The sequence below is a fragment of the Phymastichus coffea genome, unplaced genomic scaffold (genome assembly GCF_024137745.1).
Source record: "Phymastichus coffea isolate CEN01 unplaced genomic scaffold, Cenicafe_Pcof_1.1 PCOF00027, whole genome shotgun sequence".
In the NCBI taxonomy this organism is placed as follows: Eukaryota; Metazoa; Arthropoda; class Insecta; order Hymenoptera; family Eulophidae; genus Phymastichus; species Phymastichus coffea.
In genome coordinates this window covers 797,529-1,840,000 of record NW_026706838.1, presented here as the reverse complement: position 1 = coordinate 1,840,000, position 1,042,472 = coordinate 797,529, and the positions used below count along the sequence as shown (strand labels likewise).

Sequence of the window (1,042,472 nt, the reverse complement as noted above, 5' to 3'; positions counted from 1 at the left end):
GTGCAGAGGACGCGCGTCAGAGCATATCAGCATAGTATGGGGGGGGGGGATGTGTAGAACGCACGCATAGCACAGCAGGGCAGGGGGAGAACGCAGGCCACATCAGGTCAACTTAGTAGGGGAGGGAGGAGTGCGTAGAACGCACCGGTACAACTTAGTAGGAGGAGGGGGGGAGGTGAGTCGACAACGCACGGGTTGATCAGTACCGGGGGGGGGGGGGGGGTGAACGTGCACACACCTCAACTCACACGCTTCAACTCAGTAAGCTGATACCCCTCTGAGTTGAGACCCCTCTGATTTACCTACTGTCAAGTGAGGGTATTAACACTTGTAAAAAAAGTTATCAAAGTCAAGTAAGGGTATTAACACTTGTAATTTTTCAATCAATGCATAGCAAACGAAAAAATTTTAATTTTCAAACATTGTCAAAATCAAGTGAGAATAATGATACTTGCAATATATCGTAAGTCTCGAATATGCTTGCATATAACAAAGTCCTAATATGTTAGCGCGCGACTAAGTTTCTACATATCAATCAATGCATAGCAAAAGAAAAAATTTTCATTTTCAAAAATTGTCATAGTCAAGTGAGAGTATTAACACTTGTAATTTATCGTGTGTCTTGGATGTGAGCGCTAGTTTTGGCGAGAAAGTCAAAGAGGAAAAGTGTTTGAGGAGAGAAATAGAGGTGAAAAGAGCGTGGAAGTGGAGGAGAAGTGGAGAGGAGAGAGAGAGGCCAGGAGAGGAGCAGGAAAAAGCAGAGAGAGAGGAATAAAGAAAAAAAATAAAGATGAGGTTAAGAGAGAAAACTAGAAAGCGGGAAAGACAAGCAGAGAGGAGGGGCGGTAAGAAGTAAAGGCAGAGACAGAAAAGGTAAGACAGGGAATAAAGGTGGGATCACGGGTAGTTATAGAGAATCGAATTAAGGCGTACGAGATAGGATGGAAAGATTTGTGACAACAGAAAAATTAAGAGATAAAGGTGGAAGGTTGGATAAAAAAGGCCCAGAGGAGGAAAAGAAGAAAAGAGTAAAGGTGGCGAGAGGGAGAGAGAGTGGGGAGGGGCTGAGGGAAAATATTAGAGGAGAAATGAGGGAGGCAAAGAGATGCAAGAGTGAGAGCGAGGGAAGCGAGATGGACGGGGAGGGGGGAGAAGAACTGGACAACACGATAAGAGAAGGGGGAAAAAGTAGTGGTGCAGAAGAAATAATGGAAAGGATACGGACAGACATAAGAGAATTAAGAGAGGTATGGGAGGAGGAAAGGAAAGAATGGACAGAAATGTTTAAAGAAATAATGAGAAAAATGGAAAGAATGGAGGCAGAGGGGAAAAGAAGAGAAGAAAATTGGGAGAAGGAAATAGGAAAAGTTAGGAAAGAACAAGAGAGAGAGAGAGAAAGAAAGAAAGAAAGAGATGAAAGAAGAAAGAGGAAAAGCAGAACGTAGAGAAAAGAAACTGCAGGAAAAATGGGGAGAGAAGATGGACCAGTTGGAAGAGGAATGCGTGAAACTAAAAGAAAGCATAGAAGGAGGAAACAAGAAGCAAAGAGGTACAGAAGTAGGCAATAAGGAAGAATTAGAGCATATGAGAGAAAAAATGGATAGAGAAAGTAGGATAAACAATATAATAGTGACAGACCTAGAGGGGGAGTTAAGATGGGAAAAGAAGGGGGAGGCAGGGTCTGGTTAAGGGAGAAAGAAGAAAAAACATGTGGCAAATTAGATGCGCATCATGGGAACAAAAAGAAGGAATTATGAAGAAGAAAAAGAATTTGGCACAGAAAAAGATATACATAGATCAGGACTGGACGTGGAAGCAGAGAAGGATAAGAGAGGAAGTAAGAAGGAAAGCGAAAGAAATAAGAAGTAAAGGTAAAGAGGTAAAGATGTGGCATAACGGGGTGAAATCAGAGGAAGAAGAATGGTGGTGGAGCGAGAGAGAGGGAAAAATGGTAGGAAAAGGGGTGGAAGGGTTTCGAAAGCAATAGGGATAAAGGAGAGAGAGAGAAGAGAAGGGAGATAGGGGGGAGGAAGGCAGTAAAAATACTATTCTGGAACGTGGCGGGGGTGAGGAGCATGGAGGAAGATGACTGGGAATATGTTAGGGAATTCGACATAATACGGAAACCTGGGTGAAGAGGCAAGGGGCAAGAACTGGTGTGGAGAAACAACTGAAAGGGTACAGTATAGAGTGGAGAGATTCAAGAAGAGAAGGAATAAGAGGGAGAGAAATAGGGGGAGGAATAATGGCGGTAAGAGAGAGGAAAGGGATGAATAAGGTTGAATGGAAGAAAGAAAGGACAAGTGAGGTGATAGTAGGAGAAATAAAGATCGGAAGGAAGGAATACATGATAGCATCGGTGTATATGCAACATGAGAAGAAGGAAAACTATGAGTACCTAAGTGAAGAGATAGAAGAGAACAGAGGAAAAACAATAATTATAGGAGGAGACTTCAACGCAAGAACAGGAACCGAAGGAAGGGAATGGGAGACAGAAGAAAAACTAGAAGAAATTAAGGCCAAGGATAAAGTGTTAAACGTAGAGGGAGAAGAAATGATAAAATGGCTAGGAGAAATGGGCTTAGTGATAACGAATGGGAGAAAAGAAGGAGATGAAGAGGGAGAAATAACATATATAGGAGCGAGAGGAATGTCAACGATAGACTATGTAGTAGGTAACGAGGAAGGTGATGAGGCGATAAAAAAGGTTCAAATAAAGGAGAGGGTAAAGTCGGACCACTTACCAATAGAGGTGGAATTGGGAGACAAAATAGCGGAAGAAAGAAAAGAAGAGGAAGAAAGAATGATAGACGACTGGAGGGAAGAAGATATAAGGGAGTATCAGAGATGGATAGATGCAATAGAGGGAACAGATAAATGGAAAGATATAAAAAATAGAGTGAAGAACGCAGTTGTAAAAAAGAAGATAAGGAAAAAAAAGGATCAAAAAAAAGCTGGTGGAGAAAAGAATGTAAGGCAAAAAGGGATAGGGTAATGGCAGAGTTAAATAAGGTAAGAAAGGGGGAAGGAGACAGAAGCAAATATTTAGAAGCAAAGAGAGAAGAAGTACAGAGAGGAAATAAGAAAAGTAAAAGAAGAGGAAGGGAAAAGATTGGCAGAAGAAATAAGAACAGATAAGACGAGAAGAAAATTCTGGGATAAAGTGAATAGCAATAGGAAGAAAAGAATTGGATTAGATAAAAATATAGGAAAAGAAGAATGGATAAAGCACTTCAAGGAACAACTGGGAGAGAAATAACAGGAAGAAAGTAAAGGGGAAGAAACCGAAGACAGCGAAGGAGAGGAAGGTGAAGAAATCAAAGAAAGAGAAGTAAAAGAGGTAATAAGAAAAATGAAAAAGAAAAAGGCGACAGGAGAATATGGTATAGCAAATGAAGCTTGGGTGGAAGGCACGGAAGGCTTGATAAAAGATATGACAAAATGCTTAAATGGAATATGGAACGGAGAAGGATATCCGGAAGAATGGTGAAAGGGAATAATAGTACCAATATATGAGAAAGGGAGGAAAGAAGAAGTAGGAAACTAAGTGATACGTAGATGGGATTTAGGAAGAAAAGAGGAACAATGGACGCGATATTTATATTAAAAACAATAATAGGGAAGGAAATAAGGGAAAAAGGAGGAAAACTGTTCGTATTCTTTGCAGACATGAAGGTCGCTTTTGATAAAATAAAGAGGAAGAAAATATGGGAAAGAATGAAAGAGAAAGGGATAAATAGAAAAATTAGGAAAAGAATAGAAGAAATATACAAGAAAACAGGGAGTAAAGTAAAAGTTGGAGGAGAAATAATTGGGGAGTTTGAGACTTTCAAAGGCGTAAGGCAGGGGTACCCTTTGAGCACCACGCTATTTAATATTGCCTTCGCCGACCTGGAAGGGAAGATCAAGCAGGTGCAGGAAGGAGGGGTAGTGATAGGAAGATAGAAAATATGGACATTAGGATACGCAGATGATATAGTGATGATGGCAAAGAGTGAAAGTGGAATGAAAGTAATGCTGAAAAAATTAAAAAGATACCTGGAAGAAAGGGGATTAGAGTTAAATGGAGGAAAATCAAAGATGATGAAATGCAGGAGAGGAGGAGGAAGGGGGAAGGAAGAAGAATTCGAATGGGAAGATAAGAAGATAGAGATGGTGAAAGAGTACAACTACTTAGGATATGTGATAAGCAGAAATAACGGAAACAAAAAGCAGATAAAGAAGGTAGAAGGGAAAATAAATATGGTACTCGGAAAGTTATGGGGGCTAGGAGAAAAGCTATTTAGAGAAAACTGGGAGCTAAGGATGAACCTGTTCGATGCTCTGGCGAAAAGCGTGATTATGTATAGAGCAGAAATCTGGGGATGGAAGAGATATGATGAAATAGAAAGACTACAACTAAAATACATAAAGTGGGTTTTAGGATTAGATAGAAACACGCCAAGTTACCTAATACGATGGGAAACAGGAAGACAAGAAATGAAAGAAACAGCATTAGAAAGAGCAATGAAGTATGAAAACAAAATAAGAGAAGGAATAGATGGCTCAATAAGAAAAGAAGCATGGATAGAACTAAAGGAAAGGGAAAGAAATGAAAAAGATAAAAAGGGTAAGAAGAAGGAGAGAGAGGAAATGCTGGAAAAAAGTAAAATTTACAGAGAGAGAGAAGAGAGAGATGAAATGAGGGAAGAGTTTTGGGAAGAAATAAGAGATGAGCTGAAGAAAAAAGATGAAAAAGAACTAGAAAAAAAGCTAGAAAAATCAAGATATATAAACGAGTGGAAAGAGCTGAAAGAAGAAATGAAAAGGTATAGTTTAAAGGAAATTCAAGGATAGGGAAGAATAAAAGTCCTGCAAATAAGGGAAAGGTTTAGGCTAGGTAATGAAACGAGAGGAAGCAAGTATTGGGAAAAAGAAGAAAATAAGAGATGCAGAATGTATATGAATGAGGAAGAAAATTGGAAGCACATAGTAGAAAAATGTGAAAAAAGCAGATTGGAAGGGAAAGAATGGGAAAAAATAATAATAGGAAGCAAAGCAAAGATAGCGTGGATGATGGAGTTGAAATGGAAAAGAAGAAGAATTGAAGAGAAGAAAGAAAAAGAAAAGCAAGAAGACGAAGCTACAAGACCCTAAGGAGAGACGGAAACAGAAGACAGAGAAGCAAGACTCGCAGACACATCGACACACACACACACATACACACACACACAAAACACAAACATACGCGCAATCATAAACATACTCATGCACACACACACACACAAGACACAAGTAACAGCAACTACATAAGCGAGAGAAAGCAGTATTGGAGGACGGAGCAAAATGGGAAAGAAGAAGATTCGAAGAAGAGAAAGAAAAAGGCAAATTATAAGATACTAAGGAAAAATAAGTGAGGTTGAGGAAAGGAAAGGCAGAGGGAGCAATAGGAAACAAGAAAAAGGTGTCAATGCCTTAATAACGAGAAAGATAGAGGAAATGATTAGCAAGAATGAGAGCAAAAGCAAAGGAAAGGCAAAGGTGAAAAGGCAAAAGAAAATATGCAAGAAAGAGAAAAACAGAAGAGAGGAAAAGGCAGATCTTGGAGAGAGAAAGAGGAAGAGAAGAGTAATCAGAAGAAAAGAGGAACAGCAGGCGTAGAAGACGAGGCCACAAGAGTTGCAGACACACCTACAAAGGCACATATTTACACAACATATACACACACACACGCACACACACACACACACACACACACATATATAATCAACTACACAAACTGGATACGAGACAAAAATAGTAATATAAGAGATGTAAAGTAATGTAACATATAAGTTGTAAATAAATAAACTAACTATTTTAATTTTCAAAAAGTTGTCAAAGTCAAGTGAGGGTATTAACACTTGTAATTTGTCAATCAATGCATAGTAAAGAAAAAATTTTAATTTTCAAAAATTGTCATAGTCAAGTGAGAGTATTAACACTTGTAATTTATCGTAAGTCTCGAATATGCTTGCATATAACTAAGTCCTAATATGTTAGCGCGCGACTAAGTTTCTACATATCAATCAATGCATAGCAAAAGAAAAAAAAATGATTGAAAATATTTTAATTTTCAAAAAATTGTCCAAGTCAAGTGAGGGTATTAACACTTGTAATTTATCAATCAATGCATAGCATAAGAAAAAATTTTAATTTTCAAAAATTGACATAGTAAAGAGTAGGTAAACTAGAGGGGCATCAACTCAGAGGAGTACTAGCTCACTGAGTTGAAGCGTGTGAGTTGAGGTGTGTGCATGTTCACCTCACCCCCCCCCCGATCGGCCCGTGCGCTGTCGACTCACCCCCCCCCCCTCCTGCTGAGTTATACCGATGCGTTCTACGCACTCCCCCCTCCCCTACTAAGTTGATCTGATGTGGCGTGCGTTCTTCCCCCTCTCCTACTGATTTGATTGCTATGCGCGCATCACCCCCTCCCCCTCCTCCTACTGAGTTATACCGGTGCGTTCTACGCACTCCCCCTCCCCTACTGAGTTGATCTGATGTGGCTTGATCTGATGTGGCGTGCGCGTTCTCTGCAGCACTTCCCCCTCTCCCACTGATTTGATTTCCTATGCACTGCGCGCGCGCGCGTTCTGTGTTTCGCGTTTTGATTTTCTTATTGTGTGTGTGTGTGTGTGTGTGTGTGTGTGTGTGTGTGTGTGTGTGCGCGCGCGTGTGCGCGCGTGTGTTAAAAATTTTTAGATTTATCTGAAAAAAAACGGACGGATCGGGGGATCGAACGCGCGTCCTCCGGATCCGCAGGCCGATGCTCTACCGCTAGAGCTACATCCACTGTTACTACGGGCAATACCGTATGGTGTATACTAGCTACACGATTGATATGTGGGGAGGGCGTGGCGGCGGCGGCGCCGCCGGCGGCTGCTGCTGGGGAGGGCGCAAGCGCTAATACATACAAATGATAATAAAGTTTAATAAATATACTAATTATAATAAATATTATACATAAATATTTATTATAATTGGTATATAACGAATAATAATTTTTTTATGTTCGTTGTGTGCGCGCGGGCGCGCGTGTGTGTGTGTGCGTGCATACGTGTCTTTCTACCGAAGATGGTTTAATAGAAAAAACGTGCAAGTACCTGCTTACTTTCTTTTATTTGTAGACTTCGTGGTTGTAAGCTACTATAAATAGCACAGCGTAAGAATTATCGAATCTTTCATCAACCAGCATTCACATAAAATGGATCGCTACTCTAAAGTAAAGTACTCTCGTCTTCCACAGGAAGACCCGGACGAAAAGAAGAACAAAGAATCATCGACATGGAAACAAAGTATTTCGAAATTTTCGAGCAATACTAAAAATTTTCCTGAACAAAAAGGCTATCAGCAGTTCAATAACGAAAAGAAGAAATAATCATATTTATACATGTCATCATTGTACACCACCTCAACTAATAAATAAACATTTTTTTGTCTAAATTCTATGTTGTATAAATTTTTTTTGTTGATAAAAAATACAAAATTTATTATAAAAAGATGAACTGCTGCTACTGCTGCTGTCATCGTCAGAGTCAGCGAAGAATTTCGCTTTTTTTTTTTTTTTGGATGGTTTAATAAAAAATAAAAGAATATTTTTTTTGTATCTATTGAAACAAAAATTTTTTTATTGATAAAAAATATATCTTATTCTACATGTTCTTAAAAAAATACATATTATTCTACAAAGTATTTACTTAAAAAACAAAATCACTATAGAAATCCTTCAACGACTTCATCGCTCTCTTCCCAATCCATACAACAGCCATCGATATAAAACTTTTTCATTATTTTAACGTTTTGATGTGCACATGTCGTTACGTATTTGCCGTTATGATTAGGGCACACGGTAACTAATTTTAATTTTTCGAAAGGCGAATAGCCCCAATCATTCAAATCGAAAACTTTGAGGCCATATCGTTCTAACCACTCTTTTTTCAAATCTCCGGAAACAAAAATTTTTGTGGCATCTTTGAGTGTATCTGTGATGATGAATTTATGCTCTTCGTATTTATAATCGCCAGAGTTCCATGTTAATCCATGATAGTAAAGTTCTAACCAGAGATTTTCTCGCTTATATTTCTCCGTTAGCCTTCGCCATGGAAAGGGAGGTTTGAACAAGCGTACGAGCGGTTCTTCGTTGTAGTTGAGTGGGAGTATCGCTAACTCTTTCACGGCATAAGTTTTGCTAGGCATCATAAAGCCTTGCATATCCACTACGTACTCCATTGCGATAGAAAGCTACTACTGAGCTGCTTAAGGAAAGAGTCAATTCTTTAATACCCCCCCCTCTCCTAAATAAGTTTCTTCACATCTCCATTTATCGGATTATACTGAACGATGCGATCGTGTAGAATAAGACAATACGCTGTAGTTCCTTCGGGAATATTTTCTCTGGTTTCGAACTCCAAGCGCACATCTACTGGAGCAGTCTTTAATGATTCGTTTTGTTTCGAACAATCAATCACTACGAGTGGCATGTAATTTTTATATTCGAGTTTTTTGAGCATCGGTTCGGCATCCTTACCGTAGTATATGTTTTGAAAATTGGCATACATATCGTACAACATTGCGTACTGGTTTTTACTGAAATCAATGTTGAGATTACCGTATGGATAGCACTGAGAGTTGAGGTACAGTTTTACATTTCTGATGTTACAATGATCAAATATACTAGCGTTAGAGTTTGGTTCATTTTTTCGATTGATTTGGAAGGCTAAGATGACGTAGCGTGGTTTCTCCAACTGATTTGTCGTTTTAACTGTCCAGACGTGATTTGTGTTTGCAGGCAGCGCTGGATATTCGTACAGTTCCCAACTACGAAAACTCATTGAAATACTTCGTTCGCTTTTTAGAAAGTCGAGTAGACGTATTTTCTTTGCATTCGATGCAGTCACATAGGGCATAAGCCATTCGAGACATGTTACATTAATCTTGAATTCTTCGTAAGCTTCAACGTTAGGCACGGTCTTCTTCGTTTGATAAACTGCATTTAAATCAGTACTCGATCTTACGAGAATTAATTCATGTTTCATATTCACTAGCACTTTACGATAGTCCTCAGCGAATCCGAGTATGAAGCTCAGAGGAATCAAAATGTCAAAGTCGCCATTCGCATTAGTTATTTTACGGTCCTCTTGTTCTAAGGTATTTATCCATCCGGCATTTTCGGCAATCAAGGTTTGACTTGGAGTGAGAGATAACCAATTCTTCATAACGGTTGTGAGACCAATGTTCTTACATTTATCTATTTCTATAGCATTCAGCTCATACTTAATTTCTTCAAACATGTGACAAATGGCATTATTAACAAAATCAGTATTCGTTAACAAAGTGTTATTGTTGCTGCGTAATCGTCCACAAATGTGTAACGAGCTGCGAGATGGTAAAAGGCACAAGTCTTGATGTTGAATTGATATACGAATCTCGTCACTATTTTTGAACGATGAATTGGTGTAAGGTTGATGAGCGTGGATCTCGTAATGAGCCAAAGATTCATCGAAGACGACAGGTTACTGTATTTCGAGAATGTTCTCCATTGTTTCGTTGAAAGCAGCAGCAGCAAAAAGAAAAAATTAGGCAATTTATTTTCCACCTGGAACTACTCTTAACCCAAGACTTTTTAGGAACTTTATGCTTTGACGTGTTAAAGCTTTCGCTTTCCGATGACGATTGATGACTGGAGTTCGTTGTGTTGACGTTTTCAATTTCAGTCGACGACTGATGATGGGTTTGAATTTTTCAATGCTTATATAGTCCCTACCACTCTTTGAATCGTAAACAATTCCTATTATACGCTTTTGAGGTGTAATCTGATGGTTATGACTTCACCGCGAAAATTAATTAAATTTCCGTCTTGATCGACGATGCGTAATTGTAAATAATCTATAGACTTTTTCGTAACTGGAAGATAAATCACGCGAGAGGGAATTTCAATAATTTTATATCCAGGCGGTACTGCTGGAAAAAATTCGTGAATATCGTGAACGGTGTTTCCGTTCAAGTAAACTCCAGCGGTTATATTACACTCGACTCTCACAGCGTTTACTCTGAGAATACTGACGGGAAGATCAGAGTTGTGAGAAACGTTTGCCTCTAATGTACGTTGTGAAAAACCCAACAATCGTCCGATAGAATTCTGCGGACGAAAATCGATAGGTTCGGAACACTTGATTGTACAATGCAAGGTGTTGTTGTTTGGTTTCAAACTAAATATTATATTATTATTATTATCAGTACGGAAAGGCTGCACAGCTTTGCGAAGAAATTTATCAATGTCGTCGATCTCGTAGGTCCCGACAGGTATGTCGATAATTTGATTTGCGACGTAAAATTTATTATTATGTACGTCGATATTAGGTATCGAGTTGAACGTTAGAAACTCGACTAAGCCCAACTTGTAATGTTTATGCTGTGATAGTTCGATTGGTGGGAAATAGTGCGCTTCCAACAGTGAAGAATTACCCGAGAGCGTCAGAGTTAACGAATCCTCCATGACTGTGTGAACATGACTAGCGATATTTTCACGTTGCCTTTACTTTTATACCCTCGCACAAAAACTGTAAGCAAAGATGACCGCATACGTGAGAATTGAAATCTTGATATCTTTTCGTATTATATTTGATCTCGATATCGCCAAGATACATCATTAAATCAATAGGTGGTCTAAGATCTCCAAAGCTATCGAAATATGTGACGTTTTTTCCGATTTTGCGATAAGCCACCCAGTGCGTTCCTGTTCCTTCGACGCCGTCAAGATTGACTATAGCTGATTCGTGATAATATGGTCCAGAACTCGGTAAGTCATTTCTCATGAAGACTCCGCGAAAATTTGGTATACTCAAAACTTTTGCATACTTCATCAAGTCGGCATTTGTGAGTGCTCTATCCGGTAAATTTATTTCGAACTTTTTTTTTTTTCAAACCTGATCCCAGATAAGGTTTGAGATAAAGTCCATAGCCTTTTTTATAAGGTTTAAGATACAGGCCTTTTCCCAGAGTAATGGTCTCCATCGTTTTGTTGTGTCTCTTGTTCTCTTCCAATTGCTGTTTTGCAGACTTTGCATCGTTCACGGCTTTTGCGATTCCCGCGGCGCCACCAGCTAGAGCGCCAGTTGCACTCAAGCCTGCAAAAAGTGGTATGAGGAAGGGCAAAGCTCCACCCATCTTAGTTGATATTGGCAGAATTCGTGGAACATTGATGTTTGCTTTTCCACCAGCTTTTTTAACGGTTGTACGAGCTTTTTTCAAAGCAGAACCGATGACTTTGCGCGCACATTTACCCTTGGACCATTTGAATGTGGCCGCTTTGATCACGCTTTTCAAATTAACTAACTTTTTCGTTTTCTTGCGTCTTTTCGTCTTGGTTTTCTTTCTTCTCTTCGCGAGACCCATACCAAACTTTGATTTTAATTTCATGGCGTTAGATATAGCGTAAGCAGCTGCTTTCTCATCAAAACTAGAATCCTTAGCGAAGACTCTTTTGATTGCTTTTTCAGCTAAAATGTTGTCTGCGATATTTCTAGCCTGGATATTTTCTCGATTTTTCGAGTACGCTATATCGTGTTGCTTGCAAGCTGCGTCGAGAGGATTGATTCCTGGATCACCGCGAGCTAAACGTGTCTGTAACTTAGTTCCTGGTCCGCAATATTGATAGCCTGGAATATGGAGTTCAAACGGAAGTTTATTAATGATATTATTGACGAATCCTCGTCCTTTCTTTGCTCTTTGACGTTTGCATATGATCATCCCTCGACCAAGTCCAACACACGACTAACGTTTTAAACTATAAAAACAGGTATATATATAGCCATGTGGTCAGTTATCGTTCGAACTCTGTCTCGTGAGTATGAATTTCAAGAAACAAACTGTGAAACTTCCCGTAGAAAATTTTGACGTCATCGTGCGGGAGGATAAACAACCAAAGCGTCACGGAGATTTACTGCCGAATAGCATCAGAGCTATTTTTTGTGGTCCGTCCAACTGTGGCAAGACCAACAGTCTTTTGGCGCTTATCACTCACCCCAATGGCGTTAGATTCGAAAATATTTACGTGTACTCGAAATCGCTCGATCAGCCAAAGTATAAATTATTGGAAGAGATGTTAAAGCCGATAGACGGAGTGAAGTATTTTCCGTTCAAGGAGCACGAATCCGTGATCGATCCCGAGCATGCATTGCCTAATTCAATTATGATATTCGACGACATCGCCTGTGAGAAACAGGACAATGTACGCGCTTTCTTTTGTATGGGCAGACATAGGAGCGTCGACTGTTTCTATCTCTCGCAAACGTACGCGCGTATTCCTAAGCATCTCGTGAGAGATAACGTCAATTTATTGGCAATTTTTCGACAAGACGAAGCAAATATGAAACATATATACGACGATCATGTGAATTCAGATATGACTTACAATCAATTTAAGGAACTTTGTGCAAAATGCTGGTTGGATGATAAATATGGGTTTTTAGTGATCGACAAAGACAGAGCTATAAACTGTGGAAGATATCGAAAGGGCCTTGATTGTTTTGTTATAAATATATCACGATAGTAATGCGGTACACAGTCTCTCGATGATCGTCGAAGCGTTAACATGGCTGATCATCAAAGGGAAAAACATGTGCTTTCTCAACTCGTAAAAGCGCAAGACGCGATAAGACGAAAATATAGTTTATTGAAGCATAACCGAGAGTATACCGACGAAGTCTTGAATAAAACATTCAAACCAATAGTCGATTCTCTTAAAGTCATAATAAGTGAGAAGGAACAAAAAAAAAATTTTCCCCCCGAAACTCCCGTTACAGTTATTAAAAAGCCGAAATTTCTAAACAAAAAAAAACTAAAATACGAAATCAATTCGGCTGATAATGTCGACAAGTACGAAACCGCTCAGTCTAGTGGCGGAGATAGCGATGCTACTGTCACGCACAATACTACACAATTTTATAACAGTTTATCCGACGAACCGAGCGAGGATGAGCATTTAGCTGGCGACAAGTACACGAATGCATTGGATAAAAGTGATTCGAATTTTGTGGACTTGATTTATGGAGTACGTAAAGAACGAAATGGATCATACACGCTTGGTAAATCTACGGTGATTTTTGACAAAGATAACGTAGACGTCGATGATTTCAAGTACCCAAAAACACAGGGTTTGATGGAGTTACTGGTTGCAAAGCAACCTGATCAAAGTTTAATCACTTCCAATGATCTCAAGAGCTACAAAGAAATCTTGGAGATTTCTAATATTCATAGGAAGAAAAATAATCCAAACGAGGCTATATGAGCGTACAATAGTAATAAATTCAATAACATAATTGGTCCGTTATTTGGTTTGACTAAAAAAAATACAAAAGGAGGCGAGGGGCTGCTACAGACGACTGATACGTCTTTGCCTACCTACAAGATTGCTCGAAACAATACTTCTATGGATTACATATACTAGGATGATCCGAATGAGCTCGTTGATCGTCTTCGATTGTTATTGGCTGAGCAATCAGCTGGTAACAATAATCACATCAACGAAATTCATTCGATAATCGAAGAATTACGCGAGGGTGGATATATATATATATATATATATATATATACACTAAGAGCACACCTATCGTTCGAGCATTATCAAAATGAACGTCGACGTATTCGGACGTAAATATAAAGAGCAAGGAGTTCCCGGTCTTCGCGGTCCGCCTGGTATTGGGTTCAAGCTCATGAGCGAGTATCATTACGATCTAGAGAATAAAAGATTGGAAAATCTTGCTCCTCCGCGGAAGGCTAAAGATGCTATAAATTGGGAAACTGCGGAAAACATCGTTCAGATGGCAATCAAATCTACGAGAGACGTGATCGCACGATTAAGGAGTGATCTTGAGGATTTGGATGCAATTATCAAAGAGGAATTACCACGAATAAAGTCAAGTGTTGAAAATTTAGAAAACAGTCGATTAGATGGAAGCGGTGGTGGAGGAGTTGCACAAACCAACGAGACGTAATTATCCAAGAAGAAAGTACGACGTTCGAGGTATCGATGAGACGTGGCAAGCCGATCTCGTCGATATGCAGGCCTATTCTAGACAAAATCGCGGCTATAATTGGCTTCTCACGATAATTGATAATTTTTCCAAGCACGCGTGGACTGTGCCAGTGAAAAGGAAAACCGGTCGCGATGTGACAGCGGCCATGAAATCTATTTTAGCGAAAGGTAAACGGCCAAAGAATCTTCATACGGATAGAGGCAAGGAATTCTACAATACAGATTTTCAAGCTCTCGTGAAAAAATATAATATCAATCTGTATTCTACCAATAGTTCGCTCAAAGCTTCGATATGCGAACGATTTAATCGCACGTTGAAGAACGCTATGTGGAAAAAGTTTAGTCTCCGTGGGAACTACAAATGGTTCGACGTACTACCGGAGCTCACAGCTGCTTACAATAATCGCAAACACAAAACTATTGGTATAAAACCTATCCAAGTTACAGCGGCGAATCAAGCTCAAGTATTAAAAAAATTTATACAATACGTGGGAAGAAGAAAGCCAAAGTTCAAAGTTGGCGACAAAGTCAGAGTGAGCAAAGCGAAGCAAGTATTTGAAAAGGGATATACACCAAATTGGTCAACGGAAATATTTACAATTGTGCGCGTGGCACCAACAAATCCAACTACTTATCATTTGAAAGATTATCAAAATAAGCCTATCCTAGGTGGCTTCTACGAACAGGAACTTCAGAAAACCAAATATCCCGACATCTATCTAGTGGAAAAGGTTATTAAGAGGCGTGGTAATCGAGTTTTCGTAAAGTGGTTAGGATTTGATGATTCGCACAATAGTTGGATAAATAGAACCGTATTGTAGAGAAAAAAAAGAAAAACTATGTAGATTGAAGAATTAATAAATAAACACACACACACATATTTTGATTTGAAAAAAAATATAAAGGAAGTTTATTCTCTTCTTTTTTTTTTCTTGTTATGCGTACATTGATATACATATATTTATGCAGTTGTAAATTCTATACAACCATTACACTTATGGCTGAGAAATAATTTAAGTTTATTAGCGTAATCCGACATATCGTTGTACAGCTTTTCATTCACGATCAGCGCACTCGATACCTTGTTTGGTAGAAACAGCTGAAACTCCTCGTTCACTTCGGCTACGATTTTTGCACCGTATCGTGTTTCAACTTGTTTGAGTCTGGTGATCATATACTTGGATTCTGTGTCTAATTCACGAATCTTCATAGTGGGTTTGAATTGATTACAAGCTAAATTATTCAGCTGCGCGAGATCCATCTGTAGAAAAAAAACAATGATATTTAAACTCAGTCGACTTGAAACAAAACACACACACACACACACACACACAAAATCACAATTACCTCGTGTAATTTTTTTATTTTTTTCTAATTTTATCGACGAACCGAGCTTCCAGTAACTTTCTTTTCCTCGGTGCAAGTTGACTAAGAATGAAATTCGAAGACTGCTGCTCGCTACTCGTCGTCAACGTTGCTGGTAACTTTGTCTCGATGAGAATGAGCTGCGAAGCCTCGGGCGTCGATTGATATAACCCGTCCCCCACTCCGCTCTTTTTCGGTGACGGCGGCTCGACAGCGGCGGCGGCGGCCGGCGGCTCGATGGCGGCGGTCGGCGGCTCGACGGCGTCGGCCGGCGGCTCGACGGTGGCGGCGGCGGCGGCGGCAGCAGCGACCGTTGGCTCGACTGCGATCATTCCCAACGCCTCTATCCGCCCCTCCCTCTCCACCAACGGAATGCCGTAATGGCCCCAAGGAAGCGTATCGGTGGTTCCGGGCAGCAAGAAGCGTTTATCGTCGTGCGCGCTGAGCGCGATCTTTGTTTGTCTCTCGCTGTACAATTGATGATGACGCGATCTGATGAACTTTTGCTGTCGGCTCAAAATCACATTTTCTCGGAGACATTTGACGTAGTCGGCGAACGTAATCGTGGTATTCAGCACCGAATTCTTGATCCCCTTTGCCTTCTTTATCGCATCTCTATTCCGAACTCTCACGCTGTACATTTTGCTTCTGAGTCCCACGAACTCGAGCATGAGCATTCCGGCGTTCTCGTCCTTCATCTTGCCGATCACCTTCTTATTGGCTCTGGGAATCGCGAAGCGATTCGGCTCTGGAAAATCCGACGTATCGAATTCGTGAATATCACGACGCATGACCTCGTACATGTCTACATTGGTGATCTCGTACACGAGACTGTCCGTGTCGGTGTACAGAAGCTTGCAACGCTCCTCGCCAATGGCGGCACCGAGCATATAGTCGTAGTGGAATCGATACACGAGCGTCTTGGACAAGTCGAGAACAGCGAGACCTATGTAAATGGGTTTTCTCACGGTGATTTCCGTACGCAACAGTTGAATCGCCACCAGTTCGTCGTCGAAAATGTCGCTACTGTGGAAATTTGGTCGAGCTATCAGAGCCTCGGCACCGTATCGCCCCTCCCACTTGTTCACCAACTTCACGTCGATGTGTTTCTTCTCGTTTTCCATGGTCTTGCCGTACACCGCATTGTTGAACAGTTTGTACAGCATTTTTTCGAATTCGTTTGCCGCTCGCTTACGCAACTCGCTATTCAAATCGATGTACGTCTTGAGCCATGGGCTCTGCTTAAACTTTAAAACCCGATGTATCTTCGCGAGGTGCAAGCCATGCCCTATTGCTTGTTTCAGAGCTCTGTAGTGGATTACGTAACGCTCCTTATCATGGAGAGTCGTCATGAGCTTTTTCTGCTTGGATCCCGGAGCGGCTTTGTGCTCCGGACAAAATGGCATATCTCTGTGCGCATCGTGAATTTCTTCTGGATACTCCAAATCCACCTCGAGTATGTAACCGAAGGCTGAGTCATCGGGAATATCGAAGGAAAAGTTGGCGGTGGCGTCAATGTCGCACCATTCGAAATCACCGAGTGGAAGTGGCTCGGTCATACTCCAACCGTAAAGGTTATTGACGTCAAAATACATCAAATATTTGTCATCTTTCTGTGGATCGTAGTTGTCGTCGTCGTAGTCGTCCATGTATGGATTGTTCGCGGCAGCGTACCTATTACAACACTGGCTAACTCCACCGCGAATGCCGCGCTCGACAAACATGAGCATGTCGATATCCGTCAAGAGCTCCAACCTTACACCCGTATACTTCAACATAGTGTCCCAACTCAGTCCGGGCGTCGTATAGTAGTGGGCCGGATCCAAACGATACGCCGTTCGACACTTGGCTCTGAAATTTTCAAAAACTTCGGCCAACAAGAGAACGTCCGTCTTGAGATACAAATCCGAATAGTGGCCGAGATCGGCGATGTCGAACGTTCTCCAAACGTTCTCCGCGTGACTGTACTCCTCGTCGCTGATATCCGAATCGTACAGACTGCTGTAAAAATCTTGCTTTCGTGGAAGCGTCGTCGTCTCCTCGAGTTTTGTAAACGACGACACATAGTCATACGGAAATACACCTTTTCTCTTAAGTAGGGCAATCTGCGGCAGTGTGTATCCGTCATCTTGCTGAAAATGTCGCTCTAGAATATCGTGTTTTTCCAAGTACGACGACAGTTTGTCGAGCGAAGACGCCATAAATCGAAACGAATCGACGAAACGCAGCTTTATATCGGTACCTTCCACGTACTTCGTAAAAGTTATGTATTTTTCCTTGGTTTGAGGAATGAGGCTCACTCGACCGGGAAATTCGTTCGCGATTTCCCGGATAAATAGATGCGCATTGTATCCGCTGAGATTGTGAAAAAAAACGGGTATAGTTTGCGATTCTTGATAAGCAATGTTACACGTGCTGTGAGCAGCTCCACGATACTTTCCCGTAAAGTGACAATGATCGCGAACTTTTCTGTCTTTTTTTTTTTCATTCTCGACAAAAGGCCTATTACATATATGACATAGCGTAGCACGAAGAAAGCTAATTGCCTCTTGGAACGTTAATTTTTCCATAGGCTGCGGGCTTCTATACAACTCTTGCAGATACTTGGCCAAATCGTGAAGATTGCGAACGAACCACTTGACCGGACCAACGTCATCGACGGTTTTCTGTCTGTAGCTTCGATAACGCGAAAGAGAGTCATCGTAGCTACACTTGACGAAAAAGCCAGCGCTGTACGGTTTGTGACGTTGATAGATCCGCTCGTCATTGGACACCGCTTCCAAGAGACTCTCAAAATCGGCGTACACGACGAACGGTACCGCGCACTCATTTTTAAAGTTTTCAAATTGTAAATATTTATCCTTGACACTGGGAAGCACAATTTTACACATATTCACATTTTTACAGTCGATCTCGTGCGTTTTCAATCTCTCTTCAGTTAGACAATAGTGCAAGCAACGATCGCATATGTACGACTTACATTTGCGAAATGACAACTGTCGATACATCAATCGAGATAAGTCTTTTATCCAAACGTAGTGCACTTTGTATGGTATACCGGGACGTTCCATTTGCTGCTGCTGCTTTTCGTTTACATCGATATAATAATTTTCCACTAGAAGAAGATTCACATGCCTGTCTTTTTTCTCATCGGTCAAATGTTGCGGCAACACATCGTAGGATCCATTATTCAAATTTAAAAAGTACACGTTCACTGAAACGTTGTTTTGCTTTTCAAATTTCACGATTTCTTTCGGGTGTACCGGAAATGATAGATTTTTGAAATTATATTTATCTTGATGAGCAGTATAGGCAGTGACACGGCATGCATTCCTTGCGACTGGATGTAACGCCGAAAGGATGGCCCATTTGAAGCATTCGTTATCGTTGTTCCGCACGTTCACACAGGCTTTCTTATTTTTAACAGGCTTGGGCAATTCAACGTAAGAACCAACTCTCATAGGATTGTACTTGCTGATATTTACGGTTAAGTTTAATATAACGCGAAGAGACCAGCCTGCGTCTTGCTCTTGAAATTCTTCCGTGCTCTTACTAATTGGTTGTAAAACGTTTTCGACGAACCACTCGTCTATGTCTGTGGTTAGGTATATCGGCGCCATCTTCGTATTGAAATGCTTCACATCGAGCTTTTCATCGCAATTATTCTTTTCGACTGCATACTCGGCATTCAGTACGGCATTAACTTTTAAAGAACTATGTTTCTTCAAGGTCTCCTTAATTTGAGCATGGAATAATGGTTTGGCATGCCTCAAAAACGCATTCAAATCCAGATGTTTCAGATTGGTTATCACACCAGTGTTTATTCTGCCTTTGAACGCACTATTGATGTCGTTCCAGTGAACTGTTGAGTCGTGAGCTGGATTAACAACAGCCGGTGTAGTGGTGGTGGTGGTAGTAGAAGTAGTAGTAGTAGTAGTAGTAGTAGTAGTAGTAGTAGTAGTAGTAGTAGTAGTAGTAGTAGTAGTAGTAGTAGTAGTAGTAGTAGTAGTGGTAGTAGTAGTAGTAGTAGTAGTAGTAGTAGTCGTAGTAGTAGTAGTAGTAGTAGTAGTAGTAGTAGTAGTAGTAGTAGTAGTAGTAGTAGTAGTAGTAGTAGTAGTAGTAGTAGTAGTAGTAGTAGTAGTAGTAGTAGTAGTAGTAGTAGTAGTAGTAGTTTTTCTTTTAATAGGCTTGGGAAATGCAACGTAAGAACCAGCTCTCATAGGATTGTACTTGCTGATATTTACGGTTAAGTTTAATATAACGCGAAGAGACCAGCCTGAGTCTTGCTCTTGAAATTCTTCCATGCTCTTACTAATCAGTTGTAAAACGTTTTCGACGAACCACTCGTCTATGTCTCTGGTTAGGTATATCTGCGCCATCTTCGTATTGAAATGCTTCACATCGAGTTTTTCATCGCAATTATTCTTTTCGGTTGCATACTCGGCATCCAGTACGGCACTCACTTTTAAAGAACTATGTATCTTCAAGGTCTCCTTAGTTTGAGCATGGAATAATGGTTTGGCATACCTCAAAAATGCATTCAAATCCAGATGTTTTAGATTGGTTATCACACCAGTCTTTATTCTGCCTTTGAACGCACTATTGATGTCGTTCCAGTGAACTGTTGAGTCTTGAGCTGGATTAACAACAGCCGGTGTAGTGGTAGTAGTAGTAGAAGTAGTAGTAGTAGTAGTAGTACTAGCCGGTTCGAGACCTTCACCAACTACATCCAAAATAACGAGAGGTTCGTATATGGATTGTTCGCTATGCTTGCTCACCACAGGTTCGGCAATCGATGACGTGGCAATGGAGGGCTGTGCCAACAGCCTACTCTTGTATTCGTTTAGCAGATGTAAAACGCTTCTAATCATGCACATAGCTGCCTGCAGCTTCTGTTTGCCAGACACGATCAAGCTAGGCGAACGAGAAAGCTCATCGGCTTTGCGCAAAGCCAATGAACCCAGTGTCAACCATCTTTCGATGTCTTCGACACTAGCATAACCTGCATTCGCCAGACGATGTGCGCGCAAGAGCAACAAAGCTGTGTTCTTGAAATACTCAGCCATGATGCTAGTTACTCAACTGAGCAGATTTGACAAATCCATCGCGTTATATTCATTACTCGTCAATGCTGATTGGTTGGAAAAAGTATAGAGGGGGGGGGGGTGAACGATTGTGATTGATCGAAAAATTATAGTGGGGCATCAACAAGTGCAAGCTCAGTATAAAAAGACATTCATTCGTCTGTATTGACGCAGTCGTCGACGTCGATTCCTCAGTTACTACGATGGATTTTGTTGTAGACGTACAGGGCTTCAAAACTAGCTTAAACGAATTCGTATTCAAGGAGATTGCTGTTTGTCCTCTGGAAGAAGATCCAACTCCATCGGTGCTTCTGTTTAAACCACCTTACCCATGGGAGTGGTTATTAAAGAAAAATCAGTGTGAAAACCGGTGGTTAACGAGAAATTTTCATGGTATTCCGTGGGAATCTGGCGATTTACCGTACGACGATCTTGGAAAAATAATCAAAAAAACACTTTTTGGAGCAACTATTTTTGTCAAAGGTCTTGAAAAAACAAAATGGCTGAGAAATTTGTTGACCAATGCACAGTAAGTGTCTTTTCGTCGCGTATCATCTTAAAGAGAAAAAAATGATATCTAATGATTTTTTTACAGAACGACTGTGGTTAACGTTGAAGATTTGGGTTGTCCATCACTCAAGAATATTTCAAACGATAGCATTTCCGTATGCAGTAACCACAACGCGTATCTATCAAATCCACCGTGTGCCTTTAAAAACGCGCTGGCTATCAGTAGATGGATGCTCGCTCGCAAAAGTCGTGATATGTAATTTGATTTTTTATATCTAAGTTTGAAAATAAATTTTAAAAATTAACGTATCGATCAATCCTTGTTTTCACTCACTTATAATATATATATATATATATATATATATATATATATATATATATATATATATATATATATATATATATTTTTTAGAAACAAAAAAAATATAACATTAAAATACAAAAAAATATTAGATTAAAAGAGAAAAAAAGTACACAAACATTTTTTAAAAATAATAGGAACTTTATTAAAACCAAACAAGAACAAATTTACGCAAAATAAGCACGAACGCGTTTGCTAATAGTTTGACGACATATTGGACAATCGTCAATTCTTGATGCACATTCCATGCATACAGTGATATGTCCACAAGGTAAAAAAAGTACAGCGACCCTAGCATCCAAACATATCTTACATCTGGTAATTTCAAGTTGACGCAAAATATTGCCTATATCTCGCTGAGACTTTTCAACCCTTTCGCGAATTTTATTCATTTTTTCATTTTGTTTATAGATACTCTTCTTATAACCGCGTACAAATTCTTCGCAAACAGATACCATACCAACAGTTGCATTTGCTATGGTTTTCGAAGCACATTTCTCCGTCAAATGTAAATCGGAAAAAAGCTTTGTAACAAGACTCTCAATCGATAACGATAACGCAGGCTCGTCTGTACTCGAAAGTGGGCTAGTTGTTGCGCACGCTGTTGCTGCCCGATACTCGAGCTTATACGGTCCACAAACATCTTTACTTTTTCTTCGAGGAGGAGGTACCGGTACGGGGCTCAATCCGATCGGCACATTGCCGCAACTTCTGTTACGAATGAAAAGGCAGCCGCCATCCCAGCGCTTATGTTCCGTCATAGGGTCGTCACCTTCTTCCCAACGACAGACTTCCATACCACATTCAAAACAGCGTACTTGATCGATCTGCCCCGTATAATAAAAGCCGGCCGCAGCAAGATCTGCTGGTCGTACGTGTGCGCATATCCATTAAGACGTGAAGCTATCCAGCCTCGCTTGCTCAAATCTGCACAAATAAAAAAATATTTAAAAAAATATATAAAGTATGTTCTATAAACAATAAAACAAATAATTACCTATAGTCAATCTCGTTGGAGCTCATTGTAGAATGCTCGTATAACCTTTTCCCTTTCACACTTTACACTAGTTCACTTTGGATGCGAATGCGACTGCTGATAAGATGCAGCTCATTTTTATAACGGACGATTAAGATTTCCCCCCTCCATCCTCCATTAAAAAAAATTCCATACATGCCATACATTCCATTCATTCCATACATACCATACATTCCATAAAAAAAAAAAATTCATTTAATTTTTATGAGTTATACATACACGTGCGCGCGCGCGTGCGTGTATGTGTATGTAAAGCATACAACTTGTGGGGACTTGACTCAACGGCCTATGCGAGTGACGTCATTTAAAACTGTCGCATATACGCACTGATTTTTTAGAGACATTTGTTGTTGTTGTTTTTAATAATTAATTGTCTACATCTAATACTCTATAAGAAAAAATTAGTAACATTATTTATCGAATTTTTTTCTCGTAATAATCTTTCGGTAATAGACATACAGGAGAATCGAACCTAGCCTCCTTTGCATCTATACGACAGTGGTCTACCGTCTGAGTCATTGTCGCTCTTTCTAAAGATAGTGCATACTAACTGTATATTACTTTATGATTTAGGAAACAAATTATCATTTTTTTAATATTATTTTGTACACTGAATTAAACGAACTATTTTTTAATTTTGTATATTTTAAATATTATATTGATTAACTAATTAAAAAAATACTTTTAACTAATTAAAAAAATAATTAAAAACTAATTTTTAACTAATTAAAAAAATACTTACCTTATACTTACCTGCTCGTTTCGCTGAAAATGGAGGGGGTAAGAATAAAGAAAAACACAAGGTTAAATTTATTCGTAATTTCAAATTGTTATTGTTTTTAGTACTTACCTTTGCGGCTACGATATATTTGCACATACGTTTGAATAGCACTTAAAAGTGCTGATTTATTAAAAAATTATATAAGTTTTTTATTAAACAAATAGTTAGTCTATGTTATATTTAACCATACGTTTGAATAGCACTTAAAAGTGCTGATTTATAGAAAAATAATATAAGTTTTTTATTGAAAATTTAGCACTGATATATTTGCACATACGTTTGAATAGCACTTAAAAGTGCTGTTTTAAATTTATCTGATCTGATCATGATATCGATTAACTGTCGGGATTGTACAGCTTCGTCAACTTGAAAAAAAAAGTGGCCCAGAAAAGGGCCGATCGTTCGTTCGCTGCAACTTGTCACTACCAACGGCTTGCCACCACCTACTCTTCGTCCGTTGCGTGAGAAAAAAAGAACGTATGCGCTATCGCGATCCTACATTAATACACATTGGCGTCTTTTCTCCGCACTAATCACATTTTCTTTAGCTACTCCCACCACTAATTATGATCGTCTTATACGCGCGACAAAATCAGTGCTATCGCGTAGTCTCGCGTCCCTACTCCCAAATCTTCGACCAATGACCAAAACGCGGCAAGTGTTTCAAAAATGAATAAAATTCGAACGCCTTGCAACGATACGTCATTGTGATTTTTTTTGTCGTGAAGTTAAGTTCAGTGAAGAAAAATGCAGCGTGAAAACGATAGTGCAGTGAGTGATGAATTGTTGGAACAATTGTTTTCGCCGGACAATGTGTCGTGGCAAGACGCATTAAATCAAGCCATAGAAGCACTTGGCGAGAACGTTGATCATTACGAAGATGATGAAGTCTTCGGAGTGATGAATTTACCAGCACATGAAGCAGCGGTGGACGAAGTCGTCGAAGAGCCGCGAACACCTTCGCCGAGGAGGAACGGCGACGACATCCACGAAGCGGCAACAATACGGATGCCGCTGACACCTCCACCTACGATATTATTGTAAGTATCATTTTTTTTCATTCTCTTTTACTCTCTCTCATTCTGTTTTTTATAATATAAAGAACAAAATCATTAAAATGTAAATAGATATGTTCTTATTATTATAAAATTTTATATATAATTAATACCATTATACTAATAACACAATTATATTTAAATTTTATTAATTTATCAATATAATGGTATTAATTATACATAAATTTTTTATAATAATAAGAGCATATATGTTCTTTACATTAAAAAAAGAGGTTCTGTTCTTTTTTTCATTGAATAATATTGTATTATTCGTTATATAATATGTATGTACGTGTGTATATGAGAGAGAGTATTTCCAATTTTAAATTTAATGTCCCTTTCTCTCACGTAGTTAGAATTTCTTGTTTTGTTTTTGGATCGCGTTTTTTTTTTTACGATGTCTGGTTTTCGTCGTCGTAGTCGTTATTGCTGTTACTCTCATAGTTTTATTATACATGTGTTTCCTATTACAGCAGGCATCGGTCGCCACTTGAATCACTGCCACCGTCTCCAAGCTTGCGATTGCTACCAACGGTGAATGTGTAAGTTGAATATTGTTATATATAAATAGATATATGAATTAATTTTTTTCAATTAAAGAATCTTTTTTTTTGCAGGTCTGATGACGATGACGACGACGACGTGGAGATGGTCTGCGAGGTGATTGTCGCGCGTCGACCACCACCACCACCATCATCACGACACGTGACACACGTCGACCTGGTGACGCCTCAAGCAGCACCTGTGATCATCGACATCACAACGCCACAGCAGCCGCTCTTGGTGAACTTAGTTTCACCAGAGATACAAGAGACGCCCTGCTGCCAACGAGAACAGGTATGATTTTTTTCTCTTTTCTTTTTTTCTAATTGGCGGTAATATGTTCAAAGTTTTTTTCATTTTTTAGTTGCAAGTCGACGACAACAACAACAACATGCCAGTATGCGAGGGCTGGGAGTGCGTATACTGCGCCGCTGTTCGCTGCAGTCGGCAGCCGCAGTGGGTGGAATCACCACCGCAGCGCGGCAGCAGGCAGCACGTAGATCGAAATGGGCCGGTCAGACACATGGTGCGCAGATTATTTACATCGAGGTCGTGCAGTCCCGAAGGTTCCCCCGCTGTGCGCCAGCCTTCTAGATCGCCGTCGCCAGGTCCCTTGAGTAGACCTGCGAGATCGCCTGTAACGGCGCTCATGCAGGATCTCCACATTACGGGGAAAAAGCGCCTGTGCGTCATGGACGAAACGGTCGACGGCGCCCCGCGCTATAAAGTTGCCAAGTTATTTCCCGCTGATCACGACGACGACGAAGACGACGAATACGACGACGACGACGATGATGATGGTGACGATAACTAAGCGTCGGTTTTTTTTATAAATTTTTGTACATTTTTTATATTTTTTTTGTATTTTTTTGTACATTTTTTAATATTTTCTTGTATTTTTTTTATATAATAAATAATTATTAATAATATGTCTTTTTTATTTCACCGATCAGACACACACACACACGCGCGCCCGCGCGCACACATCGAACATAAAAAAATTATTATTCGTTATATACCAATTATAATAAATATTTATGTATAATATTTATTATAATTAGTATATTTATTAAACTTTATTATCATTTGTATGTATTAGCGCTTGGGCCCTCCCCAGCAGCAGCAGCAGCCGCCGGCGCCGCCGCCGCCCCCCCCCCCACATATCAATCGCGTGTGTAGCCAGTATACACAATACGGTATTGCCCGTGGTAACAGTGGCTGTAGCTCTAGCGGTAGAGCATCGGCCTGCGGATCCGGAGGACGCGCGTTCGATCCCCCGATCCGTCCGTTTTTTTTCAGATAAATCTAAAAATTTTTAACACACGCGCGCACACGCGCGCGCGCACACACACACACACACACACACGCACACACACAATAAGAAAATCAAAACGCGAAACACAGAACGCGCGCGCGCGTAGTGCATAGGAAATCAAATCAGTGGGAGAGGGGGAAGTGCTGCAGAGAACGCGCACGTCACATCAGATCAAGCCACATCAGATCAACTCAGTAGGGGAGGGGGGAGTGCGTAGAACGCACTGGTATAACTTAGTAGGAGGAGGGGGAGGAGGTGATGCGCGCATAGGAATCAAATCAGTGGGAGAGGGGGAAATGCTGCAGAGAACGCGCACACCACATCAGATCAAGCCACATCAGATCAACTCAGTAGGGGAGGGGGAGTGCGTAGAACGCACCGGTATAACTCAGTAGGAGGAGGGGGAGGAGGTGATGCGCGCATAGGAATCAAATCAGTAGGAGAGGGGGAAGAACGCACGCCACATCAGATCAACTCAGTAGGGGAGGGGGGATTGCGTAGAACGCATCGGTATAACTCAGTAGGAGGGGGGGGAGGTGAGTCGACAGCGCACGGGCCGATCGGGGGGGGGGGTGAGGTGAACATGCACACACCTCAACTCACACGCTTCAACTCAGTGAGCTAGTACCCCTCTGAGTTGATGCCCCTCTAGTTTACCTACTGTCAAGTGAGAGTATTAACACTTGTAATTTATCGTAAGTCTCGAATATGCTTGCATATAACTAAGTCCTAATATGTTCGCCCGCGACTAAGTTCCTCCATATCAATCAATGCATAGCTAAGGAAAAAAAATGATTGAAAATATTTTAATTTTCAAAAATTGTCAAAGTCAAGTGAGGATATTGACACTTGTAATATATCGTAAGTCTCGAATATGCTTGCATATAACTAAGTCCTAATATGTTCGCCCGCGACTAATTCCCTACATATGAATCAATGCATAGGAAATCAAAGGCTACTTCAGGATTGGGAGCTCCACGCAGAGTTATTTAAATCTAAACTCTCGCAGCGAGAGGATAAAGTCATACGGTTGACTTAGAAAATTTTCGTGTAGCGGGTTGTGGACTTAGAAAATTTTTGTGCAGTTTATGCTCGCGCAATTAAGACCACTTATACTCACACGCGTGGTTATGTCCTTTCATGCGTGCACGCTTCTAACTATCACGCTAACTACTTTTTTCATTAACTTCAAAAAACTTTTCAAGACCAAATACATTACATTTAGTGCCATGAATTCTTGAAAATTTTTTCAAAGTTAAAATGAGCGCGTTGATTTAGTAATTCATAGACTACAGTCGCTATGCTGTTCAATCATCAATTAACGCGTGTGCACTATGATCGATCTTTATATCAATTCATGAATGAGAGAGAGAGCGCACGCACAGCTCGTAGCCATGCGCTACATGGCTAACTTTTGGGAGAGGGAAGAGTATGACGCATCGCACTGCTCCACGGCTAAGACCATATTACGTTCACACGTGTAAGTTCTCATATGACCGAAAACTTATCTTTTTCAGCGTGCGACATAGCTAATAGAGCTATGTCACTGTTTTGTATGCTGTAGAGACTAAGTATCGATAGCAGAGAGAGTGAGAGAGAAATGAAACTTAGCCGCGTGCGCCTTAGAAAGAAAGGCTATAGTATAAGTCATCTGGCGTTAGCTCGTTTAAAGGGACTTAACTTTATTCGCTCGGAGCTAGAGTTCTTGCAGCATATAAAAAGAACTCAATCGCATTCATTTTAGAAGGACTGAACTATATTCGCTCGGAGCTAGAGTTCTTGTAGTATATAAAAAGAACTTAGCCGCATTCATTTTAAAGGGACTTAACTATATTCGCTCGGAGCTAGAGTTCTTGTAGCATATAAAACAACTTAGCCGTATTCATAAAGACTCTTGATTGGACATAGACGTATGAGCGAATTTTGATTATCGCGCTGTTATTAACATATGGAAAAGTGGGAAGGGTTAAATGTATAAAATGCGTGTCAAAATCGATGCTACATCATATTCAGTCGAGCACTCATCGGTTCGAGAGATCATGGCACGTTGAAATCCTTTAACAAGGTATTGGAAAATCAATGAACTAACATATGATTTAAACTATATTTCTGTGTAATATTTTCTTTTTCATTGTAGATTTGGCATGGAAATCATCGTTGATATACAAGCTTTTAAGAACGATGATCAACCAGTTTTTATAGAACTTGCAATGATAAATCTCAATGACGATATAGAATCCGCTCATTGGATTTTCAAGCCACCATGTCCTTGGGAAGAACTTCCCAGTCATTCAAAACGTGAAAATTCATGGCTTACAAATAACTGTCATGGGCTTTATTGGAATACAGGAAACTTACCATACGATTGCCATCCGCTTATTATACAAGACGTATGACGCTTTGCAGCTGACACTGACAAAGTTCTTATTTATGTAAAGGAACGTCATAAAGTGGAGTGGCTCACTAGATTTATTGATCATGTCTTCAATCTCGAAGATCTGGGTTGCCCTTCCTTACATCAGCCAGGATTTTGCGAACCTATAGTTTGCGATTATCATCCTCCAGGCTGGACAGAAAACTGCGCGCTTCAAAATGTAGTGGCTCTTAAAAGTTGGTTGAAAAATCGTTATAGTCGACAATTAAGTCAGACTTGCGACCTCCCTGACAGCGATTCTTCAACGTCAGAGTCGAATAATGATAATGATGATGATGATGATTATGATTACGATGTGATTAGCAAACTAAAAATGTTAGATTTTGAGGATGAGGAAGATGAAGTAGAGGTGGGGGATTGGTACAAAGCCTTTAATTAAAATGATCGGTTTAACCCTATATATACAATAGCATCAAGGTACAGATTCATTCGATCGTCTGCGCTCACAGTAGATACTTCATATAGCTTGAATACTCTTTTTAATCAAAAATTGTATGTCAACTGTTACTCATAGAATTTTTTCATTTTTTATATTTGAAATTTTACATGTCGTAGGTATCAATCTTCATTATGGAAGCTATTAACGCTGTAGCTCGTACCCCATCGTACTTGCCAACGAAAAAATTAAAAGAATTGAATCCTTCAATCCTTCACATAGTCACTGGCATGAAAAAAGTTCAAACAAAATTCGGAGCAAGAGTCGTCGTCGAACTGGATGCTGAGTTTGACATTTTCCTTCCCAGCAAACTAAACGAACATTTTATTGTGAACTCGGAATCGTACAATACTCTGCTCGGTCAACTTGAAAGAAGAATTGTTAAGATTAAGTATCTCGGCGGCAGCTTATTAGAATTTATATAAGTTATAATAATTCAATAAATATAAGAAAACTTAAAGAAATTAAGCATTTTCAATTTACTATTTATCATCCATTCATTACCTTTTTTTATTCATTTTAACAATGAGCATTGATGTGTTTGGACGCAAGCTCAGAGGAGCTGACGAACTAAATTTGAAAACTTCACATGAGATTCTTTTAATAGAGATTGAAAATATTAAAGATTCTATTTTAAAATTGCAAGCTGAATTACAAGAAACTTATACATTGATTCATCTTCATCGAGAAGAACTTGATATGAAAATCATAGAAGTTTTATCTGACATTCATAAGTTGAATGAGTCATTTACCCTCTCCGTGACGCAGTTGCCATTACAAAAGGAGCGCGATTCATTCGCCGCAGCTCATTTGCCGTTTGCAGCAGCATCAGACACATTATGAATTCATTAAGTACCAACATTCGAAGTCGGGTTATAGCCTGCTTGCATGAATATCTTAGTAAACCGTACAATATAGATGATTCTATGATTCAAACAAAGATGAATTATGTACAGTCACTCATTGACAAAGGTGCGGACCTGATACATTTTTCTAACATTTTCAACCTATCAACGCATGATCTCATAATAATTGAATATTCTATAGCCTTATTGAAAGGTATCTGGTACATGACAAAGGATAAGAAAACGAACAATTTATCTGAATATTCAATGGGTCTTTGTCATAAATTTACTCAGGAAGATATTCCTAGTTCTAGAACTGATAGGTTAGCTACAAAAGTAGTGATCAATGTTAGTCATTCCATACTAAACGTTTTTATACAATATGTTGCTGAATATGTTCGCATCACCATTGACAATTATCTCCGAAATGAATTGGTTCTGGATGTACTCGTACATTTTATATTCACAGTTTTATATCTACATCGCGAATATACCGATTCCAATCCCAAATTCAAAGTTAAACTTTTCAAAGTGAAATATATTCCTGTTTACTCGGCTTACACATATCGAAGATGGTTCTGCATAAAAGTGCTACAACCTATAACGGGGTTTTGACCCAGCGCGGGTCGCTCGTTATATAATTTACGAGGGAGTTAGGAACAGCTCGGAGTGGGTCTCGTAATAGGCTGTGCGAAGCCTAACCCAGCAGCAGCAGAAACGACGTGGTACAGCGTCTGTTACCTTAGACCGCAGAAAGCGTCGTGTAGTCCTATGGGCGCTTTTGAGAGATCACGAAATTCAGGTGCGAGGGCAGGACGGAACGGGATTGACTACGATAGGTAAAATGCTCAGAGAAAGAAAACAGATATACAAGCAGCATTGAGTTTACTACTGAGGAAAGTGCAGAGTTAGGACGCAGCGTAAGCGAGAGAGAGAGAGAGCGGCGAAAGGTTAGTAAGAGAGACACGTATTCGAAGTGGTACTTACCATGGCGTTCCAGCGTCAGCCCTAGAAACGGTGCCCTCAGCCTCGCACGTGGCTCGCGAGGACGCGCAGTGTACAGCTCAGGTGCAGTCGGGAGGTGGCCGGCCTTAAAGGCTCGCGCGCGTAATCGCAGGAACTAGCCCACCAAGGGCGCTAGGGGTAATCTCGGACCCGAAGTCTTGCACCGAGTGGACGCTCGCGTACTCGCTGGAAACGCTGAAAAATCGGTCACGGAGAGCAAAGGTCGCGAGCACGTGTGTAGCACCTCGTGATACGTCCGCGTGCTTCGAAGTCGCCGATACAATGATGAATCCCCCTACTCCCGTTCTTGCGCGCGTCGCGTCGGCTTCCCGAATTCTCTCTCTCTAACTCGCCCTCTATTAGCGCTCTCTCTGACTTACCTTTGGCTGCCATACATGTAAAATAAATATATGACAAATAAATATATATATATATGAGGATAATTATAATTATGTATGGAGGGAGAGAGACATAACGAGGATCTGGCCACTGGTTATAAACCTCTGAAAACCAAGATTGAAAATTATCAAACACAGAATCGAATTTACACTCTTGGCTGTGTAACTAACGTAATTGTCAGCTATTATAAATAAGACAACGCAAGGATCAGATTATTCATCAGCCAGCATTCGAATAAAATGGATCGTTATCCGTCAGTCAAGTATTCGCGTCTTCCCCAAGAAGACCCAGATGAAAAGATAAAACAATCTACATGGAAACAAGTCACTTCTAAATTTTCAACCAACACTAGTCAATTTTCAAAACAAAAAGGCTACGAACAGTTCGACAATGAAAAGAAGAAATACAAATAATCAGATTACAAAACTTGTATAAGTATTATAATATAATAAACATGTATACTTTTTTATCAAATAAATGTTTTTTTAATTTTAAACGTATTCAAAATTTCGATGATTTTTTGTTGATTTTCCAATGATAATAAACCTTATCCTCCACCTCATTCCATGAGATATACCAACTGGTCGCGTCATGCCTGTACGCCACCATCGATACTATTCGCCCCCCCCCCCCAGTTAATCATATATCTTTTTCACATATCATCGATCGATCATCGGGAGGGGGCATGGGGCAGGGGGCATGGGGCCTGCGGGGGGCATCACCCACGTCGATAACTACTGACCGAACATACACACATATGCACATGCACGTGCACGTGCACATGCTCAGTCGGCTACAATGCAAACCGTCGATACAAAATCGGCCGATAAAACATTTCAGTGGCCGGTAATGCAGGATTAATCATGTTACCGACTGCTGGTAAGGAAGGAATGAATGGTAAAAGTGGCTTAGAACCCTTATAGCCTATACTACTCAAGAATGTTTAGAATATTTAGATAATAACAGTTTACGAATATGGCCAGCAAAAGTCGAAGAATCTGTTCACAGGAAATTTCTAACATTTTGAAAAAAGTATGAAATTGAAATATTTGATGATTCAAGCTACATTAATGGACTAAAAAAAGAAGTTGTTGAATTTTTTTCACGTAAATTTAATTACTATCTACCTGTACTATTACTATTTGGTAGTGTTAAATATATCGTTAATATGTATTTAAGTAATATTATGAAATTTCTTTTTGCCTATGTAAAAAGATGACATGAACTTGTATGATGTAATTTATTGTAACCATTCATTGTTTTCCTTTTTTTCATTATCTTTGTTGTTATTGCGCTGATGTTTACCATGTATATAATTATTATTGATTGTATTTTCTTGTACTACACACTGTTATACAAACGAGAAGAATATATTTATTAGTACATCATCGATAAAACTTTTTATAACCTCTGTATACGTTACTTTTTTTCCATAAATAGATTTTATCTTGAAAATTCTAGCAGATCATAGGGCTGAACTGATGGACATCAACTACTTAAATTCTAATAAACAAATCACCGTAAATTGCTTTTTGCATATTGTTTGTAAATCTTCTGGGCCACTGAGGAAGAGGGTTCTGGTTCCACCATTCGGGGCGCTCACCGCTGCTCAAACGGATAAAGTCAGTTTAATAGTTAGGAATAATTTAATAATAAATAAGTTAGGCTGCAAAGCTTTGACAACTGACCATGCTCATATGTGCAGCCTAAGGATTTAGCAGCTGCCGGATTTTACTTTGTGAATGAAATTGACGAAGTCCGATGCTTCGAGTGTAAGATAGAGATTTTTCGTTGGGAAGAGGGTGGCGATCCTAAGATAGAACACTAGCGATGCGGTGGCCGCTGTCGATTCATTCACAACGTGCCTTGTGGTAATATTCCGATCGGAGTTGATCCGAGTACCGTGCCACTATCAAATCCACCAAGTTTTGATGTATGTGGTATATACGAGCTTGAGTACCGACCGATTGCAATAAATACAGATTCAAATACAACATTATCACCAGAAGAAAATATCGATAAAGTTAGCGATGAACGAATTTGCAAAATATGCTTCGCTAAGGAACTTAGAAAAATTTTTTTACCTTGTGGACATATCGCAACATGCTCCATATGTTCAATCAGATTAAGTTCTTGTCCTATTTGCCGCAAGAAAATAAAGCAAATTTATGATGCATATTTTGTTTAATTTAAAGATGAATTAATACTTTTTAATAAAAAATTATTAACACAAGATTTTAATATATACTTTTTATTATAAAAGTATAAAAGTATAAAAGTATAAATGTATAAGAGTATAAAAGTATAAAAGTATAAAAGTATAAAAGATTTACAATCGTACATAAAAGATATTTACATTTTAAAATTTAAAAACTCATTCAGTCGCTTATGTATCGAGGAACACGAACTCGATCGTTTTCGAGAATATTAAAATGGTTTTGGTCGAGAGGTGTTAGTGTCTGGAGGAGTACGTTTGTCATTGGAGTCTTGTCTTTGTGGGGAATTTTCAGAAGAGGAGCTTCTGGAAGAAGTAGAGGAACTTGAACTTGAACTTGAACTAAAGGAACTTGAACTTGAACTCGAGGAACTTGAGAAACTTGAAGAGCTTATTACAATTTTTTTTGTTGGAAAAGTTATTGGCGGGATTTTTTTTTCTTTGGAGGAGGTGAATTATCAGAACTCGTGGTACTGATAATTGACTTTGAACGAGGAGTGGGTTTTCGTTGTATAATTTTTGGTCGCGATTTACGAGTATTCGTCGCGTCCGTATTTCTGTATGTCTGTTTTATATTTTTTTTTAATGATTGTGTTGCGGAATAGTGAAGAAGTTTCTGTTCTTTGTCTGTTTTTGTCGCTTCAGTCTTATTTATATGTTTGTTTGATATAACGCGCGTCTTCACGTCACTTATTATTTTTGGTAATGTTTTTTTTGTAAATTTTTTGTCATTAGTCTTCTGTTTTTGTCCGTCCGTTTTCGGTATCGTCACGTGTTTTTTTATAGACTATTTAGACGCTACATACTTATATGAGTTATTATCCTTTAATTTGTCATCCTTCTTTTTAGGTACGCGTGGCAAGGACTCAATTTTATTATTTGGACGGTAAATGTCCAAATGGTCTACCACGTTCGGCTACTGTTTCTAAAAAATAGAATTTTTTCATTATATATTCATTTAAATTATGTTAATAAAAGAGAATAAACGGGGATAAAAAATAAGTACCTCTGTACTTTGATCTGCAACTTTATTAGATTTTTTCCATTTTGCCGTTTCCATTCCAAGTACTGTTTCTTCTGATTATACTATAAAAAATAAATAAGTAAAAATGATTAACTTTAGAAATTAAAAAAAAATTAACGTTAGAAATTAAAAAAATATTTTACCTCTGAAGAGGGAACATATTCCTCGTATTCCTGCGTATTATCTTGATTTTTCGTTGAACTGTGGCTGTTTGATGGATTCTGAAAAATTTATGATAATAAATGGGTGTGCAAAAAATTTTTTTATAAAATATGATTTTGAAAATAAAAACTTACGATTGGTACTGGATAATACTCAGTTACAGCCACATTACTTTTTTCTTCGTTGTACTGTTACGTCTCGTGCATCAACTACGAATAGCTAATGAATGAGACGTTCCAATATGTTGACTAGTGGCTGATTGAGGCTCACAAGTAATGAATAATATACGATGTATGAATAAGAATGAATGTATTTATTTATTATGTTGTACTTACAGTTTCTAGAGTACTTTCAGTATCGTAGATCTCGGTATTTGGATAGGTTCAATAATGAATTTACACGTTCTCACTTTTAATGGATCGCGTATTTATTGAGATCAAATAATGTAGTTTGACAGGTAATAGTTGAATAATTAGCCAAATTGTCGAACAGGCTTGCACGCGACTGTAGCGTCGATATGTAGAGTTTATTCGTCAATTGTCGAACTGACGTGTACGGAGTAAAGATAATTGCTGATCACCTTTCGGGTGGTTCATCTTATATACATAAATTTGTGCTCAATAAATCGCTGATGTTTCTTGTGTAGTTGAGTAATTTTCTTTTTGAGTTCATTGTGTGTTGTGTAATGCTGAGTATGGTCTTTGTGTTTTGCTGCCGTATCGTTTTCTGGTGGACGTGTATATAGTTTTGATTTTACGAAATTCGGGATTGCACTTTTAAAGAATGTAAATGAGTAAAGATACGTCTTGAGACGTAACACCTCGGGGCATAAGATATTGCAATTAATATGTATTGATTGCAATGGTTGGTTGTCGGTGGAAAAGATTATTTCGTTATGTGCATTTCCGAGTTTCGGAAGTGTTGGAATTTGATTGCGTCGGTGGGATCATTTTTCTGCAAGGTGTACAAATTATTTGGTATATAAAGGCTGCGTCGTTTCAATAGTTTACAAAGTGTTCTCTGCGCTTGTGAGGAAAATACAGAATTCAACATGTATGGTTTCTCGAGAAAACGCCCTTTGATGGTTTGCGTAAGTATTTTACAATTTGATTTCTTATTCATTGTTATTATTATCATTATGTTTCTTTATTCTAGTTTGCGGATTGGCAGTATTCCCGTGCGTTAAAGAAGGCCAGACGGGAGGATTTGCCTTTACCGGTCGCACCTAAGCCCGGGACCCGAAAATATGTGAGAATAGATGTAAGTGTTTTATAATGTATGTTTGTATATTGGTATATTGATATGTCTAATTTGTTTCCTATTTGTTTGTTAGTTTCAGAAATGGCAGTTAGTGCGTACTCTGAGGCATTGTGATTGAGTGACGCAGACAGCTTTCTTCTTGGGGGAGTATGGTCCAGATGAAGATACTTGGAATCTGCGCGAACTATTTTTTTATGACTTATTAGTGTATTGTAATGGTTTTCGTCGAGAATGCGTGGAGGTTTTTAGTCAGTTTTACAATGTAATCATAGGTCCAAGTGTAGATCATCGATACAATTGTAATTGAATATAAGTGTAATTGTATTTGTAAACATAATTGTAATTTGGTAAAAATATATTTTTCTTTTGTTTTTAGATAAGGAATTTGTTTTTAATTTAGATTCCTAAAGCGAACATCTCGCTTCCCTCCCCGCTTAAAATGTAGCAACATTTGAGGAGTGTCATGTTTGTATTAGTTTAATTCTAGTGAAAACAAATGTTTATGTGTAGTTAAAAGAGCGGTTTGATTGTTGAAGGTAAAAGGTGGTCTGTTTGGTAGAGGAGGTGGTGTTATGCATCTAGGTGTTGAGATAGGTATTGTGGGGATAATCTTGATTTCTTGCAGTTCTATGTGTTTTTCTTTGTCGTTGTCTGTTCTGTTTTTGCTGGGTTTCTCGAGTTTGATGAGGAGGTGTGTAATAGAGCTGAAGATGGCTCCGAGTAGGTGGAGTGACCAGCCGTAGATTGCGTGTAGTGCATATCCTCTAATTATTGTATCTATTATTAATTTCATTGTGTTTATTAAGATCAATGTCATAATTATAACTGAAGAGATTGATCCGCAAGTGATCATTTTGTTTATGATCATATTCCAGGTGCTGACTGCAATGTTTTTTATGGTATTTTCTGAGAAGATGCTCCCACTCGTTGTCACGTCTCCCGTTATTTCTCTTGCTATGTCAATGAGTATTGATGTTCTCTCCATAGGGAACATTATTTGTTGTTGTAGTTCGTCTAGTTCGTCTTGAGAGTATACTCCGCTTGTTGCTAATGAATTTATTGATTTGAAATTCCATCCTATTTTTGTGTTAGGTCTGAGTGTGTTTGGTGCTACGCATGGTTGAGGTTTGGGTGTAAGTCTTACCCATTCTTCTTCGAGTTTGTAGTATGTTGGGACGAGTGCGTTACAGTTTATCTGTTCCCCTTTCTTTTTGAGGATGTGTGTTTTTGGTGTCAGGAACCATGTTTCATTTCCAGAGGTTACTGGGAGTTCGTTGTAGCATTCTTCTAATTTAATTATTTTTACTGTCTTTGGTACACATTTTATTAAGTGTACTGCTTCTCCTGCAACTCTTGCGGTGTATCCTTGTTTTTTCATGATGTCGTATGCGAATTCGTCAGGGGAGAGGGTGTCAATGGATAGGGCATTTTGTATTACCTTTCTTTCAACTTCGCATCTTTCTGTTATTAAATTCAAGTATAGTTTGTTCAATTGACTCCTTAAATGTTTTTCTACGTATACAAATTTTGAATTGACATATGTAAATAGATCTAGGTTTATGGTGCTTCTTGTGCTTACTAAATCATTTTCTAGTTGGTATGTGTTTATGTAATTGTCTTTTTCTACGATGAATAGTTTCGGGTGTTCCGTTCTTACAAGTTCTCTGTTGCAGCGTTGTATTTTGTTTCTGGCACTTAGAGCAAATGTTATTTCACTATGATTTAATGCGTAGATTATTTCATGGTCATAGTCACTAGAATATTTCGTTGCTATGCCTTTAAATAGTACAACGAATTCGTTTTTGAAGCATTCTTCTCCTGGTAAAATATCCCAGAAGGTATAGCCTGCTTCCATGTCTATACATGTTTTGTCAGAGAACTTGCAAACGGTCCCTGTGTTTAATCTTAATTTATCGTTATCTAAGTTTACTTTAGCTCTACTTTGTATTAATGTTATTTTGATAAAGCCATGAACAAATACCTTATTCCATGATCCGAAGCTATCAGCGTAGGCTGCTCCATAGAAGGAGTTTCCTTCTGCGCTACCCGCGAAACCGATACTTTTTGAAGTAGTTGCGTTTATTTTTAGATTAACAATTTTATGAATATTGTCATATACGAAAGTTCTCGTTTCATGGATAAATTTACATTGTTCATGACTTATTTCGTAAATGTACTCCTGTTCTCCAGTTGGTGTGGGTATTAAGTGCCCGAATATTCCACATGTGGAGACAGTTCTATGTATCTCTATTTTACATTGTAGTACGGAAATTTCGCGGAATTCCGCGGTTTGTATTAATTCTATATATACATTTGATTTATTTACGGGAGTGTTGTGGAAGTCGCATTCTCCCGTGTCTACTAAGGAGTACGTCGTGATGTTTGGCGTTGTTGTCCCGCAGTCGTATCCGATGATGGCTGATGTTGTTTTGATAATTGTAATTATTATTAAGAATTGTTGATACATATTGGAGTGGTCCTAGAACATAAATTATTGTTAGATTTTTTTCTTGTGCATAATTAATTTATTTGCATGGACTGTATTTGCTTTTCCACCTTTATTTATGATAACATTATTTTTGTCTGTAACCTTTAAGATTTCAAATGGTCCCAGGTTTTGATTCTTTTCAAGTTTGCCTGGTTTAGGTTCTTTTATGAGCCAGACCTGGTCTCCAATTTTGAAATCTGTTGGGTTTATGAAGCGATCGTAATATTTTTTTGATCTTTCTTTAGCTATTATGAGGTTTTCCCGCGCTAAGCATGCAATATCCTGCATGTTTTGTATAAGTGTGGATAGATAATTATTAAATGTTGGCAATTGTTCTGAAGTTTTTAACGGTTCACTAGATGGTAATCGTGGTGGATAAGCGAAGACCAGTTCATGCGGAGTAAATCTATGTGCGTTGTGAATGCTTGTATTGTAATGAAATTGGGCTAATTCTAATAAATTGTCCCATTCAATTTTTTTACTAGAAAAATTTTTTAAATATTCACAAAGGGGGTGATGTGCTCTTTCTAGGGAGCCGTTTGATTGTGGTGAAAATGCGGTGGTTTCTATTTTTGCATATTTAAATCTACGAGCAATGGCTTTTAAAATTTTACTTGTAAAGTTTGCTCCTCTGTCGGTGAGGACTACTTTTGGTGAACTGAAAATACATATAAATCTTTTAATTAGGGCATCTGCAATTGTTTCTGCCGTTTGATCACTGAGTGGAACAACTATTATGAATTTTGAGAGGAGGTCTTGGATAGAAAGAATGTATTTGTTTTGATTATTAGTAACGTTTAGAGGTCCTACTATGTCCATTGCGATTTTGTCGAATGTTTTCATGGGAGTATCCGTTATTATCATTGGTTGTCTAGTTTTTATTCTTTTTAGTTTGTTTCTTTGACAAATTTCACAATTTTTAATACGGTTCTCTATATCAGTTTTCAGATTTTCCCAATAGTATTTGTTCTTTATTCTGTTCCATGTTCTGTTGATTCCCGAATGTCCTCCTAGTGCGCTTGAGTGATATTGGTCGAATATGTTGTCTCGGTCTGTGAGTTTTACGTAGTCGATGTAATTTAGGCAAATGATAATTTTAGTTTTAGAGTTTTCGAATGTTGTCGCTAGAATGTTTTCTATTTCGGTCCAGTGTATGTTTTTTAATTGTAGGTCTTTTGAGATGCTGAATGTTTTTATTCTCTTGCGAATTATTAATGTTCTTAATAATTTGAAGAGACTTTTGAGATTTTCCTTTATTCTCATAGCCGACTGTCTTGTGTCAAGACAGGCTATGAAGATGTTTTTTGTTCTTGACTGTATTATTTCAATTTCTTGGGGCTGTAGATTTTTGTCTGGTTGTATATGTTTGATTTTCATTAGACTTTCTGTTGCGTTATCTAATGATTGATGTTTGTAATCGATAAAATGTATAATGTTGTCTTTTCTTGATTCGATGGGTTTTTTCGTAAATCGAATGTTATGTTGTTTCTGTGTTGTATTTTCGTCATTTTCCATATGTACTTGTGTTTATGTAATATTTTTATTTCTATTTCTTTTTTCTTTGTCTTGTTTTCTTATTATTTTGATTTGTTCCTCTTGTTTTTCTTGTTCATTTGTTACTATCTCTTTTGATTCTTGTTTTGCTTTTTGTGCTCTGGTAACTGCGTTTATTTTTATATCTTCTATCGGATTTCGTGATAGTGCATCGGCATTTGTATTTATTTTGCCAGGTTTGTAGATAATGTCATAATCATAATCTGCCAGTTTTAGTCTCCATTTTTGTACTCTTGAATTGTTGTCTGCTGATTTAAAGGATAACAATGGTTTGTGATCACTAACGACGGTAAATTTGTTTCCATATATGTAATTCTTAAATGTTTTTATGGCGAATACTATGCCAAGTGCTTCTTTTTCGTATGTATGGTATTTTTTCTCTGCTGATTTTAAGATTCTTGATGCGAATGCTATTGGTTTGTCGTCACCGATCTCTCCTTGAGAGAGTACCCAACCCAGCGCGTAGTTTGAAGCGTCTGTTGTAATGATGAATGGTTTTTCCATATCTGGGTATTGAAGAACTGGAGTTGTGCATAGGGCGTTTTTTAATTTTTCAAAAGCTTTTTGTCTTTCTTCAGTCCAAATAAATGGTTGTTCATTTTGCAGTAAATCTATGATAGGTTTTGCTATTTGTGAAAAGTGTCCAATAAAGCGTCTGTAATAGCTTGTTAGGCCTAAAAATTCTCTGATATTTTTGATAGTTTTTGGGATAGGAAATTTTTTTATTGCTTCTATTTTCTTTGGGCCTGTTTTGATACCTTCTTCACTTATAATAAGGCCTAAGAATTCTACTTCCTTTTGGAAAAATTTGCATTTACTCGTTTCAATTTTTAATCCTGGGCCAATTCCATCTCAGATCATGCAGAGCTCCCCATACACCTGTCACCAAGCTACTCCAAAGTATTTTTTTATTGTTCTAGGTCAAAAATAAGAGGACCCGTATTTTTCTTTTTTCTCTCAGATGCATAGTTCCGTCAATAATGCAATCGGAAAATGCACTGCTGAAAAGGGAAAATTGAGAAAATTTTTCCAATTAAATTTGGTTTCCTCAATATTTTTTTTATTTTTCGATACAATTAAATAATTTTTATGTCATCTATAGTAGAAACGAAGTTCTTCAAGTCTAATTTATCAAAAATATGAATGTATGCATTTTTCGGGAGAAAATGCATGTTTTCGAAAAAGTGCATCTTGGAGAAAAAATTGTGTATCTCAAAAAGGCCATAATTTTTTGCGCTCAAATTTTTTTTATATATTCTTAGTACCAATACCTTCAAATCCATTCGATCAAAATTTGCTGTTTTTTCGTTATATCGCTTAAAAAAATTAAAAAAAAAAGTTTTACATTTTCAAGTCAAACGCGATAAATACATTCAGGAATTCATGTTAGCGACTATTTAAGTGAATTGAGAAGCAAATATTTCTGTATAAGTATGTACTTTATCAATAAAACATTGTTTCATTCGGTCATCTGTGTTTACGTACGTAGTTCATAAACACAGACGATCGAATATATAACCGAATAGAGACCGTGAAATATGTAAAATTTCACCGCTTTTATTTAGAATTCAGCGTTAGTGTATGCTTGACTGTCTCATTGTCAGCATGTCAGCTATTTATTCTGTAAAGAGAGTGAAGTGCCCAGATTATTTCAATGTTCACAAAAAGAGTGTATATCAGTGTCGAAATGTGATTTTTTTAAAAATTAGTGATTATGCTGACTATTTGCAAATAAAGTTCAAAAATACTAATATTGATGCAACTGATCGTGTGTGTAGCAATTGTTATAAACTTATAGTCAATGACTACAAAATAACAGAATTGGATAACTACAATAAACAAGAAATAGATGAACCCGAAGGAATGCAAGTTGAAAGCCCAGATAATGATTTTGTACCAGATACCTCAGTCTGTGTTGACGAATTCAACAATGAAATAATCTGTCAGTTAGAATATCCAGTATCACCTTTACGTAGCAAACGTAATCTCAAAAATACAAATGTTGCAAGATATGTTTTAAAAAAAAAGAGGGAACTTGTCTCATCTTTTTCTGAAGCCACATGTCATGGATTGAAGTGAAAAAAGATGAAAAAAAAAAGAATAGTACTCATAAGAAGAAAAACGAAAATGTAAATAAGGGCAAGAAAGTGAAAGTTGTATCTAAAAAAGTGAAGAGAGTTGTAAAAGTAATCAACTCAAACAGAAAAAAATGATCGTGTAATTTTACATTTCTTGCAGACATGATTGAATAAAAGTGAGCTTTTTCTTTGAGTTACATGTTATTGTAGTTCAGTTATTAACCTACATAGTCGCTAACATGAATTCCTGAATGTATTTATCGCGTTTGACTTGAAAATGTAAAACTTTTTTTTAAATTTTTTTAAGCGATATAACGAAAAAACAGCAAATTTTGATCGAATGGATTTGAAGGTATTGGTACTAAGAATATATAAAAAAAATTTGAGCGCAAAAAATTATGGCCTTTTTGAGGCCATACTTATATAGGATACCACACAATTTTTTCTCCAAGATGCACTTTTTCGAAAACATGCATTTTCTCCCGAAAAATGCATACATTCATATTTTTGATAAATTAGACTTGAAGAACTTCGTTTCTACTATAGATGACATAAAAATTATTTAATTGTATCGAAAAATAAAAAAAATATTGAGGAAACCAAATTTAATTGGAAAAATTTTCTCAATTTTCCCTTTTCAGCAGTGCATTTTCCGATTGCATTATTGACGGAACTATGCATCTGAGAGAAAAAAGAAAAATACGGGTCCTCTTATTTTTGACCTAGAACAATAAAAAAATACTTTGGAGTAGCTTGGTGACAGGTGTGTGGGGAGCTCTGCATGATCTGAGATGGAATTGGCCCCTGCTATTCTTAATTTTTCTGCTATGAGTTTGAATCTTTCATTATGTTCTTCAACCGTATTTGCAACGATAATTATATCATCGATGTATAGGTAGCAGAACCCTTTTTCCAATAGGTCTCCGAGTACTTTTGTTAGTGCTCTTTGGAAGACTCTAGGTGAGTTTATTAGTCCGAAAGGTAATACTTTGAATTCAAAACGTCCCATGCCAGGGATACTAAATGCCGTTTTATGTATATCTGACTCTTTCATTTTTAGTTGATGAAATCCGGAAACCATATCGATAGTGGTAAAAACTTTGTTTTTTCCTATGCAGTCGAAAATTTCCAATATATTGGGTATAAGATATGGATCTGGAATAGTTTTTGCATTCAATTTTCGATAATCTATCACCATTCTCCATTTTTTCTTTCCGTCTTTTGTTAATCCCTTTTTTGGCACAATCCATACTGGCGCGTTAAACGCACTTGTTGAAGGTCTAATTAAGTTATTTGTAATTAGCTTTTTTGTCTCATCACATGCGATTTGCTTGAGTGTATATGGCAGAGGAAATTGTTTAACATATACTGGTTTATCATCAGTTAAATTATTTTCGTGTTCTTCTATGTTGCATTGGCCAACTTTATCTCCTTCTAACCAGCATATGTCTTCAAATGACAGTATTAAATTTTTTATGTTTTCTTTTTTTCGTTGAGTCAGGTGTTCTAAATTTATTGTATCTATCAGTTGCTTTCGTCGTATTGTTATTTCATGTTCTTGTGTCTCTTTTTGTGTAATTTCGTTGTGCGTAGTTGTAAATATATGTGTCGGTTTTAAATTAGTTTCTTTAGGTGTGAATTTTTCATTGATGTTTTTGAATTTATTTTCTATATCATTTATAATGTGAAGGTTCGTCATTTTGTCATATTTTCTATCGATCTCTTCTGCAACGTTATCTCTCAATGTGTCGCAAAAATTTGAATAATCATTAATAGTATAGTTCTCCTTGGTTTCATTGGATTCGTCTTCCAGGGCTTTATTAATGTTTCCAATAAATTGTGTTAAGCTTGAGTTATAGTTAGGTTGAGATATTTTTGTTTCTGGATTCCCATATATTTGATCATTCGTACTATTTTTCGTTTCTTTTTGTATGTCGCTTATTATATTTAAGATTTGAATTACATCTTTATGTATTGATACTTCTTTGCTGTGTGTAATCGTATTTGTTTCGATATCATTTTTGCTTACTATGTATCTTTTATCAAATGCTATGGGTTTCCATGTGTCATGATGTTCATTAATTTCTTTTGAGGTTTGTTCTGTAAATGTGTTTGTTTGATTTCTGCTAGTGATTTCTTTTAATGGCACTTTTTGATTATTTATTTCCAAGTATCCTCTGTCTAATCTTAATTTGTGTTTGGATAAGGCATTTATTCCTATTATTCCATCGTAAGGAATAGAGACGTTATCCGGTGCTACATGGAAATCAAATGGTTCATCTGCAATATACATTTGTGTTGAACCTATTGTTCTTATTGCGTCTTCTGTGATTCCTGATATAGATATTTGTTCATTTCTGTTTAGCTGCTTTTGTGGAATGCTGCTATTTTTGATAATATTTAGTTGTGCTCCACTGTCTACTAGTAGTTGCAGTTTATTATTCGAATTTGGTTCGGCTATTTCTATGTACTTGAGCAGGTTTTTTAGTTTGATAATGTATATTTTGGTACAGTCATTTGTAATTTGTTGGTTAATATCAGTACTATTTTTAGCTATATCTGTCTGTAGCATGGTACTCTCTATTTCCTTTATATTTTCTTTGAATTTGCTGTATGTATCTATGTGATGTTTTGTTTGTGTTGGGAGAGTGAGTGTTTTGTCGTGGAACGTTTTTATTGTCTGCTCATTCTTTAGGCGTTCCTTCCCAAAGGAGCTCCAGAGTTTTCCGAGTTTGTCCCATGTTTGCGACATTGTTCTGTTGTATGACCGACACCTTTACAGATTCTGCAAAATATTCTTTCTTCTTGTAATCTTTTAATTTTTTCACAGTTATCTATGTTATGTCCAGTTTCGTTGCAACCTTCGCATGTGATTGAAATATTTTGAGTTGGATAATTTTTTAGTGCTTGTAATTTCCTACATTCACTTGCTATGTGACCTATATTTTTGCAATAAGCGCAGAATTTTTTCCTTTGATCATTGTTAAAATTGTTTCTGTATCCGTTGTTGTGGTTTCTATTGTAAGTGTTATAGTTTTGCTGATTTTGCTGAGGGTTTGCAGATTGTTGTGTATTCGCGATTTTTCTGCAGTACTTTGCTGTGTGACCTAATTGATCACATAATTGGCATTTGTAACTTGATTTATTTCTTTGTTCTGTGAAATATATTCGCGCTTCTTCACAATCTTGTTCTTCGTGTCCCTGTTCTTGGCATAGGGTGCATATTCTATAAGGTGATCTATTTTTACCTGTTGTGCAAAATTTGATAGAGTGACCTTTTTTATTGCATTTTTTACAAAAGACCTCAGGGCATTCTTGCGTTGAATGACTTCCTTCGTCACAAATATCGCATTTATTTACCTTTTGTGTGATCTTATTTTTACACTTAATAGCTTCATGTCCTGTTTCTCCACATTTCCAGCATTTTATGTAGTCGGCAATGTAGGGGCATTGACCTACCTCATGTCCTAATTCTTGACAGTATTGGCAATGGATATTTCTTCGTTTATTCAGTGGGCAAGCGCTTATTGAGTGTCCTTTTTGGCTGCAGTATTTGCATATCAAATTGATTTTGTCTAATGAATTTTTACAATTATTAGAAAAGTGATCTGATCCTTTACAATAGACGCATGCTGCAGAATGGCAAAATAGTGCTTCGTGTTGGGGGTCATGGCAAATTTGACATATCATGATTTTTTTTGGTAATTCAGGTCTATAATAATCATTGTATTCGGCATATGTGTTATTAATTGTTACATTGTCTGTTGTTTTTCTAATATTTATGTCATTTTCAATTTCTATGGCTTTTTTGGACATTTCTTGTAATGTTGTCTCATTGCCCAGTTCGTATTTTATTTCCGTTCGCATTCCTTTTTTAAAACATTTTGCTGCGTCCGCATTTAATTCTTCGTAGAAATTCTTCCTGGTTATTTCATTTGTTTCTTGTATTCTATATATTTCTTTTATTTCTAAGACTAATTGACATAATCTATTTGTGTATTGGATAACTGATTCTGTAGTTCCTTGTGTTATTTTGCGTATCCTAGCACGGAGTTCGTGTATGTCTTCTTGAATTGGGTATAGACTTCGTATTGCTGTAATTAATTCGTCTATTGTTTCTACACAGCTGTTTCCTAAAGCTTCTTCTGCCTCTCCCTTCATTCTCACTTTCAATAATTCTACTACATTATGTTCATCTTGGTCTTCTACTAAATTTTTTACTCGTCGTAATCTTCTGATGTACTTTGCGGGTGGCATATTTTTGCCATCGAAGTCCGGAACATAATTTACCAATTCTTTGAGTGATAATTTGATTGGGTGTGAATTTGCCATGTTTATTGGGTTTGTTGCTGGACTTGTGATACGTTGGTTTTCTTGAATTTGTCTTTGAATTTGCTGAGTGTTTCTTTCACTCTCCTTTTCGTTTATGTATTGTGTTTTGTTTATTTTTCTAATGTCTTTTTTTGAATCTTCGATGTTCTGTTGTTAGTTAATAGGTTCGTCAGAGTTTTTTGGTAATGCGTATTTTGTGTAGACAGATTCTTCGTTTGTGTTTATGCTGAATAATATATCTTTTGGTGTCCCTAATATTAGGCTTTGTTCACCTAAAAATCCTCCAATGTCTGAATATCTATCGTGTTTTTCTGAGTCAAATGTGTCAAACGTCTGGTTTAATAGTGAATATTTGTCTGAATCAGTGTAGTCGGTTTTATTTGTTTGTTTTTCTGTTAAATCAACTAATTGGTCAACTGTTGGTATGATTTTCTTTATTGCTCCTGTGTTTTTCTCTTTTCTTACGATTTCTTCTTGGGTCTTGGTCTTAATAGGCGATCTTTGTAGCTTGTTACTCTTTTTGAAAGCTATCTCATCCAGTCCTTTTTCTAAAAGGTCTTCTAATTTTGGATTCTTGTCGATTTGTGATCGCGTAAGTTTCCTAATTATGGATGATGTGTCCTTCGTTGTGCTGGACTTCTTGCTCATTTATTGCACTTTCGTAATAAACGGAATAAATAAAGGGAATTCGACAAAATCAAAATAGATGAAGTAGGAAAAAAAATAAGATAAATTATTGTTAGCAAAAAATTATGGTAGAAGTATATGGAAACACAATTGCTTATTGAGATGACAAAAATAAAAGGGGAAAAAGAAAAGAAAAAAGGAAATTCTATCTACGTATGGTATTTGACGTACTGGCTGAAAATTATTTCTCGGTCATTTATTTCTGCTGTTGTCTTAGTTTCATAATTTTGCAAGATTGCAATTTTGAAATTCGGTCACTATGAAAGAAAGTGACGTGTGCTGTTTACTTCTGTAATACAACGCCTACTCGTATATCCGCGGTTTTCGAACTCTTTCTTTTATGTTTGATGCGTTAATTCATTAATAAGAACTAAGTTTTAATATGTATAAAAATAATTTCCTTTATCTCAATCGAATGTATTTTTCGTACCGGAACCAATTGTTACGTCTCGTGCATCAACTACGAATAGCTAATGAATGAGACGTTCCAATATGTTGACTAGTGGCTGATTGAGGCTCACAAGTAATGAATAATATACGATGTATGAATAAGAATGAATGTATTTATTTATTATGTTGTACTTACAGTTTCTAGAGTACTTTCAGTATCGTAGATCTCGGTATTTGGATAGGTTCAATAATGAATTTGCACGTTCTCACTTTTAATGGATCGCGTATTTATTGAGATCAAATAATGTAGTTTGACAGGTAATAGTTGAATAATTAGCCAAATTGTCGAACAGGCTTGCACGCGACTGTAGTGTCGATATGTAGAGTTTATTCGTCAATTGTCGAACTGACGTGTACGGAGTAACGATAATTGCTGATCACCTTTCGGGTGGTTCATCTTATATACATAAATTTGTGCTCAATAAATCGCTGATGTTTCTTGTGTAGTTGAGTAATTTTCTTTTTGAGTTCATTGTGTGTTGTGTAATGCTGAGTATGGTCTTTGTGTTTTGCTGCCGTATCGTTTTCTGGTGGACGTGTATATAGTTTTGATTTTACGAAATTCGGGATTGCACTTTTAAAGAATGTAAATGAGTAAAGATACGTCTTGAGACGTAACAGTACATTTTCTCAAAATCCTCATGCAATCAGAATAATAAGTCGTTTTGCAAATAATTTTTTTATAAAAATAAAATAGTGTTTCAACATACGTTTTCATAATCGGTGATGGAATTACCAATATCCAAAAGTGTCTAAAATTAGAAAAAAATTAATTTAACTTAAAAAAATTCAATTTCTATTCTGACGTTAAAATTTTTTTTTTAATTTACCATTGAAACAGGCAAATATTGAGTTGCAGACTCTTCATTTTTTTCGTTAACTCGTGATTTCTGTAAATTCTGCAATCAAAATAATAAATCATTAGAAAAAAATTAATTTGAAAATTTCCATTTCCATTGCGATGTTAAAATTTTTTTGTACTTACAACATCAGGAACGATGACTTCTACAGTGACGTTGTCTTTCGAAGTCACAGATTTTGGATCTTCTATTTCCGTTTGCGTTCCAATTTCTCTAGTTTCGCGTTTATAAAAATTAAGTGGCTAAAATAATAAAACAATTACTACACTGTTAAAACTACTTTTGAAAAACATATATATCAATCTATGAAAATTAACATACTTACAACATGCATATGTAACGGTGATATCTCTAAGTGCTGAAGTCGTGGACCCATTAAATGTTCACGTGCACGATCACAATTTTCACTTTTACATATTTCATGGATGAAATAACGCCTCGAATAATGCGACATTTTTCACTTTCAAATTCAGACGTTTAAACAGCACCATAGCTTTACACTGACTGAGATTTTTTCTTTCTTTCTTTCAAATCGAACTATGCACTAAAAATGAGATAAAGTCGATGTATTTTTGTTTTGAGAATTTGTATTATAACATAACCTACGGCGTGACGTTTCAAATTTTTACGAATATGGATCAGCTAACGTAACCGACAGCACTCGTTACTATACACATGTATAGCAATAAACTAACTGTATTAGACGTATGAATTCTAAGAAAAATGATTAAAAAATTTTAATTTTCAAAAATTGTCAAAGTCAAGTGAGGATATTGACACTTGTAATATATCGTAAGTTTCGAATATGCTTGTATATATCAAAGTCCTAATATGTTTGCGCGCGACTAAGTTTCTACATACGAGGTGTGTTCAAAAAGTAACGAGAATTTTTAAATTTCGCGAGTTTGGAGAGTCCGCTTGTATAAAATTTTTTTTTATTATGTTGGTACACATGCCCCTGAAGTACGATAAAATTTTCAGCAATATTCATTGCTTACTTTTTAAGTGGCAGCCGCTAACGTTGGACGTGTTTTTCGAGCTCGGCGATTTTCGTTTGTGAAAAAAAATGGATCAAAGAATTTGTATTAAATTTTGCGTAAAAAATGGAATAAAGTGTAGTAAAGTTTGTCAAATGTTAACAAAGGCATATAGTGAGTCTGCTATGAGTAAACAAGGATTTATGAGTGGTATAAGCGTTTCCAAGATGGCCACGAAAACGTTGAAGATGACGAACGACCCGGACGCCCAAGCACATCAACAACCGATGAAAACGTGAAAAAAGTGAAAGAAATGGTTATGAACGATCGCCGAATCACAATCAGAGAAGTCGCTGATGATGTTGGCATATCAGTTGGGTCATGCCATCAAATTTTTTCGAATGTTTTGGGTATGAAACGTGTGGCAGCAAAATTCGTTCCAAAATTGTTGAATTTCGAACAAAAACAGCGGCGAATGGAAGTTGCTCAGGAGTCGCTAAATGAAGTCAATAACGATGCAGAACTACTAAAACGTGTTATAACAGGTGACGAAACATGGGTTTACGGATATGATGTCGAAACTAAGGCTCAATCGTCCCAGTGGAGGCATTCTGGATCGCCAAGACCGAAAAAGGCTCGACAAGTGCGGTCGAATGTGAAGGTTATGCTCACTGTGTTCTTCGATTTTAATGGCATAGTGCATTATGAATTCTTGCCACAAGGTCAAAAAATCAATAAGCAGTACTACCTACAAGTTCAACGTCGTTTGCGTGAAGCAATCCGAAAAAAACGCCCGGATTTGTGGCAAAACAATTCATGGCTTTTGCACCACGATAATGCGCCTGCTCACACTTCATTGCTTGTTCGTGAATTTTTGGCCAAAATCGAAACTGTTACGATGCCTCAGCCTCCATATTCCCCAGATATGGCTCCATGTGACTTTTTTCTATTTCCAAAAATAAAGAGAACATTAAAAGGCCGTCGTTTTACAAGCATAGATCACATTAAAAGCGAATCGCTGAAAGAGCTAAAAGCTATTACAAAGATCGAGTTTCAAAAGTGTTTCGAGGATTGGAAAAAGCGTTGGCATAAGTGTATTGTATCCGAAGGGGACTACTTTGAAGGCGACAACATTAATGTAGATGAATAAATAAATATTTTTTTCATAAAACGAAAATTCTCGTTATTTTTTGAACACACCTCGTATCAATCAATGCATAGCAAAAGAAAACAAAATGATTGAAAAAATTTTAATTTTCAAAAAGTTGTCAAAGTTAAGAGTAGGCAAATCAAAGGGGCCTCAACTCAGAGGGGTATCAGCTCACTGAGTTGAAGCGTGTGAGTTGAGGTGTGTGCATGTTCACCTCACCCCCCCCCCCCCCCCCCCTACTAACCGGCCCGTGCGTTGTCGACTCACCTCCCTCCTCCTCCTACTGAGATATACCGGTGCGTTCTACGCACTCCCCCCCTCCCCTACTAAGTTGATCTGATGTGGCGTGCGTTCTCCCCTCTGCTCTGCTGTGCTATGCGTTCGTTTTACGCACTCCCCCCCCCCATACTATGCTAATGTGCTCTGAGGCGCGTTCTCTGCACTTCCCACTCTCCCAGCCTCCTTCTCTCTCTCCTCGTGATCTGATGTATTCTCGATACGCGCGCGCGCATTCTGTGTTACGCGTTTTGATTTTTTTATTGTGTGTGTGTGTGTGTGTGTGTTAAATTTTTGAATTTATCGGAAAAAATCGGACGGATCGGGGAATCGAACGCGCGTCCTCCGGATCCGCAGGCCGATGCTCTACCGCTAGAGCTACATCCACTGTTACTACGGGCAATACCGTATGGTGTATACTAGCTACACGATTGATATGTGGGGAGGGCGTGGCGGCGGCGGCGCCGCCGGCGGCTGCTGCTGGGGAGGGCGCAAGCGCTAATACATACAAATGATAATAAATTTTAATAAATATACTAATTATAATAAATATTATACACAAATATTTATTATATTGGAATATAACGAATAATAATAATTTTTTTGATGTTCAATGGGCGCGCGTATGTGTATGTGCGTGCATGCGTGTCTCATCTACCGAAGATGGTTTAATAGAAAAAACGTGCAAGTACCTGCTTATTTTCTTTTATTTGTAGACTTCGGGGTTGTAAGCTACTATAAATAGCACAGTGTAAGAATTATCGAATCATTCATCAACCAGCATTCCAATAAAATGGATCGCTACTCTAAAGTAACGTACTCTTGTCTTCCACAGGAAGACCCGGACGAAAAGAAGAACAAAGAATCATCGACATGGAAACAAAGTATTTCCAAATTTTCGAGCAATACTAAAAATTTTCCTGAACAGAAAGGCTATCAGCAGTTGAATAACGAAAAGAAGAAATAATAATAATATGTATACATGTCATCATTGTACACCACCTCAACTAATAAATAAACATTTTTTTCATCTAAATTCTATGTTGTATAAATTTTTTTGTAGATAAAAAAATACAAAATTTATTATAAAAAAAGTTGAACTGCTGCTGCTGGTGCTGTCATCGCCAGAGTCAGCGAAGAATTACGCTTTTTTTGGATGGTTTAATAAAAAAATAAAAGAATATTTTTTTGTATCAATTGAAACAAAAATTTTTTATTGATAAAAAATATATCTTATTCTACATGTTCTTAAAAAATAGATATTATTCTACAAAGTATTTACTTAAAAAACAAAATCACTATAGAAATCCTTCAAGGACTTCATCGCTCTCTTTCCAATCCATATAACAGCTATCAACATAAAACTTTTTCATTAATTTAACGTTTTGATGTGCACATGTCGTTACGTATTTGCCGTTATGATTAGGGCATACGGTAACTAATTTTAATTTTTCGAAAGGCGAATAGCCCCAATGATTCAAATCGAAAACTTTGAGGCCATATCGTTCTAACCACTCTTTTTTCAAATCTCCGGAAACGAAAATTTTTGTGGCATCTTTGAGTGTATCTGTGATGATGAATTTATGCTCTTCGTATTTATAATCGCTAGAGTTCCATGTTAATCCATGATAGTAGAGTTCTAACCAAAGATTTTCTCGCTTATATTTCTCCGTTAGTCTTCGCCATGGAAAGGGAGGTTTGAACAAGCGTACGAGCGGTTCTTCGTTGTAGTTAAGTGGAAGTATCGCTAACTCTTTCACAGCATAAGTTTTGCCAGGCATCATGAAGCCTTGCATATCCACTACGTACTCTATTGCGATAGAAAGCTACTAATGAGCTGCTTAAGGAAAGAGTCAATTCTTTAATACCCTCCCCCCCCCCCCTCTTCGAAATAAGTTTCTTCACATCTCCATTTATCGGATTATACTGAACGATGCGGTCGTGTAGAATAAGACAATACGCTGTAATTCCTTCGGGAATATTTTCTCTGGTTTCGAACTCCAAGCGCACATCTACTGGAGCAGTCTTTAATGATTCGTTTTGTTTCGAACAGTCAATCACTACGAGTGGCATGTAATTTTTATATTCGAGTTTTTTGAGCATCGGTTCGGCATCCTTACCGTAGTATACGTTTTGAAAATTGGCATATATATCGTACAACAATGCGTACTGGTTTTTACTGAAATCAATGTTGAGATGACCGTATGGATAGCACTGAGAGTTGAGGTACAGTTTTACATTTCTGATGTCACAATGATCAAATATACTAGCGTTAGAGTTTGGTTCATTTTTTCGATTGGTTTGGAAGGCTAAGATGACGTAGCGTGGTTTCTCCAACTGATTTGTCGTTTTAACTGTCCAGACGTGATTTGTGTTTGTAGGCAGCGCTGGATATATGTACAGTTCCCAACTACGAAAACTCATTAAAATACTTCGTTCGCTTTTTAGAAAGTCGAGTAGACGTATTTTCTTTGCATTCGATGCAGTCACATAGGGCATAAGCTATTCGAGACGTGTTACATTAATCTTGAATTCTTCGTAAGCTTCAACGTCGGCCACGGTCTTCTTCGCTTGATAAACTGCATTTTAATCAGTACTCGATCTTACGAGAATTAATTCATGTTTCATATTTACTAGCACTTTGCGATAGTCCTCAGCGAATCCAAGTATGAAGCTCAGAGGAATCAAAATGTTAAAGTCGCCATTCGCATTAGTTATTTTACGGTTCTCTTGTTCTAAGGTATTTATCCATCCGGCATTTTCGGCAATCAAGGTTTGACTTGGAGTGAGAGATAACCAGTTCTTCATAACGGTTGTGAGACCAACGTTCTTACATTTATCTATTTCTATAGCATTCAGCTCATACCTAATTTCTTCAAACATGTGACAAATGGCATTATTAACAAAATCAGTATTCGTTAACAAAGTGTTATTGTTGCTGCGTAATCGTCCACAAATGTGTAACGATCTGCGAGATGGTGAAAGGCACTAGTCTTGATGTTGAATTGATATACGAATCTCGTCACTATTTTTGAACAATGAATTGGTTGATGCGTGGATCTCGTAATGAGCCAAAGATTCATCGAAGACGACAGGTGACTGTATTTCTAGAATGTTTTCCATTGTTTCGTTGAAAGCAGCAGCAAAAAAAAAATTAGGCAATTTATTTTCCACCTGGAACCACTCTTAACCCAAGACTTTTTAGGAATTTTATGCTTTGACGCGTTAAAGCTTTCGTTTTCCGATGACGATTGATGACTGGAGTTCGTCGTCTTGACGTTTTCAATTTCAGTTGACGACTGATGATGGGTTTGCATTTTTCAATGCTTATATAGCCCCACCACTCTTTGAATCGTAAACAATTCCCATTATACGCTTTTGAGGTGTAATCTGATGGTTATGACTTCACCGCGAAAATTATTTTAATTTCCGTCTTGATCGACAATGCGTAATTGTAAATTATCTATAGACTTTTTCGTAACTGGAAGATAAATCACGTGAGAGGAAATTTCAATAATTTTATATCCAGGCGGTACTACTGGAAAAAATTCGTGAATATCGTGAACGGTGTTTCCGTTCAAGTAAGCTCCAGCGGTTATATTATACTCGACTCTCACAGCGTTCACTCTGAGAATACTGACGGGCAGATCAGAGTTGTGAGAAACGTTTGCCTCTAATGTACGTTGTGAAAAACCTAATAATCGTCAGATAGAATACTGCGGACGAAAATCGATAGGTTCGGAACACTTGATTGTACAATGCAAGGTGTTGTTGTTTGGTTTCAAACTTAATATTATATTATTATTATTATCAGTACGGAGAGGCTGCACAGCTTTGCGAAGAAATTTATCAATGTTGTCGATCTCGTAGGTCCCAACAGGTATGTCGATAATTTGATTTGCGACGTAAAATTTATTATTAGGTACGTCGATATTAGGTATCGAGTTGAACGTTAGAAACTCGACTAAGCCTGTTCGGGTTGAGGATGAGTGAGAATATTTTAATTTCAGAACAAACAATTTTAATTATATAACCATATAATATTAGAGATCAGAGAATCTTATGATAAATTACTTAAATACAATAAACTATGGAATAAACACAAATAAACTAACTTGAATTAATCACAATAAACAATCTCAAAGAGCCATTAATTGTAATAAACAATCAAAATGCCTTTCTAAGTGATACAAAATTCTAGCGCTAGAAAGGAAAAGGACTTGCCTAATCAAGCGTTCGAAGCGTTCTGAACAATGCGTCACTAGCTGCAAACCGAAAAATATTGGAAATTCCTCCCCACTTTCGTAGCTCAAGATAAGACCAAATGGGCGTTGCTTTTTTTATTGCACCGCAGCCAATGGTGATAATATGCCTGCTGTCCCCCCAATCATACAACAACAATTTTTTGGTTTTCGGGAGAGTTTCACGTTCTCTGCCCTCCACCGTTCAACTTTGAGCTCGACTTACGAAACCCAGATGAGGTCATGAACCATCTTGTTCTGACCTGCTGGTATGAGAAACAATGTTTTTTATACACGTCTCATTTTTTACAGTTTCTGTTGCTTGTTTATTCTATTTTTCTCACACTCTGTGTCCACAAATACGGAAAAAGTTTTTTAAACTTTCAGCGATCTTTACGATTCTGTTCCAACCGCATCTCCCGATTTGAGCTAACTCTTCCCAAGATCTTGGTTTGTTAATAAAAGTCGGGCCTACAAATTCCTTCTTCGATTCGAGCTTGTCAATCTCCCGTACCTCTAATTCGGTTAATTGTTTCGATTTCGGCCATGACGCACATTCATCACGCAGAAACGCAGGGCCCTTGAACCAGCGATCGTCCGAACGCGTGGTTTATTCGATTGTCGCGTGCCATCATCTGCAGGATTCATCAGTCGGCACCCAATGCCACTCTGATGCGCGCGTAGTCGCATTTATTTCACTTAAGCGGTTAGCGACAAAAATTTGTTTTGATCGCGACCCTGTCTTTATCCAATGGAGCCTAGTTGTCGAGTCAGACCAGAATATTCGCTCATATACTTTAACATCGAGTTCTTCGCTAATAGCAGCAGTTAAACGCGCGCCTAACAGTGTTGCTTGCAGTGTTGCAATCTTGGAATTGTTGTTGCTTTTACCGGCGCAACCCGTGATTTTGCTATTACAAGTGCAACATGTATTGAACCGTCGCGGGTTGTCGTGCGTAAGTATATTACGGCTGCATAGGCAACTTTACTCGCGTCACAAAAAATATGCAACTGAGTGTTCGAATAATCAGCGCCTTCAGGAATAAATGAGCGCGGTACTGTGCAGTCTACCATCTTTTTTAAATTTTTTAGTCAAATTAACCAATTTGATAATTCTTCACTACGGATTTTCGAATCCCAGCCGATCCCGCTTATCCAAATATCCTGAATAATCAATTTAGCATTAAGTATGAATGGTGATAAGATTCCTAACGGATCGTAAACGGATATTACTCGTACGGACGGTGCTTAGCATTTCTCGTTTAGTTGGTGTCGATTTGCCGCTAACTATTTTTTCATCTATTTTCTTTAAACCGACGTTAAAACGCAAGCTGTTCGTTTCCATATCCCAGTACAAACCCAGCACGCGCTCCTCTTCGTTACACAAATTTGCCTTTTTTCCATCAAGTGATTTATTTATTTCCTGCACATTTTTAACAATATCCGCGTTATTAGAGGCCCAATCGTGCATCTCAAAATTAGCTTGACTATTTATTAAACTCACGTCGTGAACTAAATGACGCATTTTTACTACATCGTCTCCGCTGGCAAGAAAATCGTCCATGTAACTATTCTTCTTAATGCTCTTGGCGGCTTCAGGTTTCGTACGTTCGAAGCACTGTGCGTTTTTATTTTTAACAAAGATCGCGCTAGTTGGAGACGATTTCGATCCGAAAATCAAACACCGCATTTCATACTCATCAGGCGTTCGAGATTGTTCTGTTCCTTGGTATAAAAAAGTCTGTGCAGCTCTATCTTTCTAAATCATTTGTATACGCAGATACATACTACTGTGGGCAAAAAGTAAGGTGAATTTTCAATTTAAACTTCGCGGGCTTAACATTTCGGGCTAGTTCTTTTTTTCTTGAGTTGGTAGAACTGCGAATGACATCTGGGACAAATTTCATGTCAATGTCATCATCAGTAATATATTTACGCTTGTGTTTACCAAACGACCAAGAGTGCATGTTTCGATTTTTACAATGTCTGATTTAATTGAGCAAAGAAGTGCCATCAAATTTTGTTTGCGGAATGAAATTTCGGCTGCGGAAACGTTGAGGATATTGTGGAAGGCCTTTGGTGATTCTACCATGTCGCAGAAAAATGTTTATAAGTGGTACAAAGACTTCAAAGAGGGTCGAGAACGTGTTGATGACTTGGAGCGCTCCGGACGACCATCGACGTCAACAGATGACCAACACGTCAATAAAGTGAAGGAATTAGTGCTCGAAAATCGTCGGTTGACTGTTAGAGACCTTACTGATATGATCGGAATATCAGAAGGATCTGTGAAAACAATTTTGAAAGACCATTTGGGCCTACGAAAAGTCAAATCTCGTTTGGTACCGAAAACGCTCAATTCGTTCACTCGTTCTTCGTGACCATTTCGCCAAAAATTCGACGCATATCGTTCCGCAACCACCGTATTCGCCTGATTTGGCTCCGTGTGACTTCTGGCTATTCCCAAAACTCAAGAGACCACTCCGGGGAACGCGTTTCGAGTCGATTGAGGAGATAAGAGCTGAATCGAAGAAGGCGCTGATGGCTATACCGGAAAGGGACTATTTGGCATGTTTCGAGGATTGGAAAAAACGTTGGCATAAGTGTATTTTATCGGGAGGGGATTACTTCGAAGGGGATGACATTGATGTAGAAGAATAAATAAAGATTTTTCATTTTACAAACAAATTCACCTTACTTTTTGCCCACAGTAGTATCTCTAATGTCGGCTTTAACGGCATAAGGGTATTGCCTAAAACGCGTTAAAACTCCTAGAAGCGATTCGAGAAGATCTGGTCCGGTATCAAGCAAATCATTGAAACTTACGCCGTTCGTTTTTTCAGCGGCGTCGTGCACCGGCCTAACTTTATCGGGCTTATTCGGATTACTCACACTGAATATCGACGGGTAACGTCTAAGAGGGGGTGGCGGAGTGTGTTCGTTAACCTTCACCGCGTACCCATTATCTATCCATCTCCTTATTTCTTTGTGGAATTTTTCGGCAAAACTTTTATCGCGATCGCACTTCCTTTTCATGGAGTGCATACGTCTAAGCGCGGTCGCGTACGTATCTCGCATGTCAGGCATTGTATCGCTCTTCCACAATAACCCGGTTTTCCAGTGTTTTCCTACTTTACGTGTCGTTTCATTCAAAATTTTTTCCGCTCTATCTATTTCATTTCCGCGCAAAATCGTATCTGTTACCCCGAGATTTTCTAAGATGAAATAATGTCTGAACATTTCGTTCAACTCATTCAAACTATCGTTTTCATCAGCATGTATACAATCTATTGTGCAAACCGTCGCGTGTACGTTCAAGGAACGACTTCCCTCTCGTCTATGCTCGCAATAGCCATGCACTACCCACCCAAGCAACGTGCGCGAAGCTACTATTCCTGAATCCTTAAGAGGCAACGATTCGATTGAGTTGATTAAGCGCCAATTATCCTGTCCAATTAAAATTAAAGGCTTAGCATTTTTATACGATTCTACGGTTAAAAATTGTTGTTGTTCGAATTTATTAGTTATTTCTCGGAATAAGCTTTGTGCTGGCAAGTCCATATGGGAAACAGCCAGCGCGTGTTCAATTTGGTGCTCGCCAATCTCGCCTATCACTTTGAAATTCAATCTTTCGCACTGTGTGTGCTTCTCACTGCCCCATAAGCCTCGAATCTGCATGTCAATTTCTTTTCCGTATAGACCTACCGTCCGCGCTAATTTTTTATTGATAACCGTAACAATCGAACCCCCATCTAACATCGAGTACGTCTTAGCTACGCCGTTAGGCCCTTTAATTCTAATGGGTAGTATTTTTAGAAGGCCTGTTCTCGGCGCTAGTTATGCTGACTTACGCGGCTCGCGATTATCTTGCCGCTGACTATTATCCGAACGCGACTCTGAATCGCGCCCCTTCTTTTGATGATCGTCTTTTCGTTCTTTATCCTTTCGAAAATAATGCAATAGCGAATGGTGATGCGTGTCACATTCGTTACAAGCCCTCTTTGACCTGCAGTTCGTACGAGAATGCCCTGTTCCGAGGCAATTGAAACAAACCCTTGCTGTTTTTACAATTTCCCACCTATCACTGATTAACTTCTCTTTAAAACAAGAACATTCGCGCAATTTATGCCCGTCTTTTTTACACAAAACACAGTCACGATTTTCGGGCGGCCGTTGTCTTTCGCGATCCGACTTCGCCGAGCCAGTATCAGTCATGCATACTACTGCCTCTCTCGGCGATTTCGCATACCTCCTCGAATTATCATTCTCTTTCGCTTTGTTTTTTGCAGACGATGTTGCAGCCAGATTCACGATCCCCGCTTGGCGACATTTCTCGCCTTCTTTAATAGAAAATCAGACAATTTTTCTAGTCTCGATTCAGTCCCGGTTTCAATAGCAAGGTTATCAGAAAATGACATTTGCAAGTTTACCGGAAGATTTCCAATTGCGGCTCTGTACAAAGAGGATTCGCTTAAATATTCATCTAATGCCATTGACTTAAGGGCAGTCAGCGCGTTGTTCAAACCCGTCGCGAACTCAACTATATTTGCCTCCCCCCGTCTGATCGAGGGTAAATTATCAATGTCGTCGGCAATTCGGTCAGCAATTACGGATGGATTTCCGAATTGTAGCTTCAGCGAAGTCAGCACAGACTTCGCCGTCGATGCAGTAGCTAGCAAAGTTTTATTTTTATGCTTGGCTTCACCGCGTATAGCCTTTTGCAATCTGACCATATTATCGCTATCGCTGTAGCCGAAATCCCTAGTCGAATCTTGAAAACGTTTTTCGAATAAAATCCATTCTAGCGGGTCGCCGCTAAACTCTGGTAACTCTTTTAAAAACGATAGACGGCCCCCCAAGCGCGAGCCTCCCTCACTAGCTGCAACATCTCTGACCACACACAGAGTTTCCATGATTGCTTGCCCGATAGAATTAACCGGGTCCAAGCCTGCATTCGTGTTTGATCCAACACTCGCGCTCGCATTCACTCTTGCACTCGCACGTGCACTCGCCGGCACATCATTTCCCATCACAACATTTTGATTGTCGACCCGCTGGTCAGACACTCTCATACCTTGAACTTCATCGTGAAAATCACCGTAGAGCCCTTCCTCTCTCTCAAAGTCAACGTTGCGATGACCTGGCACTTCGGTCGCTCGGCGCCTTCTTTGTGGAGGCTGTTCGACGACGACAACATTCGCGTCGACAGATTGATGTTGCTCGATGATGGCGTCCGCCTCTAACGGCTGGTGCTAGATCGAGGCCGGCTGGTTGTCAGTCCGCGTGTGCGTTGTCCGGCGATTCGTAGTCTTAGTTGTAGTCCCTTTGTTTGCTCTTCGTCGCTTTCCGCCGGCAGCCACTGCCGTTGCTGGAGCTTGACGTTTTTTCGGTAGCATTGCGTCGATGACGAACAGATACAAGTAATTAAAATTAGATCACTCACACAATTATTCTCACTTTTCGCTCGCGGTTCCTCACCCGGGGCACCACTTGTTCGGGTTGAGGATGAGTGAGAATATTTTAATGAATTTCAGAACAAACAATTTTAATTATATAACCATATAATATTAGAGAACAGAGAATCTTATGATAAATTACTTAAATACAATAAACTATGGAATAAACACAAATAAACTAACTTAAATTAATCGCAATAAACAATCTCAAAGAGCCATTAATCGTAATAAACAATCAAAAAGCCTTTCTAAGTGATACAAAATTCTAGCGCTAGAAAGGAAAAGGACTTGCCTAATCAAACGTTCGAAGCGTTCTGAACAATGCGTCACTAGCTGCAAACCGAAAAATATTGGAAATTCCTCCCCACTTTCGTAGCTCAAAATAAGACCAAATGGGCGTTGCTTTTTTTATTGCACCGCAGCCAATGGTGATAATATGCCTGCTGTCCCCCCAATCATACAACAACAATTTTTTGGTTTTCGGGAGAGAGTCACGTTCTCTGCCCTCCACCGTTCAACCTTGAGCTCGACTTACGAGACCCAGATGAGGTCATGAACCATCTTGTTCTGACCTGCTAATTTGAGAAACAAATGCAGCATCTGTTTTTGTGATGTGCTTGTTTGCAGGGCGTGGACAGCGGCTTCACGCACAATAAGTCTCATTGACGACAGATTAATCGTTAGATCTTATGCATTAGAGAAAGGAATACACGTTCATAAACGGGATCATAAAGGAACGAAATTGAAGGAAACTCAACGGTTCGCCTCAACTAATTACGCTACAAAAACTAAACAAAACTTGGCTTGCATCAGGGCGCACCGCTCAAATCGCTCACGCTCACGCTTCTTACATTATTTACAGTTCTTATAAATATCTTAAACTAGATCGCCGCTTAAAAAACAAAAAATACGCTCAGTCGAGTAAAACAACATGTTTGTTTTCTTTCGTGGAGGCATATCGCGATCGTAGAGATTATCCGGTGTTATCCAACCGAAAACGCATTCATTGCGATTAACACTTGATTGCTCAGTCAAGCTTTCTTAGTTCTCTCGCCGAGCTAGAACAGATGTCAACGCGCCAGTCAAGCATCGGATTCTATGAATGAGAATTGGGTGAAAGAATGCAAGCAAGACTGCGTTTGCAGGCAATCGTTTTGTCGTTGCGCATATTGATTTCAAACCGTATTCTCGCGATACTTCATCTCATACCATCCCGAACAAAGCCCAACTTGTAATGTTTATGCTGTGATAGTTCAATTGGTGGGAAATAGTGCGCTTCCAACAGTGAAGAATTACCCGAGAGCGTCAGAGTTAACGAATCCTTCATGACCGTGTGAACATGACTACCGATATTTTCACGTTGCCTTTACTTCTATACCCTCGCACAAAATCTGTAAGCAAAGATGACCGCATACGTGAGAATTGAACTCTTGATATCTTTTCGTATTATATTTGATCTCGATATCGCCAAGATACATCATTAAATCAATAGGTGGTCTAAGATCTCCAAAGCTATCGAAATATGTGACGTGTTTTCCGATTTTGCAATAAGCCACCCAGTGCGTTCCTGTTCCTTCGACGCCATCAAGATTGACTATAGCTGATTCGTGATAATATGGTCCAGAACTCGGTAAGTCATTTCTCATGAAGACTCCGCGAAAATTTGGTATACTCAAAACCTTTGCATACTTCATCAAGTCGGCATTTGTGAGGGCTCTATCCGGTAAATTTATTTCGAACTTTTTTTTATTTCAATCCTGATTCCAGATAAGGTTTGAGATAAAGTCCATAGCCTTTTTTATAAGGTTTGAGATACAAGCCTTTCCCCAGAGTAATGGTCTCCATCGTTTTGTTGTGTCACTTGTTCTCTTCCAATTGCTGTTTTGCAGACTTTGCATCGTTCACGGCTTTTGCGATTCCCGCGGCGCCACCAGCTAGAGCGCCAGTTGCACTCAATTTATGCCTTCCATATTATGATTATTATAGCCGTATCTCTTAGCGTCCCTATCTATTTATATTTTGCAATAGCGCACTCGGACCGACGAATATTCATTCAGTTGCAATAGTGATACTTCGATCCGCGTAGAAATGACGATTGGTGGTGGCAATTCGCAGTCTGCAATATCTACCAAAGAAAAAGATGTAATATTTGCGAACTTTTGCGCACAATCATAAGCAATGAAGGCCGTCGCTTTGGTGACAAATTTCAAGAGCAGTAGCCAAATTAGAAGATTCATCATCTACAAACAATAAATTTAAGTTATTCCTTAATAGATCTTAATCAGAACATACAATCTGCGCGATTGTCTATGAAATTTTGTGAAACGATTATTCGGTTGGCCTTATATGCGATATGCGTAAGCGGTTTCTATGTACAATTTTGCTGCGGTTTTTGCCGATCTCAATTCGTACATTTCCGTTGGGCCATACTTCCGATACCAGATATGGACTAGAGTATTGGTTATCGAATTTTTTTGGTTCGGGGTCACTTAGAAGCCAAATATAATCGTTTACCTTAATTTCTCTCGGATTGCTTTTTTTGTCGTAATAATGTTTGGACTTAATTTTTGCAAGTGTAATTTTTTTACGAGCAATTTGGTGCAAAGCTTTCAAACGGTTAATTAGTCGCGACATATAATCGGCATAAGTAGGCACAAGATCTTCCGGTTCTGGTGGAGTCGCTGATGGTACTCTTGCAACTCTTACAAACATGAGTTCATATGGAGTATAATGAGTAGCCTCATGTCTGCTAGTGTTATAATTGAACATTGCCATTTCTACAAATTCATCCCAATCTTCAAACTTATTTGTAAAAAATTTAAATATTCGTTTAATGAGGAGTGTTGTCTGTCTTTTACTCCATTGGATTCAGGATGAAAAGTGCTTGTGCAAAATTGTTTAATACGCAATCTTTTTGCAACTCTTTTCATTCATTTTGCCAAAAAATTTTGCCCGTAATCGGTCAGCAAGCCGTTTGGTGCTCCGAATACACAGACTACACGTTTAATAAAAGCATCTGCTATAGTAATAGCCGTTTGATCAGGTATTGGAATACCTATAGCGAAACGTGTAAACATGCACTGAAATGTTAAACAATAACGATTATTTAGTTTGATCGTTGGCATCGGTTCCACAATGTCTATTGCAGTTTTGAAAAATGGTACTGGCTGAGAATCTGTGACAACCATCTTTTATTTAGTTTTTTCACGTACTAATTTTTTTGTTTGACAATCGACACATTGTATGAAACTAAGTACGTCTTCTTTAAGATGTTCCCAGTTTGATTTGTGTCGAATATGGTTGAATGTATTATTAACTCCCGCATGTCTCCCTACTGCTGAACAATGTAACCTCTTGTATAATATCCGCTCTCTCGTTAGGTGGGGGATGTTTTACCTGTCCGGTACATACGAGGTGTGATCAAAAAGTAAGGTGAATTTTTATTTTTCTCAAAAAATATTTATTTATTCATCAATTTTTATTTTATTTCCTTCAAAGTAATCCCCCTCGGATATAATGCACTTGTGCCAACGCTTTTTCCAATCCTCAAAGCATTTCAAAAAATCATTTTTTGTGATCTTGTTTAGTTCATCCTTCGATGCCGTCTTTATCTCCTCAATCGTGGCAAAACGCCGTCCTTTCATGGGCCTCTTCAGTTTTGGGAACAAGAAGAAGTCATAGGGGGCCAGATCTGGGGAATACGGTGCCTGTGGCATCATTACTGTGTTGGTTTTAGCCAAAAATTCGCGCACAAGCAACGATGTGTGAGCAGGGGCGTTATCATGGTGCAAAAGCCAATTTTTATTTTTCCACAAATTCGGACGTTTCTGGCGGATTGCTTTGCGCAAATTACGCATAACTTGCAGGTAATATTCCTTATTTACTATTCTACCCTGTGGCAAGAACTCATGATGCACCACGCCCCTGCAGTCAAAGAAAACTGTAAGCAAAGCCTTTACATTTGATCGAACTTGGCGTGCTTTTTTTGGTCTTGGTGATCAAGAATGCCTCCACTGGGACGATTGAGTCTTAGTCTCGACGTCATAACCGTATACCCATGTTTCGTCACCTGTTATAACCCTGTTGAGTAAATCTGGATCATCGTTGACGTCATTTAGTAACTCTTGGACGATGCTCATGCGACGTTTCTTTTGGTTGAAATTGAGCAATTTCGGAACAAACTTCGCTGACACACGTCTCATGTCTAAAACACTCGTCAAAATTGATTGGCACGAACCAAATGAGATGCCAATATCATCAGCAATTTCTCTAATGGTAATTCGACGATTTCCCAACACTATTTTCTTCACTTCTTCAACATTCTCATCAGTTGTTGATGTGCTGGGGCGTCCAGAACGAGGTTCGTCGTCGGTGTCTTCTCGGCCTTCTTGGAAGAGTTTATACCACTTGTAAACATTTTTTTGGCTTAAAGTAGACTCACCGTATGCCACTTTCAGTATTTCAAGTGTTTTGGAACATTTGATTTCATTTTTCACACAAAATTTAATGCAAACTCTTTGATCCATGTTTTTAGACAGCAGCAAATCGTGGAGCACGCAAAACACTTCTAACCTTGATGCCTCTCACAAACAAACCAAACATACTACAAAGCTGAAATTTGGAACGTATGTTTTAGACGAGTGTACCGACATAACCAAATAAAAAAGTCGAAGATCGAACGGACGTAGCCCGCTAAATTTCAAAATTCACCTTACTTTTTGATCACACCTCGTACTATGACCTTGACATCTAGTTTTCCAAGCTTATCTCGTATACAGTTAATAATTTTACTGAATAACACGTTCTCTATGCTTTCACTTTTGGCTAAGCTAAAAGTGACTATTTTGTTTTCATCAATGATGTGTCTTAAATTCATGAGTAATGCTTTTAGCATAATAATTATATCCTCGGTGCTTTCTCATTGTTCGCACCTTAGCGGCATCACTAAATGATATCTTTTTCTAACTTTAATTAGTTTAGGGTATCCTACTTTTAAATGTCCTAATCTTGGTAATTTATTTACTTCTTTTAATAGACGAGCTCCTTCATCGAGAGGTTCTCCTTTATCATTGACAAAATACAAATAATTATCTTTTCTCATAAACAATTTTTCGCGACAATAAATGATGTTGCTTTGAGGTAATTTATTTTCTATTTCGTTCTTATTATTTACGATCTCTTTTCTTGTGTCTATCTTAATTTCGTTTGATTCGTATTCATCCTCTTCTATTATAGTTTCTAAACTGGTTTTTAATGGCACACCTGTCCCGCGTTGTAGGTCTGTTGTTGGTTCTCGACTTGTTGTGTTCACGATGTGTTGCTATTGATGTTTTCAGGGGTTTCTGACCTCTTGTTTTCCCCTTTTTGTTGTGTTGTTACCCCAGTGGCACTTTGGTCTCGTCTCTTTTTCTGTTTAGTAGGTTTCAGTGCGCTTATAGCTTCTTCGTATTTAGCGCTAGGTTTTCGTCCAGTGCGCAATCGTGTGATAATCCCTTCCGGTTCCGGTACTTTATCATTATTTGCTTTTAATCCTTTTACTATATTGATTGGTTCTTGAATTAATTATGGATCTAATGTATATAATTCTATTGGGTTACGTGATAAAACATCTGCGTTTATATTTGTAGTTCCGGCTTTATATTTAATTTCATATTGGAAGTCTGCTACCTTCAGTCTCATTCTAGTTACTCGTGAGTTGGGATCTTTGTGCGATCTTAATCTAACTAGAGTTTTATGATCAGTAATGACAGTAAATTTTTTTGCATATAAGTACGGTCGAAATTTAAGAATTCTGAAAACAATTGCTAACATTTCTTTCTCGAAAGTGCTGTAACGTCTTTCTGCGTCATTTAACGCTCGTGATGCATAAGCTACTGGTTTATCAAAGTTGTTCTCATCTTGTTTTTGAGATAAAGCGCATCCTACACAGTACCCACTAGTATCTGTTGTTAAAATAAATGGTTTTACGAAGTTCGGGTGAACCAATATAGGTGGCTCACACAATTTGCGTTTTAACAGTTCGAAGGCTTTCTGCTGCTCTTCTTCCGATATAAATCGCTGATCTTTTCTTAATAGTTTGTTTGAGGGTTGCGCGATGTCAGAAAATTTATCAATGAATCGTCTGTAGTAACTATACAGGCCGATAAATTGTTTAATATTCCTTGGGTTTCGTGGCGTAGGAAATTGTTGGACGGCTAAAATTTTATCGTTGTGAGGTAGTAAACCGTCTTTCGAGATTACATAACCTAGGTATACTACCTCTGATTTAAAATACTCACATTTTTCCGGATTTAATACTAAATTTGCTTTTTCTTAGACGTCCATTAATTCAATAATACTTTCACAATGTTCCTCAATAGTTTTACTGTGTACGCAAATATCATCGAAGAAGGTTACTACTCCTTTCATTCCTCTCGTTAAAAGGTGAATTAATGATAGAAAGACTGGCACGCTTGTTTTCAATCCCAAAGGCGACCTTGTAAACTGGAAAAGGCCTTGGTCGCATTGAAATACTGTCACCTGCCTGTCCTCCGTTTTAACTAGGCATTGATGATATCCTGAATAAAGGTCAAAGACCGAGTATATAGTGGATCCTCCTAACGCATCTAACTGATCGTCTACATTCGGCACTGGAAAATTGTAATCCGGAATCAGTGTATTTACTGCGCGAAAGTCTATCATCTCTGAGCATTTTTCTAATTTGTGGTCCATCGAAAACACCTTCTTTCAGTTTTGCATCAGATATTTTTGGGAATTGTTGTTTTAAGTACTTGTAACAATTTCCTTCCTCTTCCTTATTCAGAGCTTTAACAAACTGCTTCATCAGACCTAATTTAATATGTAGGGGTGGAAGGAGTACTTTTGTAGAGTCCACCAGAGCTTTACGGATTACATTCTTCGAATTAACCTGAAGCGAAGTCCTTTGAGTCCATACTTTCTTGGAATAATGATTCTTACGATCACGACTATCCCACTCACATAAGAAACAAGGATACTTAGGAAATTCAGATTGTTGCCCTAAAATGACTGTCAAAATTTTGAGATCTCCGCAAACTAACCACTTATGTTCTGCATATTTTATTTTATTTAAAACTAACTGTATTTCTTCATAGCTCTCTTTCAGTTCTGTCGAATGTGCTACAGGTATTGGTGCGTAGACGTTCGTATTATGAAGTAGCACTGCCTTCAGACTTCGCGTTGAAGAATCCAAAAAAAGTCTCCACTCATCATCTTTGTAAACACCAGGTGCTATCTCATCCATAAGCCCATTTACATCGTTACAATATACTAATGAGGAATCTTCTGACATAGTAAAGAATGGCCTGAAAGCCTCTTCTCTATTACGAAAACTGTCTATTTTCACGTTTTTCTCCAACCAATTTTTTTCTTTCATATATGATGTTAAATATTCTGCTTTATCTTTTGGCAGACCTAGATTTCTCACGAGATCATTCAATTGCCCCTTTGTAATTTGTTTTGGAACTTTTAACGAGCATCAGCGCAGAAGCAGTCTTGTTGATCTGCAAGATTCACTCTTGCAGTGATTTTTTTAGCAATCCTGCTATCTCATAATATGCTGTAGATGGTGACACTGCCCGATAAGGGATGTGTGGCATGATCCATCGTACGATATTCTGAGGTATCGAAGTCAGCCGAAGCGGGCTGCTCTGCAGGGAGGCGTTAGGGAATCGAGAATGAAGCCGTAGTGTGTCCGACGACGAGATGATCAATTCCTCGTCCAATTCGGAAAGCCTTCATACTCAGACCTAGGGAGGTTTGAAGGTTATCACCCCTAGGACGGTGGACTCACCAGCGATCGGACCTGGATCTCTAACGCGCGGGTACAAAAAAATATTATGGAACTTGAACATAAAATAAAAAAGAAATCCTCCGCATCCGAGAACACCTTAGGTTCATCTCATGTTGACGCTAGACCTTCAACATCAAAACACCACTGTCCCAGGAATCCTGATACATTTTGTTATGTTTGTAGCAAATATATTGCAGCAACAACTAACCGTAGAAAGATGTCTGACAAAATAATCTTAATATATAACAAGTGCTTTAAAATGCAAGTTATTGATCAAAGTAATCGATGGGTACCTCATTGCATGTGCAGTGCGTGTTACCAAATGCTTAATCGCTGGAATGATCGTCAACTGAGGAAAGAAGTGAAATTCATAACACCAACAGTATGGAATGAACCAATAGATGAGGAAAATTGTTATTTTTGTCAGAATACTTGTAAAGGGGTTAATAGGAAAAAAAAAGGATAGTTTAACCTACGTTGAAGTATTGTCAGTTACAAGACCAGTAGTTCGATCAGTAGGAGAAGAAGAAGAAGAAGAAGGAGAAGAAAAAGAAGAAGAAGAAGAAGAAGTAGGAAAAGGCAAAGAAAATAATGATGATATCATGAGTACAATATTATCTATAGAGAGTTTGGAAATTTCTAGCTCCGATGACAATGAAGAAGTAGAAGAAAGTGACATTGTATACACCGAGGAAGAAGAATTTGAAGATAGCGATAATGCATTAACATCTGATGATGACAAAGATTACACTCCTTATAGTGTGAAAGATAAAGTTCCAAAACAAATTACAAAGGGGCAATTGAATGATCTCGTGAGAAATCTAGGTCTGCCAAAAGATAAAGCAGAATATTTAACATCATATATGAAAGAAAAAAATTGGTTGGAGAAAAACGTGAAAATAGACAGTTTTCGTAATAGAGACGAGGCTTTCAGGCCATTCTTTACTATGTCAGAAGATCCCTCATTAGTATATTGTAACGATGTAAATGGGCTTATGGATGAGTTAGCACCTGGTGTTTACAAAGATGATGAGTGGAGACTTTTTTTGGATTCTTCAACGCGAAGTCTGAAGGCAGTGCTACTTCATAATACGAACGTCTACGCACCAATACCTGTAGCACATTCGACAGAACTGAAAGAAAGCTATGAAGAAATACAGTTAGTTTTAAATAAAATAAAATATGCAGAACATAAGTGGTTAGTTTGCGGAGATCTCAAAATTTTGACAGTCATTTTAGGGCAACAATCTGGATTTACTAAGTATCCTTGTTTCTTATGTGAGTGGGATAGTCGTGATCGTAAGAATCATTATTCCAAGAAAGTATGGACTCAAAGGACTTCGCTTCAGGTTAATTCGAAGAATGTAATCCGTAAAGCTCTGGTGGACTCTACAAAAGTACTCCTTCCACCCCTACATATTAAATTAGGTCTGATGAAGCAGTTTGTTAAAGCTCTGAATAAGGAAGAGGAAGGAAATTGTTACAAGTACTTAAAACAACAATTCCCAAAAATATCTGATGCAAAACTGAAAGAAGGTGTTTTCGATGGACCACAAATTAGAAAAATGCTCAGAGATGATAGCTTTATTAACACATGAATGATAAAGAAAAAGCTGCATGGAATAGTTTCAAAGAAACTGTAACAAATTTCCTGGGTAATAAAAAAAGTGAAAACTATAAAGAAATAGTAGCCGAAATGGTTACAAATTTTGGGGCATTAGGTTGCAATATGAATTTGAAATTACATTTTCTTGACTCTCACATTGACTACTTCCCGATCAACTTAGGTGCTTACAGTGAAGAACAAGGAGAGAGATTCCATCAAGACATCAAAGAGATGGAAAGACGGTATCAAGGACGATGGAATGTCAATATGATGGCAGATTTCTGTTGGAACTTAAAAAGAGAAACAGAGAAAAGGGGCGCCAAACGCAAAAGAAAACCACTCTTGAGATCGTTTCTTAATAAACGAGTGCGATATAGCCAAGGAAAATAAATTAGAAAGATGTTTTATGAGAGTATGGATCGAGAAACATGTAAATATATCTTTTACTTTGTTTGGAATGCATTCTCTAATTTTCACATTGATTCGACTTTCAACAAGGGCCAATGGGATCAAACGGACCCCGGAATCAGATTCAGGGACCTCGAAAACATGTAAAGATACCTTGTTCACTTTGAATGTGATGCATTTTATCATTTTGACCTTGACCTGACCTTGACCCTGACCTGACCGGGTTAAACTGACCTCGGATTCGAATTCAGCGACCTCAAAAACATGAAAATATACTGGTATATTTTATTTGCAATGCATTCTCTGAATTTGACCTTCATTTGACCTTGAACGAGAGCCAACCTGGTCAAGCGGAACCCGGAATCAGATTCAGCGACCTCAAAAACGTAAAGGTATCATGGTCTTGTCTTTCGCACAGGCCACTTTTTTTTCCCGTGGGGCTGTGTTATTAATGCTACTATTTTTGATACATTTTTTATCTATATTGTTGGATTTGTATGTATGTTTCCGTTTGCTCTTTTCCTGACTGCATGCGTTATTTGTAATTTGTTCCTTTTTGTCAATATTTAATGATTTTGTCTGTACTACCTCTTCTAAGGTTCTTTTTCTTTGTGCTCGTGTCATAACACAAATTTTTGGTTCTACCGCAATCCGCGATAAACAGTCAGCTGGACCGTTTTCTTTGCCTGGGCGATAAATTCTGTCAAAATCGTAATCAACTAGTTTTAGTCGCCATTTTTGTACTCTACTATTATTATCAGCCGATTTTAATGAAAGTAGAGGTTTGTGGTCCGTTACTACCGTAAATTTATTTCCGAATAAGTATGTTCTAAATGTTTTAATAGCGAAAATTATTGCAAGAGCCTCTCTTTCATAAGTCATATAATTCTGTTCTGTTTTGTTCAAAACCCTTGAAGCGTATGCGATGGGTCTATCGTACCCTAATTCTCCCTGGGAAAGGACCGCGCCCAAACTATGACTCGATGCGTCTGTTCTAACGATGTAAGGTTTGTTAAATTATGGATATTGTAGGATAGGTGCTTTGCATAGTAGTTTTTTTAATTTATTTAAAGCTTCCTGTTGTTCATTGTTCCAGAAAAATTTTGTGTTTTTATGTAAGAGTATAGTTAATGGTTTTGTTACTTCTGCAAAATTTGGAATAAAACGTTTATAATAGTTGCATAGCCCTAAGAACTCTCTAACGTTTTTCGTAATTGTCGGTGTTGGAAAAGCTTCAACAGCTTGTACTTTTTTTTTATCTGGTTTAATCCCATATTCACTGATAATATGTCCCAAAAAGGATTCTTCTGTTTTGAGCCAATCGCATTTTTGAGGTTCAAGTTTTAGGTTAGCTTCTCTTAGTTTTTGAGCTATTTCAGAAAAACGTTTATTGACCTCATCCACGGTTTCTCCAAAGATGATTATATCGTCAATAAAAACAAAGCATGTATTGGCGATTAAGTCCCCCAAAATTGTATTAAGAATTCTTTGAAATGTTCTAGGTGAGTTTACTAATCCGAATGGTAAAACGAGAAATTCAAATCTTCCTAATGGATGTATGCTAAACGCTGTTTTGAAAATATCTTTTGGGTGCATTGCTACCTGATGGAAGCCGGATTTTAGATCGACAACATGATAAAATTTTGCTTTCCCGAGTTGATTAAATATTTCTGTTATGTTTGGAAATAGATATGGGTCAGCAACGGTTTTTTCATTCAATTTCCTGTAGTCAATTACTAATCGCCATCTAGCTTTCCCGTCTGCTAAGCTCTTTTTCTTCACTACCCACGTTGGTGCATTAAAAGCACTTTTCGATTTCCTTATTAAATTATTAGATACTAATGATTTTACTTCTTCAATAGCAATATCTCGTAATTTGTGTGGCAAGGGAAATTGTTTGACGTAAACCGGTTTGTTATCTGTTAAATTAATTTCATGTTGTTCTATATTACATGTGCCTAATCTGGCGCCATCGGCCCAAAATACATCTTCGTTTTCCTCAATAAGTTCTTTCATTATCTTATAGTTGTTTCCGATTAAATCTCTCAAATTTATTTTTTCTAATACTCTTTCCTTGTGGCTTAATTGATTTCCTTCAATTTTATTTTGTTCTTCTCCTAAAAAGTTTATGCTACCCGCGTATACAATTTCATTTTCATTGACATTGAAATCTATATTTTCCGTTAGTTCAATACTGCTTGGAAAGTTTTTTAAGTCGAAAGATAAATATTGATATGTTTGGATTTCTTCTGAAACAGTATTTTCCGAAGGGCATTCTATAGGGAATCGATAGGGAATTCTATTCTTATAATTACTTTTATAACCGATATCAATTGTTTATAATCATAATTGTCTACATAATCATCCTTTGTGTTAGTCATTTCATCAGTACTCATTGCTACATTTATATCGGTAATCATGTGTTCTATTTTGGAAGGGTCTTTCTCTAATTCAGCTTCCAAGTTCGTTATTCCCTTGGAAGAAAAAGGTATTAGTAATGAGTTTTTACAACTTTCGATCTCGCGTTCTACTTTTAAATCCTTTATAGTCATTGTTTCGTTATTTATTTTATCCGTTGTTGTTGTGCAAGGAAATGTAACAGATTCGGGTCCTCTAGTATATTTTCTCTTTCTAGTGGATGAAAATTGTTATTTTCCTCAAAGATTTTCGATTCTTCGTAGTGTTTTTCTTTTTCGTTTTTTGTTTTATTTTCCTTATTAATGCCATGTAAAATTTTACTTAAAAATCCCTTTTGTTCTTCTTTTATCCTTGATTTCTCTTTCTTTTTGTTTTCGGTAAAAACGATTGAGTTCATTTGAGTTAACGGTATTGATACAAGTTTTATTTTCTTACTATTTATTTCCAAATAACCTTCATCTAATCTTAACTTATTTTCTTTCAGAACAGGTATGCCAAGAATGCCGTCATAAGGGATTGAAAATTCTCTTGGTACAATATGAAAATCAATTAACAACCCATTAATTGTTATTTTTATCAAACCTAATGTTTGAATTGTTTTATCAGTACTACCGGATAATGAAATTTTTTCTGAGTCCAAAATAGCGTTTGATGGTATACAATTGCTTTTTATGATATTGATTTGAGCTCCGCTATCTATAAGTAAATTAAAATTAACACCCGAAAACGGATTCGGTACCTGTATGTATTGTAACAAATTTTTTAATTTTAGGAAATACATTGGCATTTTAGTTTCAATAATATTTGTAAGTTCTATATTGTCATTATATTCATTATAAAGTTTCTTTTGTTTATCATTTTGGAGGCATACTTTATTATTTTTTTTTCGTTTTGGTTTGCGACTCATATTGTCCTATTAAATTTAATGCGTGAGTTTCATTTTGGTCATTAATGTCCATGTTTCGTGTTGTCGTTTTTACGTCTCCTAATTCTGCAGCGAGTGACTTTTTATTTATTTCCTCCGTGCATTCATGTTCGGAAGAATCTATTCGTTTCCCTGATTATTATGTCTAAAACAAGTCGACTCTGTATGATCGGTACGTTTACAAATTGTACAAAATTTTTCTTGGTTATTTTCTAGTGATTTTATAATTGGACATAATTCGACTTTATGTCCTGATTCCTTGCAATAAGTACAAATACTAGTAGTTTTTGCGTTTCTTTCTAAAGCTCTCAATATCAAACAATTGTCAATTACATGATTATTCATGTGGCAATAATCACACTTAGTGTTATTATTTCTTTTCCTAAAATTATTGAATCGTGGAGGTCCGTTATCGTGATTAAAATTTCCATTTCTGCGTTTATCGTCGCTAGAATTTGTATTTGAACTGATTTTATTATCGTTACTTCTATTGTTCTTACTATAGCAAACCAGGATTCTTGCCCTTCCACAATTATTGGCTTCATGACCTTTTTCTTTACAGATTGTACACATTGCAAATCTACATTCTTTCGTTTCGTCCGCGTTTGGGCAATATTTTACTGAGTGACCGATTTCATTGTAACGCCTGCATGTCACATTCGGGCAATTGCGTATCGTATGGTCGCTGCTGTCGCAAGCAGCGCAAAAGTTCGCTGATTTGAAAGATTTTGAACAGTTGTGCGGGGCGTGTCCGCTTTCCTTACATTTCCAACATACTTCAAATTCTATAATAAATGGGCATTGTGTAACCGTATGACCCATCACCTGACAATATTGACAATGATTTCCTTTGACTCTGTTAAATTTATAACCGTCTATAGAATGCCCTTAAGCATTACAGAATTTACATATCAATTCGATTTTTTTATTTACAATTTTACAATTGTTTGACAGGTGATCTTTGTTTTTACAATATACACAAGCTCCTTTGTAACAAAATAAGGCTTCATGGTTATAGTCCTGACAAATTTGACAATTATATATGTGACTAACATTTGCTGAAGCAGTAACCGAGTCTACATTACTATGAAAAGGACTAGCGATATCACCCCTCAATAATCTTTGTTTTTTTAAGTTTGTTTCAATTTCAATAGCGTCTTGTAAAGCAGTACCCAAATTAATGTTATTTCCTAATTCTAAACGAATGTCTTATTGTAAACCTTGTTTAAAAATTTTTAACGCGTCAGCATTTAATACTGTTTCGTACGTTTTGAAATCTTCGTCAGTTACGTCTGCTTCTAACTTTTTCATTTCTTTAATTTGCAAAACTATTTCCTGTAAATGGTTTGCATATGCTAAGACGGGTTCATTTGGTTTTTGGATGATTTCCGTAAATTTCCCATATAAACTATGAATGTTGTCAAAGGAGGGAAATAGCTGCCTTATCACTTTGATATAATCATTTATCTTATCTATTTTGATGTTTACTAATGCTTTGTAAACTTCTCCGCCCAATTTAATTTTCAGAATTAATATTAAACTTGGTTCATCTAACTCAGAAACAATTGTTTTTACGTGTTTCAATTTTTCAATATATTCATTAGTTGTCATATTTTTTCTATCGAACTTTGGAACTAAATCTGCAACGTATTTAAGCGGTAAACGTAACGGTTGCGTCATTTTGTTGCTTGTTTCTACACCGTCGTTATCGACTTGTTCAAATTTATTTGTTTGAATGATTGGATTATAGAGTACTACTTGTCTGTCCGTTCCGTTCGTATTTATTGTACGTTTCGCGTCTTTGCAAATACTCTCTTCGTTACAAATACCACCAATATCTGTGTATTCGTTATTATTAAATGAAAATTCGTAATTCTGATCAAGAGTAAAGTCCAAATCTAATAATGAATTTTAGTGTTCAAAATTTTGTGTTAATCGTTTAAGTGGATTTTCTACAGAGTTGTTTACGTCCAACGTATTAAATACTTGAACTTCTTGTACCGTGCTTTCGTTAGGTGTTACTATATTATTTAATATTTTTTCCGTATTTTCCCTACTAATTCCTTTAGGAGGAGAGTGTACCAATTTCCTTGATCGTTTGAAAGGATCTATAACGGATGTGCTCAGTTGCACTATATCACTTTCCAACTCTGGTTTATTTTTTACCTGAAGCCGCGTGAGTCGTTTTGCTTCAATAGGGCTAGAGAGGTTTTTGTTGCTCATTAAAATATGATTTCATCTAGAATGTTATTTTATATAAAACAAACACCCATTTAGTACCGGAACCAATTGTTATGTCGCGACTACGTAGCCGTGACGTGTAGTTTTAGAATATGTATGATCATTCATTTATTAGAAATTATTATAGTGACAGGAACTTACCTGGGTTATTATTTCGAGTTAAATTGGCTGCTTAGCTCTATCTCGATGAAGTATATGTGAGGTCGGTCGGTAATGATGCACCAACACTCGATTCAAGTAATTATTTATTTATTCAAAGACAGAAATGATTTCTCAAAAAATAACAATAGGTAAATTGTACGTTATTCGGCCATCGCGCGTCGCGAATCAGCTCGTAAGAATTTTAACAAATTTTAATGCTATTGAGTAGTCGCGCGTCGCGAATCCGCTGCCGAAAAGTCGAGTCTCTGTTTTTATATTGACTCTTCGGCCCGTATTAATATGTTGAGTAATCAGAAAATCAAAATGTCGGGCGCCCCAAATTTTCGGACTACTTATCTTTTAATTTCGCTGAGTTTGTATTTCGTAAAAATGCCGTTCGTCGTTTATACATTATTTCGTTTTCAATCGATTGCTGATGAAATCAAAATGAAGAAATATTTACGTCTCAGGACGTAACAATACCATAAATATGATAGATAGATATTGTGTTGAAAATTTATCTTTATTGCGCAACATACTTTTAGTATTACTTTTCCTTCAGGTAATATCATATTCCAGATTTAATTACATATTAAGAAACTTTTATTTTTTTGCGATTGATCGAAAAACATATATTTTGTAACTACTTTTCAACATATATTCTAAAAATCTAAAATGGAATTTTGTATTTATTTTCAGAAAAATTAATTAATTTAACAACATTTCTCTAAGCATTTCTATATCTTTCCGGATAAATAAAGCTAAAACCGCTGCTCCGAGTCCGGTTGCATGATTAACACAACCAAAATCAGTGAAATTTCCAGATCGGCGTTTACGCATCTTAAAACTTTGTTGAAAGTGTGGACTGTATCTGAAATGAAACAAGAATATTTAGATGGGTGACGTAACCTTGAAAAGATGTAAATGTTTATAATAGCTTTAGCTACTATAATATATTTTTCTTTCTGTTAAACAAGATGAAATACTTTTATTACTTGTTGAAGCTATAATAAGAAATATTGATACCTATGGTCTCACAGAGTCTTGTTATGGCGAGGTTGATGGTAATCAATATAATATCAATAGTATTATTTCATAAGATGAGATACATTTATCGGATAAGACAATCAATAAAATAAATGATCAAAATCTTTATAAAACTAGTGCATGCGTTTTTGTTTGAAATTCACTTTCGAATGCAATAGTTTTTGGGTCTTACCATTACAGTTTATACAGTTGTTTTGAATGTTTGACCTAAGAGATTGGATTCGATCAAAGAATGAGTTCCATATATTTGAAGAATAAATTCTATGTGGTATAACATACGTGTTATGAGATATCGTACGCTATTGGAATTGATTATAGGGGTAAACAAGTCGCAGGTGATTGCTCACCGTGGGTGATTGCTCACCGTGGGTGATTACTCACCGTTTGGGTGGCCTGATACTAGATTTTCCGAGAAAAATAGCTCTCTAGCTGACGCCCAACGTCTTAACAAAATCATCTTTCTACGTTTTGATGCTTCATTCTAGCGAGGATAGTGACACCAAGAAAATTCTGGTATCAAGGCCCTACCTAAATTCAATACCGACATTAGAGATTGCCATTTTCATAACAAGAGAACTTAAGTCAATGGGCCAGGTGCGCAATTCCTGTATTATTAATTTTTCTACTAAATATAAGCAATTGTTTTGTAAGTCGTTTTGTTATGATAGCTGCAGATGCATTCGACAAATAACGGACTGAAATGTGGTAATATAGTCGGCGATAGATTGTTCATCGCCTTAGTACCTCGGTGCAGTTCATCGTATAAGTCTTTACGGATCAATCGATAGTAGAATTATTGCCGAAAATCATCCTCGAAGTTCGCGAAATCGTCTTATTCACTATGATTTTTAATAAAACATTGAGTCCATTCAGTCGATTTCAGAGACCGCCATTCGAATGCTCTCTAGATCTCCAACTGTGTTTGGCCACATATCGTTCGGACCGAGGTGTACCATGACTCAGTTGGGAAGTGTTCAACTCCCAAGACTCGGACTCGCTTTCTCGCTCCTGCGATCACTAATGTAGTCCTTCCGGAGGGTGATCGGCGTATGTTCGTCGTACACGCGGCATTTCTCTTTTTTTCGCTTGGTGGCTCCCAAATCCTTGGCTTTATATCCATCGATTCAGGAAATGGCCGTATTCCAACGTCTCATTTTGTGTCCATTAACGCTCGCTCTCATTCGCAGACTAAACGGTCGTTATGCTCGCGAGCCCATAAGTGCCTCTGTTATGTTAATAATGGTACGCGAAAGGGAGGAAGAGGATCGTGCTCGACCAGGCTCTTGGTTCCCGGACTTCGTGTCTAGATCACATGACGATGCTATTCTAGGATCCACTCTCACGTACATGATCGTGCCGTGGCATAAATATCGGGTACGCAACATTGCGAGCGATCCAGTGGTATCTAATTGTTGATTGGATTTCTTCTGGCAACGGAGTTTTTCAGTTGACTTTTCACGGTAGCTGAGGAGAGGTGCGCCAGGTAAAGTTTCATCGCTTCACTTTTCGTTATCTGTCATGTTGGAGAACTGACTGCTTTCTGCCACTCTTTCTCGAAACCTCGCATTAAGCTTTGTTTGCTCCATGAGCGCAAGCTGTCATCTGTAGTAAATTGATCATCGGCACGTGTAGATGGGATCGGTCACTCTCCCAATGCATAATTAAATGGATATACAAGGTAATCGCATTCGGGTTGCTCACATGAATGTTATCCGCAGAAAATACTGTCTTAAAACACTCTCAGGTGACCCTCAGCGCTTAAGTCTCGTACCCTCGTGTAGATACGAAGATCGTCGGTCTTCATGGTTACAATCCGCACTCGCAGTGCCGTCATCTGACTTATCCGTCGTATCAACAACTTATCTTTGTAGGTCAGCCTAGAGTCTAGCCACCAAACCGAGATCAAACCTACCCGAGAAACCGCTGAGCACATCTCGATATACCTGATCTCGACACGTAAACAATACGCTCGTACCTAAACAATACGAAATGGTTAGCCTAACAATATACGTTAATCCAAAGGTTAGGCTTACACATACAAATACTCGAATTACACAAGCTGTGCGTCTATTAGTACCTGACACACGCACGCAGAACTTCAAAACGATGCGTAACATCTATCCATGAAATTTCTCCCTTCTATTAGGTCTCAAATAGACTCATCAGAAGTGTGATCGTGTTCACCTTAAAATGAGCTGGTATTTATGTGTGGAATTGCTCCACATCGGCACACGCGCACTCGCTGTACGTGCACACTTATCCAACCACTCATCAAGAAACTCAACACTTCATGCTACTTCTTCACAGCTTTGTAAGAGACGCGATGTGTAGCTTCTCCCATAAGGAATGCCATAAAAAGATAAAATCGTTTTTCAAAATTCAATTTTAGGTTGTGACTTTATTTATAAAAGTATTTTGCGCGGGGAATGGTAGGTATGAGTGCTCCAACTACTGAGCAACTTACCGAGTCTATAGGTTGCAAAGTTAGCGCACACAAGAGCTTGAAATCAGAAAGAAAGGACGCAACACAAAAATCATGCTAACAATTCAATAATAAACGAAATTTATTATTTATTATTCACTCATTTAAAATACACTCCCCATTACATGCTTTTGCTAATCTTAGGAAAAAATCTGGAAAGCACAAAAGTTTTATACTGGTGAAAAATGATCGCAGTTTTAAAATTCTAGTATGATCATTTTGTGTAAGTCTGAAGGTTTGAAAAAAAACTATAGCAGACTAAAAAAATATATGTTTTTTTGTAAAATTTGTTTGTATCCTTTTTTTAAAATTTCATTGATTTTTATGTGATTACCAACTTGTGACTCTGCTAAGTAGCCCTATACCTTGGAACTAAACATGTACTTAAGAACATTTTATCCACTCTTCTTCTTATATAAACTTTTCTTTTACTTCCAAGAATTTCAAATTTGGACTTATCATTCCAATGAATTTTTTCCTACTGATAAATTACCCAATTTTTACGTTATTTTGCCCATTTAAATATTTTTTTAACGTTTGCAGGTCTTAGAAGTGAGTTTTCAATAGTCACTCGACCAAAAAGTTTTTTTTCACAGTCTTCGGCGCAAAGTATACTCGCTGACTATATTTGCTGTCCATTAGCGAAAACAGTTATTTTAAACACTGTTAAACGTCTACCCCGTAAAGATAATATAATTATATTCGTTGGCACTTGTTTTTTTTCGAATACTTTCTATTACGTCTGTTTTCCCATTCCTATAAATTTTTTAACATGTAATCTACTGTATGCTTTCTAATTTTCAATGTCTTGGCAATAGCATTATTTTATAATTTAAGTTTATTAAGAGCAATTATTTCGGTACGCTTATTACATGACCAATTCTTTGATTTAGCTATGCTTACTGTACAAGACAAAATTTAAGAATACACTAAATAGCATAAAATTCACTGTAACTGATTAATTTTTCAAATACATGTAAAAAATTTTAAAAATTACGGAAAGATTAATCATGATATTTGTTTGTATAGAGACAGATACACATTACGTAATGAATATGTAACAGTATGTTAGCAACAATTATTAACCCATTAACGACCAAAGAGGTCAGTTTTTGGACATATTTTTGATCGAAAAATTCATTTATAAAACGAAACAATAAATTGATCCAGGGTACCAAACCTTATGTTTTTGTGCATGCTGAATCTAAATCCGGGCTCAAAATTCAAAAATTTTGCTTACAGAATTAAATATGGCCCATTTTTTCTAAAAAAATAGGAAAATTTTGAAAAAAAAAATTTTTTGGAATTTTTTTTCTACCATAACACATGTCAATATCGAATTCTTTCTTCAACCATGAGTGCACAAAATTGTTGAACTTTAACAGAAAATTTTTATATTCAAAGTTTTTTTTCCAAAATGGCGGAAAAAATGCCAAAATCTGGAAAAAAATGCGTTTTAGTTTACTATTTTTTTCTCAAAAACTATGAGGTTAAGGAAAAGGTTTTATGTAACAAAAATTTCTTATATTTTGTCAAGGAACACTCTGAAATTTTTTAAAATTTTTTGAACATTTTTTTTAATTTTTCAAAAAATTACAGAATTGAAAATTTCACAAAAATTTCGAAAAATTCTCTGTAAAAATTAAAGAGTATTCATTGATCAATTCTAAGACATATTTGATCTTATAAATTTTTCCCGAAAGCCTATTGTTTTCGAGAAAAAAATTCTCAAACAATTGTGGAAATTCTATTCAACCGTTTAAACTTTTGGAATTTCATAAGATAAGTTGGGGTATAAACGTACCGAAGTTTAATTTATCAAGAGGTTCTAAATAAAGTATTGCGTAAGTACCTCTAACGTGTGACTACTTTCAGTTTATATTTATATTTTATTCTTGGCGTAACCCAGAGACAACAGCGTGGACGTAGTAAAATCATGTCTCCATCGAGGTGCTTGTTTATAGTGAGTCCCCTTGCCTCTCACTCCTCGGGGTGCTTTTTTATAGTGAATCCCCTCTCCTCTCATTCTACGAGGTGCTTTTTTATCGTAAGTTCCCTGGACTCTCACTGTAATCAGACATGCTTTGCTTTCATGCATGCACTGCAAAAAAACAAATTGCACTTCTCACAGTACACATATGTTCTTATTGGACAAATGGAACACTTGTTCTATTTCTTTTTTCGAATTGTTGTATGCTTTTCCTTATTTTTTTCAGCATCATGAATGTAACTTTTCGCTATTGACATTGTAAATTCTTTAGTTCCTACTTTTTTTTTACTATCATCAACAGCATTGAATATTACAACTGCATTTGTAATTGCTGCTTGGATAAGTCTAACGAAAACCACCCACGTCCACTTCTTTAAACGAATACTTGGCAACAAATTGTTACAGTGACCGTCGTGTACATCAACTCCACCCATGGATTGATTATAAAGGTGAAAAGCTTGCGGAACTGGTATATCGACTTTTTCTTTTTCGATCGAACTGTATCTCTTTGCTGATGATAATGGAGTGACCCCTGCAGCTGTAGATAGTATTAATACTGGCTTTGAATCCATAACCGTGATGTAATTTATTCCAGAGTTTTTTTCATGCTTTACTACATATGTTCCACGTGGAGCCTTTTTATGAATGACATTTTTTACTGGGACACGATTGTCTCTAACAGTTCCAGTACATTTCAATTTCAATCGGTTTAAATGCACAACAAGATCTAAATTTGTAAAGTAATTGTCAAAATAAAGATGATAAAGAGGAATTGTTGCATCAGAAGTCAATTAAAAAAAAGGCTTCAATAAATGTAAAACCACGCGAGATCCTAAAGCGCATTTAAATAATTTATCTCCTATTACAGAGTTCTTTCCACAGTATAAATCTATATTGAATAAGTATTCATTAGCAGCGCACAAACCCTAAAATTTAAGACCGAATAGTGTAGGATTTCCTCGTATAAACTGTTTCAAACACGTTCTAGCATACGATTTAGCCATCATTTCATCCACTGATAAAGCTGAATCCAAAAGCCAAACTTCAGAATATTCTTTTGAAACAGTTTCAACAAAGCACGAACTCACCAAGCCTTATCTTGTGGATCTTTATCTTTGGCCTTTGAGTATTTCAATTTAGACTTTATCATTTCAAAATGAGATCGTGACATTGCTGAAGAAATTTTTTCACAAGATAAAAAAGGGTCAGTTGACCAATAATCTCTTTGAGATTTTCGTTTATTGAATGAACTTGTTATAATGATTCCAATGAATGTATTTAGATCGACTAATGATAAGTCAAAATGATTTTCCTTACATGCGTCGATAATATAATTTTTCATTTCAATAGAAAAAAAATGTTCAAACAGTTCTCTTGGATCACATTTTCTAATTTTTTCTTTTGTAGATCTAGGAAATAATATTTTATCTTCAATTATATCAGAATATATCTTTTCACCATCTACCCAATCAAATTTATAATCTTTTTCAAGCTTAGCTTGATCAGCTTGATAACTTTTTGAAACTCTCTTGTAAGTAGCTTTCGTTATTTTTTTATCACGATAATTATCTGAATCACTATCTGAATCATTTTTAAAATCTGACGAACCACAATATTCTGCATTTGGTATCATGCAATTTTCATGATCGTCTGTGGTGCATGATTGAGATTCACTTCCAGATTCAGAAGAAACAGCACTTCTCGATCTTTTTCGAGGCATTGCTAGTATAAACACGAAAATGTTAAGAAAATCTCCTAATTTCAAAGGATAAATTTGAATAACTTTTGAGTTGAAAAACCACGTTATGTTTATCGACTTCAATCGATCTGCCCAAATAGGTTTTGGTAAAACTTTTCTAAGAGAAGAGATGGGCTACGCTGAGAGTAAAATCTAAATATAAATGTTATGAGCACTCAGGTAATACTCAGGTAATACGATTTTTTCCTCCAACCCCATGGAGAATGGAAATCCCGTACATTTGCACCCCAACTTATCTTATGAAATTCCAAAAGTTGAAACGGTTGAATAGAATTTCCACAATTGGTTGAGAATTTTTTTCTCGAAAACAATAGGCTTTCGGGAAAAATTAATAAAATCAAATATGTCTTAGAATTGGTCAATGAATACTCTTTAATTATTACAGAGAAGTTTTCGAAATTTTTGTGAAATTTTCAATTCTGTAATTTTTTTGAAAAATTAAGAAAAATTTTCAAAAAATTTCAGAGTGTTCCTTGACAAATTATAAGACATTTTTGTTACATAAAACTTTTTCCTTAACCTCATAGTTTTTGAGAAAAAAATAGTAAACTAAAACGCATTTTTTTTCCAGATTTTGGCATTTTTTCCGCCATTTGGGAAAAAAAACTTTGAATATAAAAATGTTCTGTTAAAGTTCAACAATTTTGTGCACTCATGGTTAAAGAAAGATTTCGAGATTGACATGTGTTATGGTAGAAAAAAAATTCCAAAAAATTTTTTTTTTCAAAATTTCCCTTTTTTTTATAAAAAATCGACCATATTTAATTCTGTAAGAAAAATTTTTGAATTTTGAGCCCGGATTTAGATTCAGCACGCCCAAAAACATAAGGTATGGTACCCTGGATCAATTTACTGTTTCGTTTTACAAATGAATTTTACGATCAAAAATATGTCCAAAAAGTGACCTCTTTGGTCGTTAATGGGTTAATGTACACACATACACATTAATTAATATAAACGTGAATATTTTTATTTTTAAGAAAAAAAAGAAAATTTATTTCCGAATTCTTTTTTATTTAAAATTTATTTTTTCCGTGTAAAATGATAACTTTTTTCAATTTACGACTTTTTTGTATCTTTATTAATTTTTCAGATATTTGAATTGAAAAAAACAATTAATTTCACCGGTACACGAAATAAAAAAAGTAGTCGATTCCAAAAACCAGATATATAAAATTTTCTATATATTTTGACGTGCTAAAATCAAATTCGAGGTCTAAATTAAGTTTCACAACATATTTTTTAATTAGCAATAAGCCGTAAAAAATCGGTGGCAATCGTGAAAATTCACCATAAAAAAATAGGTTAAGAAAAATACATGTGTAACTGCTGTTATCACTTCACCTGTGTCTGTAGCCAGAGCATATCCACGTGGTAACGGTGGGCAACAGATCTGCACTGGCAAAGTCCCTGGGTAAACGACGAACATACCGTTATGGCAGGAACAAGTAGCACGAATATTACGATACAAGGATTCGGAACCTCAATATCGGCGACTGTTCAGGGTGAGAAAGCGGGCTTGCACTCGTCGTTATCAAGCGACTATAGCTCGACATTTGTGAAAAACTTGACATCTGGAGAGTATAATGCTTTAAAAATCAACACTTCTACTCATGAGTGTAACAAAAATCCTGATGAGTTTGCTATATTTATGGGGAGTTCAAAGCTTGTAGAAATCAAAGATGTATATCAGATACTTTATGATCTCTTTAGCTAAGCTGTTTCAGTACTGAGGTTACAAATCGAGGCAAACGATGGATACCTTATACAATTTGTGCTAATTAAAGGAAAATGCTATCACGTTAGGAATAAAATTGTGATAAATATAGGCTCAAATTTACGAAGCCTATGATATGGTATGAACTGAACTCGTAAGAGACGTGCTTTTTCTATATGACGAAAAAAGGAGACCAAAACTTAGTAGTTAAAGGCAAAATAGTATATACTAACGTTCCTTCAGTAGAATATCTAACCAAAGCTTTTACAGTTACTTTTGATGACGAGTCAGAACCTATGGACGTTGATGACTCTTGCACAGAAGAGAAACATGATAAAATATCAGCTGAGGAAAGTTCCGAAGATGAAGTCGAAAATGAGAGTGAAGAAGAGTATGTTCCAGAGGGTGAAAGGAAAGAACTTCAAACTTTTAATCAAAACGAGTTAAATGATCTTATCAGAAATTTAGGATTGCCTAAAGACGAAACTAAGTACCTAGCAGTAGTACTAAAAAATAAAAACTTACTATCAGCCAGTACAAACACTTAACTTATCGTGATAAAAAAAAAGAATATCGACAATTTTTTACTAAAGATAAAGAAATAGGTTCATTTTTTATATGATTCGTTCTTACAGATGTTACCTATGTAAATGGATTAGAATGAAAAAAAAATATGTGTGTGTACGAGGGTCGTTTAAAAAGTCCGTGCAAAAATAAAAACTACTTGATTTTTTTTAATAAATCTTTTTTATTTTTCAACATAGTCTCTTTTTAGGCTCATACACTTCATCCAACGCTGTTCTAGTTTGTTAATCCCTTCCAAATAGTAGGATTTGTCTAAGTCTGTAAAATAGGCATTTGTTTCTGCAATCACCTCTTCGTTTGAATAAAATCTTTTCCCCGCCAGCCATTTTTTCATATTAGGGAACAAATAGTAGTCCGACGGAGCCAAGTCTGGAGAATAGGGGGAATGTGAAACGAGTTGGAACCCTATCTCCATCAGTTTTGCGGCCACAACTGCTGAGGCGTGAGCTGGCGCATTGTCGTGGTGGAAGAGGACTTTTTTGTGGGCCAATCGTGGACGTTTCTCTAGCAGCTCGGTTTTCAAACGATCCAATAACGATGAATAATATTCGCCTGTAATGGTTTTACCCTTTTCGAGATAGTCGATGAAGATTATTCTTAGCGAATCCCAAAAGACAGTCGCCATAACCTTCCCAGCCGAAGGAATTGTCTTCGCCTTTTTCGGAGCAGCTTTCCCCTTGGTAACCCATTGTTTAGACAGTTCTTTGGTCTCAGGAGTGTAGTGATGTATCCATGTTTCATCTACCGTGATGAAATGACGCTTAAAGTCTTGCCGAATTTGCTAGAACAGCTGCAAACCATTCTTGTAATACTTCACACGATCTCGTTTTTGGTCAATCGTGAGCAATCGCGGCACCCATCTAGCGGATAGCTTATTCTTAGCGAATCCCAAAAGACAGTCGCCATAACCTTCCCAGCCGAAGGAATTGTCTTCGCCTTTTTCGGAGCAGCTTTCCCCTTGGTAACCCATTGTTTAGACAGTTCTTTGGTCTCAGGAGTGTAGTGATGTATCCATGTTTCATCTACCGTGATGAAATGACGCTTAAAGTCTTGCCGAATTTGCTAGAACAGCTGCAAACCATTCTTGTAATACTTCACACGATCTCGTTTTTGGTCAATCGTGAGCAATCGCGGCACCCATCTAGCGGATAGCTTTTTCATGTCCAAATGTTGGTACAAAATATTATGTACCTGTTCGCTCGAGATACCTACAGTACTAGTTATTTCATGCACCTTCACTCTTCTGTCAGCCATCACCATATCATAGATTTTATCAATGATTTCTGAAGTGGTAACCTCAACAGGGCATCCAGAACGTTCAGCGACTTTTGTGCTCATATAGCCACTCCGAAAATTTTGAAACCACTTATAAACCATTCTAATCGAAGGTGCACAAACACCATAATGTTTATCAAGCTTCTGTTTAATCTCCTGAGGCGTTTTGCCTTTGAACAAGTAATGTTTAATCAATACACGAAATTCTTTTTCGTCCATTTTTTTACAACCACTCGATTTCTTTGATTGAAACGAATGTAAAACGCAAACTAATTTGCCGATCTGGCTGAAACTTGGTGTGTGCTCTTCCAAGATATGCCACTAACTGAAAATAACCTTGATACACACTAGTAGCGCCATCTCTCTGACTTTGCACGGACTTTTCAAACGAACCTTGTATGTGTGTGTGTGTGTGTGTGAGTGTGTAACTGTCCTATCTATGAGCTCTTATTTCACTGAATTACTGCAACCCGTTAAACTCATCAATCTGTTTACATCAATTAGTATGGTAAACGGCCCACCTAACCTATTATTTGATTGTCTTAGTACAAGAGTCTAATTTCATGACCATATAAGAAGTGTGACGTCACAGACTTATAGATATATATACGAGTATAATAGTTTTTGTTATTTGAATAAAATATTTTAATTAAAAGTAATTTTGATGAAACAAAGCATTTTTTATATAGATTTTAGTATATATATTTAGATTATAATAATTTTAATAGGTTTTAATTATTAAATAATATTGAATTTTAATATGCAAAGTTAATGTGTTTATTACATTGTAAATATTAATTATTAGAAAAATGCGAATACTCCAAATTCATAATGAATATCTTAAAAACATGAGTAAGAATTGGTTTCATTAATAACAGTTTAATTTTAACTGTTATTAACAAGTAAATAATTAATAATTTATTTAAACATTCAGTTATATACAGGGTGACCCATTTTAAAGTAACCACCCCGAAATTTTCTACAGTTGGCATTCTACAAAAAAAAAATTGTTCAGACAAAAGTTGTTTAGGACAATGAGGGAAACCTTTCCCAGAAATCGGAAAGCACCTTGAGCTTTATATTCATGGTCATTTGAAGGTCAAAGACATTTTTTGAATAGGAACCTATAATTTTGATCCTGGATTTGGAAAGAGCGAGAAGTTCTACATTAAGATAAGGTATTATGTGTGGGGTGTGGTTAACCCCTCTCCGTGTGAGGTTATGTAGAGATCAAATTTATTATTTTTTTCATCTATGCACAGGGATAATCGGACAAGGGTAAGATTAATTTTAATAACCAAAAAACTCAAATAACCCAAGAAACAAACTCCAATAACCCCAATAACCAAATAACCAAGTGATTTTTTTAAAAAGAACCTCCATTTTTTATCATGGTTTCGGAAAGAGCGGGAAATTCTACGTTTAGATAAGGTATTATGTGTGGGGTGTGGTCAACCCCCCCTCCTATCCCATCGGGTAAGGGTGAGGATTATAATAATAATAATAATAATAATGCCGGGCTGGTCCAGTGAATGGTAACACCTCACTGGGCAAATGCTAGCTTCCAACGTCCACGACGTGCCCGGTGGAAACGTTGTCCGTCGCGTCAATGCTCTGAGCAGCAACGCCATAACGGACACGGCCAAGAGGAAGATATGGCTCACAAATAACGCAAAAGATAATTGTATTCTGCCGATCTGTCCAACCATTAATCACTTATACACATACACACACACACACTACGCAAACACTCACACACACACGCCTTCTGGCAAAACGGGGAAGTGAATGCTCGGCGACCCTATAAACGGGTCTTACCGAGAAGGGAATGGTAGGGGACTCCTATAAACGGAGCCGCCCGAAAGCGAGTGAAGGGGATCTCTCTAAATGGGCTCTCCCCGTGAACGAAGCCCGGTTTTGCCTATGGGCACTTACATACACGCACACACCACAGGGGGGAACAGTGAACACACAGGGTAAACATACAGGGGGGGGGACCTCAAGGGCCGTGCGTTGTCCCAGCGCGGTTCGTGGAGTCGCGACCACGAGGGACCTTCAGCACAACGGGACAAAACAATAAATATGAATAATGCACAATGAAAACACTAATATACCTCAAGTGGTAACTCCTTCTCAGGAGGAATCCATCCCAGGTTCCGATCGGGTGAAAGCCCCGGTGGCCACGGGCAGCGGCACGGATTTTGAGGGCCGTACTTTATGCACGGGAATGGGGAGAAAGACACGAAAAAACGACACGAACCTACTGAACTTACCGAGACGACAGAGGACGGACAGTGTGTCAAGCGGTGGCAGCGGGATGAGTTACGCCTCTGCCGCTGACAGCCAAGAACCAACGACAGGACGAACACCGACAATAACAAACGATAGACGAGACGTGACGGAACTGCTGCGGCTCATACAAGAGACGGCGACGAAAATGGCCAAGGCAGCAAACATACAAAAGAACATGAACATGACCGTGAAGACGGGAATTAAGACAATTCTTGAGACTGTGGACATCGCGCTGCACAAGCGATCGAACACAGTTTCGGAAAGACGTTTCCAAGACAACAACAATACAGACAGGACAGCGGTGAATAACGAAGAAACACCACGGACGAAACGAAAACGTTCGCCGGTTGGAACCACGCCGGAGCCCTCACAAAAGAGGCCACCGACGATCGAACCGACCAAGGACTGGTAGACGGTAACACGAAAACGATCAGACAAGACAAAAAAGAAAACGGACGTAAAGAATCGGCCTGACAGAGGGGGACAGGCCCACCGGAAAAGGGGTCTGGCTGTCCTGATCAGGCCGGGCACGGACGCGACGTACTCTGACATAGTACGGAAAATACGGACGACGATCGACCCGAAGGAGAGCCACGTGCAGGTGACAACCCTGAGGAAGACGAAGAACGGCTTATGTCTTCTGAAGCTACAGGTAGACGCAGACAAGCCGGACGGACGTGAGATGTTTGGACGACAGATCCAAGACACGATCGGGGAAGCGGGCAGTGTCAGGGCCGTGACCTCCAAGGTCCAATTGGAGATCATGGATCTGGACTGCGTTGCGACTCCGAAAGACGTGACGGACGCGCTCAGACGAGAGACGGGACGAGACACGGACATTCGAGTCCACATTTTCGGTCCAAACCGCGCTGAGCAGTATATGGCGGTCTGCGAATTAGAATCGCGGGAAGCCGACGCATTGCTTCGGCGTGGTCGGATCGGAATTGACTGGGTGCATTGCCGCGTTCGGAAACGACTGACGGTGACAATTCAGATGCCTGGGCTTCGGCCATGTAAAAGTTGAATGCACAGGCAAGGACAGGACGAAATGCTGCCGCAAATGCGGCGCATCCGGACATTACGCGACGGAATGCAAAGGAGAACCGGTCTGCCCACTGTGCTCCGAGGCCGGGCATGGAAGCGTCGCCCACCTCGCCGGAAACGGCAGGTGTGCCGTGTTCCCGGCCGCGCTGGAGGAGTGCAGGAGGCGTGCCGGAAGACGGACAGAGTAGTACAAGGAAACCGGAACAGAAGTAGGACTGCAGATATGCTCCTACCGTAGATAGCCGACGAACATGACGCGGATATTTTGATCCTGTGTGAGCCATACAGGAAAAGGATGTCCCAGACATACATTACAAACAAGACAGAGACCACTGCTATCTGGGTAAGGGGCGCCGCTCAATTTAGAGTCTCCAACCGCGGAGTCGGGGACGACTACGTCTGGGCTACAGTCGGCGCTGTCACTTATGTCAGCGTCTACCTGACACCCAACTGCACCGCGGCGAAGTTTGAAAGGAAGGCGACGCTGTTAGAAGACGGGATCAGGGTCCTGCCCGGAGATGTCATCGTTGCGGGGGATCTCAATGCGAAGGCGATCAAATGGGGAATGAACGAAACGAACCGACGTGGACGACTGCTGCTGGAAATGGCCGCAAGGTTGGACCTAGCAGTAGTAAATACGGGACACACGCCGACGTACAGACGACCAGGGATTGGAGACTCCATCCCTGACGTGACGATGACGTCGGACAGAATCCTGCCACGGCTGAGGGGGTGACGGGTGGTCGAGGACTATATAGCCAGCGACCATCAATACATCGTCTTCGAAGTGACTGGACGGACAGAAACGAGACAAACGAGAATCCACCAACCCCCGCGGTGGAACTTTAACAAACTTGACCGACAAAAATTTTCGGAGGAGTTGATGGCGGCATCAGCCCCGGGGTCGAAGATTCCTCCTGAGCTAACTGGCCGGCAAAGAACGGAAAGACTGACAGACGAGACGGCGAAATTAATAAACAACTTGTGCACCAGCACAATGACGAAACGACGACAGATACAAAAAAGACGGCCACAATACTGGTGGACGGACGAAATAGCCGAGCTACGTAAGATATGCCTAGCAAATCGGCGACGAATGACAAGGGCAGGAGGCGGAACGAAAGGGAAAACCTCCAAGCCATATACAAAACAGCACGGAAGACGCTGACGAAAGCAATATGGGACAGCAAGACGCGAAGAGGTGAACGAGGATCCCTGGGGAACCGGCTACAAGATTGTGACCGGGAAACTAGGGGCCCGAGTCTCACCGGAACTTCAAGATGCCGAAACAGCAGGACGTATTGTTGACGGATTGTTTCCGACGCACCCGATTAAGACAAACGTGATGGATGACGTGGACGCACAAATGCCCCCCGCTTTTGCCGCTGAGGAGCTCATCAGAGCAACGAATGCGATGAACACGAGTAAGGCATCGGGACCGGACGGAGTACCATCCAAGATCCTCCGGATTGTGGCTCGTCTACGGCCGGAGATAATCCTTGACCTGTACAATACGTGCTTGACGACAGGAACGTTCAGCGATTGGTGGAAGGAGGCGAGGCTCGTTCTTATTATAAAAGGTAAGGACGACCCTGGCACTCCTTCGGCCTACCGACCGTTGAGTTTACTTGACACTACTGGTAAACTCTTTGAACAATTACTCAGACCGAGACTGACGGACGCGATACAGGCCGGAAGGGGTCTCTCAGATTTGCAATTCGGCTTCAGGAGGGGTCGGTCGACGATTGGAGCGATCCAAAAGGTGATTGATTCTTTCCTGGAACTAGACAGACACTGCCATGCGGCGCGACCCATTGTGCTGCTAGCGACGCTCGACATCAGAAATGCTTTCAACTCGGCCAGGTGAGTGGATATCTTGGAGGCGCTGAAAAGCAACTTTCGGATCCCACCGTGCCTGGTTCGGGTTGTGGAGGATTATCTGAGAAACAGACGAATAACGTACGAGACAATCGAAGGACAGGTAACGAGATAGGTCACCGCTACTGAGATAGTCGATACTGGGACCCGACTTTTGGAATGGTCTATACGATAGTCTGCTTCGGCTTGGGATGCCACTCGGAGTGACCCTCGTCGCCTACGCTGATGACGTGGCGGCGGTGATCACGGAGAGATCTCCCGAGCTGGCGCAGCTGACGTTGAACCAGACCATGAGACGAGTTGGACGATGGATGACAGAACACGGACTGCAACTCGCAACAGAAAAGACGGAACTTATGCTTCTCACGAGAAGACGCATACAGACGATACTACCCATGAGAGTGGGTACATACGAAACGTAGACCAAGGGGGAAGTCAAGTACCTTGGGGTAACCCTCGATACGAAGATGACCTTCTGGCCTCACATACAGAAGACAGCCCGAAAAGCGGCAGAGAGGATAGCATCCTTGAGCCGCCTGATGGCAAACACGACGGGACCGAGACCAGGAAAGCGGCGACTGCTAATGGCGACAGCTCACTCGATCCTCTTATACGGCGCGGAAATATGGGCAGATTCCTTGAAGACAAAGAAGTACTGTAAGACAATGACGATGGTACAGAGACAGGGCGCTCTGCGAATCGCTTGCTCCTACCGAACAGTCTCTGCGCAGGCTGTCCTGGTGGTGGCGAGCGTAATACCCGTGGATCTTCTTGCCTCTGAACGCAAAAGGATCTATGCAAGCAGCGCAGACATAGGACGAAAGAACGCGGCAATCGTTGAACGCGAAAGGACGATCGACATGTGGCAAGACCGATGGACAGAAGAACGAGGTAGCAAATGGACGAGACGACTGATACGGGACGTGAGACCGTGGCTTGGAAGGAATTTTGGTGATGTGAATTTTCACGTCACCCAGCTCTTGATGAGCCACGGGTACTTTCGACGGTACCTCCACAATATGAACAGAGTACGAACACTCGACTGCAAGTATTGTGAACACGAACGAGACGACGCGGAACACACGTTTTTCGGGTGCGACCGCTGGACGAGACTCAGACGAGAACTAGAGACAACAGTTGGCAACATCACTCCCGATAACATTGTAGAGGTGATGCTGCATAAACTCGAATGGTGGCGTTTAGTCGCTACCTAGACGGAAACCATACTAAGACGTAAGAACGCGGACGACTGTCTGAAGGACGACTGAGCAGACGGATTGACGCGACGTAACGACGCACGGTGAAACGATACGAACGAACGAACACAGACAGAACCCCCAGTCAGAAGTAATATCAACATAGTCCCTGGCTGGGGGAAGGACAACAAGAAGATGGCGGTTTAGTGGGTAGGCCTGTCTTTTTTTGGGAAGTCCCACATACCTCCTTAGATATCAAGACTAAGGGGAATCCGCAAAAAGGATTCCGCAACTCCTTGTAAAAAAAAAAAAAAAAAAAATAATAATAATAATAATAATAATAATAATAATAATAATGATAATAATAATCCAATACCCAAGATAAATAAAAGTTCGATTATCAAGGTCGTTTTTGATTTAATCATTACGTGTGTTCGTGCCACATTTAGTAACGAGAACCAATCTAACCAATCTACGCAATGAGGGAGTGTCTAGTCTATCCAGGCAAGGTGAGAATGCTGAGCCAATCAAGACAAGGCGTTAGCTACCCAGCCAATGAAAGCAAGGTGGAATGCCCAGTCAATAAAAGCGAGGTATTGATTACCCAGCCAATTAAGGCAAGGTGGGAATGCCCAGCCAATGAAGACAAGACGATGTCTACCGATAGAGTTATGGTCAAGGTTGTAACACAAACATTTATCTCATAAAATGTTCAAAAATACCGCTGTTCAAATTTATGCAGTGTTGAATTCTACGTTCAAAGTTTTTAACTGTTGACAAAAAAACGTAACGCGGAATAGCTCTACAAGCTTGTATGATACGTTGCATCATATCTTGCCGTGTTGTTGGTTGCTGTGCATAAACAACACTTTTCAAATAGCCCCATTAAAAGAAATCTGGACTTGTCAGATCTGGTGATCTTGGACACCATTCAGTAATGTCACTACCAATGGCTATCCATCGTCTTCGGTATCGTTGGTTCAAGAAGTGACGAACCATTAGTGAGCGATGACACGGTGCATCATCCTGTTGAAGCCATAATCGTCTTCTGGTTTCCAACTCCACATCTTCCAATAATTCTGGTAATTCATTCTGCAGGAAATCAAGATATGCTGCGCCGTTGACTTTCCCATCGAAAAAATAAGGTCCTATCAGATAACCATTTATTCTACCGCACCAAACTACGAGGCTCCATCTATGCTGATTATCAACATGACGTACCCAATGAGGGTTCTGGATAGACCATTAATGACTATTATGGCGATTGAGTTGCCCATTACTTTAAAATGTAGCTTCGTCCGAAAAGATTACGTATCTAAAAAATTCAGGATCTTCACGAATCCTTGCTTGTGCTCAATTACAGAATTCGAGTCTGCGGCGGAGATCATCTGGCATCAAAGCTTAAGTCATAGTTATATGATACGGATGAAATTTATGAATCCGCACAATTCTACCGGCTGTTGTTCTTGGAATTCCAGTACGTGTCTGAATTTCTCGCAGAGATATGGTGATCCAAATCAACCATTGCCAAAACAACGAGAATTTGTGGATCATCGTTGTTCTGTCTCATAATGCGACGACGATTTCTGCGTATTCGTGGTCGACGTCTCTCCCTTCGTTCAGTGATTTGGATTCTCACGTTGTTTGGGTACCGAAGCCTCCCTGGGTAAATTTGACGGTCAAGGCAATATCGTGCTGCAGTAAGATATCACCATCCAGTTACTAGGTTGGGAGGGGAGGGGGGGCAAGATATTACCAGCAAATTATTGGGTTATTACAATTAATCTTACCCTTGCCCGATCATCCCTGTGCATAGATGAAGAAAATAATAAATTTTACCCCTACATGACCTTACACGGGAGGGGGGGGGGGGGGGGGTTAACCGCACCCTACACATAATACCTTATTTGAACGTAGAATTTCTTGATCTTTCCGAATCCGGGATCAAAATTATAGGTTCCTATTCAAAAAATGACTTTGAGCGTCAACTGACCTTGAAAATAAATCCTAATGTCAAATCCGATTTCTAGGAAAGGTGTCCGTCATTGATCGAAACAACTTTTGTCTGAACAATTATTTTGTAGAACGCCAACCGTAGAAAATTTCGGGGTGGTTCCTTTAAAATAGGACACCCTTTATAGAGAGAAAGCGTTAATTTTGTACATAATAATGACAGCTTTATAATTTATAAATCTTAATTAATTAATCTAGTAATTAGATTATAAGATTATAGAAAAAACCGTTACAAATATGAAAATTTATTTTAATTCAAATGTTAATAACTAATTTGAGTATTTCTTTTTAGAAATTACTTCTAAAATTGATAAACTATAAAGTTATGTAAAATTTTAGTATTGTTTTACTGTAAATATTGTAATATTACATTAATTAACTTTATTAGTTAATAACTTTTGACGATACTATTAGTGATAATTATAATTCATACTAAAACGGTCAATAACTTATTTTGTAAAGTTTACATGTTTTAAAACTTTTGTATTAATGTTTATTTACTTGTAAATTTAGAAAATTCATTTCGCAAAAATTGCGATGAATTCACGAAGATTCGAAGAGAACTCTCCTGCGAAAATAGGCAGGAAAATCTATGTATAAATACGCTGATTTTTGCACAGGCTGGCATTCACTCCAAGCCTTGCAAAGTAAGCACACGAGATTGAATAAACTTGGCTAACACCGATTTTCTTTCTCTCATTGTGATTAACTGAGCAAATCCTCTCCTTTCCTATTATAATTCATGCTCGACTTATAGAACACTTCGCGCTATAAGAAATTTGGACTGAACTATATTCTTTATAAGAAAGATTTTAGCTCTGCTTATGGGACAATTCGCACCATAAGAAATTAGGGCAAAATCTGTCTTTTCCTTAAAATTTCACTTACATACTGTAACGGGTTAAAACCGTTTAATAATTACGTCGCGTGATTATGCTAAGGGGACACGCGTGAATCGTTAATGCTCACTACTAATACGGGAGAGCACGAGAAAGCATACGCCAGTCAACCGATTGTCGTTTATAACCTAGCTAAATTGAGTGGAAGCTATGTGAGGAGAGAATCAACGAAAACACTTGTTAGTATTATAGATCGGATGCTTTATTATTTTTCTAACTCACAAAGGTCGGCCCGCGAGTTTGTTTACACGCACGCTCGCTCATCGGCAACACGCTTTGCCGGTACGCTCGCTGCTCTCTGATATTAGAGCCTCACACGCACGCATCGAATACCGAAAGTTATTTATCCGACATGTAATTCCGATCGCGTAATTAAGCTGGCCAGCTTACCTTATAATCGTGAGTGATCGGAGACAGTCACAGCAACTCGCACAGCACGGAACAGTCGCTTATTGTTTTTGATATTCGCGAGCCGCGAACGCGCGCACGTACTGGTTTCGCCCTCGATGGCGAAACCTCACACACTCTCCCTGGATCTCTCGATCGGGCCTCTGACTCGCAGCTTGGCAGCTCCTCGGCGGCTACAATCCTGGATCACTGGCTGCTAGTTCACGAAGCGTACAGACGGCTAGGGCACGTAAATCGGCGGTGGTAACAACAGAAGCGGGCGGGCTCAACTACAGTCGATGCTTCACTGGTTCAAATTCGTTCGCGCGCGTTCCGTCTGCTCGCGTGCCGAATTCCTTTATTACATATTTTTGTCCCCCCGGAAGGTGCTGCCCTCACGGACAACGATAAGGTCACGTAGTTAGCGCTAACTTGACGTTTACCGTCACAGCCCCCTTCCAGTCTGGGCCTATAGGGTCCTCGACGATGATTCAGTTAGCGCTATACTTTCCGAGGAGGAGATGAGGAAGGATAATAAAGGATTATAGTCCGAGTATTGTTAAATTTACGTTTTATTGGACGACAGGGTATTGTATCGGTGGTCCTGCCCACGGGGGCAGGACATCATCACCTGGTTGGCCTTGGTGGTAACTCCTGGCCCTGGTCGTCCAATGGAGGTCGGCCGCGCGCCTCCCACCCCAGTCTCTCCTGGACCAGGTCGGCGTGTTGTCGCACGCGTGGGCAGCGGTCCGTACGGGTCACCCCGGGGTAGTGGCACACGTTGCACCCCTCCCACTGAGCGCGGGAGAGGGTGCCCCGTGGGAGCCCTCGCTCACGGGGGGTCAGAGGCAACCCGTTCCTACGGTTCGGGGCGGACCACAATGGTCTTTCGACCGTGGAATCCGCACCCGAGGGGCCCAGGACCACATTAATGTGGATGGGCTCCGTTGCCTGACCGCTTTGGCTCCCGTCCACATTGACCACCAGGGTTACCCCGCCTTCTTGCGAGCCCTGGTGCGGCGTGATCCCCGACCTGGTTTCCGGGGCCGTTGTTCTGGCCCCGGCGGTTGGAGACTGGGGGAGGTTTGAAGGATCGCCGCTCGCCGGGCCCTCGATGGCCTGGCGGAGGCGTTGTTGCACCTCCCTTAGGGCCGACGCGAACTGGCGACGGCGGGACACCACTCTCTCCCAGTGGTCAAGATCTGCTGGGTGGTGTCCCGCGGCCATGTACGCATCATATTCCGCGTACACAGCCCGCTGGAGGGCGTTGAGGGTCGTCCATCCTCGCTCGACCTCCCTCAACCCCTCGACAATGTCCTCCCAGGTCCTTTTGCCAGAGGGTGGTGCCTGGCTCGGGAACCTGGGGGGCCAGCTCGCGTCGGGGGCACCCTCTTCCGTTTGGGTGCCCACTGATACCGTGGGGACCCTCATAGGGATGGGCCCCTTTGGTGGTCCGGATGGTGGTGTGGCGTCGCTGCGCGTGATGCCGGGTGTCGTTGCCGGCGTTGTGGGGGTTTCCTCGTCCGGGAGCTCTTCTATGAGCACGGATGACGAGCTCTCGTGAGCTCGCACCCGTGCTCGCTCCTCTTCCTCCTTTTTCTGGGCGAGTAGGTGGAGCGCGGCATGGACCACCCCCTCGACGGCGGGACCTAAGTCCAGGCCGATGAGGGCGGCTGCCGCCTGCTCGAATTGATCGAGGGTGATCTGCATCCTGTAAATGTCCGGCGAATTAGTATCCTAAAAACAACTTTGAATATCGAAGGTGGGCGCCTGTTCGGCTGCCCAGGGCCTTCGTCGCCGGAATCGAAGGTGGGGTCCTTGGCGTCGGTCTCCCAGGTCCTTCGTTCGCCGTGCATCATGCATCTACGGTTGTCGCTTTCGGTGGTCTGCCCCTCTTCCTCTTCACGATGATGGGAGGAGGGGCTCGTGTCGTTTGTCGATGTTGTGTGGTGTGTGTTGTTAGCGCGGACTTCCGAGGTCTTCCTCGTGGGCGCTTCGTCGGGTTAGTAGGAGGGATATGTAGCGGGACTCGGCTGGGGGGATTACGGCGAGTACGGCGAGGTGAGTTCGGGATTGTCGCGTCGTCATTTCGAAGTGTATTATCTGAAGTGTTGGCGCTCCCGTTTCCGTGTATCGATGTATCGCTCGCATTAGGCGGGACGTTCATCGCCTCGGCTCCCTCGGTGGTAGAGGTCCCGTCGTCATCTCGCGTTCGAGGCCCATTTGCCGGTATGTCGTCGTCTCGTCCATAATAGGGTTTGAGGTCCTTAGCATGTACTAGCTCTGTGACCTCTTCCTGTTGATTGGCGAGGTGATATGAGTTGGCGCCGAGTACCTTTGTGACGATAAAGGGGCCGATGAACTTGGGTGCTAACTTCGCGGAGATGCCCTGTGCCGCGCAGGACAATATGCGGTTCTTTTTCCACACCCAATCACCTTCTTTGAACCTGTGGTCCCTGTGTTTGGCATTGTAGTACTTAGACTGCCTCCGGGACTCATCCGAGGCGCTCTCGTGAGCTTGTTGAATGGCGGAACGGCTCTTCTGCATGTACTCGTTCCATTGTCCGATTCGAAGCAAACTCTCTTCCTGTTCGGCGAGCTCGTCCATCCGTTTCCGGAGAGTGTTCGGGGCTCCCGGTTGTCTGCCGTAATTGAGCATGGCCGGACTAACCCCGGTAGAACTATGGACGGCCGTATTCAACGCGAACATGAGTTCAGGTAGCGCTCGGTCCCATTCCCTATGATTCCCCTGCAGATACGACGTAATCATCGTCTTCAGGGTGCGGTTAACCCTTTCCGTAGGGTTAGCCTGCGGGGTATAGGTTGGGGTGAAGGTCCGTTTTATCCCCTGGTCTCTCAGGTATCCGTCCACCAATTGATTGCGGAACTCGGTGCCGTTGTCAGACAAGAAGATCTTGGGTGTGCCGAAACGTAGGATTATTCGTTCCCGAAGTTCCTTCACGATCGTCTTGCCGTTAGCACTACGTATGGGTATGCATTCGACCCATCGTGTGAATACGTCGATGAATACCAAGACGTATTCGTGCTCTCGTGGGCTCTTTGGGAAGGGTCCGGCGATGTCGCCCGCAACCACTTGCCAAGGCATAGACCATGTTCGGTCCTGCATGAGCCCGCGCGGTGGCCGTTGCTCGACCTTGCACTGTTGGCAGACCTGGCACTTCTGGACGTATCCCTTCACGTCCGAGTACATTCCCGGCCAGTAATAGGACTGGGCGACACGGGTGAAGGTCTTCTCGCGTCCTAAGTGTCCTGCTGTCTCTAGGTCGTGATTTTCGAACAGCACCGCTTTGCGTTCTTCTGGGGGCACGACGAGTTTCCATTCATCGCCATACTGATCTCCTCCTGGATGGTCATAATTCGGCTTTCGGTGATACATCACCCGGCCGACCACCTTCCAATCCGGGTATTGCTCTGGTTGACCCTCGACGCATCGGAATTGATCCGTGTACCAGGCGCTGTCCCTTGGCTTCGGCTGGTTCATTGCGCCAACCTCTGCCTTCGTGGGCTCGAAAGCGCGTGATAAGGCGTCGGGCAATACGTTGTCTGCCCCCTTTCGGTATTCAATCTCGAAAGTATGGCCTTGAAGTTGTAAGGCCCATCGGGCAAGACGTCCAATTGGATTCTTCAGGTTGTATAGCCATTTCAGGCTATTGTGGTCAGTTACCACCCTGAACGGGTACGCTTCTATGTATGGGCGAAACTTTTGGATGGCCCACACGACCGCCAAGCATTCGCGCTCCGTAGCTGAGTAGTTTTGCTCAGCCGGATTAAGGACTCTGCTAGCGTACTCTATGATTCGGTCGCCGTCTCCTGCCTTTTGTAACAGGACGGCCCCGATTCCGGTAGCGCTAGCATCTGTCTCCAGCACGTACTGCCCATCTGGTTCTGGTAATCCCAGGCATGGTGCGGACATCATGAGTGCCTTAATTTTGGCGAAGGCTTGTTCCTGTTCCTCTCCCCACACATATTCGCTCTTTTTTCCTGTTAACCTCGTTAACGGTTGAGCGTGTGTGGCGAAGTCGGTCAAGAATCTGCGGTACCACGAAGCTACCCCCAGGAAGGTGCGCAGCTGTCGCACGTTCCCTGGTCTTGGGTACTCCATGATAGAGCGCACTTTTTCAGGGTCCGGTCTGATCCCTTCGCGGTCGATCAGCAGGCCGAGGTATTTGGCTTCAGACTTGCAGAAGACGCTTTTCTCTCGATTGATCGAGAGGCCGGCTTCGCACACCCTGTCCAACACGGTTTTTAAGTGTCGTAGGTGATCCTCGAAACTGGACGATACCACTATGATATCGTCCAAATAGGCGAAGGCGAATTCGCCTAGTTCGGGACCGATCACACTATCGATCAACCGCTGGAAGGTGGCACCGGCATACGAGAGGCCGAACGGCATTCGTACGAACTGGAAATGTCCCAGTCCAGGTACGGTAAAGGCCGTAATCGGCCGAGATTCGATCTTGAGTGGGATCTGGTGATACGCGCTACTGAGGTCGAGCGTAGATATATAGCGCGCATTTCGCAAACGCCTTAGTATATCTTGCATAAACGGCAAGGGATACGCATTCGGCTCTGTGACTTTATTGACCTTTCGGAAGTCAATACAAAATCGGTATGAGCCGTCCTTCTTGCGTATCATGACCACTGGGCTCGACCAGCCACTGTCGGCTGGTTCGATTACCCCTTGGGTCAACATTTCCCTTACCAGTCTATGCATTTCTTGCTCGACCTTGTGCGATACTGGATAGTAACGCTGTTTAATCGGCTTCGTATCACCGACCCGAATCTCGTGCTCGATGCCTGCCGCACATCCCAAGCCCGTCGGGGCTCGGGATAGGGCCTCGTTGATGGTCTTCTGCAGCATGGTCTGTTGCGTAGCCGTAACCTCGGCCAGTCCGATTGTGGCTAATCTCGGACCAGCCTCCAAACTAGCTACTTCCAGCTCCATTTTGGCCTGCGATCCCTTGAACAGCAACGTGTTGTCGTCTGGATCAAGTACCGCTCTGAACAACCTGACGAAGTTCACTCCTAAAATACATTCTTCGACGAGGGTAGGGAGGATGGCTACTCTCGTCGGCATCGTCAATCCCCCCACGGTAAAAGGTAGCATGGCGTGACCGACGATCGTTAACTTACGACCGTCTGGTAATCCTGCCGTTCCCGCGTGGGTGGTATCTAATCTGACGCCTAGCACAGTCGCTATTTGTAGAGCATTACTACCCATGGCTGTGGTGGAAGCTCCCGGATCGTAGAGGGCCCGTATTTGGAAGTCCCCTATCTTCACCGGTAGCCACCAACGCGTCTCCTGTTCCGGGGAATATCGGGAAACAGTTTCGACGGCTCCACAGCTTTCCCCTTTATTTGTTATAGCGCTAACCATTGTGCTCTTGCGTGGTCGAGTGACGTTACTTGTCGTCCGAGCCCCTTTGGTTCGGACGATCGGAGTTTCCATGAGGTTCTTCTTCGACGGTTTATTTGCCTTAGCCCGTGCCCCCGAGGGCGTGTGCGATCCGTACGTCACCGCCTCGGCTGGTCTAGGGTCTTTGGCTTTACCAGCGTCGAAACCTTTCTTCTCCGAGCGCACTCTATCGCCACGCTTATCCTTGGCGTCAGCAATGGAGTTCTCGTCCTCGACGCCCAACACGCTCGCCCTTAACGACGTAGGCTGTGTTGGCGGGGGCCGCGAGATCTCTTTGACGGGGTTTGGGTTATTGGATGAAGGAGTGGGATCAACCCCACCTAACCACTCCTTTGGTCGTTTCCCTTATTACACTGGGGACAGAACTTCCTATAATAACCCAGTAGGCCGCACTCGGCACATTTGATCGGCCCAGAGAACTCTCTTCCTCGTTTACGGGGAGTCTCCGGCCTTTTACTTCGGTCATCGGAAGTCGAGCTTTTATCGATGCGGTTACTCTTCATTTCCGCCGATATTTCTTTAAGGGACAACAGGATTTGGTTGAATGCGTCGATGGGTGGGACTTTCTTTTCACCCTCGACGGCTTCCAGGCTCGGATTAGGTGCTGCCCCCGGGGGCGTCGGTGTGTAGACGACCTGGTGCGTCACCTTCTCGAGTACCTTTTCCATGCGTTCCAATCGATCGCTGACTTCCGGTTTATCACCGGACATGGAAGCCACTTTCCCTTTACGAGCCTTGCTCGCGTCGGTGCGGGGATGATATGCCATCTCAGGATACAAAGTCGACTGAGGGTCTGGCATCGTCCGCTCCATCCTCCGCTGATGCAAGTTGTGCTGGGCCGTCATGGCCAGGACGTTTAGGGTTCGTACGGAGTCCACTTCTGATCTCCGTATTTGGCTTTGGATTTCCGGTAGGAGGTTGGTATGAAGCAGGTCTAGCTGACTCTCGTGCGTCATCCTGGGGTTTAGCCGACTCATTAGGCCCATCAGGTTCGCGATATACACGTTCGCGGGTTCGTCTGGGCCCTGATATCGGCCTTGTACCTCTTTGATTAGACGCTGCTGCTGTTGCCTGCTGGTTCCAAACCATACTCTGGCGTCTGCCTCGAAATCCGCGAAGGAGAACCATTCATTCCTCATCGCCTCGAACCATACAAGGGCAGGACCGGTGAGCAACTCGGAGACAGCCGTGAGCATCTCGTCTTCCGTGAGTCCAGCGCTGCTCCTCGAGTTTTCTAATCTCGTTAAGAAGGTGTCGATGCTCGCGTTGCCCTCTCCGGAGAACCTGAGCTTCCATCCCCTGACGATGCGGCCGACGTCCCTTGTTGTGGATAACGGGCTCGACGTCTGTTGGGATGACCACATGCTCGGCGGGTGGTTGCTCACTTCAGCATTAACTCCACCGAGTTGATGCTGTCCACCCTCTCCAAAAGGGGGCGTTCGGCGGGGGGTCCTGTCGGGGGCCCCCGTGGGCCTTAGGCCTGGTCCGGCTGGAGTGCTCTGGGGTAGCCTTGCGTCGTAATGGCATGTGAAAGTGTCCTGGAATGCGACACTCCTACGCGTGTTTTCGGGTTGCGGTTCCTCCTTGGAAATGTTTGATTCGTCTTGCCGCGTACTTTTGTTCGCGGCATTCTCCAGTTCCGTAATCCTGGTCGCGAGGTTGTCCATGTGTTCCTGCGCCCTGACGTTGGTCTGGACGATTTCTTGCATAACTTGGGTAAGGTCAGACGCATTTCTATTTCGCGATTCTTGGACCTCCCATTTCCTCTCATGTTCCCTGCATCGGAAAATGAGGTCTTGAATCATAATTGCGAATGCCGGCGGGAGTTTAAACTGGAATCCTTCGTCAGTTGTTATAGTAATTTCTTTATTGCTATTTGATTTTTCTCCGCTGTTCAGGGCATTCGCGATGTTTATCGCGGTTTTCTGAACCCGCGATATTACGTCCGCACTCTGTAGTAATTGGGCTAGCGGGTGTTCTCCTTCCTGCTCGGATGCTGTGTGTTCCTGGCATAGGGACACGATTAACTCTGAGCGTAGGGCGGCTCTTTTGGCTGGACTGCTGTTTTGGTGTTCGACTTCCGCAAAATCTGCTGCGGAATATTCGCCGAGTAGCCAGTTATGCAGTCGGGCAGCTCTCGAGAGCTTGCTCCCGCTAGTCTTGAGCTCCAGCTGGTCGAGGTATTCTTCTATCTCCTCTTCCTGGAGCGTCCATACCCAATTCTCTACTTCAGTATGAGTGCGGTCCATGATTTGCTGTTAGGTTACTTGCGGTTGAATTTGTTTGTAAAAATGCAGGTATTATACGCGCGTGCGAGTGTTATATTAAAATTCGTGCGCCGAATTGAAGAATAAAAAAAAATTTTTATTTGCCAACACTGGGCTTGATCAAGGGCGCTTAATGAATTAATTGCCGAAAGATTCTTTGCTCGTAAATACGCAATATAATGATCCTACCTATCAGACGTACTAACTGTTTGTTAGCACGGCTGTGTGAGTTAGTATCTAAAATATTGTAATGAGCGTTGTGCGTAAACACCAATAATCGCAGACAATGATATTAAAAAAACTATGCTAACACAATACAATGTCGAACAAAATTATTCAATTGAATTAATCCCGTTTGAAAATTGCCGGTGTTAGTTTTTCCCCGGGCCAACGGGTATAATATTATTTGCGGCAATTTTCAAGATTCGTTGGTGTTTACGTTCTAGAATCTTTCGGTCGCACTCGCACGCGTTCACAGGTTTTGTTTACAAATTTTCGCCGCGGCGGGCCTTCGCAAGCTAGCTAACAGGTATTGTTTACACTGGTGGCTTTCGGTGTCGAGTGCGCACAACAACACTTGACTGCCACCTGAGCTATTGGTTGACCGAGCGCAAGGTTAATATAAAGAACCGGTGTTTTGCACAATCAAAAACACCGTAGGTTCTTTGACGTTGGGCGCCATGTAACGGGTTAAAACCGTTTAATAATTACGTCGCGTGATTATGCTAAGGGGACACGCGTGAATCGTTAATGCTCACTACTAATACGGGAGAGCACGAGAAAGCATACGCCGGTCAACCGATTGTCGTTTATAACCTAGCTAAATTGAGTGGAAGCTATGTGAGGAATGAATCAACGAAAACACTTATTAGTATTATAGATCGGATGCTTTATTATTTTTCTAACTCACAAAGGTCGGCCCGCGAGTTTGTTTACACGCACGCTCGCTCATCGGCAACACGCTTTGCCGGTACGCTCGCTGCTCTCTGATATTAGAGCCTCACACGCACGCATCGAATACCGAAAGTTATTTATCCGACATGTAATTCCGATCGCGTAATTAAGCTGGCCAGCTTACCTTATAATCGTGAGTGATCGGAGACAGTCACAGCAACTCGCACAGCACGGAACAGTCGCTTATTGTTTTTGATATTCGCGAGCCGCGAACGCGCGCACGTACTGGTTTCGCCCTCGATGGCGAAACCTCACACACTCTCCCTGGATCTCTCGATCGGGCCTCTGACTCGCAGCTTGGCAGCTCCTCGGCGGCTACAATCCTGGATCACTGGCTGCTAGTTCACGAAGCGTACAGACGGCTAGGGCACGTAAATCGGCGGTGGTAACAACAGAAGCGGGCGGGCTCAACTACAGTCGATGCTTCACTGGTTCAAATTCGTTCGCGCGCGTTCCGTCTGCTCGCGTGCCGAATTCCTTTATTACATATTTTTGTCCCCCCGGAAGGTGCTGCCCTCACGGACAACGATAAGGTCACGTAGTTAGCGCTCACTTGACGTTTACCGTCACAATACATTATTTGTTGATTGATTTCATATTAGAGTAAATTTGAAAGAAACGAATTTTTACTCATTAACGCGACAAGACCACGAGACTACGAACTATAAAATAAATTATAATTGATTCGAACATAACATATTTAATATTATACATTATTATTATTATTATATACTCACCATTTATTTAATATATCACTACTATATGTAGACCAAGTACTATAGTCTCCAAGGTAATGTGGATAGTAGATACTCCGTCTTATTCTAGCACGATAAGGTAAAGAGCACGATAGTGGTAAAGAGAGATTAGATCAGATTAGTTCGTTTATTGCGCGGTCACGCACGGAAGTATCCCTGCGTCCTCGCATCTCTCTCTCACCTCACTTACCTTATATCCGAACAGAAGGGTAATTACATATGTAGATATAAATAATAAATGAATATAAACATAATAAATTCATAAATACATAGGATAAGTTCGGAGGAATATGTTATATTTACATATTGTTACTAGGGAGAGAGAGATATAACGAGATTGCAATTTCACTCTTTATAGTACAAATCAAACAATAACAAAATTTTAAAATGACAAAAGAAGAGATGCAAGAATAAATATTAACGCATTTAACTATTTAAAGAAGATGAATTTAGATGTATGTACGGTGAGCAGCGAGTTTACAATGGCAACAACAGTAAGATAACTCAGAATATGTATATAAAAATGAAATATAGAATAAAATATGTAAAATATAGTGAAATAAAAATATACAAAGAACAATATAATTAAAATATCATATAAAACAGCAGAAATAACAATAATAAAATATGAAAAATGAGAAAAATAATAAAAGTAATAAAAATAATAAAGCCTATAAAAGTAATAAAATTAATAAAAATAATAAAAGTAATGAAAGCGCGATGGCACTTATTTTACAGAAAACGGACAGAAAGGAGGAAGGTGTAAAAGTGGAGCGACGTGCATTTAGCTAAAAAACAACCAAGTTTAATTAACTATTTCATGAACCAAAGGTTTCTGGGACGATGGATAATTTTGGGAGAACGCGACTGATTTGATTCTTGAGATTGATCTTGTTTGGTATGCGAGTGTAATTGGACAGTGCCGGCACTGGCATTAGTTTTTCGCGAGTCGCCCGCTCAATCCATGTTCTAGCCTCATAATTTAAAAACAGATTACTTGTCCAATCCTTAAAGTCAGAGATCCGATCGGTGGAGAACAGGGTCACGCTCAATGAGTTGCGTATCCTCTGCGCAAGGATCACAAAAGAATGGTTCCAGGCCTTAGTTCGAGGTGCCTTATATTTAAACGCTGGCGGTGAATGGCGACCCCAGCGCTGGATAATGACACTATCAAGCAGGACAGACAGGTTTTTAGCTAGATAATGTCGCGATTTTCTGGACACAACAGAGTAGGCCAGAACGGCGGGGGCTCTATACCTATTCGAGGTAAGGGATAGCCAGTCAAGGGCTAATCTATGGTAGATGATGTGGCTGTTTAGGGATAGAGTAGGTATATATGGGATTCATCCTATTACAAAGCGTACGCTGGCATTTTGGGAAACTTGAAGCTTAGATGAGCGCTCTCCATCAAGCTAAATAGAGATCACTGAGAGGTAGTCGAAATGTGGGAAAATGAGCTGCTCTACAAGAACTTTTATAAGATTTCCTGTGGAAGCGGAGTGAAGCCAGAAAGCCGTATTCTCTCCTCGTCACGCTTCTGACATGTTCAGACTAATTTAGCGAGGGAGTGTCAGTATCACGCCCAGGTTACGAGCACTGGTAACATAGTCGAGTGGAACCTCGTTAATGGTGATCTTCGTGATGTCTTTCAAGTTAATAGCCCTAACGTACTGTTCGCTGCCTAGTATCATGACCTTAGTCTTGGTGAGGTTGAGAGAGATACCGTTTCTTAGGGCTCAGGCCGCTATAATCTGCGCATTAAGCAGCACCCTCTCTAAAGCCTCCGCAAGGCTGCCGGGATGACAGTGAAGGTAGACGTGCGTTACCTCGGCATAAAGCATATAATTCATGAATTGAGAACAGAGGGCAGGTCTGAGATATAAATTGCAAATAGCAATGGTCCCAGAATACCACCCTGCGGCACTCCAGTAGCAGCCCAGAGCCAATCCGGTACCCTGCCGTCCTCCCCCACAACAGCCTGAAACCTGTTAGTCAGATAGCTAAAGAACCATCTCAAAACAGTATCAGACAGGCATAGGTTCCTGAGCTTGACCATCAGACGACCATGGGGGATAACGTCAAAAGCCTTGGAAAAATCCAGCGGGACGAGGATTGTGATTTTACGCTCCTCAATAGCCCTGCGTATGTTATCAAGGACACCCAGGAATGCAGTTTGAGTGCTGTGAAACCTCACGAAACCGGCCTGCCGTGGATCGAGCAACTTCCAGCGGTCCAGATAGGACGAAAGTTGTGCATGAACGAGCCTCTCAAGCACCTTTGATACCTCGGATAACCTTGATATCGGTCTGATGTCCGATAAAAGAGCGGGCGAAGGTACTTTGGCAAGAGAGGTAATGAGAGACCGTTTCCAGGAGGTCGGAAAAACGCCGCACAATAATGATTTGTTAACAAGATGCATGAGAGACGAGAGACAAGTAGAAGAGACGAGTTTAAGCATCTTGATAGACAAACCATCGGGACCGAATGTTTTGAATGAGATCGAGTTTAGTGCATCTATAACCTCCTGGCTAGTAACCTGACGTAATTCGAATGGAGAGTGGGCGTGAAGAACATTTGGGAGACTCGCTAAAAGGGCGTTAAAAAAGTCACATGTCATGGGAGGAGACGAGTTAACTATGTTGGCAAAGTGAGTATTTAGTGCGCTGGGGGAAAAAATCGAAACGGGGATGGAAGAACGCGCTTAGTGACTCCCAAGTTTCGTAACTAGCTCCATCTGGCCTTACTAGTAGTGGCGGAGGACAGCCTGCTTGAGATGCAGGAATTTTTTGCTGAATCGAGGGCATTTGAGACGTCATTTCGAAGTCTTCGATACCCAGTGACGTCACTGACCAAGCGGGAGGAGGATGCCAGTTTATTGACAGCGTCACGCCTTTTTATAAGAGCGAGAATGATCGGTGTCATCCAGAATTTACGCCTAGAAGACAACTTGATGCACCTGAGAGGGGCTACCGCGTCGTAAGACTTTATAAGGAATTCAGTAAGAGAGTGCACCGAGTTATCAAGGGAATGCAGGTCAGCATCCATCGGCGGGTTCGAAGAGCAATTCAATCGTACTGGAGATTTGTCCAGATTCGACCAGATACGAGAAAAAACTGCTGAGGGTCTGATTTAAGGCCGTTTCGTCTACCCGATTTAAACCAACGGACCTAATAACTCTGGTGACATGCTTGTTCGTGGTGAAACGATACGTGAGCGAGATAAAATCATAGCCAGCAATAAAGGGAGTATCGGATTTTCCAAAGTTCTGGATGGTATTAGGGTCTTTCACTATGAAGTGGTCAAGTGTAGTGTGGAAAGAGGGATTTATATCGAGACAGTGATGTGTGGAGATTGTGTAAGTCGACGAGAGATCTCAAAGCTCGAGCATTAGGCAGAGAGCTAGAACTGAGGTCTGCGTTAAAATCACCGGTAATGATGATATTTCCGTACAGGGGGAGGTAAATGGCCAGGTAGTTGAAAAAATGTGTGGGAGAGCATGCTGAAGGACGTCTGTATACCACCACCATCAAAAGCTTGGTTTTGTTGGATTTTATTTCGCCAAGGATGAATTCAGGTGTGTTATCAAAAACTGGATCTGAAGTAGCTAGAAAACTAAATTTAAGATGAGATCTGACGTATAGGCCACCCCTGCCACCTCGCTCTCCAATTCGGTCAAGCCTGAAAAAATTGAAATCGGGGAAGAAGAGGTGTGAGTCAGAGATATTAGATGAGAGGAAGGTTTCAGTAATGGCTATGACGTCAAAATATGTAGAAAGCGCTTGTGCTTCGAAAAGAGTAAAGTGACAGGAGGAATTTAGTCTATTTATATTGAAGTGGCCGACAATGAAGGAAGCAAAGAGCAGGGTATGGTCCTGGATTAGCTGGCATCATGGAGCAGAAACTGTAGGAGATGGATTTGGGACAGCTTCAGATAGCTGAGCTGGAAAAACAGACACTGTCGGGCTAAAATAACCGCCGATTGTGTTAAATTGCGGAGCAGAGTTTTTTGGGATAACGGCAGTGGGTCGTTGTTTGAAAACCTAGGGCGCGAAGTTGAGGTTGAGCGGCGCGTGTCTTCGAGTGCCGATCGGGGTGGCAGCCACTGACATGGTACTAAAGCACGGATCAGACGGGACAGGAGGCTGTCCGGGAGGCAAAGGCGTACAGCAGTCATGGTCGCTCTTTGATATTGTGGGGATAGGGGTGGAACGCGTGTTTTCTCGCATGTGACTGACCATACCCGAGACGAAAGAGCACGCGAAAACTCACGATTACGCGCAAGCGCCTTTACAAAAGGATTGTGGATCGGCTGGGGCAACAGCTGGCGGATGGAGACGGGATTTTCAAGACCGCACTTAAAGACGTCCTTCGCCGTCTTTCCAGCAAGCTTTCCAGAACACTCCAAAATAATATCATGCACCACCGTTGAGTCGATACGCACATCGAATGCGGACGTAGTAGCATGCATCTGACCACGCAGGGCAGTCTCGGTCGGATTAGGACATGAGTGAGTGGCAGTCCATTTTCTGGTGGCCGCTATGCAACCCCTAGCAATTGGGTAGCCAATCGCTTCGAAGAGCATACCGGCAGCATTCTCCAGCGAACCCTGGAATTCCGGCGGAAGGCCCAGAATAAGGAGCTCGGAGCGATTCTTAAGACCCATTACAGACTTAAGGCTCTTCACCTCGTCGGCGACACGATTGACTTTGGTCAGGATAGAAGTTTGGGTGGCTCTAATCTCGTTTCGAAACTCGGTAAATTCGTTATTTATGAAACCGTAAAACCATGCTGGCGGTTTGTCGCCCGTGGTAGGAGCCATGCTATTAAGCAAGAGGATTTAGTCCGCACTGGGGGAACAAACAGTGGGAAGGACAACCGATCGGGAAGTATTCAAAAAATCTCCCCGAGATTCCACCGTCAACGCCTTCGACAAGAAAAGCTCGTAAGGTGATGCTTGTCTCTTTCGGCCTGAGTTTTCGACGAGAGACAAAGTGCCAGCTGAAACAGAGTCGATTTGAGTCGAAGAAGGGGATGGTAAAAACACGCTACCAGTGTTTTTTAGTTTTTTTGTGATTTACTACGTCCCTAGACATTTTAAAACTAAGCGTAAAAAAAAAGTTAAATTCCTTTATTTTTTTAATGCGCTAAAAAACCGAAAAAAATTTTTTTCTCTATTTCTTTATTTTAACTTTATTTTGGTATTCTAGGGCACAAAATGAAACTTTTTTCTCTTTGGCATTTTTTTCCAAAACGTACGCAAGTCGAAGTAATTGAGGATTGGAAAAAGAAGGTTGCTTTTTACAAAAAAGGCCGTAACTCGGTTAAAAAACATCGGATAGAACCCCGCAGGAGCTCATTTTAAAGGGAAAGACATTACCCTCCGAACCTCTCAGGTCGATTGGCCCTCCACCGCCTGGTTCTAAATTGGCATTGATTTAAGTCGAGGTTAAAAAAATTGAAATTTTTCTAATCAGTTTTTTTACTGTAAAAAACACATATTTTCCTTTTTAAGTCTCTGCACGTCTTAAATAGAAGCTTTTGCAATTACTTTTAAAATGCCCTGCGGTTTTTTGTGATACGATGATTTCCGACCGAGATACAAAACTTTCAAGTTTGCCTAATTTTGAGGTAAGCATGGCAAAAGTGATTGACGGGCACTGTACGCAAAATAAAATGGGAAAAATGATTGATGAAGCGAACGCAGAAAATTACATTAAAAATTAAATGAATTTTAAAAAAGGAACGCCATTTGACACAGTTGATCGAATAAATATAAAATTAAAATTAAAATTGTCTAGCATGTAGATAGCGCTAAATGAAAATATAACAAAATTAAAATTAAATAAAACAAAACAAGATATTGTAAAATAAAAATAAAATTGAAATAGCCATGGCAATGACTAAACGCAAGAACAATTTAAGTTATGAGATGTAATGCAGTGAAGAAATAACACCGGCAGTGAGGAGTCTCTCCGAGTAGATTGAAATATGTGGATTAACGGTAAAATTGTTGATACAGGTAATTAACAGCAAAAATTTTTAGAAGTGTTGCAATCAGTAAGGTGTGTAGTATGTAGTGTGTAGAGTGTAGTGGTCCTGGTGTGGAGGCTTTGCTGTTGTTAGCATTGTTAGCAGAGATGTGTAACTCGTTAAAGTTACAGATTTGAAGAAGGTTATGTTGTAATCAGGCAAGTGAATAATTCATCCACTGGCCAAAAAATTGACTAAAAGCCAAGAATTTTTAGCAAGAAGCGCAGTGGCCAGCTGAACGAGCTCGCCCGCAAAAACATGCCGCTCGAGGAAGTGACAAAAGTAGGAAAATGTTAACAAAAGAAGAGCGCCTCAAAAACCAGTGTGCCGCTACTCACCGAGAGAGAAAGAGAGAGAGAAAGATTGAGCTTTATTAAAGCTGGAGGTATAACTACGTAGGTTTGCAAGATATGCATAACGATACGCATCATAAAATACGTACATTCTTAATATTACAAGCAATGAAGTTTGTAATAAAATATACAGGGTGAGAAAAAAGTATGGAGACCCCGGAAAATTCGGAAAATCGCATGAGGTTAGTCATGAATCAAAGGTCATACCCCATGTAACTTTCAACGAGGAACCCAACGGTGACATCTGATTTAACCTTGAACCTCATTTTCAAGGTTATTTCAAGGTCAACCTTATTTTTTTATACGGGAACTACTATTTTTTATACTGGAATCAAAAAGAGCGATAAATTTTACGGGTGGGAACGACTGAAAGATAGCGTGACCCATAATCCTCCTAGAAACCATGTATTTTCAAAATTATCACATCTTAACGCCTGGATAGTTGAAACAATCTGTTTTCACAAAAGTTACAGCGATCGAATTTCCTGTGATAAAAATGGGACTTTTTATTGTATCGCCTACCATTTATGCCCACACGTTTAATTTTTGAGGATATTGAGTGTGACTTTATCTCATCCAATGAGGATTTTGTCGTACCAATATCTAAGGTTGATTCGCCATTTAACTGACGTATAGCTTCGTCTGAGAAAACGATATATTTTAAAAATACAAGAACAAGGTTGATTTTTGCTAGAAAACGAGTAAAAAGCAATTTGAAGATCTATCTGTCGTATTTTTTTAGAATTTTGAAAAAAGAAGACAACTCTTTTTTCACACTGCACAGTTCATCTGGATCTCATTTTTTTCGTAGTCTTCATCTTTCATTTTAGAAAATAGAAAGTCACTACTTTGAGTATAAAATATCATTAAAATTGTCAAAAACTAGAAAGTCACGTTTTTCTTCGTCAAAAGTTACGTTTTCTCCTCTTTCATGGGCTGTAAAGCTAATTATTTATTAGAAATACAAAATTATTTTGAAGTTATTTGAAAGAAGTGAAAATTTAAAAATAAAATACAAGTGCTTTTATAAATAATAATTCAAAAATTGTTATCACTTAGATTTTAGAATCTTATTTGTTCTTGACTTCTACTAATTGGAAGTTGAAACCATATTTTGTGTTGTGATAATAAATAGGCTCTAGAAAAAAAATACTTGACCAATAAAAAAAAAAAAAATTCGACAAATTCGTCAAATATTTAATAGTTGTTTTTTATTTACAATAATAATATTAAATTTTTATTTTTTTCAAACTTTTAAAATGTTTCGTTTGTCCGAAAGAGAACGAATATCTCGTCTAATGATGAGGGGTTGAGGTGATCAGTAAAGGTCGTATACTAATGTTGTTAATCTTTTTAAAAGAACGTTTCAAAACAGCGATGGCGAAATTCCTTTGTCTAAATCCACAGTTTTAAAAACCATAAGACGTTTTCAAGAAACAGGGTCTATTAAAAATCTTTCTGTTACTGGAAAACCACGAACAGCAACAAATGAAGAAAAATCTTTAGATCTTTTTTGTGGAAAATCCACATGAATTATCTCGATCAGTAGCTTTACAACAGGAGATCGATCAAACATCTGTTGTTAAAATTTTAAAGGTAAACAAGTTTCATCCTTATAAAATCAAACTTGTGGAGGAATTGAATGAGGATGATCCTGATCGTCGAGTAGAATTTTTTGAGACAATGATGCAAATGATTACTGAAAAACCAATATTTTTACAAAATATTACTTTTTTAGATGAAGCAACATTTCAATTAAATGGCGAAGTCAATCGTCGTAACTTTAAATATTGGTCCACAAATCCTCATTGGATGAGAGAAAGTCACACTCAATATCCTAAAATTTAAACGTGTAGACAGGAATAATAGACGATACAATAATAGGTCCCTTTTTCATTAAAGGAAATTTGAACGCTGTAAGTTATGAACAACTTTTGCGAAATCAAATTGTTCCAGCTATCCAGGCCTTAAGAGGTAATGATTTTGAGAATACATGGTTTTTGAGCAAGATGGTACTTCAGCTCATTACGGTGTAAATGTCAGACAATACCTCAATGAAACATTTTTTAATAGATGGATAGGTTAAAGAGGTACAGTAGAAAGGGCTCCAAGATCTCCATATTTAAGCCCTTGGGACTATTTTTTGTCGGGGTATTTAAAAGATCGGGTATACAGAAGTAATCCACAAAATCTTGAAGAATTAAGACGTAGAATAGTTCAGAAAATTAATGCTATTCCACGGCAGATGATCCAAAATGCAACTCAATCATTCTACAACAGAATTGGTCACTGTCAAGAAGCGAATGGAGAACAATTTGAACATCTGTTGTAAATTGATTTACGTAAAAGGCAAGGGGAACTCACTATTAAAAAGCATCCTAATGTAAGAGGCAAGGGGAACTCACTAATAAAAAGCACCCCGAAGGGAACAGATTCCTTCTACGTCTACGTCGTTATTCCTGGATAGCGCTAAAAGGAGAATTAGGAGTTATGATATCTTTGGACTTGAATCATTCCCACCCGTAAAATTTATCGCTCTTTTTGATTCCAGTATGAAAAATAGGGGTTCCCGTATGAAAAAATGAGGTTGACCTTGAAATAACCTTAAAAATGAGGTTCAAGGTCAAATTAGAGGTCACCGTTGGGTTCCTCGTTGAAAGTTACATAGGGTATGACGTTTGTTTCATGACCTACCTCGTGCGGTTTTCCGAATTTTCCGGGATTATCATGCTTTTTCCTCATCTTGTATACAGACTTAAAACTAGTTGGTAATAAAGTATAGTATAAAGTTACATTATGGTATCGAATATTTATATTAGCAATAAGAGCAGAAAATATAGTATCCATTAGGTATGTGAAAGTAAGGTATTGCAACGGTAGTCGATTCAATTAATCGCACCGTTCGCGATTCTGAATTTCGCGCGTTAGTTCTAAGTATTGAGAGAGAGAGGGGGCGCGCGATCTTTCAAATTAGCAGTTATGTCTCAGCTGTTGTGACAAGTAGATATCGCCGAAGTTATTTGCACTGTTTTTTCTCGCCGACTAATAATTACTGGTCCATAATAATTACGCGCGTGAGTGCAACAACGAGACCTACAGATTGCAGCGTTTTGGTAGCAGCAGATTTGCAGCTGATAGGTGGTACGAGGCAGCACAGCTGATAACCTGGGACCGGAGGCAGTTGATATTTTGCTGACATCAACAATTACGGCTGATCACCGTAATTGCACCGCAGGGTAGGTGCACCTCCCTTTATTATCGCGTGTCAAAATATATTTATTATTTTGCTCAGCCGCGTTAGCGTTGATAATTTTGTATTCGCGCCGAGCGTTAGATCGCGCCAATATTCGAATCTTCTCTCTCTCTCTTTCTCACCGGAAAATTATTTAATTGTAAATCCTATTCGCGTGCGTCAGTCTTTCGGCCCGACAAAGACTGTATAGATTTTTTATGAATAAACTTTGTTAACTTATTCGCCGATTTCGTCATATGATTTTCCTAATAGTTTAAGAAATTGAAATAGGCTTAGGTGTTAATCCTATTACGCCTAGGGGATTAAGCGGAGAAGGAGTAAAGTCGCTCACACTTCAAACTCATCGAGTGTCACGATACATGTGACTTAAGGTGAGTTCAACTCCGTTTGATAGAAGACAACAAAGAGAAATCATCTGACGTTAAAGCGAATACACGTACTTACATACGTGATTAACGGAGCGGCGGTTTGCTCTGCATCGTGGGAGTTTGCTTATAAATAAATTTCCCATTTTTGCAAGATATCCCCCCCCGTTACATGGCGCCCAACTGGTATTAAGACCCGTGTCGTGCGAATAGGATTGTGCGTCGAAGGTAATCGACGCACGAGAGAGAGAGACGATTGCGCGAGCGCTTAGGGAGGTTTGAGCGGGTGGTAGAGCGAGATCGTGAGCGGTACGCCCTCTGCTGGGGAAAAAACGAAACCACTTCGAACCTTTAGCTAAAAATTGTTAAGAATATTGTAATAAGGGCCGAAAGCGATAATTATTGATAGGTCGAAGTGATTTCAGGTCGTACGGGATAATCAGGTGTTAACCCATTTCAGCCACAGTTTGGTGGATAAAGGGGGGTTGGTAGCACCTGATCGACGATAAAGGCAGAGAGCGTGACCCAAGCGTGCAGTTCAATTATTAGCCAGGCGGAGCAAGCAAACAGCAGGCTTCGACCTTAGGTAGGATATTTTTATAATATTTATAGAAAGTTTGCGGAACTGCTCATAAATTTTATAAGGCTCATAATCTCGCGAATTTGAGCCTTATAAAAGGAGGCAATAAGGGTAGTTACACTAAATAGTGTATACCCCGCTCATACCTTGGGTGATAGGAAGCGGTAGTGGTCGATTAGGCCGAAAATTTTAAACCTCAACCGCATCCTACACCCGTGCGGAGGCAAGATGGCTCTGTTGTCAGCTCAAATTGACAATTGGGCATTCGAGCTGACCTCCGCACAGCGCGAACGCTATTTAGCGGAATTAGAACTGCGCAAGGATGGAAGTGTCATCCAACAGGCGGCTAGGCTTGGGAGATGGTTGCTGGGTGAGTACACCGCCACAGATTTTCAAGAGACCACGCACAGCAAAGAGGTGGCGGGACGCAGGAGGCGATCCCGACAAGCGTGGCTCGACACAGTCTGTGACGAGTTGGAAAACTCCAACGCGGATGATAACAGCGACCATCCCCTCAGAATCATCAATAGGGAGGGAATATCATTGACTGATATGTCAAGAACATTCACCTGCCCGGATGAGGACTCTGAAGGTGAAGCCAGCCGCCATGAAGAGGATGAACTCGTCCAAAAGGCCCTCCACACGCAAGAACAGAAGGAGGGGGAAAGGAGGCGGAGCAATCCGGATCTTAGGTCGCAGGAAACCTGCACCCGGAAGGAGCCTCAGGAAGAATTGTCCTTGAGAGAAGCCTTCCGAGAAATAGAGTACCTGAAGGAAGGAGTCGACCGTAACCACAAACTGGTAGGTCGAATCCTGGAAACCCTACAGACTCTGCAGGGAATACAGGTGTGTGCGGAGCGCGAGGCGCAGGATATGCGTCTGCGAATACGAGAGCTGGAAGAGACAATGCATGATATGGCCAATGCAAGTCGTTCTTCTCTGCGCGACTCGGTTCAACCACGTTCCGCACGTAATGTGGACTTTCAGGACACATACACCTGTCACTACGACTCTGGGATCCCGGGAAGCACACCGGCTCCTCCAAGACCACAACCCAGAAGGAGGGAAGTCACCCCACCGGAAGTCCTCCAAAGAAGAGGACAGGAAGAGGATCCGGAAGATTATGGGAGATCCGAACCTGTTCGACAGAGGAGTCGAAGCGGATCAGCTGGCACCGGACATCAAATATCCTCAGGGCTCTCCACAACCCGAGATGTTGGGAAAATTGTCCGCGGATGGAAATTGAGGTTTGCGGGCAGTAGGGCACAGAGCGTTGATACGTTTCTGTCAAGGTTGGAAGATCTGCGCGTAGGTGCAGGGCTAACTGATGACGAAGTACTTTGTTCCGTATCAGAGATCCTCGAAGGTAACGCGAGGACCTGGTACGATAATAACAAGTACCAGTGGCTCAGTTATACAGAGTTCGTCGCGGACGCCCGGGACTGGTTCGGCACAAGTACGCAACAGCAACAAAGGCTATTGCAGGAAGCTCAGAACCGGTTCCAGGGCGAGGACGAACTAGTGCGAGACTACGTGTCCAACCTGGTGGCTCTTGTCAATAGACTAGAACCACCCATGCCCTTGGAGAGGTTATTAGACTTACTCCATGCAAACCTCCTTCCAAACATCCAAATTCAGCTGCGTCGGAGCGAGATGAAGTCGATACGCGAATTCAACAGGAGGGCGACCGAAGTACAGAACACCTTATCTTACGGTCGTCGTCCACGTGTATTCGCTGACCCCAATTCGACGATCTTCCCTCAGCACGCCTACCAGCCGAGCAAACGAACGGCTGGTAGTAAATCCCAAACCGCTGCAATGGCCAGCGAAGGGAAAGAGCGTGCGAAGAAGGAGGGAGATCCGCAGTGCGGACAGGGAGTGGAGAACCCTGCCAGGAGGCCTACCGAACAAGCGTCGGTATCGGCTACGCAAGCTCGCACTTCTGATAAGAAGATGGAAGAACGTCTGGAGGGCATCGAGCGGATGTTACGCAAGCTGGCCACTGACAAGCAAGGCAGCCCTCCAGAACAGCGTAAGAGCCGATGGCGTGGGGGAAGGAAAAATTCCCCTTCTCCCAGGTCTCCTGGCGAGCGGCGAGATGGGCAGAGGCGGAAGATCGACTTCACCAAGCCTCTCCAGTGTTCCGCTTGTGGCAAGCTGGGATTCAGTCGCAAGTTCTGCCCAGATTGCAACAAGGGAAACGGCAAGGAGAGCGAAGAGAAGAGGTCATCTTCGCGCCTCCACTAGATTCGACCTCTCGCCGCGGGTCGCCGATGGGAAACAGCAAATTGTCGGCGGCCCAGGGATCCAAACAGGTCCTGGAAGGGCATCAAGAGAGTCCAGGACCTAGCAGTACGTTAGAGCAGAAGGCGATCGAACCCGATGCCAGCCCTCGGCAGAATAGAGCAGTGGTCATTCTGGAAGGACCAGATGGCCATATACAGGTTGTGGAGGAGGGGGAAGATTCCAGGGAAGGCCTCTCCACACAAAAAGCTCCTCTGCCGAAGAAATCCACGAGTAAAAGCAAGTCTATCGTCGTCGCAGCAGCGGAAGGGAAAAAACTGCTGAAAAACACGACGAAGGGAGGCAAAGATGCAACTCGTGGATATGACCCAGAGGATGAGACCAGGTGGTGGTTGCGGGTAGACATAGGTGACTTTAAAATTAGAGCACTCTATGATACCGGCGCCTCATCCACGGTCATGGGTCAATTAGGGCTGAGATTGGCATCGGAGATGGGACTCGGGTTGAATGTGACCAGGGCGGGCGATGCAAGGCTTGCTGATGGACGCCCGTGCCCTATAATTGGTCACGTGATGTTCCCTTTTAAAGTAGGGGGAATCACGAAGGCAATCAGAGTCGCCATTACGCCGCTACTCACAGATGACTGCTATGTAGGCGCGAACTTTATAAGAGAGTTCCGCGCAGTTTTGGATCCCGATGAGGATGAATTATGGCTTAAGGACGCCCAAGTGAAAGTACCAATGGAAGTGGCTGGAATTGATGGTACGGCATTTCTCGGACCGGTAGGACTATGGGAAGCCACGGAGTCACAGCTTGAAGAAATTGAAGACCTCGTCGGAAGATTGATTCCTGACGGAGGTCAGACTTTAGGTTGTGCCGTGGGGGTTGAGCATGAAATAGATGTTGGAAATGCTCGACCCATCAAACAGAAGTACTACCCAGTCTCAGATAGAGTGCGAGAGGAAATGCACACGCTGGTCAAAGATATGCTGGAAAAAGATGTTATCGAACCAGCGACCAGCGGATGGTCAAGCCCGATAGTAATGGTAAGGAAGGCTGATGGAAAATATAGGTTTTGCGTGAATTATCAAAAGGTAAATGCAATTACCAAACCTGATGCCTATCCTTTACCATATATGAACGACATCCTAAGACGGATAAGGGATGCAAAGTTCATATCTACTTTGGACTTGAGCAGTGCGTACCATCAAATTCCCTTAAAGGAAGAATCGCGTCCAATATCAGCGTTTACAGTTCCTGGATTAGGGCACTTTCAATTTAAGAGAATGCCCTTCGGACTGTCATACGCAGGAGCGACCTTCCAAAGGTTGATGGACAAGGTGATAGGCCCGGATATGGATCCATTCGCTTTTGCTTACCTTGACGACGTAATTGTGGTTTCGTCGTCCTTTGAGGAGCATAAGCGGCACCTAGAAAGGGTATTAAAAAGAATTCTAGGTGCGGGCCTAACCATCAACAAAGATAAAAGTCACTTCTGTAAGACGGAAGTCAGGTACTTGGGAGTTCTTGTGAACCAGGACGGAGTAAGACTAGATCCCGAGAAAATACGCCCGATATTAGAGTATCCAACACCCCGGACTGTCAAACAGGTGAAGCGATTCATGGGAATGACCTCGTGGTATAGACGTTTTATACCCGACTTTGCCATGATCGCTGAACCTATAAACCGCCTGACAAAGAAGAATGTACGCTTCTCTTGGGAGGAGGAGCAAGAGCGAGCTTTCACGAGATTGCAGGAGGCGATGACTTCCGCCCCAATACTGCAATCACCCGATCCGAACGGTCAGTTTGTACTGCAAACTGATGCTAGTGACAGTGGGATCGGGGCAGTTCTCGCACAGGATGTCGATGGAGTGGAGCGCGTAATAGAATACGCCAGCCGATCACTCAACAGTGCTGGGAGAAATTATACGGTCTCCGAGAAAGAGTGCTTGGCAGTAGTATGGGCCATTGGAAAGTTCCGACCGTATATTGAAGGGCATCACTTCAGGGTCGTCACCGATCATAGTTGCCTGAAATGAGAAATTCCACTGGAAGATTAGCGCGATGGGCGCTAGCATTGCAAGGTAATGTCTTCGATATCGAATATCGAAGGGGGGATCTCAATGTGGTGCCAGACGCTTTATCTAGGGCCTATGAGGAGGAGGGGATTGAAGTGAGTGCTATAAATAGTCGGCCGGAGACCACTGACGCCTGGTATTTGCAACAATACCAGGAAGTATGCCAGGATCCACACTCTTACCCCACTTGGAAGGTGGTGAGAGGGAGACTGTATCATTATCAGCCTGATGAGGATGGTGAAGGGTCCATCGACAACGATGAAGCGTGGAAGCTTGCGGTACCTAGGGAGAAAAGGTACCAGGTGCTCCAGGAAGTCCATGATGCTCCTACAGCAGGACATCAAGGACGAGAGCGTACGTTCTCCAGGGCTAGGCGCTTGTACTACTGGCCTAAAATGTATGATCAGGTCAGGGAGTACGTAAAGAGTTGCCCGGTATGTCAGCAGTGCAAGGTGGAACAAAGAGCACCTTGCGGGCTGATGGGTCGTAGACAAGTGTCACGACCCTGGCAGGTGGTGGCCGGTGATATCACTGGTCCATTTCCCAAAAGGTCTCGAGGTTTTGAGTATATCCTAGTCTTTGTAGACTTGTTTACTCGCTGGGTAGAGTGCATTGCAATACGCAAAGCCAATGGGAAGACAATCGCAAGGGAATTACACGAGAGGATTGTCACTAGGGTTGGCGCGCCAGAGGTATTCTTGTCGGATAATGGAACAGAATTTAAGAATCAGGAGGTCGATTCATACCTGCAGATGAACGGCATCCAGCGCGCTTTGACTCCCGTGTATCATCCCCAAGCGAATCCCACAGAGCGAGTAAACAGGACACTCAAGACCATGATCACGTCTTACGTAAGCCGTGATCATAAGAGCTGGGATGAACACCTGTCAGAGTTCAACTTCGCGTTGAACTCGGCAACTCATAGCGCCACCGGATATAGTCCTGCGATGCTCATGTTTGGGCGTCAGCCGGTACCTCCTTTGACGTTCAGAAGAACCCAAGATCAGCAGGCCCTTGAATGTTCGGAGGGTCAGGCTGTGGAAGATTGGGCTGAACATATGGAGAAGCTTCCTAATTTGTGGGAGAGAGCTAACTCCAAGTCAAAGGAGGAAGCTGCACGTCAGGCGGCTTATTATGACCGGAAGAGACGGCAACCCGAGTTTAAGGTCGGAGATTGGGTTTGGAAGAGGAACAGGATTCTATCTTCAGCTGCTCAAGGTATTTCAGCTAAATTAGCGCCGAAATATGCCGGTCCGTACGTGATTGAAGAGGTTTGTGGTTCCAACACGTACAGGCAAGGCAATCAGCTGGAGATCCTGTCTGAGCTCTTCCATGCCAAAGACCTTAAACCATATTACGGTCCGGGTGAGGATGAGGAAAGCGAGGAGGTCATCGAACCTCGCGAGCCGCCAGAAGAACTGCCGTCGGAGGATGCGAACGATTCCGCGAATACGCGCGAAAATCCGGGAGGGGATTTATCAGATAGCGAGCGGGTCCAGTTAGCAGCCCCCACGGTCGTAGATAAAGTTCCCACCTAGACGTCGGAGTTACCGGTATCTGCCCCAACTAAGAGAGGTCGAGGTCGACCTCGAAAGGTTCCAGAGACGGTCACCGGTCCAGCGAGGGGCAACAACTCTCCCGTGAAGGTGAATAGAGGGAGAGGTAGGCCTCGAAGGACCGTGCCCGTCGTACAAAGGACGGTTGGGCCGATAAAACCGAGCGGTAACCGACGAGGGCCAGGACGTTCCCACAAAGAATCGCGAGGGAGCGTATAACTCGGTGGGATGCGGCTATTATTAGGATTGTTTCTTCGCGCAGGGAGATTCATCCGAAATTTGTTGTTTTTTGGATGTTTCAGATGGACCGGAGAATCGTCGTCGAAGAGGAGACCTTCGAGGTGGTCACGCAGATGCTGTTAGATCTGCAACTGGGCTCTGATGCGACGCGGCTAATTGAAGATCTGCGGAGCTTCGCCAGGGTCCAGTTGGAAGGGACCACCCGAAGGGATCGGCGTAATGCCTCGGTGGCAGAGGTTCTCCGGGATTCGTCGTGGGTCGCCCCGAAGAAGGGTTCTCGGGACGCTTCGACACAGACCGAGGACCAGGACAGTGTCGAACGTCCCAAGTCTACAATGGACCAGGGGGTGCAGACCCTCAAGTCCGGCGTAACCCTTACGTCGGACAGTGCGAGCCAATGCCCAGGACCCAGGGAAACCTGTGGGGCCTCGCACTGGGTCTGTAATCATCCCCGGATCCCTGAGCAGCCTACTCTCCTCCTCGACTTCAGACACGTGCGTCTGGGGATCAACGAGGTGGGGAGTGCCTGGCGGTTCGCTCAAGAACTCCAGTCTCAGGTGCAGGAGCACCTGAGACGCTTTTTGAGCCGCCAGGGCGCAGAAGAGTTGCTCGGGGAGTGGGCAGGGATGGCTCAGCGTCAGAGGACCTATGGAGAGGCCCTGCTGCGGGTGGATAACGGACAAGAGTCCTCCGCAGCGCTCCTGGCGCCGGCTCAAGAGAAGAGAGCCCCGGGAGCTACTGACGCTGGACCGACGCTCACGGTCCATGTGGACGGGCGCATGGCTCCTGATACCACCATCGTGGTCAGGTCGAAGGATGGACGTGCGACCGCCACGGTGGGAGGCGTGACCATCACCGCCTCACAGGGAGTCAGTGCCCAGCAGTCCCCTCTGGCTGCTGAGCAGCCATCACAAGGTCGGGAGGCTGCTCAATCTCGGTCGCAGCTGAGGGGCTGCTACATCTGTGGAGAGCCTGGTGTGACCAACTCCCAGCGGTGCCCGAAGAAGGCTACACACTGGCGCTACCCGAAACATCGCGCGCCAGGTGTAGCCAAACAATGATGTAGGCCCTGGAGGGCAAATAAATTAGCCGAAATAAAGAAGGGAGTGTTTATTTTGTTTCCTTTCCTTCTTTATTATTTTCAGGTTCCTGATGGCGGCGAATCGCGGGTATTCGTCCTGCCCGGGTAGTCAGGACTTGGACGGGGCTGCAACGGTAGTCGATTCAATTAATCGCACCGTTCGCGATTCTGAATTTCGCGCGTTAGTTCTAAGTATTGAGAGAGAGAAGGGGCGCGCGATCTTTCAAATTAGCAGTTACGTCTCAGCTGTTGTGACAAGTAGATATCGCCGAAGTTATTTGCACTGTTTTTTCTCGCCGACTAATAATTACTGGTCCATAATAATTACGCGCGTGAGTGCAACAACGAGACCTACAGATTGCAGCGTTTCGGTAGCAGCAGATTTGCAGCTGATAGGTGGTACGAGGCAGCACAGCTGATAACCTGGGACCGGAGGCAGTTGATATTTTGCTGACATCAACAATTACAGCTGATCACCGTAATTGCACCGCAGGGTAGGTGCACCTCCCTTTATTATCGCGTGTCAAAATATATTTATTATTTTGCTCAGCCGCGTTAGCGTTGATAATTTTGTATTCGCGCCGAGCGTTAGATCGCGCCAATATTCGAATCTTCTCTCTCTCTCTTTCTCACCGGAAAATTATTTAATTGTAAATCCTATTCGCGTGCGTCAGTCTTTCGGCCCGACAAAGACTGTATAGATTTTTTATGAATAAACTTTGTTAACTTATTCGCCGATTTCGTCATATGATTTTCCTAATAGTTTAAGAAATTGAAATAGGCTTAGGTGTTAATCCTATTACGCCTAGGGGATTAAGCGGAGAAGGAGTAAAGTCGCTCACACTTCAAACTCATCGAGTGTCACGATACATGTGACTTAAGGTGAGTTCAACTCCGTTTGATAGAAGACAACAAAGAGAAATCATCTGACGTTAAAGCGAATACACGTACTTACATACGTGATTAACGGAGCGGCGGTTTGCTCTGCATCGTGGGAGTTTGCTTATAAATAAATTTCCCATTTTTGCAAGATATCCCCCCCGTTACAGTATATGTAAAGTTTAGATAGAGGGAGCGTATATCACTACATTTTAATATGGGGATATTGAAATTTAAGTATGTACCAGGTACATTAACATATATTGTATCCGTGAAGGTAGAGAAATTGAATAAGTAATGAACAAATGGAGGCAAAGAGAGAAAGAGAGAGAGAGAGAGGGAAAGAGAGAGAAAGAGAGAGAGAGAGAGAGGGAGAGAGAGAAAAAGAGAGAGACAGAGAGAGAAATAGAGAGAAAGAAAGAGAGCCTAAGTGCTCGTGGGCTCCTCGCATACAATTCTGTTTTCTAGAAGGTCCTGTTCAAGAAGCATAAAAAGAAACGTAATTGAGCTTCTGGACTCATATTTAAATGTTTTCTACTCTTAAAAGTGAATGTCAGCCTAAAAAGGAAAAATACGTATTTTTTATTTTTTTGAGTACTGCAACATATCAAAAAATTATTAAAATCGGTGAAGTCAGATTAGGGAGTTTCCGTGTCAGATAAATATGCACATTCAACAAATATGACTAACAGTTCTTCAAAAGAAGCATATTGTACAAAGTAAACTAGTTTTTTCAGGCTGCGGTCTATGGGCTTAAATATCGAAATGCCTTAGGTGGATTCCAATGAGTCTGCCGATTTTGTAGTTTAGTACTTTGATGTAGGTAGTCAGATACGTATTTGAATGTACGGGTACTAATTTCCTTAAAAGTACGAACAAGTAGAACTATGATTCTTTGAGATTGCAGCATAACCAAGTTTAAGCAGAGTATGTGGAAGGAGAGGTAAGATACGACATCTTTTGGAGAAATAAAGAAGATATAAATAACTATGGAGTGAACTTAGATATTATGAGTCACTTACAAGGCAACCACCCCAACCCGACCTCAACGGTTTGAATGATTTTGGGATATGTTGTAGTACTTGAAAAAAAATGAGATACGTGTTTTTTTTTATCGGCACATAAGGGCTCTGGAGGGGTGAAATCCACCATGAAAATCAACCCCTAAAATCAGTTTTTTTTAATATTTTTCAGCATCAAATGAATATTTTTTAGTAAACTCAACGTTAAAAAATTTCTTATAAAAAGGCACTTTTAAGGACATAACATTTATACCGACGGGTTGCAACCCCCTTTTTAACAGGGGTAAATACACTATTTTTTGTACTGTTTTACGACATGTAATATAATAAATCAGCTCGAGTGATTTAAAATTCGCACTGATAATGAGAAAATACCAAAATTAAATTGACGTGTTTCCGGATTTGAAAAAAAATATATTTAAGGGGTGTTTCACGCCCTAGAAACCACCCCCGTCAAACTATTAGCAGGTTAATCCACCTAACCCTAGGATAAACAAGTTTAGTCGTTTGTTATTTCTTGAAATAATTTAATCCTATGCATGAGCGAGCTACCTCAACTAACCAACCTGCCTCTAACCCACCAAACCCCTATAAACCACCCTTATCGAACCACATGCAGGCTAACCCACCTAATCCTGTGAAAAGCAACTTTAGTCGTTTGTTATTTTTTGAAATAATTGAATTTTACACCATAAGCGAGTTATCCCAGCTGTATAACATACCTCTTATCCACCTACCCCTAACCTATCTAACCCCCCATCCTTATAAACCCCCTTTACTGAAAGACAAGCAGGCTAAGCCTTCTAACCCTGGAAAACATGAGTTAAGTCGTTTGTTATTTCCTAAGATAATTTAATCCTACGCCTGAGCGAGATACCTCAACTAACCAACCCACCAAACACCCATAAACCACCCTTACCCAACCAAATGTAGGCTAATAGACCTAACTTTGGGAGAATTGAGTTTATCAGTTGCTTTTTCTTAAAATAATTAATTTCTACACCGTACGTGGGGTATCCCATTTTTTTTTATAAAATATATCTGCAGCTCAAACATAATTTATGACACATAAAAATATGTTTAATACATTTTATTTTAATAATACCAAACTGGCGAGAAATATCTCTTAAAAATAAACACGAGAATAACACGAGGTCTAATTATCATTTATAGATCTGTGACGTCGGGGTCACTCTCAGGTACGCTTGGAGTAAGCGTAAACTTAGGGTTGCTCTGATTTGGGTATCGTGTAACACATAAGCCGGGACGAGCAATATTGTTGCGTGGAGAAAACTGTATGCTAGCGCGGTATGTAATAACCAAATGTTATTACGAACACACCGGACTCACGCTTAAGGTGTTCTTAGGGGACTTTAATGAAAATTCACCAGACTCACGCTTAATGAATTTCCAAAAAAAAAACGGATTGCTTAAAGAAAGAAAAAGATAGCCAAATATAAGGTTTTACTTACTTTTATTTTATTTAATTACTTGTTATTAAGGCTGCACTCTATCTCTGCTCTTAAACCTCTTTCTCTCTCTCTTTCTCTCTATTCTGGATGTAGTTGGGTGACTTCTTGATTGAATTTTGGCTGACTTCTTCAAAATTTTCTTCTTTAATGCTTCCTCCAGCACTCACTCACTGGAAGTCATTCTTGTTAGGCACTTCCTGGTACTCACTCCACTCTTCCAGTCTTGTACAGAGCTTTTTATAAGCAGTGGGTGGTTGGGTGGAAATCCCTTTCCTCAGGCCCATGAAGCGATTCAAGCGGCCAAATTTTGTATTGGTGGGAAATTTTCTAATCGTATCTAGGATTTCTTTATTGGTCTGTGGGCGTCAATTTTCAGAGAGAGAAAGGGCGGTCCCTTTTTAACTTGGGACCTTTTCTCCAGAGATGGCTCTCGGAGTGCCACTATTAAGAGCAAGCGTAACGCTATAGTTTATAATTACTTATACAAAATCGCACTAAACTTAGTTAATTTTAACGATGCATAGTGATTATTACAATAATTCAATTATTATAAATATTTAGAAAAATCCAAAACTTCTACGATTTATTATAAAATGCATTATTGTTCTACTATAAAATTATTTATTGGTTATTTGATGATTAAAAGATGCGTATTATAATAACTTACAAAATTGATTAAAATCTATTTAATATTACGGATATTTTCTTAAAATTCGGTGGGAAAAAAAAGATAAATTGCATTTTTATGGCCCCCTTCCATTATCAGCGCGATAACGCTTCATGATGTATATGCGATGATCGTAGGCTCCTGTCAACACATCCGCGTGGGACAAAGCAGGATAGAGCGTCGCAGGCTCGGGCCACTATCAAGTTTTATATAAACTCTTTATCTCGAATGCGTTTTCATCGTGGGACATCACGAAGATTCCCGCTCCGTTCTTCATATTTATTCCTATTAATTAATATTGAAATAGAACTAAGTTAGGGCTGGCCGTCACACCCCCACACTTAAACGATTGCTAGACGAGTGCAACGAGGAAGAGCAATCGAAATATTTATTCTAATTATAAGGATCTTGTCGTAAGGTTTTAACATTATATTTTATATTTTATTAATCTCGAAGATCTTGCCCTAATATAAGAGAAACCCAAACGAAGATTTAACAACTTGAGATTGTGATGCTGGAATCGAATTTCTCTGGTTGTGTTGTGTTATTTTATTTTCTGTTAATTAATTTTTTAATAGTTTGGATAATTAGTATAATTGCTAGTATACCGGCACTGAAAGTACCAAAGGTCATAAATTTCATCCACATTTTGTTCCAGGTATTGACTACTAACTGCTCCATTACATTCTCTTTCATTAACTTTCCAATTATTCCGTTACAGTCTTTTATGGTGTGTCCACGAATTTCTCGGGTTACATCATTTATTACTGCAGGTTGTTCCAAGGAGAACAGGATTCTGTTCATTAAATCTTGTAGATCCTTCTCTGTATATATTCCGCTGGTGGCTAGTGAGGGAATATTCTGGTATTTCAGGTTAATCCAGAAAAAGGCTTAAGAGTGGTGGGAGTTTTTGCTTCTACTGCTCTTGGTAAAAACTTATACCAGTCATCATTGAAATAAAAGAATGTGGATAGTAGAGCATTACAATCAACTACTGTCCCATAAGCTTTCAAAATATGTGTTTTAAGAGATAAGAATTTGGTATGGTTGTTATGGATTACTTTTAGTTCAGCATAACTTCGTCTCCTTGCGATACTTTCACATCAACGGGTATACACTTAACGATGTGCACTACCTCTCCTGCTGTTATAGATATATCCGGGTCCTTTCATGAGATTATAGGCAAACTGATCGGGAGATTGACTAGCAATTGCAAGTGCATTTTTCAAAATTTCTCTTTCTTGCTTACAGCGATGTACGACAACATCCTTGTACATACGACTTAATTGTACTTTTATGTGATGTTCTACATATACCAACTTAGAATTTACATACGCAAATATATCTAGGTTATTGATTGATATTTTCTTACTTGGAAAAATGCATTATTTTCGACAACATAAACAAATAATTTTGGGTGTTCGGTAACTATAATTTCGTAACCATATAGATTACGTTTAGATTTGGATGTTAACGCGAAAGCAATGTCTTGTGTTACTAACGAGTATAAAGTTTGTTCTATTTCACCTTTAATTTGATTAGCTGCTCCTTCATACAATATTTGATACCGATTAAATTTGCATACATCTTTAGGTATACTTTCCCAAAAAGTGTATCCTCCTTCAGAATCTATACAATGTTTACTACCTAAAATACATCTAACGCCACTACGTAATATTATTTAGTTATTATCTAAGTCGACAGAAGCGGTATATTCTTGTAAAGTTACTTTTATTTTAGCTTGGACAACTACGGAACTCCAACTTCTATAAGCATCGGAATAACTACCATAGGTACATTCTTCATTATGATCTACGCTTCCTGCAAGTATAGCGGGTCTAACTGTGGTTTGATTAACTTTAATATCTCGAAATACATGTGAATTGTCAAAGTAAAATGTACCGCTTTTGTGCAAATCATAACACGTTTGTTGGCTTACATCCATTAAATATTCTATTGCGCTATTCTCTATTATGGAATTGTGTGAATGCATTCCACAATAATAAACAGTTCGGTCTACTTGGAATTTATATTGAATCACTTGTGCAGTTTCATAGTTATTTAACTGTAATCATTGAATGTATTTTCTTGTTACGTTTATATTTGTTGAAGGCATTTCACATTCTTCCACATTTAATAAAGATATAGTGGTTATATTAAGAGATCTTGCTCCGCAGTTGTATCCTATGATGGCTGTAACTGGATTAGTTATTGTTAAGAATATCAGTGATAACAGAGAAGAATGCATCATGTTTTCGGTTCTGTAATCAGAAAATATTTCATTATATGTTTCTTTTGTTCAATTATCTATTGTTTGTTTCATAATATATATAATTTATTTTATGATTTATCTCATTTTATTTTATGTTATATTATATTTTTCCTCTCTCCCTTTTTTTCTATTTTGGCTTGTTTTCCTTGGTTGATTTGTTTATATGTGAAATTCGGAGTCTATTTGAATGAACTATTTTTGTGCTTTTTTTAGTCTCTATTTTTACATTATGTTTTTGAAGAATACCAACTATTTTATAAGGCCCTGAGTAATGATTCCCGAATTTCCCCGGCTTAGGTCCTGATTTTAAAAAAACGTAATCACTTAAACTGAAGTCTTTTGGATTTATATGTCTATCATAATATTTTTTTGATTTTTCTTTAGAGCTAACTAAATTTTCGTAAGCTAACTTTCGTATACTACATAAACGCGCAACTAAATCTATTATATATCACTTATATGTAGGTAACGTATCGCTTTCATGAAGGGGATTATTTGAGGGCATTCAAGCTAAGCGGTTAAATACAACTTTTTTTTTTTTTTTTTTTTTTATTTAACGTCGCTCTATTTATGCTCCATCAGTGCTAATCAGCGACGGAGGCTTGCAATGTGTTTGGGAACAAAGCACATGAAAACTTTTTTCAGTGGTGCTGGTATCAATCAGCAGGAACTGGGAATCGAACCCGGGCCTACCGGGTGCGAGTCCGTCGCCCTACCGACCGAGCCATTGCAAGCCTCTCCAAATACAACTTCATACGGCGTACGTTTTGTATTTTCTTGTACACAGGTATTATAGTTTAGGATAGCTAGGTCGAGTCAATCATCGCAATCGTTGTCAAGATCAGTGTATTGCTTTAAGTACTCAATTAATATGTGATGAGATCTCTCCAGGGAACCGTTCGACTGAGGCATGAATGCTGTGGTTTTTAATTTCTTTATTTTGAATCGCTTGGAAATACGCGTCATTAGTGAACTCAAAAAGTTTCTGCCTTGATCAGTAAGCACAGCTTTCGGACATCCAAAAACACAAATGAATTTCTTAAGAAATGCGTCCGCTATTGTTAATGATAAGGTGTCTGCTAATGGGACAGCTAGACAAAATTTACTTAATTGATCCTGTAAGGTTAAAAGGTATTCATTTCCTTTTATCGTTCTTTTTAGAGGGCCTACAATATCCATAGCAATTTTATCAAACACTGTAGCACATGTATCAGTTATTATCATGGGTTGTCAGGTATGTAAACGAGTTAATTTCTTCAATTGACATTCTAGACACTGTTGAATTTGCTTTTGTATATCGTCTTTTAGATTTTCCCAATAATATTCTTGTCTGATCCGGTGAAAGGTTTTTGGAACGCCACGATGTCCTCCAATTGGGGATTTATGGAATTCATAAAATATTCCGTCGCGTTGTTCTAAGGGTACATACTCTAACTTATCCGTACAAATTATTATTTTTATTCCACTATTTCTAAATACACTATCTAATAAATACTCTATTTCTGACCAACTTAAATTCTCTATATGTTTACTCTGAGCAATACAGACTTCAGTTTGATTAGTATTAATTAGCAAATCTTTTAATATTTTTAAAGTAATATGTATATAGTCCTTAATATGAGTTAACGATTCTGGGCGGTCTCCTCGTATGCAGAGTCTAAATTGATGATAGTTCTTCTTCTTCTTTTCTTTTGAGATTTCACCCACTTGTAAGATTAGTTTAGTATTAATTTTCTTATTTTCTATCAATTTTCGAGCGCCTTCGTCACAAGGTTATCCGTTGCTGCTTATAAAATAAGCAACATTGTCGTTGCGCACATGTATGGCTTTTTTAACCTTAACTATATTAGCGGTGTCGTTGTCGTTATTTACGGACTCATCCGCACTATTATTCATTGAGTCCTCTTCGGAATTAGTATCTTGTATATTGTGAGGTAGATTCTGATTGGGTTGCATAGGTATTTCGGGTATAAATCGTGCCTCACCTTCAAGTTCACTGTCATCTAGATCACTTTCTACGTAATCAGATATCTTATTTCAAGTTCTTTCGGGGTAACGTTTTGAAACAACTTCGACAGATTCAGGTATGGGAAACTTCTCGACAGGAGGTGTTCTTGGATGTGGAATAATATTTTAATTATCATTATTAACAGCAATTTTCCGGGGTCGTCCACGTGGACGTTTTATTGGTTTGATTTCTTCAGTTTCTTTTTGAACTACCACAGGGTCAGATAACTGTTCCATTTGTTGTCTTTACCTTCTAGTAACTACATTTATTTCAGGAATTTGATGAGTTTTGTCTGCTTCGGTGATTACTGATATGTAACTATCATTTTCTTATGTTGGTATTTTCCGTCTTCTAAAAGGAATGTAAGTGTCTCCTATTTTTATTATGTTAGCTTCTGAGCCTGTATCAATCATAATTTAAAATTTGATATCACCTAAGAAGTTTGCATTAATTATTGGGACTTTAGATGAAATTTTTGGTTCATTTGTTACGGTATAAGACTGAGCGATACCTCCGTCTCTTGTAATTGATGCGCTTGATTCGAATTGGTCCTCTGCATCGCGCTCTGATGAGAGGATTGCTGCCCGTTTCCCTGAAACTGATGGCGATATGGTTGTCTTTTTTGACAATTAGCGATATAATGGCCTGGTTGCTTGCAATAAAAACAATTAGTGTTTGGAGTAACACTATTACTATTATAACATTCTTTTGCTGAATGGCCTGACTTACGACAAACTTGGCAAATAACTTCTATATCATAGTTGTTGCTTAAATTCTTGCGATACTCTTTCGCTGAGTGGCCAGGTTTATCACAAATTTGACAAATAACTTGATTTATCATTCTTATTTGTATTCGAGTTCGGCAGTCTGCAGCTATATAACCGTTTACATATTTGATATTTGAGACGTGTTCGACAATCACTAGCAACGTGACCTTTCCTATTGCAAATTTGACATGTTGTAGTATTATTCCTTAACTTGGAGAAGCATGAATTTTCTTCGTGACCGACCCTTTTGCAAAAATTATATCGTTTATTATTACTTTCTCTAGATATACTGTTGCAATTTAGGGCATTGTGGTCTTCTTTATTGCAATTTTGACAAAGGGTTATCGATCTTAAAGAACGAGAATTATTAGAGGGACTTGCTCGCAACGTTGATTGTAATTCTAGGTCTTTTTCGACTTTTATGGCATTCTTTAGCGCATTTAGGATGGTGGTGTCACTAGGTAAATTTAGCCGGATTTCAGGCTTTAGTCCCCTTCTAAAGCATTCAAATATGTTTTGTTCAATTATCTGTTTTTGTGTAGGCGTTAAAGACTCTAGATTCTCTTCTTTCTTTTTGGCTTCAATAATTTTACTACTTAACAGTCGTAACCTATTTCCAAAAGTTAATACCTTTTCCTGATTCCTTTGGAACTCATTGCCTAATTCACCTAATAATTGATTTAGTGTTTGAATAGGACCGAATATGTCAGCTAAATGTTTTAATAATTCATCTACACTAGAAAATGTTAGTCCTACTACTGTAGCATGTGCTTCTCCTTCTAATTTCGATCTTAAGTGTTTGGTTAAATTTTCCTCTATATTTGGTGGTACTATACTTAGTGCTTCTTTGCATCCTTCTACAAATTGCGTCCATTGGCTTGGTCTTCCATCAAATGTTGGCACTACACTTAATGCATCATTTAATGATACTACATGTCCTGGAACTACTTTCATTTCGGCATATGTAACTCCCTCGGCATTATTGCTATTATCCAATTTTGGCGGCATTTTACTATTATTCGACGAGACTAAAATATAAGAAGGATTCGGTGGACTGATACTTCTATTAATATTAACTTAGGACTGTGTAGTGGACGCAGCTTCGGTCCTTCTCTTTTCTATTCTAGTTAGTGAATTGTTTCGATACAGATTTCTATTTGTATTCCGATCTGAAGTAAAAGCGTCTTCACTTTTTTCTATATTAGGAAGTGACTCGGTTGATCGTCTTAAATTTTCACCAGTTTTACCTATAGTCCAACTAAAACTTTTATGTTTCAATTGACTACGCGTATAACGTTTATTATCTTCGTTATCACTCATAAATATTACTATATGTGAAAAAGAAAGGATAGAGGAAAGGAAAAAAAATTAAAAGATAAAGTTCTTTTCTATTTTCTTAATATTGAATTTTTTTTAGGCTTTAGGTCCCAAAATAAAAAATTTATACAAGGAAATCAATTTTACTAGTTTTATTATAAATTTATATTACACAACTTACAGCGATTTTTTGAATTTGTCACACGTACGTTAATAATATTGAATTCCGCATGGGAAATAAGCCCGAACAACGTCGTGTTACAAATTATTTTAAAAGGGAAGGCTCGGAAGGCACATTCACTTCGTCGCGGAAAATTAACGAGGGCTTATGTCGGCCGGTAGTGTCGATGATCGCGAATTACCTAGTTACGAGAGAGACAGGTTACACAAAAAAACTCTTCATTTCGGATATTTATTTACACTTTATTGAAACAGCAATTTACATTCGGTGTTTGACGTGTGCGTCGGCCAAGTCCGAGCTAGTCCGTTCCGTGCGAATTAACGCACAGGAAACAGAACATCGCCTTACAACTGTTCCGCGAATCCCTGCAAGTGCGGTGCGAATTCACGCACGCAACCACTCGTCCGCGTCCGGCCGATACGATGCTTAGAGAGAGAGAAATGTAGGCGAGCACCGAGAAATGAAAAAGGGTACCTGACCTTAGGAGGGAGCGCTGCTGTGGAAGTCCACGTCCGCTGGGCCAACAACGTAGTCCTCAAAGAGTGGATCTCTATGTGGATGCAACTGGTCCTCCTCTTCGATACTATTCACTCGGTGGCAATTACCTAGTCACGCACTTCTTAGTCGCGAGGCTTAACTAGCTCAAAATTAGTTGCTGGTCAAAGCCATACTAACTGCGATCTCGCGCTTTCCGAGACGTCTTACGCGCCTCTCCCTATAGGTACCCAATCGGTCGAGCGCCGCTGGCTACGCATACATGTGCGACTCATGCCGGCGACACTATTTCTCTCTCTCCTCCCCTGCTCCCCGCTCTCGTTCCATCCCTCCAACGCCAGGCATCTCCGCCGATCAGGAATCAAACCTGCAACAAAGCCACAGCGTCAATACTCGGTTGTCATCAACCGAGACCAATGTGGCAGCGGCTCAGGGGAAGGCACGCGGAAGAGAGAGAGAGAGGCGAACAGGGCGAGCGAACTCAACGGTCGACTCGCCCGTCACAAATTGCAAAATATTATTTAAATTAGATGTAGGAGGGTTCGCTAAGGCTTCTGGGAATGGAGGAGCTTCAAGCTTATAATTTTTTTTATTTTCAGATTTACTATTGCGCGTAAAGATTTTTGTATAATTTTGTACCAACCTTTAGTATTTTAAGTTTCTCGTCACTTTTTACAATTTTAATAACAGCATCTTTAATATTATGCTTTTTTTTAAAACGGTATTTTGTATAAACATAAACATCTTCGAAATTGGGTGACCTTTTCTTCTAATGTTGTAGGCAAGTTACTTGATGAAGGTGCAGGTTGTTTGGGTGGATCCTGTACCTTGTCTTTTGGTGTTGACCAAATCTCTATCGGACGAGCTAATTCTATTTTATTCTGCCTAAATATCACTCTTAATCCATTTTCATACTCGTCCTTTGGCAATCCTAACTCGTGCTTTCGAATCTTTCTCCCGAGAGCTCTTCGTTGTGTTTTAGTTAGCCGTTTTCTAGTTGTTCTATATCCTAATTTCACTAGAACAACATCGAAAATACCAAACACTTAAATTTAATAGGAAAAAATTTAACTATTACGTACTAAATTCTTAATCTCGACTTTATTTTTGGACTAACCCCCACACTTACTATTTTTCTTAAATAAAGATTTATTAATGTAATGGGTTTTAATAGCTAAATATTTTATTTCTCTTTATAATTATACTTTTCGTAATTTATTTATTTTTATTTGACATTTAAGAGTGTTAACCTGTCTTTTTAATGATTTATTTGATTTAATTAAGTCATCACAAATATTAGCTAAGCTAGCTATTTGATCGATCCTATTCTTATTTTCAGATTCTAATTCAACAACGCGTTTGAAAAGATTATGACCGTTAGAATTTATCTTTGCAATTTCGGAATCGTGTTTATTTACTACGTCAATAGTTGTTTCTAAGCCTTCGTTTATAGACACGATATCTTCAACTGCTTGTTCAACCGTATCAATTATACCGTTTGTAGAATTATGAAAACCGACAAATGGTGGCATAGCTAAACGAAAAGAGAGAGGAAAAAACTGTATGTGAACGTTTTATCAAAATCTTATTTTTACAGATATATTACAGCAATTCATTCCTTAAATATAAATTTTGATTCTTAAAAAAAAAAGATATTTATCTTTATTTTTACTTAAACTTTCTTAATTAAACCCATCATTCTTTGATACAATTTATTTTAAAATTATTTATTTTACTTATAACAAGCAAAAAAAATTTTCTTATTTAAATTTTTCTAATTTGCAAAATTATTTATTTCAAAATTTCTACTATTATAATATTTTTCTCAGCAAGATTTCTAAAATTTCTTTTAAACACATTATTCTAAAACTCTTATTTTTACTCCGAGTTTTATTTATTTATTTACTTTTAAATTTTCTTCCGCAAGATTTCTCTAATTAATTTTTATTGCTAATATATTTCTTTCCGACTCAGACAAGATTTGTAATATTATCTCAAAATTTTTTCTGTATGTTATTTTCTATCTTTCTAATTTAACCTTTTTATTTCTAAATACAATTTTTATAACAAAACATAAATTCAAACCCCCCCCCCTTTTTTTAAAAAATATTTTCCTGTAATAAGCATTTATTCTTCTTTCTCTCTTCAAGGCACAAAAGAAGACTTTTCTTTTGTCAAATTTTCTATTCTGATTTATAATTTTTATTTTCAACAAAAGTTCACTGGAAATCGATTTTATTTTGCTTATAATTTTTTTCTGATACAAAAATAATTCATCTCAAATACTCTATTTTTAGAACAGAAAACTTTCTTCAAATTTGAACAATTCATAAAATATTTCAAACACTTACATTACTTTTCCTTAGGCAACTTAATTTTCTTTAGTTATGTTATTATTAGAACTCTCCATTTTGTTCAGCAAAAAATTTTTTTAATCCAATTTTAGACTCAACCCGTTGTAAAAAAATTTAAACAATCATCTCAGGTGGTTACACACGTGTGTTTCGTTGGTAAATATCCAACCTCATCAGATCTTTATTAAAAAACAAAATGAGAAAATAGTTACAGATATAAACACAAACAAATAAAAATTACGCTAACAAAACATTTACCTCAATTCGCAAGTCACAATCAAATCAAATATCACAATAAAGTCAAAAATACATTGTTAAACTCATCTTATAACTTAACATTCGTTCAAATACTCAAAATTCAAATCAGACAACGACTATGAAATAATGCAAATCAAACAGTGTCTGCTACCTTTTATACCAAAATAAATCACAGGTAAACACACAATCAAATGTATCCCCTCTCCTATGCCAAAAAAACCGGTACATTCAGCATCATTATACATCAAAACAAAATTTTAAAAAATATTATAAATAAATGTGAGATCAGTCAGCTAAAACATCAAATAAACCTTTATATTGTTTACTCAATAAACCAGTGTCCTCTTGTCTATTTATAATGTTATAAGACAAATTAATATATATCATTTCCGAAATTAATCTCTTACAATAATTAGAGTCTCTATCTAAAATCATTGTGTTGTCCTAGTCAAACGAATGTGTAGAATAATTTTTCAAATGCATAGGAACAGGAAGAGACTTGTCTAAAGGTGTCCTACTATGCTCATCTATGCGTTTTTTTAAACTTCTCTTAGTTTGACCAATATATATAGACGGGCAACTATCACAACAAAATTTGTATACTATATTTGTCTCATTCCACTTATCTGTAACATCTTTACCCAGTTTGATAATATTGTCCAGCTTATGATTAATTAATGGTATACAATGAATATTAAATTTTCTTAAACTATGGTTACATAAGTTAAAAAATCTTTTATGAAAAGGCAACGTTAAAACCATCGATTTAATATTCGTATTTTTTCTATCATCCTGAGCAGCAATACTATTACAAAATCTATGTTTACGAATGCGATCCAATATACATGTATTAACAAATTTTTCCGGGTAATCATTATTTTTTAAAATACTCTTAACAATTTCTATATTATCTTCATGAAAGGTTGCATCAGATAGTAATAACGATCTATCAATCAGATTATATACAATGTTTCTCTTTTGCTGAGTTGTATGGTTGGAATAAAAATTCAAAATTCTGCCTGAACAAGTCGGTTTTTGGTACCAATTAGTAAAAATTTTACTGTTCTTAATTATTAACGAAATATCTAAAAAAGTTATACTATTATTAAATTGGATTTCATGTGTGAAATTTAAATGACTATTATAATTATTAAAAATATCCAAAACCAATTGTAAATTATCCCTTTTTATACATAAAATAGTGTCATCTACATATCTAACATAAAAAAGTGGTGAACAATTATATTTTTCTCGCAAAACATTTAAACAATCTGTCTCCAAATCATCCATAACTAAATCAGCAAACAACGGCGATATTGGAGAACCCATAGGTGTACCAAAAATCTGTTTGTAAACTATTCCATCAAACTGGAAAAAAGTATTATCAAACAAAAACTTTACCGTATCAACTATTTCAGTAAAAGGTATCACGGAAACAGAGTGAATCTTATTAAATCGCCTATCGAGACTCTCAATGACTAAATCACACGGAACGTTTGTAAACAAAGAGCTTACATCTAATGAAATTAGAATATAATCTGACGGAACTGTTATGTTCTGAAGTTTTTTTATAAGTTGAAAACTATTATTAATATGTGAAAGTGGACGTAAGTTACATTTTTTATTTCTTTGTCTAAAACCGTAGATAAAAAATGAACCGGGCTATTATTAGTTGAAATAATAGGTCTAAGTGGATATCCATCTTTGTGAATTTTAGGAAGGCCATAAGCTTTGGAAAGTACCGTGTTAGTTTGCGTGAGAGCATATTTATTATACTTAAAATGTAAATAGCCCTTTTCATTAAAATCGTGAAGAATTTTATAAACCCTCAACTGCAACGATCTCAAAACATTTTTAGTAGTTACAATTTTATATGTATTCACATCATTCAATAATTCAATCATTTTTGATTTATAATCACAAACTTCCAAACAAACCGTTAAATTACCCTTATCAGCTCTTGTAAAAAATATATTGTCATTATCTCTAAGAAATTGCTTAGTGTGATCTATTTTTTGTTTCAATTCCCTCTCAAACTTTGATACATGCAAAGTATTGCTAGTAACTCTCTTCAAATTCTTTATTGTAGTATCTCTAACTGTATAGCTAGTTGTTATTCCTTTTTTCCGCGAAGCAGTATCATCCACAATATTAACACCATCAACCTCATTAACATGTGATTTATTTCGTAAAAAATGCTCGACATTTTTTATTGTCAAAATAATATCTTTTTTTGTAAACTCAGATGTATTAAAATTAGGGCCCATCGATACAACATCTATTACTTCAGTAGGTAGCACAATATTAGTAAGATTTTTAACTCATTTTTCACGATGTTCAACATTACGAATAAAATATTTCTTTCTGTATATCATTTTAAACTTATCACTCAATGTCTTGTTCAATCTTTGAAAAATACTACTACTTTTTATTTCAGTAAAGTTTCTAAATGAATTCAAAATATCACGATCAATCCGCAAACCATCCAACACATAAGCCAAAGAATTAAGTCGTTGCTTAATATGATTCATCTGAACACATAAATCCTTAATCTCCAATTTTAAAATTCTTTTAGACTGTGAATTACAAAATGCTGTAAATTCCGCCTCGCATGACTTACTATAAATTATTGTACTAATTATTACTAACTAATTATTGTAAGAGATTAATTTCGGAAATGATATATATTAATTTGTCTTATAACACTATAAATAGACAAGAGGATACTGGTTTATTGAGTAAACAATATAAAGGTTTATTTGATGTTTTAGCTGACTGATCTCACATTTATTTATAATATTTTTTAAAATTTTGTTTTGATGTATAATGATGCTGAATGTACCGGTTTTCTTGGTATAGGAGAGGGGATACATTTGATTGTGTGTCTACCTGTGATTTGTTTTGGTATAAAAGGTAGCAGACACTGTTTGATTTGCATTATTTCATAGTCGTTGTCTGATTTGAATTTTGAGTATTTGAACGATTGTTAAGTTATAAGATGAGTTTAACAATGTATTTTTGACTTTATTGTGATATTTGATTTGATTGTGACTTGCGAATTGAGGTAAATGTTTTGTTAGCGTGATTTTTATTTGTTTGTGTTTGTAACTATTTTCTCATTTTGTTTTTTAATAAAGATCTGATGAGGTTGGATATTTACCAACGAAACACACGTGTGTAACCACCTGAGATGATTGTTTAAATTTTTTTATAACGGCTTGGCTCTAAAATTGGATTAAAAAAATTTTTTGCTTAATTTTCTTTATTTTTTTCTCAAACTTGTCTATTAATTTACTCGTTCAAATTTCAATAATTTTCTAAATTATTTCACTATTCTTTATTGCAAAATAAATTCCCATTAATTTTCCAAAAATTAAAAAAAATTTCAATCCAAATAAACTCCAATTAATTTTTACTTTCAATTTAAGCTATCTTCTTGTTTAACAAAAAACTTATTTTCTATTTTCTCAATTAAATCAGTGATTTTCTGACTAATAAATTTGTATTCTTATTAAAAAAAAATTTTATTTCTTTACTTTATTTTATTCTTCACAGATTTCAAATTCAACAAACTACTTTAAGTTGTATCTATTTTTAATTTTCTTTTTCTCTAACTGATCACTGATAGAATTCAAGAAAGGAAAGTCCTAACAGTTTTCTTGCAACAATTTCATCCCTCCAGGGCCTCCAAAATTTATATGTGACGTCGGGGTCACTCTCAGGTACGCTTGGAGTAAGCGTAAACTCAGGGTTGCTCTGATTTGGCTATCGTGTAACACATAAGCCGGGATGAGCAATATTGTTGCGTGGAGAAAACTGTATGCTAGCACGGTATGTAATAACCAAATGTTATTACGAACACACCAGACTCACGCTTAATGTGTTCTTAAGGGCCTTTAATGAAAATTCACCAGACTCGTGCTTAATGAATATCCAAAAAAAAACGGATTGCTTAAAGAAAGAAAAAGATAGCCAGATATAAGGTTTTACTTACTTTTATTTTATTTAATTACTTGTCATTAAGGCTGCACTCTATCTCTGCTCTTTAACCTCTTTCTCTCTATTCTGGATGTAGTTGGGTGACTTCTTTATTGAATTTTGGCTGACTTCTTCAAAATTTACTTCTCTAATGCTTCCTCCAGCACTCACTCACTGGTAGTCACTTCTTGTTAGGCACTTCCTGGTACTCACTCCACTCTTCCAGTCTTATACAGAGCTTTTTATAAGCAGCGGGTGGTTGGGTGGAAATCCCTTTCCTCAGGCCCATGAAGCGATAACGGCCAAATTTTGTATTGGTGGGAAATTTTCTAATCGTATCTAGGATTTCTTTATTGGTCTGTGGGCGTCAATTTTCAGAGAGAGAAAGGGCGGTCCCTTTTTAACTTGGGACCTTTTCTCCAGAGATGGCTCTCGGAGTGCCACTTTTAAGAGCAAGCGTAACGCTATAGTTTATAATTATTGGGTGTACAAGTAAGTTTCCAGCGTTTGTCAAAAGAAGGCGACACCAGTGGATCTCGGGCAGAAATGTCAGACACCATGTGTTATGTTTGTAGGTTGTGCATCTGTAAACAACTATGCAGCATGACATTTGAGCATTTCTATCAGTATCGTATATTCTATCGAGCAAAACAATGGCAAGTTTCCAGCCAAATAAACGTCATTTGCGGGAAGCGCTGCTTCTATTCTTTAATATGGGGAAAAGTGCTGCTGAGGCCTTTCGTTTGCTTTCGGAAACTTATGGTACGGAATGTATTGGTGAATCAACGTGCCGCGAGTGGTTCAAACGGTTCAAAACTGGTGATTTTGAAGTTGAAGACAAGGATCGCTCCGGAAAGCCGAAAACTTTCGAAGACGAGGAATTGGACATTTTGCTGAGTGAGGATTCGTCTCAGACTCAAAAAGAACTTTCTGCAGCATTGGGCGTCACACAACAAGCCATTTCCCTGCGCCTAAAAACATTGGGATTCATCCAAAAGGTTGGAAACTGGGTGCCCTACGAATTGAAGCCAAGGGACGTCAAACGGCGATTTTGCATGTCCGAAATGTTGCTGCAGAGGTACAAAAATAAATCATTTTTGCATCGTATTGTCACTGGCGATGAAAAATGGATTTATTACGACAATCCTAAACGGAGACATTCGTATACAAAGCCCGGCGAGCCCGCCCAACCGACGCCGAAACGAAATATTCACGTGAATAAGGTCATGCTCTGCATATGGTGGGATCAAAAGGGTGTCATATACTACGAACTGCTTCCGAGTGGTCAAACCATCAAAGGACCATTGTATCGAACCCAATTAATTCGTCTGAAGCGGGCGTTACAGGAGAAACGGCCAGAATATGAGACTAGGCATGAGTCCGTCATTTTGCAGCACGACAACGCTAGGCCACATGTTGCGACTTCGGTGAAGAACTATTTGGAGAATAGTGGATGGGAAATTCTGCCTCACCCGCCTTACAGCCCAGACCTGACACCATCGGACTTTCACTTGTTTCGGTCGATGCAGAACGCTCTTACGGGAATACGCTTCACTTCAGCAGAGGAAATCAAAAATTGGCTTGATACATTCTTGGGCTCGAAAGATGAAAAATTTTTTTGGTCCGGAATTCACAAATTGCCTGAAAGATGGGAAAAAGTTGTAACTTCTAATGGACAATATTTTGAATGAAGGATATGTAACCATATTTTCATAATAAAGCCTCAAACTTAGAAAAAAAACGCTGGAAACTTACTTGTACACCCAATACTTATACAAAATCGCACTAATCTTAGTTAATTTTAACGATACATAGTGATTATTACAATAATTCAATTATTATAAATATTTAGAAAAATCCAAAACTTCTACGATTTATTATAAAATGCATTATTGTTCTACTATAAAATTATTTATTGGTTATTTGATGATTAAAAGATGCGCATTATAATATCTTACAAAATTGATTAAAATCTATTTAATATTACGGATATTTTCTTAAAATTCGGTGGGAAAAAAAAGATAAATTGCATTTTTATGGCCCCCTTCCATTATCAGCGCGATAACGCTTCATGATGTATATGCGATGATCGTAGGCTCCTGTCAACACATCCGCGTGGGACAAAGCAGGATAGAGCGTCGCAGGCTCGGGCCACTATCAAGTTTTATATAAACTCTTTATCTCGAATGCGTTTTCATCGTGGGACATCACGAAGATTCCCGCTCCGTTCTTCATATTTATTCCTATTAATTAATATTGAAATAGAACTAAGTTAGGGCTGGCCGTCACAGATCTATACATATATATTTATATTCGTATGTAGATGCTATAACGAACGGCATGTAAGTTCGTTATGTCTCTCTCTCCCCAGGAAGCCATCAAATAATAATTATCTATAATAATTAATTATCATGTAAACATGTTTAAATAATTGCAGCGTGGACGTCAGCGAACCGGTAAGTGACGCGATTATAGTTCGATTATCGATATCGACTCGCGGCGCAAACCTCGCGGAGAGGCGAGCCCTTCGAGGAGAGAGAGAGAGTAGGGACAAAAAAAGTAAGTCTGCTTCCGACCGGCAACGAGCAAGTAACCGGCAACGCGAGCTCGCTAATTACTCGAGAGAGCAATCAGGTTTGATAGCCACACACGTGACAACCATCGACGCTGTTCCCGAAAAGCCCAGCGAACACTCGGTGATAGAAGCAGAGAGAAAAAGCGTAAACGCAAGAAGCGATAACGCGATTAACAAATCCTTTGTAAGCGAGCGCGCCGAGAACTACTTGCGAATCTACTGTAGAGCGACTCGTCAGTTCCAGCATTGTAAGTACCAGTCTGTTAACTTGGCTTCTCTCTCTATGGCTCTCTCCTCCTGCGTTGCTTAAATTGCGTATCCTTGCCGATACCTTACCGCATAGTTGCTTATTTCTTTTCTGTTTTCGTTCGGCCTACGAACCGGCTTCCGTTATACGCGTATTGTCGCTTCGTCCGATTTACAACGAGCAAGTGCGGTTGCCGTTTTCGTCTAAGTCGAGCGACCGAGACATTTCGACCGGCTAAAGAGCCGACACGAGTAAGCGATGTAGGTTTCTCGTTCAAACGGTGCGCGCCGGCTAGCCGTCGCCATTGTGCCTAACCGCTCTTACAGGGCGTGCGCGGGCAAGTTCCTCGCTGCGTAGCGTGTGCGCGGCTCGTCGGCTGCACTGAAATCTGACGCGAGGCTATCCACGCTGCTATTTGTACTGCGCGCGAACTACGCTATTCTATGCTTGTGTTGTGAATAAATGAATTCAATTCACTCCTTTGCTATGTGTCATTTTCCCTCGATTCCTAGTCGTATATGCGATTATGCGCTTTAGCTTCTCCTTGGCTGTCGCGCCTTGTCATACGAAAGCTTACGACACTCTCCGCGGGCCAAGTTTTCGACTCGAGAAGGAGGCAACTGAGCTGCTGGACCCAGGACGTTCGGTGCAGGAGTGCCGATCAGCTCTGGAGAGCCATTCATCTACTTTTCCGCGGTTACTTTTATATAGCGTGTCCCGCTCGAGCGAAGCTGAGCAGGAACCCCGTTATAATGCATAAATATATTTACGTAAGAGACATCATACGCGATACTACATATATTTTGATTTTTCATAATAATTTTCATCTTTTTCTTTTTTTTATTTATTGGTAAATTAAAATGTATCATTCAACGAATTCCTTACAGAAATGATAATCATCGAAAAAGTGTTTAAAACATAATGATCTTTTACACCAACCACACCGTATTATAGCAACATTTTTACATGCTTCTACTTCGCAATGTATATTGCAAGAATCTCCAAAACTAAAATCAACAGGGTTATCAGTTTTAGCTGGATTTTTCAGCAATGTAGCCGCTTTTATACCAAACGTATTTAAAAATATTTGTATAACTTGGTGAAGAAAGCTGGTTATGGACAAGAGACTGCATTTTTATGATGTTATTTCTTAAATGTAGATTCATTTCATAGTCCATCAAAATTACTTGATCTGATAAACGTCGAACGAAGTTTTTCCAGATACGAAATCCATAAACATCGACTGGTTGGATGTTCTCTGTCGTTCCTGTAGGAATTTTTTTTATATTAACAATTTTATTTGTCGGCATCGTTTCCTTTACAGCTTTATCGCAATGTCCACTCCAAGAGTCGAATAAAAGTACAGATTGAGGTCCAACATTTGGGTAAAAAACTTCTTTCAACCAAATTTTAAAATGATCTAAAATAAAAAAATGTCAACATTTTTTTATGTCATTGCATTATAATAAACAAAAATATACTAACTTGTCGTTAATTTTCCAGATTTAGATGCTTCCACATGCATATTTTCTGGTCTAAATAATGAAGATTCCACTATGGGACCGAATTGACCACTTTTTTCTTTTAATACTATAAAAAGTGGTGATAAAAGTTTCCCGGTTGCTGATATAGTTGGCTGAATTGTATAACTGCGTTGTCGATGAAACCGACTGTACCTGACATTGCACCTCCCTCCTAAAAATAGGGTATCAGAACTTGTATCAGAACTTGTACAAGAAATTATATGAGCTCTCGTATAAGTTCTAACTTAAGTTCTTGTGGTCGGATTTCGATTCATGCCATTACCATCCAAGATGAGATCTTGTATCAGAACTTATATCAGAACTTGTATCAGAACTTACCATCTATGAAATTTCAATAATAACTTTTTGCAATCGTTTTTTAATAGCAACAGCTCTATTTTCATCAAAATTCTAACGATTATTGCACAAAGAATTTTATTTAATAGAATAAAAATTAAAAAATTATGATTTGATTATTTTGATTCTAATTCTACTATAAATAATTTAATATGAACTCGTTATGGCAATATTTAAATATTAATAACTCATACAGTATTATATGAATAGCTCGTACACAAATTTTTTATTTACAATTATGTATATACAATTTTATTTACAATTATTTTTACAATTATTTTTATAATTATATTTACAATTATATTTACAATTATTGAAATACAATTTAATATACAATTTTATATACAATAATTCGAACCTTTCAGCGCTCTTAATCTCTTGAATTTAATTATTAATAATAGACCAAATTTGGAATTGGGCAGATGTAACTGTTATTAATTACTTCCATAAAAATACAAATGGTTTTTATTTCTTCAGTTTTGAAACAGTAGATAGATTTTTGAATGTTGACGACTTTACGAAGAGCTTCATAATTATTGCTCAACTTATGTGGACTCGTGTTGACAATGTGACAAAGGGTGTACTCATTATTATTGTTGAAATCAACCACAAACTTTTCAAGTTTAACAAACCGTCCGTCTTTCAGTTGAACAAAGGAGTTATCTGAACGTTGATTCACTTTCAAACAAGACGCATACAAACAGCTATCTTTTACCATTCGTTTGAAGAATGTACTCGAGGACGATAGCTGGAAGGCTTCGGCTTCTTCTTCTTCAACTGGGAAGGCTTTCCCGAAATAAGTTATAGAGCCAATTTTCGTGCTCTTCTTTGCTCGTGACTTAAGTGTGTTATTGAGATAAACTCTTACTGGTTCAGACACATTAGGAAAAACATATTTTTCCAAAATTGATATAGAACGATTTAGATTAATGTACCTTATAATTTGCGAATTAACCCCTCGTGCACAATGGATAGCCTGCAACATGTGATGATTTCCAGCTTCAAAAGCAAATGCAGAATGAGCCCATAGCTGTCCCCAATGGAGAACGCTTCTTGCAAGATGCAAAAGTGCGTGGATATTCGAAGTCATTGCATTTATTCCAAAATATTCTTGCGTTCTAAAAACAAACTCAAATAGCATTTCATCTGCTTTATCAATATCTGCAAGGCTGACTTTGGCTTGCAATAGTATATACAAACTTGCAACTAATAATGTCCAATAGTTGATGTAAGTAGGTGGCAATACTAACGAAAGTAAGGGCGTACTGCAAAACAACATCCAATTTTCCCATTCACGACATTTCCAATATTTTGAGTCGCCCAAAGATCTCGTCAAACGCGAAATTTGATGAGGACATTTTATTTTTTGTAAGAGAGGCTAAATGAAATCCGCATCGTCCTTATTCGCTAATAGAAGATTTGTTATTTGTTTACATGCTCCTAAAGCGCCGTGCATATAATCTGATACAAATCCATCAATTATATCGTATTTCAACATACGAATAAGAGCAGATGGATTTTTTATGCCAAAGTTTGGTTTGTAACCATTTTCAATAGATTTTTCCATCCAATAAACTGTACTGGCATGATCTCTTTCGGGAATATCATCTGGCACACCTTCGCCGTATACAGGATACCTCATGCTTCCTGACCATATACCAGGATGTAGACACCAGTTACAACTGAACTTTCCGTTAAACTGGATTATGCCTTGCATTGGCGCTCTTGCCACTGTATCTACGCAGCTGAGTAAGGTATATCCTTTGATTTTTCGCTCTTCACCTTTGATTGTACACTTGATTCCCTTGCTTACTTTATTGTTCATCATATCTACAAAGGCGTCTAAAAAGATCATCATATTTGATTTTTTTCTATTGAACCACAAGCCACAAGGAATAAGATTATCCATCCTATCTTGTGGTGGTATTTCATTCACCATTACGTAAATCGGATATAGTGAAGAAGGGGCAGATTTGAAGGGAGACGCTCCATCGGTATTTAAAATTGTTGTTACATATGTATATCTATCTTCGCTTGGCAATGAATTGACAAATTCACGATATTTGATACCGTCGTATATGTCAGTCATGTGATCACCCCCATATGGTCTTTCCCTAACAACATAATCGTAATAATCTTCATGAGCTTCCAATAATTCAGCTATTGGCGTCGATGGATCAAGTATAACAAATAAATTTTCACATGATGCACTACTCAAAGAAACCGATTTTTTACATATTTTACATATTTCTTCATCACCAAGATCTTGTGACTTTCCTAAATTTCCAGTACACGTCGGGCAAATTGCATGATATTCTACATCATTGGCTTCATTAAAAATTTGATCCAATTTGTATTTTGATTGAGGTAGTATAGGTTTTTCAAATATATTATTTATCAGAGTCAGTAATTTTACGGTACCATCACACGGTAAATGAAGACTTTTAGAAAGTCTTAATGCCATTAATAGTAATTCACTCGGACTAACTGCTACTGGAGTGTTAATCAACTTAGAAAAACCCTTTACTTTGAATAAATCCTTTAACGATGTAACTTTACTAAAATCACACTCGTCTTCTTCATTATCAGAATCGAAAAATTCATATGGAAAATCAGAATTGTCAGCCAAATATTCTGGATTTGTTTCATCAACCTGTAAATTGAGTCGGTTATAAGAAAAGAAAACACTAGTATTTCATTGAAATGTATTCTTGAAACAGTATTATTGAGAAACTGGCGATGTTAATAAAATAATTTGTTTAAGCAAATTCAAAATTATATCGAAAGATTATTTGCAACAAAGCACTTAACATTATTAATGTGTTCATACTAAAATTGTATTAACCCTTAAAGGCCCAAAGTGGCATAAATTGTACACCGGTATTTGAGGCTTTGTAAATAACGCTATTAGTGACTAAAAAAATTGGGAGAGACATATTTCGAAAGCTTGAGAGTTGCTCTTTCCGATGGTGAATGAATAATTATAAACAAATTAAGTTTATTTACAAAAAAGCATGGTGTTTTCGCTCTCTTTTTTGAAATCGAGTTTTGAAAGGTTTTCCGATATGCCATCGACCTGGAACCTTTTTAACAGGTGGAGTCAATATCTAAACTTTGAGAATTCATCGTTCAAAGATCGATTTTTCACTTATGTTTTTCCAAAATGGCGCCCAAACTGCAAACTTTTTACGAATACATTCACGAACGTTTTACTTGAAAACTATTTAGTTATTTAGAAAATCATCAAGAATAAAAAGTTCTTAAAATTGCTCATAGAGTACACTTGAATTTTTTCAAAATGTTTCAAGCATTTATTTTCACTTTGCAACTGGCAAAATTATTGTGAAATTGAAAAATCATTGCAAATACCCTGAAAACAGGTACATATATTCTTTGACTGATTCTAAGGACTTGTTATTCTTAGTCATTTACTTCGTAGGCCTATAGTTTTCGATAAAAAAATTTTTCAAAATCAATATAAATATAGATACAGATATTGATTTAAAAAAATTTTTTTATCGGAAACTATAGGCTTACGAAGAAAATTACCAAGAATAACAAGTCATTAGAATCAGTCAAAGAATATATGTACCTGTTTTCAGTGTATTTGCAATGATTTTTCAATTTTGCAATAATTTTGCCAGTTGCAAAATGAAAATAAATGCTTGAAATTTTTTAAAAAAATTCAAGTGTACTCTATGAGCAATTTCAAGAACTTTTTAATCTTGATGATTTTCTAAATAACTAAATAGTTTTCAAGTAAAACGTTCATGAATTTATTTTTTCTCAAAAAGTTTGCAGTTCGGGCGCCATTTTGGAAAAATGGAAGTGAGAAACGATCTTTGAACGAAAGATTTTTAAAGTTATACCTTTCAAAACTCGATTTAAAAAAAAAAGCGAAAAAACCATGCTTTTTTTGTAAACAAAGTGAATTTGTTTATAATTAATTATTTTTCAGAGCAATTTTTTATTCACCATCGGAAAGAGCAACTCTCAAACTTTCGAAATGTCTCTCTCAATTTTTTTAGTTACTGATAGTGTTATTTTCGAAGCCTCAAATACCGGTGTACAATTTATGCCACTTTGGGTCTTTAAGGGTTAATACGTCATCAGAAATTACGACGAAAATATGGCATACATACAATAGGAGCAAATCACTTTATATCGCGTTAAAAAAAATTGTTTATGATTTTTAAAATTCATAATTAATTCAGTTATTTTTCACTGTTTACGTTTGTTAATCAATGTGCAACAGTGTGCTAAGATGTGCAGTCATGAGACTTTTTTTCGCATATCTTTGCAGACTGTTTATAGCAAACTTTTCACCAGGACAATATACAATAGCCCCGGTTGGAAATTCCCACATGGAATCCCATATAGTTTCCCATATGGGATCCCACATGGGATTTTTATAGAATTTTCCATATGGGATTTTAAAAATCCAATATATTCAATAGTAATTATTATTTACAACGTGCAGTTGCAATATTTCTGTTTTTAGAATTATATGGATGCGTTGCTGGATGTTGATCCTTGGTAGATGCAAGTTTGAATTTTTTTTCATCAAAAAAATTATGATTTCAATTAGCTGAAAAACATGAAAATTTTACCATATCCAAGGAGATTGTTTTTATTTGAAAAAAAGTATCTCATACGGTCATAGCTGAAAAAAAAACATAGAAAATCAGGGATGAATTGAAATGGTTATTTTATATTTCATTTTCATTGGACATTTCTCAAGACAATTACTCAGCTCTTATGAATACATCTTCTTTATCATTATGTCGTAAAAACATCAAACATTCTAATTCAACTTTTTTTCAATTCAAAATGATCCACAAAATCGTAGTCTTGCATTGGTTAATGTATGGAAATGCTGAATATTAAATTAATCTCAACTAATGTGAATTTAACTGAAATGATTATAAAAGGTGATAAAATGATATAATATTAGCTCTCTTAAGTGAATTGGCAAATGATTGGTACGTCAATAAACTCAAATATACTGTCAGTACGTCAGATTTCTAATTGAAGTTGAATGATCTTTCAGTATCTTCAAAAAGTTGTACTTCAAATTCTATGTTTAATGTTACTAAAAATGATCTTTTCAGGGCTTTAAAATGGCCTAATGTCTCTTCGTAAAAGGCAGTAAAATTAAACAAAGATGAGAGAAGACTCATCATGGTGTTCCAAAATTGTCGTAGAAGTGTCAACTTCTTGGTGTGTGACTCGAAGAGCTAATCTCACCATCCTCTGCCTCGAACACCATTTCATTAAGTATCTTGACATTAATGAAAGTGTAAATTCTCATTCTCATCTTTGTTTAATTTTGATTTGAAAAAAAGTAAAATTAATATGTTTGATATTTTTACGACATAATATATAGAAGATGTATTCATAAGAGCTGAATTGTCTTGAGAAATATCCAATGAAAATGAAATATAAAATAACCATTTCAATTCATCCCTGATTTTCTATGTTTTTTTTTCTTCGGCTATGACCGTATGAGATACTTTTCTTTTCAAATAAAAACAATCTTCTTAGATACGATCGAATTTTTATATTTTTCAGCTAATTGAAATCAGAATTTCTTTTTGATGAAAAAAAATTTTAACTCGCATCTGCCAAGGATCAACATCCCGCAATACATCCATATATATATTCAAAAAACAGAAATATTGAAACTGTACGTTGTAATTATAATTACTATAGAAAATATTGGATTTTTGAAATCCCATACGGGATCCCATATGGGAAATTCTATAAAAATGCCATGTGAGAATTTCTAATCAGGGCATGTTCCAATTAACTCGCTACTCTTCAATTGACCTACAATTGAAGAGTACACAATAAATAAATGCTATTTAGATTTTTGATATTGATGTGATTTATAATTTTGAAAACTGTTATGCAGACTTGTATTTGAAGATGATATTTACAAGATAGATTGATATGTGGATGAATAAAATGCATTCGTTAATGTAAATTGTTCCATAAATAAGTAACAGACTTGTTATCATTATGACTTGAAAACATAAAATAAAAAAATGACCATCAACAAGGTACCGTAGTCTATGATTTTCTTTAAGATAGATTCATAAGTACAAGAGCATTTACAGTTTTCATTCATAAATATGAATATGTTAAGAATATAAAAATTACAGACTGTTTATCAAACAAAAAAAATGCATGTTTCACATCATACTTTTTACAGCCAAACAAATATTATATTTATAGAACGACAATGAAAATTTGCTTATCTTGAAAAATCTAACATACGTTTTCATGAAAATGCAATCTACATGTACTTTAAAAAGCATATGGAGCTAGTAAAACTTCTTACGAAATTGAATTTTGGCTGCTCAATTATCTCGTCAACTTTAGTAGTGTCATGCGTAGGTGAAAAACAATTGTCATTAGTATCGACATCAATTATGTTTTCTGTAGGAATGCCTTCACTTATTGGTTGTGCATAGTCGCAGTCCATTAAAGATTCAAAAAATGTTTGTGGATTTGTCTCCTGCAATACAAATAAATGAATTGTTTATGATAGTCAAGAAACAGTTCAGATACTATGAAGAAAAATCATGATTTAAGGTATGTATATTATTTCATAAACAAAACTAAGCTAGGTTATGAAAGACATTTTGTGCCAAATATATCAATAGAAGACAATAGTTTTATCCAAAACAATTTACGCCGCACATGTCAGTAGAGTAATTTAGAACAAACATTTTCACTAACCTTCGTTTCACGCACTGCCGTACTTACTGTACCATCACACGTTTTTATTTTTTTCAACTCACTCCTCGCATATTTTGATAAATCATTTGCACTTCTCGTGGCGAGGTACTTTGGTACTTGTATTTAAATATTTCCTCCATTGCTATACTTAGAAAATATTAACTATTTATATCTGAGAAATCAACAAATACAGTAAACAACGTGGACATCATCACAGCCGGCATTCTTACTAAGACTATATAAGCAAAATGGCCGTCAACACATGGCATCATAACACACATACGCACACACAACACGCATCCACATGCGCGCTACTGATAAGCATAATTTTCAAATAGAGAAATTTATATCTATTATATTTTGGGAAATTCTCTTAATATTACAAAAATTATTTATATTCTCTTGTAATCTCATATTAAATTTGCCATCGGGAAAGTTCTTTTTTACACCGGAAGCCGCTTCCATGAAGGTGTGTGTGTGATGTTCACGCATATGTGACATGTGACGACCGGTAGAAGTTACTAGAGGCCCTCCTTCTTGACCTTCTTTGTTCTCAAAAGCTGCTCAAAAGTCAAAGTTTTTTATCATTAAAAAGACAGAGAAAGTAACTATAAATACAATAACTTTCAAATACTAGATAGAATTGAATAGTTCATACAACGTTAATACGACTGAGGAATTTTAGCACATTGTGAGAGCTTTTGATTTTACAGTGATTTTTTTTGGAAATTTTATTCAATTGTTAACAGATTTTGAAAACGACTGATTTTTAACCTTAAAATGAGCGAAAGTGAGGCTTCAGATTTGAATGACAGTGAAACAGACTTTGAAAAAGTCAATGAAATATTGAAGAAGAAGCCTGGTTGTGCTACTGTTAGATTTAATAACTATGAAAAAGATAAATTATATCAAATAAATATAATTGATATCAAGTTAAAAATTAGAAATACTTATGGGAAAGCAGTTAGAATTCCCTTTGATCCTCAGCATGACCGTGATTTTGATTCACAAAAGTTGTATCATATAAAGTGGCATTGTCGGTCAGGTTGTGAAGAAGATCACGATAAACATTATTCGTATTATACAGCTTCCATAATAAATCTAGGCAGTAAGTATTTCACAAGTAATAAACAATCGTCTGATAAAACCTTTCATTCAAGCACTTATTTTTGCAGTTGACGCACAAGATTGCCTGATCAAGATATCACAGAAACGATGTCAATTCAGAAAGCCATTATCTGAAATAACTGGAACGACAGAAAGTAGTACATCGAATATTACTCAACTAAATTTGGACAGTCTTGTTGAAAACAATGTGTTTAACAAATCTTGACATGACTGAACAGTCCTTATATGTTATTTGTTACAAAGCTGTGTTGTTGTAAAATTCAAGTACAAGTTACTCAAGGTATTATGTAGCCTCTTGTAACTAGTTGATAAAAATGTACAAGCAAGTCTCAAAATAATCCTCTGATTAATCAATGTAACCGTAAACATAGTTAAATACTTATGAAATTCTATTTAACGAATGTCATTGATTACTCGGTTATAAACTTTTCTGTCTCACGGGTATTGTACAACTGTACGTTATCTATGTTTCCTCTTATAGATGTTAAAAATCTCACTACAATGGGAAATTTTCACATTTACTGTTTCCTAGAAGTTTTCATAATATCTCATCAATGTAACTCGTGCCATAAAGAAACTACATATATCCTCTATACTCAGATTACTATAATTAATCTCATCTCCTTATATGCGTCCTGCCTTATGTTTTTTCAAAACTAATCAACGCTTCTATTTATATATATTTTGTAGATTGACTCAGAAGGTTTATTGTTGACTTGTTGTACCACATTAGACTTGCTTTAACATATATAACTGTGTACCTGTAATTATGACATTCTCACAAAGAAACATTCTTAAAAAATTGTATAAAAAGTTATGATAAAATACTCATCTAAATATTTTGGTCATCACTGTTTTTATGTGGATATTTTCGTTAGTACACATCTGTACTATACTTATATAGCAATCAACGCAAATTGTTGGGTACCATTGGGTAGCACGTTTATTTTGTTTTTTTTTTAAGGTTGGAATATGTAGTCTATTATTAGGCGTGATGCTTTTGCTTGCTCCATATAATGGCGTAATTCAGGGTCTTTCCTCGTCGCATTCTTATAGTTCAATAGTTAAATATTTTTATACGTTAAAACTCATCAGCTGCTGTACATATTTATATGTATATCTTGTAAATTTTTATCCAAATAACGCGAAAACTAAAATCGAGTCTCTCTTCCTCCCTGATCTTACTGCTGTGCTACTGCTGATGCTGAATATAGCTACGGAACGCAGAAACTGCGACAAATGGCTAAGGCTTCGTTTTCATGGCGACAATTTTGTCGTACGACAGCCGCGACACGACAAAATCCGGTGGTGGGGGAATGTCGTTGTAGTTCAAAAAATCCAACTACACCGACAACACGACACGACAATATGCGGTCGTCAGCGACAATGGCAACACAATCGAATATTTGCATTTAATTATTTTATTTTATGCTGCATTGGCCTCAACTGACATTGGGATATGATGCTCTGATGTAATGATGCTCGCGATATATCCATTACATTCTTTATTTTTTTATATATTTATAGGCAATGTTGAAAAGTATAATCGAAATTGTAGAAATTTACGTAGATTCAGCTACAATTCGAAAATTTAAAATGGAAAAGCACAATGAAAAATCAATTTATTTTGATGTCAAGGAACCTTGTACGACCTAAACTCGTAAAGTCCCATATGCTTTATTGATGAAACAAAAAAATTTTAAAACGAATAATCACTTGTAATAAATTATTGATTTCTCATAATTCCCTTATTTCACAGGATCCCAAAGCACTGGTTTTGCAAGCTCAAAAAGAAGCAGCAAACAACATCTTGCGAAAGAAGAATGAAAATGAAAGTTTGAATGCATTCATGGGAAAAAGAAAACGACTAAGCAATGCAGTCGATAAAATAAAAAAGTTGAAATCTGGAGAAAGTGGCCAAACAAAACCACGCTGTATTATAAAACATGTGGAAGAACTTGAAGGTTCCGATCAAGAACCAGCCTTGCTGGCAGAAAAGTCCACACATATGGAAAAGGAAAATCAACAAAATAATGGTAGATAAATATAATCAAAGCATCATACTTTGTATTTCATATATCTTTTTAGAAAGAAGTTTTATATTAAAATTGGTAAAAATATTTATTTTGCAGCTTCTAACACACTATCTCCTCAGTCAAAACGTGCCAATGATAAAGGTAATTTTCGAATTTTTTTAATTTAAAAATTTTCTATACCATTAATTTGATTTTCATAATTATAGCTGATTTCATGGCAGCGTTTACTCTTATGAAATCATGTCAAGGCCAATTCAGTCTTGAACCTGAAGATGGTAAGCTTGCTGTTGTTGTGATATGATTTATGTGTAAATTTCTAAACTAATGCTGCATGTATATGTAATTTTAGATGACGTATCGTCAGCGTCATCATCCTCGTCAAGAAGTGCAAGGGATCATCATTTGATAGGAAACAAAGGAGGCAATCATCACAGAACCAAAAAATCTTTATCCGAGGCTATTCATATGAGTGAAAGCAGACGTTCGGCAAATGATCAATATGATTTTCCTCAAAGTACGTGGATTTTATTTCCCGATTGCATATATTCTTAAGCTCATATAATAAATAAAAATAGATATGATTTATGTATAAATTCGTAAACTAATGCCGCATGTATATATATGTAATTGTAGATGATCAGATGGATAACGCATCGTCAACATCATCGTCCTTGTCAAGAAATCCAATGGATCCTCATTTGATAGAAAATCGAGAAGACCATCATCAAAGAGTCAACAGACCTTTACCAGAAGCCATTCTTATGAGCCACAGCAGACGTCCATCAAATTATCAGTATCAGCTTCCTCCAAGTACGTGGATTTTATTTCCCGATTGCATATATTCTTAAGCTCATATAGTAAATAAAAATAGATATGATTTATGTATAAATTCGTAAACTAATGCCGCATGTATATATATGTAATTGTAGATGATCAGATGGATAACGCATCGTCAACATCATCGTCCTTGTCAAGAAATCCAATGAATCCTCATTTGATAGAAAATCGAGAAGACCATCATCAAAGAGTCAACAGACCTTTACCAGAAGCCATTCTTATGAGCCACAGCAGACGTCCATCAAATTATCAGTATCAGCTTCCTCCAAGTATGTGGATTTTATTTTACGATTACATATATTCTTAAGCTTTTTATAGTAAAAACATAACGTGCCACATTGCTTTCAGAAAAAGTTGAATTGGAAACAGAGCAAAAAATTTATGATAAAGTGAACGATGGAAATCAAGTATGTATAACAAGAATTCTAAAATACTAAAACTAAAATCATCTCTTACGCTAATTTGTTTATTTGTTAAGATATACTTAGGATTAGATGTATATGTGGATGAAGATGTATGGCTAGAGTCAATCGTAAAAAAAAGAGGCCAACCATGTGGCTCAGAGATGTAGCCGAAATGATTTGGAAGCCAGAGAATTTGGTAATGAGAGCATTCGATGTCAAATTATGCACAGCAGAAACTCCTGGCAAAGAAAATGAAAATCGATTACCCTTTGAAGAAGACAAATGGCAACTTATGATACGTAAGTAATGTTTTTACATTGTATACTAAATATAGGAAAAAATATTTTTCGGGATATTTAATTTTAACCGACATTAATATTTCCAGAATTATATACGAAGTATTTGAATGATTTGCACAATGAGAATCCAAGAGTCAATGTCAAAGCTTACTTGAGTACTGCCAGCGAAACGATAAGTTCGAAGATACAAGATTTAAGAGCTTTATTACGTAGGAAAGCAGAAAATAAACTGCTGGCAGAAAAGGGAATTATACGTGCTAAAAAGAAAGCTCGAAGAGCTTACTGTTATATAGATCATCACGAAGAATCTTAGGTACTCTTCTGTTATCTGATAGGCGACATACATTCGCTCATCTTTGAATCTTAATATTATAACGTAGTAAAATAAGATTTTATTATATAAAATTTTTGTTGTTGAGATTTTCGACTTTTTTCTAATTAAAAGTTTATAGTTTTCATGCGTCTGTAAGGCTAAATATACTAATTATTACTAAAATACGATAAAGAGTAATTTGATACATTTCACTGTAGTTCACATTTGATGTACAGCCGAATTTATTTTATACATTGAGAAAATAATTTAATGCAGAATTTATATGTAGTCGTGCCTGTACACATAGTTTTAGTTTTTTATGACGATTCCAATAAAAAATACTATTCCAATGAACTACTATAATTCAATTCAAACTGAACATGACATTCACATATCCTTATATATTTCATGATAGTCTTCTGAACGTGTTAAACTACTTCTATTTCAATGAGAATAAACAGGGAAAAAATCATTTTAAAATTTCATAGATGGTAAGTTCTGATACAAGTTCTGATACAAGTTCTGATATAAGTTCTGATACAAGATCTCATCTTGGATGGTAATGGCATGAATCGAAATCCGACCACAAGAACTTAGGTTAGAACTTATACGAGAGCTCATATAATTTCTTGTACAAGTTCTGATACAAGTTCTGATACAAGTTCTGATACCCTATTTTTAGGAGGGCTACTTTTCTCCTTCAACTACTAATGTTCTTCCCGAGTGCATTTCTAATTGGAAACCACTCTGATCTGAATTATAAAAGTTTGCAATGCCGATTTTTGGTATACATGATTTAACATCAGCTACAAAAGCATCAGCATTAGTTTGTAGTTTTTCTTTACTTTCTAATATTTTGTTGGTGATAAATGTATTTATTTTTCTAGATACTATTCTATGAGCTTTTTTAAATTTTAGTAACCAATTTTGAGAAGCCTTAAATCTTATATCTTCATGGCCAACAATTTTTTGAGCTTGCAATGCCCATTTCCGTGTATCTCGATCATGCACTATCGTACGAGCTGCAATAGCGGTTTTTAAATTATCAAACGTGTATTGGCAAATTTGCGCAATTTTTTGTCGGTAAGTTCCAGTTTTATTAATTGTTTTCGCCCAACGTTTAAGTTGACTTATAGATGAAACTTTTTTGAATCTATGTTGTACAGTATCCAGTTTTAAGTTTTTGTTTTTTCCGCTCTTCCAAAATTCTACGGCTCTTTGTTTATAATCAAATGCGATTTCTTCATCATCATTTGTGCACTGATTTGTTGGTGCAAAATCAGGATAAGGAAAGTGATGTTGAACTTAATTTTCGATTATTTTAGCATCGGTATCTTTATAATCTTCATGAAAATCTAACGTCTCTTCAACAATCATATCAATATCATTAAACTCATACACGGCATCTATTAATATTTCTTTCAACTTTTCTGACAATTCTTTGAAATTAATCTCGCTATCTGGTATTTGAGAACTTTGAAAATATGCTAATAATAAATTGACTACGTTCAAAGGATTGATCTTCATGTTTTAATCTAAAACAAAATCAAGATATAAATACTCTTTTTTGCTGTTGAATAATATTACAAAATACAAAAGAAAACCTAGTCTATAGATAGAATTCGATCATATGTTTTTAACAGTTATATTTCACATGTTTACAAATCAAAATATTTGAATAAAATTATATATGTTAAGTGACATAAATACTTACGTAGTAGACAAAACTTTTTTTCTTGTTATGTACTATATTTTCGTGTTCGGGAAATTTGTATGTAAATATAGAAATAAATTTATTTATAAATCCAACACTATAAAAAAACTTTAACTTTTTATATACTTGACTTTTCTTCAACTACTATGAATAATGAAATATGTATCGGATGTCTTATTATCGTAAGGGGCGTAGATTTGATATAACTTATCTTCTTCGAGTCATTGATAAGAGAAAATTGTAAATAAGATAAAGTGTACAGCAAAGTAAAGTACCAACAAAAAGGAAACTAAACCACAAGTGAAAATTGAAAAAAGTAAAGTTTATAAGTATAGGAATTGAGACTATAATAACTATCTATAACTATTAATATAATCAATTATTTGTTATAATTTCTTTTCTCATTGACAAATTGTAAATGATTCAAAAAGAAATAATAACTATATTAAACTTCCACCTTTGAAATTAATAATTTTTAACTCTTATTACTTGTTATTTTTCTTTATTACGAATTAACTTTACGTTTAAAAAATAATAACTATTATTATTACTCTTTTATACACAGCTATATGTAATACAATGCAAATAATATTAAAAAAAACTGATACTATAACTGTTATTATTAATTTCGAAAAAACAAAATAGTTAATAATTATTTATAATTTATTTTAGTCTCAAATCTTATATTTATAAGTCGTTATTGATTATTTTTATCTTTTTTGTATTTATAATGAAAAGAAAATAATAATTATTACATAAAATTTGTAATACTTGGGACATATTGTTATGCAACATGAATGTTATTCAAGAAATACATTTATTTTTCGCTATTTATATAAGGTTAGCCCGCATGTGGTTCGGTAAGGATGGTTTATAAGGGTGGGTGTTAGATAGGTTAGGGGTAGGTTGATAAGAGGTATGTTCTACAGCTGGGATAACTCGCTTATGGTGTAAAATTCAATTATTTCAAGAAATTAGAAACGACTAAAGTAGCTTTTCCCAGGATTAGGTTAGCCTTAGGATTGGGTTAGCCATCATGTGGTTGGGTAAGGGTGGTTTATGGGGGTTTGGTGGGTTAGAGGCAGGTTGGTTAGTTGAGGTAGCTCGCTCATGCATAGGATTAAATTATTTCAAGAAATAACAAACTTCTAAACTTGTTTATCTCAGGGTTAGGTGGATTAACCTGCTGATAGTTTGACGGGGGTGGTTTCTAGGGGGTAAAACACCCCTTAAACATTTTTTTTTTTTAATCCGAAAACACGTCAATTTAATTTTGGTATTTTCTCATTATCAGTGCGATTTTTAAATCACTCGAGCTGATTTACTATATTACATGTCGAAAACAGTACAAAAAATAGTATATTTACCCCTATTAAAAAGGGGATTGCAACCCTTCGGTATAAATGTTATGTCCTTAAAAGCGCCTTTTTATAAGAAATTTTTTAACGTTGAGTTTACTGAAAAATATTCATTTGATGCTGAAAAATATTAAAAAAAACTGATTTTAGGGGTTGATTTTCATGGTGGATTTCACCCCTCCAAAGCCCTTATGTGCCGATAAAAAAAACACGTATCTCATTTTTTTTCAAGAACTACAACATATCCGAAAATCATTTAAATCGGTGAGGTCGGGTTGGGGTGGTTCCCTTGTTAGAGCAATTTTATACTCGATTAATCCAGGTGCCTGTACGAGGTGTGTTCAAAAAGTAAGGTGACGTTGTATTTTTAAGAAAAAATATTTATTTATTTATCAATATTTATGTTGTCCCCTTCAAAGAAATCCCCCTCGTATACAATACGAGGTGTGATCAAAAAGTAAGGTGAATTTTGAAATTTAGCGGGCTACGTCCGTTCGATCTTCGACTTTTTTATTTGGTTATGTCGGTACACTCGTCTAGAACATACGTTCCAAATTTCAGCTTTGTAGTATGTTTGGTTTGTTTGTGAGAGGCATCAAGGTTAGAAGTGTTTTGCGTGCTCCACGATTTGCTGCTGTCTAAAAACATGGATCAAAGAGTTTGCATTAAATTTTGTGTGAAAAATGGAATCAAATGTTCCAAAACACTTGAAATGCTGAAAGTGGCATACGGTGAGTCTACTTTAAGCCAAAAAAATGTTTACAAGTGGTATAAACTCTTCCAAGAAGGCCGAGAAGACACCGACGACGAACCTCGTTCTGGACGCCCCAGCACATCAACAACTGATGAGAATGTTGAAGAAGTGAAGAAAATAGTGTTGGGAAATCGTCGAATTACCATTAGAGAAATTGCTGATGATATTGGCATCTCATTTGGTTCGTGCCAATCAATTTTGACGAGTGTTTTAGACATGAGACGTGTGTCAGCGAAGTTTGTTCCGAAATTGCTCAATTTCGACCAAAAGAAACATCGCATGAGCATCGCCCAAGAGCTACTGAATGACGTCAACGATGATCCAGATTTACTCAACAGGGTTATAACAAGTGACGAAACATGGGTATACGGTTATGACGTCGAGACTAAGACTCAATCGTCCCAGTGGAGGCATTCTGGATCACCAAGACCAAAAAAAGCACGCCAAGTTCGATCAAATGTAAAGGTTTTGCTTACAGTTTTCTTTGACTGCAGGGGCGTGGTGCATCATGAATTCTTGCCACAGGGTAGAACAGTAAATAAGGAATATTACCTGCAAGTTATGCGCAATTTGCGCGAAGCAATCCGCCAGAAACGTCCGAATTTGTGGAAAAATAAAAATTGGCTTTTGCACCATGATAACGCCCCTGCTCACACATCGTTGCTTGTGCGCGAATTTTTGGCTAAAACCAACACAGTAACAACACAGTAACGATGCCACAGGCACCGTATTCCCCAGATCTGGCCCCCTGTGACTTCTTCTTGTTCCTAAAACTGAAGAGGCCCATGAAAGGACGGCGTTTTGCCACGATTGAGGAGATAAAGACGGCATCGAAGGATGAATTAAACAAGATCACAAAAAATGATTTTTTGAAATGCTTTGAGGATTGGAAAAAGCGTTGGCACAAGTGCATTATATCCGAGGGGGATTACTTTGAAGGAGATAAAATAAAAATTGATGAATAAATAAATATTTTTTGAGAAAAATAAAAATTCACCTTACTTTTTGATCACACCTCGTACACTTATGTCAACGGTTTTTCCAATCCTCAAAGCACTTCTCATAAGCACTTTTATACTCATAAGCACTCGGTATAGCCTTGACCTCTTCCAGCGATGCAGTCTTTATCTCTTCAATCGTTGCAAATCTCCGTCCTTTCATAGGTCTCTTTAGTTTTGGGAACAAGAAAAAGTCACATGGGGCCAAATCCGGTGAATATGGTGGCTGAGGCATTGTGACGAGAGCAGGCCGTTTGCCCGTCTCTCGTCCGCGTTTCTCCCTCCCCCACTCGGCTAAGCGTGGTGGCCAACGTTGGGCACATTTAAGTATGCGCCTAACACTTGGTCTTTTGTTTCAGCGCCAAGGACGAGCCAGCGCAGTTGAGCGCAAGAAAAGTTGAAGAGCGCGGAGAGAGAGTGAGAGGAAGAGAGAGAGAGAAAAGAAAGTATTAGGCCTATGCAGGGATTGGCAGGCGCGCAACGCGTGACCGATAAGCGACGCGTCGCGTGCCGCCTAACTAATAGGTCAAGGTAGGGAGAGGAGCGAGCGCCGCAGAGCGACTGCAAGAAGCGCGCAAGAATTAGTGCGTGAGAGAGTCGCAGCCGAGCCTTACGAGAGTGAGGGAGTAGAAGCCTAGTCCTACTACAGTGCGGAAGTCCGAGCCCAGCAGAGAGAGAGCAGTTTGGGATAGCCGGAAGGAAGCACGATCAACCCTACCGGCAAAGGCCTTGCCAGCAACAGCAGCCAGCCCACCTGCCAAGAGAGTCAACGTCGCCGACGGAGACCTGGTCAGCGACAGCGGGTAGCGACGATCTGACCAGCGACGACGCCCGGTACGTCCTGCGGCAGCACATCGCCCAGGATTCTCGACGTTGCGAGGAACAGGAGAACAAAGGTCAAGCCTTCCTTTTCTTCTTTCTCTCTACACTCTCTCTCTCTGTTGTTGCGACGGCCGGTGCGCGTGAAAGAGACAGCCTGGCACTCACGTGCCGGCTATCTGAAGGTTCGCGCTAAGATTAATTTGTAGTGACGTAAGTTGCGACCGGTGAATTGTCCAGGCGCCCACGTGCCGGGCAATTTACCCGGTATTAGTTCGTGTAGTTTTTAAGTGAGTTTGTAATAGGTTAAGTACGCGATTAAGTATTAGTAAAATGCGAAATGTTCATTTGTGATTATCTTAAGTAGTTTATTGTTCGATTTGTAGTTTGTTAGTCGGTAATTTAGATTATGTTATGCGCGCGTTTGTTCAGTGTGATAATTAATAATAATAAGAGGTTGTAAATGAGATTTGATTCTTGTCTGTGCATAATTTATTTATCAACCTCCCCTCATTCTTCCCTCTCAATTGTCATGAGCGAAAGCGCCTCACTTACCCCGCAAAAGAATTGGTAACAAAGGAATAAGTTTTGTTACAGCATGATTGTGGTGTTGTTTTTGGCCAAAAAATCTCTCACAAGCAAAGATGAGTGAGCAGGGGCATTATCGTGATGCAAAAGCCATTAATTATTTTTCTACAATTCTGGGCGTTTTCTTCGTATTGCTTCTCGCAAACGGCGCATAACTTCAAAATAATACTGTTTATTGACCGTACGTCCATATGGCAAGAACTCCTGATGCACCACGCCATGGTAATCGAAGAAAACAGTGAGCAAAACTTTGACATTTGATCAAACTTGGCGTGCTTTTTTCGGTCTTGGCTCATCTGGGCTCTTCCATTGGGACGATTGGACTTTGGTGTCGATATCATAACCATATACCCATGATTCGTCACCAGTTGAGTAAACCTTTTGAGTAAATCTAGGTCGTCGTTGACGTTATTCAACAGTTCTTGAGCGATGCTCATGCGACGGTTCTTTTGGTCAAAATTTAGCAATTTCGGAACAAACTTCGCTGACACACGTCTCATGCCCAAAATGTTAGAAAAAATTTCATGGCACGAGCCAAGCGATATACCAACATCCTCAGCAACTTCTCTGATAGTGATTCGACGATTTTCCAGAACAATTTTCTTCACTGCTTGAACGTTTTCATCAGTTGTTGACGTGCTTGGGCGTGCAGAGTGAGGCTCGTCATTGGCATCTTCCCGGCCATCTTGGAAGAGTTTGTACCACTTGTAACATTTTTTTTACTCAGATCAGTTTCACCGTATGCCACATTCAAGATTTCAAGTGTTTCGGAGCACTTTATTTTATTTTTTACACAAAATTTGATGCAAATCCTTTGATCCATATTTTTCGATAGCAAGAAATCGCCGAGCACTCAAAACACTTATAATCTTTACGCCTCTCACAACCAAACAAAAAATGCTATATACTTGAAACTTGGTACAGATGTTCGGGAAGAGTGTACCAACATAACAAAACAAAATCGATAATCGAAAGTACGTTGCCCGTGAAATTTGAAAAGTCACCTTACTTTTTGAACACACCTCGTATGCTAGAGAGGCATATACCAAATGCGGTAAGATCAATTATTCCACGAGAAGTTTTCTTCTAATTACTAGATTTGTTATGGAACCAAAAAGAATTTAGAGAAATGTGAACTTTTTAATAATCTAGTTGATATGTTTCTTCTATTAAATAGATTATAACCTTAGGGTTTTGATAGCAGAGGAGAGAAGAATCTTGTGATTGTTGATTATAATTTTCAGTAGAAGATAAATGTCAATTTATTTATTTTTATAACAGTTTCAATCTCAAACTACTAATAACTATGATTCACTGCATGATAACTCTCTTAATTTTATGATTCCTGATGTAAACACAAATAATTCAAAACTTTTTTTTCTCTTATTTACCGACGTCCTGAAGATCTTATTCCTACCTTATTTTTCAATAACCTGACTTCATTTCTATCTCTGTACAATTAAGTTATCACAGGTGATTTACGACGCTGAATTCGGTATATTTTGTAGTAGCGCCGAGGTGCGGCCGAGCGAGCGTCGTAGGGCCTGTGAGCGTCCACTATTATCGCTCAGTGTGTCGCATCTAATGATCGCTCGATAAATTTTAAAACAGATTCTTAAAGATAAAATGTCAAGAAATTCAATAAAAAAAGAATTTTTAAAGTAAAAATAACACCATATAGTCAATTATTTAAAAAAAATGTTAATAACTTTTGGAAAAATTGATATTAAAGTATTGTTCGCTTAATATCTTTAAAGTACACTCTTTTACTCATAATATAAAAAAAAATTCGTTTTGATAACTTCAATGGTTACAGAGGTTTAAATTTTTCGTCAAAAATTTTCAATTGTTTATAGCTTTTATATAATTATTACAATCTAATAGTCCATACTTAAATACGCTACCATATAGGCAATATGTAGACCGAGTTTCAAGAAAATCCGAATCCTATCCCTGAAAAGCTGATCGTGATAGTCTGGAATTTGCCAATATTCCGACTTCAGATTGGTAATCACGGCCCTAAAAATCCCCGAGTATAATTTTCAAGTTAATTTATCAAACAAAAAATTGTATGTATCAAAAGAGTAGTAAAATACATAATAGTTTTAGCCCAATAATATAGAACTACGCCGATATAAGAAAATAGGCGCAGAATTTTTTTTGTTTTATCATACTGCAAAGTTTTGTACGATTTGACCAAGAACATGTAGGACCATAGGTTTACTTGTTATTTTCGATGATGGCTATGAAGTCGTATGAGCGGTATAGATTTAAGCTCCTGGTAAGGCAAAATGTCAGCTATTGTTAAAATCATTTATGTTTATGTACGCAATTGTGAAAGAGTCTTTCGGGTAGTCTGATTGACCAATGACGGGTTTTATGTCTAACAGAATTGACTACAGACAACTCAATCACTGGAATGGAAAAAAAGGTTTCCATGGATGCAATATAACTGGTATCATTGGTCATAGGAGGGCAACTCAGAGTTATTTGTTGATGTGGCGATGGTTGATACTGGAGTGATCCTGGTGGCCGAACAAACGATAACGAGTATGAAATAAGTATTTAGATGGAGTAGTAGACTGATGGATTGATGGTAGTTTATCCACGTCAGTCTCTGTGACTATCGAGATGAATTCTAACCGGATCATATAAAAAGTAAATAATCCTGTCTCTGATGGTAGGAGAATTCACTATAAAAGTAAAGGAGTGAAGCAGTTGATCGAGGATTAGTGAGAAATCGAAAATCTGTTACATGCTCCATCAGTTTATGGTAATCGACGCGATCGATTTGTGAGTTCCACTCTCTCGTATCGATCAGCAAACGATATATCATAGGCATGACTAAAATATAGAGATTTTAATACCAGCACTGCAGCCTTATAGAAAGCATATTTGAATTCAAACAGAAAACCGTGGATCAGCAATTCAAGCTCATTACCAATCGAGTTTTGATCACGCATGCGTAATTCATGTATCAGTTGATTAAATTTAGAAACAATAATTTCGTATCGCTAGGCACTTGTCCCTGCCTCCACACATAAATAAGCAGATATCTCGTCTAACATAATCCCATTCGCCGAGTTTAAAGAACTAGGATTTAATTGAGCTAAATAAGCTTTTTTAAGCTTGGAAATAACTTGGAAATTGCTTGAAATGGAAAATTTACACTCTTGTAGCAAACTACATATACGTAATTTCGTATCTAATTATGTTCATTCGTTAGGTTTTTATGCCCTCTAAATCAAAATTCAATATCCAATTAGTTTTGTTTGATTTAGTTCAAGGTCATTCCAAAATTACTCCAAGGTTAACACCAGAATAGAAAGCCTATGCGGTTCAAAACAAAATACATAAATGTTTTTAGGTCAGCTGAATCTGAATCTAATATTCGTTTTATTCTATTAGATCATTTTTAAGGTCATATACGATCAAACCTGAGAAAAACTGTCCAACCGATCTCAAATTTTGCATGATCTCACCGAGTCAACCAAAAATAAAATTCAAATTCAGTACTCTAAATTATTTATACATGATGACTTAATACTGAAAATTTTACGGTCTTCTGAATAAATAAAATAATTAAAAATTGATAACTTTTCAATGTAAATGTTAATATTACATTCTTGATTAAAAAATTAGCTAGACTAGCTGTTCCTATCAACTACAGTCTAACATATACATATCCAGTATCAGTCATATTATTATGTTGTGTGAATGGAGAATTGAAGAATTATATTTAAAACAAAATAAATATTTCTCACAAGCGTATTTTTATTGTGACGTCCCAAGCAAGCAAGATATCGGACGTTGAAATGTCGCACAACAACAGTTTGTGTGCGATTTTCAGACTTTTTGACGCAAACGGCTAACTGCGCCGTTTTTCACTCTCGACAGTTTTGATACCGATCGACCTCCAGACGAAATTTGCATGAAAATCAATACCGATTCCCGCGGAGTGTGAGAGACAGAGACAGTGTCTTCCGCCTGATATGCACTTTTGACAAAAGCACATCACAAGAGTGGAAGAGAGACAACTCGCCTCTCTCACGTTCTTGCGAGAGTTTATGAATAGGATAAGGAACGACTCGCGAAGCTGAATGAGCAATTAGCCCATTGGCCGGTGACATTAGTTATCACGCCAGCGGGTGGGTCATTGCTAGCCTTTTTTTCAATAGCGGAGAGGACTGGACACACACTCTGCGATCGCAAGCAAAACCGTAATGAGTTACGTGAAACGTTTAACTCTTTTGTAATATTGAAAGTATAGTAGTAATAAAGAAATCGATACCATCAAATTCAATGAAGTTACAACTCGAACCGAAACATTACACCAATCCCTCACTTTTACTATTCTCGTGGACGTCGGACTGCAGTTGCACAAATTGCAGGAAAATCTAGAAGTCAAAGGCGGCAAAAGGTAATCCATCATGACAGGTTTTTCCTTTCATCTGCTTAGCTCCGCTTGCTTTAGATCGGTTTTCCTATTAAATTTTGGTAACACTCGAGACTAGAAAGGTAAAGTAAAGATTTTGGAAATTCCGGACGTAACATTTAGTGATACATGCAGTGGTTTCTTACAAAGATATTCGATGCTTACACACATACATACACACAGAATTACAGTCATAGGAATTAATTGATTAATTAATTAATTAATAATTAATTAATAATTAATTAATTATCTTACGAAACTAATCGGAACTAATCGTTATTAGAGTGTGACATTTTACACACCTGATGAAATTTTACCTCATGATAAGAAGAAATTGAAAATCTGTCTTTCGTATCATTGGCTTTATTTCTCTTCCATTTTACTTTAACGCTTTGTCTTTATCTTTCAGCTCTCGTTTTTACGAAATTTTTTTTAACTGATTACAAGCAAACAAAAACATAATTTTGCAACAGAGTGATTTTTATCCCTAAAGAAATAGTTTTAGGAAAATAGCAATGTTAGAAAACGGTAATGGAAGATCTTCACCCTCAGTACAAGACAGCGAATAAATAAACAGAACCTTACTTGAAAGGACTAGAGGTAGCAATATCAATAAACAACATCTGGAGGAACAGTAATTTCGACTGTTTAAAAAATAACGTAAACTTGAAGAACGAGAAGCGGCTCTTCTAGTCGAAAAACAACAGATTAAGACAGAAGCTAAGAAAATTACAGAACTAGTTTCCACTGTTCTCGCAGACGAAAATAAAAAAACTATTGCTTTAGTTATAGAAATTATACGATTAAAATCTACTTTTTAACAAATGCAAATTCAAAACCGAGAGAATTTTCGCTGCCGACTAGAAACCCGGAAAGGGAACACGCTGCAAGAAGTCTTCAACGACCCAATAAAAGTAGAGAAACACATTCAGCGGGACAGACAAAAAGATGGCGCAAAAGAATCATGAAAACCGTTACCAACAAGCGGTAGGTGTTAGCATTAAATTTCTCAGTCTGAAAGGATTGTTCGTGAATGTATGTGTAGTTTATGAAAGGATATGAAATAATGAATGCGTAGTTTAGGCTAATATGATCGATATATTATAGGCCTAAAAAACTGAGAAAAAACTTCACAAGGTTCGATTAGGTTTGCTCTTGCGTGCAAACTATGTTTGCACATAAGCGCAAACGGAATCCACCTAAATGGAGAAAAACCCTTGGTTGATTTACATTGATAAAATACAAACTGATATTGTGATAACGTGCGATCATGCGTTCAATCGTTGTGTAAAGAAATAAAAAACGTGTTACGATTAATTGATTATAATTGATACTTAAAGGTATGCATATATATGTCGGATGTAAAAGAAATTGAAATTGGTTAATTTACGGCTAACCGACCAAATGATATGTGAAATGAAACATGTGGCATTGTGATGTCGATTGACTACTTTGTGGCTAGTCGACCAATATAATGTACGTAATGAATTGATAGTTTTTTAGTCACTGTGGACTTGATTAACTATTTTGTGGCTAGTCAACCAATGATACGTATATGTGTTTGTGTTGCCTGAGTTCGAGGAGGGTTTGTCTCGCGGCGATTGCTAAAATAGCACGCCTCAAACAAAGAGAACTGATTGGAAGAGTTCTTTAGAAACTAGAATAAATACGAGTCTATTAAATACTATTTTAATTTGATCTAATTAAGCTTAACTATACTACATTGACAAATTAAATAAGTTAAAAAAATTCTGTTTAACGAATGAGGAATTCAAGACGTGCAATCAGTTCGAACGAATGATTTATACTGTCTGACCTCCACAACTAACCGATAACGTCCTGTCACCCAAAACGCATACTCTCCCCTACTCTCCTTAAGTAAGAAATAAAGAAAAGTCATATAGTTAGATCGTAGTTAGGCATGCTGAGTAAGCATATCGAGAAAGGAAAAGAGAAAAAAGAGAGAAAGAAATAGTACGTGGCCACTAGGAGAGAGGAGAAAGCGCGACTATATTACAACCTTATACTTTCCCTTTACTATATTGGAAATACTTTCGTCTTTCGATAAAACAGTAGGCAACCTCAAGCAGGACAACAAACTGCAGTCCATCTACCAACGGAATAGCTAGCCCAACGAATACAAATCCAATCAACGTCTACACCGGAGTATCCCAGTCCATAAAGGAGACCTAGAAATCCAAACTTGCCACCACCACCTAAATTCGATAAAAAAACCATATGATGCAGAAACCAAGTGGAAAAGAACTGGACACCATGTAAAAGACTATCTAAGTTTTAAATACAAAACATGATACGAAGAACATGTAATAGCATCGGCCGTTCGTGGCCGGCAGTTCCTTCCAGCTATCACGTAATTGTTTAAGGAGGTGGTAAGGGAGGCGGTATATCACTCCCGACAAGGCAGAAGAGGAAAGGTGATCACAATGACTATTCTCCTTGTCAGTAACGAATTAAATTTATTACAAAACACTACCTCGAGCGTTGACGGTTAAAACACTTTATCATATACCTTAACCTATTATACACTAAATTCTTATTAACTAAATAAGATAGCCGGCACGTGAGCACCTTGCCATCTCATTACTGACTCGAAATACAATGAACAGAAAGAAAATTTAACGACTAACGTAGCTATGCCAGCCCGTGAGAGCCTGGTACAGCGCACAAGTTGTGAGTAGCCGAAAAGGTAGAACTGATAAGAGAAAAAGACAAGAGGAGAGAGGATGACCTAATGGATTGGCGAAGTCTGCAGGGCTGGCACATGAATCTTTTCTTTTTGCCGGATGGTGATTTCGTCGTTTATAACGCGGCCGGTGGACAAAGGCTGCCTCGAAATACTGTCCCGCTGCGCTGGACTGCTGTACTGTCGCTGGCGAGGTCACTCTCTTAATGCTCGCGAGAAACGACTGAATAGTGCGTGAGAGACTGCTTCTCACACCTCCCCCACCACTCACTTACCTAATCGTCTACCTACGAGGCACCGCCAAGCGTGGCCAGTGCCGCGCGCCTAGCCGCACCATAGCTGTATTCTTTCTCTCACTCTCTCTTTTTCTCTCTCTCTTTCTCGGTGACTGACGGAAGCGCATGTTGTTGCGCGCTCCTGCTCACTGGTAGTGCTGCTGCTCTCTCTTTCTTCCTCGTGGAAGAGACCGATGCTGAAACAAAAGCTGGCATCAGGCACGGAAATACATGCCCGCCATGAGCCCTTGCCAAGGTCGGAGAGAGAGAAGGAACATACGGTGTAGGCCATGACCAGCCTACACCGTTACAAACAAAAATAAAATTGCGGAAAACGTATAGGCTTCCCTGCAAACCCAGGTCGCACCGAGGTCTGCATGGACCAGTTTCCGGTAAAAGTAATTCTTACGGTAATAGAAAAAAACCTATCTACCGTCTAAATCTAGGATGCTCAGAAGTAATATTAATTGTTGAACTTATATCGGATAATTTTTATATAAAATAAGTCGACGCTATGTTGGACTCAGGAGCAGAACCAAATATAATATAAATCTATAATTTATCTTAAATTAGAACTCGGTAACATAAATATAAAAGCAGGAAATATACTAGTCGATAACTTAAATGATTTAGTGGATCTGCCAATCACCAATAATAATTTGTTTCCAGTGAAATTACGGTTTCCAAAACTCAATCTTTATCCAGAAGCAATGGATTACCAAATGAACGTAATACCAAGCTTCGTGAAAAATTCAGAAGGTCGCGATAAATCGGGTTGTGATCACGAACACGAATCGGTTTCCTCTTTTCCGACACACATGTTCAATGACGATATAAATGACCAGGAAGACTTAAGCGAAAACAAGAACAACTCGATAAAAACCTCTCATGAAATTAACGATTTTACTAGAATTTTAAATGAACTTATTTATCTTGAACTAGAATTTAGCAAAAATTATAATGTAGACAGAAACACATTACCTATAAAGGAGATACCACAGGCCGAAAAAGCACAGAATAGATCTCATTTATAAGTTCAGAGTTACGTCAAAGAAAACGCCTCTATCATAGTAGATAATGTGATACAGAATTTAGACAGTTCAGTTCAAGAATATGTTGAAACTATGAAAGAAATATTAAATAGAAACAACGAAGCAGAAATTAATCAGATCCATGTGCTTGCTACATTTAAGTTTGACCTACAATTAGAAGGTAACGCATACAATATGTTTGACGAAACCTCAGGCTACCTAGTTACAGAATGATTTTCATCAGCTCTCAGATTTTTAAAGCCCTAAAATAATTTGGGTTGGATTCGGATCGCAGTCGAGTCAATCAGATTATGGAATTTATTAACTTCGGTGAGATACCTGATGATAAAATACAAAGATTTCAGAACTTAGTCGAAAAAATGGACAAAGCTTCTCATTTATCTACTGAAAATTTAACGACAATCAGAGCGGAAATATATAGAATAATGGCGATAGATGATGTCCCTGTACATATACGCCGATATCCGATTTCTCAATAGATGCAAGAAATAGTTGAAAATGAAATTTATAAACCCTTAGCGGCAAAAAATTATAGAATCATCATATAGTGATTATAACGCCCTTCTAATTGTTGTACCCAAACATGAAAACGAATGGAGAATTGTAATCGACTCCCGAGAGTTAAACAGAAAAACGAAATTTGATTCTTACTCGATCTCGAACTTAATCAATAACCTAACATAGTTGAATGGTTCGAACATATTCTCGATTATTGACATTTAATTTAATTTCATCAAATCGAATTAAATCCCCGAAGTGGTATATGAATTTGGCCATAGTGAAATAAACAGACCAAAGCCAGCGTCTAACATTATAGAAATCAGAAATAATTTCTTACTCAAGAAAGATAATCTTACGAGTGCTTACTTTGAAACATTTAAATTTGAACCTATAGATTCTGGAGCCATTGCCGTTCAAAATGAAGATAGATTTAGAGGCTTGCAAAGGTTCGGTCGGTAGGGTGACAGACTCGTACCCGGTAGGCCCGGGTTTGATTTCTAGTCTCTGCTGATTAATACAAGCATCACTGAAAAAAGTTTCATATGCTTTGTTCTCAAACACATTGCAAGCCTCCGTCGCTGATTAGCACTGATAAAGCATAAATAGAGCGCCGTTAAACAAAATTAAAAAAAATGAAGATGGACTTCCGTTTCACGAAGAATTAACACTTGGTAAGGCAAAAGTCCATCAAAATAAAAACAAATATCTAACAGTACTGCCGATGAAAAAAATATTGGAATCACAATAGATCTAGAAATTATGAAAAGTATGATAGAATCCCTTCTAGACGTATGTCTTTCACTTAGTTTCACTTCCGTTAGAATATTGAAAATAAGCAGGATTGACGATTAGAGTGGAACAAGATCGTCGATCTTCTCAAAATTTATTTCAAAGAAAGCCAAACTAAAATCTTGATCTATAAAAATTTGATACAGCTACCAGATAGTGCCATTAGAGAAAAAATAATCATTGACATTCATGAGAAGTAGGTAAACTAGAGGGCCACAGATCAGGGGCGCATCAGATCACAGGGAGGGGCCTCAGATCAGTGATCTAAAGTGCATGATCTATGAGATCAGCACTCTTAGATAAAGCGCGAGAGCCCCCGCCACCGCCCCTCTTTCCTTCTCAGATCTATTAGATCAGCACTCTTAGATCAGGCGCGAGAGCCTCCGCCGCTGCCCACTCCTCCTTCTAAAATCAGTGATCTAAAGCGTATGAGCTATCAGATCAGCACTGTTAAATCATGCGCAAGAGTTCGGGCCCCTCCCCCCCGCCCGCCCAATGTGGAGTACATTTTAAATATTAAAATTAATTTATGTTTAATTGAATTTAATTAATTTGACGCAATTGATTTACGTGTATACAGTGTAATGCACAGATTTAGCTCAGTGAAAAAAATAAGCAGACACCACAGAGAATCTTTCTCGTATCCTATGGATCGATAGACCGTAGCCATTAGCAAGTGAGCCACGGCAGCTTTTAGCTCTTGGTAGCTCTTATTGCGTATATTAGGTACACAACCAAAAAGCGACTAGACAACGGCGACCCCCCCCCTCCCCCCGCCACGAGTTCATCGGTATATGTGCACGTGTTTTAAGATTACGCGTTATCGTATGTGTGTGTGTGGGTGTGTGTGTGTGTGTTTGAATGAATATATTCATATATATTGTTTTCATATATGCATATATGTACTGATTATTAATTCATGAAATAGTGGAATAGAGAGGGGGGGTAATAGTAAATATAACATTGATTTTTCTTAAATAAAATTTTTTTTTATTGATAAAAAATAAATCTTATCTACAAGTCATTTACATTAAAAGAATACTTATAGAAATCCTTCAATTATTTAATCGCTCTCTTCCCAATCCATGCAGCAACCATTTAAGTAAAACTTTTTCATAAATTTGACATTTTGATGTGCGCACGTCCTTACGTTTATTCCGTATATTAGGTATGCGTTAATATTTACCAAGCGCGCACGTCAATAACATGCAGCGTCAGAGCGATCGCAGCTTTTTGTTCGCAAAGTTAGCTTACATGCACGCTACCGATTCTTACAAAGTACGAGGGATTAGCAATTAGTTCCGCGCAGTCGTGAGAAAAATAAGACAAAGTTGCGATATAAAGCTAGTCAGCTTACCTTTGTATCGGTCGCACTACTAGCAAGGGGGAAAGGAGACAAGTTCGTTATCAGTCCTTCACAGGAAACTGTCCGCTCCCGGTTTCGCCCTCGATGTCGAAACTCTGCACCCACGCTCACTCACACACACTCGCTAATACAGCGACGAAAACAAATTTCTCGAGCTCAGAGGTGTCATTTCCACGCAACGTCCTGGAAATTCTGGCTGGCTCACTTCGTATTCCTCGTAAAAACTTTGGGGAAAACTCTGGCTTTCCTTAACTGCGGCTGGATGCTCAGATAACTTATCCTCGACTGGTTCATTTATATTCGCGCGCGTTTCGTCCCGTCTCGTACCGATTTCCCTTATTCCATTTTCCCTAACCAGTAGGTGCTGCCCTCGCAGGCAGCCGCATGGTTGAGGCGATAGCGCTAATAAGACGTTTACCGTCACAATAATTAAATATCCAAATATTTCTTTTCTGTTAGAGATTTAATTGATCTTTCTTCAAATGGAAGTGTATAATAAGGATAAGTCTGTCATGAAAGAATAAGTTGATATATTATAAAAAAATTTCAATTTATCTGTTTATAAAAAGAGTGCAACATCTATGCAGATGGTTTAAAGTTTTTTATATCCTCACTTTGGTATAAATTTGATGTTGGTTGAATAATTTTCAGTGTATGATTTTCATTGCAAAGACGGTTTTGTTTTCTTATCATTTGCATTGGAACTTTTACTAATGTCGGGAAGACGCGTATGAGGTACACTATTTTTCTACCCCAAAATGATTACAAGCAAAGCACGTTATATTGACAATTTAATCTTTAAAGATCAACCACTGATCATTTTTTGATTACTTGTGGTGTCATCAAATTCTACTAATTGACTAAAGCGTTTACTTAAAATGTGTTGCCTTATATAGTCGATTATTTTGAATAAATAGAAAATTAAGGAAGTGGGAAGAGGGGATAGGGCGAATTGGGGTAATTTTCATCTAGTTCATCTGCTTCTTATGGTATAAAAATGGACTGAAACTCAGTGACAGTCGAATTTGACCGAAAAAAGCACGCCAAGTTCGATTAAATGTTAAAGTTTTGCTCACTGTTTTCTTCGATTACCATGGCGTGGTGCATCAGTAGTTCTTACCATATGGACGTACAGTTAATAAACAGTATTATCTTGAAGTTATGCGCCGTTTGCGAGAAGCAATACGAAGAAAACGCCCAGAATTGTGGAAAAACAATTCATGGCTTTTGCATCACGATAATGCCCCTGCTTACTCATCTTTGCTTGTGAGAGATTTTTTGGCCAAAAACAACACCATAATCATGCCTCAGCCACCATATTCACCGGATTTGGCCCCATGTGACTTTTTCTTGTTCCCAAAACTAAAGAGATCTATGAAAGGACGGAGATTTGCAACGATTGAAGAGATAAAGACTGCATCGCTGGAAGAGCTCAAGGCTATACCGAAAAGTGCTTATGAGAAGTGCTTTGAGGATTGAAAAAACCGTTGGCATAAGTGTATTGTATCTGAGGGGGATTACTTTGAAGGGGGCAACATAAATATTGATAAATAAATAAATATTTTTTCTTAAAAATACAAAGTCACCTTACTTTTTGAACACACCTCGTATGTTCGGAAAAGAGTTTCTTGTCTCATGTAGCGTTTATGCCCGAGCGAAGCGAGTTTAGGAATCTACTTTTCCGCTCTTGTAACGTAATGAACTATTCTTTTCTTCACATGCATTTTTTTAGATTTGAGCAAACAAGGCTGGATAGCTTCACCGGTAGATGGTCTTGCGAGTATGTACAACCAGCAGATTTAGCCACAGCTGGCTTTTATTATTCAGAACAGATTAATCGGGTAAACTGCTTTGAATGTGGCATAGAAATATGTAATTGAGAAAAAGATGACGATCCTCTGACAGAACAAAGACGATAGGGTGTTTTATGTCGTTTTATTCGTAATAAGACTTGCAGTAATGTACCAATCGGATCGAGCAATGTATCCATACTGTCACAAAGAGATAGAGATGATTGTGATATGTATGAGCTCGAGTATCGGTTTGGGCGCAACGAGCAGCATAGCTATAGAGAACTTGAATGAAAACAGCCCAGCTGCAGCTAGCGCAAGTGAAACAACAGCCAAGCCAACCATAGCATCAATAAATGAAATCACGAAGGTGCTTGATGATTTAAATTTATTAGAAAAAATGACGAATGCATCAGTTAGCATAGGAACTGATTGTCAACAACTTATATGTAATTTCGAAAAGATTATTACTAAACACAATAAAAATACGGAAGAAATCATTAAAAAATCAGAACAAGATACAGCTGATATCTTACAACAGCTTGATTTTAATGTATGCAAAATATGTTTGGATGCGACAATTGGTGTAGTTTTTTTACCATGCGCGCATGTTGTTTCATGCGGTGCATGTGCAGTAAAACTCAATTACTGTCCGATATGTCGCCAAGTAATTACGAGACGTATTCATGCTCATTTTGTATAAATTTTTCTTAATAAAACATTTTTTATTTTAATTGTGCATATGTGTTTTTTTTTACTATCAATCACTCAATTAATTTTCTCAAAAGAATTAAATATTTCAAATTGTTTATACTAACATAATCATCTCGTGGTTAAAATCATGTCGAAAAGACTTTTTTAATAAATCAATATTCATTTTGATATTATTTTAAGTTATATAAACTCTAATAGGTAAAAAAATAGTGTAATTATAATTGATAACTAATTGTATATTTGATGGGCAATCATCCATTTGGTGATAGCAAGTGCATTTTTGTAGGCACACGATGAATTTGAGCGACAGTTGCTATGGTTACTGCACGAAGAAAAAGTTTGATTTGATAGATTCTTGAGTGAAGGACAACCCAAATCTTCAACATTGATCACAGTTGTTCTTTAAAAAATAAAATAACATCATATATACCTATATTATCCTTTATATGTATGAGAAAGAATAAACTCACTTTGCATTGGTCAGCAAAGACCTTAACCAATTTACTTTTTCGTAGTCTTTAACAAAAATAGTAGCTCCAAAGAGAGTTTTTCTTATTATTTTCGAAAGCTCGTTGTAAGGTAAGTCTCCACATTTCCAGGGAATGCTATAAAAATTCTTCATCAGCCAACGATTTTCGTATTGATTTTTTTTCAATAACCAGCTCTACGGATAAGGTGGTTTGAATAGGAATATTGAAGGAGTTGCATCTTCTTCTATAGAAACGATGGCCACCTCCTTGAACAGAAATTCATTCAGGGAAGTTTTGATGCCTTGTATGTCTACAACAAACTCCATCTTGACTGATTAAACATTAAACACTTGAATCAGCGCCTTTTATATACGGCATGCAATCACTCATTCCTCCACTATTTTTTTTTTGACGAATAAAATTTTTTTTCCGTTAAAATAATATTTCTTGAACCCCCGCCCCCCCCCCACCCATAATTTTTAACCAATCTAATTCACTGACTGATTGGTTACAAAAACACTATGGTGTTTTTGTAACCAATCAGATTCCACTAGTCTTGAATAAAATGTCATTCAATTTGCTAGATTTGATCAGTAGTTGTTCGCTTGTATCAGCGTGAACTGTAGTGAAATATTATTCACACGTCGGTACAATTCCACATCATGTCTCAGTATTTTAAGGACACTGCTTCAATACTTTTGCGCCTATATCGCTTTAAGAAAGCTGGTGATGCTACCGCTGAAGATATCGAAAGGTGGTTGACATTGAGTTCGTTGGTTTTGCAGAAAGCTGAGAAACTTGCTCAAACGTTAAACTAAACAGTAGCTAACAGATAGAAATTGCAGGCAGCTATATGTACTATTAGACGTGTTTTGCATCTACTCAATGTTTATAAAATTAAACTTGTAGCGCAGCCCATTACTACGCAACTTAATGCTGTAATATCGTGTGAAGAAGCTGGGGCCTCGCAATCATCATCATCATCATCATCATCATCATCATCATCGGTACACGAACCTTCGAGTGCGGTTGGTACTAGTGTGGAAGCATCCAATGCTCCACGTACAACGATGAATGTAACCGAAGATACAACAGTTCGTTGGAGTGACATTAATAGTGCTTTCAAAGATAGAATCACGACTGGTATAATTATAAATCTGAAGCATTTAGATTTGTCTACGTTTTTGAGACATGCCAAACGACTGCTTCAAGTTCTAATCGATGAAGCTTTGAAGTAACATAATTCTATAAAAGTGAATGTTGTATTAGATTCTGAGTATGCAGTTACGAAGAATGACGAGGAAACACTCGATGCAAAGCATTTCAATACTAAAGTGATGCCGATATACATAACTACGAATATAAGCGAATGATATATTGAGAATGTACTCGAGCCTATCAGCACTAGTATGTAAGAATTCCAAGAGCAAGATTCAGGGTGGTCTCTTCGCGTTATACTAACTTTAACTGTCAATATCAGTAAATACAATCCTATGAGGGCTGGTTCTTACAATAAATTGCTAGAACCTATCAGAAAACGGAGGGTCTGTCTAAATGTGCAAAACTATGATGATGATGAGTGTTTCAAATGGGCTATCCTCTCAGCATTATATCCGGTTGCAATGAATCCAAATCGTGTCAGCGCATATACTATGCATCCGCATAAGTATAATTTTAGGAATCTTACATTTCCCGTGGACCCGAGGCAAGTCGTTAAATTTGAAAAAGAAAATGATGTTTCAGTAAATGTGTATTTTGTAAATTTGAAAAATGGCATCTACAAATTTTTACCTCGCCTTTTGACCGCTGAGAAGAAGGGAAACCACGTGAACCTTCCTCTAGTGGAGAACTATTACGTTGATGTAATAGTTGAAGAGAATGAAAATCAAATACAACGTCCTTATATGCCTTATAAAGTACACTATGTATAGATAAAGGACTTGTCTCGACTGATGTATCGACAATTATCATCTAGGAGATGTAAGTCATATATTTGTGATCGTTGTCTGCACTATTTCTGAACTGAAGAAAAATTGAAAATATACGATATTGATTATAAAAATGTGAATACTCGTATATGTAAAATTGTGCTTCTTGATGAAAAAGACAAATTTTTACAATTTAGCAATTCGAAAAATGTGTGTCCTGTGCCGTACGTTGTATATACTAATTTCGAGAGTCTCTTGAAGCTGGTGTCTAATGATGAACGCGTCTATCAGCAAACCGTATACTGTTGATTTTTTCGTGATGTGTAGCTATGATAACTCTAATTCACATTACCGAAGCTACAGACAGAAAACTATCGATGACATTAGTCCAGCCAAATACTTCGTACATAATCTCTATGACTTAGCTATGAATTACACAATTTATACAAAAATCCACAGCCTATAAGAAATTTAACTTTTCATGAAACATTCAACTTTCTTCATGCTACAAAATGCCACATATGTAACAAGCCCCCCGACAAGAAGAATACAAAAGTTCACGATCATTATCACTTTACGGGAAAGTATCGAGGACCTGTTCATAGCACATGTAATATTGCTTACCAAGAATCAAGAACGATACCCATATTTTTTCATATTCTGAGCGGATGCGATGCACACCTATTCATTAAAGAAATTGCGAATGAGTTCCCAGGTCGAGTGAGTCATCCTCCTCAAACGAAGGAAAAATATATTTTAACAAATATGTGGAAGGTAGTGACATTAATCTTTGATATGTTGATTCATTCCGATTTATGGCTTCGTCTCTCGACAAACTGTTATCGTACTTGAAAAAACATGATATTCTAGAGCGCCACTTCCAACAAGAAGATAGATATACCATGCAGCAGATCGCTTTATTTAAAAGAAAAGGTGTTTTTCCCTATGACTATGTATCATCATTAATGAAATTCGAGGAGATCTCTTCTACAAAAACAAGACTTTTACAGCAATCTTTATGATTCGCATATCAGCGGAAGAGGTTTAGAGAACGTTCAATATCACTGATCTCGGCTGCTATTTGGATCTATATCTCAAGACTGATGTTCTCTTATTAGCTGAGGTATTTGAAAACTTTAGGAACAAATGTCAAATTACGTATCGTTTGGATCCTGCACACTATTATACAACACTCGGATTAAGTTGGGATGCTATGTTAAAATATACATGCGTAAAATTGGAGCTTTTGACTGATATTGATATGCTCATGTTTATCGAACGCGGTATTCGTGGGGGATCAGCCAGTGCTGCAATAAGTATGCCGTAACCAACAATCCGTGCATGGAGACTGATTATAATTCACAAAAAGATGACAAATACCTTATGTATTACGATATAAATACTCTACGGATGGAGTATGACTGAACCTCTTCCACAAGGCGGTTTTGAATGGTGTGACATTGACGCAAACTTTTCATTCGATGTTCCCGATGATTCATCCTTTGGATACATACTCGAAGTTAACTTACTATTAGAGTATCCGGTGGAAATTCACGACGCACATAAAGATCTTCCATTTTGTCCGGAGCACAAGTCTGCTCCAAAATCCAAACAGAAAAAACTCATAACGACTCTGGATGATAAAGAACGTTACGTAATTCGCTATTGAGCATTGAAGCAAGTAATAAAGCACGGTTTACGTCTCAAGAAAATCCATCGGGCTTCGAAATTTGATCAGAGTGTGTGGTTGAAGAAATATATTCATTTGAACAGCGATATGCGTAAACAGGCGGAAAATGAGTTTGAAAAAATGCAATTTAAACTGTTCAACAATGCCGTGTACGGGAAGACAATGGCAAATGAAAAGAAACACATCGATGTAAAATTGGTGAGCAAGTGGAAGGGGCGATATGGTGCTGAAGCTCTTATAGCTCGGCTAAATTTCTATAGTAGAGATATTTTTGACGATGAGCTAGCGGCGATTCAACTCTTGCAAACGGAAATAACAGTGAAAAAACCCATATACATCGGTCTTGCTGTCCTTGATTTGTCTAAAACTCTCGTGTATCGCTTCCACTATGACTATATGGCTAGTGCTGTGGGTGGGCATTGCAATTGTTATACATTGACACGGATAGTCTGGTGTATGAGATCACTAATACCGACATATATGACGTCATGCGTCGAGATATTCATGAATTTGATACCTTAGACTTTGACGAAAAAAATCAGTTCAATATTCCAAGAGCCAATAAGAAAGTAGTTGGACAAATGAAGATGAGAACAACGGTGATATCATGTTGGAGTTTGTCGGACTCAAGAGTAAAATGTATAGCGTTAGGGTTCAGAATAGAAATCCAATAAAAAAGAGGAAAGGATTAAAGAGTTCCGTGTTGAAATCTACGATCGTATTTGAGGACTATTTCAAGTGTCTTCGTAAGAATGCCATTTTAAGCCGAGAGCAAAAGATCATCAGATCTCGCCATCATGAGAGGCAGACAAAGGTTGCACTCAATGTGCATGATGATAGCCGGTTCTTGCTTTCTGGTATCACCGATACGCTTCCTTGGGGTCACTACGATATTCCATTGGTGGAAAGAGAGGGTATAGAAGCATTGGGAATGGTCTCGATCAAGCCCTCAGCTGCCGTTCCAGTCACCGCCGCCGCCGTGACTCCAGCATTGGTCACCGGTAACGAGCCGCCGACGAATTTGGAGAAGGGAGCAGAGAATGGGATGGGAAAAACGTTACATCAATCGCAACCACGGACTTCGAAGCTCATTCTCGTCGAGAAAAAGTCGTCGACAATAGCAGCAACAGCAGCAGCAGCAACCAGTAAACAGCAACAGTCTTCTTCTGATTATATTCTAAGTTAAATTACATCAAGGAAAAGAAAGTTATTAGAAGTTAGATTTGTCGCTAAAATTTCAAAGTTTAGTGATTGAAAAAAAAAAATTATTTTACCTTTGAGGTAAATACAAAATATTCTACAAGTCATTTTTTTCTTTCTATAAGTTAAGTCGTTATTACTAATTTGTTTCTTTTACAGATGGATATTACTCAACTAAATATTATTCCAAGTGGTGAAGTTAAGCCCATTAAAAAAGTTAGTGAATTGATGAAAGGATGCAAATATATGATCACCAAAGTAAAGCCAGTTGCAACACGATTTGGTGACAAAGTAATTGTTGAGATTGACGAGGAATTTCAACTGTTTCTGTCATCCAAGCTGTCGAATACAATTATACAAAATCAAAAATTGATGGACAATTTGATGACCAACGCAATAAACTTATTTTATTTATAAATTAGCAAGGAGGCAACTGTATAGAATTTAGTAGCACGTAGATACATTATTACTATTAATAAATAAATACTCTAATCATATTTTTACATCAATCCTAACCATTTCACAAACATTCGATTATCATGCCTTTTAACAATTTTTTCAACCAGATATATATCGGGATGTTCCGTTTTTTGTAGTTCTTGCTGGTAAAAACCACAAACAATGAGCTGATCTTGATAATCTTTCAAGTGATAAATAGTTGTATTTGATGAAATTACACGTACAATAGCAAATATTTCCGTAGACCAATTAGGTGTATATCCTTTTTCAAACATTTGCTTCGCATTACTCATTCTTATTTTATCGCAAACTTTGAACTTTGGCCTCATTCTTATACATTCTTGAGCAAAATTGCGTAATACTTGAGCTTGATTTACCGTTGTCACTTGAATAGGTTTCATACCAATCGTTCTATGTTTACGATAGTTGTAAGCAGCAGTGAGCTTCGGTAGTATATCCACCCATTTGTGATTGACGCATAGACTAAATTTTATCCACATAGCATTTTTCAACGTACGAGTGAATCGTTCATATATTGAAGCTTTGAGTGAACTATAAATCGAATAGAGATTAATGTTATATTTTTTCACGAAAATTTCAAAATTTGCATTGTAAAATTCTTTGCCTCTGTCCATGTGAAGGTTATTTGGTACTCAACCTTTCACCAAAACAGATTTCAGTGCTACTGCCACATCACTACCGGTTTTCCTTTTCACTGGCACGGTCCACGCATGCTTCGAAAAATTATCGATTATCGTAAGAAGCCAATTGTAGCCGCGATTTTCTCTAGAATAAGCCTGCATATCGACGAGATCGGCCTGCCAGGTCTCATCTATTCCTCGAATATCGTACTTGCGTCGTGGATAATTACGTCTGGCTGGTTTGTGGAGCTCTTTCACCACTTTTTGATGCTCCATAGGGACGACACGTCTAGTTCTGTATTTTAAGTATCTATTTTTATCGCTGATTTATTTATTTCAACTAAGACACTAAGATTACTTTTCAAGTATGCTATAATGGTGTCTGTAACAGTTTTGACTTCCAACTGAACAATGCGTTGAACAGTTTGCGAATTAACGACATCGTCAGAATTTAGTGGTAGAGCAGCATTCTCTAATCTTTTATTTTTCAGATCGAAATGACCTTCTGACATGAGCTTGAATCCAAGGCTTTGTGGACCACAACGGTCATTACCTCGATTTCTAAGTATACGTCCGAATACGTCAATGCTCATTTTGATAATGAATGGATGGTAGTAATGCTCTCAATATATATATTCACCCTCGCGTAGTTCCTGAATTATCGAATGAATTTCGTTCATATGACTATTATTACCTACTGATTGTTCAGCTACAAGTAATTGAAGACGATCAACGAGCTCATTTGGATCATCCCAATAGACATAATCTATATTAATGTTGTTGTTGTTTCGTGCAAACTTATAACTAGGTAAAGATGCATTAATTCCTTCTCTTCTATCTTAGGTTTTTTAGTCTTATTAAATAATGGGCCAATGATGTTATTAAATTTGTGACTATTATCTGCTCGTTTCTATGAACGCTAGACTTTTTCAAAATTTCTCGATATCTCTTGCGATCATCTTGCGTTATTATACTTCTATCAGATTGCTTTGTCACAAGTAACTCCATCAAACCATTTGTTTTCGGATACTTGAAATCATCAACGCTTATGGTATTCTCATGAAAAGTCACTGTGGAGTTATTAAGCATATGAGGTCCACTTTTTTCTTTGCGCATACCATAAATCAAATCCAAAAAACTAGAGTCACTTTTATCCAAAGCATTTATGTACTTATCGACAGGTAAGCTCTCATCCTCGCTTAGTTCAGATAAACTGTGTTAAATTTGTGTATTGTTGTGCGTATCATCAACTGTATCATCAGTATCTTCACTGCTAGATTGTACGTTTTCATACGCAAAATTCTTGATTGGTTCTACTAAATTTTTAATTGGTTCCACTTCGCTCACTATAGTATTTAGCGGATCAATAATTGGCTTGAACGTCTTATTCAACACTTTGTCAGCACAATCTCGAGCATGCTTCAGTAGATTATACTTCTTTCTGATTTCATTTTGTGCTTTCACAAGTTGAGAAAGCACATGTTTTTCTTTTTGATGATCCTCCATGTTGACCCTTCAACGCGTACTATTAGACTGTGTATTATATTACTGGTGTGATATATTTATAGCAAAGCAGTAAAAATTCTTTCGATATCGTCCATTATACAGTCCGACAAGATTTTTGCACAAGCAAACCATACATGGTTCCACGAAGAATTTTTGACGCTGAAACCGAATCCGGCCTCAGAATTTCTCCAACACGTCAGGATTTTGAGATATCCTAACCTAAAAGTGCGAAAATAGCGATTTTTGCCTATATTTGAGGTTATGTAGCACTACGACATTCTCTATACACAAAAAACTATAAACGACATCTTAAAGTAGCAGTCTAGTACTTTCAAATGCCGTTGAATTTGCTCAAATAGCTTATTTTTTCTTTGAGATATTGTATTTTAAAGTTTTTCGATTTCATAAATATTGTACCTCTCAGAACATACTCGTACAGCTTTGAAAGTTTCGACGTCGAATTTTATGTCAAACGACTTCAATCAACTACTGTTCTGCAAGAAAATTAAGATATATACCATAGACAGGCTAACCTACCTTTAACCTAAATCATATCATTCCCACAAATCCTTACAACCCTTAAAAACCACCCCTGCCAATCCTCAAACACGCTAACTTATCTACGATAAATCTGGGTAGAGCGAGTTTAATCAATTGCTTTTCTATGAGGAACGTAAAATCTCAACCAGATAGGCTTACCTGTTGTCTCCTTGATGTACTCTATCCTCAGAAAACCCTACAACCCTCAGAAACCCCCTCTACCAACCCCCAAGCAAACTAACCCACCTAACCCTTGGTAGAGCGAGTTTAATCAACCGCTTTTCTGTAAAAAAATGAATATCTCATTGACATTGTCTCTGATATACCCCTGCTCAGGTAGGGGTGGTTTATAAGGGCAGTAAGGGTTCGTGGGGATGACGTAATTTAGGTTGAAGTTTGGTTAGCCTGTCCATGGTATATATCTTAATTTTGTTGTAAACAGTAATTAATTGAAGACGCTTGACACAAAATTCGACGTCGAAACGTTCGAAGCTATATGTTTTGAAAGGTACAATATTCATGAAATGAAAAACTGAAATTTAATATCTCAAAGAAAAAATAAGCAAACTGAGCAAATTCAACGGCATTTAAAAGGACTAGACTGCTTCTTTAATATGTCGTTTGTAGTTTTTTACATGTAGATAATGTCGTGGTGCTACATAACCTCAAATATAGGTAATAATCGCTATTTTCACACTTTTAGATTAAGATATCTCAAAATCCTGACGTGCTGGAGCAATTCTGCGGCCGGATTTGATTTCAGCGCCAAAAATTCTTTGGGAAAACATATATGGTTTGCTTGTGCAAAAAATTGAGGTATTTTCGTAGGACTGTGTTATTTATTGCTCTATCCTTGTCAATTACTAAAAATCCATATTTATCATCTAGCCATCATTTCGCGCATAGTTCTTTAAATTGATTGTAAGTCATGTCCGAATTGATGTGATCGTCAAATATATGTTTCATATTTACTTCGTCTTGTCGAAAAATCGCCAACAAATTAACGTTATCTCTTACGAGATGTTTAAGAATACGAGCATACGTTTGTGAGAGATAGAAGCAGTCGACACTTCTATGTCTATCCATACAAAAGAAAGCACGCACGTTGCCTTGCTTCTCGCGCGTGATGTCATCGAATATCATTATCAACTCATGCTCTTTGAAGGGAAAATACTTCGCTCCATCTATAGGCTTCAGTATTTCTTCCAGTAATTTATATTTTGGTTGATTGAGAGATTTCGAGTAAACGTAAACGTTTTCGAATCTAACGCCATTGGGATGAGTAATTAACGTCAAAAGTTTATAAGTTTTACCACAATTAGATGGACCACAAAAATTGCATTATAAAAAATTGCTCTAATATTATGTGGAAGTAAGTCCTCATGACGCTTTGGTAGTTTACCTTCCCATACGATGACGTCGAAATTTTCGACAGGAAGTTTTACAGTTTGCTCTTTAAAATCCATGCTCACGAGACAATTTTCAAACAGTACCTGACCCAATTGCTATATATATTCACTTTTATAGTTTTTAAAATTAGTCGTGTATTGGACTTCATAGAGTGATGATCATATACAAATATCAGAGCGTGAAGAAAGGACATGGATTAGTTAACGAAGTCATCAATAAGCTTCCCTTTAAACTTCATATTCCAGGTTACCAGTATTATGATCCGGGAAATAAATTGCAGTAACGAATTGCTCGTGGTGATCCAGGCATCAATCCTCTTGACGCAGCTTGTACAGAACATAATATAGGTTATTCAAAAAATCGAGAAAGTGTAGAGTATAGAAATATGGCAGACAGAATTTTAGCTGAGAAAGCTTGGAAGTGAGTGTTCGATAAAAATTCTAGCATTAGTAACAAAGCAGCTGCTTACGCTGTAGCTAACGCCATGAAATTAAAATTAAAATTCGGTATGGAATTCAAAAATAAAAAGAGACAACAAAAACTCAAGTCAAAAGGTCGCAAAAAGTAATATCAAAAGTTAATAGACTTGAAAAACATAATCAAAGCTGCCAAATTTAAATGGCCAAAAAATAAATGTGCTCGAACGATCATCGGCACTGCTCTAAAAAGAGCTTATGCAGCCGTTAAAAAGGTTGGTGGAAAAATTAACATAAAAACTTCATCAATTCTGCCGATTTCCAAAAAGATGCGTGGAGCTTTACCCTTTCTCATTCCTCTTTTTGCTGGTCTAAGAGCAACTGGTGCTCTAGCTAGTGGAGCTGCGGGAATCGCAAAAGCTGTAAATGATGCAAAGTCTGTAAAACGACAATTAGAAGAAAGCAAAAGACACAACAAAATGATGACGGCCATTGCGCTAGGTAAAGGGATGTATATTAAACCATATAAAACAGGCTATGGACTATATCTCAAACCTTACTTGGGATCAGCTTTAAAAAAAAAAATTGAAGTAAATTTACCCGATAGAGCTCTCACAAACATCGACTTAATGAAGTATACCAACATTTTCAGTATACCAAATTTCCGAGGAGTGTTTATGAGAAATGAATTACCAAAGTCTGGACCATATTATCGAGAATCAGCTGTAGTTAATGTCGATGACGTTAACGGAATAAGCACACACTGGGTTGCTTATGGGAAAATTGGAAATAACATCACATATTTTGGTAGTTTTGAAGATCTTAGACCTCCATTTGATTTAATGACATATCTGGGAATAGATGAGGTCAAATAAAATCCAAAAAGATATCAAAATTTCGATACTGCAACGGTAGTCGATTTAATTAATCGAACTGTTCGCGATTCTGCTTCTCGCGCGTTGGTTCTAACAATTAAGAGAGAGAGGGGGCGCACGATCTTTTGAATAAGCAGTTACGCCTCAGCTATGAACGCGAATTTACCGCCGATTTGCGTCGCACTTTGTTTTCGCCGAATAATTAGTTTTCTGGGACAATTTCGTGCGTGAGTGCAACGGTATTCCCGAGGTAAAAAGCAGAAGCAGTGCAGAAGAAGTATCGTAGCTAATTGGAGGTAGTACAAGGTAGCGCAGCTGATTAATCGAGGGGCAGCGGCAGTTGATAATTTTGCATCAACAATTACGGCTGATCACCGTCATTGCACCGCATGGTAGGTGCACCTTCCGTCATTATATGCGATACAAAATACATTCGGTATTTTGTCTAATCGTGTTAGCCTTATTTTTTGTATTTGCGTCGAGCGTTAGTTCGCGGTAGAATTTGAATCTTCTCTCTCTCTCTTTCTCACCGAATATAACTAATTGTAAAATCCTATTCGCGTGCGTTAGTCTTTCGGCCCTACAAAGACTGTAGTGATTTTTATTAATTAAAGTCTGTCAAATTTATTCGCTGTTTTCGTCATTTAATTTTCCTAGTAGCTTAAGTAATTGAAAAAGGCTTAGGTTTTAATCCGATTACATCTAGGGGATTAAGAAGATTAGAAGTAAAGTCGCTCACACTTAAAACTCATCGAGTGTCACAAGACACGTGACTTAAGGTGCGTTCAACTCCGTTTGATAGAAGACAACTAGGATAAATCATCTGACGTTAAGGTGAATACACGTACTTACATACGTGATTAACGGAGCGGCGGTTTGCTCTGCATCGTGGGAGTTTGCTTATAAATAAATTTCCCATTTTTCAGATAACCTCCCCCGTTACAATACCTATAATTGCGGTCATCTTTGTTTGTAGTTTTTGTGTGGAACTATATAAATAAAGACACCGTAAAAAGTTATTAGTCGTATTTAAACAGTCATGAAGGAATTATTCACTTTTACTCTCGAGTAATTCTTCTCTACTGGAAGCGCAATATTTTCCACTCATTGAACTATCAGCAAATAAAAGATACGTTTTGCGTTTAGTAGAATTTTTGACATTCAATTCTATACCCAATATAGATCTAAATAACAATAAATTTTACGTTAGCAATAAACCACCTGTAATCTTACCTGTGGGTAGTTATGAAATTGAAGATATTGATAAATTTCTTCGTAAAATCTTAGAGCCGGAAATAATAGTGAGTCTGAAACCAAACAATAATACTTTACGTTGTGTAATTGAAAGTTCAGAAGATATCAATTTCCGTCCACAAGATTCCATTGGTCGTGTATTGGGATTTGCACGGCGTAAACTAGAAAAAAATAACTCACCATTCGGATCTTCCAGTAAAAATTCTCTGAGTAAATGCTGTGAGAGTCGAGTGTAACATTACCTCAGGTGCATATATGAATGGGAGTAAGGTTCACGATATTCATGAATTTTTTCCTGCAGTATCACCTGGATATAAAATTATCGAAGTTCCTTCAAATGTGATTTATCTCCCAGTTACCGTAAAGTGTATAGATAATTTACAATTATGCATCATTGACCAAGACGGAAATTTAATAAACTTTCGAGGTGAAGTGATAACAATTAGATTACACCTGAAAAGTACCTGATGGGAATCGCTTACAATTTAACCAGTAGTGGTGGCTATATAAACAGTAAAATATACAAACCAACCATCAGTCGTCGATTGAAAGTAAAAGTGACAACACGGCGAATTCCGAGTGTCAATCGTCATCGGAAAGCGAAAGGATTGACACATCAAAACATAAAGTTCCTAAAAAGTCCCGGCTTAAAAGTAATTTCTGGTGGAAAGTAAATTGCATTATTTTTTGCTGCTTTCAACGAAATAATAGAGAACGCTCTAGAAATACAGTCACCTGTCACCTTTGATGAATTCTTGGCTCATTACAAGATCTGACCGTATCTGATCGTACTCATCAACCGTACACCAATACATCTTTCAAAATTAGCGATGAAATTCGCATATTAATTCAACATCAAGACCTGTGTCTTTTACCATTTCGTATCTCATTGCATATTTGTGGTAGATTGTACGATGATAAGAATGCAGTCTTAACGAATACTCTATTTGTGAACAACGCCATCTATCACTTGTTTGAGGAAATTAGGTATGAGATAAATGCGATAGAAATCGATAAATACAAAAACATTGGTCTAACAACTATTATGAAAAATTGGACATCACTTAATCCAAGTCAAAATTGGATTGCTAAAAATGCCGGATGGATAACAGAAAATGATCAGAAAATAATCAACGACGAAGGATATTTCGATGTCACTATTCCTTTAAACTTCATTCTCGGATTTGCTGAAGATTATCGCAAAGTATTGGTAAACATGAAATAAACTAATTCTCACACGATCGAGCAGTGATTTAAATGCCGTTATCCAAACAACAAAATTAGTGAAACTAGAAGCAATCATCGAAAAGTTCAAAATCGATATAACACGCATCGAATGGCTTATGCCATACGTTACTGCATCGAATACTCAAAAAAATTGTCTACTTGATCTTCTGAAAAGTTAAAGAAGCATTTTAATGAGTTTTCGTAGTTGGGAATTATATGAGTATCCAATGCTACCTATGAACACAAGTCATATATGGACAGTCAAAACTGCAAATCAACTGGTAAAACCACATTATGTCATCTTAGCTTTTCAAACTAAACGAAAAAATATTTCAACAGTTAATGCAAGCGTACTCAATCATTGCAACATTAGTAACGTGAAACTTCCTCAACTCTCAGTGTTATCCGTATGGTAATCTTAATATTGACATAAATAAGCATCAGTTTGCAATGTTATACGACATGTATGCCAATTTCCAGAAGGCATATTACGGTAAGAACTGTGAACCGATGCTAAAAAATCTACCTTCATAAAACAAGTACCACTCATTGTCATTGATTACTCTAAACAAAATGAGACATTGAAGAACTTTGCAGTAGATGTACGCTTGGAGTTTGAAACAAGGAAAAATATTCCAGAAGGATCTTCAGCATATTGTCTCATTTTACATGATCGCATCGTTCAATACAATTCAATAAGTGGGGATGTGAAGAAACTTATTTAGGGAGTGGAGATCGATGTATTAAAGAGATGACTCTTCCCTCAAACAGCTCAGTAGCAGCCAGAATGGAGTACGTAGTGGATATGCAAGGTTTCATGATGCCTGGCAATACGTATGTCTTAAAGGAGCAAGCGATACTTCCGCTTAACTGCGACGAAGAACCACTCGTACTATTATTTAAATCTCCGTTTCTATGGTGAAGACTAACTGAAAAATGTAAGCGTCATAATCTTTGGATGGAATTCTACTACCATGGATTAGAATGGGACTCTGGTGATTTCAAGTACGAAGAGCATAAATTCATTATCACAGACACGTTAAAAGATGCTACGAAAATTTTTGTTTCCGGAGATCTGAAAAAAGAGTGGTTAGAAGGATATGGCCTCAAAGTTTTCGACTTGAATGATTGAGGATATTCCCCTTTTGAAAATATGAAATCAGTTACTGTATGTTCTAATCATAACGCTAAATACGTAACGACGTGCGCACATCAAAATGCCAAATTTATGAAAAAGTTTTACTTAAATGATTTCTGCATCGATTGGGAAGAGAGCGATTAAATAATTGAAGGATTTCTATAAGTATTATTTTAATGTAAATGACTTGTAGAATAAGATTTATTTTTTATGAATAAAAAAAAAATTTATTTAAGAAAAAACAATGTGTATACGAGTATTTACTATTACCCCCCTCTCTACTCCACTATTTCATGATTTAATAATCAGTACATATATGCATATATGAAAACAATATATATGAATATATTCATTCAAACACATACACACACACACACACACGATAACACGTGATCTTAAAACACGTGCACACATACTGATGAACTCGCGGCGGGCCGGAGGAGGACGCCGTAGTCTAGTCGTTTTTTGGTTGTGTACCTAATATACGCAATAAGAGCTACCTACGAGGGTCGTTTTAAACTTGTGCGTATCAGGGTTATTTTCTGTTAGTGGCATATCTTGAAAGAGCACACACCAAGTTTCAGTCAGATCGGCCAATTACTTTGCGTTTTACATTCGTTTCAATTAAAGAAATCGAATGGTTGTAAAAAAATGGACGAAAAAGAATTTCTTGTATTGATTAAACATTACTCTTTCAAAGGCAAAAAGCCTCAGGAGATTAAACAGAAGCTTGATAAACATTATGGTGATTCTGCACCTTCGATTAGAATGGTTTATAAGTGGTTTCAAAATTTTCGGAGTGGCCATATGAGCACAAAAGACGCTAAATGTTCTGGACGCCCTGTTGAGGTTACCACTTCAGAAATCATTGATAAAATCCATGATATGCTGATGGCTGACAGAAGAGTGAAGTTGCGTGAGATTGCTAGTACTGTAGGCATCTCGAGCGAACGGGTACATAATATTTTGCACCATCATTTGGACATAAAAAAGCTATCTGCTAGATGGGTGCCACGATTGCTCACGATTGACCAAAAACGAGATCGTGTGAAGTGTTGCAAGAATGGTTTGCAGCTTTTCCAGCAAAATCCGCAAGACTTTAAGCGTCATTTCATCACTGTAGATGAAACATGGATACATCACTACGCTCCTGAGACCAAAGAATAGTCTAAACAATGGGTTACCAAGGGGGAATCTGCTCCGCAAAAGGCGAAGACAATTCCTTCGGCCGGGAAGGTTATGGCGACTGTCTTTTGGGATTCGCAAGGAATAATCTTCGTCGACTATCTGGAAAAGGGTAAAACCATTATAGACAAATATTATTCATCGTTATTGGATCGTTTGAATACCGAGTTGCTAGAGAAACGTCCACGATTGGTCCACAAAAAAGTCCTCTTCCACCACGACAATGCGCCAGCTCACGCCTCAGCAGTTATGGCCGCAAAACTGATGGAGATAGGGTTCCAACTCGTTTCACATCCCCCCTATTCTCCAGACTTGGCTCCGTCGGACTACTATTTGTTTCCTAATATGAAAAAATGGCTGGCGGGGAAAATATTTTATTCAAACGAGGAGGTGATTGCAGAAACGAATGCCTATTTTACAGACTTGGACAAATCCTATTATTTGGAAGGGATTAACAAACTAGAGCAGCGTTGGATGAAGTGTATAAGCCTAAAAGGAAACTATGTTGAAAAGTAAAAAAGATTTATTAAAAAAAATTAAGTAGTTTTTATTTTTGTACGAACTTTTCAAACGACCCTCGTAGAGCTAAAACTAGCCGTGGCTCACTTGCTAGAGGCTACAGTCTCTTGATCCATAGGACGCGAGATCGATTTCCCGTGGTGTCTGCCTATTTCTTTCACTGAGCTAAATCTGTGCATTACACTGTAGATATGTAAAAAAATTGCGTCAAATTAATTAAATTCAAATAAACATAAATTAATTTTAATATTTAAAACGCATTTAACATTGGGTGGGCGGGGAGAGGGCCATAAAAACGTGTAATAGAACAGGATACCAACCACAATTCAATGGCCGTATTGAATGTATGCACCATTTAATTACCGAATGGTTAATGAACTATACTAACAATATAAGAGAATAGGATACATGGTGCGAATGCGCTGCTTTCTCTTATAACATAAGCGTTCATAAATGCACAAAACTAATACCATATGAATTTATTGTAACGTTTGATTCGATGTTATATTATTAAAATATAGTTCGGACTCTAAGATTTATTAATAATCGCGTTGCCAATAGTAAGCAAGAAGTTGACATGTGAAACCTCTATAAGTTATAGTGATATAAGTGATATTTCTACAATCAACGAATAGCGAACGCATTATTCATCGCTTTGATAAGCCGTTTGAAATACAATTGAGTATTGTTATATCTATCGAGGGGAAGCCCGACAGCGCCACAACGAATTTTCAATTTAATTTCTAGGCAATATTGATTTCAAAGAGGAGATAATCTAAGACTACTTTTTTCTCATAAGAGAGATAGTCTTATGAGTTAAGCACTTAGATTATCGTGAGGAAAAGGAATAGCAGACTAACCACTGAATAAAGAAATTAGTCTCTGAAAATAGCTGAGTCTTTATTTCGTTCAATACTCGCGCTGCTAGGCAAGGTAGGATTGTGAATCCTCTTACCGCAACGACGAGCGAATTTATACTTGCGAAAACGGCTCCTTTCTACGCTTGGTATCCCTTACAATGCTATTTTTGATATTAGCATAAACTTTGTATAGGTTTTGTCGCAAAATGGCTCTATCGAAATTGAAAATTAGTGATTTAAAAAATCAAGTACAGGATAACGAATTTTTTAATACAAATCGTTTTTCAAGGAAAAATCGCCTTTAAAAATTATAAGTGATATAAGTTAGATATGTAATTAACGTGGAATTTACAATAAATTTATGGAAAATTTTGACATAAAAAAATTACTCATAATAAGTGGAACATTATTCAAAATAAAAATCACTAATTTAACAATTCATTTTTGAATAATAATGAAATAACGAATTCGTAAATTCCTTTTTTAGCCATTATAAAATCAATAAACGGGTAACAATCGTTATCATTAATTTTATAGATACGAGGGTGGTCCGATAAGTACTTAGCCTCACCGCCCGATGGCGCCACTCTCGCAAAAGAAATATTTTATCACGTAGTACAACCTTTTCGATGGTTACTGTCAAGATTTCAGCCGGATTGGAGTTGTAGTTTATTTTTGAGAACGTGTGAAAGCATGTGTGTCGAATTATTGGGCCGATTCAACGTCGAATTGCAGAAAAAACGGCCCCATTTGGCGAAGAAAAAAGTGCTCTTCCACCATGACAACGCACCGGCTCACATCTCCACTGTCGCCATGGCCAAATTGGTCGAATTAGGCTACGAACTGCTGCCCCATCCACCGTATTCTCCAGATTTAGCCCCGTCCGACTTCTTTTTGTTTCCAAACTTGAAAAAGTCACTCGCCGGGCAGAAATTTGAGTCGAATGAGGAGGTAATCGCTGCCACGGAAGCCTACTTTTCAGACCTCGAAGAAACGTATTTTTTAGACGGGTTAAATAAGTTGGAGCATCGCTGGGCCATGTGTATCGAACTAAAAGGAGACTATGTTGAAAAATAAAACGCCACTTTTCCAAAATTTTTGTTTTTCTTTTGTAGGCTAAATACTTATCGGACCACCCTCGTATATACAGTCGAATCGCTATCTCGCAACGCAATTTTAATTGTTTAAATAAATTATAAATTTTTTATTTATTGATAACTCAGTGAAAAATTTTGAAAGGAGAGGAGTGCATCTATATTTTTTCCTTCTCTTCTCAACCAATTTCTGAAAACGTTCACCCAAGGATCATTCGCAGATAACTTGCAGCCATATATTTTTTCTAATGCCCACACTGTCTTGTGCAAACCAATATTTCTTGGATCTTGGTTTATGTTATGTTGACTATACAAACTGAAAAAAAAATGTAATATTCACATTACGAATAGGGAAGCTGAGAATAAAGCTTCAGTATTTTCGAAAATTAGAGAAAGAAAACTGTCTGACTTTTTTTATATATTAAACTTGAAAGTATTCCACGTCAGCATGAATTTTTTCAGTGTTTTTTTCCGTTGAAATATTAATGGAAAAAAATGACAAAGTAAGTTGCTTATATACGGGCTCTTACGAAGAGCAAAATAAACCAAACGAATTGATAGAGTGTAAAATCTTTAATAATTGAGAGATCGTTTTCGAAAACGATGCCAAAAAAGACTAAATATTATGAAAACCGGCTACGAAGTTAGAATCGCGATTTCCGTTGAAAATCATTATTAAATAATTAAAACGCGAGTGGAAATTATTGGTTGTCCGGAAAGGTGCGCGGGGAGCATAGCGACGCGCGCGGCCAGAGCGGACCCCCGGTCCTGCCCCTCCCGCTGAACACCATCGAATATACATTAATTTAATATTTAAATTGATGTTCTTTCAGTTGTTTGTTAAAATTTCGTCTCGAAAAATCATAGATTAAGGTAACAATTGTACCTATACATTCATGTTTTGCGTTACATCACAGCCATGTAATTTAAAAAGTTTATATTTTTTAATAAAGATTCCGATGGGACCTTAAACCAGAAACGAAACGTTAATGAAGAATTTAGAGTTTTTATTTTAACATCAGGGTTAGCTCTCACGACTAAAAGAATATCAATTTAAACACACAACGACGGAGAGTGGAACAAAATCAAGTTTAATTTAATATTATTTTGAGGGTGCGAGTGTATGTCTGCGCGAGTGCAAGGGCGTATGCGTGTATTCGGACACGGGAGATTGTGCATTCGCTCACGCACTGCACTTTTGTGTGCGCGCGTGCGTGTGTGTGCCTACGTATGCGTGCGTGTGTGCGTGCGCGCGTGTGATAAGATTTTACTTACTTTTGCGTGATCATGCGTGCTGCAATGCTTATATCCAACAGCCACATTGGTTTTTCAATGAATCCTCTTACACCACCATGTGACACGAGGAATGATCCCAGACAAAGTGTATCTTGTATAGACACGCGAGAACTTGTGACAGCCTTTCTCAATAGCACTAACTGGCTTGCATTCATCAAGTCCAAATTTACATACTTGTCAAGATTGTTTGTCAGAGCAATTTTAAGTTTTAAAAGTTGGTCGAGATGTCTGTGAAAATATAAACCACTAAACCTTCCTTCGTTCTTTGACATGACGTTGATGAAAGTTGACTATACCACTTTTATCGCACATGCATCACAGCTGATCTCACGATAAGCCGGCTACCTGTGCCGCGTCTGGGACAGGATCAGCTGTGATGCATGTGCGATGCATCAGCACGTCATTATCAACATGTGTTCGACAACCGACCACGGTGCGGTATGTGCGGGGTCCGACCGTGCGACGCGCTCGCATTTCAAGTAGCGCTCTTTGTCTTTCTATCGCACCACGGGCCCTTAATGCGGAGGGAAGTGGGAATCCTTCGCGCTTATAAGACGAGCATCGCTTTCCCGAGCTTCAGTTTCAGTTTCAAGTTCGTACGTCTTCCTTGAGGGACCCGAACTTTATCATTGTTCTGTGCGCTGCGGTGACAGTTTTTGTGAACCAGAAAAGTGTTCGTCGTGGTACCGGCGAGAATACCGACCGTCACCGCGACCAGCGACTCGTGGCTACTGGGCCACGGACAGGGAGACCTGCTGCCGTAGGTGAGGGTGCGACCAGCCCTCAGAAGTGCCCCCAACTACGCGGCTCTGTGCCCACCAATTTACTTAGGCGACGCTGTAGCGAGGGCTGTCCTCGTTCCCCAGACGTCGGGGCTACACCGTGCCTTATATCTCGGGGGCACTTTCTCTATCTCTCTCCCTCTGTCACGAGTCCTGAGGCAAGCGGTAAGTGGACCGGATGATCCACCGGATTACGCGCGCACATACGCGGAAAGTTGTAAGGGCGAGAGCCCAAAGGCGAGCGACGCCTCTGCGCCGGACTTATTTCGATGTTTGCGTTCTATTTGGTTGTAATTTTTATCAATAAAGTTGCCGCATTTAAAAGGCTTTTCCCCACTTGTGACTGGGGTTTTTATGCTGACTAGGTGCGGTCTCTTCCTTAATCCGGGGGATAAAAAACTGCGACTCTTCTCTGTATATAGAACCTCTAAACAACATACACTTCCTTGATCCTACAACATACACTTCCTTGATCCTGGAAATAGTGTTACAAATTTTTATTTTAAACGATATACAACTCGATATACAAAGAACAAAGGAAGCTTGAGAATAAAGAAGACCCTTATAAAACGATTTTTTTCTGAAAAAAGCCTAGAAAAGTTATTCATATTTTAATAACTAATACATATATTATGTGCCTAGTTGTTTTGCGAGTTGTAGCTACAAAACTGCAGAACGTGTGGCACAGAGAAAGAAAAGCGTCAATATAACATTTTGGTACATAGTTAGGACTTTCCATACATGTCTATAGATGCATAAATCAATGGGTAATTTTTTATTCATGTTTTATTTTCATGAGACTATAACTTTAACAAGTTATGTCATATTATTTTTTCGTTAATTAATTGGAAACGTGTTTAAAACCTTGACCCGTGAGTCAAATAATTTATAATTAATTTTCTTGCAAGAAATAAATTAATCATTACGGTCCTGTGAGTTATTCGCTGTTATGTTGATTTTTCCATCAAAATATTTTCATAAGCCAGTGAAATATCTTGATGTACGTCAGGATATATACCTATTATATTCACTGTACAATTGATATGAAGTAATTCAACTCTACATTTTTGGCCACACCCACTTTAGCCAACTTATTGTATTATAGTGTCCGTTGCGGCCAGGCTTCATAGACATTTCATTCCTACTCACCTGCGTGTCGCTAACGCGACACTTGATATGTATAATGTTGACACGGTAAGGAACTTACAAACCAAAAAATTTCAAAATTAAAGAAAGAATTCGAAAATGACCACGGAGAGACGCATTTGTTTTTGTCTTCATTTTTTTCTAACGAAAATCAAGTTGTATGTCGACGATTACGGCGCGAGCGCGACTTCCATCGTGGGCAACAGAATGGCTGGTTAATTCACGATTGACGAGTACGTCGACATGGTGATTTATTTTGGTGAGGCTGGGCCTGGGCTTGGAAGATCTCGACGAGCTGCTGAACTATGGTCGGCACAACACGGAAGGCTAGTTAACCCCCGAACCATCGATACCACAGTTCGGAGGTTAAGAAATACTGGTTGTGTGGCGGTGACGAATGCAGATGGAGGTCGTCCACGCGAGCTGCGAAATCAACTGCATGAGCCAATCGTTGAAGTTTTCGAAGAGGACCCGACGAAGAGTTTGCGTGTAGCTGCCCGTGAAGTCTCTGAAAATCTAGGAGTCATATGTACGTACAGTATGGCACAAAGAGTCATGTGGGATGATGGACAACACGCATATCACGACAGAGCCGTTCAGGAACTTCGTAAGTTATACATGAAAATATAGATTTCTTTTATTATTTTATGGCTGTTACTGCAGTTTTGCTTCCTTGAAGACGAAGCATTGTAAAGGGTTTTATCGAAAATTTTTTTTTTTCGATCTAACTTTTTTATTTCTGCAGTTTTCGGGTCGATTTTTTTTGTATTCGATAGATGTAATTGTTTTTCACCGAAGTAGAACGATCATTTAAGATTGTAGTTGAACTGGAATTCGTGAGAAGCTTTCAAAATCGTTTTTTCAGGTTGTCCATTTTTATTTTTTTCTAAGTTCACTGCCTAAAAAAATTTTTATTTCCACAATTTGACGTCTAATTTTGTTATTTCCTGTTGGGACTTTTTGTGTTGTAGTAAATTAAAACTTTTTTTTCGGTTTGCTGACTATCTGATAGTTATTATAAGCTTACAAAACATTTGAAATGAGGTATATTTTTCGCTATTATTGTTGTATGTCTGTTAACCATTGGCATTTTTCGAATTTACAAGATATCTTGATGAAACTCGGTATACATGTTCATTTTGCAACTACAGTTTTTGTAATATCCTCTAACGATGCAAGATCGAATCGTGAAATTAAGGGGAAACGCAAACTCGGCCTCGTGATTTTCCTGAAGAAGGGCGTGTCACTCGAAATCGCTAGTTGCTAGCTTTGGTCATAGCGATCTCAATCAAATTTTTAAATATTCAAAATATGAAATCGCAAAGACTGTATATTTGAAAAATTCATGCAGTTTTACTATTTTTGATACGCCCATTAAATTTTGATACGAAATAGCGGCTATATCCTAAATAAAAAAAAAATCGTTACTGTGCAGCGATACAAACTTCAACATCATTTTAAGAACTAATTTTTTTAGAATGTGTAATTTAGAAATAAACGAATCGAAATTTCTTGGAAAATTTTCCTGCAATTTCTCGAATCAAACCTTAAACTATGAGATGAGTTTTTTGCAGTAGTTTAAGCATTTTTGACCAAATGGCAAATAGGCAAAGTAGCTATAGTCTCGAAATCAGCTCAGAAATCCGTATTTTTTTCTTTCCCTTTGCTGTCACAAATTTGTCAATTATCCCAATAGATTGTTGGCAAATTAATTGACACGAAAGATCTCAAGCTTCATTGCATTTTATTACCATTCATTTTTCACGGAGATCACCTGACCATCATTTTCAAACCGATAGGAGTAATTTCGTCGTTTTGTTATTCTAGTAATCTTTGATGACCATGAGTTAGAATGATTTTTATAAGAAATAAATTACAAAAAAAAGTAGGGTTACCTATTTCGATTAAGTTATAAATAGAATAGTTTGTTTGATAACTTATTTAGTTTTGGTCTGTATCTTAATAAATTTAAAACAATTCGGCCGAAAAAAATTTGAAAAAAATCCATTTTTAATTGTTTGATAGAAAGTTTATTCAAGTTTTGAAGTAGTAGTTAGTTTAAAATAACCTACTATAGTCTAAAAACAGTTTTTCTCAAGTTTTAATTTACAAAAAAATTAATTGATGAATGCATTGGATTTTATAGGAATCTGTTTGTTAAACTTGGATTGCCTATTTGATTTTTCTTTCTTCAAAATGATCCATGTCTATTAGAAGTTTATGAATTTTTTTAGTAATTTGGGGTATCAAAAGATGTATATTCAAATAAAATACCTCGGCTACTTTACTTTAAAAAGTACACATTTTTTAGCTTTCAAGCTAAACTCTTATGTAAAATTCTAATCAAGAAATTTTGTTAATTCGCATTCATAGAATCTCTCAATTTTTCTAAGTAGCATAGATAATTATACACGATAGTTATTTTGAATATTACTTATACATTCTCAAAACAGATGAAAGAGATGCCCAGAACCGTATTGCGTTCTGTCAATTCTTGCTGAATGAAATAGATGCTGATCCAGGCTTTATGGATCGAATTCTCTGGACTGACGAATCAACATACGTACGGAAGGGAATGTTTAATCAGCACAATGAGCATCAGTGGGCTCATGAAAATCCGCATGTGGCTCGGGAAGGTAAGTGTTTTGAATAGTTAAAACCCCATATTTAAAAAAAAATCAATCCCATGAAAATTTTCCTATGCGTGTGCGTCTTCTATTGAAAGAAAATTTATTTTTAGAGTACGCTTAATAATAAACATTTTTTAAGCATTTTTCAAACACTTTTTCTATACCCCCTGCACGAAGACGCGACTCTGTACACACTTCAAAAAGCAATGATACTCCAAGTCGCATCTTTGCGTTCGGAAAACCGAAAATGTTAAAAAGATATATCTAAAAATGTATATTATTACGAGTATAATAAAAATAAACTTTCTTCCAATAATGCACGCCCACACATAGGGAAATTTTAATCGGATCAGCAGTTTATTTTGGAATACGGGGTCTCCGTACCGGAATCCGGCCGTGAATTTGTCATTGGGTGCGTTAGTTATGATTTATAAAAAAAAACAGTTGTGACGAGAACAAGCAGTACGCTTGCTCCTCGTCTGCCCTCCTTCTCTCTCTCTCCCTCTTATCGCTCGGCATGGTGACGTGGTCAGCGTTGGGCGCATATATGTATTGCGCCTAACCACTGGCCTTTATGTTTTTCCAGCCGCCGAAGATTGCCGAGCAAGATTGAGAGCGCCCGAAGAAGCAAGAGCGCAGCGACTATGAGGCAGAGAGAGACAGAGAGAGAGAGAGAGAGGGAGAGTCAGCGAGCATGCTAGAGTGCGCGCCTATGCACGCACTATGCCGGTTTGGGCCGGCGTGTGACGCGCGACCAATTAACGCTTTTGTCGCACGCCGTCTAATGAGTGGGCTTGGTGGGAGAGCCCGGCGACAGTGCGAACGCTGACCATGCGTCAAGTCGCGTGATCCAGTCCCCGGAAGAAAGTTAAGGAGAGAAGTTGGAAGTAGCGAAGAAAAGAAGCAGCGCAAAGAGAGAAAAAGAAGTACACGTGCAGCAGTGACCAGACCAGGGCGAGACGAGGCAACGTGTGGCGACAACACCTGCAGCAGGTTTACCACGGGCTACGCCGAGGAAGACGTCCAGCCAGCGGCCAGGTCAACTCCCCGTTGCCGGCTCATCGCCAAGGACAAAGGTCAGGTTATCTCTCTCTCCCGGTATTTCTCTCTCTCATGGTGATGCGCGGCCGCGTAGGAACGATAGGTAGCCAGGCGATCACTTGCCGGCTACGCTCATCGTAATGCGATAGAGAGGTTTCGACGTATTCTTTCCTTTGTAAGGAGGCAAATGGTCAAGGCGATTTAGTCGCCGGGCCATTCATCCTCCCGCGTTAGTTTAAGTTGTTCTGTACATGTGCGCGTGATGTAAACTTTATTATAACCGATTTTGTATTTGTTTGAATAGATTTAAGTTGTATGTTCTAATTAAGGAAAATTATTTATTCGTTCGACCTATCCTCTCGTTCCCCGATTGTTAAAGAGCGAAAGTGCCTCTCTTACTCTCCCCTTAATAAATTGGTGACGTCAGTGCCGAATAAGGCGCTGCCCTCGTTACACAGTCTACGATCTCTAGCGATTGACAAAAAAATTTTTCTCTATCGAAATAATATTTGTATTTATAGGTCTATAAACAATTATTAATGAAAACGTTATTTAGTTCGTTCGAATTGCTTTTTCAGTTTATCCACATGGAGGTCCGTTTGGTGGGGGAATATATTAAATAAATATAGCGATGATTTAAGTGTAAAGGAAAACTTGATGTTTTATTAAAAGTAGACTAACTACTACAAATACTTAATAGTAGAGGCTTAGTCTACGCAAAGACCGCGCATCTCGCAGAGAGTAGAGATGTAAGCGTGTCGGCAGTTCTAGCATGAGTGATGATTCACTCGTCATACCTCAGCGAAGACGCTTCCCTTGGGCATCGGGGGAAGGTAAGTCCCACCCACGAAGTCCGTGAAAAGGGTAGCTGAGGACCAACGGGAAAGCAGGGTGATGAGACGTGTTTTGTTGCTAACAACAAGGAATTAGCGAGAGCGCAAAGCAATTTTCATTTATTGCGGGCGCGCCATAAAAATCGAAATTCGGCGCGGCAGTTAAGCGGCAGCCGCGCGACAGCTGAAATAAATTATTTTATTGATGCTGGGGAAAAACTGAAAGTTTTAACCAAGTAGATCAACAGATAAAGCACGTCCGCCACACACCCCCTTACCAGTGATAACGCTACATATTCAAATAGAGAATAAAAAATAATATACGGGAAAGATACATAAAGATACATCAGCGCATATCCCCTTTTAAAAAAATGATGTGTCAGCAAACTATTCGTGATCTGATTGGCTGAGCGAAAGTCACGTGGTATATTGATACAGTGTAGCGTATAGTGTCGTAGCAGATATTTATATTAAAAAAAACTACTATTGAGTAAGGTAATAATAAATTCTATTATATATATATATATATATTCTACTATAAATGTTGTCTAATAATTAAATATATAATTTCGTAAGTATATAATTTCGTAGACTATAAAAGTGATTTATTATTATTAAGGCGTTATTATGATTTTAAATTATTGTAAAATATCACTGGCAGATGTCGCCATATTCTTAGTAGTCTGGCATGAGTGGGCAGAGGGCAGAGGGGATCGAACTGTCAGGAAGTCATTTCGCGCCATCACTCACTTCCAACTTCTGACTCCAGACAGCGAACAGTCGACCAAAAAAACGTGTCAAGTGTAATCACTATCAATCGTTGGATTACGTGAATAGTAAAAGATATTTCAACAACAAATAGAAAGGTATTGTAGTCTAATTACATATAGATCATATATTTCTATTAATGCATGTCTATAATAAATAGTTATTGGGAATTGTGAAAATATAAGGTTAGGTTAGGTTATCACACCTTGATCATAGAATTTTATTAAACAATTTGTCATTTTATTTATTTGCCAATGATTTCTAGATGGAAGACTCACAAAACACTCAAGCAGCAGCAAAGAATGCAGCAAATGGAGCTCTCCAAGATAATCAAGCCAACAACAACATGGAACAAGAAATCAATTATCGATTATCAAAGGATATTGTCTTTGACAATTTAGTTGATAAAGATAAAACCACGTAAGTTTTGCCTCGCACCTATTTCTATTATTTCTATTATTATTTCTATTGTATAATTTTAATTTGATTTTGTTACAGTGAAATTACTGCCTATGTTGAACAATTGAATGCTCCTAGGGAAGTTGGCAAAATGAAAAAGTTGAAACTGTTGAAGTTCGTGTTAAGCAACGGTGTAAAAAAAATTTCTACCTGTATCTGGAATGAACCATTGATTTCTCAATACGAACATGAAATTAAAGCTAACAGGGTATGTAAAATTATTGCACTACTTTTTTTATTTGAAAATTTAAAAAATTTCTGGTTATAGTATTTTAATTCTATCCGTTGAAATTGAAAACTTTGTTATTATTTTAACATAAAGTTTTGAATAACGCATAAAAATATAGAAATATATATATTTTTTGTACTTTAACAGGTACTGTACATAACTGGGTATGTATCAAAGGCTGTAACAGCAAATTATTATAAATCAAATAAAGGATTTGTTCCATATGAACTTACTATTATCGACAGTTCCACTGTCGAGTACTTGGGTATGCATAACCTTACTGTTGGTGCTGGTCCAAACAACCCAATCAATATTACATTTGATACGATCAAGGATTACAAGACTGGTATTGTTGGTAAGCATTAATTTTTCGCTATTATAACTTATATATAACATGTTATTATAAAAACATTAAATTTAAAAAAAATTTTCAGTCATTACTGGATACATCAAGCAAACATTTAGAGTGATCAAAAATCGCTGGAATAATATGAGTTATGGCAGTGGTGCAATTTGTGATGCTAAAACCAAAGTTAATGTAAATATTATTAACTTCACAGAAGCTCCAATGTTTACTATTGGAGCTAACGTTACAGTTACTGGAGAGTTAAGTGTAGATGGTATTGTAATTTTTTTTTATGTACTACAAAAGATTAAGTATCTTTTTCATTTCATTATACATGTATGTTTCTTATTGTTCCAGGTGCTCTGACCATCATTACCTGCAACAACATTGACAGCATCATTTTAAATAAAGAGGTAAAGTAAATGACTTTGGAGGAATTAGATGTATTGCAGTTTCCAAAACGTCAACTTCCATAATCTAACTATAAGGATTTTTAGCCTATTATCTATTTAACTTCATTATTTGTTTCGTTACTGTTCTTTTTGATAAAATATAAGTACTATAATAAGATATAGGGTAGAATAGGATGAGATTAAAATGACAAATTAAAAATGAAAATTTAATAATAATTTTATAAGATAACTCTGTAAAACTATATTGAAAATTTAATTTTAATATCAAATCAAAATTAGTAGACTTGAAACATGCTCCACTTACGCATTATTTTTAATGCCAATTTTGTGATATCAATTATTACAAGGTATTTTCATAGCAGTTTCTTATAGATATAAGAAGTAGAGCTTTGATATTGAATAATTAAAAGAAAACATGCTGAGATTACAAAATACAAGCTATACCTTAGTAAGTTGATATACTATTAGTAGTTGTAAAAACAAGTATAAAGATTTGATATTACTTGCGAAAATATGTGTTAACGGCAATAGACGTTTTTGTATAAAAAATACAATAGAATCTACCATGATTTCGTACAGAAACTTTTTCTCCTTCGTAGTTTTGAAAATTATAAAAGTTAACAAAAATGCCAACAAATACTTAAATAACTGTACTTAATAAATCTATAACAATTTGATAATTATTGTACTTCTACTGTGATCATAGTTATTGTAATGTTCCTTGGTAGCAGGTTCTTATAGATATTATTCTAACGAGACCTTTATAAAATAGTATAATTTGTAAACGAGTATTAACTATGACTGCATAATAAATAAGCACAAGCTACCTTAGTCTGATTTTATATAGTTGTAGGAACAAAAAAGTATTAATGTTTTATGGTAATATAACATGTTTTTGATGATTACAATAAGAGACTAATCTAAATATTATCAAATATTAATTTACAGATATTTAATGTATTGTTTGTTAAAGAAAAAGTATTATACAGATTCGTAGAATCTAAAAGTTTATTACTAAACCTGCTTTATAGCTGAGTACGAATCTTTAAATTGTTTTATACATTAATATACAGTGATTATATAGTTGACAAAAATTAAGCAAGTTTGAACATACTTCTTACCATGTACGAATGTTTAATGATTAATATTTGATTGCTAATAATTATTAATTCAAGTGTGACAGTTAATTTTACAACAAATATAATACTAAAAATGTTTGTAAATCTAAATTTAAACACATTTTTATACGACTGTATTAAAACAGAAAACGATATAGTTTTTAAAAAATTCTCTAATAACAAGTCAGAATGTTCCATATAATATATTCCTGGTACTGTTATAATATACTATACCAAATACCAATACTATACCAAATACCAATACTATACCAAATACCAATACTATACCAAATACAACAATAAAATAACAACAAAGTAACAATAATAAAAAAACCTACTAAACTACAACTGCAATAAATTATAATTTTTTGAAACACTTTTATGAATTTTAACTAACAATAGTATTTACAATTTTGACTTACAATGGATAGAAAAAAAATTGTTCGAACCCCAGGGAAGAACAATAATATCAAATTCAAAGACGCTTAAAAAATGCACAATACCAGAGAAATAAACGTCAAATTGCACGTGAATCTGTATATCATATCCGTCGAAATACTCCATTACAGCAAGATTATTTAGGGAAAATGGATGTTCTATGTTCACATTGCAATGCGAAACACTTTGACGGTGAAAAAGTTAGTAACAAAGGTGTATCTTTTAATGATTGCTGTTCCCATGGGGCAGTAGCTTTGAACGAAACACGAGATTTTCCTCAAGAACTAACATCTTTATTTGATGCAACTCATCCGAAATCTAACAATTTTTTTGAAAACATTCGTAATTACAATAAATCACTATCATTCGCCTCTTTCAATGCTAATTTAGTTAATTTCCAATCTCGCCGTCGAGGACCATATTGTTTCAAAATTCATGGACAAATTTATTATCAAATTAACACAGCTTTGTATCCTTGTGAAAATGAAAACCCGGCATATGGACAACTGTTTTTTGTTGATCAAAATGAAGCTCTTGATGTCAGAATGTCTCGAAATCCTCATTTTGATTATGAAACAATTTCAATCTTGGACAAGATAATACGAGAGAATAATGTTTTTGCAGAGTCTTATGCAATGATGAAACAAGAAATAAACGATCAGCGATTGCTAATGAATGATGAGAATGAACTTGAATTACAGTTATTATTTTCTTTAAAACCAGGAACTGACAGGCGCAGATTTAATTTTTAACGAACAAATGAGGTAGCTGCTATTTTTTCAACCACTGCCGATGGTGAAATTCCAGAATCTTATGTTACTATTAGGAACAAAAGCACAAAAATTTTACAATGTGTAAGTACTATGGATCCAAACGTGGAACCATGGATATATCCACTGTTTTATCCTTACGGATCACCAGGTTGGCACAGAAATTTAGAACGTATCAAGATGAATGATAATGACCCAACTCGACGAATAACGCGATTAGCATATACAAAATATAAAATTGCTGTAAGGCTTAACGAATTTAATGCTATTTTAATGGGTCGTCGATTATTTCAGCAGTGGGTAGTAGACTCTTATGTTAAAATCGAAAAAGATAGGATTCAATGGTGCAAAGATCATCAAAAAGAAATAAAAGCAGACACGTACCAAGGATTACATGATTATTACAAAATTCTGCTAATGATATTGATGGGCAAGTAGGAAAAACTATTATATTACCATCAACTTTTTCAGGTTCACCCCGACATATGCAACAAAGTTATCAAGATGCAATGGCTTTAGTTGCTACAACTGGTAAACCAGATATTTTTCTCACCATGACTTGTAATCCTCAATGGAGAGAGATACAAGAAAATCTTTTACCAGGCCAACAGGCTTGTGATCGATCCGATATTGTAGCTCGCGTATTTCATTTAAAAAAAAATCGTCTACTTGACTTAGTTCTAAAAAAAAAATTTTTTGGAGAGGTAGCATCTTACGTGTATGTTATAGAATTTCAAAAACGTGGTTTACCGCACATGCATTTACTAATAACATTAAAAAGCGGTTATAAAATAACCACACCTGAAATGGTTAATAAATTTATATCAGCTGAACTTCCAAATAAAGATATTGACCCTATATTATATGACATAGTTGTGAGAAATATGACACACGGACCTTGCGGTGATTGGTGTATGGTAAATAATAAATGTTCAAAAAAATTTCCCAAACAATTCCAAAGTGAAACTATTATATGGATGAAATTGGCTATCCTCATTATCAAAGATCAAATAATGGTGTTACTCATGAATTACATAATGGTCATGTAGTAGATAATCGATGGGTAGTACCATACTGTCGTGAATTATTAGAAATATTAGATTGTCACATAAATGTAGAAATTGTATCAAGTGTCCGAGCGGTGACATATTTATATAAATATATTTATAAAGGCCACGATGCAGCAACTGTAACTATTGGAAATGAAAATGTATCTACAAATTATATTAATCATGATGAAGTTAATAATTTTATAGAAACTCGATGTGTGGGACCTGTTGAAGCATGTTATCGAATTTTTAGTAAGCCACTACAAGATAAAAGTCATACTATTGACCGGTTACCAGTTCATCTACCACATCATCAATATGTAGTAATTTCAAATAACGCAGACAACATTGCAGAAAATCTTCATCAAGCGAGTAGTAAGTTACTTGATTATTTCAAATTAAATATTGAAAATAACACTGCACGTCAGTATTTATATCATGACATTCCATCCTTTTTTACTTATAAGAAAGAAAAGATGAATGGTATTATGGTGACGAAATGGGCAACACGTAAAAAGTCTTTTAATTGCATCGGACGAATGTTTTCTGTAAGTCCTACACAGCTTGAACTATTTCACTTAAGATTGTTATTATTGCATGTAAGGGGAGCTACGAGCTTTGATTCATTAAAAACAGTTAATGGTATACTTCAACTTTCGTTTACAGCAGCTTGCCTAGAATTAGGATTAATAGAAGATGACCAAGAATGGACTAAAGCAATGCAGGAAGCAACAATATGGATGATGCCACGTAGACTTCGACAATTGTTTGTTCATATTTTAATACACTGCCAACCAATACATCCTGAAGAATTATGGGATAAATTCAAAGATCCATTATCAGAAGATTTTTCGCGAACGCATGATCCTATTATAAGTTATCAATTAGCATACACTGAAATTAATAATTTGTTGAATTATGAAGGTAAGAGTTTAGCTGATTATCCTACTATGGATCAAACAGTAGTTAGTCATCTATTATTGGAAAACAATAATGAATCATTACAAACAAACTTTGCAGAAATTGGAGAACGACAATATCAGTTATTGAATGAACAACAAAAAGAAATTGTCGACGTTGTTTTGAACTTAGCAAATGATACAAATAATCATGACAACAATTGTGTGTACGTCGATGGTCCAGGAGGATCAGGAAAAACTTTCATTTACACAACTATTTACAATTTACTATGATCCAAAAATATCAAAGTATCTTCAATGGCATTCACTGGAATTGCCGCAGTATTACTTCCACAAGGAAAAACAGTACATAAAACATTCGGGCTTCCTGTTCCTATGTACAGTGACTCATCGTCAAGTATAACAGCGCAATCTAAGGATGGTATCCTATTAAAAGAAACAAAAGTTTTTATTTGGGACGAAGCGCCTATGGCTCCCAGATACGCATTAGAAATAGTGAATAGAACATTACAAAAATTTATGAACAATGATTTACCATTCGGTGGTAAAGTTATCGTGTTAGGTGGTGATTTTAGGCAACTTTTACCGATTAAAATCCATGGAACGCGAACTGAAACCTTAAACCTTTCTATAAAATACAGTGCATTATGGAGGCATTTCATTAAATATAATCTTACTACTAATATGAGAGTATTACCTAATGAAGTTGATTTCGCAAAATTTTTATTATTAGTTGGCAATGGAACTCTGAATGACCAACAGGATAATTTAGCTTTACCCGAGCATTGTATCTTGAATCAGAATGATGACGTTGTCCGGAGTGTATTTGAAAAGCTAATCGTAGAAAAGAAATTTGATATAATGAGTAAATCTGCTATATTATCTGCTCGAAATGTGGATGTTGACGAATTAAATAAATTAGTCACTGATTTACTAGATATATCGACAGAACATAAATATACTGCAATTGACAGTACGGATAATTGTGATAATAGTGGATTCCAAGAAATAGTCTTACCAGAATATTTAAATACGTTACATCCTTCCAGTTTACCTCCATATGAATTACGATTAAGAAAAAATTACATTGTCATGCTCATTAGAAATATAAGTATACACGAAGGTTTATGCAATGGTACACGTTTACGAGTATTAGATTTTTCGAATCATTTATTAAAATGTGAAGTTTTAACGGGGGACAAATCAAATAGTATAGTATTTTTAAATCGTATTTCATTCACTTGCGAAAATGAATACCCATTTACATTCAGGAGACGTCAATTTCCAGTCAAATTAGCATTTGCTATGACAATCAATAAAGCTCAAGGTCAAACATTTGATAATATTGCTATTGATCTTCGAAGAGATGTTTTCAATCATGGACAATTATATGTTGCAATGTCCAGAGTACGGTCATGGGAAACACTTAAAATCTACCTAGGGAATCAGCAACGAAATAGTTTTACAGTTAAAAATTATGTTTACAAAGAATTTTATACCTAGAAGACTTTATCTTACGTACGTGCAATAATTAATCGCGTATTTAAATAATTATAGTTTGTTTATTTTTTAAGGAAAAGTCATATTTAACTTACGGCGCGCGTAGCGCGCTAATAACTTCTAGTATAAGAAAAGAAGAGAAGGAAGAAGAAAAAAAAATGTATAAACGTATAATAAGCTTAGCCTACTTAAATCCAGCTTGAAAGCGGTCTGGTAATCGAAATTTACGGCCAGAGCGTCTAGGTTCAACATTGTTATCGCCGTTTGCATTCGAAGGTCCTGGCTGCGGCTGATTAGCAAGTGCAGAAGGAGCCTTAATTGGTGGCGTGATAATATCGCGGTTACATTCGATTATAATGTCATAATTGTCGTCGACTTCGGTGCGCCGTTGTTCGTTTTCAACAAATTTTTCTACGTCGCTACTTACAGTGAAAAGGGGCCTGAGTCTATCGATAGATAGACCTATTTACCGTTAATATCAATTTAGAAGGATTTATCATTGCGCTCTATGACTTTATACGATCCGTCGTAGGTAGTTTCCGACGGGGCGCGGACGGCGTCGTTACGTAGAAAAACATACGGCGAAATTGACAATTCTTTAAAAATACTTTCTCGCCGTGTCGACGTACGGGTGAAGGTTTAACATCATTGACGCGTTTTTTCAGGTTATCGACGAAACTAGATGTTGGATTTTGATCAATGTTCGTTGTGAAAAATTCCGCTGGAAAGCATAAACCGGTGTCGTAAACGAGCTCGGCTGCCGTAGCTCCGAGGTCTTCCTTAATGGTACAACGGATGCCAAGTAAAACAATCGGTAAAACAGATACCCAGTCGTCGCCGTTGTGGCATTTGATAGCGGCTTTAAGTTGTCTATGGAGCCTTTCTACCAGACCGTTGCTTTGCGGTTGATAACTTGTCGTACAAATGCGCTTCGTACCTAATAATTTACATAATTCAGCAAATATTGCGGATTCGAATTGGCGTCCTTGATCGGTTGTAATACGCGCGGGAACGCCAAAGCGAGCGATCCAGGTGGACAGCAAAGCTTTCGCGACAGTAGAGGCTTCCATATCGGCCATAGGAACAACTTTGGGCCAGCGAGTAAAGCGATCGATGCACGTGAAACAGTATCGAAAACCTTGACTGTAACTCATTGTAATAATGTCGATGTGAATGTACTCAAATCGATTAGCTAATTACTGAAATTGTTGAACGGGTGCGGAAACGTGTCGAGTAACTTTGCATCGCTGGTATGAAACGCAGGCATGCGTCCATGCTTTACAATCTTTGGTCATTGACGGCCAAACAAAACCTGAAGTGACGAGCTTCTGAGTAGCGCGCATACCTGGATGAGATAGACTGTGTAGAGAATTAAACACGGCACGGCGCAGAGACGCAGGTACGAAGGGTCGTACGGCATCGGTCGCAACACTGCAGTATAAATGCACGTTTTGTTCCGGAAAATACACTTTTTTGAGTTTGAGTACGTATTTTTCTGAATTGAGGAACTCGTATAGTTCTGGATCGGCTTTTTGAGCGGAAGCAAGTGAGTCGTGATCTACTGATGATGCAATTGTTTCAACGCGTGATAATGCATCGGCTACCACCTCGCCTTTAATGTGCTTAATATCAGTAGTAAATTGTGAAATGTAGTCGAGATGTCTAAATTGACGCGGAGAACATTTATCTAAATTCTGACGGAAAGCAAAAGTTATCGGTTTATGATCAGTAAAAATCGTGAACGGTCTACCTTCAACCATGTGTCGAAAACGTTTAACGGAGCGATAGATAGCATATAACTCGCGATCATACGTGCTGTACTTACGTTCGATTGACGTTAATGATTTAGTGTAGAAAGCGAGTGGTTGCCAAGCATTATTCACGAGTTGCTGCAGTGCACCGCCGATAGCAAAGTCCGAAGCGTCGACGACAATACTAATGGGCGCTCTAGATGCGGGGTGCGCGAGCAGAGCGGCGTTCGCGAGAGCGCTTTTCGAATTCGTAAAAGCGGCGCGTGCTTCTTCGGTCCACTTGACGGGCTCATTGCCTTTTTTTGATCCTTTGCCTTTTTTCGATCCTTTCAAGAGGTCGTTCGAAAGTTGCAAGATTTCTGCAGCGCGAGGAACAAATCTTCGATAAAAATTGAACATTTCGAGATAACGACGTAAACATCTAATAGAATTTGGCAAAGTAAATTTCAAAATATCATTAACGCGTTCTTTCATTGGCTTAATGCCTTCAGCGTTAACCGAATAACGGAGAAAAGTGATTTCGCTTATCCGAAAACACACTTTCCAACGTTAATTACGACGTTGTATTTCAAAAAGCGATCGAATAAAACCTTAAGATGCTCAAAGTGTAGTTCCTCATCTCCAGACGCGATCAAAATATCGTCGATGTACGGGTATACAGAGTCTAATCCGCGAACGATTTCGTCGACGAAACGCTGACATGTTTGTGCTGCATTACTTAACCCGAACATCATCACCGTAGGCTCGAATAGACCAAAAGGCGTTACAAGCGCAGCTTTTTCGATATCCTCGGGCGCTATAGGTATTTGATTAAAAGCACGGATTAAATCAACTTTCGAAAATACCTTCTTCCCATGGAGATTTTGCGCGAAATCTTCGATGTGCGGTGGGGTATACCTGTCGGGGATGATGCGCGCGTTGAGAGCGCGGTAGTCGCCACACGGTCGTAGGCCTCCATCCTTCTTGGCTACGACGTGGATAGGCATTGACCAAGGGCTCTTGGAAGTCCGTATTACTTCCTGCTGCAGCCACACGTCGAATTCAGCCTTAACTGCCTTCAGACGGTCGGTGTCGAGACGACGAGGCTTGGCGTATACAGGTGGGCCGGGCGTGGTCTTTATGTGATGCTGCACTTAACGCTTAATTAATCCTTTACGAAAGATCGGCGGTCGCGTCAAGTCCGGATATTTTGCAACGAACTTATAGTACTCCGGTTCACTGGTCACAGTTTTTACGGAGGCGTCTCGTTACCATTGCTGGCGCATCCACGCGTTGATAAGCCGGTTGTTTTATCGATCAAAGTCTTATTTTTCGGATCTATCAATAAACCGAAGTGCGACAAAAAGTCTAGGCCGATTATAGCGGCACTTACATCGGCAATAATGAAGGGCCACTTGAACTCGCGACGTAGAAACAAGTTCAAATTGAAAGGCACACACCCGTAAGTATTGATTTTTGATCCGTTCGCCGCGAAAAGTTGGTACTCACTTAATTTCACCTTCTTAGACAACCATTTTCACGGGTACACGCACACATCAGCACCGGTGTCGATGAGAAAAAATCTGTTTGTGTTAAAGTCTTTGACGTAAACACGGCGTTGCGTGCAGTCATCGGTGCTCGCCATGTTCACTGACGGCGCGCATCGTTTCCCGTCCACGTGCAACCTCTGCGGCATTTAGTTGCATTCTCTTTAAATTTTCGGTGGTAGTAGCAGAGTCGATCGTTTGCACCGGGTGCTGGCGTATTGTCACGTTTGCTTCCGATTTGCTGCTCGTCGCGTGTACGTGAGCGACTACGACCATGTCCTTGTGCTATCGCGTTTACTTGCATAGCCAACTGCTTAATCTGCTCAGACAGTGCAGAATAATCATCGACAGCGTTGACCTGTTTGCTCGTCGTGTGTTTCACTTCATGCACAGCGTCGGCGAGCTTCAAAATCTTCGCCACGTCCGTCTTGCTAGAAGCTGCTAAGACTGTGTGCAACTGCGACGGCAAGCGCGTGTTCCATACCTGTATGATGAAGTCTTCGGTAGTGTTTGAGGTGGCAAGCGACTTGAAACTGCGAAAAAACTCGGAAGGCTTTCTATCACCCATCTGCTCGCTTTCCATAAGCTTGCGGACTCGCGAACTGTCAGACTCGGTGAGACGATCGATCATTTTCGTTTTGAGGTTTGTATACCTGTTTTCATCCGGCGGAGACTCCAGGATATCTTCGACTTGATCAATGGCTTTTTCAGTCAAACTCGAGAGGGTATGACAATACTTGAGGTTGTCATCTGTGATAGAGCAGGAGACAAACTATGCCTCGAGTAGCAAAAAAAAATAAGAGAAATATTAAATAACCAAAATACAATCAAAAAATTTGACTCAAGTTTCTCTCTTCAGCAATTCATTTTCCGATTGCATAATTGACGCAAACATGCATCTGAGAGAAAAATTAAAAAATACGGGTATTCTTATTTTTGATTTAGAACTATAAAATAATACTTTGGAGTAGCTTCGTGACAGGTCTGTATGGAGTTCAGCATGATCTGAAATGGAATCGGTCCTATAATGTTACGTCTCGTGCATAGACTACGAACAGTAAATGAACAGAACGTTCTAATATGTTTGTGAGTGGCTAATTAAAGCTCACAAACAAGTATACACTACCGTCCATAAAGATTTGCCGTCCCCTTGCTGAAATCATCAAAACTTTAGAGTTTTATGGCTCAGTTTCTATAAGAGCTAGAAAATCCTGCGGGGTCTCATTTGAAAGGTCTTGTCAAAACCTTTCAAATGTTGTAAAACACAATTGATTTTATTTGTTTTTTGTACAACTTGTGACGTCATCAACAAATTGTTTTTTTTTAATTTTTTCACATCAACTTCGACCCCGATTTATTTATATAACGGATTATACAATGGAAAAACTGTATAAGCCATTCGATAGAGCTTTCAAAAAGCTACAAAATCCATATCCGGAAAATTTTTTTACCTTTATTTTTTATGAGCTATATGGTGTTTTATACAAAAACAAAGATTTTCAAAAAATGGGCTGTATTTTTTTTATTTTCAACTCTAAAGAAAAAACTCTCAGAAGAAAAAATGTAGTATTTTGCAAGAGCTATCAAATGCGCCACTCAGAATTTAAAAAAAAAATTTTTGTTTTCACGTTTTTTAGAATTGAAATTTTTCTAGAAAAAAAACTGAAATTACATATATTTAATAAAATTAGTAAGTAACTAGTATTTATAACTGAATGGGCTTACAAACAATGATAACAAGATACATTTATTGTATTCGACGTTTGTAACAGAGGAATTGGCATTGTTTTCATTTTTAATGACTTTCTACAGTATTGTGCTCACCAATAATCACTGTGATAATTACTGAGTGTTTACGTGGTTTGATTTACTTGACTTTCATGAATGTATACATATAGCAGAGAATACGTATGGAAATTCAGTTTCTTATCAGCTTTAATGAGTGAAATATCAATGTGTCCAATCTAGTCAGTAAATTATGCATTTTTTGTTCATTAAAAATGACGAAAAAAAGAAACTCAAGCACTGAAGAGTGATCTGAGATAGTAGCCTTGCATAAAATGAATAAAAGTAATAATGAAATTTCCAAAATTTTGAATATTCTAAGAACAGTTGATTATAACATTAAAAAATTCATAACTCAAGGAAATATCAAAAACAAAAAAATTTCAGGAAGGCCTAGGAAAACTACGAGCGCTACTGACACATTTGTAGTACAAGTACACATAATCCAAGACTCACGGCACCCGAACTTGCTGTTGAAACTCAAAAAGCGTATGATGTTAAACTTAGTGTTACTACGATAAGGAGACGACTTCATGAAGATGGATTATACGGTCGAATAGCAATTAAAAAGCCTTTACTAAAACCGATTAATAAAAAGAAACGATTGGCTTGGGCCAGAAAACATAAAATTTGGACCATTGATGATTGGAAAAAAGTTGTGTGGTCTGATGAGAGCAAATTCGAGGTTTTTGGTAGTAAACGCAGATGTTTTGTGTGGAGAAAAAATAAGCAAAAACATTTAGAGAAAAATATGTGTGCTTCGGTTAAACATGGTGGTGGCTCAGTAATGGTATGGGGTTGTTTTGGTGGTTCTAAGGTTGGTGACCTTCTTAAAATTGATGGCAAGTTAAAAAAAGAAGGTTACAAAAAAATTCTTGAAAAAAATGTTGTATCTTCCGGAACAAGAATAATTGGTCGCAAATTTACGTTCCAACAAGATAACGACCCAAAGCATACTTCAAAGTTATGTAAAAGTTATCTTGCTCAATTGGAGAAGAAAAAAAAATTAGTTGTGATGGAATGGCCACCGTACTCTCCTGACCTTAACCCTATCGAACTGTTGTGGGATGATCTAGATAGAGCTGTGAGGAAGGTAGGACCTACTTCCCAGAAGGATCTTTGGAATATCTTAGAAAATGAGTGGAAAAAAATAAGTGCAGAAACTTTAGAGAAACTTGTAGCACGAATGCGTCGAATTTGTAAAGTAGTTATAGCAAAGAAACGTGGACATTTCGATGAAAAAAACGTTTAAATAATTAGTATTGTTTCGTTTTTGTTTACAACTGAAATTTATATTCAGATTGTGATAATATATTAATTACAAGCGTTATTAGTATTATAAAAAATGAAATTATTATTGTTATGTTATTATTGAAACGTTGTAATAAATAAATTTTGTAGAAAAATTGTAACCAAATTATGTTAATCTATTCTGAGTAAGTAATAAATTATGGTTCATTAAATGTTGTAACAGGCTGCCGTTTAACCTCTAATCCCGATCGAATATGATTATCCGTATGGTCTAACGACGCCGTGTTATCTATGTGCTGTAAGCACACTAACTCACCTGGTCCCGGTGTGCGCCTGCGCCGAGTTCTCTTACCGTGCTAGGTTGGGTTCTCGGTCTCTCCGCTAAGGGCGCTGGCGCGCTCGCTTAGCAGCGCTCCGTCGGCCACTGCTGACAACTCGGTTGGCGAGCAGCTTCGTATGTTGCCTACGTGATTCGTGCTAAACTATCGGCGCGTTAGAATCGAACGTAAACAATAACACAGCTCTCGGACAAAGGAAAGACAAAACAATGAGATCGTTGCGTGTTAATCTCGGATCACTTTATTTACTCAAAACTTGTATAAGGGAGGGATTTGCCGAGAGACTTCCGCACGCAATTTCGAATGACAATACAAACGGGGATAGAGAGAGTGAATCTCGCGATCGTCGCGGACTATTCGCTCGCACGCTATTAATAATATCACCGCGCACGCTGCGCGGGATCGCATGCTAATTACAATAAATAGGGGTGGGCACCTACCGCGGAATTGATGGGGATACGGTGGCCAACCGTACCCGTCTAAACTGGTTGTCGATGAGCTGCCTCTGCGTCTGTGGCTCCGCTGTTGCTGTTGCGTGGCTGCAGGAGTTGCAGAGGTTGAGTACGCCGGGGCCGAGGTCGCACGCATTCAACAATGTGCGCACTCGGCACTCCGCTCTCAGTTATAGTTATCGGCGACGGTGTCACACACGTTGGACAGTGCGGACATCCGTCTCACCACACTAATTGTTGTCGTCAGTTGTTTATGCACGCGACGTGCGATGTGCACTTCCACTTCAACACTCTCGCACAAAGTACCAAAACTCCCTGGATCTCACTCGAAACTATCAAGCACGTTGGTAGCTCAAACTCAATATCTATAATGCAGCCGGACTGAAGGTCACAGTCATACTGGCTAACTAACTCTCCCCTCCCGGTCATTTCCCCCAACCCGCCCTCTCTCTCTCTCTCAACCGATCGCGGCTGTTACGCTCAGCCGTTGAGTAACCCACGCGAGTCTAACGATTTTCGGCAATCGTTGCAATGTATCTTGTTATCATTGTTTGTAAGCCCATTCAGTTATAAATACTAGTTACTTACTAATTTTATTAAATATATGTAATTTCAGTTTTTTTTTCTAGAAAAATTTCAATTTTAAAAAACGTGAAAAAAAAAATTTTTTTTTTATAAATTCTGAGTGGCGCATTTGATAGCTCTTGCAAAATACTACATTTTTTCGTCTGAGAGTTTTTTCTTTAGAGTTGAAAATAAAAAAAAATACAGCCCATTTTTTGAAAATCTTTGTTTTTGTATAAAACACCATATAGCTCATAAAAAATAAAGGTAAAAAAATTTTCCGGATATGGATTTTGTAGCTTTTTGAAAGCTCTATCGAATGGCTTATACAGTTTTTCCATTGTAGAATCCGTTATATAAATAAATCGGGGTCGAAGTTGATGTGAAAAAATTAAAAAAAAAACAATTTGTTGATGACGTCACAAGTTGTACAAAAAACAAATAAAATCAATTGTGTTTTACAACATTTGAAAGGTCTTGCCAAGACCTTTCAAATGAGACCCCGCAGGATTTTCTAGCTCTTATAGAAACTGAGCCATAAAACTCTAAAGTTTTGATGATTTCAGCAAGGGGATGGCAAATCTTTATGGACGGTAGTGTATGTATATATTGTTATGTATTCTCCTCTGATTTCGAACGAAATATGTTGCTAAGCGATTTAGTAGTGTTGTTTGTTTCTCAATGTATTTTTGTCTGGAATGGTACATGCGTTGGTGTGCGCGGCATTTTTCCTGACATCTCGAAATCCCGGCTAAACCCCCAAAATGTTACACTCACACGTACACTCACACAAAATAACAATAACTTTGTTATAAAAAGAACCAGAACGTATTTATTTAAAATAACCACAAATATATGTTTTTCATCTCAACACAAAAACACACTGAGAAACAAACAACACTACTAAATCGCTTAGCAACATATTTCGTTCGAAATCAGAGGAGAATACATAACAATATATATGTGTTAGGAAAGTATGTATTTAGATAATGTAATTACAATATCCTTAGTTTCATAGCAGGCTCTAATTGCTCGTTGAGAATTGCGATTGTGATTTCAATAGAAGTCGTATTTTGTAGAGATGAGACAGGCTCTAACTAATTGTTGAGAAACGTATTGTGATGTTCGTATCACTTATAAATAAAATAATTCGAACTCTCGTAATCTAGCTAATGAGTAAGAATTTGTTTCCAATGATTTTACTCTAATTGTCAAGAAAATAGATAAATGAATCAAATATAATAAATAAGTAAATCAAATATACATAAGTAAGTGCAATATATCGAGGAAAGTCAGACAATGCCCTAGTTTCTTATGGTGCGAATTGTCCCATAAGCAGAGTTGAAGTCTTTCTTTGATAGGATATAATTCGGCCCAAGTTTCTTATAGCGCGAGATGTTCTATAAGTCGAGCTCAAATTATAAGGAAAGGATAGTCTTGCTTAGTTAATCACAATGAGAGAAAGAACTTAGGTATTAATCCAAGTTTATTCAGACTCATGCGCTCACCTTGCAAGGCTAGAAGTGAATGCTAGCCTGTGCAAAGGTAGGCCTATTTATACACAGATTTTCTCGCTTATTATTGCAGGAGAGATTTTATCGAAAATTCGAGAGACATTCGCGAATTTTGAGAAATAAGTTTTCTTAATTTATAAGTAAATAACCATTAATATTAAGTTTTTAACACATGTAAATTTTACAGAATTTGTTATTTATTGATTTTATACAATATACAATTATCGCCAATAGTGTCGTCAAAAGTTATTAACTAATAAAGTTAATTAACGTGATATTACATTATTTACAATAGAAAATTATTAAAATTTCATACAACTTTATAGTTGATTAATTTTGGAAGTATTTTCCAAAATTAATTATTTAAATTAATTAATAACATTTGAATTATGACTAATTTTTCATATTTGTAACGGTTTTTTCTAATCTTAATATGCAATTATTAGATTAATTATCTAAGATTTCTAAATCATAAAGTTATCATTATCAAGTATTAACTTAATATTTTCGTTCTATATATGGCTTATTGTTTAAATAAATTATTAATTGTTTATTTATTAATAACAGTTATTATACAGCTGTTATTAATGAAACCAATTCTTACTCATGTTCTATGTTTATTCACTTTGCGTATAACTTATTTACATTTTTCTAATATTTCATATGTTAATAAATAAATCAACTTTGCATATTGATATTCATTATTATTTCATAGTTGAATGAGATTTTTGTTATAATATTATTAATCTACATGCTAAAATCTATATAATCGATACTTTGTTATATTAAAATTATCTATAATTAACATATTTTTCTTAATATCATGAATCATTATATCTATGTCTATTATTTTGTGACGTCACGCTGTTTATTTTGATTCGACTTTTATTTGTATACAGTCGCGTAAACAGTGAGATAGCGCCGCTTAATGTATTGTTTTGACTAAACAGATATATACGTTAGACTAGTTGCAGTCATTCAGTGATTTAATAAATAGCTCATATATAGGACCGTTACAGTATATGGATAGATCGTTAAATAAATTGTCGTTACACAATATCACTTGTGATAATCGCGAGTTTATTGTAAATAACGTAAAATTAATTCATAAAATTATGAAATGAAACGATTGACAATGAATTGAATGAGAGTTGAAATATAAGTAAGTCGCCAAATTGTCGAACAGGCGTATACGAACAAAAGAAGTCGGCAAATTGTCTGACCGGCGTTTACGGAGTTATAATAAAGGGCTGCCGCGTACCTTACAAAAAAGCTCTTATATAGGATTTATTCTTATTATTTCGCAATTTCTTTTGAGGTCGCTATCGCAATTTAGTTGGCGTTCGATGACTTCTTCTGAAGTGTCACACTCGCTAGTTTCTTGCTGACAGATAGATAAATTTATTATTTTAAAATTCGAAAATGAATGCTTAGTGTTAAAAAAATATAAATTTGTAAAGATACGCCGTGAGACTTAACAATACTTTTTGGGAAATAAACCTGGAACCTCAGTGTCACTATAATTTATATAGTGCGCTGTATCAAGGATATGGCACTAAAGTATCCGATAACGTCACACATGCTCCAGATGTGTATTTCATCAAAAAAACTGGAAATACTATATATAATTCGGATTAGCCATTAAAAGTTCATTTGATCTATGCGGTTTCCGTCTCAATTCCACCGACTTTTCACAGTAGAAATACAACCAGTGTTAAGAATAGAAATGCATAATTTTATTATTAACTATTTATGTATTCCGTATCTATTGTAAAGTTATTTGTTTGTAATAAATTATTTAAAAACTAGTTTAATCGACAGCAATGTTGTGTAACATTATAAAGATTTCAATTATAATTTTAATTCGATTGAACAAATTAACGTTGAAAGCACAAATACAGCGTCAAAAATGAATCCACCTTTATGACTAGAATCATCAAGAGTTTTATTAAAAATTGTTTCTTTAAGGGTAATCGGTTTCAAGAAAGAAGCAAGAACATTTGCTTTACTCGATGAAGGCTCTACGATTACGTTAATTGATAAAAGGTTCGCTAAAAGTATTGGGTTGAAAGGGAAAAGTACGAGTTTAACATTAACGGGAATAAATTCAAAAACAGTAATACCGAATTGTGAAAAAGTGAATTTTGAAGTATATGGAATTTTTGGAAAATATGAAGTCAAACATGCTTTAATAGTGGAAAACTGTAAATTTCCCTCTCAAACTTTAAGTAAAAATTTAATGTTACGTTTCAACAAATTAATAAATCATATTGCTTTACAACCTTATTATGATGCACAAGTTGACATTTTAACTGGACAAGACAATTTAAAATTAATAGCAACTAGAGAATTTATAGAATTAAATAAAGATTTAGCAGTTTATCGTTTTCGGTTGGGATGGATTTTACACGGGACCACTTATCGCGATTGCGAAAAAAACTTGTATAACGTCAATTGCAAATAAAATATCAGTTTGTAACTCTGAAAATGAATTCATGAAAGAAAATGAACAAATAGATGAAAGACTGAATGAATTAATTAAACAATTTTTCGATTCTGAAATAATAGGTGTGAAAGAGAAGTCTAAATCAAAGAATAATAACGAACGAGCTATAGAAATTTTAGAAAAATCAAGTTATTTTAAGGGAGATTCGTGGGAAACCGGACTTTTATGGCGAAATGATATAGCACCTGACATTGATAGTAAAGTTACTGCCTTAAAAAGATTATTTACTTTAGAGAAAAAAGTAGATAAAGATTCTAAATATGCAGAAATGTTTTATAAAGAAATGGATCGAATGTTAGAGAAAGGTTATGCAAAACAAATTGATAAGAATACAGAAAGATCTAGAATATGGTATGTGCCAATTTTCGGAGTTTATAATATTAATAAGCCAAATAAAGTCCGTGTGGTTTTTGATTGTGCTGCGAAAACAAATAGAATAAGCTTAAATGATCAACTTGATGCAGGTCCAGATTTGCTTAGACCATTGCCAGGAATTTTAATTAGATTTAGGCAATACGCAGTAGCAATAAAAAGTGATATTTCAGATATGTTTTTAAGAGTTAAAATTATTGAACATGACAAAGCGATAAGATATTTATATCGAGGGAGAGATAGAAATAGAGAACCCGATGAATTTGAATGTACTTGCCTGATTTTTGGTGCTGCATCGTCACCAACATCTGCCATTTTTATTAAAAATAAAAACGCACAGAGATATGCGAAATGTAAACCTCTTGCAGTTCAAGGTATAATCGATGACAGTTATATGGATGATTTAATTTCAAGTCGAAAATCAGATAGCACAGCGGTCGAATTTATTAAAGATGTAATAAAAATTAATTCTGAAGCAGGTTTCTAAATGCACGGTTGGGCTAGCAACAAATCCGAAGTAATAAATAAAGCTCTAAATATTGAAAATTCGACGAAAAGTGGTTAAACATCTCTCGGAAAAACTGAAAATGAAAGGGTTCTTGGAATGTATTGGGATACGGAGACGGATGAATTAAAATTTAACGTAAAACTTGCAAAAATTCCTATACATTTTACGCGGACAAAGAATACCAACGAAACGCGAAGTATTAAGTGTAATTATCTCTATTTATGATCCTCTCGGCTTGATAGCACCTTTCACGTTAAAATCTAAAATATTAATGCAGGCTAATCATCGAAGCGGAATTCACTGGGACGATAAATTGAGAGAAGAAGAGTATGCTTCTTGGTTAATTTGGCTATCAGAAACCGAAAAAATAAAACATTGTAAAATTAATCGACGTTACACTCCCTCAGGTACCAATGAAGAAGCGCAACTTCATATTTTTTGCGACGCAAGTATGATAGCTTTCGCAGCAGCGGCATATTTGCGCTTTGAAAAACATGACGGAAAGGCGCATGTTGCTTTAGTTATGACAAAAAATAGAACGGCATCTTTGAAACCAGAAACTATTCCGCAATTAGAACTTCAAGCAGCATTATTAGGAGCTAGACTAGCAAATTTTTAAAAAAATGAACTTAGAATTAAAATTACTCGTCGCGTTTTTTGGTCAGATTCGTCTACTGTAATTCAGTGGATTAGATCAGAGCCCCGTGAACATAATATATTTGTTGCTAATCGTTTAGGGGAAATTGCTGAACTTACACAAAGCTCTGAATGGGAATGGGTACCGACTGCAGACAATCCAACGGACGATGCTACGCGATTAGGAAATGATGCATTGAAATTAAATAGTCGATGGTTTAATGAACCAAGTTTTTTATTTCAAAATGAAAAAACATGGCCGGTAGAAAAATTTTTAACTAAAAATTAAAAGAATTTTATTAGAAAATTGGAACAAAGAAAAAATTTTAATTTCACGATAACTACAAAATTCTCTGAACTTCCAATTACAATACAATTATTAGGTTGGCAACGATTGCTAGTACATGCAAATCGAATACGTAGAATATTTCATATTTGGAGAGAAAAGGCTCATGTCAACTCGAGTAACAATTACTTTCGGAATTCTTACGAAAATTGAAATACATTTGTTCAATCTAAATCACTTAAAGAGCGAAAACGAAGAATATTTATATCGAATAATTCAGGCAGAAGGTTTTCCAGAAGAATTACAAAAATTAAAATACGGAGAGTCAATAAATAAACAGAGTAAAATAGCCATATTAAATCCATATGTAGATAAAAATCAAATTTTACGAGTTAAAGGTCGAGTGACTTTATTACCCGGAGATTTTAATAACGAACCTATTATTTTAAATGGAAAACATTCAGCGATGAAGAATTTGATTAAGCATTTTCATAGAAAATATTATCATGGCAGCTCCAATACTGTAATAAATGAATTACGTCAACTATATTATATTATTGGCCTACGAGGCATCTTAAGATCAATAATTAGTAAATGCATAATATGTCGACTTCATCGTGGAAAAGCGTGTGCTCTGTTGATGGCAGCTTTACCGCAAGCTCGAATAGCTCTGAATTCAAAGCCGTTTAGTCATTGCAGAGTAGCTTACTGTGGTCTGCTGCTTGTTAAAAAGGACACAGGCGAGAAAAACGATGGGGAGTACTTTTTACTTGTCTTACTATTCGCGCGATTCAACTTGAAATAGCATATACTCTCAACACCGGTTCTGCGATTATGGCTTTGCAAAGACTTGCAGCTCGAAGAGGTACTCATTGCGTTATATACTCTGATAATGGAACTAATTTTAAAGGAGCAAGTAAAGAGCTTACCGACACAATCAAACTTTTTGATAAAGAACGACTCGTGAATTCAGCAAAAACTCAAAATATTGAATGGCGATTCAATCCTCCAGATGCCTCACATATGGGAGGAGCATGGGAGCGATTGATTCGATCAGTCAAAGTAGCTTTACATGCTATTTTAAAAGAACAAGCCCCAAGTGAAGAGGTTTTATATACTGTATTTACAGAAATCAAACATTTCGTTAATTCGAGACCGCTGACTCATGTTTCGTTAGATCCTAGAGATAACGAAGCATTAACGCCAAACCACTTTTTGATCGGATCTTCATCAGGAAATTTAAAATTAAACAAATATGATTTTCAAAATTTAAATTTAAGAAAAGAATAGAGGATAGCTCCAAGCTTTGCCGATGCATTTTAGAAGCGATGGCTAAGAGAATATGTACCAACTTTACTTCCACGACAAAAATGGAAACAAAACGAGGAACCACTAAAAAAGGGTGATATTATTTTAATTATAGACTTAAATACGGAAAGAAATCTTTGGCGAAAAGGGATAGTAATACAAGTATTCCCGGCTAAAGATCAGCAAGTAAGAATAGTAGAAATACGCACACCAACAGGAAATCTTATACGATCAGTTTATAAGCTAATAAAATTATTAAGTGAGAAAGAAATTCAAAATAAATGACAGAGAATTAATAAAATTACGGGGGAGAATGTTAAGAATAGAAATGCGTAATTTTATTATTAATTATTTATGTATTCCGTATCTATTGTAAAGTTATTTGTTTGTAATAAATTATTTAAAAACTAGTTTAATCGACAGCAATGTTGTGTAACATTATAAAGATTTGCCTCGTTGAATTCACGAGCTCAAGCTAATCTTGAGGCTGCGTGTTATTCCGTGCTGTGACGGGAAAATATCGATTTTTCTGAGGAAATCTTTGAAAAATCAAATTGAAAGTCACACTTTCCGTGCCGTGTCAGAAGAACATAAGTTCTCAAAAGCTGCAGTGAGACTGTCGATTTAATTTGAAATTTTGGCCGAAAAAATCGAGAATTTTTAAAAGCTGAAACAATATCATTAAATTTCAGTAACTTTCATAATAATAGTTTGAAAGTTGTAGGTCAACAAGTTAAATAAGATATGTAGGAATAGAGTAATAAACAAATGAATTATTGATTTACAAACAAATTAAACTTTGAATATATATATATATATATATATATATATATATATATATATATTATACACATATATTGTAACGGGGTGGATACTGTTTAATTATTTTTATTCGCGCGGATTCATTAGAGGGCGAATGTAATCATCTATGCTCAATATGCAATCCGGAGAGCATGGGGAAACGGGTGTCAGTCAACCGATAGATCTTTTAATCTACGACAAAGTAAGTGGAAACAATATGAAATAAGAGAGTCGAGAGCACTTGTTAATGACTCGAACAGAACCTTTTATTATCTATTATATGCTACATCACGTCGGCCCGCGTGTTTGTTTACTTCGACGCTCGCACGACGACAACATGCAGTGTCGGAACGCTCGCTGCTCTTTGTTGGAAGAGCTATTACATGCACGCTTGAGATGTCGGAAAATTAATCGTTATATATGCAATTATATCGCGACCGCGAAATTAAGCTGGCCAGCTTACCTTTATATTGCAGACGTACGAGGTGGACAATGGCGAGTCGCACAGCGAGAAGATTGTTCGTGTTTATGTCGCAGATCGCGAATTCGCGTACACGCGGTTTCGCCCTCGATGGCGAAACCTCACACACACTCTTTCGATCTCGTTGAGGATGACGTTTCTCCGTCGGCTCGGTTCTCTCCCTTCTGCAGATGTATGGCACCTCGGCAACAGCAATCACTATTAGCTGGCACTGATCTGGGCGTTCCTCTCTCGTTCTTTTTGGCGTTAACGGCACTCGGATCAGTAATAGCAAACAGGAAAAGCGGGCGAGCGTGATGGTGGTCAATGCTTCATTGGTTCAATTTTAAGCGCGCGCGTTCCGTCTGCTCGCGTGCCGCATTCCTTCGTCACGTTCCTAATCTCCCCAGTAGGTGCTGCCCTCGCGAACGGCAATTAGGTCACGTTATTAGCGCTAATTCGACGTTTACCGTCACAATATATATATATCCAAAGTTTATATACAAATATATATATATATATATAATTGTAAAGAGTCACGAATTGCTATGGAAATAATAAAACAATCTATAAATAACTAAAAACAAAAACTTTATAAACAAGTAAAACAAAAATAAATCATTGTTATCTCCATAGCAACAAAAGCATATATAAAAGAGAAAAAAGCTGGCGGGAGCTAGTTTTTGCTTTGTACATCTCAGAGACAGGTTGGTTATATTATTTAAACTAATAAATTGTGAAGTAAATTTATATCATGATAATGAATTTCATTTACTTAGATTTAAAATAATTCTTCGGTTATTTATTTAATTATTTTCAACCAGGTTTCCTGCAAAATAGAGGATCGATGTCGAAGATATACTTCTGTCGGCGTATTTTAACACAAAAATGACTTTGCACGGCACCTTAATCTTCAATTTTTACAAGTATACAAGGATATAATGAAACACAGATGTAAACTTGAACGACAAATAATTCAAAATTCTCTTTCACTGACATACACTGAATCTGATGAATTTACCATGATCATTATGCGGCAATCAGGATACACAGCAGTCGCAGTTAGCGAAATTGCACACATTTAACAGTGCCAACCCACGGAATGCCGTCTCAGGGATACTAAAAACTATTACCACGAATTATCAGTCATTTTTAATAAAGAAAAATTCTTCGTAAAACCAAAAACATACATATAACAATCACATTGAACCGCGAAAAATTGCAATTTAATATTACCTGCAGCATTCACATTTAACAACGTATGATATTCTCCGTTAAGAACTCAGTCACTGCTTACCAACTCAATTACAATTCAACCAATCAAAAAACTGACTTGACATTACAGAGATATAAACTGTTTTATTAATGATGGAATCTTCCCGGAAAATCTTGATCGCTTACATCAACATACGAATTTTTCTATCGAACGACCAGCATTGTTAGAAAATGTTGCAAGAAGACTCAATGGCATGACAACACCTGCATTTGGAACAGGTCTAGGAATTCTACTAAACAAAAACGTAATAGAAGACTTTAGCGAGTCTATAATACAGAAAACTTGGGAAAATTTTATGAAATTCGGCACAATTTCAGCAGGATCTCTTATTATAATATTAGTTGTACAATTTCTCAAAAGCATTTTAGATGCCTATGAGGAGAATGATCGAGTACGCGAAACTTGGATAAATAAATATTTATTTTTTCGTTGCTATTCAGTTAGCTGTCAGAATTGCGAATGCAGAAAAAAATGTAGAGAAAACAAAATGATGTACAAATAACAAAAATGTGCTGCAACGACAACTTCACACGAGAACGCGGAATTCGGCTGTTCGTCGCGTTCGCCACACTACCCCCTTGCGAAGTGATGATGATCAGGTTTGTAAACGGACGGGAAGTCGAACTCGTCTTCCAGAATGGGTTGTGACTTCATGCTTTGATGATGGTGGTACGGGCGGTGGCGTTAATGGAGGCGGATGAGTTGGAGGTGGCATCGCAACAGGTGTAGGCGTAGATGCAGGTGGTGGAGGTGGTTCATCGTCGTTCAAAATAAAAGCTGGGACAACTCTGTCAATAGTAACTGTGTTGGGTATATTGTTAATTTTGAGAGTCATGTTTTTGTCGTCTCTGTCGATTATTTCGTATGGTCCTCGATATGGTTGCTGAAGAGATCGTCGTTCAGGCCCTTCTCGCAAAAATACATGCGTACAGCGCTCGAGTTCCTTGAAGACGAAAGTTCCTGGTTTAGAATGCCTTGATGCTGACGTCGGTCTGAGGCGAGCCATGTGCTCTCGAAGAGCGGCAAGGAAAACTGGCATATCTTCAGCACTTGGAGCTTGGGCTGTCAACATCTCTCCTGGGAGACGCAGAGGTTCGCCGTAGACAAGTTCAGCAGAAGAAGACCCTATATCGACCTTGAATGCGGAACGAATACCAAGGAGGACAAGCGGAAGAGCTTCAACCCAGTCGACGTCAGCATGAGCCATAATTGCAGCCTTGAGAGGTCGATGAAGACACTCGACCTGCCCGTTGGCTGAAGGATGCCAACTGGTGGTGTGCTTGTGCTTGATTCCGAAATAATCCTTGAAAACACGAAACAAAAATGATGTGAACTGTGAGCCCCTGTCGGATGTTACGATTTGAGGACAGCCAAAACGAGAAATCCAACAATTGAGGAAAGCCTCAGCGACGGATTCAGCAGTGATGCTCTGGAGAAGGTACACTTCGGGCCATCGAGTGAAACGATCGACGATTGTTAAGCAATACCTACAAGAGCGAACGAGAGGTAAAGGACCAATGAGATCGACGTGTACGTGCGAAAAGCGATGAGATGGAAGATCGAAAGTGCCAATAGGCGATTTCACGTGGCGTGAAATCTTAGAGCGCTGACAATCCAAACAGGCTCGAGCCCAGTTGCGACAATCCTTTCGCAAGGAAGGCCAAACAAAGCGATCGCTAATCAGTTTAACGGTCGTATTGGCACCAGGATGGCTTAAGTTGTGGAGCTGCTCGAAAACCTGACGACAAAATGGAGCCGATATAAAAGGTCTTGACCTACCGGTAGACACGTCACAGTATACAGATGTACGGGATCCAAGAATTTCAATCTTCTTGAGTTGAAGAGAAGTAGGTTGATTGAGAAAAGTCTTGAGCTCTTCATCGTTTTCTTGAACTTTCGCCAGTGCTTCGTAATTCAATGGTTTAGAGATTGCCTCAACGCGAGAGAGAGTGTCTGCTACAATGTTCTTCATCCCACTGATATGCTGGATATCCGTAGTGAATTCAGAAATAAAAGCGATCTGATTTCTCTGAACAGGAGGTAACTTATCGCGTTTTTGCTGGAAAACGTAGATCAATGGTTTGTGGTCGGTAAAAATAGTAAAATGATGACCTTCAAGAAAATGTCGAAAATGTTGTGTAGACTCATAAATAGCAAGAAGTTCCCGGTAGTACGCCGGTAATTCTGCCTGCTTAGCGGTCAATTTCTTGGAGAAAAATGCGAGAGGCTGCCAAGAATCATCAACAAATTGCTGAAGACATCCACCAAGAGCAAAGTTTGAAACATAGGTAAAGAGGCCTAAAGGTACACCAAGTCGAGGATGGACCAAAAGAGTTGCCGAGGAGAGGCAGTCTTTGCAAGCTTGAAACGCATTTTCGAGCTCGGTAGTCCATGAAACTTTTTGCGAACCTTTGAGTAACGGTTTGCTGATGGCGTCATGAAGGGGAGCTTCAAATTGAGATGCGTGAGGAATGAATCTACGATAAAAATCCATCATACCAAGGAAACGACGTAAGCCTTCTGCTGTCTGCGGTAGAATAAACTCTTGGATGGCAGCGATGCGTTCTTGAGGAGCTTTGATACCGGCACCAGTTACGGAATAACCAAGAAAATCGAGTTCCGGCACACCAAATGTACATTTGGAAATGTTCATGACGAGCCCGTAACGAGAAAGACGCTCGAAGAGAATACGTAGATGACGTTTGTGTTCTTCGAGAGAACGAGAGAAAACCAAGATATCGTCGATGTAGTCGTAGCAAAAGTCTAAACCACGGAGAACTTCATCCATAAAGCGCTGAAAGGTTTGACCAGCATTTCGAAGACCGAACATCATGTAAAGAAATTCGAAAAGACCGAACAGTGTAATAATGGCTGTCTTGCAGACGTCGTCTTTAAAAATAGGGATTTGATTATAAGCCTTAACAAGATCGATTTTTGAGAAGATAATACAACCGTCTAAATTGCAGGTAAAGTCGTGGATGTGACGAACAGGATAACGATCCGGAATCGTTCGACTATTGAGTTGTCGATAATCGCCACAAGGTCTCCAGTCAGACTTGCCTTTTGGAGCTAAATGTAAGGCTGATGACCAAGAGCTTTCGGAAGGACGAGCAATGCCAGAATCGATCATGTCGTCGAATTGTTTTTTTGCAATCTTGAGTTTGTCCGGAGCCAGACGTCGAGGGGCGTTAGCGACAGGCGGGCCCGGAGTAGTCCGAATGTAATGGACAGTGTTGTGCTTAATTTCGCGATGCCTACCACAAGGACGAGTTAGTTCGGGAAATTCAGCAAGGATAGCTGAAAATTCGGGTGAAACAAATATGTCGACAGTTTTCACACTAAGCTGAGAAATCTACTGAATGTGTGGGTCCGCTCGTAAGCCGGTGGTACCATCGATAAGCAGCTTTGCTCGACAATCAGGAAGCAAATGGAAGTGCGACAGGAAATCAGACCCGATGATTGGGACATCCACGTCAGCGATAACAAACTTCCATTTGAATTCCCTGCGTAAACAAAAATCGAGGTTAACTGGATAAAAACCGTAAGTCTTAATCTTACTGCCATTCGCTGCGCTCAAATCGAAATTGTTGACGGAAAGACGTGCGGGGACAAGACGACGAGGATAGCAGCAAATGTCGGAACCGGTGTCGACCAAGAAGTTGCGTTTGGAAGTCCAATCTGTGACGAAGAGACGGCTCCCAGGAGACAAACAGTTCGACGTCGTCCTTACGAACTGCCGTTGGCGTTTCCCGGCTTCCAACTGCATGGAGTAATGCATTTCTTCGCCCTTTCCTGGAACTTGTGATGATACCAGCAGAGGCGTGAAGAATCCGAGCCCGAGTCTTGCCTAGACTGGCTGCGTTGACGTCGTCCACGACTGTTGCTGCGATTCTTATTTCTGCGAGAATCACGCGTCGAAAGCTCTGTGACTTGTTTGGTCAGAGACTCGATGGCGCAAATCAGCGCGCTATGCGACGACTCTTGCTCGACGGAAGTTGACGACGATGCAGCTCTGATGGATAGAGGAGTTGCCGGTGATACCTCGATAATTTTGTCAGCGATATCAGATTGATTATCGAGGGTCAAAGCAGGTTGGGCAGTTATTTGCGCAGTGATGATCGCTTGGACGTAAGACGGAAGGCGCTGGAGCCAAAATTGACGCAAAAGGTTGTCTGGAATGATCGTCGTGCCAATGAGCGTGCGAAGATAGCGAAGGAACTGCGAAGGTTTACGGTCGCCAAGTTCCTCCTCACTGATCAGACGCTTCACACGCTGCTCTTCTGAAGCAGACAGACGCTCAATTAGTTTACTGCGTAAATATGTATATGGAGTCTCGTTAGGAGGATTGCTTATGATATCTTCGACTTCCACAGCAACGCGCGTTTCCAATTGCGAAACAACATAATGAAATTTTGTTACTTCGTTGTGGATGTTTGAGATGAAGAATTGGGAATCCGCTTGCGCAAACCACATGCTTGGTCGATCGGACCAAAATGGTGGTAGCTTGACAGCAACCCGATGAACTGCTGGCGCGGGGATGTTGTTAGCCTGGGCGAGCGCACCGCCTGCTGCGAGGCCTGCTGCAAGCGCTCCATTCTGCTGCTGCTGCTGCTGTTGTTGCTGCTGCTGTTGGGCGAGTTGCTGAACGAGTCGCTCGTTGTCGGCACGAAGTTGATCGAGTTGCGCACGAATGTTGGCTGCTTCAACCTCGTCATCACGTGGCAATACCATTTTTCTTCTTTTTAGTATTTATTTTTTGTAGTCGGGGTCACCAATGAGGAGAATGATCGAGTACGCGAAACTTGGATAAATAAATATTTATTTTTTCGTTGCTATTCAGTTAGCTGTCAGAATTGCGAATGCAGAAAAAAATGTAGAGAAAACAAAATGATGTACAAATAACAAAAATGTGCTGCAACGACAACTTCACACGAGAACGCGGAATTCGGCTGTTCGTCGCGTTCGCCACACCTACATCAACGGCTACGCATTATACAGGATTTATAGATGGACACCTATTGACCGCTGTGTAGTCATCATTGGTTCACTTGTTCATCTGTCTGGCGAAACTTACGACTGATACGGAGGCACTACCAACCCCGTTACAAAAAGAGAAACGACGTTTGATAGGCAATTCGTCCATTATAAAAGACCAAGATCACCTTCAAGAACGAAGATATACAGAAAAATACTAATAATACTAATCAATAGAATAATTGAAATTTTAAATAAAAATATTTACAAAGCAATCAATAGAGCGACCTCTAAATACTCATCCCATTCAGCACACAACGTACGGATTTATCTCGAAAATGATTTTCAAATAATTATAATAAAATAGACAATTAAAAAATATATGACAATAAAGTAGACTGAAAGCTGATAAAACAAAATATAATCGATCAAATAAAGAAATACGGGAATAAAATTTTATTTAGAGAATTTAACCACCACGAAAGCTGCAGAATCTTTACTTTCGAAAGCAACAAAAACAATAAATCGCCTCCAACGGTTTTTTTCTCATGTCGTAAAAAGTTACATGATATGGCCAAGAACAGGTATAATAAGAGCTACTTCCTTTGCTAAGCACTTAGAAATCGTTTGTAAACCCTCACCACATAGTATAATAGAAAAAGAACATTAACTGACCGTAACGATAGATAAGCAACTAACAGTAATTATACGATTAATTTTGTAAAAATAAAAGAAATGCACCATTGTAATAGCAAATATTAAAAACAAGAAGAATCCAAGACACGTTAATATAAATGGAAATTTTCTTAAGGAACTCCCTTTTAAAGTCTGTAACTGGGTGGATACCGTTTAATTACTTTTATTCGCACAACTTTATCGAAAGGCGAATGTAATCATCTATTCTCAATATATAATCCGGAGAGCATGGGGAAACATGCGTCAGTCAACCAGTAAATCTATTAACCTATGATAAAGTGAATGAAAGCAATATGGAATGAGCGAGTCGAAAGCACTTGTTAATGTCACGAATAGAATCTTTTATTATCTATCAAATGCTACATAAGATCGTGTGTTTGTTTACATCGACGCTTGCACGACGACAACATGCAGTGTCGGAACGCTCGCTGCTCTTTGTTGGAAGAGCTATTACATGCACGCTTGAGATGTCGGAAAAATTAATAGTTACTCATGCAAGTGTATCGCGACCGCGAGATTAAGCTGGCCAGCTTACCTTAACATCGTAGGCGTACGAAGATGACGATAAACAAGTCACACTGCGAGGGAACTGTTTTATGTTGATGTCGCGGATCACGAACTCGCGTACACGCGGTTTCGCCCTCGATGGCGAAACCTCACACACACTCAGCCGGTCTCGTGAAAGGCGACGCTTCTCCGTCGGCTCAGGTCTCTCTTCTTGGCAGTTGTTCAGCACCTTGGCAGCAGCAATCACTATTGGCGTTGTTCTGGGCGTTCCTCTCTGATCGTCAAGACGTTAGCGGCACAATAATCGGTATTAGCGAGAAAAAGCGGGCGATCGTGATGGCGGTCAATGCTTCACTGTATGACTCGATCTCTAGCTCACGTATCAGTAATCGGCGTCGTAGTTGCGGGTGAGCGTGACGATGACCAGTGCTTCACTGCCTCAAAGTCAATCGCGCGCGTTCCGTCTGCTCGCGCGCCGAATTCCTTCGTTACGTTTTTCGTCTCCCCGGTAGGTGCTGCCCCCGCAGGCAGCAATTAGGTCATATTATTAGCGCTAATTTGACGTTTACCGTCACAAGTCATAAGATTCATTACCATTATAATGAGTACATTAATCCAATTATCATACTTTTTCACTTAATGGAAAAAACAACAACTATACCAATTGCAAAACCAGGAAAGCCATCCAAATTTATTTCATCCTAGAAACCTATTAGTCTACTCCCCACTATATTAAAAGTATATAAAAAAATAACAAAATAATATCTTATCATCAATTTGTATTTCGTAATTGTTAGAATAGCTTGCATATGCATGTAGTATATAATGTGCGTATGTGCTGGCGTGAGTGAAGCGTTTTTCCTCGTGAAAACTTGAGTGAGTTTCGAGTATGGTGCGAAAAATGAAATTAGAAAACGAATACGTAGGTGTTAAATCATTGTACCTATTTATTAGAATAGATAATTAGTGCTTGAAAAATAAATAGAAATAGTGTGAACTTTCCAGTAAGTAATTCGAATTGAAATACATAAAGAAAATTAAAGTCAGTAATACTAGAGGAGTGTTAATATAAGGGAAGACGTGAACGTGAATGTTTTAAAGTATGTAATGATACAAATAAACTGATAGCATTGTAACAAAACTCCCTCCTTTGTTACCAATTCTTTGCGGGGTAAGTGAGGCAGTTTCGCTCATGACAATTGAGGGAGAAGAACGAGAAGAGGTTGATAAATAAATTACATAAAGACAGAAATCAAATCTCACTTACAACCTATTATTATTAATCATTGTTCAAACTAAACATACGCGCGCATAACAAAGTCTAATTACTAACTAACCAACTACATAGAATAGTAAATTACTCATAGTATTCACAAATGAATATTTCGCATTTCATCTTAATACCTAATCGCGCACTTAACCTATTACAAACTTACTTAAACTACGCGAACCTATACCGGATAAACTGCCCGGCACGTGGGCGCCTGGACAATTCGCCGGTCGCAACTTACACTACTACAAATTAAACTTAAATGCGAACCTTTAGATAGCCGGCACGTGGATGCCTGGCTATCCTATTCAACGCGCACCGGTCGTCGCATCACCAGAGAGAGAGAGTGTAGAGAGAAAGAAGAAAAGAAGGCTTGACCTTTATTCACCGCTCCTAGCAACGTCGTGGATCCTGAGCGATGTGCTGCCGCAGGAAGTACCGGTCGTCGTCGCTGGTCAGATCGTTGCTAGCTGCTGGCTGCTATCGCTGACCAGGTATCCGCAGGCGACGTTGACTCTCCTTGCAGGTGGGGCTGGCTGCGGTCGCAGACAAAGCTGTTGCCGGTAGGGTTGACCTTCCTTCCAGCTATCCCAAACTGCACTCTCTACACTCTAGCAGGACTGGGCTTGGACTCCTGCACGCACTTATTCTTGCGCTCGTCTTGCCGCCGCTCAGCGACGCTCGCTCCTTTCCCTACCTTGACCTATTAGTTAGGCGGCACGCGACGTGCCGCTTCTCGGTCACGCGTTGCGCGCCTGCCTATCTCTGCATGGGCCTAATACTCTCTCTCTCTCTCTTTTTCTCACTCTCTCTCCGCGCTCCTTAACTTTTTCTTGCGCTCAACTGCGCTGGCCCGTCCTTGGCGCTGAAACAGAAAGACCAAGTGTTAGGCGCATACTTTAATGCGCCTAATGTTGGCCAACACGCCTTGCCGAGTGGAGGAGGGAGAACGCAGACGAGAGACCCGCACACGGCCTGCTCTCGTCACAGCATATAAAATAGCATCGTGTCACGGATGACACTTTAACAAAGGAGCACCATTACACCTGGCAAAAACACGTAAGTATACGATCAAAAAGAAGCCCCGACGTATAGTTAGAGTACGGAAAAAAACATATTAAAGAGAAATAGCATGCACGAACAGAGTGCGTGTGGCTAACCTCACAGGTAGAGACAGATAGAGTGCACGAGTAAAGTACGCGTGGTAAACGTGGTAGAAAGAGACAAGTAGAATACGTGAATGGAGTTCGCGAGACGAATGTATTAGAAAGAGATAGCGACAGAGTACGCAAGTCAAACGTGACAGAAAGAGAGTGCGAATAAAGCGCGGATCAAACCTAGAGGAGAGATCGCCCACTCTGTTAAAAGTGTGCATGTAGATACATTTTTATGTATGCATATAAGATAAAATGTATAGAATAAATTTAAATTAAACGAATATACGTAGATAGCTATACATATAAATTTATTAACATAAATACATGTAATTTAATAACTCAAATATTCTATAAATAGAGAAAAAGAATATTTCATATTATAGAGAAATATTTTAAAAAATTAGAGAAATATTATACTTTGAGATAAATAAATAAGTAATCAAATGATTGAACAAATTAATTAAATTAAATTAAATTAAAATGGAAATAATGAACCCCCAAAGTTGAGGTAGTTGCGCTAAGTATGGTCTACACCTCAAAAACGTTAATATTTACTTTGATTGTTAATCTGTTATTGCAAACATGAGCGATCGCTTCTTCTTATTAAGTTGGGCTTAGTATGGTTATCTGAAAGGAAGAGTACACGTGTCACATCGATAAAAAGAAAACGTACGTGACGAACTATGATAAGTAAATGTCGTACATAACGGGTTATGGTAACTAACCGAGTATCGGTAATTTAATTTCCTATCGTATCAACCCTCCTGGGAACATTTGTAAATCTATCTAGCGGGATAGATTAGTCTAAGCACGTTCTCCATAATATTTCCACGAATATTACTTACCGCATATCAATTCGGCGGAAACACAGGAACATCAACTTATGGTATAAAAAGGCTGGATCGGGATCCGCACCACTTAGTACACAGTACACAGTTCAGGCAGTTCATATTACAGTTTACATTAGCACTCATATTGGCAACTCAGATTAACACTCATACTCTAGTACTCGTACTTATACTGATTTAGTTATTTCTAAGTTTCGCTATCCAGCTACTCAGAACCGGAATTATACTCCGCTAAGCATTATAAACTTGTCTTTAGACAATAAATCTTAAATGAAGCACAAACACCTGAGACTGTTTATAAAAACCTCTTCTGAAACTCAGTCCTAACAAGGTAAGAAACTAAGTTATCTACCTAAACACGCTACATGTAATAAAGGCGCTATCCCTCTAACCAACCTCTGTTTAACTCCTGACTAAGATCCAACTTTTACCAATGCGACAGTATTTTAAATATTATTACGTCTAGCCGTAACATCTCCTCGCATAGACATAACAATTAGAGGCCCCTCATTCTTAGTAATTAGGATCTTATCGCAAAAAAATTACAATGGTTGAAACACCTTATGAACGAAAACTAATTACACTCAAAATACTAATTAAAAAAATTAGCGAAATAGAACCAAACTTTGCGATACACAGGGAACTTACGCTTACAGAATGTCTCGCATATCTGCATCAAAGACATCCACCCGTCGAAACAAAGCAAATTACCCGAGTCGAGGAATTGCAAAGATTAAAATATAATTTACAAGACTACATTGATACAAACCCATTAGACTTTCTATGCAAAGATGACCTAATATTCGACATCCTCATTGAAATGACTAGTAAAAATTTAAATCCAGCATTCCTCCTTAACGCTATTACGGATATAAACTTCGAAAAATTAAAATTAGATAAAACTGAAATTCCATTACTTGAGCTCATTGAAAATCAAACAGGTCACGAAACAGCGATTGAAAATTCAGATACGTATATCGCGCCCACTACAAACGTGTCTATGACTATTACACCATCCGCTTCCAAATCACCAGAAATGACTCATAATAAATCGGAAAAAGTTGATTTCATTCCAACTCGACATTTTGCCACTACAAACAAAACTAATTTTGCAAGCAGCCCATTTACTACGTATTATACGCCGGGGACTTTCAGAACAGGAGTAATGAATTCCACACAAAACATAGTATCACCAATAAAAAATTTTAGCTTGAAAGACGTCGTTAACTTCGTACCTAAATTCGATGGATTCAACATACCTTTACACCAATTTATCGACGGTTGTCGAGAGGCATGTAGCATAGTCCCGATAATCAATGAAAATGATATCACCAAGTTAATTAAAATCAAAATAAGCGGTGAGACACTTTGAAGCGTGCAAGGAAAAACGTTTGATAATGTAGAACAAATGATTAAATTTTTAGACCTACTGTTCGGATCAGTAAAAACTTGTAATCAATTAACAGGCGAATTAGCAACCTTAAAACAAAAACGTGGTGAGAATGTAGTCACATTTTCTAATAGAGTGAAAACAGCAGCTGACGAACTTTTTGAAGCAGTAGTAAGGGAAAATCAAATCTATGCTGGATTTCAAAGCCAACTTGAAAAAGATAAAGTAAAATTCTTCATCCGCGGTTTATATTGGGTCATCAAAGCGCGTATGGGGGAAGCCGAAAATTTAGAATTAGCCGCAACTAAAGCAATAGAAATTGAACGAAAATTCAACGTACAGGAACCTGAGGAAATAACCGAAACAGTAAAAGCGTTAATCCAACCTAAAATATAGCCGGTTGGATTAATGAAAGTGGAGGATACTAACACCTGTCAAATTTACAATAGGCCAAAACATACAGCTAAAGACTGTTGATATCGGATACCGCAGAATCAAAATCAGACTCGGCTAACTACGCAATAGCAACGGTAGCAGCCTAAACAGCAGCTGCGGGCGGAGCCTCGCGCGGCAGCTAACAATAGCACTAGTCCCGGCTCCAACCATTAGCCACATTAGGCCGCCCAAAATCATGTAAAAACAAGCGCCCCAGTCAATTTAAATTCACAAGAAAAATTGCAACAAACTAATTACTCGGTTTGCAATTACAATAAAGAAACGAGATACTGGAAGAGTGATTGCGAAAAACGAAAACTCAGAAATCAAAAATTGCAACAAGCAGAAAAAGACAAGGGTTCCCAGACACTCGGCGCGGCCCGGGAGCCCCTGTAAATACAGCGCCTCAAACGTCGTACGCACAAAAAATCATCCTTTTACATCTTAACAGTCAGTCATCCACAATACAGCTTGAAATAAATACAACTAAACAAAAATTTAGCTCCATCGTAGACATCGGAGCAGCAGTCTGATTACTTAAAATTTCAAGCAAACTAGACGGTGTCCACATAAATATTTTAGACAGATACGAACTACGAGGGATCTCGCAAGAAAGTATCTCGACATTAGGAAAAATTTCATTAACCTTTTATAACTTTGTACTAGATTTTCACCTAGTACCGGAAAATTTTCCTATATTAGAAGACGATGTAATAGGAAGCGAGTCATTAAAAAAGTACAGAACGCATTTTGATTACGCCAGGAATCTCTTAAAAATTAACGACTTGTTTTTCTCAATTCTCACCGAAAGTAAATCCTGTTACATTGGAGCTATTCCCGTAGCAAACAAAATTAACCAGGCACCCAACAAGATACCTCTCGCAAACCAAGGGCAGGCACAACCTGGCGATAACTCGTCATATTCGGTCAACGGCCCTAGCGGGAAACTGCCGGACCTAGCGGTCGAAACTCAGAGAACGAACGCACCTGTATAGAATCCATGTAAAAAAAGATAGTCACGATGCCATAAAACAGAATGACACACTGACTCCTAAAGAGTATATACCTCAGCTGTCTGAAAACGAAATCTGAGAAACACAAAAAAATCAGAATCCGACAATCTGTACAACCTGTCTGTTAACGACTTTTCCGAGAACTCAAAAAAAATTAACTCTGTATCTGTAACTTCTGGCATGCGCATGCAAACTCTGGAAAACGAATCCGATTTACTTTACGTTTCAAACAAAGCATCAGAAATGATTAAAAAATAAAAAAAAAACAGAATCAGATTATCTGCTAATACAGGAATTAACTAACAGTATTATTAGTTGTTTAAATAATAAAGAATCTGAAATTAATAGCGATCGCGTATACTTGCTCGAAATATTAAATAGATACCTCAATCCAATTATTAAATCACAAAGTAACTTGCAAAAACCAAATATAGTTAGTAATGCATTAAATGCATTATTAACAGCCCGCTCGATTATTAGGGGAAAAGTACCTAGAGCGCATTGCACAGCACGGTTTGTTAACCCAGAAACGAATAATCGTCACGAAAGAGTCAAACAGTTACTTCAATTGATTAAATTGGACCATATCAAACAAGATCAATGAACAAAAATTGAAGAAATCGTCGAAAATTACAGCGACAGATTTTTTGTTAAGGGTGACAAGCTCAGAGCCATGAGTATTATCGAGCACGAGATCTATACTACCTCCGAAGTATCAATCAGACTCCGACAGTTTAGGCACCCCCCCACAGATCAGTAAATTTATAAATGAACAAATTTAGGAATTATTAGAAAGAGGGATTATCGAAAAATCAACTAGCGCATATTGCACACCAATCTTTTGCGTGCTCAAAAAGAATACGGAAGGTGGCGAACCGCAACCGCCGTGCATCGTATTTGACTATCGTGCACTAAATAAAATTATTCCGGATTATAATTTTCCAGTCCCTCTAACTGTTGACTTATTTGAACGAATGGCCGGTGCGCAACTATTCTCATCATTCGATCTGTATTCATCATATCATCAGATAAGCATTAAAAAGGAACACAGGCATAAAACGGCATTCCAATGCGAGTCAGGCCTATATCAGTTTTGTCGCTCGCTCTTTGGACTGAAAACTAGTGCACTAGTTTTTCTGTCACTAATAAATATACTAGTATCTGATTTAAAAAATGTAGTAGCATTTTTCGATGATATTTGCGTATATTCTAAAACATTCGACGAACACTGCAAGAGCATCATCGAGTTAATGAAACGCCTTCGTGAAACTAATCTGGTCCTTCATCCGAAGAAATGTTTTCTATTCTATGCCCGGAAATTGAATATCTCGGATATATAATCTTGAAAGACGAAGTACGCCCGTGCAAAGACAAACTACGCGCAGTAAAAAAATTCCCGGTCCCACGCACGCCAAAGAATGTTAAACAATTGCTCGGCCTGGCAGGATACTATAGACGATTCATAGAAAATTTGTCTAAAATCGTTAAACCACTTACTATTCTATTAAAGAAACGCCAGCCGTTCGTTTGGGCGGAAGAGCAGCAAGGAGCTTTCGAGACACTACACGATAAATTATGTGAACCTCCGGTGGTCAGACATCCGGATTTCGACAGGTCATTTTTTCTTATCACTGACGCATCCAAAATCGGAATCGCAGGGTCGCTTTCTCAATTTGATGACGAAGAGCGAGAACACGCTGTAGCATACATCTCACGTACCCTCACACCTGCTGAAAGTAATTACCCTGCTATTCGACTCGAACTATTATCAATAGTATGGAGTATTTCACAATTTAGACCATATCTGCACGGTCGAAAATTCATCATCATTACTGACCATAGACCCTTGGTACATTTATACTCGATAAGCGACCCAAATTCACAAGCAACTCATCAGCGACTATTGTTACAAAATTTTAATTTCGAAGTCAGATATAAAAAAGGTGCGTCGAATGTCAATGTAGACGCACTCTCTCGAAATCCTATACAGGAAGTCGAACAGCTCAATAAGCATTTGCAAGCAAGTAGGCAAGATCCGTTTCAAACGCTGATCTTGACAGCTCAACTAGATGATGACACGAAACGGCCAGGAAATACGTACGCCATGACCACGCGACGCGCGAGGGGCCGACAGCCAAGTACAAAATACCTGAAAGCCATCAAGTCCCTTCCTGCCGTGTCAAAAAAAAATCCGCCTCCTCAGGAAGTAGACATGCCAGTAACGGAACCAGACGCGAATACTAATTATCTTACAGTTACCGAAAACAATAAAATTGACACACAATATAATACGCATAATGAAGACTCTAAAAATAAACAGGTTACACAACCAAAACAGGATATGGCCTTTTTAAAAAACGTGATGCTTGAAAACTCAGTCAACTCCCCTACCGAACTCGTGACTTTACCCAATGAAAACATTATCTATTGTCGGAACGCACTATTTATGAGACGAGACAATTACTTATACTTCACTGACACCTTTGGTATCCCCCTGGATGAAGGTGCACTCAGCTTATTTAAACATGATAAACTACCACAATTGAACAAATTACAATTAACCGTTACCACTGTAATCAAAATAGGGAACAAGATGCATTTTATTATCCCAATCCATCGTGAAAATAGAGAGACTACTGAAAACATTAGAAATTATATATACCTGGCACTGAAGCAATTGGTAGTAAGTTTAACTGAAAATAAAATTAAAACCGTCAGTATAGCCCAAAGTAAAAAAAATTGAACTCGTCGAATTTTTTGAAATTTTACGAATGATAAAAAATACACTGGGTCCTTCTGAAGTCAAGATTATAGTATGTCAGGGACTTATAGTCTTCGCCCCTATCGAGCATCGTCAATAAATAATCGAAGAGGCCCACTTTTCAGCGATAGGCGGTCATAACGGTTGAAATAGAACTTACAAACGTATCAAGAATAAATACTACTAGGTATATTTGAAGGAGGATGTGCAAGACTCCATTCAAAAATGCTTACCATGCCAATTGAGAAAATTAAATAGACATAATGTCAAACAAAAAATGATCACAACCGATACTCCGCCGGTTCCCTTTTTTGAAGTCAGCATAGACGTAGTAGGCCCACTCGAACCTACTGAAATGGCAAACGCTTACTTTACTTACCTGCATGTGCACGTTTGCCAAATACGCCATGTGGCACCCATGCCAGACCAAACAGCTACTACTGTATTGTACCTGTATTACCAACGTAGTACCAAACAGCTACTACGGTACTGTACCTTATTAAAAAACTAATATGTACCTTTGGAGCACCTAACGTCATAATAGGTGACAGAGGCACTAACTTCACTTCAAAACTAATGAAACGTGTTGCAGCTTGCTTCAAAATTAAGCATATTACTACAACGGCTTATCACCCGCAGGCTACCAATGTTGAACGAATTCATTTATCATTAAGGGTGTTGTCTAGTCGGGCACTTTGAAAAAATCGATTTTTTTACATTTTTCGAATGTATATGTATGTAAGAATATTGTGTTAAATTTTTATAAAGATCGGAGCAGTATAAGTGTATTTTTTTGAAGCTCTGTGAATTACATCGCTGATCACGATTCCACGCGTGTTCAAGAAGCAAATCGCCACAGCTTGAATACTTCCAAAGAGTCTAGAACAGCGAGAAAAAAGGCTAGATTGGAAGAAAATCAAGGTTTCGATCAATCAGAAGGTACTTCATACGGTGCAGGCATTGCAGATTAAATTTTGGTAAGATATTTTTTATATTTTTTGTTTAAAAAAACTTTAAAAACGCGTTTTTCTCAAAACATCATTTTTTCGGACCTGCAACACGATTTCTCCGGAACCAGTGGACCGATCCTTTTGAAATTTAGACTACATATTCTATACATAATTATCCACAAAGTGGACCACTTACAAGTTATAATTTTGATTTTTACTATTTTTTTTTTTCCAAAAAATGCCAAAAAAAGCCGTTTTTTTCAACTTTTCACATTTTATTAAGTAAAATCCACAAAATTAGCCCAAACTTAGTAATTATGGTCCATTCTGTAACTATTATCATACCAAATCTAAAACACTTTGATTTTTTTGTTTCAGATAAGCCGTTGCTGAGAAATCATGTTGCGACTAAGCTGTCTTGAAATTACCGCTCAATATTCAACTACGTATTTCGTACAATAAACTTGAAAAAAATGAATAAAAAAAAATTTTTTTTTGGAATTTAAGATCTAATTTATTATACCTATGTATTTTTATATCCATATCTTTCATAATCTACTCAAAAAAAAATTCCAAAAAATAGCAATTTTTTTACCCCGCCGACTAGGCAACACCCTTAATTGAATATCTAAAAATTTTCACTTCCAAGACCAAAACTTGGGACGAGTATGTCGAACTTGCTATATTTAATTATAATACAAGCTGGCACAGTAGCCACCAGTTCTCGCCATGGGAACTGCTGTTCGCTCGTAAGCCACGCCTACCAAGCGCAGAGCCCATACTAGAGCAAGATTTACTACCTACCTACGAAGGCTATGTGGAAAACTTGGTCAAATAATTACATAATATACATGAAATAGCTAGAGAAAAGTTAATAATATCTAAAAAAAAACCAAAATGCAATATGATAAAAAAACAAATCCTACCAAATTCAAAGTCGGTCAATAGGTTTTTCTAAAAAGTGGCCCAAAGCCACATAAACCCACAGGCAAACACTTTGCCGGTCCCTACTTGGTCCTGGAAGTGGGAGAAAAAGAAAATATTAAAATAAAAATAAACGAAAAAGAAACTCCAACAGTCCACGCCAATCGTTTAAAAAAATCATACATCGAAACAAGTAGTAATTGAAAAATTATGTTTCAGATAAAAGCAGTAATTCTCAGCATCTTTTTTCCAACAATACTTTAGAATAGTCACTCCTTTCATAGCCTACGATTGTTTTCAACGTTTTACTAACTTCACTATCTTCTCTCTTGTAGACATTGCTGAATGCGACATTCCTAATCCGATAATCAATTCTACTGTAATTGAAATATCCCTCCTCCAACTTAATGATTTTGCAACTGTAAAAGTTCTTTATTGCAAAATAGAGGTCAAACGATCAGCCAAGACATGCGGCGCACTCTCTCATGAATGGTCCCTCCCTTTTTCCGAAACAGAATATATTAAGGAAGTAACATAAGAAGAATGCATTAAAATGCACTCTTATCGAATAATGACGATCGGAGATAATCTAGTACAAAACTTCATGATAAATCAAACAACCGTACACCCGATAGAGTTAGCAGGATACATTGCCCCAGACGGCACTTGCACTAACGCGGGAAATTTCTCCGACCCTTACGGCGCATTCAGCAATGTACACGTTACTGGCTATGTTAAAGTATCACTCGAAGAAAGATTTAATTCCGTAACGCTGGAAACAAATAAAATTAAACTCGAGTCCGGAACTTCTTGTCAATTTACCGAAGAACGTTGCATTGATAGCATATTCGGATACGCATTCTGTGACAGAACTGAGTCTCAAGCATGCCAAGCCAGCAAGTATACTAATCTATATTCAGGACCCACCACTAAAGTAACATATGTCGGTAATGAACGAAGACTACTTTATGTATTGGATTCTGAGGATATATCTTTTGCTTTCAAAGACCTCGGTAGAATGATACAGTGAGCTTTTGAAATTATTAAAACAGAACACCCGAGATTATTCATATTAGAAAATAGGCTCGGTGTACATTTCATTTCTAACAAAGTTAAAAATATGCACGATCTAGATCTTTTCACTTATGTAAATTCGAAAATATTATTCGTTAAAAAACATATTAAAAATCACCTGCAAAAATTATACCATGATGTACTATTACAGCAATGCGAATTAGAAAGAAAAGTTATTACGAATGCATTAAATATTGCCACTTTATCACCAGACCTTGTAGCATATTATTTAATGAGAGAACCTAGATATATGGCCATGATGGCGGGTGAAGTAGTACACATTATCAAATGCGTACCAGCAGAAGTCAAAGCTAGAAAGATCGAAACATGCTACCAAGAACTACCGATCACGCGTGGCGAGACTCCGATGTTTATCATACCTCGTACGCATATAATAAAACAATACGGAACCAAAACTGCTTGCGATACTAAAATGTCGGTAATGTATAAGTTCGGTGACACATGGGTAAAAGTTATTCCGTATGTCACTAGCCAAGAAGCCCCGCACGTAATCAAACCTCAGGTCAAGCAAAGTTGGGAATATAATAGCCCCATAAATACGGCAACAAGCGGAATTTACACTATAACGACATCGACCACCTTCGTACGTTTACGAGGGTGGTCCGATAAGTACTTAACCGCACCGCTCGACGGCACAACTCTCGCAAAAGAAATATTCTATCACGTAGTACAACCTTCTCGATGGTTACTGTCAAGATTTCAGCCGGATCGAAGTTGTAGTTTATTTTTGAGAGCGTGTGAAAGCAAGTCTGTTGAAAAATGGAAAAAGAGCAGTATCGGTCGGTGATTCGATTCTTGTTTTTGGAAGGGAAATCGCGCAGCGAAATCAAAAACCGCTTGGATGCTATGTACGGTGACTCTTCTCCTTCGATGGCGACCGTCAAAAATTGGTTTAACGAGTTTCAACGTGGTCGCACATCGATTTTTGAAGAGCAACGTCCAGGTGCTCCGAAAACGACTACCACGGAGGATAACGTGACAAAAATTCACGATCTCGTATTGGCAGATCGACGATTGAAGGTGCGCGAGATAGCTAAGATCGTAGGCATCTCAAAAGATCGCGTGGGTCATGTCCTGCATGAAATTTTGGGCATGAGAAAGCTGTCGGCGCGATGGGTGCCGCGTTTGCTCACTCCGAACAACAAGCGCCACCGTGAGACAACTTCAGAACAATGTCTGACGTTGTTTAAGCGCAATCCGAAGGAGTTTCTGCGTCATTTTTTGACAGTCGACGAAACATGGATCCACTGGTATACACCAAAGACCAAGGAACAGTCGAAACAGTGGACTTTATCCGACGAAAGTGCTCCGAAGAAGGCGAAGACTGCCCCATCGGCCGGAAAGGTGATGGCCACAGTTTTCTAGGATTCACAAGGTGTGATCTACATCGACTACCTGGAGAGGGGCAAAACGGTCACAGGGCTGTACAATGCCGAATTATTGCGCCAATTCGACGTCGAATTGCAGAAAAAACGGCCCCATTCGGCAAAGAAAAAAGTGCTCTTCCACCATGACAACGCACCGGCTCACACCTCCGCCGTCGCCATGGCCAAATTGGTCGAATTAGGCTACGAACTGCTGCCCCATCCACCGTATTCTCCAAATATAGCTCCGTGCGACTTCTTTTTGTTTCCAAACTTGAAAAAGTCACTCGCCGGGCAGAAATTTGAGTCGAATGAGGAGGTAATCGCTGCCACGGAAGCCTACTTTTCAGACCTCGAGGAAACGTATTTTTCAGACGGGTTAAAGAAGTTGAAGCATCGTTGGGCCAAGTGTATCGAATTAAAAGGAGACTATGTTGAAAAATAAAACGCAACTTTTCCAAAATTTTCGTTTTTCTTTTGTAGGCTAACTACTTATCGGACCACCCTCGTATTATGTTCCCTACAGAACAGAACGCAGTTCTTAATCAAATCGCGCTTGGTTTCGCTGGAAAATCCAATCTAGCCCTGGGAATATCCGTATCTAAACTACTTAACGAAGATACTCTAAATCGTATTGCACATTCCACGTAGGAATCGCTATGGAGTCGATTAATTACGTTCGGATCAGCGAGCGCTGCTGTTTTGGCCATCCTTATGATCTTTAGAGCAATTAAATTTATCCTTGATACCATTATACATGATTATGCCCTTCATTCCCTCTATGGCTTTAGCATACACCTGCTTGACGTATTCTGGAATTCTTTAACTATCTTGCTACTTTAGCTGGTTAGGAAACCTGAAAGAGAAACAAACTCAGACAAGCTAAACAAGGAAGCCCCGCCGGCAATACAGCCCGAAAAGCGGACTGCTATCTTTAAAATCGAATGTGACGATCAACTGACCCAGAACCAAGCTACACACAGAGACAGATCTATCTAGTATTATCAGAACCAGAAATTCCACTATTAATCAACAAAACATAAAAGTCAACAATAGCTATATGTCTGAAAACATGGATCACAGAGCCAAAAGAAAATTACTTGAAGACTTAATAATAGAAAAAAAGAGACTAAGTATATCAACACAAATGCAGGACGAAACCGCAATGGAATTCGGACACAGAATAAATGCATATTTACAAAAATATATTGTCGTGGGAAAGGCCGCGCAAATATATCTATTTGAAGTTACAGAAGACGAAACTCAGAGAGAAAAATTAGCTTTGCATTATGTTTGCCCTTTTAGTTTGTAACGGGGGCAGCGCCTTATTCGGCACTGACGTCACCAATTTATTAAGGGGAGAGTAAAAGAGGCACTTTCGCTCATTAACAATCGGGGAACGAGAGGATAGGTTGAACGAATAAATAATTTTCCTTACTTGGAACATACAACTTAAATCTATTCAGACAAACAAATACAAAATCGGTTATAATAAAGTTTGCATGACGCGCACATGTACAGAACAACTTAAACCAACGCGGGAGGATGAATGGCCCGGCGACAAAATCGCCTTGACCATTTGCCTCCTTACAAAGGAAAGAATACGTCGAAACCTCTCTACCGCATTACGATGAGCGTAGCCGGCAAGTGATCGCTTGGCTACCTATCGTTCCTACGCGGCCGCGCATCACCATGAGAGAGAGAAATACCGGGAGAGAGAGATAACCTGACCTCTGTCCTTGGCGATGAGCCGGCAACGGGGAGTTGACCTGGCCGCTGGCTGGACGTCTTCCTCGGCGTAGCCCATGGTGAACCCACTGGAAGTCATGCCGTGCACGGTGGCGAGGGCGACACTGAATGCCCTGCTGCAGATGTTGTCGCCACACGTAGCCTCGTCTCACCCTGGTCTCGTCACTGCTGCAGGTGTACTTCTTTTTCTCTCTTTGCGCTGCTACTTCCAACTTCTCTCCTTAACTTTCTTCCGGGAACTCTCTCACGCGACTTGACGCATGGTCAGCGTTCGCGCTCTCGCCGGGCTCTTCCACCAAGCCCACTCATTAGGCGGCGTGCGATAAAAGCGCTAATTGGTCGCGCGTCACACGCCGGCCCAAACCTGCCTAGTGCGTGCATAGACGCGCACTCTAGCATGCTCGCTAACTTCTCTCTCTCTCTCTCTCTCTCTCTCTCTCTCTCTCTCTCTCTCTCTGTCTCTCTCTGTCTCATAATCGCTGCGCTCTTGCTTCTTTGGACGCTCTCAACCTTGCTCGGCAATCTTCGGCGACTGGAAAAACATAAAGGCCAGTGGTTAGGCGCAATAAATATATGCGCCGAACGCTGACCACGTCGCCATGCCGAGCGATAAGAGGGAGAGAGAGAAGGAGGGCAGACGAGGAGCAAGCGTACTGCTTGCTCTCGTCACAAGTTTTTACAACAAATTACAAGACGCACGCTTACATGCCGTACAAATAGAAAAAAATCTAATAGACATCAATAGCATCAAAAGAAATTCAATCCGTCCCATATCAGAGTCTTTTAGAACATAACAACACTGAACATTCCACAAAAAACAACTGTTTTGCATTATTTTCTTTTTTTTTTAGGACATACTGACAAGTAACTACAAAACATTGCATTAGCCACCAGCTGCTAAACACCGAAAGAACTTACCTGTTATCAATGAACAATCACCCCCCCAGCAAAGTACCTCATACTGAAAACAATTTGTATAACAAACCAAATTTAATGAAAGCAGAAGTTACTTATTATGTAAACAGTAATTTTTCACCAACTTGTACAAACTGTCATTACGCCCTACCCATACAACAACAATTATCATATAACCTTGTCTACGTCAAAATCATCTACCCTCATATACCATACGATGCATTAAATGCACAGACTGCATACATCATGTCATTCCACACTATCCCAATCTCGAATTGCCTATAGACTCATTTCCTAAACCACCCGGCATTAATAGCCTTTTACCTTTCCGAACAAAACATATCCGCTCTTTAAAGCAATTTCATGAACACTACTCTAACTGCTTACACATAGCCATGAAATATATAGCAGAGATAAGAGATATCTTTGAGGAATGCACTAACAAAAACGCCCCTACACAGACACATTACACCACGAGTCATCATCGCGACGTCCAAGATAAAAATACAATGTTCAGTGAGCTACTCAAACCCAGTACTAATTACCCTTCTGACACGCCCCTACGAGTGGCACCACTCCTGCTCCGTAGAAATTATAACACCTCCCCAGTCACACTAATAAACATTTTTAACCAAATAGACAATTGGGAATGGATTGAACTTTTTAACAAAATCACTGTCAACGCTAGACAAAAATTTTTAAAAATAAAAAAAAACAACTCTTCCAGCTAACACCAGCAAAATACTCTTACCCAGAGTACTTTTCACCAGTCTACTAATTACCGTTATATGCCAAAACCAGCCAACTACAAAGCAATATAATAGTCAATCTCGAATCGCTTTCGAAAAAGGACCAACTATACGATGTATTCAAGAAAAATGAAATATTATCACCGCTCTTGACATCAATTCAGTACTTAACTCACATTACAATTTCACCCAAACACTGGAAAAAATATCTGCAGCCTGCAAGACAATCGAGATAAACGATTTCATCAAAAGTTCTATATACATAGCCTATGAAGAAACAAAAAAACTCCAACACGTCAACGAAGCAGTCAGCGCCTCTCTCAACACGTACTCGTACGCTTTTGACACACCCAACGGGGGGCGGGATGCTCTAGCATCGCCATACAGCCTCTTACTCGAATACGCCGATAAGACCCTTGAAGACGTTTTGTATATGCGTGAGAGTAATTTGACCGAACACATGGGCGAGTATGACTCATCTTATATTACCGAAATTAATTTACAATCAGAAACAAATCATTCGCTTTTTAGAAAAGCTCGCGTAGATTTCATTACTAGCGCAATGATCCCAGTATATAATTCTACACATATTAGCCTTATTTTAGTCGAAATTAACGACATGTTACATAAATTTATTTACATATCAACTGAAGTACGTCAACTCTTGCAAAACAAACAATTTTCTTTCAATCTGCAATTTTTGCTAAACACGATAAAAACTATCAAGGTAATTACTAATTCAAAATTGCCAATACATATGTTAAAAATCAATATCATAACACTACAACAAATTGCAGAAGTTAACGTAGTTTACTTTCGTAAGAACATCAGTGTCGAAGTAATTTTTCCTTTTGTCGCAAGTAGCAATACGCAGAGTTTCAAATTATATTTACTACCAGTATTTCAGTATCTTAACAAAACTAACCAAGTCGCTAAATTAGACCACAAAGTGATTACCTGACTGTGACAGAGGGAGAAACTACCCATGCCTTTGTAAGCAAACATTTAATTGATAACGAGTGTAAACGTATTCTTTCCTTCTATCTGTACCCGCGCCCAACTATACGCAAGTCAAACAATAACTCCCGCGAGTTTAGTCTGTTAACATCACCGAAAGAGTCAAATCTTGTATTTTACCAACTTGAAACTAGCTCCGAAACTGACTACTATTTTATACCGACGTTACAAAATAATGTTTTGCTATACTCAGTGACTCTCAATACTTCTTTTGATGTAAATTGTAACGACGTAGTACAGACCTTTTTTTTAATAGCACTGGATTAATACAGATTCCCCGACTGTGCGAACTTAGAACGGACCACCATATTTATTTGGGGGTTAAGAAAAAACTAAAGGCACAAAATTTTGTGATTCCGAAAATCTCTCTGATACCTACAAACGAAATAGTAATAAAAAGCCCAAAAATAAATAATAATCAGAACAGATACGAACACTCGGACCGAGTGAAATTATTACACGCGTATTTAGCGCTAGGAGTAACCATTGTAATCGTTATCGCATCCGTAATCGCAGTAAGTTGCATACTCTGCGCATATAGAGTGTGCAGTGACAAAGGCCATACGAGTAGGTTCGAAAATATACCAATGCAAGAATTGAATCAGCCCTTAAACCCTCAAAAAAGATTGATCTGCAAATCTGCACAGATATTACTTGACGGAAAGTATTTTAGGCTACCATTCAACTACGACACTCCTCACTCCCCACCCATAGCCGTGCAACTAATCCCACTCCAAGAATCCGAAACCAACACAAAAAATATATATAAAAAAACACAACACAAAAAAAAACATGTATATAAAATAATACGATACAATACAAATATGTATGTAGAATAATAAGACACAAAAAAAAGATAACAAAAAAACAAAAAATATATATATATAACAAAAAATATAAGTAGTATAGACTATAAGGGTTCTAAGCCACTACCATGTGAGTATTCATTTCTTCCTTATCAGCAGTCGGTAACATGATTAATCCTGCATTACCGGCCACTGAAATGTTTTATCGGACGATTTTGTATCGACTGTTTGCATTGTAGCCGACCGTGCATGTGCTCCTGCATGTGCACGTGCATGTACATGTGCATGTGCATGTGTATGTGTGTGTATGCTCGGCCGGTCGGTAGTTATCGACGTGGATGATGCCCCCCCGCAAGCCCCATGCCCCCTGCCCCATGGCCCCCTCCCAATGATCGATCGATAATGTGTCAGATTGATGGAAAAAAAGATATATGATTAAGGGGGAATATTATTGACGGTGGCGTACAGGCATGACGCGCCCAGTCGGTATATCTCATGGAAAGAGGTGGGGGGATAAGGTTTATTATTATAAAAAATATTGAATACGTTTAAAATTTTTAAAACACATTTATTTGATAAAAAAAGTATACATGTTTATTATATTATAATACTTATACAAGTTTTGTAATGTTACTACTTATTGGATTATACTTAACTATACGATCGTGTAAAATTAAACAATATGCAGCTGTTTCCGCAGGTATATCATTTGTTGTTTCAAACTCTAGACGTACATCTACAGCAGCTTGTTTCAATGATTCATTTTGCTTAGAACAATCTATTACTATTAGAGGTGCATGCGTAATAAATTGTTTTCTATTCAAAAGTGGATTGTACATGCAGTCTCTGTTGTAATAGTTCACTTGAAAATTAGCATACATGTCATATAACATAGAATATTGATTATTACTTTTATCAAGATTTTAATTTCCATACGGATATTGCTGAGAATTGAGTAAAAGTTTAACATTGGTTACACTGCAATGATCAAATCTGCTAGGATTTTTAGTTTGATCAGACTTGCGTTTTGTTTGAAAACCTAATATAATATCTCTTGGTTTTTCTAATTAATTGGATGTTTTTACTGTCCAAAGATGTTTTGACGTTTGTGGTAATGCTGGATACTCATAAAGTTCCCACGATCGAAAACTCATAGAAATAGGAATATCTTTTTGAATGAAATTGAATAACTGTATTTTACACTTATCTGACGTAATTACATTGTGACGAGAGCACGCCGTGTGCCGGTTTCTCATCTGCGTTTCTCCCTCCTCTACTCGGCAAGGCGTGGTGGCCAACGTTGGGCGCATTAAAGTATGCGCCTAAAACTTGGCCTTTTTGTTTCAGCGCCAAGGACGGGCTAAAGCAGTGGAGCGCAGAAAAATTGAAAAGCGCGGAAAGAGTGAGAGAAAGAGAGAGAGAGAGCGAGTATTAGGCCTATGCCGGGATAGGCAGGCGTGCGACGCGTGACCGATAAGCGGAGCGTCGCGTGCCGCCTAACTAATAGATCTGGAAGGGATAAGAGCGAGCGCCGCTGAGTGGCCGCGAGACGAGCGCGAGAAAAAGTGCGTGCGCAAGTCCAAGTCTAGTCTAGTTAGAGTGTAGAGAGTGCAGGTTTTGGGATAGTTGAAAGGAAGGCCAGCTCTACCAGCAACAGCTTTATCCTCGATTACGGCCAATCCTGCTTGCAAGGAGAACCGACGTCGCCTGCAGATTTTGGCCAGCAATTACAGCCAACATCGTTCGGCAGCAGTCTGACCAGCAGCGACGACCGACACTCCCTGCAGCAGTGCTTCGTTAGAGGTTCTCTACGTTACGAGGAACACTAACAGGAAAGGCCAAACCTTCTTTTCTTCTTTCTCTCTACACTCTTTCTCTGGTGATGACCGGTATGCGTTGAATAAGATAGCCAGGCATTCACGTGCCGGCTATCTAAAGGTTCGCGCTTAAGTTTAATTCGTAGTAGAGTAAATCGCGACCGACGAATTGTCCAGGCGCCCACGTGCCGGACAATTCATCCGGTATAGGTTTGCGTAATTTTTAAGTAAATTTGTAATAGGTTAAGTGCGCGATTAGGTATTAGTTAGGATGAAATGCAAAATATTCATTTGTGATTATCTTAAGTAGTTTACGGTTCTATTTTGTAGTTAGTTGGTCAATAAATTAGATTATGTTATGCGCGCATATGTTTAATGTAAATAATTATTAATAATAATAGGTTGTAAGTTTAATTTGATTTTTTGTCTTTGCATAATTTATTTATTGACCTCCCCTCTCTTTTCTCCCTCAATTGCCTTGAGCAAAAGTGCCTCACTTACCCCGCAAAAGAATTGGTGACAAGGAGAGAGTATTGTCACAACATAAGGCATCAACGATTCGTATGAGTTCTATTTTAAAAGGTTCATACTGCTCAGTATCATCAATTCTCACCAAGTTTTGTATGACTGCGTTTAAATTATCTCTTGATCGGGTAAGAATAAGTTCATACTTTACATTCACAACAATTTTGTGATAGTTTTCAGTGAATCCTAAAATCATGGAAAGTGGTATCGACACATCAAAGTAACCATTGTTGTCAATTATTGTCTTAGTTTCTTCAATATCAAGCCATCCAGCATTTTCGAGGAATGTACTTTGATTTTGATTCAATGAAATTAAACCTTTCATAGTACTCGTCAATCCAACATTTTTACATCTGTTTATCTCAATGGCATTAATTTCATAGCGGATATCTTCGAATAGATGGCATATAGCATTATTTACGAACTTTGTCCCAGGAACAGCATTACCATCACGTCTTCTTATAATATCTTATTATATCTTGATAAACTGTCATCGTAACTATGTTTCAAGTAATAGCCCATGCTAAACATTTCGTGGTGTTGAATAGTAATCGTATTGTTATGAACATTTTGCTCATCAACTTTTGGTTTTTTCAATAAGCATTCACAGTCTCCATAGATAATGAATGGTGATTTTAATTTGAATCCATAGTTCTTGAATTCAATCACATCTTGACCTTTTCTTGGCATCTGTACACTACAATTATTTATTTGTTTACAGTTCCTTTCATGTGCAACGAGTTTCTCTGAGGTGTTAAAATAATGCAAACATTGATCACAAATAAATTTTTTAGTTTTGTAGCGCGATAAACTGCTTCCTACTAACCTTGCAAGGTCTTTTATATAAATATAATGATAATTATTTGATATTTCATCATTTATCAATAAAAGATTGACATGATTTAATTTTTTATCATCTGTATGATAAAGAGGAATTATTTTTTTACCCTCTAAACCAAACACATTAATTGATATGCTGCTTTGTTTTTTAAATTTTGAAATTTGATTTAAAGAGACTGGATATGATATACCATTCAAATGGAGTTTATTCTCGTATGATATGTAATGACTTACTCTTTGAGGATGATTTGTCTATTTAATTTTATATAAAGCTGCTAAGATTGCCCATATAAAGCATTTCTTATCATTATATTCTACATTGATACAAGCATGCTTCTTTTTTAAAAATATTGGTAGAGATATATAAGAACTTCCACTTCGCATTGGATTTAATTTATTAATATTAATTTGAAGATTAATAATAGAATCCAAAGACCAACTTGACTCGTTACTTTCAATGGACTTTTAATGGACTTTTAATATTATCATCAAACCATTTCTTGAGAGGGCTTGAAGGATATACTTCAATATTTCGAGTAGTAAAATGCTTTGTGTCAAAAGATTTTTTCAATTTATCTTGATTACTTGAATATTTCCAAAATTTGCATGATAGTACAGCATTAATTTTACAAGTATTATTCACTCTTAAAATACTTTTGACATGTCTTGCAAATAAATCGCAAGCATCTTTTAAGAATGATTCAATATCAATGTGTTGAATATTGGCTATAATACTAGTTTTCTAACGGTTTTCGAATGCGCTTTCCAAGTCCACCTATTGTACACAATTTTTTATACTATCATCAAAAACCTCTTCCATAAACTCTACAATTTTCTTGTCTTAATAAATACATTCAAGTTTACCAATGGTACTGAGCAATGATTGTTTTTGTGGCACACTAAGCGATGATGACTGTCTCAAAACTTTTTTCAAAGTTCGCAAAGATAAGTCACATTGTTTTTTCCATCGTTCTATAATTATTTCATCACATAGGTTTTTAGAAATAATAAGATTTACAGTTCCTTCAATCAGATGGAAGTGTTCCAAACAGTTTTGTAAAATTTCCATTTTTGTTTTTTAGCATAGACATTGACTGTTGCAGGTATCGATCACGAATGAATTGAGATCGACTTCTACTATTTTATATATATGTTATTAATCTTCTTCACCACATGTACTATAGGTATCGGAAGTTCCTATCTCAGACTCTTCATTTTGAATATAATCATCATCATCATTATCATCGCTAAGTATTTCTATGTCGGATTGAGCTTCTTCTTCTTCCAGCTCCATAAGCAACTCTACTAACGTTCTTACAGTTGGAAAACAGAATTTATTGATGTCTTGAGCGTGTTTTGGATAACACATTTTGAGCTTCTATATTTCTTGATAGATGATAAGAGAATGATCACATTCGCAAAGGAAATCTCATTTATATGTATATTAAAAAAAGGGAGGGGGTACAGCTTTAAATTTGTGTGCAAGTGCTTTTTTAATTTAGATGCAGTAATACTCGCATTGAAGTGCCATGTCAGACTATAGATAATTACTTTAAAGTATTCTTAGTAATTTTTTTCTTACAAATTCATTTTTTCCAGATCTGAACAAGTTAGGCTGCAAAACTTTGACAACTGGCCATGCTCATATGTGCAGCCTAAGGATTTAGCAGCTGCCGGATTTTACTTTGTGAATGAAATAGACAAAGTCCGATGCTTCGAGTGTAAGATAGAGATATGTCGTTGGGAAGAGGGTGACGATCGTAAGATAGAACACTAGCGATGGGGTGGCCGCTGTCGATACATTCGCAACGTGCCTTGTGGTGATATTCCGATCGAAGTTGATCCGAGTACCGTACCTCTACCAAATCCACCAAGTTTTGATGTATGTGGTATATACGAGCTTGAGTATCGACCGATTGCAATAAATACAGATTCAAACACAACATCATCACCAGAAGAAAATGTCGATAAAGTTAGCGATGAACGAATTTGCAAAATATGCTTCGCTAAGGAACTTAGAAACATTTTTTTACCTTGTGGACATATCGCAACATGCTCCACATGTTCAATCAGATTAAGTTCTTGTCCTATTTGCCACAAGAAAATAAAGCAAATTTATAATGCATATTTTGTTTAATTTAAAGATGAATTAATTAATACTGTTTAGTAAAAAATTATTAACACAAATTTTCATATATTCTTTTTATTAGAAAAGTATAAAAGTATATAAGTATAAAATTTACAATCGTACATAAAAAATATTTACATTTTAAAATTTAAAAACTCATTCAGTCGCTTATGTATCGAGGAACACGAACTCGATCGTTTTCGAGAATATTGAAATGATTTTGGTCGAGAGGTGTTAGTATCTGGAAGAGTACGTTTGGCAATAGAGTTTTGTCTTTGTAGGGAATTTTCAGAAGAGGAGCTGCTGGAAGAACTAGAGGAACTTGAACTTGAACTAGAGGAACTTGAACTTGAACTTGAGGAACTCGAGGAACTTGAAGAGCTTATTACAATTTTTTTTGTTGAAGAAGTTTTTAGGGGGGATTTTTTTTTCTTCGGAGAAGGTGAATTATCAGAACTCGTGGTACTGATAATTGACTTTGAACGAGGAGTGGGTTTTCGTTGTCTAATTTTTGGTTGTGATTTACGAGTATTCGTCGCGTCCGTATTTTTGTCTGTCTGTTTTATATTTTTTTTAATGATTGTGTTGTGGAATGGTGAAGAAGTTTCTGTTCTTTGTCTTTTTTTGTCGTTTCAGTCTTATTTATATGTTTGTTTGATATAACGCGCGTCTTCACGTCACTTATTATTTTTGGTAATGTTTTTTTTGTAATTTTTTTGTCATTAGTCTTCTGTTTTTATCCGTTCGTTTTCGGTATCGTCACGTAATTTTTTACACAGTTTTTAGACGCTACATATTTATATGAGTTATTATCCATTAATTTATCATCCTTCTTTTTAGGTACGCGTGGCAAGGACTCAATTTTATTATTTGGACGATAAATGTCCAAATGGTCTACCACGTCCGGCTGCTGTTTCTGAAAAATAGTATTTTTTCATTATATATTCATTTAAATTACATTAATAAAAGAGAATGTACGAGGATAAAAAATAAGTACCTCTGCACTTTGATCTACAACAATACTAGATTGTTTTCCAGATTTTTTTCCATTTTTCCGTTTCCATTCAACGTACTGTTTCTTCTGATTATACTATAAAAATTAAATAAGTAAAAATGATTAACTTTAGAAATTAAAAAAAAAATTAACGTTAGAAATTAAAAAAATATTTTACCTCTGAAGAGAGAACATATTCCTCGTATGCCTGCGTATTATCTTGATTTTTCGTTGAACTGATGGATTCTGAAAAATTTATGTATATTTATAATATATGGGTGTGCAAAAAATTTTTTTATAAAATATGATTTTGAAAATAAACACTTACGATTGGTACTGAATAATATTCAGTTACAACAACATTACTTTTTTCTTCGTTGTACATTTTCTCCAAATCCTCCTGCAATCAGAATAATAAGTCGTTATGCAAATAATTTTTTTATAAAAATAAAATAGTGTTTCAACATACCTTTTCATAATCAGTGATGAAATTACCAATATCCAAAAGTGTCTAAAATTAGAAAAAAATTAATTTAACTTAAAAAAATTCAATTTCTATTCCGACGTTAAAATTTTTTTTTTAATTTACCATTGAAACGGGCAAATATTGAGTTACCGACTCTTCATTTTTTTCATCAACACGTGATTTCTGTAAATTCTGCAATCAGTAAAATAAATCATTAGAAAAAAATTAATTTGAAAATTTCTATTTCCATTGCGATGTTAAAATTTTTTTACCACAATACTTACAGCATCAGGAACGATGACTTCTATAGTGACGTTTTCTTTCGAAGTCACAGATTTTGGATCTTCTATATCGGTTTGCGTTCCAATTTCTCTAGTTTCACGTTTATAAAAATTAAGTGGCTAAAATAATAAAACAATCACTACACTGTTAAAACTAGTTCTGAAAAACACATATAACAATGTATGAAAATTAACAAACTTACAACATGCATATGTAACGGTGATATATCTAACAAGGAAACCACCCCCACCCGACCTCACCGATTTAAATGATTTTGGGATATGTTGTAGTACTTGGAGAAAAATTAGACACGTGTTTTTTTTTATCGGCCCATAAGGGCTTTAAAGGGGTGAAATCCACCCTGAAAATCAACCCCAAAAATCAGTATTTTTAAATATTTCTCAGCATCAAATGAATATTTTTCAGTAAACTCAATGTTAAAGAATTTCTTATAAAAAGGCGCTTTTAAGGACATAACATTTATACCGAAGGGTTGCAACCTCCTTTTTAATAGGGGTAAATACACTATTTTTTGTACTGCTTTACGATATGTAATATAGTAAATCAGCTCGAGTGATTTAAAAATCGTACTGAAATTGGAAAAATACCAAAATTAAATTGACGTGTTTCTGGATTTAAAAAAAAAATATGTTTAAGAGGTGTTTGACCCCTAGAAACCACCACCGTCAAACTATCAGCAGGTTAATCCACCTAACCCGGGGATAAACAAGTTTAGTCGTTTGTTATTTCTTGAAATAATTTAATCTTATGCATGAGCGAGCTACCTCAACTAACCAACCTGCCTCTAACCCACCAAACCCTCATAAACCACCCTTACCGAACCACATGCAGGCTAACCCACCTAATCCCGGGAAAAGCAACTTTAGTCGTTTGTTATTTCTTGAAATAATTGAATTTTACACCATAAGCGAGTTATCCCAGCTGAATCACATACCTTTTATCCACCTACCTCTAACCTATCTAACCCCCACCCTTATAAACCATCCTTACCGAAAGACATGTGAGCTAACCTTAATAAATAGCAAAAAATAAATGTATTTCTTGAATAACATTCATGTTGCATAACAATATGTCCCAAGTATTACAAATTTTATGTAATAATTATTATTTTCTTTTCATTATAAATACAAAAAAGATAAAAATAATTAATAACGGCTTATAAATATAAGATTTGAGACTAAAATAAATTATAGATAATTATTAACTATTTTGTTTTTTCGAAATTAATAATAACAGTTATAGTATCAGTTTTTTTAAAAATATTATTTGCATTGTATATTACATATAGCTGTGTATAAAAGAGTAATAATAATAGTTATTATTTTTTAAACGTATAGTTAATTCTTAATAAAGAAAAATAACAAGTAATAACAGTTAGAAATTATTAATTTCAAAAGTGGAAGTTTAATATAGTTATTATTTCTTTTTTAATCATTTACAATTTGTCAATGAGAAAAGAAATTATAACAAATAATTGATTATATTAATAGTTATAAATAGTTATTATAGTCGGAGATTAGATTTCACTAGAGGGGAGTGTGGACGTGTCTTGGATGTGAGCGCGAGTTTTGGTGAGAAAGTTAAAGAGGAAAAGTGAAGAGAGAAATAGAGGTGAAAAGAGCGTGGAGGCGGAGGAGGAGTGGAGAAGAGAGAAAGAGAGGCCTGGACAAGAGCAGGAAAAAGCAGAGAGAGAGGAATAAAGAAAAAACATAAAAGTTGAGGTTAAGAGAGAAAATCAGAAAGCGGGAAAGGCAGGCAGAGAGGAGCGGCGGTAAGAAGTAAAGGCAGAGACAGAAAAGGTAAGACAGGGTAAAGATGGGATCACGGGTAAATATAGAGAGTCGAATTAAGGCGTACGGGATAGGATGGAAAGATTTGTGACAACAGAAAAATGAAGAGATAAAGGTGGAAGGTTGGATAAGAAAGGCCCAGAGGAGGAAAAGAAGAAAAGAGTAAAGGTGGTGAGGGGGAGAGAGAGCGGGGAGGGGCTGAGGGAGAATATTAGAGGAGAAATGAGAGAGGCAAAGAGATGCAAGAGTGAGAGCGAGGGAAGCGAGATGGATGGAGAGGGGGGAGAAGGATTGGACAACACGATAAGAGAAATGGGAAAAAGTAGTGGTGCAGAAAATATAATGAAAAAAATACGGACAGATATAAGGGAATTCAGAGAGGTATGGGAGGAGGAAAGGAAAGAATGGACAGAAATATTTAAAGAAATAATGGGAAAAATGGAAAGAATGGAGGCAGAGGGGAAAAGAAGAGAAGAGAGGTGGGAGAAGGAAATAGGAAAAGTTAGGAAAGAACAAGAGAGAGAGAGAGAGAGAGAAGAAAGAAGAAAGGGAAAAAGCAGAACGTAGAGAAAAGAAACTGCAGGAAAAATGAGGAGAGAGGATGGACCAGTTGGAAGAGGAGTGAGTGAAACTAAAAGAAAGCAATGAAGGAGGAAACAAGAAGCAAAGAGGAACAAAAGTAGGCAATAAGGAAGAATTAGAGCATATGAGAGAAAAAATGGATAGAGAAAGTAGAATAAACAATATAATAGTAACAGACTTAGAGGGTGAGTTAAGATGGGAAAAGAAGGGAGAGGCAGAGGTCTGGTTAAGGGAGGTACTAGAAATGAAAGGAGAGATAGTGAATCTGAGAAGAATAGGAGGAACAGCGGAGAGAGATGATCGGAGAGAAAGAAGAAAAAACATGTGGCAAATTAGATACGCTTCATGGGAACAAAAAGAAGGAATTATGAAGAAGTAAAAGAATCTGGCACAGAAAAAGATATACATAGATCAGGGCTGGACGTGGAAGCAGAGAAGGATAAGAGAGGAAGTAAGAAGGAAAGCGAAAGAAATAAAAAGTAAAGGTAAAGAGGTAAAGATGTGCCATAACGGGGTGAAGTCAGAGGAAGAAGAATGGTGGTGGAGCGAGAGAAAGGGAAAAATGGTAGGAAAGGGGGCGGAAGGGTTTCGAAAACAGGGATAAAAGAGAGAGAGAGAGAGAAGAGAAGGGAGAGAGAGGGGAGAAAGGCAGTAAAAATACTATTCTGGAACGTGGCGGAGGTGAGGAGCATGGAGGAAGACGACTGGGAATATGTTAGGGAATTAGCCATAATAGGGCTAACGGAATTCTTCCTAAATCCCATCTGTATATCACTTATCTTTTCTTTAGCTTCTAGTTCTCTTTCCAGCTTTTTTCTGAGTATTTCCACATATATTTTATATCGCGTATCCATCAGCGCTATTCCTTTATAGTTTCCTACTTCTTCTTTCCTCCCTTTATTATATATTGGTACTATTATTCCCTTCCTCCAATCTTCCGGATATCCTTCTCCGTTCCATATTCCATTTAAGCATTTTGTCATATCTTTTATCAAGCCTTCCGTGTCTTCCACCCACACTTCATTTACTATACCATCTTCTCCTGTCGCCTTTTTCTTTTTCATTTTTCTTATTACCTCTTTTACTTCTCTTTCTTTAATTTCTTTACCTTCCTCTCCTTCGCTGTCTTCGGTTTCTTCCCCTCTAATTTCTTTCTGTTCTTTCTCTCCCAATTGTTCCTTGAAATGCTTTATCCATTCTTCTTTTCCTATATTTTCGTCTAATCCAATTCTTTTCTTCCTATTGCCATTCACTTTATCCTAGAATTTTCTTATCGTCTTATCTGTTCTTATTTCTTCTGCCACACTTTTCCCTTCATCTTCTTTTACTTTTCTTATTTCCTCTCTGTATTCTCCCTTTGCTTCTAAGTATTTGCCTCTGTCTCCTTCCCCTTTTCTTACCTTATTTAACTCTGCCATCACCCTATCCCTTTTTGCCTTACATTCTTTTCTCCACCAGCTTTTTTTGGATCCTTTTTTTTTCCTTATCTTCTTTTTTACAACTGCGTTCTTCACTCTATTTTTTATATCTTTCCATTTATCTGTTCCCTCTATTGCGTCTATCCATCTCTGATACTACCTTATACCTTCTTCACTCCAGTCGTCTATCATTCTTTCTTCCTCTTCTTTCCTTTCTTCCGCTATTTTGTCTCCCAGTTCCACCTCTATTGGTAAGTGGTCCGACTTTACCCTCTCCTTTATTTGAACCTTTTTTATCGCCTCATCACCTTCCTTGTTAGCTACTACATAGTCTATCGTTGACATTCCTCTCGCTCCTATATATGTTATTTCTCTCTCTTCATCTCCTTCTTTTCTCCCATTCGTTATCACTAAGCCCATTTCTCCTAGCCATTTTATCATTTCTTCTACCTCTGCGTTTAACACTTTATCCTTGGCCTTAATTTCTTCTAGGTTTTCTTCTGTCTCCCATTCCCTTCCTTCTTTTCCTGTTCTTGCGTTGAAGTCTCCTCCTATAATTATTGTTTTTCCTCTGTTCTCCTCTATCTCTTCGCTTAGGTATTCATAGTTTTCCTTCTTCTCATGTTGGATATACACCGATGATATCATGTATTCCCTCCCTCCGATCTTTATTTCTCCTCCTATTACCTCAGTTGTCCTTTCTTTCTTCCATTCTACCTTATTCATCCCTTTCCTCTCTCTTACCGCCATTATTCCTCCCCCTATTTCTCTCCCCCTTCTTCCTTCCCTTCTTGAGCCCGACCACTCTATGCTGTACCCTTTCAGTTGTTTCTCCACACCAGTTCCTGCCCCTTGTCTTTTCACCCAGGTTTCCGTTAGCACTATTATAGCGAATTCCCTAACATATTCCCAGTCGTCTTCCTCCATGCTCCTCACCTCCGCCACGTTCCAGAATAGTATTTTTACTGCCTTTCTCCCCTGTCTCTCCTTTCTCTCCTCTCTCTCTTTTATCCCTATTGTTTTCGAAACCCTTCCACCCCCTTTCCTACCATTTTTCCCTTTCTCTCGCTCCACCACCATTCTTCTTCCTTTGACTTCACCCCGTTATGCCACATCTTTACCTCTTTACCTTTACTTTTTATTTCTTTCGCTTTCCTTCTTACTTCCTCTCTTATCCTTCTCTGCTTCCATGTCCAGTCCTGATCTATGTATATCTTTTTCTGTGCCAGATTCTTTTTCTTCATAATTCCTTCTTTTTGTTCCCATGAAGCGCATCTAATTTGCCACCTGTTTTTTCTTCTTTCTCTCCGATCATCTCTCTCCGCTGTTCCTCCTATTCTTCTCAGATTCACTATCTCTCCTTTCATTTCTAGTACCTCCCTTAACCAGACCTCTGCCTCTCCCTTCTGTTCCCTTCTTAACTCACCCTCTAAGTCTGTTACTATTATATTGTTTATCCTACTTTCTTTATCCATTTTTTCTCTCATATGCTCTAATTCTTCCTTATTGCCTACTTTTTTTCCTCTTTGCTTCTTGTTTCCTCCTTCATTGCTTTCTTTTAGTTTCATGCACTCCTCTTCCAACTGGTCCATCCTCTCTCCCCATTTTTCCTGCAGTTTCTTTTCTCTACGTTCTGCTTTTTCCCTTTCTTCTTTCGTCTCTTTCTTTCTTTCTTCTCTCTCTCTCTCTTGTTCTTTCTTAACTTTTCCTATTTCCTTCTCCCACCTCTCTTCTCTTCTTTTCCCCTCTGCCTCCATTCTTTCCATTTTTCCCATTATTTCTTTAAACATTTCTGTCCATTCTTTCCTTTCCTCCTCCCATACCTCTCTTAATTTCCTTATGTCTGTTCGTATCTTTTCCATTATTTCTTCTGCACCACTACTTTTTCCCACTTCTTTTAACGTGTTGTCCAATCCTTCTCCCCCCTCCCCATTCATCTCGCTTCCCTCGCTCTCACTCTTGTATCTCTTTGCCTCTCTCATTTCTCCTCTATTATTCTCCCTCAGCCCCTCCCCGCTTTCTCTCCCCCTCACCACCTTTACTCTTTTCTTCTTTTCCTCCTCTGGGCCTTTCTTATCCAACCTTCCACCTTTATCTCTTCATTTTTCTGTTGTCACAAATCTTTCCATCCTATCCCGTACGCCTTAATTCGACTCTCTATATCTACCCGTGATCCCACCTTTACCCTGTCTTACCTTTTCTGTCTCTGCCTTTACTTCTTACCGCCTCTCCTCTCTGCCTGCCTTTCCCGCTTTCTGATTTTCTCTCTTAACCTCAACTTTTATTTTTTTCTTTATTCCTTTCTCTCTGCTTTTTCCTGCTCTTCTCCGGGCCTCTCTGTCTCTCTTCTCCACTCCTCCTCCACCTCCACGCTCTTTTCACCGCTATTTGTCTCCTCACTTTTCCTCTTTAAGTTTCTCACCAAAACTCGCGCTCACATCCAAGACACGTCCACAATCCCCTCGAGTGAAATCTAACCTCTCTAGAAGAAATATATAAGAAAACAGGGAGTAAGGTTGGAGGAGAAATAATTGGGGAGTTTGAGACTTACAAAGGCGTAAGGCAAGGGTGCCCTGTGAGCACCACGCTATTTAATCTTGCCTTCGCCCACCTGGAAATGAAGATCAAGCAGGTGCAGGAAGGATGGGTAGTGATAGGAAGGAAGAAAATATGAACCTTACGATACGCAGATGATATAGTGATGATGGCAAAGAGAGAAAGTGGAATGAAAGCAATGCTGAAAAATTTAAAAAGATACCTGGAAGAAAGGGGATTAGAGTTAAATGTAGGAAAATCAAAGATGATGAAATGCAGGAAAGGAGGAGGAAGGGGGAAGGAAGAAGAATTCGAATGGGAAGGTGAGAAGAAGGAGATGGTGAAAGAGTACAACTACTTGGGATATGTGATAAGCAGAAATAACGGAAATAAAAAGCAGATAAAGAAGGTAGAAGGAAAAATAAATATGCAACTCGGAAAGCTATGGGGGCTAGGAGAAAAGCTCTTTAGAGAAAACTGGGAGCTAAGGATGAACCTGTTCGATGCTCTGGCGAAAAGCGTGATTATGTATGGAGCAGAAATCTGGGGATGGAAGCGATATGAGGAAATAGAGAGACTACAACTAAAATACATAATGTGGGTATTAGGATTAGATAGAAACACGCCAAGTTACCTAATACGATGGGAAACAGGAAGACAAGAAATGAAAGAAACAGCATTAGAAAGAGCAATGAAGTATGAAAACAAAATAAGAGAAGATAGAGATGGCTCAATAAAAAAAGAAGCATGGAGAGAACTAATGAAAAGGGGAAGAAATGAACAAGATAAAAAGGGTAAGAAGGAGGAGAGAGAGGAAAGGCTGGAAAAAAGTAAAATATACAGAAAGAAGAAGATGAAATGAGGGAAGAGATTTGGGAAGAAATAAGAGTTGAGCTAAAGAAAAGAGATGAAAAAGAACTAGAAAAAAAAACTAGAAAAATCAAGATACATAAATGTGAAGCACATGGTAGAAAAATGTGAAAAAAGCAGAAAGGAAGGGGAAGAATTGGAAAAAATAATAATAGGATGCAAAGGAAAGATAGCGTGGATGATGAAGATAAAATGGAAAAGAAGAAGAAACGAAGAGAAGAAAGAAAAAGAAAAGCAAGAAGACGAAGCTGCAAGACCCTAAAGAGAGACGGAAACAGAAGAGAGAGAAGCAAGACTCGCAGACACATCTACACACACACACAAACACACACATACACATAAAACACGAACATACGCTCAAACATAAACATACACATGCACACACACACACAAGACACAAGTAACAGCAACTACACAAGCGAGAGGAAGCAGGTATTGGAGGATGGAGCAAAATGGAAAAGAAGAAGAATCGAAGAAGAGAAAGAAAAAAGTAAACTAGAAGGCAAATCATAAGATACTAAGGAAAAATAAATGAGGTTGAGGAAAGGAAAGGCAGAGGGAGCACTAGGAAACAAGAAAAAGGTGTCAAAGCCTTAACAAGAAGAAAGATAGATGAAATGATTAGCAAGAAGGAGAGCAAAAGCAAAGGAAAGGCAAAGGTGAAAAGGCAAAAGAAAGTAATAAAGAAAAAGCTGAAAAGAAAACAGAAGAGCGGAAAAGGCAGATTTTGGACAGAGAAAGAGGAAGAGAAGATTAATCAGAAGAAAAATGAAAAGAAAAGAGGAACAGGCAGGCGTAGAAGACAGGGACACAAGAGTTGCAGACACACTCACAAATGCACATATTTACACAACACACACACACACACGCACGCGCGCACTCACACACACACACACACACACACAAAACCCATACATAATCAACTGCACAAACTGGATACGAGACACAAATAGTAATATAAGAAATGTAAACAAATGTAACATATAAGTTGTAAATAAATAAACTAAATTAAACTACACTAGTTATTATAGTCTCAATTCCTATACTTATAAACTGTTTACTTTTTTCAAGTTTCACTTATGGTTTAGTTTACTTTTTGTTGTTACTTTACTTTGCTGTACACTTTATCTTATTTACAATTTTGTCTTATCAATGGCTCGAAGAAGATAAGTTATATCAAATCTACGCCCCTTACGAAAATAAGACATCTGATACATATTTCATTATTCATAGTAGTTGAAGAAAAGTCAAGTATTTAAAAAGTTAAAGTTTTTTTAAAGTGCTGGATTTATAAATAAATTTATTTCTATATTTACATTGTAACAGGCTGCCGCCTAGCCCCAAATATCCGGTAATTGTAGCCCTCAATGCGGCCAGACGGTGCACTGTTAACCGTATGCTTCTAGCACACGTACTCACCTCGATCCGGCATCCGCATGCGCCGTGTCCACTCAGCGATCTAACTTGTGTGCGCGATCTCTCCGCAAAGTGGCGCTGGTACGCTAGCTTACTAGCGCTCCGTCGGACACTGAAGGCACCTCGGTCGACGAACAGCTCCTACTCTGCTTTCGCGCGATCCGTGCTAGACTATCGGCGGAATCGAATCGAATGTCAACAATAACACGGACACCGGACAAAGGAAAGACTAAATAATAAGATCGTTTCTCGTTGGTCTCTAACCACTTTATTTAGTCAACACTAAACCAATATAAGGGAGGGATTTGCCGAGAGACTTACGCACGCTGTTTCGACACAATGATTCGAACGGGGAGAGAGAGAGAGTAAATCTCTCGGACGTCGCGGACTATTCGCACGCACGCTACCAATAAATTCGCCGCGCACGCTGCGCGGGATCGCACGCAAAACGCTATTAGAAAGTGCTGTGCACCTACCGCTAAATCGACGGGGATACGGTGGCCAACCGTATCCGATTATACTAAGCAAAGGGGAACTGCCTCTGCGACTGCTTCTCCGCTGCTGTTGTTGCGATGCTGTGGGTGCTGTCGTTAAGCTCGCTGCTGCTGAAGCTGCGGAGGTAGAGCTCGCTGCTGCCGAGGCCGCACACGTTGAGCAGTGTGCGCACTCGACACTCCACTCCGAACTCCGTCACCACTGTTGGTGCACACGTTCCGCAGTGTGCACTCTCGCCTCGCCACTCACTAATTATCTATGCCAACTCCCTGGATCTCACTCAGAAGGAAAAGTCACGACGTTACTCTCAACACAATTATCTGCGATGCAGGCGTACCGAAGGACACGGTCATACTGGCTCGCTAGCTCTCCCCTTCCGGTCATTGCCCCTAACGCGCCCTCTCTCTCCCCCTAACCCAAACCAATGACGGCTGTTACGCTCAGCCACGCTTAGTAGTTCACGCGAGTCCAAACGATTGTCGGCAATCGTTGCAACATACAAATTTTTCGAACACGAAAATATAGTACATAACAAGAAGACAAGTTTTTGTCTACTACGTAAGTATTTATGTCACTTATCATATATAATTTTATTCAAATATTTTGATTTGTAAACATGTGAAATATAACTGTTAAAGACGTATGATCGAATTCTATCTATAGACTAGGTTTTGTTTTGTCTTTTGTAAAATTATTCAACTGCAAAAAAGAGTATTTATTTCTTGTTTTCGACTAAAACATGAAGATCAATCCTTTGAACGTAGTCAATTTATTATTAGCATATTTTCAAAGTTTACAAATACCAGATAGCGAGATTAATTTCAAAGAAATCAAATTGTCAGAAAAGTTGAAAGAAATATTAATAGATGCCGTGTATGAGTTTAATGATATTGATATAATTGTTGAATAGACGTTAGATTTTCATTAAGATTATAAAGATACTGATGCTAAAATGATCGAAGATGAAGTTCAACATCACTTTCCTGATCCTGATTTTGTACCAAGAAATCAGTGTACAAATAATGATGAAGATATCACATTTGATTATAAACAAAGAGCCGTAGACTTTTGGAGGAGCGGAAAAAACAAAAACTTAAAACTGGATATTGTACAACATAGATTCAAAAAAGTTTCATCTATAAGTCAACTTAAACGTTGGGCGAAAACAATGAATAAAAATGGAACTTACCGAGAAAAAATTGCGCAAATTTGCCAATACACGTTTGATAATTTAAAAGCCGCTATTGCAGCTGGTACGATAGTGCATGATCGAGATATACGGAAATGGGCATTGCTAGCTTAAAATATTGTTGACCATGAAGATATAAGAATTAAGGCTTCTCAAAATTGGTTATTGAAATTTAAAAAAGCTCATAGAATAGTATCTAGAAAAATAAATAAATTTATCACCAAAAAAACATTAGAAAGTAAAGAAGAACTACAAACTAATGCTGATGCTTTTGTAGCTGATGTTAAATCATGTATACCAGAAATCGGCATTGCAAACTTTTATACTTCAGATCAGAGTTTTTTCCAATAAGAAATGCACTCGGGAAGAACATTAGCAGTTGAAGGAAAAAAGCAGGTATAATGTCTGGTACAGTCGGTTTCATCGACAACGAATACTTATACAATTGAGCCAACTATATCAGCAACCGGAAAACTTTTATCACCACTTTTTATAGTATTAAAAGAAAAAAGTGGTCAATTCGGTCCCATAGTGGAATCTTCATTATTTAGACCAGAAAATGTGCATGCGGAAGCATCTGAATCTGGAAAATTAACGACAAGTTAGTATATTTTTGTTTATTATAATGCAATGACAAAAAAAAATTTTGATATTTTTTTATTTTAGATCATTTTAAAATTTGGTTGAAAGAAATTTTTTACCCAAATGTTCGACCACAATCTGTACTTTTACTCGACTCTGGGAGTGGACATTGCGATAAAGCTGTAAGGGAAATGATGCCGACAAATAAAATTGTTAATATAAAAAAAATTCCTACAGGAACGACAGAGAACATCCAACTAGTCGATGTTTATGGATTTCGTATCTGGAAAAACTTTGTTCCACGTTTATCAGATCAAGTAATTTTGATGGACTATGAAATGAATCTACATTTAAGAAACAACATCATAAAAATGCAGTCTCTTGTCCATAACCAGCTTTATTCACCAAGATATACAAATATTTTCAAATACGCTTGGTATAAAAGCGGCTAAATTGCTGAAAAACCAGCTAAAACAGATAACCCTATTGATTTTAGTTTTGGAGATTCTTGCAATATACATTGCGAAGTAGAAGCATGTAAAAATGTTGCTATAATACGGTGTGGTTGGTGTAAAAGATCATTATGTTTCAAACACTTTTTCGATGATTATCATTTCTGTAAGGAATTCGTTGAATGATACATTTTATTTTCCAATAAATAAAAAAAAGAAAAAGATGAAAATTATTATGAAAAATCAAAATATATGTAGTATCGCGAACTATAGCTCTTACGTAAATATATTTATGTATCTACATACAAATATAAATGTATATGTATAGATCTATAAATGATAATTAGACCTCGTGTTATTCTCGTGTTTATTTTTAAGGGATATTTCTCGCCATTTTGGTACTATTAAAATAAAATGTATTAAACATATTTTTATTTATCATAAATTATGTTTGAGCTACAGATATATTTTATCAAAAAAAAGGGATACCCCACGTACGGTGTAGAAATCCATTATTTTAAGAAAAAGCAACTGATAAACTCAATTCTCCCAAATTTACGCCTATTAGCCTACATTTGGTTGGGTAAGGATGGTTTATGGGGGTTTGGTGGGTTAGAGGCAGGTTGGTTAGTTGAGGTAGCTCGCTCTGGCGTAGGATTAAATTATTTCAGGAAATAACAAACGACTTAACTCGTGTTTCTCAGGGTTAGGAGGTTTAGCCTGCTTGTGTTTCAGTAAGGGTGGTTTATAAGGGTGTGGGTTAGATAGGTTAGAAGTAGGTGGATAAGAGGTATGTTATACAGCTGGGATAACTCTCTTATGATGTAAAATTCAATTATTTCAAGAAATAACAAACGACTAAAGTTGCTTTTCACAGGATTAGATGTGTTAGCCTGCATGTGGTTCGGTAAGGGTGGTTTATGGGAGTTTGGTGGGTTAGAGGCAGGTTGGGTAGTTGAGGTAGCTCGCTCATGCATAAGATTAAATTATTTCAAGAAATAATAAACGACTAAACTTGTTTTTCCCATGGTTAGGTGGATTAACCTGCTGATAGTTTGACGGGGGTGGTTTCTAGGGGGTGAAACACCCCTTAAATATATTTCTTTTTTAATCCGGAAACACGTCAATTTAATTTTGGTATTTTCTCATTATCAGTGCGATTTTCAAATCACTCGAGCTGATTTACTATATTACATGTCGTAAAACAGTACAAGAAATAGTGTATTTACCCCCTATTAAATAGAGGTTGCAATCCTTCGGTATAAATGTTATTTCTTTAAAAGCGCCTTTTTATAAGAAATTTTTTAACGTTGAGTTTACTGAAAAATATTCATTATGCTGAGAAATATTAAAAAAACTGATTTTAGGGGTTGATTTTCAGGGTGGATTTCACCCCTTTAAAGCCCTTATGGGCCGATAAAAAAAAACACGTATCTAATTTTTTTTCAAGAACTACAACATATCCCAAAATCATTCAAATCGGTGAGGTCGGGTTGGGGTGGTTCCCTTGTTAGTACACAGTATACGAGGTGTGATCAAAAAGTAAGGTGAATTTTTATTTTTCTCAAAAAATATTTATTTATTCATCAATTTTTATTTTATCTCCTTCAAAGTAATCCCCTTGGATATAATGCACTTGTGCCAACGCTTTTTCCAATCCTCAAAGCATTTCAAAAAATCATTTTTTGTGATCTTGTTTAGTTCATCCTTCGATGCCGTCTTTATCTCCTCAATCGTGGCAAAACGCCGTCCTTTCATGGGCCTCTTCAGTTTTAGGAACAAGAAGAAGTCACAGGGGGCCAGATCTGGGGAATACGGTGCCTGTGGCATCGTTACTGTGTTGGTTTTAGCCAAAAATTCGCGCACAAGCAACGATGTGTGAGCAGGGGCGTTATCATGGTGCAAAAGCCAATTTTTATTTTTCCACAAATTCGGACGTTTCTGGCAGATTGCTTAGCGCAAATTGCGCATAACTTGCAGGTAATATTCCTTATTTACTGTTCTACCCTGTGGCAAGAACTCATGATGCACCACGCCCCTGCAGTCAAAGAAAACTGTAAGCAAAACCTTTACATTTGATCGAACTTGGCGTGCTTTTTTTGGTCTTGGTGATCCAGAATGCCTCCACTGGGACGATTGAGTCTTAGTCTCGACGTCATAACCGTATACCCATGTTTCGTCACCTGTTATAACCCTGTTGAGTAAATCTGGATCATCGTTGACGTTATTCAGTAGCTCTTGGGCGATGCTCATGCGACGTTTCTTTTGGTCGAAATTGAGCAATTTCGGAACAAACTTCGCTGACACACGTCTCATGTCTAAAACACTCGTCAAAATTGATTGGCACGAACCAAATGAGATGCCAATATCATCAGCAATTTCTCTAATGGTAATTCGATGATTTCCCAACACTATTTTCTTCACTTCTTCAACATTCTCATCAGTTGTTGATGTGCTGGGGCGTCCAGAACGAGGTTCGTCGTCGGTGTCTTCTCGGCCTTCTTGGAAGAGTTTATACCACTTGTAAACATTTTCTTGGCTTAAAGTAGACTCACCGTATGCCACTTTCAGCATTTCAAGTGTTTTGGAACATTTGATTCCATTTTTCACACAAAATTTAATGCAAACTCTTTGATCCATGTTTTTAGACAGCAACAAATCGTGGAGCACGCAAAACACTTCTAACCTTGATGCCTTTCACAAACAAACCAAACATACTACAAAGCTGAAATTTGGAACGTATGTTCTAGACGAGTGTACCGACATAACCAAATAAAAAAGTCGAAGATCGAACGGACGTAGCCCGCTAAATTTCAAAATTCACCTTACTTTTTGATCACACCTCGTACAGTTCAGGCAGTTCATATTGCAGTTTACATTAGCACTCATACTGGCAACTCAGATTAACACTCATACTCTAGTACTCGTACTTATACTGATTTAGTTATTTCTAAGTTTCCCTATCCGGCTACTCAGAACCGGTATTATACTCTGCTAATCATTATAAACTTATCTTTAAACAATAAATCTTAAATCAAGCGCAAACACCTGAGACTGTTTATAATAACCTCTTCTGAAACGCAGTCCTAACAAGGTAAGAAACTAAGTTATCTACCTAAATACGCTACATATAATAAAGGCGCTATCCCTCTAACCAACCCTGCTTAACTGCATACTAAGATCCAACTTTTACCAACGCGACAGTATTTTAAACATTATTACGTCTAGCAGTAACATCTCCTCGCCTAGACATAACATACGGGAACAGTGTTGATTTACTTAAAAAGTATCTGTCGGTTCTCAGACTGGTTTCATCAGACGTATCTGATGAATCTCGGAAAGAAACCATACGGTAATCGCAAAATTAGATGAAAACATTCAGTAATATTTTGTTTAGATGTGAAATTCCAAGATTGTCAAGGAAGCGCAACTACAGACCTCAGCCGTTGAACCATCAGCTGCTGCACGTGGTAATACTCAGGCAGATATATGTTTATAAATTAACATAAGTTACATATGAACTAAGCAGTAGTCAGAGTTTATAAAAGTTATTAAACAGTTTTATATCAGAGAAATAAAGCATGGATCCTTGATTAATAGATCTTTAAGGGAAAATTTGAATGCTGGTCGCATTTTCTAGCCGGAGCGGGGCTAGCACAGGTAGCGTATTTTTTCTTGTGATGACGCATCATCACAAGATAAACCTAGAAAGTATTTAAGTATCTAAATCACTAGAAATAGAGAAGGCAAAATAATTGAACTTTAACAGAGCAGAGATATTGAGGGAATATTAGAGAGATTTAACATGTATGAATGAAAACACACCTATGATAACTAGACAAGTCAAATCTAGAAACGTTAAAAATTTAGAAAATTCAGGAAGCCAAAAGAAACTGGAATAAGCATGTTGAAAAGCAGTCTTATGTACTTAGCCAATGTAACTCGATCAGACATTTCATTTGCAGTGAATTATTTAGCCAGAAAACAATCAAATCCCACTTTAGAAGACTAGGTGGATGTTAAACGAATCTTTAGATATCTTAGAGAACTAGGTTTGGTTTATAGTGGAAAATTAGATAACTCAGAAATACCATATATTCTGATGCCAATTTCAGAGGTCATTCAGACTTATGTTCAACGAACGGAATGATAACTAGATTGTTTGGTGACACCGTAGTGTGAAGAAGTTACAAAAAAATCGTAGTCAATTTATCAACATGACATGCAGAATATTATGCTATAAGCCAGATTTATGAAAATATGATTTCACTTGATAAGACCTTTAGAGATATGTACAAAACACTATATACTATAATGCTTAGATGTTACGAAAAATCGTTAATAAATTGTACACAGAAAGGAAAATATAAACTAAAAAGTTTGATAATAACTTGGAGAGTATCAGAACTGAATTAGGAAATAGAGAAAAGATGGAAAACAAAACCAAACTATCGAAAGTATATGGCGATTATGTAAAACAATGCGTTACTGAGAAAGGGATAAACATTAAATAGATTATAACTAAAGACAATTTGGCTGATATTTTTACCGAACCACTTCCTTTCGATACTTTCAAACTATTAGAGATAAAATTTTTCATATAAAACATTGAGTTAATATTATGTTTAAATTTGTATGTTTACAGAGAAAAATAGGATTTCAGAAGCACTGAAGAAACTGCCATTTGTTCGTTTAATCTACATGTTTCTTTATCTTAAAATGTCTTTTTTATTTACTTTATAATACGTCTAATTTAATTTATTATTCAAGTTTTATTTATCAGCAACATATGTGTAAAAGTACATGCAAGGCAGGGAGTGTTAGAGCAGCTTGCATATAAATGTTGTAAATAATGTGCGTGTAACAAATTTGCCGCGTTACCTACGCTCTTTGCCACCAATTCTTTAAAGAGAGATAAGAGAGGCGCTTTCGTTCTCAATGATTAAAAGAGGGATGAGAAAGGAGAATAGGTCAAAAAATGTTTTCACGCATAAACTTTCGAAATTGAATATAAACGTATTATTAGCAACAACCACACAAACAAATTAACTCACAAGACTTACTACTAATACAAAAAATTAATACACATTAATTGGCATGGCTATGTCACTAACCAACAATACCGAGAACGCGCGGATTTTATTGTTACTACCGATGACAAATAATCGCGGATTGCTCGGCAATAGAATCGCCTTGACAATCCGCGTTTAGAAAAGCCGCTGTTCGTACAAAGAATCTCGGTAGCCAGCACGTGAATGCCTGTCTACCGAGTATTGCCGTACTTAGTCTAACTGGTAAACCCTTGGCTTGCCGGGTGATGCAGATCTTGTTGTAGGGTTGAGGCACAGAGGGATGTTGTCGTCCTCGTGATGACTAGATGTCTTTGCGGGGTCAACGGAGACGCCGTCCGCGTCTTCTTCGAGGTGTTCTCTCGACGAAGAGCCTCTCTTTCAATAGGCTGGTAGACCTTACTGCGCCGAACTACTGAACGCTGCTACTTGCTCTACTTTCTTACGTCAAGGAGCCCATGAGAGAACTTAATGACTGCCCATGAGAGAACTCCTTAATGACTGCGCTGCGGCCTACTCGCGGTTATCGATATACTCTCGAAAAAACGCTAATTGGTCGTGCGTGGCACGCCTGCCTAAGCCTGCATAGTTCATGCATGCGCTTTTTCTTTCTCAGTTTCTCTTTCTTTCACTTTATTCTTCGCTGCTTCTTCCAGATGCTCATCTTCGGGCTTGTTCGGCCTCTTCCAACGACCATCGGTGGCTGAAACAAAGGCCAGTAGTTAGGCGCATTTTCACATGCGCATGCGCTGGCGTGAGTAAGCGTGTACATTCGAGCCTTGCGCGGAAGTTCTAGTCTGTGCGCTCAACAGAGAGCAACTAGTGCAAAATAAATTCTTTTTGTGAAAAGCCTAACTTTTTCGATTTTCTTTTCATCACCATGTCGCTGCATTCAACAATAATAAACATGCCACAATTTTAAAAATTTTAATAGAATAATCACTAAAATTAGTGAAACTTTTGAAAGAAATGAATATTGAAAAGCAGTATTTCTTGATATAGCTCAAGCTTTTGATAAAGTTTGGTATACATATAGACTATTAACAAAAATGTTGGCACAAGTGTATTATAACCTATGGGGATTTCTTTGGAGAGGACAATATAAATATTAAAAATAAATAAATATTTTTTTGTACAATTAAAAAGTCACCCTACTTTTTGATTACGCCTCGTAAATTTATCTATAGTTTTTTAAGGCTGCACTTGTTAGATTTATTTATGTGTGACGGTCCTATCTATGAGCTCCTAGACTATTTTCTCATGTTCACTGTATTACGGCAACCCGCTAAACTCGCAAATCTACACCTATCAATTAGTATATTAAACGGCGGCACTACACATATTATATGATGTAACGGCGGCTTAAAAAAAGGACAAGAAAAAAAAAGACAAAAAAATACCGGCTACACACTTAGCTCGTAAATTAAGATGAAAAACTGCGTACAGCTGAATAAAGAAAATTTTTTCTGTGAACGGCAGTTTTCGGCTCGCGCATCTGACAATTTTCGGATGTTGAAAAGAATCAGAGCGATTTTACGATCGCGCCATCCGGAGTAGCCAGATTGCGAGCATCTTTAGAAAGTAGAGATCTGCAGCACACATGTGAATCCTACGGATAGTACTGTTATTTTATTTTAAATAATTTATTCTCAATATTACTAATTTCTTTTAAATTAAGGGAAGCGCATTTGCTTGCAGATCTCTTTAAAAAATGCGAAATTTATCTATTGTAAGTAACATTCAAGTAACCAACAAGGACTATTTTAATTAACAGTTTTTGTTTATTGCTCGGATAGTTTTAATTTTATACCTAAATATATATTGTGACGGAGAATTTCGGCTCGCCGACTTCTCCTTTGTCTCTCTCTCGTCCGTTCGCTGCACCCGGGCTGAGAGTGTGTTGATATACACTCTCATACCTGGTTTTTCTTTGTTTGAGGTGCGGCGAACGGGCATTGGCGGAGCTGGAGGCGGCCGACGAGATGGCGATCCGTAGCCAGGATCGTCATGCGGGAGAGCGAGCGAGATGGGGAGAGCGCGAGCTGCGCACGGATCCGATGCGTGCGCAGCCGGGGGGAAGAATCGGCAGTTTTCGTTGTGGGCTGGCCGATCGCGTGCGCGTGTTTGTTTGCGTTCGTCGCCGATTTGGATTTTTCGTTGGGTTTGGAAGCGGTGCGGTGCTTCGCCACGTCGTGTTTTTTCTTTGTGGATGCGCACCCGGTGTGTGGGCGTGCATCGGTGGGTTTGTTTGGTGTGAGTGGGAGTAAGTGGCTGGGTCGTGCCCAGCCAAGCCTTGCCGCCCAGCACCGGTGTGCGCGGGTGAGAGCGAAGCCCGTACCGCCGGCGCGCGCGCGTTCGGCGAGCGAGTCCGGCGAGCAGCTGAGCAGCCACAACAGCAACAACAGCAACAGTTGCAGCAGCAACAGTAACAGCAACAATATCAGCAGCAGCAGCAAGCCGCAGCCGTTGGACGAGAGCGGCCATCTTCGCTTGAGGTGAACGTTGGCGAGGTCGGTGCCGGTTTTCTCTCTCTCTCTCTCTCTCTTTCTCTCGCTCTCTTGCATGTTCAGTGGTGCTCGCGGGTGCAACGGTGCAGGTCGGGCAGCGATGCCGGCCCCCGTTGCCGGGTGTTGAGGTCGCGAGTGCGTTCGCGGGCGCTTAGGCTTGAGCGGATTATCGGGCAGTGATTGCCGATAATCCGATTAAGCGGATTAGCGATTTTGTATTAGGCCGATTTGCGAGACGGAGTATGCGTGCTCCGTCTAGTTATTAATTTGTGTGTCTTTCTTTTATTTTCTTTTATTGTGTTTGTAATAATAAATTTGATATATATATATTTGTGTCATATGTCACTGCGTCAACCCGTTCGTTTTCCGACTTTCCTTTGATTCGTGCGCGATTGGCACACACGCTCGGTGTGCCATTCAGTCATGGGAGCATTCGTGCCTCCCGAGCCCTCCTTTTGATAAATATTGTGCGGACGGCCGCGAGCAAGTATTCTAACGAATAGTCGGCTTAAATAATTCCGTTACAATATATATATTGAGTTTATTCAACTTAATGTTACAATGTTTATTTATACATTTACAATATACATTTCAATTTGATGAGTGACGTGTCTTGTTTCTTGTTAGTGTTTTGTGTTGTATTTGTGTGTGATCGTGCTTTGATGATTTAGTGTTTTTTCTTTTTCTTTGCACTTCCTTTTCCTCTTCTTTCATCTGTCCGTATTAGGGCTTTTACACCTTTATTGCGGTATCCTCCGCTCCCTCTGTTTTCACTCATGCTTACTACGGTTCTCTCTTACCGTTTTCTTTCTTCTCTCTTTTCACTTTTCTTTTTCTTTCTCTTTTTCTTCTTCTTTTCTTCTTCTTTTCCACTTTAGATCCCTCATCCATGCTATTTTTTCTTTGCTCCCAACCATTTTTTCTTCCCACTTTTCTCCTTCTTTTCTTGTCATTTCGCATTTTTCTACTATGTCTTTCCAGTCTTCCTCTTCTTTTTGGCATAATCTACATTTCCTATTTTCCTCTTTTTCCCAGTATCTACACCCTCTTGTCTCGTTCCCTAACCTAAACCTCTCTCTTATCTGTAGCCCTCTTATTTTCCCTTCATTTTGTATTTCTATTAGTCTACTCTTCTTCATTTCCTCCCTTATCCCCTTCCACTCTCTTATATATCTTGATTCTTCCATCTTGTCTTCCATTTCTTTTTCTTCTTTTTTCTTCAATTCTTCTCTTACTTCTTCCCAGAACTCTTCTCTTTCATCGTCTCCTTCTTCTCTCTCTCTGTATTTTTTACTTTCCCCTAGTCTTTCTTCTCTCTCTCCTTTTTTTTCATTTCTTTCTTCTCTTTTCTTTTCGTTTCTCTTCATTTCTCTCCATGCTTCTTTCTTTATTGTTCCATCCCTGACTTCTTTTATTTTATTTTCATATCTCATCGCTCTCTCTATTGCTTTTTCTTTTATTTCTTTTCTTCCTGTTTCCCATTTTATCAGATAACTCGGTGTGTTTCTGTCCAAACCCAGTACCCATTTTATATATTTCATTTGTAGTCTTTCTATTTCCTCGTATCTTTTCCATCCCCATATTTCTGCTCCATACATTATCACGCTTTTCATTAACGCATCAAATAACATCATCCTTAGCTTCCAATTTTCTTTAAATAATCTTTCTCCCAACCCCCATACTTTTCCTAGTCCCATATTTATTTTACCTTCTGTTTTCTTTATATGTCTCTTATTCCCATTATTTTTGTTTATTATGTATCCCAGATAGTTATATTCTTTTACCATTTCAATTTTCTTTCCTATCCACTCAAAACTTTCTTCCTTTCCTCTTCCTCCTCCTTTCTTACATTTCATCATTTTTTACTTTTCTACGTTTAATTCCAACCCTCTTTCCTCTAAGAATCTCCTTAGTTTTTTCAGCATCTCTTTCATCCCATTTTCATTATTTGCCATCATTACTATATCATCCGCGTATCCTATCGTCCAAATTTTCTTTCTTCCTATTACCACTCCTCCTTCCTGAATTTTACTCATTTTATCTTCTAACTCCGCAAAGGCAAGATTAAATAGCGTGGTGCTCAGCGGGCACCCTTGCCTTACTCCCTTTTCTGTGTCGAATTCACCTATTATCTCTCCTCTAATTTTTATTCTGCATCCTGTTTCCTTGTATATTTCTTCTATGCTTCTTCTGATTCTTTTATCTAATTCTTTTTCCATCATTATTTCCCATATCTTCTTTCTTCTTATCTTGTCAAACGCTGCTTTCATGTCAGCGAAGAAGACAAACAATTTCTCACCTTTTTCTCTGATTTCTTTTCCTATTGCCGTTTTTAGCACGTATATTGCGTCTGTTGTTCCTCTTTTTAGTCTGAAACCCATTTGCGTATCGCTTAGTATTCCTTTTTCTTCTATCTCTTTATCTAATCTTTTCCTTACTATTTCTGCATATATCTTATATCCTTTATACCTAAATATAAATATGGAAATAATTCATTATATTTCCGTATTTATTAAGATTTTTTTTTTATTGCGAATTTTGTATGTTTAATCGTTGAATGCGCTCAACTTTGCGTTAGAAAATTTAAGAATGGCTTGAACGAAAGTTAATGACTATATTTATTATAATTAACTCTGATTTTTCAGTATTTCTTAAGGCTTTTTGATAATTAATTAATAGTTAAGACTATTAATATTGTTATAACCACTACTAATTAATGAAATAAAATACAACGATATGTAAAAGAAACTAAAACTTGTATTAGAATCGTTGAAAATAGCGTGTGTATATAATATCACCTCATGAACACAACTAACTAACTAATAATAATACAGATTACTTAGCAACCAAACAATCACTTAGTAACCAACAAATTAGAACGTATCGAATATACTACATTGCTCCTCCTTCATTCAAATTGTCGCCCCGACAATCTAAATAAAACAAAATACTCAGAAATCTTGACTCTTGAACCTTGAACCTTGAATCGTAAACCTTGAACCAAGATGTCAACTTTGTCAAGCGAGTTTATTCTTCCGTTAAAGAACAGAAGCCCGTGTCTTGAAAAGCTTCAATCTTAAACCTTGAATCTTCAATCTTAAACCTTGAATCTTCAATCTTAAATCTTGAGTCTGTTGTGTAATGTTGTAGTGTATAACGTGTTGGATTTTTACAAGGGTGGGGGATTATCATGCTGTGGACCTTACCTTGTATATTACCTTGACATTCGTCTTATATCTCACGGGAAAAACCACAGCTCAAAATAACCGTGAGAAAGGTAAGTGTGTTACCTATCGTGGTATGTAGCTAACCTATCAATATGTACAATCTTCTTTTTGTGTTTTGGTGATTTCTGGATGCAGAAAACCACGTCGTTAATCTTTTTGACGATTCTGTAAGGTCCTACCCAAGTACTCTGAAGTTTTGGTGTTTTTCCTTTGACTTTGCGAGGGTTAAAGAACCATACTTTTTGGTTTACTGGAAAATGAACATGTCTAGCTGTCTTATCATAAGTTTTCTTTGTTCTTTGAGAAGCAATAGCGATGTTTTGTCGTGCCGAATTGTGTATAGTGTTAAGTGTTGATTTTAACTGTTGTACGTAATCAGTAGTTAACAATTCTTCTCGGTTGGGAGGTGATCCTCGTAATAAATCCAACGGAAGTCGTAGATCGGCACCAGTGTACATTTCAGCTGGTGTAACGCCGGTGGTAGCATGAGTCGAGGATCTATAAGCCAAAAGATATAAGGCAACCCACCGATCCCAATCTTTTTGATTGTCTGCGATGTATTTAGATAAATAGTCTAAAATTGTTTTGTTCTGTCTTTCTACTTGTCCATTTGATTGCGGGTGTAGGGGTGTTGTTCGTGTTTTCTTAATACCTAACAGATCAGATAACTCTTTTATTAAAATAGCATCAAAATTAGTGCCTTGATCAGTATGGATTTCTAAAGGAACTCCATATCGACATACAATTTCTCGAACAAGCACTTCAGCAATAGTTTTTGTTCGCATATTAGGAAGAGGAAAAGCTTCTACCCATTTCGTAAAACAATCAGTTATAACTAACAGATACTTATTTCCTAAAGAAGAAATTGGAAAACGGCCTAAAATATCCATTTGAAGTCTTTCAAATGGTAATCCTACATTATAAATCTTCATCTGATTATGACCTTTATCAGATGGACCTTTTCTAGCAACACAAGTGAAACAAGACTTACACCAATTTTCAATATCTCTTTTATAAGAAACCCAATAAAATCTTTTACGAATCTTATCTAAGGTTTTATTTACACCAAAATGACCTCCTGACGGAGAATCGTGAGCTTCTTTCAAAACGATATTGGTAAAGTCTTTCGGTACAATCAATTGAAGAATTTTGAACTTCAAATTTGGGCTAATCCATTCTTTATATAAGATATCATCTACAACTAACAACGAATCCCATTGAGACAAGTATAATTTTATAGATTCATCCTCCGAAGAAACATCTTGCCATAAAAGTTTGATGTTATTCTCTTTACAATTTAAAATGGTCTTAATGACATTTTCCTGATGTTGACGTTTTCGCCAATCAATTAATGAAGACTCTTCAAAACAAATACGACCTACAGTACAACTGTTATTTAAGAATTTAAATTCTAATTTCGAACAATAAGTACAAGATGAACTGTTACAGGGTCTTCTCGAGAGTCCATCTGCATTACCATGCGAAATACCTTTACGATGTAAAACTTGAAAGTCATATTGATCAAGTTTTCCTATCCATCTTGCTAATTGACCATCTAAGTCCTTAAACGAAAGTAGCCATGTTAAAGCAGAATGATCAGTTCTGATGAAGAAAGGTCGACCGCATAAATAATGATGAAAGTTTTTTACAGAATCTATAACTGCTAGTAATTCGCGACGAGTTACACAATAATTTCTTTCTGCCTTAGACAAGACGCGACTATAATAACCTATAACGACTTCTCTATTATCCTGATTTTGAAAAAGGACAGAACCTAAACCATGATTAGAAGCATCAGTATCCAACAGAAAAGGTGAATTTAACCGAGGAAAAGCTAAGATAGGTGGCAAAGACAGAGCCTTTTTCAGATTTAAAAATGCAGTTTGACATTCATCCGTCCAAACAAAAATATCTTTTCGATCTGCCAAATTGTACAAAGGTTTAGCTATAGAAGAGAAACCTTTAATGAAACGCCTATAATAAGAACACAATCCAGTAAAACTTTTAATTTGATCTTTATTTACTGGAATCGGCCATTGAGTTATCGTTTCAATTTTCTTAGGATCTGTTTTCTTGCCGAATTCGGACACTATATGACCAAGATATTCTACTTCACGTTGGAAAAAATTACATTTCTTTTTATTTAATCTCAAATTTGCTTGCCGAATCCTTGAAAAAACAGTCCTAAGGTTGTCTATCATGTCCTCAAATGATTTAGCCATAACCATGACATCATCTAGATAGATTAAGCAAATATCATCAAGAATATCTCGAAGAATTTTCTCCATTAGTCGTTCGAAAGTAGCGGGAGCATTGCACAACCCGAAAGCCATAACAATAAATTGCCATAAACCGTTACCAATTGAAAAAGCAGTTTTTTCTCTATCTTCTTCACGGATTTTTACCTGCCAATAACCGCTTTTTAAGTCTAAAGTGGAAAACCAAGAATTTCCAGCCAGTTTGTCTAGAGTGTGATCTATTCTAGGTAAAGGATAAGAATCTTTAACTGTTTTTGAATTTAATTTACGAAAATCAACGCAAAATCTCCACGCACCATCTTTTTTCTTTTTTAACACTATCGGAGAACACCAAGAATTGGAAGATTCTTCAATAACACCTTGGTCTCGCATGTCTGAAATCATTTTATTGACTTCAGCTTTCAGATGAAATGATATAGGACGAACCGATTGTTTAATAGGAACTGAATCTGTTAATTGAATTGTATGCTCAATAAGGTTACATTTACCTGTTACATCGTTATCTTCAAAATATCTTGAAAATCAGTAAGAAGTTGTGAAAATTTATTCTTTTGAGAAAAATTCAACTCTTTTGAATTTTTCTCAAGTAAATCTTGTAGTTGAGCAGGAAATTCAGTACTTAATTGTATAATTCTAGAACAAATTTTTTGGTTAACGTTAGTTCTAACAGAGTTTGGAACATCAGAAAAAATGTCATTAATAGAATCTGCAATTCCGGAGTTATTCAAAAAATCGCAGCCAAGTATACAATCATCGATTATATCGGCAATAAAAACTATCATACGAACAGAATATTTACCTAAACAAATCTGAACAATAGTCTTAAATTTAATAGGAACACTTTCACCTGTAGGGTATTTCAAAGAATCCTGAATGAGAGGAATGCAAAGGCAATTTTTGTCAACAAATTTTGAATTCAAAATAGAAACATCTGAACCTGAATCAATTTTGAGTATGCAAGTCTTATTATCTACCGTGCCTTCGAATTCAAAAGTTTTAAAATTTCTAAGAACTCTACATACCCGAGGAAAAGGAGTAAATTAAGGAGCTCTTACATCAGTAGTTAAACTCGCTCCCGAAAGTCTAACAATATTCAGTTTTCCTGTTGAGAGTTCGGGCAGTGTGTACGAACGTGGCCTTTTTGTTTACAAGCAAAACATTCAACGTTTTTAAGCCAATCCTTAACGTTGAAATCCTTAGCTTTTCCATTCGGAGCTTTGAAGTCAGTTTGTTTGTCTGATATATTTTGCGGTGAAGTTTGAGATGTTTTAATCTCATTCTTTTGTGAAAATGAAGTCCTATTCTGTTCCCTGATAGTTTTAATTTCTTGTGCTCGAGATAAGGCAATCTTTAATGACGTAATTTTTTCTAACTGAAGTATTTCTTTAATCCCTTTATTAAAAATACCAGTGATGAATTGAGAACAAGCTATTTTATCCTGAACTTCACTAGAACATTCCGAATAAGCTAAAGTAGCTAATCTTTCAATATCAGCAGCCAAAGTCGGAAAATCTTCTCCTAGTTTTTGACATCTGGTGTGAAAGAGTGAATAACTAATAGATTCTAAATGTTTGTCCCCGAATCTTTCTTCTAATTTCTGTATCAGTGAATGAAAAGTTATTGTTTCAGATGTCGGATAACTTCTAAGAATAGGTCGAGCATCACCACGTAAGCACGAACCTAAAACTACCATCTTTTTATCATCTGTCCAACGATTAGCTTTTGAAATAAGCTCAAACTGACACAAAAATTCGCAAAGTGGTGCTGAACCATCGTATGTATCGACTTTTAGAGTGTAACCTATCCCTAGATCTGTGAGTGGAATCGGTGTATTCGTTGCTGGATATGCTTGCGCGAGGTTGGGTTGAGCATGTGACAAAATACGTGTGTTTGTGAGGTTAGAAGGATAGCGACTTAGCTGGTTGACTTCCTGACGAAGTCGGTTGAACTCTCGACGAAGCTCAGAGAAGTCTGTATTACGCGCGCGCAGCTTGTTACGAGACTCTGCTCTTGGCTGGCCTGTAGCTGTAGCGCCTTTTCAAGTTCACAGCGTTGAGCTTTTTCAGCATCCAGCTGAGCGCGCAATGTTGTCACTTCTTGAAGAAGATCATCGGACATTGCTCGCGACTCGCTCAACGACAGCAATGCCTCTTGCAGAGCCGAATTAGCGGTCGATGCAACAGCAGGAAGTACAGGGTGCAGTGCAGGAGTATCTGAAGGGCCACTTAAATTCGGAAAAAATAAATTAGTACCTGTATGTTGGGTTATGTCTGTGACATCCGATTGTTGTTCGAAATGTCCTTGTGTATTAGTGGCGATATCAGAGGCAGCAGCTATTGCAGCAGCAACCGAAGCGGCATCAGCAATATTCGTCGTAATTGTATTAGCGCTTGCCGTTGCCTGCGCTCTTGTCCTCGGTGGTGTCCGGTGTGTAGACATAGTTGAGATTCAAACTTAATAGAAGAAACAAATGTCGGATCCCGGCTGAACCCCCAAAATGTTATAAGCACTACTAATTAATGAAATAAAATACAACGATATGTAAAAGAAACTAAAACTTGTATTAGAATCGTTGAAAATAGCGTGTGTATATAATATCAGCTCATGAACACAACTAACTAACTAATAATAATACAGATTACTTAGCAACCAAACAATCACTTAGTAACCAACAAATTGGAACGTATCGAATATACTACAATATCTTGTTTGTTTTCAGATAAACATAATCCTTAACTTTTGTTCTGTACTTTAGTTTTATTATAGATTAAATAATATTTTTGTAAAATTAGAGTACCACACACACAATTGAATTTAAATAGAATTAGTTTAAATAATTCAAGGTCAAAATAGTACATAGAGGGCCATCTATGTGAAGAAGGCCCAAAGCACTTAAATGAGGCCACTCCCGCACACTCTGCCCCCGGCCAATTAGGGTTCGAATTTCGCTTACGCTTGAGACACTCTCCAAATTTTCCAACCAAGTAAGTTAAGAAAATTTGAGTTCTTCCTGCCCAAAATGACAAAGATTTTCGAGTGGGAGTCTCTTGCGAAAAGCATAAAAGGGAGCTTTTCAAGAAAATTAGGCAGTTATTTTCTAAATTCAGTTCGTGTAACCATTCCAAATCAGTTTGCTGTTTCTCAAAGTTCGTCCAGTTCGAAAGTTCTAGTTATTCTTTCCAGTGTGTGTGTGTGGGAAATTAAGGCAAAAGTAAAGAAAATCAAAATAAATTTTTTTACTCTAACTTCTTTTTACATCCTTTTCTCTCCTTGTTCTTTCCTATTTTAGTTTCGCGGACGGTCTGTCTTTTAGATAGTTACACTCGATTGCCAAGCGTGTGGTCGAGTGCATATTAGATAGGCCCCGCTTTACGTTATTTTATTGCCAAGAGTGTGGTAAAATAACGCGAAGCATTGCTATATTGCCAAGCGTGTGGTATAGTAAAGCTTCGATCCTATGTCGCCGCAAAAAGAATTTCCCACGATAGTGGCCACGCACGTCCCGGTTATTTTCCGTAAGGATAGACCAAAAAAAGTGCGCCTGAGAATTGTTTCGTCAACCGATGTTACAATGATTGTATTAGAGCAAGAGTCAAATTTCATGATAACTTAAAGAGCGTGATGTCACTCTACTTATAAATATGCCAATTTTCATTGTTCAATTAAAATGCGTTATTAAGACTAATTTCAATGAACCAAAGTATTTTTTATATAGATTTTAAGGCATAGATTAAGATTATCATATTTTCAAGAACTTTTAACTATTGAATATTATTGAATTTTAATGTACAAACTTAATTTATTTATTAATTATTTATTATTAATTTTTGTAGTAAAGCGAATATCCTGAGCTCGAGATGACAATCAAAGGAATATGAGTAATTATTCGTTTTATTGATAGCAACTTAGTTACTATTGTTATCAATAAATAAAATGTCAATAATTTATTTAAACAAATAAAAGTATATTAATTGAAAGCGTTAATTTTGTACTTTGTAACGGGATGTATATTTAATGTGCGTGCTATGTCGGGCACGATTTGCGGGCTCGCGTGTGTAGGATTTACTCCCCCGCGGCTTTAGGTTTGCGACACCGCCACCGTGGGCGTTGATTCTTGTGTCGTCGCTCCCAGGGGTTCCTCTTGAGTTGGGCCCTCGAGAGCCTTACGCTGTTGCTGCTGCAGGCTTTTCAGCGTTGCAGCATATCGTCGCCTGCGTGTGACCAATCCGAACCAATAGTCGAAGTCGTCCGGGTGGTGTCCTTAAGCCTCAAACGCGTATAATGCCTGGTGCACGGCGCATTGGAAACAACTGATGGTGGTTCAGTTGATACTTCCTGTAGGCTTTGGGTAATTTCCGGCCACGATCCATGACCGTCTTGAATAGATCGATCGTGGAGAAACTCCGGACGCTAGGTCGCGTTGAAGGCTTCGTCGTCCGTTTGAGTGGACTTCGTGTGGGTTGGTGCACGAGCTGAAATCATCCCCGCGGGCGGCCGTGGTAATGCCGTATCTTCCTCAAGGGATATTTCCACAGATAAAGACGGAGCCTGTGTCTACTCGTCTCCAACCTCGTCGATCTGTACCGTTGACGAGTCCCCGTGGGCTCGTGCCCGTTCCTGCTCCTCCTTCTTTTGAGCTTCACTCACAAGTCGCTTGCTCGAATTACTCGATTGTAATCTTCATCCTGCTATAGTTTTAGATATCAATAAACGTACTTTGTTGATAAATATCGAAGGTAGGCGCCTTCTCGGCTATCCAGGGCCTCCGATCGCAGGGCATCATGCAGTGGTTATTGGTATTTTCGGAGATCACCCCCTCCTTTTTCTCAGAACAGATGGTGGCGAACATGGCGGAGGTTGTTGGTATACTCCTCCTCAGACAGTTTGCACATTCTTGCAGGGTCACCCGCATGTGTCTTTGGGGTTTCGTCGGATGGAACTTAATCAGGCGGATTGGTGTGTGCATGTATAATATTCAGCCTTATACCAAACGCTGAAACCATTTGTAGGGAGTTACTTCCCATTGCTGTGGTTGAGGCCCCCGGATTATACAGAGCTCTAATTTTAAAGTCTCCTATTTAAACTGGTAGCCACTAACGCATCTCTTTCTCTGAGGAGTACTTTGGAACCAACTTTGGAGGAGTTTCGTCGGTTTGTTAATGGCGCAACGTAGCCTTGGCTATCCTGGTTTCATAGGGTAGTGTCGGCGCCATCGGGCTGAACCAACTTGCTCCTCACCGTCAGAAATCCTTCAGGAATCCTGGTCGACGGGTTATTTGTCGTTACCAATGACTCCGAAGGCGTGGGCATGTTTCCTTCCACCACCTCGGCCGGATCATAATCCTGGGTTTTACTATAGTTGACTCTTCTTCTCTACGTGGTCACATTATTATGTAGCTCGTCACAGGCGCTACCACGGCGATCCTTACTCCCGTCACTCAACGCATTTATCAGCGCTTTTTGTGGCAGTAAGGGAGCGTGAGTAACGCAGTGGGTAATCGCCGAACCATTATTCGTCGCGTTTTCAGCACACATACGCGACGACGTCACATCCATAGAGTTTACCGAAGGAGACGGAAGAGTGGGATTCACCCACTCCTTTTTTCGTTTCTCTTATTACATCGAGGACAGTACCTTTTACTGTGCCTCAGCAATCCATACTTAATACATTACTTAATTTAAAAAACATTTTTTTATTTAACTTTATTAGCAGATAAAATACTTAGCACACATTACAAACATTATTAAGCCGATCGAGAAATTCTTTAGCTCGTTATTACGCAATACATTTATCCTACCTATCAGGTGCACTAGCTGTTTGTAAGTGCATCTATTTTTAGTATTTACAAAATTTTAATTTTACTAAACGAGCTTAATTGGGCGCGATCACCAATTTCGCAGATAGAAATTCAAATATAGCTTATTTCTATTATTTAATCAAAATGAAAACAAAGAAATTTGTGTCTTTGCAGTATTTACATTTTAAGTCGTCCAATGTAACCGATAGCACTGCGAGGTGACAACGTATTATTTGAGTGTGAATGTTTAGCTGCTCCCATGAGCACAGGTTAGCGCACGTAGCCGACTCGTGTCGCCGATATTGAAAAATTGTACACAAATAATTTTATCGGCGTTCGCGGTTTGATTTGGCTGGCGCTGTGCTTGTTTTTATTTTGAATGTTGTCGGTGTTAGTATTTTCCCGAGGTCAACGGGTACAATATTAGTTAGTATCCGACAACATTCAAACCGTATTGGTAATTGCGCGTTTGATTTTCAAAAATTTCTTATTCGTACTCGCATACGCCTATTGTAGTAGTATGCCCTTTTCTTCTCTCAGCTTTTGTCCCTCACAAAACGGTTGCACACTTTTAAAACGTGGGAAAACATTTGCGCTCCGTAAAGGCCACCACAGTCCGCCGCGAGTAGCTATCATAGACTCTGCTCTTTTCACTATGTCTATCTCAATCTTCCCGCGCAGAGCGCGTCCTCAACTCATGTCCGGCAGGTGCTGCCCCTCGCGGGCAGTCGTCCTGACAAGATGAGAGCGCGGATATAACGTTCATCGTTACAACTTACTGACAAAATTGTTAGAATTGATAATTTTTAATTAGCCGATTTTATATTTACATTATAAGATATAGAAAACATAAATTAATTATTATTCAAATATTATTAAACAATTTAAGTATTTCTTATTGGTAATGATATCTATAAGTGATGTAATTTTTCTATTTAAAAAATTTGAATTATTTTATTGTAAAATTTGCGCTATTGAATTAACTAACTTTATGAGTTAATAACTTTTACCTACTATTTTTGCGATAAGTGAAAATTATGCTTAAATTAATTATCTATTTTACATTCTGTATTTTTTAGACTATTTAAATTTTTTTAGCGCTGTCAATTTTATTGTAAATAAGAGAACATGATTTTGCACATTTGCAGAAAAAGCGTGAAAAAGGCTATCTTGCGTAAAAGGGCCTCTAAAATAGAAGACTCCATTTTGTACAGGTGAGAAGTATTCTCTCTTAACCTTGCAAAGTGAGCACTTAAAATTGAATAAACTTGGCTGCTTTTGCCTAAGTTATTTCTCTCTTGTGATTAGCTAAGCAAGCTTTACCTCTCCTATTGTGATTTATGCTCGACTCATAGAACACTTCGCGCTATGAGGAACTTGGGCTGAATCACATCCTTTTTCAGAGAAAGACTTAGGCTCTGCTTATGGAACACTTCCTACCATAAGAAACTAGGGTAAAATTTATCTTTAATTTCATTCCGTACAATCATATATATTTCATTGCATAAGTTTAATTTAAAAATTTAATGTTAATATAATTACTTCAATTTCAAACGAATTCTTACTCAATTACGTGACAAACCACGAGTGTACGAACTAAATACAAATAATAGGTAATAAGTAACATCACTTATGATTTTAAACTTAAACTTAATATTACATACAGGAAAAGAAATAAATTTATAGATAGCAGTAATATTGTGAATAAACAAAATTTAATTCAAGAATCTGAAAATTTTGCGTCAAAAGTTGAATCTGATATATCTGCAATAGAAGTCGCCAATATTTAGAATTCAGACTAATCCGGGTTCAATATTAAAGTATTTGCTAGCCGTACTTTAATATTGGGAGAAATTGCTAAAGTTGTATGTACAGCATAATTTTTTAACTCATTGACGCATATTTACACAATATAACCGATCGTTTAAGCAGGTGTATTAAAAATCCCATTATTGATTACCACAAAAAAATGGTCTGTACGTTTAAGAAAATTTACATATGTCTATGAATTTTAATTTACTGTATGTGAATCTTCCGTCAGAATTAATCGATCTCTTCAAATTTTTCGGCAAAATCGAAAAATAGCTCAAAATAGTGAAAAATGCGGAAAAATATATTTATCGAGTAACAACATGCCGTATAGATTTTTTTTACCTAGAGCAAACATTCTTCTGACGTATTTTGAGTTTCTGAATATATATCTTAACTCCATTTTGCTGAAGAAAAAGTATTAAATATTCAAAAAAATAAAATCTGGAAAAAGATAGAGTTTACAGCTACATTTTCTCTTATAACGTACTTTTTTCTCATCGATTGATTTAGGAAGTAAATTTCTCTTTTTTTTTCTACTGCGAGGGTAAACGTCGAATTAGCGCTAATAGCCTAACCTAGTGGCTGCCTGCGGGGGCAGCACTTACCGGTAGACGAAAAATGTAATGAGGGAATTCGGCACACGACGACGCGGAACGCGCGCGATTGAAAACGAATTAGTACAGGGCTAATTACCGATACGAGGAGCGACGAATATAGGTTCAGCCGCCGTTTCACGAGACACGATAAATTAGAAGCGAGATCGAAGTCCTCCGATTGCAGGTGATTTTGTTGTTGCCGAGACGCCCAGAGAGAGCTGACCTGAGCCTGCAGACGCGGTGTTTTCGCCTGTTACCACAAGTGTGTGTGTGTGGGGTTTTTCGCCATCGAAGGCGAAACCGTGCGCGCGTGAGTTCACGACCTACAAAAAAAAGGGGAACAATAGACTTTGCCCGAACGCGCTGTGTGTGCTGAATTTCGTTCGCTGCCGAACACTCGTCATTAAGGTAAGCGGCCAGCTTGATCCCGCGACCGCGATTGCATGTCTGTTAATCAATTTTCCGTACTCGAAGTAAAGCGTGCATGTAACATCTCGGCAAACAAAGAGCGGCGAGCGATCCGACACTGCATGTTGTTGTCGTGCGCGCTAATGTAAACAAACGCGCGGGCCGAATCTAATGTAATATTGAGAGATAATAAAAGTTCTCGTCTGTGACATTTACAGTATTTTTGAAGTGTTCTTTTCGTATTTGTAGTTAGTTTGGTTGACTGACTCCTGTTCCCTCTTGCTCTCCGACTTGCGTATTTAACATAGGTAATTACGTGTGCTTTTTGATACGATTACGCGGATAAAATTAATTAAACGGTATTAACCCCGTTACACTACTTTCTCAAGTTTTTTCTCTTTTCAAGATCCAACATAAATCTGCCATCATGTTGACGTCCTATCTACCTTCATATCGTTTTTCCATTCCACTAATATCTGGTAGAATTGCTTTCTTTACTCTTAAATAAAATCTCATAGATTTTTAGGGAAGTAGTGTAGGTGTGAATGTAAAAAGTGTACTTTGCGTTCCATCATACAACTTAACTCTTTAAAATTTTTCAATAACCGTCCACTAAATCCTGGTAATTTTCAAGCTATCCATTTTCTAAAAATTTCTAAAAGACGTTCTTAAAATTTAACCATGCTGTTCTTTCTTCGGCATCCATTTTTGCAACTAACTTTCCACTGTGAAAGAGAGTTCGAATTTGCGAACCATAAAAAATACCTTCTTTCAACTTTGCCTTACTTATCGCTGGAAATTTTTTATCTAAATATTAAATACAATCACTTTCTTTGTCTACAGCTTCGACGAATTGTTTAATGGGGCTAAGTTTAATATATAGTGGCGGAAGTAGTTATTTCGAGGGATCGATTAATAGTGTGCATCATAAGTTCTTCGATTCTAGATTGAACTCGCTTCTTTTTGGCCAATTTTTCTTAATGTTACGAATAATCATGTTCTGCTACCCTATAAACATTAGAAGCAGTGAGTTTTTATGAAACCGGTTTGTTGGGCTAGAATTGATGTTGTAATTTCCAGATTATGGTATCATTTCCATTGAACTATTGGAATCATCTTGAAATTATTTCTATTATGGAGCAATACAGATTTGAAACTTCTTTTCTATAAGTCAATAAATAGTCTTAATTCTTCGTCTTTATAAGTATTTGGCTATAATTCATTAATCAATCCTTTTACATCTGAACATTATACTAAATAATTTTTTTTGGTATACATTTTTTCGTAATTTTCTACTTTTTTATGTAGATTTTCGACTTTTCCGGATTTTAAGCAGTGATATGCAAATAGATAGAGCAAAATGGAAATCATATTCAGATTCATCGACTCAAAATACATTAGAAACATACTTGTTTTAGGCAAAAAAAAATTTGTACGGCATATTGTCACTCTATAAAAAGTTATTTTTTCGCATTTTTTCATTATTTTGAGCTATTTTTCGATTTTGCCAAAAAATTTAGGGATGTACAATCAATGCAGACATAGATTCAAATCCAGTGAGTCAAAATACATAGAGATATATGAGTCTTCTTAAAAATATAGACTAGTATTTTTTGTTTGCCGGTGTTGTTTTAAAAGAATATGAAAGAAAATTCGAACCTACAGTTCTAACGAGAACAAGCGTTGTTCGCGGCGAATCCGCTCCCTTATTTTTACAATCACGCGTTCTCTCGCTTCACCTTTTACTTTTATTTCTCGCAGCAAATCACTTTTTTCAAAATACGTGCTTATTCTCGAATTGCGCTGGGGATTCCCCAAAAACTTTCACTAAATGTGCTCATTGTTTTCATCGTACTCTACTTGCAACCGTAGATATTCCGTTTGCTACCTTAGTTTAGGACGAGTTATAAATTGTCTCGGTTCAGAGGAAAAAACTCTCGTAAACCTTCCAAAACACCGTTATGCTCATCCCATCATAAACGAGTTCAGCAAGTCCGGGTTTTCCCTATTTGCCCGGGCCGCTCCGCCCGCAGCGTTGGGCAATAAAAAAGGGGACTCTCTCTCTCTCGCTCGCCGCTGGCCCTCGAGTTGCCGAATTCCGCGCGGACTCTCTTCGCTACGCTTCCGCTAATCTCTGATTGGATCCTGCGAAAGGGACCCAAAAAGAGAGGGTAGTTTTCCCGCCTTTCCGCGCTTTTCGCCATAGTGGCATTCCCAAGAAGACGCCACGTCAGAACTTAGTCTGGAAAAAGAGTTCGACCGGAACGGTAGCCAACTATTACGCTCCTTCTCGTGCGCAGCCCTTTTTCCGCAGTCATACCGACGCGCGATCGCTAACACATTTGTGTCGCGCCGTCTTCGACCGTTTATATTCTTGTGTGTGCTCGCGTGCTTCGAGCAAAACTCGTGTGTTGTACCGCAGTGTGTGTACCCTTTTGACGACCACCGCAAAGAGACTAGCGACGAATCAACTCGCTGCGCTAGTAGAGGCGACTTCAGTTTCCTCTGGGGTGCTGTCAAACCCCGCGCCCTCAGATCGGCAACTCGGTGACATAGCAGTAAGGGCTGTACCCGTGTCCAAGGCATTGGAGCTGCATGCACCTTTCCTACCTGGCAGCACCTTCTCCCTTCGCTCGCTCAATCATTGTGTGTGTGTGCGTCGTCCAAAGGTAAAAGAGCTCTCGAATTCTAATAAGTGAATGGCCATTCCACCGCAACGTTTGTAAAGGCTCTGCGAGCCTTATCACTTCGCATCAGCGTAATACATTTGCTTACTCACTCACCCTAGTAATAATAATAGTGCATTATTTTGTAATTCTAATCCCTTATCAATAACTGTATTTATAATTTGCTTCGTCTTTGCGGCTTTTTTCCTTCTCACTTTGAGGAGGTTTTTTTATGCCATTAAACGAAATCAATTAACTCAAATCTTATCCTATCATTTAGCACAACCCATACACGCTGCCTTACCTCACCTAATCTCATCATCATTAAATTAATTTTATTTATTACGTCCTTCGCAAACAAGCGTTGTGCTTGTTTTCGTCAGTATTTTTTCCCATTTTCCCCTCTCTCGGCAAGGCACGGTGGCCAGCTTTGGGTACATTTAAGAATGCGCGTAATGCATAGCCTTTGTTTTCCAGCCAACGAAGATCACCGAGCGAGGCCGAGCCGGCCCGAAGCCGTTTAAGTGGACGACGCTAAGTGTGAGAAAGAGAGAGAGGAGCGTCTGTGCCCAACGCAGGTTAGGCTGGCGCGCGACGCGGAACCAATTAGCGCTTTAGTCGCACGCCACTTAATAAGTAGGTCGAGTGGGAAGAATAAAAAAAGTTAGGAAGCTGTTAATTGCGGAAACGAGTGGGTAAACGGTGAGAAGTCGGTCAGCAGTGTTAAGAGGCAGAAGTCAGTCAGCCGAAAACGTACATGCCACCCCAAGGAGCTGAGACGAAAAGCTAAGGAGACAAAGGACTAGTGGCCTTTACTAGCATCTCTGCGAGGGACGATATCTGGAAGGTCGGCTAGGAGTCACCCAGCGGCGGCCAGCAATACCATCCGCAGGGCGCAACCAGTCCTTCCCAAAGTTCCACACAGCAAAGGTCAAGGCCCTCTTTTATTCTTTCTTTTTCTCTTTCTCTTTGGTGGCACAGTGAGTGTGTGTAAAAGTCAAGTAGGTGGCAAGGCGTTAGCGCGCTGTCTACCTGCTTGTAATTACTCGGCGGAGCGTACCTTCAAGGCGATCTTTCGACGGGTGGTTTCACTTAGCATAAGTAGAATAAGTCGGTTTATCGCCAAGGCGGTCACCTGGTGGGCGACACGTTCCGTGTTTGTTAATAATTTGTAAACGCGGGTAATTTTAGTTTATTTGTTCTTCCGTTTCTTTTATGTGTAGTATGTGTTAATAACTTCGTTGTGTTCGTTAGTTTAAGGATTTGTAAAGTTTGTGATAATAATAATTCGGTAAACTTATTTAATGGTTTATGAACCGTGATTTCAAAGAATGTTTTTTGACCTTTTCTTTCCCCTCCTTGATTGCTATGAGCGAATGCGCTTCACTTGCCCACGCATGTGTGCGGTCTTGCTGTCTTTCGCGTCTTGACAAGTCCGGATAGGTGGGAAAAACCCAAACCACGGATGAATGCGACGGTCTGTGGCTCACGTATTGAGCGCGGTCACACTCGAGCGTCCGATTGCACACAGACGGTCGAGGGCCACACTGATGCATACTGGAATAACTCCGATTGCTATTCGATCCACTCTTAAAGCCCAAGATAAGGAGGGGCATTTTCTCTCTCTTTGTTTAAGTTTCCCTGATTGGCTGGCTCTGATGAGACCATATCGTGCCAGTTTTCGGCTCTAGGGGTTGACAGCCTAATTCAGCAGAGTTCTTCCTCACTCTGCATCGAGTGCAGATCGTTGCGTTCAGTTAGTTCCTATCGTTGTGTGCACTTCATTGTTCTATTCAGGTGTTGTATACCGAGCGCCTTAGTGTATAAGTGCTATTATTGCGTTGCATTGAGCAACTGGTATGCGGGTATCTGTATGTGTCTTTCTCTCCCTTCCGCCGGTGACCGCTTCAAAATGGCTACGGCAACCATCGGTCTAGCTGAGAGTACGTGCGGTACTTTCTGAGACGTCTCCGAACCCTGAGCAGCCCGATCAACGGCACTCGGCCCACCTCGAATACTAGGATTCGCATAGTGCGGGCCGTGCCCGTGACTAAGACGGTTGGCACTACGCTTTTCCAGGAGACGTCTTCCTTCTCGCACGAGTCATGCATGCGGCATCGCTCGGTCAGCGTTTCGTTTAGTGAATAACCATTCATGTAAGTTTATCGTTTAGCTGTTTAAAGTTTATGCAAGCCATCTGTAAGTAGCGCAACAAATAGTAGCTTCTCTTGTATTTATAAATCCATTATACGAGTGGCCGTTTAAATGGCTTTTCTCCCACTCACGACTGCGGTTTTTTACGCCGGCTAAGCGTCATTTCTCTGTATCTTTCTTTTATTAAAATAATCTTTATTTACAACCTCACACGCCCACTTACTTCAATAACTTACCCTTGCCTCCCCCTTTATTTCAACTAATTAGAGAGAGAGAGAGAGAGAGAGAGAGAGAGAGAGATGGAGAGAGAGAGAGAGAGAGAGAGATGGAGAGAGAGATAGAGAGAGAGAGAGAGAGATATATTGATATTGATATTAACTTTATTAAACCGTCGGGTATGACCCTGTATGGTTGTATGATATACATGCGATTCAAGTATTACAGTGGCTATATGATAATAGCAGTATATTAACGATGACATAAGAAAATTCTTGTTTATGTAATATAATAGAAACAGGAAGAAATGAAAACGCATGAATTATAAGAATATTTAAGAGCCGCTCGTGTGTGTACAAAATAAGTCGCATTATTATTAAGTAGTCTTATGAGCTAATGGATTAAACTAGAATGACAAACGCGTACTATTATGATCGCTGTACAATACACGCAAGTGCACAAAGTAAGGTGATTAAAACCAAAAGCTAAATATTATTGGCGAAATCATATCGAAGATAACGACCCGGTACCAATAGGTCGGCCGATGTATTCGTGAACGCGGCAACATGAAAGGGATAATGAGCCTCGGGTAGCAATGAAAAGGCAGGGATATTTACCATGTGCTCGTTTATAAGCTTTTGATTGTATCTCTCATACTCCCTGGCTTTGAACTTTTGGAGCTCAAGAAGTTGCATAAGCTTGAAGAGCCAGTGCCTCAGTTCTTGCTGCCTGTCAGCAGATATGGACGTGACCGATAGCTGATTAAGGAAGTTCATTCCACGGATAGCGAATGAGCGTTTCCAGGTTTCTGTACGTGGAGCGCGGAAGTGCTGGCCGGTTTCTTGTAGATCTACTATTGATGATTTGCTCATCAAGAAGAGACAAGTTAGTTACGAGATAAGCGGGCGCACTGTCACAAGCGACCTTGTACAGGAGTCTGGCGAGAGCGATGTTACGCATGGAGGCAAGTGAGAGCCAGTTGAATTTCAACCGGTGGAATGAAACATGTGTTGAGAGGTCATTTGTTGGGATATATGGAATGTACCCAGCAACAAACCGGACGCAGGCGTTTTGTGCGACCTGAAGATCAGATGAGCGCTCTTTATCAAGGTCCATAAAAACAACCGAGGCGTAGTTGAAGATTGGAAATACAAGAGTTCCGACCAAGTGTTTCTTCATGTTCAAAGACATAGATTTCCGGTGGAATTTTAGAGAAGACAGAGATGAACCTTTCGAATGATATCGGAAGTGTGATACTTCTATTTGGAGAGTGGAGGACAAAGTAACCCCAAGACTTTTGGCTGTGTTTGAGAATGGAATCGGTATGCCGTTTATCACAAATTGTGGCAGAATAGCAAAGTTAATCTCTGCAATATATGCCTCACTGCCAATAATCATAGCTTTAGTTTTGGTTAGGTTGATGTCGAAGCAGTGTGCTGCTGCTCAGTCGGCGACCGCCTGTGCATCAATCTGGGCTTGATGTAGGCCCATCTTGAGGTCATGGGGTGAGCAATGGACATAAATTTGCGTGTCATCAGCATAGATGATATGCTTAGCAAACTGAAGTACTTTCGGTAGGTCGTTTATATAGATTGCGAAGAGCAGAGGTCCTAAGACGCTACCCTGGGGAACGCCAGAGGTAGCGCGAAGCCATTGAGTGAATGAGCCATTTTCCTCTATTACTGAATGAGTCCGATCGGCTAAATAGTTGAAGAACCAGGTAAGAGAGCTATCAGAGACATTGATAGCGCGGAGTTTCTTCAGGAGAAGAGTATGGGAGATGCAATCAAAAGCTTTCGAGAAGTCAAATAGGACCAAGATGGTAACTTTACGCTTCTCGATCGCAAGTCTCACGTCGTCAAGCAGTCCAAGTAGCGCCGTCTCCGTGGAATGACCTTTGCGAAAACCGGTTTGGCGCGAATCGAGTAGCTTGTTCACCTCAAGGAAAGATGAGACCTGGCGATGTACGAGCGGCTCGAACACTTTGGAGGGCTCACAAAGCTTGGCAATCGGCCTGACATCGGAAAGCATTAAAGGCGTTTTAGTCTTGGATAGCGGAGTAATCAGGGTCCTTTTCCAGAATGGCGGGTAAAATAAGCTTTCAATGGACTGATTATATAATGCTGTGAGGTGTAGGATAACGGAGTCCTATACAAGCGACAGCATATGCAGTGAGAGACCATCCTCTCCTTTCGATTTAGAGTTAGCATCATCAAGCGCTGCCCTGACTTGTTTCACTGTTACAGGTTGAAGTTTGAATGATGGGTACGAAAACCAGCGCACGGGCGCCGTGCCGATGATGTTGGTGAGATCATCTTGAGTTATTGGAGGGCAGCGATTTACGATGTTGGCACAATGAACATTGAGAGCTTGCGGTGAGAAAAAAAGGAATGGCGATGGGAAGTCTCTGTGAGAGATGCCGATATTGCGTAATTCTCGCCATTTATTTTTCGGATCGGGAGCGCTTCGGAGCTTTCGAGCGATGTAAGCATTCTTAGCAGTGTCGAGCTCATTCGATACCATGTTTCTCAACTCTTTGTATTTGGCAGCATCGCCTGGGAATGATTTATAACGGGTGCGCTTGAAAGCAGAGTCACGTGCTCGCACGTGCGCTCTGATTTGAGGTGAAACCCAGGGCTTTCTTTTGCATGAAAGCTTGACCTCACGAATAGGAGCAAGATAGTCAAAGGCATTTATGATTGCATTCGATAGCATGCGCTCGTGCCAATCAACGTCAGCAAGTGTAATACAGGAGGTGCCACCCGATGAAGTCGGGAGCGGAGCTTGCGGACTCAACGACATGATTAGCTGTGAAGCGAGGGAGTTTAGGGCACATTTATGTCAACTGTATGAAGGCGTCTTGAGTAGATAGTCTTCGAGGAGTTTTGCGGGACAAAGCAGTTAATAGTTAATTCTATTAGATCGTGCCATTCGATGAAAGGAGACTCGGTCTTAGAAAAGGAATGTATGTCCATACTGTGTTTAACGATAAAGAGGTCAAGTGCTGTGTGTGTGATAGTGTCAATGCTGCGTTTGTGACACGTGGGCTCCGTTGATACAGCTACCAGTCCGTGAGACTCGATGAGGTCCTTAAGTGTCCGTGAGTGAGGTAGAGTGTTTGACAGCAAATCGGCATTGTAGTCGCCGATCGCGATGACGTCAGTGTAGTGTGGTAAATAAGAGGATAAGCATTCAAAAAACACCACGGGAGCGAGAGCAGCTGGTCGTCGATAAACAATAGCGAGTAAGAGTGATATGTAATCATTTTTTATTTCAGCGATTATGTACTCCGGAGAGTTACACATGGGATCCGGCGCAGATTTACTAAGAATTTTGACAGAATACATGTCTCTTGCATAAAAGCCAACTCCGCCGCCATCAAGAGTTGCTCGGTCATGCCGATGAAGATTGTAACCGTCAAGCTTTAAATGAGAATCGGGAATGTGATCTTTCAGAAACGTTTCAGTGACGGCGACTACATCGTAATAAAAATCATGCACTCGTGTTTCTAGAAGCGCAAAGTTCGCTGGGCAGTTAAGGCGGTTGATGTTGGAGTGCGCTATGGAAAACGGAAAGAGAGAGGCGGAGTTGTCGATGCGATTGTTGGCCAAGCGTCATGATATGACGTTAGCGGCGGAAACTGAGGCAGTGAAGTTCGCCTGAGAGGAATTGCGGTCGGTCATGGTATTTATTGGTTGCGAGTCTGACGAGATCGCTGGTAGACAATTCGACGATTCAGTTGACTGGGCCCCAATGTTTATGGCGGCACTGGGGCTAGTGTTAGCTATCATATTCTGCAATGAAGTCGATTGAGAAGGAATATTCTGGTCGTATTGCTGGACTAGCTGTTGTTGTTGAAGGAGGTGTTGCTGCTGCTGTGCGAGGAAATGCTGTTGCTGTTGCTGTTGCTGTTGCAGTTGCAGTTGCTGTTGGTTGAGTTGCTGAGGCTGATATTGGAAATGCGAGGTGCGCCGGTAGTTTGGGTTTGGCTGGTACGACGTATTGGGAAGAGGTGGAGCATAGGGGGGCTGGGAGAGTTGCTGACTGAAATTCGGAAGAGCTTTTGGGCCTGTTTGGCGGTTTAGTGTTTTGCGGGGGTTTCTGGGCATCATTACATTCGGTCTATCCTGCTGCTGCGAGTGCGGGGGATGGACATGAAGAGTAGGATTAGTTGACTTGGTGCCGGGTGGATTACTATTTGGAATGGCGTGCCGAGCCTGATCGTATTGGAGCCGGGGAAGATTTGACAGGTCCTCTTCTGCAAGTACGGGAATAAGGTCCAACTGGACAGTCTGGCGTGCGAAAACTCGAAGGTTTCGGACTACAGGACGGGTGTAGCCAAGAGAGTCGGATGCAGCACGTGTTTTGGACAGAAGTTCAAAGACAGGCTTTGAAAATCGGTGACATCGAATATGCGGCGAGGCATGTAGGCAATTATAGTTGTTGACTTATCGACTGCCGCGACAACTTGAGTAGTTCAAGAAAAAGCGTATGTCGCGTCAGCCGACAAGAAAAATTTTTGAGCGATTTGAAAGGCGCGCGCGCACTGGTGCCAACGTGCTAAGCGAAGTTTGCCAACTTGAGTCTATTGCGCAAAAATATTGGCGGTCCTAGCCTTAAATTAATGACACAGCAAAATATGAACATTTCTGACAGAGCAACAATTAAGCATCACAAAACTGTGCTGTTGCACACGACGCATTGCAAGCTCGGGTACTCGCCAATAACAATCAATCACTCACTCTCTCATAGAATTCGCAGTTTTGAAGCGACGATTACGTGCCGGCGGAGACTCAGTGTGTGCAATCCAATGTTGGGAGAGATGTGCATGGAGTTTGTGGTCGGTGCAAGCAAGCGACGTGACAGCGTGGGCGGGATGCAAACGAGGCTCGATGATCGTCAAGATTTGCATGAGATTGCGTGTGAGTGTATGTGTGTGTGTGTGTGTGTGTGTGAGGTCGCTCCGCCGCCGAACGCGAGCCGGAGAGTGATATAGCGTGTAAGAAAGCCTGTAAAATGCAGAGCGAAAAAAAAAGTACGTGTGACGGCACAGAGAGAGAGAGAGAGAGAGAGAGAGAGAGAGAGAGAGAGAGAGAGAGAGAACAAACGCTCGGCGCGAATACAAAATATCATTCGCCATAGACAAAATACTCTCGCTAGTATTTTGTCGCGCATAAAAATGGAGGTGCACCTACCCTGCGGTGCAATTACGGTGATACTGCTGTTGTAATGCTGTTCCTGTGATGCTTCCTCGCTAACACTGGCACGTATCGAAAATCACAGGAAAACTATTTTATGGAAAACGGCGAAACACTGTGTAAACCTAATTTGGTGGTACTCTCACTAGTAACAGCTGAGGCTTAACTGAAACTTTTAAACTCTCGCGCGCTCTCTCTCTCTCTTAGTCGTTCGCTCTAGCGTCGCGAGTATTACCGAATCGCAAACGGATCGATTAATCGAATCGACTACCGTTGCATTACATACAGTCTATTCATATATCAGATTTATATTTTTTGAAGGATCTGTCGAGGAAGGAATTGAATATATTTAAAAACTTTTAAAACAACTAAACTAATACGTAGTACTTCTAGCGGTTACATTACTGATTATCATATTGGTATAGGTGATCTCTATTGATGATAGGAGTAAGCTTTTAGGATTAATAAGAGATTTCCAGGTTTAGTATGAATTCAGTATTATAGCGGGTGATGGATCCAATAAGTTTTTTAAAATACGTTATTGATATTCATTTGATATGTACCTTAATCCACTGTAACAACCACTAGGATGTTGCCAATTCATGATCAGGTTTTCATAATGGTTGCTCAGGAAATCTGCATAACCCTCCATACCACATAATAAAACTGAAAATGAAAATCGATATACTTTAATAATTGATTATACGGTGAATATTGGTGAATATTCTATTTGCCAATATTGTTTACGTAACTTTGCTCTGAAGCCAAATCTTTACTAATATATGGGAAATCCATTGCTTCAAAATTAACTAAATTTTGCAACATTAATGAGCAAAATTTTAATGTAAAATATGTAAAATTTTGCATCAGACCATTTTCACATCTGAGCTGAAAAAATATATTAATGAGAATTGTTTCACATATTTTTAAAAATTGACCACTTTATAATTTATAAAGGACATGTTATACGGGTGAGACTGTCGAATAAATATGACCCCACATTAGTGGCAACGTTTCTGTTCACCGCGCTTTAACATAATACACGCAAAAATTTCTCAGCGATCTTAAGCTAGCATTACAAATGTATCCACATATGTATATATCTAACCTATAAATAAAAAAATTAGGTATCATTTACGTCTATGTTACGTAAATAGCTTTATAAGCTCGTCAAAAGAATTTTAGCCGTAAAGCCGAAGTACGTACGCGAAATATACGAAACCTCTCTCTCATAATTACTAAGTTAAGTAATCAGCAGTCTAAAAATTAATAGGTCATAGAACAAATCAAACCGCAAAAAATCGTATTTTTGTAGATTTTTTGTTAGTATATCATCTTAAGATTAGTATATTAAATTTTTATAACAATCGTATCAATATTTTTGAAATTATACTCTTATGAATGACCTTTTCTTTGAACGCGAGCGACGAGCGCACAGCGGGTGCCCGGCGTAATACTGTCTTCCTGAATGCGTTTACCTGCTTAGGTATCTTTGTCTAGATATGTTGTAGCATTTTCTGTGGGACATTTTTGCCGAAAATTTGCAGAACTATAAGTATCTATGAAATAGAAGATAACTTATAAAACACCAAAAAAATAATTATTGTACGATAAACTACTATCAAAACTTTACACGCAATTTACTTGAAACTACATTTTTAAAGTCAATAAACATTGTAGCTAAAAAAGTAACGAATCGATCTTACGAAAACTGGCATGGATAATTTAGAGATATATCAGAAATATTTGACGTTCCCCTTTTTTCATTTTTAATCAGATATTATTTTTATGATCAATTTATTGCGTTTTTTTCTATTGAAAAATGCCTTTCTTTCAAGTATCCGCATTTTGTGATAATTTCATAAAAAACAAATTTGGATTTGGTTAAGTTATCAAATATACTTTTTTCTTAACATAAAATATCTTCATTTATGATTTCAGATGATCTATTTACGACGTAGAATGTTCACTGCACGTAAACTTTTTTCCAAGAAACTCCGGCAAATCGGTAATAAAATATTTATTTGAAAAAATAATGAAAATTATACTGAATGGTAGTATATGATATACATAAGCGTTTATTTCAATTTATTGAATTACTTTCCCACATAAAATTTACAAAAAGTAATCTTTTTTTGTATAGATTTATCCTACAACCCCTTAATAGTCTTTAGTTTTTTATGCATACAGCCTCATCATGCCGATCAAAGCAACGTTAACAGAGAATCTATTAATAAAAAAAGTAGTTGTATGAAGAGTAAAATACATGAAAAAAGTTTCATTAAATGAACTTTATTAAACACAGAGCAAGCTTGTTCAGGTTAAGGTAGAGTGAAATAAATATCAATCAATTAAATGAAATTCTTAACTTTACTACAAGATTTTCCAAAAACGATAATATAGTAAAATGAAAATAAAACTCGCATAAGCCTCAAATCACAAAGATTACTTAAACTAAATAAAAAATAATGACGAAATACAAAGTTTAAACTACAACTCATTTACGCCGCAAGAAATCTAAAAAGTAGCACTTACAAGTGAACCGGAAAAAAAAAATTGCGCTTTGTGAAAGCAAAGTCACCAGATCGTTCGAGCGTCTGATCAGTTATAAGGATTTTTCACTACCCGTTCGGCCGCTGAGAAAATTTTGAAGCCCCTTTTCCCTCTTTTCACTCCGGCTAGTTGATCGGGGTGTGTCTTTTTTCCGCTGTCCGGTAGACTTTTCTGCTGTAAGCCGTGCTCTTCTTTGCCTCTTCCATTCGTTCCAAATAGGAGAGGGCGCAATTTTCTTCAGCCGTTTGGCCAATTGTGTGCGCGGCCTACTACCCCGCTCCTCGTACAACGCTGCCGATCGGCCTCGGTGAGACCCGATATGGCCTCCTGTTCCGCAAATTTGAAAGGTGGAAGCAAGTAACTCCACATTTTCGCGGGTATCAGATGTGAAAACCGATGCGTTTTTGGCCCGATACCCAAGCACGGCCATGAGCTTGCTTATTGATAAGCGCTCATGGCACGTGTTGACATATGTCGAGGGCGATGATAGTGGCATTGCGTCTTTAACAACGATACAGGGTGTTTCTCACTGCGTGACATGTGCACGCGAAGATTTTGATGTACAGCGTGAGATGCGTGGGCAAATTCTTTGTGATCGACGATCATTGCTGTTGAGCTGTAACAATGCCATATTTATATTCAGAGTTGCAACAGCATATTTATATACAGAGTTTCCCGTCTATTTTCGCAGGATAGCCCTCTTCGAGTTGTTTACGCAATTCTGCGAAATCATTTTTTCTAATTTACAAGAGAATAAATAGTAATAACGAAATTCTAAAACATGTAAATTTTACAGAAGTAGATATAGATCATATGAGTATAATTTACAATTATTGTAAAAAGTATAGTTAAAAGTTATTAGCTGTAACGGGATGATTATCTATATAAAATGAGAAATTTATTTAAGCACAAATTCCCACGATGCATAGCTAACCGCCGCTCCGTTAAACACGTATAGTTATACGTGTATTCGCCTTTACGTCTGATGATTTCGTTTCAGTGTCTTCTTTCCAACCGAGTTGAACTCACCTTAAGTCACTTGACTTGTAACACTCTATCTATCTTAGGTGTGACTGACTTAATACCTAATCCGCCTGATGCCCTAGATGAAATCGGAATAAGAATTAAGCCTTTACAGATCGAATAAGCTAATAGGAAACAAAATGACGTAAACGATGAATAAAATTAACAAAGTTTAATCAATAAAAACTACAGTCTTTTATGGGCCGAAAGACTAATGCACGCGATAGGATTCACAATTATAAATTATAATTCGGTAAGAGAGAGTGAGAGATAGAGAGAGAGAGAGAGAGAGAGAGAGAGATAGATAGATAGATAGATAAGAATTTTATTCACCGTGATGGCAAAACATGAAATACAATAATATATAACATATATACAGTAATTGTCACAGCTTTCAGTCAATTTACATTATACCGTACAGGCATCACATTTCATCACAGTTCGATTACAATTGTAGTTCCTCAGTCAATAAATAAGATTATGATTGTAGTTATTACGTTAAAATAAATAGACTAGGACTTGACTAGTTCACAGTTCGATATTCCAGAGGAAACAATAATTCTTATAACTACAGTCTAGCTTGCTTATCTTAAAACTAGTAATGCAGTCAAAAGTTTAGACTAGTTTTCGTCATACAGACACAAAACAGCACAATAAATAAATAAATAAATATGATACACTACAAACACGTAAATAAATAACTGTTTAAACAACAGTAAACAATAGAAATAAATATACTCCAGTGGTACCACCCTACGCATTCAATGACGCAAAGTATCCGCGCGCCCCCCTCTTAAAGCTGCTAAGCGACGGCGCATGCCGCAGGTCAGATGGAAGAGTGTTCCAGAGATGGGCACCCATCACCTGGAAAGACCTGCGAGCCGTCTCCCTTCTAACCTTAGCAACTCTAAGCTCAGCCTGCCCCGCCCTACCCGGATACCTTGAATTGTGCCCTATGAAGAGCTCAGCCAGGTAGCCAGGCTCACGCATGGTCAAGCACCTGTACATTAGCAGGGACATAAAATATTCCCTGCGCACGTCCACGCGAAGCCAACCCAACCGCGACCTTTAAGGAGAGACCGAGACATCGCGCGGGATACCATAGATGTATCTTACGCACGCGTTGCTCAGTCTCTGTAGCCGCTCCCTCTGCTCCGCCGAGGCTCCCAAACACACCACGGTGCAGTAGTCCAGGTGAGGCTGGACCATCGACTCCACCAGTCTGCGCCGGAGCAGCTCCGTAGTACACGGCCTAACAAAACGCAGACCGTACAGAGCTCTCCAAACTTTCGCCGCGACCCGGTCAATGTGCGATCTCTACGACAGCTTGCTATCGAGAACGACCCCGAGACTGGTTACTTCATCACTAAAGGGAACAAATACTCCCTCTTGCACCTCAACACCAGGCAAGACCTCCGCGTATATGTCATTGACATGTTTGTTAGTTCCAAATATGATAGCTTTGGTCTTGCCCGCGTTCAGGCGCAGATCCGAATCCCGGGCCCAGTTCGCCACCAATCTCGCAGCCTCCGTCAGCATTCGGATGCCCTTCGTCAATTCATTTTTATGTATATGCAGATAAATCTGCAAGTCATCCGCATAGAAGAGGTATGAAACCTCATGTCCACGGAGCACATCTTTCAGATCGCTGACATACAGACAAAACAAGAGCGGTCCCAGCACCGAGCCTTGTGGAACCCCCAGATTCGTCTTCCGCCACTCCGAGCCCCCACCCCCAGCAGTAACCCTTTGCGAGCGACCACCGAGGTAGGACCTCAGCCATTGGAGAGCAGAACCAGAAAAACCAAGAGCATGGAGCTTGCGCAAAAGTCTCGAAGGTGATATAGTATCGAACGCCTTGCTGAAATCGAATAACAGCAAGAGCGTCACCATCTTTTTGTCAACGCCCATTCGGATGTCATCCGTCAACTTTAATAACGCTGTCTGAGTACTGTGGCCCCGCCTAAAGCCGGCCTGGAGGGGATCAAAAAGATTTTCTCTATTCAGATACTCCGTGATCTGGTCATGGGCAAGCTTCTCGAGAACCTTTGAAAGAAAGCAAAGCAAAGCTATCGGACGAAAGTCCGAGGCCGAGGAAGGGGTGTTGTTCTTCCTCAAGGCAATCAGCTGTGCCCGCTTCCAGGCTCCCGGGAACTCCCCCTTAGCAAATGAGGAATTAAATATTGACCCCAGGTGCTCACCTATGACTGGAAGAGTCTTCACCACCACCCCACGGGGAATCCCGTCCACGCCGCTCGCTTGTGATGTAAAATGGGAGACAGCTAGGATGACGTCATTAATGCCAACAGGTTTGAAGGTAAAACCTCGCTCATCCGCGACATCAACTCCAATCATCCCACTATCTATATCCTCAAGCAGCGAGGCCGAAACCCCAGCGAAGTGGTCATTCAGCTCGTCCAAGGTAAACCCATGAAGGCCATCCCCACCCGCCCCTGGCAAGAGGCCGAGGTTCCACATTTCCTTCCAAATATTTTTACCTTCATCAGGTAAAAACCAGTTCCAAACGAACCTCAACCTCCCTACTAAGCCTAAGAGACTCCTCTAAGACATCCGCCCGCCCAGTTCGCTTATAGCGTCTTCGCGAGGCATCACGTCTGTCAACAAGCCTCCTCAGCTCTGGACTAAACCAAGGAGCATACTTTTTCCTAAGGCATATTGTCTTCTCAGGTGCAAATTTATTTATGGCCTCAGTTAAATTGTAGTTGAGGCATTCCAGCGCTCCCTCCAAATCCGACTCAGCAGCGCCAACAAATGCCCAGTCGCAGCGTGTCAAGAAGTCTAAAAGCATATCCGGGCGAATGCCACGAAAGCTGCGATAGGTAAAGCTACCCGTCGAAGGAGAAGGCACACGGATGTCAATCATGACCTCTATAACCGCGTGCTTACCGAATTCGGGGAGCAATTCGTTCTTCTGGTCCGTGATCGTGTCACATGCGTCGGTCAGCATGACATCAATCCATGTATGGGAATCACCCACATGGTGAGTCGGGCCATGCCGAACCAAATTCAGCGACAACTCCCCACCCAAACGCACGATGGAGAGAGCATCATCCGAGCCCGAACTCATATCGGCATTGAGATCACCCATGATGATCTTATGACTGAAATCACCACAGAGATCCCTCATCACCTCAAAAAGATCCGAGCCCTGCTGCAGGGGCACCTTAGGCGGACGATAGATGACGCCGATAAGCACCGGAGGAGAATTGCCCGTCTCAATACTGCAAAACAGGTACTCTGGTATTCCCGGTTTCCCAGGCCCTTGAGTGGCAGATGAAGCCAGCCTTGTAATTTTAAATTCCTCGCGTATGAAGAGGGCAACACCGCCCCCATTAATGTTACAATCGCTTCTTATCACTGAGTACCCCGAAACCCGTATGATGTGATCATCAACCACAGGTCCCAGCCAGGTCTCAGCAACCTCAAAAACATGACAGATGACATCCCCAGCCAGGAACAGACGAAGCTTCTCAACACGCACCCTAAGCGAGTTAATGTTGAGAAACCCAGCCCTGAGGAAACCACCGCGACATGCAACATCTTTGGTGCTCACCGTCCCGAGTTATGCCATTTGCGAGTTGACATCAGTGCCCTCGCCGATCCGCTGCATGCTCTCTCCTCCCGATGGAGTAGCGCCCCTCGAACCGGTGCTCAACTCCGCTGACGATCGCGACCCGCCAGTCGACTCCCACACCGACCTAATCGCCTGCAGATCCGCTGCCGTCTCGAACGCGTACGCCCTCTCTCCTGTCCTTCGTCGGACCAGAAATCTCCCACCACTGTGCCACACATACCTGAAGCCAAGCCCCTTTGCTACCGGCTTCAGGGTTAGGAATGTTTTGAATTGAGCTTGGGGCAGGAGTTCATTAATAAATAATTTCCTCCGTGGCACCTTGGCAGACAACTCCGGCCCGAGAAGGTCCTTGTCTAGGTCCGCAGTCGTAATGCAAGCACCGGGCATGCCGCGCTTCGCCCTCATTATGTCGCGCAAAAGTCCTTCGTCTCTGACCCTTACAATGCAGGAGGGCCGGGATGACTCTGCTCTCCGTTGTCCCTCCTGACTCACCGCCCCCGCACCTACAGCGCCTTCAGCAGGCCGGCGACGAGGTCACGAGACCCTAACCCCTGTCACGCCCTCTGGCGTTACCGAAGGCAGAACGACCTTCAGGGCCGCAAGAGCCAGCCCACGCATGCCATCAGGGGAAACGTTGGACGCTTCGTCCAGAAGGCCATGTATTATGACCTCATGGCCTTCAGCGTCTCCACTCTGTGGTAACGAGACCCCCTCCAGCACACCAGACCGCACTGCGTCCCCTTCCAGGTTCAAAGCGGCACCACTGGAGCTTGAAGCGGGTGTTACATTGATAACCCCTTTGTCAATGCTGGCTTTGGCCTTGTCATGATTCACGTTCTTTGGGCTGCATTTTTTGTTGGTGACCCGGCAAGCACACCGGACATCACCAGACCTGGTACATGCTTGTTTTAATCTTTCTTCTAGAGAGCGGTTGCTCTCCAGAAGAGTACCGCATACTTTTTGCAGGTCTTTGACCATCGAGGACTGATCTCGGATCATGCCCTCTAGTGTTGCAATGCGCCCTTCACTAGTAATTTCTCCTTCAGTCACAGGTAATGTGGTGACCATAGAAGTATTTTCCAGTTCCGGATGCCGCTTCACAAGGGCCTTTACTTCATCGACTTGTCGGTCGATGGCATCGAAACGCTGGAATAATAATTCCAGGGTGCTTACCGGAATCAGTATATTATTAATACTCGGCAGCTCCGGCGTCCCTAGGAAGTGCTCATCTACACTTTTGTGCGCATCGTTCTTATTTGTCACTTCCGCGTTAACGGTATGGTCAAATCCAGGCGCCTGTATAGCGGCAACCGGTTCTGACGCACCTTGAATTTCGGTAGGCGCCATCTCACCTGCAACCAGCTGAACCGTCGTCTGCTTATCGCCAGCCGGCAGACTCGGCGGGCGAGGTGTTCATTTCGGCGATAGGCCACGCCCCATCGTAGGTGAGGGCGTAGATAGAGCGCTCGAGCGACGATGGACTGGTACGCTCATGATGGTGTTTGCGCGCAGCTTGCTCACCTGATTTTTCGCTGACAATGGGATTGGCGCGGCACTCACGTTTCCATCCGCTGATTTTCTAGTAGCCGATTTGCGCACTGTGATGCTCGCCGTTGCTGTTGTTGTTGCTGGCTTCGACGGGTCAGTTCGGCAGTTGTCACAGGGGCCATCCTTTCTGTTGCCAGAACACTTGCTGTGCCGTGGCTTCTGGCACACCGTGCAATTTTTCAGCCTCCGGTTCGACGTTTCCCCGCAGACAACACACTTGAGTTCACTCATATTGCTCGAGCGATTCAAATTTTGGCGGGTATCTGCGAGGTGGAGCTGTTGTGGTCGATCGGCGCAGGCGCGAAGATGCGAAATTTTTGCGCCAAAAATTCGCAAAGAATCGCACGGCCTTCCCTAACCTCTCTCCGGTAGCACTTTAAATATCGGACTCCCTGGCTCCTTTAATGGAGCCCAGCAGATCACGCTCCCGGCACGTGGAGCCTGCGGGAGACCGGAATGTCCGCAAAACACACACACTCACACGAGCGAGGCGAGTAACCGATTCCAGCTGCCAGTTGACGGAGCAAAGTCGCACACCTCCAACAGATCACGATCCCACAGATAGAGAGAGCTTTTTTTTTTTCTTTGGGTCGAAACCTTACGGTTAAGATCCTGTCTCGAGAAAATTAACGTATGAACAAACTATTCGTTCTGCCTGATCCCCCGAAGGGGATATTAAGAGAGATATATAAGAGAGAGAGAGAGAGTGAGAGAATTAAAAAATTGCCGCGAAAACTAACGCTCGGCGCGAATACAAAAAATTTAAGCTCGCGATTGACAAAATACTTTCGAAAGTATTTTGTCGCGCAACAATAAAAGGAGGTGCACCTACACTGTGGTGCAATTACGGTGATCAGCCGTAATTGTTGAAGCGAAGTAATCAGCTATGCGCCTCGCTCTCGAATCTGCTGCTACCTACTGCTGTTGCAATGCTGCTGCCGCTGCTAAAATGCTCCTGCTTCCTCGTAACTCACGCACGAAAATAGTCCCAGGAAACTTTCAATTCAACGGTGAATCACAGTGCAAAAAAACTTCGGCGGTACTTTCGCGAAAGCAGCTGAGGCTTAACTACCTATTTTTAAACTCTCGCGCGCCCTCTCTCTCTCTCTCTTAATCGTTCGAACTAACACGCGAGTAAAAGAATCGCGAACGGATTGATTAATTGAATTGACTACTGTTACATAACTACTAAAGTTAGTTAATGTAATAGCGCAGTATTTAGAATAAAATAATGATAACATCTTACGTAGATCAATAGTTTATCACGAGTAAAAGTAATTTCTAAAAAGAATTACTTAAATTAGTTAGTAACATTTGAATTATAATCAATTTTCTTATTTGTAACTTTTTTTTGTAACATCTTATAATGGAAATACTAAATTAATTAATTAAGATTAATAAATTATAAAATTGTCATTGTTATGTACAAAATTGACGCTTTCGATCTATATACAATTATATGTTTAAATAAATTATTAATTGTCTATTTATTGATAATAGTAATAAATAAGCTGTTACACTCGTAAATGAAACGAATTCTTACTTATTTCTTACAAGGGAATCACCCCAACCCGACCTCACCGATTTAAACGATTTTGGGATATGTTGTTGTACATGAAAAAAAATTAGAAACGTGTTTCTTTTATCGGCCCATAAGGGCTTTAAAGGAGTGAAATCCACCCTGAAAATCAACCCCAAAAATCAGTTTTTTTAATATTTCTCAGCATCAAATGAATATTTTTCAGTAAACTCAACGTTAAAAAATTTCTTATAAAAAGGCGCTTTTAAAGAAATAACATTTATACCGAAGGGTTACAACCTCCTTTTTAATAGGGGTAAATACACTATTTTTTGTACTGTTTTACGACATGTAATATAGTAAATCAGCTCGGGTGATTTGAAAATCGCACTGATAATGAGAAAATACCAAAATTAAATTAACGTGTTTCCGGATTTAAAAAAAAAATGTTTAAGGGGTGTTTCACCTCCTAGAAACCACCCCCGTCAAACTATCAGCAGGTTAATCCATCTAACCCTGGGATAAACAAGTTTAGTCGTTTGTTATTTCTTGAAATAATTTAATCTTATGCATGAGCGAGCTACCTCAACTAACCAACCTGCCTCTAACCCACCAAACCCCCATAAACCACCCTTACCCAATCAAGTGTAGGCTAATAGGCCTAACTTTGGGAGAATTGAATTTATCAGCTGCTTTTTCATAAAATAATTGATTTCTACACCGTACGTGGGGTATCACATTTTTTTTTGATAAAATATATCTGTAGCTCAAACATAATTTATGACAAATAAAAATATGTTTAATGCATTTTATTTTAATAGTACCAAAATGGCGAGAAATATCTCTTAAAAATAAACACGAGAATAACACGAGGTCTAATTATCATTTATAGATCTATACATATACATTTATATTCGTATGTAGATACATAAATATATTTACGTAAGAGCCATAGTACGCGATACTACACATATTTTGATTTTTCATAATAATTTTCATCTTTTACTTTTTTTTATTTATTGGAAAATAAAATGTACCATTCAACGAGTTCCTTACAGAAATGATAATCATCGAAAACGTGTTTGAAACATAATGATCTTTTACACCAACCACACCGTATTATAGCAACATTTTTACATGCTTCTACTTCGCAATGTATATTGCAAGAATCTCCAAAACAAAAATCAATAGGGTTATCTGTTTTAGCTGGTTCTTCAGCAATTTATCCGCTTTTATACCAAGCGTATTTAAAAATATTTTTATATCTTGGTGAAGAAAGCTGGTTATGGACAAGAGACTGCATTTTTATGATGTTATTTCTTAAATGTAGATTCATTTCATAGTCCATCAAAATTACTTGATCTAATAAACGTCGAACAAAGTTTTTCCAGATACGAAATCCATAAACATCGACTGGTTGGATGTTCCTTGTCGTTCCTGTAGGGATTTTTTTTATATTAACAATTTTGTTTGTCGGCATCATTTCCCTTACAGCTTTATCGCAATGTCCACTCCAAGAGTCGAGTAAAAGTACAGATTATAGTCCAACATTTGGGTAAAAAATTTCTTTCAACCAAATTTTAAAATGATCTAAAATAAAAAAATATCATAATTTTTTTACGTTCAAAGGATCTTCATGTTTTAATCTAAAACAAAATCAAGATATAAATACTCTTTTTTGCAGTTGAACAATTTTACAAAAGACAAAAGAAAACCTAGTCTATAGATAGAATTCGATCATACGTTTTGAACAGTTATATTTCTCATGTTTACAAATCAAAATATTTGAATAAAATTATATATGATAAGTGACATAAATACTTACGTAGTAGACCAAAACTTGTCTTCTTGTTATGTACTATATTTTCGTGTTCGGGAAATTTGTATGTAAATATAGAAATAAGTTTATTTATGAATCCAGCACTATAAAAAAACTTTAACTTTCAAAATACTTGACTTTTCTTCAACTACTATAAATAATGAAATATGTATCGGATGTCTTATTATCGTAAGGGGCGTAGATTTGATATAACTTATCTTCTTCGAGCCGTTGATAAGACAAATTTGTAAATAAGATAAAGCTGTAGAGCAAAGTAAAGTCAAAAAGTAAACTAAACCACAAGTGAAAATTGAAAAAAATAAACAGTTTATAAGTATAAAGTTACATAAGTAACTATGTAACGGGGGAGATAAATCTGAAAATGGGAAATTTATTTAAGAACAAACTCCCACGTTGCAGAGCAAACCGCCACTCAGTTAAAACGTATAATAATACGTGTATTCACCTTAATGTCAGATGATTTATCCTAGTTGTCTTCTATCAAATGAAGTTGAACTACGTTAAGTCACGTGTCTTGTTACACTTGATGAGTTTTAAATGTGAGCGACTTTACTCCTAATCTTCTTAACCCCCTAGATGTAATTGGATTAAAACCTAAGCCTTTTTCAATTACTTAAGCTACTAGGAAAATTAAATGACAAAAAGGGCGAATAAATTTAATAGACTTTAATTAATAAAAATCACTACAGTCTTTGTAGGGCCGAAAGACTAACGCTCGCGAATAGGATTTTACAATTAACTATTTTCAGTGAGAAAGAGAGAGAGAGAGTAGATTCGAATTCTACCGCGAACTAACGCTCGACGCGAATACAAAAAATTAACGCTAACACGATTAAACAATATACCGAATGTATTTTGAATCGCTTAATATGACGGAAGCTGCACCTACCATGCGGTGCAATTACGGTGATCAGCCGTAATTGTTGTTGCAAAATTCTCAACTGCCGCTGCCCTTTGATTATCAGATGCGCTGCCTCAATTCGCCTTTATCTACTGCAATCTGCTGCTTCTGCACCGCTGCTTGTTGCTGCAATACTATTTTTGTACACACGCAGGTAATTGTTCCAAGGAAACTTGATTCGGTGAAAACAAAGTGCGAAAAACATCGGCGGTAACTCGCGTTCACAGATAAGGCGTATCTGCTTATTCAAAAGATCGCGCGCCCCCTCTCTCTCTTAACTATTAGAACTAACTAACGTGAAGCAGAATCGCAAACGGTTCGATTAATTAAATCGACTACCGTTGCAGCCCCCTCGAAGTCCTGACTACCCGGGCAGGACGAATACCCGCGAATTCGCCGCCATCAGGAACCTGAAAAGTAAAGAAGGAAAGGAACTAATTAATCAACTCCCTTCTTTATTTCGGCTAATTTTATTGCCCTCCAGGACCTACATCATCGTTTGACTACACCTGGCGCTCGATGTTTCGGGTAGCGCCACTGTGTAGCCTTCTTCGGGCACCGCTGGGAGTTGGTCACCCCAAGCTCCCCACAGATGTAACAGTCCCTCAGCTGCAATCGAGATTGAGCAGCCTCCCGGTCTTGTGTAGGCTGCTCAGCAGTCAGAGGGGACTGCTGAGCCCTGAATTCCTGGGAGGCGGTAATAGTGACGCCTCCCACCGTGGCGGTCGCACGACCATTTTGTGTCCTGACCACGATTGTGATATCTGGAGCCATACGCCCGTCCACATGGACCATGAGCATTGGTCCAGCGTCAGTAGCTCCCGGGGCTCTCTTCTCCTGAGCCGGCGCCGGGAGCGCTGCGGGGAACTCCTGTCCTTTGTCTACCCGCAGCAGGGCCTCTCCGTAAGCCCTCTGACGCTGAGCCATCTATGCCCACTCCCCGAGCAGTTCTTCTGCACTCTAGCGGCTCATGAAACGTCTCAGGTGCTCCTGCACCTGAGACTGGAGTTCTTGAACGAACCGCCAGGCACTCTCCACCTCGTTGATCCCCAGACGTACGTGTCTGAAGTCGAGGAGGAGAATAGGCTGCTCCGGGATACGGGAGTGGTTGCAGACCCAGTGCGATGCCCCACAGGTTTCCCTGGGTCCTGGGCACTGGCTCGCACTGTCCGACGTCTGGGGTACGCCGGACTTGAGTGTCTGCACCCCCTGGTCCACTGTGGACTTGGGACGCTCGACACTGTCCTTGTCCTCCGTCTGTGTGGAAGCGTCCCGAGAAGCCTTCTTTGGGGCGACCCACAATGAGTCCCGGAGAACGTCTGCCACCGAAGCATTATGTCGCTCCCTCCGGGTGGTCCCCTCCAACTGGACCCTGGCGAAACTCCGCAGATCTTCCATTCACTGTGTCGCATCAGGGCCCAGTTGCAGATCCAATAGCATCTGCGTGACCACCTCGAAGGTCTCCTCTTCGACGACGATTCTCCGGTCCATCTGAAATATCCAAAACAAAAAAATCTCGGATAAATCTCCCTGCGCGAAGAAAAACCCTAATATACGCCGCATCCCACCGAGTTATACGTTTCCTCGCGATTCTTTGCGGGAACTTCCTAGCCCTCGTCGGTGACCGCTCGGGTTTATCGGCCCAACCGTCCTTTGCACGACGGGCACGGTCTTTCGAGGCCTACCTCTCCCTCTTGTTTCCTTCATGGGTGAGTTGATGCCTCTTACTGGACCGATGACCGTCTCTGGAACCTTTCGAGGTCGACCTCGACCTCTCTTGGTTGGGGTAGATACCGGTAAATCCGACGTCTCGGTGGGATCCTTATCTACGAGCGTGGGGGCTGCTAATTCGATCCGCTCGCTTGGTAAATCCCTTCCCGGATCTTCGCACGCATTCGCGGAATCGTTCGCCTCCTCCGACTATTCAACTTGCGGCTCACGAGGATCGATGACCTCCTCGCTTTCCTCATCCTCACCCGGATCATAGTACGGTTTCAGATCTTTGGCATGGAAGAGTTCGGACAGGATCTCCAGCTGATTGCCTAGTCTGTACGTGTTGGATCCACAAACCTCTTCAATCACGTACGGACCGGCATATTTCGGCGCCAATTTGGCTGAAATGCCTTGGGCAGCCGAAGAGAGAATCCTGTTCCTCTTCCAAACCCAATCTCCGATCTTAAACTCGGGTTGCCGTCTCTTCCGGTCATAATAAGCCGCCTGACGCGCAGCTTCCTCCTTTGACTTGGAGTTGGCCCTCTCCCATAAATTAGGGAGCTTCTCCATATATTCAGCCCAATCCATTACAGCTTGGCGCTCCGAACACTCAAGGGCCTGCTGATCCTGTGATCTTCGGAACGTCAAAGGAGGTATCGGCTGACGCCCAAAGATGAGCATCGCAGGACTATATCCGGTGGCGCTATGCGTTGCCGAGTTCAACGCGAAGTTGAACTCTGATAGGTATTCATCCCAGCTCTTATGACGATCACGGCTCACGTACGACGTAATCATGGTTTTTAGCGTCCTATTTGCTCGCTGTGTGGGGTTCACTTGAGGATGGTACACGGGAGTCAAGGCGCGCTGGATGACGTTCATCTGGAGGTATGAATCGACTTCCTGATTCTTAAACACGGTCCCGTTATTCGATAAAAATACCTCTGGCGCTTAAAACCTAGTGACAATTCGCTCGTGTAATTCCTTTGCGATCGTTCTACCATTTGCTTTGCATATCGCAACGCACTCCATCCAGCGAGTAAAATGGTCTATAAAGACCAGGACATACTCAAATCCTCTAGAGCTTTTAGGGAATGGTGTAGTGATATTACCAGCCACCACCTACCAGGGTCGTGACACTTGTCTACGACCCATCAGCCCGCAAGGTGCTCTTTGTTCCACCTTGCATTGCTGATATACCAAGTAACTCTTTACGTACTCCCTGACCTGATCATACATCTTAGGCCAGTAGTACTAGCACCTAGCCCTGGAGAACGTACGCTCTCGTCTTTGATGTCCTGCCGTAGGAGCATCATGGACCTCCTGGAGCACCTGGTGCCTTTTCTCCCTAGGCACCGCAAGCTTCCACGCTTCGTCGTTGTCGATGGACCCTTCACCGTCCTCATCTGGCTAATAGTGATACAGCCTCCCTCTCACTACCTTCCAAGTAGGGTAGGAGTATGGGTCTTGGCATACTTCCTGGTATTGTTGCAAATACCAGGCGTCAGTGGTCTCCGACCGACTATTTATGGCACTCACTTCAATTCCCTCCTCATCATAGGCCCTAGACAATGCGCCTGGCACCACATTGAGATCCCCCCCTCGATATTCAATAACAAAGACATTGCCTTGCAATGCTAGCGCCCATCGCGCTAGTCTTCCCGTGGGATTTCTCATATTGTGGAGCCATTTCAGGCAACTATCATCAGTGATGACCCTGAGGTGATGCCCTTCAATGTACGGCCGGAACTTTCCAATAGTCCATACCACTGCCAAGCACTCTTTCTCGGAGACCGTATAATTTCTCTCAGCACTGTTGAGTGATCAGCTGGCGTATTCTATTACACGCTCTTCTCCATCGACATCTTGCGCGAGGACTACCCCGATCCCACTGTCACTGGCATCAGTTTGTAGTATAAATTGACCGTTAGAATCGGGAGATTGCAGTATTGGGGCGGAAGTCATCGCCTCCTGCAACCTCGTGAAAGCTCGCTTTTGCTTCTCCTCCCAAGAGAAACGTACATTTTTCTTTATCAGACGGTTTATAGGTTCAGCGATCACGGCAAAGTCGGGTATAAAACGTTTATACCATGAGGTCATTCCCATGAATCGCTTCACCTGCTTGACAGTCCGGGGTGTTGGATATTCCAATATCGGTCGTATCTTCTCTGGATATGGTCTTACTTCGTCCTGGTTTACAAGAACTCCCAAGTATCTGACTTCCGTCTTGCAGAAGTGACTTTTGGCTTTGTTGATGGTTAGGCCCGCACATAAAATTCTTTTTAATACCATTTCAAGGTGCTGCTTATGCTCTTCAAAGGATGACGAAACCACAATTACGTTGTCAAGGTAAGCAAAAGCGAATAGATCCAAATCCGAACTTATCACCTTGTCCATCAACCCCTGGAATGTTGCTCCTGCGTATGACAGTCCGAAGGGCATTCTCTTGAATTGAAAATGCCCTAATCCAGGTACTGTAAACGCTGATATCGGACGCGATTCTTCCTTTAGGGGAATCTAATGGTACGCACTGCTCAAGTCCAGAGTAGATATGAACTTTGCCTCCCTTATCCGCCTTAGGATGTCGTTCATATATGGCAAAGGGTAGGCATCAGGTTTGGTAATCGCATTTACCTTTTGGTAATTCACGCAAAACCTATATTTTTCATCAGCCTTCTTTACCATTACTATTGGACTTGACCATCCGCTGGTCGCTGGTTGGATTACATCTTTTTCCAGCATATCTTTGACCAGCGCGTGCATTTCCTCTCACACTCTATCAGAAACTGGGTAGTATTTCTGTTTGATGGGTATAGCATTTCCAACATCTATTTCGAGCTCAACCCCCACGGCACAGCCTAAAGCCTGACCTCCGTCAGGAATCAATCCATTAACGAGGTCTTCTATTTCCTCCAGCTATGTCTCTGTGGCCTCCCACAGTCCTACCGGTGCGAGAAATGCCGTACCATCAATTCCAGACACTTCCATTGGTACTTTCACCTGGGCGTCCTTAAGCCATAATTCATCTTCGTCGGGATCCAAAACTGCGCGGAACTCTCTTATAAAGTTCGCGCCTACATAGCAGTCGTCTGTGAGCAGTGGCGTAATGGCGACTCTGATTTCTTTCGTGATTCCTCCTTCTTTAAAGGGGAGCATCACGTGACCAATTATAGGGCATGGGCGCCCATCAGCGAGCCTTGCATCGCCCGCTCTGGTCACATTTAATCCGAGTCCCATCTCCGATGCCAATCTCAGCCCTAATTAACCCATGACCGCGGATAAGGCACCGGTATCATAGAGTGCTCTAATCTTAAAGTCACCTATGTCTACCCGCAACCACCACCTGGTCTCATCCTCAGGGTCATATCCACGAGTCGCATCTTTGCCTCCCTTCGTCGTGCTTTTCAGCAGCTTTTTCCCTTCCGGTGCTGCGACGACGGTGGACTTGCTTCTACTCGTGGATCCCATCGGCAGAGGAGCTTTTTGTGTGGAGAGGCTCTCCTTGGAGTCTTCCCCCTCCTCCACAATTTGTCTGTGGCCATCTGATCCCTCCAGAATGACCACTCCTCTATTCTGCCGAGGGCTGGCATCAGGTTCGATCGCCTTCTGCTCCAACATCCCGCTAGGCCCCGGGATCTCTTGATGCCCTTCCAGGACCTATTTGGATCCCTGGGTCGCCGACAACTTGCTGTTTCTCATCGGCGACCCGCAGCGAGAGGTCGAATCTACTGGAGACGCGAAGATGACCTCTTCTCCTCGCTCTCCTTGCCGTTTCCCTTGTTGCAATCTGGGCAGAATTTACGACTAAATCCCAGTTTGCCACAAGCGGAACACTGGAGAGGCTTGGTGAAGTCGATCTTCCGCTTCTGTCCTTCTCGCCGCTCGCTAGGAGACCTGGGAGAAGGACAATTTTTTCTTCCCCCACACCATCGGCTCTTACGCTGTTCTGGAGGGCTGCCTTGCTTCTCATTGGCCAACTTGCGCAACATCCGCTCGATGCCCTCCAGACGCTCTTCCATCTTCTTATCAGAAGTGAAAGCTTGCGTAGCCAATACCGATACTTGTTCGGTAGGCCTCCTGGCAGGGTTCTCCACGCCCTGTCCGCGCTGCGGATTTCCATCCTTCTTCACACGCGCCTTCCCTTCGCTAGCCATTGCAGCGGTTTGGGATTTATTACCAGCCGTTCTTTTACTCGGCTGGTAGGCGTGCTGAGGGAAGATCTTCGAGTTGGGGTCGGCGAACACACGTGGACGACGACCGTAAGATAAGGTGTTCTGTACCTCGGTCGCCCTCCTGTTGAATTCGCGTAACGACTTCATCTCGCTCCGACGTAGCTGAATTTGGATGTTTCGGAGGAGGTTTGCATGGAGTAGATCTAATAACCTCTCTAAGAGCATTGGTGGTTCTAGTCTATTGACAAGAGCCACCCAGGTTGGACACATAGTCTCGCACTAGTTCGTCCTCTTCCTGGAACCGGTTCTGGGCTTCCTGCAACAGTCTTTGTTGCTGTTGTGTACTAGTGCCGAACCAATCCCGGGCGTCAGCGACGAACTCTGCATAACTAAGCCACTGGTACTTGTTGTTATCGTATCAGGTTCTCGAGTTACCTTCGAGGATCTCTGATACGGAACAAAGCACTTCGTCATCAGTTAGCCCTGCGCCCACGCGCAGATCTTCCAACCTTGACAAAAACGTATCTACGCTCTGTGCCCTACTGCCCCCAAACCTCAATATCCATCCGCGGACAATTTTCCCAACATCTCGGGTTGTGGAGAGCCCTGAGGATAGTTGAGGACCGGTGCCAGATGATCCGCTTCGACTCCTCAGTCGAACAGGTGCGGATCTCCCATATTCTTCCGGATCCTCTTAACCTCCTCTTCTTCGGAGGGCTTCCGGTGGGGTGACGTCCCTTCTTCTGGGTAGTGGTCTTGGAGGAGCCGGTGTGCTTTCCGGAATCCCAGAATCGTAGTGACAGGTGAATGTGTCCTGAATGTCCACATTACGTCCGGAGCGCGGTTGAACCGAGTCGCGCTGAGAAGAACGGCTAGCATTGGCCATCTCATGCATTGCGTCTTCCAGCTCTCGTATTCGTAGGCGCATGTCCTGTGCCTCTCGCTCCGCACACACCTGTATTCCCTGCAGTGTCTGAAGGGTTTCTAGGATTCGACCAACCAACTTGCGGTTGCGGTCGACTCCCTCCTTCAGGTACTCTATTTCCCGGAAAGCTTCACTCAAGGATAATTCTTCCTGAGGTTCCTTCCGGGTGCAGGATTCCTGCGACCTGATATCCGGATTGCTCCGTTTCCTCTCCCCGTCCTCCTGCTCCTGGGTGCGTAGGGCCTTCTGGATGAGCTCATCCTCTTCTTGGCGGCTGGCTTCACCCTCATCCGGGCAGGCGAATGTCCTTGACATATCTGTCAAGGATATTCCCCCCTATTGATGATCCTTAGGGGATGGTCGCTGTTCTCGTCTGCGCTGTGGGTTTCCAACTCGTCACAGACTGTGTCGAGCCACGCTTGTCGGGTGCGCCTCCTGCGCCCCGCCACCTCTTTACTGTGCGTGGTCTCTTCAAAATCTGTGACGGGTTCTCCTAGCAACCATCTCCCAAGCCTAGCCGCCTGCTGGATGACACTTCCATCCTTGCGCAGCTCTAAATCCACCAAGTAGCGTTCGCGCTGTGCGGAGGTCAGCTCTAATGCCCAATTGTCGATCTGAGCTGACAACAGAGCCATTTTGCCTCCGCACGGGTGTAGGATGCGGTCGAGGTTTGAAATTATCGGCCTAATCGACCACTACCGCCTCCTATCACCCAAGGTATGAGCGGGATGTACACTATTTAGTGTAACTACCTTTGATGCCTCCTTTTTATACGTCACAAACTCGCGAGATTATGAGTGCGCGCAGTCTCCGCAAACTATCTATAAGTATTATAAAAATATTCTACCTAAGGTCGGAGCCTGCTGTTTGCTTGCTCCGCCTGGCTAATATTTTCTGACTGCACGTTTGGGTCGCGCTCTCTACTTTTATCGTCGTTCAGGTGCTTCCAACTCCCCTTTATCCACCAAACTATGTCTAAAATATGTTAACACCTGATTACTCCAAACGACCTGAAATCACTTCGACCCACTTATAATTATCGCTTTCGGCCCTTTTTACAATCAACTTAACAATTTTTTAAGTAAAAACCGCTCACGATCACGCGCTACCACCGCTCAAACCTTCCTAAGTGCTCGCGCAATCGTCTTTCTGTCTCGTGCGTCGATTACCTTCAACGCACAATTCTATTCGCACTAAACGGGTCTTAATACCAGTTGGGCGCCATGTAACGGGGGAGATAAATCTGAAAATGGGAAATTTATTTAAGAACAAACTCCCACGTTGCAGAGCAAACCGCCGCTCCGTTAAAACGTATAATAATACGTGTATTCACCTTAATGTCAGATGATTTATCCTGGTTGTTTTCTATCAAATGGAATTGAACTACGTTAAGCCACGTGTCTTGTTACACTTGATGAGTTTTAAGTGTGAGCGACTTTACTCCTAATCTTCTTAATCCCCTAGATGTAATTGGATTAAAACCTAAGCCTTTTTCAATTACTTAAGCTACTAGGAAAATTAAATGACAAAAAGGGCGAATAAATTTAATAGACTTTAATTAATAAAAATCACTACAGTCTTTGTAGGGCCGAAAGACTAACGCTCGCGAATAGGATTTTACAATTAACTATTTTCAGTGAGAAAGAGAGAGAGAGAGAGAGTAGATTCGAATTCTACCACGAACTAACGCTCGACGCGAATACAAAAAATCAACGCTAACACGATTAAACAAAATACCGAATGTATTTCGCCTTTATCTACTGCAATCTGCTGCTTCTGCACCGCTGCTTGTTGCTGCAATACTATTTTTGCACACACGCACGTAATTGTTCCAAGGAAACTTGATTCGGCGAAAACAAAGTGCGTAAAACATCGGCGGTAACTCGCGTTCACAGCTGAGGCGTAACTGCTTATTTAAAAGATCGCGCGCCCCCTCTCTCTCTTAACTGTTAGAACTAACGCGCGAGAAGCGGGTTCGATTAATTAAATCGACTACCGTTGCAACTATTAATATAATCAATTTTTTGTTATAATTTCTTTTCTCATTGACAAATTGTAAATAATTTAAAAAGAAATAATAACTATATTAAACTTCCACTTTTGAAATTAATAATTTTTAACTGTTATTACTTGTTATCTTTCTTTATTACGAATTAACTTTACATTTAAAAAATAATAACTATTATTATTACTCTTTTATACATAGCTATATGTAATACAATGCAAATAATAGTTTTAAAAAAACTGATACTATGACTGTTATTAATAATTTCGAACAAACAAAATAATTAATAATTATTTATAATTTATTTTAGTCTCAAATCTTATATTTATAAGCCGTTATTAATTATTTTTATCTTTTTTGTATTTATAATGAAAAGAAAATAATAATTATTACATAAAATTTGTAATACTTGGGACATATTGTTATGCAACATGAATGTTATTCAAGAAATACATTTATTTTTCGCTATTTATATAAGGTTAGCCTGCATGTAAGGGTGGTTTATAAGGGTGGGGGTTAGATAGGTTAGGGTTAGGTGGATAAGAGGTATGTGTTTCAGCTGGGATAACTCGCTTATGGTGTAAAATTCAATTATTTCAAGAAATAACAAACGACTAAAGTTGCTTTTCCCAGGATTAGGTGGGTTAGTCTGCATCTGGTTCGGTAAGGGTGGTTTATGTGGGTTTGGTGGGTCAGAGGCAGGTTGGTTACTTGAGGTAGCTCGCTAATGCATAGGATTAAATTATTTCAAGAAATAACAAACGACTAAACTTGTTTATCTCAGGGTTAGATGGATTAACCTGCTGATAGTTTGACGGGGGTGGTTTCTAGGAGGTGAAACACCCCTTAAACATTTTTTTTTAAATCCGGAAACACGTCAATTTAATTTTGGTATTTTCTCATTATCAGTGCGATTTTTAAATCACTCGAGCTGATTTACTATATTACATGTCGTAAAACAGTACAGAAAATAGTGTATTTACCTCTATTAAAAAGGGGGTTGCAACCCTTCGGTATAAATGTTATGTTCTTAAAAGCGCTTTTTTCCCCTTATAAAAAAGTGATGGAAGCCATATTGAAGCATTTTATTCGTAACCTGATTGGCCCAAATGAAAAAAACCGCGAGAATTCAAATTGATTTTAGTTGATTTTTTATTTCAGATTTTATTTAATTTGTTTTTAGCAAAAAAATAAAATATAAAAAATATAATCTTTTATTCATCATTTATGATTATAATGTAGTTCATTGTTTATCAGTTTTATCCCTTACAAAAAGTGATGGACGCCACGTTGAAGCATATAGTGATCTGATGGCTGAGATATAATTGCGTGATATATTTATGTGGCGGAAAATAAACATATAGGTGTGGTTTTTAGTTGAGATTTTACTAATAAAAATTCAAATCATCATAATTTATCATACGGATAATTTTGAAGATAAGGAAGTAAAAAAGTAGACTGTAATATTGTTTATACACTCATAATATGAAACTAACAACGAAGAAATCGTTTCATACAAATAATATAGGTTGAAATTGCTCTAAATATTTTCTATTAATAATCGAAAATTTGGTTTTTGAATGTGTAAAATAAAAGTTGTAATGTTGCAATTTTTATTTAAATAGTAGAATAAAAGTTTAATAATAAATTAACCCGTTGAGGAAAAAATAGTATAAGATTATATTTATTGCAGTTTTTGATATAATAAATCATAAATTTGAAAACGTGTTTCATCAATAATACACATTTTCCGCTGTGATATGGGTTTTTAAAAAAAATTGAAAAATCTACCCTTGAGAAAAGTAATTTGTTAAATATGTTAATATTGTTATAACAATAAGAAATAAAAATGAAGGTAAAAACGCGTAAAGTTTATCTAAACCTATATATTTTTATTTTCCTATATGAAAAGGTGATGCTGAGTGAAGTAATTTTATTTATGACCTGATTGACTGAATTTCGTCACGTATGTCACAATTATGAGTAAATCAGTCATAATAATAAATCGAAGTACTTTACATCTATCAATACAAATAAGTATAATAATTTGTAGGCATTAAACTGTAAATGACTTCCACATTCTCTCAATGGCCTAACCTTAAAAAAATACGATAAAGTAACCTTAATGCACTTCAATTGCATTTATTTATTGGACATATAAATTAATTGAATATATCTTTACTGTAAAGTTTAGCTTCGGATAAATATGATTAATATTGAGAAGAATGGTAAATTGATATTTTATATGAAATTCTGCGAATTTATTTCGGTGCAGTCGGCACCGTTAATTTATTTTAAATAAATTTTGAAATTTAATTTATAAATGTAAACAAACTCTCCAAATGATTTCAGATGAACAATGGAAAAACAGTTAAATTAAAATAATATATCTGTTGATATGGAGAAATCCTATGGAAAGCTTGATACCATGAACCAATACGTTAAAAAAGAAACAAAATTAAATTGTTAGGCGCAGCTGATGGTTCTATCCTATCCTTATCCTTGCCTTATATTTATTTTTATTTTTTATTTTTTACATATTTTACATATACTTTTTACATATTTTATTCCTATATTATCTTTAAAAAAAGATGAGTCGCTGACATCCAGCGTTGTGATTTGTTGATGCAAAAATAGAATTTTGAATTTTCCTATACTTTGAAATATTATTATTATTATATATCAAAGAGTGTAAGATTTCTATTTTAGCGATAAATTCAATTTATGAATAATTAACATGGATAATAAACTGCAAGAATGGAAATATGTTAGTAAATTGGTTTAAGAACATAATACGTTATGTTTTGAAATTCTTTGTACAAATTGTTAATTTTATAACCATCTGCAATACTACAATAAATATCGTTATGTTAAAATTTGGTAAAAAGAAAAAGAGAATGAATAAAAATAAAGACTACATATTTATCTTTTGTATATTTTAAATTAAAACGTATGCGAACAAAGGAAATTAATTATTAAAATATTAAACCTGTTAAATTAGAAGAATATTCACGGGTGTTTTCATAGTGGTAGCAAAAAGTACACGATGTTAAATGTATTACTCATACTAATATAAGATTGGAACCATAATCGCTACTATTGAATATGTAAGTTTAGTGTTGTATAATAGTATAATAGAATAATAAAATAATAGCATTATTGATCTTAGGCCGAATTAATTTTTTGAATAATTTTTCCGATATATCTTGAAATGAGTAGATGTTCATCGATTTTTGAGAAAAAATGGGTGCATGTTCTACTTTTATTCATCAATAAATATTGACGTATGTAGTCTATTTTAAACAGCATGACTTATTCGTGTCCATGAACACGTGAAATCTTAAAGTTGACATGTAAAAGGTTCAAATAATGTAATAAATAATAGTAAAACATTAAAAAAAAAAGCGCGCGAAGCGCGCTAAATAACTCTAGTGTAAGAAATTTTTTAACGTTGAGTTTACTGAAAAATATTCATTTTATGCTGAGAAATATTAAAAAACTGATTTTAGGGGTTGATTTTCAGGGTGGATTTCACCCCTTAAAAGCTCTTATGGGCCAATAAAAAAAACGCGTATCTAATTTTTTTTCAAGTACTACAACATATCCCAAAATCATTCAAATCAGTGATGTCGGGTTGGGGTGGTTCCTTTGTTAGATAATCATCTCGGATTTAGAGTATTCGTTATATTACAATAATTAATATTTACAATGTAATAAACAAATTAACTTTGCATATTAAAATTTCATATAATTTAGTAGTTAAAAGTAATTAAAATTATTATAATTTAAATCTATGCCCTAAAAATATATAAAAAATGCTTTGTTTCATTGAAATTACTCTTAATTAACATATTTTAATGAAACAACAATAACTATTATATGTCTATAAGTAGGTGACATCATTCTCCTTATATGGTTATGAAATTTGACTCTGGTACTACGACAATAATATAATATATGAGGTGATGCCGTTTAATATGCTAATTGTGTAAACAGATTGATGAGTTTAGCGGATTGCAGTAATCCAGTGAAAATAAGAAAATAGCTCATAGATAGGACCTTTTTTTTATTTATATTTTGTGGCACTAGCAGTTGTGCACCGCGCGCGTGCTTCGATGAATCAAACAATAGTAGATCGCATTGTAACAGCGCCCGTCCCTTGCGTTCGCCTATCGCTTTATTATTTTACGGCGGCGTATGAAAGTCATGCTCGCCATTACGAATACTCGCTCGGGTTTTTCCGAGCGGGCTGTTATAAATCTATTTTGAACAGTAGCTGCTCTATCTCATTGTAAGATCGCCATCAATTTGACACATGCGGCACACAGAGCTCTCTGCTGAATCTTTGCTGTCTCTTTCAAATTTCTCTTTTATTTTTCATAACCCGTATGCGCTTCATCGATCACACCAAGTGTTAGGATGAGAAGGACTGAGAGTGGAAGTTTTAAAACATTTGATACGAGAATGCCGGATTTATTTAACTCACAATAAATTAGCTTAAATATAACAAATAAACCAGAACGCTCTAAACCAAAGTACGATTGCAATTAAAAACTAACGGTACAAATTGCATTTATAAAGGTTTGAAATCTCAATCGCAAACTGAGTTAGTTAAAATTAAGAAATGATTAAATTTATGTCGGCCCGGAAATCGTATCTCTAAATTTTACAAAGGTATAGTTGACGGAAGTGCAATTAATAGAGTATGATTAACGCACGCATGCTCAACGATAAGCGGCTTGCCTTTTATCAGAGCCTGATCTAGAAAGAATGAAACGCATCGCCGCGCCAGCTGAGTCCGAGGCAAAAAAAATTTTTTTCTTATCTCAATTCCCTTTCCTCGCACGAAGGTCGAAGGCGTAAACTTCTTGACCTCCAGCCAATGGTTTTCATTATTCACGTATCAACTGCTGCTTTCTCTGTTTGATTGGCTCGAGTCGAAGTCTGTGATGATTCCGACCATGCGCTAAAGATTGTGCCGTGTTTTGGTGGCTCGTGTTGCGTTGTTTGATATCGCCGGCTTTCAGCTCAAACAACGGGGTGACGGACGCTCAATGTCCGTCATCGGCAATCAGCTTTGAAAGGTAACCTTTCAACCAATCTGATTGCCACAATGCATTTGCCATCTTTTTTAGCGATGTATGCATTTTGGCGAGTTTGGAGGTAGTGATCGTAGCAATGTTGAATAGTAAAATCTGATTCCAAATCGCAACTCAGCTTGATGCGGCGCACGCCTCTCTCACACACTTATTTCAAATAAACAATAGTCGTAGTGTTGCTTAAGTTTCGAGTTTCGAAGAGGCCGTAATTGAATTTAACAACAAAGGAACCAACCGACAAATATCGACAGATAAGAGATTCTTTTAGAAATGAGAGTGTCGATATCACTACGCATGGTCACTCGATCTTGATTTTGAGTTCGATATCGCACGCGCGCATCGATTAGCAAAACAGTCCACGGCGTAATAAAATGATCTAAGCGCAATGTCTTTGTCCGAATATTCTATGAGAGCATATTTCAAAATACATCCGTAACATCAAGGATTATTTTCAATAGCCTTGCACACATTTTTGGCATATGTTGAGAAAAACCCAAACCTTTCGAATAGAAGGCTATTCTAATATGCAGTTACTTGTCCGGAACAAAGCTATTGCTTGGTTAGCGGCTCTTATCGAAGTGAATAATTGCGACAGGTAGGCTATATGAGAGCTCGTATCGCCCTAACCTGGACGTTAATTATTTTTTTTGTTACTTAACATTCGAGCCGAGTAAAAATGGCTTCTATATGTTCTAAAAATAAAGTACATAGGTTTTAGGTCAAAAAAATTTTATCTTCACGTGCCGCAAAGCACATGAAGTTTGTTATGGATTTTACATGTAAAAAACAGACTCAATTATTCACCCCTCATAAAATCCATCACAAAAGGTGAATTTTTTTTTAAATATATATTTTTAACGTATTTTAGGTCACTGAATCCGATGGTGTTATTGTTTTTATTAATATTTGAAAGCAAAAATCTAAGGCCTAAAGTTGGCAGAAAAAGTGGTAAATTGCGTAAAAAAATGAGTTTGCGACTTACAAGATTAATGTAAAGTATGACAATTTGTTATCATAATATGATTTACATGTATTTTGATCAGTTAAATCAAATGATCCTATTAATATTAGTATAACACAAAAAAAATCTTTCAGGCCAAAATTTATGGAAAAACTCGAAAAATCTCGTAAAAAGTGTGATTTTACCGTTTCCGATTACTAAAAAATAGGAAATTATATTTTCAAAAACATGTATTTTCAACAGCTGAATATAGTGGTGCTATTAGCTTTGATTAAAAAACAGTGAAAGATAGCAACATCTATTTTATTTAGTCTATGAATCATATTTGAGAAAATGAGCAGTTATTGCCGATAAATTCTTCATGCTCATACAGTCAATGCATAAATTATATGTTAATGTGTATCCATTATTGTTTCTTTGTTGTTATAGGCAAATAAGCTTCGATAATCTTATATAACAGGCAGTAGATACTATGATGCTTCTCATTCTTAGTCAAAATGTTCTTAAATTCACTCACTAATTTTATTGCTCTTTTAGTTGTGTCATTTACAACTTTGAGATTGTGAACTAATTGTGATCTGTTCACGTATCCAACACATTTGTCCATTTCGACTGACGATCATCGAAATCATTCGAAAAATTCGTAACCGTCTTTGCAAATAAAATCATTATGATCTGAATTGATTATATCAGACATTTTTTTCGTTTATAAGAATTTGTTTCTTATAAACGAAAGCACTGGAATCTAACTGTAGAACTTGACACTTTGTAACTTTTTGTTATTTGAACTGGTACGGTCAAAAAATGCCAGTACCGCTAGTTGTGGTGTTGATACCAAAGATTTTTTGATAGCCTTGTTGAATATACGAGGTGTTTTCAAAAAGTAAGGTGACTATGTATTTTTAAGAAAAAATATTTATTTATTTATCAATATTTATGTTGTCCCCTTCAAAGTAATCCCCCTCAGATACAACACACTTATGCCAACGGTTTTTCCAATCCTCAAAGCACTTCTCATAAGCACTTTTCGGTATAGCCTTGAGCTCTTCCAGCGATGCAGTCTTTATCTCTTCAATCGTTGCAAATCTCCGTCCTTTCATAGGTCTCTTTAGTTTTGGGAACAAGAAAAAGTCACATGGGGTCAAATCCGGGGAATATGGTGGCTGAGGCATGATTGTGGTGTTGTTTTTGGCCAAAAAATCTCTTACAAGCAAAAATGAGTGAGCAGGGGCATTATCGTGATGCAAAAGCCATGCATTGTTTTTCCATAATTCTGGGCGTTTTCTTCGTATTGCTTCTCACAAACGGCGCATAACTTCAAGATAATACTGTTTATTGACCGTACGTCCATATGGTAAGAACTCTTGATGTACCACGCCATGGTAATCGAAGAAAACAGTGAGCAAAACTTTGACATTTGATCGAACTCGGCGTGCTTTTTTCGGTCTTGGCTCATCTGGGCTCTTCCATTGGGACGATTGGACTTTGGTTTCGATATCATAACCATATACCCATGATTCATCACCAGTTATGACCCTTTTGAGTAAATCTGGGTCGTCGTTGACGTCATTCAACAGTTCTTGAGCGATGCTCATGCGACGATTCTTTTGGTCAAAATTTAGCAATTTCGGAACAAACTTCGCTGACACACGTCTCATGCTCAAAACGTTAGAAAAAATTTCATGGCACGAGCCAAGCGATATACCAACATCCTCAGCAACTTCTCTGATAGTGATTCGACGATTTTCCAGAACAATTTTCTTCACTGCTTGAACGTTTTCATCAGTTGTTGACGTACTTGGGCGTCCAGAGCGAGGCTCGTCATTGGCATCTTCTCGGCCATCTTGGAAGAGTTTGTACCACTTGTAAACATTTTTTTTAGTCAGAACAGTTTCACGGTATGCCACCGTCAACATTTCAAGTGTTTCGGAGCACTTTATTTTATTTTTTACACAAAATTTGATGCAAATCCTTTGATACATATTTTTCGATGGCAAGAAATCGCCGAGCACGCAAAACACTTATAAACTCTACGCCTCTCACAACCAAACAAAAAGTGCTATACACTTAAAACTTGGTACAGATGTTCGGGAAGAGTGTAGGAACATAACCAAACAAAAAAATCGACAATCGAAAATACGTTGCCCGTGAAATTTGAAAAGTCACCTTACTTTTTGAACACACCGTACTTTTATCAATGCTTCTGTATTCATATAAACTCTTCAGAAATTTCAAATCTTAACTTGGTGATCTAACAGCAGAGGATACATCAAACTAGGCTTGAACGTAGAGTTTTATTATAAAGATGCAAACATCTCTACATTATACTTCAAGATCTTTCTTATTCAGTAAATATTGTTTCCGAAAAATGAATATCTTTAAACAGTAAATTACTTTGGTCACCTATCGGGCGTCATGAATAGCTCTAGATGGTTGAACAGTTATCTGGTTAGATGATTTTTCACCCAGAAAAATGACAACTAGTTCCAAGAATTTTTCATAGTCTCTCCTGACTAAATCCAGTTTTAAGTATTCTGAACAAATGTTCAAGATTTGTTCTTCTACGTTTTGCAGAGATTTATTCACGAAACTATCATTAATGCCGGGTTCGTAGCTGTTTTTATTAAGAGTATTCTAAGAATCCCAATGCAGCAGCCATCAACAAGTGCATTGCATCTCTTTTACTAATTTCATATTTATCCAAAACTATTGCTAGTTTTGGAGTTATTACCGGTTCACTAGCTCGTCTTTTTTGAGGAGGAGTACTTTTAGAAAGTGGAGATTCAGACTTTGGCCTAATCAGCTTGCTTAATAATTCTAGGAATAGTATTAAAAAGTATAGAAATTACAGTAGCTCAAATCGATAAATTAAAAAAATACTAATAACATTCGTTTACAGAAAAATACAAATCTTTCGTCACTCTTTTAGGAGGATTGTTTTTTTTTTGCAATTGCAACACATCGATTGCTTCGCTCTTATCAGGCACAGTCGAACCAACCAAAGTATTTTTATCTTCAGAATTCAAATATTCACAGTCTATTTCCCCCTGATGATATCTCCTTGGATCTGTTATTTTAGCAGTCTGACTTTTTTATGGTTCTGAAAAATGATATATTTCTTAAAATAAGTATTACTTGAGCTTAGTTAATTCAACTTAAAATTCCACTTTTTATCTCATACACTGATCGCTCAAGTTAAGATGGTGCCTCGTATGATATTTTTAGCATTTTAATATATTTATTTAACAAATAATGATTGACAATAAATTCAGACACGCAAAGATAACATTTGAAAAGTCACCTTACTTTTTGAACACACCGTACTTTTATCAATGCTTCTGTATTCATATAAACTCTGTATTCAATCTAAAACTTATGCACACATTGTTTTTGAAATATATTGTTACGTCTCGTGCATCAACTACGAATAGCTAATGAATGAGACGTTCCAATATGGTGACTAGTGGTTGGATATGTCTCACTTATAATAAATGTATGTGGAAATGTATGTCTGATAATTGTACTACCTTGATAATCGTAGCTTTTAATTGTTGATAAAATGTAGCAGGCTCTAACTGCTTGTTGAATTGTATGAGTGTAGCAGGCTCTAACTGCTTGTTGAATTGAATAAATGTAGCAGGCTCTAACTGCTTGTTGAATTGTTTAAATGTAGCAGGCTCTAACTGCTTGTTAAATTGAATAGGATAGGTTGTTGAATAATACTTGCACGATATTACTTTGTAACAGTCGCGAGTTTATTAAGTAAAATGATCACCAATTGTCGGACCGGTGTGTACGGAGTTGAGTCTTACAGGTACTTATTGACTGACTGACGGACTACTGATCAACTGCCGAGAGTAATTTGTTCATTGCTTTTTATATCTTTTATAGCTCTTTTTAGGTCAGTATTGCGATATTGTGTGACATTTTTGTTTTCGCTGATTATAAATTCTTGCGTTTTGGTGACTTGGTTTCGGAGTGTGTTTCGACAGCTTTTTGCTGTCGTATGAATAGTTTAGCAGTTTTGAATGTGCATATGTTACAAAAAGGATGCGTCGTAAGGCTTAATTTCGGAGAGTCATTTACCTCGTGTTTAATTAGCTTTTGCTGACGTGCGAATAGTTTAGTAGCTTTGAATTTCGTGAACGTGCATTTTATAAAAAGGATGCGTCGTAAGACGTAACACCCCAGGGCCTAAGATATTGCAATGTTTGCATAAAAATACTTCTGAAATTCAAAGCTACTAGCGGTTTATACAGAAATTTTTGCGGTGTGTGCATTTATTTAGTATATGAGGAGCGCGGTTGCTCGACTTTGTACAGTTCAATTTTTACAATGTTTGGATTTCCAAGGAAGCGTCATTCGATGGTCTGCGTAAGTATTTTACAAATTGATTTCTTATTCGTTTTTATTATTATCATTATATTTCTTTATTCTAGTTTGCGGATTGGCAGTATTCCCGTGCGGTAAAGAAAGCCAGATGGGATGGTTTGCCTTTACCAGTCGCGCCTAAGCCCGGGACCCGAAAATATGTGAGAATAGATGTAAGTATTTTACAATGTATGTTTGTATATTGGTATATTGATATGTCTGATTAATTTGTTTCCTATTTGCTTGTTAGTTTCAGAGATGGAAATTAGTGCGTACTCTGAGGCATTGCGATCAAGTGACGCAGACGGCCTTCTTCTTGGGGGAGTACGGTCCAGATGAAGATACTTGGAATCTTCGAGAATTATTTTTTTATGATTTGTTAGTGTATTGTAACGGTTTTCGTCGAGTATGTGTGGAGGTTTTTAGTGAGTTTTATAATGTAATTATAGGTCCAAGTGTAGACCATCGATATAAATGTAATTGTATATAAGTGTAATTATATTTGTAAACATAATTGTAATTTTGTAAAAATATATTTTTCTTTTGTTTTTTAGATAAGGAATTTGTTTTTAATTTAGATTCTTAAAGCGAATATCTCGCTTCCCTCCCCGCTTAAAATGTGGCCATGACGTAAAGCATTTGGGGTACTGAACGACATGACAATTAGACTTTTGTTGAAAATAGGTCATGTTTGTATTTGATTATTGTTGATTCGAGAGGTAAGTTTTGTTGAGGAATAGGACAGTGGGTATCAGGGTAAATTTGTATCTTGACGTCTGTGTCGTTCAGGTTTGTGTGTATTGTGTCTAGTTGAATTTCTACGTTTTGTTTGTTATTTGTTGTCATACTTTCATGGTTTTGTCGTCCTAGTATCATTAGCAGGTGGGTTATTGAGCTGAAGAAGGCCATAGTAGGTTCATAGACCAGCCATAAACCATGTGCAGCGTATATCCTCTGATGATGGTGTCAATCGTCAATTTTATTATTTGCAGTAATATCATTATGATTACTGACGAGATTGATCCGCACGTGATTAGTTTGTTGAATATGTGATTCCACGTGCTTTCAGCCAATTTTGTAAGTGTATTCTCTGTAAAAATGTCCTTTGTTGTTCCTTCTCCTTATATTTCTTTAGCTATAATATTTAACAGAGATGCTTTTTCCATGGGGAACATTATTTGTTGTTGTAGTTGGTCCAATTCTTGTTGTGAGTATATGCCGCTAGTTGCTAATGAATCTATGGATTCAAATTTCCATTTTATGTTTGTATTAGGTTTGAGTGCTTGTGGTGGTATGGTTTCCATTGGTTTGGGTGTTAGTTTTATCCATTTGCTGTTTACTTTGTAGTATGCAGGTATTATGGAGTTGCAGTTCATTGGAGTACCTCTTCTTTTGAGGATATGTGTTTTTGGAGTAAGAAACCAGATTTCATTGCCTGAAATTACTGGTAATTCATTGTAGCATTCGTTAAGGTGCTGTGCCTTCACTACAGTAGGGGTGCATTTTATGACATGAACTGCTTCTCCTGCGATCCTGGCAATGTATCCAGGTTTCTTCATGATGTTGTATGCGAATTCGTCAGGGGAGAGGGTTGCAAGGGATAGGGAGTTTTGTGTAGTTTTCCTCTCTACTTCACACCTATCTGTAATGATTTTTCTGTAAAGGTCGTTCAGCTGTCTGCCCAAATGCTTTTCGACATATACAAATTTAGAATTTACGTATGTGAATAAATCTATGTTGACCTTGCTTTTGCTAGTAACAGTATCTTTATCGAATTTGTATTTGTTGAAGTTATTGTTTTCTTCCGCGATAAAGGGTGTTCTGTTCTTATGAACTCTGTGTAGCATTTGAATATTTTATCTTTGGCTGTTAAAGCAAAGGTCGTGTCGCTAGTGTTTACCATGTATATTATGTCGTCATTGTGTGTGTTAAAGTATTTTGTTACTGGACCTTTATATAAAATATCGTAAGTGTTAGTAAAACATTCTTCCTGAGGTAAAATGTCCCAAAATGTATAACCCCCGTCAGAGTCTACGCAAGTTGTGTCTGAAAATTTACATATCGTTCCTGAGCTTAAATGTGGTTTGTCATTACTCAGACAAATTTTCGCATAGGCTTGTATTAATGTGATTTTAATTGTGCCTTGAAGTACCTTACTCCATGATCCGAACCTGTCTGCGTAGGCTACGCCGCTGCAGCTTCCTGCATCGCCAGCGAAGTCTATGTCCTTGGTTGTTGTGGCGTTTATTTTTAAATCGGCAATCGTATGAAAATTGTCATACTTAAAAATTCTCGTTTCGTGGATAGTTTGGCATTGTTCATGGCTCAATTCATACAAGTATTCCTGTTCTCCGTTTTGTTCAGGTTCGAGGCGTCCGAATAATCCGCATTGGTATACTGTCCGATGGATTTCAATTTTGCATTGATGTACTGGAACATTTCTAAATTCGGCTGCTTGGATAAGTTCTATATTTGCTATTGTTGAGTTCATGGTTTCGGTGTTAAAGTCGCATTCGTCAGCGTCCAGTAGAGAGAATGTTGTGATGTTTGTGTTTGTGGTGCCGCAGTGATATCCAATGTACTCGTATGCATAAGTAATTTGAAAAAATGTAATGAATAACGTTATTTTTGAATAAATGATTTGTTTGTCTTAAAACAGAGAAAGATTTATCAGTTTATATACTCTTGTGTAATATTAATTTATTTGCATGAACTGTATTCGGTTTTCCACCCTTATTTATTGTTACATTATATTTGTCTGTGATGTTTAATATTTCAAAAGGACCCAGATTGTGATTCTTTTCTAATTTTCCTGGTTTAGGTTCTTTAATGAGCCACACTTGATCTCCTATTTTGAAATTGCAAGGGTTTATGTGGCGATCATAATATTTTTTTGATTTTTCTTTTGCTGTTATGAGGTTTTCTCGTGCTAAGCATGCAATATCCTGCATGTTTTGTATAAGTGTTGATAGATAATTATTGAATGTTGGCAATTGTTCTGAAGTTTTTAACGGTTCACTAGATGGTAATCGTGGTGGATAAGCGAAGACCAGTTCATGCGAAGTAAATTTATGTGCGCTGTGAACGCTTGTATTGTAATGAAATTGGGCTAATTCTAATAAATTGTCCCATTCACTTTTTTTACTAGAAAAATTTTTTTAATATTCACAAAGGGGGTGATGTGCTCTTTAGAAGGAGCCGTTTGATTGTGGTGAAAATGCGGTTGTTTCTATTTTTGCACAAATTTAAATCTACGAGCAATGGCTTTTAAAATTTTACTTGTAAAGTTTGCTCCTCTGTCAGTGAGGACTAATTTTGGTGAACTGAAAATACATATAAATCTTTTGATTAGGGCATCTGCAATTGTTTCTGCCGTTTGATCACTGAGTGGAACAACTATTATGAATTTTGAGAGGAGGTCTTGTATAGAAAGAATGTATTTGTTCTGATTATTAGTAATGTTTAGAGGTCCTACTACGTCCATTGCGATTTTGTCGAATGTTTTCATGGGAGTGTCCGTTATTATCATTTTTTGTCTAGTTTTTATTCGTTTTAGTTTGTTTCTTTGACAAATTTCACAATTTTTAATACGGTTCTCTATATCAGTTTTTAGATTTTCCCAATAGTATTTGTTTTTTATTCTGTTTCATGTTCTGTTGATTCCCGAATGTCCTCCTAGTGCGCTTGAGTGATATTGGTCGAATATATTGTCTCGGTCTGTGAGTTTTACGTAGTCGATGTAATTTAGGCAAATGATAATTTTAGTCTTAGAAGTTTCGAATGTTGTTGCTAGAATGTTTTCTATTTCGGTCCAGTATATGTTTTTTAATTGTAGGTCTCTTGAGATGCTGAATGTTTTTATTTTCTTGCGAATTATTAATGTTCTTAATAATTTGAAGAGACCTTTGAGATTCTCCTTTATCCTCATAGCGGACTGTCTTGTGTCACGACAGGCTATGAAGATATTTTTTGTTCTTGACTGTATTATTTCAATTTCCTGGGGTTGTAGATTTTTGTCTGGTTGTATCTGTTTGATTTTTATTAGTCTTTCTGTTGCGTTATCTAATGATTGATGTTTGTTGTCGATAAAATGTATAATGTTGTCTTTTCTTGATTCGATGGGTTTTTTCGTAAATCGAATGTTATGTTGTTTTTGTGTTGTATTTTCGTCATTTTCCATATGTACTTGTGCTTGTGTAATATTTTCATTTCTATTTTCTTTTTCTTTGTCTTGTTTTCTTATTATTTTGATTTGTTCCTCTTGTTTTTCTTGTTCATTCGTTACTATTTCTTTTGATTCTTGTTTTGCTTTTTGTGCTCTGGTGACTGCATTTATTTTTATATCTTCTATCGGATTTCGTGATAGTGCATCGGCATTTGTATTTATTTTGCCAGGTTTGTAGATAATATCATAATCATAATCTGCCAGTTTTAGTCTCCATTTTTGTACTCTTGAATTGTTGTCTGCTGATTTGAAGGATAACAATGGTTTGTGATTACTAACGACGGTAAATTTGTTTCCATATATGTAATTTTCAAATGTTTTTATTGCGAATACTATGCCAAGTGCTCATTTTTCGTATGTATGGTATTTTTTTTCTGCTGATTTTAAGATTCTTGATGCGAATGCTATTGGTCTGTCATCACCGATCTCTCCTTGAGAGAGTACACAACCCAGCGCGTAGTTTGAAGCATCTGTTGTAATGATGAATGGTTTTTCCATATCTGGGTATTGAAGAACTGGAGTTGTGCATAGGGCGTTTTTTAATTTTTCAAAAGCTTCTTGTCTTTCTTCAGTACAAATAAATGGTTGTTCTTTTTGCAGTAAATCTATGATAGGTTTTGCTATTTGTGAGAAGTGTCCAATAAAGCGTCTGTAATAGCTTGTTAGGCCTAACAATTCTCTGATATTTTTGATAGTTTTCGGGATAGGAAATTTCTTTATTGCTTCTATTTTCTTTGGGTCTGTTTTGATACCTTCTTCACTTATAATGTGGCCTAAGAATTCTACTTCCTTTTGAAAAAATTTGCATTTACTAGTTTCAATTTTTAATCCTGCTATTCTTAATTTTTCTGCTATGAGTTTGAATCTTTCATTATGTTCTTCAACCGTATTTGCAATGATAATTATATCATCGATGTACAGGTAGCAAAACCCTTTTTCCAATAGGTCTCCGAGTACTTTTGTTAGTGCTCTTTGGAAGACTCCAGGTGAGTTTATTAGTCCGAAAGGTAATACTTTGAATTCAAAACGTCTCAAGCCAGGGATACTAAATGCCGTTTTATGTATATCTGACTCTTTCATTTTTAGTTGATAAAATCCGGAAACCATATCGATGGTGGTAAAAACTTTGTTTTTTCCTATGCAGTCGAAAATTTCCAATATATAGGGTATAAGATATGGGTCTGGAATAGTTTTTGCATTCAATTTTCGATAATCTATCACCATTCTCCATTTTTTCTTTCCGTCTTTTGTTAATCCCTTTTTTGGCACAATCCATACTGGCGCGTTAAATGCACTTGTTGAGGGTCTAATTAAGTTATTTGTAATTAGCTTCTTTGTTTCATCACATGCGATTTGCTTGAGTGTATATGGCAGAGGAAATTGTTTAACATATACTGGTTTATCATCAGTTAAATTAATTTCGCGTTCTTCTATGTTGCATTGGCCAAGTTTATCTCCTTCTAACCAGCATATGTCTTCAAATGACAGTATTAAATTTTTTATGTTTTCTTTTTTTCGTTGAGTCAGGTGTTCTAAATTTATTGTATCTATCAATTGCTTTCGTCGTATTGTTATTTCATGTTCTTGTGTCTCTTTTTGTGTAATTTCGTTGTGCGTAGTTGTAAATATATGTGTTGATTTTAAATTAGTTTCTTTAGGTGTGAATTTTTCATTGATATTTTTGAAGTTATTTTCTATGTCATTCATAATGTGAAGTTTCGTCATTTTGTCATATTTTCTGTCGATCTCTCCTGCAACGTTATCTCTCAACGTGTCGCAAAAATTTGAATAATCATTAATAGTATAGTTCTCCTTGGTTTCATTGTATTCGTCTCCAGGGCTTTATTAATATTTCCAATAAATTGTGTCAAGCTTGAGTTATAGTTAGGTTGAGATATTTTTGTTTCTGGATTCCCATATACTCGTATTTGATCATTCGTACTATTTTTCGTTTCTTTTTGTATGTCACTTATTATATTTAAGATTTGAATTACATCTTTATGTATTGATACTTCTTTGTTGTGTGTAATCGTATTTGTTTCGATATCATTTTTGCTTACTATGTATCTTTTATCAAATGCTATGGTCATCAAATGCCATGTGTCATGATGTTCATTAATTTCTTTTGATGTTTGTACTGTAAATGTGTTTGTTTGATTTCTGCTAGTGATTTCTTTTAATGGCACTTTTTGATTATTTATTTCCAAGTAACCTCTATCTAATCTTAATTTGTGTTTGCATAAGGCATTTATTCCTATTATTCCATTGTAAGGAATAGAAAAGATATCTGGTGCTACATGGAAATCAAATGGTTCATCTGCAATATACATTTGTGTTGAACCTATTGTTCTTATGGCGTCTTCTGTGATTCCTGATATAGATATTTGTTCATTTTTATTTAAATGCTTTTGTGGAATGCTGCTGTTCTTGATAATATTTAGTTGTGCTCCACTGTCTACTAGTAGTTGCAGTTTGTTATTCGAATTTGGTTCAACTATTTCTATGTACTTGAGCAGGTTTTTTAGTTTGATAATGTATATTTTGGTACAGTTATTTGTAATTTGTTGGTTAATATCAGTACTATTTTTAAATATATCTGTCTGTAGCATGGTACTCTCTATTTCCTTTATATTTTCTTTGAATTTGCTGTATATATCTATGTGATGTTTTGTTTGTGTTGGGAGAGTGAGTGTATTGTCGTGGAACGTTTTTATTGTCTGCTCATTCTTTAGGCGTTCCTTCCCAAAGGAGGTCCAGAGTTTTCCGAGTTTGTCCCATGTTTGCGACATTGTTCTGTTGTATGACCGACACCTTTACAGATTCTGCAAAATATTCTTTCTTCTTGTAATCTTTTAATTTTTTCACAGTTATCTATGTTATGTCCTGTTTCATTGCAAACTTCGCATGTGATTGAAATATTTTGAGGTGGATAATTTTTTAGTGCTTGTAGTTTCCTACATTCACTTGCTGTGTGACCTATATTTTTGCAATAAGCGCAGAATTTTTTTCTTTGATCATTGTTAAAATTGTTTCTGTAGCCGTTGTTGTGGTTTCTATTGTAGGTGTTATAGTTTTGCTGATTTTGCTGAGGGCTTGCAGATTGTTGTGTATTCGCGATTTTTCTACAGAACTTTGCTGTGTGACCTAATTGATCACATAATTGGCACTTGTAACTTGATTTGTTTCTTTGTTCTGTGAAATATATTCGCGCTTCTTCACAATCTTGTTCTTCATGTCCCTGTTCTTGGCATAGGGTGCATATTCTATAAGGTGATCTATTTTTACCTGTTGTGCAAAATTTGATAGAGTGACCTTTTTTATTGCATTTTTTACAAAAGACCTCAGGGCATTCTTGCATTGAATGACTTCCTTCTTCACAAATATCGCATTTGTTTACCTTTTGTGTGATCTTATTTTTATACTTAATGGCTTCAAGTCCTGTTTCTCCACATTTCCAGCATTTTATGTAGTCGGCAATGTAGGGGCATTGACCTACCTCATGTCCTAATTCTTGACAGTATTGGCAATGGATATTTCTTCGTTTGTTCAGTGGGCAAGCGCTTATTGAGTGTCCTTTTTGGCTACAGTATTTGCATATCAAATTGATTTTGTCTACTGAATTTTTACAGTTATTGGAAAAGTGATCTGATCCTTTACAATAGACGCATGCTGCAGAATGGCAAAATAGCGCTTCGTATTGGGGGTCATGGCAAATTTGACATATCATGATTCTTTTTGGTAGTTCAGGTCTATTATAATAATCATTGTATTCGGCATATGTGTTATTAATTGTCACATTGTCTGTTGTTTTTCTAATATTTATGTCATTTTCAATTTCTATAGCTTTTTTGGACATTTCTTGTAATATTGTCTCGTTGCCCAGTTCGTATTTTATCTCCGTTCGCATTCCTTTTTTAAAACATTTTGCTGCATCCGCATCTAATTCTTCGTAGAAATTCTTCCTGGCTATTTCATTTGTTTCTTGTATTCTGTATATTTCTTTTATTTCTAATACTAATTGACATAATCTATTTGTGTATTGAATAACTGATTCTGTAGTTCCTTGTGTTATTTTGCGTATCCTAGCACGCAGTTCGTGTATGTCTTCTTGAATTGGGTATAGACTTCGTATTGCTGTAATTAATTCGCCTATTGTTTCTACACAGCTGTTTCCTAAAGCTTCTTCTGCTTCTCCCTTCATTCTCACTTTCAATAGTTCTACTACATTGTGTTTATCTTGGTCATCTACTAAATTTTTTACTCGTCGTAGTCTCCTGATGTACTTTGCGGGTGGCATATTTTTGCCATCGAAGTCCGGAACATGATTTACCAATTCCTTGAGTGATAATTTGATTGGGTGTGAATTTGCCATGTTTATTGGGTTTGTTGCTGGACTTGTGATACGTTGGTTTCCTTGAATTTGTCTTTGAATTTGCTGAGTGTTTCTTTCACTCTCCTTTTCGTTTATGTATTGTGTTTTGTTTATTTTTCTAATGTCTTTTTTTGAGTCTTCGATGTTCTGCTGTTGGTTAATAGGTTCGTCAGAGTTTTTTAATAATGCGTAAGTTGTGTAGACAGATTCTTCGTTTGCGTTTATGCTGAATAATATATCTTTTGGTGTCCCTAATATTAGACTTTGTTCACCTAAAAATCCTCCAATGTCTGAATATCTATCGTGTTTTTCTGAGTCAAATGTGTCAAACGTCTGGTCTAATAGTGAATATTTGTCTGAATCAGTGTAGTCGGTTTTATTTGTTTGTTTTTCTGTTAAATCAACTAATTGGTCAGCTGTTGGTATGATTTTCTTTATTGCTCCTGTGTTTTTCTCTTTTCTTACGATTTCTTCTTGGGTCTTGGTCTTAATCGGCGATCTTTGTAGCTTGTTACTCTTTTTGAAAGCTATCTCATCCAGTCCTTTTTCTAAAAGGTCTTCTAATTTTGGATTCTTGTCGATTTGTGATCGCGTAAGTTTCCTAATTATGGATGATGTGTCCTTCGTTGTGCTGGACTTCTTGCTCATTTATTGCACTTTCGTAATAAACGGAATAAACAAAGGGAATTCGACAAAATCAAAATAGAGTGAAGCAGGGAAAATATATAAAATAAGAAAAATTATTGTTAGCAAAAAAAATTATGGTGGAAGTATATGGAAACACAATTACTTATTGAGATGGCAAAAATAATATAAAAAAGGGGAAAAAGAAAAGAAAAAAGGAAATTCTATCTACGTATGGTATTTGACCTGCTAGCTGAAAATTATTTCTCGGTCACTTATTTCTGCTGTTGTCTTAATTTCACAATTTTGCAAAATTGCAATTTGACATTCGGTCACTATGAAAGAAAGTGAAGTGTGCTGTTTACTTCTGTAATACAACACCTACTCGTATATCCGTGGTTTTCGAATTCTCTCTTTTCCGTTTGACGTGTTAATTCATTAATAAGAACTAAGTTTTAATAGGTATCAAAATAATTTTCTTTATCTCAATCGAGTGTATTTTTTGTACCGGAACCAATTGTTACGTCTCGTGCATCAACTACGAATAGCTAATTAATGAGGCGTTCTAATATGTTGACTAGTGGTTGGATATGTCTCACTTATAATAAATGTATGTGGAAATGTATGTCTGATAATTGTACTACCTTGATAATCGTAGCTTTTAATTGTTGATAAAATGTAGCAGGCTCTAACTGCTTGTTGAATTGTATGAGTGTAGCAGGCTCTAACTGCTTGTTGAATTGAATAAATGTAGCAGGCTCTAACTGCTTGTTGAATTGTTTAAATGTAGCAGGCTCTAACTGCTTGTTAAAATGAATAGGATAGGTTGTTGAATAATACTTGCACGATATTACTTTGTAACAGTCGCGAGTTTATTAAGTAAAATGATCACCAATTGTCGGACCGGTGTTTACGGAGTTGAGTCTTACAGGTACTTATTGACTGACTGACGGACTACTGATCAACTGCCGAGAGTAATTTGTTCATTGCTTTTTATATCTTTTATAGCTCTTTTTAGGTCAGTATTGCGATATTGTGTGACATTTTTGTTTTCGCTGATTATAAATTCTTGCGTTTTGGTGACTTGGTTTCGGAGTGTGTTTCGACAGCTTTTTGCTGTCGTATGAATAGTTTAGCAGTTTTGAATGTGCATATGTTACAAAAAGGATGCGTCGTAAGGCTTAATTTCGGAGAGTCATTTACCTCGTGTTTAATTAGCTTTTGCTGACGTGCGAATAGTTTAGTAGCTTTGAATTTCGCGAACGTGCATTTTATAAAAAGGATGCGTCGTAAGACGTAACAATATAGAAGACATTTCTACCTGGCCGAAACTTTTAGTAACAGAAAAAATAATTAACGTCCAAGCTAATGCTATATAATTATATTGTGAACTATTAGTAGACAAGAAATTACTTTGACACTCCAATATAAAAGATTATATAATGTTTGCAAAAAATAATCTGATAAAAATAATGGAAAAATAAATGTTAAATCTTTGTGTAGCATTTTTTTATTAACAGTATACAAAATTTCAATAAAAAAGGATTATAAATTCATATAACTTCATGAATGTTTGCCATTACGAATAAAAGAAGAAGGCTAGAGGAACATATTAATACTCAGATACGTAAAAATGTAATAAAGTGTTATTCGAACACTCCTGTCATACAAACCTTACATCTTGAAACAAAAAGAATAAAATGACCTCTTTGATCAAATAAAAACTGTTTATCAGTCCCGTTCTTCATATTCATGAGAGAATCAGCACTGATAATATCGAACAATTTATTTATACTTTCTACGTATACTTTTTCATTTTTTTGAGTTTCTGATCTGCGTGATGCACTTTTCTGTAGTTTTATCCATCTTTCATATTCATTTTCTAACTCAATAATACATTTTTTTTCTTCTTATGTACTAATTCGAACCTTTCTCGAAATGATAAGATACTCTTAATTCATTCACTTTGTGCATTCATATAGCGAATTAGAAACTCTTCGTAGATTGTAGAACAAAACTGCTAGCTTGTAAAACAAAATTGCTTTATAGTTGGTAGACTATTGGCTGCGAATATTTGATTAGTGCAATATCCAATATGAGTAACTTTTTCTCGTAAATTATATGATATTAAGATTCTAAACAATATTGTCAATAAGCATGTGACAGGGCGAACAGCGATAATCACTGACCCTGTGTATAACACTCTCCTCGCGCGAACGCAGCGACCAGGCGTGGCAACATAGTGTTCACACTTAGTTTGTTGCAGGGTCTGGAAGATGTGAGCGTGGCTGGAAGAGGGGGCTTGAGATGAGGGCGAGAGCGAGAAGAGCAGAGAGAAAGAGAGCGACTAATTAGCGGAGAGAGAGTAGATCGGGGGATTCTTAAGCGACAGAATTCGTGGGAATCGAGAGAGAAATCAGAGAGAGAGAGAGAGAGAGAGAGAGAGCCGAGAGATAGCCAGAGGAAAGATTCGGTTAAAAAGCCAGGAAGAGAGTCCGTAAAGTGGTAGAGAGAAAGAGACCGAAGAACGTTTGTTTGTCTGAACTACCCGGGATACTCTCTGAAGGGGCAGTGCCGTGAAGCTCCAGGACTCGAGTTTGGCCCACGTCTATCACTGCTAAGACAAAGGCCACCAGGAGGTCTTGGCAAGGTGCCTCTCATTTCAATTTTCGAGGCTGAACAGTAACGCAAGTGTCGTCGTCCCTCGAGCGCCTCTGTTAGTTAGGCTGCACTTTTTTCGCCTCCGGACTGTCACCTGCGAGCGGAGTACGACGGAATCTAATGGGTCACTCTCCAGAGCATCTGACTTTCTTTTTTCTCTGCTCCAGCTCTCGCTTGGAAGTTCGTGGCCGTAATTTTATCCATTTGCGTCGAGGACACTGAGCGAATTCGCTCGTGTTCTTTTCGCCGAAATTGCGCTCGATTGTCGCGTTTCCGTGAGGGCGAGAATACGTTAACTCTTTGTAACTTCGGTATTAATTCGGATTTGGTTCACTTGTTTATCAGGTTTTGGTGTGTGAACGAGTCCGCTCGAACCAGAAAAGGTCTGTTCAACATCTAGAGTTAAGCCAATTAGGTTTTCAATAATGGATTGACCTTTTCTAAATCCAGTTTGAAATTCCAGGAGAATATTATGATTTTCTACCTAGAATTATAATTTATTTTTCAACATCGTTTTAGAGACCTTGTAGAGACAAGTAGTAAGAGCAATTGATCTAACGTCTCAACCACGAAAGGTAAAATTTTGATCCATTTGTTTCTTAATAACATACTTTTATCCTAAACATATTTCGAGTTTGTGTTAAGATTCAATAATTTATCGAATTTTTAAAAGTTGGCTATTTTTTTACGCTTGAGGGTTAGGCGAGCTACTGTAGCTGCTTTTTTATATTGAATACAATCAGATGAATTTTTAGAAAAGCTCCATTGTTTAAAAGCTGCCCGTCTGAGTTATTTTACTTTATCACATTTCGAATTCCACCAAAAAATCGGGTTTCTATGAACTTTATCATTAACATCTTTTTTAACTGGAGGATTGGACCAAATAACTTATTCAGTAATATCGGTAAGAATAATGTATTTTTCGTAAGGACAAACAGATTCGAAATCAACAGATAATAAATTGACGTAATTTTTATCTAGTTTTAAAGCTACTTTCTTCGAGTTGTTACGAGTAGATTTACTTCGGTAACGAGATCCATTGGTGTTGTTGAAACTTAGAATTATCTTGGCTTTGAGGTGTAGAGGTTGCTACTATAGTTTGCGTGAGAGACAAAGAAGAATTCTTCGGGCATTGCTAAGCTAGTGCTCGCTTTGATGACAAACAAAATAGTTAGTAGAGTCAGTGCTTAAAAATATCTAGTATTTAGTGCTGTTGAAATGTATTTGTATTGACTCTAGAAGCAGAGACAGACAGACTCTCTTTAATATATACTTGATGACGGAACGAAAAGAATGTGACTAACGATCAGATTTGCTTGTGCTTACTCGAATGAAGTAAATTTGCGAGATCAATTGAATTTGTTACTGAGTACTTAAATTAAGATCTGATTCGGAATCATGTATTGACATTAGAAATAACTACATGTTTGATTTTTATAATTAAAGGTTGAATATTTAACGGGTGATCTTTGACTATGACTTTGGAATGGACTAAACTTTCTACTAAAGTTTTTTATACTAAAAAAATACACAGACGGCCACCAGAGATTTTGATATGAATTTGATTTGATTGACATGGATAAACTTTTCAAGGCCGTCAATATAGTTGTCTATTGACAGACCATCGATTACTTCGATAACAATAGCTTTCTCACTATTCGGTTGATAGGTTGTCTGAGCATAGGACGTAACTTTAGCTTCAAATGAACTTGACTTAAGAGGAACTAAGGCAGAAGGAGATTTGTGAGTTAGACTTTTATTGTTGGAAGCTATTGCTAGAGCTCAGTAGTTATGAAAACTGCTAATAGTTAGCAGAAGGTGAATAAGCACCGACTGTATACGAGGAGATACTCTTTCAATGAGCACATAAATAGTAGGCGATGTAATCAAACCATATTAACATAGACGTCGGCATACGTCGCTATGATGGCTCGATATGCACTGAGAGTTTAAACTAAACAAAATTTTTCTTTTCCTTTGATCACAAATAAACGCGATATCACATGAACTATCGCAATTTGTTTTACTAATTAAGGGATAGTTTTATTTTTCTTCATTTGTTAAAATATAAATCACTAGAAATTTAGTTAAATTTCAAATGAACTTTCAACTTATAGTACATATTAAGGCTTTAAAGAAAAATATATCTAACAGACGATTCTTCTATTTTCTTTTAATTATTGTTATATGCAGGCCACTACTTTATTTTAGCATCTGAAATAAATTAAAAAAATAGAGGTTATATCTAATTATGTATATTTAGTAAACTATCTCTATATTTTCTAAAAGAATTGACAGAGAGTGGCTTGGTAAAAATGTCAGCTAAATTTTCTGTTGTCGATATCCAATGATCATTCATTCTACCTTCCAGAATACATTGCTTTACATAGTCACCATGAACGTTTGTTTTTCTTATCAGTTGTTTCCCTTACTTCTAATTGATTTTCAATTATATCTAACCTATGATAAAAATTTTTAAGTATGTAATTACCCTTTTTTTGTATACAGTCTCTAGCAAACTTGTTATAACATTTAAATGTTACAGGATACATAATTTTCTCTAAAATATCCTTAATAACTTTATTTAAATTAATTATTTCTTTGCATATTCCGTTTCTAACTGAATATTCCAAGTTACAATTTGAAGAGATTACTAAATTTTGTTTGTGACTTCTCCTCGTGATTGAATTTTTATACATTCTAAATGTCATACCACTAGTGGAGGTAGAATCCGGACAATCTTTAAAGCTCAAATCAGTGTATATTACTAAAGTTTCGCTAGTTCCTTCAACAACAAATTGTAAATATTTCGTTCTTTTAAAATACTCAAGAATTTGTTTTGCATCCAATCAATCTTCTTCAAAGGGATATATCTGCTCTCAGGACAAATAGGTAACTGAATAAGATGTATCAGGTCTGGTAACATTTGCCAAATACAACAAACTTCAAATAATCTCTTTGTATGAACATGAGGCTGTTTTATAACTACTGTTTTCTGTATTTAGTTGCTTTTCTACTCTGTGCAGTTATCATAGGCGTACCTTAATATTTGCACTTACCCATGCCAAACCTCTCTAAAAATTCTTATATGTACTATTTGATCATAACACCTCTATTTATTCTACCTTTATTGATCTACTCGTATATACCTATTGTTTGTGTTTACCTAGAATTTTTATCTCAAACACTCAACTCATTTTCTTTCGGTTTCTTAATTGTAATAATAATATCGTTTACTTACAAAACTAGGAAAGCAGTATTATGTCTATATGCTATAATGTTGTACATTACAAAACTTTGGCTGAAAATGTTACATCTTTTACAACGCCTCAAAAAAACTATTCTCGCCATTTGCCGTCCCGTGACCAACCAAATAATTATGCTCTACTTGCATCCTAATCAGAACACTTTATCTTCTGTTTTCATCCATCCACGCCTGAAAAAATAACACAATAAAGGGCAGAACGTTATTCGACAGTAATCAAATGAGAGAGATAACTAGATGACCAAGAAAAAAGAAAAAGGAAAGGCATGCCTAAATAAAAAGGAGCGTATGCACCCAAGCAGATATTGCCGACTTGCGGGAAATATAACAAAAAGTGCAAGGAAAAATGTAACGGAAAGGCACATGAACGAAAAAAGAAATTTGTTACATTCTTGCACCCATCGAGGTATGTTACTAGAACACTGACAAACCAGGTGCAACCAGATTGATTGGATTAAAGCAACAACTGACAGTCAGTTGTGTCATGCTGCTATGAATCACTGTAGGCATCCTAAGTGTCACATACATCGCACTACCTACTAGGCACGGGGCATAACACCCGAACACACACACTCATATATACAAGATCGACAACGAAGAGTGGTTTGAGAAGCGCTGTTAACACTGATACCGAGACGCGACGTATACACGTGAGCGCAATGGCGATCATTTTGAGTCATCCATATAGACTAAGCGTAAATGAGCGAGATAGATTAAGCATGAGTGAGTAAGATAGACTACACATGAGACGAACAAAGATAGATAAGTAGAAATAGCGAATTAAATCAAAATTAAAATTGGAACTGCAAATTGACCACGCATTACAAAATACATATCAACAACTCTCATGATTTATATATTGTATTGCGGCAATTGAAGATACATAAAACGACTAAAATGAAATGAAATGAAATGAAATGAAATGAACAAGCTTGTCGTATTTGAGATTGTCAAAGTTCCTTTACAATATGTGATAGTAGAGCTCCAACCACAAGTTACCTCGCTTGTATTTTTTGTTACTCGCCGTCAAGGAAAGGGTGGTTTGAACAGCCGTACAAGTGGTTCTTCTTTGTAGTTGACTGAAAGTATGGATAGCTCTTTTACCGTATATGATTTTCCGGGCAATATGAAGTACTACATGTAGTCTACATACTCCATCGTGAAGTGATTTAAAAAGAAGGAGGCTAGATATTTTTAAAGACAATCTCTCACTCCTTTAAATAAATTTACTCGCATCACCGCTAATTGGATTGTATTGAAAGATACGATCGTATGAAATGAGAGGATATGCCGCGATTTCTGCGGTGTTTGATCGGCTGGATAGTCACCGAGACAATGCCCCTTTCTCTCTTGCCCTTGGCTCCCCTAAGCATTCATTTATGCGTGGAATGGGGGAGGAGTTGAGGTGTACGCGATAGGGGCTGGGGTGAAAGACCCCGAGGACGCTCTCTCGCTGTACGACGCCACCAGTTATACAGCAATCTTCAACAGACCTCTTACTGTTTTACTTTCTCTCTCCTTGTACATTGCCTAACAAAACATATATCATAACATGCGGGAATGTTTTTTTTTGTTTTAAACTCTCAACGTACATCAACTGAAATACTTCGTATTCGTTTACTTTGAACAATCAATCACGATGAGCGGCATATTATTGATCAAATATGCTTTTTTCAACAGCAGTTCAGAGTTTCACTTTAGTACGAATTCTAAAAGTTTTGATACATATTATATAAAGTTATATATTGATTTTTATTAATGTCAATGTTCAGACTTCGATACAGATAGGACTCTGAATTAAAGTAGAGTTTAACGTTGAAGATATCGCAATGATTAAACTGGCATTTGCTTCTTTCACATTTTTTTGTTGCGTTTGAAAGCCCAAGATGACAAAGAGTGCCTTCTATAACTAATTTACCGTTTTGACTATCCGTACATAGCTGGTATTTATAAGTAACGTTGGATACTCGTACCATTTCTAGCTCCGGACGTTCATGGAAATACTTCTATCTCTCTTTAAAAATCAAGCAAGTGAATTTTACATGCATTGAAGGTACTCGTGTATGGCATAAACTATTCCATTCGTGTTAGATTAATTTTAAAGTCTTCGTATGCATCTACCACCGATTTTTTGATCGTTTGTCGTACAGCATTTATATCATTGCTTGATTCACAAGAATGAGTTCATGTTTTACATTTACTAATACTTTGCAATAGTCCTCGAAAAATCTAAGGATGAAACTCAGAAGAATGCCAACATTTTTGGCAATTACACTTTGACTTAAAGGGAGAGATAACCAATTTTTGTTTAACCAACACTTGTTAGTTCGACATTTTTACATATGGGTTGGGTTATTATTGGCTATTTCGATTGACTTATAACCTTTAGGTTACGGATTTTTTTTTAATTTGGCATAATTGTTGTACACATGAAAGTGAGAATTTTCTCAAATTTTGATGACGATACATTAATTATATCAAAAGTTATTAACAATTAAAGAAAATTGATAAAAAATTTTTAAACGGCTATATTTAAAAAACTAATAAAGACATCGAAATGGGATTTTTTCAAAATACTTATAATGTCTTAAAATTTCGAAATAATTACAACAATAAACAATAAAAATTTTAACTTTTTGTTCAAACAATTGCTAATATCTCAAAGAGTATATTTTTTTTGGAAAATTCTTGCTCCTGCGTGTTCCTGAGGATTTTTGCTATCGAAATCAATCATAAAATTCAAGGGCCCAACATATCAGAAGGCGTAGCCCTAATCAAAAGAAGATGCCTCGGTGTATGTCGCAACGGCAGCGGGACGTCTTCGTGATCTTACGTTAAGGCGTTTTCTTCTAATTAAGGCTATGCCTTCCGATATGTCGGGCCCTTAAATTTTATGACTGATTTCGATAGTAAAAATCCTCAGGAATACGCAGGAGCAAGAATTTTTCACAAAAAAATCCTTTTTGAGATATTAGCAATCGTTTAAACAAAAAGTTAATAACTCTCGAAAAAAATTTTTATTGTTTATTGTTGTAATTATTTCGAAATTTTAAGATATTATAAGTATTTTGAAAAAAATCCGACTTCGATATCTTTATTAGTTTTTAAAATATAACCGTTTGAAAATTTTTTATCATTTTTCTTTAATTGTTAATAATTTTTGATATAATTAATGTATCGTCATCAAAATTTGGAAAAAATTTCGCTTTCATGTGTACAACAATTGTGCCAAATTAAAAGAAAATCCGTAACCTAAGGATTACAAGTCAATCGAAATAGCCAAGAATAACCCATATATATCAATTTCAGTGGCATTTAATTCGTATCTGATTTCCGTAAATATGAGACAGATGACATTATTAACAAAGTGTATATTTGTCAAGCTTTTGTTTCTCGTAGTACATGATCGGCTCTAAATGCGCAGCGAGCTGTGAGATAGTAAGAGGGATAGATTTGATTGGAATCGAAATACGAATTTCATGGTTATTCTTGAAAGATGTATTGGCGTAGAGCTAATGAGCGTAAATCTCATAATATGTCATAGATTCATCAAAGACGACAGGTGATTTAATTTCTAGAACCTCTTCTACGATTTCATTGAAAGCAGCAAATGAAAATAAAGTTACTTTCCACCATGAACAACTTTTATTTTTAGACTTCTTAGAAACTCAATATTCCGATGTGTTAACATTTATACTTTCGATGATTGGAATGTATGTATTGCTACTTAAATAGCTTCTAAGAGAATTAAATCGTAAATGATACCCATTACGTACTTCTAAGATTTAGTCTGACAGTTATAGTGTCACCTCGGAAGTTGACTACTTTTCTGTCTTGGTCAATGATGCGTAGTTTCAAATGATCAATACGCTTCGTTGTGATTGATAGATAAATCATCTGTAAAATAATTTCAATGATTTTATATCAGTTTATGCGGTGTAAAGCTCAACAATCGACCACTGGAATAGTGCGGACGAAAATCAATGAGATGAGGACTTTTAATTGTACTGCGCAACGTGTTGCTGTTTGGCTTCAAATGCACAGTTATTTTACTACGTTCCAAAGCCTTGCGAATAAATTTGGCAATGTTCTCTATTTCGTAACTACCTATAAATAAGTTGATAGTTTGTTCACCTACTTTAAATTTATTGTTGTTTCGTCGATGTCGGAAATTGAATTGAATATGAGAAGTTCGACTAACCAAAACATAATTTTTCTCTAATGACAGTTCGATTGATGGATAATATTATGTTTCTAGCATGGAAGAAGTACCCGATATATTAAAATTTAATGATTCCTCCATGACTGTTTACATAGAACTGATGATGTTTTTATACTGCCTTTACTTAAACAGCTCTACGTAGAAACTTTAAACAGAGATGGCCACAGATGTAAAAATCGAAATCTTGAACTTGTTAAATTGTATTTAACCTTAGTTATGCCGGAATATGTCGTGAAATCTCATGAATGTTCGAGATCGTCGAAACTATCAAAATACATAACGTCACCTCTAACTCTTTTTATATATTATCCTATACATACCGCGCTCCCTCGTATCATTAAGATTAATTATAACGATAATATTTTGGTAAATCATTTCTCATTAATACTCCGTGAAAATTTTCAACATTCGTGCATATTTTATCAGGTCGATATTAGTAAGGGTTCTATTGAATAAGGTTAGTAATGTATTTTTTTCAAACTTCACCCATGTAAGATTAGAGATCACCTGCTAATCCTTTTTTATGTGGTTTTATGTACAAGCTTTTACTTAAAGCAATCACTTTCATCGTTTTATTATGTCTCTTACTCTCTTTCAATTCTTGGTTTGCTGCCGTTGAGTTATTTATAGCTTCAGAGATATCTGCAGCTTCGCCAGCCAGAGCACCGATAGTACTTAAATTAATGAAAAATTGTATGATAACTGGTAAAACTCCATTACTACTGGTATAATTTAAGGGGCTATTACCTCAGTTTTGTTACTAACTCGTTTGACATCTGCGCGAGGTTTTCTTTAAAGTCTTACCAATGAGTGCTTGTGCAGATTTACTTTTTGGCCATTTGAAAGTTACTGCTCTGATGACTTCTCTTAAGTCTATTGACGTTGTAAATTGGCTGTTGTAGTGTTCCTTCCCTTCTCTAACCTTTTTGAGTCCTATACCCAACTGTGATTTCAATTTCATCGTATTAGTCAAAATGTAAGCGACTGCTTTTTCTCCAAAACTAGAAACCTTGTCAAAAACTAGTTTCTGAGCTTTCTCAACTAAAATTCTATTTGCGATATTACTAGCCTCCGTACTTTCTCTTTTTTTCGAGTAGGTAATATCGTGCCCATTACAAGCTATGTCTGTATCACCGTAAGACAATTGCTTTTGCAAATTTGTCTCAGGGCCACAGTACCGATAGCTAAGAATATGGAGTTTAAATGGAAGGTTGTGGATGGCTTTGTTGACTAATTCTCTTCTCCATTTTTTCGTTCGCTTATAAGTGATCATTATTCATCGACAATCATTATACAACTGATATTTAGAGATATAAAAGGTAGCATACATAAGTATGGGTTAGTTATAGTTTGAACATTGTTTTGCAAATATGGATATTGGGGACGGAAGCAAGTAATCGTGGAGGCAAAGACAGACTTTTTATTAATTTTATTTTATTTATTTTTACACACGCGCGTCGCACTATACCCACTTCGCACTGTTCTCGCACGCAGACCGAACATATAAAGACAAGAAACAAATTCGGCACACAGGCCAAAGGCAAGAAAAGCCAAATTCAGCACGCAGTCTAAAACACATGAAAAACGAGAAACAAACTCAACACGCAGGCTAAAACACATGAAAAACGAGAAACAAACTCGGCACGCAGGCCAAAGACAAAAAACCAAAATTCAGCACGCAGTTCAAAAACAAGAAAATAAACTTGGCACGCAGGCTAAAGTACATCACCACTCACTGACTGCTCGTTTCTTCACAGCAAGCGCCTCTTACCTGGGCCTCTCACCCTCTTCGTGTGAGGGCGGGGTCTTCTTAATTTTTATATTTATCCTAGCCTCTGTCTCACTCGTGGGTCGCTGAGCGATCTTGAGATAACCCTCGGCTATCCCCGAATCGCAGCCGAAACTGGTAGAGGCTGAGACAGCCTTGCGTAAAACGCGGCACTCGTTTCACCCAAGCTGTAGCGTGCGGCCCTGGCTAATAGCCATACCGCCAGACGAGCGAAACATTGAGGAGGCATGCCGAATCTAATATGCTGTCATAAAATAACAGGTAGACGCTAGTCACGTCGAAACAACCAGCCTACACTTAATGTTTCTCGAGGAGATACGGTTATGCGGTGCTAATTACCCCGAGACCTATCGGCACCTGCTGTGGAAAACATTGGGATTGCCCAGAAGTTTTCCCGGCGCGTCCGACATCTATCGGTCAGATGTATTCTAATCATTCGCGGTTAGCTCTACCTAACCGTCTGCTACAATGGATTTTAAAGAGCTACGAGGGTGGTCCGATAAGTACTTAGCCTACAAAAGAAAAACGAAAATTATGGAAAAGTGGCGTTTTATTTTTCAACATAGTCTCCTTTTAGTTTGATACACTTGGCCCAGCGATGCTCCAACTTCTTTAACCCGTCTGAAAAATATGTTTCCTCGAGGTCTGAAAAGTAGGCTTCCGTGGCAGCGATTACTTCCTCATTCGACTCAAATTTCTGCCCGGTGAGTGACTTTTTCAAGTTTGGAAACAAAAAGAAGTCGCACGGGGCTAAATCTAGAGAATACGGTGGATGGGGCAGCAGTTCGTAGCCTAATTCGACCAATTTGGCCATGGCCACGGCGGAGGTGTGAGCCGGTGCGTTGTCATGGTGGAAGAGCACTTTTTTCTTCGCCAAATGGAGCCGTTTTTTCTGCAATTCGACATCGAATCGGCCCAATAATTCGGCATTGTACAGCCCTGTGACCGTTTTGCCCCTATCCAGGTAGTCGATGTAGATCACACCTTGTGAATCCCAGAAAACGGTGGCCATCACCTTTCCGGCCGATGGGGCAGTCTTCGCCTTCTTTGGAGCACTTTCGCCGGGTAAAGTCCACTGTTTCGACTGTTCCTTGGTCTCTGGTGTATACTAGTGGATCCATGTTTCGTCAACTGTCACGAAACGACGCAGAAACTCCTTCGGATTGCGCTTAAACAGCGTCAGACATTGCTCTGAAGTTGTCTCACGGTTGCGCTTGTTGTCCGGAGTGAGCAAACGCGGCACCCATCGCGCCGACAGCTTTCTCATGCCCAAAATTTCATGCAGGAGATGACCCACGCGGTCTTTTGAGATGCCTACGATCTTAGCTATCTCGCGCACCTTCGATCTGCCAATACGAGATCGTGAATTTTTGTCACGTTATCCTCCGTGGTAGTCATTTTCGGAGCACCTGGACGTGGCTCTTTAAAAATCGACGTACGACCACGTTGAAACTCGTTAAACCAATTTTTGACGGTTGCCATCGAAGGAGAAGAGTCAGCGTACACAGCATCCAAGCGTTTTTTGATTTCGCTGCGCGATTTCCCTTCCAAAAACAAGAATCGAATCACCGACCGATACTGCTCTTTTTCCATTTTTCAAAAATTAACGGACACAACACTTGCTTTCACACGCTCTCAAAAATAAACTACAACTCCGATCCGGCTGAAATCTTGACAATAACCATCGAGAAGGTTGTACTACGTGATAGAAATTTTCTTTTGCGAGAGTGGCGCCATCGGGCGGTGAGGCTAAGTACTTATCGGGCTACCCTCGTATCTGTGAAACTACCTGTAGATAATTTTAACATAATTATGCGGAAAGATGAGCTACAAGAACGCTACAGAGATTTATTACCGAACAGCATTAGAGATACTTTTTGCAACTCGTCCAATTTCAATAAAATCAACAATCTTTTGGCGCTAATCATCCGAATGACATCAGATTCAAAAAGTTTACATTTACTCTGTGACGGGGTCCTAGCTAGAATAGCCGGCCCTGTCTGGCTCGCTCTTTCCCTCTCTCTCTCAGCCTCGCTCCGTCGCTATTGCCCTGACGAGCGTTTGAAAATTATGAACCGATACTGATGCTCGCACCGATTAATTTCAGGGCCAATACCTGAGCAGGGCATCGTCATTAGGACCCAATTATGAGCGAAAGCGGCTGCGGCAAGAAGAAGTGAGAGAGATTGTCGCGTCGCGAGTAGAGAGTAAGCGAGCGCGAGCGACCTGCGGCGATCCGCTCGCGAGAGCGAAGCCGCCGGCGTTGCTTAAACCCACGCGCGAACGGTTGGGGAGAGAGTTCAAGCCGAGATCTTGAGATAGACGGATCAATTTGACGGCCAAGCGTGCGCACGCGAGAGAAAACCGAATAGTCAAGTTGAGACAAAGAAGCTAGACGACGCCGAGCAGAGTACAGCCCGGGAAGGATTTCCAACGACATCTGAGGCATCGTGGAATCCATTCGAGCCTGCCACAAGCCTGTCAGCATTTCCTGCCAACAGCAGCATTAGCAGCATTTCCTGCCAGTAGCTCCAGCAGCATTTCCTGCCAGCAGCACTAGCAGCGATTCCTGCCAGCAGCATTCACCAAGTTAGGTCGTCTCATACTCTTTCTCTCTCAATTCGCGAGTGTGCGACGCGTCGGTGAACTGCTCGCGATCTTCCGCGAGCACGGCGAAATCGGCGAACAAAACGAGTCCCTCCTTTGTAACCCTCTCAAATTATTGTAACGTGCCCCCGTGCGATTGTCCGCACGAGCGCAGGCACGCAGGCATCGAGAACGACACGTGAACTCGCGTCGTCGCTCTTTGATTGTTAAACGTAGAGGAATAAATATTGTTAACGGTTATCGGGAGTGATCGTTGTGTGCGCCTGTCATTCCTTTCCTCTCAATCCAAAGCCCAAAACGCTAATTTAGTGACGAGGCCCATCGTCATCGTTCAGAGGAGCGAAAGAGCCTCCCTTACCTTCCCCTTTTTAAATAATTTGTGATACGGCGCTTGGGCACGGGCCCTTGCATGGCTCGTGGGAATTACATTTCTCCAAAACGCGTTAAATTTTAAAGAATAGTGTCACAACTCCAAATCTCTCAATCAACAAAAATATTGATTATGATGATACGTGACGGACCATTTCATTTTTTTTTGTTATAATACATCTACTTAAGACTTCGCTTGCGAGAGTTCCATTTGTGTCGTGCTAAGGTCAAGAACATAGCTATAAGACACTATGATCAGCAGTACCCGTGTGCGCGCTACGGCGGGAATGAGTGGGAGAAACCGAGCATACTGCTGCAGCATGCTACGACAGTATGCTGCACTCAGCGTGTTAGGCTAGGAAAGATGAAGCGATTAGAAACGCGTAAATCAGAGAGAGACCGAGTGTAAGGAATGAGAGAGGGAAACGAAAAGGCACAGACGAATAGTAAGAGTGTGACCCATCAGTTTGGAGTGAGCGCCCAACTAAGAAGACTGCATATTTTTCCTACTGAAGTTATATCTATAATTGAGAATATCAGAGTTTGAGAATGTAAGAGTTTGAGTTTTAATAGAATATTAAAAGTGTCGAGTACAATCATTTTAACAATTTCCTTTTATATAAACGAAAATCATAAGAATCATCACTTGTGCGTTATTACATTATTGGATAAAAAGGATATATTGGACTAGTAAATTTAACTCGATTAGAAGGAAAACTTTATCCACAAAACGAACCAAATAATATTTCAGCTCAATTTATATTTACCTTATTAATACGAAGTGAGTATCATTTTTTATGTAATAAAAAAAAAAAATAGACAACACGGAAATTATGCGTCGGAAAACACACACACACATATTTCGCTTAATTTATTTCATGTTGTGAAACTGACTAGAATACATATTATAAATATTTTTTTTTATTTTAACGTCGCTCGATTTATGCTCCATCAGTGCTAATTAGCGACGGAGGCTTGCAATGTTTTTGTGAAAAAAGCACATGAAACTTTTTTCAGTGGTGCTTGTATCAATAAACAAGGACTGGGAATCTAACCAGGGCCTACCGGGTGCGAGTCCGTCGCCCTACCGACCGAGCAATTGCAGGCCTCATATTATATAAATATAAACGTGTTTAAGTTTATCCATATGTTTCTCCGTCATATTAAAGAAAACTATTTACATTTTTCTTTCTTTTTAATAAAACGAGTGAAAATTTTTATAAACATCAAATTAATTATTTTACATTACATATTTTTCAATTAATAGGAATTTCATTATTGACGTGCGAACGGGCCGGGGTGCCCGAAAGCCTGAGTGCCGCCCGAGTCTAAGTTCGCTCGGCTGTTAGAAAGGCCTACATAAGGGGCAAATTTGCCTCGCGTGAATTGCCACCTATCATATAAGAAAAGATGTTAAAGCCGATAAAGAGAGTGAAATATTTTCCATTTAAAGTGTACAATGCAATAAATAATCTTAAAAATGCTTTACCCAATTCCCTTAATTCTTTGATGATATCGTTTGTGAGAAGCAAAAAAATGTATGCGCCTTTTTTGCATGGGTAAATATCGCAATGTCGATGGTTTCTATTTCTTGTAAGAGATAAAGTTCATTTGTAGCTATTTTTCGAAAAGATAAAATAGATATGAAACATATCTACGACAATCTCATAAACTCAGATATCATTTACAATCAGTTTAAGGAGCTACGTGGAAAGTTTTGGAATGATGATAAACACGGTTTTTTAGTAATTGAAAAGGATAAACCTATCAACAGTAGAAGATATCGAAAAAGTTATATTTATTATTTATTTATTTATTTATTACCAGACTATACAGGGTGTCCCATTTTAAAGGAACCACCCCGAAATTTTCGACAGTTGGCGTTGTACAAAAAAATTGTTCAGATAACAGTTGTTTGGGACAATGGGGGCAACCTTTCTGTGAAATCCGATTTGACCTTGAGATTTATTTTCAAGGTCATTTGAAGGTCAAAGTCATTTTTTGAATAGGAACCAATTTTTTTGATCCCGGATTCGGAAAGAGCGGAAAATTCTACGTTTAGATAACGTATTATGTGTGGGTGCTGTTAACCCCCCCCCCCCTCGCCTAAGGTCATGTAGGGGTCAAATTTATGATTTTCTTCATCTATGCACAGGGATGATCGGGCAAGGGTAAGGTTAATTGTAATAACCCAATAACTCCAATACCCAATAACTAGATAACCCCAATAACCCCAATAACCAAGAGATATTTTGAATAAGGACCCCCATTTTTTATCCCGGATTCGAAAAGAGCGGGAAATTCTACGTTTAGATAAAGTATTATGTTGGGGGAGTGGATGTTGAAAAAGAATCTCAAGGTCAAATCGTATTTCACAGAAAGGTTGCCCCCATTGTCCCAAACAACTGTTGTCTAAACAATTTTTTTGTACAACGCCAACCGTCGAAAATTTCGGGGTGGTTCCTTTAAAATAGGACACCCTGTATATACATTAATTACATAGTCACCATAAACATACATACATTACATTAATAAATTGTGTAATACAGCATTCCGCATTACATTAATAAATTGTGTAATACAGGATATAGTATTCCAGTTTGTCGGTCTGGACATACTTAGACTTAAAACTAATAAAATAAAAGTAAAAGTAATGAAACAAAAATTATATTTGTATAGTCCGCTTGAAATTTGATAATCAAAAACTATCAAGTCAAGCCAACTATTATAATTCAGTTAATGTACTTCACAATATTACACACTTATCACCAAAATCGAATGAGCATTGTTCTGGCTCTAGTTCTATTGCTGTAAGTTGCTTTTCTGTCACTTGCGTAGCAGATTTTCTCTATGTGATTAAGTCTGACCGGGCATGGAAGTCTTACTGTACATGTGACCCTATAATGGGGAATCATGCTTTGATGTTGTTGAGAAGAGTAGCACTTACAGTTTGATGTGAAGACTATGTCATCAACAACTATTGTATCTTTGTGCTTAGGTTGGAATGTTAGTCCGTAAGCGGAATTGGTATAAATTTGGGTATCTTGTACCCCTTTGCAGAAGTGAAGAATAGCTTTATTATTGCCTAGATAGTTGATGTTACCGTAAGTCATTCTAATGCAATTTGTTTGTTCTATCGCTGCCTGGAGCTGACTCAACTCTGTTTGTTATTGCTTCAATGTTGTTACCTACAGCCATTTGATCTATTATATCAAAAACCGTTTCTATAGGATTATATTTTGTAATGTTTTCATCAGGTGATGATTCCGGTTCTGAGTGTAAAAAAGTTTTTAAAAAGTTATTGGTTTAAAACCCTTAATGTAGGGTTTATAGGAGTCGTCATTGTTTATATCTAGTATAGTTTTATTGATATTGATGTTGTTGGTTAGCTTAATTATGTTTTTCATTTCGTTAGTTGGTCTGTTTAGCATTTTTTTATAATTGTAAATGGTCATTCTAGAGTGTGATCTATTATTATGTACGAGTAGGTTACAATTACCTTGAGCACATATGTATTTTCTAACATCTATGTTGTTTGGAAAAATTGTATCCTCGTCGACTTCCGATGTCAGATAATCAATTCCATTTTGCCTTTTTTCAAATGATATGTGTAAATTCTTGCTGTTGTATTTATCTTTCTTAGTTTTCTTACTCGGTGTAATAAGTTTTATAGGTTCTGTTGTATCCATAATTTGAATTTTGTTTTCCTAGTATGTAAATTTTCTATCGATTTAAGTTCTTTAGGTAATTTATTAAATAATGTAATAGCCCTAATAGAACTGTTTTTGATATTGATTTGTCTCAATTTTCTTGGTACTTGTAGGCTGTTGTTTCTTGTTTTCTTGTTTTTATTATTGTATGTTATAGAAAGTTCATCGTAACGGTATAGTAGTGATTCTAATGAGAATGTTTTTCCTAATGAGAATTTATTTTTATTAACTATTTTAAGTAATCTATTTAGTAGGTTTTGTTGTTCTTTAATTCTGTCAGAATAAGCTCCTCCCCATGCAATAATTCCGTAAAATGCGATGCTGTGGAATAGGGCGCAATAGATCATCCTGAGCACTTCCGTGCTCATGATTCTCGATAATTTGTAAAAAATAAAGGTTAAATACTTGGTTCTTTTATATAAATTATGTAAGTGAAGGTCCCGTCTCATAATGCTATCAAAAGTTACATATAGGTACTTTATGTAGTCTTGTCTGTGAATTGTTTTACCTTGTATAGAAATATTCAAGTTTTTGTGTGTGTTATTACAGTTATTTCCAAATTGAAGTTAGACTGTTTTATCAATGTTTGATGATAGTCTATTTAAGGCTAACCAGTCACCTACTTTTTGTAATTGATTATTCATCTTTCTTTCAACTTCTATCCAACTACTACCAGATGCGATGACTGCTGTATCATCTGCAAAAGATAGGATTGAATTTTCTGACATATTATAAGAATATCATTTATGTAGAATAGGAAAAGAAGGAGCCCTAAGATCGTTCCTTGTGGTACTCCCATGTACGAGGTGTGATCAAAAAGTAAGGTGAATTTTGAAATTTAGCGGGTTATGTCCGTTCGATCTTCGACTTTTTTATTTGGTTATGTCGGTACACTCGTCTAGAACATACGTTCCAAATTTCAGCTTTGTAGTATATTTGGTTTGTTTGTGAGAGGCATCAAGGTTAGAAGTGTTTTGCGTGCTCCACGATTTGCTGCTGTCAAAAACATGGATCAAAGAGTTTGCATTAAATTTTGTGTGAAAAATGGAATCAAATGTTCCAAAACACTTGAAATGCTGAAAGTGGCATACGGTGAGTCTACTTTAAGCCAAAAAAATGTTTACAAGTGGTATAAACTTTTCAAAGAAGGCCGAGAAGACACCGTCGACGAACCTCGTTCTGGACGCCCCAGCACATCAACAACTGATGAGAATGTTGAAGAAGTGAATAAAATAGTGTTGGGAAATCGTCGAATTACCATTAGAGAAATTGCTGATGATATTGGCATCTCATTTGGTTTGTGCCAATCAATTTTGATGAGTGTTTTAGACATGAGACGTGTGTCAGCGAAGTTTGTTCCGAAATTGCTCAATTTCGACCAAAAGAAACGTCGCATGAGCATCGCCCAAGAGCTACTGAATGACGTCAACGATGATCCAGATTTACTCAACAGGGTTATAACAGGTGACGAAACATGGGTATACGGTTATGACGTCGAGACTAAGACTCAATCGTCCCAGTGGAGGCATTCTGGATCACCAAGACCAAAAAAAGCACGCCAAGTTCGATCAAATGTAAAGGTTTTGCTTATAGTTTTCTTTGACTGCAGGGGCGTGGTGCATCATGAGTTTTTGCCACAGGATAGAACAGTAAATAAGGAATATTACCTGCAAATTATGCGCAATTTGCGCGAAGCAATCCGCCAGAAACGTCCGAATTTATGGAAAAATAAAAATTGGCTTTTGCACCATGATAACGCCCCTGCTCACACATCGTTGCTTGTGCGCGAATTTTTGGCTAAAACCAACACAGTAACGATGCCACAGGCACCGTATTCCCCAGATCTGGCCCCCTGTGACTTCTTCTTGTTCGCAAAACTGAAGAGGCCCATGAAAGGACGGCGTTTTGCCACGATTGAGGAGATAAAGACGGCATCGAAGGATGAACTAAACAAGATCATAAAAAATGATTTTTTGAAATGCTTTGAGGATTGGAAAAAACGTTGGCACAAGTGCATTATATCCGAGGGGGATTACTTTGAAGGAGATAAAATAAAAATTGATGAATAAATAAATATTTTTTGAGAAAAATAAAAATTCACCTTACTTTTTGATCACACCTCGTACATTGTTTCAGGTTTACTGATGCGGTTATTTACTTTCACAATTTGTTTTCTGTCGGTTAGGTAACATTTGATAAGATTATAAGCTTTTCCTCGTATTCCGTAGCGGTAAAATTTATTTAGCAGTATGATGTGATTTACTGTATCAAAAGCTTTTAATGAAAAGAATAATTTTCGATTTTTTCTAGAAGAAAGCGAGATTAAGAGGTCTCTTTATTGCTCTCTCTTCCTAGTTATGCTATATCTTATTTCTATGGAGTGTTCTAGGCGCATGCAGTTCTTGGAAGTCAAAATGCGTTTTGTAAGGTGCTGTTAGTAGACAGGTTTAAAAAGAGAAAAGGCTTGGAGAAAAAATATATATATTAAGATTATCGACAATTATTGCCGGCCATAACACCCCTACCCTTAAACGGTTACTTAAGAAGTATAAGGAGAAAAAGTTATCGTTAAAATATAATCTTAAATTACGTAATGGAAAATCACTTATTACACAGGCACACAAAAAAAAAAAGTTATCTGAGTTTGAGACAAGACCCATATACTTACAGGTTTTTGGGTACGCTGAATCCAAATCCAAGGTCAGATTTTGTCCATCACCCTCCGGTTTTCCCCTAGCTAGGGATACCAACCCCCAAGCAGGCTAACCTACATAACCCTGGGCAGAGCGACTTCTATCAACTAGGTATCTTAACAAAAATGCATTCCTCCTTAACAGACAGGCTAACCCACATTAACCCTGCATTTCTCATCCCCACAGACTCTTACAACCCTTAAAAACCACCCCTACCAACCCCCAAGCAAGCTAACCTACCTAAGCCTGGGCAGAGCGACTTCTATCAACTAGGTATCTTAACAAAAATGCATTCCTCAACAACAGACAGGATAACCTACATTAACCCTGCATTTCTCATTTCCAGAGTCCCTTACAACCCTTAGAAACCACCCCTACCAACCCCCAAGCAGGCTAACCTACCTATCCCAGGGCAGAGCGACTTCTATCAACTAGGTATCTTAACAAAAATGCATTCCTCAACAACAGACAGGATAACCTACATTAACCCTGCATTTCTCATTTCCAGAGTCCCTTACAACCCTTAGAAACCACCCCTACCAACCCCCAAACAGGCTAACCTACCTATCCCTGGGCAGAACTTTTCTTTTTTTATACAAAAAAAAAGTTATCTGAGTTTGTGACAACACCCACATACTTATAGGTTTTTGATTTATTAGTTCTTCAATTTCGGACGCAAATCTAGTCTTCAAGTTTTTGAGTGCGCTGAATCGGAATCTAAGGTTAGATTCAGTCCATCGCCCTCAGGTGTACCACTAGATAAAGAGAACCTCGCCAATAGCATGAATAAGTTACTCCCGTGGCTCTGAGGTTGCCTCATCTCTAAACCAGATCCCAGACAATAAGAAGATTCTATTGCAGTGGTCTCATATTATATGACGCTGTGGAGTACCTCCATTCGAAGCTTTTATAGTTTGGAATAGGTATACTTCTCATCAAAGAAGATGAAAATCTGAAAATTCCTGCTACCATGGTATTTTATGGGGACGATGACAACTGCTCCAATGGAGATGTGTAGAATGATTCGCTCCCCAGAATGTTATGGTAACGAAGCTAGCGAAGGCACGCTGCCCTGTAGGGGGACGTTCGGGTGCGAGGATGATGCCGTAGTGTGTCCGACGACGAGTTGACATTGTCCTCGTCAAAGTCGGAAAGCCCTCATACTTAGCCCTGGAGAGGTATGAGGGTTATCACCTCCAGGACGGCGGAGTCACCTGTGATCGGGCTAGGATCCCAAACATGCGGGGCTCTTTACGAATTTATGGCTACTTCAACTCATAAAAACCAACCTCCAAAAACTACAAATCAACCACTCCACAATTGCCCTAGTGACTCTAATGTCTTCTGCTATGTCTGTGGAAAATTCGATGTCCATAAAAATCGGTTTCCCGTCTCTGAAGAGATAAGAAAAATCTATAAAGATTGTTTTGGAAGTAATGTTAGAGCCTTGAATCATAGTTAGGTTCCATCGTCGATATGTAAGGCTTGTAATAACATGTTCACGCGCTGGAAGGCTGCAAAAGAAGAGTTTCAACTCAAAATCAAACAACCGACTCGTTGGAGAAAGCCCCAAAATGAAAGGCAATGTTATTTTTGTAATACAAAAGTATCTGGGTTCAACGTAAAAAATAAAAGTAAAATACTGTACGCGGATGTTTCATCAGTTACAAGAGCGATTGAATCCGATCCAATTAATAAGAAACAGAATGAAAATTTACCCTCCCCAGTGAGTCAATCAAAAACTGATGACAGGGGTGATGATTTGAGTGAACAAGATGATAGATGCAACGAATCAGATAGATCTGAGGACGAAGATGAACCCGAGGACGAAGAGGAATCTGAGGACGAAGATGAACCCGAGGACAAAGAGGAATCTGAGGACGAAGATGGAGACTTTAAACCATACAATACTAAAAAGAAGCCTATTATATTGTATACACAAAAAGCATTGAATGACTTGATAAGAAATATAGGACTCCCTAAAGACGCGGCAGAATATTTAGCTTCAGATCTGAAGAGGAGAGGTATGCTAGAACATGGTGTTACATCAACTATCTACAGAGATAGAGAAAAGGATTTCCGTAAATACTTCGATGAAGAACAGACTGAAAAAGGTAAGCTAGTCTACTGTAACAACGTTAAAGGACTCATTAATACACTGAAGTCTGATATATACAAGTCTGAGGATTGGAGGCTCTTTATCGACTCATCAACCAGGAGCTTAAAAGCAGTGCTGCTCAATAATAAGAATGTATTCGCACCGGTGCCGATCGCTCACTCAATCTAGTTAAAAGAGGAATACACGAATTTGAAATTACTTTTGGAAAAAATCCATTATTCAGAGCACAACTGGCTTGTATGTGGTGATATCAAAATCTTATCCATGATTTTGGGACAACAATCGGGATTCACCAAAATACCCTGCTATCTCTGTTTATGGGATAGTAGGGACCGTGAAAACCACTTTAAAAAATCAAACTGGGATCCAAGGCTGACATTTCAAACAGGAGTACACAACATCATCGCTAAGCCACTCGTGGAACCTTCAAAAATTTTGATTCCCCCACTTCATATCAAGCTTGGACTAATGAAACAATTCGTCAAGGCAATTGATAAAAATGGAGATTGCTTCCAATATTTGTGTCAAAAGTTCCCTCAAATTTCAGATGCTAAGTTGAAAGAAGGAATTTTTGATGGACCTTAGATACGGAAAATGTTGAGGGATCCTCAATTCGTTAAAACAATGACAGGTCATGAAAAACCTGCTTGGCAAAGTTTCCAACAAGTTGTCGAAAATTTTCTAGGTAATAATAAGAGTCATGATTACAAAAAGATAGTTACAAAACTTGTTACAAACTACGGTAAGTTGAGGTGTAATATGAATTACAAACTTCATTTTCTCGATTCTCATTTAGATAAATTTCCAGAGAATTGTGGAGATTTCAGCGAGGAGCAAGGAGAGAGGTTCCATCAGGATATAAAAGAGATGGAGAGGAGATATCAAGGCCGTTGGGATATCAATATGTTAGCTGACTACTGCTGGACCTTGCTGAGAGAGGATCAAGGGAGAAAAAGAAAGAGACGGAACCCCCTCCACAGGTCGTTTGAAGACAAGAGAACAAGGTATCATCGAAAAACCATACCGTAATCTGTTTTCCGAGAACAGATAGTTCCAAGTTTTATTAATACAAATTTCTGATTTCAGGTCCATATTGATAAGAAAGTCATCATTTTGGATATTGAAAAGTGGTGGAGACGAAGAGAAAAAGATGCAAAATAGTTGGAATGATATTGACAGGATCCATTGTCATGAAAGATTTTCCTCGTTTTGAGGTTATGTTTCTAGTGTTATTTATGATGAGTATATCTCATTTTACGTGAACTCAGCATAAGCCCTTGAGTTAGGCAACATCATGGGTCTTGTCTCAAACTCAGATAACTTTTTTTTTATGTAAAAAAAGAAAAGTTCTGCCGAGGGATAGGTAGGTTAGCCTGCTTGGGGGTTGGTAGGGGTGGTTTCTAAGGGTTTTAAGGGTCTGTGGGGATGAGAAATGCAGGGTTACCGTGGGTTAGCCTGTCTGTTAAAAGGGAATGCACTTTTGTTAAGATACCTAGTTGATAGAAGTCGCTCTGCCCAGGGTTAGGTAGGTTAGCCTGCTTGCGGGTTGGTATCCCTAGCTAGGGGAGAACCGGAGGGTGATGGACAAAATCAGACCTTGGATTTGGATTCAGCGCACCCAAAAACCTGTAAGTATATGGGTCTTGTCTCAAACTCAGATTTTTTTTTTGTGTGCCTGTGTTATCTATTAAATGAAATTCCCTAAAAATTTATTTATTATTATTATTATTATTAACCAGAGTATAGTACAAAATATTACAACAAGTAGTAATAATTATACAATTTTACACTACAAATTTGTAACCCGACAGAGGATAAACCTGTTCGCTGGTCTGGTAATTTAAAACTACTAAACACTTAAAGCTTACTTCACCAATATCTTCGATTTTGTTCTTCTATCTCCATGTTCTTCTACAAAACATTTGTCTGGCCGTTACGATTGTCGTCATTGATGCTTTCATTTTTCTAGCGTATGATATTCTATCGTATGTATTTAGTCTAACAGGATAAGTAAGTCCTGTAGCACACGTGACTCTATAGTGAGGGAACATTTCAGTATGCTGTCTATGTGAATCATATTTACATGTTGCTGTGAATACTATGTCATCTAAGACTATCAAATCTTTATATTTAGGTTGTTGTTCAAGTGAGTACAATGAATTAGTGAAAGTTTGATATCCTCTGATACCTCTATAAAAGTATAATAATACTTTATTGTTTCCAAGATAATTGAGTCTCCATAGGTCATTCGAATATTATTTGTTTGTAGAATCGGTTTTCCTGGTGTATTTTTTGGTTTACTTGTTTCTATTTGCATACTATTATTGTCTGCAATGTCATCTATTTGTTTAAATACTGTTTCTATGGGTTTATATCTTACTTTATCTGTATTTGGTTCTTTGTGATCTTTGTTTTCTTCTTTTATGAAATGTATATGTTTTTTACCAATTAATTGTTTGTATGTGCAATATACACATTTATTAATGAAATTTATGTTGGTTGTATCTGTTTTTGTTAGAATGTAAGTTTCGTTTCTTTTTCCCTCTTTGAGTCCGCTTTTTTGTTTTGGTATTAATAGTTATCCGTTGTGAGTTCCATGCTATGTTAATCACATTTGCGATTGTTTCTATTATTTTTCTGTAGTTATCTGATACATTAATTTTTTTCATGTTATATTCAGACATTCGACGATGAGAACGATTGTGATGAAGTGTACAAGTGCCTTGTGAACACAAATATGTCCTTACATCCAAGAGAAACTTATCCTTATCCACATCCACATGGACTTCCAATGCTGAATTTAGACTATTATCAAAGTTCCCTTGTTGCTTTAGTTTGTAATATATTTGTTGTAGATTGTTGCAATGTATTTTGTGGTTCATTGTATTTCTGTATCTAGAATGGATGGCCTTTTATCCATTTTTTTATTTTGTCCTTTATTGTTTTTGTATTGCTATTTAAAGTTTTGAGGTGAGAAGGTAGTTGATTGAAGGTGGCTAAAGCTCTTGTATAGCTATCTTTAATGCTGATTGTTAATTTTCTTTTAAGGGGCTGTATAGTTTTTTTCCTTGTTACGGAATTTTTCTTCAGGAACATCTTGCAGGTTGACATAGTGATACACTAGAGATTCCATGGTGAATGTTTGATCTATGTTTAGTGGATTTTTTTCATTTATAAACTTGTTTTTATTTATTATTTGTAATAGTCGTGTTTGTAGAGTTTGTATATATTTGAGTCTTCCAATGTATGCTCCACCCCATGCTATAATACCGTATGTTGTTATGCTATGGAAAAGTGCATAGTAAATCATACGTAGATTATCTGTGCTCATTATCCTAGATAATTTGTAGAAAATATAAGTTAGATATTTTAGTCTATTGTATAGCATGTTTGTATGCATGTCCCATCTCATATGGCTATCGAAATGCACTCCAAGGTACTTAGTGTTATCAACTTTTCGAATAGGTGCACCCTTTATATTTATATGTAGATATGTTGAGTTGCTATTGCAGTTATTTCCAAATGCCATGTATACTGTTTTGTCAATGTTTAGTGACAGTTTATTCAATGCTAGCCAAATGGATATTTTGTTTAAGTAGAAGTTCATATTTCTTTCGACTTCATGCCATGTTTCGTCTTTCACGATAATTACCGTGTCATCAGCAAAAGCCAACACATTATCATTTGGTAGCAATTGCAACATATCATTAATATAGATTATGAAAAATAAAGGTCCCAATATTGTACCTTGTGGTACGCCAATGATGACGTGTTGATATTGACTATATTCACCATTAATTTTAACTCTTTGTTTCCTATTACTTAGATAGCTTTTGATAAGTTCATACGCACTATCTCTAATTCCATATCTATAGAGTTTTTTGAGTAGAATTTTGTGGTCCACAGTGTCAAAAGCTTTCGCTAGATCCAAGAAAGTTGCTGCTATTGATTTACTTTTGTCTAGTTGATTATATATTGAGTTAGTTAGGTAGTATAGGGCATTTTTGGTGCTAAGACCTTTTCTAAAACCAAATTGTTTATTAGAAAATAAATTATGTTTGTTGAAAAAACTTGTAATCCTGATTTGTATTAATTTTTCAAAAATTTTGGCGATATTTGATATTAAAGATATAGGTCTATAGTTTGTTGGTAGATACTTCTCTTTAGTTTTGTGGATAGGAATAATTTCAGCACTTTTTAATTCGTCAGGCCATATTTCTTTTTGTAAGCATAAATTAAAGATATAGGTCAACGGATCACTTATATGGTTTATTATCATCTTTAGTACCTGAGTGTTGATGCCGTCAGATCCTCCATTTTTGTTGCCCATTTTCCTTATTGTTTGTTGAACTTCTATTCTATTTGTTAAATGTAGAAAAATACTGTTGTTGTTCATAGATGGTAGAGTAATGTTACTATTTATTGGTTGTCTAATATTATCACATATCTGTTTGCCTACTGTACTGAAAAATGTATTCATTTGTTCTACAATGTCGTTTGAGTTTGTAATTTTATTATTACCTTTTAATAGATGATTTATGGTATGATTTATGTTTTTTTTGGTTTTCTTCCCAATTTTGTTGTTGATTATTTTCCATAGTTTTCGTGGATTGTGTTGATTTGTTTTGATTTGACTTTTTTCATATTTTTCTTTAGCTAGATCTATGGTCTTTTTTAAAGTTTTTACATAGTTTTTATATTTTTCTCTTTTTGATGCATTATTGGGATCTTTTTTCCAATTATTATAAAGTTTTTCTTTGTGTGCACATGATATCATTATTGCTTTAGTTATCCAATTACTCCTTGGTTTCATTTTATTCTTATTGTGTTTATTGTTATTAGATGATGCCGTAATACATGTTTGAATTTTTTCTATTAATTTGTTCGTAGCTAGATTAGGGTCTTTTATAATTTGTATGTCAGTCCAAACAGTTCTTTTGGCTTTATTTTTTAGTTTAAAATAGTTTATTATTTTGAAATTAGTTTTTTGTGTACATTTATAATTATTCCTTAAACTCATCATTATTGGATAGTGATCATTGAAGGGTACGTTGAGGACGTAAGTTTTATATTTGACTTTTCCTAGCCTAACATAGAAATTTTCTATACATGTACCTTTGTTAATATCAATATTGGATGGTCTTGTTATGGTATGTAGTCCAGGGCAATATCCATTTTCTAGCAGTACTTGTAAAAAATCTTGATCTAGTATTTCTTCACTCAATACATCAAAATTAAAGTCTCCCATTAAAATATTGTTTTTATATTTTTTGTTTATTTTCAATAATTCTTTGAGATTCAATAGGAATTCAGATTTAGATAAATCATGAGATCTGTAAATTGCAGACAGCACCAAATTTTTGTTGTTTTCTAGTGTAATATTAGAGTTAATTATTTTTAATTTATCTATTTCAAGAAATTCTGTAATTTCGGTGATTTCTTCTTTCATATACAAAACAACTCCATCTGATTTGTTTATTTTACTTTCATTGTAATATACAGGGTGGCCCATTTTAAGTGATCCACTCAGATATCTAGATTGGAGTGAGTTTTATCGAAAAAAGTTTCAGACAAAATTTACTCAACTTTGAGGGGGCCATGTTTCTATGACCTTGGATTTGACCTTGGAGGTCATGTTCAAGGTCATTTCAAGGTCAACTTTGTTTTTTTAAATAGTAACCCCCATTTTTGACCCCGGATTCGGAAAGAGCGGGAAATTTTACGTCCAAAACGGTATTTTTAAATTTTTTTTCATGGCCTAGAGAAGGTCGATTTAAGGTCAAATGCTTGAAAAACTGCATAAAAGCGTTTTTTTAATTTTTAAGATATCGAAAAATGACCTCTACAAAATTTGTTCAGAACAGAGTGGGCCACCCAATGCACCAAAAACCTTTGACCTTTAACCTCATTTTGAAGGTCATTTCAAGGTCGAAGTGTTTTTTGTAATGGAAATCCCTCTTTTTAACCCCGGATACGCACATAGCGCGAAATCCGACGTTTGGATAAGGTATTGTGTTGAGTTTCGCGCTATGTGCGAATCCGGGGTCAAAAAGAGGGGTTTCCATTACAAAAAACACTTCGACCTTGAAATGACCTTCAAAATGAGGTTAAAGGTCAAAGGTTTTTGGTGCATTGGGTGGCCCACTCTATTCTGAACAAATTTTGTAGAGGTCATTTTTCGATATCTTAAAAATTAAAAAAACGCTTTTAGGCAGTTTTTCAAGCATTTGACCTTAAATCAACCTTCTCTAGGCCATGAAAAAAAATTTAAAAATACCGTTTTGGACGTAAAATTTCCCGCTCTTTCCGAATCCGGGGTCAAAAATGGGGGTTCCTATTTAAAAAAACAAAGTTGACCTTGAAATGACCTTGAACATGACCTCCAAGGTCAAATCCAAGGTCACAGAAACATGGCCCCCTCAAAGTTGAGTAACTTTCATCTGAAACTTTTTTCGATAAAACTCACTCCAATCTAGATATCTGAGTGGATCACTTAAAATGGGCCACCCTGTATTTTATAGTCTGGAATATTGAACATTTCATGATTGTCTAAATTCCATGTTTCTGTGCATACTATTATACATGGTTTTTTTTCGAGTTTCTTCAGAAATACTAGTAATTTATTGTAATTTTTTTTTAGGCTTCTGATGTTTATACAAAGAATGATATTGTTTTCTTTACATATATATTTGTTTAGATCATCAATATTATCTGTTTTATGTTCATTTTCAAATATAATATCATATAAGCTGTTATCCATATTGTAATATTGCAGAAAAACTATTTAGTATTCCTGGTTTTATTACCTATTGGACTTGGAGTAGATAATGATGATAAAGATAAACTGTTATTTATTCTCGAACGGTTATATATCTTGCGGGTGTTTGTTTCTAAGTTTATCCTACCAAAATATCTTTAATGGGTTGGTTGAATTGGATAATCTGTCATTTCAATATACCTTTTTATTTTCATTTTTAAAACTTCACACATTTCGCTGTCGATTGCACTATGGTTTACGTTGTAGTTTTTACTATATGTTTCATTGTGGAAAATGCAGTTTGGACATTGGAGTATGCTGCTACTATACATTTTTGCTTGGTGCTTGCCAGCACATTTATAACACGTTGGCTCTTTTTTTGCTTTTTCACACTTTCCGCCGCCGTGGCCAAAACCTGAGCAGTTGTAACACGGATATGTGTTGATGACGTCAAAGACTCTACAGTTTTGACATCCAATAAATAATTTGTTACTATTGTTTTTTATATGTTTATATAGAATAGATGGAACTTCTATTATTGCAGTTACTGTTTTATTTTTTTCATTTGTAAATACATGATTTACTTTGCATTTTTCTTCGTATTGACTAAAATTTCTTGCATTAATATCAGTTTCTATATCTTTTACATTTGTTGTGAAAGCTTTAGAAATTTCTATTACTTTAACTATCGGTTTACGTATTTCTTCTTTTAGAACAGTAAGTGCCGGTAGTTTTTTTTGTAAAGTTTTTTCTAACACTGTGACATTTTCTTCGGTCATGTAGTTGATAATTATTGTGTCAGTATTTTTAGCTTGTACACTTTTTGTTTGTATGTTTTTGTCTTTAATTAAGTAATGTGCTACTTGATTTTCTAAGTTTATGTTATCATTACTCTTTTTCTTTATTATTAATCTTGGTTTTCTTTTGGGTAATCTTTTGGGCTTAGGTTTTGGTAGTGCAATTGTTTCAGCATATGTTTTTCTCATAATGTTAGTATTTGCATTATTATTTTGTTTTTCTTTAATTAGTAGTTCATTGAGCAATTCATTTTTTTCTTTTGTTTCTTTATACAGTTCTTTCAATAGGTTATTTTCGGCTTTTAATTGTTGTAATTCATCCAAATCATTGATCTGTGTTACATCCATATGATCATCTTTTTCATTTAAAATTTGCTTTTCATTCACAAGCTCATTTAATATTTCCTGTTTTATTTGTTCTCTACTTACAAGTTTGAATTGTGTTATGAAAGCACTAGCTTGTTCACTTAAGTCCCCATATGGCAAGTTTGATGTTAGTGCAAAATTTGGATGCTCCTGGCATATTATGAATGAGCTGTTTATTAGTTTGATTGCATTTCCTGTATTGATTTTTGCTACTATTTCACTCGTATGATAGAAATTTCCACATACTAAACACACAACTGCTCCTACTTTTGTATTTGGATGACACTTGAAATGCTTATGTAGGGATGATGCGTCAGGCGGTTGCACTTCCGCACCGCTCGACGGCGACATCGCGACTGAAATTTAATGAGATAATAATCGTAAGGTAGGTCTCGTTCATTGTGAAAGCGATATACGTAATAATGGTTTCACTATTATTTTTGGTGTAATCCAACAGTGTATTGGGTGAATTTAATGGTGTTTGTTTGATGGCTGGTGTAGGTATCTTGATACCTGATCTAAAAGTCTGATTTGGCTATTTCCTAGATCAACAGCGACATAATAATTTTGTATTGTAATTTTGATATAGCCATGAACAACCACGTTGCTGCAGATTCCATAAGCGTTAGAGTACAAGGCGCCTGAACATTTTCCTTCAGTAGTGAGCGAATCTGCCAAAATTAGAGGTCGAGTAGTTGTTTGATTTATCTTAGTATTTCTAAATATATTTACATCGTCTAAATGCAATGTACCGGAAGCATATAATTCTCAACATTGTTTTCGGCTTAGGTCTAACATATATTCTAATACGCCAAACTTTACATCAAAGTTATGCGAATGTATACCACAATACTTAATAATACAATATAGTATTAGCTTACATTGTACTACTTGGGTACATTTTCATTGATTTAATTGCAATAATTGAACGCGAACTTTAGTACTATATATAGCAGTGGTTGGCATATCGCATGGCGCGACATCTAACAGGGATACAGTAGCAATATTTAAGGAATGAGCTCCGCAATCATAAGCCTAATAATAAGCCTGACTCCCAAGGACTGCAGAAAGGAAAATAAGTGTAATTTGTAGGGCCATAGTGACTGGTTGCAAACCAAAAAATATATATAAATTGTAACGGAGAAATCCAGTCGTCCTTCAATGGATGGCTCGTGACTGTCCGTACAAATTATTTTTCGGGGATTCGGGAAGCGAAAATCGTTCCCGCGGCTAAATAACGCGTCGAGCACACGCGTCAACCGTAGGCGGACTGATACTTGGGATCAGCTGACTGAGGGGATAATAGTCGAAACTGAGTCTGAATCAACAATAATCTTTAATGCTAAAAGGAAAACAAAGATAAAGGGAAAATTAACAGTTGAGCAAAACCGCGAGTAATTAATCGGAACGGCGTAAAATACACGTTAATATTAAATTACTAAATGATAACTGAAAACGGAAAAGATATAAAATAACACGGGATTATAAAATACTTAAAGAGGAAAGAGAAAAATACAATATTATGAAAGAGGAGAAATACAAGGTTATCGAAAAGAGAGGATACAAAATAATAGTGAAAAGAAATACAAAATAATAAAAGAGGAAAATACCAAATAATCGTAGCTCACAAACTAAAAGCAAATACGATACTCTCACGTCGTGGTAATCACGTATCGGCTCACGGTAATAATGAGTCGGCGGCAGGTCTGCGCGCCGAACCGTTAATTATCCAAACAATAGCGAAAGAATCAGAGTAGAGACGCTTGTGTACAAATTAATATTCGCCCGAACACAATAGTGAACGACCTCGCAATCGGCAGAGCTGCCGAACTGCGAGGTGTTTACTCGACGCCTCGGACAGAGAGAGAGAGAGAAAGAGAAAACACCGCACCGACCTTGCCTCGCGTCAATTCCGCTGTCCGCTCCGATGTTCCTGTGTTCGTCAACCTCCAAAATACTCTGTAAAATAAAGGCGGGATGTCTAGGTGACCGCTCTCTCTTGTAGCCTTGCTTCTCTCTTGTTCCTTGCTGTGGTGTTGTTGTTGTGGTTGTTATGTTGGTGTTATTGTTGTGACTGTTGCGATGATTATTGTTGTTGTTGTTGTTGTTACTGCCGCTGTTATTTCTGTTGTCGTGGTTATTGTTGTGAATACGTTTCGAGTGTATACGTCTGCTGTTGTTAGAGGAGTGTGTGCGTGTGTGTGTTTGCGTATATATATATGTGTCGTGCCGTGCCTCGTTCCGCCCAAGGAAGCAGATCGGCACGAAATTCGCACTCACCAGGCTCACTAAGATGGCCGCGCGCGCACACACGCCCGCGTCACCTCGCCGGTCGCCCACGCGTACCGGTGCCGGTTCCGCAATTTACACCAAATTCCAAGCAAGCACTCCGCGCACCGGGCACGTATCACACACAACTTAAGTCTTCGGCGAGGGCGCGGGAACTCACAAACGCAACAAAGGCAATCGAAGAAAAATGTGTGCGCGCGACGGACCGTGCGACTCCTCAGCAGATACTACCGATCCTCTCTTTTCAAGCCGGCGAGATGCGCGCGCAGGTCTGCCAACGACTCGCCGGCTTTCCCCTATCTTCTGTCTCTCTCTCTCTCTCTCTCGCTGCGCTCTCCACGTTGGCTCCCTCCAATCACCGCCGTTGCCGTCGCACCTCGAAAGAAAGAGCAAGACGGAGCAATTAGAATGTGCTCAACTAACGCACTCTCCCAGCTCGGCGAGGCACACGGGGAATCAGTGAGAGCCCGGCGGAGAACAACGGTCGAGCCGTGATTCTCCGTCACAAAATATATATATTTCCTTATGTTCTGTAATCATTAATATTGTTATATGGTCCTTATAGTAATATCTGTATTGTATTAATTTTTCCCTCTCTCTCTCTCTCTCTCACTCTTTCTAACTTTTGGAAACCTTGGTGCCGAACTATATGTGAAATTTGTAATCTACTATCTGCATGAATAAGCTATCTTATCTTTATATTATTTTTTGGAAGAATCCTTAAAATTTTGAACGGGCCGAACCAGTAATTTTCAAATTTCCCAGGTTTCGGTCCTGAACGGAGGAATACATAATGGACAATTTTGAAGTTTTTCGGATTCATGCGTTTATCATAATTGCATTTAGTTTTAATTTGGAATCAATTAAATTGTCATATGCAAGCTTTTAGATTAATACTAATCAATTAACGAGATGTATAATGAGATGTATAATGAGATGTATAACTTTAATAGTAGGTAACATATCACCTTCGCGTAGAGGATCACTTGAGGGTAGTCGAACTAATTTGCCAAATACCATTTCATATGGAGTAGATTTAGTACTTTCTTGAATGCATGTAGTTCAGTATGACTAAGTCTAACCATTCGTCCTATTTGTTATCGTTATCGGTATATTGTTTAAGATATTCTGCTAAAACATGGTATGAGCGTTCTAATGAATCGTTAGATTGAAACCTAAAAGCTGTTGTTTTTAGTTTTTTAATTTTAAATCGTTTCGATCTTCGATTCATTGAAGAACTTAGAAAATTCTTTTCTTGATCGGTCAACACATATTTAGCGCAGCCAAATATACAAATAAAGCGTTTTACGGATGCGTCAGCGATCGTTGATGACAGAGTATTAGTCAATGGAACAGCTAAACAAAATTTACTCAGCTGATTCTGCATAGTTAGGATGTACTCATTATTGTTTGAAGTTTTTTTAAGGACCCTACGATATCTAAAGCTATAAAAAACGGAACCACACGTATTGGTTATTATCATGGGCTGTTTATTTTGCAGTCTAGTTAATTTTTTTAATTAACATTTGAGACTTAATAAAGAGAATTTAATAATTGATGTAAGCGTCGTTGAATGTCATCTTTCAAATTTTTCCTGTAATAGTTATGTTTGAGTCTATAACAACTTTTAGATATCCCGTAACGACTTCTAATAGGAGATTTATATAGCTCATAGAAAATGGTATCTTGATGTTCCGGCAGAACGTATTTGAGAGTGTTGATGTAAATTAATATTTTAATATTAGTTTTTTGAAAAATCATAGGTGACAACTCGCGCGAGTCGAGTCTGTCCCGTACGAAGGCTCTTTTAACAGCCGAGCAGCCTTAGACTTGGGCGGCAGTCAGGCTTTCGGGCACCTCGGCCCGTTCGCGCGTCAATAATGAAATCCCTGTTAATTATAATTCGACACTCGATATCGTTTTTGTAAAATAAATAATTGAACGTTTATAACGTTCTTCGCTTATTTATTAAAAGGAAAAATGTAATAGCGATTTTCTTTAATATAGTGGGGAAGCATATGGGTACACTAATAGGCGTTTATAATTATAATATTTATTCTAATCTCTTTCACAACATAAATAAGTTAAGCAGAATAGAGAGATATATATATATAAATTCTCAGATGCCTAATTTTCGCCTCGCGATGTCTATTATTTTTTCTTGGTTACATAAAAAAAAGTATTACTCACTTTGTATTAATATTGCAACTATAAATTGGTTCAAAATATTATTCGCTTCGTGATGTGGCCAATCACATTTTCTTTGAATCTGATCAGATCAACTGGTCCAATATATTTTTTTTATACAATACTTTAGCAACACGCAAGAAAATGATAATTCCTATGATTTTCGTTGTCCAATATATTTTTTATCCAATAGTGTAGCAACACGCAAGAAAATGATAATTCTTATGATTTTCGTTTACACAAAATTATTAAAACAATTGTACTCGACACTTCTAATATTTAATCGCAACTCAAACAATTATATTCTCAAACTCTTATTATGGTTTTAACTTCAGTAGGAAAATATGCGGCCTTCTTAATTGAGCGCTCGCTCCTAACTGACTAATTTCTCTGTCTTGTTTTTGCCGGTTTATTATATAGCCTTTGTCCCTTGCATACCGTCTCTCTCTCGCGCATATGCTTTGGACGTTTACGCTTCTCGTAGCGGCTCGTCTTACCTAGCTAAGCACGCTGACTGCAGCATGCTGTCCCAGCATGCTGATGCAGCGTGAATCAGCCTCTGCCGCTCATTCCCACCGAGTCGCGCACACGAATACTGCTAGCTATACTATGTCCGAACGGAAATCCCGAGAGCAAAATATTATTCGATAGTATATAATTGTAACATAATAAGATATCACGTAACAAAAAACAATATCTAAAATGTTCAGAACTTCGGACCAATCTAAATTTTCAATCGTTTTACTTTCAGCGATACAAATTTCAATTTTCCCTAAATTAATCGATAGATTTTTTAAGAATTTCCAGTTTTTCATGAATTATGTAACTCAACGATTGAAATTTTTTACCGCATATGTACGGTGCAATTTTAAAAAATAATAATTTTTTCTTTTATTTTTCTTAAAAACTTCGCCTACTTCTATTATTCGTTTATTAGATATTTTATTGTTTTCTAATAACTGAAGGGCTCCTTTATCACATAGTTCTCCATGACTACTATTATGAAATAAACAATATTGTCAGGGCTTATATGAATGGATTTTTTAATTCTTATTAGATAATTTGAACGGTTCTTAAAAGATATTATAGATTCATCCTCAGATTCTTCAGACTCATTGTCAGATAATTTATTATCGGAAACTACATCATCGTTATGAAGGATTGTAGCCGTGGTTCTTCTGATAATTGAACATCATTGGATTGATCTTTATTATAAGGCGGAGCAGGCTGATTTCTTTTTGGATATCTGGAGGAGCTATCAATCGTTTCTGTTGAGAGCGACTTAGAATTTTTTCTGACTATCCTTTTTGGACATTCCCGCAAACATTTAGTCTGAGTTTCGACTTGTACAAAGGTTTTTATTACTGGATGATCATTATCGGCGACTTCTTTTTACAAGATTTATTTCAGGGACAGGATGACTAGTCATTTGACTTTCTAACTATTTCCGTCTTCTTGTTGTAGCATTTTCTTTTTAAAAAAAAACTTGTTTGTAGCTTATTTAAATTAAACTTATTTGGGGATTTTTTTATGAATCTTTTATCTACAAAATCACCTGTTTAGTTTCAATGCTAATAAATGAGATGTTAATTGAAAGTCTCATAATTAACAAACAAAAGGGAATTCAGATCAGGATGGGAAGGCGTGTGCAATTTATAATAGATACGCTGAGATTTAGTTTAACTAATGATTGTAATTTATTTAACGAAAAAGAGAAAATGCATGAATGCGTTATATTTAGCCGGCATAAAAAACCCCAGTCATGAGTGGGGGAAAAGCCATTTAAATACGAGTCACAAATACAATTAATGATATACAATTACATAAATGCAAACCGGACAAAATAGTAGTTACGCTGGTAAACTATTAACACCTACCAGTGAATTTCGCGGACGAAATTATATTAACAAATGCAGGTAGAGAGAGAGAGCCCTCAACTGACAAATATAGGTACCTACGCTGGTCAAATGAGGCTCGCAAGGTCTATGTCGCATCGCACGCTTGAATGGCCATTCAGGTAGTTCTTGCACTCACTCGTCCTCGCAGGTGATTAAGAAGGAAGGTGTTGCCCCACACACACACGGGCGCACCGCAGTCCCGACGTCTCGGGCACACACACGAACTGCGGTAACACCTAGGTTGCCGAGCTGATGGGCGGAGTTGAACACCGGGCAACACCTCAGGGACGCGAAGACGTCACCAGCCAACGCAATTGGCCCTTACTCACAATGACGAATACACTCTACGCCTTTGATGACAAAACACACTCGATCACTCTCAGATCACACAGTTTTCGTCGTCAGTTGATGCAGGCGCGGCGCGGAATTGATCGATCTATGAACCGTCCAGGACAAGCGGAGTTAGCCGTGCTTCACTGTTGAGTGTTCAAATCGAACTTATTTACACTACTCAATTTGGCATCGAGGGAACTGAGGGAAGCACGGAAAACTCCTCCCTACTCTCTGGGCCCATTCCCTGTGAGCGAATCCGAAATCAGCGATTTTATGGCGCGCGTCGGTCATTAAGTAATTTGAGTTTCCCCAGACGTGATGAGACCGAGGATTGCTCAGATGACGCCCACGTGTTTCGCTGTTATATTTGTTGGAAAACATCGTAAATCGCGGACAGCAATTCGAGCTGTTTAACTAGACGAAGGACATCTGCAACGCGGGTTGTTAAGGCGAACGGACAAAAAATGCTCGAAACACTCTAATCGCACTCATTTCTAACGGACGTCATGCAGGCCGGCGCGGCATTCGTGTTGATTTACGGACCATCGTTGATTGTTTTTTTTTTATTACAGTTTCTGCTCTCGGAGCATCGTTTTTTTACACAGGCACACTCTCTCTTAGCCTTGAAGCGCAAACGGCGCAAACATACCGCCCGCCTTCGTCCTACAGACGAATAACAATTACGCAGCTATTCCAACTCGCTTGGCCAAATCTTGTACTTCTTGATGTCGATCCAGATTCAAAGGGGCGAGGCAGGCAATGTGTCTCTTCAATGTGTTGGTCGCTGTTTTCACGGAGACCACGCGGACCAGGTCGTCCTTGCCCGGGTGAAGCTTGATCACTCGGCCTAGTGGCCATTTTGCGGCTGGGTATCTGTCGTCCTTAAGTAGTACGAGTTGTCCGATAGTGAAGTTCACTGCCGGCGATCGCCACTTTTCTCTCTCCTGAAGTTGCAACAGATACTCGTTCGACCAACGTTTCCAGAATTGATCGCGCATACGTTGCATTAACTGAAAGCGATCGAGGCGGTTTTCGGGAACTGATGGAGTCGGCTGGTCTGGGATGATTCCTGAAGCTACGCCGAGGAGAAAGTGCGACGGAGTGAAAGCTTGCAAGTCTTCTGGGTCCACCTTCAGTGGGCAAAGCGGGCGTGAGTTGAGGCAAGCCTCGATTTCGGCTAATACTGTGGTCAATTCTTCGAATGTGAGGGTATGCTCTCCAATGGTTTTCTTGAGCAGTCCCTTCGTTGACTTAACGCCCGCTTCCCAGAGGCCACCGTAATGTGGTATGATGGGTGGTATGAATGTCCATGAAGTTCCATCATCCGCCAGTATCTTGGCAATATCTTCGTAAAACTTAGAGGCGTCCTTGAACATAGCGCGAAGCTCAGCGTCAGCGCCCTTGAAGGTGGTGGCGTTGTCGCTGAACAGGAGCTTGCAGAGACCTCGTCGACTAACGAAACGTCGGAAAGCGGCGATGAACGATTGGGTCGTCAGATCGCTGACAACTTCAAGATGAATAGCTTTCGTGACAAAACAGATGAAGACGGCAATGTACCCTTTGTAAGACTTCTGGCCGCGGCCCTTGGAGGTGCGAACTTGTATTGGTCCTGCGTAGTCCAAGCCTGTTGTAGCGAATGGTCGATCAGGCGTCACCCGTTCTGCCGGGAGATCGCCCATGAGTTGTTGGGCCAAGCGAGGTTTGTGTCGTTGGCAAAGAACACACTTACGGATCACACTCTTAACCAACGGGCGCATACCCACAATCCATGCAGATCGCAACAGGATACTCACTGTCAGTGTAGGTCCACCGTGTAAAGCTCGCTCGTGAGCGTCGCGTACAAATAGCTTACTCAAAAAAGAATCGCGAGGCAAAATTGGCGGGTGTTGGATATCACGTGGTAGATTGGAGTTATTCAAACGGCCTCCAACTCGCAGAATGCCATCGTTATCGAAAAACGGTCTTAGCTTGCACAAGGGGTTGCGCATCGGCAGAGGCTTGCGAGCACACAAGAGCGCCATTTCTTGCGAATAAACGGGAGCTTGCGCGAGCTTGATAAGCGTTGCTCGTGCATTATCAAGTTCTTCGACGGAGAGTCGCGACTTACTATAGGAGCCTTGGCCGGCCTTAGCTCTTCTCCACTGGAGAGCCGGGCGCAACAGCCAAGCCGTTATGTGCGTAAGATGTGTCAGTGAGGAGTAGCGCGACAGAAGCTCTGGCTCAAGCTTATTCAACCCTTGTCGGGTGTGCAGTACTTGCACTGCTCTTGGCTGTTGGGGCCAATTTTGCGGTTCAGCAGCGAGCCAGGCTGGGCCATGCCACCATAAGTCGAGGTTTTTTAATTCGGTCGGCGAGGCGCCTCGCGTGGCTAAATCTGCCGGGTTTTGTTTCGTGGGAACATGAGCCCATGTGGCGTCTGGTAATTTAGTTTGAATGAGTGAAACTCGATTCGCGACGAATACTTTCTTCCAAAAGCACGGATGCTTTTTAAGCCACGCGAGCACGATTTGGCTGTCGGACCACAAACGCACCGGTGCGTCCTTTAAAAAATCCAACTTTCGCAAGTGGAGCACATATTTAGTGAGCAAGGTCGCGCCGCAAAGCTCGAGATTCGGTATGCTAAGGGTTTTCACTGAGGCTACCTTAGTTTTAGCACCGATCAACATACAGCGTGATTGCCCGCTGCGATTGGTTATACGAATATACACCACGGCAGCATAGACGCGAGAGGACGCGTCAGAGAAGCCGTGTATTTCGACTGACAAGTTTTGCGACAGCCCGAACCAACGATCGATTGATAGCGTAGGAAGAGCTGAGAGCGACTCGCGGTAATTTTGCCACCTATTGTAAATTTCGTCGGAGACCGTCTCGTCCCAATCACGTTTCTCGATCCATAGATCTTGCATAATGATCTTTGCTACGACCGTAACCGGCGCGAGCCAACCTAAAGGGTCGAATAATCGCGCGATCTCGGAGTAGAGCGTTCTCTTTGTTAGTTTCAACTGATTGTGCTTGCAAGTTGGCGCACTGAAACGAAACTCGTCAGAGGATGGCTTCCAGTGCACGCCGAGCGTCTTGACGTCACTGTCGCAGTCGATTTCTTTGATCGTGCTCGTGTCGCGGGGGTGGTCGTGAGATGGCAGCAACTCGACGTGGTTTGCGGCCCACTTGTCCAATTCGACGCCTGCCGACTCGAGAATTTTCACCAATTCGATTCGTTTACGTAGAGCGGTTGGCAAATCATCAGCTCCCGAGAATGTGTCGTCGACGTACGTATTTGCCAACAAACACTCGGCACCGAGAGGGAATCGCAACCTTTCCTCATTCGCTAGCTGTAGAAGCGTTCGTATCGCTAAATAGGGTGTGCAGGCCGTACCATATGTAACAGTGGTCAAGCGGTAATCGACCGGCGCTTGCCCGGGCGACGGAGACCATACGATCCGTTGGAAATCTTGATCTTCCCGCGCGACGCGTATTTGCCGGAACATCTTCACAATGTCGGCTGTAAAGGCGTAACGGTATCGACGCCAGTTCAATAGGATAAGTGAGAGGTCGCTCTGAAGGGAGGGTCCAGCCATGAGGAAGTCGTTTAGGTACTGCTTGTCACGAGTTTTCCTCGAGGCGTCAAAGACAACGCGAATTTTTGTCAGCACTGGAGTGTGCGTGACAACCGCATGATGAGGCAGGTACCACGCTCGGGGGGCGTTTATTTCGGCGCTAGGCACGCGCTCCATGTGACCGAGCTTGAGGTAGGCGCTCATGAAGTCATTGTAGGCGTTCGCTAATCCCGGATCGGTGTCAAATCGTCGATGTTGGTGTTTGAGTGAACTCAACGCCATCCTACGCGTTTCCGCGGCTACGGTAGGTAAGCTACCTATGGAAGGGAGGCGGACCTTGAAGTGTCCGTCGGGGTCTCGTGTGTGTGTCTCGGAAAAGAGCTTCTCGCATTCCTCATCAATTGGTTTTAGTTGATTGCTTGCGATTGGCACCTCTTCCACTGTCCAAAAACGCTGGATTAACTCGCTTAAATCTTCGTTAATTTCACATCATAACATCTTGACCGAGGCGTGATTAACCGGCACCGCCCGCCGTGACACACTGGCATGTGTAGGCCCCGAAACCACCCAGCCGAGGACCGTGTTTTGCGCTACTACCAAAGTCTGTAGGAACCGTTGTACGCCCGAGAGTAAGAGCTGACCGTAAAGATCGGCACCGATCATCAGATCGACTCGATTAGGACGGTGGAAATCTGGATCCGCGAGTGGCAATTGTTCGAAATGACGAAGGTCGAAGTTACAAAGGCTTCGCGAGGGTAGTGCAGACGTAAGTTGCGGCAACACAAACGCGTTGACCTTTAGTTTGAAGTTAGCATCGACGCGCGATTGAAGAGTGAAGCTCGTTACAGACTTGATGCGTCCGGCATCACAGCCACCTATACCTATAACATTTGTGTTCGCTCGCGACTTCGGCAATTGAAGTAGTTGAACTAGCGCTTCGGATATAAAAGTGACTTCCGAGCCTTGATCGAGCAGCGCGCGAGCTCGTGTTTGCTGACCATCAGGACCAATAATTGTAACTTGCGCGGTCGCAAGCAGGATGCTGCATTCGGTCCTCCTACAAGCGTTAACTAAAATCTTCGGGTCGAAATTCATTTGCGCTACGTTAGCCGAAACGGTCGCGTCGTTATTGGGCTCCGTCTTCGCTCTGTTATAATGAAGCATAGAGTGATGTCTCTCGCGGCAAACTTTACATGAGTGCTTGGACTTGCAGTCTTTGATGATATGTGTACCCATACAATTGAAGCAGAGCTTAAGGCGGTGTACTTCCTTTGAGCGCTCGTGCGCGTTTTTTGCTACGAAGGCAGGGCAGCGTGCGATAAAGTGGTCCTCGTTACAGAGAGCGCACTTCTTTGACTTGCCGTTCTGCGAAGTTTGGGGATTCCACGGATTGCTAGAGCCTGAACTTGAGTGAGAGGGCTGCGCGTGATGAACGCTATACGCTGTTGTGTTTGAGCACGAAGGTGTCGCGTTGGGGGCATTACACGCATTAGAACTTGAGGGCTGCACATTGGGACCACTGCATGCATTCGCGCTGGAGCTCGAGGCCTGCGCGTGGTGGACGTTGCATGTCTTTGACTTGGCGTGGTTGGATTTCCGCCAGCCTGGCTTTGGGCCTGAAGTTTGTTGGCTTTTCTTGTCATCTTTATCCGAGTAAATGACTAGCAGGGACTGCGCGCGCCTTTCCAAGAACGCGGCAAGGTCGGTGAATTTGGGGAAACGTGAGGGTACGTCATCCGCAGCGTCGGACAACAGAAGGGCTACCTGGTGGTCTTGTTGGACCTGCTCCGATTCCCATATTTTTCGCGACTCTGGGTCTAGTCGTATTTCCAACATGTGGACGAGCCACATATTCCAGTGCGCAACGGGGGCGTGAAGGTTCGTAAGCGCTCGAACGATCCGTTGCGTCTCGTCAATAAATCGACGCAATTCTGCCGCAGATTCGGTTTTCAAGTGCGGAAGGTTCATGAGCGAGTCGAGTAATTTGTTGACAGTCAAGCGCGGATTATGAAATCGATCTTTGAGCGCCTTCCAAGTTGACTCGTAATTAGCACCCACGATAGGCACCTCTTTGACCAAGTCCGCGGCTGCTCCCGTTAAGCACGTTTTTAAGTACTGCAGTTTGGTTGTTTTGGCGAGACGCGGCGCGTCGTGTACTAACGTAGTGAATACATCCGCGAAGCTCTCCCAATCTTCGTAATTACCCGAGAATGTAGGCAACTCTAGTTGCGGCAATTTAGCTGGTCGCTCGTCTGGATCGTCATCATCCCGCCGGCGACGTCGCCCATTCCCCGCGCCCTTATCATTTTTGTTTGGAAACTCCGAGAGTTTCATGAGTAACCAATCGAGAGTTTCTTCGTACGTTCTTGTCATCGCGTCGTAGCGGTTCTCGATGACGTACGCGTCTCTTGATGCGTCGGCACGCATCATTATTTCGTTGTGCTGTCGACGAATTTCCGCCCACCGTTCCTCCACTGTACGAATACGCGTTTGCACAATTGTTAAATTAAGAGTGTCTGCTGCTCGCTCTCGCATGCGTATGCCGATGGCAGCGATATCGTCAATTTTGGATTGTTGAAAGGCAACGAGCCTCTCTAGTGGCGGAGCACGCACCATTATGAGAATGGGCGATTATCCTTAATCGATAGCAAATAACAAGTAACACAGGTGGACCTTACGCGCACTGACTTTTACACTTTCACTGTATTGAGCAACGCACACGCTACGCTTCATGCGTGCAAACACCTGACGTATAGTCTCTCTCTACCTGGCTCTTCAATACTGTAATCTCACCAGCTTTGGAAACTATCGCTTATAAATGCACAGTCCTCACCCCCGGGGCACCATGTTTAGTTTCAATGCTAATAAATGAGATGTTAATTGAAAGTCTCATAAATAACAAACAAAAGGGAATTCAGATCAGGATGGGAAGGCGTGTGCAATTTATAATAGATACGCTGAGATTTAGTTTAACTAATGATTGTAATTTATTTAACGAAAAAGAGAAAATGCATGAATGCGTTATATTTAGCCGGCATAAAAAACCCCAGTCATGAGTGGGGGAAAAGCCATTTAAATACGAGTCACAAATACAATTAATGATATACAATTACATAAATGCAAACCGGACAAAATAGTAGTTACGCTGGTAAACTATTAACACCTACCAGTGAATTTCGCGGACGAAATTATATTAACAAATGCAGGTAGAGAGAGAGAGCCCTCAACTGACAAATATAGGTACCTACGCTGGTCAAATGAGGCTCGCAAGGTCTATGTCGCATCGCACGCTTGAATGGCCATTCAGGTAGTTCTTGCACTCACTCGTCCTCGCAGGTGATTAAGAAGGAAGGTGTTGCCCCACACACACACGGGCGCACCGCAGTCCCGACGTCTCGGGCACACGCACGAACTGCGGTAACACCTAGGTTGCCGAGCTGATGGGCGGAGTTGAACACCGGACAACACCTCAGGGACGCGAAGACGTCACCAGCCAACGCAATTGGCCCTTACTCACAATGACGAATACACTCTACGCCTTTGATGACAAAACACACTCGATCACTCTCAGATCACACAGTTTTCGTCGTCAGTTGATGCAGGCGCGGCGCGGAATTGATCGATCTATGAACCGTCCAGGACAAGCGGAGTTAGCCGTGCTTCACTGTTGAGTGTTCAAATCGAACTTATTTACACTACTCAATTTGGCATCGAGGGAACTGAGGGAAGCACGGAAAACTCCTCCCTACTCTCTGGGCCCATTCCCTGTGAGCGAATCCGAAATCAGCGATTTTATGGCGCGCGTCGGTCATTAAGTAATTTGAGTTTCCCCAGACGTGATGAGACCGAGGATTGCTCAGATGACGCCCACGTGTTTCGCTGTTATATTTGTTGGAAAACATCGTAAATCGCGGACAGCAATTCGAGCTGTTTAACTAGACGAAGGACATCTGCAACGCGGGTTGTTAAGGCGAACGGACAAAAAATGCTCGAAACACTCTAATCGCACTCATTTCTAACGGACGTCATGCAGGCCGGCGCGGCATTCGTGTTGATTTACGGACAATCGTTGATTGTTTTTTTTTTATTACAGTTTCTGCTCTCGGAGCATCGTTTTTTTACACAGGCACACTCTCTCTTAGCCTTGAAGCGCAAACGGCGCAAACATCACCTATGTTTATTTCATTCCGTGAGAAAGGAACAATTATCTTATCTACTCTAATTGTTCTTAGTGAAAAGTCAAGTATAACCTTATCAGATTTTAGGAAATCATTTCCTAGTAGACCATCTTTTTACAGGAAAATAATTTGGCATCGCTTGGAACACTACTGATAAATTAAATACCTTTATCTAAGGGTGTTATGATATCTGCTTGAGTTAGGTTTAAGTTTGCATAGTCAATGTTACTCTTGGTTTTCATAAAGATAGAAAGCCCAATAATTTAATCAAAGAGTAAGTCATATTCATCACTAATTAAATAAAATTCGGTTAAATATCGTAATAATAATAACTCTATATCAGAAGTGACTTTAATCCTCTGTAAATATTTCACATGAAGTCGTTTCTTTCTCCAACTGAAATATTAATTCTACAGGAACTGAACTTTGTTTTATTACATTTCTAGTAAAAGAACTGTCTATTAAAAACTTAAATTCTTTTCCAGAATCATTAACTTTAGAGCGAAAAACTAAATGTGTGATTGAATGAGATTCTAGACTAATTTACATACTGATTTTTGGGTGGTGTATAGATTCTTCTTCAAGTATGGCATTGATTATATCTGTTCTAATCTTTTCAGCTATTTGAGTACAGAATTTGGTTCCAAATTTTTTTACACGAATAGTTTTAGTTTCCAGATCCAGATGAGCATTACTTTTAAAAAGAAATTAGAACCTAATAAACCCTCAATATTAATAGGAAAATCATTCAAGATCACATAAAATGTTATGTATACACCTAATACACCTATTTCACTGGATCCTAATGTTTAATATAATCTTTTACTAGAATTTGTGACGGGAGCAAGTAAGGTGCTCCACCTCTCGGGGATCGTCAAGAAAGGTCAGGTTATCTCTCTCTCTCCCGTTTGTTCTCTCCCTTTTGTGGTAATGTGTAGCCGTGCGAATATATATATATATATATATAGCATGGCGATTACTCGTCGGTTCCCTTTGTTTAACTCTTCGACGTTATTTTGTATAGAGTAATTTATTATAGAGGTATAATAGCCAGGCTATTTCGCGAGGGTTTTTATGTTAAAATAAGTCGCGTTTGTTTTTCGATTAGCGTGAGTATTTTTGTATTCATGTCAATTAAATAATAAGGTGTATTAATTTGAATAAACGAGCGGTGGTTTATTTCCTTGCCTTCTCTCTCAATTACATTTAGAATGTCTTTCTTGTCCTTACCCTTTTAAAATAGGTAACAGCGCGTAAATTTTTTTACCATTTTTCAAAGAGACTCTGTCTCATTTATCGAACGTCTTTGGTACATGTCGTTCTTTAATAATGCTTTGTTTGTAAAGGATATCTATTTAATATTGTATCTATCCATAATTTTGATTATAAATGTTTATTATTGGAACTTTTTTTTCTTTTTCTAGAATATCTAATTTGATTATTTATCTCAAATTTGTTATGCTGTTATCACTTTCCATCATTTTGAATGGAAGGTGAGGACTACATATAAAATGTATTCAGGGAAAGGTTTGTTGGAAAAACAAAAAGCCAATTATTCCATCGTACTGTAGATCAAGATCATATTTCATAATTATGAACTTTATTTGTTCTTCGTTTAATTTGAGTTCTGTGCTACCCAAATATTGAATTTAATCAGAAAACATACTTTGTAACATGTAATTTTTGGAAATATTAATTTTAGCTTCGGAAGGTATTTGGTTTAACTTGAGTATATTGATAATTGTTCGTACCATCTGCGTTTCTCTCATAGAGATAAGAATATTTGTCTGGGTTTTTCTTTAACAGATGTGCACCTCATGCCGAAGGTGTGCAGTTCGGGGAAACCCCAGATCGTTAGCACTGTCAGTGTAGTTTGCGGAAAACCAGATGGTTGTCACTGGCAGTGCTGTCTGGGAAAACCTAAGTTTCTCTAAGAAAAGAGGGAAGTAGAGAGGGTGCGATGAGTGAATCCGAACGGGGGCTGGTCTTGGACCGCCCTCCGTAAATTATGATTGGTTAATATCCAGGGACTCAAGGGTAGGAAAAGAGGAATGGCTGCATTTTCCTAAGTCCAAATACTCGAAGAATAGTTAGTTCGCCGTAGAACATCGTCGTGTTCAGCTCGCCAGGAAACCGAGATACTGTATTCGTGCGTGCGACTGCGTTCGCGATCTGAAGTTGCTTTGTGTGTACAATCTGTGTGGGTGCGAGAGTGCAGACGTGCACTTATTACCAGCGACATCTACACCAGGGCTAAGGACAGGATTGCCTGCTGCCTTAGCAGAGGAAGATCCTATCTTCCTCTAGAGTGTCTCCGCACTTGCGGCATTGCGCCCAGCTGGGATCCACCTTCGCGGAACGAGTCGTTGTAGCTGCGTTCTCTACACGAGCTGGAGGCACTTCCCTCAATCAAAGACAAACTAATTCGAGTGTATGTCAGGCTGGTAAGTGCGTATTTATTTGATTTGAGTGGCCATTCAATCGTCGTATTGAGCGTATGCGTATTTAGCGTCAATCGGTACCTTCATGTTTTTACACTGTTCCGTCGAACATTTAGTTGTGTCAAATTATTAATAATCCTGTATCTGCGTTTAGTTTGATCTTCGTTTTATTCGTGTTAATTTACTTGTATTTTATTTGTAATTCTCAATATTCAAATGGCTTTTCCCCTACTTGTGAGTAGGGCTTTTTATGCCGGCTGAATTTTCTTTCATTTGATTCATTTTTCAATAAAAGTAAGTCTTAGCATTAATTTCAGTTCTGTTTTTTATTCGCATAATACACGCAATCATCAGAGATCCTCAATCTTTAGCTTTTTAACTCTTTTACCAATATTTCTTTCTTTCTTTCTTAATTTACTAGCTAAATTATTCAATAACTAAAGAAGAAAATATTAATGTTTTTTTAGTGAGACAATCTACCATGCAATAAATTAGATTTTTAACTTTTTGAGGTTTGTCAGGTGTTAAAACATTTAAGTTGACCTTTTCTATTGGATTGCGGTCTATAGCATCAGCTGAGGCGTTTGAAGCTACAAGCTGATATATAATGGAACAGTTATATTGTGATAAGAAGTATGATAATTAAATGATAGAATCGCCATTTAGAGACCCTAGTATTTAAGTATTTAAAGGGCTGATCATCTGTAATTATAGTTATCGGTCAGTCATAGGTATAAAACTTGAAAGCTTTAACACTATGTATTACGGCTAGAGCTTCATTTTTATAAACCTCATAGTTTAATTTGGGACCTCGTAAGACTCTTGACCTCTAAGCAATTGATTTATCAGATGATTGATCCCTGAGAAAGGATTTCTACCACTGCTATTCCTAATACATCTGTACGGATATTATATTCTTTTGTCAAGTTAGGAAATTGTAATAGAGGAGTATCGCACAATAACTCTTTCAATGAACAAAAAGAGCTTTCTGCAAAATCCCAGAAATTGTCGGATATTCTTGATATTCTTTGTTTTTAGGAACTCTTTCACGGCTTCTACCTTTTTCGGGTTGGGTTCTAAGCCATTTTCACTGATTATATGGTCTAAATAGTTGACACGACGCGTTAAGAATTTACATTTGCGTATTTGTAACTTTAAAAGATTCGCTTTTCTTAACCATTCGACTAACAGCCCAAGCTTTCTGTCATGTTCTTTCAAAGTATCAGCATTGATTACAAAGTCGTCTAAATAGTCAAATAATTCGCTTCCTTATAAACCCCTTAATAATAAGTCCATTAATTGTTGGAAAGTTGTAGGTACGAACTTTAATCCAAATGGCTTTCGAACAAATTCATAATGTTCAAATTCATAAGGCGGCTAAAAGCCGTCTTATGTGCATGTTTAGAATGTATCTTAACTTGATAAAATCCCATACTTAAGTCTAAAACGGTATAGAGCTTAGCACTACCTATTTGATTAAATATTTGCGTGATATTTAAAATGGGATATGAGTCAGCGATTGTTTCTTATTCTATTTTCTCATATCTAGGACCATTCTGTCATTTTTATCAGTAACTTTCAGAACTATCTAAACAGGTATATTATATAGGAAATTTAATTCACGAATTATTTCAGCTTTTGGTAATTTTTCCACATGATAATTCAGTTTATCTTTCATTGCATGAGGAAATTTATATCGTCTGCCATATACTGGTACGTCATCTACGGTATGGATCTTGTGCATAACTATATCCGTGCCCGACAAATAATCTGCAGGTAAATAAAATACATCTCTGATTTAATTACAAAGTTTGATGGTATATTTGGATTATTGTTTAGTCATGTGTTCCAAATTCAAATAGTCCTTTAATTTTCTATCTTCTTTCTGATCATTGCCGATCTCTAATTACAAATCAGTTATACGTAAGTCATTTTTTAATTCAATATTTTGCAAAGGTAGTCAATTCGATCAATCGATACGTTCGCGAATCGGTAGCACTCGCGATGCTAGAGCGAACGTCTAAGAGAGAGAGGGCGCGTGAGAGTTCAGTTTTTCAGTTAAGCTTCAACTATTCGTTAGATTACTGCCAACGTTTTTCCACTGTGTCTTGCCGTTTTCCATCAAAAGTTTTCCTGGTTTTTTTTTGATATGTGCACGAATGTTAGTATCGGAAGCAGTAATCACAGCAGCAGCAAGCAGCAGCATTGTGCAACTACAACCTATTTGGTAGCGAGGAGAACCGACGCAGCCTTTCCAGAGAGGAATTCGTTGGCCAACAAGAATTTTGTTAAACAATTACGGTTGATCACCGTAATTGTACCGCAGGGTAGGTGCACCTCCCTTTTTCTGTGTGATCGCGATCGTTTTTTTTGTATTCGCGCCGATCGTTAGTTTTCGCGATAAAATTTTGAATTCTCTTTCTCCCTCCCTCTCTCTCTCTCTCTCTCTCTCTCTCTCTCCGTATTATTGTAACAAATTGTAAATCCTATTCGCGTGTACAAGTCTTTCGGCCCATCGAAGACTGTAGTTCTTAGTTATAAACGATCTTAATTTTATTCGCCGCATTACGTTATTTCGTTCCCTTTTAGTTTAACGGATCCATCAACAGTTAATTTTAAACCGATTTCATCTAGGGGATAGTTGGAGTAAACATTAGGTCACTAACACCTAAGATAGATCGAATGTCACAAGTCAGGTGACTTAAGGTGAGTTCAACTCGTTTAAAAAAAAGACACTGAAACGAAAGTATCAAACGTAAAGGCGAATACACGTATAACCATACGTGTTTAACGGAATGACGTTTAGCTCTGCAACGTGGGAGTTTCTTCTTTAATAAACCTTATTTGTACCAGCTAATCCACCCCGTTACAATTTTCAATATTAAAATCATTAAATGTATCGTCTTAGAAAACAGAATAGATATGTCTATTAGCTAGGATATCAATTTCACTTGACCCAATTTTACTCTTAATAAATTCAGAAGTAGTAGTGGTATAAACTTTGAAAGGTATATCTTCTCTGAATTCTAAGGGCACCACAATATTTTTGGTTATAAAGGAATGATATTTAAAACTTATTTTTGCTTTTGCTACTTCTAAATATACAGTGTGTCCCATTTCAAAGGAACCACCCCGATATTTTCTACGGTTGGCGTTCTACAAAAAAATTATTCAGACAAAAGTTGTTTGGGACAATGAGGGACACATTTCCTAGAAATCGGATTTGACCTTAGGATTTATTTTCAAGGTTATTTGAAGGTCAAAGTCATTTTTGAATAGGAACCTATGATTTTGATCTCGGATTCGGAAAGCACGAGAAATTCTACGTTTAGATAAGGTATTATGTGTGGGGTGCGGTTAACCCCCCCCTCGCGTACCAATAACTTGTTAGTAATATCTTGCCCCCTAAGCCAATAACTGGATGGTAATATCTTGCTGCAGCACGATATCGGCCTTGACCGTCAAAATTACCCAGGGAGGCTTTGGTACCCAAACCACGTGAGAATCCGAATCATTGAACGAAGAGAGAGCCGTCGACCACGAATACGCCCCGAGAGATAACAAAATGTCAACAATTAGGAAGTTTACACGGTGTCTAAGCTAAAAAATGGAAAATAATCTCTCGTTAATTAAAAGAAATAAAATTGTACGTAATCTTCAATAAATCTTGAATGAATCCTTGAATAAAGCCTTGAAAAATGGATAAAAAATGGAAAATAAGCTTCCGTAATTATTAACAAGTTTGCCTAATTTGGCTGGCTACCAAGTCGGCTACTTAAAACACCTCATTTTTTTATTTCGGATTTGGAAAGAAAGTTAAACAGGGTTATTTGAGTTTTTGGGTTATTAAAACTAATCTTACCCTTGCCCGATCATCCCTGTGCATAGATGAAGAAAATAATAAATTTGACCCCTACACGACATTACGCCGGAGGGAGGGGTAACCGCACCACACACATAATACCTTATCTAAACGTAGAATTTCTCGCTCTTTCCGAATCCGGGATAAAAATTATAGGTTCCTATTCAAAAAATGACTGACCTTCAAATGACCTTGAAAATAAATCCTAAGGTCAAATCCGATTTCTGGAAAAGGTATCCCTCGTTGACCCAAACAACTTTTGTCTGAATAATTTTTTTGTAGAACGCCAACCGTAGAAAATTTCGGGGTGGTTCCTTTAAAATGGGTCACACTGTAGAGCTCCAAATGGACCGTTATTGAGCATTTGAAAGTCGGCTCTTAGGCTAATTACTTGTGTTTTATTTATTTCACTGAATGAAAGTTAAAGTTCATCTTTAATTGAGTTGCATGCTGAACCAGTATCGAATAGGAAATAAACTTTCTTTTCTGTAAATCTATTTTTAACAAAAACAGTAGGTAAGATTTTGCTAAATTGTTTTTCTTATAGACTGTTTATAGCGTCTCGTTTCTCGAGTTCTGTTCATTTCTCTTCTGATTGCATTCAGCAACTATATAACCACATTTTTTGTAATAGAAGCATTCTACAGGGTGGATAATTTTAATGTATCGGTCTAAATATTTTCCTGCTTTTGCATGATTACAAAAAATGGCCCGAATAAATGTTGTAAGGTTTACGGGGAGTTAACCATTGATGACCTCAGATTTAACCTCAAGTTTCAAGATCTTTTGAACGTCAACTTTGTTTGTTTAAATAGGAACCCCTATTTTGAACCCGGATTAGGGTAGAGCGGTAGATTCTACATTCAGGTGTCCTATCATAGAGAGGATCCGGGCGACCCCCAAGATCACCACCAACGTCACATGAAGTGAATGTTCCACGTGAAGGAACATGGTCAAATAACAGAGAAATTATGAAATACTACGTAGGTATCAGGTATCGGGTTTAATTAACCAATATGGGCAAACTCAAAAAACTCAATGCCATTTTCTTTTATTTTACTGTTTATTATTATTATTATTATTATTATTATTATTATTATTATTATTATTATTATTAACCAGAGTATAGTACAAAATATTACAACAAGTAGTAATAATTATACAATTATACATTACAAATTTGTAACCCGGCAGAGGATAAACCTGTTCGCTGGTCTGGTATTATAAAACTACTAACACTTAAAGAAATTAAAAGGAAAAAAAAAATTTAAAACTAAGAGTCATTTTGTATAATAGTTTATAATATTTCACAAATGAAGTATGGCTTAATATTGGTAGCAAGAATGCTTCCTATAAAAGCTTACTTCACTAATATCTTCAATTGTGTTCTTCTATCTCCAATATCTGATTAACATTTGTCTGGCCGTTACAATTGTCGTCATTGATGCTTTATCAATCACATTTGCAATTGTTTCAATTATTTTTCTGTAGTTATCTGATACTTTCATTTTTTTCATGTTATATTTAGACATTCGACGATGAGAACGATTTTGATGAAGTGTACAAGTGCCTTGTGAACACAAATATGTCCTTACATCCAAGAGAAACTTATCCTTATCCTCATCCACATGGACTTCCAATGCTGAATTTAGACTATCAAAGTTCCCTTGTTGCTTTAGTTTGTAATAAATTTGTTGTAAATTGTTGCAGTGTATTTTGTGGTTCATTGTATTCCTGTATCTAGTATCTAGTACGGATGGCCTTTGATCCATTTTTTTATTTTGTCCTTTATTGTTTTTATATTGCTATTTAAAGTTTTGAGGTGAGAAGGTAGTTGATTGAAGGTGGCTAAAGCTCTTGTATAGCTATTTTTAATGCTGATTGTTAATTTTCTTTTAAGGGGCTGTATAGTTTTTTTCCTTGTTACGGAATTTTTCTTTAGGAACATATCTTGCAGGTTGACATAGTGATACACTAGAGATTCCATGGTGAATGTTTGATCTATGTTTAGTGGATTTTTTTCATTTATAAACTTGTTTTTATTTATTATTTGTAATAGTCGCATTTGTAGTGTTTGTATATATTTGAGTCTTTCAATGTATGCTCCACCCCATGCTATAATACCATAGGTTGTTATGCTATGGAAAAGTGCATAGTAAATCATACGTAGATTATCTGTGCTCATTATCCTAGATAATTTGTGGAAAATATAAGTTAGATATTTTAGTCTATTGTATAGCATGTTTGTATGCATGTCCCATCTCATATGGCTATCGAAATGCACTCCAAGGTACTTAGTGTTATCAACTTTTCGAATAGGTGCACCCTTTATATTTATATGTAGATATGTTGAGTTGCTATTGCAGTTATTTCCAAAAGCCATATAAACTATTTTGTCAATGTTTAGTGACAGTTTATTCAATGCTAGCCAAATGGGTATTTTGTTTAAGTAGAAATTCATATTTCTTTCGACTTCATGCCATGTTTCGCCTTTCACGATAATTACCGTGTCATCAGCAAAAGCCGACACACTATCATTTGGTAGCAATTGTAACATATCATTTATATAGATTATGAAAAATAAAGGTCCCAATATTGTACCTTGTGGTACGCCAATGTTGACTTGATGATATTGACTATATTCACCATTGATTTTAACTCTTTGTTTCCTATTACTTAGATAGCTTTTGATAAGTTCATACGCACTTCCTCTAATTCCATATCTGTAAAGTTTTTTGAGTAGAATTTTGTGGTCCACAGTGTCAAAAGTTTTCGCTAGATCCAAGAAAGTTGCTGCTATTGATTTACTTTTGTCTAGTTGATTGTATATTGAGTTAGTTAGGTAGTATAGGGCATTTTTGGTGCTAAGACCTTTTCTAAAACCAAATTGTTTATTAGAAAATAAATTATGTTTGTTGAAAAAACTTGTAATCCTGATTTGTATTAATTTTTCAAAAATTTTGGCAATATTTGATATTAAAGATATAGGTCTATAGTTTGTTGGTAGATACTTCTCTTTAGTTTTATGGATAGAAATAATTTCAGCACTTTTTAATTCATCAGGCCATATTTCTTTTTGTAAGCATAAATTAAAGATATAGGTCAACGGATCACTTATGTGATTTATTATCATCTTTAGTACGTGAGTGTTGATGCCGTCAGATCCTCCATTTTTGTTGCCCATTTTTCTTATTGTTTGTTGAACTTCTATTCTATTTGTTAAATGTAGAAAAATACTGTTGTTGTTCATAGATGGTAGAGTAATGTTACTATTTATTGGTTGTCTAATATTATCACATATCTGTTTGCCTACTGTACTGAAAAATGTATTCATTTGTTCTGCAATGTCGTTTGAGTTTGTAATTTTATTATTACCTATTAATAGATGATTTATGTTATTGTTTTTTATGGTTTTCTTCCCAATTTTGTTGTTGATTATTTTCCATAATTTTTGTGGATTGTGTTGATTTGTTTGGCAGTTAACCATTGATGACCTCAGATTTAACCTCAAGTTTCAAGATCTTTTGGACGTCAACTTTGTTTGTTTAAATAGGAACCCCTATTTTGAACCCGGATTAGGGTAGAGCGGTAGATTCTACATTCAGGTGACCTATCATAGAGAGGATCCGGGCGACCCACAAGATCACCACCAACGTCACATGAAGTGAATGTTCCACGTGAAGGAACATGGTCAAATAACAGAGAAATTATGAAATACTACGTAGGTATCAGGTATCGGGTTTAGTTGACCAATATGGGCAAACTCAAAAAACTCAAATAACTCAATGCCATTTTCTTTTATTTTACTGTTTATTGAATTGCATTTATTAACAAAATAATAATTACATGTAATCATACTTTCGATAACCTTAATTTAACAATATTTTAATTAATTAACGTCAGTTAATCATGAAGTACAGCTGCTCGGGAAGAAATACCCTGGAACCCTCACAAAATCATGATCATGTTTATAATTTCATTTGGAGGGTAATCCGCCATTTTGCATATTTCAGTAAATCATATAAAAAAAATTTATGTTCTATTTTTTAGCATTTATGTAAACACAGCCTTCTTTTGGAAACATTTTTGAAAGTAAATTTAGATTTTTATTAGATGTCTTTTTCATTCTGTAACTTTTGCAATCATCAGTTTTTTAAATATGCGATGGAAATAGATGTTTAAGTTATATGATATTCAAAAAATAAGATTTACATACTGTACTGAGTTACAAGTGAAAGTTTAATTTTCAAAGAAAAATTTTCGAAAAAAGGCTGGGTTTACGTCAATGCTAAAAAATTGAACATAAATTTTCTTTTTATGATTTACTGAAATATATAAAATAGCGGGTTACCTTCCAAATGAAATCATAGACATGATCATAATTTTAAAAGAGTGCCAGGATACTTATTCCCGAGCAGCCGCCTTTTATGCTAGGCGTATCCCATTCAATAGGCCTTTACCCATATAATAGGCGACACCCAACAAGGATCATTATTTGAAAGCTATTCGTAGAGCTTGAAATGGACTATTACATCGTGAACGTCAATGTCATGAATATGAGGAAAATGACAATCGCGTCCTAGCTATTCTCGCAATGATCCATTTAAATTCTCATATTAGTTCTCGTGAAATTCAAAGGGAATCAGAAATACCTAAGTCAACGATTCTTAGGATTCTGAAGACGCTGAAGTATCATGCCTACCATATCACATTAAACTAAGAACTACCGCCTCATCATATGCAAGAACGCCTTCAATTTTGTCGTTGGACTGCGCAACACCGAGAGATGTTCATTTTCGTTATGTTTTCAGATGAAGCTATATTCAAAAATACTAGAAAACTAAACAGGCATAACTGCGAATACTGGTCAGATGTTTATCCACACTAGTACAGAACTGTTGATTATCAACATTGATAGATTCTCAATGTTTGGTGCGGGATAGTGTATGGCTATCTGATTGACCCTTATTTTTTTGATAGAAAAGAAAATCAACATAATTTCTAATAATTTTTGAGAGATAAGTTACCTGGCTTACTTCAAGATGTTGACATAGAGATCAGACTAAGAATGTGGGTGCAACTGGATGGTACGCCAACACATTACTCACAAATCGTAAGGGAATTCCTGAATGAACGATACCAAAACTAATGGATTGGACGTGGTGGGCAGATTCGGTGGCCAGCATGCTCACCCGACTTAATTACTCCCGATTTTTATCTTAGGGAATATTTGAAGAACGTTTGCTATCGACAGCAACCGACAATAAGAGAGGACATAATGAAACGCATACGGAGAGCTTGTGCAGCAATTCCCCGAAACGTCTTATTTTCCACTGTAGGACACTTCTTAAGAAGGATTGATTTGTGTATTGAAGCGAATGGTGATCATTTTGAACAAGTACTTAATGGTTAGTATGATTACCTGTAATTATTATTTTGTCAATAGATGCAATTCAATAAACAGTAAAATAAAAGAAAATGTTGTTGAATTATTTGAGTATTTTGCCCACATGGGTCAACTGGACCCTATACCTGATACCTACGTAGTATTTGAACATTTCTCTGTTATTTAATCATTTCCCTTTACGTGGGACCATTCACTTCACGTGGCCTTGGGGATGACTTTGGGGGTCTCCCGGATCCACTGTATGATAGGTCACCTGAACGTAGAATTTACCGCTCTACCCGAATCCAGGGTCAATATAGGGGTTGGATTCCTATTTCAAAAAACAAAGTTGACTTTGAAATGACCTTGAAACTTGAGGTTAAGTCTGAGGTCATCAATGGTTAACCCCCTCTAATCCTTACAACTTTTATTCGGACCATTTTTCGCTATCATGCATAATCAGCAAAATATTCAACCTATACATTGTGACGGTAAACGTCAAGTTAGCGCTAATTACTTAACCTTATTGTTGTCCGTGAGGGCAGCACCTCCCGGGGGGACAAAAATATGTAACGAAGGAATTCGGCACGCGAGCAGACGGAACGCGCGCGACAAGATTTGAACCAGTGAAGCATCGACTGTAGTTGAGTCCGCCCGCTTCTGTTATTGCCGCCGCCGATTTACGTGCCCTAGCCATCTGTACGCTTCGTGAAATAGCCGCCAGTGATCCAGGACCATAACCACCGAGGCGTTGTCCAGCTTCGAGCCAGCGGCCAGACCCAGGGAGAGTGTGTGAGGTTTCGCCATCGAGGGCGAAACCAGTGCGTGCGCGCGTTCGCGACTCGCGACTATCAAAAACAATAAGCGACTGTTCCGTGTTGTGCGAGTTGCTGTGATTGTCTCCGATCGCTCACGATTATAAGGTAAGCTGGCCAGCTTAATTACGCGATCGGAATTGCATGTCGGATAAATAACTTTCGGTATTCGATGCGTGCATGTAAGGCTCTAATATCAGAGAGCAGCGAGCGTACCGGCAAAGCGTGTTGTCGATGGGCGAGCGTGCATGTAAACAAACGCGCGGGCCGACCTTTTGTGAGTTTAGAAAGGTAATAAAAGATTCAATTGTCCCCACTAACAAGTGTTTTCATTAATTCTCTCTTCTCACATAGCTTTCACTCAATTTAGTTTAGGTTATAGACGATAATCGGTCGACCGGCGTACGTTTTCTCGTGCTCTCCCGAACAAGCAGTGAGCATTAACGATTCACGCGTGTCCCCTTAGTATAATCACGCGATATATTTATTAAACGGTCACACCCCGTTACAACATTAAAATGGTCCACCCTGTATATTATGCTTGTATGGTTTTGAAATTTCGGGTTTATATTTGCAAACTTTTACAGAGTGTCCTACATGATTACAGATTTGGCAGGTTTATACTGCTATTCTCCGACCTATTCCATCAATCTTTCGTAATACGTCCCGATTTTTCGCATAACTGACACTAAATTAGATTTACAGTCACTAAATTAGAATTACAGATATATTGCTTCAACTTATATTTTTCTAAAGCAAATTTTCTAATTATGGCCTGACTTTTGGCAGTATGAACAGGCTTCACTACTCCCGTCCATTGTATTGCAGTTTAGCGCCTCATGGTCTATTTTATTGCAAATTTAGTAAATATTAGCTAATTCTTTTAATGAAAAAGAGGTTTACCACGCAAAGCTAATTCTGATTCCAGATCTTTCTCGTTGTTATTACATTCTTGATAGCTGTATCAGCGTTCCTATCAGCAGGAAAGTAGTAAAGTAGTAGAGTTTCAATTTAGCCTAATATTTGGCTTGAAACCTCTTTTGAAACAATCAAACACATTTCGTTCAATTGTTTCTTTATATGCGTTTGTTAAAGTGTCACTACCTTCTTTTTTCTTTGTGTCGAAAATTTGTAAAGTTAGATTTCTTAAAAGATTTGAGAACGTGATAACTCGTTCATTATCGCACTGAAATTCACTACCCAATTCGACAAATAGCTGATTTAATATTTGTGGGAACCCATATATGTCCCTAAAGTGATCTATTAATTTGTCAATAGTATCAAATGAGATATCCTCTACGCTCTCGAGTGCTTCTCCTAATCGAGACCTAGCCAGAATAGCTAGTTGAGGTTCGGCGGTTTCATTTAACGTACGCTTGGCATTATTAATAAAGGGCTGTAATAATTTTGGTGTCTCGTCAAACATCGGGATTATCAGGAGTCCATCTTTATATACAACTCTAGTAATATGCTGTGCATTGGAAGGCGATTATCCTTCAATTCCAGACATATTAAATTTTTTTTTGTTTGAGCTTTGGCTTGAAAAGGAAGAGGAAGTAGAACAGGTGTTAAAGCTATCCGCTTTACTAATTTTCTTAAATTGTTATATCAAGTTGTTCAACCCATGAAAAACCAAGCAATACCTGGCAGAGATATCGAGAAACGAACTGCGCCATCCTTTGCATAAAAAAAGTAGCCGTGTTTTTTCTTTTGTCGATTACAATTGTTTATAAAAATTTATTCAAACAAATTACCAAAAATTTCGGAATTTTGCAAAACTGAATGCGGATATCGATTCTAAGGGCAAAAAACGACAAAAACCTACACTCGGCAACAAAATTATCGCAACAAAGATTTTTCATCGAAAAATTGCCATTTTTCAAATGCTTGTAACTCGGTCAATTTTTATCGTATTGAGATCATTTTTTTTTTGTTTTGTAGAAAATTATGTGTACTTTGAGAAACAAATGATATCCACCGTCTGCAAGATAATGTCACATTGCTATGTCTTAATCAGGCATACCAACTTTTTTTTCTTAAAAAATTCAATAGTTTGCACGTATGCCTGGATTACCAAAATTTTTTTTTCGAAAAACTACAGATTTCCTTTCAAAGTGCACTTTTCAACGAGTATTTTAAATCAAAATTCGACACTCCACGATTTTTTTCGACCGAGTTATGCCATTTTAAAGATATTCCAATGTTTTAGCCAAATACCGCCAACATCAGCATTACCCGATGCGTACCGCGAGGAGGTTGTTGGTTGGACTTACGCATCATTGTGGCCCTGAAAAGGGCCGATTGTGTAAACCGTTTTTAACATTAAGGATCCCGCGGCTCGTCACTTCCGCAGTATTTTTTGACTCGAAACCCTATGCACTTAAAGCCTTTAGTATCGTGTATTGCCACCTCGCTGACGAATTACCTCTCTTAAACGTTCTTGCATATTAATGCATGCTCTAATTGAATCCTGAGGTATTTCGTGCCAAATTTCATTCAGAATTCTCCCAAGCTCTTGGAGGTTAGCAGGAGGTCTCTGTAAGTTACGTAATCGCCTACCCATCGTATCCCACACATGTTCTATAGGATTGAGATCTGGGCTACAAGCAGGATGAGGCAATACCTCTACGTTGTTTTCTGCTAAGTACGAGTTATCCTTGCAGTATGAGGGCGTGCATTATCCTGCATCAAGATAAAATTACGACCCATTTGCCGACGCATTGGAATTACGTGAGGACGTAAAACTTCGTTTATGTAAAGTCCCGCTGTTAGTCCAGGGGTTGGGATAATCACTAAATCTGATCGATGGTTCATTGATATTTCACCCCAAATCATAATGGATCCTCCACCAAACGCACGAGTTGGATCAACGTGATTTGGTGCAAAACGTTGTCGTCGACGACGCCAAATTCGAATCCTAGCATCATTTCCGTACAGACAAAACCGAGATTCATCTGTAAAAAATACATGTCTCCACTCTCTTGGTGTCCAATATCGATAATTTCGGGCGTAATTCCGACGAGCTCGTCGGTAGACTGCTGCTAAATTAGGCACTCTAGCACGAATTCGTTATCTCAAACCTCTGTCATGAAGGCGTCTCCTTATCGTCTGAGCGCTAATTCGTCTGCCTGGTAAAGCATTATTTCCAATTTGTCGCGCAACCTGCCTTGGATTGCGCAGAGCTTCATTAACAATGTTGCGATCCTCTCGATTTGTAGTAATCCTATGTCGACCTTGACCAGGTCTCCGGCGATAAGAACCTGTTTCTTCATACCGACTAAGAACGCGTGACACCGTAGAACGATGAATCCCTATTCTTCTGGATATTTCGCTTTGATTCAATCCCGCTTCTAGCAGGGCAACAATTTGAGCAGATTCGATTTCAGTAAGCCGAGGCATTTCGATTGCGACGGTAATGATTAATTGTTGTGGACGCTGTATAGTAAAATTAATGTTGAATGATTTTTTACCTTAACTCTTGGCCAGTATGCCACCTTAAACTGTTATTTTATTTTTTTTAATTGATTTGTCGGTAAGGTTGACTAAAACATTGGAATATCTTTAAAATGGCATAACTCGGTCGAAAAAAATCGTGGAGTGTCGAATTTTGATTTAAAATACTCGTTGAAAAGTGCACTTTGAAAGGAAACCTATAGTTTTTCGAAAAAAAAATTTTGGTAATCCAGGCATACGTGCAAACTATTGAATTTTTTAAGAAAAAAAAGTTGGTATGCCTGATTAAGACATAGCAATGTGACATTATCTTGCAGACGGCGGATATCATTTGTTTCTCAAAGTACACATAATTTTCTACAAAACAAAAAAAATGATCTCAATACGATAAAAATTGACCGAGTTACAAGCATTTGAAAAATGGCAATTTTTCGATGAAAAATCTTTGTTGCGATAATTTTGTTGCCGAGTGTATTTAACGTTTTTTTGTCAGAGTTCAATTTGTTAGTGTAAAATAAGGATGAACAATCGTGCATAAAGTAGTAAAAGTTTCAATAAATTTCTGAGTTATCAAACCAATTATGGCTCATTACCGTGATATTCTTGCAGTTTGTAGCATTTCGTACAGAACCATTCAGTTCTTATCGAACACGTACTTATTCCGCATTTTTTCATACTTCCTTGTTTCATGATGTGTTCTGAAGAATTTTCATACTTCCTCTTTGACCTGGGGGTACGTATTGATAATAGCTTCGCAATGTAATATTCACAAACTTCTTGAACAATATCTTTGGAACCTTTCTTTTCATCTGGATGAAGTTTATTATAAATCACCGTAGCGTTTGCTAAAGATGTTTGGATAAGTCATATGAAAAGACATCATGTCCATTTTTACCTCGAATCGAAGGCATCAGAACATTACAGTGTTGATAGTGGAGATTGATACCACCTATATGTTGATTGTTCATGTAAAAAGAATGGGGAAAAGAATGGAATTTTTCGACAATTTCTGTCATCTTTGCATTGCTACTTTTGTTTTATGCCCATGCGTAGTTGAGAAAATCGATACGGATTTGGAATCCATTACTATAATTAAATTTAACCCTCAATTTGCTTCATGCTTAGAAATAGTGGTTCCTCTTGTAGCTTTTTTTAGCATTTCGACCTTCTCTTTCACACGATTCTGCCGGACAATGCCTGTTGATAAACCATTTTTTTTTCAAAGGTATCATTAGGTCTGGATTAGAGAAAAAGTTGTCAAAGTACATGTGGTACTTACTCAATTTTTCTGTTTTGGTTTCTTCTAACAAAGTAGAAAGTAACTGTAGTAATACTCTTGAACCCAATTCAATAGAAGCTGAAACATTTTGCATGTTATTCCCTGATTTACCTGGGTAAATATCGAGATCATAAATGTAACCATCAGAACAACAAAGTGCCCACATCTTTATTCCAAACCTGATAGGCTTATTTCTGATACGTTGCTTGATACCAAATTTACCGAAATATTTGACCATTATCTCATCTACCGACACGTTGTAGTTGCAAAAAACCGAATTGCATGCAATTCTCACGGAACATTTCATACAGCGTTCTTACTTTCCAAACTTTGTCATATGGATTTTAATCTTAATGTTTGTAAAATCGAATGTTCTTCTTGATAGTAACGAATTTATTTCTCGTCATAAGCTTGGAAATGACCGGACACTCTAGGATTCGTTTTGTTGACCATTAATCATAAACACGTTTTCTAGAATTGAAAATAGCAATCATTATGATTATAATAAATTTTTCTAGATCATTTTTAGAAAAATCGAAATGATTCTCAGCAGTAGCATCCACATTATAATTCTTCATCGATTCTAAGAAAAATAACTCGAATAATTCGAAGGAATTTTTCAAAAACAATAGAAAAATAGCTAACAGATTGGAGTTTTCTTCGATATCAGAATATCAGTTTTCTTCGATATTATCAAGAGTATCATCTTTCCAATGGTAAAAATAATTCGGCTTCAACAATTTTTGAGTACTTGTATAAGTACTTTGTCCTTGTATAAGTCCGTACTTGTATAAGTACTTGTATAAGTACGTTGTCTTACCAATAAAAAAAAATTCTTTTTTTTATATACTTTAAATTTTTTCAAAAAAAATATAATTCCAGTGACGTCGTGGCAACAACACATCTCAGGTGTACCTAAGATTTGGCGCAGTCTCAGGGTTCCGTTGTCACTAGAAGTGCGATTTCTCACCTAGACTAGCGGGATCGCTAATCGAAAATTATTTTAACCAAGGGGACTAGTGCAACTGAACCTATACTTCTGCCCTTGGATTCCAATTAAATGTTGTAATCTGGGAGCGAGAAGTACCCTGGGTCCTATCAATAGCAGTAACCGGTTTTTCTATCAAAATCGTACCTAAAGTCTATCAATAGTAATCTTCAAATACGGAAAAAGGGACGAATTTTGAGTCACAAGTTGTTTCTAAGATAGAGAAGAGATAGATGAATTAGACAATTTTTCGTTTGTTTGCTTACTTTTTACTGGCTATTTGGCTGCTTAACTTGATTCACTTGGCTGCTTGGCTGCTTGACTTGATTCGTTTTCTTGGCTTGATTCGTTTTTCTCGGTCTGCTCCTTGCTGATAGCACGTGAAAATCTGATCATTGGGTCTTATACAGCTCTTTTTATACTCGGTGGGTGAGTCCCTCTCTCAGCCTTTCGATTTCGGGAGGAGTGGAGCAGGCAATGGTGCACTAATTGGCTTGCTTGTCTCTTCCGATTTTCACTCGCTGGGTTTTCGGACTCTGATTGGAGCGGGGGCGTGGAGAAAATCGGGGACGCAGACGCTGGAGTACAGGCCTTGGCTCACGATGTGTCTCCTCGAGTACCGTTCGCAGCCAAAATTCGTTCAGAAAGTTTATAATCATTTAATAATTAATTTCGGAGTAAATATAATCGACCGTACATAATTTATATACTACGTAATACTAAGAACAATACTACCATTAAATCCGTAGCAAGGTACAGTTAATTATTAATTGCGCTGTAATAAAAATAGTAAGAATTAGGCAACGCTTGTTATTTTGCACGGTACATGTTACAAATTTATGAACTGTCTATTATTATTTCAAAAGTTTAGATAATTTGCTAATCATACAGTTTGATCGATTCGAAACTTTATTGGGGAACGAAATTCTCTTATAACTTAATTGACTGCTTTCTAGCTAATTTTTCCTAATTTCTTAAAATTAAGATTTGCCAATTAACAAAGGACTTAATAAAATGAACATAATTTTTTCATCATTTTCCTTAATTTCTGATTAAACTAAGCTCTAGATCACATGTTCGGAGGCTACGTGCACTTTGTATGCAAGAGCGAGGGTGCGATGGGCGGAAGAACGCACTTAAAAAAAGGAACGCACGCTTACATCAATGTATAGTACAGATTTTATTGCCGTTTGGAGACTGTCAAGGATAATTTTCCTGCGATGCTCGACTCGGTTCCCACCGCTCATGAGCAACGGTTCTCACTTCGTCTTTGGTTTTATTAATAAGAAAAAAAATTATTCCTTTTTGGAATTATACGGCCCACCGTCACATCTCCACAATAAAACGGTTACTTAAGAAGTATAACAAGGAAAAGTAATTGTACAAAAAAAAATGATGAATCTTGTATATCAGTAAAAACTTAAATCTACAGATCAATATGAATATTAAATCAATCCTTAGACAAGAAATTCGATTCCAGGCCTTATTAACTAGACGCTCCACAGCATTTTTGTTCAACAACTTTCCAATAGTTCCTTCAGTATCTTTAGTAGGATGACCACGAATTTTTCTGGTGAAATCTATTATCACTGCTGATTGTTCCAACGGATACATGATCCCGTTTAACAAATCTTCTAAATCTGCTTCAGTATAAATACCGCTAGTGGCCAATGTGGGGACTTCTTGATATTTCAGGTATTTTTGCATCCACTGGGTGAGGCAAGAATTTAAACCAATTCTCATTAAAATAAAAGAAGGTTGGCAGTAAAACATTACAATCAACCTGAGTTCCATGATTCATTAAAATGTGTGTCTTCGGAATTATGAATTTTGTTTCATTATTGTGGCTGATTTTTAACTCAGCATAACATTCTTCACTCTAGATTACTTTAAGATCAGTAGCGATACATTTTATAACGTGTACCACTTCCCCAGCACCACGGCCATATATCCAGGACCTTTCATTAAATTGTATGCAAATTGATCTGGAGATTGTGCTGCTATTGCTTATGCATTTATAAGAATTTCGCTTTCTTGGCGGCATCGTTGCATAACTACATCTATATATAAGTTTTGCATTTGAGTTTTAATATAACGTTCAACAAATAAAAATTTAGAGTTTATATACGTAAATATATCTAAGTTATTTAAACTATGCGCTTATTTCTGGCGAAACCACTTCCCCCATGAGTTTCGAAAACAAATAATTTTGGGTGTTCTGTGGAAGCGATCATATAGCCACAAACCAGTCTTTTACTCTTTACCATCAAGTCGAAGTGATATCTTAAGTAGTCAAAGAGTAAATTACATTATTATTTTCATCTGTAATTTTGTTCGCTTTACCATGATATAATATTCCGTATTGATGGAATCTACAAATATCTCTAGGTATATTATCCGAAAAAGTATTTCCACCTTCGGTATCAAGGCAGTTTTCCTCTGACAGTACACACTATACTCCTGATCGTAACTTAATTTGATTATTATTAAGATCGGCCGAAGCAATATATTCCTGTAAGGTAATTTTTAATAACCCTTGTATTACTCCAATCCAACTACCATACGCATCAGAATATGTTGCTCCGTTGCATATTCCTTTGCTGTTTAAACTTCCAGCGATAGTGACAGGGCGCGTAGTCGTTTGATTAATTCTTATATCTCTAAATATATGAACTCCATCGAAATAGTAAGTTTCCGAATAAAACATATCTTTACATGATTTTTCACTTAATCCTAGTAAATATTCCTGTAATCCCTTTTCTACTATAGAGTTGTGAGAATGCATACCGCAATAATGAACGGTACACTATAATTGAATTTTACACTGTATAACATGGAATTCTTCATAATCATTAATTGTACTCCTATGGTCGTACAGTTTACTTTATTGGTAGGCATTTCACAATTTTCAACATCCAACAATGAAACAGTAATGATGTTGAGTGATCTAGATCCGCAGTCATAACCCACAATAACCGCTGTAGGGCCTAGTGTAGCAGAAAGTAGTAGGATTAAATGTATCATATTATTTTCCTAGAATCAGAAAAAGTATTAATAATAGGTTTCTTCATAGCTCCTCCCTTTTTTTTATTTTTCGAGTTGGTTCTAGGCTGTTTATGTGCGATGTCCTTAGTCTGTTGGCATGAACTACCTTTGATCCCGTACGGGTCTCTATTTTTATATTGTGTTTTGGTAAAATTCCAACGATTTTAAAAGGATCAGAAAAGTGATCTCCTAGTTTTCCGGGTTTTGGACCAGATCTCAAGAATACAAAATCACCGAGTTTGAAATTGTTAGGATTTATGTGTCGACCATAATATTTTTATAATATCTCTTTTGAAGCAACAAGATTTTCATAAACCAATTTTTGTATGCCATTTAATCGTATTTGCAAGTCGGTGATATAATCTCTGTAATTAGGGAGCATATCTCCTTCCTTTAACGGATTACTAGAAGGCATTCGAACTAAGCGCCCGAAAACGACTTCGTAGGGAGTGTGCTTTGTACTTTCTTGTATGCATGTATTGTAGTTCAGCATGGCCAAATCGAGCCAATCATCCCAATTGTTGTCATAATCGGTATACTGTTTCAGATATTTAACTTATGATAGATGTGATATTTCAAGAGATCCATTTGATTGAGGTCTAAAGACAGTTGTTCTTATTTTTTTTAATTTTAAATCTTTTGGCTACATGTGACATTAATTGACTTAAGAAATCCTTTCCCTGATCTGTAAGGACAGTTTTTGGACAACTGTGACGAGAGGAAGCGATGCGCTTGTTCTCGTCGGTATTTTCCCCATTTCCCTCTCTCTCGGCAAGGCACGGTGACCAGCGTTAGGCGCATTTAAGAATGCGCCTAATGCATGGTCTTTGTTTCAGCCGACGGAGCTTGCCGAACGAGGCTGAGCCGGCCCGAAGTTGTCAAGTGGACGACACAGTATAGAGGTGTTAGAAAGAGAGGAAGAGTTAGGGGCATGCGTGCCCCACGCAGGATTAGGCAGGTGTGCGTCGCGAACCAATTAGCGCATTGGTCGCGCGCCACCTAATAAGTAGGTCATGTGGGAAGAAAAAGAGCGAGCGAAGAAGCTGTTGATTGCGGAAGCGAACGAGCGACAGAAGATTTCCAGTCGATCAGAAGTACAGACGGTAGTTAGTCGATGAGCAGTCAAGACGGTTTAGTCGGTCAGCGGTGCAGAGTGCAGTTGAGAACAAAAAGGTCAGCCTAATACACACGCCTCCAAGGAGCCGAGAAGAACCGAGGGGAAATGAGGACGAGTGCCTTGTTCCAGTATCTGCTCGATATCTGCGCGATAAGTTAGTTAATTTGTTCATTGTATTGGTATTGTATTAGGTGTTAAAAACACCGTTGTGTTCGTTAGTGTTAAGACGTGTTTGCAACACCGTCGTGTTCATTAGGTTAAGGGTTCATATTATTATACGGTTTATTATTGTACAGTGTTTTCGAAGTTTAAGTGTAATTTCGATTTGATTTTGATTAGAATTAGATTTGATTTGAATGCGAATTTTGTTGTGTATATAATTTCTTAATTATTTTCATTTCTTTACCTTTTCCCCCCTTCCTGCCTCGATTGCTATGAGCGAGTGCGCCTCACTTGCCCACCTTAAAAATTGATAACGAATGAGCTTTCGTTACACAACTTTAGCTCCTGGGTGATGCTGCTGCGACGCTGTCTTGGCTACCGTATCGGTAGCTGCTCGTCCACTCCTCTCTGCTCTTGGCTCAGTTCTTTTCCTTGCTCCTCAATCTTACACCCACTTACGTACCAAAACCAAACCAAAATGTTAACTCGGCGAACAGCAAATAAATACACGGGAAAAATTGGCGGTTATCTGGTAAACAGCTGAGGCTATACTAAAACTTAAACTCGTGCGTGCCCCCTCTCTCTAGCATTTCGAGTATGCCGAATCGCGAACGTATCGATTGTTCGAATCGACTACCGTTGCATGATTTAATCAGTCATGGTTATCCCATAGGCATAAGAAGCTGAGTTACTTAGTAATTCTGAATGCTGTCCCAAAATAATTGAAATAATTTTTAAATCACGACAAACTTGCTGCTTATACTCAACATATTTAATTTTTTGAAGAACGTACTTTATATTTTCGTAATTTTCTTTTAATAAAGTTGAATGAGCGATGAAAACACTCAAAAATTATTTCCGTTATGCAATAAAACTGTCTATAGACTATTTTAAAAATAGTCTCCATTCTTCAGAGTTATTAGCATTGGGTTTTAGTTCATTCATCAAACCAGAGACATCTAAGCAGTATACTAAAACATTTTCATTGTTTTTTCAAAAAACTCTATGAAACAGTCTTTTCTCCAACCAAAAAAAAAAGAAAGTTCATTTTGTTGTCAAATTCATGATATTTACTATGAAATAATATTGAATAAGTAAAAAAAAAATGTTATGTAGTTTTTCATCTTTTTGGCGTACCACCTGAGAATAAAAAATTTTTTTAAATCGATAAAAAATTTTTTTTGAAAAAATTAAAAAAAAAATAGTATAGTATTTGACTTGCAAAAATTAACATTTTTTTAATTTTTCGAATTTACGAAGATAAAAAATGTTTAAAAAAACTGTCACTTCCTGGAAAAAATGCCCGTCCGCGCGTCGGTTTTGACGAAAATAATTTTTTGACCAATAATTCAGATAGAGCTTGATAAAAGCTAAGAAATGCTTTAACTCAAATTTTTGTAAGATTATTTTTCCAGATTTGGCAAATTTTCAAAGTTAGCAAAAAATTTTCCGAATTTTCAATGTTGAATTATTGCTTGTAAAAAATTAAATACAATCGATGGTATCTATGAGTCATTTCATTTGAAAGTTCTTGGAAAGACCGTTCAAATGCATCCACGGGCATCTGTATGTTAATTTTTACCAGACACATTAAACTTAAAAATTTTGACTAATTTTGCGGCGGGGGGCCTAAAGTAGGTGACCGGCAGTGTATATTTCTAATAAGATCATTCAATCCACCCTGATTAAAAAGATAGAACTGAAATTAGAACTTGCTTTTGCTCTAATGGAGCATATTGCTCCTAACTTCTTGCTATACCCTGACTACTTTCAATTACAACTTTGCTTTCAATGTTAGCTTTATTCGTCTTATCACCGTTACCTGGAGAAGAACTATTATCCATTTGTTCATCGTCAATAAATTCCGTGTAGGATACTCTTATAACTGACGAAATGGTTGTATATTTTATATTTGATTTTTTTTCCTATTAAATCCTGCTACTACTAGTTTACAGTAATAACAATTATCACACCATTTTATAATTAATTTTATAATATTAATGATATAGGTATTTCAATCCTGCGTTGTTTTTTTGTTTTGTCCCAACGATCCAGTATTGAATGATAAAAATTATAGATGCTATAATGAGCATATGATTTTAATTGATTGAAACCTTTTATTTTAAAACACTTACTATACAAGGAGTCCCATTTTAATTGATCCACCGGTAAATCTCGGAAAGTTGGCGTCATACAAAAAAATTTTTCGGGTAAATGTTGTTCAGAACAATGAAAGCCATCTGACTGTCGAAATAGTTTTGACCTTGAGATTGGTTTTCAAGGTCACTAGAAAGTCAAAATGATTGTTTTAAATGGAAACCCCTAGTATTGACACCGGATTTGGAAAAAGTAGGAAATTTTACATCCAAAACTGTATTTCAAATATTTTTCATGACCTTTAGAAGGCCATTGTAAGGTCAGGTAGCCTCAGTGCTGAGGATTAGTGAGTAGTTTTCCTCTCTTGTCTCTTTCTCTTGCATCCAGACGTGCAACCTATCGTTAAACCTGCATTAGCGTGGCGAGCCGTGCAATTTGCCGGATTTCGGGTGAAGAGGTGTGCGTTTGGCTTGGTGCAGCAGCTTTGCTTTTTTAAGCAAGTGGCTTACGTTATTAACCACATCAGACGATATTTTTTTTGTTAAAACTGTTAATAGGTTTCTCTTGTTGTTATTTTACAGAATAGTGTTGATTATTTTAGAGCACGTGTGAATTATTTAATCCGCCTTCGCTTCCACTCAATCTAGCCATAATTTTTACGTAATCCGGATCTTGTCCATCTGAATTTTGAACGAAGTGTGTTTGCACTCTACGAACCCTCCTTTAATTTAAATATTTTAATTTAAATATTTTTGTTCCACTATGTGATTATTTTCAAGAATTTGTAAATTTTCGTGATATTTTCACCTTTTGTTCGTTGTATTATTATGTCTGTTAATTTCTTGTGAAATGTTACCTAAGAACTCTTTCTGTTCTTTCGTAATTCGTGATTCTATCTTCTTATTTTATTCGTTGGATGAATTTGCTCTATTTTGACTAAGCAGTATTGACATAAGTTGTATTATTTTATTGTTTATAGCTAAATAACACTCTTCTAAGCTTAATATACGAGGTGTGATCAAAAAGTAAGGTGAATTTTTATTTTTCTCAAAAAATATTTATTTATTCATCAATTTTTATTTTTTAATTTTTTAAATTAGTATGACGGCGGGCCATATATGATTAAAATTTTTAAATTTCACAAGAATAATTTTTCTCAGAACAATGGCAGAGTTGAAACCGTTTCCCATGAGCTGTGGGAACCGAGCCGAGTGTCGCAGGGAAATTCTTCTTAATAGTCTCCAAGCAATAGAATCTATAGTCTAAATTTCTATAAGCATATAATTTTTTTAATACACTATTCTGCCCTTCGTACCTTCGCACTTACATATGAAGTGCATGCAGCCTCCGAACACGTGAGCGCTGAGATGCCGATGAGAGAAGAGGGCCATAAAACTGCGATCTGTTTCCCGTTATAATTTTTCCCACCGAATACTTCTCTTTTAAGAAGACAAACAATTTTTACCATTCAAAGAGAATGAAATAGAAATATTGAAATTATAAAAATTAACCTTTCACCTTCTATTATAAATAATTATGGCTCTCCTCATTCTTTTATCGACTCACCATTTTCAAACATCAAAATATACAATTTAAGTTAAATAATAGGATCATAAGCAACAATAGTCTATAGTAACTAATAACGTAACACTAAGTTCAGACAAATTCACAAATGTTATAAATTCGTTTATAATAATTAATCATAGAATTTTTACATTTTTAATATTATTTCAACTTGTAATTGATTCCCTAGTATTAAGTGATAATGTAAAATTACAATTATGTACTCTGATTAACATTCGTTTGCGTTAATTAATTAAAAACAATAGCGTCACTCTTGCTCTCAAAAATGAAACTCTAAGAGCCATCTCTGGAGAAAAGGGCCCAAGTTTAGAAAAGAACCGCCCTCTCTCTCTGAAAACTCACGCCCTCTGACCAATTATGTATTCCGGTTCGGCCAAGAAAATTCTTCGGCCAACGCGGAAAACTTTGAATTTGTCACTCCATGGGTCTGAAGAAGGGGATTTCCACCCAACCACCCCCAGGTTATAAAAAGTCCTGCACAAGGCCGCGATAAGCAGTCTAATGAAAATGAATAAAGTTAGGTTATTTTAAGAAGTTCAGTGGAAATTAATAAACTCAGATTCAAGTTCAAGTTATTAGAGAAGGTCAAGTTATTTAAGAAGTCCAGTGAAATTTAGTAAAGTCGAATTCAAGTTCAAGGAGCCAAAACTACTTTAAGAAACATCGTCAGCCCGAAGGAAACTAGCCGGATTTAGAGAGAGCGAGAGCAAGATAGAGAGAGCAAGAGTGACTTTAAAGAAAGAAATCTTGCTTACTTCGAAATAAATAAAAAAGAGTAAGTTACAAAATTTATTTGGCTATCTTTTCCTTCCGTAATAGTTATTCCTTTTCGGAGATCCATTAAGCCTGAGTCTGGTGGATTTCCATTCAAGCCCCCTTAAGAGTACATTAAGCTAGAAGCTGGTGGGCTCATAACAACATTTGGTTATTATTATCCCTATAATTAGGAATTTCTGGAGCAACAATATTGCTCGCCCCGGCTAAAGTGTTACACACAAGCCAAATCAGAGCAACCCTGAGTCTACGCTTACTTCAAGCGTACCTGAGAGTGACTTCGACGTCATATTAGGATTTTTATTTTTGCCTCATTTATGTCAGAAACTATTGTTTTAGCATGATTTTATTTTTCGATATAGTATTTGTTCATGCCTTTTTTCATCAACATCTGGGACTAAATTCGCGATATACTTTATAGGCAAGTACGCGGTATACTTTAAAGGCAAGCGCAACGGTTACGTCATTTTGCTGACACTTGTTATAATCTTCAACATTTGATATACGTAATTGAATATCGCTACTTTCAATTTTTTAAATATTGCTCGTCTGAATTACCAAATCAGAAAGAACTACTTGCTTTTTTTCATCACTACAAATTCTTTGCTCAAAATTCCATCATATCCGTGTACTCGTTATCGTTAAATAAAAAATTGCAAATCGCGTTAAATGTAAAATTTGACTTTAATAATGAATTTGAATACTTGAATTGTAGTGATAAATATTGGATCGAATTAACTGCAGAAAATCCACCTTCCGACGTATCAATTAATTAAGCTTCTTGTACTGAATGATCATTTACTCAGTTTTACTAGAAAAATGCACGATTTTGCTCCATTTTTTAAAAGGATTTAAATAAGATATACTGGTAAGAGCATTTTAGTAGATTGTTTTGGGAGAATGAGTGACCAAGGACCGTCAACTATTGTATATCGGGCTCCCGCTGCGAGAGGTAGAAGGAAATAGCGAGTGTATCCCGGTTGAAAGAAGCAAATAAGGACAGTGGCCGCTAGCAATAAGAGACTTCGCCCATTTACCCACGCAATACAAGGGAGGGTGCCCTTTTGTGAAGTACGGCAGATTGAAGAAGAGGTGCCACACAACGTAGTATTTCTCGGCCGCCTATTTCACTACGCCAACCAACCTGAGAAAGACAAAGTCAGATTTCCATTTCCTCTCTCTGATATCTCTCTCGCCATTGTAGACTTGTAATCGTAGTAGATCACACGGATATATTCGGTACACGAAATATTCGGTAGTCAGATATCCATTCGTCGGCTACCTGAGATTTTCTTGTGTGCCGAGCAGGGGCTCCATAGTCTAAGCTTAAGTTGAGTTTGTTCATTCGTTATTTGTTAATGGTTCGAAATAAGATTTTGCATTTGATAAACGGTGTGTATAATTATTTGTGGACCTATTTCCTCTCTTGCCTCTTCGATTGGTAAACGCGAAAACGCCTTTTTTTATCCCCTTTAATGAATTGGTAGCAAAAGCGTCATGACGCGTCTATTTGTTGCAACCTGAAGTCGTGGAAGTCTTTTTGTGTTATCAGAATTAAGCGAATATTTAGTATTCATTAAACAAAAATCAATCTTCGTTACGAAACGTTGGTATTAAAGGATAAAAACGAATACCCTGTTCGGACCAGAACTACTGTAATCTCTTGACGCCATAATCGAGAAGTTATAATTTATATAAAACTATGATTATTTACTTCTTTATTTATTTATTATACGTATATATAAAATGATAAGACTTACCTAGATTTATTAATAATCAACGTGGTTAACTGCTTTGCTTAGTCGACTTCTTTATGAGGCTCTGCGCTTCACTTGGTTTATTCTCCTTTTCTTGGGCGAGAAGTTGAAAAACGAATTTGGTACACGTAAAAATTAGATAGTAATCATTAGTGTTTATTAAGTTAAGAAATTCAATTTACAAATTGTCTAATATAATTTAGAGACGAGAAAGTAGTTGTCTAAATATTGCGCATCGCGAATTTACTAACGAAAAATCGAGTCTTTCGTAAGTTCCTTGATTTTTTGGCATATATACAAATTTATATTATATATATTATATACAAATTTATGGGTAATTTTAACAAGTTTGGATTATTGCATTGGGTTATTGATGACTGAAGTTTTTCTTGATTCACTAACGTAATACCGAGCATAATACAATCTACTAATTAAATTATAAGCGATTGCTAAGTTTGATCAATTACAAAATTGAAATGAACCCAATATTATATTCTCCAGATGTAAAATTAGAATAATTTGTAGGAGTTTGACTTATTTAATCTAGTTTTGGTTATATAGATTGTCAAAAAAATACCGGTTCGGAACTGTCTTAAGCTGTGATATTTTAGCTTAGACAGCTAAGATATTTTAGAGAAAGGTCAAGGTTAATATAGTAATTTAGTAAAAGTACTTTCTTTAGTAATTTTTAACGAGGCATCTGATGCTGACCTTTATTTGAACCTTGAGAAAGACCTTCAAGATTATTTTAATCTCACCTTTCTTTCTTCGAATGTGAATCCCCTGTTTTGATACCAACAATTGAGAGAACGGAAAATTTTACGTTCATTCTATTTCTAAGATCTAGTTATAAGAAACTTCCGACGTAAATATGTAGAATAAATTATTCGAATTTATTCGCTAAGACTTACCATGACAACGAGTTTTTGCTTTCATTACTTATATTACAAGAGGTTTCTGTTAGTTTCTTGTCAATAACTTGGTATAATACACGTTAAATAATAACACCAGCCGACAATTTTCAGACCCAGAGACCAGACATACTCTACCCGAAGGAATTTGATACGCTGAATCCAAATCTGGCCTCAAAATTGCTCCATCACCCTAGGTTCCCCAGATATCCTAACTTAAAAGTGCAAAAAATATTGTCATTTGCGGTTTTTGAGGTTACATAGCATCTTGAATAATTTTTTTTCCAAAAATAAGCGACAGCATCACAAAAGACCACTCTTGCCCTCTAAAATCCATTTTTCAAATTTAAGATAGCTTTTTTTCTCATCGAGATATCATTGATTGAAGTTAAGTATTTTCGTAGTTTCGTAACAACGTTAAAACAGCCTTTATTGCATACTACTGTGGGCAAAAAGTAAGGTGAATTTTCAATTTGAACTTCGCGGGCTTAACATTTCGGGCTAGTTCTTTTTGTCTTGAGTTGGTAGGACTGCGAATGACATCTGGGACAAATTTCATGTCAATGTCATCATCAGTAATATATTTACGCTTGTGTTTACCAAACGACCAAGAGTGCATGTTTCGATTTTTACAATGTCTGATTTAATTGAGCAAAGAAGTGCCATCAAATTTTGTTTGCGGAATGAAATTTCGGCTGCGGAAACGTTGAGGATGTTGCGGAAGGCCTTTGGTGATTCTACCATGTCGCAGAAAAATGTTTATAAGTGGTACAAAGACTTCAAAGAGGGTCGAGAACGTGTTGATGACTTGGAGCGCTCCGGACGACCATCGACGTCAACAGATGACCAACACGTCAATAAAGTGAAGGAATTAGTGCTCGAAAATCGTCGGTTGACTGTTAGAGACCTTACTGATATGATCGGAATATCAGAAGGATCTGTGAAAACAATTTTGAAAGACCATTTGGGCCTACGAAAAGTCAAATCTCGTTTGGTACCGAAAACGCTCAATTTCTTGCACTCGTTCTTCGTGACCATTTCGCCAAAAATTCGACGCATATCGTTCCGCAACCACCGTATTTGCCTGATTTGGCTCCGTGTGACTTCTGGCTATTCCCAAAACTCAAGAGACCACTCCGGGGAACGCGTTTCGAGTCGATTGAGGAGATAAGAGCTGAATCGAAGAAGGCGCTGATGGCTATACCGGAAAGGGACTATTTGGCATGTTTCGAGGATTGGAAAAAACATTGGCATAAGTGTATTTTATCGGGAGGGGATTACTTCGAAGGGGATGACATTGATGTAGAAGAATAAATAAAGATTTTTCATTTTACAAACAAATTCACCTTACTTAGTAATCGTTTTCGATTGAAAAGATCTATATATGGGTAATTCTTGGCTATTTCGATTGACTTATAACCCTTAGGTTGAGGATTTTTTTTTAATTTGGCGCAATTGTTATCCACATAAAAGTGAGATTTTTCCGAAATTTTGAAGACGATACATTAATTATATCAAAAGTTATTAAGAATTAAAGAAAAATGATAAATAATTTTCAAACGGCTATATTTTAAAAACTAATAAAGATATCGAAGTCGGATTTTTTTGATATACTTATAATGCCTTAAAATTTCGAAATAATTACAATGAACAATAAAAAATTTTTTTCGAGAGTCATTAACTTTTTGTTTAAACGATTGCTAATATCTCAAAAAGTATTTTAGTTTTTGAAAAATTCTTACTCATGCGTATTCCAGAGGATTTTTGCTATCGAAATAAATCACAAAATTCAAGGGCCCGACATATCGGAAAGCGTAGCCTTAATCAAAAGACGCCTCGGCGTAAGGCTGCGGTAGCGCTCCAGTGGACTCACGGCGGAAAGGCACTTTAGCTTTAATCTAAAAAACTAATAAAGATGCCAAAGTCGGATTTTTTTCAAATACTTATAATGCCTTAAAATTTCGAAATAATTACAACAATGAACAATAAAAAATTTTTTTCGAAAGTTATTAACTTTTTGTTTAAACAATTGCTAATATCTCAAAAAGTATATTTTTTTTTTGAAAAATTCTTGCTTCTGCGTGTTCCTGAGGATTTTTGCTCTCAAAATCAATCATAAAATTCAAGGGCCCGACATATCGGAAGGTGTAGCCCTAATTAGAAGAAAATGCCTCAGCGTAAGACCACGAAAACATCCCGTTGCCGTTGCGACGTACTATACACCGAGAAATCTTCTTTTGATTAGGGCTATGCCTTCTGATTTGTCGGGTTCTTGAATTTTATGATTGATTTCGATAGCAAAAATCCTCAGGAACACGCAGGAGCAAGATTTAAAAAAAAATATACTTTTTGAGATATTAGCAACCGTTTAAAGAAAAAGTTAATAACTGAGTCCACTGGAGCGCTACCGCAGCCTTACGCCGAGGCGTCTTTTGATTAAGGCTACGCTTTCCGATATGTCGGGCCCTTGAATTTTGTGATTTATTTCGATAGCAAAAATCCTCTGGAATACGCATGAGTAAGAATTTTTCAAAAACTAAAATACTTTTTGAGATATTAGCAATCGTTTAAACAAAAAGTTAATGACTCTCGAAAAAAATTTTTTATTGTTCATTGTTGTAATTATTTCGAAATTTTAAGGCATTATAAGTATATCAAAAAAATCCGACTTCGATATCTTTATTAGTTTTTAAAATATAGCCGTTTGAAAATTATTTATCATTTTTCTTTAATTCTTAATAACTTTTGATATAATTAATGTATCGTCTTCAAAATTTCGGAAAAATCTCACTTTTATGTGTATAACAATTGCGCCAAATTAAAAACAAATCCGCAACCTAAGGTTACAAGTCAATCGAAATAGCCAAGAATTACCCATATGGGTTTTTGAAGTTGCTGATTAAGAATATGAAGTCAGATTTTGAAAATTTAAAATGGCGGATCCAATATGGCGAATCTAAAAATTTATAAGTAATCGCATTCGATCGAAAAAAATGTGAACATGGATTTTCAGGGTTGCTGATTACGAATATAAGATCAGATTGTAAAACTTTAAAATGATGAATCCAATAAAGTGGACCTAAAATATAGTGTCACATGTACTATATAGGCTGTTTTAACGTTGTTACGAAACTGCGAAAATACTTAACTTCAATCAATGATATCTCGATGAGAAAAAAAGCTATCTCAAATTTGAAAAATGGATTTTAGAGGGCAAGAGTGCTCCTTTGTGATGCTGTCGCTCGTTTTTGGAAAAAAAATTATTCAAGATGCTATGTAACCTTAAAAACCGCAAGAAACAGTGTTTTTTGCACTTTGAGGTTAGGATATCTCGGGAACCTAGGGTAATTGAGCAATTCTGAGGCCAGATTCGGATTCAGTGCATCAAATTCCTTTGGGTACAGCATGTTTGGTGTCTGGGTCTGGCCTTTCATCAAATTTTATTGGCCTGTGTAATCAATCGTTATACGTGACCTAAAGAAATTAGGGAAAATAGAAACGGGAGTTACTTATGAATCATCCTAATAGATCATGTGACCTTAAAGAGCTTGAAGGTCATTTAAACGTAATGATGTTTCACCTTGCTTGATTTATTTTCATAAAGGACAATGTCATTCGTTTATTAATTTTTAATGAGAAACTCAATGACAACCTTGATATTTTTAGATAAAATATAATATAGAGAACTGTAACGGGGGAGATAAATCTGAAAATGGGAAATTTATTTAAGAACAAACTCCCACGATGCAGAGCAAACCGCCGCTCCGTTAAACACGTATGATAATACGTGTATTCGCCTTAACGTCAGATGATTTATCCTAGTTGTCTTCTATCGATCGAAGTTGAACTCACCTTAAGTCACGTGTCTTGTTACACTTGATGAGTTTTAAGTGTGAGCGACTTTACTCCTAATCTTCTTAATCCCCTAGATGTAATTAGATTAAAACCTAAGCCTGTTTCAAATACTTAAGCTACCAGGAAAATCAAATGACGAAAACGGTGAATTAATTTAACAGACTTTAATTAATAAAAAATCACTACAGTCTTTGTTGGGCCGAAAGACTGACGCACGTGAATAGGATTCTACAATTTAATTATGTTCGGTGAGAAAGAGAGAGAAAGAGAGAGAGAGTAGATTTGAATTCTACCGCGAACTAACGCACGACGCGAATACAAAAAAAATAACGCTATCACGAATAGAATAGAGAAAATACCGAATGTATTTTGTTTCGCTTAATATGACGGAAGGTGTACCTACCATGCGGTGCAATTACGGTGATCAGCCGTAATTGTTGTTGCAAAATTATCAACTGCGGCTGCACCTCGATTAATCAGCTGCACTGCCTCAATTCGCCTTTATATGCTGCAAATCTATTGCTTCTGCACCGCTTCTTGCTGCTGCAATATCGTCGTTGCACACCCGCACGTATTTGTCCAGAAAACTAATTATTTTTCCGAATCAAAGTGCAAAACACAAATCGGCGGTAAACTCGCGTAAACAGCTGAGGCGTAACTCTCTATTCAAAAGATCGCGCGCCCCCTCTCTCTCTTAGCTGTTCGAATTAACGCGCGAGAAGCAGAATCGCGAACGGTTCGATTAATTAAATCGACTACCGTTGCAGAACATAAATGGAAAATTTGTGGTGATCTTAAAATTATATCAATAATATTATCCAGCCATCAAATTATAAAAAGTATTCTTGTTTTACGTGCTTATGGGATAGCAAAGACAGAGATAACTGCTATAAAACTAGGAAATAAGAGAACAAAAGATTAGAACCTGGTTCTGAAAATATTTTGCACGAGTTATTAGTAGAACCTATAAATGTTCTCCTTCTGCTTCTTTATATTAAACTGGGCTTAACGAAATAATCTATGAAAGCATTGGACAAAGACGTAATATGTATGAAATATAATCTGAATCCAGCTTTAACCTTGTTTAACCTCAATCACATTTGATTTGCAAATAATTTGTGATACTTTTATAAACATATAACCCTTTTTATAAACAATAACCTAATAACTCAATTCATAAACAACTTTCATCCATTTAATACTTTCAAATAAATTTTGGTACTCCAAAATTATGTTTATAACATCGTTTCGGAATAATAGTAATCTTAAGAATTTACACTTTTTTTACTTTTATAATGAACCCTTCTGTCTTTAGAAGTTCTAAACAAAGGTTTCCTCTTTCTCTTTTGCGATTTTGACTCGCTTTCCTTCTTAAGCATCCAACTAAGTAGGTAAACTAGAGAGGCCTCGGATTAAGGGGACCATAGATCAGGGGGGGCCTCAAATTAAGGAACAGATCAGTGATCTGAAGTGCATGATCTAGCAGATCGGCACTCTTAGATCACGCGCGAGAGTCCCTGGTGCCCCCCTCTTTCCTTCTCAGATCAGTGATCTAAAGCGTATGAGCTATCAGATCAGCACTTTTAGATCATGCGCAAGAGTCCCCACCTCTTCCCCTACCCGCCCAATGAGAAATACGTTTTGAATATTAAAATTTATTTATGTGTATTTGAATTTAATTTATTTATATATAATTTATTAATGTGTACATGCAATGCAGATGTAGCTCATCAGCGAAAAAATGAGTAGACACTACAGGGAATCGAATTCGCGTCCTATAGATCGATAGATCGTATCCTCTAATGACTGAGCGACCGTTGCTTTTATTTCTTGATAGTTCTTATTGTGTATATTATCTACCCAGCCAAAAAGCGTCTAGAACAGCGTCCCCGCGCCTCGCCCCTTTTCCATGAGTTACTCCGTGTGTGTGAGCGTTATCATACTCGTATACCTTATATGCTTGAATGCATATATATTCGTATATATTGTTTTCACACACACACACACACACACACACACACACACACACACACACACACACACACACACACACACACACACACACACGCGCGCGCGCGCGCATATATATATATATATATATACAGGGTGGCCCATTTTAAGTGATCCACTCAGATATCTAGATTGGAGTGAGTTTTATCGAAAAAAGTTTCAGATGAAAGTTACTCAACTTTGAGGGGGCCATGTTTCTATGACCTTGGATTTGACCTTGGAGGTCATGTTCAAGGTCATTTCAAGGTCAACTTTGTTTTTTTAAATAGGAACCCCCATTTTTGACCCCGGATTCGGAAAGAGCGGGAAATTTTACGTCCAAAACGGTATTTTTAAATTTTTTTTCATGGCCTTGAGAAGGTCGATTTAAGGTCAAATGCTTGAAAAACTGCATAAAAGCGTTTTTTTAATTTTTAAGATATCGAAAAATGACCTCTACAAAATTTGTTCAGAACAGAGTGGGCCACCCAATGCACCAAAAACCTTTGACCTTTAACCTCATTTTGAAGGTCATTTCAAGGTCGAAGTGTTTTTTGTAATGGAAACCCCTCTTTTTGACCCCGGATTCGCACATAGCGCGAAACTCAACACAATACCTTATCCAAACGTCGGATTTCGCGCTATGTGCGTATCCGGGGTTAAAAAGAGGGATTTCCATTACAAAAAACACTTCGACCTTGAAATGACCTTCAAAATGAGGTTAAAGGTCAAAGGTTTTTGGTGCATTGGGTGGCCCACTCTGTTCTGAACAAATTTTGTAGAGGTCATTTTTCGATATCTTAAAAATTAAAAAAACGCTTTTATGCAGTTTTTCAAGCATTTGACCTTAAATCGACCTTCTCAAGGCCATGAAAAAAAATTTTAAAATACCGTTTTGGACGTAAAATTTCCCGCTCTTTCCGAATCCGGGGTCAAAAATGGGGGTTCCTATTTAAAAAAACAAAGTTGACCTTGAAATGACCTTGAACATGACCTCCAAGGTCAAATCCAAGGTCATAGAAACATGGCCCCCTCAAAGTTGAGTAACTTTTGTCTGAAACTTTTTTCGATAAAACTCACTCCAATCTAGATATCTGAGTGGATCACTTAAAATGGGCCACCCTGTATACAGGGTGAGTCATTTTAATTTCCCCAGTCTAATAACTTTTGAAACAAGCAAATTACGCAAAAATGTTTCAGACCATAGTTGTAGGGGTTCAAGGGGGACATCTAGGGGTGACTTTGAAATTGACCTTGAGCTTGACCTTGACGGTTTTCTCAAGGTCATTTCTATTTTTTTAATGGAAACCCCTATTTCTGATCTCAGGATCAGAAAGAGCGGGAAATTTTACGTTCAAGTATCTATTCAGTTTTTTTTCATAAGAACATAAACAATATTTCAGTTTTTACTTAAGAAATTGAAGCCGCTTTCAAACATCAAAAGGTTTAACGAGCATCGAAGACCTTTGTCGTACTTCTATTCTCAATGTGAAGCAAAGGTCAAATTCTTGAAAATTCTTTTATTTTTGTTACATTTCGAGGCGAAGCTTTTATCGCATATGACCGTTGTTAAATAAACTTCCAAAGAATAAGGGACTGGCCATGTACTAACGATGCTGATGTTTAAGATCATAAACTTCCTATCTTAAGCACTACCCAGGAACAACGACGTGGACGTAATAGGATTATGTTCCCTCTGGGGTGCTTTATTAACGTGAGTCCCCTTGCCTCTCACGATTCGGGATGCTTTATTAACGTGAATCCCCTTGCCTCTCACGATTTGGGGTGCTTTATTAATGTGAGTCCCCTTGCCTCTTACAATTCGTGATGAAACTAGAATAAACTTATTTCCTATCGGTTTTGCTCGAAATTATTACCATTTACGTCGATGCATTGCCTGAGCCTCTGTTCGAAGCTCTCAATAGTGCGCAGTAAGATATCTCTAGTGATTTGTCTACATGCAACTCTAATCCTTTCTATCATATTCTCCCTTGTTGTAGGCGCTTCGGCGAATACAGTATTTTTTAAGTATCCCCAAAGGAAGAAATCTGGGGAAGTTAAGTCCGGTGATCGTGCAGGCCAAGCAACTGGACCACCTCTTCCAATTCACCTTTGTTGGAAATTTCTATTTAAAAACTCTCGTAAAATTAAAGCGAAATGCGGTACTGCACCATCCAGTTGTATCCACATTCGACGTCTAGTCTCAAGATCTACGTCTTCAAGTAAAAGTGGGAGATGATCCCTTAAAAGTTCTAAAATAGCATTGCCGTTGACGTTTTCTTCAAAAAAGAATGGCCCGATGAGATGACCATTAACTATTCCACACCATACATTTACACTCCAACGATGTTGATTATCGACTGGTCTGTACCAGTGAGGATTCTGATCAGACCAATAATGACTGTTGTGACGATTCAATTGGCCAGTACTATGAAACGTAGCTTCATCAGAAAAAAGGACATAATTAAAAAAATTCGGATCCTGCAAAATCATCTGTAGAGCCCACCGACAGAAATTTACTCTGTTTCTCATATTATTAGCGTTTAATGCTTGCGTTAAGGTAATATGATACGGATGATATCTATTACTTCTTAAAATTCTAATAACGGTTCTCTGAGGTATTCCTCTTTCTCTCTCTATTTGTCGGCTGCTGATATGAGGATTTAGGTGAACCAATCCTAAGACAACCAAAACCCTAGCATCTCTATCATCATACTCATGTCTTGGTCGACTTCTTCGTAGATGCCCTTGTCGAGCTCTTTCTTCAAGACGATGAATGGTACGGTGATCAGGATGGCGCCTTTGTGGGTATCGAATTCGATACAACCTTGACGCTTCACCGTAATTACCTCTACATTCTCCTAAAATCCAAATCATATCAACTATCTCTGTTGGGGTAAAATCAGCCATATTTAAAAGATTTTTTCAAAAAACCTCAATACAAATCAACAAAGGCAAAGATCATAGAAAGATGATACAAATTAAATATTACTGAAAACAGAGGCAATATTGTCCAAATTAGATTTCATATGATCGATGGCAATAAGAAAGGTCTCTTATTCAAATATGAAGAAATAATGATAGTGATACAATGAACACAAGCATGGTTAAAACAAAAGTAATATTTAAAGCTTTTTCAAAATTGAAATCACGACTGAACGTATTGCGATTACTTTCTAAACGACTTCCAAATGTAATAGATTCTTCATTGAACATGAAATTTATCCTTATGTATTTAACTTTTACTCTTATTTCTTTGCAGAACATCAGATTGATACTGAAATAGTTTCATTAATTTAATAGACTTGTAATAGCAAATTATTAGCAACAACTTCCAATATTTGAAATTTATTAATAATAATCATACAGTCCGGTGAAAAATAAAAAAGGATAGGGAACGGAAACAAGAATAGTCCCGTAAAATTAAAAAAAATTAAATTTAAAAAATTTTAAAATTTAAAAAATTTAAATCCTGTAAAATTTCCTGCTCTTTCCGATTCCGAGGTCAGAAATAAGGGTTCCCAATAAAAAAATAGACTTGACCTTGAGAAAGCCGTCAAGGTCAAGCTCAAGGTCAATTTCAAAGTCACCCCTAGACGTCCCCCTTGAACTCCTACAACTTTTTTCTAAGTCATTTTTTCGTATTTTGCTTACATTGTTCGATTCTTGTTCCAGGATAGTTTTGACCTTAGCATGACCTTAAGGGTTTATTTTGACCCATGTTAAAAGATGTTATCTGGATGTAAAATTTCCCGCTCTTTCCGATTCCGAGGTCAGAAATAGGGGTTTCCATTAAAAAAATAGAAATGACCTTGAGAAAACCGTCAAGGTCAAGCTCAAGGTCAATTTCAAAGTCACCCCTAGATGTCCCCCTTGAACCCCTACAACTTTGGTCTGAAACATTTTTGCGTAATTTGCTTGTTTCAAAAGTTATTAGACTGGGGAAATTAAAATGACTCACCCTGTATATATATATATATATAATTATATAATATATATATATATAATATTTTAAGTCGCGATGTCGCCGTCAAGCGGTGCGGAGGTGCAACCGCCTGACGCATCATCGCTACATAAGCATTTCAAGTGTCATCCAAATACAAAAGTTGGAGCAGTTGTGTGTTTAGTATGTGGTAATTTCTATCATACAAGTGAAATAGTAGCAAAAATCAATGCAGGAAATGCAATCAAACTAATAAACAGCTCATTCATAATATGCCAGGAGCATCCAAATTTTGCACTAACATCAAACTTGCCATATGGGGACTTAAGTGAACAAGCTAGTGCTTTTATAACACAATTCAAACTTGTAAGTAGAGAACAATTAAAACAGGAAATATTAAATGAGCTTGTGCATGAAAAGCAAATTTTAAATGAAAACGATGTTAATATGGATGTAACACAGATCAGTGATTTGGATGAATTACAACAATTAAAAGCCGAAAATAACCTATTGAAAGAACTGTACAAAGAAACAAAAGAAAAAAATGAATTGCTCAATGAACTACTAATTAAAGAAAAACAAAATAAAAATGCAAATACTAACATTATGAGAAAAACATATGCTGAAACAATTGCACTACCAAAACCTAAACCCAAAAGAATACCAAGACTAATAATAAAGAAAAAGAGTAATGATAACATAAACTTAGAAAATCAAGTAGCACATTACTTAATTAAAGACAAAAACATACAAACAAAAAGTGTACAAGTTAAAAATACTGACACAATAATTGTCAACTGCATGACCGAAGAAAATGTCACAGTATTAGAAAAAACTTTACAAAAAAAACTACCGGCACTTACTGTTCAAAAAGAAGAAATACGTAAACCGATAATTAAAGTAGTAGGAATTTCTAAAGCTTTCACAACAAATGTAAAAGATATAGAAACTGATATTAATGCAAGAAATTTTAGTCAATACGAAGAAAAATGCAAAGTAAACCATGTATTTACAAATGAAAAAAATAAAACAGTAACTGCAATAGTAGAAGTTCCATCTATTTTATATAAACATATAAAAAACAATAGTAACAAATTATTTATTGGTTGTCAAAACTGCAGAATCTTCGACGTCATCAATACATATCCGTGTTATAACTGCTCAGGTTTTGGCCACGGCGGCGGAAAGTGTGAAAAAGCAAAAAAAGAGCCAACGTGTTATAAATGTGCAGGCAAGCACCAAGCAAAAATGTGTAGTAGCAGCATACTCCAATGTCCAAACTGCATTTTCCACAATGAAACATATAGTAAAAACTACAACGTAAACCATAGTGCAATCGACAGCGAAATGTGTGAAGTTTTAAAAATGAAAATAAAAAGGTATATTGAAATGACAGACTATCCAATTCAACCAACTTATCAAAGATATTTTGGTAGAATAAACTTTGAAACAAACACCCGCAAGATATATAACCGTCCGAGAATAAATAACAGTTTATCGTTATCATCGTTATCTACACCAAGTCCAACAGGTAATAAAACCAGAAATACTAAATAGTTTTCTGCAATATTACAATATGGATAACAATTTATATGATATTATATTTGAAAATGAACATAAAACAGATAATATTGATGATCTAAATAAATATATATGTAAGGAAAATAATATCATTCTATGTATAAACATCAGAAGCCTAAAAAAAAATTACAATAAATTGCTAGTATTTCTGAAGAACCTCGATAAAAAACCATGTATAATAGTATGCACAGAAACATGGTATTTAGAAAATCATGAAATGTTCAATATTCCAGACTATAAAATATATTATAATGAAAGTAAAATAAACAAATCAGATGGTGTTGTTTTGTACATGAAAGAAGAAATCATCGAAATTACAGAAATTCTTGAAATAGATAAATTAAAAATAATTAACTCTAATATTACACTAGAAAACAACAAAAATTTGGTGCTGTCTGCAATTTACAGATCCCATGATTTATCTAAATCTGAATTCCTTTTGAATCTCAAAGAATTATTGAAAATAAATAAAAAATATAAAAACAATATTTTAATGGGAGACTTTAATTTTGATATATTGAGTGAAGAAATACTAGATCAAGATTTTCTACAAGTACTGCTAGAAAATGGATATTGCCCAGGTCTACATACCATAACAAGACCATCCAATATTGATATTAACAAAGGTACATGTATAGATAATTTTTTTGTTAGGCTAGAAAAAGTCAAATATAAAACTTACGTCCTCAACATACCCTTCAATGATCACTACCCAATAATGATGAGTCTAAGGAATAATTATAAATGTACACAAAAAACCCATTTCAAAATAATAAACTATTTTAAACTAAAAAATAAAGCCAAAAGAACTGTTTGGGCTGACATACAAATAATAAAAGACCCTAACCTAGCAACGAACAAATTAATAGAAAAAATACAAACATGTATCAAGGCATCATCTAAAAACAATAAACACAATAAGAATAAAATGAATCCAAGGAGTAATTGGATAACTAAAGCAATAATGATATCATGTGCACACAAAGAAAAACTTTATAATAATTGGAAAAAAGATCCCAATAATACAATAAAAAGAGAAAAATATAAAAACTATGTAGAAACTTTAAAAAAGACCATAGATCTAGCTAAAGAAAAATATGAAAAAAATCAAATCAAAACAAATCAACACAATCCACGAAAATTATGGAAAATAATCAACAACAAAATTGGGACGAAAACCAATAAAAACAATAACATAAATCATCTACTAATAGGTAATAATAAAATTACAAACTCAAACGACATTGCAGAACAAATGAATACATTTTTCAGTACAGTAGGCAAACAGATATGTGATAATATTAGACAACCAATAAATAGTAACATTACTCTACCATCTATGAACAACAACAGTATTTTTCTACATTTAACAAATAGAATAGAAGTTCAACAAACAATAAGAAAAATGGGCAACAAAAATGGAGGATCTAACGGCATCAACACTCAGGTACTAAAGATAATAATAAATCACATAAGTGATCCGTTGACCTATATCTTTAATTTATGCTTACAAAAAGAAATATGGCCTGATGAATTAAAAAGTGCTGAAATTATTCCTATCTATAAAACTAAAGAGAAGTATCTACCAACAAATTATAGACCTATATCTTTAATATCAAATATTGCCAAAATTTTTGAAAAATTAATACAAATCAGGATTACAAGTTTTTTCAACAAACATAATTTATTTTCTAATAAACAATTTGGTTTTAGAAAAGGTCTTAGCACCAAAAATGCCCTATACTACCTAACCAACTCAATATACAATCAACTAGACAAAAGTAAATCAATAGCAGCAACTTTCTTGGATCTAGCGAAAGCTTTTGACACTGTGGACCACAAAATTCTACTCAAAAAACTTTATAGATGTGGAATTAGAGGAAGTGCGTATGAACTTATCAAAAGCTATCTAAGTAATAGGAAACAAAGAGTTAAAATCAATGGTGAATGTAGTCAATATCAACAAGTCAACATTGGCGTACCACAAGGTACAATATTGGGACCTTTATTTTTCATAATCTATATAAATGATATGTTACAATTGCTACCAAATGATAGTGTGTCGGCCTTTGCTGATGACACGGTAATTATCGTGAAAGGCGAAACATGGCATGAAGTCGAAAGAAATATGAATTTCTACTTAAACAAAATATCCATTTGGCTAGCATTGAATAAACTGTCACTAAACATTGACAAAACAGTTTATATGGCTTTTGGAAATAACTGCAATAGCAACTCAACATATCTACATATAAATATAAAGGGTGCACCCATTCGAAAAGTTGATAATACTAAGTACCTTGGAGTGCATTTCGATAGCCATATGAAATGGGACCTGCATACAAACATGCTATACAATAGACTAAAATATCTAACTTATATTTTCCACAAATTATCTAGGATAATGAGCACAGATAATCTACGTATGATTTACTATGCACTTTTCCATAGCATAACAACCTATGGTATTATAGCATGGGGTGGAGCATACATTGGAAGACTCAAATATATACAAACTCTACAAACGCGACTATTACAAATAATAAATAAAAACAAGTTTATAAATGAAAAAAATCCACTAAACATAGATCAAACATTCACCATGGAATCTCTAGTGTATCACTATGTCAACCTGCAAGATATGTTCCTAAAGAAAAATTCCGTAACAAGGAAAAAAACTATACAGCCCCTTAAAAGAAAATTAACAATCAGCATTAAAGATAGCTATACAAGAGATTTAGCCACCTTCAATCAACTACCTTCTCACCTCAAAACTTTAAACAGCAATATAAAAACAATAAAGGACAAAATAAAAAAATGGATCAAAGGCCATCCATACTAGATTCTAGATACAGGAATACAATGAACCACAAAATACACTGCAACAATTTACAACAAATCTATTACAAACTAAAGCAGCAAGGGAACTTTGATAGTCTAAATTCAGCATTGGAAGTCCATGTGGATGAGGATAAGGATAAGTTTCTCTTGGATGTAAGGACATATTTGTGTTCACAAGGCACTTGTACACTTCATCAAAATAGTTCTCATCGTCGAATGTCTGAATATAACATGAAAAAAATGAAAGCATCAGATAACTACAGAAAAATAATTGAAACAATTGCAAATGTGATTGACATAGCATGGAACTCACAACGGATAACTATTAATACCAAAACAAAAAACGGATTCAAAGAGGGAAAAAGAAACGAAACTTACATTCTAACAAAAACAGATACAACCAACATACATTTCATTAATAAATGTGAATACTGCACATACAAACAATTAATTGGTAAAAAACATATACATTTCATAAAAGAAGAAAACAAAGAAGTTCTCAAAGAACCAAATATAGATAAAGTAAGATATAAACCCATAGAAACAGTATTTAAACAAATAGATGACATTGCAGACAACAATAGTATGCAAATAGAAACAAGTAAACCAAAAAATACATCAGGAAAACCGATTCAACAAACAAATAATATTCGAATGACCTATGGAGACATCAATTATCTTGGAAACAATAAAGCATTATTATACTTTTATAGAGGTATCAGAGGATATCAAACTTTCACTAATTCATTGCACTCACTGGAACAACAACCTAAATATAAAGATTTGATAGTCTTAGATGACATAGTATTCACAGCAACATGTAAATGCGATTCACATAAACAACATACTGAATTATTCCCTCATTATAGAGTCACGTGTGCTACAGGACTTACTTGTCCAGCTAGACTAAATACATATGAAAGAATATCATATGCAAGAAAAATGAAAGCATCAATGACGACAATCGTAACGGCCAGACAAATGTTAATCAGATATTGGAGATAGAAGAACAAAATTTAAGATATTAGTGAAGTAAGCTTTTATTGGAAGCATTCTTGCTACCAATATTAAGCCATACTTCATTTGTGAAATAGTATAATCTATTATACAAACCAACTCTTAGTTTTAAGTTTTTTGTTTTTTTCTTAATTTTCTTTAAGTGTTTAGTAGTTTTAAAATACCAGACCAGCGAACAGGTTTATCCTCTGCCGGGTTACAAATTTGTAATGTATAATTGTATAATTATTACTACTTGTTGTAATATTTTGTACTATACTCTGGTTAATAATAATAATAATAATAATATATATATATTGTATACACAATCAATCACAGCGTATGTATGCATGTATGAATCTATATATGTACTGATTATTAATTAATGAAATAATGGAGTAGGGTGGAAGGGGATAATAGTAATAATATACATAATATATACATTGTTAATATATATTAATTGGTAATATATACATTGTTTTTTTCTTAAATGAAATTTTTTTTTATTGATAAAAAATAAATTTTGTTCTACAAATCATTTATTAAAAGAATTCTTATAGAAATCCTTCAATAATTTCATCGCTCTTTTCCCAATCCATGCAGTAACCATTTAAGTAAAACTTTTTCATAAATTTGACATTTTGATGTGCGCACGTCGTTACATATTTACTGTTATGATTAAGATACACAGTAACTGTGTAACGAAACTCGATTCGTTACCAATTTTGAAAGATGGGCAAGTGAGGCGCACTCGCTCATAGCAATCGAGGAGGGGGAGAACGGTGTTCTTAACACATACTACGCAATAAAAGAACGAAAAACAAATTAACTAAACTACCGCGCTTACAAAAATTTAACCGACACACAGAACGTGTCGGCCGACAAATGACCGCCTTGACGACAAACTGACTTAGCCTACTTATTATACTAAGAGAAAACCCTCCGGCGAGGGATCGCCTTGACGGTACGCTACCTTAACAAATAATGCCGACCGTAATTAAAGCAGGTAGCCGGCGAGTTAATACCTTGCCACCTACTTGGCGCTCACACCTACTCTCAGTGTCATACTGCTAAAGGGAGAGAGAGAGAAAGAAAGAATAAAGAGAACGAGCCATGATCTTATCTATGCGGGAACGGGGAGGCCTGACTGCGCCCTGCAGATGGTGTTGATGGCCGTCGCTGGGTAACTCCTCGCCAGCTCCTTCCGGGTAACGTCCCTGGCAAGATGCTGGTATCAAGGCACTTGTCCTTTTTTTCTTGCCTGGTTTCTCGTCTCAACTCCTTGGATGATTTGTGCGTTCGGCTGACCTCTAACTCTGCACACTGCGCTGACCGAATAAAAACGGTCTAACCGCTCGTTCCCCTATTGAAAATGATGTGTACTCGTATTTTCGACTTAATTAAATTACGTAAAAAATGATGTAATTTGGTGACGTATTTTGATGTTTTCATTCCGAACAATCGGAAACACCATTTAGCTTCGAAATGACGTGATATTTGTAAAAACTAACGTCATTTTGTAAAAACCTAACATCGCTGCTCGGGAAAAGACGTCATTGGAATTCATCGTGACGTTAAAAAATAACGTTATTTTTTTAAGACGTTATTTGATCAAAGCCATTGGAATTCAAACTGACATCCATAAATAACGTTATTTTTTTAAAGACGTTATTTCACAAAAACGAGATTCAAATTCAAAATGACGTCCATAAACAACATTATATTTAAAGACGTGATTTTGTAAAAACCTAACATCACTGCTCGACAAATTACGTCATTTAAATTCTAACTGACGTTTTTTCTTTAAAAAATAACTGAAATATAGTTTTTAAAACACATGGAGTACAGTTTTCTTTTATTGCAATGTTATCTTTACTATGATAAATTTTTGAATTTTGAGAACATCTCTTCAATAAGAGTGCCTATTTGGCACTACACATAAATATGATTCGTTTCCACAATTCACATTAACACAGATTCGATTGATTGTCTCCGTTTCAATAATTTGCAAATTTCGATCAATGAAGTTTATGCGTTTTATTTGGAAATCAGGAATGATGTTTTCAAAAATATTTACAACATTTGCGATCTTTCATATAGTATATTCTCGTCTACTTAATCTATCAACAATAAAACAGTCAATATGTATAAATTCGTTATTAATTGTTTTTGCGAAGGAATTGTTTAATTGCAATCTTACTTTGTTATAAGACAGGTAATTACATTCCATTTTTACTAATTTACGATATACCACGGCAGAATCGGACAAATTTAATTCCAATATCCATCGGCTTTTAGGACGAGTAGGTACACCAAAATATCTTCCAACATCAGTTTGTAAAACTTTTGCGCATTCCTGTGTTTCTAAATATCGAACGTATTGAAGAATATTTGACTTTGGTGCATTTTGCAGGAGGAATTTCTTTAAAAGCAATTCACTCCTACGCATTCCAATGGCTTTAAAAAGTTGGTGCAAAACGCCTTTTGCAGCTTGTATTTGTTTAACAACCTGTCCATTACCATTTTCAAATCCGTATCCAGAATGATAAAACAAAGAACCCCAGTTAATAACACTTTGCACTAAATGTATTAACTGGTGGATGTTAAATGTCATCGCGCTCCTAGAGTAATATACTTCTGTTATCGCAATAAACCTCATCAATAAACGATGTGCTTCACGCAGTTGATCTCTAGTGATTTCATTTTGTAAAAGAATGTAATAGGCTCGAATTAAATGAGCCCAATAAATGACGTAGTATAACATTCGAGGAACTATTAAAAGAACAGGAATGTTATAATAAAGAATCCAATTCTGGTATTCTCTGGCTTTCCAATATTTTTTGTCTTTTATAGCCCAAGAATTTCTGAGCAGCTTGTTAGGAACTTTTAATGATTTTAAAGTATTATTAATCAGATCAGTTTCTTCATTAGTCAAAGAATAGGGCATATTACTGGAGTCCAACCAATATTTCAAAAATTGTTTGCCAATGCCCAAATCGACTGAATACATGGCATCCGGAACGAATCCTGTAATTATATTGAAATATCTCAAACGTAATAAAACCGATTCATTATTACCACCGTAAATTGTTTTTCCCGAACGGACAGCCTCCCGCGCGGGTTCTATGAATTGTGCTCCATTTCTATCAGCTACTGAATCATTGAGTGCAACATATTTGAAACATCTGCTTCTTCCTACAGCAATATAATATCCCGGATGTATGCACCAATTGCAACCATAGTAGCCGTTAAATTGAGTTAGTCTCTGAATAGGAGGTCGTGCCACAGAATCAACACAAGAACAGATTGCATATATGTATATAATATGAACTGTATTATTTACATTGCACATTACTCCTTCCTCAGCCAAAGAATTCATTCGCGAAACGAATGGTTCGAAAAAAACGTTCATATCAATTTTACTTTTTTCAAACCAAAATCCGCATACAATGGGAAGTCCTTAATGCGAATGGCAGCTCATTAACTATTATTTGGATAGGCGTGATGGAAAAAGCAGAGCTTTTAAATACAGGTAAAGCATCACTATTGAAAGTTACAATTGCAAATCTATCTTTTTTATAATCGGGTAACGAATTTCTTAATTGCTTATACAATAATCCACTGTAAAATTCATGAATATTTTATCTATTGCGTGCTCGGGCTACCACCGAAGACATATAATAAAACCAATTTTCTTCAATGTAATGAATTATTTGCCATTCTGGATTAATAAAACAGACAAAATTTGTGTACGTGGGATCTTTTAACAGAAACCGAATATCACAGAGAGCACAATATGCATTGCGGTCTTTTTCGCGATCGAACCTTCCAACATAATTTTTACAATTAGGACACAGAGCAAAATAATCGATATTTTCTTTAAAGTTGAACATTTTATCAAGTAGATAGCGCGTTTAAGGCAAAACCGGTGTAGTAAAAAATATATTTAACATTTTGAATCAATCCGCAATAACAGATTGAGGCAAATAATATTTTAGAGAAAATAATAAAACTGTCAAAAGAATTTTGGGTTTACTTGAATTGACCTCCACATCAATGCTGTTATTTTCTTCATCATCATTTAATATTTCCTGTAATCGATTTCGATCGATGAATACTGGATTGTAAACGATATTTTGGTACTCCATCAAATCATCTTCACTTGCGTAGTCATCGTCTAATTCATCAAGCAATAAATTACGTACATCCTCAACTCCATGTGCATCCTTGACAATATAACAATGAAAAAGATCAAATAGTAGTTTGGGCATGTTACAAAGAAAGACTAAAACAAATTTTGACAATTAATGTACACAAAGATGCAGTCATTCTTATTGAAAGTTATGTATCAAATAATTGAGTTATTTTGATAAAGGCATTTGGAAATTGATGACGTCTATGTTAGTCTATGTGCTATTTTGCTAATGTTTTAACCATTTTTTTAACATAACATTTTTAGGTGAATGTATATTACTATAAAAAAAATTTGATACATAAACAATCCTTATTATTAAACCCAAGCGTAAAGAAAACTATTATAGATTTTTTATTATATTGGCACAGAAAAACCAATGAAAAAAAGTTATATTTGACTTTAATTGAGAAATGTTACCATAATTTATATTTTTAATAAACTTACTTGGTATTCATTATCTGCTTTTTTTGATGACTCATTTGTAAACACCTCATAATCATTCACAGGGATATTACCATCAACTGATAAATTCGAAGTCTAGAAAATAGAGGATCATAACGGAAAATTAAAAAAAAGTAGTAATTAATTTCCAAGAGCAACAATAGTTTTCAAATATTTACTTGATTGGAACTTGTTGAATGTTCTTCACTATCAATTTGCTCAGCAAGAACAAACAGTCGAAAGTCAAAGCATTTCTCGACGGTAGCAGCTAAATTGGCGCGCGATTTTTGGGGGAAAAAGGTTACTCCTCCAGGGGTCTTACTTGCATACTGCACAGTTACAGCTAGTGTATGCGTTGTTTCACACTTTTCCGATTTGAGGATGGTATAGCGTAATCAAGACATTGCCACCCCTCTCTCTGGGCGCCAATAGGTTGGCACAGCCCACTGTCTTTCACCCCTTCGCTTTCAAGTATTGGGGATCCGGAAGTCAAGTTTGCTACGACACCCTTGGCGCACTCAGTGAGTCGGAACCTTTTTGATCTAAGGCGGCGACCTCCTCGAGAGGAGTACCGATCTTTTCACGGTTCGACGCTCAAGGAGAGCGGAACTAAAGGCTTGACCCTCGGTTTGGGCGCGACGGGACTCTAGTTGCCCCAACGTCTACTGCGTCGGAAGCACGCAGCATACAAATCTTACGAGATTTGCTTGACCTGGTACCACTACCCCGCAGAGACCAACCCAAATTGGGATGTCAGAAGGGAGACTCAGCCAGGACAGCCAGAGGAAGATTCCTAAGACGATCAACCAACTAAGTCCCCCTTCCTGGGCTCGCGTTCGAAAAACATCCCACCCTGCGTACCTGTATTAAGGGATTTCTCCCACGACTCACAGGTCCATCGCTTCAACATACCGGGGTACGTCTCCCCATTGCGTTTCGGTCATCCCCGCTCACGCTGGTGGGTATCCGTCATTCGAAAGATTGTTATTACCCCGTTTTGTCCCAAAGTCAGATTTCGCTTTCTAAAAAGTGGTTTTATGGCTTGGCTGATACTGATGTTTGCTCTTTCGATTTGGTTTTTGACTGTTATGTCAGGGCGGGGTCTCGTCTAGCCGACAAGGCGACTCCCCAGGCAGTTTTCAGTATTCTTGCCTGTTATGCCATGCATTTGGTTCAAAATTCTGTCGTTGGGTCAAAACGGGGTTCGTCGCGTTCAAGTACTCAAACTTCAAAATTTGGTTCTGAAGTTGATATTCAAAAATTATCGTTCAAAATTTCAAGCTTTATGAGCTTGTCTGAGTTCAAAAATTAGGTTATTGTGCGAGTTTTTGTCCTTTGGTTAGGGACCTTGTAAGAGGCGGTGTCTTTCTGCCGTAGTTTATAACTACATTTCTTCGCTTCCTCCTCTTCATGGGTGCTCCTTCCCTGGGCTCTATGACTTTTCTAGCAAAGTCTCCAAAGGCTTTGTAGATTTTCCTGCTGGATACTAGGGCTGATTCTGGGCAAGGCCATATGTGACCTTCTTCTTCAACAGCCTCTATTAATGGCTTTCTTAGTTCCCTTAATTCTTCGCAGTTAAAGAGAATATGGCTTTCGCTTTCTATTTCTCCACAGCTACACAGTTGGTCGTCGCATAGTCCTCTTTTATGGAGGTATGACTTAAAAGCACCATGTCCAGTCATGAACTGTACTGTGTAGTGGTTGGGGTTTAGCCACCTCTTCTTTAATCTATCTTTGATTACTGGGAAATAGCAGTACGTTCTCCTGCCATTTGTGGCTGACTGCCATCTCTCTTGCCATACCCTTTCAATTTCATCGTTGATGAGTTGTATGGCTTTCGAGATTTTTAGTCTGCCCGATCGAAGTTCTTCCGATGTAATTCGGATGCCGTGCATTTTAATCAATCTCCCTTTCCTGACGCAGTACTTTGCAACTCTCGCGTCAAGCTCTAGAGCTATCGGTCGGGAGGCTGCAAGCACGTGTGCTGCTTCATGAGAGATCGATCTGTAGGCTTTGAGTGTTTTGCAGAGGACCGATCGTTGCAATCCTTCTAAAGCAGATTGCTGTTTGGTGTTGGTCCTTTGCCACCAGCCCACAGCGGCATATGTAACTTTCGATACTAAGAAGCCATTATATATCTCTTTCAAAGAATTGAATTTTAGGCCCCAATTTACTCTTGCTATTTTGCTTAGCTCGAAGTAGGTACTGTTGCAGTTTTGAATCACGTTTCGAATATGTTCTTCCAATCGGAAGCCTTTCGAGATTGTGATTCCTAGGTACTTGACTGTTTTGTGCGTTCTAATGTTGTCTTTCTCAATTTTGACTGTAGGGTTCCTATTCTCGCTTAATTGGCCTTTTAGCCATATTAGTGCTGACTTTTGTACTGCAAAGTTCATTTTGTCAGACTTGCACCAGTTCGTCATTATATTAATGATTTCTTGGGCTTGTCTTTCAAAGTCAATGCGTGTTTTTGCCTTAATGATAGGAAGCACATCGTCTGCGTAGGCTAGTACTTCGTATCCTGCGTCCCTGATTGACTGGAGTGGTTTGTCAAAGATGACGTTCCAGCCTACCGGTCCGAAAACTGAGCCCTGGGGGCACCCCTTCGTCACTGTTTTCAGTGTTTCTTCGAAGTGGGCATATATGCCCACCTCTCGATCACTGAAGTAACTCTGGAGGAGCTTATAGATGTTTCTCGGGCAGTTTCTTTCTTTCAATTGGGAAAGCAGGCTTGGCCACCATAAGGCATCGAATGCTCCTGAGACGTCCAGTGGAATAGCGGCTACGTACTTGATCGACGGATCAGATTCTGCCTCTTCTACTATTTCATATAGTCTTCTATGGCGTCCTCTGTGGATCTATTTGCCTTAAAGCCAAATTGATCCTCCGAAGACCAGTCCGAGCTGTTTAGAATGTTGGAAATTCTTTGAATCACAAGCCTCTCGAGTGTCTTCCCGGCTATGGGGAGTAGACATACGGGTCTATATGATTTAATCTCGTTCTCGGGTTTTTCAACCCCTTTGAGCAACGTGATTAGCATTCCACTTTTCCATCTTCTGGAGAACACTCCGCATTTTAGGCAGGTATTAAAAAGTCGTGTCAGTTCCTGGTGTAATGATTTTGCGTTAACAAGCATTTCCGACTCTATTCTATCTTTGCCTGGTGATTTCCCTGCCTTGTTCGCTTTAAGGGCTATTTCAACTTCCCTTATTAGGAAAGGCTCTGCGTTGCCGGTTACTGGAACCTCCCGCATATCTCTGCGGATCTTTGCATGTATGTCATTTTCGCAGCTTGGGTCGTCATCAGGCATTAATTCTTCTAGTATAGTCATGCTTGTTTCTTTCCAATCTTTTGTGGCAGAACCATTACAGTTAACGTGCACATTGCTTTTGAGATTCTGACTTTGTTGGATGCTCGTTTGTATGGATACGCCCAAGCATTCTTTTCGCTTTCGATTGTGCAGAAGTCTCTCCAGCTGTTACGTTTGGCTTTTTTAATAGCCACTGCATATTCAGATTTCATTTGACTCAATTTCTCAAGTGATCTCTGGAGGGCTTTCCTTTGTTTCCTATTCGATCCTTCCTTGTCTTTCAGAGCGACGATTTTGCGTTCTTTTTGTATCGCTCGCCTCTTACTTCGCAAGTCAGGGTTCCACCAGGGTAGAGAGCGCGTTCTTCTCTGTTTGGGTGGAATAGAGTTCCTTGCTGCCCTTACTAAGACCTCTTCAAGTTTTGAAACATATGTTTCAATGTCTTCAGAGGTTCTTAAAGGGAGTTTAGCTAGGTTCTCTTTTTCGAATTTACAAAGTTTGCCGAATTTCTCCCAATCAGCTTTTCTCATGTTAAACCGTGGTTCTAGTGTTTCTTCGGTTCGTATGAGTCTGGTTGGTTGTGAGGCAAAATCCAGTTCGATCACTAGGGGCCTGTGGTCACTGGTGGTCCATTCTTTCACCGCCCAGCTAGCCAAGAAGTTTGTCAGATTTGACGTATGTAAAGTTACGTCGATATCCGCCTCGCCCCTTGTACTACGGCACGTTGGAAGTTGGTCCCTTCTATTGACCACTATTAGCCCGAATTGGTCTATGAATTCTTCAATGACTATTCCATTCTTGTCCTGTGTGTTAGACCAGATCTTTGACTTGGCATTTGCATCCATTCCAACTAAGACTCTTTTACCTTTCAATTGCTTTAGAGTCTCAGCTAGTTTGTCAAGATAGGTCTTCCTGCTGTGGCTGAACTGGCAGTAGATGCTTACGAGGTAAATTTCGCCAAAGGCTCCGACCATTTGTGCGTAAACACAATGAGAGTCGCACAGATTAGAAATCTTGGTAGCGGTGACTTTGTGCGGATTGTAAAGTATCGCAGCTTGGATCTTTTCTCCCTTTTTGGATCCATGGATAGCTGCGATGCTGACCATACCTGAAATCGCGTTATTCCAGTGATATGGTTCTCGCACCAGTGCCACCTGTATGTCAAGATTTCTGTCTGTCATGATTTCTCCCAGCTCATCGTTGGCTACTTGCCTTTTGTTGAGGTTCAATTGTATGATCCTCAACTTCTGGCCCAGTTCGGGGTTTTGTTGTGCGTTCAAACTAATCCTCTTAACTGGTGGGCAATCGTCTTTGCTTTCGTCTGGTTTGATTGGTTGCGAAGGAAACTGAGTTGATACCAGAGTGTTAGAGCAGTGCTCTGGTTTCTCAACGGTCATCTCCTGCTTACGTTTCCTCGCCTTTTTATACCTAGAATGGTTGACCATTTCGCTTTCGAGGTACAACACAATGTCTAGTTATATCTCCTCCTTGGAATCGCTAGTGGCGTTTCCGGAGTATGGCTTTCGATCGTTCGTTTTAGCGTTAACGTGCGCGTTCAAGATTAAGCGAGTGGCGTTCGAGCGGCGTTCAAGTGCGAGCAGTGAGTGTGTTTTGTGTGTGTTGACTTCGAGCTTTGATTGTTACCTTGTCGGGTTTCTCCATGCTTAAGATTACTGCTTAATTTATAGTTAACGGCTTAGAACTAATTTAATTATGATATAACTTAGAACTACTTACGAATGTACAGGCGTGTTTAATTCCACGCTAGGTTTGATATTGCTCAAACCTTGTCTTGGTCAGGGTTAGGTATTTGACGAGTTGCAACCAAAGTAGCATTTGAGTGAGCATGTCGGGTTTCCGCCTTTACTGTCATCTTAGCCTGTGTTCGCCATTAGCAGCACTGGATCTGATGGACTTCCAGTGCATGGTTTTCGCTTTCAAAAGGAGCTGACAGCCACTAATTTCGCTTTCAATTGCAAAATTGCTTTAGTTATTAGGGCTCTAAACAATTCCTTAGCAGGAAGGATGCTGCCCTTCTGTGGAAACATTTTTCCTAAGGGTTTTGGCATCCGTAGTGCGTTCTAGTCATCGAGAGTTACTCGGCCCAATGGACTGTTCTCTCGCACAATTGGTGTCGGGCCTTACTCCGGGAGCTCGAGGCAAAGAACTTTGGGTGGCTGCTATGACCACGGCCGTGACTCTTTACCCACAGTAGTGGCACCTACCGATTGCCAGTCGATAGGGGGAAATTTGTTATCTACCCGAATTAAATTCGGATTGCCGGGACCATTGGCCCTCTGCAACTAGCTCCCGGAGCGGTCTCCCGTCCTCTAAGAGGGCGCGCGGTACCACAATCCCAAGAGATTTCCCCTCAAGTGACTCCCGGATTTTGGCTTTTCTGGGCTCGAGTTGAGCTCTTGAGGTGTGGTAGACTCCGCGTTGAATGTTTGGGCGTTTACAGGCCGCATCTCACCACGTATTCTCATGGTCCGTGTTGTTTGTTTTGTTCGGCCAGTTGGCCTATTGCCCTGGGGGCAAGCGTTGTGTGTTTTGCCTACTGTTTCTTTACAGAAACAGCGTTTTCAGCCCCACCACGTGAAGGTACACACATCCGCACTTGTGATTGCAAGTCCTCGTTCAAATATACTTTGCATTCACTTCGGGTCGAATAGCATTAGTTGCTTGTCGAGGGCAATCGGTGACGCATTTTGTCCTTCAGCATTTGTATATGCCCGTACACAAAAGAGAGAAGATTCGACGTCCTCGCCTAAAACAACGAGTTGTTTGTTTGAGGAGTCTCCGTTCTCTGCTAAGGAAGACAACTACCGTCCGCCGCTTTGATAAAAGATGTTTGCACAGAGTGACCTGGCCAGCCTCGCGGCTGGCCATATGGTGCACTATATGCATCATCCATGTTTTTACTAAGCGGATTATAGTCGAGCTTCCTGAGAGCGTCGTGATTACAACCGCCACTGCACAGTTACAGTATGGAGTTTCTGCGCAATCCAATACACTATATCTATAGGATCTTCTTGTTCTTGTTTTGCGGCTCAAATCATCATTCGTATCGGCTGTTGTCAACTATATACGACATTACGACGAACGTCGCCGACCGGCTAGGAGCAGCTCGAGTTTTAAAACAATTATCACCACAGTTGCCATTTTAGTTCCTTTGTTCTCATCGCTAAATAAGTTTGTCATGAAAGTTGTATTTTTTCATAAGTTATTTTGATTTTCGATGAATGGTAAATGAAAGATTTGGCAGGTTTTTCGTGGAATATATTCGCGGTAGTATATTCGTATTGGTCATTTGAAAATTGTCTTATTGAAAATTGTATTACTGAAAAATAAAAAATTGTTTTGTACTCAAATGATTCACACTATTACTATTGTAGTGTGCAAACACTTTTGTTATTACAGTTATGATGGAAAGAACTTTTCATGAATTACACCATACAACTATAGTAGTATTTTGTACGGGTAGTTTATAATGGATTATGACTAACATTAAAAATATGTTTACATATTTCATTGTGAGTAAATATGACAACATTTTTCATTGGTACAACCAGTATAATCTCAGTAATTTTATACATTAGACCTTTTTTATGGTGTAATTCATGAAAAGTTTTTGGCTAGAATACATTTGTTTTCATAACCACAATAACAATAGTATTCGCAAGTAATAGTGTGAATCATTTGAATACAAGAAAATTTTCTATTTTTCAAAGTTATTTAGAGCACTTTTGAATGATCAATACGAATATGCAATCATATATTCCTCCACAAAAACACTGTCAAAATTCTCATTCGTCAGTCATCAAAATAACTTTCAAAAACTTTTCATGAATAACACCTGTAACGGGGTGTAAATTCCGTTTTAATTTCTTTGTCTCGCCCGATGCGCAGTCGTACCGGAATGCGCGCGACGAGATAGAAATAATCAAGTTTTGCTAGCTAACCGAGGAGCAGGAGAGGACAGGTATCAGTCAACTAACTTACTAATAGCAAAGACAACAGTAAATTAACGTTTCAATCATGCCTAGACTAGTTTATTTATCAAGTAATTTACAACGCCTTTGGCCCGCGTACTCACGCTTATACGGTGTACGCGACAATCTTACGTACCGTCATTTCATTTACAATCGTTCGATCAAGTTATTCGCTTGCATGCTCGCTACCGATATTCTTGTATTCGCAGGTGTGAGGGGAGAGTAAAAATGTTATGAGCGGTCGCTTATCGAAAACAATAACGCGAAGCTGACCAGCTTACCTCATGCGATTAGTCGCGCTGTCAAGGGGAGCAGTTCATAGCAATGTCATAGTTCAACGCGTGGCTCAGGTTGCTACTATTTCGCTTAAATACGAGGCTCTCTCTGTCGTCGTGCTGCTTCCGTCGGACGGATTCAGCAAACTCGTGGCTGGCCTCCGATGGCGTCTCAGCTAGCCACTCGAACTCGCAGCAACAAAAACTACCGACAGTCTAATAGTCGCACTCCTCGCGACGTGCACACTCACGCACGCTATAGCCGGTGCTAGAGACATTCCTGGATTCGGACACGTTATTCGCGATTTTCAGTAGCTGCAAAACTCTAGCGTTAATGCTCCTGGACTCCTGCACGCTGTTGCCGGTGTCAAAGGCGCTCTCCCACTGGTCCTTTTCTCTTCACGCGTGTTCCTTCCTATTTCGGACCGAGTTCCCGTTTTTGTATTACCCGGGCCGGTAGGTGTTGCCCTCGCAGGCAGCCGCGCGATCGAGACGGTAGCGCAAACCGGACGTTTACCATCACTCACCATAAAAAAGATTTATATAATTATTGATATTGTATTGGTAGTATATTTTCAATTATTTGTACAGATGGCAACAATAATTTCCAACGACGACAGTGGTGTTTCAGATGTTACAGCATCTGAAACTGATACCACTGATTCATCTAAACATCAGAATCAATTTTATGCTGCTTTACGAGTTTATATTAGGAATCGCAATGTGCAGTTTCTGTCAGATGACAAAATCATGAATTTCGATGCAAACAGAAAGTGTCCCTACAATACTCTTGTGGCAAAGAGTTACAATAATATTGAACAAGAGAAGTATGCACCGGCGTGTATTCTGGCCGTCTATAGTAAGTATTAAAAAAATCATTTACTTTTGGTCTTGATTGATTTCGAATAATAATAATAATAATATTCTGTATTTCCAGGAGAGGAAAAGGAACTGAAATTGAGAAAGAGACGCTGGCACAAACCAAGTAAGCTACGGTTCTACGGGAGTTAGCTGAATAAGACATCACTGTTCCTGAAGTCTTGGACAATAAAAGCGCTGTACGCAGATGTACTAAAACCAAGGAAATCCCAAAGGTACGAGGAAAACTTTTTTTATTGTTTAATAACATTTTATATTATTCATTTATATATTACGTCCGTAGATTTCTATTGCATCTTTTGAAGAAGTCACAGAAAAGGTGAAAACTAGAGTGGATCAAATGACACGTTTGAATTTTGAACCAATTCTTAAGGAAAAAATCAAGACGATGAATTGAGAGCTAAGGATGAAATCATCCAGCAACTACAAAAAGCGTTAGAAGAGGCTCGACAGAGTGCAAAATAAGCTCTATTAGTTGACACTGCAAAGGTTAATTGCCATACTTCATTGGATACACCACTATCAACAGGACGTAAAATGATGCCCTTCTCCTTGTCAAAGGGAGGTAAGTGACAATTATATGCAATTAAATTCGGAACTACGTATAATTTAACAATTTTGATTTTAGAAAATTCGGAAGTCGTCTGTGCAGAGGAATCTCGTTTTGCATCAAATGACAAAATACAAGCAAGCACAAATCATCTAATTTTGAAACTGTAATGTCAGCCAAAAAAAGATCATTCACGAAGAAAAGTATGTTTCAAAGTAGATCGGTGCAAAACGTGGGAAATGTATCGAGTGACGAAGATGAAGAGACCAACCAACAATCTGGTGATACTAAAAAGTCAGCCAAAAATGGATGTATTCGCCAGCCACCTACAAAGAAAAGTATGTTTTATAAATGAAATAATATTTTATTAGTTTCTAAATTTTTCAATTTGTGAATTTTTATTTTAGGGTCTGCTTAGTCAGCATCTGTTTTCAAAAGTAGGTCAGAGCAAAATTTAGGAAATACATCGAGTGACGAAGATAAGAGACAGATCTACCATGGTGCTACTAAAAGGCGAGCCGAAGCCACATACAATAAAGTTCTCAAAACCAAGGAGATATATTATGACAGTGACGAATACGAAGCTTCAGACCGTGAAAAGAAAGAGAAATTTACGGAGTGGACAATGGAGGTAATAGATAATAAAACAAAAAAAATGAAAAAGTAAAACAATTAACACGTTTATTTCTTACTAGTTTGTGAAAATATATGTATTATATAATATGTTCTATTGGCATTCCAGAAAGAAATATTCCATCTGCACTTCGCGGTTTCAGTACCATACAAAAAATGGGAAGATGCCATGGAGGCTACTTCATCCTCGGGATTTTTACGAGAACTCTGTTTGCACTTTTGGGAACACGAAGAATTTATTAAACTTGCGATACAAATTGAGTGGACAAAAACTGCGGTTGGTAGAATATCTATATCAACTACTCCTGAAAAATACGAGGCGTTGAAAAGTAAAAGCATTTATTTAGCAAGTTTAAATTTTTTTTAATGCGATTTGTTTTTTAATGAATTTTTTTGTTTACAGGAGCCTACGTAGTTTTCCTGATACATCGAAATTATATTGATGAGAAAATCTAGAGTGAAAAAGAAATGAAGGTAAGGAATGCTAGAATTAATAAGTTTGAGCGAGAACTTGGTATAATAATTAGTCAGAAACGAAAGAAGTTAATATCAAATGAAAGACTAAATAGGGTCCACGAAAATTACGGTCCTCAAGTCGACGATACGGAACAACTTGACGAAAAATCAAAAAGAACGTTGAAGAGAACATTAGCAGGTAAACAAGGTTACTGCGAAAGAATATTCCGCAAAAAAGGTAATATAGAGTTAAGAACCAATGAAAAATTGGTTGACAATACTTCCGAAAATGAATCTGACACTGACTTTTAATTTATTGTTTATATATTTTTTATGTTCATGAGAGTCTTTTGTGATACTCGCCACTTTATATGCTTTTCCTGTAATTAAAAGATAATTACAAAAAAATACTAAGTTTATTAAGTTTAAATAATATTTATTTAATTAAAACTAAGAATAATAATAAATATTGTTGTATAACGATTCGAAGTATATAGTCAAAAAAGACATATTTTAATTTACTTTGTAATTCATAAAGTTTGTTATCGTTTTCTTAAATGTAAATAAAGATAACTGAAATCACAATAAACAAATGGCTGTAAAATTTCCTTAATGTAATTTCAAAGCAAAATGACGTTTTTATCGAATAACGTATTTGAAAAGTGAGAACGTTCGAATTTCAATGACACCATTTTTAAAGAAAATCACGCCATTGCGAAATTTTTCGTCAAATAACGTCTTCAAAAAATAACGTTATTTATGGACGTTAGTTTCAATTCCAATGACTTTGATCAAATAACGTCTTTAAAAAAATAACGTTATTTTTTACCGTCACGATGAATTCCAATGACGTCATTTCCTGAGCAGCGATGTTTTTACAAAAATCACATCATTTTGAAGCTAAATGACGTTTCCGATTGTTCGAAATGAAGACATCAAAATACGTCACCAAATTATGTCATTTTTTACTTAATTTAATTACGTCGAAAATACATGTCATCATTTTCAATAGAGTAGCTTCCACAATCGACAGCTTCTTTGCTCGCTCTTTCTCTCTCCACTTGACCTATTTATTAATGCGCTAACTCGTTACGCGTCGCGTGCCTACCTAATCCTGCGTGGGGCACGCACGCTCCTCTCTTTCTCTCTTTTTCTAACACCTTTCTTTGTCATCCATTTAATGACTTCGAGCCGGCTCGGCCTCAATCGGCAATCTCCGTCAGCTGAAACAAAGACCATGCATGAGGCGCATTCTTAAATGCGCCCAACGCTGGCCACCTTCCCACCTTCGCTTCCCAATTCATACAACAGCCGTCGATGTAAAACTTTTTCATTAATATAAAGTTTTGTTGTGCACACGTCGTTACGTATCTGCCGTTATGATTAGGGCATACGGTAAGTGATTTTAATTTTTCGAATGGTGAATAGCCCCAATCATCCAAATCGAAAACTTTGAGGCTATATCGTTCTAACCACTCTTTTTTCAGACCTCCGGAAACGAAAATTTTTGTGGCATCTTTGAGTGTGTCTGTGATGATGAATTTATGTTCTTCGTACTTAAAATCACCAGAGTCCCATTCTAATCCATGATAGTAGAATTCCATCCAAAGGTTATGACGCTTTCATTTTTCAGTTAGTCTTCGCCATGGAAAGGGAGGTTTGAATAATTGTACGAGTGGATTATCGTTGCAGTTAAGCGGAAGTAGCGCTAGCTCCTTTACGGCATATGTTTTGCCTGAGATCATGAAACCTTGGCTATAACTATACGAGCATATAGTAGACACAAATTTAATAACATCATTGGCCCGTTATTCAATAAGACTAAAAAACCTTTACATAGAAGAGAAGGAGTTTAAACTTGGTGTATTTTTACCTAGATATAAGTTTGCACGAAACAATAACAACATTAATATGGATTATGTGTATTGGGATGATCCAAATGAACTTGTCAATCGTCTTCAATTACTTGTAGCTAAATAATCAGTAGGTAATAATATTCATATGAACGAAATTCATTCGATAATTTAGGAACTACGCGAGGGTGGATATATATAGTGAGAGCTTTATTGTTATCCATTCATTCTCAAAATGAGTGTTGTCGTATTCGGACCTAAACTTATACATCGAGCTAACAACCGTATGGTCAGAAGGTCATTTCGATATATAAAATAAAAGATTAGAAAATTTTACTCCACCACTAAATTCTGACGATGCTGTTAATTTGCAAGCTGTTCAACCCGTCGTTCAGTCGGAAATCAAAGCTGTTACAGATACCATCATAGCATACTTGAAAAATAATCTCAGTAACTTAGTTTATAACGAGTGAAATTGCTGACTCGTTATGTCTCTCTCTCTAGTAGCGATAAGTAAATGTAACATATTTCTCCGAACCTATCCTATGTATTTATGAATTTATTATAATTATATTTATTTATTGTATATATTGACATATGTAGTTACACTTCTGTTCTGATATAAGGTAAGTGAGGTGAGAGAGAGATGCGAATACGCAGGGATACTTCCGTGCGCGACGGCAAGGCGCGGAGAGAGAGAAACATAGTCGCGCCTTAGCGAGTGACCGTGCGCACTGATTGGCTCTTTAAGAGGGAATTGAGTAGTGGAGCCCGCGGCGCGAGCAGTAGCTATCTAGACACGCGAGTAAGCAGATAGAGTCCTTTGTTCCAACTGCCTTCTTTCGTTGGACCTTGACTATGGCCTACCGCCCTTTTTCTTCGCCCTTGGAGTGTGTGTCCATGTTCAAGGAGAAATTGCGACGTCGCCTGGCTCTGCGGACGTTTTGAACACGTGGGCTGCAGCCGGTAGTGCGGAGCATCGTTGTGCTAGGCACCATTACAAAAGGAGTCAGAGCTGCATAATGCACGCGGTTTCCTATTGTTCGCGCGTACGCGTTAACACAAACTATAGAAGTCGTCGACGTAGCTAGAGTTCAGGCACCTATATTATAAGTACCGGCTTGATAGTTTGTTCTCTCTCTCTCTCTCTTTCTCTATCCGTTCACTCAGCGTGCTCTCACCCTCCTTCCGACCGCCAGTGTTAACTTTTATTGATTAAAGATACTTTTCTTTGTAAAAGTTTTAACTTAATCGTATCCCGCTGTCTTATTCAAACATCCTACCTTCTCGCGCCGACAACCGCTTTTTAATTTCCGTCTTTCGCGTTCCTTAGCCAACATTACGAATCTGCGCTGGTCCGGCCGTCCTGTCACCGGCGTGACGAGCACCGGACCTGGGAGGACGTCTAAGTCCAGGAAGCTTCAGACTTCGTTTGTTCGATCATTTCCATTTATTGTTTTTCTTATATTCACGGGGTAAACCAGGCTTGATTCCTGTTATAAGTTGAAATAAATAAATCAGCGATAAAAATAAATACTTAAACTACAGAAGTAGATGTGTCGTCCTATGGAGCATGACAAAATGGTAAAAGTGCTTCACAAACCAGCCAGACGTAATTATCCTCGACGCAAGTACGATATTCGAGGAATAGATGAGACCTGGCAGGCCGATCTCGTCGATATGCAGGCTTAGTCTAGAGAAAATCGCGGCTACAATTGGCTTCTTACGATAATCGATAATTTTTCGAAGCATGCGTGTACCGTGCTAGTGAAAAAGAAAACCGGTAGTGATGTGGCAGTAGTACTGAAATATGTTTTGGTGAAAACTCGAGTACCAAACAATCTTCACACGGACAGAGGCAAGGAATTTTATAATACAACTTTCGAAATTCTCAAAATACAACATTAATTTCTACTCAACTTATAGTTCACTCAAAGCTTCAATATATGAACGATTCAATCGTACGTTGAAAAATGCTATGTGGATAAAATTTAGTCTACACGGCAATCACAAATGAATGGATATACTAGCAAAGCTTACTGCTGCTTACAAAAATCGTAAACACAGAACGATTGGTATGAAACCTATTCAAGTTACAACCGTGAATCAAGCTCAAGTATTACGCAATTTTGCTCAAAAATGCGTAAGAAGGAAGCTAAAGTTTAAAATTGGTAATAAAGTGAGAGTGAGTAATGCGAAACAAATATTTGAAAAAAGATATACATCGAATTGGTCTACGGAAATATTCACTATTGTACGTATAGCTTCATCAAATCCAACTATTTATCACTTGAAAGATTATCAAGATCAGCCCATTCATGGTGGTTTCTACGAGCAGGAACTACAAAAAACGAAACACTCCGACATATACCTGGTTGAAAAAATTATTAAAAGGCGTGATACTCGAGTATTTGTGAAATGGCTAGGATTCAATAATTCGCATAATAGTTAGATAAAAGTGAACTGTAGATAAAAAAGAGAGAGACTTTAAAATTATGTCTGTAGATTTAAGGATAAATAAATAAACATTTTATGTAAAATATAATTGGTGTATTTATTTATTAATAATAATAATAATAATACGTCTACACGCTATTAAATTCTATACAGTTTCCTCCTTGATAATTTATAAATAAATTAAGTTTATTGGCGTTTTCTGACAAATCGTTTATCAGTTTTTGATTTTTTATAATTGCATTCGTCAGCTTGGATGACAGAAACAGTTAAAATTCGTCGTCAATATCAACAATGATTTTGTCACCAAATCGTGTTGCTACTGGCTTTACTTTGGTGATCATATATCTTTCCGTCAATTCACTAACTTTTTAAGTGGGCTTAAATACACCACGTGCAATAATATTTAGTTGAGTAAGATCGGTCTGTAAAAGAAAAAAAAAAATTAAATTAACAATAACAACTCGACTTGTAGAAAAGTAAAAATGACTTGTAGAATATTTTGTATTTACCTGGAAGGTAAAATAATTTTTTTCTTTTGATCACTAAACTTTGAAATTTTAGCGACAAATCTAGCTTCTAGTAATTTTCTTTTCCGTTGTGCAATTTGACTTAGAATATAATCAGAAAACTGTTGCTGCTCACTGGTTGTTGTTGCTGCTGCTGTTGATATTGTTGACGACTTTTTCTGGGCGAGAATGAGCTCCACAGTCCGTGGTTGCGACTGATGTAACGTTTTTCCCACCCCATTTTCTGCTCCCTTCTCCAAGTTCGTCGGCGGCTCGTTAACGGTGACCAATACTGGAGCTACGGTGGCGGCGGCAGTGGCGGCTGAGGCGGCAGCTGGGAGCTGGATCGAGACCATTCCCAATGCTTCTATGCTCTTCCTTTCCACTAATTGAGTACCGTAGTGACCTCAAGGAAACGTAACGGTGGTACCAGGAAGTAAGAACCGTTTGACATCATGTGCACTGAGCGCAACCTTTGTCTGCTTCTCGCTGTATAACTGATGATGGCGAGATCTGATGATCTTTTGCTCTCGGCTTAAAGTTGCATTCTCTCGAAAACACTTGACATAGTCGTTAAATACGGTTGTAGCTTCCAATACGGAACTTTTTAGACCTTTCGCCTTTTTTATCGGATTTCTATTCTGAACTCTAACGCTATACATTTTACTCCTGAGTCCGACAAACTCCAACATAATTTCACCATTGTTCTCCTCTTTCATCAGTCCAACCACTTTCTTATTGTCTCTTGGAATATTGAACTGATTTTGTTCGTCAAAGTCTGAGGTATCGAATTTATGAATATCTCAACGCATGACGTCAAATATGTTGATATTAGTGATCTAATATTTCAGACTATCCGTGTCAGTGTATAACAATTTGCAATGCTCACTCACAGCACTAGCCATATAGTTATAGTGGAATCGATACACGAGAGTTTTCGATAAGTCTAAGGCAGAAAGACCGATGTATATGGGTTTTCTCACTGTTATTTCCATTCGCAAGAGTTCAATCGCCAATAGCTCATTGTCAAAAATATCTCTACTGTGGAAATTTGGCCAAGCTATGAGAGCTTAAATACCATATCGCCCCTCCCACTTTCTCACCAATTTCACATCGATGCGTTTCTTTTCATTTTCCATAGTCTTCCTGTATATGGCATTGTTGAATATTTTAAATAGCATTTTTTTAAACTCATTTTTCGCCTGTTTACGCTAATCGCTGTTAAAATCAATATATTTCTTCAACCATGCATTATGATCAAATTTCAAAGCCCGACGGATTTTCTTGACGTAAACCGTGCTTTATTACTTGCTTCAATGCTCTATAGTGGATCACGTAACGCTCTTTATCATCCAGAGTCCTCATAAGTTTTTTCTGTTTGGATCCAGAAACAGACTTGTGTTCTGGACAGAATGGTAGATCTTTATGTGCGCCGTGAATTTCCATAAGATACTCTAAATCAACTTCGAATATGTATTCACAAGGTGAATCACCGCGAACATCGAAAGAGAAACTTGAGTCAATGTCACACCATTCAAAACCGCCTTTTTATGAATTATAATCAGTCCCCATGTACGGATTGTTGGCGATGGTATACCTGTTACAGCACTGGGTGATCCCTCCATGAATATTGCATTTGATAAATATGAGCATATCGATATCCGTCAAGAGCTCCAATTTTACGCCTGTATATTTTAACATAGCATCCCAACTTAATCCGGGTGTTGTATAATAGTAAGTAAGATCCAAACGATACGTAATTCAACATTTGTTCCTATAGTTTTCAAATACTTCAGCCAATAAAAGAACATTAGTCTTGAAATATAGATCCGAATAGCAGTCGAAATCGGTGATATTGAACGTTCTCCAAACCTGTTCCGCTTGAGCGTACTCCTCATCGCTGATATGCGAATCATAAAGACTGCTGTAAAAGTCTTGTTTTTGTAGTAGAGATATCTCCTCAAGTTTCATTAATGATCGTACATAATCATAGGGAAAAACTCCGTTTCTCTTCAATAAAGCGATCCGCTGCATTGTGTATTTATCTTCTTGTTGGAAGTGGCGCTCTAGAATATCATATTTTTCCAAGTACGATGACAGTTTATCAAGAGACGAAGCCATACATCGGAATAAATCAACGAATCGTAGTATTAAAAATTAAAATCAATGGTGTAAGGAATATCCCAAAAATAAATCACAACTACAAAACTTCCAAACTAATTCAACGCTCCGCCATTTTGTTCATGGCCTCTCCAGGAATACTTTATTAAAAAATTATATAAAATTAATTAATACTGTAACGGAGTAGCTATCCGTTTATTTAATTATGCGCGCGATCACATCAAAGAGCGCGCGGGATTATCTACACGTTCAAATTCGAAAATCGGAGAGCAAGAGGGAACGGGTGTCAGTCAACCAACTTTCTACTAACACAAAATAATAATATCAGAATTACGGTTAATATCACATGCGAGATCGTTTATTTTCTCTAAAGTCTACAATGTATTCGGCCCGCGTGTTTATGTTTACAAGACGCGCGCGCGACAATAACATGCAGTGTCGGATCGCTCGCCGCTCTTTGTTCGCCGAGTTATTACATGCACGATTCTTATTGAGTACGAGAGATTAGTTATTATCAATTCTATTACAATCGCGAAATTAAGCTAGCCAGCTTACCTTATTAGCAGTTGTACGGTAGCACGAGAGTAAGAGTTCGCACTCTAGTTGCGAAAAAGTCTGTCTTTTTACGTCTAGGTAGCTCACGTATTCGGTTTTGCCGTCGATGGCGAAACCCCTCACTCACACACGCTCACACGCACTCAGCTCCGTCAGGCGAAGGCACAGCTTCTCTCTCTTCTATTTATCTCGTCTCGACACTCAGGAAAACTCGGGAAAAACTCCCTTTTTCACTAGCTGTAGCGGCGTGCTCAGGTTCTGAGTTTCAACTCTGGCTGAAGATATCGATAGCTAATCTTCGACTCTGTCAGCCGATATCGATAGCTAATTCTCGACTAGTTCATTTTCAAACGCGCGCGTTCCGTCTCCTCGCGTGCCGAATTCCCTCGTCACATCTTTCCCTATATAGGTGCTGCCCCTGCAGGCAGCCGCATGGTTGGGCTGTCAGCGCTAATAAGACGTTTACCGTCACAATACATTCAAATTATTAAATATGAAACAATAAATTACGAATAGTTGCACTCACAATTTCAAAATGTTTTTTAAATATGTCAAAATGAATTTTCTTTCAGTGAAACTGAAATTGTTAACTATGAAAATTATAGTCAATTACGTGTATCACGATGCATGATTTAGAAAGGACTGAAATATAAGTAGTAATGCCGTCAAAATTTCAAGTTAATCCGATTATAAACAAGGCTACTATTTACCAGATGTGCCCAATGAAATTATATAAATGACCAAATTTTTCTTAATGAATTTTATCGGTTTAGACTATTTAAAATTGTATTAATTCTCGAATACTGCTTACTGAGAAAATATGTATCTTCTTTCCTGTTGATTGTGGCACTGTGACTATTAATGAATAACATTTCAGATATTAATCTTTTTTTATAATTACTTTCTCTCTCTAGGATTATATTATTCTAATCAAAACTGTGATCCGGATTTTTAGAAATATGTAATGGAACTGGTAAAATGTTAGTTCCTATTGATTTTTTATGTTCATTTATTCTAATTTTTAAGCTACGTTTTGTTTCACCTATGTATATAGCAAGACATGAATTACAGTTACTTATTACTACTTATATTTCAGTCCTTTCTAAATCATGCATCGTGATACACGTAATTGACTATAATTTTCACAGTTGACAATTTCAGTTTCACTGAAAGAAAATTCATTTTGACAATGTTTAAAAAACATTTTGAAATTGTGAGTGCAACTATTCGTAATTTATTATTTGATATTTAATAATTTGAATGTATTAATTAATTTCGTATAATTTTTCAATAAAGTATTCCTGAGGAGGCCATGAACAAAATGGCCAAACGTTGAATTAGTTTGGAAGTTTTGTAGTTATGATTTATTTTTGGGATATTCTTCACACCATTGATTTTAATTTTTAATATTCCGCAACAGAGGAAAATTAAGCAATACAACGAATTGTAGATTAATGTTACTACCTTCCACTTATTTGGTAAAAGATACATACGTATTTTTCCTTCGTTGAAGGAAGAAGGCTCACTCGACCAGGGAACTCATTCGCAATTTCTTTAATGAATAGGTATGTATCGTATCCGCTGATAATATGAAAAAATACGGGTACAGTTCTTGATTGTTGATAAACAATGTTACACGTGCTATGAGCAGGTCCTCGATACTTTCCCGTAAACTAACAATGATGGCGAACTTTTGTATCCTTTTCAGTGTCGAAGGGCTTTTTACATATGTGGCATTCTGTAGCATGAACAAATCTGAATGTCTCATGAAAAGTTAAGTTTCTCATAGGCTGTGGATTTTTATATAACATGTGCAGGTTCATAGCTCAGTAATAGAGATTATGTACGAACCACTTGGCTGAACTAATATTCTCGATAGTCTTTTGTCTGTAGCTTCGGTAATGTGAATTAGAATCATCATAGCTATACATCACGAAAAAACCAACACTATACGGTTCGAGATGTTGATAGACCCGGTCATCATTAGACACCGCTTTCAAGAGACTTTTGAAATCGGCATACACAAGGTACGGTACAGGACACTCATTTTTCAAATTGTTAAATTATATAAATTTGTCTTTCTCATCAGGAAGCACAATTTCACACATATTCACATTTTTAAAATCAATATCGTGTGTTTTTAATCTTTCTTCAGTTCAGAAATAGTGCAGAAAACGATCACAAAAATATGACTTACATCTCCTAAATAACAATTGTCGATACATTAGTCGAGACAAGTCTTTTATCCATACATAGTGTATTTTATAAGACATATAAGGACCTTGTATTTGATTTTAATTCTCTTTAAATCAACGTAATAGTTCTCCACTAGAAGAAGGTTCGCGTGCTTTTCCTTCTTTTCAGCGGTCATATGCCGAGATAAAACGTCGTAGATACCATTTTTCAAATTTAGAAAATACACATTTATTGAAACATCATTTTCAAATTTTTTTAAATTTAACGATTTGCCTCGGATCAACAGGAAATGTAAGATTCCTAAAATTATACTTATGCTGATGCATAGTATATGCGCTGACACGATTTGGATTCATTGCAACCGGATGTAATGTTGAGAGGATAGCCCATTTGAAACACATATCATTATCATAGTTCTGCACATTTAGACAGGATCTCCGTTTTTTGATAGGTTCTCGTAACTTAATGTAAGAACCATCCCTCATAGGATTACATTTACTGATATTGACAGTTAAATTAAGTATAATGCGAAGAGACCACCCTGAATCTTGCTCTTGGAATTCTTCCATACTGGTGCTGATAGGCTCGAGTACATTCTCAATATACCATTCGCTTATATTTGTAGTTATGTATATCGGCATCATCTTAGTATTGAAATGCTTTACATCGAGTGTTTCCTCGTCATTCTTTGTAACTGCATACTCAGCATCTAATACAACATTCACATTTATAGAATTATGTCGCTTCAACGCTTCATCGATTTGAGCATGAAACAGTCGTTTCGCATGTCTCAAAAACATAGTCAAATCTAAATACTTCAAATTGGTACTTATACCAGTCTTGATTCGATCTTTGAAAGCACTGTTAATATCACTCCAATAAACTGTTGCATCTTCGGCTAAAATTATCTTTGTAAGTAAAGCATTGAATGGTTCCACACTAGTACCAATTACACTCACAGGTTAGTGTACCATTGATGATGATGATAATTATGATGATTACGAGGGCCCAGCTTCTTCGTGCGATATTACAGTATTAATTTACGTACTAATGTCTGCGCTACAAGTTTAGTTTTATAAACCTTGAGTAAATAGAAAACATTTCTAATTGTACACATAGTTGCCTGCAATTTTTGTCTGCTAGGTACTGATAAATTTGACGTTTGAGCAAGTTTCTCAATTTTTTGCAAAATCAACGAACCCAATTTCTACCACCTTTCGATATCTTCAACGATAATATCACCAGCCTTCGTAAAACGATATGCACGCAAAAGTATTAAAGCAGTGTCCTTAAGAATACTGAGCCATGATCTGGAATTGTAACGACGCATAAATAATATTTCACTACAGTTCACGCTGATACAAGCGAGCAACTAATAAAATTTAGCAAATTGATCACATTTTATTTAACAGTAGTTAAATCTGATTGGTTAAAATAATATGGTGGAAGTCAGCAAATTAGATTGGTTAAAAAATTATAGGGGGGTGGTAAGGAGGGGAACTAAGAAATATTGTTTTATCAGGAAAAATAAATTTTATTCGTTGAAAATAATGGTGAGGAATGTGTGATTGCAAGCTTTATATAAAAGGCGCTGATCTAAGTCTTTAATGTTTAATCAGTCAAGATGGAGTTAGTCGTAGACGTACAAGGCTCCAAGACTTCCATGAACGAATTTATGTTCAAGAAGTTTGTTATCGTTTTTATATTAAGAATATACAACTCCTTCAGTATTCCTATTCAAACCACCTTATCCGTGAAGCTGGTTATTGAAAAAAAATCAATCCGAAAATCGTTGGCTGCTGAAGAACTTTCATGGCATTCCATGGGAATGTGGTGATTTACCTTACGACGAGTTTTGGAAAATAATAAGAAAAACTCTCTTTGGAGCTACTACAAATTGGTTAAGGTCTTTGCTGTTCAACGTAAAGTAAGTTTATTCTTTCTTACACATATACAAAGTCTGTCCGGAAAGTATCGGGCCTACCTTTATATTTTCGTGCTAGCGTTATTCTTTATCATCTGGTGGGTGGCATCCTTCAAAGTAATCCCCACTTGATTGAATAATACGGTTCCATCGATGTTCCCACTTTTCAAAACAGTCCTGGAATTCACTTTTGGGGATAGCCTTAAGTACACTCGTCGCACTGTTTTCAACCGTTGTTTTGTCATCGAATCGGTGTCCTTTGAGTGGTTTTTTTAGTTTCGGAAACAGCCAAAAGTCACAAGGGGCTATGTCGAGACTATATGGAGGTTGTCGAAGCAATACGATATTGTGTTTGCTCAAAAACTGCTGCACAAGATTGGATGAATGCGCTGGCGCATTATCGTGATGGAGAAGCTAGTCACCACTTTCCCAAAAGTGCGGCCGTTTTCTTCTTACTGCATCACGCAAACGTTTAAAAATTTGAACGTAGTATTCGTTATTAATTTACTGACCTGTTGGTGCATATTCGTGATGTACAATACCTTCACAATCGAAAAAAACAATAAACATTGACTTAACATTGCTCCGACTTTGACGTGCTTTTATTGGTCTTGGCGATTCAGAATGCTTCCACTGTGAAGATTATTGTTTTGTTTCAGGATCATAACCATAAACCCATGATTCATCACCTGTAAGAACTTTTCTAAGCACATTATCATCATTATTGACCATTTCCAGATTGTCCAGAGCGATTTCTAAGCGAATGTTCTTCTGCTCCACTGTGAGTAATTTTGGGATGAATTTCGCACACACGCGTTTCATTCCTAAATTTTCGGTTAAAATTTCTGAAATGATAGTTTTTGGTATCCCAAAGTCTTCTTCTAGTTCTCGCACAGTCATACGATGATCTTGTTCGATTTCAAGTCGCACCCGCTCAATATTATCTGCAGTTTTTGTCGTCAAAGGTCGGCCGGAACGAGAATCACTATCTACAGAAGTGCGACCATCCTTGAACCGTTTATACCACTCATTTATTCGTGTTTTGCTCATACACTCGCTTCCGAAGGCCTTTTGCATCATTTCAATAGTTTCCGAACTCGTTTTTCCGAGTTGAAAGCAAAATTTGATGCAAATTCGTTGATCTTGTTTTTCAGTCATTTTTGACAATATCAAAATCTGACGAACGTGAAAAAGGCACTGTAAACAAAGACTCGCTGCGCATGAACTATACGTCCGGCAGGTGTCAGTAAGTAATCAATAGATTCGTGAGGCTTTACTGTTGACGTTTCTGTCCGGTAGAGGTCGCTGGAACACTATGGCGCGAAGATATAAACGTAGGCCCGATACTTTCCGGGCAGACCTCGTAATTATAAAGAGTCTATATATGATATTATTATTTTATTTTGTTATAGAACAACTATGATCTACGTTGAAGATTTAGATTGTCCTCCACTCAAGAAACTATCAAACCAAATTTTTTCTTTATGCAGTAACCACACCGAGTGTCGCTCAAATCCATCGTCTGCCTACAAAAACGCACTTGCTATCACTAAATGGTTGCTTGCTCGTCGAAAATACAATTAGTTATCATTTATAATTACACTATTATTTTATCAGGGTTTATATAACTTAAAATAATAACAAAATGAATACTGATTTATTAAAAAAAAGTCTTTTCGACATGATTTTAATCACGAATGATGAATTTTAATCATGAATGATTAAAATCATGTTTAATTCGAAATGTTTGATCCTTTTTGAAGAAATTCATTGAGTGATTGATAGTAAAAAACACATACGAACAGTTCAAATAGAAAATGTTTTATTAACGAAAATTTATACAAAATGAGCATGAACACGTCTCGTAATTACTTGGCGACACATCGGACAGTCATTGAGTTTTACTGCACATGCACCGCATGAAACAACATGTGCACATGGTGAAAAGATTACACCAATTCTCGCATCCAAACATATTTTGCATACATTAAATTCAAGCTGTCGTAAGATATCAGCTGCATCTCATTCTGATTTTTCAATGGCTTCTTCCATATCTTTATTGTTTTTAGTAATAATCTTTTCGTAATGATATATAAGTTTTTGATAAACAGTCACTATGTTAACTATTGCATTCGCCAATTTTTCTATTAAACTTAAATCAGCAAGTACCTTCGTGATGTCACTTACTGATGCTAAGGTTGGCTTGCTTTACTTGTGCTAGCTGCAGCTGGACTGATTTCATTTAAGTTCTCTATAACTATGCCGCTTGTTGCGCGCGTTGGTTGTCCTAACATCAGAAACCGATACTCAAGCTCATACATTCCACAAACATCCCTACCTCTTTATGGCGACATGGGTACATTGCTCGTTTCAATTAGCACATTACCGCAGGCCTTATTGCGAATAAAACTACATCGACCAGCCTATCGTTGATGTTCTGTTATAGGATTATCATCTTCTCCCCAGACATATATTTCTATGCGACATTCAAAGCAGCGTACCGGATCAATCTGTGCCGTATAATAAAAGCCAGGCTATATCTGATGGTTGCATATACTCGCAAGACGATCTATCGGTGAAGCTATCCAACCTCGTTTGCTCAAATCTAGAAAAAAATGCATGTGATGAAAAGAAATTATATAAATTAATGTCGGATAAAAATAGTTATCTGTAGTCTATCACCTTCTCGTTCATCATTGGTGCAGAATATCACTTTTTTACACGAGAACGTTGCTTCTTTTTTAATACTAACACGCTTGATGCGAATAGTCAAATGCAACGTTCACTGAGTTTCAGTCCATTTTTATACCATGAGTAGTAGATGGACTAGATGAAAATTACCCTACCAGTTCCTCTCCTCCTCTCGCTTCCCCTAATTTTCTATCCATTTAAAATAATCGACTGTATAAGTCAAAAAATGTTTAGTAAACGCTTTAGTCAATTATTAGAGTTTGATGAAATCACAGGTATTTAAAACATTATCAGTGATTGATCTTTAAAGATTAAACTATCAATATAACGTGCTTAGCTTGTTGTAATTATTCTTCATCAAAATGGCGCAGAAAAATAGTGTACCTTACACGCGTCTTCCCGACAGTAGTAAAAGTTCCAATGCAAATGATAATAAAATCAAACCGTTTTTTCAATGAAAATCATACACTGAAAATTATACAGCCAACAGCAAATCTATACCTAAGTCAGAAGGATATAAAAAACTATAAACCATCTACATACAAAATCTTGTACTCTTTATATAAACAAATAAATATTCTTATAATATACTGGGTGTTCCAGACCATCCGTACAGCCATTTTAAAATCGAAAATTCGTGTTTTTGTGAAAAATGTTTCGGATAAAAGTTGTTTACGACAAAGGGTCCCATCTATCTGTATAATTAGTTTTGACCTTGAACATCGGTTTCAAGGTCATTTGAATGTCGAATTGTTTTTTTTAAATGGGAACCCCTATTTTTGACACCGGATTCAGAAAGAGCGTGAAATTTTACGTCCAAAACGGTATTTTTAAATTTTTTTTCATGGCCATGAGAAGGTCGATTTAAGGTCAAATGCTTGAAAAACTGCCTAAAAGCGTTTTTTTTAATTTTTAAGATATCGAAAAATGACCTCTACAAAATTTGTTCAGAACAGAGTGGGCCACCCAATGCACCAAAAACCTTTGACCTTTAATCTCATTTTGAAGGTCATTTCAAGGTCGAAGTGTTTTTTGTAATGGAAACCCCTCGTTTTGACCCCGCTATGTGCGAATGCCACTGTCGGTTGGGCGCCAATATAACGGGGTGTATATTTGCCCGCGTTATTTCGCGAGAGATCAATAACACAGGCCCACAAAAAAAATGAACTTGGATGTCCATCGACAAAACCCATGTACTCCTACGTATTTTTGCGCGCTGAGTCCGAATCTGGCATTCGTTTAACCTCAGCACGTCGGGTTCAAGGGCATTTGAAGGTCACATTGCAGAAATCAGCAATAACTAATACAAGACATCTGTCTGTTAAGTTTTTGGGGTCGCTGAGTTTAAATCCGGTATTTGTTTTTCTCCATGAGGTAAGTTTGAAGGTTAGTTCAAGGTCAAAGCTGTTTACTCGAGGAAAAATGAATTTTTGACTGCAGATTCTGAAAGAGCGGGAAATTTTACGTCCAGATACATATTCAATTTTTTTTAATATAACCCTCAAGGTCATGTGAAGGTCACTTAATCTTGTTGGATGGAGGATTCGTATGACAATAAGATAATGGAATTTCATGGGGCAAACTACCATGTCGTTATGTTTTCAGGGTCGCCGAATCCAAATCCGCGGTGTTCGTTTGTCTCCATCAGGCCGCATTGAAGGTCGTTTAAAGGTCAAATCCTCGACAATTAGTGAAATCGAGTCAAGTTATCATTCTAACATATTTTTTGAGCATCTGAACCCAAATATAAAGACCGCTTAATACCTCAGGGTCAAAATCAAGGTCATCCCAAGGTCAAATATACATTTTTTTTATTAAAAAAAGGAAATTTTGACCACAGTTGCATGAAAAATAGAAAATTTCACATATTAGTGAATTATGTGCCATAAATTAGTATTTGAGAAAAATACTGAAGCTGACTAATCGTCGCATGACAAACAGCCACATATGGAGACATGGGTATCATGTATTACAAAACTCATGATTTTCTTTTTTTTCTTGTTCTTTTATCTTCGAATGATCTATGTAGGGGATTCCGCTTTCGTTTCTTTCCGTCGATAATATGTTCTCTTTTCAATATCCAACAAAAGTCCGCTATCATATTTATGTCCCACCGGCCCTGGTATCGCTGTTCCATTACTTTAATATCTTGGTGAAACCGTTCCCCTTGTTCTTCGCTATAATCTCCAAGATTTTGTGGAAAGTAGTCTAAGTGTGAATGAAGAAAATGTAGCTTGTAATTCATCAAGCAACCCAAACTATTGTAATTTTTAAGTAAGTCTTCAACTAGTTTTTTGTAGTTCTCGCTCTTGTGATTCCCTAAGAAATTTTCCACTACATCCTTGAAGCTAATCCATGCTGCTTTCTCTTTATCGTCCATCTTGTCTATGAATGCTTCATCCTTTAACAATGTGTGGATTTGGGGACCGTCAAATATACCTTCTTTCAATTTAGCGTCAGATACTCTTGGAAATTTTGTTCCCAGGTACGAGAAACATAGCCCTTCTTTATTCAACGCTTTAACGAATTGTTTTATTAAACCAAGTTTAATATGGAGAGGAGGAAGAAGGACCTTGGATGGCTCTACTAATGGCTTGTTAATGATGTTATCCTTACGGGGTTCGAACGTTGATCTACCAGGCCATTCTGCTTTTACATAATGATTCTTACGATCCCTGCTATCCCACATACATAAGAAACATGGAAACTTTGTGAAGCCTGATTGCTGACCTAGCATGATGGTAAGAATCTTGAGATCACCACAGATTAGCCAGTTGTGTTTCTTGTACTGTATTTTATTTAATACCAACTCAACATTTTTGTAATCTTCTTTCAGGGTAACCGAATGGGCCAGAGGTATTGCAGAATATTTATTAGTGTTATGTAATAATACAGCCTTCAGGCTTCGCTTAGAAGAATCCAGAAATAATCTCCATTCCTCAGATTTATAAACATCCTTCTTAAATTCGTTCATCAGATCCTTAACATTGTTGCAAAATACGAGATCATTCTCCGTAGAGAAATATTTTCTGAAGTCTTTTTCTCTATTCCGATAGTAAGAACATTTAGTACCTTTCGCCAGTAAATTTTTTTCCTTCAACCTCGAAGCAAGTAACTCTGCTCCCTCCTTTGATAAGCCTAACTCTCTAACTAGGTCATTAAGTTCTTTCTGATCAAATTCTCCTTTTATCTTTGTTTGTGATCCAGATGGCACATACTCGTCATTACTCTCGTCCGTTTCTTCTCTTTCACTCTCGGCCTCATCAGAACTAGAAATCTCTAATTCAGTAAGTGCAGAAGAAAGGTCACTTTCTACATCTGTATCTCTTTCTTCTGTTGGAGCTATAAACGGCTTGATTACACTAGACACACTCGCGTATACAATTTTGTGGACATTAGATGAGTTAAAACCTATAGTTTTTGTCATACAAAAATAACAATTCTCTACATTTTCTGGCTCACTCCAAACCATAGGTTTGACAAATTTTAATGGAGTTTTGTCCTTTTTGTACCGGCTAAACATCAGCCTACAGCTATTGCATATCAATTGTGGCAGCCAATCTTGCTCACCATCAGTGACTTTACAACCGAAACACTCATCGTATACTAGTTTCAAATCATCTGTGAATTTGCGAAGATCCGACTTTTTCAAAAAGTATTTGCCACACACATAGCAAAAGGAATTCACTTTTTGCTTACAACTATGAGAATTAAAGCGTATTCTTGTATTGTTGTACTCTACAGAGACCAAGTTTCCAACCACTGTAGAGCTGCAGTCGCATGATGACGACGATTGCGGACCTGCTTGCTCATCCTGACCAATCGCCGATACTGGGCATCCGAAACCCTGCATCGTACCTCTTCGTGTGCCAACCATGACGGCATCATGCCTTCACCCCAGGGTTTTGCCGGAAAACAAAAAGCCAAAAAAAAAAGCCGTTTTCCGCCGTCACCACGTGGAGGTACCCTGGGTTGCGGCACACGATTATTTCGGGAGTGTGATCAAAAAAATAAGTAACGATCACAGCTAGATGTAAGATTTTCCATTTTCTCTGAATCTGTGGTCAAAATTTTCTTTTATTAATGAAAAAATGTATATTTGACCTTGGGACGACCTTGATTTTGACCCTGAGGTATTAAGCGGTCTTTATATTTGGGTTCAGATGCTCAAAAAATATGTTAGAATGATAACTTGACTTGATTTCACTAATTGTCGAGGATTTGACCTTCAAACGACCTTCAATGCGGCCTGATGGAGACAAACGACCACCGCGGATTTGGATTCGGCGACCCTGAAAACATAACGACATGGTAGTTTGCCCCATGAAATTCCATTATCTTATTGTCATACGAATCCTCCATCCAACAAGATTAAGTGACCTTCACATGACCTTGAGGGTTATATTAAAAAAAATTGAATATGTATCTGGACGTAAAATTTCCCGCTCTTTCAGAATCTGCAGTCAAAAATTCATTTTTCCTCGAGTAAACAGCTTTGACCTTGAACTAACCTTCAAACTTACCTCATGGAGAAAAACAAATACCGGATTTAAACTCAGCGACCCCAAAAACTTAACAGACAGATGTCTTGTATTAGTTATTGCTGATTTCTGCAATGTGACCTTCAAATGCCCTTGAACCCGACGTGCTGAGGTTAAACGAATGCCAGATTCGGACTCAGCGCGCAAAAATACGTAGGAGTACATGGGTTTTGTCGATGGACATCCAAGTTCATTTTTTTTTGTGGGCCTGTGTAATTATTTTATATGGCTCGATGCGGGCGTACGACAACCGTACGAGACTATGCCCGGATATTCAGTTACGCCTTAAGGCCCGCGGGAGCGACGTGGGATCAGTAGCTAGTCTTCTAGATAATTCACCGACGGAAAAGCGTGGAAAGTTGTAGAGTCAGGTGTAAATAAGAAAATAGGTTACGTAAAATAAATAATATTTATACAGGTTATAAGTTTACAAAGAAAGCAGTGCGGCGATAAAGAGAGAGAGAATGGCTAGTTAACGAGAGAGAGACAAGGTACGCAAGTAGGTACTTACAAGTGCGCGCGGGGCCACCGATGAGCCTTGTCAAATACTTGAATGCCGGGGAAACGATCAACTAGTTCGCACTAGAATAGTCTCACACACTATCTTGCAGCACTGCGCAATATCTACGGTAGGAAGCCTCTCTTCTCTACAGCCGCTGGGCCAAACCAAAACGTCTATGTGAAGAAGGGCAATATCTCAATTTCTTTGTGAAAGCCGTCCGACAGGAGCACGTGTGTTTTCGGCCGCGATTCTCAAGCTAATGTCGCGGGAGCGTTCCCCCACTCTCTCTCCTCTACTCTGTCGAACCTAAGTCGGTTCCTGTCGCGCGGCCGTCTCTCTCTTACCTCGTACGCTGTTGTCTGCTGCGACTGCCACTTCTAGGCTTCGTACATATAGTTACATGAGTTGATTTAAACATAAATATATAAGTATATATATATATATATATATACATATATATATAAGAGTGGTTGTTAGAGAGAGAGACATAACGAGTGATTTACCACACGTTATATCCCCCTCCCCGAGACGTTGGTAACGCCGGCGGTACCCACTCGATACCTTGATCTCTCTCGTCCTGGGAAGAAAACTACCAGGGGTATATGAAAGACAAAGACCGCTAATCATCGAGCAGGTCGGTAACTGTAATGGTTTAGGACAAAATGAGTATAATAACTAGACTGGATAAGAATCATAATGTTTTATTACGAGTAGCCCCCTTATTCTCCCTCGCTTTATTTACAAGACTTAGAGGTTAGGATTGAGGCAATGCCCAAAAAAAAAAGAATTAAAGAAAGTAACTGATTCACGCGGATTACAATGTGTTGTTAGATAGACGCAATAAGTGAAACGCGTAACAGGAGGCAACGGCCAAAAAAAAATGGTGATCTCTCGATGAGGGGTCGTCCTCTTCAGTCTTCGGCGTAGCCAAAGAGGCGTGGGGACGGCTACTGGATGGTTCTCTAATGGAAGGCCCTGGGGCCGTAATCCTCGAGGTAATTGTACCTGCCAGTCCCAGCTCGAACTTCCAGTGCTGGAAGAAGTTCGGGCAGTTTTCGGTCCTGCTTACGCCGGTGAGGTTGCACACGAAGCAGTACCGTACACCTCTTTTTGGCACATTAGGCCCATCTCACTTGCCACAGGGCTTGGTAGCAAGCATGTGCTTCAGCGCGTGGTGCTGAGGGACCAGGTTCTGGTTGCCCTCGCAATAGTGAGCGGCTTGGGCCCTATGAGCCAGCTCTCGGCGCTGATCGAGAGAGAATTGGATCTCTCTCGACGCTAGGTCTTCGGCTTCGGCGGCGGGATTGGAAGGGACCTGTGACACCCCAGCAGGCACGGAAAGCGGTTTGACTTCCGCTTCCAGTGGGTTTAGCTGGGCTAATTGGCGCTGAATTTCTTCTTCTTCCCGGCGCTTTTGTTCCTGGAGCTCCAGCAGACGAACTCGCTCCTTCTGGATATTTTTCGCCGTATCCCAGCGAGACGCTGCATCGGCTAGGAAAACGCGGCGCTCCACCTCGTCTTGGACCTTGGAGATCAGATCTTCGGGGGCGAGGGCCCGGATCCGTTGGTCAGGATGGTTGGCCAGGGCTAGGGCCTCAGAGTAGTCCTGGCCTTCGGCTTGCTCGGCCTTACGGCGAGCCGCACGAAGATCTTTTATCCTCTGCCTAACGGCCGACCATTGTTCTTGGGGGGAGACGGCATTGGCCATATCTCCTCCTTGACGGGTCGAGGCCGTAGGGGCCGGAAGAGCCGGTACCCAAGGCTTGGCTAGGGCCTAACGGATGGGTTGGCGACCACCGGCTGTATCGGCCCAGGTGAGGAGCAGCTCTTCGATTGAGGGGAGCTGAGGAATCAGCTCGGAAGGGAGTGTGGCCGTTCGCATGGCCATTTCGTTGACCAGTTCCAAAAGCCGGGTGGCAACGAAGCGCGAAACCTCGACCTTAACGGTCTCCTGCTTACCGGACATTTGCCTTACCGGTAACATGATCTGTAAGGGAGATCGTCGTTTATAGTACATATATGAGTAATAACGTAATATGTTCAAGAAAAAAGCAAAAACATAGCTTATTATATAAGAAGCGTTAGAGCGGTAGGAAAGGTTAGTGACAAGGCAGCGTATATTCACTAATAACTACGATGGGGGATTGTGTCTCGAACGTAGTCGGCGAGGTGAACGTATAACTGGTGGCCACGCAGGCGGTAGATTTTGGGACTTACGGGGCCTGCCTCTTTTACGTGGGGCTACCGCCTCCCGAGCGGGTAGAGCTTGACTTGAGTCTGGTTGAGAAGTCAGGTCAGCTGTAGGGGAAGGCGTAGCCACTGTAGTAGAGTCCTGAGTCGCCGAATGACCTGCTGCCTCCGGGTTCTTCTCCCGAATAGTTAAATTATGTTGCCTTTCTGTGTTGTATACCGATTCTGAGGGGGCGTCGTGGGGAAATTGTTCCTTGTCGTTGCATATTTTCAGCTGATTTACGGCTACTTTTCCAATATCTACTCCACTTTCTGATTGGAGCAGGTAGGAATTCATTCCCAGACGTTTAGCTACGATGAACGGACCACAGAATTTTGGGCAAAGTTTGGCGGCAATGGCTTTAGCCGCCGAAGAGAGGACGTGATTTTTCGCCCAGACTTTGTCACCGACATTATAGACGACGTCGCGATGGCAGTCGTTAAAGTACTTTTCTTGGCGCGTTTGCGCGGCCTTGCTATTTTTCAGAGCTCCGGCTCGTACTTCGACGAGTTTTTCCATACGGTCGCGCCATTCGTCACGGGCTGTAGCCTCCAATTGTAGAACCGCCGCACGCTCCTCCTCGCGTCGAACTATGTAAGGGGGCGCCGGATGTCGCCCGTAGTTGAGGAAAGCAGGGCTTGAGCGAGTAGCTTCATGGATGGCTGAGTTATAGGCGAATGCGAATTCCGCAATGTGTTCATCCCATTTCACATGCTTATCTTCGATGAAAGCGGCAATCATAGTTTTAATAGTCCGATTAACTCGCTCAGTGGGGTTCGACTGAGGATTATACGGGGCGCATGTTCCATGGATCACCCTGTGTGACTTCAAGAACTCATCGACTAACTTGTTTTTGAAGGGCGTACCATTATCCGAAAGAAAACGGTTAGGGGTTCCGAAGCGAAGGAAGACCCGTTGATTGAGTTCTTTCTTAATGGTTTTACCGTTAACCTTACAGATCGGAATACATTCGATCCAACGAGTGAACACATCCATAAAGATGAGCAGGTGCTCATGGCCTTGGGGCGAGCGAGGCAAAGGCCCCATAGTGTCGCCGCAGACCACTTCCCAGGGTCGGGTAATTACGTGTTTACCCATGAGTCCTGCAGGGGATTTTTGTTCCACTTTTACTTGTTGGCAAATCATACAGTTACGCACAAAATGCGCAACATCTTTGTATATGCCAGGCCAATGATAGCGTAATACGGCTCGTTGATGGGTCTTATATCGCCCTTGATGGCCCGCTGTCGGTTCGTCATGACATTCCGCCAGGACTTTCTCTCGTTGTTCTCGAGGAACTATTAGCTTCCAGGCGTCGTCATCATTGCCCAACAAATCATCGACTATCGGGTCAGGCCGATAAACATATAAGCGGCCACCCACTATCTTCCAGTAGGGATGCGCTTTTGGATCCTGAGCGACTTGCAAGATCTTGCGTCTATACCAGGGGTCTTTGGTATTGTCATCGAGGGAGAAAGAAGCTAGAGCGTCGGCGACATCCTCGTCTGTCTCGAACATACGCGAAAGTGCATCGAGCACGACGTTGTCCTTACCTTTACGGTGCACTATATCAAAGTCGTAGCCTTGAAGGCGTAACGACCAGCGGCCCAGTTTCCCATTGGGGTTCTTCAGATTCCTGAGCCAAGTCAAGCTATGGTGGTCTGTAACCACTGTAAAGTGATAGCCTTCGATGTACGGGCGACATTTCTCAATCGACCAGATCACCGCAAGGCATTCTCGCTCGGTGACTGACAGGCGACGCTCGGCAGCAGTAAGGATTCTGCTGCCATAGCAAATGACATAGTCGATTTCCTTTACCTTTTGGGCCAACACGAAACCAATGCCCGTGTCGCTGGCGTCACATTCGATAGAGAATGGAGCACTAGGGTCTGGTCTAGCCAGAACTGGAGCGGAGGCAAGGAGAGCTTTAACTTGCTCGAAGGAGGCCCAATGTTCTTCGGTCCATACATATTTGGAATCTTTCCGAGTAAGGGAAGTGAGTGGTTCCGCAATAGCTGCAAAGTCACCCAGAAACTTCCTGTACCATGAGGCCATGCCCAGGAAGCGACGTAGTTGACGCAAGTTTTTAGGTCTTGGGTATTGTAAGATGGGTTTCACTCTCTCTGGATCCGGGCGGCAGCCGTCTCGATTCACCAGTACGCCGAGGTAGCGCACCTCGGACATACAAATCTTGGACTTTTTCCTATTTATAGTGAGCCCAGCCTCGTTAACTCGCTTCAAAATCAGCGTGAGCCACCTTACGTGATCGGCAAAAGTATCCGTTGCAATGATCAGATCGTCTAAATAGGCAAAGGCAAAAGGCTCCATTTCGGGCGTGATAAGCTTATCCGCCAGCATTTGAAACGTAGCAGGACCGCCAGCCAAACCATAAGGCATCCGAGTAAATTCAAATAAACCCATACCAGGCACAGTGAAGGCCGTAATCGGAATAGACTCTTCCTTAAGCGGAATCTGCCAAAAGGCTCCCGAAAAATCTAGGGCGCTTATATATTTGGCGTGTTGTATCTTGCGTAAAATAACATCCATATAAGGTAATGGATACGCCGATATCTTTGAAACCGCATTAACTTTGCGATAGTCTACACAAAACCTATACGTTCCATCTGGTTTCAGGATCATTACCACTGGGCTAGACCATTCGCTCTTGGATCTTCGGATCACTCCCATCTGCAACATTTTACGTACTTGCTCATGCATTTCGTTCTCAATTTACTTAGACACTGGATAGTATCTTTGTTTAATCGGACGCAGGCTCGTGAGGTTAATTTCATGAGCGATCCACCTGATGCAACCTAACTGTTCACCAGAGGTTTCGGGGATCAAGCTATGCATGACCCTATCGATTTCGGCTCTCTGCTCACCTGTGAGATCTTCGATCCCCAGAGAGAACAAGGCCATTGCCTCTTCAGACTTCTCGGACGAGAGAGTTGCAGGCACGCCTTCGGGGCAACCTTTGAAAGTCAGCCTGTTAGTCGTGGGATCTAACATGGCCGAAAAGGCGCGTTTGAAGTCAGCACCTAAAGTGCACTCGGTGTCGACTTCTGATAAAATGAGAGCGTTAATCGCATGAGTTACCCCCCCTGAAGTAAAGAGTAACTTTACGATACCTATAATAGGTACGTAGTGACCATCGACTGCCTTGGCTCCTGGGCCCACGTAGGGGTGTACGCGCCTATTCAAGGCGGTGGCAATCGAAATTGCGTGTGGACCAAGGACAGTACGGGAAGATCCGGTATTCCAGAGGCCTCTGAATTTATAGTCGCCGACACTCACGGTCAGCCACCAGCCAGGTGACTTCTCAACCTGGGCGCTAGCCACAGTACCGCCATCGCAGGGCTGTCGCACGTCGGAAGAACTAACCTGAGCTAGCATCGGGTCGTTCACCGTGTTGTGTACAGCCTGCGGAGCTCCTGTGTCGCCGCTAGTTTCGAAGGTCCCGTGGTTTAGGGGAGCCGTAGGGACCTCATCTACGTGCTCCCTTCGTCGTTTTTTGCTTCGAGTCTAGCATTTTCCAGTGGACCGCACTCAGGGCAGGACTTTTTCGTATAGCCGGGCCAACTGCAGTTCCAACAAAGAAGTTTATCTCCATCAGGGCCGGCTGCCCGGTCCTTATTCTTATCCGACCTGGGCGTAGCCATGAAGGAGGGATTTTTGTCACGGGGTCTAAGACCTCCCCGACCGCGGCCTCTGCCTCTAGGCGAGTCCCAACAAAGGTTTTTAGGCTCCTCACGGCGGTTGAGCTCGGAGTTGGTACCAGGGCTCCCTTCCTTGGCCTGAATAGTATGTAACTTGGAGTTTTCCATTTCTCTGAGCTTCTTCTCTAGGATTCTCGTCATCAACTTTTCCAACTCGTCCGCCGAGGCGCTAAGGGAGCTCTCGTTCATGGAAGATAGGCCGGACGGCTTATTCCTGGTGCCTCTCGGAGGCCTATATGCGGTCTCCGGTAGGATGCTGTACTCAGCCGGAGGTGGGAGCTTCCACTGTCCAGCTTCATCATCTTCGGCCTCTTGGGCTTTGGTCAAAAGTACCCGCACGTTCTCCAAGTTATTCCTATAGTGCTTCAGTTTCTTGTGAAGCTTGGGTAGCATATTATCTATGACGAGAGTTATCTGGTCTTTCATCTCCCACGGCAGATCCATTCTTTTCAAAATGGTAAGCAGAGCTACGGTATATTCTGTCACTGGTTCTTCGGCACCCTGGGTCTGGCAATGAGCTTCTACCACTAGGTTTCTCCGATTTTTCTTAGATTTGCTGTAGGTTGTGAGAGCAGTTTCTTTGAATTCGTCGAAAGTGTCGCAGGTTTTTCTTAGGGCCCTATACCAAAAGAGAGCTGATCCAATGAATAAGGGAGTCATGGAGTCCAACAGCTCTGTATCCGCCACTCGGTCTAGGCGCCGGTTCTCCTCTACTCTTTCCAGGAACTCTTCAATGCTTAGCCCTTCAGCACCAGAAAATTTGATTTTCCACTCTCTGACTGTTTTCCCCAGGTTCCTGCTCGAGGGGTAGTAAGCTGGACCTGTTTGATGTAAACTAGTCGTCTGGCTGGCTACCGGTGGGTAGAAATATACACCCTGTTGTGATGAGTTCACTGTCGCGCTAGGTATGGCCCCCCTCCCCCAGCTCGAGCTTGCCGGGGCAGTCGAGGTAACGAGGGAAGCCGTCGGGTCGAGCGAAGAAAGGACAGTGCATGGGGCATGCCGCTTGTCGTGTGAGTGGGCTTGTGGTGGCGTAAAATGCCTTTGGGCCGTCGAGGTGATTGTGGAGAGGAACGTATTCGGCACCGCCGTCGCAGAGGGATTTGTGGTGGAATGGAACATCGGAGTCCGTGGGTCCAGTGACAAAGTGGTTGGGGGATGAACTGTGTCGTCAAATTTTTGTTTTTCATCGTAGTAGTTATAATTTAAGGTGTCTTGGAACTGTACTGTTTTTGAACTTTGCGTTTCTAGACAAGTTAGTTCTGCTGCTTGTTGTTGGTTGATGGACCAGCTTGTTTTTAGTTGCTCGTGCAGTTGTATGTTCGCTGTGTGTAGCGTGTCCTTTTCTGTTTTAAGCTTTTGTAAGTCCGTTCCAAGGCGACTGAAATGGCTTTCGTATTGTTTCAGCAGGTTTTTAGTTTCTTCTACCTCTTTTTGCCAGGCTGCGAATTGCGTCTGGAATTGTGTTCGTTCTGCGTGTCTTGCCGTTTCTAGTCTCCATCCTCTGCGCAATTCGTCTGCTATCGGCTTCGTCGTAATCTCTGTCTGGCCATTGGGCAGTACGATTTTTATTAGTTCTTGACTAGTGCTGTCGTACTTTGGCGTTGGCGCGGTAGTAGTGACGTTGTTTACGGGAGTTACATTTGTCGTCATAAATGTTCTTATTTGTTGTGATGGTGATATTTGATGGCTTTGCCCTGTGAGTTCGGGAGACTGTGAGTCTGCTCCGAGGGTTAGCGACATTTCGCTGTTATTGTTGTGAGGTGAGCTGGTTGCCAGATGCTCTTCATTTTCTTCATTTATGGTGATTTGAAGGCTTAAATATCTTTCCATTTCCAAAGCTGTATGTAGGTCTTTACTAATGTCGGACGGTAGTGTACCTGATTCGAAGAATGTTTTGGCTAAGTCATCTCGTCTTGTACGGGTCGACGTGTCATCTTCGTCTTTGGGCGCCACGAAGTCCTGTGCTATTTAGTCTCCTTGTAGTCTGCGGTATAATCTGTCCGCTCGCTCAAGGGTTACGTCTCAAGACGCATCTTTATTCATTTACATTCTTTAAAAGTGCAATCCCGAATTTCGTAAAATCAAAACTATATACACGTCCGCCAGAAAACGATACGGCAACAAAACACAAAGACTGTACTCAGCATTACACAACACACAATGAACTCAAAAGGAAAATTACTCAACTACACAGAAACATCAGCGATTAATTGAGCACAAATTTATGTATATAAGATGAACCACCCGAAAGGTGATCAGCAATTATCGTTACTCCGTACACGTCAGTTCGACAATTGACGAATAAACACTACGTATCGATACTACAGTCGCGTACAAGCCTGTTCGACAATTTGGCTAACTATTCAATTATTATCTGTCAAACTATATTATTTGATTTCAATAAATACGCGATCCATTAAAAGTGAGAACGTGCGACTTCATTATTGAACCTATCCAAATACCGAGATCTACGATACTGAAAGTACTCTAGAAACTGTAAGTACAACAAAATAATAAAACACATTCATTCTTATTCATACATCGTATATTATTCATTACTTGTGAGCCTCAATCAGCCACTAGTACTATATTGGTACGTTTCGCACATTCGCTATTCGTAGTTTATGCACGAGACGTAACAATTGGTTCCGGTACAAAATTGGAAAAATCATTCTATTCTATCAATTCAAAGTGCAAAATCAGAATCAATTACTTTATCTTATCAATTCAAACTTTTCAATATAATCTTCAAGGCATTAATTAACAACAAACTAATAATTTCTAATTTTGAAAGAATTTTTCTTACAAACAAATTACATTGCAATCGTCTTCTCCTGAACTGAAAACACATAATATCAAATTGTGTCATTTCATAAGCGAAAACAGTGTAGTAACTTGATCATCGCGAACAAATGACCTGATAGAATCTACAACTCAGCAAAAAATTTTTTTTTTTTTTTTTGGAACTCGAATTGAAGTAAGGAAAGAGTAGAGAAAAAGTAGGTCAAAACAACAATTCTTTACTTACTCATATACGAATTTGTTACTTATATATATATATATATATATGCATGCTTATATAATTATACGAATGCCATAATATTATAAATCAAACAATATACGAATCATTTTTCGTGACTCCCTCCTAATAACAGAACAAATTTTAACTATCGATTTTTAGTTTTTTTTTTTTTAAGTCCACATTATTTTCTTTCGAACTTTCTTATAATGTTCAATACAATCTAAATTCAATACATTTACTTTTCCTTTTCTTTTCTCAAATAAAATGCCCAAATGAGTAAAAAAATTACCCCAACTAGCAGAATAACTTCAAATGACTCGAAGCTTACGCGATCCCAAACGTGCAGCAATCCCCAACTGAAAAGCCTCCTACATAAAGAGTTAGAAAAAAACGCATTCAGAAGAAGCAGCAAGATACAATACTCACCTACAAAGAAAACCAAGGAAACACAAGCAGAAATTTCAAGAACCGAAGATTCATCAGCAACTCAAACAGAAGAACAAGATTCAGTTTTACAAGAAAACAACTTTTCAACAATAAATACCACAATAGACCTTGATAGAAATCAACGATACTCAGACTTTGGAGGAATTTACAACGAATAAAGCCTGATTAGGAATTTCAAAAGATATATTTTTAAATCTTGAACTACAAAGTCAAGAGGAAGAAAAAACATTTCCCGAAAAAGATAAACAAGAAATCATAATTCAAAAAAATTTTGAAAATAATCTACAGAAGGAAAATCCACGGAAAAGCGATTTTCTAGCATTAGTAAACATCGACGCACTCATCGAAGACCCGTCTACCATAAAGCAAAAAACAAAAATCATTAGAGAAAATTCTACGCCATCAATTAATAAAATACCTACAAATATGGATAACCAAGAAAAACCAATGAAATTACAATTGAAAGACGTAGCAGCCTTCGTCGCAGAGTTCGATTGCAAAAACATATCACCTATGGAATACATCTCCATGTTAAAAGAAGTAAAGGATATTATAGACGACATCGATGAGAGAAATCTTACAAAACTATTAAAAATAAAAATTAAAGGTGAAGTAAAAGAAGCCATAAGAGGAAGCAAAGTGGAAAATATAACAGACCTAATCAATGCAATCAGAACTCTATACCCCATCAAAGAAGACATACACGCATTATATGCAAAAGTTCGTCAGATATCACAAGAAGAAGATGAATCAGTCGTACACTATACTAACAGATTACGACAATTAGTATTGAGAATAAAAGAACTAAATAAATGGGAAGACACTAGAGCAATAGAACGAACACAATTCGAAGCTACACTAGATAAAGAAGCAGCTAAAAGCTATAGAAAAGGATTAAAAGCAGAAATTAGATATGAAATAGGCCCAGGAACCACAGTACAAGAAATGTCGACAAGGGCAATAGACATCGAAAGCGACATAGAAAAAAGGAAATACACAACAAAACCAAATAGAAACTATACATATTCGAACAATAAAGAAGAATTTCAGGAAACAAAAATTCTCACATGTCAAATATGCAGAGAATTTTCACATGAAGCTCTATTTTGTCGCACGGCAGCCTGCGTGTATTGTAAAGGAACAGATCATTTCTCGAATAGTTGCAAGAGAGTGCCAAAGAATATTAATCTAATATGCAAATTCTGTAGCCAACCAAGCCATTCAATAAGTGCCTGTCGTTTAAACAAAAGGCAAAATATACACTGCCAATATTGTCAAGAAATGGGACATGAAGTAGATCAATGCCCACACATCAGTAACTACGAAGCATGCTGGAAATGCAACGAAACAGGACACAACCCAATAAATTGTAAGAATGACCAAACTTCAAAACAAAACAAATGTGAAAATTGTGAGAAGATTGGACATACAATGCAACAATGTCCGGAAGTAATATGCAGAAAGTGCAATAATATGGGCCACCTCGTAAAAGATTGTAAAGCAGGAGAAATAAAAAAGTCCCTATACAAAATATGTGCTATCTGTGAAGAAGTAGGCCACGAACAAGACACCTGTGACCAAGTAAAAATCATATTCACAGAATTCAAAGCTAAACTGAAATTTAAGTGCCAGTATTGTGAAGAGACAGGCCACACAGCTAAGTATTGCCCACTCCTAAAAACGCAATCGCAGCAAGTTCAACAAACCCAAAACCTATCATATAATTCAAATCATAATGGATTCCAAAGGAAAGGCTGTGCCTACTGCAAAAGTCTAGGACATAATATAAACGAGTGTAGAAAACTAAGCGCATTAATGAACAACACACCAACAAATCAACAAAAAATATGCGAATTTTGCAAGAAACACGGCCACATAATTGATGAATGCAGAATAATCCTATCACGACAAAAACAAGCCGGCGAATTCTGCGAAAAATGTAAAATAGCCGGTCACACAACACAAAATTGCTTTAGAAATAAAGGAAGAGCGGGAAACTTCGAAGCTTTTTCTGGAGGGAACGCCTAGAAAGGGAACACAACGAAAAAGCGCTCCCACAACAAAAAAATACAACAACACAACAAATCAAAAACACAGTCAACATAGAAGCAAAAACATACGTATTGAAAATGGAAAATTTACTGCAATATATTGAAGTCGATGATCCATATTCACACAAGAAACTCAAATTGTTGATCGATAGCGGAGCTCAACTAAACATCATACAAAATAATAGTATTTCAAAACGAGACATAAATAGCAATGAACAGATATTGATCTCCGGAATTACCGACAAGTCCATCAAAACCCTAGGATCTACGAAGATACCAATACAAAACACATACTTTGATTTCTATGTAGCCCCGGACACTTTCTCTATTCCATACGATGGAATTCTAGGAATAAACATTTTCTTAGACTACAAGGTGAGACTAGATGAAGGATACCTAGAAATCAATGGAGAAAAAATACTTGTAAAATCTACAAAAGACAAACACACAACTACCACAATTACTACACTACAAGAAAAATCGATTGATACTTCAAACCAAGAAGCCAACAATACAGAAGAAATTACAGAAAAATATGACACTATATCAAAAGATGAAGACATATCATTATATCAAGATCTAGAAAAAATATTAACGACAGTAAACGAAATAAACACGCAAGAAAAAGAAAAAACAGAGCAAGCACAAGAGGAAGGCGACAAACAAACGTATCAAGAAAACTTAGCAAAATTCATGGAAAATATAAACGAAGCTCTCGAAAATAAAAAAGAGCAAACAGAAGAAGAATACATCATGGACAACTATTATACCTTTTGTTCGATATTAGAACAAAAAATAAAAATAGAGAACAATACAAAACAAAATATACATATACAAGAAGCAGAATTATCAGGTAATGAAACTATTGATACACAAAAAGAAATACAAAGGGATAATCACACAAGAAAAAGCCCCAGAAACTCAAGACACGAAAGAAAGACGAAACCGACTGATTGAGACAGTAAAGCTAGATCACTTAACCCACAATAAAAAACGAGCAATAGAGAACTTGATCATATCATTCGAAGACATATGCTGGTTAGAAGGAGATGAACTCGGCATGTGCAATATCGAAGAACACGAGATCAACTTAACAGACGAAAAGCCAGTATATATCAAACAATTTCCTTTGCCCTACACACTGAAACAAGTGGCATTAGACGAAACAAAAAAACTAATCGCAAACAAATTAGTTAGACCTTCAACAAGCGCCTTTAATGCACCAGTATGGGTCGTTCCAAAAAAAGGACTCACCAAAGAGGGAAAAAAAAAATGGAGATTAGTCATAGATTACAGAAAATTGAACGCTAAAACAATACCAGACCCTTACCTGATACCTAACATATTGGAAATCTTTGATTGTATAGGAAAAAACAAATTTTTTACAACTATTGACATGGTTTCTGGATTCCATCAAATAAAAATGAAAGAATCAGACATTCACAAAACCGCCTTCAGCATACCTGGTTTGGGACGCTTCGAATTTAAAGTGCTACCTTTTAGACTAATCAATTCGCCAAGAATTTTTCAAAGAGCACTAACAACAGTACTCGGAGACTTAAGAGAAAAAGGCTTCTGCTATGTATACATTGACGACGTAATCATTGTGGCAAATACAGTAGAAGAACACAACACAAGATTCAAGCTCATAGCACAAAAGCTAAGAGAAGCAGGACTCAAATTAGAAACCAGCAAATGCAAATTCTTTCAAAAAGAAGTAGAATTTCTAGGACATATCATAAATGAAGAAGGCATAAAAACTGACCCAAAGAAAATCGAAGCAATACAGAAATTTCCTATCCCTAAAACAGTTAAAAATATTAGAGAATTCTTGGGACTTACTAGCTATTACAGACGCTTTATAGACAACTTTTCAGATATAGCCAAACCATTAATACAGCTATTACAAAAAGACATAGAATTTGTCTGGAATACAGAGAGACAAAAATCATTCAAAAACTTAAAGAAAGCTCTATGCTCTGCACCAATACTGTAATATCCAGACATGACAAAACCCTTCATAATAACAACAGACGCATCAAATTTCGCATTAGGGTGTGTACTCTCACAAGGCAAAATAGGCGAGGACAAACCAATTGCATTTGCATCACGAGTGCTAAAATCAGTAGAAAAGAAGTACCACACATATGAACGCGAAGCATTAGGAATTGTATTCGCCGTGAAAACATTCAGAAATTACATATATGGAAATAAATTCACAATAGTAAGTGACCACAAACCACTGCTATCTTTCAAATCTGCCGACAATAACTCCAGAGTACAAAAATGGAGACTCAACTTACTGGATTACGATTATGATATCATCTACAAACCTGGGAAGATAAACACAAACGCAGACGCACTATCAAGAAATCCCGTAAAAAATACCATGGTAACAGTCGTAACCAGAGCACAAAAAGCTAAAGAAACAGGAAAAACACAAACAACAGACATACAAAATAATAATACAACAATAAAAAGAACAATTAAGAAAAAAAGAAAACAAAAAACAAGCCCAAAGGAAAAAACAATAGTAAACATTCAAGATTACCCACCAGAAATCACGACAAGCAAGGCAGACCTAGAAAAACAGAAACATGTAGTCTTCACAAAAAAATCCATAGAATCACGGAACGACAACGTTGCAATATTTGTAAACCAATCACGACAAATATTAGACAAAAAAATGGAACAATTTATAAAGTCAAAGAAAATCAATATCAATAAAGACCTTCGCACAAATGAAATCGAAATTATAAAAATAAATTCAAAAAAATTATTCATTCTATGCATAGACTCAGGCCAATCAGCAATAACAATAAAACAAAATATCACCCACATCCTAGGAACCCTGAAAGAAAATATGACACAACAAAAAGATTCAGCATTTCAAAAGACCTACAGATAAACAATATTCATTGGCAAGAAATAGAAGAAATAATCACAAAAACCTTTCAGAACTCAGGAATTAACATAGTTATTTGTTTAAACTATATAGAATATATCAAAATCGAAGACCGAGATAGAATATTCAATCTGAACCACTCATCCGCCTTAGAAGGACACGCAGGAGTAAATAGAACATTAAATCGTATCAAACTCACGTATTATTGGGAAAATTTAAAAACAGACATAGAACAAAGAATAAAAACTTGTGAAGACTGCCAAAGAAATAAATTAAAAAGAGTAAAGACAAGACAATCAATGGTTATAACGGAAACACCGTTTAAAACTTTCGACAAAATTGCTATGGATATAGTAGGCCCATTAAATATTACCAAAAATCAAAATAAATACATCCTCTCCATTCAAGATTTATTATCAAAATTTCTAATAGTGATACCTCTACCCGATCAAACTGCCGAATCAATCGCAGACGCGTTCATAAAAAAATTTATATGCGTTTTCAGTTCACCAAAAATCGTGCTCACAGACAGAGGGGCAAACTTTACAAGCAAACTCTTGAAATGCATAGCGCGCAGATTTAAATTCACGAAAATAGAAACAACAGCCTTTTCGCCACAATCAAACGGTTCATTAGAAAGAGCCCATCACCCATTGTGCGAATATTTAAAAAATTTTTCAACCAAAAAAATTGAATGGGACGAATTACTAGAACTAGCACAATTTCATTATAACACAAGCGTACACAGCGCCCACAGATTCACACCACATGAACTAGTTTTTGCTTATCCACCACGATTACCTTCAAGCGAAGCTTTAAAAGCTTCAGAACAATTACCCACTTTCAATAATTACCTGTCACAGTTAATCACAAATATGAAAGATATTGCAAATTTTGCAAGAAAAAACCTAATAACTACTAAAGAAAGATCAAAAAAATATTACGATCGCTTCATAAACCCAACAGATTTCAAAGTTGGAGACCAGGTCTGGCTCATAAAAGAACCTAAACCAGGCAAACTTGAAAAGAACCAAAACCTGGGACCATTTGAAATCTTAAAGGTTACAGACAAAAATAATGTTATCATAAATAAAGGTGGAAAAGCAAATACAGTCCATGCAAATAAATTAATTATGCACAAGAAAAAAATCTAACAACAATTTATGTTCTAGGACCATTTCAATATGTATCAACAATTCTTAATAATAATTACAATTATCAAAACAACATCAGTCATTATTGGATACGACTGCGGGACAACAACGCCAAACATCACGACGTACTCCTTAGTAGACACGGGAGAATGCGACTTTCACAACACTCCCGTAAATAAATAATGTATATATAGAATTAATACAAACCGCGGAATTCCGCGAAATTTCCGTACTACAATGTAAAATAGAAATACATAGAACTGTCTCCACATGTGGAATATTCGGGCACTTAATACCCACACCAACTGGAGAACAAAAATACATTTACGAAATGAACAATGTAAATTTATCCATGAAACGGGAACTTTCGTATATGACAATATTCATAAAATTGTTAATCTAAAAATAAACGCAACTACTTCAAAAAGTATCGATTTCGCGGGTAGCGCAGAAGGAAACTCCTGCTATGGAGCAGCCTACGCTGATAGCTTCGGATCATGGAATAAGGTATTTGTTCATGGCTTTATCAAAATAACATTAATACAAAGTAGAGCTAAAGTAAACTTAGATAACGATAAATTAAGACTAAACACAGGGACCGTATGCAAGTTCTCTGACAAAACATGTATAGACATGGAAGTAGGCTATACCTTCTGGGATATTTTACCAGGAGAAGAATGCTTCAAAAATGAATTCGATATACTATTTAAAGGCATAGCAACGAAATATTCTAGTGACTACGATCACGAAATAATTTACGCATTAAATCATAGTGAAATAACATTTGCTCTAAGCGCCAGAAACAAAATACAACGCTGCAACAGAGAACTTGTAAGAACGGAACACCCGAAACTATTCATCGTAGAAAAAGACAATTACATAAACGCATACCAACTAGAAAATGACTTAGTAAGCACAAGCCTTAGGGCCCGGATAACAGTCCAATCCTGAAACTCTATCCTACGATAGTTCCTCGTTCCAGGCTTCGGCGCGGCGGGCATGGGCAGGCCCTCCCTCCTGGCACGCCTGACGGCTCGAGTATGCTTCCAGTCTTCAAACTAAAGGAAAGAAAAACCAAAATTATATATACACTATAGACACCTACACACAGCACTTACATATACACATACATACTATAAATAAGCAAAATACTTACGCAAACCATCGAACGGCGTTTTCTCGAGAAACCATACATGTTGAATTCTGTATTCTCGTCACAAGCGCAGAGAACACTTTGTAAACTATTGAAGCGACGCAGCCTTTATATACCAAATAATTTGTACACCTTGCAGAAAAATGATCCCACCGACGCAATCAAATTCCAACACTTCCGAAACTCGGAAATGCACATAATGAAATAATCTTTTCCACCGAAAACCAACCATTGCAATCAATACATATTAATTGCAATATCTTATGCCCCGAGGTGTTACGTCTCAAGACGCATCTTTACTCATTTACATTCTTTAAAAGTGCAATCCCGAATTTCGTAAAATCAAAACTATATACACGTCCGCCAGAAAACGATACGGCAGCAAAACACAAAGACCGTACTCAGCATTACACAACACACAATGAACTCAAAAGGAAAATTACTCAACTACACAGAAACATCAGCGATTAATTGAGCACAAATTTATGTATATAAGATGAACCACCCGAAAGGTGATCAGCAATTATCGTTACTCCGTACACGTCAGTTCGACAATTGACGAATAAACTCTACGTATCGACACTACAGTCGCGTAAATAATAATAATAATAATAATAATAATAATAAATAATAATAAATAATAATAATAATAATAATAGTAAATAATAATAATAGTACGTACAGTACAGCCTGTTCGACAATTTGGCTAACTATTCAATTATTATCTGTCAAACTATATTATTTGATCTCAATAAATACGCGATCCATTAAAAGTGAGAACGTGCGACTTCATTATTGAACCTATCCAAATACCAAGATCTACGATACTGAAAGTACTCTAGAAACTGTAAGTACAACAAAAAAATAAAACACATTCATTCTTATTCATACATCGTATATTATTCATTACTTGTGAGCCTCAATCAGCCACTAGTACTATATTGGTACGTTTCGCACATTCGATATTCGTAGTTTATGCACGAGAAAGCACATAACACAAGAAAGCGTCCCTCGTTGTGCAATTCCAATTGTGACAGTGCGTTGTCTAAGTCGATACTTGATAAGTTTCGGACCCAGGCCAGCAGTTGCTCGTTCAATCTTTCTTTAAAGATTGTTAAGTCGTCGAGCGTCCAATTAGTTGCCATTGTTGTCGTTTCTTGAGTTTATTTTTATTATTTTTATTATGTAATTGTTAGCGGACTGAGCTAGTTCGTAGGCGCTGCCGAGGAAGACGAACAAAAGTTGTTGGCCGGAATCGTTAAAGGCTAGGTTAAACGATTGTTAATTAATTCGATATCTAGCGCAATGTATACTGCGTTCGCTTTAAAAGCGGAGTTGGAATTCTTCCTGGCGTCCTTGTAGTTGGATTCGTTCTAAGAATAATCGCGAGGCAATTATGTAAAAGGAAGAAAACATGTGTATGCGCTGTTGAGAAAGGTTGTTATATATTTTTATATATGTGTACTTTTATCTGTATATTATTGTTTTGATTTGATTAGCTTGTTTAATTACGGGCGAGCGAAAGTCTTCGTTTGTCGAATTCACGTACTGCTACACGCTTCTTGCCGAGTCTTATGTTTACATACGCATTTTCTTACTTACAATTGTGTGATATTTCTCAAACGGCGTAGCCTTGAAAAATATATTATATTTCGATATTGAAAAAGTTTGAAATTGCTCGACTAGCGAGGTTTATAGCAATTTCAAGGTTGCCGTGTAAATAACATACTGTGTTTACATTCGCTGCGCAACCTGAGTCGCTGTTATACACGCACTGATACTCTATCGCTTTCGTAAACACGCGGTGTCGTGTCTCTCGCACGAGAAGAAAAGCTACTTCGAATGCCACTGTCGGTTGGGCGCCAATATAACGGGGTGTATATTTGCCCGCGTTATTTCGCGAGAGATCAATAATTATTTTATATGGCTCGATGCGGGCGTACGACAACCGTACGAGACTATGCCCGGATATTCAGTTACGCCTTAAGGCCCGCGGGAGCGTCGTGGGATCAGTAGCTAGTCTTCTAGATAATTCACCGACGGAAAAGCGTGGAAAGTTGTAGAGTCAGGTGTAAATAAGAAAATAGGTTACGTAAAATAAATAATATTTATACAGCTTATAAGTTTACAAAGAAAGCAGTGCGGCGATAAAGAGAGAGAGAATGGCTAGTTAACGAGAGAGAGACAAGGTACGCAAGTAGGTACTTACAAGTGCGCGCGGGGCCACCGATGAGCCTTGTCAAATACTTGAATGCCGGGGAAACGATCAACTAGTTCGCACTAGAATAGTCCCACACACTATCTTGCAGCACTGCGCAATATCTACGGTAGGAAGCATCTCTTCTCTACAGCCGCTGGGCCAAACCAAAACGTCTATGTGAAGAAGGGCAATATCTCAATTTCTTTGTGAAAGCCGTCCAACAGGAGCACGTGTGTTTTCGGCCGCGATTCTCAAGCTAATGTCGCGGGAGCGTTCCCCCACTCTCTCTCCTCTACTCTGTCGAACCTAAGTCGGTTCCTGTCGCGCGGCCGTCTCTCTCTTACCTCGCACGCTGTTGTCTGCTGCGACTGCCACTTCTAGACTTCGTACATATAGTTACATGAGTTGATTTAAACATAAATATATAAGTATATATATATATATATATATATATATATATATAAGAGTGGTTGTTAGAGAGAGAGAGACATAACGAGTGATTTACCACACGTTATAGCACAAACTCCCACGATTCAGAGCTAACCGCCGCTCCGTTAAACACGTATAGTTATACGTGTATCCGCCTTTACATCAGATGATTTCGTTTCGTTGTCATCTTTCCAACTGAGTTGAACTCACCTTAAGTCACGTGCCTTGTGACACTCGATGTATCTTAGGTGTGAGTGACTTTATGCCTAATCCGCTTAATCCCCTAGATAAAATCGGATTAAAACCTAAGCCTTTATAAATCGCTTATGCTAATAGGAAATGAAATGACGCAATCGACATATAAAATTAACTAACTTTAATCAATAAAAACTACAGTCTTTTATGGGCCAAAAGACTAACGCACGCGAATAGGATTTACAATGAATTATTAATATTCGGTGATAGAGAGAGAGAGAGAGAGAAAATTCCAAAATTACCGTGAAACTAACGCTCGGCGCGAATACAAAAAGATTCAATATCGCGGTCGACAAAATACTTCCGAACGTATTTTTTCACGCAATAATAAAGGGAGATGCACCTACCCTGCGGTGCAATTACGGTGATCAGCCGTAATTGTTGATGATAAAATCCACTGCCGATGTTCCTCCAATTGATCAGCTGCGCTGCCTTGCACTCCAATCCGTCGCAATTTTCTGCTGCTATATTGCTGCTACTTGCCGTCGTGATAATGTTGTTGCACTCACGCACGTAAAAAAAATCATCCCAGAAAACTTTGTAAAACGGCAAAACACAGTGCAAAAACAATTTGGCGGTATTATCGCGAAACCATGTGAGGCGTAACTGTCTATTTCAAACGCTCGCGCTCCCTTTCTTTCTCTTAATCGTTCGAACTAATACGAGAGTAATAGAATCGCGAACAGATCGATCAATTGAATCGACTACCGTTGCAGCCCCCTCCAAGTCCTGACTATCCGGGCAGGATGAATACCCGCGATTCGCTGTCATTAGGAACCTGAAAAGAAAAGAAGGAAAGGAACCAAATAAATCCAAACTTCTCTTCTTTATCATGGCTACTTTATTAGTCCTCCAGGGCCTACATCATCTTTTGGCTACACCTGGCTACGCTGGATGTTTCGGGTAGCGCCAGTGTGTAGCCTTCTTCGGTCACCGCTGGGAGTTGGTCACCCCGGGCTCCTCGCATATATAGCAGCCCCTCAGCTGCGTTCGGGATTGAGCAGCCTTCCGATCTTGCCTGGCTTGCTCAGCATACCGAGGGGACTTCTGGGCGCTGACTCCCTGGGATGCGGTGATTGCAACGCCTCCCACCCTGGCGGTCGCACGTCCATCCTTCTACCTGACCACGATTGTGGTGTCGGGAGCCACACGCCCATCCACATGGACCGTAAGTATCGGCCCAGCGCCAGCAGCTCCCGGTCTCTCTTCTCTTGAGCCGGCGCCGGAAGCGCTGCGGGAGTCTCCTGTCTATTGTCTACCCGCAGCAGGGCCTCTCCATAGGCCCTCTGACGCTGAACCACCTCTGCCCACTCCCCGAGCAGATCTTCTGCACCCTGGCGGTTCATGAATCATCTCAGGAGCTCCTGCACCTGAGACTAGAGATCTTGGGCGAACCGCCAGGCATACGTGTCTGAAGTCGAGGAGAAGAGTGGACTGCTCCGGGATACGGGGATGGTTGCAGACCCACTGCGTTGCCCCACAGGTTTCCCTGGGTCCTGAGCATTGGCTCGCACTGTCCGACGTCTGAATACGCCGGACTTGAGGGTCTGCACCCCCTGGTCCTCGGTGAACTTGGGACGCTTGACCTCTACCTGGTCCTCTGTCTGGGTGCAAGCGTCCCTAGAAACCTTCTTCGGGGCGATCCACGATCCGTCCCGGAGAACGTCCGCATCCGATGTGTTGTGGCGCTCCCTTCGGATGGTCCCCTCCAACTGAACCCTGGCGAAGCTCCGCAGATCTTCTATTAACTACGTCGCATCAGGACCCAGCTGCAGATCTAACAACATCTGCGTGACCACCTCGAAGGTCTCTTTCTCTACGACGATTCTCCGGTCCATCTGTAACATCCAAAACAAAAAAAAATGAAACTCCCTCCGCAAAGAAAAACCCTGTCAAATGCCGCATCTCATTGAGTTATGCGTTCCCTCGCTATTCCTTGCGGGAACACCGTGGCCCTCGTCGGTTACCATTCGCGTTTATCGGGCTAACCGTCCTTTGCACGACGGGCACGGTCTTTCGAGGCCTACCTCTCCCTCTAGATTCCTTTAAGGGAGGGTTGTTGCCTCTTGTTTGACCGGTGACCGTCTCTGGGACCTTTCGAGGTCGACTTCGACCTCTTAATTAGGGCAGATACCGGCAAATCTGACGTGGGGGCTGCTAATTCGATCCGCTCGCTCGATAAATCCCTCCTCGGATCGTCACACGCGTTCGCGGATTCGTCGGCCTCCAACGGTTGTTCCCTTTGCGGCTGGTGAGGATCGATGACTTTCTCGCTTTCCTCTTCTTCACCTAGACCATAGTACGGCTTATGGTCTTTGGCATGGAAGAGCTCGGGCAGGATCTCCGGCTGATTGCCAGGTCTGTACGTGTTGGAACCACAAACTTCTTCAATCACGTACGAACCGGCATATTTCGGCGCCAATTTGACTGAAATGCCTTGGACAGCCGAAGAGAGAATCCTGTTCCTCTTTCAAACCCAATCTCCGGCCTGAAACTCGGATTGCCGTCTCCTCCGGTCATAATAAGCCGCCTGACGTGCAGCTTCCACCTTTGACTTGGAGTTGGGCCTCTCCCATAAATTAGGGAGCTTCTACATATGTTCAGCCCAATCTACCACAGCTTGACCCTCCGAACACTCAAGGGACTGCTAATCTTGGGTTCTTCTGAACGTCAAAGGTGGTACCGGCTGACGCCTAAACATGAGCATCGCACTCTATCAGAAACTGGTTAGTACTTCTGTTTGATGGGTCGAGGACCTCCAACATCTATTTCGTGCTCAATCCCCACGGCACAGCCTAAAGCCTGACCTCCGTCAGGAATCAATCTTCTAACGAGGTCTTCTATTTCCTTCAGCTATGTCTCCGTGGCCTCCCACAGTCCTACCGTTGCGAGAAATGCCATACTATCAATTCCAGTCACTTCCATTGTTACTTTCACCGGGGCGTCCTTGAGCCATAATTCATCCTCATCGGGATCTAAAACTGCGCGGAACTCTCTTATAAAGTTCGCGCCTACGTAGCAATCATCCGTGAACAGTGGCGTAATGGCGACTCTAATTTCCTTTGTGATTTCCCCTACCTTAAAGGGGAACATCACGTGACCAATTATGGGGCATGGACGCCCATCGGCGAGCCTTGCATCGCCCGCCCTGGTCACATTCAATCCGAGTCCCATCTTCGATGCCAATCTCAGCCCTAATTGACCCATGACTGTGGATGAAACGCCGATATCATAGAGTGCTCTAATTTTAAAGTCACCTATGTCTACCCGCAACCACCACCTAGTCTTATCCTCTGGGTCATATCCACGAGTTGCATCTATTGCTCTCTTCATCGTGCTTTTTAGCGGCTTTTTTCCTTCCTCTGCTGCGACGACGATAGGCTTGTTTCCAATCGTGGATTCCTTCGGCAGGGAAGCTTTTTGTGTGGAGGGGTCCGAACCTTTTAGGTCTTCGGATTGCTCGATCCTTACATCCGTTGAACCTTTCCCCTCTTCCACAACTTGCATATGGCCACCTAGTCCATCCAGGATGACCACTCTCCTATTCTACCGAGGGCTGGCATCGGGCTCGACCGCCTTCTCCTTCAACGTACCACTAGGTCCTGGGCTCCCTTGATGCCCTACCAGGACCTGTTTGGATCCCTGGGTCGCCGACAACTTGCTATTTCCCATCGACGATCCGTAGCGAGAGGTCGAATCTACTGGAGGCGCGAAGATGACCTCTTTTCTTCGCTCTCCATGCCGTTTCCCTTGTTGTAGTCTGGGCAGAATTTACGACTAAATCCCAGTTTGTCACAAGCGGAATACTGGAGAGGCTTGGTGAAGTCGATTTTCAGCCTCTGTCCTTCTTACCGCTCGCCAGGAGACCTGGGAGAGGAAGAATTTTTCCTTCCCCCACGACATCGGCTTTTACGCTGTTCTGGAGGGCTGTCTCGCCTTTCTTTGGCCAATTTACGTAAAATCCGCTCAATGCTCTCCAGACGCTCCTCCATCTTCCTATCAGAAGTGGAACTTTGCGTAGCCGATACCGTCGCTTGTTCGGTAGGCCTCCTGGCAGGGTTCTCCACGCCCTGTGCGCACTGCGGATCTCCCTCCTTCTTCGCGCGCGCCTTCGCTTCGCTAGCTATTGCAGCGGTTTGGGATTTACTACAAGCCGTTCTTTTGCTCGGTTGGTATGCATGCTGAGGAAAGATCGTCGAATAGGAGTCTGCGAATACACGTGAACGACGACCGTAAGACAAGGTGTTCTGTACTTCGGTCGCTCTCCTGTTAAATTCGCGTATCGACGTCAACTCGCTCCGACGCAGCTAAATTTGGATGTTTGGAAGGAGATTTGCATGGAGTAGGTCTAATAATCTCTCCAAGGACATTTATGGTTCCAGTCTATTGACAGGAACCACCAGGTTGGACACGTATTCTCGCACTACCTCGTCCTCATCTTGGAATCGGTTCTGTGCTTCCTGCAACAGTCTTTGTTGCTGTTGCGTACTTGTGCCGAATCATTCTCGAGCGTCAGCGACGAATTCGGTATAGCTGAGCCACTGGTACTTATTGTTATCGTACCAGGTCCTCGCGTTACCTTCGAGGATCTCTGATACGGAACAAAGTACTTCGTCATCAGTCAGTCCTGCGCCCACGCGCAGATCTTCCAACCTCGATAGAAACGTATCCATGCTCTGTGCCCTACTGCCCGCAAACCTCAATTTCCATCCACGGACGATTTTGCCAACATCTCTGGTTGTGGAGAGCCCAGAGGATAATTGAAGACCTGTGCCAGATGATCCACTTCGATTCCTCTGTCGAACAGGTGTGGATCTCCCGTACTCCTCCGGATTCTCTTCACTTCCTCTTCTTTAGAGGGCTTCCGGTGGGGTAACGTCCCTTCTCCTGGTACTGGTCTTGGAGGAGCCGGTGTGCTTCCCGGAATCCCAAAATTGTAGTGACAGGTGAATGTGTCCTAAAAGTCCACATTACGTCTGGAGCGCGGTTGAACCGAGTCGCGCTGAGAAGAACGGTTTGCATTGGCCATTTCATGCATTCCGTCTTCCAGCTCTCGTATTCTTTAGCGCATATCCTGTGCCTCGCGCTCCGCACACACCTGTATTCTCTGCAGAGTCTGAAGGGTTTCTAGGACTCGACCTACTAGCTTGCAGTTGCAGTCGACTCCCTCCTTCAGGTATTCTATTTCCCGCAAGGCTTCACTCCAGGATATTTATTAATGAGGTTTCTTCCGGGTGCAGGATTTCTGCAACCTGAGATCCAGATTGCTCCATCTCTTCTCTCCCTCCTCCTGCTCCTGGGTGCGGAGGGCCTTCTGGATGAGCTTATCCTCTTCTTGGCGGCTGGCTTCACCCTCCGAGTCCTCATCTAGGCTGATATCTGTCAAGGATATTCCCTCCGTATTGATGAGCCTCAGGGGATGGTCGCTGTTCTCATCTGCGCTGAGGTTTTATAACTCGTCACAGACTGTATCGAGCCATGCTTGTCGGGTGCGCCTCCTGCGTCTCACCACCTCTTCACTAGACGTGTTCTCTTCGAAATCTTTGACGGTGTACTCTCCTAGCAACCATCTCCCAAGCCTAGCCGCTTGTTAGATGACACTTCCATCTTTGCGCAGCTCTAGATCCACCAAGTAGCGTTCGCGCTGTGCGGAGTTCAGCTCTAATGCCCAATTGTCGACTTGGGCTGACAACAGAGCCATCTTGCCTCCGCACGGGTATAGGATGGGGTCGAGGTTTAAAATTATCAACCTAATCGACCACTACCGCTTCCTATCACCCAAGGTATGAGCGGGGTAAACACTATTTAGTGCAACTACCCTTAATGCCTCCTTTTTATAAGGCACAAATTCGCGAGATTATGAGCGCGTGCAGTCTCCGCAAACTATCTAATAATATTATGAAATATTTTACCTAAGCTTGGAGCCTGCTGTTTGCTTGTTCCACCTGGCTAATATTTCCTGAACTGCACGATTGGGTCGCGCTCTCTGCTTTTATCGTTGTTCAGGGGCTTCAAACCCCTCTTTATCCATCAAACTGTGGCTCAAATGGGTTAACACCTGATTACTCCGAACGATCTGAAATTACTTCGACTTACTAATACTAAAAACTTACTAATACGAAATTTGTGATAAATAGTGTTAGTTTATTTATTTACAACTTATATGTTACATTTGGTTTATATTTCTTATATTACTATTTGTGTCTCGTATCCAGTTTGTGTAGTTTATTATGTATGTGTTTTGTGTGTGTGTGTGTGTGGGTGCGCGCGTGCGTGTGTGTGTGTGGGTGCGCGCGTGCGTGCGTGTGCGTGTGTGTGTTGTATAAATATGTGCCTTTGTAGGTGTGTCTGCAACTCTTGTGTCACTGTCTTTTGCGCCTGCCTGTTCCTCTTTTCTTCTCATTTTTCTTCTAATTAATCTTCTCTTCCTCTTTCTCTCTCCAAGATCTGCCTTTTCCGCTTTTCTGTTTTTTTTTTTTCTCTTTCTTGCAATTTTCTTTTCAGCTTTTCCTTTATTACTTTCTTTGCTCTCCTTCTTGCTAATCATTTCATCTATCTTTCTCCTTATTAAGGCTTTGACACCATTTTCTTGTTTCCTATTGCTCCCTCTGCCTTTCCTTTCCTCAACCTCACTTATTTTTCCTTAGTATCTTATGATTTGCCTTATAGTTTACCTTTTTCTTTCTCTTCTTCGATTCTTCTTCTTTTCCATTTTGCTCCATCCTCCAATACCTGCTTCCTCTCGCTTGTGTAGTTGCTGTTACTTGTGTCTTGTGTGTGTGTGTGCATGTGTATGTTTATGTTTGGGCGTATGTTTGTGTTTTGTGTGTATGTGTGTGTATGTATGTGTGTGTAGATGTGTCTGCGAGTCTTGCTTCTCTGTCTTCTGTTTCCGTCTCTCCTTAGGGTCTTGTAGCTTCGTCTTCTTGCTTTTCTTTTTCTTTCTTCTCTTCATTTCTTTTCTTTGCTTCCTATTATTATTTTTTTCCATTCTTCCCCTTTCTTTCTGCTTTTTTCATATTTTTCTACCATGTGCTTCTAATTTTCTTCCTCTTTCATACACATTCTGCATCTTTATTTTCTTCTTTTTCCCAATACCTGCTTCCTCTCGTTTCATTACCTAACCTAAACCTATCCCCTATTTGCAGGCCTTTTATTCTGCCCTCTCCTTGAATTTCCTTTAACCTATACCTTTTCATTTCTTCTTTCAGCTCTTTCCTCTCGTTTATGTATCTTGATTTTTCTAGCTTCTCTTCTAGTTCTTTTTCATCTTTTTTCTTCAGCTCATCTCTTATTTCTTCCCAAAACTCTTCCCTCATTTCATCTCCCTCTTCCCTCATTTCATCTCTCTCTCTCTGTATATTTTACTTTTCCCAGCCTTTCCTCTCTCTCCTCCTTCTTACCCTTTCTTTCCCTTTTCTTTAATTCTCTCCATGCTTCTTTTTTTATTGAGCCATCTCTTTCTTCTCTTATTTTGTTTTCATACTTCATTGTTCTTTCTAATGCTGTTTCTTTCATTTCTTGTCTTCCTGTTTCCCATCGTATTAGGTAACTTGGCGTGTTTCTATCTAATCCTAATACCCACTTTATGTATTTTAGTTGTAGTCTCTCTATTTCCTCATATCTCTTCCATCCCCAGATTTCTTCTCCATACATAATCACGCTTTTCGCCAGAGCATCGAACAGGTTCATCCTTAGGTACCAGTTTTCTCTAGCTTTTCTCCTAGCCCCCATAACTTTCCGAGTACCATATTTATTTTCCCTTCTACCTTCTTTATCTGCTTTTTATTTCCGTTATTTCTGCTTATCACATATCCTAAGTAGTTGTACTCTTTCACCATCTCTATCCTCTCATCTTCCCATTCGAATTCTTCTTCCTTCCCCCTTCCTCCTCCTCTCCTGCATTTCATCATCTTTGATTTTCCTACATTTAACTCTAACCCCCTTTCTTCCAGGTATCTTTTTAATTTTTTCAGCATTGCTTTCATTCCACTTTCACTCTTTGCCATCATCACTATATCATCTACGTATCCTAATGTCCATATTTTCATCCTTCCTATCGCTACCCCTCCTTCCTACACCTGCTTGATCTTCACTTCCAGGTCGGCGAAGGCAAGATTAAATAGCGTGGTGCTCAAAGGGCACCCTTGCCTTACGCCTTTGTAAGTCTCAAACTCCCCAATTATTTCGCCTCCAACTTTTACCTTACTCCCTGTTTTCTTGTATATTTCTTCTATTCTTTTCCTAATTTTTCTATTTATCCCTTTCTCTTTCATTGTTTCCCATATTTTCTTCCTCTTTATTTTATCAAAAGCGGCCTTCATGTCTACAAAGAATACGAACAGTTTTCCCCCTTTTTCCCTTATTTCCTTCCCTATTATTGTTTTCAATATAAATATCGCGTCCATTGTTCCTCTTTTCTTCCTAAATCCCATCTGCGTATCACTTAGCGTTTCTTTAGCTTCTAGTTCTCTTTCCAGCTTTTTTCTCAGTATTTCCGCATATATTTTATATCCCGTATCTATCAGCGTTATTCCTCTATAGTTTCCTACTTCTTCTTTCCTCCCTTTCTTATATATTGGTACTATTATTCCCTTCCTCCATTCTTCCGGATATCCTTCTCCGTTCCATATTCCATTTAAGCACTTGGTCAAATCTTTTATCAAGCCTTCCGTGCCTTCCACTCACGCTCCATTTGCTATACCATCTTCTCCTGTCGCCTTTTTCTTTTTAATTTTTCTTATTACCTCTTTTACTTCTCTTTCTTTAATTTCTTCACCATCCTCTCCTTCGTTGTCTTCGGTTTCTTCCCCTTTACTTTCTTCCTGTTCTTTCTCTCCCAATTGTTCCTTGAAGTGCTTTATCCATTCTTCTTTTCCTATATTTTCATCTAATCCAATTCTTTTCTTCCTATTGTCATTCACTTTATCCCAGAATTTTCTTCTCGTCTTATCTGTTCTTATTTCTTCTGCCACTCTATTCCCTTCATCTTCTTTTGCTTTTCTTATTTCCTCTCTGTATTCTCTCTTTGCTTCTAAGTATTTGCCTCTGTCTCCTTCCCCTTTTCTTACCTTATTTAACTCTGCCATCACCCTATCCCTTTTTGCCTTACATTCTTTTCTCCACCAGCTTTTTTTTGATCCTTTTTTTTTCTTATCTTCTTTTTTACAACTACGTTCTTCACTCTATTTTTTATATCTTTCCATTTATCTGTTCCCTCTATTGCGTCTATCCATCTCTGATACTCCCTTATACCTTCTTCACTCCAGTCGTCTATCATTCTTTCTTCCTCTTCTTTTCTTTCTTCCGCTATTTTGTCTCCCAATTTCACCTCTATTGGTAAGTGGTCCAACTTTACCCTCTCCTTTATTTGAACCTTTTTTATCGCCTCATCACCTTCCTCGTTACCTACTTCATAGTCTATCGTTGACATTCCTCTCGCTCCTATATATGTTATTTCTCCCTCTTCATCTCCTTCTTTTCTCCCATTCGTTATCACTAAGCCCATTTCTCGTAGCCATTTTATCATTTCTTCTCCCTCTGCGTTTAACACTTTATCTTTGGCTTTAATTTCTTCTAGGTTTTCTTCTGTCTCCCATTCCCTTCCTTCGTTTCCTGTTCTTGCGTTGAAGTCTCCTCCTATAATTATTATTTTTCCTCTGTTCTCCTCTATGTCTTAACTTAGGTATTCATAGTTTTCCTTCTTCTCATGTTGCATATACACCGATGGTATCATGTATTCCCTTCCTCCGATCTTTATTTCTCCTACTATTACCTCACTTGTCCTTTCTTTCTTCCATTTAACCTTATTCATCCCTTTCCACTCTCTTACCGCTATTATTCCTCACCCTATTTCAATCCCCCTTTTTCCTTCCGTTCTTGAGTCCCTCCACTCTATGCTGTACCCTTTCAGTTGTTTCTCCACACCAGTCCTTGCCCCTTGCCTCTTCACCCAGGTTTCCGTTAGCCCTATTATGTCGAATTCCCTAACATATTCCCAGTCGTCTTCCTCCATGCTCCTCACCCCCGTCACGTTCCAGAATAGTATTTTTACTGCCTTTCTCCCCTCTTTCTCCCTTCTCTTCTCTCTCTCTCTTTTATCCCTATTGTTTTCGAAACCCTTCCACCCCCTTTCCTACCATTTTTCCCTTTCTCTCGCTCCACCACCATTCTTCTTCCTCTGTTTTCACCCCGTTATGCCACATCTTTACCTCTTTACCTTTACTTCTTATTTCTTTCGCTTTCCTTCTTACTTCCTCTCTTATCCTTCTCTGCTTCCACGTTCAGTCCTGATTTATGTATATCTTTTTCTGTGCCAGATTCTTTTTCTTCTTCATAATTCTTTCTTTTTGTTCCCATGACGCACAACTAATTTGCCACATGTTTTTTCTTCTTTCTCTCCGATCATCTCTCTCCGCTGTTCCTCCTATTCTTCTCAGATTCATTATCTCTCCTTTCATTTCTAGTACCTCCCTTAACCAGACATGTGCCTCTCCCTTCTTTTCCCATCTTAACTCACCCTCTAAATCTGTCACTATTATATTGTTTATCCTACTTTCTCTATCCATTTTTTCTCTCATATGCTATAATTCTTCCTTATTGCCTTCTTCTGTTCCTCTTTGCTTCTTGTTTCCTCCTTCTATGCTTTCTTTTAGTTTCACGCACTCCTCTTCCAACTGGTCCATCCTCTCTCCCCATTTTTCCTGCAGTTTTTTTTCACTACGTTCTGCTTTTTCCCTTTCTTCTTTCGTCTCTTTCTTTCTTTCTTCTCTCTCTCTCTCTCTTGTTCTCTCCTAACTTTTCCTATTTCTTTCTCCTATCTTTCATCTCTTCTTTTCCCCTCTGCCTCCATTCTTTCCATTTTTCCCATTATTTCTTTAAACATTTCTGTCCATTCTTTCCTTTCATCCTCCCCTGCCTCTCTTAAATCCCTTCTATCTGCCCGTATCTTTTCCATTATATCTTCTGCACCACTACTTTTTCCCACTTCTCTTATCGTATTGTTCAATCCTTCTTCCCCCTCCCCATCCATCTCGCTTCTCTCGCTCTCACTCTTGCATCTCTTTGCCTCTCTCATTTCTCCTCTATTATTCTCCCTCAGCCCCTCCTCGCTCTCTCTCCCCCTCACCACCTTTACTCTTTTCTTCTTTTCCTCCTCTGAGCCTTTCTTATCCAACCTTCCACCTTTATCTCTTAATTTTTCTGTTGTCACAAATCTTTCCATCCTATCCCGTACGCCTTAATTCGACTCTCTATAACTACCTGTGATCCCACCTTTATTCCCTGTCTTACCTTTTCTGTCTCTGCCTTTACTTCTTACCGCTCCTCCTCTCTGCCTGCCTTTCCCGCTTTCTAATTTTCTCTCTTAACCTCAACTTTTATTTTTTTTCTTTATTCCTTTCTCTCTGCTTTTTCCTGCTCTTCTCCAGGCCTCTCTCTCTCTTCTCCACTCCTCCTCCACCTCCACGCTCTTTTCACTTCTATTTCTCTCCTCAAACACTTTTCCTCTTTGACTTTCTCACCAAAACTCGCGCTCACATCCAAGACACGTCCACACTCCCCTCGAGTGAAATCTAATCTCGTGATAACTAGTGATTGTGGCTGTTCCCACTCCGCGTGTGGCTTCTCTCTCAGTTTCTGCCTCACGAGAGATACTCTTTCCATTCCTGTCTTATGAAGTGGTCCCCATCTTCACAAAATTTTTGGCGCACGGACTGAATCGGCTGCATGGTGTACTGGACAATACGAGGCCTTTCCAACATAGGTACTACGTGCTGCGTTGCGGGAACGGTATCATCAGGAGGATCGCGCCCATCATGATTATGTCTATCTTTGCGGTGAGTCTACGTTTTTTCTATCTTTCCTCCACGACACGAACCGGGTACAGCATATGGGGTGAAACGTTTAAGGCAGTCTGTCGAGCAGGTAATCACAGGTTATTTGGAGTCCGACAAACTAGTAATATCTGAGCCTTATGATTGTGTCACATTAATTTTAATTAAGAGACTACAATTTTGGAATGACTGGCATCATGCGAGCCTTTTTCTATACTACGTTCCGGAATCTGTAAATATAATCCTAGTTTCGAGTTTGATAGTGATATTTGACTTCTCAATCTTTAAAATGAAGCAATAAACATAACTAGAATTCAAATTTTAATGTGCTATTCCTGACCTTTTCGCGTCTAGCATTCTTGCTCTACACGTATCGGATATTCTCTGTCTTTATTCCATTTTTGTTTTCTTTTTCTAACGGTGAAGAGAACAAAACTTAAGATACATTTACAATGTAGAAGATTTATTTTTTTGATAACCAATTATCAAACTCAGCCAATGAGTTTTCAGTCAAGCTTAGAAGAACCTGATCCTCAGAGTTTAGTACGCGTCTTTGAGGTAATGTTGAAACCACTTGTTGAAAAAGAACCTTCGTAGAGCTGTCTCTCAGAAGAACTTTTTGCTCTCATTATTTGTGGTCAACTTAACTTGAATGCCTTTGAATATGAGGCTGCAATGTTTCAATGAATTAAAAAATATTATTTCAAGTGATGGTAAAGTTTATTTAGAGCATTTAATAAATGAACGTTTTTTTTAAGATAACTTAAAACTAATACATGTTTACAGTAATAAAAGTTTTTTCAATACTCCGTGCGCAAAGTGCGTCTTTCTCGCACGCTCGGCAGAAAACGTGCGTTGAAAATCGCACTTTCTACATGTCCTATCAAAAAATACGGTACGGCACATGTCCGGGAAAGAGTTTCTTGTCTCGTGTACCTTTCCACCCTCGCTTCGCTCGGGGATAAACGCCACACGAGACAGGAACCTACTTTCCTGTACTTGTATCGTAATGTACTATTTAAATGCTGTAAGGGACGGCGTTCGCAGATGGCCGAGGGACGCGTTGTAACACCGACATGGACCGCGAGGAGTCATCGCTGTGGCGACTACGTGGGAGAGTAAACGACATAGGGAGAAATAAAGAGCCGAAGATACCGGCATACAAAAACGCGAGTTAAATTCGCGTGAAAAGCGGCAGTTGAATTTCCTTGACACTTGCATAAACATCTACTACTCCTTACTCTACGGATTAGTTAGGTCTTTATGCAGCGGTGCCGGCAAGAGAATTCGACATTGGCTACACAGCAAGTTTCTATAGCGTTCAGGCGATTTACAGTGAAGAAAACGAGTCAAGCGCAAAAAGGAAGATTTTCGTAGGATAACCCTCTTCATGCTGTTTACGCAAGTGTGCAATATCATTTTCCTTGGTTAACAATAGAATAGACAACGCTAATGAAAATCTAAATCATGTATAAAATACAGAAGTTAATATAGATAATTAAAGTATAATTCACACTTATCACAAAAAGTGGAGTTTAAAGTTATTAACTAATGAACTTAGTTAATACAATAATATTTACAATAAAATAATAAGAAAATTTTACATATAAAAATAGTTTAGCGCTTGTAGAAGTAATTCAAAAATAGTACTTAAATTAATTAATAACACTGAAATAATAATTAATTTTTGTATTTTGCAAAATCTTATAATGTAAATATTAAATCGGTTAATTCAGATTAATAAATTATAACAACGTTGACATTACGTACAGAACTAATACTTTCGATTCATATAATATGATATATTTAAATAAATTAATTGTTTATTTATTGATAACAGTAATAACTAAGTTGTTATCGATGAAACGAAATCTTACTCATGTTTCTCAGAGTCATCTGGAGTTCAGAGTATCCGCTTTATTATAATAATTAACATTTACAAAGTTATAAACAAATTAAGTTTGCACATTAAAATTTAATACGATTTAGTAGTTAAAAGTAATTAAAAATATGATAATCTTAATCTATGCCCTAAAATCAATATAAAAAATACATTGTTTCATTGAAATTACTCTTAATAATGCATTTTAATTGAACAATAAAAATTATCATATCTATATCTATAAGTGAGTGACGTCACGCTCCTTGTATGGTCATGAAATTTGACTTTAGCACTAATACAATCATATAATATGTGAGGTGGCGCCGTTTAATATACTAATTGATAAATGTAGATTCATGAGTTTAGCGGGTTGCAGTAATCCAGTTAAAATAGAAGAGCTCATAGATAGGACCGTTACGTGCTTTGCGTTTCCTGTGAATATTTTTCTTTTTATTTTCTTTTATTTCTACCCAAAGATGAACAGCAGTACGAACTACGAAAGATGTAGATTTACTATTTTGAATGGCTTCAAGTTCAGAATTACGTCAATTATGCACTGTGGTATATTGCTTCACCAAACCTCCTACACCATCAATAGCAACTTTCTTTACCATGTCTAGTCGCAGAAAATATCCATTTCTTATAAATTTTTGCGCCTAATGCATGGCCTTTGTTTGCAGCCGACGGAGATCGCCGAGAAAGACCGAGCCGGCCTGATATCGCAAGAGAGGACATCATAGAAGGTGTTAAAAAGAGAGTGAGAGAGAGAGGGGGGCATGCGTGCCCCACACAGGTTTAGGGTGGTGCGTGACGCTTAACTAATTAGCGCTTTAATCACGCGCCGCCAAATGTAGGCCAAGCAGGAAAAAAAAGGAAAGTAGAAGGCCGCTGCCGATTACGGTCAAGCGTGCGTACAGTAGGAGTTCGACAGCCTAGCCTAAAAGAGTGCACCAGCCTATTTTCACGAGTACGCTAGCCCACTTTAGTGAGTGCACCAGCTAAAGAGATGAGAGGCAAGACAAAGGAAGAGAGTATTCACCGGAATTCGTCGCCATCACCTCGGCAAGGAGGAAGCTGATTTTACATCTACCCGAGTGGTAACCATCTGCACGGCACAGCCAGGTTTCCTCGACGTTTGCGACCTACAGTAATTAAGGTCAAGGATCCCTTTGTATTTTCCCATGTAAGCGTTGATATTATTGTGAGCGCGGATAACTTTAGCGTATGTTTGTTAGATTTAAGGTTTTGTGTACACGTGGTTATAATTAAAGTATTTAGTTTGGTTTCTTGAACACGACTTTATCTCATTTCATGACCCTTCCTTTCCCCTCCCCGATTGCTATGAGTGAGTGCGCCGCACTTACCCACCTTTAAAGAATTGGTAACGTGGATGATCGTTACAAATTCGTGCAATTGAAAACGGGTTTTCAAATGACTGACAGTCCCGTCAGATACAATACTAATAGAATTGATTGAAACACCATCCATTTCCTTCATTTCGCTAATAATTTCAAGAAAATTTTTTTCATCGCTAGTGAAGCGTTAGAATAATCGTGCTTTGAGTTAGCGCTTACTACCGCAAAACTTTTTGTGACATTACCTACATAGCAGACAGCAGTGAAAATGGAGATTTGTTTATTTACGTAGTGATTGCCTTAAAATCGATTTTATTAAATTACTGACTTATTCTCAGCAAAATCTATATGCATTAGCAAATGTTGAGAATGTGAAGTCACAGTGATTATATTTTTAGTAAGTTCTTCCTTGAACGTAGCAATGGATAATGTTCTAGTTTCCAAATTTCCTTTATTCCACAGATCAAACGTTACACTATTATCCCTCTCTGTTTCATCAATATGCAAAACGTCAAATGTGATACTCTCAGCACCTGGACATAACTTGCATTTTTTATAGTAACACATTTCTTGCGGTACTGAACATACTACAAAAGAGAATACTATGGAACGTAAACTAGAAAGATCAACACTATTTTTACCATTAAAGTTTTTCAAAGCAATTAAGTACAGTTCAAAGTTGGCACAATAAATACACAAGCTCCAACGATTACCGAAAATCGTCAGACTCGCGCGAGGTAAACGAGCGGCTAAACGAGAGGAGCCGCGTTAGGTTCGCGAGAGAGAGAGAGCGCGTAGGGGCAATGACCGGGAGGGGAGGCTCCGACCGGGAGTATGACTGTGTCACTCAGTCAGTGCGTTGACCTAACCTCCGTTTTCCCTAGCCGTTCAAGTTTTCGTGTGGTGGTGCGAACTTAGAGGTGACTTTGCGAACTTGCGTGCGGTGTGCTAACAGCGGCAGCAGCAGTAGCAGTAGCAGCAACTGCAGTGGCAGCAACAGCAGCAGCAGCAATAGCAGCAACAGCAGTAGCAACAACAACAACAGCAGCAACAGTAATCGCGGCGGTGCAGCGAGCAGCGAAGCGGCGTTTCAGCGATTTGTTGTTCGGATACGGTTGGCCACCGTATCCTCATCGTTCTCGCGGTAGGTGCACCTTCCCTTGTTTTATTGTTGTTAATTTGCGAGCGATCCCGCGCAGCGTGCGCGAGGAAAATTAGTTGTTGCGTGCGAGCGGTTAGTTCGAGGTAGTCGCGGTTTTCTCTCTCTCTCTCATACGTCGTGCATTGTCATTCGCGCAAGCGTGCGCAAGACTCTCGACAAAACACCCGTGTAATTAACTTGCATGAATAAAGTGAACGTTAGCCTTTATTTGATCTCGTAATCATTATTGTGTCTTTCCTTTGTCCGGAGGTCGCGTCAGTGTTTATTTACAGTAGATTCGAATTCGCCGGTTGCGTAGCACGAATCGTGTGAATACCGATAGACGCGAATCGACAACTTAGGTTCCAGCGGCGGCCGCACGAGCGCTACTAGCAAGGGGCGACAGCGCCGCCAAGCGGTGAGGTGGGGGAACCCAACTCGGAATAGTGAAGAGACTCTGCGCAGGCGCACTCCGAGGCAAGGTAGGTTGCTGTGCTTTGAGCACAGAGATAACAAGGCGTCGTCTAGTCGTAAATAAAGGTACGTTTACAGGATTACCGACTAAACGGCAGCCTGTTACAAAGCATACGTCATTCATTGGTTCATTCAGAACGTGCTTTGGAGACATGGAATAGAACTTAGATTTGCTAATTTTTATACCGTTATTATTATTTTAAAGTTCGATACACTTTCTTTAAACTGCGAGTTGAAAAACGCTTGACTTTCTTGACTTTGTGCCATCTTCTCTTACTATTATCACATCTGATTTATCAGGGCTTTGTCTGGAACAACTCAAGTCATCATTCAAGTAATATTGCGTGACAATATCGCTTGTTCTTTTATCCAGTGGATGATTATTGTACTGATCTGGTTTACTATAAATACCTGGAATTGGAGACAATATAATAATAGTTATAAAATTAACACGCAAAAAAATTGTACATTAATTGTGATTACATAAAAATTTTTTTTTTACCTTCATTTGAGACAATTTTTCTTGCCTTATCAATCGTGTAAAGATTTGTGAAGCTGACGCCCAAAAAATTTTTTTAAACATATTTTTGAGTTTTCATAAGCTAAAACGTTTTCTCCCTTTTTCCGGATTAAGCCTCCGTTTGAAATTTTATTTTCGGATTTTCCATTTTTAAGAAAATTCCGAAAAAAAATCGGGCGTTCGGACAGCGCGAAATATGCATTGAACATTTTTCTCCTATTTACAAAAAATTATATCGATAGCGGATGATCCTTATTCCCGGATTACGAAAAAATTTTCCTTTTATCCATTTTCTATCCAGAATTGAGGAAAATGTAAAGATTAGTAATATGCGGCAGTTACTCGATAAAACAGGTCAAACATTTGCTAATCACCAGATATCCCTATGCGAGTTCTACAGTGCGTACAGTCACTGTATTATACAAAAAAAGAAAACAGATGAATGAACATTTACTATTATTTACAATAAAATTGTGGTAGATATATTTTTACACCATTTTTCTAAATTAACCATTTATGATGTAACCATAAATCATTTGTAACGAGTGTCGCTCGTTAAAGGTGCAGCCTAAGCGCCCCTACCATGTGGAGCTACGTAAAGGCCGGTCCGCGGAAACAAACCCGAGGAGGAGAAGCGCCCGCGAGACGAACAAGCGAAGGAGCGAGAGAGAGGAGAGAGATTAGGGCGCCGAGCAGCGCGAGTTAGGCGCGGGTATCGCGAGACGTTAGAAATAATAGGGAGGGGAAAGAGAGCGATCGGGCCGCCGGCCGGCGAGCGCGCGTCAACGAAAAAGAAGGTATGAGAAATTAGTCAAGTCCGGACCTGCGGACAACGCGAACGGAAGCGCGAAGTAATTGGACCAGCGTGGTTCGAGAGACGGCCTAGCCGACAGCGTACGAGGATCCAATAGCATAAAGATCTCTTAGGGAGCATCTCTCAAACAAAGGCTGTTCGCTGCCCACTATCAGTTGCCCAGAGCGATCTGAGGCAACAACCGAGGGTCGCGGGCAACTGCAGATCCGGGCGGCGAAAGTTCCGATTGAGAGATCCCCCGTCAAGAAGCTGCAGGAGACAACGCGATTCGAACACGCCGCCAGTGTTGATCGATTTTCAGCGACAGTTTCCTGTAACGTAAGTCCCCGACTTCAATTGTAAATGCGTGCGGGCGGGAAGTGCGAATAGATAGTGCGTCTTCTTTCTCTCTCTCGCCGCGTGCATGTAACACTCGGCAAAACCTCTCGGCCGCGATATTGTGATTGTATACTCGAAGTGACGAACGAAAATAAAGATACTGATTTCTTTTTGATAATCGACGGGTAGTTATTTCTCTCAAATCTCCCGTTACAGTGGCGCCCAACTAGTGGTAAGGGTAAGGAGCGAAACCTCCATTAAAACACTCACGTTCCTTTTACGACCCGAGAGAGAAAGATAAAGATAGGTCGAACAAAAATTGTAAGAGCGCACGTGTACAGCTAGAAAACGCGCGACTCGAAAATACAAGTTCGCCAAAGAAATTCCAGCCTGATCGGAAACAAAGATTGCGCAACTCTTGTAAGGCCGAGAGTACATAATAATAACACCGAGCAGGCAGGACAAAGTGCGGTCACGAGTGAAACAAAAGCATTGAATTTCAAGAATTTGATAGAGCTAGGCTTAGGCCGATGTAAACATCGGCCAAGGTCAAACTCTCAAAACATAACGTACGGAGACACAATCCTACGAATTTCACTTAAATATTACCTCCTTCTATTGCTGTTTTCCTTTTTCTCACTCAACCGCCCAGCGACGAGCTTGTATAAAACAGCGCGCCCAAGAAACTAACAATAATTTCGCCAGCAAATAGCTGACGAAATTAATAGGTAGGACAATTGTTAACAAAAAGCGTAGTAAGGCGCGCCTACGAGTCGCGCGCAAATAAATCAGCCAGTCAACAAAATAGCTAGTATTGTCGAAGTCATTCCGACAAGTAGAAAACAACCAGCCATATATTACCAAAAAAAAAAGCAAATACACGTGCGCACAATAAACGAAACCCGAAAACAGAGAAACAAACACGCGCCCTTGTCTCCCTGTTGAAAAAGAATTTCGTAATTAAAATGTCCAACCTCGACGACACAGCATCGGAAATCGAAACCTTCATCGAAGGTATGTCCCAACCAGAGCTTGAGCGAACGCTCAATCACCTAGAGCTCAAACAGACGGGAGAGCGTACCGACCAGGAAGAAAGGTTAAAAAACTGGTTGATGGGGGACTACACAGCCACCGATTTCGATATAACGAAAACAGCAAAGAAGACATCGGACACGATAAGAAGAATAGCTCTCCGAACCAAATACATAGAGCAAGAGTGCACAGCACTAGAAAGAACGCAAGCAGCAGAAGCAAGCAGCCACCCTCTGTACAGGCTTATGACCGACGACGAAGTCAACATAAAATTAAGCCTCACAACAGGAGCAGCAATGCAAAACGCAGCAGCAAAGGATGCGCGGGGCGAGGAAGGCGAAAAGCCCACTCGCCCAAACGCGCAAACATCACAGCTCACTGACTTCGACCAAAACCTACAGCAAACGCTACCCGAGTTGCTAAGCCTATTCGCCAAATATAAAGAACGCACAGACTATTTGGAAAAAGCGCTAACGCGAGCGATGGAAAATACATCGTCAGTAGCAGCAATGTGCCAATCAATATGCGCTACACAAGCTATAGAAGCAGATAAATTGAATAGAGCCGTACATCGAATAGGCGTGCTGGAAAATGACCTCGATGATATGATAGAAACAGGCAAGGAAAGTAGTCACAACCCACAAGCACCGGCGAAATCGGTAAACTTCGCGGACACCTTCACGCTCCACTACGATTCCGCCCTGCCGGGTAGCACTCCCCTCCGGGCGAACCCAACGCCGGGCGCTCGATGGCCCAACGAGCGCCCCCCAGTTCCGCCCTCAGGAGGAAGTGGACAGCAGAGGACTAACGACTCCTCAGCTGATCGCGCCGTTGGACAAACAAACTATTTTCCACACAACGCGACGGCCAGTTTCGCTTTCCCAAAAGACGTCGGCAGAATAGTCCGAGGCTGGCGAAATAAATTCTCGGGGGAGGATCAGCAGAGCATCGACGTATTTCTCGAAAAACTCGAGGCACAAAGGATATCTGCGGGGCTGACTGAGGACGAAACGTTAAACGGGCTAGCAGATTTATTCACGGGAGCAGCGCAAACGTGGTACCTAAATAATAACAGAGATTGGACTTCATACGGAGACTTCATCCGCGATGCTCAAGAATGGTTCGGCACGAGTATACAGCAGCAACAACGCTTGAAAAGGGAAGCACAAGCGAGGTACCAAGGACCCGACGAGCCCGCACGAATCTACCTGACCAAAATACAAGCGATGATGAATAAAGTCCAACCCCCAATGCCTCCGGAGGAAGTAATGGAGTTGGCCTATTCGAACCTGCTGCCAGAAATCCAACAACACATTCGGAGGAAGGAATGCTCGAACATACGAGAATTATGCAAGCGAGCAACTGAAGTCCAGAACGATCTCCATTACGCTCATCAGAAGCGACAGATGATCGATCCAAAAACAGCACTCTTTCCCGAATGGATGTATCAGTCCCCCTCGACTGCCACCTCCACCCAATCCCAGCCAAAAAGGACCAAGGTTTCTGCCCTGGCGGCGGAAAAGGACGAGGCAAAGGTCGAGGCGAACCAGGCTCGCCTATCAGCAACGCCCAGCAACAGCGAAACCGCGGCCCCGATGAGCCAAGTGGAGGAGCTGCTCACGCGTCTGTTGAGGGAAGAGTTGGCGAAGGCCCTCCCGCCCAATGAGGGTAGCCAGGGCCGCACCAGCCATACGGCCCAGGGAGCGAAGTTTAACCCCAAACCTAAGAGGACGGTGGACTACACGAAGCCGCTCCAGTGCGGCAAGTGTGGCAAGCTAGGGTATAGCGCGAGATATTGTCCCGACTGCAATAAGCCCGCCGGGACGAGAAACGAGAGGGGCAGCGGCTAGGAGGAGCCCGGGCCGCTCCCAACGTTAAAGGGCTCCCCCAGGCAAGGCAGTCGCGCGAGGAGCTCTGCCGCGCGCTGCCCGTGGTCTCGCCCGGCGGTAGCGAAGCAGCGCCGAGGGATAGAGTGACGGATCAACTCTATGGCCTCGCGACAAAGGCTGACCGCGCGGACGGAGCGTCACCGGAGGGAACCCACCCGGAAAGCGAGGCAGTCCCTCGCTTACAAGAAGAGGAGAGTATGACGGAACCGTTCATCTCAAAGGTCGGAAAGGTCCCAGAGAAGGAAGCGCAAACCAGAGACGGGCAGGACCATACGGCTTCGACACAAGGCCGAAGTGACTCGGGACGTCGTTTTGAGTCGAAGAGCGACGCGGAGAAATTCACGAGCACGGATATCGTGAATAAACGCACGCCAAAGGACACAAACGGCAAGTCACCGGCAGTAGGAGCTACAAGAGGGAACCGCTCAAGCAGTGGGGAACGCGACGACTACGAACCTGAAGACGAGACGAGGTGGTGGTTACCCGTCCAAATTGGTAGTTTTCGAGTTCGGGCATTGTACGACTCGGGAGCTTCATGTACGACGATGGGTTCGTTAGGCCAACAGATAGCGGCCGAAATGAAAATCGCTCTCGACCTAAGGAAGGCGGGCTCGTGCCGGCTCCCGGACGGCAGTTCTATCACGATCATGGGGCACGTTATGCTGCCCTTTACGGTGGGCGGCGTAACGCGAATAGTGAGAGTAGCGATCATCCCCCATCTAGAAAGTGAGTGCTACGCCGGGATGAATTTCGTGAAAGCATTCAAAGCAATCCCCGATCCAACGGACAACACGCTACTCCTGAAAGACGAGCGAGTGAGCGTGCCGATGGAGCTCGCGAGTTTGCACGGCGTGCCAGAGATGGCTTCAATCGGGATAGCAGATGTGTCCGAATCGCAACGCAAGGAGATAACGGAACTTGCAGGGCGGTTGTTGCCCGAGCCCGACAAAACTCTGGGTCGCGCGATCGGCGTAGAGCACGAAATCAGTGTGGGCGACGCCCGCCCGGTCAAGAAGAGATACTACCCGGTTTCACCGCGAGTTGAACAAGAAATGCATCGCCAAGTGAGGCAGATGTTGGCCGCGGGAGTGATAGAACCGTCGAACAGCGGGTGGTCGAGCCCGATCGTGATGGTGCGCAAGGCTGACGGATCATATCGCTTTTGCATAGATTTCCGGGAAGTGAACAGAGTAACTGAACCTGACGCTTACCCGATCCCGTACATGCAGGATATTCTGCGACGCCTACGAAATGCAAAATATATATCGACGCTCGACCTCAGCTCTGCTTACCATCAGATCAGCTTGAAGAAAGAGTCTCGCCCGATCACCGCATTTACGGTACCGGGCATGGGTCACTTTCAATTCCGGCGCATGCCCTTCGGACTGTCATACGCGGGGGCGACCTTTCAGAGGGCGATCGACTCGGTGATCGGGCCCGAAATGGATCCGTTTGCTTTCGCTTATCTGGACGACATAATAATAGTATCACCTACGTTCAAAGACCACAAAGAACACCTCAGGCGAGTGCTATTGAAGTTGAAGGGCGCCGGCCTCACAGTAAACCAAGATAAAAGCGTTTTCTGCAGGCCAGAAGTAAGGTATTTGGGAGTGTTGGTCAACCGAGAAGGAATCAGGCCAGATCCAGAAAAGGTCAGACCCATCGTCGAGTATCCGGCGCCCCGGTCGGTCCGTAAATTGCGTAGTTTTATGGGAATGGCATCCTGGTACAGGAGGTTTATCAACGATTTTGCGACTATCGTCGAGCCATTGATAAAGCTCACGAGAAAAAAGGAGCCCTATGTATGGGGCAACGAACAACAAGCAGCTTTCATGAAAGTTAAAAGCTGCATGATTTCGGCCCCTATTCTCCAGCCTCCCGATCCCGATGGCGACTTTGTCTTGCAAACAGACGCGAGCGACTCCGGATTGGGGGCGGTCCTGACGCAGACCGTGAAAGGGGAGGAGAGAGTAATTGAATTCGCCAGCCGAGCACTCTCCAAAGCGGAAAGGAATTTCTCAGTGTCGGAACGAGAATGCCTTGCGGTAGTTTGGGCCACCGAGAAATTCAGGGCATATTTGGAAGGTTACCATTTCAGAGTGATCACCGACCATAGTTGCTTGCGGTGGTTACAAAGCATGAAAAATCCGACAAATCGGTTAGCCAGATGGGCGCTAAAGCTGCAAGGGTATTCCTTCGAAGTAGAACATCGTAAGGGGGCGCTCCACGCGGTGCCCGACGCCTTATCTAGGATGTTTGAAGAAGAAAAGCCCGAAGCGGCAGTGAGCGCCCTCGTCTGGGCCAATCAAACCACGGACAAATGGTTTGTGGATCGCAAGAAGCAAATTATTGAGAGCCCAGAGTCGTGGCCTACGTGGAAGATTTCCGGGGGGAACTTGTACTTTTACTCCCCCGAGCGGGACTCGTATGACGATTTAAGCGAGGACGAAAGTTGGAAGCTAGTCGTGCCCAATGAATATCGAGAAAAAGTGCTGAACGAGTGCCACGACGCCCCGACAGCCGGCCACTTAGGTAGAGAGAAAACGCTCGCCCGCGTCCGGCGCTTCTATTTTTGGCCCTCACTACTCAAGGACGTCCGGAATTATGTACGAGATTGTCAGATTTGCCAGCAATGCAAGGTAGAGCAGCGTCCCTCATACGGGTATATGGGGCGACGCTCGATAAGCCGCCCGTGGCAAGTTGTGGCGGGCGATATATCCGGACCGCTACCCAGGACAGCACGCGGATATTCGTATCTGCTCGTCTTCGTGGATCTCTTTACGCGTTGGGTAGAGTGTGTGCCGATCCGGAAAGCCAACGCTAAGACGATAGCGAAGGAGTTCCACGAGAAGATATTGACGCGTTTCGGCACGCCGGAGACGTTCCTGTCGGATAATGGGACAGAATTTAAAAATCGACACTTCGACGAGTACCTCTCAGAGCGCGGTATCCTCCATGAGCTGACGCCCGTTTACTGTCCCAGGGCGAATCCCACCGAGCGATATAATCGTACCCTCAAGACAATGATCAAGTCGTATCTTGAAGAGCGACACAACGAGTGGGACATGAAACTCTATGATTTGGTATTCGCATTAAATACAGCGAGGCACAGCACTACGAAAGTGAGTCCAGCGATGTTGAACTACGGGCGGCAGCCAATCCCACCCAGTACGTGGCGTCGCGCTCAAGATGCCCTCGTCAGTGGAAAGGACGACGAGAGAGAGCGGCAGGACTGGGCAGATCGCATGGGCGGTCTGACCCAGCTACATCAGGAAGCGGCAAACAGATCGGAAGTAGAGCAAGGGCGGCAGGCGAGCTTTTTCGATCGGAAGCGCCGCCCCGCCCCCTTTAAAGTTGGAGATTGGGTTTGGCGAGTAAACCGCGTCCTCTCTTCGACCGACAGTGGAGTCACGGCGAAATTGGCGCCGACATTCGCGGGGCCGTATACCGTGAGGGAGAAACTCGGCCCCAACACGTATCACCTGGCGAATCATCTGGAGGACCTCGTCGGAGTGGTCCACGCCGAAGACTTGAAACCCTTCCACCCAGGGGGGGGGGAGATGAAGAGGACCGACATACCCAACCGCCGAAGGGAGGTGAGGCGATGCGCGACACGCGCCAGGTAGACAACCGGTCACCGATAGACGTAAGCGCGAGTCCAGGTGAGGAACCACCGCCCGAGAGCGAGGATGAAAACGCGTCGGGCGAAGACCTGGGAGATCAAAACCCCGTCGGACCGGTTAAGAGGGGGCGAGGCCGTCCGCGGAAAATCCCCGCCCCAACTCTCGAATTACCGTTAGAAAGGCGCCCCCGAGGCCGACCTCGGAAAAGCGTAAAGGTGGTCCGTCGGACCAGCGTGCGAATTGGAGCGAGGCGAGCGGGCGAATCGACTCATTAAATCATCTGAATCTCATCTTTTTCCTACAGCCCGATGGGCTCCCTATCCTACCTCTTCATCAGAACCACATAACTCCTTTACAGGATGGAGAGCGCCCTTCACGAGGCCGTGGAATGGCTCGTCGAACACGTGGAACGTCTACAGCTCGAGCCCGAGAAGAGGGCCGTTTTTATCGCGGCCCGTAGGCGTTTTCGCGATGCCCTGCGGCGCGCCTCGTCCATCGAAGATGACAAGAAACGAGCTGCAGAGCTGTTGGAAGCCGCGAACCTGTTGGCCGACGCCCTGTGGGCATCCAAATTAGGACGGGCGCTCCAGCACTTGTTGGACGGGGCGAAGGCCTGCTTCGCCCTCGGGTTGCAGCGTGCGCGGAAGGAACCTGATCTTCCGGCGTACCTGCGGAAAATAGGGCCGGAGGCAACGATCCACGAGGCCCGTGGGGACACTGAGGGATTACCCATAAATACCGCGGGGCGGCCCGGGTTATGCCCGCCGCCCAAGAACGATCTCCGTAAGGAATTGTTCTCGCGGTATATCCCGATGGGGACCTCTAAATCAAGGCCCAGACCCCGCGTCGTGGAGTTGATAGACCTCGTGGACGACGAGGAAGAAGCAGCCACCTCCTCTCCCAGGCCACCCGGGAAAAAGGAGACACCGCTGGAAACCACCTCTTCCGAACGAGCCCGATCTGTCCCAGAAGGAGAGGCCCCGCAGTTGGAAGCGCCGCGGCACGCCGAGCCACCCAAGGACAACGGGAGGAGCGAGCGCGCGGCACCAAATGATCCGGATCGCACACCCGCTTCCGCCCAGAAGGAGGGCGAAACCCCCAGCGTCGTCGGGGACACAGCGCCGTCATCTGAGATCGGGGAAACCGCCCACGCAGCCCAGCGGAGCCACGGAATGCCGACGCCCGATCGCCCCTTCGACGAAGAGGATTGGCCCACCTCGCCCCTGTCTTGGAGCGAGGCGACGTCGCCGGAGGAACGGTGGCAGGTGATGGAGAGGGGCCTCCGCGAACTAGAGAACGCCTGGAAGTTTATCAGCCACTTACACTCTCGAGTGATGGCGAAACTCCAGGCGTACAACAGCCTACCGGGGACCCTACCCTCCATCGAGACCTGGATGGACCGAGTGTCGAGGTGGCAGGCATACCGAGACGCCATCGTAAACATCCGGCGAACCCAGAAACTCGCAGGGCAGCCGCCTTGGAGGACGCCCGGGCATCCGACCCCCGCCCCCAAGGCACCAGGGCGAAGTCGGAACCCTTCGCCCTATAGAATAAGTGTAGATGCGTCCCCGTCGGGCCTTGGGTCCGTCAACATCACCATCAACCTGGAAGGCGGACGATCTGGGGAGCGGGCGAGGGAAGAATCGCATCCTCGCCCTAACCAAACTCCCCAGGCGCAAGGTCGGACACATCTAAGGCAACCCAACCCCAACATCGTAGACCCCTTGGGGGTGCGCGACGGGAAGTCTCGGAAGGAAGATCAGGGCTGTTACGTCTGCGGGCATCCTGGAGTAGCCAAGTCCAGCCGATGCCCACGAATAGAAGAGCACGGAGCCGCCCGGCGAGACAGGAGAAAGAGAAGGAGAACCGGACCCGAAGAGCAAGAGAATAGAACATACGACGGCGGATAAAACAAAAAAAAAAAAAAAAAAAAGAGAGTAATAAATAAGTTGAAACAAGAAAGGGTTAAGTTTAAAGTCTGTTTCCCCCGATTACTACAATCTTACCTGAAATCCCTATCCGTTCACCCATCACTCATCACATCATCAGGGCGCTTGAATACGGATCGTCGCCGCTGCCAACCCCGCATCGGACGACTAGGGGGAGGCTGTAACGAGTGTCGCTCGTTAAAGGTGAGCGATCGGGCCGCCGGCCGGCGAGCGCGCGTCAACGAAAAAGAAGGTATGAGAAATTAGTCAAGTCCGGACCTGCGGACAACGCGAACGGAAGCGCGAAGTAATTGGACCAGCGTGGTTCGAGAGACGGCCTAGCCGACAGCGTACGACGATCCAATAGCATAAAGATCTCCTAGGGAGCATCTCTCAAACAAAGGCTGTTCGCTGCCCACTATCAGTTGCCCAGAGCGATCTGAGGCAACAACCGAGGGTCGCGGGCAACTGCAGATCCGGGCGGCGAAAGTTCCGATTGAGAGATCCCCCGTCAAGAAGCTGCAGGAGACAACGCGATTCGAACACGCCGCCAGTGTTGATCGATTTTCAACGACAGTTTCCTGTAACGTAAGTCCCCGACTTCAATTGTAAATGCGTGCGGGCGGGAAGTGCGAATAGATAGTGCGTCTTCTTTCTCTCTCTCGCCGCGTGCATGTAACACTCGGCAAAACCTCTCGGCCGCGATATTGTGATTGTATACTCGAAGTGACGAACGAAAATAAAGATACTGATTTCTTTTTGATAATCGACGGGTAGTTATTTCTCTCAAATCTCCCGTTACACATTGTAGTTTATTTATACAGTCGTGTTTAATGACTAATATTTCAAGTCATTGATTAACCACTGGCATATATATAGCTAAAACGAAAATACTTGCAACGAGCTCAAATACTTAATTTCTTATTATTTGCCATTCTATTACGTCATTATTTATTACTTAAAATAATTTAAACGCACGAATAGTTTTAATATGCCATCTAACAAACTTGAACTGAACTTAAAAATTGAATTCGAATGAAGTAAAAATTATGTTGTCTTTTTAAAATTAGATATTTTTACGTAATCGACATATTGAATGATAGTTCGTTTTTATAAAATCAAATTGTATAGATTCATGGTTGTTTTAAAAATAACGTTATGGCTGTTATTAGAAGTATTACTTGACACAAATGTTATAATTGCTTTAATATTAGAAAAATGTTTGTGTCATTTGAAATGAACAAAACTTTTAACAAAATCATGTACTATTTATGTAAATAGACTTTTTCAACGTGTTAAAACAGAGAAAGTAAACATTTAATAAAGTTGTATCGAAAAATAATTTTAAATCATTTACTATTATTGCCAAGATTTTAACTGTTGATCATAGTTTTAGTTCAAAAAGTAATTGTGATTTAATTTGTAACGGTGTAGGTCGATCATGGCCTACACCGTGCGCCCCTTCTCTATCTCCGACATCGGCAAGGGCTCATGGCGGGCATCTGGCGCACATATGTTTCGTGCCTGATGCCAGTCTTTTGTTTCAGCATCGGTGTGTCTCTTCATGAAGAAAGAAAGAGAGAGCAGCAGCAGTATTAGTGGGCAGGAGCGCGCAACAACATGCGCTCTCGTCAGTCACCGAGAGAGAGAGAGAGAGAGAAAAAGTGCAGCTATAGTGCGGCTAGGCGCGCAACACTGGCCACGCTTGGCGGTGTCCTGTGCCACCGTTTAAGTAAGTGAGTGGGGAGGGCATGAGAAGCAGTCTCTCACGCACTATTGCGTCGTTTCTCGCGAGCATTAAGGAAGTGACCCTGCGAGCGAGAGCATACCAGTTAACGCACCAGCAGAGTATTCTCGAGAGCGGCCCTTTGTCCAACAGTCACGCCATATCCAAGGAGGTCACCAGCCGGCAGAAAGACGATCAACGTGCCAGCTCAGAGAACTTCGCCAATTAACAGGTCATACTCTCTCCTCTCGTTTCTCTTCCTTAATCGGTTTTAACCCTTTTGGCTATTCACGACTTATGCGCTGTGCCAGGATCTCGCGGACCGGCATAGCTGAATTAATGGTTAAGTTTTCTTTCTTTATTGTGTATCGAGTCGGTTGTGAGATGGCAAGGCGCTCACGTGCCGGTCATCTCATTTAGTTGATAAAATTTTAATGATAAAGTTATTGTGTATTAGGTTAAGGTTTGATAGATTGTTCTGTTCGTCATCGCTCAAGGTATTGATTTTATAATAAATATATTTGGTTGGTAAAGGTTTAGAGTCTTTATTGCGATCGCCTTTCCTCTTCTGCCTTGATGGGAGCGATACACCGCCTCCCTTACCTCCCCCTTGAAGAATTAGGTGATAGCGGGAAAGGATTGCCGGCCAAGGACGGCCGACGCTATTACAAATCATAAAAATAGTCTATTAAAAGTATAAACAATTTGTAAATAAATATTTTGACAAAATAAATATTTACTTAATCGTTTATATGTTACAATTAACCACTATTTATACGCAGAGACACACTAATAAATCAATCATTAGCATTTTGAGAGTGTACTATTCAACTTAACATCTTTATTTTGACAGATCAGATATGTTAATATCGTAAAAATACAAAATAAATTAACTGTAGCTGAGGCAATTTTCCGCAACTCTTACAGCCCGAATTCAATTCCAAGTTTAAATAGGATTAAATCTAGAAAGAATCGAATACTTATTCAGGAATCGAGTATAATCGCTGATCCTTATTTCAGTTTATGCACATGTAGACGAAATTAATTGAGATTATTTACTTGCAGCAATCATTATAGTATATTTGTTAACACAGACTCGTTTCTGCAGATAGAACCTGAATATACTTGATCAATTAATTAAAGTACTTATTATTTTTCACATGGCCATGTGCAATATTTATTTTTATTTTATGAATTAATGCCAAATAATTAATTAATTTTTACACTTTCGTGCACCTCGGACGTCCGAAATCCCTAAATATTTTCATAAAATAAATTTTAGTATATAAGAATTATTAGGAAATAATCATTTTCGAAAAATCAAATAGATTTTCACAATTTAAAGCAACATTATTTACTTGATGATCGATGAAAGTCCCGATAAATATATAATATATATTATTTCGTCATCTTCAAAAATTCATTAATGACTTTTTAGTAATATTTTCATGAAAAAAATGAATATCATATATTAAATATTTCTGACTATCAGTTGAAGTATAGAATGTCATACATAAACATTTTTTATTTTTTATTAATCTGTCCTTACTTATTGTGTCATTTAATACATAACAATTTAATTTGTATAAGAGGTCTGAAAATAATTTTTAGCGTCTATGCCATTTTTAAATAGACTTTATTACTTTTAAAACAAATAATTTTGAGCAAATAATGAGATTGATAGAGAGTAAATTTCAAAACGGAAAATTTATTAAATTTTGCATTAGATTTATCTAGCATAATATAAAACAGTTAAAAAGAATTGAAACTGTTAGCGAAGCCTTCATGCAATTTTTTTCTTTGTCAAAATTATTTTTCATGGAGACTGGTGATGCAGGCTCATTAAAAAAAATACGTATTTGCAATTTACATGCATGTATACGTCGATTATTGGTTCATTATATATCTGACACATGAGAGTAACATATAACTGTACGCACTGTAGAACTCGCATTGGGATATCTGGTGATTAGCAAATGCTTGACCTGTTTTTACGACTAAATGCCGCATATTACTAATCTTTACATTTTCTTCAATTTTGGATAGAAAATAGACAAAAGGTTTCGTAATCCGGTAATAAAGAGCTATCATCCGCTATCGATATTATTCTTTTTAAACAGGAGAAAATGTTCAATGCATATTGCGCGCTGTCCGAACGCCCGATTTTTTTTTCGCAATTTTCTTAAAAACGGAAAATCCGGAAATAAAATTTCAAGCGGAGACTTATTCCGGAAAAAGGGAGAAATAATTTTAGCTCATGAAAACTCAAAAATATGTTTAAAAAAATTTTTTGGGCGTCAGCTTCACAAGTCTATCATGAAATTAGTAACTTAAGGAAATAGCGTCAAAGTTTGAAACTTTGATAACAAAGGTGCGATAATTGTCTCTTTATTCCTGAAGAAAATAATTTTTTAATTTTTCAATAGGCTTCTCAGTAGGTATATCATAAATCTTTCGTAATTTACAAGCTGCAGCTTCATAGAATAATGTTACAAGCTCACTCTTTTTTTCATAACTAGTAGATTTTCTTACAAGGGAGGAAAATGGAACGTCCGCACGCACGTAGTATGACAGCCGAGGCGAAGCCGAGAACGAAAACACATGAACAAGCAGACTTTGCATTGATCAAGAAAAAGAGAACTAAATGAAGCATAATTATTTTATTGCATAATAATTCAGAATTATAAATTAATAAATAATTAAAATAATTATTTTGTAATTATTTTTTACAGTTTTCACAGGAATAATAATTATTAACAATATTGCCATGAAAAGTACCATTTTCATAATATACATTTGAGTTTTTCAGCCAATTTGTTGTATTCGGATTGTTATTCTCTGCATTTTCAATACGAACTTCTTGTCTATGATTATTTACATTAAAAAAATTGGTAGTGTTACGTCGAGGATAAGTCAGACTATTTTATGGCGGTAAAATTTGAATTTTTTATTAAAAGGGAGTTCTCGTAATTAAAAGCAATAGTCATTTAATAGCTGAATTTAATCTCAGTGACGCACTTACCCCTTCTGGGATTAACCCTTTATCGATTAGTTTTTATGTATTTTGTGCAATAAAAGAGAACGCAAAACAATTGTAACAGACACTCTGTATTCTACTCTGTGACACTGCGCACCTTCTGTAATTCGATCAATAAATATTATAAATCTATTTCTATAATAACATATTTGAGAGTTATACCTAATCCACGTTCATCCCTGGGTTCTGAGGTACGAGTTTCTCGACTAGTTTATAACGGGGTTGTTACTTGCCCCCGTTATTTCGCGAGAGAACGAAGGATATAATATGAAACTCGTTGTGGGCGTGCAGTAGCCGCACGAGACTATGCCCGGATGTCCAGTTATGCCTTAAGGCCCGCAGGAGTGTCGTGGATCAAGCAGCTAATCTTCGTATTAATACATCGACAGGGGAACGTGAGAGACAGCAGAGTCAGGTGTAAATAAGAGGAAGGCACATATAAGATAAAATGGTGTTTATATAACGCAAGAGTTTACAAGGAGTGTAGCGCAGCGATAAAGAGAGAGAGAGTAACAAGCTAGCGAGAGAGAGAGAGAGACCGTAGGTACCGAGAAGGTACTTACAAAGAATGACGGAGCCTCGGATGAACCCCGCCTGGCTCTCGAACGTAGTGAACCTGGCGACGGCTTTACACACTCACTCAACTCAACACACTCTCTCACACAACACTCTCGATGCACAATTTGTAGTCGATTGTCTCTTCTTCAAGTTGCCTCAAGGCCAAGTTGAGATTGGAAAAGGGTTGTCAAACTGCAATGCGAAAGCCGGCCGGCGAGAACACGTGCGCGTTCGGACACGATCAACAAGCTAGTGCCGCGGAAGAGCTCCCCACTCTCTCTCCTTCTCTACCGAACATATATCAGTTCGTATAGCGCGACAGTCTCTCCTCTCGCACATGAGCATATCTCAGTTTTAGCCTACGCGAGTCTATTCTCTCTCTTGCTGCTTCGCGTTGTATTGTTTGTATTCTCTCTCTTGCTGCTAAGTATTGTATATAAGTTAGTATTATCCAAATAATGAATATAGATACATATGTATATATGTACATAAGTAAATATGGTCGTCTGAGAAAGAGAGACATAACGAGTAATTTATCACATGTTATAAGTTAAACTGCAGGTAAATTATTTAATTATTACTTATTCACTCGATACTTTAGATACGTTGCCGCCCTGCTTTCGTTTGAGTCTCGCACCCGTGGTAAAGCGCTTACGCGTTGACCGAAAAAAGACAGTCGCGCTCTAGTAATTCTTGTCAATTCGCGGCCATTACGTGAGACGTAACAATTGGGGACCCCTCCGGGTCAATTTTTTATTGAAAAGCAGGATTAGGCAAAAGTAAATTTTTTTTTACAAACATGGCTACGTGTGTCGATTTGAGAGACAAACGAAATGAGGAAGCACTATTAATATTAAGAAACTGCATAGGAAAAATAGATCCGAATTTTATAACTAGGAGAGAACGTACATTACTAGAATGTATAAAATTTCCGCACGCTCGTCAAGATGTAGGTTTCGAATTAGAAGGCAAAAAACAACAACAACTAGAAAAATTAATAAAAATTTTAGAACATTATATAAATGAACAATTAATAAGAAATTCATGTCAAGATCCACTTTTACTACTCATTGTAGAAGAATTAACAAAACGTAATATAAGTCCAAAAGACATTTTAGTAGCAGTAAATCGTACTGATAAACTAGTACAATATGAAAATAAATTTGAGCCAATAATTGAAACAAACGCGGAAATAACGGAAGACGAGTCAAGGGAATATTTCCAAGCTTTGACAAACTTGACAATTGACAATGATAACGAAGACGAAATAGATAAAATAAAAAACGAAATTCCTATTATAAATCATAAAAACGTTAAATTTTTAATACCAAAAATCACTGAAAAAAGTCAAAACGAAAAAAGTAGCAATCGAGAATACTTTACGCCAAAGTCATCAAGCAGATCATTTGCCAGCACAAGACCGATTTATCATTCAACTCCACAAGAAGTAACCCGTACAGTACAAAATGCCATAATTAGCCCTTTGAGAAATGTAGGTTTGAAAGATATCGTAGATTTCATTCCTAAATACGATGAATACTGCATTCCACTAGATGACTTTCTAGACAGTTTTTGGGAAGCTTATAATATTATTCCACCCGGAAATGAAGCGGATCTAGCAAGATTAGTTAAAATGAGATTATACGGGGATGCATTAAAAAGTATGCGTGGAAAACATTTTGAGACAATTCGCGAGATTGAAATGTATTTTGATCATCTTTTCGGATCAGACAAAACTTTCAACCAATTATCAGGTGAGCTAGCCATGCTCAAGCAAAATGCTTCAGAAAATGTAGTAAAATTCTCAAACAAAGTTAAAACGGTAGCGCGAGAATTAGTAAGCGCAGCAGTGCGCGAAAAAAGATATAACGTTGGATTCTTAAATCAATTAGAAAAGGATAAAGTCAAGTTTTTCATCCGCGGCTTACACTGGGTGATTAAAGCGCGAATGGGACAGTCAAAAAATCTCGAAGAAGCAACAGCAAAAGCGGTAGAGATTGAACGCGATTTCGCAACACAGGAACCCAATGATCTCAACCAGACAGTAAAAGTACTTGCAGAAGCAAAAAGGAATTAGCAAACATTAAAAGTGTAAAAGTAGTAAAAACCGATAACTTGAAAGTATGTCAAATTTGTAAGTTGTCAAATCATTTAGCAGATACGTGTCTTTACCGTAACAATGGCAGTACAAAATTATTATTATTATTATTATTATTATTAACCAGAGTATAGTACAAAATATTACAACAAGTAGTAATAATTATACAATTATACATTACAAATTTGTAACCCGGCAGAGGATAAACCTGTTCGCTGGTCTGGTATTTTAAAACTACTAAACACTTAAAGAAAATTAAGAAAAAAACAAAAAACTTAAAACTAAGAGTTGGTTTGTATAATAGATTATACTATTTCACAAATGAAGTATGGCTTAATATTGGTAGCAAGAATGCTTCCAATAAAAGCTTACTTCACTAATATCTTAAATTTTGTTCTTCTATCTCCAATATCTGATTAACATTTGTCTGGCCGTTACGATTGTCGTCATTGATGCTTTCATTTTTCTTGCATATGATATTCTTTCATATGTATTTAGTCTAGCTGGACAAGTAAGTCCTGTAGCACACGTGACTCTATAATGAGGGAATAATTCAGTATGTTGTTTATGTGAATCGCATTTACATGTTGCTGTGAATACTATGTCATCTAAGACTATCAAATCTTTATATTTAGGTTGTTGTTCCAGTGAGTGCAATGAATTAGTGAAAGTTTGATATCCTCTGATACCTCTATAAAAGTATAATAATGCTTTATTGTTTCCAAGATAATTGATGTCTCCATAGGTCATTCGAATATTATTTGTTTGTTGAATCGGTTTTCCTGATGTATTTTTTGGTTTACTTGTTTCTATTTGCATACTATTGTTGTCTGCAATGTCATCTATTTGTTTAAATACTGTTTCTATGGGTTTATATCTTACTTTATCTATATTTGGTTCTTTGAGAACTTCTTTGTTTTCTTCTTTTATGAAATGTATATGTTTTTTACCAATTAATTGTTTGTATGTGCAGTATTCACATTTATTAATGAAATGTATGTTGGTTGTATCTGTTTTTGTTAGAATGTAAGTTTCGTTTCTTTTTCCCTCTTTGAATCCGTTTTTTGTTTTGGTATTAATAGTTATCCGTTGTGAGTTCCATGCTATGTCAATCACATTTGCAATTGTTTCAATTATTTTTCTGTAGTTATCTGATGCTTTCATTTTTTTCATGTTATATTCAGACATTCGAAATTTAGAAATAAAAGATTCAATAGTAACGAAGGCCAAAAGCAAATGAATAGTCAAAATTCAGCCAATAGAGAAAGAATGAACCAGCAAGTAGCTCCGCCCCAAGCAAATCAGAACTCTGCATCAAAAAATCAATACCAGGGAAATTTTAATTCTAATAATCGCGGACCAGGAAATCCAAACAGAGATCCGACTATTTGTAATTATTGCGGTATCAAAGGTCACTGAAAAATAAGATGTAACAAAAAAATTTTTAACGAACAAAAGAGACAACAACAGGGAAACGCCGGTGGTCTCCAGGTGAAAGGCGCGACCGGCGAAACGACCAGCCAAACGGAGCGCCGAGCTTAAGTAAGAATCCAAAGAAATTAGAAGTAACGAAAAGACTGGTATTGTTAAACTTGAATAGTAAGTCACCAACTTTCATTTTAGAAGATAAAAATCAAAATATAAGTCTTTCTATCATGCTAGATACTGGTGCTGGACCATCTCTACTGAAATAGTCTAAGAAACCAAACGAAGCATATCTGAATAAATTGAATATTTTAGAGTTACGTTGCTAATTATTCTCTTTCTTCCATAGTGTCTGTTACTTCATTTAACTGTAATTGAGCTAAATGGCCTGCAATCTTGTATGATTTTAATAAGATTATGGCTCTTTTTTCCAAATTTATGAGTTGATTCGTTATTTCTTTGGGCCATATATATCAATTTTGTCTTTAGACAAATTAGATTTTCTAAAACTTCGATTTTTTCTAAATCATTCACGATGACAAATCTAATTTTAATACCAATTTTTTGGTATTAAAATTAGATTTGTCATCGTGAACGAGCCCGTTTTTTTCTTGGAGGAATTGATCGAATGGAAGGCTCTTGTAATACGGGATACAGTCTAGTATCTATTAATCTGTTCTATACCTGTTGTGTGTTGGGTTTAACGGTACACTCGATTACTTTCGCTTTCAATGCTGGTGCGTCCGAGGAACTTGGAGCAGATGGGGAATTTGGAGGAGCGTTTATATAATTGATGTTGACCACTGTTCCTCGCTCGATTTTATTTTGATTCTTATCTTGTTCCCGTTCTTCAGTAGATATTGATCTGTGTACGTGCATTCTTTCGCATTCGTCTCTTGATGTTTCGCGTAGGTATTTTATTCTTCCTAATCCAACTTCCAGATTATGATTATTATAGCCGCATCTCTTAGCGTCCCTATCTATTTCTATTTTGTAATAGCGCACTCGGACCGACGAATATTCATTGAGTTGCAATAGTGATACTTCGATCCGCGTAGAATTGACGATTGGTGGTGGCAATTCGCAGTCTGCAATATCTACTAAAGAAAAAGATGTAATATTTGCGAACTTTTGCGCACAATTATAAGCAATGAAGGCCGTCGCTTTGGTGACAAGTTCCAAGAGCAGTAGGCAAATTAGAAGATTCATCATCTGCAAACAATAAATTTAAGTTATTCCTTAATAGATCTTAATCAGAACATGCAATCTGTACGATTGTTTATTAAATTTTGCAAACGATTATTCGGCTGGCCTTATATGCGATATGCGTAAACGGTTCGTATGTACAATTTTGCTGCGGTTTTTGCCGATCTCAATTCGTACATTTCCATTGGGCCATACTTCCGATACCTGATATGGACCAGAAAATTGGTCATCGAATGTTTTTGGTTCGGGGCCACTTAAAAGCAAAACATAATCGTGTACCTTAAATTCTCTGAGATTGATTTTTTTGTCGTAATAATGTTTTGACTTAATTTTTGCAAGTGTAATTTTTTCCCGAGCAATTTGGTGCAAAGCATTCAAACGGTTAATTAGTTGTGACATATAATCGGCATAAGTAGGCACAAGATATTCCGGTTCTGGCGGAGTTGCTGATGGTATTCGTACAACTCCTCAAACATGAGTTCATATGAAGTATAATGCCTCATGTCTGCTAGTGTTATAATTGAACATTGCCATTTCTACAAATTCATCCCAATCTTCAAACTTATTTGTAAAAACTTTTTAAATATTCGTTTAATGAGGAGGGTTGTCTTTCTTTTAATTCGTTTGATTCAGGATGAAAAGCGCTTGTGCGAAATTGTTTAATACGAACTCTTTTTGCAACTTTTTTCATTAATTTTGGCAAAAAATTTTTCCCGCAATCAGTAAGCAGGCTATTTGGTGCTCCGGAAAACCGGACTACGCGTTTAATAAAAGCATCTGCTATAGTAATAGCCGTATGATCAGGTACTGAAATACCTATAGCGAAACGTATAAACATGCACTGAAATGTTAAACAATAACGATTATTTAGTTTGGTTGTTGGCATTGGTCCCACAATATCCATTGCGGTTTTGAAAAATGGTACTGGCGGAGAATCGGTGACGACCATCTTCTGTTTAGTTTTTTCAGAGAATAATACCTAATTATTTTAGAGAATAATACCTAAACAAAGGCATAAAAATATATATATGTGTCAATACAAATTTTATAGTTCATTACAGCAGGCAGTTGCACACGCTGAACAAATTAGCAACAATCTAAATGAATTAGAAAATATTGCAAACGCAACAGATTTAGCAGATAATCAATATAAAAACATTCAAAGATCTTCTTTTTAATCACATAATGTATTTGATTCATTAGATAAAATTTGTAAAAGAGTATTATTTAATAAAAATTGTAATAACGATAATACACGACCTAACCCAAGCATGGAATAACGATAGTGTATTTTACGTTAATGATCCTATAAGCTTGTATAAAAAAAATATATATAATTTATCGAATAATAATTGTAACCTATATCGAATTGCAGTTTGCAGAACACATAAAAAAAAACAAACAAGATGAAAAAAGCAGCAATCTGCCTGTATTTTCTTCTCGGATTTATGGCAGGGGACGAGAAGAAAACCCCGTCGTACATCTGATTGAAGACAATCCAGGGATTGCGTTTCATAAAATTGAACGTATAGCCTTTACGCGTGAAAATTGGAGTTTACTAACAACCATTAACATGCAACACATTTTCATTTGGAACGGGGTACTTACTAATCAAGTAACTACTTTAAATAACATCTTCATAGAAGATAATGTATCCAACATAGAAGCAAGTTCGATTATACAGCATGTTATGGATGATTTGAGGGATATTAATCATGTTGACGATTCCCTGAATCGTCTTGTCAACACTTTGCATGTTCACAAAATTAAGGGGGGAGGAAAAGCTTTATCTTGTCAAAACAGTTACGCACAAAACACAAAAAAAGTTATAGAAAGAACAACTAACATGCGTATAAACGATCTATCTTATATTGTGGGCGATGAACCGAACACTTATTACTTTGACAATGGCCTGGATGAACAAATTAAATCAGTAAACTCGAAAACTATTTATACTAAAAGATGCGTGCAACTGTTAAAACAGAACCCAAACATAACAGACAAAATTCAGGCCGCTAATTTCCACAAAACAATTTCACTCATTAAAAAACTACAACATGTAAGTAAAGAAATTATGAAATGGTTGAAATGTTTAAATATAACAAATATTTATTAGCTATGCACACCTTACAAACAGTAATACATGAAATAGAAAAGACATTACTTTTAAAATCCATTGTTAAACCTAATAGTATTAATACAGCAAATATTGCTGATATAGCACAGTTACATTTTATGATGTATAAAAAAATACTAATTGTAGAAATAGTACTACCATTCATAGATGCCGAATGGTTTGTCGTGTACAAAATGATGTCTTTTCCAGTTTTTCAACAATTTGAGACAAACGAGTCAATCGATGCATACGAGTACATTGAACCGCGGAATGATTACATTGTTGTATCAAAAACTAATAATTTATATTTCTTTATGAGTGAAACGGCCTTTGAATTATGTAATATCGTAAAATATTATAGAATATGTAGTGTCGAATTAATAGAAAATACCAAAGCATCTTGTGAGTTCAACATGCTAATAAGGCCAAAAATCAAAATTTTATATGAATGTAATGTTAAATTAAGTCAAGATGAAGATTATTTCCTAATCAAAACTGCTAGCAGTCATCTCTGATTATTCTCAACGAGAGAATATGATTCATTAAAAATCAAATGCACTAACAAATTTATATCTATTCCGAAGCTTTCTTCTGGCATAATTGAACTCCCAAGGTCTTGTGTCATATGGGCCGACGGAAAAATATATAGAGGTGCGACCAGCAATAAAGTAATAAAAAATCTAATTATTCCGTCTTTTCGACTAATACTTTTAAATATAGACCAGCGGTTAGATAGTACAACTAAAATTGAGATAAAACCGATCAATACCCTAAGGAAAAAAGTAGAATCAAAAACAACTAACTTGTCAACTTGGAACGTTATTTGTATCAGAATTGCAATTTTATTGTAACGGCGGCTCAAAAATAAAAAAAAAGACAAAAAAAAAACCGGCCACACACCTAGTTCGTAAATTCGGATGAAAAAGTGCGTACAGCTGAGTAAAGAACATTTTTTCTGTGAACGGCAGTTTTCGGCTCGCGCATCTGGCAATTTTCGGATGTTGGAAACAATCAGAGCGATTTTACGACCGCGCCATCCGGAGTAGCCAGATTGCGAACATCTTTGGAAAGTAGAGATCTGCAGCGCACATGTGCATCCTACCGATAATACCGTTATTTTATTTTAAATAATTTATTCACAATATTATTAATTTCTTTTAAATGAAGGGAAGCGCATTTTCTTGCAGATCTCTTAAAAAAAATGCGAAATTTATCTATTGTAAGTAACATTCAAGTAATCAACAAGGACTATTTTAATTAATAGTTTTTGTTTATTGCTTGGATAGTCTTAATTTTATACCTAAATATAAATATGGAAATAATTCACTATATTTCCGTATTTATTAAGATTTTTTTTACTGCGAATTTTATATGTTTAATCGTTGAATGCGCTTAATTACGCGTTAGAAAATTTAAGAACAGCTTAACGAAAGTTAATGACTTGCAACGGTAGTCGATTCAATTAATCGATGCGTTCGCGATTCTGCTTCTCGCGCGTTAGTGCGAAGAATTAAGAGAGAGGGGGCGCGCGATCATTTGAATAAACAGTTACGCCTCAGCTGTTTACGCGAGTTTACCGACGATATTGTTTTGCACCGTGTTTCGCCATTATTAAAGATTTTCTGGGACAATTACGTGCGTGAGTGCAACGACGGTATTGCAGCAGCAAGTAGTAGCAGTGCTGTAGTGCAAGTAGTAGTACGGCTGATCACCGTAATTGCACCGCAGGGTCCACCACCCGTCATTATTGCGTGACAAAATTCATTCGGTATTTTGTCAATCGTGATAGCGATTTTTTTGTATTCGCGCCGAACGTTAGTTCGCGCTAAAATTCGAATCTTCTCTCTCTCTCTCTCTCTCTCTCTCTCTCTCTCTCTCTTCGAATAATATAATTCATTGTAAAATCCTATTCGCGTGCGTTAGTCTTTCGGCCCAACAAAAACTGTAGTTATTTTTATTAATTAAAATTAGTCAAATCTATTCGGCGATTGTGTCATTTAATTTTCCCAGTAGCTTAAGTAATTTGTAAAAGGCTTAGGTTTTAATCCGATTACATCTAGGGGATTAAGTGGATTAGGCGTAAAGTCACCCACACCTAAGATTCAACGAGTGTCACAAGGCACGTGACTTAAGGTGAGTTCAACTCCGTTTGATAGAAGACAATTAAGCAAAATCATCTGACATAAAGGCGAATACACGTACGATCATACGTGTTTAACGGAGCGGCGGTTAGCTCTGCATCGTGGGAGATTGTTCTTAAATAAATTTTCCATTTTTTAGATAACCTCCCCCGTCACATAGCGCCCAACTGGTAGTAAGAACCGTTTCGTGCGAATAGGATTGTGTGTCGAAGGTAATCGAGGCACGAGAGAGAGAGAGACGATTGCGCGAGCCCTTAGGAAGTTTTGAGCGGGTGGTAGCTCGAGATCATGAGCGGTACGTCCTCTGTTGAGGAAAAAACGAAGTCACTTCAAACTTTTGCTTATAAATTGTTAAATTAGTTGTAAAAAGGACCGAAAGCGATAATTATTAGTAGGTCGAAGTGATTTCAGGTCGTTCGAAGTAATCAGGTGTTAACCCATTTGAGCCATAGTTTGATGGATAAAGAGGGGTTGGAAGCGCCTGAACAACGATAAAAGCAGAGAGCGCGACGGAAGCGTGCAGTCCAGGAAATATTAGCCAGACGGAGCGAGCAAACAGCAGGCTCCAAGCTTAGGTAGGATATTTTTATAATATTACTAGATAGTTTGCGGAGACTGCACCCGCTCATAATCTCGCGAGTTTGTGCCTTATAAAAAAGAGGCATTAAGGGTAGTTACACTAAATAGTAATAAATAATACTAAATAATACTAAATACTAATACCTTGGGTGATAGGAGGCGGTAGTGGTCTATTAGGTCGATAATTTTAAACCTCAACCGCATCCTACACCAGAGCGGAGGCAAGATGGCTCTGTTGTCTGCTCAAATCGATAATTCGGCATTAGAGCTAACCTTCACACAGCGCGAACGCTATTTGACGGATCTTGAGCTGCGCAAGGATGGAAGTGTCATCCAGCAGGCGGCTAGGCTTGGGAGATGGTTGCTAGGAGAGTACACCGTCACAGATTTTGAAGAGACCATGTGCAGTAAAGAGGTGGCGGGTCGCAGGAGGCGCACCCGACAGGCGTGGCTCGACAAATTCTGTGACGAGTTGGAAAACCTCAGCGCAGATGAGAACAGCGACCATCCCCTGAGACTCATCAACAGGGAGGGAATATCCTGGAAAGATATGTCAAGGACATTCGCATGTCCGGATGAGGACTCTCAGGGTAAAGCCAGCCGCCAAGAAGAGGATGAACTCATCCAGAATGCCCTCCGCACTCAGGAGCAGGAGGAGAGGGAGAGGAAACGGAGCAATCTAGATCTCAGGTCGCAGGAATCCTACACCCGGAAGGAGCCTCAGGAAGAATTATCCTTGAGTGAAGCCTTACGAGAAATAGAGTACCTGAAGGAAGGAGTCGACCTCAACTGCAAGCTGGTAGGTCGAATCCTAGAAACCCTTCAGACTTTGCAGGGAATACAGGTGTGTGCGGAGCGCGAAGCACAGGACATCCGCCAACGAATACGAGAGCTGGAAGACGGAATGCATGAAATGGCCAATGCAAGCCGTTCTTCTCAGCGCGACTCGGTTCAACCGCGCTCCAGACGTAATGTGGACTTTCAGGACACATTCACCTGTCACTATAATTCTGGGATCCCGGGAAGCACACCGGCTCCTCCAAGAGCAGTACCCAGGAGAAGAGATGCCACCTTACCGGAAGCCCTCTAAAGAAGAGGAGGTGAAGAGGATCCGGAGGAGTATGGGAGATCCGCACCTGTTCGACAGAGGAGTCGAAGCGGATCATCTGGCATCAGTCCTCAGCTATCCTCAGGGCTCTCCACAACCCTAGATGTTGGGAAAATTGTCCGCGGATTGAAATTAAGGTTTGCGGGCAGTAGGGCACAGAGCGCAGATACATTACTGTCGAGGCTGGAAGACCTGCACCTGGGCGCAGGGCTGATTGATGACGAGGTGCTTTGTTCCGTATCAGAGATCCTCGAAGGTACCGCAAGGACCTGGTACGATAACAATAAGTACCAATGGCTCAGTTATGCAGAATTCGTCACTGACGCCCGAAATTGGTTCGGCAGTAGTACGCAGCAGCAACAAACGCTGTGACAGGAAGCTCAGAACCGGTTCCAGGGTGAAGACGAACTAGTGCGAGACTACGTGTCCAACCTGGTGGTTCTTGTCAATAGACTGGAACCACCAATGCCCTTGGAGAGGTTATTAGACCTACTCAATGCAAATCTCCTTCCAAACATCCAAATTCAGCTGCGTGGAGCGAGATGAAGTCGATACGCAAATTCAACAGGAGGGCGACCAAAGTACAGAACACCTTATCTTACGGTTGTCGTCCACGTGTATTCGCCGACCCCAACTCGACGATCTTCTCTCGGCACGCCTACCAGCCGAGCCAAAGAACGGCTGGTAGTAAGTCCCAAACCGCTACAATGGCCAGCGAAGGGAAGGCGCGTGCAAAGAAGAAAGGAGATCCGCAGCGAGGACATGGCGTGGAGAACCCTGCCAGGAGGCCTACCGAACAAGCGACGGTATCGGCCACGCAAGCTACCACTTCTGATAATAAGATGGAGGATCGTCGTTAGGGCATCGAGCGGATGTTATGCAAATTGGCCAATGAAAAGCAAGGCAGCCCTGCAGAGCAGCGTAAGAGCCGATGGTGTGCGGGAAGGAAAAATTCTCCTTCTCCCAGGTCTCCTGGCGAGCGGCGAGAAGGGCAGAGGCGGAAGATCGACTTCACCAAGCCTCTCCAGTGTTCCGCTTGTGACAAACTGGGATTTAGTCGTAAATTCTGTCCAGACTGCAACAAGGGAAACGGCAAGGAGAGCGAGGAGAAGAGGTCATCTTCGCGCCTCCAGTAGATTCGACCTCTCGCTGCGGGTCGTCGATGGGAAACAGCAAGTCGTCGGCGACCCAGGGATCAAAACAGGTCCTGGAAGGGCATCAAGGGAGCCCAGGTCCTAGCGGTACGTTGAAGCAGAAGGCGATCGAACCCGATAACAGCTCTCGGGAGAATAAGGGAGTGGTCATCCTGGAAGGACCAGGTGACCACATACAGGTTGTGGAGGAGGAGGAGGACTCGATTGCGGGAAGCCTCCCCACACAAAAAGCTCCTCTACCGAAGGAATCCACGAGTAGAAGCAAGCCCATTGTCGTCGCAGCAGCTGAAGGAAAAAAATCGCTGAAAAGTACGACGAAGGGAGGCAAAGTTGCTACTCGTGTATATGACCCAGAGAATGAGACTAAATGGTGGTTGCGGGTAGACATAGGTGATTTTAAAATTAGAGCACTCTATGATACCGGCGCCTCATCCACGGTCATGGGTTAGTTAGGGCTGAGATGGGCATCGGAGATGGGACTCGGATTGAATATGACCAGGGCGGGTCATGCAAGGCTCGCTGATGGGCGCTGATGCCCTATAATTGGTCACGTGATGTTCCCCTTTAAAGTAGGAGGAATCATGAAGGAAATCAGAGTCGCCATTACGCCACTGCTCACGGATGACTGCTACATAGGCGCGAACTTTATAAGAGAGTTCCGCGTAGTTTTGGATCCGGAGGATGATAAATTATGGCTTAAGGATGCCCAGGTGAAAGTACCAATGGAAGTCGCTGGAATTGATGGTACGGCATTTCTCACACCGATAGGACTGTAGGAGGCCACGGAGACACAGCTGGAGGAAATAGAAGACCTCGTTAGAAGATTGATTCCTGACGGAGGTCAGGCTTTAGGCTGTGCCGTGGGGGTTGAGCACGAAATAGATGTTGGAAATGCTCGACTCATCAAACAGAAGTACTACCCAGTTTCTGATAGAGTGCGAGAGGAAATGCACGCGCTGGTCAAAGATATGCTGGCAAAAGATGTAATCGAACCAGCGACCAGTGGATGGTCAAGTCCAATAGTAATGGTAAAGAAGGCTGATGGAAAGTATAGGTTTTGCGTGAATTACCAAAAGGTAAATGCTATTACCAAACCTGATGCCTACCCTTTACCATATATGAACGACATCCTAAGACGGATAAGGGATACAAAGTTCATATCTACACTGGACTTGAGCAGTGCGTACCATCAAATTTCCCTAAAAGAAGAATCGCGTCCGATATCAGCGTTTACAATACTTGGATTAGGGCACTTCCAATTCAAGAGAATGCCCTTCGGACTGTCATACGCAGAAGCGACCTTACAGAGATTGATGAACAAGGTTATAGGCCCGGATATGAATCCATTCGGTTTTCCTTACCTCGACGACGTAATTGTGATTTCGTCGTCCTTCAAGGAACATAAAGGCACCTAAAATGGTATTAAAGAGAATTCTAGGTGCGGGCCTAACCATCAACAAAACCAAAAGCCACTTTTGCAAGACGGAAGTCAGATACTTGGGAGTTTTTGTGAACCAGGACGAAGTAAGACCAGATCCCGAGAAGATACGACCGATACTGGAATATCAAACACCCCGGACTGTCAAACAGGTGAAGCGATTCATGGGAATGACCTCGTGGTATAGACGTTTTATACCCGACTTTGCCATGATCGCTAAACCTATAAACCGCCTGACAAAGAAGAATGTACGTTTCTCTTAGGAGGAGGAGCAAGAGCGAGCTTTCACAAGGTTGCAGGAGGCGATGACTTCCGCCCCAATACTGCAATCGCCCGATTCTAACGGTCAGTTTATACTGTAAACTGATGCCAGTGACAATGCGATCGGGGCAGTCTTCGCGCAGGATGTCGATGGAGAAGAGCGTGTAATAGAATAGCCAGCTGATCACTCAACAGTGCTGAGAGAAATTATACGGTCTCCGAGAAAGAGTGCTTGGCAATGGTATGGACTATTGGAAAGTTCCGGCCGTACATTGAAGGGCATCCCTTCAGGGTCATCACTGATGATAGTTGCCTGAAATGGCTCCACAATATGAGACATCCCACGGGCAGACTAGCGCGATGGGCGCTAGCATTGCAAGGCAATGTCTTTGATATTGAATATCGAAGGGGGGATCTCAATGTGGTGCCAGGCGCAATGTCTAGGGCCTATGAGGAGGAGGGGATTGAAGTGAGTGCTATAAATAGTCGGCCGGAGACCACTGACGCCTGGTATTTGCAACAATACCAGGAAGTATGCCAGGACCCACACTCTCACCCTACTTGGAAGGTAGTGAGAGGGAGGCTTTATCACTATCAGCCAGATGAGGACGGTGAAAGGTCCATCGACAACGACGAAGCGTGGAAGCTTGCGGTGCCTAGGGAGAAAAGGCACCAGGTGCTCCAGGAGGTCCATGATGCTCCTACGGAAGGACATCAAGGACGAGAGCGTACGTTCTCCAGGGCTAGGTGCTAGTACTACTGGCCTAAGATGTACGATCAGGTCAGGGAGTACGTAAAGAGTTGTCCGGTATGTCAGCAGTGCAAGGTGGAACAAAGAGTACCTTGTGGGCTGATGGGTCGTAGACAAGTGTCAAGACCCTGGCAGGTGGTGGCCGGTGACATCACTGGTCCGTTTCCCAAAAGCTCTCGAGGTTTTGAGTACACATTAGTCTTTGTAGACTTATTTACTCGCTGGGTAGAGTGCGTTGCGATACACAAAGCCAATGGGAGAACAATCGCAAGGATTACACGAGAGGATTGTCACTAGGTTTTGCGCGCCAGAGGTATTCTTGTCGGATAATGGATCCGTGTTCAAGAATCAAGAAGTCGATTCATACCTCCAGATGAACGGCATCCAGCGCGCCTTGACTCCCGTGTATCATCCCCAAGCGAATCCCACTGAGCGAGTAAACAGGACTCTCAAAACCATGATCACGTCTTACGTAAGCCGTGATCATAAGAGCTGGGACGAACACCTGTCAGAGTTCAACTTCGCGTTGAACTGGGCAACTCATAGCGCCACTGGATATATTCCTACGATACTCATGTTTGGGCGTCAGCCGGCACCTACTTTGACATTCAGAAGAACCCAAGATCAGCGGCCGTTGAATGTTCGGAGGGTCAAGCTGTGGTAGATTGGGCTGAACGTATGGAGAAGCTCCCTAATTTATGGAAGAGGGCCAATTCCAAGTCAAAGGAGGAAGCTGCGCGTCAGGCGGCTTATTATGACCGAAAGAGACGGCAACTAGAGTTTAAGGTAGGAGATTGGGTTTGGAAGAGGAACAGGATTTTCTCTTCGACTGCCCAAGGCATTTCAGCCAAATTGGCGCCGAAATATACCGGTCCATAAGTGATTGAAGAGGTTTGTGGATCCTATACGTACAGACCTGGCAATCAGCTGGAGATCTTGCCCGAGCTCTTCCATGCCAAAGACCATAAGCCGTACTGTGGTCTGGGTGAAGAAGAGGAAAGCGAGAAAGTCATGGATCCTCGCGAGCCGCAAAACGAACAGCCGTCGGAGGCGAACGATTCCGCGAAAGCGTGCGAAGATCCGGGGAGGCATTTACCGAATAGCGAGCGGATCCAATTAGCAGCCCTACGGTCGTAGATAATGATCCCGCCGAGACGTCGGAGTTACCGGAATCTGCCCCAACCAAGAGAAGTCGAGGTCGACCTCGAAAGGTCCCCGAGACGGTCACCGGTCAAGTAAGAGGCAATAACTTTCCCTTAAAGGAATCTAGAAGGAAAGGTAGGCCTCAAAAGACCGTGCCCGTCGTGCAAAGGACGGTTGGGCCGATAAACCCGAATGGTAACCGACGAGGGCCAGGACGTTCCCGTAAAGAATCGCGAGGGAGCGTTTAACTTGGTGGGATGCGGCATTTAATAGGGTTTTTCTTCGCGCAGGGAGTTTTATCCGAGATTCTTTGTTTTGGATGCTTCAGATGGACCGGAGAATCATAGTCGAAGAGGAAACCTTCGAGGTGATCACGCAGATGTTATTGGATCTGCAGCTGGGCCCTGATGCGACGTAGTTGATAGAAGATCTGCGGAGCTTCGCCAGGGTCCAGTTGGAACGGACCACCCGAAAGGAGCGCCACAACTCTTCGGTGGCGGATGTTCTCCGGGACGCATCATGGGTCGCCCCGAAGAAGGCTTCCAGGGACGCTTCGATCCAAACCAGGAAGAGGTCAAGCGTCCCAACTCCACCATGTACCAGGGGGTGCAGACCCTCAAGTCCGGCGTATCCCAGACGTCGGACAGTGCGAGCTAGTACCCAGGACCCAGGGAAACCTGTGGGGCATCGCACTGGATCTGCAACCACCCCCGTATCCTGGAGCAACCTACTCTCCTCCTCGACTTCAGACACGTTCGTCTGGGGATTAACTAGGTGGAGAGTGCATGGCAGTTCGCCCAAGATCTCCAGTCTCAGGGTCAGGAGCACCTGAGACGATTCATGAACCGCTAGGGCGGAGGAAAACTGCCCGGGGAGTGGGTAGAGATGGCTCTGCGCCAGAGGGCCTATGGAGAGGCTCTGCTGCAGGTGGACAATGGACAGGAGTTCTCCGCAGCGCTCCCGGCGCCTGCTCAGGAGAAGAGAGTCCCGGGAGCTACTGGCGCTGGACAAATGCTCACGGTCCATGTGGACGGGCGTATGGCTCCTGATACCACAATCGTGGTCAGGTCGCAAGTTGGACATACGACCGCCACGGTGGGAGGCGTTACCAACACCGCCTTCCAGGGAGTCAACGCCCAGCAGTCCCCTTGATCTGCCGAGCAGACCACTCAAGATAGGAAGTCTGCTCAATTCATATCGCAGCTGAGGGGCTGTTACATATGTGGGGAGCCTGGGGTGACCAACTCCCAGCGGTGTCCGAAGAAAGCTGCATACTGGCGCTACCCGAAATATCAAGCGTCAGGTGTAGCTAAAAAATGGTATAGGCCCTGGAGGGCAAATAAATTAGCCATGTTGAAGAAGGAAAGTTTAGGTTTATTTGGTTCCTTTCCTACTTTTCTTTCAGGTTCCTGGTGGCAGTGAATCGCGGATATTTGTCTTGCTCGGGTAGTCAGGACTTGAAGGGGGCTGCAATGGTAATCGATTCAATTAATCGATCCGTTCGCAATTCTGTTTCTCGCGCGTTAGTTCAAAGACTTAAGAGAGAGAGGGGGCGCGCGATCATTTGTATAAACAGTTACGCCTCAGCTATTTACGCGAGTTTACCGCCGATATTATTTTGCACCGTGTCTCACCGTTATTAAAGATTTTCTGGGACTATTACGTGCGTGAGTGCAACGACGGTACTGCAGCAGCAAGTAGTAGCAGTGCAGAAACAGTATTGCAGCAGATTAACGGCAGACTGAGGCAGCGCAGCTGATAAATAGGAGGGCAGCGGCAGTTGATATATTTCATCAACAATTACGGCTGATCACCGTAATTGCACCGCAGGGTAGGTGCACCTCCCGTCATTATTGCGTGACAAAATACATTTGGTATTTTGTCAATCGTGATAGCGATTTTTTTGCATTCGCGCCGAACGTTAGTTCGCGGTAAAATTCGAATCTTCTCTCTCTCTCTCATCGAATAATATTCATTGTAAAATCTTATTCGCGTGTGTTAGTCTTTCGGCCCAACAAAGACTGTAGTTATTTTTATTAATTAAAATTAATCAAATCTATTCGCCGATTATGTCATTTAATTTTCCCAGTAGCTTAAGCAATTTGTAAAAGGCTTAGGTTTTAATTCGATTACATCTAGGGGATTAAGCGGATTAGTATACATGTACGATCATACGTGTTTAACGGAGCGGTGGTTAGCTCTGCATCTTGGGAGTTTGCTCTTAAATAAATTTTCCATTTTTTAGTTAACCTCCCCCGTTACAGACTATATTTATTATAATTAACTCTGATTTTTCAGTATTTCTTAAGGCTTTTTAATAATTAATTAATAGTTAAGACTATTAATATCTTGTTTGTTTTCAGATAAATATAATCCTTGACTTTTGTTCTGTAGTTTAGTTTTATTATAGATTAAGTAATATTTTTGTAAAATTACAGTACCACACACACAATTGAATTTAAATAAAATTAGTTTATATAATTAAAGGTTAAAATAGTACATAGAGGGTCATCGGTGTGAAAAGGGCCCAAAGCACTTGAATGAGGCCACTCCCGCATACTCCGCCCCCAGCCAATTACGGTTTGAATTTCGCTTACGCTTGTGACACTCCCCAAATTTTCCAACCAATTAAGTTAAGAAAATTTAAGTTCTTCCTGCTCAAAATTGACAAGGATTTTAGAGTGGGAGTCTCTTACGAAAAGCATAAAAGGAAGCTTTTCAAGAAAATTAGGCAGTCATTTTTCTAATTCAGTTCGTGCAACCATTTCAAATTCATTACCTATTTTTCAAGTTCATCCAGTTTAGTTAGTTCCAGTTATTCTTTTCAGTGTGTGTGTGTGGGAAACTAAGATAAAAGTGAGTAAGGAAAATCAAATAAAATTTTTTTTATTCTAACATACATTTTTTTCTCATTCTTTTCTCTCCTTATTCTTTCCTTTTCTACATTCTTTTCTCTCCTTATTCTTTCCTATTTTAGTTTCGCGTACGGTTTGTCTTTTTAGATAGTTGATTGCCAAGCATGTGGTCGAATACATATTAGATAGGCTCCCCTTTACGTTATTTTATTGCGAAGAGTGCGGTAAAATAACGCGAAGCATTGCTATATTGCCAAGCGTGAGGTATAGTAAAGCTTCGATCCGCCGTCGATGAAAAGAGAATTTCCCGCGATAGTGGCAACGCACGTCCCGGTTATTTTCCGCAAGGATAGACCAAAAAAGTGCGTCTGAGAATTGTTTCGTCAACCGACGTTACATTATGTTTAATTATAAGCTCTCTAATTATGTTTATAGTATATCACTATGTCAACAAAAAACAACGTAGAAGAGGCACTACAGTAAGCAAAACATATATACCAATGTCGAAATTAGATAACGGATTTAGATACGATTTTACGGGGCCACCGTTTTACAAGATACCCCGCATACCTCCTAAAAAGGTTCATGACTATGAAAATATGTTACCAACTCTATTAGAATCGACCCAGGATGGAAAACTAAAGGAAGAATCGTCTGAAAAAATAGGAGTTGAAAGCTCAGAATCGATAAATATCAAAGAATAAATAAGTAGACCTGTTATTGAGAGAGTCAGCCGGCTAGTTGCAGTTTTAGCATTCATATGAAATATTTAGCTTTGCGGGGGAACGTTATCCGTAGTATTAGGCCAGGTGTGGGTAATAAAGCTTTCCTAGTGTGACTAGAGTAGATCATGGATTGTAAAATGGTAATCATCCAGGAACATAAAAGTAGAAAGAAAGAGGTAGGGAATTAGAAAAAATCACTATGAAAACGAATGGAGTAAGAGGAAATTAGTTAGTCTATAGAAAACAACAGAGCAAGCAATTAATATAATCCAGTGAAAAATGTACGCTCAGTGTGTTTCCATCAAACTCATAAGTGAAAGAGGATTTTGCCACGGTTTTCTCTTTAACGAGAAAAGTGTTATGCAACGAGACCCTCTAGGACTGTAGAAACGAGTGAAAACTACTGTTGGACACCCGAACCATTCCATATTTATCGCTGGGCAGCTTGCCGCTGGTTGAACAAAATAGCAAGTGAATACGGATACAAAGTGCGGACTTTCCAGCCAACCAACACGTATGAATTAATCGGGGAAATAATATATAATAACTCATCAGAATTTCAAGAAATATGCAAGGAAAGTGTAACGAAGATGGGATACTCACTGCTAGGTCCAGTAATACCAGGACTCACAGTGGGACAACAGCAAGCCAGAGGCAAACGTTTTACATTAAGAAACAATAATGAGATATTTCAATATCCGGAATATCTTACAGTACCAAAGGATAGTTTATTCAGGAGCCAAAATTTGCTATATCAAACCGTGAGTGAAAGTACTGATATCTTCATTCAGCATCTGTTTAAGATAAATTATGGTAGTCTTAATACAGATAACGGCCTTACGTTTGGATATTGTGCAGTGTGTCAAGTACCATTATTAGCAATACGTAATTGTCGTTACTGCACGGTGTTACATTTAAGCAAACAGTGTGAGGACGGGTTATGCAAATTTTGGATTGCACCTTTGCCGAACATCGGAAGTCATTATAAAATCATGACGAAAGGTGCCGATTGCATCAAGGAGGTAGTGAATTAATTCAAGCGTGGAGTAGGCAAGTAGATCAGTTATTTTCAGAAAACAGTAACTATTGGCTAAATCTTAGTGAATAAATTTTTTTTGGGGGCATTTTTATATAACAATAGAAATAAATAAATAAATTATTATTAGAGTGAATTTATACTGTAATTTCCTGGCAAGACTCCTCCAAATACAGTTGACATAGAATAAACTAAATTCGACACCTGGTATTCGAATAAATTAAGTGATATATAGCAGTAGGAACGAAACAAAATTAGAATTTTATAGCTAGATTAATGATTAAGTTCCTGGTTTGAAAGGTAGAGTAAAATAAAGGGGACTTAGTTGCCAGTAAGAGAGCATAGTGTCAACTAGTTTTGTGTCTGTGTCTCTATAAGTAATTGTATAACATGTTCGTGAGTAGAATCTTGCAAAAGTTGGAAGAAGTTTATGGAGAAAACCACAGATTTGTGATCACAGAAGAAGGAGTGATAAAAACGGCGAAGCAATGAAAATGGGACGACCATCCAGAGCGGGTAACCCAACAAATCAGGCCCAAGTCTTAGGGCAGATTTGCTATGACAGCTGTGAAGACTACCGAAAGGCATCAGAGGATTGCGCTCGTATGATGGGATACGGCCTAATCCTACCGCTAGTACCCGGACCGGATATCACGAATAAGCAACTTCAAATCATCATGAAAAAGTGGCAGTTAAGATACGAAAACGACCAGTTGCAGTATGTAGAGTATGTTCCTCGACTACCGGATGAATGTACGAGAGAAGATATGCAGGTATGGATAGATTATCTTGTAGCATATTTTCATGGAGAAAGGATCGAACGAGGAAGAACATACGCCGAATTTGTATATCTGCCTTATGGAGGTGTGGGTTTTGCGGACTTATTAACTTTTGATAACTGTGTATATATGTGTAAAATTACTGGGTGTTTAGTATGTAGTGCTTATTAGAACTCATTATGTGCAAAGTATAAGTATATCATCTTGATGTACGCAATTTCAAATAGACAGGTGCAACTTGCGAGCGCCCTGCGTCGCTGGTCTTCAGGGGCGGGCGTGTTACGTCGAGGACGAGTCAGCTTATTTTATGGCGGTAAAATTTGAATTTTTTATGGAAGAGGAAATCCCGTAATTAAAAGCAATAGTCATTTAATAGCTGACTTTAATTTCAATGACGCACTTACCCCTTCTGGGATTAACCCTTTATCGATTAGTTTTTATGTATTTTGTGCTATAAAAGAGAACGCAAAACAATTGTAACAGACACTCTGTATTCTACTCTGTAACACTACGCTCCTTCTGTAATTCGATCAATAAATATTATAAATCTATTTCTATAATAACTTATTTGAGAGTTATACCTAATCCACGTTCATCTTTGGATTCTGAGGTACGAGTTTCTGGACCAGTTAAACTGCAGGTAAATTATTTAATTATTACTTATTCACTCGGTACTTTGCTCGGCCCTGCTTTCGTTTGAGTCTCGCACCCGTGGTAAAGTGCTTACGCGTTGACCGAAAAGAGACAGTCGCGTTTGAGTAATTCTTGTCAATTCGCGGCCGTTACGTGAGACGTAACAGTAGAATCTATTTTCACTTTTTTAGCGACTGGCTGAGCAAAAGTATTATTAAACAAAACTTTAATAGGCGGTTTCGATGAAAAAGAGCGAGAAGCTGTCGGCCGAGATCTTACTATTTCTTTTTCACCCCTTTCACAAGTTGGAATTGAATTATTTTTGGCAGTAACGAAACTTGTTTGTTGCTCTGATCGATTCGACAATGTAGCTGGACGTGTAAACTCTTCAATAGTCATGTTAGTTGCAAAACCATCCCAACTCAATTCGAAAGTCGACACATTTTCTTCATTTGATCTAATTGTTTTCGAAAAACTATCGTTACTGGTCGATAGTCCGCAATACTTATGTTTATTGAGTATACTTTTCTCAATAACATTGGCTGTAGCTGCATGTGTGATTCCATCAAAAATTTGTTGTCGATTATGCAACAAGTTTTCCATATTATCACGGCATACTTTTTCCGAAACCCATCCCCCAGCTATTTTACCTTGTCAAAAGAAGCACCTGATTCAGATAGAAGTGTAGCTCCTGTTTGACGAAAGCAGTGACCTGTATACTTGTTCGGATTTTCCAATCCCAAATATGTAGCAATAATTTTCGGCGTTTCATAAATTTTATTAATCTCTATTACTTGCTTTACTCATTTCCCCTCCTGGCATCGAATAAAAAACTTGTCAGTTAAATGTTTGGTTGGTCTGAGGTTGATATATTTTTTTATTTGATGGTAAAAAAGAGATCCAATGAGCAACTCGCGTGATGCAGTACTCGTACCAGTATTGTAGTCATTTTTTGTGTGTTGAATGGCTATTAAAAATCTGTTATTGCTCAATTCTTCTACATCTTAATTGTTTAACTTGTATAATTCATCACACCTCAGTCCGCCACAAATCACAATAATAAGCATAACCTAGGATATCATAAATATAAAATTAAAAATAGTTGAATCCTAGTAATTACAGTATAAATTTATTTTCAAAAATACTAACTTTGAAAACTAGGTAGGTACGATCATCTGCTTCTTGAATAAATTTCTCAATCTCGTGTCATTTCAAGTCTTTAGATTTAACAGGCTTACAACCTTTAGCATTATTTTTAAGTATAGCTTTCAAATTGAGAAATCAATCTATATTTATGTTTTCATTGGTATTCAAGGCTTTCTTGAGCATTGACCATATACTCCAAAGCGTACTAGGTTTCATTTTGTCTTTCAAGTTGTTAAAATACACAATCAAATTGTTTCCATGTGAATTTGAAAGCTGTGTCACGTTTTCAATTTCCCACTTTTTGTATGCATCATAAACTTGCATGTAACGATCTGAGGATTTCTTTGGCAAAGTATCTTTGTTTATAATCAATTGAGCTTCTGCGTCAAAATTTTGCAAGACTTCTTCTTCGTCGGTAGAACAATCATCGTCAGATAATTTTTTTATGTCACTCATGTTGTAAACTTTGACGAACTTTTTACTTTCACAACCAAGATAACGCGTCGCAGGTTAGGTTATTTAAAACAAAGCTCAAAGCTATAAGCATTTTCGGCCTCGGAGAGACAAGTGGCGCCATACATGCAGTGGGTGAAAGTGTAACTTTTTCTACTGCAACCACACTGCGCAAGGACGTACTTTCACCCGTGGGATAGAGAAAATATTTTTCAACACTTGTATTTTTTATGTTTTCTTTCTTATGTAGAGGAGATACTGTATTTTTTAAATTAACGATTATTTTATTATTAAATTCATCTATAAAATCTGAGAACTCTGAACGAAAATCATCTTTTTTATCATTTTTCCATTAAAATATTGTCATCTGCCATTTCTTCTTCTATTTCTACATGCCTTGCGTCATAAATATTAATGATACGCTTATAGCAGTTACTACACACACTATCATGAGATTTTATATTTCGATTTGCAAATTTCCTTTGTAAAAAGTCAGCATAGTCACCAACTTTTTGAAAATTTACTTAATGTCAAACATGACTATATTATGTACTTTGAAATAATAGGGGCATTTTAATCTTTGCTTAGAGTATGTTAACATACTAGTAGATAACATGTTGTCAGGCAGAAATTTAGACACGCATTATTGTTACTTACTGAATAAAAGAGAAGACTATTTATAAGTATTGTGGAATTTGTATACGTAAACATAGTTTACTACATACGTAAAGGTCTATGACAATAGCTGACTTCATAACAAGTAACCCGTCGAGTATCATGTTATTTATGTGCTTGTGAGTGTGAATGCATGATAGTTAGAACAAAAATTTTTGTAGTTGAAAAAAATTTTTTTTCTCTGTAACAAAGTAGAAACAAAAAATGGCACCTATACAGGATTAAAGGTATTGGATCAGAGAATCTCCATAAAAATTATGAGCGTAAAAAATGAGTTTTTTGAAATATATAAAGTTTTTTATGAGATGCATTTTTTGGAAAAAAGTGCATAATCTTTCTGGAAATGCATTTTGTTTAATGCATAGTTTTGAAGGCTTTGTGTTTTTCTATCATATAAAAAATATTTATTCGATTCCAATGATAAATAAGCAAGCGCAAAGCAATTGAAATTGAATACGATATTTTATTTTGTTAGTTTATTTTCTGAAAGTGCATTTTTCAAGAGCATTATTTATGCAACTACGTATCTTGGGGAAAAAAGAAAAAATACGGATTTTCTTATTTTGAGCCTAGAACAATATCCAAGTGTTTTGATGTTGTTTAGTTACCGGCCACCCGGTGCCCTGCATGATTTGAGGTGGAATTGTCCAAATAGTGACTATCAAAGAAAATTATATTCAGGCCAAAAGAAATATCCATTCTTAGCCTCTGAAAATTATGCAACCATTCTGATAAAAGTGATGGGAGATCCGCACGGTATAAAAACTATCATGAGGAAAGGTGATATCTTTATTATAGATAAAATTTTCAGAACGTCGCACCTTATGTAGAACGTTTTGATTTTAAAGCTTTGATGTCTGCTTTGAAAGGAAAAAATTCTAACTTAACAAAAACTGAATCTGATGAATCTGCTTACGGTACGAAATTGAGATGGTTTACTCACTAACGACCAAAGAGGTCAGTTTTTGGATATATTTTTGATCGCAAAATTCATTTGTAAAACGAAACAATAAATTGATCCAAGGTACCATACCTTATGTTTTTTGGTGTGCTGAATCTAAATCCGGGCTCAAAATTCAAAAATTTTGCTTACATAATTAAATATGGCCGGTTTTTTATAAAAAAATAGGGAAATTTTGAAAAAAAAAATTTTTTGGAATTTTTTTTCTACCATAACACATGTCAATATCGAAATAGTTTTTCAACCATGAGTGCACAAAATTGTTGAACTTTAACAGAAAATTTTTATATTCAAAGTTTTTTTTCCAAAATGGCGGAAAAAAAGCCAAAATCTGGAAAAAAAATGCGTTTTAGGTTACTATTTTTTTCTCAAAAACTATGAGGTTAAGGAAAAAGTTTTATATAACAAAAATGTCTTATAATTTATCAAGGAACACTCTAAAATTTTTTGAAATTTTTTGAAATTTTTTTTTAATTTTTCAAAAAATTACAGAATTGAAAATTTCAAAAAAAGTTCGAAAAATTCTGTAAAAATTAAAGAGTATTCTTTTACGAATTCTAAGACATTTTTGATCTTATAAATTTTTCCCGAAAGCCTATAGTTTTCGACAAAAAAATTCTCAAACAATTGTGGAAATTCTATTCAACCGTTTCAACTTTTGGAATTTCATAAGATAAGTTGGGGTATAAACATACCGAAGTTTAATTTATCAAGAGGTTCTAAAGAAAGTATTATGTTAGTACCTCTAAAGTGTGACTACTTTCAGTTTATATTTATATTTTACTCTTAGGGTAACCCAGAGACAACAGTGTGGACGTAGTAAAATCATGTCTCCTTCGAGGTGCTTGTTTATAGTGAGTCCCCTTGCCTCTCACTCTATGGGGTGTTTGTTTATAGTGAGTCCCCTTGCCTCTCACTCCTCGGAGTGCTTTTTTATAGTGAGTTCCCTGGCCTCTCACTGTAATCAGACATGCTTTGCTTTCATGCATGCACTGCAAAAAAACAAATTGCACTTCTCACAGTACACATATGTTCTTATTGGACAAGTGGAACACTTGTTCTGTTTCTTTTTTTGAATTGTTGTATGCTTTTCCTTATTTTTTTCAGCATCATGAATGTAACTTTTCGCTATTGACATTGCAAATTCTTTAGTTCCAACTTTTTTTTTACTATCATCAGCAGCATTGAATACAATTGTTATTGTAATTGCATTTGTAATTGCTGCTTGGATAAGTCTAATGAAAACCACCTACGTCCACTTCTTTAAACGAATACTTGGCAACAAATTGTTACAGTGACCGTCGTGTACATTAACTCCACCCATGGACTGATTATAAAGGTGAAAAGCTTGCGGAACTGGTATATCGACTTTTTCTTTTTCGATCGAACTGTATCTCTTTGCTGATGATAATGGAGTGACCCCTGCAGCTGTAGATAGTATTAATACTAGCTTTGAATCCATAACCGTGATGTAATTTATTCCAGAGTTTTTTTCATGCTTTACTGCATATGTTCCACGTGGAGCCTTTTCATGAATGACATTTTTTACTACACAGTATACATCTATATTGAATAAGTATCCATTAGCAGCGCACAAACCCCAAAATTTAAGAACGAATCGTGTAGGTTTTCCTCGTATAAACTGTTTCAAACACGTTCTAGCATACAATTTAGCCATCATTTCATCCACTGATAAAGCTGATTTCCGAAAGCCAAACTTCAGAATATTCTTTTGAAACAGTTTCAACAAAGCACGAACTCACCAAGCCTTATCTTGTGGATATTTATCTTTGGCCTTTGAGGATTTCAATTTAGACTTCATCATTTCAAAATGAGATCGTGACATTGCTGAAGAAATTTTTTCACAAGAGAAAAAAGGGTCAGTTGACCAATAATCTCTTTGAGATTTTCGTTTATTGAATGAACTTGTTATAATGATTCCAATGAATGTATTTAGATCGACTAATGATAAGTCAAAATGATTTTCCTTACATGCATCGATAATATAATTTTTCATTTCAATAGAAAAAAAATGTTCAAACTGTTCTCTTGGATCACATTTTCTAATTTTTTCTTTTGTAGATCTAGGAAATAATATTTTATCTTCTATTATATCAGAATATATCTTTTCACCATCTACCCAATCAAATTTATGATCTTTTTCAAGCTTAGCTTGATCAGCTTGATAACTTTTTGAAACTCTCTTGTAAGTAGCTTTCGGTATTTTTTCATCACGGTAATTATCTGAATCACTATCTGAATCATTTTCAGAATCTGACGAACCAGAATACGAGGTGTGTTCAAAAAGTAAGGTGACTTTTGAAATTTCACGGGCAACATACTTTCGATTATCGATTTTTTGGTACACTCTTCCCGAACATCTGTACCAAGTTTCAAGTGTATAGCTTTTTTTGTTTGGTTGTGAGAGGCGTAAAGGTTATAAATGTTTTGTGTGTTCGGCGATTTCTTGCTATCGAAAAATATGGATCAAAGGATTTGCATCAAATTTTGTGTAAAAAATAAAATCAAGTGCTCCGAAACACTTGAAATATTGACGGTGGCATACGGTGAAACTGTTCTGAGTAAAAAAAATATTTACAAGTGGTACAAACTCTTCCAAGATGGCCGGGAAGATGCCAATGACGAGCCTCGCTCTGGACGCCCATGCACGTCAACAACTGATGAAAACGTTCAAGCAGTGAAGAAAATTGTTCTGAAAAATCGTCGAATCACTATCAGAGAAGTTGCTGAGGATGTTGGTATATTGCTTGGCTCGTGCCATGAAATTTTTTCTAACGTTTTGGGCATGAGATGTGTGTCAGCGAAGTTTGTTCCGAAATTGCTAAATTTTGACCAAAAGAACCGTCGCATGAGCATCGCTCAAGAACTGTTGAATAACGTCAACGACGACCCAGATTTACTCAAAAGGGTCATAACTGGTGACGAATCATGGGTATATGGTTATGATATCGAAACCAAAGTCCAATCGCCCCAATGGAAGAGCCCAGATGTGCCAAGACCGAAAAAAGCACGCCAAGTTCGATCAAATGTAAAAGTTTTGCTCACTGTTTTCTTCGATTACCATGGCGTGGTGCATCAGGAATTCTTACCATATGGACGTACGGTCAATAAATAGTATTATCTTGAAGTTATGCGCCGTTTGCGAGAAGCAATACGAAGAAAACGCCCAGAATTGTGGAAAAACAATTCATGGCTTTTGCATCACGATAATGCTCCTGCTCACTCATCTTTGCTTGTGAGAGATTTTTTGGCCAAAAACAACACCACAATCATGCCTCAGCCACCATATTCACCGGATTTGGCCCTATGTGACTTTTTCTTGTTCCAAAAACTAAAGAGACCTATAAAAGGACGGAGATTTGCAACGATTGAAGAGATAAAGACTGCATCGCTGGAAGAGCTCAAGGCTATATCGAAAAGTGCTTATGAGAAGTGCTTTGAGGATTGGAAAAACCGTTGGCAGAAGTGTATTGTATCTTAGGGGGATTACTTTGAAGGGGACAACATAAATATTGATAAATAAATAAATATTTTTTCTTAAAAATACAAAGTCACCTTACTTTTTAAACACACCTCGTATTCTGCATTTGGTATCATGCAATTTTCATCATCGTCTGTGGTGCATGATTCAGATTCACTTCCAGATTCAGAAGAAATAGCACTTCTCGATCTTTTTCGAGGCATTGCTAGTATAAACATGAAAGTCTTAAGAAAATCTCCTAATTTGAAAGGATGAATTTGAATAACTTTTGAGTTGAAAAACCACGTTATGTTTATCGACTTCAATCGATCTGCCCAAATAGATTTTGGTAAAACTTTTCTAAGAGAAGAGATGGGCTACGCTGAGAGTAAAATCTAAATATAAATGTTATGAGCACTCAGGTAATACTCAGGTAATATGATTTTTTCCTCCAACCTCATGGAGAATGGAAATCCCGTACATTTGCACCCCAACTTATCTTATGAAATTCCAAAAGTTGAAACGGTTGAATAGAATTTCCACAATTGTTTGAGAATTTTTTTCTCGAAAACTATAGATTTTCGGGAAAAATTTATAAGATCAAATATGTCTTAGAATTAGTCAAAGAATACTCTTTAATTTTTACAGAATTTTTCGAACTTTTTTGAAATTTTCAATTCTGTAATTTTTTGAAAAATAAAAAAAAAATTTCAAAAAATTTCAAAAAATTTTAGAGTGTTCCTTGATAAATTATAAGTCATTTTTGTTATATAAAACTTTTTCCTTAACCTCATAGTTTTTGAGAAAAAAATAGTAACCTAAAACGCATTTTTTTTCCAGATTTTGGCTTTTTTTCCGTCATTTTGGAAAAAAAACTTTGAATATAAAAATTTTCTGTTAAAGTTCAACAATTTTGTGCACTCATGGTCGAAAAACTATTTCGAGATTGACATGTGTTATGGTAGAAAAAAAATTCCAAAAAATTGTTTTTTTCAAAATTTTCCTATTTTTTTTTTTAAATCGGCCATATTTAATTATGTAAACAAAATTTTTGAATTTTGAGTCCGGATTTAGATTCAACATACACAAAAACATAAGGCATGGTACCCTGAATCAATTTATTGTTTCGTTTTACAAATGAATTTTGCGATCAAAAAATATGTCCAAAAACTGACCTCTTTGGTCGTTAATGGGTTAATAGAGGCAGTTTACGATATTCTGAGAGAATAATTTAAACTTCTTCATCAAGAGTTGGATTTTAAACTTTTATCAAACGTTGGTGCATACTGCAGAACCCTATGTTTGTACAATAACCGCTTTGAAAACGATTCTCTAACGATAAAGATGACGATGAAATGCTAGATATATTCAAAGATATATATATCAATATAGATAGATTCAAAGAATGTTAAATGTTAATCAAAATAAAAATACCTTAGCACTAGAAGCTGAAACAACCAGATGGTCTAAATGTTCCACTATTGAGACCAAGTTAACATCACAACATATTATATCTTTATTTACAAAATAATTATTATGCTAGAAAAATCGATTTTTTTGCATAAATTGCAATTTTGCTCAATGATCTTTTGCCTATGAGTAAAATTAGAAGTTTTTATGTCTTTTTTAGAAAAAGAACTTTTTTAGAAAAAACCACTGGAGGGTCAAAAAAGTTGAAAAATTTTTTTTTGCAATAAAAATCTGAAAAAATTCCATAGCATTCTACTTGAAAAAACAAACATTTTCTTTCCCATTCATTTTTTTTTATTATGAGTATTAACGAAGATATGACAAGATGAAACCATATGTCAATTTTTGGGAAAAATGCCGGTACGCCCGTGATATTTAAGAACAATAAATATGCAATGCATGATTTGAATAGATTTTTAAAAGAGCTACAAGATCATGTATTTCAAATATCTGTGCGACAACTTTTAAAGATGTGGTGAGCGATTAAAAGTGGACACAAAAATTTATAATTTTGAACATCGAATTATCGTTTGAAAAAAATAAAAAAACGTTGGATTGGATTTCTAAATAGAACAATTTGAAAGCTCTTAGAAAGAGCTTTCAAATGACATCCCGTTTGACTCTGTATGTTAGTTTGATCAAAGATACACGATTTTGAAGTATGACTACTTTTGCTCTTGAGGGGGGGGGGGGTGCAAAAGTACGTGACTGGCAGCGTAACTATCCCAATAGATTATGAACTGCAAGCTTCTGTTCTCACATTACTGCAATCATATATTATCTCAATGATGCTAGATATAAATAAAAAATCATTAGTTCAGCGAAAGTTCTGTCTGAATTATTTTCTAATACAGATATTGATCCAGTTATAGATGAAAATAGCGACGAAGATTGTAAGTATTATTATATGTAAATGTTGAAATCTTTTAAAACTTCAAATAATGTTATTTTGTGAGATATCATTAATAATAAATAATTATTTTATTAGTTTCATGCACATTTGTTTTGTCAGAATACGTTTATAAAATTGAGCATGCGGGAGAGGTTTAAGATTTATTTCTTTTTTTTTATTACTCCAAGTCTGATCTCACCTATAAAGACAATAAGCAAATTTTATTTCTATTAGACATTGTAATGGTGTGGATACCATTTAATTACTTTATTCGCGCAATTCCACCGAAGGGCGCGCGTAATTACCTATGCTCGATACGTTAGTCGGAAAGCAGGAGGGAAACAGCTGTCAGTCAACCAATAAATCTATGAATCTATGAGGAGTGGAGTTATTAGGAAGTAAACACGCTGAGAGCATTTGTTAATATCACGAACAGAACCTTTTATTTTCTATCAAATGCTACATTAGATTGGCCCGCGTATTTATGTTGACATCGGCTCTCGCTCAACGACAACATCCAATGTCGGGACGCTCACTGCTCTTTGTTCGTAGAGCTACTGCATGCGTTTCGGACGAATAATTAACCGAGCAATAATCGTATCGCGACCGCGAAATTAAGCTGGCCAGCTTACCTTAATATTGCCGACGTACGAAGTGGATGACAGCGAGTCGCACTGCGAAGAAACTGTATGTGTTAGCGTCGCGGATCGCGAATTCGCGCACTCGTGGTTTCGCCCTCGATGGCGAAACCTCACGCACACTCTGTAGATCTCGTGGAGGGCGACGTTTCTCCGTCGGCTCGGGTCTCTCCCTTTGGCAGCTATACGGCACCTTGGCAACAGCGATCACTCCTGATTATCACTGGCACGAACGATCTTCTCTTGATTTTCGGTCTTAGCGGCTTGCGAATCGGTAGTTATCGAATAAGCGGACGAGCACGATGATGGATGAACCCTCACTGGTTCTTTTTTAATCGCGCGCGTTCTGTCTGCTCGCGCGCCCAATTCCTTCGTTTCATTTTTCGGCTCCCCGGTCGGTGCTGCCCCCCGCGAGCAGCGATTAGGTTATTTTATTAGCGCTAATTCGACGTTTACCGTCACAACATATATCTATATAATAAACAGTAGTATACTCCAATAAGTATACTGCCTTTGTTTTACAGTATGATTGAAATAATTATGTTATTTTATTTGTGCATTTATTAATTTATGTTTTTCCGTCCGGTGTTGGCAATGGATGTCTTGAGAAGTTTGTTGACAAGTTTATTTGTGTGACTTGACGCCTGGAATAATTTTTTTTTTATTTGCTTTTAAACTCATACAAGTTTATTTCGCTTTACAAAATAACACAAGTTACATTATTGTGACTTAGATGTTGAGGTTACAATTTTTCAGATATTCGAAGATAATTTTACATACATTAACATTTGGTTCGGTTATGAAAATTTCAATACACATTGGAAGTTGGAGTTTGAGTTTAAACAGTTTTTTCAATAATAAAGATCGTTGCTCATCGTACTTTTTATAGTGCCAGACCACATGGTTAATATTTTCGAGTTCCAGACCGCATTTACATAGAGGACTATCGACAACTTTAATTTTTGCAAGGTATTTAGCTAGGTGGTAGTGGTTTGATCTGGCTCTATTAATTGAGACGATCAGATCTCTGGGCAGCTTTTTTCCCGTAAACCAGGGGTGTTTTTTATCTTCAAAATAAAATTTGAAGTACACAACTCCTTTGTTGTTATCCAGTTCTCTCAAAGTCTCGTTAGTGCAGTCAATAGCCCTTTTATTTACAAGAGAATAGAGTTTAGTGAAGGGGATCCTATCTACTTGAGCGTATTTTTTATTGGTAGCTGCTTTGGCCAAAGCATCAACGCTTACATTTTCACAGATTCCTAAGTGAGAAGGGATCCAAAAACATTGTAAGCTATGCAAGGGAAAGATTTTTTTTAATTTTCATATTTTTGTTTGATTTGGATAATGTACGGATTCATTTTATTGTCAATTTTAGAGCTAGTTAGGGCATGGAGAACACTTAAGGAGTCTAAGAAAATAAAAACGTTAGGCTTTAGAGAAACATTCATTGCTAGATTTAAAGCTCCTGCTTCTGCTGTAAAAATGGAGGCAACATTAATTATGCTCTTATTAATTTCTAATTCTAATGCAGGTGCATAGCAGGCTGCTCCGACGAATCTGTTGTCTGAGAATTTGCTACCGTCAGTATACATCAAGATGGGATAGCCGCTTTCTTTTAGACGGTTGTCTAAATATTCGTTAGGATTATTATTGCTTTTTAGTTTTTGCCCAAACTCAAAATTAATTGGAATAGATATAAGATTAGAACTATAGTTGTTGTTAAAGAGAAGCGACTCATGGATAACGAGAGATTCAGTCAGAGTAACAACACTTGTAATGCATTCGATCAGAATTTGCTCAGATTTAATTTTATGTAGTCTGTGTGTTACGTGACGTTCCATTATGTTATAATTATATTTTACGATTAAGATTTCGCGACAGCATGCTGCAGTCAGCGTGCTTAGCTAGGTAATACGAGCCGATACGAGAAGTATAAATGTCTAAAGCATATGTGCGAGAGAGAGACGGAATGCGAGGGACAAAGAATATATAATAAACCGGTGAAAACAACGACCAGAGGTTAGTCAGTCAGGACTGAGCGCTAGAGCAACTAGGCCGCAATATTTCGGAATTCAGAGTTCATCTCGCCAATTGAAATTTAAATTTAGTTTGATTTGTCCCAGTAAGTACTATTAAACGCGCTTGAGTATATCCATATGCTTCTCCGTTATTGTTTGTTTTATATATAACCGATTACGGATAAATATATATATTTTTATTTACAACTTATGTTACATTTGGTTTTTTTTTATTTCTTACATTACTATTTGTGTCTCGTGTCCAATTTGTGTTTATGTAGTTGATGATGTATGTGTTTTGTGTGTGTATGTATGTATGTGTGTGTATGTTTTGCGTATGTGTGTATGTATGTAGGTGTGTCTGCAACTCCCGTGTCTCTGTCTTCTGCGCCTGTCTGTTCCTCTTTTTTCCCATTTTTCTGTTAATTAATATTCTCTTCCTCTCTCTCTCTCTCCAAGATCTGCCTTTTCAGCTCTTCTGTTTTTCTCTTTCTTGCATATTTACTTTTCAACTTTTTCCTTTGTTACTTTCTTTTACCTTTTCACCTTTGCCTATCCTTTGCTTTTGCTCTCATTCTTGCTAATAATTTCATCTATCTTTCTCCTTATTAGGGCTTTGATACCTTTTTCTTATTTCCTATTGCTCCCTCTGCCTTTCCTTTCCTCAACCTCACTTATTTTTCCTTAGTATCTTATAATTTGTCTTCTAATTTACCTTTTTCTTTCTCTTCTTCGATTCTTCTTCTTTTCCATTTTACTCCATCCTCCAATACCTGCTTCCTCTCGCTTGTGTAATACTAGTACTTCTGTTTTGTGCGTGTGTGTGTATGTATGTGTGTGTAGATGTGTCTGCGAGTCTTGCTTCTCTGTCTTCTGTTTCCGTCTCTCCTTAGGGTCTTGCAGCTTCGTTTTCTTGCTTTTCTTTTTCTTTCTTCTATTCGTTTCTTCTTCTTTTCCATTTTATCTCCATCATCCACGCTATCTTTTCTTTGCTTCCTATTATTATTTTTTCCCATTCTTCCCCTTCCTTTCTGCTTTTTTCACATTTTTCTACCATGTGCTTCCAATTTTCTTCCTCTTTCATACACATTCTACATCTCTTATTTTCTTCTTTTTCCCAATACCTGCTTTCTCTCGTTTCATTACCTAACCTAAACCTTTCCCTTATTTGCAGGCCTTTTATTCTTCCCTCTCCTTGAATTTCCTTTAACCTACACCTTTTCATTTCTTCTTTCAGCTCTTTCAACTCGTTTATGTATCTTGATTTTTCTAGCTTTTCTTCTAGTTCTTTTTCATCTTTTTTCTTTAGCTCATCTCTTATTTCTTCCCAAAACTCTTCCCTCATTTCATCTCCCTCTTCCCTCTCTCTGTATATTTTACTTTTTTCCAGCCTTTCCTCTCTCTCTTCCTTCTTACCCTTTTTATCTTTTTCATTTCTTTCCCTTTTCTTTAATTCTTTCCATGCTTCTTTTTTTATTGAGCCATCTCTTTCTTCTCTTATTTTGTTTTCATACTTCATTGCTCTTTCAAATGCTGTTTCTTTCATTTCTTGTCTTCTTATTTACCATCGTATTAGATAACTTGGCGTGTTTTTATCAAATCCTAATACCCACTTTATGTATTTTACTTGTAGTCTCTCTATTTCCTCATATCTCTTCCATCCCCAGTTTTCTGCTCCATACATAATCACGCTTTTCACCAGAGCATCGAACAGGTTCATCCTTAGCTCCCAGTTTTCTCTTTATAGCTTTTCACCTAGCCCCCATAGCCTTCCGAGTCCCATATTTATTTTCCCGTCTACCTTCTTTATCTGCTTTTTATTTCCGTTATTTCTGCTTATCACATAGCCCAAGTAGTTGTACTCTTTCACCATCTCTATCTTCTCACCTTCCCATTCGAATTCTTCTTCCTTCCCCCTTCCTCCTCCTCTCCTGCATTTCATCATCTTTGATTTTCCTACATTTCACACTAATCCCCTTTCTTCCAGGTATCTTTTTAATTTTTTCAGCATTGCTTTCATTCCACATTCACTCTTTGCCATCATCACAATATCATCTGCATATCCTAATGTCCATATTTTCTTCCTTCCTATCACTACCCCTCCTTCCTGCACCTGCTTGATCTTCACTTCCAGGTCGGCGAAGGTAAGATTAAATAGCGTGGTGCTCAAAGGGCAACCTTGCCTTACGCCTTTGTAGTCTCAAACTCCCCAATTATTTCTCCTCCAACTTTTACCTTACTCCCTGTTTTCTTGTATATTTCTTCTATTCTTTTCCTAATTTTTCTATTTATCCCTTTCTCTTTCATTGTTTCCCATATTTTCTTCTTCTTTATTTTATCAAAAGCGGCCTTCATGTCTGCAAAGAATACGAACAGTTTTCCTCCTTTTTCCCTTATTTCCTTCCCTATTATTCTTTTTAATATATATATTGCGTCCATTGTTCCTCTTTTTTTCCTGAATCCCATCTGCGTATCGCTTTGCGTTTCTTTTGCATCTAGTTCACATTCCAGCCTTTTCCTCAGTATTTCCGCATATATTTTATATCCCGTATCCATCAGCGTTATTCCTCTATAGTTTCCTACTTCTTCTTTCCTCTCTTATAGTTTAGTTTATTTATTTACAACTTATATGTTACATTTGGTTTACATTTCTTATATTGCTATTTGTGTCTCGTATCCAGTTTGTGTAGTTGATTATGTAAGTGTTTTGTGTGTGTGTGAGTGAGCGCGTGCGTATGTGTGTGTGTGTGTATTGTATAAAAATGTGCATTTGTAGGTGTGTCTGCAACTCTTGTGTCCCTGTCTTCTGCGCCTGTCTGTTCCTCTTTTCTTTTTCATTTTTCGTATTACCTCTTTTATTTCTCTTACATTGATTTCTTCACCTTCCTCTCCTTCGCTGTCTTCGGTTTCTTCCCCTTTGCTTTCTTCCTTTTCTTTCTCTCCCAATTGTTTCTTGAAGTGCTTTATCCATTCTTCTTTTCCTATATTTTCATCTAATCCAATTCTTTTCTTCCTATTGCCATTCACTTTATCCCACAATTTTCTTCTCGTTTTATCTTTTCTTATTTTCCTGCCACTCTTTTCCCCTCATCATCTTTTGCTCTTCTTATTTCCTCTCTGTATTCTCTCTTTGCTTCTAAGTATTTGCCTCTGTCTCCTTCCCCTTTTTTTACCTTATTTAACCCTGCCATCACCCTAGGCCTTTTTATCTTACATTCTTTTCTCCACCAGCTTTTTTTCGTACCTTTTTTCTTCTTATGTTCTTTTTTACAACTGCGTTCTTCACTCTATTTTTTATCTTTTTCCATTTTTCTGTTCCCTCTATTGCGTCTATCCATCTCTGATACTCCCTTATACCTTCTTCGCTCCAGTCGTCTATCATTCTTTCTTCCTCTTCTTTTCTTTCTTCCACTATTTTGCCTCCCAATTTCACCTCTATTGGTAAGTGGTCCGACTTTACCCTCTCTTTTATTTAAACCCTTTTTATTGCCTCATTACCTTCCTCGTTACCTACTACATAGTCTATCGTTGACATTACTCTCGCTCCTATATATGTTATTTCTCCTTTTGGTCTCCTTCTTGTTTTCCATTCGTTATCACTAAGCCTCTTTCTCCTAGCCATTTTATCATTTCTTCTTCCTCTGCGTTTAACACTTTATCCTTGGCCTTTATTTCTTCTAGGTTTTTGCTTCTGTCTCCCATTCTCTCCCTTCGTTTCCTGTTCTTACGTTGAAATCTCCTCCTATAATTATTGTTTTTCCTCTGTTCTCCTCTATCTCTTCGCTTAGGTATTCATAGTTTTCCTTCTTTTCGTGTTGCATATACACCGATGCTATCATGTATTTCCTCCCTCCGATCTTTATTACTCCTACTAGTACCTCACTTGTCCTCTCTTTCTTCCATTCAACCTTACTCATCCCTTTCCTCTCTCTTACCGCCATTATTCCTCCCCCTATTTCTCTCCCCCTTCTTCCTTCCCTTCTTAAGTCTCTCCACTCTATGTTGTACCCTTTCAGTTGTTTCTTCACACCAGTTCTTGCCCCTTGCCTCTTCACCCAGGTTTCCGTTAGCCCTATTATGTCAAATTCCCTAACATATTCCCAGTCATCTTCCTCCATGCTCCTTATCCTCGCCACGTTCCAGAATAGTATCTTTACTGCCTTTCTTCTCTCTCTCTCCCTTTCCTTCTCTCTCTCTCTTTTATCCCTATTGTTTTCGAAACCCTTCCGCCCTTTTTCCTACCATTTTTCCCTCTTTTTCGCTCCACCACCGTTCTTCTTCCTCTGACTTGACCCCGTTATGCCATATGTTTACCTCTTTACCTTTACTTTTTATTTCTCTCGCTTTCCTTTTTATTTCCTCTCTTATCTTCCTCTGCTTTCACGTCCAGTCCTGATCTATGTATATCTTTTTCTGTCCCAGCTTCTTTTTCTTCTTCATAATTCCTTCTTTTTGTTCCCATGAAGCGCATCTAATTTGCCACATATTTTTTCTCCTTTCTCTCCGTTCATCCCTCCACGCTATCCCTCCTATTCTTCTCAGATTCACTATCTATCCTTTCATTTATAGTTCCTCCCTTAACCAGTCCTCTACCTCTCCTTTCTTTTCCCATCTTAACTCACCCTCTAAGTCTGTCACTATTACGTTGTTTATCCTACTTTCTCTATCCATTTTTTCTCTCATATACTCTAATTCTTCCTTATTGCCTACTTCTGTTCCTCTTTGCTTCTTGTTTCCACCTTCTATACTTTCTTTTAGTTTCACGCACTCCTCTTCCAACTGGTTCATCCTCTCTCCCCATTTTTTCTGCAGTTTCTTTTCTCTACGTTCTGCTTTTTCCCTTTCTTCTTTCGTCTCTTTCTTTCTTTCTTCTCTCTCTCTCTCTTGTTCTCTCCTAACTTTTCCTATTTCTTTCTCCTATCTTTCATCTCTTCTTTTTCCCTCTGCCTCCATTCTTTCCATTTTTCCCATTATTTCTTTAAACATTTCTGTCCATTCTTTCCTTTCATCCTCCCCTGCCTCTCTTAAATCCCTTCTATCTGCCCGTATCTTTTCCATTATATCTTCTGCACCACTACTTTTTCCCACTTCTCTTATCGTATTGTTCAATCCTTCTCCCTCTCCCCTTCCATCTCGCTCCGCGCGTTTTCACTCTTGCATCTCTTTGCCTCTCTTATTTCTCCTCTATTATTCTCCCTCAGCCCCTCTCCGCTTTCTCTCCCCCTCACCACCTTTACTCTTTTCTTTTTTTCCTCCTCTGGGCCTTTCCTATCCATTCTTCCACCTTTATCTCTTAATTTTTCTGTTGTCACAAATCTTTCCATCACTATCCCGTACGCCTTAATTCGACTCTCTAATTCTACTCATGATCCCATTTTTATTCCCTGTCTTACCTTTTCTGTCTCCGCCTTTACTTCTTACCGCCCCTCCTCTCTGCTTGCCTTTCCCGCTTCCTGATTTTCTCTCTTAACCTCAACTTTTCTTTTTTCTTTATTCCTCTCTCTCTGCTTTTTCCTGCTCTTCTCCAAGCCTCACTCTCTCTACGCCACTCCTCTTCCGCCTCCACGCTCTTTTTACCACTATTTCTCACCTCAAATACTTTTCCTCTTTAACTTTCTCACCAAAACTCGCACTCACAGCCAAGACACGTCCACACTCTTCCACCGGCCTTCCGATCCTCCTCCCGATTACCGATAAATATATACGAATACGTCCGATCGAATATCTCACGATCGCGGTAACGGGAGCCCGGATTCAAATCTTCGAAGACTTTGTTATTGACTCGCGAACGTGACGGGGTGCCCGAGAGCCTGATTGCCGCCCGAGTCAAAGGCCGCTCGGCTGTTGAAAGGCCTTCGTACGGGATAAACTCGCCTCGCGCGAATCGTCACCCATCACTGTGAAAGACCATATTTTTGTACATACGATTATTTTTATTCGATAGTGTTTTTAGAACGTATCTATTACCCAAAAGTTTCACCCATTCTTGAATCAAAGGAAGTTTGGCTTCTGCTAGTAATATATTAGTAGGAGTGCTTTTTCTAAAACCCAGAACAGTTCTTACTGCATGGTATTGCATTTGTTCAAATTTTTTTAGAGACTTTTTCTTCTTAGATAGGTATATAAAGCTGAGATATTCAATTGACGATCGAATGAAGCCTTTGATTACCGTAATTAAGGTGTCAGGATCGGCTCCCCACCAAGTACGGCAAAGAAATTTTATAATGTTCATGAGAGAGTTACATTTGGCTAGTAAGTTATCCATATGTATAGTAAATTCCATTTTGTAGTCAAAGATTATTCCTAAAAATCGAGCAGATTCACTAGATACAATCTCATAGTCGTTAATCTTGAGAGTGGTGGATCCAGGAAAAATTTCCTTTTTATTGAAATGGACGAAAACAGTTTTTTTAAGAGAAAGTTCAAGGCTTAGAGCAAGGAAATTACGTTGAATGGATTCATTAGTTCATTCTAATGATTTCAGGCAATCGGAAGCGGAGGACGATACAGCTACGACCGCTATATCGTCCGCGAACTCTAGCACAGTGATCCCATCTTTTTCAAGACCATTAGCTATATCTGATGTATAAATAATATAAAATAATGGGCTTAACACTCCTCCCTGCGGAACTCCTTTATTGACTGTGAATTTTTCATATCCTTCAATATTAGTATGTAAAAATCTTTCAAAAGTGAGAAATTTCATAAATTTAATAACTTTTTCTGAGCATTTAAGTTTAGCAAGCTTATCGAGGAGTAAATCAGGCAAAACATTATTATATGCGTCTGAGATACGTAGCTAAGGCTTCGTCTTTGCGTTCTAAAGCTTCATCTACAATGTAAGTAAATATTGCTAAATTGTCGAGAGACGATCTGCCTTTGCAGAATCTAGCCTGGGATGAGGGTAGGAGATTATTATATTCGATCCACCATTCTAATCTATTTTTTACCAAGGATTCAAAGAGTTTGCCGGTGCATGACGTAAGAGTAATAGGTCTCACATCACTTCGATCATGTTTGTCAACCATATGAATAAAAGAGTGCTTTCAAGCTTTGGGATAATCGCTTTCGCGGTACATAGCATTAAAAATATCGAGAAGTTTGTATTTAATTGGCAACTTTTTGAGGACTTCATAATCTAATCCATCTAAACCAGTAGAAGCTGAGATACCACGTGAGTCTGATATTCTATTAAATTCTATAAAAGAGAAGGGCTCATCAAAAAAATTGTTTTCTTGGCAAGAAGGAATATAGTCCGGATTATTACTTACATGAGGTGCACTTAATTTTTCAAGGCAGCAAATGCTTTTTAGTTTCGATTTCTCCATGTCATTTTCGGAACTGTGATTAGTTTCGCACCAGGAATTTTTTAGAACATTACATTTGTTCCAAACATAAGTTTTATTAGTAGAAAGGTTGATGGATCTCGCAAAGGTTATAAAGTATAGTCTTTTTATTGTTTAAACGTTTTTTTCGCTAATGCGCAGTTTCTATGATATTCAATTAAATCTGTAAGTTTATGGGGAAAATTCCATTTTTTTAAAAGAAGCTAAGCCGTTTGATTTTATCGCAGTCAGAGTCCCACCAAGGAGCAGGGTTCTTGAATGGACGTTTGAATTTTTTGTTGTTTCTAGGCGTAACTTCTTTAATTTTATCCGATATGACTTCAATGAAAAAGTCGTATTTCTTAGAGGGAGAGAGCTTATTATAGTCAAAAGATAGAAATTTACTAGTGAATTAGTCAGAGAGATCATTGTAAAATTTAACAAAGTCGTTTTTTATTGATTTTAACTTCAATGTTTTTTTACAATATGTGTGCCTCATTGTGTCAATTTCGATAGTAAGAGGGTAATGGTCCGAACCGAACGTTTCATCGCTGGCAGTTACATTAATTTTATCTACAAATGGAATTGGCGACAGAACCAGATCTAAGTTTATCTTTTTGCCAGTACTTTTGTCAAAATGGGATGAAGTATCAAAGTTGTGAAGATACAAGTTATTCGCATCAATACTAAGCTCAAGTCTTTCTCCATTTTTGTCAGTTTTTTCGCAATTTCAATTTACATTATGAGCGTTAAAATCATCTACTAACGTTCCGGGAGGAAAATTAGACTTAACACGATTTATTATTTCATCTCATTCTAAATTGTGAAAGTGTAAGGCCGGGGATTCGGTAGCAAGTGACTATATCAATATTAAGTGACGTATTGAGAATTCTAATGCCAGTAATTTCCACCTTATCATTTTATATTGTACTGACAGATTTCCTTGTACGATAAACTTTTTTTAACTAGATAAACATTACCACCTCCGCGAGCGATAGTGCAATCTTTTCTAAAAGTATTATAGCCTTCGATTTACAGGTTTGAGCAACGATTCAACGCATACAAATATGTCTATATTATGGAGAATTTTATGCAGTTCATTTTGTTGCTGAAGAATACTGCGAGAATTCAAAAACAGTACTTTAAGCTTGTAATCTTTTAGGCTTTGGTTCATTTTGAATATGTTAAATTAATGAATGTCAGAGAGTTTTTTATCGATTTTGAAATCCTCTTCTTTAGAATGAGTTTCAGTCTCGTAGACGCTGCTAGTGTCGTCTTGTGAGGGAGTAGACTTGAGAATTAGTTCTTGAGAGTTGAGAAGGTTGCGAATACGTGTAATTCTACTTTTTGTGTATTTATCTACAACCGCTGGATAGATTTGAGAGAGCATATCGACTAGAGCTTCTGTGTTAGTAGTGTACAAAGCAGCTGTTTTGCGTATGTTTACATTACCGAACGCGCTTTCAAGGAATTCTATAAGCTTGTCAATTCGATGAGAAATTTATTTCGGTCGCTTTCAATAATATTACGCGCTAGTTCGATGTGAGTTTTGAAGTCAATTTTGCTAGTAACCTTAGCCTTTTTTCTATTTGGCGGTTTACCTGATTTGTTGAGTACTTTTTGCGAAGGCAAAGAAGTAGATGCATCGCTGGGAGAGGTTATCGAATGCAGGCGCTTTGACTTGGTGCTGTTGTCAGCGACGACCTTGTTGATTTCACCAGATTGTTGACACTCGTTACTGCCGTTAGGAATGCTTTTGTCATAGTCTTTTAGCATTGTGACATCTTGAGATTCGGGAATATGCTGATTGAGATCTGGACAGTTTTTAGCTAGATGACCTTCATTTTTGCATTGAAAGCACATCATTTTATCTGTAGAGAAGTAGATCCAATAATTAACGTCTTCGTGGATAATCTTGAGGTTCGCTGGAAGTATTTAGATGTCTCTTTGTTTGACGTATATGTGTTTACGAAAACTCAGTAGATGAACTAATTCGGGCATGTGAATGCCAGCTTTGACTGTTGTGATTTGTGAGGTAGGAGTAATGCCTATTTTCTCGAGTTCTTGAATTATGAGTGTGCGACGGGGGAGAGGGAGGGGAAAAATAACAGACGGTATTTCTCCGGTCTCGCACTGTCGCCAGCGGCGCGCAGTCAGCCGAGACAACGTGTGCAGCTTTATTTTATTAAGTTGGGCGCCAGCTACCGTGCTCTCGCGTTAGGAGAGCGTGGTAGCGCTGCAACGTTGGCTGGATCTCGGCTCGGTGGTCCTGCTGGTCGCTGTGAGGTCGGGTGGTTCCCCGTTGCCTCCCTCCTCGTCGCCGTCGGTGTTCTTGCGCGCGTGGCCGGCTATCACCTGTGAAGAATGAAGCGGGAGCGCGAAGTCCTAGGCGACAATTCGGTCGAGTCTAGATCGTCTCGAGCGAAGGGGAAAGAAGGGGGCAACGGGTGGTTTTCAAGGCCACCCACGGCTGCGGCTCGTTCGGCTAGCTAGAAGATTCGGGGCATGGCGGCTCTTAACCCAGAAGCGGGTACATCGAGGGGGGGCGTCGCAGGGGCGCCCCGGTTGACGGCTAGTGGTTCAGGGGATGATAGCTCCTTCCCTGGACTGGTGACGTAGTGGCTGCGACGGTGGCTATCGGCTAGGTGATGATCAGGGCAGTCGCGTACGTGCTTACTAATCTCAAACCGATCGCGAAAGCTACGGGGGATGGGGCGATCAAGTGGGTATAGTCAATAATAAATCAGGCTTAAGGGTAACTCAAGTTTATTAATCGAAAGAATTTCCCAGGTCAGCCCAGCGATCTACCCGTTGCTATGGTCAGCCTGGTTTAGGTTACTGGGGACGCGAGTGGCGTACTACGGCGCGAAGTCGGCTTAGACAAACAATCATTCGGTTGAATGCTTCAGACTTCGGATATGATTCGAATACGTAACGTCGGTTTGTTTATTCGCGGCGGAAATTCCAGCCCGTTCGAAACAATTGCTATCAGGAATTCGGTCGGTCGCGCGAAGGTTAGCTACTGTTCGCGGTGTTGACGGTACTTATAGCGATGCTCGTGAACAAAATAAAGGCGGCGATGTATCTGAACTTTGCCGGTCGGATGAAGGTCTAACACGACTCGTAAAACGTTTAGGTCGACTCGGAAAGGAATTCAAAGACGCGCACTAAGGAAAACTCGTTTCACGGATGATAGCAACACGGCGACTCGCGAAACTATACCCGAAAGGTCAGTGGCGAAAACATATACAGCAACGGCAACGGGCGCGCGAAGGTCATACGGGATCCCGCGCGCGAACATTCGGCGGTCATGCAACGATTTCAGGTGTGGGACAAAGAAGCGGCGTAATAAAGGAGAGGCTCGGAGACAACGACAAACGTTTTCGATCACAAGGCGTAATGCGCGCGAAGGTCATGCGGCACTCCCGTTCGGTAACTACGCGACAACTCCGTCATGCGGCCAACGATAGTATGACGACTTGATAGCGGATTTTCAGAGGTCGGCAATGGAGGCGCGTTAACGTATTATCCCGAACGCGCGAGGGTCGTACGGCACTCCCGGGACGCGACGGTCAGCAATGTGCGGCAAACTCATGATTATCGGTCATGCACATAAAATCGGTAGTAAGGGAAGGGTACTTACTCTTGTTGATTCCTTCGGCCGATTACTACTCTGTTTGTTATCGTTATTCCGTTATCGTTATTCTGTTATCGTTATTCTGTTATCGTTATTCTATTATCGTTATTCTCCTCACTATTTCCTCTGTTGTTTTCGCTTTCGCTATTCTCTATTATGCCTATTCCTTTCACTATTTTCTTTTATGCCTATTTCTTTCACTATTTTCTTTATGCCTATTTCTTTCACTATCTCTTTTATGCCTACTTCTTTCACTATCTCTTTTGCCTACTTCTTTCACTTTTCTCTATTGTGCCTATTCTTCTCACTGGGTGCCGCGCAACGGCGAGGCTCGGCGGACTGATCTCCGTCGAGGCTTAACGGTCACTGGCGCGCCGTTTTTCGGCGACGCGCCGCTTCTCCTAGCTTACTTCCCCTTCGTTGTTGCCGATTGGCTAGCTTGTTGCTAAGCCAGGTCTCAGCGCCGTCTATATTAATGTTTTTTACCCGCGCAATTTATTTATTGGTCGGTCCTTCGCGCCTAATTTGCCTACTGGTCGCGAAGATAGCGTCGGTTTTCCCTCATTAGTTCGACCACCCCTAAGCTGATAACGATTGGTCAGTCAACTAGCGTCGCTTGTCTATCCTCTTCTATCTACCGCTCGTTGGTCTTACCGATTCCCCTCGCTCGCTTCCGATCGGTCTAGCATCGGCGGTCTCGCTCGCTCTCACGCGCTCGGTCGCTCCTACTTCTAGTCTAGCTATGCCTGCCTAACTAACGGGGGCTTGCGATCAGCTGATCGCGGCTGGAGACTTTAGGGGCTTCTAGCTCCCCGGGGGGTTGTCGGATCGGGTTGTGAGTGCGCGAGGGGTTGTACGCGAGCGTAAGGGTCGTGCGAATCGGTCAGGGGGACTTCTAGAGGTCATAGTTCGCGAGATCCGGGAGTGCGTGGGCGGGTATATGGTAATAGGCGCTTGGCCGCGCGTTTCTAGTGGGAGCGGGGCTAGCATAAGGCAGCGTGATTTTTGTGTGATGACGCATCATCACAAGTGTATTTGGAATACAGGGCTGAATGTTAAATACGAGTATAAGGACTCTTTTTGCTTTTGATGTAAGCGGTTTGATTTGCAGGGAAAGATCGTCGATCTTTACTTCGGTTTTCTTTTCTCCTAACGTTTCAACTGGAACTATATTTTCCATAGAATTTTTTAGTTTCTTCTTTGACTGTAGGTATCTGTAAATCATTTTGGATAATTTAATTCGGTACGAACTATGAAGTCTGTATGATATTACGTAGGACTTTCGATTGAAATCTTTCCAGGATTTCAATATTCGAGTTAGAAGCTGCACCTCACAGTTGAATGCCATATGTCCAGACTACCTTAAGTACAGCTTTATACAGCAGCAATTTGTTTTCAATTGACAGCTCCGATTTCGTTCCGATGAGTCAGTACATTTTCTTCCATTTTAGACCCAAGTGTTTACGTTTAGTGAATATATGTTCTTTCCATATAAGTCTTCGATCTAGGTATTTTACTTGATTTGCGAAATGTATTATCGTTTAGTCTAATAGGAGGACAGGTATCTTTTCTATGTGTCGATGCCGTATGTATTGATTTACGTTTATTTACTATTATAGTCCAGGAGTTAAATCAATTTCGAAGATAATTTTTTTTATGTAATTTTGTAATATTTTGGATGCTATTGTTGCTTCTGAATGTATTGTTAAAATTGCTGTATCATCTGCATACGAGGTGTGTTTAAAAAGTAAGGTGACTTTGTATTTTTAAGAAAAAATATTTATTTATTTATCAATATTTATGTTGTCCCCTTCAAAGTAATCCCCCTAAAATACAATATACTTCTGCCAACGGTTTTTCCAATCCTCAAAGCACTTCTCATAAGCACTTTTCGATATAGCCTTGAGCTCTTCCAGCGATGCAGTCTTTATCTCTTCAATCGTTGCAAATCTCCGTCCTTTCATAGGTCTCTTTAGTTTTGGGAACAAGAAAAAGTCACATGGGGCCAAATCCGGTGAATATGGTGGCTGAGGCATGATTGTGGTGTTGTTTTTGGCCAAAAAATCTCTCACAAGCAAAGATGAGTGAGCAGGAGCATTATCGTGATGCAAAAGCCATGAATTGTTTTTCCACAATTCTGGGCGTTTTCTTCGTATTGCTTCTCGCAAACGGCGCATAACTTCAAGATAATACTATTTATTGACCGTACGTCCATATGGTAGGAACTCCTGATGCACCACGCCATGGTAATCGAAGAAAACAGTGAGCAAAACTTTGACATTTGATCGAACTTGGCGTGCTTTTTTCGGTCTTGGCTCATCTGGGCTCTTCCATTGGGACGATTAGACTTTGATTTCGATATCATAACCATATACCCATGATTCGTCACCAGTTATGACCCTTTTGAGTAAATCTGGGTCGTCGTTGACGTCATTCAACAGTTCTTGAGCGATGTTCATGCGACGGTTCTTTTGGTCAAAATTTAGCAATTTCGGAACAAACTTCGCTGACACACATCTCATGCCCAAAACGTTAGAAAAAATTTCATGGCACGAGCCAAGCAATATACCAACATCCTCAGCAACTTCTCTGATAGTGATTCGACGATTTTTCAGAACAATTTTCTTCACTGCTTGAACGTTTTCATCAGTTGTTGACGTGCATGGGCGTCCAGAGCGAGGCTCGTCATTGGCATCTTCCCGGCCATCTTGGAAGAGTTTGTACCACTTGTAAATATTTTTTTTACTCAGAACAGTTTCACCGTATGCCACCGTCAATATTTCAAGTGTTTCGGAGCACTTGATTTTATTTTTTACACAAAATTTGATGCAAATCCTTTGATCCATATTTTTCGATAGCAAGAAATCGCCGAACACACAAAACATTTATAACCTTTACGCCTCTCACAACCAAACAAAAAAAGCTATACACTTGAAACTTGGTACAGATGTTCGGGAAGAGTGTACCAACATAACAAAACAAAAAAATCGATAATCGAAAGTACGTTGCCCGTGAAATTTGAAAAGTCACCTTACTTTTTGAACACACCTCGTATGTTGCTGTCAAGATATTGATAAACTATGATAGGTCCGAGGAATATATCAGATATAGTGTTGGGCCTAGACAACTGCCCTTCGGTACTCCTGCTTTTATGAACTGGCGTTTTGATATGTTTCTATTTATTTTAACTTGATAGGCTCTATTCTATAGAAAACACTGTAACAAATCATAGTGGGACTAAGGAAAAAGTTTCCTAAGCTTGTGCAGTAAATCTTTATGCCAAATCTTGTCGAAAGCCTAGGCAACATCCAGGAACATACCAATACATTATTGTTTATCTTCGTTGGCTTTCCTCGCAACAAATATAATTCTATTTACTTGCTCAATCGTAGAATGGTTACAGCTGGAATTGAATTGATGATCAGGGGTATTCTATTTAGTATTATTGGGTTAATTCTAGCTAGAATTAGTTTTTCAAAGATTTTAGAAAACGCCGATAAAAGGCTAATCGGTCTATATGATGTTACCAGTTCTGATTCTTTACCGGATTTAAATATTAAAACAATTTCTGCTATTTTTCACTGGGAAAGATAATAGCAGAGATGTAAGTATGTATGAAAATCACTTATTAGATATCTTATTGCAATTGGAAGTAACATTGTGATTATTTTTCCAGTGATATTATCAGAACTGGGAGCTATTCTTTTCTTAATATTATTAATAATTTGTAATACTTCCTTTATTTTAATCGATTTGTTTGGTGTACTGTCTTGGACGTTAGAGCCTTCTAGTAAGATTTCTTCTTCTTCTTCGGTGATTATTCTTTGCTGAGGCTCGAATACTGTACTAAGATTATTTGTAAACGTTTCAGCTTTTTCCTTGTATGATCTCCCAAGTTATCACCAAGTTTTCTGATAGGCGTTATAAATGTAATTAGTTTTTTAAGTCGCTCAGTAGCTTTTCAAAATGACTAATTTGTTGCTTCTGTAGGACTTAGTAATCTGAAATAATTCTACGTTTGTGTGTTTTTTTCTTCATATAACATTTTGTTTAGATCTTTGGTTGCTTTTGTCACGTCGATACAAAAGGAAAAGTACGTGACGAATTATGATAAGGAAATAACGGGTTATGGTAACTAACCGGGTATCGGTAATTTAATTTCCTATCGTATCATCCCTCCCGGGAACATTTGTAAATCTATCTAGCGCGATAGATTAGTCTAAGTACGTTCTCCATAATACTTCCGCGAATATTACTCACCGCATATTAATTCGGCGAAAACACAGGAAGGGGCACATCAGCCTATGGTATAAAAAGGCTGGATCGGGATCCGCGCAGACAGTTCAAGCAGTTCAGTTTACACAATACACAGTTCGCACAGTTCATATTAAGCGCTTATATTAGTACTCATACTCTAGTACTCGTACTTATACTGATATTGTTATTTATATGTCTCGCTATCCAGCTACTCAGAACCGGAATTATACTCTGCTAAGCATTATAAAATTGTCTTTAAACAATAAATCTTAAATCAAGCGCAAACACCTGAGACTGTTTGTAAAAACCTCTTCTGAAATCCAATCCTAATAAGGTAAGAAACTAAGTTATCTACCTAAACACGCTATATATAATAAAGGCGCTATCCCTTTAACCAACCTCTGCTTAACTCCTGACTAAGATCCAACTTTTATCAACGCGACAATATTTTATACATTATTACGTCTAGCAGTAACATCTCCTCGCTTAGACATAACACTTTATTTAGTTTAGTTTTGTCTTGACTCGATCTAGTTATTTGATATCTTCTTCTTAATAATCTCTTTTTTTATTTTTGGGTTATTTTAATGGACGTGATTTGTTGTGTTTTATTTCTATTCATTGTAGTATAGCATTTGAAAATAGTTTCAATTAGAATTACGTTGAGTGAGTTGATGCTGCTTTTTATATTATTTAGCTGTTTTAAAAGAAACGTTGCACGTTATGCGTTCCTCTTTTTAAAGAGCATATTTTTTCCAATCGACTTTTATGAGGGTGGGTCAATAAGTCCTTAGAAAAAGATAAAAAAACAATTTTTTTGGTAGATTTTTTTAAAATTTTTTAATATAATCTCCTTTTAGCTTGAGATACTTTTCCAGGCATCTTTCAAGTTTTTTTAAGCTATCAGAAAAAAAGAACTTTTGAAGTTCCTTTAAATAGCCATTTGTTTGTGTTATGACCTCTTTGTTCGAGATGAATTGTTGTCCGGCAAGTCACTTTTTTAGGTTTGAGAATAAAAAAAGTCACTAGGGCTAAATCTGGAGAATACGGTGGATGGTCTCTTAATTCGAACTTCAATTTCTTAATTTTAGCCATTGAAATTAAGCAAGTGTGCACTCGCGCATTGTCTTGATGAAACAGAATTTTTTTTGTTCAAATGAGGACGTTTTTCCTTTATTTTCTCGCTTAACCAGTCTAATAACGACGCATAATACTCTCTGGTGATTGCTTGTCCTTTTTCTAAATAGTCGACGAAGATAATTTCACGTGCATCTCAAAAAATAGCGGCCATAACCTTGCCGGTTGATTTCACTGTCTTGGCCTTCTTTGGAACTGGTTGACCTTTCACAATCCACTGTTTTGACTGTTCCTTCGTCTCAGGAGTGTAGTGGTGTATCCATCTTTCGTCTATAGTTATTAATCGACGCAGAAATTCGTCCCAATTACGGTTGAATCATCGGGTGACTCCACCATTGTCCTTTCGCCGCGTACAAAATGAGGGTATGTGCATATATACTTTCATGCTTGTTTTTCTATTCGAGGTGCGATCGAGCAACTGATTGCCATAGCCACGAGCGGCCAACAACTGAAGAGAAAACAAAACGGCGAACGCGAGGAACGCGAAAGTAAGAGAGCTGAAAAAAATCAACAAGAGAAAGAATTTTTTAAGAATTAAAGAAGTGATAGTAACAGCTGGATTATGAAAGTGCGTATGTCGCTAATATTTTATCATTGTTTGACAGGTTTTTGTTTCGTTTTCAGGGAAGGGGGCCTTACAAGCTTAGTTTGTGGTAATTGTGGAATTTTGGTTTTATGTTTGATGACTGAATTGTGCCCAGCCAGTATCATATCGCAGCATCAATGCGTGTAAGAATATCCGTGAGAATCTGTTGATGAATGCAGCTATTTGTGAATAGCAGCAGCAGCAGTCAACGGCAGGGCAATAGCAATAGTATAATGAGAAAAGGTCTTATATATATCTCTCTCTTTTATGTTTGAACATCGCGTTCACACATATGTGACGAGAAATTTTCCTTACCTCTCCGTCAGTCTTAACGACCGTATCCGTTCAGTCAAAAGGGGTAGGTTACCTAACAGATTCTAGGTAACTCTTTTTGTGGGCATTGCTTATTGTGTGCCACCTTTTTTTTAAATTTGATTTTGTTCTAGAGTAACATAATTTAACGCATTTTCTTGTATGTATGTTTCATTTGTGAATAAAGTAAATTGGGTTTCAGCGAATGTCGCTGTATTTCGCGTGTTCCCGATTCTCATCCTAACGTCGGCTTTGTGCATAATTAGTATACGCGCCCAATATACTATTTATTCGTGGAAGCATTCACGCTTCCTGAATCGCCTCTTAAATAATTTGTGTGGATAGTAACGGGCTTAAACATTCGGTTTATCGGCTATACTCCATTATATATTGTACTTAATAAATTGGAGAGCCCGAGCCGTGCAGCGGCTACACCGAAGCCAACGCTAACTATCGCCATGGTCTCACTGCCAGCCGGCCTCCGCTTCCGCCGACGCCGCCTCTCCGCTAATGAACCGTCGATGCCTGGTGGGTCGTTCTCTTGAGCATTCAAATTCTCTCTCGCGCCTGCTGTCATTCGATTACAGCGATTGTAGATTTTCATGTAATAAACGTGCTAAACGTGCACTCTGAGTGAACTCGCTCGCATGAAATTTTGTTCGTTAATACATATGTCATCGCGTACGCTGAGCAAACTCGCTCGAGCGAGTTCTTTTAATTGTCACGATCTGGGTTCAGCGCGCCTATTGCTGTTTTTAGAAATAAAATCTTGAAATCTTGGATTGATTTTAGAATAGTTAAGGAGATCGCCTTTTGTATAATTTAATTGCTAGTGATTTTTATATATCTAACATCTTCCGACCAGAATGATTAGTTTGCCTGAGAAAGTGAGCGCTGGCTTTCCTTATCGATTAAAACCCTAAATAATAATTGCAGAGCCCGGCTCTTTACGCACGGTGGCCGACACTCTTGCAGATGATAGATCAATGTTGAATAGAAAAATAATACCTGAAGAAAAACCTACATTTACAGATAGATTCATTGTTAGACAATTTAAAAGCAAAAGTAAATATGTTTTTAGAGAGACATGTACTGTGATATCGAAAATTGCTGTGATTAAATCTACATTAGTAGTAATAAATAAATTAGATCTAGAAGTTTTGACCTGATAAAGGCTGTTTTACGTGATACCATAGATAAACAACCTTTCATAAATACTCTTCATCATAATATCATCTTTCAGAAATATGTGGCTATCTTAAAAAAACACAATATTTCACGATTCCATTATAAAAAATATCACTACAGCAAATGATATGTCCAGACTGAGATAAAAGGAAGTCTTCAAAAAGAACTGGTATTGCATATTAATTTCAATGTTAACAATGTCTAGCGAAATATATTAGTGAAAGCAAAAAATTTGTAGAGACGAAATTGAACGGACATAAGATCATCGAGCGTAACACTGGTATCATGGCATACAATAATAACTTTTCATATAATTTTGATTTGAGCAATGCCCAAATATTAGATTACTAATATAATTACAAAAGGTGTAAAATTCTGAAAATGTTAAACATTTATTTATTGAAAAACGAATTTAAAAAATATTAAACTTTCATTAATCGAAGTATAATCAAAAAATAAGATGTATAATTTCTAAATCAGATATATAAACCACTGTTCAGTTTTCTTAAAAGAAATCAAAGTACTTAATCCGAGTAAATGTTAATTTGATTGATTATTTTATGAAAATCTGTGCAATATGATTTGCTGATGAAGCGTTACTGAAAAAGGAGTAAATTTATTTATCGGACTGCGGATCCTTCATTGATTAATATATTTTTCAATGTATCATAAATAGAAAGAAACACACATTTCAAATTAACTGCTTTTTATTATTATATTTATATTAGATTATCTATCCATTAATTTATTACAAGAACTCTGAATTCATTATTAGTTAATTTTTCTTCTCAATTGTAGATGACAAGGAAGCTCTACCTTCAGAGATTTAATTTTCTTGATAGATAATAACAAAAAACCTTCCATGGTTGAAATGCCAATACAGTGGTCAAGTCGCACCTAAGTGCCGTCGAATTATAGCACTTCTAAACGAAGCTGCCCCAAGTATATTCGTACTTATTCGTACTTATTTACCACATCTGATTAATAAAAGTCCCCCATAAAAGTATGGTAAAAGAAAACGGTGCCACTAATTTTGGATTATATTTTCCAGACAGCCGTATAATATAGTACATTGATTAAAATTCGACTCGTAATACAATATATTAATTCGTGATAATATATCCATTAAAAATAATCATTTAATTATAATATTTACTTACAGCTTTCATTATTTGAATCAATAGAAGTCTATGAGTTAAGGCATAACCTTCAGTGCTATTGCTATTGTTAGTTATCAAGTTTTGACATTTTTCAGTCAATATACATTGATTAATTACACGTAAAATGCAGTAATTACTTTCAGATTCTTGTGGGTGTCCAGAAAATATAGATTCAATCACTTCATTCAAAGTTAAATTTTCATTAGGCACGGGATTTGCTTCGAGGTTTATTCTTTTCCAGATTATAGAATTTATCCAAATATCCGGTTGATTTATTACTGTATTTACTGAAATTAAATCAACTATAATTATAAATCTACATTTTCAAAAGTTTGAAAATTTTATACAAGATTTTAAAATTCATGGAAATAACCAAATGAAATTATAAATATGTGCTTGTATTGTGTACAATGTTTGATAAGGATGAAGTGAGAGCTCGATTTCTTAGTAAGAAGTCTTTCTTTATCAAAACTAGATACATACATAATCTTGACAAATAATCTGTGCTAATCCAACAATAAAATTACTAAAATTCTGAAGTAACTGAAAACGGATAAACTGTTAACATGCATTATTTTACCTAAATCCATCAGCGCACAAACACTAGAAGACAAGAATGGTCTGCACACATACTAATACTGGCGCGAGGAAAGGTAAACGGGAGAAGTTGATTGATTAAGTAATTGATTAACTTTATTAAGACCGTAGGGTAAAACCCTGTAAGGTCATAATGTATAATTTGATGACTGGGCTGTACAAGTATAGCAATATAAACTTTTATTACATAGACAAATGACAACAGCAGAAGATGAACGTTGCGGTTTCGTTCGCTATTTGGTGTTTAACATGCTTATATGGTGATTCTGAAACATATGAGCAGTTTGGTGCGATCTGATTTGCCTTGAAAAATTAAATAAGATGACGTAATTAAAAAAGTTTTTTTTGATAATTTGATAATAAAATAATAGAGATTGGCTGTCAGCCAATGAGAGGCCGACGGGCCGTACGATGGTGAGTTGCAGCGAAAAAGGGAGTTCGTCGTGTGCATACCAATCAACAGGTGATAATGGTACTCAATTGTTAACGTGTTATCGCAAGCAGCCGTTACATTGGCGCATTTTTATATTAACTCCTTAACTAGCAATGGGTTATATATATACAATAAAAGTCATGCCTAAACTGGCAATAGATCATATATGTATATATTTGAATAATCTTCATAATTTGTATTACATGTGGACCAAATTTGGTATACAACTATTTTTGAGGTTGCTGAATTCAAATCTGGTATTAAAATTGCACAATTCAATATGGCATCTTTGAAACTCTCAAGAGAGGAAACTTTCTCAAAATTTTTCACTAAATTTGGTATCCGCCGGTATTATACATGATTATGCATGTAGTTATAACAATCTAATATTTATAAGGGTTTTTGAGTGCATTAGTCCAAAATCAGCGAAAGGGAAATAGAGTTTGAAGCAAGGAAATTATTCTAGTGATCATAAAATGGTATTTCCTAATCATTCTTCTGTAAATGAAAATATATTTATTGTAAATCATAAAATAAACTATAACGTTACTTTCTTATGTCATCCAGAATCGTATATTAGAACAAAAACGTTATTGATAGAGTGATCAGACTCTCTGTTATTCAGCTATTTGACCTTACGCTTTTCTCTTGTTTCTTGTAATAGTAAAATGTGCTTAATGAAACTATGTAGCCTTCCAAATAGGCTTTCTTTTTCATCTATTACCACATATTTAGCAAAGTGCCAAAGAAACTGATGCGTCTACTGAGCTAAGCTCAATAGCGTCGCTATCAATTCTTATAGACGTATACAGTATAATTTGTAATTAGAGAGCATGAAACATATTATTCGGCTACTTTTGCTTAAGAGATTTTTTTTTGTTTAACGTCGCTCTATTTATGCTCCATCAGTGCTAATCAGCGACGAATTTTATCTAAAATACTAACTAATTGCAAGCAACGGTAACTTTGGATTATTTATCGAAACAAAAACATTTTTATTTAGAATTGAATGACTTTTCGCATTGTGAAAACTCGACATGTCTTGTAGTGTATTCTGAAAAGTCAGTGAACTGGTTTAATTTAGCGTTGTCACTACAAAGAACATGAAGCTGACTGCTGAACAATATCAAGTTGAATATGGAAGAAAATAACTTGATGTGAATGTGATAGAGTTGAACGATAGGTAATAATTTAAATTATACATACATACATCTACACATACGTACATAAAATACATAAATACATAATACATACACACAGAATTCCGCACGTAGTGCGTACCTAATCGCACACGAACTCGTACAGACCTTCGAGCATATACTACTGAAGGTAGCATTCAAGTGGCAGAGCACGTAACCAGTTGAAGAGAGAGATAGCATGTATGGAAGGATATGCTATCTCTCTCTAGTCGCACGTGATTAGCTATCAGGCTAGTCCATGTGCTCGAATAGCAAGCGAAGCAGTTATTCCGTAAATTAAATGTTATTATAAAAATGATCATGAATCTTTATTTTAGCAAGTTGTTTAAGTCCTTTATTGAGTATAGTTTCGGTGGATTTTTAAATGATCACTTTTACACAGGTAATATATATATATATATATATATATATATATATATATATGTACACGACATATTGTAAGAACAAAAATAAGTTAAATGTAAAGAAAAAATAAATCAGTTTTCAAAATATAATAGATATTACATTTTATATTTTTAAGTCACTGATTTTTAAATAGAATTAATTTAGTAAAATTTCTTCTTATCTTCTTTGCAGCTTGTTTCGTTTGTAGTTCGTGATGTTTAATTCGAATTTGTGAATACTTAAGAATTATATATTTAAGTAAATACGATCTGTGCAGCTTTGGATTTTCCGTATGATTAATTGGTAATATATTCTTTGGTATTTTGCATGTCATATCAAAACACATTTGCTTAAGAATACCTTTGATGGATTTATAACATAATTTGAAGTTTTTTTCGAGAATTTGACACATCTTAATTACATCTTCAGACGGTTTGATTAAACCTCCACGATTTTTTTTATCCACTAAAGATAAATGACTACTTCCATTTGTTAATAACAATGGACATTGAAAACATTTCATGCGTCTTAAAATCGTTCTAACTATGAAGCCAGCTATGTACGCAACAACGTTATCTATATATAACTTATTAGTTCCAGAACCGTAAAAATTATCACAGCTTAGTGAATAATCTCTAATATCAACATCTGTATAGTTATTATCAGTAATCTTGTTAGATATACTTTATTAAAACTTTTCCATGTTTCAGGTGAGATCTTTAAAATTTCTGTATTATCTACAGGAATACTATTCGCATGCTGAGACTCTTTTTCATCAGCATGAATTAGCAACTTTTTAACAATATTAACAAATTGGTAGCAAGTTGGGTTGTTACTGTTACCACCCTTGTTTCGTACTGCACCAAAAAATACTTCGAGATGGTCCTGAGATAACTTATACGTATAACGGGGTTTTAGCTCGGTTTACCCCGTGAATATAAGAAAAAGTAAATGGAGAATGATCGAACGAAGTCTGAAGCTTCCTGGATTTAGTCGTCCTCCCAGGTCCGGTGTTCGTCACGCCGGTGACAGGTCGGTCGGATCAGCGCAGATTCGTAGTGTTGGCTAAGGAACGCGAAATTCGAAAATTCAAAAGCGGTTGTCGGTGCGAAAAGGTAGGACGTTCGAAGAAAGCAGCGGGATACAATTAAGTTAGAACGTTTACAAAGAAAAATATCTTTAATCAATAAAAAGTTAACACAGGCGGTCGGAAGGAGGGAGAGAGAACGCTGAGTGAATGGATAGAGAGAGAGAGAGAGGGTAAACCATTAAGCCGCTACTTACAATACAGGTGCCTGAACTCTAGGTATGCCGACAACTTATACAATTTGCGTTGACGCGTACGCGCGAACAATAGGCCACCACATGTACTATGCAGCTCAGTCTCTCTTTGTGATGGTGCCTAGCACAACAATGCTCCGCACTACCGGCTGCAGCCCACGTGTTCAAATCGTCCGCAGAGCCAGGCGATGTCGCAATTCCCCCCTGAATAAGGACACACACTCCAAGGGCGAAGAAAAAGAGCGGCAGTGTGGCACAGTCAAGATCCAAGGAAAGAAAACAGTCAGAACAAAGGACTCTGTCTATTCACTCGCGTGTTTACACAGCTACTGCTCGTACCGCGGGCTCAACTACTCGATTTCGTCTTAATGAGCCAATCAGTGCGAGCGGTCACTCGCTAAGGTGCGACTGTATTTCTCTCTCTCTCTGCGCCTTGCTGTCGAGCACAGAAGTATCTCTGCGTACTCGCATATCTCTCTCACCTCACTTACCTTATATCAGAACAGAAGTGTAGTTACATATGTAAATATAGGTAATAAATATATATAAATATAATAAATTCATAAATACATAGGATAGGTTCGGAGAAATATGTTACATTTACTTATCATTACTAGGGAGAGAGAGACATAACGAGTTAGCAATTTCACTCGTTATATACGTTAATAAATAAAACTTATTAGTCTTAAAATAAGTTTTATAAATGTTTATAATATTTTTAGGGAACAAATTATTCCCTAAAATCTAGTTCTTTTACGCGAATTAATGACTAAAGTCCCATCAAAGTATTTTAAGTTTTCAATATAGGTGATAATCTCATTTATTCTTTTTGCAATATCTTCAATGTTCTTTTCAGATATAGCTCTTTTGTATTCATCTGTATGATACAACTCTTTCAAATTTAGAATGTCAAATGCGTCGTTTATAAAATTACAAAATTTATCAGTTCCAGCAGCATTTTCAAATTGTGGTATTTTTAAATCTTCTTTGAAAAAAAGAACATTTACACTTATACTTTTACTTAGTGTTTGAGCAGCTATTCGCACATTCATTTTATTTTCTTCCCATTTAATGTGCTCTTTCCTTAATTTATTTGCTGCATGTAGCCCATTCATTTCCTGAAAATCTAGAAGATCGGATATGAATGTCCAAGATATAATATTCCGTTCGGCATCATACATGTCTTCACCGCTAGCTAAGGCATTTATAATTAATTTGAGCATACGAGTATAACATCCATCATAAATAATATATATTTTTTTTTACGTAACAGGATGTAGAAAAATATATTTAATCAGTTTTCAAATATTTTTTAGCTCACAATACATTGCATATTACTGTGTTAGAATGTAAACCATCAAATGTTAATGATGTTATAGTAATGACTGTATCGTGCAAAGCTCTTATATTTTCTAGTATTATTGTTCGGGTTGGTGAGCAGGAATAAATGTGCGTATCTAAAATTGATATTAAAGATGACAAATTTATTAACAACTCGCAAATAAGATTAGATCAAGTAACAAAAGAAAGTAATATAAATGAAGCGATACACAATAAACATACGCTTACGACCGTGGTTACAGTAAACGCAAATCGCACGCACGTTATAAACTAACCAAAGGAAACGAACAACCTGCCCGTGCGAGATCTGAGGCCAGAGTGCCGTCAAATTTTCTCTTTCTGAAAAGCAAGTTTTCCTCCCTTCTCTTTTTGGTGACGTCACCAACCAGGGGCGTGACCCGTAGAGGGCCTGAAAGAAAAATAGCGCTAGCGCGCTCTTTCGCTCTGTCTCTCCCCTCCTGCCCCGCTCGTAAACTGCCGATACAGCCTTGGACCCGCCCGCTTACAGGGCCCGAGCTGTACATCCCTCTGCCAGGGTTCATAGGTCGATGTCTGGGTCGTTGGGCTCACCGCCTAGGTTACGAACTAAACAGTAACCTTGCTGGTCACGATGAGCAATGGGAAAGAGGAGATTAACAGTCCTTCACACATGCTAATACAAATAATCGCAGCTCTGATTCCCAGATCCCACGCGAGCATGCGCCTCCCCCCGAACGCGCTTGCCATTTTCTCTCGGCTTCATACTTCTCGGATACAAATACCATTTGCATCTCGCGCTGCAAACGTTGAGCTACACTCAACTCACACACCCAAAACGACAGCTTTGTCGCATATGCCGCAATTATTCCAACGATTATCAACGACGAGCAGACATTCGAACATTTCAAGCCAGTCCAAGAAAACGTGTCAATAGATCCCCCTTCACTAAACGTGCGCCCATGAAGCCGGACGAGCAACGACGGGTAACAATATAAGAGCACTAAAACAAACAGGCGTCGATATTTAATGAAGGTTTCGTTCTACAGGCCACACGGGCCAATTTAATGGAGACTAGCGGTGTGCGCTCACGACAAAAAAGAAACAAAGATCTCTGCCTAAACCTTTCCGAACATCTGCTGGACACATACGCATTTGAAAATTTCCCGCCCGTAGTTGCGCGAACTTGATCCGTAACAATTATGTTTGCTTTTCCTTCTCCAGTTAAGGATTTTATAAAATAATAGGAGACGGAAATTTTTTATTTTCCGTTTTCGCAGACAATAATTATAATTAGAACATTTTCTGCTTCAGGTACATCAATTCTATCTATGTTATCTCCCACGTTTATATATCCGTATTCTTTATCATTTATAATCTTTACAGCTTTCCTCACGCTCATTTCATCCATAACAAGATTACAAAACACTGGTTTATTACTATTTGTATCTTTCATAATATTAACTTTTTTTTATTGTCTCTAAACTTGCTTCATCTATACCAGTGATAAAATCAATATTTTTGTACCATTTTCTAATTGTAAGAGGATGAGGTAAACAGTTTACAAAAGTTCTTCGGACATAATTATACGCTTTTGGTGAGTAAAAGTGCAATGTTGTAGTAAATGATCGTAAAGATGGTGGAAATGCTCGTCTTTATTTTTCTTTCAGTAAGCATTTTAATAAATCGCTTGCTTGTGGTGGTAATGTATCATAAATAAATAATTTGCAAACTCAAATTCATTTGTAACTATAAATAGATTAAATTTTTAATAAGTATTATATTTATGTATCGAAATATAAAAGAAAATAATTGCAATCGTAAGAGTCAGTTTTTGGACTCGAATTTAATTTAGTGAATCTCGTAATTACACACAGAATAGTAACATCACTGATAAAAATACCTTTTACTTTAAAAATGTAAAAAATATGTATACTTTTATTAATAGAAAAAATCAACATGAGATTATAAAAACTTATGTACTTGTAATTTACCTCTATCATTATTAACGACAATCAAAATTATATAAATTTCCTTAATTTTAAATTATTTATTTAAAAAAATTGACTTAGTTTAAAATTAAATGTTAACAAATTAAAGTAAACAGAATAAATATAACTTTACATATTCAGTGCAACGGTAGTCGATTCGATTAATCGATCCGTTCGCGATTCTGTAACTCGCGCGTTAGTACGAACAATTAAAAGAGAGAGGGAGCGCGCGAGCATTTGAATAAGTAGTTACGCCTCAGATGTTTACGCGACATTACCGCCGAGTTGATTTTTGCACTGTGTTTCGCTGATATTAAAGTTTTTTTGGGACGGTTTTCGTGCGTAAGTGCAACAAAGATATTGCAGCAAGTAGCAGCAGATTGGCAGCAGCAAATTTATAGCTGATAGGAGAGCGAGGCAGCGCAGCTGATTAACAGGAGGAGCAGCGGCAGTAGATTCTTCGTCATCAATAATTACGGCTGATCACCGTAATTGCACCGCAGGGTAGGTGCACATCCCGTTATTATTGCGTGACAAAATACATTCGGTATTTTGTCAACCGTGATAACGATTTTTTGTATTCGCGCCGAGCGTTAGTTTCGCGGTGAATTTCGAATCTTCTCTCTCTCTCTCTCTCTCTCTCTCACCGAATAATAATTCATTGTAAATCCTGTTCGCGTGCATTAATCTTTCGGCCCATAAAAGACTGTAGTTTTTTTTTACTAATTAAAGTTAGTCAATTTCATTCGCTGATTACGTCATTTAATTTCCCATTAGCTTAAGCGATTTGTAAAGGCTTAGATTTTAATCCGATTTCATCTAGGGGATTAAGCGGATTAGTCGTAAAGTCGCTCACACCTAAGATACATCGAGTGTCACAAATCACGTGACTTTAGGTGAGTTCAACTCCGTTGAAAAGAAGACACTTAAGTGAAATCATCTGACGTAAAGGCGAATACACGTATTCAACGGAGCGGCGGTTAGCTCTGCATCGTGGGAGTTTGTTCTTAAATAAATTTCCCATTTTTTCAGATAACCTCCCCCGTTACATTAGAAATATATTATAAAAAATTAGTAGAGTTCAAACTAACAATAAAACTTATTGCTTATTAGTGTTGATATTTTTATTTACAATTTTTTTCAGGGAAAAGTGGTAACAGAAATATGCACGTTTCTCTTGTTAACATTTTTTTATTTTTAGTATATGTATAATTTTTCATTTGATGATAAATATATAAATATTTTATAATCAGTAGTATAATAGTACATTATGCACCTAGGGAGTAAAAGTAAAGAATGTCTCGGATTGCATTTAATTGTCACTCGAGCCGAAGGCGAGACTTTCTTTTTTTACTCATGTGGTGCATATACTATTTTTTTGCACGAGGAGCGTAAAATGCGTACTTTACTTTTAGCCCGCAGGGTCTAAAGTACACACTTTATGCGCCGTGCGCAAAAAATTGTTTATAAATCATTAAAAAATGTATTATGTATGTATAAAATAAATCAAAGTCTTTCCCAACATATAATATATAGTAAACACATACATACAGTACACATAATTATTCGTTAAAACTAAAAAATCTCATTAATTTTCCATAATTATATCTAATCAATTTATAAGTTGTTCCACTGTAAATTTTATTACAATTAATTGTACAAAATGTTGAATTAAAACTACTATACAGATTTTATAATAATAGTTAATATACATAAATTCATTTCCTAAATTATATAATCTCAACTTATATAATTTGGCTTATATAATATACAAATTAGGTACTAACAACGCATGAGTTTAAATCTATACTGACATAAGAAAGGAATAATATTAATTTTATAAACTGTTATCGCCTTTCGTACTTACTTTTAAGATTTCTGAAACCTTATCAGATATTAAATTGCGTTGCCTCACATGAAAAATCAGCGAGTTACTACTTTTCACTTTTTTTTTGCACGATATAATCTCATTGACTTTACTCTTCTCTGTGTACGTAAACGTCTAACATCTGACTGTGCATTCTCCAATAATCTTCGTACAATGTTAGTATTTTTCAAGTCTATTAAATTTAAATTTACGTTAACTATTGATTTCTTTTAGTATTTAGAATTCATTTATTCATTTAGTATTTAGAAAGTATTTTTTTCAATGTCTCCCGTTTGAACAACATTACTTGAATCTGAAAAACTTTAAATAATCATGTATTAGTATAATTTATACTACTATTATGTAAATGAATGAATCTTTATTCTAAGCATTACCTCCTATTTACATCACTTTCTATCACAACTTGCTCTAGATCCATAAAATTATCTTCTACGCTTGGTAACTGACAATCATCTAATTGTCTGAAACAAAGAATCATATCACCCCTAGATAAATTATCATATTTGAATACAGATAAAGAAACTGATTTGAAAAGTAAACCATACCTAGCATCAAAATTGTTTTCATAAATGTCTTTAGTGATGCTGGCATCATTCGTTGAACTTGTAGATGATGGAACCATACTCACTGTTGAGGACAAAACTATTTCGTTACTAAGTAAATCACAATTATTTGTATCTGATGGACTTTGTATTGGTTCATTTTTCGTTCATTACTCCGCTTTTTCAAATTTCGTTGAACATGCCCCCTTTTTAAGCCTTACTACTTTAGATAAACCTCTATAGTTGAAACATGACGGTTCCAAGTGCATAGCACAAACATAAGAATATATTTTAAATTTTATGTCAGTCTTACTAACATAATTACTTTTTGATGCTATTAATTTATTATTATCATTTCGTGAATCCTCATCTTTCGGTACTCTAAAAAATATACAAAAAAAAATAAAAACAACGACAAACTTGAGCCCTTCCTCGAAACTAACCACAAAATACACATATATATACTACGTATTTAACTTACCGAAAGAAATTCAAATTTAAACAGTCAGCATCATCGTTCTGCAATCTGCAGTTGGAAATGCAGCACTTTTTAACCATCTTTTATATTTACGTACACAAAAAACCATTCAACAAAATAATAATCAACTGTCACATTTGCGGTGGACGCAGCGATGAGAATCCGATGTTTATCCCAGAAGTATGAAAAACTGAATTTTTCTAGATAGCCGTGATGCCTCTAGGTCTCTTTTATAACCATGGCCGTACTGCTGTCGGCTGTTGTTCCAGTCCATCGTTCCAACGTTTGAATTGTTTTGAAAAAGAGGTTAATAGCAGACTATTGAACTTTGTTGTTTTTTAACAACACACCACTTTACTTTCAACTATCATAAGTGAGAATTCATTCAATATTTATTCAGTTTTAGGTGAACATTTTTTCAGCATCAAAGATCAAGGAATTACGCTTCTTTATATTACTTCTGAAAGTTAGAAAGATATGCAAAAAGGTAATTGTTTATTAGCTATCTTAAGTTCTGAATTTAACAAAAAATTTTCATTCTAGCTTGGGAAACTCTTTCCTAGGAAAAACGAAGTGCTGTGGATGCTGTTGGAGAAAGTTGTAAATTATGTGAACAAATGCAATGTCGTGGGACCGTTGGTTTCGAAGGCAATCCGGATGAAAATGGAGAAACTACCTTGGATGCTTTAATTCTGGACGGGTATAATTATAATACCTTATACGATATAAATATTTTTTTTTTAATTTAAAATTGGAACAATTTATTCTTTTTTACAAAACGATGATGGACATTGGTGCTGTAGGCGGAATCCGCAATGTGAAAGATGCAATCTCAGTTGCTCGTAAAGTTATGGAAAATGCAAGACACTCGTTGCTTGGCGGAAGTTTAGCGGCAGACTTTGCTGTTCAAATGGGCGTCAAGAAATACAGCTTGCAAATAGACAAGTCGCGTGATATGTGGCAAAAGTGGAAAAATGAAAATAAATGTTAACCTAATTTTTGGGAGGTATTTTTACATAAAAATTGCTGAATTAAGTTTGCGATGGCCCATAGAAAAAATCTATATACATCTTATTATATATATATATAAGATATTTTAATTTCCACTTTAATAAATTCATGAAATTTTATTGCGACAGAACGTTGAACAAAATCCCTCTAGCAGCTGCGGTCCATATCACCTCGGTGCACAGTTAGATGATCCAAAAGCTAATGCACCAACAACTGACGAAGATAATCACGATACTATTGGCGCTATAGCTCTTGATATCCAAGGTCGCGTTGCTGCTGGGGTGTCAACTAACGGACAAAAGTTTAAAATTCCAGGGAGAATTGGGGATTCAGCAGTTAGTGGTCCTGGTGCTTATGCCGATGGTGAAGTTGGTGCTGCAGCTGCCACTGGTGACGGCGATATTATTATGCGATTTTTGCCAAGGTACTTAAAATTTATTTTTATTAATTAATTTTCTATGCAAATTCATTACAACTTAGTTTTTAAAATAGAAAATATCTTTATAAAATGTCAATATATAAGAATTCTTCGAGAACGATTCAAATTTACATTGATTTTTTTTTAACAGAAAGCTATAATAATTTAAGAAAACGATTATTCGTTACAATGATCATAATCAGAGTGATAAGATAATTCTAAAAGATCTTGATAATCCATAGTCGTAGATTATTAGATTTTAATTATTTTTGATGCTTTGTAATGTAAAAAATAATTAAAAAATATTACAGATTGCTCAAAATAAGTTTTATTGATTTCAGCTATTTATCGGTGGAATTGATGAGACTGGGTGCATCACCAAATGCGGCAACTGAAACGGCAATAAGGAGAATAGCAAAGTACTATCCTAAATTTAGTGGTGCTGTAATTGCACTAAATAAAGCTGGCGAATATGGAGCTAACTGCCACGGATACGACAGTTTCCCATATTATATTACTAACGTTGAAACGGGCGCTGCTAAGGAATTGAATAAACCTTGTATCACTACACACAGCCCTTAAAACTTTTCTGTATCTTTTTGACAAATTGCAGCGTTGTACATACATTTTTCAATAAATTTCTTTAAAGGATTTAAAGGATTTTCTTTAGAAAGACAAGAAAACCTGTCCTCTAACATCTACATGCGTAGAAGAGAGAAAGATTTAAGCAAAAGCTGTGCGATAATTATTTAATCATTTGTTATTTCAATGGTGAATACACCGTCGTAATGTTGCGCTAGATGCGCGTTGATGAAGATATTTTTGGACAGCAACACAAGACGGCTTTGTTTTTGAGTTGATTGTCAAAAAGGTTGACAAGGATTGATAGATTATCCTAATTTCATTCATCCGGTTGAACATTTTTTGCGACTATAGAACGTTTGTTGCCCAAGTGAAAGGTAAGAAAAATTTAATGCATTCCATTCCTCTTTTTGTATTACAACAAAATCGGATGAATATCTTGAAGACCAATATTCTTATAGTCCAATTTGTATTTGTTTATTATAAACTGTAAATGAATGCAAACAATTACTTAAATTTATTATAACCTGCAAAAGGTTTTTATTGCTTTTTAGTGCTTTTTTTTTAGTATCCTACAAAATCACAAAATATTTAGATCTGTCAAGCAAAATATTAAAAATGAACAACGATGAAATAATATTCTCAAGATATTTCTTCGTAATAAATAAGTAAGTTTTCTCACCGCTAAGCGATTGACTAAAAAATCTAATCAAATCTGTTCAGTGAAATCTTGAAAATTCAATTTACTTTTTTTCTGAGAACGTGCTTTGAATAAATATAAGTGAATATAACGGCTAGAAATTCAATAAAGTTATTTTTTTCTGATAACTTAATGGAAAAGGATAACGTGAAATTTTTAGGATATTTTATTTAGGATATATTTTTGAGTATTGGAAAGCGATAAATGTATAATAAAGCCCATTCAAATTTTTTTTGCAATCTTCATCATACTTACAATGTTTATTGCTTTCCTGTAATTAACATCAACATAAAATTAAAATAAAATCAAATAGAATTGAAAAAAGTATCTTTCTTAATAACAACTTTTGTTTTTTTTGAGTTTCCGTAGACTACTCTCTTTACTCGATCAAAATTAACATTTGAATCAGTCATAAATGTTAACGTAATACGACGGAAGGATAATGAAGTTTGGGAAAATAAACAATGCTAAATTAAATAGCATTTCAGATTTAATTAATTTCATGTTTTCATGAATATTATTTGCATAGATGCATCAGCCTGAAGATGATGATGTACCAGAACCTGAACCTCCGGCTCACCGTAGGCAACACACGTTGCACGACCCAAATCGAGTTCATGGAGCTCAAAGGTATCAGGCGCCTGCTCGAGATTTACCAGAGAGACCTGCAGGTCTGCACAATCAGTATTACCAGTACAAATGGGAAACCGAGAATGATAGATGGATGTGGCTAAGGCCACATGCCATGGACAGAACCCGTGCAGTATGCATTGTTTGTCATATGAATTTTGGTGCAAATATAACAACTGTTAGAGGTCATGAAAGATCACGAAGGCATAGAGAAATAAACATGCCTCATTATGAGATACCAATTGATGATATCCATGATCATCATTTAACAAGAGAAGAGTTTGCAAATGAAGTTGCAACAATAAAGATTTTACTGGCAACTTTTTTTGCCACAGAAGGTATAGCCTACAGAAAAATCAACACCCTCTTGGCATTGATTAAACGGATTTATAGTTACCCAGATGCACTACAAGAAGTGAATCTTAGTCGATGGGACATGTCAAAAATCATAAACAACGTGATAGCTCCTGTTCATCAACAAGAATTAGTTCAATTAATGACAGATAATCGGTTCACAGCGTTATACGACGATTCTACAAGCGTCGACAATGATAAACACGGCTGTTTGCTAGTGAGGGTTCCTCATCATAATTCTTATAAAATACTTACGTTAGTATTTGATATAATACGAATTTATCGAAACGACGATGAACATAGCGCTGAAACTGCCGAAGCACTATACAACAACATGATAAATTCTATGTTTGGTCGTCTTTTAGTAGCCAATGAAGCAGACAGAGTAGCTCTTCCTCATGAAAATTTAATGGCACTGGGAAGTGACGGCTGTAACACTATGGTTGGGGTAGCAAACTCAGTTGCACAAAGATTCATTGCTCATTTTCCAGGCTTCCTATCTATCAATTGCCCATGTCATAAAGCCGCTTTGTGCGAAAGACATTCTTGTGATGAATTGTTTATTATTCAAGATCTGCTCGTCGATGTCTATAATTGGTTTTGTTCATCTAAAAGACTGCACGCACTCAGGGAACAACAAATTCGTCTGAATATGGACATTCATAGATTATTAAGATTTGTCAATTCTCGTTGGCTTACAAAGATACCTGCACTCGAAAGACTTGACGAACAAAGGGTAGCTATCGTTGCCGTATTGGCACAAGAACCAATGAACCAACAGGCAGTATTGCTACGTAATACTCTGGAAACCCCCGCCATCCAGTGTCTTGTAAAATTTTGTATCTTCATTCTTGAAGTTATGGAAGATTTCAATGGATTTATGCAGACCGAAGAGGTCATACTACCAGAAGTCTATGCTAGAATAAACGAGGATTATCGAGATATTTTACTATGTTATATGCACGTCGAAAATATCGAAAATTTAATGGAGATAGACCCAGAACTAGAAGTATTGTTCAGAGCTGAAGATGACATGCAAATAGGAGATGATGCTCGACAGATCGGTACGTTTATTATACAGCTTATTTTTAATGTAATTTTCTTGATGGAAAATCAATTGTTTAGGGCTCTACTAATGATATCGAAAAACCTTGGAAATAGTCCCTATCTATATGCCTCAAAAAATTCTCTGTTTGTGCATTTCCTAAACTGTTTAGCTCTCGAAATATATAAAAAATTCACACTAACTTATTTTATTTTGTAATCATGTTTCATGCTGCTTTCTTGCAGCTCAACAGTTGCCCGCTGAAGACTATCAAAGAGTGATGGGACTTATCCGGAATTATCTTATTCGGCTCGCCACTGAATGGCTGGAGCGACTGGTAATTCCATGGCAGCCGTTCCAATGCGTAGAAGCATTGTCAAAAAACAATGCCCGGTCAATGGAGTACCGTGACGAATATCCGGAAGCCATTCACGACTTGATGATCTTGTTTCCTCGGGCTGTTCCTCTAAATGTCAACGAGCAAACACTTCAAGAACAATACGATCGTTTGCCGCAATACTTAGCAAATATTCATCCAAGGCATCCGTTTGAAATTATGAGAACCGACTATTTTTGGTTTTATGTTGGAAATCTGATTGAGAATGGAGTCAATCCATTTCGAGAAATAGCGGAATTTGCGTTGAATGTCTTAGCAACACCTCACAGCAACGCTCAGCCCGAACGGATATGGAGTTTTGAAAAATACCTGAAAAACAAGTACAGAAACTTGTTGTCACTGACCTCTGTAAAATCGACTTTTTACACGAAGCAACACCTCAAATTACATGGATGTCACAATCAAGTTCATAAATTTGTCCCCAGTCCAGAAATGATTCGTCGCGTTACCTTACGGTTATTCGATAATGGAGCAAACGTACATCCAGTCGACAATGTTTTTGAGGATGTTGATAGTGACAATGAAGGCGAGTTTGACGAAGGAGAAGACGATGAAGATCTCATCGAGGATGTACTTCACTAAAATTATATTCACTATAGAAATAAAAAATGACTAAATAATTATCGCACAGCTTTTGTTTAAATCTTTCTCTCTTCTACGCATGCAGATGTTAGAGGACAGGTTTTCTTGTCTTTCTAAAGAAAACCTTCGCGAGTATGCTTACCCAACCAATAAAAAATAAACATGAAAAAAACTTGCACAAACTCGCAATGAATCGTATGTATATTTGTATCTGGGTATTAATTATTTAATTACAAAACAATAGTACACGAATAACAATGTGAAATCCTTGGATTTTCCTGTCGATGAATCCTTTCATGCAGATCTAAGCAACTGAAATGATAATAATTACAAATTAACAGAATGAATGTAGGGGTAAATTATTTTTAAAAAATGATAAAAACTGTCCTTTAAGATCCATGGGTGAACTAAGTGAACTTTGCGTAAAACTTTTCTGTTGTTTAGTTGAAAGTTCAACATTACATGAATACTTCACTCAGTATGCAGTAGCCTGCAGTAAGTACTCCACTGAAACAATGAAACAAAAATTAATCAGTAAGCGAAATTCCAGCCGTTTGCGAGTTACCAAGAAGTATACGAAATCCATGAACTATTTATACCATAAACGCGTTTCGGAAAATAGTTCATGGATTTCATATACTTCTTGGTAACTCGCAAGCGGCTGGAATTTCAGTTAGTTAGTATATAAGAGACATTAAAGTATATACACATTTGAGAAATTAGTCAAGCCAGCAAATGATTAACATTTTTGATTTAAATAGTCGGCAAGTTCTAACGTAAGTTCTGATGTAAGTTCTCACCCAAGAGCTCATCCTGTACGGTAATTCCGTGAGTCGAAATCCGACCACCAGAACTTAGGTGAGAACTCATGTAAGATCTGACATCAGTTCTGATACTATTTCTGATACCAGTTCTGACCCTAGAACTTGCCCTCTAATTTTTAGGAGGGCATACACATGTGAGCAAAAAAATTTTGGACGATAAGCAAACACACCATGGTTCTGGGTGTGCTGTCATTCAGAATTTAAACAACGACAAGCACCTTAACAGCTTTGATGTCTATAAACAGTTACGGCTGATCAATCTTCCATTCACCTACAGTCATCAGCGAGCATAGTTTTTTGAAAGCTTTGGGTTGACACATTTCATGGACATATATTTAGTTGTAGCTTTGTATGTTGTTCCTAGAAATTTAAAGAAAATTATAGATAATGATACTCAACAAATGTTGATTTACAAGAAGGAAACATAGCTTTGACGAATAGCAAACACCATCATGATTCTGAGTGTGCTGTCATGCAGATTGTCTTCCAGCGTGTTAACTTTTGATGATTAGACTACAAAAGTTCATCATGCATATCTTTCTCACTTTCAGAAGTAATATAAAGAAACGTAATTCCTTGATCTTTGATGCTGAAAAAATGTTCACCTAAAACTGAATAAATATTGAATGAATTCTCACTTATGATAGTTGAAAGCAAAGTGGTGTGTTACAAATCATAAAGGATTTTGTGAATTTTTCCATGCCTTCGACCAGAGGAAATTTAAACCTTGAATCCACAGCGATAGCATCTTTTGTTGATAAAACATATGTCAATAAACGCAAGCTCCTTACTGTCTAACACATGATTTTGTAGCATGGATACTAATTTGATATTAATCTTACACTCCTGTACATTGTGGTAGATAATGTGCCTAAAACTTATAGGAAATTCATGACCTTCATGGATTCATAATGCATTATTATCAGAATCAAAATAAACATTGTCACCTTTGAATAAGTCCCAGCGTTGAACTGAATAATACACAGAACTTGTACACGTAAAAGCTATTTCACAACTCACAGCATCAAACCGTAAAGATGCCTATTTTTCACTTGATCAAGTGGTGTGAATATTGTAATATTTATTTTGCAAAACTTATTTCAAAAGTCTGCACAAAATTTTGTTGATGATCACTTTCAAATAAGAACATAAAAACTCGCAAGGAAAAATCTAACGTTTCATATAACTTACAGAAAAAACGTTACAGATTGCTTAAAAATTATCATCTTGTGTATTTATCAAGTACAACAAATAAAAATCTATGTTAAAAAACAACAAAGTTCAATAGTCTGCTATTAACCTCTTTTTCAAAACAACTCAAACGTTGGAACGATGGACTGGAACAACAGCCGACAGCAGTACGGCCATGGTTATAAAAGAGACCTAGAGGCATCACGGCTATCTAGAAAAATTCAGTTTTTCATACTCCTGGGATAAACATCGGATTCTCATCGCTGGGTGGACGACTTTTTCCAAAGTAAATATAGGCAGCCAATCACGTGCGACTAGAGAGAGATAGCATATCCTCTCATACATGCTATCTCTCTCTTTGACTGGTAACGCGCTCGACCGCTTGAACGTTACCTCCAGTAGTATATGCTTGAAGGTACAGACATAGGCGCGCGTTCATACACACACGTGCGCACACATTCTCACATGCATACAGCTATACATACTTATTATTGCTCGCGCGAGAATCATGCACATATTTGAGTGTTTTTATTTATATGATGAATATTATTTGAACGGCTTGGAGGTTCTGACTGATGAAAAATTATTGATCAAGAACAATGTAGAAAAGATAATTTAACTTAAAAAATCTCTAAATTATATATAATTAATAATTAAAAATACTATTTTTATTACTAGATTTGTAAGCAGGATTGTATTATTTGTAGCAGTATATTATAGCAGATTTGTATTAGTGGATCGGAAGCAGGAAATGGAAAGAAAAATAATTTTTAATTTAAAAAAATTTTTTATTTTCGAAAATTGCAAAAACGTTTATTATTCCTGTAATAGCTACTAAATATGACAGCTACTATCTCTCTTTACCCCTGACAATTAACAGGGGGTTGCCAGTCTGTCCTTAAGCTTTAAAAGGGACGAGTTCATCCCCCTAAAATATGAAAAATTAAATATATTATCAAATATAAAACATAGAACAATAATTGCTTGATTAAACAAATTAGAAGAAACCTGTAAAAGTATATTCATTGGCCTTAACCCATTAACACGCAAAATCGCATTTTTCGGCGCACAATTTCAAGCGCCCGACTTATACAGAAAAAGACGGTTTCTTTTTCCCAAAATATCACCTAGGAGGTTTTCGAGGGTGCTCTTTCAGAATCTGGTACCAGTTTTATGTTGAATTGTCAACAACCCTATTTATTTTGCGTTTTAAAAAAAAAAAAGACACATATTTTCCGTTTTTTTTAAATTTTTTCTCGAATATTTTCCTGTTGCGGCATTCAAATCAATATTCTATCAACAGAAATCGCGGTCCCGATGTTTGAGCTTTCAGAAACCGCCCGGGGAAATTTTTTTTTCTTCCAGCATTTTTACAAAATGGCGGTTTTTTATGGCAGTGCTCTATGAAAGTTTATATTTTTTTTACTCCAAAAGTATCAACTTTCCAAAAAAAGTTAGTACTATAAAAAATACTTCAAATTATTCAAAGAATACATGTGAATTTTTTCAGAGCTGATTAAAAAAATTTTGGCTTTTTTTATTTTGACCATATTTTGAAAAATAAACAATTTACGTAAAAATTCTGAAAAAATTCCAGCGAATTAACTTATGACAAAGAACTGAGAAAAATAATATTTTCTCGTTCTTTCATAATCCTAATAAAAGTTTTTATCACTGAAACTGTAATTTTAAATATTTTTTAATTTTTTTTTAATTTTATATTTCAATTTTCTTTTTTTTTGTAATTGTAGATATTTTCGCAATAATACTATATGTATTACTTTTTGATATGAACAGATTCAAAACAATTTTTGCAGAAATATAATTTGCACTCTTTGTAAATCTTTCTGGTCCTTAGAGAGCAACTTTGATTAGAGTAATTCTTTTGATGGGGACTTTGTTCTGCAATGTGGAGATTTTTTTTTTTGAAGATTTTTCCTTCAGATAACTCTTAGCAACAGCTAAAATAAGACCCTTTATTCCAATTTTTTTACTTTTATATTCAATTGCAGTATTCAATAAAACTGTAGCATTTGTAATTGCCATTTGGATGCATCTAAGAAAAATTACCCAAGTCCACTTTTTTAATCTAAAAAGAGGTAGAACTTTATTACAATGTTGGTCGTGAATATCTATTCCACCCATATAACTATTGTATGCACGAAACGCTCTTGGTGAATCAAGTTTTTTTTTCATTTTCTCAGTTTTATTGTACCTTTCAATAGAACCAGTGGGATTTACACCAACTGCAGTAGACATTATTGAGACTGGCTTAGAATCCATCACTGTGATATAATTGATACCGCTGTTCTTATCGTGCTGTACTTCATAATTTCCACGTTCATCTTTCTTTTTATCTATGTTGTGCTTTACAGGTACTCTGTCCTATCTAACTGTTCCAGTACATCGCAATCCTAGTTTTCTTAAATGAACCAAAAGATCTGTAGAACAAAATAAGTTGTTAAAATATATATGGTATTTTTGCATATTACGTGGAGTAGTTCGAGACAAAAACTGTTCCAATGTTTGAATTACGACATGACTACCAAGAGAAATTTTAGGTAGAATATTGCTTTTGCCATTTTTTCCACAGTATATATCAAAATCGAATAAAAATCCGTTAGCGCTAGCAAGACCCCACATTTTTATTCCAAATCTAATGGGTTTTGTTTTTATGAATTGTTTCAAAGAACATCGCCCATAATATTTTATCATCATTTCATCTATTGATAACGCTGTAGAGAAAACCCCAAATTGCATAATATTTTCCCTCATAATATTTATAAAAGCTCTGACCCGCCAAACTTTGTCTTCTTTATTTTCATCATTGGGATGATGGAGTTTTAATTTAGATTTGATCATTTCAAACTGTTTGATGCCCATACATGATGCCACTATATCTGATCTCAAAAACTCATCTTTTGACCAATAATCCTTTGAGATAATTTCTTATCGAAGCAACTGAAAATTATGATTCCAATAAATTTATCCAAGTCTTCCAAAGAAAGTTCATAGCCACTTGCTTTTGTACAACCAACAATATGTTTTTTAATTTCAAGTGAAAAAAAAACTCAAAAATTTCTATCAATGAACTATTCAAAATTTTTTTGTGATCACACTCTTTTAATAATATTTCATTTTTTAAACTTTCATTGTACTCAATTTCGCCTTCAACCCAGTAATAGATGTGATTTTTCTCTAACTATGTTTGAGAATTAGTGTAGGATTCTATAACTGTTCTAAAAGTTTCCAAAGAGCCAAGCTCTATTGTTTCCGTAGAATCGCTTTCATCATTACCTCCAGAATCGCTATGCGACTCAGCAGAATCGTCAGAATCTCCAGATTTTTCGGTATCTGGTATTACAGAGACATCATAATATTCATCACATTCTGTAACCCGTATTACAGGTTGGCGACGTCTTTTTTTTACATTACCACTTTTCCTTTTAGACATTGTAATTTTCTTCAGCTATACCTTTCAAATTAATCAAAATCTAAAAAGTAAAATATTGGACAATTCTTTTCAGTCCGATAATATTAGTTATAATCCATCAACGTATTTACCTCTCCGCAATGTACTCCAAAAAAGGCCTAATAATATGAATGACTTACTGAGATTTTTCTTTATATTACAAGCATCATTTATGTATTTTAACAAAAGCCAGTTGGTATTTTTCAAGCTGATATAATGAAACCATCAGATATTTTGCAAAAAAGTGATTTCGAACAACGCGTATGAAAGTATGGAAAAAATTTCAGAATTTTTTTTATTGAAAAAAATGAACCGAACAGAAAAAATTTATTCTACAAAATATGCTTAAAATTAGTCAGAAAACTCATAGGATTTTTTCCAGAATTTTTACGTAAATTTTTAATTTTTTAAAATATGGTCAAAATACGAAAACCTCCTAGAACCTAGAACCCGCTCGAAAACCTCCTAGGTGGTATTTCAAGAAAAAGAAACCGTTATTTTCTGTATGAGTCAGGCGCTTTAAATTGTATGCACAAAAATGCGATTTTGCGCGTTAATGGGTTAATGAAAAATCAACTCTCTAGATATAGAAAAACCACCCAAAATCAATGTTTGTTACGCGTCGTGGTGAAATGACTCCACAAACCATCTCCACATTACCATCAGATCTATAATAAAAATATAAATTTAGGAAAAAATTAATAAAATTGTATAATTGTATATATAAAACTTAAGCAAAAATTAAAACTTACACATCCACTATCGCATTATCGGATGATGATAAGGAGCTAGGAGACACTGGCAGTGGTCGGATAGGTGACCGGAGTCTGCTATAAAATAATAACAAAAAAATTAAAGACAGTTAGAGGGCACGTGGCATGTTTACTGACAGAAGAATGCGTGAAGAGGCAACCGTATAATCTGATGAAACCGGGATGTCAAAATAATGCGAAAGAGAACAAGATAAGTAAGTAAAAGAGAGTGAAATTAAATTTGAAAGAGTATCATCTTAATATGATAACTAGATATGCTCTTATAATTAAAAATTTATATAGTTAGTTAGTTTATTTATTTACAACTTATATGTTACATTTGGTTTACATTTCTTATATTACTATTTGTGTCTCGTATCCAGTTTGTGTAGTTGATTATGTATGTGTTTTGTGTGTGTGTGTGTGTTGTGTAAATATGTGCATTTGTAGGTGTGTCTGCAACTCTTGTGTCCCTGTCTTCTGCGCCTGCCTGTTCCTCTTTTCTTCTCATTTTTCTTCTGATTAATCTTGTAACGGGGTTCTTGCTACCCCGTTAAAGGTGATGCTAAGTAGCTACTCGACTTTGGGTAACTCGTTATGTGGTCACGCGAGACTCAGCCCAGTGGCTCAGATATGCCCCTCGAAGGCACCCTTGCCTTCGGCTCGCGGAGAGCGTCGTAGATCAGGTAGCAGCGGGCGGTGCGAGCCAGCGCGCGCGTAACACGGGAGAGGGAAGTGCGGAGAGGAAAGACGCAGCGGTTAGCAGAAAGAGTGTGTATTAAAACGAAGATAACAAGGGAAGCATACAAGTAGCATTCGCAGTGAGAGAGGCAAGCGAGAAGCAAGCGAGAGAGAGAGTCTTATGATCGAGCGGGCACTTACATGACGGGTTCGCAGTAGCCTCGGATTTACTCCTGACATGCGCAGGTGTTCAGCCACAAGGCAGCTCTCTTAGGCTGATTGACAATTATCTGCACGCACGCACGCACTCTACACCCTCGGTCCTTATCGGCGAAAAATACTAGCTGCGTAGCACAAGGCACTTTTTCGTCGTGGTGATAGCCGGGCTTGCTTTCCTCGCGAAGGCGGGCAGCAGATTGTCCCTCGCACGCGGAAGGGGTCCCCCTCTCTCGCGCTGGCTATTCAGCAGCGGCGCGTCTCAGCTAATTAGGCAAACGTGCGCGACACTCAAGCGTCCACGCACTCACGCGTACACGCGGATCTCTCTCTCTCTCTCTACTCGGTGCTCTCTTACTTACCTCGTGCCGCATCCACAGCTGCGGCAAGACAAAATTACATAAAAAGAATACATAGGTTGTTAATAAATTATGATTGGCTTAAGGGGAGAGAGAGACATAACGAGACTCGGCTCGTTATAATCTTCTCTTCCTCTTTCTCTCTCCAAGATCTGCCTTTTCAGCTCTTCTGTTTTTCTCTTTCTTGCATATTTTCTTTTCAACTTTTTCCTTTGTTACTTTCTTTTACCTTTTCACCTTTGCCTATCCTTTGCTTTTGCTCTCATTCTTGCTAATAATTTCATCTATCTTTCTCCTTATTAGGGCTTTGATACCTTTTTCTTATTTCCTATTGCTCCCTCTGCCTTTCCTTTCCTCAACTTCACTTATTTTTCCTTAGTATCTTATAATTTGTCTTCTAATTTACCTTTTTCTTTCTCTTCTTCGATTCTTCTTCTTTTCCATTTTGCTCCATCCTCCAATACCTGCTTCCTCTCGCTTGTGTAGTTGCTAGTACTAGTGTTTTGTGCGTGTGTGTGCATGTGTATGTTTATGTTTGCGCGTATGTTTGTGTTTTGTGTTTATGTGTGTGTATGTAGATGTGTCTGCGAGTTCTGCTTCTCTGTCTTCTGTTTCCGTCTCTCCTTAGAGTCTTGCAGTTTCGTCCTCTTGTTTTTCTTTTTCTTTCTTCTCTTCGTTTCTTCTTCTTTTCCATTTTATCTCCATCATCCACGCTATATTTTCTTTGCTTCCTATTATTATTTTTTCCCATTCTTACCCTTCCTTTCTGCTTTTTTCACATTTTTCTTTCATGTGCTTCCAATTTTCTTCCTCTTTCATACACATTCTACATCTCTTATTTTCTTCTTTTTCCCAATACCTGCTTCCTCTCGTTTCATTACCTAACCTAAACCTATCCCTTATTTGCAGGCCTTTTATTCTTCCCACTCCTTGAATTTCCTTTAACCTATACTTTTTCATTTCTTCTTTCAGCTCTTTCCACTTGTGACGAGAGCAAGCAGTACGCTTGCTCCTCGTCTGCCCTCCTTCTCCCTCTCCCTCTTATCGCTCGGCATGGCGACGTGGTCAGCGTTCGGCGCATATATTTATTGCGCCTAACCACTGGCCTTTATGTTTTTCCAGCCGCCGAAGATTGCCGAGCAAGGTTGAGAGCGCCCGAAGAAGCAAGAGCGCAGCCACTATGAGGTAGAGAGAGAGACAGAGAGAGATAGAGAGAGAGAGAGAGAGAGTTAGCGAGCATGCTAGAGTGCGCGTCTATGCACGCACTATGCAGGTTTGGGCCGGCGTATGACGCGCGACCAATTAGCGCTTTTGTCGCACGCCGCCTAATGAGTGGGCTTGGTGGGAGAGCCCGGCCAGAGCGCGAACGCTGACCATGCGTCAAGTCGCGTGAGGTAGTTCCCGGAAGAAAGTTGAGGAGAGAAGTTGAAAGTAGCAGCGCAATGAGAGAAGAAGAAGCACACGTGCAGCAGTGACCAGACCAGGGCGAGCCGAGGCAACGTGTGGCGGCAACACCTGCAGCAGGGCATTCAGTGTCGCCCTCGCCGCCATGCACGGCATGACTTCCAGGGGGTTCACCACGGGCTACGCCGAGGAAGACGTCCAGCCAGCGGCCAGGTCAACTCCCCATTGCCGGCTCATCGCCAAGGACAAAGGTCAGGTTATCTCTCTCTCCCGGTATTTCTCTCTCTCATGGTGATGCGCGACCGCGTAGGAACGATAGGTAGCCAGGCGATCACTTGCCGGCTACGCTCATCGTAATGCGGTAGAGAGGTTTCGACGTATTCTTTCCTTTGTAAGGAGGCAAATGGTCAAGGCGATTTAGTCGCCGGGCCATTCATCCTCCCGCGTTGGTTTAAGTTGCGCTGTACATGTGCGCGTCATGCAAACTTTATTATAACCGATTTTGTATTTGTTTGTCTGAATAGATTTAAGTTGTATGTTCCAAGTAAGGAAAATTATTTATTCGTTCGACCTATCCTCTCGTTCCCCGATTGTTAAAGAGCGAAAGTGCCTCTCTTACTCTCCCCTTAATAAATTGGTGACGTCAGTGCCGAATAAGGCGCTGCCCCCGTTACACACTCATTTATGTATTTCTATTTTTTAGTTAGTCGTCGTGCGCGCAGCTCTCTCTCTCTTTCTATTTGACTTAACAGGCTTTTTATTGGTGGCGCTCTCTCCTTCTCACTTACTTTTGTCTTTAAGCTGCGTAAAAAAGTATATCGCACATATTATATACATGTATATTATATTATGAATTGAATTATGATTTAAATTATAAATTGAAAAATATATCCATATTTTTGCTATGGGAGTAGAGAGACGTAACGAGTAAACTAATACTCGTTACAGTATAAGGTAGGAATCTTTTAAGTTATATTCATTATATTAAAGACAATTCATAATAATTTTTGTCTTATTTGTTAAATCAAAAAGTAATGTAGTCAGCACGTACTCTACCTACAAGAGTTGTCATAGGTCAAACGGTAGATCATTGACGTGTAGATGCTCGGAGCGCAGGTTCGATTCTCCGTAATATGAAATTTTTTTTTTAATTCAATTTAGATTATTTAATCGAATCCCAATGATAGGTTTTATATAAATTTTGAAAATTTATTTGAAAAAAAATGTTAAAAATATCGACTTTTTTTCTGTAATGTATGCAAGGGTTGTAATTTTTCAATGGAATATATGGAATGTATGGCATGTATGGCATGTATGGAATTTTTTTAATGAAGGGGAAAATCTCAACCGCCCACTATAAAAATAATCTACATCTCATTAACAGTCGCATTCGCATCGAGCGTGTACTACGTAATGTATGAAAGAAAGAAAAAAATTGTTGTTGTGTAATGAAAAAGAACACAGTTTGAATTATACTATTTATTATACAAGGTACGGTGCAATACAGTCCAAAGAGATAGCGATGTACTCGAGAGCGCGGCTTCAACTCAATAACACAACAGGACAGATTAGTGTGTTAATAGGCATGTTATTTCAAAAATACAGTAGGTGGCGCTCACCCTCGAATATTAAGGTATACTATGTGCATTTCCATATACATTCGCGTAATCTTATAACATTCCCACTTATGGAATGTACACAATGCCAATACCATTGCGCAATCATTCGAAAAAACGTTTTTCTAATCCTTTTATAAGAATTTTACTTTACTAGTTGCTCTTTTGTGGGTATATATTTGACACTATAAAATTTTTCATGATATTTTTCACGAACGAAATTGTACTTTACATCTATATGTTTTGTACGGCAATGAAACTGCGGATTTTTTATAATTTTTATCGTGCTCTGATTATCGATATAAAGTATTGGAATCTATAACTGACGATTTGTTAAATCACGAAGTAGTCTATCCAACCATACTAATTCTTGTACAGTACTACAAGCAGCAATGAATTCAGACTCAGTCGTCGATAATCCGACAGATTGTTGTCTACGCGAACTCCACGCAATCAAATCATTCCCTAATTTTATTGCATAGCCAGATGTAGACTTACGAGATACATAGTCACCTGCAAAGTTCGCGTCGCTGTACGCTAAAAACTGTATTTCTTTATTGAGATTATTTTTACTATAAATTAATCCGTAATCTAGTGTGCCTTTGACATATCTTAGGATTTGTTTTACACAATTCCAATGGCCATTTGTAGGTTTGCCAGAATATCTACTCAATACTCCCACTGCAAATGATATGTCCGGTCTACTAACCATAGCTGAAACATTAAACTGCCTATTGCTTCTTTAAATGGTATATCGCGTAGAATGAGATCATTTTAAAAACTGTCAAGCTTGGTTTGCAAATCGAAAGGCACGCAAACTTGATGTGCATTTTGCATGTTAAAACGTCTTACAATTGTTTCAGCAAATTTTTTTTTATTAATAAATAAACGTCTGTCAGGTATACGTTTTATTTCTATTCCCAAAAATGTATTCAAATCACAAGTAGTGATTTTGAAATTGTTTTGCAAATGAACTATAAAACTTTTAATTCTCTCAATGTTTTTACATGCAATAATGCCATCATCTACATATATAACTAAAATAATAAGTTCGGCAGTATCTCTGCTTACAAAAATATACGGATCCGCCGCTGTTTGATACAAGTTAAATGATTTAAGACAGTCAATGAATTTATCATTCCAACACTTTGCGGCTTGTTTAAGTCCATACAAGCTCTTTTCTAATTTACAAACTTTGTTATTGTTGACTGAAAACCCTTCTGGTTGATACATATAAACAGTTTCAGATAACTCGCCATTCAAAAAGGCGGTTTTTACGTCAAATTGTTTGAATAACATTTTTTCGCTTGCGGCAATAGATAAAAAGTCTGATTGAATTGTGACACGCGACGGGACTAAACGTCTCGTTATAATCGATTCCGAAGCGCTGTTCGTAGCCATTAACTACAAGTCTAGCCTTAAAAACCTTATCCCCAATTTCTTTCTTTTTTATTTTGAAAACCCATCTATTTTTTAATATTGGAACATTTTTCGGAATGTCAATAAGTTTCCAAGTTCCGCATTCTTTTAGTGAGTCTACTTCATTTTTCATGGCTTTTTGCCATTTTCGCGCATCGCGACTCTGCATAGCATCATCGAAAGAGATCGGTTCACTAGTCTGAGTTATAAACAATTCCTCTATATTAAAATTTTCATCATACATTATCGATATCCCGTATCTTTCAGGTTGTTGATTTGAATTTCGTAAGTTATATCTACGCGGCTGTTCGATTTCGTTATTCAATTGATTTAAAGTATTTATGTCGTTTTCGACATCGTGAAAGCTATCATTACTTATATCACTTACATTTTCATCAATTCGATTAACAGGCGGTTCGTTAATATCGTTTACATTGTTTACATTGTTATCATTTACATTCATGTTATTCATATTTTCATTGTTTACATTACTTTCTATGATAATTTGCGGATTTACATGTTCATTTATTCCAATGTTTTTACCTGAATCTATCTCTATAATTTTTACATATGCATCTCTATCAATAGCCACATTTTTCGATTCTTCCTTATAAATAATATTTCTGTGCAGTTCAATTGTGTTTGTTTCAGTTATTAAAATCTTATAAGCTTTTACATTTTCATCATACCCGACAAAAATCCCATGTTTAGCTTTTTCGTCTCACTTTAACCTTTTTTGTTTTGGAATGTGTACATTGGAATTGTGTACATAAACTTGAGATCCGAATACGCGTAAATGTAAAATACCTGTTTTCTTAGCAAGTCATAGTTCATATAGACTCTTGCCATCAATTTTTGTTTTTCTTGTTCGATTTAATACGTATGCAACAATATTGATAGCTTCTGCCCAAAACCTTTTTCCCAGCGAACTTTTAAATAAAATAGTCTGTAATAGAGTCGGCCTGCAATGCCGATAAATTCACCACTATTACCAATTATTTATAAAGGGGGAAGGCAAGGGAGGCGGTGTATCGCTTCAAGCAAAGCAGACAGGAGAGATGCAGGCAAAATGATTTCACACACTCAATTTCGTTGATAAACCGTTTATTATAAATGCACTACCTCGAGTGCCGACGAGAGTACAAACCACTTATAACTAATAACACGCAAACTTACTCTAAACGAGATGACCAGCACGTTAGCGCCATGTCATCTCATTAACCGGCTGAAACGACAACTTATATTAAAACACTGCCGGAAATTACGCCGGCTCGGGGAAGCCTGGCGTAGCAACGCGAACCGTGAAAATCACCGAGGAAAAAGAGAGATACAAAGAGAGAGGGGAATAGATGACCTGACCGATGTCGGCGGACGTCGCTGTCGCTGGCAGTCTAGGAGGTGCCCCACCGGCGGCTTGGCAGGAAGACCCTTGGCTGCTGTGCAGCCGGCGATTTGGCAGAAGAACCTGTCGGGTACTGTGTTGCTGATGGCTTTTTGCAGGAAAACCTGCTGACTGCTGCGTCGCTGGCAGAGAAAATCCGGCTCGGCCAATCTGTCAAGAACTGCCGACTACTTGGCCAAACAAAGGGGCAGGCTTCACGGCGATGGTCACCAACTAATACGACCGATTATACTCGCGTGCGTCGCGCGTAACTGTCGCGAGTGCATGAGAGCCGGCTTCTCACGCCTTCTCCCACCACTCGCCTCCTAATCGGCGGCACGCGGCAATGCCGGTCGCGACAAGTGCCGCGCGCCAAGCCCAACCACTAGACTATAGCTTCTCTCTCTCTCTCTTTCTCTCGCACTCTCAATGTTCGATCGCGTCGTCGCGTCCATGGCTTCGCCTTCTGTTCTCGTGCGTTGCTGAAAATAAAAAAAGGCAGGCATCAGGCACGTGAAAATAACGTGCATTTGATGCCAGCCGCGTGCCTTCGCCCGAGAGAGAGAGAATACAGGCATACACGGTGTAGGCTATGATCAGCCTACACCGTCACTGCCCCTCCGAAGGCCGAAGCTCTTCCTTGGAGACAAGGCCTTACCTCTCTTTAAGTCTTTCTCTCTCTTTTCCGACAAATGGCTCACGGCTCGGTCAAACGCTACAAACTAAAAATAGCTTATACATAAACTTATAATACTTAAACTAGCTTAATCCAAGTATCATTATTTAAAGGAAGATTCGAATTAATGACCGATCTATACAAGCTAAGTCTTACAACATCAAGCACAAGAGCAATGCGTGATTTAAACGATTATTCTAAAAGAAAAAAAAATGAATCCAATAAAGAACTTTTAATTAACGCAAAACCCGATCGAATCAACGGCGCACCAGGACGCCACACGCATGTATCCGCCTCTTAAAGAATACCATACCTTTCATTCGGAGACTAATCTCTCCTCTCCAAATACTTGAGGCGGAGGGCTCTTAATTCCTCCGCCACCGGGGTAAGGGAGCCAGCACCATTGAGCCGTTGACCGCTCGCGACAACTGCTACCGGCGGGGTCGCCTCCGATGTTTCCATCGGGGCAACTTCCGCCGAGGGTGAACTCGACCCGTTGGGCGAACGTTGGAGACTCAACGTCGCTCGCCTGCTGCCGAGTGCTTTTACGGGCCAGCCTTTCGCGGTACGCCTTTCCGGAGCGGTGGCGTTTATTCCGAGCCACTCCCGAGGTGGCCGTCGCGACTGTCGGTGGAACCGAAACTTGGGGCTCCGGTTCTCGAGGAGCCTGCTGCGGCGTGGGCCTGTCTTGTGGGACAGACACCACACTCGCCGGCGGCTCACTCGAGACCGAGGCCGGGGCGTCCCGAATCGCTTGCAACTGCACTTGCTCCCGTGAATACGCCTGGCTACAACGCGGACAGCTATCGATAATTGTGTCCAAACGGCCACAATTCCGACAGAAGTCGCGTCTGAGTGGCGGCCTCGTGCAGTCAGCCCTGCGGTGGGAGCCCGTCCGACAGTTGAAACACCGGTACGGTGGGAGATCTAGTTGATCGTCCCACGGCACCGAAGCCAACCCGCAAAGAAAGACTCCCCTCGCAAGCCTGACCTCAGGATTCGAGGCGCCTACTCTAGCCGGCGTATTCATCGGCAATGACCTTTCCGCGCGTGCACCCTCGCGCCTTACTGGTGAGCACGCCTCTGATGATGTCGAGGCGCCCTTAACAGTCGGCACGGGGAGGACCGGCGACGGCGACGGAGGAGACGGCGATGGCACCGACGGCCCGTCCACCTCCATAGCGCCGACACCACTCCCGCAGGGCCCAAGCCTTCGAGCCACAACGTGACTCGCCGCTCGACTCGCCGAAGCCCCGGTACGTTGGTCGGGGTCAATTGACGCAACGTCCGCGATCAGGCGAGCCAAAAACGGCGGCATTGGATCCCGCGAGTGCAGCGGCGACTCTATGTTGCACGAGGATAGGTTGAGCCGGCCCCGATTTCGCCTCCGTCCCGCGTTCACGCGCTCCTCGTGTTCGCGCCTTCTCTCGTCGGCCGAGAAGCCCGCCGGTGCGAAGCCACCCGAGCCACCAGTTCTTGCGAACTAGTAGGCCGGGTCGAGTCTCTGAAGCTCGAGAGGCTTCCACGGCGAAGGTTCGTGTACGTGCCTCTGAGGCGCCACCTTAGGCGCATCAGCGGCCCGCGCACTCTTCCCGGCCGAACTACCGTCGTCGTCGAGCATTTCAAGCACCCCGTTCGTGCCCGTGGAACGTGCCAACGAAGATGGCAACGGCGTACGGCCAACTCGTCTTTGCGAGTTCGCGCGCGTCTTAGCGGCTCTCCCGATAACCGGTCTAATGGCGCAATTGGCCGCGGGGAGTCGTCGGTCCGGCGTCGAATCACTCCGGGAGTCCTCTCCAGCCAGTGGCTGGAACAAACCTGCCGAGGCGGACATCACGCGAGACCTTTCCGCGGCTTCGCGTATCGCGAGAGTCGTAAGTCGGAAGGAAGCGCACTTCCTCACTGCCTCCGACCAGGTCTGCACCAACTTAGCTCAACGGAGTATCGTTTGCGAAGCCTTGCCTTTCCTAACAAGGCGCACCTGGCTACCCACTTTGGCCGGGACCGGTCCCGCCGGCAACGGGGGAGGAATCGGCACGTCGTGGCCCGAACCGGCACTGCCAAGCTGGACAGTGGAGGCACTTAAAGGCAGTGGTTGAGCCTCGGCTTGAGAGGCCGCCTGCTCTTCCTGCAAAGGAAGAGCGGCAGGTTTCTCAGCCTGGCTCGATTCCACCTGCTCCAGTGCCATCGACTGCTCGACGCGAAGCGCGGCGCTCAACTAGATCACGGCAACGGATTGCGCAGAGCGATCAGGCTCGACGGGTGCGGCTGCTCCTGACTCCATCGGCGTATCTTCCATAGTACTACAATATAACAAAACCTACAAACAAAATGAAACAGCACATACGTTAAACAACTGAAATAAACAGATATACAGTCTACTCACAACCTTTAACTCTACGAGGTGGTATGTATCGCTTCAATTCCGATACATGCACTCTCGCGCTACGGTGTTTGCTATCTGTTTGCAACTCATAAATCTCGGGTGCGACTACGCTAATGATCTTAAACGGACCGTCATACTTCGGATCTAATTTCACGTTCTTACCCGCGGCAGCGTTAGAAAGCGTATGGACTTTCCGCCAGACTAGATCGCCTACTTGGAAAAGTACTTACTTTCTACCTCTATCATATTGACGCTTTTGCTTTTCTTGAGCTTCTTCAATATGTTTCGCCACTAAGTCTCGAAGTGTATTCAATCGCGTTAACCGATCCATCCACGCTTGCGTATCAATTTTCGTAATAGGCAATTTCTTTTCTAGCTCTCTCCTAAGACTCTTAACCAGCCGAGGATCTCTACCGAAATTCAAGAACGCCGGTGATACCTTAGTTGACGACTGCGTCGCGGTATTTAAAGCGTGCCTAAACTCGTGCAAATAACGGTCCCAGCTTCGGTGGTCTTTATCAACGAACATAGCAATCATAGTTTTCAGCGTCTTATTGACGCGTTCAACCGGATCGCTCTGCTGATGATATACGGGGCACAACACGTGCTCGATGCCATGCCCTCGCAACATACCTTGGAAGATCACGCTCTTGTATGCTTTCGCATTGTCACTTATCAAATACTCTGGCGTTTCCCATCTAAATAAAATTAATTCCTCCAAGGCAGCGGCAAGAGCAGGCCCGTCCGCTGACCTAAGCGGTTTCAGTTCTATCACTTGGTGAATAGATCTTGAAACACGACCATATACCGAAACCTGTTTTTGCTGCGCGATAGCTCGACTACGTCCGTGGCTACCACGGCCCAGGGGCGTTCTACTGCACGTTTTCCCATTAGACCGAGCGGCGCCTGTTGTACAGTCTTGTACTCCTGGCACTTTTTAAACTCGGAAATGAAGGTACTAACGTCGTACCAAACGCCCGGCCAGTAGTACTCACGTGCTATTCTATCGTAAGTCTTTTCCCGGCCTAAATGTCCAGAGGAGGGCTCGCAATGAGCATCGCGCAACACGCTTTCTCTATGCTCGACCGGCATTACCATGCGCCAATACTCTTCTCTGTTAGTGATCGGATCGAGCAAGTGATTTTGCATAAATTTATAGAGCGTGCTACCTTCTACTCTCCAAGTTCTATACTTTTTCGGCCTAGATAACACGTCCTGTATCCGTTGCAAATACCATTTATCGCTCGTGTCCTCAAACGCGCATACCTCATATTCGCCTTCGAATTCTCTAGATAGTGCGTCTGGCACATGGTGTAATGCCCCTTTCCTAATCTCGCAGTCGTGCTGCTGAAACTCAAGTACCCACCTCTCTAACCGACCTGTAAGTTCTCTTTTATTCAAAATTTTCGTAAGTGCGCTATGATCAGTAACTACAATCAAGTGTGACCCTTCTATGTACGGTCTAAATTTCTTTACCGCGAATAAAACGGCTAAAAACTCTATCTCACTAACCGTGTAGTTACGCTCATGAGTGTTTCATTCGGCTGGCATAGCATATCGGATGCTCGCCATCGTCGAATATTTGAACGAAACACGCGCCAACCGCAAAAAATGAACCGTCACAGTGCAAGTAGAAAGGGCGCGCGATGTCCGGGCGCGCAAGAACAAGCGCCTCAGTCAACGCGCGCTTCAACCTTTCAAATGCAACTTGCTGAGCTTCACCCCAATCCCACGGTTGATCTTTACGAATTAATTTTGTTAGAGGTACTTTGATATCACTTTCGTGTTCAATAAACCTAGCGTACTAGCCTGCCATCCCGAGAAAGCGACGCAACTGAGCTACATTGCTCGGAGCCGGATAGTCTACAATCGGTTGCACCTTATTGTCGTCCGGACGCAAACCCTCACTGTCTAAGCGATAGCCCAAGTACGTCACTTCTGTGCAGAAGAAATCCGACTTCTCTAGATTAATTTCCAGACCTACGCTAGCTAACCTTTTTAACACCTTTTCTAGCCAAAAGACATGACTTTCAAAGTCCGCGCTAACCACTAGTAAATCATCAAAATACCAGAAAACGTGCGGTTCCTATTCAGGCCCGAAAAGTGCGTCCATTACTCTCATGAACGTTGCTGGCGCATTCACCAGACCAAAGGGCATTCTTTCAAACTCCCACAAACCTAGTCCCGGTACTACGAAAGCTGTATATTGCTTACTTATCTCCGAGAAAGGAATTTGCCAAAACGCTGACTTTAAGTCGATTTTCGAAAGATGGACCGCGCCGCGCAACCTATCTAAGATTGAGTCCATGCTTGGCATTGGATAAGCGTCAATCTTTGTCACTTTATTAACCTGCCTAAAATCTAGACAAAATCTATAACCGCCGTCTTACTTACGTACGAGTACCGGCGCGTTACACCATTGACTGTTCGACGGCCTGATTATCTTTGCTTTCCACAGGCGCATCGTTTCCTCCTGCAGGAAAACCAAGATTTTCGGCGACATTCGACGCATTGGCGTTTTAATCGGGCGCGCGTCACCGACATCGATAGTATGTTCGATAACGTTAGTGACTGCCGGTGAATCTCCAGACTCAGGGACGATCCGGCGAATGAGCGCCATGATCATTTCGCGCTGAGTCTCTTCGTACCTATTCAAACCTGCGCATTCAACAAACACGTCAACTGCCTCGCTACCTTCGTCGGCAAATTGACACCAATCGCTCTGATCACCTGACCGCCAAGCACGATTCCCGAAATCAATGTTAATTTGCCAGTTCTTACAGAAATCCGCGCCTAAGATCAGGTCGTGTTTTAAAGTTGACACGGCCGTCATGGTCAGCCAGGCGATTCTACCACCTATCTCAACACACAGTCTGAGATCGCCTAATGTTCGCGCCTTTTCACCTGAAATACCTTGCACGAATATAGTTGGCGGCCTCAAACGTTCCTCGTATCTTTGTGCAAGCCTCGGGCCTACAACTGACACCTGAGCACCTGAGTCCAGCAGCGCGTTATAGACTTCATTGCCTATCTTCACCTTCAAGAAAAACCTATTTTCTGTCACGGCTACTAGCTTGATCCGACTCTTCCGCTTTTAGCAAAGGTACTGAGCTATCCTCAGTCTCCTCCCTCACCGAAACGGACGGTGCGTCTGTACAGACAATCGGACGCTTGCCCAAAACTGTAGTGTTAGCGGGCTCGTTAAATACTTGTGTATTTTCTATACGCGAATTTATTGAGCTCGCTACGTCATTAGATGTGGAAGAGTCCACGTTTAGCTGAGTTTTGTTCTTTCCGACCGCATCCCACGCATTGTACTTAAACAAAGTACTGCTTGTCGCCTCGTCCCGCTGTTCATGACCGACCCTAGCACTAACACGTTGAACCGAGGCTTTTCCGCCGTGTGAAATGCTCGATTTTTGGTTCTCTGGCTTTAGAGGCCCGTCCAACGCCGAGGAAATAAACTCTCCACTAACTGCGAGATCTGGTCTCTCCAGCTTCTCGTCAGCTACATCGTAAACGACCTCACTACCCGGCCTATAAACGACTTGCTTACTTTCGTTTGCATCCGACTCTAATTTCTCGTCTACACCAAATACTACCGGCCTGCAAGCGACTTGCTTTCTTTCGTTTGCATCCGATTCTAACTTCTCACCTATATCTAAAACTACTGGCCGACAGACGACTTGCTTTCTTTCGCCTGTATCCGATTCTATTTCTAACCTTACGTTAATGATGCGATCGAAATTCCTTATTTCCGACGCAACAACCGAGTTACTCTTCCTTTTTAGCAACTCGTCTATCCAAACCGCCCGTTCGATTTGCTTTAAGCAGGAGTCGCCGAGCGGTCGGCGGCTCCCGCACCCGAGTTTCCCTGTCTTACTTGACTACAAGTCGGACAATTTCGGAAGACAAACCCAACGGTCCCGCAAATCTGACACTCCGGCTTGGCTTTCGTCGGTCTCAGCGGGCAATTGTTTGCATAGTGCCCTGGTTGTCGGCACTTATAGCACACAATCGGCTGCGCATTTTGCGCGGCCGGGCATTGAGACCTCTGATGGCCAACCAGACCACACGCGAAACACGCGCCAGCAAAGGGACGTTGTTCTCTGGTGTTACCTACTAGGGTACTGTTCGCTTGCCCACGTCGCTGTGGTATCAAACTCGGCGCGGAGAACATCGGCACCTGGGCGGCCGGCGGCTGCGCAGCAACGTTCGGCTGAGGTGCAATATTCGGTTGCGCTGCAACGTTCGGTTGCACAGCCTGCTGCGAAGAGCGGTTCGTCGCCTGCGGCTTCGTGCCTTGGGCATTAGCCGCGGCAACTTCACTCTTCGGTCCTTTGCCCTTGGCCTTTGCCTTTTTTCTGCTAGCGCGCGTATCTTTAGCCGGTTCTAGTGTTAAAACCTCATCTAATTCGCTCGCGACCTGTTCTATCGCTACGACTGCTTTCTTTCCGGCCAGTTTCTTAGGCTCGGTATAAGCAGAATCTGGTACGAGCGTAACGTCCGCGCTCGGTGGATGTTGCCACCTTCTTCAACCTATCATACGATCTTCTAACACTAGGCCGGCTTCTTTGAATTGGCTTAGGTCTTTAAACGTTTTCGTTTCAAGGTATCGCCTATACTGCGGATGTAACCCTTCCACAATAATAGCTACTTGCTTTTTGTCAGAAACCGGCGGATCGAAGCATCTCAAGATCGACTGGAAGGCCGCTACATATTCAGAAATGCGTTCGCGTTCTCCTTGCGACCTCTGCATCAATTCTCTATACAGGGTGTCCAAAAAGTAACGATACACCTGAGAAATTTTCTAAGCCGGTTATTTTTTTAACCGGGTGAAGGTTGTTCTTGAAGTAACTTTTTACGAGGAATCCGATGGTAACCTTGGATTTGACCTTGAACCTCATTTTCAAGGTTATTTTGAGGTCAACCTCATTTTTTTAAATGGAAACCCCTATTTTTTATGGCGGAATCGGAAAGAGCGGAAAATTTTACGTCCAGATATGTATTGAGGTATGAGGTTGAGGTAACCCCTAGAGGTCAACTGGAGGTCAAAGTATGACTTCTTAAAAATCTCGCGAATTCAGTGGTTAAACAAAACAAACAAAAGGATAACCCCAGGTAACTTTCAACGGTGCTCTTTAATTTGTCCTTGAACCTCATTTTCTAGGTTATTTTGAGGTCAACCTCATTTTTTTTAATGGGTACCCCTATTTTTTATGGCGGAATCGAAAAAAGTGAAGACTCTCACGTATGGATGAGTTGAGGTTTGAGGTTAATGTGACCTCTAGGGGTCAGATGAAGGTCGAACTGTGGCTTTGTAATAGTACTGGGATTTTAGTGGTACAAGGAAGCAAATAAAGGTCATGGAAACCCCCATTTTCGACAGCGGCAATCGAAAGAGCGGAAAATTTCACATCCAAATATCTACTTAGATCATAAGTCAAGGGCGAACTTAAAGTTTAAGGTCAGTCGAAGGTCATCCAAACTTAAAGACGCCCTAAAATTTTTTCAAGTTTTTTTCATAATGGAGAAGGGTATTTATTTAGTAATTGCCCATCGGAGATCCGTGACCTTGAATTTACCCTTCAACCTCATTATCAAGGTTTTTTCAAGATCAATTTTTTTTACTTTTAGCATTACCCAGGAACAACGACGTGGACGTAGTAAAATCTGTCCCTTTGGGGTGCTTTATTTTCGTGAGTTCCCCTCGCCTCTCGCGATCGGGGTGCTTGATTTTCGTGAGTTCCCCTCGCCTCTCACGATCGGCGTGCTTGATTTTCGTGAGTTCCCCTGGCCTCTCACGTATGATTTATCTTACATCAGCACATCTTATTTTAAGTGCTCGAATTGTTCACCGTTCACTTCTTGACAGTAAGCTAATCGGTGGTAAAAAGCATCAACAGCATTTTGGATCATTTCAGTGGGAATGAGAGCTGATTCGTCTATGATCCTTTGACGTAATTCGTCCAAGTTTTGGGGTTTAGTTTTGTATACCCGATCCTTTAGATAACTCCAATAGAAATAATCTAAAGACGTCAAATCGGGGGACCTAGCTGGCCATTCAATTGTGCCTCTCCTTCCTATCCACCGATTATCAAACACCTCATCTAAGTAAATTCGAACGTCTCGTCCATAGTGAGCTGCAGCACCATCCTGCTAATACCATGTATTTTCGAAGTTGTCTCCGACTATTTCTCTAATTGCTGGAACTATTTGATCACGAAGCATCTCTTCATAATTTTGAACGTTTAAGTTACCATCAATAAAGAATGGCCCTATGATTCGATTATTCACTATTCCAGCCCAAACATTCAACTTCTGCGGATATTGCGATTTATCTTCTCGCATCCAGTGTGGATTTTCCGCAGCCCAGTACCTGCAATTATGTCGATTTAATGTTCCGTCAAGTTGAAAAGTTGCTTCATCAGAGAAAACTATGTTTGATGGAAGATTTGGATTTTCAATTATGCGTGCCATCATATCTTCACAAAACTCAACACGACGATCGAAATCGTCTTCATTCAACTTGTGAATCAGGTGTACTTTAAACGGATGGAATTTTGCTATTTTTAAAATGATATGTACGGACGATGTACTTATGTCATGCTCTTGAGCAACTCTGCGGATGGAATTATGTGGATTTTCAGTGAATGATAATAGAACATTTAATAAATTCTCTTCATTTGTTGCTGAGCGTGGTCTGCCTGACTTAGGTAGATTTCTGACATGGCCAAAATTTACAAACCTTGAAATAGTATTCTGAACAGTAGACACAGCAATTGGAGTTCTATTAACCCGAAATGTCTCATTAAAAAGATTTCTCACTGCCCTGTAAGATCTTTCTACTCCACCCCAGCCTCTCATCATAAGAAGTGATATTCTTTCTCGTTCAGTGAGGCGTTCCATTTTAAGTCAGCGAATCGAAATTTATTCAAAAATCAATCAGAATTAAAAACAAAAAGTTTGCAACCCAAATAAATGTTTTCAAAAAATGAAAATTATAATTTGAGTACTTTTACAAAAAAGTTCTACTACAGTCCGACTAATGCACTAATGCTTTATGGAGATTTTCGAATGGTAAAATATGTTGCTTTTTTAAATGTTAATTTTTGAAAATGCAATTGTCCCGAAGAATAAGCTCAAAACGATAAAGTTAGGCATAGTACATTTCCTAAGGATAGAACCAAGTGAAATTGTTAGTGGATTTTCAATGAATAGGTATGGGATAGTAACCTTAAAAAGTTTGACCGGCTAATTAAGTTATTAAGAAAATAAGCGTAAAAAATCATTGTTGATAGGCGAGGGGAACTCACGAAAATAAAGCACCCCAAAGGGACAGATTTTACTACGTCCACGTCGTTGTTCCTGGGTAATGCTAAAAGTAAAAAAAATTGATCTTGAAAAAACCTTGATAATGAGGTTGAAGGTTAAATTCAAGGTCACGGATCTCCGATGGGCAATTACTAAATAAATACCCTTCTCCATTATGAAAAAAACTTGAAAAAATTTTAGGGCGTCTGTAAGTTTGGATGACCTTCGACTGACCTTAAACTTTAAGTTCGCCCTTGACTTATGATCTAAGTAGATATTTGGATGTGAAATTTTCCGCTCTTTCGATTGCCGCTGTCGAAAATGGGGGTTTCCATGACCTTTATTTGCTTCCTTGTACCACTAAAATCCCAGTACTATTACAAAGCCACAGTTCGACCTTCATCTGACCCCTAGAGGTCACATTAACCTCAAACCTCAACTCATCCATACGTGAGAGTCTTCACTTTTTTCGATTCCGCCATAAAAAATAGGGGTACCCATTAAAAAAAATGAGGTTGACCTCAAAATAACCTAGAAAATGAGGTTCAAGGACAAATTAAAGAGCACCGTTGAAAGTTACCTGGGGTTATCCTTTTGTTTGTTTTGTTTAACCACTGAATTCGCGAGATTTTTCAGAATTCATACTTTGACCTCCAGTTGACCTCTAGGGGTTACCTCAACCTCATACCTCAATACATATGTGGACGTCAAATTTTCCGCTCTTTCCGATTCCGCCATAAAAAATAGGGGTTTCCATTTAAAAAAGTTAGGTTGACCTCAAAATAACCTTGAAAATGAGGTTCAAGGTCAAATCCAAGGTTACCATCGGATTCCTCGTAAAAAGTTACTTCAAGAACAACCTTCACCCGGTTAAAAAAATAACCGGCTTAAAAAATTTCTCAGGTGTATCGTTACTTTTTGGACACCCTGTATAACTGCTGCCTACTAAGCCAACGACAAAAATTGGCTGAAAAGCTCTTTCTGAATTTCGATAGTCACCCATTGCTTTCGATTAAGCTCATACCAAGTACGCGCCTTACCACGCAAACTAGTGCCTATTGCGTTTAGCAATTCTTTATCTGGAATTCTATAAAAGCACTGACAGTCCTCTAGTCCTGATAAATAGCTAATCACGCTCGTATTACCATCGTCCGAAAAACGAAGCGACCAGGCATTCAGCGCACTAACACCATCGGCTGGCACGCCATTGATATATTTAACATGCTTTGAACTTTTCTTTTTCTTTTCAGCTTTTGTCGTCTTGTCGCTTTTACGCGACGCGCCTTTCCTTTGATCTCCGATCTCTGACTCGGAGGAGCTCGAGAGGTCTACGGTGCTGCCATGGTCCGGCAAAGTTTTCGCCTTGACCGGCTTACACTCCAACGCTCTCGTTGAAGCTCTGGACTCCGAGTCCGAGTCTCCTTTTTCTCGTCTAAACACTCGCGCGCTTACGCTAACAGGTGCTCGCACAGCTCTTTCCCATTCAGAGATCCACGACTCTCTGTCAGATGGCGGGCACTCAGGAAAGAGGACCTGATTCACTGGCTGAGCGTTTGATCGAATCTGGTAAGCAGGGCTGGCGGCCGCTGGCACGTTGAGCGCCGCGCAGCCGGTCGTCGGATCGGCTTGCAACGGCTGTTGAGCCTGTTGCGCAGCCTGATCCGCACCACCCTGCATTGCCTCTCTCTCTACCCTATACACGGTATTTGTGCCATCAGTGATGCCTTGTTGCACTTCCCGTCAGTATATCCATCGCGGAACAGCTGTTATTGCATCCTATACCTGGCTCAAGGTGCCGGCACTACGTCTCTCTGTCTCGGGCGCATTCGTCGCGCGCGCGCCTCGCTCTTGGGGGGTAGTTCTTACTGGACTGGTTACCGGCAAGATAACCTCCTCGCGAATGGGCGTCATCGCTGTAGCACCCTGAGGCTGAGCCGTACTGACAGCGCCAGTTGCTGGCGAAATTACCTCCCCGCGATCAGGGGTCGTAATCCGAGCGGCCTGCAGCTGAGCTGGCCGATGCAGAGCGGCAACACTTTGTGGTGACAAAGTCGCCTGCCCTGGCAAGCCTGGCTCTACTGCCCTTGGTGACGCGACTCTAACGTATTCGACCGGTCCAGTCTGGCTTTCGTCGCTGCTAACCGCCGCGTGTGTGGGTTCGCGCTGCGAAAGGTCAGGCACGCGACCTTCTTTAAAGTCGCTCGGTTGAAGTGGTGCTCCTAACTCTGGCCTTTCTATCGCAAGCGTAAAACGCAAGTAGCGTTCTCTCAACTCTTTGATCTCGCCGTGTAAAGAAAGTTTCCTATGTCGCATTAACCGTAACAATGCGACCGGCTCTGTTGAGTCGATACGGCGCTTGACTTCCTTGACGCGAGCGTCGCGGAGAATTCTACGCATGGTTACGCGATCCTTACACGCAAGCGGCATGGTGCGATCGAATCGTTAGTTTAGTAAAAAAAATTCAAATGAAATAAATACTTAAAAAGAATTATTTTCGAATCCACCGACGCAAGCGAGTTGCCAACAGACAGCTAACACGCTAAAAGAAAAATATGAACGGAAAAACTATACTATATGTAACCAACCAAAGAAAAAAAAAATAATAATAAATGAATAGAATAATAAAATAACTATGCTCCTTCAGTGTACTAGGCCGGCAAGTTATCGCCTTGCCTAGAACCAGAAAGGAATGCAGCGTTCGAACGTAAACACACTCGGACGCTCAAATTCTCGGAAGCAAACACGTGTTGGCGCGAGCGACCTTCGCGCGCCGCGACCTGATACACTAATGCTTCCAATTTTTACGTTTTTTTTTTTTTTTCTCTCAGACAAAGGCGCGTTGTTTTTAACACGCTTTGCCCTTGCTAACAAAACGCGACGAAATCACTTTCACAAACCATACTGCCGAATTTACCGTAAAAAAAAAAAGAAAATGTAATTGCTAATGCTACTTATCAGCTATTCGCGCACACACATACAAGCACTCTTCTCACTTCTGCTTGGCCTATCCCCACAAGGGATGCCATGTAATAGAGTCGGCCTGCAATGCCGATAAATTAACCACTATTACCAATTATTTATAAAGGGGGAAGGCAAGGGAGGCGGTGTATCGCTCCAAGCAAAGCTGTGATGTTCGTATCACTTATAAATAAAATAATTCGAACTCTCGTAATCTAGCTAATGAGTAAGAATTTGTTTCCAATGATTTTACTCTAATTGTCAAGAAAATAGATAAATGAATCAAATATAATTAATAAGTAAATCAAATATACATAAGTAAGTGCAATATATCGAGGAAAGTCAGACAATGCCCTAGTTTCTTATGATGCGAATTGTCCCATAAGCAGAGCTAAAGTCTTTCTTTGATAGGATATAATTCGGCCCAAATTTCTTATAGCGCGAGATGTTCTATAAGTCGAGCTCAAATTATAAGGAAAGGATAGTCTTGCTTAGTTAATCACAATGAGAGAAAGAATTTAGGTATTAATCCAAGTTTATTCAGACTCATGCGCTCACCTTGCAAGGCTAGAAGTGAATGCTAGCCTGTGCAAAGGTAGGCCTATTTATACACAGATTTTCCCGCTTATTATTGCAGGAGAGATTTCATCGAAAATTCGAGAGACATTCGCGAATTTTGAGAAATAAGTTTTCTTAATTTACAAGTAAATAACCATTAATATTAAGTTTTTAACACATGTAAATTTTACAGAAATTATTATTTGTTGATTTTATACAATATACAATTATCGCCAATAGTGTCGTCAAAAGTTATTAACTAATAAAGTTAATTAAAGTGATATTACATTATTTACAATAGAAAATTATTAAAATTTCATATAACTTTATAGTTGATTAATTTTGGAAGTATTTTCCAAAATTAATTATTTAAATTAATTAATAACATTTGAATTATGACTAATTTTTCATATTTGTAACGGTTTTTTCTAATCTTAATATGTAATTATTAGATTAATTATCTAAGATTTCTAAATCATAAAGTTATCATTATCAAGTATTAACTTAATATTTTCGTTCTATATATGGCTTATTGTTTAAATAAATTATTAATTGTTTATTTATTAATAACAGTTATTATACAGCTGTTATTAATGAAATCAATTCTTACTCATGTTCTATGTTTATTCACTTTGCGTATAACTTATTTACATTTTTGTAATATTTCATATGTTAATAAATAAATCAACTTTGCATATTGATATTCATTATTATTTCATAGTTGAATGAGATTTTTGTTATAATATTATTAATCTACATGCAAAAATCTATATAATCGATACTTTGTTATATTAAAATTATCTATAATTAACATATTTTTCTTAATATCATGAATCATTATATCTATGTCTATTATTTTGTGACATCACGCTGTTTATTTTGATTCGACTTTTATTTGTATACAGTCGCGTAAACAGTGAGGTAGCGCCGCTTAATGTATTGTTTTGACTAAACAGATAGATACGTTAGACTAGTTGCAGTCATTCAGTGATTTAATAAATAGCTCATATATAGGACCGTTACAAAGCAGAAAGGAGAGATGCAGGCAAAATGATTTCACACACTCAATTTCGTTGATAAACCGTTTATTATAAATGCACTACCTCGAGTGCCGACGAGAGTACAAACCACTTATTACTAATAACACGCAAACTTACTCTAAACGAGATGACCAGCACGTTAGCGCCATGTCATCTCATTAACCGGCTGAAACGACAACTTATATTAAAACACTGCCGGAAATTACGCCGGCTCGGGGAAGCCTGGCGTAGCAACACGAACCGTGAAAATCGCCGAGGAAAAAGAGAGATACAAAGAGAGAGGGGAATAGATGACCTGACCGATGTCGGCGGACGTCGCTGTCGCTGGCAGTCTAGGAGGTGCCCCAGCGGCGGCTTGGCAGGAAGACCCTTGGCTGCTGTGCAGACGGCGATTTGGCAGAAAAACCTGTCGGGTACTGTGTTGCTGATGGCTTTTTGCAGGAAAACCTGCTGACTGCTGCGTCGCTGGCAGAGAAAATCCGGCTCGGCCAATCTGTCAAGAACTGCCGACTACTTGGCCAAACAAAGGGGCAGGTTTCACGGCGATGGTCACCAACTAATACGACCGATTACACTCGCGTGCGTCGCGCGTAACTGTCGCGAGTGCATGAGAGCCGGCTTCTCACGCCTTCTCCCACCATTCGCCTCCTAATCGGCGGCACGCGGCAATGCCGGTCGCGACAAGTGCCGCGCGCCAAGCCCAACCACTAGACTATAGCTTCTCTCTCTCTCTTTCTCTCGCACTCTCAATATTCGATCGCGTCGTCGCGTCCATGGCTTCGCCTTCTGTTCTCGTGCGTTGCTGAAAATAAAAAAAGGCAGGCATCAGGCACGTGAAAATAACGTGCGTTTGATGCCAGCCGCGTGCCTTCGCCCGAGAGAGAGAGAGAATACAGGCATACACGGTGTAGGCTATGACCAGCCTACACCGTCACAAGTCCTTGCAGATTCTACAAGCGTTCTACAAGTATTCTCTCTTTCGGCTTTGCCGTTCTGCTCAGGCGTGTACGCGACTGTGCGCTCGTGTTTAATACCGTTTTCGGCTGTTAATTCAGACATTCGTTTATTAATGAACTCTAGTCCATTATCCGTTCGTAAAATGTTTACACTGTTGCCGGTTTCATTTTTTAATCGAATTATAAAATTTTTAAAACAATCTACAGTTTCACTTTTGTTTTTCAAAAAATATATCTTTACATAGCTAGAGTAATCATCTTTTAAAAGTAGAAAATATCGCGAATTACCTACTGTAGCCGTTTCCATAGGTCCGCAAATATCCGCATGAATCAATTCACCAACTCGCTTGATTTCAGTATGACTCGACTTAAACGGTAAACTGTGCATTTTTCCAATGATACAGGCGTTATAAAATGGCTTGTTGTCATCAAATTTTATTTTACTTTCAATCCAAATTTGTTTCACATGTTCAAAGTTTTAATGAGTAACACGCTCATGCCATAATTGTAATATATTTGTTTTATTATTAACTAAATCGACATTTTCGGAGTTATTTTGTTTTGCATTATTGAGTAAAATGTAATCATTATTTTGTATAGTTTTAAATTTCATCTAAAATAGAGCTTTTTCGTTTCCTCTTTCACCGATTGCAACAATCTTATTATTTTTGTAAAATTTACATTTTAAGTTTGTCGATTTTAAAAGTATTCTCTTGGCAAGTACACTACCCATTGAAAAAAGATTGAATATTATATTAGGTACATATAAAACATCCATCAAATATTTATTTATCCATGAATTTTCGTTGAACGCAAGTACGTTTATTTTACCTTTACCTATTCCGTAAACTATGTGGCCGTCGCGAAGCCGAATTGGAATCGCATTCTCCAAGTCTTTATATTCTTGAAAAAATTGACGAGTCCCACACATGTGTGACATTGTACCAGAATCAAGAAGCTATGATCCCTCTTTATTTATATCAGAGTATGTAGAAGAAAGCGAAGTCTCTCCTATCATGATGAGCGCGTTATCTTCTTTGTTGCTCGATGTAGTTCCTTTCTGCGAACTGGACGTTGGCCGCTTATGTTTATTTTCTTCCAGAAACCAGCAGTCTTTCCGAAAATGACCTTTTTTTTTGCAATTAAAACACTCAATATCACTTCTCTTTGTATTTTTTGCATTCTTATTATTCTTATTATGTGAAAAAACTTTCCGCGTTCGGTCCCTCAGAAGAGCAACACCTTCGTTGTTTTCACGAGATTCTTCTAGTTTCTTCCAAGATTAAATGCGACGTTAGATTGTCAATAGTTTTTTGTTCATTATTCGTCGATTCCCAAGCAGAGACAAAGTATTTGTACGAGGTGTGTTCAAAAAGTAAGGTGACTTTTCAAATTTCACGGGCAACATACTTTCGATTATCGATTTATTTATTTTGTTATGTTGGTACACTCTTCCCGAACATGTGTACCAAGTTTCAAGTGTATAACATTTTTTGTTTGGTTGTGAGAGGCGTAAAGGTTATAAGTGTTTTGCGTGCTCGGCGATTTCTTGCTATCGAAAAATATGGATCAAAGGATTTGCATCAAATTTTGTGTAAAAAATAAAATAAAGTGCTCCGAAACACTTGAAATGTTGACGGTGGCATACGGTGAAACTGTTCTGAGTAAAAAAAATGTTTACTAGTAATACAAGCTCTTCCAAGATGGCCGGGAAGATGCCAATGACGAGCCTCGCTCTGGACGCCCAAGCACGTCAACAACTGATGAAAACGTTCAAGCAGTGAAGAAAATTGTTCTGGAAAATCGTCGAATCACTATCAGAGAAGTTGCTGAGAATGTTGGTATATCGCTTGGCTCGTGCCATGAAATTTTTTCTAACGTTTTGGGCATGAGACGTGTGTCAGCGAAGTTTGTTCCGAAAATGCTAAATTTTGACCAAAAGAACTGTCGCATGAGCATCGCTGAAGAACTGTTGAATGACGTCAACGACGACCCAGATTTACTCAAAAGGGTCATAACTGGTGACGAATCATGGGTATATGGTTATGATATCGAATCCAAAGTCCAATCGTCCCAATGGAAGAGCCCAGATGAGCCAAGACCGAAAAAAGCACGCCAAGTTCGATCAAATGACAAAGTTTTGCTCACTGTTTTCTTCGATTACCATGGCGTGGTGCATCAGTTCTTACCATATGGACGTACGGTCAATATATAGTATTATCTTGAAGTTATGCGCCGTTTGCGAGAAGCAATACGAAGAAAACGCCCAAAATTGTGGAAAAACCATTCATGGCTTTTGCATCACGATAATGCCCCTGCTCACTTATCTTTGCTTGTGAGAGATTTTTTGGCCAAAAACAACACCACAATCATGCCTCAGCCACCATATTCACCGGATTTGGCCCCATGTGACTTTTTCTTGTTCCCAAAACTAAAGAGACCTATGAAAAGACGGAGATTTGCAACGATTGAAGAGATAAAGACTGCATCGCTGGAAGAGCTCAAGGCTATACCGAAAAGTGCTTATGAGAAGTGCTTTGAGGATTGGAAAAACTGTTGGCATAAGTGTATTGTATCTGAGGGGGATTACTTTAAAGGGGACAACATAAATATTGATAAATAAATAAATATTTTTTCTTAAGTCACCTTTAACCTGTGTTCAAAAAGTAAGTCACCTTACTTTTTGAACACACCTCGTATTCTTCTGGTAAAGTCATTATTATTTTGTTATTAACATGCTATCTGATATGTTCTCCCCGAACAATTTTAATCTGCAACACAAATCTTGAATTTTAGAATTGTGCGTCGCAATATCGTCACCGGTATTCTTATTACAGTTGAACAATTCTTGTTGTAGCATGTTTACACTTGTATCTGATTTATTTTCATAAATTTTATAGAGCTTCTCCCACATTTCTTCTGAGCTGATACAGTTGATTATGTGAAGTATCGGTGCATTTGCAATAGAAGTAACGAGGTATTTCTGTGCAATGCCGTCGTTTTTTATCCACGCAGTTAGTTTTCTTTGATATACTCAAAACATCGTTTCCATGTTCAATTTCTTATGGAGTTGGAGCTATTGGTTTTTTATCTGTACCTTCAACAATTTCAAATATATCTTTTGACACAAACATTATTCTGATTTGAAATGTCCACATTGCCCACCGGCAACCAGCGGACGGAAATAATTAAAACACTACATGACAGCCTACTGGTAGGCCATAAGGGTATTAACCAGACATACCAAAAAATTCCATCAAGATATTTTTGGCCAGGACTACGAAAGTACATATTAAATTACATACGGAAATGTCCGAGTTGTCTTGAGAAGAAAATTGATCGTCACAAGACTAACAAGGAAACCCCCCCAACCCGACCTCACCGATTTCAATAATCTTTTGATATGTTATAGTTCATCAAAAAATAAGACATACGTATTTTTTTTTATCGGCGGAAAAACACTTTGAGGGGGTGAAAACAACCCTCAAAGTTCACCCCCAAAAATAGATTTTCCAATGTATCTCAGCATCTAATTGATATTTTACGACCAAACAAATTTCATATCATTTCTCATGTGAAAAGCAAACTAGCACATGCAATTCCGACCACAAGGGATGCAACCCTTATTTTTTTTATTTAAAATACTATCTATTTCATGGCTATTTTTATGAAAAAAATTAAAATAACCCGAAAAAAAATTGGAAAAAATATTACCCTACATAAAATACAAAAATAAAGTTAATCTAGTCAAGCTTTTTTTCAAACTACCCCCTTAAAGTTGAAAAACCACCCCTAAAAAATTGTTTTCAATACATTACAGGTGGTGTTGATAATTTAGTGTAAAATACGTTAAGCATCATTTATACTGTACAAACACAACTATCTCGTGCAGTTTCGACCACAAGGGTTGCAACCCCTAATTTCTGTCATCGAAATTTTTACCTTCTTTGTACCTATTTTTGAAGAAAAGTTCATAATGAGCTTAAAAAAATTAGAAAAAATATTACCATGGATAGAATAAGAAAAAAAAATTTACTTCTCATTTTTAAAACCACCCCTAATGTTGAAAAACCACCCCCAAAAAATTATTTCCAATACATTACAGGTCCTGTTGATAATTTACTGTAAAATACGTTGCTCATCACTTATAATGTACAAACACATTTATCTCGTGCAGTTTCGACCACGAGGGTTGCAACCCCTAATTTATGTCATCGAAATTTTTACCTTCTCCATTCCTATTTTTGAAAAAAAGTTCATAATGAGCTTAAAAAAATTGGAAAAAATATTACCGTGGATAGAATAAGAATAAAAAATTTACCTGTTCAAACTTATTTTCAAAACCACCCTCAATGTTGAAAAACCATCCTAAAAAAAGTTTCTGACATATCGTTGCAATCTCTTCTAAATCAAATAAGCTATGATTCCATAGCTATTTTGTTGCTCTCTTTTAAATTTTTTACGTTCTATCGTTTATTAATTCTATCAAAAAATAAATAACTTTTATTATATAAAAAAACAAGTCAAGAATAATATAATATTATAAGTATACCTAGAAGATAAGTATAGTTTCTAGGATGCGCAAAAATTTTGGTATATGAATGATAGTATTATCAGAATTTTATTTACGTCCTACTATCAGGGTCTCTGACGATTGTCTGTTATTTTCATGATTGATAAATATGAGTAAGTAATTCTTCATCAGTAGCCAACACAACTTTCTTGTTGTTGGACGTATTGTATCGACTATTAAACTAACAGCATAATAAATAGTAATAAGAATATAAGATTATAAGTACAAATAATAATAAGATACTATTTCGTTAATTCGTATTTCGTAGTACCTGCTATGTAAGTATAACTATAAAATTATTTTTTATATGCAAATAATTTTACGGCTTTTTAATATTTGTTATTAAAAAAATTGAAATTACACTGATTATGAGGATTTATTAATTAATGATGTTTATAATTATTGTTTACTTATTGATATGTTTATTATTATTGTTTATTAATTAATATGTTTACTTTTTAATTTATTAATTAATTTTTTTCATGAATGTTTTCTATAAGTTTGTTTATCATTATTGTTTACTTATCAATTTGTTTATTTATTTGTTTTTATCCTAATTTGTTTATTTGTTATTCAGTTTATTTCTTATTCCCCAGCGATATCAGGAGAGACCTATACAGAGGAAAAATAAGGAAAAAAAGGGGACGGATGGATGGACGGACGCACGGAGAATTTCGCGCCTTCTGTTTAATATAATAGAAGATATATAAGATATATATATATATTTTTTTTATTTCAGATTAAAAAATGAAAATTAACGCTCTGAACGTTTTAAATTTATTATTAGCTTACTTTCAAACTCTACAAATACCTGAAAGTGAGACAAATTATAAAGAGATTCAATTGTCGGAAAGAATTAAAAGCATTTTAATAGATTCCGTCAATGATTTCAATGAAGTAGATATGATCGTTGAAGATACATTAGATTTTCAAGAAGATTACAAAGATCATGCTGCAAAAATAGTAGAAGATGAAGTTCAACACCATTTTCCTGACGATTTCGAAGCACCCACCGACCATTGTACCAAAGACAATGAAGATGTCAGTTTTGAATGTAAGCAAAGAGCCGTAGAATACTGGAGAAGTGGCAAAAAAAAAATTTAAGTGTTGAAAGTGTACGTCAAAAATTTAAGAAAGTTTCATCTATGAGTCAGTTGAAACGTTGGGCTCATACAGTCAACAAAGGTGGTACTTATAGAGAAAAAATTGCAAGAATTTGTCAGTATACTTTTGATAATTTTAAAGCAGCAGTAGACGCTGGTTACATCATTCATGATCGTGACATACGTCGATGGGCATTGCAAGCTCAAAAGATTATAGGATAAGAAGATGTAAGATTCAAAGCTTCAGATAACTGGCTTTGTAAATTCAAGAAAGCTCATAGAATAGTATCCCGGAAAATAAATAAGTTTATAACCAAGAAAACACTAGAAAGTAATTCAGAACTAACGATTAAAGCAAATACTTTTATTGCTGATGTTAAAGCAGGCATAAGAATAATTGGAATTCATAATGTGTTTAATTCTGATCAGAGCGGATTCCAACTGGAAATGCACTCCGGAAGAACGCTAGCAGTTGAAGGAGAAAAGCAGGTACAGTGTTTAGTACAGTCAGTTTCTTCAACAACCCACAGTTATACTATACAGCCACTCATATCAGCCGCAGGAGAATTACTGTCACCACTCTTTTTAGTTTTGAAGGAATCTAGCGGTGAGTTTGGACCCATTGTTGAAACCACTTTATTTAGACCCGAAAATGTTTACGTAGAAGCATCTAAATCTGGAAAGTTGACTACAGGTATACATAATCCCATCTAGTTACAATTAATGTCATTATAAATGATTTTACAAATAAGATTTTTGATTTTAGATCTCTTTAAAATATGGCTGCAAAAAGTATATTTCCCTAATGTAGGTTCCAATACGATGCTGTTGCTTGACTCCTGGAGCGGTCATTGTGACAGTGCCATAGAAACTGTAACTCCACGTGATAAAATTATAAATTTTAAAAAAATACCGACTGGCACAACGGGAAAAATCCAGCCACTTGATGTTTTTGGATTTCGCATATGGAAGAACTTTGTCCGCCAATTTTCAGATACTGTAATTTTGATGAATTATGATTTGGATTTACATAAAAGAAACAACATCATTCAACTTCAGTCGTTAGTCCACAATCAATTATCTTCACCAAGATATACTAATCTTTTTAAATATTCCTGGTTCAAAAGTGGTTACCTCACTAAAAAACCAGAAAATTTTGACAATCCTGTTGCTTACAGTTTTGGAGATTCCTACAATACACATTGTGTCATAGAAGGATGCAAAAATGTGGCTATTATACGTTGCGGTTGGTGCAAAAAATCATTATGTTTCGAGCACTTCTATGAAGAATATCATTATTGTAAGAAGTATGAACAATAAATCCGTCCTAATTTTTTTGATTGTTTTTAATTGGTAACTGAATGAATTATAGTAACGCATATAAAAATCAATTAAATATATATTACTTGGCAGTTTACAATTTTAGTCACAAGAAAGGAGAAAAACTCAACCAACAAAAACAATGGCAATGCTATCAACCCTCCTAATCACCGAATGGCGATGGTAATAAACCTCCCCCTAATAACCCTCCTAATATCCCCCAATGGCATTGCTTACAACCCCCCATTAACCTCCTAATAACTTCCCCCCTCCAATAAGACCCTCCCCCTAATAACCCCCTAATAACCCCAGTAGTTAGCAGGGTTGATAACGTTGCCATTATGTTATTCGGTGGGTTGCAAGCATTGCCATAAGGTTGCAAGGGGGCTCAGCTATGTCTTCGGGCTATTAGTGGGGGGGGGGGGGGGCTAACGGCATTTTAATTGGAGGTTTTTAGGGGGTTATTAGGGGGGGTTGTAAGCATTCTGATAGTGCGGGTTAGTGCGGGAAATTGCCATTGGGATATAAGGGGAGTTTTAGAAATTGCTACTGGGTGATGGATCATTTTTCCGGACAGATTCGGAATCGGCGCAACAAAATACTTTGGACAAACGTTGTCCCAGTTCTGGGTCTTGTTGGGTGATATAATCTTGAATTGGTACATATTTTTCGTATTCTATCCACGATAATAATTTTTCCAATTTTTTAAGCTCATTATGAACTTTTTTTCAAAAATAGGAATGGAGAAGGTAAAAATTTCGATGACATAAATTAGGGGTTGCAACCCTTGTGGTCGAAACTGCACGAGATAGTTGTGTTTGTACAGTATAAATGATGCTTAACGTATTTTACACTAAATTATCAACACCACCTGTAATGTATTGAAAACAATTTTTTAGGAGTGGTTTTTCAACTTTAAGGGAGTAGTTTGAAAAAAAGCTTGAATAGATTAACTTTATTTTTGTATTTTATGTAGGGTAATATTTTTTCCAATTTTTTTCGGGTTATTTTAATTTTTTTCATAAAAATAGCCATGAAATAGGTAGTATTTTAAATAAAAAAAATAAGGGTTGCATCCCTTGTGGTCGGAATTGCATGTGCTAGCTTGCTTTTCACATGAGAAGTGATAAATTTGTTTGGTCGTAAAATATCAATTAGATGCTGAGATACATTGGAAAATCTATTTTTGGGGGTGAACTTTGAGGGTTGTTTTCACCCCCTCAAAGTGTTTTTCCGCCGATAAAAAAAAATACGTATGTCTTATTTTTTGATGAACTATAACATATCAAAAGATTATTGAAATCGGTGAGGTCGGGTTGGGGGGTTTCCTTGTAAGGAACCGATGCTAATTACCCCACACCAATCGAGGCGTTCGACAAGGTATCGATAGGCACCGTAGGAAAATTACGAACTACTCCTAGTGGAAACTCTCACCTGCTGACCATGCAATACAATCTGACCAAACACTTAATTGTAGTGCCAATAAAGGACCTTAGAGCAATCACTATCGCTGACGCATTAGCCAGACACTTAATATGCCAATTCGTTGCCCCTAGAGCAGTATTGTCAGATCGCGGGACAAGCTTTCTTTCGGAGATTGTAGAATCACTATTACACTTATTCAAAATTCATCATTTAACAACTTCCGGATATAGACCTCAGACTAATGGGTCTCTTGAGAGAAGCCATGCACCATTAATCGATTTCTTACGGATATATTCGGAGCGTTTTGACGATTGGGATCGGTTAACTCCCTTTGCGATTTTTACATATAATACAAGTATACATAATGGAACTGGTTACATCCCATGTGAACTAGTTTATGGACGAATCGCTCGTTTACGCATGAAGATACCTAGGGAGGAAAAATTAGGGACCTAGAATCAATACCTACGCGATCTAGTCTTACGTTTGACAGAACTAAAGATAGCGGCGGATGATAATCAAATTCGTGAAAAGGAAAAATCTAAAAACCAATATGATAAACACGCTAAACCCTTTAAAGGGAAAGTCGGTGATTACGCCTGGATATTCAACGAACCTCGGGTAGGAAAAGCCGATAGTTATTATAAAAAAAACCCTAAAAATCGTCGAAATTTTAAATCATAAAAACGTTTTATTAGGATTACCCAATGGAAGAACAATACGGAAGCAGATGGATAAACTTAAACTTCAGGCGTAGCTTTATAAATTTAATTACTCACTTATCTTATCTGTTCTATATTCTTCGTCTATACTATTTACTTTGTTCTGTTCTTTCAGGTACTATTTCTTATAATATACTTCCTTTTATTTAATATGTATCTAATCTTACTTTCCCATATCTCTATATTCGCCCCGTCTATTATGGACCTCCAAGCTCATTCTATAGAAAAGTTAGACAACAACCCAGGAATTTACTACGAAAGAATAGATCCAATGAGAATAAAGAGGGCAGATTGGAAAGTATTCATATCCATCGACTTCAATTTGTTCCTGCCGAAGACCACTGCTATAATTGACCTACGGTCACTACTACAAAATTGTACTGGGCATCTCAACGAGGAAACTTACAGTAATATAATCGGCAAGGATCACATTGATCTGAAGACAATCGCTCTTGAATAAATACGAATGAAGATTCAAGGAGCTATTGAAAACATGGAACATATTCAGCCACCCGATGTCCAAGGACCTAAAAATATCAGGCCGAAAAGACTGGTACCTTTAGGAGGCATAGGAAGACTGAGTCATAGTTTATTTGGATTAGTGACCATCAACGAAACTGATAAAATAGAAGACAACATAAATCAATTATATGCAGACCAAAAAGATATCATTAAACTCTTTAATGATAGGACCCATATACTTACAACAGGAATGAATAAACTATATAAAATGATGGACGTCCACGGGGACAGAATTTATAATTTAAACCTCCAAATGCGACAAAAATTCAGGAAATTAGAAAATGAAAATGCCGACTGGAATACATGTTTTCAGTACATTCACTTGGAAGAATGCTAGAGGCAAAATTAGATCATTTTATCAAAAGCTCGGAAAAACTTCTTGAAATTATTCATGCGTTGAAAAGGGGCCAAATACATCCGGACCTTATAGATTCTAACATGTTGCACCAGATAGCAAATGATATAAAATTCATGGTAACGGACCTCAATTTCCCAATTCCAACTGGACACCTCCAAATTGAAGAAATTTTTTAAATTTCCAGCATTGACGCGATTCAACGAGAAAGGAAGACATATATTGTCATTCATTTACCTCTAGTTGACAGAAGTTACTATAATCTATACCGTCTGCACTCAGTATTGATACCGCAATCACCAAGCTCAACTGGAAAATCTGCATATATTAGACATGAATTTATGTCCGTACTTGGCATTAAGTTCGGATCAAAAACAATATATACAGATGGACCACCATTCATTGCAAAGTTGTGCGCGAACACACTATACCTTTATATGTCCGGTAGGAGGACCTGTTTTAGATGCTAATCTAAATAGTAAATGCGAACTAGGACTGCTACTACAACCATCTAGTCATGAACTATATCATTGTGACATAGTTCTGAGAATACAACGAATTACCAGTTGAATTATATATCAACGGATATACTCAGCCAACCAACAAGATACGGCCCGAATTGTCTGCCCGAACCAAGTGGACCAAAAAACCGAAATACAAGGGGTAGGAATATTAAGAATTACCCCGGGGTGCATCGGTTATACCAAGGATGCGACCTTGTTTACGGAAGTGGGCAAAGACAATACAAATGTTTACTTATATCAACCAAACTTAACCCTTAACCTAGCGAATCTGAAACAGATATTAAATTGGAAGAATGGACCCCATAAGCTAAAACCTGGACCAGCCAAGAAAGAACATTAAGCGACATCATGAAAAAGACGCAAATGGATAAGAAATCATAAAAAAATCACAACAACGCAATCAGGACTGATTTATGGAGGATTCAGTATTAATATGCTAATCATAATAATTATCAGTATAATTTATAAATGTTGCATCGTACGCACAAAAGCGTTAAATAATACCATAGTACACGAACCACCTCACGTGCATACACCGGATCCTCGACACAGATCAATTCTTCATAGCCTCGGACTGATTACGAATAAGCAAACGCCTGCCCGGATGTCTGAAGAAAGATCTAAGAAACAAGCTCAAATTGAAACCCTTCACATTCAACCCTCGAAGAAACCGAAACCCTCCGCGACTATACCTAATCCGTTGATAAAATCTGAAAATTCTTCGGGTTTACAAATCCAGAGAGCGGAGTGTGCATGAACTTTTTTTAATCAATAAATTATTGATCATTTGTTTCAGTATCCAATATTGTCATGAGTGACATGTCCGACCACTTGATAATAGACCCGACTTGCATCAATATCCGGTACTTAAAGCATAAGCCGCTGAGCGAACTCTTGACACGATTAAAGAGTAACGGACCCATAGAGGAGTTTCATTCACTACAAAATCTCACAAACAACAGCACAAGAATTATTCTCTGCAAATTTACTAGGATTCGAAATCGTGGATAGAATTCGTGCCCGTATTGGAAAACCGAAACCGTTACGAACAAACGATTCTAGGCCCACGGAGAAAACCCGATTATTTTGTCGACTTCCCTGGATAATTGAAGAGAGTTATAGGGAAATCTCATTTTTCCAACACTTCGTACAATTCGGACCCTTAGTGTATCATAAAGTGGTGCGAGATAACAAAGGAGCCCTTGCTATAGGCTACGCTCAGTATTACAAAGCTCCTGATGCCGCAACAGCCTTAAAAGAATGCGACCCTATTTACGGCACTAGATATGCTGATATAAGGAAAAGAAGATGGGACCACAGTGATGAAACTAGGCACCACTGGCTTTGCGACGAATGGATAGACGCATTAATCTATGAGGAACACGATACCACCTGCAAGTGGCAGCACCAAAATAAACTCAGGGAAGGAAAAATGAAAAAACAATACCCTAAATCAGAAGTGAGAAGAGTGTATAAAGTGAATTCTACCGAAACAAGCCGACCTAATATAGGATTAGACGAAAATGAACCCTCTACAGATCTTGTTACGCTCACGGAAATTAAATTAATGAACCCTACTCCTAATCCACGGGCAACCTTACGAAAAGCCAGACGAATTGACCTAACGGAAGAAGACGTGATAACAGTAATTGACCCTGAAGATAAAAGATACTTCGAATCAGCTGTATAAATTATAAGTCGTAGGATAAAAAAAATTTTGAACCATTCAATTATATAATTATTATTTTACTTAACGGACCCATAACTCTTTAAACTTTGACCTTTTCTTTACTCTTGTTTATGTCTAGTCTTAAATCTTCGTACTTTTTCTCTCCTCTCGACCATGCAACTAACGGGACCACATTTCTACCTTAGAATGGAAGAAATTACCGGAATTCGCCTCCGAGCTATGGCACCAGTAGATGACTCCTCCACTGCAATTCGTGTCAAATTTGATTACCCTCAACAAGAAGCTGCGGTCATCAAATTATTTAGTACTGTGGGACCATACGCTCTACTACAACGATAGCAGCCCCATCCTCCTCACATTATGGAGAAGTCATTATAGAATTTCTTCTTGAGGATGATTACCTTGCGGCAATATTAAGATTCTTCCCGTGTACCGTAGGGGAATGTTCACCTTACACTTCAAATGAGCACTCTTCGGATGACGAAGACGAGGAAACAACGGACCCAATTGGGTTCACGCCACCATCGACTACACCAGCCTATGCGAAGGAGGACCGCCGACCGACGATTGCATTTCCTCATACCGCACCGCGATAAACAGGGTAAACCATGGCCAGAACAGCGGGTCCATGACGACTTCATACTATTTGGACCAGTAGATTATATTAAAACATGGCAAAGCTCTTGCGAGCCTATGGGAGTAATCAAATACATATTTAGTTGAATGTCACTTCGGCATTAAGCATCTTAAATAAACCTTATAAGGCGAAACATTCGCCACCTCGACATCTGACAGTCAAACTCCGGAACAGGTCCATGTACGTTTATCATGGTGCCTGCAGACACTATGTTACCAAGACAGAATTGGAAGCACATAGGACCATTTGACAATACCAAAACAGAAATGTGCTGAGAACGCATTGGTTCTGTGGAAGGGCATTGTATCTTTCCGATTGGGACCAACATTTACAAGACTGTAATCTAGAGACCTACGATTACAACGGGTCCCCCTTTGATAGTATAAACAAGCTGACCTTGTTTTTGCAAATTCCCTCAGCCAAACCAAAGGACCAAATTTTGTTACTCCAGGACCAAACTTCCTGTCTACAAGACTTAGAGGGGCTAGATCTAACAACCGGACAGGATAACCGCCAACTTGCGTTACGCAAATAAAGATTTGACCAAATTGACGAGCTTTTGCCTCCTTCTATTAACTATTTTGCTTGTATATCAATAAAGAGGACCATTTATATTATTTTACTATTATTATTTATTATTATTATGTATATTATTATTTTAGTATATTATTATTAGTATATTATTATTTTCTTCTTGTACTATCCTCGTTGGACCCAAAACGTTACCGAGGACGGCAACTATTCTAAGGGGGGAGGGATGTTACGTGACATTCCATTATGTCATAATTATATTTTACGATTAAGATTTCGCTCTCGAGAATTCCGTTCGGACATAGTAATAAAAAACTATAGCTAGCAGTATTCGTGTGCGCGACTCGGTGGGAATGAGCGGCAGAGGCTGATTCACTTTGATGCAGCATGCTGCGACAGCATGCTGCAGTCAGCGTGCTTAGCTAGGTAATACGAGCCGATACGAGAAGTGTAAACGTCTAAAGCATATGGGCGAGAGAGAGACGGAATGCGAGGGACAAAGAATATATAATAAACTGGTGAAAACAACAATGAGAGATTAGTCAGTCAGGACTGAGCGCTAGAGCAACTAGGCCGCAATATTTCCGAGTTCAAAGTTTATCTCGTCAATTGAAATTGAAATTTAGTTTGATTTGTCCGAGTTATTCGGTATTATTCTTTTACTTAATTAAAAGTTGAGTTTAGTTTGAGTGTTAATAAAATGCAAAGAAACACAGCAACCATACAGGCAACTTGTTGACGCCGCTAGGACCAAGGAAATATATATTAATCCACAGTATTAATCGGACATATACAAATATACGTGTACATTTGACGGACCTTACAATCCGTTTAAAAAGAAACAGAAAGGAGAGAGGACCAATAAATAGAAAATAATATATAAAGGACGGATTGTCTTTATTTAAAAAATAAAAACTTTATTTAAAAAATAAGTGAGTACCATATTGTTTATAGATAATAGACAACGCGAGGCGAAGAACACACGTCTATATATATATTAAATTAAAAGATATATATATATATATATATATATATATATAGATATATATATATATATCTTTTAATTTTCGCTCTATCATTTATTCATGTACTTGAGCTTTATAAAATAAATTTTATAAGTACTATTAAACGCGCTTGAGTATACCCATACGCTTCCCCGTTATTGTTTATTTTATATATAACTGATTACGGATAGATATATACGAATACGTCCGATCGAATATCTCACGATCGCGGTATCGGGAGCCCGGATTCAAATCTACGAAGACTTCGTTATTGACGCGCGAACGGGACGGGGTGCCCGAGAGCCGGATTGCCGCCCGAGTCAAAGTCCGCTCGGCTGTTGAAAGGCCTTCGTACGGGAAAAACTCGCCTCGCGCGAGTTGTCACCCATCACATTTGGTAAGTTTTTCAAGACTTTTGACAAAAATGGTTTGTTCGAATAATTTTTTTTCATTATATTTCCAAGGTCATCTTACGGTAAATTGCCAGATTCCCGCGGAATACCATGAAAATTTCTCGCTAACCACCGGTTTTCGTACTGATTTTTCTTTAATAACTACTCCCATGGATAAGATGGTTTAAAGAGAAGTACTTAGATCTTTTTCTAGAAGACAAACAGCAATCTCCTTGAATACGAATTCGTTCAAGGAAGTTTTGAAACCTACAACAAAGTCCATCGTAATAACTAAGGAATCGACGACTGCGTTAATAAAGTCGAATGAATGCCTTTTTATGATGGGCTTTCACTTATTGATTCGCCATCAGTTTTTTTTTCTAACCAATTAGATTCTCTTCTGCTTGAAATAATATTTTCTTTGCCACTATTATAATTTTTTGATGAATCGCAATCGTTCACTCTCTCCATACTTTTTCCAACTAATCAGTATTGATGAGTAGTGAATATAACGTGATGAATTTGTCAAATCTCCTCAGTTAAACAATTAGCATTACGGCTCAGTATTTCAAGAACATAGCCTTGTTGCTTTTGCGTGTTTATCGTCTGGCGAAGGCTGGTCATGGTAGTGTCGAAGACATCGAAAGATGGTTCACAATGGGTTCATTGGCTTTGCGTAAAGCGAAAAATCAATAAACTTTCTCGTTCGCATAACTTGATCGTGGCTGCAGACAGAATCCGCAGGCAGCTATGTGCATGATTAGAAGCGTTTTACATCTGCTAAACGAACACAAGACTAGGCTATTGGCACAGCCCCCCTTGCCACTTCATCAATTGCTAAACCTGTTGTGAGCAAGCATTTTTTTTTACTCCTAAGGTACTTTACAATCTGTCTACATGAAGACAATAAGTAAATTTTTATAACTGTATGATTAATTTACATGGATACAGAAGATTACTCCAGTGAGTATTCTTACTAGTTCTTAATATTATCGAGAGACATTGTACAGTATTCTGTTTAAACATTCATTATTTTATGCTTCTTGAGTCTCGTGTTTTTGATTGAATCTTTGAGAAGTTTGCTGATAAGTTCGTTTGAGTGGTTTTGAAGTCTAGTATTGTATTTTGTGTAGAAATTTTTAACTTCTTCTTTTACTGTTGGAATCTTTACATCATTTTGAATGATTTCGTTTGGAACAAACCAAGGTGCGCGTACAATATTATGAAGTACTTTCAATTGGAATCTTTCCAGAATTTCAACGTTCCAATTTAAAGCAGCACCCCACAATTGAATGGCGTAGGTCCATACTGGTTTAAGTATAGCTGTGTATAGTATAAGTTTGTTTTCGATTGTCAGTTCCGAATTTTCTCCTATGAGCCAGTACATTTTCTTCCATTTTAATCCTAACTATTTTTTTTTTGTAAATATGTGCTCTTTCCATGTTAATCTTCGATCCAAGTGTATACCTAAATGTTTTACCTGTTCACTTTGAAGAATCGAGTTGTCATTTAATTTAATAGGTGGACAGGTGTCTTTCCGAAGAGTAAATGTAGTGTGTATTGAGTTGCTCTCGTTTACTACTATTCTTAGCGAGTTAAGCCAGTAATGTAAATGTTGATTTATGTATTCCTGTAATATTTCTGTTGATATTTTTGCTTTATGATGAGTTGTTAAAATTGCTGTATCAGCATAAGTTGCTGTTATAATGCTTGGGAACTTTGGTAGGTCCGATGTGTATAGCAGTCGGTATAGTATAGTGGTATATACAGGGTGTCCAAAAAGTTCCGGGACACCCCAGTAAGTCCTGAGATATAACTATTTCCGAGGAGATTAAGGTCATTCCTGTAGTAACTTTGAACGAGGAATCTAGTGGTGAACTTGGTTTTGACCTTGAGCTTGACCTTCAAGGTCATTTCAAGGTCAACTTTTTTTTCAAATGGGAACCCCTATTTTTGACAACGGTAATCGAAAGAGCGGGAAATTTTACGTCCAAAACGGTATTTTAAAATTTGTTTTCATGGCCTTGAGAAGGTCGATTTAAGGTCAAATGCTTGAAAAACTGCCTAAAAGCGTTTTTTTAATTTTTAAGATATCGAAAAATGACCTCTACAAAATTTGTTCAGAACAGAGTGGACCACCCAATGCACCAAAAACCTTTGACCTTTAACCTCATTTTGAAGGTTATTTCAAGGTCGAAGTGTTTTTTGTAATGGAAATCCCTATTTTTAAGCCCGGATTCGCACATAGCGCGAAATCAGAAAGAAACATTCAAAACGCAGTGAGTGGAAAAAACTTATCCGGTAAAAAAACTGTACCTATGTCTCTGCTTGCTCCTCATTTAAAACAACTTGACTTTCGGTTTGGATAACCCGTTACTTTATTATTCAAACAATCAATGGTGACCTTGAAATAACCTTAAAATGATCTTGAAGGTCAAAGATAAGATCACTGTAACATGCTCCCAGTAGAATTTAATAAATTTAGCCCGAAATATTTTGTAAATGTTTAGCGAATAATATTGGATCTAAATTTCCCATGACCTTAGCGATGAACGTCGTGGATCAATCGAAACTCAACATAATACCTTATCCAAACGTCGGATTTCGCGCTATGTGCGAATCCGGGATCAAAAAGAGGGGTTTCCATTACAAAAAACACTTGGACCTTGAAATGACCTTCAAAATGAGGTTAAAGGTCAAATGTTTTTGGTGCATTGAGTGGCCCACTCTGTTCTGAACAAATTTTGTAGAGGTCATTTTTCGATATCTTTAAAATTAAAAAAACGCTTTTAGGCAGTTTTTCAAGCATTTGACCTTAAATCGACCTTCTCAAGGCCATGAAAAAAAATTTAAAAATACCTTTTTAGACGTAAAATTTCCCGGTCTTTCCGAATCCGGAGTCAAAAATAGGGGTTCCCATTTAAAAAAAACAATTCGACCTTCAAATGACCTTGAAAACGATGTTCAAGGTCAAAGCTAATTAAATACAGATAGATGGCTCCTTTTGTCGTAAACAACTTTCATCTGAAACATTTTACACAAAAACACGAATTTTCGATTTTAAAATGGCTATACGGATGGTCTGGAACACCCGGTATAACGTCCTAATATATCTTACAAAGTGTACTATATTTGAACAAAAGATCAACAGTTGTCATTTCGCAGATGTAAGTCATATTTATGCCATTGTAGCTTACATTATTTTAGAACTGAAGATTGAAAAGGCACGAGATCGACTGTAAAAATGTAAATATGTGTAAAATTGTGCTTCCTAGTAAGAAAGATAAATTTTAACAATTTGAAAATGTTAAAAAAGAGTGCCCAGTATCGTTTGTTATGTACGCTGATTTTGAGAGTTACTCGAAAGCGGTGTCTAACGATGAACGGATATATCAACGACACAAACCGTAGAGTTTTGATTTTTTCGTCAAGTGTAGCTATAATGTATTACAAGCTGATTAATAAATTAATAATCAACGCGTACCAATATGTATCTAATGGGTAAGGCTCACTTAAGGAAAAATAATTAAAACTCTGATTATTTGTAATGTGAGTGGAGTAAATAATTATTTATTATTATACATTATAAATCTTTTTGAAGAAGGTATATGTTGACCCATTCAGAGTTTGTGTACTGATATTAGAATAAACTGTAGACAAATTTCACTTTTAGAACAATATGTATTGAGAAGGTGGAAGGTTATTACATATTTCGTTTGAAACAAAATTAATAAAAGTGACACCGAAATTGTTGGACTGGCATGGTACGAAGTTTCGCGTATGAATTATTTTAAAAGAACTTTCGATAAGAACTGAACTGCAAGAGCGTATTCAAAACTATTTATACTCTTTCTGAGATGAGTATCACAATTAAAAGTAATCCTTCTTTATTACATCATGATTCACTAAATATGTGGTTTTTTTACTAGAGCGCGTTCACTTGTTCGAATTTCTACTGATTTCTTACGGATGTATACATAAATTTGGTTTCCTTTTTGAATTGTGAAATTGCTTGTAAAATGGAAAGAATTTCAAAAACTCTGCAAAAGTACTTTGCAGGACGTAACAGATGGCTCTTTCATGTTATTAAAGCTACAGACAGAATGCCGTCGATGATGCTGGTCCAGCCAAGTAATTTGTTCACAATCTTCATGATTTGGACAAGTATTTGCATGAGTTGTACAAAAACCCACAGTCTGTGGAAAATTTAATGTTCCAACAGACATTTAGCTTTCTTCATGCTACAATATGTCATATATGTAATAAGCCTTTTGACAAGAAAAAGACACAAAAGTTCGCGATCATTATTACTTTACTTGAAAGTATCGTGGAGCTGTTCACAGCACGTCTAACAATGCTTATCAAGAATCGAGGATTATACCCGTGCTTTTTCATAATCTCAGTGGATATGATACGCATTTATTTATCAAAGAAATCGTGAAAGAATTTCCCGGTTGAGTGAGCCTCATTCCTTAAACCAAGGAAAGATACAAATTTTTTAACAAGTACGTGGAAGGTACCGATATAAATCTACGTTTCGTTGATTCGTTTCGATTTATGGCGTCTTCTCTCGACAAACTATCATCGTACAGAATATTCTAGAGCGAACTTTCAGTAATTTGATGGATACACATTGCCACAGATCGCTTCTGAAAAGAATAGCTGTATTTCCGTATGACTGTGTATTGTCATTTACAAAACTCGAGGAGACAACTCTTCCACGATAGCAAGATTTTTACAGCAGTCTGTACGATTCCGATATCAGTGACGAGGAATAAAGTAACGCGGAAAATGTTTGGAGAACGTTCGATGTTACCGATCTAGGCAACTCTTCAAATTTGTATCACAAGACGGACGTTCTCTTGTTGGATGAAGTTTTTGAAAACTTCAGGGCCAAATGTTGAACGGCGTATCGTTTGGATCCGGTCCACTATTATAGAACACCCAGATTGAGTTAGGATGCCATGTTGAAATATACAGGTGTAAGGTTGGAGCTTTTGGAGCGCGGCATTCGCGTTGGAATCAGCCAGAGTTGCAACAGATACGCTGCCACGAACAATCCATATATGGGGAACGACTATGATCCACAGAAAGATGACAAATATTTGATATATTTTGACGTCAATAACCTTTACGGATGGAGTATGATCGAGCCCCTTCCACTCGGTGATTTGGAATGGTGCGACATTGACTCAAACTTTTCTTTCGACATTTCCGATGATTCACCCGTTGGATACTATACATGCTCGAGGTGGATTTGGAGTATCCAAAAGAAATTCACGATCCGCACAAAGATATGCCATTTTGTCCGGAGCACAAAGCTGCTCCGGAATCCAAACAGAAAAAACTCATGACAACTCTCGATGATAAGGAGAGTTACATAATTCACTATAGACCTCTGATACAAGCAATAAGACATGGCTTGCACTACGCGAAGATACATCGAGTTTTAAAGTTTAATCAGAACCCATGGCTCTAGACATACATTGATAGGAATAGTGAGATACCTAACAAGCGAAAAACGAATTTGAAAAAATGCTATACAAACTGTTCCACAATGCAGTATATGGCTAGACTATGGAAAACGTAAATAAACGTATCGATGTTTAGTTTGTAAATAAGTAGGAGGGGCGATACGGTTCCGAAGCTCTGAAAACTCGACCAAATTTCCGTAGTGGTGACATTTTCGACGACGAACTGGTGGAGATTCAACTATTGCGGACGGAAATCACTGTGAGGAAACACATTTATATAGATCGTGCTGTTCTCGACTTATTCAAGACTCTCATGTATCGATTCCAATAAAACTACATGGCCAATGCTATTGGTGAACGTTGTAAGCTTCTGTATACCAACACGGATAGTCTAGTGTATAACACCAATGTAAAGATGTGTGCCGTCATGCGTCGAGATATTCATGAATTCGATACATCAGATTTTCCAAGACCAACTTAGTTCAATATTCCAAGAGCCAATAAGAAAGTGGTTGGTAAGATGTAAGAAGAGAACGCCGGAATGCTCATGCTCCAGTTGTACTCAGAAAATATACAACGTCAGAGTTTAGAATAAAAATTACAATAAAGAAGGCAAAAGAGATAAAGAATTCTGTGTTGAAAGCTACGATTACATTCGAGGACTACGTTGAATGTTTCCGAGAAAATGTGATTCTAACCCGACAGTAAAAATCAATCAGATCGCGTCATCATCAGTTGTACAGCGAGAGATAAACAAAGATCGCACTCAGTACGCATGACTATAAACGCTTCTTGCTACCTGAAGATCGATACACTTCCTTGGGGTTATGACGGCATCCCATTAGTGGAAATGGAGGGGGTAGAAGCATTGGGAATGGTCACAGTCGAGCCAATGAAAATGACTGGAATGGGGAATGGATTATATCAATTAGAGCTCGAGGCTGTAGAGCTCATTCTCATCGAGAAAAAGTTACCTGCAACGATAAGTAGTGAGCAACAGAAGCAGTCTTCTAATTTCATTTTTAATCAACTTCCTTAAAGGAAAAGAAAGTTACTGGAAGCTCGTTTTGTCGATAAAATTAAATAAAAAAGTTCCGTGATTGAAATTACTCGAGGTAATTGTGATTTAGTAAATTTTCTTTTTGTTTTAAATCAACTGAGTTTAAATATTTTTTTACAGATGGATCTTGCGCAGTTGAATAATATAGCTTGTCATCAATTTAAACCCACTAAGAAGATTCGTAAATTAGAGACAGAATCCAAGTATATAATCATCGGACTAAAACGAGTTGAAACACGATTCGGTGCAAAAGTCGTAGTTGAGTGAACAACAAGTTCCAGCTGTGTCTACTAAACAAGGTTTCGACTGCATTGATCGTAAATGAAAAGCTGTTAAACTATATGGCAGATTATGCTAATAAACTTTAATTATTTCTCACCTATAAAGGTGATGGCTGTATAGAATTTACTACTGCATAAATATATATCAATGTACGTATAAGAAAAGAAAATATATTTTTTTTATATTTTAAAAATTAAATGTGTGTTTATTTAGGCGGTTGCAATCACGACGCTCTTATGAAGCTCGATTATGATCCGCTTAGCAAAAACAGAGATGATGCACATAGTGCACTATATGGCCAGCCGTGAGGCTGGCCAGGTCACTTTGTGCAAAAATCTTTTTGTCAAAGCGGCGGATAATGATTGTCTTCCTCAACAGAGAATGGAGACTTCTTATCCAAACAATTCGTTGTTTTGGGAGAGGATGTCATAAACTTTTTTTTTCTGTACAGGCATAGGCAAATGCAAATGCTGATGTACAAAATGCGTCTCCGATTGCCCTCGACAAGCAGCAAATGCTAGTCGACCCGAAGTGAATGCAATGTGTATTTGAAAGAAGACTTGCAATCACAAGTGCGGATGTGTGTACCTTCATGTGGTGGAGCTGAAAACGCTGTCTCTGTAAAGAAACAGTAGGCAAAACACACAACGCTTGCCCCTAGGGCAATAGGCCAACTGGCCAACAAATCATAAACAACACGGGCCATGACAACACGTGGTGAGGTGCGGCCTGTAAACGCCCAAACATTCAACGCGGAGTCTACCACACCCCAAGAGCTCAACTCAAGCCGAGACAAGCCAAAATCCGGGAGTCACTCGAGGGGAAATCTCTCGGGATTGTGGTACCGCGCGCCCTCTTAGAGGACGGGAGACCGCTCCGGGAGCTAGTTGCAGAGGACCAATGATCCCAGCAATCCGAAGTTAATTCGGGTAGATAACAAATTACTCACTATCAACTAGCAATCGGTAGCTGCCACTACTGTGGGTAAAGAGTCGCGGCCGTGGTCATAGCAGCCACCCAAAGTTCTTTACCTCGAGCTTCTGGAGTAAGGCCCGAGATCATTGTGCGAGAGAACATAGTCCATTGGGCCGAATAACTCTCGATGATTAGAACGCACTACCGATGCCAAAACCCTCAAGAAAATTATTTCCACAGAAAGGCAGCATCCTTCCTGCTAAAGAATTATTTCAGCCCTAATAGCTACAGCAATTTTACAATTGAAAGCGAAATTAGTGACTGTCAGCTCTTTTTGAAAGCGAAAACCATGCACTAAATGCCCATCAAATCCAGTGCTGCTAAACGTGAACACAAGCTAAGACGATAGAAAAGGCAAAAATCCGATATGCTCACTCAAGCGCTACTTTAGTTGCAATCCGACAAAATACCTAACCCTGACCAAGACCAGGTTTACCAACACCACCTAGCGTGATAACAAACACGCCGGTATATTCGTAAATAGTTTTAAGTTATATATTATAATCAAATTAGTTTTAAGCAGTTAATAGTAATTTAAGAAGTAGTATTAATAATAAAATTTACTAATTAAAATTAAGAAAGAGATCTAAAGATTTTAAAAAATTAAAAATCAAAAAATTAAATAAAATAAAATAAAATAAATTAACAATAAGTTAGAAAAAGCTAGGCAAATAGCTAGTTAGATCAATGTAAATAATAGAGCCATGGAAAAACCACGGAGAAACACGAAAAGGTAACGAAGCTCAAGTCAACTCGCACAAACTCACTCACTCACTGCTCGCACTCGAACGCTACTCGCTTAATTTGAACGCACACGTTATCACGCTAAAACTAATAGTAGAACGCCCCACTCCAGAAACGCCACAAGCGATTCCAAGGAGATAAAATTTAACTAGACAATAGGTTGTACCTCGAAAGCGATATGGTCAACTATTGTAGGTACAGAAAGGCGAGGAAACGTAAGCAGGAGGCGACCGTTGAGAAATCAGAGCTTTAACACCCCGACGTCAACTCAGTTTCCTTCGCAACCAACTAATTTAGACGAAACCGAAGACGATTGCCCACCAGTTAAGAGGTTTAATTCGAACGCATAACAAAACCCCAAACTGGGCCAAAAACTGAGGATCATACAATTGAACCTCAACAAAAGGCAAGTAGCCAACGATGAGCTCGGAGAGATCATGACAGACAGAAATCTTGATATACAGGTAGCACTAGTGCAAGAACCATACCACTGGAATAACGCGATTTCAGGTATGGGCAGTATCCCGGCCATTCACGGAGCCGAAAAAGGCGAAGCGATTCAAGCTGCAATACTCTACAACCCGCACAAGATCACAGGTACCAAGATTTGTAATCTGTGTGACTCCCACTGTGTCTGTGCACAGGTAGTCGGAGCCTTTGGTGAAATTTATTTCATAAGCGTCTATTGCCAGTTCAGCCACAGCAGGAAGACCTATCTTGACAAACTAGCTGAGACTCTGAAGCAATTGAAAGGCAAAAGAATCTGAGTTGGAATGGATGCAAACGCCAAGTCAAAGATCTGGTTTAATACACAGGATAAGAATGGAATAGTCATTGAAGATTTCATAGACCGATACGGGCTAATAGTGGCCAACAGGAAGGGCCAACTTCTAACGTGCCGCAGTACGAGGGGAGAAACGGATATCGATGTAACTTTGCATACATCAAATCTGGTAAACCTCTTGTCTAGCTGGACGGTGAAAGAATGGACCACCAGTGACCACAGGCCCATAGTAATCGAACTGAATTTTGCCTCACAACCAGCCAGACTCATACGAACTGTAGAAACAATAGAACCAAGGTTCAATATGAGAAAAGCTGATTGGGAGAAATTTGGGAGACTGCAAATTCGAGGAAGAGAACCTATCTAAGCTTCCTTTAGAAACCTCTGAAGACATCGAAACATATGTTTCAAAATTTGAAGTGATTTTAATAAGGGCAGCAAAGGACTATATTCCATCAAAAATGAAAAGAACGCGCTCTTAACCTTGGTGGAATCCTGACTTGCAAAGTAAGAATCGTGCGCTGTGATAACGCTAGTGCGTGCGTGAGGTTTCGCCATCGAGGGCGAAGCCACGTGCTTTTAAGTTCGCGACTCGCGACACAAACAAACTATAGACCTTTTCCGAGTGCGAATTATTGGTGTCATCTTCGAGCGTCCGCAACACAAAGCTTAATCTCGCGATCGTGACCGCATGCATAACAATTAATTTCTCGTGTTCGAAGCGTGCATGCAATAGCTCTGTTAACAAAGAGCAGCGAGCGTCCCGACACTGCGTGTTGTCGATGAGCGAACGCCGATGTCAACATAAACACGCGGGCCGATCCAATATAACTTTTAATAGACAATAAAAGGTTCTGTTCGTGTTATTAACAAGTGCTTTCGACTCGCTTATTCCGTATCGCTTCCACTCACATTTTCGTGGATTAGTAGATCTATTGGTTGACTGACACCTGTTTCCCCATGCTCTCCGGGATATGTATTGAGTATAGATGATTACATTCGCCCTTCAATAAAGTTGCGCGAATAAAAGTAATTAAACGGTAACCACCCCGTTACATGGCGCCCAACCTTAAAGAACCTACGGTGTTTCTGATTGTTCAAAACACCGGTTCTCAATAGTGACCTTGCGCTCAGTCAACCAGCGACTTAGGTGGCAATCAAGTGTTGTTGTGCACACTTGATATCGAAGTCCACAATAGTAAACATATCCTGTTAGTTAGCTTGCGAAGGCCCGCCGCGGCGTAAAAGTGTAAATAATAACTGTAAACACGTGCGAGTGCGACCGAAAGGCTCTTAGAAGCGTAAACACCAATAAATTTTGGAAGTTGCCGCAAATCAATAATATTGTACCCGTTGGCCCGGGGAAAACTAACACCGGCAACTTTCAAACGAAATTAATCCAATTTGATAATTTTATTTGATATCGGTTGCCTTAAAGTAAACGTTTTTTAATATTATTAGCTGCGGTTGTTGATGACTACGCTAAGTGCTCGTTAAAATATTTTAGATACTAACCAAAACAGCCGCGCTAACAAACAGTTAGTGGGTCTGATAGGCAGGATCATTATATTGCGTATTAACGAGCGAAGAGTCTTTCGGCAGATATAACATTAAACGCCCTTGATCAAGCCCAATGTCGGCTAATAACATTTTCCTATTTTTATTTGAACACGGATTTTAATACAGCACTCGCACTCGTATAACAAGCCTGTAAATTTTGCGTAAAAATTAGCCGCAAGTCAACTAACAGAGAAAAATGGACCGCACTCAAACAGAAATAGAAAACTGGGTGTTGACGCTCCAGGAGGAGGAAATCGACGAATACCTCGAACAACTAGAGCTCAAAAAAAACGGGAACAAGCTCTCGAGAGCTGCACGACTACATACCTGGTTACTCGACGACTACTCCGCAGCAGATTTCGCGGAAGTCGACAACCAGCACAGCAGTCCAGCCAAAAGAGCTGCCCTACGCTCAGAACTAATTGTATCCCTATGCGAGGAACACACAGCATCCGAGCAAGATGGGGAAAAACCGCTAGTCCAGTTAATGCAGAGTGCGGAGGTAATATCGCGAGTGCAGAAAACCGCGATAAACATCGCGAATGTCCTGGACAGCGGAGAGAACACGAACAGTAATAAGAGTATTACGATAACAGCTGATGATGACAGCCAGTTCCAACTCCCGCCGGCATTCGCGGTGATGATCCAAGACCTCATTTTCCGGTCCAGAGAAAATGAGAAGAAACTGGAGCTGCTAGATTCACTGAGTTTGAATATGTCCAATCTAACAAAAATATTAGACAAGATCCTCAGCAACAGCATCAATGTGAAGGGCCAACTGGACGACCTGTCAACCAGGATGAACGCATTGGAAAATGCCGAAAACAGAAATGTACGGCAAGACAATGCGAATAATTCCTGTGAAACGCGTCAACAGGAAAACACGCGTAGGAGCGCATCATTCCAAGACATCTTCACATGCCATTACGACACCAGACTACCCCAGAGCACTCCAGCTGGACCCGGACACAGGCCCACGGGGGCCACCGGCAGGACCCCCCACCGGACGCCTCCTTTCGGAGAGGGTGGACAGCATTAACTCGGTGGAGTTAATGCTGAAGTGGACAACCGCCCGCCGAGCATGTGGTCATCCCAACAGACGTCAAACCCGTGGTCGACAACAAGAGACGTCTGCCGCATTGTCTGAGGATGGAAACTCAGGTTCTCCGGAGAGGGCAATGCGAGCATTGACACCTTCTTGTCAAGGCTGGACAACTCGAGGAGCAGCGCCGGACTCACAGAAGACGAGATGCTCCTGGCTGTATCCGAGCTACTCGTCGGTCCTGCCCTCGTCATGTACGAGACAATGAGAAATGAATGGTTCTCCTACGCGGACTTCGAGGCAGACGCGAGAGCATGGTTTGGGACCAGCAGGCAACAACCGCAGCGTTTGACGAAAGAGGTTCAAAGCCGATATCAGGGCCCAGACGAGCCTGCGAACGTCTACATCGCTAATATGATGGGCCTAATGAATCGGCTGAACCCCAAAATGACGCACGAGAACCAACTAGATCTGCTGCATGCCAACCTCCTCCCGGACATCCAGAGCCAAATACGGAGATCAGTAGTAGACTCCATACGGACCCTGAACGACCTGGCCACGGCGGCCCAGAATATCTTGCATCAGCGAAGGACAGAGCGGGTGGTGCCGGATCCGCAATCAACATTGTACCCCGAGTTAGCGTACCACCCACGCACCGATGGAAGCAAGGGCCGCAAAGATAAAGTGGCATCTATGTCCGGTGACAAACCAGAAGTCAGTGACAGGTTGGACCGCATGGAGAAGGTACTTGAGAAGGTGACGCACCAGGTCGTCTACACGCCGACGCCCTCGGGGGCGACACCTAATCCGAGCCTGGAATCGGTCGATGGCGAAAAGAAAGTCCTATCCCCCGATGTAGTGAACCAAATGCTGCTGTCTCTCAGGGAGATATCGGAGGGGATAAAGGATATTCGCGCCGGCAAAAACCCGACTTCCGAGGATCGAGCCAAGAGACCGGAGACTCCTCGCAGACGAGGAAGAGATTTCTTAGGGCCGATCAAATGCGCCGAGTGTGGCCTACTGGGGTACAGCAGGAAGTACTGTCCCGAATACAATAAGGAAAACGAGGAAAGGAGTGGTTAGTTGGGGTTGACCCCACTCCTTCATCCCGTAACCCAAACCCCGTTAATAAGATCTCGCGGCCTTCGTCAGCACAGCCCGCACCGTTAGTAGCGAGCGTGTTGAGCGACGAGAGCGAGAACTCCCTTGGTGACGCCAAAGATGAGCGTGGCGGTAGAGTGCACGCGGAGAAGAAAGGTAATGACGTTAGTAAAGCCCGAGACCCTGGACCAGCCGAGGTGGTGGCGTATGGATCGCACACGCCCTCGGGGGCACGGGTAGCGGCAGATAAATCGTCGAAACGTAATCCCATGGAAACTCCGATCGTCCGAACCAAGGTGGTTGTTCGGACGACAAGTGACGTCACTCTATCACGCGAGAGCACAGTGGCTAGCGCTATGGTGTACACGGAGCAAAGCTGTGGAGCCGTCGAAACTGTTTCCCGATATTCCCCGGAACAGGAGACGCGTTGGTGGCTACCGGAGAAAATAGGGGACTTCCAGATACGGGACCTCTATGATCCGGGAGCTTCCACCACAGCCATGGGTAGTAATGCTCTGCAGATAGCGTCTGTGCTAGGCGTCAGATTGGACACCACCCACGCGGGTACAGCAGGACTACCAGACGGTCGTAAGTTAACGATCGTCGGTCACGCCATGCTGCCGTTCACCGTGGGGGAAATGACGATGCCGACGAGAGTAGCTATCCTCCCTACCCTCGTCGATGAATGTATCTTAGGAATGAACTTTTTTAGGTTGTTTAGAGCAGTACTGGATCCGGATGATGATACGTTACTGCTCAAGAAATCACAAACCAAGATGAAACTAGAGGTGGCTAGTTTGGAGGCTGGTCCGAGATTAGCTACTATCGGACTAGCCGAAGCAACAGCCTCTTAACGGGCGATATTGCGGAAGACCATCGGCGAGGCCTTATCGCAGGCCCCCGTGGGACTGGGACGTGCAACAGGCATCGAATACGAGATTCAGGTCAGTAATACGTTACCATTCAAGACCGAACTTCGACATACTGCCTTTACAGTGCCCGGACTGGAATACCTTTGGTTCGCACGAATATTCTTCAGTCCCTCGTACGCCGACGCCACCTTCCAACGGTTGATAGATAGTGTGATCGGACCCGAGCTTGGCGGTTTCGCCTTCGCCTGTTTGGGCGATATCATTGTAGTATCGTCCGAATTAGGAGATCACCCGCAACGTCTTAAAACCGAGTTGGACAGGTTGCGTAGGGCTAGCCTCTCAACTAATCGAGAGAAGAGTGTCTTCTGCAAGCCTGAGGCCACATGCCTTGGTTTGCTGATTATTCATGATGGGACCCGACGACGAGATGACGACGAGATCTCTACCACCGAGGGAGCTGAGGCGACGAGCGTCCCGCCTAATGCGAGCGATGCGACGATACGCGGAAACGGATGCGCCGACAATACAGACGACACACTCCGGAATGACAACGCGACAACTTCGAGCCCACCTCGTTACGTCCCTTCCGATTCCTTCGTCAAGATCCCTATAACCACCCCATCAACTAACGCGGAGAAGCGCCCGCGAGAGAGACCTCGCGAGTATGCGCTAACCACGCACACTACACAACATCGGCGGACTACTCGAACCCCTCCTCCCATCGTCGGGAAAAGGAAGAGGGGCAGACCACCGAGAACGCCAACCATGAATGCATGAGGTACGGCGAACGAAGGACCTGGGAGACCGACGCCAAGGACCCCACCTTCGACCCCGGCGACGAAGGCCCTGGGCAGCCGAACAGGCGCCCACCTTCGATATCCGCGGAAAATATTCGGGATACTGATGCATAGAATTTTGCAGGTTGCAGATTACCCTCGAACAGTTCGAGCAAGCGGCGGCCGCACTCATCGGCCTGGATTTGGGTCCCGCCGTGGAAGGGGTGGTGCACAAGTGCCCGAGAAGAGGAGGAGGAACAAGCATGGGTGCGAGCTTACGAGAGCTCGTCATCCGTGCTTATTGAAGAGCTCCCGGCAGAAGAGACTACCACGCGATCGTCGACGACCCCCAGCATCGCGCGCGGCGATACCACGCCATTGCCTGGACCCCCAGCGGGATCCATCCCGCTGAAGGCCCCAACAACATCCGTGGGCACCCAGACGAAAGAGGGTTCCGCCGACGCGACCAGGCGCCCCAGGTTCACTAGCCAGACACCCCCGTCTGGCGGATGAGCCTGGGAGGAAATAGTAGAGGGGTTGAGGGAAGTCGAACAAGGCTGGGCGACCCTTAACGCCCTCCAACGAGCCGTGTACGCTGAGTACGACGCGTACACGGCTGCGGGACACTGTCCCGATGACATGGACCACTGGGGTAAGGTGGTGTCCCGCCGTCGCCAGTTCGCGTTGGCGCTAAAAGAAGTACAGCGGCGTCACCGTCAGGCCCTCGAGGGCCCGGCGAGTGACACATCCACGGGCCTCTCCCAGCCTCCGATCGTCGGAGCCAGATCAACGGCTCCAGAGTTCAGGTCGGGGGCCGCACCACGCCAGGGCTCGCAAACGTGCGGGGTAAACCTGGTGGTGAACGTGGACGGCAGCCCGGGGGGTCACACAACGGGGCCCATCCACATTAATGTGGTAGTAGGGCCCGCGGGTGAGGACCCCACGGTCGAAAGACCGCTGTGGTCCGCCCCGAACCGTAGGGACGGGTTGCCACTGACCCCCAGGGAACGAGGCCTCCCACGGGGCACCCTATCACGCGCTCAGTGGGAGGGGTGCAACGATTGTCACTACCCCGGGGTGACCCGCACGGACCGTTGCCCCCGTGTGCGATGGCACGCCGACCTGGTCCAAGAGAGGCTGGGATGGGAGGCGCACGGTCGTCCCCCATTGGATAACCTAGGCCAAGAGGAATCGCCGAGACCAACCAGGTAATCTTTCCCTGCCTTCGTGGGCAGGGCCACATCTCCACGATTCCACACAATAAAAATTAATCTAAACATCACACGGACTACGACACTTTATTATCCTTTCACCTCTCCACCTCTGAAGAGACAGCGCTAATACAGTTATCGTCGAGGACCCCATAGGTCCAGACTAGAAGGGGGCTGTGTTTTTTACTCGAAAAATATCAACTTTTGAAAAAAATATTATAGAACAAAAAGTGCTTAGAAGTGGTCAAGAAACATGTGAGAATTTTTGAAATTTGAAAATTTTTTTTAAAATAAAAAATTGAAAATTTTTGAAAAATTTTATAATAATTAAGTTTCTCTCTAAACATGTTTTTTTGACAATTCTTAGTGATTTTATGGCTGGTATGTATTTTAATTCAACCGAAAATGTAACGGAATTACAATCCAAGTTTTGCGAATTTACGCAGCTAAATAAAATTTTTTAAATTACAAAATCTCCACTTTAATAGTTTTTTTGTTTGTATTTTTGTTTGTATTTTTGTATTTTGTAATTTTTGTTTTTTTGTATTTTTTTGTATTCAATTTTTATGTTTTTAGAAATATTTCTTTTTGACAATCATTTGTTACCAATTATTTACTTGTGTAAATTAGCAAAGCATTGACTACAATAATACTTTTTACACTCTTTGCACATGTAAAACGTACGAGTAGCACATCCTTGTCCATTGCAAGCTCTTCTTCTGATAGTTAGGCTCAAATTGTGGTTTTTCAAATCACCTAATTTAGCGTTTTTGACATAACTATCTTCAATACTCAAAGCGAATTTCTTTGCGCTTACTTTTTTTTTGCCTGAACAAGCATTATAGAGTATTACTGCATTTGCAATAGAAGACTGGATAATTCTCATCAATATTGGCCAAGTCCATCTCTTACTTCTAATAATAGGTAATAAAGCACTACAGTACTGATCGTGTAGGCAACACCTCCCATAAATAAGTTGTAAAGTGAAAACACAAGTGGCATAGATATGTCAGTTCTCATTTTTTTTTTCTTTGGAGTAGCGTTTCACTTCTTTTGTTGGTGTAACACCAGCTGTAGTTGAAATAATCGAAACTTGTTTAGAATCTACCACGGTTACGAAGTTCATTCCGCTATTTTTTTCATATTGAACTTTAAAAGTTCCACGAGGAGCTTTTTTATCAATTTCAATTTTTACTGGTATACGATCTTTCCTAATTACACCAGTAGCTCGTAAGCCAAGCTTTTTTAAATGAACAAGTAAGTCTGGATTTGTATAGTAATTATCAAACCAAAGATGGTATTCTTCAATTTTCTTTCTAGAAATTGATGAAAGTAAAGCTTCGCTCATAGATAAAACAGCTTGGCTTCCTAGAGCAATACTTGACAATTTATCATTATGAGTGCCATTACCACAGTATATGTCACAGTCAAAGAGGTATCCATCAGCACCACAAATTCCAAACTCTTTTATTCCCCATCGAGTTGGCTTATTTTTTTTAAATTGTTTGATCAACAGTCTACCAAAAAATTTAATTATCATTTCGTCTATGAATAATCCTGTCTGAAAAAAACCAAACTGTTTTATATTTTTCCTAAAAATTTCTAATATAGCTCTAACTCTCCAAGCACGATCTTTTTCATTTTTATCTGTAGGTTTGGAGCATTTGATTTTTGATTTGATTTTCAAAAACTTTTTCAACGACATCAATGATCTAACTACTGGGGACTCGAGTAACTCATTTTTGGACCAATAATCTTTTTCAGATGTTCTTTTGTTGAACGCAGAAAGAATAATAATGGCAACAAATTTATTTAGTTCTTCTATTGTTATATCTAAACCCTTAAATTTTGAAGCTTCAATGATATATTCTTTTATATTTTTACTGTGACGGTAAACGTCAAATTAGCGCTAATAATATAACCTAATTGCTGCCTGCGGGGGAAGCACCTACCGGGGAGACGAAAAACGTAACGAAGGAATTCGGCGCGCGAGCATATGGAACGCGCGCGATTGAAATTGAACCAGTGAAGCTCTAACCACTATCACGCTTGCCAGTGACTGAAGCATTGACTATCCACGAGTTCGCCCGTGTAGAGGAGATCAACCATTCGCAAAGCAGCCAGACGAGAGTGCCAGAGATTGTCGCAGCCGAGGTGCTATGCAACTCCTGAGGGCGAAGGCTTGAGCCGGCAGACAAAAACATCGTGCGCTGTGATAACGCTAGTGCGTGCGTGAGGTTTCGCCATCGAGGACGAAGCCACGTGCTTTTAAGTTCGCGACTCGCGACACAAACAAACTATAGACCTTTTCCGAGTGCGACTTATTGGTGTCATCTTCGAGCGTCCGCAACACAAAGGTAAGCTGGCCAGCTTAATCTCGCGATCGTGACCGCATGCATAACAATTAATTTCTCGTGTTCGAAGCGTGCATGCAATAGCTCTGTTAACAAAGAGCAGCGAGCGTCCCGACACTGCGTGTTGTCGATGAGCGAGCGCCGATGTCAACATAAACACGCGGGCCGATCCAATGTAACTTTTGATAGACAATAAAAGGTTCTGTTCGTGTTATTAACAAGTGCTTTCGACTCGCTTATTCCGTATCGCTTGCACTCACTTTTTCGTAGATTAGTAGATCTATTGGTTGACTGACACCTGTTTACCCATGCTCTCCGGATTATGTATTGAGCATAGATGATTACATTCGTTCTTCAATAAAGTTGCGCGAATAAAAGTAATTAAACGGTATCAACCCCGTTCCATTACAAAAGAACATTTCAAATAATTCAACAGGGGTACTATTAGCAATCATTTTACGATCGTTATCTTTTATCATATATTTATTAGATGGAATTTTATCATACTTTTTCTCTCCATCTGTCCAATCGTATACATGATCTTCTTGCAAACGTTTCTGAGTGTTAGAGTAACTTTTTTTAACTTCATGGTACGATAACAATTTTTCAAAAATTTCTTGAACATCGTTTTCATCATCAGCGTCGTCATTTTCATCAGCATTATCTCCATTTTCGTCATCATTATCTTCATCACTAACATCTTCAGAATTGTTAGATTCGTTTTCAGACTCTGAATCTGAACTCTCAGGATGTGGTAGCATAACAACATCTACCGTGTCATCATTTTCAGACACTTCACAAGATTCACTTGAAAATGCAATTTGTTTTTTATTTTTATTACACCTTCTTTGAGGTAAAATGCATTTTTTTCCAGCCATAATACCAGCAATTATTTGAGAAAACCAAAATTAACCCATTAAGTGGCAAACGTCCATGGCTGCAATGCTTCGATTTGACATTATGCCATTCGTACAATTCTCAATAGATTTGGATGAAATTTTTGTTTCCTAATGTTTTAGTGTATGCTCTTTCGAAAAATCACCAAGTTTTTTTGAAAATCTTGACAGAAAAAAAAATATGGTCGATTTTTTCGAAAAAATTCCAAATTTTTTTCAATTTTTCTCCAAATTTCGCTCTGCTGAAAAGAAATGGACCGTAAAATAGGCTCCCTAAATAATTTTTTTTGCGACATGGGACAATTATCTTTCAAGCGCATTCGACTTTATTAAAAAATGTTGTACCAAATTTAAGGGTTTAGATATAACAATAGAAGAACTAAATAAATTTGTTGCCATTATTATTCTTTCTGCGTTCAACAAAAGAACATCTGAAAAAGATTATTGGTCCAAAAATGAGTTACTCGAGTCCCCAGTAGTTAGATCATTGATGTCGTTGAAAAAGTTTTTGAAAATCAAATCAAAAATCAAATGCTCCAAACCTACAGATAAAAATGAAAAAGATCGTGCTTGGAGAGTTAGAGCTATATTAGAAATTTTTAGGAAAAATATAAAACAGTTTGGTTTTTTTCAGACAGGATTATTCATAGACGAAATGATAATTAAATTTTTTGGTAGACTGTTGATCAAACAATTTAAAAAAAATAAGCCAACTCGATGGGGAATAAAAGAGTTTGGAATTTGTGGTGCTGATGGATACCTCTTTGACTGTGACATATACTGTGGTAATGGCACTCATAATGATAAATTGTCAAGTATTGCTCTAGGAAGCCAAGCTGTTTTATCTATGAGCGAAGCTTTACTTTCATCAATTTCTAGAAAGAAAATTGAAGAATACCATCTTTGGTTTGATAATTACTATACAAATCCAGACTTACTTGTTCATTTAAAAAAGCTTGGCTTACGAGCTACTGGTGTAATTAGGAAAGATCGTATACCAGTAAAAATTGAAATTGATAAAAAAGCTCCTCGTGGAACTTTTAAAGTTCAATATAAAAAAAATAGCGGAATGAACTTCGTAACCGTGGTAGATTCTAAACAAGTTTCGATTATTTCAACTACAGCTGGTGTTACACCAACAAAAGAAGTGAAACGCTACTCCAAAGAAAAAAAAAATGAGAACTGACATATCTATGCCACTTGTGTTTTCACTTTACAACTTATTTATGGGAGGTGTTGCCTACACGATCAGTACTGTAGTGCTTTATTACCTATTATTAGAAGTAAGAGATGGACTTGGCCAATATTGATGAGAATTATCCAGTCTTCTATTGCAAATGCAGTAATACTCTATAATGCTTGTTCAGGCAAAAAAAAAGTAAGCGCAAAGAAATTCGCTTTGAGTATTGTAGATAGTTATGTCAAAAACGCTAAATTAGGTGATTTGAAAAACCACAATTTGAGCCTAACTATCAGAAGAAGAGCTTGCAATGGACAAGGATGTGCTACTCGTACGTTTTACATGTGCAAAGAGTGTAAAAAGTATTATTGTAGTCAATGCTTTGCTAATTTACACAAGTAAATAATTGGTAACAAATGATTGTCAAAAAGAAATATTTCTAAAAACATAAAAATTGAATACAAAAAAATACAAAAAAACAAAAATTACAAAATACAAAAATACAAACAAAAATACAAACAAAAAAACTATTAAAGTGGAGATTTTGTAATTTAAAAAATTTTATTTAGCTGCGTAAATTCGCAAAACTTGGATTGTAATTCCGTTACATTTTCGGTTGAATTAAAATACATACCAGCCATAAAATCACTAAGAATTGTCAAAAAAACATGTTTAGAGAGAAACTTAATTATTATAAAATTTTTCAAAAATTTTCAATTTTTTATTTTTAAAAAAATTTTCAAATTTCAAAAATTCTCACATGTTTCTTGACCACTTCTAAGCACTTTTTGTTCTATAATATTTTTTTCAAAAGTTGATATTTTTCGAGTAAAAAAATCATGAATTTCTAAATGACACTATGATACAAAAACCGCCATATTTTTTTTTCTAATCAACATTTTTTAATAAAGTCGAATGCGCTTGAAAGATATTTGTCCCATGTCGCGAAAAAAATTATTTAGGGAGCCTATTTTAGGGTCCATTTCTTTTCAGTAGAGCGAAATTTGGAGAAAAATTTAAAAAAATTTGGAATTTTTTCGAATAAATCGGCCATATTTTTTTTCTGTTAAGATTTTCAAAAAAACGTGGTGATTTTTCGAAAGAGCATACACTAAAACATTAGGAAACCAAATTTCATCCAAATCTATTGTGAATTGTACGAATGGCATAATGTCAAATCGAAGCATTGCAGCCATGGACGTTTGCCACTTAATGGGTTAATGAAAAAAATTGAATAATTTTTTAACATTTTTCAAAGATTTGTGTAAGATTATATATTATTATTATTGAGTGGAAATATTTATACAAAGGACCTATCGTAAAATAATAATTTGTGGAATTTTATTGGCACTTTCTACGAATAATCACGGATTTTCGTAAGTATATAAAATATTTTCTTATACCAATAAAAATTACAAAATAAAAATGACGATGATAAAAAGTGAAAATTTCCATCATTCATTAAGCGGCCAATTTCATTAGCTTGTGGAAACCGTTTTGCATATTTTATTAAATTCAAAAATGCTAATTCAATTATTTCGACGTCAACGATGAAATACATTTTTGATTATTTTTAGAAACATACACATTTTTTCTTATCCTAGTTGTTTCGTTTCTTCTTTCTAATGAAAAGAGGCATCTTATTTATAAAATTAAAAATAGTTAAGGAGATCAAATCCAGTTAAAAAGTAGAAATTGACAGTCTTAATTATTAGCCTATAGAAATTGTTTTAATGAAGATATCGATGCGAAACTTTTTGCACCTCAAAGTACTCTGTGAACGCTTTCATTTTCTTTGCCATAAATTTAAAAATCTTATGATTGCACTCTATAAAGTCAGTATTTGCGTACTATCATAAATATTGAGAAATTGACACGTTTCGAAAGCTTAGAATTAACAAAAATCATTTTGAAGGGACTCATTTTCTTTCTTAAGATCTTCGTTATGGCTGAAGTGTAGCCGGTTTTAAAAAAAATTATTTTTTCATGCTACAAAACCAGTTTTTTGAATTTAGTTTTTTGAAGATCAGAAAGAAGAAAATTTTAATTTCGGAATAACCGGATTTGCGGCATGAATCTTCATTAAGGCAATTTCTATAGGTCAATAATTAAGATTGTTAATAACCTTTTTTTAACTCCATTTAGCCCCCTTAATTTTTAACAAAACTTTTAATAACAAAATGAAAAATATATAAAAATTTTTTTACTTAATTAATCATAATATTGATCACCTCTATTATTTTGTGCTAATTCTTTCATGTCAAGGCATACCATGGCAGCTTCGTACATGAGAACAAGATCAAAAACCAAAAGTGAAAGACCGCGTAAAAAAGTGCTAAAGCTGTTATCGGTGGAAGGAAACGTATACCTGTAAAAGTAACTTCTATTTTAACTAAGAAGAGGAGAGCTGCCGAACTTGCTCTAAGTGTTGATTACGACGTGTCTTTGCTAGAATTAGCTTTACCAATAGCAAAAAAAAAGACAAGGTATCGATAAAAAAGTTGAGCGTCATGATAAATTTGAAAAGAATGATCGATTTGAAAAACACGACAATGATTCAGCATTAAGATTTTTTATGGAATATGGTTATTCTAAACATGGATACAATGGATTAGTATCAGACTTGCGGTCAAGAGGATGCTCAATATACCCGTCTTATAACAACATTAGCAAGTCTAAAAAAGAATGTAGCGTGAAGACGATATTTTCTACTGACAGTGAAATTTATGTCCCATTGCAAATTATGCTTGATACAACTGCTGAACGTCTATGTGGTGCAGTAGCAAATGATTGGAGTGAAAACTGTCTTCGAAACTTGGATCTAACCATGAATTTAGGTTTTGATAGTTCATCAGGCCATTTAGATCCTCATCAAAGATCTGAAGAATCAAACACACTCATAGAAGATATAGTTTTACATGCTCAACAATCACTTTTCGTGACATCAATTAATACCATTCAACTTGAAAGCTGCTGCGATGAAGAATCGAGGATGAAGCATATTTGTATCAATCCAACACCCCAGAGCATTCGGTTTACAAGACCTCTAAGACTGTCATTTGAAAAAGAAACTAATGATATAATTGAAACAGAACACAAGAGACTGACCGACGAAATAAAATATCTTAAAGTACATCGATTCAAAATGGAAAATAATAAGCTAGTACAAGTCAAATATATTGTAACAAAGACCTTATTTGATGGGAAATGCGTGAATACGCTTGTTGGCAATACAGCAACATGTAGGTGTCCCATGTGCTTGCGAACATCGCATCAGTTTGATAACTTGAATGATGATTTTGAACCAAATGATTCTTCATTACATTTTGGACTGAGTTTTTTACATGCTGAAATAAAAACTTTTGAACATTTATTACATCTGTCATATCGCTTAGAACTAAAGGTTTGGGATATTCGTAAAAATATAATTGGTAAACAACACTTACAATAAACATCTGTTGACTAATATTTATAAATATCATTTATCAATTTAGGTATTTATTTTCAGATAAATTCAATGAAAGAAAATTGAAAGTTCAGAAAAATATTTACAAGGAAATCGGAGTGAAAATTGATTTAGTCTTACAAGGACATGGTAACACAGCACGGAGATGTTTTAGCAATCCGACGTTATTTGCAAAATATTTAGAAATTAATGTTGCACTTGTCAAAAAATTAACAACCATTATACTGGCATTTAAAAGCAAGGACAAATTAGATATAGACGAATTGGAGCGTTTCTGCTTTGAAACATACAAACTATATTATCAGTTATATCCATGGAGTAGATTGAATCCGTCTACTCATAAATTGTTGAGACATGGTTGTCAGATTGCGCAAAAATTTCCATTGCCAATTGCATTTATTCTGAAGATGCGAGTGAGTCATGGCACAAGTTGTACCGGAAAAATATGATAGAACATGCGCGACAAATAAGTAAGAAAGCAAGATTACTCGACGTATTCAATAGAGTAGTTTATTTCTCAGATCCTAAGATATCTCTATTATTTATTAAAAAACGCATGAAATTGCACAAGATACAAGAAACAGCCCCTGAAATTGCTTATTTTTGTCAAATCAGGTAAGAAACATGTCCTATTTTATTGTGTACTATACAGGGTGTCCCATTTTAAAGGAACCACCCCGAAATTTTCGACGGTTGGCGTTGTACAAAAAAATTGTTCAGACAACAGTTGTTTGGGACAATGGGGGCAACCTGTCTGTGAAATCCGATAGGACCTTGAGATTTATTTTCAAGGTCATTTGAAGGTCAAAGTCATTTTTTTAATAGGAACCCATATTTTTTATCCCGGATTCGGAAAGAGCGAAAAATTCTACGTTTAGATAACGTATTATGTGTGGGGTTCGGTTCCCCCCCCCCCCCCCTCGCCTAAGGTCATGTAGGCAATAACCCCAATAACTCAATGACCAAGAGATATTTTGAATAAGGACCACCATTTTTTATCCCGGATTCGAAAAGAGCGGGAAATTCTACGTTTAGATAAAGTATTATGTTAGGGGAGCGGTTCACCCCCCCCCCATCCCACCGGGGCAAGGGTGAGGTTAATATGGTATTGATTACCCAGCCAGTGAAGGCAAGGTATTGATTACCCAGCCAATGAAGGTAAGGTATCGATTACCCAGCCAATGAAGGCAAGGTATTGATTACCCAGCCGGGTGCTACGGGGTTAACCGAACCCCACACATAATACGTTATCTAAACGCTCTTTCCGCTCTTTCCGTATCCGGGATCAAAAATATTGGTTCCTATTCAAAAAATGACTTTGACCTTGAAATGACCTTGAAATTAAATCTCAAGGTCAAATCGGATTTCACAGAAAGGTTGCCCCCATTGTCCCAAACAACTGTTGTCTGAACAATTTTTTTGTACAACGCCAACCGTCGAAAATTTCGGGGTGGTTCCTTTAAAATGGGACACCCTGTATAATAGTCCAAAAAGATTTATAAAGTTTAATTGTTATCTAGCCCGATTATCGAGGAAGATGATGATGAGGTAGAAACGGTCCCAATGAATCCTCACGTCAAATGAGTTATGGCTCCTGTAAAAATTAATGGAACAGAAATTTACATATGGTTTTAGAAAACAGCATATCATATATTCGACACGAATATCAAGTACGAGTATTTGTAACTAGACCAGTGAGTTGATTTTATTATTATTAATAGTATTTTACGACATGAGTTTGTTGATCGTATTTTTAAGCGGTATATTTAAACTATAATGAATCTGTATTTATTTTTTATCAAATATCATTTGTGTTCGAATTCAAATAGCTGCCTGTAATTCATACGCTAAGAACAAGATTTAAAAAGTGAAAAATTTTGTGAAAATTTAACTTAATTTAAACCTCATTAATTTGATATCATTTTCATAATAATAGTATCAATCGTGATTTTATTAGCTTGTTTATTGCCCAGCGAGCAGACATTTATCGATTCCCATTTTAATGACCAATATTATTTATCAAAATTATAATGACGGATTAGGATTTCCCGTTCAAAATCCTATGGAAATACATTTTTTTTGCAAGATAAGATGATTTCCGCAGTTCGCAGTTCGGAAAACTACCAAATTGAGGCAAAATCAAGCTTGCCTCGACTTTAAGGGTGTTTTTCTCAATGACTAATATACTTTATCGAAATCTATTAACGGATCCGGATTCCTCGTTCAAAATACTACAAAAATACGTTACGTCATTGTCAAAAAATTGAATATTTGAAGTGAAGAAATAGAAAAAACTGCAATTTTTCCAAAAAAGTATAAATTTGACCTTGAATTTAAGAAGGAAAGGGTCAAATGATTAATTCAGGAAAAGTTTTCTCCCATTCTACATTAATTAAGCTATAAAATCCCGTTGAGTTTGTCTCGCTATCTATATCCCTTCATGAGATATCCGTTTTTAAACAACATTTTTTTAAAAAGTCCATCTGTGGGGCGTAGGTCCTCGCAGTCTAATCGCTAGCCGAGATACGTAACTTCGGTGCAAAAGAAGTCTGACTTTTCCAAGTTTATCTCTAGACCTACCTCCATTAATCTACGCAGTACTCGACCTAACCAAGCCATGTGATCCTCAAAACTCGTACTCACTACTAGTAGATCATCCACATACCAAAATACATTCGGTGAGTACTCCGGGACAAACAACGCGTCCATAAATCGCATAAAAGTTTGGAGGGGCAATCACTAGACCGAACGGCATTCTCTCGAATTCCCACAGTCCTGATCCCGATACCGCGAATGCAGTATACTGTTTGCTATTCTCCTCTAACGGGATCTGCCAAAATGCTGATCGCAAGTCGATTTTCGAGAGAAAAACCGCGTCGCGCAGCCGGTCTAAAATGGAATCGAGATTAGGCATCGGATATGCATCGATTTTATTACTTTATTCACCGAACGAAAGTCCAGGCAAAATCGATACGTTCCGTCTGCCTTCTTGACGATCAGCGGCGCGCTACTCCATTGACTCTTCGACGGTCTTACAATTCCTGCGCGCCACATCCGCATCGTTTCCTCTTGCGCAAAGCTCAAGATTGGAGGCGATATTCGCCTCATAGGCGTCTTGATCGGCCGCGCGTTACCGACGTCTATGATGTGCTTGATCAAGTTCGTTACGGCTGGCGCGGCTCCGGGCTTCAGCACAATTCTATGCACGAGTGCCAACACCTGTTCTCGCTACGTTTCACGATATTTCGTAAATCCCGCGCATTCCGCAAATATGTGCGCCGATCCTTTCTCGTTACTCGCAAACGGAATCCACGTTTTTGAGCCTTTCGGCCTCCATTCGCGTCTCTCGATAGTAAACTCTTCTATCCATTCGTTCCAAAAGTCAACTCCAGGTATCAGATCGTGCGCGCATTTCGCCATCGCGCATGCAGTCAAAGCTCCACAGTTTCCGCTGATTTCCAGGTGCAGCTTCAGATCTCCGAGCGCACCTGGTTCTTCCTCTGAGACTTCCTTTACTATTATAGTTGGAGTTTTCAGTCGCGACTTGAATCTATTCGCTAACCTCGGGCCTACGACGGTCACTTGCGCACCCGAGTCAAGTAGAGCCGAGTAGTTCGTACCGTTGATATTAATCGTGGCGTAGAACCTGTTCTCGACTATCGCTATATGCGCTATGTCCTTACGAATCGTTTTCCTTGTAGTAAAGCTTCCCGAGCTTGACTCGGCCTTCCCCTCCACTAACACAAAAGGTGCTTCCGCCACCATTTCCGATACTCTCACGTCTTCGGCAACGATCCTACTGTCTTTTAATGACCCATTCGTTGCTAAATCGACCAGCACGGGCGGTCTCAAGAAGCATCGCAGCGGTTCCATCGCTGCTGGCTCGAATTGTTCGTCGCCCTGCTTCCTGACATCTAAACCCGCTGGAGAGCTCAAGGAGCGTAAGAACGGTGTTTCCGCGGTCCGCTCGACTTGGCCCCTATTCAGCGTTTCGTTTGTCCTGCTCGGGTTTTCGCCCTCAACGGCGCGGTCTAACTCGCCGCGGCCGGAACATCGCGATTTCTCACGACCTACGCTCTTTTCCGTCGGCCGTTCAGGCTCCCCTGTCATCACCTTAGCCGATTCCGTTAAGCCTCGCGGTTCCTCCTGTGCCACGTCCCCTGACTGGACGCAGGTCAATGATACCTTACTCAACGCATCGCCTCTGTGTGACCTCTGCCACGTGAACGCCGGCGTTAACAAGGACAAACGGCTATCTCGCGACCTACCCGTCGCTCCTACCGATTTAAAGAAATCTTCGCTGTCAGCTACTCTCATCCGTTCGTACCTATTCGACAGATTTTCCCAGAAGACCGCTCTCAACCCGATCTGCTCACTACTCGCGTCTCCGACCACGCGTACACGATCCGACTCCAATTTCTTTTCACTTGTTACTCCGCTGCCAGTGCTCGAGGCCGGCGTGTCGCTGGCGGATGCGAACGCCGCTTCGCCTGTCTCGAACCTTCCTCTCTCACCTATGCTTGCCAAGGCATGCGCTCGGCGTGCCATCCATTCCCGATGTACCTTTAACACCAGCCATGCTCGCTCGAACCAATTTACGCAGGGGTCGGTGAGTGAATCCCGGCCCCCGCTTGCGGGTTTCCCTGGGGTTTTACATTACCCACACACGTAGGACACTCCTTAAATATGGAGCCCGGCATATTACAAACCTGACACGATACCGAGGCCCCCGGACACGCGTTAGGATAATGTCCCAGCTGTTTATACTTTAAACATCGCGGCGCGTCCTCGACGCCTCCGTGACTTCCTCCAGTGCCTCGGCCCGAACACTGCGCGCTTCTATGCCCACTCATTCCGGACGTAAAATAAACTCCGCTAAACGGGCGGCTACCTGCAAACCCGCTACTATTCCGAGGTCGCTCCCCTCTTCGCTGCTGAATCAAATTCGGCGGCATCGCGCCCTGCTGTCCCGCCTGTCCCAAATCGTTCGCCCAGGCAGCCGAGGATGCGGCGTCCACCGCACTTGAACCTCCGGTAACATCGCCTCGCCGTTCAATCGGGTTTCCCTGCCACGGCCGTGAGACGTTCACCGCAATTTCTCCTTCCGAGGAGGCACTCTTCCTTCGTTTGTTTCACGCCCGCGACCGAGCATTCTCCGACCGCTCGACTGAGACAATTTCGGTCTTTTCTTCCACCTCCACCGCGGCTGCATTAGTAGATCTCTTCCCGGGTTTCGCGGCGCCCTTATAAGCCGCACCAGCCACCAACATACGATCGGGGGCAGGTGGCGGCCACCAACGCTTCTCTCAGTCGCGCTGCTGCTCATACTCGCAGCCCTCCCGCTTTAATTCTCTCATGGATGAGAAAGACTTCCGGTACAGGACTCTCGCGAATGTCGGATGCAAGCCCTCCTTGCAGATGCTCACCTAATTCTTTTCCGACGGGGGACGGTCAAAACGCCTAACTATAGACTGGAATGCGTTAATGTAGTCACACAGGGACTCCCCCTCGGCTTGATACAAATCTTCCTTATATATGATTCTTCTACTTCCTTCCTGATACAAATCCGATCATTTCCAATGCTTACCGAATTCCTAATTAAAGTCTTCCAAAAACTCGTCGAGGTTATACCAGTTAAGTTCGTTATTCCGGAACCACAATCCCGCTTTCCCCGAGAGTACCACACCCACCGCCTCCAGGATCTCATCGTCGTCTAATCCGTAAAACCTCTTACATCGCGTTCATTCTCTCACGAATCCGTCCGCGTCCGCGTTACTCTCCCCACTAAACTTGAGCGACCAGGGCCGGAACGCTCTCACCGCGTCCGCCGGCCTATCTCCTATATACCGACGTGGCGCACGGGCGCTCGCTCTTGCCCAACGTCTCGCCTGGCCCACTCTATATCTCTCGTCATCCGTATACAAGACCGACAAGTCGGTACTTTCTTCCGCCCCAGCTCTGGCTCGAGTCCTACGCCGCGCACGCTCTTCGCGGTGGTCATCTGCTCCGCCTTCGATTCCTTCATCTTTAATCCGGGCCGTTCGCCATTCTCCGCCTAACTCGCACAAAATTTCCCGGAAAACCTCATTCAAGCTTCTAGCCGGGTTCGCTGGCTCTCCCGCCGCTATCGGCGTGCTCGACGCTTGCCCCGCGTTAATCGGGACTTTGCTCGCGGCCTCACTCGCTTCTTCATCCAAGAAGAATTCCTGCTCGTCCTCTCCCTCCGACTCCATTTCGCTAACGGTAGACGGGGACGGCTCTTTGCTCGGCGGTCACGTCTCCGAGGCTCGAGCAGCCATCGGCACGGCGGAGGTCCGTTGCGTTCGCCCGTCGGCCTGCACTCCTATCGCGGCCTGCTCTACTCAGTATAGATTGTTAGCGATACCGGACAGGGCCTCTCAGACTTCTCGACGCATCACTAAACGCGGCAACTGCGCAAACGCGCCCCACACCTGATGCCAGGCTCATCCTCTTATCCATAGTACCGGACACCGGGATTTTAAGACGGCTCGTCTTCGGTGCTCGTCGCCAGCGTTTCCTCCGCGCACGTCAAATCGTCGCCTCCTGTCCGTCGGTCCTCCGAACTAAGTCTGGCTCCTTGGCTACGCCCCGCTGCGCGACGCGGTTCTACGCGTCCCGACGCCGCGCGCGGTCGGCCACGACTCCTCGTGGGCTCGACCGGGCTTGCTGTTCGCCCGTTTCCTGCTCCTTCGCCATCCATCATTCCGGTCATCGCGGTTTCCCGCGATTCCTCATGGAGAATACTTTCGGACGGCCCTGGGACAAAGCCCAACGCGAAGTCTCCAGGAGCTAACGGCGGATTCAACTCAGATCTCTCGCGCGCGATCATATACCGCAGCATGCGATCCTGCAGGTCCTCGTATGTGCCACTCACGCTTAACTGGCTCCTCTGTAACAGAGCCATAAGCTGAGCCGGTGAGGTAGCGATGATGCGCCGCTTCAGCGCTCGCACGCCTCGATCCTTCGAGATCTCGCGCGTCATGGGATTTATCGGTCGCGGGGGCGGTATCGTGACGTCACCGTTCTATGACACCTCTCAGCGCAAATGATCCGTCCCTGATGCGAGTCACCGGCAAGATCCGGACCTACACCTGCAATAACGCGACCAAAACCTTTCGTACAGATTCGCTGACTCTACACACAAAACGCCTTCCACAAATACTCAGGCACCTCTTGTCAGGCTGTGTAAAACTCTATTCGAAAAGGTTGCGGATTAACGCAATTCCTTCTCGCACTAGGCACACTCGACGGATTTACGCCAAATGTTTACCCTGTGTTCTGCAGTTCCCTGTTTCTCGCAACAAACACTACACAACAAAGTCAAATTTCACACTAGTCGGGCTCTCGGACAAAGACGTGTCAACTGTTCAGCGATAATCCGCTTAGCAACTTAGTACTACTCAACTTGGCTTTGTGCCTCACAACAAAAACAATTAACGACTATTGGCGACCTTCGGAACACTAGTCCGAAAGCACACCCGTCCAGGCCCAAGCGCAGCGACGATAGTAAGCAGTGATGTTTGCTATCAAAGTAAATTGAAAGACAACATTCGTTCACATTCAAACTCGGTATTTCAACGGCCCGCACAGCTCTTAGCGTGTCTAGCTTCGAAGGCGCAATCGGCCTGTGTGAATGTAAACAGACCGCTCGGGTTACTAACCGGTACTATTCGACCGCTCGTGGCTCACAACAACAAGCATCAACTCACGCTGTTCGACCTTCACGCAACTTCGACGAGCGCTTTCTACCCAGCCTTTGTCCTCTCAAATTTCCTGATTTTAAAATTTAGAGGTGCGTTTCCATCGGTTTCCAGCGTTCCTCTCAGCCCATAAATTGCCAATTTTTTCAGATTTCCCCACAAGGGATGCCATATGACACTGATAATTAAAATTCTAACGCGTCATGGGAATGGTAATTCCCACGAACCATGCAAGAGCCCGTGCCCAAGCGTCGTATCACAAATTATTTTTAAAGGGGAAGGTAAGGGAGGCTCTTTCACTCCTTTGAACGATGACGATGGGCCTCGTCACAAATTAGCGTTTTCGTCTTCAGCTTGAGAGGAAAGGAATGTAAGGCGCACACAATAATCACTTGCGATAACCGTTAACAATATTTATATTCGACTTTAACAATAAAGAGCGATGACGCGAGTTCACGCGTCGTCCTCAACACCGCGTGCCTGCGCTCGTGCGGACAATCGAACGGGGGTACGTTACAATAATTTGAGGGAATACAAAGGAGGGACTCGTTACAATCGTGGAATTCGCCGTGTTCGCGAAAGATCGCGATCACTTCGCCGACGCGTCGCACACTCGCCAATGTAGAGAGAAAGAGAGAGGGAGAGAGAGAGATGACCTGACCTGATGAAGGTTGCTGGCAGGAATCGACGCTGATGCCGCTGCAGGAATGGTTGCTGAAGTTGCTGGCAGAAACTGTTGCTGGTAATTGCTGGCAGGAACTGTAGTTGGTAATTGCTGTTAGGAACTGCTCCAGGAATTGCAGGCAGGAAATACTGCTGGACTGCTGGCAGGCTCGGATGTGGTTTGCACGATGCTAGCGTCGTTGGAAGTCCTCTTTCCTTGCTGCTATCTGCTTATCGTCCTCTGCTTCTTTGTCTGATTTGTTCTCTTTCACGTGCGCACGCTCGGCCGTCAATCGATCCGTCTAACTCTGAATCTCGGCTCGAACTGTCTCCCCTAATCGTTCGAGCGTCAGCTCGAGCGACGCCGGCGGGTTCGCTCTCGATAGCGGATCGCCGCGGGTCACTCGCGCATGCTTACTCTTTACTCGCGATGCGTCATTCTCTCTCTCTTCTTGTTGCCGCAGCTGCTCTCGCTCCCAATTGGCTCCAAATGATGATGCCCGTCTCAGGTATTGGTCCTGAAATAAAGCGATGCGAGCATCGGTGTCGGTTCGTAATTTCAAACGCTCGCCAGGGCAACAGCGAAGGAGTGAGGGTGCGAAAGAGAGAGAGAGAGAGAGAGAGAGAGAGCGAGCCAGACAGGTCCGGCTATTCTAGCCAGGGCCCCATCACAATATATATACTTTTGCCATTATATATTATATTGGGCTTTGCCCCGTTATAATAGATATGTATATTTCTGTTTGGAAAATCCGAGTGGAAATACTGAAATTATTATGTTAATATTATTTTTTATACATATTATTATTTTATTTGTTTTGTACAATAATTAAAATATTTTTCTTTCCTGTTTATTTTGTGAAAGGTATGGATTTTAAAATTTCGAAGGTGCGAATTTTCAAGATTTAGACTAGAATTCTTTCATACCTGGCAATCGGTATATAACTAAGCTCTTAGCTCACTATTTTATTTTCTAGTTGCTATTTAATCCTAAATATGTGTTTGTGCGTAAGAAAATTTTGGTCACTCTTCTATGCATTTTTTTAAAATTATCATACGGGACATAATCTCTGATACATATAATAATAATACATAATAATATAATAGAACAAAAATACAAAGTAAATACAAAACATAGGAACAACTTAATTAAACTTAACTAAAATTTAATTAAATATAAAAGTACAAACACAAAAATAACATTAAACTAACAGTGAATAATTACGATGGGGAAGAAAACAGCAGTCAATTAAACGGGGATTAGCTATCGAAATTGAAAGATGTCCTACTTAACAGCTCTTTTGAAGAATCCAACACTAATACAGTAGATATCGATTGGAGTCGACAGATTATTAACAATAATACAGAACAGATCAATAATAGAAACGTGATTAAGATTGCCTTTACGAGGATGGATGTAGAAAGTATATTGACGAGCTCGAAGAATACGGGGTGGAACAGCATACAATATCAGATCGTGAAGGAAGCATGAATCAATAAGATTGTGATACAGTTTATATATAAACAACGCCGACTGATATTTAATAAAAGGTGTAACAGAGCAAATATTGAATTTTGTAGCTACCTCCGAATAGTCATGAGAATATACGTCCATACTTACAAAGGCGTAAGGCAAGGGTGCTCTTTGAGAGCACCACGCTATTTAATCTTGCCTTCGCCGACCTGGAAGTGAAGATCAAGCAGGTGCAGGAAGGAGGGGTAGTGATAGGAAGGAAGAAAATATGGACATTAGGATACGCAGATGATATAGTGATGATGGCAAAGAGTGAAAGTGGAATGAAAGCAGTGCTGAAGAAATTAAAAAGAAACCTGGAAGAAAGGGGATTAGAGTTAAATGTAGGAAAATCAAAGATGATGAAATGCAGGAGAGGAGGAAGAAGGGGGAAGGAAGAAGAATTCGAATGGGAAGATGAGAAGATAGAGATGGTGAAAGAGTACAACTACTTAGGATATGTGATAAGCAGAAATAACGGAAATAAAAAGCAGATAAAGAAGGTAGAAGGGAAAATAAATATGGGACTCGGAAAGTTATGGGGGCTAGGAGAAAAGCTATTTAGAGAAAACTGGGAGCTAAGGATGCTCTGACGAAAAGCGTGATTATTTATGGAGCAGAAATCTGGGGATGGAAGAGATATGAGGAAATAGAGAGACTACAACTAAAATACATAAAGTGGGTATTAGGATTAGATAGAAACACGCTAAGTTACCTAATACAATGGGAAACAGGAAGACAAGAAATGTAAGAAACAGCATTAGAAAGAGCAATGAAGTATGAAAACAAAATAAGAGAAGAAAGAGATGGCTCAATAAAAAAAGAAGAATGGAGAGAATTAAAAAAAAGGGAAAGAAATGAAAAAGATAAAAAGGGTAAGAAGGAGGAGAGAGAGAAAAGGCTGGAAAAAAGTAAAATATACAGAGAGAGAGAAGAGGGAGATGAAGTGAGGGAAGAGTTTTGGGAAGAAATAAGAGATGAGCTGAAGAAAAAAGATGAAAAAGAACTAGAAGAAAAGCTAAAAAAATCAAGATACATAAACGAGTGGAAAGAGCTGAAAGAAGAAATGAAAAGGTATAGGTTAAAGGAAATTCAAGGAGAGGGAAGAATAAAAGGCCTGCAAATAAGGGAAAGGTTTAGGTTAGGTAATGAAACGAGAGGTAGCAGGTATTGGGAAAAAGAAGAAAATAAGAGATGCAGAATGTGTATGAAAGAGGAAGAAAATTGGAAGCACATGGTAGAGAATTGTGAAAAAAGCAGAAAGGAAGGGGAAGAATGGGAAAAAATAATAATAGAAAGCAAAGAAAAGATAGCGTGGATGATGGAGATAAAATGGAAAAGAAGAAGAAATGAAGAGAAGAAAGAAAAAGAAAAGCAAGAAGACGAAGCTACAAGACCCTAAGGAGAGACGGAAACAGAAGACAGAGAAGCAAGACTCGCAGACACATCTATACACACATACATACACACACATACACACAAAACACAAACATACGCGCAAACATAAACATACAGATGCACACACACACACACACACACACAAAACACAAGTAACAGCAACTACACAAGCGAGAGGAAGCAGGTATTGGAGGATGGAGCAAAATGGAAAAGAAGAAGAATCGAAGAAGAGAAAGAAAAAGGTAAACTAGAAGGCAAATCATAAGATACTAAGGAAAAATAAGTGAGGTTGAGGAAAGGAAAGGCAGAGGGAGCAATAGGAAACAAGAAAAAGGTGTCAAAGCCTTAATAAGGAGAAAGATAGATGAAATGATTAGCAAGAAGGAGAGCAAAAGCAAAGGAAAGGCAAAGGTGATAAGGCAAAAGAAAGTAATAAAGGAAAAGCTGAAAAGAAAACATGCAAGAAAGAGAAAAAAAAAACAGAAGAGCGGAAAAGGGAGATCTTGGAGAGAAAAAGAGGAAGAGAAGATTAATCAGAAGAAAAATGAGAAGAAAAGAGGAACAGGCAGGCGAAGAAGACAGGGACACAAGAGTTGCAGACACACCTACAAAGGCACATATTTACACAACACATACACACACACACGCACGCGCGCACTCACACACACACACACACACACACAAAACACATACATAATCAACTACACAAACTAGATACGAGACACAAATAGTAATATAAGAAATGTAAACCAAATGTAACATATAAGTTGTAAATAAATAAACTAATATACGTCCATACGTTGACCAAATTTGTTAGCGAGAAAACGCAGAAAACGATGCTGCACAATTTCTAGTGCGTTGATAGTAAAATTATATTGTAATTATATTGAGAAGCCTATATTGCATATGCATATATACCCTGCTAAAACAAGAACATTCAACCGGATTGAAAATCCAATCCGCTTTGAATCTATTTCTGAATCCTACAAATGATAATTGAAATTCATTAAAGTAGAATGAATCTTAATTCACATTAATGTTTTTTTATCCTGAAATTAATTTTACATATTATAATAATTAATTTCAGGCTTGAAAAATATTAATGGGGACTCAGATCGATTCCAGTTTGATAAGTTTAAATTGTCATTTGTAGGATTCAGAAATAAATTCGAAGCGGATTAGATTTTCAATCCGGTTGAATGTCCTTGTTTTAGCAGGGTAAGCTTACACCACGCCATAGCACAATATAGAGCAATCATAAAGTCTGGTTGACTGAAAGAACGGCATTGTCTAAATATTGTTGCGAGAGCTCGTGAAACCGATACGCAGGATAGGCTTACATGAGAACCAAAGTTAAGACTGGTGTCAAACACCACACCCAAGTCTCTAAACTCAGCAACTCTATTTACTGCGTCCGAACCAAAGAAATAGTAATATTCGACTGGTTACCCTGCTGCATGAAAAAGACAAAATTGCACACTTATTAATATTCAACCATAAGCCATTCACTTCACACCAATCATGGTAACTTTGAAAGTCGACTTGTAACTTCATTGCATCACTGCAAGTGGATACCAACCTAAACAACTTCGCTTCATGAGGGTAAAAAGAGATTTTAAAGGATTTTATGACAGATTAAGCGTTATTAATAAAAATGACAAATAATAATGGACCCAGGTAAGATTCCTGCGGCACACTGGCTTCTATTACTCGGATGATACAAATTGCTGCAGCTTTACTGAGTACACACGACTTAAAAAGATAAGAATTACACTATGGAAGCACTATTGACACATTAATACGAGAGTTTAGCTGCCAACAAGGCATGGTTAACGCAATCAAATAGGTTATTGAGATCAGTATATACGAAGGGATAGGTTAAATATAAAAAGTATATATATATAACTTATTTACAACCTATGTTACATTTGGTTTACAATTCTTCTGTACTATGTGTGTCTCGTGTCTAGTTTGTGTAGTTCTTAATGTATGTGTTTTGTGTGTGTATGTGCGTGTGTGTGTGTATTTTGTGTATATGTGTACGTATGTAAGTGTGTCTGCAACTCTTGAGTCTCTGTCTTCTGCGCCTGTCTGTTCACCTTTTCTTCTCATTTTTCTGTTGCTTAATCTTCTCTTCCTCTCTCTCCGAGATCTGCTTATTCCACTCTTCTGTTTTTCTCTTTCTTACTTATTTTCTTTTTTTTCCACTTCTTCCTTTGCTACTTTCTTTTGCCTTTTTACCTTTGCCTTTCTTTTGCTTTAACTCTCCTTCTTGCTAATAACCTCTCTTGTCTTTGTCCTTATTAGGGCTTTGATACCTTTTTCTCATTTCTTATTGCTCCCTCTGCCTTTCAATTTCTTATCCTCACTTATTTTCCTTAGTGTCTTATAATTTTATTTTCTTGTTTTTCTTTTTCCTTCTTTCTTCTTCTTTTCCATTCTTGCTCCGTCGTCGACTACCTGCTTCCTCTCGCTTGTGTAGTTGCTATGACTTGTATTTTGTGTGTGCGTGTATATGTATGTTTGCGTGTGTGTGCGTGTTTTGTGTGTATGTGTGCGTATGTTTGCGAGTCTTATGTCTCTACCTTCGGTTTCATTACGGTCTTGTAATTTCGTCTTCTTGTTTTTCTTTTTCTTTCTCTTCTTCATTTCTTCTTCTTTTCCATTTTAGCTCCATCATCCACGCTATCTTTTCTTTGCTTCCTATTATTATTTTTTCCCATTCTTCTCCTTCCTTTTTGCTTTTTTCACATTTTTCTACTATGTGCTTCCAATTTTCTTCCTCTTTCATACACATTCTGCATCTCTTATTTTCTTCTTTTTTCCAATACCTGCTTCCTCTCGTTTCGTTACCTAACCGAAACTTTTCCCTTATTTGTAGGCCTTTTATTCTTCCCTCTCCTTGAATTTCCTATAATTTTTCATTTCTTCTATCAGTTCTTTCCACTCATTTATGTATCTTGACTTTTCTAGCTTTTCTTCTATTTCTTTTTCTTCTTTTTTCTTTAGCTCTTCTCTTATTTCTTAATAAAACTCTTCTCTCATATCGTCTCCCTCTTTCCTCTCTCTGTATATTTTACTTTTTTCTAGCCTTTCCTCTCTCTCCTCCTTCTTACCCTTTTTATCTTGTTCATTTCTTCCCCTTTTCATTAGTTCTCTCCATGCTTTTTTTTTTATTGAGCCATCTCTATCTTCTCTTATTTTGTTTTCATATCTTATTGCTCTTTCTAATGCTGTTTATTTCATTTCTTATCTTCCTGTTTCCCATCGTATTAAGTAACTTGGCGTGTTTCTATCTAATCCCAATACCTAATTTATGTATTTTAGTTGTAGTCTCTCCATTTCTTCATATCTCTTTTCTTCATAATCACGCTTTTCGCCAGTGCATCGATCAGGTTCATCCTTAGCTCCCAATTTTCTCTAAATAGCTTTTCTCCTAGCCCCCATAGTCATCCGAGTCCCATATTTAATTTCCCTTCTACCTTCTTTATCTGCTTTTTATTCCGTTATCCCAAGTAGTTGTACTCTTTAACCATCTCTATCTTCTCACTTTCCCATTCGAATTCTTCTTCCTTCCCCCTTCCTCCTCCTCTCCTACATTTCATCATCTTTCATTTTCCTACATTTAACTCTAATCCCCTTTCTTCCAGGTATCTTTTTAATTTTTTCAGCAATGCTTTCATTCCACTTTCACTCTTTGCCATCATCACTATATCATCTGCGTATCCTAATGTCCATATTTTCTTCCTTCCTATCACTACCCCTCCTTCCTGCACCTGCTTGATCTTCACTTCCAGGTTGGCGAAGGCAAGATTAAATAGCGTGGTGCTCTCAAAGGGCACCCTTGCCTTACGCCTTGGTAAGTATGGACGTATATTCTCATTACTATTCGGAGGTAGCTACAAAATTCAATATTTGCTCTGTTACACCTTTTATTAAATATCAGTCGGCGTTGTTTATATATAAACTGTATCACAATCTCATTGATTCATGCATCCTTCACGATCGGATATTGTATGCTGTTCCACCCCGTTTTTTTCTCTCATATACTCTATTTCTTCCTTATTGCCTACTTCTGTTCCTCTTTGCTTCTCGTTTCCTCCTTCTATACTTTCTTTTAATTTCACGCACGCTTCTTCCAACGGGTTCATCCTCTCTCCCCATTTTTCCTGTAGTTTCTTTTCTCTGAGTTCTGCTTTTTCCCTTTCTTCTTTCGTCTCTCTCCTTCTTTCTTCTCTCTCTCTCTCTCTCTCTTGTTCTCTCTTAACTTTTCCTATTTCTTTCTCCCATCTTTCTTCTCTTCTTTCCCCTCTGTCTCCATTCTTTCCATTTTTTCCATCATTTCTTTAAACATTACTGTCCATTCTCTTTCTTCCTCCCATACCTCTCTTAAATCCCTTATATCTGCCCATATATTTTCCATTATATCTTCTGCTCCACTACTTTTTCCCACTTCTCTTATCGTGTTGTCTAATCCTTCTCCGCCCTCGCCTTTTATCTCGCTTCCCTCACTTTCACTCTTGCATTTTTTTGCCTCTCTCATTTTTCTTCTAATATTCTTCCTCAGCCTCTCTCCGCTCTCTTTCCCTCTCACCACCTTTACTCTTTTCTTCTTTTTCTCCTCTGGGCCTTTTTTATCCATCCTTCCACCTTTATCTCTTAATTTTTCTATTGTCACAAATCTTTCCCTCACTAACCCGTACGCCTCGATTCGTCTCTCTAATTCTACTTGTGATCTCACCTTTATTCCCTGTCTTACCTTTTCTGTCTCCGCCTTTACTTCTTTCCGCCCCTCCTCTCTACTTGCCTTTCCCGCTTCCTAATTTTCTCTCTAAACCTCAACTTTTATTTTTTTCTTTATTCCTCTCTCTCCCTCTGCTTTTTCCTGCTCTTCTCCAATCCCCACTCTCTCTACTCCACTTCTCTTCCGCCTCCATGCTCTTTTCATCTCTATCTCTCTCCTTAAATACTTTTTCTCTCAAACTTTCTCACCAAAACTCGCACTCACAGTTAAGACACGTCTACTCTTTTCCACGAGTCGAAACCCACTTAATATAAAAAGTATTGGTTCCAACCGATTATTTGAGAAGCTTATAATTAATGCAGAAGGGACAGCATCCGGACCCGCACTAAACAAAGGTTTAATTTGAGACAGCCCCTGCTTAACCTCATCAATGGTAAAAATTAGATGAGAGAACGAGAAGCTATCATACGCCACATCGAAGAAGTCATTAAAGCTAGGAGTAACATTATATACAGAAAAGAAGCGCCTAGCAAATAGATTAGCGATATCTTGACCAATGCTAGCCGTGTAATTATCCAAAAACATGGTATCCGGAAAATCGCTACGACCACTTTTTTAACCGGAAAATTTCCAAAATATGCCTGGGTCAGACAATAAAGACTCCTCCATCGACTTTATATACAGTTTATAATCACGCGAAGTCAATTGCTTACAAGCCGCTCTAAGTAATCTAAATTCTGTCAGAGACTGACCACATCCTGTTGTCTTGAATTCAAGGTGAGTCTTCATCTTTTCAAAAATAGTGTCTCAATTCACTTGACATCCATGACGGAAAAGTGGAAGAAAATGACTTTACCACCGGCGTATTGCAGCTGATTATTTCAAAAATTTTATTATAAAAATTCTTAACAACTGCGTTGATGTGTGATCGATCACTGAATACTAAATTCCAATCTAAATTAGATAATATACTATTTATAACCTGATAGTTTGCTTTTTTAAAGTTGAATGAAGTATGAAAGCTGTATAATAAAGTAGAGGGCGATAGAGCAGTAGAATATTGAATCTCAACTATATGTGCCTCATGAAATCTGTCCGAGTGTGCTAGTGGATCCAGCAGTGAACAAGACAAAACCTTATAGTTGCAAAATGTCAGATCTAAGCTGTTACCAGAACTATTAGCTGACAGCACCACTTGATAACATTGAAGAGAATTCATATAGCTCTCAAGACGATGCGCCGTTGAACGTATTGCATAACTTGCAAGTGTACCATCAACGTGAAAGAGACTATCAGTGTCGGACCATGTACAACATGGAAGGTTGAAGTCACCTATGACAAGCAACGGTGCAGTAGAATACAGCTGTCAGAGGTCTTTCAAAGTCGTACAGTAATCGTCCATAGAAGATGAGAAGATAGTAGGAGACAGAGACGATATCGGTGGCAAATAAACAACAGAGAGAAGAAAAGTAGATTCAACGTCAAGTTTGAGAGTCACATACTCCAAATTATAGTCACAAACATGTATAGTATTGTGTGCGTAAGACCTCTTTATCCAAATCAGTATACCTCCACCTCTATCTTTACGTATCTAAATCGATGATCGATCACTCCTAACAAAGATGTACTCAGGAATCTGCAAATCCTTATCATTAACTGTGCCATCAAGCCATGATTCTATCAATATAATTATGTTGAATTTATAAGCGTTAGTTAGAATATTATGAATAAATAAAGAAATTTTAGACTTAATACTGCATATATTTTGGTAGTAAACAGATATATTGAAAGGTGAATTGACTGCATTTAAAAGTTTATTGATGACACTATCTTCGGTATTCCATTAATATACTTGATTTTAAGGTAAGTTTCACCAGCCTGAGAACGAGCATTCAGCTCCGAGATAGTATCACGCATCTGCTGATGCTGCTTCGCCGACTTATCAAGACTACATTTGACGTTCGAAAGACCCTTAAATAAATTCGACGCATGTCTAAAAATCCAGTAAGCATTATCATGAGAACGAAAAATGACTTTCAATGGTCTAATTCTATCATCAGTCTGCTTGCCAAGACGCAGCGTAGTTATTTTAGCTGTGTCAAACTCTGCTCCCACGAGAAGTGACGTCCAATCGGATGTGTCCAAGAATGTCAAAGAAAGAAGAGCTTGGCGATAACTTCATCGACGTAATGATGACCACAATGCAGATTTCAACCATAAAAACTTTCATCGATAATTTACCGAAGGAAATCGGGAATCTAGTAGATATCAAGCAATTCAAGACCCTAGAGAAAGCGTATAAAGAAGCGCTTCGAGACTAGAAATAAATCAAGAGCAAAGACCATTGAACCAAATTCTAAAGATGGATGGCATTCCTGCATGGGCTTAATGTAAACTTCATACGAGATCAACAGAATGATCCAGAGGAGCAGTATGATGATGAATGGGACGAATTTTCTGCGGAGATTCAGTAGTTGTTTGTCCAACGAAATAATGGACAACAATCTTACCCAAGTAACCGAAATAATCAAGGATAACAACCAAATCGAACTCAAGGTCAAAGACAATTTCAGAATAGAAACTGGAAACTTCACTATAGGAATTACCAGGACAATGGATCACATGCAGGATGCTTATATAATCTCGATACCGACTTATATCATCATCTCACCGGAAAATGCTACGGGACAATAGCATATGAGCAGCAGTAAAAGGGAGAGTTTACCAGCAAACCTGAGTTACCAGCAATAGGGGAACGCAGGTAATTTAAATTCAGAGAGATAAGGTTCGCCCCACGACAAATGCAGCGGGCCCATATCAGAGGTGCCGGCAGAATCAGCGACAAGGCTCAGCCTTAGCAACAGAATGTGAAGGCAATGATGGCGGAAATGCAAGCAATACCAACGACAGAGAAGCCGAGCGTACCTTCGGTCAAAGTGATGACGATATTAAAGAACTAGCAAACTCTGTTGAACCAGTCGTCACAGTTGCCTCAAATTTGGAACCTAGCGCAAGAAATAATCAAACCTATGTGCTGACAAGATTAAGGTTTCGGATACCAGAGACCAGTAAAAAATAGACTGTTTTCATGGTCGATAATGGATCGACCGTGAACCTAATTAAATTCAGACCATAAATGGAAGGGTTGCAAAATTTTACATAATAGAGAATAATTTTCCTATTGAAGAGGACGAAATATTAGGTAGAGATTACCTAATTGATACCAACGTTGTAATTTCATACCATCACAGTAGCCTAATAATGAATAGCGACGTAATGAATCTGGTACCATTTTTACCGAGTGACGTACTTATTGATCGATTACGAGACGATCTGATACAGACTATGAGTAACAATGTTTGTGAGGACGACTTATCAGACGTTGATACTGCAGCGACTTAGATCAAGAAATAGAAAAACTTACTTCTGAAGGAAACGGAAGCAGTAAGGCTAGAAATATTGAGAAAGAACTTCCGGTCGGTATATACAGGTAAGATACACCTTGGCGCCGAGGACTTGACAAGTCATACAGATTAACATAGTGCAGAGTTCACTCACGGAAGAGTATTTACACAGGATAAATGTGACAGATGATAAAGTTTTCCTTAGGGAAGGCGTAGTCATCAATGACCATGAAACCTGTAAAATTATGTCTATAATGACCCTTGACGAGAGAGAAATAACGAAAGTAGACTCAAAGGTAATTATTCCATTTGAATACTTTAAATTGAAATTTTCCAGTGACACCAATTTAGACCGGAAAAGGAGCCTCCAGGGATCGGCACAAGCTATTGATCAATTTAAGAAATGAAGTAATAAATTGTTGTAATTGATCAGGACAGGACACCTTTGCCTAAGCGAACTTAAAAGCGTGAAATGCTTGTTGAAAAAATATTTGATTTTATATTTTGGAGAGCCCCTGCCGTGTACTAACTTGATAGACCAGGAAATACTCCTGAAAACCAGAATTCCAGTTAATACAAAGCAATATACGCATTTACCCGTGTTCAGAGAGTTCATATCGGATCAAATCAAGAAACGATGAAAGGATGGAATAATTTCGCGGAGTTATGGAACATAACTCACCAGTCTAGATTGTTCTCAAAAGCCCAACGAGTGACGGTATATCGAAATGGAGAATGGTTATTGATTTTAGAGAGTTAAATAAAAAAAACCATCGGCGATGCCTATCCCTTATCTAATATTACCGATATTTCAGATCAGTTCGGAGGCTCAATATACTTCTCGACGTTCAACTTGATTAGTGGATTTTAACAAATACCCGTAAGGATTGGATTGAGGAGAGAGAGAAGATGGCTTTCTCGACTTTTGATGGATACTCATTATATTAGAATGCCGGAAGACTTAATGAACGCACCAGCTACCTTTCAACGAGTAATGAATACGTTGCTGCGGAGACTATTAAACGTAGAAATGTTAGTGTATTTGGATGATTTAATAGTTTATGGTAAAAATTTACAATACCATGAAGTTAAGGTAGGAAAATTATTTGAAAGACTTTATAACGCAGGGTTAGTCCTGCAAAGTGAATTTTCTTCGTAGAGAGGTGAAATTCTTAGAACACATTGTCAGTGCTCTAAGAGTGAAGCCAGATCCTAAATTGATTAAGGCCGTAATAAAGTTTCCAACTCCCAAAGGAGTAAAAAGCGTCAGGTCTTTCCTTAGACTCTCTGTATATTACCGACGTTTAATTCAGGACTATTCCAAGATAGGCAAATCTCTTAGTGATTCAGCAAAGAAGGACCAGGTCTATAACTAAGGACCGCCGCAAGAAGAAACTTTGGAAAAGCTTAAACGGATGCTTTGTGAAGCCCTTATTCTAGCTTTTGCCAATTTTGAGAACACCTTTATCTTGATCATGGACGCTTTGGACTATGCAATAAGAGCAATTCTATAACAACAAGTAGATGGTATTGAAAAGCCAAAAGTTTATCTTTCAAGGTTACTGAACAAAGCAGAAAGAAATTATACTTCGACAAAATTAAACTGCAATGCAGATGCGCTGGAAATTTATGTAATGATGTCAAAATACAAAACTGTAGGAAAGAAAGCAGATGAGCCAAAGCCGAAAGGAAGACCTGTCGGGGTCAAGATGAATAAGGAGAAGCCGAAATTAGATCATAGCACTATCGTTAAAAGGACAAGGTTAAGAAACCTGTGGCTACGAAAGGTAAAACCTATAAACTACCGAATAATTCAAACCAGGGGACCCTTCAGCTAAAGGGACAGCGAATAAGGATAAGCTCTTATCTTAGGGATTCAAGGCGTTAAAAATGACTGCACCGGGCACTGTGATAGCTCTAGATCGGAATCTAGTAAACCGAAAGAAGGAAGCTCATTTAAAACTCTAAGTCTGGAGAAAAAAACGGTGACTGATGAATCTGCCATAGAAATTGTTGTGAAAGACACTAGAAACAGAAAATCCGTCAAAGACTCGTCCTGTGGAATTACATTTTTCGAAGACGCCAGTGGACGATGAAATATTTTTCATCTTGCCACCACCTGGACCGATCAATCAATACCGAAGACCAGAAAATCACAAGAATCCAAGTTCGAGCAGTGATATTGCCGGTGGTAATCTATCATTGGGACATGCGCGATATATCCTGCAAAATAATGTAAGCACGATGCAACAGTGCTTGATATATAAACAGGATAATATTGTGCATTTCGTGTCTCAAGATTGCAACAATCAAACCTCTATTTCGAAATTACTAAGCAAAATTGGAGCTATAAATCTGTGAAACATGAAAAAAACTGAAAATCGGACAAATTCTAACGATTAAATTAAAAAATCATAGTATTTTCTCTATTGTTATTAAAGATAAGTATCAGGCTCTATTAATGTAGAAACTATAGAAATTGGACTAATGAATCTGAGGAAGATACTGCTTAAGAAAATCGTAACAAGCTTCCGAATTGCTAGACGAGGAGACAATACTGATGATCTTGTACTTAGACTATTGACAGAGATACTGATAAGAACCTTCGAAAATAGTCCTATAAAGGTAATTGTATGCTATGAGAAGACGATTTTCCCATCGCCAGAACAGCGGCCGGAAATAATTAAGATCCTACACGACAGTCTAGTGGATGGTCACAATTAGACATACCAAAAGATCAAAGCACGGTATTATTGACCGGGGTTGCGGAAAAATATATTAAATTATGTCCGAAAATACCCGAGTTGTTTTGAGAAGAAAATTGACCGATATAAGACTAAGGAATCAATGCTGATCACGGATATGTAATACGTAGGGAAATTACGGACCACGCGTAGTGAAAATTCTCATCTGCTGACCATGCAATATAATTTGATCATATACCTAATTGTTGTACCAATAAAAGACCACTATTGCTGATGCGTTGGCTAGACATTTAATATGCCAAATCGGAGCCTGGAGGGTAATACTGTCGGACCGCGGGACAAGTTTTCTTTCAGAAATTGAGGAGTCATTACTACACTTGTTTAAAGTTCACCATATAAGGACTTCCAGATATAGGCCTCAGACTAATGGCTCCCTCGAGAGAAGCCATGCATCTTTAGTTGATCTTAATTTTACGTCTGACGAAACTAAATACAGCGACGGGCAAGAACAAAATTCGCGAAAAAGAAAAATCCAAGGACTGATACAATAGGCGTGCTAAAACCTCTAAAGGAAAAGTCTGTGATTATACTTGGATATTGAATGAGCCGAGGTTAGGAAAAGTCGTTAATTATCACAAGAAACACTTAAAAGTTATTGAAACCCTGAATCATTGTTGAAACTATCTAACGGAAAAAGAATAAGCAAACATGTAGATAAACTTAAGTTTTAAGCATAGTTATAAGAATTCATAATATATATATACGAGATGTGTTCAAAAAGTAAGGTGACTTTTCAAATTTCACGGGCAACGTACTTTCGATTATCGATTTTTTTGTTTTGTTACACTGCCCGTCAATCACTTTTGCCATGCTTACCTCAAAATTAGGCAAACTTGAAAGTTTTGTATCTCGGTCGAAAATCATCGTATCACAAAAAACCACAGGGCGTTTTAAAATTAATTGCAAAAGCTTCCATTTAAGACGTGCAGAGACTTGAAAATGAAAATATGTGTTTTTTACAGTAAAAAAACCGATTAAAAAAATTGAAATTTTTTTAACCTCGACTTAAATCAATGCCAATTTAGAACCAGGCGGTGGAGGGCAAATCGACCTGAGGGGTTCGGAGGGTAATGTCTTTCCCTTTAAAATGAGCTCCCGCGGGGTTCTATCCGATGTTTTGTAACCGAGTTACGGCTTTTTTTGTAAAAAGCAACCTTTTTTTCAATCCTCAATTACTTCGACTTGTGTACGTTTTGAAAAAAAATGCCAAAGAGAAAAAAGTTTCATTTTATGTCCAAGAATACGAAAATAAAGTCAAAATAAAGAAATAGAGAAAAAATTTTTTTTCGGTTTTTTAGCACATTAAAAAAATAAAGGAATTTAACTTTTTTTTTACGCTTGGTTTTAAAATGTCTAGGGGCGTAGTAAATCACAAAAATTAAAAGACATTTTAAAACTAAGCGTAAAAAAAAAGTTAAATTCCTTTATTTTTTTAATGTGCTAAAAAACCGAAAAAAAATTTTTTCTCTATTTCTTTATTTTGACTTTATTTTCGTATTCTTGGACATAAAATGAAACATTTTTCTCTTTGGCATTTTTTTTCCAAAACGTACGTAAGTCGAAGAAATTGAGGATTGGAAAAAAAGGTTGCTTTTTACAAAAAACGCCGTAACTCGGTTAAAAAACATCAGATAGAACCCCGCGAGAGCTCATTTTAAAGGGAAAGACATTACCCTCCGAACCCCTCAGGTCGATTTGCCCTCCACCTCCTGGTTCTAAATTGGCATTGATTTAAGTCGAGGTTAAAAAAATTTCAATTTTTTTAATCAGTTTTTTTACTGTAAAAAACACATATTTTCATTTTTAAGTCTCTGCACGTCTTAAATGGAAGCTTTAACAATTAACTTTAAAACGCCCTGCGGTTTTTTGTGATACGATGATTTTCGACCGAGATACAAAGTTTCAAGTTTGCCTAATTTTGAGGTAAGCATGGCAAAAGTGATTGACGGGCAGTGTATGTTGATACACTCTTCCCGAACATCTGTACCAAGTTTCAAGTGTATAGCATTTTTTGTTTGGTTGTGAGAGGCGTAAAGGTTATAAGTGTTTTGCGTGCTCGGCGATTTCTTGCTATCGAAAAATATGGATCAAAGGATTTGCATAAAATTTTGTGTAAAAAATAAAATAAAGTGCTCCGAAACACTTAAAATATTGACGGTGGCATACGGTGAAACTGTTCTGAGTAAAAAAAATGTTCACAAGTGGTACAAACTCTTCCAAGATGGCCGGGAAGATACCAATGACGAGCCTCGCTCTGGACGCCCAAGCACGTCAACAACTGATGAAAACGTTCAAGCAGTGAAGAAAATTGTTCTGGAAAATCGTCGAATCACTATCAGAGAAGTTGCTGAGGATGTTGGTATATCGCTTGGCTCGTGCCATGACATTTTTTCTAACGTTTTGGGCATGAGACGTGTGTCAGCGAAGTTTGTTCCGAAATTGCTAAATTTTGACCAAAAGAACCGTCGCATGAGCATCGCTCAAGGACTGTTGAATGACTTCAACGACGACCCAGATTTACTCAAAAGAGTCATAACTGGTGACGAATCATGGGTATATGGTTATCATATCGAAACCAAAGTCCAATCGTCCCAATGGAAGAGCCCAGATGAGCCAAGACCGAAAAAAGCACGCCAAGTTCGATCAAATGTCAAAGTTTTGCTCACTGTTTTCTTCGATTACCATGGCGTGGTGCATCAGGAGTTCTTACCATATGAACGTACGGTCAATAAACAGTATTATCTTGAAGTTATGCGCCGTTTACGAGAAGCAATACGAAGAAAACGCCCAGAATTGTGGAAAAACAATTCATGGCTTTTGATACTTTTCTTCATTTCATTTGATATCTATCTGACTTTGTTTTCCTTTCTTTCTTTATTTGTCTGATCTATTACGGACCCCCGAACTCACATCATAAAGAAGCTAGACAGTAATCCATGACTATATTATAAAAGAATGGATCCCATAAGAAGGAAGAGGGCGAATTGGAAAATATACATATCCATGATATAAACTTATTTTGGCAAGGATCACCGTTATATTAGACATTCGCTCGTTATTACAAAATTGCACTAGCCTACTTAATAAAGCAACGTGTAATAATAGGATTGGCAAAGATCTTGACCTGAGAACACTCGCTTTTGAACAAGTACTAGCAGATATCAAAGAAGCAATTAAGAACATGGGACATACCCAATCTCCCGATTTTCAAGGATTCAGAAATATTAGGACAAAGAGATTGGTACCTTTTAGAGATATAGACAGATTAAGTCATAGTTTATTTAGGTTCATAACTATTGATGAAACCGATAAAATAGAAGCCAATATTAATCAATTATACGCGGACCAAAAGTATATTCTCGAACTTTTCAATGATAGAACTCACATAATCACAACTGGTATAGATAAAGTTTACAGAATGATGGATATTCACGGCTAGAAAATTTACAAATTAAGCATTCAAGAAATCAGGGAGTAAAAGTGCTCGACTGGAATATATGATTTCAGTACAATCTCTTAGAAGTGAGTTAGAAGCCAAATTGGACCACTACATCAAGGACTCTGAAAGACTCATTGAAATCATTCGTGCTTTAAAACAAGGTAAATTACATCAAGACTTGATAGATTTCAATATGTTGCACCAAATAGCTAACGATATAAAACATACCATAACAGACGTTGATTTCCCGATTCCGACAGAACACCTCAGAGTGGAGTATAGAATTTCAAATATCGAAGAGGAGGCAGGACATACATCGTTGTCCACTTACCATTAGTAGATAGAAATTATTATAATTTGTACGGACTGCACTCTGTGCTAATGGTACCGCAATTGCCATCCGAAACTGGAAAATCAGCATAGATAAGACACAAGTACCTATACTTAGTATTAAGTTTGGACCAAAAACAATACATGCACATGAATTACCATTCATTAGAAAACTGTATGCAAACGCTTTATATTTTTATATGCTCAGTGGTAAGGCCTCTATTGAAAATTAATCTAAATGCTAACTGTGAATTGAGAATGCTATTGCAACCATCTATTCATGAATATTGCGATATAGTACTAAAAAGACGACAAACGACCAATTTGAAGTACATCTCGATTGATGGTTCGTGGATATTTTCAGCTCATCGGCAAGATACGATTCGAATCGCTTGTCCAGACCAAATGAACCAAGTAATTCAAATACAAGGTATGGGAAATCTGAGAATTGCCCCGAGTTGCATCGAATATATCAAATATGTAACCTTGCTTATAGAAGCAAATAAAGATAGTACAAATGTTTACCTACAAACCAAACTTTATACTCAATCTGATAAAACTTCACCCGACCTCAACATATTTGTCTGAAACGGACATAAAATTAGAAAAGTGGACTCCACAAACTGAAACTTGGACGAATCAAGAGAAGGCATTGAATGACATCATGGAAAAAGCAGAGATGATAAAACAAAAAAAAATTACGACATACCACTCAGAACTAATTTATGGAAGACCGAGTATTAATATAATAATAATAATAATAATAGTAACAATAACAATAATAATAATAATAATAATAACATACAGACCGGAGGAGGTTTCTCAGACTTGCAGTTCGATTTCAGGAGGAGTAGATCGACGATTGGAGCGATCCAAAGGGTGGTCGACTCTTTCCTGGAACTAGACAGACTCTGACTCGTGGCGTGACCTATAGTGTTGTTGGCGGCGCTCGACATTAGAAATGCTTTCAACTCGGCCAGGTGGGGATATCTTGGAGGCGCTGAAAAGCAACTTCGGGATCCCACCATACCTGCTTCGAGTTGTAGAGGATTACCTAAAAAATAGTTGGATAATGCACGAGACGATCGAAGGACAAGTAACGAGACAGACCACCGCTGGGGTGGCACAGGGGTAGATACTGGGACCTGATTTCTGGAATAGTTTATACGATAACTTGCTTCGGCTTGGGATGTCGCTCGGAGTGACCCTCGTCCCTACGCTAATGACGTAGCGGCGGTGATTACGGAGAGATCCCCCGAGCTGGCGCAGCTGGCGTTGAACCAGACCATGAGATGAGTTGGGCGATGGATGATAGACCACAGACTACCACTCGCAATAGAAAAGACGAAACTAATATTTCTCATGAGAAGACGCATATAGACGATACTACACATGAGGGTGGGGATATACGAGATGGAGATCAAGAGGGAAGTCAAGTCGATACGAAGATGATCTTCTGTCCTCATATACAGAAGATAACCCGGAAAGCCGCAGAGAGGATAGCATCCTTGAGTCGCCTGATGACAAATACGACGGGACCGAGATCGGGAAAACGACGACTGTTAATGGCGACAGCTCACTCGATCCTTCTATACAGCGCGGAAATATGGGCAGACTCCCTGAAGACAAAGAAATACTATAAGTCGATGATGATGGTACAGAGACAGGGCGCACTGTGAATCGCTTGCTCCCACCGAACAGTCTCTGCGCAGGCTATTTTGGTGGTGGCTGGCGTAATACCCGTGGATCTTCTGGCCTTTGAACGCAAAAGGATCTACGGGAGCAGCGCGGACATAGGACGAAAGAACGCGGCAATCGCCGAGCGTGACAGAACAATTGACATGTGGCAAGGCCGATGGATAGAAGAACGAGATGGCAACTGGACGAGACAACTGATAGGGGACTTGAGGCTGTGACTCGGAAGGAAATTTGGCGATGTAAATTTTTACGTCACCCAGGTCTTGACGAATCACGGATACTTCCGACGGTACCTTCACAATATAAACAAAGTACGAACATCCGACTGTAAGTACTATGGACATGAACGAGACGACGCGAAACACACGTTTATCGTCTGTGACCGCTGGACAAGTCTCAGACGGGAACTAGAAACAACGGTCAGCAGCATCACCCCCGATAACATTGTAGAGGTGATGCTGCATGAACCGGAATGGTGCCGCTTAGTCGCTACCTATATGGAAACTATACTGAGACGTAAGAACGCGGATGACTACCTGGCAGATGACTGAGCAGACGGAGTGACGCGACGTCACGAGATACGGAGGAACGACACGAACGGGCGAACACAGACAGGACCTCCAGTCAGAAGTAATATCAACATAGTCCCTGGCTAGGGGAAAAACATCAAGGAGGTGGCGGTTTAGCGGGTAGGTCTGTTCTTTTTAGGAGTCCCACATAACCTCTTAGTCAGCAAGACTAAAGAGAATCCGCAAAAAGGATTCCGCAACACCTTGTAAAAAAAAATATTAATAATAATAATAATAATAATTTTCTTTTTATTAACTCCATGTAAATTTACAATCTGTCTCACATAGTGAGACAATAAGCAAATGTTTCTGCTACTTGACATACACAATCTAAATAACAGAACACTCCAGTGAGTATGCTGTTTTTGTTTACAGTTTTTGCATAATTAACTTAATCTATTTCGTCTTTCATCAGTTTATGTTTCTTAAGTTTAGTGTTGGTAATCTCTTCCGAGAGCAGTTTGCTAATAAGTTCGTTTGAGTGGTTTTGCAGTCTAGTGTGGTATTTTTTGTAGAAATTGATTATTTCTTCCTTTACTGTTGTAATCTGTAAGTTTTTTCGAATGATCTCGTTTGACACGAACCAAGGCGCGTTTGCTATGCTGCATAGGACTTTCGATTGATACCTTTCCAGTATTTTGATGTCCGAGTTCGAAGCGACTCCCCATAGTTAGATACCATAAGTCCAGACTGGCTTGAGTACTGCTTTATATAACAAGAGTTTGTTTTCGATTGTTAGCTCGGAGTTGGCTCCAATAAGCTAGTATATTTTTCTCCATTTTAATCCTAGTTATTTTCTTTTTATAAATATATGGTGTTTCCATGTCAGCCTTCTACCCAAGTGAATGCCTAAATATTTGACATGGTCTTTTTGCGGTGTATATTTGTCATTTAGTGTAATAGATGAACACGTATTTTGACGGAGGGTTAATGTGGTGTGAACTGATTTACTTTTGTTAACTATTATTCTCCACGAGTTAAGTCAATTTTGGAGGTGATTATCTATGTAATTTTGAATTGTTTCGTATGCTGTTGTTGCCTCTGGTTATACAGATAGAATTGCTATGTCATCTGCATATGTTGCTATCACGATGTTATTTGATATTGGTAGGTCTGAGGTGTATAACAAATATAGCGTTGGGGCAAGAACACTGCCTTGTGATACTCCTGCCTTTATTAGATGGCTTTTTAACTTATACTTGTTTATTTTGACTAGAAATGTTCTATTTTGTAGGTATGACTAAAATAGCTCGTAATGGCGCACAGGAAGAAATCTCTTGAGCTTGCATAACAATCCTTCGTGCCACACTCTGTCGAATGCTTGTGCGACATCGAGAAATATTCCAGTGCAATACTTTCTGTGCTCTAACGCTTTCCTAGCCACAGCCACTATTCGGATAACCTGCTCACACACACAATCGTGGAGTGACTATTCCTGAATCCGAATTGATGCTCGGGGATAAGTTTCCTGTTTGCTATTATTGGAGTGATTCTAGCTATTATTAGTTTCTCAAATTTTTGAGAAACAAATAATAGCTAGAAAATAATAATAATCGGTATAATTTATAAGTGCTGCATCATACGCAGGAAGACCTCATCTAATGCTGCGCCGTATAAATCATCGCATATGCACATGCACACACAAGAGCCGTACCAAGACAATTCTCCAAAACTTAGAAACAGATCAGTTTTCCAGAGCCTTCGATTGATTACGAATAAACGAAGACCTACCCGTGTGCCCGGAGAACGATCTGCCAAAAAATTCAAACTCAGGCTTCACTTGATCGAACTTCGAAAAAATCAAAACTTTCGCGACTGAACCTAACCTGTTGATAGGACCCGAGAACCCTGCGGGCTTACAAACTCAGACGGCGAAGTCCGTATGAAATTATCCAATGATCAATTAACCGTTTGTTTCAGTACTTAGTACCATCATGAGTGAAACATCCAACCATTTGATCGTAGATCCGACATGTATAAAAATACGATACCTAAGCCATAAGACGCTGACTGAATTCGTAACACGCTTAGAAAATATAGGGTCAATAGAAAAATTTCACTTATTGTATAATCTCACTAATAGCAGCAGAAGAGTTATTTTATATAAATTTGCTCGGATTGAATATGCAATCGAAGCAAGAAGAATAAAAAACTAGAACCTGAACACAAATAAAGACCGATCCCGTACTTAAAAATCAGGTAAACCGAGAATGTACGCTTTGAAACCTACTCAGAAAACCAAACTCTTTTGTCGACTACCTTGGACGATAGAAGATTATAGAGAAGTATCCTTTTTTCAACACGTCGTACAATTTGGACTTCTACTATATCATAAAGTGGTATGAGACAATAAAGGAGCTCTTTCTGTTGGATATGCCCAATATTATAAAGCTGCCGATCAGCAAAAGCGTTAAAAGAGTGACTCTATCTTTTCATTTTTTTTTTTATTTAACGTCCCTCTATTTATGCTCCATCAGTGCTAATCAGTGCTAATGCAATGTGTTTGAGAACAAAGCACATGAAAGTGACTCTATCTACGGCGCTAGATATGCTGAAATGCGGAAAAGACGATAAGACCAAAGCAATGACACTAGTCACCTGGCTATGTGATGAATGGAAAGACGAATTAATCTACGAGGACTAGAGTACTATTTGCATATGGCAACATTAAAAGAAACTTAGGAAAGATAAAGGTCAAGGGACGATACCCAAAGTTGAAAATTAAAAAGGTAAACAATACAGGACTTGCCAAAATAAACCGGTCTGATACGGGAACAGACTCGAATAAATCCACGGATCTCGTCACACTAAAGGGAAATCAACCATTGGATTCGACCCTAAACCCACGGCCGATCGTACAAAAAGCACGACGGGTTAGGTAGCCGCGATTAGCGAGGGCCGCACCCGATAATCTGTTCGTTTATCTTAGTCGAAGAGTCGATGCCCGGAACTACTTTCCTCGCGGCTGTAGAACACATGAACACGAATCCCAGATTGTCTAAAAGGGAGAAGGAGCTGTCTGAGGAGGATCCCTCTAACTCTCTCCGGGTCGAGCTACCTCAATCACATGTACAAAGAGCATCTCGCTAAAAAGATCCATAAAAAACTGACCCTTCCTCTCTTCATATGTGAGGTACTCACTCATGGGAAGGATGAGGGCGGTTATCACGTTATCGGCCCGTCGGCCCAGTTTCAGAGCTAGGAGCCTCTTGATAGCGTCCTCGGCCTCTTCCACTGGAAGTTCTAATCTGCAAGAAAGAAAGGCTTTTGAACGTGACAGAAAATAATTCTTCTTTTTGGTCATCTGGTTACCTAAAACTCCCCCTGGTTCTTTCAAACCGAGGCTCAATTAAAAACACAAGTGGCCTTAGTAGACCAGCCCTTCAATCGCTTTATTAACGAAGTCTTCTCTGTAGTATCTGGATCATTTTTCAGGAGAAGTCTTCTCTGTAGTATCCGGATCCTTTTCCCTATCTCATCGTACTAAAAGCTCAGCATCATTTCCCGAGTCCAACAGGCAACGTGAAACTTCCTCCGCGGATTTGCATTCGAGAGGCGTTTGTTAGTCGTTGTCTTCACTGCAAGATGGTACATCGCCTGGTGAAGGGTCGCTCGTTGCTATCTCTTCTTCTGGGATTATCTGGTCTTATGACTTCTGGGTTGAGTTTTTCCTTTCCTATTCGGGATAGCCTGGTGAAAAGGTGTGAGGTTCTTAGTGCGGATGAGGGCTTCAATATCTTCTACATAGTTTGCCACGATATAGAGTAGACGTCTTTGAAAGTTTCCTATCTGGATAAATAATCAAGACCTGGTTTCATCTTCGGAATTGTATCCTTTATTTCCTCTTTTTTGACGTTTAGACCCTTTGATAGCCTCAATTTTTGAACATCCCTTGCTTGTCATTTCAGATGGGCTCTGTCTCGATGACCTCTTGTCATTAAATGTACCGGTAACATCGCAAAAGTTTTGGCTGAATATTGGAATTTTCAGGATGTCCACTGTGGCATATTGGCTTTCGCTAACTTCGCTCGGGGAAATCTTAAATTCATTGCCTCCGCACGTCTTTCAGTGCGTTAACCGACGATCATACCAATATCCACATTACATCCTACTGACACTGCTATTTGCTCGATGTCGTAGTACATGCATCGGGATCTGCATTTTCTGCTCCATCACCTACTTTGCAATGAGGGAAGTAAAAAAATCTGAAGACTAGCCTACCGTACTTCGCTCGCTGAAGAAACTTAGTATAGTCGATTTTTCGACGGTGACCCTGAGTCGGCTTGATCCTAATCCTCTTATTTGTCAATTTATCCCCCTTGTTAGTAATAGGGGCAATCAAGGGCTTTATTGCTTGTACAGAGTATGCTTAACGAGACGTTCTACATGCTTCATCAGCCTAGAGGTAGCCAATTGACTTGTGGTAATTGCTATTTGAAACGTCGTCGGAAAATCACTTGCGTCCTGAATCCCCGAGCTTATGGCTGAGACATAGTTTTAAGCCTTATCTTTATCCCCTTAAAGGAAGATCGGTAGGTCCATTTCGGGAACAGAGCAGTTTTGGGCTCCAGAATAATACTCTTCTTATGATCGTGGGCCAAGGCATTCTACACTAACAAGGCCAACTTATACAACTCTTTTACTGAGAAAAAAATTGCCGTACATAGGATTCATCATCTTCAAAGTTGGCATGGAGGGTGAGGCTTATTGACTATTGTAGCTTGGTCAAATAAGTTCGGACGGGTTCTTCAGTACCTTGGTATCTATCATGAGCTTCTCTTTTCAACTACTGTAAGACACTGAAGCCGTACCATTCTCTAGCATCAGCACGAAATCGTTATAGTAAACCCAGTTCTTACTGTTGTTCAGATTTCCGATTTTTGCTGAGCTCGTTCTCATCTTGTATCCCAAGAAACATCTCTTCCTTGATCAAGCCAGTGGATTTCATTTAGACTTCAAGTTTCTGCAAAAGACGTCTATGATCTGATCGTTGTCCCCAGAGAACTTGATCTTCTAGCCTTTTACCATCCTGCCGACGTCTTTAGTCAAGGACAAATCCATCAATAAGTTTGACTCTGACGGATGAATCCATTCTATTTTGCTACCTTCAACAAAGTGATCAAAGACGCTTTATTGTCCATCTCCTCCTAAGGGCGCTGTTGAAGAGTCGAACATGCTTCCAACGTCCGTTTTAGGGGCTACGTGAACGGCCTGAGCCATTTTCAGGTAATTTTGTATCGTATTTTAACATGAAGGTGTCCTGAAAGTTTACTGTCTGAACTAGCATCTAATTGCGTAACCCATTCACCCATTCACTGAGCTGTGTCATCAAGCATTTTACAAAAATCTATTTAAAATATAACAGCGCTTTGCACATAAAGCGTGCACGAGTATTTAAATCCAAAAAGATGATCTTTGCTAATTTATATTGATAAAAAATAAGAAAAATCGATAATCATTCCTTTTTAGTGGCCCTACAATAATGTTAGCAGATCTCTGTTTTACCTGGGTGTGATTGTATGTGCCAGCTCGCTAGCATTTTTCGCAATAAATATAAGGCAAAGCAAAGCAATAAAATAAAAATGAAATAAAAAATGAAATAATAACAAACTAAAAGATAATTTAAATAACAGCAGAAATTTAATGCTAGTAAGCAAAGAAAAAAGATATATATAAACAATGACGAAAATCAAATCCAGTGAAAAAAAACTATAAAAAAAATAAAATTAATTAAAAGTGGACATAAACTAAAAAGCATTATAAAATAGAAGGAAAAAATATTTTCGCCAATAGAATATACTAGGTTGAACGACTTTAACTTATTGTATACTGATGTAACTTTCCACTTATTAGTCTGCGCGTGGCAGTATAAAAATTATGCTACGCATACTTGCATCTCTCCGCTTGTTTTAATTCTTTGATTTTATAATTTTCATTATAAAAAAAATGTTTAATTTCATATTTCACATTACTTTCAGCCTTGCAAGAGTTGCCCTTATATAAAGATAAAAATTTCATTTTCAAGGCCAAATTAGTGAGCATGCTTTTCCTAAGAAGCCGAGTGCATTCACATGCACTCATACAACTTAAACCTAGTGCGCGCTTTATCTCTCTTTCTATTGCAGGTCACGCTTTAAATCTTTGAATACAAAAGTTTGTCGCTACTCATTCACCGCAACTGCTAGTTGCACGTCACTATGAATCACTGTAACTATGAATCAAATAAATAATCATATAATCCAGCTGAAGAATTTTGATTTTTCGTTACGAGACTAATAGCCGCCACGATCCGCTCCTGTTATGCTTGGTACTGGTATGCATTTATTCCACGTAGCTGTAAAAGAACGAAATAGTACGAAACAATATTGAGAGTTGAATAAAATTAAGATGAAATTCTATACTACGAGCGGGTATTAATAGGTAGTTAGCTAAGTAAGTATAAAACTCGATTTAAAATGACAAACATGGATTTAATCTGTTTACTCAAGAAAAAAAGAAAAGTTATTGACCAAAGGAAAGAGAGAGAGAGAGAGAGCGACGAGAAAAAAGACAAAACACGGTCTATGGTAGGTACAATACTTACGAAAATATCCGAAAATTGTTATATCCTTAGTGAATAAGAATGCACAATATGAAAAACATTGATTTATTTCAATTAGGTTAATGTGTTGTTCTTCAATATGAAAAAATCAACTAAAAATAACAAACACAAAAAATTTTTAAACGAATACTCTGAATGTAATAATAATAAAAAGTCAGATAAATCTTTATACTACATTATCTCCCCTTTTCTTAGATTGGCATCCCGATAATCTGAAAGTTAACTAAAGAATAATATTCTCCAATTGGGTTACCCAATCGTCTGTAAATAAGGAACCCATCTCTTGAAAAAAATAAAGCCAGAGTTTCATCAAATGGGTAAATTTTCTTTCATAAATTGAAAACTAATCTATTAATTTGCCTTATATTGAATCTTGAATCATAAGTCTTGAATTTTGGATCTTAAATCTTGAATCTTGAATCATTCAATCATTAAACCATCAGTTAATCATTCAGGGAATGTAAACATTTTATCAAATTAATAGTTAGACAAAAGTAGAAAGTTGATATACCGTTGTACTACACGTATGTCTCTGTTCTGTAATTTGCTCTTCGTCTCACAGAAGTAACCACAGCTTAAAATAACCATGAGTGGAACAGAAGGATTACCTATCATAATAAATTACTAGTCGGTAATATGAACAATCTTCTGTTTATGTTTGAGAGTATTTTGGATGCAAAATACATCTTGATTTTTTTTACAACATTATATGGTTCTTCCCAATTGTTTTGTAATTTCGACGTTTTGTCTTTCATACATTTAGGATTTTAGAACTTTATGCCCTACTTAGAAATCAATATGTCGAGCTGTTCTACCATAGTATCTCTTTGTTCGTTGTGAAAAAATAGTAATGTAATGCCTTGCCAAGTTATGTATTTTCTTGAGTGTAGTTTTCAGTTTCTGTACAAAATTAGTAATTGTTGTCGGCTTTTTCGATGTTGGAAGAAATCCACATATCAAATTCAAACGAAGCCTTAAATTAGTTTCAGTACACATCTCTGCTGAAATAACACCTGTTGTTGAGTGTACCGCAGATATGTAAGGTAACAATCTAACGGTCTTAATCTTTTTCATTGTCTGATATAAATTTAGTGTTTGATTTTGTCTTTTAATTTGAATCTTTGATTGTGGGAGTAAAAGTGTTGTTTTTGTTTTCTAAATACCTAATAATTGAGAAAATTCTTTCACTAATCTAGAATCAAAATTATGACCTTGATCAGTATGAACTTCAAGAGGAACTCTATATCTACAAACTATTTCACGAACAAATACCATTTTTGTACTTATATTAAAGAAAGAAAAAACTTCTTCCCATTTAGTAAAACAATCTATCACAATTAAAACATACTTATTTCCCGAAGAAGAAATTGGAAATGAATGTAAAATATCCATTATAACTCTTTGACAAGATAATCCCATATTTTAGATTCTCATTGGATTATGACCTTTATCTGACGGACCATTATTCGTAAAACAAATAGAGCAATTTTTGCACAATTTTCAACTCTTTTTTTACAAGAAGTCCAATACAATTTTTTACGAATTTTCTGTAGAATTTTATTTACAACAAAATCGCCACTACAAAGAGTACCATAAGCTTCTTCTAAAATAGAGAAAGAGAGAGAGACAGAGAGAGAGAGAGTATTAATATAATTTTTAGCTACAACTAATTAAAGAACCCTATCTTTCAGATAAAGTGTAATCCACTCTCTATACAAAACATCATCTTGTATCACTAATGAACCCCATTGAGCTAAATAAACTTTTGCAAATTCATCTGTAGAAGAAATATTCTACCAAAATAATTTAACCTCAATCTTTTTACTGTTTAAAATAGCTCGAATTATATTATCTTAACGTTGATGATGTTGCCAAACAATATGAGATTTTTCATCGAAAACAATACGTACTACAGAATATTTGGATTATATATTCAAACCATATCTACAAGAAGAATTATTGCAAGGTCTTCTAGAGAGACCATCTGCGTTGCTATGAGAATTACCGTTACGATGTAAAATTTTGAAATCATATTGATCCAATTTACCCACCCATCTAACTAATTGACCATTTAAATTTTTAAAAGAAAGAAGTTATGTTAATGCTGAATTCTCAGTACGAATAACAAAGGAACTACTACATAAATAATGATGAAAATGTTCTACTGAATTTACTACCGCCAGTAATTCCCTACGAGTTACATAATAATTTCTTTCAGGTTTAGTCAAAACTTGACTATAATATCCAATCACTCTGTAAACTGTCTCGCACTTGTGACAATACATTTCCAATACCATGATCATATACATCTGTATCCAACATTAAAGATGAATTTATTTGTGGAAAAGCTAAAATATGAGGTATAGAAAGAGCCTGTTTCAAAATTACAAAAGATTTTTGACAATCTTTTGCCAAATCAAATTTATATTCCTTTTCAGTTAAACAATAAAGAAGTTTAGTAATAAAAGGAAATCTCTAACAAAGTGCCTATAATAATAACAAAAACGTAAGAAACTTCTCTGTTATTCCCGGGTACGAGAAATCGGTCAACGAACTACAGCTTTTATCTTTTTGGAATCTGTTCTTTTACCCTGTTTGGATCTACATTGGAAGAAAACATACGTTTTCGATTTAATTTTAAATTAGCAGTTCGGATTCTAGTGAAAATAATTCGCAAATTAAAAATCATTTCATCAAAGGATTTTGCCATAACCATAATATCATATAAATTAATTAGATAAATTTCATCTGAAAAATTTCGAAATAACCTTTCCATCAATCATTCAAAAGTAGTTGGAGCATTACAAAGTCTAAAAGCCATTACAGTAAATTGCCATAAATGATTAACAATATAAAATGCTGTTTTTTCTCGATCTACCAAACGAATTTAAACCTGCCAATAACCACTTATCAAATCTAACATAGAAAACCAAGATTTACCAACTAACTTGATTAAAAAATGATTAATTGGAAGTAATGGGTAAAAGCCTTTGATAGTTTATAATTTAATTTACAAAAATCAACATAAAATCTCTAAGTATCATCTTTGTTCTGAAAAAATACCTGGAGAACACCAAGAACTAGAAGATTCTTGTATAACACCCTGTTTTTGCATATCGTTAATCATCTGATTCATTTCTGTTTGAATATGAAATGAAACGGAATGAACCGGTTATTTAATGGTATAAGGTTCGCTTAATTCAATCTTTTGTCCAACAAGAGTACATTTTTCTGTAACATCATCATCGTAAAAAATATTAGAAGTTGAATATAAAAATTACTAGAAGTTAACCAAACCGATCATTTTGTGAAAAATCTAAATTTTTTAAGTTATTCTTAAAAAAGTCTTTAAACAGCTTAGGTTAGTCTTTGGACCACTCAACAATCCTAGAACACATATGTATATCAACATCGTCATTGATTGTACCTCAGTTAGAAAATAACAAGACCACTCCCAATAAAACCAACAAAAACGAAAAAATTGTAAGCGGCAAAAGACAAAGAAACAGTCCAGAAAACCAAATTCAAAATAAAAAAACGACAAGCACAATTATCAGATTACTGGTTCAGTAACACAAGAAATAGGTACAATATAATCCAATAAAATAAAGAAAATAAAAAAAATCATAGTGAAGAAGAAAACAACGAAGCAAATAAGTTGAAAAGCAAATATCCTCCGATTTTCATTTACAAAGTAGAAAATATCAAGCCGTTAGAAAATTCACTAATCACAATAACCCAGGAAAATTACACCTTAAAAGTGACAGGACCAAACAAAATTAAAATTCAGCCGACAACTGAGGAATAATATTTGCCAATTATTATTGCATTCAAAAAAAGAATACCCAATTTTAGATTTACCAGCGTAAAGAAGACAAAGGTTTCAAAGTTATATTAAGAAGCATTCACCCATCAGTTGATACAGATGAACTAAAAACAGTCATAGAAGAACATGGATATAAAATAATAAGTATTCATAATATAAGGCATCGCATCACAAAACTGCTATTGCCGCTTTTCACTCTTGAAATTAAACATGATTATAAAAGCTAGGAAATTTATATAGAAAACCGACTATTAAACGCTATAATCACATTTGAGCCATCAAACGTTAAAATTCCTCAATTTCAAAACTGTCAAAATATAAAAAACTATTGTTGCAAAAGTGCTGTGAATGTAAAATGTGCTGAACAAAACCAAAGTAAATAATGTCAAATTAAACAAAAAATAAAAGACGGAACATGTGCAAATTGCAAAGGAAATCACACCGCAAAATATAAAGGATGCCTACTTTGTAAGGAATTATAGCAAAAACTATTTCCTAGACTACAAGAAAAAAATTGAATCAAAACAATACTCAAGTTCTGAAAATTCAAATTCAAATTTTAATGCCAACGTCAATATAGTTAGACCAAACATAACATATACACAGGTAATATTAAAACCAAACGATCAGGGTGACATAGAAATATCAAAATAAACAAGTAGTATAGGCTATAAGGATTCTCAGCCACTTTTACCATGTGAGTATTCATTCCTTCCTTACCAGCAGTCGGTAACATTATTAATCTTACATTACCGGCCACTGAAATGTTTTATCGGCCGATTTTGTATCAACGGTTTGCATTGTAGCCGACCGTGCATGTGCTTGTGCATGTGCATGTGTGTGTATGCTCGGCCGGTTGGTAGTTATCGACGTGGATGATGCCCCCCCCCCCCCCCCCCCCCGCAGGCCCCATGGCCCCCTCCCGATGATCGATCGATAATGTGTCAGATTGATGGAAAAAAAGATATATGATTAAGGGGGAATATTATGGACGGTGGCATACAGGCATGACGCGGCCAGTCGGTATATCTCATGGAATGAGGTAGGAGATAAGGTTTATTATCATTGAAAAATCAATAAAAAATCATCGAAATTTTGAATACGTTTAAAATTAAAAAAAACATTTATTTGATAAAAAAAGTATACATGTTTATTATACTATAATACTTATACAAGTTTTGTAATCTGATTATTTGTATTTCTTTTTTCATTGTCCAACTGTTCGTAGCCTTTTTGTTCTGGAAATTGACTAGTGTTGGTTGAAAATTTGGAAGTGACTTGTTTCCATGTAGATTGTTTTTTCTTGACTGACGGATAACAGTCAATTTTATGCGAATGCTGGCTGATGAATAATCTGATCCTTGCGTTGTCTTATTTATACTAGCTGACAATGACGTTAGTTACACAGCCAAGAGTGTAAATTGGATTCTGTGTTTGATAATTTTCAATCTTGATTTTCTGAGGTTGTAGCACTTTTATGCAGAACCATCTTCGATATGTGTAAGCCGAGTAAACAGGAATATATTTCACTTTGAAAAGTTTAACTTTGAATTTGGGATTGGAATCGATATATTCACGATGTAGATATTAAACTGTGAATATAAAATGTACATCCAGAACCAATTCATTTAGAAGATAATTGTCAATGGTGATACGAACACATTCAGCAACATATTGTATAAAAACGTTTAGTATGGAATGACTAACATTGATCACTACTTTTGTAGTTAACCTATCAGTTCTAGAACTAGGAATATCTTCCTGAGTAAATTTATGACAAAGACACATTGAATATTCAGATAAATTGTTCGTTTTCTTATCCTTTGTCATGTACCAGATACCTTTCAATAAGACTATAGAATATTCAATTATTATGAGATCATGCGTTGATGGGTTGAAAATGTTAGAAAAATGTATCAGGTCCGCACCTTCGTCAATGAGTGACTGTACATAATTCATCATTGTTTGAATCATAGAATCATCTATATTGTACGGTTTACTAAGATATTTATGCAAGCAGGCTATAGCACGACTTCGAATGTTGGTACTTAATGAATTCATAATGTGTCTGATGCTGCTGCAGACGGCAAATGAGCTACAGCCAATGAATCGTGCTCCTTTTGTAATGGCAACTGCGTCATGGAGAGGGTAAATGACTCATTCAACTTATGAATGTCAGATAAAACTTCTATGATTTTCATATCAAGTTCTTCTCGATGAAGATCAATCAATGTATAAGTTTCTTTTAATTCAGCTTTCAATTTTAAAATAGAATTTTTAATATTTTCAATCTTTGTTAAAAGAATCTCATGTGAAGTTTTCAAATTTACTTCGTCAGCTCCCCTGAGCTTGCGTCCAAACACATCAATGCTCATTGTTAAAATGAATAAAAAAAGGAAATGAATGGATGATAAATAGTAAATTGAAAATGCTTAATTTCTTTAAGTTTTTTTATATTTATTGAATTATTGTAACTTATATAAATTCTAATAAGCTGCCGCCAAAATACTTAATCTTAACAATTCTTTTTTCAAGTTGACCGAGCAGAGTATTGTACGATTCTCTGCTATCGACACTTAGTCTCTACAGCATACAAAACAGAAAAAAACTTAAAATCGTGCGCCTGCGAAGTGACATAGCTCGATTAGCTATGTCGCACGCTGAGAAAGATAAGTTTTCGGTCATATGAGAACTTACACTTGTGAACGTAATATGGTCTTAGCCGTGGAGCAGTGCTATGCGTCACACTCTCCCCTCTCCCAAAAGTTAGCCATGTAGCGCATAGCTACGAGCTGTGCGTGTGCTCTCTCTCTCATTCATGAATTGATATAAAGGGCGATCATAATGCACACGCATTAATTGATGATTGAACAGCATCACGACTATAGTCTATGAATTACTAAATCAACGCGCTCATTTTCACTTTGAAAAAATTTTCAAGAATTCATTGCACTAAATTTAATGTATTTGGTCTTGAAAATTTTTTTGAAGTTAATGAAAAAAGTAGTTAGCGTGATAGTTAGAAGCGTGCACGCATAAAAGGACATAGCTACGCGCGCGAGTATAAGTGATCTTAATTGCGCGAGCGACCATAAACACCATGCACGAAAATTTTCTAAGTCCACAACCGAATGACCTCATCCTCTCGCTGCGAGAATTCAGAGTTAAATGACTCTGCGTGGAGCTCCCAATTCATCCTGAAGTAGCCTTTGACTTCCTATGCATTGATTGATATGTAGGGAATTAGTCGCGCGCGAACATATTAGGACTTAGTTACATACAAGCATATTCGAGACTTACGATATATTACAAGTGTCAATATCCTCACTTGACTTTAACAATTTTTGAAAATTAAAATTTTTTCAATCATTTTGCTTAGAATTCATACGTCTAATAGGGATCTTACAATTATTCGGTTTGAGGTGTACCCGGGTAGTCGGTTATTCGGTTACTCGAAATCGGTGAACCGGTTAACCGAATAGTGCGGTTTTCCGGTTGCAGTTAACCGGTTAACCGAATAGTGCGGTTTTCCGGTTGCAGTTAACCGGTTAACCGAATAATGCGGTTTTCCGGTTGCAGTTAACCGGTTAACCGAATAATGCGATTTTTCGGTTGCGGTTAACCGGTTAAATAAAATTTCAAAATAATTTGCGATAAAGAAATAGTAGGGTTATCGACTTAGTTTTTTCGTGAATTGCGTTTTTGTTTTCTGTTACGCGTGCGAAAAGTGTGCAACAAAGGGAGAAATGGGTGTGTCGCGATAGCTAGCCATTTCACGCTTGCCAGTGTGAGATTAGGGCGAGCAAACAATCAAATTTGTCATTTTTCGGCGTGCGGAGATTTTTGAGTTTGTGTGCAAAGTGAGTAGGAGAGCGTACATACATATCTTCGATATCGCAACATTAATCACGAGATGCAAAGAAAGACGAGAAAGGGAGAAACTCAAGAAAAAGGATTTTCTTCTTTCCTTATCTTTCTAGTTTTCGTGAAACCACGTTACATACACCGCATTTCATTTTCGTATTCTCGTCGTACAGTTCAACGTTAACGCGAAGGAGAGTGAGTGTAAAAGGGAGCATTGTGATTGCAGGTTGGTGCCGGTTAGTTGTGCGTATCACATTACATCAGAGTCAATTCGAGTGAAGCGTCGTTATTACAGATTCGAAGGCGAGCCCATGAAATGAATGACCTAGTGCATGAAACTACTATACGCGCTCTTTACACCCTGGTAAAGTTCGCTTTAAACACCTCGAGACATACCTATTGCATAATTGTATTACACAAACTAAAAACTACGATATGCTCCATTCACACCCTGAAGAAGGTGATCCTGGACACCTGGACACTCACCTAATGAGTGTCCAGAGTGACCTGTACCCTGTAGACTCCGGGAATGGTCACTCTACGCACCAGGAAACTGATCAAGTTGTACATCGATAGTTAGCCCGCCAGCGGCCTGCTAGCAGGGAGCTAGCAGGCTGCTGGCGGCCCGCTGGTTTTGACTGGGATTACTGTCAAAAAATAAGTATTGTACATTGATTAATCATCATTTTTTATTTTATACAATATCTCTTTTTATACAATATCTTTTAATTGTCTTTGCAAAGCGTAAATATAAATTTTTACAATAATTATAATTATCTTTTCAAGTAACATTTTCACACATTATGTACATTAACAAAATAGTTTTACATTGTGATTAATACAATGTCTATTATAATATGTAAATTATTAATAAAAAATTAATAAGTAAGACAAAATAACGTAGAACAAAACAATATATATATATAATGTAGAAGAAGAAAATTATACATATTGTAGAAACAAACGTATTATTGTAACATAATAATTGTAACATAATAATACAAAACAATGAATACGTAACATCAAGTACTTATATTAACTTATCGGTCTGCCATGAAATGTCGATTTTGGTATAAAAATGTTAATAAATTAACATTATTAGGACCTAGACAGTTTCTATTCGGAGTGACAATATTTCCAGCAGAGGAAAAAGTCCTTTCTGACGCTGCTGAAGTTGCTGGAACTGATAAAAACTGTAAGGCCAATTTGAAAATCAGTGAATACTTATCAGAATGATTTTTCCACCATTGTAGTGGATCCAAATTTCTTCCTAACTCTGGTTCTGCCATGTACATTTGTAGTTGACTCTGCCAATTACTTGCAGGTATTTCACTTCCAAAAAGAAAATCAAAGGCAGATGATTTTGGAACCGGTGAATTAGTGTCTTCCGTATCCATAGGTTCACCTACATTCAAGAGTCCTTTGACGTAATCAACTACTTCTTGTTTCATTTCGGCACTCTCACAGGATAAAGACTTATGCCTTGGATCAAAAAATTGAGATATGTGCATAATATCTATTTCAAAGTCGTTTTCTTCAAACCGAAATCGCCGTTTTAACGAAGAGATTGCTTCTTTTTTAAACTTTTTTGAAACAGCATTATCTTCTGGTGTTGTAGCTAAATGATTAGAGATTATTGAGTGAATAACTGGGCGAACAACAGAAATAGTAACATCTGTTTGGCTACAAAAAATAGTCGTTGCCACTTGAAAGGCTTTTAACATAACCAATAATTTCTCCATGTCGACCCAGTTACTCTCAGTAATTTCTAGCTTTTGTGCAACATCTCTTTTTGTTACTTGTCTGTCTGCTAATACTGCAGAGATCGGAGTTTTGTTTTGTACTAAACTTTCAAACATGAAATATTTAGAATCCCAACGAGTATTACAACTTTGAATCAATTTTTCCTTCTTCATATCCATTTGAATTTGGCGTTGAGCTAAAGAATTGCTGGCGATATTCGATCTCCGAAAATGTGAAACAACTGCTTGTCCTTTAGATGTCAAAGATTCATAATCTGGTACAGCTGCAAAGCAATCGTGTACAACTAATTGTAGTAAATGGGCATTACATTTTACACTATACGGTATTTCAGGTAGCAGATTACAAGCAGCAATAATTGCTGATGCACTATCATGAACAATAGCTTCCATTTTATTCTCTAAGTCCCAATCCTTGATAACGGTTTTTAGTTCATTGGAAATGTTGAGAGCAGTTGGTCTTGCAAAAAGGACTTCGTTACAAAGCGTTGCATGATGCATTTTGCAGTTTTCATCCAGATATTGCGCCTCGACTGAAAGATAGCTATTTTGTGCCCTTGATGACCACTCATCAGTTGTCAAAGATACTTTTTGCGCTTTGCTTAAGTCTTTTTTAATTTTCAACTTAACTTCCTCAAAATAGCATTCTAACCGTCGAAGTATTGTCTTTTCGCAAGGCACTTTGTAACCTGGTTCTAACACATCCATAAAATCTCTAAAACCAGATGTTGAGACTAAAGAGATGGGAAGAAGATTAGTGGCAATTAATTTTGCAGTTGCTTCGGTTATAATAAATAATAAATAATATATAATAATTCGATAAATTATATAATAATTCGGACAGAGCATACACCTGACCCATCATTTCGTCTCTGTCGCTTTCGCGGGATGTGATATTCTTGAGATTCAGTAAACGATAAAGTAGAAGCTGACAAACTTGAGCTGCTGCTTGCATCATGGTTTTCGCTGAAAACAAATTATACATTTTTGATACATTTATAATAAATATAATAAAATATAAGGATTAAGAAGATAAAAGACAATTAAAGGGCAATTAATAGGATTAAAAACAATTTCAACATGGGTATTAAGACAAAACTAAGTTTTAATGTATTTTAAAAATATATATTTTATAAATAAATGATTAAAAAATTTTAAAAATATCTATCAAAGTTAAATTATTTCTTAAGTTACAATTTTTAAAATATAATAAAATGTTTCAAGTTTTTTATAATTATATTAAAATAATTCCACACAAAAACAAGTAAACACAAATAATCACCTATACTCGAAATGTAGTAAAAGTGTAAAAGCATTTAATGAGTAAAAGTAAAATATAAATTACAAATATTATTATCATCGTTCGTTTCTGTGACAAACTAAAAATTAGATTTATAGACTGAATAATAAGCCATAGGGGTTGATCTTTTGCAATTCTCTCAAATTTGAGAAATATTGTTTCCAAATAATATTAAATAAATAAAGGAATTTAGAAAAAATTAGAAAAGGAAATAATATTCGTTAAAGAAAAAATTTCTTAATATAAATAAAATTCTAAATTATTGAAATACCTCGGTTCTGTAGTTGAAATATCAAGTGGGCTCCTTTTGTGAATCGATTTTAAATGATTGGAGATGGCTGAAGGTGAATTTGAATAACTGATGCTTTTATTGCATAAATTACAGGTTGCGCTCTTTTTATCGTCAGCAATTGTAGCGTAATTCCATACCCAACTATTCATTCGATTTGACATTTTGCTATCTAATAATAACACATGCCAATATTTTATAAACAATAAAACTTATTTTTTGTGAACAATTTATATATGCTGAAGTAACATATTTGATGTTACAGATGCGCTGCGAGCAAGTTGTATAGAGAAGCTTGGATTCAATTGACAGTAATGTGCTATTTCGCGCGTGTTGTATGTATTATACGAAATAACATTTTATGCATCCCCGCGCGTGCTCGTGCGTTGCGGTTAATTGATTAATTAGATTCTTTAATAAGATTTCAGCGCTGGATTAATTCGGTGCTTGTTTTTCCGCTTGATTTTTTTTTTATACTTTAACGTCTGCAATTTTCGTAACGAAAAAAAAGAAGAAAAAAAAAACAACAAGTTTTTTTTTTCTTAATTCTCGTTTCGTCGTCGTCGTTTTTTTCCGCTGTATACCTACCGAAACGATTTCGGTGTCGCCCGCCACGTGATGAAGATGCCATTGCGCATCGAAACGTCACATCATTAAAATAGTGTTTTTTCATTTAAAACACCCTTGGCTCGGACCGAAGTAAGACGAAACCTATCTGAAATCAAGAGACTAACTTTATTTTATTTTTATTTATTTAACTTGGGGTGGGTGGGGTTTGCTCTGTAAGATAAAATAATTCTTAATTTAAGACAACCTCTGCCAAAAAAAAACAAGCAATTTAATTAATTAATTTGTAATTTTTTGAAGTTTTTTTGAACCTTTGATGTACGTGTATACATAATTACAAACTTTTGCAATCATTTTTAAAGGTTTAACTGGCACTCGAGTGATAACTCTTTTTCGTGGAACCCAAAAACAACATTTTTTTATCTTCTACCTGCGTTTTTAATTATTTTTGTTTTAAAAAAGTTATATTAACTTATTCTGTGCATACTGACCTTTCACTTAAGGTAACTTATATTTTTGCGCAATTTTTTTTTGCATGGCTATTATCAGAAGAAAATTAGAGTTATATCGTTATCACACCGATAGTAATAATAAAAAAAGATTGCTCAATAAGTATTATAAAATATGACACCTATGAGTATAATCCCTATTAATAAGAAAATGCAAAAAAATATAAAAAATTAATCAAAAAATTTTATCCGGTTAATCGGATTAGTTAACCGGATCGGTTAACGGTTTTGCAGTTAACCGGTAATCCGCAACCGATAAAACCGGCAATTCGAATAACCGGTTGTAAACCGAATAAAATCGGTTAACCGATTAACCGGTTAACCGAATAATAAGAGCCCTAACGTCTAATACAGTTACTTCATTGCTATACATGTGTATAGTAACGAGTGCTCTTGGTTACGTTAGCTGATCCATAGTCGTAAAAATTTGAAACGTCGCGCCGTAGGTCATGTTATAATACAAATTCCCAAAACAAAAATACACCTACTTTATCTCAATTTTAGTGCATAGTTCGATTTGAAAGAAAGAAAGAAAAAATCTCAGTCAGTGTAAAGCTGTGGTACTGTTCAAACGTCTGAATTTGAAAGTGAAAAATGTCGCGTTATTCGAGGCGTTATTTCATCCATGAAATATGTAAAAGTGAAAATTGTGATCGTGCACATGAAAATTTAATGGATCCACGACTTCAGCACTTAGAGATATCACCGTTACATGTGCATGTTGTAAGTTCGTTAATTTTCATACATTGATATATGTGTTTTTCAAAAGTAGTTTTAGCAGTGTAGTGATTGTTTTATTATATTAGCCACTTAATTTTTATAAACGCGAAACTAGAGAAATTGGAACGCAAACCGATATAGAAGATCCAAAATCTGTGACAACGAAAGAAAACGTCACTATATAAGTCATCGTTCCTGATGTTGTAAGTATAAAAAGATTTTAACCTTTTAAGGACGGGGATTTTTACGTTAAAATTTGACTTTTTTTTTGCACAATATTTGTCCATAAAATGAAAGAATATGTCACGTGGAGTGCCTGACAAAATTGGTGGTCGATATATCGACCAGTCCCGTCCTTAAAAGGTTAACATCGCAATGGAAATGGAAATTTTCAAATTAATTTATTTCTAATGATTTATTATTTTGATTGCAGAATTTACAGAAATCACGTGTTGACGAAAAAAATGAAGAGTCGGCAACTCAATATTTGACCGTTTTAATGGTAAATTTTTTAAAAAAATTTTAACGTCGGAATAGAAATTGAATTTTTTTAAGTTAAATTAATTTTTTTCTAATTTTAGATACTTTTGGATATTGGTAATTTCATCACCGATTATGAAAAGATATGTTGAAACACTATTTTATTTTTATAAAAAAATTATTTGCATAACGATTTATTATTCTGATTGCAGGAGGATTTGGAGAAAATGTACAACGAAGAAAAAAGTAATGTGGCTGTAACTGAATATTATCCAGTACCAATCGTAAGTTTTTATTTTCAAAATCATATTTTATAAAAAATTTTTTGCACACACACATTATCATAAATTTTTCAGAATCCATCAAACAGCCACAGTTCAACAAAAAATCAAGATAATACGCAGGCATACGAGGAATATGTTCCCTCTTCAGAGGTAAAATATTTTTTTAATTTCTAACGTTAATTTTTTTTTAATTTCTAAAGTTAATCATTTTTACTTATTTATTTTTTATAGTATAATCAGAAGGAATAGTACGTGGAATGGAAATGGCAAAATGGAAAAAATCTGGAAAAAAATCTAATAAAGTTGCAGATCAAAGTGCAGAGGTACTTATTTTTTATCCTTGTATATTCTCTTTTATTAACGTAATTTAAATGAATATATAATGAAAAAAATACTATTTTTCAGAAACAGCAGCCGGACGTGGTACACCATTTGGACATTTACCGTCCAAATAATAAAATTGAGTCCTTGCCACGCGTACCTAAAAAGAAGGATGACAAATTAAAGAATAATAACTCATATAAGTATGTAGCGTCTAAAAACTCTGTAAAAAAACAGAAGACTAATGACAAAAAAATTACAAAAAAAATATTACCAAAAATAATAAGTGACGTGAAGATGCGCGTTATATCAAACAAACATATAAATAAGACTAAAGCGACAAAAACAGACAAAGAACAGAAACTTCTTCACCATTCCACAACACAATCATTAAAAAAAAATATAAAACAGACAGACAAAAATACGGACGCCACGAATACTCATAAATCGCGACCAAAAATTAGACAACGAAAACCCACTCCTCGTTCAAAGTCAATTATCAGTACCACGAGTTCTGATAATTCACCTCCTCCGGAGAAAAAAAAATCCCCCCCAAAAACTTCTCCAATAAAAAAAATTGTAATAAGCTCTTCAAGTTCCTCGAGTTCCTCGAGTTCAAGTTCAAGTTCCTCGAGTTCAAGTTCAAGTTCCTCTAGTTCAAATTCAAGTTCCTCTAGTTCTTCCAACAGCTCCTCTTCTGAAAATTCCCCACAAAGACAAGACTCCAATGACAAACGTACTCCTCCAGACACCAACACCTCTCGACCAAAACCATTTCAATATTCTCGAAAACGACCGAGTTCGTGTTCCTCGATACATAAGCGACTGAATAAGTTTTTAAATTTTAAAATGTAAATATTTTTTATGTACGATTGTAAATTTTATACTTTTATACTTTTATACTTTTATAATAAAAAGAATATATTAAAATCTTGTGTTAATAATTTTTATTAAAAAGTATTAATTCATCTTTAAATTAAACAAAATATGCATCATAAATTTACTTTATTTTCTTGCGGCAAATAGGACAAGAACTTAATTTGATTGAACATGTGGAGCATGTTGCGATATGTCCACAAGTTAAAAAAATTTTTCTAAGTTCCTTAGCGAAGCATATTTTGCAAATTCGTTCATCGCTAACTTTATCGATATTTTCTTCTGGTGATGATGTTGTGTTTGAATCTGTATTTATTGCAATCGGTCGGTACTTAAGCTCGTATATACCACATACATCAAAACTTGGTGGACTTGGTAGAGGCACGGTACTCGGATCAACTCCGATCGGAATATCACCACAAGGCACGTTGCGAATGAATCGACAGCGGCCACCCCATCGCTAGTGTTCCATCTTGCGATCGTCACCCTCTTCCCAACGACAAATCTCTATCTTATACTCGAAGCATCGGACTTTGTCTATTTCATTCACAAAGTAAAATCCGGCAGCTGCTAAATCTTTAGGCTGCACATATGAGCATGGCCAGTTGTCAAAGCTTTGCAGCCTAACTTTTTTTTTTTTTTTTTTTTTTATTTTAACGTCGCTCTATTTATGCTCCATCAGTGCTAATTAGCGACGGAGGCTTGCAATGTGTTTGAGAACAAAGCACATGAAACTTTTTTCAGAGGTGCTTGTATCAGCAGGAACTGGGAATCGAACCCGGGCCTACCGGGTGCGAGTCCGTCGCCCTACCAACCGAGCCATTGCAGGCCTCTTGCAGCCTAACTTGTTCAGATCTGGAAAAAATGAATTTGTAAGAAAAAAATTACTATGAATACTTTAAAATAATTATCTATAGTCTGACATGGCACTTCAATGCGAGTATTACTGCATCTAAATTAAAAAAGCACTTGCACACAAATTTAAAGCTGTACCCCCTCCCTTTTTTTAATATGCATATAAATGAGATTTCCTTTGCGAATGTGATCATTCTCTTATCATCTATCAAGAAATATAGAAGCTCAAAATGTGTTATCCAAAACACGCTCAAGACATCAATAAATTCTCCTTTCCAACTGTAAGAATGTTAGTAGAGTTGCTTATGGAGCTGGAAGAAGAAGAAGCTCAATCCGACATAAAAATACTTAGCGATGATAATGATGATGATGATTATATTCAAAATGAAGAGTCTGAGATAGGAACTTCGGATACCTGTAGTACATGTGGTAAAGAAGATTAATAACATATATATAAAATAGTAGAAGTCGATCTCAATTCATTTGTGATCGATACCTGCAACAGTCAACGTCTATGCTAAAAAACAAAAATGGAAATTTTACAAAACTGTTTGGAACACTTCCATTTGATTGAAGGAGCTGTAAATCTTATTATTTCTAAAAACCTACGTGATGAAATAATTATAAAACGATGGAAAAAACAATGTGTCTTATCTTTGCGAACTTTGAAAAAAAAAATTTTGAGACAGTCATTATCGCTTAGTGTGCCACAAAAACAATCATTGCTCAGTACCATTGGTAAACTTGAATGTATTTATTTAAGACTAGAAAATTGTAAGGTTCATGGAAGAGGTTTGGATGATAGTATAAAAAATTGTGTACAATGGGTGGACTTGGAAAGCGCATTCGAAAACCGTTTAAAAACTAGTATTATAGCCAATATTCAACACATTGATATTGAATCATTCTTAAAAGATGCTTGCGATTTATTTGCAAGGCATGTCAAAAGTATTTTAAGAGTGAATAATGCATGAAAATTAATGCTGTACTATCATGCAAATTCTGGAAATATTGAAGTAATCAAGATAAATTGAAAAAATCTTTTGACACAAAGCATTTTACTACTCGAAATATTGAAGTATATCCTTTAAGCCCTCTCAAGAAATAGTTTGATGATAACATTAAAAGTCCATTATTAAAAGAGGTGGAGGAATTTGAAAGTAACGAGTCAGGTTGGTTTTTGGATTCTATTATTAATCTTCAAATTAATATTAATAAATTGAATCCAATGGGAAGTGGAAGTTCTTATATACCTCTACCAACATTTTTAAAAAACAAGCATGCTTGTATCAATGTAGAAAATAATGATAAGAAATGCTTTATATGGGCAATCTTAGCAGCTTTATGTAAAATTAAATATACAAATCATCCTCAAAGGGTAAGTCATTACATATCATACGAGAATAAACTGCAGTTGAATGGTCCAGTCTCTTTGTATCAAATTTCAAAATTTGAAAAACAAAACAGCATATCAATCAATGTGTTTGGTTTAGAGAGTAAAAAAATAATTCCTCTTTATCATACAGATGATAAAAAATTAAATTATGTCAATCTTTTATTGATAAATGATGAAATATCAAATAATTATCATTATATTTATATAAAAGACCTTGCAAGATTAGTAGGAAGCAGTTTATCGCACTGCAAAACTAAAAAATTTATTTGTGATCAATGTTTGCATTATTTTAACACCTCAGAGAAACTCGTTGCACATGAAAGGAACTGTAAACAAATAAATAAGTGTAGTGTACAGATGCCAAGAAAAGGTCAAGATGTGATTAAATTCAAGAACTATGGATTCAAATTAAAATCACCATTTATTATCTATGGAGACTGTGAATGCTTATTGAAAAAACCAAAAGTAGTTGAGCAAGATGTGTTCATAAAAATACGATTACTATTCAACACAACGAAATGTTTAGCATAGGCTACTACTTGAAATGTAGTTATGATGACAGTTTATCAATATATAATTCTTATCGCGGGTCTGAGCCAGCGAAATGGTTCGCAGAAGAGTTAAAAAATATTTCTTATTACATAAAAAATATTTATGATGATCCAAAACCTATGAATGATCTTACGCCAGAGGAAATCGCTCAATTTGAGGCAACAAACGTATGTCATATTTGTGAAAAATTAATTAACGAATCAATGAAAGTTCATGACCATTGTCACTTGACAAAAATATATCGAGGTGCAGCCCATCAAAGTTGCAATCTGAACTATCAGGATTCTCGTATATTACCTGTAGTTTTTCACAATCTTAGTGGTTATGATGCTCATTTTATTATTCGTGATATATTCAATCACTTTTCTGAAAATATTAAAATTTTACCTTTGACGAAAGAAAAGTATATTGCATTCACAAAGACTGTTGCAGACACTGGAATCAAATTACGATTCATTGATTCATTCAAGTTTATGGCTTCGTCACTTGACAAATTGGCTTCTTATTTGGATAACTATGAAATTGTGAATTCAGAATTTTGAGATACTGAAGAAGAAAAAATAAATTTGTTGACGCGGAAAGGAGTACTTCCATATGAATACATCGATTGCTAGGAAAAACTTGAAGAAATCAGCTTGCCTGAAAAAAGATACTTTTACAGTTGTCTCGCTGATTCAGAAGTATCGGATGCTGATTACGAGCATGCCCTCCAAGTTTGGAAAGCATTCAACAGAAAAAATTTAGGTGAATATTGCGATTTATACATGAAAATCGATATTTTATTACTCGCAGAAGTTTTTGAACAATTTCGCGAGCAATGTCTAACAGTGTATGGTCTAGATCCAGCCCACTATTACACAACTCCAGGTTTTTCATGGGATGCAATGCTCAAGTTTACAAAGATATCATTAAGACTTTTGACGGATATAGATATGCATTTATTTATAGTATCAGGTATTCGTGGTGGTTTAAGTCAATGCTCAAGTCGATACGGTGCAGCTAACAACAGATATATGAAAGGAAAAATTTGATAGTATCGTAGAAGAGGAGTACCTTGTTTATCTAGACGCTAATAACTTGTATGGATATACGATGGCACAATATTTGCCACGAGATAAAATTGAGTGGGAAGAAAATGTTGATAAAATTGACTTTCTACAAGTTGCAGATGATGCTCCAACGGGTTATATTTTAGAAGTCGATTTAGATTATCCGCAACCGATTCACGATGAGCATAATGATTTCCATTTTGCTCAGAACACATCAAGCTTCATGGTTCTAAGCATGAAAAATTATGTGCTACTCTCATGAATAAGAGAAATTATGTGATACATTATCGAGCTCTTAAACAAGCTGTTGAACATTAAAGCTTGTAAAAATTCATAGAGTATTGAAATTCGAGCAATCTGCATGGCTAAAACCATACATCGACCTGAATAGTTCGATGAGAGCGAAAGTTAAAAATGAGTTACAAAAAAATCTTTTCAAACTCATGAATAATAGTTTATATGGTAAAACTATGGAAAACGTTCGCAAACATGTTGATGTAAAACTTTTAACAAAGTGGGATGGACGATATGGTGTAGAAGCTTTCGTTTCAAAACCTAACTTTCATAGTAGAGCTATTTTTGATGAAAACTTGGTCGCTGTTCAGTTGCGTAAAACTCAGGTATATTTGAATAAACCTATTTATGTCGGTCTTACAGTATTAGACGTATCCAAAACATTAATGTGCAGCTTTCATTATGATTACATGAAAAGAATGTATGGAAAAAATTGTAAGCTTCTCTATACGGATACTGATAGTTTCATATACTCAATAAAGTGTCAAGATATTTATGCTGATATGAAAGCTAACATAAATTATTTTGACACTTCTGACTATCCTGCTGTCAACGTATTCGATATGCCAAGGGTAAATAAGAAGGTAGTTGGTTTAATGAAGGACGAGTGTAATGGAAATATACTAACAGAATTTATTAGTTTGAGGAGTAAAATGTACTATACTCGTGTAAATGGTATTGATGCTATAAAAAAAATTAAAGGTGTGAAGGCTTCCGTTGTCGAGAAAACTGTTGAATTTGATCATTATTTGGACTGTTTACACAATTTACATATTCATAAAAGACAGCAATGTACGATCAGATCTAAATTGCACAATGTTGAAACTATTCAACAACAAAAAATTGCATTGAATCCTTATGATGACATTATCTATTACCTAACAGTACTGACACTCTAGCACATGGACATTACAAAATTAGATAAGTCAAAAAACATATTAATATTTTTTTTTAATATATAATCATGGAACAGATGAGTAATTAGTCTTAATCAGTGTTGTTTAATTTCAGATTGAACCAGAAAAAGAAACCATCCAAGTCTGTACGTTTTCAAGAACAAATTCAAATACATGAGATGATTACATGGGCATACGCACATCGAACTGCTCGTCATGGAGAATGGATGCAGATGGCTCGTGATAGAGAACGGTTTAAAATGAGAATTAATCATTTGAGTGAAATTATTACACCTGTACTCGTAAAAAAATGTATAGAAATAAAAAAATAAAAAAACAGAATATATTTTATCATTTTATTTATTTAATAACGTTTACATATCATCTTAATGAACATAACTATTATGTGATTCGTCAAATCCTAACCATTTTACATAATAATGATCATCAAGTTTTTTGACAACTTTTTCTATCAGATAAATATCCGGATATTTTGTCTTGAGTAATTCTTCTTCGTAAAAGCCACCAGCGATAGGTTTGTCTTGATAATCTTTCAAACGATAAGTAAATGGAACTGTTTTCATAACTTTATAAGCTGTAAAAATTTCTGTTGACCAATTCGGTGTATAGCCTTTCTCAAAAATCATGGTTAATGATCGCCCACGAGAGAAAAAAGAAAAGGAAGACTGGTAGAGGGTTAGTAAATAACTTGATAAATAATCTACCCTTTGAGGCTCACATACCAGGTTATCAATATTGCGGACCTGGTACAAAACTATATAAGCGATTAAATCGAGGAGACCCTGGCATTAATCCTCTGGACGCTGCATATAAATATCACGACATTGCTTACTCTAAAAATAAGGATATTCAAGCACGAAACATTGCAGACAAAGTATTGGTTGAAAAAGCTTGGCAACGTGTACATAGTGCTGACGCTAACTTAAGTGAAAGAGCTGCAGCATATGCCGTTACAAACATCATGAAAGCAAAATCAATGTTCGGAATGGGATTTAGCTAGAAGCGTTCTAAGAAAAGGAAGACTTCGTCGAAAAACAAGTAAGTAGTAAGTAGTAAGCTTATGCTGGCTGAGTGTGGACCCTCGGAGAAGGGGTAGCGTCTCTAGCTTGCTAGGCGCAGCACCACCCGCCCACCCCCACCCACCTACCACCTTTCGTCTGACTACCCCCTCTTCAACCCACAGCGCCGAAACCGCTGCTTTCAGCGCCATTATGGCGCTTAAAAGCCGTGCTCGATTGGAAAAGAGCGCAGTCTTTCGAGACAGCCCGCATCACTAGCTTCCTTAGCAGTGACAAGCAGTAGTAGTAGTAGTACTAGTAGTAGTAGTAGTAGTCGTATTACTAGTTATCCTACGCATATTTTCATTACAATGGCTTCTATTTCTTATTTTGAAAATACAGTACGCGATTTATGGAAAGCCTATTACAACTCAAACGCTAATAAGGATGATTTTATTAGATGGAAAAATATAATAATTACCGCTTTGAATTCTCTTGAAGAATATATGTTACAGCCTAACTTAAGTAGAGCAATACGACAGAGATGTCAAACTTGCGCTTCTCATTTGAATTCAATTGAAATCAATTTAAATAATTCCATAAAAGTCGGAGGAATGTTAACCCATTACGAGTCATTCCAAACTAAATTGAAGGGGACGGAGTTATTTGGCGTGAAATAAATTCAGCATTTGAAAAACGTATTATTACTGCATTCATAGCCAATCAAGAATATACAGATATAAAGTCATTCTTAAAAGCAGCAAATAAACTCTTACAATTACAAATACCAAAATATCTTTCAATTCATAATGCTCTAAAAATAAATATAGAAATGTCAGCTCAATTTACCGTAATAAAAGATAATGTAAAGGACATTCAAGTAAAGTATTTTAACACCGAAAATGTTTCCATTTATAGAACGACAGATCTTAAATTATGGTTTACAGAAAATATTGAAGATGTTATACTTAAAAATTTAGAAGAATTTCAAGAAAAAGATTCTGGTTGAACATTAAGAACTATCATCGGTATTACTGTTAACATAAATAAATTTAATCCTTTCAAACCTGGCTCATATATTCAACTACCAAAACAAATAGCAGATAAAAAAGCATGTATCTATGTTCAAAATATAGATAATGAATGTCTTAAATGGGCTGTGCTTGCCTGTCTTCATCCAGCTAGATTTCATAGCGAAAGAGTTCAAAATTATATGCCCTTTGCGAATGAATTGAAATTCGATGATATAAACTTTCCTGTTGAGGTAAAGAATATTCCTAAATTTTAAAAATTGAATAGTATTTCAATAAATATATACATACTAAAAAAATACGGTTTTAAATTCGATGTCTCACCCTATTATATATCAACTTTAAAACAAGATAAGCATGTCAATTTTTTGTTACGACAAAGCGATTATATTGATGAGAATGAAAACGAAAAATCTAATAGATCAAATAACAATGATAATTTCAAATTAAAATTCCACTATGTATGGATTAAAAACTTATCTGCTCTTCTTAGAAGTCAAGTAACAAAACATCCTGCACAATTTGTCTATATGAACGCTGTCTCCACTATTTTAATAATAAAGAAAAATTGAATATTCATGAGACAGATTGTTCAAAATTAAATAAATATAGAGTTAATCTACCCAATTTTTCTCCTCTGAAATTTAATCCTTATGATCGAAAAGAAATTGTTCCATTTATTATATAGGCTGATTTAGAGTGCTTATTGAAACCAGTAAATAATGGACTATCCTTCCAAGATCATGAAGCCTTTAGTATGGGGCTTTATATAAAATGTAGTTATGATGATTCTAAATCAGTCTTTAAGATTTATAGAAAAAAATTGAATGAAGAACAATCACCCGCACAATGGATTATCAAACAATTTCAGATTTTGTTAGATGAAATAGATCAAATATATATATGAATGCTATAGAAATGAATCTTTCATGGCGCAATCAAATGGATATGAAAATGAGCAAAGTGTGTCATATTTGTAGAAAATATTTTTAACGTGATGAAACAAGAATTAGAGATCATTGTTATTTGACGGGCCGATTTAGAGGTGCTGCACACGCATCCTGTAATTTAAATTATAAGAATCCTTATTTATTTTTTTTTATTTATTTTTTTTATTTAACGTCGTTCTATTTATGCTCCATCAGTGCTAATCAGCGACGAAGGTTTGCAATTTGTTTGAGAACAAAGCACATGAAACTTTTTTCAGTGGTGCTTGTATCAATCCGCAGGGACTGGGAATCGAACCCAGGCATACCTGGTGCGAGTCCGTCGCTCTACCAACCGAGCCATTGCAGGCCTCAAGAATCCTTATTTTATACCAGTCGTTTTCCATAACCTTACTAGATATGAATCTCATTTTATAATAAAAGAAATAGCTACTAGCTCTGATCTTGAGAGAAATGTGACTGTTTTAGCTGAAAACAAGGAAAGATATATAGCTTTCACAAAATACGTAGACGGTAGTACTATAAATTTTCGATTTATTGATTCGTTTCGTTTTATGCCATTATCTCTCGAAAAACTGGCTTTATATTTAACCAAACTAAATATCGTAGAGCATGAATTCAAGATAGATAAATATACAAAAACACAAATAGAATTATTGAAGAGAAAAGGCGTAGTTCCATATGAGTATGTTAACAGTTTTGAAAGATTAAAACAGACTCAATTACCATCTACCGAAGATTTTCATAGTTATTTGATAGATAGCAACATCTCTGACGCTGACTATGAGCATACAGAAAAAGTGTGGAATGCATTTGACATCATTGATTTAGGACAGTATTCCGATTTATATTTAAAAACTGATGTATTACTCTTGGCCGATATTTTTGAAAATTTTCGTAAAACTTGTATGGATGTGTATCAACTCGACTCAGCACACTATTATACTACTCCTGGATTAACATGGGATGTTATGTTAAAGTGTACAAAAATTGAACTAGAACTTTTAACCGATATAGACATGGTTTTATTCATCCAAAAAGGTATTCGAGGAGGTATTAATCAATGCTGTAATAGATATTTAAAAGCTAATAATAATCGATATATGGGCTCAGAATACAATGAAAAAGAACCTAGCAAGACTTTGATGTATTTCGATGTTAACAATTTATATGGATGGGCGATGACGCAATCATTACCGAATAAAAATTTTAAGTGGGTCTCTAACATCGATGAGCCTCATTTTTTCAATGTTCCCGATAATAATGAGGTTGGATATGTTTTAGTAGATCATCTAGAGTATCCAAAAGAACTACACGACGAACAGAAGGACCTTCCACTTTTTCCTGAACATAACATACCACCCGGATCAAGACAAAAAAAACTTTTAACAACACTGTATAATAAAGAACGGTATGTCATTCATTATAGAGCGCTAAAGCAGGCTATTAAATACGGATTCAAAATAAAACAAATACACAGAGCACTTCAGTTTAATCAAAAGCCGTGGCTTAAAACTTATGTAGATTTGAATACGGAAAAAAGAAAACTATCTAAAAATGAATTTGAAAATTCATTCTATAAACTCATGATTAATGCAGTATACGGAAAGACTATGGAGGATGAAAGGAAACGAAAAGACGTTGAATTAATTAGTGCATGGAGTGGCAGATATGGAGCAGAAGCACGGATCGCCCAACCCAACTTCATAGTAGTTCAATCTTTGATGAAAATTTAGTAGCAATACAGTTCTCATGGACGTCTATTAGTATTAAAAATCCAATATATATTGGACTTTGTGTGTTAGATCTCTCAAAAATATTAGTATATGACTTCCACTATGGCTACATAAAAGAAAGACTACCTCATAAAGCAAAATTACTTTATACTGATACAGATAGCCTCGTATATGAATTTCAAGATGTTGATATATATGAAATAGTGAAAGAAGATATCAATAAATTTGATACATCAGATTACTCTGAAAATAATCAGTTTAATATACCGTTAGTTAATAAAAAAGTTCTCGGTATTATGAAAGATGAATGCAATGGTAATATTATGAGAGAATTCATTGGACTTCGAAGTAAAATTTATAGTATACTAATAGAAAACCATCAAGCAATAAAGAAAGAAAAAGGCGTAAAAACAGATACTGTCAAAAAAACAATTGATTTATTGGATTTAGAAATTATTACGCGTGAGCAATGCAATATACGAGGGTCGTTTGAAAAGTCCGTGCAAAAATAAAAACTGCTTGGTTTTTTTTTAATAAATCTTTTTTATTTTTCAACATAGTCTCCTTTTAGGCTTATATACTTCATCCAACGCTGCTCTAGTTTGTTAATCCCTTCCAAATAATAGGATTTGTCCAAGTCTGTAAAATAGGCATTCGTTTCTGCGGTATACGGTCAAAATGTCCACACTATAAAGTCCACACCTAAAAAGTCCGCAACTATTATATGCCCAAAAAGTTATGACGAGCGGCCAGACCCTCGTTATGTCTCTCTCTCCCCACACATAATTATAATTATTTTTATATAAATATATTTGTCATATAATTATTTCACATGTATGGCAGCCAAAGGTAAGTCAGAGAGAGCGCTAATAGAGGGCGAGCTAGAGAGAGAGAATTCGGGAGACCGGCGCGATGCGCGTGAGTAGGGGAGTGGGGCAGGAAAAAGCCCCGCGATAAGAACTCTCTCTTGTACCGGCGACTTCGAAGCACGTGGACGTGTGACGAGCAGATATACGCGCTTGCGACCTTTTGTGATCAGCGACTTTTCCGTGGTGTTACTGGCGAGTACGCGAGTGCCCACTCGGTGCGAGGTTTGGTTTCGAGAGTGCCCCAGTGTTTTTTGGTGAGCTATTTCCAGCGACTACGCGTGCGAGCCTTTAAAGCCGCCTGCCTTTTGTATATCTTATTATATCTCAATAAAGTTTGCATTATATAAATTTATTTTCTGGAGAGGTAAATGAGTCATTAGTGTTTCTATTAAAGCAGGTTTCGACTTATCTTAATGGACTGACTAGTGTCGAATATAAAAATAGAAGTACCTCACAGGTAAAAGCGAAGGTTGGGGCTCTTATCCTTAAAATAAAAATAACAATGTAATATTTATAAATGAAAACAACTTTATTTATTTAAATACAAACTGTTACGTGACGTCTTATTATGTTACAAAAATATACTATCGAATAAAACCTTGCTCTCGGGATTTTTCGTTCGGACATAGCATAGCTAGCAGTATTCGTGTGCGCGACTCGGTGGGAATGAGCGATAGAGGCTGATTCACGCTGAGCCGGCATGCTGGGACAGCACGCTGCAGTCAGCGTGCTTAGCTAGGTAAGACGACCCGCCACGAGAAGCGTAAACATCCGAAGCGTATACGCGAGAGAGTGACGGTATGCTCAGGACAAAGGTTATAAAATAAACCAGCGAAAGCAGAGCAGCAGAATTCAGTTAGTTAGGAGCGAGCGCTCAATAAAGAAGCCTACGTTTTTCCTACTTGAAGTTAAAAACTATAATAGAAGTTTGAGAGTATAATTGTTTGAGTTGTGATTAACTACACTATTGGATAAAGAATATATTGGACAAGTTGACCATACGAATTATCACTTTCTTGCGATTAACTACACTATTGGATAAAAAGAAATATATTGGCCATATCACGAACCAAACAATATTTTGGACCTAGACAACAGAGTGAGTACTTTTGGGCTCTATTCTCGATAAGCTGAAATCTCTTCTTCCTTGTATTTTTTTTATTATCTCTCTCTCTTCGCTCTAATACTACTAAGCATATTCAAGGTTCCCCTTTTGGTGAATCCACGTGATTGCGTACCGGGACCAAGTGTGTAAGCACCGCTGCCCGCGCAATTTAGAATACTTATTTAATAAATCGCGAACTAGATAGTAGCGCGATATTATTACTAACCGTGTTATTTGATGTATCAGAATATATATAAATCTATCCAACGTACCCGTGTAAGTTTATTGTAATAAGCCAGAGAGCCCCCCCCCCTCTTTTTCTTTCCCATTACTCTCGCTTACCGCTCGTGCGTACGAACCTCGGATATTATCGGCAAATACGCGATCCATTCGCTGACTCGGTCGGGGTACCGTATCGAAGGTTTAATTCGCCCGAGTCAGGATCACTCGGAGATAAAAACGGTCTAACACGTGCCCGTTTTGAAAACACGTCAAAACTGTCACGTAACACAAACTAGATACGTATAAATTTATATTTGTAATTCATTGTTGTATAGTCTCCTTATTTATCCAAGAATTGTGAGTATTATCAAAGCCAAGCCATTTTACGAAGACTTCATTATCCCGTCTTCTGAGAATTTTTTCTACAAGATACGTAGATATCAGGATATATAGCTTTTTGTAGTTCTTGCTCATAAAAACCACCAATAATAGGATTTTCTTGATAATATAGTAGGTGATATATTACAGGTTTAGTTCTCGAAATACGATGAATAGTAAAAATTTCTGTAGACCAATTCAGTGTATATCCTTTTTCATAAATGTGTTTAGACTTGCTCACTCGCACTTTACCTCTTACCTGGAATTTCGGTTTTTTAAAAAGACGATGATCGTAAGAGAATCGTCTTTAGGCTTCATATTTATTATGCGATGTTTTCGATTATTATAAGATTCTATTAAACTGGGGAGAAAGCCAATCCAATTATAATTTCCTATTAAACTGAGTTATTTCCACATAATATTTTTTAGTGTATGATTGAAACGTTCACAAATTGATGCTTTAAGATTGTTATAAGTAGAATAAAGGTTTATTTTATATTTTTTCATTAGACTTTGAAAATTTGTATTGTAGAACTCTTTGCCTCTATCCACTTGGAGATTTTTAGGGAATGCGTCCCTTTTTTAATACAGAATCCATTGCATTAGTGACATCTGTAGCAGTTTTCTGTTTTACTGGAATTCCCCAAGCATATTTAGAGAACGTATATATAATAGTTTATAGATAGCGAAAACCTTTATTCTCTCTAGAATAGCTTTGCATCTCAACAAGATCAGCTTGCCACGTCTCATCTATTCCACGTATATTAACTTTTCGACGAGGATAGTTTCGATGTGCTGGTTTGCGTAACTCATCCACCACTCTTTGATGTTTCATTTTTTCAATCTATTTGTTATAATTGATGTAAAAAGTCAAAAGGCGTAATCTTTATTTCTTTCTCCTTATTATTATTATCATTATTATGATTTGATTGTAAATATTGAATCGCTTCTTCATAGGATCGTAATTGTATTCTCATTGTATTTAAAGATTTTTTAAGATTATTTATTGTAGTCGTAAGCAAAATTTTTTTAAACCAATTTTAGAGCCAACCCGTTGTGAAAAAAAGTGTAGTCGTAAGCGTAGCGACGTTAGCTTCACTAGTTTTTTGCAACGTTCGTAAGTTTACAGCATCGTTACTCTCCTGAGGATCAGCTATATTAAAAATTCTTTTGTTATCCATATCGTATTGTCCGTCTTTAGTGATTTTATACCCTACACTAGGAGGATCTCGATTACCCTCCTTTTTATTCAATACACGTCCAAACACATCAACACTCATTTTATTACTCAGGAATAGTTAGGATTCTCTTAATATAAATAGCCAGCTTCACGTAATTCTTCAATAATTGAATGAATTTCATTAGTATGACTAGGATTACCAATGATTTGTTCAGCGATAAGCAATCTCAATCGATCAACGAGCTCGTTTGTATTATCCCAATATATATAATCAAATAATATTCTTTTTCGCTTTTCTTAATCTTAATCTTGCTATTTTATAGTTAGGAAAAAGACCTCTTCCATCAATAGTAAATTTTCGCTTCTTAGCACTACCACTTGAAGATAAATTTGGACCAATATACTTTTTGAATTTATTTACATGCTTATTGCGATATTCTCCATTTGTTTCATATCTCTTACAATGAGCAAGCATGTTTCATATCTCTTACAAGAATTTTTATATAATTTTCAATATCCGATGAACTGATTATTTTAGAATTAGGTTCTTTACGAAAGTTCCATTAATCCAGGCGTCTTGCTGAATGCTTTATCATTCACAGTCACATTATCGTTTTGTAAAGAAATTGGAAAATTGCCTATGACATATGTATTTTCATGCAAGCGAACACCAAATGTCTTGTCTAAATTACTTTTCTGTTGCGGTTCATGCAATAGTCGAATATAGTTTCCTACAATCGAGTCATCCAATAGCTGTTTTTTTGTTTTGTAGTGACATTTGAACTAACATTGTCTAAATTTATTGAAGGTCTATCAGGTGATGATTCACTAGTCTTACTAAATTCGTCTTCATCAGCATTATCATCATCATCATCAGCAGCATTAACAATAGACATAGCGGATTCAAATGTAGAATCAAGCGGATGTAATGTAGAATTTAAGTCATCAACGGTACTATTGAAATATCGAGATTTATAGGGAGTGTTAGCTGTTGTTTTTGACTTGAAAACTTTATCGAACGTAATTTTCTTCTCCTTGTTCATTTCCTGTTAAGTATTATCGTTATTTTTATCAATAGCTACCTCCACAAGTTTCCTCAATGGATTAACCATAGGTTTAAAAGTTTCATTCAATGTATTTTCTAAATCAGCTTTGTCACGTTTTATTAGTTGATACTTACGTCTGATGGTATCACGAGCCTCAGATAATTGCTCGAGCATCTTCTTTTCTTTTTCAAAATTAGCCATATTGACGCTTGTAATTTCTAAAGTTAAATAATCTTCATTCGCTCACTCCGCTATATTAAGTAAAAGAATCAAATCTCTTTCTATACCATGCGTGATTGATTGGTCGCTCTCTATCGATAACTAAAAATCAACGATTATCGTCTCTCTAACATTTTGAACAATTTGCTTTAAATTTCTCAGAAGTTATATCTAAGTTAACATGATCATTGTAAATATATTTAATATTCACGTCATTTTGTCGAAACAAAACTAGTAAATTCACATTATCTCGAATGAGATGCTTCGGTATGCGAGCGTATGATTGACAGAGATAGAAACTATCTAATTTTTTATGTCTTTCCATACAGAAGAATGCTCTCACGTTGTCCTGCTGTTCAGTGGCTATATCGTCAAAAATCATGATGGAATTTGGATTAGCTTTATCCGGTGAAACAACTGCCTCATGCTCGCTGAATGCATAATACTGTATATAATCAATCGGTTCCAATAAATCTTTTAAAAACTTATACTTTGGTTGATTGAGGGACTTTGAATAAACATAAACGTTTTCGAATCTAAGTCCATTAGGATGTGTGATTAGTGTTAGCAAACAGTTAGTTTTTCCAGTTACTAGGACCTCAAAAAACTGCTCGTATACTGTCAGGTAGTAGTTCACCATGTCTTTTTTCCTGTTTTTCCGTCTCAACCACATTATCAAAATTTCAAACTTGTAACTTAAGTGGTTACTCTTTAAAGTCCATATTGTTTTCTAGTCACCGATCAAACGAGGAATGAGACTACTAAGTATAAAAACACTGTTTATATATTTTTAGTTTCATTAAGACTTTGTCCTCTGATGAGGTATGATCATTTGTCACAAAAGAAAGACTGGCGGTGTTGGCTTAGTAAATAAGATCATTAATAACTTACCATTCGAAGCTCATTTGCCTGGTTATCAGTATTGCGGGCCGGGAACTAAATTGAAGAAACGACTTGCTCGTGGTGATCCTAGAAAAAATCCGCTAGATGCTGCTTGTAAAGATCACGATATTGCTTATTCTCAGAATCGAGAGAACATTGAGGCGAGAAACGAAGCCGACAAAATTCTAGCTAAACAGGCCTGGGATAGAGTGCAAGCGAAAGATAGTAGTTTTGGTGAGAAAGTTGCTGCGTTTGCTGTAGCCAATATAATGAAAGTTAAAAGTAAACTTGGTATGGGTGTTCAAATTTTAAAACGAGAAAAGAAACGAAGTAAGGGATAAAAAAATCGTCAACAACAACGACAGCGATGAAAGACACATGTAAAAAGTAAAAATCTATCAATTGCATTGAAAAAAATTATTAACGCTGCCTCGCGAAATGTTGTACCTAGTAATAAATCACTCTTTGTCATTCGTTCGGCTATAAAAGGCGCTAAAGAAGCTGTGAAGAAGGCTGGTGGAAGAAGAAAAATAAATATGCCTCGTATTCTACCAATTCTTAGTAAAGTGGGTGGAGCTCTTCCTTTTTTAATTCCATTATTTGCAGCTTTGAACGCCACTGGAGCTTTAGCTGGAGGAGCTGCTTCAATAGCAAAAGCCGATAACAGTACTAAGGCCGCTCAAAATTAATTGAAAGAAGCTCATAGACACAATAAAACTATGGAAGCTATTGCTATTGGTAAAGGACTTTATTTGAAACCACATCGTAAAGTTTATGGTCTTCATCTGAAACCATATTCAAGTGGAAAAGGTTTAAAAAAAGAAAAGCTCAAAGTAACTTTACCTAATCGAGCACTGACAGATTATGATATAAGAAAATATGCTAAAATACTAAAAATTGCAAATTTTCGAGGTGTTTTCATGCGTGATGCTCTACCGGCCGATGGACCTCGATATTAAGAGACAGCTATTGTAAATTTAGATGATAAACGTGGACCAGGTACTCATTGGGTAGCATATAAAAAGAAAGGTAATGAAGTTATGTATTTTGATAGTTTTGGTAATCTACAGCCGCCTGTAGATCTATTGCTTTATCTCAAAGTTAATAGAATCATGTATAATTATATTAGATATCAAGATTTTAATACATACAATTGCGGCCATCTATGTCTCAAATTTCTTTTAAACAAACTATAGAAAAGATAACTAGTATAAAAAATACTCATTCGACGAATGACTATCATTAATATGAATATGTCATGGAGAATACACTGACATTGAGTCTCTCTAGAACATCATCCGTACTCGAATTATATTATTTTCCACCGATGGAATTGATACCAAACAAAAAATACGTTCTTGGTCTAGTTGAGCTATTAACATTTAATTCAATACCAAACATTGACGTTGCTTATAATAAATTTTACATTGAAGGTCAAGAAGCTATCACTTTACCGACTGGTAGCTACGAAATAGAAGATATTGAAAGCTTTCTCAAAGAAGTATTAGCACATAAAGGTATATCGTTTAGCCTTAAACCAAATAATAATACTTAACGTAGTATCATTCAGTGCAGTCAAAAAATACATTTTGAACCAGAAGATTCTATTGGATCAATTTTAAGCTTCACTAGAAGCACGCTCGTTGAAAACGAAACACATAGTTCTGACTTACCTGTCACTATACTCAAAGTCAACGCTTTACGTCTACAGTGTAATATTACTACAGGCTCTTACATAAACGATCGCAAAGTACATACTATATATGAATTTTTCCTAGCAGTCCCACCTGGATATAAGATTATAGAAGTTCCCTCTTACATCATTTACCTGCCAGTCGCTGTGAGGAGCATTTATCATTATCAAATTCGTATAGTTGATCAAGACGAAAACCTAGTTAACTTTCGAGGAGAAGTCATCACAGTGCGAGTACATATAAAGACTATATTTTAGTAATGGGTATCATTTACAATATAAAGACCGGTCGATGCTATATTAAGAGACAAAAATGTTAATCAATAACCAGTCAACAGCAAGCTATCAGACCGCTGACACCTCAGAACATTCAATTCCTGAAAAGCTTGAGACTAAAAGTCGTCGAAAATCGCGGAAGAAAATATTGTGCATATTAGTGTGTTATATAAAACAACAACAACAACAATATGGAGGGAATTCTAGACATTCATTCAGCTGTCGCTTTCGATGAGTCTATAGATCATTATGAAGTTCATGCGCATCAGCCTTATTCATTATCATATTTCAATAATAGCGATGAACGGCTATTATTAATTATTTTATTATTATTAATTATTATTAATTAATTATTTGAGGGGTTGGGTATCTAAAGGTATTATCATTTCGATTTTGCGTAATAAATGGGATATGAGAAAAATTTTGACAAGCCGCGTTACTCACAGTAGACAATTAACGCAGTCATAAGCTAACCGTTCAGGCCTTTTCTACAGATATCTACTGTAATCCGGACGACTTTATTAGACGATTCGTAACTATAGATAAAACATGGATACATCACTACACTTTTGAGACGAAGGAATAGTCAAAACAGTAGATTGTTAAAGGTGAACGAGCTATGAGTGCAAAATCGGTTAACTCGGCCGGCAAGGTTATAGTTATTGTTTTTTAGCATACATGTAGAACGTGTATCATTATCGATTATTTAGACAAAGTACAAAAAATCATCGTAAAATATTATGTCTCATTATTGAACCGGACAAGTAAGAAAATTAAGAATAATCGTCCTCATTTGAACAAGAAAAAATTCTGTTTCTTCAAGAAAATATACAAGTGCACACTAGCATAGTTTCAATGATTAAAATTAAGAAAATGAAGTTCGAATTAGTGGATCATCCGCCGTATTCACCAAATTTGACCCTCAGTGACGTTATTTTATTTTCAAACCTAAAAATGTGGCTTGCCGGACAGCAATTCATGTCAAATGAGGAGATAATGATAAAAACAAATGGCTATTCTAAGAAATTTCGACAATCCTATTTTTTTGATAATTTAGAAAAATTCGAAGAATGTCTGAAAACATATCTCGAGCTGAAAGGAGATGATGTTGAAAAATAAAAAATCTACCTTAAAAATTAATTATTTTATCTTTTTCTAAAGACATGTTGATACATCTTGTATTTTATTTAGCCAAGTGCCGCTCTCCCCTCTCAATGGTTTTTGTATGCTTCACTTTCGTGCGCTCCCGAATTTTTGACCGGTCTCTCTTTTACGATTGCATTCATGATTTTCTCCCGCGGTCACTCGTTATTATACGGGCACGCCTTAAAAAGTATTGAACATGACACAAAATTTTTTCTGGGGGTATATATTTAACATTTTGTAAGATTTTTGAATTTATGATCAAGAAAATTAAACCTTATTCGAATTGATTTAAGATAAAAAAAACTTGATCGTGATATCTTTATAAAAATAATTTTCATAAATCATCAAAGAAATCGTTCAATTTTTAGACATCTTAATATTAGCTTTTACGTTGGAATTGTTCAAAAAAATATGTAATTCATATTTTTAATACTTTACAAAAAAATTCAATATTTAGTATCAATTTAAATATCTTTCTTGGGTGCTTCGATGTGAAACTGCCCATATGCATTGACGACATTATAATATCATATACGTATTTCTATTTGCCTGATTAAAAATCATATTGGTAATAAACAACGAATTTCATCACTTACTTTTGGCGAGGTCATTGTTAACAAAATTTATATGAAGAAGTAAAATGCGGCGAGTATATTCACATTGTTTTCTAACATTATTCAGATTACTTTTTATGTACTTATCAAAAAGTATAATGTTTTTATGCTGTAATGCTGCATTTATGTTAGCTGTGAAAAAAGTAAATATCGAACATGTAATAAAGTTTGAGTAAACACAAATATATTTATGCATATTAACTTATTTGTACGAAGAAATTATAGATTTCGGCGAATTAAGTATATATGCCGTTATTCGGATAATTATTCTAATATAAACTTTGTCATTGACAAGTAAGATGCGTAGCTTACATTTCGAGTTCAATAATTAGCCCTATCACGTCGATACGAAAGAGTAAGTACGTAACGAATTATGATAAGTAAATAACGGGTTATGGTAACAAACCGGGTATCGGTAATTTAATTTCCTATTGTATCAACCCTCCCAGAAACATTTGAAAATCTATCTAGCGGGATAGATTAGTCTAAGCACGTCTCCATAATATTTCCGGGAATATTACTCATCGCATATTAAATTGGCAAAAATACAGGAAGGGGCATATCAGCCTACGGTATAAAAAGGCTGGATTGGAATCCGCTCAGTACAGTACAGTACGCAGTACACAGTTGACAATTCAGCAGTTTGACAGTTCAAATCACGCAGTATACGTTTCGCAAAGTACTAATATAGTTATTTTTTAAGTCTAACTATCCGGCTATTCAGAACCGGGATTATACTCTGCTAAGCATTATAATAATTGTCTTTAAACAATAAATCTTAAATCAAGCGCAAACACCTAAGACTGTTCGTAAAAACCTCTTCTGAAATCCAATCGTAATAAGGTAAGAAACTAAGTTATCTACTTAAAACGCGCTACGTATAATAAAGGCGCTATCCCTTTAACCAACCTCTGCTTAACTCCTGATTAAGATCCAACCTTTACCAACGCGACAGTATTTGAATACATTATTACGTCTAGTAGTAACATCTTCTCGCCTAGACATAACAATTAGGGGCCCCTCATTTCTTGGTAATTAGGATCTTATCGCAAAAATTACAATGGTCGAAACACCTTACGGACGAAAACTAATCACACTCAAAATACTAACAAAAAAAATTAGCGAAATAGAACCAAACTTTACAACGAACAGGGAACCTACGCTTACAGAATATCTCACATATCTGCATCAAAGATTTCAACCCACCGAAATAAAACAAATTACCCGAGTCGAAGAATTACAAAGATTAAAATATAATTTACAAGACTACATTGATACAAACCCATTGGACTGTCTATGTAAAGATGACTTAATATTTGACATCCTCATTGAAATGACTAGTAAAAATTTTAATCCAGCATTCCTCCTTAACGCTATTACGGATATTAATTTTGAAAAATTAAAATTAGATAAAACTGAAATTCCATTACTCGAGCTCATAGAAAATCAAACGGGTTACGAGACAGTAATTGAAAATTCAGACACGTACAACGCACCCATTACAAACGTATCTATGACTAACACACCGTCCTCTTCCAAATCACCAGAAATGACTCATAATAAATCGGAAAAAGTTGATTTCACTCCAACACGACATTTTGCCCCTACAAACAAAACTAATTTTGCAAGCAGCCCATTTACTATGTATTATACGCCGGGGACTTTCAAAACGGGACTAATGAATTCCACACAAAACATAGTATCGCCAATAAACAATTTTAACTTGAAAGACGCTGTTAACTTCGTACCTAAGTTCGACGGATTTAACATACCCTTACACTTATTTATCGACGGTTGTCGAGAGGCACGCAGCATAGTCCCGACAATCAATGAAAATGATCTCACCAAGTTAATTAAAATCAAACTAAGCGGTGAAGCACTTAAAAGCGTGCAAGGAAAAACGTTTGATAATGTAGAACAAACGATTAAATTTTTAGACCTACTGTTCGGATCAGCAAAAACTTGTAATCAATTAACAGACGAATTAGCAACGTTAAAACAAAAACGTGGTGAGAATGTAGTCACATTTTCTAATAGAGTGAAAACAGTAGCTGACGAACTTTTTGAAGCAGCAGTAAGGGAAAATCGAAACTATGCGGGATTTAAAAGCCAACTTGAAAAAGACAAAGTAAAATTCTTCATCCGCGATTTATACTGGGTCATCAAAGCACGTATGGGGGAAGCCGAAAATTTAGAATTAGCTACAACGAAAGCAATAGAAATTGAATCAAGTCCCTTCTGCCGCGTCAGAAAAAGAATCCGCCTCCTCAGGAAGTAGACACGTCAGTAACGGAAACTGACACGAATATTAATTATCCTACAGTTACTGAAAACACGTACTGCTCCGAAGACAATAAAATTGGCACACAATATAATACGCATAATCAAGACTCTAAAAATAAACAGGACTCACAACCAAAACGGGATATGACCTCTTTAAAAGACGTGATGCTTGAAGACTCAGCCAACTCCCCTACCGGACCCGTAACTTTACCCAATGAAAACATTATCTATTGTCGGGATGCACTATTTATGAGGCGAGATAATTACTTGTATTTCACTGACACCTTTGGTACTCCCCTGGATGAAGGTGCACTCAGTTTATTTAAACATGATAAACTACCACAAATGAACAAATTGCAATTAACCGTTCCCACTACAATCAAAATAGGAAACAAGATGCATTTTATTATCCCAATCCGTCATGAAACTAGAGAGACCACCGAAAACATTAGAAATTATATATACCAGGCACTGAAGCAATTAGTAATAAATATAACTGAAAATAAAATTAAAACCGTCAGTATAGCCCAAAGTAAAAAAATTAAGCTTGTCGATTTCTTTGAAATTTTACGAATGATAAAAAATACACTGGGACCTTCTGAAGTCAAGATTATAGTTTGTCAGGGACTTATAGTGTTCGCCCCAATCGAGCATCGTCAACAAGTAATCGAAGAGGCCCACTGTTCAGCTATAGGCAACAAACTATAGCTACAAACGTATCAAGAATAAATACTATTGGGTACACCTGAAGGAAGATGTGCAAGAGTTCATTCAAAAATGCTTACCATGCCAATTGAGAAAATTAAATAGACATAATGTCAAACAAAAAATGATCATAACCGATACCCCACCAGTTCCCTTTTTTAAAGTCAGCATAGACGTAGTAGGCCCACTCGAGCCTACCAAAACGGTAAACGCTTACTTACTTACCTGCATGTGCACGTTTACCAAATACGCCATAGCGGCACCCATGACAGACCAAACAGCTACTACTGTAGCTGATAACCTTATTAAAAAACTAATATGTACCTTTGGAGCACCTAACGTCATAGTAAGTGACAGAGGCACTAACTTCACTTCAAAACTAATGAAACGTATTGCAGCCCGCTTCAAAATTAGGCATATTACTACAACGGCTTATCACCCGCAGGCTAACAATGTTAAACGAATTCATTTATTGTTAATTGAGTATCTAAAAATGTTCACTTCCAAGACCAAAAATTGGGACGAGTATGTCGAACTTGCTATATTTAATTATAATACATGCTGGCACAGCAGCCACCAGTTCTCACCATGGGAACTGCTGTTCGCTCGCAAGCCACGCCTACCAAGCACGGAGTCCTTGCTAGAGCAAGATTTACTACCTACCTACGAAGGCTACGTGGAAAACTTGGTCAAACAGTTACGCAATATACATGAAATAGCTAGAGAAAAATTAATAACATATAAAGAAAAAATCAAAATGCAATATGATAAAAAAACAAATCCTACCAAATTCAAAGTCGGTCAATGGGTTTTTCTAAAAAGCGGCCCAAAGCCTCATAAACTCACAGGCAGTCACTTTGCCGGTCCCTACTTGGTCCTGGAAGTGGGAGAAAAAGAAAATATTAAAATAAAAATAAACGAAAAAGAAACTGGAACGGTCCACGCCAATCGTTTAAAAAAATCGTACATCGAAACAAGTAGTGATTGAAAAATTATGTTTCAGATGAAAGCAGTAATTCTCAGCATCTTTGTCCAACAATACTTCAAAATAGTCACTCCTTTCATAGCCTATGAATGTTTTCAACGTTTTACTAACTTCACTACCTTCTCTCTTGTAGATATTGCTAATGCGACATTCCTACTCCGATAATCAATTCTACTGTAACTGAAATATCCCTCCTCCAACTTAATAATTTTACAACTGTAAAAGTTCGTTATTGCAAATTGAGGTCAAACGATCAGCCGAGACATGCGGCGCGCTCTCTCACGAATGGCCCCACCTTTTTCCGAAATAGAATATATTAAGGAAGTAACACGAGAACAATGCGTTAAAATGCACTCTTATCGAATAATGACGATCGGCGATAATCTAGTACAAAACTTAATGATAAATCAAACAACCGTACACCCGATAGAATTGGCAAGATACATTGCCTCAGACGGCACTTGCACTAACGCAGGAAGTTTCTTCGACCCTTACGGCACATTCAGCAATGTACACATTACCGGCTATGTTAAAGTATCACTCAAAGAAAGATTTAACTCCGTAACACTGGAAACAAATAAAATCAAACTCGAGTCCGGAACTTCTTATCAATTTACTGAAGAACGTTGCATTGATAGCATATTCGGATACGCATTCTGGGACAGAACCGAGTCTCAGGTGTGCCAAGCCAGCAAGTATACTAATCTATATTCAGGACCCGTCACTAAAGTAACAGAGATCGGCAATGAACGAAGACCACTTTATGTATTAGATTCTGAGGATATATCTTTTGTTTTCAAAGACCTCGGTAGAATGACAGTGCGGTTTTGAAATTATTAAAACAGAACACCCGAGATTATTCATATTAGAAAATCGGCTCGGTGAACATTTTATTTCTAACAGAGTTAAAAATATGCACGATCTAGATCTTTTCACTTATGTAAATTTAAAAATTTTATTTGTTGAAAAACATATCAAAAATCATTTGCAAAAATTATACCATGACGTACTACTACAGCAATGCGAATTAGAAAGAAAAGTTATTACGAATGCATTAAATATTGCCACTTTATCACCGGAACTTTTAGCATATTATTTAATGAGAGAACCCGGATACATGGCCATGATGGCGGGTGAAGCAGTACACATTATCAAGTACGTACCTGCAGAAGTCAAGGCTAGAAAGGCCGAAACGTGCTACCAAGAATTACTGGTCACGCGCGGTGAGACTCCGATGTTTATCACACCTTGTACGCATATAATAAAACAATACGGAACCAAAACCGCTTGCGATACTAAAATGTCGGTAATGTATAAGTTCGGTGACTCATGGGTAAAGGTTATTCCGGATGTCACTAGTCAAGAAACCCCACACATAATCAAACCACAGGCCAAGCAAAATTGGGAATATAATAACCCCATAAACACGGCAACAAGCGGAATTTACACATATAACGACATCGAACACCTTCGCACGTTTATAATGTTCCTTACAGAACGGAACGCGGTCCTTAATCAAATCGCGTTCGGCTTCGCTGGAAAATCCAATCTAGCCCCGGGAATATCCATATCTAAACTACTCGACGAAGATACCCTGAATCGTATTGCGAATTCCACGTGGGAATCGCAATGGAGTAGGGGTGTTCGATTCCAGTCGATTCCTAAAAAAGTAGTCGATTCTTTTTGTGAAGAATCGATTATTGCGTCGTTTCTTTTCCGACTCAATTCTAATCGATTCGATTCTTTTCTGACTGGGAATCGAATCGAATCGAACTCAACGCCGTCACAGCGCATGCGCTTGATAGTCGAAGCATTTCAAAATGTCGAGATTCAAATTTTTGCGCCTTTTTATGCACCAACCAATGAGATTGCTGGATGTCGGCGACGCATTTTTATCCATCATTCTTTTAAGAAAGGATTCTTTTAAGAAAGGATTATTGGGCGGTGTAAACACAGCGTTTTTTGTTTTGTGCGAAAACTCGACTCGGTCATCGACTTCGACACTTTACACTTTGTCACTTTCTGTCGGATCGTCGCTGTGTATAGTGTCATCACTCATTGTCAGTAATCAGTACCAATAACAAAGAACAATTATTGCTTTTTTTATTTGCAAAAATTTATATCATCATCATGGCCGAGTTTAGAAAGCTGTCAGGCGTTACGAAAATAGATTTTACTAGGGGAGAAGAAATAGAGCTGCATAACCAAATCTTTTTTTTAATTCGAGAAGTGCAAAAGAAATCTGCGAAAGAATTTAGTTTGATGAGTATGAAGGCAGTTAAAAACAAGTGTATGTTGTACGTCTCCGAAGAGTTGCAGAAGAATCCTTACATTCGTGATGATGTTAAACCAAATGGTAATAATCATCATATTGACAATTAGAAAATTAGTAGTTATGAAGTTTTCAGTGAGTTCATGTTTTTTTTATATTTTTAACAGTTACTGATGTGTGCAGAATGTATGAGTACCTCAAAGAGTGGTATTACTTTATTTTGGAAAAAATGAGAAGAAAACAAATTGAAATTTCTGGTCTATCGGTATATAAGTACCAATTATATAAAGAGTTCCGAAGATTGAAGATTATTTTTTAAATATATTTTATGAGACAATTTTTAAGATATTTTTAAGATTTATTATACAGACAGCATATTATGCAATAAAATATAAAAAAATACATATTTATATTTTTGAATTTTTTTATTTTAAAATTTCCCGCCAATTATGTCGATTATAACGGCCGGGGCCGTTTTCGCGGAAGATTGTCCGCGCGCGAGGCCGAGCATGGCGAAGCGGGCGAGCGAGCGAGGAGTGAAGAGAGAGAGACAGAACGAGACTCGATCAGGCGCGTGCCGTAGCAGAGAGTGGGGAGAGAAAACGATTTAGAGGGACTTGGACTTAGACCGGCGAGCTCGAAGGATCGTCACGTGCGCGCACGAACGAAAGAAAAAGGAGAGTGACCGGCAAGAGACAAAAGTGAAAGTGCGCAAGGAAGTAGAGACCATCCCCGAGGATCGCCGGAACCTGTAGATCGTCACCTCGAGTGGGCGATCACCAGGGGCAGAACTTGCCCGCCCGAGCAAGGGCGACATCGCGGGCGACTAGCGAGGGGTAGTCTGTCTGCAGCAGCTACTTCACGGTGAGTTTCGTTGCGTTTGCAAGCGATTATTTAGCGTGCGATAGTTGCGCGAGCGAGCGTCTCTCTCTCTAAAATAACATTGATAGCGAAATCTCGGCACGCGATATTGTGTATAAGATTTGCCTAAAAGAATAAAGCCCGATTTGACCTGCACTAGTGTTGTCGTTGTGTTGGGCGTACCTAGGAAGGCACCTCTGTCCCTTCCCACGCCCGTGATTAGAACCCACGCACGCTCTCGTGCTTAGCCATGCTTTCGCGATCCCTTTTTCAGGCCAGCGCGTGCCCACCCGTATTCGGCGGAACGCCAGGAAGCGGCTAGCTGATCGGGGCGGCGGTGAGCCCCGCACCGAACAGCGAAAACAAAATTCTTAACTGACCGCGAAAATAATTTGATTATTTCACAGGCCGTTACACGATATAGAAGAAAAAATAATTGAATCGGACATAATCGCCGCTTCGAGGATCAACATCTACAAGAACTTGTTTTACCAAACCAAAGTAAGCTTTTAAAATTATATCTACTGGTACCTGGAATTTTATTCATTTAACCTCAAATTTTTACAGTTTTACATTTCCTTTACTAGCGATTCTCTTATGTACGAATGGAGGACCCTTTTGCACAGCACCGTCAAAATGAGGGTAAGAGTACAATTCTCATTTACATTAGCTGGTGATATATGAATTTGATTATTATTATCATACGGGTTATGTTGTACATACGTACGAGGTGTGATCAAAAAGTAAGGTGAATTTTTATTTTTCTCAAAAAATATTTATTTATTCATCAATTTTTATTTTATCTCCTTCAAAGTAATCCCCCTCGGATATAATGCACTTGTGCCAACGCTTTTTCCAATCCTCAAAGCATTTCAAAAAATCATTTTTTGTGATTTTGTTTAGTTCATCCTTCGATGCCGTCTTTATCTCCTCAATCGTGGCAAAACGCCGTCTTTTCATGGGCCTCTTCAGTTTTGGGAACAAGAAGAAGTCACAGGGGGCCAGATCTGGGAAATACGGTGCCTGTGGCATCGTTACTGTGTTGGTTTTAGCCAAAAATTCGCGCACAAGCAACGATGTGTGAGCAGGGGCGTTACCTGTTTAGTGTTCCAGTCATAAAACCTATTGATGCAAATGAAAAAGGGGATGACTATGATCTATCAATAAGTATTATACCTGACATAACATGCGAGTTGTGTCAAGGTCATCATATGAGAACAGACAAAGTAAACTCGATTGGATCAAATAGTAAGATCATCTGAAAAGCACGATAATGATTAACGTGAAATATAGCACTTTATAATATTTTTTCTATCATTCAGATTCCAACGTCAGTTTCAAAGAACACTTGAAGGATTTTAGACACAAAGACTCACCAAATGAAAATATTCTAAATTCAATAGAAAATTCTTGTTCTTCTCAACGTGGCAGTTGTGAAACCACAAAGTAAGTTGTACTTAATTAATTCGAAACTTTTTAATTAATTTTTCAATGTAACAAATGATTTCTTTTAGGTGTAAAAAAATTAGTGTCATATGGAATCATTGCACAAGAGTTACGGAAGGAAATAGAGATTATTTAGTATGCTCATACTGCCAATTAAAATTCGTAGATAAAAAAAATACTACGAATATGACAAAACATCTAAAAATTAAACATTCATTGTTTTTTTCTCAAAGTAATGAAATAATAGAGGAACCTAAAACATCTCAAAAAAAAAACCATTCATCAACAAAAAGAAAACTTATTTCATCGGAAAGCAATATTCAACCATCAAAAAAACCGTTTTCGCCCGCAGAAGTTCCTGTAAGTAATATATGAAAATGATTTAAAATACGTGGTACGTGAATGAATCTTTGATTAACTTGATATTTACAGAAAATAAAAGTGAAATTGACTCCAAGTATAACATCGGCTTTCCAAAATCTGAAGAACTTCCAAGGTAAATTTATTTTATGCAGTATAATGATTAGTTTTATATGCACATTCAACTAATTTTCATTTTATTTACAGATGGTGGTGTAAAAGAGGATGAAGTAACGAATTTGGTGCTACACATGATATGTATCGGTAAGATGCCTCTCTCAACTGTGGAGAATCCAGGTTTTAGAGCATTGATGAAAAAAGGATTTCCACTCTACAAGATCCCATCGAGATCAACCATCACCGATCGCCTAGAGAGAAAATACTCGCTTTTAAAAAATCGTGTGGTTGAAAAGTTGCAACAGGCTTCCAGCTATTGTGTAACAGCAGACAACTGGACCGACCGATCCAATCAGAGCTACATGGGACTGACTATACACTACCTGGATCCAAAAACGTTAGTATATGAAAGTGTATGTCTCGGATGTATTCCTTTGTACGATCGTCACACATCTGACTATCTACAATCAGCAATCAAAACTATTTTATCAGAATTCAATATTGACATAAATAAAATAAGTTTAATGCTTACCGATTCAGAGGCAAGCATTAAAAAATCAGCCATAAGTATCGTTGGTTCGAGTCGATACTTGTCTTGTGTAGCACACGCGTGCTCTCACATACTACCCAACTCTGTGAAGTTGGTACCTGCTTTAGATGATATCGTTGTCAAAGTTAAAAGCATTGTATGTGTTATTAGACACAGTATCGTTGCCACAGATAAGTTGATTCAAAGTCAAATAGATGACACTGCAAATAAGGAAGTAACTAATCGAAAAGAAGCTCTCAGGCTTACGCAAGATTGTGCGACTAGGTAGACCTCAACAGTTGATATGCTGGACAGATATCTATCTTTGGAATTGTATATACCTATGGCATTACGCGAACTGAAGAAAAATCGCGTGAATTCTTTAAGCGCAGAAGAATCGGAGATTTTAACAGACATTCTACCCATCATGAAGCCATTTGCGAAAGTTATCGGAGATATCAGTGGAGATAAATATCCCACATGCAGCATCATCATTCCTATAGTAAATTGCCTCGAACTAACGATTAATAAGATTCATCCTTGTACAGACGTTGGAAAAGAATTCAAGGCCAACGTAATCAAAAATATGAAAGAGAAATTATTTCACGTGGAAAAGGTTCCCTCTCTCAGTATTGCAACACTTTTAGATCCTCGATTTAAAAAACTCCATTTTCATCAAATGCAAGCTGCTGCTGATGCTGTTCGCAGTATAGACAGAGAATTGAAGAAACAAAAACCCGCACAATCTACACACAAGAAGCTTGTAGAAATAGGTGAAGGTGACGATATTTGGAAGGCTCATGACTCGTTATTGGTTCAACATCAGGATAGAGTGACAACCATAAGAGATTCAGACTTAGATGAAGAGCTGAAGCACTGTTTGAAATTACCTCTGCTTCCGCGACAAGCAAATCATTTACAATATTGGCAATCTAAAGGGGCTCAATTCCCAAAATTAGCAAAATTAGCTTTCAAAAAATTAGCTAACCTTGCAACTACAGTCCCATCCGAACGTCAGTTTTCGAAAGCGGGATTGATTGATACTCCAAATAGATCTCAACTTACGGATATGCATTTAAATATGTTGGTTTTTTTGACTTCTTGTACAAAAGAAGAATGGGGAATTTCTTGAATATTTCTATGTAGTCTATGTTTTAGTAGTATAGGTGTTACTTTTTAAAAATATTTTATATATATATATATATATTTTTTTTTTTAATTTATTTATCTTATTTATTTCATCGGCTATCCACAAACCTTGTAACTCATTGGTAATTGGTACTCATCTGTTTCCTATGCTCACAAATCTAACGATTCTCTATGTATTCTGTTCTCAATCATTTTAAAAAATCATTTGGTATGTATTTAATGTGTTTTTATCTAGTTTCATAATAAATGAGAATTTATACAATAACACATTTAACCTGTAACATTTCTTCACTCAGTGTGCGTATTACATTCATCTCACTCATAACATAATATTTACCCTTTTTTTTCATTTTTTTCAGCGGAACGGTCAAAGGAGCTCTTTTACTCCACAGTTTGTACATCATGGCCCATTCTCTTTTGAATAAAAATCATTTTAATATACGTCTGATGTTTAATCGTTCCTTACTGAGTTTTTGTGATCCACTAAATTTTGTAATTTAATTATAATACGTCATTTATACACGTGGAAAAATGTTTTTTTTTTAAATAATAATAACACAAGATATCGATTCCACCGATTCTTCGATTCTTTTAGAAAATAATCGATTCTCAAGAATCGATTCTTTTTTTCCAGTCGATTATTGGAATCGATACTTTTCGGTGGAATCGAACATCCCTACTGTGGAGTCGATTCATTACATTCGGATCAGCGAGTGCCGCTGTTTTGGCCATCCTTATGATCTTTAGAGCAATTAAATTTGTCCTTGATATCATTATATCAAGTGGGTTATGCCCTTCATTCCCTCTATGGCTTTAGCATACACCTACTTGGCGTATTCTGGAATTCTTTGACTAACTTACTACTTTACCTAGCTAGGAAACCTGAAAGAGAAACAAACCCAGACAAGCTAAACAAGGAAGTCCCGCCGGCAATACAGCCCGAAGAGCGAACTACTATCTTTAAAATCGAACGTAACGATCAATTGATCCAGAAACCAAGCTACACACAGAGAAAGATATATCCAGTATTATCAGAACCAGAAATTCCACCATTAATCAACAAAATATAAAGGTCAACAATAGCTATATGTCTGAAAACATGGATCACAGAGCCACAAGAAAACTACTCGAAGACTTAACAATAGAAAAAAAGAGATTAAGTATATCAACACAAGTGCAAGATGAATCCGCAATGGAATTCGGACACAGAATAAATACATATTTAAAAAAATGCATTGTCATGGGAAAGGCTGCGCAAATGTTTTTATCTGAAGTTACTGAAGACGAAACTCAGAGAGAAAAATTAGCTATTTATATTTTTATTAAGGGCCTCAAACACGAAATCAGACGTTACGTTTGCCCTTTTATTTTTTACAACAAATTACAAGACGCACGCTTACACGCCGTACAAATAGAAAAAAATCTAATAGACATCAATCGCAGCAAAAGAAATTCGATCCGCCCCATATCAGAGTCTTTTAGAAAATAACAACACTGAACATTACACAAAAAAAACAACTGTTTCGCATTATTTTTTTTTTTAGGATACTGACAAGTAACTACAAGACATTGCAGTAGCCACCAGGTGCTAAACACCGAAAGACCTCACCCGTTACCAATCTCCTTCCGTAAAATCCCACAAAAATGTACAAAAATAACACTAATGAACAATCCCCCCCCTAACAAAATACCTCATACTAAAAACACGTTGCATAACAAATCAAAGGGTCTAGCCTATTAAGATGGTCAAAAGTGCCCCCAACGATTCTGAAAAAGTGGATAGACTATCTTGTTCAGCATGAAAAACAACTAAGATTCCCCAATTTTCAGACCCCTAAGTTCAAATGGGGCCTTATAAGGCCCTATTTTGTGATTTTCAGTTTTTCGACGATATCTCAGTCAATTTTTGAGCTAGAAAATTCTTTTTTTTTAAATTGTAGAGTTTTTTAAGCCCTACAAAACGGGGTAACTCGAAAAAATTTTGGCGGGAAATTCAAATTTTTAGAACCGTTCGAATATTTCAAAATGCGATATTTCAAAAACAAAGACAGACTCATCTCTGAAAAAAATATATATTATGTATTTATAGTCCAGAAATGTCTGTGAATTTTTTCAGATTTTTAAAAGTGGTGGAACCCCCTCAAAAAAAATAAAAACCGATAAAAAATACAGTTTTTTTACTTTAGAGCCGCGTAGGTTAAACCTACGATAAAATAAATACCACCATTGTGTTTTACGGAAAAAAATACATCAAAAACATGTATTATACGTTTAAAAATAGTTTAAACTCATTATTAAATCAGCAAAAATGATATTCTGCTAAGACTGTCAGCCTTATCCACACTATAGACAGCTATGCCTTTTGTATTCAGGGTAATTTAATATCATTTTCGAACATATGTTACATGTTTTCGATATATTTTTTCCCACAGAACACGATGGTGCTATTGATTTTGGCATATCATCCACCTAAGATGGGTCAGAAGCGAAAAACCAACAAAAATCCTGATTTGTATGGTCTTTATATTATTCATAAAATCTCAAACAATCATTGCACTGTGACGGTAAACGTCAAATTAGCGCTGATAATATAACTTAATTGTAGCCTGTGAGGGCAGCACCTGCCGGGGGGACGAAATTCGTAACGAAGGAATTCGGCACGCGAGCAGACGGAACGCGCGCGATTGAAACCGAACTAGTGAAGCGTCAACTGTCAACACGCCCGTTCGCCTTTGCTATTTCGCCGTTGTCAATTCGAGTGCCGCTTGAGTTAGATTACCAGAAGAATATCCAGAGCAGCAACATCCAGTTATCTATAATCGTTGCCGCCGAGGTGCCATACGATTGCCAGTTCGGAGCCAGGTCAAGAAAGTGTGTGGGAGGTTTCGCCATCGAGGGCGAAACCATAACCGCGTGCGCGTGTTCGCGACCGGCGATAAACATTCAAAACTGTTCCGCTCTGTGCGAGTTATTTGTGTTTCCTTCGATCGCCTGCAATAATAAGGTAAGCTGGCCAGCTTAATTTCGCGATCGCGGTTGCATGATTAATAATTAATTTCCGATATTCGAAGCGTGCATGCATCGGCTCTAATAACAAAGAGCAGCGAGCGTATCGGCAATACGTGTTGCCGACGAGCGAGCGTCAATGTAAACAAACGCGCGGGCCGACTTTATGTAGTGTTTGAATGATAATAAAAGGCTACGTCCGTGTTATTAACAAGTATTTGTCGACTCGCTCATTTCATATAGCTTCCACTCACCTTTCTTAGATCAGAGGACTTACTGGTTGACTGACGCACGTTTCCACATGCTCTCCGATTTATGTATTGAACATAAATAATTACGCGCGTCCTTTTAGTATAATTACGCGCATAAAATAATTAAACGGTTTTACCCCGTTACATGGCGCCCAACGCAAAAGAACCTACGGTGTTTTTGATTGTTCAAAACACCGGTTCTCAATAGTAACCTCGCGCCCAGTCAACCAGCGACTTAGGTGGCAATCAAGTGTTGTTGTGCACACTTGATACCGAAGGTCACGTTAGTAAACAAAGCCTGTTAGCTAGCTTGCGAAGGCCCGCCGCGGCGAAAAATTGTAAATAATAGCTGTGAACGCGTGCGAGTGCGACCGAAAGATTCTCAAGCGTAAACACCAACGAATTTTGAAAGTTGCCGCAAATAATATTATTATACCCGTTGGCCCGGGGAAAACTAACACCGGCAATTTTCAAACAAAATTAATTCAATTAAGTAATTTTATTTGACATCTTATTGTCTTAACGTAAATGTGTTTTTTTTTAATATTATTAACTGCGGTTATTGGTGACTACGCACAACGCTCGTTACAATATTTTAGATACTAACTCACACAGCCGTACTAACAAACAGTTAGTGCGTCTGATAGGCAGGATCATTATATTGCGTATTAACGAGCGAAGAATCTTTCGGCAAATAATTCGTAAAACGCCGTTGATCAAGCCCAGTGTTGGCTAATAAAATTTTTTTATTTTTTCACTCGGCATACGAATTGTAATACAACACTCGCACTCGCGTAACATACCTTTATTTTTACAAAGAAATTAAACGCAAGTAAACAAACAGACAATCATGGACCGCACTCAGACAGAGATAGAAAATTGGGTATGGACGCTCCAGGAGGAGGAAATCGAAGAATACCTCGAGCAACTGGAGCTCAAAACAAGCGGGACCAAGCTCTCGAGAGCTGCACGACTGCACAACTGGTTACTCGGCGACTATTCCGCAGCAGATTTCGCGGAAGTCGACAACCAACACAGCAGTCCAGCCAAAAGAACCGCCCTACGCTCGGAGCTAATCGTATCCCTATGCCAGGAACACACAGCATCCGAGCAGGAGGGAGAACACCCGCTAGCCCAACTATTGCAAAGTGCGGACGTAATATCGCGAGTTCAGAAAACCGCGATAAACATCGCGAATGCCCTGGACAGCGGAGAAAACACAAATAGTAATAAGGAAATTACTATAACGGCTGATGATGGCAGCCAGTTCAAACTCCCGCCGGCATTCGCGGTGATGATTCAAGACCTCATTTTCCGGTCCAGAGAAAATGAGAAGAAATTGAAAGTACAAGACTCGCGGAATTCAAATACGTCTAACCTAACCCAAATAGTAGAACAAATCGTCAGGACCAACATCAAGGTGCAGGAACAAATGGACAACCTGTCAGCCAGGATAAAGGCACTGGAAAATGCCATACACAGAGATATGCGGCAAGACGATTCGAACAGTTCCAACGAGGAGCCACAACCGGAAAGCACGCGTAGGAGCGTCGCATTCCAGGACACATTCACATGCCACTACGACGCCAGGCTACCCCAGAGCACTCCAGCCGGACCCGGACAGAGGCCCACGGGGGCCGCCGGCAGGACCCCCCGCCGGACGCCCCCTTTCGGAGAGGGTGGACAGCATCAACTCGGTGGAGTTAATGCTGAAGTGGACAACCACCCGCCGAGCATGTGGTCATCCCAACAGACGTCAAACCCGTGGTCGACAACAAGGGACGTCGGCCGCATTGTCCGGGGATGGAAACTCAGGTTCTCCGGAGAAGGCAACGCGAGCATTGACACCTTCTTATCAAGGTTGGATAACTCGAGGAGCCGCGCTGGACTCACAGAAGACGAGATGCTCATGGCTGTATCCGAGCTACTCGTCGGTCCTGCCCTCGTCTGGTACGAAGCAATGCGAAACGAATGATTCTCCTACGCGGATTTCGAGGCAGACGCCAGAGCATGGTTTGGGACCAGCAGGCAACAGCAGCAGCGTCTAACCAAAGAAGTTCAAGGCCGATACCAGGGCCCAGACGAACCCGCGAACGTATACATCGCGAACATGATGGGCCTAATGAGTCGGCTGAACCCCAAAATGGCGCACGAGAGCCAGCTGGACCTGCTATATGCCAACCTCCTCCCGGAAATCCAGAGCCAAATACGGAGATCAGAAGTGGACACCGTACGAACCCTGAACGACCTGGCCACGACGGCCCAGAATAACTTGCATCAGCGAAGGATGGAGCGGACGATACCAGACCCTCAGTCGACTTTATATCCTGAGTTGGCGTATCACCCCCGCACCGACGCGAGCAAGGGTCGTAAGGGGAAGGTGGCATCTATGTCCGGTGACAAACCGGAAGTCAGTGATAGATTGGACCGCATGGAGAAGGTACTCAAGAAGGTGACGCACCAGGTCGTCTACACGCCGACGCCCTCGGGGGCGAAACCTAATCCGAGTCTGGAATCCGTCGATGGCGAGATAAAAGTTCTGCCCATCGACATGTTTAACCAAATACTGTTGTCCATCAAGGAAATGTCGACGGAAATGAAGAATAATCGCGCCGACAAAAGTCTAACTTCCGAGGACCGAGCCAAAAGGCCAGAGACTCCCCGCAGACGAAGAAGAGAGTTCTCAGGACCGATCAAATATGCCGAGTGTGGCCTACTGGATTACTACAGGAAGTTCTGTCCCCAATGCAATAAGGGAAACGAGCAAAGGAGTGGATTAGTGGGGTTGATCCTACTCCTTCATCCAGTAACCCAAACCCCGTCAAAGAGATCTCGCAGCCTCCGCCAACACAGCCCACGCCGTTAGTAGCGAGCGTGTTGAGCGACGAGAGCGAGAACTCCCTTAGTGACGCCAAGGCGTGGCGGTAGAGTGCATGTGGAGAATGAGGGTAATGACGTTAACAGAGCCAGAGACCCTAAACTAGCCGAGGCGGTGACGTATGGATCGCACACGCCCTCGGGGGTATGGGCAAAGGCGGATAAATCGTCGAAGAGTAACCCCATGGAAACTCCGATCGTCCGAACCAAAGGGGCTCGGACGACAAGTAACGTCACTCGACCACGCGACAGCACAATGGCTAGCGCTATGATGAATAAGGAGCAAAGCTGTGGAGCCGTCGAAGCTGTTTCCCGATATTCCCCGGAACAGGAGACGCGTTGGTGGCTACCGGTGAAAATAGGGGACTTCCAAATACGGGCCCTCTATGATCCGGGAGCTTCAACCACAGCCATGGGTAGTAATGCTCTACAAATAGCGTCTGTGCTGGACGTCAGATTGGACACCACCCACGCGGGTACAGCAGGATTACCAGACGGTCGTAAGTTAACGATCGTTGGTCACGCCCTGCTACCATTCACCGTGGGAGGATTGACGATGCCGACGACAGTAGCCATCCTCCCTACCCTCGTCGAGGAATGTATTTTAGGAGTGAACTTCATCAGGTTGTTCAGAGCGGTACTTGACCCCGACGATAACACGTTGCTGTTCAAGGGATCACAGGCCAAAATGGAGCTAGAAGTAGCTAGCTTGGAGGCTGGTCCGAGATTAGCCACAATCGGGCTAGCCGAGGTTACGGCTACACAACAGACCATGCTACAGAAGACCATCGACGAGGCCCTATCTCGAGCCCCGTCGGGCTTGGGATGTGCGGCAGGCATCGAGCACGAGATTCGGGTCGGTGATACGAAGCCAATCAAACAGCGTTACTACCCGGTATCGCACAAGGTCGAGCAGGAAATGCATAGACTGGTAAGGGAAATGTTAACCCAAGGGGTAATCGAACCAGCAGACAGTGGCTGGTCGAGCCCAGTGGTTATGATACGCAAGAAGGACGGTTCGTACAGATTTTGTATTGACTTCAGAAAAGTCAACAAAGTCACCGAGCCGAATGCGTATCCCTTACCGTTTATGCAAGATATATTAAGGCGTTTGCGAAACGCACGCTATACATCGACGCTCGACCTCAGCAGCGCGTATTACCAGATCCCACTCAAGACCGAATCTCGGCAAATTACGGCATTTACCGTACCCGGACTGAGACATTACCAGTTCGTACGAATGCCGTTCGGTCTCTCGTACGCCGGCGCCACCTTCCAGCGGTTGATCGATAGCGTGATCGGCCCCGAACTAGGTGAATTCGCTTTCGCCTATTTGGATGATATCATAGTGGTATCGTCCAGTTTCGAGGATCACCTACGACATCTAAAAACCGTATTGGACAGGTTGTGCAAAGCTGGCCTCTCGATTAATCGAGAGAAAAGCGTCTTCTGCAAGTCTGAAGCCAAATATCTGGGCCTATTGATCAACCGCGAGGGGATCAGGCCAGACCCTGAAAAGGTGCGCTCTATCATGGAGTACCCACGGCCAGGAAACGTGCGACAGCTGCGCACCTTCCTGGGGGTTGCTTCATGGTACCGCAGATTCTTGACCGACTTCGCCACACACGCTCAACCGTTAACGAGGTTAACAGGAAAAAAGAGCGAATATATATGGGGAGAGGAACAGGAACAAGCCTTTGCCAAAATTAAGGCACTCATGATGTCCGCACCATGCCTGGGTTTACCGGAACCCGATGGGCAGTACGTCCTGGAGACAGATGCTAGCGCTACAGGAATCGGTGCCGTCCTGATACAAAAAACAGGAGATGGCGACCGAATCATAGAGTACGCTAGCAGAGTCCTTAATCCTGCTGAGCAAAACTACTCAGCTACAGAGCGCGAGTGCTTGGCGGTCGTGTTGGCCATCCAAAAATTTCGCCCACACATAGAAGCGTACCCGTTCAGGGTGGTAACTGACCACAATAGCCTGAAATGGCTATACAACCTGAAGAACCCAATTGGACGTCTCGCCCGATGGGCCTTACAACTTCAAGGACATACTTTCGAGATCGAATACCGAAAGGGGGCAGACAATGTGTTGCCCGACGCCTTATCACGCGCTTTTGAGCCCACGAAGGCAGAGGTTGGCGCAATGGACCAACCGAAGTCAAGGGACAGCGCCTGGTACACGGATCAATTCCGACGCGTCGAGAGCCACTCAGAGAGATACCCGAATTGGAAGGTTGTCGGCCGGGTGATGTATCACCGAAAGCCGAGCTACGATCATCAAGGAGAAGACGGATATGGCGACGAATGGAAACTCGTCGTGCCCCCGGAAGAACGCAAAGCGGTGTTGTTCGAAAATCATGACATAGAGACGGCAGGACACTTGGGACGGGAGAAGACCTTCGCCCGCGTCGCCCAGTCCTATTACTGGCCGGGAATGTACACGGATGCGAAGGGATACGTCCAAAAGTGCCAGGTCTGCCAACAGTGCAAGGTCGAGCAGCGACCGCCGCGCGGGCTCATGCAGGACCGAACATGGTCTATGCCTTGGCAAGTGGTCGCGGGCGACATCGCCGGACCCTTTCCGAAGAACCCTCGAGGACACGAATACGTCCTAGTATTCATCGACGTATTCACACGATGGGTCGAATGTATACCCATACGTAGTGCTAACGGCAAGACGATAGTGAAGAAACTTCGGGAACGGGTAATCCTACGTTTCGGCACGCCAAAGATCTTCTTGTCCGAAAATGGCACCGAGTTCCGCAATCAGTTGGTGGACGGGTACCTAAGAGATCAGGGGGTAAAACAGACCTTCACCCCAACCTATACCCCGCAGGCTAACCCTACGGAAAGGGTTAACCGTACCTTGAAGACGATGATAACGTCGTATCTGCAGGGGAATCATAGGGAATGGGACCGAGCGCTACCCGAACTCATGTTCGCGTTGAATACGGCCGTCCATAGTTTCACCGGGGTTAGTCCGGCCATGCTCAATTACGGCAGACAACCGGGAGCCCCGAATACTCTCCGGAAACGGATGGACGAGCTCACCGCACAAGAGGAGAGTTTGCTTCGAATCGGGCAATGGAACGAGCACATGCGGAACAGCCGTTCCGCCATTCAGCAAGCTCACGAGAGCGCCTCGGATGAGTCCCTGAGGCAGTCCAAGTACTACAACGCCAAGCACAGGGACCACAGGTTTAAAGAAGGTGATTGGGTGTGGAAAAGGAATCGCATACTGTCCTGCGCGGCGCAGGGCATTTCCGCGAAACTAGCACCCAAGTTCATAGGCCCCTTTATCGTCACGAAGATACTCGGTGCCAACTCATATCGCCTCGCCAACCAACAGGAGAAGGTCACGGATCTAATACACGCCAAGAACCTCAAACCCTACTACGGGCGAGACGACGATATGCCGGAAAATGGGACCCGACCACGAGATGACGACGAGACCTCTACCACCGAGGGAACTGAGGCGACGAGCGTCCCGCCCAATGCGAGCGATACATTGACACACGGAAACGGGAGCGCCGACACTACAGACGATACACTCCGAAATGACGACGCGACAACTCCGAGCTCACCTCGCCGTACTCGTCGTGGTCCCCCCAGCCGGGTTCCACTAAATATCCTTCCTACTAACACGATGAAGCGCCCACGAGGAAGACCTCGTAAGTACGTGCGAACTACACACACTACACAACACCGACAGATTACTCGAGCCCCTCCTCCCATCATCGGGAAGAGGAAGAGGGGCAGACCACCGAAAGCGACAACCGTGGATGCATGAGACACGGCGAAGGAAGGACCTGGGAGACCGACGCCAAGGACCCCACCTTCGACTCCGGCGACGAAGGCCCTGGGCAGCCGAACAGGCGCCCACCTTCGATATCCAAAATTATTCAGGATACTAATTCGCCGGATTATTACAGGATGCAGATCACGCTCGAGCAGTTCGAGCAAGCGGCAGCCGCCCTCATCGGCTTGGACTTAGGTCCAGTCGTTGAAGGGGTGGTGCATGCCGCCCTGCACCTTCTCGGTGCAAAGAAGGAAGAGGAGGAGCAAGCACGGGTACGAGCTCACGAGAGCTCGTCATCCGTGCTCATAGAGGAGCTCCCGACGGAAGACGCTACCGCGATGCCGTCGACGAATCCCGGCATCGCGCGTAGTGATACGACATCGCTGCCCGGGCCCCCAGCGGGATCCATCCCTCTGAAGGCCCCAACATCGACCATCGGCACCCAGACGGAGGAGGGTGCCGCCGACGCGACCTGGCGCCCCAGGTTCACCAGCCAGACAACCCCGTCTGGCGAGCGGACCTGGGAGGACATAGTCGAGGGGTTGAGGGAAGTCGAGCAAGGCTGGGCGACCCTCAACGCCCTCCAACGGGCTGTGTACGCGTCGTACTCGGCGTACACAGCCGCGGGGCACCACCCGGACGATTTGGATCATTGGGATAAGGTGGTGTCCCGCCGTCGCCAGTTCGCGTCGGCAATCAGAGAGGTCCAGCAGCGCCACCGCCAGGCCATCGAGGGGCCGGCGAGTGGCAATTCCGCGGGCCTCCCCCAGCCTCCGATCACCGGAGCCAGAACAACGGCTCCAGAGGTCAGGTCGGAGGTCACATCGCGCCAGGACCCGCAAACGTGCGGGGTAAACCTGGTGGTGAATGTGGACGGGAGCCAGGGTGGTCAAGCAACGGGGCCCATCCACATCAATGTGGTATTAGGCCCCGCGGGTGAGGACCCCACGGTTGAAAGACAGTTGTGGTCCGCCCCGAACCGTAGAAACGGGTTGCCTCTGACCCCCAGAGAACGAGGCCTCCCACGGGGCACCCTTTCCCGCGCTCAGTGGGAAGGGTGCAACGTATGCCACTAGCCCGGGGTGACCCGCACGGACCGTTGCCCCCGCGTGCGACAACGCGCCGACCTGGTCCAAGAGAGGCTGGGGTGGAAGGCGCGCGGCCGTCCTCCACTGGATGACCGGGGCGAGGAGCTACCCGGGGGACCAGCCAGGTGATCTTCCCCTGCCCCCGTGGGCAGGGACACCGTCATGTTACCCGGAAAATAAATAGTGAAATGACATCACATGGACTATAACCCTTTATTATCCTTCCTCTTCTCCTCCTCGTAAGGGACAGCGCTAATGGCCCACTGAGCATGAAATATTTCCGAAATATTTCTGAAATATTTCATGAAAAATTAGGAATATTGATGAAACATTTCATGAAATATGGGAATGTCCGCTACACAAACCGTACTGAAATATTTCATGAAATATTACGGATATCTTGCAGGAAATATTACTGATATATTGCTTCAAATATTTCGGAAATATTTTCTGAAATATTACTGGTGTATTTCATGAAATATTCCTGCTAAGTTACGATATACATTCCTGGATCATTTCATGACATATTTCGGAAATATGGGAATGTCCGCCACACAAACCGTACTGAAATATTTCATGAAATATTACGGATATCTTACATGAAATATTACTGATATATTGCTTCAAATATTTCGGAAATATTTTCTGAAATATTACTGGTGTATATCATGAAATATTCCTGCTAAGTTACGATATACATTCCTGGATTATTTCATGAAATATTGCGGAAATATGGGAATGTCCGCCACACAAACCGCACTGAAATATTTCATGAAACATTACGGATATCTTACATGACATATTACTGATATATTGCTTCAAATATTTCGGAAATATTTTCTGAAATATTACTGGTGTATATCATGAAATATTCCTGCTAAGTTACGATATACATTCCTGGATTATTTCATGAAATATTTCGGAAATATGGGAATGTCCGCTACACAAACCGTACTGAAATATTTCATGAAATATTACGGATATCTTGCAGGAAATATTACTGATATATTGCTTCAAATATTTCGGAAATATTTTCTGAAATATTACTGGTGTATTTCATGAAATATTCCTGCTAAGTTACGATATACATTCCTGGATCATTTCATGACATATTTCGGAAATATGGGAATGTCCGCCACACAAACCGTACTGAAATATTTCATGAAATATTACGGATATCTTACATGAAATATTACTGATATATTGCTTCAAATATTTCGGAAATATTTTCTGAAATATTACTGGTGTATATCATGAAATATTCCTGCTAAGTTACGATATACATTCCTGGATTATTTCATGAAATATTGCGGAAATATGGGAATGTCCGCCACACAAACCGCACTGAAATATTTCATGAAACATTACGGATATCTTACATGACATATTACTGATATATTGCTTCAAATATTTCGGAAATATTTTCTGAAATATTACTGGTGTATATCATGAAATATTCCTGCTAAGTTACGATATACATTCCTGGATTATTTCATGAAATATTTCGGAAATATGGGAATGTCCGCTACACAAACCGTACTGAAATATTTCATGAAATATTACGGATATCTTGCAGGAAATATTACTGATATATTGCTTCAAATATTTCGGAAATATTTTCTGAAATATTACTGGTGTATTTCATGAAATATTCCTGCTAAGTTACGATATACATTCCTGGATCATTTCATGACATATTTCGGAAATATGGGAATGTCCGCCACACAAACCGTACTGAAATATTTCATGAAATATTACGGATATCTTACATGAAATATTACTGATATATTGCTTCAAATATTTCGGAAATATTTTCTGAAATATTACTGGTGTATATCATGAAATATTCCTGCTAAGTTACGATATACATTCCTGGATTATTTCATGAAATATTGCGGAAATATGGGATTGTCCGCCACACAAACCGCACTGAAATATTTCATGAAACATTACGGATATCTTACATGACATATTACTGATATATTGCTTCAAATATTTCGGAAATATTTTCTGAAATATTACTGGTGTATATCATGAAATATTCCTGCTAAGTTACGATATACATTCCTGGATTATTTCATGAAATATTTCGGAAATATGGGAATGTCCGCTACACAAACCGTACTGAAATATTTCATGAAATATTACGGATATCTTGCAGGAAATATTACTGATATATTGCTTCAAATATTTCGGAAATATTTTCTGAAATATTACTGGTGTATTTCATGAAATATTCCTGCTAAGTTACGATATACATTCCTGGATCATTTCATGACATATTTCGGAAATATGGGAATGTCCGCCACACAAACCGTACTGAAATATTTCATGAAATATTACGGATATCTTACATGAAATATTACTGATATATTGCTTCAAATATTTCGGAAATATTTTCTGAAATATTACTGGTGTATATCATGAAATATTCCTGCTAAGTTACGATATACATTCCTGGATTATTTCATGAAATATTGCGGAAATATGGGAATGTCCGCCACACAAACCGCACTGAAATATTTCATGAAACATTACGGATATCTTACATGACATATTACTGATATATTGCTTCAAATATTTCGGAAATATTTTCTGAAATATTACTGGTGTATATCATGAAATATTCCTGCTAAGTTACGATATACATTCCTGGATTATTTCATGAAATATTTCGGAAATATGGGAATGTCCGCCACACAAACCGCACTGAAATATTTCATGAAACATTACGGATATCTTACATGACATATTACTGATACATTGCTTCAAATATTTCGGAAATATCCTCGGAAATATTTCTAGTATATTTCATGAAATATTCCTGCTAAGTTATGATATACATTCCTGGATTATTTCATGCAATATTACTGATGTATTGCTTTAAAGATTGTGGGAGTATTTCGTGAAGTATCCCGGAAATATTACATGAAATATTCCTGATATATTTCATGATATTGTTCCGGAATATTTCATGATATACTCCCTGAATATGTCATGAGATATTCCAGAAGTATTGGAAGGAAATATTACTGCTAAATTGCTTCAAAGATTCCGGAAATATTATATCAAATGTTCCGGATATATTTCGTGAAATATTCCTGATATATTTTATGATATTGTTCCGGAATATTTTATGATATACTCACTGAATATTTCATTAGATATTCCAGAAGTATTGGTATGAAATATTACTGCTAAATTGCTTCAAAGATTCCGGAAATATTAGATCAAATGTTCCGGATATATTTCGTGAAATATTCCTGATATATTTCATGATATTGTTCCGGATTATTTCATGATATAGTCCCAGAATATTTGATGAGATATTCCAGAAGTATTGTAAGGAAATATTACTGCTAAATTGCTTCAAAGATTCTAGAAATATTAGATGAAATGTTCCGGATATATTTCATGAAATACTCCTGTAACATTTCCTGAAATATTCCAGCTTAGTTATGATAGAGATTCCTGGATTATTTCATGAAATATTTCGGATATATTTCATAAAATATAACAGTATTGTTCTGCCAAGCTGTCCATGCAGTTTTGTGCTTCCTGATATGAAGGCGTACAGTCACCACTTCACGCACCGTGTTAAAAAAAATATGGAATTGTTTCCGACAACTGTGCTGAAAGAAGAAAACGTTTCATATACATTTCTAAATATTTATTATAAATATTTCCTGATCTATTTCTAAAATATAACGGCAAAAAAGGATTGAAATAATTCACGCTTAGGTTCAAGAAATAAATATGTGTTTCTCATTTATTAATAAATAACTTACTTATATTAATAGTACATGAAAAAGTTAAAATTACAAAGTTTATTCTTCATTCATTGAATTTTCTTCTGCTACATTCTCCTCTAAATCGATGTAATATTTTACATCTCTTCTCCGTTTTTTGGAACCGGCTCTGAAATTTATATATAAAATTATTCATTACAATTCAAATTATAGGTATCTGAAGTACTAGAATTCATTATATTATAGCACTATGTATCCTAAATCTGCACATAGGCCGCGCTTGAGCATGCCCCAAGGCGTTCTAATATTAATGGCATCACGGTGGCATAACCGACAAAAAATAGCATATAAAATGGAATTCATCAAAATGTATTTATAGGACTGAAATTCAAAAAATAAAGCTACTGACGCACATAGATAATCAATAAATGTTTCCGAAAAGTTTAAAAATGATTACAATAGTACTCTTTAATTAAAGGTTGGCATAAACTACTTGGAGGGCATATTCTCATTACGAGGAGTGGTTTGGAGCACATTGCAAATAATTTTCGAGGACCGAATATCGAACAGATAAGCACGAATAAACGTAACTTCTGGTAAAATTCTTAATTTTTACCCATGGTCTTATTTTAAAACCGCTTAAAAGAGCTATCGCATGATCAATTTGGACAAATCTAGCGCGAACTATTCCACTTTCAAACATACTATATTTTTTAGATACGCAAAAATGAGTGTATTTAATATCGGATATCTATGAAAAAGGTAATTTTGAAATTGGAAATCACGCGTGGAACATGAAAATTGCTTTAAGGCAATGGTGAACCCTCAGGGAAGATTACATTATTAACGTTTTGTCGGTAATCAGTCTTTCTGTACACAAGAGAACTACTTAGGTGACCCGTAAAGTAATATACTATGTAATACTTACGCTTCAGTGTCTGATTCCCTCTTGAGTCTTGTGCCAGACTGATCTAACCAGCTACTGATTCTTGAACGAATCTCTTCGTCCTGTGATGATGGAAATAGATGACGCACTGATTCTAAAAGAATATATTTCTATATAATTCAGAAAATCAATGAGAAATAATCCGTGTATAATACTCACTGTATATAACTGTGCACAACGGCAAATCTTTAAATGCATGCTTCTTCTTGTGCCCTACATAGCTGTATTTGTTTGCTACCTTATTAGTCATAGCAGCGGGTAGAATATTGTAAATAAACCTATGTATGTCAGCGCCTCCTTTGCTTTTAAAAAAATGTACCTGGAATTCAAAGGGAATCAATTCATTTATCTAACGGTTAAAATCTGATTATTAGTGAATGAATGTGATGCGACTAAATGAGTTCGATAAGAGTCAACTCAACTATAGGGATACCAAGCTAGGAATAAGTCATACCATGAATATATAGTAGTTCAATAAATAATACAAATAGTACAAATTAAAAACCAACTCACAGCATAATAAAAATAATAATGCTAAAGTTATTTTAGCCATACTATCTATTGAGGTCAGTATACCTAATATCAAACTGTACCCAATATCGGACTTTTTTCAAAACTCAAATATTCGCGCTCTAACGCCCTTTAATGGGTTACCATTATGTTAGTAGTATAAATTAATTAAGATTCCACGATTTGCTTCGAAACGCCAATTCCGTTTTTTAAGAAGAGTTTCATGTCCCGTATAGCAACATATTTTTAATTTAAAATTTGCTACGAGTAAGTATGTGTTATTTAAGTTATGCTATTATTTCTAAACATAAAACTATATAATACCATTGGATTTGTAATTTCTTGCTCTTTGCAAGGCGCTTTACTACATTTGAGGGGCGGGGACACGTGAAATTTCAGCCTACCTTTATAAATGACTTAGGGGGCTGAAAATAATATGTATAATATAGTATTTCCCGACAAATTCAATAGTGCTATCAAAAATAAAAAAAAATTCTTTTAGCATTTTTTTAATTTTTTTTTGTTATATATATATATATATATATATGGGCGATTTCACGTCGGTTCACCGGATCAAAATTTTTGGCAGCAATTTCAAAATTTCAATTTTTGAAATTTTTGAAAACTTGTATAACTTCATGAATTTTTTTGAGTAGGAAGGAATCATGTTAGGTATATACATATATACATCAAATAACATGTACTTTTCACGTAGATTATGAAAATAATATTAGTTTTTCAAAATAACCATTTTGAAAAAATGTATATACAAATATATATATATATATATATATATATATACACCAAAAAGTCAAAGAGCGACAAGGTTTAGATCAAATTTTATTCCATCAAAATGTATCTTATTCCAGTAGCTTCCGAAAGAAAATCCCTTTACTTCTATATATTTAAGAAGCAAATATTATAAAAAAATCACATCATTTTATATATAATATGATGTAGTTGCCCCAAAATAAATAAAAAATAAAGTGGTACATGTTTTCGATGTATTTTTCCCCGTAGAATACGATGGTGTTATTAGTTTTTGAATACGACTTACCTAGAAAGCTATAATAGCAAATAACCTCTAAAAATCTTTGAAAAATCTTGTTTTTAGCTTCTAGCGCTTTTTCGGTAAACTTTATGATAAAACCAATAACACCGTTGTGTTCTACGTGGAAAAATACATTAAAAACATATCCTATATGTTGAAAAACATATTATTTAACACTGGCATTTGAACAGAAATAATAGTTATTTTAGTAGCCCAATTACCGCGTGTAGGGCAATATATTAATAGCTAATTTGGCAAAGAACTACCTACAGACATATCTAATTATTTTCTAATAAATGATATATGTTTTCAATGTATTTTTCCACGTAGAACACTATGGTATTATTGGTTTGATCATAAAGTTTACCGAAAAAGCGCTAGAAGCTAAAAACAAGATTTTTCAAAGATTTTTAGAGGATTTTTACTATTCTTACTTCCTAAGTAAGTCGTATTCAAAAACTAATAACACTATCGTAATCTACGGGAAAAAATACATCGAAAACATGTACCACTTTGTTATTGTTTATTTATTGTGGGGGAACTACATCAAATTATATATGAGATAATGTGATTTTTTTTATATTTGCGTGTTAAATATTGTTATGATGCGGAAATGGCATCATAATTTGGCCACGATATCCCCTGCCGACGATGTATAATCGCTGACTCCGCGTACTTTCCTAGCCGGCGGATGCTAGCTAGCATTTGAGCGTAGCAGCCGATCTCGAGTTGACCCAACAAGCGAGCGCCCTCTCACCTCGCACATACACTCACACCGGTATAACCCGCTACTCTAAGGTCGCGTATAAACACACTGACACGCAGACTACGCGGTACCTTCAGAAGCGAACGAGCAGCAGACGACGCAGCATGCGGAGCTGAGCAGCTTGATGACCACGGAGCATAGAAAATCCATAAAGTGGCGACGAGCATACTATAGCGAGAGAGACCACGCACGGTAGATGACGCTCGATACCATTCGCACGGATCTGCGTTCGATTACCGACCGCTCCATAGACGTATGATAAATGTATTGGATTTCGAGATTCGCGCGCTACGATCTACTAATCAAATAATTTCGGTTATACGGGACTATTACTCGGTTCTAACTGATCAACCAAAACTGGGGAATTATGGGGGATGTGATGACGTAGTACTGAATTATTTCGCTGATAACATTTTTGACTAATGACTGATTTTCTCTCCGCGACCAATCACCAAATTTAACACAAAATTAAAAAGAGACAGACGACGAGCTGCACGAAGAAGACGTATCGGCTCATCCATATTGCCGCCTGTTGTATCAGTGATAGGACGTATTTCTTGTGCTTGAACATAGTTTCAATATTGTGTGAATACTAGTTTGTTCGGACGAAATATACTTGCTAGAGATTATTGCTGGAGGGACGAGATATTGATCTTCGCACTCTATCACGCTGTAAGTACACTATTGACAGATCTGACGTTATTCGCGACGCGACTCCGACAGTCATGTGTCAACGCTGACCGGCATTTACCGACCCGCGACCTTGTCTAAAGCGATCCTCCGCGAACTACGCGTCTGACTATTACGCCGGAAAAACTTTCATGGTAGACCGATGTAGAAGTGAAATACTCATCCTGACCCAACTTTTCTCACGGATGTTCTGGGCTTGACCTTGAACGCGTCGTGCATCTTGCACATTCATCTTCGACTACAAATTCAACTTTGCTTTAGCGACACCTTGGAAACTGTTTGGAATAAATCGACTCAATTTTTTTTTAATTACTCTCTGAATTTGCGATATCTTGACTACGTTCCTATCCCTTGGCACGCCGTCATCACTTTCAATTTCAGCCGCGGGCGCGACACTTATATAAATATTGACCACCGGGCTACCTGAAGCATTAAGTCATTTACAGTATTTTGCATCTGAGAATTTATTTGAGACGATACGTTGCATCGCAATCTGATACCACCGCAGGCGGAAAAATTAAATGTCCATCTAGCGTAGCTCGATTCTTATTAGTCGTTTTATGCAACATATCTCTGAACCGACTCCTGACGCCGAAACCTCGCCATCTTGTTTCGCTCAGCCAATCAGACAACGAGGAAGCTCTCTGCCACTCGACCTACCGCTAGCCCAGCATCTGTGGACCGACCGCCGTCTAATAGCTCTAACACATTCACACGTCGTGGTACGATTTTCCTCCGGTAGCCTCCGAGCTACCTGGCGCTCTACTACAAACTCGGGGAAAATTTGACGGTCGCCCGTAAGTATCGCTAATTCCGGCGCTGATATTGCCCGTAACTTTTCGCACGTTTAGCTGACCCTTACAATCTATAGAAGGAAAAGGATACCCATTATTTGGTTATAAAATTTAATCTAAACTTTGTCGCTCTTTGACTTTTTGGTAAATGTATATATATTTATATATATATATATTTTTTTTCATGATGTGTATTTTTAAAAACTAATATTATTTTAATAATCTACGTCGAAGTTTAAAGTGACAATTTTGAAAATTCTGCCAAAAATTCAATTATGAGTTTAAAAATCGGGAAAAATTAGGGATATTCTGCATAAGCAGTACTTTCGATTGGTACAAAATATCACATTTTTTTTCGACTTGACGTGAAATTATTGCTACATTTTCAAGAACTTAGCGAATGGGCTTTTGGAAATATTGATTTCTTCCACGAAAAAAAAATTAAAAATGTCAAAAGAATTTTTTTAACAATTTGATAGCAACATTGGATTTAGCGCGAAATACTACATTATCGATTCTAATTTCATCTCCCTACGACTTTTTTTCAAAGGTAGGCTGAAATTTCACTCCCCCCCCCACCTAAGATAATATATAAATTATTCAAATGCCAGCCTGATTACTGTTCATGCTCAAAAGTACCCAATATCGTACATTTCCAAACCTTAATATCAACATCGAATAAAAAGTTTAAATATTATGTATTCAGCCATCTGTTACTTACTTCATATTTTTTTTTCATTAGTTAGTTAAACTTTGTCAAATTCTTTATAAAACGAAAGAATAATAAATTATGACATCTCAATCTGTAACATTTTACCTGTTAAGTTTTGATTTAGAACTTTGAAAACGCATTTTACAGAAAGTCCGATATTAGGTACACTGGCTCAAATTCGGAAAAAAGTAGATCGATTAAAAATTGCTGTAACTTCTGACAAAAAGCAATTTCCTGGTCGTGTGAGGGCTGATTTGAAAGCTTTTGATAGCAGCTTTTAAATAAAGCCACTCTTGATTGAAAATTTGCTTCGAATCAAAAGTTAAGTCCGTCCGCGCTTAGTAGTCCGATATGGAGTACAGGTACCTTAGTTTATGCTACTTGAAGAAGTTTTTGTATAAAACTAGTATATCGACTTGCAGAGAATGGTCTCTATATATTAAAGTTTATCTATTATAACGTAAAAATGCATCTACAGTATTTCCAGTTAATAACATAGAATGTCAATTCAAATAAAGTTTATGAAAATTAATGCACGTAATTTTAAAAGCAGTTTTCATCTAATTGTCACCATTTTGTTATGGAATGGAAAATAAATCTGTGCATGTGCGCAAGTCATAATTGCACCCAAACATGCTAAAATAGTACATTAGTCACCAAAGAAGTATAATAAGCACTGTACGCAATGCTTGACGTGTTCATATCATGCACTTCTTGCATGTCAACTATACTCCCGTGTTTTATACTTAAAAATTAAATATTTAAATTATCAATTATTTTATTTATTTATTTATTATTATTTATTATTTATTATTTTATTTTATTATTTATTTTATTTTATAAATTATCAATTTATTTTATTTCTATATAATTTCTACACACTTAAATGAAGTGATGATTTTGCGCCCTCAATCGGCGATACAGAACCGCATTGACTGTCTAAATGTAAAGAACGTATAAAGGTTTAAGGCATAGATTTCGCTCAAACTTGACAGTTGACTTTTTTTTGCCCGAAATTAAAACCCCTTTAAGGATTCAGGCATTCAGTTGAAAATAATCCAAACTTTTACCTGATATTTTGGCAATACAGAGCTTCTTTAAAAGCAAAATACGTCTAGCAAGGATGAGTTCGTTGTAATTTGGGTACCCTCAATTCATAGCTGAGATCAAGTCCTTCTATTGAAAAAAAAAATTGTCCGGAAATTCCGATCTGCTAGTGAAGAATAACATTGAAAAATCGCCCTGCGATATTGTTTTTGCGACATTTCAAAAAAAAATGTATATGAATTCAACAAAGTTCTGCGCGAAATAGTACATTTTGCATCTAGGGAGCACAGTGGGCAAAGGACGCCCCGCGCGACGTTGCCAACCGAGCTAGGCGAGGTCGGAATTTCACGCAGTGCGTGTTTGCCTAATGTCCTCCCGTGGCGTAAATATAATTTTTCCGTACACCCCCGCGCAGTGGTGCTCTTGCGCCTTCATCGGGCGACACAGAACCACATTTCCAGTCTCCAGGAAAGTGGTTCGTGTCCGTGCGATGCGCTGTTTTACTGCTCGAGGCTAAGCCGAGAGCGGAAGAGGGCACATCGCGCATGCGCCAATCACTTTACTGCCAGGCTGGCCATGTAGTTTTGTGCTCCTTGCTAAGAAGGCGCACAGTCACCACCGTACGCGCAGTGTGTGGAAAAATAATTTTTAAGAATTAGACGAAAAATACGAAATTACAATAGTTACTATTTTGTTTATAACTTTTTAATGGACAAATATTTTTGAAGATCTTTGTATTTAATATAAGTTCACTTCTTTAGAAATGTGTCTAGACCTTTTTGAAGTCGAGTAATGAGTATCTGAAAAAAATTGCTTATTGCATCAATTTTGCTTTTAAACAATTTTTTTTAAATAGTCGAAAAAATAATGTCGCAGTACAATTTTGATGATGTTCACGAACACTTTTGAAAAGTAAATACTTTATATAAGTTGGGTTATTAAGGGGACCGAATGGGGTTTAAATGGAAAAATTTACAGGCTTATCCATCGGTTTGTAGAAATCGTTCTAATAAAGTTAACCTAATATTTAAAATTTTTTTTCAATAAATATAGGTCCCTGCGGTAAACACGCGATAAGGAACTTCGTTCCAAAAACTCACCCTTGCAAGAATATTTTGATTTGAAGGGAGGCTTGATTTTCTAATATATCAGATAAAAGGTTAGATATATATCTCAAACGAAGACCTGTTGCACGGAATCGAGACAAAAGAAGGCCACCTACCAAATACATGACCCGTCGGGGGATTGCCCTTATTAGTGTCCGCGCGATCCGGCATGAGATACGTGCGGAAAGAATTTTACTCTCTGGTTGTCCATGCAGTTTTGAACTTTCTGCGAAGAGGGCTCAAACTCATCACACTACGTATAATATGCAAAAAACTGTTTTTTAACCAACTATATAGCAAGCTTCGCTATGATAACGTTGTGAAAACTGTAATTTCCTAACTTTCTACCTGACGCTCACGTGCGAAATGCTCGTGTAGAAAGCTTGGGACAACCGTTCAAATTTCCACCTTTATTGACACGAAATTTTTTGCAATCCATTTTTTACTTGCTGACCGTTAGGAGAAAATTCCACGCCAAAAAACTGTACTATTCACGTAGAATTGTCTAGGTTTCGCCGACTTGTGGAAAGATTAGCATAGTTCATCGTAGTTCTACAACGTTATCAGAACTAAGATTGAGGCTAATAGTAGCATTCAAAAAATATAGAATGAAATATTATATTCATCTATTAATATTTGGTTTTAAAAAAATATGCAGTCATATGAAGGGTGTTCATGTTGAAAACTACATACAATCCTTGGATAAATTTTGAATGATTTATAAAAGTCATTCTGTTTTTTATTATATATATATACAGGGTGGCCCATTTTAAGTGATCCACTCAGATATCTAGATTGGAGTGAGTTTTATCGAAAAAAGTTTCAGACAAAAGTTACTCAACTTTGAGGGAGCCATGTTTCTATGACCTTGGATTTGACCTTGGAGGTCATGTTCAAGGTCATTTCAAGGTCAACTTTGTTTTTTTAAATAGGAACCCCCATTTTTGACCCCGGATTCGGAAAGAGCGGAAAATTTTACGTCCAAAACGGTATTTTTAAATTTTTTTTCATGGCCTTGAGAAGGTCGATTTAAGGTCAAATGCTTGAAAAACTGCATAAAAGCGTTTTTTTAATTTTTAAGATATCGAAAAATGACCTCTACAAAATTTGTTCAGAACAGAGTGGGCCACCCAATGCACCAAAAACCTTTGACCTTTAACCTCATTTTGAAGGTCATTTCAAGGTCGAAGTGTTTTTTGTATTGGAAATCCCTCTTTTTAACCCCGGATACGCACATAGCGCGAAATCCGACGTTTGGATAAGGTATTGTGTTGAGTTTCGCGCTATGTGCGAATCCGGGGTCAAAAAGAGGGGTTTCCATTACAAAAAACACTTCGACCTTGAAATGACCTTCAAAATGAGGTTAAAGGTCAAAGGTTTTTGGTGCATTGGGTGGCCCACTCTATTCTGAACAAATTTTGTAGAGGTCATTTTTCGATATCTTAAAAATTAAAAAAACGCTTTTAGGCAGTTTTTCAAGCATTTGACCTTAAATCGACCTTCTCTAAGCCATGAAAAAAAATTTAAAAATACCGTTTTGGACGTAAAATTTCCCGCTCTTTCCGAATCCGGGGTCAAAAATGGGGGTTCCTATTTAAAAAAACAAAGTTGACCTTGAAATGACCTTGAACATGACCTCCAAGGTCAAATCCAAGGTCATAGAAACATGGCCCCCTCAAAGTTGAGTAACTTTTGTCTGAAACTTTTTTCGATAAAACTCACTCCAATCTAGATATCTGAGTGGATCACTTAAAATGGGCCACCCTGTATATATATATGTATATATATATATATATATATATATATAGTCGAATTAAGTCGAATCCACAAACCTATTCAATATTTATCAGAATTTAAATAATATCAGGAATATTGTATCAGTTTTCAACATTCACTGGCATGTGTTATGAATGACAGTATGCCTTTGATGTCAAACAAGAGAATATTCATGCAGATGTCCATCCATACCACTGTGATCTTTGTCCTCACCTGCTACCCTATGACATGCTCGTAAAAACATTCAGTTCAGTCGAAAATAATAGTAATTAACAAATGCAGTATATATTTTCATAAAAAGAGTGGGGAAAAGGGATTTCATGTTTAAGAAAGTATGCGTATGCATGCATGTATGTTACCTTTTCGCACATACATAATTTTCCATTAAGTCTGGATATGTAGTCCTTTCTTGCCTTTGTTGTTACTGTAATCATTGTAGTATAAATCATTTAAAAATTAATTATCAATTAAAGGGCTTAATGCAGTTCATTATTATTATACTATTTCAAATGAGTTATACTATCTCGAAACCTCTAGTCAAAGGGAAATTATGCAACAAATTAACATTGGGAATAAGCAATTAATCAATGGCGATATTTGAAGGAATACACAACATTATGACATAAGAGAATTTTTTACATTGTCATTCTCTATCACAAGGGCTTTAAAAAAATATGAATTCGTTTTTACAAACTTTTTCGGATCAATTATAATAAAACCAATGAAAGTGGGTTTCTGGTGCGATTTTCCATTTTTTTTCTTCAACACTTTTATAGATATAGAATTTCAAGTTCTTGGAGTAGGGTAACCATATTTTGTTCAGTTATTGTACTTGATGTTATAAATCTTTTGAGACTAATTTCACCGTATTAGCATAATCCTACTTAATTATGACAATATCAGTTTGGTTATCTCTATTTCCATTAAAAATGTACCATGCGCATTCCACTTTGACCAAATTGAATGTATGATGACTCATTTTCTTTGTGAACAGCTGTAAAATAAATGTTAGCAAGCCAATAATTAATAGGTCAAATTGGGGCTAAGTAGGCTCAAGCAATAGGGTAAAAAATATGGAAAAGTGAGGGATTTTTTTATATTCCTGTATGTTTTATGGTGCCATTCAGTATGGAGTGAGTTTAACAAAAATCTGCTTGCTAAGAATTATTCTTTGAGTCTTCCAGAAGAAAAAGAGCTCCCACAGATCAAACTTGATGAATGTGGTATGCGCATGGGACTTTTTAAAGTTGAGCCGGAAAAATGATTAAAATGCTCACAATATAGGTCCAAAACATGCAAAATAATTCTAAGGGGCATCAAAATTTTTGTTTTTATTTCAACTGATATATGTCCCAAATTTTGTAAGTTTAGGTCCATAAATAAAAAAATCAGAAGTTTCACCAGTAACCCACCTTAAGATCCTTTCAAAGGTTGTAAAATGCAATTACATCCAAGACAAAAAAAAATTAGCTTCGCGTTGAAAAGATTGATTTTTATCGACGATTATCAATTAAACTTAACATTAATCGGCAAAGCCGGGTTTCTATGTTAATGTAGACCCCAATCTATTTCGTGAAAGTAATTATGGGACTTTAGTTAAACTAGATTCGCAAGTCACCTTTTACATTTTTTTCTCAAAAAATACTTTTTGGGAAAAATAAGACGCAAGAAAAAGATGTTTTATTACTTTTCTTTTTTATTGACCGTTAAGGCAACTGAAAGTCATTTTTATTTGAGGTTCTTCTCCCAATTGTACTCGTACGAATATTTTCTAGCGTATATGTAGATTATCAAGTTATTATGATACTCCGCGACCTGCTCGTTTTTTTATATAGATGAACATGACCCTTACCAATCAATCCTTCAAAATATCATAAAACCGAAACCCTATAGTTGTGTTCTCAGTCAAATTTTGCAATTATTTCCGACCCTAAAAAATTTTTTAAGAATACATTATATACGACTGAAGTACATAAAACATATATATTTTTTAATTATATTCGATTTTATCTCCTTATACCCTTTACGGGATTTTACGGTACCTCACTCACCACCATAGTTTGAGAGACATTTTTCCCGTTCATTTATCCCATGGCTGGAAGCGGTATTTTCACTGAGAAGCATTCGGACTACCAATATGCCCGGGGTAGCCATGAGACCTGTGCCCTCTTCTTGTACGGCTATGTGCTTCCAGCCCCCACAGGTTATCGTTCCCTGAATTAAACGTCTAAGACGTAGAAAAAATTCTTCTGTGGGAAAACCTACGCCAGGAACGATAACCCGGTCGCTTTGGCGGATATAGCGGAGCACAGTATTTTTCCTTGCAAAAAAAGTCCCAGTGACTCACACGGGAATGAGACTCCGGTCTTCTTCACGAAAGTCCGGCGTCCTATCTACTAAGCCACCGACGCGACTAAATACGTAAAATATTAATTTTCTCTGTAAAGGCGTATCTAGCGAACGTCTTATAACAAGAATCGCGGTCGCGATTAGAGTTTACCACCACAATGTGGGAAAATGATCGATTTACGAATGTTGTTCACAGCCTTCAGTCGTGGTTAGAAAATATATCAGAAAGACACAGAATGATAAACACGCCCATGAAGTTGTTTTGGAGGATGTCAAAGCCGTTAAGGTTATGAATGAAAAATTAACAGATGTGGCTGCTCACTATGGGTTTAAAATCCCAGCACTTATCTACCATTTGAAAAAATATGAAAACTATGATTTTTCAAAAGACATTTCGGTTCAGGAAGTAAGAAAGAAAATCAAGTTTTTCCCATGTAAAATACTGTACTATAAAAATGAGATTTTTAGTTGAAATACAAGTTGCAGCGGGTTTGAACTCGTTCTCACGATGAAAACGAGACGATGAACATAAAAAATTACCTCAAACCACTAAAACTCTAAGAAGAAACTTCGGAACCCGCTAGAAATAGAGCCCTATCGTTACTTTTACAAAATGGACTGTGACCCACATTAAAACCGAAATCCAACTTTTATAAAAAATTTCCTATTATTATAATTACTACGTTAATTGAAGTATATAAGATAACTGGACTAATATTTACCAATTCTTTTCTGAAAGTTGGGTCCGTGCGTATTTTTTCGTTCACGCCATCCATACTCCTTTCTGGTATCTCATCAGTCATTGGAAATATTTTAGACATGCTTTCAATCATATCTTGAGAAGCCACAATTTCTTTGTCTGCAACGCGTATATTTTGACAGCGTTGTAATTTTTTTGACACATTATCTACTTTGATGCCCAAGGAGTTGAGTTTTGTTACCATTGTCTTTTGCATTTCTGAAACACAAACGATTTCTATCACAGCATGAACATTCCAAATTCATAAATACTGATAACGTGGACGTTTTGAAGGCTAGTTTCATTATGCACAAAACAACATTTGTACGAAGATTTGATGAATTTAAATTATTACGAAACAAAATGGAGTTCTAACTTTTTTCTGAGGAAATACATACATTACAAATCTGAGACTTCTCGGCATAACCGAATACAGTTCTGAGTTATAACTACATTCTAGTATTTAAGAGACCCTCTTCCAAGATATTTAGCGTAGACGAGTGAAACTTTAACCTATGCTCCTAAAAAGTCAGATGCCTAACTCAGTTTAACAGAATATCTCAGTTTTTAATGTTATGCATATATATATATATGCATAACATTAAAACTTAGGGAAATGCCGACTCATTCGATTTTGCCAAAAAGCCACAGTAAATATACTATAAAACATTTTGTCGAAAAGATAATTTTTTTTGTATATTTTGCGGTTTCAACATACTGAACTAGATAGAAAAACGAAGGAGAACTCCTTGTAACTGAGGTAAAATAAACAGTTTTTGGAAAAACTGTATGTTAAAAATCTATTTGACAGATTGTTTTAAAAATTGGGACGATGTAGACAAGTCAGGATGTAGCTCACGAAGACGTAAAACGGCTACCAGTTGTTTTGAGAAAACGGCTTTCAAAGTTTAGAAAAGTAATCCTCACACCGCGTAAGCGTATTCGTTCAATGACCGTAGTACGTAATTGATTCGGAATTTCATTCTGAATTTTTGGGATTTTTTCAAAATGTTTCACTATCAATTTATGCAATAGAAAAAATTGATTTTTTTGGTCCAATTACATGGAGTTCTCCCCTTAAGTATAATTTAAAAAAAAGTAATATAGCGTAGAAAGGTTTTTGTAAGAAAAAAAAATTACAAACCGAAGATCATAGGGAGTGTAATTTCCAGCTCCACTTCGTTATTTGATCCATCTTCTTCTTCTTGACTTGAATCATTCACTACGGAATTACCAGAGGGTCCACCTGTTGAAAATTCTGATCTTGGGAACAGGCTTTTTTGAGCCGGCGAGATGGTTCTTTGTAAATTTACTTGTAAAGATTTCAGAAGGGGCGCATTTTTCACTGAATTTTTAGCAAGGAGGACTTTCTTAGGAGATATTCCTTCTGTGCTCTTGCTGCCGTCAACTGAATTATTAGTTTCCCATGTCTTAGGTGGTTTAACTTTTGTAAATGATGATATAAATTTGAAAGGTAAAGCTGTTATTTTATTTCTAGCCGCTCTAGTTGCTTTAAGTCTTTCCTCATCACTAGCATCAGTTAAATCGTCAAGATTTGGAAATCGAGCTTCCTTTTGAGCATCAACATAATCGTCTGAAAAATTTTGTATACATTTTGTTTTTAATTTGAAAAAATAAATAAATAAAAATGTCGTTTCATGGATTTTATCGCTTGCATATTCTCATTTTTTCTCAATTTCCGATTTTATTGTGGATTTCGTAATTTCGGTTCATTCACAGTAACACGTACGCTAGCGCTTTTTGATGTCAGCGAACCGAATTTCTGCAATATAGTAGATATGTTCAAACGTATCGGTTCGCACAATAACAACACGCAGGCTATGCAACCGTGCAATCAGGTCACATAAGCAGCGGCTAAGTTAATAATTTTCTGCGTCAAGCACGCGGACACTGCGTCGTGAGCAACACAGCCCGCATAGTGCAAGCGTTGTGCTTGACAACACAATTGCCCGAGAACTTGCGAAGTGGCTAATGACAATGGCTAGCCATGACAACACCCACACCTACATTCTGACTTGGAAACAACAAAGAAAGAATCGTTTTTTAACACTTGGCGGATTCTAGGGCAGTTTTGTGGTTAAACTCACCGCTCACAATATACGTGCTGTATTGCAAATATTGCAGTGTCCGTGTGCCTCATGGAGACAAGCCTTAACTTAACAGCTACCTATGTGACCTAAATGCACGGTTGTATGGCATGCGTGTTGGTATTGTACTAAGCCGTGCGCTCAAGATCATCCAGAGCATTGCAAACGGTTTTAATTCAATTCATTGATATACATAGTAATGCGCAATATACTGTTACAATTGAGCGAGTATTAAGATTAACGCGCGAATCAGTAACAAAGAAACATATAAATAGAAACTAATAACGCAAAATATCGTTGTTGCAACAGGTGGAAGGTTCGTGAATGATAGGTGAACCCTGTTTGTCCAACTCACATATTTAGTAGCACGACTACCTATCTAAAAATCAAGGGTCGCGGAAGCTAGCCGCATGCATTTAGGCGCCAAAGCCGGCAACGCTGCGAGCACCGCGACACTCTATACAGTATTATGGTGCTTCAATGCCCCTTCTAAATTCACTTTATTATTTTTTTCAACTGCGTAGTTATTATGATGTTTCCAATTCGTAAAATCGAAAGATTGGCTTACTACCTATAATCCAAAAAAAGTTTTATTTTGATCCATGCAGTTTTGAGAAAGTTATTTGAGAAAAACCATTTGAAAAATGTTGCATTTTTTTGGTTTCCATAAGATCATATGTTTTTGACCGCTCTATGTGTAGTATACGTCAAATGTCGCGTAGAATATGTCGAACTCTATTATCTTTCATCTGTAAAGTATCTGATTAATAATCTATTCAACTCAATTGAAGATTATGTACGGGAGTCTTTTTAGGGAATCTACTACGCCGATTGAAAAAATTATATGCATACTTATAAACGTTTAAGAATCTTGGACAGTAACTGAAATCTCCCCCCCTCCCACAAACATTTCAAAACATGTAAAAAAGCTGGCATGAGTGTAAGCTCTGAAAGAGACTGTACTCAAAGTAATTTTTTACCTGCAAGCAAATTGTGACTGCATACACGCATGACAGCTTTTTAACATTTTTTTAAATGTTCGTTTCATTACTATCAAAAAGCGCTCGCGTACGTGCTACTGTGAATGAGCCGCTAAAACATCAAAGAACCAATAACTTCACCTAATCCTATTATTCATAGGATGGATCCTATTATTAATAGGGGATACCAATTACCGTTTGACTTGATAAAAGTACAAGAGTAAAGTTCCCAATCGGAATTTCTTGACTCCAAGTTTATGGCAGCAGATTTAACTCGTGCTGAGTCCTTGTATGGAGGCCAATAAACAGATTCTTTATCGTCGGTCAACCAATTGCTTGGTACTACTCGTACCTCACCTTCCTCATCTTTTATGATCGAATACTTCTTCATAATTTCTGGAGATGAAGATTAACTAAGATAATTATTAAATATCACATTTAGGTTCCTTAAATATATTATTTGATCAGAATTATATAGAATGATTCGATTACAAGTTATTGGGTTAGCGTGAAAAACACAGAGTGCATAAGCGATAAAAATAAAAAAAATAGCTATCATTACCTCAACTACTTATTAACCAATCATTCTGTTCAAGAAACTAGTTTCTTCGTTTATAAAAAGCAATATCTGTACGAAATTTCATAATGATTCGATTAAAATAAATTGAGTTATCAAGAAAATGGCAAATAAGGTCTTTTTTTAAGAATGAAAATTTTCCTCACGTTATATGCGATACAATGACTTGAAATCACTTTGACATTTTAATAATGCTATGACACACTGTAAATTAAATGTTACTGAATAGTTGTTTCGATTTTATTCAATTTTTGTATGAAATTTACTTTTCCTACTATACAAGCGAATTAAAAAACATCTAGAGACTTAAAGAGAGAAACTAAAATAACCTAAGATTTTCTGATAAAAAATCTAAGCGTTAAAACGTAGTATGAAAAAAATTAAAAAGAAATATTCATACATATAATCATGTGACTCTTTCTTTGCACCCATCATTAATTAAAAACACATTAATTGAGTCTTTATACATTAAATTAAAATAACTTTATATACACACAAATATACATACATATTTTCCAAAATATCATATTTTGACTTCTCGGACCTTAAAACATATATCACCTATGATATTTATTGAAAATTTTTTACAATAAAACAAAGCTTCCTCTAACAGGGCGCAATAATAAATGGATTCAGAGGAACATATTTTTATAGTTCAGGTATTTACTTCCCCATTGCATCCCTGAAATAATCCCAGAAAAATGAATGAACGAATATTACGTTATAATTTCGTTTGATTTCTCACCAGAATCAAATAAAATTTACAAATAGATTGGTTCTTGATTACTGCTTTTCAATTATATTTGAAATTATGTTATGAGAAATATTTATTTTTATTTTCGATGTGATATACAGGATGTCAATTAAGTCCCGGGACGCCTGAATATTTTCTGAAGTACTTCAGTTCTGAAAAAGGTCAAGGTCATTCCTTTAGTAACTTTCAACGCGGAATCCGATGGTGACCTTGGATTTGACCTTGAGATTGACCTTTAAGGTTATTTCAAGGTCAACTTTGTTTTTTTAAATGGGAACCCCTATTTTTGACAACGGCAATCGAAAGAGCGGAAAATTTTACGTCCAAAACGGTATTTTTAAATTTTTTTTCATGGCCTTGAGAAGGTCGATTTAAGGTCAAATGCTTCAAAAACTGCCTAAAAGCGTTTTTTTTAATTTTTAAGATATCGAAAAATGACCTCTACAAAATTTGTTCAGAACAGAGTAGGCCACCCAATGCACCAAAAACCTTTGACCTTTAACCTCATTTTGAAGGTCATTTCAAGGTCGAAGTGTTTTTTGTAATGGAAACCCCTATTTTTGACCCCGGAGTCGCATATAGCGCGAAATCAGAAAGAAACATTCAAAACGCAGTGAGTGGAAAAAACTTATCCGGCAAAAAAGCTGTACCTATGTCTCTGCTTGCTCCTCATTTAAAACAACTTGACTTTCGGTTTGGATAACCCGTTACTTTATTATTCAAACAATCAAAGGTCAAAGATAAGGTCACTGTAACATGCTCTCAGTAGAATTTAATAAATTTAGCCCGAAACATTTTGTAAATGTTTCGCGAATAATATTGGATCTAAATTTCACATGACCTTAGCGATGAACGTCGTGGATCAATCGAAACTCAACATAATACCTTATCCAAACGTCGGATTTCGCACTATGTGCTAATCCGGGGTCAAAAAGAGGGGTTTCCATTACAAAAAACACTTCGACCTTGAAATGACCTTCAAAATGAGGTTAAAGGTCAAAGGTTTTTGGTGCATTGGGTGGCCTACTCTGTTCTGAACAAATTTTGTAGAGGTCATTTTTCGATGTCTTAAAAATTAAAAAAACGCTTTTAGGCAGTTTTTGAAGCATTTGACCTTAAATCGACCTTCTCAAGGCCATGAAAAAAAATTTAAAAATACCGTTTTGGACGTAAAATTTTCCGCTCTTTCGATTGCCGTTGTCAAAAATAGGGGTTCCCATTTAAAAAAACAAAGTTGACCTTGAAATAACCTTGAAGGTCAATCTCAAGGTCAAATCCAAGGTCACCATCGGATTCCGCGTTGAAAGTTACTAAAGGAATGACCTTGACCTTTTTCAGAACTGAAGTACTTCAGAAAATATTCAGGCGTCCCGGGACTTAATTGACACCCTGTATAGTACACAAAAGTATAGATTTGAAATTAAAATTGAAACGTGAAGATAGACATTCTCTTGTATGTTTAAAGTCATATTTTTCAAAATAAAAAATATAATTATTAGTAGTATAAAGATTCCTAATCAAATTCTTACAACTGCCATTATAATAAAAATTTATCAACAAAGAGTGATAACAACAAATATCGGAGCATTCTAACTAAAGTATATACATCATGTACTTAAGTAATACCGTTACATTTCAAATTTGTAATCAAGACTAAAGCAGAATTGCTTAGAGAAAAATTTGCAGTAATTCTTCTAAAATAGCGTTACTTGATATTGTCGCAACACCTTACATTTTCTCGCCTAAGAGAACCTTTCTATATACGCAGAGGCGAAATTTCAGTAGAGACATCTCCCAAATTAGACACAAACCCGATCAGAAACTTAAGAATCTTGATAAGTATGAATTATTGGAAATGTAATAATTTCATTCTTGTAAGGGATTTTAAAAATTTTGCATAGTACTTCTTGACACATCCAATATTCCATATCTTTTGTTTCGCTTACAATGTTAATACCTAATGTCCCACTTAAAAAATTTTCCAAGGTATACAAATCTTTTCTAATTACATGTTTTCTGCCAATAGTATACAAACAGCTACCATTTTTTATAAAATTTAAAACAGTAATTATACTATAGTTCCGTCTTTTAACATGACACAATTATTTCGATCGTCGCATATGTCAATACGACATGATTCACCGATGTTTAATATTTTATATTGTGTGCCGCGAGGACATGTATCGATCAAGATCCCATTGTATTGTACTTTCTCTAATTCCAACATTCCTTTTCTTGTATCAAAGCGATATTTTAGTATTTTTACAGATTCGTACTCTGCTATTCGTCTAGTAATTTGTTGCAATGGTTTCTCTCCTTTACGAATAAATTTTTTAATAGAACAAATGCAGCTTTCGAATGGATATGCACTAAAAGATTCTAACGGGCCATACTTTTCCACATCTTTTGTTAAGTGCAACAAACTGTGAACATTGAAACTAACATTATTTTTGCCATAAACTTCTTCAAATGTTTGCAAGAATTGTATAATTAACGACTGAGCGAATTCAATATTACTAGGTTCTGTAATATAAGATTTACTTGAAAGAATTACGATACTCGTATGAAGCAAGAGAAAGTTATGATATACGTCAGATTCCAAAACATCTTTCAGAATAAACGGACCATAATATAATAAAAAATGTCGATATTCCGTAGCTTTCCATTGTTTCCAATAATTTAGAGACCTTGAACGTCTATTAAAATCACTGGGTAAAATATATTTCATATTTTCGAGTCTACTGGAAATTAGTTCAATTTTTTCATGCGACAATCTGCAATGTTTATTTTTCCGGTCTTTGTCACCTATCCAATGTCTTATAAGCTGCTTCATGATACCAAGATGCACTGAATGCATAGAATCAATAGGAACATTGGAAATCAATCCCACATCTGGCAATTTATTCAGAATTGTTTCTCTGTGTTGATAATCACCCAAATAATCTAAATTTTTGAAGTTCAAATTGGTTCTTATGAGTTCATTACAATATCTAAGAAAATTTGTTTGATCAGATATAGGAAAAACCATGGAATTATGATATTCACCTTCTATTAAACATTTACTACAGCTAGAGTAACCACTGTGACCCTTTGTACACAGAATGAATGATTTGGCAGAGGCGTCACAAATAAATCCGTAAATTTGCACGTTATAATTTTGTCTTTATAGTCAAAACCATTTAATATTATTGGTATAATTTCCTCAACAAATTTTGATAAATACACGTTAGGATCTGCAGGCTTCTTAGAACCGTAATAAATACCTATTACATGTACTGACTTTGAATGAAAATCTTTACAAAGAATTGTCCAAACACCTTTTCCTGATGACGTTCCATTAATAGGAGCACTGTCGATATTAATCATAAGTTTTATAGTCTCCAACGTACAATTAGTATCAGAATGACTTAAAATGATATTTTGAAGAGCGTTTGTAACCCCAAGATGGCAATAGTGACCGATATCCATAGCATCAATATGTGTAAACTTTGGAGTTTTTAAAAGAGTTCTTGGATCTTTCGGGAATGGAGTATTTGTATATGTGTTAAGTATTGATAATAATGATTTTAAAGCATTATGGCGTATTTGAAAATCTTTTGCCCATTCAGTTATGTCATTTACGAATTTTTTATTATTCAGTTGAACAGGATTTTCCAATGCCAGATCAAAATCTAAGTCTGTATCACTATCACCATCCGGAATACTTTCAGCTTCGCTGTCACTGTAACGATATATTTCGGAATCAAGAGAACTACAACTACTTTCCGAGTCATATCCATCCATTTCACTCTGAATAATAGTGTCTATATTCGGAATCGATCGATTATGGTCTACATTGTCTAGTTCAACTAAACGAGACTCGGATACACGAGTGTTTACATTTTTCTTTGAGTTTTCCAGGAAAGTTGCATGTAATAAACAAGCTGCGTTCGTAGCTGGTGTCATTTCGTCATCACTTTCAGGAGCAGATGTCTGATTAGACGAAGTAATTTTCGAAACAACATCGTATACATCTAATTTAGTCTGCTTTTCTGCTAACCGGCGAAGTTGTTTAGTTGATTGAGGATTTCGTTGTCGCTTTTTAGGCATCTCCCTGTTTAACGAATTTTTGTATAGACCAAAGTAACAATATTTTGTTTATATCGTTTATTAAAAAAGTTTTTTTCCACTAATTTCACACCTAGGTAAGTCAACCTTGACGGTAATTTTTTTCTATGAAAGTATACGAGGTGTGTTCAAAAAGTAAGGTGACTTCAAATTTCACGGGCAACGTATTTTCGATTTTCAATTTTTTTGTTTTGTTATGTTGGTACACTCTTCCCGAACATCTGTACCAAGATTCAAATGTATAGCATTTTTTGTTTGGTTGTGAGAGGCGTAAAGGTTATAAGTGTTTTGCGTGCTCAGCGATTTCTTGCTATCGAAAAATATGGATCAAAGGATTTGCATCAAATTTTGTGTAAAAAATAAAATAAAGTGCTCCGAAACACTTGAAATGTTGACGGTGGCATACGGTGAAACTGTTCTGAGTAAAAAAAATGTTTACAAGTGGTACAAACTCTTCCAAGATGGCCGGGAAGATGCCAATGACGAGCTTTGCTCTGGACGCCCAAGCACGTCTACAACTGATGAAAACGTTCAAGCAGTGGAGAAAATTGTTCTGGAAAATCGTCGAATCACTATCAGAGAAGTTGCTGAGGATGTTGGTATATCGCTTGGCTCGTGCCATGACATTTTTTCTAACGTTTTGGGCATGAGATGTGTGTTAGCGAAGTTTGTTCCGAAATTGCTAAATTTTGACCAAAAGAACCGTCGCATGAGCATCGCTCAAGAACTGTTGAATGACGTCAACGACGACCCAGATTTACTCAAAAGGGTCATAACTGGTGACGAATCATGGGTATATGGTTATGATATCGAAACCAAAGTCCAATCGTCCCAATGGAAGAGCCCAGATGAGCCAAGACCGAAAAAAACACGCCAAGTTCGATCAAATGTCAAAGTTTTGCTCACTGTTTTCTTCGATTACCATGGCGTGGTGCATCAGGAGTTCTTACCATATGGACGTACGGTCAATAAACAGTATTATCTTGAAGTTATGCGCCGTTTACGAGAAGCAATACGAAGAAAACGCCCAGAATTGTGGAAAAACAATTCATGGCTTTTGCATCACAATAATGCCCCTGCTCACTCATCTTTGCTTGTGAGACATTTTTTGGCCAAAAACAACACCACAATCATGCCTCAGCCATCATATTCACCGGATTTGGCCCCATGTGACTTTTTCTTGTTCCCAAAACTAAAAAGACCTATGAAAGGACGGAGATTTGCAACGATTGAAGAGATAAAGACTGCAGCGCTGGAAGAGCTCCAGGCTATACCGAAAAGTGCTTATGAGAAGTGCTTTGAGGATTGGAAAAACCGTTGGCATAAGTGTATTGTATCTGAGGGGGATTACTTTGAAGGGGATATTTATATTTATCAATACATAAATATTGATAAATAAATAAATACTTTTTCTTAAAAATACAAAGTCACCTTACTTTTTGAACACACCTCGTATATAGAAATTATCGTTTGCGAAGCCCACCAGACTTGTCTAGTTTTTGGTAGTTACCACATAACCTCAAAAATCATAATATTATCTATAACCGCATTCTACTATGCAAGAATAAATTAAAAACAAAAACCTGATATATGTTTTCGAATAGAAATTAGTTTTCTGAACAGTACCAATCACACTTATCGCTTTCAATAACGATGTTTTCAATGTATTTTTTATGTAGAATACGATGACATTATTCGTTCTAGCCTAAAGTCTGTGACGCCGTTGAATCTCCCACCGAAAGAGATTCGCTCAACTATGCTAACTTCTGGACCAAAGCACTGAGCGCGCAAAATCACTTCGGTTCCGAGCACCATCAGATAGTGCAGGAGCACAACCAACGTGCGAGCGATAACACGCGCCAGTCTAGACCTATGACCGTTCGCAAAGTCAGTCGCAATGGATTTCTCATTTCAAGTGATGAACAGCAACGCAAGTCACGAGGCAGTCCTTATAGACTGGCTTATCCATGCATATATTTTGCTACATTTTACTTATTACAAGTACGTTGTAAGTAGTTCGAGAGTATTAATGAATTCACTCAAATTGACCACAGTCACTTATCCCAAACTAAAGCTTCCAACTTCACATAAACTTCGTTAACTCCAAAATGGTGACTCTGACATACGCGCACGCATCGCTAAGGTCTTGCACGGCGTGCTCAGAATTTTTAGCATTACGAGTGCGCGAATAGTTTTTTCTCATTGTGAAGTGCTGCGACTTTCAGTGAAACCAGTGATCTATTCGTGTAGGATGTGACTCTTGGTAGTTTCTGAACAATTTCGCTCGCGGTACATGTAACTGCCGCCTCGAACGTGAGGGCACGCTAGCTCCATCATTCCGTTAAAACAAAGCACCGCGCCTCTCGGGTGCGGATTCTAGTAACGCATCCGAGCGTACCATCATCTCTTGCTCTCCGTCTCCATCAACAGGGGGGAACTCTCGTCCTTCCATAGCATACTATCTGCAGCAGTCCTGGCGCGATCTAAGACGCTTTACCGGAACGATAAACTACTTCCGAGCATTAATTCCACACGCTACAAAGCTAAAGGATCCCTTCATAAACTACCTCCATGATGCCAAGAAAAACGATAAGCGACCGATCAAATGGACAACGTAGGCCACTGAAACCTTCGAGGACTGCCAAAGAAAGCCTTGTCAAGGCCACGATAGCCTGTTTCCACGCACCCAACGCACCACTCAGGCTCAATACAGACGGCTCTTCTACAGCCATCGGAGCATTGCTGGAGCTACTGAAAAACTCCGTATGACAGAGAACTGCTGGAAATTTTCGCTGCAATAAAGCATTTCTAGCACATTCTCGATAGACGAGAATCCGTCATGCGCACTTATAACAAACTGCTCATCAATTTTCTTGACCAACTGCCAGACAAAGCATCGCACCGACAGCTCGATCAACTCGATTACGTCAGTCAATTCTGCGTCAAACTGAAGAAAAAGGTAGAATGTGTCGGGGGACACCCGTTTGGAAAGAAGTTTTCTTCCTCTACCCCACCCCCTCTCTAATCTTGATTATTAATGCAATAACGATAATATGCATAATATACAAGTTATTTATAATAGATGAAATGAATAAGGTGTTAATTTGTAAATATTAATCTCGCAATTGTTTATTAGCATTCTATAGGAATAACATTAACTCAGACAAAAAATGATTACATAGGTTTTTCTTTACATTTTTCTATAGAAACGATGGTGCAATTACTTTTTTAATTACCAATAAAGTTAACGATTTTACAGTAGTTTATAAACGTAATTATTAAATAAGACAGTGAGTGAGTTTAGTAACTTAATTTTGAAAAATATGCAATATATCAAGAGTTATTGACATTCAAAAATATTAACAAAAACAACTTCCTTTTAAAAATTTAAGACTTTATAAACATGTATTTTAGCCAATTGGTACTACAGATAATTATATCTTATAAAATATGCCATATTTATAAAAAAAATTTCAAGAACAAAAAGTTTTTTTTTTCTTGATTTGTTTAAACAATTGCATTTACAACAATTCCTGCCAAAATTATCGAAAAACGAGTGTCATATTTGGATTCAACGGCTTAAAATACATAAGAACAACTAAGAGGCAATAGAGAGCGCATTGGCAATGTTTGATTTTTTGCCAGTCAGCCACAATATGATATGATAATATATTGTTTTTTTCATATTGAAATTTAAGAAAAATTTTGTCTAGAGCTAAGAACATTTGTATCAATTTTAACATCCGATCAATAACAAAACAAAACCAGGGGATCATAAGGAAATACAATTGAACAATAGCAATCAATAAACTCAATTTTACATGGACATCAAGCAATATTTTCTAATTTTAGAGTAGGACTACATTTATTCGAAGTGAAAAAGTAGTGCCCAAATTTTATGTTGATAGTAGTGATGAGAATCCGATGACGCTACAAAAACTATCATTTTCATGAAGTCGAGACGAATCTAAATCGTTTGTACGTCCGCAGTTAGCTGTTCTATTTCTCGTTCCAGTTTCAGTGATACATTTTTAAAAAAAGATTCCGCGAAAACATTTTTATTGAAAAGCTGTAAATGCTGTTCGAATAGATAATTTTGTAAATTAATTAATTATATTGGTATACTATACTAACATAATTAATATTATATTCAATGCTATGCAGATCAGAATTTTCAATTATAACACACTAGAGCGAATTCACTCTTTTGAAACACAGTGATTATATTAGATGTATCATAGTTCATCTAACTCAACTATTCATTAATTTCAACTAATAGTGGTATGTATTTATATATTATTGATAGTAAAAATTAACTAACAACAATTAATTCTGCTATATTAATAGCAGAATTATATAAGCAGCTTTGATAATTAAAATATATATCTTGATTGATATTATACAATTCAAAAATAATAAAGAAATACAGTATACCCTAAATATAAGAAGTTTAATTAAGTAACTTCTTTCAAAAGCTTAGGTTCAAAAGCTTGATTATTGGTCTATTAAAAACCGAAGCGTAGCTACCCTATAATATAATAGAAGCGCATAAAAAGGCTAGTCAGTGCGCTGCAGATAATAATTCTGTGCCAATTATATGACCAAGAAATACGAGAAAAACTGTTAAAAAAGCTTGATTAGAAATTCGTTAGGTTCACTCTCCGTTTGATGGATTAAAGGTCGGACGTCGACGAGACTTTAAATAATAAAAATTCATTAGCGAGTGCAAAAACAAGGAAATTTGGAACAAGGAAGGAAGGAAAGAAAAAGAAAAGTGAAAAGAAAAAAGTAGAGCTGTTGCAAAATCAGTTTTAATCATTCGGATACAACACCATTGATAATCATGTCATTGTAAGCCCAGCCTGTGGATGCATCACTTATTTAAAGCATTGAAGTCTTACATCAGCTATAACATTCCAATCTTCTGGTAGTTCTACTTTAAATCTTTTCAAAATATATCAACAACTTCTTTAAAATGAAGATATTTTTTAGTTTCATCGAAGCAGATTAATAATTTATATTTCTCATCTGACTCCTGTAAAGGAAGTATATATTCAGTAATAATTGCAAAATCTTTCATTTATTTTATGACAATTTACACTTTTACCGTTATCAAATTATCCATGAATATCGTACAAACCATCAATGAAGAAAGATACTTTCTTGTAAATAATAATAAATATTTAATATCTACTAATACATAAATATTCATGCAATGCAATATATAGTTCAATCTATCACAGTAATTCAAAGAATAAAATAATAGTTCTAAATTCCAAGAAATAAACTGAAGTAATATGTGTTCATTACCTGTCCTGGGCAATTAATCAAAAGGTAGTGATTTTTGAAATTAAAAACTTTTCTAATCAACCATTCAATATTTTTCTCTAAAAACTCAATACAATAAGCTCCATTAGGTCCAAGTTTTTAAGTTTTCATAACTTCTTCATGTATAACTAATTCAGAAACATCCACTGCTGGCTTATACCCCATATTTTCATTGGCTGGATCTTAACAAAAATAGAAAATATATGCCTTAAGTAATATAGCAAAAAGTAGTTAATGGTAAGTTAGAAATACTAACTCACCAATATGTATGATTGCTACTCTTCTAGCCAAACTCTCAAGAAATATTCCCATTTCAGTGCAGTATGTTGTTTTGCCACTGCCAGATGGGCCTATTACTAACTGACCAAATATGGTGCTCATTTTATGGACTCTTGAGATCCAGCTTTTGAATAGCATTGACAATAGATATCAAAGTTGAAACTTCATAGTCCTTTAGACAAATGGATATTAAAAATGGTTTGTCAGCATTTATTTGTTCTGTAATGTATCTAGCAGCTGCATGAATTTCTGGATCATCTTTTCCAAAACTCACTCTACAACAGTAGTATGATTTATAAAACAATGCCAGAAAGAATCAACATTCATATAACTAAAACCTTAACTTACTTTATATTATCCATGAGTACAGAAAATCTTCAATTAAATGGAGTTTTTGAAGTCAAAATTTCGTCAGTACAGAATCATTCCTGGTAAATATTTTTTCAATTCATTCTTCAGTTCCAAAACAGAAATATAAATTACAGCGATTAATTCTTAATTCAAGCCATACAATATTATCACATTATATGTACTACCATTAATGTGAGTAATTTTCATTTCATCATGAACTAATACAGTCTTAACGCCATTGTATACAATTAACTATGGAAAATTCATTTAGTTTGCAAGCTTCTGTACTATCCAGACCAAATATCATATAAATACTATAATAAAAGACAATGGTCTTTTACATTTTGTAATTCTGTATGGCCTTTAAAATCAAAAACATTTAATTTTTATTACAATAATCAACTGCACATGATTCAGACATTTTTTCAGAGTTTTTACCTAAAATTGCATATTTTTTCTTGTGAGAATAGCAAATTAACATTCTTCCTTGTACTCTACTATATGCAGCTGCTTTTGTAAATGATCCAATACATGTGTATGAATTTTCCACAAAATTAGATGTGAAAGATTCTAATTCATTGGTCCATATTCAGAAAACAATAGCCTAAAGTGATCCACTTTGTATACAATTACTGAAGACCGTACTGATGATTTTATAATCTTTGAACAAAGCTATTACCTAAAATAAAAAAACGAATTCTACTGTATTTATCAACTTTATCTAGAAGTTATAGCGATTAATTTATAAAACTACCTCCTTCAGATATTGGCTCAGTTTAATATCGGCATGATAAACTCTGACAGCATACTAACTCGAATCTGCAGCCCAGACAACTTTAAAAGCCTGTCCAAAAGCGTTGTTTCTCAAGCCTATAAATGTATAAATCATAAACTATCATCAAAAACTACGATGAAACTTCCTTTAGGATTGTGATGAATTGTTTGTGGTTAGATTTCACAAACACCCATGTCTTTGACAGTTAATGGCAACTTTTCACCTTCCTGAGCTTCTTCTCCAAGTACTTTCAAATTGACCTGCTGAATTTCACTGTGTTTTGCCCATACAATTTTACCACCTATATACATAAAAAATTTTCTAAGCGTAATGATCTTTACAATGAAACATGAAAGTTATTGCATATGTGATAAGTTTACCAAGAGAATCCATAGACACAGCTGGTTCCTCACAAACAACTTTTAGCATTACACTACCTTCATTGTAACCAATAGCTACATTATTAGAACCTTTTGTAGATGTAATTGTCCAAACTCTTTCAAAGCCATAGATGAGACGAGTTCAAGCCTGTATGTACCAGCATGCCAAATCCTTATAGTGCCATCCTATAATCTAGTCAGTATAATTGGCAACTCAGGATGGAAGCAGATAGTTGTAATATTTTCTATGTGTCCTTCTAAATTCTGAACACAAGTTTTGTTCTGATCATCCTAAATTTTAACGTAACGATCATCAGCACCAGAGATGAGGTAAAGCTTGTTACCACCATGATTGCTAGACTTTAAGGGTTCTATCTAGAGATGTAGTCGCAAATGTATTATTATCTTTGAGATTGAATACATTTTGCATGACGGCGTGAGTGTGGTCTCCAAAAACTTGGCACAGCCAAGAATTTTCCTAATTCCAGAGTATTATGAGGATGTCATTAATTTTAAAAATTATTAAATAATTCAAGATATATGATATTTGAATTATCAAAGCTGCTTATATAATTCTGCTATTAATATAGCAGAAATAATTGTTATTATTTAATTTTTACTATCAATAATATATAAATATATACCACTATTAGTTAAAATGAATAGTTGAGTTAGATGAACTATGATACATCTAATATAATCACTGGTTGATAGACTAAAAAAATTATTTCTAACCCAATAATAAGTTTATGCTTGCTTAGAATGCTGAATGAACTGAACTGAGCTGAAATACTTATTGCACTGGGGGGTTCCGTCTATAACTCAATTAAAAATTATCTTTCCCATAACAAAACTATATTTATGATGAGCAAATTTTTAGTTATTCTTTGGATATCGATGGAATCATTTTTGATGTTATGATATTTTCTATCACCCAATATCATGGTTGTTTTTTCATCATTTAAGCACAGTTCAGTTGACTACAAAAAATAACTAACAATTTGCTCATCATGAATATAAGTTTGTGTTATGCCAAACATAATTTTTAATTGAGTTACAGACAGAGCCAAGTGCAATAATTAAAGTACTCTTTAGAGACTTGAGCTTGCCTTAATTTTGGAAGGTCGAGATTTCATAAAATTAAAACTTTAATAAAATAAATAATTAATAGATATTACTTTCTTCTTTTTTTGGATAATTGCTGTCTTTTGCATTTATGGATTTGAGTAACAGCAGCTATTGGTCGATTATCTTAAGATTTGGGCAAGAATTTTGAACCTCGACTAAACTCTGTCCTACTTTAGACATAGCCTTTTTATTAACTTTACGTATTTATTTAGCAATATACACTAAAAGCTATATGTTATAAACTCACTATAGAGTATATATTATATACCAACAATATATAACTATCTATACTAACTATATGTTATATATACTACAATTTTATAAACTATTAAAATGTGTGAGATTAATAACGAATCTCTCATATAGTGACTATTTTTATTATGCACAACCATGATATTTCCTATTATCTAAGACCATTCAACTTGTTAAAATTTGGAAATTACAAATGTTAGCAGTTGAGGGTTGCGTGGCAAAGTTGTAAAAAAGTTTATTGTTCAGTCTGGTTAAAATAAAATTTCTTGCCACAAATACAAAACCTGAAATGCTGGAATTGTTCCATCTTTAATAGGACATCGTAAGGGTGCACATGTAATTCTTTTCATTCATTGTAAAGTATTGTATGCTTGTCAGAGATTTCTTGAAAAATATAATATTCGTAGTATTCCTATGATAAACCATCAAATAGTAAATATTATAAGATTAAGAAACAATGACAATTACAAATGGAATGAAACGGAAGTATTATATAAGCTCCATTGTAATAGTTGTAATAAAATCTATGTTGGCCAAAGTGTTGTTTCAAAACCGGTTTCGACAATTACAGAAAGTCAGTGGAAATATTGAATTTTATTAATAATTACAAAAAAATTAATTCCTGTTGCTAAACATATTTTTGAAAATCCAAGCTATAGCTTTTATTGGAAAAAATATAATAATTTTAAAAATCAAACCAGATCATCAACACAGACAAATGCTAGAATTGTTATAAAAACTAATAAATATATTATTGACAACAAATGAGAAGATGCAACATTTTCGATCTCAGAATATAATAGTTTACATCATTTCATAAATTGATGTGACTTAAAAATTTTAATTGATTCTTATCTACAAAAGTAGTTTGTAAAATCCTGTTATATCTCTATCCTCCACCAGTGATTGTACTCCAACTATTTGAGTTTATGTATTGTCATAGTGTTACTAAGATATGTTCTACTGATCTAGAGATGGGGTATTTATACTTTTGTTCAATTAATTTCAATCAATGAATTGTTTAGTTTTTGAAAAATTGATAATATAGTTTTGATAAAAATTTTTAGTTGACACGACAATTTTTATTAATATTTAAATTTCAAGAACTATATCCATGTGGAATGTTGCAAAGGTTCACTAGGTACTTGTTCTAAACTCAACATCCCATAATTTTTTGAAATGGTACAAGAGGAGAAAGTTATACATACATCATGACTGGACCTACAATTTAATGAGGAATTCAAATCACTGGAATCACGATAATAAACAATTGAAAATTTCATATCTGAAAATCCTTATATGCCTGGGGCTAGACCCCACAACTTTTTTTTGCACAGAAGCATTAATTTTTACCCAATAAACCACCATGAATTAATTTAATTAGAAAATATAAGTTAACTGTTAGATACTACACTTGTGACACCAACTTTAGCTACTTTTTGACCTAGCCACATATACATCTTGCAACGGTAGTCGATTCAATTAATCGAACCGTTCGCGATTCTGATTTTCGCGCGTTAGTTCTAAGTATTGAGAGAGAGAGGGGGCGCGCGATCTTTCAAATTAGCAGTTACGCTTCAGCTGTATTTGAACGAGCATCGCCGATTTTTATTTGCACAGTTTTTCTCGCCGAGTGATAGTTTTCCTGGGACAATTTCGCGCGTGAGTGCAACAACGAGACCTACGGATTGCAGCGTTTCGGTAACAGCAGATTTGCAGCTGATAGGCGGTACGAGGCAGCACAGCTGATAATCTAGGACCGGAGGCAGTTGATATTTTGCTGACATCAACAATTACGGCTGATCACCGTAATTGCACCGCAGGATAGGTGCACCTCCCTTAATTATCGCGTGTCAAAATACATTTATTATTTTGTTCAGCCGCGTTAGCGTTGATAATTTTGTATTGGCGCCGAGCGTTAGATCGCGTCAATTTTCGTATCTTCTCTCTCTCTCTCTTTCTCACAGAAAGTTATTTAATTGTAAATCCTGTTCGCGTGCGTCAGTCTTTCGGCCCGACAAAGACTGTAGTAATTTTTATTAATAAAATCTATTAAAATTATTCGCCGATTTCGTCATATGATTTCTCCTGGTAGTTTAAACAATTGAAATAGGCTTAAGTTTTAATCCGATCATAGCTAGGGGATTAAGTGTATTAGGAGCAAAGTCGATTACACTTGAAACTCATCGTGTGTCACAAGGCACGTGACTTAAGGTGAGTTCAACTCTGCTTGATCGAAGACGACCAAGTTAAGTCAGCTGACGTTAAGGCGAATACACGTATTAACATACGTGTTAACGGAGCGGCGGTTTGCTCTGCATCGTGGGAGTTTGCTCTTAAATAAATTTCTCATTTTTGCAGGTTTATCCCCCCGTTACAATCTATTTTAAATAAACTAATTTGTTTTGAACAATGAAAAGAATTTGTGCTTGGTTTTAAACCATTACTTTATTACTTATGATTTCCAAAAATTTGTCAATTTAGTATATTCAAAAAGTATAATTTACATAACTTCAAAAAAATACTTGCTAATTGTTTGAGACCTTGCAGCAAACAATCTTACAGTGACAGCTAAGGATTAAGAAATGTGTCATTCAATTGATATTTGATACATATCGTAAAAAATTATAATTCATATTTTTAAATAAACAAATTTCCTGAAGAGGCTTAGAATCTGTTGTCAAAACATTAAAAAACATGTAGACCAATATATGAATTCAATTTTAATTATAGGTCAACCCTCAAAAATCAATAAAGCAGTTTTAGGTAATTATAATTTGATAAATAGAATTTTACAAAACATTAGATTTATATTCAATTTTCAAATATATAAGAAAACTGCTAATTTTGTTATAAGACTTAAAATAATCCACCAAGATCTGATCAATTGCAACAGTTAATGATTATAATTTTAAACACACTTAAAAAGATAAAGTTCAAATAAACTTCACATAAGGTCAAATAGTAACATTTAAACAACTAAACTGAATAAACATAATATAAATTAAAAATATAATATAGATAATTGATAATTTTATATTCAGTCTGGTTAAAATAAAATTTATGTGTGAACGCGTGGTCGTAACCTTTCTAAAACCCAATTTTCGCTGATGCACATTAAATAATATGTAACTTACATAAATAATATAACTTACCTGATGATTCAGAAGAATGATAGTAGCTGGTTTTTTTATTATTCAATAATTACGTATTGATCAATACTTTTAATGTGCCTCGTGTAGATGTCCCCCGTCAGTGTCAGTACAAACGACGGAATGACAGTTTGCAGTGAGAAGTAAAGTTTGGACTACAAAAGTAACCGAGCAATGGCGCTGGCGACGTGTTTCGAATAATATTTCAGCTATATTTTTTTGGAAATATTTCATGCCGGTATTCGGCAATCTTTCCGAAATATTTCTTAAAAAGATTGTAAACAAGCGAAATCTATCTCGAACTGAAACCTCTCAGAAACCTTTCTGAAAGATTGCAGAGAAATGTTTCACTCAATATTGCAGAAATATTTTAAAACACTTCTTAGGCATGTTCCGAGTAATATTTCACCGAGTTTTTTTGGAAATATTCCATGCCAGTATCCAGCAATCTTTCCGAAATGTTTCTCGAAAGATTGCAAAAATGTAAAATTCAATCTCGAACTGAAACCTCTCAGAAACCTTTCTGAAAGATTGCAGAGAAATGTTTCACTCAATATTGCAGAAATATTTTAAAACACTTATTAGGCATGTTCCGAGTAATATTTCACCGAGTTTTTTTGGAAATATTCCATGCCAGTATCCAGCAATCTTTCCGAAATGTTTCTCGAAAGATTGCAAAAATGTAAAATTCAATCTCGAACTGAAACCTCTCAGAAACCTTTCTGAAAGATTGCAGAGAAATGTTTCACTCAATATTGCAGAAATATTTTAAAACACTTATTAGGCATGTTCCGAGTAATATTTCAGCGAGTTTTTGGAAATATTCCATGCCAGTATCCAGCTAACTTTCCGAAATATTTCCTGAAATATTTCGTGAAAGCAAAATATTATATTCCATGGAAATATTTCAAAAATATTTTCGAAATCTTGCGGTGAAACATTTTTTAATAACTTTCAGTAACATTTCGGAAATTATTTCCTCCATATTTCGAGATATATTTCAGTGATATTATTAATAAATATTTGTTGAAATAATTGCTCAATCTTTCAGAAATATTTCATGAAATATTTCATGAGAGCTTCAGCAAAATATTTCATAATATATTTCAACGATCTTGCTGAAACATAATTTTGAAAGATTTCATAGAAATATTTCGAAATATTTTTACAATATTTAGGAAACGTTTTTTAAATATTTCTTTGAAATATTTCTTGAAAGATTCTTTTGAAATATTTCATGCTGTGTGGGGGAATTATCGTCGAGGACCCTGTAGGCCCAGAATGGAAGGGGGCTGTGACGGTAAACGTCAAATTAGCGCTGATAATATAACTTAATTGTTGCCTGTGAGGGCAGCACCTGCCGGGGGTACGAAATTCGTAACGAAGGAATTCGGCACGCGAGCAGACGGAACGCGCGCGATTGAAACCGAACTAGTGAAGCGTCAACCGTCAACACGCCCGTTCGCCTTTGCTATTTCGCCGTTGTCAATTCGAGTGCCCCTTGAGTTAGATTACCAGAAGAATATCCAGAGCAGCAACATCCAGTTATCTATAATCGTTGCCGCCGAGGTGCCATACGATTGCCAGTTCGGAGCCAGGTCAAGAAAGTGTGTGGGAGGTTTCGCCATCGAGGGCGAAACCATAACCGCGTGCGCGTGTTCGCGACCGGCGATAAACATTTAAAACTGTTCCGCTCTGTGCGAGTTATTTGTGTTTCCTTCGATCGCCTGCAATAATAAGGTAAGCTGGCCAGCTTAATTTCGCGATCGCGGTTGCATGATTAATAATTAGTTTCCGATATTCGAAGCGTGCATGCATCGGCTCTAATAACAAAGAGCAGCGAGCGTACCGGCAATACGTGTTGCCGACGAGCGAGCGTCAATGTAAACAAACGTGCGGGCCGACTTTATGTAGTGTTTGAATGATAATAAAAGGCTACGTCCGTGTTATTAACAAGTATTTTTCAACTCGCTCATTTCATATAGCTTCCACTCACCTTTCTTAGATCAGAGGACTTACTGGTTGACTGACGCACGTTTCCACATGCTCTCCGATTTATGTATTGAACATAAATAATTACGCGCGTCCTTTTAGTATAATTGCGCGCATAAAATAATTAAACGGTTTTACCCCGTTACAGTACATATTTTACATAATTTTTTATTCTCAGAATTAAATAATTATTGAACGTATTTTAATTGTACTTTTTACCTTCGAAACTTGAATGATTATTATACATATTTTACATATTATATTAAATAATTTTTTTTATTAATTATTCTAATGATGATAAATACAAAACATGCAATGCATATGAATTTCAGTTTTGATTCTTATCAATCTATTAATAAATAACCCTGAAGAATAATACATAAAATAAGCTTAACCCATTAACGTCCAAAATGTCAAAATTTCTTGCACGTTTTCAAAGTGATTTTTTCCTATGTAATTGGCGTTGAAAAAATTCTTGAACCACATATTCTGATGTAAAATTGCATGCTCTTTCAGAATCCGTTGCCAGAATCATGATAAAACTCACAGGAAAAGAGATATGCTCGATTGAAACATAAAAAACACCTAAATTTTCGAAAAAAAAAATTTTTTAGGATTGTTTTTCGAAGTGTTACGGTGAAGATATCACCTTGCGACCGTGATCAAAGGTGATCATGGAATTTGAAGTTTAACAGGGAATTTTTTTGTTTACCTTGAACCATCGCTTCTTTATAAAATGGCGGAAAAAACGAATTTTTTTTTTTCAATCTTCATCAACTTTTTTCTCAAAATCTATGGTCTTTAAAAAAAAATTCATAAAAACAAAAATGCCTTAGAATCGCTCGAGGAACATTCTCAAATTTTTTCAGAATTTTTTGAGACAATTTTTGATTTTCCGGAAAACTTGGGAAATGGGATTTTCAAAAATGTCTCAAAAAATTCTCAAAAAAATTTGACAATATTCCTCAAGCGATTTTAAGGCATTTTTGTTCTTATGAATTTTTTTCTAAAGTCCATAGATTTTGAGAAAAAAATTGATGAAGATTGAAAAAAAAAAATTCGTTTTTTCCGCCATTTTGTAAAGAAGCGATGATTCAAGGTAAACAAAAAAATTCCCTATTAAACTTCAAATCCCATGATCACCTTTGATCACGGTCGCAAGGTGATATCTTCACCGTAACACTTCGAAAAAAAATCCTAAAAATTTTTTTTTTCGAAAATTTAGGTATTTTTTAGGTTTCAATCGAGCATATCTCTTTTCTTGTGAGTTTTATCATAATTCTGGCAACGGATTCTGAAAGAGCATGCAATTTTACATCAGAATATGTGGTTCAAGAATTTTTTTAACGCCAATTACATAGGAAAAAATCACTTTGAAAACGTGCAAGAAATTTTAACATTTTGGACGTTAATGGGTTAAGTTTTATGCACTTGGAATCAAAATTATTTTATAATGTTTACCATTATTATAGTCTACAGCCAAGAAAAATATTTTGACAGCCCTAACCTCCAATAAATGCCTCAATAACAAAATGCATTACAGGCAGCTACATTACAGTAATTACTCCAATTATAGATGGTTCGCTTTCGTACAATACATGGCTACGCTAGATAAATTCTCACACACAAAAATTGCTTAATATTACAAACTTAAATTATAGCATGTGCCATGTAGAAACACTGAGAAACACCGGCTCATCTGATCACTATATACTCATGCCGGCAGAACTGTCCGCTAGAGTCACTAGTCGCAGCGCCAGTGGTAGCCATAATAAAAGTTACTAACACCATGCGTCAATCCACCTCGAATCGCATATTTCATTATATGAATTGATTGAAGTATAAAATGCTAGTTATTTAGATTCATATTGTTTCTCTATTTGTAACGAAGGGAGGATGATTATTATTTTCATCGAAGACTAGTTATTTTTTCAGTAATCAATGAAAATACCATTCTCGATAATAATGGTAAGGAAGATCCCTGAATGTTAGGAAAATTTGCTCCCCCATCCTCTTAAAGCTACCAAACTATACTGTTGCCTGTGATTTTCGTAAATAATTAGTATTATTTCTGGATTTAATAATCAAAATAATATTCAATGATAAAAACTCTCTCATATTTAACGATAAAAACATAATTCTTCACTTAGTGTACTTATGATAAACAAACTGAATTTTAGCACACCTTGTAACTTAAACACCATATAGGGACCGAGAGTACGGAGCAGTACGGCTTCAGCAGTATGCGCATGCGAGAAATTTTTATCCCTACAAGAGATCGATTTTTTTTAATGCTTATACGTAATAAATACTCTATATGTTTTGTAAATTAAATTTTCATAAAATAGTATTTTGTATACCATAATTATACCATAATCATTCAAGTTTCGAAGGTAAAAAGTACAATTAAATTTATTTAATTCTGTAATTCAATAATTATTTAATTCTGAGAATAAAAAATTATGTAAAATATGTACAATGATTGTTTGAGATTTTATGAATAATATAAAGACCATACAAATCAGGATTTTTGTTGGTTTTTCGCTTCTGACCCATCTTAGGTGGATGATATGCCAAAATCAATAGCACCATCGTGTTCTGTGGGGAAAAATATATCGAAAACATGTAACATATGTTCGAAAATGATATTAAATTACCTCTGAATACAAAAGGCATAGCTGTCTATAGTGTGGATAAGGCCGACAGTCTTAGCAGAATATCATTTTTGCTGATTTAATAATGAGTTTAAACTATTTTTAAACGTATAATACATGTTTTCGATGTATTTTTTTCCGTAAAACACAATGGTGGTAATTATTTTATCGTAGGTTTAACCTACGCGGCTCTAGAGTAAAAAAACTGTATTTTTTATCGGTTTTTATTTTTTTTGAGGGGGTTCCACCACTTTTAAAAATCTGAAAAAATTCACAGACATTTCTAGACTATAAATACATAATATATATTTTTTTCAGAGATGAGTCTGTCTTTGTTTTTGAAATATCGCATTTTGAAATATTCGAACGGTTCTAAAAATTTGAATTTCCCGCCAAAATTTTTTCGAGTTACCCCGTTTTGTAGGGCTTAAAAAACTCTACAATTTAAAAAAAAAAGAATTTTCTAGCTCAAAAATTGACTGAGATATCGTCGAAAAACTGAAAATCACAAAATAGGGCCTTATAAGGCTCCATTTGAACTTAGGGGTCTGAAAATTGGGGAATCTTAGTTGTTTTTCATGCTGAACAAGATAGTCTATCCACTTTTTCAAAATCGTTGGGGGCACTTTTGACCATCTTAATAGGCTAGACCCTTTAATGGAAGCAGAGGTTACTTATTATTTAAATAGTAACTTTTCACCTACTTGCACAAGTTGTCATTACACCCTACCCATACAACAACAATTATCATATAACCTTGTCTCTGTCAAAATCATCGACCCTCACCGACCACCATACGCCATACGATGCATTAAATGCACGGACTGCATACATCATGTCGTTCTACACTATCCCAACCTCGAGTTACCTATAGACTCAATTCCTAAAACACCCGGCATTAACAGCCTTTTACCTTTCCGAACAAAAAACATCCGCTCTTTAAAACAATTTCATGAACACTACTCTAACTGCTTAGAAATAGCCATGAAATATATAGCAGAGATAAGAGATATCCTTAAAAAACACACTGACCAAAACACCCCTACACAAACACATTACACCGCTAGTCATCATCGCGACATCCAAGATAAAAATACAATGCTCAGCGAACTACTCAAACCCAGTACCACTTACTCTTCCGACTCGTCCCCACGAGTAGCACCGCTCCTGCTCCGTAGAAACTATAACACCTCCCCAACCACACTAATAAACATCTTTGACCAAATAGACAATTGGGAATGGATGGAGCTTTTTAACAAAATCGCTGTCAACGCTAGACAGAAATATTGAAAGAAAATATAAAAAAAAAATAACTCTTCCAGCTAACATCAGCAAAATGCCCCTACCCAGAGTACTTTTCATCAGTCTACTAACTACCGTTATATGCCAAAATCAGCCAACTACAAAGCAATATGATAGTCAGCCTGGAATCGCTTTTGAAAAAGGACGTACCATACGATTTATTCAAGAAAAATGGAATATTATCACCGCTCTCGACATCAACTTAGTGCTTAACTCTCATTACAATTTCACCCAAACACTGGAAAAAATATCTGCAGCTTGCAAAACAATCGAGATAAACGATTTCATAAAAAATTCTATATACACAGCCTACGAAGAAACAAAAAAACTCCAACACATCAACGAAGCAGTCAGCACCTCTCTCAACGCGTACGCTTTTGACACACCCAATGGGGGGGGCGGGATGCCCTAGCATCGCTGGACAGCCTCTTACTCGAACATGCCGATAAGGCCCTTGAAGATGTCTTGTAAATGCGCGAGAGTAATTTGACCGAACAAATGGGCGAGTATGACTTATCTTATATTACCGAAAAAAATTTACAATCAGAGACAAATCTTTTGCTTTTTAGAAAATCTCGCGCAGATTTCATTACTAGCGCAATGAGCCCAGTATATAATTCTACACACATTAGCCTTATTTTAGCCAAAATTAACGACATTTTACATAAGTTTACTTACATATCAACTGAAGTACGTCAACTCCTGCAAAACAAACAATTTTCTTTCAATCCGCAATGTTTGCTAAACGCGATAAAAACTATCAAGGCAATTACTAATTCAAAGTTGCAAGTACATATGTCAAAAATCAATATCATAACACTACAACAAATTGCAGAAGTTAACGTAGTCTACTTTCGTAAGAACATCATTGTCGAAGTAGTTTTTCTCCTTGTCACAAGCAGCAATACACAGAGTTTCAAATTATATTCGCTACCAGTATTTCAGTATCCTAACAAAACTAACCAAATCGCTAAGTTCATTAGACCACAAAGTGATTACCTGACTGTGACAGAGGGAGAAGCTACCCATGCCTTTGTAAGCAAGAATTTAATTGATAACGAGTGTAAACGTATTTTTTCCTTCTATCTGTGCCCGCGCCCGACTATACGCAAGCCAAACGATAATTCCTGCGAGTTTAATCTGTTAACATCACCGGAAAAGTCAAATCTTGTATTTTGCCAACTTGAAACTAGCTCCGAAACTGACTATTATCTTATACCGACGTTACAAAATAATGTTTTGCTATACTCAGTGACTCTCAATACTTCCTTTGATATTAATTGTAACGGCGTAGTACAACCCTTTCCTTTGAATGGTACGGGATTAATACAGATTCCCCAGCCGTGGGAACTTAGAACAAGCCACCATATTTATTTAGAGGCTAAGAAAAAACTAAAGGCGGAAAATTTTGTAATTCCGAAAATTTCTCTAATAACTACAAACAAAATAGTAATGAAAAGCCCAAACACAAATAATAATCAGAACAGATACGAACACTCGGACCGAGCGAAATTATTGCACGCATATTTAACGTTAGGTGTAACCATTGTAATGGTTGTCGCATCCGTAATCGCAGTAAGTTGCATACTCTGCGCATATAGAGTGTGCAGTAACAAAGACCGCGGGTTCGAAAATATACCAATGCAAGAACTGAATCCACCCTTAACTCCTCAAAAAAGAATGATCTGCAAATCTGCACAGACATTACTTGGCGGAAAATATTTTACGCTACCAATCAACTACGACACTCCTCACTCACCACCCGTGGCCGTGCATGTGGTCCCACTCCAAGAATCCGAAACAACATACTACTGTGGGCAAAAAGTAAGGTGAATTTGTTTGTAAAATGAAAAATCTTTATTTATTCTTCTACATCAATGTCACCCCCTTCGAAGTAATTCCCTCCCGATAAAATCCACTTATGCCAACGTTTTTTCCAATCCTCGAAACATGCCAAATAGTCCCTTTCCGGTATAGCCATCAGCGCCTTCTTCGATTCAGCTCTTATCTCCTCAATCGACTCGAAACGCGTTCCCCGGAGTGGTCTCTTGAGTTTTGGGAATAGCCAGAAGTCACACGGAGCCAAATCAGGCGAATACGGTGGTTGCGGAACGATATGCGTCGAATTTTTGGCGAAATGGTCACGAAGAACGAGTGCAGTGTGAGATGGTGCATTATCGTGATGCAAAAACCAAGAGTTGTTGGCCCATAATTCTGGACTTTTTAGACGAATTGCTTCACGCAAACGACGCATAACGCTCAAATAATATTCCTTATTAACAGTTTGGCCGGGTGGAAGGAATTCATAGTGCACCACACCACGAAAATCGAAGAAAACTGTCATCATGACCTTGATTTTTGAACGACTTTGACGTGCTCTTTTCGGTCTGGCCTCGCCTTTAGCACGATATTCGCTTGATTGGTCGGTTCTTTCAGGCTCGTAAGCATAAATCCAAGTCTCATCTCCCGTAATCATGCATTTGAGCTTGTCCTGATAGTCAGAAAGCATTGTTTCACACACATCAACGCGGCGACTTTTTTGCAAGAAATTGAGCGTTTTCGGTACCAAACGAGATTTGACTTTTCGTAGGCCCAAATGGTCTTTCAAAATTGTTTTCACAGATCCTTCTAATATTCCGATCATATCAGTAAGGTCTCTAACAGTCAACCGACGATTTTCGAGCACTAATTCCTTCACTTTATTGACGTGTTGGTCATCTGTTGACGTCGATGGTCGTCCGGAGCGCTCCAAGTCATCAACACGTTGTCGACCCTCTTTGAAGTCTTTGTACCACTTATAAACATTTTTCTGCGACATGGTAGAATCACCAAAGGCCTTCCGCAACATCCTCAACGTTTCCGCAGCCGAAATTTCATTCCGCAAACAAAATTTGATGGCACTTCTTTGCTCAATTAAATCAGACATTGTAAAAATCGAAACATGCACTCTTGGTCGTTTGGTAAACACAAGCGTAAATATATTACTGATGATGACATTGACATGAAATTTGTCCCAGATGTCATTCGCAGTCCTACCAACTCAAGAAAAAAAGAACTAGCCCGAAATGTTAAGCCCGCGAAGTTTAAATTGAAAATTCACCTTACTTTTTGCCCACAGTAGTACACTCCTCCAACTCTCCCCACTTTCTAAAATAAAAAGGTACAAAAACGCTAACATACCCCCCTGTCATATCAGACACTCCATAAAATCAGCACGATGAAACGCACGGCAACTACCACACTCGGCCCGCCACGCAAGAAGGCTAATCGATCCTGGACGACGGAAGAGATATGCAACAGTCGGACGTCGGCAGCAACAATGGAACGGCTATTTGCAAGATGGGAGAACCGGAAGGCCCAGACGAGCATGCAGCATCCTGAGCTGCCACTATTAAACGACGATGGAGGCTGGAACCACTACGAGCTGACGCAGTATATTTTTCAGGAGGCTCATCACGGACACCTGCACTTGAGATTCCTCTTCGAGGAAACCTATGGAGGAGAGGGATTCGGACGAGCCCCTTTCAATCCATGCCGTGTGTGCGGGCAAGACACCGCACATTGGCGGGGATGCTTCTTCTGCCGAGCACGCGTCGCAGCCGCTTTAAAGGACCAACAACTAGCCATGGAGGCCGAATGTGTCTGCTCGGAGCATTTTATGCTCAGTAATACCCCTTGTGCCAGATGTATCGGCAAGGAGTTTTTATGTAGGTTCCAGAGGAGCTTGGAGGTTCATCGGTTGGAGTTGCTGTAATCCTATCCCCAAGTCCTTCCTATTCTTAGAATAATTGAATAAAAATAATAATAATTACAAAAAAAAACAAAAAAACACAAAAAAAATATACAAAATATATATATATAACAAACACAAAAAATTTTTGACAATACAAATATATATGTAGAATGATAAGACACAAAAAAAAGATTAAAATACAAAATAGTTGCAGTAGCGCTCGGAGAACGCTAGTCCCTTGCTTTATCAGCAAAGGACGCCGAGGGGTGAGCATGTCACGTCGATACGAAAAATAAGTACGTGACGAATTATGATAAGTAAATAACGGGTTATGGTAACAAACCGGGTATCGGTAATTTAATTTTCTATTGTATCAACCCTCCCGGGAACATTTGTAAATCTATCTAGCGGGATAGATTAGTCTAAGCACGTCTCCATAATATTTCCGCGAATATTACTCATCGCATATTAAATTGGCAAAAATACAGGAAGGGGCATATCAGCCTACGGTATAAAAAGGCTGGATCGGAATCCGCTCAGTACAGTACAGTACGCAGTACACAGTTGACAATTCATCAGTTTGACAGTTCAAATCACGCAGTATACGTTTCGCAAAGTACTAATATAGTTATTTTTTAAGTCTAACTATCCAGCTATTCAGAACCGGGATTATACTCTGCTAAGCATTATAATAATTGTCTTTAAACAATAAATCTTAAATCAAGCGCAAACACCTGAGACTGTTCGTAAAAACCTCTTCTGAAATCCAATCGTAATAAGGTAAGAAACTAAGTTATCTACTTAAAACGCGCTACGTATAATAAAGGCGCTATCCCTTTAACCAACCTCTGCTTAACTCCTGACTAAGATCCAACTTTTACCAACGCGACAGTATTTGAATACATTATTACGTCTAGTAGTAACATCTCCTCGCCTAGACATAACAGCCCTTTAACGTCACATGGACACTTTTCGGATATGCCTTCTTCAAGTTCATTTCTTACCATGAAAGCGTTTAACAAAAAAATCTTGCGGTTTCTTACCTATTATTTTTGATGTCGGTTTTTTCAATGGTGCAATTCAAATTTCATAAAAGTTGCATTTTTAAACATTTTTTTGCAAAACAAAGTGAAAAAACACAAAAATTTTAGTCTTACTTTTTTTGTGATCCCAATTTTCACCTGGTTATTGTTATATTTTCTTATGAAAAATGATATTAAACGCGTCCACGATTATTGTACTGTCGATCTATGTGCTCATTTTTTTTACTGTTGTATACATTTGCAAAAATGTAGTCGAAGCAGTGACAAATTCTATCAAATTTTGGAATACTTTGAATTTTTCATTAGAGCTTGTTTCTTACAACCATCATGCAAGATATACTGTAACGAGCCGGCTCGTTACAGGGAAAAATCGGCTGAATAGAGAGCTAGCGCGTGCCATGCGCGGGCCAGTTGCGCAGAAAACCGTGCGCGAGCGGAGAGAAGAGAGAGAGGACAGTGGGGGGGTGGGGGTAGATAGGAGAGACATTCACGTGTGAACCGGCAAAAAGAGCAGAGCGATACAAAGGAAGGACACCGAGTACGAGAAAAAGAAAAGATAAGAAAAGGTAGAGGAATCGGAAGTGAGACCCAACAGGAGCACCGAACCAAGGACGAGAGGAGCGAGTGCCGTCGCCCAAGTGACACAAGAATTAACAAGTGTCGCGGGGACCGAAAGAAGGAAGTGTCTCCTGGACGACGAAAACCGGCACGCGAGCTAGACAACCGGAGAGTTAGCAGCTGAGTTTCATGCCGGATTATAGCGAGAAGAAGTGAGTAATCTCACCGACCTATAATTATCTGCGGAAAGATTACGTTAGATTAAGCGTCCGTGAGTAGGCCCGCGTACCTCTTTCTCTCTCTCTCATATGACAAATCCCGACGTGTTGTAACTGCGCGACGCAGCGGTGTGTCACTCGGAAAAGCTCTCGGCCTCTTTCTTCATGGAATGTAAATCAAGCGCTAAACGAATAAAGGGCATCTGCAATTAATCGGCCGCCTTATTCACTGACGTGGGCAGAAGCACACGTGTCCCCTCTGCCCAGCCACCCGAACCCATCGACTTCCCCGTGTGAGCGGTGCGCCGAGCACGTTTTCGACGAAGCAGTCGGCACCACAGCCGGGAGGCAAGCCTTCCTTCAACGAAGTGGCGGTTAACTTCGCAACGCGGGAGCGACGGTGATTTATTTTGTCAACGGATACCGATTTATCACTCAGACAAATCACAACCGTTACAGTGGCGCCCAACTTAAAGTGACTGGGCACAGGAATACAAGGTCTCCTACGAAAGTGTCAAGGGCGCGCGTGTTTTCTAGCTTTATTTTGATTCTGAGAGAGAGAGTCGCGGCGACCGGCACACGTGTACATGTGAGTGCGAGTGTAAACACCGCGAGGTAAGCGAAGCGTTGTTCATCGCATACACTCTGACCTAGGCATTTTGAATTTTGTAAAACTCTTGTAAGGCCGAGAGTAATACTAACAAAGCGATAGCCAAGACCAGAGGCGAACAGCAATCGGTGAGGCAAAAGCTGCGCGCGACAAACGGAACGTAAATACTGCCGCGCGCACAATTAGTCAGAAAGACGCACCGACACATATTTACAAAAGTCAACAGGTGCCCATTTACAGATTTGATGTTAAAATTACAGGTCTACTTGCGTTTTTTTTTTAGGCTACATTGAGAAAACGAATTGAAGAGTAAAGTTTTTTTTTCTATAATTCTTGTTTGATTGCAAATAACATTGGCAAAATTAAGAAAACACTTTTCTTTATAATTTTTATAAAACCTCAATTAAACCGACTGCCAAGAAGCGACGAACAATAGCGAAGAGGGCGCGCCCAACAAAAATTAACACAGCTTTACTAACAAACAGTTAGCAAAGCTGATAGGTAGGATTATTGTTTTTATATATTGCGTAGTAAGGGCGCGCCAAGACAACCTCGCGGGATAGAGCCAACGATTTTATACGGCTAAATCAAATTGAAATAAAAGCGGTGGCAATCAGACCGTTTGTTTTTTTTTACATAAATTTTTTTTCAGTAAAATACGAAACACTCGCACTCACAGGAGCGAACTAGCCACTGTTTAAACAAAACGAACGTGCGTAAACAATGGCTAAGTCAACAAATCAAACGCTGTTATTCGACTTAGACACCACGTCGGACGAAATACAGAAATGGGTAAGCGAGTTCGATGACAAACGTCTAAAAGAGACGCTATCCGAACTAGAGCTGCGAAGCGAAGGCGACAGAGCCGCGCAAGCTAACAGATTGCAGAAGTGGCTACTCGGCAATTACTCCGAGGCAGATTTCGACCAAACAAGGGCAGTTGATAAGACAACAGACCCAATTAGAAGAACAGAACTGCGCCAGTCATTTATATCAGAAGAATGCAAAACTCTTGAAGATGCAGTGGACCTGGACAGCCATCCGCTATACAGACTGCTGACGGACGATGAAATCAAGACAAAAATGAACTTGACAGTCGGCAAGTCCCTATCAAAGGAAGCAGAGAAGAACTCTAAGGATGATGGTAAAACGATCCACCAAGACTCTATGGAAGACATAGAGGAGGAGATGCCCACGTTGAAGGATGCAAAGGGCAACCCAATAACAGTGCCACCAGAGATAGCCAAGGTAATGACGGAATGGATAAAACGCCTCACGAAAATCGAAAGGGCAATGACGAGAGAACGGGAGTACGTCCTGTCAATTGCGCAAATGGCACAAATAATTTGCGCAACACAGGCAACGGAAACCACTCGTTTGTCCAAAGCACTACACCGCATAGGAGTACTAGAAAATGAGATGTACGAACTACAAGAGAGCAACACGTGCACAACAGAAACCAAAGAAGAGAAACAGCCAAGCAAATCAGTGAATTTTCAAGACACACTGACGTTTCACTACGATACGGTGGTACCGGGCAGCATGCCAAAAAGGCCACAGCCGCCCGTAGGGGCCCGGTGGCCTGCAGACGACCCCCCCGCACAGCCCTTAGGAGGGGGCAGACAGCAGAATTTCACCGCGAATTCTTCTGTAGGCGCCTATTCAAGACCAACAAGCTATTCAACGCAGAATTACCCATTAGGGCTGTCAACCACCAGAGATATCGGCAAGATCGTCAGAGGCTGGCGCGTGAAGTTCTCCGGTGGAGAAGAGCAAAGCGTCGATGTATTCTTGGAGAAGCTAGAGGCACAAAGAGTAGCGGCTGGGCTATCCGAGGAAGAAATGTTGTTGGGGCTACCAGACGTGTTAACTGGAGTAGCCCATACATGGTACATCAACAACTACAAGGACTGGATCGGTTACCAGGAGTTCGTACAGGATGCGAGAGAATCCAGCAACAACAGAGGCTAAAGAGAGAGGCTCAAGCCAGATATCAAGGCGAGCAGGAGCCGGTGAAGGTTTACCTGACCAAGCTACAGGCCATGGTAAACAAGATGCCTAGTATAGAAGTGCTGGAGCTGATGTACTCGAACCTGCTTCCTGAAATAAAGACGAACGTCAAGCGAAGAGACGCGACGTCGGTAAGAGAGCTGTGCCGGCTGGCAATGGAGGCACAAAATGACATTGCCCAAGCACGACAGAGGAGAATATTGTTGGAGCCGAAGGCGGCGCTATTCCCAGAGTGGGCATATCAACCCGCACAAGCTGGGACGGCGGCGAGTGTTCGCAAGCCTAGGGTATCGGCGATAGCAGCCGACAATGACGAAGTCGAGGAAGATGACGCAGAGATCGAGATCGCGGCGCTGAACGAGAAGCAGCCTTCACCGACGGCAATGCAACGTCTGGAGACGATGATCGCGGACATGATAGACCGCAAGCTGCCAAAGCCCTCACCTGGCGAGAAGCCCAATGGAGCGGACGGCGGAAACAGCCAAAGACAGAGGCCGAGAACGCCCAGGCACGACGTAGACTATACGAAGCCCCTCGCTTGTTCCAAATGTGGGAAACTGGGCTTCAGCGTCCGATATTGCTCCGACTGCAAAGGAGCAACGTCATCGGGAAACGACAAAGGAAGCAACTAGACGGAGTCACAGTTGCTTCGAGTAGTAAAGAGATCCCTCACTCCGGGCGGCAGCGCGACGAGATTCCGCGCGAGTCGCTCCCGATATCAACAAGCTCCGCCATAGATGAAAGGGAGCCTACAGAGAAAGTATCAAGAGTGAGAGGCAATGGTGATAATGAGATCCAGCCATTACGAGTAGAGGGACATGTGGCCGAGAGTCAAGATACCAACCCGTCGAGCGGGATTGAAGGAGCTACTTCCTCCCCCAGGGTCCGACGTGCGATACAGGAAGATCCTCAGAACATGGCAGGGAAGCGCAGCCGAAGGTCGTCGGACGACACAGAGGCGTTGACCAGCGGGGTGCTGGCCAACACTAGTCCAGACGACGACAAAGGGCAGACTTCCGCAGCCATAGGATCGACCGACGGGAAACACGAAGGCAACCAGCGAGGAAGAGCCTATACACCCGAAGATGAGACGAGATGGTACGTGCCCATTAATATTGCAGATTACCGAATCAGAGCTTTATACGATTCAGGTGCATCTTGTACAACAATGGGCACGTTAGGGATCATGATTGCTGCTCAACTGGGGTTAGAGCTACAGGCGCGCAACGCAGGTACTTGCCGCCTGCCGGACGGCTCAACCGTGGCAGTATTAGGTCATGTTCACATGCCCTGGACCGTAGGTGGAGTGACAAAGGACATCAGAGTGGCTATAATCCCGGATCTGAAGGACGAATGCTACGTCGATGTCAACTTCATCAAAGCATTTAAGATAATGGTGGATCCAGAGGAGGACGTGCTATTCATGAAGGATGAAGAAGTCAGAGTCCCATTAGCATTAGCAAGTTTGGAGGGCCAAAGTCGCACAGCCGCGGTGGGCATCGCGGAAGCAACGGATGCCCAGCGTGAGGAAATTAGAGAAATGGTCTCGAAGATAATGCCGGACCGGAAAGTTCTGGGTTGTATCACCGGCGCAGAGCATGTGATTAACGTCGGGGATACTAGACCAATTAAGCAAAGGTATTATCCAATATCACCAAAGGTAGAACAAGAAATGCACCGACTGGTGAAGGAAATGTTGATCGCGGGAGTGATCGAGCCGTCCAAGAGTGGACGGTCCAGCCCTGTAGTAATGGTCAAGAAGTCGGACGGTTCGTGGCGATTTTGCGTAGATATGCGTCAAGTGAACGCAGTGACGGAGCCCGATGTCTACCCAATCCCCTTTATGCAAGACATACTGCGGCGATTGAGAAACGCAAGGTTTATCTCGACGCTGGACCTCAACTCGGCCTACCACCAGATCAACTTAAGAGAGGAGAGTCGACCATTGACGGCCTTCACGGTACCAGGGATGGGCCACTTCCAGTTTGTCAGGATGCCTTTCGTCTTATCCTATGCCGGAGCCACCTTTCAGCGGGCAATCGACTCAGTGATAGGGCCGGAGATGGCCACCTTTGCCTTTGCGTACCTCGATGACATCATCATAGTGTCAGCTACCTTTGAGGAACACAAAGAACACCTCAAACGAGTATTAGAGGCCTTAAGGAGCGCGGGGATTTCCGTGAACTTGGAAAAAAGCGCCTTTTGCAAGACGGAAGTGCGATATTTGGTCAAGTTAGTGAACCGGGACGGCGTCAGGCCCGACCCTGAGAAGACGCGCCCTATATTGGAGTTCCCAGCACCCAGGAATGTGAAGAAGCTGCGTAGTTTCATGGGCATGGCCTCGTGGTACCGATGCTTCATCGATGACTTCGCGACAGTAGCGGAGCCATTGAATAAGTTGTTGCGCAAGTCAACGCCATATGAATGGGGCCCGGATCAAGAAAGAGCCTTCTCCGGGTTAAAGAACCTCATGGTGTCCGCCCCGATATTGCAGCCCCCAGATCCGAACGAAGAATTCGTGTTACACACCGACGCCAGTGATACGGGCATCGGCGCCGTTCTGACCCAGATTGTGGACGGGCAAGAGCGGGTGATTGAGTTTGCTAGTCGCACCCTCACCCGGGCTGAGCGAAATTTCTCGGTGTCCGAACGGGAATGTCTCGGAGTAGTATGGGCCATCGAGAAGTTCCGGTAGTACGTGGAAGGCTATCATTTCAAAGTGATAACTGACCACAGTTGCTTGAAGTGGCTGCGGAATATGAAGAATCCCACGAGTCGCCTAGCAAGATGGGCCCTGAAGCTGCAGGGGTATGTTTTCGATGTGGAACATCGGAGAGGGGCCCTGCACCACGTGCCCGACTGTCTGTCACGAATGTATGAACCCGAGGAGGAGGAGGAAACGATGATCAGCGCGGTGTCATGGTCCGAAGAGGTAAAGGACGAATGGCTACTGGCTAAGAAGCAAGAAATACTGGATGAGCCGGAAGCGCATCCGACATGGAAGGTCGTGGGCGGTAATGTCTACACTTACCGCCCAGGCGGATCACTTGGAGAACTAATCGACGACGCTGATGACTGGAAGATAGTGGTACCTAAGGAAGATCGAAAGAAAGTGTTAGAGGAATGTCACGACGCCCCCACAGCCGGCCATCTCGGGCGTGATAAAACGATTGCCAGAGTAAGGAGGCTGTACTACTGGCCTACGCTGATCGACGACACGTCAGGTCATGTGCGTAACTGCGTGATATTTCAGCAGTGTAAGGTCGAACAGCGCTCACCGTATGGGCTAATGGGGAGGCGACAAGTTAGCAAGCCGTGGCAAATCGTCGCCGGAGATATCACTGGACCTTTTCCCCGCAGTGCGAAGGGCTTTGAGTATATCTTAGTCTTCGTCGATTTATTCACAAGATGGGTCGAATGTATCCCTATTCGGAAGGCTATTACCAAGACAATCGTGCGAGAATTTCACGAGAGGATCTTGGCTCGCTTCGGGGCGCCAGAGATATTCCTCTCAGACAATGGCACCGAGTTCAAGAATAAGTTAGTCGATGAGTATCTGCACGAACAAGGGATTCAGCACGATCTGACGCCCGTATATTGCCCACGAGCCAACCCGACCGAAAGATATAACAGGACCCTGAAGACGATGATAAGGTCATTCATCGAAGACGACCATAAGAACTGGGACGATAAGATAAGCGAACTGATGTTCGCTCTTAACACCGCGATACACAGCACAACTAGGGTGAGCCCTGCCATGCTCAACTATGGACGGCAACCTTCGCCGCCCGCTACCCTTCGGCGAGAACAGGAACAGTTAAGCCAGTGGCGGCTCGAGGATCAGGCTCGTCGTAAATGGGCTGACCACATGGGCCTGTTGCCCGGGTTGTTAGAGACAGCGGCCGAGAACTCGCAACGAGAGCAGACCCGACAGGCCAGATCGTATGACACGAAGCGTCGGAAAACCCCGTTCGAAGTAGGAGATTGGGTATGGCGAGTAAATCGAGTGCTGTCATTAGCCGCTAAGGGAATCACGGCGAAGCTGGCCCCGCCATATGCGGGACCATACGTCATATCCGAGAAGTTGGGCACGAACACCTTCCGCTTAGCAAACCATCAAGAGGAGTTGGAAGGGGCGGTACACGCAGGAGATCTCAAACCTTTCTATCAAGGCTCCAAGGACGACCAGGAGGAAGAAGAACAACCACCGATGGAAAACGTGGCGAAGAGCGTTTGTGTTTTTGAGAAGTGTTTTTCAGTCATTTTTGACAATATCAAAATCCGACGAACGCGAAAAAGGCACTGTAAACAAAGACACGCTGCGCATGAACTATACGTCCGACAGGTGTCAGTAAGTCACCAATAGATTCATGAGTCTTTACTGTTGACGATTCTGTCCGGTAGAGGTCACTCGAACACTATGACACGTGGATATAAACGTAGGCCCGATACTTTCCGGACAGACCTCGTATACGGAAATTATACTGAGACGTAAGAATGCGGACGACTGCCTGACAGATAATTGAGCAGACGGAGTGACACAACGTAACGAGATACGAAGGAACTACACGAACGGACGATCACACACAGATCCTCCAGTCAAAAGTAATATCAATATAGTCCCTGGCTGGGGGAAGGACACCAAGGAGATATCGGTTTAGTGTGTAGGCCTATTTTGACCCCTTAGTCAGAAAGACTAAGAGGAATCCGCAAAAAGAATTCCTCAATTCAGAACAGTCGAAACTGTGGACTTTACCCGGCGAAAGTGCTCCGAAGAAGGCGAAGACTGCCCCATCGGCCGGAAAGGTGATGGCCACCGTTTTCTGGGATTCACAAGGTGTGATCTACATCGACTACCTGGAGAGGGGCAAAACGGTCACAGGGCTGTACTATGCCGAATTATTGGGCCTATTCGACGTCGAATTGCATAAAAAACGGCCCCATTTGGTGAAGAAAAATGTGCTCTTCCACCATGACAACTCTCTAGCTCACATCTCCGCCGTCGCCAGCCAAATTGATCGAATTAGGCTACGAACTGCTGCCCCATCCACCGTATTCTCCAGATTTAGCCCCGTGCGACTTCTTTTTGTTTTTAAACTTGAAAAAGTCACTCGCTGGGCAGAAATTTGAGTCGAATGAGGAGGTAATCGCTGCCACGGAAGCCTACTTTTCAGACCTCGAGGAAACGTATTTTTTAGACGGGTTAAAGAAGTTGGAGCATCGCTGGGCCAAGTGTATCGAACTAAAAGGAGACTATGTTGAAAAATAAAACGCCACTTTTCCAAAATTTTCGTTTTTCTTTTGTAGGCTAAGTACTTATCGGACCACCCTCGTAATATGTCAGTGTTTCGATTTCTTGGTTGGAATTCTGCTAAGTTCGATTAGTTTGACAATTTTGTATTTCGTAAAGGTGTAATACATTTTAGTGCTTACTTTGCTACTTTGAGCTTGCTTCATTGCCGTTGACCTCAAAATAAGTAGAGTTTACGTATCAGGACCTATCACCTCCGTGGCTAGATAGTTGCATATCGGTATGATATCAACGTAGAAAAAGGATATACAGGGATATACAGGGATTGTACTTAATCGTGGCAGTAAGGTTAACTTCCTTAACAACTAGGCTACGATAGCACTTATAAAAAATCTTGTTTTAATCATATTCAATAATATTTTTGTTCAAGAACTTCGAAAACCCCTATATACATAATTACATCCAAAATTTTCAATTTTCTATAGTTTCGATATTTTTAGCAGATATATTAGATCGCTTCGATTTAAAATTTCAAAATTTTATAACAAATTCTCGTTCAGATATATCAACCCCCCGCTTATATACTGATATTATAATCATGAAATTTATAGATTTTTCGATATTGGATCGCTCATTTTGAATTACAAAAATCTGATAACGTATTTATCCCGAAAACCCGTAAGTACAAATTTTCGAGCAGTTTTTAATTTAATTAATTATTTAAAAATGGAATGTCTAAAAAGTAACGCGGTAATGAGGTGGACTCTTGACAGTTATCTTTAATCTTTCATGATGGGATTTTAAATTTAAAGTAGAGACGCACTTTTTGAGCCATCAGAAGATCATTTTGATCGCTATGAATTTTAGCCACGACCGTTGGCTAGTTTAACGTAGCATGGATTATCACATACATATAATTCGTAATTTTTGCAATTCTGAAAAATTTCTCTAAGTTCAACAATTTTTTGTAATTTTAAACACGCCGTTAAATCCCTCTTGAAAAGTTACAAAAATATATAACAACACGAAATGATTATATCTTAACCATTAAAGAAGCTCCATGACCCTGAAATGGTTCTCAACGGGTTGGATTTTCAACTCTGATTTCGTGAGTATTACAAAATCAATACGTGTCTCCAATTAACTATCACTTTCATAATTGTTAAACAATATTGATACGATAAAAATTAAAGATATTTCCAAGAATTTATACATTTTTTAAAAATCTGTGACGGAGAATCACGGCTCGACCGTTGCTCTCCGTCGGGCTCTCACTGATTCCCCGTGCGCCTTGACGAGCTGAGAGTGTGCGCTAGTTGAGCACACTCTAATCGCTCCGTTTCTTTCTTTTTTTTGTTCTTTTCTTGAGGTGCGACGGTGACGGCAGCGAGTCGGAGGGAGCCGACGCAGAGAGCACAGCGAAAGAGAGAGAGAGAGAGAGAGACAGACAGAAGATAGGCGAAAGCCAGCGAGGCGTCGGCAGTCCTGCGCGCGCATCTCGCTGGCTTGGAGAGGATCGAGCAGTATCTGTTGAGCAGCCGCACGGTCCGCCGCGCGCACACGAGTTTTCGGTTGGTTTTTGCCTACTCTACCTGTGATTTGCGAGTCCCCGCCCCCTCGCCGACGATTTGTGACTTTTAGGAACACGTGGCCGGTGCGCGGAGTTTTGTGTATTCGAATAGCAGTCCGTGGAGGTAGCGGAACCGGCACCGGTGCACGTGGGCGACCGGCGAAGTGACGCGGGAGTGTGCGCGCGTGCAGCCATCTTAGAAAGTGGTGAGCAAAACTTGTTTGCCGATCTTGGGCGTGAGACGAGATACGGGCCAACACGGACACACACACACACATACAGTCACGTTCAGGAGTCACCAACACGCCGACACGCTAACAACAATAACAACGATAGCGATAGTAACAACGATAACAGGAATTCAACAATAACATCACTAACAACAAGGACGGGGACAACAACAAGAACATCACTAATAACGCTAACCGGAATTACAAGAATAGCAACAATAACACCAGCCGCACCGAGAGAAGATTCGAGAAGTCGAAGGAGACCTACCACCTAGCTACTCGCCTCTGTTTTCTTTTCTAGAGTATTCCGTCTTCGACGAGGACAAAGGACGCCGGCAGAGATTCGAAGGCGACTCGAGACAAGGTCGGTGTGGTGTTTCTCTTTCTCTCTCTCTCTCTCTCTATCCGAGGCGCCGGATAAACACCTCGCAGTTCGGCAGCTCTGCCGATTACGAGGTCGCGCTTACTTTGTTCGGGCGGTTGCTGTTTTGTACGCGACGCAATTTTCTTTTATTTTATAATTTCTCTTTATTTTGTATTTTCTACCGTTTGCTTACTTTCTATTATTTTGTAATTTACTTTATTTTGTATTTTTCGTTGATTTGCATTCCTCAATTATTTTAGATTGTATTTAAGTTCTTTTTTTTTTATTTTCAATCAGTTCTCCGCGATAGTCCCATCGTGTATCATTTCACCGCCGTTACGATTAAAGATTATTGTTGTTGCAAACCTGGCCTCATTTATTACCCTTACAGTCACTCGATGCGTTATTTAGCCGTGGAAACGATTCCTGCTTCCCGAATACCCGAGTAAATAATTTGTACGGACAGTCGCGAGCCATCCGAAGAAGGACGACTGAGATTCTCCGTTACAAATAAGAAGAATAATTCTAAACTTAGAAATTAGAAAATACGTAACTGTTGAATTTTCGAAAAACGTAATTTTTTTTAGTAATACTTTATTTATTAAAGCTCCATGAATGTGTATATCAAATTTTAGATCTTATTCTCCTAAGGAAAAAAATTATATTTATATATATAAAAGAAATTTTGTAAATCAGCTTCGCGCCACGGCACTGATTTTCAGTAATATTTTTGTTAATATTTCAAATTTTTCCATCACTACCTATATTTTGCAATACACCATTGGAAAGTTTCGAAAGGTTTCCAATTATAAAATATTTGTTTTTCATCGTCAGTCAGCGTTTGATCACTGACGAGTGAAAACCTACCAATACTGCACTCTACCGAAAAAGCTAAAGTATTAGCCAATCAGAGAAGTGACAGTTAAATTCAAAATTTATTTTAATAAACTCCAAAAAAGAGAAAACAACTACCGAATTGGTCACTCAGTCAGGAGATGACAAGACCACTTCTAATAAAAACAACGAAAACTAAAAAATCATAAGCGGCAAAAGACAAAGAAACAGCCTAGAAAATCAAATTCAAAACAAAAAACGACAAGCACAATTATCAAATTACTGGCTAAGTAAAAGAAGCAAAACGTAAGAAATACTTCAATAAAATAAAGAAAATAAAGATAATTATCGTGAAGAAGAAAACAACGAAACAGATAAGTTGAAAAGCAAATCCCCTCCGATCTTCGTTTATAATGTAGAGAATATCAAACCGTTAGAAAATTTACTGAATACAATAGCCAAAGAATACCTTAAAAGTGATAGGACTAAACAAAATTAAAATTCAGCTAACAACTTCGGAAAAATATTTACCTATTATTACTGCATTGAAAGAAAAAACACGCAATTTTACACTTGACAGCATAAAGAAAGAAAAGGTTTCAAATTTATATTGAGGAACATTCACCCGTCAGTTGATATAGATGAATGATATATTTATATAGATGAAAAACAGTCATAGAAGATCATTGATATAAAGTAATCAGTATTCATAATATAAGGTATCACATGACAAAACTGCCATTGCCGCTTTTCTCTGTTGAAATTGATCATGATTATAAGATCCAGGTAATTTATAAAGAAAACCAACTACTTAACACCGTAATTAAATTCAAGCCATCGAACATTCGAAGAGAAATTCCTCAATCTCAAAACTGCCGAGCAAATAGGCATACAAAAAACTATTGTTACAAAAATGCCGTATATGTGAAATATGTTAAACAATAGCAAACTAAAAAATGTCCAATTAAACAAAAAATAAATAACGTAATATATGATAATTGCAAAAGAAATCACACCGCAAACTATAAAGGATGCCTACTTTGTAAGCAATTACAGCAAAAACTATTTTCTAGTCTATGAGAATAGTACATCACGATACAAGTGCGGGAAAGTAGATTCTTGTCTCGTGTGGCGTTTACACCCGAGCGAAGTGAGGGTGGAAAGGTACACTGCCCGTCAATCACTTTTGCCATGCTTACCTCAAAATTAGGCAAACTTGAAAGTTTTGTATCTCGGTCGGAAATCATCGTATCACAAAAAACCGCAGGGAATTTTAAAGGTAATTGCAAAAGCTTCCATTTAAGACGTGCAGAGACTTAAAAATGAAAATATGTGTTTTTTATAGTAAAAAAACTGATTAAAAAAATTTTTTTAACCTCGACTTAAATCAATGCCAATTTAGAAGCAGGCGGTGGAGAGCAAATCGACCTGAGGGGTTCGGAGGGTAATGTCTTTCCCTTTAAAATGAGCTCCCGCGGGGTTCTATCCGATGTTTTTTAACCGAGGTACGGCGTTTTTTGTAAAAAGCAACCTTTTTTTCCAATCCTCAATTACTTCGACTTGCGTACGTTTTGGAAAAAAATGCCAAAGAGAAAAAAGTTTCATTTTGTGTCCAAGAATACGAAAATAAAGTTAAAATAAAGAAATAGAGAAAAAATTTTTTTCGGATTTTTAGCGCATTAAAAAAATAAATGAATTTAACTTTTTTTTACGCTTAGTTTTAAAATGTCTAGGGACGTAGTAAATCACAAAATGAGTAGTATAAATAAATTCTTTTTTATTTTTATTATTTTTTCAAATTACATTTAACAGAAAATATTAATTATTATATAAATAAATAATTGATTATTTAATTATTAGAAATACATAAACAAAATTGTACAAATCAACTGGATCATACATATTGCGACAAACGTTGAATATTAAACATATCATTCAATAATTTTTTTAGTGTTATTTATCATTAAACTCTTATAATAGTAATAATAATCACAATGACTTTATTTGTCTGAAACTCTTTGGTTTGAAAAACAAAACGTAATAGATATATACATTATTATAAAAATATTCATCAACACAAACGTCTTTGCTTCAAAAAAGAAAACATAATTTTAAACTAATTTTTCGTCGAAATGTCCGCCTTTAGCCTTTATTACAGCCTTACACAATCGCGGCATTCTAAGTATCAGCTTATCTAACGTTGTTGACTTGATATTTTTCCACTCCGTTTGCAAAACATTCCAAAGTTCAGTTTTCGACGTAGGTCAAACTTTTCTCACTGCTCTATCAAGCTCTTCCCAGAGCAGCTCAATAGGTTTGAGATCAGGTGATTGGGGGGGCCAGGTCATTACTTCTAATTTCTTCTTTTTTTCTAAACTATTTAAATAATTTGTACAAAGTTTAGATTTATGCTTAGGATAATTGTCTTGTTGAAATATAAATTTAGACTTAAGTAAACGTTTACCAGATGGTAGAACATTTTTTTGCAAAATTTTTTTATAATCTTCTTTTTTCATTTTCCCATCGACTTTTACGAGATCACCTACTTTTAATCCGGCAAAACACCCCCACATCATCACCAAACCTCCACCGTGTTTTACAGTTGGCATAATACAGTCATTGGAAAATCGTTCACCTGGTCTTCTCACAAACACCTTTCTTTTTGATTCAAAAATTTCAAATTTGAATTCATCTGACCATAGAACTTTTTTGAAGTTGTTTATTGACCAATTTTTATGCTCTTTTGCCCACTTAAGTCTTTTCATTTTATTTATCGGCTTCAAGAATGGCTTTTTCACAGCACTTCGACCATATAAATTTGCTTTTATCAGTCTTCTTCGAACCGTAGGCTCACCTACCGGATTTCTCAAAGATTTATTTACTTCCGCAGTAATGTCTGCTACTGTTAATCATCTATTGCGTAAACTAGTATTTACAATAAATTTATCTTCTGCCAGATATGTCTTCTTTCGAGTTTTACCTCGTCTATTTTTTATACTATTTGTTTCACAAAATTTTTTAACATTATAATCAACTGTACGACGACTAATTTTCAGCGATTTAGCAATAGCGTTATTACTGATATTTTCTTTATGAAGAGCGATAATTCGATGACAAGTAAACTCCGATAAGTTTTTCTTTTTTGCCATAATGTTCTCTGTATAATCGGTGACTATTTAGATCGATGGCTAAATATGTACACACTAAAACCAAAAATTGTATGCGTCAGTAAATAATTGGTGACAGAGGAATGGATAAACATTGTAGCAGACTAGCATATACATAGGTAAGAATAAGAAGACAAGTTTGAAGCGTCGAAGAAGAATTGTTTGTAAACAAAAATGGTGAACACACTATCACTATGTACGTACACTTTACATTAATACTACTATTTAATCTACTTTTATATAACTCTAACATTATATTGCATGTGTTATTTATTCTCTAATAACAATTTTGTTTATGTATTTCTAATAGTTGAATAATCAATTGTTTATTTATATAATAATTAATATTTTTTGTTAAATATAATTTGAAAAAATAATAAAAATAAAAAAGAATTTATTTATACTACTCATTTTGTGATTTACTACGCCCCTAGACATTTTAAAACTAAGCGTAAAAAAAAAGTTAAATTCCTTTATTTTTTTAATGCGCTAAAAAACCGAAAAAAAATTTTGTTCTCTATTTCTGTATTTTGACTTTTTTTTCGTATTCTTGGATACAAAATGAAACTTTTTTCTCGTTGGCATTTTTTTCCAAAACGTACGCAAGTCGAAGTAATTGAGGATTGGAAAAAAAGGTTGCTTTTTACAAAAAACGCCGTAACTCGGTTAAAAAACATCTGATAGAACCCCGCGGGAGCTCATTTTAAAGGAAAAGACATTACCCTCCGAACCCCTCAGGTCGATTTGCTTTCCACCGCCTGCTTCTAAATTGGCATTGATTTAAGTCGAGGTTAAAAAAATTGAAATTTTTTTAATCAGTTTTTTTACTGTAAAAAACACATATTTTCATTTTTAAGTCTCTGCACGTCTTAAATGGAAGCTTTTGCAATTAACTTTAAAACGCCCTGCGGTTTTTTGTGATACGATGATTTTCGACCGAGATACAAAACTTTCAAGTTTGCCTAATTTTGAGGTAAGCATGGCAAAAGTGATTGACGGGCAGTGTACACGAGACGAGAAACTCTTTCCCGACCATGTGCCGTACCGTATTTTTTTATACGACGTGTGGAAAGTGCGATTTTCAACACACGTTTTCTGGCGAGCGTGCGGGAAAGATGCACTTTGCGCACGGAGTGTCGAAAAAAACATTAAATCAAAACAATATTCAAATTCATCAAAATTCAATTTCAAGTTTAAATGCCAACGTCAAACATTACATATGCCCAAATAATATCAAACCAAAACAATCAGAATAAGATAGAAATATCAAAATAAACAGTTGCTCAAGTAAGCTAGTAGATATAATAACGAAGTAAACACAAATAATAAACTCGAACATATGATGAAGTAGCTAATGCAAACAATAGATACCATGTTTAATTATTTAACTATGCTAGTAGACAAAATGGCATAATGATCAGTCTAAAACTCGCTATCGAAAAGCTGTAACAGTTTTGACGCGCTGCTACCTATTTTTAAAGAGGAAGGTAAAATATGCGCTTTTGCTCTAAATGTAATCGGAAGAGTAGGCGGAAAAATAAACCAATTTTCTTTAATACCAAATGACAAACCTTTTATTATTTTATAATACAAACAAACGCGCGTTTAAATCAATCAAATATAAACACCTAATCCTACGTCTACAATATGAAACTAATCAAACATCTAAACGTCTTAATCGTATGTCTACAATATGTTGTACCTTAACGGAATAGTATACGCGACTTATTCTAATACAAAGAAACTCGTAAAGTAGCCGGCGAGTGATCGCCTGGCTACCCAATAATTCGTACGGCCGCACATCACTGTGAGAGAGAGAATAACCGGGAGAGAGATAACCTGACCTTTGTTTTATCCTCGATGATACCTGGGAGGCGAAGGTGGCAACTGTAGGGCAGGCCAACTGTCCGGCCTCTTGTCATTGTCGCTGCTCCAGGTGGTGCACGCTCTGATTAAAGGCCAGGGCGTGAGGCCGCTCAGGATGGAAGGCAGCCAACCTTTTCTTCGCAGGGAACAATGGTAGATTATGGCAGCGCGAGCTAATTACTTAGTCAACTGACCTCGAATGGAGGCTGACATAGCGTGAATGACTGACTGACGTTACGTAATCCTTCTGCGCGAGCAGTGACCGCTCTCTCACAAACTATCCCTACTTAGCCCATTTTTAGGCGGCGTGCGACGAAACGCCAATTGGTCGCGCGTCTCCCGCCTGCCTAATAACTGTGTTAAAGCGCTGGCGCGGGAGCTGAGGATGTAATTCCGTCGGGAATGAGACGACGCAGACACAATATTCTTTAATTTGAAGGCTTTATTGGCTACACCCGTAGTAACAGAACAGGCGAAGGAAACAAAGTCGCGTTGAAAAAGAAATTTCTGACGGTGGAGAGCGCAGGTCAATGCTGGCCGAAAGCTCCAAGTAAACAGAGCTTAGCAACGGCGGTGACGTTATTCAGGGGAAGGGGCTTCAGTCTTGCCCCCACTTCAGGGCCTGCGTCGTTGTCTCCTCGTCGGAGGATAGAGGAAAAGGGGGGCCTGGCTCGAGCCGCGCGAGGCCGGGCAACTCGACCAAACATCCCGCCCGCCTCGTTCCGAGAATGACCCGCTGGTGTTGTAGTCGTCGTGCGCCCTAGGTTGGCTGCTCGATGAGATCGGGGGCTGGCAGGGGCGCCAGCTTGATGACTGGCCGGACATATTCCCCGGCGGCGGTCTGGATCTTGGCGGAGCGGACGAGGCCATCCGGTCCTGGGTGGGTGGCGACTATACGGCCAAGAGGCCATCGCCCATCTGGGCGCAGAAGAGTCGGGTCGGTTATGACCACAAGGTCGTCCATCTGGAGGTTGGGTCGAATGGTCCTCCACTTGGGGCGCTGGCGCAGGGTATTCAGGTACTCGCGGCCCCAGCGGTCCCAGAACAGCCCGCGCATGGCTCGGACGAGCTCCCAGTGCTATGTGCTCTCCAGGTTGGTGGTTGCGGGGAGCGGCTGCGGAATTGAGGTGGCAGAGGTTCCGAGGAGAAAGTGGCTTGGTGTCAGAGCGTCCAGATCATCGAGGTCTCCGGTGGGCGGCGCGAGCGGTTGGCTGTTCAGGGTGGCCTCGATGGAGACGAGGAGCGTGGTAAACTCCTCGTAGGTGAGCCTTCTGGGAGCGGCAATGCGGTGAAGGTGGGCCTTCATGCTCTTAACACCGCCTCCCAGAGTCCGCCGAAGTGAGGGGCAGCGAGGGGGATGAACCTCCACGAGACACCGTCCTGTACCAGCGTCCCTTTGACCAGCCCCCAGTCGATTTCGGCCTCCTGCAGCAGTCGTCGAAGCTCCAGGCTGGCACCACGGAAGTTGGTGCCATTGTCGCTCCAGATCTCGTTTGGGCGTCCTCTCCTTCCGATGAATCGGGTGAGGGTTCCGAGGAAGCTGGCCGTCGTCAGATCACCGACGAACTCCAGGTGGATCGCTTTCGTGCTCATGCACACGAAAAGCGCCACGTATCCCTTGATGGTAGGGAGTCCCCGTCCGCGGCTTCGGCAGAGTGGAAATGGGCCGGCATAGTCTACGCCGCAGTGACTGAAGGGCCGCGAGGGGGTCACCCTGACCGCGGGGAGAGGGGCCATCCCTTGGGCGGCGGTCCTTGCGGAGATCCGGGCACAGATCAGGCACTGACGAAGGTGGCGCTTGACGCGCGACTTGCCGCCGGTGATCCACGCCTTCTGCAGGACTCTCGCGTAGGTAGAGCGAAAGCCTCCATGCAGACTGCGAGCGTGGGCCCATCGGAGGACGAGCTCTGCCAGGTGCGAGCGTCCGTCCAGGAGGACGGGGTGGCGCTCGTCGTAGGGCAGTGGAGATTGTGAGAGGCGTCCGCCCACTCTCATGAGTCCGTCTTCGTCCAGGAAGGGTTCCAGCGCTCTGAGTGAGGCCTGAAGCCGGGGCGCGGGTCCTTGGAGAAGCTTGATCTCATCAGCGAAGGTTTGACGTTGCGAGAAGCGGGCGCAGGTGAGAAAGGCCCAGCGGAGGTCAGCAGCTCGGACGGGCCCCAAAGGTCTGGGCGAGTTGGGCGTTGACCCGGTCAGCAGCCGGTGGGCCCTCACGGTGCCGCGGAGGAGACTCCCCAGCGTGGAGAAATTCTCGAGGTGGTTCCGGGCTTGGTCCTCCGTGGCGGCAGGGCTTCGACGATGAGCGAGCGAGACCAGGCAGGCCGTGGTGGTGTCGCCCGGGCCTGTAGACGGTGGGTCGTCGACGAGGGCGGTCTGGGGCGAGGCGGATTCGGGGCTGGACAGCCACTTCGGCCCGGTCCACCGGAGGCGGTGGTCCTTGAGGCCGTCCGAACCGACCCCCCTAGAGGCGATGTCCGCGGGATTGTCGGTGGTGGGCACGTGGTGAAGGGTTGCTCCGGCAATCAATTCCTGGACGTGAGCGATGTAGTTGTCCACGAGGTCGTTCCCCACCGGATCGTCGGACTGCAGCCAATGCAGTGCGACGCGAGAGTCGCTCCAAAGGTGGCAGGCCGAGATCGGGACCTTGAGGGCGGAGGCGGTAGTGATGAGAAGCTGCGAGGCGATGAGAGCCGCGCGCAGTTCCAGTCGCAGGATTGTCATGCGCAGGCGACCGGTTGACGCTGGCTGGAGGCCCTTGATGGAGGAGAGCTTTGTCCGAGCGTTGAGTAGGGCGGTGGTGATGCTTCCGTCCTTGTCGGTGACCCGCGAGTAGACTGCGGCGGCTAGGGCGCGGCGGCTGGCGTCGGCGAACGCGTGGAGCTGGAGGTTCTTGTCGGGTGCGAACCCGATCCATCGGGGTATGTCGATCTCGGTGGCCGCGAGGATCGTGGAGCGGAATGCGGACCACTTTTCTTGCCACGCCTGTGGGAGGATCTCGTCCCAGCTCAGCTTCGCTCTCCACAGATCCTGCACGATCATCTTAGCCACGAGGGTGATTGTCGCCATCCATCCCGCCGGGTCGAAGATACTGGAGAGCTCGGCGAGGGCCTTGCGCTTGGTCAGTTGAAGCCCGGGATGAGGCGAGGCGGGAGGCTTGAACCGGAATCGGTCGGTGGTTGGGCTCCAGCCTACTCCGAGCTCGGTGACTGGTCCGTCCGCCGAGAGATGGACCCAGCTGGGTCGAAGGCGATCATCCACGGCGATGTCCTCAAGCAAGGCGGGGTCGCTGGCCACCCACTTCCGCAGGTGGAAGCCGCCCGCCGTGAGGAGCGCGATCAGATGGTCCCTGAGACGTCGGGTTGTCTCCAAACTGTGGCCACCGCGTAAGTGACGGTTTGTAGTGCGTAGTGGTGGGCGGGGGAGTCTGCGTCCTGGCTCCACAGCACTCTCTGGAGGTGGACGTCCTCTGGCCTCACGCGGATCTGGCGGAACATCATCTGGATGTCCGCGCAAAAGGCGTAGCGGTGCAGCCTCCACCTAGTGAGCACGGTGGTCACGTGCCCTTGTAGCTTCGGCCCGGCGTGCAGCGCGTCGTTCAGGCTGTATCCGGAGGATGTGGGTCTCGAGGCGTTGAAGACGACGCGCAGTTTCCGTCCTCGATCGTGATTTTGCCAGATCCCGTGATGCGGGATGTAGACGGTCGGTCCTTGATGTGCGGTGAGCTCCTCGGCAGTGAGACGCCTCATGTGCCCGAGGTTCTCATACTCGGCCATGAACTCGTGGTAGAGGCCCGACAGTTCCTGGTCCCGCTGCATCCGGCGGTGCATCGAGGCGAGGGCGGAACGAGCCTGGCTCAGGCTCTCCCCGAGGAGAGCGACGCGTTCCGGTCGTAGCGGGAGGGCCACGGTGTAGCGCCCTGTGGGGTCTCGGCTGCATCCTCGAGCGAACGCTGCCTCGCACTCGACGTCGGCGGCGGAGATCCTTCTCGTCTGGGGTACCTCCTCCAGAGACCAGAATTTTTGGACGAGGCCGAGGAGGCGCTCGTGGCCGGTCGCTGGGCCCGGGATGGACAGGGTGGCGCAAGACAGGGCAACGCCCTGGTCGGCCTGTCGAGTGGCGGCCACGCGCCCGGTGAGCGTCCAGCCGAACATGGTGAGGGTTTAGAGGTCGCGTGGCGCGGAGGAGGGGGACGGAGTCGCCGTCTGTCGACCAGGGTCGGGCGTCCGACGCTCCGGCTCAGCGCGCGTTCTCCGGCTCCTCCGCTCAGGGGTGTCGGCCGGACGCGTGTCGTCGTTGTCGGCGCGGCGACGGGACGTGCGTCCGCGACGATCGAGAGCCACAGCCGTGATGCGGCCAGGGGCCGTTCGAGGGAGGGGGTCAGGTGTCGACCAGGGCTCACGGAGCCCTAATAGGGCGACGACGGCGCGTTGGCGTCGGCGAGACCCGGTGTCGTCGGCGTCGACGGCGCGTCGGTGCCGGCGAGGCGTCACTGCTGTCGGAGGCGGCCATCTTGAACGTCGCTTGGCGTTGCTGCTGTCGGCGGCGGCCATCTTGGATGCCGCTTGGAGTCGCCGTCATCCACCCGGGGCGCCGCCGTCGAGCTCGACGTGGCCACCGGATCCTCGCCGACGCACGCGGTCGGTCCCAGCCGGGCCTCGAAGGTCCAGCCTCCCTCGACCCGTCTCATGCGCGTTGCTGGCGGTCGCCTTGCCAGGACGCTCGTCCGCCGACAGCTGAGCTGGCCGCGGCGAGTCGAAGCCGGGGCTGAGGCGAGCGCGCCTCGCCTCCGGGCCGCGCTTGAAGTCGCGGCGACGCCGGGCTTCGGTCCAGGCGCGGCCGCCCGCCGTTAGGCCGACGTTCAGCCCAAATTAAATGGGGTACCTACTTCGATCGCTGTCCGGTATCCGTCTCGAAGGACCAAAATGTTGAAGCGCTGGCGCGGGAGCTGAGGATGTAATTCCGTCGGGAATGAGACGACGCAGACACAATATTCTTTAATTTGAAGGCTTTATTGGCTACACCCGTAGTAACAGAACAGGCGAAGGAAACAAAGTCGCGTTGAAAAAAGAAAGTTCTGACGGTGGAGAGCGCAGGTCAATGCTGGCCGAAAGCTCCAAGTAAACAGAGCTTAGCAACGGCGGTGACGTTATTCAGGGGAAGGGGCTTCAGTCTTGCCCCCACTTCAGGGCCTGCGTCGTTGTCTCCTCGTCGAAGGATAGAGGAAAAGGGGGGCCTGGCTCGAGCCGCGCGAGACCGGGCAACTCGACCAAACAAACTGCTTAGCGTGCGCTCACGTGAGTAATCTTTCTCTCTTTCTCTCTCTCTTTTTCTTCAACTACAGCGTCTTCTTACATCTGTCCTTCTTCAACGCTCTCTCTCTCTCGCTCTCCTTAGGCTATCTTAGCCGGGCCTGGTAATTCATGGCGGCTAAGAAAGAGGTACAGTATTAGGCACATAGAGAAAGTGCGTCCAATATTGACCACTCAGCCTTACCGAAGGAAAAGAGAGGGGGGAGGCAGAGGGAACGACGAGAAACAGGCAACTGGCTACTTTCGTCACAAAGCAGACGGTCTTACGAGGTCTGTCCGGAAAGTATCAGGCCTACGTTTATATCTTCGCGCCATAGTGTTCAAACGACCTCTACCGGACAGAAACGTCAACAGTAAAGCCTCACGAATCTATTGGTGACTTACTGACACCTGCCGGACGTATAGTTCATGCGCAGCGTGTCTTTGTTAACAGTGCCTTTTTCGCGTTCGTCGGATTTTGATATTGTCAAAAATGACTGAAAAACAAGATCAACGAATTTGCATCCAATTTTGATTTCAACTCGGAAAAACGAGTTCGGAAACTATTGAAATGATGCAAAAGGCCTTCGGAAGCGAGTGTATGAGGAAAACACGAATAAAAGCGTGGTATAAATGGTTCAAGGATGGTCGCACTTCTGTCGATAGTGATTCTCGTTCCGGCCGACCTTCGACGACAAAAACCGCAGATAATATTGAGCGGGTGCGACTTGCAATCGAACAAGATCGTCGTATGACTGTGCGAGAACTAGAAGAAGACCTTGAGATACCAAAAACTATCATTTCAGAAATTTCAACCGAAAATTTAGGCATGAAACGCTTGTGTGCGAAATTCATCCCAAAATTGCTCACAGCAGAGCAGAAGAACATTCGCTTAGAAATCGCTCTGGACAATCTGGAAATGGTCAATAATGATGATAGTGTGCTTAGAAAAGTTATTACAGGTGATGAATCATGAGTTTATGGTTATGATCCTGAAACAAAACAACAATCTTCACAGTGGAAGCATTCTGAATCGCCAAGATAAAAAAAATCACGTCAAAATCGGAGCAATGTTAAGTCAATGTTGATTGTTTTTTTTCGATTGTAAAGGTGTTGTACATCACGAATATGCACTAACAAGTCAGACAATCAATAAAGAATACTACGTTCAAATTTTGAAACGTTTGCGTGATGCAGTAAGAATAAAACGGTCGCACTTTTGGGAAAGTGATGACTGGCTTCTCCATGACGATAATGCGCCAGCGCATTCATCCAATCTTGTGTAGTAGTTTTTGAGCAAACATAATATCGCATTGCTTCGACAACCTCCATACAGTCCTATAGCCCCTTGTGACTTTTGGCTGTTTCCAAAAATAAAAAAACCACTCAATGGACACCGATTCGATGACAAAACAACAGTTGAAAACAATGCGACGAGTGTGATCGACGAGGCTATCCCTAAAAGTGAGTTCCAGGACTGTTATGAAAAGTGGAAACATCGATGGAACCGTGTTATTCAATCAAGTGGGGATTACTTTGAAGGATGCCACCCACCAGATGATAAAGAATAACGCTAGCACGAAAATATAAAGGTAGGCCCGATACTTTCCGGAAAGACCTCGTATGCAGAGGCACATTGAATTAAAAGCATCTTTAATTTATAAAAATATAGACATCATGTTGATAACAGAAACACACTTTACAAGTAAAAACTATCTTAATATACTAATCTACACTGTACATAAAACCAATCACCCACATAATAAAACACATGAAGGTAATGCGATGATAATCAAAACGAAAATAAACCACTACATCCACACTTTCATTAGTGAACATTAGTGAAATTTACGTACAATCAATCATTGTAATAATTAAGGATATAAATGGACCGATAACAATATCAGCTGTTTACTGTATGCCAAACAAAACAATTAAAAAAGAAAAAAGAACTGACGTTTTCAATACAACAGGAAATCGTTTTATAGTAGGAGACGAAGCATCCGTGGTGGGGATCAAGATTATCAACTCCAACATACAAAGGCAGAGTACTCTATGAAATACTGCAAAAAATAATAACATTCCGATATACATCGGAGAACCAACTAACTGGTCTACAGACATAAACAAGCTTCCAGATGTGATTGACTTTGCTATAATAAAAGATATAAACAAAAATTATCTTGAAGTGTCATCATACTTAGATTTATCATCAGATCATTCGCTGGTACTAATTGTTCATCATTATCTAACTGGATTAACATGCTCTACTACAAGAAACAGAAATAAAACAGAGCAAATAACGTCAACTAAAATAACCCAGAAAATTAAAGAAAAAAGATTATTAAGAAAAAGGTATCAGATAACCAGATCGAGTCAAGACAAAACTGAAGCAAATAAAGTATCCAAATATTTAAAGAAAATGTTATATGAAAAAAAAAAACATGAACGAAAAATGACCTCAGATCACTGAGTCCTACAAAAGTAACAGATTACTTATTATTGAAAGCTACTAAACGACTTAAAAGACTATATTTATACCACCTATCAGAAAATCTAGTGGTAACTAGGCAAGATCAGACGAGGAAAAAGCTGAAACATTTTCAAATCATCTTAGTACAGTATTCAAGCCTCACCGAAAAATAATTGACAAAGAAAAAAAAGAAATCTTATTAGAAGGTTCTACCAAAACAGTACACCAATCAAATTGATTAAAATAAAAGAAGTATTACAAATTATTAATAATATTAAGAATGAAAAACTCCCGCTTCTGATAATATCACAGGAAAAATATCCACAATGTTACCTCCAATTGCAATAAGATATCTAACAATTATTTTTAATGCATGCTTGGGTCTCTGCTATTATCTTTCCCAGTGGAAAGTAGCAGAGATTGTTTTAATACTTAAACCCGGTGAAGAACTAGAACTGGTAACGTCATATAGACCGATTAGCTTTTTATCGGCACTTTCTAAAATCTTTGAAAAACTAATTCTAGCTAGAATTAACCCAAGAATACTAAATATAAAACTTATCCCTGATCATCAATTCGGCTTCAGGTTATTGGGTTATTGGTTAACGATTGAACAAGTAAATAGAATAATATTTGTTGTGAGGAAAGCGATCGAAGATAAACAATACTGTATAGGTATATTCCTGGATGTTGCCCAAGCTTTTGACAAGATTTGGCATAAAGATCTAGTGCATAAGTTTAGGACATTTTTTCTCAGTCCCACTACGATTTGTTACAGTATTATCTACACAATAGAGCCTATCAAATTAACATAAATTGAAACATCAAAACGTCAGTTTATAAAAGCAGGAGTACTGCAGTGCATATGATATATACCTCGGAACTACCATAGTCTATCAATATCTTGATAGCAACATATGCAGATGATACAGCAATATTAACAGTACTTTCAGAGGCAACAATAACATCCAAAACATTACAAAATTACATAAAAAATTACCTGCAAAATTAGTTTAACTCCTGAAGTATAATAGTAAATATAAGCAAATCAAGAAAGTCATCCACTAATCGGTTTTTCAAAGGTATGCCATTGGGAGTGTGGACGTGTCTTGTATGTGAGCGCGAGTTTTAGTGAGAAAGTCAAAGAGGAAAAGTGTTTGAGGAGAAAAATAGAGGTGAAAAGAGCGTGGAGGTGGAGGAGGAGTGCAGAAGAGAGAGAGAGGCCTGGAGAAGAGCAGGAAAAAGCAGAGAGAAAGGAATAAAGAAAAAAATAAAAGTTGAGGTTAAGAGAGAAAATCAGAAAGCGGGAAAGGCAGGCAGAGAGGAGGGGCGGTAAGAAGTAAAGGCAGAGACAGAAAAGGTAAGACCGGGAATAAAGGTGGGATCACGGGTAGTTATAGAGAGTCGAATTAAGGCGTACGGGATAGGATGGAAAGATTTGTGACAACAGAAAAATTAAGAGATAAAGGTGGAAGGTTGGATAAAAAAGGCCCAGAGGAGGAAAAGAAGAAAAAAGTAAAGGTGGTGAGGGAGAGAGAGCGGGGAGGGGCTGAGGGAGAATAATAGAGGAGAAATGAGAGAGGCAAAGAGATGCAAGAGTGAGAGCGAGGGAAGCGAGATGGATGGGGACGGGGGAAAAGGATTGGCCAACACGATAAGAGAAGTGGGAAAAAGTAGTGGTGCAGAAGAAATAATGGAAAAGATACGGACAGACATAAGGGAATTAAGAGAGGTATGGGAGGAGGAAAGGAAAGAATGGACAGTAATGTTTAAAGAAATAATGGGAAAAATGGAAAGAATGGAGGCAGAGGGGAAAAGAAGAGAAGAAAGGTGGGAGAAGGAAATAGGAAAAGTTAGGAAAGAACAAGAGAGAGAGAGAGAGAGAAGAAAGAAAAAAAGAGACGAAAGAAGAAAGGGAAAAAGCAGAACGTAGAGAAAAGAAACTGCAGGAAAAATGGGGAGAGAGGATGGACCAGTTGGAAGAGGAGTGCGTGAAACTAAAAGAAAGCATAGAAGGAGGAAACAAGAAGCAAAAAGGAATAGAAGTAGGCAATAAGGAAGAATTAGAGCATATGAGAGAAAAAATGGATAGAGAAAGTAGGATAAACAATATAACAGTAACAGCCTTAGAGGGTGAGTTAAGATGGGAAAAGAAGGGAGAGGCAGAGGTCTGGTTAAGGGAGGTACTAGAAATGAAAGGAGAGATAGTGAATCTGAGAAGAATAGGAGGAACAGCGGAGAGAGATGATCGGAGAGAAAGAAGAAAAAACATGTGGCAAATTAGATGCGCGACATGGGAACAAAAAGAAGGAATTATGAAGAAGAAAAAGAATTTGGCACAGAAAAAGATATACATAGATCAGGACTGGACGTGGAAGCAGAAAAAGATAAGAGCGGAAGTAAGAAGGAAAGCGAAAGAAATAAGAAGTAAAGGTAAAGAGGTAAAGATGTGGCATAACGGGGTGAAATCAGAGGAAGAAGAGTGGTGGTGGAGCGAGAGAGAGGGAAAAATGGTAGGAAGGGGGGTGGAAAGGTTTCGAAAACAATCGGGAAAAAAGAGAGAGAGAGAAGATAAGGGAGAGAGAGGGGAGAAAGGCAGTAAAAATACTATTCTGGAACGTGGCGGGGGTGAGGAGCATGGAGGAAGACGACTGGGAATATGTTAGGGAATTTGACATAATAGGGCTAACGGAAATCTGGGTGAAGAGACAAGGGGCAAGAACTGGTGTGGAGAAACAACTGAAAGGGTACAACATAGAGTGGAGGGACTCAAGAAGAGAAGGAAGAAGGGGGAGAGAAAAAGGAGGAGGAATAATGGCGGTAAGAGAGAGGAAAGGGATGAATAAGGTTGAATGGAAGAAAGAAAGGACAAGTGAGGTAATAGTAGGAGAAATAAAGATCGGAGGCAGGGAATACATGATAGCATCCGTGTATATGCAACATGAGAAGAAGGAAAACTATGAATAACTAAGTGAAGAGATAGAGGAGAACAGAGGAAAAACAATAATTATAGGAGGAGACTTCAACGCAAGAACAGGAAACGACGGAAGGGAATGGGAGACAGAAGAAAACCTAGAAGAAATTAAGGCCAAGGATAAAGTGTTAAACGCAGAGGGAGAAGAAATGATAAAATGGCTAGGAGAAATGGGCTTAGTGATAACGAATGGGAGAAAAGAAGGAGATGAAGAGAGAGAGAAATAACATATATAGGAGCGAGAGGAATGTCAACGATAGACTATGTAGTAGCTAACAAGGAAGGTGATGAGGCGATAAAAAAGGTTCAAATAAAGGAGAGGGTAAAGTCGGACCACTTACCAATAGAGGTGGAACTGGGAGACAAAATAGCGGAAGAAAGAAAAGAAGAGGAAGAAAGAATGATAGACGACTGGAGTGAAGAAGGTATAAGGGAGTATCAGAGATGGATACACGCAATAGAGGGAACAGATAAATGGAAAGATATAAAAAATAGAGTGAAGAACGCAGTTGTATAAAAGAAGATAAGGAAAAAAAAGGATCAAAAAAAGCTGGTGGAGAAAAGAATGTAAGGCAAAAAGGGATAGGGTGATGGCAGAGTTAAATAAGGTAAGAAAAGGGGAAGGAGACAGAGGCAAATACCTAGAAGCAAAGAGAGAATACAGAGAGGAAATAAGAAAAGCAAAAGAAGATGAAGGGAAAAGAGTGGCAGAAGAAATAAGAACAGATAAGACGAGAAGAAAATTCTGGGATAAAGTGAATGGCAATAGGAAGAAAAGATTTGGATTAGACGAAAATATAGGAAAAGAAGAATGGATAAAGCACTTCAAGGAACAATTGGGAGAGAAAGAACAGGAAGAAAGAAAGGGGAAGAAACCAAAGACAGCGAAGGAGAAGAAGGTGAAGAAATTAAAGAAAGTGAAGTAAAAGAGGTAATAAGAAAAATGAAAAAGAAAAAGGCGACAGGAGAAGATGGTATAGCAAATGAAGCGTGGGTGGAAGGCATGGAAGGCTTGATAAAAGATATGACCAAATGCTTAAATGGAATATGGAACGGAGAAGGATATCCGGAAGAATGGAGGAAGGGAATAATAGTACCAATATATAAGAAAGGGAGGAAAGAAGAAGTAGGAAACTATAGAGGAATAACGCTGATGGACACGGGATATAAAATATATGCGGAAATACTGAGAAAAAAGCTGGAAAGAGAACTAGAAGCTAAAGAAACGCTAAGTGATACGCAGATGTGATTTAGGAAGAAAAGAGGAACAATGGACGCGATATTTATATTGAACCAATAATAGGAAAGGAAATAAGTGAAAAAGGAGGAAAACTGTTCGTATTCTTTGCAGACATGAAGGCCGCTTTTGATAAAATAAAGAGGAAGAAAATATGGGAAACAATGAAAGAGAAAGGGATAAATAGAAAAATTAGGAAAAGAATAGAAGAAATATATAAGAAAACAGGGAGTAAGGTAAAAGTTGGAGGAGAAATAATTGAGTTTGAGACTTACAAAGGTGTAAGGCAAGGGTGCCCTTTGAGCACCACGCTATTTACGTGACGTGTGTATTATAATGATGCGCGGGTGTTATATCGAGAGTAGGCTGCAAAGAAAAGCAGCTAAATGCGTGTGTTACAGTAGTTGCTACTTTCTCGCAGTTGCTTGGCGCACCAATTCTAAATGTATCCATGAGCATCATGAGAGACATCCACTCCACTATACGCAGGCGAACTTGTTGAAAATTTAGTAACATCACCTTCTGTAGTGTTTCTTATATCTTTTTCGATGTCAGCTGTTAATGAAAGAATGAAGTCCTCGTATGAATCTGTGGGTAGCTCATTGGATCGAAACAACGTTTTGCATAAATTATTGCGTCGATGCACGATTTCATCGTTTTCCGAACTGGTCGTTGCTACAAAGTCTGACGTAGTGTAATCGTCTTGAAGACGCTTGTACAAGCTTTTAGCGCGTTCATTAAGCCTTCGGCAATCAATTCGAGTTGTCTTAAAACTTTGTCTAATTCATCGCTTGATAAATCTTTAATCCGATCCGCAATTCGTTTTTCTACGCTTTCTTTGAAAGTCGATATTGGTCAAAGTTCTCTACGCTATTTGCCATTTCAATACTCGGTTTTTGAATTATGTTTGACATTTTGACAATTATGAAAAAAAAAATAATCAAAGAAAAGAGTATTAAAAGGTTACGTTTCAAATTACAATCTCAAAATAGAATTTGAAAAGAAAAGAGAAATAAGCGTTTAAAGTATTATGAATATTAATAAAAAAAATATTATTTAAGGTTTCAATAAATAATCGTGTATTCTTACACTTCCAATATACAGGGTGACCCATTTTAATCGCTACACCTGGATTTTTCGAATTCCAAGACAGATAGGAAAAAATGGTTCAGACAAAAGTTGTAGGGGACGAAAGGGGCCAAACAATGGTTCTATCAAATTTGATCTTGAACTTGACCTTCAAGGTTATTTCAAGGTCAAGTGGTTTTGTTGAATAGGAACACCTATTTATGACCCCGGATTCGGAAAGAGCGGAAAATTTCACGTTCAAAACCATATTGAGACATTTTATTGACGGTCATTTCAAGGTCAAATCAATGTCAAACTCCGAAAAATCCATTTTAAGTCGTTTTTCCACGAGTCACAGGCTTAAGTGGTTCAAATTGATCGTTGATTTAAAACGGAAACCCATACACCCAAAACTTTCACATCCTAGTAAACAAAAATCGAACTTGCACATCCGAACCCCATTCTCTTCATAGCCTCACGTGCTAAACTGTTATACCAGACATCCCCCAGTCCCACACATCTCTATCCCATGTATGATGTTTGTTTAACGGAAACTTCATGATCATTGAAGCTTCTGTTGTAAATGTGTCAACCTTACGTTTAGCGCTACCCAGAAACAACGACGTGGACGTAGTAAGGACTGTTTCCTTTGGTGTGCTTGAGTGGGTCCCCGTGCCTCTCACTGTTCGGGGTGCTTAATTAAAGTGAGTCCCCGTGCCTCTCACTGTTCGGGGTGCTTGATTCAAGTGAGTCCCTTGGCCTCTCACTTATGTGTTTATCTAGCCTCGAAGCAAATGTTCGAAATTATGACCATTTGCTTCCAGGCACATAGTCAAACGCCTTTGGAAGTGTCGAACGGTGTTTAGCAAAGTTTGCCTTGGAATGGCATCGCAAGCTCGACGAATTTTGTCCATCATGTCTAATCTTGTGGTGGGCCTTTCCGCAAAAACGGCATTTTTTAAGTACCCCCATAAGTAAAAATCTGGTGATGTAAGCTCGGGTGAGCAAGCAGGCCATTCAACCGGACCACCTCGACCAATCCATCTGTTACCGTACTGATTATTCAAAAAAGTCCTGACAATTCGAGCGAAATATGGTGCTGCGCCGTCCTGCTGGAGCCACATTCTCCGTCGCGTTTCAAAGTCAACATCTTCCATCAATACAGGTAGTTCATCTCTTATTAGCGTTAAATACGTGTGTTGATTAACATTTTCTTGGAAAAAGTAAGGGTCAATCAAATATCCATTAATAATCCCACACCATACCATAATACTCCAACGTCTTTGATGGTTTACAGTTCTGACCCAATGAGGATTAACATCAGACCAGTAATGACAATTATGTCTATTCAATTCCCCATCACTTTGAAATTTTGCCTCATCAGAAAAAAGAACAAAATTATAAAAGTCTGGGTCATTTTCTATCATTTGTAAAGCCCATTGGCAAAACACAATACGCTGTTGAAAATGAGCAAACTATAGCTCTTGGACCAGAGTAATATGATATGCATGATATCTAAGTACCTTCATAATTCTTGAAAATGTACTTTTTGGAATACCGATTTCCCTTTCGACTCGACGAGCGCTTATCTGTGGGTCAAGATGAATTATTGCCAGAATAGTCACAACCCGATTATCATTTTCATCATATTGATGGCACCCACGTTGACGAACCATGTGTCCACCACGAGCTCTTTGAGTTAAACGTCTGATAGCCATAGCTTCGTGGTGTCGTCTGTCTTGATAGCCTTCAGTATAAATTCTTGCCGCAGCACGATAATTATTTCGGCTTTCTCCTAAAGCCAACGTCATGTCAACGATCTCGTTGGGCGCGTAGTCAGCCATTTCAGAGGCAGCTATTAATTATTATTAAATTTGAATAGTGAAATGGTATAAAAAATAATAATAATTATAATATTCACCCGTATACGGTCGCGACCAAAAAAGAAAAATGTTCCTAGATTACGGTAACTTTATCTGACTAAGTGTATTTGCCACAAGTGTTCCGATTGTCACACTTTTGTAATTGTAAGTTTTATAATAAAGTAATAATCATTAAATTATTTCTAATTTGAATTGCACATAATACTAAAACTTGCTTTTATTTTAAATATTGTGAATTATTTCCGTTCAAACTTAAAAAATACTAATATTGATAATGTAATCATTAAAAGCACATTTACAAATAAATTCTGTTCAGTCAAAGATTCTTGTAATAATATCTGAACTGCTGACCGATTTTAATATTTTCCGCACATTTTTAATATTAAACTTTATTTTTGATAGTTTGATTCTAGAAAAAATAGCTTTGATGCTTTTTGAACAAAAAAGAAATGTTGCATATTTATTGTTTCGAAAGTTATGACTATTCTTTTTAAACAATCACATTATTTACAGCTCATATCTTCAATTTTCTCATAACTTTCGAAAAAATAAATAATGATACAACATTTCTGTTTTTTACAAAAAGCATCAAATTAGTTTTTTATAAAATTTACAATTAATAAAGTGTGACAAACGTTTTTCTTTTTTAGTCGCAACCGCATACAGGCGAATATTATAATTATTAATATTTTTGATACCATTTTACTATTTAAATTTAATAGTAATTAATGGCTGGCTCTTAAATGGTTGACTATCAGCCTAAAAAGATTATTGACACGACGTTACTTTTAGGAGAAAGCTGAAGTAATTATCGTGGTGCGACAATCGGAAATCAGTATTTCAAGGTGGAGGCGAAGGGACTCACTTAAATCAAGCACGCCGTACAGTGTGAGGCGAAGGGACTTACTTTAATTAAGTGATGTAACTAAATCTACGATCAGTTTGAACCACTTAAGCCTGTGACTCGTGGAAAAACGACTTAAAATGGATTTTTCGGAGTTTGACCTTGATTTGACCTTGAAATGACCGTGAAAAAAATGTCTCAATATGGTTTTGAACGTGAAATTTTCCGCTCTTTCCGAATCCGGGGTCAAAAATAGGTGTTCCTATTCAAAAAAACCACTTGACCTTGAAATAACCTTGAATGTCAAGTTCAAGGTCAAATTTATTAGGACCATTGTTTGGCCCCCTTTGTCCCCTACAACTTTTGTCTGAACCATTTTTTCCTATCTGTCTTGGAATTCGAAAAATCCAGGTGTAGCGATTAAAATGGGTCACCCTGTATATAATAGAAACGATGTATATAAATATGCATATAACATGTGTCATAATGAAGAATATGCTTATGCCTAAACGCAATTTGAACATTAACGCATCTAACTTACGAGGATTTTTTCAATATGCGTCAATATGATGCACTTAGAGATACCGGTTAAATTGAACAGCTTTTTTGTGCATCCTGCGAAAGGTAGCAAGGATACCAACAACAACAAAAATTATGTTTTACGTTGTACTTTTTAAATATTAATTAAACTATTTTAATACTTTTGATTATTTTATTTCAAGATCTATTATCTAAAGTCATTTCAATCGACTTGTGAAGAATTTAGATAGAGGACTGAAAATAATTTATCTATTTTTAATCATTTTCAATCCAACGTTTATTTCAAGGTAATACGATTCATAATTATTAATCTTACGACACGACGAGCACGAGCAAACTGTGGTGGTTTTACACACATGAAATAAAATTAATTTAATCACGAAAAAAAAATGTAAAGCAGTTTACAGATAGTCGGAATTATACATTCGTACTCTATTAATGCCATTGGCAAATTCCAGCTTTTTCTCCTCATTTCATTCCCTCTTAACCACGAACATCAATTAGCAAGCAATACATATTTTAAACTCTCCTGATTTTAGCAGGAAACGCTGTCTCTCTCTTTACTTTACAAAGTAAAATACTTTGATCAGGTTATTGGCCTGTCTCAGTCTATGGCTAAACTGAGGCGAATTAAGTGTGATCCTTTTCTACTTATCTAACTATTACTTATCAAGTCTAGCTATTAATTATACGGCTAGGTACAAGTATGCATGTCTATCGTAACATACATACGATATCTGTATACTCGACAGCAATACGTACGTTATTACGCTTATCATTATTGAGAACATATTTTATATTTATTTTATATAAATGAGTGTAAATATTTTATAGATATTTTACATATGTGTGCTTTTCTTCTTAATTAATATTTTTCAGCGTTTCTGTTGTTTAATGCGATATGGCTCTTTTGCCTAAATTTTTCTGTTGCCTTTCAAGTCAGAAACGATGAAAGAAATGCTGGTAAAAATTTGTTAAAGTCAAATAACACAGGTACTCATCGCTTAATATATCAGTATATGAAAAGAAAAAAATTAAATTGTCAATGGTCATCTTATAAGCTACTACGCTAGAGCAATGCGGAGTACGGAGAGCCTGCTGTTGGCTTTTACGACTGCTTCGCGGAAAGTGTTTAAAATTTTAATCTCAATAAGATAATCCTGTTATGTGATGGACTACTTCATTTTTTTTATACATGCCTGAATGTAGAGAGATTAGATTAGATTAGATTAGTGCTTTATTTCGCTAATGGGGTAGAACCGCGTTCTACTATTTGATAAAATACATGAAATCATAACAATAAAATTTTTTTAAATAATAACAGAAATTAATTGAGTAGCGCACATTTACTTATTAATAATGTAAAATGAGATGAAATAATGAGATGAAGGGTGACTGATGAGACTTACGTAATTGAACGAACAACAAATATAAAAATATAAAGAAAATAATAGTGAGAACAAGAGCTAAAATCAATTAACAACTTAGGACTTAGTGACTAATACTTACTTAAAACTAATAACTTAACGCATGCACTAAATAGAATAAAATAAGATAATGTAAATAAGATAAAAACAAAAAAAAATAAAAACGAACAAAAACAAAGTAGCATTTAGACCGCAACAAAGGTAATAAATAATTAACAAAGATAAATATAAAAACAAGAATAAAATAATAAGATAAATAAATAACATTTAAGAAAAAGATAAAATAACTTAACATTTAACGCAAAAAATGACTAAAAATTTCGGTAACGCAGACCGCCGAAAGGAAGGTAAATAATAAAAGTAAAGGTAATTAAAAAGATATAAGAACGTTAAAAATTAAAAGTATAAAACAAAATAAGAATAATAGAACAAAAATGAAAAATAAAAATAAAAATAAAAATAAAAATAAGAATAAGAACAAGAACACTATGACATGAGCCATGGCACCAGGTTTATCGAAGTTGCAAGTGAATAAAGAAAAGGAGGGCTGGGCGGAGACATGAGTTCCAGAAAAATTCAGTTTAAGTAAACCATAAATCGATGGCTGAATTTATATGAGACAGCGATCCCGCATGAATGCAACAAGGTTAATCCTGATAGAAATTTGGCCGAAACTAGAAATCAGTTTTTCGCTAGCCGCTCTCTTAATCCATTTATGAACTTCGTAATTTAGAAGAAAGCCGCATGTCCAGTCCTTGAAAGTCGAAATTTTATCGGTAGAGAACGAGATCACGTTTAGTGAGTTTAGCATCCTCTGGGCAAAGATAGTAAAGGAGTGTGGTTCCATGCTTTAGTTCGAGGAGCCTTATACTCAAATGACGACGGCAGACGACGACCTGAGCACCGAATATTGACATGATCAAGTAGGATGGATAGATCTTTTGCAAGGTATTGAGGGAAACTCCTACACACCACAGAATAGGTAGGAACAGCGAGGTCTCTATAGCGATTTGAGACTAGCGATAGCCAACCCAAAGCCAGTCTATGGTGGATAACGTAACTAGATACCGATTTTGTGGGAATATAAGGAACCCAACCTATTACAAAACACACACAGGCATTTTGGAATATCTACAGCTTTGATGTGCACTCTCCATCAAGCCGAATGCAGACCACCGGGAGGTAGTCGAAATGGGAAAAAATGAGCTGCTCGATAAGCTGCTTTCTACGGGCAAGCGAAAGATATTTTCTGTGAAAGCAAAGCAAGGCCAAGGAACCATAAGCCCTCCATACGAGTATCTCACTTCTAACAATCTCGTTCTAATTTAGAGTAGGTATCAGCATCACGCCTAGGTTACGAGCACTGATAACATATTCCAGAGGAACATCGTTGATGGTGATCTTAAGAATGCCGTTTAAATTTATGGTCCTAACATATTGGTCGCTACCCAGTATCATTACCTAGGTCATTGTAAGGTTTAGAGGGATACAGTTCTCAAAAGTCCAGTCCGCTATGGCCCGAACATCCTGTTGCTCCTTATCCAGCGCCACTGCGTGGTCACAGGGGTGATAATGGAGGTAGACCTGGGTGTCATTAGCATAGACTATGTAGCTCGCAAAAAACAGGACTGACAGAAAGTCAAAAATGTAAATCACGAACAGCAATGGCTCCAGAATGCTGCCCTGTGGAACCTCGGTCGCCGCTCGAAGCCAATCTGACACCCTGCCACCTTCATTGACAATAGCCTGAAGCCTATCAGCCAAGTAGCTGAAAAACCAGCTCAATGCAGTGTCAGACAGGCACAGATTTCGGAGCTTGACTATCAGACAATCATGGGGGATAGCGTCAAAAGCCTTGGAAAAGTGTAGCAAGTCGAGCATCGTGATTTTACGGTCCTAGATGGCTCGATGAACATCATCAATAAGACCTAACAAAGCGGTCTGGGTGCTGTAAAATCTCACGAAATCGGCCTGTCGTTGATCACACAGCTGGAAACGATCGAGGTAGGAAGACAACTGTTCGTGGACTAGTTTCTCAAGCACGTTCAAGACCTCGGACAACCTTTCTATCGGTCTGGTGTCCGATAAAAAGCGGGCAGAGATATCTTGGCCAGAGGAGTGATAAGTAGCCACTTCCAAGAAGTCGAAACAATGCCGCACAATAGGAATTTGTTGATAAGATGCATCAGTGAAGAGAGAGAGAGAGAGAGAGAGAGAGAGAGAGAGAGAGACATGTAGAGGAGACGATTTTGAGCACCCTGATAGACAAACCATGGGAGCCAAATGTTTTTGATGAGAACGAGCTTAGGTCATTCAGGACTTCAAGGTGAGTAACCTCACGGAATTTGAAAGGCGGGCAGTCATGATGGACATTTAGGGAAGAAGCCAATAGGGCTGAGAAAAAGTCACGTGTCATGAGGGGAGAAGCACTGACTATGTTCACGTAGTAAGAGTTCAAGGTGCCAGGGGAAAAAAACTAGGCTAGAACGGAGGCGGAAGAGCACACTTGGTGACTTCCAAGTTACGCAGCTCGCTCCGTTTGGTTTTGCTGTCTTTAGCCGATGACAATCTGCCCGCAATGCAGGAGTTTGTGGTAGAGTCGAGAACGTTGGAGATGTCACTTCTCAGTCTACGGAACTTAGCGAAGTCTCTCTCGGAACGCTTAGAATGTGCCAATCGGTATGTAGCGTCACGTCTCTTCATAAGAGCGAGAATTTGAGAATTTACTCAGGGTTTTCGCGTAGACGATATTACAGTCCTTCTGAAAGGAGCTACTGCATCAAAAGACTTAATAAGAATATCGGTGAACAGGTGTACCGAATTGTCGTGGGATGCGAGGTCAATATTTTCAGCAGGCGAGTTAGAAAAACACTCTGGTCGCACTTAAGGCATATCCGGTAGATCCAAAAGATAGTAGCCAAGATTTTTGTTTGGAACTTCCTCATCTACGCGGTTCAATCCACAGGACTTGATATATTTGGTGACGAGCTTGTTCGAGTGGTATCGGTGGGTGAACATTATGAAGTCGTGGCCGGCAATAAATGGAGCATCGGATTTTGCAAAGCCCTGAATGAAATTTTTATATTTGCTCATAAAAGAGGTCAAGGGTAGTGTGAGAAGGGGGACTTATGTCGAGATAGTGGTGTGTGGGCTCCGTGAATACGATGTAGAAATTGCGGAAACCAACGAAAGACCTCAGAGTTTTGTCATCAGGTAGGGAGACGGAACTGAGGTCAGCGTTAAAATCGCCGGTAATTATATCGTTTTCGTAGAAGAGGAGATAAGTAGCCAAACAGTTCAAAAAATGAATGGGAGAACATGCTAAGGAACACCTGTAGACCACCGCGATCAAGAGCCTGGAATTTTGTGATTTAATTTCGCCAAGGATAAATTTAGACGTATTATCAAAGACAGGATCAGAAGTGTCCAAAAAACTGAAGTTTAAGTCAGATCTAATATACAGGCCAACTCCGTCACCCTACTTACCAATTTTGTCGAGCCTGAAAAAATTATAGCTATGAAGGGATAGGTGTGAATCGGGGATATCAGATGAGAGAAAAGTTTCCGTGATAGCTATGACGTTGAAATATGTTGAAAGAACTTGTGACTCAAGAAGAGCAAAATGACTGGGAGAATTTAAACGATTCACATTGATGTGACCAATGACAAAGGAAGCTGGTGGCGGCTGGTGGTCCCGATTTAGCTAACGATATACAGCCGAGGGGGTAAGGGAGTGGACCCGGTGCTACCTCTGGCAATGGCACGGGAACAACAAGAGACCGTGAGGCTGAAAATGCTGTCGGTTCTATCATGATGTGATACAGAGCCTCTCGAATCAACAGCGATAGATCGCTGGTTAGTAGCCCGAGGCGCAAATTGGAGATTTAGTGGTGCGTGTACCCTAGTGCCGACCGGAGTACTTGTCAATGACAAGAAGCTCTGACTCGGGACAGGGTGCCAATCAGAAGACCGGGGCTTGTAGTTTTGAAAGTTGCACTCTGGCATTATCAAGATTGGTGTGGCATGGATGTTTTCTTGCATCCTTTGCCGTCTTCCCAGCGAGCTTTCCAGCACGCTCAAGGATGAAGTCAGGTGACACGGTAGAGTTGATGCGTACGACAAAGCCATCTATGATTTGAATTCACAAGTTATTACCATTTAATTTTGGTTGGAAGCAGATGGCAGTCCATTACCTAGTAAACAGTATGCGTCTCCGAGCACCAGCATAGCCAATAGCTTTGAAAAGCATACTGGCAGGTTCCTCCAGCGAATCCCCTAACTACGGTGGCAGGTTTAGAATGAAAAGCTCCGATCGATCCTTAAGTCCCACCATGGACTTCAGGCCCTTCGCCTCATCAGCAGCGACTTCGACTCATTTCAGGACTAAAGCCTGGCTGGCTTTGATTTCGCTCTTTAGTTCGTTGCAGATCTCTATTAAGTCCCCCCTGATTTCGTCTCTGATGTCGCTTATTGAGTTTGTGAATGTATTGTTCACAAAACTGGCAAACCATGCCGGAGGTCGGTCCCTCATAGTGGAAACCGCACTATCGAAAAAGTGCTAGTTTTCTATATCGACCGAGACCACGGAATACGAGGGGGCAATCAGATAATCGATGGTTGGCGAACCACTTTTTCGCTCAATTTTAGATACCTTTGATGGGAAAAGTCTATAGAGTGATGCCTGTCTTTTCCGGCCTGTAATTAAAACAGAAAAAAAGGCATCGGCAAAAGTGGAAACGACCAGGGGGGAGGAGAGGGATAAAGTCCACCGCTGATACTATGAGAGCTCGGCGAGATAGCAGGTTTGAGAGAACAGGAGTCACAGGTACAAGCTTCGAAATTTGAGTTTAAGGTTAGGTCAGTAAAGTGCAGATGGAAAAGTTCAGCACAAACTCCGTACTGTAAGGCGCCCTCGCTCTGACGACTAATCACTTCACCACATCCGAGGCATGATGGCAAGACCATTTGAAAGTATTTAAAGTATCAACAACCAATTTTCACAACAATCAAACAAATAACAAACAAGCAATTTTCTCAAAAGGTGCGAATAAATCATTCAGTTCTCTACCTAAGTCCACGAAACCCGGTAAATCACACGAAATTTCATTAATAAACATTCACAAACGATTTATTAACAATATGGAATAATTTACGAGCCACATCAATAAAAATAAATAAAATTGTAAGAAAAAGTCATTAATAAGTAAAACGTTTAAGTAAAAAGGACAAGTACAACGTTTTACAATTTTGAATTTCGCGCGGAACTCAAGTCACTGATCAGTCACATACAGTAAAATTCAAAAATTGGCGCCTCAATGATACCAACTTTATTGATTGAAATTCGAAGTAAAAGCTGGTGTCATTTACAAAATAGGGGAAGTCGGAAAAAGACGCAACTAACAGCAAATTAACCTAAGAATAGCTGACTGCACAAAAAGAAAGATGAGAAAATGGATATGACAATGATAATGAAACTGATAATGAAGAATAGTTGATAAGTAAAAACAAACACAATTTATATTAACGGTGTGACAACATTAATAAGAAATTAATAAAATCGTTAAAAATGTGTCACAATTTGACTTTTTGATAAAAAATAAGATAACAGATATAACATAATTTAGAGAAAATAAAACAAAAAGAAATGAGAAAATAAAAAATATAAACAATAAATATTTAGACGCTACTACAACGAAACTGCTGACGGAAGTTTGCAGCTTAATAAGGTGTAATGTAAAACAGTAAGTTGAAAAAGCAAAGATAAACAACAAAGTTTATGAAAATTGCGAGTACAAAGGATGATGTTTGCGCAGGCCGAATATAATTAAAACAGTGTAAAAGAATAAGATTTCACCCCAAAATTAAAAATATGATTGATTTGACAAGTGAAAATTCAACACACTTAACGGTACTTAGCGTCAGAAAAAATTGAATTGCTGGCAGTTAGTGTTTGTGTGGAGAGTACAGTGATGTCAGTGTGGAAGCTGTGTCGTTGTTGATGTTGTTTTGGTTGTCATGTGGTGTGAGTTAAGTGATTGTAGCTCATCATCAGTGGCTGAAATGTTAATCAAAGTCAAAAAATTGAGCTAAGAGCACAGAGGCCAGCTGGATGAGTCCGCTTGTAAAAAATTGCCACTCGAAAAAGTGGCAAGCACACCAATAGTGAATAATTTGAAAAAGCGTTTTGAAAAGCCGTGCTTCTCTACTCACCGAGAGAAAGAAGAAAGAGAAGTCGCCAGCGAGAGCTTCACTTGCGTCGCGCCAAGGCCAAAAGTATAACGATAAAATGCATTTTTTTTATTTTTAACGATTTTATTAGAAGCTAAAGTTAAATCCATGTAAAAAAAAGTTCATTCCATGCATAGCTCATGTATGGCTATCGGAGCATGGTCTACTTGAGAATGCACATACTATACATCACCAATGCATGTTCTTGATTAATGCAACTGATTGTGAGCTTGATTGATCAAGCATAATTTATGGATCGTTTGTTATGTTTAAATTTTTAAATATATAAAAAATATACTTACTATGATTACTCTACAATAAAGTAATTTCTTTATTTATTAAAAATATAATATGTAAATAAGTTACTATAAACATAATAAATTTTAATTTTAGAAATTGAAGGTACTGAGTTTCTGCTTACATTTTGATTAACTTCTGGCTCATGCTTTTGCGAATACTCGCACGATTTTTCTAAGCTCAGTTCAACTGAGGGTCATAGTGACTCAGTGGGTAAGAGTCCAGGCTTTTGTGGTAGAGGTCGCGGGTTCGAGCCTCGGACACGTGAAGATTTTCTGAAATGAAATTTTCATATGTCTGTTACCGTGATTCCGGTGTTTCGGATTCCACCATAAATTGTATGTCCAAACATGATGCGTGTTAAACTTCATCTTCCTACACCATTTAAAAAATGATTAGGGAGGTGAGTCTGCATATTTATGACTATAGGGAATCAAGACTAATGCGTATAGTTTACCTCTGCAGAGTTTCACGTGGACGTAGTTCTTGAAGTAACAATAACAGTAACAATAACAATAACAATAACTTGTTTGCATGTTTCTTAACGAAAACTAACAAAATAAAGTGTGTATGTGTGTGTGTGTATGTATGCGTTCGCACAGGTGTGTGTGTGTGTGAGTGTGAGTGTACATGTCCAACACCGGATAGACAACTTTTTATAGAATCAGAAAAAATGCTATAAGCTTGTATAGATTTATAATATAACATAATCTATAACAATTTGCGATCAGTTATTCAACAAAAAACGTTTTCTACGTGAATCATTAGGCCGGAGTTTAATTAATTTTTATCTTTCCATGATCGCCGAAAGAAAATCGTTTCTTTATACCCAAAAAGTAATTAGCAAATCCCGATGGAACCCCTGAAATTTACTTAACATGAGCCTCAAAGCACCTGAATTTTCCCATAAAAAATACACGTGACAAACAGGCTAAAATGATTATCATGAAAAATAAGCTAAAAATACACAGGATCGTTATTCGAAATACATGATTTCCTATGTAATTTTTGACGTAAAAAAGGATGGCATAATCAATTCTCTCATAAACTCACGTAAAAAGCGTCAAACGCGACAATTATTATTATTATTATTAACCAGAGTATAGTACAAAATATTACAACAAGTAGTAATAATTATACAATTTTACATTACAAATTTGTAACCGGGCAGAGGATAAACCTGTTCGCTGGTCTGGTATTTTAAAACTACTAAACACTTAAAGAAAATTAAGAAAAAAATAAAAAAAAAACAAAGAAAATTAAGAAAAAAAAATAATAAAAAAAAACAAAAAACTTCAAAACTAAGAGTTGGTTTGTATAATATTATAATATTTCACAGATGAAGTATGGCTTAATATTGGTAGCAAGAATGCTTCCTATAAAAGCTTACTTCACCAAATATCTTCGATTTTATTCTTCTATCTCCAATATCTGATTAACATTTGTCTCGCCGTTACGATTGTCGTCATTGATGCTTTCATTTTTCTTGCGTATTATATTCTTTCGTATGTATTTAGTCTAACAGGACAAGTAAGTCCTGTAGCACACGTGACTCTATAGTGAGGGAACATTTCAGTATGCTGTTTATGTGAATCACATTTACATGTTGCTGTGAATACTATGTCATCTAAGACTATCAAATCTTTATATTTAGGTTGTTGTTCAAGTGAGTACAATGAATTAGTGAAAGTTTGATATCCTCTGATACCTCTATAAAAGTATAATAATGCTTTATTGTTTCCAAGATAATTGATGTCTCCATAGGTCATTCGAATATTATTTGTTTGTAGAATCGGTTTTCCTGGTGTATTTTTTGGTTTACTTGTTTCTATTTGCATACTATTATTGTCTGCAATGTCATCTATTTGTTTAAATACTGTTTCTATGGGTTTATATCTTACTTTATCTGTATTTGGTTCTTTGTGATCTTCTTTGTTTTATTCTTTTATGAAATGTATATGTTTTTTACCAATTAATTGTTTGTATGTGCAATATTCACATTTATTAATGAAATTTATGTTGGTTGTATCTGTTTTTGTTAGAATGTAAGTTTCGTTTCTTTTTCCCTCTTTGAGTCCGTTTTTTGTTTTGGTATTAATAGTTATCCGTTGTGAGTTCCATGCTATGTTAATCACATTTCCAATTGTTTCTATTATTTTTCTGTAGTTATCTGATACATTAATTTTTTTCATGTTATATTCAGACATTCGACGATGAGAACGATTGTGATGAAGTGTACAAGTGCCTTGTGAACACAAATATGTCCTTACATCCAAGAGAAACTTATCCTTATCCATATCCACATGGACTTCCAATGCTGAATTTAGACTATTATCAAAGTTCCTTTGTTGCTTTAGTTTGTAATATATTTGTTGTAAATTGTTGCAATGTATTTTGTGGTTCATTGTATTTCTGTATCTAGAATAGATGGCCTCTTATCCATTTTTTTATTTTGTCCTTTATTGTTTTTGTATTGCTATTTAAAGTTTTGAGGTGAGAAGGTAGTTGATTGAAGGTGGCTAAAGCTCTTGTATAGCTATCTTTAATGCTGATTGTTAATTTTCTTTTAAGGGGCTGTATAGTTTTTTTCCTTGTTACGGAATTTTTCTTCAGGAACATATCTTGCAGGTTGACATAGTGATACACTAGAGATTCCATGGTGAATGTTTGATCTATATTTAGTGGATTTTTTTCATTTATAAACTTGTTTTTATTTATTATTTGTAATAGTCGTGTTTGTAGAGTTTGTATATATTTGAGTCTTCCAATGTATGCTCCACCCCATGCTATAATACCGTATGTTGTTATGCTATGGAAAAGTGCATAGTAAATCATACGTAGATTATCTGTGCTCATTATCCTAGATAATTTGTAGAAAATATAAGTTAGATATTTTAGTCTATTGTATAGCATGTTTGTATGCATGTCCCATCTCATATGGCTATCGAAATGCACTCCAAGGTACTTAGTGTTATCAACTTTTCGAATGGATGCACCCTTTATATTTATATGTAGATATGTTGAGTTGCTATTGCAGTTATTTCCAAATGCCATGTATACTGTTTTGTCAATGTTTAGTGACAGTTTATTCAATGCTAGCCAAATGGATATTTTGTTTAAGTAGAAGTTCATATTTCTTTCGACTTCATGCCATGTTTCACCTTTCACGATAATTACCGTGTCATCAGCAAAAGCCAACACATTATCATTTGGTAGCAATTGTAACATATCATTAATGTAGATTATGAAAAATAAAGGTCCCAATATTGTACCTTGTGGTACGCCAATGTTGACAAAACCGCAAAAATCCTTGAGATCATAAAATTGATTTAATCATAAAATTAATAGCACCATCGTATTTTACGTAAAAAAATACATCGGAAACATGCATGATATTTTCGAAAATGTTGTTACGTTGTTCTATTTTTCAAATCAAATAAACCTATAACTTTTTAGCCGAGCCAAGCTAAGTAAATTTTTGGAAAAATCACTTTATTCATATTAAGAGCTAGTCATAACTATTTTTACAATTTAATATACATTCGAAATAACTAATATAACGTTATTTGTAACTCTCATTAAATTAAATGCAATTATACATTTGTATAGAAAGTGATGCCCAAACATGTCTTACCTTCGGCAAAAGTTACTCCTAACGTAACATCCATGTTCATTTGATCAGGCCTCTCAGTAATATATCTCAAGACCTTCAAGAGGGATATCATCTTTTTTTCTAAAAATATATATAGAAATATTTGAATTACCTTAATGTTTATATTAAGACGAGAAAATCAAAATTAAATTATCTTTCCCTTGTATATTTTTTATTAAAGTCTTAGTATTATGTACATAATTTTCTACATACAATATAACAATACCGACGTTTATTTTATTGGCTATACGTCTTAAAACTTAGAGCCTATAATCTTTCTTATCATGTAATGCAACGGTAGTCGATTCAATTAATCGAACCGTTCGCGATTCTGATTTTCGCGCGTTAGTTCTAAGTATTGAGAGAGAGAGGGGGCGCGCGATCTTTTGAATTAGCAGTTACGTCTCAACTGTTACTTGTGTAGTACCGCCAAAATAGTTTAGCACAGTGTTCCAACGATTTGCCAATAAAAAAGTTTACTTGGATTTTGGATACGTGTGCAAGGGTGAGCGAGGAAGCAGCAACAGTAGCAGCATCACGGAAGCAGCAACAAAATCGACAGCAATTATACAGCAGATTTGCAATCGAGGCAGCACAGCTGATTCGGATCGGAGGAGCACCTTTAATTTGCTTCAACAATTACGGCTGATCACCGTAATTGCACCGCAGGGTAGGTGCACCTTCCTTAATTGTCGCGTGACAAAATACATTTGATATTTTGTCTAACGGTGTTAGCGTTAATTTTTTGTATTCGCGTCGAGCGTTAGATCGCGCCAATATTCGTATCTTCTCTCTCTCTCTCTTCCTCACCAAAAGTTATTTAATTGTAAATCCTATTCGCGTGCGTCAGTCTTTCGGTCCGACAAAGACTGTAGAGATTTTTTTATTAATAAAATCTATTAAACTTATTCGCCGATTTCGTCATATAATTTTTCCTAATAGTTTAAACAATTGAAAAAGGCTTAGGTTTTAATCCGATTATAGCTAGGGGATTAAGTGGATTACACTTAAAACTCATCGAGTATCACAAGGCACGTGACTTAAGGTGAGTTCAACTCTGTTTGATCGAAGACAACTAAGTTAAGTCAGCTGACGTTAAGGCGAATACACGTATTAACATATGTGTTAACGGAGCGGCGGTTTGCTCTGCATCGTGGGAGTTTGCTCTTAAATAAATTTTTCATTTTGCAGATTTATCTCCCCCGTTACAGTAATCGAAAAAATATTGTAGCTTATCAAAATTGTAATATGACCACTGTCTTTCTCGTCACACAACCATTCAAGGAAGACTAATCTATGCAACTTTTTTTTGTTTAATTTTTTCCCGTGATCTAACCCAAGGAAACGGCATTTTGAGATGACAGGCAAGTAAACAGATCACGGATACCATAGTAGGAAAAAAACATAAACATACATATTACATTGAAGCGACACAACCACAGTCACATAAAACTTAAACTCAATTGTGAATGAAACCGAAATGATAACAGGTACCATTATGGATCTACGTGTAAAAAACAGAGGGGTCGGCATGAAATGGTACAGTACCGGTCAATTATTTTTGCCTACTAAAAAATAAATTTGTTAAAACTTCAATCTTATATTTAAGTGGAAAATCAATGTACCAAGACTAGGCTGAATGTATTTGAAAGATGTTTTCAAGATATTTCAAACGATATGTATATCAAATATAATTGATGCGTTCCTATTATTTTTTTATTGTTAAAATATCAAATATTTTTTATCCCTTTTTTGACTTCAGCCTATATCATAAAAAAGCATACGAAAATTTAATATAATTAATGTATAATATTTTGTAGCTTTTATGGACGCTATTCGAAATGCTTATTAGAAATTCTATATTCGCATGTAATGGAATTTTCACCAGAATATGACTAGTTTTGTCTATTTAAAATAGGTTGGTAAATACGAGAGATAACAAAATAATTATGTGAAAGGAAATGTTTGCTAGTCCAAGTAGAATACCATAGAAATTTTTACATTATTTTTGAAACAAAAATTTGTCTAGACTTTTTTTATCTTTTTATACACTTAGTGTACATGAATTATAGTTAATATGAAATATGACGTCTACTCATATTCATTTAATAAATATACTGTAAAGGGCGCTATATGGATACACAAATATTTAATGTTTAAAAACAATAATTATCTCATTCAATACACAAATAATATTGTACTTTATTATAGACTTTTTATTTTGTAATAGTTACCTGAACAGTTTTCTGAAACAATAAAATAATCATTTTCACTTCAATAAGTTATTTTTGTTAAATTATAAATTTATTGTTACGATCCTATCTTTGAGCTCTTCTCTTATTTTTACTGGATTACTGAAACCCGCTAAACATGAATCTACATATATCAATTAGTATATTAAACGGCGCCACCTCACATATTATATGATTGTATCAGTGCTAGAGTCAAATTTCATGGTCATATAAGGAGCGCGACGTCACTCTTCTTATAGATATAGATATGATAATTTTTATTGTTTAATTAAAATGCGTTATTAAGAATAATTTCAATGAAACAAAGTATTTTTTATATAGATTTTAGGGCTTAAATTAAGATTATAATATTTTTAATTACTTTTAACTATTGAATATTATGAATTTCAATATACAAACTTTATTTATTTATAACTTTGTAAATCCTAATTATTATTATAAAGCGGATACTCTGAACTCAAAATGATTATCTGAGAAACATGAGTAAGAATTCGTTTCATTCATAACAACTGTTATCCATAAATTGCAATGGTAGTCGATTCGATCAATCGATACGTTCGCGATTCGGTAGCACTCACGGTGCTAGAACGAACGTCTGAGAGAGAGAGGGGGCGCGCGAGAATTCAAAGTTTCAATTAAGCCTCAACTGTTGCTTGTGAAAGTACCGCTAATTAGTTTTCACTGTATTTCGTCGTTTTGCCAATAAAGAGTTTTCCTAGGATTACTTGGATACGTGCGCGAGTGGTCGCAAGCAGCATCACAGTAGCAGTAAAACACAGCAACAAGCAAGCAGTAGTATTTGTTGGAGAAACAGCAAATTCGTGAGCGAGGCAGCGCAGCTGGTTCCAAAGGAGCACCAGTTATTTCTCTACAACAATTACGGCTGATTACCGTAATTGCACCGTGGAGTAGGTGCACCTCTCTTTTTTTGCGCGACAAAATACTAACCACAGTATTTTGTCTATCGCGACTGTTATTTTTGTATTCGTGCCGAGTATTTTGTTTTCGCGGTAGAATTTTGAATTCTCTCTCTCTCTCCCCGTATTATTGTTACACATTGTAAATCCTATTCACCTGCGTAAGTCTTTCGGCCCATCAAAGGTTGTAGTTTATTAAAGATTAAAAATATTAATTTTATTCGCCGCATTACGTTAGTTCGATTCCTATTAGTTTAACGGATTTGTCACCGGTTAAATTTTAAACCGATTTCATCTAGGGGATTAGTTGGAATAAACATTAGGTTTCTTACACTTAAGATAAATTGAGTGTCACAAGTCAGGTGACTTAAGGTGAGTTCAACTCGGTTGGAAAGAAGACATCGGAACGAAAGTATCAAACGTAAAGGCAAATACACGTCTACTCATACGTGTTTAACAGAGCGGCGGTTAACTCTGCATCGTGGGAGTTTGTTCTTTAATACACCCTGTTTGTACTAGCTAATCCACCCCGTTACAAAATAAATAATTGTGACACTAATGATTATAATTTAACGCATTTTTGGGGAAAGGTAATTTCTACAAGCCATGCAAGGGCCTGTGCTCAAGCGCCGTATCACAAATTATTTAAAAAAGGGAAAGGTAAGGGAGGCTTTTTCGCTCCTCTGAACGATGACGGTGGGACTCGTCACTAAATTGGCGTTTTGGGTTTCGGATTGAGAGGAAAAGAATGACGGGCGCACACAATAATCACTCCTGATAACCGTTAACATTATTATTCCTCTACGTTTAATAATAAAAGAGCGACGACGCGAGTTCACGCGTCGTCCTCGACGGCCGCACGCCTGCGCTCGTGCGGACAATCGCACGGGGGCACGTTACAATAATTTGAGAGAATTACAGAGGAGGAACTCGTTTTGTTCGTTAATTTCGCCGTACTCGCGGAAGATTGCGAGTACTTCACCGACGCGTCGTGCACTCGCGAATAGAGAGAGAGAGACAACCTGACCTGGTGAAGGCTGCTGGCAGGAATCGCTGCTAGTGCTACTGGCAGGAACTGATGCTGGAACTGCTGGCAGGGAATGCTGCTAATGCTGGTGTTGGCAGGAAATACTGCAGGAACTGCTGGCAGGCTTGTGTCAGGCTCGAATGGTTTCCACGATGCTCCAAGGGTCGTTGGAAATCCTCTCCGTGCTGTAGACGTCGTCTAACTTCTCTGTCTTGACTTGATTATTCGGCTTTCTCTCACGTGCGCACGCTCGGCCATCAAATCGATCCATCTATCTCAAGATCTCGGCTCGAACTCTCTCCCCAACTGTTCGCGCGCCGGCTCGAGCAACACTGGCGGCTTCGCTCTCGCGAGCGGATCACCGCGGGTCACTGCTCGCTCACTCTCTACTCGCGACGCGTCCATCACTCTCTCTTCTTCTTGCCGTAGCCGCTCCCGCTCCCAATTGGCTCCCAATGACGATGCCCTGCTCAGGTATTGGCCCTAAAATAAAGTGGTGCGAGCATCGGTATCGTTTCGTAACTTACAAACACTCGTCAGGGCAATAGCGAAGGAGCGAAGCTGCGAGAAAGAGAGCGAGCGAGCCAGAGAGGGCCAGGGCCCCGTCACATAATTAATAATTTATTCGAACAAATAATATATGAATAGTATATGAATCGAAAGCGTTAATTCTGTACATAATGACAACATCGTTATAATTTATTAATCTTAATTAACCGATTTTATATTTACATTATAAGATTTTACAAAATTACAAAAATAGATTATTATTCAAATGTTATTAACTAATTTAATTAGTTATTTTTTGGAATTACTTCTACAAGCATTAAACTATTTTTATATTATGACGGTAAACGTCCGGTTTGCGCTACCGTCTTGATCGCGTGGCTGCCTGCGAGGGCCACACCTACCAGCCGGGGGAAGTAAAGGGGGAACTCGGTCCGAATTATGGCGGAACGCGCGCGAAGAAAGAAGGACCAGTGAGAGAGTACCTCTGGCATCGGTAACAGCGTGAGTGCGTGCGAGAGCTATATCCAGAAATCAAAGAACACAGATATACAAATTCGTGGATTGCCGATAATTTGTTGTAGCTGCTGTCTCGCGAGAATAACCGAACCGCTATCGTAGGCTAACTACGAAATTCGACAGATTGGTCCGACGGAAGCGGCAGGGCAATTGAGAAGGCCTCGTGTTTGGTGTGGAAAAACGGCAACCTGAGCCACGTGTTGAAAGACTACGACGAATTGCTCCCCTTGATAAAGCGACGAATTATTCAAGGTAAGCTGGCCAGCTTCGCGTAATAATTACGTCGAATTGCTGCGCGTAGTATTATGAATTTTCCCTCGTAAAGCCGGGCGCGAGCGTTACTAAACCGGTATCGAGCGAGGGAGCGAATATTTCGAACGAGTGACTGCGGATAAAATGGCGGTGCGCAAAGTTATCGCACACATTGAATAAGCGTTTATGCGCGGGCCGAATGTGTTATAAAAATATCGGAAATAATCTAATTGTTGTGATCGAAACAATAATCTACTTTTGTTTCTTTTATTAGTTACTTGGTTGACTGTTACCCGTCCTTCCTCGCTCCTCAATTAGTCAAGAACTGCTTATTTTGTTCTCATCGCGCGCATTCCAGCACAACTACGCACTAGGTGAGACGTAGGTATTAATAAACGGAATTCATACCCCGTTACAATATATAAAATGTTCTTATTATTTTATTGTAAATATTGTTCTATTGTATTAACTAACTTCATTAGTTAATAGCTTTTAACTCCATTTTTTGCGATAAGTGTAAATTATACTTAAATTATTTATATTAACTTCTGTATTTTTTACATGATTTAGATTTTCATTAGCGTTGTTTATTCTATTGTAAACAAGGGAAAATGATTTTTCACACTTGCGTAAATAACATGAAGAAGGCTGTTCTGCGAAAATAAGTGGGAAAATTTGTGTATAAATACGCTGAATTTTGCACAGGCTGGTATTCTCTCCTAGCCTTGCAAAGTGAGCATTTGAGATTGAATAAACTTGTTTATAAAGTACCTAAGTTATTTCTCTCTAGTAATTATCTAAGAAAGTCTTTCCTTTCCTATTGTGATTTATGCTCGACTCATAGAACACTTCGCGTTATGAGAAACTTGAGCTGAATCACATCCTTTTTCAAGAGAGACTTATGCAGTTGGTCTTTCCTTAAGTCCAATCCTAACAATTATAGATATTTTATTATATGATTTAATTTCAAATTCAAATTCATCTATATTTTTCAAAGTTAAACGAATTCTTACTCATGAACGCGACAGACCACGAGAGTACGAACAAAATATAAATAATAGGTGATATTAACATGACATTTATATAGATATTTATATTTATAAATCATATTAACCCATTAATGGCGTTAATGGGTTAATTGTGTATAATAATTTATAATAACATAATAATAAGTAATTATTAATAATAATATTAATAATAAATAATACAGGATGTGAGAAATTAAAGATTACTTTCAGCAAAGTGATTACATTTACTTTTAATCACTGCACTGTAAATTCTAAGTTTTCATGTTCTGAAAATCACGGTCTCGATTATTAAATTTGAAATTTTTAAATTTTCTTAGAACTGACTTTAAAATGAGGTCAGATGAATTATATTCCAAAGTTTTTTGAGAGTGATACCCAAATGAGAATGTTTCACTGGTTTGCCTTCCAGCCTCATCAAGTCTTTTATTAAATTGTCAACTGATAGAAAAAATTCTTTATGACTACTCAAATAAATGATAACATTAATGGTCAATAAAACAGCAAATTTACATACCAATGCGACATGTAGAAATTCAAAACTTATATTGTTACGTTTACGTATAATCAATAAAAATACGTAAATAACACAAACTAAAACTTTATTGAAACACAAACGTGATGCTTTCAATTTGACGCTCAGGCGTCAACTAAACAACAACAAAAATATTTATTCTGACGTTGCCGTGGATACAAACGTACAAATTAGATATTATAAATCGTATTCGTAACACTAACCCCCTCCTTTAAAAAAAAAAAAAATTGTCCTCGACAATAAGAAAATCTTGAACCAAGCGGGTTAATCTGTCGTCAACCAATGAAGGCTCCAAGGTTGCCCAAGATACCAAATTTTTAAGCACATCCTAACCAACATTCCAGAAGAAAACTGGGACCCGTCTCTTGATTCTTGAATCTTCTCTCTTGACTCCAAGCAGGTTGATCTTCAGTCTTCCAATAACGACTCTATGCCCCAAGCCAATCATCATTCCAGAAAACAAAGGACCCATTTCTTGAACGTCAGTAAATTTCGAAAGGAGTATATTATGGGGAACATATAGGAGATTAAACTTGGTTGGGAGTTGATGCTCTGTGGTCCAACCCAAGTTTTTGTTATGGCTTTTGCCCACTGCTTGAAGAAAACCACAGCACCAAAAACTCAAGCAGAACAGTTCTACAATTAACAACGGTCAACGTATTTCGCAAGTCTATCACTATGTACAATTTTATTCTTATGTCTAGGGGATTGTTTTATACAATAAACAACTTCGTTAATTTTTCGAAAAACTTCATATGGACCTTCCCAATCAGATTGAAACTTCGGGGTCTTTCCAATTTTTCTCTTCGGATTGAAGAACCAAACTTTTTCTTTGACTTCAAATGACTTGAAAACAGAAGACTTATCATAGGTCATCTTGGTATGGTTGGATTGTAAATTCATTTTTTTTCGAGCAACATTATGAATTTGGTGTAATTGATGACGAATTCTTGTAACATAATTGGAGGGAGTTTCGGGAACAACGTTGGATGGACATTCTTGAAGTAAGTCAATGGGCAATCGAAGATCTTATCCAAGGTACATCTCCGCAGGAGTCATCCCTGTTGTCTCATTTCGTGAAGAATGAAATGCCAGAAGAAAGAGCGGAATAAGTTCATCCCAATTCCGTTGATTTTCTGAAACGAACAACGACAGATACTGCAAAATTGTTCTATTAAGACGCTCGACTTGACCATTAGATTGTGGGTGTAAAGATGTAGTTCTAGTTTTATGCATACCCAATAAAACTGTTAACTCTTTGAACAAATTTGACTCAAAATTCCTACCCTGATTTGTATGGATTTCTAAGGGAACTCCATGATGGGAAATGACTTGGGAGACTAACGCCCGAGCAATTATCTTGGCTTGAGTATTTTGTAGAGGAATTACTTCAGGTCATCTCGTAAAACAATCAATTATAACCATTACGTATTACCTGATAAAGAAGGAGGTAATTTGCCTAAAATGTTAGTTTGAAGTTTTTCAAATGGAGCTCCAACATTATAAATCTGTAAGGCACTTTTACCTCTTCCTGATGATCCCTTTTTAGCAATACAAAGATCACAACTATTACACCAATTATCAACATCTATTTTACAGGAATCGCAGTAAAAACGACGTCGAACCTTGTCCAGAGTCTTGTTTATACTAAAATGGCCACCATTAGAAGAATCATGAGTTTCTTTGAGCACTTCATTAATCCTACTTTTTGGAACAATTAATTGCCACACACATGTTTTCAAATCATGTGTTTCCTAACGTCTAAAAAGAAGATCATTACGAACAAAGAGAGAATTCCATTGAAGAATATAAAATTTAAACGAAGGACTTTTTGAAGAAACAATACGTCTATCAGGGCATTTATCCTCCCTTTTAAATTTAAGTAGCACACTAATGTCCTCATCTTTTCCTTATTCTATTTTCCAATCAATAGGATTATTCTCAAGAAGACAGATTGGACCGACTACTTTTTTAACAGCATAGTTGTTTTCAATTTTTGAGCAATATCTACAAAAAGATTCATCGTAGGGACGACATGAAAGTCCATCTGCATTACTATGAGAAGATCCTTTCCTATGAATAACCTCAAAATTAAATTTACTTAATTTTCCTAACCACCTAGCTAACTGACCATCTAAGTTCCGAAAAGAGATTAGCCATTTAAGAGCTGAATGATCTGTACGAATTGAAAATTTCTTACCAATGAGATAATGGGAGAAATTATATTCAGAAGAATCTATAACCGCTAAAAGGTCTCTTCTAGCGATGCAGTAATTGCTCTTAGCCTTGGCTAAAACCCTACTATAATACGTCATTGTTCGTTCTACAGCATTCTGAATTTGTAAAAAAACAGCACCAATCCCATGTCCTGATGCATCAGTATCTAAGATAAATTCGCCACCTTTATGTCATTCAGAAGTCCAAACAAATGGAATGTTTTTCTCAATTAACTTATAAAGAGGTTTGACTATGTCAGAAAACGTTGGGATGAATCTTTTTGAATATAAAGCGAACCCAATAAAACTCCTAAACTATTTCTTTGTCTTCGGAATTGGCCATTTCAAGACAGCAGAAACTTTCTTGGGGTCCATACTTATACTATCCTGAGATATAACATGACCTAGGTATTCTGTTTGCTTCTTAAACAGTTCACACTTTTTCGGGGTTTATATTTGCTTCATCTAAACGAGAGAAAACCTTACCTAAATTATCTAACATTTCTTCGAAGCTCTTAGCCTTAACCATAATATCGTTTAAGTAAACTAGACAAATTTTGTGGATCAAATCTTGAAGAATATCCTCCATTAATTTTTGGAAGGTAGCTAGAGCATTGCACAAACCGAAAGCCATAATCTTAAATTCCCAAAGACCATTACCTACAGAAAATGCTGTTTTTTCTTTATCCTGAGATCTGAGTTTAATTTGCCAATATCCTAACTTTAAATCTAATGTTGAAAACCAAGAATACCCTATTAAATCATCGAGAATTTCTGAAATATTTGGCAAAGGAAAAGAATCTTTAATTGTAACAGCATTCAACTTTCTAATGTCTACATGAAACCGTAATGTACCATCCTTTTTTTTATAACTACAGGGGAACACCAAGAACTTTTAGATTTCTAATAGCTCCATGTTTTTGCATTTCCAAAATCATTTTTTGGATTTCTGCATTGTAGTGAAAAGGGGATCTACGAAGAGGTTGTTTAATGGGACGGGGGTCAGAAAGCTCTATCTTATGTTTGATCTTATTACAAGCACCAATATTTACTGATCCATCCGTAAAAGATGACTTATGTTGAATAAAGAATTCTTTGAATTTCTCTTTCTGAGAAATGTTCAATTCAATGCAACTTCTCTCGTACAAGTCTTGTAAATATTCAGGAATTTCAGAGGAAAAAGAAGCGGAAGAAATACAACTACAAGTTCGTTGCTCAGAAACTGGGAAATTACCAAAAAGGCCTGTTTCTATATAGGAAGTAATGCCTGCAGCATCAAGAAAATCTAACCTTAAAATGCAATCATCTCTTATGTCAGCGACATAGATAATTAAATCCAAACGGTGTTTTCCTAATTCTCCATTAACAGATGTCTTAAAATATACAGGAACATTTTCGCCTGTAGGATATTTAAGGTTAGAAGAATTACAAGGAATTCTTTCTTTACTGGACTTTCTTGGAGCCGCGCGGTCGACCTCGTCTTCTCGGTGCTGTCGTATGTATTTTATTAGAGTCAGCTGGGCTCAAAGCACGGTCATGGGAAATCGCAGGTTCAGCGTCGTGTTTCGAAACCATTGCGTCATGAATCTCATCCTTAGTAAGAGAATCATCGTTTCCTGCTTCGTCGGGAAGCTGCTCCTCAGCGTAGCAAGGTTTGAGATCGCATACGGCGGATTTACCCACATCAAATCCATCTTGGAGTTGATACGTGTTGGCACCCAGGCGTGAAGTTACGAGAAAGGGTCCAGCATACTTCAGGCTTAACTTAACCACTATGGTTTGTGCTGCAGAGAACAGCACGCGATCCCGAGCCCAGACCTTATCTCCGACGTTATAATGAATATCACGATGCTTTACATTATAATAATTTTCTTGCCTTACTTGTGCGACTTGGGAGTCTTGGTGGGCTTTAGCTCTAAATTCCTTGAGTTTTGCATAGGACAACGCCGCTCATCAAGCGCGTCCGACTCGAGTTGATCAGTAACAGCACGTTTTTCAACTCGACGCGCTGAATGAGGTGGCTCGGGGTTGCGTCTATAGTTGGGGAAGGCTGGGCTACTTTTCGTAGCTTCGTGTATGGCTGTATTATAGGCACATCCCAAGTACTATGCCGTTTCTCGATAAATGCGGTGATCATTGTTTTGATTGTCCGATTTACTCGCTCCGTAGGATTACTTTTGGGCGAATAAGAAGCACAAGTCGTGTGCAAAACTCCCTGTGCTTCAAGGAAATCGTCCATTAACCGATTTTTGACAGGCGTGCCATTGTCGGACAAAAATACATCCGGTACCTTGAAGCGTAGAAATATCCGTTCGTTTAGCGCGCGCTTAATGGTTTTGGCGTTTGCCTTACGAACAGGTATGCACTCGATCCATCGAGTAAACAAGTCCAAGAATATGAGTAGGTGTTCGTATCCCTAGGTTGACTTCGGAAACGGACCCATAGTATCTCCGGACACAATTTCCCATGGGCGCGATACAATTCACTTGCTCATTAATCCGACAGGGGCCTTCTGCTCAACTTTAACCTGCTGACAGACTTGACAATGGCGTAGACTTGATAGTGGGCGACATTTTTATAAATCTCGGGCCAGTAGTAGCGCAGAGCAACGCGCTCATGCGTCTTATAGCGGCCTAGATGGCCTGCTGTCGGCTCTTCATGGCATTTAGATAAAATCTGCGCACGTTGCTCGCGTGGTACTACGAGCTTCCATGCGTCGTCATCGCATCCCAGCAAATTGTTGACTACGGGATTAGGTCGATAAATGTACAGACGACCTCCTACTACTTTCCAGTAGGGATGAGCTCGTGGGTCGTCTAAGACTTGTCGAACTTTGCGAAGGTACCAAGGATCTTTAATATCCTTGTCTACGCTCAATGCAGCTATGGCTGCAGGCTGATCCTCTTCAGTTTCAAACATGCGCGAAAGCGCGTCAGGTACGACGTTGTCCTTGCCTTTCCTATGCACGATGTCAAAGTCATAGGATTGCAGTCGCAGGGACCAACGATCTAACTTCCCGTTGGGATGTTGCAGATGTTTCAGCCAAACAAGACTGTGATGGTAAGTGACTACTGTGAAGTGGTATCCTTCTATGTATGGTCGGAATTTTTCTACAGACCATATAACGGCTAAGCACTCTCGCTCGGTCACCGAAAGCCAACGTTTAACAGAAGTCAAAATGCGACTCGCGTAACACAGCACTCGGTCCTTGCCATCCACGCGTTGGAGCAGGATGCTACCAAGGCCAGTGTCGCTCGCACCGCACTCGACAGTAAACGGGGTCTGAAGCAGTGGCTAGTAGAGCCTTTATTTGCTCAAAAGCAGCCTGTTGCTCTTCACCCCACTCGTACTTCGCATCTTTACGAGTAAGAGTAGTAAGTGGAGCCACTAAAATAGAAGCGAAGTCTCCAACGAACTTTCGGAACTATGAGGCCATGCCTAGAAACCTACGCAACTGCTTGAGGTTTGCTGGCGCCGGGTATTCAAGAATTGGCCTCACTTTATCTGAATCCGGACGATCCCATCCTGATTAACTAACACACCCAAGTAGCGCATCTCTGGCATACAAATGCGAGATTTGAAGCGATTCACTACCAGGTGTGCTTCGCTAACGCGCCTAAGGAAGAACTTGAGCCACTTGACATGGTCGCCAAAGATTCCTGTGGCAATGATCAAGTCGTCCAGATACGCGAAGGCAAAAGGCTCCATTTCGGGTGTGACTATCTTGTCAATCAGCATCTGAAATGTAGCGGGAGCTCCTGTAAGTCCGAAAGGCATCCAAATGAATTTAAATAAACCCATTCCTGGTACAGTGAATGCAGTGATCGGAATGGCTCTCTTCGTAAGAGGAACCTGCGAAAAGGCACCGGACAGATCTAGCGCGCTAAAGTAGCGGGCGTGCTGAATTTTGCGCAAAATAACATCCATATACGGTAACGGGTAAGCGCAAACACGCGTTAACGCATTCACTTTCCAAAATCGATACAAAAGCGATACCAGCCATCTGATTTTCGAATCATCACGACTGGACTTGACCATTCACTGGTGGACCTGCGGATTACCCTCATGCGAAGCATCTTGTACACCTGCTCGTGCATTTCTAACTCAACTTTATGTGAGACTGGATAATATTTCTGTTTGACGGGACGAGCATCGCCGACATCGATGTAATGTTGGATCTAATCCGTGTAGCCTAGCGTCTCCTAGAGTATAACCGGAATTTGCTGGAAAGGCTCGTATAAAGTCGCCGCCCAGGGTGCAATCAGTATCTGCATCCTTCAGAATGAGCGCATCCACATCGTGCCTAACTTCTCCTATTTCGAAGGGCAACTTAACGTTACCTAGGATGGGCACGTGGTGACCATCGGCTGCTCTTGCTCCTGACCCAGAATAAGGTGACACCTTTCAGATGCAGGCTGCCGCTATCTATACTCCGATGGGGCAAAGAACGGTTCATAATGCTCCCGTATCATAGAAAGCTTTAAACGGGAAGGGGCCGACATGTACGTTCAGCCACCAACGCGGGTGCTCTTCAACGAGAACGCTTGATACGGTACCTCCATCGTTATGACTAAGCGCGGCGTTCAAGTGGCTCGTAGCTAGCATCGAGTCAACTGTCATGCTCGGCGCTGCATGCGCAACTCCCACAGCGCTAATCGTCTCCAAGGTCCCATGGTTTAAGGGCTGCGTCGTAAGGGCCTCCTCTACACGCTGCCCTACTTGTTTTCCGACTTATAGTTAGTAGTCTTGGAGCATTCGGGGCAGCAGGTCCTGCTGTAACCAGACCAGTTACAGTCCCAACATAGGACCTTGCCTACGCTCGGGCCAGGCTCCTTGTCCTTATTCTTGTCTGACTTCGAAGTAATTACCCGGGCGCTATTTGCTCCTCGGCTTCTCTTCGGCTTGCCTCCGCGGCCTCTATTATTGTTCGACCAGCGCGAGGTTCGCGAGACTGCTCTTGAGTCGCCGCCGCTGGCTGCATCATGAACCGACAGGGTTGTCCGGCTTCTGCCGCCTTCAGCGGGGGATAAACTCTTAGCTTTGATGGCTATCAGGTCCTTCCATTACTTGTCGAAGAAATTCTGGTAGGCTTTCTCTAATGCAGCTTCGTCGGTGGGAATAGGCCTTTCTGATACTGATGCTACCGCCATCTTGGGCTTCACAGCCTTAGCTTTAGGTCTGTAGGCAGCTTCGGGTAGTATGCTCTGCTCTAAAGTAGGTGGAGACTTTCACTGCTCGTCAGACTCGTAGGGTTCGACTTCCAAGGCCTTCTCAAGCAACTGCTGAAGCGTGGTAAAGGTATCCTGGTCCTTCTTTAGCCTTTTCTTGAATTTATGTAGCATATTATCAATGGCTAAGATCATCTGGTCGCACGTACTCCAGAGCGGTTCGAAGTAACTAAAAATGGTATTGAGAGCTGATAAGTAGTCGCATATTGATTCATCTCTGCCCTGGGTGCAAAGGAGTGTCTCCACTTACAAATCCCTTTTAAACTTGCGCGACTTACTATATGCTCCTAACGCTGCTTCCTTAAATTCCGCATAAGTTCTCCAGGTCGGGCTGACCATCCTATACCGCAGCAAGGCCGGTTTCTTAAATAAGGATGAGAGTGAATCTAAAAGTTCATCTTCTGCGATGCGATCTAGCCGACAGTTTTCCTCTATTTGCTCGAGGAACTCCTTGATGCTCATAGAGGATTCGTCCGAGAATTTGATCTTCCATTCTCTAATAGTCTTTCCTAGATGTTTGCTAAAAAAGCTAGGGCGAGAAGCATCAAAATAATTGCGCATATCAGGCTGCAAGCTCGTTTCATTATGCCCGAGGGGCGCGCCGATTTGCACTGTCCGTCTCGGCGCAACACCCTCAGCCAACGACGGCGGAACATAGGTTGCAATCGCAGGGACTCCCTTCCCCAGACTAAGCTTAATGCTGGGTCAGGAACCGGTGCGAGGGTTAGCGGATCATGCGCACACCGCAATGACGAAATCGCTACCTCCCTTCCCCAGACGGAGCTTGCGGGGGTTGCTGGCGCAGATCGTAGTGGCGTAAATGGAGCCGATTGCTTTTCAGAAGTTATTGTTGGTCTAGTTGTAGAGTGGAAAAGACGCGGATGAGGATTTAAATTGCTTTGCGATCGCGTACACAATAAGTTAAAGTCATTATCGTCTTTGATTAAATCATACGTGTTTTGGAATTGTACTGTTTAACAGTATGAGTCGCATTAAGCTTACGTTGAGCTTCTGCTGTTTGTTTTTGGGCATTAGCTACCACGTTTTGCATTTGTCTTTGCAAGTCCTCATTAACGCATTTAAATTCATTAATATTTTGCGTAAGCTGGTCATTTTCCGATGAAATCGTCGTAATATAATTTCTTAAATCCGTATTTATCGTTATTAATTCGTGTTCTGACAATATATAGTTTTCCTGAGCTCGACAGCTGGATCTTCTGGTACGAGCTGTATTGTGCCGTTCGGTAGCACGCATCGTCTTAATTTGTTCGATGAATTATCTGTTGATAATCTTATTGCCTCCGAAGACTGCTGAACACTGGTGCGCAACGATGTTACCGTATACGTCGGAGCGGCAGAGGTAACCAAGGTTGCGCTTGTATGCGTAATATTTACATTGCAATGGTGCGCGGGTATAAAATTAGGGATCGACGGTAGTGCAAAATTATTGAGGATATGTGTCGTAGCGGTCGTTAACGTTGGAAGATCGCTGTGTTGCGCTAGTTGCGTCTGCACTGGTTTGTATTGTGTCGCAATCGGTGATGTGTCCGCAAGCGTTGTAAGCGACATATCTGCTGCATTCTGCGCAAAGGTAGGTGAACTAGCTAAAAATCTTGAAGTGTCGCCTTCTACGTTAATTTCTGCATCATTAGCCATATCTGCTGTCAAAGCAAGAATGAAGTCATCGCGCAGTTCTGCTGGTAAAATATTCGAACGAATTAGTGTTTCGCGTAAGTCGTTCCGTCTGTTTATTGTTTCGTCGCTCTCCGGATTCACGGTTATTATAAAGTCCGCTGCGGTGTAATCGCCTTGAAGTCGCTTGTCTAATCTATTCGCGCGCTCATACATTGAACCTTCAACGAGCAGTTCTAATTTTCGTAAAATTGTATCGAGTTCGTCGCTCGGTAGGTCCTTAATCCAGTCCCGAATTCGCTTTTCTACGCTTTCTTTAAAAATTGATAATTTGTCAAAATCGCCTACACTAGTTGTCATTTTAATAATCAAATAAAATTATTTTTATAATAATAATGAAACTTTACGCGCGAAATTAAGTATTAAATGCTGAATGTAATTCAAAATAAACGGAAGAAGTAAGTAAGATTACTTAGGTGTATGACGAATTATCGCGTTTTATTACAATATTCGAGACAAAATAGCAACAAAATAAACAAAAGATTTTCGTGATATTATATAATATAGATATATATTAAATAATACGAATGCGATAGAATTCGAGCATGCGAGAGAAGAAGCGAAAGAAAGAGAAAGGAAACAATAACAATGTTTTGCGCACGATAACAAATAGTTACATCGTTTATACGGGATGTAAACAGCGAAAAACTTTTGGTTTTATCGCAATACTTGTTTTGTTTACCCATCGACTTTAGCGAGAGCTAGGCCTTAAATATATCTAAAACAAAACAAACACTTTGCGCTGACCTATACGCACTAAATAGTATGAATATATGTATATATTAATACATGTATATACATATACGTGCCTTCATTCGTCTTCAACATTTTAATAAAGAAAAAGATTGGCGGAAATAAATAGCGTTTCGTCTATTATATTAGTTCGCTGTAATGCTGAATTGAGAAGCTGTGAAATTTGTCCTTTATTTACTTCGCGCGCGCACTTGAGTTCGCGAAGTAAATACTGGCATCGACGCGCGCTCGTTTCCTGGAATCCGCTCGAAATCAAATTTTCATCCGACGCTTAAGCGAAGATTAAGTGTTATTCGACACTTGTAGTCTAACCGGTGAGTCTATGCCTCGACGATGGCTTACGTCCTCTTAAACTTTGTGCGCCAAATTCTGTAACGGAGAACAATCTCGTTGACATAAAAATTAGTATATGAGGATATGCGGATAACGCAAGTAAAGAATCCGGGCTTGGTTAGGCAGAAATAGCTCGGCTCGTCAGGTGTTGTCGGGGCGTCGTGGCTCTAATGCCAGGTCGCGTCGTAAGTCTCGCACGCCTAAATGCGAGATTAAAAGGTTGAGGAGATAGGCGGAAGGACGGAATAAAACGGACGCGTTAAGAAATAAGCGTGTTATTTATGAGAATGACGGATAAATGTTAGCAAAAATAACACAAGAGAGGCGAAGCAAACAGGAGAGAGAGAAAGAAAGAAGCTGAATTGGGAGAGAGAGTGAGGTACGCAGCAGTACTTACAAGTCGCTGCCCCTTGAAGGTCGGCTCGCAATAGGCGCTCTAGTTACAAACTGTAATTAAATAATAAGCCCGAATAGGCTGGCACCGATGGCAGGAGGCCGTCACTTACACACTTCACACTCTCACGATCATTCAGCAGAAAAACTCTCACACGGCACACTCTAAATCACACTGTCCAGGATTCGCAGACTCAAAGCGCGAGTAACGTGTTAATAGTGAAACACGTGCGTACGCGTTAAAGAACGATAGCCGAATCTGCCGCGCCAAGAGAATCAAGCGCCCTCTTCGCGGTACGCGCGTTCGATAGTCGAACCGTCTCTCTCTCTCCGTCCTACTCTCTCTCTCTCTCTCTCTCTCTCTGTTACCTACCTTGCTTCAGCGTACTGAAATTAAAATGACATATAATATACGTTCGGCTTATATTAATAAATTTGAATATGGGAGAGAGAGACATAACGAGTATCATTCACACTCGTTATAAAACAAAGATATAGAGACCAATTTATAAGAGAAGCAATGTATTGAAAAGACCAATGGAATTAGAAACAAGTATACGAGGTGTGGCTATTAAGTAACGAGACTAGCGCTGCTACAGAAAAAGTACGCATGCGCCAAAGGTTAATGACTGTCAGCTGTTTAGCCTGAAGCCTACTCTTTCGAATGCGATGTCTACCGTGTCTGTAGACAAACCAGTGTAGCCGTGGCTTTCGTTTCTATACGAGCTGTTTTTTTGTTTTGCCGAAAAAATGATCGACGTAAAAATAGAGCAACGGATTGTTGTGAAATTTCACATGAAACTTGGAAAAACTGCAACTGAAACTTATAATTTATTGAAACAAGTGTATGGCAATGAATGTTTGTCGCGTCCACGTGTTTTTGAGTGGTTTAAGCGTTTTCAAGATGGCCGAGAAGGTGTTGAAGATGATTCACGTTCGGGTCGCCCTTCCACGTCAAAAACGGATGAAAATATCGAAAAAGTCGGTAATCTTGTTCGATCTGACCGTCGGCTAAGTATTCGTGCGATTGCTGAATCTATAGGAATTGACAAAGAATGTGTGCGGCAAATTTTACCTGAAAATTTTAACATGAGAAAAGTGTGTGCAAAACTGGTGCCTAAAATCCTCACGTTTGAACAACTAGAAGCTCGCAAAAATATTTGTATTGACACTTTGAATGCGATTGAAAAAGACTCAGACTTATTAGAAAAGGTAATAACGTGTGACGAATCTTGGTTTTTTACCTATGATCCTGAAACAAAGCGCCAATCCATGCACTGGAAGAGTCCAACTTCGCCAAGAGCCAAAAAAGCGAAAATGAGCAAATCAAAATTCAAAGCAATGATGATTGTTTTTTTCGATATTCATGGAATTATATACCTTCACTGGGTTCCTGAAGGTGAAACAGTTAACCAACATTATTACCTTCACGTTCTTACTGAACTCCGTGAAAGAATAAGAAAAAAACGACCCAAACTGTGGAAGGAGAAGTCATGGCTTCTTCATCAAGACAATGCGCCAGCTCATTCCGCACTGTCCGTCAAGAAGTTTCTAGCCAAGTACAACATCCCAGTGTTAGACCATCCACCTTATTCGCCGGATCTTGCACCGTGCGACTTCTATCTCTTTCCTAAGGTGAAATCTGCATTAAAAGGAACAAGATTTGAGTCTGTTGAAGCTGTGAAAGAAAAAGCGGCGCGCGTCCTGAAGGAACTAACAGAAAAAGACTTTCTGCACTGTTTCGAACAATGGAAGATTCGCATGGAGCGATGTAGGGATAGAGGAGGGGTATATATTGAAGGTGATAATAAATAAATATACATAATATCAAAATAAAATGTTTTATATCACCAGTCTCGTTATTTAATAGCCACACCTCGTATTAAGCTATTAAGAAATTTAAGCTATTTAAGAAATTAAAAAATGCTACTGTATTGTTCACTAAGAAATTGAGTATCCTCTTGTCTATTAATAGTATTATTATGTGCATTAATTTCATATCATTATTCATTTCATTTTAAAAATAATTCTTTTTTTCTTGTTAATTTCTTGTCTAAAATTCTAACATTATTAAAATCGAAACTATGTGTCGGATTATCAAGAAGGTGCTTTGGCATTGTCAACAATTTTTCTATAGAAGTATTTTTTATGTTCACTAAGTCTTTGTTTTAATTTTCTGTTTGTTTATCCTATTATAAATAGCCGAGCACTGATTGCATAAAAATTTATATATAGTAAAAGTCTTAGACCATTTGTCATTATGATCCCTGCCTACTTTAACAATATTATTCAATTTTATACTCATAAGCAAAACTACACGTATGTTATATTTTTTTAAAGCAGATTTACAAGAATTAAAATATGATTTATTGTACGGTAATGAAATTGTGAATGTAGGACTGTAGTTCTTATTTTTTAAGGAATTGTGTGAATTCATGTTCTTAAAGTTTAATTTTACGTAAATACGTTTGCATTGAATCATGTAATGCGGCGCATTACAAGACTTTGCCTGTGAGTGTTGCACTACGTTACTTTCGTAACCAGCTGGATAATTATGACCGACGCGCGCCCTAATTCGGACACTAATTTATTTTCATATCCGCCTACCCGTATCCGAGAAAACGACGCAACAAGTCGAAGAACGCGATCTGACGGATGAGTGAAAAACGGAGCGCACGACGAGGAAAAGAGAGCGCACGCACACACACACTCCCGACCACGTGTTGCCGGCTGAAGATAAAAACACGAAACATAAAATTGATTAAAACTTATTTAATATTACGGATATTCTCTTAGTATTTTCTGTATTTTCTAACTAAAATGATTTTCAGAATGAGAACTCGATCATAGGCTACAGAAAGCCTTAATTATCTATTAATTATTGAAATGAGAAAAATTTTCGGATCTCAACAATTTCATTATACAGGGTGACCCATTTTAATCGCTACACCTGGATTTTTCGAATTCCAAGACAGATAGGAAAAAATGGTTCAGACAAAAGTTGTAGGGGACGAAAGGGGCCAAACAATGGTTCTATCAAATTTGACCTTGAACTTGACCTTCAAGGTTATTTCAAGGTCAAGTGGTTTTTTTGAATAGGAACACCTATTTTTGACCCCGGATTCGGAAAGAGCGGAAAATTTCACGTTCAAAACCATATTGAGACATTTTATTCACGGTCATTTCAAGGTCAAATCAATGTCAAACTCCGAAAAATCCATTTTAAGTCGTTTTTCCACGAGTCACAGGCTTAAGTGGTTCAAATTGATCGTTGATTTAAAACGGAAACCCATACACCCAAAACTTTCACATGCTAGTAAACAAAAATCGAACTTGCACATCCGAACCCCATTCTCTTCATAGCCTCACTAGGCCAAGCAACAGGACTTGAAAAGAGTGATTTCGTGACAAAAATACTACCTGGAAACCGAGTGTGCAATCGTGTGCAGATAAGTTGAGACATCATTGGTGTTATGTTTTGGACACGCAACTCCTGTCACCCTATTTGTTATAAACATTTTAAACGAAAAAAAGGCATTTTTTTTAGTTTTTTGTTAATAACTCTGCGAATAATGTAGCGATGTTAATGATATAGGTACACAAAATGTAGGTAAAACAATTACGAACAAAACTAGACCTCGAGCGACAAAATCGGATAATTAGGAACCGAGGAAAACCCGGAAAAGTGGCGAAATTTAACATTTATTTAAAAATTCATATCTCCGTCACTTTTTATTTTGTAGGACTGAGTCTTTGCGAAAATGTAGTGTTATTTATGTACTTCATGTGTGCCAAAAGCTGACGCTGTGAAGTAAATAGTTTCATGTAATCGTAATTTCAGTTTTTCTAAGCGATATTTTTCATCATCTCTCCTTGCGACAGTGATTTTTTCATCTTAAATTTGAAAACGGTTTTAAAAAATGCAGATTCCACCCAACAAAACGTATATTCTAGTTTTTCACTTAAATTTTTGCAAGTGTGTGATAAATGCCGGGAAAGTCGACTAAAAACGGCTGAGCGCACGGAAACGTTCGAGTGGTGGGGGGAGCAGCAGCCGAGGAGAGGCACACATATATAGTAATAGAGGCGCGCTGCGCCCTTTTATAATTTTTCCATCTCAATATCTCTGCAACCATAAATGTTATCTTAACAATTTTTTTTTAATTTCGGATCTACTGAAATCCGGGAAATCAAATATATATTTAGAATTCGTAAATAATAAAAGGCTAAGCATAAATTGTTGAAATTAAAAAAAAATTTAACTTAATTTTATTGGTAAAGAAATAAATGATTGTGAAAATATGCAGAAGCGTTGTTTACAGAAATTTACATTTATTTATATACATATTTACATATATTTATATACATACACTCGGCAACAAAATTATCGCAACAAAGATTTTTCATTATCTTGCAGATGGTAGATATCATTTGTTTCTTAAAGTACACATAATTCCCTACAAAACAAAAAAAATTATTTCAATACGATAAAAATTGACCGAGTTACGAACATTTGAAAAATGGCAATTTTTCGATGAAAACTCTTTGTTGCGATAATCTTGTTGCCGAGTGTATTTACATATATTAATATACAAATTTACATAAATTTGTACATATATTTACGTTCATTTATATACATATCCACATAGATCACAAAAATATTTACATATACACACATATATCTACCGATATTTACATCTATTATACATAAATATTTACATATTTTTTCTCTTGTTCGCAGGCGGTAAATGATCTAATTCTATTTCGTCAATAATTTCAGATACTACTGTGGGCAAAAAGTAAGGTGAATTTGTTTATAAAATGAAAAATCTTTATTTATTCTTCTACATCAATGTCATCCCCTTCGAAGTAATCCCCTCCCGATAAAATACACTTATGCCAACGTTTTTTCCAATCCTCGAAACATGCCAAATAGTCCCTTTCCGGTATAGCCATCAGCGCCTTCTTCGATTCAGCTCTTATCTCCTCAATCGACTCGAAACGCGTTCCCCGGAGTGGTCTCTTGAGTTTTGGGAATAGCCAGAAGTCACACGGAGCCAAATCAGGCGAATACGGTGGTTGCGGAACGATATGCGTCGAATTTTTGGCGAAATGGTCACGAAGAACGAGTGCAGTGTGAGATGGTGCATTATCGTGATGTAAAAACCAAGAGTTGTTGGCCCATAATTCTGGTCTTTTTAGACGAATTGCTTCACGCAAACGACGCATAACGCTCAAATAATATTCCTTATTAACAGTTTGGCCGGGTGGAAGGAATTCATAGTGCACCACACCACGAAAATCGAAGAAAACTGTCATCATGACCTTGATTTTTGAACGACTTTGATGTGCTCTTTTCGGTCTGGCCTCGCCTTAAGCACGATATTCGCTTGATTGGTCGGTTGTTTCAGGGTCGTAAGCATAAATCCAAGTCTCATCTCCCGTAATCATGCATTTGAGCTTGTCCTGATAGTCAGAAAGCATTGTTTCACACACATCAACGCGGCGACTTTTTTGCAAGAAATTGAGCGTTTTCGGTACCAAACGAGATTTGACTTTTCGTAGGCCCAAATGGTCTTTCAAAATTGTTTTCACAGATCCTTCTGATATTCCGATCATATCAGTAAGGTCTCTAACAGTCAACCGACGATTTTCGAGCACTAATTCCTTCACTTTATTGACGTGTTGGTCATCTGTTGACGTCGATGGTCGTCCGGAGCGCTCCAAGTCATCAACACGTTCTCGACCCTCTTTGAAGTCTTTGTACCACTTATAAACATTTTTCTGCGACATGGTAGAATCACCAAAGGCCTTTCGCAACATCCTCAACGTTTCCGCAGCCGAAATTTCATTCCGCAAACAAAATTTGATGGCACTTCTTTGCTCAATTAAATCAGACATTGTAAAAATCGAAACATGCACTCTTGGTCGTTTGGTAAACACAAGCGTAAATATATTACTGATGATGACATTGACATGAAATTTGTCCCAGATGTCATTCGCAGTCCTACCAACTCAAGAAAAAAAGAACTAGCCCAAAATGTTAAGCCCGCGAAGTTTAAATTGAAAATTCACCTTACTTTTTGCCCACAGTAGTATATCATCTAGTTCCAAATCACTAAGTTCATCTTCATTAATTAAATCATCATCAGACTCAGGCACTAAATGTTACTCGCATCTAAATTAAAACATGAATCTTCCCGACAATTATCGCAGAGATTCGAACATGGCAAACCGTGTTTTTTACAAGTGCAAGAACCATCAACACATCCTTTTTTGCTACATGAACATGAAATTTGGTCGAGTAATATTTTAGGAATACATGGGTCTTTACTTCCTATAGGCACCAAGTGATTATTTTTGATTTGCCAACCCCAATCTGTTGCTTGTAGATTTTCATTGCCAAGCCAAAGCTGAAGTTGATAAAAAACACGGAAAGCATGTTGTTTCGCAGCTTCTTCGGTTGGTGGTAACGTTTCTAAAGCGAATATGGTTTTTACTTTCACTTTATTAAAATGTAAATAGCGCAAATCATTTAAAGAAAAGGTGGTACACTTTTCTATCAAATGTTTCTCCGCTTTGTTGCTATACATTCCGCGAATGAGCTTGAAAGCATTTTCGGCTATATCTTCGCAACTGGCATTTGGGTTGTAAAAAATGTCAGCTAATTCTACTAATTTATCATGCGGAAAAGATTCTATTAATTTATTTTTACCCATTTTATAAAAACATGATGTGGTATCACAGCCGCAAAATGCGTGCAAAAAAGCAACTATTTTTTTTAATTGTGGATATTTAAAACTATCACAGTTATAAAACTCATTTGGTGAATTTGGATCTTTACAATCTCTACAAAAATAAATATTACTAATGTTTTCTGCCAGTTGCGATAAAATTACGAGTAAATCTGTATCTTGACCTACAATAATTATCGTCGCGTTGGGATTTAAGCGAGCATTTTCGATTGCATTAGAAACTATAAGCCTATCAGCGTCTTCAGGAGCAATTTCTGTTTGAAATCCAGATTTATTAAGTGCAGCACAAATCATATTTATCAGCCTACTTTTGTTTCTCTCATTATTTAAAAATTGAGCTTGATTCACAGTAATTTTAGTATTTTTATCAAAAACTATTTCTCGACTAATATTTTTTAATTTTCTACGTGATCGCTCAACGGACTTCGTTGATAATGTCTCGTCCTCGGGGTAACCGTCAAAAATGAAGTTACTATTCATACGGTAATGCTTTGTCGCATATGAAACATATTTATTTATTATTTCTTCTATTTTTAAATTGCTTTGCCATACGACTTTATGTAAAAAGAATCCGCCATCAACCACATGTATAATATTTGACTCTTTGATTTTATTCGTGAAAGTAAAATTTGAAAAGAAAGCTGATTTTTTCGTTTTGCGCATACCGTTTTCATCGAAAAGAGATAATGGTATTGGAGATAATTCATATAAACATGAAATATAAGCAGTGGCGACATATAAACCTCCTCGTCTGCTGCGTTTTTCATCACGGAATTCGCGGCCGCCAAATGTACAACTTTATTACTTCTTTTATACTTAACGTCTGTAAATTTTTTTCCTGAAGTATTTTCCATTAAAATTTTACCTATTTCGTATGCTTTGTGACAGTTTACAGTCGCTAAATCACCTACTACACCAGAATAAATTCCAAAAATATTATCTGTTACGGGAAACGGATCGTATGTGGCGAAAAATTCTTGCATTTTTGATAAATCGTCTGCATCTTTAATTATACGAGATACGCGGTTGTCTACGTGTTGTTCGGACGAACTAAATTTCAAGTTGCAAAATAATTCCATAGCGTTACCGACTTCTAAAACAGCTGCTCTAGATAAAATCCACGTCGCGATTACGTTTTCGGTCAATCCGCGACCATGTGTCAAACCACCAGTACATTTCATTGCTCGCATTAGAACCTGTTCAATTGTCATATCAGACCAGATCCCGGACCAAAATCGATTTGAACGCCTGATAGTAAAGAAACCACGCCTACAAAATTTATCGTATTCTACGATATCCATTTCTTGTTGTAACTTCATCATATTTTGAAGGTATAAAAGAGAAGCTTTTGCGTATAAATGGTGACCGGAAGAAAAAAAAATGGGAATCATTAAAAGCACTGTTTCTAAATGCAAATTGAAATTTCCAGATCTTTCTGCATCAATAAATCTCAAGAGTAAGCAAATCAATTTGAAATATTGTAGCCAAAGTTGACTTGTAGGGCCATTTGATTCTAATTTTTGTGTAATGGCTAAAAACTTTTCTTTTACTTGAGTAATTAAAGGATCAGACAAATAATCTTCAAAATTTTTTTCTCCAACTTTTTTTAAACCTTTATTCAAATAAACAATTTCATCTTCACTAAAATCAATTTTTTTAAGAATAATATTGGCAAGGGCAGCTTGTACCAGAAGGTGACCTCTCACAGATCGCGAAAAAGCATGACCCGCTAAAGCTTTATCAGCTGATAAATCTGCATAAACTGTGCAAAAAGCCTCTTTCAGACCGCTGCTAGCCATAATATTACCAATAGCCCCGTTGAACGACATTAATAAACGGAAACCTCCTAAACGTACAATAATTGAGCGCAAATTATGAGGATCATTACTAGGGTTAATGGAATTAACTATTTCATTTGCTTTCATAAAAAGTGGTAAATCGAATGTAATGAAACAGTGCTTTTGATCATTTTTATTTGCTCTTACTCTAGCGTCAATCAAAGCAATTAATATAGTTCTATGATTACTTGGCGGTGCATTAATAAATGGCAAAGCGATAATTCTTGACGTACAATAATCGGTATTAAATGTATGGAATTTATTCATAAACCCGTGCCAATTAGGAGTAGCCTTTGCTGCGGTATGCTTTCCGAAAAAGTACAATAAATCTATCGGTTCGATTTTAATTGAGAAATCAGTACTATTTATTTCTTTCCAGTCACGAACTATTACGGAATCTAATTTAAAAAGTTTGTCATTTTTAAAATCACTCAGTGGAAGGAAACCGAACGTGCTAACGTCCGTGTCGGATTTACATAAGGTTCCTTTTAAACGAGGAACAGAACTGCTAAGGGCTACATAGGACCTCGGTGTTACGCTCATTATACCACCCATGCAATGAAATGTGTTTTTTCCATCAATCGTGGCAGTATTATGATCGGCATTGTCGTATACAAACTGTAAATACGAGTCAGAAATAATTGTAAAAACTTCCGGGTCGTTAACAACTGAATTTTCAAAGCGAATGGTTTCGGAATAGGAAGCACACAAACCTAAATCATTCAAACAATCGATAAGTCCTCGTGCTGCAAATTTTGTGTGCATCATGCACGAAAGCCCTAATAAAATTGGAGAAAAAAACGATCGCGGTCTAACCGAAGATAATAAAATATGAGCTGCGGTAGTAATTTTATTTTCCAATTTAATCCAAGAACCATTTTTAGGAGTTTTCTTATGCGTTTTTATTAAAATATTCAGAAATAATTTTAAAGTTTCTGAAACATCGTCTTTCACATTATTTAAAAATTCGGAAGGAGAGTTGTAACTATTTAAATTGTAATTCATTGCTCGTATATCTTGCAATATTATGTGAGCGGCCATTTCTATTAATCTCAGTTTTTCTTCTTTCTCATTATTTTTGCGTTTAGTATACCAGGTATCTTCAAGATATGTTCCTAACGTTCGTTTAAAACAAATAAACCTATCGTTACCAGTTGCATAAGTTACTATTTCGTTTCCAAAGTGGTTTATCAAAAGCTGTTCGATTCTATCGAGTCTAGGTAGTTCAGTTTGCTTATTTATCTCTATGTATTTATTTAAAATTTCTTTCAATGAAAATTGACACTCATCGCTGTTTTCTAAAATGTAATTAATTATAAAAGATAATAAATCAGACATCTTATTACTAATCGGTTTTCCTTTTACGTTATTCGGTTTGTACAAATAAAAACTACTCAAACATCTGGCATGATAAGCTACAGTACTAACAGAATAGTAATTATCGTCTTTATGTTTTAAAAGTTGTAAACGCGAATAAATAGTCTTTGTTCCGTCGTCTCACATGTGTGTATATATGTGAGCGTGAGAGCCAAGCTTGAGTGAGAACTGCGGGAGATGGCGCCACCAACTGCGCATGCTTTCGCGGTTTTTAGATAGTTCGCGCCAATTTAACCGCGAGCACGTGGTTAGTATAGCTCGAGCAGCCTTTGCGTAGAGGGCGATCGCGAATTTCTACCTTCGTTTGCATCCGTGAAATTCAACGCAATCCGGTTCATTTTGTGATCGTGATAATTAAAATCGTCAACGATTAACAATACCAAAGACGCAAAACAACGTATTGCGCAACTCTAGTGTTTATTATTTATAACAAACAAATAAGTGGCCCTTGCCACGCGGTGATTACAGATAGTAATCCACGAACCTTTTCCTTTGTCTACTATTGCCTTTGTATGATATCACCGATATCAAGCTAATCTCATAAGTCTTGTCAATCTTGTTTTCATTTTGTATGTTATCACCGATATCAAGCTAACTTCATTTCTCTCTCTATAATCATCTTTGTGTGATACCATTGATATTACCAGCAACATTTATTTAGTGTGTGAATGTGTGTGCAAAAATCATCCGCGCGCGCACGCGTAAAATTTATGTGAACACGTGATAGTACCGTGCGAAAATAATTGCGACCTTTGTGCGTGTCACTATGTGCGGCATCACTCTATCATCCTTACATTCAAATTCATCCGAATTTATCCAATCTGTATCATTTTAATAAATTGGGTTTTTTTATGCCGAAAGGCTTTTTTCCCACAAAAATAGTGTTGTTTATTTGTTACCAGTGCTACATTAACAAACCGCAGGGACCAGTTTTGAATCAAAATCTTAAAGGTTGATTCATTTGTAGATTTAAGGGTCAGGTCACGCGAAATTGAGTTGTTTAATTAAAATCATTTCCTTTTAATTCTTTTCAATAAAAATTTGCTGGAATGCCACTTACGGCATTTCAGAGGTGAACCTTTCAAGACAAAACATGGTGCCTCCTGTGAGGTCGAACATAACCTCATCCTTTGTTAGGAAGTGATGTCATCCACACATAAGTTGACACGCGCATGCGTACCGAACATTGCGTAACTGTGCGGTTCGTGCTGTGTTTTATTGGACTAAAAAACTGGCGAATACGCCAGCTCTGAACACTGTCAACTACTCGCCGATTACGTTGAATAAGGACGCAATCATCTTATCAACGTCCAGCTGTCACTCCCATCCAAGGAAGCCTCGCCGCCCAGTGGTCTCTGCATCGAGGGACAGGATCCCAATTAAGATAAGACTCTTGTTCACTCCCTCTTTTTTTTTATCTTCTATGTATTTGAATCATTCCATTCCTTTAACTTAATCATAGTTTCTAAGAATCAACGCGCCTTCTGAAATTCATTTATTCGTTAATTACTTAAATCTCGTGTTCGCCTGTCGATAAGTCGTTGTTTTTCGAGACGGTAATTTATTTCTTTCGGCCATTAAAATAAATTAAAAATCTCTCGTCATGGCTCCAGCCGCAGCTCAAATCGCTAGAGCGAAATTCTCCGCAGCGAAATACCAAACCTTTGAAAGGGGAGTGAATGCTCTAGCGGCTTACGTTACTGTTGACCCAGATGCTATTAACGCCAATCTACGACTCACTGACTTGATGACAAAAAAACCGAACTGGTGAATCTCATCGACGAACTGATTAACATTGACCCAGAAAATGAACTCATAACCTCATTTGACAATCTGACCACTCGATACTATGACACTGCTACTATTTTAACCAAACTGTACAACGACGCTCACCAACCACGACCGTTACCCAACCCGTTAGCTAATTCTACTATGACTGCCACAAATATCACTGTAAGCGAACAAAAATTACGAGCGAAACTTCCAGAGATTGATCTCGAAAAGTTTGACGGTTCTCGCGCGAAGTGGGCTTCTTTCAAGAGCCAATTTACCGCTCTTGTTCACAATCAAAATGCACTCTCCAATGATGCTAAGGTTCATTACCTATTCACGAGCGTGATAGGCAGCGCCCGCACTAAGATCGATGAGTATGAGATGAATGCGGAAGATTATCTCAATGCGTGGCGAGCTCTCCTCGATTTTTACGATCACAAGCGTATCGTAGCCACTCGGCATCTGAATGCCGTGCTTGATCTTCCAAGGGTCGGAAAGCACAAGGACCAAAAGGAGGTCACTCTTTCTGAATTGTACGATTCGGCTCGGCAACATATTAACGTCCTCAAACGCCTCGATGTAAATTATGGCGAGGATCTGGTGGTTCGTTGTATTGAAAGACGCCTCCCTCCTTATCTTTATGGTCGTTGGAACGACAAGTTAGATGTCAATGAGTTACCATCGTTGGACTCTTTGTTCAAATTCATCCAGAGAGCCATTTTCAAGCAAGAAGCCTTTGATGAATCCAATGATTATCAATCTAACTCGAAAAAGCGTCCCGCTGCTTCTAATCCTCAACGAGCTTCAAAGAGCTCCAAAACCACTGCCACCTCTTTCGCCACCACGCTCTCTCAGCCGTCGACTTCGTCAACACCAACGGCTCGGACTCCTCTGGTGTGTCCCAAATGTAAAGGTTCGCACCAACTTTTCAAATGCGAATCTTTCAAATCTCTCGACGTTCAATTACGCTGGGATTACGCAAAGAATAACAAGCTTTGTTTCAATTGTCTCTGGGCCCATAAATTCCCGTGCGGTAGCACGAAAACTTGTAAAGAGTGCGGCAAGAGGCACCACACCCTTCTCCATAATACTAGTATGTCCAAACCAAATGGAAATAAATCCTCCACTCCCACCGATACTTCGAGTTGACTAGTTCAACGCACACTTGCTTCAGTGGTTTTTCCTTCAGAGTCACAATTGATGACTACAGCTGTGGTCAAGGTCAAAAACAATCGTGGTAATCTTGTCGTGGCACGCGCTTTATTAGATTCTTGTTCAACTGTAAATTTAATTACCGAAAATTTTGCAAAATCTTTGCGTTTGTCTGAGTTTCTCTGTTCAGTCAGCATTGGAGCAGTTGATGGTTTATGCACTGTTTCACAAAGGTACATTCAAGCTAGTATCCACTCTAAATATAACGACCATATTCAACAAATTCAACTTTTAATAGTTCCAAAGATTGCCGAAGCTGTGCCTAACGACGTTTTTCCACGTGAGTTCTTCGACATCCCCAAAAACATAAAACTAGCAGATCCTCAGTTTTATTTACCTAAGTCCATTGATGTTTTGCTATCATCCGGTGTCACCTTATCAGTTTTAGCCGTTGGTCAGATTAAACTCCAACGGGAAAATTCCGAGATCATTTTGCAAAAGACAAGTTTAGGATGGATTGTAGCTGGTGGGAGCATTGACCAGTCATCTTATAGTTCTGCGTCTTGTCACATGGTTAAGTTAGATAAGCTCATCGAACGTTTTTGGCTGATCGAAGATCTTGATCATGAGCCCAATAAATCTCGTGATGAGGTTGCATGTGAACAACATTACATTGCTCACACCCAACGTGATTCTTCTGGTCGTTATATCGTTCGTCTTCCATTCAGAGACTCCAAATTTGATTTAGGTAATTCTAAGTCTCAAGCTCTCAAACGTTTCGATTCCCTCCAAGCAAAATTTGCTAAGAATCCGTCACTGAAGGTTGAGTATTCCAAGGTGATGGATGAGTATATTTCTCTGGGTCACATGACTCTTTGTGAGGATAACCAAGATGGTTATTTTCTACCCCATCATGCAGTCGTAAAGGAATCTAGTGAGACTACTAAAGTTAGAGTTGTTTTCGACGCCTCTTCTAAAACTTCTACGGGCATTTCTCTCAATGATACGCTCATGGTAGGCCCAACTATACAAAACACTATTTTCGAACAAGTTCTTCGTTTTCGTACTCACTCCTTTGCGATCACTGCCGACATCGAAAAGATGTATCGTCAGATTTTAATTCATCCCGATGATCGAAAATACCAAAGGATTCTCTGGTATCATGAAGGAGAGGTCAAGACCTTCCAACTCAATACAGTTACCTTTGGGGTAGCTGCAGCTCCATTCCTTGCAATTCGCACCATTCAACAACTTGCTCGTGACGAGGCCAGAGATTTTCCAAGAGCTAGTAAATTACTCTTTCGTGACTTTTATGTAGACGACTTTATTTCTGGTTCAAATACTCTTGAAGAACTTTTGGTAATTCGTGATGAAATGATAGCTTTGTTGCGTAGAGGAGGTTTCATCATTCTAAAATGGGCTTCAAAGCATCTATCTGCTATGAATACCATTGACAAGAAGGTGTTCGATCTTGACTGTTGTCAGAGAAGATCCCATTCAGAAAACTTTGGGTGTCGTGTGGGATTCTCAAAGGGACATCCTGCAATATTCTGTGAGTTGTATCGATCTTCAAGCTACTTCAACCAAAAGACAGCTTTTGTCTGAAATCTCAAAGATATTTGACCCTTTAGGTTTATTAGGACCAGTCGTATTGTTAGCCAAAACCTTGATTCAGGATTGCTGGAAGGCCAAGGTTGGCTGGGACGAATTGCTTCCTCAAGATATCCATACCAAATGGAAATCCTTCGTTCTTCAATCATCATCTCTGAAACAGGTCTCGTTTCCTCGTCAATTTTTAATTCCAAATCCAACTAGGATTGAACTTCATGGCTTCTGTGATGCCTGCAACTACGGTTATGGTGCCTGCTTGTTCTTGAAATCTGTAGACTCCTCAAACAACGTGATAATTCGCTTAGTTTGTAGTAAATCTCGAGTCGCTCCCTTGAGCGGCGTGACAATCCCTCGATTGGAATTGTGCGCTGCTTCGGTTCTCAAAAAACTTTACGTCGATGCTAAGTCTCAATTCGATTTTCCAATTGATCAAACAATATTCTGGTCTGATTCCACTATTGTTCTCGCGTGGTTGAAAAGGGCTCCTCATCTCCTCAGAGTTTTCGAATCCAACAAGGTTGCTGATATTCAAACGTTAGGTGAACAAGTTTCCTGGAGACACGTCCGTTCAGAGGACAACCCTGCAGACGCCCTTTCTAGAGGACAACTACCAGCCGACTTTCTAGATAACTCACTTTGGACTTCAGGACCATCTTGGCTTTCCCTGCCTTCACAAGAATGGCCCAAATCCGTTGAAACTTCTCCTAAAGAGCTTCCTGGTCTTAAGAAAGGAGTGTGTCTGTTGACAACACCAAATTCATCATTCAGCGAAATCTATTCACGTTTCTCCGTCTACGGTCGATTGACTAGAGTAATAGCATATGTTCTTCGATGGAGACAAAGGTCTCGTGATCAAGGTAAGACAACTCAATTGTTTCCCGACGTAGAAGAATCTTCAATCAGGATGAAGAAAATTCTTCAGTTAGTTCGTCCCCTTCTTTCTTCGGAAGTCATGGCTTCCGAAATTAGCGTCGTTAAGTCGATGCAACAAGAAAGGTTTCCCAATGAGCTTCGTAAATTGTCTCAAACTTCTAATTCCTTCAAACGGGGAACTAGTTTCGATAACTTGGCTCCCTTCATAGGAGACGATAAGGTTATCCGTGTGGGTGGACGTTTGAACAAGTCTCAGCTTCCATACAATCAAAGGCATCCGATTCTTTTGCCTCAGAACCATCATATTACAGACTTGATCATTCGTCAGACTCACCTTTCCAATCTTCACGCTCGTATTTCAACCACTCTCTATGCTGTTCGCAATAAATTTTTCATCTTGAATGGAAAAAATCAAGTTAGAAGAGTCATTCGACGTTGCGTAGATTGCATTCGTCAAAAACCACCGATAGCTCATGCGCAAATGGGAAATTTGCCGGAGCCTCGAGTTTCAGAATCCCCTGCTTTTGATCGCACAGGGGTCGATTTCTTTGGTCCACTTCTCATCAAGGAGAAAGCTCATCGTAACAAGTCCTTCCTCAAGGTGTATGGCTGTGTTTTCGTATGCTTAGCATCAAAGGCCGTTCACATCGAACTAGCGCTCGATTTATCCGCTCAAGGTTTCTTAGATGCCTTTGATTGTTTTACATGTCATCGAGGTCTCCCTAGTCACATGTATTCTGACAACGGTACCAATTTTGTGGGAGCAAATCGTGAACTTCAAGAACTCTACGATTTGTTCGAAAGCCCGGAATTCCGCAAACAAGTTGGAGAAAATAGGATTGCGAAACGTGTGGAGTGGCACTTGAACCCTCCTTTATCACCACATTATGGGGGTCTTTGGGAAGCGGCCGTTAAGAGCTTCAAACATCATTTGAAGCGCGTCCTAAATCAACAGCTCACTTATGAGCAACTAGAAACCTTTCTGATAAAAATTGAAGCGATCTTAAACTCGCGACCTCTTTGTGTTCTCTCCGCCGATCCGAATGATCCTTTAGCAGTCACTCCAGCTCACCTTTTGATCGGTAGACCTATAAATGTCTTACCCGAAAAATCTCTTTTATCAGTTCCAGATAATCGTCTTTCCACCTCCAAGTTCTTGATCAAGGCCCGTCAGAACTTCTGGAACAAATGGCATAAGGAGTATTTACACGAACTTCAGATTCGGCAAAAATGGCAAACCTCCAACTCGACACTCCAACCTGGAATGATCGTCCTTCTCATGGACGATCTCTCACATTGCGCAAAATGGCCACTGGGAGTGGTCCTCGAGGTCTTTCCTGGGAGTGACAGCATCGCTCGGGTTGCGTCTGTGAAGACTTCCTCAGGCGTATATAAACGCAATATCACTCGACTCTGCGTGTTGCCGGTGGTTCAAGATGATCCGCCTCTTTCAAAGTCTCAACAACTTCAGGGGGTATGATCGATAAAAGGAACGCCCCAGATGTGCGCGCTTTGGCTTGCCATAATCGAGTCGAGCTACGGCGTATTCTGGAAGAGCGATGAAGCCTGGTCCGAGAATGGTAGAACTCAGAGAGTTCTATAGCCAGAAGGCCAGAAGGGTAACTTCTGGTTCGTGATATCCAATCCGGTACATTGGATCCTGGGGAAGTTGAGACTTCGAATCCTATCGTGCAATTATTGTATTTAGGGTAGCTGTGCGTTTGTCATAAAGACATTATCCTTGCTCAATCTGGCTTAATCCCGATATGTGATTCACCTAATCAATCAAACAATCTCTCCAACGGAAATTGTTTGTCGCTACTTGTCTAGTCCGTTCGCAAGTAACCAAAGATTCTAGTTGCTAACTAGCTTAAGTTGTAAATATGTTATCGTTATGTAATTGCGTTAGTCATTTTTGAATTAAGAATCCTCTGTATTTATCTATAACTTCGTTGTATTATTAGCGTAATCTGCTTCATAGGTTAAGTCTAACTTCTATTTCGCAGCGTCGGCCGGGAGTATGTTCCGTCGTCTCACATGTGTGTATACATGTGAGCGTGAGAGCCGAGCTTGAGTGAGAACTGCGGGAGATGGCGCCACCAACTGCGCATGCTTTCGCGGTTTTTAGATAGTTCGCGCCAATTTAACCGCGAGCACGTGGTTAGTATAGCTCGAGCAGCCTTTGCGTAGAGGGCGATCGCGAATTTCTACCTTCGTTTGCATCCGTGAAATTCAACGCAATCCGGTTCATTTTGTGATCGTGATAATTAAAATCGTCAACGATTAACAATACCAAAGACGCAAAACAACGTATTGCGCAACTCTAGTGTTTATTATTTATAACAAACAAATAAGTGGCCCTTGCCACGCGGTGATTACAGATAGTAATCCACGAACCTTTTCCTTTGTCTACTATTGCCTTTGTATGATATCACCGATATCAAGTTAATCTCATAAGTCTTGTCAATCTTGTTTTCATTTTGTATGATATCACCGATATCAAGCTAACTTCATTTCTCTCTCTATAATCATCTTTGTGTGATACCATTGATATTACCAGCAACATTTATTTAGTGTGTGAATGTGTGTGCAAAAATCATCCGCGCGCGCACGCGTAAAATTTATGTGAACATGTGATAGTACCGTGCGAAAATAATTGCGACCTTTGTGCGTGTCACTATGTGCGGCATCACTCTATCATCCTTACATTCAAATTCATCCGAATTTATCCAATCTGTATCATTTTAATAAATTGGGTTTTTTTATGCCGAAAGGCTTTTTTCCCACAAAAATAGTGTTGTTTATTTGTTACCAGTGCTACATTAACAAACCGCAGGGACCAGTTTTGAATCAAAATCTTAAAGGTTGATTCATTTGTAGATTTAAGGGTCAGGTCACGCGAAATTGAGTTGTTTAATTAAAATCATTTCCTTTTAATTCTTTTCAATAAAAATTTGCTGGAATGCCACTTACGGCATTTCAGAGGTGAACCTTTCAAGACAAAACAGTCTTGTTAATTTCATTTTTCGGATATACTTCTAATTGTGCTAATATATTATCAATAGTCAATGGCTGTATAACTTTTTTACACGATAGGTGCGTATGGTTCAATGAATTAGAACAAAAAAAACAGTTCTCAGAAAAATCAAAATCCCGACCATCCTAACGCCTTTTTCGATTTGATCGACAGGCGTCCGAAAATGCTATTAATGCCATTTCAATATTCGATTCTCTCGTATACGTTCTTTGACACGTTTGATGAACAGTGATTTCTTTCAGATTATCTAATATAATATGTTTGTTGTCTTTACGTCTTATACTTGTTTGTATGAAATTTTGTATGCCTCGTTCTTTCACAACGCAGCATTTTGATGCCTCCACAGATTTTCCGCAAAGTAAACAGCAATCGTCAATATCTTCCCATTGTTGCTCACTTCCATCGGGTTCTATTTCATCGTGTCTAAATAAAACATTTATAGACATAAGACAAAAAACAGATATTTTTTATATTTTTTGAGTGATCATGTAATTCATTCGTACCTCACTCCAGCAGACGTTGATGCTTTCGTATCACCTTCTCCGCTCCGCTCCATAATGTTCGCAATATTTTGGAGCAAGTCTTATACTTTTTATTAATTATTAAGTATTTTAAAGTGTTAAATTTAGTGAAAAAAATAACTTCGTTTAAGAAATATCGTGATTTGTTGCACAGAGATGCGACGCACAGTCTATCCACTCGAAAATCTGTACGTTAACTGAGCGCGTGGCGTCACTTTCTCTTCTCGTTTGAATGCCCAACGGTCGTAGCCTTAGTACAATAAAGATGAAGAGAGAAATAGAGAAAGAGACAGAGCGAGAAAGAGAGAGAAAGTATAAGAGAGAGGGAGAAATAGTATTCCATTGGAAGAGAGAAAGAGACAGAGAGAGAGAGAGAGACAGAGAAAGAGAGAAGGAGAGAGATAGATGAAAAGAAAAGGGAATGGGGGCTGGACCAAAATCCAGCTTCGTAAACATAATGACAACATTTATTTTGAAGAACATCGGAAAGTAATTAATTTATTGATTATTTATAAATTCTAAATAAATAATTGATTTCCCGGAGTTCAGTAGATCCGAAATAAAAAAAAAATTGTTAAGATAACATTTATGGTTGCAGAGATATTGAGATGGAAAAATTATAAAAGGGCGCAGCGCGCCTCTATTACTATATATGTGTGCCTCTCCTCGGCTGCTGCTCCCCCCACCACTCGAACGTTTCCGTGCGCTCAGCCGTTTTTAGTCGACTTTCCCGGCATTTATCACACACTTGCAAAAATTTAAGTGAAAAACTAGAAAATACGTTTTGTTGGGTGGAATCTGCATTTTTTAAAACCGTTTTCAAATTTAAGATGAAAAAATCACTGTCGCAAGGAGAGATGATGAAAAATATCGCTTAGAAAAACTGAAATTACGATTACATGAAAACTATTTACTTCACAGCGTCAGCTTTTGGCACACATGAAGTACATAAATAACACTACATTTTCGCAAAGACTCAGTCCTACAAAATAAAAAGTGACGGAGATATGAATTTTTAAATAAATGTTAAATTTCGCCACTTTTCCGGGTTTTCCTCGGTTCCTAATTATCCGATTTTGTCGCTCGAGGTCTAGTTTTGTTCGTAATTGTTCTACGTACATTTTGTGTATCTATATCATTAACATCGCTTCATTATTCGCAGAGTTATTAACAAATAACTAAAAAAATGCCTTTTTTTCGTTTAAAATGTTTATAACAAATAGGGTGACAGGAGTTGCGTGTCCAAAACATAACACCAATGATGTCTCAACTTATCTGCACACGATTGCACACTCGGTTTCCAGGTATTATTTTTGTCATGAAAAAATCCCTGTTGCTTGGCCTACACGTGCTAAACTGTTATACCAGACATCCCCCAGTCCCACACATCTCTATCCCATGTATGATGTTTGTTTAACGGAAACTTCATGATCATTGAAGCTTCTGTTGTAAATGTGTCAACCTTACGTTTAGCGCTACCCAGAAACAACGACGTGGACGTAGTAAGGACTGTTTCCTTTGGGGTGCTTGAGTGGGTCCCCGTGCCTCTCACTGTTCGGGGTGCTTAATTAAAGTGAGTCCCCTCGCCTCTCACTGTTCGGGGTGCTTGATTCAAGTGAGTCCCTTGGCCTCTCACTTATGTGTTTATCTAGCCTCGAAGCAAATGTTCGAAATTATGACCATTTGCTTCCAGGCACATAGTCAAACGCCTTTGGAAGTGTCGAACGGTGTTTAGCAAAGTTTGCCTTGGAATGGCATCGCAAGCTCGACGAATTCTGTCCATCATGTCTAATCTTGTGGTGGGCCTTTCCGCAAAAACGGCATTTTTTAAGTATCCCCATAAGTAAAAATCTGGTGATGTAAGCTCGGGTGAGCAAGCAGGCCATTCAACCGGACCACCTCGACCAATCCATCTGTTACCGTACTGTTATTCAAAAAAGTCCTGACAATTCGAGCGAAATATGGTGCTGCGCCGTCCTGCTGGAGCCACATTCTCCGTCGCGTTTCAAAGTCAACATCTTCCATCAATACAGGTAGTTCATCTCTTATTAGCGTTAAATACGTGTGTTGATTAACATTTTCTTGGAAAAAGTAAGGGCCAATCAAATATCCATTAATAATCCCACACCATACCATAATACTCCAACGTCTTTGATGGTTTACAGTTCTGACCCAATGAGGATTAACATCAGACCAGTAATGACAATTATGTCTATTCAATTCCCCATCACTTTGAAATTTTGCCTCATCAGAAAAAAGAACAAAATTAAAAAAGTCTGGGTCATTTTCTATCATTTGTAAAGCCCATTGGCAAAATACAATACGCTGTTGAAAATGAGCAAACTATAGCTCTTGGACCAGAGTAATATGATATGCATGATATCTAAGTACCTTCATAATTCTTAAAAATGTACTTTTTGGAATACCGATTTCCCTTTCGACTCGACGAGCGCTTATCCGTGGGTCAAGATGAATTATTGCCAGAATAGTCACAACCCGATTATCATTTTCATCATATTGATGGCACCCACGTTGACGAACCATGTGTCCACCACGAGCTCTTTGAGTTAAACGTCTGATAGCCATAGCTTCGGGATGTCGTCTGTCTTGATAGCGTTCAGTATAAATTCTTGCCGCAGCACGATAATTATTTCGGCTTTCTCCTAAAGCCAACGTCATGTCAACGATCTCGTTGGGCGCGTAGTCAGCCATTTCAGAGGCAGCTATTAATTATTATTAAATTTTAATAGTGAAATGGTATAAAAAATAATAATAATTATAATATTCACCCGTATACGGTCGCGACCAAAAAAGAAAAATGTTCCTAGATTACGGTAACTTTATCTGACTAAGTGTATTTGCCACAAGTGTTCCGATTGTCACACTTTTGTAATTGTAAGTTTTATAATAAAGTAATAATCATTAAATTATTTCTAATTTGAATTGCACATAATACTAAAACTTGCTTTTATTTTAAATATTGTGAATTATTTCCGTTCAAACTTAAAAAATACTAATATTGATAATGTAATCATTAAAAGCACATTTACAAATAAATTCTGTTCAGTCAAAGATTCTTGTAATAATATCTGAACTGCTGACCGATTTTAATATTTTCCGCACATTTTTAATATTAAACTTTATTTTTGATAGTTTGATTCTAGAAAAAATAGCTTTGATGCTTTTTGTACAAAAAAGAAATGTTGCATATTTATTGTTTCGAAAGTTATGACTATTCTTTTTAAACAATCACATTATTTACAGCTCATATCTTCAATTTTCTCATAACTTTCGAAAAAATAAATAAAGATACAACATTTCTGTTTTTTACAAAAAGCATCAAATTAGTTTTTTATAAAATTTACAATTAATAAAGTGTGACAAACGTTTTTCTTTTTTAGTCGCAACCGCATACAGGCGAATATTATAATTATTAATATTTTTGATACCATTTTACTATTTAAATTTAATAGTAATTAATGGCTGGCTCTTAAATGGTTGACTATCAGCCTAAAAAGATTATTGACACGACGTTACTTTTAGGAGAAAGCTGAAGTAATTATCGTGGTGCGACAATCGGAATTCAGTATTTCAAGGTGGAGGCGAAGGGACTCACTTAAATCAAGCACGCCGTACAGTGTGAGGCGAAGGGACTTACTTTAATTAAGTGATGTAACTAAATCTACGATCAGTTTGAACCACTTAAGCCTGTGACTCGTGGAAAAACGACTTAAAATGGATTTTTCGGAGTTTGACCTTGATTTGACCTTGAAATGACCGTGAAAAAAATGTCTCAATATGGTTTTGAACGTGAAATTTTCCGCTCTTTCCGAATCCGGGGTCAAAAATAGGTGTTCCTATTCAAAAAAACCACTTGACCTTGAAATAACCTTGAATGTCAAGTTCAAGGTCAAATTTATTAGGACCATTGTTTGGCCCCCTTCGTCCCCTACAACTTTTGTCTGAACCATTTTTTCCTATCTGTCTTGGAATTCGAAAAATCCAGGTGTAGCGATTAAAATGGGTCACCCTGTATTTGATTTCGATGGTAAATTTTAAAGTTTCTTACAAAGAGAAAATTCCGTGGAAAAAAACATAGATTGTATTTTTATGGCCCTTCCTCTTATCGGCGTGATAGCGCTTCAATAGGACGAAACGAGGCCTATAATGGCTCGGTCGGTAGGGCGACGGACTGCCACCCGGTAGATTCAGGTTCGATTCCCAATCCCTGGTGATTGATACAAGCACCACTGAAAAAAGTCTCATGTGCCGTGTTGTCAAACACATTGCAAGCTTTATTTAAAATTTAATTTTACTAGTGTTATTTAGCGCTTTTTTTTTAATGTTTTACTATTATTTGTTACATTATTTGAACCTTGTACATGTCAACTTCAAGATTTCAATGGACACGAAAAAGTCATGCTGTTTAAAATAGACTACATACGTCAATATTTATTGACGAATAAAAATAGAACATGCACCCATTTTTTCTCAAAAATCGATGAACTTTTATTCATTTCAAGATATATCGGAAAAATTATTCAAAAGATTAATTCGACCTAAGATCAATAACACAGTCCGACAAGATTTTTGCACAAGCAAACCATACATGGTTCCCCGAAGAATTTTGGGCGCTGAAACCGAATCTGGTCGAAGAGTTTCTCCAACACGTCAGGATTTTGAGATATCCTAACCTAAAAGTGCGAAAATAGCGATTTTTGCCTATATTTGAGGTTATGTAGCACTACGACATTCTCTATACACAAAAAACTATAAACGTCATCTTAAAATAGCAGCCTAGCCCTTTCAAATACCGTTGAATTTGCACAAATAGCTTATTTTTTCTTTGAGATATTGTATTTTAAAGTTTTTCGATTTCATAAATATTGTACCTCTCAGAACATACAGCTTTGAAAGTTTTGACGTCGAATTTTATGTCAAAAACGTCTTCAATCAACTACTGTTCTGCAAGAAAATTAAGATATACTCGTATACCATAGACAGGCTAACCCAACTTCAACCTAAATTACGTCATCCCCACGAACCCTTACAGCCCTTATAAACCACCCCTGCCAACCCTCAAACAGGCTAACCTACCTACGATAAATCTGGGTAGAACGAGTTTAATCAATTGCTTTTCTATGAGGAACGTAAAATCTCAACCAGATAGGCTTACCTGTTGTCCCCTTGATGTACTCTATCCTCAGAAAACCCTACAACCCTCAGAAATCCCCTCTACCAACCCCCAAGCAAACTAACATATTCAATAGTAGTAATTATGGCTCCAATCTTATATTAGTATGAGTAATACAGTTAACATCGTGTACTTTTTGCTGCCACTATGAAATCACCCGTGAATATTCTTCTAATTTAACGGGTTTAATATTTTGATAATTAATTTCCTTTGTTCGCATACGTTTTAATTAAAAATATACAAAAGATAAATATGTAGTCTCTATTTTATTTTTTTCATTCTCTTTTTCTTTCTACCAAATTTTAACACAACGATATTGATTGTAGTATCGGAGATGGTTATAAAATTAACAATTTGTACAAATAATTTCAAAACATAACGTATTATGTTCTTAAACCAATTTACTAACATATTTCCATTCTTGCAGTTTATTATCTGGTACTTTAAGGAGAGGAAGGCTACCTCTCCCAGGCGGCCGAGGGGTCGGCCGCAAGAAAAGGGGAGGAATAAAACCCCCCCAGGGTCTCCTGGCCAGCGACGAGAGGGTCAGCGGAGGAAAATAGACTACTCCCAGCCGATCAAGTGCTCGTCTTGTGGCAAACTAGGCTTTACCAGAAGGTACTGCCCGGATTGCAACAAGGGAAACGGGCAGGGAAGCGGAGGACGGAGGTCCCATCCGCGTCCCCAGTAAAGGTGACCTCTCGTCGCGGGTCGCTGGAACGGGGCAGGGGCCCGCCAGCGACCCCAGGGTTCAGGAAGGTCTCACCAGGGATATCGGACCCTACGAGACCTGGCAGTGCGGTGGCGTTGGAAGCGAGAGCGACCGAACAGATGCCTGATCTGGGTAACCGGGCATTTTGTATCCTCGAAGGGTACGGAGGCCGGATTCAGGTGGTGGAGCAGGGGTTTGAATGGGTCGGAGAGGAGACCATCAGACCCAAAAGCTCCAGGAGACCACCTGACGCTCCGGAGGATACGCCGGCGACCCAGACACCTGCGGGTGAGAGCACGTCGATGCGAGTAGCGGCTGCCCAGGGCAAGAAGAGCCGTGAAAGCCTCCCGTCCACAGAGGGGAGAGAGACGGCGAAAGCTCCCCGCAGGTATAGACCCGAGGATGAGACCCGATGGTGGCTTCAGGTGGGAATAGGTGCCTACAAGTTAAGGGCACTCTACGACACCGGGGCCTCATCGACGGTAATGGGTCAACTCGGGCTTAGGTTGGCATCAGACATGGGGCTGGGCCTGGACGTCACGCGAGCGGGAGAAGCGAAGCTCGCCGACGGTCGCCCATGTCCCATCTTGGGTCATGTGATTTTCCCCTTCACGGTAGGGGGAATCACAAAAGATGTAAGGGTCGCTATAACGCCACTGCTGTCTGATGACTGCTACGTCGGCGCGAATTTCGTAAGGGAATTCAGCGCCAACCTGAACCCTGACACGGACCAGCTGTACTTGGCGAAAGCCAAAGTGGCGGTACCGTTGGAAGTGGCAAGCGTCACTGTTACGTCGTGCCTCGCACCCGTAGGCCTGGTAGAAGCCACGGAAGTACAGCGTCAAGAAGTGGCTAGCCTCGTCGACGGATTAATTCCAGACGGAGGCGAGTGTTTAGGCTGTGCTGTGGGGGTCGAGCATGAGATAGATATCGGAGACGCTCGACCCTGTAAACAGAAATACTACCCGGTCTCCGACAGGGTGCGAGACGAAATGCACGCGCTGGTCAAGGCCATGCTGGACAACGACGTCATTGAACCAGCAACCAGCGGGTGGTCAAGTCCAGTGGTGATAGTTAAGAAGGCAGATGGCAAATACCGGTTCTGCGTAAATTACCAGAAGGTAAACGCAGTAACCAAGCCGGACGCCTATCCATTACCCTTCATGAGCGACATCCTGCGAAGGATCAGGGATGCTAAGTTCATCTCGACACTGGACTTGAGTAGCGCGTACCACCAGATACCTCTTAAAAAGGAGTCGCGCCCCATTACGGCGTTCACAGTCCCCGGCCTGGGGCATTTTCAGTTCAAGAGAATGCCCTTCGGATTGTCTTACGCCGGCGCGACCTTCCAGAGGTTGATGGACAGAGTGATTGGTCCGGATTTAGATCCTTTCGCTTTTGCGTACCTCGACGACGTGATTATTATCTCGCCGTCTTTTGAGGAGCATAAGCGACACCTGGGATTGGTTTTACAACGAATCCTGGGTGCGGGCCTCACTGTGAATAAGACCAAAAGCCACTTCTGTAAGTCGGAAGTCAAATACCTGGGGGTCCTAGTGAACCGTGAAGGGGTAAGGCCAGATCCAGAGAAGATCAAGCCCATCATGGAGTACCCAGTACCACGGACGATCAGACAGGTGAAGCGGTTCATGGGGATGATGTCGTGGTATCGTCGCTTCATACCCGACTTCGCAACCATCGCTGAGCATCGACAACGAGGAAGCCTGGAAGCTAGTGGTTCCTGCCGAGAAGAGGCATCAAGTACTCGAGGAGGTACACGATGCGCCAGCAGCGGGACACCAGGGGAGAGAACGAACGTTCTCCCGGGCGAGGCACCTGTATTTCTGGCCAAAGATGTACGATCAGGTCAGAGAGTACGTGAGGAGTTGCCCGGTATGTCAGCAATGCAAGGCGGAACAAAGGCCGCCTTGCGGGCTGATGGGTCGTCGAGAGGTCTCGCGACCCTGGCAGGTGGTGGCCAGTGACATTACTGGCCCTTTCCCAAAGAGCTCGAGAGGGTTCGAGTATATTTTGGTCTTTTTAGATCTGTTCACTCGGTGGGTGGAGTGTGTACCCGTACGTAAGGCCAATGGTCGGACCATTGTACGGGAATTGCACGAGAGGGTGGTAACCAGGTTTGGAGCGCCAGAGATATTTCTTTCGGACAACGGGACCGAATTTAAAAATCAAGAGGTCGATGCCTACCTGGCGAGGAACGGCATCCGGCGCGCCCTTACCCCAGTTTACCACCCACAGGCAAACCCCACGGAGCGAGTGAACAAAACCCTCAAGGCCATGCTCATATCGTACGTGGAGCGGGACCATAAAAGCTGGGACGAGTACCTGCCAGAGTTCAACTTTGCGTTGAACTCGGCAACTCACAGCGCGACAGGTTACAGCCCGGCTATGCTGGTCTTCGGTAGACAGCCCACTCCTCCCTCGACCTTTAGGAGGGCCCAGGATCAGTTGGCTCGGGAAGCTTCCGAGGGCCAAGAACTGACCGAATGGGGCGAGCACATGCGTCAGTTACCCAATTTGTGGGAACGCGCTGGCTCTAAGTCCAGGGAGGAGGCGGACCGTCAGGCGGTCTACTACAACCGGAGGAGATGTCAGGCCGACTTTAGGGTTGGGGACTGGGTGTGGAAGCGGAACCGCATCTTGTCTTCCGCAGCTCAGGGCGTTTCGGCGAAGTTGGCGCCGAAGTATGCTGGTCCCTACGTAATTCAGGAGGTATGCGGGACGAATACCTACCGCCTAGGTAACCAGCAGGAAGAGTTGCCCGAGCTGATCCACGCCAAGGACCTCAAGCCCTATTTCGGTCCATTCTCGGATGAGGACAACGAGGAACCAGGAGGCGGGGACTCAGCACCGTTGGAGGAAGAGGAGGGCGTAGGCGACCCGCCATCGAAAGTCGAGGAATCCAGCGAGGATCCGATATGCGAGCGCGTCGCGATTGCAGCCCCCGCGAACGAGTGTGAGAAACCCGCGGCGACTCCAAAGGTACCGATCGAGGCGCCGGCTAGGCGAGGCCGGGGTAGGCCGCGCAAGAATCCTGCATGCGAACCTCGGGAACCAGGTGGAGACGACCTGGATGGCAACGCGGTAAGGGGAAGAGGCAGGCCACGTAGAACCGCTCAGCACGTGCGGAAGGTGGTCCCGCCAGCTACCCCCGCAAATGGGCCATGTTCGCGAGAAAAGCGCAGGGGACCGGGACGTCCTCGTAAGCAATAGCGTAGAGCGTGACACAGCGACGGGTAGGTTGAGGGCTGAACCTGAGAAATCCCTTAACCTCACTTCTTCTCTTTTCAGATGGAGAGGAAGCTGGTCATCAGTGAAGAGGCCCTCGAAACGGCCACCCAACTGCTGCTCGACCTGGGACTGGGTCCGGGCGCCGATCGGCTGATCGGCGATCTTCGCAGATTTGTCCGGGCCCAGGTCGAGGTGGCCGCTCGCGAGGGCCGCTCGCGCCAGCGGGTGGACGACTTCCTCCGGGAAGGTATGAGGGCCCAATCATCCAAGCCCTCGACCCGGGAAGCGTCCACCCAGACCGACGGCCCGTCCGAAGAGGGCCGTCGGTCTCAGTCCACGCAGGACCAGGGGGTGCAGACCCAAGGGTCGAGCGTGGCAACGACGGAGAGCTCGACCCAGTGCCCCGGGCCAAGGGAGGCCTGCGGCCAACAACAGTGGGTCTGCAACCACCCACGGGTCCCCCAGCAAGATGGGCTTGTAAACTCCTGGAGGCACGTGAGGTTGGGCCTCCAGGAGTTAGAAAATGCGTGGGAGTTCGTCGGGGAACTCCAACGCCAGGTGCACGCGCACCTGGGGGAGTTCCTCGACTTCCGCGGCGCCCAAGAAATGCTGGGGGAGTGGGCTCCGGTAGTCCGGTGGCAGAGGGCCTATGGTGAGGCCCTCCTGCGCGTTGACCGGGGGCAGGAGTCCCCAGAGGCCGCGGGCCTGCCGGCGGTGTTACCACCGGCGGCCTCGACGAGTGGGGACGCGGTCAGGACTCCGGCCAAGCCCCCGACCAAGACTCAGCCCAAGAGAGTCTCGGGGGCCCCCGGCGCCGGACAGGAGTTCACGGTCCGCGTGGACGGGTCGGTTTCCGACCCTACCGTGGTGGTGCGTACCATGGGAGGACGCACATCCGCCACGGTGGGCGGCGTAACATTCATCGCCGCCCCGGCAGCAGCAGCCACGCCGCCCCAACAACCAGCAGGGAGCCAGGGCCGTGGGGCGGAGCCCAGCCTCATCAGAAGACCGGGCAAGGGCTGCTATATCTGCGGCCATCCCGGCATAACCACGACCTCCAAATGCCCCAACAAGTCGGAGCACTGACGCTATCCCAGACACAAGGCGCCAGGGGGCTCCGGCAGGTGACGTGGGGGAGTGGTGGCCAGGGATGGGCGAATAAAGCCAGATGTTAAAGAGGATGGATTGTGCTGATTTCTCTCCTTTCCCAATCCTGTCCTTAGGGTCGCGAGTCAATGGGGTAGTTCGATCCGGTAGTTCGAAGCTAGGAGGGGGCTGCAACGATTACCGAAAATCGTAAGACTCGCGCGAGGTTAACGAGCGGCTAAGCGAGAGGAGCCGCGTTCGGTTCGCGAGAGAGAGAGAGAGCGCGTAAGGGGCAATGACCGGGAGGGGAGGTTCCGACCGGCAGTATGACTGTGCCACTCAGTCAGTTCGTGCCGATCTAACCTCCGTTTTTTCCGAGCCATCCAAGTTTCGTGCGTTTGCCATTGACGTTGAGAACTTGAGTGCGTGGGTGTGCTAATAGCAGCAGCAGCTGTAGCAGCAGTAACAACTGCAGTAGCAGCAACAACAACAGCAGCAATAGCAGCAACATCAGTAGCAGCAATAACAACAGCGGCAACAGTTACGAGGCGGCACAGCGAGCATCGAAGCGGCGTCTAGCAATTTGTTGTTCGGATACGGTTGGCCACCGTATCCTCATCGATATCGCGGTAGGTGCACCTTCTTCCCATTGTTAATCGCTGTTATAATTTGCGTGCGAATCCGCGCAGCGAGCGCGAAGAATTTATTTGTGGCGTGCGAGCAGGTAGTTCGCGGTAATCGCGATTTTTCTCTCTCTCTCAATCTGCGTGTGTTGTCATTCACGCGAGCGTGCGAAAGTCTCTCGGCAAAACTCCCGTGTAGTTAATTGCATGAATAAAGTGCATATTTATCGTTACCGTCGAATCAAAGAGTCGTTATTGTGTCTTTCCTTTGTCCGGAGGTCGCGCCAGTGTTTATTTTCAGGGGATTCGAATTCGCCGGTTGCGTGGCACGAATCGTGCGATTATCGATAGACGCGAGTCGACGACTTAGGTTCCAGCGGCGGTCGCACGAGCGCTACTAGAAAGGGGCGACAGCGCCGCCAAGCGGTGAGTTGGGGGAACCCAACTCGGAACAGCGAAGAGACTCTGCGCAGGCGCACTCCGAGGCAAGGTAGGTTACTGTGCTTTGAGCACATAGATAACAAGGCTTCGTCTAATTATAATAAGGGCACTTTTTTAGAGATTATAGGCTAGGCGACAGCCTGTTACAAATAATAATAATATTTCAAAGTATAGGAAAATTCAAAATTTCGCGTTCTATTTTTGCATCAACAAATCACAACGCTGGATGTCAGCGACTCATCTTTTTTTAAAGATAAGTTAGGAATAAAATATGTAAAAGGTATAAAAATAAAAAATAAATATAAGGCAAGGATAAGGATAGGATAGAACCATCAGCTGCGCCTAACAATTTAATTTTGTTTCTTTTTTAACGTATTGGTTCATGGTATCAAGCTTTCCATAGGATTTCTCCATATCAACAGATATATTATTTTAATTTAACTGTTTTTTCCATTGTTCATCTGAAACCATTTGGAGAGTTTGTTTACATTTATAAATTAAAAATTAAAAATTTATTTAAAATAAATTAACGGTGCCGACTTGACCGAAATAAATTCGCAGAATTTCATATAAAATATCAATTTACCATTCTTCTCAATATTGATCATATTTATTCGAAGCTAAACTTTACAATAAAGATATATTCAATTAATTTATATGTCAATAAATAAATGCAATTGAAGTGCATTAAGATTACTTTATCGTATTTTTTTAAGGTTAGGCTATTGAGAGAATGTGGAAGTCATTTACAGTTTAATGGACAAGAAATAGTGTAAAAATATTATATAGTATGACATAATTATATGTATCATGCCAGGAGAGAGAGATATAATGAGAAGTAATCTCACTCGTTATAATGTGTGTGTGTGTGTGCGCGCGTGTGTGTGTGTGTGTCTGCGTCTGTGTCTGTGTCTATGTATAATAAACAGCAGTATACTCCAGTAAGTGTACTGTTTTTATTTTACAGTATGATTGAATTAATTATGTTAATTTATTTGCACATTCAATAATTTATGTTTCTTCAGTCTGATGTTGGCGATAGATGTCTTAAGAAGACATTGTCTTTATTGACAAGTTTATTTGGGTTTTTTTGTAATCTAAAATTATAATTTGACTAGCTTTTTTCAATTTCTTCTTCAATTGTAGGTATCTGTAAATCATTTCGGATATTTTCATTCGGTATGAGCCATGCGGCCCTTTATTGCGTAGGACTTTCGATTGAAATCTTTCCAAGATTTTGATATTCGAGTTAGAAGCAGAATCCCATAGTCCATCTGTCCAAACTGGTTTAAGTATCTGCTTTATATAGTAGCAGATTGTGTGATGGGGTGATAGGAAAAGATCTCTAAATCAAGTACGACAGCTTTTCAATGAAACTTCGCATAAATGCTACACCCATTTCTAAGATGACTGTATCAAGTTTAATAAGAAAATTCACTAATACAGGGAGTGTTAAAGATCTACCTAGAACAGGTAGGCCGCGATCGGCAACCAACGAACAAACGCAACTTGATATTGCACTTTCTTTTGTGGAAGATCCCTATCTTTCCACTCGTCGAGTAGGATTGCAATATGGCGTAAGTCATATATTTGTGCAAAGAACTTTAAAATCAATACATTTTCATCGTTATAAAATGCATTTACCATTAGTGCAACAACTAAATGAAGACGATCCGGATCGGCGTATGGAATTTTGCGAAGAAATGATGATAAATATTGATAATAATAATGGTTTTCTTTATAATATTGTTTTTTCGGATGAAGCTACTTTTGAATTAAATGGACATGTAAACAGACATAATTTTCGTTACTATTCTGACGTTAACCCTCATTGGATGATGGAAGCACATACGCAATATCCTCAAAAACTAAATGTTTGGGCCGGTATTTTGAATAATAGATTAATTAGTCCTTTTTTTATTGATGGCAATCTAAATGCTGCAAGTTATGAGAAAATGTTACGAAATGAAATATTACCGGAAATTAGACGAATATCAGGTGAAAATTTTGAGAACATTTAGTTTCAACAAGATGGCGCTCCGGCCTATTTTGGAAGAGACGTTGTAAGATTCTTGAATAAAACATTTCCTAATAGATGGATTGGTAGACGAGGAGAAATTGAGTGGCAACCACGTTCACCAGATTTACCTCCTCTCGATTACTTCTTTTGGGGATATTTGAAAGAAAGAGTTCACAGAACTCAACCAAGAAACTTAGAAAAATTGAAGCAGAGAATTAATCAAGAAGCAGCACTTATTGATGCTTAAATAATAAGGAAGGCGGTGGATCACTTTTATGATAGGATAGCTTTCTGCCAAGCAGCTAAAAGTAATATTTTCGAACATATGCTCCAATGAGAATGCACCAATTTATCATGAGAGGTAAGGGAACACGTCATTAAATAATGATGAATTATTCTTATTGAAATAATGAAATATTTCGCTATTCATCTATTTGTACTCATCTATTGTATCTACTCATCTATTGTATCTACTACTATTCTATTGTATCTATTAACGCTTTTGAAGAATAAAATTGTGAAAATAATGATGTTACATTTTTATTTATTTCATCCTTTGTTTTAACATAAGACATTATTTTTTTCATTTAAATTATTTATTGTTAATTATAAAATTAAAATATTTATTGTTTCTTACAAGTTGTTGTTTAAACGTAGAATATTCTTTTTTTTAATTTTTAATATCGTTCTTCCATTTATTTAATTCGTCATTAAAATCAAGTATGACTTTTAAATGACCCTCAAGGGTTACTTTGACCCAAGGTTAAGTTCATATCTGAACGTAAAATTATTCGTTCTTTCCATTTCTGAAATAAAAACTAGGAGTTCCCATTTGAAAAAAAAGTTGACCTTGAAATGACCTTGAAGGTCAAGCTTAAGGTAACCTTTGGATTCCGCATCGAAAGCTACTAATGAAACGATCTCCTCTAAAATGATAAAAACTTTACACAACGTCAAACCGTCATGAAGTTTAAATGACTTTCAAATGAACTTCAAGATCATCCTTGATCTATGACCTGAGCAAATGTTTGGACGTAAAATTTCCCGCTCTTTCAATTACCGTTGTCAAAATATATGGAAAAGCGATATCAAGGTTATTGAGATGTAAATGTGCTGGTAGACTACTGTCGGTTTCTCAAGAGAGATAATACTTCTCAACACAAACGAAAATCTTCGCAGCTCTTTTGCAAATGAAGAACGCGTTACGCGTAACTTTTTTTTTAATGAGAGCAAAATACTCAGATTTCGTAATGCAAATCCATTTTCATACATACTGATATAAAACTTTCTACCATCGATCGGTCTTGAGACACGAAAATGCATAAAAATATATAATTCAAGTTCATAAAATATCTCTAATTCTCATATACATATGAGTCCAAAGCCATTCAGGTCTATTCGTCCTTTGTTTGACCCCCAGATGATCCTTGAGCATCAGGTGAAAAGACATCAGAAATATGTATTCGAACGTAAAATTTTCCGCTCTTTTCGAATCCATGGTCAGATTTAAAGGTCTATGGCAATCAACAATTTTGACTTTCAAATGACTTTGATTTCGACGTACTAGATCACAAGGACCCCGAATTTTGAATTAGCGCGCCAAAAAAACTATTGGGTATGATTATGGTGAGGGGACTTTTTTTGTTCATTTTGTGGTCCTGTGTTATCAGTATCGAATTCTTCATTTTTTATTTGTTTGGCATTTTCTTTGAAAAAAAAGATACATTACTCAATTCTGTTTAAATAAATAAAATGTATTGAGTAAAAACAACAACGAATATAGGCGCGCGGAGAACGCTTCATAACTTTAGTGTTCCTTAAAATTCTATGAACATTTGCTAAAACTTTATCTTCTTGTTACATTTCCATAATTTTGAACAAATTTATTGGTTCATAATATCAGAAGCCACGTAAATAAAGTTTTGGATCATTTTTTTAAAAAAATTTAAAGCATTATAAATTTTATTGTCTCATTTTAATTATAGAAATACTCTAAATATGTCCATTTTTTCAAGGAAAGAATTAACAATAATAAATATTCACATTAATTATTTATAAAACAACACAAATTTAACCAAGCTCAATTACATACTTAATTTTTTTGAACAAATTAATCGAATAAATTTATTGTATCTAATACTTTGTGTATCCCATGTATATCCACCATTCATTTGGATACCTTCAAATTTGAAGCAACGAAGGTGCTATGCATACTGATAATTTTTTTACAATTACTTGCATGTTGCTGATATTGTAACAGACATGTAAATTTTTATTTTGTCTGCACATTTATATTTTTGAACGTTCATGCCACATTTGTTGGTGTTATGCCGATGTCATTAACCTATTAAGGCCCAAATGTCCTAAATTTTCAACGAATCTTCATGCAGTTATTTTTCATATTATCTGCACCAAAAAAAATTTCCAACACATCATATCCGACGTAAAATTTGATGTTCTTTCAGAATATGGCTTCAGAATTTGTCTAAAGTCACTGCTAAAAAAGTTATAATTAAATATTTGCAAAAAAAAGCGATTTTTTCAACTTAAAAAGATTTTTTATTCAAAATTTTTTTAAGAAATTGATAAAGATGCACATCTTTTTACAGCTAGAAACGTGTCCTCGAGTCCTAAATTTTAAGATATATGGGGTACAAAATCGAAAATCCAACATGGCGGTTCTCAAAATGGCGTCCGAAGTGATAATTTTTTTGAAAAATTTCAGGATGCTGTAACTTGAAAACTATGAGCTTTTCTGAAAAAATGCTTAGAATGAAAAGTTCTTAGAATTCATCAAAAAATACACTGGAATTTTTCCAGAATTTTTTATAAATTTTTAAAAATTTTCAAAAATCCAAAAAAAAAAATTTTCAAAATTTCATGAAAAAAAATCTGAAAAAATTCCAGTGTATTTTTTGATGAATTCTAAGAACTTTTCATTCTAAGCATTTTTTCAGAAAAGCTCATAGTTTTCAAGTTACAGCATCCTGAAATTTTTCAAAAAAATTATCACTTCGGACGCCATTTTGAGAACCGCCATGTTGGATTTTCGATTTTGTACCCCATATGTCTTAAAATTTAGGACTCGAGGACACGTTTCTAGCTGTAAAAAGATGTGCATCTTTATCAATTTCTTAAAAAAATTTTGAATAAAAAATCTTTTTAAGTTGAAAAAATCGCTTTCTTTTGCAAATATTTAATTATAACTTTTTTAGCAGTGACTTTAGACAAATTCTGAAGCCATATTCTGAAAGAACATCAAATTTTACGTCGGATATGATGTGTTGGAAATTTTTTTTGGTGCAGATAATATGAAAAATAACTGCATGAAGATTCGTTGAAAATTTAGGACATTTGGGCCTTAATGGGTTAATGTAGTTATTTCCTGTATCATTCGAGTGTTTGCAGTCGACACACAAGGTGTTGGTGTATTGGATATCATTTAAATAAAGTTCAATATATATACTGTTACCTAAATCTTTTTTATTGGAAAAAGAATAAAACAATCGCAAATATAATGCCAAAAGGCAAGTATCTAGCAGATCAATAAAGGGTAAAATCTAATTATTTTGAGAATCTGGATTAAGTTCGATAAAGATATCACAAAAATTAAAAACATCAATCATAATTATCCACAGCTTTTTAAAGAACCTTGTCATTTATCGTAGTAAAAAGACTGGCTGAACAAAGAAAAAAAATCACGCCTCGTTTGAAACATCAAATTATTAATGCAGCTAGCAATTCAACAAAAAGTGTAAATCAGATAAAATATCTCTTAACAGTATACATTTCACAATCCACTGTACATCGAGTTATATAACAATCTAAAAATATCACAAGACGGAATATGACAAAAGTTCTAAGATTATTGCCGCACCACAAAGAAGCAAGATTAAATTTTACATGATTAAATATGAATGCTAACTGGAATATGATAAACTCATAAGATTTTTTAATCAAAAGTAAATTTTAATTTATCATTTTGAAGGTAATTTATGAAGCAGTATGCTCTATGTGGAGAGCAAGGCATAGAAAAAGAGAGAAAGGCAGACGTATTTGCGTTGCGTTCGAGTAATTGCGCGCGCGAATTAGCTGTCACGAACACAACAGAAGAAGAGGGCCCGCAAAGCTCGGCAATCTTGGCTCTGATCTTCAAGACAACACAGACGTATATACTCTCGTAGGACGGAATCTTTGCCAGCTTTTTTGATAAATCAACCTCCTTCTATATGACTTTGATCTCCTGGCGTAATCGCAAGCTGTGCTGGACTGTGGTGTTCTGATGTCACGCGTGACGAACTGTTACACGAGGATTTTTCTGTTTCTTCACGCCTACGCATTTAGGGGAGCTTTGGTTTTCGACTCACAAAGAATAGCATAGACGCACCCTCTGTGAGTACCCGTTTGATCGCTCTCTCTCTCTCTCTCTCTCTCTCTCTCTCACTTACGCCGCTATATAATTCGCTTATTATTATTAAAGCTCATTATAGTCATATACTTTTATTTATTTCGTACGCTTATCCTTTTGCGTTAGCCTGTATACGCATATCCTCATATTTCGCGCCTTTTAGCTTACACAACGGACTCATATCTTTCCAGTCACTCAGTAAATGGCATGAACCTAACCTGTAAATCCTGTATATATTCCTATACTTTGTAACGGAGTGAAATCTCGCGACCTTTTCCATTTCGGATAGCCCGCGGCCGTCGAGCCCTAGAGTTGACCTAATCTATCAAAGTCTGGGCGCGTCAAATGAGCATGCGCCCCATCCACGCATCACCCTCGCACACTTGAATAGCTACTGTGCAGTCATTCTATTACGCAGCCGAACCGCTACTGCGCACATTGGTCTACTGCTGTATACGCCACCTCCAGTCGCACTAGACGAACCACTTTTGGCCGCGATGCTAGCGCACCCACCCAAGCGGCGTGCGCTCAAGTTTGCCTCGGCACTCAGGCAAACCACTGGAGCTCACTTATTGCTAAGGCCCCCTCCACCGTAGCCGCCACAATACTATCGCACTCACGCTCACGATTCGCGAACTCTTCTCTGCCACTGCCCGCCGATTCGATCACGCATTTACATAACCGTCACCGATACTCATCAATAAATTACGTGTACGTCGTGAAAAATTCACACAAGGGATGCCAGTAAGGGAGTGAAATATCGCGACCGTTCCCAATTCGGATAGCTCGCGGCCGTCCGTCCAAAATTATTTAAAGAGGGGATTCGGAAAGCGCGAACGTTTCTACGACTGAATGATCCACCGAGCTAAATAGATCAAAACGCGTGTCAGTAAATTTTACGGAATGAGGAGTGATAATGTGAAATAAAGAAAACTCGAATTTATCAACAATCAATTTTAATAAAAAAATATAAATATAACAATAACAAAACTTCAGCTCGTCTCACGATCGACTAAATCTCTCCGTGCTCGCGAAGAAGTACGAATCAGCGGCAGGAATACCGCCCGATCCTCTTTCACTACTACTCCCGCGCTCCGAAATACACAATAAAATAACGCCCGTAACAAAGAAAACTCGACAACGATCATGGATGGCGAGGTAGCTGTCAGGTCTGCCGCGCTACCCGCTTAACTAGAACGCCCGAAACATGCGACAGAGAGAGAGAATCTGAGCACCGATCTCGTCCATCTGCCCTTGTCTCCTGTGTTACTCCTCTGTCCGTCCAATTTACTTCTGTATGCGTGTATCGATGTGTATATTACTATTGTTGTCGATGTTGGTGTTGTTGTTATTATTGTTGCAGTGGTCGTTGGTATTATTACCGTTGATGTTGTTGTTATGGTTCGCCTCCTATGTCCCATACTCAGCCAAAACTGAAAATCACCGAACTCGTCGCACAAATTCTCCTAGCGACGACCGCTCACGTGCACACACCCGCGTTACCTTGCCAGAAACGCACACCGTTGTGGATTTCTAGATGATTTTTGTGGTTGGACACGGCCCAGACAATTTCCTCCTCTGCACCAAACGTAATCCCGCACACCGTGAGTGTATCCTCGAAAACTAAAACGTCGACGAGGGCGCGGAAAAACTCAGTTAACCCCTTAATTAGCAAAACTTTTCTGATTTTTCGTGCCAAAACTGGTAACCACAATTCATACTTCTAGATACACGTGAATATGGTTTTTAGGGGTTTTCGGACCCTTTCAATCAAAAAATTTCAAAGTAGTGGTTGAAGGGGGTAAATTTAGATTGTTTTTTTTGAATTTTAAGTTTTTTTTTGTTTCAATTTTAATTTTAAGTGCACTCAAAAAATCTTATAAACACTAGCTTGTTATAACTATATGCATAATTATGTATAATATTGTCGGATACCGTATATAGTGAAAAATATTAAGATAATATCCCCTCTTGAGGGTTTGAATAATGCCGTGATGAGAGTGCCATATTGAAATTGAATTGAAGATTTGGATTCAGTAACTTCAAATTGTATACCGAATTTGGTCCACATCCAATACAAATTATGAAAGTTATTCAAATATGTACATATATGATCCATTGCAAGCTTAAGCATGACTAGTTAAGGGGTTGGGTTGGGTTAAATAGTGGAAAAATCGGCAAATTGAGAGCGCCCGTGACGTTCCATACTAATATCTAGTACGTACTACTTTCCGAATTGGCGCAAGGATGCGCACGCAATTTCTTTCTTCTTCTATTTTCTATCTCTCTCTTTCCTCGCTCTTCTCTGCCTGTGCTCTCCTTCGCCGCTGCCCTAGCGCCGCACCTCGGGAAAAGAAAAAGTCTTGCATGAGTGTGTGTGCTCTCAACGCATACACAAGCAGCGATGAGCATTCGGTCACCCATCCCAAACCTCTTTTTCTCCTATTCATAACGCATCTAGGTCTGTTGTACACTTGTGGCTGTTATATCATTATACCTTGTCCGAATTCCGCGTTTCAAATTAGTTTTGTTTAAAAGAGGGAAAATAAGAAAATTCTCAATTGTACAATATATAGCTATTGTTTGGTCATCAGCATATTAAATTGATGTTAGCCTCGAGAAGTACTGATTATATATTTTCAAGTACAATTCGATATGTAGCCTAGTAGTAAGAGTAAAAGTCCAAAGAAAGAGGTATTATAACAAATCTAATTTATATTCTCATAAGCGACTATATAAACATAAAAATAATATGAAAACAATTTTATTTTATTTTATTAATTTAACTGTAAAATTTTATTATATAATTTTCATTCTATGATAATTTCTTGGAAACAAAATGCATGAAACATCATTATTATTGTTGCGTGAAGGAAGTGTGATACTCTTGCCAACGTTCGTTAGTGACAAGGTCGGCTTACGTCTAGCCTATTTTCAAATCGTATGATTTCGTTTGCCTTTGCTGTTTATCTGTATAGGAAAATTTTTCTAAAAAGCTTTCTCAGAGTCAGTGACCAGACCATGGATTCGTAGTTCCTTAGTGTCGAATTTGCTTGTAATTGCTTTTAAACGCATAGAAACGAAAAAATAACTGTCTAAAAACGAAAATAAAATTGTTCGCAGCATTCTCGCTCCATATGCGTAACATTAGAGAAAAAGCGAGAAAAGCGCATTCCAAGATACAATTTATTCGCTTACTTCCGAACACATGGGATTAAGCTGTTGGATTTTTCAGGTTTGTCACGTGTAGGGAAAAAATCCAGAACGCGTGTGACAGGGCGAACGACTCCCATTGCTACATAAGAAATGGTCACGCGGCTATTAGCGCGTAGGTAGCCAAATCCGATATTTGACGCTACAACTTTTGCGTCTTTTTGACTAGCCCACGACAAGGACCAAAGCAGCGAGGACGTTTTCTCTTTTCCGCCCGCTCGAAAAAGCGGAAGGATGAGCTCATTCCGCGTAACAATTCATTACGCTAGCATTATCTTCTTTATCTTTCTCTCAATTTTGTATTTCCTTCTCTTTTTGCATTTTTCTGTGCCAGCAGAACCCAATTTAGTATCGACGATCTTGTTTCCGTTCTTCAGCACTGCGTTGTCTTGCTCTGTGTGCCCGTTGCATGCACCTTTATATGTCTCAGCAACTCAGTAAACCAGCGACCGCAATAAGAGCTACCAGCATCCATTGGCTCAGCTCAGAATACGCGCAGTATCCTTTGAGTAGCCTCCGTCTCAGAACAGCCAAATCTGCAGAAAACGGGCCCATCTAAGACGTAGCATATACGGACTGTGCCCGTGACCAAGACGTTGACACTGTAACCTAGAAAGCGTACTTTCTTTTAGCAATAAGTGTGCAAACAGCATCGTCGGTAAACGAGTAGCTCTTAAAAATTGAATGGTCATTCAATAATAAATGCGCGACTGTACGAAGGTCGTTTTAGAAGTTTGTGCAAAAGTGATTACTACTTCATTTTTTTTAATAAATCTTTTTTATTTTTCAACATAGTCTCTTTTTAGGCTTATACACTTTACCCACCGCTGCTCTAGTTTGTTGATCCCTTTCAAATAATAGAATTAGTCCAAGTCTGTAAAATATGCATTTGTTCCTGTAATCACCTTCTTTTTGAAATAAATCTTTTCCCCGCCAGTGATTTGTCCATATTATAAAACAAATAATAGTTCGACGGAGTCAAGTCAGGAGGATAGGGGGATGTGAAACGAGATGGAACAATATTTCCATCAGGTTTGTGGCCAAAACTGCTAAGGTGTGAGCTGGTGCGTTGTCGTGATGGAAGAGGACTTTTTTCCGGGTCAATCGTGGACATTTTTCTTGTAACTCGGTTTTCAAGTAATGCAATAACGATTAATAATATTCACCTGTAATGGTTTTACTCTTTTCTACACTTTTGATGTAGCTTATTCCTTGCGAATTGCAAAGGGTAGTCGCCAAAACTTTCCCGGCCGAAGGAATGGTCTTTGCCTTTTTTGATGCAGATTCCCCCTTGGCAACCCATTTTATAGACTATTCTTTAGCCTTAGAAGTGTATTGATGTTTCATACATAAAGAGTCAATGACGCTTAAAGCCCTGCGCATTCGCTGGAATAACTGCAAACCATTTCTGTAACAATCACACGATCTCATTTTTGGTCAATCGTGAGCAATTGCGGCATTGACTAAGAGATAGTTTTTTTATATCCACATAATAGTGCAAAATATTATGTACCTATTTGCTCGAGATATCTACAGCCCTAGATATCTCAAGCATTCTCACTCTTCTATCAACCATCACCATTTCTAAAATGGTAACCTCAACAAGGCATCCAAAATGTTCAGCGTCTTTTGTGCTCGTATAGCCACTTTGAAAATTGTAAAACGACTTATAAACCATTCTAATCCAAGGTGCACACTCATCCTATTGTTTATTAAGCTTCCGTTTAATCTCCTGAGGCGTTTTGTCTTTAAAAAAGTAATATTTAATCAACATACAAAACTTTTTGTTGTCAATCTTTTTACAACCACTTGATTTCTTTAATTGAAACAATGTGATATGTGCTCTTCTAAGATATACTACTAACTGAAAATAACCTTGATACGGACCAGTAGCGCCATCTGTCAGACTTTGCACGGATTTTTCAAATGACCCTCCTAAACTTATTGAGTCTTTGTTCTTTGATTTTTTTCGTTTTTTGAAATTAATAGCAGTGTAATAATTTGTATTCTTGTTGGTAATTCTTATAATCCTGTAAAATTTATCGTTTGTATTGGTTACTTAAATTTAGATAGCTTTTCCCACTCATGGCTGGAGTTTTTATGCTGGATGAGTACGGGCTTTATTTTGTTCTTTGCTCATTAAAATATAAGTTACAGTATGGTACGATAAGTCGTGAGAGTCAGACGTGTTTGTCGATTGCTTCGCACCGAGTCTCTAGTATTTACATATACGAGGTGTGTTCAAAAAGTAAGATGACTTTTCAAATTTCACGGGCAACATACTTTCGATTATCGATTTTGTTTTGTTATGTTGGTACACTCTTCCCGAACATCTGTACCAAGTTTCAAGTGTATAACATTTTTTGTTTGGTTGTGAGAGGCGTAAAGGTTATAAGTGTTTTGCGTGCTCGGCGATTTCTTGCTATCAAAAAATATGGATCAAAGGATTTGCATCAAATTTTGTGTAAAAAATAAAATAAAGTGCTCCGAAACACTTGAAATGTTGACGGTGGCATACGGTGAAACTGTTCTGAGTAAAAAAAATGTTTACTAGTAGTACAAGCTCTTCCAAGATGGCCGGGAAGATGCCAATGACGAGCCTCGCTCTGGACGCCCAAGCACGTCAACAACTGATGAAAACGTTCAAGCAGTGAAGAAAATTGTTCTGGAAAATCGTCGAATCACTATCAGAGAAGTTGCTGAGGATGTTGGTATATCGCTCGGCTCGTGCCATGAAATTTTTTCTAACGTTTTGGGCATGAGATGTGTGTCAGCGAAGTTTGTTCCGAAATTGCTAAATTTTGACCAAAAGAACCGTCGTATGAGCATCGCTCAAGAACTGTTGAATGACATCAACGACGACCCAGATTTACTCAAAAGGGTCATAACTGGTGACGAATCATGGGTATATGGTTATGATATCGAAATCAAATTCCGATCGTCCCAATGAAAGAGCCCACATGATCCAAGACCGAAAAAAGCACGCCAAGTTCGATCAAATGTCAAAGTTTTGCTCACTGTTTTCTTCGATTACCATGGCGTGGTGCATCAGGAGTTCTTACCACATGGACGTACGGTCAATAAACAGTATTATCTTGAAGTTATGCGCCGTTTGCGAGAAGCAATACGAAGAAAACGCCCAGAATTGTGGAAAAACAATTCATGGCTTTTGCATCACGATAATGCCCCTGCTCACTCATCTTTGCTTGTGAGAGATTTTTTGGCCAAGAACAACACCACAATCATGCCTCAGCCATCATATTCACCGGATTTGGCCCCATGTGACTTTTTCTTGTTCCCAAAACTAAAGAGACCTATAAAAGAACGGAGATTTGCAACGATTGAAGAGATAAAGACTGCATCGCTGGAAGAGCTCAAGGCTATACCGAAAAGTGCTTATGAGAAGTGCTTTGAGGATTGGAAAAACCGTTGGCATAAGTGTATTGTATCTGAGGGGGATTACTTTGAACGGGACAACATAAATATTGATAAATAAATAAATATTTTTTCTTAAAAATACAAAGTCACCTTACTTTTTGAACACACCTCGTACACACCGTGTAGCGACCACGGAGAGTAGGCTTATAGACTTGCGTATACAATTCATTACGGCGAAATAATTATATATACAAAATGAGTACTAATATGAGGAATGGACAAGATAATAGTGCATTAATGAAAGTAATAAGCTCACAAAGTCCCAATTCGCAAAGCTCAAGCAGAAAAGTGAACTCTTTCTCTAAAATTGTTAGTAACCGTATGTTTCTTAAAAAAAATCAAGTATTACTGATCGATACAGTAGATGGAATTGACCTGAAAACGTACATCACAGCAATAGAGACTAAAACGGCACCAACGAACATAATCGCTGCATCAAAAATTTCATAGAACAGATTTTGTTGCTACCTTAATAGTGAAAAACTAGTGAATGAGCTAACTAGAGAAGGCAATAATGAAATAGTCATCAGCAGTCACAAACTTAATATGAGACCTTACGTTACAAAGGCAAAAAGAGTAATATTCTCGAACATTCATCCTTGCATACCATACGACGAAATTACTGGATTGATTAGATAAGCAATGCACTCGTATGTTTCAAGCTACTTAGCGGGGGGTTCAGGTGGCTTGAAGCATATATAAGTGTATGCGCATGAGCGCGCGCGCTACGCACGCATCGTGGATGGTCATAGAGTGGGTGGTGCCTCCCAATGACCCTCCAGAGTGGTTCCTTGACCTAGTCGTGACCCCCAGAACCCCCCCCCCCCATCAGTAAATAATATAATAATAAATATTATTACATAGACTGTCAAGGTAGATTTCTTCTATAGAAGTTGTAAAGGTAGGACGCTGTAGAAGTTGATAGGGCGCTTGGTAAGCTATATGCTAGCTAGGTGTGGGTCTTTTCAAAGAGGGGGGAAGCGTCTCTAGCTTGCTAAACTATATACTGGCCAGGTGTGGGCTCTCAGAGAAGGGATAGCATCTCTAGTTTGGTAAGCTATATGCTGATTAGGCCTGTGCACTGTATAGCGTGGATGCTGCTCTCTTTCTCTCGCTCTCCTTCGACAGTAGGGCGCACAGTAAGCATATGCTAGTTAGGTGTAGGCCCTCGGAGAGGAGGTAGCGTTTCTAGCTTGAGGTGCCCTCTCTCTCTCTCTCTCTCTCTCTCTCTCTCTCTCTCTCTCTCTCTCTCTCTAGCTTGATATGTATATGGAAGGAAGAATACTTTCTAGGGCTGCATCAAGCTTATATTGAAAGACAGAGTTCAGTGTCTCACCCGCACTCAGCTCATCAAGTAGTCTTTTCCTACGCTTCTCCGCCCACCCACTCTCCCACTTTATATTCTCCCACCTCCCTTAGATATATTTATTTGTAGTAAGTAGATAATGTAATTATTAGTAATTCTATCTCCATTTTGAACACTTGTCCTCGTAAATATATTCGAACAATACGATAGCTAACCTAGAAATGAGAACGTTGGAATTCAATATATACTATATGTAGTTAGATGTCTCTGCAGCCGCCACCCCACTTTTTCGTATAAGCTACTTCTTCCATAGGTCATAGCATTGCGTACACTAGTTCAGTATCGCTACAATCGCCTCCCCAATTTTACGACAGAAGCTATCTCCTCCATAGCTCACAACGCCGACGCCGCTGCGAACAGCACCACCGCCTGGCTTTAAAAGTTAGTCCACCCTAAGAAAGAGCACAGTCTGTTAAGACCGTCTGTTGATAGTTAAGAGTAGTCTCTATAGACTACTAGTAGTTAGAAAAAGTAGCTTAGAGACCCTGTATAATTTCTAAAGTATCTTAAAGACAACTATTAACTTACAAAGTAATTTACTGAGTATTTCAATAAGAATCTTCAATTTCATACATTGAATGAACTGTAGAAGATCTGTGGTCGGACTATTATAAATCTCTTGACGAAGAAGTCGACGTAGATGATTTGATTCGATCAAAAAATTTAGCGAATTCTGCTTTCATTGTTCTTAATCGATATTTGAAGTTGAGTAATTTATCTCTAGCAATACTACAAAGTGGTCAAACTTGTGCTATACACTTGATAGCCTTAGAAACGCAATTGAATAATTTCATAAAAATCGGTGGAACTATTCAGACATCACAATTAAATATAGATGAAATTCAAGGAGATGGTGTTGTTTTTTATTCTGCTTTTGAACATCGTATTAATACTGTAGTTCTAGCAAATCAGCATCATGTGGATATAAATACGTTTTTAAATGCAGCAAACAAACTTTTACAAAAGCAAATATCGAAGTTTCTAGTTATCCACAATGCATTGAAGATAACTATGGAATTTTCAGCTCAGTTTATTATTAAAAAGAATAATGTAAAAGATATTCAAATTTAATACTTTAACACTTAAAATCAATGCATTTATAAAAGTAGTGATCTAATTGAATGGTTTGAAAAAAATATTGAAGACGTTTTATCTAAGAATATTGAATAATTTCAAGAAAGAGAATCTAGTTGGTCATTAAAGACTATTGTTAGGCTTACAGTCAACATAAATAAACACAATCCACTTAAACCTTGCTCGTATATTCTAATACCTAAGGTCATAGACATGAGAAAAGTGTGTTTAATGTTAAGAATACCGACAATAAATATTTCAAATGGCCTATACTATCTTGTCTTCATCCTACTGATAGTTATAAAACCACAGTTATAGAACTAGTAATTATACACGCTTTGAAAAAGAATTGAAATTTGATGATATAATGTTTCTTGTAGAAATAAAAAATATTCCGAAATTTGAAAAGTTGAATGACATATCTATAAACGTATACATTCTTAAAAAATAAAGAAAAAAATTTGAAGAGTCACCATGTCATGTAACTAGTTCAAAGAAATCCAAACATGTTAATCTTCTTTCAATTTAAAAGGAGTATATTGATGAATATGATGATGATAAAAGCTAAAATATTCACGATGTAGAACCAATTTCCAAAGAGTTTCACTATGTTTGGATTAAAAATTTGTCTTCTCTTGTTAGAAGTCAAATAATCTCATATACTAAAAAAATCTATCTGTGTGAATGCTGCCTCCACTATTTTACCACTGAGGATCAATTAATAGTTCACGATATTGATTGTTCAAAAATTAATAAGTGTAGAATCAATCTACCTGATGATACAATTTTAAAATTCAAACATTCGAAACGTATAGAAGTGGATTCATATGTCATATATGCTGACGTAGAATGTTTGTTAAAACCAGTCGACAATAGTCGTGCTTTTCAAGAACATGAAGCTTTTAGCGTTGGATTATATATAAAATGTAGATATGATGATAGTAAGTCAGAGTATAAGTCTTATAGAAAACAAATAATTGGAGAAGAGACGCTTGTTCAATGGCTTATGAAACAAATAAAAATATTATTAGCTTAGTTAGAAGAAGTTGTGACGGAGAATCTCGGCTAGGCCGATCTCGTCCGTTAGCTCTCGCAAATGTCCGTGCGCCGCGCCAGGCTGAGAGTGTGTACGTTTGGCACACACACTCACGCTTGGACCTTTTGTTTGCGAGGTGCTGAACACGGGCTGAGCTGACGACTGGAGCGACGCAGGTGGCGCAGAAGAAGAGAGAAAGAGAGAGAGAGAGAGAGAGAGCGCTCGAATTGCGGATCGCCGCAGAAAATTCGAGGAGTCTCTGCTAGGCAATGGGCAGAGAAAGTCACGCGCGCGGATAAACCGGAAGGTCACGGTTTTCTCCGAGTTGGCCTCGCGACCTCGCCGACGTTTTGTTCATTCCGGAGACACGCCCAGTGCGCGGACGAGTGATAGAGCGTGAGGCTGGGTCGCGCCCAGCCGTGTCCCACAAGATACCCGGCACCGGTGCGTGCGGGGTTACCGGCGAGGTGCGCGGGCGAGCGCGCGAGGAACTTGACGAGTTGTAGCGCCGAGCGACGAGGAGGCGGCAGAAACAACGATCAGCGAGCGGGTTGAGATCGAGGCAGCAATATTGCGGAGCGAGCAAGAGGACGAGCCAGAGGACAGATAGCGACGACAACAAATGTACCAGCGATACGGTCGGGAGCACACCAGTGACGTCACAGTGCAGAGCGCTCCAGCCGTCGGAGAGGCTGAAGGTCGAGGTCGGTGCCGTATTTTCCTCTTATCTCTCTCTCTTGCATGTTTGGGCGCCAGCTTATAGGTGGTAGCACGGCAGACCTGCTGGCTATCCCGTTGGTAGTTTAACGGCGGAAAGTAGTTTGTCGGGCTTTTGTTATAATATTTAGTTTTAATAAGGGAATCGGCAGGCTGACCAGCCACCGATTCACCTTAACGTTCGCGCTTGTTATTGTACCGCTCGTAGTGTGTAAGTCCGAGATCGCTGTCTTGTAACTCATTGTTGACGATTAAAGGATTAGTGTTAATCCGCTGTTGTGTTTATTCGCCGCTGTATCACTCCTCATCCCGACTTCGAATCTGTGCGTTTAACGTGTTTATGCTCGACGCGTTATTCAGTCGTGGGAACGTCTTTTGCTTCCCGAATCCCCGAATAAATAATTTGTGCGGACGGCCGCGAGCAACCCAGACGGGTACGGCCGGAATTCTCCGTTACATGGCATCCCTTGTGGGGAATTTCACGACGCGCATGAGATTGTGGACGAAGTTCGATTGAGGAGTGACAGTTGCTCGGACACGCGATTGAGTCGGATGATCGGGAGATTGTACGGTCGCGATTCGTATGCGTGGGCGCGGTATCGTCGTGAGGACGGGTCTCTCGCCTAGTGTGGTGGTGAACTCCAGGTGGTTGCCTGAGTGCAGGGGCACGTTGAGCTCGGACAGTTGTGTGGTGCGTATTTCAGTCGAAGACGGTTAGACCGGGCGCGTACGCCGTGAGTGCGCAGGGGGGGGGGGCTGAGTAAATAACAGCCGGCGCTAGGGTGTACGCAAGCGGCTCAAGCTCGTGCGCAGTAGAGCTTTGGCCTGGTTGTCGACTGAGACGTGGTATTGCGGTGCGTGGTGACTGGGCATTACTGTACAGGGCCGAGCGGGTACTACTGGAGTCAGAGGAAGGCCCATCGTGCGGGGTAATAGTTTATAGGATTTTTAGGCTGTCTTTAGAGGTCTGTGGTTTGTTTGACGCGTTGAGTCCCCCAAAAGACAAATCAAGATGCCGAAAAATCCGAGGAAGCCGGAGCTTTTTATACGGCACCTGTCGAGGCAGCCGGAGCTTCAGCATTTACGGGCACGTATCCTGAAGATGCCGTCACAACAGTTGGCCGAGGTGATGCTCCAGGAGGGCTTGAGTACGGAAGGGAAGCTAGTCGTTCTACAGGATCGCTTTTTCCGCACGTTCGTGATGAAGTCGCGACCTGAGACCGGCGCTCCCCTGTACCCCGAGGACTTCTTGTCTGGTCGGTTGCCGGAGCCCATCCACGTTGACGACGAGGATATGGGGGCGGATCTGAGCTTGCCCAACGTACTGGAGCAGGCGTTAACGCGCGAGACTCACTCGGACCCTTTGAGAGGTGATGAACTCTCCTTGTTCCGTCCTCCAAGGTGTAAGGGGATGGAGCACTCGATTCCGATCTCAGGGTCGGCTGACCCATCCGACATTGCGCAGCGGACCTTCGTCGAACAGGGCGCTGAACGCGAGTCGAACGCATCGGAGGTCGAGAGGAGAAACGAAACGTCCGTGTTTGCCTCGGTCATGCCGCGGAGTAATGCGGCGGATCCGGGTGTTGGGACTGGAGAAGCGGGACTGCCGAGCCCTATTTTGCCGCCGGCCATCGCGCAGTTGGACCCAGCAATGCTTGATCAGCTAGTGCTGGTTTTGCAGGCGTTCGGGTTCGGTGTAGGTGGTCGAGCTGTGGCAGGGAATATGGCTCCGGCGGCGCAGGTTCTCACGGTCCCAGTTGTCTCTCGAGTGTCGCCGGCGCGTGCGGGAACCGCATCGCAGCAGGGAATGAGTCGGCCCAGGCTACCCCAGCTCTCAGGTCCTGACAGACCTTTGCAGAAGCTGGGACGGGGGTCAATGGCTTCAGCGACGAGTGATAGGGAGCGCCGGCCGAGACCAGACAAAAATTTGAGTCCGCCGACGTCTTCACTGAATTCGTCTAGTGAGATGAGTTGGAGGCGACCACGTCGCAGGCGGAGACCAGGCAGGAGGCAACGAAACAGGTGCGTGAGCTCTGCAGAGTCGAGCGAGACGAGTGACGTCAGTCCCTCCAGCGAAGACGAGAGAACATGTGCTCGTTGCCAACGTCGGTCACACCGTGACAATCGAGCGAGATTGAGCTCCAGTGAGTGGCCCCCTCGAGGCGAGAGAAGACGTTTGAATGGGAGACGGGCTGATGCAGTGACTGCGTTCCGTACGTGGAACCTGAGATTCACAGGAACTTCAGGATCATCAGCTGAGCGTTTCTTGGAGAGGTTGGAGCGCTGTATACAAATGTACAGGCTCCCGGATCGCGAAGTGCTCCCAGCTCTGTATGCCATCTTTTCCGATCGCGCAGAGGTGTGGCTGTCCAACAAATTTGGAACGTGGCGCACGTTCCGAGAGTTCGCTTCCAATTTCCGTCATCATTATTGCCGAACACTGTCTAGGGAGGAATATTACGACGTGCTAGCTCGTCGAACGCAGGGTGAGGATGAATCGATAGGGGATTACCTGACTGCGTTCGAGAGCGTCGTAAGGCGAATGAGGCCCCCTCCGTCAGAAAGAAAACTGATTCGTTTGGCAAAGGCAGGATTGAACCCGGAGTACGGGAGGTACATTCGGGAGAAGACGGTCTGCACTCTGCGTGATATAGAATATTACGGAGAGAAGCTGGAGAAGCATCGTGAGTGTGAGAGGAGATGGCATCCTCCTTCTGCTAAGGACAACTTGCCGGTTGAGGACGCTGCTTATCGAGGAAAGGGCAAGAAGAGCCACGTGGCAGTCAGTGCCGTGGTTTCCCAAGGAGAGGTGTCTCCGGCGGGGAAGCCGAAGGCCAAGAAGAAGAAGCAAGGGAAGAGGAATGCTTCTGACACTGCCACGTCCGGACGTTCGTCGGGTAGCGACTCGGGAGTGTATCAGTGCGCGGCGAGCAGTTTTATGCAGCCCGTACCGACGCAATTATCCGGTCCTAGAACCGACAGAGACCAGGGAAGATCTGGCGGGGATATGCGGGTCGCTCAACGTCAGAATAGCCCAAGGAACGGGCGAGATAGAGCTGTTTTTCAGGGTCGATGCTATGGCTGCAATGGAGAAGGCCATAGGATCTCGGAGTGCTCTGGTTCTGATCGAGAACAGACTGGCCGGGCGCAGAGGAACTCAATTTGTTTCCGGTGTCGTCAACCGGGACATTATGTTTCGAGTTGTCCTCTGCGTCAATCGAAAGAGTCATGCCAGAACTGCCAGGCGCCGAACTGTACATTCCGCACCTGTGCGAACTGCGAGCCAATTCGTAGGTTGGCTGGAAACCGGTCCACTGGGAGTGGAAATCCAACGCTCTCAACGATAGTTTACGGTGGGCTGCAGAGTTCGGGCACGACGAACTCGACCTAAGGATGTGAGGCTAGGAAACGAGCGAGATTGTTCGGAGTGCCATAGGCGCCACTCGTGTGAGGCAGTGCCCGCGAGCGATTTCTCGCAGTGGGTTGCCCATCGAGGAAGGTGTCGGGCCAGTTCGAAGAAACGACGTTTCTCTCTTGGAGTCGTTATTTTCGTGTTGTAAGGTTGTCTGGTTCTGGTTTTAGTTTTAGTTCTGGGTTTTGCTTTTGGTTGTGGGTTTTAATTATTTTATTTTACCGCTACCAGACAGTTCACTCGTGGCCAACAGAAAAGGCCCAGCCATGGCGAGGCGCCCGGACGGCGAGAGCGGGAGACAGCCCCCGACCCTATGGAAAGGATCGGTTGCTTCGGGGGGGCTGTGACGGAGAATCTCGGCTAGGCCGATCTCGTCCGTTAGCTCTCGCAAATGTCCGTGCGCCGCGCCAGGCTGAGAGTGTGTACGTTTGGCACACACACTCATGCTTGGACCTTTTGTTTGCGAGGTGCTGAACACGGGCTGAGCTGACGACTGGAGCGACGCAGGTGGCGCAGAAGAAGAGAGAAAGAGAGAGAGAGAGAGAGAGAGCGCTCGAATTGCGGATCGCCGCGGAAAATTCGAGGAGTCTCTGCTAGGCAATGGGCAGAGAAAGTCACGCGCGCGGATAAACCGGAAGGTCACGGTTTTCTCCGAGTTGGCCTCGCGACCTCGCCGACGTTTTGTTCATTCCGGAGACACGCCCGGTGCGCGGACGAGTGATAGAGCGTGAGGCTGGGTCGCGCCCAGCCGTGTCCCACAAGATACCCGGCACCGGTGCGTGCGGGGTTACCGGCGAGGTGCGCGGGCGAGCGCGCGAGGAACTTGACGAGTTGTAGCGCCGAGCGACGAGGAGGCGGCAGAAACAACGATCAGCGAGCGGGTTGAGATCGAGGCAGCAATATTGCGGAGCGAGCAAGAGGACGAGCCAGAGGACAGATAGCGACGACAACAAATGTACCAGCGATACGGTCGGGAACACACCAGTGACGTCACAGTGCAGAGCGCTCCAGCCGTCGGAGAGGCTGAAGGTCGAGGTCGGTGCCGTATTTTCCTCTTATCTCTCTCTCTTGCATGTTTGGGCGCCAGCTTATAGGTGGTAGCACGGCAGACCTGCTGGCTATCCCGTTGGTAGTTTAACGGCGGAAAGTAGTTTGTCGGGCTTTTGTTATAATATTTAGTTTTAATAAGGGAATCGGCAGGCTGACCAGCCACCGATTCACCTTAACGTTCGCGCTTGTTATTGTACCGCTCGTAGTGTGTAAGTCCGAGATCGCTGTCTTGTAACTCATTGTTGACGATTAAAGGATTAGTGTTAATCCGCTGTTGTGTTTATTCGCCGCTGTATCACTCCTCATCCCGACTTAGAATCTGTGCGTTTAACGTGTTTATGCTCGACGCGTTATTCAGTCGTGGGAACGTCTTTTGCTTCCCGAATCCCCGAATAAATAATTTGTGCGGACGGCCGCGAGCAACCCAGACGGGTACGGCCGCGAGCAACCCAGACGGGTACGGCCGGAATTCTCCGTTACAAAGTATATAAAAATGCATTAGCAATGAATCTTATATTATATATGAGTACAAGGTCTGTCCGGAAAGTATCGGGCCTACTTTTATATTTTCGTGCTAGCGTTATTCTTTATTATCTAGTAGGTGGAAGCCTTCAAAGTAATCCCCACTTGATTGAATAACACGGTTCCATCGATGTTTCCTTTTTTCAAAACAGTCCTGGAACTCACTTTTAGGGATAGCCTTAAGTACACTCGTCGCATTGTTTTCAACCGTTGCTTTGTCATCGAATCGGTGTCCTTTGAATGATTTTTTTAGTTGTGAAAACAGCCAAAAGTCACTAGGGGCTATGCCGGAACTGTATGGAGGTTGTCGAAGCAATGCGATATTGTGTTTGCTCAAAAGCTGCTGCAAAAGATTAGCTCAATGCGCTGGCGCATTATCGTGATGGAGAAGCCAGTCACCACTTTTCCAAAAGTGCGGCCGTTTTCTTCTTACTACATCACGCAACCGTTTTAAAATTTGAACGTAGTATTCTTTATTGATTGTCTGACCTGTTGGTGCATATTCATGATGTACAACACCTTCACAATCGAAAAAAATAATCAACATTGACTCAACATTGCTCTGACTTTGACGTGCTTTTTCTGGTCTTGGCAATTCAGAATGCTTCTACTGTGAAGATTGTTGTTTTGTTTCAGGATCATAACCATAAATCCATGATTCATCACCTGTAATAACTTTTCTAAGCACATTATCGTCATTATTGACCATTTCCAGATTGTCCAGAGCGATTTCTAAGCGAATGTTCTTCTGCTCTGCTGTGAGCAATTTTGGGATAAATTTCGCACACACGCGTTTTGTTCATAAATTTTCGGTTAAACTTTCTGAAATGATAGTTTTTGGTATCCCAAGGTCTTCTTCTAGTTCTCGCACAGTCATACGACGATCTTGTTCGATTGCAAGTCGCACCCGCTCAATATTATCTGCGGTTTTTGTCGTCGAAGGTTGGCCGAAACGAGAATCACTATCGACAAAAATGCGACCATCCTTGAACCGTTTATACCACTCTTTTATTCGTGTTTTGCTCATACACTCGCTTCCGAAGGCCTTTTGCATCATTTCAATATTTCCGAACTCGTTTTTCCGAGTTGAAAGTAAAATTTGATGCAAAATCGTTGATCTTGTTTTCAGTCATTTTTGACAATATCAAAATCCGACGAACGCGAAAAAGGCACTGTAAACAAAGACATGCTGCGCATGAACTATACGTCTGGCAGGTGTCAGTAAGTAACCAATAGATTCGTGAAGCTTTACTGTTGACGTTTCTGTCCGGTAGAGGTCGCTCGAACACTACGACGCGAAGATATAAACGTAGGCCCGATACTTTCCGGACCGACCTCGTATAATGGGCTACGAAATGTCACATTTGCAATACAATTTTTAAGGAAGAAGAAAGGAAAGTTAGAGATCATTTTCATCAAACCGGTAGGCAAACTGCTCATAATCACTGTAAATTAAAACAGGTCCATTTCATTCCAGTAGTATTTCACAATTTTATGAGCTATGACTTTCAATTTATCATAACAGAAATTGCTACTAATTCAGATTTCGAGGGAAAATTTTCTGTTCTAGTAGAGAACAAATAGCGTTATATATCTCTTACAAAACATTTTTAAGGTTATGTAATTATTTTACATTTTATTGATTTGTTTCGTTTTATGCCTTCATCTCTAAATAAATTAGCGAGAGGCCTGCAATGGCTCGGTCGGTAGGGCGACGGACTCGCACCCGGTAGGCCCGGGTTCGATTCCCAGTTCCTGCTGATTGATACAAGCACCACTGAAAAAAGTTTCATGTGCTTTGTTCTCAAACACATTGCAAGCCTCCGTCGCTGATTAGCACTGATGGAGCATAAATAGAGCGACGTTAAATAAAAAAAAAAAAAAAAAAAAAAAAAAAAAATAAATTAGCATCATATTTACCTAAGCTAGATGTTGTAAAAAGAGAATTTGAGAAAGATAACTTCACAGCAAGAAAAATTGATTTACTTAAGAGGAAAGGTGTCTTTTTATACGAATACGTTAATAATTTAAATAGTCTGACAGAAAATCAATTACCTTCTATTGAAGGATTTCATAGTCAATTAACAGATAGTGATATACGAGGTGTGTTCAAAAAGTAAGGTGACTTTGTATTTTTAAGAAAAAATATTTATTTATTTATCAATATTTATGTTGTCCCCTTCAAAGTAATCCCCCTCAGATACAATACACTTATGCCAACGGTTTTTCCAATCCTCAAAGCACTTCTCATAAGCACTTTTCGGTATAGCCTTGAGCTCTTCCAGCGATGCAGTCTTTATCTCTTCAATCGTTGCAAATCTCCGTTCTTTTATAGGTCTCTTTAGTTTTGGGAACAAGAAAAAGTCACATGGGGCCAAATCCGGTGAATATGATGGCTGAGGCATGATTGTGGTGTTGTTCTTGGCCAAAAAATCTCTCACAAGCAAAGATGAGCGAGCAGGGGCATTATTGTGATGCAAAAGCCATGAATTGTTTTTCCACAATTCTGGGCGTTTTCTTCGTATTGCTTCTCGCAAACGGCGCATAACTTCAAGATAATACTGTTTATTGACCATACGTCCATATGGTAAGAACTCCTGATGCACCACGCCATGGTAATCGAAGAAAACAGTGAGCAAAACTTTGACATTTGATCGAACTTGGCGTGCTTTTTTCGGTCTTGGCTCATGTGGGCTCTTTCATTGGGACGATCGGACTTTGGTTTCGATATCATAACCATATACCCATGATTCGTCACCAGTTATGACCCTTTTGAGTAAATCTGGGTCGTCGTTGATGTCATTCAACAGTTCTTGAGTGATGCTCATACGACGGTTCTTTTGGTCAAAATTTAGCAATTTCGGAACAAACTTCGCAGACACATCTCATGCCCAAAATATTAGAACAAATTTCATGGCACGAGCCGAGCGATTTACCAACATCCTCAGCAACTTCTCTGATAGTTTTCTTCACTGCTTGAACATTTTCATCAGTTGTTGACGTGCTTGGGCGTCCAGAGCGAGGCTCGTCATTGGCATCTTCCCGGCCATCTTGGAAAAGTTTGTACCACTTGTAAACATTTTTTTTACTCAGAACAGTTTCACCGTATGCCACCGTCAACATTTCAAGTATTTCGTAGCACATTATTTTATTTTTTACACAAAATTTGATGCAAATCCTTTGATCCATATTTTTCGATAGGAAGCAATCGCCGAGCACGCAAAACACTTATAACCTTTACACCTCTCACAACCAAACAAAAAATGCTATACACTTGAAACTTGGTACAGATGTTCGGGTAAAGTGTACCAACATAACAAAACAAAATCGATAATCGAAAGTACATTGCCCGTGAAATTTGAAAAGTCACCTTACTTTTTGAACACACCTCGTATCTATGGCAGATTACATCCACGCACAAAACGTTTGGAATACTTTTCAAATTAGGTCAAGATTTAGGTCAGTATTCTGATCTTTATTTGAAAACAGACGTTTTACTATTAGCTGATATTTTCGAAAATGTTCATATATCCTGTATAAATGAATATGAAATTGATCCAGCACGTTTTTAACAACTCCAGAGGATTAACATGATATGCTATATTAAAGTGTACAAATATTGAACTCGAACTGTTAAGTAACATTGATAGAGTCTCATTTATTCAGAAAGGCATTCGTGGAGGTATTAGCCACTGTTCTAACAGACATTCAAAAGCAAATAATAAGTATATGGGTGCAGATTTCAATAAGAATGAACAAAATAAGATTTTGATGTATTTTGATGTATTTTTATGTAAATAATCCATACGGATGAGCAATGACACAACCTTTACCATATAGGCAATTTGAGAGGATTTCAAATGTTAGCGAATTGAATATTTTCAATATTGATAATGATAGTGTGATAGGATATATTTTAGAAATAGATCTAGAGTATTTGAAAGAGTTACATGACGAACATTAGCATCTTCGTCTTTGATCTGAGCATAGTCAACTACCTGGTTCAACCCAGAAAAAATTTTTGACTACGCTTTATGATAAAGAGCGATATGTTATTCATTATAGAGCGTTAAAACAGGCTATAAAGTTTGGATTAAAACTAAAAAGATTCATAGAACACTAAAATTTAATCAGAAGCCTTGACTTAAACCTCATATATGAAATTCAAGACGTTGACATATATAGAATCTTGAAAAAAGATATTGATGAATTTAACATATCTGACTATCCGATTAACAACCAATTTAGTATACCTCGAGCTAACAAAAAAGTTCTTGGTATAATGAAAGATTAATATAATGGAAACATTATGAAAAAATTCATTGGCTTAAGAAGTAAAATATATAATATTGAAGTAGAAAATCGATTAGCAAAGGAGTCAAAACGCATACGGTTAAGATAACAATTTCATATGAAGATTACCTTAGTCATTAGATCGATTTGAAAATTATAACTCGAAAGCAGTATAATATTCGAAGTAGATTGTATCAATTACGAACTGAAAGGGAGTAGAAGATAGCTTTAAGTCCTTTTGATGAGAAAAGATGTATATGGGAAATATAATACACTTCCATAGGGATATTACAAAACGATAGAAATCTCAAAACTAAAAGATAGAGTTGTAGCGCTACGCCGAAAGAGACGTGGCAAAGAAATGGAAGATGAAGAAAATAACCATAGAGGGCAGTACAAAAATTCTATTTCAGCAATAATCAATAGATTGCGCTCAGTAGAAGGTCGTATGTAGTGGGGGAAAAGGTAGTAGTGGGAAAGAAAGATCTTTTAGGTGTGACGAGAGCAGGCCGTTTGCCCGTCTCTCGTCCGCGTTTCTCCCTCCCCCACTCGGCTAAGCGTGGTGGCCAACGTTGGGCGCATTTAAGTATGCGCCTAACACTTGGTCTTTTGTTTCAGCGCTAAGGACGAGCCAGCGCAGCTGAGCGCAAGAAAAGTTGAAGAGCGCGGAGAGAGAGTGAGAGAAAGAGAGAGAGAGAAAGAGAGTATTAGGCCTATGCAGGGATTGGCAGGCGCGCAACGCGTGACCGATAAGCGACGCGTCGCGTGCCGCCTAACTAATAGGTCAAGGTAGGGAGAGGAGCGAGCGCCGCAGAGCGACTGCAAGATGCGCGCAAGAATTAGTGCGTGAGACAGTCGCAGCCGAGCCTTACGAGAGTGAGGGAGTCTACGCTTAGTCTTGCTAGAGTGCGGAAGTCCGAGCCCAGCAGAGAGAGAGCAGTTTGGGATAGCCGGAAGGAAGGACGATTAACCCTATCGGCAACGGCTTTGCCAGCAACAGCAGCCGGCCCGCCTGCCAAGAGAGAGTCAACGCCACCGACGGAGACCTGGTCAGCGACAGCGGGTAGCGACGGTCTGACCAGCGACGACGCCCGGTACGTCCTGCGGCAGCACATCGCCCAGGGTTCTCGACGTTGCAAGGAACAAGAAAAAAAGGTCAAGTCTTCCTTTTCTTCTTTCTCTCTATACTCTCTCTCTCTCTGTTGATGCGACGACCTGTGCGCGGTGAAAGAGATAGCCTGGCACTCACGTGCCGGCTATCTGAAGGTTCGCGCTAAGGTTAATTTGTAGTGATATAAGTTGCGACCGGTGAATTGTCCAGGCGCCCACGTGCCGGGCAATTTCCCGGTATTAGTCCGCGTAGTTTTAAGTAAGTTTGTAATAGGTTAAGTATGCGATTTGGTATTAGTGAAATGTGAAATGTTCAGTTGCGATTATCTTAAGCAGTTTATTGTTCGATTTTTAGTTTGTTAGTCGATAATTTAGATTATGTTATGCGCGCGTTTGTTTAGTGTGAATGATTATTAATAATAATAGGTTATAAGTGAGATTTGATTCTTGTCTGTATATAATTTATTATCAACCTCCCCTCATTCTTCCCTCTCAATTGTCATGAGCGAAAGCGCCTCACTTACCCCGCAAAAGAATTGGTAACAAAGGATTAAGTTTTGTTACATAGGAAAAGGAAAAAGCTAGAAGAAAGGAAAATTGTATAGATGTCGCTCAAGACAGAGTAGTGGTTGAAAAGAGGGGGAAATGACAAGCTCTAAGAGAGAGGATGCTGGTTAAAGCGGAGAACACGCTTCAGTCCAACGCAGTTGTGCAATATTCGCTTGAAGCAGCAGTCTCTTCGTAATCCTCCTCTTCTCCCACTAGTAGAAGCTCTCCAAGAAATTTAATAAAAGTAAGTTTCTTGCATAGTTCTCTAACTCTACCTCTAATAGTAATAAAAAGTATATAGTTAATTAATGATTGATTTTTTTTTGTAGAATGGATTTCTTATCAATCAATAAGATTGCTCAGTCTCCTAGAAAGACTATGTCACAGTTAGATAAGAATTGTACATATATTGTAACTAAATTGAGATGGCTGAACACTTGCTACGGATTTAGCGTTGCAGTAACTGTAGACGAAGAATTTGAGGTATTTCTACCAAAGCGAGTAAGTTTGGCGTTAGAAAAAAATGAGGAGATGCTACAGAAATTGTACGAGGCCACAAAGAAGAAGGAATTATTTCTACACCATCGAGAAGACTCCAACTTTGAATTTAAAAATTAATTTAGAATAATGTATAAATGTATATATAGCGAATAAGTAATAAAATTATATTTTGAATTTTAACCATGTCTTTAATCCTAATTTAATTATCCTTTTAAATCCGTCTTTGGAGAAGTAATCACTTATATTAGTAGTGGAAGTACCTCATACGCGAGACCGATGGTTGGGGCTCTCACTATTCCCTAACAAAAAAAAAAAAAATAAGAAAGAGAGAAGGGGGCGGTTTCGGCGGCTCGAAAAGTGTAGTAGTGGGGTTAGAATCTCAAAGAACGATAAGAAGTTAATAGGAAGCCCATTCTGTTCGAAGCAGCGGTAAGAAGAAGTAATAGAAGCTTAGTAAGTATTAAGTATTTAGCCATGCCAGCTATAAGAGACAACAGGAGACTCACTCCTCTACTAATTATATATGATTTGCGAAGAAAGTTAGAATACATCATCTTCCATACGAAATAAAATACTCAAAAAAGGTATTTAGGGGCAGATAGCACGAGATCGTGTACGCTTTCAAAGACGTATTGCCGAAATGAATAAAGTTATATCACGAGTATTGTTTAAGAAACCTATACTAAAGATGAATCGAATGCTTAGTCCTATATTAAAAAATTATCACACTATATATAAGTTGTAACGGGGATTCTGCTACCCCGTTAAGGGTGATGCTAAGCGGCTACTCGGCCTGCGGGTAACTCGTACGGGGAACACGCGGGATTCAGCCCAGCGGCTCAGATATGCCCCTCGAAGGCACTTTTGCCTTCGGCCCGCGGAGAGCGTCGTAGGTCAGGTAGCAGCGAACGGTGCAAGCCGGCGTGCGCGTAACACGGGAGGGAGGAAGTGCCGAGATGAAAGACGCAGTGGTCATCAGAATGAATATTTATTAAGACTAAGATAACAAAGGAAGCATACAAATAGCATTCGTAGTGAGAGAGGCAAGTGAGAAGCAAGCGAGAGAGAGTCTTAAGATCGAACGGGCACTTACATGACAAGTTCGCAGTGGCCCCGGCTTTAGACTTGACACGCGCAGGTGTTCGGCCACGAGGCAGCTCTCTCGGGCTGACCGGCTAAGATCGGCAAACACACACCCACGCACCCACGCACGCACGCACGCACGCTGCACCCTTCGTCTTTCTCGGTAAGAAAAACCCGAGCTGTGTAGCACAAAGCACTTCTTCCTTGCGTCGATCGCCGAACTTGCTTCCTCTCGCGAAGGCGGGCAGCCGATTCTGACTCGCACGCGGACGTGGTCCCCCTCTCTCGCGCTAGCTATTCGGCAGCGGCGCGTCTCAGCCAATTAGTCAACGTGCGCGACACTCGGGCGTTCACGCTTACACGCGTACACGCGGGTCTCTCTCTCTCTCTACTCGGTGCTCCCTGACTTACCTCGTGCCGCGTCCACAGCTACGGCAAGGCAAAAATACATAAGGAAAAGAATACATGGGTTATCAACGGATTATGATTAACTTACGGGGAGAGAGAGACATAACGAGCCGAGGCTCGTTATAAAGTTAAATAAAATAGGAATTTAATTCAAAGTAGAGGGAGGCAGTTGTGGCGGCTCGAAAAACAAAGTAGTGAAGACAAGTTTTAAAAGAGCTGGGAGCCTCGAAGAGCTTACTTTTGTCTCAAGAATCGAGTAGTAGCTGTTATAGCAGCAGCAGTAGTAGTAGCAGTAGCAGTAAAAGGCATAACATTGAAGATCTCTTTACCTGCAGCAAGATGAAGTTTAAAATGTGTTGTATAACATTAGAATGAAGCTCTTCGACGTAATTTCTGAAAAGAGTCATCATGAAATGTATGAAGATCAGAATTACCTAATAATATACATGTGGCAAAATGAATCTCATATTATTCTTGAACTCGATTGTGAGTTCCAAATTATTCTGTCGGACCGAATTCCAAGAGCAATAATTCATCATTATGATCTTTTTATTGATCTATCCGACAGAGTTCAAAAATATGCACTATTTATTCAATATCAAGGATGTGATAGATTTCAGTTTATTATTTAAATGTATTTTTATATCTTCTTACGTATATATAAAAAAAATTGTATTATAAATTTATTTTATGGAGAGGTCAATGAGTTATGAGTGTTTCTATTAAAGCAGATTTCAACTAGTCTTAATGGACTCACTAGTGACACAGATAAAATTGAAGTACCTCAAAAGTAAGAGGGAAGGTTGGGTCTCTTATTCTTAAAATAAAAAAAAACAATGTAATATTTATGAATGAAAACAACACTATTTATTTGAATAAAAGTTAGATACATATAAGTTTATATTTGTAATTCATTGATTTATAGCCTCCTTATTTATCCAAGAATTGTGAGTATTATCAAAGCCAAGCCATTTTACAAAGACTTCATTACCTCGTCTTCTGAGAATTTTTTCTACAAAATAGATACCAGGATATATAGCTTTCTGTAGTTTTTGCTCGTAAAAACCACCACAATGGGATTTTCTTGGTAATCTAGCAGGTGATATATTACAGGTTTAGTTCTCGAAATACGATGAATAGTAAACATTTCTGTAGACCAATTACGCGTATATCCTTTTTCAAAAACGTGTTTAGACTTGCTCTCTCGCACTTTATCTCCTACCTTCATTTTCTTTTGTTATCATTCTTCAGGCTTCATATTTATTGTGCGATGTTTTCGATTATTATAAGATTCTGTTAAATTGGGGTGAAAGTCAATCCACTTATAATTTCCTCTTAAACTGAATTTTTTCAACATAATATTTTTGATTGAAACGTTCACAAATTGATGCTTTAAAATTGCTATAAATAGAATATAAGTTTATTTTATATTTTTTATTAGACTTTGAAAATTTGTATTGTAGAACTCTTTGCCTCTATCCACTTGGAGATTTTTAAGAATGCGCCCCTTTATTAATACAGAATCCATTGCATTCGTGACATCTGTAGCAGTTTTCTGTTTTACTGGAATTTCCCAAGCATATTTCGAGAACGTATCTATAATAGTTAATAGATAGCGAAAACTTTTTTTCTCTCTGGAATAGCCTTGCATCTTAACAAGATCAGCTTGCCATGTCTCGTCTATTTCGCGTATATCGAATTTTCTAAGAGGATAATTTCGACGTGCTGTTTTATGTAACTCATCAACCATTCTTTGATCTTTCATTTTCAATATATTTGTTAAAATTGATGCATAAAGTCAAACGATATTTTCTTTAAGTCTTTCTTTAAGACAAAGGTCCTTATTATTATTATTTTCTTGTAAATGTTTAGTCGCTTCTCTATACGCTTGTAATTTAACATATATATAATATTATATTTAGAGATTTTCTAAGATTACGAGGGTGGTCCGATAAGTACTTAGCCTCACCGCCCGATGGCGCCACTCTCGCAAAAGAAATATTCTATCACATAAATAAATATTTCTACAACCTTCTCGATGGTTACTGTCAAGATTTTAGCCGGATCGGAGTTGTAGTTTATTTTTGAGAGCGTGTGAAAGCAAGTGTGTCCGTTGATTTTTGAAAAATGGAAAAAGAGCAGTATCGGTCGGTGATTCGATTCTTATTTTTGGAAGGGAAATCGCGCAGCGAAATCAAAAAGCGCTTGGATGCTGTGTACGGTGACTCTTCTCCTTCGATGGCGACCGTCAAAAATTGGCTTAACGAGTTTCAACGTGGTCGCACGTCGATTTTTGAAGAGCCACGTCCATGTGCTCCGTAAACGGCTACCACGGAGGATAACGTGACAAAAATTCACGATCTCGTATTGGCAGATCGACGATTGAAGGTGCGCAAGATAGCTAAGATCGTAGGCATCTCAAAAGACTGCGTGGGTCATGTCCTGCATGAAATTTTGGGCATGAGAAAGCTGTCGGCGCGATGGGTGCCGCGTTTGCTCACTCCGGACAACAAGCGCAATCGTGAGACAACATCAGAGCAATGTCTGACGCTATTTAAGCGCAATCCGAAGGTGTTTCTGCGTCGTTTCATGACAGTTGACGAAACATGGATCCACTGGTATACACCAGAGACCAAGGAACAGTCGAAACAGTGGACTTTACCCCGCGAAAGTGCTCCGAAGAAGGCGAAAATTGCCCCATCGGCCGGAAAGGTGATGGCCACAGTTTTCTGGGATTCATAAGGTGTGATCTACATCGACTACCTGGAGAGGGGCAAAACAGTCACAGGGCTGTACTATGCCGAATTATTGGGCCGATTCGACGTCGCATTGCAGAAAAAACGGCCCCATTTGGCGAAGAAAAAAGTGCTCTTCCACCATGAGAACGCACCGGCTCACACCTCCGCCGTCGCCAGCCAAATTGATCGAATTAGGCTATGAACTGCTGCCCCATCCACCGTATTCTCCAGATTTAGCCCCGTGCGACTTCTTTTTGTTTTTAAACTTGAAAAAGTCACTCGCCGGGCAGAAATTTGAGTCGAATGAGGAGGTAATAGCTGCCACGGAAGCCTACTTTTCAGACCTCGAGGAAACGTATATTTTAGACGGGTTAAAGAAGTTGGAGCATCGCTGGGCCAAGTGTATCGAACTAAAAGGAGACTATGTAAAAACACCGCTTTTCCAAAATTTTCGTTTTTCTTTTGTAGGCTAAGTACTTATCGGACCACCCTCGTATGTATTGCAGTCGTAAGCATAGTAACGTCAGCTTCGCTAGTTTTTCGCAACGTTCGTAATTTTACAGCATCGCTACTCTCCTAAGGATCGGCTATACTACAAATTCTTTTGTCATTCACGTCGTATTGTCCGTCTTTAGTGATTTTATACCTTACACCAGGGGGACCTCGATTACCCTCCTTATTATTCAATTTACGTCCAAATACATCAACGCTCATTTTATTACTGAGGAATATTTAGGATCCTCTTAATATATATAACCAGCTTCACGTAATATTCAATAACTGAATGCATTTCATTAACATGACTAGGATTACCAGCGGTTTGTTCGACGATAAGCAATCTCAATCGATCAACGAGCTTGTTTGGATCATCCTAATATACATAATCAAATAATGTTCCTTTTCTAACTATTTTATAGTTAGGAAATAGAGGTCTTCCATCAATAGTCAATTTTAGCTTAGCACTACCGCTCAAAGATAAAATTGGACCAATATTAATTTTTTGAATTTATTTACATGCTGATTGCGATATTCTCCATTTGTTTCGTATCTCGTCTTACTGTAAGCTTTATTATTCACAGTTACGTTATCGTTTTGAAAGGAAATTGGGGAATTGCCTATGATATACGAGGTGTGTTCAAAAAATAACGAGAATTTTCGTTTTATGAAAAAAATATTTATTTATTCATCTACATTAATGTTGTCGCCTTCAAAGTAGTCCCCTTCGGATACAATACACTTATGCCAACGCTTTTTCCAATCTTCGAAACACTTTTGAAACTCGATCTTTGTAATAGCTTTTAGCTCTTTCAGCGATTCGCTTTTAATGTCATCTATGCTTGTAAAACGACGGCCTTTTAATGTTCTCTTTATTTTTGGAAATAGAAAAAAGTCACATGGAGCCATATCTGGCGAATATGGAGGCTGAGGCATCGTTACAGTTTCGTTTTTGGCCAAAAATTCACGAACAAGCAATGAAGTGTGAGCAGGCGCATTATCGTGGTGCAAAAGCCATGAATTGTATTGCCACAAATCCGGGCGTTTTTTTCGGATTGCTTCACGCAAACGACGTTGAACTTGTAGGTAGTACTGCTTATTGATTGTTTGACCTTGTGGCAAGAATTCATAATGCACTATGCCATTAAAATCGAAGAACACAGTGAGCATAACCTTCACATTCGACCGCACTTGTCGAGCCTTTTTCGGTCTTGGCGATCCAGAATGCCTTCACTGGGACGATTGAGCCTTAGTTTCGACATCATATCCGTAAACCCATGTTTCTTTACCTGTTATAACACGTTTTAGTAGTTCTGCATCGTTATTGACTTCATTTAGCGACTCCTGAGCAACTTCCATTCGCCGCTGTTTTTGTTCGAAATTCAACAATTTTGGAACGAATTTTGCTGCCACACGTTTCATTTCCAAAACATTCAAAAAAATTTGATGGCATGAGCCAACTGATATGCCAACATCATCAGCGACTTCTCTGATTGTGATTCGGCGATCGTTCATAACCATTTCTTTCACTTTTTTCACGTTTTCATCGGTTGTTGATGTGCTTGGGCGTCCGGGTCGTTCGTCATCTTCAACGTTTTCGTAGCCATCTTGGAAACGCTTATACCACTCATAAATCCTTGCTTTACTCATAGCAGACTCACTATATGCCTTTGTTAACATTTGACAAACTTTACTACACTTTATTTCATTTTTTACGCAAAATTTAATACAAATTCTTTGATCCATTTTTTTTCACAAACGAAAATCGCCGAGCTCGAAAAACACGTCTAACGTTAGCGGCTGCCACTTAAAAAGTAAGCAATGAATATTGCTGAAAATTTTATCGTACTTCAGGGGCATGTGTACCAACATAATAAAAAAAAATTTTATACAAGCGGACTCTCCAAACCCGCGAAATTTAAAAATTCTCGTTACTTTTTGAACACACCTCGTATGTATTTTCGTGCAAGCGAACACTAAATGTCTTGTCTAAATTACTTTTCTGTTGAGGTTCATGCAATAGTCGAATATAGTTTTCTACAATCGAATCATCCAATAGCTATTTTTATTGTTTTGTAGTTACATTTGAACTAACTTTGTCTAAATTTATTGCAGTTGCATTAAGTGATGATTTAGTAGTCTTATTAAATTCGTCTTCATCAGCATCATCATCAATAGAAATAACGGATTCAAATGTAGTATCAATTGGTCGAAATGTAGAATTTAATTCATTAATAGTACTACTGAAATATCGAGATTTATAGGGAGTGTCAGCTGCTGTTTTGGCTTGAAAACTTTATCGAACATAATTTTCTTCTCCTTGTTCTTTTCCTGTTCAGTATTAACGTTAGTTTTATCAATAGCTATCTCCACAAGTTTCTTCAATAGATCAACCATAGCTTTAAAAGTTTCATTCAATATATTTTCTAAATCAGCTTTGTCACGTTTTATTAGTTGATACTTACATCTGATGACATCACGAGCCTTAGATAATTGCTCGAGCACCTTTTCTCTTTCAAAATCAGCCATGTAGATACTTGTAATTTCTAAAGTTAAATAATCTTCATTTGCTCACTTTCCTATATTTATAGCAAAAGAATCAATTCCCTTTCTATGCCATCCAGAATTGATTAGTCAATCTCCATCGATAACTAAAAATCCATGATTATCGTCTCTCCAACATTTTGAAGAAATTGCTTTGAACTTCTCAAAAGTCATATCTAAGTTAACATTATCGTTGTAAATATGTTTAATATTCACGCCATCTTGTAAAAAAAAACTAGTAAATTCACGTTATCTCGAATGAGATGCTTCGATATGCGAACGTATGATTGACAGAGATAGAAATTATCTACTTTTTTATGTCTTCCCATACAGAAGAGTGCTCTCACATTGTCCTGCTTTTCAGTGGCTATATCGTCAAAAATCATGATGGAATTTGGATGAGCTTTATCTGGTGAAACAACTGTCTCATGCTCGCTGAATGCATGATACTGTATACCATCAATCGGTTCCAATCAATCTTTTAAAAACTTATACTTTGGTTGATTGAGGGACTTTGAATAAACATATCGAGGGACTAGTACTCGACTAGTCGAAGAACTGTTCATTAGGCTCATGGTAAAGTTGAAGTAACTTACGCTGATATTTATATAAAATTCGTTTTTATTTTAAACCAATACATCAGTAACGCATATTATTTAATACAACGCTCAAATATAATGCTTAAATTAAAATCCTAATTAGGGTTTAGTTCTTCAATTAACAATTTTTAGAACAATATTGAATAATGTAGAATATTTCGCATTTTTCTATGTGATGTCAAAAAAAGTTTTAATCGTTTCATCACTTCAAAACCTTTTAATGATGCCAATATTGTTACAGTTTTATAAGCTAAAATGTGAGCAAACTATACGTTTCATGAATGGCCTTTTAGATTGATAAGGTGCGATAATTTTTATAACCGAGAAACAAGACTCATAATCGTGTAACGCTTCGTGCTTAATAAAAATATCATCACAAGAACCTCGCTTTACAACAAATGAATGGTAGAGAGAATGTAAATACGTTTCTCTGTACATTTTTATCGTAAAATATATTCTATTTTTAACAATCGTTCTGTCTGTAATTTCACCGAATGATTTAAGTGTCAAGGAAACATCCGTAATCAAGAACATGCCAATTTTATACAATACCCCAGTAATTTCAATTTTTTCCGTTTTATGAATTTTACCATCATTAAACTGCTCTACATTCGATTGAGTAAGTTTTGTGAATCTAGCGCAATGTACATTGTAGCATGTTTTAAAAACTTCTTTCGTTCCTATTGTGATGAGCAAATTTTTTTTACAACTAGTCTATTGGGCAACAGACTTAATAAAACGATGACGCGATTCAAAACGCATTGTGGAAAAGTTGAAACAAGGCCCTAATTCTAATAGCTGTCTCGCATAATGAAGTAATAAATGAAATTTCGGCTTTAGAGAGTGACACAATTTTATATATAACTCATGGTGTTTTATTACTATATTTGCTAAGTTTTTTGCTTTTATTCTAGTGACATATCTACATATAAATATGTCAAGCATTTGCTTTAAATGTTTGATTAATTTCTAATACTCATCATCTTTACTAATGAAGTTTCCAATCATTAAAGGTAGATATCTCATCAAATTTAAAACTTCTACCGCTGACATTTTCAAGGTATCATTATCTTGCAATCGTTTTATTTTTATGATAGGCGGTTTATTGACAGAATTTGATGACCCATAATCAAAATTTTCAATAATATTGTTTAATGTTTGCAGAGTAAAATACTTTTTTTTTAAATTAAGTTGCAAAATACCACATGTAAAACATATAAACAAACTTCCTCCAAGTAATCATGCCAAACTACATATCCAAACTCCATCCAAACATATCCAAATCATATCCAAACTACAGTTTCGAGTGAGATGGATATTGTTAATGTTATGGAAAATGCACAGTTCTCTCACGCCAATCAGTTTTACGTTTTTCAAATGAACGTCATTTAAATAGTTTGTTTCGGTTCTAAGAATATTTTTATCTTCAAAAGGTAATCTAGATGCTAACTCGATAATACATTTACAAATCCGACAATATAATCACTTTTAAATGATTTTACAAAGCTAAATATTTCGTTCAAACCAAGGTTGTCACCCAAAACTAACACAAGTTGAAACTTTATCTTGCGAATTGTTTCATCATAAAAAATCATTAATACATCTCTATAAAGAAAATTCACTTCTTTAATCAGCTTGTCAAAAATCTGAGCTAACGATAAATCTTCGTTCTTTACATCTTCAGAATAAAGTAACATACAGAAAAAAATTGCTTCAATAAGTGATGCTAGGCGTGGTGGAAGATAAGCCAATTGGGCGTAAATGACTGCAAATTTATTTACACCGGCAATACTTCCTAAAGCATTACCACATTCTATCTCATCATAATAAATATAAAAGGGTACAACTAATTCACCTAAAAATTTCGGAACGTATCTTTGCTGCCATAAATTATCTTGTATGACATTTTTATTAAGTTTTGTACCTTGATAAGAAATATTATCAACGTAATTTAATATTTCACTCAAAATGCCAGGAATTTCTAAAAAACACTTTAAAGTGTGGCGTAAACGACTTCATAGAACATGAATCGGTTTAAATTTTAGTAATTCTTCATTATTGACTAATATTAACTGTAAAGTTTTTCCAATATCAATAACTTGTGGCTTACTATATCCTTTACTTTTCAAAAATGTCATTCGTTTTTGTTCTGAATTTAACTTTTCAAATAAAAAACTATGCTTGCGAAAGATAGAATCTAAGTTACACCGCGATTCATTAGAAAGTTCTTGATTACTGAAGGCATTAAGGATATCTACTTTCAATGATGACAAATAAATATCACGATGGAATTTGTTGAAAAATGATATAACTATATCAACGACTACTCTTGGTAAATTAGAATCATTATACAGTTGTAAAATCAATATTGTGATGTAATTAATAAATAAAAGTAAATCCATAATTAATTAAACACTATAACTTAACACGTTCAATTAAAGTGATGTATTAAATACTGTAAACTAGCAATAATACTAATATTTGAAAGTATATTTCACTTCATATTTTTAATTAACTTCAACGGAACCAAGTACATTAGAATCATCTCTGACAAGTGGGATCTCTCTTGCATTTGCTGACTCAGTTTGTGCTGTTTGTTCCCTTGGAATCTCTAATGTTTTTAAAGATTGAATTAACATTCTAATACTTTGTGAAGTAACATTGACGAAATAAGGTAACTTCTTACTAGGGAATTTGTATACTCAAAGCTGAATAAATAGCCATATAAAGTCATAATGCCTCGGCCAGTAACGCAAAGCAAGACAGCACTTGAAACAAACTCCTACAGCTTTTAAAGGATCCTTGTATGGAAACAATTGGTTGTTGAAGACAACGTACGCTTTCTCAATCCCATTTACTGGTCCACAAAATATCAAATATACGATGGGAGTTGCAATGAAATTTTGTTCGTACTCTTTTTTTTCTTATTTGGTTTGCTATGATCCTGAAAAAAAACATTTATTTTTAATCTATAAATTTATAAAAACCCTTTTTCACATTATAAAATTGAATTATTGCTTTGCATACAGATTAAATGATTATTACCTCTAATAATAAGATAAAAAAATCAGAAACAATACTTTTTGACACTGTTTTAGTAGCTTTTATACAGAAAGGGAGTGCCACAAGAGCCAAAATATCATCGTGTTTGTCTAAAATATTAATGAGTTGTAACGGGGTTAATACCGTTTATTTATTTCAAGCGCATGATCGCATAGTAAAGCGCGCGTGATTATCTGAACGTTCAAACACGAAAACCGGAGAGCAGGAGGGAACGGGTGTCAGTCAACCAACTATCTATTAACGTGAAATAAATACATCGACAATACTGTTAACATCACATACGGAATCGTTTATTGCCTCTTAATGCTACACTGTATTCGGCCCGCGTGTTTATGTTTACATGCCGCGCGCACGACAACAACATGCAGTGTCGGATCGCTCGCTACTCTTTGTTCGCAGAGTTATTACATGCGCCTTTCTTGTCGAGTATGAGAGATTAGTTATAGACAATTCTATCGCGATAGCGAAATTAAGCTGGCCAGCTTACCTTATTAGCAGTCGCACGGAGAACGAAAGAAAAAGTTCGTAGGCGTGACTCGGGGAAGACCGCTTCTGCGGTCGATCGGCTCTCGCTGTCGATTTCGCCCTCGATGACGAAACTCCTCACACACGCACGCTTACACACACTCGTCTATGTCGGGCGATGGTACAGTTCTTGTCTCTCCTTATTATTTCGTCTCGACACTCAGGAAAGCTCGGGTAAACGTCAAATGTCTTTGTTGCACAGCTCTGCGATCGGGTTCTAATCCTCGACTAGTTCATTTTCATACGCGCGCGTTCCGTCTCGTCGCGTGCCGAATTCCCTCGTCACATTTTCCCCAACCAGTAGATGCTGCCCTCACGGGCAACCGTATAGTTGGGCCGATAGCGCTAATAAGACGTTTACCGTCATAGAGTACATAAATTACATTGTAGCATTTTTACACACATAATTAGAGTACTATAATAATCACCTGTTTTAGTAAGATCAGCGTACTTATTTTTAAATTTTACAATGTCTTGACCTCTTAGTCGACTGATGACCTTCAAAATATTTTTAGATATCAGTGGCCATTTGTTTTCAAATAAACAATTGTAATTCTCTAAATGACTTTCCTCGATTACGCTACTTTCTTTTAGACCAACAAGTATAATTTGAAAATCAATGTCGAGCTGCAACAAATTCAAATTACATTTGATATTCTTTCAAATTATTTTACATGGCTTTACTAATAAACTTTTATTTCAACTTACTAAATCCAATGCAGTTGCATCTTTTAGACATGCAAAAGTTTGGACGTAGGTTTTGATTGATAGTACAAACTCTGTTTTCTCCTTTTTAATGAGCTGATTATGCCTCAAAGTGAAGCAATCTTTCCATTTGGCGCCTATTATGATTGTATTATACTTTTCGCGATTTTGATCAGTTAAACAATCAAACTCTGGTCCATAATCATCTATAAATTCAAAATATAAAAATTATTTTTTATATGTATTCATAAATTAGATGATTTTTTTTATTCAACTAACTCACTTGAAATATCATCTTTATCAATGAAGGAATCTTTCATAACCTTGTTATCGCTGTTCTTTTCAGGTAAAATCTCAGCTAGTGTTAAATGCTTCCTGCACTCTTTGTAATACCAATATAATGAACCACCTTCGGGATCCTCTTTACTGTATGGAATGTACAGCAGTTCAATCGATGATATTAATTCTTTTATTATCAATCGATGGTATTAATTCTTTAATTTGATCAGCAATATAATTGAAAATGGCAGTAGTTATGCTGGAAAAGAATAAAATCATTTTAGAAACTATTTAATTTATTATCAATCATGAACATTTAACGAGGATTCAATTATTACGTCTCGTGCATCAACTACGAATAGCTAATGAATGAGACGTTCTAATATGTTGACTAGTGGTTGGATATGTCTCACTTATAATAAATGTATTTGGAAATGTAAATATGTATGTCTGATAATTGCACTACCTTGATAATCGTAGTTTTTAATTGTTGACAGAAATGCAGCAGGCTCTAACTGCTTGTAGAATTGTATAAATGTAGCAGGCTCTAACTGCTTGTTGAATTGTATAAATGTAGCAGGCTCTAACTGCTTGTTGAATTGTATAAATGTAGCAGGCTCTAACTGCTTGTTGAATTGTATTAGATAGGTCGTTGAATAATACTGCAGGATATTACTTTGTAACAGTCGCGAGTTTATTAAGTAAGGTGTGACGGTGTAGGCTTGTCATGGCCTGCACCGTGTGCTTGCCTCCCTCTCCTTCTTAGGCAAAGGCGTACGGCCGGCATCAAGCGCACGTTATTATCACGTGCCTGATGCCTGCCCTTTTATTTTTCAGCAACGCACGAGAGTGGAAGGAGAAGCCGTGGATGCGACGACGCGATCGAGTATTGAGAGTGCGAGAGAGAGAGAGAGAGAGAGAGAAAAGCAATAGTCTAGTAGTTGGGCTTGGCGCGCGGAACTTGTCGCGATCGGCATTGCCGCGTGCCGCCGATTAGGAGGCGAGTGATGGGAGAAGGCGTGAGAAGCCGGCTCTCATGCACTCGCGACAGTGAGTTACGCGACGCGCGTGACAGCAATTAGTCGTTCGAGTTAGTGGGTGACCATCACTGCCTGCCCTTTGTTCGGGAAGAAGTCAGCATTCCTCAGCAGATTGGCCGGACGGAACTTCCTCTGCCAGCAACGCAGCAGTCAGGAGTTTTTCCTGCAAGAAGCCGTCATCGAGGCAAAACCCGACAGCCTTTTCTGCCAGGTCGCCGGCCACGCAGCAGCCAGGGGTTTTCCAGCCTAGCCACCGGTGGGACACCTTCAAGGCTGCCAGCAACAGCGACGTCCACCAAAATTTGGTCAGGTCACCGATTCCTCTCTCTCTTTATATCTCTTCCTTTCCTCGGCGATTCTCACGGTTTGCGTTGCGACGCCAGGCTTCCCCGAGCCGGCGTAGTTTTCGACAGTGCGTAATTCAAGTAATTGTTTGAGCCGGTTAACGAGGTGACATGGCGCTAGCGTGCCGGTCATCTCGTTTAGATTGAGTTTGCGCGTTATTGTTAATAAGTATTTGTACTTTCGCCGGCACTCTAGGTAATGCGTTGTAATAAACGGTTTATCAACGAGTTGTGTGTGTGAAGTTATTTTGCCCGCTGCTCTCCTTCCTGCTTTGCCTGGAGCGATACACCGCCTCCCTTGCCTTCCCCCTTTATAAATAATTGGTAATAGTAGTGAATATATCGGCATTGCACGCCGACGCTATTACAAAGGTAATCACCAATTGTTGGACCGGTGTGTACAGAGTTGAGTCTTACAGGTACTTATTAACTGACTGACGGACTACTGATCAACTGACTGAGTAATTTTGTTCATTCCTTTTTATATCTTTTATAGCTCTTTTCAGCTCAGTATTGCGATATAGTGTGACATTTTGTTTTTGCTGAATATAAATTTTTGCTTTTGGTGACTTTATTTAGGAGTGTCATTTACCTCGTGTTTCGTCAGCTTTTTGCTGACGTGCGAGTAGTTTAGCTGCTTTGAATTTCATGAATGTGCATTTGTTACAAAAAGGGATGCGTCGTAAGATGTAGCACTTTATTTCGGAGTGTCATTCACCTCGCGTTTCGTCAGCTGACGTGCGAGTAGGTTAGCAGCTTTGAATTTCACGAATGTGCATTTGTTACAAAAAGGATGCGTCGTAAGACGTAACACACTTATACTCTACTGAGACCTATAAAGCAATTTATGTATTAGTAAACGGTTAGTATATTTTGCACATATAAGTAAATTGTATTAATGATTAAAACATGTTGTATTTATTATAAAAATGAATTTATGACATTGAAATTATGATTGGTAGTATACTGGACAAAACATTATAACATGTAATTAGGTATGAACTTACAAATAGTTTATTGGATCTTTTTCCAAAAAGTGATAAATAACAATATGTTTCAGTCTTCGAAAGTCAATAATTCCAAAAATTTCGTATTTGCCTAAAATAATTCTACCTTCTAAGCTTTTTCACAAAAGATAAAATATTTCATTTTCTTTGAAAATAAAATTATCTGCAATAACATTTCAGACAAACATCAATTAGAAATAATAATCGTTATTTGATGTATACTAAATTAATAGCCAAAATTATGTATTTAGAGTAAAACAAATGGAATTGAGGTTGGACTAAAAATGAATTTGTCCTGTTTGCCAACTAATATCTATCATCAAATTCTACAATCGTCCGTAACGAATTACGTAATACCCTTTTTATTTTAGTTAATTATTAATATAGTCAGTAATATAACATGAGTTTCGAAAATTCCATACCTGCTTTACGTTTCGGTTTTTCTCCAGTTTTGTTTTTACCTTCGTTAGGCATCGAAGCACTTGAATCCATTGCAAAATCTTCATAATTAAATAGTTTAATAAGTTTGAATGATTTTCATCAATAATAACAAATACTTACAATAAAGAGTTCCTTTCAGCGTTCTTCTTATAGAGACAATAGAGGCACACCGCTCGCACACGTGTTCACATGTACAATCACAGTTAACGCGCGCTTTTAACTCGATGTTATCGAGGGCTAGTTCCTCGATTCGCCGGGCGTTCGCTACACTCGTCCCTACATAGAGCAATTACTCACTACCGAGCAGCTATCCGTCGGTAGAAGTGGGGCGAGGCCTGATTGCTCATCGCTATCGAGACCTCGAAAACTCAAGCATATTAGTTACTTGGTATTTCGAGGCGCCACCACGTGGGACTCGGGAACTACACCTTAAAAGTCTTTTTAGTGTATTTGTCCTTGAATTTTAAAACAGTTTGTGTTGTCTCATTTTCGAGTTCGCGAACACATGAAGCGCATATGCCGCGAACAGCTGTTCCAACTCGATTGTTGGAATCAAGCTCAATGAAACGCAAAGATTGGGCAAATATTTACACAATATTATATCAGATTATACAAAAAATTAGTTTATTAATATTACTTATTTAATTTGTTTTATCCGCGTAATCGTATTGAAAAACGCACGTAATTACCTATGTTCAATACGGAAGTCGGAGAGCAAGAGGGAACGGGTGTCAGTCAACCAACTAACTACGGATACGAAATAAACACGTCGAAAGTACTGGTTAATATCACAGATGAAAACTCTTTATTACTTCTGAATGTTACATTACATTCGGCCCGCGTGTTTATGTTTACATACCGCGCTTGCACGACAACAACATACAGTGTCGGAACGCTCGCCGCTCTTTGTTAGCCAAGATATTGCATGCACGCTTTCCATCGAGTCGAGGGATTATTGTTTAGCAATTATATCACGGTCGCGAAATTAAGCTGGCAAGCTTACCTTTTTATTTCAGCTCTCGCAGGGATTGCAAGGGGGGGAGGGGGATCTCGTTCAGCACGCTGTGTCTCTGTGCAGTGTCCGATTGTCGGTTGCGATGTCTCTCGCTCGCAGTTTCGCCCTCTATGGCGAAACTCACCTCTCACGCACACACTCGTACGCACTCAGTTCCGTCAACTATCTCCCCTCGATCCTCGTAGCTGATCTGTCTTCACGCTCCCAGGAACACTCGGAACGACTTCAGAAGGTTATGCGGCACGGCTTTGCGATCGGTAGTTATTCTGATATGCGGCTCTCCGTATCGGTAGATAGTCCTGCACTTTTGGCCAAGCGTGACGATGGCTAATCCCTCACTCGCAGCTCTCCGTATCGGCGGTTAGCTCTCCACTTTGGGCTCGTGTATCGGTAGCTGATTGTTTGGCTAGTACTGCACTTAGCTAAAATAAAAGTTATCGATCTCATTATGGGTTAATGAAGGAAATTCTAAAAGACTACTAGGACCGTGATATGTCTAAATTGAAATTTTCGCATAGTTTTACTTATTTAAGTGAATGATACATCAATTACTTTGTATGATTTGCAGTTTGAAAGATATTAAATGAATATTGATACTTGAAAGCGCAATATAAATCTGTGTGTTTTACAGGGGTTGTAGAATAAAAATCTTTTATAGATCGTAGTAAGCATTGCTACTCAGATCGTTAAAACGATTTCAATCCCCATATTACCTTGTGCAAAAGTCTCCAGATCTACTGACTAAAAGCAATATCATTTTATAGCAGTATGGACGTATAACCATCCACCGGTACTCATTTTTAATATCAGTTCGGTGGGACCTATCTGATCTCAAAGAATCCCCCTTCAGATGCTGTATTTCTCAGTCTGTCAATTTCTTCAGATTGTTTTTCTACTCATTAATTTTTTCTATTCTTTGATCTTAAATATTTATCTGATAAAAACAGCTATACGAGGTGTGATCAAAAAGTAAGGTGAATTTTGAAATTTAGCGGGCTACGTCCGTTCGATCTTCGACTTTTTTATTTGGTTATGTCGGTACACTCGTCTAGAACATACGTTCCAAATTTCAGCTTTGTAGTATGTTTGGTTTGTTTGTGAGAGGCATCAAGGTTAGAAGTGTTTTGCGTGCTCCACGATTTGCTGCTGTCTAAAAACATGGATCAAAGAGTTTGCATTAAATTTTGTGTGAAAAATGGAGTCAAATGTTCCAAAACACTTGAAATGCTGAAAGTGGCATACGGTGAGTCTACTTTAAGCCAAAAAAATGTTTACAAGTGGTATAAACTCTTCCAAGAAGGCCAAGAAGACACCGACGACGAACCTCGTTCTGGACGCCCCAGCACATCAACAACTGATGAGAATGTTGAAGAAGTGAAGAAAATAGTGTTGGGAAATCGTCGAATTACCATTAGAGAAATTGCTGATGATATTGGCATCTCATTTGGTTCGTGCCAATCAATTTTGACGAGTGTTTTAGACATGAGACGTGTGTCAGCGAAGTTTGTTCCGAAATCGCTCAATTTCGACCAAAAGAAACGTCGCATGAGCATCGCCCAAGAGCTACTGAATGACGTCAACGATGATCCAGATTTACTCAATAGGGTTATAACAGGTGACGAAACATGGGTATACGGTTATGACGTCGAGACTAAGACTCAATCGTCCCAGTGGAGGCATTCTGGATCACCAAGACCAAAAAAAGCACGCCAAGTTCGATCAAATGTAAAGGTTTTGCTTAGAGTTTTCTTTGACTGCAGGGGTTTGGTGCATCATGAGTTCTTGCCACAGGGTAGAACAGTAAATAAGGAATATTACCTGCAAGTTATGCGCAATTTGCGCAAAGCAATCCGCCAGAAACGTCCGAATTCGTGGAAAAATAAAAATTGGCTTTTGCACCATGATAACGCCCCTGCTCACACATCGTTGCCTGTGCGCGAATTTTTGGCTAAAACCAACACAGTAACGATGCCACAGGCACCGTATTCCCCAGATCTGGCCCCCTGTGACTTCTTCTTATTCCCAAAACTGAAGAGTCCCATGAAAGGACGGCGTTTTGCCACGATTGAGGAGATAAAGACGGCATCGAAGGATGAACTAAACAAGATCACAAAAAATGATTTTTTGAAATACTTTGAGGATGGGAAAAAGCGTTGGCACAAGTGCATTATATCCGAGGGGGATTACTTTGAAGGAGATAAAATAAAAATTGATGAATAAATAAATATTTTTTGAGAAAAATAAAAATTCACCTTACTTTTTGATCACACCTCGTACATATTAGTACGTATAAAAAGAATACTTTAACTGTCTCAGAAGTTTCTAAAAGTGTATATGTAGGTAAATTACATTTTTCAAAGCTTGAAAAAAGACCTTCTTGAAAAATTACAACTCCTCAAATTGTTCGTATGCTTTTATTTCAATAGTTTATTGCTTTTTTTTTAATATAATACTGTACAATCAAAAAGTGACATCTGTCAGAGATATTCATAAAGAATAATAGGACTTCTGGTTTTGATTTAACAGCTAAATTTCAAGACTCGTAAATACATAATTTTTTTTATTTTTTGGACTAGAATTTGTGGCATTAATTTTCTCCAATTCAAACTGGTTTATGAGGGGGGTCAATAAGTCTTTACAAAAAGAAGGAAAGAAAAGTTTTGCGTATGTAATTTTTTTTTATTTTTCAACATAAGCTCCTTGAAGGTCGATAAATTTTATTAAATTGCCTTCCAGTCTTTTTAAGCCATCAGAAAAATATGATTTCTGAAAACCCTCAAAATAGGCATTTGTTTCGGCGATGACTCTTCATTCGACGTGAATCTTTGTCCGGCAAGCCATTTTTTGAGGTTAGGAAATAAAAAACAGTCACTGGGAGCCAAATCAGGCGAATATGGTGGATGGTCAATAAATTCGGACTTTAAATTGTTAATTTTTGCCATCGAAACTGCACACGTGTGAACTGGTGCATTGTCTTGAAGAAAAAAGTATTTTTTTTATTCAAGTGAGGACGTTTTTCGCTGATTTTTTCTTTCAGCTAACCTAATAATGACGCATAATATTGTCCAGTGATCGTCTGGCCCTTTTCCAAGTAGTCAATATAGATGATTCCATACGCATTCCAGAAAACCGTGGCCATAATCTTGCCAGCTGACTTTATCGTCTTTGCCTTCTTTGGGGCTGGTTCTCCTGGGGTAATCCATTGTTTGGACTGTTCTTTGGTTTCAGGAGTATAGTGGTGTACCCATCTTTCGTCTACAGTTACGAGTCGATGCCAAAAGTCTTCTGGATTATGACGTATGCGTACCAAAAAAGCCTTAGAGGTGACCACACAGATTCGTTTATTTTCAATAGTGAGCAAACGCGGCACCCATCTTGCTGATATTTTTTTCATCCCCAATTTTCCATGCAACATTGAAATGATTGCACCCTTTGATTCTCCTGTAACCTCAACTAATTCTCGCAATTTTAATCTTCTATCACTCAACACCATATCGTAGGCTTTGTTGTCCATTTCGGGCGTACTCACTTCTACGGGGCGTCCTGAACGAGGTTCATCTTTTGTTGTTGTACAGCCACGTTTAAATTCATTTATCCAGTTATAAACAGTCTTAAACACAGGAGCAGACTTGCCATGATCAGCGTTCAACTCAACTGTGATTTATTTTGGTGTAAGGCCTTTCAAATGAAAATGTTTTATCACCGCTCGAAACTCTGGTTTTTCCATTTTTCAAATAAACCAATAACTTTTTGTTCAACCAACGGTCACAAAAAAACGACTTAATGAATCGAGCTGAAACTTTGTACGATATCTAGTTAGTAGTATTGCTTGCCAAAAACATCACAATTTAAGCGCGACAAACGCCATCTCTTGGATTTTGTAAAGACTTATTGACCCCTCTCGTATCATACATTTAATTTGATGTATGAGGGTCGTAAATAAGCTAAATTGAAAAAATTGACTGTTTTTTAAAACCTGTAACGGAGGAGGTTATCTGAAAAAATTGGGAAATTTATTTAAGAACAAAACTCCCACGATGCAGAGCTAACTGCCGCTCCGTTAAACACGTATGATTGTACGTGTATTCGCCTTTACGTCAGATGATTTCGCTTAAATGTCTTCTATCGAACGGAGTTGAACTCACCTTCAGTCACGTGACTTGTGACACTCGATGAATCTTAGGTGTGGGCGACTTTACGCCTAATCCAATTAATCCCCTAGACGTAATTGGATTAAAACCTAAGTCTTTTACAAATCGCTTAAGCTACTGGGATAATTAAATGACGTAATCGGCGAATAAATTTGACTAACTTAAATTAATAAAAATAACTACAGTCTTTATTGGGCCGAAAGACTAACGCTCGCGAACAGGATTTTACAATGAATATTATTTGGTGAGAGAGAGAGAGAGAGAGAGAGAGAGAGAGAGAAGATTCGTATTTTACCGCGAACTAACGCTCGGCGCGAATACAAAAAAAAATCGCTATCACGATTGACAAAATACCGAATGTATTTTGTTACGCAATAATAACGGGAGGTGCACCTTCCCTGCGGTGCAATTACGGTGATCAGCCGTAATTGTTGATGAAATATATCAACTGCCGCTGCCCTCATATTTATCAGTTGCGCTGCCTTGATCTGCCTCTATCAGCTTTTATACTGCTTCTGCACTGCTGCTGTTAATTGTCACAGAAATTCCATTGCACTCACTCACGTTATTATCCAAAGAAAACTTTATATCGGCGAAACAAAGTGCAAAACTCAAATCGGCGGTAAAGTCGCGTGAGCAGCTGAGGCGTAACTGTTTAATTTAAATGCTCGCGCGCCCCCTCTCTCTCTTAATTATTCGTACTAACGCGCGAGTTACCGAATCGCGAACGGATCGATTAATTGAATCGACTACCGTTGCAAACCTCTAATTTTGAAAATGATTTTAAAAAGATTTTTATCTTTTTTTAATTTTAGTACGTAACATACTGTCTTGATTCCCTTATAATTTTCTTAAATAATAAATTTTGTAATAATAGAAAGAAGGGAAATAGTGAGAGATGGAAATTCACTTAATTTTAATTATATTCACCAACCTTTTTTCAGCACATTTGCTGACCTCTTCAGGCTTTATTAACAGAAAAACCACAAATTATTAACAATAAAGTCGCAAATGTAATTGTAATGGCACATAATTATATATATGTGTATATCTGATTTTTCTCGTAGTCAAATTATTAAAGGTAAAAGCAAATAGCTCGTAGCCAGTCACGTTACAATACAGTAAGAAATCAAGTATTTCAACACACACACACACACACACACACACACACACATTCTTCATCTATTATCCCTTCCTCATCGATCTTAACAAAAGCTTATAAATATGACTAAGATATAGTATATCCTCTTTTCTATTTAAAGTGTTTTGATTATTTAAACAAAATTGTCAAACTAACCTTGAAACAATGATAAATAATGACGGGTTAATAAACGGCTTATAACAAAACATTCGTAAAGAACTGAACGATCAGAATAATTTAAGCGCTGCTGTGCAAGAAGCCATACAAATTGAAACAAAACTACAAAATCATAAAATATTAAGGGGAGACACCATTGACACTCTTCAGAACACGTGGAATTCAACTACTCCTTCAGCGAATATCAATAACATTTACAATTATCAAATCTGTGAAAACTATAATCACGAGGCTTTATTTTGCCACATCGGGTCATGCGTATACTGCATATCCACTGATCATTTATCAAACAATTGCAAAGTTGCAAAAACAAAAATAGAATAAATATACAAATTTTGTAATGCTAAAGGGCATTCAATAGATGGTTGCAAATTTAACAAAATAAAAGGTAATCATTGTCAATACTATCAAGTAATGGGCCATTCTGTCCCACAATGCCCACTCATTACAGAATACGAAATATGTTGGAAATGTAAAGGAAGTGGACCAACCCATATACATGCTCGAAGTTACTTAAGACATCAGAGCTCTGTGCAGCTTGTGACAGTACAGGACACACCGTACTAAATTGTCCAAATGTAACATGCAAACGTTGCAACGAAATCAGTCACTCAGTAAAATTTTGCCCAAATGCAGAAGAAATAAGAAGATACAGATTTGCAGCATGCAAAATATGCAACAAAGAAAATCATGAAATAAATGACTGTAAATTAGTAAACATTTTGAATACTTATAACAAAAATAATGGAAACAACGAAAACAGAGATAATACAAACTCGAATTTTAATAATGATAAACGTAGAAACGGAAACAACAATTACAACAGACCTATACGATATAATAATTTTAGAAGAAACAACGATACAAAATGCGACTATTGTCACATGAAAAACTACACAATCGAAAATTGCTTAAAAATAAAAGCACTCGAAAACATGTAAAAAAACGTATAGTATGTTCCTATTGCAAAGAATCAGTTCATAAAATTGAATTATGTCCAATTATAAAATCATGGGAAAACAGTCAAGAAAAATTTTGCACAACTTGTAAACGAACAGATCATACAGATTCATAATGTTTCAAACGCAATAACCAGGGAAACGAATAGTTTCTTCCTAAATCGAGTGCACGGAAGAAAGATATAGTAAGCCACTCACTACAGAAACGAGAAGCAAATTAATGACAACGCTAAGTGTTGAAACCGGTGACACAAGCAAACTTGATTAGGTCAGCAAGTCAAGACGACGTAAGAATCAAAATAGAAGAAAAATTATGTTACAAATGTAAAGGAAACGTAGAATTCAAAAATACATTTAAAAGTAAAGTATCAATGTACCTTCTAAAATTAGAGAATTTATTGCAATACATACAAATACTGAATCCATTTTCAAACGCTAATTTCAACTAACTGGTTGACAGTGAAGCTCAAATAAACATTATAAAAAGTAATCAAATACCAGTAAACGCCATACTAGATTCAGAGAAAATTTCATTATTAGGTATTATTGATAAAAATATTGAAACATTAGGCCTAGTAAAATTAGTCATCAATGGACTATTAATTGATTTCCATGTCGCTCCAAAAGAATTCTCAATTCCTTACGACGAAATACTAGGAATACCCATTCTGAAAGAACACAAATGAAGACTAGACGAAGGTTATTTGGGAATAAATAATCGAAAAATACAACTTATATCAGTCCCCATAAATTCAAATAATTCAATCGCATTTAGTGAAAAAAAAGGAAAAATAAAAGCAACAATAAGACAAGAGCAAAAAATTTTTGTAAACAAAACTCTACATAATATTAATAAAGAAAATAAAGCAGAATGAGAAAAAGAAAAAGATGAAAATTATGTAATGACTAAAAATGATTATAATTTGAAACGAAATGATGCAAAGATAATCTGTTCTACAGCTACCGAACAAATTGACACTGTAACAACAGATAAATTATGCAATGACATAGTTTCATCAAACAATACGAAACAGAGTACTAAAATTTGTAAAGAATCAGACGAATTATTTCTCTCTTCAAAAGGACTTACAAACCTAAAATCAGAATTAGAAAAAAACCTTTTAAAAATAGAACTTTTGATTAACCATATAAACATGACAATGAATAATGACAAAATGCCAAAAACAAACGACGAACATATCAAAGATTATAATTAGTATGAACAATTCATATCCGTCATAAAAGAGAATCTTGAAATAAAATTCCCTCCCGAAAACAATATACTAGAAGAGACACAAACATACTAATATATTTCTTTCGATTTAGACAATTTTTCTGACAGTATCAACTTAACGGAAAATACAGACCTCAATGTCAATGAAAATAAAATTTTTCACGCAGGCAATATAAATTTTTTAGGAAAAAAATAAGAACAATCAGAAAATAATAAGTTAAATCACAAAGAAAAATTGTTTGAAAAAATAGATTTAAAAGATTTACAAGGAATTAACTACGAGAAAATGAAAAAATTAATAGAAAAAATTGAAGACATATTTTGGGTTGAAGGTGATAAATTAGGCACCTGTAACGTAAAACAGCACGGAATAAATTTAACTGACGAATAACCCGTTTACGTAAAACAATTTCCATTATCACATAAACTACGGGATATTGCAATAGATGAAGTGAAAAAGCTAATATCTCACAATGTTATCCGAAAATCGAAAAAAGCTTTTAACGCACCAACATGGGTAGTTAAGAAAAAGAGCTTGGCAGATGGAAAAGCCAAGTGGCGTTTAGTAATAAACTACAGAAAATTAAATGGAAAAACTATTCCTGACCAATTAATTATTAATTCCAAATATAACTGAAATGTTCGATAGATTGGGAAAAGCAAAATATTACCACATTGTTGACCTAAAATCAGGATTTCATCAAGTAAAAATACACCCCAAAGACATTTTTAAAACTGCATTTAGTATACACCCGTTAGGACGATTTGAATTCCTTGTTCTACCATTTGGCCTAATAAACTCACTTAGAACATTTCAAAGAATACTTAATACAGTTTTAGGCGATTTAATTGCCAATATATGTTTCTTCTTTATTGACGATATAATTGTTTTCGGAAAAACAGTAGACGAAGTCAACGAATGTTTTTACAAAGTAGCTCAAAATTTGAGAGAAGCTAGTTTAAAACTCGAATCTCAAAAATGCGATTGGCTAAAGACAGAAGTATCCTTGTTAGGACACATTATAAGTAAATCCTGTATAAAACCAGACAAAAAAATACAAGCCGTTGAAACTTTTTCAACACCGGAAGGTACAAAAGATGTAAGAGAACTCCTCGGACTTTGCAATTATTATAGACGCTTTGTTCCGAATTTTGCTGTAATAACGAAACCGCTAACTATACTTTTGATCAAACCGTTCGATAAAGTCGCCATGGATTTATTTAACCATTTGAGATTACAAAACATAATAATCCATACATACTTACAATTCAAGACCAACTCTCAAAATTTATCACTCTAACAGCGTTAAAAGACCAAACCGCGGAAACAGTAAGCGAAGCTTTTATAAAAAGATTCATTTGCAATTTCGGAACACCAAAAGTAGTATTAACAGATAAAGCTCGGAACTTTAAAAGTAAATTGCTAAAACAAATAGCAAAAAGATTTCAATTCGAAAAAATTGAAACAATATCATTCTCCCCACAATTCCATGGCTCATCAAGAGAGCAAATCATCCTCTCTGTGAATATATCAAACAATTCACATCAAAAAAATGTGAATGGGAGGAACTCTTAGAACTAGCACAATTTAATTATAACACCAGCATTCACACTGGTCACAATTTTACGCCGCATGAACTTGTTTTTGCCTTTCAAGCCAAACTACCTAGAGAACTTAATAAAAAATATGAACGAACTAGCACACATGGCTAGAGAAAATTTGATAATTTCAAAACAAAAATCAAAACAATACTATAACCAATTTATAAATCCTATAGATTTCAAAATTGAAGATAAAGTCTGGTTCATGAAAGAACTAATCCCGGGAAAATTAGAAAAAAATAAATATTTAGGACCTTTTGAAATATTAAAAATATCATAAAAGGGCAGCGTTGTAATCAACGACAACGGAAAACCAAAAACAGTTGATGCGAATAAATTAAATTTAGTTAAACAAATAGATAAATATTTTTTTTAATTTCAGAAAACACAATGGAACGTCATTCATTAGTTATATTAATGCTAATCACTTTCCTTCAAACAAGCAATGGACTCATCGGGTTCAACTGCGCCTCAACAAATCCGGCAATCACAACATACTCCCTTGTGGACGCTGGAGAATGTGATTTCCACGGATCAAAAATAAATGCAACACAATCTACAACAGAACTACTACAAAAAACCGAATTTAGGTCAATAAAAATTATCCATTGTAAAATAGTATAATGTACAGCTTTCCATTACGGCATGTTTAGCCATTTAGGTCCAACAGAAAACTCACTCCAAGAATACATCTACGATATATCACACGATGATTGTAATAACATCCACCAAACGGGTATTTTCAAATATGATAATGTATATATTATAGCGGGATTAAAAATTAACTTTACAAAAACCTCAGGATTAGATTTAGCAGGAAATGTTGACGAAAAATCTTGTTCGGGAGCGACCTATACCGACAATTTCGGAATATGAAGTAACGTTTTCGTAAAGAGTCTTATAAAAATAACTCTATGGGAGAGTTACGCAGTGGTTAGGTTAGAAAGTGACAAAATAAGGTTAAATTCGGGTATAGTATGCAAATTTTCAGACCAACATTGTATTGATATAGAACAAGGTTACACTTTCTAGCCGTTATTACCACACGAAGACTGTTTTATATACCAATACAAAGTTTTATATAGGGGTCCGGTCACTAAAATCATCTCGCCAAATCAAGAAACAATATTCAGCATAAGCACAAAAGAAGTATCTTTTGCATTGTCAACTAAAGGAAATATAAGTTTTTATAATAGATTTCTGACAAAAACCGAACACCCAAAACTTCTTATATTCGAAAGATTGGAACTCAATTTTCTATTCGACAATGATATTCAGATAAAGCAAGAGATAGATAATTAAGATTTATTCACGTATTTTAATAGTAAGTTAGTGTACGTAGAGAAACATATCAGATCAGAAATCAAAAACCTTTACCTAGATATTTTAAAACAAAAATGTGAATTGGAAAGGAAAGTCCTGTACAATTCCCTATCCATTGCATCCATCGCACCTGAGGAATTTGCATATAACGTAGTGGAGAAGCCTGGATACATAGCTCGGCTGGCAGGGGAAGCCGTACACATCATACAATGTACGCCTACTGAAGTCCAACTAGTCCACCCGGATAGGTGGTTTGCACAACTTCCAGTAAAATCAAAAAAACGAAACATACTACCTTACACCAAAACCACACATCTTATTGAAGATGGGAACAAATATAAATTGTAAAACAATCATTCCCAATACTACAAAATTGAAAACCAATGGATAAATCTCACACTAACACCGAGGAAAGCAACCAACACAGTCCTGATATTGAAACCAAACACAACAACAATATGGCAACCGACAAAATTAGAATCATTAGCAACTAGTGGCATTTATTCCCGAGAAGATCTGCAACAATTAGAAAACCATATACTCTTTCCCATGGAGAAAGCAGTACTCCTTAACGTAATTGTAAGAGGTATGCGAGGCGACGAAAGCATGCAAGGACAACTGATATAAAACTTGATATTTACAGAAAAAACTCTGACCGACCTAGCAGAAAGCACCTAGAATAAAGTCGTCAACAAACTCAATAAATTCGGCTCTATAAGTTCTGCAATTATAATGAGTGTGATCATATTTCAATGTTTATAAAGCCTATTTAATGTGATAATTAGAGACTATACATTGCACTCAATATATGGATTCTCAACATGTTTACTAGCAGCATTATTTGGCTCAATCACACACCTACTCGTAGCACTAAACAAGCCATTCGCCAAGTAAGAGTGCAAAAACGCAGCAGAAAACAACGAATACGAATTGAGTCAAATAATAGTTGACCACCCAAAAGTCACCATAACAAAACTATCTCTATACTTCCAAGCCAGATCCAAACCCATACCTTCAACACCGATTCCAAACAAAATTTCCAAAATAAATGAACAACATAATCCAATCTTCACATTAGACTTGCATTAATCATAACTACAAAGATAATATTAATAAAGATCTCAAATTAAACTCTACTACACTATAATATTATTTACGTAACGTTATTCTTATTAGTTTTAAGACAAAATTTATATAAAATTGAGCATAATTGCCGAATATCTCAAAATTAACATAAATATAATTATATCTTCTTTTCTTTTTTCTACGTTGATACCATACCGATATGCAACTATCTAGCCACAGAGGTGTTAGGTCCTGATACGTAAACCCTACTTATTTTGAGGTCAGCGGCAATGAAGCAAGCTCAAAGTAGCAAAGTAAGCACTAAAATGTATTACACCTTTAAGAAATACAAAATTGTCAAACTAACCGAACTCAGCAGAATTCAACCCAGAAATCGAAACACTGATATATTAACTTCTTCATTACTCGACAAATCAATGTAGGCTAATTAGTCAATATATAAAAGAGCGTACCGATTTCTCTAGGCAGTTGATTCGCGACGTACGATAATTCCATTGTATTAATTCAATTACCGCTCACGGAGTGAATTCTATTTATCAAATAAAGTGAGATCTTACTAATGTTCATAAATATTGTGTTTAAAATTCATTACTACTACTTCCATTGGGATTAATAGGAAGACACCTATTAAGAAAAATAAGAGTTGGAAATAATATTCCTTTAATAAAGCACAACCCAGTTATCCAGTAACAAAAGTAATAAGTATATATATATATATATATATATATATATATATATATATATATATATACTTATTACATCTCAATCGTACCGTGTTAAATTGAAATTATTGATTTGAATAAATACATGTCACTTGTTGACAATGAAGACTTTTCCCAAACCAACCAGAGACGGAAGAAATGACGAACGAACAAGAGACGACAGTGCCAGAGTTTGTCGGGGCAGAGCTCACTAAGGCTGTGTCCACGATCAAGCCTGGTAAGGCACCCGGACCAGACGGTATCCCGGGAGAGATCCTCCAGCAGATCGTGGGCGTACGTCCAGGACTCCTCCTGGATAACGCGGTCTTACGTGCGGGCATATTTCCCAGACTATGGAAGACTGCTAGACTGGTTCTCCTGCATAAAGGAAAAGGAGAGCCGAATAGTCCGTCTTCCTATAGGCCCCTGAGTCTTCTAGACACAGCGGCTAAACTTTACGAAGCGTTATTGAAACCAAGACTGACGAACGCGGTAACTGCAAACGGAGGACTTGCAGGAAACCAGCACGGATTCAGACGGGGCTGCTCAACTATAGGGGCGATTCGACAAGTGACCGACGCCTTTCGGCGGACGGGGCGCGTGTGCTACGGAGCGAGGCCAATAGTACTTCTCGCTACTCTTGATGTCAGGAATGCCTTCAACTCCGCTCGGTGGGGGGATATTCAGGAAGCCCTACAAACTTTCAGGGTTCCCGAATACCTGATGCGGGTGGTGAGGGAGTACCTACACGACAGATGGATTCGATACGAGACGACCGACAGAACAGTGACCAGACGAATCACAGCAGGAGTCGCCCAAGGTTCAATCCTTGGACCCGACTTCTGGAACATACTGTACGACGCACTACTAAGACTACCGATGCCACCGGGGGTGGAGCTGGTTGCCTACGCCGATGACGTGGCTGTGGTGATAATAGCCCGTACCCCGGAGCTGGCGCAAATGCTTCTGGACCGCGCGATGTTACGAATCAATAGATGGATGACTGAACGCGGACTTAGCCTTGCCCTGGCCAAGACAGAACTCATCCTTCTGATGGGAAGCAGGATTAATACCCTGATTCCCATGACAGTCGGAGAGGTATCGCTGCGGACCAGTGGGGCGGTCGAGTATCTGGGGGTGACCCTAGATACGAAGATGACCTTCTGGCCGCACATACAACAGACAGTGAGGAAGGCGGAAGAGAGGACTTCCGCTCTCAGTCGTCTTATGGCAAATACATTTGGACCGAGACAATGGAAGAGACGACTACTGATGACAACGACCCACTCGATCATGCTCTACGGGGCGGAGGTGTGGGCCGACGCGTTGGGGGTCAAGAAATACTGCAAACGACTGACAAACGTACAAAGACAGGGAGCACTGAGGATAGCCTGCGCCTACAGGACAGTCTCGGCTGAGGTTGTCCTGGTGGTGGCGGGGGTTATCCCGATAAACATGCTCGCCAGAGAGCGGAAACGCGTGTACGAACGAAACAGCGACATGACCAGAACGGAAGCTGCCCAGGACGAAAGAACTAAGACGATGACGGACTGGAACAAACAATGGAGGATGAGCACGAACGGAGCATGGACTAGACGACTCATCGACGACCTGAGACCGTGGACGGATAGGCAATTTGGGGAAGTGAATTTTTACCTGACCCAGTTTCTTACCGGCCACGGGTACTTCAGGAAATATCTGTTTGACAGAGACAAAGTTAACAGCGCCGACTGTAAATACTGTGGATACAAATATGATGACGCAGAGCATACATTTTTCAAATGCTCACACTGGAACGACGAAAGGCAAAGACTGGAGACGACACTTGGAAACATCACGCCCAACAACATTGTGGCAAAGATGCTACAAGACAAAGACTACGGACGGTAACGGCAACGTACGTTGAGACTATCCTACGAGGAAAAAAGGCGGACGGTTGCCTGGAAGTTGAGTGTTAGACGAGAAGAATGCGAGAGTAAATGGTATGAACAAATGGATGAATGTGAATAAACGGACGTAACGAAACGATACAGGACCCGTGGACAACGAGAGGACTTGACGCGGTTCTCCAGCGGGAAGTAATGCTTACGCGATTCCCCGCTGGAGAATGGTGTAGGTGGACTTTACTACTCTTCCCCGGACGGTTTACCCTCCGATTGAAGAGAAGCGGGATTTGGGCGGTCAGCTGGTCTTCGACGACCCGGAGGCTCCTTGCGTTCGATTGATAGATCGCTTGAAACAGCCCGGTCTGAGAGGATCAGCGAGTCACGTCATACGGCGGGTGGGAGAGTGTAGGTGGGTAGCTTCGGTGAACTGCCGTCACACTCCAACCGTTATGGTCCATGAGGATTTATCCTGTTTTTTTACCACCAAAAAAAAAAAAAAAAAAAAAATAATAATAATAATAATAATAATAATAATAATAATGATAACAGTGGGTGCTCTATTGTGTGGATCACACCCACAATAGAGAATTACTAACTTCCGTGGTCCACGTCGCACCCGCTGGAAACGGCATAACCGCGTCGATGCTCTCTGCAGCAGCACTAAAATAGAGACGGCTAACGGAAGCACTGGTTACAGCCGCTAATAGTGGTAGGCAGTAAGGTTGTACACAACCACTCATCACACAAAACCTACACATCTAATTAACTAATCAAAAATTCTCTGGGAGCATGAATGAAGAGACCTATAAACGGGTATTTTATCCAAGCGGGTTATAAATAAGGGGGCTCTATAAACGGACATCTCCCGAATGGATGTGAACCCAGAGGAATGACGGATTAGTCGATCAGACACAAAGCTGAACTTTACCAGACGGTGGCGAGAGCAATCACGAGAGAGTTTACCCTAGATTGTGTGTGTGCCGACTCTGGAAGTTACAATCACAAAACCAGTCTTACACTCCTGGGCCGCCAGTAGGGGGTCGGACTCGGGTAGTCGGTCAAATCTCGCTTTCTGTAGTAATGCTGATTGGCTATCGAAAGGGCCCTTGCTGCAGGGAGGGGGGGAGGAACGGTCGAGGCCACCAGACTCTAGGCACGCTCGGTCAGGGGATCTACTCAGGAAAGATTGCAGGACCCACTATACCTGGTAATTAGTTCTGACCACTAACACATAAAATACATAGTAGAATGAAGGAGATGAAAATGAGATGAAAGGTAAAGAAAATTTTGCAGGTACTAGAGTGCCGCCTGCGTCTATCGACTCAGGAGAGTCACTGGATCTGCGCGGCTCACCCGTTACAATAGTAGGAAACCTGGCTGGTGGACGGGTAATTGCGACAGGAAAAAGGACGGGGTCGACGTCGCCAGAATCCTGGGACGCTGTGGAGAGTAAGATGCGAGAGCAACTGCTCACCATACACAGTGCCCTAGGAAAAATGACGGAGTGGACGAACGTCCAAAGAAACGTGAGTCGCGTGATTACGAATGGTATGGCTGAGAAATATGAGGCTGTAGAAGTTTGTATGTATGAACTGAAGCGAATGCGACAGATCAGGCAAAAGACGAACGTAACGGAAAGACGAGCGAATATAATGGAGGAAACTCTAGGACATAAAAGGCGACAGCTAAAAGAGACCCCAAGCCTAGACCAAGTAGATGACGAAAGATGGAGAACGCTCCTAGACGTTGCTGCCACACAGCAAACGCCGGGGGTGAATGCCGGAAACCGACAGATACCTGACGAGGGGGACATCACGCATACCACTCAAGAGACTCGTTCGGAGGATGTTGAGATGAGAGTGGAGGTGTCAGAGGACTCGGCCACCATCGTAAAAAAGAAAAAGAAAAGGACCAAGAAAAAGACCGACAACGTGACGGTACAAAAGACGACAGATAGATACAGAAGCCGAGGATCGGAGTGTTCCAACCTGAAAATCAGGCGCGGGACCATTCTGATCAAGCCGGCGGAAGGACAACTGTACGCCGATGTCTTGCGGACTATCATACAGAAGTTAGACCACAAGACAGAGAAGGTAGACGTTCAGATGCCGTATTGATGCGGCTGGAGTCGCAAGGACAGGACTTCCAAAGGACACTTCAGAAAGTATTAGGACAGACTGCGACAGTGAAAGACTTAACTTCCAAGGGTGACGCTGGAGTTTGCTGATTTGGACGGCGTCACGACGGTACAGGACATGGCAAACACGATAAATCGCGAACTAAATACGGACTCGGAACGGAAAGTGCATCTCCTTGCGCCGAACGCATATGGGAATGCGCGAGCCGTTTGCGAGTTCGACACGGTGGAAGCAACGAGACTGATAGGTAAAGAACGCATCAAAATAGAATGGATGAATTGTCGAGTTCAACTCCGATTCATCCTCAAAGATGCTTCAACTGCCTCGGGTACGGACATACGCAGAGAGAATGTAAAGGGCCGGACAGAAAAAACTGCTGCATGAAATGCGAATAGACGGGTCACGTGGGCTAGGAGTGTAAAAATACTACTGACTGCGTCCTCCATAAGGGGAGAAGGACAGAACCTGTCCCACGTGCCTGGATCAGGCCGGTGCGCCGTATGCAGAGCAGCACTGATGGAACTGAAGACGAAACAGAAAAAATGACCCTGACGATACTACAATGCAATGTGAACAGGAGTAGCGTAGCCCACATGCTCCTCCCTCAAATTGCGACGGAGACGGATGCAGACGTGCGTGTGATAAGCAAACAATACAGAAACAGACCTGAGCCATCGTGTGTGGGTACGCGGTGTGGGTACGCGGAAACGAAGCGATGCGAGTCTCGACAAGCAGGTCCGGGGCGGACTATGTTTGGGTGAGGATGGACACTGTCAGATATCGAAGACGCAGTGAGGGATATATCCGGAAATACGATCGTGGCGGGCGATTGAGTGGGGTATGCCCACGACAAACAGACGCGGACGACTGCTACTAGAGATGGCCGCGAGGCTGAAACTAGTAGTGGTGAACGAGGGAAAGACGGTGACATTCAGACGAACGGGGTGGGGTCAATCTATACCAGACGTGACCTTGGCCACAGACAGACTACTGACGCGAATAAGAGGATGGAAAATGATCGAGGAATATACAGCCAGTGATCACCAATAATCTTTGAAGTGACAGACGAAAATACGACTAGACGAAGAGGTAACGTGTTACCCCCTCTACGATAGGACACGAAACACCTGGACAGAAAAGAACTTGACAGACTACTGCAAAACGCAGAGCCTTTTACGGAAACCACTCGAAGTGGTACGGACCGTGACTCGGCGGAGAAGTTAGCTGAGGAGGCGGAAAATACCTCCGTCACCTATGCGAAGCTACGATGCCGAAAAAACGATACGGACGCGACCGGCAACAGATGTATTGGTGGACGCAAGAAATTACAGACATCAGACGCGAATGTCACCGACGACGTAGACAGGCACAAAGAGAAAGAAACAGACATGACGAAGAAGCCTCAGAGGCATACAAACTTGCCAGAAAAAGGCTGAGACAAGCTATAACGGACAGCAAACGACAATGCTGGACACGACTGACAGACGAGGTGGACTTGGACCCGTGGGAAATGGGTTACAAAATTGTAACCGGGGAACTAGGCGTTCGAGCTCCACCGGAGACAAAAGACGCAAGGACAATGGAAAAGATAGTTGAGGGTCTTTTTCCAACGCATCCTGACAGAATCGATGACATGAATACGGACGAAGAAATGGAATGTCCTTGCTTCACAAGGGAAGAGCTTATACGAGCGATACCTTGCTGAAGATTAACAAGGCTCCTGGAACAGACGGTATACCGGGTGAACTGCTACGATATGTAGCGACTCGACGGCCCGATATACTCTTGCAGTTGTACAGTGGGTGCCTGACAGCGGGTGTTATCAGTAAACTCTGGAAGAACGCGAGGTTGGTTCTCATTGGCAAAGGCACGGGAGACCCGGATAAGCCGAATTCGTATAGGCCCTTGAGCCTCCTCAACACGACCGGCAAATTATACGAACTGCTACTGAGACCAAGACTGAACGCGGCGGTGCAAGCCGCTGGCGACCTGTTGGACCGACAACACGGCTTCCGGAAAGGACGCTCAACGATAGGAGCAATCACAGACGTGAGACAGGTAGTTGACAGAATGAACGAGATTTGCTACGGAGCCAGACCAATAACGCTCCTAGTAACATTAGACGTAAAGAACGCCTTCAACACTGTTAGGTGGGTGGATATTCTGAGAGCACTAGACGGCTTTCAGATGCCGGCCTACCATCTAAGAGTCTTAAAGGATTACTTAAAGGACCGAAGACTGACGTATGAAACGACGAAAGGACGGAAGTACCGGAAAATTACAGCGGGGGTGGCACAATGATCCATACTGGGTCTCGATCTCTGGAACGTACTGTACGACGGACTAATAAAGTTCGACATGCCCCCGGACACGCATCTGGTCACCTAAGCTGACGACATAGCAGCCGTAATAACGGCCCGCGACACACATCTGGCTCAGTTTAAACTGAGCCAGGTGATGAGGGATTTGGATGGGTGGATGACGGACCATGGACTAAGCCTGGCTCTTTTTAAGACAGGCTTACTGATACTGACGAGACAGAGAATAGACACCATAATACCGATAACCATAGGAACGGAACGACTGGAGACCTAAAGTGAGGTAAAGTACCTGGGGGTGTCTCTAGATATGAAACTGAAATTTTGGCCCCACATACGAGACGCGACCGCTAGAGCCAGCGAAAGGACTGAGACCGAGTATACGAAGACTGTTGATGGGCCCAGTCCATCATGCTTTACGGAGCAGAGGTATGGGCCGACTCGTTACGGGTGAGGAGACACGTAAAGACTATGACGAGCTTACAAAGAACGGGAGCACTAAGAATCACGTTCGCGTATCGAACAGTCTCGGAAAACGCGATATTCGTGACGGCAGGCGTTATCCCGATCGACCTCTTGGCAGGTGAGAGGAAACACATTTACGACCGAAGTGCGACCGTAGGGAGGGCCGACGATGCAACAGAGGAACGAACGAAAACGACAGAACAATGGCAGACAAGATAGACGACAGACGTTCAAGGACGATGGACCCGCAGACAGATACCAGACGTTGGTCCGTGGAAAAACAGAAAGCACGGGGAGGTGGATTTCTATCTCACCCAGTTTCTGATCGTACACGGATACTTCCGAAAGTACCTGCGCAGAATGAGTAAGGTAACTTCCCCAGACTGTGTGTACTGTAGGGGGTCTTGGGACGACGCGGAGCATACGTTTTTCGTGTGCGACCGTTGGGCCGAGCAAATATTGAGACTGGAGACAGAATTAGGGCCGATTACGCCAGCAAACGTGACGAACGTAATGTTGACAACAGCCGACGCATGGCGTAAGATCGCGCTGTACGTTACGAATGTGTTACGAAACAAAAAGACGGATGGATGCTTGGAAAATTGAATGAATGAAAAAATTTCAGAGCCTACTTGGGAATGAATGAATATTAAAGGGATGAATGTGTGCTTGGACACGCAATGACAGCCGTCCAGTCTGAAGTAATATGATAAACAGTTGCGGGCTGGTTACGGTGCGAACAAGGAGAGATATGTTTGGTGGGTATTGGTGGCCTAAGCTACTGAGTCCCACACTTGACGGGCTTCTGTCAGTTGTCCGTTAATGGATTCAGACTCTCTTCAACAAAAAATAAATAAATAATAATAATGATAATAATAACCCAATACTCAAGATAAATAAAAGTTCGATTATCAAGGTTATTTTTGATTTAATCGTTACGTGTGTTCGTGCCACATTTAGTAACGTGAACCAATCTAACCGATGTATGCAAAGAGAGAGTATCCAGTCTATCTAGGCAAGGTGAGAATGCTGACCCGATCAAGACAAGACGTTTGCTACCCAGCCAATGAATGCAAGGTATTAATTACCCAGCCAATTAAGGCAAGGTGGGGATGCCCAGCCAATGAAGGCGAGGTATTGATTACTGAGCCAATTAAGGCAAGGTGGGAATGCCCAGCCAATAAAGACAAGACGATGACTACAAATAGAGTTGTGGTCAAGGTTGTAACACATACTTCTGTATTGTCATTTTGTTTTATACTTTTGTTGTATATCATAAAATGTTCAAAAATACCGCCGTTCAAATTTATGCAGTGTTGAATTCTACGTTCGAAGTTTTCAACTGTAGACAACAAAACGTGACACGGAATAGCTCTACAAGCTTGTATGATGCGTCGCATCATATGTTGCCGTGTTGTTGGTTGCTGTGCATAAATAACACTTTTCAAATAGCCCCATAAAAATAAATCTGGACTTGTTAGATCTGGTGATCTTGGACACCACTCAGTAATGTCACTATCAATACCTATCTATCGTCTTCCGTATCGTTGGTTCAAGAAGTGACGAACTATTAGTGAGCGATGACACGGTACACCGTCCTGTTGAAGTCATAATCGTCGTCTAGTTTCCAAGTCCCCATCTTCCAATAATTCTGGTAGTTCATTCCGCAGGAAATCAAGATATGCTGCGCCGTTGACATTCCCATCGAAAAAATAAGGTCCTATCAGATAACCATTTATTATACCGCACCAAATTACGAGGCACTATCTATGCTGATTATCAACATGACGTACCCAATGAGGGTTCTGGATAGACCAATAATGACTATTATGGCGATTGAGTTGTACATTACTATGAAATGTAGCCTCGTCCGAAAACATTAGGTATCTGAAAAATTCAGGATCTTCACGAATCTTGCTTGTGCCCAATTACAGAATTCGAGTCTGCGGCGGAGATCATCTGGCATCAAAGCTTATGTGATACGGATGAAATCTATGAAGCCGCAAAATTTTACCGGCTATTGTTCTTTGGATTCCAGTACGTCTCTGAATTTCACGCAAAGAGATATGATGATCCAAATCAACCATTGCCAAAACAACGAGAATTCGTGGATCATCGCTGTTCTGTCTCATAATACGACGACGATTTCTGCGTATTCGTGGTCGACGTCTCTCTCTTTGTTCAATGATTCGGATTCTCACGTGGTTTGGGTACAGAAGCCTCCCTAGGTAATTTTGACGGTTAAGGCCGATATCGTGCTGCAGCAAGATATTACCGTCTAGTTATTGAGTTGGGGCGGGGGGCAAGATATTACCAGCAAGTTATTGAGTTATTACAATTAGTTTTACCCTTCCCGATCATCCCTGTACATAGATGAAAAAAATAATAAATTTGACACCTACATAACGTTACGCGGGAGGGGGGGTCAACTGCACCCTACACATAATAGCTTATCAGATCGTAGAATTTTTCGCTCTTTCCGAATCCGGGATAAAAGTTATAAGTTCTTATTGAAAAAATGACTTTATCTTCAAATGACCTTGAAAATAAATCTCAAGGTCAAATCCGATTTCTGGGAAAGGTGTCCCTCATTGTCCCAAATAACTTTTGTCTGAACAATTTTTTTGTAGAATACCAACCGTAGAAAATTTCGGGGTGGTTCCTTTAAAACGGGTCACCCTGTATATACAGGGTGAGTCATTTTAATTTCCCCAGTCTAATAACTTTTGAAACAAGCAAATTACGCAAAAATGTTTCAGACCAAAATTGTAGGGGTTCAAGGGGGACATCTAGGGGTGACTTTGAAATTGACCTTGAGCTTGACCTTGACGGCTTTCTCAAGGTCAAGTCTATTTTTTTATTGGGAACCCCTATTTCTGACCTCGGAATCGGAAAGAGCGGGAAATTTTACATCCAGATAACATCTTTTAACATGGGTCAAAATAAACCCTTAAGGTCATGCTAAGGTGAAAACTATCCTGGAACAAGAATCGAACAATGTAAGCAAAATACGAAAAAATGACTCAGAAAAAAGTTGTAGGAGTTCAAGGGGGACGTCTAGGGGTGACTTTGAAATTGACCTTGAGCTTGACCTTGACGGCTTTCTCAAGGTCAAGTCTATTTTTTTATTGGGAACCCTTATTTCTGACCTCGGAATCGGAAAGAGCAGGAAATTTTACAGGATTTAAATTTTTTAAATTTTAAAATTTTTTAAATTTAATTTTTTTAAATTTTACGGGACTATTCTTGTTTCCGTTCCCTATCCTTTTTTATTTTTCACCGGACTGTACGTCCACGTCGTTGTTCCTGGGTAGTGCTAAAGATAGGAAGTTTATGATCTTAAACATCAGCATCGTTAGTACATGGCCAGTCCCTTATTCTTTGGAAGTTTATTTAACAACGGTCATATGCGATAAAAGCTTCGCCTCGAAATGTAACAAAAATAAGAGAATTTTCAAGAATTTGACCTTTGCTTCACATTGAGAATAGAAGTACGACAAAGGTCTTCGATGCTCGTTAAACCTTTTGATGTTTGAAAGCGGCTTCAATTTCTTAAGTAAAAACTGAAATATTGTTTATGTTCTTATGAAAAAAAACTAAATAGATACTTGAACGTAAAATTTCCCGCTCTTTCTGATCCTGAGATCAGAAATAGGGGTTTCCATTAAAAAAATAGAAATGACCTTGAGAAAACCGTCAAGGTCAAGCTCAAGGTCAATTTCAAAGTCACCCCTAGACGTCCCCCTTGAACTCCTACAACTTTTTTCTGAGTCATTTTTTCGTATTTTACTTACATTGTTCGATTCTTGTTCCAGGATAGTTTTGACCTTAGCATGACCTTAAGGGTTTATTTTGACCCATGTTAAAAGATATTATCTGGATGTAAAATTTCCCGCTCTTTCCGATGCCGAGGTCAGAAATAGGGGTTCCCAATAAAAAAATAGACTTGACCTTGAGAAAGCCGTCAAGGTCAAGCTCAAGGTCAATTTCAAAGTCACCCCTAGATGTCCGCCTTGAACCCCTACAACTTTGGTCTGAAACATTTTTGCGTAATTTGCTTGTTTCAAAAGTTATTAGACTGGGGAAATTAAAATGACTCACCCTGTATACTTACGTATTACATCTCGATCATTCCGTCTTAAATTAAAATTTATTGATTTAAATGTACACATGTCACGGGTACGGAGTCGCGACATAACAATTTTATTAAACTGTGAAAATTAATTTCACGAATATTCAAAAGGTTAACACGATGGTGATCTTGAATTTGACATTGAAGGTCATTTTCAAGATTATTTGCACGTTAATTTTGTTTTTTTCTAGAGAATGTTTTATTTTTTATTGTAAATTACTGTATATCAGCTTGTCTTAACAGCAGAAACGAAGTGTTGTAGTAGTTGATCAGAATAATTAGTTTGCTCTTCATTAATTGGAGATATAGCGTAAAACTTATTTGAAAGAATGTTTTATAAATGGTTGTAAAAAAATCGGAGGAAATTTTAAAGGATTGTATAGCATTGTGAGTAGTCGTAAATGTTTTAGTCCGGTTATTTTGGTACGAAAAAAAATAGATCTATATTTTTTGCAAACAGCGAGATTTTTGTTTATTTCGACACGTAGATAATGGGAAAATAGTTTTGATTTCCAAAAGTTTCCGGAACCTTATTTTATTAACGATTTATTGCAAAAAAAATGCACTTTTTTTAGTTATTGGCTTATAACTTTTTTCCTAATTATCCTCTCGATATAACCTTAACGGAAATCGATTTCTGAGATAATTCTACATAAGGATAAGAATGTTTGAAATTAAAAGTTTTTTTATTAATAACGATATCTTAGATTGTTTTCAAGATTGCAAAAAAAACAAACGCTTATATCGTCTTTAACTTTCGATAAATTTTGTCTAGACTTTCACGGCTGAAACATCTTCGAAAAATGTATAATAGGAAGCCGGTCCGATTTTTCGAAAGTTAATTGATTACGAGTTAGAGCGCGACAAAGTTTCAACTTTGACGGTGAACTGCGGCCGTCCTGACCAGATTTCGAAAAAAAGACCAAATGTAACCTAAGAAGGACGATGAAATCTATCGGTAGAAAAAACTTGATAATTTTTCGATAATTAGTTTCCGAGAAAAAGACGAATGATTGAAATTGCTTAGTTGTAAAAAAGAATTTAACAATGAAGCAATAAACATATTAGAATCTGATAAAATTCATTCGATTGGGAATTGAAAGACTTTTCATTTAAAAGAAAAAGGATTGAGGCCTGTAATGGCTCGGTCGGTAGGGCGACGGACTCGCATCCGGTAGGCCTGGGTTCGATTCCCAGTCCCTGCTGATTGATACAAGCACCACTGAAAAAAGTTTCATGTGCTTTGTTCTCAAACACATTGCAAGCCTCCGTCGCTGATTAGCACTGATGGAGCATAAATAGAGCGACGTTAAATAAAAGAAAAAAAAAAAGAAAAAGGATCTTTCTACGATAATTAGTAGCATTTTTTCATTAATGCATTTTTTTTCATTATACAAGGATAACAATTACAATAAAATGTTTTTTTATAAATCACATGTCTTAATGTATATTCGATACAATAATTATAATTAAATATAAGTAATGCAACACATAAAATAGATAAATATAGGTGCATCAATTATTATAATTTTTTTCTTTTGCAAGAAGAAACATTATTTTTCATATCATTCAGATTCGCGTAGTTTGGGTCTGATTCGTCAAATTAAGTGATCTACATTATTCATCTAATTAATATATTTTTTAAATTGCACAAAAAATTACATAACTAAAAAAATTCATTATAAAGTAGATTGAATGCAAAATAATCGTGAAAAACATTATTTATACTTTTGAAAGTGAAACTTCCCCATTAAATAGAATTTACTATAAAAATATTATTATAGATTCAAGTAGCATACGAAAATACCTTTGAGATAGAAAAGATTTTTTTTACTATAAATTTAAGTGGAAATTGTAATTTTTTTCATTTTATATACTAATTTTTTTTTTATAAATTACATAAAATTGGTGTAAAATTGTATGGGATTTATATTAAAAAATACGAAATTTCAATAAATATTAATTTTCATATTTTGTTGTGCAAATTGGGCAGGATAGACGATATTCAATGAAATTCTGATAAAAGAATCAGAATGTACAGAAAAAATACTTAAAAAAGAAAAAAACAATTCTACCATATTTAGAAGTGGTGTAAATTAATTCCGCAACTAAGGTAGCTCAAAAGCCTCGAAGCCGTGAGGAGAGAATCATTCCCCTGACCCCCAACACCACCGTGGCGGTCGCGCTCCAATTGTTACAATTAAGTTTGCTTATAAAAATGAAAATCCTGCATAGCTTAAAAAAATTTAATGTATAAGTAAATTCTTCTCAAATCAAAATTAGCAATTAAATTTGGAAAAAGTTATAAACAAGACGAGTTATGCATTAAAAACCAAAATAATAATATCCCAGCTACTAATTATCGTAGAAAGATCCTTTTTCTTTTATTTAACATCGCTCTATTTATGCTCCATCAGTGCTAATCAGCGACGGAGGCTTGCAATGTGTTTGAGAACAAAGCACATGAACTTTTTTCAGTGGTGCTTGTATCAATCAGCAGGGACTGGGAATCGAACCCAGGCCTACCGGATGCGAGTCCGTCGCCCTACCGACCGAGCCATTGCAGGCCTCAATCCTTTTTCTTTTAAATGAAAGGTCTTTCAATTGCCAATCGAATGAATTTTATTAGATTCTAATATGTTTATTGCTTCATTGTTAAATTCTATTTTACAACTAAGCAATTTCAATCATTCGTCTTTTTCTCAGAAACTAATTATTGAAAAATTATCAAGTTTTTTCTACCGATAGATTTCATCGTCCTTCTTAGGTTACATTTGGTCTTTTTTTCGAAATCTGGTCAGGACGGCCGCAGTTCACCGTCAAAGTTGAAACTTTGTCGCGCTCTAACTCGTAATTAATTAACTTTCGAAAAATCGGACCGGCTTCCTATTATACATTTTTCGAAGATGTTTCAACCGTGAAAGTCTAGACAAAATTTATCGAAAATTAAAGAAGATATAAGCGTTTGTTTTTTTTTGCAATCTTGAAAACAATCTAAGATATCGTTATTAATAAAAAAATTTTTAATTTCAAACATGCTTATCCTTATGTAGAATTATCTCAGGAATCGATTTCCATTAAGGTTATATCGAGATGATGATTAGGAAAAAAGTTAGAAGCCAATAACTAAAAAAAGTGCATTTTTTTTGCAATAAATCGTTTATAAAATAATGTTCCGGAAACTTTTGGAAATCAAAACTATTTTCCCATTATCTACGTGTCGAAATAAACAAAAATCTCGCTGTTTGCAAAAAATATAGATCTATTTTTTTTTCGTACCAAAATAACCGGACTAAAACATTTACGACTACTCACAATGCTATACAATCCTTTAAAATTTCCTCCGATTTTTTTACAACCATTTAGAAAACATTCTTTCAAATAAGTTTTACGGTATATCTTCAATTAATGATGAGCAAACTAATTATTCTGATCAACTACTACAACACTTCGTTTCTGCTGTTAAAACAAGCTGATATACAGTAATTTACAATAAGACAGCTGACTGTTGAATAGATCTCCCGTCGGAGACCAAGAGCGAGACCGGAACAACCGACGTACAAAGTGTCTGACGGATCCGTTCCTGTTCGCGTGTCTTTGATTTCCACGCTGTGGAGGAGACTCCCCCCATTGTGGTCGCCAACTGCAATGACCAGCAGCACAGTGGGCACAGTCCCCCCCTTACAAACAGGCAACGTTTTGTCCTAATTATCGACCTGCAAAAACAAAGAAACTTGTAATAAATTACCGATTAGTAACAAAGAAAAAAGAGGCAAAATAAAAGAGTTCTTATATTGAAAAAATCAAAAAATCATACCTCTGCTTCTTGGAGCGATATCTTTCAACTATGCTGCTCTGGTAAAACTAAGTCCACCAAAAGCAATTGAGTCATCGCGAGGTTGATGAAGGGCGCTGGAGGTGTCACCAAATCTGCATTTATCACGCGTTGTGATAAAATGAATTGACAAATTATTTCCACGTCGTGATCAGATCTGTAACACACACACACACATACACACACACACAATTAAACAAAAAGATAAAACTTTTTTAAAGATAAATCTATTTGACATCTCGATTGCTTAATCATGCCCTCTCAACCTTTTTTTAATATAAAGAACATATATGCTCTTATTATTATAAAATTTATGTATAACTAATACCATTATATTAATAAAATAATAAAACTATTACATTTAAATTTTATTAATTTATTAATATAATAGTATTAGTTATACATAAATTTTATAATAATAAGAACATATCTGTTTACATTAAAATGATTCTGTTCTTTATATTAAAAAATAATGAGAGAGAGAGAGAGAGAGTAAAAAAGAATTAATTACAATATTGACGGCAGAGGTGTTAGCGACATAACCACTGTTCTAGCCTTCGAAATGTCAATATTCGGAGTCGATGTTTGCAGCAATTTCTCCTCCTCTACCATGTTATTTCGTGGTTTTACTGGAGAATTTGGTGAGGAGACGACTGGTAAAACGACGTCAATCTCCAGAACACCGAAGTCCTCGTTGAATCCTTCTGTCGCTGTATTCAGTACATCCAGCCACTCATTATCGTTGAAGTAAAACATCCTCCACAAGTCCCATCACTTCGTTGTCACTCTCACTCTGCATTGTTATCACTGCCGTAACGTCGCGAATTAATGCAGTTTTTATTTCTTCCCATAAACGTTGATCGCGCATCGGTCATTGGTCGACAATTTTGAGTAAGGAGGATACGCATAATTAATAGTGAGAGTAGCAAAGATTAGTGTGGAGTAGATTCAACAAATGGTATATGGTCATGATCGCGCATGTGCTTTTTTCTTTGCCACTGTCAAGCAGTAATCAGCCCATTTAAGGACCACTTCTTCTTATACACGTTTAAAACTTTTGGCAATAAAAATTATTGATAAATTTGACCAACCTAATATATTAATTATGAAACTCATACGTGATGGATTTGTCAGATCTGCTCAGTTAAACAATTAGAATCACGGCTCAGTATTTAAAGAATACAGCCTTATTACTTTTGCGTGTATATCGTCTGGCGATCGCTGGTCATGCTAGTGTCGAAGACATTGAAAGATGATTGACACTGGGTTCATTGGCTTTGCACAAAGCGGATGAGCTTTCTCGTTCGCCTAAATTGATCGTGGCTAGCAGACAGAAACTGGAGACATTATGTGTATGATTAGAGGCATTTTACATTTGCTAAACGAATACAAAACTCGGCTGTTAGCACAGCTCATTGCCATTTCATTGATTACTGAAACAGTTGTGAGCAAGTACAGTGAACAATCAATATATAAATCTCTCATTGTTTTCGATGTGGCTGGTGAAGGTCTCGAACCGGCTAGTACTACACCGGCTAATGTCAATCCAGCTGAAGACCCAACAGTTTGCTGGAACGAAGTGAATAATGCATTCAAAAACATAATAAAGACTGGTGTAATAATCAATCTCAAACATCTGTATTTAAAAATATTTTTGAGGCATGCTAAAACATTATTCCATGCTCCAATTAAAGAGACCTTGAAGAAACAGAGTTCTTGAAAAGTGAATGCTGTACTAGATGCGGAGTATGCAGTCAAAAAAAAATAATAACGATAAAGTGCTGGATATAAAGAATTTCAATACTAAAATTGCACCGATATATACCTAACTACATACACAGACGAGTGATTCATTTAAAACGTTTTAGAACTAATTAGTAAAAGTACGGAAGAATTTCAAGAGCAAACTCGGGCTGGTCTCTTCGTGTTATATTAAACTTAACCGTAAATAGCAGCAGGTACAATCCTATAAGGGCTGATTCTTACGTTGAATTGCGTGAACCTATTAGAAGAAAAAGAACCTGTGTAAATGTACAGAACGATGACAACGAATGTTTCAAATGGGCCATCCTCTCAGCTTGATGAGCAGTATATGTCGTGTCACTGCATATACTGCTCATCAACATAAATATAATTTCAAAAATTTATCATTTCCGATACACCCGAAAAAAGTTGTTAAATTTGAAAAACAAAACGATGTTTCAGTGAATGTGTACTTTTTGAATTTAAAAAATGAGTCCTACGAGGTTTTGCCGAAACATTTGACTGATGGAAAAAAAGAAAAGCATGTGAATCTTCTTCTAGTGGAAAATTATTATATCGATGTTAATGCCGATGTGAACGAAGAGCAAATGGAACGTCTTAATATACCTTACAAAGTGCCCTATATTTGGATAAAAGACTTATCTCGACTGCTGTATCAACAGTTGTCATTTCACACATGAAAGTCATACATATGCAGTCGTTGCTTACACTATTTTCGAACTGAACAGAGATCGAAAACGCACGAGATTAACTGTGAAAATGTGAATATGTGTAAAATTGTGCTTCCCAGTGAGAAAAATAAATTTTTACAATTCGAAAATGTTAAAAATGAATGTTTAGTACTGTTTGTTGTGTACGCTGATTTTGAGAATCTCTTAGAAGCGGTGTCTAACGATGAACGAATCTATCAAGATCACAAACCGTACAGTATTGGTTTTTTCGTCAATTGTAGCTATGACGACTCTCTTTCATGTTATCGAAGCTACAAACAGAATACTATCGATGATATTGTTTTAGCCAAGCGGTTTGTTCACAATCTTTATAATTTGGCCAAGTATCTGCATAAATTGTACAAAATCCCACAGCCTATGAAAAATTTAATGCTTCAAAAGACATTTAGCTGTCTTCATGCCAAAATGTCATATACGTAATAAGCCTTTTGACAAGAAAAAAGATACAAAAGTTCACGATCATTGTCACTTTACTGGAAAGTATCGTGGAGCTGCTCACAGCACGTGTAACATTGCTTATCAAGAATCGAGGAATATACCTGTGTTTTTTCATAATCTCAGTGAATATGGTGCGCATTTATTTATCAAAGAAATCGAGAATGTTTGGAGAACGTTCAATATCACCGATCTAGGCAATTATTCGGATTCATATCTTAAGACGAACGTTCTCTTGTTGGCCAAAGTTTCTGAAAACTTTAGGACCAAATATTGAACAGCGTATCGTTTGGATCCGGCCCACTACTATACAACGCTCGGATTGAGTCAGGATGCCATATTGAAATATACAGGTGTAAGATTGAAGTTTTTGACGGATATCAGCATGGCCAATAATAGCATAAAACTGCGCGCTCATGCGTCTTGTAGCGGCCGAGATGTCCTGCCGTCGGATCCTCGTGGCATTCGGCGAGCACTTGTTCACGTTGCTCGCGCGGCACGACGAGCTTCCACGCGTCGTCGTCCGTTCCGAACATCTCGTCAATTATCAAGTCTGGCCTGTATGTATACAGGCGGCCGCCTACAATCTTCCAATACGGGTGAGCTGTTGGATCGTTGAGAACTTGTTTGGCCTCTTTCAAGTACCAAGGATCTCTGATATCCTCGCTGATTCTCAATTTCATCTTCGTCAGTCTCATACATGCGAGAAAGCGCGTCTGGCACGACATTCTCCTTCCTTTACAGTGCACGATATCGAAATCGTACGATTGCAGCTGCAGAGACCAACGGCCGAGTTTTCCGTTGGGATGTTTTAGATTTCTTAACCACGTAAGACTATGGTGATCGGTAACTACCGTGAAATGATAGCCCTCTATATACAGCCTGAACTTGTCAATCCCCAGATCACTGCGAGACATTCTCGCTCCGTCACCGATAGTCTGCGCTCTGTCACGGACAAGGTGCGACTAGCGTAACACAGTACGCGATCTTCGCTGTCAATGTGCTGAAGAAGTACACTTCCGAGGTCGGTATCGCTCACGTCGCACTCAATTATGAATGGCGCGTTAAAATCTGGTCGAGCAAGAACAGGCGCAGTCGCAAGTAATCCTTTTATCTGCTCGAATGCAGCCAATTGCTCGTCGTTCCACTCGTACTTCACATTTTTCCTTGTCAGCGCAGTGAGCGGCTCACAAATCGTGGCATAATCGTCCATGAATTTTCTGTACCACGACGCAATCCCAAGAAAGCGTCGCAGCTGTTTCAAATTTCTCGGTGCGAGATATTCGAGTATCGGACGCACTCGTTCCGGATCTAGTCGGCTTCCATCTTGATTCACTAGCACGCCGAGATAACGTACCTCGGTCATGCAAATTTTTGATTTCTTGCGATTAATCGTCAGGCCGGCTTCGTTTACTCGTTTAAGAATAAGCGTGAGCCACTTAATATCTGCGAATGTCTCGGTCGCAATTATCAAATCGTCGAGATAGGCAAACGCATACGGTTCCATTTCAGGCGTGATGACTTTATCAGCTAACATTTGAAACGTTGCGGGTCCGTCGGCCAAACCATATGGCATTCTGGTAAATTCAAAGAGCCCAAGCCCTGGCACCGTGAACGCTGTGATCGGCATCGATCTCTCTGTCAGAGGGATTTGCAAAAATGCTCCCGAACAATCGAGTGCCGATATATACTTCGCGTGCTGCAACTTGTGCAAAATAATATCCATGTACGGCAATGGGTATGCGCTCACGCGAGACAACGCATTCATTTTTCTGTAATCGATACAAAATCGGTAAGTGCCGTCCGGTTTCCTCACCATGACCACTAGGCTGGACCACTCGCTCTTCGATTTACGAATAATTCCTGCACGAAGCATCTTGTACACTTGCTCGTGCATCTCTTTTTCCAACTTCTCGTAAACAGGATAATATCGCTGTTTCACTGGGCACGCGCTGCCTACATCGTATCATGTTCGATCCATCCTGTGCAACCCAGTTTTTCGCACGAGGGCTCTGGCAAGAGTTCGCTCATTATATCTTCTATTTCTTGTCGCTGCTCGTTCGAGATATTCTCGATTCCAAGCGAAGCGAGTGGCATTAACTCTTCTGTTCTGAGCGACGAGAGGAGAACTTCTCTCTCGGCGCCTTTTATTGTCATGGAGTTTGTCTCGGGATTGAGACAAGCTCCACACGCGCGCACGAAATCCGCACCTAAAGTACACTCTGCGTCTAACTCGCTCAAAATCAGACAATCTATGTAATGAGTCACTCCTGCGACTGTGAATGGTAACTTCACATTAGCGACGATCGGCACTATGTGCCCATCAATCGCCTTTGCGCCTGGACCAGCGTAGTAGCGTGGGCATATTCCTAAATACGATGCAATCTGTAGTCCGACTGGGCTGAGGACAGTGCGTGATGCACCTGTATCGAAGAGTGCTTTGAACGAAAACTGGCCGAAATTCAAATTCAGCCACCACCTAGGGTACTCGTCAACTCTAGCGTTTGCCGCGGTAACTCTATCAGTAGACGATCGCATTTCATTCGAGCAACTCGGGGCTAGCATTGAGTTAGTTGTCATGTCTCGCGATGTCTGCGTCACTCCCGCCACGCTAGAAGTCTCGAAGGTCCGGGTGTCTGTCGGAGTGGTATGGACCTCATCTACTCGCCCCTTGTTCGTTTTTTTTTGCGAGCACTCTGGGCAGTCGAATCGGGTATATCCGGGCCAACTGCATCCCCAGCACAGGAACTTTTCACCCCCTTTACCTGGTTCCTTGTCTTTGTTTTTGTCACTTTTCGGTGTGACTTCTCTCGTACGAAAGCCATTCAGCCAGATCGCACTTCGGCTTCGGCCACGATAAAGGCTGCCTCGGCCTCTGTTGTTCGAAAATTGCTGTTGTTGTGTAGCGTGCGCGCTCTCGCTTTCTTTTGGCTGTGCCGTAGGAGTCGTTGCGCGATATAGTCGCTGACTGGCTCTCCTCTTCCTTGTGTACGTCGATGTGCTTCAATTACCAAATTGGACTTGTTTCTCCTCGACTTGCTGTAGGTGCTCAATGTGTCTTTTTTAAAGTCCTCGTATGTATGCCAAGTACGCCTCAACATACGATACCACAGCAAAGCCGGTCGTTTAAACAACGGTGTCAACGAGTCGAGTAACTCACCGTCCGTTAATCTGTCAACGCGTTGATTTTCCTCAATCTGCTCGAGAAACTCCTCGATGCTTACTGTCGTATCCCCAGAAAACTGGATTTTCCATTCTCTAATCGTCTTGCCCATATTCTTATGGCTGAAGCTAGTACGCGCTGTATCGTAGTAGCTTTGCGTATTCGCTTGGAGGTACGAGGTATTATTCATTGGAAATCCGCGTGACGGAGGGGTCGGGTGCGATGCGTGCACGCTGTGCGAGAGCGATGGAACTGGCGCTTGAGCCGAGTCTCCCCTCCCCCAGCTCGAGCATGCGGGCTGAGCATGTGGCGCGTGTGACGCCGCGTCTGCCGGCCAAGGAGTGGCGATGCTAGCCGCTGCATTCGCGTACCGATCCGCTGTTTGCATTGGGAACGTGTGCGATGGTCTTGTTGTTGACGAAAACAAGTTTACTTGACGTTCTTTTAGTAAACGTAACGCTGATAAATCCTCGATGTTATCGTATTTTGTTGTGTCGAAAATTTCGTATGTGTCTTGGAAATTGACACTTTTCCCTGCTTTTACTCTGTTTATTGCTTCTGTTGATTGTTTCTGTACGCTCGTGACGACGTTTTGCATTTGCACATGCAGCTCTGCATTAACTTTTTGCAAGTCTCCTATTTGCTTTTCTTTGCTCGCGAGAGTTTTTTTCAGAGCTTCTGCTTCGCGACGCATTGCTTCGTGTGCAAGCATCAAGTCACGTTCTGCTGTAAGAGCGCGTCTCAATTCGTCTGCTGTCGGCTTAGGGATATATTGCGAAACGCCACTTGGCAAGCGCACCACAGTCATGTCTAACTCTTGCCTATCTTTAACGCGCGGCCAATTTGACCGATGAGAAGGTACGGGGTGTTCTTTTGGCACAGTGCCGGTTCCATTGTACATTGGTGTAGTGGAGGTTATTGCGTGTGTGAGGGTCGCCGTTGTAATTGTAATACTTTGGGACGAGATAGGAAGAGGAAAATTCAACGGGCTTTGCGCGAGCGTCATATTTTGCGGCAAACCGGCAGACGGGTTTGTAGTCGAAAATTCAAATGCGCTTGTCGCACCGTGAGTTTGTCCTGACATCGGGAGATGCGTGTCTACCGTCGTCGTAAACGACATGTCTGTGGTCCGCTCTATCGGCGAGCTCGCCGGAAAATCCGTGGGCTCCCCCTCTGCTTCCGAATTATTTATTTCCTCATCGTCGTCATCTTTTGTCACAGTATACATCGTATGTACCAACGCATCGCGTAAACGAGGGGGCATATTATTTTCCTGCATGTATATTATGTACAGCTGATCGCGTCGTTCGATCGCAGTCTCTTCCGGATCTTGCGTTTGAACGAAATCTGCTGCTGTATAATCGCCATACAAGCGATTGTACAGGCTATCGCCTCTTTCATATAATGAACCCTCAGTGCGTAATTCTAGTCGATTTAACGTGTCATTTAATTCGTTGCTTGGTAGTTTAAATACCCACTTTTTAATTTATTTATCAACATTTTTCTTGAAAATGCTAAAATCGCTATCGAATAGTACGTTATTATTTGCCATTTAAAATGCCGAATTACCACAAACAAAATAATAGAAATTTCGCGAAAATGTTAATTCCGAAAAAAAAAAATTTGATTTACTATGTCGATAAACGGTGACGAAAATTGAAATCACGTCAACGAGCGTAAACGCCTACCATGCACACAGCACGCAAAATACCACACACAACCAACCAAAATTTTCAGACATAAAGATTCGCTGTTTTTTTTTTCATACACAAAAATTTTATGCGATAGAAATGGGACGCTTTGTTTACATGCGCGCGCGCCTAACTCTCGAAATGTAAATGTAAACACGTGTCGACCGGCGCGCTTTCGCCGCTGACAACTCGGCCGACTTCGAAATTCTTTCGTTGAATTCTCAGACAAGCGCACTCGCGTAGCCCTAAGTTTTCCGTAGTTCGCGTATCGACGACTTTGGCCTTTGTTTCTTGAACACGTTGGGCGCTAAATTATATAACGGGGTTTGAGCCCATCTTGGCTGTCCCCGTTGATATAAAAGTGTGTTCTTCGAGGGAATTAACACGTTCTCACTTAAAATTGCCGGAAATTAAATTTGATGTGCAGATTTCGCTGATGTCTTGCCAAACCCGATCCGGTAGCGCAGTATGCCGCTTATAAGGCCGATCTGCCTACGGACCCGCGGAGGCGTCGTGAATACAGGCTTCTTGTGAGACGCGAATTTATCCGAACGCGAACACGCATTAACTTAAATTATTGAGGAAATGGATAGAGAAACAGGCTTCAAAGAACGAACAGAGATATAAGTATATGAACGAAGTGTGTAATAAAAAAGATAGTCAAAGATAATACACAAGGTAGAAAAGCGCAGTGCGTAAGAGAGAGCAAAAACGTAGTCAGGGAGAGAGTTAAAATCGAGCGGCACTTACAATTGTCGTTTATAGACACGCTCGAGTCCAGGAAGCTGCCTAAAGTCAGGATCGCCCAGTAATGCGATCTTCGCAGGGGTCGGCTATCCAATGAGGGCGGGCGGCAACGATGCCAGCTCTCACGCACACTCACACAGTCTTCTTAGTTGTTTAGACCACCGACACTGCCAGTCATTTTTGTGGGATAGTCCAGTCGCTCACTTACACACCGGGATGGTCTGCTATATATTCAATCCTCACAAAATGCAGTACGGGAATACCGCCAAAACTCTGGAGTTCGAGTTAACGCGCGCGTGCCGTTCGAAGCGTAGCCTCTTTTCTTTCTGCCTAAAATCACCGCTCGTAGTACACCTCTCGCGCCCCCTCTCGAGTCTTACCTCTCTCTCTCCCGTTCCTATGTCGCATCTCTCTCTCTCTCTCTTACCGTATTCCCCTTGCGTTTTCGCTGCTGCTAAGCAAAGGGGAAATAAAAAATAGATATCACAAATAAATGTATATATATTTTAAACACAAACGTACTTGAGAGAGAGAGAAAGTATAACGAGGAATTTTTCACTCGTTATAGTATGTCGAAACATTTGCAGATCTCGCAGAGACTAAACTTTTTCCACATAGCGTTCTTAACGTATAGATAAAGTATAGATTGATATTATAATTTCTCACGAGAGCTTCAAAATCTGCATTGCAAAATACCTTGCCTCTATCCGTATTATGATTCTTTGGCAGTCTAGCTTTCGCTAAAATATATTTCATGGCCGTTGTCACATCGCTACCGATTTTCCTTTTCACTGGCATAGTCCATGCTTGATTGAAAATTATCAATTATCGTGAGAAGCCAATGTAGTCTCGAGTTTTTCTAGAACAGACCTGCATATCGACGAGATCGGCTTGCCACATCTCATCTATACCTCAAACGTCGTGCTTTCGTCTTGGATAATTTATCTCCTTGGTTTGTGCAACTCGCCCACCACCAATACTTCCATCTAATCGACTGTTTTCTAAATTTTGAACACTTGGCTTTATTCGTGGTAATTCTTCTTTGATAATTGCATCGAAATCTTTAAGATCACTCCTCAATCGTGTGATCATGTCTCTCGTAGATTTGATTTCAACCACAGTTTCCCAATTTATAGCGTCTTTACCCTGTCGTGGAGAAGCAAGATTTTCCAATCTTTTATTCTCTAGATCTTAATGGTACTCACTCGTGAGTTTGAACCCAATACCGAGCGGACCGTGAAGACTGTTGACTCCTTGCTCTTTAAATTTACGTCTGAATATCTCGACGTTCATTTTGATAATACTCAAACTGTAGGAGTACTCTCAGTATATACTACTGAGGGCAAAAAGTAAGGTGAATTTGTTTGTAAAATGAAAAATCTTTATTTATTCTTCTACATCAATGTCATCCCCTTCGAAGTAATCCCCTCCCGATAAAATACACTTATGCCAACGTTTTTTCCAATCCTCGAAACATGCCAAATAGTCCCTTTCCGGTATAGCCATCAGCGCCTTCTTCGATTCAGCTCTTATCTCCTCAATCGACTTGAAACGCGTTCCCCGGAGTGGTCTCTTGAGTTTTGGGAATAGCCAGAAGTCACACGGAGCCAAATCTGGCGAATACGGTGGTTGCGGAACGATATGCATCGAATTTTTGGCGAATTTTTTGCAAGAAATTGAGCGTTTTCGGTACCAAACGAGATTTGACTTTTCGTAGGCCCAAATGGACTTTCAAAATTGTTTTCACAGATCCTTCTGATATTCCGATCATATCAGTAAGGTCTCTAACAGTCAACCGACGATTTTCGAGCACTAATTCCTTCACTTTATTGACGTGTTGGTCATCTGTTGACGTCGATGGTCGTCCGGAGCGCTCCAAGTCATCAACACGTTCTCGACCCTCTTTGAAGTCTTTGTACCACTTATAAACATTTTTCTGCGACATGGTAGAATCACCAAAGGCCTTCCGCAACATCCTCAACGTTTCCGCAGCCGAAATTTCATTCCGCAAACAAAATTTGATGGCACTTCTTTGCTCAATTAAATCAGACATTGTAAAAATCGAAACATGCACTCTTGGTCGTTTGGTAAACACAAGCGTAAATATATTACTGATGATGACATTGACATGAAATTTGTCCCAGATGTAATTCGCAGTCCTACCAACTCAAGAAAAAAAGAACTAGCCCGAAATGTTAAGCCCGCGAAGTTTAAATTGAAAATTCACCTTACTTTTTGCCCACAGTAGTATATATCCACCCTCGCGTAGTTCTTCGATTATAGAACGAATTTCGTTGATATGATTATTGTTACTAGCTGATTTTTCAGCCACTAACAATCGAAGACAATCAACGAGCTCATTCGGTTCATTCCAGTATAAGTAATCCATGTAAGTATTGTTTCGTGCAACCTTGTAAATAGGGAAAGGCGTACCAGTCTGTAGCCCCTGCCCTCCTTTTGTCCTTTTAGTCAAACTGAACGACGGACCCATTATGTTATTGAATTTATTGCTATTGTGCCCTCGTATAGCCTCATTTGGATTATTTTTTTTCCTATGAATACTAGATATCTTAAGATTACTTTGTAGTTCTTGAGATCATTCGAACTGATTAAATTTGGATTAAGTTGCTTTGCTACCAGTAACTCCATTAACCCCTGTGTTTTTGGATACTTGAAACCATCGACGTCTAAATAATTTTTGTCAAAAATCACCGTAGATTTACCAAGTATGTTTGAACCATTTCGTTGTTTACTTACTCCATAAATCAAGTCTACAAAATTAGAATCACTTTTATCTAATGCATTCGTGTCCTTATCACCAGCTAAATGCTCATCCTCGCTTGGTTCAAATAAACTGTGATAAATCTGTGTAATATTGTGCGTAACAGTAGCATCACAATCTTCGCCACTAGACTGGGCGGTGTCATACCTATTAATGCTATCAGTAGAATAATTAATTTCATATTTTGATTTTTGTTTAGAAATTTCGACTTTTTGACTGAAATAAAAGTTTTCCTTCACATTTATTAAATTTTTAATTGGATTCACTTCGCTTATGATGGCTTTAAGAGGATTGACTATTGGCTTGAATGTCTTGTTCAAGACTACATCAGTATACTTTCGGGTATGCTTGAATAAACTATATTTTTGTCATATTGCGTTTTGTGCTTTTACAAGTTCAGAAAGCACATGTATTTCCCGTTGATAATCAATCATGTTCACGCTTCAATAATTGTCGAGACTATATACTGCATTACTATCGTGATATATTTATAACAAAACAATCAAAGCTCTTTCTATATCTTCCTCAATTTATAACTCTATCTTTGTCGATCAGTAAAAACCCATATTTATCATCCAACCATAATTTTGCACAAAGTTCTTTAAACTGATTGTAAGTCATATTAGAATTCACATGATTGTCATACATGTCATACAACCAAGCCGAAAGGACGCAAGAAAACTAAAAAGTTAGTTAATTTGAAAAGCGTAATCAAAGTGGTTACGTTCAAATGGTCCAAGGTGCAAAGTCATCGGATCTCCTTTGAGAAACGCTCGTACAGCCGTTAAAAAATCTGATGGAAAAGCAAACATCAACGTTCCACGAATTCGGCCAATATCAACGAAGGCGGATGGAGCTTAGCCCTTTCTCATACCATTTTTGCAGGCTTGAGTGCAACTGAAGCTCTAGCTTGCAGCGCCGCAGGAATCGCAAGAGCTGTGAACGATGCAAAGTTTACAAAACAGTAATTGAAAGAGAATAAGAGACACAACAAAACGATGGAGGCCATTACTTTAGGCTTGTATCTTAAACCTAATAAAAAGGCTGTGGACTTTATCTCAAACCTTACTTGATGAAGTATGCAAAAATTTTGAATATATCAAATTTTCCCGGAGTCTTCATGAGAAATGACTTACCGAGTTCTGAATCATATTATTACGAATCATCTATAGTTAATCTTGATGACATCGAAGGAACAAGGACGCACTGGGTGGCTTATCGGAAAATCGGAAAAAGCGTTACATATTTTGATAGCTTTGGAGATTTTAAGCCACCTACTGATTTTATGATGTATCTTGGTGATATCAAGATCATATATTATATGGGAAGATATCAAGATTTCAATACTTACATATGCGGTCATTTTTGTTTACAGTTTTTGTGCGAGGGTATAAAAATAAAGGCAATGTAAAAATATTGGTAGTCATGTTCAGACAGTCTTGGAGGATTATAACTCTCTCAAGTAATTCTTCACTGTTGGAAGCGCACTATTTCTCACCAATTGAACGATCACAGCATAAACATTACAAGTTGGGCTTAGTGAAGTTCCTTACGTTCAATTCGATACCTAATATAGACGTAGATAATAACAAATTTTACGTCGCAAATCAAATTATCAACATACCCGTTGGTACCTATGAGATCGAAGACATTCACAAATTCCTCAATCAAGTTATGGACCGTCTTGACACTCATAGTCGTATAGCATTAAATTTGAAACCAAACAACAACACGTTGCGTAGTACAATCAAATGTTCTGAACTCATCGATTTTCTTCCGCAGAATTCCATTGGACGATTACTGGGTTTTTCAAACGTGTATTAGAGGTAAACGTTTCTCACAACTTTGATCTTCTCGTCAGTACTCTCAAGGTGAACGCTGTGAGAGTCCAGTGTAATATAACCGCTGGCGCTTACTTAAACGGAAACACTGTTCACGCTATTCATTAATTTTTTCCAGCAGTACCGCCTGGATGTAAAATTATTTAAATTTCCTCTCACGTGATTAATCTTACAGTTACGTAAAAGTCTGGAGATTATTTACAATTACGCATCGTCGATCAAGACGGAAATTCATTTAATTTTCGTGGTGAAGTCATAATCATCAGATTACACCTCAAAATCGTATGATGGAAATTGTTTACAATTAAAAGAGTGGTAGGGGCTATATAAGATGTAAAAAATGCAAACCCTCCATTAGTCGTCGACTGAAATTGAAAACGTTAACACGGCGAACTCCAGTCATCAATCGTCATCGGAAAGCGAAAGCTTTAACACGTCAATAAAGCATAAAGTTCCTAGATAGTCTTGTGTTAAAAGTAGTTTTTGGTGGAAAATAAACTGCATAATTATTTTTGCTGTTTTCAACGAAATAATGAAGAACATTCTAGAAATATAATCAGCTGTCGTCGTCGATGAATCTTCGCGAGATCATTATCATCACGAGATCCACGCTCATCAACCTTACACCAATTCATCGTTCAAAAATAGTGACGAGATTCGTATATCAATTTAACATCAAGACTTGTGTCTTTTACGATTTCACATTTGTGGACGATTGTGTAGCAAAAATATCACTTTGTTAACGAATATTAATTTTATTAATAATGCCATTTGTCACATGTTTGAAGAAATTAAGTATGACCTGAGCGCTATAAAAATAGATAAACGTAAGAACGTTGGTCTCACAAATGCTATGAAGAACTGGTTATCTCTCACTCCAAGTCAAACTTTGATTGCCTAAAATGCTGGATGGATAAATATAGAACAAGAAGACCGTAAAATATCTAATGCGAGTGGCGACTTTCATATTTTGATTCCACTGGGCTTTATACTTTGATTCGCTGAGGATGTAAAGTACTAGTGAATATGAAACATGAACTAATTCTCATAAGATCGAATACCAATGTAAATACAGTTTATCAAACAAATAAGACCGTCAGTGACGTTGAAACTTATGAAAAGTTAAGATTGATGTAACACGTCTCGAATGGCTTGTGCCATATGTGACTACGTTGAATGTAAAGAAGATACGTCTACTCGACTTTCTAAAAAGTGAAAGAAGTATTTCAATGAATTTTCGTAGTTGGGAATTGTACGAATATCCAGCGCTGCCTGCAAATACAGATTACGTCTGGACAGTTAAAACAACAAATCAGTTGGAGAAATCACGTTACCTTATCTTAGCCTTCCAAACTAATCGAAAAAATGAATCAAACTCTAACACTTGCATATTTGATCATTGTAACATCAGAAATGTAAAACTGTACCTCAACTCTCAGAGCTATCCATTGGATAATCTCACCATTGATTTCAATAAAAACCAGTACGCAATGTTGTACGTATGGCAATTTTCAAAACGTATACTACGGTAAAGATGACGAACCGATGCTCAAAAAACTCGAATTTGAAAATTACATGCCACTCATAGTGATTAACTGTTCAAAATAAAATGAGTCATTGAAGACTGCTCCAGTAGATGTGCGCTTGGAGTTCGAAACCAGAGAAAATATTCCTGAAGGAACTGCAGTATATTGTCTTATTCAACGCAATCGCATTATTCAGTATAATCCAATAAATGGAGATGTGAAAAAAACTTATTTCGGAGGGGGGAGGGGTATTAAGAAATTGACTCTTTCCTTAAGCAGTTCAATAGTAGCTTTCTGTCACAATGGAGTACGTAGTGGATATGCAAGGCTTCATGATGACTAGCAAAACTTATGCTGTGAAAGAGTTAGTGATACTTCCATTTAACCAGAACAAAGAATCACTCGTACGCTTGTTCAAACCTCCATTTCAATGGCAAAGACTATCGGAGAAATATAAGCCACAAACTCTCTGGTTAGAACTCTACTATCATGGATTAACATGGAACTTTGGCGATTTTAAATGTTATGTCCCAAGCAAGCCAAACATCAGACGCTGATATGTTGTCGAAGTAGCAGTTTGCGTCTGACTTTTAGTCTTTCTCACGCAAACGGCTAACTGCGCGGTTCCTCGCTTTCGGTAACTTCGGTACCAATCGACCTCCAGACGGAATATGCATGTAAGCCGATGCCGTTTCCCGCTGAGAATGGAAGTCGCGTATAGCTTTTCGTCTAATATGCGCTTTTGACAAAAGCAAGTCGCGAAGGTAGGAGAAACAGTTTTATTTTCTTACGCTTTAGCGAGAATTGCTGAGTAGAATAAGTAACGACTCGCGAAGCTGATTGAGCAAGTAGCCCATTGGCCGGTGACATGAGTTAGTACGCCAGTGGGCGGGCCATCATGGAGTTTTTTCCTCGATTGCAGAGAAGACTCGCGACACTCGGCAACCGGAAGTGAAATGGTAACAAGCTGCACGAAACGTTGAAGTAAAAAGGTGTAAATCTAATAAGGGAAACGATATCTCTTAAAATCAGTAAAGTTCAACTTAAACCGAAACTTCCGCTGATCCCTCTCGACTTCTAAAGTGTGACTGGCTGTGAGCGGTACTTTAGGCACATTCCATTTCTTGTCGAATGTCGGACTGTAAATCGACAAATCGCAAAGAAAACAACAATCCAAAAGGTATCGAAGGGTACCCGCTACAACAGGTTCTCTTTTTATTTCTTTTTCTTTCGATAATTTTGCCAAGCTTCGCTTACTATAGACTGATTTTTCAAGTAAATTAAATTAAATATTTGTAAATTCCGGACGTAACGAAAATATGAAAATCATAAATTCATCATTGCAGATACACTCATAGATGTCAAAAATTTTCGTTTCCGGAGGTCTGAAAAACGAGTGGTTAGAATGATATGACATCAAAGTTTTCGACTTGAATAATTGGGGCTATTCACCTTTAGAAAAATTAAAATCAGTGCCCTAATCATAACAGCAAATACATAACGACTTGTGCACATCAATTAATGAAAAAGTTAAATTAATGAAAAAGTTTTACATCGATAGTTGTTGCATGGATTTGGAAGAGAGCGACGAAGGCGTTGAAGGATTTCTATAGTGATTTTTTTTAATTAGATAATTTGTAAAATAACATGTATTTTTAAGAACATGCAGAATAAGATATATTTTTATACTAATTTTTATACAATACTAAAAATTTTTTTTCAATTGATACAAAAAAATATTCTTTTTTATTAAACCATCTTCGGTACGTGATACACACACACGTTGAACTGCAAGAAAAACTTCATTTTATACTAATTATAATAAATATATATATAATAGCATTTTCAGTTATATATATATATATATATACAGTGCCGCTCACGCACTTTTACCCCCCCACGGGCAAAATCAGTCTAACTTCAAAGTTTTATATCTCTGGTAGAAATTAACGTACAGAGACGCGCGTGGGTGCGTTTGAAAGGTCTTTCGGAGAGCTTTCAAATGATATGACTCACGGTTGCCATCGATTGTTTTTTTAAATTTTGCAACAATTATGCAAAATTGAAAATTCTGAAATTTTTTTATTATTTTTGACAATTAGCCAATTTTGAAAAAAAAATCGTAAGAAAATTTGAAGTACACCATTTTTTAGCTATTACCAAGCCCTATCTGAATCACTCATCAAAAATTTATTTTCGTCAAATATGACGCGCGCACGGGCATTTTTTCCTGGAAGTGACAGTTTTTTTCAACATTTTTTATCTCCGTCAAATTGTAACAATCGAAAAAAATTTATAAGAGAAAAAATGTTTGTTTTTTCACGTAGAATACTGCAATAATTTTTTTTTTGGTTTTTCGAAAAATTTTTTTTTTCGGTTTTTTTCAATTTTTTTTTCTCACAGTCGGTACGCTAAAAAGATGAGAAACCACAAAAAAAAATTTTTTTCCACCCATTCAATAATACTACATAACAAGTATCGTAAATTACATAAAAAAAAAATCTTTTTTTTTTCGACCTTGAAAAATAATTTAAACCGAAAAAAAAAATTTTTGGAAAAACCAAAAAAAAAATTATTACAGTATTCTACGTGAAACAACAAACATTTTTTCTTCTATAAATTTTTTTTGATTGTTACAATTTGACGGAGATAAAAAATGTTGAAAAAAACTGTCACTTCCAGGAAAAAATGCCCGTGCGCGCGTCACATTTGACGAAAATAAATTTTTGATGAGTGATTCAGATAGGGCTTGGTAATAGCTAAAAAATGGTGTACTTCAAATTTTCGTACGATTTTTTTTCCAAAATTGGCTAATTGTCAAAAATAATAAAAAAATTTCAGAATTTTCAATTTTGCATAATTGTTGCAAAATTTAAAAAAACAATCGATGGCAACCGTGAGTCATATCATTTGAAAGCTCTCCGAAAGACCTTTCAAACGCACCCACGCGCGTCTCTGTACGTTAATTTCTACCAGAGATATAAAACTTTGAAGTTAGACTGATTTTGCCCGTGGGGGGGTAAAAGTGCGTGAGCGGCACTGTATATATATATTTTAGAGTTAGGCCCTATACCAATTGTGTAGCTAATATACACAATAGGAACTATGTGATAAAACATTGACCAGCGGATCCAGCATTGGGGGGGGGGGGGGGGAGTTGAGTTGACAGTGTCGAAGTCAAAATGCACGAGCTCAGGAAGGACATCAGCTCATTGTCAGTAGGCAGATACTTTCTTGAGTTGAGGCCTCTCTAGTTTACCTACTGATCGAGTTATTATCCGCCGCACTGATAGGTTCGCGCACAGATCTAGTTCAGGACATTGACCCGGACAACAAACATTGTAAACATACACAATGTCCGGAAATTAGCATATGCCTGAGTAATAACACGACCGCTGGGGCATAAATTGATACAGGTAGCGAAGTTACAGCTATACCAGAAAAATTTTATTATAATAATATAAAATATTTGCAAGATTGTGCAACTTTGCTGTTATGCGGAAAATTTATAAAATCAGCTACTGGCAATAAATCAGTTCGATGAAAACTACAAGTCATAATACCGATGTCATTAGGCAATATAAACATGAATTTGATATATTTAGTTATTCCAAAATTAATAAAACTATGCATTATCGGTATTATTGTGTGACGAGAGCAGGCCGTGTGCCGGTCTCTCGTCTGCGTTTCTTCCTCCTCCACTCGGCAACGCCTGTTAGCCAACGTTAGGCGCATTAAAGTATGCGCCTAACACTTGGTCTTTTTGTTTCAGCGCCAAGGACGGGCCAGCGCAGTTGAATGCAGGAAAAAATTGAGGAGCGCGGAGAGATTGAGAAAAAGAGAGAGAGAGTACTAAGCCCATGCAGGGATAGGCAGGCGCGCGACGCGTGACCGATAAGCGGTGCGTCGCGTGCCGCATAACTAATAGGTCAAGGTAGGGAGAGGAGCGAGCGCCGCTGAGCGGCTGTGAGACGAGCGCGAGAAAAAGTGCGTGCGGGAGTGCAAGCCTAGTCCTGCTAGAGTGCAGAGTGTGCAGTATTGGGATAGCGGAAAGGAAAGCCAACCCTACCGGCAACAGCTTTATCTGCGACTACAGCCAGCCCCACCTGCAAGGAGAGTCAACGTCGCCTGCAGACTTGGTCAGCAACAATAACCAGCAGCTAGCAACAATCTGACCAGTAGCGACGACCGGTAATTCCTGCGGCAGCACATCGCTCGAAATTCTAGACGTTGCGAGGAGCAGTGAATAAAGGTTAAGCCTTCTTTTCTTCTTTCTCTCTACACTCTCTCTCTGGTGATGCGACGATCGGTGTGCGTTGAATAAGATAGCCAGGCATTCACGTGCCAGCTATCTAAAGGTTCGCGCTTAAGTTTAATTTATAATAGTGTAAGTCGCGACCGGCGAATTGTCCAGGCACCCACGTGCCGGGCAATTCATCCGGTATTGGTTCGCGTAATTTTTAAGTAAGTTTGTAATAGGTTAAGTATGCGAATAGGTATTAGGACGAAATGCGAAATATTTATTTGTGATTATTATAAGTAGTTTACTGTTCTATTTTGTAGTTAGTTGGTCAATAATTTAGACTATGTTATGCGCGCGTATGTTTAGTGTGAATAATGATTAATAATAATAGGTTGTAAGTTTAATTTGATTCATGTCATTGTATAACTTATTTATGACCTATCCTCTCTTTTCTCCCTCAATTGCCTTGAGCGAAAGTGCCTCACTTACCCCGCAAAATAATTGGTGACAAGAAAGAGTGATTTTTGTCACAATTGTGCAAGAAAAATTGAATATAATTATTAATACTCAGCAAAAATTATTGGCGATATCAGTAGACAGTCCAATTATAAAATTATCATATAACGATTGTAAAAATATGAGAAATTATTCTTCTTTAAATATAATCGAATGCAAACACGGCGAAAATGACAATAAATTATTGAATTCAGAATTCCATCTGAATTGCGATATTGGCGAAAATGACCATAATATATTACAATCAAAATCTCTATTTGATTGCACGGGTTATATTTATAAAGAGTCTAGTTTATCAAATGAAGAAATTAAACATAAACTTGAATCATGTAATAAATTAAGTTTTGATTAAGTTAAAAAATTAATTCAATTAACATTAAAATATAAAAATGTTTTTTCAAAAAAGCTGGGATTAATTAATACATATACTCACAAATTAGGTCTAAAAGACAATAAGCCATTTTTTTCAAAACTATATGCAGTTCCATACATTATAGGGACAAGGTTGAAATCGAAATCAACAAAATGTTAAAATTAGGTATTATACGACTATCGTGAAGTAATTATATAAACCCGATGATCATAGTACCGAAAAAAAACGGTGATATTCGCTTATGCCTAGACGCGCAGAAATTAAATGAAAACTTGGATGATGATTACGAAGTCTACCATCAATTGACGATATACGAGTATTATTACGATGCACAAAGAAACCTTTTATGTCTAGCTTAGATTTGACAAGCAGTTGTTGGTAAATCGGCTTATTATGAGAAAGCAAAAAATATACGGCTTTCATGATATTAAACAAAGTGTTCGAATTTAACGTTTCGGCGTTTGGAATAAAAACAAGCTCAACAATATTCATAGGAGCATTCAGCGAAATAACTTCCAATTTACAAAATTTCTTATTGATATTCGTTAATAATGTGCATATTACATCAGATTCATTTGATGAGCATTTATATCACTTAAAGCTATTGTTAAAAAAGCAGAAAAACATTACATTACATTTAATTTCGGTAAATCGAAATTTTATCGCAATACAATTGAGTTTTTAGGATATATGTTAACTCCGAAGGGCATAATCCCGGATCCGAACAAAATAACATCATTAAAAAGTTTAAAGAATCAACAAAAGATAAAGAACTGTAATCGTTTTTAGGTTTTATTAATTTTCATATGCGATTCGTAAAAAATTATGTGGAATTAACGATTCTATTATTAAATTTACTAAGAAAAGGAGTTAAATTTAAATGGTCTCAGGAACATTCATTACGGTTCAATAGGATCACTGCAGCTATTGATAAAGATATAATATTAACATATATCAATCGAAATAAACCATTCATTTTGACAACGGACGTGAGCGATTACGCGATCGCGGCAGTATTGTCTCAAGTAAACGATGAAAATGAGAAACAAATAGTTTGTTTTGTCAGTCGCACATTGAAAGGTAGTGGAATCTATTACTTCACGACCGAAAAAGAATTAATAACGGTAGTATGGGCATTGCATTAATTGCAGTCATATTTACAGCAGGCGAAGAAAATTATAGTTCGCACAGATCGCGAAGCTGTGACGTTTTCGAATTGCAGCAGATTTAATAACGCGCGAATGACTCGCTGGAGCTTATTGATCCAAGATAAAATATTTCGTTATAAAAGGTAAACAAAACTCGAGTGCAGATTATCTCAGTAGGCAAATATATCCGAAAGTGGATGATAATAGAGAAACTGATAATATAATGAATGCGGTAGCAAAAATAGAATTAAGTAAAGAGATGATTAAATTACTAAAGGAAATAGTAAATCACCAAAATAATGATGATTATTGTAATAAAATAAAAGATAGGATACTAAATAATGAAGAAACAATTGTTAGAAATTATCCTTTTATAAAAAAAAGATCCGACCAAAAGAGAAGCCAGTTTATTCGTGATCTGATTGGCTGGGATATAGTTACATGATCTGTATTAGAGAGTGAGAGAGAGAGGAGATAAAGTAAGGTTACATGTAAAGCTGGTCAGTGTGTAAAAAAAACCTTGTGTAAAAAAAGAGATGGACTGGAAAGTCTCGCGTTTTGTTCGTGATGTGATTGGCTGAAAGGTAATCACGTGGGTTATCATCATGTGGTACGAGTAGTATCTACGTGTATATGTACACTCCCGCCCAATAATCTTTGCCCACCTGAGAACAAAACGACTATAACTTTGAAACTCCATATCTCGGCTGGAAATACACTTACAGAGCTCTGCGGGGGCTCATTTGAAAGGATTTTTTGAGCACTTTTCAATGGTGTATATTAAAATCATGCTTAGATATTTCCCTTGCAGATAGGACGGCGAATATCAAAACAAAAATTACGAAATTTTTGCTTTTTCTTTAACCGCTTGCCATTTCGAGAAAAAAAATCGTAGAAAAATTCTAAACATAGCATTTTTTAGCTCTTTTTCTGCACTATCCAAAACACTCATTCAAAAATAATTTTCGTCTAAATTCAGCGATTATATGAGCATTTCATTCAAAAACAGCATCTATATTCATTGCTCTGTATCTCGGAAAATTCGAATTGTAGAAAAAAAATGCTCTGTTTTGTAAGTAGAATACGTGAACGAAATTTCATAATCATATGAAAACATTTTTTTTTCAGTCGTAATATCAAGTAGTCTAATTTTTTCAATATTTCACTTTGGAATAATAAAACAGATCATTTATACTCGAAGCTATTCTATTAATTGTAGACAAATTTTAATTGTATGCAAATCTTGATCAACGAAAAATGTAAGTAGAAAAATTAATCTAATCTACCAAAACTGACATAACTAATGATTAGTGAAAAAAATTTTTTTTAATGTTGTTCTAATCTTCTAAAAAATTGTTTACCATAGTAACATATTATTGAAGTATGGCACCGAGAGATTTTAGTAAACGTTATCAAGTTATTGGATTTCACATAAATGGTAAAAGCAATCGTCAGATTGCTAGTATTCTCAATATTCCTCGTCGAACCGTAGACTACAATGTAAATAAATTTAAAAGTAGCGGCAGTGTTGAAGACAAGAAGCGCTCTGGTAGACCGCGGAAACGATTGCTTTTACCATTTATGTGAAATCCAATAACTTGATAACGTTTACTAAAATCTCTCGATGCCATACTTCAATAATATGTTACTATGGTAAACAATTTTTTAGAAGATTAGAACAACATTAAAAAAAAATTTTTTTCACTAATCATTAGTTATGTCAGTTTTGGTAGATTAGATTAATTTTTCTACTTAGATTTTTCGTTGATCGAGATTTACATACAATTAAAATTTGTCTACAATTAATAGAATAGCTTCGAGTATAAATGATCTGTTTTATTATTCCAAAGTGAAATATTGAAAAAATTAGACTACTTGATATTACGACTGAAAAAAAAATGTTTTCATATGATTATGAAATTTCGTTCACGTATTCTACTTACAAAATAGAGCATTTTCTTCCGAAAAAATTTTTTTCTACAATTCGAATTTTCCGAGATACAGAGCAATGAATATAGATGCTGTTTTTGAATGAAATGCTCATATAATCGCTGAATTTAGACGAAAATTATATTTGAATGAGTGTTTTGGATAGTGCAGAAAAAGAGCTAAAAAATGCTATGTTTAGAATTTTTCTACGATTTTTTTTCTCGAAATGGTAAGCGGTTAAAGAAAAAGCAAAAATTTCGTATTTTTGTTTTGATATTCACCGTCCTATCTGCAAGGGAAATATCTAAACATAATTTTAATATACACCATTGAAAAGTGCTCGAAAAACCCTTTCAAATGAGCCCCCGCAGAGCTCTGTAGGTGTATTTCCAGCCGAGATATGGAGTTTCAAAGTTATAGTCGTTTTGTTCTCAGGTGGGCAAAGATTATTGGGCGGGAGTGTACATGTTTTAGACTTATTAGTGTATACAAGGCATTATTAGCAGAGTAGCTGACATACTCAAAAAAATTTATGCTAATAAATAACTCGAGTTGTTTTACATTGATTTGATATTCATTAATTGAGTGAATAAAAAATAAGTAAAAGACTTTATAAACATTAAAAACAAATAGCATACACATTCACTCAACGGCCTAACCTTAAAATAATATCATAAAACAATTTTAATGCTCTTAAGTTATATTTATTCTTAGCACATATAAATTTACTGAAAATCTGTGTTACAAAGTTTAGCTTCGAATAAACATTCTTAAAGATGAAGAGAAACATAAGTTGTTAGATTGTTTGATAAATAAAATACTGTAAAGTAACTTCGGCAGATGGGGTACATAAAATTATTCAACAAAATTTTTTGAAATTGAACTTATAAATATAAATATAACCTTAAAATTGTTATGGATAAATAGGTAAAAGATAATAATAATGTGACTGAAAAAGATTTTGTTAAAAGTAATGATCCAAACCACTTTAAACCTGGAAGAAGAAACATCTATTCATATGAAGACATCCTATAAAAAGTTTAAAATCGTAGACAAATCCCCTTATAAAAAAGTGATGGAAGCATATTGAAGCATTTTATTCATGACCTGATTGGCCCAAATGAAAAAAACCGCGAGAATTCAAATTGGTTTTAGTTGATTTTTTATTCAAAATATTAAACCCGTTAAATTAGAAGAATATTCACGGGTGTTTTCATAGTGGCAGCAAAAAGTACACGATATTAAATGTATTACTCATACTAATATAAGATTGGAGCCATAATCACTACTATTGAATATGTAAGTTTAGTGTTGTATAATAGTATAATAGTATTATTGATCTTAGGTCGAATTAATCTTTTGAATAATTTTTCCGATATATCCTGAAATGAGTAAAAGTTCATCGATTTTTGAGAAAAAATGGGTGCATATTCTATTTTTATTCATCAATAAATATTGACGTATGTAGTCTATTTTAAACAGCATGACTTATTCGTGTCCATTGGAATCTTGAAGTTGACATGTAAAAGGTTAAAATAATGTAATAAATAATAGTAAAACATTAAAAAAAAAAGCGCGCGAAGCGCGCTAAATAACACTAGTATATCAAATAAGAAATGAAATTAAATTGTTTGGACCGCTAACAGTACCACTTGGTATTTAGAAGGAGACGAAGGAAGAGATATGGACTTCATACATTGCTTAATACCTATGAGTAATTAGCTACATCTAAAGTTCTGCTACGTTATTAGGTTTGAAATTATAACTAATTCTGTAAATATCAACGGAATTGGATTTTTATTTCCCAATTAATATTGACAAATGTTAAGCAGGTTAAAGCTTAGAAGAACTATTTTATGTATGCGATGTACTTTATAATAGTTTAGTTTTAATTTAAACAGGAAATTTAATATTAATACAAACGAGATATGAGCGTGCGAAGCGCGCTTGACGACACTAGTAAAATAAAAAGCGACATTCTATATAAAGTAATAAATTCGATAAATAAAATAATTCTAAAAAATATATTCGCTAGCTTTATTATTGATGTGCATAATGTATATGGGCTCATTTAAAATATATAAAATCAAACAAGAAACATTTTTCCTGCCAAAAATACATAAGCGCTTTGAGTAGCTATTAAAATCGAGCATGATTTGTCAACGAACTAAATACTTATCGAACGGTTCGATACGATGAGTTGATACAATCGATTTTATGTAACAATACAAATGAAATTCTATCAATCGACTTTCACGGTCCATTACCCATATCAAGGGACGTTTGTAAAATACATTCTATCAACAATTGATGTATTCTTCAAAGTATGTTGTATTATATAAAATTAAAAAAGCGAAAACTATCTCCGTAGTTAACAAAATTTTCAAAGATTATATTCTGAATACAAATAAGATACCATACGAAAAAAATTTTTATCTTGAAAATGATCTTCAAAGTCAAATCCAAGATTATCATCGTATTGCCTTTTTGAAAATTCATAAAACATACTTTAATAATTAAAAAAATAATGCATTCCATAAAAGTTATTCAGATGTATCTTAAAATGGGAGGCCTTGTATATAGATTAAAACATTAAAATAAAAACTTTTTAACTTATTCAGAAACATGATGATAATTTTATTTTGAATTTTCTGAGATATCTTATTGATATAAGGACATGATCAATTTTCATTTACGTGAGTAATAAATGCATAATTGTATGTAGCAAATGGAACGTTGCTATGTTTTGCAATCGAGTTTTAAGTATGCACCTGCTAGTCACGAAAATTCGATAAAAATTGTTTTTTATTGATACTTTTCAATTATAAATTTACTACAAGTAGTATTAATTTACTGATAAGCGCAATTCGTTAATATACCAACTTTACAATTTTCGTTTATGAGAAATACAGAAAATTTTTAAATTAATTAAATTTTTATCTTTATAAGCAAATACTATTGAATTTCTAGTAACTAATAAAAATTTATACATTTTCAAATTTAAATATCTGAATAAATAAATAATAAATAATAAAATTTTAAAGATTAAACGATAGACTGAATGTTTATCACTTATTTCTAATTTATGAACATCGTAAGGTGGTATGTAGGAAGAGAGTACTATCTCAAATAAAAGAGAAAAACATTGGAAACTCTAACGATAAAAAATTGTATCCAATGTTATGTGTATTTCAAATATGGTTGGGAATGAAGGACTTTCAAAAATTATATGCTGTTCATACTCAAATTATTCCATTAAGTTGAACATGAAAAACTTATCCTGATAAATTTTTACCTAATACATTAGAATCAGTATATGCCCAACTCAGAGATATCACAAACAAAATAATATGTATAAACGCCACTGTCGAAATTAATTTCATATTTATACTATGAAGATAATCACTAATAGAAAAGAATATTTCCAGCTATTCAACAATAGTCCGAATAGAAGTTGTAATACTAAAATGTTATAGAAATACAAGTAAAGGTATCGTGAATTGAAATTGCGTTGCGTAGGACCACTTCACTCTATTTTCATTTACTTTGTAAGGCAGCGTAAATAACACAATTTATCGTACTTAATCTCTGGCGTATTGCAAAGTGAATTTAAACAGAAATAGCGTTGTAAATGTAATCTCTTTAAAAATATACATTTGCTTTCAATTAGTTTAAATGCCTAAACACTTTTTATTATTAGTCAGATAATAACATTTTCGTTTTTATTAAATTAACTAGAATTTTATACACGCCCACATACACATTCAGACATATACACACACACACACACACGTGTAACAATATAATTTGCATGCATAATGGCATGACTTAACTAATGCCTTATTTCGGACGATTTTAAGGAGATGAAACGAATAACATGATACAAAATTATATCATGGGATTTCAACAATTGTAAGTTCTTACCACATTTTGTAGGTTGCATTTGTATCTTTTCATCAAATTTTATACTATTACTTTGAACCATTCTTTGTGTGGTACGAAATCTTCGACAGTTAAATTTGGCAAACTTGTTTTATATGCTACAGGCAATTAAAATTTCTTATCGAAACCTATTTTACAATCACTTATGTATTCAGACCACTTCAACTCACCTCAATCTAATTACTTGCATTTGATAATTCTATGTTTATTGGGTCTTCGCTTAATAATAATTTTTTCATCATTTGTTTTCATATAGTAATTATAGTATTGATAATACTACATAATTAATATCACATTCTATAGTACGCTTAAACACTGTCTCGCTGGATTTAGCTTCTTTGAATACTTCTTTGTCTACGTGAACTTTGTTCATATGCTGACGAATTTGGGTAATAATTTTTGTTTTTTCTTTAAATACAGTAATGAAATTTTTCGGTACTCTTTTTATTAAAATGTTTTAATTTGAACTTGGGGAGTTCCAGGTTTGTTCAGATCACTAACACTCTCTTTTATATGAAAGATATCCGCATTTGATAACCATACCATTGGCTTAGCTGGAAAGAAAAATACCTATAATTTAAACTAAGGGATTGTTTATTAAAACTAAACAATTCGGATAGCAATTACATTATATTTTTGATTTTTCATTAGTTATTGATTTTTGATTATTTTCAGTTGATTGCATTCTGTTTCGCAGTCAATAATATCCTCCTCTTCTATTTTTGTAGTATTTTTTTCTGCAAGATCTATTTCTCCTGTATCAATAAATTTGGATCATAAAAATTCATGATTTCATCTGTATTATAATTTAATCCGTCAGGTCTATCCAGTATGATATCATTTTATGTCTTCCAATTCTCATCTGGTCTCCTATTTTTTAAAACATGTTCATTCCGTGAAATCCCTGCAGCATTAAAATCAATAAACACTTCAAAATGTTTAAAAACATCATTACTTTCAATACAAGTGGCTTCTATATGAGACAAAACTATACCTTGATCAATCTGATTTTCACATGAAAGAGGAGAACAACTATTAATTACTGAATTTGACGAGTGTGTGACATTAAATTTTCTCATAATGTCATCATTTTTTGAGGAAGAATTTTTCTTTTCTTCAATAAATCTATTATCATTTAATTGGATATTCTTGTCATGGTTATCTTTTGATTTCTCAGAACGTATATATCTTCTTGATTGTGGCTAATAACGGAAATTAATAGCATACACGGTGTTCCTGAAAAGCGGTTGAATGGAAAGAATTTTATGTGCTAATTTTTCTTTTTTGAGCCGCCTTTCAAGAACACCATGCATAATACTTTTAAGAGATGATTTTAGTTCTATTTCTACTTGTGGTTAATAAGAATTTAAGTTTTGCGTTATAACAGAAAAAATAGATTTATTTCCTGTAACAAGACGTTTATAAGTATTAGTTAAGTACAGTTAAGAAATATTCAAAATATGTAAAAATATGCAGAATCTATAAGACAGGAACACTAGAAAATAAATATAATAAATACTCATTTATACCATTGAATCCAAAGATTTCATAGTCAGTAGAATATTTTGTTTTGTGAATTTAAATGATTCCTAGCCAGGCCTCTTGATTTTTACAAACTTTGCTGTTATAGCGAAAAGCCGTCCACTTTTCATTTTCACGAGAACAGCTCTCTCTCTCTGAGCTTATTTTAATAAAATCAATGTCTAAGATAATTGTTTCATAAAATAATGAAAAATATATCATAAGATATAAGATTAAATATTAAAATAAAATGAGAGATTATGTTTACGTTCAAATAAAGGCAGGGCGACAATTATACACATAATTATTATGCATAAGTTTTATGCACGAAAATTATTATCTATTAGATTGTGCACAAAATATTTTTAATATTGTCATACTCGAATAAATTGTACACGATAGAATAATAATGAATGCATATTGTACACATTGTTTATTTTTTAAAGTTTGTGTACATTCTTATTATCCGCGCACGACAAATTTTTTTTCCGACTTAAGGACGTTCATCTACCACAATGGTGCTCAATAAAATCATCTTTCTATGTGCATGTATAGAGTCTGTAACGCCTCTATCTATAACAAGAGTAGGTTGAGCTCTTTGAAGCTACAAAGCTGCGCAGAAGTTCAATAATTGCACTACTGCACAGTTAGCAGCAACTTGGCAACGCTGCAATACTGTCCTACGCCCCTACGTACTTCCCCATCGCATGTGTTTACTTTTTATATATCAGTAGCGAGGTTACATTTGAGCACCATGTCACATAATTACAGACTGAAAAACGGAAGGTTTATTAAAAAAAAAGTGGTTGATAAAAAGTGTAAAACCATGCTAGCTATGGCGCAAAAAAAACAATCAGTGAAAAATCTTGTTAGTATTTTACACAACGACGAAATGATGCAAGGTAACCGTATTGTTAACATAGTGGAATTGGCTAGAAATCTGAAGTGTTATAAATGCCAAGACTATCTGTATTTACAAAATATACAATCTGAAAAAAAGATAGGCCTTCATTCGAGTTTATATGTTTTGTGTAATAAGTGTAATTCAACTACCAAAGTTGAAACTGGAAAAGTAAAAGATAACGTATCATACATCAATGCAAAAGTCATACTTGGTAAGTCTGTTCTTTTATTTCCGTTTATTTACAAAAAAGTGCTTATCCCTCCGCAACCTAAATATAAAAAGAAAAATTTTTAGTTAAAATTTGGAAACTAAAACATTGTATGGAATTGTTTTATCAGTACAATTGTTATTATAGTATAGTTATTATGTATGTTTATTTTAAATAAAAAATGTATAGCACTCTAACGTAAAAATCACAACTTCGTTGCTTGTTTTCGGCGTCTCGTGCTATAAAATACTGTTCGATACTAGTACGTCAAAACTTTTTTTTTGCTTTTTTTCCTCGCGTTCGGCTCGAGCCGTAAACCTCTCGTTTCGGAAATAACGCCTTTTGCGTACCCGTATCGAGATGTACTATATCTGTTGTGACGGTAAACGTCTTATTAGCGCTAGCAGCCCAACCATGCGGCTGCCTGCGAGAGCAGAACCTATTGGTTGGGGAAAATGTGTAATGAGGGAATTGGGCACGAGACGAGACGGAACGCGCGCGTATGAAAATGAACCAGTCGAAGATTAGAACCCGAACACTCCGCTGCAGCTAGTGATAATAAGAGTTTTTCCCGAGTTTTCCTGAGTGCCGAGACGAGCTGTCGGAGCCAGACTAGCGGCTCTGGAGGCCAGATCGGAGGCCACGATACATCGGGGTCCGCGGACGTGCGGGGTAAATCTCGTGGTGAACGTGGACGGTAGCAACGAGGGTCAAGCAACTGGACCCATCCATATAAACCTTGTGGTGGGATCCGCGGGTGAGGACCACACGGCCGGAAGACCGTTGTGGTCCGCCCCGAACCGACGTGACGGGTTGCCGCTGACCCCCAGGGAGCGAGGCCTCCCTCGGGGCACCCTATCCCGCGCACAGTGGAAAGGGTGCAACGTTTGCCACTACCCCGGGGTGACCCGTACGGACCGTTGCCCCCGTGTCCGGCAATATTCCGACCTGCTCCAAGAGAGGCTGGACTGGGAGGCACGCGGACGCCCCCTATTGGACGAGGAAGGCCGAGAGATGATTCAGTGACCAGCCAGGTGAAAGGTCCCTGCCCCCATGGGCAGGGCCGCACTCACAGAAACGATCAATAAAAACATGAAATATCACAGAGAACATGACCTTTTATTATCCTTTACCTTCTTAACCTCCATAGGAATAGCGCTAATGATTCTATCGTCGAGGACCCCATAGGTCCAGACTGGAAGGGGGCTGTGACGGTAAACGTCTTATTAGCGCTAGCAGCCCATCCATGCGGCTGCCTGCGAGGGCAGCACCTACCGGTTGGGGAAAATGTAATGAGGGAATTCGGCACGAGACGAGACGGAACGCGCGCGTATGAAAATGAACCAGTCGAAGATGAGAACCCGAACACTCCGCTGCAGATAGTGATAATTAGAGTTTTTCCCGAGTTTTTCTGAGTGCTGAGACAAGCTGATAAGGATCGGCAGGAGCTGTGTCTTCGCCTGACTGAGACGAATGCGTGTAAGTGTGCGTGAGTGCGGGGTTTTGCCATCGAGGGCAAAACCGAAAGCTGAAACGCTTGGTCACAGACGCGGACTTCCCCGAGACTTAATCACGAACTTTTTCTTCCGTTCACCGTGCGACTGCTAATAAGGTAAGCTGGCCAGCTTAATTTCGCGATTGCTATGATTGCTACTAACTAATCTCTGGTATTCCATAAGAAGCGTGCATGTATTAACACGGCGAACAAAGAGCGGCGACCGATGCGACACTGCATATTATTGTCGCACGCGCTTTGTAAACATAAACACGCGTGCCTAATACTTTCTACTATTGTAGAAATAAGAAGAAATAAACGATTTCGCATGTGATATTGTCTGTAATTTCGATGTTATTATTTCGCGCTAATAGAAAGTTGGTTGACTGACGCCCGTTCCCTCCTGCTCTCCGGTTTACGAATTTAAACGTTTGGATAATCCCGCGCGCTCTTCGATGCGATCGCGCGCATAAATAAAAAGACGGTTATCAACCCCGTTACAATGTTAATCGTATAAATATTAATTCTATTCTTTTTGTTATTTACAGGAGCTGTGCACTCTGGAGTCGGATGCACCGTACTCAATAAAATCCTTGCTTGTGCGAACATTCCCAGCGTATCCAATAATGTATATAAATGTTATGAAAAGATTATTGGAGAAGCAATAGAAAAAGTAGCTTAGAATAGTTGCAAACGAGCAACTGAGGAAGAAAGGAAGTTAGTCATTGATAATATTAAAAAATTAATGTTAGAATTGTAAGAAATATTGATATTGAAAATTACACCTTAATTAGATTATGTAAGTTTTAATGAAATAAGATGAAATTGATTATACAGTATATTCAAAATGATTATTTTCTATTTTAAGTAATTGTACATTATACAGCTATCCTAATATTATTACAATTTATCTTTTAACAATAATTTATAATAAGCATGCAACAAGTTATATTTTATCTATGAAAAATGTAATCAAATTTGAAATGTTTTTTAAATTGTATACTTATACACATATTATATGTAATAAGTAACATTTTATATAAAAAAATGTTAAATAATGTAATGAAATTTGAAATGTTTTTTAGATTACATATTTATATTTATACACCTATTATATACTTATCCTCAAGTATATTACAAACATTTATCTTTGTAAAATGTATACTTATTTTTTATGAATAATATTTTGTTTATATAGAACATGAAAATACGAGTACTTATTTATTAACTGACTTTCATAAAAAACGTTATTACAAACCAACAGAAATTGCAGAGGATATTTTTCCTTGGTACAAGAATCTGAAGACAAATCTAAACGACAATGCTGAATCATTTGATGTCAACCTTGGATTTATTATTAATATAATTGTAAGCTTCGATATGGGATGGACAAAGCGTGGCAACAGAAGAAGTTATGATAGTCTCAATGGTTACAGTACTATTATTGGATTTTTGTCTGGAAAAATTTTGGATTATGCAACGAGAAATAGAAAATGCAAAATGTGCGATTCGGGACATTCACAAGACAATTATCAATGTCGTTTGAATTTTCACGGCAGTGCCAAAGCAATGGAGGCTGATGCTAGTATTCCACTGATTAATCATAGTACCATTCTTAAAGAAAATAATCTGCAAGTTAATGTTATTATTGGAGATGAGGATAGCTCTATGATAGCAGGTGTGAGAAAGGATGACCTTACAGTTAATATACATAAATTATCTGATAAAAATCATCTAGTTAAAAATTTTTCAAATGAAATTTATTAGTTAGCCAAAACACACAAACAATTAAATAAAAAAATTATATCCCTTACATTAAAAAATGCCTGTCCTACGCAGTTGCTCAAAATAAAGGCAACAGTCGAAATTTAGCCAAGAATTTAAAAGAAATTCCTCAGCATCTGTTGTTTGGTTATCATGAAAATAGTGGAAATTGGTGTAAACCTATAGATACACACACAGTGACGTTATCCGACAACGCATTATTAAAGGAATTACAAACACTCTTTAATAAATATGCAGCAGATGCCCATAAATTTTCAGTTGCAGCATCGAATCAGCGTAATGAAAGCTTTAATAATATAGTAGCGAATAAAGCTGACAAAAATAAATGCCTTAGTAAGAGTGCTATTTGTGATTATCGAACAGCCGATGCGGTATGGCGGTTGCAATCACGATGCTCTCAGGAAGCTCGATTATAATCCGCTTAGCAAATACATGGATGATGCATACAGTGCACCATATGGCCAGCCTCGCGGCTGGCCAGGTCACTTTGTGCACAAATCTTTTGTCAAAGCGGCGGACAGTAGTGGTCTTCCTTAGCAGAGAACGGAGACTCCTCAAACAAACAACTCGTTGTTTTAGGAGAGGACGTCGAAACTTCTCTCTTTTGTGTACGGGCATATACAAATGCTGAAGTACAAAATGCGTCACCGATTGCCCTCGACAAGCAACTAATGCTAGTCGACCCGAAGTGAATGCAATGTGTATTTGAACGAAGACTTGCAATCACATGTGCGGATGTGTGTACCTTACGTGGTGGGGCTGAAAACGCTGTTTCTGTAAAGAAACAGTAGGCAAAACACACAACGCTTGCCCCCAGGACAATAGGCCAACCGGCCAAACAAAACAAACAACACGGACCATGACATTACGTGGTGAGGTGCGGCCTGTAAACGCCCAAACATTCAACGCGGAGTCTACGACACCCCAAGAGCTCAACTCGAGCCCAGAAAAGCCAAAATCCAGGAGTCACTTGAGGGGAAATCTCTTAGGATTGTGGTACCGCGCGCCCTCTTAGAGGACGGGAGACCGCTCCGGGAGCTAGTTGCAGAGGATCAATGGTCCCGGCAATCCGAATTTAATTCGGGTAGATAATAAATTACTCCCTATCGACTGGCAATCGGTAGGTGCCACTACTGTGGGTAAAGAGTCGCGGCCGTGGTCATAGCAGCCACCCAAAGTTCTTTGCCTCGAGCTCCCGGAGTAAGGCCCGACACCAATTGTGCGAGAGAACAGTCCATTGGGCCGAGTAACTCTCGATGACTAGAACGCACTACGGATGCCAAAACCCTTAGGAAAAATATTTCCACAGAAGGGCAGCATCCTTCCTGCTAAGGAATTGTTAATCCCTAATAGCTAAAGCAATTTTGCAATTGAAAGCGAAATTAGTGGCTGTCAGCTCCCTTTGAAAGCGAAAACCATGCACTAAATGTCCATCAGATCCAGTGCTGCTAATGGCAAACACAGGCTAGGATGACAGTAAAGGCGGAAACCCGACATGCTCACTCAAATGCTACTTTGGTTGCAATTCGTCTAACACCTAACCCGGACTTGACCAAACGAGGTTCGATTAAAAATCAAACCCAGCGTGAAATAAAAACACGCTGGTACACTCGTAATTAGTTTTAAGTTATATTATAATTATATTAGTTCTTAAGTAGTTAACAATAATTTAAGCAATAGTATAAGCAGTAGTGTAGTAAATAGAAAATAATAAGAAAGTTACCAATCAAAATAAAATAAAATAAATAAGAAAGAATTAAAAATTACAGAAATTACAGAGTTAAGCCCAGATTCAAAATCTCTAAATCAAATTAAAAAGAAATAAAATAAAATAAACAAATTCAAAATAAATAATCTAATAATAGATTAAAACGCTAGGAAAATAACTAGCCTAATCAATTTGTAAATAAAAGAGCCATGGAAAACCATGGAGAAACCCGCAAAGGTAACTGAAGAAGCTCACGTCAACACACAAGCACAAGCACTCACTACTCGCACTCGAACGCCACTTGCTTAATTGAACACGCACGTTAACGCCAGGACTAAATTCGAAAGCTACCCTCCAGAATCGACAGCAGCGATCCCAAAGGAGGAAAAATATAACTAGACATTGCGTTGTACCTTGAAAGCGATATGGTCAACCACTCCAGGTATAACAAAGCGAGGAAAAGTAAGCAGGAGACGACCGTTGAGAAACCAGAGCACTGCTCTAACACTCCGGTGTCAATTCAGTTTCCCTCGCAACCAAACAATGACGAAAGCAAAGACGATTGCCCACCAGTTAAAAGGTTTAAATTGAACGCACAACAAAACCCCGAACTGGGCCCGAAATTGAGGATCATACAATTGAACCTCAACCAAAGGCAAGTAGCCAACGATGAGCTGAGAGAAATCATGACAGACAGAAATCTTGACATACAGGTGGCACTGGTGCAAGAACCATATCACTGGAATAACGCGATTTCAGGTATGGGCAGCATCGCAGCTTTTTATGGATCCAAAAAGGGTGAAAAGATTCAAGCTGCGATACTTTACAATCCTCACAAAGTCACCGCTACCAAGATTTCTATTCTGTGCAACTCCCATTGTGTTTGCGCACAAGTGGTCGGAGCCTTTGGCGAAATTTACTTCGTAAGCATCTACTGCCAGTTCAGCCACAGCAGGAAGACCTATCTTGACAAACTAGCTGAGACTCTAAAGCAATTGAAAGGCAAAAGAGTCTTAGTTGGAATGGATGCAAATGTCAAGTCAAAGATCTGGTCTAACACACAGGACAAGAATGGAATAGTCATTGAAGAATTCATAGACCAATTCGGGCTAATAGTGGCCAATAGAAGGGACCAACTTCCAACGTGCCGTAGCACGAGGGGCGAGACGGATATCGATGTAACTTTACACACGTCGAACCTGTCAAACCTCTTGGCTAGCTGGGCGGTGAAAGAATGGACCACCAGTGACCACAGGCCCATAGTGATTGAACTGGATTTTGCCTCAACCAGCCAGACTCATACGAACCGAAGAAAGATTAGAACCAAGGTTTAACATGAGAAAAGCTGATTGGGAGAAATTCGGGAGACTTTGTAAATTCGAGAAAGAGAACCTAGCTAAACTCCCTTTAAGAACCGCTGAAGACATTGAAACTTATGTTTCAAAATTTGAAGAGGTTCTGATAAGGGTAGCAAAGGACTCTATTCCATCAAAAATGAGAAGAACGCGCTCTCAACCCTGGCGGAATCCTGATTTGCGAAGTAAGAAGCGAGCGATACAAAGACAATAAAAAATCGCTGCTCTGAAAAACAAGGAAGGACCGAATATAAAACAAAGGAAAACCCTCCAGAGATCACTTGGAAAATTTAGTCAAATGAATTCCCAATATGCAACGGCTATTAAAAGAGCCAAAAGCAATAGCTGGCGAGACTTCTGCACTATTGAAAGCGAAAAGAACGCTTCGGCGTATCCATACAAACAAGCATCCAACAAAGTCAGAATCTCAAAAGCAATGTGCACGGTTAACCGTAATGGTTCAGTTACAAAAGACTGGAAAGAAACAAGCATGGCTCTACTAGAAGGATTAATGCCTGATGACGACCCAAGCTGCGAAAACGATGCACATGCAGAAATTCGCAGATATATGCGGGAGGTTCCAACAACCGGCGACGCAATGCCTTTCCTAACAAGGGAAGTCGAAATGGCCCTTAGAGCGAACAAGGCAGGGAAATCACCAGGCAAAGATAAAATAGAGTCCGAGATGCTTGTTAACGCAATACCATTACACCAGGATCTGACGCGACTTTTCAACGCCTGCTTAAAATGCGGAGTGTTCTCCAGAAGATGGAAAAGTGGAATGCTAATCACGTTACTCAAAGGGGTTGAAAAACCCGAGAACGAGATTAAATCATATAGACCCGTATGTCTACTCCCTATAGCGGGAAAGACACTCGACAGGCTTGTGATTCAAAGAATATCCAACATTCTTAATAGCTCGGACTGGTCTTCGGAAGATCAATTTGGCTTTAAGGCAAATAGATCTACAGAGGACGCCATTAGAAGACTACATGAAATAGTAGAAGAGGCAGAATCTGATCCGTCGACCAAGTACGTAGCCGCTATTCCACTGGACGTCTCAGGAGCATTCGACGCCTTATGGTGGCCAAGCCTGCTTTCCCAATTGAAAGAAAGAAATTGCCCGAAGAACATCTACAAGCTCCTCCAGAGCTACTTCAGTGATCGAGAGGTGGGCATATATGCTCACTTCGAAGAAACACTGAAAACAGTGACGAGGGGGTGCCCACAGGGTTCAGTATTTGGACCGGTAGGCTGGAATGTCATCTTTGACAAACCACTTCGGGCAATCAGGGATGCAGGATACGAAGTACTAGCCTACGCAGACGATGTACTTCCTATCATTAAGGCGAAGACACGCATTGATCTTGAAAGACAAGCCCAAGAAATCATTAATATAATGATGAACTGGTGCAAGTCTGACAAAATGAAGTTGGCAGTGGAAAAGTCAGCACTAATATTGCTTAAAGGCCAGCTAAGCGAGAATAGGAACCCTACAGTCAAAATTGGGAAAGACAACATTAGAACGCACAAATCAGTCAAGTACCTAGGAATCACGATCTCGAAGGGCTTCCAATTGGAAGAACATATTCGAAACGTAGTTCAAGACTGTAATAACACCTACTTCAAGCTAAGTGAAATAGCAAAAGCAAACTGGGGCCTAAAATTCAATTCCATGAAAAAGATATATAATGGCTTCCTACTATCGAAAGTTACATATGCCGCTGTGGGCTGGTGCCAAAGAACTAACATCAAACAACAATCTGCTTTAGAAAGATTGCAGCGATCAGTTCTTTGCAGAACACTCAAAGCCTACAAATCGATCTCTCATGAAGCGGCGCATGTGCTAGCAGCCTCTCGACCAATAGCTCTAGAGCTCGACGCGAGAGTTGCAAATTACTGCGTCAGGAAAGGGAAATCGATTAAAATGCACGGCATCCAAATTAAATCCGAAGAACTTCGATCGGGCAGACTAAAAATCTCGAAAGCCATACAACTCATCAACGATGAAATCGAAAGGGTATGGCAGGAGAGATGGCAGTTAGCCACAAATGGCAGGAGAACGTACTGCTACTTCCCAGTAATCAAGGACAGATTAAAGAAGAGGTGGCTAAATCCCAATCACTACACAGTCCAGTTCATGGCGCTTTTAAGTCATACCTCCACAAAAGAGGACTATGCGAAGACCAACTGTGTAACTGTAGGGAAATAGAAAGCGAAAGTCATATTCTCTTTAACTGCGAAGATATAAGGGAACTAAGGAAGCCATTAATAGAGGCTGTCGAAAAGGAGGGTCATACATGGCCTTGCCCGGAAACGGCCCTAGTATCTAGCAGGAAAATCTACAAAGCCTTTGAAGACTTTGCTAGAAAAGTCATAGAGCCCAGAGAGGGAGCACCTATAACAAAGAGAAAGCGCAGAAAAATAGTCACGAACTATGGTAGAAAGACGCCGCCTCTTACAAGGTCTCTGACCAAAGGACAAAAACTCCCACAATAACCTAATTTTTGAAACTTTGAACGCAGACAAGCTTATAAAGCTTGAAACTTTGAACGATAATTTTTGAACATCAACTTCAGAACTAAATTCTGATGCTTGAATCCTCGAACGCAATTTGCCCCGTTTGACCCAACGACGGAGTTTTGAACCGAATGCGTAGCATGACCGGCAAAGATACTGAAAACTGCCTGGGGAATCGCCTTGTCGGCTAGACGAGACCCCGCCCTGACATAACAAGTCAAAAACCAAATCGAAAGAGCAAATATAAGTATCAGCCAAGTCATAAAACCATTCTTTAGAAAGCGAGATCCGACTTTGGGACAAACGGCGTAAAAACAACCTTTCAAATGACGGATACCCACCAGCGTGAGCGGGGATGACCGAAACGCAATGGGAAGATGTGCCTAGGTACGTCGAAGCGATGGACCTGTGAGTCGTGGGAGAAATCTCTTAATACAGGTACGCAGGGTGGGATGTTTTTCGAACGCGAGCCCAGGAGGTTGATTAGTTGGTTGATCGTCTTAGGAATTTCCTCTGGCTGTCCTAGCTGAGTTTCTCTTCTGACATCCCAATTTGGGTTGGCCTCTGCGGGGTAGTGGTACCAGGTCAAGCAAATCTCATAAGATTTGTATGCTGCGTGCTTCCGACGCAGTAGACGTTGGGGCAACTAGAGTCCCGTCGCGCCTAAACCGAGGGTCAAGCTTTTAGTTCCGCTCTCCTTGAGCGTTGAACCTTGAAAAGATCGGTACTCCTCTCGAGGAGGTCGCCGCCTTAGATGAAAAAGGTTCCGACTCGCTGTGTGCGTCAGGGATGTCGCAGCAAACTTGACTTCCGGATCTCCAAAAATGTATGAAAGCGAAGGAGTGAAAGACAGTGGGCTATGCCAACCTGTTGGTGCCCAGTGAGAAGGGTGGTAATGTTTGATTACGCTGTGCCTCCCTCAAATCGGAAAAGTGTGACAACACACAAACACTAACTGCCGATGCGGTATGTGTTTTTAATGATGGCGAGGAAAGTATAAAAAATCTTCGACGTCAAATAGGATTACCAGAAGGTACACATACATTAAAATATGCACTACGAAGTGACCGAAAAAGGTTAAAGAGGGCAAGCATAGATAAGTTAATCTCGAAGAAAAAACGGAGGCTCGAATTAAAAAGATGTAGAGAAAAGTTAAGATAGTCTAATGAAAAAGTAGAAGGGGTAATGTATAAATAAAATTGTGGGATTCATAATGTAACTTATCATGGTAAAAATATTACCAGGGCAATAAGAAATTGTGATAAAAATAATAACGTTGACGTTGACGCTGTTACTGCTAAAATGGTTGTTCGATTTAAAAACGAGTGGACTGCATAAAGAGGCTAAAATTCTGCAAATCACTGCGAAATGCGAAGAGCACACTTTTAATGTTTATGCACAATCTACCAAACAAATTAGTCCTAGTGCTGCGGATGTTACAGGATTTCACCTTGTGGATACAAATTTGTATTTACGCGAAACAAAAGTTGAAACTTTATCAATACTAGATGCATTCATTTCATTCCAAAAATTTTTAAGCAAGTTATCTAAAAAAAGTAAAGTTTTATTAATAGCACACAATGTTGCTTTTGATTTGCGTAATTTATAAAGAACGATACTGAATAATGATATGCTTAAAAAATTTAATAATATTGTTGGGTTTTCAAATACTTTATTAGTATTTAAAAAACATTTACCTGAAAGGAAAAGTAAAAGTATGTTTAAATTAGAAAATTTAGCCAAAGACTTTTTAATTTTAGACGATTCTCAGCTTTTTCACGATGCTGTTTACGATGTTATTATTTTAAATAAGTGTTATGTTTAATCAAGATTAATATTTGAAAAGAACACTAGATGGCGTTATTTATAAGTTAGGTGGTAGCTCTGTTTAAGATGTCACGTCGATACGAAAGAATAAGTACCTGACGAATTATGAGTTATGGTAACAAACCGGGTATCGGTAATTTAATTTTCTATTGTACCAACCCTCCCGGGAAGATTTGTAAATCTATCTAGCGGGATAGATTAGTCTAAGCACGTCTCCATAATATTTCCGCGAATATTACTCATCGCATATTAAATTGGCGAAAACAGAGGAAGGGGTATATCAGCCTACGGTATAAAAAGGCTGGATTGAAATTCGCACAACACAGTACGCAGTACACAGTTAACAATTTAGCAGTTTGGTAGTTTCGCAAAGTTATTTTTTAAGTCTAACTATCCGGCTACTTAGAACCGGGATTATACTCTATTAAGTATTATAATTGTCTTTAAACAATAAACCTTAAATCAAGCGCAAACACCTGAGACTGTTCGAAAAAAACCTCTTCTGAAGTCCAATCCTAATAAAGTAAGAAACTATGTTATTTACTTAAAACGCCCTACGTATAATAAAGGCGCTATCCCTTTAACCAACCTCTGCTTAACTCCTGACTAAGATCCAACCTTTACCAACGCGACAATATTTAAATATATTATTACGTCTGGCTGTAACATCTCCTCGCCTAGACATAACAATTAGGGGCCCCTCATTTCTTGGTAATTAGGATCTTATCGCAAAATTACAATGGTCGAAACACCTTACGAACGAAAACTAATCACACTCAAAATACTAACAAAAAAAATTAGCGAAATACTAAGAACCAAACTTTACAATAAACAGGGAATCTACGCTTACAGAATGTCTCACATATCTGTATCAAAGATTTCCACCCACCGAAACAAAGCAAATTACCCGAGTAGAAGAATTACAAAGATTAAAATATAATTTACAAGACTACATTGATACAAACCCATTGGACTTTATATGTAAAGATGACTTAATATTTGACATCCTCATTGAAATGACTAGTAAAAATTTAAATCCAGCATTCCTCCTTAACGCTATTACGGATATAAATTTTGAAAAATTAAAATTAGATAAAACTGAAATTCCATTACTCGAGCTCATCGAAAATCAAACGAGTTACGAGACAGCAATTAAAAATTCAGACACGTACAACGCGCCCACTACAAACGTATCTATGACTAACACACCGTCCGCTTCCAAATCACCAGAAATAACTCATAATAAATCGGAAAAAGTTGATTTCACTCCAACTCGACATTTTGCCCCTACAAACAAAACTAATTTTGCAAGCAGCCCATTTACTATGTATTATACGCCGGGGACTTTCAGAATGGGACTAATGAATTCCACACAAAACATAGTATCGCCAATAAAAAATTTTAGCTTGAAAGACGCTGTTAACTTCGTACCTAAGTTCGACGGATTTAACATACCCTTACACTTATTTATCGGCGGTTGTCGAGAGGCATGCAGCATAGTCCCGACAATCAATGAAAATGATCTCACCAAGTTAATTAAAATTAAACTAAGCGGTGAAGCACTTAAAAGCGTGCAAGGATGTGACGGTGTAGGCTGGTCATAGCCTACACCGTGTAGGCCTGTATTCTCTCTCTCGGGCGAAGGCACACGGCCGGCATCAAACGCACGTTATTATCACGTGCCTGATGCCTGCCCTTTTTATTTTCAGCAACGCACGAGAGCGGAGGACGAGGCCAGGGACGCGACGACGCAATCAAATATTGAGAGTGCGAGAGAGAGAGAGAGAAGCTATAGTCTAGCGGTTGGGGTTGACGCGCGGCACTTGTCGCGACCGGCATTGCCGCGTGCCGTCGATTAGGAGGCGAGTGGTGGGAGAAGGCGTGAGTAGCCGGCGCTCATGCACCCGCGGCAGTGACGTGCACGCACGCGAGAGTAATCGGCCGCATTAGTTGGTGACCATCGCTGCGAAGCCTGCCCCTTTGTTCGGGAAGTAGTCGGCAGTCCTCGACAGATTGGCCGGACGGGATTCTCTCTGCCAGTGACGCAGCAGTCAGGAGGTTTTCCTGCAAGAAGCCGTCATTAAGACAATACCTGACAGGTTCTTCTGCCAAATCGCCGGCCACACAGTAGCCAAGGGTTTTCCTGCCAAGCCGCCGGTGGGACACCTTCTAGATTGCCAGCGACAGCGACGTCCGCCAAAATTATTCAGGTCATCTATTCCTCTCTCTCTCTTTATATCTCTCCTTTTCCTCGGCGATTTTCACGGTTCGCGTTGCTACGCCAGGCTTCCCCGAGCCGGCGTAATTTTCGGCAGTGTTTAGTATAAGTTGTTGTTTGAGCCGGTTAACGAGATGACATGGCGCTAACGTGCCGGTAATCTCGTTTAGAATAAGTTTGCGCGTTATTAGTAATAAGTGGTTTGTACTCTCGTCGGCACTCGAGGTAGTGCGTTTATAATAAACGGTTTATCAACGAAATTGAGTGTGTGTGAAGTTATTTTGCCCGCTGTTCTACTTCCTGCTTTGCTTGGAGCGATACACCGCCTCCCTTACCTTCCCCCTTTATAAATAATTAGTAATAGTGGTGAATTTATCGGCATTGCACGCCGACGCTATTACAAGGAAAAACGTTTGATAATGTAGAACAAATGATTAAATTTTTAGACCTACTGTTTGGATCAGCAAAAACTTGTAATGAATTAACAGGCGAATTAGCAACGTTAAAACAAAAACGTGGTGAGAATGTAGTCACATTTTCTACTAGAGTGAAAACAGTGGCTGACGAACTTTTTGAAGCAGCAGTAAGGGAAAATCAAAACTATGCTGGATTTAAAAAACAACTTGAAAAAGACAAAGTAAAATTCTTCATCCACGGTTTATACTGGGTCATCAAAGCACGTATGGGGGAAGCCGAAAATTTAGAATTAGCTACAACGAAAGCAATAGAAATTGAACGAGAATTCAACGTACAGGAACCTGAGGTAATAACCGAAACAGTAAAAGCGCTAATCCAACCTAAAATAGAGCCGGTTCGATTAATGAAAGCGGAAGATAGTAGCATCTGCCAAATTTTCAATAGACCAAAACACACAGCTAAAGACTGTTGGTATCGGATACCGCAAAATCAAAATCAAACTCGGCCAACTACGCAACAGCAACGGCAGCAGCCCAAACAGCAGCCGTGGGCAGAGCCTCGCGCGGCAGCTAACAATAACACTAATCCCTGCTCCAGCCATCAGCCATTTTAGGCCGCCCAAAATCAAGTAAAAACAAGCGCCCCAGTCAATTTAAACTTGCAAGAAAAGTTACAACAAACTAATTCCTCGATTTGCAATTACTGTAAAGAAACTGGACACTGGAAGAGTGATTCCGAAAAACGAAAACTCAGAAATCAAAAATTACAACAGGCGGAAAAAGACTAGGGTTCCCAGACACTCGGCGCTGCCCGGGAGCCCCTGTAAATACAGCGCCTCAAATGTCGCACGCACAAAAAAGCATCCTTTTACATTTTAACAGTCAGTCACCAACAATTCAACTTGAAATAAAAACAACTAAACAAAAATTTAGCTTCATCGTAGACACCGGGGCAGCAGTCTCACTATTTAAAATTTCAAGCAAACCAGACGGTGTCCACGTAGATATCTTTGACAGATACGAACTACGGGGATCTCGCAAAAAAGTATCTCGACATTAGGAAAAGTTTCATTAACCTTTCATAACTTTGTACTAGATTTTCACTTAGTACCGGAAAATTTTCCTATATTAGAAGACGGTGTAATAGAAAGCGAGTCATTAAAAAAATACAGAGCATATATTGATTACGCCAAGAATCTCTTAAAAATTAATGACTTGTTTTTCCCAATTATCACTGAAAGTAAGTCCTGTTACATTGGAGCTATTCCCGTAACAAAAAAAATTAACCAGGCACCCAGCAAAATACCTCTCGCAAACGAAGGACAGGCACAGCCTGGCAATAACTCCTTGCATTCGGTCGACGACCCTACTAGAAAGCTACTGGACCTAGCAGTCGAAACTCAGAGGACGAACGCACCTGTATACAAAACCCATGTAAAAAAAAATGGTCATGAGGCCATAAAACAAGGTGACATACTGACTCCTAAAGAGTACGAGGTGTGATCAAAAAGTAAGGTAAATTTTGAAATTTAGCGGGCTACGTCCGTTCGATCTTCGACTTTTTTATTTGGTTATGTCGGTACACTCGTCTAGAACATACGTTCCAAATTTCAGCTTTGTAGTGTGTTTGGTTTGTTTGTGAGAGGCATCAAGGTTAGAAGTGTTTTACGTGCTCCACGATTTGCTGCTGTCTAAAAACATGGATCAAAGAGTTTGCATTAAATTTTGTGTGAAAAATGGAATCAAATGTTCCAAAACACTTGAAATGCTGAAAGTGGCATACGGTGAGTCTACTTTAAGCCAAAAAAATGTTTACAAGTGGTATAAACTCTTCCAAGAAGACCGAGAAGACACCGACGACGAACCTCGTTCTGGACGCTCCAGCACATCAACAACTGATGAGAATGTTGAAGAAGAGAAGAAAATAGTGTTGGGAAATCGTCGAATTACCATTAGAGAAATTGCTGATGATATTGGCATCTCATTTGGTTCGTGCCAATCAATTTTGACGAGTGTTTTAGACATGAGACGTGTGTCAGCGAAGTTTGTTCCGAAATTGCTCAATTTCGACCAAAAGAAACTTCGCATGAGCATTGCCCAAGAGCTACTGAATGACGTCAACGATGATCCAGATTTACTCAGGGTTATAACAGGTGACGAAACATGGGTATACGGTTATGACGTCGAGACTAAGACTCAATCGTCCCAGTGGAGGCATTCTGGATCACCAAGACCAAAAAAAGCACGCCAAGTTCGATCAAATGTAAAGGTTTTGCTTACAGTTTTTTTTGACTGCAGGGGCGTGGTGCATCATGAGTTCTTGCCACAGGGTAGAACAGTAAATAAGGAATATTACCTGCAAGTTATGCTCAATTTGCGCGAAGCAATCCGCCAGAAACGTCCGAATTTGTGGAAAAATAAAAATTGGCTTTTGCACCATGATAACGCCCCTGCTCACACATCGTTGCTTGTGCGCGAATTTTTGGCTAAAACCAACACAGTAACGATGCCACAGGCACCATATTCCCCAGATCTGGCCCCCTGTGACTTCTTCTTGTTCCCAAAACTGAAGAGTCCCATGAAAGGACGGCGTTTTGCCACGATTGAGGAGATAAAGACGGCATCGAAGGATGAACTAAACAAGATCACAAAAAATGATTTTTTGAAATGCTTTGAGGATGGGAAAAAGCGTTGGCACAAGTGCATTATATCCGAGGGGGATTACTTTGAAGGACATAAAATAAAAATTGATGAATAAATAAATATTTTTTGAGAAAAATAAAAATTCACCTTACTTTTTGATCACACCTCGTATATACCTCGGCTGTCTGAAAAAAAAATCCGAGAAGCACAAAAAAAATCAGATTCCGACAAACTGTACAACCTGTCTGTTAACTACCTTTCCGAGAACTCAGAAAAAATTAACTCTGTATCTGTAACTTCTGGCATGCGCATGCAAACTCTGAAAAACGAATCCGATTTACTCTACGCTTTAAACAAAGCATCAGAAATAATTAAAAAATCAGAAAAATCAGAATCAGATTACCCGTCAATACGAGAATTAACTAGCAGTATTATTAGTTGCCTAAATAATAAAGAATCTGAAATTAATAGCGATCACTTATACTTGCTCGAAATACTAAATAGGTACCTCGATCCAATTATTAAATCACAAAGTAACTTACAAAAGCCAAATATAGTTAGTAACGCATTAAATGCATTATTAACGGCCCGCTCGATTGTTAGGGGAAAAGTACCTAGAGCGCATAGCGCAGCACGGTTTGTTAACCCAGAAACGAATAATCGTCACGAAAGAGTCAAACAGTTACTTCAGTTGATTAAATTGGACCATATCAAACAAGATCAACGAACAAAAATTGAAGAAATCATCGAAAATTACAGCGACAGATTTTTTGTTATGGGCGACAAGTACCACGAGTATTATCGAACACGAGATCTATACTACCTCCGAAGTACCAATCAGACTACGACAGTTTAGGCACCCCTCGCAGATCAGTAAATTTATAAATGAACAAATGCAGGAATTGCTAGAAAGAGGTATTATTGAAAAATCAACTAGCGCATATTGCGCACCAGTCTTTTGCGTGCCCAAGAAGAATACGGAAGATGGCGAACCGCAACCGCCGCGCATCGTATTTGACTATCGCGCGCTAAAAAAAATTATTCCAGATTATAATTTCCCAGTCCCTCTACCTGTCGACTTATTTGAACGAATGGCCGGTGCGCAACTATTTTCATCATTTGATATGTATTTATCATATCATCAGATAAGTATTAAAAAGGAACACAGGCATAAAACGGCATTCCAATGCGAGTCAGGCCTGTATCAGTTTTGTCGCTCCCTCTTTGGACTTAAAACTAGCGCACCAGTTTTTCTGTCACTAATAAATGTACTAGTATCAGATTTAAAAAATGTAGTAGCATTTTTCGATGATATTTGCGTATATTCTAAAACATTCGACGAACACTGCGAGAGCATCATCGAGTTAATGAAACGCCTTCGTGAAACTAATCTGGTCCTTCATCCGAAGAAATGCAAAATTCTACGCCCGGTAATCGAATACCTCGGTCATGTAATCTTGAAAGACGGACTACGTCCGTGCAACGACAAACTGTGCGCAGTAAAAGAATTCCCGGTCCCGCGCACGACAAAGAATGTTAAACAATGGCTCGGCCTGGCAGGATACTATAGACGATTTATAGAAAATTTTGCTAAGATCGCAAAACCACTTACTATTCTATTAAACGCCAGCCGTTCGTTTGGGCGGAAGAACAGCAAAAAGCTTTCGAGACACTACGCGATAAATTATGTGAACCTCCGGTGCTCAGACACCCGGATTTCGACAGAACATTTTTTCTTACCACTGACGCATCTAAAATCGGAATCGCAGGGTCGCTTTCCCAATTTGACGACCAAGAGCGAGAACATGCTGTAGCATACATTTCACGTACCCTCACACCTGCTGAAAGTAATTACCCCGCTATCCGGCTCGAGCTATTAGCAATAGTATGGAGTATTTCGCAATTCAGACCTTATCTGGACGGCCGAAAATTCATCATCATTACTGACCATAGACCTTTGGTACATCTATATTCAATAAGTGACCCAAATTCACAAGCAACTCATCAGCAACTATTGTTACAAAATTTCAATTTCGAAGTCAGATATAAAAAAGGAGCGTCGAATGCCAATGTAGATGCGCTCTCTCGAAATCCTATACAGGAAGTCGAACAGCTCAATAAGCATTTACAAGCAACTAGGCAAGATCCGGTTCAAGCACTGGTCTTGACAGCTCGACTAGATGATAATACAAAAAGGCCAGGAAATACGCACGCCATGACCACAGGATGCGCAAGGGGCCGACAACCAAGTGCAAAATACTTGGAAGCCATCAAGTCCCTCCTGCCGCGTCAGAAAAAGAATCCGCCTTCTCAGGAAGTAGACACGTCAGTAACGGAAACTGACACGAATATTAAATCCCCTACAGTTACTGAAAACACGTACTGCTCAGAAGGCAATAAAATTGGCACACAATATAATACGCATAATCAAGACTCTAAAAATAAACAGGACTCACAACCAAAACAGGAAATGACCTCTTTAAAAGACGTGATGCTTGAAGACTCAGCCAACTCCCCTACCGGACCCGTGACTTTACCTAATAAAAACATTATCTATTGTCGGGATGCACTATTTATGAGGCGAGACAATTACTTGTACTTCACTGACACATTTGGTACCCCCCTGGATGAAGGTGCACTCAGTTTATTTAAACATGATATACTACCACAAATGAACAAATTGCAATTTGCCGTTCCCACTACAATCAAAATAGGAAACAAGATGCATTTTATTATCCCAATCCGTCATGAAACTAAAGAGACCACCGAAAATATTAGAAATTATATATACCAGGCACTGAAGCAATTAGTAATAAATATAACTGAAAATAAAATTAAAACCGTCAGTATAGCCCAAAGTAAAAAAATTGAGCTCGTCGATTTCTTTGAAATTTTACGAATGATAAAAAATACACTGGGACCTTCTGAAGTCAAGATTATAGTTTGTCAGGGACTTATAGTGTTCGCCCCCATCGAGCATCGTCAACAAGTAATCGAAGAGGCCCACTGTTCAGCTATAGGCGGTCATAACGGTTGCAATAGAACTTACAAACATATCAAGAATAAATACTATTGGGTACACCTGAAGGAAGATGTGCAAGAGTTTATTCAAAAATGCTTACCATGCCAATTAAGAAAATTAAATAGACATAATGTCAAACAAAAAATGATCATAACCGATACCCCACCAGTTCCCTTTTTTAAAGTCAGCATAGACGTAGTAGGCCCACTCGAGCCTACCAAAACGGCAAACGCTTACTTACTTACCTGCATGTGCACGTTTACCAAATATGCCATAGCGGCACCCATGCCAGACCAAACAGCTACTACTGTAGCTGACAACCTTATTAAAAAACTAATATGTACCTTTGGAGCACCTAACGTCATAATAGGTGACAGAGGCACTAACTTCACTTCAAAACTAATGAAACGTGTTGCAGCTTGCTTCAAAATTAAGCATATTACTACAACGGCTTATCACCCGCAGGCTACCAATGTTGAACGAATTCATTTATCGTTAATTGAGTATCTAAAAATGTTCACTTCCAAGACCAAAAATTGGGACGAGTATGTCGAACTTGCTATATTTAATTATAATACGAGCTGGCACAGCAGCCACCAGTTCTCACCATGGGAACTACTGTTCGCTCGCAAGCCACGCCTACCAAGCACGGAGCCCTTGCTAGAACAAGATTTACTACCTACCTACGAAGGCTACGTGGAAAACTTGGTTAAACAGTTACACAATATACAGTCGAACCTCTGCTACTGCACCCTCCGCAACTGCCCGACCTCTGCCACTGCCCGTTACCTAGCCTCTCTAACTGCCCGATTTATGACTCGAGCGCAGTGTCGTACGCTCTCGGTCGCTTACCTGGCACCTGCCGGCGGCGCACTTTTATGGGTCTGACGCCGACGCGTCGCTCTTATATCTTGCATATCTTCAAGTACAAGATGACTCCTTGTAATTTGTGACTTATGACTTACACTTCTTGTAATTTATGACTCTTGCAATTTGTGGGGGGGGGATATGTACCTAAATTTGTAACATTTTCTCCGGGCCCCCCTCGAAACCAGCGCGGCACGCCACTCAATGCCCGTACCTGACGGAGCGCTCTTATTGGCTAATGCCAGAGAGCCCGTAGCGGGCAGTGGCGGAGGGCACCAACTCCCGAAAACGTGCAGTAGCAGAGGTCCGACTGTACATGAAATAGCTAGAGAAAAATTAATAACATATAAAGAAAAAACCAAAATGCAATATGATAAAAAAACAAATCCTAGCAAATTTAAAGTCGGTCAATGGGTTTTTCTAAAAAGCGGCCCAAAGCCTCATAAACTCACAGGCAGTCACTTTGCCGGTCCCTACTTGGTCCTGGAAGTGGGAGAAAAAGAAAATATTAAAATAAAAATAAACGAAAAAGAAACTCGAACGGTCCACGCCAATCGTTTAAAAAAATCGTACATCGAAACAAGTAGTAATTGAAAAATTATGTTTCAGATGAAAGCAGTAATTCTCAGCATCTTTGTTCAACAATACTTCAAAATAGTCACTCCTTTCATAGCCTATGATTGTTTTCAACGTTTTACTGACTTCACTACCTTCTCTCTTGTAGATATTGCTAAATGCGACATTCCTAATCCGATAATCAATTCTACTGTAACTGAAATATCCCTCCTCCAACTTAATGATTTTGCAACTGTAAAAGTTCGTTATTGCAAAATAGAGGTCAAACGATCAGCCAAGACATGCGGCGCGCTCTCTCACGAATGGTCCCCCCCTTTTTCCGAAATAGAATATATTAAGGAAGTAATACGAGAAGAATGCGTTAAAATGCACTCTTATCGAATAATGACGATCGGCGATAATCTAGTACAAAACTTAATGATAAATCAAACAACCGTACACCCGATAGAATTGGCAGGATACATTGTCCCAGACGGCAATTGCACTAACGCAGGAAGTTTCTCCGACCCTTACGGCACATTCAGCAATGTACACGTTACGTTTGTAAAAATATAAAAGAATATATCATTGAAGCTTCAAAATTTAACGGTTTAGATATAACAATAGAAGAACTAAATAAATTTGTTGCCATTATTATTCTTTCTGCGTTCAACAAAAGAACATCTGAAAAAGATTATTAGTCCAAAAATGAGTTACTCGAGTCCCCAGTTGTTAGATCATTGATGTCGTTGAAAAAGTTTTTGAAAATCAAATCAAAAATCAAATGCTCCAAACCTACAGATAAAAATGAAAAAGATCGTGCTTGGAGAGTTAGAGCTATATTAGAAATTTTTAGGAAAAATATAAAACAGTTTGGTTTTTTTCAGACAGGATTATCCATAGACGAAATGATGATTAAATTTTTTGGTAGACTGTTGATCAAACAATTTATAAAAAATAAACCAACTCGATGGGGAATAAAAGAGTTTGGAATTTGTGGTGCTGATGGATACCTCTTTGACTGTGACATATACTGTGGCAAAGGCACTCATAATGATGAATTGTCAAGTATTGCTCTAGGAAGCCAAGCTGTTTTATCTATGAGCGAAGCTTTACTTTCATCAATTTCTAGAAAGAAAATTGAAGAATACCATCTTTGGTTTGATAATTACTACACAAATCCAGACTTACTTGTTCATTTAAAAAAGCTTGGCTTACGAGCTACTGGTGTAATTAGGAAAGATGGTATACCAGTAAAAAATGAAATTGATAAAAAAGCTCCTCGTGGAACTTTTAAAGTTCAATATGAAAAAAATAGCGGAATGAACTTCGTAACCGTGGTAGATTCTAAACAAGTTTCGATTATTTTAACTACAGCTGGTGTTACATCAACAAAAGAAGTGAAACGCTACTCCAAAGAAAAAAAAACGAAAACTGACATTTCTATGCCACTTGTGTTTTCACTTTATAACTTATTTATGGGAGGTGTTGACCTACACGATCAGTACTGTAGTGCTTTATTACCTATTATTATTATTATTATTAACCAGAGTATAGTACAAAATATTACAACAAGTAGTAATAATTATACAATTTTACATTACAAATTTGTAACCCGGCAGAGGATAAACCTGTTCGCTGGCCTGGTATTTTAAAACTACTAAACACTTAAAGAAAATTAAGAAAAAAATAAAAAAAACAAAGAAAATTAAGAAAAAAAATAATAAAAAAAAAACAAAAAACTTAAAACTAAGAGTTGGTTTGTATAATATTATAATATTTCACAGATGAAGTATGGCTTAATATTGGTAGCAAGAATGCTTCCTATAAAAGCTTACTTCACCAAATATCTTCGATTTTGTTCTTCTATCTGCAATATCTGATTAACATTTGTCTGGCCGTTACGATTGTCGTCATTGATGCTTTCATTTTTCTTGCGTATGATATTCTTTCGTATGTATTTAGTCTAACAGGACAAGTAAGTCCTGTAGCACACGTGACTCTATAGTGAGGGAACATTTCAGTATGCTGTTTATGTGAATCACATTTACATGTTGCTGTGAATACTATGTCATCTAAGACTATCAAATCTTTATATTTAGGTTGTTGTTCAAGTGAGTACAATGAATTAGTGAAAGTTTGATATCCTCTGATACCTCTATAAAAGTATAATAATGCTTTATTGTTTCCAAGATAATTGATGTCTCCATAGGTCATTCGAATATTATTTGTTTGTAGAATCGGTTTTCCTGGTGTATTTTTTGGTTTACTTGTTTCTATTTGCATACTATTATTGTCTGCAATGTCATCTATTTGTTTAAATACTGTTTCTATGGGTTTATATCTTACTTTATCTGTATTTGGTTCTTTGTGATCTTCTTTGTTTTATTCTTTTATGAAATGTATATGTTTTTTACCAATTAATTATTTGTATGTGCAATATTCACATTTATTAATGAAATTTATGTTGGTTGTATCTGTTTTTGTTAGAATGTAAGTTTCGTTTCTTTTTCCCTCTTTGAGTCCGTTTTTTGTTTTGGTATTAATAGTTATCCGTTGTGAGTTCCATGCTATGTTAATCACATTTGCAATTGTTTCTATTATTTTTCTGTAGTTATCTGATACATTAATTTTTTTCATGTTATATTCAGACATTCGACGATGAGAACGATTGTGATGAAGTGTACAAGTGCCTTGTGAACACAAATATATCCTTACATCCAAGAGAAACTTATCCTTATCCATATCCACATGGACTTCCAATGCTGAATTTAGACTATTATCAAAGTTCCCTTGTTGCTTTAGTTTGTAATATATTTGTTGTAAATTGTTGCAATGTATTTTGTGGTTCATTGAATTTCTGTATCTAGAATGGATGGCCTCTTATCCATTTTTTTATTTTGTCCTTTATTGTTTTTGTATTGCTATTTAAAGTTTTGAGGTGAGAAGGTAGTTGATTGAAGGTGGCTAAAGCTCTTGTATAGCTATCTTTAATGCTGATTGTTAATTTTCTTTTAAGGGGCTGTATAGTTTTTTTCCTTGTTACGGAATTTTTCTTCAGGAACATCTTGCAGGTTGACATAGTGATACACTAGAGATTCCATGGTGAATGTTTGATCTATGTTTAGTGGATTTTTTTCATTTATAAACTTGTTTTTATTTATTATTTGTAATAGTCGTGTTTGTAGAGTTTGTATATATTTGAGTCTTCCAATGTATGCTCCACCCCATGCTATAATACCGTATGTTGTTATGCTATGGAAAAGTGCATAGTAAATCATACGTAGATTATCTGTGCTCATTATCCTAGATAATTTGTAGAAAATATAAGTTAGATATTTTAGTCTATTGTATAGCATGTTTGTATGCATGTCCCATCTCATATGGCTATCGAAATGCACTCCAAGGTACTTAGTGTTATCAACTTTTCGAATAGGTGCACCCTTTATATTTATATGTAGATATGTTGAGTTGCTATTGCAGTTATTTCCAAATGCCATGTATACTGTTTTGTCAATGTTTAGTGACAGTTTATTCAATGCTAGCCAAATGGATATTTTGTTTAAGTAGAAGTTCATATTTCTTTCGACTTCATGCCATGTTTCGTCTTTCACGATAATTACCGTGTCATCAGCAAAAGCCAACACATTATCATTTGGTAGCAATTGCAACATATCATTAATATAGATTATGAAAAATAAAGGTCCCAATATTGTACCTTGTGGTACGCCAATGATGACGTGTTGATATTGACTATATTCACCATTAATTTTAACTCTTTGTTTCCTATTACTTAGATAGCTTTTGATAAGTTCATACGCACTATCTCTAATTCCATATCTATAGAGTTTTTTGAGTAGAATTTTGTGGTCCACAGTGTCAAAAGCTTTCGCTAGATCCAAGAAAGTTGCTGCTATTGATTTACTTTTGTCTAGTTGATTATATATTGAGTTAGTTAGGTAGTATAGGGCATTTTTGGTGCTAAGACCTTTTCTAAAACCAAATTGTTTATTAGAAAATAAATTATGTTTGTTGAAAAAACTTGTAATCCTGATTTGTATTAATTTTTCAAAAATTTTGGCGATATTTGATATTAAAGATATAGGTCTATAGTTTGTTGGTAGATACTTCTCTTTAGTTTTGTGGATAGGAATAATTTCAGCACTTTTTAATTCGTCAGGCCATATTTCTTTTTGTAAGCATAAATTAAAGATATAGGTCAACGGATCACTTATATGGTTTATTATCATCTTTAGTACCTGAGTGTTGATGCCGTCAGATCCTCCATTTTTGTTGCCCATTTTCCTTATTGTTTGTTGAACTTCTATTCTATTTGTTAAATGTAGAAAAATACTGTTGTTGTTCATAGATGGTAGAGTAATGTTACTATTTATTGGTTGTCTAATATTATCACATATCTGTTTGCCTACTGTACTGAAAAATGTATTCATTTGTTCTGCAATGTCGTTTGAGTTTGTAATTTTATTATTACCTATTAATAGATGATTTATGTTATTGTTTTTTTTGGTTTTCTTCCCAATTTTGTTGTTGATTATTTTCCATAGTTTTCGTGGATTGTGTTGATTTGTTTTGATTTGATTTTTTTCATATTTTTCTTTAGCTAGATCTATGGTCTTTTTTAAAGTTTCTACATAGTTTTTATATTTTTCTCTTTTTGTTGCATTATTGGGATCTTTTTTCCAATTATTATAAAGTTTTTCTTTGTGTGCACATGATATCATTATTGCTTTAGTTATCCAATTACTTCTTGGGTTCATTTTATTCTTATTGTGTTTATTGTTATTAGATGATGCCGTAATACATGTTTGAATTTTTTCTATTAATTTGTTCGTAGCTAGATTAGGGTCTTTTATAATTTGTATGTCAGTCCAAACAGTTCTTTTGGCTTTATTTTTTAGTTTAAAATAATTTATTATTTTGAAATTGGTTTTTTGTGCACATTTATAATTATTCCTTAAACTCATCATTATTGGGTAGTGATCGTTGAAAGGTACGTTGAGGACGTAAGTTTTATATTTGACTTTTCCTAGCCTAACATAGAAATTATCTATACATGTACCTTTGTTAATATCAATATTGGATGCTCTTGTTATGGTATGTAGTCCAGGGCAATATCCATTTTCTAGCAGTACTTGTAAAAAATCTTGATCTAGTATTTCTTCACTCAATATATCAAAATTAAAGTCTCCCATTAAAATATTGTTTTTATATTTTTTGTTTATTTTCAATAATTCTTTGAGATTCAATAGGAATTCAGATTTAGATAAATCATGAGATCTGTAAATTGCAGACAGCACCAAATTTTTGTTGTTTTCTAGTGTAATATTAGAGTTAATTATTTTTAATTTATCTATTTCAAGAAATTCTGTAATTTCGGTGATTTCTTCTTTCGTATACAAAACAACTCCATCTGATTTGTTTATTTTACTTTCATTGTAATATATTTTATAGTCTGGAATATTGAACATTTCATGATTGTCTAAATTCCATGTTTCTGTGCATACTATTATACATGGTTTTTTTTCGAGGTTCTTCAGAAATACTAGTAATTTATTGTAATTTTTTTTTAGGCTTCTGTTGTTTATACAAAGAATGATATTATTTTCTTTAGATATATATTTGTTTAGATCATCAATATTATCTGTTTTATGTTCATTTTCAAATATAATATCATATAAGCTGTTATCCATATTGTAATATTGCAGAAAAACTATTTAGTATTCCTGGTTTTATTACCTGTTGGACTTGGAGTAGATAACACAGCTCCACAAAAAAAAAATGAAAGTCGAGTGTCAGAAACCAAACCCACCCTACCCTATGTTTTTCGGGTCTCTGAATACGAATCCGAAGTCCGTTTCACCCCATCAGGTCCTGATTTCCCATAACCTCAAAGTTCAACCCTAAAAACCACTTAAATCGTGATCTATGTAATTCTCAAGCATATTTACCCATATAACAATATAATTAATCAATACACATACCATAAGCCCTCAAACCATAAGATCCTGTGTCGCCGTAACTTCAAAACCCAGGACCCCCGTAACGCCATAACCCCTTAACCCCCATGAACTCGTTTTACAGGCATTCCGGAAAAAAAATTCCGGAAACCAAAACCTACTTACCCCATAGTTTTCGGGTCGCTAAACACGAATCTTGTGCTCGTTTTACCCCATCAGATCAGGATTTCCCATAATCTCAAAAATGAAGCCCACGACCAATTGATCCAAATGTCGGAATCTGAAATCGAATGTCGGGAAGCTGGCGTAAACGAATTGATAGTGAGACAAATCTAGTAATTTTCTACGCGTGTTTGCAATCCAGGGCACCTCCACGTGGTTGACGGTGGGCAACGGAGTTGTTTCGCCATCCGGCAGAGACCCTGGATAACGGCGTCTGAGCCGTCATGGCAAACACACGTAGTAAAGTTACGATGCAGGGATTGGAAACCCCAGTATCGGCGGCTGGTCAGGGTGCGAAAGCGGGCCCGCAGGCGTCGTCATCAAGCAACCGCAATTCCAAAAAGGTCGGTGCACCAGCATCGACGAAGACGAAAGTATCGATACATGTTCACGACAATCCCAACAAAGTAAACAATTTCTGTTATGTGTGCGGTCTTTTCGTCGTACCAAGCTGTCGGAAAACCATAACAGATGCTATTCAGAGTTCATACCTCTATTGCTTCGATCGTAATATGTCGAATCAAAATGAAGACTGGGTCCCTCACATTGTATGCACTTATTGTCACAAAATGTTACTTACGTGCCACAGAACTAAGACCAAATCAAATTCAAAATTCAAATCACCAGTCTTATGGGGCAAACCAGAATCAAGAGATGATTGTTTTTTCTGTTTAACGGAAACCAAGGGATTTAATTCGAAAAATAAATCGCCCCATGGAATCAAACAACGTTAGTAAAGAAGCGATGGTAGAACAAGATGAAAATAACGTGAGTACCAGTGGCACTGAAGAAGATGAAGAATCGAACGAAGAATCTAGTTTGAGCGATGACGTCTGTAAAACGACTAAAGTTCCACAACAATTCAGTCAAGATGAGCTAAATGATTTGGGCCGAGAATTGGGTTTATCAAAAGAGGCACATGAACTTTTAGCTTCAAGGTTAAAAGAAAAGAATCTTTTAGAACAAGGTACTAAAATAACGATATACAGAAATCGCGAAAGCGAACTAAGACAGTTTTTTACACATGACGAATTTGAACATTTAGTATATTGTAACGATGTCGCTGGTCTTATAAACAGTTTAAAAACTGATTTTTACAGGCCAAAAGATTGGCGCCTTTTTATCGACTCATCACTTCGTAGTTTGAAGGCAGTCCTCCTCCATAATACAAATATCTTTGCTCCAATACCAATCGCTCATTCCACAGTTCTCAAAGAAAATTACGAAAATGCTCAGAATCTTTTGAACAAAATTAAATATTCGGAGCATGAGTGGCAGATTTGTGGTGACTTAAAAATCATTGGGATTATTTTGGGGATGCAAAGTGGTAATGTAAAATTCCCTTGTTTCCTTTGCCTTTTTGATAGTAGAGCTCGTAATAGTCACTACAAGGTGAAACATTGGCCCGAACGATCGTCGTTAAAACCAGGATCCGTGAATGTTACGAATCAACCGCTTGTACATCCATCGAAAATCATAATACCACCTTTACATTTAAAACTCGGGCTTATGAAACAGTTTGTAAGAGCTCTTGATAAATCAGGAGACTGTTTCAAGTATATTGCACAGAAAATGAACAAACTAAGTGATGCAAAATTGGAGGCAGGTGTATTTGATGGTCCACAAATCCGGAAACTTTTCAACGATTCATTGTTCATAAATCATATGACGAATACAGAGAAAGCTGCATGGACAAGTTTTTACAACGTCTCAACAAATTTCTTCGGAAATATGAAAAGTCCAAATTATAAGGAACTGGTGAGTGATCTTATTCACAATTTTGAAAGTCTAGGCTGCAACATGAGCGTTAAATTACATTTTTTAGATTCTCATATTAATTTCTTTCCAGATAAATTGGGCGACTTTAGTGAAGAGCAAGGAGAAAGATTCCACCAGGATATCAAAGATATGGAAAAAAGATACCAAGGAGTTTGGGGAGTAAATATGATGGCAGATTACGTTTGGAATTTGAAACGAGATGTTCAAGTGGATAGCCAAACTCATAAGCGACGTTCACTTCGTCGATCCTTCGAGAGTAAGCAAGTGAGATATCATAAAAGATGCAAAACAGAATGAAAAACTTTACTTTTATTCTACTTACATTTGTTTTTATTAATTTATATTCATATTTCTATTTGTGAGAGGCAAGGGGAACTCACGAAAATAAAGTACCCCGACTGTGAGAGGCGAGGGGAACTCACGAAAATAAAGCACCCCAAAGGGAACGGAATCCTGCTATGTCCACGTCGTCGTTCCTGGGCTCGGCTGAATGTGGGTATTATATCGAGGCACATTAAACACATGAGAAAAGAATATATTTCTCGCTTATCATAAACTAATAAAGTTCCTCACATAATAAGATACAGGACATTAGTTTAGCGTTGGAGACGCAAATATCTGTTGCAACCTCGCGTTGAAGATCTCTGTTGCTGATTAGGCTTGAACGTTTCAGATCGTTCTTCGATTTTTGGGTTTGCGGCTCTGGAAAATGATAAAGTTGGGGAGTTTTCAGATTTTGAGCTGATAAATATTACTACACTTCAAAGAGTAGCGCGCATATTTCAACCTCGCAGTGTTTGAGACTCAATTCTTTGTTACAAAGCGAGCTATAAGGTTATACAGTAACCGAGTCACTGAAACTTAATATTCATATTGTCGGGAAATGCCTGTAAAACGAGTTTATGGGCGTCACGGGGTTATGGCATAACGGGGGTATACTGGGCTTATAGGTAACGGCTTTACGGGGTCTAAGGAGTTCAGGGCGTATGGTTTGTGATTCATTCGTGTGTCACGTGGATGAATATTCTTGATAATTACATAGTCACGAGTTATGGGGTTTTGGGGTTGATTTTTGAGGTTATGGAAGGTCCTGATGTGATGGGGTGAAACGGTCCTCGGATTCGTATTCAGCGGCCCCAAAAACATAGGGTAAGTAGGTTGTGGTTTCCGGAATTTTTTTTCCGGAATGCCTGTAAAACGAGTTCATGGGGGTTAAGGGGTTATGGCGTTACGGGGGTCCCGGGTTTTGAGGTTACGGCGACACAGGGTCTCAGAGTTTGAGGGCTTATGGTTTGTGTATTGATTAATTATATTGTTCTGTGGGTAAATATGCTTGAGAATTACATAGATCACGATTTTAGTGGTTTTTAGAGTTAAACTTTGAGATTATGGGGAATCAGGACCTGATGGGGTGAAACGGACTTCGGATTCGTGTTCAGCGACCCGAAAAACATAGGGTAGGGTAGGTTTGGTTTCTGACACTCGACTTTCATTTTTTTTTGTGGAGCTGTGTAATCGTTAATTATTGAATTATTGTAATTTATAGTTATTATAATTCCCTTACTATTAAATAATTGACATATTCCGTTAGAATTAACTAAGTCCATTACAATTTTGTGTCAATAATTATAGATTATAGTGTCACTCTTGCTCTCGAAAATGGCACTACAATAGCCATCTCTGAAGAAATGGACCCAAATTATGAAATGACATCTCTGAAAACTCACGCCCTCCGACCAATTATGAATATCAAATCGGATTAAGAACATTTTTCCCACCGATATAGGAAATTTAATCGTCATCATGTCATGGACCGGAAGAAGGAGATTTTCACCCAACCATTCACTGCTTATAAAAAGTTTTGCACAAGACCACGGGACCAGTGCTGAAGGGATCACAAAAGAATAAGAAAATTAGAGAAAAAAATGTAGTAGAGAAGAATCAGCCCAAGCAGAGCCAGCCCAAACAAAGCCAGTCCGAGAACATCCATAACTCAGAGAGAGATAGAGATCAGATAGCAGAGAGCAGAGAGTGCGCACTTTAGTGTAGTATAATACAATCAAATAAAAAGTAAGTGAATTTTGTATGTGGCTATCTTTTCTTTTTCTTTTCCTTGTCCTAAGTTCCCCCTTTGTTTAAAAATTCGCTAAGCGTGAGTTTGGCAAATTTCCCTTAGAGTCCCTTAAGAGCACATTGAGTGAGAGTATAGTGTGTTCAATAATAACACTCAGTTATTATTTCCCTATTAGTAGTTTCTCTGCGCAACAGCATTGCTCGTTCCGGCTTATGCGTTGTACGCAAGCCAAATCAGACAACCCTGAACTTATGCTTACTCCAAGCGTACCTGAGAGTGCCCCCGACGTCACAAATTAATGGCAATTTTAGACAGCATCATTCGTGATAATAAAATTTATGCTAAATTTTATAAAATTATGGAAGATGAAATACGTATATAACAAATAGTATCAGACATAAGAAATGAGTCATCATCATCAGAACTGCATTTATTATTTTTATTGAAACCTGGACAAGATATGCGTAGATACAATTTTCAACAAATAAATGGAGTTGCAATATTTTCAACAACTGCTGTGGAGAAATTTTTGAATCATATATTAGCGTAAGGAATAAAATTAAAAAAAATTTACAAACTGTAAGTTCCTTAAATTTTAATGTTGAAGCTTGGATTTATCCTTTATTATACCCATATGGACCACACTGATGGCATCATAATATGCATCATGTTAGTAATAATCGTAAAATCATACGTTTAGATTATACTAGACACAGCTTTACTATTAGGGAAGATGAATTTAATCCTATTATAAGAAGGCGTAGACTATTTTAAGAATGGATAGTAGATAGTCATGTAAAAATTGAAAGAGATAAAATTGATTATTGTAAAAATCATCAAAAAGAAATACGAGCTGATACGCACAAAGGTTTACATGATCACATGAGGATTTGTGCAAATGAAACTCATGGTCAAGTAGGCAAGACTAATTCTTCCTTCATCATTCATATGCTCACCACGGCATATGCAATAATGTTATCAAGACGCTATGGCTATTGTAAATGAAACAAGAAAACCAGATATTATTCTCAGAATGACATGTGACCCTAATTGGCCAGAAATAACAGAAAATTTGTTTCCAGGTCAACAAACTGCTGATAGATTAGAATTAGTAGAAAGAGTTTTATATTTGAAAAAAGATCGTTTGCTAGATATTGTAATTAAAGAAAATTTATTCGAAAAAGTTGTATCTTACGTTTATGTAATTGAATTCCAGAAACGAGGATTGCTGCATATGCATTTACTAATCACATTAGAGCAAGGATACAAAATTACTACGCATGATATAGTTAATAAATTTATATCAGCTGAAATAAATTAAAGCGATTCCCATTTATACGATATCATTCATGGACCATATGTCACCTGGTGCATGAAAGAGAAAAAATCTTCAAACCATTTTCCAAAAGAATTTGATCGAAATACTACTATGGATGAAAATGGTTATCCACATTATTAAAGAGACACCGGTACTTATGAACGTTGTAATGGACATGTAGTAGATTATAGGTGGGTGGTTCCATATTGTGCTAAATTACTTCTAATTTTTTATTGTCACATCAACGTGGAAATTGTTTCAAGTAATACATCCGTTAAATATTTATATAAATATGTCTATAAAGGACACAATGCCGCTACAGTTGTATTTGGGCAAACGGAAAATAGTATCACTATTAATGACCATGAATGTCATAATTTCATTAAAACGCGTTATGTTGGTCCAGTGGAAGCATATTACAGAATTTTCAGTAAAAAATTGCAAGATCAGAATCACGTTGTTACAAGATTATCAGTACATTTACCTAATGAACAAGCAGCAATTATTGCACAGGATGAAAATGAAACATATTTATTAGTAATTTTAAATAATTCATGCAGTATGTTACTTAATTATTTTAAGTTGAATGCAACTAACCAGATAGCAAGGCAATATTACTATTCTGAAATTTCTAAATATTTTATCTACAAAAAATTAAAGTCAATGGTCAAATGGTTGCTTCATGGGCAACTCGAAAAAAACATCTGAATTGTATAGGCTGAATGTATTCAATAAGTTCAACTTAAATTAAATTATTTCATTTGAGATTATTATTACTTCATGTCAAAGGGGTTACGATGACTTAAAAAGAATAAATAATGTATTACATCATTCTTCCACAGCAACATGTCTAGCATTAGGAATTATAGAAGATGATGATGAATGGAACAAAGCAATGAGGGAAGCTAGCCTTTGCATGATGCCTTGACGCCTCAGACATTTATTTGTTGTTATACTGATTCATTGTCAACCGATTTATCTAGAAAATTTGTGGGAAGTCTTTAACCCATTAAGTGGCAAACGTCCATGGCTGCAATGCTTCGATTTGACATTATGCCATTCGTACAATTCTCAATAGATTTGGATGAAATTTGGTTTCCTTATGTTTTAGTGTATGCTCTTTCGAAAAATCACCAAGTTTTTTTGAAAATCTTGACAGAAAAAAAAATATGGCCGATTTTTTCGAAAAAATTCCAAATTTTTTTCAATTTTTCTCCAAATTTCGCTCTGCTGAAAAGAAATGGACCCTAAAATAGGCTCCCTAAATAATTTTTTTCGCGACATCGGACAATTATCTTTCAAGCGCATTCGACTTTATTAAAAAATGTTGATTAGAAAAAAAAATATGGCGGTTTTTGTATCGTAGTGTAATTTAGAAATTCATGATTTTTTTATACGAAAAATATCAACTTTTGAAAAAAATATTATAGAACAAAAAGTGCTTAGAAGTGGTCAAGAAACATGTGAGAATTTTTGAAAAATTATATAATAATTAAGTTTCTCTCTAAACATGTTTTTTTAACAATTCTTAGTGATTTTATGGCTGGTATGTATTTGGATTCAACCGAAAATGTAACGGAAATACAATCCAAGTTTTGCGACTTTACGCAGCTTATAACGCGTGATAAATCACTCGTTATGTCTCTCTCTCTCTCACAACTACTATATATATAGATATACTTATATATTTACATTTAAACCTTCCCATGTAATTATATGTACGAAGCCTGGATGTGGCCGTCGCAGCAGACAACAGCGTGCGAGGTAAGAGAGAGACGGCCGCGCGACAAGAACCGACTTAGGTTCGACAGAGTAGAGGAGAGAGAGAGAGAGTGGGGGGAACGCTGCCGCGACATTAGCTAGAGACTCGCGTTTGAGAAAGCACGTGTTCCTGCCGACCGGCTTTCAAGAAAGAAAATCGCGACATCGCCCTTCTGCATATAGACATCTCGTTTTGGCCCAGCGGCGGTAGATAATCGAAGCCGGATCTCGTGAATAGTGTACTGTACCTCAAGATAGTGCGTAGGACAATTCATGTGTGAACTGGGTGATTGTTTCCCTGGCAGTCGAATATTTGACACGGCTCATCGGTGGCCCGACGCACTTTTGTAAGTGCCTACTTGCGTGCCTTGCCACTCTCTCGTTAGCTAATCGTTCTCTCTCTCTTTATCGCCGCACTGCTTTCCTTGTAAACTTATAAGATGTATAAATATCATTTATTTTGCGTAACCTCTTTTCTTATTTACACCTGACTCTACAACTTTCCACGCTTTTCCGTCAGTGATTTTACTTAGGGATTAGCTGCTATGCCCACGACGCTCCTGCGGGCCTTAAGGCGTGATTAAGTTTCCGGGCATATCCTCGCGCGGTTGCTGTACACCAGCTTCGAGCCATATAAAATAATACTTGATCTCTCGCGAAATAACGCGTGCAAATATACTCCCCGTTATAAGCTAAATAAAATTTTTTAAATTAAAAAATCTCCACTTTAATAGTTTTTTTGTTTGTATTTTTGTATTTTGTAATTTTTATTTTTTTGTATTTTTTTGTATTCAATTTTTATGTTTTTAGAAATATTTCTTTTTGACAATCATTTGTTACCAATTATTTACTTGTGTAAATTAGCAAAGCATTGACTACAATAATACTTTTTACACTCTTTGCACATGTAAAACGTATGAGTAGCACATCCTTGTCCATTGCAAGCTCTTCTTCTGATAGTTAGGCCCAAATTGTGGTTTTTCAAATCACCTAATTTAGCGTTTTTGACATAACTATCTACAATACTCAAAGCGAATTTCTTTGCGCTTACTTTTTTTTTGCCTGAACAAGCATTATAGAGTATTACTGCATTTGCAATAGAAGACTGGATAATTCTCATCAATATTGGCGAAGTCCATCTCTTACTTCTAATAATATATAATTCAGTCGCGATGTCGCCGTCGAGCGGTGCGGAAGTGCAACCGCCTGACGCATCATCGCTACATAAGCATTTCAAGTGTCATCTAAATAAAAAAGTAGGAGCAGTTGTGTGTTTAGTATGTGGAACTTCCTATCATACGAGTGAAATAGTAGCAAAAATCAATGCAGGAAATGCAATCAAACTAATAAACAGCTCATTCATAATATGCCAGGAGCATCCAAATTTTGCACTAACATCAAACTTGCCATATGGGGACTTAAGTGAACAAGCTAATGCTTTCATAACACAATTCAAACTTGTAAGTAGAGAACAAATAAAACAGGAAATATTAAATGAGCTTGTGAATAAAAAGCAAATTTTAAATGAAAAAGATGATCATATGGATGTAACACAGATCAATGATTTGGATGAATTACAACAATTAAAAGCCGAAAATAACCTATTGAAAGAACTGTACAAAGAAACAAAAGAAAAAAATGAATTGCTCAATGAACTACTAATTAAAGAAAAACAAAATAATAATGCAAATACTAACATTATGAGAAAAACATACTACTGTGGGCAAAAAGTAAGGTGAATTTTCAATTTAAACTTCGCGGGCTTAACATTTCGGGCTAGTTCTTTTTTTCTTGAGTTGGTAGGACTGCGAATGACATCTGGGACAAATTTCATGTCAATGTCATCATCAGTAATATATTTACGCTTGTGTTTACCAAACAACCAAGAGTGCATGTTTCGATTTTTACAATGTCTGATTTAATTGAGCAAAGAAGTGCCATCAAATTTTGTTTGCGGAATGAAATTTCGGCTGCGGAAACGTTGAGGATGTTGCGGAAGGCCTTTGGTGATTCTACCATGTCGCAGAAAAATGTTTATAAGTGGTACAAAGACTTCAAAGAGGGTCGAGAACGTGTTGATGACTTGGAGCGCTCCGGACGACCATCGACGTCAACAGATGACCAACACGTCAATAAAGTGAAGGAATTAGTGCTCGAAAATCGTCGGTTGACTGTTAGAGACCTTACTGATATGATCGGAATATCAGAAGGATCTGTGAAAACAATTTTGAAAGACCATTTGGGCCTACGAAAAGTCAAATCTCGTTTGGTACCGAAAACGCTCAATTTCTTGCAAAAAAGTCGCCGCGTTGATGTGTGTGAAACAATGCTTTCTGACTATCAGGACAAGCTCAAATGCATGATTACGGGAGATGAGACTTGGATTTATGCTTACGACCCTGAAACAACCGACCAATCAAGCGAATATAGTGCTAAAGGCGAGGCCAGACCGAAAAGAGCACGTCAAAGTCGTTCAAAAATCAAGGTCATGATGACAGTTTTCTTCGATTTTCGTGGTGTGGTACACTATGAATTCCTTCCACCCGGCCAAACTGTTAATAAGGAATATTATTTGAGCGTTATGCGTCGTTTGCGTGAAGCAATTCGTCTAAAAAGACCAGAATTATGGGCTAACAACTCTTGGTTTTTGCATCACGATAATGCACCATCTCACACTGCACTCGTTCTTCGTGACCATTTCGCCAAAAATTCGACGCATATCGTTCCGCAACCACCGTATTCGCCTGATTTGGCTCCGTGTGACTTCTGGCTATTCCCAAAACTCAAGAGACCACTCCGGGGAACGCGTTTCGAGTCGATTGAGGAGATAAGAGCTGAATCGAAGAAGGCGCTGATGGCTATACCGGAAAGGGACTATTTGGCATGTTTCGAGGATTGGAAAAAACGTTGGCATAAGTGTATTTTATCGGGAGGGGATTACTTCGAAGGGGATGACATTGATGTAGAAGAATAAATAAAGATTTTTCATTTTACAAACAAATTCACCTTACTTTTTGCCCACAGTAGTATGCTGAAACAATTGCACTACCAAAACCTAAGCCCAAAAGAAAATCAAGATTAATAATAAAGAAAAAGAGTAATGATAACATAAACTTAGAAAATCAAGTAGCACATTACTTAATTAAAGACAAAAACATACAAATAAAAAGTGTACAAGTTAAAAATACTGACACAATAATTATCAACTGCATGACCGAAGAAAATGTCACAGTGTTAGAAAAAACTTTACAAAAAAAACTACCGGCACTTACTGTTCTAAAAGAAGAAATACGTAAACCGATAGTTAAAGTAGTAGGAATTTTTAAAGCTTTCACAACAAATGTAAAAGATATAGAAACTGATATTAATGCAAGAAATTTTAGTCAATACGAAGAAAAATGCAAAGTAAATCATGTATTTACAAATGAAAAAAATAAAACAGTAACTGCAATAATAGAAGTTCCATCTATTCTATATAAACATATAAAAAACAGTAGTAACAAATTATTTATTGGATGTCAAAACTGTAGAGTCTTTGACGTCATCAACACATATCCGTGTTACAACTGCTCAGGTTTTGGCCACGGCGGCGGAAAGTGTGAAAAAGCAAAAAAAGAGCCAACGTGTTATAAATGTGCTGGCAAGCACCAAGCAAAAATGTGTAGTAGCAGCATACTCCAATGTCCAAACTGCATTTTCCACAATGAAACATATAGTAAAAACTACAACGTAAACCATAGTGCAATCGACAGCGAAATGTGTGAAGTTTTAAAAATGAAAATAAAAAGGTATATTGAAATGACAGATTATCCAATTCAACCAACCTATCAAAGATATTTTGGTAGGATAAACTTTGAAACAAACACCCGCAAGATATATAACCGTCCGAGAATAAATAACAGTTTATCGTTATCATCATTATATCAGCAGGATAGTCCGATGTGTCAAATTTATCAATGTCTACTTGATAATGATAATGATACAATGATCTCATACATATCGACATCTTGAATTTCATAAATGAGGCTGTCAGTATCAATATAAAGTAATTTACATTTTTCACCAATTCGTTGCTTCATGTAACCATAATGAAAGTCGTAGACTAATGTTTTTGAAAGATCTAATACACATAGATCGATGTATATAGGTTTTTTGATACTGATAGTTGTCCAGGATAATTGAATAGCAGCTAAATTTTCATGAAAGATGGAACTACTATGGAAATTTGGTTGGGCAATTCGAGCTTCAGCGCCATATTTACCACCCCATTGATCAGTTTGACATCTTTTCGCTTTCTTTCGTCTTCCATCGTTTTTCCATATACTGCATTAATCATAAGTTTGTAAAATAATTTTTCAAACTCATTTTTAGCTTGCTTTCTTTTTTCAGTATTTAAATCAACTATGGTTTCAGCCATTGTTTTTCTTTGAATTCTAGCGCTCTATATATCTTTTTGAGTTTTAGTCCATATTTGAGAGCTTGTTTTAACGCTCTATAATGAATAACGTATCATTCTTTATCATAAAGCGTTGTCAAAAGTTTTTTCTGTTGTAATCCGGGTGGTTTAGTATGTTCAGGACAAAGAGGTAGGTCTTTATGATCATCATGCAGCTCTTGTGGATACTCTAGATCTACTTCTAAAATATAGCTTACGTCGCTATCATCAGAGATATTGAAAAAATTTGACATATCCACATTTGAAACCCATTTGAAGCCCTAAAATGGTAGTGATTGAGTTATAGCCCGACCATAAAGGTTGTTTACCTCATAATACATTAAAATTTTGTTTGGCTCATCCTTATTTAATTCTTCACCCATATATTTATTGTTTGCTTTTAAAATCTATTGCAGCATTGACTAATACCTCCACGAATACCTTTTTAAATGAATAAAACCATATCTATATCTATTAATAGTTCAAGCTTCATATTTGTATATTTTAACATCGCGTCCCGTGTTAATCCAGGGGTAGTGTAATAATGAGCAGGATCGAGATCATATGCATTCTTACAGGTTGATCGAAAATTTTCAAAAATATCAGCTAGTAAAAGTACATCAGTTTTCAGATAGAGATCAGAATACATTCCTAAATCTATTTTCTTCCAAATACTACCGAAAATATTCCATACGTTTTGAGCATGCTTATATTCTACAGTAGGAATATCACTATCTGTCAATTAACTATGAAATTTTTCAATAGATGGTAACTGTCTTAATTAGTCTATTTAAATTTTGGATGTATTCATATGGGAAAACTCCTTTTCTTTTGAGTAAATTAATCTGTTCTAAAGTGTAATTATCTTTCTGAAATTCTCTCTGTACAATATCTAGCTGAGGTAAATAATATGCTAATTTATCTAGAGATATAGGCATAAATCGAAAAGAATCCATGAAACGAAAGCTAATTCGACTGTTTGCAACTTCTTTTGTGAAGGATATGTATCGCTCGTTGTTTTCAGCGAGAACAGAGATCTTTCCTTCAAATTCTGAGTTAGTAGCAATTTCTGTTATAATAAAATGTGAGTCATAGCCTGTAAAGTTATGAAATACGACTGGTATGAAAGCAGCATTTTTATAATTCAAATTGCAATGATTGTGAGCTGCACCTCTAAATTTTCCTGTTAAATGACAATGATCACGAACTCGTTTTTGGTTATCTTGAAAATATTGGTTGCAAATATCACATCTTCTTGCCGTTTTGCAATGCCTGTTCATTAATAAATGATAAATCCATTTTTATTGCATTATTATATATCTTTTCTAACTCAATCACTAGGGACTTCAATTGCTTTATAAACCATAATGCTGGTGATTCGTCTTCATTTAATTTTTTTCTATATGACTTATATATCGACTTACTATCATCATAACGGCATTTTACATATAATCCAATGCTATAGGCTTCATGTCCTTGGAAACTATGTCTCTTAACATCGAGATTTCTATTCGGATCTTCTATAGGTTTTAACAGACATTCAAAATCAGCGTATATAAGAAATGGAACTTCCTCTTTATGCTTAAAATTTTTAAATTCTAAAGTAGTATCATCAGGTAGATTAATCCGACACTTATTTATTTTGGAACAGTCAACTTCATGAGATTTAAAATTTTCCTCGTTAGTACAATAATGAAGGTAACGTTCGCAAAGATAAATTTTTTCAGTATGTTGAGTAACTTGTCTACGAAGGAGAGCAGATAAAGTCTTAATCCATACGTAGTGAGTTTCTAATTTGAATTTTTCAGCATCTATTGGTATTTGTAGTCTATTAGTATCATTTTCATCAATATATTCGTTTTGTATTAAGAGTAAGTTCACATGTTTAGTTTGTTTTAATTTCGTTATATAGCATGGTGAGACTTCATATTTCGATCCATATTTTTTTGTATATATAAATTTACACTTATGTTATTCAACTTTTCAAATTTAGGTATACTTTTTATTTTTACAGGGAAGCTTATACCATCAAAATTCAGTTCATTCTCATAGGGCTTGTACTTAATTACTCTGTTTGGATTTCTTTTAACTAGATGAAGGCATGAAAGTATAGCCCATTTAAAACATTCATTGTCTTCATTTTTAACATTAACACAGGCTCTTTTATTATCTATGCTTGGCGGTAATGGTATATATGAGCATGGTTTAAATGGATTATACTTATTTATATTAATAGTGAGACCAACAATAGTTTTTAACGACCAGTCTGAGTCTCTTTCTTGAAATTCTTCGATTTGTTTAAGTATAATATCTTTAACGTTATTTTGAAACCATCTATCAAGATCAGTAGTCTTAGAAATGCAAAAATTTTCTGTATTGAAATACTTGATTTTAATATCTTCTTCTTGATTTTTCTTTATGATAAATTGTGATGCAATTTCTGTATTTATTTTTAAGTTATTATGGATAGCAAGAAATTGAGGTATTTTAATTTGTAAAAGTTGATTTGCGGCAACTAGAAATGTTTTTATATCTAAATGATGTTGATTAACTATACAGACTGTACTAATTCGATTTTCAAAGGCTGAATGAATTGGTCTCCAAACAACTCCATTTCCTGGAATTTCATCCTGAATAGCGGTTAATGGTTGTATACTTCCACCAACTTTTATAGTTTTACTTAAATTGACTTCAATAGAATTCAAATGACAAGCACAAGTTTGACACCTTTGTCGAATCGCTCTACTTAAATCAGATCGTTTCATAAATTCATTAATTGAAATTATAGCATTAATTATGTTAGATTTCTCCATCTAATACAATCGTCTATATCTAAATCGTCCGAATGATTATAAGCTTTCCATAAATTTTTAATTGTTTCTTCAAAATAGGCGATAGAAGTCATGTTGTTAGTTATCTAGTTTTTATTGTCTTGTAGAGTCACTTATCTATAGTTGTATAAAGGATTATTATGATGAAAGGATGGAAAAGGTAGTGAACAACTCTAAAATGAACTTGTTCTCAGTTTGTAATTAATATTGATTTGTTTAACAAATCAATAAGGATTCAACTAACTACTGAGGAACTACTTGCAAATGGCGAAAGGTAAGGCAAGCTTAGCTCGCAGGCTGTCTCGAGAGACTGCGCTCTTTTGCTAGGCAAAAACGGTTTTTAAAGGTTAAGTGAGGGCGCTGCCAGCAAACTGAGGGCGCTGCCTATAAAGTGTGAGCGCTGTAGGCAGTATATGGAAGGGATAGCTCAAACGAAAGAGTGGGGGTGAACCGACTGTAGCACCATCTAACTTATTAGTTTAGTATTAAAGGGTGTATATATAGATCTTCAGAATAAAAATATAGTCATTATTGCTTTGAGATACGATTCAGCTCACATATCATAGAGAATAATGGGATTTATACTCTAAGATGGACTATATTTTAGATATTCAAGACTTTCAGAGTCCTAATAATATTTTTATTTGTAAGGAGTTTGCCTATTTACCAGTATGTTCTAATACTTCACCTACAGTACTACTTTTTAAACCTCCATATCATTAGCTCTAACTACCTATTGAATATCAAAGTGTTAATAAGTAGTTGGAATTACATCATCATGGTATTTATTTTTATTATCGTTAATTAACATTTATTTTATTTGAAATATTTAATATAAACAATTTTATAGGTATATTATGGAGAAATGGTATTTTACCATATAATTTTTTAAATTGTACTATTCGTAGTCATTTACATAATTGTAGAAATATTTATGTGAAAGGATTACAATAGAAGCAATGACTCAAAATATTATTCCTGAAAAGTAGGTTCAAATAATATACAATAGTACAAAATTCTAAATTCGAATTTAATTAGTGTCTTTTTTTATTTTTAATACCAGAAATATTTTAGATATCGAAACTGAAATGAGATGTCCGCGATTGGAAGATTTAAGTCTTAAATTTAAACCATCATGCATATACTATAGTATGTGCTGCGGTAAATACACAAAAAATACACGATTGGATGATGGAAAGACAAAAACAAGCAAAATCAAAAGGGATCGACACAGTCGAAAGATTTACAGATGACTATAATTCATATAAAAATTCAACTGAATATTTAAAAATAGCTATGTCAGACACTGAACATAAAGATTATAGACAAAGTGTACTCTATTCAATGTATAATTAAAAATAATAAATATTAAATAAATAATAAATGTGTACTTATTTAAATAGTAAAATAATCGTAACGATTGTAAGAAAGGGGAACAGATGGGAATAAGGTTCTCTCCTAGCAGAGATGTTTAGGAGGAACATCTCAAGGAGGTGTCAGTCGAGTTACTGCATTCGTAGTCTCTAGCATTCTCACGAAAACTTTCCCTTCGTGAAGAGAGCACGTATTAACTATAGACAGCATACGCTCCGTCCGCGCACCGTGGTCCATACTTAGCTAGAGCGTAGGAGAGAAAGAGAGAGAGCACGTTTACTACTACTATAGTAACGCATCCCCATCAGGCCAAAACTATAGACAGCATGCGCTTCCCTCCTCCTCCACGCACTGTGGTCCACGCTGAGTCAGAGCGTAGGAGAGAGAGAGAGAGAAAGAGAGAGCATACGTTTACTACTATAGTAGCGCATCCCCATCAGGCCAGAACTATAGACAGCATGCGCTTCCCTCCTCCTCCGCACGCTGTGGTCCACGCTAAGTTAGAGCTAGAGAGAGGGAGAGAGAGAGAGAGAGCACGCATCCTCAAGTTAGAACTATAGACATCATGCGCTCCCCTCCTCCTCCGCACGCTCAGGCCCTATACCAAATGTATGCGTGTGTAGCTAATATACACAATATGCATCCTCTAAGGAACATGTGGCATTGGCTCTAGTGGTAGAGCGCTAGCCTGCCAACCCAGAGGACTTCGGTTCGATTCTCCGGTCTGTCTCTTCATTTTTTTCAAAAAATCGTCGCTATTTTCTATTCGTTTCATTCTCAATGTAGCAACTAAATTGTCAATAATATATATATATATATATATATATATATATATATATATATATATATAACTTGAAAAAAAAAACATTTAAATTTAATTAGACTGAAAGCACTAGGTATAGGGTCCCAGGGACTAGGAGCCCTAGAAACCTTCCTCAAAAAATTATAAACAATTATTAACATTAATAATAATTAACACGGAAGGGTTAGGCCAGGGAATCAAAGGGTTAAACCAGGGACCCCCACGAATATTGTTAATAATAATTGTTAACAATAATAATTATTATTAACATGAAAGTGTTAAGCCCGGTGGGGCCAAAGGGTTACAGACCCCCCGCAGGTGTGCTGGAACATAAATTGCTATACTACTAATTACATATGCAAATATAGGCAATAAATGAATATAAATATAATAAATTTATAAATACATAGGATAGGTTCGGAGAAATATGTTACATTTACTTATCGTTACAAGGGAGAGAGAGATATAACGAGTCAGCAATTTCACTCGTTATACATTTTGTACATTGAATACATTTGATGTTTATCGGATTCTATAACATATCTTCTCCGGACTACAATGCAAATTTAAAACTAATTTCCCAGTTCTTTCGCCATAGCTCGTAAACTTTATGCAGGATTTGCTTCTAACAAGTTTTCTACTTGTTCTACCATCACTTGTGCGAAAACATATCGGGGCCGTCGAGAGATTAAAGAAGAGAGGTAACTTTGGAAGCATTCAAGGACACTATAAATTTAAAAATTTAATTTCATTCCGTTTTCTATTAAAGACTGTTGCTTATATACTAATCGATAGAATTAATATCATATAAGGAAACTTCTTGTTTCGCTTCTTGAAAATAAAATAGGTGAGCACCAATATGAATGAATATTGTGTCCAAGTTCTGCTTGAAGATGATGTGGTAGCACGGATTACTATTTTAAACTAAATATTGTTATGGATAAAATAATATCTATTTTTTAAATTTCGGAGAGGAACAAGAATCCGTGCTTTATTTTTTTTGCATCCATCTAAGTAAAAATAGACTCAATTTTTCGTTTACTTTATTGAGTGATTTTTGATAGGTGAAAATGAAAATACAAACTTTTCTAGCACTAAAAAATGATTTTATGTATTTAAAATTTTAACAGAGACCAATTTTTATTGATTTTTTTAGAAAAACAATGATTTTGTTAAAACCATATTTAATGAGTACGGTCAATTGAATACCTGCGTGGCTTCTCGAGACAGGAAACAGGAATTCCTGATACGTATCGCATCGAAAAGAGCGAAAGCTACTTTTTGAGACCGGCTGAATGCTAATTACGCTAAGATAAGCGGAGAACACAGCTAGCATCAAAACAAAAAATGGCGGGTCTTGACATGCTAGAATGCCCCACCAAAGTAGAATTACGGCACATTGAAGTTAGGGAAACTCCATCGCGATCCATGTGTTGATTAAACGCTACAGCGGATATTGACCATTGATTTCTTTTCGTGACCAGAGCTTGGATTAGAGCACAAAAAAAACTGATTAGAGCTACTATCAATACTCAATGCATTATATTAAGTTGTGTAAAATTTAAGTTGCGTTAGATTGAAAATGCAACAGTAATATAGAGTAGCAACATACAAGGAAACCCCTCCAACCCGACCTCACCGATTTCAATAATCTTTTGATATGTTATAGCTTATCAAAAAATAAGACATACCTATTTTTTTTTATCGGCGGAAAAACACTTTGAGGGGGTGAAAACAACTCTCAAAGTTCACCCCCAAAAATAGATTTTCCAATGTATCTCAGCATCTAATTGATATTATAACGGGGTTCCTGCTCAGCTTCGCTCGAGCGGGACACGCTATATAAAAGTAACCGCGGAAAAGTAGATAAATGGCTCTCCAGAGCAGATCGGCGCTCCTGCACCGAACGTCCTGGGTCCAGCAGCTCAGTTGCCTCCTTCTCGAGTCGAAAATTTGGCCCGCGGAGAGTGTCGTAGGCTACGCGTGAAGATGCGCGACGTCCAAGAAGAAAGACTCGCGCGGGTACAGTCGCACGCACAATTACGGTTCGAGGAACGGGGAGTCGGCGGACAATAAACACTCAAATACGATTAATAGTGGATGCGTGTAAATTTTAATTAGCAACAATGGAGTACATAATATCACAACGCGTCGATATAAACAAAGTCAATCGTAACGCAAGGAAACTCGCAATAATTTGACGGTGAAGCGGACGAGGCTGCGCACGCGCTGTGCGGTTATGGTCGCGCAAGCACTCGCTCTGTTGTGAGCTGTGCACAATGACGACAGCGAACCGGCGCGCACCGTTCGAACGAGGAGGCGACAGCGCTTAACCTTGTCGGATCAAGTAGCAGCAAAATCGCCTTGTAGGAGCCGGGTGTTCACACACGGCAAGCGGCACTTATCCAGTTAAAGTACGACGAAAGTACGAAAGCGACAGCGCACTCGCGGAGAGAGAGAACATGCCGGTATCAACGGTGGTCGCGGCGCAACGCGTACAAGAGAAAAAGGCGAGCGTAAACGCGCGACTTAATTAACGTAACAAAAGGGAGAGAGAGCGGTATAGAGAGAGAAGACAAGCGCTAGACCTGGTACTTACAGTATCGCCGCTTGCACGCTTAATCTAGCCGCTGTCCAAGAGCGTTAAGTAGCGAACTCGCTTCTGTCGTGTGTCCGCTCTTGTCGTCGATAAATTGGCGATGACGCTTCTCCCCTGATAGGAGCGGCGCTGATCGTCCGTAGCAGGCCTCTGCTTCAGCCCCGCTGCAGCGATGTTCTCTGCTACCTCCTAATACCAATTCGTCGCGAAGAAAAGCCGGAGAATTTGTGGTGACTCGTGCGAGAAGTCTTAGCCGGTCGCGGATTGCAAGCCAACTGTCTCGATTTTCGAAACTCTCTCTCTCTCCTCGCAAGGAAGCGTCTCTCCGCGAGGTCCGCGCCGCGAGTCGATATCGATTATCGTACGCCAGTCGCGTCGCTTACCAGTTCGCTGACGTCCGCAATGCTGTAACTATTCAAACGATATGAAAATTTATAATGTTTAATAAATATATTAGTCACTGGCTTCTTGGGGAGAGAGAGACATAACGAATATACAAGCGATTCGTTATAATATTTTACGACCAAACAAATTTCATATCACTTCTCATGTGAAAAGCAAACTAGCACATGCAATTCCGACCACAAGGGATGCAACCCTTATTTTTTTTATTTAAAATACTATCTATTTCATGGCTATTTTTATGAAAAAAATTAAAATAACCCGAAAAAAATTGGAAAAAATATTACCCTACATAAAATACAAAAATAAAGTTAATCTAGTCAAGCTTTTTTTCAAACTACCCCCTTAAAGTTGAAAAACCACCCCTAAAAATTGTTTTCCATACATTACAGGTGGTGTTGATAATTTAGTGTAAAATACGTTAAGCATCGTTTATACTGTACAAACACAACTATCTCGTGCAGTTTCGACCACAAGGGTTGCAACCCCTAATTTCTGTCATCGAAATTTTTACCTTCTTTGTACCTATTTTTTAAGAAAAGTTCATAATGAGCTTAAAAAAATTAGAAAAAATATTACCATGGATAGAATAAGAAAAAAAAATTTACTTCTCATTTTTAAAACCACCCCTAATGTTGAAAAACCACCCCCAAAAAATTGTTTCCAATACATTACAGGTCCTGTTGATAATTTACTGTAAAATACGTTGCTCATCACTTATAATGCAGTTTCGACCACGAGGGTTGCAACCCCTAATTAATGTCATCGAAATTTTTACCTTCTCCATTCCTGTTTTTAAAAAAAAGTTCATAATGAGCTTAAAAAATTGGAAAAATTATTATCGTGGATAGAATACGAAAAATATGTACCAATTCAAGATTATATCACCCAACAAGACTCAGAACTGGGACAACGTTTTTCCAAAGTATTTTGTTGCGCCGATTCCGAATCTGTCCGGAAAAATGATCCATCACCCAGTAGCAATTTCTAAAACTCCCCTTATATCCCAATAGCAATTTCCCGCACTAACCCGCACTATCAGAATGCTTACAACCCCCCCTAATAACCCCCTAAAAACCTCCAATGAAAATGCCGTTAGCCCCCCACTAATAGCCCGAAGACATAGCTGAGCCCCCTTGCAACCTTATGGCAATGCTTGCAACCCACCGAATAACATAATGGCAACGTTATCAACCCTGCTAACTACTGGGGTTATTAGGGGGTTATTAGGGGGAGGGTCTTATTGGGGGGGGGGGGGGAGTTATTAGGAGGTTAATGGGGGGTTGTAAGCAATGCCATTGGGGGATATTAGGAGGGTTATTAGGGGGAGGTTTATTACCATCGCCATTCGGTGATTAGGAGGGTTGATAGCATTGCCATTGTTTTTGTTGGTTGAGTTTTTCTCCTTTCTTGTGACTAAAATTGTAAACTGCCAAGTAATACATATTTAATTGATTTTTATATGCGTTACTATAATTCATTCAGTTACCAATTAAAAACAATCAAAAAAATTAGGACGGATTTATTGTTCATACTTCTTACAATAATGATATTCTTCATAGAAGTGCTCGAAACATAATGATTTTTTGCACCAACCGCAACGTATAATAGCCACATTTTTGCATCCTTCTATGTCACAATGTGTATTGCAGGAATCTCCAAAACTGTAAGCAACAGGATTGTCAAAATTTTCTGGTTTTTTAGTGAGGTAACCACTCTTGAACCAGGAATATTTAAAAAGATTAGTATATCTTGGTGAAGATAATTGGTTGTGGACTAACGACTGAAGTTTAATGATGTTGTTTCTTTTATGTAAATCCAAATCATAATTCATCAAAATTACGGTATCTGAAAATTGGCGGACAAAGTTCTTCCATATGCGAAATCCAAAAACATCAAGTGGCTGAATTTTTCCCGTTGTGCCAGTCGGTATTTTTTTTAAATTTATAATTTTATCACGTGGAGTTACAGTTTCTATGGCACTGTCACAATGACCGCTCCAGGAGTCAAGCAACAGCATCGTATTGGAACCTACATTAGGGAAATATACTTTTTGCAGCCATATTTTAAAGAGATCTAAAATCAAAAATCTTATTTGTAAAATCATTTATAATGACATTAATTGTAACTAGATGGGATTATGTATACCTGTAGTCAACTTTCCAGATTTAGATGCTTCTACGTAAATATTTTCGGGTCTAAATAAAGTGGTTTCAACAATGGGTCCAAACTCACCGCTAGATTCCTTCAAAACTAAAAAGAGTGGTGACAGTAATTCTCCTGCGGCTAATATGAGTGGCTGTATAGTATAACTGTGGGTTGTTGAAGAAACTGACTGTACTAAACACTGTACCTGCTTTTCTCCTTCAACCGCTAGCGTTCTTCCGGAGTGCATTTCCAGTTGGAATCCGCTCTGATCAGAATTAAACACATTATGAATTCCAATTATTCTTATGCCTGCTTTAACATCAGCAATAAAAGTATTGGTTTAATCCTTAGTTCTGAATTACTTTCTAGTGTTTTCTTGGTTATAATCTTATTTATTTTCCGGGATACTATTCTATGAGCTTTCTTGAATTTACAAAGCCAGTTATCCGAAGCTTTGAATCTTACATCTTCTGATCCTATAATCTTTTGAGCTTGCAATGCCCATCGACGTATGTCACGATCATGAATGATGTAACCAGCGTCTACTGCTGCTTTAAAATTATCAAAAGTGTACTGACAAATTCTTGCAATTTTTTCTCTATAAGTACCACCTTTATTGACTGTATGAGCCCAACGTTTCAACTGACTCACAGATGAAACTTTCTTAAATTTTTGACGTACACTTTCAACACTTAAATTTTTTTTTTTGCCACTTCTCCAGTATTCTACGGCTCTTTGCTTATATTCAAAACTGACATCTTCATTGTCTTTGGTACAATGGTCGGTGGGTGCTTCGAAATCGTCAGGAAAATGGTGTTGAACTTCATCTTCTACTATTTTTGCAGCATGATCTTTGTAATCTTCTTGAAAATCTAATGTATCTTCAACGATCATATCTACTTCATTGAAATCATTCACGGAATCTATTAAAATGCTTTTAATTCTTTCCGACAATTGAATCTCTTTATAATTTGTCTCACTTTCAGGTATTTGTAGAGTTTGAACGTAAGCTAATAATAAATTTAAAACGTTCAGAGCGTTTATTTTCAATTTTAAACTGAAATAAAAAAAAATATATATATATATCTCATATATCTTCTATTATATTAAACAGAAGGCGCGAAATTCTCCGTGCGTCCGTCCATCCATCCGTCCCCTTTTTTTCCTTATTTTTCCTCTGTATAGGTCTCTCCTGATATCGCTGGGGAATAAGAAATAAACTGAATAACAAATAAACAAATTAGGATAAAAACAAATAAATAAACAAATTGATAAGTAAACAATAATGATAAACAAACTTATAGAAAACATTCATGAAAAAAATTAATTAATAAATTAAAAAGTAAACATATTAATTAATAAACAATAATAATAAACAAATCAATAAGTAAACAATAATTATAAACATCATTAATTAATAAATCCTCATAATCAGTGTAATTTTAATTTTTTTAATAACAAATATTAAAAAGCCGTAAAATTATTTGCATATAAAAAATAATTTTATAGTTATACTTACGTAGCAGGTACTACGAAATACGAATTAACGAAATAGTATCTTATTATTATTTGTACTTATAATCTTATATTCTTATTACTATTTATTATGCTGTTAGTTCAATAGTCGATACAATACGTCCAACAACAAGAAAGTTGTGTTGGCTACTGATGAAGAATTACTTACTCATATTTATCAATCATGAAAATAACAGACAATCGTCAGAGACGCTGATAGTAGGACGTAAATAAAATTCTGATAATACTATCATTCATATACCAAAATTTTTGCGCATCCGAGAAACTATACTTATCTTCTAGGTATACTTATAATATTATATTATTCTTGACTTGTTTTTTTATATAATAAAAGTTATTTATTTTTTGATAGAATTAATAAACGATAGAACGTAAAAAATTTAAAAGAGAGCAACAAAATAGCTATGGAATCATAGCTTATTTGATTTAGAAGAGATTGCAACGATATGTCAGAAACTTTTTTTAGGATGGTTTTTCAACATTGAGGGTGGTTTTGAAAATAAGTTTGAACAGGTAAATTTTTTATTCTTATTCTATCCACGGTAATATTTTTTCCAATTTTTTTAAGCTCATTATGAACTTTTTTTCAAAAATAGGAATGGAGAAGGTAAAAATTTCGATGACATAAATTAGGGGTTGCAACCCTCGTGGTCGAAACTGCACGAGATAAATGTGTTTGTACATTATAAGTGATGAGCAACGTATTTTACAGTAAATTATCAACAGGACCTGTAATGTATTGGAAACAATTTTTTGGGGGTGGTTTTTCAACATTAGGGGTGGTTTTAAAAATGAGAAGTAAATTTTTTTTTCTTATTCTATCCATGGTAATATTTTTTCTAATTTTTTTAAGCTCATTATGAACTTTTCTTAAAAAATAGGTACAAAGAAGGTAAAAATTTCGATGACAGAAATTAGGGGTTGCAACCCTTGTGGTCGAAACTGCACGAGATAGTTGTGTTTGTACAGTATAAATGATGCTTAACGTATTTTACACTAAATTATCAACACCACCTGTAATGTATGGAAAACAATTTTTAGGGGTGGTTTTTCAACTTTAAGGGGGTAGTTTGAAAAAAAGCTTGACTAGATTAACTTTATTTTTGTATTTTATGTAGGGTAATATTTTTTCCAATTTTTTTCGGGTTATTTTAATTTTTTTCATAAAAATAGCCATGAAATAGATAGTATTTTAAATAAAAAAAATAAGGGTTGTATCCCTTGTGGTCGGAATTGCATGTGCTAGTTTGCTTTTCACATGAGAAGTGATATGAAATTTGTTTGGTCGTAAAATATCAATTAGATGCTGAGATACATTGGAAAATCTATTTTTGGGGGTGAACTTTGAGAGTTGTTTTCACCCCCTCAAAGTGTTTTTCCGCCGATAAAAAAAATACGTATGTCTTATTTTTTGATGAGCTATAACATATCAAAAGATTATTGTAATCGGTGAGGTCGGGTTGGGGGGTTTCCTTGTTAGTCATGCTTGCTCACGCGGACGTTCCCACCGTTCTGGACTACCATGACATTTACCTCATAGTTGAATGCCATAAGTTCAGATTGATTTAATTATTGTTTTGTAAAGCAGTATTTTCTTTTCTATTACAAGCTCTGACTTTTTCCAATAAGCCAGTGTATTTTTCTCCATTTCAGACCCAGTTATTTACATTTTCTAAATATATGCTCTTTCCATGTAAGTTTTTTATCTAAATGAATTCCCAAGTGTTTCACAAGACTGGTTTATAGTATGTCTTTGTCATTGAGTTTAATAGGTGGGCAAGTGGTGTCTTTCCTAAGTGTGAAAGTTGTATGCGTTAATTTACTTTCATTCACTTTAATTCTCCATAAGTTTAGCCAGTTTTGTAGATAATTGTTTATATAATTTTGTATCGTTTCAAGCACTAAAATGAAACGAACCGCCCGCTAGCCGCTCGAACGTCCGCTACTCGTGCGGTTCCAACGTTGCTTGCGGCAATTGTTTTTAAGGAATAAATAATTTAATATTCTATCAGTCTATATGTATTTATTTAAATAATATATAAATTAGTTGATTAAATAAGTAACGTAAATGAACTATTTTTTTTATACAATCTGATGTAATATTGAAATTAAACATTTGCTTTCTGCGTTTGATCGGGCTTGAGACTGGCGCATATAAACGAAGCGGCCGCATTAAAAATGTTTTTTTATCGGACCTACACCATAATACTCTTAATAAGTTAATTTCAAGTAATTTGTTCTAACCTATTTTCTACCATATATTTTTGAATATACGTCATTCTCACGCCCGATCAAACGCACAGAGAAAATGTTTCATACAATGCTGTGTTAGATTTTACAAAACAATAGTCCTTTTATATTACTTATATTACTTTA

The 1,042,472-nt window shown here is 38.5% G+C and overlaps 5 protein-coding genes, 1 long non-coding RNA gene and 1 pseudogene across 6 annotated transcripts; 3 read left to right on the top strand and 4 right to left on the bottom strand.

Moving 5' to 3' along the window:
• Positions 1-76,692: 76,692 nt before the first annotated feature.
• LOC131675621 (UPF0764 protein C16orf89 homolog) lies at positions 76,693-574,976 on the bottom strand. The gene is made up of 4 exons (XM_058954660.1): positions 574,960-574,976; positions 304,902-305,037; positions 304,713-304,815; positions 76,693-76,855 (listed from the first exon to the last, which is right to left on the bottom strand). The coding sequence occupies exons 2-4, from the start codon at positions 305,014-305,016 to the stop codon at positions 76,693-76,695; spliced, it is 381 nt and encodes a 126-aa protein (XP_058810643.1). The 5' UTR covers positions 305,017-305,037; positions 574,960-574,976.
• A 10,433-nt stretch (positions 574,977-585,409) lies between these two features.
• Positions 585,410-590,651, top strand: LOC131675620 (N(4)-(Beta-N-acetylglucosaminyl)-L-asparaginase-like; annotated as a pseudogene).
• Positions 590,652-702,004: 111,353 nt separating this feature from the next.
• On the bottom strand, positions 702,005-704,477 carry LOC131675619 (E3 SUMO-protein ligase ZBED1-like). Its single transcript, XM_058954659.1, has 3 exons — positions 704,408-704,477; positions 703,583-703,690; positions 702,005-703,458 (listed from the first exon to the last, which is right to left on the bottom strand). Exons 1-3 carry the CDS (start codon positions 704,475-704,477, stop codon positions 702,005-702,007), a joined length of 1,632 nt encoding a protein of 543 aa, XP_058810642.1.
• A 32,860-nt stretch (positions 704,478-737,337) lies between these two features.
• Positions 737,338-738,165, top strand: LOC131675618 (E3 SUMO-protein ligase ZBED1-like). Its single transcript, XM_058954658.1, has one exon. It carries the CDS (start codon positions 737,338-737,340, stop codon positions 738,163-738,165), a length of 828 nt encoding a protein of 275 aa, XP_058810641.1.
• A 14,948-nt stretch (positions 738,166-753,113) lies between these two features.
• LOC131675605 (uncharacterized) lies at positions 753,114-754,206 on the bottom strand. The gene is made up of 3 exons (XR_009303088.1): positions 754,067-754,206; positions 753,890-754,001; positions 753,114-753,130 (listed from the first exon to the last, which is right to left on the bottom strand). It is a non-coding gene; the product is annotated as an uncharacterized LOC131675605 (long non-coding RNA).
• A 60,116-nt stretch (positions 754,207-814,322) lies between these two features.
• On the bottom strand, positions 814,323-817,168 carry LOC131675617 (uncharacterized). Its single transcript, XM_058954657.1, has 2 exons — positions 816,489-817,168; positions 814,323-816,387 (listed from the first exon to the last, which is right to left on the bottom strand). The coding sequence occupies exons 1-2, from the start codon at positions 817,166-817,168 to the stop codon at positions 814,323-814,325; spliced, it is 2,745 nt and encodes a 914-aa protein (XP_058810640.1).
• Positions 817,169-870,479: 53,311 nt separating this feature from the next.
• Positions 870,480-904,335, top strand: LOC131675616 (uncharacterized). The gene is made up of 4 exons (XM_058954656.1): positions 870,480-871,413; positions 871,510-873,024; positions 873,104-875,299; positions 903,854-904,335. The coding sequence occupies exons 1-4, from the start codon at positions 870,480-870,482 to the stop codon at positions 904,333-904,335; spliced, it is 5,127 nt and encodes a 1,708-aa protein (XP_058810639.1).
• Positions 904,336-1,042,472: the final 138,137 nt, after the last annotated feature.

What these genes read in the sequence shown, in the direction of transcription:
- LOC131675621 (XM_058954660.1), bottom strand. Translation starts at nt 305,016, where the DNA reads ATGCAAAATTTTACATATTTTACATTAAAATTTTGCTCATTAATGTTG. An exon ending in AGATTTGGCTTCAGAGCAAA is followed by an intron (nt 304,816 to 304,901) that starts GTTACGTAAACA and finishes TTTCATTTTCAG; the next exon opens with TTTTATTATGTGGTATGGAG. An exon ending in GGTTGTTACAGTGGATTAAG is followed by an intron (nt 76,856 to 304,712) that starts GTACATATCAAA and finishes GTTTCATTTCAG; the next exon opens with ATACAGTCCACACTTTCAAC.
- LOC131675619 (XM_058954659.1), bottom strand. Translation starts at nt 704,477, where the DNA reads ATGTCAAATCGAATGAATAGTTGGGTATGGAATTACGCTACAATTGCT. An exon ending in CGATAAAAAGAGCGCAACCT is followed by an intron (nt 703,691 to 704,407) that starts GTAATTTATGCA and finishes ATTTGTTTTCAG; the next exon opens with CGAAAACCATGATGCAAGCA. An exon ending in CGACAGAGACGAAATGATGG is followed by an intron (nt 703,459 to 703,582) that starts GTCAGGTGTATG and finishes CCATCTCTTTAG; the next exon opens with TCTCAACATCTGGTTTTAGA.
- LOC131675618 (XM_058954658.1), top strand. Translation starts at nt 737,338, where the DNA reads ATGCTGGACAGATATCTATCTTTGGAATTGTATATACCTATGGCATTA.
- LOC131675617 (XM_058954657.1), bottom strand. Translation starts at nt 817,168, where the DNA reads ATGTTCGGCTGGACGCTCACCGGGCGCGTGGCCGCCACTCGACAGGCC. An exon ending in TTCCGCCAGATCCGCGTGAG is followed by an intron (nt 816,388 to 816,488) that starts GCCAGAGGACGT and finishes CGGTGGCCACAG; the next exon opens with TTTGGAGACAACCCGACGTC.
- LOC131675616 (XM_058954656.1), top strand. Translation starts at nt 870,480, where the DNA reads ATGACTGCCACAAATATCACTGTAAGCGAACAAAAATTACGAGCGAAA. An exon ending in GGGACATCCTGCAATATTCT is followed by an intron (nt 873,025 to 873,103) that starts GTGAGTTGTATC and finishes TTGACCCTTTAG; the next exon opens with GTTTATTAGGACCAGTCGTA. An exon ending in CCTCGAGGTCTTTCCTGGGA is followed by an intron (nt 875,300 to 903,853) that starts GTGACAGCATCG and finishes AATGAACTGTAG; the next exon opens with AAGATCTGTGGTCGGACTAT.